The sequence below is a fragment of the Schistocerca americana genome, chromosome 7 (assembly GCF_021461395.2).
Source record: "Schistocerca americana isolate TAMUIC-IGC-003095 chromosome 7, iqSchAmer2.1, whole genome shotgun sequence".
Classification (NCBI taxonomy): Eukaryota; Metazoa; Arthropoda; class Insecta; order Orthoptera; family Acrididae; genus Schistocerca; species Schistocerca americana.
In genome coordinates this window covers 111,725,508-112,878,940 of record NC_060125.1, presented here as the reverse complement: position 1 = coordinate 112,878,940, position 1,153,433 = coordinate 111,725,508, and the positions used below count along the sequence as shown (strand labels likewise).

The window sequence follows — 1,153,433 nt, the reverse complement described above, 5'->3', positions numbered from 1 at the left end:
AATGCTTCAAAGATGTCCTTTCAACAAATTTTATGCACCGATTCGTGGATTGGGAATAGATAAAGTCCTCGTCGGGGGAGGATTATAGTACGTATTTTTGAACTGCTGAACTCGTTAACCATGGTGAGCCCCCCTGTTTCTATACAGTCTAAACGCACCCTTGACGTCTCATTGAAAGTTCCAAATTGCGTGTAAAAATCTCTTACGCCTATCAAATAAACAATTTGTCTGTCAATTTATAGAGTCTGGCTGGTTCTATAACAATTTCAGATAGATGAGCTATATCCGGGTACGGAACGTCACAGTTCATAGAGAAGCAACAGCAGGTACGTGGGTATAGCGCATGTTACCACACTACAAGATTCATGGGGTCGTTCCATTTTAAATGTCTTTCAACAACCGTGAGATGGTACCTCGAAGATCTTACTGCTTCGAGGGTTACATCTCCGATTCAGTACTCGGAAACACAGGACAGGATAAGAATTGGGAGGGTGCGTGAGACTGCGTGCTGTCAACAAGCGACGGCAGTTCAGGCAGCTGCTATCATTGCGGTCCGCAACACACCTCCGAGCTCGTGTGTTTCTACTAGGTCTCGTTAACTACGGTCGAGCCTTGGTACACCTCTGTAACTTCTACCACCAACAGTTCCCTTCTTTATTAGTTTAATTATTCCCTCATGCCTCAGGATGTGTGCTAAAAATCTATCCTTTCTTTCAGTAAAGTTTCACGTTCTACTTTCATATAAGGCTACACTCCAGACAAATACGTTCAGAAAAGACTTCCGGCTGTTACTGATATTCTACTGTATTAATTTTCCATTTTCGGCAATAGTTATCTTTCGAATAGCCTTTGAAAACTCCACATGCTGTAAGTAAAGGAATCAAGTTGAAAGAATTCTGAACATTGGTATTTGTACTGTACTTTAGAAGCACCCTTAGCGACATTTCACACAAATCATTTGCATGATACATACTTTATTGATGAGAGGGCAGTTGCCAGTTTACAGCCTATTGTAATTATGCTGTATAAAGTTAACGCTAAGTACACCTGCTTCTGAGTATTCTACTGGGAAATCCATATATACTATACAAAATTTTATTACAGTGAGAAAATAAAAAATTCTTATTTTCAGAAGGATCTGTGGCAGTGACATTCACACGTTTGCTTCATACTATCTTTCGTTTTCTCAAGCGCATAACAGCATTTTCTACATTTAAAATTATTTTAATAAAATATGCTACTTACTATGTTATCACCCAGTCTAACTGTGACACTATGTGCTTTACTCTATATACATTTTAGTTTACATTATCCAAGTCTGTCTTCCTATCAGTTATTTCATAACATAGCACACCAACGTTTTGGTAACTATTGTCAATATGTTGAAGTAATTTTGATATTATCTTATTACAAGTGGATCTGTATTTGTTCCACCCATCAAGTAAAAATCCTTTTTTCGTTGAAACTATGCCTTCATCAGTATAGCGGTCTAGTAGTTCCCCTTCTTAATACCATTTTAATTAATTTATTTGAAAAGCTGCCAAATTTGCGTTTTTCGTGGAATCAATAAATATAGCGTTTGTATGTGAATCCTACAGTTGTTATATCATTCTGCTAAACTTAAAAAATTGTCATGATACAAAAAACCATATTCAAAACGATTTTTTTTTCTTTTTTAAATGTTCAGGTAATTAAAATGGAGCTCACTGCGTGCAAATAAAAAGAAAAAGAAAAGAGTATGGCAGATCAGTTTTATAGTAGGAAAATCAGAAAAAAAGGAGGCATATACATAGTACAAGCTCAGTTGGAGAAGGAGACGATTTAGGGAAAGAGCGGGTAATATAAGTTAGAATGAGTGGATGGGGAAGATAACCCTGCTTCTACAAGCAGCCATTAGGTTTGGTTATCTTGTTAGCGCTGTAGTACTAGACACTACACAAACAGTTGGAAACGCCATGGCTGAATTTTTACCCAATAAATATCTTGTGTTGACGAAAATGCACTCGCATGTACAACGGTGGGTTCTTTATTTTGCGCTGGGAGGAGAGCTAGTGCAAATTATAATGCATAAAATATTAGTTCTCTTTACTACAACATATATAAGATGAATTGCTTAACTGTACACAACTCATTTTCATAGGAATATTCTAAGTGTTTACAGTCGCGTGTGTAACACGATACAGAAAAATACAACTCTCATTCAGAGTATATTTTAAACAAATTTCACTTACAGTTCTGCCTAAGGTATTAATTACGATGCTGGCCTACTACAATAAAACGCTGTCGCCCTGGTACATTATCGCGGACTGAGCTGAGCTGTCCTGTGCCCAGCTTATGTAGAAGAGTTGATGCAGCAACGTAGCGAGACAAACTCTGTGGGGGCGGCCGCTCCGGCGTCGCTCATCCGCCGATGCGGCTTGCAGCTGACTGTCGTCTGTTGGGATTGACTGCGAGGTACCGGTCTCGCTTGGCATCTCGCTCCTCGGACGACACCACAAAAGGGATAGGTCACACTGGGGTAGCTTGCACTTACCGCGGACCGGAATGTAGACAGATTTGACTTACTGGGCTGTTTTTAAGGAACTATTTATTTTGAAAACGAATTTCTATAACAGCAGCCGATAGACAACGATTGTGAAACACATCGACTGATGCTAAGTTCAAAATTTATAACGTTGGAAACAGGTTAATGACAACGAAAGCAGCTGGATGACTGAGAGTGAAGTGTCTTCTTTCTGTGGTACTGTACTTTTCTGATCACATGTGTGAGATCAATTTTTATTTATTATGTCAGTATTAGGAAACTATTAAGCAACTGAAAATCAAGGGTAGAATAATGACAGTATTACCAAAAGAATAGAGTGCTACTCACCATATAATGGAGGTGCTGAGTTGCAGACAGGCACAAGAAACACTGCTAAAAAAGTAAGCTTTAACCAAGAGGGGTTCTGAATTAGACAACACACACATATCCGTGCAAACGCAAGTCAGACAAACGTGATCACTGTCTCTGGCTACAAAGCCACTACATGTGGCATCATGGCGGTGGGGGTAAAGAAGAGGCTGGGGTAGGGATGGGGAGGGATAGCAGGGTAGTAGTGGGGGACAACACTGAAGTGCTGTTTGTGGGAACATTGATGGACAACGCGGGGGGAGGGTATGGCAGCTAGGTGCTATTGGGAGTTGACAGTGGGCAGAGGAGTGGGGGCAAAGGAAAAGCAAAGAACAAAAAAGACTGTGCATACTGTGGTGGAATAGAAGGCAGTGTAGTGCAGGGGAAGGAACAGGGAAGGGGATAGGTGAAAGAAGGACTTACGAAGGTAGAGGCCAGGATGGTTACAAGAACGTAGGATATATTTCAGGGAGAGTTCCCACAGATGCAATTATCCAGATGGCACAGTCTGTAAAGCAGTCATTGAAATAAAGAATGCCATGTTGGGCAGTGTGCTCAGCAACTGGGTGGTCCAGCTGTTTCTTGAATTTGTCGTTGGCCACTCATGTGGACAAACAGTTTGCTGGTTGTCATGCCCATGTTCAATGCACCACAATGGTTGGAGCTTAGCTTGTAGATCACATGACTGGTTTCATAGACATCCCTGCCTTCGACAGGATAGATGATGCTTGTGACCAGACTGGAGTAGGTGGTGATGGAAGGATGCATAGGACAGGTCATGCATCTAAACCTAGTACAAGGATGTGATTCATGAGACAAGGTGTTAGGAACAGGACTTGTGTAAGGATGGTCGAAGATTTTGTGTAGGTTCAGTGGGAGGCAGAATACCACTGTAGCATGGGTGAGAAGGATAGTGGGTAGGACGTTCCTCATTTCAAAGCATCAAAGCATGACGAGAAGCATTTGGAACCCTGGTTGAGAATGTTATTCAATTGCTCCAGCCCTGGGTGGTACTGAGTCGAGAGGGGAATGTTCCTTTGTAAATGGACCATGGGAATTTGGGAAGTGGCAGATGAAAGGAGAGATAAGTGACAGGAGATATGTTGCTGTACGAGGTTGGGAGGACAATTACCATCTTTGAAGACCTCCTTGAGACCGCTGCTATATTTCGACAGGGACTCCGCCACATACCGTCAGGTGGCTTGCGGAGTATGGATGTAGATGTAGACTGCTCATCACTGCTGATGTGATGGTCACAGTTGGCTAGGTTGTATGAAAGGGTGTTCTTGGTATGTAATGAGCTGCAGCTGTCGAGGTGGAGGTGTTGCTGGTGGTTAGTAGATTTGATATAGACAGAGATACTGATGTAGTCATCTTTGAGGTCGAGGTCAAAATCGAGGTGTCGCTTGTGGGATTGAGGAGGACCATGTGACTTGAATGGGGAAGACGATGTTCAGGTTCTGGAGGAGTAAAAGTGGGAGGGTATAGTTGATGGTGAACAGGAAGAAGTATGTAGGTATCGAATCTGTTTTGTGTTGGGAAAGATAGTGTTCTATAGTGAAGACCATGGGCAGCATTAGGGGTGTTAGTATAAAGGGAGACAGCATCAATAGTAATGAGCAAGACACCATATGGTAAAGGAACAGGGAATGTGGAGAGTCAGTGGAGGAAATGGTTGCTAACTTTTATGTAGGCAGTTAGGTTGCAGGTAAGAGGCTGAAGGAGTTAGCCTACAAGAGCAGAAATTCCCTTATAACCGATGGGGCATCCTGGGTGGTTTGGTTTATGGACTTTAGGAAGCGTGTAGAAGGTAGGGGTGTGGCAAGTGGGAGTGGTGACGAGAGACATACTGTGGGGAGAGGTTCTCGTATAGACCTAAGAATTTGAGAGGAGACTGGAAATCCTGCTGCATTTCTAGAATCTTGTCACTGTGGCATGGGAAAAATGACAGCATGTGGAGTCCTTCCACCAGGTAATCCTTTCAGACCAGAACAAGTCAGCAGGTAGGATTATAATGTCCAGTGGATTTCTGTTCTCTTTGAGGATGAAAGGTTTGTTTGTATGTTGAAGGATTTGGGGAATAATAGTGTGGCAAGGTTTGAGGTTAAAAAATTCTGGAGAGTTAATAGAGGGTGATTTGGGGTCAGTGGGGTGGATCGTGGCTGGATGGAGGAGCGACTTATAAGTTTCAACATTGGTCTTTTTTTACTCTGATTGCTAGCATTGGTTTCCACTGTATGGACGGGGGAAGGAGAGAAACTCTTCAACAAGTCCTGCATGATTCAGTCTGGAAGTGGGGAAAAAGGCAAGGCCTTAAGAAAAAACTGTTCCTTTACCAGTCCCATGTTCAACAGCTATAATGTCCAATGCCTTAGCGCTATAGAACACTACCTTTCCCAATGCCTGATGGATTCCAAACGTACAACTTTCATCCTGGTCACCATAACCAACTATATCCTCACCCACAATTACTTCTGCTTTGAAGACATCACCTACATACAAATATTGTATACCCACATGGCACAACCTTATGTCAGCTTACTCATGGGCCATCTAGAGAAACCTTTATAACCACCCAGAATCTGAATCCACTAACATGTTTCAGATGCATTGGTTACACGTTTTTCAGCTAGTGGAGGGTGAGGACACGCTGTGCGTATTCCTCCAGATCTCAACATAACCTCTCCAATTCACTTCACTTGGTCCTCCTCAACCCAACAAGCCACCTTCCTCGATTTTGACCTCCAACTCAAACATGGCTACATCAGAAACTCTGTCCATATAAGCTCTACCAACCACCAACAATACACTCACCTCAACAGCTGCCATCCATCCATACCATGAAGTCTATTCCAGTTAGCCTAGCCACTTGTGGGCATCGCATCTGTAATGATTAGCAGTCCATCTCAAAATATACCACAGCCTCACGTCTTCACAGACCACAATTACCGTCCCAATCTTAACCTACGCGTCAAAACTGACATTTCGCTACCACCCACCGAAACTACACAATACCCTCATCCTTCTTCACACAACTCCTGCGTCCATCCACTTGCCTCATGGATCATATCACTTTAATAGTCCTGGACACAAGACCTGTCCCATGTATCTTCCCACCACTACCCACTCTAGTCCAGTCACAGGCATCACCTATACTGCAATGGTAGGGCTAACAGTGAAACCAATCATGTTATCTACAGGCTAAACTCCAACCACTCAGCAGCATTTTACGTGGGCATGATGTCCAACAAGCTGTCTGTTCGCATGAATGACCAGCAACAAATGGCGACCAAGAAACAGCTCCATCATCCCTCCCCCCTCCCCCCCCCCCCCCAACTGAACACAGTACCAAATGCAACGTTCTTTCAATGGCTGCTCCACTTCCTATCAATACCACCTCTTCCTGCGATATACCCAACCTTCCTGTAACCCCTCTGGCCTCAGCCTTCGTTAGTCACTGTCGTTCACAGATGTCCCCTTCAATGTTCCCACTCAGCAATATACAGCAACACTCCCACAGTCTTTTTAGTTATCTCCTTTACCGCTCCCTTCTCCCCACCCCGTTCTCTGTCTAACGTCCTGATTGCAAAAAAATGGTTCAAATGGCTCTGAGCACTGTGGGACTCAACTGCTGAGGTCATTAGTCCCCTAGAACTTAGAACTAGTTAAACCTAACTAACCTAAGGACATCACAAACATCCATGCCCGAGGCAGGATTCGAACCTGCGACCGTAGCGGTCTTGCGGTTCCAGACTGCAGCGCCTTTAACCGCACGGCCACTTCGGCCGGCCTCCTGATTGCACCTGGCTTTCATAGCCTCTCCTACCATTTCTCTGTAGCACTTTACCTTCTCCCATCCCTATCAAGCTCACCCTCCTCCTCCCTGCCCCAGCCTCTTCCTTACCCCCACCACCCATATTGTTTCTCCCATGATGCTTCGTTGCTTGCAGTCTGGCCTCAGCAGGTAGAGACAGTGGTCATGTGTGAGTTGTTTTTGCATTAATGTGTGTGTTTATGTTGTCTAACTCAGAAGATGTCCTTTTGGCCGAAAGCTTGCTTGTTTAGCTGTCTTTTTGTTGTGCCTGTCTTTGACTCAGCATCTCTACTATATGGTAAGTAGCAGTCCATTCTTTTCATAATATTGTAATGAAACCTGTAGTGATAGTTAAACCTTTCAAACAGTAATGTCACATGAGGGGGCGGCTATTCCTAAGGTGTAGCGATATTTTTGCACTAAATTTAATAAGCGAAAAACGTTCGTTTCTTATTTCACAACTAACTTGTATTTGGGTTTTTTCATAAAACCAGACGCCGCCGAGGTAACAGGCAGAGCGGATCCATTTAATTTTGCAAAGATACTCACACTGGAAGTTTCTCGAATCGAATACGAATCCGTTGTTCAGATTGCATTTAGAAGCTTTACGGACCACTGTGATTGGAACGGTCAAAGAATTCGATTATGTTACTCTTAGTTTGCCACCTATCAAACTTTAAAAATGTACATGAGCTTCCTCAACAAAAAGTATGAAACAGCATGTAGGATCACAATAGGCACACTTGGCGAAAGCAGTATATGGACTGTCCTCAGAATGGCATTCCTGAACTGCAAAATCAAATGCCACTTGGATCATATTCTTTTATTCAGCAACATTTGTGGCAGTATTGTATCAGCCGCTTGCCAGCAATGTTGAAGCGTAGGCTGATTCACTAAGCAGACAAGTGGTTATCAATAACAAAATGTATTTTCATTATGAAAATTTTGTTTTCTAGTGTAGTCAATGCAAAGAGTCCTGCTATCCTTCTCGAATTCATTTTATATTGCCGAAAGAAACATACGTTCAAGGCTGTATTTTGTTTTTCTTCGGCAGAATGGTCATGCATTCAGTTTTTTCCTTATCCAGAGATGAGTCATTTACTATTGCTGTGTCCCTGTGAGTAGTCCAAGAATCACAAAGCAGTATACACTTCCGGTTATCTGAGATACCGTCACTAACAAAATCCACGAAAGATGATTTTAAATGTTCTTTTGACATTTTTCCACTTGTGCTAATCTCCAAACGCATGTTTGGTGGAAGATTGTCTTCAGTAGCCTTTTTAACGTGCAGGATGAAAGTTTTTACCTGAAGATAAATGTATAGTATTTGTTAGATGTCCGCTACTGAAAGACCAACATCTACTGTGTAACTAAGTTGTATTGTGTGCAGACTTGACCAAGCCAACTGTCGATTTTTCCCCCTTTTTAGGCAGTCTCACTGTAAGACGTGTCCATGGTACATTCTGTATTCTTCCTTGAGGTGTGCTACAGAGCTCCAGAAACTTGAACCTTTGTGTGCCCAATTTCTTTTGCTTTTTGCATTGCCCAAAATTTCAGGTGCCATTAATATATGTTCCTCCAAGTTTTGGTATGTCAAACTGGTACAGAATGTGTAGTTTCAGGTCCTGTATTTCGATGCCTTGTTTTCTCGAAACAGGTGTTCATTACGTTTTTTTTTTTTTCCTCCACGCAGTCAAATATTACTTTGAAAATTTGTGGTAAGTTCTTATGGGACCAAACTGCTAAGGTCATCAGTCCCTAAGCTTACACACTACTTAATCTAAGAACGTAGGCTTCCGCGGCCGGTGTCATAGCGATTAAAATTCTTGTGGGTATTATGCCGCGTCATTGCTAAAAACTAACAACAATAGTAAACTAAAACAGCCGTTTCGGCCGAATTGCAACGGCCTTCCTCAGGGCACGACCTCGTGCAGCCTGTCAGAAAATTAGATGCTATCACCAACTTAGGCACGACTAATTTACTTTATCTTTTACTTCATGGTGGAAACGATGGACGGTAAACGTAAAAATGCGGTATCACCAGAAGGAAGTAGTCTGTCATACCTGCAGCTGTAGGCCAATGCTAGAGGAGGCAAGTATGGTTAAGGAAAATGATACTAGCGTTTATAAGACTGCAAAAGCGAATGGGTGCCTTGGAGCTCTTTAAAAATATTCCTGGCAGAAAGTCAAGATTTTCGTGGACCAGTGGGTTTGATAGTCCAGCTGGGGTGCTGAACTATCAATATACCTACGTGCTGGGCTGTTGGAGTGCAGGGCTGCTTTTCTCTGCCTCGTGATGACTGGGTGTTGTGTGCTGTCCTTAGGTTAGTTAGGTTTAAGTAGTTCTAAGTTCTAGGGGACTGATGACCATAGATGTTAAGTCCCATAGTGCTCAGAGGCATTTGAACCATTTGCAGCGCTGCTGAGTTGACAGGCTATGGGATGCCAGGTTGCAGGGGTGCTGGGCTGTCGAGATGCCAGGGTGCCGGGTTGCTGGAATTGTGTGTGTGTGTGTGTGTGTGTGTGTGTGTGTGTTTCGTCTGTTTTTGACATAGGTCTTGCTGGCCAAAAGCTTATTTTGTGACAGTCTTTTTGCTGTGCCTATCTGTGACTCAGTATCTCCATATTTATAAATATCAGATACAATAGGGCACGTAGTTTACTATCTCAGGTGAGTGCGTAGTGAAAAAACCTGCTGTATGTGAACACAAACTTTGAATTATAATGCATAAGCACAGCGCTTGTCACTGAGCGTCTGTTTATCGACAGGGACCGAGAATTTCCCTTTAAGGTTTTACATGTTGTAGGTCTTAGACATGAACAACGTGTTTGTTGAATGTGGGTCGAATCATTGAGAGAAACTTCGCGCCTCTCCATACAAGTGAAAATTTCTGGAGTGGGGAGCACTTGGTGCAGGGACTACTGATTAAGACGTCCAAAATCCAGGGTCCTCTTACATTCGCAGTCTGAACCAAATAATTGTTTGAAATCGTCTGCAAGACGGATCTTTGCACCAGATAGCAAATACAAAGACGCTGTGACAAGTAGTTTGGAGCTGTATTCGAATGAATGTCCGTACAACAACGAACTTGGTTTCATTAGTAGCTTCTAATCAGTCACGTTGTTTGTCTACAGCTAAAACTAATTATGCAAAAAAAAAAAAAATCCGGGAAGTTCCCCTTGAACAAGCAGGGCCACTTTCCTTCCCCATCCTTAACACAGTCCGAACCTGTGCCTCGTCTCTAACGACGTTAAACTCTAACCTTTCTTCAAGTCTGGATGTAACGATCACGTCATAATTAATATACAATGCTGTTTTTTAAAACTCGAGACTGGTCCCAGCTTTCGAGTTTAATGTGCTACACATTCAAGAGAATACAATTTTAGTGCACCATAAACCACGTTTTTGAAGCACCATAACTCACTAATGTCAGCAAGTTGTGGAAGAATTCTAAACGTGTAGTTTGGAAGGAAGCAAAGCGTTATCGTGAAACATGGTAACTGACGAGCAGGCTATTCTAAAGTAATATAATATACGTTTCTGGTTAAATTCGTTACAAGAGGTCCGTTGCACAATAATATAAAGCAATAACAGAGTGCGTTATTAGATCTTTATCAAGAAACCCAGCCCTCATAAAGCAAACTGTCAGTGTAAGAGACGTAATATCAAAACACGTCAGCGAGCAGTCCAGGAAGGCGACGCATTCTCCTACTCTGCTCAACCGCAGCGCGTGTCGCGTCGTAGAGTCGGCACTTTCGCCCGCCGATGTGCCTGCATTAGAGTAAGCCGCGACACGTGACTACACGGTGAACGACGATAAACAAGCTTTCCGTCTTACACGCTGACCTACTGCAGCTAAAATACACGGAATATTCTTCCGTTGGCCTCACACGTTTTACAAACGCTTCTTGTGGTAGGAGTACCGGTAGTATGAAACAGTTAAATGTAAACGTGAAGTGATATAGTCTGTGAACACGTTACTCAGGCAATTTCACACACTTCATTTAAAAATAGACAGTTCTCTCCTTGTCGCTGTAGTCGATGGAGATGCAACACCGAGTGGCAGTAGAATGAACTCTTGGACACAGGAAGATCTTGCTTGCTTTTGAGTGTTTCGCAAAGCTACTGGTACACCAGGATACACTTTCTGTCCCTTCCGCAGAATTATTTCTCTGTTAACTTTGAACTATGATTAAATTTTCGCTCATGACAGAGAATACCATGAGAAACACGCACGTGTCAAAAATTTAGCTTCGTAAGCGTTTCGTAGATTCGACGTTGCTAGGCACACCTGAACGTGTCCATAATTATCAATTCAAAGAGACAGATGTCTCCATTCTCCGTATTTCCATAATTATTTAGTTAAGACTACTAATGTAAGAGGACCCTGGATTTTGCACGTCCCAGTAAGCAGACCCTGCACGAGGAGGTCCCCACACACTGAATTTTCACTGATATGGCGAGGAGCGAAGTTTTTCTCAACTATGCGACCCACAATCAGCACACGCATTGCTTATGACTGAGACATGCAATATGCAACAGCTTACGGAAAAATTCTCAGTACCTGTCGAGAAACAAACGCTCAGCGGTAAGCGCTCTCCACCGGCATGACAAGTCCACGTTCTCACTTCACACACAGGCAGCTGTTTTCAGTATGCGCTCGTTTGGACTAATAAATTATGTATACCCTTGTATTTGATATTTATAAATATAAACGTTATGCGCGCTGTAACAACTGTCTAAGGAAATCCTTTCTGTAGAAATTATGTAGAAATATGATCCACCCTTGGAACACGTTCGCCGGCCGCTGTGGCCGAGCGGTTCTAGGCACTTCAGTCCGGAACCGCGCTGCTGCTACGGTCGCAGGTTCGAATCCTGCCTCGGGCATGGATGTGTGTGATGTCGTTAGGTTAGTTAGGTTTAAGTAGTTCTAAGTTCTAGGGGACTGATGACCTCAGATGTTAAGTCCCATAGTGCTTAGAGCCATTTGAACCATTTGGAAGACGTTCACTCTATGACTCATAGTATTTCTATTCCATTTTCTCCGTGGCAGTGACGACCTGCTAAGAACATTATCACGGAAATACGTTTTCCATTCACCTAGCGATAGAGAAGTGTATTTTGGTTAATCGTCCAACAATTCTCATAGTGAGTCGTCATACGGAAGGGTTGAGTGGACAGTTGAAATTTTGACGTATTTGAAGGGCTTGTTTCAATAGTGGCACAAGTCCATTACCTCCACTTTTCTGCCTATAATGCTTCTGAAATTAATGATCCAAACAAACAGAAAGAAAGGTTCATCTCCAGCAAGAAGCCATATGCTTGAATATTTCCTTGGTTACTGAACAAATCTCCCATGTATTTCTGAATTTCAAATACGCGAATTGCAAATGTTTTACTCGCGCAAATCAGTGCGCATTAAAAGATACACTTGCTGGGAGATGGGCTCGATTCTATGGCCTCACTTTGCGCGTCAGTGCGTTTATATCTGCGCCATAAATCCCCAAATATAATCGTGATATATTATCTGTTACGAACAGCATCGATAATTCTTGAATGCGGTTTTGTTGAGATAGGCCCAAAATGATATTTTATGTTTTTGCTCATTTCAGTATATGTCATGAAGGATCGGTCGAAAGAACCATTCATCCCCTCTCCTGTAAGGATAAATGCATAAACTTAGCAGTACCAACTTTCGAATATCTATAAGATCATAGTATTGATGTGGAAGTGAGAGATGCCATCCGGAAACCACTAACTCGCATTCGGGCTGACGACGGTTCAAGCCCTAGTCCGGCTATCCTGATTTAGGTTTTCTGTGCTTTCCCTAAATCATTTCAGGCAAATTCCGGGATGGTTACTTTGAAAAGGCACGGCCAGATTTCTTCCCAGTCCTTCCCTAATCCGATGGGACCGATGAATTCGCTGTTTTGGTCCTCTCCCCCAAATCAACCGACCGACCACACCACTCGCCCTTTTATAGCCAACGAGAAATCTTCCTTTGATTTCTGCATACTAAGTGGTGCGTACCGTAGAATAATGCTTTCTTCAGTATGTATAGTAGAATAAGTATCGGGTTCTACATCAAATAGATCAGCGTAGAAAGCATTTAACTAATTTTTGTCTTCGTTTTTCCTCCTTGTTTTCACACAGTGCTACTGTCGCTACGAAGAAGGAAGTGGCAAATTCGAATTTTAGGCACGAAGTTGAACTTTTCACAACTTACTCAGCATCTTTGTTTCCCTGTGCATAATGTCAGATTACTGCCTGCTTCTTGGAAAAGATATCCGTGTTCAGTATAAGACGGTAGTAGACACTTATGCCTTTTGCCATGACGTTGCTGAGTGAGGATGGTGTAGCGGCTTTGTTTTTGCTTAGTATGCGGAAGGTCTCGTGTTCGATGCTCAGCAATAGTTTTCAGTCACACCGAAAGACGTCGTTCACGTCTGGCAATACCAAGTGAAGAACGCAGGGACCGCCGCCGTTCCGCATTGCCGGCCGAAGTGGCCGTGCGGTTCTAGGCGCTGCAGTCTGGAACCGCGAGAACGCTATGGTCGCAGGTTCGAATCCCGCCTCGGGCGTGGATGTGTGTGATGTCCTAGTTCTAGGGGACTAATGACCTCAGAAGTTGAGTCCCATAGTGCTCAGAGCCATTTGAACCATTCGTTCCGCATTCTCGTCAAACACGACGCCCGCCCACTGCCGACTGGACTCAAAAAATTGTTCTGACTCCTGAAATGAAAGAACGACGTGTTGATGTTTGTGAAGAACTTCTTCGGCACTTTGAACGAGAAGGTGATGGCTTCCTTGCAAGAATCGTTACTGGGGACGAAACCTGGGTTCACTTCGACCAACCGGAAACGAAGAGAGCGAGCAAGGAATGGCGCCATTCCTCATCACCAAAAGCAAAGAAGTTTCGAACAGAACCATCAGCAGGGAAGGTTATGCTGACTCTCTTTTGGGACGAAAAAGGCGTCATTTTGGAACAATACATGCCTAGAGGGACCACTGTCACCAGCGCATCATACACAGATCTCCTAAAAAAATCATCTGCGGCCTGCAATCAAATCAAAGCGACGCGGATTGCAGTCGGCAGGTGTCCTTTTGCAACATGACAATGCAAGGCCCCACACAGCCGGTACAACAGTTGCAACAATCACTGACCTGCATTTTGAGTGTCTTCCTCATCCCCCATACTCACCAGACCTTGCCCCAAGTGATTTCCATATGTTTGGATCACTCAAAGACGCAATGGGAGGAAAGAAGTCCCGTTCTGATGAAGTGGTACGCCACGCGGTGCATGAGTGTTTGCGCGGATTACAAAAAGAATTTTTATCTAAAGGAATTTATGGACTTTGTAAGCTCTGGAGTACTTGCATTGAGCGTGAGGGAGATTATGTTGAAAACTGATAAAGCTTTGTACCACTTCTGCACAATAAATAATATTTAAAAATATATTAAGGTTTTCATTTGACTCACCCTCGTACTTTGTAAATTTGACAAGATTTTGTAATCAATGCAATAATCACCATCTCTCAAACCGTCAAGTTTCATTTCGTTTCCTCCTCCTCTTCTGGGCCCCTCTTTTTTCTGGTAGTGCGCTATGAAGTGTATAAAATAAATTATTCCACAGAAAATTACGTGATCTGGAATCACAAGGAACAGAAAAAATAGACGCAGTTCACACTTAAGTTAATGTTAGAGTAGACAGTGAGCGAAGATTAATTGTTATTCATAGCTATTTTTAAATTAATGGAAACCATCTCGCTGCGTTATGAGGAAACGTGCATTCAAAATGGAAAGGAGGAGGATTGAAAGATGAGAGTCGGATAGTCGTTTTAAACAGAAATAAAAACAAGTAAACGTGCTAAGATGCGAAAAGCACTAAAGAAAACCCAATCTACACTCATTTTTTTAAAAATAATTTGCTTAATATATATTCATCTGAACACGTCATATAATGTGTCATAACATACACAGATTTTACTGTAAACAAACGAAATAGAATGCCAGTCATGTAACCCTGCAAATACACAAAGGTTTTAACATCGAGAACATTAATAATAATAAAAAAATATATGACAAGTATTTACTGTATTTTACAGTCTGACAACAGAGCAAGGTAATGTTAAGTTGCCGCTCGTAGCCTATCAGTAGGAACCCTCACGGAATTCTTTCGGAAAAGCGATGGTACCTCTCATTGGGAGGAATCTCTATACTCTTTACATGAATAACTTTCGTACTTGACAATGTACTTTACTGTAAGATGACTAAGTAGACCTAAAGTTCTGATAGATCAACAGTATTATCTACCATTACAGTCATTTGAGTCTTATAGTGGCTAGATCCCTGTCAGTGCACCGAAAAAGTTCCTCTAACGAACATAAAGAGTTCTCCAAGATAAATAACTTCAACACCAGTTTCAAAGCCTCCTGCTTCTCATTTACCGCGTTCCACTTCCGTAGATTCCATTTCTTAATGTATTTCGCAGAATGCAACACCATGGTCAGCCTCTTCCCTCTCTTTCACTGAATGTATGCTGCTGTTTATTTTAAGAAACTTGTTCGCAGTTCGTGGTCTCGCGGTAGCGTTCTCGCTTCCCGAACACGAGGTCCGAGGTTCGATTCCCGGCGGGGTCAGGGATTTTCACTTGCCTCGAGATGACTGGGTGTTGTATGGTCTTCTTCATCATCATCATTCATCACCATTACGGTTGGAGGAAGGCAATGGCAAACCACCTCCACTAGGACCTTGCCTAGTACGGCGGTGCGGGTCTCCCGCATCGTTCCCCTACGCTCTGTCTAGGAGTATAGGACTTCATCAACATCATTAAGAAACTTCATATAGTCTTATAAGCGAGTAGATAAAACGTGATTGAAATTTAAGGGATCCTAGTTTGTTGAGTAAATTAAGACCACACCTGATGAGTAACTTCTAAGTTAGTAATATTCTTCTGGCTTTACAGATTCCCTTAAAGTATTATTCCCTGTGGCATCAGGAATTGAAAATTTTCATACTAAAGAAACTTCATTGCATCATTAGAGCCGGTTGTGAACAACGGTCTAATCATAAAAGTATCAGCACTCTGCTTTTATGCAAGATCGTGGATATGTGTCGTTCTAAAGGTATACCATTTGTCCTCAGGCCGAGCAATACGACGTCTTTTGCATCAGTGGTCTCAGCATCTTACGAGAATGTTGACTGTCAGCACGTGCAGAAGTGTGTGGAGTAAACTATGTGAACGGCGATTCACTTGCAACAGTGAATCATTCTATTCAATGTGTGAACCAAGAACCACTTCTGTGTGAAACATGAACTGCTGTACAGTTCCTGAGCTGAATCTGAAACAGGTCTGTCTTCATCATACGCAACAGACCGCCTCTTAGGTCATCTTCTACAGTCGTAGGCAAGTCATTAGAACACTTAAGACAAGCTGTAAACATAACTAGCTGAAAAGATGTGACATACAGGTAATTAGAGTATAGCGCTAACGTAAGGTTCACAAATTTTCAGTCCTAATCCCACTATAAGTGCATATGTCATAAAATTTCAGAAAGATTGTACAGAATCCTGAGCTAAGCACTATCGTCGTATTGACACAGCTCTCTGTGCCGTTATACACGGTGACAATTATTGAACTATTTGAAAACAAAACGTAAATCAGTTACAAACTATGGCGTATACACATTTTATTCATCATGTAAGCGCCACTACAGATATTCGGATTCAGGTTATGACATGTTCGATATGCCTGCCATCATTGGTGATGATGTGGCACAGACGAGTATCGAAATTCGGCATGACCCGCTGAAGTGTCGGAACATCGATGGTGTCGATGACATCCCGAATAGCTCCTTTCAGCTAAGCAAGGGATTTGGGTTGTTGCTGTACACCTTGTCTTTCACATAGCCCCACAAAAAGGAGTGTTCAAATCCGGAGAATATGGTGGCCAATCGACCCCCATTGCAGTGGGAGTAGCCTAGAGTCAGAATGCGGTCCCAAAAGTGCTCCTCCAGAACATCACTCTCCTGCTTCAATGGGGTCGAGCCCCTTTCGTGAACCACATCTTGTCGAAATCAGGATCACTTTGGATAATGGGGATGATATCATCTTCCAAAACCTTCACGTACAGTTCGGTAGCCACCGTGCCATCGAGGAATATCGCACCGATTATTCCGTGGCTAAGCATTGGACACCACACAGTCGCCCGTTGAGGTTGAAGAGACTTCTAGATCGAGAAATGTGAGTTCTCAGTCCCCCAGATGCGCCAGGTTCGCTTACTGACGAGCCCACCTAAATGAAAGTAGGATTCATCGCTAAACCAAGCCATGCATGCGCATACTATTTCCCATTATGCTCCGCAACAAACTGTCCAGCTTAAACGTCGTAACGCACACCATTCAGAAGTTATGACTATTTTATTTCGTATAGTAGGTGCAGGTAACTTCCTCTTTAGGCCAGTTGAGCTGCCAGTTTCTACTAGTATCACTAACATTGTCGAATCACGAAATACGTCAGCCTAAATAACATAGTTCCCTCCCTTCGTTTGAGAGGAGGAAACAAATTTTGATGAAATGCTGGAAGTTCGTGCTCGGAAGGCAGTGATCGGATGAGCGAAGAGGAGCGGTGTACTTGGCGTCCTAGGACTTGAATCGAACTGCGCAAGGGCCATCTAAATATAGTCTGTAATCGTCTAAGATTACTTAAAATAAATGGCGTATTGATTACATTGGCACGTACCGCATTTCTGAAGGGATATCGCTGAAGTCATTGCATATAATTAATTCTATATCAATTATTCAATACATTTCCATTCAGTGAATTTAATTCACTACGAAAAATCTCCTCCAAATATTTTCCCCCATTGGAGCTGTTCCCGTAAGAAAGGAACAGCTACATTTTCTTTATGTTTTAGTTGAGAGAGTTGGGGGATGGATCCCTAGTACACAGTGTTCACTGGGAGTCAAGTCGTACAGACCTCTATATGCAAGATTATCGGCAGCCGTCACTAGGAACTACAGTGGTTACAACACTTGTCGAGAGTGCGCATAGGCTGTCACATGAAAGGGGCTCGCCGAAGAAAGTAGACACTTGAAAGATAGCACAGGTGTTCTGAATAAGGGATCTAGCTATGCTGTGTTAAAGATGATCTGTCACTCCAAAAATGGCCTGTGTAACACGTACCATGCGAATGTGGCAGACGATAAGAAGTTTTAAACAAAGGCGTAAAGAACACAAGCACTTCACACGACTCAAGCAGCCAACTGAATCAGCTGCTACCCAACACTCGCTCGCCTGTGAAATGAAACACGCAAGTATCAGCATCGTGGGAGCAGGAAGGAATTTTTATGACAGTATAATAAAGGAGGCCACCACGATCAAAGTGGGTGATAATTTAATTAACGAGGACAAAGCCTTTAATTTAAGGAAATCTTGGGCGCCTGCACCCAGTTAGCTTAAATTATGCCAAAAATTATACATTGCTGTCTGTCTGCCTATTATGAAGCCTCTTTGTGAAAGATTTTGTCTTGTTATCTTTTCCTTACTTTTAACAATACTATGAGAAGGAAATTTGCTATTCACCATATAGCGGAGATGCTGAGACGCAGGTAGGCACAACAAAAAGACTTTCACACTTAAAGCTTTCTGCCAATGGCCTTTGTCAACAACACACACACATAAGGACATACACACTCACGCAAACGCACTCACACACATGACTGCAGTGTCAGGCAACTGAAACTACACTGCGAGCAGCAGCACCAGTACATGTTTGGAGTGGAGACTGGGTGGGGGTAAGGAGGATGCTGGGGCGGGGAGGGTGAGGGATAGTATGGTGGCGAAGGCGGACAGTGAAGTGCTGCAGGTTAGGCAGAGGCCATGGGAGTGGCGAGGAGGGGGGGGGGGGGGAGCGGGAAGTAGCAGAAAAGGAGAGGAAGAGAGAAAAACTTTGTGTGGTGGTGAAATGACAGCTGTGTTGTGTGGGAATGGAAGCAGGGAAGGGGCTGCATGGCTGAGGACAGCGACTAACGAAGTATGAGGCCAGGAGGGTTACGAGAATGTAGAATGTATTGCAGGGAAATTTCCCACCTGCGCAGTTCAGAAAATCTGATGTTGCTGGGAAGGATCCATAAGACACAGGATGTGAAGCAGTCATTGAAATGAAGGATATCATGTTTGTTAGAATGTTTAGCAACAGGGTGGTCCACTTGTTTCTTGGCCACAGTTTGTCGGTGGCCATCCTGCGGACGAACAGCTTGTAGGTTGTCATGCCTACATAGTATGCAGCACAGTGGTTACAGCTTAGCTTGTAGACCACATGACTGGTTTCACAGGTAGCCTTGCCTTTGATGGGATAGGTGGTGTTAGTGACGGGACTGGTGTAGGGGTGCTGGGAGGTCGTGTGGGACAGGTCTTGCACCTGGGTCTGTTACAGGCATATGAGACATGAGGTAAGGGATTGGGAGCAGATATTGTGTTAGGGTGGACGAGTATATTGAGAAGGTTCGGTGGATGGCGGAATACCAGTGGGAATGATAGTGGGCAGGACATTTCTCATTTCAAGGCACGATGAGAGGTAATCGAAACCCTGGCAGAGAATTTAATTTAGTTGATCCAGTCCTGGGATGCTCCTCTGTGGCCAGACGGTGGGAGTTTGGAAGGTGATGGGAGACTGGAAAGATAAGGTACGGGATATCTGTTTTTGTGCATGGTTGGGAAGATAATTACAGTCAGTGAAGGCTTCAGTGAGACCCTCGGTATACTTCGAGAGGGACTGCTCATCCCTGCAGATGTGACGACCCCATGTGGCTAGGCTGTACAGAAGGGACTTCTTGGTATGGAATGGGTGCCAGCTGTCGAAGTGGAGGTATTGCTGATAGTTAGTAGGTTTGACATGGATGGACGAGCTGATGTCGCCATCTTCGAGGTGGAGATCAATATCTAGGAAGATGACTTGTTGGGTTGAGTAGGACCAGGTGAAGGAAAGGGGGAGAAGTTGTTGAGGTTCTGGAGGGATGTCGATAGGGTGTCCTCACCTTCGATCCAGAGAGCAAAGATGTCATCAATGAATCTCAACCAGGTGAGGGTAGGATTCTGGGTTTTTAGGAAGGATTCCTCTAGATGGCCCATGAATAGATTGGCACAGGATGGTGCCCATAGCTGTTCCAGAGATTTGTTTGTAGGTAATGCCTTCAAAGAAGAAGTAGTTGTGGGTATCATGGTGACTAGGAGGGAGTTTGTTGGTTTGGAATCCACTGGAAGTTGGGAAAGGTGACTCCTTCATAGTCTGTGTCATATGCATCCTTCCAATCAACACCAGCTTTTCTGAATTGCGCAAATGGGAACTTTCCCTGCAATGCATTCTACGTTCCTGTAACCCTCCCGGCCTCAACCTTCGTTAGTAGCTGTCCTCACCCATCCTGCCCCTTCCCTGCTCTCATTCCAACACTACACAGCCATTCCATCACCACACCCAGGCTTTTTATTTTTTATGTATTTTTCTCTCTTTCTTCCTCTTCTCTACTACTTCAGCCACTTCCTCACCCTCACATGCCCTCTGCCTAACCTGCAGCACTTCACTGTCCTCCATCCCCACCACACTATCCCTCTCCCTTCCTGCCACATCCACCTCTTTACCCCTGCCCAGTAGCCACTCCCATCATGCACTGGAGGTGCTGCTGCTCGCAGTGTACTTAGACAGCAGTCGTGTGTGTGAGTTGCGTTTGCGTGAGTGTGTGTATCCGTATGTGTGTCTATTGTTGACAAAGGCCATTGGTCGAATGTTTTAAGTGTGAAGGTCTTTTTGTTGTGACCACCTGCGCCTCAGCATCTCCGCTATGTGGTGAATAGCAACTTTCCTTCTCACAATATTGTTACATTCCATCCTGGTTTTTCCATGGTTTGATTTTCTTAATTTTAATAATTTTCAGCGTATGGCTGAGCCTTTTGATCGGCCATAAACTTTTGTGAGACTTTTTCAATTTCTGATGCGCCGGTAAACTGTAGCTACAACAGCGCACAGCGCATTCCTGACTGGAGTTCAAACGACAGCGACCTGAGAAAGAGCACTAGGAAAGCTTGTAGAAATATCGTGCAAAGAAAATTGCTACAGAGTTGGAAATCAAGAAACCTGTAAATTATCAGTCTCGCCATGTAATCACTCGTAGTGATTTCTAGTGATAGGAACAAGCAGCACTGACACTGAAATTCTGTGTTGGCCCCAAAATGTGCTCAGATAGACTATGGTGTAGCCAACTGCTCCCAAGTAACATGGGTTCCTGGATTTCTATCCAGGAACCCGTGTTACTACTGTGACAGAAATATTCATTTGCCGATACAAAGTCGTCTACACATAATGTGCATTGAAGCACCAAAGAAACTGGTACAGGCAAGCGTGTTCAAATACAGAGATGAGAGATGTGGAAACAGGCAGAATATGGCGCTGCGGCCAGGAACGCCTGTATAAGACAAGTATCTGGCGCAGTTGTTAGGTCTGTTACTGCTGCTACAATGGCTGGTCATCAAGATTTAAGTGAGTTTGAACGAGGTGTTATAGTCGGCTCACGAGTGGTGGGACAGAGCAATGAAGTGGGGATTTTTCCGTACGACCATTTCAGGAGTGTACCGTGAATATCAGGAAACGGGTAAAACACCAAGTCTCCGACATCGCTGGGCCGGAAAAAGATCCTGCTAAAACAGGACCAACGACGACTGAAGAGAACCGTTCATCGTGACAGACGAGCAACCTTTCCGCAAATTGGTGCAGATTTCAATGCTGGGCCATCAACAATTATTCAACGAAACAACGATATGGGCTTTCGGAGCCGAGGGCCCACTTGTGTACCACTGACCAGAGCAGGGGACTGTTCCAGCTGGTGGAAGACCTTTAATGGTGCGGAGCTAGTGCAGTTGGAGTGACGTGGCACCCCTGATACGTCTATATACTACTCTGAAAGGAGACACGTACGTAAGCATCCTGTCCCATCACCTGCACGCATTCTTGTCCATTGTGCATTACAATGGGCTTGGGCAACGACAGTAGGACAATGTGATATCCCACACGCCCAGAATTGCTACAGAGTGGCCCCAGGGACACTTCCACTGGCCATCGAACTCCCTACACATTAACATTATTGAACATATCTGGGATGCCTTTCAATGTGCTGTTCAGAAGAGATCTCCACCACCTCGTACTCTTACGGATTTATGGACAGCCTTGCACGATTCATGGTGTCAGTTCCCTCTGGCACTACTTTAGACGTTAGTCGAGTCCATCCCACGTCATGTTGCGGCACTTCTGCGTGCTCGCGGGGGCCCTATTCGATATTAGGCAGGTGTATCAGATTGTTTACACTTCACTGTAAAGTGCCTCGCCGTTTTTTTTATGTATGTGGAGGCTAATTTCGCGAACTACAGTAGGGATTTTGATAACGGTTTTCATTAAATATAGACTGATTTACTAGAACGAAATGGGTATAAAATTTATTACCGCAATACTACACATTTCTTCCGGGTCTAGATACCTAGTGCTACACGTATGAAGATTGGGCAGCACCGTAGTGATACATAAATGGCTACGGGTCTGAAACGGGAACGTGGAGAGAGATGCCGCCATACGCAGTACTGTGAAACAAATTCGTCTGCAGCAACCTCCGAAGGTTTGAAGAAGCATGTCGTAGTTTATGGAGAAAACTGATCTCTTCGTACATTCTAGACCATGTAATTATGCAACGTTTTGTTAGAAGTAACCTAACTGAGTTAATGTCTGACTATTTCGCACTAGAATATTGTGGATGTGGATAATGTGAATCAACGTCCTCATTAAATGATGCAAATCACGCACAGTTCTGCTACTAATCTAAACATCATCTACAACTACACCATACTCCGCAAGCCACCTAATGGTGTTTGGCGGAGGGTACTTTCGGTACCACTATCTGATCCCTCCAACCCTGTTCCACTCGCGAACAGTGCGTGGGAAGAATGAATGTCGCTAAACCTCTGTATTGGCTCTACTTTCTCGAATTTTCTCCTCGTGGTCAATACGCGAGATGATGTTTGGGGGGGGGAGGGGGGGGGGGGGGAGAGGAAGTAATATGTTGTTTGACTGCTCCTGAAAAGTGCTGTCCCGAAATTTTAAACGTCTGCCAGTGGAGTTTGTTTAGCATCCCCGTAACGCTCTCTCGCAAGCTAAACGATCCCGTGACGAAACGCGTCCCTCTTCGTTGGATCTTCTCCGTATCAACCCTACACTGTGGGATTAGACTATACACCTGTTCACTTATCTCCGTAATCGTCAACAATCAACTTATTACTCGCGAAAGTGTGATAACGTGACCCTGAGTACGATGTAAACACAACCTTCTTGGCCTGACAGCTGTCATCTTCACTGCCTCGCCGCGAAGTTTAGACCAGCAGCGAACAAGGAGCTAATTCTATTGGTCGGAGTCCAGAAACTAATGGCGTAAGCCGCGATTTACGGACGCGACTGTGTCAAACATTAAGGTATGCTACATCATTATGAAGATAACACTGCACACGCGTTTATAGCACTTCCCTCCGAAAGACACACAAAAAACGTGCAACTGCAGCAGTATTCATGTAAAAGAGAGAGAGAAAAGAAATCTTATAATTAATGGTGAGTCAGTAAAGCTACACTGAAAGTTAATAGTTCACCTCAAGTAATTTAATGTACCTAGCAACAGTTATGACTAGGGAAAGTGTGGTGTCACCGCCAGACACCACACTTGCTAGGTGGTAGCCTTTAAATCGGCCGCGGTCCGTTAGTATACGTCGGACCCGCGTGTCGCCACTATCAGTGATTGCAGACCGAGCGCCGCCACACGGCAGGTCTAGAGACAGACTTCCTAGCACTCGCCCCAGTTGTACAGCCGACTTGGCTAGCGATCGTTCACTGACAAATTACGCTCTCATTTGCCGAGACGATAGTTAGCATAGCCTTCAGCTACGTCATTTGCTGCGACCTAGCAAGGCGCCATTATCATTTGCTATTTATCTTGTGATGCATGTACCGTCAAGAGCGATGTTCACCAATTATGGATTAAAGTTAAGTATTCCAGAAGCTACGTACCTTTTTTGGTAGTCTCAAGACCTTGTCCTGTTCCAGACCTCACGCCAGCCTGCGTCAGCTTAAACGCTTGCCTTTCGGCTTCCTGTCATAGTGGATTGACTGTCTTGCCAGTCCACAACAGAAAGAGGGAAGATAGTTTTATAATGAAACGAACAATTTACAATCTGAACAGCTGACTTCTGTTAGTCATTAATTCGGGAGAGTGCACGGCAGTGCAGCTTATCTGTTCGTTTTTGGAGAGGCGTGGCATCGTGTTGAGATGACGGCGGTGGCTCGTCAAGTTGCAGACGGAGTTATTACAACTCCGTTTGCCGTTCTTTCACGGCGAAGTATTCTGGTGAAGTCTCTTCTAGGGTACACTGCAACGTCATCCGTAGATGCGTTTAACAGGCCACTGGCTGGATAAACGCAATTGTTGGCGGTAACCCACACCTGCTCGTTTATTACTCGTCATACACACCTATTTCTCTTTTCAATACTTTATACACTGTTCGTGATAGTTTCCGACTGCGATATAACTGTTCGTTACGTTTGCGTATGACTAGTTTAAAATGGTTCGAATGGCTCAAAGCGCTATGGGACTTAATATCTTAGGTCATCAGTCCCATAGACTTAGAAATACTTAAACCTAACTAACCTAAGGACATCACACACAGCCGGCCGATGTGGCCGAGCGGTTCTAGGCGCTACAGTCTGGAACCGCGGCGCTTCTACGGTCGCAGGTTCGAATCCTGCCTCGGGCGTGGATGTGTGTGATGTCCTTAGTTAGGTTTAAGTAGTTCTAATTTCTAGGGGACTGATGATCTCAGAAGTTAAGTCCCATAGTGCTCAGAGCCATTTGAACCATTTTATTTGACATCACACACATCCATGCCCGAGGCAGGATTCGAACCTGCGACCGTAGAAGCAGCGCGTTTCCGGACTGAAGCGCGTAGAACCGTTCGGCCACAGCGGCCGGCGCATATGACTAGTGCGATGTCGAGTTCACGGTCAGGAAAACCGTCCTTTCACCTAATCCACAACTGCAGTTATGTTCACAGTGACAGTTACGGTTTCAAACACTCGACTGTTCATTAAGAAGACAAATATATTACACAGTTTTGTGGAGCCTTGTTTGGTTGTTGCTGTGTGGTTACATGTAAAAGTAGCTTCACTCACACGCCAGCAGAAACTGTAACGTCTACTCGCGAAAGTATAGTGAGTACCCGTAAAATTCAAACCGTGCGATATTTCTGTTCGTAATGAGATGTTACAATGGTCGTAATACGTCAGAACTACCGAAAAGAATGGTTTGGGAGAGACGTACAGAGAAACACAGGAAAGTGTGTCATTCACTTTGTTACCTCGAAGCCATATCGCGCTGAACTCGGCGATGGCGGCCAAAGCGGATGTCGGGATCTGCAGCATCGGCGTCTAGTTGCCCAGCCACGACAAAGTGGCCCCCGCGCCAGTTAACTGTGCCCGTGGCCCGGAACACGGCTGAGTGCTCCCTCAAGCGCGACTCGTGTTTCCCATGTAGAGCGCCGTAGGGAAGCAGCCGACCGCCGTCGCTGTAGTGAGCCTTACCAGCTCCGCCGACCGGCCAGCGCAGCTCGTTCAATGCCCGCAGACAGCTCTGCACCTGGAAGGCCGCGAGTTCGCGCCCCGGCAGCTCGCACTCCGCCGGACGACGTCACCTAGAGAGCGGAGGCCAGCAGCCCTCTCACTCTTCGCGCCGGCGTAGCTCCGAGGCGCGGAGAGCCCCGCCACAGCAAAGATGCTTCCGTGCGGCAGAGGTTGGAGGCAGCTCCAGCGGGACGGCTGGCCACAGAATCCATCACCAGGAGGTCGTCGTGGTTGTCCTGCACCTAGTCGCCATTGTCTCTGGTTCTAGACAGAATGGCGACACAACTGCCCTGCTTCGAGCCTACGAGATCGCTTATTTATACTTTTCCCTGCGCCTCTGACCTACTTCCCCTGAAGGGAACAAGTGGAGTGTTCATTAGTAACTACAGAGTTCCTCAGCCCCAATTGCAAAAAAAATTGTTCAAATGGCTCTGAGCACTATGGGACTTAACATCTATGGTCATTAGTCCCCTGGAACTTAGAACTACTAAAACCTAACTAACCTAAGGACATCACACAACACCCAGTCATCACGAGGCAGAGAAAATCCCTGACTCCGCCGGGAATCGAACCCGGGAACCCGGGCGCGGGAAGCGAGAACGCTACCGCACGACCACGAGCTGCGGACCCCCAATTGTAACGTATGGGTCCTTCACAGCACGTCGGTGCCCTCTGCTGCCCTGATTACTTCACATTTGTATACAGTGCCCACCGGGCCGTACCTTCTAGCCTGTGAGATGTGTCGTAAACCTGCATTTCGGCATCGTTTGCACCAATATCGCCCGCGCCTGCCATGCGATCTGCCATTCGGTTCCTTAACAGCTACCTTCCAGCCATAGCTGTGCGAAATTTACAAGAAATCCCCAAATCCACACCCGTACTTATTCTAGGAGCAGCAGAGCACTCCAACTTTTATGACGTGCGGCTATGGCAATCCGAATCGTCAGTCGCGAAGCTCCCGATTGCTGTCTCCGCAAACTTTCGCACCTCAGAAGAACAGCGCGCGTCTCGCCATATTACCGCACACAGACACTAACACTCCCTCACTATTCAGTATATCGCTGCTGAGCAGTTGCTTTCGGTATGGCTCTCTGCGCTCTCATGACTACCATTTACATAAGAGCTCTTCACATCACAGGTAATATTACAAATGCACATAAATAAAAGAATTTAAAGTCTTTGCACATTCAAGTAATAATAAGATAGCATATTTATCCATTAGAGAAAAATAGGTAAACTGCAGTTACGTTTTTATATTATTACCAAACTCAGCTATACTGCACCATGAAATATATGAATACGTAGTCTAAGAAAGCAAAGAAAATGACAGAAAAAATACAGAAAAAATTGACCTCGCTCTAATGGCTATATCTTCACACGTTGCAATGAAACAAAGTGTAAAAACTGGGCAAGTGCGAGAAGGACTATGAGGGTTCTGTACAAACTTAATTACATATGTAGATGATAATAATAATAATAATAATAATAATGATAATGACAATAATTTCGTGCCGCTCTTTGGCCTGGTGCAAGTCTTTCTATTGGACGCCATTTGGGCGACTTGCTTGACGCTAACGTACCACATTTATCCAAGTACCTACAGTTAGTTTAACGTGGAATCTGAGCAACTGAGCAAGCTGGGAAGTGCTGGAGATTTGTGTGGCTAATGCAGGGCTGCTCCTTGCAGATCGCCCCCACCACACTTCTCCTCTCTGTTTTCAGGGCCAGGTACGGTCCCTGACTCTTCAGATCGTTCACAGGTGAAAGCCAAGTTAAAATGGAGACTGGAAAGTACGTGGCCCGACGGGATTTGCTGCCGCCACCTCGTACGTGGTACGCCCGATATTTGCTCCCGCGACCTCTCGGTTTCCAGACACGAGCTGCACTGCTAGACCGCCTCGCGCAACACGTAGATACATACCTCGCGTAAAGATTTTGATTAGTGACAGTATCAAAATATGTGACCTAAAGGGCCGTATCTTGTCCTTGCATTGACTTAGAAGCATAACTTATTTACACCGACAAGGGTACATATGTGACACAAATTTCAACCTTATGGCTCTATCCTTTCCTGGGAAAATGGGCCTTAATATTCGGACAGACAGGTAGTTGGACGGACGGACAACAAGATTGTCATACAAGGATTCCGTTTTCACCGATTGACGTACCGAATACTAAAAATGAAGTTTTGGAACAAATTGTGAAATGAAAATGTATTCATTTATGGTACACATGTACAGGATAGGCTTTTCGGGGCGACAGTGTTCCTACGTGTAGTTTTTAACAATTTCAATACAAAAAGGTAACTATTGTGATGCAGCACATTCAAGCGCAGTATCAATTAGAGTAATGATGGAAAACGAAGAGTGACAAGTTATGTACTATCTGAAACTAATTTTTTGTTCATTTCAATAACAACAATTCTAAATCAAAATTACCAGGCTCGTCCATCATCAGGTCACGATGCGACTCAATCGTGGCACCTGTTATATGGTCTGACGATGGCCAGTGACGATCAAAGCCTGTAGTTTTGTTTAAAATCGTTGTGCTTTCGCCGGCCAATAAATTATTTCCAAAACAAACGATCACTACATACCTCCAGTCAGACTGAAATTCCACTCTTACCGACAGTACTATCTGCAGTTGTCTGTAAGATTGGTAGGAAAAGAACTGTGGGTTATAAGGTCGGTACGAACGGCTTCATTCACTGAGGCTTGCGCTATGCATATTCGCTGGTGGCCGTAAATCAGTGAGGCTGGGAACTGCTGGAGATTTGTGTGGCGTATGCAGGACTGCCCCTTGCAGATCGTCACCACCACACTTCTCGTCTCTGTTTTGAGGGCCAGGTACGGTTCCAAGCTCGTCTGCGAGGTCTCCAGTGAATAGACGAGGCGAGGCACTGGACACAGCCGAGCGGCCAGCTGCCGCCACAGCGTCCAGGGCCGCCAGGTGCGCGGCCATCGGCGCTCTTCTCCGCGGGCCCTGTCTTAGGCCGGTATTACACTGTCAAATTTCTTTGTCAAACATATTTGATGGTGTAATAGGGAACTTTGTCAAATGTCGTCCAATATTTGAGCAAATCTAGGGCCTCGCTGTTAATCAAAGAAGTCGCTTGTCTTCTGTTCACTGCAATGTGACATGTTGTCACATGGAGCGCTAGCATCGCTGCAGTGTTCTGTCGTCTGTAGTGTTTTTATATACATTGCCGGTAAATACGATTGGTGTGTGCCGACAACTACAAAATTAATAGAGATGTATGAAGCTGATGAGGCGCTTTACAACGCGAGGCACCCTGAAAACAAAAATAGATTAAGAAGGTTGGAGACCTGACCTGACCTAACCTAACCTAACCTAACCTAACCTAACCTGGCCTAATCCTCTGCTGTAGCAAGGAATCGGAGTGTTACAGTGAGCCCGTCTTCTGAAGATGTAGCAGTTCTTAAGTGAATATTGTGCTTTGTGATATGAGGATACACTTCACTGAGCACACACAGCAATGTATGCTCATCCATTCTTAAGTAATTGATGTACGACTTGACGTCTTCCACTATAAGCTCACGTAACAAGTTTTGTTGAATGCTTTTATCGTGTCGTCGTAAAAACCACGGCATCACCCAGGTATGTTTCCTTTTTTTCCCCCGCTTCTCTTCCGCGTGTGCACACAGTGCGATTGTGGTACATGCATCTGCTGCGGTTAATAACAAGTTGTTGTTGTCAGCCATCTCGAACATTGACGAAAAATATGATGATAGTGTAATACCCCTTCTAGCGCTACGTCAAAGAACTTTGTCAAATACATTTGACGGAATATTTTATCACATCTTTAATCAAATCTTTGACAGAGAAATTTGAGAGTGCAATACCAGCCTTACGTCCGCGCGGTCACGTGCTCATGTGGCACCCGAGGTCTATCCTTCCGTAGGCGGCCACACGGGTCCGCACTCTGCCCAGACGAGGCCAGACACGTTCCCGCCTCCAAAGAATCGCTTCAGGTCTCCTGCCGTGAGCGCTGCCGGCAAGTTGCCGCTTCTTCGCTGTGGGCCACATCCGCCGCTGCGCTCCCAACAGCCGCTCGTGAGGGCACCGCTTTGCCATGGCTACCTGTGGCTGCCTACGGCCTCATTGCCTCGTACGACCGCGCCGTACTCTGTTCCTCATCAAACTGTCCAGGGTAGAGAGTTCTGTGTTACCAAATTGTGAAGATATTCTCTCTCAGAAGAGTACTCTTAATTGACGTAATTAACAGCTGTGATTTCAAAGTATGTTTCATCACTCATCTACATCTACATGACTACTCTGCAATTCACATTTAAGTGCTTGGCAGAGGGTTCATCGAACCACAATCATACTATCTCCCTACCATTCCACTCCCGAACAGCGCGCGGGGGAAAACGAACACCTAAACCTTTCTGTTCGAGCTCTGATTTCTCTTATTTTATTTTGATGATCATTCCTACCTATGTAGGTTGGGCTCAACAAAATATTTTTGCATTCGGAAGCCAAAGTTGGTGACTGAAATTTCGTAAATACATCTCGCCGCGACGAAAAACGTCTTTGCTTTAATGACTTCCATCCCAACTCGCGTATCATATCTGCCACACTCTCTCCCCTATTACGTGATAATACAAAACGAGCTGCCCTTTTTTGCACCCTTTCGATGTCCTCCGTCAATCCCACCTGGTAAGGATCCGACCCCGCGCAGCAATATTCTAACAGAGGACGAACGAGTGTAGTGTAAGCTGTCTCTTTAGTGGACTTGTTGCATCTTCTAAGTGTCCTCCCAATTAAACGCAACCTTTGGCTCGCCTTCCCCACAATATTATCTATGTGGTCTTTCCAACTGAAATTGTTCGTAATTTTAACACCCAGGTACTTAGTTGAATTGACAGCCTTGAGAATTGTACTGTTTATCAAGTAATCGAATTCCAATGGATTTCTTTTGGAACTCATGTGGATCACCTCACACTTTTCGTTATTTAGCGTCAACTGCCACCTCTCACACCATACAGCAATCTGTCCTAAATCGCTTTCCAACTGATATTGGTCTTCGGATGACCTTACTAGACGGTAAATTACAGCATCATCAGCGAACAACCCAAGAGAACTGCTCAGATTGTCACCCAGGCCATTTATATAGGTCAGGAACAGCAGAGGTTCCAGGACGCTTCCCTGCGAAACACCTGATAGCACTTGAGTTTTACTCGATGATTTTCCATCTGTTACTACGAACTGCGATCCACCTGACAGGGAATCACGAATCCAGTCGCACAACTGAGACGATACCTCATAGGCTTCCAACTTGATTAGAAGTCGCTTGTGAGGAACGGTGTCAAAAGCTTTCCGGAAATCTAGAAATTCGGAATCAACTTGAGATCCCCTGTCGATAGCGGCCATTACTTCGTGCGAATAAAGAAGTTGCACAAGAACGATGTTTTCTGAAACCATGCTGATTACGTATCAATAGATGGTTCCCTTCGAGGTGATTCATAATGTTTGAATACAGTATATGCTCCAAAACCCTACTGCAAACCGACGTCAGTGATATAGGCCTGTAGTTCGATGGATTACTCCTACTACCCTTCTTAAACGCTGGTGCGACGTGTGCAGTTTTCCAATCTGTAGGTACAGATGTATCGGTGAGTGAGCGGTTGTATATGATTGCTAAGTAGGGCGCTATTGTACCAGCATAATCTGGAAGTACTCATCACTACAAAGATATTATCTTTTCATAGACACGTGTAGCCGAGATTCGACCCAAAACTCAGAATGTTGGTTAAGAACTATTGCTACTGGCTCGGTACGAAGAAGGGTATCCGGCGATAGCTGTCGAAAAGCATGCCCATCATTACCACATTAAAGAAAAAGCTAAGGACAAGTGCCCCACTGCTTCGATCGATAAACCTTCAGCTTCGAGCAGCTACAAAACCACGCGAGAACTCAAACTACGTTTGTGGTAACTTCGTGTATAAGTTTTGCGGCTAGCACCTATCCTGACAAATATCGAAAGGGTGTTCTTTGACAATATGGGACGATCGCCGGTCATTCGTTTCCAAAATAAGGTTGAGAGTTGATTTTGTCAGACGTCAACACTTAATGAAGGGTAGATGTTAGCTGTACACGCGGCTGAGACTATTGAGGACTTCCGGGAGCGAGAAACAACCGAATCATATTACAGCCACTGGTGTTTCGCTAACGATGCATAAATGTTCAACAAATGTCTAGAGCTGAACTTAAGTCCAAGAATAGAGCAGCTGGTAGCAGACCGCCTGGACCTGGTATTCCCCCTTGGGGGTAACTACCTCCAAGAGGTGTAGGGATAAACTGAAGCCTCGCGGAGTGGCCGCGCGTTTAGAGGCGTCATGTCACTGATTGTGCGGCCACTCCCGCCGAAGGTTCGAGTCCTCCCTCGGGCATGGGTGGATGTGTTGTTCTTAGTATACGTTAGTTTAAGCAGTGTGTAAGTCTGTGGACCGATGACCTCAGCGGTTTGGTCCCTTAGGAATTCACACACATTTGAACATTTGATAAACTGAAATCGAGGAGGAAAAACAAAGAGTGGTCAATATTGATTTAGTCATGACTGTGTATTGATATATAATCTATAGTCTCACTATTTCGTTCTAATGTAATACTTATTATATCACTGTCAACATCAACATCTGCTGGACGAACTTGATAAATTCTGTTAGTAACTATTTTCCTTATTCAAAAATCTACGAGTAAATGTCTGAGCGCAAAGACTATTTTTCATGGACTGCGCGAAAATAACAAACAGAAAATAAATTTTGGAAAAAGAGAAATTGAAACATTTTGTAGAAAATTTAGGGCGAGTATCCATTTTATCCCATGTATCTTAAAGAGTACTGTTTTCATTCACCACAACTTGCAAATGTTAATTGAACTTTTGGGAAGCGTAACACAAAAAATACGAGGAACGGGATAAAGTTAGAATATAGTTTACGACGTGCGTTGATTGACAACAAACCGAATATTGGATGGTACAACCGTATCATTCTTCCATTCCCTCTTCGTTTACTAAAAAAGACTTCGAAAACGCGCAAGCTTATTTGTTTCCGTGTTAATGCTTTACTAAACAAAAACTTAAAAATGACTTTTCAATTTATATTTGATACTAAAAAATGAGTTAGTAGCTGAACTTTGTCGGTTGTTGGGAGCAAAGGTGATTGGTTGATATCTGATCTTCTTTAGGGATATAGGTGGGGAACCAGTCTTCTAGAGAGCAGGAATAGAATGGCTAGCGGTTCCTGCAAGGCGAACGATAACGATAATATTTTATTTGTTCGCACGCACTGCGTGGGGAATCAAGCTACTAGCAGCAGTGGCTAGAGGGAGGGAGTGGCCCTGCCCGGTCCTACACCCGCAACAGCACTCGTAATATAGAATTTTAACATAATTGTAATTATGTTATTTTTTAGAAAAATGGTGCAGAAGTGTGTAGACGAAAGGAATACTGACTGTGAGAATCATCGAGCAAACAGTCTCTCCAAAAATCATTACTTCACGAAATTTTACATTGACCTTATAGATACAAAGTTATGGTTTTGATAATGTGCGTAATTTAATATTAAAATATGATATAGAAATGTTTTGTAAATTTACCATCAGTAATTTTCGATTTTTTAAAGGAAATATAGTTTATGGACTAAAAGTTGGAGAAACGTAGTAGATTATCCACTGTTTACGTATAAGCTAAAATACAGAGATACAACAGCAAATGGTTCAAATGGCTCTGAGCACTATGGGATATAACATCTGAGGTCATCAGTCCCCTAGAACTTAGAACTACTTAAACCTAACTAACCTAAGGACATCACACACATTAAAGCCCGAGGCAGGATTCGAACCTGCGACCGTAGCAGCAGCGCGGTTCCGGACTGAAGGGCCTAGAATCGCTCGGCCCCACGGCCGGCGCGTCTTAGGAGGGTAAAGAACACTTAGTTTTATTTAAAAGATCCCACAAACTACATTTACTAAATAATAAAAATAAAATTGAAATCAAACGTTCCGTAAACTTGTATATACGGCAGGAAACATTACAGACGATACTGTCCCGATTGTAAAACCTGTTAGTAATTTAGTATGCCGAGAGGGTGCATTTAGAATACTGAGGCAAGTGCATGTGCATTTTAGGGTGGTGGTCCCTTTTGCTGTCTGGTCCGGATTCCACCAAGGGTATACAAACAGTATAAGCAAGTCCGAACTGCGTCGTGGCTTCATTGGCTCGAAGTCTTTCGCCAGCAGTGCGTGCCGCCGTCGGACTGCAGTCAGTATGGAGCTTCGCGATGGGGCGGGCCGAATGGCTGTGTACGCACACCTTTCAGGGTCAGCAAGAAATTTTAAAATCGCTCCTTTTTTAGAACTGTCGGAAATTGAAAGCTCACTTGAGCTGCGAACAATTAAACGCCATTTTCATTACAGTGTAACATGTTTTGTGTATTGTACGTAGTCTAAATCAGCTTGTCCATTACACTATTAAAACCTACCACCTTTAGCCAAACTCGGCGATACTTTGTATCAATTGAAAATTTCTCGCTCGAAAGGGAATTTATACATAATGGGGCTCTGAGGAGATTTAGAGTGTGAGTCAAGTGCTGTTGGCAGCAGTAAAATTATTATGATTTAGGATCAAGCTGTGCACTTGGAACCGCAGGTTTATTGAATATATACGACTACATCAAACAATGAACTTTTAAGCTTTCGTAGTTATTTCCTCACTCTCTTCAATTTATTTTTCAGTCACGCCAAGCCGAAAGGTGCATAACTTGACTGCACATCGCGAGTACCACGTTTAGCACTATTTTATTGTTCTCCATTTAAGTAATTTATAGGCCCTTGTTGAATTTACATTTAGTGCATAGGCACATTAGTAAAAACTAAAATCCGTCACCCTACGCGCCCAATTGAGATTTTTTACAGGACAGGTGCTCTTAAAAGTAATAAAATAAAAGAAATTCAACAAGAATTAAAATATAACAAGCACCAAAATTATATTTATATAATAACGACATGAAAAATGTGTAATAGTCCGATATCAGCCTTAGTGGAAATGCTCGTTACATAATGGGTCTTCAATGATTAACCTTCCATTGCCGGCCGCGGTGGCCGAGCGCTTCTAGGCACTGCAGGCTGGAACCGCAGGTTCGAATCCTGCTTCGGGCATGGATGTGTGTGATGTCCTTAGGTTAGTTAGGTTTAAGTAGTTCTAAGTTCTATGGGACTGGTGACCTCAGAAGTTAAGTCCCATAGTGCTCAGAGCCATTTGAACCATTTGAACCTTCCATTCTGTCTGAAACTGATGATTCCGTGAATAATATCATTAGGAGGAGTGGTCCCCCTTCCAGGATAGAATACACTCATTTATTGGTTGTGACTTGTAAGTAAACAGCCTTTGAAAGTCATCTTTAGGGATTTTTACCACATCTGAAACGCGGTAGATGAAGATGGCTAATTGGAATGACAGTGTATGTCTTCCCATTGTATGGCAGAGTAGCTCTATGGCTGACGAACTAGGCCACCAGTCAGTCCACTCAAGTATCGGTGCGTTCCTCTAAGCATTTGTGGTGTGCACTACAGTGAGCCGGCCGTGGTGACCGAGCGGTTCTAGGCGCTACGGAACCGCGCGACCGCTACGGTCGCAGGTTCGAATCCTGCCTCGGGCATGGATGTGTGTGATGTCCTTAGGTTAGTTAGGTTTAAGTAGTTCTAAGTTCTATGGGACTGGTGACCTCAGACGTTAAGTCCCATAGTGTTCAGAGCCATTTGACTACAGTGTAGGGTCTTGCATTGTTTTGTTGGAATATGGAATTTGCTACCGTTATCGTGAAGTCTATAACAGGGGGAGCATTCAGCCTCGCTTCAACATTACCAAATCTGTCCCGTCGTCACATCCAGTACCGGTAGCTCGCAACAGATTCGGAGAGAGTCGGTGCTCCCCGCGCCCTCTTACCACGTCGCGTCGTCCACGGACACACTGGCTTTTTTTTAACCAAATATTTATTTGAGAAAAAAAAACAAGAAATAAAATCATCTCTATGGTTATGAATTACAATTGTTCCTATTACTTTTTGTTACTCTGCTTATCGTATTTGTTTCCCTTATTTATTTTTAAGTAGGTAGGACACGCTGTCCATTTGCTAAGTTTTTAAGCATTTCGATATGTTTTTCCTACATTCGTTACAGAGCGTAGTCCTTGTGTTCCGTTTTCATTGATATTCAGTTTTGTCCAAGTTTTTTGTGTGCAAATAATGGAACGATTGGCATATCTCGGATGTCACAGATTCAGTTCACTTGCAATGCGTATACTAAAAATGAGCCTGATCACATTACATTATATCTATTTGAGTTACATATTTGCATTTAAGGTATAAAAACATGGTAGAAACGAAAGGAGGTAAAGGTTAAGTTCGGCTGAATGCCACAGGATCTCACGCAATGTCCGAGTCGACTTTGCTGCTAACCGTGCGGGACCCAGTCGTTTGTGACCTTGCGTCATCGGTGGACGACACGTGGTAGGCCAGAATAAATCCACTGTTTCGTGGTAACACTCGGCCTGCAACTTCAGCCTGTTGTTAGCCGTCTGCTCGTCAGAGACGCTCAAACGAGTCTGACGAGTTACTCGTGGTGTAGTCCTTCTGGGAAGACCTGTCCCCGCTCTTCCTGCCACGTTCTCCTGAGATTAAAATACACACCATGGGCAAAATAATGTGAACAGCTGCACTTCCTTGGAATGGTCTATTACTAATAAGGGGGTGGACCACTCTTCGATCGAATCTCTTCTAACTCCTGTAGTGACGAGGAAGGCAGAAATCTGCTCCGGAGTCTCCGCTCTAATACCGCCGACGAGCGTTCGATAATGTTCAAGTCCAGGGACCGTGCTGGCCAAGAAAAACGCTGCAGTTCAGTTGCATCCTCCTCGTAGCACGATTGTACTGTCCTGGCTGTGTGAATGGGTGCATTATTGTCCTGAAATATGGCATCATTATTGGGGAACAACATTTGAATCGCACCTGATCACCTAGAATATTCACATGATCTCTCGCTGTAACATTACCTTTGAGAGTAATGGTGGGACCAGCAGAATACCATGATATGGCTTCCCACACCATCACACTTCCACGTTTAACCTTTGGAATCAAACAAACAGGATTATAGGCTTCTTTTGGCGTTCGCCAGAAATAAACCCGGCCCGATATTGGAAATAACGAAAACGTTTACTCGTCGGACCATATGACGCGTTTCCACTGATCAGCCGTCCAGGATTTATGCTCCTGAGACCACGTTTTACGCTTCTTTGCGTTCGTTGCCGTTACTAATGATTTCGGTATAGCAGCTCGTCCAGGAATATTCTCGGAGAACAGTGTCGATATATACGGGGTCTCGAAGATGGCTACTGAGCTGTGCAGTCACTTTAGCCGCCGTAGTTTTGTGTTGTTTTGACACAATTCGTGTTAGCGTACCACGATCTCTGACATTTAGTTTTGATTTGCGCCTGCTGTTACGTTTACGCGATGATGTCTTTCCACGCTTTGTGTAGGCTGTCATGACTGTTGAAACTGTTGCCCTCGAAACATTGAATAATTTGGCTGCCTCGGTTACTGATGCTCCAGCTAATCGGGGCCCACACAGTCTACCCTGTTTCGAACTCTGTTCGGTCTTTCATTGGAGGTCGGCGTCGGCATCGTGCACTACTAGTAGACAACCCGCACTGGTGCGTACTGACCACGCACAGTCCAGCGCGACATCTACATCTACATCTATACTCCGCGAGCCACCTTACGGTGTGTGGCGGAGGGTACTTATTGTACCACTATCTGATCCCCCCTTCCCTGTTCCATTCACGAATTGTGCGTGGGAAGAACGACTGCTTGTAAGTTTCCGTATTTGCTCTAATTTCTCGGATCTTTTCGTTGTGATCATTACGCGAGATATATGTGGGCGGTAGTAATATGTTGCCCATCTCTTCCCGGAATGTGCTCTCTCGTAATTTCGATAATAAACCTCTCCGTATTGCGTAACGCCTTTCTTGAAGTGTCCGCCACTGGAGCTTGTTCAGCATCTTCGTAACGCTCTCGCGCTGACTAAATGTCCCCATGACGAATCGCGCTGCTTTTCGCTGGATCATGTCTATCTCTTCTATTAATCCAACCTGGTAAGGGTCCCATACTGATGAGCAATACTCAAGAATCGGACGAACAAGCGTTTTGTAAGCTACTTCTTTCGTCGATGAGTCACATTTTCTTAGAATTCTTCCTATGAATCTCAACCTGGCGCCTGCTTTTCCCACTATTTGTTTTATGTGATCATTCCACTTCAGATCGCTCCGTGCCTTACCTGCGTTGTTGACCGTCAAACACAACCACCCCACCACTGCCACTGTTCACATTGTGTTGCAATCCCCTGTAGGTTCAAACGTCTAATTACCTTAGGCATGAGTTAATGTGTTAAATATCTGACGTGTGATATTTAAAAAATGAAACCATATTCATGTTTATTTTGTTAGTTTCGGTTTATTCAAACATAGACTAAGTGAAAATTCGAAACCAACACTGGTGAACCATATAAGTGATAACTTCTTTACGTCTTCGTGTAAGGCCTATGTTGCAAATAGATTTTAAATTACGTGTAAAGTTTGTTGGAACTTGCTAAGTGCTCTCATTCGAAAAAAAAACCGGTAATTTTCTCACTGCGAATAAGTTTTTAATACTTGTCTTACTGTATATCACACCTCTTGGTCTCAAGATTATAACACCATTCCCATCCGATGCCGTTAGATACTCATCCTGCAACCTGAGCCAGGTAACTGTTTTAGGCGTTTAGATATTTCCAGTCCATTAGCCGGATCTGGAAATTTCTCTGAGTGCTGCCGGGGTACAGCAGGCCTGTGATGGTTCAAATGGCTCTGAGCACTATGGGTCTTAACTTCTGAGGTCATCAGTCCCCTAGAACTGAGAACTACTGAAACCTAACTAACCTAAGGACATCACACACATCCATGCCCGAGGCAGGATTCGAACCTGCGACAGTAGCGGTCGCGCGGTTCCAGACTGCAGCGCCTAGAACCGCTCGAGGACTGTGATCCGAAGGTTCACGACTGTACTTTCAATTACGTCTCACTAGTCAAATCGAGACTGGCGAATAAAATTAAAATCTTGCTCTTCTACAGACTGGCACAGGAGAAATAATCACCATTCAAGGATATAACAGAAACGATCATTTGAAGCAAAATCCTTCTTACGGACGTATGTCTATCCGGAATGGCTTCCAAGGTGTAATGTGTTCAATGTAAATTGCCACTTATTTTCTATATTACTTAACACATTTTCATTGTTTATAACGTAAACAGCAGTACTGTAGTGGTAGTCGAGTGGAGTAGTTTGATGCAGGACAGTTGCGTTGCATCAAGACGGGAAACTACCTCAGAGTGGCCTACAGAAATTACCGAAGCTACAGCTCATGCGTGCTGTCCAGGTTATGAATATTCCCTCACTCTTCTCGCGTAAACTATTAGTCCTAGAGAAAAACCGATACCACCTTTTCTGTGGGAATTTTAATGTAGTTTAATTTTTTACTGCGACGCGTTTTCGCGTGGCCACGGTTTTCGAATTATTCAAGAAAGGCGTACGAAAGTATCATTAAATGTGAAACTTACTGGCAGATTAAAACTGTATGATAGACCGAGATTCTAACTCGGGATCTTTGCCTTTCGCGGGCAAGTGCTCTACACAGTTTTAATCTGCCAGGAAGTTTCATATCAGCGCACACTCCGCTGCAGAGTGAAAATCTCATTCTGGAATCATTAAATGTGGTCCACCTCATAAACAACTCTGATTACTACATATGTCTTTACGAAGTACTGTGGTTTAAAAGATAGTTCTCGCCATACGCCTGAACATTGACCATACCTCCTGGGACACCCTGTAAACTGAAACGTTAGACTTTTGTAAGGGAAGACGATCAATCGAACAGGTACAATTTTTCATTGAATTTTATATGCAGGCCTGTTTCGGAGATTTATCTTTTTATTATGAGTGCTTCAAGCCTCATATAAGCTATGCCGCTATAAATCCCCGAAAAGATCACTCTGTTCTGTTGTCACTGGTCAGCCATGATGTGAATGTAAAGCAATATGACATAAACACAAAATGGATTATACAGTTGCGGACCGAATCCTAGAATCTACGAAGTGCAAATGTACGTACCAAGTTAGACACTTCCCCGTTGTGATATGGAGTTTCCATAGGGTCTTTCTTAACTGTTTCTGCACATTTCCATCACATGCGCTGTAAAGATAGGGAACGCGTGAATGTGCTTGCCAGGAATTCGGGCAGTTGAACTGCAACATTAAATGGCTCCAATAGTCACCGTAATCTCAGTTGCGGGTTGCCACCGTAGCAGCTTGCAAGAGCGACATAAATTTGACTTTCACAATTACGGCCGGCCGGTGTGGCCGAGTGGTTCTAGGCGCTTCAGTCTGGAACCGCGCGACCGCTACGGTCGCAAGTTCGAATCCTGCCTCGGGCATGGACGTGTGTGATGTCCTTAGGTTAGTTAGGTTTAAGTAGTTCTAAGTTCAAGGGGCTTATGACCTCCGACATTAAGTCCCATTGTGCTCAGAGCCATTTGAACCATTTCACAATTACGTACAATTACGTATAATTACTGGCGGAATGTAAAAAATTTTCTTTGAATTTTGTACGCAGACCTGTTTCGGAAATTTATATTTTCAATATGAGTGCCACATGTAATATATACCGCTATAAATTCCCGAAAAGACCACTTCATTCTATGGTCCCTCGTCCCCCCATAAAGTGAATGCAAAGGAGTATGACATAAATACAAAATGGATTATAGAGTTACGGACCCAATCTCCTCCCGCCGGAGGTTCGAGTCCTGGGCATGGGTGTGTGTATTGCTCTTAGCATAACTTAGTTTAAGTAGTGTGTAAGTCTAGGGACCGATGACCTCAGCAGTTTGGCCCCTTAGGTATTCACACACATTTGTACATTTGGACCCAATCTGAGAATCTACGAGCCGACCAGAGTGGCCGAGCGGTTCTAGGCGCTTCAGTCTGGAACCGCGCGACCGCTACGGTCGCAGGTTCGAATCCTGCCTCTGGCATGGATGTGTGTGATGTCCTTAGGTTAGTTAGGTATAAGTAGTTCTATGGGACTGATGACCCTAGAAGTTAAATCCCATAGTGCTCAGAGCCATTTGAACCATTTTTTGAGAATCTACGAAGTGCAAATGCATCAAGTTACACACTTCCTTGTCGTGGTACGATTTTTTCCTCTACCCATTAAGAGATATAATCTTACGATAAAGGATTAATACAGTAATTTAAGTTACTGAGGTTAGAAAGTGTCTTGAAGCAATATAACTGACGCTGCGAAAATTACCCAGACTGTAGTTCATCCGGTATTTGAGAGTGAGAATACTTACCGACTTGCGACAAACTTTACAATTTTAAACTTTCCGAAAAAATTTGTCGTTGACATCCCAAAGAAGATAACGAAATGAAGAAATTTTATAACTTACTAAACTTTTGTTGTTCATGTGTTAAAACTTGAGTGTCAGATATTAGGGGGTTTCCACTTTTTTTTGCTTTACAGGCCTTGGTTTTGACTTTTTCATTAGTCTTCGGATGATTAATTCGCAACTAATTAAATCATCATTATCAGGATTTTGTCTCTTCGACCATAAAAATTCTGTTTCCTTGCTGTCAAATATCTGACACATTAACTCATTTGTAAATTTCTCAGACGTTTGAAGGTGTTTTATATCTGAGAGTTCGACTCTTTAAACTAACGTGTGTGTGGGGGTGCGGGGGGGGGGGGGGGGGGGGAGTGAGAGGGCGACCCTCACACACATTTCTTGGCAGTGGAGGGTGAACTTGAATAAAACCGACAAACTGCAGACATGGATTCCTGACTGGAAATGAAGAAGAAAAGGTCCTACGAGAAGGCGTGCGACGAGAACAAATCGTCCCGGAACACAACACAGAGCTGCGTCGGATGCACGTCACAACCGTGGGCTGCAGTGCAATGCACGCTTTCACACGCCGCATCGTGGACTGCCGTACTCTTTCGCACTTTCCGGTCTCCCTCCGAACAGCGCCACAGGTGTCGCGAACATGCTGTAGAAGGGACTGTACTTCAGACTCTGGTTCACCTCACACAACGCTTTCCAGACTGCACCAGAGTAAAAATCCACGGGGCTTAAATCCGGTAATCTAACAGGCCATGCTTCAGCACCTCCCCCTCCTAACCAACGTCCGGGGAAGATGATGATGATGTGTCGGCGAAGTATAATGCGGAAGTGGGGTGGACCTTCGTCATACAGAAGCCACATAACCTGTCGTACTACCAAAGGCACTTTCTCAAACAGCCCATGCAGAGTATTCCGCAGGAAGTCCACGTACGTTCCTCCGTCGAGGCGTTGTAGAATAAGAACCGGTCCGAGTACGTGGTCGCCAAGAATCCCTGACCAGACATTCATGCTGAACCGCCGGCCGTTGTGGCCGAGCGGTTGTAGGCGCTGCAGTCCGGAACCGCACGACTGCTACGGTCGCAGGTTCGATCCTGCCTCGGTGTGTGATGTCCTTAGGTTAGTTAGGTTTTAGTAGTTCTAAGTTCTAGGGGACTGATGGGCTCAGATGTTAAGTCCCATAGTGCTCAGAGGCATTTGAACCAACGCCAATGAGACGCCTCAACCATTCCCCGAGGATTGCTGTAGCCCACATATGACGATCATGCAGACTGATGAGAACTGTTTTACAAGCTGCGACATCGTTTTTATGAAACAGATCTGATGATGGTCATTAAAGACCGAAACCGGTAATATGTTAACAAAAAGTTTGTGACCATAGACGTAAATTAAAGGAAACTGAGGACACTTTAGCTAACGGTTGGTTCGTCAGTAAAGAGGACTGACGACAGAAATCCCACAACTGTGATTTGGTGTAGCTGTGCTGGCTCTCGACAGTTTTCGTCTGCCACCTCGGCTTGTTTCCGACACGAATAGTGGGCCATTCTGCTGCTTGCTTACAGTAAGTTGCCTGCAACACACAAGGAACAGGTGGCACGTGGTCAGAGGAGCTTCCATTCGTCAGCGCCATCCACCTGTAATATTCTGTTACTATACGGGGACAACGAAAAAATTTCTGGGGTTGGCACCAGGGATGGCATTGGTATCAATGATTTTATTTCTTATTGGTTCAGGTCGCGCAATAACGTAAGTAAAGTGACGATCTGCGAAACAGATATGCTTATCCGACACTCGAAGTTGTCGTATTGTGTGTCTGTTTCGTAAAACTGAAGAATGGAATATTGTCGACATAAAATTCTTTGATTTACAAGGTGTGTCACAAACTAACATTGGTATAAAGTCGCCAAAGATCTTTAACAGCTATAAGAAGCGCTATCTCATATTTTCTGCAGTGAAACAAATGGGGTACCTAACAAAACATGACAGGAGGCGTATAATAATACGATTACTACTATTATTATTATCATCATGTTGTGCAGTGATGCAATGTCAAGTGGCATTTTGGTTCGATGTGACTACAATTGTGATGGGGCAAGCATTCCATCGGTAATCAGTTTCTTCCCAAACTAGTGGCAGCAAATCGGGCGTAACTTTTGCAACGGCAGCGTAGATTTGACTTTTAAGGTCTGCCAAATTGTTTGGTAGGGGAGGGACATACACGCGACATTTAATGAAACCCCAGGGAAAGAAATCCAGGTTTGTCAAATTTGAAGAGCGACCTGGTCACGCGACGGGCCCTTCACGGCCCATCCACCGACCTGGGAAGCGGTTGTCGAGGAAGCTTCGAACCTCCGTGAGGAAATGAGGTGGTGCACCGTTTGCCTGGTAGCAAACCATTCCATCTCAGTCTTCCTCATCGATCTGTGGAATTACAAAGTTCTCAAGCATATCGAGATACACAATACCAGTGGCAGTTCTCTCCGTGAAGAACGAAGACACCATTTTATCTGTGCACTAGAGTGGCGCTTCTGGTGGTTGAATTGGGTACTGGTCCACTACGTGAATTAAACTTCAGGTTTTTTCGTACAAAATGACATATCTGCTCGTTCTGTAAGTTACCACAGTAAATTTTTATATCATTCCAAAGTTGTAAAGTCCATTTAGACTCACTTTGTGCTTTTATTGTACGTTCACAGTTATATTTACTCCTTTTTTAGTAACACCTCATATTTAGGCCAACTTTAGCCATAACACGTCATACCTCGGCCTACTTATTTTCCAAAAAATGCTTATATGCCGCGTATCGTTAAGGTCACAAGAACGGAAACATGAAAATATTGCTCACATGACGCTCTTCCAGGTGATTCTGTCACAAATAAACAGAACAATTATTACAAAGCTTTATTGATCAGCTTAACACACTAATCATTTTGCGGACGTACGACGTTGGTTGTGCGGTATCGACCATTCTCAATGTGAATAACTTATGTGCACCTAAATGATATAAAAGCTACTACATATAAGCATATGTTACACCTTATTCACAAATATACCTCTTATATTCTTTTTCTCTGCAAGCAATGGATTGAAGGTTATTTTAGTTTAATAGTGTGCTTTTCAGATATAGGCCTTGCTATCTGATTGAAAGTAACACAATATACCCCGATGGGTGAAAATTTAAACTATTTAAAAAAATCTTCGTACATCCATGTTTGAAGTGAAGGACAGTGGGACGTCAGCTGGTATAAATTTATATTAAAAATGAAGAAATTCCTCCAGCTGTATTTAAGGTGTCGATTTTATTTTGGCAACTAGTTTCAACGTTGTAACAATGTCATCTTCAGGCCCATACACTTGTTGACGTCAGCTGCGTGCGGCTGAGATACAGACGTGCTCCGTGTGGAAGATGGTTACTAAACACCTTCCACACGGAGCACGTCTGTATCTCAGCCGCACGCAGCTGACGTCAACAAGTGTATGGGCCTGAAGATGACATTGTTACAACGTTGAAACTAGTTGCCAAAATAAAATCGACACCTTAAATACAGCTGGAGGAATTTCTTCATTTTTAATACAAATTTAAAGAAATATTCCTGACTTATTTCCCGTTGACAGTACCCACCTGATTACGTACTCAAATCTTTGTTCAGTTGCTTAACGCGTTTATCTATCTTGAGCAATCAGAAAAACCAAACTCATAGAAGCTTAATGTATAAATAAGATGTCTGTCCAGCGGTACAGCCCCCCTTATTCTAGGATTATTTTTTTTTTTTTTTGTTATTATGACCCTACAGCTCATCCATACAGTTTTCTTCTCATTTATAACCACGATGTTACACCATGTCTTTATTTCCTTTGTTGTCACAGAGACCTTGTGCTGTAAATCGGCTTTACTAAAATTGCTAGTACTATCTGCAAACAGCACTGGATCTGCCGCTGACAAATGGTATAGTAAGTCATTTGTGAAAATGGAGAAAGAGAGCCTAATACAGAACCAGGGGAACTCCGTGACTCATTTTATCGTGAAAAGTGACTTTTATGTTGGTTACATGTCTTTACCATGGGTTCCCTACCAGAAAGATTTCCTTGTAAGTAGCTCCTCAGATACCGTATGTATGAAAATTCCTAAGGAAAAAAGATCATTATTGATTACCTGAAAGGCTTTAGATAGGTCTTGAAACAGACTACTGTTTAATTCATCTTGTTTTGTCATTCAGGACGGGTTTAAAGAAATCGGAACCAACCGGTTCAGCACAATTGTTTGTATTTAAACGATTTATGGAAATAACTAGTTTTTATTTTGACTCTGAACGGTATCCTATCGTGGATGACTTTCAGTTGTTTTAGAAACGATATTTGTCTCCAGCTTCCTCTCTTTTGTGTGTCCTCCCTGTAGCTTTACTGTAAAGTTTGTCGGATGTATCCCAGTAATAAATGATGTATTTGCTATATTAGTTAGCTGAGAGTCTATTTTGTTTTGTTAAATAACGCTACCCGATATACCATCAAGACCGTACGACATATGTATTTTTGTTTACTGGTCGCGTTTCATACTGCTGCTCCACATCACTGAATACGAAAATGTGATGTTTTCGTTGAATGCATTACATAAGTTGTTAAGTGAATTTTGGGATATTTTTCTGTAATGTTAGTTAAATAACTTAGCAGCCTTCAACAGTTGAGAAATACCAATTCTATAAATATCCACACTGTCCCTCAGACTTAACAAAATGGCTCTGAGCACTATAGGACTGAACATCTGAGGTCATCAGCCCCCTAACTTACAAGGGAACCTCCCCATCGCAACCCCCTCAGATTTAGTTATAATATGGCACAGTGGATAGGCCTTGAAAAACTGAACACGGATCAGTCGAGAAAATAGGAAGAAGTTGTGTGGAACTATGAAAAAATAAGCAAAATATACAAACTGAGTAGTCCATGGGCAAGATAGGCAGTCTCAAGGATGATGTGGGCACAGGAGCGCCGTTGTCCCGTGGTTAGCGTGAGCAGCTGCGGATCGAGAGGTCCTTGGTTCAAGTCTACCCTTGAGCTTTATTTTTGCAAAGTTATGATCTGTTCGTTCGTTCATTGACGTCTCTGTTCACTGTAATAAATTTAGTGTGTGTTTTGCGACCGCACCGCAAAACCGTGCGATTAGTAGACGAAAGGACGTGCCTCTTCAATGGGAACCGAAAACATTTGATCTAGGAAAACACGTCTGATATATTCTATACGACACTGGTGACGGCATGTGCGTCACATGACAGGAATATGTTGTCGACCCACCTAACTTGCACACTTGGCGAATGGGTAAAAAGATTCTTCTACCTTGCCCGATTTATGTTTTCTTGTGGATGTGATTATCACTCTCAAAAAAGTGATGAAAACATAAGTGTGTCACATAAACTGCAACAAATGAATGCAACAGTTTTACAGTCGCACAGTTTTCTCTGTGCTCTGTCTAAACATACGTTTTTAACGTTTTCAAATTTTTCCGTGTGTAGACCGTCAAATCCTGCATATGTCCAAGCAAATCTGAACATGTCCTGGAATTTTGGAGAGCGAAATTGATTGTGTGTGAATGCCTGAACTCTGATAATTGTCTGAAAATAAAAATTTAAACTTTTTACTGGATGAAGGACTTGAACCAAGGACCTCTTGCTCCGCAGCTCCTCACGCTAACCACGGGACCACGGCGCTCCTGTGCCCACATCCTCCTTGATGTTGCCTATGTTGCCCATGACCTACTCAGTTTGTATATTTTGCTTATTTTTTCATAGTTCCACACAACTTCTTCCTGTTTCCTCGATTAGTCTGTGTTCAGTTTTTCAAGGCCTATCCACTGTGCCAAATTATAACTAAATCAGAGGGGGGTGCGATGGGGAGGTTCCCTTGTTAGAACTACTTAAACCTAACTAACCTAAGGACACCAAACACATCTATGACCGAGGCAGGATTCGATCCTGCAAACGTAGCGGTCGCGCGGTTCCAGATTGAAGCACCTACAACCACTCGGCCACAGCGGCCGGCCAGACTTAACACTATTTGATTTCAGCAAGCTCAAATATATAAGGAGGTTTATTACTGGAGAACGGCTTCAGTCAAAGAAGACCTCCACATTCAGGTATCACCCGGTATGGAGTACACGCTGGAGAAACGACTGGCTAAGTGTACGGTACTGGCCTGTATACGGACGACATTAAGAAACGAACATCACAGCGTCCGCACACGTTGCCCATAAGATGCACTCCCCGTTCTTGTGCGGCAAAGCATAAATAAATCAAATGTGAAGTGATCATTAATAAGCAGTTGAGAACAAATTCTGTAACTTATTCGCAAGTAGTTATCCCTGCGTATTATCCAGCATCGAGCATCGTAATCTGGCTATATCTCATACCTATTGTCCGTTACAATGTTTCCTGGCCTACTGAGCCACCTTCAAAAATTAGTGTCTTGTGCAACGTATCGTTTTTCAACTTTCGGGAGTTGCCATCTTTACGGTGTAGCCCCCGTAGCCTTTTAACGGAAGACAGCCATGTTATGGACGCGCACAGCTGCTAAGAGTAATCGCTTTTTTTTATCACATTCAGTCACATGCGATGATCCTAAGGCGTACGGACCACCACCCTATGTGTAAACAGTGATGCCAGGGTCGAATCAGATATTGTGAACTCAAATCTTCATCGAGAAATTTTTCCGTCGAAAATAACTTTTGCAATCAAACGTAAGATTTAGTTGCAGCTGCTAAATGCTATTTTACGGGAAAACGTTTGCTGAAGCAGATTCGAGGCTATACGCGTAATAACTGCTTGGACCCATAACTTTCTTCGTCGTCATAGGCTTTCTAAGATGATGGGTTTTGCGCCGGATGTTGATAGTTTATGGTCGAAACTGGTCGGAAAATAAAATCCACTCGTCTTAGCAGCCGACGCCGTTATCTTTAAGTATTTAACAGCCGTGGAGCAGCGCATATCGAAAGCGTTATTTCACTTTGAGACATCGTAAAATGTCGCAGTCAGTAGATATCATTATTGCGTCGAACCATCTGGCATCTGCGCCAGACAAAATCTACGGTCACATCTGAAAGCCGTGCGTTTCGATATAAAGCCATGACCACTCTTATAAATAGCGATAATGAAGCCCTGAAACCTTCAAGCTATACAAAATGTATAATTCTTACGCCCCAGAAATTATCTTGAAACGCTATGTGACAATTTAACACAGGTAGTCACACACAAGCGCTTTCACAATACGGTGCAACTGAGAAAAATGGGTTTGCATAGCTACTGCTTGAATGCCACGGAATAATGATTCCTTAAACGATAATCCAGACCTGAACAAGTGTTAGCCTTCTGCTTGTAGCGTCCAGATGTGCTATTTGGGTGTCTCCTTAGTTTTATAATTCTTGTCTTGGATTACAAAAGACCATTATACAATCACAGCCAAAGTCTAACTAATGAATCCCGATGTGCCATAGCAATATGTGAATAACTTCACACGCTCCTTGTTAAACGTCAGTCGGTGGAATATCACCCATGGGTTTGAACATCAGGTAGTCATCTCACCATTTTTAAAAAGGCGAAAACAATTCTTTATTTCAGGAGAGGGTAACAACTTTGAATTTACAGCACAACAAAGTGGAAAGGTAACATGCGATGCTATAATCAACTTCAATTCAAGTTAATATGAGCAACCTATGAATTACAATGGGACTACCCGTAAGTTCAACCCTCATTTGTGCTCGCGGAATGATTGTGACCAAGCGGTGCCGATATAACGTCACAACTGCCACTAAGTTTCGCCACGGCAAGTAAAATGAAGTGGTCTCACCCAGTTCTTCATTCAATCTAGAATCTCCACAACGGCATCGGTCTCCATCGGACAGAGGCAGTCTTCTTCTCCAAAGACGGCACCACCATCTAGCATCCAACAGGACACGAAACAGAACGTAGACTAGAATGGCGACAACTCTTTGAAATAAGAAGCACCTCATAGTCTGCAATCTGTGATCTATGCCCATTGCTCGAAAACTAACCAATTCCCCAAAGGCGTAAAATTGCTTCAGTGACCATGCAAATAGGTTCCCGTACTGCTCTTATCGCTTAATATGTACCGATTATAGCACACTCGCCTCAAATATTGCAAAGATAAATACCGCGACCAACTAAGAGAAAAGTACAATGGGGGGAAATGAAAAGTACCAAATGAGCAGAAAGCTTTCTCCTTGTGATAGTACCATTTTATCTATATCGGACATTTTAGCTTTAGCATTAAATGGTTAAACAGCTTTGCGTTGGGCTACAACTACCAACACTTCCGGATGTATTTGTCCCTTATAACTTAAGATTCCACCTAGCCTAACTATAAGTAACCTTTTTATTCGAATATGGGCCATAAACTTTTTAATTATTTACATTATTAATGCGTACAGTGCCCTTTCTGTGTAAAATTTTAAAATAAATTACATTTCTTTAGATAATCCGATACTGATATCTGAAAAAGAGCAACAAACAAGATAGTGTCGTACTGATGTCAGAAGCCGACTTGGCTACAGGACATCAGCATCGATGAACGTGGTAGCTGTTATGGTGATAATTTAACTGAAATGAATTTCCCCTCATTAACGTTCATACGTAATAAACGTGGTGGGAGAGTCTATCTACATCAGAACAGCAGACGTCTGCATTCCTTTCGTTTAAAGCTAGTTTTCACAGATGAAAAATTCTATCACATAGAAATTCTTTCAGTTAATTCACCCTCGTTCAAACATTTATCACAGTCGATTATTACATTCTGGCGTTTCACTGTCACTGTGAGCAGATAGTGGCTTATAACTGTAATGGTTCGTGTAATATCAAAGCTTCGTAACAGCCGGTAATAACTTGGTTGACTGCATTTAATTAGCAGTTGTGAAGCTTTATGCTCACCACAACCACAGCGTAATTAACTGAAAATTGGCCTCTTCTTGCGTGCAGAAACTCACTTTACTCATTGCACCAGATAGGCGCACTGAACAGCTGATTTCCATTCCAAGGATATTTTTTACTGACTAGTTGTAGTTTGGAAGCACTAATTGGGTTGAATATAGAATTCTGATTCAAACAGCCCTGTTGTCCAGTATGATCCATTTATAGCTAAAGATTACATTTATTTAGATGGTATGGGTCAATCATTTTTAACTGTCGATACTGATCGTACGACTTGAGTTCACTTCCTGCCACTTGACCACTGATCTCCTTTTGGTATTCAGCGATTCGAATGTCATTACATGCAATCGGACTTTCGGGGTCCTGTAAACAAGAGGGGCACAAATCACCGCGTTGACATCGCGAATGTCACTACAAGCCACAAGCACGCCTCTCAGCACCACCGAGGAGCAGAATCATCGTACTGATGACTGCCTGCGTACCCGCATCAATGTCTTACGAAACCACCTGTAAAAAAATAAAAAATAAAAGATTAGCGCAGGTTTCAGCGACGAAATTTCAGAGGTGTCGTACGACATCCACACAGAAATGATGACGTAAAAATAACGAAGGATCAGATAGGACAAAAGAAACCGTTATCGTCGCTGTCTTCTGCACGGAAGGATCCGGCTTCGAGCCCTGGTAGCTCCTCATATTTTTTCGGGTAGTGGGGTCATGAACGAGACCTACGCAGTCTCTCAAGGCCACATGTGGAGCTGTTTGAATAAAGAAGCTGCGGCCTCATCAGGATTCACTTACTGCAATCGGCTCCAGGGATTTGCCGCATGCTGGTCGCATGTCGCATAATCGTAGCTCGTTTCTCCTGCTATTTTGTAGGCAGCGATCGGCGACCGTGCCAGCCAGCAGGCTGTTTAATAACAACAAACCGAGGCGGTGGGCTCCTATCAACATCGAGATACAGCAACAGCCAGAAGAACGAGGAGTCGCTCTTCACAGAGTCGGACTCCCACTACCACCTAGCCACGATGAGCTATATCAACTGACAAATCACTTCCAGTTTAGAATCTTTAATTAACTGTGTGACTTCATAATATTAAAGTAAAACTCCATCGACCGACAGGCATTAATGAATATTTTGAAAGAGTTTGGGGTAGATGATACATCAAGAAAGCTCATCAAACAAACTCTCACTGTCAAAAATAAAATTATGGGTGAGAACCCTTTACGATCAGAACGGGCGTAAGACAAGGAGATGGACTATCCCCCACTCCTTTTCAACTGCGTCTTCGAAAAGGTCATTCGAGAGTGGAGAAAGTTGTTTGCCCAAGAAGAAACAAATGAAGAGCGGTTCAGACTATGTCCTAAGAACAAAAGGGGTGTACATTGACTGCTTGGCGTTTGCGGATGACCGGGCCTTTTTTGCTAACAACATTGGCTCAGTAGTCAACAAAATCAATAGGCTGTCAGAAATTGCTGAAAAACTTGGACTCCAGATCTCTATTCAAATGACAAAATATATGACGAACATCTGTGAATAACCTGAAGGGATTATCACCAATCTGGGAAAAATCGGACGAGTTAAGAATTTCATGTATCTCGGTGAAGTCATCCAGGAGAATGGATTACAAGAAGAAGTAATTAATGTCAGGATGACGAAGTTAGACCAAGCATACCAACTGACAAAGAATACTTATAACAAAGAGTCTATGAGTATAGGGGCCAAGTTCCGACATTATAATACAGTTGTAAAACCTGAGGGCTTATATGCGTCCGAAACTTTGACCGTGAATAGACAAGGTCAAGCTGAGCGGCTGGAAATGCGAGAGCGTAGGATATTAAGGAAAATTCTAGGTAACAGATGGGTTGATAGACAATGGCGAATAAGAGCAAATGACTAATTCTACAGAACGTATCACAGCATCCATTAAGAAGAGACGATTGTTATTTTACGGTCATCTCATGAGGATGGACGGTGATCGACTAACAAAAAGAATATGGAGTTTCATCCAGCCTAAGAAAACAAGGCCAAGATGGTTCGAAGAATGTGAAAAAGAACTTCGGTAGATTGATATCTCAGACAGAGAAATTCCTGACGGGAACAAATTTAGAAGATTGGTGAACAATTACCAAAGTTTTAAAATGGCATCCACGTCCAAAAGACGGAGAGGACCATTATCCGAACAGCATAAACAGGCACTTCTTGGTTGGCTCAGAAGATACTGGCACGAAGTCAAAGCTGGAACAACAACAAGACCTAGACACTAAAATTAAATTGGTTGTTACCACTCAGTCCCTAGAGGTTCAACTCGAAAATTTAAAAAAAATGAAAAAGATCTAATCCAAGAGTAGTGTTTACGTTTACGTAATAGTAATGCTTGATTGTATACCGATCAAATTTGTCGTTGAGATAAAAGTGAGCGTATTAGAAAGTCAAGTCACTGTAATGCACACAGTTATCGATTTAGGACACAAAAACTAGGACAGACATTCAATAAGTAATGCAATATTTTTTTCTGAAAGCATTTTGGTTTTATCCAGGATTCCAATCCACCATATTATTCCTCTCTTTATTGATTACAAAACACTATTTCTGGACACAACCTCCGTTCCATCCGACGGCCTACCACCAAGTTACTGGTAGGGCCTGTATGCCTGCATGGTACCACTCTACAGGTCGGCGTCTGAGCCAACGTCTTGCTGCCTCAGTAAACTCCGCATGATCCACGTACTGCTTGCAGTGGAGTGGATTCTCCATTGGGCCAAGCAGATGGAAGTCGGAAGGCGCGAGATTCGGGCTGTCGCGTGGACGAAGAAGAACAGTCCAGTGAAGTTTTTTGAGCTCTCCTCGGGTGCGCAGAGTTCTGTGAGGCCTTGCCTTGTCATGGGGAAGGAGAAGATCGCTAGACTTTTTTGTGGCGGCGAAATTTCCTGAGGGTATCACTATACAGTTCAGAGCTGATCGTTGCATCATGAGAGAGGACATCAAACAGAATAACCCCTTCAGAGTTGCAGAAGACAGTCACGATGAGTTTTCCGACAGAGCGTGCGACTCCGAAATTTTTCTTCAGAGGAGAGGTTGTGTGACACCACTCCCTGAATTGCCGTTACGTTCCCTGTTCGAAGTGATGGACCCACGATTCACCGCCTGTGACGATACTGGACAAAGTATCAGTCTCATAACGCGTAAGCGGTTCTGCACAGGTGGTCCTCCGTTGCTCTTCATGGTCTTCCGTTAGGCTGCGGGCAACACAGCAGGCACATACCTTTGAGTACGCTAACTAATGGACGAGTGTGTCAGCATTACCAACAGAGATGTCCAGTTGAGCAGCAAGGTGTTTGATTGTGACTCATCGATCACCTCGAATGAGAGTGTCTGCACGTTCCAACATTTCTGTGTGCGGATGGCCGCCAAGCGGGAAACCGGACAGGTTTGCTCGACGTTTTTGTGACGATGACAGACGTGTCGACCAAGGGCTCACCATGCTAGTGTTCACCGCCAGGCCTCCGCAGACATTCTGCGAATATCTTCGATGCTCTGGTTTTCTGCCAGAAGGAACTCAGTGACAGCTCTCTCATTAGAGCACACATCCGTCACAGACGCCATTTTTAAGGCTACGTATTGTACTTCCACTTACGGGAAATTCATGAAACTACAGGGGGAGAAGCAGGTATATTCGACGATGTCCCACTACGACGTCCACATATTTCCAACTGAAAGTGACGGAAAAAAATGTGTAGCATTACTAATTGAATGCCCCTCGTATAGCTTCTACATTCAGGAATTATCAACACCATGAAAAATTTTGATAAGTGTGAAAGGACTTTTGCCTCATTTCCATGTACCTGTCTTTGATTGCATGGGCAATCATTGGAGAGATTATCCAGCGCTCTTACCATAAGTGTGGGTAATATACGTATATGAGTACAAAGCTTAAGTATACAACATATGGTACGAGCTCATTTGAGCCCTGACTTCACCTGTCAAGTTACCTTCATTTGACTCTGTTTTAAAATCTGTTAAATACAACACATCAGTGTAGAGATTCTTGTGCACATGACTATTTTTATCAATACGGTAGTTAACAAGTAACGTCACTAGAGTAACAAATTTATCCATTCCGTATCTCGCTCCTCCTGCTTCTAACAGGAATTGTAATTTTTGTGGTGAAGGAAAACTAGAATAAAGCATCTCTGCAATACGAACCTTTCAGTACCCCAGCGACAATAAACTGAAATTTTTTCCGGGAAACATAAATTCCAAATTCCAGAACTGCAGAATGTCTACGGATACCTCGCAATGAACTAGAGTGTGGTGACCCGTTGGACAACGAGTCCGTCATGATCGCAACAAGATTGAGCAAACCTGTACACTTGTCCTAAAACACAATACCGGCCAGTCTCCGCACAAGTGGATTTTCAAAAGTGAGGCTGCGGCAAGTCCCACTTACACTGTGTTTCGGAAATATTATGCATTCTACTATTTCTATACATAGAAGAACTGCGGCATCACTTCAGCGATACAACATTTAGAGACTGGATTCCAGACAGCAAATTTCGTTCTTCGTGGCAGCATTTTTCACAAAATCTTGTCATTCTCCTGTTGCTTTTTCTTTTCATACTTTGCGTGACTTCGACAAATATCTCATTACTTTCACTGAGAGACATTACGTCCTATATATCAGGCATATATAGAATTGACAGTCTTCTAAAACTCGATTCCTACACTAGTTCCTTCCCAAGAGACGATTTTGTTCAGAAATAGGTAATTTCAGAATTTGTAGCCACCAAATACCTGTCTGCTCTGAAATCAAAGTCTCAATTTGTGACGTTGGTAATTAAAATGGTTCAAATGGCTCTGAGCACTATGGAACTTAACTTCCGAGGTCATCAGTTCCCTAGAACTTAGAACTACTTAAACCTAACTAACCTAAGGACATCACACACATCCATGCCCGCGGCAGGATTCGAACCTGCGACCGTGGCGGTCGCGCGATTCCAGACTGTAGTACCTAGAACCGCTCGGTCACTCCGGCGTTGGTAATTATTCGGATTTTGTAATATCTCAGGGTTTCAGATTCAAGTTACTGGTGGTGATAATCCACTATTTTCACAGGTACAGACGTCCAATAAACTCAGTCCCATAAAATCAACATTTTGGAGTTGCGCCCCACAGACAATATTTTCTAGTACGGTTCACCTTTCTGATAAGCTTCACTGATGGAAAAGCTGTATATCCGCATTGTGTTATTGTCCCTTTCATGATGTAACAGACATCGATAGCGTGTGGCAGTTACAGTAGTAAATAAAAAAATTGTGAATGAAAAGGTTGTTCTAGTAAGAAGCAATGGAAGAATCAGTTAATATAATAACTGCACAACGCAGAACTGAGTGATGACGATGCGTGCATGGGACGCCGTGACAAAAGTATGTGCTAGTGCGCAGAACAGAGGCAAACGGGAAATCATCACGCCACAGATGGGAAAGTGCACTGTCATAAGAGACTAAGGCTAGTCCTCGAATTAAAAGCATGCAGCCTTTTGCCCCTACTGTTCGATCTATACATCGAAGAAGCAATGATGAAAATAAAATAGAGGTACAAAAAGGGGATTAAAAACTCTAAGTGAAAGGATATCAGTGATAAGATTCGTTGATAGCATTGCTGTCCCCAGTGAAAGTGAAGAAGAATTGTAGGATCTGTTGAAAGGAATGAATAATCAAATAAGTACAGGATGTGGAATTAGAGTAAATCGAAGAGAGAAGAAAGTAATGATATGTAGCAGAAATGAGAACAAGGAGAAACTTAATATTAGGCTTTATGGTAACAAAGTGGATGAAGTTAAGGAATTCTGCTACCTAGGTAGCAAAATAACCCAAGGCGGGCAGTGCAAGGAGGACTTCAAAATCAGACTAGCACCGGCAAGAAGGGCATTCCTGGCCAAGAGAATGATACTATTATCAAATGTAGGTCTTAATTTGAGGAAGAAATTTCTGATAATCTACGTCTTGAGGACAGCATTGCATGGTAGTGAAAGATGGACTGTGGGAAAACTGGAAAAGAAGATAATCGAAGCACTTGAGATGTGGTACAACAGACGAATGTTGAAAATTAGGTGGAACTGATAAGGTAAGGAATGAGGAGATTCTTCAGAGAATCGGTGAGGTGAGCAATGTATGAAAAACACTGACAAGGGACGAGCGACAGGATGATAGGGCATCTGGTAGACATCACGCAATAACTTCGATGGTTTTAGAGGGAGCTGTAGAGGGTAAAAACTGCAGAGGAAGACAGAGATTGTAATACATTCAGCAAATAATTGAGGACGTAGGTTGCAAACGGTACTTTGAGATGAAGAGGTTGCCACAGCAGAGGAATTCGTGCGGGGCCGCATCAGACCAATCAGAAGACTGATGACTCTAAAAACAGAACGACTGCTGTTGTTCTATAATAACGTAAAAAATTATTTTCCTATAAGAGAGTTTTTGAAAAAAAATCAAGGTCAGAAATCACGCCAGAGGATCCGTTTCAGGAAGATACAACGCACTAGCTGTAGTTTCCATTACTGAGTGAAATAACCAAAGAGAGTAGGAAGCATTGTGGTGTCTTCGTGAAGAACAGACTTCCGATCCGTGACACATTAGACCTTTTTAATACTGTTAAAGAGTACTACGCTGTTCCATCCCTTTCTAAATACTCCCCTATCGGGTGTAACGCTCCGCAACACATCCACAAAGTTGAACTTTTGTCGCTAGTGTTGGGTAACTATGCGTTGCTACAGGGACAGCCCGTGCGGCAACGCCGCACGCTGAATATTTAAAATTAATTATCCTCTGCCCGCCGCGCAACGCTTGCCCAGGTCCCTGCCGGCTCTCTACGCTGTTATTACGGCGTTAATTGGATCCGTGCGAATACATATGTTACGATGGTTTTGTTTCGTCGCTATGGTCGCGCATCATTAGTACCAGTAAGAAATTTATGATCCGTGTAAAACATTCATGTTACCTAACCGAGAGTAATAGGTTTTGCAACAACACAAAAGCCACGATAAAAGTTCGTAATTAACCGCTCGTCAGTGAAGCCGTTTGTAACAGTTATGACTCTTCAGCATCGTCGTTTCTGCAACGTGACCCCCACTGATACTCCAAGCAGGAATGGAATCACTCACTAGATACACTATAAACACCAGTACACAGGGTTGATGTGGACGGTGAAGACTTCGGCTTGCGTTTCCAGTTCGTAACAGCGAGGTCGCTTGAGCAAGAAGGTCATAGTAATGGTAAATGTTGCAACATAACATAACACCCTAAGAGTCTCTGTCCCCTCCTTCTCTCTCTCTCTCTCTCTCTCACGCACACACACACACACACACATACACACACACACACACACACACACAGAGAGAGAGAGAGAGAGAGAGAGAGAGAGAGAGAGAGAGACTTACAAATGGCAGCAGAAATGTGGCAACGTTCAAAATAGTCCAATCAAGTAGGACCATACTGCTCCGAGAGCAAAATCAAAGTTTCTATGCCTGGCAGTGAATGGTTGCGTCTTGTAGGCTAAAAAGAAGCTTTTGAATGTCAACGTTTTTCGAGTTTACATGTCTGAAATGCGATTTACAAACGGCGACCGCAACCGCTGCATTGGGCTCAGTGGTTTCTAGCCATAATTTATGTAGACACATAACTACTGGAAGTCGGTAGCTTTCGTATATGTTGAACAGGATCGATGCTCCAACAACTCATACTTCGAATCTTCGGAACTTCCGTTACCAAAACCTTAGCGCGCAGATGCATTTTTCTGACCCTTTTCGTGGGAATCCAGGTCTCTTTCGCGGTTGAACTCCATTCAGTTGGTCCAGAATAAATATTTACTATCTATCAGTTATTGTTTTACCCTGTAGCAGGCAACCAATGATAAAATGCCATCCACGCTTCGTTGCCGACAAATGCCATGACCTCCGCTTCGATCGGTATAAAGCCACCGTTTCTTTGCCAGCTTGTTGCTGGCGATGACTGCTGCGTCTTAGTTCCGCCAGCAGTAAAACAGTGTTTCACGTAGTTGGTTGCAAACGTTTTAAGCCATTTCGAACATTCGACTATGCGTTTTGATTTGGTCAGCGTTGAATATGTGTGACACTCATATTGGACAAAGCTGTCTTATGGTCAACTCTTCAGTTAAAATACACCGTATTCACTCTCCCTGTACGGGTATCAACGTCTACATCTTATCATTCTGCCATCAGCTACGTTTTACGCCTATTACTGCTAACTATCTTACATCTATACTGTGCAAACCACTGTGAAGTGGTCAACGCACGGAGCACGGGGCTGGAGAAGACTGAATGCTGAAACTTCACTGTGCCTGCTGTGGTGCGGTTAGTGGAGCATTGTCTTCATCACGATCTCTGTGGGAACCGCACGTAGGGGTTGCAGATAGTTCCCAGATTTTCGTCACTTACAGTTCTTTCCAGAACCTTCCTAAACAGGTTATCCTCAAGCGTCAGCCAGTTCAGTTCTTTCAGCTTCTTCGTAACACTCCCAGGGTTGAACAAACCTGTGAACATTCGTGCTGCCCTTCACTTAGGCAATACTTCATTACAGATAAATGTATCGTCTGAGAACAGTAAGACTTCACTGTTAATATTCTCCGCAAAGCTTATTGATTTAAAAAGGACTTGAAGAATCCTAACACTCTTCCCTCGGCTACTTCTACATCTGTCGACGACTCTTCGTCGTAGATAATTTGCTATGCGTAGACGTCGTTCTGAGTAAAATGCTTTTCGCAAATCGGGAGATACTGCACCTGTCTCACTGCCTCGATCCATACCGACCTGTTTAGCGCAGTGGTCGGCACACTGGTATCGCACGCGGGAGGACGACGGTTCAAACCGGCTGCCGACCATCCTGATTTAAGTTTACCGTGATTTTCCCAAATCGCTTTAGGCAGCTGCTGGGATGGTTCCTTCGAAAGGGCACGACCGCTTTCCTTCTCCATCCTTCTTTAATCTGAACTTCTGCTCCGTCTCTAATGATTCCCTTGTCGACGGGTCGTTAAACATTGATCTCGTCCTTCGCGTCCACCGGTTTTAACAAGATCGACATCTTTGTAATTCCTGCTGGTTGACATGAAGGATGCATTCTGTTAGACGTAAATTACGTTTGAACTCTTAATACTTTCTAAAATTCTAAAATAAATGGATTGCAAAGATATTGTACGCTAGCACTCATGTGACCTAGGCTCGCTTCCAACTACTGGGCATGGTTTTTTTTCCTCGAACTATTTACCATAAATTATAGTTAGAAGAGGGGCTACCTCAGCCGCTAATTAAGTGTAGAATCTGATAAGTATCCCATCAGACCTATGTTCAGTTTTAGCGATTTAAGCTGTTTCTCAACGTCACCGCCACTAATATCAATTTCACTCATCTTTGCGATGGTATCAGAATTAAATTTGGACAATGCTCCTGGATGTTAGTTTGTAAAGGAATATTTGAAATCGCAAATAAGCATTTCCGATATTTCTTTGCTGCCCTTAATTTCAGTCCCTCTCTCATCCACGAGTAACTGGATCCTAAATTTGGTGCCACTAATAGCCTTTATATATGATCAGAATTACATTGGGTTTTGTCAAAGATTTGTCGACAGATTCTGTTACGACAGTCACTGAAAGCTTCACGAATAATGGTCTTGACAGCTGAATGCGTTTCATTTATCTTCTATCTATCTATAGCGGTATGCTTTGTTTTATACCTATTATGCAGTAGTCTCTGTTTCTTTAGTACAGCTTTTATGGGTACTATATATCATGGGCGGTCCCGACCCCCCCCCCCCCCCCCCCCACCACAAGCTGTTCTACTGCGCACATATCTGCCCAATGCAATAATGAACTATTATTTTGAACTTGTGCCATAGTTCTTCTATATCCTCCTGCCTGAGGTAAAAAACGCAACTTCTTCATTGAGGTATGACTCTACTATTTCTTTATCTAGTTTATTTAACACATGAACCATGCTACTTTGGTAATCATTGTTGCTACAGCATCCTCATGCTCATTGATACTAGCTTCGTTGTTGATACCCTCCAATAGGTCAGCACAATTTTTTGCCAATAGGACTAACATATTTCCATCCCGATTGTGGTCCAAACCAACTGATCTAGGTAGTTTTCAGGTAAGAAATTTAGTAATGTTTCGCAAGATGTACACTACTGGCCATTAAAATTGCTACACCACGAAGATGACGTGCTACAGACGCGAAATTTAACCGACAGGAAGAAGATGCTGTGATATGCAAATGATTAGCTTTTAAGAGCATTCACACAAAGTTGGCGCCGGTGGCGACACCTACAACGTGCTGACATGAGGAAAGTTTCCAGCCGATTCCTCATGCACACACAACAGTTGACCGGCGTTGCCTGGTGAAACATTGTTGTGATGCCTCGTGTAAGGAGAAGAAATGCGTACCATCACGTTTCCGACTTCGAAAAAGGTCGAATTGTAGCCTATCGCGATTGCGGTTTATCGTATCGCGACATTGCTGCTCGCGTTGGTTAAGATCCAATGACTGTTAGTACAATGTGGAATCGGTGGGTTCAGAAGGGTAATATGGAACGCCGTGTTGAATCCCAACGGTCTCGTATCACAAGCAGTCGAGATGACAGGCACTTATCAGCGTGGTTGTAACGGATCGTGGAGGATCTTGACGAAGCGGAATATTACCGTAATTTACAAGCCCACCAAGAAGATACAGGAATACCTTAAGCCTGCCAAGAACGCTCGCAAACCACTGGAAAAAGCTGGAGTGTGTAGGATCCCATGCAGCTGTGGTGATGTTTATGTGGGTACCACTAAAAGAACTGTTTCTAAACGTTTGGAAGAGCATAAGGGAAATTGCAGAAGAGGAGAAACGGAACGATCAGCTGTTGCGGAGCATGCTTTCCAGCCAGGGAACCACAATATTCGTTTCGAGGAGACGCAAGAACTAGCGGCCACAAGCGGATATTACGAAAGGCTCTACAGGGAGGCAATCGAAATCGCTAAACACCCTAATAATTTCAACCGTAAGGAGGAGGGTGTGAAATTAAACGGCATATGGATGCCGGTGTTAAAGAAGATGTGTACCACCCGCCCACTACTGGGTGATGGCAACGGCGATCGACGGCGACGGACAGCGGCCAATTGCACTGACGTTTTCAAAACACGTGACGTCACGCCACGGCGTGGGAGCGCGCGGACACGGAATTTAGCGGCAGTCAGTAGCGAGCCAGTGGGTGTGTTGGACCTTCCATTGAACTACGGACCCCCTTGAAGATGTCTCCCGCTGTCGGAGACGAAACGTTGGGAATCGACACAGAATTCTTCAACCGACCACGGCATAACAGCCCGGATAATTATAATGGATCGTGTAGCCACGTCTCGATCCCTGAGTCAACAGATGGGGACGTTTGCAGGACAACAACCATCTGCACGAACAATTCGACGACGTTTGCAGCAGCATGGACTATCAGCTCGGAGACCACGGCTGCGGTTACCCTTGACGCTGCATCACAGACAAGAGCACCTGCGATGGTGTACTTAACGACGAACCTGGGATGAATCCAGGTTCTGTTTACAGCATCATGATGGTCGCATCCGTGTTTGCCGACATCGCGATGGACGCACATTGGAAGCGTGTATTCGTCATCGCCATACTGGCGTATCACCCAGTGTGATGGTATGGGGTGCCATTGGTTATTCGTCTCGGTCACCTCTTGTTCGCACTTCCGGCACTTTGAACAGTGGACGTTATATTTCAGATGTGTTACGACCCGTGGCTCTACCCTCCATTCGATCCCTGCGAAACCCTACATTTCATCAGGATAATACACGACCGCATGGTGCAGGTCCTATACGGGCCTTTCTGGATACAGAAAATTCGACTGCTGCCCTGGCCAGCACGTTCTCCAGATCACTCACCAATTGAAAACGTCTGGTCAATGGTGGCCGAGCAACTGGCCCGTCACAATACGCCAGTCACTACTCTTGATGAACTGTGGTATCGTGTTGCAGCTGCATGGGCAGCTGTACCTGTACACGCCATCCAAGCTCTGTTTGTCTCAATGCCCAGGCGTATCAAGGTCGTTATTACGCCAGCGGTGGTTGGTCTGGGTACTGATATCTGAGGATGTATGCACCCAAATTGCATGAAAATGTAATCACATGTCAGTTCTAGTATAATATATTGGTCCAATGATTACCCGTTTATCATCTGCATTTCTTGTTGGTGTAGCAATTTTAATTTCCAGTTGTGTAACATTTCGCAAGATGCAACACCCGCCACTAACGAAACTGTAGACATCCTAACTGATCGCTGGATGGTTAAACAAATACTACAGTATGACTGAGGAATTTTCATTGGCTACTAGCGATCTGAGGTTTTTTCTAAAGTTTGTCGGGCTGGCTTAAGGCTCAATCGACATGAACGTATTGGTAGTCAGGAGCTCGTATTGTTGTAACCATACATAGAAAGTATATTTTTAGTGTAACCATACTATTTTCCACTAGTACAATGCCTATTGACATCAGGATTCGATTGCAAGTCGTTTAAGAGATATCATATTTGGAAGGTTTCTAAGCTGACCCTTTTACAAAACTGTGGTAGCACACGCTTCAGATCAACACAGGCGTGTATGCTAGTTATGTACATTCTTACCAGTTAAGAGACAACTGATCATCACAGACAGCGGCAATACACACTTCGAGTCTGGTATGGGACGACTGCTGCATACGTGCTAGAATTTCAGCGGAGGTGTCCGAGCAGGCTGCAATAATACGTCGTTACGTATCGTCGGGTGTTGTTGGTATGTCTTTGTAGACAGCGTCTTTTCGCTTCTCCACGGAAAAAATCAAATCCGGGGGCAACGGGACACACGAGGTACAGGTCCTCTGCGTCCAATCCAACGCCTTCGAAATGATTCATGAAGACATGCTGTAGTGCTTCGTGTACTATGGGCTGGTCAGCCGTCACGTTGGTACCCCAGGTTCCTCCTGCTCTGCAGAGGAATGTCTGTTAGGGGGGTGCCATACTTGTGCACATTAAGTGTTCCGTCTATGAGCCCAGGGTTCACTATCCTACACCACACGTCTACACTTCATGAACGCTGACGTTCCACCTGAAGAAGCCACTGGGGATTGTCAAAAGACCAGTAGTGCATGTTTCGGTTGTTTACCTGGCCACGATTGGGACATGTAGCTTCACAACTAAGCACGATACATCTGGAGTATCCTGTCTTAATGCCCGTGGTTCAGGTCGAAAAAAATCGATTTTCGGTTTTCATCATATTTCGATAGATTAAGGTTTTATTTCAGTACTCTGAAAAGGATTTTGCTGAAAAAAATTATTTTCGAGCATTTAAAGAGCATTTCCCTACCACGTGTGTTTGTGTGCCACGCCCACTTTTCTGTCACTCACTTTTGTCACCCACTGTTCTGCATATATTTTAGATCCCCTACATTGCTCGTTAGAGATTTTTGTTTTACTCCCGAGTGTGTTGGCTATCCTTGGAATGCAACAATCGGTATGCTTTTGTTTCTGCTGTTTGTAAACAACATGCTTTCAAAAACGCGGTTAGTGTTGTTCAAGTGTGATTGTGAGTAGTTGTTATACTTACGTTTGCATTGCTTGTTTACGTGTGTTATTTTATGTTTATTGAAGATGACGAAACGTAAAGGCCTTTTCAAGAAACGACAGTTTAGAGGAAACAAGTTTAGAAAGCTTTCTGTACACGAGGTTACGTCGCCTGGCAGCGATGTTTCTAATTGTAATTCTTCAACAAGTGCATCATCAAAGAAGCTCTCACCATTTCAAGAGAGTTACAACGAATTCACTGTAAGTGACAAGGGGAGCAGTAACATTATCATAAATTTGAGACATCAGATGTAATTTCTAAATTTGTAGATTTTAGACAGTGTGGTGAGTCAGAGTGTGAAAATTTGTGAGAGTGCCAGTGGGAGAAAAGACCTAGCAATTGCTCTGGATTTAATTTGCACAAAATGCTCAGCTGTGATTTCATTTATGAGTTCTTCAAAACCAGATCCAAGTGGCCCTTATGAAGTCAATACTAGATTAGTTTACGCCTTACGATCCATTGGTAAGGGCATGGCTGCAGGGTCAACATTTTGTTCAGTGATGAACTTACATCAACCACCAAATAAATTTGAAAAACTGACTGCAATATTAGAGAAAGCTGTATGGGAGGTCAGCGAGGAAAGCATGAAACTGGCTGCTAGGGAAGCAGTGGAAGAAAATAAGGGATATTCGTATATTGCAGTTGCACTTGATAGAAGCTGGCAGTAAAGAGGACATACTTCTTTGAATGGAGTACTGACTGGGACGAGTGTAGACACCGGTAAAGTGTTAGATGTGGAGATAATGTCTAAATATTGCAAATGTTGTAAAGTCAATGAACATAAATAACACAACTGTGTGGCTAATTTTAGAGGAACAAGTGGTGGTATGGATGTTCGTGGAGAACAACAAATATTTCATCGCTCCGTAGAAACAAGAGGCGTACGGTACACCAAATATTTGGGCGATGGTGACAGTAAGGCATACAACAATGTGGTGAACTCTAAGACATATGGAGATGCCATAATTAGCAAAATAGAATGTGTAGGCCATGTTCAAAAACGTTTGGGAGCAAGCCTGACAAAAGTAACCGTGACATGAATAAAACCATCTTCCATTGAAATGTGTACAGTCACAGGATGATAATTGGAAGGATTCCATGATACTTAGATAGCAGTCTCAGTGCATGAATGTTTGGGTCCCTATAGCTGTCAGGTTTGTATTTCCACGAATTTTTTCAACTCGTAGGAGTATATAACTTGATCAGCAATAGATAACGGAATGACGAGCAGTAGCCACACATACATTAACCTAGAAAGTTTGTCTTCATGCCATATGTGCTACGCCTCTGCTGACTGGGTAGGGATTGTTTGTTAGAGCAGCAGTCGACAGAACGCTAACGACTCTGTCCCTCTCCAATTGCGTGCGAGTGTGTGTGTGTCTTGTACACAGAACTGTAGAATGCCAGCGAGATGTCGTGAAGCGACAGTTCATGCGGACGCAATTTTTCATAGGGCACATATTCACTGACTAGCCCCTTGCTTTTGCGTTCCTGAGTAGTTCGTCACTGCTTGGGCTGTTCGCGAACTGACTGCGACAGTGTCCGCGCCCACCACGAGCCACCGCCACAGGGCAAGGCGGACCACACTGTGCCGCTTACAGCCCACGGCGAACCGCCTTTAGGTGGTGCCACATCGGCCAGGTCACACTGCAACCCTGTGTCGCTATTCATAGTCAACACCGCATCGAACTGTAGCCGGGAGGGGGCTGCAGAGCCTAGATGACCATACCCTCTACTCACTGTCGAGGCTAGGCACTCTTGCGCGCGACACATCTTAGCTCAGTTACTCCAAAGTCCAACATAGTTCTTAGTTATGTAGCCACGTGTCGACAGTAGGTCGGGGCTTGTAGATCGTCCGCATACTACTCGCAATGGTGAGATTTATCTCACCGTGATTGACTAGTCACCATCGAGGACGCTCAAGCGTTACCTGTGAAGCACATCACACATTGCCTGAAAGCGTTCATTACCCCGGGAACTAAAAACTGGCTAGTTACCGACAGCTCTTGCTCTTGCCAAGTGGCTGAATCGTGTCGAGAAGGGGAACTCGGACACTAGCGATTCCCCAGCATCACCGAGAACCCAAGAACCCTCGCGCTTCCCTTTCAGGGAAGTACATGTCTCGGCGAGATTTCTCCCACCACATTGCTCCCGACACTTCTGCGCAAGTTTCTAATTTATCTCTGCCTCACTTAGCATTTCTACGACGAACGACCCTACACCTCTGTCCACAGGTTTGTGTACTTTCCGATATGTCTAGGGGTAAAATTTGTCAAAATGCTTCTTGTGAACACAAGGAATCTTGAATACTGATAAATGTCCTGTCATCTCGTGACCGCCACTTCGAACGACTGTGCCATTGCGTAACCCCTTTCGTCTATTGAACCCGAAACGGCACCAGGTGCGCATTTCTGATATATGTTACGTGTGCTCCTGTGTGTTTCGTGCCTGTGTCCGCCGTCGCTTAGTCTCTGCTTCGTCTGGAGCACATAGTGGCCGTCTGTAAACGCTGCCGTCCGAGAGGACGCTTTCAAGCTGGTACTTCCATGCCTCCATAGCTATAACTTTATTCCTTAAATCTTCTCAGTCATAACTGGAAAAGTAGACAGCGGAAGTCAGGTAGTCGGCACAGGCGGCCAGATTTGCCCCGTCCACGACGTTTTTGAACATGACGGCGAAAAGTTCTTGCAGAAGGAGTAGCTATCCTGTGCCGTTAGCCATGCGCCTGCGTTAAGCGGCTGTTGTTACGATTGCGTCCCGCCGTTAGCTTTCTGCACTTGAAGAATGCAGCTATTAAATAGCATTACATATGATTTGCTTTGTACATGATACTTTCTACAAGTGAACGAATTGCAAAGTAGCGTTCTGCTACTACCCCCGCATAGTTATCAAGCGATTTTTTTGCAGTTAGCTGTCTTCTTTTGCACTGCTACTTGTAACTGTCTTTTTGCTCTTACTTTCCAGTTTCAACAAACTGCTGCTGCAGAAGGAAGAACTTGAACAGAAACATCTTCATCTGCTGCAAATCGTCGAGAGCGAGAAGACGGCCAAATGGCAGTACACACAGCAGTGCGAGGAGCTGGCCTCCGAGATCAAGAAACTGCGCGCAGAGGTAACACGCTGTGCTGCGACTGCGAATAGCTAGCGGGCTGGTATTATTCCGAAGTACTGCGTTTTGGCCAACTCTGGGCAACACCAGCTTGAACACAATGAAACATATGAAACGCATAGCGTTGGCAATTTTAGTGTTAGTGAATGTTAAATGCTCTCGATATTACAGACGCGACACGAACGACCTCGATATTAAAACCAGAAACTTCACATTCGCTTCTGTTAGAGTAGTGAAATAAAAACAGAAAAACATTCAGTTCATTTTTACGTTCAGGGCAATTCGCATTAAGCCCGGAAAATTCGTGTACACGTCTTCGTGGAGGAAAATAAAGTTCTGTTCATTTGTACGCTCTAGAAAATACATGTAGTTGTTGCATTTGTCAACTATTCGATAATATCGACATGTGGTAGAGTAACTGGACCAGATAAATGGAATGAAAAGTCTAATGACCATAGAATATGGGCTCAGAGTAATCTGGGATTGCGAGTGAACTGTGGACCAAGTAGTGGACGAAGTGAGCGCAAAGTAATGCACTATAAACGATTCAATAAGTATATAAAAACCAGATTAGCACATGGAAAAAACAGTGTGGTGTAGCAAATAAGTGGCGCTTCTAAAGCATTCCACTCTTACTAGATCCCACATCCGATGCCACGTCACACACTTGAGCTCCCCAGTGCCCTGACACCCTCTACCTGGGGAACAATCAGCCATCATTCGGCCCCTCCGCTCCTTCTCATTTTCGCCCTCCCCTCCGCTGCCACTCCCTCTAAACTAGTGAGTGTCAAACACCCCCTCCTCCCTCTTCCCATCATCGTCTTTTATAACTTTGACAATTGAGTGGAAGAGATTCACTCTGCTTCTGAGCAGCAAGGGAGAGATAGTACGTCACTTGAGTCCTGTTTGTTAATACCAGTTTAATACTACATGATTCGACTCATCAGCAGAGACCACACCCTGGCAGATACCTAAGTACTCGCATTCTACTGCCATTAGACGCATTTTTTTCATTTTTTCCGTATTTTCCCCAAATTTACGCATTTTTCGCCCATTTTCTTATTTTTTCAGGATATTCCACAATTTTACGTATTTTGTCCAACTACGCAAGAACCATCGCGCGGACTTCATGATGCTCTCAGGTGATCACAATGTGCTATCCACCTGAATTAGTTAGCTCTGCTATTGAACCACACCTTCCTAATCCCATCATTCATAACTGGGACACTTGAGTGGGTATCATAGGGAGAGGCTGTAGGCCGTGTCTATTTGATAATAACAAATTACGTCAGTCGAGGACTAATTGTTAATAACAATATAATACCTCGCATTACAGGCACCAGCGGACACCATACCCAAGCAAGTAAACAAGTAGCCTCATTTTCCACTTTACTCATATTTTATCCAATTACGCTATCCTACGTGGCGTCGACGTCATGATTCTCTTAACCGAGCACAGTGCAGCAGGGTCCCGATTCATGTATCATCGTGAAGCCACAACTACATCGTTAGTGTGTGTGACGTCATGCTAAAATTCTGAAGCTTCCAGCGAAAGATATTGTATGTGTTGATCACAGTGCTACAAAATACTCAATTAGAGGTAGTCGATCAGTAACTGAAACCATACACACAGAAAACCATGTCACCTGCAGGGGTAGAACCCCCCCGCCCCAGACTGATGTGTGGGATGTAACCACAAACACCGATTCTTGAAATATGATCGCAGGCACAACACCACCAAACTCAGCAATTGCTGAGAAAGATGCATTATAAAAGATGTAATCATCTCCATCCAGGAGGCTGACACTGCTGCCGAGGGATCTGCTGGCTGTGGTAATAACGGCAAATAGACTCCAAGATGTCGGCGGAAATTTCAAAGGCTGTTACAAATACGCCCCTAGATTACGAGGAACTACCCCTCACCCCCCCATGCATTCACTGGATAATACCGATACGCTATGGAACTTCTCGAGCTAGCGGCTTCAGAGAATCCAAGGTAGCGAACAAGAGAGCTCCACATCTCTGGTCAACTCTATGCCAGACCATCTCTGGCAGGCATGGTAGAGAAATTTTTACGATGTATGCGTGTCCAATCTGACGGATGGCGCAAAAGACAGTCATTCAGAGAGGTAGCATGCCACCTAGGCAAACCAGCTGTAACTCGGAGATATCTATAGGCTCACTAGAGGATATCAGTGGACGCTTTCGCGGATGAAAGTTGCTGACAGTTTAAGCACAAAGCATTTCCCTTCCATCTACCCCTTCTCCCTGAACCAATCAGGAACACCACTCCCCCCCCCCCCCCCCCCCAATGCTTTGAAAACTACCAAGGGCGATCCCATTTTCAGCCAGACTACATTCCCTGGTGGAATGATGGAACGTAACTAAAATCACAATATCGAAACCAAATAAACTCTGCAATGTTGTTACTTTATGTGAATATATCTCGTGTATTAACGACAAGAAAACCCGAGTACGGACACAGCTATTGTCGTAATTTCGACTGGTTCATAGAATTCCAAAGACACAGGCTGGACAGCCAGAACACTGCCGTATGTGATGATGTGGTGGTGAGACTCGCAAATATAATCCTGCAAGAACAGTGACTGTGGACGAGATCCGCCATGGCTCCCATGCAGGATATAAAGACCTGTACGTACCGCCACGTCACTGTAAGACTCGTAAATAGATGCAGAAACAATTCGAATTATATGTCACCTTGCTGCAAACAAACGTGTCAGAGCAATGTCCAGTGTGCAGAAAAATAATCTCTTCCCGCGACAAAGGCATAGACCCACAGAGGCCATGATGCCTATCCCACACACGATTAAAAATGCGACCTTGGCGACAAAGCACCGTTATCGGTAAGCATTTTTCCCAAAGAACAATTAAGCTACCACTAACGTGATTCAAATTGCGAGCAAACGCGCACAATGACTGCTGCAAAAATAGGCTGCACATATCTGATAACAGTACAATTTCCGCCATATTTATGAAGGGGTGCTGTGTGTTTCTGTCGACGATTCAGGGTCGTGGAAGGCCACACCTGCAACACAACGTGACAGCTATGCCCATCACCCTCCCGCTAATCCCAGATAACTGAGGGGAATCACAGACCTGTGGTTCCATCCAGTTAACGGCCGAAAAATCCCTGTCCCCACCTGTGGTTAGGGCATCGGGAAGCAGCGATGTATGAGCAGCGTCCACACACTAGCCATGGCATCTGTAATCGGCAGAGGGAGTTTTGACAAAGTTACTGTCGTGTCATCTGTCGAACCTCTATGAATAAAAACGTTCTAACTTTATTCTGATACCATGTCTGTGAGCTAGTGGACTTACTCATGTAGTGGCTCTGAGCACTAAGGGACAACTTCTGAGGTCATAAGTCCCCTAGAACTTAGAACTACTTAAACCTAACTAACCTAAGGACATCACACACATCCATGCCCGAGGCAGGATTCGAACCTGCGACCGTAGCGGTCGCGCGGTTGCAGACTGTAGTTACCCATGTAGTCTTACAAACAAAAATGCATTGTTCACTTAGCAAAAACAAACCCTATTTTTACTTTTTACTGTAATATTATGAAGTGTATAATGTTAGACGTTAAGATTTTACCACGAATGAACGTCTCGCCCAGTTCATACATCTCGTTAGAGCTTAGAAAACATCCTATCTACGCCACTGTAGTCAATAACAAACAGCAAATCAGTGTCTAATGGTCTTTTTATCGTTATCTTCTAAGATTATAAGTGTGACATCTCGTTGGTAGAAATGGTCGTAATTCCTGTATGTATTATATTTCTCTTATGTGGGATAATTTGTTTAGGGATCATACGTTAAAGACAGGGTGCACGATAATTATATTGCACACCTATAAAGCCAACCTCGTTTGGGTCTCACACTGACGAATAAATCCAGTAATGTGGTTTTATAAACCTGGTGGCCACACTTCGTAGAAGTGAATCTTTTGTCGCTGTAATACAGAACTTACTAACTAGAAGGCTTTTTTGCGCAAGAAACCAATGACATAATGCTGGACCTCATACCAGTAGTTTCATTTAGTATGATGGAATTCCGTGAGTTCAAGCTCTTTTCGTGGAAAACACTAATGAGAAGTGACATTTGACAAGTGACACTGACACCGGCAGGTAAAAATCCCTACCCCAAATCATCACAAAACCTGTCGCTAAAACTAACAAAAGGCCGAGTACCAGTGATCGTTAGGGTTAAGCTTACAGGACCCAGCTAATCTCCTATATACTGAAGACTTGCGGTTCGAAATCATCCCAGAAAAGCGACAGCTAATACATTTCTTCTCCTTTTTGCTAAGCAAATGTGACAGTAAATTTCTCAGTCCCAAGACACTCCTAACTCATATTCAGTGCTACATACCAGCAATGCAAATCCAGCATCTCATGCATAGGGGAAATTTCATCATCATTAAACTAATGAGCCTCATTCCCATTCAGTCCTCCTTCGAAGTACCTGCTCGTCTGGAGGAAATTCTACCATTACAAGCCTTAAAAACGCTCCGCTTAAACAACCCCAATCTCCACGCCGCCGCTCCCCCCCCCCCCCCCCTCCCGTCCCACATTCACAGCACTGATAAAAAAGATCAACTTAGAGTACACCAATGAAGAGGTCGATGGTGAAATCAACATGCAACCAGGAATCTCTGTGCACAAGGAAGTCTGCATTCAAACTGGTAATGGAGATCGCTTATCAGTACTTATCAGTATCAGTGTTTTCAGAATCACCCCACATCACTGGCACACTTACTAAACACAGAGTATTCATTTGCAATAATATGCACGCTCTAGAACCATGCTGTGCCACTACATGAGTATAAAGACATCAGCGATGCCTCCAATTGTAGCAGGATCTAACAAAAATGTAATAGAATTATAAAAAAATGAGTAATTAGGAGATGTTATTTAATTATACAAATGAGAGTATATGTGTGTATTTAAATGTGTTCAACTGGAAGTGTACAGTACCATCAGTTAGTTCCCAGTCGCAGTGTAATTAAACCAGCTTCTTACAGAGGTTTCTTTTGGACAGATCTGTTGTCTATTGTTATACGTTTCGCTAGTAAGTTGTGGCAACACGGTCTATCTCGTATTCTAAGAGATGATGACGTGTGAATTATTCGTCGGATCCTGTGTGGGAGTTCGGTCCCCGTACAGTTATATGGACTCCATTTCCTTGTTGCAGAATTCTTTTTCTGTAAGGGTCTTTTGCGAAACAACTTGAAAGAACTTCTGGTACACATTTTTCTCTTCTGTAACTCACTTATTATTTCACTTCACTGAAGTACACACTTTTAACATTAACTTCAAAACAGAACCACAGTTGCAATCATTCATACACTAGGCGACATTGCCTCCTATCTCCGTACTGCCGCACTAACTGACAACTCACGACTGACAGACCGTGACGTCTGCCTAGGCTCAGTAACCACAATAAGAAGAGCTCAGCTCAGAGATATAACTATTTTATTCAAAGACTCTTTCTTACTCTGCAACAGTACGTTTTTCTCTGGAGTCCTCACGCTCCAGTTGAATATACTATGTCTATATAGCATTTCAGATTATTCAATTGTATTTCATTGCGAAAGTAAAAGTAATTAAAGGAACAACGGCATATATAATTTACCCTTGAGTTCCAGATAATTATTTCTTGTCTCACTTCACAACACAGTAACCATCTGACGGAACATTGCAGGAACCCACACACCTGTCCTCATTGCATGCAAAACCACCATCACAAATAATGCCCGAACCAAAACTCTCCACCTGGCTGCAACACGTGCGAGCACCTACTCCCAAAAATGCAAATACAAACCCTTTCCCCAAAAGCCTGAACTCGCCTTCCCCATACGCACAGTTGATCAACCACTTCACACAAGCAACTCTCCCCCATCCTCCACCCACGACCGCAAATATACTCCGTTTCATAACATTAATGCTGCAAAACATACATCCTTTTGAAAGACGTTACATCCTACAACAAATAATCCTCGCCACCCGCACCACCTTCCATCTCAATATCTACGTCACATATTCCGACAATCAAGCCCATTTCAATTTAGATAATCCCGAAACACTGGTCTAAACTACCTCTCAGACTCCTCCCTGTTTTACTGAAAATGGTGCAGCACACATACAACATCCTCTACCAAAATATCCGTTCCCTCCGTTCCAATAAACATCTTCTCATCCATAACCTCCTAGAACACGAAATCCATGCCCTCCTTCTCAACGAAACCTTTCTCCAACCCCACCATTCGATAGACATGTCTCCTTACATCCTACATCGCACTGATAATCGCCAGCCTGTTGCCAGCAGCGGAGAAGCCATCGCCCATCTCCTAAATACCCTCTCTACTCCCCAACCGCTCCTAACTGAACACCTCATCCTCATGGTCTTTCTCCCAAAACTCTCATTAACCGTTACCACTATCTACATCCGCCCTAACCATTGCATCCTTTACGTTTTCCTGACCAATGTACACCGAACCTTTACCGCATACATAATTACATCCGACCTTAACATTCACTCCTGCGCGCAATGCGGTAGCGTCAGTTTATCATCCTCAATGGCCACACCTGTACTGATACAGGTACAACACCCGATGATATTGTTGTCTCCTCTAACCTCTTGAGGCGCACTCCATTAGAAGTCGCAGAACCAACTGGAAGTGATCGTCCGTCCTCATTTCATGCTGTGTACCAAACCTAACCTACACCACTCGTACTCATCCACCACAACATGTCCAGGATCATTCCCGTGTAGACTGGAATGCGTATAATGCCCAAATTCATACCATAATCGTAAGCCATGAGCTAACCTGAAAAATCCTGACGATATCCAAAGTGCGGCTGACTTCCTACAACACAACACGTCAGATGCCATTTCCCACCATAAAACACTCTGAAATCTCTACTACGACTGTTCTACTCTTCCTCCATATGCTCTTGCCCTGCTCCAAGAATCCCATGGTGCATACAGAGAATTCCCTCATACATGTGACCAGGACACACTCATACACTAACTAAGCTCAAGACACATGATCGCAGTTACTTACAAGGCAAACGACGTCGGGACTGGCACATGACATGAACTCATATTGTAACCTCCCCACAAAAAAATTCCGTAACCTCCCAACACTAAAAACAATATAATTATTTATTTCATTCACATTCAGCGTAACCTTCCAACGGTTTATTATTCCGTAACCTAGGAGTACTAAAAATGTGACTCACTTATAACCTTTCAATAAATGACTGTGAATTTAAACTGGTAAATTTTGGACGACAACAGCGCTGCGTCATGGCCCTGAAAGATCATTCCGAATAAAAAAAATGAAAATTCTTACCTCAAGGAAGTCACCGGATAACGCATATATATCTGCTCCTATAAGAAATTTTCTGGCACAGCTCAATGCAATGCTGGCCGATAGATTTGTCATGCATAAAAAGAACAACTGATTTTTCTTTGCAATAATCGGGATGATCATGGATTGGAAAAAATTAGTAAATTCTTTAAATTGAGATTAATGATTGCCGAAAGTTAATTTTTATAAAAAAGATTATTATTAAGAGATTTTTTAAATCCTTTACATGGGACTTGATATAACAATACTACATATGCGCAAGGCTGCTTTTACCTTACATTATATCGCTCAGGCTCCGCCATCGCTCCCCACGACCGGCCCAGCCAACTTCATACACACGACTGCTCGCTACTACAAACTCCTACTGCTACAGTTCGTACTGCATACAACACTGCTCTCTGGTCTGAGATTCTCTTACAGCTTACATATCGCAGGCTGCGCGTGAGCAATCCATCAAAATTACATCTGCTTGAGTGCGTTAGCAACAAATTCCTTAATCATGGACCTATTACATAACCCTCCACTGGGTGGGGGCAAAAATTTGGCAGCGATGATGAGTCAATTGGACTTGCCATGAGCAACAAATTTTTCTATAATCTAATTAATTACTGAGTCTACAGTCACAGAGTACATACATTATTGATAAGTGCAGAACATATTAAGAAATGAAATAGAGTGAACACGCACTGAGTACAGAACATATTAAGAAATGACAAAGTGTATATGCAATGAGTACAAAATATTTTAACAAATGACATAAAGTGCACACGCACTGTACAAGTCTTTAGCATTTTTTACAAGAACTGAATACATTAAGAAATGAAATAAAGTGCACATGCACTGTAAAATGTTTTAATATTTTGTACAAGAACTGAATACATTAAGAAGTGAAATAAAGTGCATACACGCAATAAAAGTCTTTAGCATTTTTTACGATAGATAAATACATTAAGAAATGAAATTAATTGCACACACACTGTAAAGCTCTTTAGCATTTTTACATGAATTAGACATATGAAGCAGTGAAATAAAGTGCACACGCACTGTATATGTCTTTATCGATTTACAAGAATTTAAACACACTGTGTAAGTCTTTACCATTTTACAAGAACTAGGAAAGGAATGGGAAGGATAGCATCATGGTTGTAGCACAGTGGGTTGCACGTAGCTGCACTGAAAGTCCATATCTTTCTACAGAAGCACAACACCAAGTGAGAAATCTGAAGTTCTCTTCCCTGAAGTATTCATCAGTGTAGCAAAGACACTGAAATGTTGCATTAATATTGTATGTTATCATTTTGGTAGTACATTGGGTATACCAAACAGTAGAACCATAATAACATCTCCATCGTTCAAGGTGGTGGACAGATTGATATGTCAACTCCACATTCTTGTAGAATCCATACTCTTACATCAACGTAGAATTAGTGCAAAAACCAAATATAGTGCTCCATTATCATGAGGATTGGTGATAATTAGGTCAGACGGTGAAGGACATTAAGTTTTATGCTAGTCATCATTCAGAACTACATTAGCGTATCAACCGATCTGAATTGGCATTCATTTTTGCACTGTTACAAAACATCATTCATAAGTCATCTCATTACAGTAATCATTGGCATAGCATTTATGCATAAGTCATGTCATTACACTAATTATTGGCATTCATTTATGCTGTGTTACAAAACATCATTCATAAGTCAACTCATTACAGTCATCATTGGCATAGCATTTATGCATAAGTCATCTCATTACAGTAATTATTGGCATTCATTTATGCAATGTTACAAAATATCATTCGTAAGTCATCTCAGTACAGTAACCATTGGCATAGCATTTATGCATTATTACAAAACATCATTCAGTATTACTCAGAAGTCATCATTCAAAACAAGAGTTATTGCATGTAGCATCAAGCTGTTAGTGTTTATATATGATATCATGCAAGTGACATAAGACATATTTAAAATGGAAGACATTGGAACTATTACTCAAGGTCTGTAGTCCAATAATACATAGACATAATGGAATCAATACATCAGAAAAGTTTGCATTATATTTAGGATTACAAATATATCTTACACTGGTAGCATTATTTAGTTGTATACTGGTAATGGTTGGGACTGGTAGTAATTTTTTTTTTTGTGCTAGCAATGCATTGCGTTGGGATCGATAGTTAATTGCTGGGGCATGAAAATATTTGTTTTTGACTTATTGCTGGAAATAAAGATTAATAACATCATTCGTCATGAGTCAGCTGTAGCAAGGTTATGAAACAAGTATGTGATCACATTCATAAATGATACACACAACTGGGTAAAAAATGCCAGTACTAGACATTTTTAATAACTAACTGCTTATAGCATACTAATATCATGAAAAGCTTCTCCTGGAAAAAAAATACAAAATGGATTATTGACCTGAAAGAAAAAATGTATATTATGCTGAAAAGTAGTAAACTTCAAGTTAACAGGTAATGAAACCTGTACTTAATATGTATGCAGTCTAGCTGTCTTTCCCAAAGCATTCAGTCATTATACTATGTGACATAAGACATGCTGTCAAAAGGAACTGCAACAAATACTTAAATAACTACATAGCATCTCCTAACTAATACAAAATATATAAACCTCATCATTATCATCTGCAAAGAAAAACTTCATTATTCATATTACCATAACTTCATCATTATCATCATCTGCAAAGAAAAACTTCGTTATTCATATTACCACATTCTTCACATAACTATTCATCATCATTTATCATCATCTGCAAAAAAATACACTTCATTATTCATATTACCATTTACTTCATACAACTATTCATAGTATAGAGTTTCTTACTTCTAGCATATTTCATCACTAAAATTAACATGTGTAGTTCTGTCTAACAGCCTGCATCAATCGCCTCGTATTCTGAAAGAAAAATAATTAGTTAAGACTGCTATTATACAGTGTGTATAGTATATTCTTGTTAATGCTTGTTAATTCTGATCCATTTACTCCTCATGACAAGGTATTGCATTTTCTTTCATTCATTCCGATGGTGAAATTTCCATTTCATATTAAACCATTGTGGTTGTATAATTTATTTATTTTACATGGTATTGCTTTCTGAAAATAATGAATAAGGATTAATATCTTGCGTTTAAATCATATACCCATTAAATGTAAACTTGTTTCTAGTGATATGACTAAGCATACAGCATATCATTACAGAAAACATATTAAGTTACAACCATAGACAATTTTCAAGCGCGAAAATGTACACACAGTATCATAGTGTAGTAGCAAAAAATGTAGAATAATCAAGATATTGAGATATCATAAGGAAAATATCAAAGCCAACTGGTGTTTGTTACATCTTAAAGATATCATAGTGCATACAGAGAAAAATTCTACTTACGATAGGAAAATCATCATACATACACCAAAAAAATGGAAAATGTGCACGGTCTGTTATATAACGACAAGAAAAGCGACCTGCTAACCTTGCCGGGAACTTGCCAAGAAAAAATACGATCATCATCAGTAAGTAGTCACATAGATATAATTGCACAAGTGGTCATATAAATACCAGGAAATGGCATTACGGTGTGATAAATTGTGAAGTATGCTCATTCAATATAGTGTTTAATATTGGAAATATGGTGATTGCCCTTGCTTTTTCTGGTTCTCAAAATTTCGACGTGTATACATTGGGGTGAGGAATGTTGCGAATTCTATATGGACCTGCGTATAGAAGCTCAGATTTACTACGTCTACTTTTTCCTCTGTTGGACAAATAATGTGTGCGTACTAATATCTTCTGTCCAATGTGAAAGTCACGGCGTGTACAAACCTGTTTTTGCTGTCTTCTTCGGCGCTCTGCAGCACGTTTGATGTTGTGTTGAGCGCAATGTCAATTATTTCATGGTGGCGTGGTTGATGAGATGTAGGAAAAGACTAATTCTTTAATTTTGTTAGGTGGTTCAACATTTTTTCAATATAACAGTCGGAGATACCATAGTAGATTCATTTGGTATGGAGTTAATTACATCCTGCAATAAGAGTATGTGTGAGTCCCAATCAATATGTCTTTTATGGCAGTATATTCTACACAGTTTACCAATTTCTTTCATCAGTCGTTCAGAAGAGTTCGAAGAAGCGTGATACCTGGATATATAGATCGGAGAAATGTTTCTTGCTCGTAACATACGTGTCCATATACCAGATCGAAATTGTGGCCAATTGTCGGAAATTATTTACAATACATGTCCTACATGAAATAAAAAATTTTTTACAAATGTATTCGAAATAGATTTAGCAGTAGCTTTGCGTAACGGAGTGAAGGTAACAAATTTCGAAGTGAGTTCAACAGCGACAAAGATGTAGCAAAAACTTCTATTAGTTCTGGGAATTGGACCAAAAATGTCTACAGCGGCCATGAGTCTCAATTTAACGGATACAATGGGATGTAATGGAGGAATATGTGAAGTCGTGTCTGATTTAGCTTTCTGGCAGATTTTACATGACACTAAAACTCGTCGAATACGTTTCGCCATGTTGGCAAAATAACAGTTCTGTCTCAGTATAAGAAAACATTTTCTGGCTCCATAATGTGCGTAACTTAAATGAGTATACCAAATTAATTTGTTAACAAGCTCGTCAGGAATACATAATAACCAGTTGTTGCTGTTGGGGTGAGAGCGGAGAAACAGAATGTTATTGCGTACAGTGTAATGGTTTCTAATGGTAACATTATTCCTATCTTGCCAAAGGTGTTTAATTTCTTTCCATACGTTGTCTTTGCTCTACTCTTGTGCCATGTCTCGTAATGACGACGAAGTTGTCAAACACTGGAACTTGCTATAAAAGAATATTGCGTAGTTGAGTACATTCGTCATCTGTATTTGCGCTGCTCTGTTTTACTTTCTCAAAAATCGTTTGCCTAATGTCATAGTCGGCTTCATCTGGTGTATTGTAGTGGTGTACGTACGTATCTGTGAACAATGTGGAATGACAGTTTGTGTTACGCGATGTAGAAATGACCTCTGTTCGATTAATTCCCTGTTCATTTGCAGATAAAGCGTGCTGAAATTTTGATGCCAGTTGTACTTTTTCATCCTTTAACAGTAAACAGGAATTTTAAAAGTCAATAATTGCGTCATGTTGTACAAAAAAATTCGTACCTAAAATAACGTTGTCAATAAGGGAACAATCCAAAAATTTGAGTGGAACGTATGACCTGCAATACAAAATGATAAGTGTGTCTGCAATTTTACATCTACTCCTTTACCAGATACTGCTCCTTTTACTTTAGTTTTGCCTAATGGTAAAGCAGGATAAGTATTCTCTCTGTTACATTCGTTGAAAGTTTCTTCATTTATAACTGACATAGGTGATCCAGAATCGACTACTGCTGAAAATGTGGATGATCCAATCTTTACTTCAATGACAGGGTGAGAAATGGTTTTTTGAATAACTGGTTTTTTCATGCAGAAGTGTGTCTCGGATATCGTCAAAAGTAGTAACAATTTCGTGAACAAGAGTCTGTGTATCAAAAGTATTGCTTACGTTGCTGTAACATGCAGTCTGTACTGTATGTAGTCAAATTCTATCTGACGTACTGTTCTTTGCGGGAGGATGCTGTGGCATCTCGACTATTTGTACTGTTCTGTTACTTCATCCTGACATATTAGGTTCGGGATACCGACTGTCTGATTCATTCATAATAATCTGTTGTTGTGGATGACTCTGCTGCTGGTAAGACCGACTGTTATTAAATGTACAATGATAACTGTGCTAATTAGTTTTACGTCTGTCTTGATAGACCTTTGCTATACGGCGCATTGCAATAGGAATTGAAATGATTACTATTTGGTGGAGCCGACGCTATACGTGTAGGCGGCGAAGTTTAGTTGACGTTGCTGTTATAGAGAAATGCCTCTATTGTTACCAAAATGCTGTTGCTGAAAATTTTGATGATTCTGTAATTAAAATTTTGTCTGTTATTAAAATTATGCTGGTATTTCTTGCCATTTCGGGAGTGTCTAATGAAAACTGTCTCTTTCGGTAAAACTTGTCGTATCAGGTTTCCTTTTCTCATTCCTAATCCTAGATAGATCGATAGTTGAAGAGCTGTTTTGATAGCTATAAAGGATAGTAAAAGAGAAGGCAGCAGTGCAGAAAACTAAAGACGAAATAGCACTACTACAGCTCGGCGCCCTGTGCAAGCTACGGCACATATTCATCGAAGTGTAATGAATCCCCTGAGGTCACTTACGCGCTGCAAATAAATTTTAGTTTCTGCATTACAGGCCAAGATGGTGGAAATGCGGAAGCAAATTGGTGTATCCAGTCCAAAGGGTGAATCTGTGTTCTGTCATTATCAAGTACCTTAAATTTCCTCACATATAAAAAATGCTTATAATCAAAATTATCGTCTCTACATGACTGAGCAGGTTCAGGATTGTATGATAATCTGTTTGTCTGTGACTGTTCGGAATCTGAGTCACGTATTCTCTGTAAATTACCTAAATTATACTGGCTGTGTGAGTGTGAGAAATGTTCGGAATGTGGCGTATGCTGTGACGTGTTAGAGGCTGAAACATTTTTCATTTCTGTCACTTCTTGTTGTAAAGATAATTTTCTACGTAATAAAGTATTGGACGAACCTATCTCACTGATTGTCTGCTGTAAGTTTTGGAATTCGGGTGTCTGATTGAACGAAACTGGTGACGTATCGTCTGATTTGGTGTCATTGTTATTTTCGGTAACGTCAATGCGACTGGCCAATTCATCAAATTTTTCAGTCAGTGCTTTTACCTGATCGTCGTTTTTAGTGTCACAAGCATTAATTTGTTTCTGCATTTTACGTGTGGTTTTGTTTAATTTCTTAATGTCTTCTTTAATGGCATCGGGATCCTGTATTAATTCTAATTGTTCAGGTCTGTTGGGTCATTGTCTGAAACACTAGTGTATATTTATTTTCGAAAGGCTGAATATTAGTATCTGTTTTTGTTTTTAGATCGAATATTTCACCATGCAATTCAGTGTTCAATTGTTTGATAGTATTGATTTCGTCTGATACTGTAGCAATGTTGTTGTCTACGTATGTTTTTGCTTTCGTAAATAACTTACGCTTATCTTCCTGTCTCTGTACAGTAATTGTTTCCATGACTTGTTTCTTTACTTTATTCTGTTCCTGTATAAATTTACGGTAACGCGTTTCACTGTTCTGTAGGTGGTGATTAAAACGTTCGTCAATTTGGCTGTTCTGTTGTTCGAATTTCTTGTCAACTTTCGCATCCAGTGTGCGTGAAAGTTCTGCTGACATTGATTTAAACTCGTCGCGTAACTGTGTTGCGTTTTCTGAACATTGTTTAACAACTGCACTAATTTCATCTCTAAGTAATTTTGTTGTGGCTGTATGTGTATTACATATTTCTTGTGCAACAGATCTAATTCCTTCACTACTATTCCTAGCACTAGCCTTAAATTCCTCACGTAACTGTTTTTTAGTTTCGTTACATTGCTCGGCAATGGCTGTAATCTGTTCAGTAAGCTGTTCAGTAGAGGTGTCAAGTTTTTCATTAATCTGAGATTTTCATTAAATTGTTGTTTGAGATTTTCATTACTTTCATTAATTTGTTGTTTGAGATTTTCATTAAATTGTAGCAACAATGCCATAACTTGATCCAAGCCAAAATTAGCTGCTGTATTCTCTGTGCTGTGTGATGGTGTATCTGCATGTGTCACGTTTTGTGTAACCATTTGGCCATTGTCTGATTCATAAAAAGGTTTGCCAATCGGATGTGCACTGTTGGTCACTACATCGGAATGAAATAAATTTGGCATGTTCATCTTCGTTAGAAACATTTATCTGTTCACTGTGTAAATTTTGCAAATCAGATGTGTCAAAATGGGCAGCGTTCATTGTAATGGAAAGTGCCGCGTCATCAATTGTCGTTAAATTTACAGCAGACGCAATTGAATTTGTTTGCTCATCATTTAGATTAGAATCATTACTGGTGGTCGGTACGCACTGATTGTCTGTAATTGAGGGATTATCGTTAAGACACTGAGAGTCGCTAGTATTATCAGTCAAATTATTCAAGTCGGCTTTTTCACTCATTACGGATCGCGATGTACTGTTAGCAGTTTTTCGCGGCATTTTCACAAGTCAACGATAAGCACAAAATCAAACAAAGACAAAGCAAAAATGGAGCAAATACAGTGACAAGAAAGAGCAAGAAATTGCCGATGATCTGTGAAGGAAAGAATGAAAAATCAGTAAATGCGTTGCGCCAGATGCAAACTATATTTAACAATAGTGTAAATAAGAGCAGATATATGAATACTTCTCAGAAATTCACAAAGAAAATACGATCCTGGCCGGTTGTCGACAAGTGTAACCTCCCCACAAAAAAATTCCGTTACCTCCCAACAGTAAAAACAATACAATTATTTATTTCATTCACATTCAGCGTGACCTTCCAACAGTTTATTATTGCGTAACCTAGGAATACTAAAAATGTGACTCACTTATAATCTTTCAATAATTGACTGTGAATTTAAACTGGTAAATTTTGGACGTCAGCAGCGCTGCGTCATGGCCCTGAAAGATCATTCTGAATTTAAAAAAATGAAAATTCTTATCTCAATGAAGTCGCCGGATAACGCATATATATCTGCTCCTATAAGAAATTTTCTGGCACAGCTCAATGCAATGCTGGCCGATAGATTTGTCATGAATAAAAAGAACAACTGATTTTTCTTTGCAATGATCGGGATGACCATGGAATGGAGAAATTAGTAAATTCTTTAAATTGAGATGAATGATTGTCGAAAGTTAATTTTTATAAAAAAAGATTATTATTAAGAGATTTTTGTAAGCATTTACATGGGACTTGATATAACAATACTACATATGCGCGAGGCTGCTTTTACCTTATATTATATCGCTCAGGCTCCGCCATCGCTCCCCTCGACCGGCCCAGCCAACTTCATACACACGACTGCTCGCTACTACAAACTCCTACTGCTACAGTTCGTACTGCATGCAACACTGCTCTCTGGTCTGAGATTCCCTTACAGCTTACACATCGCAGGCACTGCGTGAGCAATCCATCAAAATTACATCTGCTCGAGTGTGCTTGCAACAAATTCCTTAATCATACACCTCTTACAATATAACTCTACAATGTATTGGAAAGCGTTCCATAGACTGTCCACAAACTGCACTCCCACATATCCCATCCTACATAACAGATCACTTCCAGACAACCACACAAATGCCAACCACTTCGCATCCTACCTAGAAGACAAATTTACCATCCTACATGATTCCAACTTTGATTAGGCGATGGATCCTTGTGTGTAGTATCGTGCCAACACAACTGTCGCGTCTCGCGCACCAAACTTCCAGTACTTACACAGCACTCCACGAACAGGACTAAACACGCCAATAGCAGCTCACGGCATTGCACAAAGACTTGCTAAAATAATACACTGCACCCAGTGACAATACAATTTCCTACGGCACTTTAAATACTGTCCCAGAGCGTATCACGAAACCCTTGCCACCCTTTGCAATGTCGTCCTGTACACAGACTGTGACGCAGAACAGTGGAAAGTGCCCAAAGTCCTTCCCTTCCTGTAAACTGATAAAGCATTCTCGCAGACCTCATCGCATCGGCCTATCACCCTCACATCAGTTTTCAGCGAAATCTTTGGAACTATTGCTATCCATCGAGTCAATCAGCACCTTGCAACCCACCTACCCATTCCCAAGCTCCAATGTGGCTTCGTCCCAACTCTTGCATCGGCAACCAACTTCTTTACCTTACCCACCCAATCTCCCATCAACTGCAGGAATGGAACCGTCACATTTATCCCCATTGATATCCAAAAATCATTCGAGCATGTATCCCATTCGGGACTGCTCTTCAAGCTACATACCTATGCACTCACAGTTCACTATGCCCGCCTAACAGCATCCTTCCTTTAGCACCGTCCTACATATGTCACAATCAACCATGTCTGCCCGTGTATCTTTCACTCCACAGAGGTTGTGCCTCAAGGCTCTGTCCTTTCACCCCATCCTTTACAAGCCACTCCTAACGCACTTGATGCAATATGCTGACGATACCGCCTATCCAGCCACTCATCACACCCTCCAATTCTTCCATACCTCCCTCCAAAACCACCTGAATCCCTTAATCTAGTGGTGCATTACGTGGAAACTTCAATTAAACCCACATAAAAGCCAAGTCACCATCTTTGGTCACACCGACTTGGGTTTCGGTCCAGCAAATTTGCATCTCTCCCTCCACGACCTACCCTCTGACTAAAACAGTAAAGTACTTAGGACTAACCCTTGACAGAAAACTAACAAGGAACATACATATTCTCACCCTCCAACACAAAGCCAGAAACCCACAAAAACTACGAAAACTACTAAAAGGCTGAACGTGAAGTCTACATCCTTCTACCATTGTCCTCACCTCTATTCCTTCTTCCGCCCCACAGTAACCTACGTCAATGTTTCCTGAATCTCAGCCTGGTCTAAATTCTATGTCCCTTGAAATCCTGGAAAGACGTACACTTACGCCTCGCACTTCGCATCCGCCTACCTTCCTCAACTCGTATCCTGTACCACCTCATCCTCTTTCCACACCTTCTCTTCATAGAACACCTTCGCGCCGGATTCATGAGTCGCAAAACCCAATCTCAGCACTCAACTTACCATCCACTAATAACCAATTCAGGTACCAGTCTGCGTCACTACATCCATGTTCCATCTTCCGTGCACTCCATCCCTTATCCATCCTCTCCTGACGCGATTTTAACCGGCTCCTACCCCCCCAACGATGAAATCCGTCCCGAAATATACCCTCTTCCCGTCCCTAACCACAACGCTCCACCTCATACCATCTCCCCATTTTCTCCTCCCGTCTCCATCTATCGTGCTGACGCATAGTTCTATAGGACCCCATACTCACCATCGCACCTTCATCATGATAAGTTTTTCATGTGTAACTTAGCATCACCGTTACACCATTGCACCATTCATCAGTGACTATTTTAGCTGTAATATAGAATCGTCAAGCGAGTTTTAAAAACCATCAGTTCTTTGCACGAATGTATATTTTACAAAATCCTTGTTTATTGTCACATGTTTTCATGCAAAAGTCGTCTGTATCGTCCACCTAAGTATTTTTTCTTATAAAATCATTTGTTATTGTCACCTTTCATATATCGGGTGATCAAAAAGTCAGTATAAATTTGAAAACTTAATAAACCACGGAATAATGTAGATAGACAAGTAAAAATTCACACACATGCTTGGAATGACATGGGGTTTTGTTAGAACAAAAAAAAAAAACACAAAATGCCCGACAGATGGCGCTGGACAGCAAAACGTCAGTGACAATCGTGTATAAAAGGAGCTGTAATGAGAGAGAGAATCAGATGCGCCAGCAGTGGCAGCATGTTGACCTTACCTGAAAATGCGCTTTTAGTGAACCTGTATTATCAGAATGGGGAATGTGCTAGTTCAGCGTTACGATCCTATCACCATAGGAAGGGGATTCGAACGAGTAAAGGTCCGTTGATAAATGCAGCTGTGGCGAGAATGATTTCAAAGTTCGAAGCCACAGGTTGTTTAGACGATAGACCACATAGTGGCCGACCGAGCACAAGGCGTAATGCTGCTGAGACAGTTCAGGAAGAAATGGAGACTGTAGCGGGTTCGTCTATGCACGGGGAAGTCAGCGCTCGTGCAGTCGCACGTCGCACCGGCATTCCATACACTACTGTTTGGTTGGGACTTAGGTGTACCCTCCGATGCTATCCGTGCAAAATCCATCGGCATCATGACCTGTTACCTGGCGATTTAGTGAAGCGGAGGGCATTTGCGGTGTGGGCGTTTCAAAAGATGGCGGAAGATGACGATTGGTTGAGCAACGTATTGTGGACCGACGAAGCTCATTTCACGCTCCGAGGGTCTGTCAACGCCTACAACTGCAGAATTTGGGCTACCGAAAATCGTAGAACTGCCGTGGGAACTCCATTGCACGACGAGAAAGTCACGGTATGGGTTGGATTTACCACATCTACCGTTATCAGGCCTTTCTTCTTCGAGGAAACGCGTGATTCTGGTTTTGTAACTGCTACCGTGACGGGTCAGAGGTACGCCGTTATGTAACAGAATCGCATCATCCCCAGCCTGGCTGTTAAACACCTGCTGGAACGTACGATGTTTATGCAGGATGGCGCTCCACCCCATATTGCAAGACGCGTGAAAAATCTCTTGCGCGCGTCGATTGGTGATGATCGTGTGCTCAGCCGCCACTTTCGTCACGCTTGGCCCCCCAGGTCCCCAGACCTCAGTCCGTGCGATTATTGGCTTTGGGGTTACCTGAAGTCGCAAGTGTATCGTGATCGACCGACATCTCTAGGGATGCTGAAAGACAACATCCGACGCCAGTGCCTCACCATAACTCCAGGCATGCTTTACAGTGCTGTTCACAACATTATTCGTCGACTACAGCTATTGTTGAGGAATGATGGTGGACATATTGAGCATTTCCTGTAAAGAATATCATCTTTGCTTCGTCTTACTTTTTTATGCCAATTATTGCTATTCTGATCAGATGAAGCGCCATCTGTCAGACATTTTTTGAACGTTTGTATTTTTTTGGTTCTAATAAAAACTCATGTCATTCCAAGCATGTGTGTCAATTTGTACCTCTCTATCTACATTATTCCGTGATTTATTCAGTTCTCAAATTTATACTGACTTTTTGATCACCCGGTATTTTAACCGTTTTTAAAAACAGTTTATGTAGTCTTTTGGTGAATAGTGGTTTTTATCCGCTGCCCCAGGCCCCCGTTGAGGGAAACTGAAATAATAAAAAAGAAAAGCTCCAGCAGCCAGTCGCAGTCTCTGCTTCTCGCCGGTCCCCCACCTGTTGGAGCACTGCCGGCCCTGCGGCAGGCCCAGTCGCTCCGCAACGCCGGCCAGAAGCCGCCAGCACTCTCCCTGGTATCCAGTGCTACGGCGTAGTAGTGCACCAGTCATTACGTCACCATCTACGTCACGTCGTGCGTCACGATCCAAATCACGACAGACTCTTGGTGTTGCTACGTTCGGATTGATCGAGGACGATCATATCCGTTGTTATGTACTCATGTGGAACTTTACCTTTCGTTGGTTACACTACATTATTAGTTGGCAAACTAGCTATGGATTCATCAATCTTTGCGTGCAATACACTACAGCCCAACCTACAGACATCAGTAGAACTAAGGAAGAAGTTCTGTCTGCACTTTTCATCAGACTTTCTCCGATCTGCGTGACAGTTTCCCTAACAGAGAAACTTTTCGAGCAAGCAAAGGAATTTGCGGACAAATAGCAGTTTTCCCACTTGTAACCTCCACCAATTTCGCACCAAACCATATTATTCGCATACGCTGTAGGTGAAGTTATATTTTAATTATTTTAGCATAATATAAATCTCTCCTCGTTGTCATGAGACTGATTTTTGTCTACTTCCGTTATTGTGAAAACTACTAAATGATAACATCTCCTCTCTTAAATGCTGGAATTTATTAATTAAATCACTCCATTTGTAAACATTTATGACATCAAACACTGTGTGCCATTCTGCCACTCATCTCCGGCCTCGCTACTGAGCAACCTCTCTCTCTAGCCTCTCACACCCGACTTCCTCCCACGGACTCCAACACTCGACCACTGCTTACCCACTCGCACATTGTTAACTGCACTGCAGTCTTTGCTCAAACCATGTATGATCTCTGCAAAGCGTATAATCGATACTATGTAAGGGTACTGTACCCTTATATATCCCCACCAAAATACACTCCTGGAAATTGAAATAAGAACACCGTGAATTCATTGTCCCAGGAAGGGGAAACTTTATTGACACATTCCTGGGGTCAGATACATCACATGATCACACTGACAGAACCACAGGCACATAGACACAGGCAACAGAGCATGCACAATGTCGGCACTAGTACAGTGTATACCCACCTCTCGCAGCAATGCAGGCTGCTATTCTCCCATGGAGACGATTGTAGAGATGCTGGATGTAGTCCTGTGGAACGGCTTGCCATGCCATTTCCACCTGGCGCCTCAGTTGGACCAGCGTTCGTGCTGGACGTGCAGACCGCGTGAGACGACGCTTCATCCAGTCCCAAACATGCTCAATGGGGGACAGATCCGGAGATCTTGCTGGCCAGGGTAGTTGACTTACACCTTCTAGAGCACGTTGGGTGGCACGGGATACATGCGGACGTGCATTGTCCTGTTGGAACAGCAAGTTCCCTTGCCGGTCTAGGAATGGTAGAACGATTGGTTCGATGACGGTTTGGATGTACCGTGCACTATTCAGTGTCCCCTCGACGATCACCAGTGGTGTACGGCCAGTGAAGGAGATCGCTCCCCACACCATGATGCCGGGTGTTGGCCCTGTGTGCCCCGGTCGTATGCAGTCCTGATTGTGGCGCTCACCTGCACGGCGCCAAACACGCATACGACCATCATTGGCACCAAGGCAGAAGCGACTCTCATCGCTGAAGACGACACGTCTCCATTCGTCCCTCCATTCACGCCTGTCGCGACACCACTGGAGGCGGGCTGCACGATGTTGGGGCGTGAGCGGAAGACGGCCTAACGGTGTGCGGGACCGTAGCCCAGCTTCATGGAGACGGTTGCGAATGGTCCTCGCCGATACCCCAGGAGCAACAGTGTCCCTAATTTGCTGGGAAGTGGCGGTGCGGTCCCCTACGGCACTGCCTAGGATCCTACGGTCTTGGCGTGCATCCGTGCGTCGCTGCGGTCCGGTCCCAGGTCGACGGGCACGTGCACCTTCCGCCGACCACTGGCGACAACATCGATGTACTGTGGAGACCTCACGCCCCACGTGTTGAGCAATTCGGCGGTACGTCCACCCAGCCTCCCGCATGCCCACTATACGCCCTCGCTCAAAGTCCGTCAACTGCACATACGGTTCACGTCCACGCTGTTGCGGCATGTTACCAGTGTTAAAGACTGCGATGGAGCTCCGTATGCCACGGCAAACTGGCTGACACTGACGGCGGCGGTGCACAAATGCTGCGCAGCTAGCGCCATTCGACGGCCAACACCGCGGTTCCTGGTGTGTCCGCTGTGCCGTGCGTGTGATCATTGCTTGTACAGCCCTCTCGCAGTGTCCGGAGCAAGTAGTATGGTGGGTCTGACACACCGGTGTCAATGTGTTCTTTTTTCCATTTCCAGGAGTGTAATACTTTAATACGATAAAATGTAATAGTGATATTAGATTTGAATATTAAAGTAGAAAAACATATAGAAAGACAAAAAAGAAAAAAATGTAAAATTACATTATTTAGTCAAAACTATTTGCTTGTTAATGGAGAACCTCAAGTCATTAAGAATAATTCTCATTTGTGTAAGGAAAATGGTGTTTAAGAAATTCAACTATCACTTAATCACAGTACATTAGTAAAATTATATTATTAAATCACTCCCTAATTACCAACAAGATAAGTCAGGTTAATCGCAAATGCTTGTGCTCACTGCATAATGTCACTGAATTTGCGTAGCAACATGAAACACAATGCTGTAACGTCCCAAATAACTAGTATGGCTAACTGTGATACACGAATAACAAGTGTCTATTAGCTTGCTCATGAATATTTTTTTGTAATGAATGAAATACTAATGATCAGATACTCACTGTATTGAATGAATAGAAATATAGGCCTAACTGAATGAATGTGATCAAAAAATAAACAAAATAATAAACAGACAACTCTAACTACTACACAGTATTCACAGGAAAATATTCTGTTACTACCCCACATAAGTTAACATTCCAACTGGCACCATATTTTGAAAATGCGATACTGTTATATTTATGGCACACAGTTTACAGGGTTAGTAATACAAGAAACTTGACAGAAGGCACATACCTTGTAAAGTAATTCATAAACAAATAATCACCTTGGTAACACCTTTTTTTTACGTAGCACTTCATGTCTAATTACTCTGCTTTAGATTCCTGCCTATATGTTGAGTCGTAAATCACACGCAAACACGCTGGTTCACTACGCACTGGGCTGCGGCATCGATGCCGCGGGGGATATACCACCACAACAACAATAACACTTTCACTGTTTACTCTGCTTTTTCACTTCCATATATGATGCGACGCACAACACAGGTATTCGTAGCTTTCGATGAATTATAGGGCTGTGGCATGGAAGCCGCCGGGGACTGTAGACTCGTTGTCTCTGCGAATTGGTGGAATTGTAGTAACAGCGCCATAACAGCGACTCCCGCGCCGTGAAGCGTGTTGTTGTTGTTGTTGATCAGCTGGCCGCCGACGTCAGCATCCATTAGACATTGGATCATGTCGAAAAGAAGGAGACAGGGAATCTTACACAAATCGGAAATAGGCAACTTACTTAGGTGAACCGTCGTGCCAAACACATAATGCAACCGCACTCAAAAATCGAAGCACGCCAGAATTTACAATAGAGAATTTTCAATTACAGACTGTGGCTGGCCAGAAGAGTCTCAGAATACACTTTTGCACTTCCGACGCAAGTTTTTAGACTACTCTGCCAATCAATTACAGTTAAAGTGGCTACGTGTGACACACTAGTTATAACAGCTTGTTGTTTGGATAATATGTTGACAGACACCTACTTAAAAACGAATGGGGAACCGTATGATACACGGGAACAACCGATACCTTGAAACTTCCTGGCAGATTAAAACTCTTTGCCCGACCGAGACTCGAACTCGGGACCTTTGCCTTTCGCGGGCAAGTGCTCTACCATCTGAGCTACCGAAGCACGACTCACGCCCGGTCCTCACAGCTTTACTTCTGCCAGTATCTCGTCTCCTACCTTCCAAACTTTACAGAAGCTCTCCTGTGAACCTTGCAGAACTAGCACTCCTGAAAGAAAGGATACTGCGGAGACATGGCTTAGCCACAGCCTGGGGATGTTTCCAGAATGAGATACCTTCGTTGCCTCGACACCTCGAAGTGACTTCAGAACCGGCAGGTTTCAATGTTAGACAGAAGTTGAAGCGTCACTATGTAACTCGTTTCGTTGACTTTCGGGGTTGATACCCACTTTTACGTTCCAGAGCAGCATCGCTTACGTGCCGGTGCTCCTATTAATTCAAACCGAGAGGAAGATGATCAGCTGGGTGACGTATCTGACAGCCACAGTAATATGTCAGTACGAAATTACCGTATCTGAATTGTATGTCATATGTAAATCATTTTGCACATTAGCTAGAGACATATAATGAGTTTAATATGATACAGAAAAGCAATCATCATGTATTTCTTTGTTTCATCCCTCTGGTTGTCTGCTTGGAAAAGTGTTTGTCGTCTGCTGGAGTCTTTGTATGTCTTTGGACTTGGTGAAAGTGTCCCTGAATGTAGGATCAGCTTAGCCAACTTCTGCGTACAACAAAGGAGAACACTTCTGGGTCAGAGAGAGAACGGTGAACGATGATTGGTTGCTTTTGTTACGTTGGCATGCGTAGGAAGTGCGTATGTTTTGCGCGACGACTCCTGGTCAGCGGTAGGGAGTGTGGGTGGGTATCGAGCAGCGCCACTGCCCTGCGAATCGTCAAAGCGGCGACGTGTAGTTTCAGTCACCGGTGTTGCAATTTTGTGAATGTGTAAGTTTCAGCTTAACTGAGATCTTCATTCATTTCTTAGAAGGTTTCAGCTATTATATAAAAACTCCAGGCACCTTGCACGGGCAGGAATTGGCAATAATTTCAGGATTTATGTAATTTTTAGCAGTGTTTTCGTTGCGCTTTATAACTTTGTGATTGTGCTGCACTAGGCCACGTGGATGTACGAGCGTAACTAGAGTCCTGAATAAATCGTGTAACTGATTATGAGCAGTACGTTTGGTCTTGATATTCGGCGGGAATGTTAAAAAAAGGCTACTGTGTTTTCAGCAGATCTCAGTGAGTTTCTGGTTCTGCTTGGTGGTAACCGTTACCACATATTTGTTCTCGAGATTGCGCTTCAATATTCTGTAGCAGCAAATGAATCAGTTTGCTTGCTTAAATAAATTCTCATACTTTATTGTTTGATTTCATGATCTTTCTTGTCGTGAATGTTTTTAACATTTCATCGATTTCTTTGTAGTGGGTAGTCGCGTAGTCACGAGCGATTTTCGGTGTGTCCTACCTTTTGGAAGAATTCTTCACAGGACGCAGTTCCTGTTCATTGCTCTTAATTGCAATCTAGCGTAATGTTTTAATTTGGGGATAATTTTCTGTTAAAATATTCGACCATCGAGACTAATTTCTCTCTAACCCAATTTAAATCTTGTTTCTTTTATTAAGTTATTGAACAACTTCTTTCTCTGTGATGAGTGCTTAGTCTGAATGTGTGCTTGTGTATCCCATCTTTTCCACGGCACTTCCGATGCTATTAACTTATGTTTTCTTCAGTCAGCTGTACTGGAAATATTTAGTGTGAATACTACATGGCAGATTAAGGTTTTTCTATTAAATATACGTTTGTTCTTCTCCTTCCATTTTTAAGATTTAATCTCTAATTCCCTATCGAGGCTGTTCCAGCCCAGCTTAGCTCACACGTATATGATTTTTAATATATTAAGGACATTTCCCAAGGTGATTCACCTACAGAATTAATCAAGGTATATCAGACTCGATTAATTTGTTCTCCTTTGGGGCCTGTCAAATAATTTTTGTTTTTCATTCGAATGTTCAGGGTGATTACATGTTAGAGCAATTCAGATGGCGATCCGAGATATCTTCTGTAGTAAAATCCCAATTTAAATACACGTAATGATATACCACACTACGTAGCAGAGTAAATTTCCATCAGCGAACCCAACTATATAATAAGCAGGTTTACTTCACTTCCGTACCCTGGCAATACAGACGTTTAGGTATGAGCAGTTAACGTTATAATTTCTAATATTTTTGGCTTGTTTTGTTTACACGGTTCACTTTTTAATGTACTGCTTGTCTTTTTCGGTTTATATTGTCATAAATAAAAGAACAATGTGAAGTAGGACATGTGAGTAATTTTCTTCATTTTTTTTTATAAATTTGGTCAAGTTTTTTGTTAAAATAGCTGCAATTAACTCGAAAAATAATTTTAATTTTGCGCCAATTTCTTCCCATGCGTTATTTTGAAACAAAGTGTCCTTGTACTTGGTTTTCTTTCAGATCATAGAGGCACTGATGTTGCGAGAGTAACTCATATCGTGTGAATGGCTGATTTCCTTGACTTGACATATTCCGGCAACACTCGGCAGACACGGGCTGCACTGGTGACTGGTGACCAGCGCCGCACCTGCTGTACCACCTCTCCCCCCCCCCCCCCCTCTGCCCAGACTCAGACTATACACGCGCTGCCACGCAGACTCTCTCGCCTTGGGACGTCCTGCTGCTGCCGCCAAAGGTCGCTGTTGGGCCTGTATCACGCACATTAACACAGCAGCCAAGTAGTTCCTTTTCTAAATATACGAGTATATGACTTGCAACTATCATGTATTGGGTGGAGAATGCCACAGTATTCAGAATAAACTAACATTGCCTTTTCCGCCATATGTGGGTGGATCCATACTGAACATTACCCAGGAATTACTACACAGATGGATTCAACCCATACATTACACCTGTATTTGCACAGATGGATCCAGCCTGAGCACTGTTTCGGCATGTACGACATGCTGGCTCCAGCCCAAAAAATCCTTGACGTACCTGCATGCTGGATCCAACCTGAACAATAATTCTGGACACAGTGATGGTGGATGCAACTTGTGGACAATACTTCAGATCATACATCGGTGGATCCAATCAGAACATTATCAGGACAACTCTGGCTTGTAATATCATGAATTTAAGGGAAAGAAAGATACATTGATACTTACCACAAACTGTCACATGGAATTGAAGCAGGAATTTGGAGCAGGCACCAAGGAGGAATGGATAGCAGTTTACAGGTGACGGTGGGGAGGGGGGGCGGGGGGGGGGGGGGGGGGGACACAAGATCGCTGTCTGCTATAGAGCACAACTACTAGACTGCCAAGAGGCAGTATTGGAAGTCTGTGATGCAGGGTGGTAGGGAGAGGGAAGGAGAACGGACCGAAAAAAGAGGGAAGTAGGATAAAAGGATTCAGATGGCTCGGGTAGTGAAGCAGCCATTGATAATGAGCGTGTTATGTTCAGCTGCATGGTTCACCATACGGTGGTCTGCTTTGCTCTTGCCCACAGTTTGGCTGTGGCCATTCATCCTGGTGGACAGCTGGCTTGTAGTCATACTGGCATAAAAGGTGTGGAATGATTGCAGCAGAGCTGATATATGACATGGATGCTTTTACAGGTGCCATGGCCTCTGATGGGTAGAATATGCCTGTGACCGGACTGGAATGGGAAGTGCTGGATGCCTGGATACGGCAGGTCTTATGCCCAGGTCTTCCACGTGGATTTGATGTTTGTGGCACATGGTTGGGCTTAGGAGAGGCACAGGGATGGACTAGGGCATTGTGGAGATTGAGTTAGAGACGGAACAACAATTTAGGACAGTTGAGAAGGATATTGAGTACGATGTCCTGGAGATTAGGTGGAGCAGAACACCACTTTAGGAGAGGTGGAAAGGATCTTGAGTAGGATGTTGCTCATTTTAGAGCATGATGATAGGTAATCAAAGCCCTAGCGTAGGATATGATTCATTTGTTCAATTCCAGGTTGGTACTGGGTCATGAAGGGAGCACTCCTTGGTGACTGGTTCTTGGGAGTGGTGTGAGAATTGGAGGTGTGAGGGCAGATGGTATGGGAAATCTCTTTGTCGATTTGGTCTGAGAGATGGAGACTGCATGTGAAGGCCTTGTCAAACGCAGGTACGCCATCCCCAGGTGGCCAGGCTGTGTGGGATGGATTTTGTGGTGTGGAAGGGATGGACAGCTATCGAAATGCAGGTACTGTTGGTGGTTGGTAGGTTTTATGTGGAAAGAGGTGGGGATGGATCCACCAGAGGGAAGGAGATCAACGTCCAAGAAGGTGGCACACTTGGCTGAGGAGGGCTAGTTGAAGTCTATGGTAAATATGGTGTTGGGTTTGTGAAGGAATGAGGATAGGTTATCTCGGATTTAAGTCCAGATCATGAAGACATCATCAAAAGCCTAAACCAGAGTAGGTTTTGGCTTCCTCTGAGTCTGCTAAGGTCTCCTCTAGATAGTCCATCAACAGGTTTGTATAGGAATTTCAGTTTGTCTGATTTTGCCTTAAGGCTTTCCTTCCATCCCACAACCAAGTGGTATTCTCCTTTGCTCATATTATCTAAGGCATTATTCTTCTCAATGTCCGTTCTTTCTCTTATTTCCTGTGTTTATTCATGAGCTCCACTCAACATACACTGGCAAGCCAAGCTGTATCAATGATTATCTGTGCACATACACGGCTTTATGACCGTGTGGAGTGTTGATATATCATTCGAATTCTTCTCACCGATAATTATATTTATTCATAGTGATCCCTCCCTCATCCTAAAATAGTTTAACGTTTTATTTTATACACCAACCCGTGCCAGACGAACTTGTGATTCTCTACCTAACTGATCCCTCTGCCCCCTCTCTTTCCTTATCGCAACACACACACATAGTCCCATACCACATCTCTTCCTTTCCTCCCACGTTTCTGTACGTTTTTAATGTATTTATGCAGTTGATTACGTGGTTTCACGGTTTAGTGCGTATTTTTACGTATTTGTGCACAGTTTTACGTATCTGTGCATGTTTTGGCGTGCTTTTACATATTTTATACACGTCTCTTCTCTTAACCAGCTCCCCTCACAACCGTCTAACACCTTCTTTTGAGCATTACCGCCTCATTCCCGTTACTGCTACGCAATCTCTGCCACAAGAGACCACGCTGATCTCTTTGCGCCAGTTCAGAAAAGTATCCCTTTCCCTGGCCGAAACCCAATCCCAATCATGGTTGTTAAATGCTGCCTAAGCTATGGAATCCCCCAACTCCCTTACCATAAACTTGTTTTTTCTCTGGCTCGCACCACTCCTTTCACAATGACCTTCACCTTTTAATATTCCAATCCCTCGCTTACATAAACGAGGTACTGCAAAACCACAGGCACACCAGAGCTACCTCTGCTCCCTCCGCATGATACTGCTTCTGTACAAACTCTGCTGCATACATCAAACTTGTGAAAATGAACCCCTTGCTCTCCAGCACCTGGATGAGCATGCCAGACACAATCTCCATAACTTATCCAACCTGCTGGCATCCTGCTGCCACCTTGGGGCACCAGTATCCAATCCTATAGTCAACCGCTCTGCCTACCTCACCTTTTCAACCTAACACATCCCCCTATACTCCCCACCATCACTCCACAAAATACAAAGCTGAAACATTCCCATAACGCTGTTGTTATCTTTCTCACCAATAACCTCAGCCCCACATGTTTCAGTCCTATCCAAAAGTCTCACCTATAGCGCTACACCCAATTTTAGCCATACTGGACTTGTCAAAGAACTACTCTCCTTCTTCCAATTCCTGCAATGAAAACACTTCTTTGCCACCAATTTCTCACACCAAAGTTGAACTCTCAGTTTATAGCGCCATCCAAACGCGACCACCTACTCCCATCTAACCACCCACTAATCACCTTCCAGGAATTCCTTACCTCCAACTCCATCTTATAGTCCTTCCCTAGTCCCTCCCTCTGAATACCAATCTTTCAGCAGACGAAAGGACGTCCACACGCAACCTCAAAACAAGTCCTGTGTTAATCATCCTATTTGCAGACAAAGTTTCCACCACTGCTGTTATAAATTGCAGTCAGTACCTGGCGGAAGGCCTCTACAAATTATCTGACTTCTCCACCTATAAACTTTGCCAGAGTGATCCCATCCCAGAAGTCCTGCATAACTTCTAAGCCCTGCTTAAATCCTTAAGCCCTTCCCAGAATCTTTCCCCTGAATCCACTTCCCTCCTTACCACTATGAAACCCCACACACCCACCTTCGACATGTTCCCCAAAATCCACAAACCCAAAAATCCAGGACATCCCTTTGTGCTGGTTATCGTGCCCTCACTGAAAGAATTTGTCCATTTTTGACCAACATCATCAACCAGTTGCCTCTTATCTAGGCTCCCACGCCAACGACATAACTTTCTTGACTGACTCTTCACCATCACCACGCCATTACTCCTTCGATCCCTACTCATCACTGTTAGTCCCATCTCCCTATATGGCAACATCCCTGACGCCCTCGGTTTTACTACTAATGAAACGCTACCAATCCCAACGTCCTTCAGACTCCAAACCCAGTACCTCACTCCTGAAACACCTTACTAACTTTATCACAATGCACAACTACCTGTTATTTCAAGGGAAGGTATACAAACAAACCTGTGGAACAGCCATGTGCACGTGCAAGGCAGCCTCTTTTGCACACCTGTTTGTGAGGCATTTAGCCTCCTAGCCATCTAGCCTAGCTTCCTAGCCTCCCAAAATGACAAACCGCTGGTCTGATTTACGTTCAGTGATGATATATTCACGATGACCAAGACAACCTATCCTCTGTTCTTCACAGTCTAAAGACCTTGTCTTCCATCTGCTTCACCTGGTCCTCTTCAACCAGAATGCCACTTTCCTGGATGTTGATCTCCACCTCTCTGATGCCTCCATCCATACCTCTATCCACATTAAACCCACCAACCAGCAACAGTACCTGCATTTCAACAGTGGTCACCGATTCCACACCAAAAAACCCCTCCCATACAGCATGGCCACCCAGGGTAGACTTGCCCAGTGAGATGAGGCTGTAACCAAAGACTTCACAGACCGACGCAAATGCCCAGATCATTTGGTTTCACACCTATAATCCTCCAACCGCTCCCAAGAAAGAGCCACAAAATAATGCCAAGTTTGTAACACAAGATCCTTCCCACCCCTCCTAAAGTGGCTCTCCATCGCAAACGCAGTGCCCACAACATCCCAGACCATTCCCATGCCAATCCCTAGCATTTCCTATTCCATTCCTGTCATACTCATATCCTACCCCATAAGAGGCCAGGCCACCTGTGAAAGGAGCTATGTCATATACCAGCTCTATAGTCATTACACAGCTTTTTATGTTGGTATGACTGCCAATGATAACGGCTCCAGCCATCAAGAGGAAACTGGCTGCTACCCAAGCCATCCGGATCATACCCTCCATCACTAGCTCTTCTGAATTGTGCAGATGGGTGATATCCTTACAATAATTTCTCCACTCTCGAAATTATCCTGACCTCAACCTACGGTTTCATTGGCAGGACACTTAGAAGATGCAACAAGTCCACTAAAGAGACAGCTTACACAACACTCGTTCATCCTCTGTTAGAATATTGCTGAGCGGTGTGGGATCCTTACCAGGTGGGATTGACGGAGGACATCGAAAGGGTGCAAAAAAGGGCAGCTCGTTTTGTATTATCACGTAATAGGGGAGAGAGTGTGGCAGATATGATACGCGAGTTGGGATGGAAGTCATTAAAGCAAAGACGTTTTTCGTCGCGGCGAGATCTATTTACGAAATTTCAGTCACCAACTTTCTCTTCCGAATGCGAAAATATTTTGTTGAGCCCAACCTACATAGGTAGGAATGATCATCAAAATAAAATAAGAGAAATCAGAGCTCGAACAGAAAGGTTTAGGTGTTCGTTTTTCCCGCGCGCTGTTCGGGAGTGGAATGGTAGAGAGATAGTATGATTGTGGTTCGATGAACCCTCTGCCAAGCACTTAAATGTGAATTGCAGAGTAATCATGTAGATGTAGATGTAAATGTAGATGTATGGTAACATACTGTCCCCACACACTCCACCAAATACTTTCCACCCCCTCTGTCACATCACCTCCTCCCGTCTCCCACCCTCTTTGTGTGCAGTGCTCTGCCAACACATCCACCCATATTTCCCCAAAAACCTCCATTTATGCTCCTTTCCCATGTCTCTTGCCCACCTCCCTGCCCCACTGCCTCCCCATGCTGTGGCTGTTGGCATCCCAGTCCCTGAACGCTCTGCCACACAGCGCTCTTCTCCCCTCCCACCCATGAACTGCTATCTGTTCCCCTTTCTCGCCCCCCTACAGATTGCTGCTTGCACACTATGTGACAGTTGCATTAATGTTTAAGCTGCCCAAGCAGACTTATGCTTGTCTGCAACTTGACTGTATTATCTTCATGGTGAGTAGCAATTTACCTTTTCCTTAATTTTTCTTATTTCCGTCTTCGGTTTCAGTTGTTTGATTTTGTATAAAGGCTTTTCATCCATCCCACAATTCTTTGTTTTCCTTCGCTACTATTGCGTTGCCCGAACAAGAAGCCGCTAGGGCAGAAGCACCACAGGCGTAAAGATGCGAGCTGGTGCCAGTGGCATAGGGAATCGCCACTTGCGTGTGTTCCACAGGCGCCGCTGAGGACGCAGATATCGACTCCGCCTAAGCACAATCCGCCAATGATCGGACGACGACTGGCAGAAACTTACCCAGAAGATAGAAGAGCAGCTCTCTCCCACTTGGTTATAGATCGTCGTTCTGGGCTGACTTAGACAGGGAACGTCGTTTAGTGAACTCTTCTAAGAGACTAGACAGTTGTTGTAAATTGTATTAGCTATTTAATGTGAAGTTTACCTACGATTATCTGCACTTAGCCGATGAAAGCCTTTTTTGTGCTGTATTACATGCAGTGTTGCGGACTTCGTCAACTACTCATAAATATAGTAAACCTTTTTAAGTCATTGGTGTGACTTTCTTACTAATTTGTTGTACTGTTGTAGAACCTTCGTTCTCCTGTCCCGTTATCTGACACGGGGGCACAACCGTGCAATAGCGGCAGGGAGACATTGTCTTAGCCGTGCACTGCACCAGAAGCCGTTTCACGAACTGACAGACTCTGCCTACCGCGACTAGTGTGGCAACTTGGCCTCCACAGCAGTAGTGACGACGCCTTCAGAAAACTGGCGACGACGGTTTAGGCAAAAGTTACTATTCTCTATAGTATTACCCTTCTCATTGTCTGTTCTTTCTGTCCCTTCTCCACCCTCAACACTGCATACATCCAAGCCACACTATCAACAATTGTCTGTGTTCAGACACGGCCTTATGACCATGTGTATTGTTGATATAGCACTTGATGACCCGAATTCTTCCTAGTGATCCCACTTGCTCCCTCAGTGTCACATACGTTAACGTTTTGTTTTCCACACCTAACAAAGCCACACGATGTTGTGATCCTCGACTTAACCAATCCCCCTGCCCCCTCTCTTATCACAACACACACATAGCCCCATACCTCATCCGTTCCTTTTCCCCCAAGTTTCTGCACGTTTAGAACTTATTTGTCAGTAATTTTACGTATTTCCGAGTGGTTTCACGCTTTTGTGGGTATTTTTACGTTTTTGTGCCTATTTTTTACATATTTGTGATTATTTGTAGATATCAGAGTATTTTTACGTATTTTTACGAATCTGTTTGTCTTTTTCCGTGTCTTTACATATTTTCACGCGTCTTTTACCGTATTAGCCCCTTCACAACCATATATCAGCATATTTCGGCCTTAATCCCGTTTTCCTTACGCCATCACTGTCACAACGGACCGCTGCTCCATACTTCCACACCATTTCAGGGCTAAAACCAAGTCAAACATTCTGGTTCTTAACATGCTGTCTAGGCCGCTGAATCTCCTCTACTGGTCTAACCATGAAAATTCCTTCCTCTTGATCCGACCCCTCCTTTCACAATTACCTTCACTCTTTCAGATTACGCCAGTCCCTGGCCCTCACAAACCAGATACAGCAATAATACATCTTCATGGCACAAGCATTCCATAACAAACTCTGTTCCCTCACCAAGATATTACTGCTGTACGATCCTTGCTCCATATATCAAATCTGTGAAAATGAACCCCTCACTCTTCAACACCTGGACGAGCATTCCAGGCACTGTCTCCATAAGTTATCCAATCTGCTGACGTCCTACTGCTGCCTCACAGCACCAATATCCATCCCTATCCTACCCACAGTGTTCCTCCTTGTTAAACCCCTCATATCATCTAAACCCTGCCTAGCTAAGATCTAACTTGCCACATCCCTCAAAACTCTGTATCACCATTCCGCCAAATCCAAACATTCCCATAATACTGTTGTTGACCTTTCCACCAAAGCCCACAGTCACACATTAGTTTCAGTCCTATCGATAGGTCTCACCTATAGCGCTACACTAACCGTGCTGGACTTGTTAAAGACCTACTCTCCTACTTCCAAGCCCCGAAATGAAAACACTTCTTTGAAATCAATCCAACAAGAACCAACTTAATCCCAACACTGGACATTGCATCTTTCAGTTCATATCAACATCCAACCGTGGTCCTCACCGTTTCCCACCTAACCACCCACTGGTCACCTTTCATAAATTCTTCATGCCCATCTTCGCCTCATTATCCTTCCCCATGTTCCAAGTGCTTCTGAACACCAACGTTTCAGCAGAAGAAAGGACATCCATGTGCAGCTACAAAACAAATCCTACATTAATCATCCTACTTGCAGGCAAAGATTCCATCACTGTTGTTATGAACTGCAGAGACTAGCTCTCGAAAGCCTCTGCAAATTATATCCACCTATAAACTCTACCAGAGTGTTCTCATCCCAGAAGTTCAACATAACCACCAACCCCTGCTTAAATCGTTCGGTCCTTCCCAGAATCTCTTTCCATAATCCTTTTCCTTCCTCACACCTATGACACCCCACACATCCACCTTCTACATGCTCTCCAAAAGCCAAAACACCAACAATCAAGGACTCTCGTATTGGCAGGTTATTACGCCCCCCCCCCCCCCCCCTGAAAGAATTTTAGCCCTTCTCGACCAGCATCTCTGACCAACTGCCCATAATGTGGTCACCAACCACTCGCCACCATTCTCATCCCTTTACTTCATGGATACCTGCTTGGCACTGTTGATGCCATCTCCATATACACTAACGTTCCTGATGCCCATGGGCTTACTACTACTGAACACTATCTTTCTCAACGTCCTTAAGACACCAAACCCCCTACCTCATTTTTCATATACGTTACTAATTTTATTCTAACTCACAACTAGCTCTCCTTTGAAGGGAAGGTATACAAACAAATATGTGACATAGCCATCGATGCCTGCAAGGGATCCTCCTATACAAACCAGATTATGGGCCATCTAGAGGAGACCTTTCTAGCTTTCCAAAACGCCAAATCATAGTCTTGTTTAGGTTCGTTGATGTTATCTTCCTGATCTGGACACAGGGCCAAGACACCCTATCTTCATTCCCTGTTCCCCATGAGCTCAGCCTTATCCTCCTTAACCCAGCATGCCAACTTCCTGGACGTTGGCTCCATCCACGTCACCACTCATATTAAAGCCCACCGACTACCAACGGTATCTGCATTTCGATAACTTTCATCCCATCCCACACAGTCTGTCCACATGGGGACAATGTACCTGTAGTGACAAGAACTCCTTTCCACAGTATGATGTGAGTCGAAGCAAGGCCGTCACAGACAAGCACTATCCCTGAGACCGACCTAGTCTGCTAAGAGATCTCCTGTGCCATTTGCCCTCACCCCCTAGCCCTCCCACCACCACCAAGAAACTGCCAAAAGGAGTGCCCCTTTCATGACCCAGTATCAACCCACACTGGAACAACTGCATCACATTCCCTCCCAGGCTTGAATTACCTACCATTACGCTCTGAAATGAGTGACATCGCACTCAAGAGCCTCCATCCCTCCTAAAATTGTTTCGTGGCCCACCCAACCTCCACAACATCCTTGTCCATCCCTATGCCAATCCCAAGCCCAAACCCTTTCCACAAGGATCATATCCCAGTGGAAGACCCAAATGCAAGACCGGCCCTATCCACCCACTCAACACTTCCATTCCAGTCCTGTGACAGCCTTATCCTACTACACCAGAGACTGGTCCTCCTGGGAAAGCTGCCATGTCATATTCGAGCTCTGCTGCAATCATTGCACAGCTTTTTATGTTAGTATGACAACCAACTGTCCACCACGATGAAGAGCACCGCCAAATTGTGGCCATGAGGAAAGCATACCAACCTGTGGCACAAGATGTAGCTGCACGTACCATGCTGGATTTCAATGACTGCTTCACTACCTTAGCCAAAGCGGATCTCGTCCACAGTAAGTGTTCGTGGGGGATTGTATTTACGTGTCTTATAGCATCACCATACACTGCAGTGTGCTATCTGATCAGCCGACGTCTTTGAACTTCTATGTATCAGTCGAAATTACGACAAACGCGGTGTCTATTCTCCAATTGTCCTGTATTTAATACACGAGACATATAGTAATGTCACATGCACCAATAACATTGCAGAGTTTATTTGGTTTACATATGTGATTATAATTACGTGTCTTAATTCCAGGCTGGGTGAGAATGGGTCACATATGCTAGTTTTAATAGCATGCTAGTTGGGGGAGGTGTGGGAGCGTCATTGGTTCAGAGTGGTGGACTGGACGGAAGTGCTTGGTGCTTAAAGCATTAGCAAAGTTTTCCGCGAAGGAATCCACAGTTGACCTCTGGTAAGCCTGTAGGTATTTCCGTCTTACAATAGATTTGCCTAGGCGGTATGCCACCTCTGAATGATTGCCTTTTGTGCTAGCCACCAAATTGGTGATGATTATGCATACATTGCGCAAATTTCTCTACCATGGCTGCCAGAGAGGGTGTGGCGTAGTTTTGGGCAGAGAGGTTCGTAACCTTGGGTTCTCTAACGGCCGCGACTGCTCGAGGATTTCCATAGCTTACCTTTACTACCCGGCCAATGCAGGGAGGGGGTTTCTAGTAATCTAGATGCGCATTTAAAGCAGTGTTTGATATTTTCACAGTTGTCTTGGGGTCCGTTTGCCATTATTGCCGCGGTCGGAAGTTTGGTCAGCCAGAAGTGATATAGCTGCAGTGTCAGCCATCTGCATGTAGATGATTACATCTTTTATAATGCATCTTTCTTGTCAGAAGCTGTGTTGGGTAGTGGTGTGTCGGCGATCACACTCCAAGCTTCGCTGTTGGTGGCTACACTCCACAAGTCGGAATTTTAGTTGTGGTTTGCCCTTGCAGGCGACATGGTTTCGCTGGGGATGGTTTCAGTTAATAGTCGACTTCACGTCTAGATACGTATTATGTAGCGCAGTGCTACACACACAGCATCGTTGGTCGGAAGCTTTAGGATTTTAAAATGACGTCACACACACGAGTAATGTACAGCAAAGTGACGAGATGGTGCTGTGATGTCGAGCAATGGGTCGAAGCTCGCGTAGTTGGATATACTGCGTAAAATTGTGTAAAATACGGAAGAAATTCGAAAATGGATGAAAAGTAAAATTGGAGAAAATACGAAAAATAAAAAATACATAAATTTGCAGAAGAATGAGAAATTTATCTGTGTGGATGTGGTCTGTAATGTTGCCTCGAATGATGTAGTTATAAACTGGTATTAAAAAACATAATTCCAGTTACCTTATGTTTCTCGCCTGCAGAGTGAATCCCTCCCACTCAAGTGTCTCAGCTATGAGAGATGATGAGGATGAGGAGGGAACGGGAGGGGAGGGCGAGAGGTAGGAGGAGGGTTGAGGGTAAGGACTGGGTGCTTACCCTGCATGGCCTTGATCAATTCCCGGTTGTTCCCTGGCGGAGAGGAATTGAGGACGCCAAGGATACCAGGTACGTAACATGATCCCACATGTGTAACCTGATACACCCATATCTTATCACTGATAAGAATGGAATGTTTTACAACAGACAGTAATATCATAGTGTCTAGTATTACAGATGTCAATATCAGAAAGAAATTTCTGAAATTTGGCAAGTGAATAATTGATTGTGGAAAAGAAGAGATCGAAGAGTTTGAGACGTGACGTCATATTATGGGCGCAGAAAAGTAAGTGGCCAGATATGGTTGGAAAGTAGGAGGAAACGGGGAATTCGTGGCAGACCACATCAAAGCAGTCTGAAGACTGATGAGAACAAACATGTGCCGAAAGACACTGGGGACGATTTCTGTGTACACAAGTCAAATGAAAGACGTGTACACATGAGGAACCGAAAATCTGGTAGGATTTTGCTGATGCGTCTGCAAAAATATGCCGAGTTTCACTTCTATACAGAATGAGTATCAAGTCCAGTCAACCAGTTCTTCTATGGTTCCTCAAAATTTAAGTAAGGTAAATACTGTGTCCTCCATTTCTGAAAAATGCAGCTTCTTTCCTTACTCTTGACCCGATGGGACTGTGCTCCAATTCTAATGTTCTTGATGACGACGGGTCAATGACACGTATTAACTTTACCGAACACCGAGCTAGACTTCTTAATGACCACTCCTAACAGTTTCTCACTTACTTGCTCAGGGCGCAGTTCGCCAGATATGGGTTACCTAAGCCGACGTTCGTAACTATAACTAGATTCGTTTGTTTGTCTGCCGAAGGTTGTCTTCAGTAAAAAGTGTTGTCAATTTGAGTGAGGATTCCAGAATGGTTAACTTAATTTATTAATTGGATATTTTATATGTTGCTATAATGGGCGATTAAAACGGTTTCGTTGGAGGACGTAGCTGCAGCGTACAAGCAACGTAGCACGACTCTGACGCAGGTGTATGAGCACCGACTGTTTTTAGATGCCGAAAGACAAGAACCGGTGGACATCCATCGGTGATTGGAGATTGTGTACGGTGCAGCATGCCTGTCGAAAACCACGGCTGTTTAGTAATGGGCGAAAAGGAGTGCTGCTGCTTCATGCTAACGCACGTCCCCGTATCGTGAATGCTGTAACGCAGAACTTACACCAACTCAAGAGTGGAGACACTCGAGCAAACGACCTGTAGTTCTGATCTCTGTCCGTGCAGTTACGACGTCTTTGGTCCCCTAATAAAGGCCTCGAAGGTTCGACAATTCCAGTCAGACAAGTATGTGCAGCAGGTAGTTACGGCCCATTCACGCGACATGACACGATGTTTTACCAGACGTGAATGTTCAACCTGATGCGTCTGTGAGATGATTGAAATGCTCACGGCGATTGTGTCCGATTGGTCTCCGAGCCGAAACTTTATTTTCGCCCCTGATAATAACTGAAGTTACACTACTGGCCATAAAAATTGCTACACCACGAAGATGACGTGCTACAGACACGAAATTTAACCGACAGGAAGCAGATGCTGTGATATGCGAATGATTAGCTTTTCAGAGCATTCGCACAAGGCTGGATCCGGTGGCGACACCTAAAACGTCCTGATATGAGGAAAGTTTCCAACCGATTCCTCACACACAAACAGCTGTTAACGGGCGTTGCCTGGTGAAACGTTGTTGTGATGATTCGTGTAAGGAGGAGAAATGCGTACCATCACGTTTAGGACTTTGATAAAGGTCGGATTGTAGCCTACCGCGATTGCGGTTTATCGTATCGCGACACTGCTGCTCGCGTTGGTCGAGATCCAATGACTATTAGCAGAATGTGGAATCGGTGGGTTCAGGAGGGTAATACGGAACGCCGTGCTGGATCCCAACGGCTTCGTATCATTGTATCATTAGCAGTCGATATGACGGGCATCTTATCCGCATGGTTGTAACGGATCGTGCAACCACGTCTCGATCCCTGAGTCCACAGATGGGGACGATCGCAAGACAACAACCATCTGCACGAACAGTTCGACGACGTTTGCAGCAGCATGGACTATCAGCTCGGAGACCGTGGCTGCGGTTACCATAGACGCTGCATCACTGACAGGAGCGCCTCAACCACGAACCTGGGTGCACGAATGGCAAAACGTCATTTTTTCGGATGAATCCAGGTTCTGTTTACAGCACCATGATGGTCGCATCCGTGTTTGGCAACATCGCGGTGAACGCACATTGGAAGCGTGTATTCGTCATCGCCATACTGGCGTATCACCTGGCGTGATGGTATGGGAGCCATTGGTTACACGTCTCGGTCAGCTCTTGTTCGCACTGACGGCATTTTGGACAGTGGACGTTACATTTCAGATGTGTTGCGACCCGTGGCTCTACCCTTCATTCGATCCCTGCGAAACTCTACATTTCAGCGGGATAATGCACGGCGGCATGTTGCAGGTCCTGTACGGGCCTTTCTGGATACAGCTAGATCTCTCACCAATGGAAAACGTCTGGTCAATGGTGGCCGAGCAACTGGCTCGTCACAATACGCCAGTCACTACTCTTGATGAACTGTGGTATCGTGTTGAAGCTGCATGGGCAGCTGTAGCTGTACACGCCATCCAAGCTCTGTTTGACTCAATGCACAGGCGTATCAGGGCCGTTATTACGGCTAGAGGTCGTTGTTCTGGGTACTGATTTCTCGGGATCTATGCACCCAAAGTGCTTGAAAATGTAATCACATGTCAGTTCTAGTATTGTATATTTGCCCAATGAATACCCGCGAATCATCTGCATTTCTTCTCGGTGTAGCAATTTTAATGGCTAGTAGTGTATTCATATTGCCACCTACTTTGTACGGGGGATACCACGCCCAAGGGCAAAATCTCCTGCAGACTGAAGCTTTCCCACGGTCCTGATCCACGTGTATTCACCGTCTGGCATAGTAGAGCGGGCAACCTGACATCTTGTGGCACCAGCAGTCTTAGCAGTGATAGCAACTACGAGTCGAAATAACGTTATGATCAGCAATTTTGGGTGAACACAACATCAGGAGAGGTCACCTTTCTTCTACAGCTTTACATCTTAAGTATGACCACGTGGTATTGCTACAAACTTGTACCGTATAAAACTTCCTGGCAGATTAAAACTGTGTGCCCGACCGAGGCTCGAACTCGGGACCTTTGCCTCTCGCGGGCAAGTGCTCTACCATCTGAGCTACCGCAGCACTACTCACGCCCGGCCCTCACAGCTTTACTTCTGCCAATATCTCGTCTCCTACCTTCAAGTCTCGGTCGGGCGCACAGTTTTAATCTGCCAGGACGCACACTCCGCTGCAGAGTGAAAATCTCATTCTGGAATAGCACCGTATACTTTGGCCGATAGTTGAGAGACTATGAACCGTGGCCCTATCTGTTTTTACTAAAAAAAATGGCATGTGCCAGTTTGTTATCGGTAACACATGTGGCTGATTTCAAGTCTATTTCAATCGTACAAGTACTGATGTTAACTTTACCATCTATGAGTATGGTAAATCGTTAATCGTTAATCATAGGATGAAATTTCTCTCAGTTCTTGTCTTTTTCTTCAGCAAAACCACCAAGTACGTCTGGTTCCACAACTTTGCTTGTACTAGTGCAGCAGCCGTACAGTAATGGCTGCAGTACTGGCCACACTGATCGCCGTCGTGTCCTCAGTACTGCGTGACTGATGGACGGAACCATTTTGTGAGCCTCCGAGTATCCAGATGTTGTACTGCATCGGTCATCTCTACGTCCTCCTCCTATTATTTCGTCGTTGATCTGCTTAGGTTGGTTCTGTCATCGTGAAGTCCGTGTCACCCGATGGTGTGACGCTCGTTTATGTGATACACTACTGCGCATTGACAGACTGGAGCGTTTCACCGAAATTTCCTGTTTGTGAGTTTCTCAGAGTTCCTGCTGATGGATGTTGCACTAGAAGGTCTGCTGCCTCGCAAAAGGCGATTGCTGACGGGTTGGGAACGCTAAGTTAACGATGCAGTATCACTAAAATTTGCGTATAAGTAGCTCGGTGTAACTCCACACCAGTCTGCAATTCCGATCAAACTAGCTAGTAGACAATTTTCGCTGACGACACCGTCCGTCCAAGAAGTTCTGAGACTGATTTTACTCCTGTCGTACAAGCGATGTCGGCGCAGGAGTAACTACAACGGCAGCTTGAACTAGCTTGTTAGACACGTGCATTCTACATTCAGCTCTGAGCAGGCAGTGCCAAGTCATGCAGCCGCAGCATACTAGTTATTTGTCACATATCACAATGAAGCAACGAACTTAACATCTCTAAATGAAGTGCTCAAGACATTCTGTGGAATGTTTTGAAGAAGAGATAAATGTGTGCAAATTTACACCCCGCTCACATTGACTCCCGAACAAAATAACGTCGCGTAGATGCCTCCCGCTGCTTGACTGGAATAAGAAAGCCGGACCATTCGTTTCTGGAATAAATCATCGAGGGTGACAAGACGCGGTGTTTTCAGCACGAACCTAACAAGAAAAGACAAAGGTCAGAATAGTTCTTTGATGGGTCGTGATGCGAAGTGCAAAAAGGACGGGCGTGGCGGACAACATCTCAAAGAAGGACTCACCTGAGATTTTTACGTGGTTAAACGTTCATTGTGCTCTATTGGGAAACAGAGAGAGAGAGAGAGAGAGAGAGAGAGAGAGAGAGAGAGATTATGTAGAACGTCTGAAGCATTGAAACCATCTTAAATTTTCTCTATTATTTATTAATCCACTCTCCAAACTTTTGCAGTATCGTAAAGCGCCAATTAATGATCCAAGTGGTGGATTGGGATTCCGACTTAGCCGTCCGATGTGGCCGATCGGTTCAAGACGCTTCAGTCCGGAACCGCGCAGCTGCTACGCTCGCAGGTTCGAATCCTGCCTTGGGCATGGATGTGTGTGATGTTCTTAGGTTAGTTAGGTTTAAACAGTTCTAAGTTCTAGGGGACTGATAACCTCAGATGTTAAGTCCCATAGTGCTCAGAGCCATTTTTGATTCCGACTTAGTGACTGCTCGCCGTGTTGACTCAACATAGGAGCAGTGCAGTGAGCGTCGATATATCTACCTACGTCGACTGTTCGACGACCAACTGCTGTGGACCGCACATTCCCTAGTCTATCACTACCTGAACACAACATTAAGACAAACACACACAACAAAATACAGAGAAAACACATCACAACAGAACCTAGCGAACAGCAAAAGAATTTTTCCATACGCAACAGAATACCGAACAGGCTATACTAGAACAGTCCCCAGTACGGAGCCACTGATAGCCTTGTAGAATGCAGCCTGTACATAAGCGTCTACTAGAAATACACTACTGGCCATTAAAATTGGTACACCAAGAAGAAATGCAACGTATTTATTGGACAAATATATTATACTAGAACTGACATGTGATTACATTTTCACGCAGTTTGGGTACATAGATCCTGAGAAATCTGTACCCAGAACAAACACCTCTGGCCGTAATAACAGCCTTGATACCACTGGGCATGGAGCCAAACAGAGCTTGGATGGCGTGTACACGTACAGCTGCCCACGCAGTTTCAACACGATACCACAGTTCATCAAGAGTAGTGACTGGCGTATTGTGACGAGCCAATGGCTGGGCCACCATTGACCAGACGTTTTCAATTGATGAGAGATATGGAGAATGTGCTGGCCAGGGCAACAGTCGAACATTTTCTGTATCCAGAAAGGCCCGCACAGGGCCTGCAACATGCGGTCGTCCATTATCCTGCTGAAATGTAGGGTTTCGCAGGGATCGAATGAAGGGTAGAGCCACGGGCCGTAACACATCTGAAATGTAACGTCCACTGCAAAGTGCCGTCAATGCGAACAAGAGGTGACCGAGACCTGTAACCAATGGCACCCCATACCATCACACCGGGTGATACGCCAGTATGGGGATGACGAATACACGTTTCCAATGTGCGTTCACCGTGATGTCGTCAAACACTGATGCGACCATCATGATGTAAATAGAAAATGGATTCATCCGTAAAAATGACGTTTTGCCATTCGTGCACCCAGGTTCGTCGTTGAGTACACCATCGCAGGCGCTCCTGTCTGTGATGCAGCGTCTATGGTAACCGCAGCCATGGTCTCCGAGCTGATAGTCCATTCTGCTGCAAACGTCGTCGAACTGTTCGTGCAGATGGTTATTGTCTTGCAAACGTCCCCATCTGTTGACTCAGGGATCGAGACGTGGCTGCACGATCCGTCACAGCCATGCGGATAAGATGCCTGTCATCTCGACTGCTAGTGACACGAGGCCGTTGGAACCCAGCATGGTGTTCCGTATTACCCTCCTGAACCCACCGATTCCATATTCTGCTAACAGTCATTGGATCTCGAGCAACGAGAGCAGTAATGTCGCGACACGATAAACCGCAATCGCGATAGGCTACAATCCGACCTTTATCAAAGTTGGAAACGTGATGGTACGCATTTCTCCTCCTTACACGAGGCATCACAACAACGTTTCACCAGGCAACGCCGGTCATCTGCTGTTTGTGTGTGAGAAATCGGTTGGAAACTTTCCTCATGTCAGCACGTTGTAGGTGTCGCCACCGGCCCAACCTTGTGTGAATGCACTGAAAAGCTAATCATTTGCATATCACAGCATCTTCTTCCTGTCGTTTAAATTTCGCGTTTGTAGCACGTCATCTTCGTGGTATAGCAATTTTAATGGCCAGTAGTGAAGTATGCTGACTCTGGTAAACCAGTCCTCTCTTGATCGTCGACTAGACTCTTGTGAATGCTTCTGGCCAGATAGGGAAGTTCCAGTCAACGAACAGATCGGCAGAAGAGAGCCGAGTCTGGCCTGATGAATCGACAGATGACAGCGGGCAGGGATTACAGGCAGAGTGCCACCACCAACCATCGGGAAGAGATTACTGAAATCGGGGCTTCCATGCGTCTTTCACCGCTGACACTACCTACAAGCAACGGAGACTTCCACACGGTAGGGCCACAGTTAACTGGAACACTAAGAATCAGTCTACTGTGTTCAGAAATGGCGGTCCCATCGACGTCAACGTGTCTTTAGACGGCTTGATGGGAGATCACAGGAAGCAGGAGATTCCCAAACCTCCCCTACTGTTCTAAACGTAGTGACGCGTGAGACAGGACGTGGCTACAACACTGGTGTGATGATTGTCGAAGGCAGGGAGAACATTTGCTAGTATGTGGCACGAATGGTGAACGCAGGTGTAACAGCCTTCTTGAGTAGGGTACCAAATGCCATAGCTCCCACACAGCAGTTCACACCGGAAACGGCTTTAAGGGTGGACAGATCAAATAAGTCTCCAGCCAGACATCTTTATGAATTATACAGTATGTGTTTTAGGCATGTGAAGAAACTCCTCAAGGTAATATCGGTAGTCAATTTGCTTTTATGCAAGGGATCACACCCCATACTGATGTTGATGATGTACATCAGTTCCGAATGGAACAACAATTTAATCATTCAGCACCCGTTATGTGATGAAACCCCTCCACAAAGTATGATAAACACTGAACTGTTGCTTTATTTGTGGTAAGGTTCTATGGGACCAAACTGCTGAGGTCATCAGTCCATAGGCTCACACACTAACTAACGTACGCTAAGGACAACATACACACCCATGCCCGAGGGAGGACTCGAACCTCCGACAGGGGAGCCGCGCGAACCGTGGCAAGGCGCCCCAGATCGCACGGCTACCCCGCGTCATGACGTAACAGTTCGCATGTTGGTGTAGATTCGTCACACTAGCATTACACATCCATTTGCTTGGAGTAAAAGTGAGGAAAATTTGAATAACGTCCCTCTTTGTTAGCTACAGAGAAAAGATAGCGACTTTAATGGTTCATGTGTTCTACATAGCATCCGACCTCTTCAGTACAAAGCACAGAACGTTCCTAGAACCACGTGAAACCGGCAGAACAGACCTTCCTTGGGAATTCGTTCAGCTCACGTGTCACGTGGGCATGGATGTCGGTTATGTAGTCAGTGCGTCGATCCTTCACCTGAATTCTGCATTTCGGAGTAGCCATTCTGATAACAGCAAGTCTGCTCACCTTTGATGATTTCTGCAGAAAAGAAATGTTCGCATTTCAATCAAGCCGCCGCAGACGTCACTGATCGTTGTTTTTGCTCGAAAGTCAAGGGCTGCGGGCAAACTTTACACGCACTTTTCTCTTCTTGAAAGCATTCTGAAGAACTTCTTGAAAACTTTATTTACAGATGTTGCTCTATTCCGATTTGTGAAACAACAATTTCTGACAGGCTATGGTCGCACGTCCACTACTGTGCTTTAGACTGCCTGCTCATCTGGTTGAATGCACTTCTATTGTTTACAGCTATTAGTTCAAGGTTTCATCCCAATTACTGCTGTGACATTACTTATACGCCAGAAATAAAGTCAGTCTCGTAACTTTTCAGATGGACCGTGTTGGCACATAGTTCTCACGATTAGGGCAGAATAATATCCGCCAAAGAGTTAGAGAAGTTCTTTAGTATAACTGCAGACTATCTCTGAATGAAAGGAGTTATGTCTAGAAAAAACATGTCTCAAGTGACGTTGCGCCATAGTACCTCCTAAAAGACTATTTACTAGTAAGGTGCCTGTAGCACCGACAGCTGAGTGAAGTTCGAGCCGTCTTACCTGGAAGCAGTTTCCTCTCTCCTTCTTCCGCAGTTTCATCGGTGTAACTTCAGTCTGCCGTCCGCAATTCGTTTCAGTCTTCTTCTCGTATCCCCACTGACTCTACAGGATGTACTGGAAGTTTGGGCGGGTGGCGGATGTTACAGCAGTGAAGCGGGGTGGGGAAGGAGGGGGCGGATGTGCGAGCAACTTATTCGATGAAGAGGAAACATCGTTTCGCCCTGGAAATCTGGAGAAGCAGTTTTCTGGTCTTCCATCGTCTCTCCTGGTGCTGGAACGCCCATGTGTCTTACTTCGAAGACCGGATAGGCTGTTCTACAAAACTTAAGTGCGTTGCAAATGCGGATCGTATATGTAGAAATGTATTTCATTCGCTTTGCGTCTTTTAGTGAAGAGAAAAGGCAGTTGTCAACGATTCTTTAGGTAAATAAATAGTTATACTATAGTCCTAAGAGGAGTAGTTGGACTTGTTCCGCTTGTCGTACATTTGATACAAATACTGGGCTGTAACTACTGCTGAAGCTCGTAAAGCTCAGTCGCGTAAACCATGACTTAATTTTGCAGAACCTTGTACATATTCTTCATAGATGTCGATGCGCCCAACTGAAGGCTGGATCGCATTTCTAGCGAAACTGGCGGCTGTTCAAGGAGGCATAAAATTTATTATTGAAGAAAATAAACAATAATTTACATGTTACAAAATTATTATTTCAGGTATTTTCGATAGATTTGGTTTCATTTCGTGTTCAAGAGATCGTTCAGGCAGGACAATCGTAGAAACATGCCGTCATTTCAACATCGGAAAGATTCCCGCGCAGATGACATAGTAATAAGCGTCCCTAGCGTAGCCGCCCGAAGTGGCCGTGCAGTTCTAGGCGCTGCAGTCTGGAACCGCGAGACCGCTACGGTCGCAGGTTCGAATCCTGCCTCGGGCATGGATGTGTGTGATGTCCTTAGGTTAGTTCGGTTTAACTAGTTCCAAGTTCTAGGGGACTAATGACCTCAGCAGTTGAGTCCCATACTGCTCAGAGCCATTTGAACCATTTGAACCATCCAAAAAAATGGTTCAAATGGCTCTGAGCACTATGAGACTTAACTTCTGAGGTCATCAGTCGCCTAGAACAGAACTAATTAAACCTAACTAACCTAAGGACATCACACACATCCATGCCCGAGGCAGGATCCGAACATGCGACCGTAGCGGTCGCTCGGCTCCAGACTGTAGCGCCTAGAACCGCACGGCCACTCCGGCCGGCTTGAACCATCCCTAGCGTAGAGAAACAACTGAAAGATTTGAAAGGAAATAAGTCACCAAGTCCGGATGGAATCCCAATTCGGTTTTACAAACGGTACTCTACGGCATTGGTCCCTTGGTTAGTTTGGATTTGTAGTGAATTTCTCACCCAGCACCACGTCCCAAGCGCAGATGACTCCTATATGTATATCTGCGTGCTTAGCTGAGTGCTAACGTGTTTGCCTACTGTGCAGCGGGCCAGGGTTCAATTCCCGGCCGTTTGGAGATTTTCTCCGCTCGTGGACTGCGTCTTGTGTTATTATCATCATTTCATAAACACCGACACGCTAGTCGCCCAATGTGGGGTCACCTGAAATAAGACTTGCAACTTGGTGGCTCAACTTACCCGGATGCGGCCTCCCGCCCATCGATGTGCCGCGATCATTTCTTTTTTTTTTTTTTTTCGCCTGTATGCATCAAAGACAAAAGAACGCCGGTATCGAGCCTCGCGGAAGTTGAATGCCCGCCAAAATAAATGGATCCCAGTGGACGACAGAGGGCAGTGTCGCCGCAGCGCAGCACTCGCCACGTGAATATTCCAGCGGCCAGGTGTGTCCCTCGTGGCCGGCATAAATACCGCCGATACGTCCGACGGCGTTAGCTTTGCATCTCCGCCGTAATGCTGACTACTCGCCGACGACTTCGCTTTGAGCTTGGTTTTTCTCTCTGGTTTTGTTTTGGATTGTGGTCGTACTTGATCTGTTGACAGTGTTGTGGCGAACATCAGCCGCACTTCGTTGTAACGCAGATTTCCTTTCCGTTGCGTCGGGTCTGCCCTTCATCTGCCCTGTTGCTCGACAACGGCGTGGGTGTTTGAGTCCCGACAGCGGGCGGTCTTCCCGCCTTTTGTCGTCATCGTTTCTCGCCTGTCCGCTGACTTGTGCACCGGTATGTGGCGACTGGCGGATATAGCAAAATAGACCCACAAAATTGCAGACCAACATCCTTACCGGTTTTGCTGCATAATTCGTGAACATATTCTTAGTTAGAATATACTTAATTGAGACAGAAATCTCCACGCATCAGGATGGTTTTAGAAAGCATCGCTCGTGTGAAAATCAGCTTGACCTTGTCTCACATACTGTACTGGGATCTATGGGTGAAGGGCAACAGGGTGATTCCTTATTTCTAGATTTCTGGAAAGCATTTGACGTAGTGCCCAGTTGCAGACTGTTAACGAAGGTGTGCGCATGTGCAATGGGTCCACAGATATGTGGGTAATTTCCGAGAATGATTGCCTATCGAAGTTGCGGAGTTAAACGATACATATCAAACGTGCGATCGTAAATCGATCGTGCGACTCTGGTCGCGGGCGTTATGATCAATTATTTGTGATCATCATTTTTATCTGTTTTACCTCCGCGAATTATTTGTGAGTTGCTAGGGAATCCCAGACGATTTATATCGCTAGTGAGTGGGATGTCTGGTGTTCTTGACGTTTTTTCGGCGGATTCGCTCACATGGAAAAATCTAATTCCATGTTTATCCAGCGTAGGAAATTGTTCGACTTTTTGTCGCAAATATGGAATACTACCGGACAAGGAAAGAAGGGACTGTGTAGGCTGTAGTGGTGCAAAGTGTGTAAAAAATCGTAAAAACAGTTTCGATGCTGAAATGCGGTTTACAATTTCATTGCTGACAGTGCGGAAAACGACCGAGTATCAGGAAGAATTCATGGTCCGACTCTTCCAAATTATCCATCCAGACCACCGTAATGGACTTCCACATGATGACAACGCCTACGACGAGTAAGGTAAGTCTTCTCCTGTGCAATTACTAGTATTTTTGTAACGATCTTCTTTTGTCGTTGATGTAGCGACCACCGTAAACATAATCATAACGCACGCCACCAGAGTTGCATGATCGATTTAAGATCGCACGTTCCATATGTATCGTTTAACTCCGCAACTTCGATAGGAAATCATTCTTGGAAGTGACCTTTTAAGTTATAGAACCCAGTATGTTGTCCCCGACGGCGAGTATTCATCAGACGTAAGGGTATGAATATCAAGAGCTCAGATGGCAACCCAGTTCTAAGCAAAGAAAGGAAGGCAGAAAGATGGAAGGAGTATATAGAGGGTCTATACAAGGGCGATGTACTTGAGGACAATATTATGGAAATGGAAGAGGATGTAGATGAAGATGAAATGGGAGATAAGATACTGCGTGAAGAGTTTGACAGAGCACTGAAAGACCTGAGTCGAAACAAGGCCCCGGGAGTAGTCAACATTCCATTAGAACTACTGATGGCCTTGGGAGAGCCAGTCATGACAAAACTCTACCATCTGGTGAGCAAGATGTATGAGACAGGCGAAATACCCACAGACTTCAAGAAGAATATAATAATTCCAATCCCAAAGAAAGCAGGTGTTGACAGATGTGAAAATTACCGAACTATCAGTTTAATAAGTCACAGCTGCAAAATACTAACGCGAATTCTTTACAGACGAATGGAAAAACTGGTAGAAGCGGACCTCGGCGAGGATCAGTTTGGATTCCGTAGAAATGTTGGAACACGTGAGGCAATACTAACCTTACGACTTACCTTAGAAGAAAGATTAAGAAAAGGCAAATCTACGTTTCTAGCATTTGTAGACTTAGAGAAAGCTTTTGACAACGTTAACTGGAATACTCTCTTTCAAATTCTGAAGGTGGCAGGGGTAAATACAGGGAGCGAAAGGCTATTTACAATTTGTACAGAAACCAGATGGCAGTTACAAGAGTCTAGGGGCATGAAAGGGAAACAGGGGTTGGGAAAGGAGTGAGACAGGGTTGTAGCCTCTCCCCGATGTTATTCAATCTGTATATTGAGCAAGCAGTAAAGGAAACAAAAGAAAAATTCGGAGTAGGTATTAAAATTCATGGAGAAGAAGTAAAAACTTTGAGGTTTGCCGATGACATTGTAATTCTGTCAGAGACAGCAAAGGACTTGGAAGAGCAGTTGAACGGAATGGACAGTGTCTTGAAAGGAGGATATAAGATGAACATCAACAAAAGCAAAACGAGGATAATGGAATGTAGTCAAATTAAATCGGGTGATGCTGAGGGGATTAGATTAGGAAATGAGACACTTAAAGTAGTAAAGGAGTTTTGCTATTTGGGGAGCAAAATAACTGATGATGGTCGAAGTAGAGAGGATATAAAATGGAGACTGGCAATGGCAAGGAAATCGTTTCTGAAGAAGAGAAATTTGTTAACATCAAGTATAGATTTAAGTGTCAGGAAGTCGTTTCTGAAAGTATTTGTATGGAGTGTATCCATGTATGGAAGTGAAACATGGACGATAACCAGTTTGGACAAGAAGAGAATAGAAGCTTTCGAAATGTGGTGCTATAGAAGAATACTGAAGATAAGGTGGGTAGATCACGTAACTAATGAGGAGGTATTGAATAGGATTGGGGAGAAGAGAAGTTTGTGACACAACTTGACTAGAAGAAGGGATCGGTTGGTAGGACATGTTTTGAGGCATCAAGGGATCACAAATTTAGCATTGGAGGGCAGCGTGGAGGGTAAAAATCGTAGAGGGAGACCAAGAGATGAATACACTAAGCAGATTCAGAAGGATGTAGGTTGCAGTAGGTACTGGGAGATGAAGAAGCTTGCACAGGATAGAGTAGCATGGAGAGCTGCATCAAACCAGTCTCAGGACTGAAGACCACAACAACAACAACAACTAGGGTATCGTCAGGAGTTCCCCAGGGAGGTGTCATAGCACCGCTGTAGTTCTCTGCATACATAAATGATTTGGCGGACAGGGTGGGCAGCAATCTGCGGCTGTTTGCTAATCGTGCTGTGCGGTAAGGTGTGTTAGTTGAGTGACTGTAGGAGGCTACAAGATAACTTAAACAAAGTTTCTAGTTGGTGCGATGAGTGGCAGCTGGCTCTAAATGTAGAAAAATGTAAGTTAATGGGGATGAATAGGAAATGTTCGGATACAGTATGACTAGTGTTCCGCTTAACACAGTCAAGTCGTTTAAATATGTGGGCGTAACGTTGCAAAGCGATATGAAATATAACGAGCATTTAAGGCAATCGTGAAATGCGTTTTAGACAGGTACGTGCCGAGTAAAACTGTGAGGGACGGGAAAAACCCACCGTGCTTCAACAACAAAGTTAGGAAACTACTGCGAAAGTTAAGAGAGCTTCACTGCAAGTTTAAACGCAGCCAAAGCCTCTCAGACAAACAGAAGCTAAACGATGTCAAAGTTAGCGTAAGGAGGGCTATGCGTGAAGCGTTCAGTGAATTCGAAAGTAAAATTCTATGTACCGACTTGACAGAAAATCCTAGGAAGTTCTGGTATTATGCTAAATCAGCAAGTGGCTCGAAACAGCATATCCAGACACTCCGGGATGATGATGGCATTGAAACAGAGGATGACACGCGTAAAGCTGAAATACAACACCTTTTTCCAAAGCTGTTTCACAGAGGAAGACCGCACTGCAGTTCCTTCTCTAAATCCACGCACAAACGAAGAAATGGCTGACATCGAAATAAGTGTCCAAGGAATAGAAAAGCAACTGGAATCACTCAACAGAGGAAAGTCCACTGGACCTGACGGGATACTAATTCGATTCTACACAGAGTACGCGAACTAACTTGCCCACCTTCTAACAGCCGTGTACCGCAAGTCTCTAGAGGAACGGGAGGTTCCAAATGATTGGAAAAGAGCACAGGTAGTCCCAAAAAGGGTCGCCGAGCAGATGCGCAAAACTATAGACCTATATCTCTGACGTCGATCTGTTGTAGAATTTTAGAACATGTTTTTTTGGTCGCGTATCATGTCGTTTCTGGAAACCCAGAATCTACTCGGCAGGAATCAACATGGATTCCGGAAACAGCGATCGTGTGAGACCCAACTCGCTTTATTTGTTCATGAGACCCAGAAAATATGAGATACAGGCTCCCAGGTAGATGCTATTCTCCTTGACTTCCGGAAGGCGTTCGATACAGTTCCGCACTGTCGCCTGATGAACAAAGTAAGAGCCTACGGAATATCAAACCAGCTGTGTGGATGGATTGAAGAGCTTTTAAGCAAACAGAACACAGCATGTTGTTCTCAATGGAGAGACGACTACAGACGTTAAAGTAACCTCTGGCGTGCCACAGGGGAGTGTTATGGGACCATTGCTTTTCACAATATATATATAAATGACCTAGTAGATAGTGTCGGAAGTTCCATGCGGCTTTTCGCGGATGATGCTGTCGTATACAGAGAAGTTGCGGCATTAGAAAATTGTAGCGAAATGCAGGAAGATCTGCAGAGGATAGGCACTTGGTGCAGGGAGTGGCAACTGACCCTTAACATAGACAAATGTAATGTATTGCGAACACATAGAAAGAAGGATCCTTTATTGTATGATTATATGATAGCGTAACAAACACTGGTAGCAGTTACTTCTGTAAAATATCTGGGAGTATGCGTGCGGAACGATTTGTAGTGGAATGATCATATAAATTTAATTATTGGTAAGGCAGGTACCAGGTTGAGATTTATTGGGAGAGTCCTTAGAAAATGTAGTCCATCAACAAAGGAGGTGGCTTACAAAACACTCGTTCGACCTATACTTGAGTATTGCATATCAGTGTGGGATCCGTACCAGATCGGGTTGACGGAGGAGATAGAGAAGATCGAAAGAAGAGCGGTGCGTTTCGTCTCAGGGTTATTTGTTAAGCGTGATAGCGTTAGGGAGACGTTTAGCAAACTCAAATGGCAGACTCTGCAAGAGGCGCTCTGCATCGCGATGTAGCTTGCTGTCTAGGTTCCGAGAGGGTGCGTTTCTGGATGAGGTATCGGATATATTACTTCCCCCTAGTTATACCTCCCGAGGAAATCACGAACGTAACGTTAGAGAGAGTCGAGTGCGCACGGAGGCTTTCCGGCAGTCGTTCTTCCCGCGAACCACACGCGACTGGAATAGGAAAGGGAGGTAATGACAGTGGCACGTAAAGTGCTCTCCGCCACACACCGTTGGGTGGTTTGCGGAGTATATATGTAGATGTAGACTGCGCTAAAGAAGGCGAATGGTAGACTTCGATATATTGGAAGAATTTTACGAAAGTGTGGTTCATCCGTAAAGGAGGCCACGTATAGGACTTTGGTGCGTCCTATTCTTGAGTGCTGGGCGAATTTTAGGGATCTGTACCAGGTCGGATTGAATGAGGACGTCAAAGCTGTTCGCCAATAGCCTTGCGAACAGCGCTCCCTGTCAGATCAGCCAAGTTACGCGCTGCCAGACTCGGCTAGCACTTGGTTGGGTCACCGTCCGAGCTGCAGAGCGCTGTTGGCAAGCGGGGTGCACTCAGCCCTTGTGAGGCCAGTTGAGGACACAGGTGACTGAAAAGTAGGAACACGAGTCACGAAAACTGACAAGAGCCGGGAGTGCGGTGTGCTGACCTCATGCCTCTCCGTATCCACATCCTGTGACGCCTAAGCTCTGAGGACGACACGGCGGCCGGTCGGTCCTGTTGGGCCTTAAAGGCCTATTTGGACGGTGTTTGTTTTGCTTCGTGTTTGTATCGACACCGATATGTTACCGATAGGTTTGGACAAAACCTGTTACGAAGATACTTTGGAAACTCAAGTCAGAATCCTTGGATTTAAGCTGACTGTCTAACGATGCTACTGCGACCTACATACATTGCACGTAAGGACCACTATGATAAGATATGGGAAATTACTATCTGAGCCATGGTAAAAATTGCTGTTTTGAAGAGCGCGCCGCAGTGCGTAGTGTGAAGCAGTCGCCTACCGTTTCTGGCGGTGGCGCCACTGTGGCAATAGCAGCTTTGGTGTCTCCCTCTGGTGGGAAAGGGAAAATGTTGCCTGTTCACGTGCATTTAAGAGGCGCTATGAGCTCGCCAGGTTTGATTTCTATCTCACCATCTATGGCCGTCCTATCACCCTCACTCCCGCCCTTAAGTACCTTGGCGTCACCCTCGACCGTCGCCTCTCCTGGACTCCCCACCTCCGGACAATCCAAGCCAAGGCACGCTCCCGAGTCTCCTCAAGCTCCTCTCCGGCCGTACGTGGGGTCTGGACCCCTCCACCATCCTCCACACCTATAAGTCCCTCATCCGCCCTATCCTTTGTTATGCCCATCCGGCTTGGATCTCCGCCCCCCCCTACCTTTTATAAATCCCTCCAAATCCTTGAACGTCATGCTCTCCGCCTCGCCTATCGCATCCATCTCCCCTCCCCCATGCGGATCCTGTACGATCTCATCCCCTTCCCCCACCTCCTCCTTTTCCTTGAAAGGATACGGATCCTGTACACCTCCCGCAAACTCGATCCTCCTCACCCGCTCATCTCCCCGATCCTTTCCCACCCCCGCCCGCTGCCACGCCTGTATTCCCACATCCCACCCGGTCTCCATCTCTCCACCCTCCTTACCCTCTCCCAAGGTGGCTTCTGCCAGCTCCCCCTCCCTGATGATGTCCTCCTCCCCTCCATCTACCCCTCCTACCAACTTTGATCCTCCTTCCCTCTTCCTGTATCTGTTCCTTTGGGCACCCTCCATCCCTCCCCCCCTTCTCCCCACTTCTCCCCTGGGCCTCCCCTCCCCTGTCCTTCTACTCCTCCTCCCCTCTCCTCAGCCATTGGGATCTCTGTTCTCCCCTCTCCACCCGCCCTCACCCTTCTTCCCCTCTTGGCAGGTCCCCGGACTCGCACACGCTACGTGGACTTTCGCGCACTGGAAATCATTGCCATCTGTGTCTCGTGTGTGTGACGTCGTTTAGTGGTTTTAGTGTCCGCCGTCACGCTTCTCCGTTCACTTGTGCCATCGGATTCATCAGTGTTATGTGCGCCGTGTCAACGTGTTTTCAGTGTCTTTCTCGTCGAGTGTGAACGGCTCCGTGTTTTTTGTGTGACTGTGACCACTATTTTTTGCCCGTCACTATGTTCATTTTCATTCTCCATTCTTGTATTGTGTTTGTCAACTCTATGGCTGAAGAGCGGCGTAGCATGCCGCTGCCAGCCTACCTGATTGTTCAGGTGTTAAAATAACAATAAAGTAAAAAAAAACTCGCCATGTGTCAGTCTGGGTCAGTCTCTCATCCCCAGCTTGCTAGTCTGTCTCTCGTCCGCATTTGTTAGGCAGTTAGTGTCTGTCGTTCGGAGTGCTAGTGTGTCTGTTGTTCGTATCAAGATTTAAAGCCGCCAAAATGAGAGTCTACCCACTCCACCAGTAAGAGAACTCAGCGAGTGGTCGCCCGGTCGGGGCTTAGTTCCTGCATCTGAGTCTGCGCATTAGGCCGCCAGTCTGCTCGAGTATGCTCAGGCAATGGTCATTGGCGGTTGGATCGATCGGGTGGTCGGTCGCGCACTGAGACACAAGATGACTTGTCCGTCTTGAGCGTCGGCGCATGTGAGGTCGCCACGTGAGTCCTGTGGGCCGCGGCGTATAGCGAGGGGTAGTGACTTCGCGGTCGACACGAAAGCAACAGGAGTCAAATACCGACATCAGTCTGGCCGGTGCGAGCTGCGACGGCGTTAGACGGGAGATCGGCGCGCCTTCCTGCGTCCGTTGAAGCGGCTGGCAGCGGACGGTTCGGGAGAGCGATTTGGGGGTGGTGCACCAGGTCTTCTCGAGAAATCGCAGTTTATTAGAAGTTAAGTGATTGGTGATATGTTGTTTGATTTACTCTTGTTAAATTCTACTTGTTTTCTTGTTGAGGTCACCAGCCGTTTTTGCTTTGGGATCGTCCCACCATTATTTTTGCCCACCCGCGGGAAGGTGGTTGTTTATAATTTGGGTGGTTCGTTTTTCCCTTGTGGAGTAGGGGCGAGTTAGAGCAACCTGCGTTCCTGGTTGTTGGGTAATCTCCGTATCAATCTACCGTACGTTAGTGGCTGCCTCTGTCATGTTCGTCGGATTTGGTGTGTTAACGATTTTCTGTTTGGAGTGTAACGGCCTAATACCTGAAATATGTTTCGATCTTTGGAAACTTTGATATTATTGCCTATGATATTGAGAGACGGTATCTGTGTACTGTAGAGCATCTTAACTATTGTTTGGCCAACCTTGTAGAATTTTATATAAAATTGCATTTTCATGGGCTTTTAATTAAATGATCATTTTAGTATATAAAGATGCCACCCTTTCACCGTAAGACTTTTCTTAGAAGTTAAAATCAAGTTGCACCTTCGGTGGTAAGGTTAATATTTTAATTGTTAGTGTTTTGAACCATTTCCATCCCTCCTACGGGGGGTGCATAGTTTGTGTGCTTGTGTATCTTGTTAAAACTCTTTGTTTAAAGTTATCTGGTGTGCTGCAGATTTGCACCAGTGTATTCCTTCTAAGGCTGTTGTGATCGGTCGTAACTACGGCCGTGTCAAAAGGGAGCGGTAGGGTTCTCTGCCCAAAAGCTCATACCGTCAAAACTTGTTTCTTTCTGCCTCTGAATAAATTGTAGCTTTGATATTTAGAGGGTGCTTTCTGATTATATTTTAAATTTGTTTCTTTAAAAAATGCGTTTAGGCACTATTAAAGTGCAGAAAATTACCATTTGTTAAAAGGAATTTGGTTATGATTTCATCAGTTACTCCCTGGCAAGTACTTCGACGCTCTCATAGTGTGATTAAATGTGTTAATGTTCTTGATGAATCGCTAGTAAATAAAATAAATTCTTAAGAATATTCTTTGAAAATAAATTAGGGTTCACTACCCACGCGGATGCATCTAGACAGTCATTTCTCTACCGCTCTGTTTGCGAATGGAAGAGGAAAGGAAGTGGCTAGTGGTGGAGTAGTGGTGCAGGGCTCCCTCCGCCACGCGCCGTACAGTGGCTGGCGGAATGTGTATGTAGATGTGGATGTGGACTGATTCTTGGCAGTGGGTTTTCGAAATAGTAATTGAAATCAAAACAAGCACCTACTTACCCAGCAGGCACCGGCCGCGTAGATTATGCGCTGCGTCAACGATCAAACAATCAGTCTCCATTGCATTCACCAATATGTCTGTCTGCTGTTCCCTCCAAACGGACTACATTCACTGCTTCCGCTTTTTTCTTTACGTCGTCTTTTTCCACGGTTTTTAAGGGTAGTCAGCTCTCTGAATCGCGTGACCTGATCCTTGGAGTTGACTGCTCTTTTGATATTGTAAAACGTCCGGCTGATTTATGCCCTCGCTAATTTCGTTATTCTTTCTTGCTCTCAACGTATCTGCGTGATTTTTCTCATTGCCTTTCTTTCGTATGTAAGCTTTTGCGTCTCCCTTTTAGCTAGTCCCCAGCTGTCTGAACCATAGAAGACAACGGGACTACGACACGGCACCTCCTGGCCCCAGACGACTGATCAATATAAGCACCCAATCTAAAATGAAATATTTGTTATGACCATAAGTGGGACACTAACAACAAAAGAGTCGTAAGTTAGTTTTTTGTACTCCCTAATGCACGAATTTCATACAATGCAGAAATAATGCTGGAGGTTTTCACAGTGCACTCATAGTTCAGTGAATGTCGGTTACCCGGGTTCCCGGGTTCGATTCCCGGCGGGGTCAGGGATTTTCTCTGCCTCGTGATGACTGGGTGTTGTGTGATGTCCTTAGGTTAGTTAGGTTTAAATAGTTGTAAGTTCTAGGGGACTGATGACCATAGATGTTAAGTCCCATAGTGCTCAGAGCCATTTGAACCGTGTTTGAATGTCGGTTAGACCATCAGTGAGACAGCACCTCGAGCTCCTGCTGCTAATAAGCCGAGTACACTGTTCGTTTGTTACGTATTTTTACGAGCTTCAAACAGGAGCGACTTCAGTAATGGATAGATACTGTGATTGCTGTGTACAGATGCGAGATGTGTTGGTGACCCTTCGCTCACAGCTCCAGGCAGTGTTAGCTTCCGTGACACAGCTTGAGGCTGCCGCCAAGGAGCATCATTGTGGGGGGTCGGATGCGGGGATGCGAGGGACTTCGGGCACGTCCCAAGTGTCCACTGCTGTGGCTGCACTGGGTACTGCCTACACTGAGATTAACGCCTCACCTGTGGTGGACTGGAACATCATTCCAAAGGCTAGGAAGCAGCTAAACACTTTCAGAGGGGACCATAGTAGGGCCTCTGTGGTTAGTTTGACGAACAGATTTCGGGCGTTACTGTGGCTAACGAAGTCTAAGCCAGATATAGTCGTCCACCCTGTTCCAGAGTAAAGTCTGGGCATTCACAGAGGATGGATTTGCTGGATGCTCCAACGTTAGGTGCGTAATGGGCCCACTTAAGAACATGGCTGCCAGGGAGGGGTAGGAAGCGAGTGTGCACTTTGAATCCGAGGAGATTCTCTCTGGTTTCGGGTGCTAGCGGAAACGGTAAAGACTGCCGGTCTTGCTTGCGAGATTAAGGCGGAGCTCACTATCGTCGATAGGGCCGACTGTGGTCATTTGGTGCAGGGCCGAATGGAGGGCCTGAATCAGAGGCTCAGGCGGTTCTGTTCTGTGACTATGAAGGCTGCAGATTCCTTGACTTGCGCCCTAGGGTGGTCGGATTCCGCTTAATAGGTCAGGAGTCCACTACACGCAGGAAGCGGCTACAAGGGTAGCGGGGACTGTGTGGAAGGGATTGGGCGAACTTTTAGGTTAGAGGGTCTCAGGAAACCACAGAAACGGCGTCTTTCTAAAGGGGGCAGGTAAAACACAGTAAGTTGTAGCAACAATCGGTATTGTAGTTATAATTGTCGTAGCTGTGTTGGGAAAGAACCAGAGCTCCAAGCCCTAATATAAAGCAGTGAAACTCAGATAGTTATAGGTATGTCATAAGTACTTTACTTTGTAGTGAAATTGAAGTAGATAGTTCCTGCGAAATACAATAGGTATAGATTATACTTGACAATCGGATTTAACTAGTATTTGGTATTTGGATCGTTTTACCGATGCCCCCTCCCCCTCTCCCCCAATACAGAAGATATAGTTGCTGAACAAAGAACTTGAGCCACATTTCATATAGGTACCCCACTCATACAATTATAGTCATTGGTGACGTCAGTCAACCCTCGATAAGCTGGAAAAATTACACGTTTAAAGCCGGCGGCAGGCATAAAACGTCATCCGTAATTGTACTGAATGCCCTCTCAGAAAATTAATTTGAACAATTAATTCATGAGCCCACTCGAAGCGTAAATGATTGAAAAAGCATACTTGACCTCTTAGCAACAAATAATCCTGGACAAATAGGAAGTGTCATGACGGATACTGGGATTAGCGACGACAAGGCAGTTGTTGCTACGCTGAACACCGCAACACCCACAACCATCAAAAGGAAGTGCATAGTACAGCTACTTAAAAAAAGCTGATAAAAATGCTCTTAACGCCTTTTTAAGACACAGTGGCCACTACTTTCGATCTGATAGTGTAAGCGTAGAAAAGATGTGGAATGATTTCAGAGAGATAGCATCTACGGCAATTGAGAGAGATATACCACATAAATTAATAAGTGATGGTACTGATCCCCTTGGTGCGCAAAACGGGTCAGATCACTGTTGCAGAAGCAACGAAAAAAGCATGCAGAATTTAAAAGAACGCAAAATCCCCAAGATTGGCAAAGTTTTGCAGAAGTTCGAAATATACTCCGTGCTTCAATGTGAGATGCTTTTAGTAATTTTCACAACGAAACTCTGTCTCGGAATCTTGCAGAAAACCCGAAGAGATTCTGGACATAAATTAAGCACACAAGTGGCAAGACGCAATCAATGCCTCCACTGACGACAGTGCCACTAATGCGAAGTTATTAAACACGTTTTTCCGATGCTCCTTCACCAAAGACGCCGAAGTAAATATTCCTGAATTCCAATCAAGAACAACTGCCAAGATGAGAAACATAGTAAATATCCTCGGCGTAGAAAAGCAGCTTAAATCACTTAATAAAGGCAAGACCTCCCGTCCAGATTGTATACCAGTCAGGTTCCTATCAGAGCACGCTGATAAAATAGCTCCATATTTAGTAAATATATACAACCGTTGCTCGTAGAAAGATCCGTACCTAAACACTGGAAAATTGCTGAAGTCACACCAATATCCAAAAAGAGAAATAAGAATAATCCGCTGATTTATAGGCCCAACTCACTAAAGTATATTTGCAGTGAGGTTTTGGAACGTGTAATGTGTTTGAACATTATGAATTTCCTCGCAGAAAACGATTTATTGACACATAGCACGGACTCAGGAAATATCGTTCTTGTGAAACACAACTAGCTCTTTATACTCATGAAGTAATGAGTGCTATCAACAGGTGATGTCATATTCATTCCATATTTTTGGATTTCCAGAAGGCTTTCGACACCATTCCTCAAAAGCATTTTCTAACCAAACTGCTTGCCTATGGAATATCGCCTGAGTTGTGCGCCTAGATTGCTGATTGCCTGTCACAAAGGTCACATTTGGCAGTAATAGACGGTAAATCATGGAGCAAAACAGAAGTAATATCCGGCAGTACTGGGACTACCTGTGTACTGCATCACTCCGCATTGCTCCCACATTTATTCAAGATGTTGGCGATGACGTCATCCAAGATGGCGGCGTGTAGACTTGGCAACCGCGCTTGACGTCATCCAAGATGGCGGATTTTTGCGGGAAAATAGGTCAATTGGGCTATGTCCACTAACCTAACCCCCACAAAAATGGCGGGAAATTTGAATTTTGGCGGGAAAATAGGCCAATTGGGCTATGTCCACTAACCCGACCCTCCAGAAAAAATTGGCATGAAATTCAAATTCCAACAGGATAATGGCTGCAAAACCGAACTTATTAATATTTATTATCATTTATTATTTTTTATACCATGCACGTGTGTTCGCTATGAGGTCCGGAGTCCAACTGTGTTAGTTCATACCCCTGCCACCAGATAGCACCACCGTGATGTTATTCAAGATGACGGATTTTGGCGGAGAAAATAGACCAATTGGGTTACCTCCACTAACCTAACCCCCAGAAAACTGGCCGGAAATTTGAATTTTGGCGTCAATCGTGCTATAACCACTAACAAAACCCTCCAGAAAAAATTGGCATGAAATTCAAATTCTGTACTTATCTTTAATATTATTCATTATCATTTATTATTTATTATTATTGTTATTATTATAATTATTATTATGGGCATACCTCCACTAGAAAATTGCTCCAAATTCAAATTCCAACACGATAATATCTCGAAAACTGTACTTCTATTGATTATTATTATCATTTATTATAATTTATTATTTATTTAAGATGTCTGATTTCGGCAGGAAGAAAGCCATCTGCGTTATATCCATTACAAAAGTCCCTCACAAGCTCAAATTCCAACAGCATAATCGACCACACATACGAAGTAGTCCACATCCTACAAACTTTGACTGTAACTTATGTTTCCTCACTGCTAACGTATCAAAATCGCGTCAAATAATTAACTGCACTCGTGCTAACCTAATTCACATCCTCTGATTTTGCAAGGAAAAAGCACTGAAGTCCTTATTTCAAGCAGTACAGTCATCACTTGTTCTCCAACAGACTTAGTACACAGCTACGAGATGGCGACAGCCAGTGCGCTCGCCACTAGGTCCAGACTTCAACTGGCTTATTTCAAACCGTCGCCAGCAGAGGAGGCTACCCCTGGCACCACCAGTCAGCGGTAGGCCGCCACTGGTCCACCGATCGCTCGCACCGCAAGGGTCCAGCGGTGTAAACATGTTTTGCTCATTTGAACCTGCCGATTCTGACATCACAATGGTAGGTTGTCCATTCACCACGTGTATTCTTCCCTCCCACACGTTTCGCACGAGAATTGTTTGCCTGATAGTGGAATCTTCCCCCAACGTCACAACGGTCGGTTGGCGATCCAACACATGGTTTCGTGACGGACAAATAACACGCTTGGCGCCAAAGTTGTTTGCTGGAGAGTGGAATCTGCCCTGGCGTCACACAACCGCCGCTCCATCACGAGGCATTCTCGACAAAGAACACTCTCGCTAAGTTAGCTGACTCAAGATCGTCTGCTCTCTCACGCACGCGTTATAACCGGACACAAGGCGCGCCACTGCCCCGAGTGAGTCTGACCGCTTACGTCACACACCCTCGATCGTCGCCTCCATACACGTGCTGGACATAGTCTTCTGTAAATATGCTAACACCCACATCCCACATCTAAGCTATCAATTGCCTAAGTACTTAATTGCATTTCAGTATTAATCATATTAAATAATTCTGTTTACAATTTCATATAAGTATGAAAAGCGGTTAAATTATCTGATTTCAACTACTTTCAAGGTCCAGACCGCCACCTTTTCCTAGAAACCAGCGAAGAGTTTGAATTCTGGCAGTAAGGAAAGGTCACTTGCGCATTCTCTACCAACCTAAGAAAATCGTTGGAAAGAAAGGACACTGGTAGTAACCTCACCCACGCGACCGCCACTTCCTCCTAGGAACCATCGCCAAGTTTGAATGCTGCCAGTAAAGAAAGGTCACTTGCGCTTCCACCACCAACTTAAGAAAATTGTTGTAAACGAAGCTCATCACCACTGACCTAAGTCTCCAGGACGCAACGTCTTCCTACAGGTATCTCCCATGGCTGGAGGAACAAATATACTTTATTTAGAACACATGCACTGTCATGTCCCACATGACACACTTGCAAACCACTCCTACGTAACTCAATTGTAATGCTGTACACACACAGTTGCTAATTGTAAACAGTTAAAAATAATGCATACACAGAATAACAGACATGCGAACCACTCGTAAATAATGCAAAACACTTACGTCCAAATACCCAAATAGGTCTTAATTTTCCGAAATAACTTCAGTGCTAACCTGCACACTGATCCTAAATACACTCCTGGAAATGGAAAAAAGAACACATTGACACCGGTGTGTCAGACCCACCATACTTGCTCCGGACACTGCGAGAGGGCTGTACAAGCAATGATCACACGCACGGCACAGCGGACACACCAGGAACCGCGGTGTTGGCCGTCGAATGGCGCTAGCTGCGCAGCATTTGTGCACCGCCGCCGTCAGTGTCAGCCAGTTTGCCGCGGCATACGGAGCTCCATCGCAGTCTTTAACACTGGTAGCATGCCGCGACAGCGTCGACGTGAACCGTATGTGCAGTTGACGGACTTTGAGCGAGGGCGTGTAGTGGGCATGCGGGAGGCCGGATGGACGTACCGCCGAATTGCTCAACACGTGGGGCGTGAGGTCTCCACAGTACATCGATGTTGTCGCCAGCGGTCGGCGGAAGGTGCACGTGCCCGTCGACCTGGGACCGGACCGCAGCGACGCACGGATGCACGCCAAGACCGTAGGATCCTACGCAGTGCCGTAGGGGACCGCACCGCCACTTCCCAGCAAATTAGGGACACTGTTGCTCCTGGGGTATAGGCGAGGACCATTCGCAACCGTCTCCATGAAGCTGGGCTACGGTCCCGCACACCGTTAGGCCGTCTTCCGCTCACGCCCCAACATCGTGCAGCCCGCCTCCAGTGGTGTCGCGACAGGCGTGAATGGAGGGACGAATGGAGACGTGTCGTCTTCAGCGATGAGAGTCGCTTCTGCCTTGGTGCCAATGATGGTCGTATGCGTGTTTGGCGCCGTGCAGGTGAGCGCCACAATCAGGACTGCATACGACCGAGGCACACAGGGCCAACACCCGGCATCATGGTGTGGGGAGCGATCTCCTACACTGGCCGTACACCACTGGTGATCGTCGAGGGGACACTGAATAGTGCACGGTACATCCAAACCGTCATCGAACCCATCGTTCTACCATTCCTAGACCGGCAAGGGAACTTGCTGTTTTAACAGGACAATGCACGTCCGCATGTATCCCGTGCCACCCAGCGTGCTCTAGAAGGTATAAGCCAACTACCCTGGCCAGCAAGATCTCCGGATCTGTCCCCCATTGAGCGTGTTTGGGACTGGATGAAGCGTCGTCTCACGCGGTCTGCACGTCCATCACGAACGCTGGTCCAACTGAGGCGCCAGGTGGAAATGGCATGGCAAGCCGTTGCACAGGACTACATCCAGCATCTCTACGATCGTCTCCATGGGAGAATAGCAGCCTGCATTGCTGCGAAAGGTGGATATACACTGTACTAGTGCCGACATTGTGCATGCTCTGTTGCCTGTGTCTATGTGCCTGTGGTTCTGTCAGTGTGATCATGTGATGTATCTGACCCTAGGAATGTGTCAATAAAGTATCCCCTTCCTGGGACAATGAATTCACGGTGTTCTTATTTCAATTTCCAGGAGTGTAATACAGCACAGTGATGTGTAGACACGGTAAGCACTCATGAACTTTTCAAATAGCGCATATGAAGGCCCACAGACCTGCTCCCGAAGTAATGCAATCAGCGCGCGCAAGCACAGTCCACAGCCCGCCTGTTCACTGAGTACACAGGAGGTAGCGATAGGTGACGTACACCTTAGATGTGAAACCGCGCACAGCCCCTCCTCTGCTTCCACAAGCATTAGGTGGCAGCACTTCCCATTCATACGTAACACCTGAGAAATTCCTATCCAAATACGTTTTCACCTACACACACGTGCTGATGTGATCGTTTCGGAGCACAACCGCGAGCTGCAGCCTAACGCAGGCCGAAGTTGTATGTAGACGTCGTTAATGTTCGGGCGTTTATTTACGCACAATGCGCACTCCAACCAGAGCCGCGTGCGTTCGGCCTTCCTCGCTACCTTTGCTCTAACTGCGGTCCGGCGAAGACGCTTCAGAATTCCATTCCACGATAGCAGAACCAGCTTCCCCCCTTAGCGATTCTAATGGACCATAGGTGACCATTGACTGACGCTTAACCGTGCGCGCCACAACCCCCGCGAAGTGAGGCAGCCGCAGCTCGGGCTTTGCACGCTCCGTCGCAGCCGCCAGCCGCAGCCACCGAACACCGGTCAAGTGGTTGCACTCCAAGCAGCGCTCACACCAGTCTGATATTCGAGGCATCTACAGTGCCGCTTGTCTCTGCTGTTGAATGCATTGCGTGTTGACACGCACACACACACACACACACACACACACACACACACACGTTTAACCCTACTTAACTACCCAGCACGCCTCTCGCCTCACCGCGAAACGTCTGCGTGACGACTCGCCATCTAAAACGTTCTCAACATTATTCTTGCGTCACATCTCTTTGCATTCTTGCGTCACATCTCTTTGCAAAAAAAAAAAAAGAGCCAAGTCGACCTCTCGAGGACTGTATAGTGTCCCAGAAATAGTTAATGCTTGCTTTCTTCATGCCTCAGCTTGAATGCACGGAAATTGTTCCCATAACAGAACCTGTTTACCAAAATATCGCCTAATCCAGTCTTCCTCCCGGACATAACGTGATAGCCTTCCTGCTTGCAACACATGCAGATGTTCTCACCGCTCCTATACCACATCACAATCAATTGAGCATTCTCCTTAGCTCTTATCGAATTTAACAGTCGAATTACTAACGCAGTCGCTATCGAAGCACCATCCACCTGTTCTTTCTGGGTCTCTCTCTCTCGTTATTTTGCAAAGATTGCTAATTTGCACGGACAGTTCCCTCAATCTATACACCGCCAACCTGTTCTTTCTTTCTACAGACGCTACACTCAATGGTAATAAACTATTTGACACTGATCACCATTTTTCACAGACAACTAATCATCGCGAAGTTGTGTACAGGTCATCAAATACAAACGTTACTCGCAAGAATATTGAACCGTCAAACCAATCTCCAACCAGGGAATATATCACCGAGTACCGTCAATTTTCGCTGTACTTCTCGATATCAAGAACACCGCACTAGCGTCCCGATCGCTGACGCAGCATAATGCACAACATATACACTGTAAATTATTTCTCTACAATCACCAAACATTAGCGATGTGCAGCGTGCTGTAAACCATTGACTAACTAGAAACAAGTAGAGTAAACTGATATTCGCACTCTCGAATACCGAAGTCGGTCATCTAACATATCCGAGATGATCAATATTCTCTACAAACCAACTATGGTCGTTCTCACGTCTAGAGAACAGGCAAACACGTGTCCAACACACCAGAATCCATATTCCCTCAACTAAATAAAGGCATCAAATGTGCAGAAGCAGTCGACCGAACAATTAACATGGGAGGGAATAACGCACCACCGCAAACGCGCCATCTTCTCGAAGTTACACTTGATCACGAATGCAGCCCTTGACATACTTAGTTCGCTATTCGGTCGTCTAGAACATGGTAAAGTTCATACGTTCCTACACTCCAACAGGCTTCTGCATTCGGAAGACCGCTAGCATTAACGTGGGTACGCGAGTCAATACCACCACAGACTTTGCATACACGAACACATTCTAGAAAACTCTTCACATATTTCTTGTACCATTATACTTACAATTAAATCTTACGTTCTAAGTCTCAACTGAATGGTATTTGGCAATGAGCGAAATATTGGAAATACACTCTGTTGAACGCTGTGGCTCAGGAAATACCTGCACCTTCCTTAGCACTCGACATACTCTTCCCTTCGCTATCACAGTACCCCAAGTCAACCCCCCCCCCCCCCCCTCCTACAACAGCACATAGACACTTTCTTTACATAAACAGATATACTTTATAAACCTGATCTTTAAATGCGGACAAATCACACACCCAACCGATTAATTCTGAAAGTCATTCGGCTAAGGAACGCAGTATGTGACCGGTATTTGCAACTCCCTCACGCCGCTAGATATTTATCCAGTATGTGTAACGTATTCTGTCTCGATACTATGTCAGATGTTCTGTTATATATCAACTGAGTTAAAGGCGATGACTCATTGAGAAAGATCACAGCCACAAGTGAATCATATCTTGAAACGAGTCACCTTTCTCGAACCTATCTGCTACAGTAAAAATTCAACATGGCCTTAGTCAGTGCCTACACATCTTACAGCTGCTCCCATTTACACAGCTTTGCGCATGTGGTCATACCATTTTAAGACGGGACTGAGCAGAAGTCGGACAAAGCCATATCCGCCACCTTCTGCAGCCCGTCTAGAAACAGATCGAACTGAGTTACTGTGACAGGACCGTGTTTTGACCATTCGGCGGAAATGCGCGCATTGTGGTGCGTCCCCAAACTACATACAAGTACTACAGATTCACATCCATTCAAATCTATAAGCCCAGCATCCTGTCATCGTTATTATCTATCCCCCAGCAAACGAAAATCAACAACTATAGAAGCTCAAATAACTTCATCCAATATAGAACTCACATAGACGTCATTACTGGCACGTTGATGCAATGCTGTGTTGGCGGTCCAGCGCGGAGTGAGACAGAGACCGAGAGAGGGAGATAGAGAGATTTCGCAATGCTTCCCAGAATAGCACAGCGTGTAGCCCTCCAGGCATTCCTAGAGGCTTACTTCGCCCTTCACTGAATTTACCCCTCAAACTGCTGCTGCTACTGCTCCCTGTGTCGAACAAACCTATTAAATACACACTTATTGACACACTACAGAGGGTAGTTTAAAATTTCATCACCTCTACTCTAGGAGAATGATCGTATCCCACGCACTATACTGTAAATCGCAAGAAACGCCCACTTTGGCCCTGTTTACTTGTTTGAAACACTGTTTTCTAACGCACTTTGTACACTGTCAAACATTTCTTTTTTCTGCACGACTTCGACCTCTATGTCAAATTCTAAACTGGCATTAAGACGCTCTGATCCACGACCTCTCACAGAAAACTAGACACCACACTATGTAAATCATAACCTTACCACGGATAGCATAACACTGAATTATTTTTAAATAAAACACACTTACAACGTAAGGAAATTAGAAGAGTTTGGCAGCGTTGTGGAGAGTTTCCAAACTACTGTGCGAAAGTCTTTCATGACCTCTACATTTAAGTTCATATGTCGCCGTGACGGAACAGATGATGGCTCGATGTTCCATTTCTGCACTCATGTACGTGATCGCTGTTTAGCTGCTAGCAACCCTCAGAAGTTGTCTCCCACCCACAAAACCTCTCCCCCAACTCAAACAGGCTATCACACTCAATCATTACATGGTAACCGATGCGCGGATGTGATGCAAAAGACGCCTTCGATGTACTGTAATATTAAGCAACAGACTTGATAGTTCGAAGAATTTTACACTAAGTTCAGCACTGGCCATTGATGTGACAGCATGGCCCCCAATTTCAGTGTCACAGCTAAACAGCCCCTTTTACGTCACTTTGCGGGTATGATTGCGACTGTGGGTGGATTACTGTGCAGTACATGCATTCATTGTTAATTCTCGAACACATACATGATCAAAGTACATCAGACAACGCTCTACATATTTGTAACACTTCGAGCATAGTGTTTAATTTACGATCTACCTCTCAGCATATGGGAGTCACGGAGCATTCTCCCTTCATAGGGTAAAAGATCAACCTCACACAGTCATTGACCAACACACCCTGCAGCACCGTTAGAGACTTAATCTCCAAGCGATCTCGTGAATGAATATAGCACTCTAAGTCCCAACCCATCCAAAAGCGCGAGATTTCTCGAGATGTTACCATGTCGAGGAGTGTAGTACTGCTTATCGATGTACAGTAGCAGATTTCAAAGTGCCGTAATGTAATAGCATACAGAAAAAGAAGAACACGAAAAGATTTATTTTTATACGCGATGGAGTTAAAGACGAATTGAGTTGGACACATTTTTGCCTAAATCAACGAAGCTATCAAGTCTAAATTATTGTTCTAGAGCCCAGGATCTGTACTTGGAAGGTATTCGTGAGATAGAGAACATAAACACACACACTCCTAAGACTGCGACATTCTCCACTTAAAAACTGGCTGTATTGTTAGACCGAAAACCTTTGCCCCCTATCAGACATATATCCTTCTTCACAGTTTCTCTACAATGAACTATCTTATCTAATGGTAAAACATCTGCTGTGCGTCATATGAGCGCAATATAGCCTTGCAGAGACGTATAGTGTCCACTGTTCACATCCGAACACGGTTCAGAACTTATACGATGCCTGCATAAGTCCTACATAAAATGATAGTTACTAGTGGGGGATACATCCTACAAGGAAACAGATAAACGCAAAGCAGTCTGCAGATCTGCACTGAAATTATTTCGGAAAATTAGGAGTTGTTTGGCTATTTGGATGTAAATGTTTTGCATTATTTACGAGCGGTTTGCATGTCTGTAGGCTGCGCGATGTGTTATTTTTAACTGTTTACAATTAGCAAGTGTGTGTGTAGAGCATTATAAATGAGTTATGTAGGAGTGGTTTGTAGGTCTGTATGGTGTTTGACATGACAGTGTATGTGTTCTGTGATACATATACTGCATCCCTAAATAAAGTACATTCGGTCCTCCATCCATGGGCCTAGTGCAGGCTGAGTCTTTTCACCAGAAACCCGTAGGAAGAGGTTGCATCCTGAGGGTTTAGGTTAGTGGTGATGAGCTTCGTTTACAACAATTTTCTTAGGTTGCTAGAGAAAGTGCAAGTGACCTTTCTATACTGCCAGAATTCAAACTCGGCGCTGGTTCCTAGGAAAAGGTGGTGGTCTGGACCTTGAAAGTAGTTGAAATTAGATAACTGAACTGCTCTTCATACTTATATGAAATTGGAAATTTAATTACTTAATATGATTAAAATTGAAATGCAATTAAGTACTTAGGCAACTGATGGCTTAGATGCGCGATGTGGGTGTTAGCATATTTACAGAAGACTATGTCCAGCGCATGTATGGAGGCAGCGATCGAGGGTGTGTGATGTAAGCGGTCGGGCACCCATGGGGCACCGGCGCGGCTCGTGTCCTGTTATAACACGTACGCAAGAGAGCAGACGATCTTGAGTCAGCTAACTTAGTGATAGCATTCTTTGTCGAGTACGTCAAGTGATGGCCCTGCGGTTGTGTGACACCAGGGCAGATTCATCTTCTTTGTCCACCATGAAACCATGTGGTGGATCACTAACCGACTGTTGTGACATTGGGGGAAGATTTCACACTCAGGCGAACAATTTTGGCGCGAAATTTGTGGGAGGGATGAATATACTTGATGAACAGATAACCTACCATTGTGAATTCAGAATCGGCACGTTCGAACGAGCAGAACATGTTTACGCCACTGGACCCACACGGTCCGAGCGGCCACTTGAGTAGTGGTGGGCTACCGCTGACCGGTGGCGCCAGGGATAGCCTCCTCTGCTGGCGACGATTTGAAGTAAGCCAGTTGGTGTCTGGACCTAGAGGCGAGCGCACTGGGTGTTGCCATCTCGAAGATGTGTACTAAGTCAGTTGGAGAACAAGTGATGACTGTACTGCTTGAAATAATGGCTTCAGTCCCTTTTCCTTGCAAAATCAGAGGATGTGAATTAGGTTAGTCTAAGTGCAGTTAATTTTGATACATTAGCAGTGAAAAAACATAAGTGACAGTCAAAGTTTGTAGGATGTGGACAATTTTGTACATGTGGTCGGTTATGGTGTTGGAATTTGAACTTGTAAGAGATTTTTGCTATGGATGTAACGCAAATGGCTTGCTTCCTGCCGAAATCAGACATCTTAAATAAATAATGAATGATAATAATAATAAATAGAAGTACAGTTTTCGAGACATTATCGTGTTGGAATTTGAATTTGGCACAATTTTCTAGTGGAGGTAGGCCAATAATAATAAATAATAATAATATTAATAAATGATAATGAATAATAATAAAGACAAGTAAGGTTTTGCAGGCATTGTCCTGTTGGAATTTGAATTTGGGGCAATTTTCTAGTGGAGGTAGGCCAATAATAATAAATGATAATAAAAGATAATGAATAATATTAAAGACAAGTATAGTTTTGCAGCCATTATCCTGTTGGGGTAGAATTTCGTGCCAATTTTGTCTGGAGGGTCAGGTTAGTGGACATAGCCCAATTGGCCTATTTTCCCGCCAAAATTCAAATTTCCCGCCATTTTTCTTGGGGTTAGGTTAGAGGACATAGCCCAATTTACCTATTTTCCCACCAAACCGGTTGACCTCATGCACTATTGCCAAGTCTACACACCGCCCTCTTGGATGACGCCATCGCCGCCATCTTGAATAAATTTGGCAACAGTGCAGAGTGATGCAGCACACAGGTAGTCCCACTACTCGCGGCGTTTCCCAAGGAAGTGTTATAGCCCCTCTATTGTTCCTGTTCTATATTAACGACATAGGAGACAATCTGAGTAGCCCTCTTAGATTGTTTGCAGGTGATGCTGTCATTTACCGTCTTGCTAAGTATTCAGATGGCCAAAATGAATTGCTGAATGATTTAGATAAGATATCTGTATGGTGCGAAAAGAGGCGACATGTACACTAAAAGAAATCCGCTAAATTTTGATTATGCGGTAAGCCACACAAATCTGAAGGCTGTAGATTCAAATAAATATTTAGGGATTACAGTTACAAATAACTTAAATTGGAACGATCACATAGATAATCTTGTGGGTAGAGCAAACCAAAGTCCGATTCATTGGCAGAACACTTAGATGGTTGTTAGGTCTACTAAATAGACTACTTACACCAAGCTTTTCCGCCCTTATCCTGGGATATTGCTGTGCGGTGTGGGATCCGCATCAGGTGGGACTGACGGATGGCATCGAAAAAGTTGAAAGAAAGGCAGCTCGTTTTGTATTATCTATTATAGGGGAGATAGTGGGACAGACGTGAACGTGGAGTGGAAATCATTAAAACAAAGGCGTTTTACGTTGCGACGGGATCATCTCATGAAATTGCAATCGCCAGTTTTCTCCTCCGTCTGCGAAAACATTTTGTTGGCATCCAGCTACATAGGGACAAATGAACATCATGATAAAATAAGGGAAATCATGGCTCGCAAATTTAAATGCTCGTTTTTCCCGCTCACCGTTCGAGAGTGGAACGGTAGAGAGACGGCTTGAAGGTGGCTCATTGAACTCTCTGCCAGGCACAATACTGTGAACAGCAGAGTAATCACGTAGATGTAGACGTACCATTATGCAGTACAGCAGTACTGCACGAGAACTATCAGTTTCACTGAGTAAATATTGATCACGATTTACACGTGTTGTGAAAACAACCAAAAAATTTAATGGTAGCTGTTGTTAGCACTTTTCCCATTCTATACTAAGGACCAGAAAGAGGTGAATGAAATGGTTCCCATAAAAGAAGTATTTCAGAAGGGAATTACGGTTCTCAAGAAATATTTCTTTTTACCTAAATGAAACCATGAAATAGCTATTCTGTGAAATACGAAATACATATCTCCTTGCGTCTTGTATTTGCAAAGTTTAGAGCCAATTAACTCATTATACTTCCAGAGATTGTCTGAAATCTGTTACTTTTACTTTTCACATCTCTGACGACATGAAGAAAAACAAACTCCACCCTCCACTCTAAATGAATTTACCAGACGTCTCCAATCACCAAGACACGCAAAGTATTAGAACGTAAACGGCAAAGTTAGTTTCAAAGTAATAGCTTTCATGATATCCACAAGAGGAGGAGATATACTTTGAAAACGCCTAGTGGCACATGAATAAAGGAGAAGTATTACAGCATGAGACAGATTCCAAAACCAGCTATTCGATTGTGAAGAGTACTCAGGTGCAGATATAGATTCAGATCACAATTTAGTATTGATTGAGAGTAGGCTGGGACCTACGTGAATCGTCAGGAAGATTCACTGTACAAGGGAGGGGGATACCAAGGATCTGACGAAAGATCATACACGTTTGAACTTCTGTAGATACAGTGACAGTGAATACCACAACACGCAGTTCAGCTAAAGAGGAAGAGGCAACCCTAGAAAGCTCAGTAGTAGAAGCTGGATAATCTATTGTAGGAACAAGGAAGGTAACTACAAAGCAATCTGTATGACTGTTTTTTATACTCTCGGAAAAACATGCTAAGAGAAGAAGAGAAACTTCTTTTCCTTACACTTTATTTTTATATTCTCTTCTCCACGAAGTAAATATTATAAGCCGTAGAGAGATATACAGAATGACGTTCTGTTTCAAACAGGTGCTGCTATCGTAGATTAAGATAATTTTATCTCTATCATAAGGAATCTAAGGGGAGAAATGAATACATTGCACAAAATCTGCGAAAACTACGTATCATTTAAATCGTTTTTTACGATGTTGTTTCAGATCGCATTAAAAAGCACTACACAGTGGCATGCTATAAGCTTCTAAATTTCTTTGCTGTGCACAACAGAACTGTATATGTCGCTGCAGACCATTTGTTTCACATCCATTACGTTAATATCCGTGGAGATTAAACCTATTCGTTATTGAGCTCTACAGTGAAGGATATAAACTTTTTGTCATAGTATGGTCTTGTGTCTAAGGATCGTAATATTTCCCTTTCCTGATAACACAGTCCATGCATAATCGTCAGTGAAACAGTTTCTGTTTATCAAATTACATCGCATAAAATAAAGCCACTACAAATACTGTATCTGGCTATAAGTTATTATGTTGCGTCGTACTCTGTAACCATGTCCTATTGTACAAGATATTCACAGACATACACATCTTACATGAGTGGAAAACACACAGCTACAATGGGTACACTTTCGTGAAGCTATATTCAGCATAATATAATCGTGATGGTTGGTTGATTGGTTGGCTTAAAAGAGGGGGGAAGGGACCAAACAGGTAGGTCATCGGTCCTTTGTTCCGAATAAAACAATGCCACAAGGGTGAGAATAAAACAAGCAAGACTGATAACACAAAATGGTGAGAAAGGAAAAACCACAAGAACGACGGAAGGGAAACAAACACTTAAATAGAAAAATGGGGAGAAGAAAACTACAGAAACGCAGGAAACAGGTGGAAGTGATTAAAACGACAAAACAGATTACAATGGCTGGCTGACCATGAAAGTAAAAAGGAGAAGCCAGCCACTCTGCAACACATTAAAACCTCCACCCTAAAAGCACTAGGGTGGAGGACACATGCGCTAAAATTTATATCAAATGACAAAACCCACCCTCACGAATAAAACGTAAAACTAGCCGACGAGGCGTTGTCACATAAAATTAGCGGCAACGAGTCCGGCAACCGAAGATTTCGTCGCAGGGCAGTCAAAGTGGGCCAGTGCACCAGAATACGGGCCACTGTCAACCGGGCGCCGTACCGACACTGAGGCTGGTCTTCACGGCGCAGGAGGCAGCCGTGCGTCGCCCAAGCGTGGCCAATGCGGAGCCGGCTGAGCACCACAGAGTCCCTGTGAGAGGCCCGCATGGAGGACTGCCACACATTCGTAGTCTCCTGAATGGCACGCAGTTTATTGTGCGTACTGAGACTATGCCATTCCGTCTCCCAAAGCCGAAAAGCCTGGCGACGTAAAAACGAACGCAGGTCAGTTATTGGAATGCCGATCTCCATAAGCGGTTTCCGTGTAGCCTATTTGGCCAGGCTGTCAGCAAGTTCGTTGTCGGGGATTCCGACGTGCATAGCAAAGTGCTGGGCAATCACGTTTGCGTCCGTAGATAACACGCCACTTATGTTAACACCAGGAACACCTGTTGGGGTCTGGTACCCAAAAACTCGTTTTATCTTTGTCCAGACTTGTGAAGGTGACGTATGGCACCCAATGGTCGACACATACCTCTCCAAACACCATTGTTTCCGTCTTTTGATAAGCTGGCGACCGCGGGCAGGGAGCCGTTTAAAGGCTATGAGGTGCTCCAGGGAAGGGTGCCGCTTATGCCGCTGTAGAGCTCGCCGACGCTCCTTAATTGCCTCATCGACTTCCGGCGACACCAAGGGACTGTCTTTCGCCGGGGGAACCCTAAATAATAAGGGATCGAAGCAGAAAATCCTGCTCAACCACCACATCGATGTTACCATGTGGGGGAGATTCAACGGTGACAGCAGAGGTGAAAGTGTCCCAGACAGCCTTGTTTAAAGCTCATCTGGGCAGGCGTCCATGGGCCTGACGACGGGCCAGTGACAGGAAGATGGTCATCATGTGCTCTCCAGTGGATAGATGGGAGAAGGCCAAGACTACAAACCGAGCGATCAATGGCCGAATATGTGCCATATGCCACACTGAAATGTGTGGCAGCCCCAGTATTTAAGAGGCAGAAGTCGAGTTGTGACAGTAAATTTTCAACATCTCTGCCTCAGCCAGTAAGAACTGTGCTACCCCATAATGGATTATGATCGTTAATATCTACCAAAAGTAGGAAAGGTTTAGGGAGGTGATCAATCAGTGCAGCCAATGCTTTCAGGGGTACTGGACCATCTGGAGGAAGATATACATCGCAGACAGTTATTTCCTGCGCCGTCCTTATCCTGACAGCTACGGCTTCAAGAGGGGTTTGTAGGGGCACAGGTGCACCACATACTGAGTTTAGGACATAAACACAAACTTCTCTATTATAGTCGCTACGGTTCCTGTAATATCCCTTATAGCCACAGAGGGCAGGGGTCTGCATTGCTGGGAACCAGGTTTCCTGGAGGACAATGGAGAAAGCAGGTGTAAAGCTTAACAGTTGCCATAACTCAGCCAGGTGGTGGAGAAAACCGACGCAATTCCACTGAAGGACGACGTTACCTTGAGGCTGGGAAGGCATGAAGCGTGCAAGGAGGCATATTATGCCTCTGACTAGTATTTGTAGCCATATCTATGGTGGATGAGACATCAGTAAGATCCAGGTCCGCAGGATACTCTAAGATCTCCACTACATCCTCAGATACAGAACCGAAAGGGAGTCGTGGTGTTGGGGCCAACAGAGGGTCCTGTTTCTTAGCAGACTTCTTCTTAGTTTGCTTACTCTCTCGCTTGTCTTTAGGAGCTCACTGGAAAAATTTCTCTGAAGCAGCTTCAGCCATGGTGGAAGACCGTGAAGCTCTTCGTCCAGCAGCTTTTGGCTCCTTGAGCCACTGTCGAATGTCCGCCGTGGCATTAGTGGAGACCTTGGAGTAGAGGGCCCCAAGGGACCCCTTCCACACGAGAGGACCGGAGGAGGCCGTTGCTTCTCTGGCAGGCGGGAGGAGACCGAAGTCCCCTGCGTTTGGGAGCGTCTTGCGCCTGAAGAAGCTGCTTTGGGAGCAATGGAGGAAGATTTGCCGCCTACCACCGAGGGGATGGATGTAATCTGGTGGTCCGAAGGGCCCCCCGTTCGTGGCATAGAGTGAGGAACCACTGGCACTTGGGAAGGCGATGGTGACGTAGCTGCAGCATATGTCGACGTCAACCGGTTGGTGTGTCATCTTTCGAATTTACGTTTAGCCTCTGTTTAAGTCAACCGATCCAGGGTTTGTACTACCTAATTTCCCGCTACTTTTGGAGTAATGGGCAGTCTGGTGAGCCCTAGAAACGTTTTAATCACCCGTTATATTAGATTCACATTACCATCCTTTCTGGTATGACTTCTTAGTGTTACCCATGTATATTACCCCTAAATGCTTACTTAAAGTGACGCGATGGGATGTTGACTCAGTCTGACATCCAGATAGTATCGGCTTCTTTTTTCTCTAGGCCTTATTCACATTTAAACAGAACTGACATTTATTACAAGACGTGGACACATTTTCCGTATATTTCTGCATTTCTTAATCATCATCATCCGCCGACGACACCTTCCAGTGTTTGACTGTGATAATGATCAATACTTGTAACCCGTAGCATGTTGCCACCAGGACAAAGATCATCTGATGGTTCTCGCAACGGGTGAGTGGGACCATTAATAGGGACTCAAACTGTCATCACCTTTGGCTGTTTTCTCTAAAGTTCCCTTGGAATCGTATCAGATACCTGTCTTTCAAAACATTAAATGTGGTACATATCTTCGTAATTAAAATAACGCAAGTAATTTATAAGGGTTAAATATGCCAAATAAAAACCGGTGCTATACTTTAACAGAAATTTAGAGCAGGGAAAGGCCCACTCCAAGGCTGTCCAATGTTACCAGTGCTATTCAAAATATACGAGTAGATATTAGTCTGGGGAAACTGTCTTGTAAATGTAAGATAATGGGGTTGGGAAATTGCGGATGAAACATATCAGCACCATTTACTCTTTGCTGATACCTACGACATGCAGCACAAACATAATCAGCTAGCAATGTAATATAGAAACTATGGTGTGTAGATTAATTATCAGGAACAGAATATATTTCTAGTGACCCGGATGTACAGTCACAGACAAAGAAATTGATCTCCGGCCGGCCACCGCACAGGCTAAGTCCTAGTCGTTCTGTTAAGGAGGGCAGCAAAGTTGATCGGCCCGTGAGAATTCCGGCGATGTGCATGGTCTGGCAACTTTGTAGAGTGCGGAGTTGTGTGGAGGAAGTGTTGTCCACGCTGCAAGGCTGTAACTGCTCGCGGTCTAGCGGCACCAACATGGGATCTCAACGCTGGATGCCTTCTGTAATAACAATAATAATAATAAAAAGAGTAATTGGCTCAACGATAAACTTCAGCGGGTGTCACGTGACGTCCGCCCGGACCAAATGCAGCGAACGATAACGGAACAAAATGAAGTTGCCGACAAGGTAGCTCATGTTCGGACAGTGTGTTGGCTGCTCTGTGTAATAGAAAACTGAGTGAACGGACCACTGCTGAAATTGAACGGGTGTCGTGGGACCTCCGCCCCAAACAAATGTAACGAACAATAACGAGCGAAATGAAATCAACATAAAGTGGTAGACGTCACGCAATGAAGCAACAAAGTAGCGATATCGAATCCACTTCATCCCGTGTGTGTGTGTGTGTGTGTGTGTGTGTGTGTGTGTGTGTGTGTGTGTGTTAACCGCCTCTTGCTTGTCTGCGAAAGTAGTCAGTCTGACAGAGTACAGTTCCCTTTACTTTCTGCCCCAGCTGTGATACCAGAAGTCTCTAGGCCAGCGCCGCCACACAGGTCGCTGCTATCTCCTCTCCCAGCAGCGGCCCCTGCGATCAGCGGCCGGCCGCACGCCACTCGCCAACTTCGTCAGGCGCCGTACGACCATCCGAGCGCGGCGCTAGCGTTGTGTTCGTCGACTGGCACTTTCTTATCTCAAGTTCCTGCTGCGGTCATACCTGACAGCGTCAGATAGTCATAATGCACCTCTGTTGCATTTGATTTTAATTCTGACTATCTGACGCTGTCAGGTATGACCGCAGCTTTCGTACTTTTTGGTACGTTATGCTGTAACATTTAGTTTCAATTTTGTCCGAAGCAGGTGTCCCTTGTGACACCGAAACCTAAGTTACAAATTAATTGTGTTCGCGACTGAGGGCTGTGTTTTTCAAAATTTTGTATTTCTGTTTCTCTGTTTTAAGCTAATTGAAAACTGAAAAATAATTCACCAAACGCGATCCACGTTTCTGGAGCGTCTCAACTGGTTATACTGCATACATTATCAGAAAGAAACACATCTTTTGATCGTTATATTATTATTATGTGCGTATGGACCCTGTCGGATCACGCATTATGTTGTGGACTGGCAAGACAGCCAATCCACTATGACAGGAAGCCGAAAGGCACGCGTTTAAGCTCACGCAGGCTGGCGTGAGGTCTGGAACAGGACAAGGAATTTATAGTAGCAAAGAACGTACGTAACTACTGGAATACTTAACTTTAATTCATAATTGGTGAACATCGCTCTTGACGGTACATGTTTTACAGCATCAATAGTAACTGGTAATGGCGCCTTGCTAGGTCGTAGCAAATGACGAGTGCTAGGAAGACTCTCTAGACCTGCCGTGTGGCGGCGCTCGGTCTGCAATCACTGACAGTGGCGACATGCGGGTCCGACGTATACTAACGGACCGCGGCCGATTTAAAGGCTACCACCTAGCAAGTGTGGTGTCTGGCGGTGACACCACACATTACATTTATGATTCGCCTTTCTAATAGCCCATATAGCTTCCATTCTTTCGCTATGTTCTTTCTTCCTTTCTTCTGACCACTTGGTCCCTGGTCTTTTAGGGACTTCATTCTCTGGCTTTACTATCCATCTGTTTATCTCCTGACGGTAAAGTTTCCTGTCTAGTATGTACGATGTTCCTTTTTGTGGCTTTTCCAACCCGTATTTGACTTCTTCTATCCATGGAATGTTCTTCAGTTTTGCAGTGTATGTCAAAATCTTGTGAGGAAGCCTTGAGGATGGGAGTCTATGAACATGTCCATAGAATTTCAGCCGTTGTTTCTGGGAATCTGCGACAAGGTTGGGCAGTTCTTCTCTTCCTTTGCGCTATTTGAGCCTATACCCCTCTTCTCTTTTATCTGGTCCCAGCATTTTCCTCATGATCTTTCTTTCCACCTTCAAGATGTTCTCCAGATCGCCTTCTCTGTCAAGTACCAAGCTTTCGCTCGCGTACAGCACTTCAGTCTGTATTATAATGTTTTATCTTTGAATGAATGGACATACATTCTGAAATGTCGGCAGACTTGCCATCACTACGTACACTAATAGAAAGAGGCGGCCAAGATGCACGCGCTAACTCACGCAGGGTGGCGTGAGGTCTGAAACAGGATACGTAATGAATGCTATAAAGAAAAGTACGTAGCTGCTGGAATACTTTAATCCATCATTTTTATACATCGCTCTTGACGATACAAGTGAGACTCTGTAGATACATGCAATGTAATGCTAATGGCGCCTTGCTAGGTCGTAGCCATTGACTTAGCTGAAGGCTATTCTATCTGCTCTGCAAATGAGCGAGGCTTCGTCAGTGTGCATCGCTAGCTAAGTCGTCCGTACAACTGGGGCGAGTGCTAGTTCGTCTCTCGAGACCTGCCGTGTGGTGGCGCTCGGTCTGCGATCACTGACAGTGGCGACACGCGGGTCCGACATGTACTAATGGACCGCGGCCGATTTAAAGCTACCACCTAGCAAGTGTGGCGGCTGGCAGTGACACCACACATTCCTTCTTGCAGATTTCACGCGTCCTCCCATATGCTCGTTTGAGCTTTTGTAACCGAACTTCCTGTGCTTCCTTTTCCAACCCTGTTGGTCCTATGATCTCACAGAGATATTTGAAGTGTGGAACTCGTTTGATCTTCCCGTATTGTGTATTCAGTTGGTGAATGTCGAATTTAGTGCAAATGAACTTGGTCTTCTCGAATGAAGTTTGTAGTCCAGTTATCTCAGCGAATTCCTTGAGGACTTCATTCTGTTTGATCGCTGCATTTTCGCAGGCCGCTAGTATCGCTAAGTCGTCTGCGAAAGCTGAACAACTGACCTTGATGTCATCATTCTTTCGTCCGAGTTGAATGGATTTCCAGTGGTCCTGGGCTTTCAACTCTTTCTCCCATTCTCAAACGACTTTATCCAGGACAAGGTTGAAGAGCAGTGTTGACAATCCATCACCTTGTCACACACCGGTCTTTATCTCAAAGGGCTCTGACAATTCGCCTATGAATTTCACTTTTGCCTTCGTGCCCGTGAGTGTTGCCTTGATGAGTCTCAATGTCTTTCAATCAAGTCCTTGTTCTTCTAAGATGTTAAAGAGAGACTGTCGATCGACCGAATCATATGCCTTCTTGAAGTCGACGAACATAGAGATGCTTGGAGAGCTTCGTGTAGCTCTGTATTTCAATAGCATCTTCAGATTGAAAATTTGGTCAACACAAGAACGCCTCAGTCGAAAACCACCTTCATAGTCGTCAGTTTGGTTTTCAAGCTTTGAGGAAGGCACGCGGATAGAATTTTCTAGGTACTCAAGGAGAGAAATCCCTCTGTAGTTATTGACATCTGTTCTGTCACCTTTCTTGTGTAACAAATGGATGAGTGCACATTTTCATTCTTCAGGTACCTTTTCCGTTTTCCAGACTTCTATGATGATTTGTGTGAGCTCCTCGACTGTATTTGGGCCTATGTTCTTCAATAGTTCTGCAACTATTCCACCTTCTCCAGATGCCCTGTTATTCTTGAGTCTGAAGATGTGTCTATGGATTTCTTCTTTGATAGGTGGCGGAGATTCTGGGTTTACTTGTGCGGGAGTCTCTTTGGGCCATCTTGATTTGGGCTCCTGGCAATTGGGTAGCTATGAGAAATATCGAGCCAGTTCTCTACAATTATCTTTGTTTGTCAGCGCTAGTTCGCCGTCTGGTTTTCGGAAACATAAGTGCTGAGGGGGTGTATCCTCGAATCCTCCCTGCGAACGTCCTGTAAAAGTCTCGAGTACTGTGATCTCTGTAGTCTTTCTATAGAGTCCAACTGGTCCTTCGTGTGCCTCCTCTTTGTTTGTCTGATAATTTTTGAGGCTTCCTTTCTGATCTGACGGTAATGTTGTTGAGTCTCCAGTGACTTCTTAGAGCTAATTTACTGGAAAGCACTCTTTCCTTCTTCCAGTGCTTCTTCACATGCGGAGTCCCACCACGGGTGTTTCGTATTCTTCTTCAATGCTACTGCCTCTTTGGCTCTCTTGATTATCTTGTTGCGGTGCCTGCCATTTGCTTTTCCCATTTTTCTTTTATGTTGCTTTCTTTGATTTTTGGCTGTCGGATTTTTGAAGATTTCTTGTGGTCGATTCTTTTCGGAGTAAATTTCACTTTGATTCGCACTAGACAGTGGTCAGAGTCAATTTTGGCTCCTCTTCGGACTTGCATGTCATGAATTTCCTTCTGTAAAGGGTGTGTGATGGCCACATGGTCGACCTGATATTCTCCGAGAGACTGTATATGAGATCTCCAAGTCTCCTGTTTTCGAGGATGTTACCTCAGGGAGGTGGACATTGTTTTCAGATTGTTCTGTTGGCACAGTTCAAAGAGTCTCATGCCATTCTTGTTGGCGAATTTATTTTGATCGTTGTAGATACTGAAAATCTTTTTCTTAAGAATTCTGTCATTGGCACCGTCCCAAAAACAGAAGAGCACAAATTAGGGGGGAGCTCAGCTTTCATTGCAAAGTGTGAACATCCGAGGAAAGGCTTCGAAAGGTACGAATAATGTTATGTTCCGAACCAAGACTTAGGCGAATAGCGGGTTCAAAAATCTGTAAAAATTGACACCAGCGAATATGCGCAGTGTTAGTTCGATTTGAGCTGAAATAAGCTCTGTTATTAAGCCTATAAAAACTGAGAGAATGACAAGTATCTATTCATTATGATTAAAGTACAACGACTGTTTATGTTTTGTCAGTAAAAGCAAAGTTTTCCATTTGCAGTATGCTTAAGACAAAGAGACACCCAGACTATAATACATGCACCGTGCTGAGTGTTCTGCTAATTCTTTTTTGCAGTGCTGCGCAGTCGATGCAAGATGTTATTAACTGAGTGACTGATGGTACCATTTACGAACGACGCCTCTACGTTGCCATCCCGGCGGAGGTTCGAGTCCTCCCTCGGGCATTGGTGTGTGTGTTTATTCTTAGAATAATTTAGGTTAAGTAGTGTGTAAGCTTAGAGACTGATGACCAAGGCAGTTAAGTCCCATAAGATTTCACACACATTTGAACGCATTTTTTCGACCTTGCCGCAATACTCAGATGAAGATCAGGGTCAAATACGACGGCACAGATTGGCATACAGTTCTAGTACTTGCAGAGACTATCCTACGCTGCCGATTAGTGACGCTAAACTACCAATACGTCCGATTGTAGCTCAGACTTACAGTATATTCTGCTCGTGAAAGAGTCGCTTAGCCGTGGGTGAATAGCAGTACCCCACACATAACACACACCCATAATACGCCAGGTAATCGCAGTGAAATGATATATACTTGCGTCTTTCTGGTAGCGCCATTTTTTCCTTTTCTTCCTTTTTTTCAGTAGACTCTCACCTCTTTTTGGATGCAGTTTCATGCCTACCTTATCCGATCCTTGTTGTCATCTTTTATGAGTGGTTATTCTGCTGCTACTCTGAAGATACAGCTACTGCACTCCTCTCCGTTGCTTAACACAGGTATCACGTTGCTGGTACAGACAGTACGCAGATTTTAACTATAAGCCGTTAAATGAAAAGCCGCTAGCCAGATATTCAGGACAGGTTCCTCCACAACATACCTAAGATTCATCAAAATCCGTGGTGCACAGGTCCGTAGGTCTCCTTGTCAGTTCGATACCACATCGTTTTATCTCATTCAGCCAATCTCTCTGTCTGGCTTTCAGATTACGATTCTCATCACAGAATGGACACGGTATAATACGCTCGTAATCGGAATTGACCTCTGACCTATGACTTGACCCGAATTCTTAGACACTAGAAAAAAAACATTAATACAGGCTGTAAATTACAAATGCGCTCTTCACCCTGTAAGTAGATGAAATAACTAGATATCTATTTATTTACAGCACGACGACCCTGTCCATCAAAACAGAGCCGTTCAGGAGTGATTACACGGCCAAGACAAAATAAAACTAATAGCGTTCGTTCCACTGTCGCCGGACCTCAACGCTATTGAGAACATATGGGTGGAGCTATCGAGGTCATTGCCAATTGGGTATAGAAATGCGAGCAACCGTTGCGAGAATATAGAAAACATGTGGTGGGAAATAAACCACCAAGAAACGCGGACAAGGCAATTAGTTCAATCAGTTCTAACACGCCTTGAAGAAAGGCTAGCCGGCCGTAGTGGCCGAGCGGTTCTATGCGCTTCAGTCGAACCGCGCGACCACTACGGTCGCAGGTTCGAATCCTGCCTCGGGCATGGATGTGTGTGATGTCCTTAGGTTAGTTAGGTTTTGAGTAGTTCTAAGTACTAGGGGACTGATGACCTGAGATGTTAAGTCGCATAGTGCTCAGAGCCATTTGAACCATTTTTTTGAGAAAGGCTTTGCAGCGATGGTAGGTGAGTTGGCTGCTAGAAATAACACTCTTTCCTAAATGACATGCAGTCGCTTTTCTCATAATGAGTCAAACGTTGCCTTATAACAGCTCATCGTCATGAAAGTCCATTATATAGCTACCTCCTTCATGCACTGCCAGGAAACTGAGAAATCTTTCCTAGTTGAGGCAACTGAGGAATGAAATGGCGCAAATGTCGAGCAGACATTGGGAGTGTCTCTAACTGGACACAACGGCTGTGTGTGTGTGTGTGTGTGTGTGTGTGTGTGTGTGTGTGTGTGTGTGTGTGTAAGAGAGAGAGAGAGAGAGAGAGAGAGAGAGATTAAAAGACGAACAAAACAGAAAACATTGCATTAAATATCACTGTGAACTGTTTTAATGCGTTGGAAAGTTACAAAACTAGTATTTACCCAACCCCTGTCCTGCAAGTTACACTAATTAAATTCGTGGGGAATGTATTAAGTCAGTAATATATATTTAGCAAAGACAGTGCGCTCTAGATGTCGTGACTCGCGCAAGTGTTGACTGTCCGACAGTGTGTGGCGGAATTAAAAATTTTGCGCCCCTGGGCACACCATAGTATATGCTCCCCCCCACCCCCACCCCCCACCACCCAGAAAAAACATGTTTTAAATAATAACTATTACCCCATCACTTCACAATTGCCGTTTTGGGTGGGAGCGCTGTGAGCTGTTTCCGTGCTCTGCCATTCGTTGTTCTGAAGGATGCGTCAGCGGTCTAGTCGCTCTCAATCAAAATGTAATATAGTCCCTGAACTGTACTTGGTGTACGGCGACGGATGAAACAAACTTAAAACTGCATTGCGTTAACACATTTTTCTGTCGAAAGACAACAGAAACGCACACAAGGAAAATAACTTTTCTTTTATAACATAAAAATTCAGCAGAGCGTCTAGGAGACAGCGGATTTTTGTTATACAATAACTTTTAATATGTTCTTTTACACGAAATCGTTGAAAATGAAAATAAAGAAGTTGTATTATGATCTAAAAATTGAAGCGAATGTGTCATACATTAGAAATTAGCACGTACATTTACAGAGATGCGTTCAAAATTAAAATTAAACCCTCGTCTTACGATCTAACAACTCGAATGTGTAGCAGATAAAAAAACACGTGCGATATTAATACGTGAATCTATAGGAAAACTTTAGATGTGAAAATTACCGAACTATAAGTTTAATAAGTCACGGCTGCAAAATACTAATGCGAATTCTTTACAGACGAATGGAAAAACTAGTAGAAGCCAACCTAGGGGAAGATCAGTTTGGATTCCGTAGAAATATTGGAACACGTGAGGAAATACTGAACCTACGACTTATCTTAGAAGAAAGATTAAGGAAAGGCAAACCTACGTTTCTAGCATTTGTAGACTTAGAGAAAGCTTTTGACAATGTTGACTGGAATACTCTCTTTCAAATTCTGAAGGTGGCAGGGGTAAAATACAGGGAGCGAAAGGCTATTTGCAATTTGTATAGAAACCAAATGGCAGTTATAAGCGTTGAGGGGCATGAAAGGGAAGCAGTGGTTGGGAAGGGAGTGAGACAGGGTTGTATCCTCTCCCCGATGTTGTTCAATCTGTATACTGAGCAAGCAGTAAAGGAAACAAAAGAAAAATTCGGAATAGGTATTAAAATCCATGGAGAAGAAATAAAAACTTTGAGGTTCGCCGATGACATTGTAATTCTGTCAGAGACAGCAAAGGACTTGGAAGAGCAGTTGAACGGAATGGATAGTGTCTTGAAAGGAGGATATAAGATGAACATCAACAAAAGCAAAACGAGGATAATGGATCGTAGTCGAATTAAGTCGGGTGATGCTGAGGGAATTAGATTAGAATATGAGACACTTAAAGTAGTAAAGGAGTTTTGCTATTTGGGGAGCAAAATAACTGATGATGGTCGAAATAGAGAGGATATAAAATGTAGACTGGCAATGGGAAGGAAAGCGTTTCTGAAGAAGAGAAATTTGTTAACATCTAGTATAGATTTAAGTGTCAGGAAGCCGTTTCTGAAAGTATTTGTATGGAGTGTAGCCATGTATGGAAGTGAAAGATGGATGGTAAATAGTTTAGACAAGAAGAGAATAGAAGCTTTCGAAATGTGGCGCTACAGAAGAATCCTGAAGATTAGATGGGTAGATCACATAACTAATGAGGAGGTGTTGAATAGGATTGGCCAGAAGAGAAGTTTGTGGCACAACTTGACTAGAAGAAGGGATCGGTTGGTAGGACATGTTCTGAGGCATCAAGGGATCACCAATTTAGTATTGGAGGGCAGCGTAGAGGGAAAAATCGTAGAGGGAGACCAAGAGATGAATGCACCAAGCACATTGAGAAGGATGTAGGTTGCAGTGGGTACTGGGAGATGAAGAAGCTTGCACAGGATAGAGTAGTATGGAGAGCTGCATCAAACCAGTCTCAGGACTGAAGACCACAACAACAACAACAACACATAGGAAAACTTAAGAAATGAAATAGAGATTTCAGTGCACGAAATAGTTACTTTAGACAGACGAGCACACACAGAACTGGATTTGCTATTACATAATTTTACAGACTAGGCGGAAAAATCAAATTTGCTTTATAATCTAATAGTTAACGAGTAAAGCGTTAGGGTATGTGTAGCTAGATGCTGCATAATAAGTGTACACAATAACTTTAATCCATGTAAGGGCTGATCAGTTTTGTACTGCAGCTACTGCTCTCACCACAGATTTCTAACGGTATTAGCAAACCTTATACGTATTTACCCACAGAACTGAACGACGTTATTTATTAACACTTTTTCATCTGAGCGTACTCTCCGACAACGTATATTTCCTCGATAGCTATGCATTTCAGCAGACACGAAGAATACGCATCAGTTGTAATACACTACAGTATCAGTATGACTTGACTGTACAGCGCCGAGCGGCCTGGGTCATTCGGGTATTGTTTAGTACTGTCGGGCACCTTCGGTCACGTCTGCACGTAAACCAGGTTTAATTCGGCGTTCTGCCATCGGCAGTTGTAAAATAAACAGCTAATACGGAGTTTGTAAATCCAATGAATGTGCTCTAAGTTACAATAAAAATCACATTATAACCTTAAATTTTTAAAACTAATATGAATAAATAAACAAAGTCACCATCCAGCAAAGTTTGCGTCCGGCTTTGACGGCAGAAAACTCGTTGATCATATCTTCATAGTTCAGACGGTTGTCAGTGAGGAGGTCGGTTTCCATGTGAAGAATGGACAGCGCGTTCAGTCTGTCCTAAGACAACATGGAATGTTTCAGGCTTTTAAGAGCCGAAAACGAGCGTCATGCTAAACAATTTGTAAGTGCCATACATAGAAATATTGGTTCAAATGGCTCTGAGCACTATGTGACTTAACATCTGTGGTCATTAGTCCCCTAGAACTTAGAACTACTTAAACCTAACCAACCTAAGGACATCACACACATCCATGCCCGAGGCAGGATTCGAACCTGCGACCGGAGCGGTCACGCGGTTCCAGACTGAAGCGCCTAGACCGCACGGCCACACCGGCCGGCATAGAAATATTCTCAGAGCAGTGTCAACATACGGAAATACGGAATGTAACCTCTCTTTTCGTAAAAATTTACTCATTGCGAATGGTACATCACTGATCTCAGAAGATTTCAGAAATTCCGCGAAATGTACACATTCACTAGGGAAGGAAGGCTCTAAATCTGCGTCATATGACACTTGGAGTTTTGCTGCACGTTCAGCAATATCGTCAGGTGAACTGTTCATAGGATTACTGAAAACTGTGAAGGAGTTCAACAGTGTTCTATAGCTTTCCTTTCTCCTCACTAATTCGGCGTACAAGTTGTCGAGTACTGGGAGAAATGTTTGGACTCTAAACTTTTCCCTTCGAGTCAGAAAAACTTCTTCAGAGTCCACTTCTTCGTCATCATGAAGTTTGCGTTTTCGTGATCGTTTATAGCCACATTCATAGTCTATATGTCACAATCTCCATGGATTTGTTTTGCTAATAGTCGAACATGCCACGAATAGATGCAATAAATCCTACAAGTGATTCATATAATTCATGCACTACTTTAGTATCAATATTTACACTTTGCAGTTTCACATTTACACTACTAAATGTCTGGAGTATGTCCTTCCAACCAGTCATAATGTAGCGTAAAGGGCGTCAATGAACCCACCCCTTTCATTGCGGCGTCGATTCCCACACATTTCACGGGTGAAGAAGACAGTTCGCAGTGTGGTAAAAAGCAGGAAGACGTTCTTGGCAACTTTCGACCCTGTTGACACGCCTGGACGATTGAACCTTACTTTTACCCTGTGGTGCATGAATTTCACTGCAGTGGACAACTTATAATGGTTAATTTCTGGCGTTCTCAATGAGTCATGAGGCTGCAAATGCATGCAGGATACAACACCAGTAGGGAGCACCCACTGCAGTGAACTGTGTGCATTTGCAGCCTCATGCCTGATTGGAAATGCCGAAGAAGCGACCATTAACAGCTGTCCACTGTAGTGGACGCCATGCGCCACAGGGTTAAGGGCATCGTGAGGCAACGCCATTAAACGTCGTCTGTCCTCTGTGGGTAGTAGCGCAACCACAATTTTTGCTCTGTTACATACAATGGAACCATTATGGAGTGTTCAAAACCATTCGACGAGATTTGAGTGTGATCTGAATTAGCAAAGTGTGTCTTTCAGTCCTCTTGTTCTGCACCTTCCTGTGGCATAATCGTACATGTCCGTGAATGAAACGGTAAACGACCGCCAGTTCGGCAGCATCCTCTGTGCCAGCCACTGGTCTTTGTTGAGCATATTGAAAATATAACTAGACTATGTGATCAAAAGTATCTGGACACCCCTAAAACATACGTCTTCCATATTAGCTGCATTGTGATGTCACCGACTGCCAGGTATTCCATATCAGCGACCTCAGTAGTCATTAGACATGGTGAGAGAGAAGAATGGGGCGCTCCGCGGAACTCACGGACTTCGAACGTGGTTAGGTGATGGGTGTCACTTGTGTCATACGTCTGTACGCAAGATTTCTACACTCCTAAACATCCCTAGGTCCGCTGTTTCCGATGTGATAGTGAAGTGGAAACGTGAAGGGACACGTACAGCACAAAAGCGTACAGGCCGACCTCGCCTGTTCACTGCAGAGACCGCTGACATTTGAAGAGGGTCGTAATGTGTAATAACCAGACATCTATCCAGACCATCACACAGGAATTCCAGACTGCATCAGGATCCACTGCAAGTACTATGACAGTTAGGCGGGAAGTGAGAACATTTGGATTTCATGGTCGAGCGGCTGCTAATAAGCTACACATCACGCCGGTAAATGCCAAACGACGCCTCGCTTCGTGTTAAGGAGCGAAATATTGGCCGATTGAACAGTAGAAAAACGTTGTGTGGAGTGACGAATCACGGTACACAATGTGCCTATCCGATGGCAGGGTCTGGGTATGGCGAATTCCGGGTGAACGTCATCTGTCAGCGTCTGTAGTGCCAACAGTAAAATTCGGAGGCGGTGGAGTTATGGTGTGGTCGTGTTCTTCATGGAGGGGGCTTGTACCCCCTGCTGTTTTGCGTGGCACTATCGGAGCACAGACCGACACTGATGTTTGAAGCAACTTCTTGCTTCCCACTGTTGCAGAGCAACTCGGGGATGGCGATTGCATCTTTCAACACGATCGAGCACGGCCTTTGGCGGAGTGGTTACACGACAATAACATCCCTGTAATGGACTGGCCTGCACACAGTCCTGACCTGAATCCTGTCGAACACCTTTGGGATGGATCGCCGAATTCGTGCCAGGCCTCACCGACCGACATCGATACCTCTCCTCAGAGCAGCAGCACTCCGTGAAGAATGGGCTGCCATTCCCCGAGAACCCTTCCAGCACCTGACTGAACGTATACCTGTGAGAGTGGAAGCTGTGATCAAGGCTTAGGGTGGGCCTATGCCATACTGAATTCCAGCATTACCGATGGAGGGCGCCACGAACTTGTAAGTCATTTTCAGCCAGGTGTCCGGATACTTTTGATCACATAGGGTATCAGAGTCTCCGAAAGTCATTAGCTGAGTAGTGCCTCACGTCTGCCCTAGCATATGAGGGCAGGCAACCTCACTGAAGGAGAGTCTAAGGTACTGCCTACCCCAGCCGTGAGGCACCACACAGCTGAACGGGTGTAGAAGTTTCATACAGGAACATTTTTACCACCTGAAGGCTTTTCGTGTCGATTCCGAGCGGCAGTGTGTGAAATGTTTTCTCGGCCATCCATAAGAGAGCCTCGTGGTTTCAATGTTAGACGTCGAGATCCTTGACCTCGGTCACAGAGGCTTCAAAAGAAGGGGCGAAACGTAAGAGGGGGTGTGACGACCTCACCGTCATGAGACACGTCCGGATAGCGTTGGGGATAACTGCGGTGATATTTGGTACCAGTGCCACACTGTAAAATGAGCAGTTGAGCGGCGGCAGTTTTTCGCGTGTGTCGACACCTCCTTGTTCGAGGCATCGCCGAGATCACGGGCGAGGTCGCAGTTCGCCGCGCTTTTGCACCGTTACAGGGGAATGTTGAAGGCGTCTCTCAGCCAAATTTAAAACTTTTACTCGCAATGGAAGGCAACTGCGAGGTTTCTAAGGCGTTATACTTTTCTTGCGAAGTATGTGTTAGACAAAATTTAAATTTTCACTTAGATGATGACTCATCGCGGTATGATTTTAGACATACAGACCAAAATAAAAACAAAATAATTCACTAATATTTCTTAATATACCACACATTTTCCTACATGTACATCTACATTTATACTCCGCAAGCCACCCAACGGTGTGTGGCGGAGGGCACTTTACGTGCCACTGTTATTACCTCCCGTTCCTGTTCCAGTCGCGTATGGTTCGCGGGAAGAACGACTGCCGGAAAGCCTCCATGCGCGCTCGAATCTCTCTAATTTTACATTCGTAATCTCCTCGGGAGGAATAACTAGGGGGAAGCAATATATTAGATACCTCATTCAGAAACGCACCCTCTCGAAACCTGAACAGCAAGCTACACCGCGATGCAGAGCGCCTCTCTTGCAGAGTCTGCCACTTGAGTTTGCTAAACATCTCCGTAACGCTATCACGCTTACCAAATAACCATGAGACGAAACGCGCCGCTCTTCTTTGGATCTTCTCTATCTCCTCTGCCAACCCGACCTGGTACGGATCCCACACTGATGAGTAACACTCAAGTATAGGTCGAACGAGTGTTTTGTAAGCCACCTCCTTTGTTGATGGACTACATTTTCTAAGGACTCTCCCAATGAATCTCAACACGGCACCCGCCTTACCAACAATTAATTTTGTATAATCATCCCACTTCCAATAGTTCCGTACGCATACTCCCAGATATTTAACAGAAGTAACTGCTACCAGTGTTTGTTCCGCTATCATATAATCATACAATAAGGGATCCTTCTTTCTATGTGTTCGCAATACATTACATTTGTCTATGTTAAGGGTCAGTGGCCTCTCCCTGCACCAAGTGCCTATCCTCTGCAGATCTTCCTGCATTTCGCTACAATTTTCTAATGCTGCAACTTCTCTGTATACTACTGCATCATCCACGAAAAGCCGCATGGAACTTCCGACACTATCTACTAGGTCATTTATATATATATTGTGAAAAGCAATGGTCCCATAACACTCCCCTGTGGCACGCCAGGGGTTACTTTAACGTCTGTAGACGTCTCTCCATTGAGAACAACATGCTGTGTTCTGTTTGCTAAAAGCACTTCAATCCAGCCACACAGCTGGTCTGATATTCCGTAGGCTCTTACTTTATCAGGCGACAGTGCGGCACTGTGTCGAACGCCTTCCGGAAGTCAAGGAAATTGGCATCTACCTGGGAGCCTGTATCTAATATTTTCTGGTTCTCATGAACAAATAAAGCGAGTTGGGTCTCACACGATCGCTGTTTCCGGAATCCATGTTGATTCCTACGGAGTAGATTCTGGGTTTCCAGAAATGACATGATAAGCGAGCAGAAACCATGTTCTAAAATTCTACAACAGATCGATGTCAGAGATATAGGTGTATAGTTTTGCGCATCTGCTCGACGACCCTTCTTGAAGACTGGGACTACATGTGCTCTTTTCCAATCATTTGGAACCTCCCGTTCCTCTAGAGACTTGGGGTACACGGCTGTTAGAAGAGGGGCAAGTTCTTTCGCGTACTCGAAGGGGGGCAAGTTCTTTTGCGTACTCTGTGTAGAATCGAATTGGTATTCCGTCAGGTCCAGTGGACTTGCCTCTGTTGAGTGATTCGAGTTGCTTTTCTATTCCTTGGACACTTATTTCGATGTCAGCCATTTTTTCGTTTGTGCGAGGATTTAGAGAAGGAACTGCAGTGCGGTCTTCCTCTGTGAAACAACATTGGAAAAAGGTGTTTAGGATTTCAACTTTACGCGTGTCATCCTCTGTTTCAATGCCATCATCATCCCGGAGTGTCTGGATATGCTGTTTCGAGCCACATACTGATTTAACGTAAGACCAGAACTTCCTTTCTGTCAAGTCGGTACATAGAATTTTACTTTCGAATTCACTGAACGCTTCGCGCATAGCCCTCCTTACACTAACTTTGACATCGTATAGCTTCTGTTTGTCTGAGAGGTTTTGGCTGCGTTTAAACTTGCAGTAAAGCTCTCTGTGCTTTCGCAGTAGTTTCGTAACTTTGTTGTTGTACCACGGTGGGTTTTTCCCGTCCCTCACAGTTTTACTCGGCACGTACCTGCCTAAAACGCATTTTACGATTGCTTTGAACTTTTTCCATAAATACTCAACATTGTTAGTGTCGGAACAGAAATTTTCATTTTGATCTGTTAGGTATTCTAAAATCTGTCTCTTATTACTCTTGCTAAACAGCTGCTTCCTCGCTTTTTTTATATTCCTATTTACTTCCATATTCAGGTATGCTGCTACGGCATTATGACCACTGATTCCCTGTTCTGCGCTTACAGAGTCGAAAAGTTCGGGTCTGTTTATTATCAGTAGGTCCAAGATGTTATCTCCACGAGTCGGTTCTCTGTTTAATTGCTCGAGGTAATTTTCGGATAGTGAACTCAGTATAATGTCACTCGATGCTCTGTCCCTACCGCCCGTCCTAAACATCTGAGTGTCCCAGTCTATATCTGGTAAATTGAAATCTCCACCTAAGACTATAACATGCTGAGAAAATTTACGTGAAATGTATTCCAGATTTTCTCCCAGTTGTTCTGCCACTGATGGTGCTGAGTCGGGAGGTCGGTAAAAGGAGCCAATTATTAACCTAGCTCGGTTGTTGAGTGTAACCTCCCCCCATAATAGTTCACAGGAACTATCCACTTCTACTTGACTACAGGATAAACTACTACTAACAGCGACAACCACGCCACCACCGGTTACATGCAATCTATCCTTTCTAAACACTGTCTGTGCCTTTGTAAAAATTTCGGCAGAATTTATCTCTGGCTTCAGCCAGCTTTCCGTACCTATAACGATTTCAGCTTCGGTGCTTTCTATCAGCGCTTGAGGTTCCGGTACCTTACCAAAGCAGCTTCGACAGTTTACAATTACAATACCGATTGCTGCTTGGCCCCCGCATGTCCTGACTTTGCCCCGCACCCTTTGAGGCTGTTGCCCTTCCTATACTTGCCCGAGGCCATCTAACCTGTTCCGTTATCAGACATGATACAAATTATAATTGACATTATATATAGCCCCTGATGCTTGACTAAGAGTGATCTTTGCATGTACAGGAATCGCCTATGACAGTTATCTATACTGGTAATAATTTCTTAGTAGAATATAAATCCAACACTAATTTTATTATATGATCATTACAAAAAAACATCGTCTTTGGCAAAAGCCAAAAAACAGCATATACGTGGACGATGATACGAGAATGGCCGCAGCTACTCAGATAAAGTGAACTACAGTCAAAAAGCAGCTTACGTCAGATAGTTAATACAACGAATTTTTAATTTTTTAGACGGCAGAGAACCAAATGTACAAGAAAACTACAAATACCATAGACGTGCGTTTGCCTTGTCTGCTAAGGTAAATAGTTGTATTGCGTCGCGTTTTCCCACATTTCTCCGAAGCCCAAACTGGTGTTCCCCGAGCCCGAATTGTATCAGCTTTTCCATTCTTTTTCCATTCTTTTTTAAATAATGCTTGTTAGTACTTTGCAAACATGGCTTATTACACTGATAGTTGGGCAATATTAGCTCTTGTCAGCCCGTGCCGTCTTTGGAACTGGGATTGTTACAGCCCTGCACTGACTGACTGTTCCCTCGGTTCTTCGTAGAAGATTTTGTACACTATGTATAAAAACACACACAACATTGTTGAAATGTACTACAGTATTATCAAACATTACACCCGTGTCGAGCGTGTTTTAATTCGTATTACAGCCTTCTTGAAGTCTGAGGATATTTCAGCTGGTGGATTGTTTTCGCGAGGCTGGCCCTCCGTAGGATATTTGTGGTTTGGAGAGAATGTTTATGCCAGGGCCTTGTTTCGAGTTAGGTCTTTCAGTGCTCTGTGAAATTCTACCTGTACTACCGAATTTCCCAACGTCTCTTCCTTTCTATAATATTGCCTGCAAGTTCAAATTCCTTATATAGCACTCCCATATATTCCATCTGTCAGCATCTCTTTTTCGCTTAGTGCTGGTTCACTTTTCCGCAAAGGTCACTATAATTTTCTTGTAGCCGTAATTTATGTTTCACATAATTTCCTTGTATGTACTTTCACTTCTCGTTTAGCCGTTCCTGCTTTGCCGTTTCGTTGTTTCCGATAATGCATGGGGGCTTAATTAAATATAATGAATGCAAATACTTTTAGTTTTAGTAGCTGACTGTCCGTCTACGCAGTCTCGTAACCGGTTGGCCCTGACTAGTTTTACTCCGCAATCTGACTGCATAGAATAACAACATAGAATGAAAGGAAATTTCCGTTAACACAATTAATTAATTAAGTCCCCAGCAACTATAAAAGCTACGAAACAAAAACTACGAAACAACAAAGCACAAGTGTAACTTCTGTGTGTGGAAGTGTGATTCAACGTACACATCTGGCACGGTTCTTCCTCAATAAGACAAGATATTTTAAATACCATTTACACTGAATTAATTAGAAAAAAAACTGAAATACTATAATTGCACATAGAAACCCGAGTTACAGTCTAATACACGAACACAAGCCAGATGCTTTGTTGACTGAACCTGTGACCAAGAGGCATTGTTAGCTAGGAAATTTAAAAAAAATAAAAATATGTTTTTTACCTTCATATATATAGACTAAAAATACACTCTGATCATTACAACATCTCCATTCGAACAACATCTGCTGTCTAGCCCATCAAAACAACTGCACACGACATGGCCTCAAATAGTACAGCTATCAACATCCTCTCAGCAAAGCACTAACCACGACAACTTCTGAACAAGCACTGCCAGTGGAGGCGGCAGAATAAATCTCTTTGGCGCTATCTCTGGCGCTGTGACTCAGTGTAGCCATCTTTCATATGCCCTCCCTCCACGGGCTAGAATTTGATGGTATTTTTGCCAGCATTGGTGGTGAAAATACCACCATATTCGACAAAAAAATACAGACATAAATAAAAGATAATATTAATAAGTAAATATCACATAACTAGATAAATTTTGGCTTTGCACGAACCCTTCAATAACCTAATATATAAAATACAATAAGGAATACAAATGCTTGCATACATGTGATTTTACATAATAGTTTACACAAGTATCATTCAATCAGTGGCACCAGCAATGAGGAATAGGTGTAGGCAAGAGTCTCATAACATTTCATAAACAGTAAATACACAAAAAAAATCAGTTTATACAAATATTCACATAAAACCCTTTCAACAGTTCAATAAACAAGTAGCACTCCTCAGAGTAGTTCACAGTTCCAACAGTAGCACCCGGCAATGGTCAACAGGTGCAAATAGCAGTCTCATAACATTTCATCAGCAGTATTTAAACAGCTCCAACAGTGGCACCCAGCACTGTTGAACAGATGCAGACAGCAACAAGTGACATTATGTCAGTATAAGCAGTTCCATCAATGGCACCCAGCAATTTTGAGCAGGTGCAGACACCAACAAGTGACATCATTTCAATAGAAGCAGTTCCATCAGTGGCACCCAGCAATGTTGAACAGGTGCAGGTAACAGTCCATAATATTCACTATCACTAATTAGACAGTTCATCAGAGTTCATTAGCATAAATAAAACATTTGTAAATGGCACCCATCAATGTTGAACAGGTGCAAGCACGAACAACAGTTTGAATGCACACACAATTGCTTTTACAAAATTATCATCAATGCTCTTACACTAAACATAAAAATAATAATAAACACACAAATGATATCAGATAATTGTCATATTAAATATTACAAATACACAAATATCAGTAAACCTATAATATTTATGGGTGTCAGTGCAAGCCACAACAAACAAGTAAAATAATATTTAGGAGATAGGTCGGTACCAATTTGTTGGGATTAGGAAAGGAAAACACACAAAACACACTCATTCACCTTTCATCCACATTAAGTACTACTGTGTAATTGAATAGTGTTAACTGTGTAAATGCAATTCTGTCAAAGATTTGATGTTTGACATTTGTATCAAGTAGTAGTGGCAGCAGTGTATAACAGTCAATAATAGTTAGTCAACGTCATAGTCATCATGTCAAGACCAATGTTTGCCAAGCCAAATCAAAATTTACGGTTTCTGAACAACTGTCAGTGTGCCAAGATATGCAAATGCTTCCTCTCTCCAAAAAAAAAAAAAATGTACTGCTTATTGATTTAACAAAGTGTGTGTAGACAATCTTCCTTCCACTTGAGTGTTCTAGCCTGCCATCTTCATCCTCCTTGTTCCATATAAAGCAACGAAAAAAATATGCTCCTCACTTACTTTACCTCTTATCCACCAAAACTCCGATAATCATCAGCATCTCATAATCCTAATACTTCAATAATACCTCTTACGTCGATACATATAAACCTTATCATCAATATCATATACCTTACCTCTTGTCCACAAAAACTCCAATAATCATCAACTTCACACACTCTCAATACCTCAATAATACCTCTTCAATACGTCGACACATATAAACCTTATCGCCAATATCATTTCACTTCCATAACAACTCTTTCCTCTAATCAGTCTCCTCGAACAAGTACAGATAAAATCCTAGTGCAAACTTCACTTTATCATCCCATACAATCCGAAGACACAATGTCCACACACAACCTATGTGTAATCCATCTGACCCAAATCTTCTACTCATTATGAATTATAAAATACATTTTGGTTTCCTTGTCCATCATTAAATAAAAGAAATGCATACATTACCTTTAACAGCCTTTAGTTTGAATAACTTTCAGTAAGGAAGTACGAGTGCGGAGTGTGAATGATCATAATATTTCACAGTGTGTACACCACTTTAAGAATCATGGCAAAACAGGAGCAAACATGTGGAGTATTTCTTGTGTCAAGTGTCACTTGCTATTTCAATTGCTCACGAAGAGTACAGTGTAATAGCTGTCAATGGTCTAAACCTAGTGTTGGTATGTCATGTCGTTAGCTTCCTTCCTATTAGCATAAATTTATGCAGCTTCCATAAAACCTCCAGCTCATGTGACTTCTATGAAGTTTCTTGTACTAATGTCGTTCGTCGAATTATAGCAGTTCATTTTCTTATCTTAAAAATATAAGGCACTGAGCGTAAGCAAAACATGCAATAGCGAGTAAATATACCAGTGGAGAACAGAAAGTCAACAAGTGGATGCAGCACAATTCCTACAACGAGGCTTTGCCAAGCGAACAGTCTATAATTAATACCATAGTGTGACCTAAACTCCATGTTCGTACACCGCATATCAGTATTTCTATATACCAAATTAAAGAGTAGTTATAACAACAAACAGAAATGTATAAATATGCAATCCATACGCAAAGCAGCAAATATGTATCTTACATAATAAACAGGTCATTAGCATCATATCAGCATAAGCAAATAAATGTTCATATGGAAACTTAATAAGTAAACACGAAGGCGCAAGCAGATAAATCACAAAGTATAAGTTACATACATAACCATAAGAGCACAACTAATCAGGTGACAATTATAATTTAAATAAATAAGCACAGCAGGCACATAATAAAAAAAAATGTGACATCAGTAAAAAAGCATAGCAGCCAAGCGATGCATAGTATACAAAAGTAATAACCCTGTTCGTTAATAAAACATTGTCAAAACCATCAAATGTACGCAAGCACGTCGCTTCACAAGTAAATTCATAGAACATAAAATTTAGCACAAAGTATAAATCACGTAATCGCGAGCAGCAAATTACGTCTAAAGCACGTACCTAAGTGGAAATATGTTACCTGAAAAATAAACTCAATTAATAGTTACCTTTTTAGTTTATTAGTTCCTTCTTCGAAATTACATTCTTCCTGAAAATTTCTCGATAGCAAGTCCTCTTAACGTCGGACACACACAGAATTAACCTGAAGTTCTTAAATATTTTATACAACTGTATCCTGAAAAATACTGAACGTTAATAACATAATTTATCAAGTCACTATAGCTTTATACTGAATTTAGTCAGAGAAATTAGACCGTGTATTTGTTTACGGCTGTCAGTGCATTCGCACTGAGCACTCGATCAGCTGTAGGTACGCGTGACGTAGGAAGTAATTGTTTGCGGTCAACGACTGCCTTGTGCGCCGCGCAGACTTGACTGTTGCTTTGAGTATGTGCCGCCGCCGGAACACGGCGCGGTATCCTTGTATTCTCTGCGTGTTTACATGTAACTGTTAGTCTCTCAAAAGTATGTCATTCCACAAAAATTTTAACTTCCGATATATGATGTACTCCCTTAGAGCGCCGAGATTTAAGAGTTACTACTTCGACAGTGTTATTATGAATAATTTTGCGAACTCTATATGGGCCGTTATAAAGCAGAAAAAATTTGCAACACAAGCCTTTTTCTTTGTGAGAAAAACGGTGAGACTTAATTAACACCTTTTGACCAACTGACAAGGATTTTAAACGACCAGGACGTTTAGCTGATTTCTCTCTTCCAGCAGCCGCAGATGCAATATTTCGTAGAGCCAGGTTGACGACTTCAGAATGCCGCAGTTTCCGTGTAGGCGGGAAAGGAACGATTTCAGAAATGCGATTTGTCGGTGCTTTATTTTTTAATATCAATATAGGCGTTAAAGAAGTTGAATCATTAGGGGGTCCATTCAGAATGTTTTGAAAAATATGAAGATACTGATCCCATGTTCTGTGATTATGTTGACAATAAAGTCGACACAATTTATTGATTTCCTTCATCCATCTCTATGAAGCATTAGATTGAGGGTGAAAAAGTGAAATGAAAATTGGTTTAATCTTACGACGCCATAGAGTACGAAGCCAAATTTTAGAGCGAAACTGTGATCCATTATCTGATATAACCTTATCAACATGACCCACTTCTTTAAGAAAATGTTTGATGAAAGCATTAGATACTGAACGAGTTGTTGCTTTGCGTAAAGCTGTAAAACACACATATTTTGATGTCAATTCCACTGCTACCAAAATGTACGCAAAACCATTAGTAGAGCGAACCACTGGACCGAACAAATCGACAGCAGCCATCTCCTTTAATTTCGCTGGAATGATAGGAAACAACGGTGCTCTGTGAGAAATAGTTGGCGGCTTAGCCTTTTGACATAATTTGCATTTGGCAAGAACAGGTCGAATGCGTTTTTCCATATTACTGAAGTAGCAATTTTCTCGTAATTTATGAAAGCATTTTCTGGGACCAAAGTGTGCATAACTGAAATGTGTATACCAACTCAATTTATTAATCCACTCATCAGGAATACAAACTAACCAAACAGAGTTGTCGACTGATTTTCATTTCAAAAGAATATTATTGTGAACTAGACAATACTGTCTAATCGCTACGCTTTCCTTTCTCCTCCACTTCTCCTTAATGTCCTTCCAGATTGGATCCTTATTTTGCTCCTTAGCGATGTCCTGGAGCGAAGACGAAATAAAATTTTCAAATGCAACACCTTGAATATACATCAAACAATAATTGTTTTCTTTGCAGTCCTCTTCAGCACTTTGTTTCAAACCCACAGGTGCACGTGATAAAGCATCAGCAATAATATCTGAAGAACCCTGTATGTAAACAACACTAAAATCAAATTCCTGTAGATACAGTGCCCATCGTGACAATCTTCCATGAGTTAATTTTGTTGACATAAGAAATTCCAGAGCTCGATGATCGGTGTAAACCATAGTATGTCTGCCATACAAAAATATGCGAAATTTTGTGAAAGCCCAAATAACAGCCAAGGCTTCAAGTTCCGTAATCGAATAATTCTTTTCTGATTTAGAGAGAACACGACTGCCAAATGCAATAATTTTCTGTACTACAACGCCGTTATCTTCTATCTCTTGAAATAAATGTGCACCTAGGCCTTTGTATGATGAGTCCGTCGCCAAACAATAATCTTTAGATAAATCCGGATGTGAAAGAAGTGGAGCAGCAACTAAAGCATCACGAAGTTGTTCAAGTTCTGATTGAGCTTCCTCATCCCAACACCAATTAGAATTCTTTCCAGATAGTTCACATAAACGAGGTGTGGCCAAATCGTCCAATTTAACAAAGCATCTAAGAAAATTACAGACACAAAGGAAACTACGAACATCACGTTTTGTAGTAGGAACAGCATAATTACGAACAGCGTCTAGTTTCTCTGGATCAGGAAGAATACCTTCTGTAGAAATAATATGACTAAGAAATTTCACCTGAGAACGACCAAATTCAGATTTTTCCAAGCTCACTGTAATGCCAACTCTTGCAAAAATACGTAATAATGAATCAAAAATTTTGTTATGCTCACTCCAAGAACATTTAGCAGTAAGAATATCGTCAACATATGAACTAAAATTGTCACGAAGATAAACAGGTAAAATTTCGTTTAAACTACGAATGAAAGCTGCAGAAAATATAGGAAGTCCAAACGGTAATTTCCGAAATCACTTTTGGGTAAAATAGTCATATCCGGTTATTCTTTACCGACTCTCTAGACAGATTGATAGTTGAAGAGTTGTTCCGATAGATACAAAGAATAGTAAAAGAGTAGGCAGCATATATATATATATATATATATATATATATATATATATATATATATATATATATACTATTAATGAATTGCTTATGCATGTTGGTGAAGGCGGATCGCTCTCCAATTGTACCGCCTCCATTTTTCCGTTTGTTTAACAGGGTGTACCAAAGCTGTCCCGTCCGCACTGATTTTCGACGATGTTATAAGTTGCGCTAGGGACCGCATCTACCTTCTTTCGAAGTTAGCAGGCAACTACGCTGTTATGCGGAGGCTCGTTTCGGCCCATTCAATATCTGTCCTTCAAGTGTAACGAGCGAGTAACGGAGTTTATATTTCATACCTGCCACTGCAAGTTTGTGTTCGTGGGGTCTCTATTCTAATTCAAACGTTTGGCTTACGCTATATGTATTCGTTTCTACGTCTTCCGTTAACTATACGTGGTTAGCATTATGAAGACAATTAATAACATTTGTGAAATACAACTTTGTTTGCGGAAAACATAATGATGTTCGAAGTCGCCAGTTTTTCCACGACAAACGACTTTCAACAACTTATTATATGCATAATTGTTGCAACTGATTGCCGGGAATTTATATATATATATATATATATATATATATATATATATATATGAATTACAAAAAACAAATACTATAAAAAAAAGTTGCATGGAGCGAGATTCGATCCGGCGACCTTCGGATTACGAACCCCAGCGCTTACCGCTGCACCACCACGCTGTAGAAAATTACTAATCGTAGAGAGTATTTCACGGGAACGGTTTCTTTTAACTGTCGATTTTCTCGACAACGGCTGAGAAGTGCATCTTGGTGCTTTGCCACATTACACCTCTGGCCATGAGCTTTTATTATGCGCAGTATGAATCGAATCTGAATTCCACAATTGGCGGCCTCCCCTTGTTAGTGTAGCGAATCTCCTGAGGACATAAATAGCCGCTCATAAATTCCACTTTGTGACTTAGTGGCCAATTTGGTGGAAGTGCGTACATATATTGATCTAACCATGAACATGGATGTATGTCATTCTTAGAATTGCGAAAGATCTTAAATTTCCGAACAGGTAAAAAGTGTTTATAGTCAAAGTTTTCGCCTCGTGGCGTCTGTCCCAGTCCGAATGTCGATTATTGTCAAGTTCGCGCGCCTGGCGCTCTCTTGTTGCATCCCGTAAATGAAATACATTATTATCTTCAAAACCCGCTGCTATCGGTGATTCCAAATTTCTTCTACCGTCTTTTCCTACGATTTCGCTTTCAATTTGTTTGACTTGCTTTCGTAACGCCTCAAATTCCCTTTTAACGCGTTCATTAAATTTTCCCTGATTTTCAACATGTTTATTTATGTTCTGGTACTCTTCGGTTTCTGCAAATAGCAATGGAGCTGTATCATCTGAATCTCTGTCCCCATTTAAACTAAGATTTGTCAATTTATCTGAAATCTCCTAAACTCTTTCCGATAAGTCACCTATTTTTTCTTTCTGTTTATTTACGTCTTCCGTAAGTGTCGCGACTCGGGTTTCAGTATTGACACTGTTAGTAGCTAACTGTTCATATTGTTGTGTTAGGTTATTTATTCTGCCATTTGGTACGGATTCATCGATTCTCTCAACTATTTCTTCCTTATTGTAAATTTAACTCTGAAAATTTTTGTACTATCACGCGATCTCTTTCTTCCTGTTCTCTATCCTGTTCCTTTTGTCTAATTTCTATTGAAATTAATCTATTATTGTGAGCATTCAAAATCGGTTCTACTTCTTCTCTAATTTCTTTCTTTAATTCATCTTTCATAATTTTGAAACACGTCCCTATTCGTGAGTCTAACCGCGTTTCCAATGTGTCCATCTCTGTTTTAATTGTTCCTATTTGTGAGTCTAACCGTGTTGCCACTGTTTTTAATTCAGATCCTAACTGTGATCCCAGTGAGTCTAACCGTGTTTCCGTTGTTCCCATCCGTGATCCCAAATTTAATATACACTCCTGGAAATTGAAATAAGAACACCGTCAATTCATTGTCCCAGGAAGGGGAAACTTTATTGACACATTCCTGGGGTCAGATACATCACATGATCACACTGACAGAACCACAGGCACATAGACACAGGCAACAGAGCATGCACAATGTCGGCACTAGTACAGTGTATATCCACCTTTCGCAGCAATTCAGGCTGCTATTCTCCCATGGAGACGATCGTAGAGATGCTGGATGTAGTCCTGTGGAACGGCTTGCCATGCCATTTCCACCTGGCGCCTCAGTTGGACCAGCGTTCGTGCTGGACGTGCAGACCGCGTGAGACGACGCTTCATCCAGTCCCAAACATGCTCAATGGGGGACAGATCCGGAGATCTTGCTGGCCAGGGTAGTTGACTTACACCTTCTAGAGCACGTTGGGTGGCACGGGATACATGCGGACGTGCATTGTCCTGTTGGAACAGCAAGTTCCCTTGCCGGTCTAGGAATGGTAGAACGATGGGTTCGATGACGGTTTGGATGTACCGTGCACTATTCAGTGTCCCCTCGACGATCACCAGTGGTGTACGGCCAGTGTAGGAGATCGCTCCCCACACCATGATGCCGGGTGTTGGCCCTGTGTGCCTCGGTCGTATGCAGTCCTGATTGTGGCGCTCACCTGCACGGCGCCAAACACGCATACGACCATCATTGGCACCAAGGCAGAAGCGACTCTCATTGCTGAAGACGACACGTCTCCATTCGTCCCTCCATTCACGCCTGTCGCGACACCACTGGAGGCGGGCTGCACGATGTTGGGGCGTGAGCGGAAGACGGCCTAGCGGTGTGCGGGACCGTAGCCCAGCTTCATGGAGACGGTTGCGATTGGGCCTCGCCGATACCCCAGGAGCAACAGTGTCCCTAATTTGCTGGGAAGTGGCGGTGCGGTCCCCTACGGCACTGCGTAGGATCCTACGGTCTTGGCGTGCATCCGTGCGTCGCTGCGGTCCGGTCCCTGGTCGACGGGCACATGCACCTTCCGCCGACCACTGGCGACAACATCGATGTACTGTGTAGACCTCACGCCCCACGTGTTGAGCAATTCGGCGGTACGTCCACCCGGCCTCCCGCATGCCCACTATACGCCCTCGCTCAGAGTCCGTCAACTGCACATACGGTTCACGTCCACGCTGTCGCGGCATGCTACCAGTGTTGAAGACTGCGATGGAGCTCCGTATGCCACGGCAAACTGGCTGACACTGACGGCGGCGGTGCACAAATGCTGCGCAGCTAGCGCCATTCGACGGCCAACACCGCGATTCCTGGTGTGTCCGCTGTGCCGTGCGTGTGATCATTGATTGTACAGCCCTCTCGCAGTGTCCGGAGCAAGTATGGTGGGTCTGACACACCGGTGTCAATGTGTTCTTTTTTCCATTTCCAGGAGTGTAGCACCCATCAACTGCTCCATATTAACTGGTTCGAAATTCTTTTCGCCCCTAACATTTCCCGCAAAACCAGCTTCCTTCGTCATAGCTGTAAAGCTGTCTGTGTTCGATACTGTTCCAGAATCTTGTGTCGTTAATCTCGTATTCTGAAAATTCTTTAATTGTGACAAGTTATGAACTGCTTCTGGACTATTTTCCCTGCTTATTAAATTGTTTTCTACTTCATTATTCATCATACTGTTCTCCTGTGTCGGCGAGTTCGCCATGTTAACAACTTCGTCATTCTCACTATCCATCATTTTTGCCTTTTTCATCGATCGCGCAATCATTTACAAAACATACAAAACTCGTCACTATACGAAAATTACACACAATATGACACTTTGTCACCAACAATACCATTCACACGAAATGCTTCCCTCAAACACGATTAACGAACAATTGAAATCTTCATAATTCCACAAAATTGTCAAACGCGTATACAAGACATCAAAATTAAATTCTGCAAAAATACCATTAGAAGAAAGACAAGACAACTACAAATGTTCATTACCAAATCTACACATGCAGTATAGACTACAATTACTAAACTACAAATTACTGCATCAATACTACTGTCTGCTATTTTTACTATCAAAAGAATTCCAAGGGACGATCCGAAGCAGCGGTCGCCACGTGCATGGGGGCTTAATTAAATAAAACGCAAATATTTTTAATTTTAGTAGCTGACTGTCCGGTTATGCAGTCTCGTAACCGGTTGGCCCTGACTAGTTTTACTCCGCAATCTGACTGCATAGAATAACAACATAGAATGAAAGGAAATTTCCGTTAACACAATTAATTAATTAAGTCCCCAGCAACTATAAAAGCTACGAAACAAAAACTACGAAACAACAAAGCACAAGTGTAACTGTTCTGTGTGTGGAAGTGTGATTCAACGTACACATCTGGCACGGTTCTTCCTCAATAAGACAAGATATTTTAAATACCATTTACACTGAATTAATTAGAAAAAAAACTGAAATACTATAATTGCACATAGAATCCCGAATTACAGTCTAATACACGAACACAAGCCAGATGCTTTGTTGACTGAACCTGTGACCAAGAGGCATTGTTAGCTAGGAAATTTAAAAAAAATAGAAAAATGTTTTTTACCTTCATATATATAGACTAAAAATACACTCTGATCATTACAACATCTCCATTCGAACAACATCTGCTGTCTAGTCCATCAAAACAACTGCACACGACATGGCCTCAAATAGTACAGCATCAACATCCTCTCAGCAAAGCACTAACCACCACAAATTCTGAACAAGCACTGCCAGTGGAGGCGGCAGAATAAAACTCTTTGGCGCGATCTCTGGCGCTGTGACTCAGTGTAGCCACCTTTCAATAATCCTATTTTTAAACATCTGCATGCCTTCTTACCTGCTTCACTTTTATAATGTCTTCTTTAATCAGCAAGATTAAATATCTTATGCATTATGTAAGGATTTCTACTGGCTCCATCTGTTTGTCTATTTGATCCTCTGCTGTCTTCAAACAGAATCGATACTCAATATGGAGGCAAATTGAAGAATGATGCTAAAAATTAAAAAGAAATCATATAGTGTTCTCTCAAGGGATGGAAGCATTTTAGCTATCTTTGGGGTTAAGGTGTTGCAGTAATACACGGTGAACATTAAAAAACAGACCAACTGCAGGGATGGATTCCTGACTGGAAATGAATGAGAAAAGGTCCTACGAGCAGGCGTCGGGAAATAGACGGTGTGCCGGCCGGAGTGGCCGAGCGGTTCTAGGCGCCACAGTCTGGACCCGCGCGTTTGCTACGGTCGCAGGTTCGAATCCTACCTCGGACATGGATGTGTGTGACGTCCTTAGGTTAGTTAGGTTTAAGTAGTTCTAAGTTCTAGGGCACTGATGACCTCTGAAGTTAAGCCCCATAGTGCTCAGAGTCATTTGAGCCAGTAGACGGTGTGCGTGCCACGAGAACAAATCGTCCCGGAACACAGCACAGAGCTGCATCGCATCCACGTCACAACAAATGCTCAATGTGGCCACCGTGGGATGTTATGAATGAGTCCACACGTCGCATCACGGATTGCCGCAGTCTTTGGCACGTTCCGGTCTGTCTCCGAATAGTTTCACAGGCGTCACAAACACACTGCTGAAGGGTCTGCACTTCAGAAACTGGTTCAGCATATACAACGTTTTACTGATGCCCACATAGGAAAAAATCCAGTGGGTTTAGTCCGCTGGTCTGGCAGACCATGCGAGAGGGCTTCCGCGTCCTGTCCAACATCCGGAGATGATGATGTCGTGTCGGCGAAATGTAACGTGGAAGTGGGGTGGAGCATCGTCATACAGAAACCAAATAAAATGTCGTATTGCCAAAGGCACTTTCTCAAGTGGCCAAGGTAGAGTATTCCGAGGAAGTCAGGGTACGTTTCTTCATCGAGGCGTTGTGGGGTAATAACTGGTCCAAGTATGTGGTCGCGAAAAACCGCTGCCCACACATTGATGCTGAATCTATGCTGATGAGACGCCTCAACCATTCCCCGAGGATTGTCTGTAGACCAAAGATGACGATTATGCAGATTGATGTTACCAGTTCTGGTAAATGTTGCTTCGTCGGTAAAGAGGACCGATGACAGAAATCCATAATTGTGATGGTCTGGTGCAGAAACCATCTACAAAATCCTTCCCGTGGATGAAAATAATTCTTGCACTCGTTGCAGGTGACAGGGACGGCTGCCATTGTCATGTAGCATACACATAATTGTGCTTTGGCTTTCACCGTGTAGGCGGACCACTTGCCGGAAGCTTGTACTAGAGTTCTTCTCAATATTATGTAGAAGACGCTCCTCCAAATTGTCACGTAATCCCTACCCCACACCCTTTTTACTTTATATGCAGTTTACATGGCATAAAATTTTAATTAATGTTATATTGCTTGTTGTTGCGAGCACGGCAGATAAAATACGAATCTCACTACTAGTTTCTGCAGTTAAAAATATTTAACTTTATGCACTTTGACCTTTTATGTGGGGATACGCACAACACTGAAAGATTTCCTGCTGTGGACGTACGATCTCTAATTTGCAAACTATTTTTATATAACACTGATCTGGGTTGCTAGATATGGAACATGGTATCATTACTGTCTCTAATTATAGAATAAAAATATGCCCTTCGCTACTTTCATCTCTTGAATCCACAGAAAATTACTCTTATTACCTTTACGGATGTTACAGTTTGTTATGTTCACTAAACATAAAAGCTGCAGTGGATATTTTTTTTAAATATATGAACACTATTAACTGCCACGACTAACATGAGAGCATGAAACTAAAAAGACATGAAATTAGATTGTTATGATATCAGCCAGAACAGCTTTTGCACAGCAGTCTTTGATCACACACAAGTAAAATTTTATCACTCATGAATTATTTACGTAACTGATAACATAATATGGTTCAAATGGCTCTGAGCACTATGGGACTTAACATCTTAGGTCATCAGTCCCCTAGAACGTAGAACTACTTAAACCTAACTAACCTAAGGACATCACACAACACCCAGCCATCACGAGGCAGAGAAAATCCCTGACCCCACCGGAAATCGAACCCGGGAACCCGGGCGTGGGAAGCGAGAACGCTGCCGCACGACCACGTGATGCGGGCGATAACATAATAGCAGCTGCCCATGTCCACCTGAAAATGACATAATAATATCCACAATTTCCCTCAGAAGTCTCCAGGAAGCTGAGAGTGACAATTTTAATGTACCATTACCTGCCCGCTATATTGCGGGAATACTGCTTTCATTCAGTTTACTTTGAGTTCGCCGCGGCAGAGGTTCCCATGATCGCTGCACGGCTCTGCGTCATGGAAAATTCCTAATATTCTGAAAACTGAGAAGAATATGGAATGAAATCTTTGCCAAGCTAGCAATAAATTATTACAGGTAATAATTTTAACAATTTCTATATTCAAAAAATCAACATAAATTGAACGTACACATCTTTTGCAAATATCAGCCTCCAATGGCGTCTTTCTCGATCAAAGGACAAACGAAGGCTACCTACGCATTCAAGCGAACGTCAGAGGCTCTTATAGCTTCAACGGCTACAAGAAGACAGAGAGAGTAATGTTTTAACCTCCACTACTTATAGGCAATTTAAAATGCATCTTTGTAATTTCTTTTCATTATCTGCTTTGATACATACATTCACCGACCACAGACATTTGTGAAATATAGATACATAAATATTGCACAAACATAAAAATGAAAAATTGTTATTTCCTTTTACACATAATCTACTACCATTCATACAGTAATGAAATAATAATAATAATAATAATAATAATAATAATAAAACCCTGTGGAGGCCTGGAAAAAGAATAGGCCTCCGGTATGTTTTGCCAGTCGTAAAAGGCGACGAAAAGAACAAACCACTAATAGGGCTAACCCCCCTTTTAGTGTGATTAGTTGGTTCAGGACAGAACTAAAGAAGCCTCGGACAAGCGCCGTCATGGTCGGGGACGACGCTTGAACCCTATGCCCGTCCACAATGGTAATAACACTGCTAGCCACACGGAAAGTGATTTAAATCCAAATAGAGGTGTTTTGCAGGATATGCTTCCTGCAACCACTCTAGAAGGAAAACAGACAGAGGATGAGATGGTCAGATGAAGTTAACGACACCTCATGTTCTGTTATTACCAAGCAACAAATTTAGGAACCAACACAACTGGATACAGATCACAAGTATACACAAAATTTATTACCAGATACCCAGAATTAAAATTTTTAACAGAACAACGACTAGCTGATCAGATTCGTGTGATAATCAAAAATAACAGGATACCCCAGTCAGAATTAGAAAACATCAAACAACAAGTACAACAAATACTGGAACAAAATATTGTGCAATCAGAAGAAGGAGAAAATACAGTAATGGCCTCAAACATCCCAGAGCAAACAAACAAAGAACAACATGCATCAATTAAACAATCAGAGGAAAACGAAATCTTAAGACAGCCACCAGAACAAGCACAAATAGAACACGAAGTGACACACATGTTAGATATAAAAGAAAAATTTCAGCTGACATATATAGAATACAAAGACACAAAAACAGACATTAGACCATTCTTGCATAGACCGCCAAATAACCCACAAGTCGAAACAACAATAAAAACTATCAACAAAATCATACACAACAAAATAAATGAAAACACAACTATGGAAGAGTTACAACTACTGGTTTATATAGGAGCACTCACTACACTAAATATACACACTAGGCAGAGATCAGAACCAACCAACACACAGAAGAAACCCACAAAACCAGCATGGCAACACAGGCTACAGATCAGAATAGAAAAACTGAGAAAAGACATCGGACAGCTAACACAATTTATAAGAAATGAAATCTCGGAAAAAAAACCAAAAAGGTAGGTAAAATCTCACAACAAGAAGCGACAGAGCAATTAGACGAAAAGAAGCAGAAATTACAAGCATTGGCCAAACGACTTAGAAGATACAAAAAAAGTGAAAATAGAAGGAAACAAAGCCAAACATTCAACACAAACCAAAAGAAATTTTACCAGACAATAGATAACACACACATTAAAATAGACAATGCACCAAACATAAGACATGGAACACTTCTGGAGCAACATATGGTCAAACACGGTACAACATAACAGTCATGCACGGTGGATACAAGCAGAAACAGACACATACAAGATGATACCACAAATGCCTGAAGTGATAATTTTGCAACATGAAGTCACCCAAGCAATTAATTCTACTCACAATTGGAAAGCCCCTGGAAAAGATAAAATAGCAAATTTCTGGCTAAAGAAGTTCACCTCAACACATTCACATCTAACTAAATTATTTAACAGTTACATTGCAGACCCATACGCATTCCCTGATACACTTACACATGGAATAACTTATCTGAAACCTAAAGATCAAGCAGACACAGCGAACCCAGCTAAATATCGCCCCATAACATGCCTACCAACAATATACAAAATATTAACTTCAGTCATTACACAGAAATTAATGACACATACAACACAGAACAAAATTATAAATGAAGAACAAAAAGGCTGTTGCAAAGGAGCACGAGGATGTAAAGAGCAACTGATAATAGATGCAGAGGTGACATATCAAGCTAAAACGAAACAAAGGTCGCTGCACTACGCATACATTGATTACCAAAAAGCTTTTGATAGTGTACCCCACTCATGGTTACTACAAATATTGGAAATATACAAAGTAGATCCTAAATTGATACAGTTCCTAAACATAGTAATGAAAAACTGGAAAACCACACTTAATATCCAAACAAAATCAAATAATATCACATCACAGCCAATACAAATCGAGCGTGGAATATACCAAGGAGACTCATTAAGTCCTTTCTGGTTCTGCCTTGCTCTGAACCCACTATCCAACAAGCTAAATAATACAAATTATGGATACAATATTACTGGAACACACCAACACAAAATCACACATTTGCTATAAATTTGCCGCGTCACTTTCCATTTTTAATCAGACATAACGTCTGAGAAAAGAAAGAAATAATAATAATAATAATAGAGATAAACCTGTATTTTTATTATTTTTTATATATTATAACGATTTTGTAAATGTCTTGCCAGGAGACGTCACAAAATCTGGTGTACGCGCAGTCCGCCGCTTCCTTACACGTACGTCTTTCTGAAGGGACCCGTGATCACACAACTCCCAAAAAGAGCTTGGAGTGTTGTGTGATGCGGTAGGTGTCTGTGAGAGAACTTTTTTTGCTATAGCCGTGGTGCCTTTCGACCGTTTTTATCTGCTTGGCCGTGCACAAACACCATATAGTCTTGTTTCCGAGACGAATACCGGACCATTCTGCTGCTTACAGTACGATGCGTCAATCACACCGCCTGCAGCACGCAAGGAATACACGCCTCGTGGTCAAAGGAACATTTTATTCGTCAGCGCCATCTATCGTGGCAGCGATGCATGTCCGGACACACGTTTTTTTCCCTCCATTTCCAGTCAGTTGGCGGTTCTATTCATGTTCACCCTGTGTAGCAACTAAAGCCGTAAGGAGGTGCATCCAGCTGTAAGTGGATGTAACACGCTAGCGTCTGGTCAACATTGTTTACTCTTTCCGTCCGCGCGTCTTTTACTTGAGCACTCCACGTGAATAAAAGTCAGACACGGAATCGGTACGAGCCAGCGAGCGTCCCATCGGGCAGCTGCCAGCGGCAGTGCCGGGCAGACATCGATCGCCGCGGTTTTACATTTTACATGCGACCCCCGACACAAAGGACGGCCAGTTACTGAGTGGCCGACAGCTACAAAAGGCCTCAGAGTCGGGCGCACCGGGCAGCCGATAATGCCTCTCGGCGGAAGACTGGCGCGGAGTGGCTGCCGCGGCCGCGCCTGCCGCGGCCGCGGCCGCGCCTGCACGAGCGCAACCCGCCGTACTCACTGTAGTGCAGTCACTTGCCGAGCTGTCGGGGAGCCTGGCAGGTGTGTTTCCTGCACAACTCTCACTCCCGTTTACTCTTTCACTCATAATAGTGCGTTCAAGTTGATCATTCCCATCCCCAGGTAATAATTCGACACAGTGCGTATAGGCTGCTGCTCGTAATTTAAAAGTGGCACAATCACTATACGAGCAAGATCATTCCGCACTGACGACTACAGAAAACAAGTCTTAGAACGATTCCTCGAAAGGAAGCGCTCGTAGTTTCGCATTAAACCGTGATTTATTTTCAAAGAATATTCTTAAGAATTTATTTTATTTACTAGCGATTCATCAAGAACATTAACACATTTAATCACACTATGTAACCATGGAAGTAGTTGCCAGGGAGTAACTGATAAAATCATAAGCAAATTCCTTTTAACAAATGGGAATTTTATTCACTTTAATAGTGCCTAAAAGCATTTTTTAAAAGAAACATATTTAAAATTATAATCAGAAAGCACCCTCTAAATATCAAAGTTACAATTTATTCAGAGGCAGAAAGAAACAAGTTTTGACTGTATGAGCTTTCGGCCAGAGAACCTTCTCGCTCCCTTTTGACACGGCCGTAGTTACAACCGCTTACAACAGCGTCTGAAAGACTACACTGGTGCAAATCTGCAACACACCAGATAACTTTAAACTAAGAGTTTTAACAATTTACACAAGCACACAAACTATGCCCCCCCCCCCCCCCGTAGGAGGGACAGAACACTAACAATTAAATATTAACCTTGCCACCGAAGGTGTAACTTGATTTTAACTTTTAAGAAAAGTCTTACGATGAAAGGGTGGCATCTTTATATACTAAAATGATCATTTAAATAAAAGTCCATGAAATGCAAATCCGACGAACATGACAGAGGCAGCCACTAACGTACGGTAGATTGATAGGGAGATTACCGAACAACCAGAAACGCAGGTTGCTCTAACTCGCCCCTACTCCACAAGGGAAAAACGGACCACCCAAGTTATTAACAACCACCTTCCCGCGGGTGGGCAAACGGAGAAGAATGGTGGGACGACCCCAAAGCAAAAACGGCTGGTGACCTCAACAAGAAAACAAGTAGAATTTAACAAGAGTAAATCAAACAACATATCACCAATCACTTAACTTCTAATAAACTGCGATTTCTCGAGAAGACCTGGTGCACCACCCCCAAATCGCTCTCCAGAACCGTCCACTGCCAGCCGCTTCAGCGGACGCAGGAAGGCGCGCCGATCTCCCGTCTAACGGCGTCGCAGCTCGCACCGGCCAGACTGATGTCGGTATTTGACTCCTGTAGCTTTCGTGTCGACCGCGAAGTCATTACCCCTCGCTATACGCCGCGGCCCACTGGACTCACGTGGCGACCTCACATGCGCCGACGATCAAGATGGACAAGTCATCTTGTGTCTCAGTGCGCGACCGACCAACCGATCGATCCAACCGCCAATGACCATTGCCTGAGCATACTCGATCAGACTGGCGGCCTAACGCGCAGACTCAGATGCAGGAACTAAGCCCCGACCGGGCGACCACTCGCTGAGTTCTCTTACTGGCGGAGTGGAAAGACTCTCATTTTGCCGGCTTTAAAGGTTGATCTGAACGACAGACACACTAGCACTCCGAACGACAGACAGACACTGACTGCCTAACAAATGCGGACGAGAGACAGACTAGCAAGCTGGGGACGAGAGACTGACCCAGACTGACGCCCCTTAAATGCACGTCAACAGGCAACCTTTCCCCTTTCCCACCAGAGGGAGACACCAAAACTGCGACTGCCACAGCGACTCCACCGCCAGAAACGGAGGACAACTGCTTCACACTACGCGCTGCGGCGCGCTCTTCAAAACAGCAGTTTTTACCACGGCTCACGAATATCAGTCACAATTTTAACGTGCGATGAGGTTTCTAAGGTTTGTGGTTTTATAGGAAAGAAAGGAATCAGTCGATTGTATTGCACAATATTTCTATGTACCCATGGGAGTCTACAGAGACATTTACATTCATTTTCTCCAAACCGCTGTAAAGTACGTGGAAAAGAGTACTTAGCATAGTACTGAATTATGGGTTTCTTCGTCCTTCAATCATGCGCGAAGAAGAATGACTGCTTAAATGACACAGATTTTGCCTACTCTCCCATGGCGTGCAGTAGTTTCGCCAATAAAGAATACAAGTCTCTTGATGGTGCTGTTTGCTGTTTTCACGAAAACAGAAAAACATCGGACAAAGTACTAGACACGCCTCTTAAAAAAACACGTCGGTCGCTCTGGAGCGCCCTGATTGGTACCGGGCTGTCGTATGACCCACCATTGTGGAACCAACGGAGGAACGTTCTCAAGTGGAACAAAACGGTCTTCATGAAAACTGGCGAATGTCTTTCTTTTCCTCTCATTCTTCTGACTGATTTTATGCGATCTGCCGCGAATTCCTTTCCTGTGCCAACCTCTTCATGTCACAGTAGGACTTGCAACCTACTTTGCTTGACGTATTCCAATCTCTGTCTTCCACTGTAATTGTTACCCTCTACACCTCCTTCTAGTACGATGGAAGTTATTCCCTGATGTCTGACAGATATCCTATCATCCTGCCCCTTCTTCTTGACAGTGTTTTCTAGTTATTCCGTTCCTTGCAGATTCTGTAGAGAACATTGTCATTCCTTACCTTACCAGTACATCAAATTTTTAACATTTTTTTGTAGCATCACATCTCAAATGCTTCGATTCCCTTCTGTTCCGGTTTTCCTGCAGTCCATGTCTCAAAACGTACATTCTCAGGAAATTTCTTCCTCAATTTAAGACTTTTTTTTGTCACTACTAGACTTCTCTTGGACACGGTTGCACTTTTCGCCGTTGCTGATCTGCTTTGGAATTCCTTCTTGCTCCATCTGTCATTGGTTATTTTGCTGCCTAGGTAGTAGAATTCCTTAACTTCATCCACTTCGTTACCATCAATCCTTATGCTAAGTTTCTCGCTGTTCTTATTTCTGCTGCTTCTTTCTTCGATTTACTCACTATCCACATTCTGCACTCATTAGACTGTTCATTCAACAGACCCTATAACTCTTCTTCGCTTTTAGTGAGTATAACAATGTCATCAATCAATCTTATCAATGATATCCTTTCACCTCTGGACCTCTATTTTATTTCTATCATTGCTTCTTCTATGTATAGGTTGCACAGTAGGTTCGAAAAACTACATCCCTGTCTAATACCCTTTTTAATCCGAGAACTTCGTTCTTGGTCGTCCATTCTTGTTATGTCCTCTTGTCTCTTCTACATATTGTATATTACCCGTCTCTCCCAATAACTCTCCCCATTTTTCGTCAGAATTTCGAACATCTTGCAACATTTGATATTCTCGAACGCTTTTTCCAGGTCGATAAATCCTGTCAATATGTTTCGGTTCTTCTTTAGTCTTGCGTCCATTACGAACCTCAATGTCAGAATTCCCTCACTGGTGCCTTTCCTTTGCTAGAGCCAAACTGATCGTCATCTAACACACCCTCAGTTTTCTTTTCCATTCTTCTTGGATGCATAAGCTGTTAATCTGATTGTAACGTAGTTGTCGCACTTCTTCGGTTCTGTATGGACGACGCTTTTCCGAAAATCAGATGGTACATCTCCAGACTCATACATTCTACACACCAACGTGAACAGTCGTTTTGTTGCCACTGCTGCTAATGATTTTAGAAATTCTGAAGGAATGTTACCTATCCCTTCTGTCTTATTTGATCTTAACTCTTCCAAAGCTCTTTTCAATTCTAATTCTTATACTGGATCCCATATCCTTTTTATATCGACTCTTGTTTCTTGTTCTATTACATCAGACATTTCTTCCACCTCATAGTGGCCTTCAGTGTACTCTATCTGTCCGCTCTCTCCTCTGCATTTAACAGTGGAATTCCCATTGTGATCTAGGGTATATAGTGGGGGCACAATAATGGAATACGTATTTTTTTTGCCAAATTTCGTTTTTAAGGAGTGAACGCATCCCAAATTTTGCACTTAATGTGTGGAAGGAATTTCTTCGAAACGACAGCTTTTGCAGTAACTTGAAATTGTGCAAAATACAGCACGATCTTCAATTATTTTTGAAAAATGAAAACTTTTGTTATAGCGCAAAAAATTAAAGACGCTTTCAAGCGACATCATCCATGTGTAACAAATGCGCTGCAAACGTCCCACGGCTATACCGCTGGGATCACCAGGTAAACAAGTTCCAGGGGTATTTATAGAATGTACCGTGACACTTTGAAATTCTGATAAATTTAGCTTTGTCCTGCGTTCTCCAACGTGTTTATTATATGTAGAAATTTCGCTCATTCTGTGGACACGGTGTAAAAATGCGTTATATATTAAGCATTTCTCTGTAGATGATCATTATTGTAACGATTTTGCATCAGAATGAGTTACTTATGTTACTTATTTTCAACTATACGCGAAAAAAAAAAAGCAATGTAAAGCACAAGACAATAATTTAATAACATAAAACAAATGTAAATAAAGTAATTGATTAGAATAGTAATGGATGTTTAGGTATTTTAATTTGTTATGTTGAAAATATTCCAACAGCACATTGTCTATTTTTGAAAAATGTTTCAGAAAGCAGCTTTAGTACAAATGGATTATGTGGATTGAAAGAGTCTTCAATTTTATTTATATTGTTTACATTTTTCATAATTAATTAATGGTAGTGCTGTTGACGCGTATGTATCGCGAATGAGTAGCGCGAACTATTTTAAGTGTATAGCTAAGGGTATGATGCTACACAAGGTGTGGCAGTAAAGGAGTAACCTAACTTCAGCAGGGACGCTAGGAAGCAGGAGGAACTGCATTTTTGTGGTAACGGTAGTGTGGGCTACGTGACATAGAGCATAGAAGCTTCTGGAAGGAGCCGAGGTCAAGAGGGCGACTCATGATAGCGCGGGAGGCGCGTCGTGCGAGCCTGTTGTGTAAGAGCCCCCGCCGGCGCTGCTGAAAGATTCCGACTCTGACCTCAGTCCGCCTCAGACGCTGAACCTGCGTTACTCCGCCACCGGGACGGGACTCGGCGTCTCGTGGCGCTCAGCTGCACTCGGTGCATTCGGGGTTGCACAGCGCAGCCAGTGTGTCAGTGCCTCGTAGGATTCGATAGTGGTCTCCAATCCTATTTCGTTCTCCAATGTCAGTTACTATACATAGTTCGTCGTCCTTTTCCCACCGATTTTCCTCACCTGAAAGCATTACAGCTCGTATCCTCAGGCACCAGGTGAACTATTCGGACGAACCAATTCACAACAGGAGACAGCGTCAGCTCACGCCCTGATCCGTTCGCACCGTTCGCAGGACAGTACACGGTATTCTGCACAATTTCAAAGTAGTGCAAAAGCTGATTATATACTTTTCAAGAATGTTAATTAAATATCGAGAGTTATGTGAAAAACATTTGTTATGCATCATCGTTTCGAACATATTCCCTCTAAACGTACAATGCCAAACTACGTTTTGAGGTGTATTTTGCTCCTTCAAATAAAATTTGACACACACAGTGGTTACGGTTACTACAAGCCACAGCACAAGTTGGGAAACGGGGCCAAATTTCTAGTAGTTTACTGTCGAGTTGAGATTTTCACAAATGTTTTATTCGTATCTTACAGAAACTAGCAGTATGGCAATAAACAGCCTTTTAAACACGCCGCTAACGGCAATCAAGTAATTTATAGCAATACAACAACATAAAAATACAGAACTTTGTTGATAAAGTACGGCGAGGTAGTGAAGCTACCAACACCGCCGTTGAAAAAATTAAGCAGGTCTCGGCAAACACACGATTAATGGCAATAAAAGGAATTTACAAACTTGGAGGAATTTAAAAAAAAAATTTAAACTAAAGTGTCCTGGAATATCATTAGAGTATAACAGATATGACGGACCCGTGTAAGGCGGCCACAAATCACCCACTCAGGGATGCTCAGACTAGACAGAATACTGACCAATTTAAATACGCCCATAAACACAATTGCCACTCTCAGGCTGGTCACTGCACCGATTTTTAGCCAGCGAAAACTTGTAATAAGATGGGTTAACTTGCTGACAGAATTAGAGCTAACCTCGTGCAAGGAAACATTATACCACACAGTCTTGAATGAGTGACCACATGATAAACCACAAGAAGCATGAATTTACTCATAACCCACGACAGAATAGCGAAACGATTAAACTGCCAAAACTACATCTCCCATCGGGCAGTAACGAGAGGAGGAGGAAAGATCACTGTCTTCAATTACACCGGTGCCAGGGACAGGAAACCCGGTCGCCGGAGGCCACAAGGCAGAAGAGACGCTGGTTACACAAAATTATTACTTAATGTTTAAACCTTCCACGAACTTAACTTGCAGTTATGCTCGAACAGGCAGTACACGACCTCCGGTGGCAAGAATTCACACATCCGACCGCGCACGCGTCGCCAGCGTACCCAACACGCCACCGTCACACGACAACACGCTCTGTTACTGGAGTTCACGTATTCTCTGCAACGTTGACGGGAGCTGACCGCTCCTTCATGTGGTATCTCCTTTTTAAACTCCAGTGTTGAAACGGAGGATTTAAAGAAGCTTGTTAACGTCCCACCAAGGCGAAATGAACAGCAACTACTCGTGCGGCGATTCTGTATACAACCAACACACGGGGAGCTCTTCCGTCAACTCGACCCGCTCGTTACACACAACCGACAAACATCACGTGGCGACTCGGTACAACCGACCACGCCTGCTTCGCGCTGGAGAGCCACACTGCCATCCCGTGTCCACCACAATCTCTGCGCGCAACCCGCTACTTCCGCGCCACTACACGAGGTTACAACCGGTCATAGATCTCACTTCCTCCATAGCAGTTCCCCGGAAGCAAAAACGCAGATATCGATAGCAGAGGGAAAAGACAGCCAAGCAGCCACTTAATGACAGACAACATATCAAACAAACACGTCAGGGGAAGAAAAGGAAAACCAACTTGAGAATGACCCGTTGTAAGTCAAGGAGGGAAATGATGAGCATGTGCCAATCGGTTGTATGGAATCGGCAAAGTAAGTCGCATCGTCGGGAAGACGCGCTACAGTGGCAGAAAGGAGGTATCTTTGACGACGTTTCGATGACCACTCACTGAATATTCTTGCCAGATTTATTGATGTCCCAAGGAGGACTGTCAAATGTGTCTTCAGAATCGTCACAGTCATTAACACGATGTAAAACGAATGACTGTCGAAAGATCCTAATCGAGAGACATAGAAGTTGAATGTCACCTCTTGTCAGTGTCGATGTGTTTCAGAGAAAGGAGATACATTTCAACCAATTTCTGTGCTAGCATTGCAAAGGGATCTGCATGCAATACATATTTGGAGTATCTCGCAAAACGTTATTGCCTTCAGTGGCACATCAGACAGCACACCTTCAGCAGGCCAGATACACAGAAACTACCCAGTAGCTGATTGGAGATGAGTAGTTTTGTCCGAACAGACACGATTTTGCCGATTTTCAGTTAATACAGATGTCGAGTGCACTGACACAATAAGACGATTAATCAGTAGTGTGTGGAGAGTGTAGTTCAGGCCGACGCACGGTGGTTCTGCCTTTTTTTGGGCATGTTTTTCGTAATGTGACTTGAGCTCATTTACGTTACATCTGCCCATTGTAGGCCTGTGATCCCTGTCCTATTGTAGCTGTGCAGCCCCTGTCCCATTTACTGCCCCATCGCAGCTGTGCGATATTTGACCCACTCCAGTTGTGCGACCTCCGTCCAGTTGCATCTGTTTGATGCCTGTTTCACTCCAGCTGTGAAATCACTGTCCGATGGCAGCTGTATGATCGCTACATGTTCGTACAGGTGGTTGTTGTCTTGCAAACGTCCCCATCTGTTGACTCAGGGATCGAGACGTGGCTGTACGATCCGTTACAGCCATGCGGATGCCTGTCATCTCGACTGCTAGTGATACGAGGCCGTTGGCATCCAGTACGGTGTTCCTTATTACCCTCCTGAACCCACCGATTCCATATTCTGCTAACAGTCATTGGATCTCGACCAATGCGAGCAGCAGTGTCGCGATACGATAAACCGCAATCACGATAGGCTACAATCCGACCTTTAACATAGTCGGAAACGTGATGGTATGCATTTCTCCTCCTTACACGAGGCATCACAACAACGTTTCACCAGGCAACGCCGGTCAACTGCTGTTTCTGTATGAGAAATCGGTTGAAAACTTTCCTCAGGTCAGCACGTTGTAGGTGTCGCCACCGGCGCCAACCTTGTATGAATGCTCTGGAAAGCTAATCATTTGCCTATCACAGCATCTTCTTCCTGTCGGTTAAATTTCGCGTCTGTAGCACGTCATCTTCATGGTGTAGCAATTTTAAAGGCCAGTAGTGAACCTTCCTGACAGGAAAAACTGTATGAATGTTGAGAGACGCCGACAGAAACCCCACGCGTAAACCTGCAAAAAATGTCATTCCTCAAAAATGGTTCAAATGGCTCTGAGCACTATGGTACTTAACTTCTGAGGTCATCAGTCCTCTAGACTTGGAACTACTTAAACCTGACTAACCTAAGGACATCACACACATCCATGCCCGAGTCAGGATTCGACCGTAGCGGTCGTGTTGTTCCAGACTGAAGCGCCTAGAACCGCTCGGCCACTTCAGCCGGCTATTATTCCTCCAGGTAGCATCGTTGCCCTTTTCCAATTCAAAGAATACACCGATACGGGAATGCTTACGGAGGAAAGCCTGTTTAATCACAGTTTCGAGCGGTGAAAGTTAATCGAGTGGGCAGCGGCACCTCCTGAACGCGCACTGGCAGCGACTGACTTTGCAGAACCCACACTAGGTGCAGGTGGACTACACGCTTCCAACGCACCTTGTGAGACTGACACTACGATAAACAATGGAGTTAGACTGTTCCTCCCACCTCATCCCCCCCACCCCACCCCACACACACACACACACACACACACACACACACACACACACACACACACACTTACTTTAAATTTTGGATTAAAATACATTTTTTCCAAGAGTTGGGAAGGGAAATAGAGTGCTGCAACGCCCAGTGTTTGACCGGTCACAGCTCGCCTGTTGACGGGGGGACCGAGCCGCTCGTGTCCGGCCCCACACGACTCGGGTCGGTCACACACTCGCCCCATGCCTGTTGTCCGGATTCCGGACACGCGGATAAGCAAACATGACCGGTCACCGCTGACGTCTCACCTTGCCTCACCCCAGGTCGCTGCACTGTACTGTACAAATCCAACGCCTCTTTGTCTCTCTCTCCCTCTCTCTCTCTCACCCACACACACACACACACACACACACACACACACACATACACAATGTATTTATCTCTGTCTGTCTCTGTTTTAATACAAAAGTAACGTTTCCAAGAACGGGTACTTGACACAGCTAAATTCATAAAACACTTGGAAAGTAAAATGATATTTCAATACAATCGCGAATAGAAGACGAGTCTCATTTCCAAACAGAAGATATATTTTTCCTTTCATTAATAGGAGACATTAAATAAGTGGTGTATCTGTAATCTAGAAGACAACCATCTTCATAAAGAAAGCATACAAAGAACATTAAACATTTACAGACGTAACTTGTCATACTTTTCACTTGTTTGCAACAGAAACAAAATTATAGTTATTGCTGATCAGCAGTAAATCACTAACGCGTTCCGGATTTAATTGGCTGCGGCGATTTGTTAATAACATGACGGCTTTCCTAAAGCATCTTTCACTCGGTGCGCTTGTTGCTGGGATACATAAAATACGTCTTGCAACTGCAGCCGGACCTGGCAGATGTGTTTCATGTCTGCTCCACCACTTTAAGATATCATCATCTCCGGGGTGCATTATAATGTAGAGATCTACTTGATCTGCTGCGGATGATCTGTTGTTGCTCGTCTCCCTTTCTGGGTGGTGATGACACAGTACTTGAAGGATCTATGATAACAAACAAAAGAGACAAGTAACACAGAACTGATGTGGAAATCATCGAAACGTTCCCGTGAAAACGAGGTGTTTTACGTTAATGAAATATTGTACGAATTATAACATTCCCGTTTCTCTATAATACACTATCCACTAACTATGCAAAAACGATTATGTTAATGATTGCATGTTGTACCTGCGTAAGTAGCACACATTTGTCGCACATTGCTAAGAATTTCCTGCTTTTCTGGGTATTTTGTTGTAAATAAAACATTGGTCACAAGAGACCAAACTGTGTTAATGTAATGTGTTGTAAGCGTCAAATAGTGCACCTGATTATGCGAGTCAGTCCACATATCAACTGTGGCAGCACATGTTTTATTAATAACTTTCGCAATAACAGAAGGCATTATGCTGTGTCGTATTGCAACAGCTTGTTGTAGAGGGACGTGGCATGACATCTGCCACGGTTTCTCCAAAATGCGCAGCTAGATGTATTAATTCTTGGCCTAGTTCTCTGAAACCGTCACCGGAAGCAGCATTAAAAGGTCTCAAATCTTTAGCACACAGTGCAACACACTTTGCTGTAATACTATTTTTTATTACTGCCGGTATCCCTGAAGGAACTGTGTCTTTGTGAGGTTTCTTGCAACTGTGTTCTTAAAATCAGTGGTTCCCGACTGGAAACGCAATAACGTGGAGCAGTTTATGCACGATACGTACCGAGTAGACGCACTGTTTTCTTCTACAACCAACAGAAATGCACTCCATACTTGGCTTTTTAGACCTTCCAGTTTCTTCATGTGTAAACATTGGTTTCAGTCTTACGTCTTTCTCCACTGGCTTCCTCGCGCTGCATGAATACACAGAGAGACACGCCACAAATGAGAAGCCCGCACTGGCTGCAGTCTCACACGGATGATGACACGTGTAATGTGTTTGAAGTTACGTGCTACGTATTCGGTCACAGCTTCTATGCTAGAACTGGTGCGGGCAGCCTATCCAGTTAGGGTGTGCTCGCCCCATCTCGTATTTTTTGCTCGCTTACTCGGTCGTGCAGGACTCTATTGGGAAAGTCGCCTGTCATTCAAATTCTTTTAAAGACATACCGTCGCGACAGTGAGATTCCTGTCCTGTTTCAGCTGTGCGCTCTGAAAAAGGAGTGGCGGCCGCTTCCGGCGACGTACGGCGGCTCGTCTCTGAGTGGGGGCGGCGCGGGAGGCGGCCTGGCGGCGGGTCTGCTGGGGGCGGCCGGGGGCGGCGCGTGCCTGGGCGGCGCGCTGGGCGCGGGCGCGGGCCCCCACTCCGAGCAGGAGACGCTGGAGCTGCGCAAGATCAAGAAGGTGCAGAGCTTCTTCCGCGGCTGGCTCTGCCGCCGCCGCTGGAAGCAGATCGTCGAGCAGTACATCAAGTCGCCGCACGCAGAGAGCATGCGCAAGCGCAACAGGTGCGTGTCCGCTCTGGCAACCCTGCCACAACGAAGGCCGAAAGTTAATTATGATTGTTGTGCTGCCCACGCTCTAAATATTGCATTTTCGGGCAACAACAAAGCTATATTATGTGGCAGGTGTCATTTGGCAGGTGTCATTAGAGCACAGTTATTAAAGTCATTTCTTGAAATAATGGATAAACTAGGCACTCATCTTTTCGTGTTTCCCACGCTGGTCTCTTTGTGAACTCATGGCTCACTCGTCGAAAAGCTAGGTTGTGACGATTTCTAGCTCGGATGCAAAGAGGCCTAGGTGATATTCTGCGATATTCAAAAGTTTTATTGATGTGTTTCACAAACCATTCTTGAAGATTAAACTTTTGCAAGTTAGAACAATGGTGATGTAAAAAAGTAATCAGCACTCCGAATTTAAGTTACACTTCTTTTTTATTACTTTTGTTACAACATCACTTCACAATATAAAACATACTTGAAAATATCTTCCTCACTGTTAAAGTTCACATTTCATAAACTGACTACAATTTGCGTCTTTTCAATATGACGACCAAGACTTGACTAATCACTGCTTACTCGCCCAAAAATCAGAGTTACAAGTACGCCAAAGATCATAGTGACAAAAGAAAGAATACACATACGAATAATATCATGCCAATATAAACATATCGATGTATCAAAGTACCTGTACATTAATGAAATCAAATCTGAATGTTGTCTCAGAAGTATGTTAACTACTTTACAGAAACACAGTAGAATATTGCTCGTATCGAGAGGTTGAAGTGAGGTGCCGCAATGATTACGTAATTCAAGTACCATTACAGTACACACTTCACATCCTTTGTCTCAGTTCAAATGGTTCAAGTGGCTCTGAGCACTATGGGACGTAACAGCTGTGGTCATCAGTCCCCTAGAACTTAGAACTACTTAAACCTAACTAACCTAAGGACATCACATACATCCATGTCCGAGGCAGGACTCGAACCTGCGACCGTAGCAGTCGCGCAGTTCCGGACTGCGCGCCTAGAACCGCGAGACCACCGCGGCCGGCTTTGTCTCAGTAATTTAAATCGTTTCCTCATCGCTAACCGCGAGATAATGCCTGGAATCTGGCAACTGTACCTTAGCTGTCTCATCCCATTATCCTCTTTCTAGTCAATCGAAATCCCAGAATCTTCTGAATCCTGCACATATCTCACTATTTTTCGTAGATGCTCTTGAACACCTTGCTCATGAAATTCGTTGTAGTTAGGACGAGACCCTCCCATGACCTGAAAAACACACACACGTGCAACATCATCTGTTGCGTATTAATAAGCCCGCTTTCATAGAAACTTCCCGATAGATTAACTTTGCTTTTCGAGGGAAATGTTGTGCCTTCCGGGCACGACTCGGTACCCGCTTTCACAGTTCCACTTCGCCAGCACCTGTCTCCTAGTTTCCAAACTTCACAAAAGTTATCCTGCATACCTTAGGAGACTAGTTTTCGTAGAAGAAATGCGGACAAGTGGCTTTGCTTTAATCTAACCCATTGTTCCCTGAATAAATATTTCACTCTGAGGCAGAGTTTGCACCATCTTGAAACTTTGCACATAGCACAGGCAATAAGAGCATTGTCTCTGAGAAACCTAAGGTTCCGGGTTCGGGTGTCTTTCTGGCACCCACTACAGAGCGTAAGATTCATCTTTAAACAATTCCCTACGTTGTTGCTTGGCCGTATGTTCGCAATATCCTTTCTTCCAGGAGTGCCATTTCCACTAGTTGTGCAGGGGAACTTCTGTAAATTTTCGGAACTACACTACTGGCCATTAGAATTGCTACACCACGAAGATGACGCGCTGCAGACGCGAAATTTAACCGACAAGAAGAAGATGCTGTGATATGCAAATGATTAGCTTTTCAGAGCATTCACACAAGGTTGGCACCGGTGGCGACACCTACAACGTGTTGACGTGAGGAAAGTTTCCAACCGATTTCTCATACACAAACAGCAGTTGACCGGCGTTGCCTAGTAAAACGTTGTTGTGATGCCTCATGTAAGGAGGAGAAATGCGTACCATCACGTTTCCGACTTTTATAAAGGTCGGATTGTAGCCTATCGCGATTGCAGAATATGGAATCGGTGGGTTCAGGAGGGTAATACGGAACGCCGTGCTGGATCCCAACGGCCTCGTATCACTAGTAGTCGAGCTGACAGGCATCTCATCCGCATGGCTGTAACGGATCGTGCAGCCACGTCTCGATCCCTGAGCCAACAGATGGGGACGTTTGCAAAACAACAACCATCTGCACGAACAATTCGACAGCACGGACTAACAGCTTGGAGGCCAATGTTGCGATTGCCCTGTTTACAGCATCATGATGGCCGCATCCGTGTTTGCGACATCTCGGTGAACGCACATTGGAAGCGTGTATTCGTCATCGCTATACTGGCGTATCACCCGGTGTGATGGTATGGGGTGCCACTGGTTACACGTCCCGGTCACCTCTTGTTCGCATTGACGGCACTTTGAACAGTGGACGTTACATTTCAGATGTCTCACGACCCGTGGCTCTAACCTTCATTCGATCCCTGTGAAACCCTACATTTCAGCAGGATAATGCACGACGGCATGTTGCAGGTCCTGTGCGGGCCTTTCTGGATACAGAAAATGTTCGACTGTTGCCCTGGCCAGCACATTCTCCATATCTCTCATCAATTGAAAACGTCTGGTCAATGGTGGCCCAGCAACTGGCTCGTCACAATACGCCAGTCACTACTCTTGATGAACTGTGGTATCGTGTTGAAGCTGCATGGTCAGCTGTACCTGTACATGGCATCCAAGCTCTGTTTGACTCAATGCCCAGGCGTATCAACGCTGTTATTACGGCCAGAGGTGGTTGTTCTGGCTACTGATTTCTCAGGATCTATATACCCAAATTGCGCGAAAATGTAATCACATGTCAGTTCTAGTATAATATATTTGTCCAATGAATACCCGTTTATCATCTGCATTTCTTCCTGGTGTAGCAATTTTAATGGCCAGGAGTGTAGGAGAGAGCTACTAATGGAAGTAGCTCTTTGGGAAGGGGGGGGGGGGGGAGGTTTGGGGGAGATAAGTCGTGCTTGCATAGCTCACTATGTAGAACACTGACCCGCAAAATCAAGACTGTCGGCAGCAGTCCGTTTCAAAATTCGGTAATATTTCATTCGCTTCACTTATAAACCAAATGCGGAAGCGTGATAACTTTCCCAGTGCCAGCTCACGTCTTTCCATGGAGACGTACATAACAAAGAAGTAATAATTTATTTCCTTGTAGGTACGAATTTTGAAATTTGTGGTAATATCCTGTGGGACCTAACTGCTGAGGTCATCGGTCCCTAGGCTTACACACTATTTAATGTAACTGAAACTAACCTACGCTAAGGTCAACACACACATCCATGCCCGACGGGGGGAGCCGCGCGAACCGTGGCAAGGCGCCCAAGACCACGCGGCTACTTCCCTCGGTGTAGAAACAAATATTGCTTTCTAGCAAACTTAAGATCATGGGAATAAGTATTCTCGATAACAATAGCAAGGCGTACGGCTCACAGTTAACTGTGATCTCGATGAAATAAACCAGCAATTCTAGCGAGTGACGAGGATAACAGTTTCACCGCCCCATCGACGACGACGTCATTACTAACGGAGCACAAGCTATAAATACGATAATGTTGGGGCACAAAAATGGAAGTGTTCTTTTTCAAAGGAATTGTCCCAGTACAGGCCAACAGACGGAGAACTAAAGGGAATCCACATCAGGATAGTCGCACTGTGATTTCAAGTCCACTCCCCCAACACAAGAAATTGGCTGGAAACCAAAATATAAATCTACATCTACATCTACATCTATACTCCGCGAGCCACCTTACGGTGTGTGGCGGAGGGTACTTATTGTACCACTATCTGATCCCCCCTTCCCTGTTCCATTCACGAATTGTGCGTGGGAAGAACGACTGCTTGTAAGTCTCCGTATTTGCTCTAATTTCTCGGATCTTTTCGTTGTGATCATTACGCGAGATATATGTGGGCGGTAGTAATATGTTGCCCATCTCTTCCCGGAATGTGCTCTCTCGTAATTTCGATAATAAACCTCTCCGTATTGCGTAACGCCTTTCTTGAAGTGTCCGCCACTGGAGCTTGTTCAGCATCTCCGTAACGCTCTCGCGCTGACTAAATGTCCCCATGACGAATCGCGCTGCTTTTCGCTGGATCATGTCTATCTCTTCTATTAATCCAACCTGGTAAGGGTCCCATACTGATGAGCAATACTCAAGAATCGGACGAACAAGCGTTTTGTAAGCTACTTCTTTCGTCGATGAGTCACATTTTCTTAGAATTCTTCCTATGAATCTCAACCTGGCGCCTGCTTTTCCCACTATTTGTTTTATGTGATCATTCCACTTCAGATCGCTCCGGATAGTAACTCCTAAGTATTTTACGGTCGTTACCGCTTCCAATGATTTACCACCTATGGCATAATCGTACTGGAATGGATTTCTGCCCCTATGTATGCGCATTATATTACATTTATCTACGTTTAGGGAAAGCTGTCAGCTGTCGCACCATGCATTAATCCTCTGCAGGTCCTCCTGGAGTACGTACGAGTCTTCTGATGTTGCTACTTTCTTGTAGACAACCGTGTCATCTGCAAATAGCCTCACGGAGCTACCGATGTTGTCAACTAAGTCATTTATGTATATTGTAAACAATAAAGGTCCTATCACGCTTCCCTGCGGTACTCCCGAAATTACCTCTACATCTGCAGATTTTGAACCGTTAAGAATGACATGTTGTGTTCTTTCTTCTAGGAAATCCTGAATCCAATCACAAACCTGGTCCGATATTCCGTAAGCTCGTTTCGGAACACTGAATTCAGTATTTCTGCCTTTCTTCGGTCGTCCTCTGTTTCGGTGCCATCGTGGTCAACGAGTGACTGAATAGGGGATTTAGATCCGCTTACCGATTTTACGTATGACCAAAACTTTTTAGGGTTCTTGTTTAGATTGTTTGCCAATGTTTTATGTTCGAATTCGTTGAATGCTTCTCTCATTGCTCTCTTTACGCTCTTTTTCGCTTCGTTCAGCTTTTCCTTATCAGCTATGATTCGACTACTCTTAAACCTATGATGAAGCTTTCTTTGTTTCCGTAGTACCTTTCGTACATGATTGTTATACCACGGTGGATCTTTCCCCTCGCTTTGGACCTTAGTCGGTACGAACTTATCTAAGGCGTACTGGACGATGTTTCTGAATTTTTTCCATTTTTGTTCCACATCCTCTTCCTCAGAAATGAACGTTTGATGGTGGTCACTCAGATATTCTGCGATTTGTGCCCTATCACTCTTGTTAGGCAAATATATTTTCCTTCCTTTCTTGGCATTTCTTATTACACTTGTAGTCATTGATGCAACCACTGACTTATGATCACTGATACCCTCTTCTACATTCACGGAGTCGAAAAGTTCCGGTCTATTTGTTGCTATGAGGTCTAAAACGTTAGCTTCACGAGTTGGTTCTCTAACTATCTGCTCGTTTTGGTTAATAGCTAATTTGCAGTTCATTTAAAATAAGTAAACTTGTATTTCTGTTGACCAAGTGGATGCTGTCGATGTAAAAGTATTGACGACAAGTCACATTTAGACATACAGTCTTAGATATTACAACAACTATTTTAGGTTCAGAATTTTGTAATTTACATGAAACAACTGCTTACTAGTAATGTAGGTGCTGTGCTCCCACACTGAGTCAATGAAATTATTCCCAGAGTTGCCTTGGGTTCCACTTCCGCATTTTTCTTTGCTGATACAGATCTGTAAAAACACTACAATGTAACATGCATTAACACTAGTATATCAGTAGTAATTGTACAATGGTAACCAAGTAAACCGAGCTTGGTCCATGAAGTGAACGACGTACTGTTTTAAATGAACTTTATTGAAATTCTGTTGCCACGATACCACTGTGGACTTGTATCCGAGATAATGCGAGGTTCCCGGCAGGAAGTGTTAATTTCAATTCCGAATTATCAGTGCAGCTTTCTGATGCATGTTTCACGAGAAATCCGTACGTTTAAGAGAGAGGCGTCAGCTTGCCACAAATTTCATGAAATGCATTTCAGTTTAAATTTAATTGTATCTCTGGCGTCACAGACTAAGAGTTAACTATTACCGCAAATATACATAAAAGCATACAGATGCCTGTTTTAACAGAAATCACCCAGCTTCCACACTCTTTTATTACTACATACGAATGTTGTACCATCTTTACCACACACATATGTTACATTTCCTGTCATATCTTTTGAAATTGGTTTCTTCAGTACCGGCATGAAAAATGACAAGCTATGACGCTCTATGGAAAAGAAAGTTGGCGCTGTTGTGTATGGCTTCATACGCAACCGTACAAACTTACAAAGACTCATTACAAATAGTGCAGCAAGAAAAGTCCAACTTCCACATCGTCAGCAACGACGATGCGCCAACGAAGGTATCAAAGTGTAGTGGCTCCAAGTGCAAGTGGGCTGTGCGGTTGGCACTGCGGCGAGAGGGGGTGCTCTCAGTTCAGAGACTACAGACGTGTGGTTCAGTGAGCGTGCTCCACTGGGTCCGTGGATTCCGCACCATGCTGTCGGCATCAGAAGGAAAGTTGTTATTGCTTTCCCCCCACAAAAAAAAAAAATCACCTCATGTCGTGTAGTGGAGAGGAGTGAACAATGATCGGCGAAGAAGGAAGTTGGGAAAGAGGAGACCTGAGACGAAACTGAGGCTCACGCCCAGTTCCTTCCCACACCCTGGCATACACCCTGACCCCGCCCACAGCCGAAAAACCGGACAAAGATTGTGACCCACATCCAGAGGCAGAGCAGTAACCCAAAACGCACAAATGTAGGCCGCCAGGAAGAGGGGAATTCTTAGAACACATTAGTAGCCTGGTGTATAAGACACAAAAATATACTCGTATAAAATCAAACAACACATTGGTATGTCAGCAATACGACCATAAACACACGGAAAACTATTGGTAAATACGTAAAAAACACAAATTAGGGATAAACCGAGCACAACCTGATATAGTTACAACAAACTGATGGGAAATATGTACAATTGGGGGGAAATACGACGGAATATGCAAGATCGTAAAAATCTAGGATAACTATGTAAATTGCCTGAGAATATATAAAATTATAGAAATGATACCAAGAAATCCGGGGGATTTAGGTGGATTGGGGGCGCCAGGACACTCTAGACCAAGGAAAGCTCAAAAATTGTGGTCTGTCTGCATTTAGTTTTAATGCTCCCCCTCCCCCTGTAAAGTGTGTAGGTTTTCATAACAAATTCTTCAAAAAAGGCGATATAAGGATAACACAGAAACGCTATATTAAAGTAGGAAGAACATATGTATCCCAATCCAGGACAGTGACCTCAGACAAGTAGTCAAATGTAGATATTACCAAATTACAAGTTGGTTCTCACAAGCAATATTATTCCATAAGGACTAAGGAGATGAATCTGTGTTTAACAAGCTTAAGCCATTCCCTAGCGTCTTCTGTAGGAGAGTAGTCTGATGCCACATGTACAGGGTGTTTCAAAAATGACCGGTATATTTGAAACGGCAATAAAAACTAAACGAGCAGCGATAGAAATACACCGTTTGTTGCAATATGCTTGGGACAACAGTACATTTTCAGGCAGACAAACTTTCGAAATTACAGTAGTTACAATTTTCAACAACAGATGGCGCTGCGGTCTGGGAAACTCTATAGTACGATATTTTCCACATATCCACCATGCGTAGCAATAATATGGCGTAGTCTCTGAATGAAATTACCCGAAACCTTTGACAACGTGTCTGGCGGAATGGCTTCACATGCAGATCAGATGTACTGCTTCAGCTGTTCAATTGTTTCTGGATTCTGGCGGTACACCTGGTCTTTCAAGTGTCCCCACAGAAAGAAGTCACAGGGGTTCATGTCTGGCGAATAGGGAGGCCAATCCACGCCGCCTCCTGTATGTTTCGGATAGCCCAAAGCAATCACACGATCATCGAAATATTCATTCAGGAAATTAAAGACGTCGGCCGTGCGATGTGGCCGGGCACCATCTTGCATAAACCACGAGGTGTTCGCAGTGTAGTCTAAGGCAGTTTGTACCGCCCCAAATTCACGAAGAATGTCCAGATAGCGTGATGCAGTAATCGTTTCGGATCTGAAAAATGGGCCAATGATTCCTTTGGAAGAAATGGCAGCCCAGACCAGTACTTTTTGAGGATGCAGGGACGATGGGACTGCAACATGGGGCTTTTCGGTTCCCCATATGCGCCAGTTCCGTTTATTGACGAAGCCGTCCAGGTAAATATAAGCTTCGTCAGTAAACCAAATGCTGCCCACATGCATATCGCCGTCATCAATCCTGTGCACTATATGGTTAGCGAATGTCTCTCGTGCAGCAATGGTAGCGGCGCTGAGGGGTTGCCGCGTTTGAATTTTGTATGGATAGAGGTGTAAACTCTGGCGCATGAGACGATACGTGGACGTTGGCGTCATTTGGACCACAGCTGCAACACGGCGAACGGAAACCCGAGGCCGCTGTTGGATCACCTGCTGCACTAGCTGCGCATTGCCCTCTGTGGTTGCCGTACGCGGTCGCCCTACCTTTCCAGCACGTTCATCCATCACGTTCCCAGTCCGTTGAAATTTTTCAAACAGATCCGTTATTGTATGCTTTTCGGTCCTTTGGTTACATTAAACCTCCGTTGAAAACTTCGTCTTGTTGCAACAACACTGTGTTCTAGGCGGTGGAATTCCAACACCAAAAAAATCCTCTGTTCTAAGGAATAAGCCATTTTGTCTACAGCAAACTTGCACGTTGTGAACAGCACACGCTTACAGCAGAAAGACGACGTACAGAATGGCGCACCCACAGACTGCGTTGTCTTCTATATCTTTCACATCACTTGCAGCGCCATCTGTTGTTGAAAATTGTAACTACTGTAATTTCGAAAGTTTGTCCGCCTGAAAATGTACTGTTGTCCCAAGCATATTGCAACAAACGGTGTAATTCTATCGCTGCTCGTTTAGTTTTTATTGCCGTTTCAAATACACCGGTCATTTTTGAAACACCCTGTATCTGCCTTAATAGCAGGAGGGAGTACTCTAGAGATGTAGTATCAGGACGAAATTGCTATTTATTCTACACATGCCTGCCTAACATCAGACCATGACTTCTGTGCGCAAGACGAAGCCTTCCAGAGCGATGGTGATGTTACTGTAAACAGCAGCAAGACTGTTTCATTGATGGGCTACTGATCGTGATGTTTACTCTCTCATAAGAAGTCGCTGTTTCTTTGTGAGCATTTTCATTCACTAGGGCGTGGGTGGTAACTCAATGTATCAACTAACAAAAATATTCATTTCGTTTTTCCTCGCCCTATTTGCTAGTGAGGCATGGCCACATCTGTCAAAAAAAAAAAAAAACCACAACTACTACTAATAAGCATGACAGGCATGGGAAATATGAATGAGGGTACGTATATTTCCAACTTAACAATACGTATATAATCCATCAGTTTTCTGAGAGACAGAACAGCAGTCTGCCGACTTTGTTAAAGTTTGTTTATAAGCAGTTCAAGTGGCGACAGACACTAAAGATGCCTTCGTAAGGAGGAACAGGTTGGTCACTTCCTAGGGCCCCAGAATAGTGTAGGAGGAAGTAGTTTTATCATCATGAAGTTTATCAGGATAGTAAACTTGCTGGGTGGTTGTATGTCGAATGTTGGACATACATGTCCTTTATAAGAGTGTAAAGAGCGTTGCATTCCGCATGACTAATACTTCAGAAACCATATTGATTTAACATTATAGCGTTTCTAAAGACAGAATCGTTTCGCCTAAGGAGTGCATGTGTTTATGCTCTACGGTCATTTGCCTCTTGCTGGTATCTTATTGGTACTGACTCTTGATACTGGAATAATAAATGGTTCAAATGACTCTGAGCACTATGGGACTTAACATCTGTGGTCATCAGTCCCCTAGAACTTAGAACTACTTAAACCTAACTAACCTAAGGACATCACACACATCCATGCCCGAGGCAGGGTTCGAACCTGCGACCATAGCAGTCGCGCAGTTCCGGACTGAGCGCCTAGAACCGCTAGACCACCGCGGCCGGCTACTGGAATAATACTCCAGAATTGATAGCACAATTGATTTACATAAAATGTTTTAGGCTACATCCATCTGGAGCTCCATCATACGTAAACCACACATATTTTGTTAACTTTTTGTTACGTTACCATAACATTCCCCATGTCTACTATAGATTTCCTCGACATGCATGCATCTGGTGAGATCTTGTGCAGATGCATAGGTGCCATGAGAAATATTGGTGCAGAACAGTCTTTGCTGAACAGCCCACGCTGTTCCTTCATGAGACGTCAAATGTAGTCAATATAATAACCTAATACTTCTGGTCAGTTGCAAATTAATTGGCATCAATATTGTTGGGAGGGTTGGTCACTGACAATGCTGGGAGATCTTTCAATCACCGACTTTATCTTTTGAACGTGGGAATACACTGTTACTGCCATCCACACAGGGGAAGATGGCCAGTTATAACAGCAAATTATGCACAATGATCGATGTGCTAGAAATATATAGATGCTCTTAACTGCGTCAGTGTAGGACGCTGTCTGAAGTACTTCGGTGTATATGACCTAAAGAAAGTGGCTCTGACCACTATGGGACTTAACAGCTGCGGTCATCAGTCCCCTAGAGCTTAGAACTACTTAAACCTAACTAACGTAAGGACATCGCGCACATCCATGCCCGAGGCAGGATTCGAACCTGCGATCGTAGCAGTCGCGCGGTTCCGGACTGCGCGCCTAGAACCGCGAGACCACCGCGGCCGGCAAATGACCAAAGGGGCGTCCTGCAGTCATCTATCTGCGTTCACACTCTAGCATATGGCACTCGCAAAGTAGTGGAGGAGTGTTTTAGCGATGATAGAGAAACTGGGAAGCATTCTGCTATATCACTGGGTAGTGTTAAAATTATTGAAGAACTAGTAAAACTGCTAAAATTGATCGCCCTATCAACTGTAGTGCTTATTACAGTAGCCTATATCGTCCCATATCAGCGGTGTCTTTTCCATCCCATCCATTGACTGGTATGCTGTTGATTACACATAATGATTGATTGACACCACTTGTTTGAGATGGAACACCTGGCAGATCACTGGATATCTGCTACTTGTCACTGTGGGTTAAATGTAGAGGTCATCACATTCAGACAATTGTTTGGAGATGTTCCTCAATGTTGCAGTCTCATCCTGTTTCCATATGCTGTGATGTCCACCACATTTTTGACGAGTAAGATTACAGTACCTCTTTGTATCTCTACAACCCCGTAAGTTGTTTGAACAGCACCTTCTGGGTATGGTCAACACCAGAACAGTAACCATGTACATGGCTGCAATATGAAGAATCAATGCCCTTTGTCTCTTCAAAATGGAACACCGAGACATTCTGCTACCACATCACTGTGAAAGATGGGATCAAATGTTTGCAAACACTCCACAATACTGCAAACTCTTCCAGTTTCCATATGTTGCAATGTTTTCTACGTTTTTGTCAATAAAAAACATCGTCTCTAAGTTTTATACCTACCACCCTGCATATTGTGGGAGCTGCACAGTTGACACCATGTGATGTCCAGCTTTATGTAAGAGCCAATGGATCGAAATGTGTTAATACCTGACAGCACATGACAAAGACCTAGAAATCACGTTAGAAAAACAAAATTTATGGCTGTGTATGAAGCTGTAGTCATTCACTGCTTGGATGTGCTACAGCAGAAAAGCAATGCATCAGACTGCTTATGAAATAACAACACAGCAATCCTCTCTTGTGATTGATAGGCTGTGGAATAAAACCTTACACAGGCCTGTGTAAGCGACTTCAATCACTGGCCACTTGCGCCAGTGGACCGATACACATGTATGTAGTATGGTGGATGCCAGCAGTCAGATGGCATTTGTTTTTCGACGTATCAGAAGAAAGAGAGACAGTAAAATCTTATACAGTGACATTAGGAGGTTCTATTACAAGGAGTTGTATGGTTAAAGTTTGGATGCATATAGTTCATAGATTTTTACCTACTCTGGAAGTTGCAAATTAACGATGCTCTTCAGCTGTCATTGGTCCTGTTCTTGCAGGATCTTTCTCCAGCTGCAGCAATGTCGGAGATTTGCTGTTGTATTGGATTCCTGATATTCACGGTCGACTCATGAAAAGATTGTACAGGAAAATCCCTACTTCACTTCTACCTCGGAGATGCTGTGACCCATCGCTCATGCACCGACTATAACATCACGTTCAAACTCATATCTTGATAACCTGCCATTGTAGCAGCAGTAACCTATTTAACGACTGTGCCAGACATCTGTTGTCTTACAAAGGCGTTGCCGACCGCAGCGCTGTATTCCACGTTTTTACATGTCTCTGAATTTGAATATGCATGCCTATACCAGTTTCTTTGGCGCTTCAGTGTACACATCGATAAAACGAGTATCGGACTAGACTAATTTCGGACCACTCTATCTAATGTTTATGTAAAATTCCACTTTAAAAATACTTTGTTTGAAATGGGAAACAAACTGGAACTTTCCATCAACACACAGCTTCACACGTCATGTGGTGAGCAGTATTTGTTTGGTCCAACCGCAGATAAACACAGCGGTAAGAAAACTGAAAATATCTGCCAAAGCACCAAAGAAAAATGTGCCTGACGAATCTTAGGAGAGACAGCAGAGACCATCACCATATCATTCTAGCGACGATATGGGCCACAAATGGGGAATTATACTTCACTACACATAAATTACGATAAAGGTTTTAATATCCAGGCAGTAATATAACGTGTTGTGATAATGGTTCAGGGACGACTCATGATAGCGAGTCACACGATCACAGCTGTACCGAGGGTTGCCGTCTGAACAACGTGCCGAGAATATACTCACATGGGAGACACTGCAGGAGCAGGGTACCAGAGAGTTCATTTGCGAGCCGCAAGGGCGCAGGTGGTTTACTGTGCTGAGTTAGTGCTCAGCTTCCGCTAATCCATCTGAGCCGGACAAAGGCCGGGTAGGGGAAGGGGGAGGGGGGACAGCGGTGTACGTGCAGATTTCGCTGTAGTCCTGAGAACATGCGGCTTCTACATGCAGAAACTTGGAATTCGCCAAGAGTAACGAAGCCTGCATGCAGGTTCCTACTTCAGGCACCCTTTCACTAGTATTTGCTACGATTTTGTTTTGTTTGAGCCGTATTTCACAAAAAGTAAAAAGCTATACGTTTAAGTTTCCATTCAGAGTCCCATCACAAAGGCTCATTAATATAATTCGAACAGAACATTCACAATACTTTCATTTTTACTCCCCTTGAACATGGGCCATGGAAACAATTGGCGTCTCATGACATATACAACTCATCCTTGCTCTACATATGTTTTTGTACTTTCCCTCTCCCTCCATTTATCCAATTTCTTAAGATTTCCCTTTCACTCATTTATCGCTTGCATGTTCCGTTTCTCTTCTTAATTCGTTATTCGAATATCTATATATCACTTTTCCTTCTCTGTTATGCTTATTCTTCCATTTTACCAGCTCTTCCATCTTCTTCAATATGTTTTCAGTTACCGATATCTCCCTGATGGTTTTAGATTTTCTGTTCCCACAACTTCTTTTGTTGCTGTCATGAGATTGTCCCTCATTTTTATTCACTGCCATTTATGCTTATTTCCTCATTAGGTTTTTCTCCCATCTAACGTGGTGGCCGAGCGATAAAGCGGCGTATTGAAAAGCAAAGTGCACGGGATAGAATCTCAGTTGGACCACAGAACTTTCCCTTATCTTGGATTCGTCTGGCAGTGATTTAAATTCGCCAGAAAAGACACATAGTTCGTGTTCCACATTCAACTGAAAGTTCCGTTTACCAAGCTGGAAAACTGAAGAAGGTTAGGGACACAATAGGCGCCCAAGTTGCGTCCAGCTGGAAGATTTACACTTGGTCATTGAGCAACACATAAATGATTATAGAGCTGTATTCCATTCGAATGTTTTACCTAACTCCTTTACAGTTACTATATTTAATTTCTCTTCAGCTTTCGCTCTCAATACTTCCTTATTTCCTAAATCATCAGGTTGTGGTCATATAACGTCACCTCCTGGGTATGCTTTAGCATCGTTCAGGCAGTTCCCATTCATTATTGTATATTGTCTGTCTGCTTCTTGCGAAGTGGAATACTTACAAAATTATTCCTCTTTTGTGGTGTCGTCTTTAATCGAAAATTTTTTTAAAAATTTTTAAAGATACCTTTTGTAAGATTTTTCCTCCAACTTAAGCCACTTCCACGAAATTTCATCACCTCCTGATGCCTTTTCTCTGTTTATACATGGATAGTTTTACTTCGGAAACTCACTATCCGTGTAATTCACGAACACTTGAAAAATCTTGGAATGCTTTTGAGATTTTCTCTTCGGTGCTATCATTGCGCCATTCGCCATCTTAACCGACCAAATGAGGCGACTATTCGACATAAGTTTCTGTTCTATTTTCATTGTTTTGAATTCCGTCTCTTACACAAGTTTCATTGTATGTGTTCACACTGTCTGGAATATATTTGCAAAGTGTTGTTTCATTGCAGATACTCCCTTATAATCCTCCTATCGTCTGGCTGAAATTCTTGTATTCTCTTTCGTTACTGAAGATCTCAGGTTTCTGGAAACCTGACCACCATCTGTAATTAAAGACAACAGCAATGAGAATGTTTATGTTTTCTGTGGAGTTGACTCGCGACTCCATGGAGTGCTGTGTGCACAACGCCTATATGTTTAATTTAAAGAAAGGTCAGCGTTGGTCGTAATATTAATGTTTTACTGAAAGCAGAATCGATTTTCGGTCACATAGTGATCATCTTCGGTGCTGTACACATTAAACTCAGACACTGGTATCAAGTTATCAATAACCAAAACTGTGAAGCGATCACAATGAGTTATCGATTCTGCTATCAATAAAACTTCAATATTACGACCAACGCTGACATTCCTTTTAATTTTCTGTGAAGTTTCGCAGTGCTAGCAAGCTGCGATTCGCGCTAATACTCGTACTAATCTGGATTTCAAGATGACCTACACTACGGGTTGTAACCAGTGATCCAAAAGAATATAGCAAGTATTTTGACTTAATGGCTTTACTGTTCTATTTGCGATTTTTCTGTGCCCGCAACTCGCTCTGCTTTTTATGTAAGCATGTTCGTTAACTAACTGCCGCTGGGTAACCTCGGAGTCGTTTTCGAAGCCCGGTCTGTGTTGCAGCCTGGTGTTCCGCATGGTGGAGGCTGAGGAGGAGTACATGGAGCAGATGGAGGTGCTCGTCTCGTGCTTCCTGCGGCCTTTCAAGATGGCGGCCAGCTCCAAGAAGCCTCCCTGCTCGCACGAGGACGTCAACTCCATCTTCCTCAACAGCGAAACGGTGCTCTTCCTGCACCAGATCTTCCTCAAGGGCCTCACGTCGCGGATGGAGAGCTGGCCCACGCTCGTCCTGGGTAAGTCGCTCTGTTTCTGAGGTACTGAACTGTGGGAGCTGCCACTGACAGGGATCTGAGAGTTGACAGTTCGAGGAGAATTTCATGAGTCTCCTTAGAAAGTGCACATATTAAATCCATACACTGTAAACCTATAAAGTATTGTGGAGGCCTGGAATGTGATGTGTTGCCACTAAGTGCAATAATAACGCACGTCTCCGCAAGCTTATTCACTGTTACGGGCTATGGGCCGAGCGTTTGGGCTCCTAGAGCCAGGAAAGTAAGGTCAGCACAAGCTATACGGCGAGCACGGACAAGTGTAGGCCTACACCTGCGCCCGACAGGCGTGTGTGGAACAACACGCACGGAGGAAGGCGCTGCTGGTGATGTTATGCGCTACCACTACACCTAGCCGCCAGAAAGAGATGTGCACAATGCTGGCTAAAAAAGCGCGAATATGGTAAGGCAAAAGAGATACTGGACGCAAGAGCAACAACGAATAAGGAATGAGAAACTGTGACATAATGTTAATTCAAAACCAAAATATCAGCTCACGAACTGCAAGCGTACATGGCAGAGAGACAACCAACACGAGGCCATACGCCATGACAACGACACACGTCACAGCAGAGTCACGTGTAGCATCCGTCCGGAAGTAGTGAGCAGATGAGCCTCGGGGAGGGCCACGAATGCCTTCCTGACACCCTCACAGCCATCTCTCAGTGCACACATTTATTCATGATTCTTTTTTAAAATTATTAATATTTCTTTCTCTTTTTATGTAGATATTCTATGTAGATTTTCATCTCTTAAACATTACAGTGCGTAGTTACACTAATGTATTTGAAAATGGTTCAAATGGGTCTGAGCACTATGGGACATAACATCTGAGGTCATCAGTCCCTTAGAACTTAGAACTACGTAAACCTAACTAACCTAAGGACATCACACACATCAATGCCCGAGGCAGGATTCGAACCTGCGACCGTAGCGACCGCACTGAGCGCCTAGAACCGCTCGGCAACCACGGCCGGCTAATGCATTTGAAGTTATGTTAAAATATTATGTGATCTATTCATGCCACTCATGAGCAACATTCGATCTGTTCTACACTCCTGGAAATGGAAAAAAGAACACATTGACACCGGTGTGTCAGACCCACCATACTTGCTCCGGACACTGCGAGAGGGCTGTACAAGCAATGATCACTCGCACGGCACAGCGGACACACCAGGAACCGCGGTGTTGGCCGTCGAATGGCGCTAGCTGCGCAGCATTTGTGCACCGCCGCCGTCAGTGTCAGCCAGTTTGCCGTGGCATACGGAGCTCCATCGCAGTCTTTAACACTGGTAGCATGCCGCGACAGCGTGGACGTGAACCGTATGTGCAGTTGACGGACTTTGAGCGAGGGCGTATAGTGGGCATGCGGGAGACCGGGTGGACGTACCGCCGAATTGCTCAACACGTGGGGCGTGAGGTCTCCACAGTACATCGATGTTGTCGCCAGTGGTCGGGGGAAGGTGCACGTGCCCGTCGACCTGGGACCGGACCGCAGCGACGCACGGATGCACGCCAAGACCGTAGGATCCTACGCAGTGCCGTAGGGGACCGCGCCGCCACTTCCCAGCAAATTAGGGACACTGTTGCTCCTGGGGTATCGGCGAGGACCATTCGCAACCGTCCCCATGAAGCTGGGCTACGGTCCCGCACACCGTTAGGCCGTCTTCCGCTCACGCCCCAACATCGTGCAGCCCGCCTCCAGTGGTGTCGCGACAGGCGTGAATGGAGGGACGAATGGAGACGTGTCGTCTTCAGCGATGAGAGTCGCTTCTGCCTTGGTGCCAATGATGGTCGTATGCGTGTTTGGCGCCGTGCAGGTGAGCGCCACAATCAGGACTGCATACGACCGAGGCACACAGGGCCAACACCCGGCATCATGGTGTGGGGAGCGATCTCCTACACTGGCCGTACACCACTGGTGATCGTCGGCGGGACACTGAATAGTGCACGGTACATCCAAACCGTCATCGAACCCATCGTTCTACCATTCCTAGACCGGCAAGGGAACTTGCTGTTCCAACAGGACAATGCACGTCCGCATGTATCCCGTGCCACCCAACGTGCTCTAGAAGGTGTAAGTCAACTACCCTGGCCAGCAAGATCTCCGGATCTGTCCCCCATTGAGCATGTTTGGGACTGGATGAAGCGTCGTCTCACGCGGTCTGCACGTCCAGCACGAACGCTGGTCCAACTGAGGCGCCAGGTGGAAATGGCATGGCAAGCCGTTCCACAGGACTACATCCAGCATCTCTACGATCGTCTCCATGGGAGAATAGCAGCCTGCATTGCTGCGAAAGGTGGATATACACTGTACTAGTGCCGACATTGTGCATGCTCTGTTGCCTGTGTCTATGTGCCTGTGGTTCTGTCAGTGTGATCATGTGATGTATCTGACCCCAGGAATGTGTCAATAAAGTTTCCCCTTCCTGGGACAATGAATTCACGGTGTTCTTATTTCAATTTCCAGGGTGTAGTATGTAGATAACAGACTAAAAGGTAATAGCATCTAAATAAATAAATAAATAACATGGAGGCGGGGTGACACAGAAACACGTACTCTGGACCTCGGTGATGATCATCACTGTCTAGCGGGTGTTGGTGGCATGGACCGTAGGAAAAACAGCTGAGCATGAACTCGTTATACTGAAACCTACATCCAAGTCACGTGATCGGGGGACAGGAAGTTCACACTTTCCGTTACTGCGCGTTTTGTGTAGTGGTGCCCACGGTTACAGTCTTCGACTCTTATAGCCGAACCGAGGTATTGACGTAAACAATAAAATTATATGTCGTATAGCTATTTTTTGTCGAAGCGTGACATTATAAATACAAGTTGATTTCTTTTTTTTTCAGAAGGACAACAGAACATTTCACACTCGTTCAGGAATGGTCAGAAAAGTAATTCTGGGTGCCAAATTTTTACCCTGAATCACGTGACTGTGATGTCGGTTTAAAACCTTGATACGCGGTCTACACTGTCTGTGGTGTGTGCTTGGAGGTTCCAGCAGCCTCAAATAAGAATGCCTCAGTGATGCACAATTGACTATGTAGCAAGTGAATCGCAGATAAAACTAAAAACAGAGTCAACGATCTTATTCACTACTTCTGCAGGGCGGTCATTCAGCTTTGTCCAAGTACAGTGAAGGTGAACAATTTACAGTAACAAGAAACACATGAAAACCTTACACTTACACCATTTCTGAGCACGTTCCAGAAATAATCGAGTGGTTCCCTAACAATAATCAGCATTTAAATTTCACAAAGAACCTGAACTTCCATTAGAACTGTATTCCGAAGAACAGCGAGACTCAAGGGTCGCCGGCGGACACAGGAGCGTCTTAAGAAACGGCCCAGCCAGCGCTGGGGAGCGACGCCTGTGGCGTGCCTGCTAGCCACGCGCTCCAACTGCACTGGTGCGAGAGAAAAAATCGCTACACCAAGAGGCAATTGGTAGGCGTGATACTACATCTGAAAGATGATGTCATCCAAATCTCAACCCAAGTCGCATGAGAGAGTCGTTAGTAGCTCCACTATGAGGAGTCCCAGGTTCGATTGCCGGCGGGGTCAGGAATTTTCGCCTGCCTCGACACGACCGGGTGTTTGTGTTGTCATCATTTCATCGTCATTCATGAAAGTGGCGAGATTGGGCTGAGCAAAGGTTGGGAATTTGTACGGGCGCTGATAACCGTGCAGTAGAGCGCCCACAAACCAAATATCATCATCATCATGATCATCACCATCCACTATGAGGATGCAAATGAGCTTTCCTTTACATACCCGATGTAACTGCCGTGGGCGTTAGTTACCTTTGAAACTAGGCGTGTTGAGTTTATGTTAGTCAAGAACGCCTTTAAGGCAACAAAGGCGCCATTATCAACACCTCACAGAGTTTGAACGAGATCGTGTTATAGGATTACGAGAAGCTGGATGTTCGTTCTGCGATACTGCAGGAAGACTTGGCGGGAATGTAGCCACTGTACATAACTGCTGGCAGCAGTAGTTACGAGAACGTACGGCCGCAAGAAGATCGGGCTCCAGACGGCCAAGTGACACTACTGTGAAGGACGACCTGCGTGTTCGGCGTTTGGCTGTGGCGCATCGTATTGCCTCTGTAGTAGCAATTTGAACAGCAGTTGGCACAACAACAACACAATGAACTGTTAAGATCGGTTACTTCAAGGACAGCTCCGTAGCGTGCGTTCCACTGACCGCAGACCACCGCCATTTGCGACTTCAGTGGTGTCAAGCGAGAGTTCATTGGAGGACAAGGTGTAGGTCTCGTGTTTTCCCATGAAAGCTAGTTCTGCCTCTGTGTCCGTGATGGCCCGTGTGCTGCTTACGAGAAGGCTAGTTGCGGGCTGGGAACTAACTTGTCTGCTTGCTAGACACACTGCACCATCACATCGACTTATGGCCTGGGGTGCGATTTCGTATGGCAGTTGGCGCACTCTGATGGTTACTCCACGCTCCCTGACTGCAGAATTGTGTTTCAGACTGTGTTCTGCCATTCATGAACAGTACTGCAGGGGATGCATTCCAACAGGACAACGCTCGCCCACATAGCGCTGTTGGAACCCAACATGTTCTGCAGAGTGTGTCGACATGTGGCCTGCTCGATCAGCAGATCTGTCTCCAGTTGAGTACATATGGGACGACAACTACAGTGTCATCCACAAACAGCATTTACTGTCCACGTTTGACCGGTGAAGTGCAACACGCATGAGCTCTATTCTACAAACTGACATCCGGCACCCGTACAATACAATGCATGCATGTCCGCATGCTTGTACTCAACGTTCTGTCGGTTACACCACTAATTAAGGTATCAGCATTTCACATTTGCAGTGGCTTGTCTCATGCTTACATTAACCTGTGATCCTGCAATGTTAAACACTTAAATATGTTACCCAGACAAATGCGTTCCAGAAGCTTCATTCTCTACTGAATATCTGTGGACAATCCTAGTCTGAGGAAGCGAAACTTGGCTGATCACCTGCGGTGGATTGAAACTCACTTAGCCACGCATCTACACTTAACTATTCAAGGAAAGATGGGGAAAAGAAAGAGCTTGCTAATATCAAGATGAAGTAACAAGTCGCTCCAAAGTGTTCTTTCAAGTGCTTAATCAGAAACCAGAACAGCAACCGTAATACATTTAAATAAGTTAGCAAGGTTTGACAAATGAGAGAAATATAAAATTGCGCCATAATGTATGCTTTTCAAGATGACTCTAGTGAGAATTTAATAATAGAATAAAGTCTATGTGAACAAGCAAAATTCACAACAAAAGTAATATGAGGGTATGTTCAGACATTGCCGCATTATTCTAGTTCTCGGCGTGGCTGTTTTAATCAGAACAAAGCGCTCTCGCGGGATTCTCGTTTCCTCACATGCGTTTTTTTTTTTTTTAGTAAGACATAATAAATGTTCCCTAGTCCCTAACGTGATACACCTGAAAGAAAACGTTAAACATCACGAATGCTCAAAGTAAGGCATTATGAAAACCGCAAAATATACAGAGTGGTCCAAAGACATAGGCGATCGGGTTCAACATCGCAGTAGAACCGAGTCCAGGCACCGCTATGCGCCAGCTCACTTGGGAGCAATAGTGGTGGTGAGGATGGTGAGAGGGGGGGGGGGGGGTCAAGCTGAAAACTATGGCACATACTAAGGCCTGCTGCAGCTTGATAATCAACGTCACCTTCTTAGTCAATCCCGTCAGAAGGTACAGTCAAGTAGGTCATATATTCTGACACTCGCTAACTAACTCATCAGAAGCAATAGCGTACATCCCGTTGTCCTAGAACAATGAAACTGGGAAAGAAGTAGTTTCACAGTACAAGTAAAAGAAAAAATCCGAAAATTGGTTGGTTGGTTGGTTTAAAAGGGGCGTTGGGGGGGGGGGGGGGGGGGGGAACAAGCTGCGATGTCATCGTTCCCTTGTTCCCAGAAGATCAATTGCCCAAGGGAAAGAAAAAAAGGTTGATTACTTGATTTAAAAGGGAGGGGGGGGGGGGGGAGGGGACAAACTGTTAGGTCATCGGTCCATAGTTCGGAAGGAAAGAATGCCACAAGAGTGAGAATAAAACAAGTGAGACTGACAACACAAAATGGGGAGAGGAAAACCATAAAAACGACGGAAGGGCAACAAACACTCAAATGGACAAAAGGGGAGCAGAAAACCACAGAAAAGCAAGAAACAGGTAGAAGAGATTAAAACGACAAAACACATTACTATGGCTGGCTGGCCATGAGTATAAAAAGGAGAAGCCAGCCACTCTGCAACACATTAAAAACTGCACCCTAAAACCACTAGGATGGAGCACACAGAAGGACAAACGACATGCGCTAAAACTTAGATCAAATGATAAAACCCACCCTCACAAATAAAACGTAAAACTAAATCAGCCGATGAGGCGTTGTCAGATAAAATTAGCGACAACGAGTCCGGTAACCGAAGATTTCGACGCGGGGCGGTAAAAGTGGGACAGTGCACCAGAATATGGGCCACTGTCAACCGGGCGCCGTACCGACACTGAGGCTGGTCTTCACAGCGCAGGAGGCAGCCGTGCGTCGCCCAAGCGTGGCCAATGCGGAACCGGCAGAGAACCACAGAGTCCCTGCGAGAGGCCTGCATGGAGGACTGCCACACATTCGTAGTCTCCTGAATGGCACGCAGTTTGTTGTACGTACTGAGACTATGCCATTCCGTCTCCCAGAGCCGAAAAACCTGGTGGCCTAAAAACGAACGCAGGTCAGTTATTGGAATGCCGATCTCCATAAGCGATTTCCGTGTATCCTGTTTGGCCAGCTTGTCAGCAAGTTCGTTGCCTGAGATTCTGACGTGTCCTGGGGTCCACACAAACACCACTGAACGAACGGTCCGTTCCAGGGCATGGTCGATACCAAAGGATAATGAGGATAGCACTGGTCGATAGCTTGTAGGCTGCTCAAGAAGTCAGTACACAGAAGAAACAACTCCCCAGGGCATGCTCAAGAGCACGAGATATAGCCACCAGCGCTGCAGTGAAAACACTACAGCCATCGGGTAAGGAATGCTGTTCAATATGTCCTCCATGGACATACGCGAAGCCGACGTGACCGTCAGCCATCGAGCCGGCGCCGTAAACCACTTCATGGCCTCGGTACATGTCATGAATCGAGAGGAAGTGACAGCAGAGAGCCACGGGGCGAACTGTCCTTTTGGGCCAAGTGAAAGGTCCAGGCGAAGCCGCGGCCTAGGTGTATACCACGGACATGCACGCGAATAGACCTCGAGTATAGGTGGGAAAGGCAAGGACTCCAGTTCCCAGTTCAGATAGAAGGGATCGGACGCGAACTGCAATCGTAAGCCCTGATCTGAGCCGCCGATGTAGGAGATGAACCGCCGTGGGTGGGAAAAGGAGACAGTCATTCGGATGCGCAGGTGAACTACGAACTTGTGCAACGTAACTGGCGAGCAGTTGCGTATGCCTAACCTGCAATGGAGGGACTGCAGCCTCCAGAGGGATGCTGGTCACCGGACTTGCCCTAAAAATTTCTGTCGCTAGGCGATCGCCATAGTGGTGCACAGGCTCGAGTAAACGCAACGCTGAGGGCGCCGCCGAACGTTAAACAAGACTCTCGTAGTCAAGGTGGGATTGAACAAGGGCTCTCCCCAGTTGGTGCTGCTCAGGCAGCGGAGGGCATTGAGGTGCTACCAGCGCTTCCGCTTAAGCTGACGAAGGTGAGGAAGTCAAGTCAATCGGGCGTCGAAAACCAGTCCTAAAAATGTCTTCCCTACAGTGAGGGGATCGTAAGTAAGGTAAAGTTCTGGTTCCCGATCAATGGTACGACGCCGACATAAGTGCATAACACACGACTTTGCAACCGAAAACTGGAAGCCGTGGGCTAGAGCCCATGACTGCGCCTTGTAGGCGCCACTCAGCAAGATCAGTACTGGTGGAGCAATAAGAAATGCAGAAGTCGTCTGCATACAGAGAGGGTCAGACAGACGGCCCTATGGCTACTGCTAGGCCGTTAATGGCCACTAAAAATATACACTCAATACAGAGCCCTGCAGGACCCCTTTTCTTCTGGATAGGGGGGGGGAGTGTGGGAGGCACCAGCTTTGACACGGAAAGTACTGAGTGACAGGAAAGTCTGGATAAAAATCGGGAGTGGGTTTCGGAGACCCCACTCGTATAATGTGGCAAGGATGTGATGTCGCCAGGTGGTGTCATACGCATTTCGTAAGTCAAGAACGACAGCAACAAGATGTTGGCGTTTGGAAAAAGCTGTTCAGATGACAGACTCGAGGGACACAAGATTATCAGCGGTAGAGCGACCCAGGCGGAAACCACCCTGGCACGTAACTAGAGGGGCACGTGACTCCAGGATCCAATTCAAAAGCCAACACACCACACGTTCCGGCAGTTTACAAAAAACTTTGGTGAGGCTGATGGGCCGATAGCTATCCACATCAGGCGGGTTTTTCCGGGGTTTGAGCACTGCTATGATGGAAAGACGCTATCGCAGCAGATCCAGTTGAAGATCACGAGGAGATGTCGCTTGAAGTTAGACGAGAGATGTTTAATCATCTGACCTAGCCCAGGAGGTGTGGGGCACTGAGGAGCTCCCACTCTGTAAATGGGGAGTTTCAGGGTTCAGTGAGGCGTGTAGTGAATGAGAGGACTTTCCCTTCGATTCACCATTTGAGAGCTCGAAAGGCTGGGGGGTAATTCTCCGACAAGTAGTACTCAACAAAGTGCTCTGCAATTGCGTTTCCAGCCGGCCGAAGTGGCCGTGCGGTTAAACGCGCTGCAGTCTGGAACCGCAAGACCGCTACGGTCGCAGGTTCGAATCCTGCCTCGGGCATGGATGTTTGTGATGTCGTTAGGTTTAACTAGTTCTAAGTTCTAGGGGACTAATGACCTCAGAAGTTGAGTCCCATAGTGCTCAGAGCCAATTGCGTTTCCGTCGGTAGATAACACATGTTAAGACAGGAAACACCTGTTGGGATCTGGTACCCAAAAACTCGTTTGATCTTTGCCCATACTTGGGAAGGTGATGTATGGCACCCAATAGCCGAGACGTATCTCGACCAACACTCCGTCTTTTGATAAGCTGGCGAACGCGGGCACAGAGCCGTTTAAAGGCTATGAGGTGCTCCAGGGAAGGGTGCCGCTTATGCCGCTGTAGAGCTCGGCGACGCTCCTTAATTGCCTCAGTGACTTATGGCGACCACCAAGAAACTGCCTGTCGCCAGGGACACCCTAAAGAACGAGGGATTGTCTTTTCCCCTGCAGAAACGATCCTTGTAGGTACTTGCTCAACCACCACATCTCTGTTACCATGTGGGGGAGATTCAATGGTGACAGCAAAGGTGAAAGCATCCCAGTCTACCTTGTTTAAAGCCCATCTGGGCAGGCGTCCGTGGGCCTGCCGCTGGGGCAGTCACATGAAGTGGGTAGTACCACACAGGCCGTCATGTGCTCTCCAGTGGATAGATGGGAGAAAGCCAGGACTGCAAACTGAGAGATCAATGGCCGAATATGTGCTGTGTGTCACACTGAAGGGTGTGGAGGCAAACTGTAGTGAAGAGGCGAAGGTCGAACTGAGAAAGTAAGGTTTCGATATCTCTGCCTTGGCCAGTAAGCATGGTGCCACCACCAAGGGGCTATGAGCGTTAAAATCTCCCAAAAGTAGGAAAGGTATAGGGAGTTTATCAGTTAGCGCAGCCAATGCGTTCATGGGTACTGCACCATCTGGAGGAAGATGTATGTTGCAGACAGTTATTTCCTGCGTCGTCCTTATCCTGACAGCCACAGCTTCAAGAGGGGTTGAAGGGGCACAGGTTCACTACATGCTGAGTTCAAAACATAGACACAAACTCCACCTGACACTCTATTATAGTCACTACGGTTATTTTAATATCCCCAATAGCCACAGAGAGCAGGGGGTCCGCATTTCCGGGAACCAGGTTTCCTGAAGGGCAATGAGTTGCCCTAACTCAGCCAGGTGGCCACCGCATCCTCAGAGGCAGAATTGATAAGGAGTGGTGGTGTTGGGTCCACCGAGGGTGGAATACTACTTAGATTTCTTTCTCTCTCGCTTCTCTGTAAGGGCTTGCTGCGAAGATTTCTCCAAAGCAGATTCAGGCATGGAGGAAGACCATAAAGCTCTTCGTCCAGCAGCTTCTGGCTCCTTGAGCCAAGGCGAGTGTCCGCCATGGCATTAGTGGAGAACTTGGAAGAGAGGGCCCCAAGGGATCCTTTCCACATGAGATGAGCTGTAGGAGGCTATTGCTTCTCTGACAGGGGGGAGGGGACCAATGTCCCTTGCGTTTGGGGGGGGGGGAGGTTTGGGAACAATGGAGGAAGATTTGCCCCCCACCACTAAGGGGGTGGATGTATTCTGGTGGCCCAGAGGGCCCACTGTTCGTGGCACAGAGTGAGGAACCACTGGCACTTGGGACGGCGATGGTGACGTAGCTGCAGCATATGTCGACGTCAACAGAATGGGGTGTAATCTTTCAAATTTACATTTAGCTTCTGTGTAAGTCAACCGGTCCAGGGTCTTGTCCTCCATGATTTTCCGCACCTTTTGGAGTACTGGGCAGTCTTGCAAGCAGGGGGAGTGGTGCTCTCCCCAGTTGACGCAGTGGGGGAGGCGCACATGGTTATCTGGGAGCAGTGGACGTCCGCAGTCCCAACACGTGGCTGAAAAATGGCTCTGAGCACTATGGGACTTAACTTCTGAGGTCATCAGTCCCCTAGAACTTAGAACTACTTCAACCTAACTAACCTAAGGACGTCACACACATCCATGCCCGAGACAGGACTCGAACCTGCGACCGTAGCGGTCTTGCGGTTCCAGACTGTAGCGCCTAGAACCGCTCGGCCACTCCGGCCGGCCCCGACATGTGGCGCTGAATGTGCAGAGGAAAGACATGTGCCCGAACTTCCCGCACTTAAAGCGCTGCATAGAGGGAGGGACGTATGGTTAACGTCACAGCACGTGTAAGGAGTCCACACCAGTTCTGCTACAGCTAAAAACCGAGGCAAATATGGCTCTCTCCGTTCTATAGCCCTACATTCCTCCCATGGTGTAGCAGGGGAGGGAAAAGATTTTGGTCATAGCTGTCGGCATTGTATTCGATCTTGCTCTTTTTAGAGACTGTTGGTGCCGTACTGTCACCAGCGAGAGATGACTTAGTCCGCTTCATTGCAGGTCATCCGCCATGATGCCACCCACTCCTATCAGGGGCTCTCCCCACAGGTGCCACCGAGCCACAGCAAAGGCCATCTTGCATGATGGCCATTGCTGGGAGTCCTGATGCCCCAGGAAGACAAGCATCTACTCCTTGGCATATGTGGAGAGTTTACAGCTCAGGCGTCAGCACTGCGATCCCTGTGTTGTCAGGGAGCTACCACCAAATGGGTACATGACGGCGCCACCACAACGGATTGGCTGCTGTGCTGGATATTGAGCGCAGAGAAATCCAATAGTGTCATGGGGGTGAAAGAGGACAGGAGACAACGGAAGGAGATGACATACCCTGGAATGTGTCATCGCCCAAGTAGTTGAATGGCAGGTGGAGATGCAAAGCCATGATAAGAGATTCAGGAGATCAAATCTTAGGGCACTATGATAACTCGTGCACTACGTAAGGCGTCCTTCCCCATATGGCCCGCACTTCTGTAGAATTTCGAAAGTGGCAGGTCAAACCATAGAATGGGACCTGAACTCATAGGGCCGAAAAATGTGAGATTCCTTTTAGTCGCCTCTTACGACAGGCACGAATATCTCGAACGTATTCTAACCCCGGGACTCGCGGGGGAGAATCCGAAAATTGTTCATTTGTATTTATATCAAGCAATTCTTTTGTCATTTGTTATCTGACGCCAGGCTTGAAGTTAAAACAACCAGTAGTTCTGCATTCAGGCTGATTGGGCCGCAGTGGTAAAACATCAGGCTGGGTTGACTTTATTGCTCATGTGCCGGGTTTCGGAATTTACTCATTACCAGACATCCACGAGCGATTAATGTACATAGATATGGCGGTGATTGTGGCTAAGTTCCAAAACTCGTCGTATGAGCAACAAAGACATTTCTTGCCAGATGTTTGACTTTTACCATTGCGACCCAGTCAACTTGAATGAAGACCTACTGATTATTAAAATAATGGTCGCCTCCCTCCTACGACATTTTATGTCACATTCATATTATTGAAGTTCAGAGCTTGTCTAAAATCTTTAAACAACTGTGATAGATATCTTGCCGGTATCAATGCTGTGTAGTTGAGAGTGCATTGTGCAATTTGCCAGCAGGTCCCGAGGCTGCTAGGGACCCGAAGGAGCAAGTCCATAGAGGATTCTCGACAACAAACTTTATTTACCGGGCATCGAAACAACCAGCTCTCTTAGTTGTGCAGAGGCAATGATATTCCATCATACTATTTGTTCAAATAATAGATAAACTCAGAATTGCAGGAAACTGTTGCAAAGCAACAAGAGTAACATTTGAGAATATTTTTTTTAATTTACGCCAAATGGCAGTGACTTCCTTTAGTAAAATAAAAAAAAACTTTGAAGTTATGCTCTTGCTTGCGAGAGAGCTTAGTTGCAAAATATAGCTTTGGTTTTCTTAATTAAAAAAACAGGATGTTTTAAGAAAAGACTTTACATATATTCTACTTGTTCGATGCAAATTCTTTAGACAAAACTATCTGACAAAGGGGTAACAAGCCTGGCGGCTCCGAAAGGGTTTGAAGTGTTTTGAATTGTGTAAAACACCAAAAACATTATTTACAAGCTACAGTTTTAAATCGGAAAAAGAAATTCTTAAAGGTAGAATACCTGTACCAATTGTACAACAAAAACTTTCGCGGTCGAAGACTCATTTGGCTGTACTGGTCACGCAGCAGCTCGTGACGCGTAGCCCAGCCACCTTAGAAAACAACGAGTTCCTTCTACAACACACCAAACGAACCGCAAGGACGTGGCCCTTTTTACGCCAACTGTGTAGCCAGCCAACCTTATGCATGCATGATGTTTAATCAGATATTAACCTTGCAAACACTGATAAGCCGGAAGTTCTTAAAGTAAATTTCGATACTTTAAAGCACGTTGGACATTTTCATTGGCACTTTAGCCACCAAATGATTTAAGTAAGAGGCTTACTGAAATATTCTGTAAGTGCGTAAAGCAGTAAAAGCACAGCTCATTATAGGGTTAAGATTACATTACACCTTTAAAATTACAACTAAAACGACATTGGATAATGTGAGCAGCTTCCGCACACAGCTGAGCAGAGGTAACCAGTATGTAATCGATTACCGCACGAGGAACCGTAAACAGTAATTTGACTGACTCACAGTTAAGACTACACACGCTGCTACCCAATACAACATAATGCAAACCCCATAACAGGCTTTACGACAGTCGCACTTATAAACCTTACCACGCATTAATCTTTAATAAACGGATATTACTCCAGTAAAATTTCCCGTACGCCAGCTCTATACCGTTTGAACAATTTGCACAGCTTTCGTAAGTTAGACCTAGTAAATTACGCAGTAAACACAGGTAGTACTTGTAAGCAACACGGCACCTACAGGGCGAGAAACTCCCGCACACAGAACGCGACAGGACGTTTGAGGTACCACTGCTCAACGCGAAAGTCGTGAAGGGCCACTGAACAGTTAATTCTGCAAGAACGATCCTGAATGAGAAAACAACTCACCCACCACAATTAAAGCAGCTGAAGGTGGCAGAGGCAGGCAGAAGTCTTTCGGCCTGCTGACAGGACGCAGTCAGTTGTCTTGGGCCTCTGCACGACTACTGTCCTCCAGACGCAGCGAGGCCACATTTCCGCTGTTAGCGCCAAATCTCACGCGACGCCGTCCACTCACGAGCGTTGCATCCGCAAACTCCGGGCTCGCACGGCCCACCCGGTACCTCGGCGCGACCAGATATGCAACGGCGACGACTGACAGGGTCGCTGCCCTCTCTCGATAACCGGTGTAACTTCCACCGCGTCTCGCTGCTGCGACACCTTATCTTCGAAACTTTTTTTTTAATATTGGATTTCAATTCCCCACCCCCCTCACCACCCGAAGGGGGGGGGGGGGGGCTGGCAACAGTGTAAAATGCTGCTCTACAGCCTACAGAAAAGTAAAAAAACACAATGAGACTATAAACAAACAAGAAAAACAGGCGATAAAACGGTGACATTGCAAAAAAACTGTAAAATGGCGGAAAGTTGTGGAATTTAAAATATAAAAACACTCCAGTGACGATGCGGATGAAAATACACAAGAACGAGACAGGCACAATTAAAAAACACGGCGACAGTCTGGTTGCTATTCGCAAGAGATAAAAAACACAACTAGTGACAGCATGGTGGCTGTTCGCAACACTGACACGGGACGCACAACACTCAATGCTCACTTATAACAACACTACGCAGGTGTGACACGGTGGCAGATGAGGGGTAGACGTGGACCTAAGAGGGGGAAAAAGGGGGGAGGAGAGAAGGAAAAGAGGAAGAGCCGGTGGAGGGAGGGGACATAGAAAAAGGGGGGGGCGGACCAGCGCGAGGAGGAGTGGGAAAGGCAGGGAGGGTAGAGCAAAAAGGACTCGGGAGAGAGAAGGGAGGCAGAGAGAGGGTAGGTGGGGAAAAAACAGGACGGAAGGGGGGGGGGAAGAGGGAGCCCAGGGAAAGGACAGAGGAAGGGAAGGGGAGGTGAGGATCAGAGTTGGCAGAAGGGATAAATGGAGGGAGAGAGGGCATCATCCGGGAGGGGGAATCGACGGAAGCCACCCTGGAAAAGGAAATGGTGTAGAGGTGAAGGATAGGGGGACGCATCAATGAAGGCGCCTCGCCTTCGAATCGTTCCACGCGCGCCTAAGTAGGTGATAGCAACCAGACGCACCGTGGCAAAGCGCAGTCACAAGAATAGCCTCCACTCTAACCGCTCCAGAGATATGCTACGACTCAATCGTAGTTATCGGAACTTGCAGCTATTATGTAGCAAGAATGGTATAAGATCCCCATGAGAACTATAGAGGACCTCTCTGTATCCATTTCGAGACGACTCTAAGCTGTTTTGAGTGCCAGCGGGTTTCTTACGCGTATTGGGCATGGTAATGCGTCTTGTTTCTGATGTTTCCATACTTTTATCCGGCTCCTTAATGTCACTCACTATGTTTTCATCCAGAAGTCGTCACCAGCTATCATCATAACTTTCATAACACAGTAAATAAGAAGACATTCCAGAAAATACTGGACATAACTTTCCCAGAAACTGCAATCAGCTTCGCTTTTTGTGGCGTACAGCCACCACATCTCACCCTCCTCTTAGGAGAATATTCTGTTTCTGTTGTGAACATGCACTTACAAGGGGAAGGCCTCAGACACGGCCAACCGATTCGGTTTAAATTTAGCAGTTCGCTTGTGTACGACAAAAACGAAGCACTCTAAAATATTTTGGCTCAACACCCCCCTGATTTTCTGAAAATCACCCCTAAAGGTTTTGATGAGCAGCCGACTCCAAATTGGCGGGATCGATAGATAATTGTAAATAGAAAATTTTTCATCGTTTGGTATAGGGCCCGCAAACATATACTTTTCCAAAAATCGAGGAAAGAAACTCTTACAGGTGCCGCTTACGTACCCGCATGGTAAACTCTTTTCGCCGAGAGCGCCGATAGCGCAACAGCCAGACAGCCTTTGTCCGTGATGAGGCGCACACGCCTTGTTTACGTCTCGCCTGCTGTGCTGTTTGCGAGCGAACGCGCGTTTGTTTACATCCGCTTAGAGGCTTGTTTCCGAGCCCGACTTCATTGATCGTCGTGGCGTTTTCTTACCGCCAAGCGACAATTAAATTAACTTTCCCGTTAGATCACCAACGACCGAATGCCTTCGAGGTTGAACATTTTATACGTGAGGAAACGCGCCTCCCTCGGAATACATATTTCGATTCTCAGTACTACTGCGTACATAAAGCCGGCGAATAACGAGATCCGCGCCGACGTTGTGCAGCGTCACGCTAATTATCTCAAGTTCCGGTAGTCTGATGGACATACAGGGACTGTCGTGGCTGATCGCGCTGGTTTTGGCCTCCGAACGTTGCTGGTTTTCGAACTCCCGTTTGAAGAACCGTCGCATGTTGTGATGGCCGCTTTTAAACTTTGCGACAACGTCGTCAGTCCGCGAGGCTGAGACGTGGAAGACGTTAGAAATGTACCGTGTCCTCTATCGTGCCCGTCAGATAAAAATTGAACTCCTGCACGCGTCCACTGTGTTACCTCTGTCTTACGCGTCTGCGGTGGTGCTGCCTGCTACGCCCCTGTGAATCAGTCGGTACCGGTGTCGGCTCCTCTCGACGACGAGATGGAAGTTTCGCCTGTCCCTTGTACACCTGCCGGATGCAGTACAAATGAATGATGACTGTCACAGGCACAAGCTGTTTGTCTCGACCCCATGGTTGTTGATCATGGAGCTGTACCTACCTTCACCCTTTCTGCCATCTGGGCCATGTCGGACGACAGCCGCCCGCCTTCTGACACGGAACAGCATGTTAGGAAGCAACGGTCTCCGAGGAAACGGAAGAGATAACGCCGTATCCCGTCTGATGACTGCGGCCATCGCAAGTCTGCACAGAATGACGACCGTGCTACTGACTGTGCCCTGTCCTCTGACGTCCTGACACTTGAAGACGCGGTGCCCTTCCCTGCCTCCATCTCCAGTCAGCGTCCGCCTCCGGACATCGACCTTCCCCCGCCTGCGTCTGATGCGATAGCCTCACTTTCTGTGTCTGATGCTACCTGTGGACGCACCTCTGGTAATACTCCTGGTGACACTTCTGTCTCCTGGGCGGATGATGCCGATGCTGAGGATGGACATTCTGGAGGTGTACAGGTCGATGGATCCCGCTCGGTGGAGTCGGCTCCCTCATCGTCACAGTGATGTGCCCTTCCGTGGGGGCCTATCAGGGAGTTCCCTCTGATCTCCCGTGTTTGAATCGCCTGTCCTTCTGGCGACGGCAGCCTTCCAGACTTATCCCATATCCAGAGTCAATGTCAATACCATTCGCGTACTCCACAAACTGTTTTTACTCCGTGACATGCTGTATGCCGTGGACGCTAACGTAGCTCCCCTTCAGGAGTCAGGAGGTGCATGTTGCAACTTTCTGTTCTCCCCATGGTTTTGCAGCACATGTATCTCATGCTTACGCTAATGATAGTGCGGTGGTGATTCTCTTACTTGACGATATCCTCGCTGATGTAGTTGCCTGTGAAACGCCCAGCGTAAACCCGCAGGACAGAACAGGTAGTTTAAATTGTGAAAAGGTGCCAAAATAAGGGGCTGTCAGTTACTCTCGAACCTACAACTTTATTATTTGATCAGGCATTACAGGAGCCCAAAAATAATTTTTTAAACACCCAACTTTAATCTTTGGAACTTAATTACCGGCTGGGAGCCACTTTAATTTAAAAACGGCTGAAGGCCAGTAACTTAAAAAGCCTTATCTTACAACAGGCCCAAGGAATCTGACATTTTCAGAGCAAACAATTTAAATTCAAAATCGGCTGGAAGCCCAACACTTAAGGCTAAACAACTTTTTTTTTGTTACACAAAGCCTTACGTAAAACAGTTCTCAATTAGGCAAAACTCAACCAAAACAGAAATTTAAAAGGCAAAGCCTTATCTTAAAACAGTTCCTTAGTTAGGCTGAAGGCCCAAAGAATCAGACACTTCAAGAGCAAACAAGTTAAATTCATATCGGCTGAAGGCAAAACTCCATAACATTATTTTTTTTAAATACTGAAGGCCTTACGTGAAACAGTTCTTTAATTAAGGTTGAAGGCCTTAAGAGCAAAACAACTCAAACTCAAAATCGGCTGAAGGCCCAAAACTTAAAATTCAACAACATTAAAACCTTTAAAATGCCAAAGGTCTTACGTGAAACAATTCTTTAAATTAGGGTGAAGGCATTAACAATCTTACTCCTTAAGGGCAAAACAACCTTAATTTAAAAAAAAAAATTGGCTAGAAGCCATACAAGTACAAATAACAAGAACCAATAAAAAAGTCAGTACACCCAAGGGCGCTCAGATGTTACAGGGACGGCCTGGAATTCAACCACTAACGCTCGCTTAGGTGAGATAGGCAGTCGGGCCAACCGTTCACGATCCGACGACAACCCAACCGACCAACAGTCAACGGACCAAGCTACAGGATAACTTATCTTTCGTGTCCGGGATCGCTGAGCCACGGAGCTCGTAGCAATGGGAACAGCCCCTCACACTCCCACCGCGCGTGGACGTCGCCAGGCCCCGGCTAGACACGAGCCACGGAGATTTCGTCGCTGCTCCACGCCAACCGACCGACTGCCCAGGCCCGGAAACGTGAAAGGGCCAAGCATATGTCGGCCCATGAGACGACCAACCTAACGACCAACCAACGGTGGTCCCGCTCCCATCTCCCTCCGTCGGACAGTTCATGTGTCGGCGTCTCACCGGCGCTCCGTCCCCCAACTTCACTGCTGCTGCGTCCCGACTACAGTGATGGTCCGTCCCCAAGTGTCCTGCTGGTCCGTTTGCAACTGACTGCCAGACACACGACGACCCGGAAATACTATCGGTCGCTCCAGAGATGGTACGACAGTGCACTTATCGATACGCGCTATTGCTGCCGCTCACGGGCCAGTGAGGCAGGAAATTAGTGACGCCAGTAAATGAAATAAGAAAACGAGGCGGCAATACGGTAATGGACGATGACAAATAATAAATGGCATTAACACGAGCCGTGCACTGCTCAGCCTGTCTCCCTGATGGCAGAGGTATCGCTCTAACGTATAGTGGCGTCAGGATCCCTCAGGATGCATTGATAATGGGAGGTGATTTCAACCGCACGCAGGCACCCGAAAACCAACTACCACGCCACTCTCAGTGAGCGGCGCTAGCGACAATTCTCCAGCACCCGCATGTTCATGGCGATCGTCCGGGGTTTATGCATTTCACTAGCCAATCTTCCAGCCGACTCAATCCCGTTTACCTGGCCCGCGATACTGTCAGTGACGTGCAGGCTGCTGAAGTCTGGCCCACTGCGTTCTCTCACCATGACGCATATATCTGCGCCATCAGTCAGTGCCGCCAAAGTGTGTGGCGCTGCCATGGACCATGGAAACTGAACACGATCCACCTTATTTCACCGGACTGCTGGCCGCTCATCGAGACCATGTGGGCAGCATGTCGTCGACGCCGCGATGCCTTTCAGTCTGGCCTGTCATGGTTGGTGCTCTGTGCAAAGCCTGCTCTCCACAAGGCCTTGATTGGTTATGAAAGGGAGGTTGCAGCGTGGTGCGACGGACTCGGGAATTCTATTTCACCATTCCCCGGAAATGTACTATGATGCCGCATTCGCCAGAGCGCCAGGAGATGGCGAAACGTGCTAAGGCACAGCTTACATCCCTATCTCGCCGCCACCTTGAAGGAGGCATGGTCAGGGTGCGCACACACAGGGGGTTAGTGCAAGAGCGTTCATCTGTGTATCATGGCACAGCGGAACGACGCCACCGTCGGAGGAATTTGATTAATGTTCTTGCGAGTGATGATGGACAGCATTCTGATGCCCAACAGGATATCGGGTCTGCCCTCCATGCTCGTTGCGTTACGCAGTACTCTGAACAACGTCACTCACTGCCCTGCCAACATTACGACGGTCTCCAGACTATCCTTTGTCTCGGTTCCCGTCGATGCGACGATGGATGTGATTGTTACCGGAGGACGAAGTGCAACGCGCTATCCAGGCAGGTTCTACGAAAAGGCCCTGATGGCCTCCCACTGGAGTTTTATCAGACGTCTGGTCCTCTTCTGGCGCCAGTGTGGAAGGAAATTTCTCAAGACCTTATGTCACTATGTCACCTTTCGTGCCGATTGCAGATGGTTTCCTCGATGGTTTCCTAATTCCTACCTCCAAGCCTCGGTAAATGCGATTCCCTTGACGTTACTCAACAGCGAAACAAAGATCTTTACCAGGCTGTTGACTGCGTCGCTTAAACGTACAGCTCGGTAGGTTGTTTTCCCCAATCAAACTTCTTTGGGAGGTACCAAAAACATCCGCACTGCCCTCTGTCGCAGTCATAACCCTTTTCGGCCGTACAATGACCATCTTCAGATTCTATAATACAAAAGAAAATTTATATTAAAACCTAAAAATATGTGCAATAAGTAGCGAGGCAGGTTAGTACTCTGTCATCAGGCCACGAGCTGGCTACCGGGACCATCCGACCGCCGTGTCATCATCAGTGGACGATGCGGATAGGAGGGGCGCGGGGTCAGCACACCGCTCTCCCGGTCGTTATGATGGTATTCTTGACCGAAGCCGCTACTATTCGGTCGAGTAGCTCCTTAAATGGCATCACGAGGCTGAGTGCACCCCGAAAAATGGCAACAGCGCATGGCGGACTGGATGGTCACCCATCCAAGTGCCGACCACTCCCGACAGCGCTTAACTTCGGGAGGCTTGTTAGTAGTCCAACTAAATTTATACGAAATACATATAGTGTTGTTGTAGAATCTGAATATGGTCATTGTATTTCAGAAACCGGTTACGACTGTATCATAAGAATGTGATTACGTCTATAAATACTCACTCACTTCATTGACAAAATGTCGTTTTTCAAAAGCCGTTTTTCTTCCTGACGCGGGCCGCTTCACCAGCTTCTGACAAACGTACAGCATTCGTGTGCGGTTTCTGAACGACTGTATTTGTGCAACGTGCGTCTACTTGGTGCAGTTACCCTTAAATGCCAAACATAACCTGTACGTGTAGTGCACTTCATCTCACATCGACGATTGTTACATGCCGCCTTCGTGGACTCGCGGTTTTGATGGCCAGCACTGTACGAGTAAGTCGTTCTTCAACCTCTGTACTTGTCAGAAGCTTCAGTTTTGTTCTCAGAGAATCTAAACACGGGCAAAGATGAGATTTAATAATATGAATGTGTGTCATCGGTGCCGGCCGTTGTGACCGAGCGCTTGTAGGCGCTTCAGTCTGGAACCGCGCGACCGCTACGGTCGCAGGTTCGAATCCTGCCTCGGGCCTGGATGTGTGACGTCCTTAGGTCAGTTAGGTTTAAGTAGTTCTAAGTTCTAGGGGACTGATGATCTCAGATATTAAGTACCATAGTGCTCAGATAATAATAAGTCATGGCTGCAAAATACTAACGCGAATTGTTTACAGACGAATGGAAAAACTGGTAGAAGCCGACCTCGGGGAAGATCAGTTTGGATTCCGTAGAACACGTGAGGCAATACTGACCTTACGAGTTATCTTACAAGAAAGGAAAGGCAAACGTACGTTTCTAGCATTTGTAGACATAGAGAAAGCTTTTGACAATGTTGACTGGAATACTCTCTTTCAAATTCTATAGGTGGCAGGGGTAAAATACAGAGAGCGAAAGGCTATTTACAATTTGTACAGAAACCAGATGGCAGTTATCAGAGTCGAGGGGCATGAAAGGGAAGCAGTGGTTGGGAAAGGAGTGAGACAGGGTTGTAGCCTCTCTCCGATGTTATTCAATCTGTATATTGAGCAAGCAGTAAAGGAAACAAAAAAAAAATTCGGAGTAGGTCTCAAAATCCATGGAGAAGAAATAAAAACTTTGAGGTTCGCCGATGACATTGTAATTCTGACAGAAACAGCAAAGGACTTGGAAGAGCAGTTGAACGGAATGGACAGTGTCTAGAAAGGAGGATATAAGATGAACATCAACAAAACGAGGATAATGGAATGTAGTCGAATTAAGTCGGGTTGAGGGAATTAGATTAGGAAATGGGACACTTAAAGTAGTAAAGAAGTTTTGCTATTTGGGGAGCACAATGATGGTCGAAGTAGAGAGGATATAAAATGTAGACTGGCAATGGCAAGGAAAGCGTTTCTGAAGAAGAGGAATTTCTTAACATCGAGTATAGATTTAAGTGTCAAGAAGGAGTTTGTGGCGCAGCTTGACAAGGAGAAGGGACCGGTTGGTAGGACATGTTCTCAGGCATCAAGGGATCACCAATTTAGTATTGGAGGGCAGCGTGGAGTGTAAAAATCGTAGAGGGAGACCAAGAGATGAATACACGATGCAGATTCAGAAGGATGTGGGTTGCAGTAAGTACTGGGAGATGAAGAAGCTTGCACAGGATAGAGTAGCATGGAGAGCTGCATCAAACCAGCCTCAGGACTGAAGACCACAACAACAACAACAACAACAACAACAACAGTGCTCAGAGCCATTTGAACCATTTTGTGTCATCGGTAGTCTCAAGTCTAAACTAGAGCATAAAAAGAGCACGTTTTTGTTTCATTGTACGAGTACTGTACGTGATTTTCATAATAAATAAATGTGCGCACCCCCCCCCCCCCTTTCCCCCACCGCAGAGAATCGTGGTCTCCTGACGGTCAGACGGTCAGATGGGATCCTTCCTTCCCGTCTGTGCATGTCTAGGAACGACACTTGCGCTACAACTCGGCCAGCACCTGCGAACTGAGATTCGGCAGGTGGGCCGTCACGTGAGCGCAGCGCGCCCCAGCAGCCGACGTCGGCAGCCGGCAGCCGGCAGCCGGTGCTGCGGCAACAGAGGCGGCGCCGCGCGCCTCTTAGCGGGATTAGGTCGGCGCGCTCGCAGTTCCTGCTGACGCCGTCGCGAGAATGGGCACAATATTTTCGCTCTCTTCCAAATTTACTACATCGCCTGTTAACTGTGGAGGCGCGTTTCCACATTTCGAAACTCGACGAGCGTGTTCACTCCTCTCCGTGCCGAGACACTCTTGTTCACCGTCCTAATTCGAGGACTGTATGAAAGATTCACACATCTGTCATATACTTTCAGAAACAGAAATCAAATGGTTACCGTGATAGGCAAAGCATTTTGCAACACTACCGCTTTCGCGCAAGGTCGCTGTAGTGTAAAAAACTATAGATATTTCAGCAGACTTATACTGTTCGTAATAAGAAATGTAGTGACTTCGACTTACAAAACTCGCACTTTTGTACGGGCAATGACTTTAAGAGTCAAATTTTACAACTTTGAAGCAATGTTACGTCGGAAGTAGCTCGTTACAAAAGCAAAAATAATCGATGAACATATACAGGGTGTTACAAAAAGGTACGGCCAAACTTTCAGGAAACATTCCTCACACCCAAATAAAGAAAAGATGTTATGTCAGGGCCGGCCAAACGCTTCGCATGTGCAAACATGTGCGCACGTGTGCGACAGCGACATCTGTTATTAGACGTGTGTCCTAAATGACCGGTGGCGGCTCCACTTCCCTGTTTATGTGGTACAAGCAAGAGCGCAACATACCCAGTCTCGTTTACCCCTGGTAACCGCAACCTTAACAGAGAAGTACTGAGAAATGGCAGGTACTGTGAAAAAGCAAAGGACGGAAGATCTATGTTCTCAGTCGTTTAAAAATGACTGGGAACTGCAATTCTTTTTTGTAGCCGTTGGTGAAAACTCAGTGTTTGCTATGCCGCCGAATAATAGGCGGCCAGCGTAAGTTTTCAATTGAAACGCACTACAATACATATCACAAAGACGAGTGTAGTGTACTCAACAGTGAGGAACGGCAAGCAAAATTAAATGTCCTTAAGAAAATGAATGAGACACATCAACTCGATTATCATGTTAAATTCTTAACATAAAAGTAGACGTCGCAATGACTGGACTGTGACAGTATTTTAAACGTTTAATACAGGTTGGCTTGCAAGCCGTGGAAAGCGCACTAGAATGCGCCGGAACAGAGTATCCCAGCAAGTGGATAAAGCGACATGTGTGCGTAGAAACACGCACTGCATGAACGCTGATGGCTGCGGCGTGCACGCTGTGACCCGGAAGTTGCACATGTGCAGGAGCACCGCACGCGTGCAGAATTTCTGGCCGGCCCTGTGTTATGTCGACATGTGTCCGGAAACGCTTAATTTCCATGTTAGAGCTCATTTTAGTTTCGTCAGTATGTACTGTACTTCCTCGATTCACCGCCAGTTGGCCCAATTGAAGGAAGGTAATGTTGACTTCGGTGCTTGTGTTGACATGCGACTCATTGCTCTACGTTTTTTGTGAACGTTTGGGCAGGCATTGTTGGTGATGTCTTGATTGGGCCCCATGTTCTTCCACCTACGCTCAATGGAGCACGTTATCATGATTTCATATGGGATACTCTACCTGTGCTGCTAGAACATGTGCCTTTACAAGTACGACACAACATGTGGTTCATGCACGATGGAGCTCCTGCACATTTCAGTCGAAGTGTTCGTACGCTTCTCAACAACAGATTCGGTGACCGATGGATTGGTAGAGGCGGACCAATTCCATGGCCTGCACGCCCTCCTGACCTCAACCCTCTTGACTTTCATTTATGGGGGCATTTGAAAGCTCTTGTCTACGCAACCCCGGCACCAAATGTAGAGACTCTTCGTGCTCGTATTGTGGACGGCTGTGATACAATACGCCATTCTCCAGGGCTGCATCAGCGCATCAGGGATTCCATGCGACGGAGGGTGGATGCATGTATCCTCGCTAACGGAGGACATTTTGAACATTTCCTGTAACAAAGTGTTTGAAGTCACGCTGGTACGTTGTGTTGCTGTGTGTTTCCATTCCATGATTAATGTGATTTGAAGAGAAGTAATAAAATGAGCTCTAACATGGAAAGTAAGCGTTTCCGGACACATGTCCACATAACATATTTTATTTCTTTGTGTGTGAGAAATGTTTCCTGAAAGTTTGGCCGTACCTTTTTGTAACACCCTGTATAAGCGCGAGCAAATGAAGTCATTTCAACTAAAGAGCAAGAGTTAAACCTTCTTCAAAAAAAGTGATGCAATCTTTTTCATAATTACGCATCCTGTGAGTGTGTATTGCTGACTGCACGTTTGTAGCTGTGACTAGCACTGACAGAAATTCCCACCATAATGCCTCAGGCCGACGGGTTCTGTTCGAGCCTATAGCCGGCGTGGAGTCTTCTGACACAGTATAATTTTAATTAATATTGTGTTTATACTGGTTGCTGGTGAGGAGGAAAGTTAGTTATTAGTATTTTATTAATGATCTCATTCATAAGCAGCCATATCACAGTCATCACAGTCGCTCAAGAAAGTTATAATTAAGCTTTACTTGTTTAATCAGAATCGGACGATGACTCTTCTTGTCCGCAGTCTCGATGATTCGAAGCGATCTGCAGTCCTGTATAAATAAAATGACTTGGTTTTCTTGCGTTGCGTAGTCAGTCGGGAAACCTCAGATCAAGCTTTGATAGAGTTTAATCATCCGATGAAATAATGGAGCTCTTGCATCTAATAATTGCAGGTTCGTTTCCAATTCATCGGAAGTTTGCTTCTGATTACCAACGAAACGACACCTCCGTGCAAATTTCTAATTAGAGAATACATATATATTGAAATTCCTTACACACCTTTGGTGTAAATGCTCAGTAAATATTTTCTTGCGTAGCATACAATATATTTTCAATCTCTTTCTTCCAGTTATCTCGATAGCAAAATTACAATTATTTAATGCGGTTATTCGGCACGGAGAAGATCCTAGAAGTCCTCTCAACAAACCAGAGAGAATATTACAAAGATTAATTATGCGCTCATGGAATAGTAATAGTACTGTACTACTTTGCGCATCGATTCTGCGAGTATATAGATGGTCAAGTAGGAAACGTAATTCACTCATAGAATTGTGCAGGGATGATTAGTAGAATATAAAGAGATATTACAAAAGCACGCAGCAAGCTTACCGAAAACGCAGAGAGGTATGTACGTATGTGCAAGTCAGTGAATTGCAAGCAAGGGAGAAGACAGAGATGTGTCTGTCTATATGTGCAGAAACAAGAATTTGCCGTCAGACAATCGCACATAGACAACGTACAATTTCTGATAATTTACAGTTGCGGAAGGTACAGCTACCTTTCAACTGCTGTGCAGTTCGATAAAAATCTTAATGTACTGCATTAAGAGACTGATAAACTTAATTAGGCTCCATGCTTCTCGATCGAGCACTCTTCTCGTTGCCGTTGGCGTGTGTTGCTCTTTGACCTCAACAGACTACTTGAAAACACACCATCATGTGGCAGTTTTCAGGGCACTAGCAGAAAATATGTATCATCATACAGTGAGATGGAGTCTTGGAAAGCTCACACAGACTTCACTTGAGACCACATTGTTGGTTTTTTGCATGATAATAGTGTTTGTAGGAACCCATAGTTGCTCATGGCCACTTTGCATTATTTCCAACAGTAAATGTATCAACGACGGCTGAAGGCCTTAGATTCAATAGCCATTAACAACTTGTATAAAGACCCATAACCTTCAGTCATTTCAATGTAAAAGCGATAGTACAAGTTTTATGTTACAGTGCTAGTTAGTTGCTAACAGTAAAACATGCCAATGTCACGATATAAAAAGAAGGAAGGAAGGAAGATCAGTCTTTAACGTCCCGTCACAGCGCGGTCATTAGAGACGGACCACAAGCTCAGATTACGAAAGGATGGGGAATGAAATCGGCTTTGCCCAGTTCGAAGGAACCATTCCGGCATTTGCCTGGTGCGATTAAGGGAAATCGCGGAAACCCTATATGCATTGCTGGACGGGGCTATGAACCGTCGTCCTCCCGAATGAGAGTTCAGTTTGCTGACCAGTGCGCCAGCCCGCTCGGTCACACGAAATGAAGTATGTGGGTAATAAACACGTAATGACTGGCACTTTTTTTACAGAAAGTTTGTGACATGAACAGAAGAAAGAAATTTTTGAACCATGCACTGTCGATGAAAAAATTAAGTCTTTCTGTACTACATTCTTTCTTTATTTTGAGTTCAGTTTTCTAATAAAACAAACAAGGGAATAGTTTTTAAAAATAGGTGTAATGGTGGGATCAAAATATTTGATGCCAAGAACAACGAACGAATTATTCTGCCTCATTACTAGAGATAATGAAAAGCTAAAGCTAGATGACTGCATGTGCTGTGGTATTCTGCTGCCTGTTATCAAAAAATCAAAACACAGTAATACACAGAAAAAATGAAACAGTCTACGGATAAATCAAAAGTAGACTGGAAGATTTTCGAACATGAAACAAACAAAACAGTGAAGCGAATGAAACTGAGTTCCCTTGTAACAGCTGTGACAGAAATTACGACACAGTGTAATCATTAGCGACAAAATTCAATAACTTCTTCTGTAGAGTGGCGACAAACAATGGGGTAAACAAATTCAAGGTAATTAGATTTACTCCACCAACCTCTGTCCACACGACTGGTAGAGATCGTTATTCACTAGAAACTGATCATGCTTCTGACTGTGACAGAGTTTTCAGCGAAATGTTAAAAGCTTCGTGCCAAGTTGGTAGGGTTAAGCTAGAGCTTTGTTTCCAGTAAGTCACTGACTCCACGCGTATTACATGACGGTCTGAAACATTCAGTAGCGGCACGCATACACAGAAATAGAGACATCAAAGCCATCATCCAATTAAAAACCGATTTCATAGCTTCCATCCCTCCAAAAAGAGGCATATAACGTTTACGATTCATTTTTAATTGCATCTCATATTCCTATCTGTGAATACAATCCTCTTGCGTTGGTCATTGCAAGGAGAAATACAACCACGTTGAATTCGGCTGGCCGATATTTCACTGCTCAGAGAAACCTTCCCAACACTCATCAGTGATTGCCCTCCGATTATGAATCGTCCACAATAAGGAGAAGAACCTTACCAACATTTATCAGTGATCACCCCTTACTGTGATTCATGCACAACCGGAAATCTTGTTACGGCGAGGTATTCCAGTGAACAGACCATGCACACCAAGACTGCGTCAACAAAGCGTATAAACAAAAATGTAAATCAGATGCTGATTTTTTTTACTTACGTCATTGCGAAACGTATGTGAACGTAACTAAAATGAAGTGCCCGGGATACTTACTCCATAACTGTGACAGGCCAAGACTTTTTCATCTCGTCATCGTAAATGTCCGGAGTTATTTGTTATCTAACGCCTCATCCACTTACTGTAGCAATAGGTTAGTAATTCACAGTCACGCAGTTTGTTGGTGATGTTGGATTTAGGCGTAATGGCTATAATTACCAGAGTGAGCTTTGGGTCACGAATGATGGCCGTCGCAATAGCGCAAATTCTGCATCAGATAATATTGAGCGGCACAGCCAGTAATCTGATAGAAGACTAACTCAAGTTCACTTCATTATCAAGCTAATGCACATCGAATATTGCATAGTCTGATAACTGACTATGCCCAGCTCCTCTTGATGTAATGATTGTCGAACGTTTCCAGTTGATGTATCCTCGTGACGTTTTACGTAAACTAATTCCTCCGTGGTTACAAGTGTGTGCTTAGCACTGATGCATTACCAGTTATAGCGCGGGAAAGTAAATATGAAGCAAAATTAAGTTATAATGCTTTTCATGTTAACTATGTGGCTTTTTAGTGAGTTTTATATTGATTAGTCAGAAGGTATTTGTGTCTCTTTAGTGAATTTTAGATTTTTTGTGGTCAAGAAGAAATACAACACGTCTCTTTTTATGAATTTTTCGGTTTAACATCTGCCGACACATCCAGTTTATATGAGAACATATTGAACGCAGCATTTACCTGTCCATTCTTCTTTGCATCTTAAATGTTTATCTTAGGTTTGCTCGTTTTACTGTTCAAAATATGGCAGATTATATTTGATATTCTCTCTCTGCTTTGAACACAACGAAATATTTACCTCCTTGCGCTAAAATAAAAATAGACGTAATATTCCATCCAAGTCTGCTTCGCAAACTTACATAATACACTCCTGGAAATTGAAATAAGAACACCGTGAATTCATTGTCCCAGGAAGGGGAAACTTTATTGACACATTCCTGGGGTCAGATACATCACATGATCACACTGACAGAACCACAGGCACATAGACACAGGCAACAGAGCATGCACAATGTCGGCACTAGTACAGTGTATATCCACCTTTCGCAGCAATGCAGGCTGCTATTCTCCCATGGAGACGATCGTAGAGATGCTGGATGTAGTCCTGTGGAACGGCTTGCCATGCCATTTCCACCTGGCGCCTTAGTTGGACCAGCGTTCGTGCTGGACGTGCAGACCGCGTGAGACGACGCTTCATCCAGTCCCAAACATGCTCAATGGGGGACAGATCCGGAGATCTTGCTGGCCAGGGTAGTTGACTTACACCTTCTAGAGCACGTTGGGTGGCACGGGATACATGCGGACGTGCATTGTCCTGTTGGAACAGCAAGTTCCCTTGCCGGTCTAGGAATGGTAGAACGATGGGTTCAATGACGGTTTGGATGTACCGTGCACTATTCAGTGTCCCCTCGACGATCACCAGTGGTGTACGGCCAGTGTAGGAGATCGCTCCCCACACCATGATGCCGGGTGTTGGCCCTGTGTGCCTCGGTCGTATGCAGTCCTGATTGTGGCGCTCACCTGCACGGCGCCAAACACGCATACGACCATCATTGGCACCAAGGCAGAAGCGACTCTCATCGCTGAAGACGACACGTCTCCATTCGTCCCTCCATTCACGCCTGTCGCGACACCACTGGAGGCGGGCTGCACGATGTTGGGGCGTGAGCGGAAGACGGCCTAACGGTGTGCGGGACCGTAGCCCAGCTTCATGGAGACGGTTGCGAATGGTCCTCGCCGATACCCCAGGAGCAACAGTGTCCCTAATTTGCTGGGAAGTGGCGGTGCGGTCCCCTACGGCACTGCGTAGGATCCTACGGTCTTGGCGTGCATCCGTGCGTCGCTGCGGTCCGGTCCCAGGTCGACGGGCACGTGCACCTTCCGCCGACCACTGGCGACAACATCGATGTACTGTGGAGACCTCACGCCCCACGTGTTGAGCAATTCGGCGGTACGTCCACCCGGCCTCCCGCAAGCCCACTATACGCCCTCGCTCAAAGTCCGTCAACTGCACATACGGTTCACGTCCACGCTGTCGCGGCATGCTACCAGTGTTAAAGACTGCGATGGAGCTCCGTATGCCACGGCAAACTGGCTGACACTGACGGCGGCGGTGCACAAATGCTGCGCAGCTAGCGCCATTCGACGGCCAACACCGCGGTTCCTGGTGTGTCCGCTGTGCCGTGCGTGTGATCATTGCTTGTACAGCCCTCTCGCAGTGTCCGGAGCAAGTATGGTGGGTCTGACACACCGGTGTCAATGTGTTCTTTTTTCCATTTCCAGGAGTGTATATGTGTTTAATCTAAGTTAATAACAAAGACATACACTGGTGAGGCAAAACATTACGACAATCTAATTAGTAGCTTGACTGTCCGCTTTTGAAACAAAATACATCACACATTCTGCGTACCAGGGATCCGACAGTTAGTTGATAGGTTTCTGGACTCCGATTTGCGTACGCGGTGATGGCTCCGGATAACGACCCAGACGAGTTCCATTGGATCTACATCAGGTGAATATGGTCGCAGAGATATCAACGGGAACTTACTATAGTGCTCTTAAAACCACTGTAACACGGCTGTGGCTCCGAGACATCGACAGTTATACTGCTGCAAGATGACATCGCCGCCAGGGCTGACATCAAGCAAGAAGGGTTGCACGTGGTTCGCATCTGTCTGAGTGTCTTCGATTACCAGCACAGGTTCCAATGTCTCCGATAGCGTAATACTGCTCCCACAAGCCTGCGTCCGTGTCGCGCTGCAGGTTTCGAACCAACGTTCACCTCGATGAAGCCGTTTGTGGAGACGACCAGCGACGTAGTGTAGCAGAAATGTGATTCACCTGAAGAGCCGACACGTTTCCATTGATCGACGGCCGAATCCCGATGGTCCCGTGCCCATTGCAACAGTAATTGACGCGTGGGTGCGCTCTGCTGCAGAGTTCCATGTTCAACAATGTACGATGAACGGTGTGCTCCGAAACACTTGTGTGTGCTCCAACATTGTGCTCTTTAGCCAGAAATACCGCTATATCCTTTCTTTCAGGAGTGCTAGTTCTGCAAGGTTCGCAGGAGAGCTTCTATAAAGTTTGGAAGGTAGGAGACGAGATACTGGCAGAAGTAAAGCTGTGAGTACCGGGCGTGAGTCGTGCTTCGGTAGCTCAGTTGGTAGAGCACTTGCCCGCGAAAGGCAAAGGTCCCGAGTTCGAGTCTCGGTCGGGCACACAGTTTTAATCTGCCAGAAAGTTTCATATCAGCGCACACTCCGCTGCAGAGTGAAAATCTCATTCTAGAAATACCACAGATTACCATGTATCCTACTTTACAGAGCAGACGAGCCTCCGTTCTGTGAAGAGACGTGAATGTCCAACCAATTACCGCCTAGTGGTGGTTTCACTGTCCTACCACTTTCGGTAGATTTTTACGACAGTAGCACGTGAACATACCACCAGTGTCAGTACATGAAATTGCAACATAAAAGTAATAACAGATAAAAATAAAATGTTTATGAACCCGAAAAAGGCAATTCAGAACTTCAAGTAACCGCAATCAACAATACAACAAGAAAATCAGCTTACTTTTTCAAGGGATTCCTCGACAGAATAGGAGTGTCCCATGAGGAAACTCTTCAGTTTAGATTTGAAAGCGCGTGAAATACTGCTAAGATTTTTGAATTCGAGTGGTAGCTTATTGAAAGTGGATGCAGCAGTATACTGCACACCTTTTTGCACACGAGTTAAGGAAGTCCGATCCAAATGCAGGTTTGATTTTTGCCGAGTATTAACCGAGTGAAAGCTGCTTATTCGTGGGAATATGCTAATATTGTTGACAAGAAATGACAGTAAGGAATATACATATTGAGAGGCCAATGTCAAAATACCCAGACACGTGAACAGGGGTCGACAAGAGTTTCGTGAACTTACACGACTTATTGCCTGAACCGTCCGTTTCTGAGTCAAATATATCCTTTTAGAATGGGAAGATGTACCCCAGAATATAATACCATACGACATAAGCGAATGAAAAATAAGCGAAGTAGACTAATTTTCGTGTCGAACGATCACGCAATTCACATACCGTTCGAACAGTAAAAATGGCAGCATTAGGTCGTTGAACAAGATCCTGAACGTGCGCTTTCGACGACAGTTTACTATCTATCTGAACACCTAGAAATCTGAACTTTTCAGTTTCACTAATCATACGCCCATTCCGTGAAATTAAAACGTCGGGTTTTGTTGAATTGTGTGTTATAAACTGTAAAAACTGAGTGTTACCGCGTTTTGGCGTTAGTTTATTTTCTACAAGCCATGAACTCAAGTCATGAACTGCACTATTGCACACAACATCCTTTACTACCAAGCTAGTGAATTAACCCCAGGGAGTCACAATCCACTTTGTAGAACAATAGCTTACGGACCTATCAATCAAAGGTGAACAATAGCTTTGCCATTGAATGCGTGCCTGCCCCTGATATACGGCAACCTGTGGTGGGGCGGGTTGTGCTCTCACTGTCTTTTAAACAATCTTGTCCACCTACCTGGATAGGCTTCAAGTTGTCTGCCGCTTCACTCTGCGATGGTAGAGTCTGGTTTAGCCGACAAAAGCAATGCTGATGAAAATTAGACTAAATATCTACTACGCAAAGGCCACGTAACTCCAATCCATGGGTAGGAGCTGGAACGGACAGATACTACACTATTTACTGTACTTTTTCATATGTAAAGGATAACTGGAGTGTATAAATAAAATCAGTTGGCAAGTTTGAGTTCCAGCTTCATTGGTAAAGATACACTGGGTTACAGGATTCCCCTGAAATTACAACAGAACTGGCGATTAATTTTCATCTGACTTGTTAGACTTCCAGAACTGTCATCAGTGACGATTGTTGAGTAATACAGACGGTACATTCATCTAGATGGTACGTTAAACTTCATTTCTTTTCCCAAACAAAAACAGATATGGAAAAAGATAATGATTTTAGGCGTAAATGGAAAGATAGTTTATTATTAAGATACACAGCGAGAGTATAATTCTCTCTTACCAGACTTTTTCTTTAACATTGCAAGAACAAGGTTGTGCAGTAGTTCTTAATCATGCACCTGCGATTCACACTATAATCCGATCGTGTATTTCCGTCATTGTCAGATTGCTTCTGCTGCAACAGCGGCGGGTTCTCGCCTTTGGTTGATTGGCATCTCTTTGTTCAGTTTCTGCTGTGTTTTGGTAAACATAGCAAAATGTAACGTGGCATCTAGACAGATGTGTCGTATGCATTACTCAAAATTTGCACTGAACAGACTTCTCTGAAGGAAAAATGTTTAATGAGTCAAATGAAAACAGATCGCTAATTCTGATGCAATTCTAATGGAGTCCTGCATTCCGGTGTATAAAAATGAATATGTGGTTCTCAGTCTTACCAAAATGTTATTTCTTGACATTGGTTCTCTTTGACATATGGAAAAATACAGTAAATAGCGTACCATCTTTCTGTTCCTATCCTTGCACAGAGTGAGCGAGTGAATCTTCTGTAATTCATCAGTGATGTTAAAATTGACGAATAGTTGGCAGGGTTCTGTAAGTAGCCAATATGTTCACACCTTCAAAATTACGAAAGTGTTTTATTCTGTCAGTTCTACTCTGCAACAAAAATGCAGTGTTATTCTGTTAGAAAACCAAATTTGATGCATGTTTATTTATGGATAAAAAGCTTACGAAAACATGATAGTCATTACTTTAAGAAACACTTGAGGTTACTCATTAAGGTTAAAATCACACTCACCCTGCAGTAGGTATTGCGACAGAATCTTTAAATCTTATTAACGAAGCAACAGGGGACCACAGAGATCAATACCTTGCTGAAAACCTCATTGTGTTTGTTTGCAGTAACACGAGAGAAGAAATTTCAGATTTATTTTCAAACTAACCATTTCTCTTGTAACAAGCTATGGATAAGTTCAAAAAAAATTACAGGACAGGAGAGAAAAAAAAATCTACAGATTTGGCTATATCGACGTAGATAAGAAAGTTTCGTATGGCAGAATTCTCTCCTTTTTTATTTCATGTCATTTGCGAAGGTCTCGATATCTCGAATGGTTTAAGAGATATGGACTATATTTCAAACTAGCGAGCATTCGATCGGAAGCGAATATGTTACATAAAATAGATTTTCTCTAGGTTGGAGACAGGTAGAACATTTCTCCCAGGTCTAAAAAAAAATTCAATACATTACTTAATTTCATACACATCAACATTTCACATCAACATATGGCGTAATATGAGCCAAAGACAATATCGTAGCGAACCCTATTTTTCACTGAAAATTTTTCGATCGTCGCACGGTGTCTTACTTAAATGTATACAATGAGTGTCGCCATTTTTGAGACGACGGGCATTTCACCACGAAGGACATGTAAAGCTATAAGTAATGTGAAAACCAAATTTTTTGTAATGAGTGGTTTCTGTAAAATCTTTTGAGAAAGACTGGATGGCACTCACCACGATATTGTAAGCGGAGGACTTCGCCAACCGGCGCGCCGAGAGCGGGTAAGAACGCCTAGTTCGTTCCAGATGTCCGACAACCGCGAGCCGGTGCCATTGCTTGCTGCCTCAGTAGGTGACAGGAGGTGAAGCCGTCTCGTGGTGGGGGCCCCTCAGTTTCTGCTCTGGACGGTTCACCGTTAACGTGCGACGTAATAAGACAAAAATAGTTAACATGAACAAAAACTCGTAATATTAACACTCTTCATTTGTTCACTTCTCGATGTCTACAATAGGTGCTGTGAACTACCGGAATGACTCTTCACCGTGCTTCGAGAAGATTGGAAACTACACTACTGGCCATTAAAATTGCTACACCAAGAAGAAATACAGATTAAAAACGGGTATTCATCGGACAAATATATTATACTAGAACTGACATGTGATTACATTTTCAAGCAATTTGGGTGCATAGATCCCGAGAAATCAGTACCCAGAAAAAACACCTCTGGCCGTAATAACGGCCTTCATACGCCTGGGCATTGAGTCGAACACAGCTTGGATGGCGTGTACAGGTACAGTTGCCCATGCAGCTCCAAAACGAGTTCCGCAAGAGTAGTGACTGGCGTATTGTGACGAGCCAGTTGCTCGGCCACCATTGACCAGATGTTTTCAATTGGTGAGAGATCTGAACAATGTGCTGGCCAGGGTAGCAATAGAACACTTTCTGTATCCAAAAAGGCCCGTACAGGACCTGCAACATGCGGTCGTGCATTGTTTGTTGTTGTGGTCTTCAGTCCTGAGACTGGTTTGATGCAGCTCTCCATGCTACTCTATCCTGTGCAAACTTCTTCATCTCCCAGTACTTACTGCAACTTACATTCTTCTGAATCTGCTTAGTGTATTCATGTCTTGGTCTCCCTTTACGATTTTTACCCCCCACTTTGCCCTCCAATGCTAAATTGGTGATCCCTTGATGCCTCAGAACATGTCCTACCACCCGATCCCGTCTTCTAGCCCAGTTGTGCCACAAACTCCTCTTCTCCCCTATTCTGTTCAATACCTCCTCATTAGTTACGTGATTTACTCATCTAATCTTCAGCATTCTTCTGTATCACCATATTTCGAAAGCTTCTATTCTCTTCTTGTCCAAACTATTTATCGTCCATGTTTCACTTCCATACATGGCCAAACTCCATACAAATACTTCCAGAAACGACTTCCTGACACTTAAATCAATACTCGATGTTAACAAATTCCTCTTCTTCAGAAACGCTCTCCTTGCCATTGCCAGTCTACATTTTATATCCTCTCTACTTCGACCATCATCAGTTATTTTGCTCCCCACATAGCAAAACTCCTTTACTACTTTAAGTGTATCGTTTCCTAATCTGATTCCCTCAGCATCATCCGACTTAATTCGACTACATTCCATTATCCTCGTTTTGCTTTTGTTGATGTTCATCTTATACCCTCCTTTCAAGACACTGTCCATTCCGTTCAACTACTCTTCCAAGTCCTTTGCTGTCTCTGACAGAATTACAATGTCATCGGCGAACCTCAAAGTTTTTATATCTTCTCCATGGATTTTAATACCTACTCCGAACTTTTCTTTTGTTTCCTTTACTGCTTGCTCAGTATACAGATTGAATAACATCAGGGAGAGACTACAACCCTGTCTCATGCCCTTCCCAACCACTGCTTCCCTTTCATGCCCCTCGATTCTTATAACCGCCATCTGGTTTCTGTACAAATTGTAAATAGCCTTTCGCTCCCTGTATTTTACCCCTGCCACCTTCAGAATTTGCAAGAGAGTATTACTGTCAACATTGTCAAAAGCTTTCTCTAAGTCTACAAATCCTAGAAACGTAGGTTTGCCTATCCTTAATCTTTCTTCTAAGATAAGGCGTAAGGTCAGTATTGCCTCGCGTGTTCCAACATTTCTACGTGCATTATCCTGCTATAATGTAGGGTTTCGCAGGGAACGAATGAAGGGCAGAGCCACGGGCCGTAACACATCTGAAATGTAACGTCCACTGTTCAAAGTACCCGCTTCCAATGTGCGTTCACCGCGATGCCGCCAAACACGGATGCGACCATCACGATGCTGTAAACAGAACCTGGATTCGTCCGAAAAAATGACGTTTTGCCATTCGTGCACCCAGGTTCGTCGTTGAGTACACCATCGCAGGCGCTCCTGTCTGTGATGCAGCGTCAAGGGTAACCGCAGCCACGGTCTCCGAGCTGATAGTCCATGCTCCTGCAAACGTCGTCGAACTGTGCGTGCAGATGGTTGTTGTCTTGCAAACGTCCCCATCTGTTGACTCAGGGATCGAGACGTGGCTGCACGAGCCGTTACAGCCATGCGGATAAGATGCCTGTCATCTCGACTGCTAGTGATACGAGGCCGTTGGGATCCAGCACTGCGTTGCGTATTACCCCCCTGAACCCACAGATTCCATATTCTGCTAATAGTCATTGGATCTCGACCAACGCGAGCTGCAATGTCGCGATACGATAAACCGCAATCGCGATAGGTTACAATCCGAGATTTATCTAAGTCGGAAACGTGATGGTGCGCTTTTCTTCTCCTTACAGGAGGCATCACCACAACGTTTCACCAGGCAACGCCGGTCAACTGCTGTTTGTGTATGAGAAATCGGTTGGAAACTTTCCTTATTTCAGCACGTTGTAGGTGTCGCCGCCGGCGCCAACCTTGTGTGAATGCTCTGAGAAGGTAATCATCTGCGTATCGCAGCAACTTCTACCTGTCTGTTAAATTTCGCGTCTGTAGCACGTCATCTTCGTGGTGTAGCAATTTTAATGGTCAGTAGTGTAATTAATTGTTCAGTGTCAGGACGTAATGAAAAGGGTAAGTTTAATATGATAGCAAGCTGTTTGTGTGTTGCGCAGGCGACCTGTTCGACATGCTGCTGCCGATGCTGAGCATCTACCAGGAGTACGTGCGCAACCACCACTACAGCCTGCAGGTGCTGACGGAGTGCAAGCAGTCTGCGCCGTTCGCTCAGCTGCTGGCGCGCCTCGAGAACAAGCCGGCGTGCCAGGGCCGCTCGCTCGAGACCTTCCTCACCTACCCTATGCACCAGGTGAGCGGCGGCGCACGCTGTACCTGGTGTAATCTGATCAGCAGCTCACAAAAGACATCCAGGCACACTGACTAAAATGAAGCAGCACACGGGTACTACTTATCAGACAATGTACCACCGACACAGCAGGTGGACTGAACAATGCCATCACCACCAATACAACTCATTATCGTGGCCAATACGGTGTATGTCTTTCGAGCGCACCTTATACCATTCTTCTTGCAAAATAGTGGCAAGCTGAGATAACGATGATTTAGGCGGACAGCGTTCGTGCACACTTTTCTCCAAAGTAGACCGGAAAGGCTCAATAATACTGAAGTCTCGCGACTGTAGTGGCCTGGGTGTGGTGTGCGTACTGTAAGACCTTCCGTACACACATCATCAGATTATTAGACTTGTCGCTCTAACGAAGTAGGTGAGTGTCAGCAATATGTCTCGTGTCTTATCGTGGCGTGTTTATCTTCTGCCGTTAGGTCAGACGATAGAAATGCCACTGGCACGCTTGGAGTAGCGGATTGACGGTGACCAACTTTAAACATAACTTGATTAATTTTGACACACATTTATTAAAATAATAACAAGTATAAAAAGTACTTAACTTGGTTCTGGAATGCTATTTGCGATTGACTATCTGAAGTTCCTTTGGTATTGGTACGTTAATCTTATTGTCAGATATATCTCTGATACTTGACAAAAGTGTCTATACATTTATCTTCATGGCTATGTACAGGAATATGGTAATCTTATTAGGCGCAGACTGAAACTTGACTATAGACTGGTACAGACAAATGCAGACTAATGCAGACTGGTGCAGACAAATGCAGACTGACTAATCGGAGGTCTGTACACTTGTTATAATACCTCACGCGTTCATGTATCACTGCGCGAGTGTGATCCGCGAGGAGAAAAGGTTCTACGTTAGCAGCAATCTCATTGGCTGCGTTACATATTAATACGCGGATCGGCGGAAGCAGAATTTGGTCCGTCTCTATGGGAGCGCCATCTCGTAGTGCGGAGACGGACGAGCTCTGCGCCTGGGCTGTTGTGCTTAGCGGGGCGCGCTCTAGTGGGAAAGTTGTGTACGCGCTGACTACACGGAACTATGTACAAACACTGGGGAAATGCAACAACTCATACTCATGCTCACAAAACCAGGTCCCTGTCGTCCTAGAACATGGCATCACCATTGGGAAACAAACATTTTACCGAAGGATGTACCTGATCAGTACAAAAAGCTCACACAATCTTTGTCAGCAGGCCTAATGCGACTTTGCAGAATGCCCATATGGCCCATAAAATACCATGACCCCCCGGTCAAATCATCACTGAACCCCCATCATGATTCATTCTCGGGAAGTAAACTCGGCCGTAATTTGGAAGCAGTGTGAAACAGGACTTATCTGATCAGATAACTTTCTTCCATTGCTCCATAGTTTACGAATGCCAGCTCGTCCTGCTGTTCCCTGACAATGGAGATCCCTTTGTGTTGTTTTGGTGCTGACAGGGTTCGCGAGTGCGATGTTCGGTTCTGCAGTGCCCTTTGCTGCTGCTATCCTCTTGTTTTTCGTCACACTCCTCTTCCATGACCATCTGTCACGATCTCTCAATACACACTTCGGTGCGCATTGTGACTTAATGGATAATGTATTTTCGATTTCCCTATACGTGACGTAAATGTTCAGTACAGTGCCTCTCGAAACATTAAATACTTCGGCTACCTTCGTTGCGGCATTACAAAATTTAGTTTTCGTCAGGTGAAAGAGGTATTCGTTGACAGGGTGATGAGGGTGACTTTAGCCCTGCACTCTGAAGATGGTAACTGTGGCCGCTCCTGATAACTGTGGGTAAGCAATCTGACTGAAGAAGGTAATGGAGAGGGCGTTATATGGAGAGAAACTAATAGTTGGCCTTTAGACCTATCCATGTTCATTTGAAACGGAATTAATACCACCCCCCACTAATAATGTAGGGTACCAAGACACGAACACCAACAACTTGCTCATATCCGAATTCACCTAGGCCCGAAGTAATGCACTCATAACTAAGTAGAAGACTGTTCTCATCATGCCTGACATTTGCAACGTATTGGGGACATTGCAGAGGTGGCACACTTCGAGTCATCAGAGGCACTTCTTCCAGCAGAGGAGCAAAGTCGCGCGATAGTTCCGGCCTGTTAGGCGACCTGGAAGGAAGACTGGTCTCAAAATACGGTCTCCAATTATCCCGACCACACATTCTGGCTGCAACGATGCTGGTGATTCGCTGTCACCATACCATGGGGGTTCAGCATACTATCCCACTGATGACTGTTATGAAACTTGAAGGTACCACTCCGCGTAGCAGTGGCCTCATTTGTGAATACGATGGATGACACAAATCCCGGAATAGTGGTTGCCTGTTGAAGAAATCAGTGACAAAAATGCTCGAGATCTGGGAAGTCTGTCGTTAGTAAGCCCTGCACAAGCTGTAAGCGATAAGTGTAGTAACAACTGTCATGGAAAATGTTCCACACGGTCGTCTGGCTTACAGTGTACTGGCGGGCCAGCTGCCTGGTAGTGATACGGCGGTCGGCTTCCACAGTGTTAATCACATTTTCCTCCAAATATGGTGTCCGGACATTGCGGGTACGTCCTTCATGATTTCCTGCTTGCTGAAACGACCCTGTCTCAGACATACGGTGAAACTGTTGCAAACATTGAACGTTGTGGTTGTTGTCGACGGGGATAGGTCTCCTGACACAACCTTGCTGACCGTTGCCATTTGTCTTCCCGTAAGTAAACACCATGTCGGCAAACTCTCGATTCGAACACGGAACCATTGTGTATAACGCTGTATCACATTCACTACAAGGTGAGTCGGCAAAAGGAGTGACTCGGACACAACATTAGGAGGCACTATGGCAGGAGGAGAAGGGGCTAGGGCATGACTTACGAGGAACAGTACCACCGTCTAGGAGGAAACCGTGCATAATGTAACTGTGGCTGCATGGTACAGTGGCGCGAATTAGACCGCAGTCTCTGTAACAAAGTATGATTGAATAAACGGTCTCTAGCATGGAAACTATGCATTTCTGGACATAAGTTCATTTGCATATCTTCTCATCGACCAGTGTCTAAAGTTTGTATACGGTGGAACAAATCACTCTGTAGGAACAGGATGGTGGAGAAGAAAATCTTCCCGATTTGTTTATTATCATTATTTGAAATATGATTTCAGTTAACAACAGGAAGAGCTGTGAGAGCTTCAGTGAGTTAAACAAGCTAGGAGCTTACGGTGCGCAAGCTGGATGGATTCATTTGTATACTGCTATTAATGTTAAGATGCCACATTTGTCATTTGTTCTCTAGTTGATGTGAGGGTTTTCTGTAAACTGTTGTAATATTCACGGCGGGGAAGATACTTTACAAAGCAGTGCTTTTAGTGGCGAAAGTTCGTAGGTGATACAAAAGCCGATCACGCTGTATCTACAGATCTGACCGGTGAAAATGAATAGATCACAAACTAATTCAGGGGCCGTTTTGAACTGACGGAATCAAATAGTAGGTGGTTTACCTAGGCGAGGGCAGATTAGAGGTCCTAGGGCATACATGGACGCAGGGCTCGGTAATTATGTTCGGTAGTATACAATTTTCGTAAGAAAAATGAGATCCAAAGGGAATTACCAAATTTATCTCGAATTCGGAAAGACAACAAAGTATTCTTGTAATTATGCGTGTGGGATCATAATATATGGCAAATCCTTTATAGAAGTTGGGGGTCAGTGGAGCAGTGGGAATGTATGAGGTGCATATTAGTTTGAGAGCCTGTAATTCTCGTTTATCATCTCCAAAATAAGGAATCTGTCTGCTACGAAGAAATTAAATCGTCTACAGGAAGGAGTAAGCATAGCGCATACTGCTGTGAGGTATTTACATTCTAGCATCGTCTGTACATCTACGGCGTCGCTTCGTACCATAGATGTTGCTGCGGATCGCTGTGTATAAACACCACTCTAGACTACTTTAATTTCTTTTTATTTAAAGACTTGCAGTCATTGAGCCCATCAATAGAAACATCGCTAATTATTTTCCTATTTAAAATTGACTTAGCAGTCGACTCTAAAAATTAACCCTCGATAGTTCTCGATGAATATTCTTATCATGTACAGACAAAAGCAGAAATAAAATAATGGCACGTGCCTATACGAAGAGGAAGGCCATCCAGCTCATTTCCCTTGCTCTCAATGTCTAATGTTTCTGTTGAGTTACAAACACTGCTAACAATTTTCCTATTTTATGTATTTTACAATCTGCGAGTTGCTTCTGCTGTCTCTTTGAACTGTAATCTGAACTCCTGGATAGCTAGCCTTCTCACGCAACTCGTCGGCTGTCGGAATGGACACACATTAAAAAAGTTTTGCATCACCTCGGTTCCGAGAGTTCCGGAACATGTACAGAAAATTGGAATAGAGATCAACATAAACACCATTACCGCCCTTTTTATTGCTCATGAGAACCGTACATTGCATGTTGTACCACCATACAGGCAGACCTTCAGAACTGGTGGTCCAGGCTGCTGTACACACCGGTACCTCTAACGCCCAGTAGCACGTCCTCTTGCATCGATGTATGCCTGTATTCATCGTGGCATACCATCCACAAGTTTATCAAGGCACTGTTGGTCCAGATTGTCCCACTCCTGAACGGTGATTCGGCGTAGATCCCTCAGAGTGGTTGGTGGGTCACGTCGTCCATAAACAGCCGTTTTCAATGTATCCGAGGCATGTTCGATAGGGTTCGTGTCTCGAGAACATGCTGGCCACTCTAGTCGAGGGATGTCGTTATCCTGAAGGAAGTCATTCACAAGAGGTGCACGATGGGGGCGCGAATTGTCGTCCATGAAGACGAATGCCTCACCAATATGCTGCCGATGTGGTTGCACAATCGGTTGGAGGATGGCATTCACGTATCGTACAGCCGTTATGGCGCCTTCCATGACCACCAGCGGCGTACGTCGGCCCCACAAAATGTCACCCCAAAACATCAGGGAACCTCTACCCTGCTGCACTCGCTGGACAGTGTATATAAGGCTTTCAGCATGACCGGGTTACCTCCAAACACGTCTCCGATGATTGTCTAGTTGAAGGCACATGCGACACTCATCGGTGTAGACAACGTGATGCGAATCCTGAGCGGTCCACTCGGCATGTTATTGGGCCCATCTGTGCCGCGCTGCATGGTGTCGTGGTTGCAAAGATGGACGTCGACGTGGACGTCGGGAGTGAAGTTGCGCTTGATGCAGCCTATTGCGCACAATTTGAGCCGTAACACGTCCTGTGGCTGCACGAGAAGCGTTATTCAACATGGTGGTCTCGCTGTCATGTTTCCTCCGATCCAAAATCCATAGGGTCCATAGGTACCCGTCATCCACGGCGGTAGGAGCCCTTGGGCGGCCGGAGCGAGGCATGTCATCGACAATTCCTTCATGTCCGGACAACATCGCTTTGGTTCACTCCGAGACGCCTGGACACTTCCCTTGTTGACAGCCCTTCCTGGCACAAAGTAACAATGCGGACGCGATCGAACCGCGGTATTCACCGTCTAGGCATGGTTGAACTACAGACAACACAAGCCGTATACCTCCTTCCTGGTGGAATGACTGGAACTGATCGGCTGTCGGACCCCTTCCGTCTAATAGGAGCTGCTCATCCGTGGTTGTTTAAATCTTTGGGCGGGTTTAGTGACATCTATGCACAGTCAAAGGGACTGTGTCTGTGGTGCTATATCCACAGTCAACGTCTATCTTCAGGAGTTCTGGGAACCAGGGTGATGCAAAACTTTTTTTGGTGTGTTTATTACTTCCTGATATGAGGATGATTGGGATATGGCAACATTTCAGAGTAAGTCCTGCAACTCTGCGATTGTCTTGATACTTCATTCGGGTGACACAGAATCAGCCTGCTAAATTCACTTGAAACTGTCTTCCTATTTTATTTAAACATTGTGAACAGTTTTCACCTATGGAGTGTCACCTAACTATCAAATATATGTTTTTAGTCCAGGTAGATCATTCCACGCAGAAACTACAACTAATTTTGTCTTCATTTCGAATTATCTCTCTTAGCTATCACTAGCACGATGAGGGAGCAGACAGTTCTGCGATAGGTCGGTAGGTCAGTGAAAACTATGTCGAAGACTTATTGGTAACAGGTCCTAATCTCGCAGGAGGCGAAAAGCGGTACGGTTTGCTGGAAGTGGCAAATAATCACGTTAAAATCGTTCTGTATGACACGACATCATTTCTTCGATAACACTCACCCCGTACAGGGCACAGATGTTGGAGCTTCCTGACTTCCCCCTTCTAATAAATCCAAAATCGCCGCAAACCTATGCGCCGAACTCCTTTTTACTGGTAAATTTTACCCGTAGTGTTAGATTACGTCATAGGCTGCGCGAATACTGGTTACTACATTGTCACTGCACGGTGTACACAAACATTTCACACAGAAGAACAAACTACAATAATACGTAATTTTATGTTTGCCGATATGAGTCGGCAAACGCCCGCTGTAGATCTTGGGCACAAGGCGCCATCCGTTGCGATCACCTGTGCTGGCGGCAGGCGGGCGTAGGCCGGTGGAGAAGAAACTGTTCTGATCAGGGCAGACAGCCACCAGCTCTTCGCGAAACGTTTTCTCTAGGTTTTGCTGTTACCGTCGTGTTACGAAATGTGCGACTTTATTTCCGAGCTTCCAACAAATTCATACTGTCAGTAGACCGACGAGTTGTAGTTTACTAAATTACGGAAGAATCGGGTTCAGTAAATCTGCTTTTCTTTTGCACTGCGCGTCGTTTACCGAGAGTAGCCCAAGCGGAAGCAACACTTCCTGTGGGAACTTCCGCCTCTTACAGCGTTGGCAGTGTGTGTAGACGGCCGTTACGTGCTTTTGTTTTGGTGCTTCAAAATCAAATACACTCCTGGAAATGGAAAAAAGAACACATTGACACTGGTGTGTCAGACCCACCATACTTGCTCCGGACACTGCGAGAGGGCTGTACAAGCAATGATCACACGCACGGCACAGCGGACACACCAGGAACCGCGGTGTTGGCCGTCGAATGGCGCTAGCTGCGCAGCATTTGTGCACCGCCGCCGTCAGTGTCAGCCAGTTTGCCGTGGCATACGGAGCTCCATCGCAGTCTTTAACACTGGTAGCATGCCGCGACAGCGTGGACGTGAACCGTATGTGCAGTTGACGGACTTTGAGCGAGGGCGTATAGTGGGCATGCGGGAGGCCGGGTGGACGTACCGCCGAATTGCTCAACACGTGGGGCGTGAGGTCTCTACAGTACATCGATGTTGTCGCCAGTGGTCGGCGGAAGGTGCACGTGCCCGTCGACCTGGGACCGGACCGCAGCGACGCACGGATGCACGCCAAGACCGTAGGATCCTACGCAGTGCCGTAGGGGACCGCACCGCCACTTCCCAGCAAATTAGGGACACTGTTGCTCCTGGGGTATCGGCGAGGACCATTCGCAACCGTCTCCATGAAGCTGGGCTACGGTCCCGCACACCGTTAGGCCGTCTTCCGCTCACGCCCCAACATCGTGCAGCCCGCCTCCAGTGGTGTCGCGACAGGCGTGAATGGAGGGACGAATGGAGACGTGTCGTCTTCAGCGATGAGAGTCGCTTCTGCCTTGGTGCCAATGATGGTCGTATGCGTGTTTGGCGCCGTGCAGGTGAGCGCCACAATCAGGACTGCATACGACCGAGGCACACAGGGCCAACACCCGGCATCATGGTGTGGGGAGCGATCTCCTACACTGGCCGTACACCACTGGTGATCGTCGAGGGGACACTGAATAGTGCACGGTACATCCAAACCGTCATCGAACCCATCGTTCTACCATTCCTAGACCGGCAAGGGAACTTGCTGTTCCAACAGGACAATGCACGTCCGCATGTATCCCGTGCCACCCAACGTGCTCTAGAAGGTGTAAGTCAACTACCCTGGCCAGCAAGATCTCCGGATCTGTCCCCCATTGAGCATGTTTGGGACTGGATGAAGCGTCGTCTCACGCGGTCTGCACGTCCAGCACGAACGCTGGTCCAACTGAGGCGCCAGGTGGAAATGGCATGGCAAGCCGTTCCACAGGACTACATCCAGCATCTCTACGATCGTCTCCATGGGAGAATAGCAGCCTGCATTGCTGCGAAAGGTGGATATACACTGTACTAGTGCCGACATTGTGCATGCTCTGTTGCCTGTGTCTATGTGCCTGCGGTTCTGTCAGTGTGATCATGTGATGTATCTGACCCCAGGAATGTGTCAATAAAGTTTCCCCTTCCTGGGACAATGAATTCACGGTGTTCTTATTTCAATTTCCAGGAGTGTAGTTCACTACAGTGAATCAGAAAGCCACAATTATCACCCAGTGTGGCGCACCTGTGCTACGACAAAATTATGGTTCAGCTGAACGAGCTGTTTGGTGGTCCGGCGAGTTGCTGCTGTGTTAGTATACGTAGGATTAGAGTTCCGATCCCACTGGAGGCGTTGGTTTCTAATAGCCGCTACTACACCTATTTACCTCTGTTTATGCCAAACGAAAAACATGCCATTCCATTGTGGTTCCAAATTCACATTAAACGTGATGTGCTTTCGCTACTGACTACAGATGTGGCAGAGCCACGACAGAAGCGTGGGCGGCAGCATGTAGAAACAGTGTCACTTTCCTTACTCCAGTATTTTTAATGTAGTTAAAGAAAGAATCCCCATGTATGCCTACAGGGCACTTATTCTACCTCTTATTTCAGCTTGAGATGTTGAATACAGTAGATCTGGTTACACGGGATTTGATCCCTTTGCGATCACACAGCGCCATCACTTCATTGCTTGCAAAAGGTTCCAAACTCCTCAAATTCTGCACGTAAGGGTCGGGTCAGGAATCGAATACTGGTTCTAAACAAAAATGATCACAATGTCCTTTCAGACTTTCAAATGTAACTGTTGGTGGAAATTTGTTTTGATTTTTAACGTCTCTCTATTCCCTTTCAGTAACGTTATGTGTCGGTTTCGGCTCCTAGAGAGACACATAACTTTTCGTCACATCACTTCAGCTTCAAACATACCACTCCTAGCTACTGGTAAAAAAGAATTCGGTAGTTAAAGTGTCTTCTTGTGTAGTTAGCAAGGACATTTGAGGGGTTCGATTCCCAGTCACCGCTGTAGTCTTCGTGAGGTCATTTCCAGTTCACCATGCAGACATCTCGCTTCTGGTGAAAGAAACCTATACTCATTGTCCATTCGTGACTAGAAAACAAAGGCGATTGGTGGCGGGTTCGAATCTCTGGAAGGCAGATATCATTCATTTTCCTCGTACTGCAGTTTCAAGCATCTCGTGACAGACGACAAAATTCGATATATGCCCTCTGTCTGTAGTTACATAACAATCTGATTAGCTGCTCTGTCTGAATCGCCACCCAACATACACATGTCATTTCTGGTTTGTATCTTGATTTTTAATGTCATTGTGTTAGATAACATGTACGATATGTGGTTTTTGAACTGCGCGTAGGTCAAGGTGCCATCACGAATAAAATGAAATTTACTGGTGATATGTTGTTGACGGTGACGTTTCGATAGAGCGCTTGAAGTTGTTAATCGTGGTTTTTTTGTTAAGTGGTCAGGTAATTAATCAGCTTACGCAAAAGCACTTACCAAGTGAGCGACGTTTAATAGATGATTGGAAAATATTGTAGAGAACAAGGATAATAGAACGACTGAGGTGTTAGTGTTGTAGTCATTATTTCTGTCAGGTATTAATGAGAGTAGTAACGCTTTGTAGATGTAACTTCTTGTAATAAGTTGAGTTTACAAGCGTGTTGGACTGTGTCAGGCTTTCCCTTATATTTTAGTGGTCACTTATGGTAACCGTTGTCTATAGTCAAATGGCTGTACCGAAACGAGATTAAAAGACTTGCAAGACAGTTACGTTATGTGGGCTGCTCGCAAGTCACCCGAATAGTAATTCAGGTCCTTCGAAAGCTTTCGAGCATGATAGTACATGTAGACCAAAACTACCAACTCTCTGAACAAATTGTCAAGGCCAAACTCCATATATACAACACCCTCATCCACCTCATCCCTACTTTTACAAATACGGCATAGACTTCCTCTCCTCCTGCGTTGTCCACTCCCTTCACATTTTTGTAATCTGCCTCGACTTCCGCCACTACCTTCTCTTAGCGTTATGCTGTTCCAGGTCATTACGGTATTTCGATTTCTTGAGCTGACGTCTCTGGTGGCCTTCCGTCTCTCGCAAACTCTAAGCGCCAAAACCTTTGCATACCCCACCCTTAAAAATACTAGGCCGCTGACGTACTTACATAGTACCTCCATTTCTTCTCCTAACACACTTGATATCCGAGCACAGTGTTAACTAACTCTCTCCCACAGACCAAATGACAGTCCCACAGACTCTGCAACTATAATGTGCTCCGCGTTCTCCATCCCAAATGCAGGCTGCTACCCAGCTGAACTTCTGCCACTTCCTACATACCGTGATACTTTTCTGAATAACTATCCACGCTTTTTGTCATTTTAAGACGGATCGCGAGCTGTATACCTACTACATCTATTCGATTGATTCACAAGAAAATGTTTCGTAAAGTATAATCCAACATTTTACCTAGTTTATAGTCGGTTGCTTTGTAACATAACAGACACATTTGGTGAGAACACATGACTGAAAATTCTATTCATACTAATCATTTTATTTACGTATAATTACTACATCAAATCTCACTGTGTAATACACAGTTTCGCTTCCGTTTCTATTTTAGACATAGTGCCTAACACTACGAAAAGTTATTTGTAGTCACAGTGGCGCGATAGATTCTGTTGGGGGAGGGGGAGTAGCAGCTTCCGTCAGCTCCCCCCCCCCCCCCCCCCCCAACGAGTCATGCATGGCGGAGTGATGCTCGTCTTTATTGCGATGCGTTTCTTGGGAATCCCTTTTGAAGTACTTTAGGTATTACAATAGAAGCACGGAGTCAACATAGCAAGACTATAATAAACAGTTTTACTTAAAAGATTACGGTTCAATTACTATTAATTCTTAAAACATCGATAACTCTCGTAATACTTTGCTTAGACAGAATCTAATTTCAGTTTCGTAATCCTCTTCAAATGGAATCGTCTGATACTCATCACAATAAGTCTCTTTTTTTCATCGTCAATTTTCTAATAATTATTGTTTTTGTACGCTTTAAGCCCTTCCGTTTCCATTTTAGCATTCGAATAGAATGTGCGGGGGACTCCGAATGTATATGAATACACTGAACTATCCATACGATTAACCATTAGCATAACTTAGTTTAATGAGACTTAATTTGAATCAGATGACACCAATAAAGCAGTTGATGCCCTAGCAGTGTCACGCACTGGTCACCGTGTTAGAACCAGGCCCATCCGCCGGTGGTAACTCTTCACACAGTATCTGCGGGTGCAGCAGGCGGATACTTGGGCAGCTACAGGACAAAGTAATTTCAAATTGACGCTGTACTGTTTCTGCCTAATGTTAAGACGACAACACTGTTGCCGCGGCATATTTCATAGTACACTACTGGCCATTAAAATTGCTACACCACGAAGATGACGTGCTACAGACGCCAAATTTAACCGACAGGAAGAAAATGCTGTGATATGCAAATGATTAGCTTTTCAGAGCGTTCACACAAGGTTGGCGTCGGTGGCGACATCTACAACGTGCTGACACGACGAAAGTTACCAACCGATTTCTAATACACAAACAGCAGTTGACCGGCGTTGCCTGGTGAAATGTTGTTGTGATGCCTCGTGTAAGGAGGAGAAACGCGTACCTATCGCGATTGCGGCTTATCGTATCGCGACATTGCTGCTCGCGTTGGTCGAGATCCAATGACTGTTAGCAGAATATGGAATCGGTGGGTTCAGGAGGGTAATACGGAACGTCGTGCTGGATCCCAGCGGCCCCGTATCACTATCAGTCGAGATGACAGGCATCTTAACCGCATGGCTGTAACGGATCGTGCAACCACGTCTCGATCCCAGAGTCAACAGATGGAGACGTTTGCAAGACAACAACCACCTGCACGAACAGTTCGACGACGTTTGCAGCTGCATGGACTATCAGCTCGGAGACCATGGCTGCGGTTACCCTTGACGCTGCATCACAAACAGGAGCGATGGTGTACTCAACGACGAACCTGGGTGCACGAAAGGCAAAACGTCATTTTTTCGGACGAATCCAGGTTCTGTTTACAGCATCATGATGGTCGCATCCGTGTTTGGCGACATCGCGGTGGACGCACATTGGCAGCGTGTATTCGTCATCGCCACACTGGCGTATCACCCGGCGTGATGGTATGCGGTGCCATTGGTTGCACGCCTCGGTCACCTCTTCTTAGTATTGAAGGCACTTTGAACGGTGGACGTTATATTTCAGATGTATTACGACCCGTGGCTCTACCCTTCATTCGATCCCTTAGAAACCCTACATTTCAGCAGGATAATGCTCGACCGCATGTTGCAGGTCCTGTAAGGGCCTTTCTGGATACAGAAAATGTTCAACTGCTGCCTTGGTCAGCACATTCTCCAGATCTCTCACCAATTGAAAATGTCTGGTCAATGGTGGCCGAACAACTGGCTCGTCACAATACGCCAGTCACTACTCTTGATGAACTGTGGTATCGTGTTGAAGCTGCATGGGTAGCTGTACCTGTACACGCCATGCAAGCTCTGTTTAACTCAATGCCCAGGCGTATCAAGGCCGCTATTACGGCCAGAGGTGGTTGTTCTGGGTACTGATTTCTCAGGATCTATGCACCCAAACTGCGTGAAAATGTACTCACGTGTCAGTTCTAGTATAATATATTTGTCCAATGAATACCCGTTTATGAACTGCATTTCTTCTTGGTGTAGGAATTTTAATGGCCAGTTTGTTGTTGTCTGTGAATCGAACTAAAATAACGTTTTTGCTTATTACATCCAAGCTCAACTATCATTTCAAACGTTACATAAAGACATAGACTGACTACCCTGGTGTAAAATACAGCCAGCCAAGTTAAATTTTGGGATTCTTATATTGGTAGCGAAGCCTGGCACTAATGTCATTTTGAATAAACATGGACAAATGTCAAGGCTAACTAGTAGTTCGTGTCCCACATACGTTCTACATCCTAGTTCACGCAACATCCTTTCCATTACCTTCTTCAACAAAATTGCTTATCCACAGTTAACACGTGCGCTCACGATCACAATGCTCAGTTCGTAGGTCTCACATCGCCTCCATCACTCAATTAATGTTATTCAATAAAAACTTAATTGCTACTGTCGTAAAACTGGGCAGCTTTGTGACACTTTCAGCACTTTTTGCAACGCAATCTTATACAAATATATGCAGTAACATTTATTTTTCATATGTATGGAATTTTATAACCTTTGTCCTTTAATTTTGATAGCAACGAAGTTTTTAGGCGCAGTGAGGTATTCAGAAAACGGAATATTAATTCTCATAAAGTTACCGCCTTCCCCCCACCCCGGTTCAGGAGAAGATTGTGCCGTGGAGTGAAAGACTGGGAAAGTAGACTGAAATTCATCTGTCAGAAAGATGAGCTTACGTAGCGTTTCTTTACGACACACACATTTAACTTTGTTACAAATTTACACAGTTTTAGGAGTTTTGTTTGTCATATTTTGCTAATATCGTGCCATTTATTTTTCTAATTTTATTAAAATCCAAATAATTAGAGACATGTCCTCAGTGAAAAAATAATAATTAAAAACCTTAACTGTGCTAAGCAAGGTAATCAGAAAAACTTACACAATTATTTACGCATGAGTTCAGTGGAAGTCTATGAGAAAAACACAGGTGACAGCACTTACATTAACACAATATTCTCTAGGCAAAGTAATTAGTTGAGACTGTTAGACATTTACTAACGGCTTCAGCATGAATACAAAGTCATGACACGTATAGTATAACAGTCTGAGCGACTGTGTGTTGTGTTGAGAAATAAAGCTATAATGCAGAATAAAGCTTCATGCTGTTACTAAACCAGCCACAAATGTCATCACTTATGTTGTGTCACTAAGTAACCTCTATAATCTAAGGAAATACGCTGTTTCGCTTTTCAGTGGCTGAAGAAATCATTTGTGATATTATATCTTATACGGAATGATCCGCACGAATAAGTTACATGTGTCTTACCTTCTGTTAGTCAGTACTTCAAAGTTATCGACACTACCAGAAAGTTACCAAAAAAATTCAAAGGCGTTTTTCCATCTGAAATCAAAATGGGTTTGTGATCAGCTCAGTTTTAATCCACGTACTTGCAGCTTCCTTTTCTTATGGCAGCACTTTGGGAGAACGCAGCGCAGTTGAGCTCTATGTTGAAGGGCGCAGTATTTCAGAATAGAAGGTGGAGCTCACTGTCGTCTCAGAGTAACGCCTCAGTTACGGTTTGCCCATTTTCACGGTACCCTGACTCTTTCCTGGGAAGTTGCATCCTGCCACCCTGTCCCCTGTAGGAGAGAAGTAAACGACAGGTGAAGAACAAAAGGTCTGTTGTCGGCAGCTTCTACGGAGTCGTTTGTGCTGTGAAAATTGGCCGCGCACTGGAATAGAGCTCAGGCAAACGTCACGATTGTATACCATGAACGGACGAATGGTAAGGTGAGGGTGGCTACATAATTATATTCGTAAAATGTCCTGACAATAACTGCTGTTTAATTGTCTGAGAGGTACAATCAGGTTTGCACTAATGGGTGTTCAAAATTATCAATCTGTGTCAGCGCCAGTTGATCGTATGGAACTGTTATTGTCTGCACCTGCGGGAAGATGCTATCCGCGATTCCTTTCCCGCAAGTGACGCCACTTTACGATGGAAAATGGCTCTGAGCACTATGGGACTTAACATCTATGGTCATCAGTCCCCTAGAACTTAGAACTACTTAAACCTAACTAACCTAAGGACGGCACACAACACCCAGCCATCACGAGGCAGAGAAAATCCCAGGCCCCGCCGGGAATCGAACCCGGGAACTTTACGATGGATTCTAATTGCATACACACGAGTGAAACTGTCATGTCAGCTCTGACGGCCCCGTAGAAGCACTCTTTAGGGCGGTTGTGAGCCGGCTAGCTCCCCCCACCCCCACGTCATGTTTTGATGGGTCAGGTCCCGTGCGCAATTTTCTATGAAGCTACTGAAAGTCTTCACTGCTGTTACCCAATTCTGATGTCGCTATTTCTATGATTCCTCTTCGGACGGCTATTCTCTGGCGCTCTACGCTTTCGGCTACTGTTACTAATTATGATTTGGCTCGCAAAGTGCTAAGTTGACTATAGTCCGACTATCCTGTTGCTGACTTAGCCACAACAATACCCAATGGCTTGAATGAATTCGATATTTATCTTTACAATACTTATAACTTTAATAAACTGGCATTGCGCAAGATACCAAACGAATTGTATCATCAGTAACCAAAACACTCACCCGTTGGCTTCACATAACAGGCAGCCATGGAACAGCAGGACCGATTTAGTTTTAAGGAGTGCGACGGTCGCGCTTCCAACGTGCTTCGCAGGCGAGGTGTATCTGCTATTCTTTGGGATATACACATATTGTGCCGGCCGAAGTGGCCGTGCGGTTAAAGGCGCTGCAATCTGGAACCGCAAGACCGCTACGGTCGCAGGTTCGAATCCTGCCTCGGGCATGGATGTTTGTGATGTCCTTAGGTTAGTTAGGTTTAAGTAGTTTTAAGTTCTAGGGGACTAATGACCTCAGCAGTTGAGTCCCATAGTGCTCAGAACCATTTGAACATTTTGAACACATATTGTCTTCCGCTACAGAACGTATCATTGCAGTTATGAGTAAACCTGCAGCAGCTAAACGATAGTCTTGACTAGTTCCGAATGATCCTGACGCACCTCGATACTGTTTTCCTCCCTCAGTGTATCGAACAAGGCGTTCGATTCGTATTACCCGTCTGTCTCCGTACCTGAATACTTTTGACGTCCGTTTGCACTGTCAGATGACAAATGTCGAGTGCGGAAAACCCGTTAGTGACGTGCATACACGCGCACAACTTGTTTCTCGTAATATGACGCCATTCGAGTGCAGACTGGTCTTTCCGAATGATTTCGGCCGTCCACACTGAGGGTTTAACGTGACTGCACGAAGCTAGTAAGAAACTTTGTTCAACACCTCCTGCAGGTTGCAGGGCATCGTGGTAGAATTTCTTATATAGTTTGCATACGTGTTTTCAAAACCATCCCCCGGCCGCTGTGGCCTAGCGGTTCTAGGCGCTTCAGTCTGGAACTGCGCTGCTGCTACGGTCGCAGGTTCGAATCCTGCCTCGGGCATGGATGTGTGTTCTGTCCGTAGGTTAGTTAGATTAAAGTAGTTCTAAGTCTAGGGGAATGATGACCTCAGATGTCAAGTTCCATAGTGCTTGGAGCCATTTGAACCACCCCCCGTCACAACTTATATAGCCGATCAGGTCGGCAGCTGTCTGAAGACATTGGCAGAAGAAACGATTGTTAGAAAATTGTTGCAAAATCTAGGAAGCCCTGCAGATCGGCAAATTATGATTCGAGGAACAGCCTAAGCAGATGAAAATATGACTAGTCAGTCACCGTCACTTGTGTGAGTCGTCATACATCTAAAAGAACCCATCTGAAGTCTTTAACGGTTGACAACCATATAAATCGAGTTATGAGAATGCACACGCTAGAAAACCCAAAGCGAGTACCCCACGTGATGAATAAATCTTAATGACCCTGATACACAATTAGTGCAAACTGAAATTACAGTTCATTAAAACAGTTCTCGAATAAAACAGTAATTGGACAAAAAATGTTATTAGCCGCCAGCTTTGAGAATGTACGTAACTCTCAACACTTATTTTGGCATTTAATCCGCATTTACAACCGTGCTGTGCAAGTTAACGCCACAATGTATGACAGAGGCGAGACCGTCTTTTACTACCTGCGGTACTCGTGAATTATGAGCGCGGTGAGTCCGGCAGACGGTAACCCTCCGGTCAAGCTTGAATTTCATAGATTTATGTCTATGTGAGCGGTTCTTTTTTAATAGCTAGATTTTTATTTCGACTACAAAAACTCATTAAAACCAAACTGGCGATGCACGATATTTAAGGATTCGCTACATTTAACAACATTCAAGAAAGGTGAGACTATATTTAAATTGAGCTAGCGTCTGATTAAATTTTTTTAAATTTTTTTTATTCTTTTGTAGAAAGGGTTTTACTAGTGTAAAGCAAACACAAAACAATCTGAATAGGAAATATAGGTTATTTGAGTAGAACACACACACATAAAACCGCGGAATATAATGAAAACAGACACAGAGTCAGTAATGGAATCCAAGTGGATTTGAAAAATGTGTGTCAAGATCGCAGCGAAGTTGAACTTCCATGGCTGCTCATCAAGTGTTAGAAAGCAATGCGGAAATCACTCTGAAGGTGATTGGTTGCGCAGAAATAGCTGGATAAAGTATTGAAGAAAACTGGTACAGCATCTCTCGGACAAGCAACTGAGGCAAACTTACTTTTGGCTGTAAATTTAATGCACAGAACTGTATATATATTTATATGAGTGTGAATGTGTGTGTGTGTGTGTGTGTGTGACCCAAAGGTTAGGAATAGCATCAATCATCAGAAACAAATCTGTCTCTTGTAACTTGCGACCTTGTAACACCGATAGATTCAAAGTCATATCATGCAGCAAGTATCAAGTTAATGGTGAAGGAAGCTCAAATGGAAGAAAGTATGTGATTTACACATTTACAGAATGATACGTAGTTTCGTGTGAGGCGCTCAAACACGTGATATAAATCAGAAATGCTTGCAGCGGTTTATCAAGTCCACATGCGACACAAAATGTTTTATAAATTAAATAGAATGGGAGAGTGATTTAATTAACTGACCCACTCTTCGGATCGAATAACTGACAACGTGTTCTGTATCAGACTCCGTAAGACAACCAACTAGCAGAGGCGATGCCGAGCATTTCTCCTCTCGCAACCAACGTGGCAATTCGACCACTTAAATAAGTGAAAATCTGTCTGTACAGACTGGGCGCCACACGTCCGCCTCATCGAAATTGCTTTGTAAAAAGCCAGTGTCTGCAGATAACCTCAGTAATTTGAACCGTCTTACCATAACTGCCACTCTGCGTTCGACGCAGGAAACCGAGAACAGACCGAAGCGCCCACACCACGCGCAGCCAGTGTGACTTTGAAACTCACAGGTGGCGTGGAAGGGGGCCGAGACTCGCTATCACTGGAGCATTCTACTGGCAGCTTATTGCCACACGACGTCCTGCAGATGCTACCAGTGAACTTAGCGCCTGGGATCGATCTTTGGTGCAGAATACTGTCGGTGCACAGCTTGAGCATTAGCTGACTCGCGAGATAAAGTGAAAATGTAATTGAAAAATTGGAAATGGCTACGTAAAAGTTAGCTTTGAATGTTAAGTTTTAGATCTCAAGGACGCTTCGCCTCCATATAGTGCATTTATTCTAACCAGCTTTTAGACGTATTTGTAGGATGTGACGTGCTACAGTCTTTACGTCTGGAAGCATTTTTAGCACGTCAAGAGACTCCGTTGGTGGCGATGGATCCAGAAAAAAAAAAAAAACAGATTTAGCGTCTCATCGCAACGATAATCTTATGAACGACGCAGAAGGTCGGACAGTGCAAGGATTAGAAGCAAAGCGACCCTAAATCAGTCTTTTTCTCGGCCATCTCCTCTTTTGCTTTAGGAGCAAGCTCATCTTGAGTGATCCAAAGAGGGTTGGCGTCCCGGCCTTGCAGAAATCCCTGCACCACTTCGTTCGGTATTAGATTCGTGGAGTATGCATCTTATGGCAGCAGACATTCGAGTTGCGACCGACGAATTGTAAGCTCACGGCAAAAATATTAGTTTCCCTCTTAAAAGGGCGATCTGTCCGCTTTGGAGCAGTGAATGGGACTGAATGGGAAAGTGGAGTTAACGTGTTTGGACATGCCCAGGACCGAAACGTAAGTTTAGTTTCCCGATTTGTTGGTGTGTCGACACGTACTGTCCGACGCGCCTACAAAGAACGTTGTACCACTCGCAATCACGTAACACCTCACAATAACAGTGATCGTAAAAATATCCTAACTAACAGGTATCAGAAACAAGTTTTACGCCTTGTCAGTGACGATCAGTTTCAAACCCGACACTAACCGCTGCCGTCCGTGAACCAGCTTGCAGTCGCATAGCTCACATAAGACCATTACCGGCGGCGGTACGTAAAGCAGCACGTGTTCAGCGGGCAGCGTCGCGTGATCCGGCGAGTCGCGGGTTCGCTTCCTCAACAGCGCAGCGAGGCGCTTACAGTACCTGGGGGGCGTGGCTCAGGCCGGACGTGGTTCTGCGCTGTTCTGGGGTGTTTCTGGTACGGAGACATCCACCCTCTCGTTCAGGTTACCGTGTTCATGACCCGCGATGTTTATTTCAACATTCTCAGTGATCAAACGTTTCCCTTTCTTCCACGTCTTCATCCCGTCTTCCAACATGGCAACGTCCTTGTTCGCAGGGCGGCACCCTTCCTAATATGACGATCGGCCAAGCAGTCTATCATACCCTGGCTGGTTCGCCAAATTACCCGATCTTTATATCACTGGAAAGGTAAGGGACTATTTCAGTACCGGGCGAAACGCAGCAATTTAGCAGTTCTGCAGCACATAACATACGTCTATATCCACGTCTATAGTCAGCAGACCACTGTCAAGTGCATAGCAGAGGACACGTCGCACTCTAGTAGTTATTAGCGACTTTTCCCATTCCATTCACAGGCAGAACGAGGGACGAATGATTGTTTAAATGCCTCCGTGCGAGCTGTAATTACTCCAATCTTCTTCTCACTGTCCCCATGGGAGCGATACATAGGGGATTATAGTATATTACTGATATCACCATTTAAAGTTGGTTCTTGAAACTTTGTAAGTAGGACTGCTCGGTGTTGGTTGCGTCTGTTTTCAAGAATCAGCAGGGTCAGTTTCTTCAACATCTCTGTGGCGATTCCGCACAGGTCAAACCCAACCTGTCATCATTCGCGTTGCCCTTCTCTGTGTGCGCTCAATATCCCCTGCCAGTCCTATTTGGTACCTATCCATCACACTTGAGCCATAATCTAGGACGGGTCGCACGGGTAATTTGTAAGCAATCTGACTGCATTTCCGTAATATTCTACCAATAAATCATAGTCCACCAGCTACTCAACTCACGACTGAACCAATACGCTTATTCCATTTCATACTGGTACAATGTTTCCACCCAAATTTTTCTACTAGTTGACGAAGCCCAACCGCAACTCGCTGATACTATAGTCGTGTGATCCTATCAATTTTCGTATTTTGAGATTCGCAATTTTCACATTTCTGAGCATCTCGAGGAAGATGCCAATCTTTGCAACACTTTGAGATCTTATGAAGATCTGACTGATTACTTATGCAGCTTCTTTTAGACAGTACTTCAATGTACACAGCTGAATCATCTGCAAATATTGTCCGCAAGGTCATTAATTCACGGCATGAAGAGCAAGGTTCCCCGCATTCCTCCCTGAGGCAAATCCGAAGTTGCTTCTACGTCAGTCGATGACTCTCCATTCAAGATGACCTGCTGCGTCCTCCATAGCGAGAAATCCTCAGTCCATTCACTAATTTCGCTTGATATCTCGTACGACCTTACTTTTTATAATAAGTGCAAATGTGGTACTGAGGCAGATGCTCTTCGGAAATCAAGAAATACTGCATCTACCTGACAGCCTTGATCCAAAGCTTTTACTGTGTCATGTGATAAAAGTGTGAGCTGCGTTTCACACGATCTATGTTTTCGGAGAGAATGCTGATTATCATGGAGGAGGACATTCTCTTCGAGATATGTCATTATGCCTGAACTCGGAATATGTTCTAGGATTCGACAACAAATCGATGTCGAGGATATTGGACGGTAGTTTTGTGGATCACTTCTATCAACGTAAATGTAATCTGACGTGACCTCTCCTTACTTCCAACTACTGCGCACGGCTTTCTGTTTAAAAGATCCGCGGTAACGTATACCCTGCGCAATAGAATTAAAGGATCACTTTTTCGAAACCCCATCTTCGACCCCCCTTGCGAGACACATGTTTGAAACTTCGCTCTAAGGCGTGTACAACCTTCCTCTGTAATGTTACAAAAGGTGACTACCTAACAGAGATCTTCTGCAGATTCTCTCAATGATATACGGAGAAGATTGTAGGTGAAAAGTGTCCCATAACGAAAGGCTTTAGGTCAGTAAGCGAACTATACATAGTCGCAGGCTGGTGCTGTTTCTGTCTCTTTGTCTGCCACAAAAATGACAGCGCTACATCTTCACTAGCGCGCGCTGCGTCCGGCGATACACACCTGTTGTGGTTGTATCAGCCACGCAGAAAGCGTTGAACTAACAGTTAGAATAAAAACGAGTTTAGAACGGAATTTACGAGGCCGCGACAAGTATACAACTCACGGAGGTGAGCATTATGTGTCACAAATACGAGGGTTGGAACTTTAATAGTGGCAACTATTTATTTACAGCTCGTACAAAATAGATACGTGTTTCAAAGTTTTACTGACCTTCAAAGTAGTCATCAGCACTGTGTATTACCCGTTACCAGCGATGTGGAAGTCGTAGGATACTCTTAGCAGTGCCAGTTGTGTTGACAGTTCGAGCGGCGCGGTCTATTGCCCTACCAATTTGTAGCAGTTCTGAAGCGAATTCCGTGAAGTGTTTCCTTCAGTTTAGAGATAAATGGCTTAAGTCAGAGGAGTTCAGTGGGTGGTATAGCACTTAGCAGCCCCATCTGTCAAACAAATCAGTAACAGCTTGCACTGTACGTGCTTGAGCATTGTCCTCCAAAATGATGGCCAGGTCCTGCAGAAAGTGTTATTACTTCTGTCTCTATGCTGTTCGATTTCTAAACTGAAGGAAACACTTCACGGCATTACTTCAGAACTGGTACAAAAAATGGTTGAAAAGGCTCTGAGCACAATGGGACTTAACATCTGAGGTCATCAGTCCCCTAGAACTTAGAACTACTTAAACCTAACTGACGTAAGGACATCACACACATCCATGCCCGAGGCAGGATTCGAATCTGCGACCGTAGCGGTCGCACGGCTCCAGACTGTAGCGCCTAGAACCGGTCGGCCACTCTGACCGGCTGAACTGCTACAAATTCGTCGGGCAGTAGACCGCATCGCTCTAACTGTCAACACAATTGGCACTGCTAGGTTATCCTACGACTTCCACATCGCTGGCAAGGGGATATACACAATGCTGATGACTACTTTGAAGGTTAGTAACAATTTGAAATACGTGTCTATTTTGTACGAACTGTAAATAAATCGTTGCCACTATAAAAGTTCCAGTTTTCGTATAAACGAATGTTCTGAGGCTTAAAACATTTTCAAACACTTGTTCTACCCACGTCTTTAGTGTGATGTATCAACGAAATAACTAACATTCGAATTTAGCGTAAGCCTTCACTATTTTAGTAGACATCACACTCGAACAACTCATCGGCCAACTGACATCCACTGTTGGCTGAATGTCTTGTCCACGCTCCTCTGTGTATCTCGATCTTCAGCTACAGGTAACCACGTGGCATCTCGAATAAGACCTTTTCTAGACTTGTTATCTCTTGGACTCCAAAAAGCACTTACTTGCTCCGTTGAAGATACATTCGGCCCACGCTCTTTTGTTTTCAGTCATAAATTACGTTCTTTCAGTCCAGTCTGATTCATTTGTTTTCGAATATTCCCTAGTAATTTGCGGCACGGATCTCTCCATTGCTAACTGGCAAACCCTCAGACTTTTAATGATTTTCGTATTAATAGTTCATACACTTTTTTTAAAAAAAGAAGAAAAAGACCCACCACGAAGGGATTATCCAAACGGAACAGAAATCGGGAGATGTGATTTACATGTAAGACAACTTCAGCAAAATTCGATTATTTATTCAGAATAACAACCTTGACAAATAGAGAAAATGAGTAAAGCGTTGGTCCCCCTCTGGCCCTTATGTGAGCCGTTATTCGGCATAGCACTGACTGATGGACTTGTTGGATGTCCTCCTGAGGGATAACATGCAAACTTTCACCCAGTTTTTGCGTTAGATCGTCAAAATCCAGAGCCTGTTGCAGGGTCCCGCCCATAATGTTCCATACGTTCTCAGTTGGGGAGAGATCCGGTTACCTTGCTCGCCGACTTAGGGTTTGGCAAGAACGAAGACAAGCAGTAGACACTCTCGTTCGCTGTGGGCGGGCATTATCTTGCTGAAATGTACGGCCAAGATGATTTACCATGATGGACAAACAAACGAGGAGTAGAATATCGTCGACGGACCGCTGTGCTGTTAGGGTGCCGCGGATGACAATCAAAGGGGTCCTGCCATGAAATGAAGTGGCATCTCAGTTTCCTTAACGCATGCATTGCTATCTTGTAAACTTTTTATTATACTCTTCAGCCTTAGATTACTCGAAAGGTATCATTGCTGGTTTAAATTTATAGAAATTCGAATACCTTACATAGTAAGTCGTCAACTCGAGTTACTATCTAAAGCATTCTAATCTCCTCACAATGACTCTAATAAATTTAAACCGGTAATAATACCATTTGAAAAATTTAAATCTGAAAAATATAATAAAACAGTCCACAGATAATGTTAACGCATATGGCAGCGCTCATATTACATCTGACTGCAGAATACGTTTGCAGCTCCTTGTTGATACTGCTAGTATTCCCGATACGTAACTTACAAATGCTCAGCGCATGTACAACAAAGAATTAATTCTACATTAAACTATCACAAAATGAATGGCATTTAGAATTCTTGCCAAGAATAAACAAAGGAAATACGAAAGTAATCAAAATTAGCAGAAACGAGAATAAAATATACATAAACATCGTAAGTCTCGAAGACACGGTAAGAAACTAATGGAATTCTGTTGTCTGTAAAGCAGAATTAGACAGTTTGGCTGAATCAAACAAGACCGACAGGAAAGCAGATTCAGACGTAGGATACAAGCGTTCCACAACGAAGTAAAATTTTTTCTTCCAACTATCCGCTGTAGTTACGGGAAATTTTAGTGAAACTTATATTTGTGGTGCACTTGAAATATAGCTTTCCAAGAAACATAAGGGAAATGGATAATTCCCAGTTGAAGAAAAGAGAAGGTTGCTGAGACGCTAAGGCGTCTAAGGGTGGACGCAGAACAATTGGTACATGATATAGACGGCTTACAGGTATTAGCAATTTAGCAGTTATGTAGCAAGTGAAAATGTGTCTTAGACTAGGTACGAAGATCTTTAAAGAAATCGAAAGACTGGTGGTTCTGTAGGTAATATCAGTGCTTTCATTTCTAACACTTCTCCGAATATTTCCTCAAGAAAACTTTATTTTGCATTTCTAGCTTCTCTATAGAGTAAATTTCTTATTCTTTTTTATTTAGCTTTTTCTTTGCCTTCAGTTTCCTTTCAGCATAGCCTTCTGTTTACGGTAAACTGAAAAACATCTGCTTTAATCCATTTCCTCTTGTTTTTGGGTTGAGCTTTCCTAATTATCTTTTCTGCTGCTTTATGTATACCTCATTTAATTCGTTACCAGTCTTCATTACTCCTTCCATATAGTGGAGTATTTCTGAGTCATCCGTGCTTTTCTCGTCGATAAACTACACGTGGGGTTTCCTGTCCTGAACTGTCACCGACAATTTTACACAGGCCTGCCTCGGAAAATTTCCACTTTCTCTCATTCTGTCCTAAATTTGTTGTGGGCCTATTGTGTTTCATCTTATAATCCTAATTTCAGCCTTCTGTTCATAACTACTACATCACTACATCAATGGCTGAGCCTATGTCCGTATTTGAGTATGCTTTGCAGTTCAGGAGTTGGTTTCTAAACCTTTGTGCAACAGCGCTACAGACAAGTTGCTATCTATATATGAAGATAGTAAGTAAGAAGAACAGATACCATTGATGACAATTCAGCTTCTCTAGAATAATTGATAATTAATTGAAACCCTCAGCTGCCGACAGGTGTTACCTCGATGGGGACAGCTGAAAATGTGTGCCCCGACCGGGACTCGAACCCGGGATCTCCTCCTTACATGGCATACGCTCTATCCATCTGCGCCACCGAGGACACAAATAAGTAGCGCGACTGCAGCGACTTATCCCATGCACGCCCACGCCCCCCCCCCCCCTCCCCTCGTGAATGTGCACAGGCTGCCCAGCTTTTACGGGAATCGTCACCTTAGTGGGCGCGAGTAATGAGTGGATGGGAAAATATCTATTTACGTATGTAGATTTGGACAGCTGGGAATGTGGGTCTCACGGGAGGCGTGCAAGGGATAAGTCCCTGCAGTCGCGCTACTCGTGCGTGTCCTCGGTGGCGCTGATGGATAGAGCGTATGCCATGTAAGCGGGAGATCCAGGGTTCGAGTCCCGGTCGGGGCACACATTTTCAGCTGTCCCCATCGAGTTATATCAGCAACACTTGTCGACAACTGAGGGTTTCAATTAATTATCATTTAAAGTTACTATCTGCCTGTGTCTTCAGCTCCTATCATCTCTCGTGATTTTCGATGTGGCAGCTCGCTACAGCCGGTCGGAATCTCTGGCGGAACTCTGCAATTTTCACTCCCTTCTCGTCCCTTTCCCCCAGGCCACATGTACCACTGGAGTCAACCACGAGAAAGTAAAGAATCCCTCTAAGGACTGGAACATAATCTAGAACAACGTCCACAAGAAAGTTTAGGAACCGACATAAGATCAAAAATGGCTCTAAGCACTATGAGACTTAACATCTGAGGTCATCAGTCCCCTAGACTTAGAACTACTCAAACCTAACTAACCTAAGGACATCACACACATCCATGCCCGAGACAGGATTCGAACATGCGACCGTAGCAGCAGCGCGGTTCCAGACTGAAGCGCCAAGAACCGCTCGGCCACCCCGGCCGGCGACATAAGATCCTCCTGGCACAATATATTTAATTAAACAATAGCAACGAAAGAAAGACTTCACGGAATTCACTTGGCCGAATGACAGATGTAGAGAATGTACTCTTATTGACATCCTGCCACACGGGTACGTCTGTGGAGAGAACAACGTCATATGGCCGTAGAGAGAATCTGGCTTTGATTTTCAGAACAGCAAGGCAGAACATTGCTGCTATAACAAGACGAAAACTATCATCCCGCAACTAAGAAAAACTATTGGATGCTGCAATACTTAACAGAACATCTAGGTTTCAAAGTATACACATCGCAAGCCATACACAACTACTAACGAAAGACGCTAAATATAGGCTCATGTATGCAAAATGCATCTCAGCGCTGGAATTAGTGAAAATGTGAGGCGGAAAAGAAGAAGAGATCGACATGAGAATGTGGCTATTGCACTTTTTGTCTAGTTGGATGCTGCTGCTGTTTACTTCGAATGACATGCTTTGTGAGAAAAGAAATGAAGCAAGTGAAGCATCTGGTCGCGTTTCTAAGACTGCGTACAAGGTGACAGGGTGTTTATGAATTAGTTATCTTGTATCCCGCCTGGAAGGCGGCGTGTGGGTCTGCTCCTGTAAACTGAAGGGTAGGCCGAATGTAGGAAGTGAGTAGGAGCAGGAAAAGGTGAAGTGCTTCGGTACTGCGTTTAACTTTACAGAACATTTAATAGAGAATAGTAGTCAATGACATACGTAACTTTGCACTGAAGAGCACATAGGTCCGAAGCCGGACAGGCATCAACGCTAATAGTCACTAGTAGTAGGACTAACTGTCATTGAAGTAACTGAAGAAACAAAGTCTGTAATGGCTAGCCCCCTATGAAGTAGAAGCTAAGTTGCTTGGTCGTCTGCTCTTGATCAAATGGCCTGAATCCGGAGCGGCGCTCGTAGAGCTGCACAGAGCCGGCTGGGGGGGGGGCTGTCGTCGGTGTCGGTGTCGTAGTGCCAACCTACGAACTTGCACCTACGCCGTGGCATCGTAGCTACCGATACCACAAAGGTAAATAAGTACACAAATGTTTGATACAGCACTGAATGCAGTATATCTTCAAGTTTTATTCCTGCCTAACACTGTTAGTTCCTGACGTTCCCGCTAGGCCTCATGCACGATGACTTATTCCAACTGCATTCGTGGGGCCATATAACGGTGCCGAGCTGCACATTATTGTTTATGGTATCATGAATCCAAATACGCTATTGCAGTTCAGAGACAGTTCAGAACTAAATATCACAAGCCATCGCCTCAACGACAAACTGTTATTAATTGGTACGATCGTTTCACTGAAACCGGCTGTGTATCACATAGGACAGCTGGTGAGGATAGGCCGGCAGTCTCGTTTTTGCCAGGTGAACTGCAGCTGGCGTATCGTACCTGGGCCCGCTTGAACAATATCAGAGGCCTTATTTACTACAGGATGTTGGCACAGAATTTATTCCTTGAACTTGTTGCGTATCTCCTTGGGAATGCGCCGATTTGGATTGGACGTGGTGGAACAATATCCTGGTCACTACGATCATTTAACCGCAATGGACTTCAGCTACAGATTGTTAGTTATTCTACTTCTGGTAAGTGTCGAAGACCTACGACAACGGGTAACACAAGCAGTTGCCGCTATACACAAAGACTATAGGATTTGGCTCGAAATTGATTACAGACGGGACATTTGTCGTGTTACAAGAGGTAGCCACATTGAACACTTGTAAGTAAAACTTGAAGATATACGGCATTCAGTGCTGTACCAAACATTTCTGTAAGTTATTTACCTTTTCACAATTAAAAGTTACTTTTGCATCACTAATTTGTAAACAACCTGGTATTTTTACCGCATAACCAGTGGCACTGGTAGTTTTGAGCAGCCACTCACTGCAATTTGCAAGAGTGCAAGGGGCACGTGTGGAAATATTACATCCTGCACCAGGGAAAATCAGAAGAGACTGTCTAGGCAAAACTATTGGCACAAGCTCTGTAGAACAGTGAAGCAGCAAATATGTGGCAGGTTAAGAAGAAATAGAAAATGAAAACGATCGAATTGCAGTCGGGAACATAGAAAAATATGGAAGTAGTCTTCTCGAAAAACCAACAATAATTGTAAACGGTAAAAAAAAAGAATATGCAACTTTGCCAACTGAAGGTGCCACAGCTCACTATAAAATTCTGCCACAGGTGCCACTTTCGGCTGTGGAAGCTTCTTTCAGCACGATGGCTTACAACGAAATTCTTTTGGCGTCAGCCGAGCCCCACTGCGGAATTACATAGCGTCTTGTGACTCAAGTTATCATTTGTGCGACTTCGAATGACATCGAAAGCCACTTTTCAGTATGATTCAGTGGAACAAAATTAATTAATTTATTTATTTACTTAGCTCATAGCACTACACGTGAAATACAGTCAGGAAAACATTAAAAATACATGACGTTAGGAAGAACTCCTCAATCAGCTGGTAAAATTGATGTTTAATAAAAAAACAGCCGGTTTCGTAGCCCAAAGTCGCATCATCAGGTGCAACCTACATGATAAAAAGCCAAGCACAGTGTCACCACATTTCGTGGATACTAGAATTAATAAAGGAATCTCTAAAACATACTCACAACGTTAAAATATCATAGGCACACTGACTGATCCTAGTCAAAATTTACTATTCAATGAATATCGTCAGTACCATGACGAGCGAAAGGTAAAGAAGGCATGCTCCATTCGTTAAAATTTGCCAGAATCTAAAAAGAAAAAAACGAAAATATTTTATAGTGAAAGGACGCTAAAAAATGTTAAAATGTGTCTGAATTCCTAAGAGACCAAACTGCTGAGGCCATCGGTCGCTAGACTTACACACTACTTAAACTTACTTATGCTAAGAACAACACACACACACACACACCCATGCCCAAGAGAGGATTTGAACCCCCGGCGGGAGGGGCCGTGCAATCCATGACATGGCGCCTCTAACCGCACGGCCATTCCGCGCGGCAAAGTCTTCAAAAAAGGGCCGGATTGGCGATAAAAAATTGTGACTGCTAACATGACTGGTGACAACATTATGCAAATTACTATGTGGAAAGTATCAGGTGGCAGTGCCTTACCAGTGTTACAGCAGGGCAGCTCGGTGAAGCCAATGCAAAAGCGGCCCGCACGAACAAGTAGCTGGCTGTCTTAACGGAAGCTATCTATGTGGACAGTGTGACGCCATGTACTGGTGACCAGGAGCGCTGGGTCGCTACCTTTACAAGCGACAATAACACAGAGTTTTATTACGCACTAACATCTAATCATACAAACAATCAAAATAAGCCAGAATGCTATGGTGCTTTAAATCGAATCGATTATTCAACGTGAACTGTACTTTTCGTTTTTTTACCTAAAAATTACTTCTTCCTCTAACATATCCCAAATATGGCTTTTTTTCATTTTTATGAGTTATTTTTAAATTTTTTGAAGGGCTTGTCATGCGGTGGCCCTCTTCGTGTAAGTGCGCTGTCAATGCAGATCGCGAGTTACTTAAGGTGTTACCCAAATATTATTGGAAATGACATATCGGTTTGTCATATATATTTTTAGGGCAATTATTGCATGTAACGCAGTATACACCCGCTTCATTACATTTATTTATTTATCACCGCTTTTTCCTTGTGCCTGAGTTTTCTGCCTGGATCCGTAAATCTAGAATACGATGGAATAATGTTTTTAGATCTCATACATCTACCAGATTTTTCGGATATTGAGCCCAGATATTCTACAAAAAACAGCATCCCTTTGTCTGTTTGGCTGGTGTAAGTGTTATAAAATCTGCCTCTGATTTTTCCTTTTGCAGCATAATTCTATTATTTACGTTAACAATTTCTGGGTTGTTACCATTCTGATACGCTGTATACTGTATAATCTCATATTCAGCCACTTGAGCTTCACAAGTAAGGGGCTCGGGATGTTGTGGATTTATATTTGATTGGGTGAAGTGACTATGTATAACAACTGTCGGCGTAGAAATCCGTGGCCGGATATGTTGCGGCGACCTCTGCAAGGAAAGGTTCCTATTAATCGACTGGAATCTTAGGCGTGTTTACCTGATGTCTTCGCCTGATTGGCTGTTGATTTGTTTCCCTCATAGCGTGGCTGTTATGCAGTGCTGCCTGCCATTTAGGGGAACCCGATGGCAGACAGTGCACACCACCCTTCCTGGGAGTGGGGAGGGGGGGAGGAGAGGAGGGCGACGTTGCCCTACTCGGCCTAGGCGGCCTCATGGAGCAGGCAGTGGAAACTCGCCCCCACAGAGTAGGGCGCGGCGTGGTGGACCAGACGGGTGGAGCCGGCCGCGACGGCGCCAGGGGCATAGGTTCATCGAGATCCGCAGGATGCAGCCCGGAGAGTGGACCGTGCAGGCGTCGCTGGCTAGGCTGCGATATCAGCGGCGGCTGTGCCAAGGGCATGGGAGCATCAACAACGATGGCGGATGGCGCAGCCAGTTGGGCTGGCAGAGGAGCCGGTGGAGCCTGCAGCTGCTGTGGAGACGATGACTGTTGCTGCTGGGCGGGGTTCGGCGCCCCTGCACGCCGACCATGGGTGGAAGGGAGCATATCCGGGCGGCCGGAAGAAGGCGGCGGAGTGGCTACCCGGAAAGAAGAGGCGGTCGGAAAACCCTGATACCGGCGCCGGAGTTGGTTGCAGTGCCCGCGGACCACTTTGTCGGTGATGCGGCCGTCAAAGAGCTGACAGCCTCGCGGCCGGACGATCACCCCCTGAATCCATCCGGCTCTCAGGCCGAAACCTCGCGCCCATACAAGGGATCCTGGGACAAAGGGAGCCTGTGCAGTCGGAACCCGTTGTTTGGGTCCGGGCCGGAGAAGGTGCAAAAGGGTACGAGGTTGCCAGCCATGCAACAGTTCCGCCGGACTATGGGAGCCAATGGGCGTCGACCGAATGGAACTGAAGAACAATGTCAGCAACTCGTCCAAAGTGTGGGCGGAGGCATATTTTGTCATTGGGGCCTTAAATGTCCGGACGAGGCGTTCGGCCTCACCATTCGATTGCGGGTGAAAGGGCAGAGTGATGACGTGTTGGATGCCATTGGCAGAATAAAACATCGCAAATTCCTGGCTCCAGAATTGAGGGCCGTTATCAGTAACAATAGTTAGCGGCAACGCTACCAAGGAAAAAACTTTCTGGAGAGCAGCGAGGGTTGCTTCCAAAGTGGTGCTAATACAATGGATAACGAACGGAAAATGTGAAAATGCATCGGTGACGAGAAGCCATTGGTAGCCCAGGAAGGGGCTGGCGAAGTCCAAATTAATGTGATCCCAGGGACCTGCCGGCTTAGGCCAAGAGAGGAAGGTTTGATGGGGCCGGGACAGCTGTTGGGCGCATGTGGAGCAATTCTGAACTATGTGAGTGACGTCCCTGGTAAGCCTGAACCAAAAGAAGTGACGCTGGGCCAACGCCTTGGTGTGAGCGATTCCCCAATGGCCTTGATGTAAGAGACACAAGACTTTAGTCCATAGATGCTGGGGAACGACCACACGTGGAGTGGACGTAGGGTCTACCTACAATAGGACAGCTGACGGCGGACAGAAAAAAAAGAAATGAAGGTGCTGCTGGTCGTGGGTGGGGGCACAGCTGGGCCACCCATGCTGAACATAGGAGTGGACACGGTGCAACAATGGGTCACGCATGGTCGCAATTGCCACCGTGGAGGCCATGATGGGAAACTTGCGCAGGGTGTCGTGGATCACTTCATCAACTTGGAACACGAGGACCATGAGGAAGGCGGGAAAGAGCATCTGTGTTGGCGTGCTGGGATGTGCACTTAAAATGCAAGGTGTAACGGAATTGCGAGAGGAACAGGGCCCATCGCTGAAGCCTCTGAGACGTCTTCGTAGGAAGCCAGGCCTCCGGGGATAACAGGGAGAGGAGGGGCTTGTGGTCAGTGACGGTATGAAAGGCCTGTCCATATAAAAAAGGCATGAGTTTGGAACAGGTGAATATGATAGCCAATGCCTCCTTTTCGATCTGAGAGCACTTCAGCTGGGTGGCAGTTAGGGCCTTCGATAGAAAAGCCACGGGACATTCCATCTCATCCGGAAGCTTGTGGGAGAGGACAGCCCCAACCCCGTAATCAGAGGCGTCCGTGGCCAGGAGCAACGGCAGAAACAGATCATATGGCATCAGGCAGAAGGCTGATTGCAACTGGCGTTTGAGGGTGGAAAAGGCCATCTCACAGGCCGGGGACCAACTGAAAGGGACATTTTTGAGGCATAAGATATAAGGGGGCCGCCATCTGAGTGGCCGACGGAAGGAACTTCCGGTAATACGATATTTTTCGACGGAAGGATTTCAGCTGATGGATGTCTCGTGGGGAGGCAGGTGGTGTACGTGTCCAAATAGGAAAATGATGGAGAGATGCCTTTATGTGAAATCACATGTCCTAAATAGGAAATAGAAGGTTGAAAGAAGGAATACTTCTCCTTATTGCATTTTAGCCCAGCCTGGCGGAGGCGAAGAAACAGCTGACGCAAGTTGGTAAGATGGGCTGCAGCAGTAGGGCCCACAACGACAATGTCGTCGAGGTAATTAATGCAACCGGGAATGTCCTGCAGAAGTTGTTCCAAGAAGCGTTGGAAAATGGCCAGGGCACTAGCCAGGCCAAACACGAGGCATGTGACTTGGAACAGGCCGGCGGGCATATTCAGAATGGTGAGGGATTGAGAAGCTTCATCCAAAGGAACCTGGAGGTACGCCTCAGTGAGATCAATTTTGGTTAAGTAACGACCACCAGCCAATTTACGGAATAGATCATCAGGCCGAGGGAGCAGAAAGTCGTCCACCTGGAGCAGGGGGCTGAGGGTCGCCGAAAAGTCCCCACAGAGACGGAGAGCCTGCCTGGCTTCTGGACGATGACTAGAGGTGTGGCCCAGGCGCTGAACTGAACAGGCCTGTTGCAGACAGTCCAATTCATTGTGCAGTGGCTGCTGGAGAGCGACGGGGACCTGCCTCGCCTGGAAGTATCGAAGGCGGGCTGACGGCCGGAGGTGGAGGGTCGCTGCAAACCCTTTGGCTCACACGATGCTGGGGGAGAAGAGATCCTGGAATTCGGTGGAGAGAGAGTCAACTTCGGGAAACGGCACCTGCGGAGAAACCAGATGTACATGATCGTCGATTGTGAACCTGAACATTTGGAAAGCATCCAACCCAAACAGATTGGTAGCATCATGACTGTTGACTACCAGAAATGAAATCGTATGACTGACAAATTTGTAAGAAACAACCATCGTGAACTGCCCCAACAAAGCGATTTCCTGTCTGTTGTACGTAAGGAGGGGTCGAGGAGCCGGTTGAAGGCTTGGCGCTTCTAAAACGGTGTAGGTAGTGTAATTGAGCAGGGATACCGCAGCCCCTGTATCGACCTGCATTCGAACTGGCTTACCCAATATGGTGACATCAACGTACAGTTTGGGGGACGCCGAAGACACAACTTGGTTGATGTCCGTGGACGCCTCGGTGTCGGAGCGCCTGGAGATCGGCGCCGTGGCAGAGCGACAGACAGATGCAACGTGCCTGTCCCGACCGCAACGGTGACACATCGCCCATCGGTCAGGACAATCCTCGTGTTCATGCTGGGAGTAGCATCCCGGACAAGATGGAAGGCGCAGGGGTTCCCTGCGGCGGCGTTGCTGGCCCGGCGGCAGCTGCTGGTTGTCTTCCTGGAACGACTGTCGTTTTTTCTTTTCCGTACGCCGAGAAGATGCTGGAGTGTTGCGCTGGGGAGTGTGGCGTGAAGGTGCGTATATGGCCGCGACGTCCTCCTGGACGTCGGAAGTTTCTCCTCGGATGGCTGCGACGTCGGCCCACGTTTCCAATCTGCGGTCAGCTGATTGCAAGTTCTATGATGTGATCTAGCGACGGGTCCTCCAACTTTAAGGCGTCGTGGAAAGAAGTCACGTCCGGGGCTGCTTGGATCAGGTGATCCCGGACCATGTCATCTGCGTAAGATTCCCGGGATATGCGGGTGACAAAGTTGAACTTCCGAGCGAGACGTTGGAGTTCAGCAGCACATTGTCGGTACGTCTGATCGGGTCTCTTTCGACTCTGGTGAAATTCCACTCTTGCTGCCATGACGTGATATCTGCGGCGATAGTAGGAGGTAAGACACTCACATATGGCAGTGAAGGTAAGACTGTCAGGATCACGTGGCTGGAGTTTCGTCAGGAGCACATACATACGGGAAACATTCCAAGAAGGAAAATAGGCTCTCTGATCATTTTCCTGGGATACCTGATGAATCCGGAAATGCTGACGAATCCTCTTTTCGTATGTTTCCCAATCTTCAACGTCTTCACCAAATGCCGGGAATGCTGGCGGTGTTGGTGGATGGTGAAGACTTTGAATTTCGGCAATCAGTTGCTGCTGCAGTATCGCGAACTATTGAAAAAGTTGATTCAGTACCTGCTGCACTGATAGATTCTGCTGTTGCAGTTGTGGTTGTGCTTGTTGTTGTTGTGGTTCCATCTTCTTTGGGTTCTCGAATCCTTACTCGTCGCCACTCTTGTATTCTCCAACAGTTCATTGAATGTAACTTCTTCTACAATACAATACCTGGCTGTACAATAGATGTAGACGTCCGTCGATCTAGCCGGAGATGTGGTTCCTCTCGGTCGGCTGGTACTTCGATCGGCGGTGCAGTACAGTGGCTTCGGTGATATCTTCTCGGAGACTCTGCTATAGCGGTTACCATTAGCAGCGGACGAAGACTGGTCTGCCTTCGACTGGCCGGGCCTATATAGTGCGCTGGAGCCAATAGTAACCCCACGTAGAAATCCGTGGCCGGATATGTCGCGGCGACCTCTGCAAGGAAAGGTTCCTATTAATCGACTGGAATCTTCGGCGTGTTTACCTGATGTCTTCGCCTGTTTGGCAGTTGGTTTGTTTCCCTCATGGCGTGGCTGTTATGCAGTGCTGCCTGTCATTTAGGGGAACCCGATGGCAGACAGTACAGTAAATCCAGCATTTCTTCCACATGCTTGGATGATTTCTCCGAAAAGGTATGCAGATTCTCCGCGATAGTACTTTGCACTGAACAATAGGTATATCAGCATATGTGTTACTAACATCACATGTCATCATAAGTGTGGTTCGTTGTATAAATACATCCTGCAAATTGTTTATAAGCTGTTTCCTACTTTTTATACTGAAACTAGTAGGATGTCGGAAATGTTTATTCAAATACTTAGTTGGCAGCTTTTCTACTTCATAATCTGCACCCCCTCTAGCATTCACAATGTCTTAATGAATAACAATTTCACTAGCTGATTGTGGAGTTCTTCCTAACATCATGCCTTTAACAGCTGCGGTTCCACTGTGGTCATGACAAAGTCGTTTGGGTCACCCACATAAGCTCTCAGTTTACACTGCTCGACAATGTGACTTGCGATCTGCTTCGGTGTTCAACAGTCACAACTTGGCAATGGCTACCTACCCCTCTTGTGCAGGTTATAAGCACACACTCTATGTCATGTTCGGATGCGATTTATATTCTTCCACTCGTGCTATGAAAGTTCAAAGCCCTTGGGTCTCTGAAGAGGGTCAATAAGATATCGCACTTGAGGAGCATTTGTAGTATATATCTAATGTTATTTGCTATCAGCGAGCTGCTGGCGACTCGCAGGGGTTCATTTCTGGAAAGAAGTCGGTTTGTTCTCAACCAGGGAATATCTTCGTGGATGGGACGCTGGAGATTATTCTTTCAGCCGGTCTTCTTGTCTTCTCACCAGAGGAGGAGCTACGTGGCTGAGCGTTGAAAGTCAGCGTAAGGCAGTGGTCCTTATGCAACCGGAAACGACCCCCATGGCTGCACTGATCGTTGCTCGCGTCCGTAGGTGTGATCTCAATGTACTCTAAATGTGACCCCTGGGTGGTGCTAAAAGAAAGGGCAGCAGTGATCTTGCAGCCAGACCTGTTTTTCCATTAATATCAAATGGCTCTAAACACTATGAGACTTAACATCTGAGTTCATCAGTCCCCTAGACATACAACTACTTAAACCTAACTAACCTAAGGACATCACACGCAAATCTATGCCCGAGGCAGGATTCGAACCTGCGACCGTAGCAGGCGCGCGGTTCCGGACTGAAGCGCCTACAACCGATCGGCCACAACGAAAGGCTTTCCCAGTAAGACCTTGTGGCTATAATGCACGTGCTATCAAATGGAAAAAAAATAAAAATTAAGGATAATCACAGATTACTCATTCTGTTCGTATACAAACCGTATTTATAATATACTGATTGGATCAAGGTGACATTGGGTCAGAAGGATTAAAAACGTACAGAAACAAAAACCACTACGAAATGGACAAAATGAAAATTGAGAAGCACGCGGCTGATATGTCAAAACATTTGGTTCATAGATTGCAAATCTGACCTCAGATTTTGCTCAGGTAAAATTATTTGGTGAGTTATCGATCCACTTGTATTAAAACATCGTCTTTAATTAGAAAAACTTACTTGTATAGAGGTGTCGGAAGTTCCACGCGGCTTTTCGCGGATGATGCTGTAGTATACAGAGAAGTTGCAGCATTAGAAAATAGCAGCGAAATGCAGGAAGATCTGCAGCGGATAGGCACTTGGTGCAGGGAGTGGCAACTGACCCTTAACACAGACAAATGTAATGTATTGCGAATACATAGAAAGAAGGATCCTTTATTGTATGATCATATGATAGCGGAACAAACACTGGTAGCAGTTACTTCTGAAAAATATCTGGGAGTATGCGTACGGAACATATTGAAGTGGAATGATTATATAAAATTAATTGTTGGTAAGGCGGGTGCCAGGTTGAGATTCATTGGGAGAGTCCTTAGAAAATGTAGTCCGTCAACAAAGGAGGTGGCTTACAAAACACTCGTTCGGCCTATACTTGAGTATTGCTCATCAGTGTGGGATCTGTACCAGGTCGGGTTGACAGAGGAGATAGAGAAGACCCAAAGAAGAGCAGCGCGTTTCGTCACAGGGTTATTTGGTAACCGTGATAGCGTTACGGAGATGTTTAGCAAACTCCAGTGGCAGACTCTTCAAGAGAGGCGCTCTGCATCGCGGTGTAGCTTGCTGTCCAGGTTTCGAGAGGGTGCGTTTCTGGACGAGGTATCGAATATATTGCTTCCCCCTACTTATACCTCCCGAGGAGATCACGAATGTAAAATTAGTGAGATTAGAGCGCGCACGGAGGCTTTCGGGCAGTCGTTCTTCCCGCGAACCATACGCGAGTGGAACAGGAAAGGGAGGTAATGACAGTGGCACGTAAAGTGCCCTCCGCCACACACCGTTGGGTGGCTTGAGGAGTATAAATATAGATGTATTTCAATGTCGTACGCGGACCGTGATGCTTGAATTGCTTCAGGGTGCTTTTCAAAGTGTCAAGTTTAGCTGTACTGCTGTGTCGAGATCTGCATAATCAATTCACAACCACCGCGAAACCTGTTATGGAAATTTGGGCTCGCCTATGATGTAAACGACTATTCTTTTTTATGCCCAAACATGTTTAGGCACCCTTTGCCGACCTCACTGCGTAATTTTAGTTAGGTTCTTGAAAGTGAAACACGTTGTAAGTAATAATTATTGTATCAATAATTAGGCTTAAAAATTTACTGTCTCAATTTTCTCATGCTGAAAAATTAGAAAGAGCGATCTATTTTACTCGGTTAAAAGCTTTCTATAGTCGAAATCGCATAAACTCTTCTTTATTTCCGACAACCGGTTTCGACAGATACAGCTGTCTTCTTATGGCGTTCAAAAATTGTGAGTTAGATCGTTACGCTATGTTATCATAATGGTGAATAAAGTGTAGCACATTGTACAAAGATTTGTCTGAACAAAACATTTACAATTAAAAAGCACCTTGTGCACATGGCCATATCCGTCGACACTGCGCTCGCAGATGACAGACCAATCTTAAAAATCACAGTATATAGCAAAATGCTCTCACATCTGTTTTCGTTTGCTTGACACGTTCGATTCATTGATGCTCCACCTTAGTTAGACGAGGTATATGGCACAACCATTGCATAACAGCTCTGCAGCGTCGCATACAGTCGTCGCAGCAGGCGCCCTGGCGACGATAGAAAGTTTCCCGACAGCCTCAGCGTGCCTGACATTTCGGGACCTAGGTCGCATTCTTTGCACGTGTTCCTCGTACGCATTCACTTTTGGTGATCATACTTTTACCAAGCGTCTTCGAGTTGGTGACGCAAATACTGGGCCTCTATACTGTCATACGGCTTTTGAGAAATGTTTTTAAATGGATATGCAGAACTTCTTCACCTAAACGTGAATGTAACTGTAGATGGCACAGCTCAAGATCCTCTTAGATGAACTGCTTAATTGTTTCTAAAATTTCTGGTAGAACATTTGAGTGATGCCGTGAGGAACTCTATTTCCACATCCTCGTTTTGGTCTCTCTTGACTTTTTTGTGCGATAGTAAGACAGGATTATCGCCATCAAATTTCTGTATGTAAGGAATATCTGGCCGTAACGTTGCAGAGTAATACGAAGCGGGACGAGCATGTAAGGATTGTAGTAGCACAGGCGAACAGTCGCTTCGGTTTATTAAGGGAATTTCAGGAAAGTGTTGCGCGGTTATACTGTGGCGGTTTTTGTGTATCATCATCATCGAAAAGTGCAATGAATATGGATGATACGATAGTCTATGGTATTCTGTGGTTTGAATTCACTCTGTTCTTTTTAGCAGTTGCACTGATTTGATTTTGTAAACGACACTGACAATATTATACACATGTATAATGCACTGTTCAAACTACAACTTCTCCCGGATAATTATTTTGTTCAAATAGCACAAGAATTCCACCTGACGTAGTGTAATAATGTTGACTGTAAGCTGTGTTCATATCACTAAAATTAAAGATCGTACATCAGAGCTTCATCATTTTTTTTGTCTTCGATGGATTTAATTATTCTTAGCAAATTGATCACGAAAAGGAGCCACAGAATACCACCGGCACACAACAATGACCTATGCCACCAAAAAATATTTTTCTCCGTGATTCGTGCGTAGTTTAATTTTGGTCACAAACATCAGCAATGAAATCTTGTTCAACAATAAATACCATCAGCACTGTTCTTAGGAAATGCAGTCTGATTCGATTAATTTTTCTTTTATAAATAGAGTCCATACCACCGGTGCACATTTATTTCTTACACACAGGAAAATTGAAAGTTTGCAGTTTCAAATAATTTAAATTTGCCGCTGTGATAAAAGTTAAAATGGCGGCTAACAAAAGATAGAGGATTTCCTTTTTAATTAAGATTTTCCTTTTCCCAATAAATCATTTAAAATATTTAAATTGATGCCACTAATAAAAAAATATTTAATTGTTTTGAAAATTAGTTTAACACAAACCCATGCTATTTTCAACTAGAAGTACAGACGAAGTTGCTATATAATCGCTACTAACAATGGCTGCGCTTCTTGCAGCTATAATAAAACAATTAATACAAATTTATAACTAAAATAGGAAGTGAATTTTCAATAATTAATCATAAATAGTTTTAACGCATTTGGCTCTATTTGTTTTTACCAGCAAATCAACATAAAACAACAATAATTTTACATTAAATGTTTTTCATTTAACAGACCTCATATCGATTCGCATCTTGCGTCGGCGATGTACATCAGAAGAAGACGACAAAAGGGTACAAAACAAAAGAAAAGAATGACATAGATTAACAAAGAATGTGAGACAAATATTGTCTCTGTTTTACGTAATTATCATCTTTTTAAGAAATAATGAGTTACATAATTTTTCACACGTTCATATTCCACTCAATATATATATATATATATATATATATATATATATATATATATATATATATATATATATATATATATATATCGCGGATGTTATATTGCCCCTTGGGCTGACAAAAAAAAATAGTTTATTCATCATGTTTATTTCTCATCACCCTTTTTTTTATCAGTCCACATAATCCAAGAATAGTCATTGTTTTTAATGTCCGAATATTTGACTCCAATGTAACTTGTCACAGAAAATTGTATTTGAATTGAGCAATAAAAAAAAAAAACCTCCGTGATTGTATTGCCTCGGAAATTGCTTCGGATGCTTCCCGGATTATCTTATCTCCCCCCCCCTCCCCCCCCCCCCCCCCCATACGGGTTAGCTGTAATCGGAAAACCGGGATCAAAACCGTCCAAAGGGCTTCAAGACAATACATTCATTTTATATTGATAATCTTATGATACCAGGTTGTTCAACGAATACTTCATGATATTCAGACAATAATTCGGCCAATTGCTTAGCCTCAGAAGTATTAATGCAAGTTGTCTCATTTATTTTTTCTTGTATTGTTGCCACGATGTCATTCGCATCGCTGGATACATCGTTATTTCGGTTTTGACTACGTATCTGCAGGTGCTCTTGGTTCAACATTAACATCTTCTGTTTACTGACAGAAAGGTGTACCTTTTGCATTAATGGAAGGTTTGTACCAAACTCCCGATTCAACATCAAAGTTATCGGTCGCTGATGGTGATTAAGATCACACGTCCCCCGGGCAAGATTAATTATACCTTCCTTTTCCCGAAGGAACTCAAGTCCAAGTATCACTGGTACGGATAAGTTATCTATCAATAGGAACGTGCATGTCAAGCGATCATTTCCTAAGGTAACTTCCGACTGTGTCTGGAATGTTATGGTTTGTGTCTTATTTCCCAATGCTCCAATAACCTTACAATTTCCGACGGGTAAGATTGGTAATTTTCCTAGTTGCGAAACCTTCTTGAAAAATTGCATATTCATTACGGATACATTTGCACCTGTATCGAGCAGAATTGTAGTTGGTATCCCATTTATACTCCCGTTGACACTTATTTCCTTTTCTATCTTCCCAGAAATGACAGGTTCTTGATATAGCTCAGCTTCTAATTTATTTACATCCTGATATCGAATCATGTTTATATTGTGCTTCTTCGACCTATTGCCTTCCTTGTTGCCCTCGGTCGCCTGGCGAAGGCCTACAGGGACCGCAATTAGTTTGTCGACTTCTGTGAATTTTGTTTGGTATCAGAAGGTACCTCTGTTATTTTCACATTTTGTGAATTTTCGGTTGTAATTGGAGGTGGCCTCCTTGTACCCCACCACGGTGGATATTGGCTGTTTGACATCGGAATAGCTTGGACATAGTTTACCGGCTGGCCTGTATTAAAAGAACCTTGCGATGGTTGCCAATGGGTTGGTCCTGGATGCCGCAAGTACTCGTTATCTCCGCGCATATTCTTTGGCTTATCTTCGTACGGACCGTTTGGTCTGTGGTCATTCCGTCTTTTTCGGTTATTAATGTCATTATGAAAATTTGAATTCTGATTGTGATGCTGCCTTGGATTACCATTCGGCTGCTGGTATTCTTCGGCTTTCCTATAATCCTTGTCATTATTATCCTTGTAACCACAGTCTTGGTAGTATTTGTTTCTATTACCGTTATTGTTGTAATTGCTATTTCGATAAGATTTATTTTTATTTTGTTTAGGACTAGCTTCGCCCGTATTTCCCTTGTTTGAATTTCATGAATTCTTTCTGTTCGGACTGTTTGTATTGCTGGTGACATCAGAAGTTTTTCTGGCATCCTCCTGCACAAGATCCAAGGAATCGATTACAGACAGAAATTCTTTTAAGTCGGTGTCTGCAACATTGAACAGTTTCTCTCTAATGTGGATTGGTAGTCTGGCTTTTAGTACTCGTAACAAATCTCTAGTGGTAACTGGCTCATCCCAGTATCTGGTCATGTTAACATATTTTTCAAAATATTTCCTTAATAAACCTGATTTCGGATAATAGACTTCGGCATTGTATACTATTTTACAAAGTCGCTCTTGAATAGACGCCGACCAAAACTGATCTAAAAACGCCTTTTCAAAGTCATGAAAGGTCTTACAAGTTTCTGCGGCATTTAATGCCCATAATGACGCATCACCAGAGATATGTGATACCACAAATTGTATCTTTTGTTCTTCTGACCATGATTCTGGGAGAACACTTTTGAAATTACGGATAAATACAACAGAGTGTACGTTTCTTTTGCTTTCTTCATTGAAGATCTGAAACTGCCGATGCTTGATGAGACTCTCTTCATGCATCAGAGTTGTTAGTAGCATTGAACTGCTATCATTTGCAGGTGTTGCATTTACCTTTCTACAAGTATACTCTGTTTCGTTATCATGATTGTTTCTTGTTGTCACGCATTGCTGCGGCAAAATGATTTGCTTATCAAATTCTGGTTTTCTTTGCGGTACAGCAAGATTCGGTGTAGAATGTTCTGTGTACGTTTGCCTGTCAGCATCAGTGTTGTTATTGCTGCATACTGACAGATTTTGTGGGTTACCGTTTACAGGATACATCGCTCTGGCTATTTCGGTTTTGACTTGCCTATGAATTTCTGAAGGAATATCTTCCTGCAATGTTTCGACAGCTGTGGTTAGAGCTTTGAATCTATTTTCAAGTTTATCCACATCAGTTTGAAGGCTGCTAACCCGAACTGGAATTTTCACTAATGGTTCGATCGTGGATTTCACTGCATCGATCTCTTGTTTCACATGATTAGTAATTGAACTATCCCGTTCGTTTAAAGTTTGATTGATCTGGCGGACAGTTTCCTCATCTCTTTTAAGAAATATGTTGTTGATATTTTCAACTAATTTCCTTTCCCATTCTTGGTCTTTAATTTCTTGTTCCTGCCTCTCTCTAGCCCTTTCTTCCCTCTGCTGGATGGTAATTTTTTCGAATAATGCTGTTAACATATCCTGCAACTGCATAGCTTGTGCGTTGTGCACTTGTGCCCCTGGGTCGGTACAAATAGTGTCTCTATTTTCTAACCGATTGACTGGTGGAGTGCCAGTTTGCTTCGGCAGCTCTTCAGTCTCACTAACTGTCGGAACATCACCTACAAAATTGTCATCGGTAATTAAATTCTCTAATGACTGAGTAGGAGTGTGAACAGATTGTTCTACAGGAGGATCTGATATCATTTCTGCCTCCATATCCTCACTAGGTTTAACCAGTTTCCTGGGCCTAATCATTTTATACACAATATAACACAACAAGTCTATATATATCACTGACACATATACATCAACACAAAATAATCTTATAACTAAAACACACACACACAGATATATATAAACACTGAAAACTCTTTAGATCTGTGTAGAGAAGCAGTAACTCTCTCGCAGCCGCTTTATTGGATCTGTACTACTTATGGCTGCTGGTGTTGAATCTAAGGTTGAGTGCAACATACGTTGCCATTGTGATACTGCAAAATTAATAAAGTGAAGATACAGACCTGTTCCTATCCTTGTATTCCTCTGAAGTGGCCAGCAGTGCTGTGTTTGACTGCTCCTACCATTGTACTCTTCTGAAGTGGTCAGCAGTGCTCTATTTGATTCGTCCATCGCACGAGCTCTAGTATTAGTAGTAACAGCAACTCGGTGGACAGGTGTCAGCGTTCGTGAAAAACAATACATACAAATAATAAGTTGTTGTGGCAATATATGCCTGTAATAAATTACAAATTTTTTGTGTTATTATTTAATTTAAATAAACAAATGTGCATTGGTGGTCCCTGTTCGGGCACCAGTGTGGCGGTTTTTGTGTATCATCAACATCGACAAGTGCAATGAATATGGATGATACGATCCTCTATGGTATTCTGTGGTTTGAATGCACTCTGTTTTTTTTAGCAGTTCAATTGATTTCATTTTGTAAATAACACTGACAATATTATACACATGTATAATGCACTGTTCAAACTACAACTTCTCCCGGATAATTATTTTGTTCAAATTGCACAAGAATTCCACCTGACGTAGTGTAATAATGTTGACAGTAAGCTGTGTTCATATCACTAAAATTACAGATCCTACATCAGAGCTTTATCATTTTTTTTGTCTTCGATGGATTTAATTATTCTTAGCAAATTGATCATGAAAAGGAACCACAGAATACCACCCGCACACAACACTGACCTATGCTACCAAAAAATATTTTTCTCCGTGATTCGTGCGTAGTTTAATTTTGGCCACATACATCTGCAATGAAATCTTGTTCAGCAATAAATACCATCAGTACTGTTCTTAGAAAATGCAGTCTGATTCGATTAATTTTTTCTTTTATAAATAGAGTTCAGTACCACCGGTGCACATTTATTTTTAACACATCGGAATATTGAAAGTTTGCAGTTTCAAATAATTTAAATTTGCCGCTGTGATAAAAGTTAAGATGACGGCTAACAAAAGATAGAGGATTTCCTATTTAATTAAGATTTTCCTTTTCCCAAAAATCATTTAAAACATTTAAATTGATGCCACCAATAAAAAAATATTTCATTGTTTTGAAATATAGTTTAACACAAACCCATGCTATTTTCAACTAGAAGTACAGACGAAGTTGCTATATAATCGCAACTAACAATGGCTGCGCTTCTTGCAGCTATAATAAAGCAATTAATACAAAATTATAATTAAAATAGGAAGTGAATTTTCAATAATTAATCATAAATAGTTTTAACGCATTTGGCTCCATTTGTTTTTACCAGCAAATCAACATAAAACTACAATAATTTTACACTAAATGTTTTTCACTTAACAGACCTCAAATCGATTCGCGTCTTGCGTCGGCGATGTACATCAGAAGAAGACGACAAAAGGGTACAAAACAAAAGAAAAGAATGACATAGATTAACAGAGAATGTGAGACAAGTATTGTCTCTTTTTTACGTAATTATCATCTTTTTAAGAAATAATGAGTTACATAATTTTTCACACGTTCATATTCCACTCGTAATAAAATATATATATATATCGCGGATGTTATAATACTCTATCCTTATTTTCTTTTATCTGTTCATACATCACAGAATCTTTACACATTGACAGATTTGATCTTAATATTTAGGCGCGTTGTATCCCATAGTTATCAACTCGTCCACCAGCAGTTCAGTGAGTAAGCCCGACAATTTATTTACAACCTCTCTCAATGTGAGCCCTCAGTGAAAATTTGGAAATTGACTAATATAGTTGAACACAGCAACGGATAACGCAAGAGAAAAATCGAGTGCCCATGGTATAAAATTCTTTGAACTTGCCATAGCATGCCTTTAATAGAATTCTCTCCTAGATTATTTACACAGCATAAACACACATCAATTTTAATTGTAATTGCATTAAATGGGATTTGTTCCCGATTTGTATTTATATTCATTGTTTCAAAGCAAGATAAACACAACATTCACACACTATCAATATCTAACTTTACAGTGGGTAGAGGTCCAGATAACAATCTATCTGTATGATCTCACTACGACTATCTATTGCAGGGGCGGGCAAACGTTGCACGCGGCTCATGAGCACACAGCGCTGCTCGTGTGCTGCTCGCGTGCAGTCGTCGAACGGGGTAGCGGCGACAGCCGGCAGGTTGCCGCAGTGTAGTTCCAGGCTAAGCTGCGGACGTTGAAGCGAAGCGACCACTACGTAGTGAACGTTGTATTTCAATAACCGGAATATGCAGAGTGAATCAAGGAAACGGAGAATTGGAGATTTGCTATCTTTTAAAAAGGAATGGGAGAATCCTTTTTTCTCTGTGCAACACCGTGAAAATTGGAAATGTATAACATGTGACAGTATTCTCGCTGGTCAGCGGAAGTTTAATATTGAACGCCATTATAATAAATTTCAGTATGTTGCCGTTCTTAGTGCAATAAAAGAGGAATTTCTCAAGCGATTTGGGGATATATCTTACTTATCCCAAAGTTTTGAATAGTTCTCGAGACAATCTGCTGTTTCTGTAGATGATATTCATCCCAGTTTGCAAATGGAATTAATAGGTCTACAGCGTAATTCTCGTCTGAGAGACAGGTTCCTTTCGGCAAGACGTGGGATAGATTTTTATCACGACTTTCCACAGCAAGTTTCCTCGTCTCCATCGTGAAGCCGCGAAGATAATGTCAATGTTTGGCTCGACATACGTTTGTGAGAGATTTTTTTCTGTTATGAAAATTAATTAAGTCTCGGTTAAGAGCAAACATCAGTAATGAAAATTTACGTAACTGTTTGCGTTTGTCTGTATGTAGAAATTTTGTTCCAGACATTAGACGTATTGTAAACTCCACCTGTGATAATTAAATAAAACGTATCATAGGTAATAGGTACTCGTTCAAACCATGATTTCTTTCAAGCATTCCTACTAACCTTATTCCTCCATTCAATAAAGCAAGCTAGGAAACAAAACGCATTACGCCGCTTTCACACTATACGGTTTTGACCGTACGGCAAAAAGCCGTACGGCTGTAGGTGTGAAGAAATGTATGGCGCCTTTCACATTATACGGCGACGGCAAAATGCCGCTGCCGTGCCGTGCTGCAGCCGTGTCTTGCCACTACAACAGACGGTCGCCGTACGGCAAGTTCGACAACAGTGGCCTACGTGACTAAGTGCATGCTTTCACACTGGACGGTTTTGAGCCGTACGGCGTCGACTAGTTCGTTGTAGTGTCGTTTTATTCATTTGTGTTTATTCTTGTTTACTGAAAAGTGTAGAAGAATGGATGAAATTGATACTGAACTTTTGATAACCTTGGTGGAAGTAAGACCTGTTCTGTGGGACAAAACTCTAGATGCGTATAGAGATCGTATTGCTACAAAGAATGCTTGGCGGGAAGTTTGCGTAGCACTGAAGCAAGATTTTGATGAGATGGAAGACAAAGATAAAAATGCGTTTGGTAAGTATTTATTTAATATATTAATATTACATTTAATACGTTTTAAACAGTTTTTATTTAACGTTATAAATTTTATTCTAAAAGTAAATCGTTTGTTTATAAGTAAATTACTGCTACCAGTCACGTTTTTTTTGTTTTGTTTATATTTTGCACGACGCGTTTCGGGAAATAATTCCCATCCTTAAGTGCGTTTTTCTCTAAGTTTTCATCATGTGTGGTGTCTTTTTATGTGTCAGGTCTTGCATTCTGTTTTCTTTACTGTAATTTATAAGAGAAACACGCACAAGACCTCACAAATAAAAAAACACTACACATAATGAAAACTTAGAGAAAAAAACGCACTTGAAGATCGGAATTATTTCCCGAAACGCGTCGTACAAAATATAAACAAAACGATTAAAAACGTGAGTGGTAGCAGTAATTTATTTATAAAGAAAACTATTTACTATACAGTCGCAGGCTTTCACAAACAATCTACAAAAAGGAAAAGGCTTGTTAATTTATATCTTTGACATCTGCCATGACACGCTTCCAGCATTTGTCATAAAATATTTACAAAGAGTGTTCCTTATGGCGTTGGCTGTCAGTCCTCCTCTTATGTTGGCATCTTGGGCTAAGTCTTCCAAACCAGTGAAGGATGTGGTGTCTTCAATTATAAATCCATCTCTCTGACGTACAAAATTGTGTAAAACAATGCAAGCTTTAACCATTTTTACTGCAAAATCTGGATGAACATTTAAAGGTCGGTGAAACAACCGCCACTTATTGGTGAGGATGCCAAAAGCACATTCCACATACCTCCTTGCTCTGCACAAACGGTAATTAAATACACGTTTCTCAACTGTCAAGTTTGTACCCCCAAAAGGCCGGAGCAAATGCGTGTGTAGGCCAAATGCTGCGTCTCCCACGAAGAAGTAGGGTACTTTTGGACCTTCCGTACCAGGCAGACATTGGACGTCTGGAAATTCCAGGGAATTACTTTCTATTGACTTCCATAAACTGGACCGTCTGAACACTGAAGAGTCACAGTCTTTGCCATAACTTCCTACGTCGACATAAATGAACCTGTAGTTGGAATCCGCTACAGCCATCAGAACCACAGAAAAGTATTCTTTGTAATTGAAGTACATTGATCCGCTATTAAATGGGGCAGTAAGACGGATATGTTTTCCATCCACCGCTCCTAAGCAGTGGGGGAAATTAGCAGTACGTTCAAATCCAGCCGCTATTGATTCCCATACCTCTTTGGTCGGTCTTTGTATACATTCTTCCCGCAGTGATGACCAAATTGCTGTGCATACATCATTAACCACTTTACTTGCTGTAGAAATCCCAATTCTGTACTGGAAATGTAAGTCAGTGAAGGAACAACCGCTTGCCAGATACCTGAACAAAACGAAAAAAAATCAGTGACATTTAGTTTGCAGTGGACATTTTTTGTTACAGTTTTGCTTTTTTCTATACAAAATTAAAATGTTTTCATACAGTTTTGTTTTCTTTTGATGTAGGTATAGAAGTAATACGGAGGTGGACCAATCTACGAGACTCCTTTGTGAAGTCAAACATAAAAATTCAAGCTGCGAAAAAAAGTGGCTCAGCAGCAAAGAAAATGAAAAAGTATGTATATTCTGATCAGCTGCAGTTTCTAAAAAAGCTGTATGATGCTCGAGAGACGGAGGACAGTTTTCAATCGGAACGCACCGCCAGACTGGAAGAAGATATAGAAACGCAGGGCTCCGTCGAAAATACTGAGAATGTTTCTGGGCCATTTGATACAGCACCCACACAACAAACATCCAAAAGCGAGTGCCATACAAACAGAAAACATAGAAAACCTGATGCAATCGAAATGAAAATATTACGAGCTCTGGAAGAAGACAAACCTTGCAGCAAAATGTCATTTTTACTTAGTCTGAAGCCTCATCTGGAAAAATTTGATGAACAGGATTATCTTCAGTTTCAGATGGGAGTCCTCAAAGTTATAGAAAATATATATGAAAGGAGAAATATATTGACAGCTCAACCTCCTCCATTTACCCATTACACACCTCCCATGCCCTATAATAATAGATTTCAAGCTTATTCTTATTCACCTATGGAAAATGCTGCTCCAATATCCTCTTACCATACGCATCAGATTCGTCCTCCTCCAGCTGCACCAAACCCAACTACTTTTCTCGAACAACCATTACAGACTTCTCAAGGTCGCAGTTCTTATCAACGAATTAATAAAGTGCCACCACCATACCCTTCGCCTTCCACAAGTAGCCATGAAGGCCCACCATCAACAACGCAGTTCTACAACGTTTTTGCAGAGAGCCTGTCGCCACAAAGTGACAGTACAGTCAGTCCTGCTACAAACTCTTTGGTTTCAACTGCTGATATTGATATTGACTTTTCTACTTCATAATCTGAGCGTAATAAAAATGTAAAACACAAATAAATAAGTAAATAAACAGAACTAGTTTTTATGTATTAAATTACCTTAACGTGATAGCCAGCATTTGAACAGGTTGGATGCAATTGCGGAATTGTGTGTTTTGTCGTTGTAACACATCCTTTAGTTTTCTATGTAATTCGTCAAACGAGGTAATAGACATTCGGAAATAGTTAAAGAATTTATTTCCGTCGTTCCTCAAATCTTCAAAGAGTGTATAAAATAAACCCACTTCGTCTCTTCTCTGGTTAATGGGGTGTACCCACAAAAGACGACCTTTTCTTTTGCGGCGACGATGAAGCAACCACAAAGCAACAACTCGTTTACGGTTCATCTTGATACACACATTAAGCAAACTGAATAGACACCAACAACTGGTCACGTCAAAAAGCCGTGTAATGTGAAAGCAACACAGGCACGGCTAAAACTCGTACGGCTTTTTGCCGTACGGTCAAAACCGTATAGTGTGAAAGCGGCGTTAGAGAGGAAGAAACGGTGAGACGGTATGGTGGGGAGGGGAGAGAAGCGGGTGGCCAGCTTGCCCCTGTGTGCACGCAGAACACCTGTTAACTTCACACGTGTGCACCGCACACGTGCAGAATTCCTGCCCGCCCCTGATCTATTGTCACGCATGAGTTTTTGTTAGGATAAGGGGTATGACTCTGAACATATCATGATCAAACATCGCGCTTCACATACACACGCATGCAAATGATCCAAGCTACCCCTTGGACCACAGGCATATGCAGAAAAGGGGTCAGCAATGTAAGCAAAGGTCTTTTGATCTCATCTCGTTTACCTCTCTTCAGTGACTACGTAATATCTCTAATGAAATGGCAACACAAATACACACTGTCAATCTTGTTCACATCAGTATTTAGTGCAATATAGTCGCTTATGTCAGGTATGTTTGCTTAAGTTAAATCACAACGAAATCCCTCCAAATTTTTTTTTAGCATTTCCTCCATTAAACAACGCATCAGGCATACTTAACATCGGGTTGACTTAACGAGTTCAACGAGGTATTAAATTGGACCACTAGAACTTTAATAATCCCGCTGAATGGCAAGCATCACTCACACGTGTGTGAACAGGAAACACAAAGAAAAATCTCTACAAATCCGAAAATTACTGCAAAAAATTTATATCGTTCGTAGTTCACCTAATATCATTCTCAATGAACTTATAGTTCATCCAAATCGCAACAAAATGTCAATAAAAGGGGGAGGGCTGGGGGGGGGGGGGAGGGGGGGACTTACAGGTTACCAAAAGCATGCCCACGTGTTCAGACACAACTTGCAAAGAAACGCAATGATATTGAAATAAATCTTGACGTAAAGGATCCCTAAATTCGATCGTATTACTTTCCGCGATCTCGCAGTGCGTTAAATATTACAGGAGGGTAGTAGATTGCACAGGTTTTGTCTCTGATTCCCACTGGCGTAGCCACGCGGTTAAGTACCACTCACAAAGAATACGCTCTAAATTAAACTAAAATTCCATACAAGTCGAGCATCACTTGAATGAATCGAATTGAGTAGTCTCCCTAGTAATGAAATGTTTCTAGAACATAGATCGAACTTACTTACGAGGGCACGAAGTACATCCTGCGACCATGTGGCCATACACACACACACACACACACACACACACACACACACACACACACACACACACACGTCATAAAAAAACCAACAAAACCCACTAAAATTACTACACAAAATTTATATCCTTGAAACCGTATTCACTCCATAGACTATTAAACACTGGCGGTAACACACAACGGCGATGTTTCGACATGATAAGCAGCTCCAAAATAAATTCCGCCAACATATGGCCAAGTACAAGATACAAAGACAAATTTTAATATCTGGACGTAATTAACCAAAATCATGACGTTTTACCAACAGCATGAGGTTTTACACAAACTGAAACATTCCAAAACAACCTTGCAATATCCGTATGACCGTGAACTGACGTTTCGCATTACAAATTGCCTCACGATTAGGTGCACAACTTTTGCAGTCAAATTCCTCAAAATAATATTAATTAAAACTTCACTGAAAGCTTTGACATCTGAATTGACTCTCACCCAACCGCTGTGAGCGTTTTTTACAACAAAATATTACATTCTTACATATTTTCTTATCAATCGATGAGCAGTTCACCTCGACTCCACCCGTTCCGTCTTCATATCAGGTGCCGTGTGACACTTCCTGCTCAACCGCCCGCCCATTCAAACCGAGTGGTGGAGGTGTCTGTTCTGCTGTGACCAACATAACAGCCCCTACTCTGTTAAATTAGGATATATTTGGTACCTGTTCCCTTTGCTTAAATTTACTTAACAGGCTAAGTTGTCACTACCCTACACTACTCCTACTACCCATAGATAACAGTGATTTCGATATATATACATATATATATTACATTCAAACTTCCATGTATTCACAAGCACCAGAACGGAAAATTGTAAGATGGGGAAAAGGAGCGTGACATGATTATGACACGAAAGAGTCCAACGTTCCTAGTCATCGAGAGAAGTATGACGACAAACCTGTCAGAAAAATTATTGAAGTCTTAATTAACGATACCAAATTTGTTTAAAGAGAGAAACAACAAATGAAGTGAAACAATAGTTACGTTTCAGAGCGCTTCTTCTGCAAAGCATACCATTTACAGCATACAAGCGCTGTGACGTATAGCTTATTAGAGAAGAACCACGGACGCTGGTTTTAACGGTCGTCCTCCCGAATGCGAGTCCACAGTGCCAACCGCCGCCTTCCCAATTCAGCGTACAGAATCTCGACGGACGTCTGCTGTGCGGTGGTTCCGGGAGGAACGAACATCAGCAGACTGCGTTTGTCATCCTGACACGGGACAGAGACGTGGCGTTATGGTACAGGCCGGCATCGGATACGAGACGCGCACGGACAGCAGCCGATATACGAGGTGCGGCTAGAAAAAAACCGGACTGATGCTGGAAAAAACATTTATTTATAATTATTTACAATTTCATGTTATCTCCTTCAATGTACTCTCCTCCTCGGTCTCTACACCGCTCCATACGAATTTTCCACTGTTCATAGCAATGCTGCAGATCATTTTCGGTAAGTCCATACATTACTTCCGTCGCTTTTTCTTTTACTGCTTCAAGAGTCTCAAATCTAGTTCCTTTCAAAGCTGACTTGACTTTAGGGAAAAGAAAAAAGTCACAGGGGGCCAAATCAGGTGAGTAGGGTGGATGATCTAAGATGGGAATGTTGTGTTTTGCCAAAAACGTCTTTACTGACAACGCACTGTGAGCTGGGGCATTGTCTTGGTGAAGGATCCATGACTTTTTTCTCCACAAATCGTTCCGTTTTCTCCGTACTCGCTCACGTAGGGTAGCCAGGACGCTAATGTAGTAATGCTGATTCACTGTTTGTCCCTCTGGTACCCAATCAATGTGCTCAATCCCTTTGATGTCAAAAAAAACAATCATCATTGCCTTGAATTTCGATTTTGGCATTCGTGCTTTTTTTTGTCGTGGAGAACCAGGAGTTTTCCAATGCATCGATTGGCGTTTAGTTTCGGGATCGTAAGTAAAAAACCACGATTCATCGCAAGTAATAACATTTTGTAAGAAGGTGGGATCACTTTCAATGTTTTCCAGGATGTCAGAGCAAATCATTCTTCGGCGTTCCTTCTGTTCAATTGTGAGACACTTTGGAACCATATTTGAACACACCTTGTTCATGTTGAAACTTTCATGAAGAATCTGCCTAACACTTTCCTTGTCAACTCCTGTTAACTCAGACACTGCTCTGATTGTTAAACGGCGATCTTGTCGAACAAGTTTACCGATTTTTTCAAAGTTTGCATCAGTTTTTGCTGACAATGGTCTGCCAGTGCGAGTGTCATCACAGGTGTCTTCGCGGCCATCTTTAAATCGTTTAAACCACTCAAACACTTGTGTTCGCGATAAACAATCATCTCCGTACACTTGTTGTAACATTACAAACGTTTCACTTGCAGATTTTCCTAGTTTGAAACAAAATTTGATGTTAACACGCTGTTCTTTCTGTACACTCAACATTTTCCGACGCACAGACAAAACGTCAACTACTTAAAACAGACGCCACGGGCAGACTTGAGTGCAGGAGGCGGAGCGAGAGTCACGTGACAGGCCACGCGACTTTCAGCCTTATTGCATTCGTTTTATTGTTTCATCAGTACTAGTCCGGTTTTTTTCTAGCCACACCTCGTATTTCCAGTTGCTGAGACTAATGGCTGTGTTCTCTGATATCTAAGTGGCGTTATCTTTCAGCAAGAGAACGCGAGACTGCATGTTCGCCCCTCTGTCTTGACCTACGTCGACATAGAAGGTGTTCGACTGTTGCCCCGACCGGAACGTCCTGCGACTCTCTCACGCAGTGAAAACATCCGGTCACGGTTTGACGAGAGACTGACACGCCACCATTCACGTGGCATTAAAGCAGCACGGAACGACGTACTCACAACTGTCACCCAAACTCGTTTCGACCCGATGCTCAACCGGATGACGGGACGGCTTTGCAGCTCCGTATGCCAGTATACCCCCAATTTACCTACAAATTTAATCACAAATTGCCCCTAATGTACCTGGCACGCCCTGAAGGTAGCAATTAGTTATTTGCAATCGTTGCTGGCGCTGCAACGTTAATGACAATTAGTGTATTGTATCGAGACATATAGAAACTGCATCCAGGTAAACTACATCGAGTGAAAATTTCCCTTCACACTGAATTTAGAACATCAATTTAAAACCAAAAAATGGCGGTATCTCATTCTTGTGACGGACGGCGTTTGTGTTTCCAATGAACTCAAAGTTCAAACATCGTAGCAAACAGAAACAGACACGTGGCCTGTGCGATCAAACTTTCGACAAAGGTATAAAGTGCGTAGGCTACATATCTGGAGCTGTGCAATGAATCCTGGCAGTGAGTTATAAGAGAGACGACAGCGGAATTGCAGAAATGCGGGAAACCGGGAAGACTGATTGAGAAATGTGGACGTGTAGCTCGTGAGAACGACCTGGTTCCTACGGCACTTTTCCGAAGAGTAATTTCTACCCGCGCTTTCGACAGTGCCCAGTAATTTACTAGTCTGCCGCTGACAGAAACGAATAATTTAACAGCCCGTCTCTGGCAGCTCGACAGTGACAAACACCTCATTTAACAAGCCGAAATGCTTTTCGTCTCACGGGTGAGGAAAATTTAGAGTGCACGCGAAAAGAATAAACTTGGGGTAAAAATACTTGAAGGGTATGGGGAAATATAATGGTAACCCACATTAGCTGTGAATGGAGATATTCAACTGGGAAAGTGTAAAAACATATTTCATACATACGTTATTAATATTTTATTATTTATGCAACTGGTAGTCACTGTACAACATCTTAAGCACACAAATCAGTGTAAAAAATACAAACTTTAAGTTTAAAATGTCCAAAAACCTATTTTTTCCTAGCTGTAGTGCACATATTATGTGAAATACCATTGTTTTCCAGCAACAAACACAGGACAACTGAAAATTCTCACATTTCGTCTGCATATGCATCTACATACCCATCCTCATTTGTAGATGTCTCCTTAGTTTTTATTGCTTTGTAGAATTTGGATCAATAGGTGTACCCACTTCAGTGCAGATGTGAGGTCTTGTTTCTCCTTCGAGTCAGTTGGAACTGACCCGGAATACTTCTTTTGAGGACTGGTTCCTTCTAAGATCGCAAGGCGACCCCGTTTGTGTAAATTGACTTTCTGCTAGTCTTCTCCATGAAATGTATTTGATACGAACAATATTCCTGGGTCATCTGCATCGAGGAGGAGGCGTACAGCATCTCGCAATAACATCTTGTGCCCTTCTACTGAGATATTCTTTTGACTAAATGTATATCTCATGTCACTGATGCAAACAAAACCTTCTGACATAACATGGACACAAAATGGTCGCTTTTGGCCACACTTCTTCAACATGCCCACCCAGTCTTGAGGGGCATATACAAATTACAAATGTCGGCGAACATATTGCTACACAACAGCAAAATCTCGATCGTTTGGCAACATGGAATGTTCAGGAAGTGGGAAGTGGTCCTCAGTGGTGGAAAATCTTCCTTTTGCTATAAGCAGCATCCAAACAAACATAATGTTACAGTTTTTGCCCACAGCAGCTGTCTGAAATTGCGATTAACTTATTCCCTCGTATATTGTGATCTTCAAAATACTTCAGTAAGCAGCTGCCCATTTTCTCTGAACCCCTTGATGCTACCTTTTCATCCCAAACAAAGAAATGACGTAGTGACGAATTGCAGGGATGAATGCTGAACTTATATGTCCACAGTGTCCTCTTATGGAACGTTGGACCTGTAGAGTGTTTAGGAGTGGGCAATGCCTGTTGTAGATCGAAAGTTATTACATGAATGCCTTTATCAAAAACTAGCTTCTCTGTTTGCCCTTTCCTATTATCGTGACCTGCCTAGGCTTTTCTGAGATGTAACTCCTTCTGTATATTTATTTCTCTTAATTTTTCGAGGTCGTTTTTTGCTTCTATCAGTTGAATTTCATTTGAATCGCATATTGGGCAAGTATCTGACTTTCGCTGTTTGAATGAAATATTGAAATCTTGAATGAAAATGCGATCATACTTATCAAAAGATACAGGCTTCGCTCTCACATCAGGACAGTATTCATCTTTAAAATGGTTGTAGCAACTTTATATGGAATATTCCATTGACACACAGAATTTATCACCATTATCTTTTCTACTATAGTGACTTTGTATTTCGTAATACCTTCTACATGTTTTTGACTAATTGCACATCTTTCTTTAAGTAGGCTTGTGGTCTATTCTTGTGTTTGCCTCTTCTGTCTTCTGGTGGAGTAGTAGCCCCTGTTCGCATTTTGAATTGTATGTTTTCTAGTCTACCTTTGTTGTGCTGCAAACCATGGATGCTTAAAAATGCAACTTTACAGGCATCAGTGCTTGTGCCATCTTTTATAACACTGTATCGTACAGTGTTGTTACGCCTGCCAATTTCATTGCCTATGTATCTTCTTTTTATGTGTTCTAGCCACCTGGAACCAAACAAATAAGCATTTTGTCTACTGAAGTCCCCAATGTTCCAGAATGACTTGTTTGTACTCTGTATAAACTTCTCCCCAATCCGTTCAAAACACTTTATAGAACATTTACAGGAAGCTCCAACAAAATTTCTCACCTGGATCACTGTCTTTTGTAGTGTACTCAGATCCACTATTTATTGCAAGTTTCTTCTGCTGTTGTTTGTTCACTAGCTTTTTTTCTTTTTCTCGATGTTTTCATTGTGACGTCTTTATTCCAGGGTCAGTTCTGTTGCGATTCTCTTTACTCTCTTAAAAATATTCTTGTATGGATTGTATAACATTAAAAAATTGCTGTTAACCAATGAAATGGTAACCTCATCAATGGTAAGATGAATAAAATGGTAACCCACAAATACGAGGATATTTCTTTTTGTAAACATCCCATGACTTACAGAGGACAATGTAGTTGCATTAAAAGACTTGTTGACTATCTTCGTATCAAGACCTTGTAAAAAAGTTAAATACGGGAATGAAATACGTAGCGTAACTATCTAGCGCAAAGATAATGGTAACCAGCAAATAACAACATGATGTGGAAAACAAAATTACTTGACTTGCAGTAGAATTAATGTAAGTAGAATCTTCCATCTCCTTGTTTAAACTGAAATCTGGATCATTAATGTCATCATCAAAACAGTCAGACTCACTGGAATCACCACAAAATTTGCTTAAAATAACAAAAACATCAGAACTTCCCTCACTGCAGTGTGCTGCTGCCTCCATTTTTAATTTGTGGGTTACCATTGTTTCTCACCAACGTATGTGGGTTCCCACAGAAACAAATAAACATTGTGCTGGCATCTGTCATCAGTAAGATGAATTCGTTACACCACCTAGCGTAGATCAGGTTTACCATTGTCTTATTGTATTTGGTTTGAAAAGTTCAAATGTGAGGGTTACCATTGTCTCTCCCCACAACCTTCATTTCTGTTCGCGAGCGAATTGCGATGTCAGCCAGCAGAAATCTGCACCCTAAGCAGTAGGAGCCGATAGCCTTTATGCGTCACATCATAGACCCAAATAGCCAAGCGGGACACCATTAATTCTTAGGTAGGTTAGCAAAAGAAAATAAAAAATAGAGTCCCGGCAAAGAATAAGAGGATATGCATGCAAATCTGTATACCCGGGACAATTGATTGTTATTCTACTACCAGGTTAAAAAGAACCGCTTCGCTTCATTTGCATTCGTTTTCTGACAACATTCCATATCACCTAGGTCATAGCATCTTGTGGGTATTAGCACAGGAGACTTGCATGCGGGAGGAAAAGTGTTCAAACCCGCGTCCGGCCAACCCGATTTACGTTACCGCGATGTGAAATCGCTTAACGTAAATACCGGGACGGTTCCCTCGAAAGGCCACGGCCGTCTTCCTTCTCTGTCCTTCCCTAAGCGAGTTTGTGCTCCGTCATTAATGACGTCGTTGTCGACGGCACGTTAAACGCTAATCTCCTCCTCCTCCTCTTGTGGGTAGACAAGCATGTGTCAGGGACTTCCTAAGTTAACGATAAAGTCAACCGTCTTCCAATTCGTCAGCGCTGCCGTGTGTCAAATGACTGTACGCTTCTGTACGTAATTTCCTTGTGGCTCAACGGTAAAGCGCCACCGTACAAATCCGATACTCTCGCTATCGATCTCCGGTCAGTCTTAGGATTTTTATCTATCACTTATCACTTCTTTCATCTCTGACAAGGTTTGTTTATGCGAAAAATGACGAGTTGCTCCAAGTTAAACTGCAGCTACCCTGTAACTGGTTGGCCATACCAGCTCCAACAAGACCATGTCTGCTAAAGCAATCTTCCGATTGATGATTGTTTTACCTTACTTTGTTTCATGGCATAATTGTATCACTCTTTATGGCTCTACATTTGCGTTCATATCAACTAAAACCTAAGCAATACATTATAGGAATGCGCATAAAATTCCTTGTAAGTTACTTTTCTGTTTCTTTCTCCACCCGCATTTGCGTTCATTTGTTTGACACTGAAATAGAAACCATCTTCTCCTCTGACAGAAATTGACACATGTGAAGTGCATTGTACGAATGACACGTTGTTGTCATACGTTGTAGTTCTTCTTTTCTTCGTTGAATAATTACACCACGACTTGCGTACTTATACTGTTGAAGTGTTATCTACCTCTGCTTTGTCTGAAGTTGCGGAAGTTTTCAAACAGGCGATTCAGTTTAATTAACTAGATTAAATGTAACAGATCCAGACCACAGTCGCCACGAGAGGACAACACTTCATTTGATGATGGTGACTGATTCTCTTACCGAACGGGATTCGTGATTCAAAAAGAAACTACATATGTTCAGTACAATTGTAGTGACAGAGCGACCCATCTGTTTAATTTGCTGTATCCAATGATTTGAGGAGGATGTAGACAACACATAAAGCTGCTGCCGTCCGTCAGTTTTGTGTGTTGTCTACAACCTCCACAAATCATTGGGTACATTAAATAAAACAATTGGGTCGCTATGCAACTACAAGTGATGCGAAGAGTATCTGAATCTGAATCAAATTGGTGATCATTTTAGAGGCAAATGCGACAGTAGACTGCAATAAAAACAATATACACAAAATGTATCAGCGTAGTTTATCCATGTGAGATGTTACAATGTGGCAACCCACTCCCTACGGTCCAATGGTAGCTCTCTATCCCCTGTTTATGAAGAAGGTTTCAGTTCGCAACAGAAAGGGTTGGGTTCAAAGATATGGTTGTCAAAACAGGGCATCGCAATAATGAACTTCTTATGGGAAGTCGACGAAGCACCTGGAAAACGACTGTTGAAGCGGCTGAAACTGGCCATAATGTTCCTTCTAGAATGTTGGCGAACTCTGGAAAGTATACAGAAATATTAATAACACAGACAACTTTAGGGACGGATTCTTGACTGGAAAGTGAGGAATAAATATCCTATGCGTGCAACGGCATCAAATCGTGCCGGGACAAACTGCAGAGCTGCATCGCATACATGTCGAAACAGATGTTCAAAGTGATAACGATAGTAGCGCTTGTCATGCAGGATACACATAATGGTACTTTGGCTTACACAAGCCTGCCGCTGTGGCCGAGCGGTTCTAGGCGCTTCAGTCTGGAACCGCGCGACCGCTTCGGTTGCAGGTTCGAATCCTGCCTCGGGCATGGATGTGTGTGACGTCCTTAGGATAGTTAGGTTTAAGTAGTTCTAAGCTCTAGGGGACTGATGACATCAAATGTTAGGTCCCATAGTGCTCAGAGCCATTTTAACCATTTTTGCTTACAAAATGTTGGCAGGCGACTTGTGTGGAGCGTGTAAATGTCCCGTAGAAGCCGATGAAATGTGTGATGTGACAGTACGCTGCGTCAACCACCCGGCATGCAACACACAAGAAAGACGCGGCACGTGGTCAGTCGAGCTCGTGAGCCTCATCTACCGTGACAGCGATGCATTTCCGAACACATGTTCATAGGACCTTTTTCCCTCTATTTCCGATCAGGAATCTGTCCCTGCATTTTATCGGTTTTATTAATGTTCACCCTGTAGAATATTCCAGAATGTTAAAGAAACTTTCAAAAGGTTCTAGAATGTTCCATTATCCTGCTGTGGTGGGGATACGTATCAGCTCAGAACTTATATATAGGCAATGCTTTCGGAAATCGATTCTGGCGATAAAGAGAAAAAAGGCGTGAACAGCGTATTAATTTTAATTTCAGTGTCATATTTAATATTTACAGTTAACACGATGCCGAAACGTGAAAGAAGAAGAGGCCTTGTCAGCGATGAATCGGGAGAAGGAAAACAGAGAAAACAGTAAAGAAATGAAACAGATGAGTGACGAGAAGCACGTTAAGCTTCCATTGGGAGCTACAATGAGTAACATCTGTTAAACAGAACGACCCCAAGCGCATGAAGAAAACAAAGTCTACGAGACGTGCAAGGCCTAAGAAGTAGAGATAAGTTTGGCAGCTGACGTACCGAGTGCCTCCACCAGAATTATTTCATTATTTGACTGGAGAAATTCCAGAGCCGAACATTTTCTACAAAGTACGTGAGCATACAATGCTTGCTTTCAAATGGCATAATTTAGTGCTACTTCCATGAGCAGTGGAAATGGAAATGAGCGTTTGGCGTCATTGGCCGGGAGGCCCCTCGCGGGGCAGGTCCGGCCGCCATATCGCAGGTCTTATTACATTCGGCGCCACATTGGGCGACCTGCACGCCGGATGGGGATGAAATGATGATGAACACAACACAACACCCAGTCCCTGAGCGGAGAAAATCTCCGACCCAGCCGGGAATCGAACCCGGGCCCAGAGGACGGCAATCCGTCACGCTGACCACTCAGCTACTGGGGCGGACCATGAGCAGTGAAGAACATCATTTCGGTTGCATCCTACAGTGGAACAATTGTTACCACTGCCAATCGAATCTCACAAACTTTTGTGTGTTTCATTGGCAACGAACAGACGAAAGTCGATAAACATTTCTTCAATATAAGTGGGCTGAGAACTAAGTTAATCTTACATAAGTATAATAAATTGGTTCACCTATTCAAGCCAGCGTTTGATCAGATGGTATCTGATAAGTATAAAGCGAGACGACAAAAGACCGGTTGGAGTTCACGAACGTCAAATCAATGAAACTGCCACTGTAATCGTGGCCAGTGAGATGTTTCTTTATGAACTATACATGCTTTTCTTGTTGAAGTGAAGGGTAGAGCCTAGCTCTAGCGCGCAGCCCCTTCGCTTCTTTAACTGCGTATACACAAATTTCGTTTAAGTCTATATCGTAAAACGCAGATAACCTATGAAAGATAACAGCGATCTGTATTTGAAATCAGAACTTAGAGACTCTTTTCTTAAACCAAGAAAATATAGTAGTAATTCTTTCGTTTTGTGAGAGCTAGCTCTCTTCTGTCTTGTTTTCCGCCTTCTGCGCTGCAGAGTGGAGTTATTCTGTAGTCTGTCTGCCCTTGTACGTATTTTTCGCTGGCTTTATATAATTATCGATTTTTCGGTTATCATTTACAGAATACTTTCCTTTCTTCGAATTTTGACATGCATATGTATTCATTCATTGTTTTTCAGAATATTCAGCGCCTCGAACAGCAAAGACGGCAACGAATTGTTGGAAGAGATAATGACACAACACAAAGTTTTCCGTCAATAGTTTGTCTTTGAACAAAATACGAAGTGGCTCTGTGATAAATTACCGATCATGTAAAGTATCTAACAGTAATTTTTGTGCATGGTATCCCAAAAATGACTCGTTCATTGGTCTCCAATCAATGAAGTTGTCGATCTTCAATGCCAGTCAGACACAGGAGCTTCTGTACTATTTTTAATGGATTGTGATAGAAAAAAAGTTCTAGTATTCTGATACAGCATTCTGTACTGAGCATATGTACTTTCTTCTTGAAGCACCAACCCCGTTCGGTTACAGAATCAGCTAGCATCATCAAATGAAGTGTTGTCCTCTCGTGGCGACTGTTGTCTGGATCTGTACATTTAATTTAATTAATTAAACTGAATCGCCTCTTTGAAAACTTCCGCTACTTCAGACAAAGCAGAGGTAGGTAACACGTCAACAGTAAGTACGCAAGTCGTGATGTAATTATTCAACGAAGAAAAGAAGAACTACAACGTATCACAGGAACATGTCATTCATACAATGCACTTCACACACGTCAATTTCTATAAGAGGAGAAGACGGTTTCCATTTTAGTGTGAAACAAACGAACGCAAATACGGGTGGAGAAAGAAACAGAAAAGTAACTTCCAAGGAATTTTATGGGCATTCCTGTAATTTATCGCACAGGTTTTAGTTGATACGAACGCAAAATAAGAGGCAGAATGTGTAATATTAATATGCCATGAAACAAAGTTGTTGGATATTTCAATGAAATTGGTAATCATTTTAAAGGCAAATGCGACAGTAGACTGCAATAAAAAATATTAGAAAGCTCTGTTTCTCAAATGTTCGAGTTGCTGCTGTTTTGGGTGCAATGTGTAGTAGGCGCTCAATTAATTACATGGCACAATAAAAAGTAAGCTTCGTTATACGTCTTACTGCCTTTGCGGAGAACATATGTATGTGTTGAGTAACACATAAATATAAATCTGACGACACAGCAAGAAGGAAGCGAAAAAATGAATAAATAGAGTCTCCACCTTGTTCGCCTACCACGGTGGTAGGGAATTTGTTTGCGACGGACGTCTGCAGTCCACACTGATAGCATGGAGATGATCGTGTACTGTCTGGTGCGGCGAGGCCCTTCTCCCCGTGTTGCGTCCAAAGTTCGCAGTTCTGTTGTGTTCTACTCGGGGTACCTACGAGCCATAATTTGTAGGCAGCGCACGTCAGTTGGTTTTACGGACTACGTTCGACTGCTACGAGACAGGCAGTCGACGTTGTGTCTCACGGCAGAGGTTGTGTGTTCTCAGGTGAGGTCGCTCCGGTGTACGCCGATTCGGCGGGCAACTTCCGGTGCTTACACAGTCTTTCTTGCGATATAGCGACAACACACTCGTGGTCTAAACTCGGAATGAACCTTCTCTTGAGTATTGCTCTCGAGAGTGTTGCCATTCAGCTACCTACAGGTCAGTTTTAATTTAAAAATACATTTGTTAATATTGCTTAAATAGATTTATATTACGTTTCTGTTGCTGTGGTCGTCGTAAATTCTGAGTCAGTGTCGTAACTATTGTAAATAAGCCCATAGCTAACAGTGTAATTAGCCGGCCACAGTGGCCGAGCGGTTCTAGGCGCTACAGTTTGGAACCGCGCGACCGCTACGGTCGCAGGTTCGAATCCTGCCTCGGGAATGGATGTGTGTGATGTCCTTAGGTTAGTTAGGTTTAAGTAGTTCTAAGTTCTAAGGGACTGATTACCTCAGAAGTTAAGTCCCATAGCGCTCAGAGCCATTTGAACCAACATTGTAATCAGTATACAAAATATTAGATGCCATAATTGCAGAAACGTATTACGCACACCTTAGCCGATCGTGAATAATCTTCTACTCTTACACTTGAGAATGCTACTCAGCACATGACAACGAATCTGTGTTTTGGTAATAAACACATAAAATATTTTACAAATTTTCTAGTCTCTTGTTTCACGAAACATTGCAATACTTGTTCGGAGCCGCTGTCTAGTGTTCGCCAAGTCTAGTTCTTTTTATTTGTGTTACTATTAAATAGTTCAGTTCTTCTTTAGCGCCCAATTTTCATAGCGCTGTAAGCGACAAGTGTATTCTGTGCAGATTTTCCGTACGTTGGAGGCTGAATTTCGCCCTTCCTACAGAGACAGAGAACTGCTGGAGCCCTTTTTGCCTGTAACCAGTGGTTTGCTGTGATACTAGTGTTTCTCTGGTGTCATCTTCAATCTCAAGACTAATCTGACACAACTATTCGCGACAGTCTCTTCGAGTCTCTTCATCTTTGCATCTCGAACCATTTGAACCTGTTTACTGTATTCGAGCCTTCATTCCCGTCTAGAAACATTACCGCCCACATTGCCAGACTGGTGACTTCTTGACACCTCGGAATGTGTCCCATCAACCGACCCCTTCTTTTAACCTGTTTGTACCATAAATTTCTTTTTCTCTTCTTCGATTCACTATCCCCTCTTTAGTTACGCAATCTACCCTTCTAATATTTAGAATTGTCTTGTAGCACAATAATTAAAAAGCTACTATCCTAATAGTGTCTGAACCGTTTATAATCTCAGCTCATTACAAGAGTAAACGCCAAACCAATACATTCATATAAGACTTTCTAACATTTGAATTTATATTCTATATTAAAGTATTTCTATTTTCAGGAAGGTTTTTCTTGCTATTGTCAGTCTGCATTTTATATCCTTTCTCCTTCGACCCTCATTACTTCTTTTACTGAACATAAAACAAAACCCATCTACTATCTTAAGCGTCCCATGCTTTAATGTGATTCCCTCAGTATCGCCTGATTTAATTCGTCTACATTCCATCCTTCTGTAGATAACATGTTTAGTGTCTTGTAACAATCATGAACTAAACTGATGCCGCGCGGGATTAGCCGAGCGGTCTGGGGCGCTGCAGCCGTAGACTGTGCGGCTGGTCCTGGCGGAGATTCGAGTCCTCCCTTGGGCATCGGTGTGTGTGTTTGTTATTAGGATAATTTAGGTTAAGTAGTGCGTAAGCTTAGGGACTGATGACCTTAGCAGTTAAGTCCTATAAGACTTTAAAAAATTTTTTTAAAAAAATTGATGTTCTGGTAATGCTTTCACCTACTAGCACCCACATTCTTTGTTACAGATCATATTTCAAGACGACTAACAACGCCCGGTTTGTTACTAGATTGTTATGCTTCACTCATAGTCCAATAACAGAACACTCATAGCGACTCACCGTGCTAGTTCGGCAGGGAAAGTGAGGGCACGTGGCAGTTTCAGTTCTCACTCCATCCGAGCAATTAGTCGCAGCTGAGAAACAGAACAAGACACGTGACTGTTTCACGTACGTGTAGAACTTTTAGAGATCACAGTGGTGGCCTGACTACAAGCAAATAGAAGTTATAAGTATTTGATCACTTGACTAGGTACAGTCAGTTGTTCTTTTTAGAAACTTTTGCACTAGTAATTAGTTTACATACACCTTGCGTATATTTAAGTTATATGGTACTACGAATAAACCTTACAACAGATACTGCAGTTAAGTGAGTGCTGAGTTCTTATTGCAGGCGGAAATAATTGACTTTCCAGGTTGTAGCATACATCTGAAGCGCTAACCTGTAGGCCTGATTTTTGCAACTCTTAAATAATGAAAATACGTGTAGTTTAAAGTCTATTAAGTGTTCTGTTTTTAGACGTATAATCTCTTTTGCAATGCTTGATATGTGTGGATGTCGCCGTGGCCAACACGCCTGTCAACATTCGACAAGGGATGATCGAAGGGCTCGCTGTGCCAGTAGAAATATACGTGATACCAGTCACTGAATGCTGCCCATATTTTGACTGGACCAGAGATGGGAATCTTCCTACACGCTCATCAGGGGACCTGAATATGGCGTAATGTGGCCCCGAAATTGGTTGCTCAAATAAAATAACAACTGGAAATTTAGACGGTCGGAGGGTGTTTTGATTCGACGTTCTTGCCGTTGGACAGTCAGAGAGGGATTGGTATGCGTAGACTGTGAATTGGAGTTTCACTTGGATGACCAGTGGGGAACTGAATGAGGAACTTTACGGGGCTTTCCCATGGAACTGTAGGCTCTGCAAAATAGACAACAGGATCGCCGAACAGGAGGCAAAGATTTGTGCACTTCAGGCTGAATTAGGATGCGCGAAATTTGAACTAGATAGGTTGAAACTGGTAAAATATCGTGAGAACTGGGTATAGGTAACAGTCAATGAGGAAGAGCTCTTCAACTTCTTCGCCTAAATTCGAGACTACAGTATCGAATAAATTTGACATGGCAGGCAGGAAGGGAAGAGCCTCATACTGTTGTAGGTCACGGAAGGGTGGAGCAGACTTCTAACAAAGAAACTCAGTGTAGGCCGGTACCAAAATATAGTAAGAAGAAAAGTGCCTTGCTGCGAGATATAGTCATGGGAAGGGTGTAGGCCAGATGGTACGGGACACATTAGGGACAGAATACCAGGTCACAAGTGCTGTGAAGCCAAGTGACAGAGCACGTAAGGAATTTGAGCGAATTTTGTGAGAAAGATGATCAGGTTAGTGTGGTAGGTAGAGTAGGGAACAGCCTTGCTAAGGACAGTAATTACAGCATTATCGATGATCTGGATGAAATGGGAGTAGCAACTACACACACGCATACGTGTGAGTTTTGTGAAGGTCTTACAGTACCGTGATCATCTCCGGATTAACGCCACTGTAAACCGTGGGAATGCTCAGTTGAACAGACTGCTGCTGATTTGAACGATCTACACCTGATGCGACTGTACCTAACGGCTACTGCTGAGTAAAATTTCTCTTCCTCACAGCAGCCCACACAAGCAAACCAGTTGCTTTTTTACCTGTGTTAACTCGTACTTTAGGTACCTGGACTATGCACGTTTCTGTTTAGAAAGAACAACTCGTTGGAGTCATAGGTTCAAGCCACGCTCGCCGTCTTTTATGTCCTGCGGCTAATTCGTTGTAAATTATGACCTTTAGCTGGCATCCTACAGTCAAACAGTCTATGCATTCGCTAGAATTGTGAACTAATAAAATATACAGAAAAACTAATTAAAAGTTAAATGATTAATTTAATAACAAGGTTTCTGTTTTAACGCCTGTAATTGATGAAAATGAGAGAGAATTATGTTGAATAATGTTTATTCGAGAAAGTAAATGTTAAATACACGGGAAGTGGACCTACGAATTCCGTTAAAATGCAGTCCGTCCCCGGACGCTGAATGGACAGTGCCACACAATGTCAATCCTAAGGGTCGTGGTTCGATTCCCGGCGGGGTCGGAGATTTTCTCCGCTCAGGGACTGGGTGTTGTGTTGTCCCAATCACCATCAAATCATCCCCATCGACGCGCAAGTCGCCGAAGTAGCGTCAAATCGAAAGACTTGCACCCGTCGAACGGTCTACCCGACGTTAGGCCCTAGTCACACGACATTTCTTAGTTAAAATGCAAACAGAAAATATCCTTATTAAATGCAGCGAAGTTACATCGAAAACGATACGAGAATGATAGCAAAATTCCCAAATCAAATAGTCTTCAAAGACTCGCGAAAACTACACCGCTGGCCATTAAAACTGCTACACCAAGAAGAAATGCAGATCATAAACGGGTATTCATTGGACATATATATTATACTAGAACTGACATGTGATTACATTTTCACGCACTTTGGGTGCATAGATCCTGAGAAATCAGTACCCAGAACAACCACCTCTGGCCGTAATAACGGCCTTGATACGCCTGGGCATTGAGTCAAACAGAGCTTGGATGGCGTGTACAGGCACAGCTGCCCATGCAGCTTCAACACGATACCACAGTTCATCAAGAGTAGTAACTGGCGTATTGTGACGAGCCAGTTGCCTGGCCACCATTGACCAGACGTTTTCAATTGGTGAGAGATCTGGAGAATGTGCTGGTCAGAGCAGCAGTCGAACATTTTCTGTATCCAGAAAGGCCCCTACAGGACCTGCAACATGCGGTCGAGCATTATCCTGCTGAAATGTAGGGTTTCTAAGGGATCGAATGAAGGGTAGAGACACGGGTCGTAACACATCTGAAATGTACCGTCCACTGGTCAAAGTGCCGTCAATGCGAACAAGAGGTGACCGAGATGTAACCAGTGGCACCCCATACCATCACGCCGGGTAATACGCCAGTATGGCGATGACGAATACACGCTTCCAATGTGCGTTCACCGCGATGTCGCCACACGGATGCGACCTTCATGATGCTGTAAACAGAACCTGGATTCATCCGAAAAAATGACGTTTTGCCATTCGTGCATCCAGGTTCGTCGTTGAGTACACCATCGCAGGCGCTCTTGTCTGTGATGCAGCATCAAGGGTAACCGCAGCCATGGTCTCCGAGCTGATAGTCCATGCTGCTGCAAACATCGTCGAACTGTTCGTGCAGATGGTTGTCGTCTTGCAAACGTCCTACCTTTTGACTCAGGGATCGAGACCTGGCTGCACGATCCGTTACAGCCATGCGGATAAGATGCCTGTCATCTCGACTTCTAGAGATACGAGGCCGTTGGGATCCAGCACGTCTTTCCGTATTACCCTCCTGAACCCACCGATTCCATATTCTGCTAACAGTCATTGGAGCTCACCCAACGCGAGCAGCAATGTAGCGATACGATAAACCGCAATCGGGATAGGCTACAATCCGACCTTTGTCAAAGTCGGAAACGTGATGGTACACATTTCTCCTCCTTACACGAGGCATCACAACAACGTTTCACCAGGCAACGCCGCTCAGCTGCTGTTTGTGTATGAGAAATCGGTTGGAAACTTTGCACATGTCAGCACGTTGTAGGTGTCGCCACCGGCGCCAATCTTGTGTGAATGCTCTGAAAAGCTAATCATTTGCATATCACAGCATCTTCTTCCTGTCGGTTAAATTTCGCGTCTGTAGCACGTTATCTTCGTGGTGTAGCAATTTTAATGGCCAGTAGTGTAAGTCCACTTCGTGACCGCAATACACTAAAGATTCAGCTTCTCAGAATAGTTGAGTGTTCCACAAATTAACACACGATACGAACAATAGTAACTCATTTTCAGTTTCGTAAATCAAACGACGAGAGTATTGCAATGGAGTACATTCAGACCTCTCGTAATATAAAGTCCCTTCAAAACTTAACGAGTATTGTAGCAGCCATTCACTGCCCAGAATCAAACATCTTCACAACCGAATACTACTCGTTACCACAAGCAGGTCTGCCTTCTTCAAGATCTCAACATAAAGTGTCCAGAACTGCTCCCTTGAGCTCCGCACTCGAGAAGTCTCAGTCTCCACTTGACTCCCATAATGTTCCGCTATTTTCATTGGCTGAAGGCCATCCCCAACACAAATACATCGTCCTTAAGCTCTACAGACATAATTTGATTCAAGTTGATCACTTTCGTACACTAAACTAATATATAATAACAATATTTAAATATAAGAAATGTTATAAATATCTTGTTACATTAAGATCTTTTAGGCCGGCCGAAGTGGACGTGCGGTTAAAGGCGCTGCAGTCTGGAACCGCAAGACCGCTACGGTCGCCGGTTCGAATCCTGCCTCGGGCATGGATGTTTGTGATGTCCTTAGGTTAGTTAGGTTTAACTAGTTCTAAGTTCTAGGGGACTAATGACCTCAGCAGTTGAGTCCCATAGTGCTCAGAGCCATTTGAACCATTTTAAGATCTTTTACAATAATTATAAGCAATAGTTGGTTAATTTTTGCGCAAGTGTGCTCTCTTAAATTACTACAGTTTATCGCTAAATGTTATTTGAACAATTATTTAATCTTTCTTAACAGAAGTCTCTTTTCAATTATGGTGTCCACTACCACATGTTACTGACCAATTATAAATTAGCACACTTTTCTAATAGCACTTGCAATAGACATTTGAATAAAGTTACTGGCAAAATAGTAAACCGTTCATTAAGTAAAAATACAAGAACGCCAAATTTTAAGGTATTGGCGTGTGTTCATTTGTTGTGTAAATGTGACGAATAGAATGTTCTGACCGGAACAGTCGCGGGGTAGTAGCGACGGAAACGAGGCGGGACCAGCGGAGCGGCCCGTGAACAACAACGCAACGGGAGGGGACGGACACGACCAGCGGAGGACGTTATGGCACTACAAGAATGGACAACAGAGTCACGAAAACCAAACAAGACAACCACACCACTCGTAAAGAAAACACGAAAGTAAATACGCTGTCTCAGACTATACGTCCTGAGACGCACGCGATGTTACACTGCTGGCTGAGTTTTTTTTTTATTTTTTATTGAGTTTCGATTCCCCCCCTCCCCCCCCCCCCCCCCGAAGGGGGCGGCCTGGCAGCAGCTTAGTATGCCGCTTTTCAGCCTACAGACTTTGTTTTAAAAAGATGATGATAATAAGGAATAAAAACCGGTGATAAAATCGGAGACTTAAATGGTAACATGGCGAAAAAAAAAGTGGTGGAACTTAAAACATTGAACAAAGGGATGATGATGCTAATAAAATACATACGAAGCAGACAGGTAAAATAATAGACAGACAATTAAAAAACACGGCAACAATCTGGTTTCTGTTCGCAAAAGACATAAAATTCACACCCAGCGACAGCATGGTTTCTGTTTGCGCACTTTGGAAAGAAGAAACAACATGGAACATTCACTTGAAACACTGCACTACAAATTTGGCAAATATGACAGACCACAGCCGAGAGCAGGTGGGGGGAAACGGGACAGATGATGGGAAAATAAAAAAAGGGGGGGAAGGAGAGGAAAAACGAAGGGGGGGAAGGGAGGGAAAGGAGCCGATGGAAATGAGGACCCATAAGAGGGGTGGGGTGTGCTGGGCAGACGTAAGAGGGAGTGGGGAAGGCGGAGGAGGGGAATACAAAAGGACTCGGGGGGGGGGGGGGGGGGGAGGGTGCTAGGGAGCGGTTAGGTGGGGGAAAACAGGATGGAAGGGGGGGCTGGCTGAGCCTTTTTTTTTTCCTTTATTGTATTTCGATTCCCCCCCCCCCCCTCCGAAGGGGGCGGGTTGGCAGCAGCTTATTACGCTGCTCTGCAGCCTACAGACTTTTTAAAATGTAAGAAAGAAGATAAGAAACAATAAAAGCAGGCGATAAAACGGTGACTGAAATTGTAAAACGGCGGAAAATTGTGGAAAGTTAAAACAAAAAGCAAAGGGTTGGCGAAGCTAATAAAATACACAGGAAGCAGACAGGGAACATAGTAGACAGATAATTAAAAAACGTGGTGATAGTCTGGTTTCTGTTTGCAAGAGATATAAAAATCACACCCAGCGACAGTATGATGGTGGTTCACAACACTTCAGAGAAGACACACAACACTGAACACTCACTGTAAACACTGTACTAAAATGTCAGCACAAAGATAACACACCAAAACCGAGGGCAGATGGGGGGGGGGGAACCTGGGCAGATGGGGGGGGGGGGGAACAATGAGGGATGAGAGGAAAAACGAAAGGGGGGGAACCAAAGGAGGGAGAGGACTCGTAAGGCGGAGGGGCAGGGTAGACGCGAGAGGGAATGAGAAAAGGCAGAGGAGGGAAATGCAAAAGGACTCGGGGGAGAGAAGGGGGCAGAGAGAGGGCAGATGGGGAAAAAAGAGGATGGAAGGGAGGGAGGGAGCCCAGGAAAAGGACGCAGGAAAGGAGGGGGGGTGATGATCAGGGTGGATAGGAGGGATAAATGGAGGGAGAGAGGGCATCATCTGGGAGGGGGAGTTGATGGAAGCCACCTTGGGAAAGGAGATGAAGGGTGTAGAGATGGAGGGTAGGGGGGACGCAACAGTGAAGACTTGGCAGGGGGTGGGGATGGAAGAGGAGAGGAGCAACCAGGGGGTGAGGGGGATCAAGGCAGTGGGAGGTGTAGAGGATGCGGATATGTTCGAGGAACAGGAGCAGATGGGGGAAAGGAATGAGGTCATAGAGGATCCGCATGGGGGATGGGAGCCGTATACGGAAGGCCAGGCGGAGTGCATGACGCTCAAGGATCTGGAGGGACTTATAGAATTTGGGGGGGGGGGGGGGGGGAGATACCCTGGTGGGACTGTCATATCAGAGGACTGGTTGAGCGCGAGGCAGGCGCTTAAGTACGCTATCGGGGGCGCCGCTGTTGGCCGCTGCAACCACGTGTTCCACTGTGGCGCCCTCACACTAAAAGCGGGCCAGGAGGCGCGCGCCGTCACAGTTTACGGCGCGATGGTGCTGAGACCTCTATGGGTCTTCGACGTCCATGACGTCTGGCGAGGATTCAAATTCCGCCGCACGCGGTACCAGACTGACAAACATTTGCGTAATGAAAAAGATATTAAAGACGCTGTAAATCGAGAAACAAAATAGATAGGCCTACAGATATGTAGCTTCCAGAGACGATAGCAGTCGTGCAATGATATCATTGGAGATGACGTTAGTTGAAGCCACATGGAGCGATTATAAGTTGGTAATTCAGAGGTTCATTCATTAAATGTTTATTTACAGTGAAATATTAACTTCTACTCTTTTAAACATACTGAAATGCTGTTGTGCCACTGGATGTGCCTCGTGTCTGAAATCGCAGATGTATTCAGATTCGCTTTTATACGTAACTGTGACTTATCGTCGAAGTCGAGAGAGCTGTAACTCAGCGATCTTCGAGACTGTCTGACGCTCCTCCGCTCAGAGGCAATGCGAGCAACAACCGACCAGACTCCCAGCTCGTTGCTTCACCCTTTCCCAGCTACGCGCCCGTTGTCTGCCGGCCGGCTAGCGTCGCACCCGGAACCCTGCGCCCGCGCCCGCGAGCCTTCAGCCGTGCAGCAAACTCGCCTCTCTTCAAGACCAGGTCTAGGTGCGCGAATAACTCGCCCGCGTGCTCGTAACGGAAAGATAGGTTGGCTGAGCTTCTTGTAAGAAATTTATGTGCGGCTACCATCACACAGAACAAAATCCCTGTGGTTACTGTAGCCAGAGAGGGGTACCTTTTTTTAGATTAGAGTCAGGATTCAGGCACCCTGTTTTGATATAAGCCAAAATAACCAAAGAACCACACAAAATGCTTAAGAATACACAGAAAAGAAAGGTTATATTATTTCATCAAAATATTAGAGGACTGACTAATAAAGTACAAGAGCTTCTTGTCTGTTTAGAAGAGAGAGATATTCTGTGACTACCTGAGCACAGAGTTACGTAAGTTACATACAAAAGAGTACAAACTAGTATCTTACTCATGCAGCACTAGTATGGGAAAAGAAGAACACAAGTTAAAAAACGTGGAGACATGTAGATATTGTAGTGAACAGCACATAGAAGTGTGTGCCTGCGAACTGCTACTGAAAAATATTCCAGTTTTAACTGTAACTGTATATAGATACCAACTGACAAATTTAGAAATGCTTATGGGGAATCTCCATTGGTTACTATGCTATCTGTCAGACAGCAGCTAGCAATTAATAGTCTCTTTTATGTTCAATGTAGATTTTCTAAAGAATTCTGGTAGGAAAAATGATCTGCAAACATTTGGATCCTGCAATTTGATGTCAGTAATTACCTTCCCAGCACAGATGGAGCAAAAGCACGAAAATCAGTGTTTACATAGTAAAACAGTGCTCTGTCTGGTCGTGACGCACAGTTAGTTAGGATAAATAACACAGTATCTTACAGTAGGATACTGTTTAGGGGAAATCACATAGAATAATTAATAACTTCAGGACAAATGAATGGTGGACTCCACGTGGTTCCCAAGTCGTGCTGTGACCGTAAATCATAAAATTACCAAATATGCGGCAACCAGTCGCAAAATCATGTTTTATTTATTTGCTTTTGGAAACCGATTTAAACTGATTAACAGCCATCATCGATGCTTTCAACCAATACGTGCTACTCAGGGCACATATTGGTTGAAAGCACCGATTATGGCTGTTAATCAGTTGAAATCGGTTTGCAAAAGTGAATAAATAAAACATGATTTTTGCGACTGGTTGCTGCATATTTGGTAATTTAAGGACAAATGTTTTTAAAAATAGTTCACAAGAAATGACTTGTGATGAAACTCATAACCTACATTTACGTCCATATGACTACTCTGCAAATCACACTAAGGTGCCTGGCAGGGAGTTCATCGAACCACCCACAAAATAATTATTTTGAACAGTTCACGGCAAAAACGGATACTTAGATTTTCCGTGCGAGCTCTCATTTTCCATATTTTATTATGATGATCGTTTCTCCCTATGTAGGTTCGGCGTCAACAAAATATTTTCTCATCTGGAGGAGAAAGTTGGTGATTTAAATTTCATGGGAAGATCCCGCACGAACGAAAAACGCGTTTGTTTTAATGACGTCCACCCCAAGTCCTGTATCACGTCCGTGACACTCTCTCCCCTATTTCTCGATAATACAAGACGTGCTGTCCTCCTTTGAGCTTTCTCGATGTACTCCGTTAATCCTATCTGGTAAGGATCCGATACGGTGCAGCAGTACTCCAAAAGAGGACACACAAGCACAGAGCAGGCAAGTCTTTTCAGCAGACCTGTTGCATTCTCTAAGCGATTTGCCAATAAATAGCAGTCCTTGGTTCGCCTTACCCATAACATTTTGTGTGTATGCTTTCCAATTCAAGTTGTTCGTAATTGTAACTTCTAGGTATTTGATTGAATTTATGGCCTTTAAATCTGATTGATTTATGTGTAACAGAGTTTTGACGGATTCCTTTTAGTATTTATTCGGCTGACTTCACATTTTTCATTATTTAGCGTCAATTGCCAATTTTCGCACCATGCAGATATCGTATCTAAATAGATTTGCAGTTGGTTTTGATCTTCTGATGAATTTACTAGACAATAAACGACGACATCATCTGCAAACAACCTAAGACGGCTGCTCAGATTGTCTCCTAAACTGTTTATATAGATAAGAAACAACAGATGGCCTATGAAAATACCCAAAGTATCAAATGCCAACAAAAAAATGGTTCAAATGGCTCTGAGCACTATGAGACTTAACATCTGAGGTCATCAGTCCCCTAGAACTTAGAACTACTGAAACCTAATTAACCTAAGTACATCACACACATCCATACCCGAGGCAGGATTCGAACCTGCGACCGTAGCGGTCGCGCGGTTCCAGACTGAAGCGCCTAGAACCGGTCGGCCACGCCGGTTAAATGCCAACATAAAATTTAATCTACTCCATGGTGGATTCGTAACATTATTTGAAAACAGTTTTCCACTTAAACTATTCAGAAAAGACATTCAACAGTGATGTAAGCAGGGCCGGCCTTAGCCATCCAGGCGCCCCGGGCGAGTCGTCCAGTTGGCGCCCTTTATTGTATAAATAGCGAACCTGGCAGTGCTTTGCAACACGGTATTTGACTGTTTTCTAGAAATCGTCTTAAGTGGTTAATGGCGTCATCTTATGATCATAACATGGTTTTTTCCATCGTAAATTTGAGTATTTTATTTTTTTAAATGGAAATGAAATCCAAATTATCTGAAAGCCCGCTAAGACGCTCCAGGTGGATGTGAGTCTTGTGTAGCCTGTGACGTCAGTCCAGCATGCTGCTGTCGCTGCCGTAACTGTCAGTATAGCAGTGATATATTGTTTGGGCATTCACGTTTTGGGAAATTGTCTAAAAATATTGCGTATTACTGCACTGTACATCCACAAAAACTCCAGAATATTGTTTTTGCGTCTTCCAAACAAAGAAAAATGCGTAAAATGTGGTTGAAACAGGCTCGTATATCCCAAATATTTCTTTTCTTTTCTGAAGCACCCCTGTACTAAAGCGAACAAAACAAAACAAAGAAATGGCTTGACCAATTTGAATAATTTTTGTTTTGGTGAGACTAACACACAACAATTGATTTTTATATATAGGAGGTAATATGTACAACGAAAAAACACAAATTTTGAATTGGATACCATATTTTTATTGAATTTAATATAACTGTAAGCCATAAACCTATATTTTCTGTCAGTCATCTGAACACAAAACATATTACGCAGTGCACGCATTGCACGATCTATTAATTAATGTACATGAGTCATTAAGTCACAAACATTCGATATAAATACATTCGTATTAATTAAATCATAATGTAATGTATATTTCACAGTCTGTATTTTCTTTTATTTGGAGCGACCGGTAGTTTCTGTTGTGAACGAGAGATGGTGCGCGGCTGCATGGGCTCTTCCTTGTTGCAGTTCTTGAAACAAATAAGAGAGGCGCTTTGGTAGAGCCCGTGCTAGCCCGCGTCAAACATGGATGGTTGCAGACAATACGAAGATTGCATTCAGCATGATTTCTCTTCTGCTACCCCGAATTCATCGCGCATTCGTGAGATTAGCGACGTATGTTGAATGAGACTGAATAATATTTTAGTTTCGCGAAATGGGTGATTGTAAATTCTAATTTTTTTATTTTTATTTTTATTTTTTTTACATGCGTTTAGCATGTGGCGCCCCTTGGGCGACCGCCCGGGTCGCCCCACCCCAAAGCCGGCGCTGGATGTAAGAGACCATGGAATACTAAAAGGATTCGACGCCCAAGTCGCCGAAGTTGCGTCAAATCGAAAGAATTGCACCCGGCGAACGGTCTCACGACATTTACATTTACTAGGAGGATGTAAGTGCCTTGTGAAAGGAAAATGGAAATGTATCCGTTTGCAAGATCAAGTAGAGACCCTGCAGTAGTTGCAAACTACAATAGCTACTCAGAATTACTAAGAAAAGTTGTTAAAAATCACGGAACATTCAAATAATGTCAGGAATCCGTAATTCTGACAACAGACGTAAGGGTATATGGAACGTAGCGATACGAGAGGAAGTACAACCAGCCACAGAATACGATAATATATCTACTGAATCAAACGGAAGGGCTACAAATGATAAGACATAGATAGCAAATATATTCAACAGTCATTTCTTAAATATAGTGGAAAATACAGGGACAAGAAGTACAAGAAAAAAATCACAGCAGTGTGTTGAAAAAGTAGCTCTCACAAAATTCTGTCATATGGATGTATCACAAGCTTCTCCTTCTGAAAGTAAGAAAATTACAGATTCTCTCAAAAATAAATGTTCATATGGTTTTGACGGTTTTTCTAATAATGCAACAAAGATTTGTTCCCATATAATAAGTCCTGTGGCAACGGCCTTTGCGCAGTGGCTACACCGGTTCCCGTGAGATCTCCGAAGTTATGCACTGTCGGGCGTGGTCGGCAGTTGGATGGGTGCCTTCCAGGCCGCCATGCGCTGTTACCATTTTTCGGGGTACACTCAGCCTCGTATGCCAATTGAGGAGCTACTCGACCGAATAGTAGCGGCTTCGGTCAAAAATATCATCATAACGACCGGGAGAGCGGTGTGCTGACCCCATGCCCCTCCTATCCGCATCCTCCTCGGAGGATGACACGGCGGATGGATGGTCCCGATGGGCCACTTGTGGCCTGTAGACGGAGTGGGTTTATAATAAGTCCTGTGTTATCCGAAATTTGTAATGCGTCACAAACTCACAGCATTTTTCCAGAGATAGTAAAACATGCCGTTATTAAAAACTACTTTAAGAAGGATGAGAGTGGAGATGTCAGTAACTATTGTCTTGTTTCAATATCTTCACGAAAAGTCGTAACCGCTTGCTATTAACATCATTAATGGCTCTGAGCACTATGGGACTTAACTTCTGAGGTCATCAGTCCCCTAGAACTTAGAACTACTTAAACCTAACTAACCTAAGGACATCACACACATCCATGCCCGAGGCAGGATTCGAACCTGCGACCGTATCGGTCGCGCGGTTCCAGACTGTAGCGCAGAGAACCGCTAGGCCAATCTGGCCGGCCTAACATCGTTAATGTTACTGACAACGAGAAACGTGTGATACTACTGAACGTCGGAACATACAAGCAGATGTTGACAAGGAACAGTGAAGTTAATGCTGTGAAAATTACAGAACGAGGGACAAAGTGGTGTGTGGAGCCAAACTTCGAGTAGATGCCTCAAAGCAGAATAAGACAAAGCACACGAGAAAGATTTTAGTGGAGACAGAAATTTCTTCGATGTTATGAACAACACAAAAAGATTTCTGTGGAGACAGAAATTTCCTCGATGTTACGAACAACACAAAAAATACCAAAGTTCCATCTGAGGGATCTGACTTTAAAAGATGGCGAAAGTGTTGTCAAACAACAGCGCTAGGCAAAGTTTCCTTGTAGTGAAGCCTTTAATTAAAAAGCGCAAACGTTGTCTTCCTTAATTTCTGATGCTTGGGGTTCACGGTCATGTCGAATTTGTTAAAAGACGTCACATTCGCCTTAAGGCCGTTACCAAATGATACTGCAAAAGATTTTGCTTCAGTAACTGCAAACTTTAAAATCCTCCGACATGTACACACGCCGGACGATTTTAAAGTTTACAAATGCTGAAGCAAAATCTTTTGCAGTATTTCGAAATAAATAATTTATATGGTCAACGGCGAACATGATGTCCTGTCCTGTAACATACTGACTGCCTTGTGGCCACGTCTCGTAGAGAGGATTAAGTAAAGTGAATTGTTTGTCAAAGCTGCGCCAAGAATTTAAGTTTACGAACGTGGCAGTTTAGAACATTACAAGAGCCGCTACATGAAGGCATTCCTCGTTTTATTAAGAAGAGCACAGTGTAGTGCGTCATAGAAAATTCTCCGCTTTTATAACGCACTTTACCTCATAAAAAGCCACGTTCTTGCTGTGTGTTTGCAGATCGATGCTGTATTGGGCCATTGAGTAGCCTGGCAGACGTCATTGTTCGGAAACAGATTTAATTGGAAATTATTGAATACCGACAAGAAGTGATCGGAATAAATATCTCAGGGATATTCGGGCACTCAATTGAATATTATTTATTCAAAGGCACTAACTATGTCCGATCGTTCGTATCCGAACAATACTCGTTGACCTCGCCTATTTTTCTTACTACTGCATTCAAGAATCGTAATATACATGATTAAAAGGCAAGGTAATGGCTTGGATCAATAACAGAGCCGTCACAACAGATTTAAGTAGCCTTTACCGAACAAATATAATTACTGCTACGACACTTACATCTGTTCAGATCGAGCTCCTAACTACAACTCTGGAAGTATCGACATGCTAAATGTAATCTTTGAGCATGTATGAAAATCGTGTTCTTCTTTACAATTAAAATATGATTTCACTTTTTACCCGTCATTACATTATGTGAATACAAATTAGGGCAAAAATATAATGAAACGGTTTATCGCCCCCCTGTAGTTAATGTGCATATAGTATACACTACAAGTATCAGAAAAAAATAAGGGTTGGAAATTATCTTCCACCAAATTATTTTCATGTTGCTTTTTACTAACGAAACACAGATTGTAGAACAAGAAATAGAAAATAAAATATTTGATGAATGAATTGTTAAGGAAACTTTACAAATGCAGCAACTTATGTTTGATTGATAAGTACGGTATGCAAATGGAAACAAAATTATGTTTTATGTTTCAGTACTGGACGAGAATTGAACAGTTAGTCTAAAGTTCTTGGCTGATACATCGTTTTGTGTTGTCTGTCCTTCCCTAACTGGGAGCGGCTCGCGGAAAGAAAAAGCCACGAAGGGAGAAAAAAAATGGAGCGAGGGACGTCATTTTGTGCTCTACACATCTAGTGCTTTGACTCAAAATTTTATACTCCGTTACGCGTGCACGAGCCACAGTCATGCCTACTGTACATACAGAATTTCGAAGTTTACACACTTTTCACTATTTACACACATTAATGTTGTTCATAACGTCTTCAAAATTGCGTTCTTTCCACACATAAATTGATAAATAAAGAGATTAAATCTTTCTGTTTATTTAGTAACACCAATTTTTTTGTGGAATTTTAGTCTTGGAGAAACATTTTGTACATAACAGTAAAATGACGTCGTCGGGGTTTGGGATAAAGAGGAGTCTTCGATACAAGTCGTTGGCTTTTGCGATCGACGTAAAAACATAAGACAGACGTCGTAAATGTTATGTCCAATGAGACATCATATAAATGTGGATTTCTTCGACGTAATAGACAGTAGGAGTGAGTAAAAAAAATAACAACGTCGCAAAACAAACAGTTTTTAGAACGAAAAAGGAATCGAGTAGGCCCTATCACAAAAACACATTCTACCGCTGTATTGAACGTCAGAACCTAGACCTCGGGCTACGCTACAGACCAGTGTGTCACTACAGAAATCTTTTCCGCTGTGAGATTCGTTGGCTTTGCCAACTCATACCAAACTGTTGCATTCCAAGCTAACCTAGACGTCACGCCACAAGGTCAGTGTCACCACAGAACCTTTTTCCGCCGTAAGATTCGTCGGCTTTGCCAACTCACATCCGAATCACTACATTCCATTGACCTCCGGCTAAACCAATCTATTATCGTGACATTAAGCTGTTCTACTGAGTCACAATGTAACCACTCACTCGCAAATTCGGAACTAATCCAATAATTCCAAAAAATACGTCTCTTTTCACTCCACCTCCTCCTCGACATGTACTCAATCGATGTCTACAAATTCGTTAAACCAACATCAAACAATTGCCGACATCAGCACACAATGCAAGAAGTACTACACAGCAAGTCGCCGTTAGACAAAGTTAGTATAGGAATGAAAATTACAGTAAAAGGGCATGCACCATTATTTTCCAATAGCAGATTGGTATACCCAATGCGCGACGCCCAAGGAATCAAGGCTATCTATGAACTATTGAAACACCAGAAATATTTCCAAATAAAACAAGAAACAAAATAAACGGCATAAAAGCAACTGTAAAAAATTTTAAAAAAACGAAAAATGGACCACCATTCCAAAACAGAAACTTAACTCTCTTTCTTTGGCATGTACATCCTTCCCACACCGACCAAAAAACCTTGGAACAAGCGCCGATTTTGTGGAACATTTCTCCTCCAGACATACTCATCTAAATGACTCTGTAATACCGGTATTCTCCTTTTCCCTCGCCCAATAATACTTTTTATTGGCCCCCAATACCCTTCAATTGTGTTTGTACATGCTCCTGTTTTTTCCCCCTAAATTGAACGGAATGATTTGCTGCCAAATGAATGTGCACAATTTCGTCTAATGCATTATTACTAGCTCATCCGTCTGTCCGTCTGACAATGACTGAGCCATCCGTTTATAACTTTTTACTAACTGGAACATAGTACTAGCTGCCCTAACATTAAGTAACTAAATATCATACCTGGAGAAGAGTCATTCCCTGAGACAACTGTCCTCCACACCCACGAACAACACTATGCCCTCTCTCAACCCCATTTTTTTTTTTTTTTTTTTTTTTTTTTTTTTTGCAAATTGCGATTTGTCAGTTTCTGTATAATCCCCGGCCCACCAATTTTTCCCTTTCTCATCTCATAAGTAAATCCGAGCAAACTTGCTGGCAAAACTAATACCAGTCTATAACAATTTTAGTCTCATGAGCAGCAAGCCAAATAGGAGGTCTTAAATAAAAATAAGTACGAAAGTAATAAAATACTTTTCCAAGGAAGCCACGATTTCTCGAACTACGTCCCTCCACGAATAGAGCGCCACACACAGCGCCACGTATACAAATCTCTCGTACCTTTCTTCGAAACATTGTACCATGTCATGTCATTGCCACAAACACTACACTCACACTAGCAAGTAATTAAATTGTAGTGTCTGGAAAAACTGATGACATTCTTTAGCTCTCAGTTCATCGACCAATTTAACAATAGCGAAATGAACGTGAGGAATGTGTTGTTCCTCATTCCCACTATTTTTCCCACATCTTCAAAGTGAGCAGCACAACTTGGCCCTGCACTTGTCTCCATACTTTGCGGTGCTACTAATACTTCAAAAGCAATTTTAAATCCCGCGGAAAGATTAACAAATTACTTTCTGCGTAAACCAACGAGATTACGATCAACTGAATGTTAAGCTACACAGAAATTCCGTTCAAACCGCGCGCCAAAACGCGATGTCGCACCAGCGTTTACGTCACAGGTCGAAGCCTGCGGCTAGTGTCTAGACCTGAGGACGGCCGCGCGGGATTAGCCGAGTGGTCTCAGGCGCTGCAGTCTTGGACTGTGCGGCTGGTCCCGGCTGAGGTTCGAGTCCTCCCTCGGGCTTGGGTGTGTGTGTTTGTCCTTAGGATAATTTATGTTAAGTAGTGTGTAAGCTTAGGGACTGATGACTTTAGCAGATCAGTCCCATAAGATTTCACACACATTTTGAACCTAAGGACGCGAACGACTGACGCGGGCGTCGCGTCGACTGTTGCCAGGCCGCCGGACTGAGTGGCTCCGATCAGGGACCGCCGCGCCGGTGCGGGACGGCTGGCGTGTCCTTCAAACTGCTCGTCAAGGCATACGAACAATCGTAAGGGCAGTACCAGGTTTTCATTAAGACTTGACACCCGATGCTCCCCTGTCATAAAGTCGGTTACTACATTCGTGTTACAATTATAGTGTGTGTGAGACAGACAGACAGAGAGAGAGAGAGAGAGAGAGAGAGAGAGAGAGAGAGAGACCTGAATCCGTGGGGACATAAAGTTTCTTCTCTAGCCACAAACTGATATTATACCGACACTATATCGTGGCAGTTTTAATTGAGGAGTGTTTTGAACTGTGGTTGCGTAAGATACCGGTAGAGATCACGCCTAAACTACCACTGCCAATCACAGCAAACTATTGTGCTGTAGCCACTACCAAATGCTTTGTTACTCCAATTTGCCTTGTGTTGCAGAGCGCTTTTTTTCATTTTGAAATGAGTGAAGATTCTAATCCTAGTGCATAATGGGATTCGAATGCTACTCTCATCCTAACAAAAGGGATCAGCGATCCCTATGACCGTTATGTCAGGTCTGTTTTCGTGGAAGCACAGAACGCGGACGTAAGATGGCAGCCCTTCGAGAGGGAGGCGTGGCTTATTGCCCCGCACCGCTCTTTTCCCCATGGCCAGCATTAGTTCTCATTTGTTCGCAGTCGCCGCCGACTGCCACGATAAAATAGCGCTTTTTGCTGGATGCAACGCATTATGTACTTACAAATAACAGTTTTCGTCAGGTATTTCACGTGGAACATTTCGTTGCTTAGAAGTAACATAAGCTTTCAACATTAGAAACAAGCAACCTAAGTGCAGTGTAATGGCGCGTAATTCGCATTTAGAGCAGTCACATGCAGTTCACATTACATGATACAAGTTGACAATTGGGTTTGATGCGGCATTATTGACATTCGCTGTATTAGCAGGAAGCTAGTTCATTTCTGCGGCTTGGACCTGTATCACGTGTTTTTGTTAGTGCGAGTGTTTATCGCAAAATACAGGATATACAGAAGACGAGGAGTGTTCGATTCGTCACTGATTTTCACGTCTCCCCCAGTTCATCAGAGATTAGTGCATAGCCACTGTGAACTTTCAGATGTCTTTTTTAATGTCTGCCAGCGTGCACCACGTAGCATCTTCGCTTGCACGACCGCCCCACGCATTACTTTTCCGTTCATATTCGAGTGAAAGCAACACTAGGTTTACATGCACAAGTCCGACTCTAATAACTTCACGTAGAAACTTACACAAAGTCTCTTTAGTACAAGGGTCTCCAAACTACGGCAAACCGGGCCGCGTTAGCTGGCCGGACATCCCCGGTATCCGGCCCGCCAAATATTTGAGGTGGTACCTATACTGCCAGCAGTTGAGTTTCGAGGCCTATCGCGACCAATACACCGCGACATTGTCGGAGCTCTATCTTTACAAAGCGGAAGTTCATGGTTAAACTTATGGCGAACCACAATAAACAGACAGATCATTCTAGTTTGGCGAAAACATTTTAAGTAAAAAAATTCTTTGCATTTTATTCTACTCACGAGTCTGGTGGAAGTCTTTCAAATGGACGCCACTTCGGCGACTAGCCTTAGCAATAAATCATTATGGAAGATGCTTCTAAAGCTAGGTTTCACTTTCTTTGATTACGTTGTAAATACACATAGCAAGTAAATCGTATAAAATATTTTTATTTAAAGGCAATTTAAAGAAAATACAATACCTGGTGTACATAATGATATTGAATATTTTAGTTGTAACTCATGTATAAAAATAACTGTAATTTATATCTTGAAAACTCACAGTGTTATAGTATTTACGTAAAGAAATTTAATATCTTAGTGATAATTAGTGACTTTCATGTAGATGTAACTTTCCTTTCATAATTACCTCCAGTTGTGGATCAAGTTTATTGGTAGAGATAATCATCAGCGACTTAAGACTTAAGTTTGATCTGTAAATACTTTTTGCATGTTTCATTTTAGAGAAAGTTTTTTCACACAAATAAGTAGTGCCAAAAGCGGAAAAAAAGCCACGGGCAAATTTATGTAAATTTGGAAACTGTGTGGATGGAAAACACTTATAAAATTCCAGTAATGTTGAGTTTGAATGTTTTTCTTTAAAAAAGTCGCTACATTACAAATCAATAATTTCAAATGGAAGTTCTGCGGGTAACGCTTCTATATCGACGTCAAAGGGATTTTGAAATATCTTGATATCGTTTGAATTTGCATCGACATCTGAAAAACGTGATTCAAAATTAATTTTTAAGTGCCCAAAGCTTCAATTGCGAAAGTTAAAGGAAACGGAATCTCAGTTTGCTGACTGAATGTTTGGCATGTATTAAAATGCGTAAAGCATACTTTGTTCAACTGAGATTGAAACAAAGCAATCTTGTGTCGAAAGGACTTAACATTTAACATGCATGTATAAATCAGGCAGAAGCTGATTTTCACCTTGCAATTTTAAATTAAGGTAATTCATATGTTTAGTTAAGTCTGCATAAAATGCTAGCTTCCGTAACCACTCACCGTTCCGTAACTCAGCCAGAGGGCGATTCCTTTCGTTCAAAACAATTTCAATTACTGTTCGGAGTTCAAAAACACAGGTCAAAACTTTACCGCAGCTAAGCCAGCGCACTGCAGTATAATATGACCAGTCGCTTTCCTCAATATCTTCAAGAAACTCGCGGAACTGGCGAAGGCTGAGTGCATGGGATCTGATATAATTAACAAGTGAAATAACTGGCTTTAAAACTTCTGACATATCTAAATGTTTTCCACACAAAGACTGTTGGTGATTAATACAATGCACTACTAATGGTTTTCAGCCACCGTCATTTTCTACGGCCTTAGAAAGGAGAGCAACAACACCTTTATTTTTCCCACACGTGTTTTTGCCACCATCAGTTGTAATACATGTTAATATCTGCCACTGAAGATTGTTTTTCTGAACTGCCCTTTCAACTCCTTTAAAAATATCTTCGCCAGTGGTCGTCCCGTGAATACTGTGAACATCAAAGAGCTCTTCATACACTTCATAATTTTTGTCAATCCCTCGAATAAAAAGCAGTACTTGAGCAGTATCTGATACATCTGTTGACTCATCCACGGCCAAAGAGAACCAGTCTAAGCCTTGATTTTTGTCACGCAGTTGTGCTGATATATTTTGTGCAATGTCATCTACTCTTCGAGCCACAGTGTTTGCCGGCAAACTTATGTTTTTAAATAAATTAACTTTTTCTGGAGACATTTCTTCTGTTGTTGCAATAATGCAGTTCTTAATTAATTCACCGTCGGTAAATGGCTTACACTGTTTCGCTGCTAAATGAGCCACACGGAAACTAGCACGAGTTGCTGCATGTTGTTCAGCATTTACTTTCTTAAACAGCGACTGCTGGGTTTTTAGTTGGCATTTCAGAGACTCATACATTTCTAATCGTTCGCATCCTGTAAACTTGGAGTAATTCTGTGAGTGCTTAGTCTCATAATGACGTTTTATATTGTTTTCTTTGAAGACCGATATTGCTTCATTGCAAATAATACACATTGGTTTGTTGCTTGACTCCACCACGAAATATTCACATCCCCACTGATCTTTAAAAATTCTACATTCACTGTCAACCTTTCGTTTCTTTTCCATATTTGTACAGAACTTCGCAAAAGATTGTAGCCTGAAAATAAATTGTGCTATTTAATACTAATAAAACTAGGGAGTAGTCTGCCTAAACAAAATGCAATGTATTTATTTTTAAGGAACTTTAATTACTAAATTAAATACTCACAATTACACTGTAGTTCCACTAAAAAATACGGTGAAAAACTACTCAAGTCGTGCTATACGTATTTCAATTTTCAGATTTTCCTTGTCTATTCGAATTCAAACTTTGAATTGTCCACACTTCGTCGTCTCACCTACTAGTACAGCGCATAAAACACTAAAAAACTCGTGAGACACTCGCAACATACACACAATCACGCAACAGAACTATCAAATATATGATCTGGCTCTGCTACTCGCTATAACTAAACTTATTGTTGCGCCACTTGAAATAACAATGCGTTGACATACTCTACCTCCGTTACGTCTTGCAGTAATAGTGTTGCTAACAATGATTTAGAGATTTCGTTAACTTTGCAGGACGCTTTCGTGAAGAATATGCACTGACATACTTTTTTGTCGGTGAAATTCGCCAGAATAAAATAGCAGTAGGTACTGGGAGATGAAAAAGCTTGCACAGGATAGAGTAGCATGGAGAGCTGCATCAAACCAGTCTCAGGACTGAAGACCACAACAACAACAACGTCCACCAATCAAAATTATGTAATTAAATAAAAATCGTAGTTCGTTTCAGTGCTAGCTATTCCCACAACCTTAGATTTTTGCGATTTCATCTTTCCTTTAGCCTTACATTACGGTGATCGTGGAGTGCTAGGGTGCTTTAATCCCACTAGGTAGATCTTGGCCCTTATGACTCCGCGGAGGAGTCAATGTGGCCCGCGGACTAAAAAGTTTGGAGACCCCTGCTTCAGTAGCTTAACAGATTGTAAAACTTTCTCAGCCAGATATTTCCAAATAATTTTAGGTTTTTTTCCTTTTGTTTATACATGGTATAACAGGCATTTAAATTCCAGTACTTGGGATGCCATTGTTTTATGCTCATACGCGATAAATGATCATTTACTCGATCACGTATCTTATGTAATAAGCAAACCGTAACAAAGAAAAAAATCCACGATCGCGAAAGGGATCAAGGGCTCGGCATTAGAGTGAAACACTCGATGAACAATTCATAACTCGCATTACATCGTATAATAAGACATTTTGCTACCAGCATATTATGAAATGGAAAACTTGTCTGTACAAGGGCCAATAAAAATAATTTGCTTCTGTTATTCTGTAAGCAAAAGATTATACGGCATGATGCTTTCTTAATAATCTGTTAAAATATTTATTGCAAACAGTAGCTTAGCTTAAGACTAGTGTGACTGGCTTCTCATTTCTCCTATATCACATGTAGTACAATGGCGTAAACGCATACAATTGAAAGTACACGATACTAGAAGCAAAATATCCTCAGTAAACATGGGGTCTAAAATGCGTACCTTAAGAGCTACGAGCAATTTTTCCATCTTCGATACTGTGAAGCAAATCTCTTCTACTGAAAACGCTTTGCTTTCCACATTTTGGGAAGTAATAGTATGGGCCAAAACAAGAAAAAGTGTCCAGTAAACATGTGCTGTAAAATGCGTACCTTAAAAACTATGTGCACGTGCTCAACTTCGCTACTTGGAAACACAACTCTCCTAATGAATAATTGCATTTTAGGTATGCATTTTAGAGGAAATGTTTACTGGACGTTTTTCTTGTTTTGGTTCATTTTACTACTTCCCAAAATGTGGAAAGCAAAGCGTTTTCAGTAGAAGAGGTTTGCTTCACAGTATCGAAGATGGAAAAATTGCTCTTAGCTCTTAAGGTATTCATTTTCGACCCTATGTTCAGTGAGACTTTTTTGCTTCTAGTATCGTGTACTTTAAACTGTATGCGTTTATGCCATTAATTATGATACACCCTGTATACATATATACCACATCCTGGGGTTCCACTAAGGCAGTTTCTTTACGTTTAACGTAATCATTACTGAGCATGTCAGTGCAGGATGCCAAATAGGCGTTTCCATTTTCATTAATATCACTTTCGCAGAATTGTTTTCTACAGGAGCTTGGAAACACATGTCTCGTCAATTAGAATTTATGCAACTATTTATAAATAATCTCTTCGTGCAGAATACACTGTCTGTGCTTTAGGCAAATGTCTATAACTTCATAGGTACAAGGCCAGTTAGGGTTTTAGCTAGTCAGTCAAAAACTATTTACATTCTGCTTAGTTGCGTCTCGACCTCTTTGTAAAACTTACTACTAAATGCAATAGATAGGAAAATCGTCAAAATTTAGTGTTTACACATTTGCAGTGACCCATATTTATTACATTCAAACAGTGAACATGTCGTATGGTACTAAATACATATAAATTTTATGACATAAATACAATAAATAAGCAGAAGAAAAATTATTTACAATTAAGAAACTATGTACAAAACTCTATTGCACATATTTTTAATTTGTCTGGTGATATAACCTTTCAATCTTACTGGAATCCGGATAGGCTGTGAGACAGAATCCTTCATTTGACATTCTGATAATCTTATAAAGACCAGTGTATAGCAACTGTCATTTCTTGTTTTACTTTAGCAGATGTGAGGATCCTAAGACGTACAGCGGCTGTTAAGGAAATGAGGGCATGGCTTATGTTTTCCTCTCTTGACATTTCACACCCTGATATATCTAACTTGACCTCAGCTGGAGTCGTGCGTGGATGCATGAGGCAAATTGTTCACTATTTGTTTAGAAGGGGCAACGAACTCGACCAATCTGCTCTGTTGGCGGAGAATGTACGTCCTAATGAGTCGGTCGAAGGCCCTCAACTTCGTTTAGAGGGATTGGATTTGGGGTAAAATTTCGAAATCAGAATCTGCCTAACCTGTTGCTCTTGAACAATGCGACATTCTCGGCGTTGTCGGAGGGCGCTGCCTGTCGTTTACAGCCACAGGATGCAGTCCTGATTCAGGGAGGTGTAATAGCAGTTGTTGTGACAGAGAGTCTAAGGTATTTAGAAAACAAATCAAACACAGCTACAAGGTCTTTAGCACCCTCACGACCCTAGGTAATGGTACTGCGACATCAAGGACACTGGACTCGCATTCGGAAGGACGACGGTTCAATCCCGCGTCCGGCCATCCTGATTTAGGTTTTTCGTGATTTCCCTAAATCACTCCGGGCTAATGCCGTGATGGTTCCTCTGAAATGGCACGGCTGACTTCCTTCCCCATGCTTCCCCAATCCGATGAGACCGATGACCACGCTGTCTGGTCTCCTTCCCCAAACCAACCAACCAACCAACCATCAAGGGATACGATTTCTCCAGGTTTCGAAGTCAAATTCGGATCTTAAGGTATCTTATTGGATATGTTCACGGGTTTTGCCCTCTGACATACAACGTAAGAGCGTGAGAGCTGGTGAACTCGACTATGTAGATAAGGAACGTAACAATGCAGTGCGTACTTCTTTTATTATTCTACTCCGAACTGCTACCATACCAGGTAGGTACACCATATAAGATAATCGCAGTACACATAAGGAATGCGTAGACACGAGGCGACTGAATCGTTTTTTTTTTTTTTTTTTTTTTTTTTCCCTATGAAATTTAACATTGTAACGTATCTCGCAATACTGACCGACTTTGTGTCGTGACTTTTATGTTATTTACTGTTTAACTTTGCTCCAACAAGGATCAGTGTCTAGTAAAATTCTCATATCCCGGTACAACTCCAGGCAATACTTTCATCGGAAATTTGTTCAATCAGATATCAATGCTCAGATAATCTTTGCGGAAGCCTCGATAGAGCATCCGCGGTTACATAGTCTTTGCCTATGTAAGGTGGTAATAGTTTGCCAGCAAACATAAATAATTTTGACTATGCATCATTCATACACTGACGGACAAAATCGCAGCACCAAGAAGGAGTTGTACAATATTAACTAAAGTTGGTTGGCGTGTTTCTACATCTGAAATATGACGTCTGTTCAGATTTCGAGCCAGTCGCGTAAAAATGTTGAAGTTGGCATTAAAGCTGGATAAGTCTTTCTCTACCTTTAGTTGGTTATTTTTGCTGACCTACAACTGCATTTTCTCAATCATTCTGCTTTGTTCTTCTAGTTCATATTTCTAATGTTCAGTTCCAGTCTAACGTTATGAGAATATGAATAAATATTTCTTGCAATTATTTTCTATCTTTATTTCGACGTTAAACGAATTTTATGTCCGCCGTATACTGAAACACAATACACAGAGGTACTATGTCGTAAGTCCTACTGGTAACACAATAAGAAATGCTAAATCGCCGTTGGCACACTTTTGGGACAGTCCAGGTTCAATCAGGCTGAGTGCTCCACATCCTGCTGAGTAGCACATGGGAATACCATCAGTTAATTGTGCTTTGGTCTGCCCCTGGCATTCAAATTACCAAGAGCGTGAGATTGGCAGTGCAGGGAGCTGTATCGGAATCTTGGCACTACTGACGAATTCGTACAGGATTTTATATGATGCTAAATCGCTGGATGACAAGGTTGTAGGCTGTCGGGGAATTGATGGCCTGGCAAGTATGTTTGTGTGATACGTGTTCCTAGAACATCGCAGGATTAGGTGATTTGGATTTTCTTCATCTCCGCCAACACAGAAAGGGGTGGCGCTTGGGTTGAGCAGATAGAGGAGTTTGCTGAACTTCCAATGATGAAATTTCAACCACGCTATAACTGTCGCGAAACTCCTCGACGTTTGTTTCTTATTATGCCACGGTACTCTTGGAATCGAAACATCTTTTTTTAAAATTTTATTTTAAATATCCTCGACCATTCTTCTTGCCAGCCCGATGACAACGGTTTTCTGATCATGGGTATCGTATCGATGAGAGGGTTTTTATCCTACAAATTGTTCCAAAAAGGACTTTACAGTTTTCAAACTGCATATAAATTAATTCTTTCAACCTACATGGGTGATTGTGGTGTCAATTTGTAGGGAAATACATAAAAGTTTTGTCTCGCGTAGTTCGCTAGTCCCGAATCGCACCGTAAGGAGCGCTAGCGGCAGTTGCATTAAAGATGGCTGTCTCCAGTGGACCCGAGCATGCTAGCTGTGTGTTTGGTTTGAAGAATCGAAGTCGGCTGTAACAGTTCAGCGTAATTTCCGTACCAAGTGTGGTGTCACCGCCAGACACCACACTTGCTAGGTGGTAGCCTTTAAATCGGCCGCGGTCCGGTAGTATACGTCGGACCCGCGTGTCGCCACTGTCAGTGATTGCAGACCGAGCGCCGCCACACGGCAGGTCTAGAGAGACGTCCTAGCACTCGCCCCAGTTGTACAGCAGACTTTGCCAGAGATGGATCAATGACAAATACGCTCTCATTTGCCGAGACGATAGTTAGCATAGCCTTCAGCTACGTCATTTGCTACGACCTAGCAAGGCGCCATTACCAGTTTATATTGAGATTGTAATTAATGTATCATCAAGAGTGATGTTCTCCAATTATGGATTAAAGTTAAGTATTCAAGCAACTACGTTCTTTATTTATTAGACTCAACTCCTTTAACTGTTGCAGACCTCACGCCAGCCTGCGTGAGCTTAAACGCGTGCATTTCGGCCTCCTCTAGCAACACGGTGTTGGCTCTTCTGCCAACACATCACCAAGTACGCTAAAGATCCCCCTAGTAGGCCTACGATTTATGAGTGGCATAAATGTTTTATAGAAACAGGGTGCTCGGTAACACATGGGAAATCATCAGGTCGTCCAAGCACATCCGACGACGTCGTTGAGCGAGTGAGACAACGTTTCGTCAACACTCCTACGAAATCGACCTGGCGTGCATCTCGCGAACTCCAACTCCCACATACGACTGTTTGACGTATGTTGAGAAACCGTTTCCATTCGAAACTGTGCAGATAGACGATCGTACAAGCAATAAAAGACAAAGATAAAAATTGCTCGCAAGAACTTCTGTGTGGAAAGGTTAAATCGATTACATGAGGATGAACATTTCTTGGACAAAATCATCTTTTCTGACGAATCGACTTTTCACTTAAGTGGCAAGGTTAACACACACAACTGTAGGATTTGGGGCAGTGAAATTCCACATCAAACATGCAACATGTTCGTGATAGCTCTAAACTGAACGATATATTGTGCAATGAGCAAGAATAAAGTGTACACCCCCATTTTTTCCTTGAGAGAACCACCAATGCTATAGTGTACCAGGATATATTACAACAGTTTTTGATACCACAGGTCGATGAGGATGACCAAGAACGAAATTTTTTCTTCATGCAGGATGATGCACCATCCCACTACCTGGCTGAAGTCCGGGATTTTCCCAGTGGCCGCTTTCCAAGTCAATGGACTGGTCGTGATGCGCCAATTGCATGGCCCCCATGTTTCACAGACCTGACACCACTCGATTGTTTTTCTTCTTATGAGGATTCATCAAGGATATGGTGTTTGTACTTCCTGCGCCGCCTTCTCTAACTGAGCTTAGAGCAAGAATTTACTCTGCCACTGAGTAAATTAAACCTGCAATGATATAGCGTGTTTGGGATGAAATTGACATCAGATGAGATGTGTGCAGGATAACCAACGCAAGCTGCATACAACATCTTTAGTTTAAGGTAAAAAAACTTGATGCGTTTCCCTACAAAATAACACTAAACCCCGCTCTACATCTTCTTTCAATAAATTTATATGAATTTCTTAAAACTGTAAAGTCCTTTTTGAAACACTCTGTATTTAATAGCACCATGTACAGAGGCTTGCTTTGCTAGTGCGTCTACTGGTTAATTTCCACGTATCCCGGAGTGGTCTTTCAGCCATACCATCACGATGTTGCGATAGTTCCTCCGCACCCCGAAACACAACATCGGTAATTGCCGCCACTGAGGGTTTGGTACAACTAACATGATGGTTTCTAATCACCTGTAGAACAGACATAATACCAGATACGATGACGTTTGGGTCTGTGGGAATTGTAGGGCTTCCAAAACAGCAGTCTGCTCGGCTGTTGTAATAGTGGAGAGTAGATTCAGCTTTTATAGGGCTTGTGCAACATCGGTAATTGCCGCCACTAAGGGTTTGGTACAACCAACATGATGGTTTCTAATCACCTGTAGAACAGACATAATACCACATACGATGACGTTTGAGTCTGTGGGAATTGTAGGGCTTCCAAAACAGCAGTCTGCTCGGCTGTTGTAATTGTGGAGAGTAGATCCAGCTTTTATAGGGCTTGTGGTTTGCCTCAGGCACTGTGACCGCCGTCACTCGACTTGGAGCAATATGTATACACAAAGCCCACATCGTGACTGTGAGAGAGGAATTCCACTACCGTAACGTTCGTTAGTTGCGTCCTGTTTTGAAACGTTAAACTGGTCCTGGCATCAGCCTCCATAGCCAATGATATATTCAGCCGCAAGTTGCTTATTTAGCCAATATGCAGACTGTAGGATGTGAATTCCGGGATTTTTCCGTCAAGGCGCTCATATTGGTCGAAATACAACCGCTGGAGGAATTTCTTGCAAGGGAATATTCGTCGGAACTTTAACGGTGGTTCATTCTCTTTAACCAGTAATGCGTTGGCTGGGGTTGACATGAACGCTCCAGTAACTATGCGCAAGGCTTTGTACTGCATTATGTCGCGTCTTTGGTTCGTGCTGTTTGACGTTCACCCACAGCACATGTGTCCGTAATCAAAGTTTGTCTTAAGTAGGAACCGGTATAAGGACATCGCTGTCTGCTAATGACAGCCCCAACATAATCCAGTTGTAACTGTGATGATGAGACTGCAGACTCTTTCACAACTGGTCGGATCTGAGGAGCCCATCTTACATAATCGATAATCATCCCAAGATACTGGTTTTCTCAAATGGAAAAGAATGATGTCCCAGTTACATTTTTTGGGGAAGTGAAATCCTATGGCGACCACAGACAATAAGAGTAGACTTGCTATCAAGAAATTTCGTAGCCGCTTTCTGTACACCAGTCATGCAGACGTATGACAGCAGTGTGTATTTTCAGATAACAGGGCTGAAGAAGATGGTAAATGTAAATGTCGTGTGACTAGGGCCTCCCGTCGGGTAGACCTTTCGCCGGGTGCAAGTCTTTCGATTTGACGCCATCTCGGCGAACGTCGATGGGGATTAATGATGACGATTAGGACAACACAACACCCAGTCCCTGAGCGGAGAAAATCTCCGACCCAGCCGGGAATCGACCCCGCGCCCTTAGGAGTGACATTCTGTCGCGCTGACCACTCAGCTACCGGGGGCGGACAAGAAGATGGTCAACGCAATAGATGCGTATGCCGTCCCCGTAATGTAAGATATTGTATGTCTCTGGCGTGGAGGTCATGATGGTCTGCAGTTTAGGGGTTGAATAATAAGGGAACCAAAAGTAACCGCGGCTTGAGTGATCTGCTAGTTCGTCGGTGTGCTGCAGAATGTTTTCTTATTTTATTTTGACTAAAGTTCAGTCTTGATCACACCATTTATGTTTCAATGATATAGGTAACCGGTTTCGGTTATTTTTACATAACCATCATCAGACCTGTGGATTAATTTTAGGAAATACTAGAAACCAATCTTTAAATAAAATGAAAGTGTCTAATGATGTCAAAATTTAACAAGATAAAATAAAATCAATTATACCCATGGCTACCTTAGGATGGTAGGCGGAGCTCTCCTCAGCTGCTACGAAGTTAACTGATGGTTATGAGTGCTGAGCACGAGCTTAAATATGCAGAGGCTCCGCCTGCTTCCTGTCACACTACTTCACAACTGCTAATCAGCGTTCATAATATGACGCCATCGTCAAAGTATAAAAGTAGGAAATACACTAATAACATAAAATTGATTCATTTAAAATGTCTGATTAACAGATAGTATGTGTACAGCTTATTTATATTCTACATAAAGACAGTAAACTACGATGTGTGTTAGTTGTGCCCTCTATGGGCAACCTTAATACTATTACAGTGTCAGTTGCATCAAAGATGTGAAAGTCCTTGGAGTTGTGGTATATATCGATTATACCGAGTCGCCTACATCACAATTGCATCTTTGTTGGATGCTGTAGAATCGTCTTACTTTAACTGTAGTTTTCATAGCAATATTCTTTATAGCAGTAGGGTAGCAGCCAAGAGTACGTTCTGCATTATGTACGTCTGAATAACGGATGAGACCGCTGATTAAATTTTTAGAACTCATCGATCAAATAGTTTTTATAATAGTCAATGTCAAATTAATAAAATGTTTATATGTTGTACAGCATATTTTACATACGTAGCTTTTGCCATGGGTGTAACTAGTCTTATATTTTAAAACAAAAGAGTAGGTGCTTTTATTATAAAATTTCATCAAAAAGGTCATAAAAATATTTTTCGCGAAAATCTAATTGTTCATTGAGCAGCATTGATTATTTGGTTTTCAAATGAGCATATATCTCGATTTCTTCTAAGATATTCATAAGTAAGCCTTTATTTGCATAATGAAGAACTTGTAAATTCTGCTCTATTGTCCCCCCAGCATGATTATTGAATGCTATATGATGGCCGAATACAGACTTCGTTCGTGAGGTACCCGACGTATGTTCTTTGTACCTTACTGCAAAATTTCGACCTGTTTGGCCAATGTATATTTTCTCACAGTTTCTACATTGGATCTTGTACACTCCTGATCTGGTAAATTTTCCATTATCTTTACTTACGGTATGTCTTAATTTTTGTTGTAAAGTGTTGTCAGTTGTAAATGCTATTATTATTCCAGAATTTTTGAATAAATTAGCAATTCTATCTGATATGTTTCCCATGTATGTCATCTTCATATATTTTGGATTACCTATTAGTGGAGTACTTTGTGATTGTTGCACTTTATTAAAAATGATATCTACCTGTTGTGTGTCGAAAGAGTTGGTTTTTGCAATTTGTTTTAAGATGGTCATTTCTTTTTTGAACTCATTAGCTTCTAGAAGTAATTTTAGTATTCGGTGTATCATAGACTTAAAAAATGCTTTTATATACTCGTCAGGATGACATGATGTGGCATTAATAACAACATCAGTGGTTGTATGTTTCCTTTACATGGTGAAGAAATGTTTCCCATTGTTATTAGCTATAGTGATATCTAGGTAGTTAATAGATTTTAGATTTTCATGCTCAACCATAAATTGTAACTTCAGATGCATAGAGTTTAATTTTATAGCAAGCTTCTCAATTTCATCTTTTGAACCATTATAAAGCAATAATGTATCATCTACATATTGCTTGTAATATATGATTTTATTTGCGATATCAGGGTTATTTTTCAGGAATTGCGTCTCAATGTGGTTCATGAAAATGTCTATAACTGTCCTAGCCAAAGAATTGCCCATTGCTAAGCCATCTTTCTGACAATAGATTTTAGTATTAAAAGAGAAATAATTGTAATCTAAAGTGCATTCAAGCAGTTCTATAAATTCGGTTATTTCGTCTTTAGTCATATTTTTGTATTGTACTAAGTTATCCATAATTATATTAATCGTCTCATTAATGGGTATATTTGTATACAAATTTTTAATATCTAATGAGGCGAAAGTTGCACTAGTTGGAATGTCTATATTGTGGATTTGTTGTGCTAGTTCATAACTGTTTTTGATACTGAAATTGCTGTCATATATATAGAATGCTTTCAAAATTTTATTAAGTATCATATTTAGTTTATATGAAGGACTACTTTTGTAGTTGACAATAGGTCGTATAGATTTCTCTTTTTTATGCAGTTTAATCTGTGATCTTAATTTAGGTATTTGGGGATTCATGTTTTTCATCATATTCTTTTCTTTAGGGATCAAGAGGTGAATATTTTCATTAACTAATTTCTTGATCTTTATCTGGAACTTTGGAGTGGGGTCTTTAGTTACTTCGACGATCCCATTTTCATTAAAAAATGAGAGTGTTTTAAATATATAATCGTCTTCATTAATAATAACAAGGGTATTTCCTTTATCGCCCTTTACTACGATTGCTTTCTCTCTTAGTAGTTTGTTATTGATATTTTTAAGTGTTTTATCTTCAGTTTTTCTATCCATTTTATTTTTCTCTTTTACAATTAAATCTTTCGTTTTTAGGGCTATCTTACATGCTTCAGGTTTATTTATTTTCGATATTTTGCTTGTTGCTATAACATCAGCAATTATGTGTTTAACATTCGAATAATTTAGTGGGGGAGTTATGTTATATTTTATGCCTTTGTCAAGTAGTGACATTTCGGACTTTGTGAACTGAACATCTGTAAGATTCATTGTCCTTGGATAAAATTGATGTATATTGTTGACCTTTTCTAAAAGCTTATTTTGTTGTTTAGCTATGAGTAAATCAATTTTTCTCTGATGTCTTTGGGTAATCGCTTTACGTAAAAAGTCTATTTTCTCATCAGTGCTGCTTAGTAAAATAGAAAAAATCAAAGGTGAGAGTTCATTACTTAGCAATAAATGCAGACTATACATTTCGACATTTAAAAGATCTTTTATCTTAAAAACTTCTCTAATTTCAGATTTAATCCACAAGACACTACTCTTTTGTTGTACATATGTTACATTACTAGTTTTGGATTGGATATCAATTATAGCATATTTTGGTGTGATATGTTCCAGGAGGCAAGTTTTATTAAATTATATTTTCATACTAAGTTTCATAATTTTGGTTCTAATATTTCTAAACCTTTTGTAATTTCCAATTGCCTGACTAGACAAACTTTGTACAATTTTGGTAAACATTTTTGGAATACAGTGATCAATAGATTATTATATTTTGACTTAAGTTCAGTCTTGATCACACCATTTATGTTTCAATGATATAGGTAACCGGTTTCGGTTATTTTTACATAACCATCATCACCATGACAGCAATTTCAGTATCAAAAACAGTTATGAACTAGCACAACAAATCCACAATATAGACATTCCAACTAGAGCAAGTTTCACCTCATTAGATATTAAAAATTTGTATACAAATATACCCATTAATGAGACAATTAATATAATTAGGGATAACTTAGTACAATACAAAAATATGACTAAAGACGAAATAACCGAATTTATAGAACTGCTCGAATGCACTTTAGATTACAATTATTTCTCTTTTAATACTAAAATCTATTTTCAGAAATATAGCTTAGCAATGGGCAATTCTTTGGCTGGGACAGTTGCAGACATTTTCGTGGACCACATTGAGACGCAATTCCTGAAAAATAACCCTGATATCGCAAATAAAATCATATATTACAAGCAACAAGCTCTAACATTCTGCTTGGTGTCTGTTTGTTCTATATCGTATCTCCCTACCACTTTCGCGCAACGACGCTCAGAGCAAGTTTTTTAGGGAATTGACTAGTTTGAACCTGGGACCTGTTGCTGGTAAGGAGACGCCAGACCACACATGACATGTAGAATTCAGAAGAGTTCAGTGAGACTAGCGACGACATAACCAAATACTTAATGATTTCAACGTCAGTTCCACTGCACTCCCTGTAAAAGAATCTTAATACTAACTAAATTTAGTGGAAGGGGTTCAAGGCTTTTCTATTTTTAGTTAGCTGGTAAAATAACGTCGAAAAAGCAGTTAAGTTTACCATTGGAAATTTTATTCTACTCACAAAACATTGTTTATAAATTGCACTATTGATAAAAGGAAATGTTTTAATACAGGATGGTAAAAACCAACTGCGTTCAACAAAAATGTGAACGAATATTCCCTGAGTGGGTTTCCAAGTTCTACAATGGATCGAAGGATGACCTATGCCATATCACATCTATAATCTAGGTTTGAATTAAGTTTCACAAGAGAGAAAACTACAAAATGGTCTACAGTGACCCTCAATTAACTTTAATTACTTATCTAACTTGTCGTAAATTACAGTGGCTGATGTGGCTTCTCAATAACTATATGACAGAAAAATCATCGCGTTTCAGATTTTTACTTCAAGTGGCAAATGTGAACACCATGAGCTTTAATTGACGATCGACACTAGTATTACGCAAAAAGGGGGTGTAACAGATGAGACTTCTGCAGTTCTGAGTGAAGCTTTATGCGCTGGTATGCGGCATCGCGTGCGTTCATTACCATGTCGGTGTTCGTCAGGGGGCGACGGGCAGCACAGATGGTTTGCTATTCAAAATTTTACGTATTCGCTCCCATCTACAAGTCCCAGAAGTTTGTAACGGTAATTTACACACACACACACACACACACACACACACACACACACACACACAGAGCACTTTGGTCTAACAGCAATACTTTTTCAGGTGCCCAGGTACATCATAACGCTGCACGAGCTGCTGGCGCACACGCCCCACGACCACGTGGAGAGGAAGAGCCTGCAGAACGCCCGCCAGCAGCTGGAGAACCTGTCGCGGCAGATGCACGATGAGGTCGGTACCGGCGTCGCGCCGTGCCACGCCCGTGCTCTGCAGCCGAGCAGTTTTCTTCACAGCAGCACGCGGCGCTCATAAAAAGGACGCTGCTGCAGCTACACGAGATTTGGTGAAGATGATGTCGCTTAAGAAATGCCACAAGTCACATTATTGTTGTTGTTGTTGTTGTTGTTGTTGTGGTCTTCAGTCCAGAAGCTGGTGTGATGCAGCTCTCCATGCTACTCTATCCTGTGCAAGCTGCTTCATCTCCCCGTACTTACTGCACCTACATCCTTCTGAAAATGCTTAGTGTATACATCTCTTGGTCTCCATCCACGATTTTTACTCTCCACGCTGCCCTCCAATGCTAAATTTGTGATCCCTTGATGCCTCAGAACATGTCCTGTCAACCGGTCCCTTCTTCTTGTCAAGTTGTGCCACAAACTCCTCTTCTCCCCAGTTCTACTCCATACCTCCTCATTAGTTGTGTGATCTCCCCATCTAATCTTCAGCATTCTTCTGTAGCACCACATTTCGAAAGCTTCTATTCTCTTCTTGTCTGAACTATTCATCGCCCATGTTTAACTTCCATACATGGCTACACTCCATACAAATACTTTCAGAAACGACTTCCTGACACTTAAATCTATACTCGATGTTAACAAATTTCTCTTCGTCAGAAACGCTTTCCTTACCATTGCCAGTCTCCATTTTATATCTTCTCTACTTCGACCATCATCAGTTATTTTGCTCCCCAAATAGCTAAACTCCCTTACTACTTTAAGTGCCTCATTTCCTAATCTAATTCCCTTAGAATCACCCGAGTTAACTCGACTACATTCCGTTATCCTCGTTTTGCTTTTGTTGATGTTCATCTTATATCCTTGTTTCAAGACAATGTCCATTCCGTTCAATTGCTCTTCCAAGTCCTTTGCTGTCTCTGACAGAATTACAATGTCATCGGCGAACCTCAAAGTTTTTATTTCTTCTCCATGGATTTTAATACCTACTCCGAATTTTTCTTTTGTTTCCTTTATTCAATATACAGATTGAATAACATCGGGGAGAGGCTGTCTTACTCCCTTCCCAACCACTGCTTCCCTTTCATGCCCCTCGACCCTTATAACTGCCATCTGGTTTCTGTACAAATTGTAAATAGCCATTCGCTCCCTGTATTTTATCTCTGCCACCTTTAGAATTTGAAAGAAAGTATTCCAGTCAACATTGTTAAAAGCTTCCTCTAAGTCTACAAATGCTAGAAACGTACGTTTGCCTTTTCTTAATCTTTCTTCTAAGATAAGTCATAAGGTCAGTATTGCCTAACGTGTTCCAATATTTCTACGGAATCCAAACTGATCTTCCCCGAGGTCCGCTTCTACCAGTTTTTCCATTCGTCTGTAAAGAATTCGCGTTAGTATCTTGCAGCAATGACTTATTCAACTGATAGTTCGGTAATTTTCACATCTGTCAACACCTGCTTTATTTGGGATTGGAATTATTATATTCTTCTTGAAGTCTGAGGGAATTTCGCCTGTCTCATACATCTTGCTCACCAGATGGTAGAGTCTTGTTAGGCCTGGCTCTCCCAAGGCTGTCAGTAGTTTTAATGGAATGTTGTCTACTCCCAGGGCCTTGTTTCGACTCAGGTCATTCAGTGCTCTGTCAAACTCTTCACGCAGTATCATATCTCCAATTTCATCTTCATCTACCTCCTCTTCCATTTCCATAATATTGTCCTCAAGAGCATCGCCCCTGTATAGACCCTCTAAATACTGCTTCCACCTTTCTGCTTTCCCTTCTTTGCATAGAACTGGGTTTCCATCTGAGCTCTTGATATTCATGCAAGTGGTTCTCTTTTCTCCTAAGGTCTCTTTAATTTTCCTGTAGGCAGTATCTATCTTACCCCTCGTGAGATAAGCCTCTACATTCTTACATTTGTCCTCTAGCCAACCCTGCTTAGCCAGTTTGCACTTCCTGTCGATCTCATTTTTGAGACGTTTGTATTCCTTTTTGCCTGCTTCGTTTACTGCACTTTTATATTTTCTCCTTTCATCAATTAAATTTAGTATTTCTTCTGTCACCCAAGGATTTCTACTAGCCCTCGTCTTTTTACCTACTTGATCGTCTGCTGCCTTCACTACTTCATCCCTCATATCTACCCATTCTTCTTCTACTGTATTTCTTTCCCCCATTCCTTGTCAATTCTTCCCTTATGCTCTCCCTGAAACTCTGTACAACCTCCGGTTCTTTCAGTTTATCCAGGTCCCATCTCCATCAATTCCCAGCTTTTTGCAGTTTCTTCAGTTTTAAGTCACATATGTCGTAGAAAATACAGCTCGTACCAGCTACAGTAGGTATTAAACGCAACTAGTAAATGAAACTTGAAGAATCAGAAAAAAGAAGGCAACTAGTAAATCAGGGAGAACCAAAATTTCGGCTCTTGTGCTTGCCCTGGCAGGCGTAGAAACTCTCAGGACAGCAATGTACACGCCCTGGACAGTTTTAACGAAAAAGGAATTGCCGTGATAACGGGAATCACCTTGCAGGTCGATCAGATACATTTGCACATCCACAGGGGAACTTTCAGCTGAAACGGCGAACGGTCTCGTAAACAGCCCAGAAATGGGTGTAATTAGACCGAGTTTGCCTTTCTCTCCTATTTCGTACTGACTGGGCATACAAAAACGCTTGACATTGAATTATGTTGTACGTATAGACAACACAACCTCATTTGGCTTTGACCTATTCACACAACTTTTTCGCAACATTAGCAGTGCGGTTACTCAGCTTATAAAGTCATTCTGGCTGCTCTTCTAAACAAACTTCCAAATTTAAGGTGGAAGATGTTCTTGCATCAGCTAGATTAAAGACTTTCGTTCAGTATTTGCCAGGTTTGGAAGCAATGCAGATTGGAAAACTACATCGACCTTAAAATTGGTTGAGCATGTCATCTACAGTCAGATATTCCCAAAGCGGATAGTGCACAATGCAGTTATGCCATATTTCTATTTCTGTCTTTTTCATTCTTCGCAGTTCCCCTCAAATCTGGAATGTGTGATACAGTATTACGTACCTAGTTCTGACACGAGGATAAGGAACGTCTTCCATCAATGTAGTATGATTATCCTTACCAAGAAAATTTATTATTACTCTGCTTCGTGTCACTATCATCCGAAATTTCTTCATTTGGCCGGCCAGAGTGACCGAGCGGTACTAGGCGCTACAGTCTGGAACCGCGCGACCGCTACGGTCGCAGGTTCGAATCCTGCCTTGGGCATGGATGTGTGTGATGTCCTTAGGTTCGTTAGGTTTAAGTAGTTCTAAGTTCTAGGGGACTGATGACCTCAGAAGTTAAGTCCCATAGTGCTCAGAGCCATTTGAACAGGAACCGAAGAGCAAATTCAGAGATGTGCTGCGGATTGTGAGGTTTCAGCTGCTGCACGAGTGTTAAAAGAGACCGCCATCGGATGAACGATTTTCGTGGCGATACACGAGCGCTAGCTTTAACCGGGGCACGTTACACCAACAGCAACGTCGCCAGTAACATTCACTGGGATTGGACGCCGTCCTCTTCCAGGTGCCACATAGAGATCACCCGTGTTTTCGAATTTCTTAATCATATTCTTTAAACCATTTAATGTCATCGTGCCCCTCTTCAGACTTTCCAGCCGCCAATACTCCATCAATGCAGCAGAATTATAGCTGTCGTTCACTCTAAAATAGTTTCACTAACAGCGCACGATCTCCTCAATTTCATACTTGCTTGTCAAATGACAGCGTGGGTGTCTTCCGTCGTACAAGCAGACTACAGCCCCAGATTTACACCTGGTGGCCACAATTGCAACTAATTTGTTTTCCAGCTTAAATGGGTTCCGCATTAACACAGTAGCATATCTGCCAAGTTTCGCTGCCATAAGGTAATTACAACCCACATTGGTCCCCTGTGAGTAGCTACAGTCTAATTACATATAATCGCACAATATATATCTCGCGAAGAAACCACGAAGATAAAATTAGAGGGATGCGAGCCCACACGAAGGCTTTTTTTTTCAGAAATAACATTTCGCAGATAGCGAATAAAAGTGAACAGGCAGTTGCCTCTTCCTAAATTTCAGAAAGGAGCCCGACAGTGCACCGCATTATACGAGTTATACCGCAGACATATGACTGGATCGAACAAATAATGATTGATGGAAGCCAGACGAATGTTTGATTGAAATCCTTTATTGTATGATTATATGATAGCGGAACAAACACTGGCAGCAGTTACTTCTGTAAAATATCTGGGAGTATGCGTGCGGAACGATTTGAAGTGGAATGATCATATAAAATTAATTGTTGGTAAGGCGGGTACCAGGTTGAGATTCATTGGGAGAGTGCTTAGAAAATGTAGTCCATCAACAAAGGAGGTGGCTTACAAAACACTCGTTCGACCTATACTTGAGTATTGCTCATCAGTGTGGGATCCGTACCAGATCGGTCTGACGGAGGAGATAGAGAAGATCCAAAGAAGAGCGGCGCGTTTCGTCACAGGGTTATTTGGTAACCGTGATAGCGTTACGGAGATGTTTAATAAACTCAAGTGGCAGACTCTGCAAGAGAGGCGCTCTGCATCGCGGTGTAGCTTGCTCGCCAGGTTTCGAGAGGGTGCGTTTCTGGATGAGGTATCGAATATATTGCTTCCCCCTACTTATACCTCCCGAGGAGATCACGAGTGTAAAATTAGAGAGATTAGAGCGCGTACGGAGGCTTTCAGACAGTCGTTCTTCCCGCGAACCATACGCGACTGGAACAGGAAAGGGAGGTAATGACAGTGGCACGTAAAGTGCCCTCCGCCACACACCGTTGGGTGGCTTGCGGAGTATCAATGTAGATGTAGATGTAGATGTAGAAATGAAAGTATTGTCCCTTCGTAAGTGTAAGGAACTGTAACGCGACTAAGATAGTACTTCTACTGCAGTGAAATGTCAGCCCGCTTTAACTCTGGATAAATAGATCACTTGGGGATGATTCTTCGAAGAAATATGTAGTTAAACAGAAACATAAATCACTTGTACAGTATGCATGGTTTTGTCTATCAGGTTCAGAGAACATGCAGTGCATGCTAATGTGAGCAGCTTTAGAGTACAGCTCCAGCGTTTAAACGCCATATAGAGTGATGCTGTCGGAACAGGTCGAAGGAAACCAGAAGCACGCAACAAGCCGACATAGCCCGTTTCTAAACACAACGGACTTCTCAGAAAAGCGAAAACAAAAGCAGTGAAAAAAAGATCACGGCGTTATCGGAAAATACTGATGGATAGATTTAGGAAAAAAAAACACAGTATTCGTAGTAAAGTGCGTGACAGTTTTACTGTTCACATATTCCATTTCCCAAAACGGTCGTGAGGGTACGGCAAGTAAATCTGGGACACGCCCGAAGCCCTCGCTCCGTACGGTGAGTGAAAGGAGGGCAGATTAGAGTTTGACACCCCGTCAACATCAGAGTCATTAGCGACGGGAATACGGCGAGGAGTGACTAAACTTCACATTTTTCATACACTGCTGTCTCAGCTCCATCGAGGTATTTGCATTTCTTCTCCTCATGGTGAAGACAACATCGATGTTTCTGCCGTGCAGAAATAGCGAGGTCGCGTAAGACTCAAATTAACATAGTAGGGCCTGGTTCTACACTACTGGCCATTAAAATTGCTACACCAAGAAGAAATGCAGATGATAAACGGGTATTCATTGGACAAATATATTATACTAGAAATGACATGTGTTTACATTTTCACGCAATTTTGGTGCATAGATTCTGAGAAATCAGTACCTATAACAACCACCTCTGGCCGTAATAACGGCCTTGATACGCCTGGGCATTGAGTCAAACAAGAGCTTGGATGGCGTGTACACGTACAGCTGCCCATGCAGCTTCGACACGATACCACAGTTCATCTAGAATAGTGACCGGCGTATTGTGACGAGCCAGTTGCTCGGCCACCATTGACCAGACGTTTTCAATTGGTGAGAGATCTGGAGGATGTGCTGGCCAGGGCAGCAGTCGAACATTTTCTGTATCCAGAAAAGCCCGTACAGGACCTGCAACATGCGGTCGTGCATTATCCTGCTTAAATGTAGGGTTTCGCAGGGATCGAATGAAGGGTACAGCCACGAGTCGTAACACATCTGAAAAGTAACGTCCACTGTTCAAAGTGCTGTCAATGAGGTGACCCAGACGTGTAACCAATGGCACCCGATACCATCACGCCGGGTGATACGCCAGTATGGCGAAGACGAATACACGCTTCCAATGTGCGTTCACCGCGATGTCACCAAACACGGATGCGACCATCATGATGCTGTAAACGGAACCTGCCATTCGTTCACCCAGGTTTGTCGTTGAGTACACCATCGCAGGCGGTCTTGTTTGCGACGCAGCGTCAAGGGTAACCGCAGCCATGGTCTCCGAGCTGATAGTCCATGGTGCTGCAAACGTCGTCGAACTGTTCGTGCAGATGGTTGTTGTCTTCCAAACGTCCCCATCTGTTGACTCAGGGATCGAGACGTGGGTGCACGATCCGTTACAGCGATGCGGATAAGATGCCTGTCATCTCGACTGCTAGTCATACGAGGCCGTTGGGATCCAGCACGCCGTTCCGTATTGCCGACCTGAACACACCCATTCCATATTCTGCTAACAGTAATTGGATCTCGACCAACGCGAGCAGCAATGTCGCGATACGATAAACGGCAATCGCGACAGGCTACAATCTGACCTTTAACATAGTCGGAAACGTGATGGTACGCATTTCTGCTCCTTACACGAGGCATCACAACAACGTTTCACCAGGCAACGGCGGTCAACTGCTGTTTGTGTATGAGAAATCGGTTGGAAACTTTCCTCATGTCGGCACTTTGTAGGTGTCGCCACCGGCGCCAACCTTGTGTGAATGCTCTGGAAAGCTAATCATTTGCATATCACAGCTTCTTTTTCCTGTCGGTTAAATTTCGCGTCTGTAGCATGTCATCTTCGTGGTGTAGCAATTTTAATGGCCAGTAGTGTATTCTTGGTCGTCCATGTCTGATGTGTCACTACGCCCTCTTTCTGGGCATTAGGTGCCTCATGTTCATGTGCATAGAAGAATAACAGCGTTTGTCAGAAAAATCTAATGAGAGAATTTATTTTGTAGCAGGCCTAGTTGGAAGGGCAAGCTGTACAAAGATAACAACAGAAAAGTATATTCGTATAGAACGTAAGCATTGATGACTGAACAGTTAATGGATATTTTATGAGTGTCCCAGACACATGGCCAGTACAAGACATGCCCCAACTTATTTATTAAATGTGTACTGTACTGTACTAATCGACGAGACCAACTAGAGGCCCATGAGGAGGCACAGTATCTCTCCAGTTCAATTCACGTAGGTTTCTCGTCCTGTAAGCAGGAAAGTAATCATAGAAAACCGGCGCGACAAATTCGTGTAGAAAAGTTATTACGATTAATGATGACGGAAGGAGAAAAAAATGGTTCAAATGGTTCTGAGCACTATGGGACTTAACATCTGAGGCCATCAGTCCTCTAAAACTTAGAACTACTTAAACCTAACTAACCTAAGGACCTGCTTTTCGACGGGCTTTACACAATTTCTTTATTGTGGTTAAACAGCAGTGTTACCCTGTTGGCAATAGCTAAATTGTTTTTATTTTTGTCAGAAGGGTATTTATGTCATTTTGGTGGATTTTAAGTGTTGAGGTTTTGATTGGTGAATTTTATGGAATGTGCGTGTCTGTGTGTGTGTGTGTGTGTGTGTTTGTGTGTGTGTGACGATATATTTTTGTGTTAGGATTGCGTGTGAAGATTCGTTTCCTTGCATTAGGTTGTGTGTGATGAATGCCTTAGTTTAACTTGGATAACAAATTTAGAAACTGTTTTCCGTATATTTAGGTCAGAGATATTTTGGTATTAGTTCTCATTTGCGTTGTTTCTAAGATAGACATGCACTGTTGCTCTAACAATGTTATGAGAAAAAAGAAGTTAGATTCTGAGAAATTAGGTAACACGCTTGGTGAACAGGCTATAAAGACAGAGGCAAATGGTGGAGATAGGAAGCTTGTCATGTTTAGTCAGGAGAGTACAGAAAATGAAGGGTCATTTCGAGGCAAGTAATCTAGTTGAGCCGGATTCTTGTGGTGCTGCGACGATTTTAAACTTAAGTGATGCACAGTCTGTTCCAATCGCGGTTAATAATGTTTCACGCCAAAGGCACAATCTCAGAAGTGCGAGTATGGACGAGGCTGAAACCACAATTAGCGAACAGAATACATGAGTGAACGTATATCTGTGCACATCGTGGCTGGCCGATTTGGCTGAAATGCTAAGAAGAAAAATGGATTCAAACTTTCAGGAAGCGAAGGAAAGGTCAAGATAAAGAAATAGAGAGATATTGAAATTAAAAAGGGGGTCTCAGCGGAAATAAGAGCGACTATTGACGAGGTAGGGTAGCGATTAATTGCGATCGAAATGAAACAAAAGAGGTGAAAAACTAGAAAATAAATTCCAGGAACTAAGTGAAAGATATGAGCGTGAACACGAAGAATTCATCAAACACGTAGAAAGTTGTGAATTAGCTAGGATGAAAGTAGAGGGGAACAACGCTGCCATTCGCGAACTAGGAAATAAATTTGAGGAATTGACACTACGGGGAAGTGAGAAAAATGAAAAAAATGAAAGCGGATATGGAGAGATTAACCGAGAAAGTGGCGGCTTCGATGGTGTCGAAGGGTGGCGATAGAACTGGACCAGTAAACGCTGTGGAAATTCAAGAAGTCCCTCCTGGAGTTGCAAATGGCTCTGAGTACTTTGGGACTTAACATCTGAGGTCATCAGTCCGCTATAACTTAGAACTACTTAAACCTAACTAACCTAAGGACATCACACACATCCATGCCCGAGGCAGGATTCGAACCTGCGACAGTAGCAGTCGCGCGGTTCCGGACTGAAGCCCCTAGAACCGCTCGAACACCACGGCCGGCACGGAAGGATACAAGAGCATCTAAGGCAATGGAATAGTAAAGAGAATGTACTTGAAAAATGTTAAAAATATAGAACGACATTGGTGTGGAGGCTATAAAAGGATGCCAAGGATGCCAGGATGCCAAGGGGATTGGGATTCGAGTATCCGCCACAGCAAAAGAAAGGAGAAGCCAAGTGCTCAAAGGAAGTATACCATACATGCGTAAGTGTGCGATTAGAGATGCATTCAGAGTGGCCGTGCGGTTCTAGGCGCTACAGTCTGGAATCGCGAGACCGCTACGGTCGCAGGTTCGAATCCTGCCTCGGGTATGGATGTGTGTGATGTCCTTAGGTTAGTTAGGTTTAAGTAGTTCTAAGTTCTAGGGGATTGATGACCTCAGAAGTTGAGTCCCATAGTGCTCAGAGCCATTTTTAGAGATCCATTTATGCCTTACTAAGAGAACAAATGCCGAGAGTAAATCAGCCCACAGAACTATACTTTAGGGTTAGCTATAAGAACTTCTCACTGAAATTACGCTGTCTTAGACCTTCGGCTATGAGTGTGCTAAATTAAGTTGTTGACCACCTTGAACAACAAAACATCGTTCAAAGATGCACTGCTCTATACAGTGTTATACGAAAAAGTAGAGCATTAGAATTTAAATTGCCACTGGTTTATTTAATCATTAACACACGTTTCATAGTGTAATAACAGCGTCAAAGTGTGACAGCACTTTACTTGCGAAACTACCACTATTTAACTTTCTCTTCTCTCTGTCTTCTACAGGAGTAAGAGAAAAGTGCACTAAAGTAAGGAAAAGTTCTTTTTTGAAAATAAACAGATGTACAGATTCCGAGTTTGACTTTACGACCGAGATACGTTCACCCCACAACTGAAACTCATGATACCTTGAGTGTAAAGACTCGCCTTACGGGCGTGTTGGGGCCGAACTCCAGTCAGCAGCTTATGCCTGACATCTGGCGGACGTAGCAGTAACCAGCTGTGCAGACCTGACACCTAGCGTACACAGTATTAAACAGGGGCACTGAATGGTCTAAGGAGAAAGTGAAGGATCCAGTAACCCAATTGCTCTCTCAAAATACGCTAGTCTGCTAATAACGTCTTACAAAAAGAAGTACAAGCTTATTAACACACAGGAATAAGGGAGTCTGTTAAACTCATTCTATGCCGTCAACATCTAACACCAAAAATCTTGTAATATAGTCCAGTCAAATGATATTCTTAGTGGAAAGTTTTGTGTAAGTTTTTTCGACAAGCGTTCTATATATTTTCGATGATTTGCAGTCCGAAAAACTTTCCGCATTTTTCCGCCATTTTGCACTTTAAGTCACCGTTTTATCGCCTGTTTTTCTTGTTTCTTTTCTTCTTCCGTTTTTAAAAAAGTCTGTAGGCTGTAGAGCAGCGTACTAAGCTGCTGCCAGCCCGCCCCCTTTGGAGGTAATTGAAAATCAATAAAGAAAAAAAAAAAAAACAGTGCGAAATCCAAAGATGATTTTGGCCCGGAAATTGGCCAAAAACGGAAATAATGGGCATTTATTGGGTTTTTCTCCCGGAAACGATGCGGTTTCCGACAAATTTTACTATGTATGTAAATAAAGAGGATATAATTTCCCTCAAAATAGATTTCATTGACATTTTTTTATCAGACCAACCGATAGTGTGCAGTGAATGTTGAAATTAGTATAATTTTAGGAGCCATCACCAAAACCCAACTCCACACCATACAATATAGTTTGATGTTCATCCGAACAGCAAAACGAAAACTTTCATCAATCATACCATTAGAAAGCCTTAAATAACTTACACAAAAAAATGGTTCAAATGGCTCTGAGCACTATGGGACTTAACATCTGAGGTCATCAGTCCCCCAGAACAGAACTACTTAAACCTAACTAACCTAAGGACATCACACACATCCACGCCCGAGACAGGACTCGAACCTGCGACCGTAGCGGTCGCGCGGTCCCAGACTGAAGCGCCTAGAACCGCTCGGCCACTTCTGAAATAATAATATTTTATTTGGCATTTTTTACTAATAAGAATAATTATTGTAATATAATATAACTGACATGATAACTTTAAGGAAATTTCTAAGAAGTTTGATTTCTTCACACTTTTGCACCACTGCTCTTGTCTTTACTGCGAAATGGGAATATGTGTACATTACAGCTAAGGAAGATACTAGATCACTGATTTCAGTTCATACCAGATAATAAGTAAAAATTATTTGCCTATCATTGCTATAAATGGATTTGAAACCATTGCGCAGTGTTTCTGTACCGTCTTGTACCGCAAGGAAGGATGGGAGAGGATGTTGCTATGGGTGGCCGATATCCTCTTTCTACAATACAGATGAACACAGGGATTAATATGGTTCTTTATGTACATGAACTTTTACTTAACTGGAATAGAGTCTATGTGTTGTGGTACAATCTCTCCTGTAATAGTCCTTTTGCAGACAGTATCAGTTATCTTGCTATTACAAACTTTAGTCTCACCGGTGGTCCCGCTGTGGTCACTAATCTAGGAGTGTCAGTGAGGCCCTCCGGTCAGTGATGGCGGGCTCAATGCTTGCTGTCGAGAGAGCGTTGGCGAGATGTTGCTTGTCGGTATGTCTCTGGCCTCTCTCATGATAGGTGCATTTGATCCAGTGCCTACTATCGATCTTTGCGCTACATCTTTGCTGACCGCTGTACTGGCGACAGCTTACGCCAGCACAGTTTCTTACAGTATTTCACAATGGGAAATTATTGTAACACTACCGTGAAGTATGGCTATCGTTCGTCTGTAGCAGTCCTCATTTCAGTCATTTGTTCCCCCTCTACTTTCAACACGGCTACTTCTAACAAGTTTTGCAAATCAAGGTGGCTGACATTCTTACAAACTATAATGCACTTAATATGGAGCTTCGAACAGTGGAGGCCTATTTTTTGAAAGCTGTAAGAGTGTGCACAGAAAGAAAACGGGCTACGTGTGCAAGTGGGGGGGGGGGGGGGGGGGGGGGGGTGCAGTTGAAAGTGGCGTGATCCAGCATGGAAAGTGTCCGCTAGTTACCTAATGAGGCAACACGCAGTATCATGTTGGCGCCGACGTGTGCAACCCAGCACCTGCCAGGGAGCCAGAATGAATGAGACATTGTTTGCCTGCTTTTGTCGCGCATGTTGATGACACAATCGAGGCGCACGCTCTGGAATCTTTCTCTATTTTACAAACTAATCGGCAAAAGAAATTGATTTTCATGTTACTTATACCTTCATGTGTTGGTTTTATGGTGAAGTATCCATCATCTAACTAATGGTCATATTCAGTGTGATATTCCCATGTTAATAAACACCGCGCGAATTTCGAATAAATGGGTCTGAGCACTATGGGACTTAACATCTGAGGTCATCAGTCCCCCAGAACTTAGAACTACTTAAACCTAACTAACTTAAGAACCTCACACACATCCATTCCCGAGGCAGGATTCGAACCTGCGACCGTAGCAGTCGCGCTGTTCCAGACTGAAGGGTCTAGAACCGCTAGGCCACACCGGCCGGCGATTTTCGAATAAGTTAGCAATGAGAAATATGGATCGGTATGATTCTGCATGTGGTGCATATTACACCATAGGTTATTGGAAATGAAATTCAGCTAAGATACTGAATTTTTCTTTAGACGTGGTTGGAGGTCTCTATCTGTCTGCAGTTTCGAGAAATTGGAATTTATGTACCATATGCAATTCCGACTGCACCTGTCAGAGAATGAAACATTCATAGCATATTTCACATCTGCTAAACCGTTCCAGGTACCAAAATTAGATTTTGGCAAAGAGAAGAATATTTTACCAAGTCGTTAACATATGGAACTTTCTTAACAGTAGCCGGCCGTTGTGGCCGAGCGGTTCTAGGCGCTTCAGTCCGGAACCGCGCTACTGCTACGGTCGCAGGTTCGAATCCTGCCTCGGGCATGGATGTGTGTGATGTCCTTAGGTTAGTTAGGTTTAAGTAGTTCTAAGTCTAGGGGACTGATGACCTCAGAAGTTAAGTTCCATGGCGCTCAGAACCATTTATTAACTATAAACAATCCTGATTGAAGAACATCCGCAACTGGGCATTATACCAGAGGTTGAAAATACCGCTTCGGCTGTAAATTTCTCTTATGATCACGACCGGTTTCGAGCTCTCAAAAGCCCATCCTCAGCTGTCGCAACTGTGCTATGGCCCCCGTGGGACGCAGTGTACATGTACTCCCTGTTTTGCGCTCATAGGTAGCAGTACGCGCCTTGTACACGTCCACTGCGCCGCTTGGGGGCCACAGCACAGTTGCGACACCTGAAGATGGGCTTATGAGAGCCCGAAACCGGTCGTGATCATAAGAGAAATTTACAAGTGAAGCGGAATTTTCAACCTCTGGTTTCTTATCTATGTCGATATAGCCAGAACTATAGTTTTAATTTAATTACTTTTTCAATCCAGAACTCTAATTTTTGAAAAGACATTGATGGCTAGTGGAAAGAGAATTTACTAGTATGAAAATAAACGTGAAATTTCGTCTTATGTCAGAGGAAACCAACACAGTGAGGTTTCCCTTAAGGCACTGAGCTACTGGTTGTGTAACAAGACACTGTGTTTCAAGATTCTGTCACAGTAACTATTGCACTGTGAGTTTGTGTAATTCATGCTGTTGTTTTGGGAAGAAAAATCAGAATTTAATCTGTCAACAAGATAGATGTAACTGTAACTTATAGACTAATTGATGATGCTTCTTCAGATGATAAAAAATTAACAATTCACGCAAAAATAACTCGTCAATTCTGTTGCAGTTTTGGCCTGTCTAGTACCTAGGTAGGTGACCAATCGGGTGAACTATGTGCCGTTGATTTTGAGGACACTCAAGTCGCCGAAGCGGCGTCCCCATTGAAAGCACTGCACCACACGACATTTACCTATTTTTACGTTGAGTGTCAGGCTAACCTGCGTTCTCGGCGTCACAAATAGGCGCGTACAGCTACGCTGGAGAGTGCGGCGGGTTGGTACCCTCCTTTCTGTTCTGACACTAAGAATAGCCATGAAACACACTTTTGCATTTGCATACGATGTAGGTCGTCATAACATCGGGTGCTGGCGGCTGAAGCGTATGGTGTATGTATCTGAAGTGGTTAAGAGACACTCTGCTTACACCGCCACACAACTTAATGAGGAATCGTTTACCACACTCCACTATGGCATACTTCTCCACAATCAGATCTTTAAGTATTTGTATGTCTTGTTTTAGATCAGGGTTTTTCTTCAGTGTACTGACGCAGTTTACTTTTGCACTGACTGTAAGGAGCAGGACTATGGAAGCTTAGCCTGTGTTGGCCAATTTTTCCCTTAACACTGATTTTAAGTGGTCCTTATTCTTCGTATCAGGGAAGAATTTTTCTCCTGATCCATACGTTTTGCCGTCGTTTCGCTGAAGACCATTTCTACACAGCTGTCTTTCTGGGACCTTTTCGCTCGCTTGTTCTTCTTTTTGCTGGTGCTAAACTTGTCGGGGTAACCGTCAAACACTACAACAGATTTGGAACTGTAGTTCGATTGATTGAAAAGAACATAGCTCTCACACATATCTGAAAATGACTGCTTACCGTGCCAAACTACTCGACACATCAGGTACTCTGTATCAGGAGGGGGAGGTCAGCGCCATCTCACAAGCGTCTTACCTCTCCACCACGGCAGTCATCAACTACCAACCACTGCAATAACAATGTGGCTCTACAGTAGGATGGAATTTGGAAACAGGTGTACAGCAAACTACGGTATGGGCACAGGGGTCGGGAGGTTATAATGGAGAAATTCAGTAACACCTTTTCTTGTGGGAAACTTTGCGGAAAACAGCCTCGTTTCCGAGTTATACAATTTTTTTGTAATTTTCCCCATTTTTGACCAATTTCTGGGCCTAAATGTTGCTGGGACTTTGAAAATTCGAATTTAACGCCGTCAGTAATATATACAAAACTTGCCAGAAATCTTATACAAAGCTTTCCACTATTTGGCCTTTCTGGGCACGTATGGATCAGGAAACGTATGGATCAGGGAAAAATTCTTCCCCGATACGAAGAATAAGGACAACTTAAAATCAGTGTTAAGGGAAAAATTTGCCAATACAGGCTAAGCTTCCATAGTTCTGCTCCTTACAGTCAGTGCAAAAGTAAACTGCGTCAGTACACTGAAGAAAAGCCCTGAACTGGAACAGGACATACAAATCAAATCTGCATCTACATCGATACTCTGCAAATCAGATTTAAGTGCCTGGCAGAGGGTTCCTCGAACCACCTTCACAATTCTCTATTATTCCAATCTCGTATGGCGCACGGGAAGAATGAACACCTATATCTTTCCGTACGAGCTCTGATTTCCCTTATTTTATCTTGGTGATAAGTTCCTCCCTATGTAAGTCGGTGTCAACAAAATATTTTCGCATTCGGAGCAGAAAGTTGGTGATTGGAATTTCGTGAGAAGATTCCGTCGCAACGAAAAACGCCCTTCTTTCAATGATGTCCAGCCCAAATCCTGTATCGTTTCTGTGACACTCTCTCCCATATTTCGCGATAATGCAAAAAATGCTGCGTTTCTTTGAACTTTTTCGATGTACTCCGTCAGTCCTATCTGGTAAGGATCCCCCACCGCGCAGCAGTATTCTAAAAGAGGACGGACAAGCGTAGTGTAGGCAGTCTCCTTAGTAGGTCTGTTACATTTTCTAAGTGTCCTGCCAATAAAACGCAGTATTTGGTTAGCCGTCCCCACAACATTTTCTGTGTGTTACTTTCAATTTAAGTTGTTCGTAATTGTAATACCTAGGTACTTAGTTGAATTTACGGCATTTAGATTAGACTGATTTATCGTGCAACCGAAGTTTGAGTTCCTTTTAGCACTCATGTGGATGACCTCACACTTTTCGTTATTTAGGATCAACTGTCACTTTTCGGACCATTCAGATATCTTTTCTAAATCGTTTTGCAGTTTGTTTTGGTCTTCTGATGACTTTATTAGTCGATAAACGAGAGCGGCATCTGCAAACAACGTAAGACGGCTGCTCAGATTGTCTCCCAAATCGTGTATATGAATAAGGAACGGCAAAGGGCTTATAACACTACCTTGAGGAACGCCAGAAATCACTTGTGTTTTACTCGATGACTTGCCGTCAGTTACTACGAATTGTGACCTTTCTGACAAGAAATCACAAATCCAGTCACATAACTGAGACGATATTCCATATGCACGCAATTTCCCTACTTGGCGCTTGTGTGGTACAGTGTCAAAAGCCTTCCGGAAATCCAGAAATACGGAATCGATCTGAAATCCCTTGTCAGTAGCACTCAGCACTTCATGTGAATAAAGAGCTAGTTGTGTTTCACAGGAACGATGTTTTCTAAACACATGTTGACTGTGTGTCAATAGACCCTTTCCTAAGACTTGCTTTTATTAAGTGATTTAAGTTGCTTCATTACTCTGGGGATCTTTACTTCTACGTTACTCATGTTGGTAGCTGTTCTCGATTCGAATTCTGGAATATTTACTTCGTCTTTTTTTTGTGAAGGCAGTTCCGAATAAACTAAATGAGGATGATTTTGCCACATTCTGAAGTTGGGTGACATGACAGGGCCAGTTTTGAAGAACGACTTGATTATGTGAACAGAATGAAATTCCTTTGAAAACTGCCATATTTTATTATAAAATTTTACTTATGAGAATGATGCAAGTAAAATCCCTAATGATTTATTGCTAGCTGCTACCCACTGCTGCACTCGTGTGTCAGTTTTGTTACGATGAGTGATGGTGAGTAAATAAGCTGTTGTACGTGCAGATACATCAGCTGCGCCCACGTGTCTGCCTGTTCGGTTAGGCATGGCTGCCACAGTACAGGACGCGGTGGCAAGCGCAGTACGGCTGCTGAGGGGTGCGTGCGCTATTGAAATGGCTGTGTTTCATACAACGTGGACGTTATGCTACAAATCTAACAATTTTTAGCGCAGTTTCTGTTCGCTGAACTAAAAGAGAGATGTTCCGTTCCCTACTTCACCCTCTTAGGGGTCAATATTTTCTTTTTCACTTTCTAACGTAGATTATATTCTCCTTCAGTAGTCAAGCTATCTCCATACCATATTCCATGGTAACTGGTTCAACGGTTTAGTTGTCAAAACGTAACCGACAGAGTTGTCAAAACGTAACCGACAGAATTATTTCCGCATTATAATATTAGTATGTATTGTGCAAATAAAGTAATGCAGGAAGTGCACAGATACCTCATGAGACGAATCGTTTGGTTGTGAATGCAGCCACTCCCTCGCAGCAGTTTTCTATATCTACATGACTACTCTGCAATCACACCTAAGTGCCTGGGAGAGGCTTTAACCTGCCACCTTCAGACTGTTTCCCTACAATTCCACTTTCGAGCAGCAGGCAGGAAAACAAACACCTAAATCGTTCCACACAAGATCTAATTCCTCGTATTTTGTTTTGATAATAATTTATCCCTATGCAGATGGAAGTCAACAAAATACACTCCTGGAAATGGAAAAAAAGAACACATTGACACCGGTGTGTCAGACCCACCATACTTGCTCCGGACACTGCGAGAGGGCTGTACAAGCAATGATCACACGCACGGCACAGCGGACACACCAGTAACCGCGGTGTTGGCCGTCGAATGGCGCTAGCTGCGCAGCATTTGTGCACCGCCGCCGTCAGTGTCAGCCAGTTTGCCGTGGCATACGGAGCTCCATCGCAGTCTTTAACACTGGTAGCATGCCGCGACAGCGTGGACGTGCACCGTATGTGCAGTTGACGGACTTTGAGCGAGGGCGTATAGTGGGCATGCGGGAGGCCGGGTGGACGTACCGCCGAATTGCTCAACACGTGGGGCGTGAGGTCTCCACAGTACATCGATGTTGTCGCCAGTGGTCGGCGGAAGGTGCACGTGCCCGTCGACCTGGGACCGGACCGCAGCGACGCACGGATGCACGCCAAGACCGTAGGATCCTACGCAGTGCCGTAGGGGACCGCTCCGCCACTTCCCAGCATATTAGGGACACTGTTGCTCCTGGGGTATCGGCGAGGACCATTCGCAACCGTCTCCATGAAGCTGGGCTACGGTCCCGCACACCGTTAGGCCGTCTTCCGCTCACGCCCCAACATCGTGCAGCCCGCCTCCAGTGGTGTCGCGACAGGCGTGAATGGAGGGACGAATGGAGACGTGTCGTCTTCAGCGATGAGAGTCGCTTCTGTCTTGGTGCCAATGATGGTCGTATGCGTGTTTGGCGCCGTGCAGGTGAGCGCCACAATCAGGACTGCATACGACCGAGGCACACAGGGCCAACACCCGGCATCATGGTGTGGGGAGCGATCTCCTACACTGGCCGTACACCACTGGTGATCGTCGAGGGGACACTGAATAGTGCACGGTACATCCAAACCGTCATGGAACCCATCGTTCTACCATTCCTAGACCGGCAAGGGAACTTGCTGTTCCAACAGGACAATGCACGTCCGCATGTATCCCGTGCCACCCAACGTGCTCTAGAAGGTGTAAGTCAACTACCCTGGCCAGCAAGATCTCCGGATCTGTCCCCCATTGAGCATGTTTGGGACTGGATGAAGCGTCGTCTCACGCGGTCTGCGCGTCCAGCACGAACGCTGGTCCAACTGAGGCGCCAGGTGGAAATGGCATGGCAAGCCGTTCCGCAGGACTACATCCAGCATCTCTACGATCGTCTCCATGGGAGAATAGCATCCTGAATTGCTGCGAAAGGTGGATATACACTGTACTAGTGCCGACATTGTGCATGCTCTTTTGCCTGTGTCTATGTGCCTGTGGTTCTGTCAGTGTGATCATGTGATGTATCTGACCCCAGGAATGTGTCTATGAAGTTTCCCCTTCCTGGGACAATGAATTCACGGTGTTCTTATTTCAATTTCCAGGAGTGTATTTCCACATTCGGGGAAGTAAGTTCCTGACTGAAATTTCGTGAGAAGATACCATCACAACTAAAAGTGCCTTTGTTTTAATAAACGAACTGCCCGTCTTTGAAGATTTTCGATATCCTACATTCAGTCCTCTCTGTGAAAGACCCCGTAATACGTAGAAATCCTCACGAGAGGACAGACAGGTGTAATGTAGGCAGAGTCTTTAATACATCTGTTGTTTCTCTGAAGTATACCGCTGACAGAACGCAGCCTTTGGTTCGCCTTCCCCACAACATTATCTATGTGATAGTTCCGATTTAATTTGTTCATAATTGTAGTGCCTACGTATTTAGTTGAGCTGACAGCCTTTAGATTTATTTGATTGATCATGTAACCGAAATTTATTGGATCAGATTTTAGTACCCATGCAGATAACCTCACCCTTTTCATTATTTACAACGGACTGCCACTTTCCGCACTATGCAGATAGCCTGTATAAATCATTTTGAAATTGGTTTCGATCTTATGTTGACTTTACTAGACGGTAGTTGACAGCATCATCCGCAAACAGTGTAATAGGGCTGCTCAGAATCTGTCTTAAATCGTTTGCATACATGGTTATTCCGTGACGATGCCATAAACTTGGAGGGAAATGGAGAACGGTAAATGTATCAATTTCAGTTAAAGGACCCTGTTCCGGAAACGATCATATCGAGAGTTAACACTATGATGCTGCTGACAGTGGAAATACATACCTTCTATGGCACAAGTGCCCAAACACAGTAGCTCTTAAGGTATGCATTTCAGAGCCGATATTTAATGGACATATTTTCTTGTTTTCGTCCGTACAACGACCTTTAAAAATATGGACACTAAAAAGCTTGCAGTAGAAGAACCGTGTCCCACAGTATCAAAGATGAACAAGTTCTCGTAGCTCTTAACGTATACATTTTAGATTCTATGCTAACTAGACTTTTCGTGTTTTGGTCCTCACTATGAGTACAACCTATGAAATTAACGTACCCTACCATCTGAGTAACAATTCCACTTGTACAGGTATTGCACTGTCAGAGGTATCGACGATTTTCACTTATACCTTTCCGCAACGTTCGTTTCCGTACCTGAGTCCCTAGTAGCATGTGGGCACATTGAGTCAACTAGGGGCAAATTGCGACCATACTTTTGTGAACCCAGGGGAAATAACCAAAAAAGGACGGCACGTAGAGGTGGTTAACTTACTACTGCAGAGCTCCGAAAAACATCGAGAAAAAGACTGTAATAATAGGGCCTATTTTCAGTTAAAACATTAAACTAGAAATTCTGGATAGTATTTCACGGTGTGAATTCCAGATCATGAAATTCATTAAAATCCCAACCACTAATTAATTTAGAATATCTGTCTGGCAAAGTAAATCTAAAGTAATTATTGAGCTGCATACAATTTTTTTCTCTATACCTAGTACTCAAAAATTTACAGCAGTAATGTTATACAAAACATTTACTTGCTTGCATTATTGAGCTTCTTCAGTAGTGCTCCAATTTAAATAGAAAAAATACTTATTAATAAATTTCAGCACAACCTTTGAGCCCACGAAGGAAACCCCAGAGGGATTTTCAACTTCTCTCTCTCTCTTTCTTCCACTCTCTCATTCCCTGTTTCACACCTCTTATCCCTCTGTTTTTTTTTTTTTTTTAAAGTCCATCTCTAAGCAGTGGCGGAGCCCCCAGGTCCTGGGCCTCCCGCACAGCCACCCTCGCCGCCCCCGCCAGCCAGCCAGCACGCTTTTCGTTCGTTGGTTTCTTTCGCCACTCGGATCGACTGAATCGAGTTATCGAGTAGTTGTACATTCCTATGTAGCAGGCGCGTCTGGCGCATAGATAGCTAACACATACCTACGAGAAAAGTCGCGGCGATTCTGGTGATCTCGATACGTTATTCTGTCTCGCATTTGTTCGAGGAAATATTCTACAGTTTTCTTGTATAGAGAACCTTCGATGCGCAGCGTTATAAATATGGACTATTCGCCGCATAGGAAGCTAGTTTACTTTCAGAAGCAGAAATATTAAGACTGAAGAATGAATAAGTAACAAGTCGTAGCTGTAGCAAGTGCAAGTGTGAAGATTAGTCAGGAGTGAGAGTGATCAGTTGATCTGTGATGGCCTCCATTTAATATACAGCATTTTTAAAATACTTTCGTTAGTTTCATTAAATTGAAATATAATAAGTGAGTTTCTGCTGTTTGGTTGATGCATGTACTGGTAAAAAATTTTTATTGTTGATGTATGTTATCACTGCTAATAATTGTCTACTTATTTCACACTTTTGCTGAAATCTGTTATAATGAACAAATGAAGGCAAATAGAAGAAACATAACATTAACAAAACTTAACGGATAATGATTAATATGATTTTTAAAAGTGTTCCTAAGAAGTGTACAGCTTAAATATTTATTGGATGACCATAGAAATTAAAACCTTTTTGTAATTTGTTTAAATTTTTCTTGCATTTCAGACAATTTTGCTCCAGTCAGAAAGTATTCTGCTCAGGCATAAACAGTTTTTCCATAATGAAGATAGTTCTCATTTCATTTCTCCCAAAATTTAATAATGTTTCTGATATCACTTAATGTTGTCTTGATGATTAATTAATACAAAACTAACTCCAGTTTTTTTTCAAATTCTTTCTCAAAACTTTTTCTAATTTTTCTTTCTTGTACAATATAATGATGTGGTCTTAATACAAATCTCCTCGGACTTCGTGTTACCATATTTAACAAAATTAGTGATTCCATTGTTTTTATTAAATAATTTTATTTGTGTCTAATCAAAAATTTTCTATATTAACTGAGAGCAATCAAGTCCAAGAGGTGTATAAGTTGTGAATTGCAGAAGGTAATTCATAATTTACACTCACATAAATATACGAAGTATAAGCATTCACATTTATATAACGATGTGTTAATAAATATCACAAAATAGGTATAATAAGGTGCTTTGTGCCTGTGGAAAACGTATCACATCTAAATATTATAAGAATCATTTAAAACGAGTTTCAAGTGATGAACGTTCTAAAATATTATTATGGATGAAAAATGATGTGTGATAAGCCAACAAAAAATATTTTAACTGTAAAGAAATTGAAGATTTTGGTTGTTCTTATTTAAATCCTACATCTAGGCACAAGCTCTCAAGTAGATGCAAGATCTCTCAATGAGAAGACAGGAAAAATAGAAAATATGTTTACAGAAAAGAGTTGTCTAACTAGGGAATAGAAATATATAAAAAAATCTCAAAAAGCCTTTACTGTCAGTTAAACACATACAATTAGCAACTGAAAATACTTCTTGAATTTTCGTTCTTCACAAAATTATTAAAATGTTACCCATTATATGGAAGCTTCATTGAGACATTTTACAGTTACTCAATGTCGTGATGTTTGTAGGAGAACAACAAATTTCTCTTCCACTGCACCCATACGACAAAATTTATGTAAGACTGTGTAAGTTGAAGAGCAGCTACAATTAATGATATATGCTATGAGAACAACTATTAGAATAGATTGAAGAAGGCCTTATATCCTGGTGAGAAGGGTACATAGTGAGTAGGTTGGCACATCGTTAAACTGACATATCATAAACAGGTTTAGAGCAAACCCTTTAAGGATTTCCTAAAATTATTGGCATTTTAGGACATAAATAAACAAATGTCGTATAAGTCGTTTTTGTGGCAACGGCAGGGCGAAAGTTGTTTCTCTCTACATAGAAATCTAACTCCAGAGCTCAAATGTACACGACTTCGAATTTAATGTTTTCCTTGTAGCAAAACAGGTTCTCCATTCTGGTTCCAGGTCAGCGAGACGGAAAATCTGCGCAAGAACCTGGCTGTAGAACGAATGATCGTCGAGGGCTGCGACATCCTACTCGATGTGAACCAAGTATTCGTCAGGCAAGGTTCGTGACTTCGCATCTGTTGAATATTGATGTCTCCCTATTTATCTTGTAAGTCTATAAGGCACAAGACTTTTTCGTGTGAACTATCGTGGCTAATTTGTTACCATTCCTGCTCTAACTCTCCAAATTACAAAAAATTTTGTGTTAATATTTTAGCGATGTCTTCTACTCCTTATGTTATTCTCATACGGTAGGGCTACACCTCTAAATTTCCAGAGTCTTACACTCTGGAGATGTTAACAAAGTATTAAACTTTCCCATTTTCGTAAGCCTTCCGTATTCGTTATATGCTTTACTCTTTCCTTTATTACTGATAATTCATTTTTTTTGTGACTGCTCGAATACGCCAGCCGAATCAAAAAGGTAGACTCGGTTTCAAATACCTATATTTACTGAATCACATACTGAAATTGGATGAGCTACATCTCATTTGAAAATGGACACCCTGAAGTTTTCAAATGATGCAGCTACAGTGTCCATGAAGTTTCAGATTACCAACGCTAAGTCGACCAAGAGGTTTCTCTACTAGTGCGACATAACTTCACTCTGTAGGTAGTTGGCGATGCTGGAGCATTTTTTGCATACGTAAATAGAGTAAAACTGAATCCACCGTTGCTATTCAGCTTACATGTTATTCCAATATTTCACCCTCAACAATGTAGATCATTGGCCAGTGGAACAAAAAATCTGATGAAATTGTCTCTTTGTCCTAATTTACAGCCGTCTCACGAATCACGGAATGTACTGAGCGTAGCGCAAAGGAGTCAACTCACAAAGCCAGAAGAGAACTTAACAGTGTCGCAAACATCTAAGTGGTTTGTGTTCATACGTCGTTTACAATAACGACTAGAACCATTACTGGCACTTCACGTAAACGAGAAGATGAAACGCAATACATATTGTGAAAGTATGCTTCCAAACAAGAGAGCAAACGATAATTGTTTTTTACTTACAATTTTTTAGTGACAGAGCGAAGCTACACTTAAATGGAAAAGTTAATAAATATAATAGTATGTTACTCATAAAAATGGAGATTGACAGGCGTCTCTGTCGATTGAATTACTTGAGAAAATACAGCAAACAGCAACTATTCATACAGCTTTAATTACGACAAAACGCGTTTCGGGTTTTCACGCATCTTGCATTGGCGCAACACATTGATGCCGCTGCCTTATTTAATACAACGTTTTATGCCGACTGCATTTCAAACGTCTTGCTGCCTTTGATTCTGTAAGTTAGAGCTCCTTTTATGCCTCTGGATGCACAGCACAGAATCCACACACTGATTCAGCCCCGCATTAGCCATGTGACAAAAAGGTAGACTAAAAGTCAGCTGCAAGTTTGAAATGCTAACGAGAAAAAGGTTGCGAGCGTGAAGTTATAAACGCATCTTGGTATAAATGAGGTTGTGTAAAAAGTGGTTGGTTGCTCCATTTCTTCAAGCATTAGATATAATGTCCACATTTCAGTATTGCAAAATCTTCAAATAACCCTTGAAGCACGATCTCCCCAAAAATGAATAACTTTCACATCATGTCACCTAGGCGTCAGCAAGCAGGGTGCGGGAGGGGGGAGGAAGCGGCGAAGGAAGGTGAGGATGGAATCTGAGGACATGCTTTCTTTCATTGCAGCACTGTACACTTCTTGGCGGATTAAAACTGTGTACCGGACAGGCCTCGAGCGTGGGAACTTTGCCTTTCGTGGCCAATTGCTCTACCCACTGGACTGTTCAAGCACGACCCACTGTCCGCCTTCACAGCTTTATTTGCGCCGGTACCTCATCTCATACCTTTCAGAGGTCACAGAAGTTCTCCTGCATACCTAAGGCGTTTGCACTTCTCGAAGAACTCATACTCACGGCGCTACAAATTCCGCAGTCCTCTTGACAGGCCGTAAACTGGGGAGGCGAGAAATGCCTTGCTTCTTGCCTAGCTTGTTAAGCCTGTTCTACCAACCAATATGAGGGTGACTTTGGGTAGTATCCCAAATTCATATAACGATTCAAGTCTGCACTTTACTTAACAAATCCGAAAAACTCAGAACGCATTTACGCCAGTGAACATTAACAAATAGAAACTATGAAAGTAATGCAATAAATCCATTAACCTGATCAAACGTGAAGTACTATAAAAAACAGTGTGTTGTAGCAGATGGCATCACAGTTGAAGAAGCTCGTTTTGAAATTTATTCTCCGAGTGTCGTCTTCAAGGAGTATTAATCTGGCATTTTTAATGGTTATTTTTGTTGATATGCAACAGAATTTTCTCAATCGTTCTGACTTTTTTTCTATTCCAGATTTTTAATTCTATTTCATTGTAACACAATGAGAATGTTATTAATTTATGTGAATATTTTATAGCTTTGTTTCCGGACTCTTTGGATATAGCGAATTTAATCAAATGAGAATGTAGTTTCAGATCGCTGAAACAAAAATCTATATTCATATAAAGAACATAAAAAGATGAAATTTTGCATACTGTATTGAAATATGCTTACTGTTTAGGTATCAAAGTATTCTATCTTAAAAATACTGAGGGTTATATCAATTTTTTGAGCTACAGTAAGTCTTATATTCTTCTTGGGATAGGACAGGTTTCAAAGCTCACCAAATCAAAACAGACATCAACGTTTAGCTGCCACATGGAAAAATTTCTGCGGATGCCCAAGCGTATGACTAACAAGACTGAATCACCTTTTTAAAATAACACTTTACTGATTGGATGTTGTGCGTGTAGCTGTAGAGGGGCGCATTGCACCGCTGTTAACCTTAATAGCTACATTCATGTAATGTAAGTTACACCACACGTGTACGATTCTCTCTCTCTCTCTCTCTCTCTCTCTCTCTCCCTCTCTCCCTCTCTCCCTCTCCCCCTCTCTCTCCCTCTCTCCCTCTCCCCCCCCCCCCCCCCCCTCTCCCCCTCCTAGCGCCTATCCTGTCGTGGAGTGTCCGCTGGTTTTCACGGTTTGTCAAATTTATTTTTATTTAACTTTATAGCCGGATGACCTTTCTGTTGACACAGTCGTCTGGGAAGCCGTGTGCACCATTGTCTGTAAATCGCACGAAATTTGTTCCATGTGTTGCATTTTTACTGTTCATGTATCGCATTTTCTGATTAGGAGGCTTTAACTACAGAAGTAAAAGCAGCAATGGATTTATTTCATAACTTAGTGTCGACCGTGGGTGGCTGTCAACTTCGCTAGCACTTACAGGGAACCACAGTTAATTGGAAGACTGCGTAAAGCGAGCAGGGAGGTCAGCAGTAGTGAAACAGGTTAAAGATTAACAGTGAGACATATTCCACCAGAAGTCAAAAGCTTAGAGCCGGGGGCTGCCTGCGCTGACACTCCAATGCAAGGGCGGACATGGATAGAGATATCAACCAATGATCACGGGAATCAACGCGTGGAATTACAAAACCCTACCTCCACTACTAACGCACTGGAGAAAGTTGAACTGAGTCTTGGAATACAGATTTCGTTTGAGGTATATTGCAGGGCAACTGCATTTCGTTTGATTTCTTGCCCTAACTTACCATTGTATCGGTACTGAGCTACAAATGCCTACACGACAGTGCACATGTCGACGATATGCTCTGAGCGCCTTGTTTGAAAAGAAAGTTCTTTCATTCATCGCGATACTTGCTGTTGCTAACGGGACACTCACCTACTCTTCGCGCTCCTAAAATAAAAATCCTCCGGAAACATTAATTTACCAGCATTAACGTCATGACAGGGGCGCTAGGATAAGCATCTCACTACCGTTAATCGTGTCTTGTCGCTCTGGGCGTCGTCAATCTCTGAAGAACACCAAATGACAAAACGTGTCTCAGTTCCATGCAGCAATTAATAAAGAAACTGTACACTGCACTCGATTGCTAAAAACAAAATTAGAATACTTTCAGTTCAGTTTATTCTGTAAAGGAAAAGACTAATTGCTAACCACAAAATAAAATATATTCCGTAAGTAACTGTACTGCACCTCGTAGAGCTAAAATTGCTAACAGTTTCTTTAATCATGAACCAACTAACTTCAGTAGTCCTAGCCTGGCGCAGATACGTATCGTGTCATTCCAAAGCGGATGAAAAACACAACCGCGACCCTGACTGATGTGAAAGTTTTTACCGTCTAAGAGTTGGAACGACACTAGCGCTCCCAACGGCAAGACATCCAGCTGTAAGATTGTTTCTTTTTAGTTTCTTTTCCATTTAATTAACAAAATAGTTATGTTTTGTGTTCCAAGCGTTACTAAATTATTGAGATACGTGTACGATTGTGTAAAAAAAAGCCGAATCTCACTTATTTAGCGATGTAAGCTACAAATTATTCATGAAAAAAATACTTTCGACTAGATATATAATTGCGGCTTACTCCGCTGAAAGCAAGATAATGTAAACACATGAGAAGCATACACTCGTATTTCTGTTGTCTGTTCGTATTATGGTAGCAAGTTACCTTGACACTTAGCAATTCTTATGTGTTCTAATATTTCGCACAGTCTTGCGCTTCACTCGACTTTCTAAGAAACGAAGATTTTCGTAAATGTAATAACTTTTGCTTCAAAAACGATTGTGTTGAAGATTCCTGCCGTTTTTGACTCAGATGTGGCAACAATTTTGGAATTGGTTTCTTCTATGTTGAGAAACAGTTGTAACGTTTTTGGTTTTATTATCATGTCTGTACGGCTTTCCCTTCGGCTACAGTTCTGGTGGCTTATTTGGTACATCAAATAAAGCAGGTGTAGCATTCCACACAAGTTTCCTACGTTTCAATTTCACTGATTCGACTGGAAGTGTAACTTGACGCTGGTGAGTAGGTTTACGACGTCTTCCTGCAGGTCATCAGGTCTCCAGCAGGGTACTAGCCATTTTTTGTTTCTTAAAAGAAAACCGTAATTCTCCAACAAGTACGTTACTACAGAATCATAAATAAACTGTCTTGTGATGTACCATTTCATACGTCCCTGGCTCCTAAGCAAACTACAGAAAAAAGCGGTGTAATTTTTTTTTTTACTTACAGCCGATTTTTATGGCTCCCTATTGTAAACACTAAGTTAAAAATTAGTGTAAACAATACTATTCGCAGTCGCCCGATATCGTATTCCGAAGTGTAGCTTACTGCCCTCGTGAAAGGCTGTTGTTGTCGTAGTGTGTAACAGAGACGAACAGCAGTGCTGTGACTGTACCTGTTCTACTCTATACAGGGCTAAAATTGACTCAGGCGCGTCTGCAGGTTTTCATGTCCGCGGGGGCAAAGAATTTTCCCCATTCATGTGATTCAGGAAGTTTGAGGTCATTGTTATTTACACATCATTTTCTCCATTTTAGTGCCTAGTTATCAATTAAAATTATTGGATATAAGATCCTCCTTTTATGCAAAACACCATTTTTTCGTGTGATTCAAACATATTTAAGCATCTCTGTGCCATCATCACTAGGATTTCAATAAAAAAACACTGATGATGGTACCGAATTACTGAAACATTTTTGGGCCACATAAAAAGAGCCCTTTGCATAACAGACGGACCTTATATCCAATAATATTAACAATATAACTGAAGTTAAAATCTTCTAGGTTGTTAGGCAGCGTCATATTTCTTAAGCAATTGACGTTTCGACCCTTCTGTTGGGAACTTGTCCACTGTAGAGGAGCACTGTCAGACCACTGTCGTTTTCTCTTATAAAGGGGAGTTTTTACGCGCTTGTGCTGGAGAAGTGGAATTATTCGGTAAAAATGTTTGGCTACCATTGGTGGTCCATCGATATTTGATAATAAGATAAGCTTCCCAGCGCTAATGCCGAAAAATGGGAGTACTGACTAAAAACGTTTTTGCTAATGCCAAAGAAGGGAGAGAGTGGTAAAAAAAAGTTTTAGCCAATACCCTCTTCTTCGGCATTAGCGCTGGAAAAATTTTCTTTCTATGCAATAACGATAACCTACCAACGGTAGCAGAAGATTTTTACCCAATAATCCCACTTCAGCACAAGCGCACAAAAACTCCCCCTTATAAGAGAAGGCGACACTGGTTTCTGAGTGTCACGCTACAGTGGACGCCACAAGATCCTAAAGAAGATCCCAGCAGAGACGTCGAAATGTCGATTGGTTGAAGAAATATGACACTACATAACAACCCAGACGATTTTAACTTCAGCGACAACGGCCACGAAAGCCTGCAGACTTACATAATACAGCTTAAGTAAAATCTGCTATTACTTTCCCAGATTTTAGGTTTACTCGCCATTTACGCTGGTGCCGTTGTAAGCCCTATTCTTTCAATTAATTATTTTCCTGTAATTTATGGGGCTGTATGGATAACATTCCCCATATTTTGGACTTCCTCTTATTACACGTTATACTGGTTGTTGAACTAACATTATTGGAGAAGACTTCCTTAGATTTACATCATTAGCAAGAATACACATGATTTTGTTTCTTGCCTGCTGTGTCCACTGTTTTTTCTGCCAAAATCGAAATTATTCACTATTATTGATGGGATTAATCAAATAATTTCCTAGTACTTCTGAGCATCCATCAAGTAAAATCATCTGGGATTCTATGAGAAATATGTGTGTCATTTTTACAGGCACTTTCAAAATGTTTCCGCAGTGTTTCGCCACCTGTGCGTTCTCTAAACTGTAATAAATCATCAAAACAAGTATTTGAATTTGTTTCTCTTCTAAGACACGTAAGTCATGTAATGCACATAACAGTACGAAAGATATAGCTGATTTCAGCTTGGCGAGATTAGTTTGTAAAGGTACTAATTTCGCAAGATCCTCATAGGGTGGAGAGAAAGTAAGACTTCCTGTTTACTACACACTAGATTTTTGTTTGAAATATCACAGGAAAATGAAAAGTCGCGTATGGACAAATGGGCTACCAAAGTGACTAGCGTGAGGTTTAATTTTGAGAAAGTATGTTTCACTTCATAAAGTAGTCAGGGTAATCAAGGAAATCTTAATCAGTGATCAGAGGGAAATGCTGCTAGCTATGTAATGAAGCGTCAAACAATTCATCTCTTCAAGGCGTAGTAGTTCTGTGCATAAAATATTGTATTGGTCTAGAAACTGTGAAATGCTTTTTTATGTTGAGAAATAAAATAAATATAAAACTATGAATTAAACTGAAATTTTTCTACTTTCAGTTGATCAATATATTGTTAACAATAACAGAATACCTATCGATGTTTAAACACATTATGTTCTACGGCTTCTGAACAGAGTTGGAAAATAAAAAAAAGGTCAAATATTTTGTGAAACGATTTGTCTAAAAGTAAATAAGAAAATAAATTACAGAAATATTTGATGCACCTCGTTTGCTGTTCGTAATTTCGAGCACCATTCGAAAGGTATGTCAAATGTTTCTCTAATACTCGTACATGTATACAGGGTGTCTGTATGTATGTGTTTGTGCAGCCTCTCTCTGGATCGATGTCAACCAAATTTGGTACACATATTGCTTGCTATTTGAGAATCAGATCTGGAGGTGAGACCCTCCTAGCTCCTTTAGGAGCAGAGACATTGGTAAAAAACGGTTTTTCAACCTCTGACACACATTCTGCGCTGTCCAGCAGCCAGTGTATACGTATGTGGATAGGCGCAGCTAAGCAGACAGAGGGTGAGGCGCAGGAGACGTATAGTGAGAGAGGAGGGAGATGAACAGAGAAAGGGAGGATGTGGAGGAGGAGGAGGACGAGGAGAAGGAGATGGACAGAAAAGGACATAGATGTAGACAGAGACACGAAAAATGGAGAGAAATGGGTGAGAAGGGGATGGTCAGATATGGGAGGATGAAGTGGATGGGGAGAGAGGGGTTTCAAGGATATTGACAAACAGAGAGGGGCAACAGGATGTCAGCATATAGTGGCGAGGAGTAGATGGGTGGAGAGGGTGGAGGGGACTTGGCCAGACAGTGGAAAGGAAGAGATTGGTAAATAGAATAAGGAGGAGGTGATAGTCAAGAGAGGGCTGAGGAGGTGATGGTCAAGAGAGGCTGAAGAGGTGATGGTCAGAGAGAGGGAGAGGGAGAGGAGGAGGAAGAGGTGGGCAGGTTCAGGAGGGGTTGGAGGCAGTGGACAGCGACGGGAGGAGTAGGAGGGGTGTGGAGAGAGTGACAGGAGTGGAGGCTGAACTATGAGAGAGTTCAAGTGGATACTGTCCTGTGTTACCTCGCTAGCTAGAGCACCTTACACTGTCACTCTACGTAAGTAGTGTTGTTATTCAGCAGATTACAAGAATGACACTCGTCACGATTTTTTTGACATATATACTAAAATTAAAATAATTTTTATACGTGTTGCGCAATAGTATCTGACCACTTTCACACTGTCTAGTATGTAGCAAAAAGTCAATCGTTCTGAGACTAGTCTAGCTTATATGACTTCAACTATTATTCCTAAAATCGGTTAGACACTAGTGATTGACAATGACTTGGAGTCAGTAACGCAATGTAACACCCACAGTTTATGTGGTGACACATGGTACAGTATTACCACTTTTAAGCCAAAGCCTACATAAAGTATTTTATGCATCAGTAAATTATCCTTTCTAAGATCGAGACACTTTTTCATGTGAGCATTGGTGTATAAATTGGCCATCTCCAAAGGCGTGACTTTAGTGTTATCTAGTATTTTAATGTCACCCGACATGCTCGAAAGTTCGTAACTCTTTTATACATTACGAAATCTGAAAAGAAAAAACCAAAAAACTCTAGAGTAGTAGGGTAACAGGGGTGTCAGCGCATTATTAGGGCGAGTTTCCTATATCAAGGGCAAGCATACATTCTAAGGCATCCCTACCGTTCTCTTTTGATTGACAGGTCCTGAAACTATTGTCCTGCTAAACCTTTAGGGGTTTATTTATGGCCCTCTGGGGATAATCTGTCTGAAAATCCTCCCCCCCCCATCCTTCCCCCTCCCTCTCGTCCACCCAAACCCTTCCAGAAACCTCCAACCACCCTCTCTCCTCACCAATAGAAGTACACTTTCAGGCCTAAGTTATTCAAATACCCCTCCTACTCTATTAATTTCATTGACTAATTAGTTACACTAATCATTAAATAACTTATCCTATCCCACTCCCCATCCTTCCCCCTCCAATCCTCCACCTGGAAATTGCTGGGAAAAAGACTCAGTTGACTGGCTGCTTGGCAGGGAATCGATTGCAGTGTATGGAACATTGTTCAGGTAGACAAACCAATGTGTGGAATATTGTTTACTTAAACAATTTATAGGATAAAAAGCAGTGTACATAATTTAGTATTTATTTAAAGAAATTGGGGGGAAATCGATTGCAGTGTATGTAATACTGTTTAAATAATTTCTGGTAGACAAGACAATATGTTGAATATTGTTTATTTAAACAATTTATGAGATGCGAGGCAGTTTAGGTGGAATATAGTTTAGGAATAGTGGGGGAAATTGACTGTAGTACCTGGTATACTGTGTTTTTAAACATTTTGAGAGTGATAAGGCAGTATGAAATATTTAAACAATTGCCGCTCTGTTTTATTCCAGTCACGCAAGGACTACTGTCACCATAACTCACCAAACGTAATTACACTGTTAAAAATCTTTCAGTCATGAAGCATGCCCCATCTGCATCTGCTGGGCAGGCTGCTTCCAGTATCCCCACATGCACAGGTTCCACAACCGCTGTCAGCTGCTGCAATGCCAGCTGGAAGTCACATTAATCACTGGAGAAAAACGTCAGGTAGTAGCAACCCTTTGATATCTCATACGCAAGAAATTCATGTGGAAACAACATGTAGACATGTCCTCTCATCTGCCACTGCTATGGGTCATGGTGCGATCAAACTGCAAACAAATCAGCTTTTACCTGGTAAATCCACAGATGTGGATGTCTTGGAAATATTCCCTCATGCTATCAGATTGATTGACTAATTAATTAAATCTATACCCCTTGTGTGGGACAGTCTTTCCTTACTTCCTCTGGGTGGATGCTAAAATTGGAATATTTGAATTAGATCGAGCAACCATCTGGTTTCCAAATCTTATTAAGTCCCCCCCCCCCTTGCCTCCTATCAGTGGATACTGGCACAGTAAGGTCATTTGGTACGAAGTCCATTATGGTTGCTGTAGCTGAGAATTTCAAATTTCAGCTTAGTTGCATGTTATGTCCTTAAACAAACTGCAGAGGGCTTTGTCCTTAAACAGTCTGTGGAGAGATTGGACTGGTGTGTGTGGTTGCAGTACCACTATCGGAAACAGTAAACTGATCAATCGGGAATTTGATGGTGTGATTGGGTTTTTAAAGCACTTTATAACCCCTAAGTTGGTTTTCTCTCAGCTACACCAGGACGAAGAATGAGCAGGAAGAGGAGGAGGAGGAGGAGGAAGGGGGAAGGGTCTGCCACTGAAAACACCCACACATACAGCCCACTCACCTCCCAATGTCCAAGTGCAGTGCACCCCCCCGCCCCCCCTTGTAAACTGCCTGCGCCAACGCTCAGTCCGGAGAAAGCATCTGCAGTCATTGACAGGCATGTATGCCAGACTACACCACCCCAGCCATGGACCACTCCGGTCGCAGGTTCGAATCCTGCCTCGGGCATGGATGTGTGTGATGTCCTTAGGTTAGTTAGGTTTAAGTAATCCTAAGTTCTAGAGGACTGATGACCTCAGAAGTTAAGTCCCATAGTGTTCAGAGCCATTTGAACCATTTGAAATATCGCAACACTGAATATAGATGAAGATCGCGTGGTTTGTATTCACAGACCAAAAGTGGGGGCGCATGTTGCCGCCATGGGGGAGTGATTCAGTTAAGGGACGTGGTATTAATCCAAGTCTCTCGCGCCGCTGCTAGATATTTCCCACGCTAACAGACACTATTTGTAACACATTCTATCTCGATACCATGCAGACAGTGTAACAAAGGTTCTGCAATATATCCATGGGATTATAGGTGAAGGACGATGATGGTTGATTGCGATGGTTGTGCTATGTGAGGAATCACTTAAAAATTCAATGCTAGATTGAAGTCATATAAAATGTACAAAATCCCATGAACACTACACTGACCTTTCAGATCTGTAATGCTATGCTTTGTGGCAGAAATGCTGTATGCGATTTGGAATCAAGTCCATTCATTCAACCACATACTTGTGTTAGATCCTATGGAGACGTCTTTTAATGATTAAAGCTACTGGAAAATCATATTCGTGGCATCCTCATATCTCAAAACAAGGCACTTTATCGAACCCATCTGCAAAGGACGCTATACAGCAAAACTCCAGTGTTGTTTGAAACAGCCCATCCACATCATTTAACTCTTCCTCAGTCTCTGCTCCGCCCTACCTGCAGCTTTGTCCATGTGATTGGCCCAGTTTAAGTTGGAACTGAGTGTACGTTGGACAGCACAAATTCAAGGACCTTCTGCATCCTGTGGGGAAACAGGGCGAGCTTAGTTAATGTGACAGGACTGTGCTTTAACGACTCGGCAAAACATGGTTTCGCATTTCGCTATTGATACTGTTCAGTGCATACACTCCTGCATTTACGATTTAAAAGGTAGATTATTTCGAAAGCATTAAATTAGTATCCTTAGAACTCTGCAAACTGATAGTGTGTTCATTTTACTACTGGAACAGGCTCCTCGTATATGTATTGTGTCGGCTGTAACGTTTTTAAGCTTTATATTACTTTGTTAAGAATAATTCAGAGATGATTTCTTTTTCTGATTGTTCACAGATCTGAGAATGATTGTTATTCAAAATCGAAACCAGCCAGCATGTTTCAACTGTCTCATGTAAATTGCGGTCTAGACAGTAAATGATGATTTATTTAAATAGATTACGTTAAGATCTCTGTTCCTTTCCTGATAATGTGAGGCTGCACACAGGTAAAATGATTAAGACATTGAAAAAACTCAGTTCATTTTCCTGTATCACATGTTGCATGACCGAGCGAGGTGGCGCAGTGGTTAGACACTGGACTCGCATTCGGGAGGACGACGGTTCAATCCCGCGTCCGGCCATCCTGATTTAGGTTTTCCGTGATTTCCCTAAATCGCTCCAGGCAAATGCCGGGATGGTTCCTTTCAAAGGGCACGGCCGACTTCCTTCCCCGTCCTTCCCTAATCCGATGAGACCGATGACCTCGCTGTCTGCTCTCCTTCCCCATACCAACCAACCAACCAACATGTTGCATGGTAGAAGAACCTGTTCTGTTTCGTAGTACAAGATGGGGCGCAGCGTATCAAGTGTGGCTTACTTGTCCACATGTTATACGAACAGAGGGTGGCGAATTTGCAGTTGGTGCAACAATAGTAATCAAATAAAAATAAAAATTTGTTATCAACACAAAGTGCTCCTATAGTTCACTGGACCTACAAAAGATGTTCTACGTGGTTTTCCTGCTTTACTAAATAAATACTGCATCTTTTCAACGGTGATTTACAAATTTTGTCGCCAACCTACCGGGACCATAGGTTTTCGAATTTGATTCGACTCGTTCCTTGAAGTGGTCATCATCACGAATCTTGACGCAATAAACCTCTTTTTGTATACTCCACCCAGAAGAATGCATGCATGTAGTATCTGGGGATCGTAGAGACCATTCAATAGTACCTTGTCTGCCAATCCGTTCCTCATTTCTCCCGTAGTAATTCCATAAAGCGGGGCGCACCAACTTTTTGAAATATCAGCTTTTCCTTAACCAGCTGCAGATATTCGAAAAGTGGATTATTGTCCAATTCTAACAACACTACTGGAAGCGTACCTAGGCAACTGACTGCTCCGTTACAAAAAGAAAGCCCGATTGCCCCACCGCTAAACATCACTGCCCATGCACTCATGCCAGCAGAGTTCAACTCCGTCTCCATCAACGTATGGGGACTCGTAGAATCCCAATGGTCACAGCTGTGTTTGTTCACTCTGCCATTCACCTTAAAACTGGATTCGTCGTTCCAAATAATGATTTTGTGAAATTTGGGGTCTAGTGAAGCAGGGTATACAACCCGTCGGCTTTGACCAATGATGTCAGAACTGGCCAGAGAGCATTTTTTACACAGATGAAAGAGCTGACAAGACTGTTCAGAAACAAAGGAATACGAGAGACGAAAAATATAGTTGACATATATCAAGGCAAGTAGTATTTTCACGTTAAGGAAATCGCGTGTTTTTATAGTATTATTAATGTGGAAAATGAAGGGGAAAACGGATGAAAATATTCGTAGCATAGAATACCTCACGTCGCATATACATGGGTTGTATCTCGAACCTCATTCGAACTGTATTGGTTAACTGAAGTACGGGATACAAGTTTAGCGTACGTCGATTTCTTCGTTTTCGTTAGTATTAATATCTTGTTGTTCAGCTGAACTATATAGGTCAACTGAAGCACGGGATACAAATTTTACATGTGGTTCTTTCGCTTCCGCTACCACTAATAGTCTGTTGCTACGTAGATAGTAGTACTACCGATGGCAGAAGGAGCTACGTACATAATATGTGTATCCCATACTTCCGTTGACCTATGCTGCTAACGAACACTGCTAACGAAAACGTAGAAATGGAAGTACTTTACATTTGTAACCTGTACCTCAGTTGAACTACGCGAAGAGGCAATAAGACGACACACATACAATTTGTATCCCGTACTTCACAATGGACCATAATTTTTTTTCCGTCTTCGATGCATTAGCATTATCGACTGCAAGTTATAGTTTTGATCACAGCAGTGACAATAGTATCCCGTTCTTTAGTTGAGCTATATAGCTATGCACAACATTTTTATCCTGCTCTCCAGTTGACATATTTTGGTAAATCTCATCACTGTTACATATGTCGTTCTTTTCGAATAGGTAGTGTCAGTGTAAAGGTCAACTGAAGCACGAGATACAAATTTTAGTTGTGTCGGGCGTTTCGCCTTTAATATTGCTAGTACAGATGCGAAAAAATCGTACTGATACTAGTGCTGGGAAACGGAAGAAGAACGACAGCTGCGAAATTTCTGTTACGTACTGGAGTACACGAAAACATACGTAATGGTGTAATACAACAATGAAATACGTCAAAATAGTCAAATGCAGTAAAAAACAAACAAACGGAAAACTGAACTTAACCACACGGGAACTTCTTGAAAGAACCGAATCGCCTAGAAAGACATCAACAAAAATCACATACCCACATACACAACAAACAGAACATTACGAAAACACACACACACACACACACACACAAACAAACACACACACGCACATTCACCCCCACCCCCCATCCTAATGTGAAATTAGCTAACATACTTCGCACGGTTCATTTGCCCAACCCGTTTAACAAAACATTTAAACAGGCAATATTTTTGCGGAATACTACTCCATGAATATTCGTCTAAGTGACGGCGTTTCCCCTTCTCTACAAGATATTTCACGGCTGACCAATAACCCTCTATGCTATTTGTGCAAGCCCTTGTGGATAATGATCTGAACTCAATATTCTGATTAACTACGAGATACTGATAACCCCTTTCCCCTAAATCCCTATATGAAGAAAAACCATCTGAAATTACAGTGGAACCCTCTGCAACGTGATCTTCAATTAAGCTGACCAAAACTTCCTTTCTTCAATTGGGTACTACTTTAAATACTACATCGTCACACTCTTGACCTGAAACTACAGCCTCCCCAAACCCATAATCCCACCGGAGGTTCCCCCTATTCTACTTCCTTTTGCCAAAATGCAACTCGTCAATTTTGACCATAACACCCGACCCCCCCCCCCCCCCCCCCCCAACGGCCCACCATATTTCATGTATTCCCCACAAACTTCCCTACAAAAAGAGTACCAATCCACAACTGTACGCTTACTCACACGATATTCATGTACACACAGCCATACAGAATATCTCAAACACCAGCAATACGTGATTTTCATAATGTCTCTCAAGGCGAGCTTAGATTTTTCGAACCACGTCCCTCGTCTAACGGACCGCCACAACCGATCCTTGCTGCAGCGCCATACGAACAAGTCGTGAGTATGGCGACGAGATACACTTGTGAGGCTCGCATGTTCGCCGCACTCACGACATCGAACATTCTCGGCAACGGGACCACACATCTGTAAAAAAGAAATCGTGGCCAGCATGTCTACGCCCATAGCCTCTCTCAAATCATCCAGATTCATCGGAACAGATAAATCCATACCTACAAATGAGAATGAGATACTAAAAATTGTCGTAAAAAAAAACTAATAGTCCAAATTACCTCAATATCACTAAGAATCAAATTAAGTACCGAATGAATTGCAAACAACCAATTATTTAAATAAGTGCACATGAAGAACATTTTGAGCAATACGTAGCGATCGCTTTTAAAATCACATTCAATTATTTTAATGTACAATGATAGCGCTTATCCGGGACACAGAACTGTTTTATTATCCACGGCTGAAAGTGAAGACATTATTATATCTATGAGTAATGTATGACGTCATTGTTCAAAGCCGACGGGTTATATCCCTTGCTTCACTAGACCCGAAATTTGCGATCGGCTTCTTGTCGGACTGCGTACGACTCGCAGAATTCCGTACACCTGTCCGGATCATCTGCATTTAGGCCCAGAAGTATAGTCGGCCTGTACGGTCTGAATTTCAGATTTTTGTGTGTCGTTCGTTGGCTTGCTCTAGCTATTCCGTACTCCTCGGACGCTTTTCTTTCATTTTTAGCCGCTGATTACACAAACCATTACGCGGCAACATTATCGTATTTTATAACAAACTGAGCCTTACCTGAGCGAGAAAGGTTCGCTATCGACGCAGTCGCATCAAATCTTCATTTCTGAATACCATGTTGAGAACGAGGATGGGTTATTGGAAAACTTTCCAGAACAAACCAGGAACATCACTGTAATCGTGTTCATGTCTTCGCTACGTTTGCAAAACAAATACACGCCGTAATGCAGTTTTACTGTCTTTTAATTGTTTCTAAGGCAACAACAAACAACGTACAAAAACTTGAGACTGTTAATGTTAGCTGAGTTATGAGCACTACACTCTGGTCAAGTTCACAACTGTGTACCAGTACGCTAGGCAAAACAAAGTCTTTGCAAGTGACAATTGACTTACGGTCCATACTGCAGTTATAAAAATATATGGTACTTTCCACAGTCTAACATAACAGTCGCGACACTTCGCCTCGATTTTGTTGCCTTCAGCGCCAGCAGCGCTCCAAGCGGCTGGTAGGTTGAACTGTGAGTTCGGCGCGATCGTGAAAGCGAATAGTGATTGTTTATTTTGATTTATACAATGGTTTTTACGATCGGGAGCGTTTGTAGCGCAATAAATTGCAGCAGCAATAGGCAGAAGACACCACAGACGTCTTTTTTAGGTTTCCTAAGGATCCTGAGAGGTATATACCATCATGTTACTAAACTGTATCGTTATGATTCACTTGCAAATGTATGTGTATAAATGATGAATGTTTCGTTTTAGGAGCAAAAATATGGCTAGTTAATAGCAGACGAGAAGACCTTATGAAGAAAGACCCGGTTTACCAGTATAATAATATTAGGTTTTGTTCGCTACATTTCGAACAGAACCAGTTCATGGACGCAGACAATAACAAACTCGCGTGAAATGCAGTACCCACACTGTTTGACATTCCAAATAAGCCACCTCAACTGACGATGAAGAGGAAACTGCCACAAAGATTCGACAGTCAATCTAAAGCTGTAAAACAGTCCTATGACACAGAAGCAGCCAGTTCAACTCTCCATGTATTAGTGCCAGATTCGTGAGAATCGTCAACACAGACCTGCTTTGACGATGAAGTGGTTAGATTAAGTGCAGCTGTTCGTGTCTTACAAAAGAGTGTGAAAAGTCAGAATGTGCAGATCGCTAGACTTCGAGCGAAACTGTCATGGGACAAGGAAAGTGCCTACAGACAGATTGTTTGAAAATTATTCAAATATTTGGTTTTTCGTGAAATGTAATGTAATCAGCTCATTATAATGTTTTCAGCATATTTCTCCCACTATTTGTCAGTTGCTTAGAATAATATAAAGATGAAGGTCGTACTTGTGGCAACAGGCGACAATGACAAACACAGTAGGCCTACAGAACGATAAACGAGCTGTCCATCGCTTTTGCATGTCTGTGCTTCTTACATGTGAATCTGTGTGTTTATATTCTTTTGATATCAACGTGGTAAGCTGCAGTTCTGCCCAATGTCACAAGTATTTCTTCACGAATGTGTTGTAACTTGCCACACTCTTCATGGTTTTTGTCCACACTTGCGCTTATTTTAGAATCATTTTTAGAAACATATATGCCTTATGATACTACATAAACTCTTGGAGGCAAGAAACTAACTCGAATAATTCGGAAATTACGTAGGAAATGGATGCTAACAAACATTATGCTTACGACGTGTCTGACGTTCACCTTACCTGCCGCTTGGAGCGCTAGTGTCGCTCCATCTGTCAAACGGCAACAACTTTTACAGCAGTGAGTGTCGCGACTGTTATGTTAGACTGTGGTACCTTCCTCGGTGTAAAATTCTGTACTTTGCCTGAAGAATTAACACTGCTTCCCAAGTAGCTTTAACATATTGTGCAGCACTCAAATGCGCGGAACTCGAAATATTTACAAATGGTATCCAAAACGCAGTGTAATGTCTGACAACAAGAAGTCGGCGGAATCCGCTGGTGGCGGAATCTACAGTGCATTCCTTCATTTAAGTCTGGCACGAGTCGCGGCCAGAGAGCGCCGCGCGTACACCCCCCCCCCCCCCCCTCCCCAAACGCCATACCTGCCCTGCCGCGCTAACCGCAGCACCAAGCTGGCTGGCGCCTCGCTTTGTCGACGACGTGTGACAGATTTTTCGAAAAATCGTTATTAAAAGAATATTTGCCCTCTCAGCTCCATTCTCTTATCACTCAGCAGCATTTTGAAGTTAATATTTCCTAACTTACATTTGAAACTAACATTTTAACGGAGAATAAATATGATGTGCAAACGTACAGTTACACTGGTCATCTATAGCTACGTCTGAAAAATCAGCTGATCAGGCACTGGCCACGACGTGAGCTTATAAAGCAAATTCCGGCGACAGAAATGGCAAAATGTCGGCTCCCCGCGGCCGCTGCTGCGGCCTCAGGATAGGGACGGAGCCGCCTATCCCTTCCGCTGTCACTTGCACTCACTGCCGACGTTCGGTAGCCCTCTCTTCCTCGTCTAACAACCTGTCGCCGTTACGTCTTGGACAGTCACGCTCAATACTGAATACCGGTTCCGCCCTCGAGTAAATGGCAGCAAAAAAAAAAAAAAAAAAAAAAATGACAATGGAACATAAATAAATAGTCTCCCTTTACTGGTATAAGGAAAATATTGTTCGTACTAGCAGAGTGATTATGCTGAGATCGAGAGAGATTTGTTTTCGAAACGCTGCTTCTCCTTATCCTTAGCGGATCAAGTGAGTGGAATCTCAGTTTGACTTGCATAATTCTTGTATATATTGTTGTGTACATAGCTCCGCGTAGTCAGCGCGTACACAACTTTCCCTCTAGAGCGCGCCCCGCTTAGGACAACAGCGCAGGCACAGCGCTCGTCCGTCTCCGCACTACGAGATGGCGCTGCCATAGAGCTGGACCAAATTCTGCTTCCGCCGATCCACGTATTAATATGTAATGCAGCCGATGAGATTGCTGCTAATGCAGAACCTTTTCTCCTCACGGATCACACTCGCGCAGTGATACATGAACGCGCGAGGTATTATAACGAGTGTACAGACCTCCGATTAGTCTGTCTGCATTTGTCTGCACCAGTCTGTACCAGTCTACATTAGTCTGTACCAGTCTGTACGAGTTCTACATTTGTCTGTACCAGTCTATATTCAAGTTTCAGTCTGCGCCTAAAAAGATTACCATATTCCTGTACATAGCCATGAAGACAAATGTATAGACACTTTTGTCAAGTATCAGAGATATATGTGAGAATAAGATTAACATACCAATACCAAAGGAACTTCAGATTGTTAATTGTAAATGGCATCCAGAACCAAGTTAAGTAATTTTTATGCTTGTTATTACTTTAATAAATGTGTGTGAAAATTAATCAAGTTCTGCTTAAAGTTGGTCACCGTCAATCTGCTACTCTAAGCGTGCAAGTGGCATTTCTATCGTCTGACCTAATGGCAGAAGATAAACACGCCACGATAAGACCACGAGACATATTGCTGACACTCGCCTACTTCGTTAGAGCGACAAGTCAAATAATCTGATAGGGTGTGTACTGAAGGTCTTACAGTATGCATACCACACACACACACACACACACACACACATATATATATATATAAGGCTGTCGAAAATATTTGTGTTGTATTCATTTTATTCGAATGGATAAACTGAGATACGGAACCGTGAAAAATCCTTTGTGGTTGATGGTTTATTGCTAACAGAAATTTGTCTGAACTTTTGATCGCTGTAGGATTGTCTGCTTACATATTTTGAACAGTGAACAAATGGGCAGCTGAAACAGAATATCCTTACTTCTCTTCTGTACGACCTATAAACGTTGTTCTTGTGCCTTCAATTCGGAGATTGCATGATATACATAAAGTTGTCGTCGTCGTCATCGTCGTCGTTGTTGTTGTTGTTGTTGTTGTTGTTGTTGCTGCTGTTGAGGTCAGTCGGAACACTGGTTTGGTGCAGCTCTGCACGCTAATCTACCCTGTGCCAGCCTCTTCATCTCCGAATAACTACTGCAACCTACATCCGATTGAATCTGCTTAGTATATTCGTCCCCCGGTCTCCCTCTACAATGTTGATTCCCCCCCACTTCTCAAAAGCACGTTCCAAAATTCTAATCACAGGTGTAAATACCGAGAAAATAAACAACATGATGAGGGCCGATTGATGAATGGAATAACAGATGACTTAGACGTAATAGAAGTAAAATTAGGGTACATTTTACACGAATGAATACCTAGAAGAAAGAATCGTGCGAGTTCAGTGTCGCTTTGTTGACTGCCAATCAAAAGAAATAATTTCTCAACAATTTCTACATCGTATTATAAAGAATGTAACTGATTTTAAACGCCGATTTATTACTACAAGAGGAATGTGGTTCAGACACTTCACGCCACAAAGGAACAGGCGTGCAATGTTGTGGTGAAAACCGGTGGTCCTGGACTAAATAAGGAAATTATGTTACATCTGCCGCATATGCAACGGCCGCTGCCTTGCGAAATGAAAACGGACTCTTCTGAAAGATAAAGTTAAAAAGCGTAAAATAATAACTGGGGAAAGTCCTCTGGACTAACTGTACCAGAAAATTGCAAAAGGAAAATATATTTCTTATCGGGAACAATGCACTGACACAAACGTGCTTAGGCCTTAGGAGAACTGGGTGATTTTAAGTATGGAGTTCTGAAAAGTACTTCCAATTCATCAAAGTTGGCGCCCTCTGTCTCCCTAATGTTCTCATAAGTAACGAAATTTCTGGCTTCGAATGGTTTCGGGTGTAGTGAAGAAATTATGACGAGTTTTTAGCAAACTTTCCAGGATCTTTTCTTTCGAAAAAACCTTGGACTGCGTCTTTTTAAAATTGAATGAATGCAAAATCATTCCCTTCAACAACAGAACGAAAAAAATAGTATGCGATTACAGCGGTCATGGTAACAGGAGTGACTTACTTGGACGATTCACTCATGGGGCTCGTACTGCGAACCAGATATTCATTTCACGTCAGTAGTCGAGTAGGCGAATAGTCACTTAAATTTCTGAAAGAACTCTAGGGACGGAAACCGGAAACCGGAATTCTAGAATACTCGCCCCGTGCCTATCGCTTTAATAGGGTAGGCCTGAAAGCGCGTATCGATGAATTCCAGCACTGCGATGTTATTACGGTCGTAACAGATGTGCGAGTTACTCAGGAAATTTAATTTGAAATGTTTGGAAGAAAAGTGATGATGTCTGTGTAAGGTGGGAATCGAGTGAAAATTGTCTGTCAAACTGGTAAAGCCAGTAAAGAAGCCCAACGACCAGCTTTTCGAGGAACAGAGGCCGATGAGTCAGTAACCATACTTATAGAAACAGTTTGTCACCAAATGAAAAGCAATATTTAATCATTATTAAAAATCTGTTTCTTTTTTTTTTAAGAAATGATGTAAGTTACAGACATAAGTTGTACTCTTTCATGTCCAGTACCAGAAACAAATAATTTTGGGTGTTGGGCTGCGTCATTATAAACGTAATATAGGAGAGATGACTGAAATAATTGAGCGTACTGCGCCATTAAAATATAAAATAAGAGACTCTAATTGAAATAATTAAGTTCCCCCACTGCGCGAACAGAGAGGATGGTTAAAGTTATCGACGTGCCGGCTGCCAATATCCCAGTGTGTCCGCCAGAGAGCAGCTCCGTGCGACCCGGACTGAATGTTGTAAACAAGCGGCCGCGAAAATCGTCCTGAGGCAACAACAACGTCCCGCTACCCCTGCGTACAGCTGCCGATTGGCTTTTGCCTAGCCGGCCGGTGTGGCCGTGCGGTTCTAGGCGCTTCAGTTTGGAACCGCGTGACCGCTATGGTCGCAGGTTCGAATCCTGCCTCAGGCGTGGATGTGTGTGATGTCCTTAGGTTAGTTAGGTTTAAGTAGTTCTAAGTTCTAGGGGACTGATGACCACAGACGTTAAGTCCCATAGTGCTCAGAGCCATTTGAACCATTTTTTTGGCTTTTGCCTAGCAATCACCAGCACAAGAACCAGGCACCCTAAAGCCATCCCTTCAGGTTAATCTCTACTTCTAAGTGTCCAATGGCCTCCAGGAAAGTCTTGTGACAAACCAAAATAACAGTACACAGGGAAGACCATCTCCAGAAACCATCAGATCGTCTCCCTGAAGAGAACCGCTGCAAAGAAGTCGGTGGTATAGTCGTTTTAGTGTTTATAATAACGCGTCCCAACACCCAAAATGATTTATGCTACGGAATCGTGCGTAGCAAGAGGACCTTTTGCACATGTACCGCCTGGCAACAAAATCTTAAAAATTGTTTAAAAGTTTTTGAGTAACATTTCCTCGTGACATTCCTCCTTCGTTTCCAGCACGGATGGTTTTGAAAAGAACTTCATTTAAAGTACAAATATAAAACACTTCTGTGGCGTACGAGACAGCAGGTGCGATGCCACATGCAGAGCTGTCCATACGTACCTAACGCAGAGGTTCCCAACCTATCTGAGACCGTTATAAACTTTAAAGAGAAAAAAAACTCTTCTAACACTTTCATTTTTAAAATGATGAAAGACATAAGATATTTTGTTTTGTTTCGTTTTGTTTAAAAGCACGAACTTATGAGTCAGCGGGACAACTTGTACTACTTATTTCTGACAACCATTTTTAATTCAGTGTTGAAGGAATTCTTAGTGCATCAAGAAGTGCTGCCTATTCTCCACGTTGCCACTTGTTACAAAATAAAATTACTTCGGCAATACTCTTCAATTTACCGACACTTGCTTCACCCACACCCTGCAATCCCATTAAAAACAACCGAATTGAAATGAGTGCACTACAAAAAATGGCTCTGAGCACTATGGGACTCAGCTGCTGAGGTCATTAGTCCCCCAGAACTTAGAACTAGTTAAACTTAACTAACCTAAGGACATCACAAACATCCATGCCCGAGGCAGGATTCGAACCTGCGACCGTAGCGGTCTTGCGGTTCCAGACTGCAGCGCCTTTAACCGCACGGCCACTTCGGCCGGCTGAGTGCACTACATTTATGCCTACTGTTTATAAGTCATTTCATTGCTGAACTTCTTACTTATAAACTGGCAGATATTGGAAGACTTTGGACTGTCAATGCTTTGTGTCTGATTACGGGCGCTAATAATAATAATACATTATAAGCCCTACAGAACTGTAGTGGCCATTACATAGCAGCTGCTGTGTTACAATGTAGTTAATTCGTTTGCAGTTTCTAAGTGAAAAATGAAGCAATTAGTGGTTTGTTGTGGAAACTATCTACAATTTTCAGAAGGAATTTTCATTAATTTTTAAGGACATGCGATGTTAGCGTCTCAATTTTACATTCGTAGATACATGCTACAAAATACAAAGTATGTGTGTAGTGGATGGACTATGTGAGAAAGTGCTGTTCATACATTCATATCACAACCTGTAGGATCCACCACATTGTGTCACACGTTAAGGATACTATTTGAAAAAAAAATTGTCGGTAAGTTATGTGATCAGTAATAGAAACAGCGACTCGTACACTGGCGCTGAGGCAGTCTTGTTCCCACGCCACGTCCGCGTATGGACCAGAAATAGGCTCCGACACAAGGAAGTATTCTCTGCCTCACACTTAACAGGATTCGCAGACTATAGAGGAAGTTGTAGATACACAACTTAGGCAGAAAATAAAAGAGCGCGATATATTTCATTTCTCTAAAATGGAGGAGTATTTTGCACATACAGGAACGAGGAAGAGCTCATTTAATTAACACAAGAGTTTAGGTCACCGAGCAGAAACATTTCATCGGCAGTTTATATTTGCACGCGGATATTCAAACCTACATATAATTAAACTTCCGCTGTTTACTGTATGGGTAGGGATGGTGTTCAGACTGAGTACAGCGGGAGCTGCGTTGTTAGTAATGACGTCGTCACGACTCGCCGCTGGGCGCCAGTACTGGTACGGCGAGGTAGGGTTCAAGTGCAAGCATCAGTGTGCAACGCATTTGCAGGTGATCAGCGCGTAAATCTGCTTTGTCAAAGCAACGGTGAGGGTGCTGCTGTTCTCCGCGAGTATGGACTTACTAGAGAAATACGGAGAGGTCCTGTTTCGACAGCGTGGTTAAACAACACGATCTGGAAGTTGGAACTAAGTGGTGACAAGGGATTTGCTCCTGCGACAAGGCGACGTCCAGTAGCGCCACAAATTGTTGCAGAAGTTACTGCTGGACGTGGTGCGCGACCTCCGAGCAGTGCTGGAGCCGTGTCGCGAGGTGCACCGTTGTTTCCAGCAGCGGTGCAGCAGTCTATAAGCGGTTTCCGGCTGTCCTGGATGCAGGTGGTCGTAACATCGTGCAACCTTTGTAACCTGGAGAGGACACAGTGCACACAATTAATAGTGTTACCTTCTCATTTGTAAAGTAATTTTTTTTTTCAATGGTTTGTTCGTTATTTCCCTTCCGCATCGCCTTACAAATGTTTCCGATTGGTTACATCGTCCTACGATCATTGATTTGTTATTGCGGCACTTTCAAGTAACGGAAGTTTAATTATAACCGCTACACACTTACCTTCTCATTTGGAAAGTAATTTTTTTTCAGTGGTTTGTTCGTTATTTCTCTTCCGCATCTCCTTACAAATGTTTCCGATAGGTTACATCGTCCTACGATCATTGATTTGTTATTGCGGCACTTTCAAGTAACGGAAGTTTAATTATAACCGCTACACACTTCTTAGAAATTATTTATTCGTTCCTGTTTTACCTTACAATACAGTATTAGTTTTTATTTCTCACATTCTGACATTATTCTGTGTAGTGATTAATTAATTTTTGCTGTTTTTATTCCGAACGCAAGAAGACCATCTTACTAGTTACCAATGCTCGTAAGAGACAGTACTTATTTAAAATACAACTCGGTTAGTGTGCAGTACAATGATGTTATACGTAGGGACTTGAGAATTTCCGAAGGTCACTCCAAAAGAAATGCACACTATTTTTGTAAAAGATACAATTTTCATTCTGTATGTATGAAAGTTTTACAGTGTGTAGATACATCCTTCGCGATTGCTTTCAAAATTAGTTCAACCTGTTCCCGTGGGTGGCGGCATCATAGCATGTCTTCAAGATGGCTGCTACACTTGACGTTCGTCAGAAGCAACGTGCTGTCACAGAATTCCTGTGCTGTGAAAACGAGACAGTGGGAAACATCCACAAGACGTTGAAAAAGGTGTATGGAGATGCTGCTGTCGATCGCAGTGCAGTTAGTTCGTGGGAAAGCAGGTTATGTGATGAAAGCGGGCAGGGCAATATTGAGGATTGTCCTCGTAGCGGCAGGCATCGTACTGTACACACTCCAGACAATGTGCAGAGAGTTAACGAATTGGTGACTGCTGACAGACGCATCACAGTGAACGTATTGTCACGCTACGATGGAATAGGGGAAGGAAGTGTCTGCAGAATACTGGAAGTGTTGGCGTTAAAAAAGGTTTGTGCCAGATGGGTTCCCAGGATGTTGACAGTGGCTCCCAAAGAAACAAGAAAAACGGTATGCAGCCAACTTTTGGAACAGTACGAGAATGGTGGAGATGAATTTCTTGGAAGAATTGAGACAGATAATGAAACATGGCTCCATAATTTTTCACCAGAGACGAAGAAGCAATCAATGGAGTGGCAAAATGCAAATTCGCTCAAGAAAAAAAAAAAATTCAAAATCACACCTTCTGCTGGAAAAGTTATGGCTACGGTGTTTTTCGATTCCGAAGGACTCTTGCTTGTGGACATCATGCCAAGTGGAACCACCATAAAAAGTGGTTCAAATGGCTCTGAGCACTATGGGACTTAACTGCTGAGGTCATCAGTCCCCTAGAACTTTGAAACTACTTAAACCTAACTAACCTAAGGACATCACTCACATCCATGCACGAGGCAGGATTCGAATCTGCGACCGTAGCGGTCGCGCGGTTCCATACTGTAGCGCCTAGAACGGCTCGGCCACCCCGGCCGGCAACCACCATAAATTCTGATGCATATGTGACGACACTGAAGAAACTTCAAGCTCAACTTAGTCGTGTTCGACCACATAAGCAGGATGTTTTGCTGTTGTACGACAATGCACGGCCACATGTCAGTCAAAAATCCGTGGAAGCGATCGCAAAACTCGGATGGACAACACTGAAACACCCGCCTTACAGTCCTGACCTGGCTCCATGTGACTATCAACTCTTTGGGAAACTGAAAGACTCTCTTCATGGAACAAGGTTTGAAGATGATGACTCTCTTGTGCACGCTGCCAAACAGTGGCTCCAACAGGTTGGTCCAGAATTTTACCGTGCGGGTATACAGGCGCTGGTTCCAAGATGGCGTAAGGCAGTTGAGAGGGATGGAAATTATGTGGAGAAATGAAAATATTGTTCCTAAAGGATGAATCTACACACTATAAAACTTTAAAACATATAGAATAAAACAGATCCGCCGCCAAGTTGTGGCTATGTGGATCACATGCAGAGCGCCCTCACATGTACTGAAGGGGTGCCTACAGGTTGACGAAAGCCGACTGTCTGACAGCCAGCAAGTGGCAGTCGGAGGGCTGTCTGCGGGTGCCAGTCACTGAATGCTGGACCAGAGATGGAATTCTTCCTACACGGCGCTCAGGAGACTTGAAGAGGGCCTAATGTAACGCTCAAACTGGCTGCACAAAGAAAATTAAACCCGAAATTTACACGCGTGAAGGTGTTAACATTTTACATTTTTAACACTTTGCGGTCTAGCTGCGGGCTATGCCTGCAGTTCCTGTAGTGAGCGTTGCCGACGAGCGACGAGCTATGCCCGAAGTGATGTATAAAAATGCATAGAAAACAAACTACGGGCTATACTCGCAGTTCGTGTGTTCCGTTACGCAGCTTGATGGTTTAGTTATGCGAAAAATCCGCTAGATAGCAGCACCAACTGGAGAAACGTTCGCTTCTATAGATTCTGTCACATCCATGCATTAACAGTGGCAGCAAGATGTCACAGTGTAGACGAAGACTTACAGATGAAGAAATTTTTGATGTTCTATTCAATGAGTCGGGTTCTGAAGGAGAACTTAGTGACGATTCTGAAGATGATAGAGATACTACAGGTAATTATAACATATTTACTGGAATGTAGACTGTGATACATTGAAACATGTAAGAAACAGTAGGTTGCTCATACACGTTTGCTATGTATATTTCGAGTAATATATTTTAGACTTATAATGATAATACAAGTTTATCAATTGTGCATATGACTTATTTATTTACAGAAGAGCTTCAGAACGATATTGACTTGACATCTCAGCAGGAAACGCGTCCAATAGATTGCGAATTTCGGAATGGTAATTGCTCTCACTCCCTCTGTGTGCTTATAAATAATCAGTATACTGTAATAAAAGTAAACAATTTGGACCAGTGTTATGTAATAACTTGTTTAGGTATTTAGGTAAATAATACAATACATGTTAGCAAATCCTACATACAACTAATTTACATAAACTGAAGATCAAACTGATGGTGTGGAGACAGCCCAGCATGTAGAACAAGCTGCTCCTGATCATGAAGATGAAAATGGTTACGTATAGAAATGATTTATACAAAATGTAATGTAATTTAGTTGTGCATTGTAATTTTTTTAAATAAATACCTTTCATTTTGTTTTTATAAAACATAATCCAGTGCCATATTCTTTCTACCAACAATAAATCGTACCGTAAGACTTTTTTATTTTCCTTGTTTCAGCTATCAGCTTGTGATAACAGTGTAAATGTAAGTGAAGTTGGTAACTATAATGTGTTACTTCATTGTAAAGTTTAAGTTACAGTGGTAAAAACGAAAAAAACTGTAATGATTTATCTCTAACCGTTCCTTAATTACGATTTTTTGAAAAACGACAAAAAAACCCAGTCTCATGTGCTAGAATGTCATACTAAGTCCCAGACCTTAAAGTGTTCATTCTGCAGCAATTCCAGGTATGGCATTCATATCAAAAAAGAAAAGTCCATAAGTTTTGTGAATAGAAATCACACAAAACACGTTCACTTTCTGCGAATCTCTTTAAAGTTCGACGATGCCACCATTTTGTGACCTCCAGTGGAATATTGCTTTAACAGGTAGCTGAAACGTCGATTCGTCGGAAAATATGAATCATCTTGAAAAAGTGTGCTCTGTCATATACTGTAGAATTGAAATGCAGAATTCGTACCTTCTGAGGGTCGGCGGGACGCACTTGCTGCAGTAACTGACTTGTAAGGAAGGCTTCATATGCAGGAGTCGTTTCACAGCATGCCAAACTGTCTTTTGAGGAAGCTGAAGTTCTTGGCCCGCCCGTCCTATGGACTTCCGAGGGCTCGAAATTTTCAGCGGACGTGCTCGGCAGAACAGTGCCCTTTGCATATGCTTCCAAGAATTTTGTATGCCAGTCATGAATGTGCTTCTGCAGAGGCGGCTTCTTTCTCAATCGACAGCTAAATGAACGTTGCACTTCCACACTGGATTGACTTGGCGCAAATTCCGACACACGAAATGATTTCTCGTGAGGTGTAGTCGCCACGTTGCTACAAACAAAGAACAGAGCAGCTGTGTCAGAAGCTTGAACCCTCTGTATCCACTCACATGCACAATGCGTTTCTCTCTCTTAAAGCTTGTCTGTAATAAGGAAATTCGGAAAATGCTGAGGAAGTAGAGGCTCTTGCACTTCCGTTGAAAACAGACCGCACAAATGACAAGTGAAGGTTATTGGAAATTCGTACATCTATGACAAGATCTCTGCTGGAAGCTTACAACTACTACCACCCTCATACCATAGCTAAAATATCTGGCAGAGAAGCAGAGAAAATTCTGGTCCTATGTAAAATCGTAAAGCCGATCTAAGGCTTGCATCCAGCCACTTGTTGACCAGTCTGGCGTTACTGTTGGAGATAGCAAAAAGTAATCTGAAATTTTAAATTTCCTGTTCAACAAGTCGTTCACTCAGGAGAATCGTACAAACATGCTGTCATTTGACCATCGAACTGACTCTCGCATGGACGACATAATAATGAGCATCTCGGGAGTAGGGAAACAACTGAAAGAGTTGAGAATAAAGTCACCAACTCCGGATGGAAGCTCAACTCGGTTTTACAAAGAGTACTCCACAGCAATCGCCCCTTATCTAGCTTGCATTTATCATGAATCTTCACCCGGGGTAAAGTCCCAAGCGACTGGATGAAAGTGCACTTGACTCCGGTATATAAGAAGGGCAATAGAACGGACCCGCAAAACTACAGACCAACGTCCCTAGAATCGGTTTGCTGCAGAATCTTTGAACATATTCTCAGTTTGAATATAATAAATTTTCTTGAGGACGAGAAGCTTACTTCCGCGAAGCAGCATCGTTTTAGAAAGCATTGTCTTAACTTGCACTTCTCTCACGTGATCTACTGTAAACGATGGATGGAGGATAATAGCCAGATTCCATATTTCTAGGCTGCCAGAAAGAATTTGACACAGTGCCCCATTGCAGGCTGTTAAATAAGATACGAGCATATGGAATAGATTCCCAGATATGCGAGTGGCTCAAAGACTTCTTAAGTTCAGAACACAGCATGTTGTCCTCGACAGCGAGCTTTCATCAAAGACAAGGTATCAATCTGCGATTGTTTGCTGATGATGCTGTGGTGTGCAGTAAGGTGTGGAAGTAGACTGTATGGACAAGGATCTAGGATAACTTGGACGAAATTTCTAGCTGGTATAATGGATGGCAGTTATCACAAAATGTAGAAAAATGTAAGTTAAAGCAAGTGAGTAGGGAAAACAAACCCACAATGTTCAGATCCAGCATTAGTAGTGTCCTGCTTTACGCAGTCACGTCGTTTAAATATTTGGGCGTAATGTTGCAAGACGATGTGAAATGTAACGAGCAAGTGGCTCTGAGCACCGTGGAACTTAATAGCTATGGTCATCAGTCCCCTAGAACTTAGAACTACTCAAACCTAACTGACTTAAGGACATCACACAACACCCAGTCATCACGAGGCAGAGAAAATCCCTGACCCCGCCGGGAATAACGAGCAAGTGTGGACTGCGCCAGGGAAGGCAGATGGTCGACTTCGGTTTATTCAGAGAATTTTAGGAAAGAGTGGTTCGTCTGTAAAGAAAGTAGCACATACGTCGCTAGTGCGAACTATTCTTGAGTACTGCTCGAGTGGTTGGGATCCTTACCAGGTCGGATTGAAGGAAAACACCAAAGTAATTCGGTGGCAAGCTGCTACATTTGTTACCGGTAGGTTACTGGATTGTAAGGCGTACTCAGGAGCAGATATAGACTCATATCAGAGCATAGTAGTGATGAAGAGTAGGCAGAAGTATAAGGCATTAGTCAGGAAGTATCAGTACGCAAAGACGTGGGATACAGAAGTACTAAGGAATGACGAGATGCACTTGAAGTTCTCTAAGGCTATTGATACAGCAATAAGGAATAGTTCAGAAGGCAGAACAGTTGAAGAGGAATGTACATCCCTAAAAAGGGTGATAACAGAAGTTGGGAAGGAAAACATAGGTACAAAGAAGGTAACTGCGAAGAAACCTTGGGTAACAGAAGAAATACTTCAATTAAACGATGGAAGGAGGATGTACAAAACTGTCCCAAGAGACTCAGGAATACAAGTCGCTGGGGAATAGAATAAATAGGAAGTGCAGGGAAGCTAAGACGAAATGGCTGCATGAAAAATGTGGAGAATCGAAAAAGATATGATTGTCGGTGGGACCGACTCAGCATACAGGAAAGTCAAAACAACCTTCGGTGATATTAAAACCAAGGGTGATAACATTATGAGTGCAACGGGAATTCCACTCTTAAATGTGAGAGAGCAGATAGGTGGAAATAATACATTGAAAGCCACTACAAGGGGGGAAGATTTGTCTGATGTGATAGGAGAAGAAACAGGAGTCGATTTACAAGAGATAGGGGACCCGGTATTAGAATCAGAATTTAAAAGAGCTTTGAAGGACTTGAGATCAAATAAGGCAGAAGGGATAGATAACATTCCATCAGAATTTCTAAAATCGTTGGGGGAAGTGGCAACAAAATGACTATTCACGTTGGTGTGTACAATGTATGAGTCTGGCGACAGTGTCACTTTAGCGGAAATTAAAAAAAATCCTGGCTATAATTTTCCACACGAGCATCAGCCAAAAAACCTTTATACAAGATCAGGGGAGCCAAGGGTCTTGTGTGTCTTTTAACAACTGCCCAAATCAACTGAACAGAAATAGATTCCTGCAGATTGTGTCAAACTTTTACTTGAATGATAATTCACTGGAACCAATTGCACAAGGTCTGCCCTCTAATTGAAACCATGTGTTTATAGTTTCTGCAGGTGCATCTGCCTAACCAAGATGAAGATATGCGCAAATATACAGGCAGAATTTATTTCAAGCAATACATGCCCCATAAACCAAGCAAATATGGAATGAAATTACATATGCTGTCAGGGTCTAACTCTACTTACATCCAGAATTTTCAAATTTTCTGTTGCTAAAGCAATGTTATGGTTGACATTGTGAAAAACCAATTTGGTACCGTAGCAGGTAAGGGGCAGACATTATTCAAATGGCTCTGAGCACTATGGGACTTAACATCTATGGTCATCAGTCAGCAGACATTATTCACTGAGCGTTTTTATACAAGTCATATTCTTGCAAGAGAGAAAAGAAGAAAGCAGGCCTTGTTAGAACTTTGATGAAGACCAGGAGGGGAATGCCTCAGGCACTGAAATCAACTAATGTACAAATAGGTGAGCAGATCTTCTGTACGAATAAGGTATGCTGGGAAGATAAAAGGAATCTATACATGCTAAGCATGAGACATCAAGTAAAAATGATATGTTACGACGACATGGGGCATAAGGAAAAAATGAAACCTGTCTGTATTTTGGAGCACAACAAAAAATAGGTTGGGGTTGATCTATCTTATCAGAGGATGTCATATGGGCCTTTTGAACACAGAACAGTAAAATACTGGAGAAACCTCCCATTTCATTGTTTCCATATGTGTTTGGTGAATGCATGCATTTGAACGATAAGGTAAAAAGTAATAACATTTTTTGTTTACATTTTTAGAATTATTACGTGCAGAACTGACAATGTGTAAAGACACTCCCAGACCAAGTTCTGTTGGGGGTCTCAAGTAGACTCCCTACAGAGAAGCATTTCCTGGTAAAAAATACCGTCTCCATCATGTAAAGGAAGAATCCAGAGGTTGCGCCAAGTATGGACAGCGAAAGAAAGAAAAGCAAATAGGGAAGTCTGCAAGTATAGATACGACACACCAGTGCAGCTAGTGCAAAATAGTAGTGTGTAAAGAACCGTGTTTCAGAATACATCACACAAATAATTATACTATTTCAATATTTTCTCTAGCAATTTATAATTATGGACTTCAGATACAAGTTTTCAGTTACTGAATGTAAAACTGCAGATTATGAGGCCTAAAATGTCAATGAAATATGTTTTTCATTTCCATAAACTTCTATACTTTTTGTAAAACCTTACAATCCTTTGAAATATAAGGAACAAAAACTAAATAATCGAAGGAGCTGTAAATATACACTCCTGGAAATGGAAAAAAGAACACATTGACACCGGTGTGTCAGACCCACCATACTTGCTCCGGACACTGCGAGAGGGCTGTACAAGCAATGATCACACGCACGGCACAGCGGACACACCAGGAACCGCGGTGTTGGCCGTCGAATGGCGCTAGCTGCGCAACATTTGTGCACCGCCGCCGTCAGTGTCAGCCAGTTTGCCGTGGCATACGGAGCTCCATCGCAGTCTTTAACACTGGTAGCATGCCGCGACAGCGTGGACGTGAACCGTATGTGCAGTTGACGGACTTTGAGCGAGGGCGTATAGTGGGCATGCGGGAGGCCGGGTGGACGTACCGCCGAATTGCTCAACACGTGGGGCGTGAGGTCTCCACAGTACATCGATGTTGTCGCCAGTGGTCGGCGGAAGGTGCACGTGCCCGTCGACCTGGGACCGGACCGCAGCGACGCACGGATGCACGCCAAGACCGTAGGATCCTACGCAGTGCCGTAGGGGACCGCACCGCCACTTCCCAGCAAATTAGGGATGCTGTTGCTCCTGGGGTATCGGCGAGGACCATTCGCAACCGTCTCCATGAAGCTGGGCTACGGTCCCGCACACCGTTAGGCCGTCTTCCGCTCACGCCCCAACATCGTGCAGCCCGCCTCCAGTGGTGTCGCGACAGGCGTGAATGGAGGGACGAATGGAGACGTGTCGTCTTCAGCGATGAGAGTCGCTTCTGCCTTGGTGCCAATGATGGTCGTATGCGTGTTTGGCGCCGTGCAGGTGAGCGCCACAATCAGGACTGCATACGACCGAGGCACACAGGGCCAACACCCGGCATCATGGTGTGGGGAGCGATCTCCTACACTGGCCGTACACCACTGGTGATCGTCGAGGGGACACTGAATAGTGCACGGTACATCCAAACCGTCATCGAACCCATCGTTCTACCATTCCTAGACCGGCAAGGGAACTTGCTGTTCCAACAGGACAATGCACGTCCGCATGTATCCCGTGCCACCCAACGTGCTCTAGAAGGTGTAAGTCAACTACCCTGGCCAGCAAGATCTCCGGATCTGTCCCCCATTGAGCATGTTTGGGACTGGATGAAGCGTCGTCTCACGCGGTCTGCACGTCCAGCACGAACGCTGGTCCAACTGAGGCGCCAGGTGGAAATGGCATGGCAAGCCGTTCCACAGGACTACATCCAGCATCTCTACGATCGTCTCCATGGGAGAATAGCAGCCTGCATTGCTGCGAAAGGTGGATATACACTGTACTAGTGCCGACATTGTGCATGCTCTGTTGCCTGTGTCTATGTGCCTGTGGTTCTGTCAGTGTGATCATGTGATGTATCTGACCCCAGGAATGTGTCAATAAAGTTTCCCCTTCCTGGGACAATGAATTCACGGTGTTCTTATTTCAATTTCCAGGAGTGTATTTTGCAGAAGAAGAAGAATATGATGATGATGATACAGGCTTTCATAAAAATCTAGTTTTCTGTAAAACAAATATAAAAAATTAATAAAAAACGCTGGCAATTTAGGAAATGGCACATTCACATGGTCGTCAGTCAGTGTTAAAACGCAACAAACCTTTTTGGCGCAGTGCGCTCCGGGAAACGGAAGAAACAACAACATCGGCGCGGTATGGAATAAACGCTTCCTATGCGAAAGAAACTTCTTGGCAAATTAAAACTGTGTGCCGGACCGAGACTCAAACTTGAGACCTTTGCTTTTCGTGCTCTACCAACTAAGCTACCCGAGCCAGACTCTCAATTTTTTGTAACGGCTTTACTTCCGCCAGTACCTCGCCTCCTACCTTCCAAACTTCAGAGAGGCTGTCCTGCGAACGCTGTAAGACTAGCACTTCGGGAGAAAGGATATTGGGGAGACATGGCTTAGCCACAGGCTGGGGATGTTTCCAGAATGAAACTTTTACTCTGCAATGGAGTGTGCGCTTACATGAAAGTTCCTGGCAAATTTAAATCAGTGTGACGGTGTATCAAAAAGAATAACTCGTTTTAAAAAAATCATAGTTGTTATGTTATTTGAGATATGTGCATGGATAATGTACTGTTGGAAAGAGCAAACTATCGAGGTTTACATGAATCCTGCTAGGTAGCAGCAGTGTGTGCTCACTTCAGTTCTAGTAACAATGGTGTCGGGACAACAAAGCATTTTGTGTTCTATGTTTAGCGCAGTGCAGGTCAGTAATAACTGTTCAGCGTGACTTTCGTACTAGGTAGGTGTTGATCCTCCTACATCACAGAGCATTAGACGATCGCGAGAACAATTCCGAGAGACAAGTTGTTTATGTAAAGGCAAATCACTGGGCCAACACCGAGTGTCTGACACAGACATCGAACACATCCGCCACAGTTTCACAAGGAATCCACAGAAATTCGATCGCCTTCAAGCTCTACGGCTCAACATGCCCCCGATGTCCGTCTGGCGTGTGTTGCGCCGATGTTTACCCATGAAACCATACAAAATTCAGCTACTGCACGCTGTTGGTGAAAGTGACAAACAACAACGTGTCGAGTTTTGGAATTTCATTCTTGGCAAGATGGAGGATGGTAGTTTTCTTCCACGCTTAGCGTTTAGTGCCAAGGCAACTGTTACAGGAACACTGTTACAGGAAGCACATGCCTCGATATGCTTGAGAACCTTCTTTTCCCACAGTTGGAGACTGATTCGAACTTCATTTAACAACAGGATGGGGCCCCGCCACACTGGCATTTGGAAGTGCGGGAAATTTTAAATAATAGACTACTGAACGATAGATCAGTAGCACTGGACCAAATGATTCAGCCTCACATTACTGGCTTCCAGGGTCACCTGACCTTACTATATGTGATTATTTCTTATGGGGGTTTATGAATGATTCTGCTTTTGTGCCTCCGTTACCAACAATAATGAATGAACTGAAAAATCACATAACAGCAGCTGTGGAAGCTGTAACTCAAGACCTGGTCGCTGCAGTGCAGGAACAATATGATTGCCGCATTGGCATATGGCGCACATCTCATTATAGGCATACTGGCACCTATAAAAAGGTATGAAAAAACTTTTGAGTTTCCCGTTTGTCAAAAAACAAAACTCATTGTATATGTTTATTAGTTTCAGAAATATATATGTACAAAATCGTATGATTTTTTATGCACCCTGTATATTGATACTTAATCAGTTTGCAAGAGACAGGGCTCCCCTACATGGGTAGAGCTCATAGCGGCACCCCCATCCTCCCCTTAACGTAATTAGTGGAAGCATCGAGGAACAGAATGAAGTGTGATATAGTAGCCGCCATTCTTTCTCTTTCACGCGTGTGGCTATCGTCCGGCCGCCGCCAGCCAATGTCCTAAATACAGAGCACAATACTAAATACCACCAACCATGGACCGGTTGTTGGCCTCCTTTGATCTTGCAACCATAAACAAAACATCAAGTGGTAGCATTCGGTTGACTGGGAAATTCCAGACTCACTTCCTTTTTCTGTCTCTCTCAAGAGACTACTTTCTGTTTGTGAGTGTGTAAACCAACGTCTCCAAACACGCAGATGGAGGTTTCCATCTCAGAATATTGTGTTCCCATTGACTAATGCTGGGGTGAAAGGGAGAGCTGACGCAACTTCGATACCAAAAACCGAGAGAAATAGTCCATTTTGCGCTACTCTAATAATTAATTGTTTAACAATTTACAGGAGTCAAATAGATCAATTAAAACACTCACCAGCTCCTTACAATGGTGCGGAACAGTAATAAAAACGTATTTTCAATGTGAGAGTATCACGCAAACAATATGCAAAATGAGTAATTGAATTTCCAACAGCCGGCCGCGGTGGTCTAGCGGTTCTAGGCGCTCAGTCCGGAACCGCGCGACTGCTACGGTCGCAGGTTCGAATCCTGCCTCGGGCATGGATGTGTGTGATGTCCTTAGGTTAGTTAGGTTTCAGTAGTTCTAAGTTCTAGGGGACTGATGACCACAGATGTTAAGTCCCATAGTGCTCAGAGCCATTTTTGAATTTCCAACAGAAATAGGTCCTACCACTAAATATATCTGAGGTTGAGAACACAAGCACCCTCCTGCAGCAGAACGTTTCCACTAAAATACCTGGTGAAAGATCCAACCGATCACACACACACACCCGAACGTGAAGAGCGCCCCATTTGCCGACAGCCGACAGCCGCTTTGCGCCGTCCGCCACAGCAATTAACCCTAGGATGCCTAAGGGGGGGTTCGTTGAATCCACAATTTTTTTATGTCCCCTGCTTTTGCCCAAGTAACTTTCATACTACATATTCCCTTTGAGTTATTGCTTGTTGGCTATTTTATGAAACGTTAGGGCCTTAGGCTTCCATTCTATAGAAAATTTCCCTTAGTAGGATTTCGTATTTCTCATCTCTACAAAAATGCAAGTTACTTTCTTGTTGGTTGGTATTCTTGATATTCACAACAATCAGTTTACTTTCAGAGGAAGTGATTGTTGATGTCAGTCAGCTGTTATTTATCTTGTAAACTTGCAGTGAGTTAGTGCAGTTCCCTACTGTTCACACCAGACTTAGAAATGACTAAAAGAATACGTTACTCGTCTTTAGAGAGAGTTCTGAATGAAATTTTATATGAAGATTCTGACTCTGGGAGTGAAAGTGAATATGAGGATGGTGTTATGGAGTATGATTCAGATCAGGAAAGTGATGTGGATGTTAGAGAAGATGAAGATAGCGCAGCTTCAGGCAGTGACCATCAGGATGTTATTGTGGCCAAGTCTGGAAGAAGGTACGTAACCACACAGCCTAGAATTCCTCAGAGGTCTGTTGCTAATATAGTAAGAGAGCAGGCAGGAGTAACTCCAGCTGGTGTTTGCCATTCACCTGGAGAAGCCTTGAAGGTACTTCTTACGCCTGACATCGTGGATGTTATAGTAAAACATTCAAATGAACAGGCAGTTAGGCGAAATGTTACTTTGACTAATGAGAAAGAATTGTATGCCTTTGTAGGAATCCTGTTACTTATGGGGCCAAATAAGGGCAATTCTGTCAGTGTACACGATCTTTGGTCAGACCTAATGGGTCGGCCAGTTTACAAGGGTATTATGGCAAGAGAACGTTTCAAGGAACTTACTGCAATCATAAGGTTTGATGACAAAACTACCTGCCAGCTAAGAAGGGAAGCAGACAAGTTCACAGCAATCCGTGATGTTTTCAACAAAGTGAATGATAGGTTTCCACTACTGTATAAACCAGGGGTCCACCTCACCATTGATGAGATGCTAAGCTTGTTTAGAGGGCGCTGCCCCTTCAAAGTATTTATGAAGGATAAACCGGGCAAGTATGACATCCTTATACGCATGATGTCCGATGCAGTTGACAGATACGTCTTGAATATGGAGCCCTATGCAGGTAATGTTCAAAATTTGTCGAAAGAAGAACGGGGTTCAGCAGCTGTCGTCAAACGTCTGGTAGCACCTGTGAAAAATACTGGTCGAAATATTACTACAGACCGATACTACACATCAGTGGATTTGGCGGAAGAGTTACACCAAGACTACAAAGTTACTACAGTAGGAACTCTCCAGTCAAACAGGAAGCATATTGCAGAGATAATTAAGAACACGTCAAATCGAGAGCTATATTCATCAATGTTCTTGTTCACAGACCCATCAACAGATAGGCCTCCAGTAACTTTGGTGTCCTACATAGGAAAAACGAAACCAAGTAAAAACTTACTGATGTTGTCAACATTGCACCAAGATAAAGGCACTGTTGGTGGAGAGAAGAATAAAACCGAGATAAATGCATATTATAATTCCACCAAAGGTGGAATTGATACCATTGATCAAATGGTGCATATGTACACCTGCAAGAGGGGAACAGAGAGATGGCCTCTATCTGTATTTTACTCTCTCATCGATATTTGTGCTATCAATGCAACCACCATATTCATCCAGCAACATCTAAGATGGAATTAAAAGAAACACAACAAACGGAAACTTTATCTTCTGCAAGCTGGGCTGGAACTAGTGAAATTGCAGGTAGAAGAAAGAAGTGCCAATGCAAGACGGTTATCTAACCAAATTGTGCAATCAATGGAGACTATTCTACAAAAGAAAATCAAAGAAGTGACGACAGAAGCACGTCAGCCTCCTGCAGGGAAAGGTCGGTGCCATATTTGTGTAAGAGAAGCTAAAATAAAGAAGCAGAAATACACCAATCTAAGTAAACCAAAACAGTATTGTGGACAGTGTCATAAACATATGTGTAACACACATTCAGAAAAAATTGTGAAGTGTGTCTCTTGCCTTGAAGTTGAGGACTCAGAGTAGTCTATTGTGTATGAACACATCCGTATTTTGTATTGTAATATGTCAATTTTTTATTCACTCAATCCAATATTTATAACAATTATCAACATTTATAAACCGATGCCTTAGTTATAATACATAAACCATTTTGAAAGTTGTAATTTTTCGTCAGTAAACTTATTTAATACCTATGGGACCCCCCCCCACCCTAGGCATGCAAGTTAGAAAAAAAGGCTTGGGCTTCCTAGGGTTAACATCGTTTCGACTCGTAGCGCCCGTCAGACGTGCACGCGTATCGGTCATGCCAGCTGCTACACGACCTCTCCGGCACCCATACGCCAGCCATACCGAACACGGAGAGGTCGATGACCATACACTTCGAATTCCTCACACGAAATGTAAATTTCACTCTTTCGTAATAGTTGTTTTTGAAGACAGAACAAATCGAGATACACACACGTTTTCACATCGCTAAAGTATCGTTACTTGTTGTGAAAATCCTGTACAGTATCACAAGCCTATATTTCCTCTAAGTATTCTGTCATCAGTGAAGTGACAGAAGCAGACGTGTGTATCATGTGAGAAGATTCATAATGAATGGTGTTTTCGCTGGACGATTATTCCCCCCCCCGCCTCCTCCTTCCCCATGCAAAGTGATTGGTTGGCTTCTTGGTGACAGTCTCTCCGACCTCTTAGGCCGGTATTACACTATCAAATTTCTTTGTCAAAGATTTGATCTAAGTTGTGATCAAATATTCCGTCAAATATATTTGACAAATATCTTTGATGTAGCTCTAGAAGGGGTATTACACTGTCATATTTTTCGTCAAAGTTCAGGATGGCTGACAACAACAACTTGTTATTAACCGCTGCAGTTTCATGTACCACAATTGCACTGTGTGCACATGCGGATGAGAAGCGGGGGAAAAAAAGGAAACATACCTGGGTGATGCCGTGGGTTTTACGACGACACCATAAAAGCATTCAACAAAAGTTGTTATGTGAGCTTATAGTGGAGGACGTCAAGTCGTACATCAATTACTTGAGAATGGATGAGCATACATTTCTGTATGTGCTCAGTGAAGTGTATCCTCATATCACAAAGCACAATATTCACTTAAGAACTGCTACATTTGCAGAAGACAGGCTCACTGTAACACTCCGATTCCTTGCTACAGGTCGGGTCAGGTCAGGTCTCCAATATTTACCGGCAATGTTTGTAAAGACACTACAGACGACAGAACGCTGCAGCGATGCTAGCGCTCCATGTGGTAACATGTCACATTGCAGTTAACAGAAGACAAGCGACTTCTCTGATCAAATCTACAGCGAGGCCCTAGATTTGATCAAATATTGGACGACATTTGACAAAGTTCCTTATTACACCATCAAATATCTTTGACAAAGATTTTTGACAAATATATTTGACAAAGAAATTTGATAATGTAATACCGGCCTTACCAGTTAGTAGCGCCAGCTTGTGGATACCAGGGGTAAGCGCGCAGCTGCTGGCATGGCCGATACGTTTGCAGTTCTCTCCTCACCGGCGCCTGCCCGCTGCGGGACGCCACAACCTCGTCTTCTGGCAGTCGGCGGATTGCGTGCTCTTTGCGATCGAGAGTGTGTGCGATCGGTTGGAAGTCTTCACCAGATGTGTTTAGTGGAAACGTTGCCGTCAAGCAGGGGCGTGTGTTCTCAAACGTTGGTGCATACAAGACCTCAGATATATTTAGCGCTACGATGTATCTGTGGCGTTTAATTACATGATTTGCTTAATGTCTGCATGTTATACTGAAACGTTGAATATGTTTTTATTACGAAGAAGGATGATCGTAAGGTGGCAGTGAGCGTTTTAAGTGATCTATTTGATCCCTGTAAATTGTTAAACAATTATTTTTATTATTCTCGAATCAGAAACATACAAATTTACAGAAGCCATACACATCAATAAATATAAACATATATATACACAAATTGTGTTTATATTACATATGCCCAGTACTTTGCAACCTCAAAGGCGCTTGGAGTGGCTTGCGGGAGATCAATCTTCGTGCAGGATGTAGGACACAAAAGGCACTGGAGCATGTGGCTTGTGGTTTGTTCTTGTCCACAATCACAGGACGTATCTTCTGTTATGAAGCCCCATCTCTTTTCAGGTTGTCTCTGGATCGTCCAACTCCTGATCGTAATCTGTTTAAAGATTTCCACACCAGCCAGCTCTCGTTGTGTCCCGGTGGTAGTTCTTCAGCTTCTGGCGTCTGCAGGTGAGGCGTCGACTTCTTCCATAACTCCAGCCTTGCCTTCTCTGGTGAAATGGTGAGCCTCTCGGATGTTCTCAGGAAGCTCTTTCGCGATCTCAGCCGTTGCTGTGGTGGATTATGTCCGTGCAGTGGATGGGCACTGTCCTGTTCCACTTTCACTCTCTCCTTGTTGGCAGCCACTGTTCTGCGTATCCATGGTGGCGCTATTCCAGCCAGGCAGTAGAGCTTATCAGTTGGGGTAGGTCTTAAGAAACCTGTGATCAACCTGCAGGTTTCGTTGAGGGCAATGTCTACTTGTCTGGCATGAGATGACCTGTACCAGACTGGAGAAGCATATTCAGTAGTAGAAAAGCACAGTGCCATTGCAGAACAGCGAATAGTTTGTAATGGCACTGTGCTTTTCTATTTAATATGATAGGGTAGTTCAAATGGACTATTTTCCTCATTTTTGATATCGAAATTGCTTCAGCTCTGCCTTTGTCCCCAGCATTAGCCAATAGGAACGCAGTATTCTGCGAGGAGGTGAAGACTCTGTGTGTTTGGAGATGCTGGTTCACACACACACACACACACACACACACACACACACACACACACACACACACGTACAAACAAATAGGAAGTAGCCTATTGAGAGAGACAGAGAAACGAACGAATTTGGAATTCCTGATCAACTGTATGCATCCGGTCCGTGGGTGCTGGTATTTAGTATTGTGATCTGTAACTAGACCTCTGTGGCGGCGCCCAGACGACAGAAACACCCGCGAGAGACCCCAAACGACGGCTTCTATACTGCACTTCATTCCAGCTCACCAAAGTGGAGGTGCCCTGTCTCCAGCAAACTGATTAAATAAAGAATATGCACCAATATATTATTGGCATTGATTTTAATTTCTGGTCGTGAGATCCTTCCTCCCCCGTCGGAGGTTCGAGTCCTTCCTCGGCCATAGGTGTGTGTGTTGTTCTTAGCCTAAGTTAGTTTAAGTTAGATAAAGTAGTGTGTAAGCCTACGGACCGAAGACCTTAGCAGTTTGGTCCCATAGGAACTTACCACAAATTTACAAACCAAGATCTTTCCTCTCCAGCCCAGAGTGAGTCTTTCTCCCACTACTTTTTTTCTGGGAGGGGATGGGGAGATAAGGGTCGAGGAGTATGTGGTGGGACGTTGTCTGGTGGTGGCACTGTGCACTAGCTCAGTCGATCCCTGTGTATCAGGATGAGCCAACATGTAAATTTCCCAACAAGACAACCTCTCCAATCTGCTGCTGTGTAATTACATAATTCTGCTGTGTAATTTCACAATTAGAACATGTAGTTACTAGATGTGAGCTTATCCCGCTAAATAAAGAGATTCGACCGCTGAAAATTGAATATTATATTAAAAAAATAGTATACCCTTTGACATTGACTTCAGTTTCATCTCATGAGATTCTTCCCCTCCAGGACAAACTGCACCATTTTCCCACCAATTTCCAGATGGGAGTTGGGGGGGGGGGGGGGGGAGGCTGAGGGATTTACCAGGTGGGCTAATTAATTGATTGATTTAATTAATTTTATATCAAAAGTGTGCTTGTTTCGCTGAGGGAGGTGGGAATTCTCAGAACGACGGATTATCCCCATGGGTCATAAATCAACCCTCATTGGTGTCACAAAACACTTTGCAGAACAATAGGTTAAGGGTAGTGGAAGGGGGTCACAAATCAAAGCAGTTTGCCCCTGAACATATGCAACCCACACTAACAAACGCCCAGGCACCGCCATTCCCTGCTGCTAACGGTGTCATTACACAATCCTCTTCGCTGGAAAAACTTCAGATCGCACACTTTCGTGAGAAGGGTACTGCAGCTGTCCTGAATCATACTGACTGCATAATGCTATGACATTTCTCACGCATGGTGTAATGACATAAAAGTTCAAAATCGCCCCACAAAATACGTGTCGTGTTGGCGCCATCCATAAATTGGGAATACGATTTGACAAACCCGAGTCATATCGGTCTATCACATTACTACTGTGTTCGGCAAAGGTAGTGGGGAAAGGATTATTAAGCAATGCATAGAATGGAGGTGTGGAAACAACGAAATATTACCAGAAAAACAGTTTGGATTTCAAGAAAGAAAAGGGACAATTAAATTTCTTTTACAGTTAATTACTGACATACACCTAATTTCTGTCGGAATTATTGAATGATAGTTGCATTCATAGACGAGAATAATGGATATCACAGTCTGCGGGTCAGTTATTGGGAAAAAAACTGAAGAAACTCCAGATTCCAAAACCACTCATGCATAACCTTGCAAGCTTTTTGAGCAATAGGAAGACAATCATTTTGCAACACAGAAGTACTCTGGAACCCAGGAAAACTAGCAGAAGACTTGTGCTTCTCTTGGCTCTCTCATTATTCAATCTCTATACTGCAGACCTTCATGACCTCTTTGCCAGTGACATCCAAATATTACAACACACAGACAACCTATGCGTATATTCCAAAGCCAGTACTCTTCAGTCCTGTCATCTGAAATGCAAACTGCGCTCATACATTTGCGTGAGTGGTGTACAGAAAGTGGCTTCGAAATCTCTGCAGCAAGTCTACTCTTATGATCTTTACTCGTCATAGGATTCCAGCTTCCCAAAAAATGTGGCTGGGGCAAAATACTATTCCAGTTCCGATAACAGCTATCTTGGGATGATTATCGATGATATATCATTACCAGATGTGGAAAGGCCTGCAATCTCATTAGGGCTACGACTGCAGTATGGCAGGGCTGTTATCGGCGGACAGGAGATGTCTTTACCATATTCCGGTTCCTAACAACGACACACTTTGATTATGGACACCTATTCTATGTATAGATCAGCAACAGACAGCGTGCACCAAAGATTCGATACTATGCAGTACAAAGCCTTCCGTATAGTTACTGGGAGCCCATGTCAACCCCATTCAATGCTTTATCGGTTGAAGCAAATGCACCACCGTGAAAGTTATGACGAAGTTACCTATGCAAGAAATTCCTCCTCCAACTCTATTTCGGCGAATGTCAGCCCCTTCACGACAATACTGCGAATTAACATCCAGTTGTGTCTGCAGAAGATATCGGATAAATAAGCAACTACCACCCATCGTAGCAGAATGTAAGGAGATGCAGATATTAAGGCACCAAATGCGGAAAAGTCCTCTTCAACCGCACTACAATATGCCATACGAAACGTCGACTTCGCAGATTGATGCCAGGACCAGTTTAACGTGTCAAAACCAGGATTCAGCTAACGCAACAGCAATGGAATTCCTGTCACAGTACCACGATGCTTGCATGGAGTGTGCATAGATGGGTAAAAGTCTAGTGAAGGAGCTGGTAGTACTTGTTGGATACTCCAGTAAGTACCCCACCTTAACACACAGTTACATCTTTCGTGTGAACGTGTTCATTGTGAACGTGTTCATTATTAATAATAAAAGGCAAGTTCCAGTGTATGTTCTTCAGAGTATTAATATTTCAACCTTTTTTCCATCAGCTGGCCAATGTTTACTGCTAATTCAAGAGAGGGAATGTTCTCTTTAATCTATACCTGCTCCTGCTTGCTGTTTTCTCCAGTTACATACAGTTTAGGTACGCAGATTATTTCAAATTCTAGATGAATGTTTTCATTGTCACATTTTAGCATAACGTCGTCATATATCAATATTCTAATTTCATGTTCACCTAATAACTTCCATTTGAGAGATGACATGCTATCTCACGTCAGTTTAATTTACCCTGTGCATTCTTCCACTTACTACTCATTAAATTTCTTTCACATGTTAGAACTTCAATTTTTATCAATGATAGTAACAAATAATGAAGATTATAGATTGAATTCTGTATGAATGATAAAGATTGGCAGTATGAAAAGAAAATTAAATAATATTGCCAAAATCTCAAGTGCCTGGTGGTTGTTGGGCACCTAGTATTGCAAACGGTGCTATGCCCTCTGAGGTTTTTATTTAGACGTTATTTGTTGCAATGCAACAAAATGCATATACTGTTACCTTTTACTGCTTTCACTTGCAAATAAACAACCCAGCGTCTACTTTTCTTATCTGAGTGACTTTAAATTCACACACAATTCATCACAATATGTTTTGTTGTTTCCACGTAATCGGAATGTTTACCCCTAATTGAAGCATGAAGGTCAACAATAACCGCATATTCCCTTTTGTTGACACAGCAAGACCTTTACCTGCAGTGGACAGCAGGCTACGTCAGTTTCACTAATGCTACATACTCTTTTTTTCCCAATCACGTTGTGGCTTAACTTTGGATTTAACCCTCCTGGTAAATTTAGTACTATTAATGTAACAGTCACAGTTTCATTCACTGGTGCATTACATTTCTTTACTTGTTCCACAGTATCTCTCAAATTAACTCGAGTCACATCCACATTGTTTTTAAAAACAGATTCTACAATGCAAATATTCCTACTAGGCCCATATGTTTCCTTAGACCATGAATCAATTGGCACATCCTGAAGTGGATCTTCGATACTACTAAGTTCACTAACTTCAATTTTTTTTTCAACAGCTTTACAAATTTTAGTGTTGCAGTACCAACTTCATTTACATTCATTTCGTACATTCTAACTGCTCATTCGCTAGTGCTACATGCTCCCCTTTCCCCAATCACATTGCGGTTTAACTTTGAATGTAACCCTCCCCTCCCCCCCCCCCCCCCCCTTGGTAAATTTAGTACCGGTAGTAGCCATAGTTTCATTCACTATTTCATTACATTTATTTCCGTACATTTATTTACTTGTTCCGCAGCATCTCTCAAATTAACTTGAATCATATCCCCATTGTCTTTAAAAACGAATTTTACATTGTAAATGTTACTGCTAGGGTCATATGTTTCTTTAGACAGTGAATCAACTGGTACACCCTGAAGTAGATGTCCAGTGCTACTGAGTTCACTAACTTCAATTTTTGTTTCAACTATTTCACTAATTTTAGTGTTTGAAGCTGCAATACTAACTTCGCTTCCATTAATTTCGTCTTTTCTAACTGCTTCTAGATTAACATTCTGACCGTTGACTGAACAGTGTTGTTCAGTTACTGATACGGTAGTAGTGTGCTTGCTTTGATTATCTTTATGACAAAGTGTACTAGCCTCACTTGGTGTTCCAAGTGTTTGACTTACCTCATAATCTAACGTCTCACTGTTAACTACAATCAACCTCATTTTATCCTGCTTAAATGATTCTACATAAGCTATAATGGTGTCAACATCGAATCATACCTGAGTGACGAAGCCCCTTTTAGCGCACTGCTATGTGCCATTTATATTACAAGAGTCACTAACATTACTTTGCTCATTACCCATTTCGTTAACTTTCGTATGTAATAACTCGATGCCAATGAGCGTTACTTTTGTTTCGCTTTCAGATCTGATTCAACATAACAACTGGTTCATAATTTACACTAGTGTCTCTAAACTCACTTTGCGTAGTAGCAACTTCACTAACTTCAGAATCTAACTGATTACTGCAGGCTGCGTTAGCTTCGAGTTGCTCATTACAGCTGCCGTTTACATCATTATAGGCATCACCTTTTTAATTTGTTTCTTGCGTTAGTCTTTCCTGGCATTCGGCGACATTCTCGCTCAATCTTTCGTTTGTGGCGACAGACTTTGGTTTTGCTTCAGTATAATACTATTTTGGTCAGTACTGTTTTCATTTGGCACATATCAGCTGACAACGTCCTAGCTTGACCCATACGAGTCCTACGCCGTTTCACTTGAAATGCCCGTTAGATTCTGTGTCTATGAAATCTTCATTCCAAAATGAGTTTTCTTCTATGTTTTGTAGCAGATTTCCTTCACTAATTTCGCCTACTTCGTCTTGAACGTAACAGTTAAAATACTGTCAGTATTTATTATTATTATTATTTTCGATTATTCCCATTTAAGAGAGCGTTTGAACTTGAATTCCTTTATGATGATTGTTTATGTTTTTTCTGAGCCCAAATTTTCTTCATGTGTTCACTGTGTTGTTTCTTTCGCTCCGCTGTCCATTTGCATCCTGGTCTCTTCTGTGTTGTGGTGTCAAATTTATGTTTTTTTGACGATGTTCCTGAATTCAGTTCTATTTTCTGCATCTTTTACTGTTATGTATGCTTGTCTGAGGTCCTCTTCAACTTCTTTTATCCATTTTGTTTTTCCCCTGCCTGAGTTGATGACTTTAAGAATTCGCTTTGAAATTCTGTTTTCATTCATCCTGTGGATATGTCCGTAGAACTGCATTCTTCTTTTCCTTATTGTATCCGTGATCTTGTCTGTGTATTTATATAATTCTGATGTTGGTCTCTTCTTCCAGATTCCTTGCTCTTGTATCGGGCCAAAAATTTTCCTTAGAATTTTCCTTTCTTGTTTCTCTATTTCTTTGATTTTAGTTTGCCCACCTATTTGTGTTGTTTCAGATGCATACAGTGCCTCCGGAAGTACGACAGTGTTGTAGTGCCTCAATTTTGCGTTAATGGATATGGACGTTTTGTTATAATAGTTCCACGTGAGTTTATATGCTTTCTGTAGTTTTTTTATTCTTTCCTTATTGGCCTTTAGGTTGATCCCTGATAGCTGGATGACTTCTCCCAGGTACTTAAAATGTGGTACTTGTACGATTTTCCCATGGGTTGTCACAATAGGCAATTTGTCTTGTGGCACTCTTTCTATGTACTGGGTTTTCTCATATGAGATTTGCAGGCCAGTTCTTTGTGCAATTTCGTGTAACTTCTCTATGGCGTTAGTGGCTTCTTTTCTATTATTTGTGAGGATTGCAAGGTCATCCGCAAAAGCTAAACACTTCACATTGAATCTATTATCTTTTCTAATGCCAATTTAGATTCCTTTGACTTCTTTTTCCCATGTCCTGATGTTTTTTTCAAGAATGATATTAAAGAGTAATGGTGAAAGTCCGTCACCCTGTCGCACTCCAGTTTGGATTTCAAATGGTTCCGAAATATCCCCCGTAAATTTAACCTTGGAGACTGTGTCAGTTAATGTTTCCCGAATGATTGCTCTTGTCTTTCTGTCAATGTCTCTTGGAGAGCGCTACTCTGTCCGTTGAGTCGTAGGCCTTTTCAAAATCTACAAAAGTGACCACTGTGTTTCGGGTGTTTCTCATCTGGAGAATCATTTTCAGATTCCAGATCTGCTCTATGCATGATCGTCCCTTGCGAAAACCAGCCTGGTGTTCTCCTATTTGTGGGTCAGCTTGTTCTTCTATTCATGAGAACTTTTGATAGGATTTTATATGTGACCGGTACGAGTGAGATACCCCTGTAATTATTTGGTTCAGTTTTGTTCCCTTTTTTGTGGAGTGGATGGATGAGTGCGCATTTCCATTCAGAAGGGATCTGTTCTGTTTCCCAAATGTTTAATATGATTTTGTGAATTTTTCCTGTTAATCTTTCATCATTTAGTTTCCATAGTTCTGCAATAATTCCATCTTCTCCTGGGGCTCTATTGTTTTTCAGTGTCTTGATAATTTCTACTATTTAGTTGATGGTTGGCGGTTTAGTGTCAGGTATACGTGTATACGTCTCGTAGTGAATATCCTCTGTAGGTCTTTCGCAGATGAGAAGTTTGTTGAAATAGTCTGCGAGGATTTGGCAGTTACTCCCCGTGTTAGTTTCCAGTGAACCATCCGGTTTCTTGAAGCAAAAATTGGGTGGCTGGTATCCTGCAATATGTTCTTTAAACGTCTTATAAAAAGTCTTGTTCTATCTCATCTAGTCGCCGTTTGTCATAATTTCTTTTTTCCCTCCGAATAGTTTTCGATGTTTGTTTTCGGATTACTAGAAATTGTTGCCGTTTTTCTGATGTTTTGTGACTATTGAAGTTTTTCCAGGCATTGGTTCTTTCTTCTATTGCTTGGTCATATATTATATTCCACCACCTGTGTTTTCTCCTTCTTGCGGGTTGACCCAATTTCATCGTGGATTTGAGGACGTCCACAAGTTCTGTCCAGTTTGTGGTGTTTGTCTGACTAATTTCCTGTAAGATGTTTTCCTTGTTGAGGTTTACGTATTCGGGGTCTGGTCTCAGCACTTTGTTTAGTTTTGGCTTTTTTCTATTGGGTTGTAATCTGGTCTTTATCTGTAGAAGATGGTGGTCTGAGTCAAAAAATCCTCTTCTCGTTTTCACATTCATAATTTCTGCTGTGTTACTCTCGGAGATGGCCATATGGTCTATCTGGAATTCACCCAACATTGTGTTGGGCGACTTCCAAGTATACAGTTTCTTGTTGGGTTTTTTGAATTGTGTTGACATAATTACGAGGCCGAAATTTTCGCAAAAGCTTATCAATTTTTCCCCATCCTTGTTAGTTCTCTTGTGAGCTGTATGGATTCCGGTGATAATCCTGTATTTTTTCTCTTTACCTAATTGTGCGTTAAAGTCGCCTAACAAGATTATTACATGGTGTTTGGCAATTTTGTTTGTCGTCCCTTCAAGGTCATTCCAGAAGTCATCCACTTTCTGGCGGTTCTTCTTGTTATAGTTATTTGTGGGTGGGTGTGCGTTGATCAAGGTATATGCTTTGTTGGCCGATTTGACGGAGAGCGTTGATATACGTTCTGAGGCAGACTGGAAGTCAATGACAGAGTCGCTGATAGATTTGTGGACTGCAAATGCTGTGCCAAACTGTTTGAGTCCTTTCTCATTAGTTTTAACTGCTGGTTTTCCTTTGTAGATCCTGTAGTTGTCTGTATCAAAATGGTTTTCATCCGTAAATCGTGTTTCCTGGATTGCAAGGATTTTGATCTGGAATTTTTGCTGCACGTCTGTAAGTTGTTTGATCTTGCCCAGTTTGAAAAGAGTATTAGTATTAAGTGTACCAATGAAGTGTCTTTGTTTTGTGTGAAATAATTTGGACGTCGTCTGGTTCTCAACCTTAGGCGTAACATGATGCTCCTGGTCCCCCGGAATCCGATGACCAGGTAAAGCCAGCCTTGCGACTGGTGCCCGGGGTAGTGGATTCATTCCTTGTGTTATCATCATGTTTGGTTTTCAAGTTGAAAACTAACTTGGTGGTGGTCCTTCCGAGGAAAGATCACGAGGAATACGACTTGATTGTTGAGATCAAGAAGGCTGCTGCAGCCGCACCATCTAGGCGAACAGACGCTGATCCCTAACCGCTGGATACCAGGCAGACGTTAGTGGATTTCGGTTGATGGTTTTGGTCCACCCCGGGTATTTTATTTCCCCGGTACCCTCCATATCTGGAGAGCACCTGGGGAGGCGCCCGGTGGGAGACTATCAACTCCACACGGGACTGTCAGTATTTATTTATTTCCTTTATTTTGTTTACAACGACTTCAGTTAAATGACACTGGAAATGTTTTTAGCTTGACTTTATCTGTATTCGAAACAGCATTATTAATCTCCACAATGTCTCATTAGAGAGTCACTTCATGCTATGATCATGTTCGCCTAGTACGTTTTCAAGAATACTATCGTCCTCTCATGTTCTTCAGCACCCGATAATTAAAGAAATCTCCATTTTTGATTCTTTGTAGTGAAAATTCTGTTAGTTTTTCTAATATTAACATTGCCCCTAATGGTAAAAATAGGCTTAGTTCCTCCTCCATATGACTACAAATTATCCTTAATGCTTTATAACTGCATTGATTATCTTCACATTGTTCTACTTCTGCCTGCCTTTGTGTTTCCCTCACTAAACGCATCAAGTGTAAGATGTCCATTTTAATATCATCTTTGTCTAATATTAATAAATGAATCTTAACAAATGTGGCGCGCTGGGTCCTGTGTCGGCAGTTCGTCAAATTATCCTCATACTAAACTGGCACAATTTCTCACCGAACTGGTACTCTCTGTGCTGTCTGTAGCCTTCCTCTCACGCCATCTCTTGAATCATACTAATCTACTACAAACTCAGCCCAACTATGGAGCGAATCTTGGCAAAGATCTTGTGACTTCAAAGACAGGAATATCGTAGCTGTTTCAGCAGGGTGTGCTGCGCATATAAAACGAAACCTGCAACTCAGTGAGGTATTGAGAGTTATGTACATACGTCAACATATTTGCATACTTTGAGACAACGTGAAAATCAAAACTGTTTTATTTGCAACAGTTAACTATACCTTCAGCCATTTCTCTACACAGTCACCGCTCCGACATAGCTATTTGTCGTAGCTTTGTGCCAAATTTCCCACACCTCCGTTAGTTCTCTACGCTGGTCCACTGCTCGTTGTCTGTGCCAAAATGTAATCTTCATAGCCAGTGGTTCATGTGAGCAGAGATGATCAGCAGAGAAAGCCATGTCCGGGCTATATGGTGGGTGGTAAAACACCTTCCATCGAAAGCGCTGCTGGAGCATCTTTAGAGTGCGGCCGATAATTGTTATCAACAAGGAAACGTCTGAGGGTTACGGTGTGTGGGTTACATAACATCTAGCGAAATCTCTTACCAGCCCCTCATACTTGGCAGAGAGAATATTTTCTAGCCACTTATGCGCGCTCACTGAGCGCTCAGAACTGAACAGAGCCACGTGCCGTGATCAACCGGCACGCTAGAGACACTACCCGGCACATCTCTGCAAAGCTTCCTCGAGCTTTCACTAGGTTTCCATTTCGCGCCCGATCGGAACTTACTTTCCAAATAGCCCTGGTGTAAACATCAAATAAGTACGCAGAACATACGGTTGACAAAAAATCGTCTCCCATTGAATGCAAGTTGCATACAAATGCACAACATTTTAAGCTATATCTACAGTACATCAAAAATTGCGGTGTTTGATTTGCTAATACAAAGAATTTCGTGTGACGAAATATTTTTTTGTGCTTACACCACCAGGTGAAACCGTCGAATAATTTCCAGGTGATGTCAGCGTATGTAACGTGAAGTGCCCATTATACAGAGACAGTGCGTCATAAAATTTTATCGGCGAAACAATGGCGATAAAAACATAGTTGGGTGACCTCAGAACCCTTGCGATGATCCTAGAACTTTTGCCATGTGTCCACTATGCCATGTAAAACTACGTTTACTCTTCAGACCGGATATTACGGGCATATTTTACGTATATATGTATGGTAATTTTGAACCCATACGTTACCGAAATGTTTCAAGTTTCCCCGAGGCCATCGTCTTAGTGTGGTGGTGGTGTGTTGAGGCTTATGGGCGCTCAACATCGAGGTCATCAGCGCCCTGACACACATTAAAAGGAACGAATGTGGACAGACCTAAGAAAACTAAAGCACACACCATCGTCTTAAGATCATATGATAAAAATTTCGACGATTTGCCATGATTATAAATTTTAGATTAGGCCATTCCTTCTGGTACCCAAAATTCATGGTTTTTCGAAGCTTTCTCAGAAACCACCCATGACCAAGTCGTCCTTTCATAAACCGCTTAAGACACTCTCAACACCACACCTAATGCAAAAGAATCAAACGGTTTGCTCAATTTGCTTGGACTACGGGACATGTGTAATGTTCAAATTTTGACACTGTACTATAGGATAGCTACAATATCCCCGTTCTTCCAGAAGGTACGTAGAAAACTGGTCGCTAGCTCAAGGGTTTTTATAAACATTTGACTCCTCACTATTTTTAATAATATTGGGAACCCGATGTATCGATATTCAAAACATATCATTATAGGCTCTCGACATATCGACAAAATCACCAATATATTGGCGAAAAAAATATCGACGTACCGCCTAAAAAAAGAAAGAAAGATAAAAGGCTACACACAGTAAATATACTGCCAGTTCTAGAGCTGTATATTTAAATATTGATTTATTATTTGATATTCTGTACATCAACAAGTTAGCAGCCTGCTTACTCCCTTCAGAGCAAGAATTGAAAGGAAAGCGATGCACGTTCACAGTTGGCGATAACCTCTTTGCTAACAATGGTAACTGCAGGAAAGTGGAACAATAAAAGGTGTCCGAGAGGTCCGTCGTTCGGTTTCGTCACATGTCCGATTTGTCTGGAACTCTTCATGTCGACTTGAAGTGTTCCAGACAAATCAGATAGGTGACGAAACTGACTTCCCTGTTTTTTCATTTCTGCAAACTCCAGCGTCGTCGCAATTGTGTTGTCAAAATTGTGTGGTGGTGTTAAACGTTGCAGTTTCTGCTGGTAGCGCTGACCACCGTTTACCTCAGCATCTCCCCTCAGCGCAAAGACCGATCTTATGATTTAGATTTTTGTTCATCAGTTTCAGCAGCTGTTTTTGGATAATGCCGATGTGAAGAAATAGCACACTAGTTACGTAAAAAATTGAAAATTGTTTTTTAACGCAACTGGTGTGCTATTTCTTCACATCAGACAGCATTTTATTCCATTCACACCATCCCCCCCCCCCCCCCCCCCCCAGTGCAATCGGACTTCTTATTTGTGTCATAATATATACTTGCTTCACACAGTCAAAGACGAAGACTGGACTTGATGAAAGCTCAAAACGTAGTAAGCCTCCTTCACATAATGAAAGTAAAATTATGTTCCACTACAATTTCTAAAGAACAAAGTCAAGTATTTATCGAAAATTTGGGAAAAAATATAATATACAATTAAAATATCGTCATTATATATTGTCATATCGTTATCGATATATCGTTGAATAATCGCCGACACATATCGATTTTTTGGTGGAGAAGTATCGATGTAACGATATCTTACCAACAGCCTATCCGAAACCGCGCCTGAACCATGTAACGATAAAATTCGTACACCTCATACATGAAGGGCATTGTCTTTATATTTCGTCTGTAATGTACTCTTTAGATGAAACAAAAAACAAGACACTATGATAAAAAAGGAACAAACATTCGATAGGTAGGAGACTCGCAAGAGAGAGCTGGCCCACATCAATGACACGAACTTCTAAAAGAAGTTACACAAGAAAGGAACTTTCTTAGATGACCATAAATAAGAAAAATGAAACTTGTACCATGTGTGCTCATGCCCAAATCCAGGACAACCGTTTTCATTGTAGGCATTCAAGCATTAATTTTTCGAATTCCTGAAAAGGGTACTGAGATTCAAAAATCACAAAAAGAAAAGACAGGTGAAGTTGAAAAATAACGTACCAGGAAGCCTCGGCTGAACATATGTTAACACTGACAATGCATGGACACTATAGTTTGATAACCACGTTTTGGCATGATTATGCTTTGTACTTATAATTAATTTCGCTTTATTTAAGAACTTATTCGCTCCAAAGAGCAGCTCTGTTTTACTTTTTTCATGGAGAGAATTTTATTTTAGGTTTTGATAAGAGTGGACTCCTTCAGTTAGTAGTTTAAACATCTCTGACTAATTTCATGCATCAAATCAGCTGTACCAATATCGGTTAATGGAATTCTAATTCACAGCTACTCCAAATCGATTGAACAGGTGATGGAAAAAATGATGGATGTCACATTTTTGTCGAAAATGAATTAGGATTTACGATGGATAGCTGAAGACATGTAAATGTACATACAACGTTCATTACACGCAAGAACACTGATAGATGTGTAGCAATGATCTGAAAATTATTTATTAACGGAAAAAATGCTAAGCGAAAATGATGACTGTCATTCCCACATGTTTCCGAATCTGTTTCTTTTATTCTGTACAACCCTGTTTTTATTGTTCCCAGTCTGTGTTTTCATAATTGGTACTCTGTGGATGATGTTTATTTGCGAGACGATAATACAGAAATTGTGGAAGATGACGTAGATGACATTCAAAATGTGTCCCACACAGAGACGCCTTCTAAGAGGAGAAAAAGCTACAGTAGAATGTTCCATGTAATGGAGACACTGCGTTTGTTAAACTGTTTTGAAAATGCGTCTGCTGAACAGATCACAGATTCCTTAAAAAAGTTAATAAAATGAGAAGTTATGATGAGCAGAATTATTGGACTTATTTACACTGACGTCTATAAACGCGATAAGACAGAGTAGGCCTAGACGAGATTTGGACCACGCAAGGTTCCATGACAATGCGTATTCTTATAAGTACGTGTCTGCAACATAACCGAGATTTCTCGTCTCTGGTAAAGCCTTTATTTCTATTCATGATATCACGTCGCGAAGAGTACAGACTCTGTAAACACCAGGAAAGACTCTAGACGCACAACCGAAAGATATGCGTGGGAAATACGATCGTTTACATGGTAGGGATAGTCATGTGTGTTGGAAGAGTTGAACAGCACATTGCACCTTTCAGATGTAGGCTAAGTCATTACAGCAGGTGTGTAAGGAACTGTACCTCCCTGCAGAGTTCAGTGTCAGAAAAATTCATTAGATGTACAAAGAAAAAGGATTCCATAACGCATCTTATCGTTATTACATAAATATATTCAGTTCGCAGTTCAGTACAAAATTTCCTTATCGTTCTCACATTTATAGAGGTATCGCAGTGCCCGTGTTGTTAAGCAGTTACTACATTAAATGTATTCGTAGTTGTTAACACGAACAGCCATCAGCTTTATCGTACTTAAATTTCCCGCTTTACGCGAGTGGTATTAACTGCTTTGGCTATGCGTGCACTACTCACGGCTGGACCTAGTCTTCTATATGTCATCGTTCGTGCATCACAAGTTGCACTCGTACACACGTTATGTTACTCCCTTACGGGGGAGGACATTTTGACTGAAAGTAGCTGCCTCGTCTGTGCGCCATTGCGTAGCCCGAATGGCATAAACTGAAACTCAGATAACCCAAATGGCTTTATATCCGTTGTCTCAGGCATATCACAGGAGGCCGTAGGAATCTTGGTGTACCTGGTGAACGCCGTATCCCACTGAATACTGTTGTACCCTGTAACATGCCGTAAAGTCCTGGATATTTGGGATTGCATAACGCCCAGTGGCATTTAACGCCCTGAAGTCACCGCAGGCTCTACAAGTACCACCTTTTTTACTCACCAAAATTAGTGGCAACGCCCAGGGGCCGTCCGAACAACGTACAATCCCCACATCGAGCCATCTGAGAAAGTGTTGTTTGGCTGCTGCATATTCCTCCGGTGCTAGGCGGTGGGGCCGCGCATAGACCGGCGGACAGGATACCATTCTGATGTAGTGCATTGTCGAATGCTGGCACTCCTTCCACCGTGTCATCGGAGTAAGTAGTTCCGGGCAGCCGTGCGTTATTCGTTGAAATGTGTCACCGTCGTTCGCCAGAATTGTTGTTGTTTGTAACTCCACCACACTGAAATCAGAATTATTGTGTGAGAAATCACTAGTGCTTGGTTGTCGATTGTATATATCAACTTTTAACTTGAAATGTTCCAGGAAATCCACCGCGAAGGTGGGGTGATCCATTGCAGCCATGACGAGAATCTGCACTCCTTGAATGTCAGGAGTAAGTCTCACTGATGGTCGAACTGTCCTGAATGTCTGTATAGTCATCTCGTTTGCTGCCTTCAGCATACATATCTGCTTGACTTGTGTCATTGCTACACAATGTTGTGGCACAATACTAACACCTGATCCGCTGTAGAGCGGGTATACTTTACCATTCTGTGCGTCCTTGAGAAGATTGAACATCTCTTTAGTGTTACAGTCTTGTCGGGTAGCACTTGATGTGACAGTCACGTTATGTTGCTCCTGTCTGTAGCTGAAGTTTGTTGCAACGAGGTAAGACCGTCGTTGGCGTCCAATAACGCCCATTACCGGCCGCTCTTGGCGTTTGGTTCCCTGCATGGCTGTTTGCACTTCTCTGCTCGCTCACCGAACCTGCACCACGCTGGTGAATCCTCTCTGCTTAATGTGGTTAGCGATCGTACTGTCGAGAAAACCACGCCTCCCTCGGGCGCCGATTAACGATGTATTCTTCCGCTAATATGATAAAGCGACGCTGTAAGTCTCTCAAGGTTGCAAACAAATTTTCGTCTTTACTTTTAGTCTCCGTACGCACGGCTTCCACTTTCAACTCTCCTGTGCTGTCCTCACGGGATCTGTCTTTGGATCCCCATTAACTGCGGCGCGCTTCCTTCTTGCCGGTATTGCCACCAAAGACCTGCTTTTACCGCCAGTCGTGCGCTCCAGTTCAAAAAAATGGTTCAAATGGCTCTGAGCACTATGCGACTTAACTTCTGAGGCCATCAGTCGCCTAGAACTTAGAACTAATTAAACCTAACTAACCTAAGGACATCACAAACATCCATGCTCGAGGCAGGATTCGAACCTGTGACCGTAGCGGTCGCTCGGTACCAGACTGCAGCGCCTAGAACCGCACGGCCACTCCGGCCAGCTGTGCGCTCCAGTACTTGTCAGATATTTGTTGGAAGACTATTGAACCAAATGGTATGTAATGTTTCAAAGTCTGAGAAGTTGCGCAGCCGGGAGCTGTGACCGAACGGTTCTAGGCGCTTCAGTCTGGAACTGCACGACCGCTACGGTCGCAGGTTCGAATCCTTCCTCGGGCATTGATGTGTGTGATGTCCTTAGGTTGGTTAGGTATAAGTAGTTCTAAGTTCTATGGGACTAATGACCTCCGATGTTAAGTCCCATAGTGTTCAAAGCCAGTTGAACTAGTTGAAGTTGCGCAAATGTCACAACAATTCTGAACGAGTACGATCTCTAAATGCTTCGTCAAACAAAACATGCGGCATGCGTTGCTCCTTGGGTGTTACCAAGCGTTTAGTGACTATATCTTCGAAAGTTTGAGAAGACTGCTCAAGAACTACTTCGTGATGAGATCTTGCACTACCTTCACTAGCTCTTGGTCCATATTCGCGAAAATACGCCTTAACGTGTTGCCGTCACGCTTATATGATATTGCTGGAAAATGTTCTCCACTCTTAAAAACCATACTTTTGGTAGTGTAGTCCAAAATTTCGGTAAACGTAATGCTGTAGTTGCGCTTCTTGTTGATGTAGTAAATTCGTACATTTGTGAAGTAGGCGATGGTAGGTTCGTATACTCACGTTGTTCCAACATTGTCGTGTTAAAATGATTTTGTTGGGACTTGTAGTATAGTCTTCTTGTTCTTAGCTCGGGGTAACCAACGTAGCACAGCAGTTTTCTGTATTCTACAATAATTAGATTATTAGTCGTATCGAACAAAAACTGTACATGTATTTACTCTTAAGAAACAAAATCAAATCTTGACAACTGGTGAATTCAAAGAATAGATGGAGGCGCTCAACTCCTTGGCCGCCTCAATACAGTCTCTAGACTATTGTCGACTCTCGAGCACCCATGCGTATTTTGAGCGTTATTACTTCACTGCTGCTACAGATAGATCACCTTCAGAAGGACAATGAAACTTCGTACACACGGTTAATTTGATATCAAGGACTGAAGTTGGCTTAAAGATTTGTAGAGCTATTGTATTGTGATTTTTCGCCACAGTATCACACCTCAGATTCCATTTTATTTAAGGCATTCCGGTAACAGTATAAGAAGTGATAGCCAACAACGTTTTTTATGTTATCTATTGCACTTATTCATCAGATTGTTATCTACTGCACATATTCATTGTACTAATTCATTAGAGTGACACTGTAGACGGCGCCAAAGTGTCACAAAAAAACCACGCATTTGGAACTCTGAAATTGTTATAAAAACACGATAAGCGATTTGCTTCATCTGTTTGTCCAATATCATTTTTCTTTTTTTACCCTTTTGCATTTTATAGACGAGTAAAATATGTATAATATTTTTTCGCCATCTCATCAGAAAAGTAAAAACATACAGTGCGCACAAAATAGTAAAGAAAAGTGCTAGATAAATTCTCGACTTTTGGAGTAACAAAAGAAGCGACAATACTTTTGTATGTTTTCTATAGCACTGATTCATATTCTCTAATATATTCTATTTAATTACATTACAATGACACTGTGTAGGAAACTGCCTCGTGCACAAGGTTTTTAGAACCTGCATAAATTGGAGGAAATTAATCAGTCTCTAATGTATAAATTTTATCGTCATATAAACATAGCACCATTATGTATACACTGGCTATGGCAGTTTACTCAAGCGCACTTGCAAATTTATCTAGCACTTGTCTCGCAAAACACGTGGCCATAAATTCACAGAAATTCTCTACGATACAAAACTTTATAATACCGTGTCTCAGTATTTTTCTATACATAAAGTGTTTCGTATTTATGTGGCATTTAGAATTATATATTTGTTGTAGGTACTGAAAATAGCTGATCGTCCTTTCGCATACTTCTCTTCACGTACATAGCAATGGCAATACTGCACCATTGTTGTTACTAATCTCAAACGTGCAGAAATGTATATAAAAAAAGGCGAATATGTCTGATACTCAAGTTTCGCTCTTATCGCAAATTGTAGACTAGCAGCCTCGACCCAAAATTACATTACAAGCCCTGTTTGATGTTGACAACATGCGCAGTAGGGTACGCTCACTCCATAGATCTACGGACCATCCGCAAATCACAGTAATACCTCGCAATAGCAGAATTAGCCTTGTTGCAAAACCCCGAACACTTCGCATTAGTGTTGTACCATATTTTTGTAGTTCTTGGAACTGCGTTTATGTATTTACATTGCGAGAGGTTGTGTAAAACTCAACATGTCCACTTCCTTCATGGAACTAAACGTCAAAGGTGTTTGTCTATATAGGGCCAACAATTCGATCTCGGATGTGGCGGGCTGGCGCGCGCGCTGTAGCAACTAAGGGAGTGGAATGGGGCGCATGCGCTTCGTAGAACAAGTTTAATTTTCTGTTGTCCTCAAAGTCGCGGCATGTCTGTCTCAGTTTTATTCATTCTGCTAAGTTCAAAGAATCGTGTATCACAACACATTGGCATTTTAGTAGACAGATTCCGGTACCAAACGATTAGAGCACGGAAAGCCGGTCTATTGTGAGTGAGAATCCTACAGGTTGCCTATCTAAGGAGATAGACGGCGTCGGGAGTTTTACCCTCCCCCGCTGCAATGATGTGCACAAATATTGAGAAAAGATAACACACGAAAGCTCTGAAAGACGACCGAAGTCATATTGAAGGAACATCAGATTGCTCGTACGGATCGTTCCATAACCTCAAATCTCTACGCGAATGTATTCAAATAACAAAACTGCGAAAGAAAAGTGAAAAAGTAAGATTAACAACGTGACATTCAGCAGTCATAAAATTGCAGTGTTGTGTTCTTTTCCGTTTTGATTGTTATGCAGTATTCTGAAGGCTTCTAGTAACGTACTTTGTCTGTTTGTGCAGGTAGCCTCATACAAATACCTTCTGACAAACCCAAGTCATCACGAAGCCGTCTGACCAATTTCAAGAGCGAGAAGGAAGCTCTCAGGCAGTGTTTTCTCTTCTCCAATCACCTGATCCTTGCCACAAGGTCAGTACCGGCATTTAAACATCGTACATCAGATTGCAATGTGCGATGTGTAAAACGGAAGTTTGATTCTTTCATAAGAGAAAAAGTAACTTTGGCAGCTTGACGATAACGAGAAGGCACTTGTATTGCACGTTGCCTGTGAGAACAATAATAATAATAATAATAATAACATAGTAAAAAAAATGTAATTAATGTTGCAGTTTGCCCTATTTCTACACTTTCCTTAGCAAAACTCTCATGTTAATATCCACTAATGCCACTAAGTGCATTGTAAGAAACATGCAATGGCCAAGTACTGAACCACTTTTACATGTGTGCAGGAAGTGTTACCGTTATTAACGGTTTCACGTACTGTTAAACAATAGCAATAATAATAATAATATAATATCTGATCATATATACGGTTGCACAATCAAAGCTGTTTTCTTTAATAATATGAAAACCAGTACCAATGTAAAGTGCATTATGTAGCCAACTTAAACAGAAAAAAATTATTCCTCACTTCTGATTTCCCATTAAAGTACAATATGACCCTAATCAACTTGCAAAGAGAATTGAACCAAACATCTCTCCTGTTTAGCCAAAATAAGAAAAACGTAAATTATACATTTATTTTCACTTTTGGCATTTAGGTTTTCATGTAGGGCTTTATTTTAAAATTATCATAATAGACCTACAGAAAAATATTTTTAAAACAGTTGCATTGAGACATGTAGAAAACATTGCAGATTTACAGTAAGTAGTGTACTGTATTCATATTCATTATACACTATGAAATGTTCAGAGAATAAATGGCATGTAATGGTACTGCAACTAATGCATTTCACATTATAAATACAAATGTTTTAGTAATTATTCAGTTTTGTTTGTATTGTTCTAGCATTTACTATGTCACAAATATACTACACCTTGAGGACAGAAGTAAGCACATTTTTCATTTTTGTCCTGTCTGTAAATATTTAATTTGTTTTGAATACACTCATACAATTTTATTGATTCTTTACTGTTGGCAACATATTCTGTCATATTTCAATGTGTTGCATAGACATTACAGTGCTTTCTGGGTCACACATGTAGCAGGGTCATTTGGAATATTTGTAAAATAGGGGTAATTGATAACACCAGTTATAGAATTTTGCTGAAGAGATGTTTGGTGTTATTGTAGGCAACATTGTTTTTAGCCATCATTTTTTATTGTGACATTCCTCTCTCTTTTTTATTGTTAAATTTTGTTAATTATTGAGCTTTTATGTTGATGTGTCTAGCAGTTTTCTACCTCCATATTTTGGAAGAAGAAAAATTATATTTTTTCTTTATTTAGTGGTAAGTTGAAAACATTTATTAAAGTATTTTTTGCATTTCCACAGGAGATTATAATAATAAAATTACTTAAATTGAAGCTAAATACAAATCATTGCATGTTTACATTTACCCCCTAAAAATTACAAAGCGGGGTGATTCCCAATTACTCCACTTGGCAATTTTTAGGGGTAGGGGGTAGATACTGAATAGAGACTGAAAAACAAAATAAAAAGGTGATTTTATTTCCTATCAGGTTTTGAAAAAATGCCAAGGACCTACATTAAAAGTGTTGAGGTTGTAGCTACACTGTAAATGATATGTCAAGGGTAGTGCATGATGTTATATGTAAAGTTATAACATTTAGGAATGCAAAGGCAACCTATGGGTTCCCAAACTTAGTCGTATGCCACTGAATAAAATGTATGCTATTCAATAAAATGGTGGAAGTGATATTTTCTGACAATCAAGAATTAAAGAATAAAAAGAAGTTAAATCTGGCCCTTCACACAGAATTTGTATAACTTTATTCCAACTTCTTCTCTAGGTCAGAGGGTATCACTGAGATAAATTAGACCTTGGCTGTCGTCAAACTCTTTCTCCACATATTAAAGGTACGCTGCCAACTGTTTATTTGCTCATGCAGAAATGGGAATGTGAGGACAAGGAACTTAGGTCACTGGTACAACAATATGTTAAACGGAATTCATCAAAGACTCCATTTAAAGGTGGTCATCCCGGTAAGAGTTAGTGTCAGGTCTGTACAAAACGTGGTCCCTGTATTTGTAAGAAGAAATCTCAGCTCCTTCACAAAGCTCAAAAGAATGCCAGAGATCCATATATAGTTTATACCTTCTACAGTGAAATGAGTCATTTGCATTAAATATGAAGGCCAAATGTTAATGACAAAGAATGCTTTGCCTACAGATATGATGGATCTGGATTTGGCAGCAACCCAACTAGGGTAAGAGCTCTTGGGCAAGAGCGAAAGCTGCTTCTACTGGAACAGGTATGGAATCAACAATTATTTTGGCCTGTTGCTGCAAATGACACTTGCACAACTTGTATATAATGGTGGTGCAGTTCAGGCTCAATGGACTTTGGGTAGTACCTACCGAAGGGTGCTTTTTGTTGCTTCAAAAAGTGGGTGGATGGAGGAGCCTAAGTTTTATCAGTGGTTCACTACAGTTTTTATCTCTCAGAGACAAATATGCCATACAAATCATCTATTACCCTCTCAAAGTGCACTGTTTTGCCATTTGATGAGCATGCTAACCATTTCAGTCTAAGACTATTGAAAATGGTTCTGTGAAATAATATTCATTTAGTATGCTTGCTGAGTCATTTACCTAACATAGTACAATCCCTTGACAAATTTGTGTTCGATTCTGTTAAATCCCAGTGGAGAAAAAAACATAGTCACATATTTTTGTTTTTGTATGTTCTATTTATGTGTGCTGACAAGAAGTATATTATTACCCCGGTTTCAATATTATTTGATGAATTACTATCAAATATAGCTTACATTGAAATATTTAATAAATTACTTTCAAAAATTGCACATTTTGGAATTTATAATACATATTGGTTGGGACAATTGTAAACTCTGTTATTATTATTCAGGAAAACATCCATAACTTGCTAAACAATGTTGGTTTAAAGTTATCGCAGCTGGAAAGTCCATACCCAAACCACACTTTGAGATAGCAGTGTTCATTTAACCCCGACTTAAAAATGGGAGCACATAGTGTAAATGTAAACTTATTATGATGTCAGTTATAATCTATAGACTGATGAACACAAGTGTAGAGTTTGTATTTCAGACCTATTATGTCTTAAAATTACAAAAGTAGGTTGTTTAAATTTTGCAAGTCAGTAATTACGTCAAATCAAAGTGAAAACTTCTCAAATCATTTCCAGTTACCCTGTCTGATCCCTCTGGGAGAATGTAACTAGTTGTGCTGAAGCTATCTGTTATTGAAATACCAGTACCTCTTTTGTATAACGTTGTTAAGTTTATTATCTGTAGTAAAATATGATTACTTTTTCCATTCTTGTATTTTAAAGAATGTGTCATTGTGCACAATGACGAATACTAATAGTTTTCATAATAAATTATTGTTACAGGACATCAGGTGGGCGGTTACATCTTGTTCCAGAAATTGGAAAAATTCCTCTGGCAGATGCAATCCTTATTGAAGATCCCAGTGAACATGGTGCAAATGATGATGATGGTATGTATTTTTGCTTACTGGTATTGTGAGACACATATAACTAGTCTTGTTTTCTGACAGTTGCCCCACAGTATCTGTTTGTCATGTTCATATGTTAAAGACCGAAAAGGAAAAATATCATGGAGGAGACTTATGTTTAATATTTTGTTGTGTTCGGTCAAATCAGTAGGCAGTGGGAAACAAATTGCAAGCATAGTAAATAAAATGTTATGGGATGTTTGTATTGCATCTTCTGATAGTAGGCCAGTTATGGTGAGTGAAGTTATGATAGTGAAGAAGATAGCAGTGTGTTACTGGTTCTCAGATGTAGGCTAGCAAACAGTCTGTAATATTTTCAAGACTTCACAGTTTCTTTTAAGATTTTCATGGAAATAACAATACAAGCAAAAGAAATAACACGAGATGAATGATGTGTCACTGTTGTTGCTTTTAGAATGAAAAGGATATTAATAAACAATTGAAAATCTGTATGTTTTTGAATACCGAAGTTCTTTACTGGTCAGGGATCATTTCTAGTTGTTATTCCCTTGCCTTCCTCTCCTATATTTTAATGTAGAATATAAAGCAATTTTTCTTTTCTTTCTTTTCTTTTCAATCAGTCTTCTGAATAGTTTAATTTGATGCGGCCCACAACAAATTCCTCTCCTGTGCTCACCTTTTCTTCTCAGTGTAGCACTTGCAGCCTACATCCTCAATTATTTGTTGAAGGTATTCCAATCTCTGTCTTCTTGACAGTGGTTATCCTCTACAACTCCTTCTAGCACCATAGAAGCTATACTCTGATGTCTTAACACATGCCCTGTTATCTTGTTCCTTCTTCTTGTCAGTGTTTTCCATATATATCTTTCCTTTCTGATTCTGCGGAGAACCTCCTTATTCGTTACTTCATCAATCCACCTAATTTTCAGCATTCTTCTGTAGCACCAGATCTCAAATACTTCAGTTCTCTTCCGTTCCAGTTTTACCACTATCCATGTTCCACTACCATACAATGCTGTGTTCCAAATGTACAGTCCCTCAAATCGAGACATATGTTTGATACTAATAGACTTCTCTTGACCAGGAATGCCCTTTTTGCCAGTGCTAGTCTGCTTTTGACATCCTCCTCATTCTGTCCGTCGTGTGCTATTTTGCTGCAGGGTTATTTTCAACATAGGTAGCAGATATCCCTAACTTCATCTACTTCATGTTAAGTTTGTTGCTGTTCTCATTTCTGCTACTTTTTATTACTTTTGTCTGTATTTGATATACTCTCAGTCCATATCCTGCACTCATTAGACTGTTCATTCCATTCACCAGATCCTGTAATTCTTCTTCACTTTCACTGAGGATAGCAATGTTATCAACAAATATTATCATTGGTATCCTTTCACCTTGAATTCTAATCCTTACTTCCATTATCAACTGCATTGTCAGAATTGCCTCTCTGGTGCCTATCCCTTTCCTAAAGCCAAACTGACCATCATTTAACAGATCTTCAATTTACTTTTACAATCTTCTGTATATTATTCTTGTTGGTAACTTGGGTGTATGGGCTTTTAAGCTGATTGTGCAATAATTCTGATACTTGTCGGCCGCTACAATCTTCGGAGCTGTGAGAATGATGTTTTTCCGAAAGTCTGATGGTATATCGCCAGTCTTGTACATTCTGCACACCAACATAAATAGTCATTTTGTTGCCACTTCCCCCAACGATTTTAGAAATTCTGATCGAATGTTTTATATCTCTTCTGTCTTATTTCTCTTCTGTCTTATTTGACCTTGTATCCAAAGCTCTTTTAAATTCTGATTCTAGTATCGGACCCCTAACCCTTCCCTGTTGCCTCCTGTTTCTTCTTCTGTCACAACATTAGAAAAACCCTCTGAGTCACAGAGCAGAAGACCCAGTTTGGGGTGTTCGGCCACTTAAGTCTTTTTATTTGGCACCTATTCGGCAAATTATCCGTCGATTATGATAAAATGATAAGGACAACACACACACACACACACACACACACACACACACACACACACACACAATTCTGAATGGAGGAAATTTGACCCAGCTGGATATCGAACCCACTACCCCATGATCTAGGGTCAGCAATGCTTTCCAAAAGACCATGAGCTGTTGATGCTTATGAATAGTTTTGTCAAGATGACTGATGGTGTTAGTACTAAAATAAAATGTTCACTTTCTAAAATTATTGGATAGTGTATAACTGGTGAAGAATGAAAATAAATAGTAGTTCAGTATAGCGTCTATTATGTAATGTTTGAATGTCCCATCATGTCAGCTGCACTCACATTTTTGCTTGTTATCTGCAGCTGCACTTGTGTGACATAATCAAGTGCAGCACCACTAAAAGCTTCTGATACATTTTTCATGTAAAAGCACTCTCCATTTGTCATACCCCCTTGAAAGGACGTCATTGTTGTAAGTCTTCAGGCATCTCAGAGGCTATAAGAGATGCTTGACTCGCAGCAACTAAAATGCGTTGGGCTTGAAACTGATATTAGAGGTATGGATCACATGCATCAGGGATCATATAAGTAGTGTATTCATTACATTGAACTATATTATACAGAACCACATCAAACAATAAAAGCATATCTGCAAATATGATGAAGTTCAGAAGTCAAAGTATAAACTGCATTTTCAAAGAGTAATTATTGTTCCATATTTTATGTTATAGTCTTCAGATCAATAAATATTTATACTACACACTAGCCTATGTCCTTCCTCAATGTTCCAACTATTTTCATAACAAATTTAATCAAAATCGGTTCAGCGATCATGAAAGTGCAACAGGCAGAGTTACTTTTGCATTTATAATGTTAGTATGTGCATACATGGTACAAAAAGATTATGTATTCAAAATTTAGTGTTCAGAGGAGATGCAAAAACAATTTTTGACAAAAAGTCAAAGTGACACCATTTTTCTGCTGAAAACCCATGAAAGTTTTGCTGCTAGTGGTGTTGAGAGATGGTGTTGAAACTGTTGTGTAATGAACATTATTCTTAAAATGCTGCTGAGAATGTTGTCCACTTACATAATGCACAGCTGCATCTGCACCCTAATAATTGTCAAACAAACTGAAAACAACCAGGTGCTTCACAAATATTGGCTACAGCTTCAGCCAAATGAACAATGTGACTTTCTGGACTGTCAATTGGTGTCTCCTACCCTAAACAGTTCATCTCTCCTCACAAGAAAATACATAGGAGTTCATCAGCTTCTCCAAAACAGTATTCATCACATAGCAAGTTGAACACTGTCACTAAGCATCACTAGCAACAAAATCTTCATGTACTCCTAGTGAGGTAACAGTGCTCTTGTAACATTTTTGTCACATAAATAAGTATTTCTTTTTATCTTCCCTAAAATTTTGTATACATGGTTTTTACACACCCTATATTATGTCACAAGACTCATTTGGACGGATCTATGGGAGGTGATTCAAGATCAGAAGCTGATGTAAACCATATTTTGTTTTTGTGTTCCAAATTTGACAATGAACCATCAAAATTTCTGAGGACTTTGATGAGTATGGGTTACTGTCTCCCTCAACCAACATCTTCTCCTTTGGTATCCAAAGACATTTGTCTGTATAAAGCAGTTGTCCATTTTCTTATGAATATGGGGAAAAATCTCTAGGATTTATATTTTCATTTATCTGTATCAGTTATTAGTAAATTTAAGAAGTATTGTGAATTAATTACATAAATATGTCTACTTTACTTATTACTCTATTTGTTAAACATCTGTTGAAGTAAAAGCTTGAGATGTCCACTCTGTAAATATGCATTTTTTTTGTTTTCTTTGTACAATTATGTTTCCTGTGTAAACATGTATGGCTAAATAGAGTACAAACGCTGGAGGCCAAATAAAACAAAACAAGCAAACAAACAAGACTATGTATATATGGGGTGTTCAAAAAGTCTCTCCACAGTGCCATATGATTGTTAGCCGCCATATGATTGTTCGCCTGCCCGGGTTACTTTCCTTCTAGTGGACTCTCCCAACATTCCACTGTTTTGCTTATCTCAGCCAGTGTCAGTAGTATTGTTGGTGTGTGTCATTATGTGTTGACGTGAACGTTTATGTTTAGATCCTTTGTTCATTTGTTTCATTTTTGTCACTGTTAAAGTGTTAATCATTGAAGAACATGTGGTTTTAGTCAAACAAGTGTTCAAGGCTGGTGGTAAATACACAGTTCCAGTTTGTCAGACATTTCATTCAGTTTTCTCGGAGACAATACTCCCACATTGCGACACTGTGCAAGATTTGATTAACAAATTTCGAAGTACAGGTTCAGTGACAGATGCACCGAGAAGTGGTCATCCTAGCATTTTGTCTGAGGATAAACTACTCGATATTTCTGATAAAATGTCCAAGAGTCCGAACAAGTCAGTAAGAAAACTTGCCCAGGAAATCGACGCTAGTTTCGGAACAGTCCACACAGCCCAAATTAGAACTTTTCCCATAAAAAGTCGTAGTTATGCAAGAACTGAAAAATACTGATCATTGCAAGAGACTGCATTATAGTCAGTGGTTCAAAAATTTCGTTCAACAAAATGGAAAGGGTATTCTTAATGAAACGTTTTTCACTGATGAGGTGTGGTGTCATTTATCCGGGTACATGAACTCACAAAATTCTTGTATGTAGAGTACCACCAATCCATTGTGTATTCATGAGGAACCACTTCATTCTGTGAAAATAGGAGTTTGGATTGCAATTTCTAGAAGTCGGATTGTGGGTCCCATATTTCTCAACAAAACAATAAACGCACAACAATGCTGCAGTGATATTCTGTACCCATTCATAGGAGAAGTTGTGTTTAGTGAAATGCTGAACGGTTATTTTCAACAAGATGATTGATGCAATTTGCGTTTCAATGTCACTGCTTGCTTATGTTTTTGGTGATTGCATAATTTCACAGGGACTTTGTCCTCCACAATCACCTGATGTAACACCGCCTGACTTTTTCTTCTGGGATGCAGCGAAAGCAACTATCTATAAAACCCATCCAAAATCCATCAATGAATTGAAAACTGCAATATCCACTTTCACTGCTTCTGTTACAGAAGAAATGTGACAGCTTGTGTTTGGAAACATGATTAGACGAATTGAATTGTGTATTCAGCAACAGGGGGGCACTTTCAACATTTAATGTGAAAATTTGTAAGTAAAAATGAATATTCAAAATTAATAACTTGTATTTCACTGAGTTTCATTTCGGTATATTCACTCTGGCATACGGTACGCGCGGCCATTTGAGCAAAATAGAGAATGTCCTAAAAGTTATAAGATAAACGTTGAGGAAATAAAACAAAGACAGTTGAATGAATAAAGTGAAATGCTGCTGTGAAAACTGCACCATTACACACTAGCAGTTTTGAAAAGGGGCTTGTTTTCCATATGAAACACACCAGGGAGAATATATATTGTGGAGTGGGTGTGTCGATTTCAAGTTTCTTAAAAACATTTCTGTTTGTGGCTCTAGGATGGACTCCACCCATCATTCTTATGGCTCTTTTGTAGCAGTTTTTTAGCAAGTGGCGGATTTCCCCAACATACGAGTCCATGTGTCATATGGCATGAAAATAACCATAATATGCTGATTTAATGGTTTCCATATTTCTCAAATCATCAACTATGTTACAATGACTTGAAAATTGATCTTGGCCCAAAACTAACCATCAAATGAATAAAAAAGTAAAATTTGCAACTTCGGACTGGTTTTTCGTTCTACAAATTAACAGGAGTTGCTGACCCGCAGCTACTCTAGCATGCTGGAAGTTCAGATCCAGGATGTTGTTTGACCAGTTTCATTTGCTGTCAGTATTTACAAGCCCACGTATTTTGAACTGTCCACCTTAGCACTCTGCTGGTCACCAAGCATTTGACCTGTTTATTTACCTTCAGAGTTTATGTGAAATTGAGTATAGTTTGTTTACTGTTGTTAAGGCACAATTATTTACATTAATCCAGTTCACAGTATCCCCAAAAACCTTATTAGCTAACACCTCAAGTTTGTGTATTGAAACATCAATAAGCTGCATAATGTCATCAGCAAAGATGATGAATTTACAATTCTCTGTAAAAAGAGGTACATCATTAATAAAAATAATAAAAAGTATGGGGCCCAGAATGGAGCCCCGAGGCTCTCCATATGAGATGGCACTCCATTCTGATGATGCTGAGACACCTTCTCATCTATCCAGTACATCTTCTCTATTTTGAGGCTATGAATCGAGCCACTTCCATGCTGCACCAGTAATACTTAGATATGTAGCTTTGTGTAAAAGTATTTGGTGACTAAGAAAGTCAAACACTTTTGATAGGTCACAGAATATTCTAACCATCTTCATCTTTTTGTTGGTGGACCTCAAAACACTGGAGGCAAATACGAAAATTGCATCTTCCGTTGATAATCTCTTCTGAAATCCTAACTGACTTTTGCTGATGATATTTATGCTCACTGAGGTGCTTCACAATCCTAGCATGCTCTAGTTTCCCTAAAACTTTGGAAAAAATTGTTAGTAGTGAGACTGGCTGATAGTTTTCGGTGTCTGCATTATTTCCCCCTCTTATACCGAGGTTTCGCAACTGCATACTTAGCCTTTCAGGATCTGGTCTTTGCTTAGTTGATGCATTGAAAATGTGGCAAAGGATTTTAACATATATGGCTGTAGCAGTATTTTAATGATATGCTAGATGTGTTGCCAATTCCAGTAGTGATTTTACTTTTCAAAGATTTAATGACTTATTCAAAACCCATAATAATGACTGCTATTTATTTGTACTATGCTAGGTTCACTGGCTTGCAGAAAATTCATGGCTTGGTTTGGGGAGCCTTGCAATCCTATTTGTTCTGTTACTGTTAAGAAATATTTTTTGACTATATCAGCATCTGTTTTTGGATCACTAACAAAATGATCCTCATTTTTTACTTACATATTTTCACTGCAAAATGCACTTTTCCCTGTTTCCTTCTTTACAAAATTCCAGGTAGTTTTTACTTTATTGCTTGAATTATCATTTTCTGACTTCAAGAACATCTTCTTTGATGCCTTTATGGTTTTTTTTTAAGAATTTTACTGTACAATTTGTAATGTCTAATCTTATTCAGATCATTTGATCTCTTGGCTGCTGCATAAAGCTCCCTTCTTGTTCTACAACATATTTTGATGCCTTAGTAATCCAAGGACTGTGACCTTATTTGAACATTTTCCTTCACTAACTTTTTAGGAAATTTTTCCCCAACTTCTAACATCATTGATAAATGTATTAAATTTGGAGTTTATATCAACAGCAACATATAGAGGAGACCAGTCCACATGCTGTAGTTGATGTTTCAAGTTTCCCTGGTGTGTTTGTTTACAGTCCTAATGATTTTCCAAATGACATGTACTTTTCGTTGTATATTTATTTGCTTTATGATGCGGAATTGTCCATCATGATCAGAGAGGTCATTTATAATATTTTTCACAGTTAAATTAATATATGCATCTGTAGCTATAGATATGGTACACTATGTGATCAAAAGTATACGGACACCTGGCTGCAAATGACTTACAAGTTTGTGGTGCCCTCCACCAGTAATGCTAGAATTCAATATGGTGTTAGCCCACCCTTAGCATTGATGACAGTTTCCACTCTCACAGGCATACGTTCAGTCAGGTGCTGGAAGGTTTCTTGGGGAATGGCAGCCCATTCTTCATGGAGTGCTGCACCCTCTTCAACTGTTGGCAGTCTCTGTCAGTAAACAGACGAGGTCAGCCTGTATGGTTTTGTGCAGTACATGTCCCTTCACATTTCCATTTCATTATCACATCAGAAACAGAGGACCTAGGGACATTTAGGAATGTGGAAATCTCGCAAACAGACGTATGACACAAGTGCCACCCAATCACCTGACCACGTTCGAAGTCCGTGAGTTCCGCAGAATGTCCCATTCTTCTCTCTCACAATGTCTAATGATTACTGAGGTCGCTGATATGGAATACCTGGCAATAGGTGGCAGCACAATACCCCTAATATGAAAAATGTTCGTTTTTGGGGGTGTCTGGGTACTCTCGATCACATAGTGTATCTGTTAACATATTAGAATTGGCTGTGACAAGATGGACTAAGCTACCGCTGATACTAAGCTGTAAGAGAACATCAGGTGTTCAATATCTGTCCTGCTACTATTTTCTGTTAAAAATGCCACATTAAAGTTGGCCGTTATGGTGAATGATTTAGTTTTTCTAGACAGGTACGACAAGAGTGGTTCAATATGTCTCAAGAAAACATTCAGATATCCAGCAGGTGCCCTTTAAATTGGCATGGATGTACGAATGCAGGTTGTAGATACATGGTTGATGACATATGTAAGTTTTTGTCTGGCCATTGTGGTATGCTCGGATAGCCTAATTGTCAGCCGAATACTCATGATAAGTGGGAAGTCCGGGTTTGCTAGCCATTCCATTATGCAGCTGATGGTTGTCCGTATTCACAATGTGACTACATTTCATGTAACGTTTGTTTTGCACAAAATTAAGTACCAGAAAATTTTTGTGAGTGACATATTTCCTCAGCAATAGAGATAAATCAGAGAATGCAAATTGAATTTGTGAACAAAAAAAGCTGCTGGTTTATAAAAATCCAAAATTGCAAATATTTTATTCTCTGCTAGAAATGATAGCCACTCAGGTCATTCAGTAAAATTCTTCCTGCAATGTTTGCATACATACATACATACACACATACATACATGCATACATACATACATACATTAATCCTTGTTCCATAGATCATGAATACAATATTTTGTAATGATGTGGAACATCTCACTTTAACATAAGTTTTCTTTACACTAATTAATTAATTAATTGTGCCTCAGTAATGACCTCTTTAATGAAATACAGTCGAATTCTGACTGAATTTGCCTCCCATAATCATCAGGAAAAATTTATGAGTAATGTTAGAGGTCAATACTGTCAGTTCAAAAATTGCATTCAAATAGTTACTCCATACAAGATATGAAAGCCTAATCAGAAATTTTCTTGAAGTTGTCATTTGATTTGCTTCAAGCTTTGTTGAACTGCTCTGTTGATTGTTGACTTCTGCATGTCCAATTACCATATTTTATGGACTACAAGATACACTTTTTTCTTGAAACAATTGCCTTCAAAACTCAGGTGCGTCTTATACTCAAAATAATATAAATTTGTCCAATGTTTGATTTAAAATTCCCACCATTCTTAAAAATGGCCATATATGCGATGTTGAGGGAAACCTATCTCTATCTGGCAACAATGGATTCAACTGGTGTCAGCAGTGCACCGATGCGACGAACATGATTGTAGGGATTCACAAGCTTGCTAACACTTGTCTCCCTCCTGACCCACAATCAGAAACCCAGAACACTATCCGGCCTGTGATGTGCTATTGCAGTCTATGGTGCCAGTGAACTTGAATCGAAAGTGATTTATGTTATCAGTAATAGTACAATACTTTTATTAGTAGCTGGTTCCGTAATGTAAAAAAAATGAAAGGTATTTGTATCATGCAGGGTCTAAATTGAAAGTAATAGCATATGCAGAAGAACATTGAAACAGAGCTGCTGATCTGCATTTCAGCCCTCCACCAACAGAAAAAAACATTCACAATTGACGGTCTAGTAAAAAAGAACTGAAAAAAATTAGGAAGATTAAATGTCCAAATAGGACTGAATGTAAAATCGCCAAAACTAGAAGATGATGTATTGAAATGGATTAGAGGACACAATCAAAATGCCATTGGAATTAATACAAAAATGATTCAAATACATGCTCGTAAGCTAGCACTACAGTGGAACTTAACAGACTCTAAGGATGGAGTTGGTTTGTGCTACAGGCCTATGAAGCATCATGGACTTTTTGTGCAAACCAAAACCAAAGTATCTCAGAAAATGCCACAAGAGTATGAAGAGAAGATATAATTTTCCATTGCTTTATTATTCAACATCAAAAGAAAACCAGTGTAGAACTAAACGAAGTAAAGAATACGGACGAAACTCCTGTGACATTTCATGTGACACGTAACAGGACTGTTGCCACGAAAGATGCTAAAACTGTAACAATAAAAACAAGTGGACATGAAAAAATGCACTACACTTTTGTACTTCCGTGTTGTGCTGATGGTACTAAATTTAACCCAGTGATCATTTTCAAGCACAAAACAATGCAGAAACCTTCTGGTGTACCCCCAGATGTCATTGTTGATGTATGTGACAAGGTTTGGATGCATGAGGCTGGAATGAAATTATGGACAAACAGAATGTACGAGAGAAGAAAAGATACTTTACTGAAGAACACAGTGCAGTTGGCTCCATCTATCACAGTCCACACTACAGCCTTCCACCCTTGTGTCACTCCACCCTCTCTCCCGAACACAATTACTCATCCCAGGTAGCATTGAAGTAAAACAATCTCTCTCTCTCTCTCTCTCTCTCTCTCTCTCTCTCTGTGTGTGTGTGTGTGTGTGTGTGTGTGTGTGTGTGTGTTTGTGTGTGTGTGTGTGTGTGTGTGTGTGTGTGTGTGTGTGTGCTTGCACTCTTTCATTCACTATGTCCCATACACCTAATTATGAAGGAAAATCCTTCAGCAGAGATATGGAATGTGTGAAAGTACACATTAACAAAAACCAGCTGTTAGGCATGCAATACATTCATTGTATTAAGAAATCAGTGCACTGCTAGGCAAAATGTAGCATACGCAAATTAGCAGAAAAGGTATTCAGCTAAACTGGCAGTGTTGTGTGTGCAAGTGTATAGTATTCTTGCAAAAAACAAAAATATTATCAAAGTAAAGACTGTGCAAATTGTAAGAATGAAATCATGAAGTTAAACAAGCATGTTTCTAGCCTTCAGTTAATCATTAGCACACTAAGTGGTGGCACATTTAAACCTCAAAAAGAAGTGAATGAGCCATTAGGCAAACAAAAATCCAGTTTTTTTCACCTAAAAACTCGCAGTGGACTAAAATTTCTTATAAAAACAGAAGTTTGAACACAAAAAAATCACCAGAAAGTGAACACATTGAACAACTGGTGGTTAAAAACAAATTAGAAGTTCTTTCTGTGAGTGAAGAGACTGAATCAATACCAGTAACTGAAAATGAAGTTTCTAACAAATTGTGTTGACAGAATGGTGAAACAAGGTCTAAATTTAGCATTGGGAAAGACAGTCATGGTGAGAAACTCCACATACTGCCCATTGCACATAATAATGAAACTAATGTGGAAGACACTGTCAACCAAAATGTACATCATCACAAGTATGAAAGTAGTGTGTTAATTTTAACAGACAGCCGTGGTAGAAACATGAAAAGACTTTTCAAAGAAAACAGGAAATGCTATGCAACAGGTATTGTTAAGCCAGGAGCAACAGTGAAAAGTATTATTAGTGTCAATCTGCATGACAAAATGTCAACAAAAAATGATTATGTAGTGTGTATTGCAGGGGCAAATGAAGTTACAAAAAACAAAGCAAATAACTGACTATCAGAACTAAATAAGTTCATATAACATAATAAAAAACATAATGCAGTTTTTGCAACATTACCACATAGATGTAACTTATGCATCACTCATGTGCGAACAAAGAAGTACAGAAAAGTAATATTAAAATAAAACATATAAGTTCTTTGTTCAGAAAGCACAGCTTCCTCAATGTAGGCAACAAACTGGAAGATGCCAGCATATTAGGCACAGAATACATCTGAATTATGAAGGAAGAAATTTATACATGAAATTGTAAATGAAATTATTGAAAGCAGAGGTAAAAATAGCATAATAACGTGTGTGGGACTGATGTCACCAGCAGCAAAAACAACACCGTCTCCAGATAGGGGAAAAAACCAGCAGTACCATCAGTAGCAGAACCAGCAACTGTAGCAGAAGACGTAGCTGTCCCATACACAACAGAAAGATAACTAAGCGTTTTCTTATAGTGATTCACATGAGGGAAAAGTTGTCAAAACCATGTGAAAATCTCTCTCGTGTGTCCCAAGCAGAACTAACTAGTGTACTGAGAAAAACTACTCCTAACATACGTACATATTCAATGGCGAATAAGTCTCATACTTTGTCCATAGTTCATCAGAATATAAGAGGCCTGAAGAATAAAATAGAATAACTGCTAATATACCGAAAAGATGAAGAATATGGAAGTGAACTTTGTGGTGTCACCGCCAGACACCACACTTGCTAGGTGGTAGCTTTAAATCGGCCGCGGTCCATTAGTACATGTCGGACCCGCGTGTCGCCACTGTCAGTGATCGCAGACCGAGCGCCACCACACGGCAGGTCTCGAGAGACTTACTAGCACTCGCCCCAGTTGTACAGACGACTTAGCTAGCGATGCAACACTGACGAAGCCTCTTTTATTTGCAGAGAAGATAGTTAGAATAGCCTTCACCTAAGTCAATGGCTACGACCTAGCAAGGCGCCATAGCAATTGATAGTTATCGTATGAAGCATGTCTCATCAAGAACGATGTATACAAATGATGGATTAAAGTTAAGTATTCCAGCAGCTACGTACTTTTCTTTATAGCATTCATTACGTATCCTGTTTCAGACCTCACGCCATCCTGCGTGAGTTTAAGAGCGTGCCTTTCGGTTACCCGTCACTGTGGACTGGCTGTCTTATCAGTTCACAACAAACTTGATGTATACTGTGTATCTATGAATATCATATCACAAATGAAATCCGCATGTTGCAGATTGGAAACTTCTGTTTAGCTTCTCATTACTGTAGATCTAGAATGAGAAATAGTGGTGTTGTAATTTTTTTGAGATTTGATGTATTACATAAAATCTCTAGATTTAAGAAAATGCTGAGCTAAGCACCCCTTTGAGGTGTGTGGCATCAAGATAACTTCAGACAGTGTAACAGTTATTGTACTGCCAACTTAAAGGGCACCTGCTGGATATCTGAATGCTTTTCTGAGACATATTGAATCACTCTTGTCACACCTGGCTAGAAGAATTAAATCATTCATCATAATGGGTGATTTTAATGTGTTCTTTTAACAGAAAATAAAAACAGAATGGATCTTGAACACCTGACATGCTCTTACAAATTAACATCAGTGGTACTCAGTCCAACTAGAGTTATATCTAGTTCTAGTACTTTAATAGATAACATATCCATAGAGGAGGATGCATACAATAACTGTGAAAAATATTATAAACAGCCTCTCTGATCATGATGGGCAGTTCCTCACCACAAACCAAATAAATGTACAGTAGAGACATGATTATCCAGACCTCAGTTACACAGATCCACGGTTATCTAGACAGACTACCACAAGCAAGTAACTCTGTACTATTTAGTTCATGAACAGACAGTCTAGTCCACACTCTGTGTGGCAAGCAAACAGCGTAAATGCAAGAAGTTGAAACAGAAGGAAACATAGATGCAGAAAGTGATGCAGGACCATCTCAGGCTGATGCATTTCAAGCCATGGAAACAGTTTTCAAACGGTTGAGAAACAAAAAATGGTTCAAAAAGCAGTGTGCTACTGTGTGCTAACTACAGTTACAATGAATTTGTGGTGTAGCAGCAATGAAGAGAGAAAATTGTTTATGTCAGATGACAGTTAAAAATATCTTAAACAAAATTAAACTACAGTGACCGTTCTGTGACTTTTGCTAGGTATTCCACAATTAAGGTTGCAGTATTTTAGTAATATTAAGAAAATGTATGTGTGTATGAAAAGTATCTCTAATCTCTTTACAAACATTGATTTTTTTTTATTTTAAAAAGTTTAATTTGTTTTTCTTGTTTGAATAAACATCTAACATTATGTATTAATCCTGGATAGATAACCATATGACAACATACCTAAAAGGTAATCATATATAGGTGACATGGGTTATGTTTCTAGATGTAATAACACAAAAATCTTTCTTCATAAATTCAATTATCCAGATTTTCAGTTACGTAAACAACTTAAAACAACCTTTAGTCCAGTTAATTGAGTCTCCACTGTAATAAGAAAAAAATTTTCATTTGGAAAAACATTGGGATTTCCTGTTTTTTGCAAGTGGGCTGAACTGTGATTTATTTTCAAAGAATATTCTTAAGAATTTATTTTATTTACTAGCGATTCATCAAGAACATTAACACATTTAATCACACTATGTAAGCATGGAAGTAGTTGCCAGGGAGTAACTGATGAAATCATAACCAAATTCCTTTTAACAAATGGGTATCTTTCTTCACTTTAATAGTGCCTAAAAGCATTATAATCAGAAAGCACCCTCTAAATATCAAAGTTACAATTTATTCAGAGGCAGAAAGAAACAAGTTTTGACTGTATGAGCTTTAGGGCAGAGAACCTTGCCGCTCCCTTTTGACACGGCCATAGTTACGACTGCTCACAACAGCCTCTGAAAGAGTACACTGGTGCAAATCTACAGCACACCTAGCCACCGAAGGTGCAACTTGATTTTAACTTCTAAGAAAAGTCTTATGGTGAAAGGGTGGCAACTTTATATACTAAAATGATCATTTAAATGAAGGCCCATGAAATGCAATCTTATATAAAATTCTACAAGGTTGGCCAAACAATAGTTAAGATGCTCTACAGTACACAGATACCGCCTCTCAAGATCATAGGCTGTAATATCAAAGTTTCCAAAGATCAAAACATTTTTCAGGTATTAGGCTGTTACACTCCAAGCAATAAATTCGTTAACACACCAAATCCGACAAACATGAGAGAGGCAGCTACTGACGTACGGTTGATTGATAGGAAGATTACTGAAAAACCCGAACTGCAGGTTGCTCTAACCCCCCCCCCCTACTGCACAAGGGAAAAACGGACCACCCAATTTATAAACAACCACCTTCCTGCGGGTGGGCAAACTCCAAAGAATGGTGGGACGACCCCAAAGTAAAACGGCTGGTAATCTCACCAAGAAAACAAGTACAATTTAACGAGAGTAAATCAAACAAGATATCACGAATCACTTAACTTCTAATAAACTGTGATTTCTTGAGAAGACCTGGCGCAGCACCCCCAAATTGCTCTCCCGAACCGTCCGCTGCCAGGCACTTCAACGGACGCAGGAAGGCGCGCCGATCTCCTGTCTCACGGCATCACAGCTCGCACCGGCCAGACTGATGTCGTGGGTTGACTCCTGTTGCTCCCGTGTCGACTGCATAGTCACTACCCCTCGTTATAAGCCATGGACCACTGGACTCACATGGCGACCTCACATGCGCTGATGCTCAAGACGGACAAGTCTTCTTGTGTCTCAGTGCGCGACTGACCAACCAATTGATCAAACCGCCAATGACCATTGCCTGAGCAAACTCGAGCAGACTGGCGGCCTAACGCGCAGACTCAGATGCAGGAACTAAGTCCCGACTGGGTGACCACTCGCTGAGTTCTCTTACTGGCTGAGTGGAAAGACTCTCATTTTGCCGGCTTTAAAGGTTGATCAGAACGACAGACATACTAGCACTCCGAACGACAGACAGACACTAACTGCCTAACAAATGTGGACGAGAGACAGACTAGCAAGCTGGGGACGAGAGACTGACCCAGACTGACCGACTGGCGAGCTCATAGTGTCCCTTAAATGCACGTGAACAGGCAACCTTTACCCTTTCCCACCAGAGGGAGACACCAAAGCTGCGATTGCCACAGCGACCCCACCACCAGAAACGGAGGGCGACTGCTTCACACTACACGCTGCGGCGTGCTCTTCAAAACAGCAGTTTTTATCAAGGCTCATGGGCATCTTATCATAAGACTATTCAAGCACACCTCACAGCTAGACACAAACTTCCCTATGTCATCAACTGCATGTGTACACCCTGCACTCGTACATCCATTATGTATATTACCGTATGGGGGAGACAATTTTCAATTGAAATATGCTATCTGGTGTCAACAGATGCCTGTGATATTGCACTGCCTCTGTTGTTCGGAAACATGGGCTCAAGTCCCAGTCCAGCACAAATTTTCATTGTGATAATTTCATTATACAGCTGATGACTGTGCGTATTCACAACTGCAAATACTGTCAATATGCTCTCAGCCTTCCAAAAATGATTTGTGCCAATAAAAATATTGTGCTCTTAATCAGGAATGTTTCAGATATGCCTATTTCAACTTTTCCAAGATGACACTCATAGGTTCCCCAAGTTTTACACAAAACATGATGGCATAAAATTGTTCTAAATTCTGTTATTTCATTTTTGTAACACACAATAAAAATGCAGCTTTGCTGATGGTGCTCTAAGAAGTCGTGTGATTATTGTACATAACTGAAACTTGGACTGAGCATCTGGAAAGGATTAACACACTGCTCTACACAAGTAGAACAACACAGCATTGCCAAATTGCTTACAGTCTTGTCAGTCTCATTACTTTTCTCACACACTTTGTATTTGTTATTTGTATTTTCCTTTGCATTATGTTTGTGGCATAGTGCTAAAAATCACTACTTGTTATTTTGTTTGCTAGTAAAGTATATTTTTTGTGTGAATACAACACACACACACACACACACACACACACACACACACACACTCACACACACACACACACACACACACACAGACATTATATGTTAAAAATTAATGAAAGCGCATGGTGTTTGTTATAGATTCAACAAAATAAGCAAATAACTCATATTTACTTGCTGTTTTTAAGTTGTTAGTTGTTTATTTCTTGTAACTCATGTCATTCACAACATCAATAAATTTCAGAGTCATCGGTGTGTTCCATGTCAAGCCAGTCAAGTGGTATTAGTGAGACCTCAGGCAGCAGCGTTCACTGGCACAATCGAGATTTCAAGATAATCCTGGATATGAAAACAGGCAACCAACAGCCAGTGACTGTACATTTGGTTGCCCCTAACATGCAGGAAAAGGCAGCATGGATTAGTGACATCAGCCAGGTCATTCATTCAAATATAGATGTTTCATCTGTTGCATAGCTTTTCAAAAAGAGTTCATTTTTGTATTACAAGTGCTGACAGTGTGGTCTCCAGACATTTATTATTGTGTTATTAGTCTAAAAATGTTGTAATATCTGATCAAAATTATTCCCTTTACTTCAAAGTATTTTTTGAGACCCTCATTATTTATTACAATATTGATGTGGATTATTGTGTTGTGATTGCAATCTATTATTAATTCTTTCATTTTACTGTTTCCAAAGTGTACAAAGACATTACCAATGCCCGTGACATACTTTTTCATTTCCACTAGTAAGCCATTTTTATTAAAAATAAAGTTTATCCATCCCTTCTCTTTTGATGTAGTTAGATTTTGTGGTAGGGAAGTGTATTATACTAAACTCACTGGAAAGCTATTAGTCTCTCTCTTAGAAGAGCACACTAGTTGCTTTGGAGTGATGTAGGTGGTATTGAACTGATGCTCGGTGGTCATGTGACCTTCCACCACTAACATGAGTCATGGCAGTGAAGTGGTGTGTATATGCTAGTCTGTTGTACAGAATCAATGTACTAAGACTGAGTGATGTGGATACATGACAGAACAACTATCATATTTGGACATATCTATGGCTACAGTGAGATCATTTATTGGTTTATGAGTACAAACTATCCAGCATAAGTGCAAGGAATGGTGTAGTATTCACAACAATGTTACATGGCAACAATGTTACATGGCATAAGAACATTGTAATTACCAACAGAGACCAGAGCCTTATCAGATACAACAGGAACTATGACTGTCAGTGAATGCATCTACATGTCAATCAGTTTCCAAGCAAACACTGCAAAGGGAGTTGCATGCAGTGCACATTTATACTCAGATACCTCACAAAAGACCATCTATCATGGTGTCACATAAAGGTTGCACATTTTCAAAGGGTCAAATGACATAGATACTGGATAGTTGCAGACTGGAGAGCTGTAGTGTGGTCTTATGAATCACCTTACTGCCTCGTTTCAAATGATGCAAGATGCTGAGTGCACAGCCATGTTCACTGGGCTGCATGCATACATTCCTGGTTGACAAACACTCTGGCAATTTATCACATCTTGACTAGGCTGCTTTATCTCCTAATCTTAATTCCATAGAAAATGTCTAGGGCACTGTGGCAATATACAGTAGTTCGGCACAGTCTGATAGCCCTACAGGATCTAATCATCAATGAGTGGTTTTAGCTGGGTATGGCTTTCCTGAAGGAACTTGTGGATTCTTTTCTATAGTGATTTGAGGCCATTATCTAGGCTAGTGGCAATGTGCACAGTATTAGTGTGTTGTTGGCTAATATTTTGTTCAGTATGTTTATTATTGATATATTTATTGTTAGATGAATAGCTTATGTATCTTATACTCTATTTTCATAACACACAGTGAAGCAAAATCACATTTTCCTTGACCTGTATATGTTAGTTATTTCATTTACTTACTTATTTAGCTTATGGATACATCAATTTAATTACTATTTACAGTTATCTCAAGTTATAAACTAATACCCAGGCCATGCTGCACAGGTAGATAACACCAAGCATGTTTTGGAAGATGAGGGGGAACAAAATGAAGAAGACAGAGGTCCTAAGATATTCAAATGAGAACTGGAGAAAGCAGTTTAGGAGCTCTGTGAAAACATTATGCTGAGGCACTGAAAATCGTAGGTCCAAATTCAATACCCAAATTGACTAAGGTAGTATACAGAATTTATGACACAGGAATTTGGTCTTGAGATCTACTCAAGGCTATTCTAGTACCTTTACTTAAAAAGTGCAATGCAAAATAATGCAAAGACTATAGGACCGTTAGTATTGTCAGTCATGACTTTCTCTTGATCTTCCTTAACATTGTCTCCTTCTTTGCCACTTTTGCTGGAAAGTCCAACTTTCATTGGGTCCAGCTGTCATTGTCTTTGTCCCATTCTCTTTTGCTCCTGTTGCCTCAGTCTCCTTCTTTCTTGCTCACAATCTGCTGCTATCTTTCTTTTTATTCATTATTATCTCCTCTCGGGGACAGTTTTGACCTCTAAATTAGGAAACTTTAACATGTAGGAGTAAGGAATGTGGGAAAGTGGGCAAACATTTTTGTGTGGAAGTTTGCTGGTTGGGTGGGATGGGGGTAGGGATGGGGGTGGGGGGGAAGGTAGTGAGTCCAGGCCGACCAACCCTATGTATCATCTCCACCCATCTCTCTTTTTCATTTTCACTGTCTCCTCTCTCTTTTACTCCCACTGCTACTGCTACTGTCTCCATCTATCTCTCTTTCTCATATACTGTCACTGGCCATCACTACCTCTACTTCTTTTGGCTGCCAATGCTGTTGTCTTCAACCATCTCTCTTTCTCTTTCACTGCCACTTTCTCTCTCCGGCCGTCACTGTCTCCTTTCTCTTTCTCTCCCACTGACAATGTCTCCTCTTTGTTCTACTGCCACTGTCTCTATGCTACTCTCTTTCACCACAGAAAACATGAATATGTCCACTTGGTGAGGAAGGCAGGATGACAATTGAGGCCGCTGGTTCCCAACTCTTTTGTCAGACTCTTTTAAGAGGGAGCCTATTCGCTTCTTTTATGCTGTGACAGAAGCATTTTGTAGCTAGTTCCCTTTTTTTCCCTTTTACAGCGGGGTCTGCTGCTTATATAAAACAAATTCTGCAGATCAGTAAAGTTTTGGCAGTTTATTTATATGCTTCCACATATTTTCACACTTTGAGAACATATAAACATCAAGTAAGTACGCATATTATAAAGTTAACACAAAATTGTCTCCCATTCTACACAAGTTCACTTTACACTGTGTTACATAAAAATGCAAATTTTTAGGCAACACCTACGGAGTATCCAAAAATGCAGTGTTTGATCTGCAAGTACAAAGAACTTTGTATGATAAAATAATTTTTTGTAAGGTGCTTATGCTACCAGATGGTACTATCAAATAATTTCCAGGTCAAGTCAGACTGTATAGCATGAAGTGCCCATTGTACAGAGACAGTGAGTCATAAATTTTTATTGATGAAAAAATGGTGATTAAAAATGCAGTTTGGTGACTTCATAACTCTTGATATGACCCCAGAACCCTGGCCATTTGTTAACTACGCCACCTAAAACAACATCTATGCCTCAGACTGGGTATTACATGTATACTTTATATGAATATATACGGTAATTTTGAACCTCGGGATATTGGTAATGGAGAATGGTATCGAAAAAAGTTTATAGGTTCCCTGAGAACATATGGTAAAAATGTTTTAACGTCAAGTTTAACAAATATATTTCAGAACAACACAACACATATAAGTCACAGAGTAAGTTGACAAGCAAGACATGTGTACACGTTAGCATTCGAATGAGCACTGAGTCCCAGTCTAGGGGCCGCTGCTCGGCTGGCCACTTAGGTGGCGCAGCTGCTGCATGGCTGGCAGACAGCGCCGCACATAGAGGACGCGCGTAATTTTGTGGCGGCGCTTTGAATGATCGGCGAGTCACAACACTTTTCCCCCCTATGAAATTGTTGCACTGGTCTTGATGGAGGTGTCCTGGAGATGGCTAACATCCATAGGCGTTGTTTGACTCGCCGTAAAGTCTCGAGGAGGAGGCTTCCCGTACGGATGGAAGTGTCCCCGATGATAACGGGTCGAGATGACAGGAGATGTAGGGGTCGAATCTGCTGGGGCCCCATGCACCAATCTTCCCGTTGTGGCAAGTCCAGTTGATATGACAGGAGACATGGGCGATGTTTCGGCGTCCGTTGGAGGAGGAGGCGAGTAGATTTGCTCTGACAGAGGATGGTCATCCGGTTCCTGCATGGGCACGTCTCCTGGTGGTGTCCGTTCTTGTGCTGGCATCGCGATGATGGTGAGAGGGCTGCGTTGTGAGTATTGAGAGATGCCAAGATCCCGAGCGTCAGGTAGAGCCGAAGGTGGTGTAGCAGCATTCGGAACAGGCGTTGCTGTCACACGAGGCCGAAGCTGGTCCGAATGACGCACTGCAACACCCGTGTCCATCTGGATTTCATACAGGCGTTTGCCACGGTGTCTTAAAATGCGGCCCGGGCTCCATTTTGGCCGCCTGCCATATCCCCGTACCCAGACGAGGTCATCGGCGGTGAACCGGCCAAGGGAAGGCACCCGTGGCCGAGAGGTGGAAGGCCGCAGAAGATGAAGTAGCGTGCGGGGCTGTCGGCCATGTATGAGCTCAGCCGGGCTGTGGTCGCCCATGGGGGTGAAACTGTAAGACGCCAGAAACTGGAGAAATGCATCATCAGCAGCAGAAGAAGTCAGAAGTTTCCGCATCTGAGCCTTAAATGTGCGGACCAGTCGTTCAGCCTCACCGTTGGATTGTGGATGGAACAGTGGGGCCATGACATGCATAACGCCGTGACGGGCACAAAAATCTGCAAATTCAGAAGAGGCAAATTGCGGACCATTATCAGTAACAAGAGTAGAGGGGAGGCCTTCCAAAGAAAAAATGCAGCGAGAGCATTGGTGGTTGCCGCGGTGGTAGGCGACGTGCAACGAACAATGAAAGGAAAGTTGGAGTAGGCGTCAATTACGAGGAGCCAATAAGTACCTAAAAAGGGTCCCGCAAAGTCAGCATGAATGCGCTCCCAGGGCTTCTCAGGCGAAGGCCACGGTGACAAAGATGACTTCGGGGCAGCGGCCTGTGACGCACAAGGGCTGCAGGCAGTGACCATGTGTGCTATTTCAGAGTCGATGCCAGGCCAGTACACATGACGGCGTGCCAGAGATTTTGTGCGAGACACACCCCAGTGCCCTTGGTGAAGGAGGCGCAAGACCGAAGCACGCAAAGACGCAGGTACCACAACATGCGGTGAAGCATTGTCAGTGGAGAGGAGGATAACACCATCCCTAGCCGTGAGGCGGTAGCACAAAGCGTAGTAGTTCCGCAACGGATCAGAAGTCTTAGCGGACGGGCGATCTGGCCAACCCTTCTGAATACAGCGTAAAACCTGGGAGAGGGTAGGGTCAGAACCCGTAGCAGCCGCCAGCTTGTCCCCAGTGATGGGGAACCTGTCGACAACCCGCTGCTCGGCAACATCCAGGTGGAAACACAAAAGTTCGTCGCTATCGAACGCCTGATCAGGACCCATGGGAAGACAAGACAGTGCATCAGCATTTGCATGTTGAGCCGTTGGCAGGAAATGAATCTCATAATTGAAACGAGACAAGTAAAGAGCCCAATGCTGGAGGCGGTGTGCAGCCTTGTCGGGAAGTGACGTTGATAGATGAAACAAGGAAACAAGGGGTTTGTGATCCGTAACAAGATGAAATTTTGAGCCACAGAGAAAAACACCAAACTTATGAAGAGCATAAATAATGGCCAAAGCTTCTTTCTCAATTTGAGAATACTTTTGTTGGGCATCCGTGAGCGTTTTGGAGGCATAAGCAATGGGTTGTTCCGAACCGTCATAAAAACGGTGCGCAAGGACTGCACCGACCCCATATTGAGAGGCGTCTGTGGCAAGAACGAGATGTTGGCCAGGTCGATAAGTAGCCAGGCATGGAGCCTGTTTCAGCATAGTCTTCAATTTCTGGAAAGCCGCTTCGCATGACACGGACCAGTGAAAAGGCACGTTTTTATGCAACAGGCGATGCAACGGCTGAGCCACCGAAGCCACAGACGGTAAAAACTTGTGATAGTATGCTATTTTCCCCAAGAAGGCCTGCAGTTCCTTAACAGATGTAGGGCGAGGAACGGCATCGATTGCAGCGACAGTTTGCTGAAGCAGACGAATACCATTCCGAGAGAGTTGAAACCCCAAGTACGTGATAGATGCCTGAAAAAATTGTGATTTCTGAAGATTACACTTAAGACCGGCAGTCTGTAAGACATGAAAAAGTGTGCAGAGATTTTGAAGATGTTCTTCAGTGGTGGAGCCAGTGACAACAATATCGTCCATGTAATTGATACACCCAGGGACAGGGAGCAATAATTGTTCCAAGAATCGCTGAAAGAGAGCAGGGGCGCTAGCAACCCCGAATGGCAAGCGTTGGTATTGATAGAGGCTGAAAGGCGTGTTAAGGACCAGAAACTTCCGGGAAGCAGCGTCGAGAGGAAGTTGATGATAAGCTTCTGACAGGTCAATTGTAGAAAAATACTGGCCTCCAGCAAGTTTAGTGAACAGTTCTTCAGGACGGGGCATAGGGTAAGTGTCGATGAGGCATTGAGCATTTACAGTGGCTTTGAAATCGCCACAGAGACGAATATCACTATTTGGCTTAGCAACGACAACGACAGGAGAGGACCACTCACTGGAAGTGACAGGAAGCAAGACCCCTGAAGTAGTGAGACGATCCAACTCCCATTTTACCCAATCACGAAGGGCCACAGGAATGGGCCGAGCCCGAAAAAACTTAGGCCGAGCAGTGGGTTTGAGCGTGATATGAGCTTCAAAGTCATTTGCACGGCCTAACCCAGGAGAAAAAAGGGACGAAAATGTCATCGACAAGGAATCCAGTTGAGCATAAGGAATAGCATCAGAGACAATATTGACAGAGTCATCTATGGATAACCCAAAAACGTGAAAGGCATCAAAAGCAAAAAGATTTTCTGCATTGCTCTGGTCGACCACAAATATGGGAACAGTGCGAACGATGGATTTGTAAGATACCTCAGCGTTAAACTGTCCCAAGAGAGAAATCTTCTGTTTATTGTACGTCCGTAATTGCTGAGTGACAGGTGACAGGAGTGGAGAACCCAACTGAAGATACGTCTGAGAATTAATTATAGTGGCAGCAGAACCGGTATCCACTTGCATGTGAATATCTCGACCAAGGATTTGGACAGTGAGGAATAACTTCCCTGAAAGGGAAGAAGTGCCATTGACAGACAACACAGAATCAGAATCAGCGTCATGTTCATGAACATCAGGTGTGCGGTCGGATTTGCAAACGGAAGACACATGACCTTTCTTTTTGCAATTGTGACTCACAGCCCAATGTTGGGGACAATCCTCGCGTGAATGTTTCGTAAAACACCGCGGACATGAAGGAAGTTGCCGGGGGTTTTGCCGCAGTTTCTTAGCAGGTTGTTTACGGCTAGGACGAGGCTGCGTGTGGGAGCACACTGCGGCCACGTCGGCCGGCAGGGACGCGCCACACGCGTCGTCAACAGCGCACAGAGGTTGTATTTCCCCGACATCACTCCACGCCTCTATTTGTGCCCCAGTGGCGCGAGAAATTTCAAAAGACTGCGCGATGGAGAGAACTTCATCTAGAGTCGGATTTGCCAACTGAAGGGCACGTTGCCGAACTTCTTTGCCGGGCGCCGACCGGATATTAGCATCCCGTACCATGGAATCGGCGTAGGATTCTTTGTGAACGTCAGTAACAAATTGACACTTTTGACTGAGGCCGTGAAGTTCAGCAGCCCAAGTGCAATAGGATTGATGTGGCTGTTTTTGAAAACGATAAAAGGCAACACGAGAGGCTACCACATGCGTTTGCTTTTGAAAATAGACAGACAGAAGTGAGCACATTTCAGCAAAGGACAAAGATGCAGGATCCTTCAAAGGAGCCAATTGCGACAACAACCGATACATTTGAGGTGAAATCCAGAAAAGGAACAGAGACTTACATGGTTGTTCGTCCGTGACATGAAATGCCAAGAAGTGCTGTCGAAGACGTTTTTCATAATCAGACCAGTATTCCGCTGTCTCGTCGTAAGGAGGAAAAGGAGGTACAGCCAACGACAAGAAACGCCCCACATTTGACACCGCAACGAAATCGCGAATCGCCGCTGTTAGAAGCGTTTGCTGTTCAAGGAGATTTTGCAATAGTTGCTCGACAGTATCATGGAACCCTGTGGGTCAATGGTGAAAAGGAAAAATCCACTACCTCATCACCAATTGTTTTAACGTCAAGTTTAACAAATATATATTTCAGAACAACACAACACATATAAGTCACAGAGTAAGTTGACAAGCAAGACATGTGTACACATTAGCATTCGAATGAGCACTGAGTCCCCGTCTGGCGGCCGCTGCTCGGCTGGCCGCTTATGTGGCACAGCTGCTGCATGGCTGGCAGACAGCGCCGCACGTAGAGGACGCGTGTAATTGTGCAGTGGCGCTTTGAATGATCGGCGAGTCACAACAAAAAATTCCAGTGATTTGCCATGAATGGACATTATAGATGCATCACCACAGATGGTACTTTTGGTACCCAGAAATCATGTTTTTTTTTAGTTTTCTCAGGAAACTTCAATGAACAAATGGGGGTTTTATAAGCAACCTAAGATCCACCCTCGATCACATCTATTGCATAAGAACCAACTGAATAGCTCAGTTTTGGCTGGGCTAGAGTAAGTATGCAGTGTTTAAATTTTGACACTGTACTGTAGGATAGCTACAGGATGGCCAATCTTCTGACAGGTGTACAAATGGTCACTAGGCCAATGCCTATCTGAAACACTTGACCCCTTATCTCTGTGAGCAATAGATCATGAAATATAACCACCTAAATAATCACAATTTTTCATGTGACTTTTTGGAACATGTTAGTACTGTGCACAGTTGTGCAAGGATCAGTACAGCAGTGAAACATAAACAGTTAGAAAGAAAGAAGAAAGATATTTAGAACGTTTTGAAGTGTGTCTATGGAGAAGAATGTTTAAGGTGAAGTGGACTGACTGACTTAAGAATGAAAATGTAATGAAGAAAAGAGGGGAAGAACAATGATAATGGGAAGTGATCAGAAAGAAAAAAAATCTTGGGTGGACATATACTGCATAGGAATTGTCTGCAATAATGAATTATAAGAGGGGAGTGGAAAAATGAGAGGAAGAGGTGGAACAGAGTTTGAATGGTGCATGATATTAAATGTAAATGAACCTACAAACAAATGGAGGAAAAAATGCTTTGAACAGTACATGATATAGAAGCTCCAGCTGTAACCTGTCATAAGATAGGTACACTAAAGAAGAACCTGGGCCACAAATGTAGTCTATTGACCCCTTCTGTCATCACTAGGAACTCTGTTGGATAACCATGGAAAGTTCTCAGAGGCATTCTTGTACTAAATGATAAGCAGTCTGCTTTTCAGTGTATACAGTCACAACTTGGAGGAGTTATTTCCTTCCACTTGTGCAGAGAATTGGTACATCTGCCGGGATTGGTTCTTATTTGGTTTAGAGCTGACCAGATCTTGCGTAGCACTTCTTGGTCAACATGCATGACATCTTCAGTTGTTTTGTTGTAGCATTAATCTGATGCGTGTATCTCCAGCATTCATTAGTATTAAAGCCATTCCAAACTAACATCCTTGCAGTTTCCAGGGTTGGTGATGAGAGAATGAAGCCTTCCTCTCCTGATGGTTGGCATGTCTGTGTGAACAGGGAGGTGAGGATTTTCTGTAATTTTTTGTATGCCTGTACAAGTGCATTTTTCCACCATGGAGATAGAGGTACTATGTGGCTAAGCAAGGGTAGCTAGGCGTAGGTCTCATTGTACCAATTATAATATGCAAAGTATAGTTATTAACTTACACAGGTGTTACCCAGTAGATACACATATAAAGCTGACAAAACATACTGATTTGGCACAGCTGAGATGGAAAATGTTACAAAGTATGTGCAGACATATGAATTAAAGTCAATAGAGAAACATAAGCAAAAACCGTGCTTCTTACCGGTACAGCGACACAGTTGTAGTCAACTATCTTTATGAAGTTTTGACATGGTAAAGAAGATGCACATCTTACTTTCACAAAACTAGAAATAGTAACTGCTTCTCGTACTGATTTCCATGCCCTTATTGGATGAATCTACTTTTTCCGTTCAGATGCTTGGTGGCTGAGAAAGCTGCAAATAGTCTTCAATGATGAAAGAAAAAATTTCAGACATCCAAATTTTATGCTATTCACTTCCGTCTACCTCACGCAACATAAATAATGTTTTCCAAGAGAGTCTCTTAAATAGTGATATTCTAGCATTATGATGGTCAAGGGAATAAGTGAAACTTGGTGCTATATAGTACAGTTTCATAAGAATATTTCGCTTTGTTCCTGTAAACAAGCAATAGTAATCACTTGGAATATTTTGTAGATATTGTCTTCAATTAATGTCTTAATTCATGCAGGGTCATATGTTCTTTTCAAATACTGCTGAGTCATCCCTATCTGCCAAACAAATAACATTTAACAGTACTCGTTCTCTGTATGACATAGAGCACAGTCTGATAAATAAAAACACTACTTAATGACCAAATTCTGTTAATTAAAAATTTTCATACCACCAGTAAGCGAACTTATAGTCCCTCTCTTAAATACCACCAATCCACTATGGTTAAAAATTTCAGCTACGAAGACAAGTTGATTTCCATCAAACGATTACCATATTTTACAGACTATAAGTTGCACTTTTTTCTTTGAAAAATTACCTCCAAAATTCAGGTGCAACTTATACTCAAAATTAATGTAAAAATATCCAGCATTTGTTTTAAAATTACTGCCAGTCTTAAAAATGACCATATATTCAATGGCGTGGGGGAACCTATGTCTGTTTGGCAACAATGTATTCAACTGGCAGCAGCAATTAACTGATGCAACAAACATGAGTTGTAGGAATTCACAAGCTTGCTAACACTGTCTCCTTTCCGCTCCACCATCATAAACCCAGAACACTGTCTAGCCATTGATGCGCCATTGCAGTGTATGGTGCTAGTGAACGTGAATTGAAAGTGATTTGTATTATCAGTAACAGTACAATATTTTTGTTAATAACTAGTTTTGTGATGTTAAAAAAAAGAAGGTATTCTTATGATGTGGGTTATAAATTGAAAGTAATAGCATATGCAGAAGATCACGGAACAGAGCAGCTGAGCAGCATTTCAGGCCTCCACCAACAGAAAAAAACCATTTACGATTGGCAGTCTAGTAAAGAAGAACTGCAAAAAATGAGGAAGGCTAAATGTGCAAATAGAGGACTGAATGTAAAATGACCAAAACTAGAAAATGATATATTCAAAGGGATCAAGGACACTCTCAAAATGTCACTGGAATTAATACAAAAATTATTCAAATACATGTTTGTTAGTGCTAAAGTGGAACCTAACATACTTTAAGGGCATGGTTGCACTTAGTACGTGGACCAAAACCAAAAAAAGAGTATGAAATGAAAATATTATCTTTTCATTGCTTTATTATTCAACACTGAATGGAAACCAGTGTAGGACTAAGCCAAATAGTGAATGTGGATGAAACTCCTCAGACATGTGTCAAGTAACAGAACTGTTGCCATGCAAGATGCTAAAACTGTAAGTATAAAAACAAGTGAAAATGAAAAAAATTCACTACATTGCCATCCTTACATGTTGTACTGATGGTACTAAACTTAATCCAGTGATCATTTTCAAGCACAAAACAATGCCAAAACCTTCTGAAATACTGCCAGGTGTTGTTCATGTACATGACAAGGGTAGGATGGATGAGGCTGGTATGAAATTGTGGATTAACAGAGAGTGGGAAAGAAGGAAAGGTGCTTTATTGAAAAGAGTTCTCTTCTTGTGGTAGATCAGTTCAGCTGTCATTTGAAAAATTATGTGAAAGAGAAATTCATCATTATCATTTAAGACTGGGGAAATTCAGAGTTTCCCATTATTCCAGGAGGACTTACTTCACAATTGCAACCTCTAGATGTGCCAATAAATAAACCATTTAAGGTGTAAACCAGAGCGGAATGGAACAAATGGATGATGGATGAAACCCAACATGAATTCACACCAAAGGGAGCGTTAAGACAACATTCAACCAAACATGTGTGTCAGTGGATAAAACAGTCATGGCTTAGAGTGAGAGAAAACATTTTTGATAAATCTTTCAAGAAGTAGTATAAGTAACGCTCTCAATGGCAGTGATGACCATCTTACTAATGAGGAGGACAAAGATGACAATGAAGAGGAAGAAGAAGCAGAAGAAGAAAGTTCAGATGACAAACTTCAGGGATTTTAAAGGTATATCATCCCTCTCTCTTCTTTGGTATTAAAGTATTTTAATTTTAATGTAATATGTGGTCAGGATTGTTTGGAAAAAGGTAAAGGATATCTAATACACTGTTGGTGTCGCGCATATTCTGCACACTCATAAATTCAGCTTACATATACGCTAACGATAATCAGAGTTGCTACACAGGCAAAAATATTAGGAAAAATGGATACAGTTTTGTTTGCAATTGTTTAATTACATTATACAAACTCGCAACTAGCTCAAAGATAATCAGTAGTAGCATGAAACTATTACTGGTATTGCCCAATAAATTAATTGTTGCAAAGAGAGAGATGATGTAACCACCTACACAGTGTAAGGTATTGTGCTCATGATAAATAATTTCATTTATATCACACTAGCTTCGCTTTGGTTAAGCATTTACTTGACAGAAATAAATTTAATTGTGAACTTAAAGAGACTGTGAAGGAAACCTAAGCCTTATTGCCTACTGCAGTTAAATTTATCTATGCACTTCCATAAAAATTCTAATAAAATGAACTTTGCAAATACTAAAGCCTGAAAACTGTTTTCAGTATTCAAAGTATTTTTTGTGTTAACTGGAGGATGAAGCCCAATATTTAATATTTTAAATAAATTCCACATAATGGTCACCTGTGCACCATCATAACAAAAGAAAGCCAGATGGGCAATCTTCTATAAACCCCACTCTAAATAATTTTTTTCACCTAAATTTTTACACAGGGAGGGAGAGGTTTTGAATAACAGGAGAAACTTGCTTTTTACCATATATTGTAAGAGAAAATACATACATAAAATACTTCGTGTGTCGGAACAGCTAAGCAACTTAATTCTTCAATGGCAGAGACAAAAGTAGGCTTAGACCTTTGAACCAAGCCTTTTTTTTAACATTAATGAGATAGGATTTCCATGGTTACAAAGAATGTCTTTACATGTATAGTTATTTTCTGATACTAAAATATGTATTTTATTAACATTTTTAACACAAAAAATACCCTATTAATGAGTTGTAGGGTTTATAAGTATCTGTCATATTAGCTATGCTTTTTATTGGCAGAAATACACTCAGTTTTGTACTTTCTTTACACTTCACATTTACACATCTGGTATAGGTCTAATTTAATTTTTATAGGGCTACCCAGGAGATATCACAATGACCAGTTCTGTTCTATACACTAAGAATTTTTTTTAGTCTGGCTTTCTCATAGTAAAAATGATAAAAATATTTTTTAAAAAGATACTTGAAACTTAAGGTGCATCTTATAGTCCATAGCATCTTATATTTCATAAAATGTGGTGGATAAAAGAGATTATACTTCTACAGAAAGCCAGAAGAAAAAAAATGGAGCAGTTCTGAAAATTAATTAAAGTAAAGTAAAGAAACATGCAAGACGAGTGGCACACTATTGGTAACACTTTTTGCTTGCCCCTCTGTGATCAGTGAAAGTTGGCTGACTTGGAGCTGCCACAGGATGTTTTAAGATCATTGTCACCCTCAGCTACCTAGCAGTGTTGTGCACCCTAACAATAAGCAGCCATTGTGAATATAATGTTGATTTGTGGGCATTATGTGGTGATTATTGATATCATTTACTAAAATTTGCAAGTAGACTGTATCTGGTCCTTCTAGCAACTCACCCAAAACTTAATTAATCCATTACAAATTAATTTCCTTTGTATGCTTCCATTTATTTTATACTGCTCTGGGGAAAGGAGGCAGGGCCTGTCTCAGCAGCCGGTGTGCTATGAACCAATCTCAATGTTCCACACCCAGCCTCCTCCACTCAGGGGCCAAGTAGAAGTGTGCAATCAGTAAACAAACTTTCATACAATAAATTAAATAAATCAGCCATATAACAAAATTAAAAAAATTAAAAATCTCAAGTATTTCTGATGTTTCTTACATTTCAGTGCATGGACAACGTTCATTTTAATGATCTCTTGCACAGTTCAATGTCAGACACATCTTCTGTCACAATGCCCCAGTCCATCAAGAATGATCCCAAATTATTCAAAGATGATGTTGACATTCGCTTCAGCCGAACTCTTAATTCATGCAAGGTAAGTGTGTTTGACTTTTTGTACATGTTATCAGTTTTGATAGTTACTAAAAATGATTTGTTGGTTTTTGTCTATGCATTTGCTTTCTGATAAAGAACATAAGTTTTGCAGTTAATCTGTAGTCTTCATCTTCAGTCTCTTGTTTTTGTGCCTAACCATTGCTTGTTGCTTTTTCTATTCATTTATTGGTTGTTATCTGTTAAACTATTTCATTTAATATAAATGTTTTTATGTACCAATCACAGAAATGATAACACATGAAGAAGCAACCTTATTTGGAAAAGTGATAATATTAATGAGTCACAGCACAAGCAGTCTTTCTAACATGTCTCCTAGTTTCAACAGTTAGCAGATTCTATCTATACAATAGACATCAGCATTTATGTGAGACACAGTGTTTAAATAGAATGTTGTGAAGCATTATCAGTCATACCAAACTGCAGCACCATTTTTAATAATTTCCCTTTCTGTTTACCATATTTACCTGATTGTAAAATAAGGGTTTTCTTTCCCCAAACTACTGATTTGAAAAATATGGGGTTAACATATACAAGATGAGTCTAATCAGTCACAGAGTTATGTCTGTACTGCTCATAGGTCAGTAATGCATCAGTTTACTGTCTTACAGTTATTAATGATGCTTTGCCAGTTGAAGTCACATGTAGATTAATTTTTTTTAAAATTCAGAATTATTTAAGGGAATGCAGTAACACCAGCTTGCCTGAGAAGTAGGGCAAATGTGAGAAGGGGAGTGGTGAACTGGCAGCAAATTTCATCATTCTATCAACTTTTAGAATGCTGCACACATTGGCTTTTTATGAACATCTGCCATGCTTAAACCACAGTTTGCCTGAATCCACTTCTACTCAGAATTTAAGTGACTTTAAAATTGGGTAATTACTCAATAACACTACACATACATGCAGGAAACAGTAAAAGTCTTAGATAGGGACCAGTGACTTACTTAGATGTTTCATACAACAGTGTTATCAGTGCTCACCATGAGGTATGGTGGGAATGAAAAGGGATGGGTGAGCTGCTGGATCTATGCATCCAATGAGAGAGCATTGGGCAGACAACATGTTTGGAAGCAAGAGACAAAGGAGTATTGTCACATTCTCACATAAAATTCACTGTGTATTTGGAAAAAGCGTCTGTGTTCTTAGATTCCATCATAACCACAACCTTGGAAATCATGACATATTTGAAAGCAACAGCCAAATACCTGTGACAACCAAGATTGCAAATTTTGTTGTGCGTGTTTCACTCACTAAAGTTTAAGTTGTCCTATTAGGTCCCATCCTAATGTCCACTTCAGAAATCACAATATGTTAGGAAAAAACAGCCAAATTATTCTGACAGCTTAATTGCTGCTAGTTTCACGTGGTATTAGGTTCCAATCTAACCACAACATAATAATTCATGACATGTTCTGCAAAAACAGTCAATATTAGGGAAAACACCAAAGAAGAGAATGGTCTGAATATCAGTGCTAGAAATTCGTTGCCTCTCGTTGGTGATGTGAAAGTATCATACCACTGGCTAAGTAAAACTGATGCATTACTGACCTATGAGCAGTACAGACATAACTCTGTGACTGACTAGACCTAGACTTTAGTTAAAAATAGTTGTACCACATGTTAAACAAAAAAGGAGTGGAATGTAAAAATTGAAGTAAACTATTCCTTTTGTTTATTTTATTTCTCGCTGTTTTACAAAAATGTAGACAGACAACAAATGGCATAAATTTGGAATAAATGTAGTGTTAACTTTCTAGGCAGATACTTTATATCAGTAAAACAGTTTGTAATTTTAGTTACTGAAAATAGAACAAGAATAAAATTTTCTCAGGGAGTCTCTTAAAAAAAGGGGATCATTTTCAGGGTCATCTTATGCTTGGATAAATATGAGGTCTGTTCAAATAACTCCAGATCATTCATAATTTCATGCCAATGATATGTTGGAGTGAAATGAAATGCGGATGCCATCCTTGGACACACCTGTGTTTTTGTGTGTAACTACCAGAAGTTTCATTGTACCTCTGTTAGTTATTGTTCAGTGCTGTATTGAGTAGAATGTTGTGTTGTGAATTTCGAGATGGCAGAGTTAGAGGAGCAATGCGTCTGCATTAAATTTTGTGTGAAACTCAAGAAAACCTTTACAGAGACACATCAAATGATGCAGGAAGTCTACGGTGATGAGTGCCTAGCCCATAATTGGTGTTACAAATGGTTCACACCATTCAAAAATGGCCAGACAGAAGTTAAAGGTGACCTTTGTTCAGGACATCTTCGACGACTACCAATGACGCTCATGTCAGGAACATCAATGAAATTGCGCATGCCAATCAAAGACTGACTGTCTGAGAGATGCAGAAAAATGTAACATTTCAGTTGGCTAATGTCATGAAATTCTGATACACTATCTTGGAATGCATTGTGTTGCCACCAAGTTTGTTCCACGGCTCATGAGTCAAGACCAGAAAGACCTTCACCTCGCAGTCTGTGAAGAGCTTTTGGATTGTGTGAATGAGAATGAGATGTTCCTTACGAGAATCATAACTAGTGATGAGGCATGGGTTTATAGTTGTGATGTTGAGACCAATGTTCAATCATCACAATGGGTCGGGAAAGGTTCTCCAAGGTCAGATCAAATGTCAAAGTCATGCTGATACTTTTCTTTGACTTTGAAGGATGTATTCATCATTCCTCCATACTCTCCAGGCTTGGTGTCTGTGGATTTTTTTGCTTTGTTTTGTTTACAAAGTTGAAAAGCCTACTGAAAGGATGAAGATCTACAGTGATAGACGAGATAAAAGAAAATTCACAGACGGCACTTCACGCAATCATGCAAGAGGCATACAAAGACTGCTTCCAGATGTGGAAATGGTGTTGGGAGTCATGTATCAGTTGTGAAGGAGAGTATTATGTGGACAAAGTTCTGGAATTTTTTGAACAGACCTCGTATGGTATTACCTACAGTGGCCTCCAAAATTATTTCTTGGTAGAATGACTAAAAGCAAATAGAAATTTCAGTAACATGTCATTTCAGTTGAATGTCATTAGTTATCATATCAAATCCAGGAGTACAAAAACACCGGGGCCCAAATCAGTATACACATTTGACAATGTGAATTAAGTGTGAAATACCAGTAAGGATTTCATTTTCTACTTTCCAGTTCAGATCCTACTTTATTGTTGTACTTTATTCAAAGTTGTTTAGTGCCTGTGAAGCAGAAGGTAGTTTTGTTTGACAGGTCTGAACATCATTTGTAAATTTTAATAACTAAAGAAAAGGAAAGAAATGGAAGATAATTGCAGAAAGTTATCAATTTCAAGATAACTTGAATTCTATTTTCATCATGCAGAAGGTATGCCAGTATGTTTTGTGCCAAGAACTGATATCTATCAGCAATGAACATGATTGGAAGGCACATTTTTCTCCAAGGAAGCTTACTAGCTCTCAGAATAAATCCTCTGTGTGCACACACATACCTCTCTGCCCCAAAATTGTGCCAGCTGGGGCTTTTGTGTGTGTGTGTGTGTGTGTGTGTGTGTGTGTGTGTGTGTGTGTGTGTGTACTCTTGCTCAATGAAGGATTTATTCTGAAAACCAGCAACTTTCCTTTCTCTTTCATGTGGGGCTGTGGATGACTAAATTCTTCTGCCGGTCAGTGAGTGGTCTCCTGAAATATTTACATTCTGCCAGAAATTCCCATAATATCAAAGCATACTTTGTATAAAATGAAACAGTTGCTAAACATCCACACCTGCATATACACTCTGCAAGCCACCATATTGTTCAAGATCACTGGACGGCTAAGGCGGTAGGCAGAAATAAATTAGTTGGACAATTTTTGTGTGACAAGGCCATTTATTGGCTGAAAATGCATTCAAACGGGCAACATGAGTCAGGCCTAGGGAGGTGAGGGTGAACCAGAGCGTAGTGGTAGGTGATGCATAGTTCGCATTGAGCCTGGGCAAAGTTAATGAATAGTGGTGTCTGCCATTTGGACAAGTGTGAATGGTGTGGCGACTACAGAGACGAAGTCCATGGCGCCGCAGCACCGGAAGAGGCAGGCGGTGTTCACAGCTACAGGGCACACGGCAGAGAGCGAGCCTCGCTGATGGGTGGCAGGGTATACATCCAGCACGGCCATGCGGCTTCCTCCGCCCTGATTGGTCAGAAGCTGAGAAACCTGCAGGGATGACATGGAAAGTTCCGAAGCGTGGCCTGGTTAGCATCGCCTAGGCAGCGTTACTGTGGTGTCACCGCCAGACACCACACTTGCTAGGTGGTAGCCTTTAAATCGGCCGTGGTCCGTTAGTATACGTTGGACCCGCATGTCACCACTATCAGTGATTGCAGACCGAGCGCCGCCACATGGCAGGTCTAGAGAGACTTCCTAGCACTCGCCCCAGTTTACAGCCGACTTTGCTAGCAATGATTCACTGTCTACATACGCTCTCATTAGCAGAGACGACAGTTAAGCATAGCCTTCAGTTACGTCATTTGCTACGACCTAGCAAGGCGCCATATTCAGTAATTAGAATGAATTCTGAACAGATAATATTGTGAATCATGTACTGTCAAGAGCGACGTTCATCTTTAATGGATTACAGTTAAGTATCAAACTAATTCCATCCGCTTTCTGAATTCTAATTCCTTGTCATGTTCCAGACCTCACGTTAGTATAGTTCTTCCCTCCTCACGCCAGCCCGCGTGTACTAAAACGCGGGCATTTCGGCCTCCACTAGTAACATGGTGTTGGCTCTTCTGCCAACACAACATTTACCTCGTCAGCACACGAGGGGAGGGCATGATTGAGATTGCACATGCCGGTGCTGACTTGCTGTTGCCAGACGGTGGGATGAGAAAATTACAGGCAGCCGAAGCTTCCAGCTAATGCTTGATCATAATGAGAGAATGAAATTAACCTTTTGAAATAAATTAACGATAGAATCCCCTACTACCTGGCTCAACCTTACACTCCTCCCCCATATGTGGGAGTGGAGAACATATGTGAATTCACTCAATGTAATTGTTATTTAAATGTAGACAATTTTAGTTTGCAAAACAAAGTAGACATTATTGTTAAAGGTTCCCACAAAAGACGGCAGGGGCCTTTAACTAGGGGTGGGTGTAGAGACTATGAAGACCTCTTAGGGGTCACTGAGGGGTTTATACACTTCAACAATATTATGTTTACACAAGAACAAGGAATAAAGAGTATAAAACATCAAAACAAAATTACATGAGTTTGCAAGTGTGAATAAAACATCTGAGAAAGTAATAATTTGAATTGGGCATACACGCCAAGTGTCTCTGTTTTTAAAAGAGCATACATATCACCACCGAACTTACCTCCAGGACTGAGTGGCACGATGTGGTGCATTGTGTTGTCCTCAGCAGGCAGCACACAAGCTGCCGGCTGGAAGGGGACATGGCGGTGGCCAAGTCTGTTCACTGGAACTCAGTGCAGTGGAATATGAGGGGAGGTTCACACATTTAAAAAAGGGGGTTAACACTGGGGGAGCACTTCACTATGCTGCACAAGTTTTCACATTGGTAGATAACACAGTTGAACTCTTAAAACTAAAGGAGGGCACATGCCTTGGTAGGGTTTTTCTTTCAAATCATGGGCGATATTCACCATGAGGCTGAGGTTCTGGGACTATTGGAGGGGACGGTCATAACCGTTTGCAAAAACCCTTCTTATACAAGATCCATATCAGTACAGTAATAACAATACCAGTGACCGGGCTTACCGTGGCACTGGGTATAATGGTTGTATGTAGTTTAGTGGCTGTCTGCCAGTCACGTAAGTGTGCTAGCAGGTGATCGTAAGAAATTTGTCCTTTCTCATGTTTTAAGAGGTCATCAATTGATGTTAAAAGATGATCAATAGATATATTAGATACAGCAGGTAATTCAGTTGACAAAGGAATCATGAATGAACTTTCAGGTAGAAAAACATAGGTAAATGGGTGTGAATACTGACAGAGTAAGCCGTGCTGGCATGAAAGGTTATAAATAGCATGGTAACATCACAATAAGAACTGTTTGCTAGAAATCCACTGTTCGAGATTTCTATCTCATATGTCTGTGACCGGAAACTGTGTTCATAAAAATGAAGTGTTAATATCATGGTAGCACTAGTAATGCGGCTGGGGGCCAGTGCAGCAGCTGCGTCAGAGCGGCATGTGGCAGATGGCTTCAATGCCGCTGCTTGCGCTGCAGCTCTGCACTATACAGGAAGTAAGCGGCGGGTCTAAGAATGAGAGGGCAATAAGGCATACTGATGCTGTTTACTGGGCTGACTGTACTTTGACCTCTCGATTACTTGCAGAATGGAAACTTCATATGTTTTTGGGGCTCATGCACCGATGAACGTATTTATGTGGTTCAGAGTGAGAAGTGACAAATATAAATGTCACAGAAGGGGTATAATATTACTGAATAAAAAGGATAGATGAGTGCAATCAATATGGTTCATTCAATGATGACCAACCAAACAATAATTATAAGGCATGTAATTATGGGTTCATGCACCCAGTGAATAGATAAGTTTGTCTACTAGGTTCGGATTCCCGCTCTTGGACATGAAAATTGTGCCATTGAATGTGAATATCATTGAGAACAAGAAGAGAAAAACAAAACTTGATGAGAATCTAGAAACTTCCACAGTGGAGACAGAAAGTGTAATGGTTGAGTTAGAAAAGACTAAGTGGTGCGTAATTTCCGATGGACTTTTCCTTTATGAAGGTAGAATGTATGGCACATTGTTGACACGACAGTATTGCCTACTTAACTGTATATATGACAGTACTGCGATTCCAAGATAGCTGCTACGTAGTACTTCTTAAAACTCGACATCTCTCACAAAAGAAAACTTTGCTGTGCGACCAAATTTGCCATCTTCATCTTCTCACCATTTTGCGATTAAATTTGCTGTCTCTATAACTCCTTAGTGCTGGCCTCAACAGGGCCAGCTAGTTGCTTAAAACTCACATCTATCCTTGGGTATATCGCAGTGTCCTGAGACACATCATACAGTTAAATACTACTGCTTCAGTAGTCGGTGATCCTTCGGAAAATACAATGGAAGAACAATGTTAAAGAAAGCACAAGTCTTGAACTGAGACTTCCACTTACTGGCAGTTAAGCTGCAGGCTAGATGCGGTTCGCGTCTGTGAGTGCTTGAACAGCTATCATCAGAGAGGACAGAACACTGTTCTCCTGGACCCTTCTGCGACATGAAACATTAAAGTCTAGCTGTGTTAGTCCACATGGACTGAATAATTTTTCGTTAGAATATGTCCAGATAGTAAACTCCAAAAGACGTTGTTCTATGGAAAGTTGAAAGGTGAAAGTGGGTAGGAGGAACTATGCTGCGAAATTGAATGACATAGACAGCTAGGGATCCAAGCAATTGCCGGTTGCATCACGCAAGGTGCGTGTCCTTGCAGGTATTGTTCTGTTGAAAGTTAAAAGATGAAAGTGAATAGGATGGACTATGCCGTGCAATTGAAAACTTAAGGAACAACATAGACAGCTAGGGGTCTGCACGATTGCCTGTCACGTCCCGCAAGGTGCGTGCCCTTGCAGGTATTGTTCTCTGGTTTGCCTAACAAACAAGATGTACAGCCAAAGTCTCCTGCCCTGTGGGAGTTAGTCACTCCGTTTACATTATCTACAGTGGGAAGGCATATGGCATGTCCCACCAAATAGGCATTCAGACAAAAATGAAAAAAGGCATGATTACATCTTAGGTTACCCTTCCAAAATAGTTTCTTACCTGGAGCATTATAAGTAAACACTTAAATAATGGGTGATAGTCGGAAACTTACTCTGCCAACAAATTAACACATGGATACACTAGGTTCATAGACACAAATACTAAATTACTGGTGCTGGCAAAACTCTAGCAAAACTTTCTAAATAATTGATAATAAAACATAGAAAAAATGATTAATTAAAATAGTACATAGACATAAGTAATTGGCAAGCCATCGCAGTGACACAAGCAGTGGTGAAACTGCAATACAAGCGAAAGTACAAAATATCATTTCCCGTATACAAAACACTCTTATTCTCCAGTTACCTTTCATAGCAAGTTAAGTGTATGTATTCTCTGTTATCCTTTTTATGCTCTTGTTTGTGTCTCCATATTGATTGACATGTCTTTCGTATGTCTACCTACAGGCGTGCTGTCATTAGGTTGTGCCAATGTTATGAGTAATGTGGTGTGATAGTACAGTATCACATTAATACTCCCTCTAGCAAGGTTTTAGTTTAAGGTAGTTTTATGTCTCCTTTGATTTTGAGATCAATAATTGCCATTACCCTCCTTGATATTATTAAACATTTTGTATGATATTTCCTGCATTATTAAGTACTCCTTGTCCTGTAACTACGTAATGTGGATTGTTGGCAGCGTCCTAACCAATTATGCTGGGTTATTGTTGCTGTTCTGTTTATTAACTCTCTCACCTACCTGCTTCCTAATACTCGTTAAAGCTGGTTCGATGATACTGGTTGCCTCTTGATGATGTTGACAAAACTTAACTGTCAGCATTTAGGTTCTTGAATAAAATTAGAGTCCATTATGTGTAGTGTGCATAGGAAGGAAGGTAATTCCCTTGTGTTGAAAATGTGCATAAAGTTATTCAAAATATTCGTCGTGTAGTGGTTTTCAGTTCCATGTTGAGAATCAGTGTTACTTGGGGTGCTGGAGGTGCAGCAGGTGACACGCTGATATGATTGCAGAGTGCTGATATTACAGATATGACTGGCTCTAACTCGTGCGAGAGCAGTGCTGGTAGCCATGACCAAAAGATCTGTCCTACTGGCATAGCATCGAGCACTAAATAACTCTGGAATAATTCTCTGCAAAAGGCTGGTTCAGTGATTATTTTATAGTACTAATGGTGACTGTCAATGTAACTCGTATACCTAATGTCACAGATAGAGGCATAGATGACTTCTCAAGTAACTCTGTGCAGGTCATGGGTTCGATGCTAGTAGGGGCTGTCTCTTTCTAAACTGAAGTATACAGTAGTTCTATATTTTACTCTGGTTGTTACTCTGTTAAAGGTTACTTGCGTGGTGTTCAATTGGGGCTTTTATCTTTCCCTTCTTTACAACTCCTGATTAGTACATACATAAAACACTCTCAGTGATGCTGTGGCAACAGATTGAAAATTAATTTCAGTAGTAGTAGTATTAGCGAAGGTAAAAATGGTCGCGTATAAGGTGGAAACATTTCGGGTACTTCTTGCTTTCGCTAACGTTGTTCACCGCACTAGGCGACACAGCTTAGACTCTTCAGGGTTGCATGGAGGTGGACTTTCTCAGCAGTCATTTCTTTTGCCTGGGGCTGGATACAAAGCAGATGGCTTGGGGGAGGGGGGGGGGGAGCGGTGGTAGAGGGTAGAATACTGCCTTTGTATGTGGGGGCCGCATAGACTTCTTTGCTGTGCGCCAAGTCAAGTTCCTCTGGGTGGTGTCACTAAATTTCTCCCAGACTTAGCTTATGTTGTTCACGACAGTTATTCATGAAGGATCTACTTTTCAAGGAACTCAGATAACTCAATCATTAAAGTTTATGGAACTATAATGAGTCATTTACTCACTTAGATACTCTGTTCTTCTAAAATGTACGTAATTTATAAATTTTTATAATTCTGCATGAGTTCTGATGATGACTTGGCTCTCTCAAATATTGTTTACTTGAAACTCGGGGCTAATAACTTCTGAGATTGACAGTGGGGTATGCAGTTAAGACTGTCATTCTGGATTCGTATTAACTCAGTTTTTAGTCTACTTTACTTTATTTTATGATGACATTTCAAACTTGATCCAATTGGCTGATGTGTTTCCCACACAGTGGTCACTTACAGAATAAATATCATGGCAAGGGCCAGCTTCTTTGACACCATATAGATCTGTTTATTAACCACGAGGGTGGCAATACAACATAGTTGGGGACTGATTTGAGAGCCCAATGTCTCCTATCATGGTGGATTAGTCAGTGTTTACACACACACACTCACACACACACACACACACACATACACACACACACACACACAAACAAAAAATTCCTCTTTCTTGTTCTTTACTGAGAATTCAATTAGATGACACAAATAGATTTCTATCCCTTGGTAAAACTAGTACAATCTGTAGGGCAATATTAGGCTGGTGGATTTATTTTCATAACTATCTTCTTGGATTTGGTTCAAATGGCTCTGAGCACTATGCGACTTAACTTCTGAGGTCATCAGTCGCCTAGAACTTAGAACTAATTAAACCTAACTAACCTAAGGACATCACACACATCCATGCCCGAGGCAGGATTCGAACCTGCGATCGTAGCGGCAGCTCGGTTCCACACTGTAGCGCCCAGAACCGCACGGCCACTTCGGCCGGCTTCTTGGATTTGCTGGTTACACTGCAACAGTATGAATGTATGAAAGCATAGCATGGGAGCTTATCCATGCGGCAGAGACGTGTGGTCCGTGAGGAGCAAGAGGGGGAGGGAGGGGTGGGTGGGGGCTGGAGTGTCTGTGTAGGAGGAAGACAAGAGGTCAGTCCAAGCAGCTAAGACGGGGTGGTGGGGAGAGTTGCAGACACTGCTTGCGCCAGTGACAGTGGTGGGAGCTGGGTACGCGTTACAAAGCAACAGAGGGGTGGGAGGGGGGCGGTTCTCTATTCTCTAATGGCCACTCACTTGGCGGGGAGGAGGGAGGGGAGTGAGGGCTGTCGCGTGACCAGACGGCTGGGAGGGGCGAGGCTTGCGATATGTAAACAAACTGTGGGCGGCAGTCTTGCCTGGCAGTAACCACATGACTTTCTCTTTTGCATTTGATATAAAGAACCACATACTATCACGAAAACTTACCTTGTTGTATCTACATCTACATCCATACTCCGCAAGCCACCTGACAGTGTGTGGCGGAGGGTACCCTGAGTACCTCTATCGGTTCTCCCTTCTATTCCAGTCTCGTATTGTTCATGGAAAGAAGGATTTTCGGTATGCTTCTGTGTGGGCTCTAATCTCTCTGATTTTATCCTCATGGTCTCTTCGCAAGATATACGTAGGAGGGAGCAATATACTGCTTGACTCTTTGGTGAAGGTATGTTCTCGAAACTTTAACAAAAGCCCGTACCAAGCTACTGAGCGTCTCTCCTGCAGATTCTTCCACTGGAGTTTATCTATCATCTCTGTAACGCTTTCGCAATTACTAAATGATCCTGTAATGAAGCGCGCTGCTCTCCATTGGATCTTCTCTATCTCTTCTATCAACTCTATCTGGTACAGATCCCACACTGCTGAGCAGTATTCAAGCAGTGGGTGAACAAGCATACTGTAACCTACTTCCTTTGTTTTCGGATTGCATTTCCTTAGGATTCTTCCAATGAATCTCAGTCTGGCATCTGCTTTACCGACGATTTACTTTATATGATCATTCAATTTTAAATCACTCCTAATGCGTACTCCCAGAAAATTTATGGAATTAACTGCTTCCAGTTGCTGACCTGCTATTTTGTAGCTAAATCATAAGGGATCTATCTTTCTATGTATTCGCAGCACATTACACTTGTCTACATTGAGATTCAATTGCCATTCCCTGCACCATGCGTCAATTCACTGCAGATCCTCCTGCATTTCAGTACAATTTTCCATTGTTACAATCTCTCGATACACCACAGCATCATCTGCAAAAAGCCTCAGTGAACTTCCGATGTCATCCACAAGGTCATTTATGTATATTGTGAATAGCAATGGTCCTATGACACTCCCCTGCGGCGCACCTGAAATCACTCTTACTTTGGAAGACTTCTCTCCATTGAGTATGACATGTTGCGTTCTGTTATCTAAGAACTCTTCAATCCAATCAGACAGTTGGTCTGATAGTCCATATGCTCTTACTTTGTTCATTAAATGACTGTGGGAAACTGTATCGAACACCTTGCGGAAGTCAAGAAACACGGCATCTACCTGTGAACCCGTGTCTATGGACCTCTGAGTCTCATGGACGAATAGCGCGAGCTGGGTTTCACACGACTGTCTTTTTCGAAACCCATGCTGATTCCTACAGAATAGATTTCTAGTCTCCAGAAAAGTCATTATACTCGAACATAATACGTGTTCCAATATTCTACAACTGATCGACGTTAGAGATATAGGTCTATAGTTCTGTACATCTGTTCGACATCCCTTCTTGAAAATGGGGATGATCTGTTCCCTTTTCCAATCCTTTGGAATGCTACGCTCTTCTAGAGACCTACGGTACACCACTGCAAGAAGGGGGGCAAGTTCCTTCGCGTACTCTGTGTAAAATCAAACTGGTATCCCATCAAGTCCAGCGGCCTTTTCTCTTTTGAGCGATTTTAATTGTTTCTCTATCCCTCTGTCGTCTATTTCAATATCTACCCTTTTGTCATCTGTGCGACAATCTAGAGAAGGAACTACAGTGCAGTCTTCCTCTGTGAAACAGCTTTGGAAAAAGACATTTAGTATTTCGGCCTTTAGTCTGTCATCTTCTGTTTCAGTACCATTTTGGTCACAGAGTGTCTGGACATTTTGTTTTGATCCACCTACCACTTTGACATAAGACCAAAATTTCTTAGGATTTTCTGCCAAGTCAATACATAGAACTTTACTTTCGAATTCATTGAACGCCTCTCGCATAGCCCTCCTCACACTACATTTCGCTTCGCGTAATTTTTGTTTGTGTGCAAGGCTTTGGCTATGTTTATGTTTGCTGTGAACTTCCCTTTGCTTCTGCAGCAGTTTTCTTACTTGGTTGTTGTACCGCAGTGGCTCTTTTCCATCTCTTATGATCTTGCTTGGCACATACTCATCTAACGCGTATTGTACGATGGTTTTGAACTTTGTCCACTGATCCTCAACACTATCTGTACTTGAGACAAAACTTTTGTGTTGAGCCATCAGGTACTCTGTAATCTGCTTTTTGTCACTTTTGCTAAACAGAAAAATCTTCCTACCTTTTTTAATATTTCTATTTACGGCTGAAATCATCGATGCAGTAACCGCTTTATGATCGCTGATTCCCTGTTCTGCGTTAACTGTTTCAAATAGTTCGGGTCTGTTTGTCACCAGAAGATCTAATATGTTATTGCCACGAGTCGGTTCTCTGTTTATCTGCTCAAGGTAGTTTTCAGATAAAGCACTTAAAAAAATTTCACTGGATTCTTTGTCCCTGCCACCCGTTATGAATGTTTGAGTCTCCCAGTCTATATCCGACAAATTAAAATCTCCACCCAGAACTATAACATGGTGGGGAAATCTGCTCAAAATATTTTCTAAATTATCCTTCAGGTGCTCAGCCACAACAGCTGCTGAGCCAGGGGGCATATAGAGACATCCAATTACCATGTCTGAGCCTGCTTTAACCGTGACCTTCACCCAAATTATTTCACATTTCGGATCTCCGTCAATTTCCTTCGATGCTATTGCACTTCTTATCCCTATAAACACGCCTCCCCCTTCACTGTCCAGCCTGTCTCTGCGGTATACATTCCAATCTGAGTTTAAGATTTCATTACTGTTTACGTCTGGTTTCTGCCAACTTTCTGTCCCTAGTACTATATGGGCGTTGTGACCGTTTATTAATGAGAGCAGTTCTGGGACCTTTCTATAGATGCTCCTGCAGTTTACTATTAGCACATTAATACTGTTATTCCCTGTTGCATTTTGCCTACTCCTACCTTGCCACGTCTCAGGAGGGATCTTGTCGGGCCTAGGGAGGGAATTCTCTAACCTAAAGAACCCCCATGTGCACTCCACACGTACTCCGCTACCCTTGTAGCCGCTTCCGGCGTGTAGTGCACGCCTGACCTATTCAGGGGGACCCTACATTTCTCCACCCGATAGCGGAGGTCGAGAAATTTGCATCCCAGATCTCCGCAGAATCGTCTGAGCCTCTGGTTTAAGCCTTCCACTCGGCTCCAAACCAGAGGACCGCTGTCGGTTCTGGGAATGATACTACAAATAATTAGCTATGATTCCACCCCACGAGCGAGGCTTTCCGCCTTCACCAATTCCTCCAACCGCCTGTACGAACTGAGGATGACCTCTGAACCAAGACGGCAGGAGTCATTGGTTGTGACATGAGCAACAATTTTCAGTCGGGTGCACCTAGTGCTCTCTATTGCTGCCGGCAGGGCCTCCTCCACATCTCGGATGAGACCCCCCGGCAAGCAGACAGACTGAACACTGGCCTTCTTCCCCGGCCTTTCCGCTATTTCCCTAAGGGGCTCCATCACCCGCCTGATGTTGGAGCTCCCAATAACTAATAAACCCCTCCCCCCGTGTGCCTGCTCGGACCTTGCTGAAGGAGCGGTCACATGTCCACTCACAGGCAGAGCGGGCGATTCCACACGTCCAGCCTCCGCCTTTACCCTCCGCCTCGTGCGCTGCGAACGCCGCTGAACCTGCCACTCCCCTTGGGGAGAGGGTGGCCCAACCGCGCCCGGTACCCGCGAAGATGTCTCGAGAGCAGGGACAGTGGGTGAAGCATGTAACACCTGGGGTGTACCATGCGACACACCAGACTCCCCACTGCCGCTACACTCAGAGGCAGCAGCCTAAAGACGGCTGACCGTGGCCATCAACACGTTCAGCTGTTCGCGAACAGTGGCCAGCTCCTCCTACGTCCATACACAGCAGTCACACATCCTATCCATCCTAAGAAATCAATTTACTGTAGAGAGTTAATCAACTTTTAACTAGACTGCTAATTCACTAAAGGTGGCTGATTGTTGACTAAACTGTGGTTGCTAGCCACTTCTTGTAGAAAACAATGAAAATAGCACTACTTGTCTCTGGACTGTATTGAAAACAAACACTAGCACTACTGACACTATGGTTGACTAAAGGGACTCTCTCTGACTGTATTCAAAACAAACACGAAATCTATGAAACACTATTACTAGCACTCGGCAATTAAAGCTTCCTAAAAGCAAAAACACACGGAAGAAGAAGTGACGAGTAAGAAAAATACAGTTAACACTTAAATTAAGGTAGCTCGCTGCACAGCAGACGTGAAGCAGATAGCAGTTACGACGACACTGACACTACTCCAGTGGCATATTAAGAAAACAATAAAATAGCACTTAGGGAGGGCTCCTTTTACTTTCAAAGTATCCTATTGGCTGGTTAGCTTAGACGTATGTATTCACTACTGTTTCTCTAGCCCGGTGTTCAAATTGTTCTTTTCTTTGTAACAGTGTTATTATCAGTGTGTGAACGTTTAGTCTAAACATACATGAAGTGTAGTGTAGTGTATTTCAAATGGTACGTAGAGGGCACCGTGTTGTCACTGATTCTATGCTAATGGCAGTTACGAATACGTGTTACACTACTGGCCATTAAAATTCCTACACCAAGAAGAAATTCAGATGATACACGGGTATTCATTGGACAAATATATTATACTAGAACTGACATGTGATTACATTTTCATGCAATTTGGGTGCATAGATCCTGAGAAATCAGTACCCAGAACAACCACCTCTGGCCGTAATAATGGCCTTGATGCTCCTGGGCATTGAGTCAAATTAAACTTGGATGGTGTGTACAGGTACAGCTGCCCATGCAGCTTCAACACAATACCACAGTTCATCAAGAGTAGTGACTGCCGTATTGTGACGAGGCAGTTGCTCGGCCACCATTGACCAGATGTTGTCACTTGGTGAGAGATCTGGAGAATGTGCTGGCCAGGGCAGCACATGAACATTTTCTGTGTCCAGAAAGGCCGTACAGGACCTGCAACATGCGGCCATGCATTATCCTGCTGAAATGTAGTGTTTCGCTGGGATAGAATGAAGGGTAGAGCCATGGGTCGTAACACATCTGAAATGTAACGTCCACTGTTCAAAGTGCCGTCAATGCGAACAAGAGGTGACCGAGACATGGAACCAGTGGCACCCCATACCATCGTGCTGGGTGATACGCCAGTATGGCGATGACGCATACACGCTTCCAATGTGCGTTCACCGTGATGTTGCCAAACACAGATGCGACCATCATGATGCTGTAAACAGAGCCTGGATTCATCCAACAAAATGACGTTTTGCCATTCGTGCACCCAGGTTCGTCATTGAGTAGACCATCACAGGTGCTTCTGTCTGTGATGCAGCGTCAAGGGTAACTGCAGCCATGGTCTCCGAGCTGATAGTCCATTCTGCTGCAAACGTCGTCGAACTGTTAGTGCAGATGGTTGTTGTCTTGCAAACGTCCCCATCTGTTGACTCATGGATCGAGACGTGGCTGCACGATCCGTTACAGCCATGCGGATAAGATGCCTGTCATCTCGACTGCTAGTGATATGAGGCAGTTGGGATCCAGTATGGCATTCCGTATTACCCTCCTGAACTCACCGATTTGGTATTCTGCTAACAGTCATTGGATCTCGACCAATACAAGCAGCAATGTCGCGATACGATAAACCACAATCGCGATAGGCTACAATCCGACCTTTATCAAAGTCAGAAATGTGATGGTGCACATTTCTCCTCCTTATACGAGGCATCACAACAACGTTTCACCAGGAAATGCCGGTCAACTGCTGTTTGTGTACGAGAAATTGGTTGGAAACTTCCCTCATGTCAGCATGTTGTAGGTGTCACCACCAGGGCCAACCTGGTGTGAATGATCTGAAAAGCTGATCATTTGCATATCACAGCATCTTCTTCCTGTCAGTTAAATTTTGTGTCCGTAGCACGTCATCTTCGTGGTGTAGCAATTTTAATGGCCAGTAGTGTACTAATATGCTTTCATGGTAAAGCTTTAACAGCTGTTCCTGTTCATCATTCACTAAATCAACATGTGAAGTGTCATTCCATTTGACATATAAAAAATTGATTCTTAACTCTGTGTGTTCCATTGACAACGACAACTTTTCCCCTTAATTCCGTTACTAATGAGTGTTTGTGTTTCCAGTTCTCTACCGGTACGACAACGTTACTGGAGACATTAAATGATGTAAAACAGATTGATTACAAATACTCCAACCCCTTTCTTTAACAAGTGATATCCTAAATTCTATTACAAATGGTTACCAACAATTATGGGTACTTACATATAACATGCACAACTTAAATAAATATGTAGCAGTGACGGCGGTTTCCCGTCAATTAATTCTCTTACTTCACTAAAGACATTTCAGACTGAATACATGGCATGCAGGAACTAGTCCCTGGACCATAACCCATAGGGATGTCTTGACCTTAGAGCATACCTAGGCTGTGCTCTAGGCAGTTGTTCTACTTTCTTTCTTGCCTTCCTGACTGGAGTTACTGGTATAACAGGCTCTGCTTCACTGTCAAGTGCAGGTGGCTCGGAATCCTTATTCAACTTTAACCTGTCGAAATGAACGATCACTGTGCGTTCTGCTAACTGAATTTCTGCATTTACCGGCTAAGTAAGCCGCATGATATGGTATGGTCCTTCATATGTAAGAGTAAGTGCTTTTGTCCTTCCCTTCTTTATTACTGGGTTACACAACATCTATAAGACTCCTACCTTGCACTCGGGCATTTTTGCTTTCTGATTATTGCTTTTTAATCGCTGAGCTGTATCGTTTGTGTTGTTCCCTCTTGCCTTCTTCCAGATGGCTTTTAAACATTATGCCAAACCTTTCACATCCTTAGATTTAATGCCTGATGGCAGTTTGTCAATCTCAAAAGGCGTATTCATTGGTCGGCCATATACTGCTTCATAAGGGGAGTATCCTGTGGCCTCAAGGACACAGCTATGATATGTTGACGTGACGTGTTGGACGTACCTGTACCAGTCAGAGTCATTTTTATTGACATAGTAAGAAAGTATGTGCTTAGTGGTGCAGTGGACTCACTTTAAGCATCCGTTCGCTTTAGGGTGAAACGGTATTGTTCTCCACTTTTTAATTCACAGCAGTCAACAGACTTCTGTAAATATTGCTGACATAAAATTTGTGCCTTGATCTGTAAGTACAGCTTCAGGACTTCAATATGGCAACACTAGGCAGGGGACAAATTCTCAAGCTACAGTTTCTGCTGAAATATCTGTTATGGGGACGAGAATTAAGAATCTGGAAAAATGATCTATTATTGACAATATATACCTGTTATTCTGTGGACTCAAAGGGAAAGGGCCGACAATATCTGCACCTGCGCCCAGGGACAAGTGGCTTCTGGCACTTGTTGCAAAGGTACCTTTGTTCGAGGCGACAATGACCTGCTAACGCAGGGCAAGCAATTTTGTATATACTTTTGTATGTCTCGCTGTCTGCCTTCCCATAAATAATGGGCAGCTATTTGACAGTTTGTGGCACGAAGACCATTATCACACGTTTTGCAGGCTATCATGACATTCTGCTATTATCCTCAGACGTAATTCTTTCGGGATTACTACTCATTTACCCAGTAGGGTTTTTCGATGCAAAATCCCATCTTCGACAGAAAATTCAGGAAAAGTTTCATACTTCTGACATTCAATATCTGTTTGCTGTGCTTCCCTCAATTCTTCAATTGAAACATCATTGGTAACAATCACTCTAACTTTCCAGCTTAACACATCGGCATTTTGATGCAACTTGCCTGGTTTATGTTTTACCTCATATTCAAATTCGCTCAGTTTTAAAGCCCAGTGAGTTAACCTGCTACTAGGATCTTTTAGGATCAATATCCACTGTAATGCGGCATGATCCGTAATGACCGTAAGCTTCCTCCCATACAAATAGCATCGAAAGTAGGTTACGCCAAACATGACTGCTAAAAGTTCCTTCTTAGTTGTACTGTAATTCAATTCTGCTTTGTTAAGCTGTCGAGACACATAACCAATTGGTTGCTCTTCTCCATCAATTTCTGGTGACAAAATGGCTTCTGCGGCATAATTTGAGGCATCTACCGGCAGAATAAATGGTTTTTCAAAATCTGGGTAGGCTAGTTCAGGGGCTCTAGTCAAAACATGTTGAATTTGTTGCATTGCCTCATCACATTCCTTGGTCCAGGTGAAACTAACTCCTTTCTTCAATAGCTTAGTCAGGAGCTTAGCAATGGTAGCATAATTGTTCACAAAAAGTCTGTAATAATTTGCAAGGCCCAAAAATCAGTGTAGTTCTTTGATATTTGTTGGTGCTGGAAAGTGCTTTACTGCTGTGGTCAAATGGGGATCCGCTTTGACACCTTACTCACTTGCCCTAAATATTGTACCTGCGATTGAGCAAATGCACACTTCTCCAGTTTCACACTCAGATGAGCTCCTTTCATCCTTTCCAATACATCCCTCAGCCTCTCAGCATGTTCCTTCATCGTCTTGGAAAAAATGATAATATCGTCTAAATATACTAAACATGTTGTGGGTTTCAGCCTGTGCAGTAAAAAATCTGCAAATCTTTGAAAAGTGGCGGGTGCATTTCTCAAGCCAAATGGCATTCTTACAAATTCATATAGTCCTGTAGGTACAACAAAAGCAATTTTATGGTTATCCTGGGGTGTGACGGGTATTTGATGATATCCAGAGCACAAACAAATGGTAGTGAAAACCTTACAGTTACTTAGTCAGTCTAAGGTTTCATCAGTACACAGTAGGGGGTATGTATCCAGAGTAGTTACTCGGTTCCCCACCCTCATATTGACACATAGACAGTAGGCTTTCTCACCATTCCTTCAACATGACAACCACGGGAGACGCCCTTTAAGCTTGAGGAGGGCTGAATGATTCCTGCTGCCAGCTGCTGCTAAATCATATCTTCGACTACTGATTGCAAATGATACGGGATACGATACGGCTTTTGCATGATCGGCCGAGCTTCACCGGTTTGTAACATCTTTTTCTCTTCAATGCTTGAATGACTTGACTTCACGGTCAACTGATTCCATAATGGTGATGCTACATAACGCACTTTTCTAACCAGAAACTTCTTTCTCCTCTGTCCCATCTCATCTTTACTTCATTGAATCCTGGCTCCTCCTACTTCTTCCAAAATCTCCTTTCCACTAGCAACAATAGTACCTCTCAGTATTACAACATCTTTCACACCAAAGTTATCTATACGCACCGGTATTGCAAAACCTTTCTGTTTTCTTTCCGGTCAGCAAATACTTCTTTTAATATGCACTGATTGATGATCTAACACATCATTGTGGGTGAGCGTATCCACCAGAATGTCTGTCTTTGGCTGCTTCCAATTCTTGATATCTATCCAAAGAATTTTTCCGCTTCCGCCTCTTACCTTTAAAGAGTCAATGGTTTTTATTGCCCACATCTGTGGTTTCATGGGAGACTGTGAACGGTGCCTTTTACAGCTTCCTTGCTTCTGTTGGGTTGGTGCACTGCCAAAATGATGAATTGCTTCATCAAACTGCACAGTTCACATTTGCTAATTCACTATCCCCTGAGAATGGTGCAAGAAGTCATTCCCTTATATGATGTCAAAATCACATTTCTTTAGCCTCACTACTTTCATCTCCTGACTGTATTTATTCTCATCTATTTGCAGATTCATCAAGCATGAACCTGCTGGAACAATTATTTCCTCTCCAAGGCCACTAATATGAAATTGGGGTGGTTGCAGCACCCTTCAATCATTTTAATCTACAAATAACACACTAACTTGCCCCCCCCCCCCCACTCATTTTCCTGATTTGACCCCACGTTGCGGCAATGAATGCGCATCTGGTTAGAAAATAGTGACTTTGTTGGACAACCATTACTGAGATGGCCTATAGTCTGGCAAATAGTGTAGAACGATGCATGACAGTGCATGGCCGTGTGGTTGGGTCTCCCACAATGCTGACAAAATACTTCCTTCGCTGATACCGGTAATGGATCCAGTGGACATGGTGCAGCAGCGCAGAAGCGCAATACATCTTCACGTACTGTTGCCAAACAAACAATTTCAAACAGAGAGGTGGGGGATGCCGCTTTAACTTCTCAACTAGTTCGGGGGTCAATACCACGAACAAACACATCAATAGCTCGAGCTTCTGCTTCCGAGTGCAAAATCCTATTCTCGCTGGCGTTTTCGCTGAGATGGTAGATACAACAAGCTATGGCTCGTAGGGGATCTGCAACTGTGTCAAAATCCTCATCAGGTTTCTGCCTAAGAGTAGATAATTGGTCTTGGTAATATCCGGTACCTCTGATGTCAAAATAACACGTAGTTAATCCGTGGGCCAAAACTTCAAAGTCGTGCATATCACGCAATTTTTCCACTGTCTCTATAAACATTTGTGCTTCCCCTATCAACTTCAGTCTGGCTACATTGACCAATAGATCATCTGGTCAGGCACAAGTGTGACCTACATTCCGAATATTCTCTATGAACATAACCACATTTTCATGGGACTTTCCAGAAAAGGTGGAAATGAAAGAAGCCGCAGGAAAATTACTTACAGTTACCATGTTAGCTGAAATTGCGGCAGTTGTATTAGTGACAGAATTAGTATTAGTTGTCATGGGGTGTACATTTGTTACCGGAGTGGAGCTAGCTGGACAAGTCCAAATGGCATGGCAGCTACAGAGACAAAAGTTCACAGTGCCGTAGCACCGGAAGAGGCAGGTGGTGTTCACAGCTACAGGGCAGGCGGCAGATGGGTGGCAGAGTACATCCAGCACAGCCACGTGGCTCCCTCCACCTTGATTGGTCAGAAGCCGAGAAACTCGTGGGGGTGGCATGGAAAGTTCTGAAGCGTGGCCTGGTCAGCGTCACCTAGGCAGCGTTACCTCGTCATCCCACGGGGGAGGCACATAATTGAGATTGCCCACCCCAGTGCCGACTTGCTGTTGCCAGACTGTGGGACGAGAAAATTACAGGCAGCCAAAACTGCCTGCTAATGCTGGACCGTAATGAGAAAATGAAATTAACCTTTTGAAATAAATTAACAATAGAATTCCCTGCTATGTGGCTCCACCTTACAATATGGTGCACTGTGGAGTGTACCTTGTGCCACTGCTGCTTATTCCCTTTCCTGTTCCATTCAAAAACAGAGTGTTGGGAAGATAATTGTCTATGTGCCTTCACGTGAGACATAATTTCAGTTATTTTGTCTCACCATCCTTAAGAGAGATGTACATCGGTTGCAATAGAATTGTCCTGCAGTCAGTTGCAAATTCGTCAAGTGTTTCATGAAAAAAAGAATGTCATCTTCCTCCCAGGGAGCATTTCTGTAATACTTGTATGTGAAACAAATCTATCAGTAATGAACCTAGTAGCATGCCTCTGAATTGCTTCAATTTTTTTCTTTAATCTGAAATGTTGGTGATCCCAAACACACTTGCAGTACTCGAGAATGTGTTGTACAAATGTTCTTTATAGGTGAGCTACACTTTTCTAAAACTCACCTTATAAACTGTAGTCACTCATTTACCTTCCCTACAACTACCCTTGTAATGACAGAATGAAAACATTCGGTTGTGTGTGATTTTGTTCTCAATGGTAAGGAGAGGTGGGCTACAGAGGAAAACTGGACAGGAGCAGAAATAATTACTGACAAAGTTCATGCAGTAAACATAAGATTTAATTAAGTTGTATTTTTCTAAGCATATGAGGACTCATTACAGATAATATAACAAGAAGGAGTCTATCTCTCAGTGTCAACAAGGAAAAAAACTCTCTGAACTAAAGCACAAACAGTGGTGTCAGAACTGCAATTAGGCTGTATCTGTGTAGCATTATTTAGCAAAGAGGCTCCAAGTGTGAGTTAGGTGTGTGGGGCTGGCACCAGCTGTCCAATATCGCTGTGGCAGAAGGCGCTTGTAGCCCAGAGCTGCTGGAGGTGTGAGTCACTGGGTATCCTCCATTTGGTCCACCAGACTCCGCATGAATGCTCTCAGCATCTGACAGAAACTTTCAATCCCATTGACACTAGCAGTCAACTGCTCCAGAAAGTACTGAAATATGCTAGGTCCAGAAGCACTGCCAGATGGCAATCTCAAAAATTTGAAGAGACCCAGATGAGTATTAATGACAAAGACCTCTTGTGACTGCTCATCCAGAGCAATTTGAAAGTAAGCACCACGGAAATCAGTTTTGGAAAAGTAATGATTGACACCCTATTTATTTGTCAGTTCTTCTGCAAGTGGCAAGAAATAACTGTCAATGACTGTTTGAGGATTCCTTTTTTTTTTTTGAATCAGCACACAACCAGAGTCTGCTATATGGCTTCTTTGGGAAAAACAAGAGGGGACACCCACTGGCTGACTGTAATGGATGCTACGACCCCACTGTCTTGTGAAGCAGTTAATTCATGAGCCACCTGTTCTCAAACAGCCTGAGGAGCAGGAAAAGTCTAAGAAAATGTGATTGTGTATTTCCTTCACTGTGACATGGACAACAAAATTATTGGCTTTGTCTAAACCCTCAGAAAACAGATCCTGAAATTCTGCATGTAACTGAGCAACACTGTCTTGAGAATCAAAGTAAGAAACAGAAAGTACATTGTCCTGAATGCTTAACACAAACAAATCAAGAGTGTAGACCAAAATACACTGTAAATATTTCCACCTGTAAGAATATTGTTGTGATGGCCAAGTGGAGATGTTGAGTCACAGACAGACCAAACAAAAAAATCATTGTAAAATATGAAATTTTCTCAGTGAATCAACTGTTCAAAAAGATTTCGGGGTTGCAGCCGGTTGTCATAAACTTCATTGCACAATATTTCAGCTGGACTACTGCCAGCCATCTTCGGGTGAGCCTAACGAGGACTAATGAAGACGTTCTGTTCTCCGTCTTATATAGTGCACTGATAGTACTGCCGCACATGTGTTGCAGTCATGGAGACAGAAGGGTCACACTGCCCAGTAACATCGCCCTCACTGGTGGAACTGCAATACTCAGCTGCCGTCGGTATTGTCGCTGGCCGCAGCTATCGAAGTCTCCTGGTGTCTTCGTCTCGAGCAAATTTCGGAGATGGTGGGCTTCCCTGTGTTATTCAATTGGTAACCACTGTCACGGTTCATTAGATTTCCAGCATAGTGTATTTCAACGGATTCTTTGATAATGGAGTCCCAAAAAGTTGTTGACTAAGCAAAAATTGAAGTTTTGTTGTACTCCATTGAATGTCCATTAGAAATACAATGTTCTGCAACTGCAGACTTACTGGGTTGCAGTAGGTGAGTGCAACATTGATGTTCTGTACAATGCTCTTCCACTGTACGCATTGTCTGTCCTATATAGGCCATACCACATTGACATGGTATTTTGTAAACTCTCGCCTTCTGCACTAACAAATCATCCTTCACCGATTCCAGCAAATCTAAAATCTTAGAAGGTGGACGAAAAACCACTTTCGCATGAAAATGATTAAGAATCCTTGCTATCTTGAAGGAGATATTTCCAACAAAGGGAACAAAAACTAGGGACTTGTCTGGCGCATTCTCCTCTTTATCCACTTCCCAGTTCCTGGCTCTAGTTGAGAAGGCCCTGTTAATTTGCCAGGTCAAGTATCCATTGTCTCTGAACACCATCCTTAAATGTGCAAGTTCCTTAGGCAAATTCTCTGCATCCGACACCGTTTGTGCTCTGTGCACAAGGGTTTCAAGTACACTCATGGTCTGGAATGGGTGATGGCAACTTGAAGAATGCAAGTACAAATCAGTGTGAGTGCGCTTACGATAGACAGAATGTCCCACCAAGCTATCACTCTTCTGTTTAACCGAAACGTCCAGGAATAGAAGGCAGCCATCTGTCTCGAGTTCCGTAGGAAATCGAATATTCTCATGTATGGAGTTAAGATGATGAAAAAACTCGATTAACTTTTCTTCTCTGTGGGGCCACACTATGAAAGTATCATTGACATATCTCCAAAAAACAGTTGGTTTACAAACCACTGATTCAAGTGCTCTCTCCTCAAAATCCTCCATAAAAAGGTTAGCCACCAGAGGAGACAGAGGGCTGCCCATGGTGACATTGTCAGACTGTTCAAAATATTCCTGGTTAAACATAAAATAAGTTGAGAAAAGAGCGTGTCGAAACAAAGCAGTGATGTCTGATTCAAACTGTTGACCAATTGGAATCAAGGATTCCGCCAGATTTGTGGAAAGGGAAACTATATCACAACTCACTAGAAGATCTGAACTATGGCAAATGTTCACATCATATACAGAACTCTGCTGATTTTACAACACACTGGGGGCTCTCCACTTAAGAGAACGTCTTCGTCAGTCCTTATTTGGCTCACCTGGAGATGGCTGGCAGTTGTCCAGCTGAAATATCGTGCAATGAAGTTTACGACAACCGGCTGTAAGCCCGAAATCTTTTTGAACAAAAAAAATCATTGTCATTATTCCATCCTGTACTTTCCATTGTTTGATTGCAATAATAACATATCTTGAGGTACTGGCAAATATTATTAATTGCAAGCATCTAAATAACAAGTTGCAAAACTTGCCAATTTACAGCCTATGAGTCACTAAACTTCTGTGCTACTTATATTAATACTCAGTGCTAGGTACTATTATACCTTATTGGAACCTATGTTCATGACCTCAGTTAAATGGCATTATACTATAACAATAATTACATAAAAACTGTATTAACAATACACGATTTTGATACCGGAATGGAAAGATGGTGGGACTAATATATATTTGACATCGCATTATGGAAAGCAAAGATGTGTCACTATTAGTGTAGAGGTGAGTCCTAAAATACACTGGCAGGATCAACCATAGCTTGTAGAAATACACTTAGTGACAAAAGCCACGGGGTATGTTCTGATATTGTGTCAGGTCTCATTTTGCACAGTGTAGTGCAGTGACTCAACATGGCATGGACTCAACAAATCATTTTAAAACACCTGCAGAAATAATGAGCCATGCTGGCTCTATCGCCATCCACAATTGCAAAAGTATTGCTGGTGCTGGCTTTTATGCATGAACTGACTCTCAATTAATTGACCAAAATGTTCTTGAAACCAATCGCCCTGTGACACGGTGCCTTGTCATCCATAAGACTTCCATCATTATTTGGGAACATGAAGCTGAATATGGTCTCCACATAGCTGGACATAACCATTGACAGTAAATGATCAGTTCAGTCGGACCAGAGGACTCAGTCCATTCCACGTAAATGCAGCCCACACCATTATGGAGCCACCACCAACTTGCACAGTGCCTCATTGACAACTTTTGTCCATGGCTTTGTAGGGTCTGCAGCACACTCAAAACCTACCATTAGCCCTTCCTAACTGAAATTGGGACTCACCTGACCAGGCCACGGTTTTCCACTCATCTGAGGTCCAACTGATATGGTCACAAATCCATGAAAGGCACTGTGGACGATGGTGTGCTGTTAACTAAGGCCCTTGCTTCAGTCATCTGCTGCCATAGCCCATTAAAGCCAAATCTCACCACATTGTCCTAACAGATACATTCATCATATGTCCCACATTTATTTCTGTTCAGTGTTGCTTGTCTGTTAGTACTGAGAACTCCATGCAAACACTGATGCTCTTGATCGTTAAGTGGAGGCTGTTAGGCACTGTGTTGGCTGTGATGAGAGGTAATGCTTGAAATTTTGTATTCTTGGCACACTCTTGTTATTGTGGATCTTGAAATACTGAATTCCCTAATGATTTCTGTAATGGAAAATCCCGTGCATCTAGCTCCAACAACCATTCCATGTTCAAAGTCTGTTAATTCTCCTCAAGCAGCCATAACCATGTCAGAAACCTTTTCAAATGAATCACCTGAGTACAAATGACAGCTCTGCCAATGCACTGCCCATTTATACCCTGTGTATGCAATGCTACTGCTATGTGCATTTCACTATCCCATGACTTTCATCACTTGACTGTGCATTGTGAAATAATCCGAAAGGTGCCTACATTTCGGCAAGAACTTCCTTTCCTCTCATATTAGAAAAACAAAGATTGCATGCAGTGCTTGAAATGTACCAACTTTCATATATTTGTAAAAGAGTTTTTTGGCATAAGTGGAAGATACATGAACATTAGCACCATGGAGCAGAAGTAGGACTGCTGTGTTGTGAAGATAAGAGTTTTCATGAATATACATGGCATGACATTGATTAAGTCTCATTATATACTAATAGATGATTCAGTAAAGAAATACCACCTTTTTTCTTGTGGAGGCAACATAAGCACATAGATTTGCCAATGTCTAGAAATGAAGGTTTGGTTTGTGGAAAAGTTGATGGCAGGAGAAAAATTGATGATGAGAATAAATAAAGAAAAGAAGAAAAGAGGAAAAGAATACTACATGTTCAGAGTGAATCACGTTAGCAAATGAAAAAGGTAATTAGTTGCAAAACCATGTACGTATTGCACATGGACATGGCCGATCCTCAACTATTAGTGAAATACATCACTGTAAGTAGACAACTCTTTTTTATTCTGCAGATGCATACGATATTAGAAATCAGTAATGTGTGTGGTAAATGTAGGTATTTTTTGGCAGTGGAATGAGTAGTATCAAGGAATACTATTTACATGTAAATTATTTGGGATTAAAGAGGACCACTCACAGAGTTGCAGAAGCATTGAGTTGTCGACAGGCACGCTCAGGAGAGAAAGAAAACTTGCTAGCTTTCAGGATCGATCCTTTCTCAAGCTCAAGCTAGCAAGTTTTCTTTTGATTTTGTATGTGTGCTAGAAGCCGTTTTGGGTATTTGCTGCAGCAGGAGGGCACCAGTGTGCTACACTTTGAATATTTGGCCAACATCTGTGTGGGCTGGGCACCTGAGACTGCCTGCAGTGGGCCACATGACTTGTGCACATGGCAAGGCAACTGCAGTGTCATCTAGTGGAACCCTCCTCTTTATAAGCACTGTGCAGCATGCTCTCATTCTCATATTTTGTTCTTATTGTTAGCAACTGCTTGTATCAGTACTTAGATTGTTTCTTTGTTTGTGTTTATGTTCTCATCCGTTGTTCGCTTCTGTGTGGAAGAAGTATAAACTTTGCTTCATTGTGGCTGTACTGTTGTTTTGTGTCTTACATTACAACACAATTACCAATGAGTGTGGTGTTCACTTCTGTGTGCTAGGTCTGCTGGTTGTTCCTTCAATTCTTCTGACTGTGGAGGCAGCAGTCAAATCTCTACTCAAGCAGCAACAGGTTCTTATGCTTGCAGTCCTTCATTTTCACTTAGATTTTAAGGCGCAACATACAGTGAAAGGGTTTTCTAACACAGACTCTTGAAATGCAGCTGCTGTCGCTGCCAGTATAGTTTTGTGTCAAGTTGTTCACCTTGTTTAGTGTAGTTGGCTGTACAAGCCTCCAGAAAGAGGTTCTGATCCTTTGCATAACTAGTTTGCACTCCTTCATTGGCTGGACAGACATCCTGGCAGCGCTCCTGATCTTTTGTGTAACTATTTTTTTTGCATCCATAATTGGAGAAACAACAAATGACGATTGGCGTGAGTTCCAAATTCTGTTTATTGCCAACAGTTCCACAATACTAACACAACTTGGTGCTTGATCAAGAGCAGCGACTGGGCTGCTGAGTCCAAGTTATGTATGGTAAACAGTCGTAGCACAGTGTAGCGTCGTTCCTGGGTGCGACATTGATGTAGCAAGTAGGTAGCCCAACACGAGACTGCCAGGCATGGCGGCATATGCGGCTATATAGGGCGAATGGCAGAGGAATATGCCCGCCGTAACCAAGTCGTGTCCTGTTATGATTGGCGGCGCGGCCTCACGTAACTGTCTCTGGGGAGGATGCTGGCCGAGTTTGCCATGACAGTGTGGAGGCACTCAATGTGTGAGGCCCATGCCTGCGCTGTACAGCTGTGCAGAGCTGCGCATAAGCGAGGCGTGCCAGCCGTTGGCTGTATGACCTAAAGACCGTGGCCACGCAGCTGCAGGTACCACAGTGTGGGCATTGACTATACCACAATTTTACTCTCCCTCACCGTCTTTCAGTATGTGATGGTGTTGTTCCCTTAGCTACAGATGGGCTGTCAGCTAGGAAGTGTGATCCCCGTCACCCTAAGGTGGGATGTGCTTCAACTCCTACCATTGGGAGGGGATGGGAGGAGGGGGGGGGGCACTTGTGTACCAAATTATTGGCCTGTTGGCACGTGTTTTTGCGTGGCATCAATGGTGACATCTACATCACAGCTACATCTACCTGATTACTCTGCAATTCACAATGAATTGAACCACCGTTAAGCTACTTCTCTACCATTCCACTCTCGAATAACACGTGGGAAAAATGAACACTTAAATATTTCTGTGCAAACTCTGGTTTCTCTTAATTTATTATGACAGCCTGCAGCTGTCATTCATTATTTAAATAATGAAATACTGCGCTAGAGACATATTTTTTTCACACTTGGCATGATGTGTTTTGAGAATTTTTTCTATTTGTCAAGTGAAAATATGTACATAAGTATTTTGTGTGGTGTCTGAATATGTGTTATTTTGTGTCTCTTCCACTGTAGTGGTCTTTTTGAGGTTATTGGGTACTGTGCCTCATCAGTTATGTGGAAAACCACACACACACACACACACAAACACACACACACACACACTCACACACACACACACACACACACACTCTCTCTCTCTCTCTCTCTCTCTCTCTCTCTCTCTCTCTCTCTCTCTCTCACTCACTATTTATCTAATATCAAAAAATATACATACACAAATACTGCACTTGACAATGAGAATAAATTTTTGAAACGCGTTGTGCTGAGCATGGGGGGGGGGGGGGGGGGGGGGGGGGGAATATAACTGTCACTGTGTTTAAACTAAAAACATTTGAGCAATGCAAAGTGAACGATGATGTCAACTAGCACTACAAGTGGCCAAACACTGAAACACACTAAATATGGTTTGACAAACATATCACGATGAGCACAACAATGATGAAACTGCATTTGTGCAATAGAGACAGTTTGGAAATGGTTGTTATTGGTCATGATATCTTTAGTCCAATGAACTTAGTTACTGGAACTTCCTGGCAGATTAAAACTGTGTGCCAGGCCTAGACTCTATCTCGGGACCTTTGCCTTTCACAGGCAAGTGCTCTACCTGTGAAAAGCAAAGGTCCCAAGTTCAAGTCTCAGTCCTGCACACAGTTTTAATCTGCCAGGAAGTTTCCTATCAGCTTACACTCCACTGCCGAGTGGAAATTTCATTCTGGGAACCTAGTTGCTCCCATCATCCCCTACACCGAGTAGAACTTGGCAATGGTGGGAGATACGGCATCAATTGTTCCAAATTTTACACATTTACCAGTTCAAATCCACTGCGTAGAGACTTAACCACGCAATATTTGTTAACACTACTGCATGACCAGTGTAATTTTATTCTCCATAAAGATTTTTCATAATGTGTAAATCATGGGGAAATTATAAATATGTTGATGCAAAATCGGGTGCAAATTAACAATATGGACATAGGAAATTTGACAAGAACAATAAAAAATTTCATAAATAGTGGGAAAACATTAATTCCAGGAATGTGAAAGCCAGGTTATACTGTAATCTATGATTACTTTGCATGTGGCGATGTACACTAACAAATGATATGTGGAGAATGAGATTTTCACTCTGCAGCAGAGCATACACTGATATGAAACTTTCAGGTAGATTAAAACTGAGTGTCGGACTGAGACTCAAAATTGAGACCTTTGCCTTTCACGAACAAGTTCTCTTGCTTGTGAAGACAAAGGTCGCAGGTTCGTGTCTTGGTCCAGCACATAGTTTTATTCAGCCACAAAGTCTCTAATGATTGAGCTACCCAAGCATGACTCACAACCCATCCTCACACCTTTGCTTCCACCAGTATCTCATCTCCTATCTTCAAAAGTTTATAGAAGATATCCTGCAGATCTTGCAAGACTAGCACTACTTGAAAAAAGAATATTGCATGAGAGATTCTGTGAAGTTTGGAAAGTTGGAGATGAGGTTCTGTTGAAAATAAAGCTTTGAGGACAATTCCAAGTTGTGCTCAGGTAGCTTAGCTAGTCGAGCACTTGCCCTTGAAGACAAAGGTCCCAGGTTCGAGTCTTGGTCCAGCACATAGTTTTATTCAGCCACAAAGTCTTAAATCGTGTGTGATGCCTGGAAACTGACTTTTTCTACATTTGAATTAAAATCTTGGTAACTATTTATGAAATATGAAATTAACTGTCTAACTGAAATAACAGGTTCAGTTTTAAATATCCAAGTGAAATGTTTATAGAAGCACCATACCATCACAGTTTCAAGGTTCTTAATTGCTGAGTTTCACTGCATGTGTGTTATATTCAGTAAGCTACCAACATTTGTGTAACTTCCCATCAGTCTGTCTTGCATTACTACTGAACATTTGTAATTATACTCTCCCATTTCACTTTTCTTGGAAAGTATTATATGTGTTTATATGTAAACTGGTTAGTTTTCTCATATTATTAATTAGGATGAATGCTAATTCTGTATTGTGTTTCATCGAATGTTTATAGGTACCACAGATCCGGTATGCTACACCTGAGAGACTATTGGAGCGTTTAACTGATCTCAGATTCCTATCCATAGATTTCCTAAACACCTTTTTGCTTACATACAGAGTTTTCACAGATGGGGTAACTGTTCTTGAAGCATTGAAGAAGGTGTTTTATAATTCAGATCCACCTGAGGCACAGACAGCAGTGGGATCAGTGATGTAAGTAGTAGTTTTGTTCTGTCACGTGCAATAAACAGTGAAATAGTATAAACATTTGTAGAAGACAAAATACTGTGATCAGTTATGGACATTATAAATTCTATATTGTATACCAAACTATAGTTAAAATGCAGTTCTCAGCATAAGTTCTTCATTTTTCTTGCATGCTACTCCAGTTTTTCTCACACTCCCAACATTTAGGAGAGCAGTTGTTTTCTTCAGTTTTAATCTCCAGCGATATGGTTGTTTCAGTTTAGTTTATAGACCATGGTTTTGTTCTATATTATGGCTATGAAACTGTTGTTATTATTTCCAACAAGACACACATTATAGTAAAATATGTAGTGTTGTGCAGTCATAAGAGTTTGCCGCTACTAGTTGAGATTCCTGCAGGATAGTGCATACGAATAGTGCTTGTAATTCTAGTGACTCCCATGGATCAATAATAATTTGTTTTCTAGTGAGGAGTCACTTCAGTATGTAATATCATGAATCATTAATTAATTGAAATATCCAAAGTAGGCAGCTCTAATGGTGTGCATGTCATAAGTGGACAAAATAAAATGGAATTAAATATTTTATGATAGTTATTGTTTTCCAAGGATGGATAAAATGTTCTCACAAGCTTAGTTGGTTACCTACATAAAAACATTAAAAAAATGCAGCACTCCAACACCCTTTTATTTTAACCTTTACAGCTTACATTTGTATGTTTCACAAAACAGAATACAATATACTGTATTTTGACCGCATTATGGTGACAGAAATACGGAGTACAAATTGCAGAAATCTTAATTCCCAGAAAAAATGCAACCAGAAACTATAAAAAGTACTTAATGTGTAAAATTTTTTCATGTATCTTACTGTCAAAAAATACACTCCTGGAAATTGAAATAAGAACACCGTGAATTCATTGTCCCAGGAAGGGGAAACTTTATTGACACATTCCTGGGGTCAGATACATCACATGATCACACTGACAGAACCACAGGCACATAGACACAGGCAACAGAGCATGCACAATGTCGGCACTAGTACAGTGTATATCCACCTTTCGCAGCAATGCAGGCTACTATTCTCCCATGGAGACGATCGTAGAGATGCTGGATGTAGTCCTGTGGAACGGCTTGCCATGCCATTTCCACCTGGCGCCTCAGTTGGACCAGCGTTCGTGCTGGACGTGCAGACCGCGTGAGACGACGCTTCATCCAGTCCCAAACATGCTCAATGGGGGACAGATCCGGAGATCTTGCTGGCCAGGATAGTTGACTTACACCTTCTAGAGCACGTTGGGTGGCACGGGATACATCCGGACGTGCATTGTCCTGTTGGAACAGCAAGTTCCCTTGCCGGTCTAGGAATGGTAGAACAATGGGTTCCATGACGGTTTGGATGTACTGTGCACTATTCAGTGTCCCCTCGATGATCACCAGTGGTGTACGGCCAGTGTAGGAGATCGCTCCCCACACCATGATGCCGGGTGTTGGCCCTGTGTGCCTCGGTCGTATGCAGTCCTGATTGTGGCGCTCACCTGCACGGCGCCAAACACGCATACGACCATCATTGGCACCAAGGCAGAAGCGACTCTCATCGCTGAAGACGACACGTCTCCATTCGTCCCTCCATTCACGCCTGTCGCGACACCACTGGAGGCGGGCTGCACGATGTTGGGGCGTGAGCGGAAGACGGCCTAACGGTGTGCGGGACCGTAGCCCAGCTTCATGGAGACGGTTGCGAATGGTCCTCGCCGATACCCCAGGAGAAACAGTGTCCCTAATTTGCTGGGAAGTGGCAGTGCGGTCCCCTACGGCACTGCGTAGGATCCTACGGTCTTGGCGTGCATCCGTGCGTCGCTGCGGTCCGGTCCCAGGTCGACGGGCACGTGCACCTTCCGCCGACCACTGGCGAGAACATCGATGTACTGTGGGGACCTCACGCCCCACGTGTTGAGCAATTCGGCGGTACGTCCACCCGGCCTCCCGCATGCCCACTATACGCCCTCGCTCAAAGTCCGTCAACTGCACATACGGTTCACGTCCACGCTGTCGCGGCATGCTACCAGTGTTAAAGACTGCGATGGAGCTCCGTATGCCACGGCAAACTGGCTGACACTGACGGCGGCAGTGCACAAATGCTGCGCAGATAGCGCCATTCGACGGCCAACACCGCGGTTCCTGGTGTGTCCGCTGTGCCGTGTGTGTGATCATTGCTTGTACAGCCCTCTCGCAGTGTCCGGAGCAAGTATGGTGGGTCTGACACACCGGTGTCAATGTGTTCTTTTTTCCATTTCCAGGAGTGTAATTTCTGAAGAAGTAGTGTGGTGTCACAAAATTGTGGAAACAAAATTGCACAGGGAGCAAGTACACCATTGTACAAATCATAATAGCTGATGCTGAAATTTTGGTGCTGCAAGACATGTGCCATAAAGGGTATAACGTGCATAAAGTGTGTATCATCTCATGTGCATAAAAGTAAGTCGAAAATGAAAGCTATGATGCTGCAAAAGGGATAATAAATATGGTCTAGGTAAAACACTAAAGAAGGACTGCAAAGTCAAAACTATTGTCATGCTGTTAGAACTGTTGCATGTGTCAAAATATACGAGGATCATCCACAAAGTAAGTTCTGTTTCTATTTCTATCCGCGGCAGTGCTATGATTGCAGTTCTGAGCATGTGCGGCAGTTACTTTGACTCAAGGAGAACATATGTTTGCCATTTTCAGATCTCTGCAACTGACGTGTGCTTTTTAGTGCTTCTTTATAATGTCAGCTGTAATTCAAAATGCCGCCGCTTGTGAAATCAGATCTGTCATTCGTTTTCTAAATGCAAAGAAAGTTAAATCAAAGGAAATTCATCAGCAAATCTGCCGAGGCATATGGACAAAATACTATGAGTGATTCAATGGTTAGAAAGTGGGTCAGACTGTTCAATGAAGGACGTGATCACGTGCATGATTAAGAATGAAGTGGATGCCTGTCTGTGGTTACTGATGATCTGGTTCACACAATTGAAGAGAAGATTAAGCACAACCACAAGTTTACACTTAGTGCCCCTGCTATGGAAGCTCCGCAAATCTCACAATCACTAATTAAGAAATTGTTACTGAAAGACTGAAATTTTGAAAACTTTGCTCATTTTGGGTACCCAAAGTTCTTTCGGAAAAAGGATGAGCAGTGCCCTTCAGTTTTTGACATGCTACAAGGAGGAAGGCGATGGTTTTTGTACGGCACCCCTGAAACAAAAAGGCAATCAATGGAATGGAGGCACACTTCATCCCCAATGAAGGCTAAACCTAAGCAAATCTTGATACCTTGAAAAGTCATGTTCACCGTTTTTTGGGACATCAAAGGCATTTTGCTGATTGATTTCTCACCATGAGGCCAAACAATCAATGCACATGGTTACTGCGAGACCATTAAGAAATTGTGCCACGCAATACAGAACAGGCGCCGAGGATTACTGTCAAAGGGTGTTGTTTTTTTCCAAGATAATGCCTGACCTCACATGGTGAATGTGACCAAACAATTCTTATGGGAATTTCACTGGAATGCGCTTGATCACCCTCCGCACAGCCCGGACCTCACTTCTAGCATCTTTCATCTCTTCTTACACCTAAAATCTGTCCTTGGTGGTCAACATTTCAAAGATGATGACGAGTTGAAAGAACATGTTACCACATGGTTGAATACACAGGAAGAAACCTTATATGAAGAAGGCATACAAAAACTTGAGCCATGCTATGACAAGTGCCTACAAAATTTCGGAAGCTATGTAGAAAAGTAGTTTAGCAGCTGTAGATTTCTGTACAATAAATATTTTTTCTGTAGCTGTACACATTTGTTCTAAATAACCAAACGAAACTTATTTTGTGGAAATACCTCGTAAATATGGCAAACTCATGAAACAAAATAATGAATGTGATAAGAAAAGCTATAGTGAACTATTATTAGATATTGACACTAGGACTTGTGGAAAAATGCTGGAAAACTGCTAAAAATGATATTCTAAGTGTAAAGTGTGAGACAAAATTTCACTTTCAATGTGCAGAGGTAGACTCCTCACTGAAATGAAACAACAACCTTACAAAGTACTATTATATTAAGTAGGTCCACAAGTATCCTGTCAATAAACAGACTTGAAGTACTTGGTGACATCATTGATGATGGTGCTTTTGTACATCATACTGAAAATACTCAAATCCTGTGTGCTGCAGTAACACTTCTCAGAAAGACTATTGCTTCTAAAACTCAAAGTGAACATATTCAGATTCTTTGTCTTGCTGTTCCTCAAAACATCCACCAATATGATTTGGACTGTAGTGGCCTGAAGAAGCGTGTGATTCTTTCCAGTAATCACAACAGTCAAAGTTGGTGCACCCCTATCGCAAATAAGAAAGCGTGTTAGTGTGGAAGAAAATGGTAACTTGATGTTTGAGGATTTCATTGGTCTATTTGGCAGCTCAAATGACATGTATAAGAATAAAACATCAGTAGCCTGCCAAGAACTAAGAAACTAACAGCTTGTGTGGTCTAGGGCAGACAAAAGTTGTGTCTGTAAACATTCTGCACTGGTATGACTTGGTGATGTGTAAACCAGAAAATCAGTGCTACAAATCAACAGCTCTTGAGTAGATGCAAATGGTTTATAAACATAAAAACTCTGGATATCATTGGCGTTGGTCAAAGATTTAGTACCACATGTAGTCTTCATTTGAATGGCCTTGGAAAAAAAGTTTGTAAAACAAAAACTAGTCATAACAATCCTTGGAATTCTTTTATATCACACACAAGACTACTACAAAAAGAGAAACTAATTTTTAAATCACAGCAGTCAAAGCAGGTGCACCCCTATCACAAATTAGAAAGCATGTTCGTGTGGAGGAAAATGGTAATCTGCTGTTTAAGGATTTCATTGGTCTATTTGGCAGCTCAGATGACATGACCACACTAACATATTCCAGTAATAGTTAACACTTGGAGAAGAATTTTTTGGCTAAGGAGAAGAGAAAGCTTCAGAGTAAATGTTGTACATTTTGATAATGATGTAGCTCATGTCAGTGTAACATTAATGAATCTGTCAGAAATAAAATACATAATCTGCATCGCATAAAAATATTTCATTGAAATATAAGAAATCTTTTAAATAAAAAAGAACAGCTGCTGCTTTTTCTTCAAGAAACAGTTGGATCAGATGAAACTATTGCTTACGTGCTCTGGTTAACTGGACAACATCTACAAGCTACAGAAATTAATCAGATACATTTGAATAGCTATAAAAGTGGTTCTTACTAATGCAGGATCTGCGTAAGACATGGGGATGGCAATTTACAGGCACAATACTCTTAGGCATAAGTCATAGATGTAAATCAGTAGTGTATTGAACAGCAAACTGAATGCTGTGCCGTCAGATAAGATCTAGAAACTCAGTAGTCTACAGGGCACCTATGGGGAACACTCAGAAGTTCCTTTCTTGGCTAGAATCAGTTCGTACAAAACTTTATAAGAATAACAGTAAGATAATAGTATGTGGTGATTGTGACATTAATTTCCTTTCAAATAATAACAGTCATAAACAGCTGGAATCATTATTGTCTGTTTTCAAACTACTCTCAATTATGTAGTTCCCAACAAGGGTGTAAGGGCACAGCAAATATCAATGACTGATAATTTGTTCCTTGACCCCACAGATTACAGTTTAATAAAAACACAGGCTGTAATAAATCATCTGTCTGATCGTGATGGTCAAATGACAACTTTAAAACCTGCCAGTAGAAAAATGCTAAATGGTCGTACTAAGTAAAAAATGTTAGAACAATAAATACTGAATCTGCTACTTTGTTTAGAACTAGTTTACATCAGGAACAATGGGAGGTAGTTTACGAAGCAGGCACATAAAATGACAAATTCAGTTAACTAACGAAACAAACACTGTTTTAGTGTTTGTTTGGTTAATTTACAATGTTTCACCAAGAACCCATAGTTGATTAAATTAAATGAAATTCAGTTCATTCCTGAACTTATTTCTCAAACATTTTGAAGCCTGTTTCCCCCAAAGACTGATTAAAATCAGACAAGTGTGTAGTGGAAAGAAAGAGTGGTTAACAATTGATATTAAAATATCATGTGCCAAAAAGAGGGAGCTGTATATAGAACAGAGGACTAGCACAACGTAGCAGTGGAATTGCATTACAAAAAATACTAAAAATGTGAACTGCTATGTCATAAAACAAAAACAAAAATTAATTAATTAACTTGCTCTTTGACTTTCGTCTTTGACAAAGATAAGACAGGTACTGCATTAAACAACTCTCTTTTGAATTTGTGTGCCTAGATGCATACAGTCCAAATTTTTACCTGTCTAATACAAACAATCTGTGAAAAAACGTGACTGTAGATGAATGTATTTTCTTCATGGCTTCTGTAACGAGAGAATGAGTTAGGTACAGGATGAGTTGGCAGTCAGAGGTTTATGCTTCTCCAGTTCTCAGAGAATGCCTGGCAAAGTCGGAGAAAACTGCTACAACTCGGGATGAAGGCACCGCCTCCCTTAGCAGCTACAATATTCACAGTCGCCATAAGATTTTCGCTTCTGGAAACACTTTCAGAATTATTAGGTTGAACAACAGTGGCAGTATGATATCTTCTGACTAACAGCTGATGCCGAAATATTGCACATTGTTCGGACCATGATAGTAGCAGATTCACCCAGTATTGTTAATTCATGCAGAAATCACTATCTACTGTATTGCTAAACACACAAATAGTTTTTATGAAGGTCCAAGGATCCATCATTGAATAAAGGTTCGTAAATGGTATTTACCTTCTTTTTTCCACAAATTCAATTTTTATTCTTGATAATCGGTATTACATGTTGACTTCTGCACTTCAGATTACTTCTATATTCAAAACTTATCTCCAGCAATTACAAGAAAACATAGATACTTCTCTTTTTTTTCTGCAAAGAGCATTGTCGTCAGAGCAAAGAGCATTGTCCTATAAAATTATGGTAGCACATCATCTCTGGTACTTGCATATGGATTATTACAATCATATTACATTTCATGGGGACATTACATGGCTCCTCTTGCTCACAAATTTCTTTTTAATTTACAAAAATATTTTGTGTGACCACATAGAAATTAAATCATTAGATTTCTTGGCAACTCTCACTACCGGCTGGCATAAATAATCATACTAAATTTCTCGGGCATGGTTGGCAGAGGATACCCAAGATCAAAACTCCCCAATGGGCCTCACCAGACTGGTTGTAATTATCATATTTAGCAAAACAGTGGAATTTTGAATCAAAGATGTTGGTTTCCAGCATGAATGAATTAAAAAAAAAATCATTTAAATGTTTGCAGAACAGTTTAGAATCTCTGAAAATGGAGTTATTCACACAACGCAAGATTATGGATATTATGTTGGTGATGCGATGAGAATGGTACGACATTGACAGTGCGATGCTGATGGTACAGCAGGATGGTGAGAAGGTGCAAGACATCAGGGTGGAATGGTGGTGGTCGGTGGTGATGGCTGGTCAGTTGGTTAGATACAAAGCTGTTAGTGAAGGACTGGAGGCTGGTATGGAACTGCTAAGGCCTCACAGGACCAGGATCGAAGTTCTTACGACATGCAACAAGGTACAAAAGAATGAGCAAGGACAAAAAGTCAAACTACAGTGCCTATCTGAATTCAACTCTACCCAACTCGCTCCTGTGTATAAACAGTCCACTTTGGTTCATGTTTGTACTTGCACCCAGAATGACCAGCAATCAAAAAAAAGGTCACAGCACGGTGAAAACAATGAACACTGAGATATCTTCACAACGCCAGATACGTTGTCCAGAGTATCCACAATTACATTCAAAAATGACACTAGAAATCTTCAGAGAAGATTGGTGTAAACAGTCACATGTGTACTAGCGGTTGACCTGGATGGATCTCTGTCTTTGCATAGTAACACTAGTATGCCTAACACCGCAAAAACAACATCACTGGCAATTGGCAACACTTCCTTTGAAGTTTCATTGTCAGTCAGGACACAGGCTGCTGTGTGTGCGCGCGTGCGCGTGTGTGTGTGTGTGTGTGTGTGTGTGTGTGTGTGTGTGTGTGTGTGTGTGTGTGTGTGTGTGCATGCACTTATAACCTTAGCAGCACTAGACTAATAAAGGATAAAAGAACAGGAAAGGGATAGGATACTCTATTCAGACGAAAGAGTCCACAAAACTCACGTAACACTGAGACACAAAATCAGAAACTTGCAGAAAAAGTAACCATAACTAAACCACATAGTTATATCCCTACATCTGGATTGTAAGTTCACTCGTTTTAGAACACCACTTCATGGCACACAATGGTGGCATATTATCAACACATGGCATAGGAAACAAATTACATAACTACTACACACATAAAAAAGTTTTGCATCACATTGGTTCTGAGAGTTCCGAAACCTGTATAGATAATTGGAATAGAGATCAACATAAACATCATTTCCGCCCTTTTTATTGCTCATGAAAATCACACATTACATGTTGTACCGCCATACAGTGAGACCTTCAGAGGGGGTGGTCCAGATTGTTGTACACACCGGTACCTCTAATACCCAGTAGAACATCTTCTTGGATTGATGCATTCTTGTATTCACTGTGGCATACTAGCCACAAGTTCATCAAGGCACTGTTGGTCCACATTGTCCCACTCCTTAACGATGATTTGGCACAGATCCCTCAGAGTGGGGTTGGTGGGTCACGTCATCCACAAACAGCCCTTTTCAATCTATCCCAGGCATGTTTGATAGGGTTCATGTCTGTAGAACATGCTGGCCATTATAGGCTAGCGATTTTATTATCCTGAAGGAAGTCATTCACAAGAAGTGCTCGACAGGGGTGCGAATTGTCATCCATGAAGACGAATGCCTCGTCAATATGCTCCCAATATGGTTGCACTATTGGTTGGAGGATGGCATTCCCATATCATACAGCCATTACGTCGTCTTCTGTGACCACCAGCAGCATATATTGGTGACCACCAGCAGCATATATTGGCCCCACAGAATGCCACCCCAAAATAGCAGGGAACCTCCACCTTGCTGCACTCGTTGGACAGGGTGTCTAAGGCATTCAGCCTGACTGGGTTGCCTCCAAACATGTCTCCAACGATTGTCTGGTTGAAGGCATATGCGACACTCATCGGTGAAGAGAATGTGATGCCAATCCTGATGGGTCCATTCAGCATGTTGTTGGGCCCATCTGTACCATCCTGCATGGTGTCGTGGTTGCAAAGATGGACCTCGCCATAGACATTGGGAGTGATGTTGCACATCATGCTTTGTATTGTGCAAAGTTTGAGTCTCAACACGACATCCTGTGGCAACACAGAGAGCATTATTCAACATGATGGTGTTGCTGTCAGGGTTCATCCACTGCAAGAGTAGCCCTTGGCCTTCTGAGTGATGCATGTCATCGATAGTTCCTGTCTCTCTCTATCTCCTCCATGTCCGAACAAAATCCCTTTTGGTTCACTTTCCAATGTCTGGACACTTCCTTTGTTGAGAGCCCATCCTGGCACAAAGTAACAATGCAGATGCGATCGAATCACGGTATTGACCATCTAGGCATGGTTGAACTACAGACAACATGAGCCATGTACCACCTTCCTGGTGGAATGATTGGAACTGATCGGCTGTTGGACCCTCTCCATGCAATAGGCACTGCCCATGGATGGTTCTTTACGTCTTTGGGCCATTTTAGTGACATCTCCGAACATTCAGAGGGACTGTGTCTATGATACAATACCCACAGTCAACATCTATCTTCAGGAGTTCTGGGAACTGGGATGATGCAAAACTTTTTTTTGATGTGTGTATTTACAGATCATATAGTTACACAGATCATGGCATACATATAAAAAGAAATACACAGAAATATTTACAGAACATTTTTAAATCCTTATGGGCTGGCTGGTGTGGCTGTGCGGTTCTAGGCGCTTCAGTCTGGAACCACGAGACCGCTATGGTCACAGGTTCGAATCCTGCCTCGGGCATGGATGTGTGTGATGTCCTTAGGTTAGTTATGTTTAAGTAGTTCTAAGTTCTAGGGGACTGATGACTTCAGATGTTAAGTCCCATAGTGCTCAGAGGCATTTGGACTAATCCTTATGAGGGCACACACTTTATATTCAATGCCTTTGATTATGCCAACAGATATGCACCTGGATGTGGCAGTTTTATAACAACATATGGTCCATGGTATATTCTGTGCCACTTCTTGGTCCACTTCTCCAGAAGTGAAGATCTTGAATGAGAACTCAATATTACCAAATCTCCAACATTATAATATTGTGTTCTCTTTAATCCTTTGTCGTGTCTCTTCTTTCTAATAAGGACTTTCTCTTTCATGTTGAGGTAAGCATCATGAATTTTTTCTTCCCACAAGATCATATTTCAGAGTATCTTCAGTAATGCTTGCACCCGCTCATTATTTTCTTCAGTATTTAGAAGTAATTCTTCTGGAGTATAGCCAGTAGTTGTATGTGGCATGTTATTTATGATTATAGTGAAGTCTTGCAACAGATCAATCCACTTGGTTTGCTTCGTTGAGCAGTAGGTTCTCATAAAATGATTTAACTCTCTAAATACACATTCTGGGATTGTAACATGAAATTTTGACATGTGTAATATTTGTTTCCTGTAAAGCCTTCTTCCAAGTATAACACGTGAAAATCATTGCATTGTGTGTCAGAATTGTTCTTGGCTTTGCTGGTGGGTAATCGGATTGGGCGCAACATTACATACTTAGAAAACATATCCAAAAATCATGTATTTATTACCTCCTCTTGCCCTCGGAACTGGCCCACAGATGTCTATAGAGACCAGATCTAAGAGCTTATGTGGAATGATTGAGTGCATCTCATCTTGTGTACCTTAGTTACATGGCTTAGTCAGCTGAAAAACGTTGCATTTCTTCATAACAGTAGCTACCTATTTTGCTTGCACATTTAAGTACGCCAAAATGTTCCCAAACATAGTCAGTGTGCAGTATGAGCCTTTCCATGTAATCTTCTGGTATACATACACACCACTTACCTGAAGTATCAGACCTTCTGTAGAATAAAACATTATCAACTACTTTGAAAAATCTTTGGAGCTGCCCTTGGTCTGGCTGACTCAGTTCATTCAAAATTATAGACCGACGACCATCTCGTTGCTGGAGGAGAGATGGTTACTACACAAGTATAAATAATATATCCTGGATTCCAAATCTTTTATAAGCAAGATCCTATGTTGCTTCTCCTCATCTCCCACAATGCTAATGTTCTCCAAACCTTCAGGTAGTCTGGATAAAGCATCTGTGATCTGGTTATGTTGTCCCTTTATGTATACAACTCTGAAATTATATTCATGTAAAGCCAAGGTCTCATGTGATAGACGAGCATGAAGTAGCTTGCATTGTTGCAAGAATGTGAGAGATTGATGATCACAGTATGTTGTAGTGCGTGCTCCAAACAAGTAATAGTGGAATTTTCAAAATGCCCACTCAACCGCCAAAGCTTCCAATTCTTTGGTTGTATAGGAGCACTCGCAATATGGTAACACGCTACTTGCGTAAGCTATGGGACAGAATGTTGGCTGATTATTGATTTCCTTGATTTGAAACAAACAGCAACCTAAACCAACACTCGATGATTCAATCATCAAACCAAACTCCAAAGTCATATCTGGGTGGTGAAACAATTTTGCATCTGCAAGTGTGTCATTGATAAGCTGGAATGCAACTTCACAGTCATTTGTCCACCTCCACGGTACATTTTTTTGTAGAAGCTGGTGTAAGGGCTCTGCATTCATCACCTGTTTGTTTAAAAATCGTCTATAGAAGCTCATCATTACTATGAAAGATCTTAACTGCTTCGTGTTTGATGGTGTGGGAAAATTCTTGATGGCGCTCACCTTTCCTGAATCCGGCATTATTCCCATATTGTCTACTATATGCATAAGGAAATGGATTCATTCGAGTGAAAAATGAGATTTTTGCAGGTTAGCTGTCACATCTGCTTTACTAAATGCATTTATGACTCTGGCCAAGAGGTTAATGTGTTCTTCCCAATAATATGTAGCAAAGTCAATATCATTGACAAAAAATGTAAGTTGACTACGCACTTCAGGTCCTAAAACAGCATCCAGTGCCTGGATAGACACACCAGAGCTAACATTTAAGCCAAATGGAAGAACCTTAAAATGATAGCTTCTCCCTGCATAAACAAATGGTGTGTACTTCCTTGATTCAGGACTCAGCATTATCTGCCAGTAAGAAAATCTGAGATCACAAGTTGAAAAGAATTTCATGCCATGACACTTCTGTATAATCTCATCAATATTTTCTGGATGATTGTGGATGTGTCCCTCTGGTTTAGGGACAACCAATAAAGGACTACAGTATTGTCTTGTGGATGGCTCAATCAAGTTCCAACCCAACATTCATTGCAATTCTTCATCGACAGATTGTCATAGTCAGCAAGGTACATGATAAAAACTTTGGTACACTTCTGAATTACACACATAGCCTTTCACTATACCCGCTTTTTCACCAAAGACATTGATATTCTGCTGCAGTAAGTCTGCCAGTTGTTTTCGCTGCCGATCGTCCAAACAGTTAGATTCAGATGCCTTTTGAGGAATAAAATCAGTTAATGTCCATACTTGATAAACCTCTTCTGCATTTGATCTCCGATTCTTCTTGAAACACCTTACAAGATTAATAGTTGAACCCCGACAATATCCTCTGTGGCTACAGCCTTCTCTGATCAGCTCCACACATACACACACATACATACATTCTCATCATCAATCTTAAAAGAGGAACAGACTGCAGAGAAGCTGAATTTTATGTCCTTTTCCTGATTACTCTCAATACCCAAAATACAGTCCTCTGTTAATTTATTTATTAAAAGGAACATGCATAAAGTTGTTACATTTCTATTCTTAATTCAATAAGAGTCTGTATCTTTACCTTGTGTGCCCTTGTACCGACTGCACCTATAACTTCACAATTACACACAGGAAAGACTGGTTGTTTCCGCTCATCTACTAGTCCCTCTCCATCATTGCATTGGAACATAACAACTCTGTTGCCAGAGCCCCTTACATCACAACCGACCATTTCTCCAGGGCATGATCCAGTCGTCTTTAGTTTAACGGATGGGTTCTAGGTTCATTAATGACATCCGTAATCACTGGTGGTTGCTCTTTCCAGTCATTTATATTCAGTGATTGCTGGTTGATATTTTGTGGTTGCCAATTCAGATTATTCCTGTGGAATTGCTGATTATTCTGACTATGTAGGTTGTGGTTATTTTGATTCGCAGTTTGCATCAGGTTGAATCTTCACTCTTTAGGTTTATTTTTCACCCAGTGAGGTTGTAAATGCACTGCATTGGCATACAATATTTGGCCACCATTCAGCTGTTGTTTTTTATGCTGAGCTTGTAAGCCTGAGCTCTGCTGTGCTCTACTATTATTATTGCCGCTCGGTCTGGGGTGATATGCAAAGTTCTTGTTTACGCTAGTTGATGTCTGATTCCTATGATTTGTAGCTCTTGAGTCTTCGTTTAATAGGGTGATGATGTGGACGACAGAGAGAAAGCCTTCAACATTGTCTTCGGGAGCATACATGACTTTTTCATGTATCTCAACCAGTAACTTTGCCTTAAATATCCACTTGTGGGGCTGGAGTATCTCAGTATCTACTTCTATTCAGGTACTTCCCAAAGTACTGACACAAGTTCCCACTCTTGACTGAAAATGGTTCTGGATTATAAACCTCTTTTTTCAGTCGTTCTTGAATTCCCTTAGACCAATACCTACTCAAAAACCCTCACTCAAAATCCTTGTAGGTGTCACAGGTTTCCATAATATCCGTGCACTATAAACTACCTTCCCCTTGTATGTAGCCAGTGACAAAAGAAATCTCTTGCGTGTCAGTCCATGCACAGGGTAAAACACCTCTGAACCTGTGAATGAAAATGATGGCTTGGAACTGCCGGTGCTTTAGGAGCATGTCCTCCATCAACATTTGTGCATATACATTGTTGGGTGGTATATTGCCATAAATAATCAGACACCACATGTGCACTTTTTGTCGTAGGTGTCGAGCTACTCATCACTGATGCTGAATTTGTCACATTTTGCTTCAGTTTGTTGGAAAATGTGATGTGTGTGTGTGTCATTACCACTCGCTCTTATTTCCTTTAGTGACTTGGAACATTCTTCAACTGATTTTGTTATATTGTCTTTCCACTTAGAGAACTCTTGACCAAATTGTTGGCTTGTCACATCACTGTCAATCTGGATCGTGGAACTGATACATTAGGCAGTTGAACATTTTGCACAGCTCGTTGCAGTTGTTCATTAACACTCTTCTATAACTGTGACACAATCTGATTTAACAAGTTCCAATTTGGACACAAGAGAATCTATGGTTGTGATAACATCTTTTACTTCGGAGATTTCCTCAGGAACTTTCTCCTGGGACAGCTTAATATTAGCCTTTACCATAGCAAGATCACTTTGTTGAATGCTCAAATGATCGACTTTGCATCTCAGACTCTCAAAATCTTGTTTGGTTGGCAATGACTCAACCATAGCAATATACTCTTGCATAGTTAGCCTGATAATTGCTTGTTCAGTTACTAGTGTCTCCTGCTGCTTAACGAGACTGTCTTGTTTAGCAGAGACACTTGCCTGTTCTACTGCTACAGTATGAACTATAGCAGAAATTTTGTCTTGTTCTGCTGCCATTGATTCTTGTGCGGAAGCTATCCTAGACTGTTCAATTGCTATGGAGTGCACTTTAGCAGACATCAATTGTTGATTTGCTGTTAAAATCTGCACTGTTTGGGATATACTAATTAACAGATCTTTAGTGTTAAACTCCTCAGTCCTAGCTGTGGTCATTACAGATACTAAAATATCAGTGGAACAGACATCCTCAACTGATTAAATATTGTCTGTTGTATTCTGTTCCCGTTTCATTCTTGACTGGGCGTGTGTCCTAGCCATAAATCACCAGACAAAAACATCTTCACACGACCCACATAGTTTCAGAATACACACATAAAACATACAAATCTACACATGAAATTTTTTAAATATACATGTATAACTAATAGAAATAGGGAAACTCTACAGAAAAGGACAGTATTAGATTGCCTGCAGCCTGGACATTCAGATGACCTGTTGAGATGAACCATACAGCTTCAATCTACCAGCCCTTCTGTCCCCGTTGTGGACTCGAACAAGTGCAGGGTATGCAGCACAGAAACACATGTTATAGTAATCTTTTTTATCACTATCATACATACATGGAAATGATACAAAATTCTAACAAGTTCCTCAACTTTGCAAGCAGTCCTGTCAGTTGCTCGTCACTATAAAATGTGAACTGCTACATCGTAAAAGGAAAAAAATTAATTAATTACCTTACTCTTTGACTTTTGTCTTTGATAAAGATAAGACAGGTACTGCATTAAAAACCTCTATTTTGAATTTTTTCGCCTAGACGCATACATTATAAAATTTTTACCTGTCTAATACAAACATTCTGTGAAAAAAATAGATGAATGTATTTTCTTCATGGCTGCTGTAAGGAGAGAATGGGTTAGGTACAGGATGAGTTGGCAGTTGGAGGTTTCTGCTTCTTCGGTTCTCAGAGAATGCCAGGCAAAGTCGGAGAAAACTGCTACATCTCGTGATGAAGACATCGTCTCCCTGAGCAGCTAGAATTTTCACAGTCGCAGTAAGATTTTCTTTTGTGGAAACACTTTCAGAATGATAAGGTTGAACAACAGTGGCAGTATGATATCTTCTGACTAACAGACTTGTCGCTTACGGAACGTCTTAAACATACGAGCTGATGGTGAAATATTGCGTGTCGTTCGGACTGTGATAGTAGCAGATTCACCCTGTATTGTTAATTTGTGAAGAAATCACTATGCACCATATTGCTAAACACACTACTAGTTTTTATGAAGGTCCAAGGCTCCAACATCTAATAAAGGTTTGTAAATGATATTTACCTTCTTTTATCCACAAATTCAATTTTTAACTCTTGATGATCGGTATTACATGTTGACCTCTGCACTTCAAATTACTTCTATATTCAAAACTTATCTCCAGCAATTACAAGAAAACATAGATGCTCCTCTTTTTTTTTTTCCAGCAAAGAGCGTTGTCGTCAGAGCAAAGAGCGTTGTCACATCAAATTACGGTAGCGCATCATCACTGGTACTCGCAGCTGGAATATTACAGTCATTTTACATTACATACTGAAGAATACTAACATGTGTTATCAGAAATGCCAACCACATGCATTATCCACAGAAAATTAACATGTCAAACAATATGAAACATCACAAAATGTAAGACAAATAGGAACAAAAAATCAGAACAAGTAGAGATACAAAAGTAATGGACCAGAATAATCAAAAATTTGCTACTTCAGAGTGCAATAAATGTTTTCTCACTGTAGTTGAAGAAAAAGTGAACTATAATTAATACTCTACCACAGAGCTGCTTAATAACATGCCAATTGCACCAAACATAACACTCAATTTCAGAAGCATAACTCCTAAACAAATTGAAAAAATCATGAAGTTACTTAAAAGCTCTGTCCTCTGGATGTGGTGGTGTACCAAGTAGGATTGTAAAATAATATACGGACTTCATCAGCCATATATTGTGCTATTTGTGTAACCATTCAGTGAAGACTGGGGTATTTCTGGCTAGAGGAAAATGTGATAATTACGCCACTCCACGAAAGTGGAGCAAGGAACATATTTCTGTCACCCCGTCCTCTCTGCTACCAGTGTTCCCAAAAGAATTTGTGAAAATACTGTATGATAGGCTTTATAGCCATACTACACAAACTGACTTATTGACACCTACACATTTCAGCCTCCATAAGGGAATGTCAATCAAGAGAACTATATTTAGCCTGACAGATGAAATTCTAAGTGAACTAAATTTTAGAAAATATCCATGTGGGATCTTTTGTTACCTTGCTAAGGGATTTGACTGCAGAATTGTAACACATTGTTGAAAAAAAGATCCCCACACTATGGCATCAAAGAAAACTTTTCACTTGGCTAGAATCTTATTTACGGAAAAGGATGGTTGCGAAAGCTTGAATTTTGTGTGTATGTTTGTGTGTCTATCAACCTGCTAGCGCTTTCGTTTGGTAAGTCACATCATCTTTGTTTTTAGATATAAAGGAAGGAATAAGTTGTATTAATGGAGGCAGGTGTAATATGAAGTTCCCCAGGCCTCAATGTATGGTCCACTGATTTTCTTAATCTACATTAATGCTCTACCATTTACAATCAGTAACAAAGGAAAATAGTATATTTTCCTTATGATACTGTGAACAAATGGTCCAACTCCACAACAATTCAACTTCCTGAAATGGATATTAACAATCAGAAAATTAATGAAACTCATGTGCCCCCCCCCCCCCCCCCCCCCACACACACACACACACACACAAAACATTTCTAGGCATTGAGATGGACAGTCAGTTAAGATGGAAAGAGCAAATTTATCATCTGGTCAAGAAACATAACTTGGCATACGTTGTACACAGAGTCATTTCTCACCTTTTTGATGGGGAAATAATGGTGTTCTCATGTTTTACATATTTTCATCAGGAGTTGGAAAAGTTTTCAAACATAAAAAAATCTGCATTGAAATTAATATACGGGATCATCCTGCAGGAGTCTCTTGAAATCTCTGAGGATGTTTACTATTACAGATCAATACATAAGTTACTGGAAAAGTAAGATGATTGGTAAATCATAAAATTTACCAGTAAAACCTAATATTTACCATCACAGTGTGGTAAGTTTCTTTGTTGGCAATTTTTTGTTCTCAGTCCACTCACCACTGCATGGCTTTGGTCTGTGTCATGTATTGTGTGACATGTTTTAGTTCTGTTGTATCTTGTGCAGCTTTGCATCAGAATGAGTAATGTTATGTCTAACAGATTTTATGAACTTTTAAGTGAATTGCTGAGTAAGAGGAAGGACATCAATTTTTATGTAACTACCGAGCAATATAATATTCTGTTAAGTGAAGTGAAAAATGCAAAAACTGTTGCCAATAAAACATCTGTTCACTACAGACATCTAAAGTGGTATGATGTTCTGAACATTGGATGTGAAGAAAAACTCATAGCACCAGTGTCTGCTGAAAAGAAGAAATTTGTTATTATGATTGTTTTGGTGAACCATTTAACATAATAGAGGAGACCCAATTTGCTGTAGCGCACGGTGGCCAAACTCAGATTATTATGCAGCTGTATTGTAAATACAAGAACATGAATGTTGAATCAATCAATACTTATTTGAGGTTATGTGAAACATATTAGAGAAAAACTAAAAACGTTTGAAAGGGATGTTGCAGTGAAACCTATCATACACAGTGAAATGAATTCTTGATGCCAAATTGACTTAATTGGCATGCAGACAAACCCAGACAATCAGTTGAAGTTCATACTTGTATACCAGGGTCATCTGACAAGATTTTTTATCCTCAGAGCACTTACATTGAAAAGGGTGAATGAAGTAGCATATCATCTTATGTACATTTTCATCATCTTTGTGCCCCAAATATTCATCATTCTGATAATGATAGAGAGTTTTGTAACCAAGTCATTAAAAGTTTATGTGGATTGTAGAATCATAAAGTTAGTCCATGGGAAGCTGCGGCACAGTCAGTCTCAGGAATCAGTTGAAAGAGCAAAGCAAGACACTGAAAGTATGTTTTAAATTTGGATGGAAACAAATAACACTTCAAAGTGATCTGGAGGGTTAAGGTTTGCGCAAACAGTGAAGGGGTCAGGTCATATGAAGCAATATTTAGTGTTCCAATGGAAATGGGCATTGCCAGCTCAGATATTCCACGTGATTTAATAAAAAATGTAAACATTGTAGAGCTTTGAAAACAATATTGAACACTATAATGACTACTTCTCAAAAAAGGGCAGTAATTGTCAAGGAACTGATTCCAGTGAATCAAATGCAAGAACAGAAGGAACACAGGTAGAACATGTGGCTGCAGGTGGCGAAGAAGCTCCAGACACAGGATTTGCTGAGAGTTAATACCAAGACACCAGCACCGACTGATGGTTGTGGTGAGGCTCTGACAACTTCCACCAATATTAATAAAGTGACTGCAAGCAAATAAAGGGAAAGGAGCCTCATTTAACAGAATTCATAAACCTACAGTTGAAGAGAATGGGAGAATTAAAGTACCAGATGTAGATTGGGAAAAAATTGGTGCAAAATCAATAACAGCAGTGGTGATAGGTAATCAGGATGACAAATTTTATCATCTTGGTACCAAAGCTGGCAGATGGAAGTCATTGTACGCTATGAACCAATTTACATAGTGCAAGGACAATTTTTACCATGGCCAAGAAGTAGGAAGAGAAGAAATTATTGACCAGGAAGTGACTGGCAAACCATCTTTCACTGGAACTAGTGTTCAACAAGTGCAGTTGTTAAAAATGTGTTCAACTAAAAAAATATGTGTGCAAATCATCTTCCATATTATGTAATTCTAATTGTTGTAACAAAAACTAACATTTTTTATCATTTTTGTATAACTATCACATTTTACACCAATTTTAATATGTAACATTTTCCATTATAATCACTTTGGAATGCAAGAATATTTAAATAATGTAATTTTACAATGAATGCGATCTGTTTCAATAATTGCTAAGGTGATTTTTAATGACTACGTTTTACCAGTTTGCATAGGTAAATCCTAAAATTTACCAATGGCTTTTGGTAGAGGATTGAATGCATAGCTATGCATATCATAAGAAATTTTTAACTCGTACCACACTGTGATGGTAAATGTTATGTTTTACAGGTAAATTCTAGGATTTTTCCACCACGTTACTCTTATAGTAACATATATACTCACTCATTGGTGATGGTTATAGCTAGCATCAGGGGATTATTTCAGACAAAATGAGACGTTTATGCCTGTGACACAAGACAGGTGAAATATTTCCACCAACACTGTGCAACACTCATGAAATTATGCAAGGACATCACTGAGTTACATATAAAAGTATACAATAAGCTTCCTATAAACATAAATATGAAATTAATAATTACAGATATCCAATAGGCAACTAAAAACATTCATCACAGATCAAACTTTTCATAAAATAAATGGATTCATAGAGTTATAAGAAATCTTTTAGTGTAAAAATAGGGGAAATCACTAATCTAAAAACAAACACTTAAATGAAAAAAATGTTACATATTTACTTATGCCGTGGAGACAATTTCTTGTGTTTTAATTTATGATGATAAAATGTAAATCTATTTTCGTCATTAGGATACAGATGTGTACTTTCATGTACTGGACACTCTTAAGCATTCACTTAAACATGCAACCAGTGTTACTATAAAATAAATAAAATAGTGTATTTATTGATGTTTAATTTGCTGAAGTAATACCATATTATTTCACTTGAAATGTCCTATTTGACACACACCATACACTACTTGTGTAATATGTAATTAACAGGGCCAAATAAAAATCAAATCATGCATCACAATTAAACAACATTTATTTTTTCGGCGATGTACCAGTCACTATGATTGATCCTCTACAAAATGTAGTAGCCATAGTTGCCAGGGGCTGAGAAAGGGGCGTGGGACACAGGGGTGGGGGGTGGGGGTAGGGGGGTGGGGGGGCGGAAGGGCATATAACAATTTTGACCAGAACCTCAACCACCTAACTGAGGATAACATAAGTCAAATTTTCCTTACAATATTGTAAAGATTCTCTTTTTTTAAGTAATACAGGGTGCACCAGTTGGAGCTATCTGTTGAACATGTGTGGACATCGTGCAAACATGAAACATGAGTCTATTAAACAGGATCTAAGAATTAGTCCCAGGAAAACTATTGTAGCACTGTTTATGAGGAAGCATATCCAGGACATTTGCTAGAATCATAAGCTTTTCAATGAATTTATATCAGTAGAGAAGCTAGTGAAGTACCTGGGTTTAACCCTGGATGCAAAACCAGGATGGACATTAAGAATGTGTGTTCAAAGGCAAAATGTGCCCTTATGTGCACTGAAGAGCCTGTGGGGGGGGGGGGGGGGGGGGGGGGGGGGGGGGAACTGGGGTCTTAGTCCAAAGAACATTCACTGGATCTGCACCTCTGTGATGACACCTATGATAGTTTATGCAGCTACACTATGGTGGAATAAAGTAGAACAAGAAGTAGCTGCTAAGGAGCTTGGCAAGGTGCAGTGACTGGCATGATTGGCTATAACAGACTGAATTAACAGCACACCCACTACTGGGATGGAAACCATGCTGGACATGCCTCCATTACACATTTCAGTTACAATCGAGGTGGCAGCAGAAGCATACAGGTTAAAAACTGGAAATAACTGGGAACCTTTAGGAACTCTAGAATCCCGCTTTACTATACACTGAGCTGACAAAAGTCATGGGATACATCCTGGTATCATGCTGGACATCCTTTTGCCCACAGTAGGGCAGCAACTCAATGTGGCATGGACTCAACAAGTTGTTGGAAGTCCCCTGCAGGAATACTGAGGCATGCTGGCTCTATAGCAATCCATAATAGCAAAAGTATTGCTGGTGCATGATTTTGTGCACAAACTGGTGTCTCAGTTATGTCTCATAAATGTTTGATGGAATTCATGTCAGAAGATCTGGGTGACCAAATCATTCGCTTGAATTCTCCTGAATGTTCTTCAAACCAGTCAGGTACAATTACGGCCCTGTGACATGGCACATTACCATCCATAAAAATTCCATTGCTGTTTGGGAATATGAAGTCCGTGAACAGCTGTGAGTGCTCTCCAAGTAGCTGAATGTAACCATTTCCAATCAATGATCAGTTCAGTTGGACTTTGAGGACCCTGTCCATTTCATATAAACACAGCCCACACCATTATGGAGCTGCCACCAGATTGCACAGTGCCAAATTGACAACTTCGTAGGCTCTGCACCACGCTCAAAACTTACCATCAGCTCTTACCATCTGAAATTGGGACTAATCTAACCAAACCATGATTATCCAGTCATCTAGGGTCCAACCGGTATGGTCACAAACCAAGGAGAGCCACTGTAGGTGATATGCTGTTAGCAGTGGCCCTCACATCTGTCTTCTCCTGCCGTAGCCCATAAAGACCAAATTTCGTGGGATATCTTAACAGATATGTTTGTTGTACATCCCATATTTATTTCTGTGATTATTTCACACAGTGTTACTAGTCTGTTAACAGTGACATGTCGGAGCAAACACCACTGCTCTTGGTCATTAAGTGAAGTCGGGCACTGCGCATTCCGTGGCGAGAGGTAATGCCTGAAATTTGGTATTCCCAGCACACCTTTGACACTGTGGATCTCAGAATGTCGAATTCCCTAACAATTTCTGAAATGGAATGTCCCATGTGTTGCCAATGCACTGCCCTTTTATATCTTGTGTACACAATACTACCTCCATCTGTACACGTGTATATCGCTATCCCGTGGCTTTTTTCACTTCAGTGAAATGAAAGTTGTAATATAGGAATGTTCAGGGAAATGCCAGCTGACTATATAACAGCTTCCAGCTGCTTCACTAAATCTTTCAAGGCTTAATTGGAAGTAGGGAGCAGTGAGAGAATGAACCTCGATACTACTGAGGAGACATAGACTGTCTACTAAGGGATCAAAATCAGATGAATGTGTTTGGGCCAGGATACATGAGGTGCAGCCTAGGGTAATCTCTCTAAGAAAGGTGCAAATATCTGCCATCAGAGTGTGCACATAGAAGAATATGTGTAGGTGCTACAAGAATCGTGGCACCTGCATTCATTCAGACAACCAAGCAGCTCTGAAATCTCTTTATCATCTGCTGCAATAAGATCAAATACCATTGTAGAACACAATGAAGCCCTAGTGAGCCTAGAGGAAAGCAACAGAGTAAAACTGCTATGGCTCCATGGTCACTCAGGGATCAGTGACGATGAACAAGCTGATAGCCTGGCCAGAGCAGGTGTGATGATGCCATTTGTTGGACTAGAAACTGTCCTAACCATCACTAAGGCAATGGTAATGTCAAAAGTATGTAGCTGATTTAGGATGCAGCACACTGAATATTGGACTAAAATAAAAAAAACAGAAACATAGCTAGCTAATGATGTTGAAGCCATGTTTCAGGAGAAGTTCTGTAATCCTAGGCATCAACAGGATGTAGATTAAATTTGAGGTAGACTGATGATTTGCTGTGGGAGCTTTAAGAAACACCTACACATGATAGGCATACAGAAGGAAGTCTCTAAGCGTAGTCTATACAGTGAGGGGGATGAAACCGCACCACATTTAACCCTGCACTGCGAAGTATTGGAGACCATAAGACACAGAATGCTCCTACTGCCCTTCAGAGGTACCAGGTAGGTTTACCGAGCGAGGTGGCGCAGTGGTTAGCACACTGGACTCGCATTCGGAAGGACGACGGTTCAATCCCGTCTCCAGCCATCCTGATTCAGGTTTTCCGTGATTTCCCTAAATCGCTTCAGGCAAATGCCGGGATGGTTCCTTTGAAAGGGCACGGCCGATTTCCTTCTCAATCCTTCCCTAACCCGAGCATGAGCTCCGTCTCTAATGACCTCGTTGTCGACGGGACGTTAAACACTAACCACCACCACTACCAGGTAGGTTTATTAGAATTATAACAAAAGAAACCAAACAATAAACTCATTTTCACAACAGTGGGCCAAGACCACTGTTGTTTGTCTGCCTGCATAAAACATTCAATCAGTCAACTCATACCCCAGCATAAGAGGGACCTACATGTTGTGAGGGTGAGGAAAAAAACAGTAGGGGTCAAAGATAGTTTATTATGTACTGTACCAGTATCAAACCACAGATCATGGGGGCATAGTGAGAGGTGCAGTATAACCCCGCTTTTACATTTCTGGAATTAATGTTTTCCCACCATTTATGACATTTTTTATTGTTCCCATCAAATTTCCTATGTCTACAATGTTAATTTGCACCTGATTTGTGTCAACTTTTTTTAATAATTTTCCCTTGGTTTATGCATTACGAAAAAATGTTCGTGGAGAAAAAAATGATGCTGGCATGATGTTGGCCATCCAGTAGCAGTTACAAATATTACGTGGTTAAGTTTCTTGACACCAGGGCACACTACTCAGTTATTTGAACGGGTAAACATGTAAAAGTTGGAACAATTCATACCGTATCTCCTGCCTCTGCCGAGATCTGCAAGGCGTGCTGGCTGATGGGAGTAACTAGGTTCATTCAAATAAAGATATCATGGCCAATAATAACCATTTCCAAACCGTCTCTACTGCAAAATGCAGTTTCATGATTGTTGTGGTCATTGTGACACCTTTGTTGAACCATATTTAGCATGTTTCGGCGTTTGGCCACTTGTAGCGCTAGTTGACACCGTCATTCACTTTGCTTGCTCAAATGTTTTTAGTTTAAGCACAGCACTGGTTACGTATTTTTTTCATGCTGAGCAAAACATGTTTCAAGAATTTATTGTGTTGTCAATTACAGTATTTATGTATGTATTTTTTGTGATGTTACACAAACAGTGTGAGTGATAGTTTGCATGTGTGTGGTTTTCTTCACAGCTGATGAGGCATTATACTAAGCATGAAAAAATACATAACTAGTGCAGTATTTCATTATTTAAATAATGAATGACAGCTGCAGGCTTTCAATGACATTGATCATGGTGTATGAAATTGAGTCACACCTTCTTACTTCCCGGACAGTTATCGGTTCCAATTACATCAGTGGTTTTTATTAGATAATGAACCTTTATTGGATAATAAGCCAAGCTTTTGATGTCTGTTATGTACATATATCATACATAAAGTGCAAAAATGCAACAGGGTATCCTATACGTAACTTTACCGGCTTAAAATGTTATTTTGCACATTTTACGTTTTTCCGCATTTTACACCTTTTTTTGAAGTCCCTTGAAAAGTGTAAAAGTGGGGTTTCACTCTAGTTGCTTTAGAGGAAGATAAATGAACGGTGTAATTAAGAACTAGAAGGAATATAATAGCAAGAGGGTAAGAGAGGAAAACAAATATTGAAAAGGAAATGAAACACAGAAAACAATTGTTTATAATATACATGCAAATGAAAAATATTATGATAATGAAAAGAGAGAGGTAATGTAAAGAGAGAGGACAGGAGGATGTGTTGAAGGACATGTCCCTTTTGCTAGTCTTCGTGGAAACTAGTATTGGCTGCAGGAACCCATACGTGTTGTTTATCAATTAACATATGTCCACTGCACCACTAAACTATCTCAGCACATGAATAAATGTAAAAGGAAAGTGTGCCTTGGAGACACATATTACCCAGTTGCTAAACATGCTCTTTAGCATGGCTAAATGACCATCAGTAACTGCTACACCACACAGACAATTTGGATCCTCCCATATGGGCGATTTGGATACTCTCATCTGATAATAGTTTCCCTGAAATCTGCTGATGGGAGGTTGGCTTCCAGCACATCACTGCATTTCTAGGCATAACCCCAATTAACATATACATTGCCCCTCTTTTTTTCTCATTTTTAAAAATATCTTTTATTTTACATGCACGAGCTCACACGCACATGCAGACGCGCAATTACACACACATTCCTTCCTTTATTTTTATTGCTATTAATTTTTCATTCTTGTTTTATTCCTTCCCTTCTTTCTATTTTTCCTCTACTTCTTGATTGCACTACTCATTTGCCTTACTCAAATCTCTCTACTTTTCATTCTGACCCCACCACTTCTGGGCTGATGTTAGCACAGTGCTTACCCATGTGCTGTCTTTGACTTTCTACTCTCTCTCTCTCTCTCTCTCTCTGATACCTCCTCCTTCATCTTTATTTCCCCTCATCCTCATAGCAGATAGTTCCCCCATATCATGAGGGCTGAGTGACCTGTCCTTCAGTTTTGTAACCTTCCCCAAATTATCACTCTCTCCCCTCCAAGTAAGGAATTAATAGTTCCAAAAGTTGGATAATGTGAAGGGTGCAGTCAGGATGTTAGACAGAGGAGGTTGGGGGTAGGTGTGAGGGGAGGGGTCGGCAGAAAAGGAGACAGTGGTGTGTTGGTGGTATACAGGGCTGTGTAGTGCTGGAATAGGTACAGGGAAGGGGCTAGATGGGTAAAGACAATGACTAACGGAGTCTGAGGGAACTTAGGATATATTACAGGGAGAGTGCTCGCCTGTGCAATTCGGAAAAGGTGGTGTTAGTTGGAAGAATCCAGATGGTACAGACTGTGAATCAGTCATTGAAATGACGTACATTGTATTGGGTGGTGGGCTGAGGAATGGAGTGGTCCAGCTCTTTCTTGGCCATAGTTTGTTGGTGGCCATTCATGCAGACATACAGTTGTTAGTTGTCATACCCATGTAGAATGCAACACAGTGGTTGCAGCTTAGCTTGTAGATCACATGATTGCTTTCACAGGTAGCCCTGCCTTTGATGGGATAGGTGATGCTTGTGACCAGACTGTAGTAGATGCTGGTGGGAGGTGATACAGGACAGATATCACATCTAGGTCTGTTACAGTGATGTGAGCCATGAGGCAAGCAGTTGGAAATAGGGCTGGAGTAGGGACAGATGAGGATATTATGTAGGTTCTGTGTGCGGTGGAATACCACTGTGGGGTGGGTAGGAAGGATAGTGGGTAGGAAATTCCTCATTTCAGGGCATGTCAAGAGGTAGTGAAAACCCTGGTGGAGAAAGTGATTCAGTTGTTCCAGTCCTGGGTGATACTAAGTAACAAGGGGAATGCTCCTCTCTGGCCAGACAGTGGGACTTTGGGAGGAGGCATGGGAGATGTGTTGTTGTTCAAGGTTGGGAAGGTCATTACAATCTGTGAAGGCTCCATTGAGATCCTTGATATATTTTGAGACTGACCACTCATTGCTACAGATGCGATGGCCATGGGTCGCTAGGCTGTATGGAAAGAACTTGTGGAATGGGTGCCAATGGTTGAAGTGGAAGTATTTCTGGTTGTTGGTAGGTTGAATGTGGATGGAGGTACTGATGAAGCCATCTTTGAAATGGAGGTCAACACTGGATTGAGGAGGACCAGGTAAAGCGAATGGGAGAGAAGGTGTTGAAGTTCTGGAGGAATGTGGATAGGGTGACCTCACCCTTGATCCAAATCATTAATATGTCACCAGTGAATCTGTACCAGGTGAGAGGTTCATGATTGTGGGTGTTTAGGAAGGATATCTCTATGTGGTCCATGAATAGGTTGGTATAGGATGGTGCCATGTGAGTGCCCATACCTGTACCCTGAATTTTTCTGTAAGTAATGCCTTCAAAGGACAAGTAATTGTGGATGAGGGTATAGTTAGTCATGGTGATTAGGAAAGAGGTTGTAGGTTTGTAATCCATTGGGCATTGGGAAAGGTACTGTTCAATAATAGTAAAGTCATGGGCATTAGGGATGTTAGTATAAAGGAAGTTGGCATCGGTAGTGATGAGCAGGGCACCATGTGGTAAAGGAACACAAATAGTGGAGAGTCGATGGAGAAAATGGTTGATATCCTATATATAGGAAATAGGTTGTGGGTGATAAGCTGAAGGTATGGGTCTACAAGAGCAGAGATTCTCTCTATGTGGGCACAGTAACTGGCCACAGTGGGGGATCATGGGTGGATGGATAGGAGTGTGGGGAGTGGTAGGGGTGAGCAGAGATGTGGGTTGCAGGGAGAGGTTCTGGGATGGGCCTAGGGATTTGGGGAGAGACTGGAGATCCTGATGGATTTCTGGAACAGGGTCACTGTGGCAGAGTTTGTAGGTGGATGAATCTGACAGCTGGTGGAGCCTTCTGCCAGGTAATCCTTGCAGTTCAAAACAACAGTAGTGGAGCATTTGTCAGTAGGTAGGATTATAAGGTCAGGATCTACATCTACATCTACATCTACATACATTCTCCGCAATCCGCCATACGGGGCGTGGCGGAGGGTACCCGTAGCACAACTATCATCTTCTCTTCCTGTTCCACTCCCAAACAGAAGGAGGGAAAAATGACTGCGTGTATGCCTCCGTATGAGCCCTTCTCTCTTATCTTACCTTTGTGGTCTTTCCGCGAAACATAAGTTGACGGCAGTAAAATTGTACTGCAGTCAGCCTCAAATGTTAGTTCTCTAAATTTCCTCAGTAGTGATTCACAAAAAGAATGCCTCCTTTCCTCTAGAGACTCCCACCCGAGTTCCTGAAGCATTTCCGTAACACTCACATGATGATCAAACCTACCAGTAACAAATCTAGCAGCCCGCCTCTGAATTGCTTCTATGTGCTCCCTCAATCCGACCTGATAGGGATCCCAAACGCTCGAGCAGTACTCAAGAATAGGTCGTATTAGCATTTTATAAGCGGTCTCCTTTACAGATGAACCACATCTTCCCAAAATTCTACCAATGAACCGAAGACGACTATCCATCTTCCCCACAACTGCCATTACATGTTTGTCCCACTTCATATCGCTCTGCAATGTTATGCCCAAATATTTAATCGACGTGACTGTGTCAAGCGCTACACTACTAATGGAGTATTCAAACATTACGGGATTCTTTTTCCTATTCATCTGCATTAATTTACATTTATCTATATTTAGAGTTAGCTGCCATTCATTACACCAATCACAAATCCTGTCCAAGTCATCTCGTATCCTCCGATCAGTTTTCACGTGGTGGATTGTGGTTCCTTCCATGGATATAAGGTTAGTTTGCATGTTGAGGGATTTGGGGAATGATGAGGAGGTTTGAAATTAAGAATTTCTGCAAAGTTAACTGAATGTGATTAGGGGAGTGTGGAGTGGATCACAGTTGGATGGAGCAGTGAACTGAGTCTGGCAGGGTTCAGCATTGCTATTTGGTTGAGTCTGATTGGTAAGGTTGGTGGTGACAGTGTTTCTCCACTGTAGGGACCAGGAGAAAGAGAGGAGGTCTTTAGCAGGACCTGCTTGATTGAATTTGAGGGTGGGGCATAGGTTGAGGCCTTTGGAAAGGACTGATACTTCTGCAGTGCTAAGGCTTGTGGGGCAAAGTTTCATGACTGTGTTTTAGATCTGTTTAGGTTCTGGATTCAGTATGGTGGTTGGAGGGAGTTTCTGAGGATGGAGTAAATGTAGTAGGCCTGTGAGACAGGGTTTGTCAGCTATGAGGGGACATGGAGGAGGTTTGGAGGTTGTAGAGGTGGTGGACAGTGGTAGTCTAGGGCTGGAGTAGGAAGTGAACAGACTGGAGAGTTTTTTGAGGTGACATTGTGCATACTGCTCTAGTTCCAGGAGGGCAAGGGTTTTAGTGTGTGATATGAGGTCCAGGAATTTGAGACTTAATAGCAAGAGAATTTTACAGATGGAGAGGAGGTAAGGAGGTTTGGTTGTGATTGATGTGGTTTTGCAGGTTTGTGTTGGTGAGTGTCAAGGATTGGTGGAATTTGAACAGATGGAGGTCATTGTTGAAGGAAAGGTGGCAGCCGGAGATGGGTTATTTGATGGGGGAAGGGGGGGGGGGCATGTAATTTGGGGGTATAGCATGAGCCTAGCAACAATACAGGAACAGTATGTGGGACTCGGTTCTGGCTAGGGGTAAGGAAACTTTTCTGTATTGATGCAGATGGAAGGAGCAAGGATCCATGGTGGAGGATAAAAATGCATAAAAATACATAAATAATGTAAAAATACAACCGAAAAATTTGCAAAAATACACCCAAAACATGGGAAAAGATGAAAGGTGTGAAGTAGGGGGAAACAAGATGAAATCTGAGGAAGTGACCGATATTAAAAAGAGAAAACCAACTGAAATTGTCGTGAAGGCCGAGTGAACTCAAAGAAGAAATAAATTAATTATTGTAATGAGTTTGTGGGTGGATATATGTGAAGAAGGGGGATAGCAAATGTGAGTAGATTCGGTGAAGGTGGTATGTGCGAACATCGAACTGGAACAAGAATAGAAGGAATTGGTGGGGAGGGGGGGCAGGGGGGTAGATAGGATGAGATACAAGTCTGTGTGGAACTGGATGGTATGGGAAATGGCACATGAAAATATACAAGAGTGATGCAGGAAGAGTAATCACTTTGAAAGTATTGAATGAATGATATCATTTGGGCAATGGGGGACATGTGATGCTGCACCAACAATCGGCATGATCTTGTAGCCATGTGTTGTGCATGGCCGAGACATTTGATAGAGTGTGGCTTGTAAATAGAACATGCAGTGCGGTTTGTAAGGTGACAAGAGAAACATAGGAAAGAAGAGGAAAAAGGATGGTCACTGAGTATAGTAATGTATTAGAAAACAGTAACAAAGGAAAACAGCACTGGGTTACCACATTCTCTGGATGCTGAGGGGCCACACTACAAGCAGCAGCACTTTATGAGAGAAGCAACCAGACGAGCAGGGAGTGGTAGGGTGGGGGGGGGGGTAAGGAGCAGGCCGGGGTGGGGAGGGGAAGGATAGCAAGATAGGAGTGGGGGACAGTCAAGTGCTGCTTGTGGGGCATACAGGGACGAGGTGGAGAAGGCTGGACAGTTAGGTGCAGTCGGGAGGTTAAATAGGTAATGAGGGTTAGTGAAAAAGGAGACAGCAGGTGCATTGGTGGAGTAGAGGGCTGTGAAGTACTGGACTTGGAACAGGGAAGGGGCTAGATGGGTAAGGACAATGACTAACGCAGGTTGAGGCCAGGAGGGTCACGGGAACGTGGGATATATTCATCAGGTTACCTTCCATTCAGAAGGCTGTTGCACTCAGTGCCTGTTATATTGACTTGTAAATAATAGATTTCAACTATCAGTTGTCATTTTTAAATTTTATTGGCAGATCTAGATTTCAGCTAGAGACTAGCCATTCTCAATGCACTATCATTTTTGATCAATGCATGTAATGCCTGTTGGTCGGGCTTCATCCACAGTTCACAGTTGGATATATTGCAAGGAGGGTTCCCATTGCGCAATTCAGGAAAGCTGGTGTTGGTGGTGAGGATCTAGATAGTACAGGCTGTGAATCAGTCAATGAAATGAAGAATATCGTTTTGTGATTTATTTTGCCTGTGTGACTCAGCATCTCCGCTATGTGGTATGTAGCAACTATCCTTTTGATAATACTGTTGTGTTCCACCCTGGATTTTCCATTGTTTAAAGATGAGTTTTAGACCACTATATGAAATTTGCGAAATGAGAAGGTATTTCTACAAGTGCTATGCGCAACAGCATATGACTTGTAAGTCACAAAAACTGTACAGATGCTTTTCGTTGGATACAGCTTATTATACCATTATTGTAGCCATAAGACAAGGAGATGGAAGTAGCTATGTACACAAAAAGTGGAATGAAGTTCCATGCTAGAAACCTAAACAAGTTCTGCATTGAAGAGCTCTTTGTCTGCTACATTTACATAATAGATTTGTAAGCATATAATTTAGCATTTTTGACAGTGTATGGTCTTCCCACAGTCATTCGTTCATTCATTTCCATATCCAGTCAGCATTTCCAGGAGGTAGCAACTCTGATGGCCTTGTTGTTTCCTTCAATCAGGTCATGTTTTGTGCAAGGTTGTTCAAGTTGAGGACAAATTAGCAGGTGGGCCAGGTGTTGCATTGTTCTGCACTCGCAGGATGTATCTCCATCAGCTGGAAGAATGCCCCATTTTCACATGTTGGTCTTGCAAAGAGGAACGCCCACCCTAAGATGATAGAACAATTTCCAAATAGTGTAGGACAAGTCATTTCCTGGAGATAGCTCTTCCTTTACAGGGATATCAGGTGGTAGCTTGATCTTCCACCTGGTGATGCGGTTAGATTCTGGTGTTCACTCTAGGGGTTGAGTCCTGGCGATTAAGCTATTTTTCAACTTCAGTCAATGGACTACAGCCTGATGATCATGCAGTGAATGTCAGGGATCATAAGTGTGCTTAGGCCTCTCTACATCAGCAGCAACAGCCCTTCTAATAGTGGGGGGAACTATTCCAACAATCAGGTAGATTTTATCGATTGGAGTTGGCTTCATACATTCTGATAGGACTCGGACGGTCTCATTGATTGCAATATCAACCTGTTTGGTGTGGGTTGATTCACTCCACACAGGTGAAGCATATTTTGCAGTGGACACACACTGCCATAATTCTCAGGATGGGAAAACTTTCTCCCTGGACGATGGATGTGAGCTTCCTCAAGATGTTATTCCGTGAACTAACTTTCAGCTTGGTGTTATGGCAATGTTTCTTGAAGGATAGGGTTCATTCAAGGGTAACACCCAGATATACTGGTGTTGAACAGTGCTCCAGTCGTTTGCCTTGCCATGTAACGTCCAGTTCCCACCGGGCTTCTCTATTCTTCAAGTCAAATGAGCACACCTGAGTCTTGTTGAGATTTGGCTTTAGATGATTGGCTTTGTAGTAGGAGCCAAGCGTATCTAACACAGAAGTCTGCTTTCCCTCTACTTCTTCAGACGTCTTTCCTCGAGCAGCCACTGCAGTATCGTCAGCATAGATGAAAACCCTGGGGAGGGGGAGTAATAGTATGGTGGGGCTAGTGGTCTGTGAAGTGCTGCAGGTTAGATGGTGGGAAGGGCAGAGGTGGGGAGGGGGTGGGAGTAGCGGAAAAGGAGAGAAGTAAAAAGACTGAGTGTGATGGTGGAATGACGGCTTTGTAATGCTGGAATGGGAACAGAGAAGGGGCTAAATGGGTGAGGACAGTGACTAATGAAGGTTGAGGCCAGGAGGGTTACGGGAAAATGGGATATTTCATGTAATGGTCTAAGGAGACTGGGAAGACAAGGCACATTCCTTATCTTTCCAGTCTCCCACCACCTCCCAAAGTCCCACTGTCTGGCCACAGAAAAGCATTCCCCTCGTAACTCAGTGTGACCCAGGACTGGAACAACTCAATTACATTCTTCTCCAGGGTTTTGACTTCCTTTCCTTGTGCCCTGAAATGAGAAATGTCCTGCCCAATATTCTTCCCACCCCTTCCACAGTGGTATTCCACTGGCCACCAAATCTCCACAATATGCTCGTCCATCCTTATGCAACCCCTGCTCCGAAACCATAACCTCGTGGCCCATACCCCTGTAATCTACCTAGATGCAAGACTTGTCCCATACATCCTCCCACCACCACCTACTCTAGTCCAGCCATGAACGTCACCTATCCCATCAAAGGCAGGGCTACCTGTGAAACCTGTCATGTGATCTACAAGCTAAGCTGCAGCCACTGTGCTGCATTCTGCGTGGGAATGACAACAAACAAGCTGTCTGTCCGCCTGAATGGCCACTGTCAAACTGTGGCCAAGAATCAAGTGGATCACCCTGTTGTTGAACACACTGCCAAACATGTGATCCATCATTTCAATGATTGCTTCACAGCCTGTGCCATATGGATCCTTCTCACCAAGACCAGCTTTTCTGCACTGTGCATGTAAGAACTCTCCCTGCAATACATCCTACATTCCTGTAATCCTCGTGGACTCAGACTTCATTAGTCACTGTCCTCAACCGTCTAGCCCCTTCTCTGTTCCCATTCCAGCACTACACAGCCATCATTCCACCATCATAATCAGTCTTTCTACTTCTCTTCTTTTCCACTACCCCCCCCCCCCCCCCCCCCCCTCACATCTCCCCTGGTTGCCATCTAACGTAGAGCACTTCACAGTCATCCATCTCCACCATACTATCCCTACTCCTCACTGCCCCTGCCTCCTCATTACCACCATCCAGTCTCGACTCCCATCATGCACTGATGCTGTGCTTGCAGTGTGCTTTCAGTTGCCTGAGACTGCAGTTTTTTTTGTGTGTGTGTGTGTGTGTGTGTGTGTGTGTGTCTACATCTATTGTTGATGAAGGCCTTAAAGGCCAAAAGCTTTATTTATTTGTGACAGACTTTTTGTTGTGCCTATCTGTGACTCAGCATCTCTGCTATATGGTGAGTAGCAACTTTCCTTTTCATAAGATTGTTACATTCCATCCTGGATTTTTCAGTTGTGGTTTGTTCCACAAGTAACATTCCCAACATGAATAGAAGAGCTTAGCACATCAGTTCATAATTTATTTCAGATGATGTTAAATTCATATAATTGACCAGTGAATTCAATGAATTCTTCCTAACAGTCACTGAAATCACAGGAAGCAAAATCATCAGTCAGTGGCAAAGCCATTAGGAGTATTTAGATAGGCATTGCATACTACACCAGGAGACATGACTTTTTCTAAGTAAATTGTCAAAGAGATTACAATAATTATGCTGTCTCTGAAAATCTGTAACTTGTATGAGTATGATGTTATTTCAATGAAAGTAACGAAGTCTAGTCATAGGTGTATTAACTGGGTTGCCATTGTGAGTAGGTGATGAGTTAAAGCGTACTTCCTGAAAGACCGATATATGCCCTAGTAATTCCTATTTATAAAAGTTGAGATTAGCAAATGATCTCTAACTATAAACCCATATCCTTTCTCCTCATATTTCAAAAATTAGAGAGAATGTGCCTGATAACACAATACTTTTGTGTCATTAACTTTTTAACAGCAACAATAACAACAACAACCTCTAAGAGTTCTCTGCAGAGAAAGTAATACAAATGTAAAAAAATTAAGTTATAATAGAACAAAGCAAGACATTTAGCCCAAGGGTGTTTTCTGCGATCTTGCCTAGCTCTTAGATTGTGCAGACCATGAAATTATATTAGGGAACTAAAATTTCATGATATTAAAAGCATCCCTGATGGACTCATATCTTAACAACAGAAGACAGAGAGTGACATTAACAAATAATATCACAGGAATGAAACTAAATTCAGATTGGGGAAATATTAAATATGATTGTTGTAGATTGTAGATTGTATTTTATTGGTCCTGTTGTCTACATAGCAGCTTATGCATAAGACATTGGACATTGGACAGGCTGAAAGTAATTTCAAGGCATACATATTTAAGCTTACAATAATACATATTTAAGCTTACAATAATACACTTTACACACAAGTAGTTATATAACACATTTCATAAATTTAAATATTCTTCAATGGAATAAAAGCAGTGATGCTGTAAATATGACTTTAGAGATTTTCCAAATGTATTGACCTCAGTGATAGCTTTTATGTTTTCAGGAAGTTTGTTATAAAGCTTAACTCCCATGTGAAAAGTACCTTTTTGGCACAGTGCTGTGCTGATTTGAGTCATATGTAAGTTCCTGTTTTGTCTGGTAAAGTGCTCATGTATATCACAGTTTTTTTGTAGCCTCTTGTCCTTGCCTATTACATTTAATTTAAAGAACAAAAGGGTTTCCATAATGTATACACACGGTAATGGGGGAATACCAGATTTCTTAAACAGGGGTTTACAAGAGTCTCTAGGCTTGCACCCAAACAGGATTCTAATGGCCCTTTTTTGTAGTTTAAAAGTGCTATTAACTATTTTAGAGTTTCCCCAGAAGGTGACCCCATATCTAAGACGAGAATGAAAGTACGCATGATATGCATTCATTACTGTTTTCTCACTACAGCATGATTTTAATGAACAAAGAAGATAACATGTTTTGCTCAGTTCTGTATTGAGACATTCAATATGCTTATTCCATCTGATGTTACTCTGCAGCCAAAGTCCTAAGAATTTGGTTTCAGTACTTTTACCAACTGGTTCGTCATTGATAGAGACTGATGGGATAAACATGTCCTTGTTAGGAACATTGTGGAATTTTAGAGCAACGGTTTTCTTACTGTTTATTACAAGCTGGTTACTCTGTGCCCAGCTGCTAAGTTGTTTCGTGACCGTGTTTACTGTCTGCTGTAACTGTTCATCGTTGTCTCCTTTTAATAGAATCGTGGTGTCATCTGCAAATATGATTGATTTGTGCGCATCAATATTTAAGCTTAGATCATTTATGTACAGAAGAAACAGAAGGGGTCCCAATACGGATCCTTGGGGTACACCACATTTTATTTGTTTATAGTCAGATAAGTGATTAGATACAGTTTTTAGTTCAATATCTGTGTGCTTGACGCACACTGCCTGCATACGATTTGTCAGGAAGGAACTGATCCACTTGTTGGACAGACCTCGAATACCATATCTTTCTAGCTTTGATAGCAGAATTTTATGGTCCACCATGTCAAATGCTTTTGACAAGTCAATAAAGACTCCTATTGTTTTCTGTTTTTTGTCCATCAGGTTTAGGATGGAATTGATGCCATCATAGACAGCAGTTGTCGTTGACCTCTTATTTCTGAATCCATGTTGTTCATTACATAGGATGCTGTTTTTATTTATAAATTTCATAAGTTTCTCATACATAACTTTTTCCAGTACTTTAGAGATGCAGGAGGAAATTGTGATGGGTCTGTAGTTATTTACATTGTCTTTATCCCCTTTTTTATATACAGGAATAACTTTTGATGTTTTTAACACATCAGGGAAAGTGCCTGCCTGAAGTGAGCAGTCGCATAAATATGTGAGTACTTCAATTAGGTTTGATGCGCTCTTCTTTAACATAAAGTTTGGTCCTAGGTCCTCACCTGCTCTTAGCCTAAATATATGATTCACAAGGTACATAGGAGGGCTCATCAAAAATCTGTGATATTTGCTGATAACACTAGTATACTGATAAAGGCTTAAAACTGTGTCACAGCAAACAACTTAACTCATAGTCGTACCCATATTAGGCAATGCCAGATGATTGTAAAAGACATGCATGTTGAAAATATCAGCTGGCACATGTTGATTGAGGCACTATGTGTGATATTTTCACCTTTCTGGATGGATACTAAAATGGGGTGGCACTAACATGTGCCAATCAAAAGCTCAATTCTTTCTGCTTTCTACCTACAAATCTTTCCTAATACATTGATTTTCTGATGGGAGTCTGGCATACATACAGTCTATACTGCCTTATGGCATAATCCTCTAGAGCACTGCATTAAGGTCAGAAAGATATTTATACTTTAGACACCTGCAGCAAGAATTTTTTGTAAAGTTGAGAATTGAATCTCTTGCAAAAACCCTCTTCAGGGACAATGGGATTCTTACACTGACATGCCAGTACATATTGTTCTCGTAGTATTTGTGTTTGGTAACAAGTATTCATCCGGGATGAACTGAAATCCATAACCACAATTTATTTATTTACATATTTCTTTTTAAAATCTACAAAGGTTGTTGCAGGAGGCTTGTTTTGTTTGCAGTAATGTGCCACAACTAATTTTAAACTGATTATTTGTTCTGCACAGCTGCTCCATGGGCTGAGGCCTTCCCAGAATTCACCTTCTTGTTCTAGTTGTCGTCTAATCCTACCATATTAAATCCTGGAGGAAATCTTACATGTACAGTTTTAAGAGAGATATACGTCTCCAGTCATCTGGGTGGCTATCTCCTTTTGAGTGTGGAGTGGGTGGATTATAACTGTAGTCAATGTTCATGGACCTTTTCATTTGTCCAAAATTTTTTTATGCAGCCTTGTGCAGAGGTCACGAAACTGTGTGTCTGGCACATTTCTAATTTTCTGTGAAAACCTCTACTTCTCTGAATACCTTGTAGTCTTTCAACTCCTTGAGTGCTGCATCCACCTTTTGCATTGTAGGGAGTTTATGAGTTTCAGGGTTAATCTTTACTGGGATGTTTGGGTTAATTTTTAAAAGTATCCTATGTTCTTCAGAGTTTTTATATTTATTGAATGATTCTGGCATTTTCCATGTTTTTAATGTTCCATTTTTCTGTCCCCCCATTTTCAGAATTAATATGGTGCTACATTTTCACAGTTATCTTCCAAAGATTTTGTAATAATCTTGGGAATTGGTATTATTGTAATTTTGTTCTATTGAGTTGATTACATATTTCTGATATTGTCTCTTGATTTGCCTGATATTTTAGTGGATCTTTTTCTAACTTTTTCTGGTTGATGTCATCTTCATTTCTTATGGGCTTCAGATTTTAAGCATTTCTTTATGAATTTTGTTACATTATGAGGTCAGCCAAGCTTGCCTTTGATATGGGTTCAAGGAGATACATTTTAACTTGTTGTTTGACAATTGATATCACTGCTTCAAGATTGTTCATTTGTTTTTCACTCCACTATCCTCTGCTTCATGAATTTTTTAATCTTCATCATTAATGTGTTTACCACTTTGTGCAGAACCATATATGATAAAATAACTGACAGCATTCCTTCTGTGACCAAATGTACTTTTAGACTGCGGAATTGCAAAATACCAATTTGCCAATCCAAAACAGCATTCAACTCCATGGAGTTGCCGTGTTATTGTTGTTGCTGTCTTCCATTTGAACATTGGTTCTATGTAGCTCTCCATGCTACTCTATCTTGTGCAAGCATATTCATCTCTGAATAACTATTGCAAGCTACATCCTTCTGAACCTGCTTACTGTAATCATCTCTTGATCTCCCTCTTCCTTCCATTTTTTGTTTTGTTTTGTTTTTTTGGAAGGTTCTTTGTAGTTGAAAGACTCTAGCAAGGAGACACAAGCCATGGTGTAATTTTATAAACTGCGTCTTATAAAAGGAATGAATTTGAACTTTTTACAGTCATAACTCTGTATATCATCAGAGTTCCTCCATATTGATTCATGCACTGATCCAGACCAGTTTATGCTATCACTAATGAACCATTTTAGTGCAGTGCACAGCTTGAATAGGCTGTCAAGTCCTTTTCTATTCATGTATTTGTCACTATGTGGATCATCATCATCACCTGGGATTCCTTCCAGGACATTGTGTGCTACCTTTCTGAACAATTTGCCTAAATCTGTTTCTGTTGTGGTAGGTTTTCTTTTGTTGGGCAGACAAAAGGAATTCCATTTCAGAAACTTTCAGTTGAACTTACATGTCTTTTGCTCATGACACAGCTCTCTCTACTGTAGCACATGATGAACAAAGGAAAGTTTGAATGTGGTCGGTTTAGTTCTTAAAAGAACATTCTTACCCCACACAAGTCTTCGTTCTAGACTGAAGATTTTCTATCCTTTGGTTACAGTGTTGAGAACCTTAAGGTTGACACTTCCTTCACCTGTCAGAATGCAAGTAAGGCATATGAAATTATGTTCATGGTTGATCTTCTTACCCTCCAATAACAGAGCTATTGTTTGCTCAGTTGGATTGCCATGGTCTTTGTTTCACTCACAGTTAACCCAAACTCTTTTAACTTGATGTTCCACAGATCCAGTTTTCTGTGTACCCCCCCCCCCTCCCCCTCCCCTTTCCCTTTTGATTTCACTCCAAATGCTAATGTGATGGATAGATACAAAGGCATAAAGACTCTTTTTTCCATTTGCTTGATGTCCTTTGATGTGATACCCATGAGTATGATGAAGAGTAATGGGAAAGGGAACTGTCCTGTTGCACACCTCTTGTTGTTCAGAAGCACTTCTGTTTTTTATCAGTTATTTGTGTGCTGGACTCATAATGTCCAGCAGAATCTGAATTTTTGTATTTAGAGAACTGGGGTCATTACATTTTCCCAAGTAGGCCCAAATTTTACACTTTGGCACACCCTCATACACTTTCTCCAAATTGAAGAACACTGTTATCAGGTCTTATCCTTTCTACAATATTTTTCCATTATTTGCCTCCCTGAAAAGTAAATCCATGCTGTTCTTCTTCAAATCATGTTATAGGACCATTCTGAACATCTTTTCCAGAATCATTTCCAAGATCTGTAGGCAATGTTGTAATAAGGTGACCCTTCGGCGTACAGTTTTTTAATGAATACATATGTAGTCTTGAATGCCATGATGATATTGGGGAATTATAGCATTCTTCCCATACTTGGTTCAGAGAGCTGTCTTAGCTGTAGGAAATTTGATCCAGCTCAATGCCTTGTGTGTGTTGTGATTGCTATGATCCTAATCTTCTGTGCCACATTTAAGGCTCCCCCATTTGTTACTGTTGTAGGAATTTCTCACATTGCAAAAGCACCATAAACCCATTATTGTTATTCCTTCAGTCAATTTACATGTAGAAATTTTAGAAAATGAATCGGCCATAACTAGGTAATTCTATCACAGTCCAGAGACATGTTTGATGCAACTCTCCATGCTACTCTATCCTGTGCAAGGTTCTTCATCTCCCAGTACCTACTGCAACCTACATCCTTCTGAATCTGTTTAGTGTATTCATCTCTTGGTCTCCCTCTATGATTTTTATCCTCCATGCTGCCCTCCAATACTAAATTGGTGATCCCTTGATGCCCCAGAATATGCCCTACCAACCGATCCCTTCTTCTAGTCAAGTTGTGCCACAAATTTCTCTTCTCTCCAATTCTATTCAATACCTCCTCATTAGTTATGTGATCTATCCATCTAATCTTCAGCATTCTTCTACAGCAACACATTTCGAAAGCTTCTATTCTCATCTTGTCTAAACTATTTATTGTCCACATTTCATTTCCATACATGGGTACACTCCATACAAATACTTTCAGAAACGACTTCCTGACACTTAAAGCTATACTCGATGTTAACAAATTTCTCTTCTTCAGAAACACTTTCCTTGCCATTGCTAGTTTACAATTTATATCTTCTCTAATTTGACCATCATCAGTTATTTTGCTCCTCAAATAGCAAGACTTATTTACTACTTTAAGTGTCTCATTTCCTAATATAATTCCCTCAGCATCATCTGATTTAATTTGACTACATTCCATTATCGTCAATTTGCTTTTGTTGATTTTCATCTTATATTGTCTTTTCAAGATACTGTCTGTTCCTTTCAGCTGCTCTTTCAGGTCCTTCCCTGTCTCTGACAGAATTACAGTGTCATGGGCAAACCTAAAAATTTTATTTCTTCTCCATGGATTTTAAATCCTACTCCAAATTTTTCTTTTCTTTCTTTTATTGCTTGCACAATATACAGATCGGAGATACGCTACAACCCTGCCTCACTTCCTTCCCAACCACTGCTTACCTTTAGTACCCTGCGACTACCATCTGGTTTCTGTACACATTGTAAATAGCCTTTCACTCCCTGTATTTGACCCATGCCACCTTCAGAATTTGAACGAGAGTATTCCAGTCAGCATTGTCAAAAGCTTTATCCAAGTCTACAAATGCTAGAAATGTAGGTGTGCCTTTCCTTAACCTATCTTCTAAGGTAAGTCGTAGGGTCAGTATTGCCTTGCATGTTCCAACGTTTGTGCAGAATCCTAGCTGATCTTCCCTGAGGTCAGCTTCTACCAGTTTTTCCATTCATCTGTAAAGAATTTGCATTAGTATTTTGCAGCTGTGACTTATTAAACTGATAGTTCGGTAATTTTCGCATCTGTCAACACCTGCTTCCTTTGGGATTGGAATTATTATATTCTTCTTGAAGTCTGAGGGTATTTTGCCTGTCTCATACATCTTGCTCACTAGATGGTAGAGTTTTTTTAGGCCTGCCTGTCCCAAGGCTGTCAGTAGTTCTAATGGAATGTTGTCTACTCCCAGGGCCTTGTTTCGACTTAGGTCTTTCAGTGCTCTGTCAAACTCTTTATGCAGTATCATATCTCCTATTTCATCTTCATCTACATTCACTTCCTTTTCTATAATATTGTCCTCAAGAACATCGTCCTTGTGTAGACCCTCTGTATACTCCTTCCACCTTTCTGCTTTCCCTTCTTGGCTTAGAATTGGGTTTCCATCTGAGCCCTTAATATTCATGCAAGTGGTTCTCTTTTCTCCAAAAGTCTCTTTAATTTTCCTGTAGGCAGTATCTATCTTACCTTTAGTGATATGTGCCTCTACATCCTTACGTTTGTCCTCTAGTCATTCCTGCGTAGCCATTTTGCACTTCCTGTCTATCTCATTTTTGAGACGTTTGTATTCCTTTTTGCCTGCTTCATTTACTGCATTTTTGTATTTTCTCCTTTCATCAATTAAATTCAATATCTCTTCTGTTACCCAAGGATTTCTATGTGGGTTATGGGTGTATAAACATGTCACTGAAGGTTGGTATGCACAACCTCTTCTTTAAATTACACTGAAAAGTGTAAGTATTTGTCTAGTATATCACAAATTGCTTCTTATTAAAAATGAACATGAACTACCAACAATTATCTCATTGATCTCATCTGTTATCGCATCTTTGATTAAGGAAAGTTTCTGACTGTGTTGTAGGTCACTGGACGTTCTGAGTGGCAGGGATGATCACACCACACTTCATCATTATGATGACCGCAGGAGAAGTAGCTTCTCACCACGAAGGACCAGTGGGGCAAGTTCAGTCTCCGGTAAGAATATTTATTGTAGTACACAAAAAATATTAATTGTAACTATTAATATTGCACCTGACTACTTTCACTTAGTCTTGTGGGACCGATGACCGTAGCAGTCTGGTCCCTTTACTCCCACAAACCAACCAAATCTTAGTCTTGTGCATAGCATATACCCTAATTTTATGTTTTAATTGTGCACCCTGACATACTTCTATTCTTGTTTATACATTTGCGTGGTTGTGAAATTTTTATGGGTTTCCTTAAACAACAATTTTAAAATACCAATCTCAGTGCATTTTTGGTAAAAGCTGCAATAAAGTAATTTGGGAACCAAAAATAGCATGGAAGCCTGTAATATACTGGGTGAATCTCAGATCCACAGGCAAAATTTTGAATATTTTTCAAGGATATTTTGTGAATAATTTAGGATAAAGGATCATTAGTTTCTGGTGGCTTGTTACAAAGTTATTGCATTTCATTTAATTTCTTACCACCACTTATTTTTATCTGTATTGCACTGAAAATATTTGCACAACAGTGAAGTGCAGATTTCAATGGGGAGTGCTGTGGGCCTTGTTTGGAAACAAACTTGTTCCAGCCATTCATGTATTTGCTGGTGACAACACACATGCCCATTTCACTGTTTGGCCTCAAGCTTGCATTCAGTACTGCTTGGTTGTGTAATGGGTTAGTTTTTCTGCCATTTTTGTATGTTAACAGTGATACACAACAGTACGGACAGGTTTGCTGATGAAGCCTTGGCAGATAAGCATTATGCAGTATGGGTTCACTGAAGGCAGTGGAAGAACAACACAACAACACTGTGCTCAACTGCTCCCACATTGATAGCAACAACATCACAATACTTCTGCATTACACTGCATTTTCTGTTGTACATGTTGGTGATTTTGTTCACTACTGTGAAGGTATTTTCACCAGAAGCAAATGTAATTGGGGTATCAAATTGAGTAAACCATAATTACGTTGTTACTCCATAACAAGCCACTGGAAATCACAGGCTTCTTATACCAAAATGTGCAGAAAATGTCTTTGAATAACCTCTGACATTTTGTTGGTATATTTCAGGCTCACCCTGTAGAGAATGTAAATTTTTACTGTTGATTTATCTAATCAGTTTTGTAGTCCTAGATGTCTTTCTAACTACCACCTAACACAGTTAAAAATAATAATTAAATACCAAAATTATTCATGGGAGAAATATTTATGTAACTACAAGGTTGATAATTTTCCAGGTTATGGTTCTGAAATGAGTGATCGTGACCGTGACCGTAGCCACAGTTATGATTCACAAGGTTTTCCTAGGGGTCACTGGAGATGCAGTCACCGCAAATGTGAGTCTCCCTGTTAGAATTTCACTACAGGGTGGAATATGTTAACAACTTTGCAATGTATACAGTTTTCTGAATATCGGTTATTTATAGGCAAGTAATTTGGGGCTAATGCCTTCTTTGCCTTATGTGTAGAACCAAAATTCAATTTGTTTGAACCTCAAATGAAAACAGTAAGTTGATGGATGAAAGAAATGTATGAACAAAGAGCCATAAGTAGTAAATAGAATTCTGTGCAGCAAAGGTTTTTGTATGTGGTATGGATTTTGATAAACCATGCCTTTAAGATACAATATTGATGAAGACCATGTAAGAAAATGCTAAGGTAATATGTAGAGCATGAAGATGAAGCAGACCAGTCTGCGACGGCTCACCTGAAGATGACTGGCAGGTGCCCAGTTGAAATATCATGCAAAGTATTGAACTACGACCAGCTGCAAGCCCGACAGTTTTTGCCCTCTACAGCTCCCTCTAGTACCATGGAAGTCATTCCCTCATGTCTTAGCAGATGTCCTATCATCCTGTCCCTTCTCCTTATCAGTGTTTTCCACATATTCCTTTCCTCTCCGATTCTGCGTAGAACCTCCTCATTCCTTACCTTATCAGTCCACCTAATTTTCAACATTCGTCTATAGCACCACATCTCAAATGCTTCGATTCTCTTCTGTTCTGGTTTTCCCACAGTCCGTGTTTCACTACCATACAATGCTGTACTCCAGATGTACATCCTCAGAAATTTCTTCCTCAAATTAAGGCCGGTATTTGATATTAGTAGACTTCTCTTGGCCAGAAATGCCTTTTTTGCCATAGCGAGTCTGCTTTTGATGTCCTCCTTGCTCCGTCCATCATTGGTTATTTTACTGCCTAGGTAGCAGAATTCCTTAATTTCATTGACTTCGTGACCATCAATCCTGATGTTAAGTTTCTCGCTGTTCTCATTTCTACTACTTCTCATTACCTTCGTCTTTCTCCGATTTACTCTCAAACCATACTGTGTACTCATTAGACTGTTCATTCCGTTCAGCAGATCATTTAATTCTTCTTCACTTTCACTCAGGATAGCAATGTCATCAGCAAATCGTATCATTGATATCCTTTCACCTTGTATTTTAATTCCACTCCGAAACCTTTCTTTTATTTCCATCATTGCTTCCTCGATGTACAGATTGAAGAGTAGGGGCGAAAGGGTACAGCCTTGTCTTACACCCTTCTTAATACGAGCACTTCGTTCTTGATCGTCCACTCTTATTATTCCCTCTTGGTTGTTGTACATATTGTATATGACCCGTCTCTCCCTGTAGCTTACCCCTACTTTTTTCAGAATCTCGAACAGCTTGCACCATTTCATATTGTCGAATGCTTTTTCCAGGTCGACAAATCCTATGAAAGTGTCTTGATTTTTCTTTAGCCTTGCTTCCATTATTAGCCGTAACGTGAGAATTGCCTCTCTCTTGTCCCTTTACTTTTCCTAAAGCCAAACTGATCTTCACCTAGCACATTCTCAATTTTCTTTTCCATTCTTCTGTATATTATTCTTGTAAGCAGCTTCGATGCATGAGCTGTTAAGCTGATTGTGCGATAATTCTCGCACTAGTCAGCTCTTGCCGTCTTCGGGATTGTGTGGATGATGCTTTTCCGAAAGTCAGATGGTATCTCGCCAGACTCATATATTCTACACACCAACGTGAATAGTTGTTTTGTTGCCACTTTCCCCAATGATTTTAGAAATTTTGATGGAATGTTATCTATCCCTTCTGCCTTATTTGACCGTAAATCCTCCAAAGCTCTTTTAAATTCCGAATCTAATACTGGATCCCCTATCTCTTCTAAATCGACTCCTGTTTTTTCTTCTATCACATCAGACAAAACAAATCTTCACCCTCATAGAGGCTTTCAATGTATTCTTTCCACCTATCTGCTCTCTCCTCTGCATTTAACAGTGGAATTCCCGTTGCACTCTTAATGTTACCACCGTTGCTTTTAATGTCACCAAAGGTTGTTTTGACTTTGCTGTACGCTGAGTCTGTCCTTCCGACAATCATATCTTTTTCGATGTCTTCACATTTTTCCTGCAGCCATTTCGTCTTAGCTTCCCTGCACTTCCTATTTAATTCATTCCTCAGCGACTTGTATTTCTGTATTCCTGATTTTCCTGGAACATGTTTGTACTTCCTCCTTTCATCAATCAACTGAAGTGTTTCTTCTGTTACCCATGGTTTCTTCGCAGCTACCTTCTTTCTACCTATGTTTTCCTTCCCAACTTCTGTGATGGCCCTTTTTAGAGATGTCCATTCCTCTTCAACTGTACTGCCTACTGCGCTATTCCTTATTGCTGTATCTATAGCGTTGGAGAACTACAAACGTATCTCGTCATTCCTTAGTACTTCCGTATCGCACTTCTTTGAGTATTGATTCTTCCTGACTAATGTCTTGAACTTCAGCCTACTCTTCATCACTACTATATTGTGATCTGAGTCTATATCTGCTCCTGGGAATGCCTTACAATCCAGTATCTGATTTTGTAATCTCTGTCTGACCATGATGTAATCTAATTGAAATCTTCCCATATCTCCTGGCCTTTTCCAAGTATACCTCCTCCCCTTGTGATTCTTGAACAGGGTATTCGCTATTATAGCTGAAACTTGTTACAGAACTCAATTAGTCTTTCTCCTCTTTCATTCCTTGTCCCAAGCCCATATTCTCCTGTAACCTTTTCTTCTACTCCTTCCCCTACAACTGCATTCCAGTCGCCCATGACTGTTAGATTTTCGTCCCCCTTTACATACTGCATTACCCTTTCAATATCCTCATACACTTTCTCTATCTGTTCATCTTCAGCTTGCGACGTCGGCATGTATACCTGAACTATCGTTGTCGGTGTTGGTCTGCTGTCAATTCTGATTAGAACAACCCAGTCACTGAACTGTTCACAGTAACACACCCTCTGCCCTACCTTCCTATTCACAATGAATCCTACACCTGTTATACCATTTTCTGCTGCTGTTGATATTACCCGATACTCATCTGACCAGAAATCCTTGCCTTTCTTCCACTTCACTTCACTGACCCCTGCTATATCTAGATTGAGCCTTTGCATTTCCCTTTTCAGATTTTCTAGTTTCCCTACCACGTTCAAGCTTCTGACATTCCACGCCCCGACTCGTAGAACGTTATCCTTTCGTTGAGTATTCAATCTTTTTCTCATGGTAACCTCCCCCTTGGCAGTCCCCTCCCGGAGATCCGAATGGGGGACTATTCCGGAATCTTTTGCCAATGGAGAGATCATCATGACACTTCTTCAATTACAGGCCACATGTCCTGTGGATACACGTTACGTGTCTTTAATGCAGTGGTTTCCATTGCCTTCTGCATTCTCATGTCGTTGATCATTGCTGATTCTTCCGCCTTTAGGGGCAATTTCCCACCCCTAGGACAGGAGAGTGCCCTGAACCTCTATTCGCTCCTCCGCCTTCTTTGACAAGGCCGTTGGCAGAATGAGGCTGACTTCTTATGCCGGAAGTCTTTGGCCGCCAATGCTGATTATTTATCAAAATTTAGGCAGTGGCGGGGATCAAACCCGGGACCAAAGACGTTTTTGATTATGAATCAAAGACGCTACCCCTAGACCGCTATCTCCGTGTAATGTCTTGTCTGTATAGACGTGTATCTGTTGTCTTTAAGATCCCTTCACCTTCACATGTAAGTCTATACAGTAAAGTAAGGCCCTCCCAGTTCTTGGCTGATCCGTGATAAGACAGGCGAAAAATTAGACTAATGGAGGATTATTAGTATTATCTCTATTTTCATTTGCTCTCTCTTTCTCTCCTTTATCTATGTACAGTTTTTAATATAATATTTCATTACGTGGTATAGTGATAAAAGGAATCAGCCAAATAGAATCTTTGGTGGAGTCCTTTGTCTTGGTAATCAGCGGCTGGCTTGCTGTAAGAGATCTTTACATTTATTATTACTGTTAAACACTGTAGTCAGTCGGGAGAATCAATCGTTTGGACAATTTGTTCCTTTTACGAAAGATTGCGAATTCCAGATGTGTATGAAGCCTTTTTGGATGATTTAATACAGACTCAGTGATTGCAGGCTCCCTTCGACACAGCTTAAACTTCCCCACTAATTACAGGGCCAACGTGATCAACAAATGATTCAGAAAAAACTCATTCGTTCATTCACTCTAGAACAAAAAAGTGACAAACCTTATTTGTGGAGGAAATCGTGTATTAAATCCATCTCCTTTACATGTCCAGATCTCCGGTGTTTCCACGCCTTAATTATTTTCCTTTTACAATCTCTTTCTCTTCAAAACAATCTGCTAGCGGCACAAATGTTAATTGGCTCGCTTTAGCGAGCAGAAAGGCAGAATATGTATCTCTCAGAAACATGTCAATTCCTCAACAGATACTCCAGAAGCTGTCCTAGTTCCCCTCTAACAACCATGGAGAATGCATATATGCATCTCTGTTATTTCAAAGAATAAATGCACTAGAAAATACTTTGGCGTCGATAAGCTGTCGCCACCTATATTACGAGAAAATAGGATCAGATAACTTTTCCAAAGTGAATGAATGTGGATGGTTTGATTGAAATGATTAATTGGTGCGTGGTAGAGGGTATTTGCTGTGGGAACATTACAATGCCCCTCGCAGCGAGGCGAAGTTTGTGAGCCTAATTCTGATTTACCAAACACACTTCACGAGCTGTCTATTAGTGTGGGTAACCCGGAAGTGATGAGTGTCAGTCCGCAGATTGAAGAAAAAAAGAAAAAGAAAAAAATTATGTATAAGACAGACAAAGAAAAGGAACATTGAAAAGAGAAGAAATGCAGATACAGGTACCACGGCTGTACTGGTTTTACATGCATCAAGGTGTTATGTCTGCTGTGCACAACTAAGGAAGATGATCTTTCATGAAACTATTATCAGGGTCTACCCATTTGGGAACTTTCTTAAGCAGGCAAACCTTGGAAAACCTCTTAAGTCTAGACCCCCAGCCTACGGTACATAGAAGATAGGAAAGCCTACAGAAGAGAAAAAATAATTTTTAAATTGATCTCTAAAGGAAAGATAGGGATAGATTTATATAACGATTTGGAGAAGAGTGATTTGTGCCTCTAGCCAAAAAAAATTTACAATCAATAACTCAAGGGAGTTGTTGTTTTTGTTTTTTTTTTTTTTTTTTTTCACAATCTTGTTCCCAGGACAATATCTTGCGGTGCTGAAACTCCCCTCCCTGGATCTTGCATGTCCCCGACGTCCTAATTTGTAGTCGGTCTCCTATGAGGCCCACAATGGGAAGAGTAGAAGGGACAGAGATACCAGATTTTACATGCAACATTCACTCCAAAAGAATTAGCAATGACCGAAAGGGAAACTCTTCCTGTAAAAGAACTGTTTAGGTTGCATCGTCCAAGATTCTCCTTTTTGAAAACAAAATCCCTATGGCCTCATGCATCCTTTTTCTTACAATGTACTGCAAGGAATTTAGCCATTGACTTAAGTTTTCCACTTATCAATTGACTAATGCTGTTGTCGAAAACATCATAATATTTACTCTAGTTTGAATTTTCTTTTGGACTTCGCATATCACTTAATCACCACTTGTGCTTATAAGTCCAAAAATTCTGACACATTTTCTGTCAATGATTTACTCTTCGTAATTTAAAGGATTCATGCAACGTGCAGTAGATTTTGTATTCAAATCATCGAATAATGGAAAGTGTGGTTCATTTTATACAAGGACATAATCCATCATTTCCTTGAAAAGTCATATCATTTATCTATACTCATAAAATTTTATCCTAAATACATATATTTCTCCACTTGATTGCTGTAATGTAAAAGTTATTAGTGGCGAGGAATGTGGATTCACTTCTTTAATTTATTCTCCAATTCATCTGGCATTCATACATGCACATATACGGGAATGGATTTTCAAACAAAATTCCAAAGTGAACAAGACCCATTAAATAACTACTAATTCTATGAATATTAACTTCTTTTGACATTCAACAATAAATCAAGAACTCTTAACCTCTAATTATGACACTTTTTTGAAGTTGAGCATCAATCCGTTTCCCCTCGCGTTTGATGCGAGCCTCTTACAAGGCATATCTGTGTCGTCTATATCGATTCTAACTCTTGCGCCGATGTCAATTGTTTTGCGTGGGAAATTATCTTTGCGGTGTTAACTGTCACTCATGATTCACTGCCTAAACGCATCACTTCACACGTTTACACATCTAAGCGTGCACTTGAAATTATATATGAACATTCACTGGGAACCTCTTTTGATTATGCAGCGTCATTTTCGGGAAATATTTCTTTCTTCTTGAAGGTCATTCAGATCCTTTATAATTCTTGATGACATTAGCAATGCTAAAGTTCTATGTTTACTCAAACACAGGTGAAGACTACCTCCACTATCTTCTTTACAGCACTCGATAGTTATAGTTATTCACTATTTCTACAATCTGTGTTACTGATCAATTATTTCAGTTTAAAGTTTTCTAACACTAAACACACTCAGTTTATTGTTTTGTTTTTACGAGCGTTCATCTCTGTCACTCACAACAGACGTGGTACGCCTGTACCCTCTTGATTAATTTGTCATATTGTTGTTTTCTCTGATCAGCCTTTTGCATCATATTTATGATGGCTTGTCTTATTTTTTCTTCCCAAGGCATCTCAGTTTCCTGAGTTTTGGGCATATGTTCAGTCCAGAAGTTTTCTTCTTTTGCCTCGAACATCAATTAATGAGGTGTATAACCAGTGGAGGAGTGGGGCATGTTGTTGTATGTCTGCTTCAATTCTTCCACATAATTTGCCCACGCAGTCTGCTTATTATGGCAATAGGTCCTCATAAAGCGATTGAACTCTCTGAAAATTCTCTCAGCCAAATTGCCTTGTGGGTGGTAAAATGCTGTTAGTATGTGTTTCACACTGACTTGAGACAAAGCCTGTTTCCATCAGAGTCCCGTGAATATCTTAGCATTGTCTCTTATTATCGCCTTAGCTATACCAACATGTGGAAGATAATGTCTTGTCAATCTTATTACAATTACTTTGGCTGTAGCCGCCTTTATCGGGTATAGCTTTACGTATTTCGTACACACATCAAGAAATGCCAACACATATCTAACACCTCCTCTTGAAGTAGGTAACGGTCCACACAGATTGCACGAATTTAATTCTTTTGGTTCTCGGACTAATATAGAGCATAATGGGTGCTTACTCCCTTTTGAACCCGGCTTTGCTTATTGACAGATTATGCATTTCTTCAAGACCTCATGCACTCTGCGCTTTATGTTGGGAAAACAACAGTACACCCTTATCTTGTCTGCACATTTTGTTGCATCGAAATGTCCCCAGGTTACATGGGTGAACCATACGAGTTTCTCTATTTGCGCCTCAGGTATACATACACACCAAGGGACTTTGTTTGGCCTTCCACAGCGGAAAAATAATACGCCATTTACCAGCTTGTAATAATTTGCCATCTGATCCGAAGGTTGCTGTTGTAACCTTTGAATGACACTTCCCCATTGAGCATCTCTTTTCTGTAACTGTGCCATACACGCACACAAATTGACGTAGTACGTCTTATATGGATTTTCCTGCAGCAGCAATACAGGGAATTCTGAGTTATTATTTACTTCAATCTCTTTAGTCAAACCCTGTGGTGACCTTGATAGAGCGTCAGCAATAATGTTTTGCTGTCCTGATACATGCACGATCTTAAATTGGTATTGTTGCAGAGCGAGAGTCCATCTAGCCAGTCTGGGGTGTAACAGTTTACACATTTGTAAAAATGTTAATGATTGATGATCACAATATTCGACAGTCTTCAACCCATATAGATAATAATGAAATTTTTTAGTTCCCCAGATGACCGCAAGAGCCTCTAATTCTGTCGTCGTGTAAGTTCATTCACAGTTGGACAAAACACGACTAGCAAATGCAATAGGACAGAAAGTGAGTTGTCCATTTATTTTGCGTACTTGGAAACGGCATGCTCCAATACCCACATGGTACAAAAGTGGTGCATTTACTAATTGCTTCTTTATCTCTTCGAATGCTTCCTGACACTCTAATGACCAGAGCCAGGGCACATCCTTCTTCAACAGACTATTTAGAGCTGCTGCGTTCATCACCTGATTTGTTATGAATCTTCTAAAAAATGAGGCAAGCCCCATAAATCCTTTCAATTGCCTCCTATTCCTGGGTATTGGAAACTTACTAATTGCCATTAGCTTCTCCTTGGTTGGTAAAATTCCCTTTGCGTCAATTATATGCCCCAGGAACTTGATTCTGTTTACTGCAAAATGGGATTTCTGTAGGTTAGCAGTTATTCCCGTGGTTTTGAACATGTCCAACACTCGGTTCAGTAAGGTAATATGCTCCTCCCAAGTTTTCAATGTAATAAGCAAATCATCAACAAACACTGTTATCCTGCTTCTGAGTTCCTGGCCTAGTGCATAATCTAGAGCTGCTATAAAGATTCCAGCACTAATGTTGAGTCCGAAAGGAACTACGGTGAATTGGTAACTTCTTCCGGAATAAATGAAAGCCGTATACTTCCTTGATGACTCATCCAGCTTGACTTGCCAATAAGAGCTTTGCAAATCAATGCTCATCAAATATTTGACATCCTGGAACCGTTGTATAAGGTCATCTATGTTTTCTGGATGTGTCCTCACTGGAATTATGATTTTATTTATTTCTCTGGCATCGAGTACCAGTCTAACAGCCCCATTTGGTTTTGGCACGACTAACAATGGGGAGCAGTATGGACTTGTAGAAGGTTCGATCAAACCCCATTTCAACATGCGATCTACTTCCTTTTGAACTTGAGCCTTTAACCTCCAGGGAACAGGATACAAAGTTCTACAATACGTTTCGTGCGGCTTAACGTAGAGATGGCATATGTATCCCTTAATAACTCCTGGCCTTTCATCAAAAACGTTTTCATACGTTAATAATAATTCATTGAGCTGCTTCTTCTGATCTTCGATAATGCAGTCTGATTCATTTAACTTTTCAAACACTAATTGACCAAAATCTTCTTTGACTTGGAACTCATTAATGACGTGCTGTTTAGAATTTTGGGCCGTCCTGATTACTTGCACACTGATCCCACAATTATATTTTCTCGTAACTCCAACTCAATTTCTTGTTTATTAACATTCAACCAAATCTTTCCTGTTTTGAAATCTATTCTGCATCCGTATTGACGTAGGCTGTCGACTCCGATAATGCAATCTACCACCAAATTTTTCACAACAAGGAATGTGCTTAATATTGCTACATTTCCGAATTCCACACCAAGTAGTGACTGCACCTTTACATTAGCCGATCAAGCCCCAACGGCGCCTATTATTCTGCAATTTTGAACTGGAAAAACTGGTACTCGTCTTATATTTCTGATCCTGTTGAATAGTGCCTCCAAAATAACATTGTGGTTGCAGCTGTGTCTAAAACCACCACTGCAGGTATGGTCTCCATAATGACTTGCACTTCGGCTACTGCCACCTGTTCCTTATCCTCATCTTGTGGTTCTAAGTCCACAGTCAGTTCATCTGCCAGTAATCTTCCATCATTATACGTTAGCATGAGTACACGTATCCTGTTGCCCCTCAACCAACTGTTGACCGCTCCTCCGGGGCACGAGTGGGTCCATATGAGTTTGTTGGATTTTGATTTGTCTGCTGGTTGACATCATGCATCACTTCAGTAAATACCTGTTGATCCATAGATGTCCGTCCCCACTGATGTTGGCTATTTGAATTCATTCCTCCCGGTTTATTCCAATTTCTATTATTGTTATTATTCCAGGCTTGGGGTCTGAAATTTCTTTCTTTCCCCCACACGGGGTTGTGTCTTTTCCCGTTCCTGTTGTTCCTTGAATAGCCCCTCGCAAGACCATTGCCGGGATTACTATTGAGATTTTGAGGGGTTCCTCCATTATTTAGCAATTTCTGTTCATGCCTTCTAAGTGTCGATTGATCGCCATTGGTATAACCCATACTTCCACCTTGCCTACCGTTTGGCAGAGTCTCTATCGCCCTATATTAAAATCTGTTATTACGGGCTTTCTGGTTGTTCTCTTCGATAATATCTATATGGTCTGACATCATGAGGAACGACTCCAAGTCTTTGTCGTTGCCGTAAATCAATTGATTCCGGATGCTAGTTGGTAGTCTTGCCTTAAGTATGTTTATTATGTCTGGCAAGGGCATAAGTCTGCCCCAGTATCTCATTTTATTTATATATTTTTCGAAATACCTTCTAAGGCTTCCTTTCGAAAAGGAGAAAGGCTCTGGGTAGAGCACCTCCTGACTTAGGCATTCCTGTACCCCTTCTGACCAGAACTTTGCTAAAAACGCCTTCTCAAAATCGTCATATGTCGGGCAAACAGAAGTCATGTCCAAGGCCCAGATCGCCCCCAAACCTCGTATATATCCTGTAACAAAACTGATCTTCTGCCACTCCGACCAATTTCTGGGTAGCACTCCTCTGAAACTTTGAATAAAAACAATTGGATGGACCCCCCTTTTGTCAGGGTTAAAGGTCTGGAATTGCCGATGCTTTATCATTTTTTCTTCAGCATGGCAAAGGCTTTCGTAATCTCCGGTAGATAAGAATTGACATGAACAACCAGCTTGTGGCAATTTAATGTTTGAATTACTTACACAAGTCGGTATTGTGTGCGAATGGGCAGTAACTGGCTTTATAGTTGTTGCCAACTTCTGCTGCTGCCCTGTATTCATTTGTTCTGAGCTTTGTTGTGAAGCGCGCATCGACTGTTCTATCGTTTGTTTCCAATGCTCAAAATCAGCACCTAAGTGCTGTTGCACCTCCTCAAGTCCTTTCGCAGACAAATTCTCTTCCTGTTTGCCAGATAAATTCTGGAATGCTGCCTTAACATTTTGCTCAACGTTTTCACACATTAGCCTTTTGTTTTCTAATGTGTTTTCGAATAATTTACCCGTTAATACATTAATTGGGTGGTCTATAACGTCTTGACGCTCTGTCAGATGTTGAACACTTTTCTTTATGTTAGTCTGTGTACGTGCCAATTCAGGAAGTTGCACAATTGCACATGCCATGGCGTCTTGCTTTTGTACTAATTGCGGAACCATTTCCACTTGTTCCCATATGGTATCTATCCTCATACTCGTTCATTTCGACAAGTACCCGCTGAGTAGATTCCTCACATTGTGCTTTCACCAATTCCATTTGTGCAGTTAATTGTCCTTCCATCTCTTTGGCCTGATCTTTGAGTTCCTTCGTCTTCGCCTCTATTCACTGCTCTAATTCGGAAAAACTGTCTTGTAACTGCTGCTTAATCTCAGTCTGGACTAATTTCATCTCTTCTTCAGTTTGAGTGACTGTCACTAATTGTGCTTTAATATCGGTTTTCAGATTTTCCTGCCCTTCAGTAACTGAGGCAAATTTCGCATTAATGTCGGTTTTCAAGTATACATGCTCTCGGTTATCATCTGCATCTGTCTCATGATAATTACCAATGGATCTAATCCCTGCTGTGTACTTGCTGTTACACACGCAGCCGTGTCTACAGGGCGTTCTGTTGCGCTATCTGTAGCCATCGGTCGTACAACACTTCTTACTGCATCGTTATTATCAGTGCTAACAGCTGAAGGCTGATGCATGCTGCTTTGCTCTGCTTGACCCATCCTAAACATTGCCCTAGTTAAAACCATATAAATGTTCTACTGTCACTAAATGTAACTTCCTTCACACGAGAGTACTTCTGTGTCTAATGTCTTAATGTACACATACAGATAAATGCAACTGGGACAGGTCAATCCAAACACTTCCTATATCTAACATGAACACAAATAATCAGTGTTCAAATTTCGAATAACACTAAATAAAAAAGCGTATACTTCAACTGTACTAGCAAGCTTTAATAATAAAAATATAGATCTGGCCTTTTCTCTGCGGCCAGCATGCTGTCTTTCGCCTTTATATGTGGATCCTGTTATATCACCTGCGAGTCTTTCCTCTCTTTTCCAAGCGTCAGTTAGGTTGGCTCGTCGTAGTTGACATGAAACAGAGAACAAAATTATTTTAGCAATGTCCAAAAACGTGTCCTGTCACGGATTGGCCATTTTAACATCTTAATGTTCGGATAATAAGTTGCCGTCTCTTCAATCTAAGAATAGATGATCAATGCAGCTAGCCGCTATCTCTGTGCAATGTCTTGTCTGTATAGACGTGTATCTGTTGTCTTTAAGATCACTTCACCTTCACACATAAGTCTATACAGTAAAGTAAGGCCCTCCCAGTTCTTGGCTGATCTGTGATAAGACAGGCGAAAAATTAGACTAATGGAGGATTATTAGTATTGTCTCTATTTTCATTTGCTCTCTTTCTATCTCTCCTTTATCTATGTATAGTTTTTAATATAATATTTCATTACGTGGTATAGTGATAAAAGGAATCAGCCAAATAGAATCTTTGGTGGAGTCCTTCGTCTTGGTAATCAGTGGCTGGCTTGCTGTAAGAGATCTTTACATTTATTATTACTGTTAAACACTGTAGTCAGTCAGGAGAATCAATCGTTTGGACAATTTGTTCCTTTTACGATAGATTGCGAATTCCAGATGTGTACGAAGCCTTTTTGTACGATTTAACACAGACTCAGTGATTGCAGGCTCTCTTCGATACAGCTGAAACTTCCCCACTAATTACAGGGCCAACGTGATCAACAAATGATTCAGGAAAACCTCATTCGTTCATTCACTCCAGAACAAAAGAGTCACAAACCTTATTTGTGGAGGAAATTGTGTATTAAATCCATCTCCATTACATGTCCAGATCTCCGGTGATTCCACGCCTTAATTATTTTCCTTTTACAATCTCTTTCCCTTCAAAACAAACCGCTAGTGGCACAAATGTTAATTGGCTCGCTTTAGTGAGAAGAAAAGCAGAATATGTATCTCTCAGAAACACGTCAATCCATCCACAGATACTCCAGAAGCTGTCCTAGTTCCCCTCTAACAACCATGGAGAATGCATATATGCATCTCTGTTATTTCAAAGAATAATGCACTAGAAAATACTTTGGCGTCAGATCAGATAACTTATCCAAAGTGAATGAATGTGGGTGGTTTGATTGAAAATGATTAATTGGTGCGTGGTAGAGGGTATTTGCTGTGGGGACATTACAATACACAGCTTTCTTCTTTGATTAAGGCAGTAGGAAAGGCATCTGACCACAAAGCTAGAATAACAATAATAATAATAATAATAATAACAATAAATTTACCAAATTGTGAGGATAGTGGATCCCATGCAATAGTATAATGCAAGTTTAGTATCTGTATACATGTGACAACACTTTTACATTACACTGTCAATGCAGGTACTTCACGGTGTATGGTGGCTTGATGATAATTGGGGAACAGAACACTGGATGAAAACTGTGCAAGTCACTCTATAGGGAGCAGAAAGTGCGATACCTCACAGAGATGTGAACGGGAATAAACTGGGCATGCAGCTTGCGGAGGCAGCTGTCAACTGACTACTTGGCAGTGACAACTTGGAACATAGTGTGACGCGAGGGCTGTGGTAGTCAAACTTGGTGTAATTACTTTACCATGTGGCCTACTGCTGCCAACAGATAAACACCTCCGTCAGTGGGTCTCCCTTTTCACTCGACGTATGCACTATCTGTGGCAGGTTTCCACACTAGTCCACTGCATTACCCATGTCAGCTCATCTGCCTCTCTTACAATCTTTGTTAACACAGAAACTAAATCCCTCCACCCTGACAACACCACCTAGGGCCAAAAATGGCCGGGCCCAGGCCACAATCTCAGGTGCAAAACCAGAGACCCCCAGACAACATGACAGCGGATTGATCACTGAAGGAGTAGATGCTGACGCCGCCATCTCTGGCGGAAGGGCAAAAGGGCACAGGTGCTAGGGTGAGGGGAGGTGGAGGGAGGGAGGCTGTTCACTGCCAGCAGTGGAGGCAAGGCCACCTCCATTGGCGGTGTGGGGGAGGAGGCAGAGGAGGAGGAAGAGGAGGAGGAGAACGAGAACTGCAGGTCAAAATCGGTGGGCCTGGCAGGTGCAAGGCCCACTGGGACCTGATATTGCAAGCAATGGGAGAACAGTGTAGGGGATGACAACAGCGAAGCGTGCTGCTGCAAGCAGGAGCTTGCACCCGGAATGCCATTGTGATTGGCCTTGCTGGCTGACAGGCTGGAAGACCGTAGTGATGGTGTTACAACAGGGTGCAGGTGCAGCTGATTTGCGTGGGTCAGCTGTTCCATGCTGGCACCCACTTCATATAACTGCTGACCATTGTGGCTCAGCACGACACTCGGCAGCCACCCCTGCTGCTGGCCAAAGGACCGGGCCCAAATGGCAGCCCTGGGAGGAAACCAGAATGGTCATAATGGATTGTGGCATACAACTCCGAATGCAAAAAAGTCCAGGAGATCCTGATGTTGGCAATGATGCAAATGTTCTGCTGTAGTGCACCCATCGACTGGCATCCCCAGTATGTAGCCAGAAAACTCGATAGTGCACCGTCGCCGTAATAGGCAGACACTGACATTCCGATTTGGATTTGAAGGTATGCATGGTGTTGTATTGTATTATTGATACAACCACCAAAGCAGATGTCACTTGTTGCCACCTTCAACTATTTATAGTGCACTGAGGGAAACACTATAAGAGGAGAATTAGGAGAACTCTGAAACACTGACAGTGATTAGTGACAAGAACATACACATTTATTGATGAATACTCAACTTTGTTCAAATTGCCTCAGACAGCAGATCCTGAAGTTCAACTACTATACCAGAACATAAGGAGGACAGTAAACATTTCTGTCCCACTAGAATATTCACTGAAGAAGGTCTCACATGGACTAACTAGAAGCAGATGATACAGTGCGAAACATACAAGTAGAAGGTAGTGGAGTTGACTTGAACTGCCTATGCCTGGCAAACTGCAGGGAGGACACACACCTACATCCAAGGCCAGAGTCACAAATGTTGGAGGCCCTCCCCTTGGAGAGGAAGGCGGCAGGGTCCACAGGCATTGCCCACAGTGACATTGGATGCTGTGATAATGACATCGGGGATTAGGGCGTGTCCACCTCCATGAGAAATGCCTCTGGCTGAGATGCCATCTGGTCTGTGGCAGACAGGCACTATTCTGGCTCCTGGATGTATGCTGAACCTGTAAAATGAAACGCAGTGACAGGATCACGAAGTCTGAGAGTGCAAAGCTGGTTCTGGTATCTTTTGAGTAGCAGCCATGTAGGGGAAGAAACTAAGAACATGTTGTGTCTATGGATATGTGAAACATTGCCCTGTTGCCATTGCTGTCTGGGCCAGAAGGTCCTGAAGAGTATTGCATCCTGGATCTGAAAATGAGAATCTTTGTACTGACTTTTACTCCTTGCTTGTTGGTGCAGCAGATGAAGCAGGATGCCAGGGTGCCAGTGGTCATGCAGGAGTTCGGATGTGGAAGGTCCACCTCAAGGCATCGCATGGCAGGTGAACAGGAAGAGTTGCAAGGAATGCTCCCATGAATGAGTTTCATCGACTGTAATCATCTGCACATTGAATGTTCACACGAAACATTCAGCTTCCCCATTTGATTGGGGATAGAGTAGCACTGTGGTCACATGTTCAGTTGCGTTGACCATGCAAAATTGTTCAAATTCCTGTGAGGTAAACTACAATCCATTATCAAACACTAACACTTCTGGATAGCCCTCAATGGAAAATACAAAAAATTGAAGTAAATGTTCTGATAATACTATATGACATTGTAGACTTCATGGGAACAATTAAGAGAAAACAGCTGAAGGCATCCACTACAATAAGCCATTGTGTGTTCCAGAAAGGTCCAGCAACATCAATCTGGATACATTTCCATGGACCACTTGGCATAGCCAGTCAGAAAAGCATTGAGGTGAAGGTGCCTGTTGCTCCATATAAGCGGTACAGCTTGACATCATGTCTTCAATCAGGGCGTCCATCTGTAATTTTTCCTCCTGTCTATGTGATTATGTAGCTCTCAATTCGTTCGAGCAATCATTCATTCATAATATGAAATACAGTCATAGCTCATTCACTCAAAATGATTCAGAAATTTTACTTGTTAGAATGAAATCAGGTGATGATTCTTCTTCTCTGAAGGCTTGTGCTTTGCGGCAGTATGTTAATCTGTACAAATAAAATGCCTCGTAATTTTTGGGAGCGTTGTGTAATCAGTCGGGAAACCTCAGTTATCTTCTGTCATAAATCTCAATAATCAGATTACAGTTCTTCCAACCAAGCTCAGGCTACTCGGCACGAAGACAATCTCGAAAGCTTTTTTTCTAACAACCACCAGAGAGAGTACTACAAAGAATAATTATGCACTCATGGCATAGCTATTGTATGAAACTATTTTGCGCATGGATTCTGCGAGTATGAAGATAGAAAATTTGTAAACGTCATTCAAGGGTAAAATTGTATCAGAATAATTCATCGAATATAAAGAGATATTACAATTGCCCCTCGCAGCGAGCAAAGTTAATGATAATACACTTTGCGAGCTAACAGGAAAAATTTGTTGGGTTGTTTATTCAAAAGTGGAATATTTTGAATTAATAGAATTTTACTATAGAGGGTATTGGTATCATGTTAAGACAATAAGTTACGAGAATACCTAAGCTGTAGCTTTTACACGTACGGGGTATACCCGCATCCCGAGTACATAACCAGGGAATATGTAGATTGGTGTAATTACGAAAGAGGTCTTGGCACAGTGTTACACCGTGGGAACTGGCCTTCACAGGGAAACCCTGGAAAACCTGGAAGAATAGACCCCAGCTCAGGTAGTAAAGAAGATAGGAAAGCCTAAATTCAGTAATTTTGAAATATATAGAAGCTCCATAGATTAGATCGAAGGAAAAGTGCCTCATAGCCAAAAAAAAATTTACAATATTGCTCCAAAAAAATTTTTAAAATTCTTCTTTGGACGATGTAGCCGGCGATCTCGTTGTGAAGTCGATGGAACAGGAACACTGGGTATGGACAGCGGGTAGGCGACGTACAGCGTTTGGTGGAGGCGGCACGGAGGACAGGTGATGGCTTATGGTACAGGACAGAAGCTGATAATGTGCCGTAGAAACAACAAGATGATCTCAGAAACAGATGGTCAGGGATGTGAACATGGAACAGGTTTAAAGTGGAATAAGAAAAGGTTCTGACTGAATAAATCCCTGGAAGAGAGTGGATTAAGGCAACGAAGTCCATATTTCATTGTTGAACTCAAAATCGGAGTGGATTCTTATATTCTTCCATCTGTACTAGACTGGAACATCCATCAGTCCTGACAATTGCGGATTTTTTTGTAGTCCTCAATACCAATTACAACTGCTGATTGTCCAAAATATTGCCAAATAGACTGTGGGCATTTAAATTTTGTTGTAGCTCATATTGAATGTATTCCTCTCAAATTTTTCTAATCTTCATTTTGTTATAGTGCAGGTGGAAGTAGAGCATTGAATCTGTCCAAGGTTTGCTTTCAATTACGAAATTATGGATAAAATTTAAGTTTACACAAAAAATTTTAAACATAGGCATATGACACTGACTCCACAAAAGGAATAATTTCTAGAAAAAAATTCTCTGAAAAATTTTCATTATTCTTATAATTAATTGACTTACAGATCCACCTGTAAATAAATATCATTAATGCTGACGTATGTTCATTTACCAAATCATCCACTCGCAGAATCTCCTTCATCCTCTCATGAACATTTATGGAAATATATTTCAACAATTATGTCCATAATATGATACACACAAACTGCTATTCTTAAAATGTTAATTAAAATTCTTAAATTAATTCTCCTGGTAGAGAAGGCATAATGAAAAATCTAAAAATTATAATAATTTTCTCTCGCGCAACCAGAGAGTTTTTTCAATTGTTTGCAGCAGTGACATTATCGACTGTTGCTCCATTTCACAGTTCATTTGTTTTCTCCCGCAAACAGCGCACATCATACACACAGTGTATTTATATAATAGAAGGAAACATTCCACGTGGGAAAAATTATATATAAAAACAAAGATGAGGTGACTTACCGAACGAAAGTGCTGGCAGGTCGATAGACACACAAACAAACACAAACATACACACAAAATTCAAGCTTTCGCAACAAACTGTTGCCTCATCAGGAAAGAGGGAAGGAGAGGGGAAGACGAAAGGAAGTGGGTTTTAAGGGAGAGGGTAAGGAGTCATTCCAATCCCGGGAGCGGAAAGACTTACCTTTGGGGGAAAAAAAGACAGGTATACACTCACACACATGCACATATCCATCCACACATACAGCCACAAGCAGACATATTTAAAGACAAAGAGTTTGGGCAGAGATGTCAGTCGAGGCAGAAGTGTAAAGGTAAAGAAGTTGTTGAAAGACAGGTGAGGTATGAGTGGCGGCAACTTGAAATTAGCGGAGATTGAGGCCTGGCGGATGACGAGAAGAGAGGATATACTGAAGGGCAAGTTCCCATCTCCGGGGTTCGGATAGGTTGGTGTTGGTGGGAAGTATCCAGATAACCCGGACGGTGTAACACTGTGCCAAGATGTGCTGGCTGTGCACCAAGGCATGTTTAGCCACAGGGTGATCCTCATTACCAACAAACACTGTCTGCCTGTGTCCATTCATGCGAATGGACAGTTTGTTGCTGGTCATTCCCACATAGAATGCATCACAGTGTAGGCAGGTCAGTTGGTAAATCACGTGGGTGCTTTCACACGTGGCTCTGCCTTTGATCGTGTACACCTTCCGGGTTACAGGACTGGAGTAGGTGGTGGTGGGAGGGTGCATGGGACAGGTTTTGCATCGGGGGCGGTTACAAGGATAGGAGCCAGAGGGTAGGGAAGGTGGTTTGGGGATTTCATAGGGATGAACTAACAGGTTACGAAGGTTAGGTGGACGGCGGAAAGACACTCTTGGCGGAGTGGGGAGGATTTCATGAAGGATGGATCTCATTTCAGGGCAGGATTTGAGGAAGTCGTATCCCTGCTGGAGAGCCACATTCAGAGTCTGGTCCAGTCCCGGAAAGTATCCTGTCACAAGTGGGGCACTTTTGTGGTTCTTCTGTGGGGGATTCTGGGTTCGAGGGGACGAGGAAGTGGCTCTGGTTATTTGCTTCTGTACCAGGTCGGGAGGGTAGCTGCGGGATGCGAAAGCTGTTTTCAGGTTGTTGGTGTACTGATTCAGGGATTCTGGACTGGAGCAGATTCGTTTGCCACGAAGACCTAGGCTGTAGGGAAGGGACCGTTTGATGTGGAATGGGTGGCAGCTGTCATAATGGAGGTACTGTTGCTTGTTGGTGGGTTTGATGTGAACGGACGTGTGAAGTTGGCCATTGGACAGGTGGAGGTCAACGTCAAGGAAAGTGGCATGGGATTTGGAGTAGGACCAGGTGAATCTGATGGAACCAAAGGAGTTGAGATTGGAGAGGAAATTCTGGAGTTCTTCTTCACTGTGAGTCCAGATCATGAAGATGTCATCAATAAATCTGTACCAAACTTTGGGTTGGCAGACTTGGGTAACCAAGAAGGCTTCCTCTAAGCGACCCATGAATAGGTTGGCGTACGAAGGGGCCATCCTGGTACCCATGGCTGTTCCCTTTAATTGTTGGTATGTCTGGCCTTCAAAAGTGAAGAAGTTGTGGGTCAGGATGAAGCTGGCTAAGGTAATGAGGAAAGAGGTTTTAGGTAGGGTGGCAGGTGATCGGCGTGAAAGGAAATGCTCCATCGCAGCGAGGCCCTGGACGTGCGGAATATTTGTGTATAAGGACGTGGCATCAATGGTTACAAGGATGGTTTCCGGGGGTAACAGATTGGGTAAGGATTCTAGGCGTTCAAGGAAGTGGTTGGTGTCTTTGATGAAGGATGGGAGACTGCATGTGATGGGTTGAAGGTGTTGATCTACGTAGGCAGAGATACGTTCTGTGGGGGCTTGGTAACCATCTACAATGGGGCGGCCGGGATGATTGGGTTTGTGGATTTTAGGAAGAAGGTAGAAGGTAGGGGTGCGGGGTGTCGGTGGGTTCAGGAGGTTGATGGAGTCAGGTGAAAGGTTTTGCAGGGGGCCTAAGGTTCTGAGGATTCCTTGAAGCTCTGCCTGGACATCGGGAATGGGGTTACCTTGGCAAACTTTGTATGTGGTGTTGTCTGAAAGCTGACGCAGTCCCTCAGCCACATACTCCCGACGATCAAGTACCACGGTCGTGGAACCCTTGTCCGCCGGAAGAATGACGATGGATCGGTCAGCCTTCAGATCACGGATAGCCTGGGCTTCAGCAGTGGTGATGTTGGGTGTAGGATTAAGGTTTTTTAAGAAGGATTGAGATGCAAGGCTGGAAGTCAGAAATTCCTGGAAGGTTTGGAGAGGGTGATTTTGAGGAAGAGGAGGTGGGTCCCGCTGTGACGGAGGACGGAACTGTTCCAGGCAGGGTTCAATTTGGATGGTGTCTTGAGGAGTCGGATCATTAGGAGTAGGATTAGGATCATTTTTCTTCGTGGCAAAGTGATACTTCCAGCAGAGAGTACGGATGTAGGACAGTAAATCTTTGACGAGGGCTGTTTGGTTGAATCTGGGAGTGGGGCTGAAGGTGAGGTCCTTCCCTCTTTCCTGATGAGGCAACAGTTTGTTGCGAAAGCTTGAATTTTGTGTGTATGTTTGTGTTTGTTTGTGTGTCTATCGACCTGCCAGCGCTTTTGTTCGGTAAGTCACCTCATCTTTGTTTTTATATATAATTTTTCCCACGTGGAATGTTTCCTTCTATTATATTGATATCATTAATTTGAATCCAACAATTACATTTGTTATTGTCACTGTTGCATTTCGAAATCTTTTCTGTCGTCTTATTTTCCTCTTTCTGTTTTTGCCAGTAGTTTCACTTTGTATTCACCTACTCCTTTTTACCGTAATCTGCTATACTATTTTATCCCGCCTATATATATACTCAATAACACATAACCCACTTCCAAACCATAACCAAAAAATTTTTTTTGCCGCTTTCAGCACTACCGCCGCTATAATATCCACCGTTTCTAGTTCACAAACAGCTCCTTTCACCTTTTAAACAACCATTTCGGCCAGTTCTAATAACTTTCGCTTTATTTCCATTTCCGTTTTTCCCACATCACTGATCATTTTTAGCCGCTTCCCACAGGTTTTAACGCCATTATTTCTTCGTCAGACAATTGTCAGCCTCATTTTCATAATCTGCCACCACAATACCACTCCTTTTAATATACTACACGCAGTTTTTTCGAAATTTTCCCGAATTTCCCCGTCCTTTAACGTGTTTTGGCGGCAACACAACCACCTAACCTTTATGCACATCGTTGTGTACCAACCCAAGTCCAACATAGCCCAGCTGTAACCAACACCTTTTCGCCTTTTTTCATTCCAGATCTCCAGTTACTTTCCGGTTCACCTTTATCTCTCCCCATATATTTTTATTTTCATTTTCGTTTCACCTCATGTTACACTTCCCACCTTCTAATACCATGTCACCCTCACAACACCCCCACAACGACCCCATTAAGTTTTATTTACATTCCCTCCGCAAACATGCCTTCGCCCTAGCCAGATTATGCTCCCATATTCTATTTTCTCAGGCTTGTCTGACATTTGGCATCACCCCCAAAGGCCTCACACTTAAAGTTCCCATCTCTGGCTGCAACCCTTCCTTCCATCAGTCCCTATACCAGTTCCAAACTGAACAATCCATTGCCCTCACCCACCTAATCCTTCACCTACACATCAACTCAGCCAATGAACACACCCGTCAACTCCTATCCTTAATAAAAGTCCTTAATCTTTCCTCTCCCACATCCACACCAGCTGTTCAGAGCATCCTCCTACAGGCTAACCGTAAATTAGAACAGCATGCCACCCTCCACCTCAAAAAACTATCCAATCTCCTGGTTTCCCACCTCCGGAAAGGCAACTCACTCACCCTTCACAACCTTTCCAGCAAACCTCAACCTCCTCTCATTGCACACAAATTCCGAGCAACACAATCTGGAACCACAACACCCTAATTCAGTAGTTAACCTTTCCTCCAAACCTCTCTCCCAATCCGAAACCTCTGTCCTATCCAAAGGCCTCACCCTCAGCCCCACTCCCAGATTCAACCAAACAGCCCTCGTCAAAGATTTACTGTCCTACATCCGTACTCTCTGCTGGAAGTATCACTTTGCCACGAAGAAAAATGATCCTAATCCTACTCCTAATGATCCGACTCCTCAAGACACCATCCAAATTGAACCCTGCCTGGAACAGTTCCGTCCTCCGTCACAGCGGGACCCACCTCCTCTTCCTCAAAATCACCCTCTCCAAACCTTCCAGGAATTTCTGACTTCCAGCCTTGCATCTCAATCCTTCTTAAAAAAACCTTAATCCTACACCCAACATCACCACTGCTGAAGCCCAGGCTATCCGTGATCTGAAGGCTGACCGATCTATCGTCATTCTTCCGGCGGACAAGGGTTCCACGACCGTGGTACTTGATCGTCGGGAGTATGTGGCTGAGGGACTGCGTCAGCTTTCAGACAACACCACATACAAAGTTTGCCAAGGTAACCCCATTCCCGATGTCCAGGCGGAGCTTCAAGGAATCCTCAGAACCTTAGGCCCCCTGCAAAACCTTTCACCTGACTCCATCAACCTCCTGACCATACCGACACCCCGCACCCCTACCTTCTACCTTCTTCCTAAAATCCACAAACCCAATCATCCCGGCCGCCCCATTGTAGATGGTTACCAAGCCCCCACAGAACGTATCTCTGCCTACGTAGATCAACACCTTCAACCCATTACATGCAGTCTCCCATCCTTCATCAAAGACACCAACCACTTCCTTGAACGCCTGGAATCCTTACCCAATCTGTTACCCCCGGAAACCATCCTTGTAACCATTGATGCCACGTCCTTATACACAAATATTCCGCACGTCCAGGGCCTCGCTGCGATGGAGCATTTCCTTTCACGCCGATCACCTGCCACCCTACCTAAAACCTCTTTCCTCATTACCTTAGCCAGCTTCATCCTGACCCACAACTTCTTCACTTTTGAAGGCCAGACATACCAACAATTAAAGGGAACAGCCATGGGTACCAGGATGGCCCCTTCGTACGCCAACCTATTCATGGGTCGCTTAGAGGAAGCCTTCTTGGTTACCCAAGTCTGCCAACCCAAAGTTTGGTACAGATTTATTGATGACATCTTCATGATCTGGACTCACAGTGAAGAAGAACTCCAGAATTTCCTCTCCAATCTCAACTCCTTTGGTTCCATCAGATTCACCTGGTCCTACTCCAAATCCCATGCCACTTTCCTTGACGTTGACCTCCACCTGTCCAATGGCCAACTTCACACGTCCGTCCACATCAAACCCACCAACAAGCAACAGTACCTCCATTATGACAGCTGCCACCCATTCCACATCAAACGGTCCCTTCCCTACAGCCTAGGTCTTCGTGGCAAACGAATCTGCTCCAGTCCAGAATCCCTGAATCAGTACACCAACAACCTGAAAACAGCTTTCGCATCCCGCAGCTACCCTCCCGACCTGGTACAGAAGCAAATAACCAGAGCCACTTCCTCGTCCCCTCGAACCCAGAATCCCCCACAGAAGAACCACAAAAGTGCCCCACTTGTGACAGGATACTTTCCGGGACTGGACCAGACACTGAATGTGGCTCTCCAGCAGGGATACGACTTCCTCAAATCCTGCCCTGAAATGAGATCCATCCTTCATGAAATCCTCCCCACTCCGCCAAGAGTGTCTTTCCGCCGTCCACCTAACCTTCGTAACCTGTTAGTTCATCCCTATGAAATCCCCAAACCACCTTCCCTACCCTCTGGCTCCTATCCTTGTAACCGCCCCCGATGCAAAACCTGTCCCATGCACCCTCCCACCACCACCTACTCCAGTCCTGTAACCCGGAAGGTGTACACGATCAAAGGCAGAGCCACGTGTGAAAGCACCCACGTGATTTACCAACTGACCTGCCTACACTGTGATGCATTCTATGTGGGAATGACCAGCAACAAACTGTCCATTCGCATGAATGGACACAGGCAGACAGTGTTTGTTGGTAATGAGGATCACCCTGTGGCTAAACATGCCTTGGTGCACAGCCAGCACATCTTGGCACAGTGTTACACCGTCCGGGTTATCTGGATACTTCCCACCAACACCAACCTATCTGAACTCCGGAGATGGGAACTTGCCCTTCAGTATATCCTCTCTTCTCGTCATCCGCCAGGCCTCAATCTCCGCTAATTTCAAGTTGCCGCCACTCATACCTCACCTGTCTTTCAACAACTTCTTTGCCTCTGCACTTCTGCCTCGACTGACATCTCTGCCCAAACTCTTTGTCTTTAAATATGTCTGCTTGTGGCTGTATGTGTGGATGGATATGTGCGTGTGTGTGAGTGTATACCTGTCCTTTTTTCCCCCAAAGGTAAGTCTTTCCACTCCCGGGATTGGAATGACTCCTTACCCTCTCCCTTAAAACCCACTTCCTTTCGTCTTCCCCTCTCCTTCCCTCTTTCCTGATGAGGCAACAGTTTGTTGCGAAAGCTTGAATTTTGTGTGTATGTTTGTGTTTGTTTGTGTGTCTATCGACCTGCCAGCGCTTTCGTTCGGTAAGTCACCTCATCTTTGTTTTTATACACAGTGTATTTACCTACATATCCCGCACTGTTCAAGTTTCACACGGAATTCTCACATAAGTGCCGTGTCTTGAGGAAATGTAGATGCACTTTCATTGTATATCACTATGGCTTCTGCTCATAGTCCACACTTAAAAACACTAGTATTTAACAATTTCTTCTACCTATCTTAAAATTTTGTGCTAAACTACCACAGGAGTAATCTCACTGTCTCTTAACCTATCACAGGAGTAATCTCACTGTCTCTTAACCTATCACAGGAGTAATCTCACTGTCTCTTAACCTCTAATGACATAAACATCTTGATGTTTATATACGCATTCGACTCATAGTCAAATTCCACTCTAAATTCTTCTCCATATTTAGTATCACAGATCTACAATCCTTCAAAAAATTTCTTAATATCATTATGCGGGAATAATCCCTTTATTCTTTTCGATTCAGGATATGCCAACAAGTATGATCCAGGATTTGGTATATTTACAATAACATATGGTCCGGTATAAATAAGATTCCATTTCTTTACGTTTTTCATCAGGTTCGAGGAATGGATGTGTTGCCTCAATAAAACTTTTTCTCCAAGATGAAATGTCTGAATCTGGTGAATCCGTTTATCATATGTCAATTTCCGTTGCATTGCCTTTTTAGTTAAATTGACAAGTGCGAATCGAATCTTTTCCTCCCATTTAAAATTCTGGTCTTCATACTTTGGCAGACTGTTTATCCAGAAGTTCTTTTCACTCTGACTAAACATGACTAAGAGCGGAGAACAATATGGACTAATTGATGGCTCAATCACGTTCCTTCTAACATTCTATTTATCTTCCTTTGAACAGATTGTTTTAAATGCCAGGGATCGGATACTGCGTGTAACAGTAAGTCTGATGTGGCTTCACTTGTAGGTGACAAATATACCCGTTAATAATTCCTGGTTTCTCATCAAAAATCTCTTCGTATGCCTCTAACAAATAATGAAGCTGCTGCCTTTGTTCTCCAGTAAGCTGATTTGATTCACTAGCTTTTATCATTGTTGTTTGGTTAAAGTCCTTCTGTTGTATCAAATCCTTTGAAAGCTCGTTTCAACGACAGTTTGTAGAGTTAATTAATTGAATTATGACACCGCGACAATATTTTTCATGCACCGTCTCCTTTCTATTTAAATCCAGTGCTATCTCTTTTCCATTTAATCTAAATTTAACTATTCCTTCCAAAAAATAAATCTGACAATCGTACTCCTGCATACTCCCAATACCAAGAATACAGTCCACTAATAACTTCTCCACTACAAGGAATGTGCATTTTATTGCTACATTTCCCATTTTCATCTCTAATTGTGTTTGTATTTTGACATTGGGAGCGCGTGCTCCAACAGCTCCGATGATTTTGCAGTTCTGTTCCGGCAAAATTGGTACCTTCTTCTTCCTAATAATTCTCCTAAAAAGAGCGCCTGAGATGACATTGACGGAAGCGGCGGTGTCTAATATCACATTCGTTGGAACTTCCTCTATTTCAACAAATACTTCCGATACCAGAACACTCGATCTGTCATTATGAAATGTTATTAAATCTTTTGTTAATTCTTCAGTCAACAGCTCACCATCATTATATCTTAACAATTGTAATTTTACTGTTACACCCCTAACAGATCCCCTGACCACTCCTCCGGGGCACGATGCGGTCATGTTTAGTTTGAGTGATTGTTGGTCTGATTGGTATTTGTCTCTTCAGCTACTTCAGTGGTTATCGGTTGTTGTGGTGAATTCGTTCTATATTGTCTTGCTTGATTCGTGTAATTATTGTTGTTGTTCTGCTGGTGTTGGTAGAACTGTCCTGTGTTGCCATACATTGGATTATATCAATTAAAATTCCTATTGTTCCTAAAATAACCCCTCGCTGCACCATTACTAAAGTTTCCATTATGGTAATAATTATTGTTTGCATTTTGTCCATTTCTAAGTCTCCTCAGAGAGTGTAGTTGGTTATGATTATTGTTACTGCTACCATTACTGCCATTCCCATTCGAGTTGCAGCTCGGATTCGCTTCTATTGCTCTTCTTTGATATGACATTTCTCTTGCCCTTTTATTGTCCTCCTCAATTATATCAATATGATCAAGTGTAGTCATAAATGAGTCTATATCCTTATCATTTATATATAACAGCTGATTCCTTATACTGGTGGGTAGTCTGGACTTGAGTATCCTAAGTATATCCGGCAAAGGAATCGGTACATCCCAATACAAAGATTTATTAATGTATTTCTCAAAGTATCTCTTTAGAGATCCTCTAGAAAATGAGAAAGGTTCAGGATATAATACTTCCTGCCTAAGTCTTTCTTGTATTCCAGCAGACCAATATTTTGCTAGAAAAGCCTGCTCAAATTCTTTGTAACATTTATAAGAAAATGTTTGTTCGGATGCCCACAATGCTCCTGATCCTCGTATATATCCAGATACAAAACTAATCTTTTGACATTCTGTCCAAGATCGTGGAAATAGACCTCTGAAACTTCAAATAAAGACTACAGGATGAACATTCTTTTTGTCAGGGTTAAAGATTTGAAATTGTCTCAGTTTAATCATCTTCTCCTCAATGGTACTATGATTCCAAAAATCATCCTGTTCGTACTTTTCCCTGTGGCTATCCGTTCTATCGAATCTAACTTGTGACGTGCCAGTTCTGTCTACATTGGATTTTGACGTGGACGGAATGTCACGCGCAGATTGAGAATTTTGTTTCCTACTTCTCGCTGTTTCTAAATCCTCCTGCGAGAGATTTAGTGATATATCTATATTTTCTTTCCAGCATGAGAATTCTTCGCCAAGTTGTTCACGAACTTCCTTTAATCCTTTGTTGAAAAAAATCTCCTCGGAACTCTCCGAAATTGACTGTAAAGCTACTTTCACAGTTTCTTCTATCGTTTCCGAAGGAAAATTTTGCCTCTCTAATGTCATTTCTGAAAACTTTCCCGCAAGTACATTCATTCTATGTTCCACTGTCGTCTGTTTTTCCTTCACTTTGTCAAATTGCTTCTTTAGATTATCTTGGGATTCTATAATTTCTGGTATCATAGCTATGGAACACTGTGTCCTCTTGAGCTTGTATTACTTGAGGAAACAATTCTACTTGTTTTTGTATCGTGTCAATTTTGACAGATACATATTCCGTTAGTTCCGCTTTTAAGTTTGCTATTGTTTTCTTGGCATTGTTGGCGGACCTGCTCAATTTGAGCAATAAGATTCTGTTCGGTCCGTTCTGCCTGTTCTTTTATTTCCTGTGTCTGGGTATTTAATCTCTGATCTAATTCAGTAAAGGTTGCTCTTAATTGATTTTGTAATTCTGTTTGATTTTTGGCTAATTGATTTTGGAGTTAATTTTGTATAACGGATAAGTCTCGTTTTACCTCCGCTTGGCCTTCGGCTAATAGAGACAACTGTTGCATAATAACAACTTATGTGTCAACAACCCTCTGATCAGCTGTTGTACGAATGTTTTCTGAACCAGCGGGATTATTTATATTGCTACCGCTAGCCACAACAGTCACAGAATCGCTATCCGTGACCTCTGCTTCTGCGCAAACAGATGAAGGCTGTTGCATGTCTCGTTGCTGATTCAGTGACATTTTAAATGCCGCTCTAGTCAATACCATTAAATAACTGTCAATATCAGGTTCTAGTCACTAAATAAAGTTTCAAATTTACTGTTGTAGACACACTTAACGTTCAAATTACTTCACAGATGGTATAAAGTTCAATGTCCAGATACGAAAATCACACAATATACAGTTCTACAATCTAACTACTATCTGGAAAAAAGTTCTTTCTAAATTGTTTTCAAACTATTTTAACTACAGGATAAAAAAGATTAGATTTCCCTGGCCTTGTTCTGTAGTCTCGGTGTTGTCCAATAGTTGAAATCGTTTCTTGGTATCAGCAATCTTTTACTATGGGCACCGTATCTCACTTCAGGTTCGTTACCTCTCATTCTCGTTGGTTTTCATGAAACAAAAAATACATTTATTATATAACACTCCAAGAGAGTCCTATCACACTGGCGCCACTGTAATTTTTCCTCCTATCTATGTAGTTCTCAATTCGTTTGAGCAATCAGTCATTCATAATATGAAACACAGTCATAGCTCATTCACTCAAAATGATTCAGAAATTTTACTTGTTAGAATGAAATCAGGCGATGATTCTTCCTCTCTGGAGGCTCGTGCTTTGCGGCAGTCTGCTAATCTGTACAAATAAAATGCCTCATAATTTTTGGGAGCGTTGTATAATCAGTCGGGAAACCTCAGATCAAGTGGATATTTGGCTTTGATGAAGTTTAACCTTCCGAAGAAGTAATGGAGCTCTTGGATTATTAAATGCAGGTTCGTATCCAGTCTTTCGGAAGTTCGCTTCTGATTAACAACTACACAATATATCGATGAATATAATTAATTCTCAAATGTCAAATACACACCTTTTGTATGAAGGAGCAATATATGTATATATTTCCCTTTTAATCGTACAGTTTGTATCAGTTATCTTCTGTCATAAATCTCAATAATCAGATTACAGTTCTTCCAACCAAGCTCAGGCTAATCGGCATGAAGACAATCTCGGAAGCTTTTTTCTAACAACCACCAGAGAGAGTACTTCAAAGAATAATTATGCGCTCATGGCATAGCTATTGTATGAAACTGTTGTGCGCATGGATTCTGCGAGTATGAAGATAGAAAATTTGTAAATGTCATTCAAGGGTAGAATTGTATCAGAATAATTCATCAAATATAAAGAGATATTACACATCCCTGGCCAAGAACAATGGTGTCAAGGAACCTGCTTTGTCCTCATAGTAACCCAGTGTTCCTGATCCAACAGCCTTAAAACATCCTGCTGAATGGTGTGTGGGATGATGATCCGGGCCTGATCGATCTCAGTGTGTAACAGCAAAATCACATGCTGTACTAAGGCTTCACAGTGAGCGAAGTATCGACGTACTTCCGACCGAGCAATATCTTTCACCCTCCTTGGCCACCCTGTTGCATACAGTTCAGCACTATGCTGAAATGTGCATCCACAGATGTCTCCTGTGCTATGTGATGTGAGTCCATGATAAACTGTGAACTGCTAAGCATCCTGAGCATCTATCTGATAACACAATGCTTTGGATGAGTCGAACTGATCGTCCTTGTCCACTGGTAACACTGACAACACATTGGCATTGGAATGTTGAGCCATAGGGCACTTACAATATTTCATAGTTATAGTTTGACAGCAATAAATCCCATTGCTGCAATTGAGGACCGTTTTTTCAAAATTCGCTTTATGCAAAAAAATGTGAAATAGTTTTTTTACCTTAACACATACTGTTTGGCTAGCTCTACAGGCCTGTGCAGTAGGCTTTAGCAAAACTTGCTTTATTCTGCACTTATAGCACAGAGAATACAACCCATTTTTGCAAAACTCGCCTCATGCATATGTTGGGGTCTTTCCAAAACTCACTTTATGCTACTTCTTTTGCCAAAGATGTTATAGATAGTGCTGCGTCTTCTCATAATTTGTTTGCTGTGCCATAGATGTCAGGCCAAGTACCTTTCTGACTGTGTAATAGCACTCATGGAGAAATTGTTGTGCTTGGTGGTAGATGGCAGGGCATATTACTATTCGTGCCAACTAGGGTGACAGCTGGTGCAGATTCTGATGAGAACCCCCGTCAGCCACTGCCGCACACATGTATGTACTTTGCACAGACAGTATTTCTCTGTTTGTTGACGATAGCTGTTGTGTGTTATGGTTACCAGTTACCGCCGTTTCGTGGAAGTTGCCTGTAGAAGACTAGACTCGTGTTTATAGTGACCATGGAAAGTGATGGTGAATATAATACTCCTGTGAGTGAAACACTTGGTTGGAGGAAAAGAAGAGGAACAAAGCAGTCTAACATCTCCAAAGCAAAATCATCATGATATTTACAGCAAAATACTGTGCCTGTTATTGACTGCCAGCATGCTGAAAGGAGTGAGTCAAGCAACAATGGAGGGAAAGACTGTCGTGCAGGCAAACTCAGTTATGCAGACTTAACATATTTCAGTAATCTGTTATATTCTGTGGTAGACAAGAGCTAGCAAGATGCATTCCTTCTGTCATACATGGACATATCAGCACCAGCTAGGTATGTTGTGGATCCCACTGAAGCTAAAGCCTCTAAATCAGTGTCTATCAAGTATAAAATAAAACTTCGAGATGGGTCCCAAGTACCAGTTTGCGCTGCTACATTTCAAAAAATAACAGGTGTATTGTGGCATCGCTTAGCCCGGATTGCTCGGCACTATCAAGAACATGGGACTGCATTACCGGAACAAAGAGGTGGCTCAAGAGAAACTCAAGCTGATGTAGTTATGACCCAACAAGTGACAGAGCACATTTTGAAGTATAAGTGTAGAGAGTGTCATTATAGCAGAGGGAAACTGAGTAGGTCATATTTGCCCCCAACATTAAATGTAAATATAATGTGGGAAAATTTTTGCAAAGAACAAAGACAAGCAAGCAATAAAAGCTGTTCTGTGTCAAATTTTAAGACTGTGTTCTATAACAATTTTAATCTCGGCTTTGGTAACCCCCACCGTGACACCTGTTCAACATGCAAGCAGCTTGAACTGAAAATAAAGGTCACAGAAACCAAAGAATCTCAGGAAGCATGTAAAATTAACTTGCATTTCCATAAAGCTCATGCAAAGAAATTCCTCAGTATCATGAACAAGTACTCTGAAGACATTGTAAAAGTGGCCTTTGACATGCAACAAAATCAGCCTCTGCCAAAGCTCTCTATTGGAGAAGTGTTTTACACATGGCAGGTATGGTTCTATAACCTGACTGTGGTGATACATGAACCAAAACAAGATAATGACAACGTATTTCACTATACTTGGTGTGAAATAGAAGCTGGAAGAGGTGCAAATGAAATCACTTCTGCACTACAACATTTCCTCTTAAATTATTTAGAAGTGAGAACTAGAAATATTGGTAAGAGGAGATTGAAACTTTAGCTTTTTTCAGACTCGTGCACCAGCCGGAACAAGAATTCTATAATGCTCTGTATGCTGGCAAATTTTATGGAACACACTAAAGTGTTCTCTGAACTTACCCACTATTTCCCTATTCATGAACATAGTTTCATGCCGCCAGATCGTGTATTTGGCAGAGTTGAGAAGGAATATAGGAAGAAAGAAGAGATCATATCACCTAATGAATACAGGAGTATTCTAGCAAAGTTTGGAAAGGTGCTTGCGTGGGGAAAAGACTGGTTTTCTTATGACTTCAAGCAGATTTCTAAGGAAATATTAAGTGTACCTTGCCTTTCAAAATGATGGATGTATGAGCAATAACATACAGACATACCAGTGGTAAGATTCAATGTGCTGTTAAAACTACTTATTTCTCTGGATCAGAGGTATGTTGTGATGTATTGAGGAAGAACATTACTTCATTCAAAGCCATGAAACATGCTGTGATTATTCCCAAGAAAAACCATGTGAGTGCAGAAAAGAAGAAGGATGTAATGAAGCTAATGCTTTTCTTTACTGTTCCTAAGGATGCTGCAAGTTTCTACGATGACACAAAATCTGCAAGTGGTGAGGAGCATGTAGGTCATGACAGCTCACAGAGAATTTATGAGGGCCAACAGTCCCCTGAATTTGTTTAGAAGAGAAAGCAAAATAATACTCCAAAACTTTATTGTTAAAAACAGCCATTTAATATTTAGATAGCACTGATCTAGTTTCAGCATAAAAGGGTGTTTTGAAAAAGAAAACTGTTTTTCTACTCACAGTGGTTGATAAACTATCAAAAATTTTATGTATGTGCAGATACCATCCTAAAACATGTTCAAAACTGTACAAACTTTACTAATAGTAAATAATTTTTCCTTGTAAACTTGCTTTTAAATAAATAAATTCGATTCCTGTAAAATTCTACTTTTTGCATAAAGCGAGTTTTGGAAAAATGGTCTTCAAATCTGTTATGTGTGTAGTGGAACACATTTGGTTGGGTGGAAGAGTGAAGTGGGTGGCTTATAATCGGTGACCAAGTAGAACTTCTGTCCCTAGAGGTAATGATGAAAATTGCTTTTAGCCAGAAGTTTGGAGGCAAATGCAAATTTTCCGACATGATGCAACTGAACTTCACCTAGACAAATAGAAGGAGCGTCAACTGCTAACACTACTAATTTAACTGGATAAAAATGTATGTGGCACGCATTACTAAGTAGCGCCTAGTGATCAAAAATCAACTGACATTCCTCGATCCATGTAAACTTCTGAAGCAGAGCTGCAATCTGAGGGGCATGAGGAATGAATTTGAAGTAGTGGTTCAGTTTGGTTAACATTGCTCATGTTTCCTTTAGATTTTTGGAAGCCAGCAAATCTTTGATGGCTCATAAATCAGTCTGGGTGGTGTGAATACCCTGTGTATTAATAACGTGTCCTAGATATTCTATTTCTGCCTGGAAAAAAGAGCACCTGTCTTTGTTACACTTGAGGCCTGTTGATAACAGTACTTGAGAAATACATTTTATATTGGCTAAATGTTTTGCAGAATGGCCAACCACAACAATGCCACCCAGGTAATTTGAGCGAGGAGGCACCTTGGCAGTCACTTGTCCTAAAAAAACATTGAAAGATCACCAGTGCTGAGGCACTACTGAAGGGCAGGAGTTGAAATTCAAATAACCCAAGATGACTGTTAATAACTAAAGATTTCTTTGGATACTTATCCAAAGGCAATTGGAGGTAAGTGTCTGCCAAGTCTGTCTTGGAAAAATAATGACCCTTGTCTAATCTGTCCATCAGTTCCTCTGTGCGAGGCAAAGGGTACGTGTCTTATCACTGAGAGTTCACATTTGACAAAGACACCTTGAAGGTTTGCAAAGGACGACAAATGGGGAAGACTAGTGACTTGCAATGACTGACTTGATGACGCCATCAGCTTGCCATTGCAGTAATTGTTCAGAGACCTGTTTCCTAATGGGTAGTTGTATAGGTTGACAAAACTTTGGTTGTGCATTGTCTTTGAGTAGCATGTGAGCTTAATAATTATTTGCACAACCGAGACAGTTGCCAAGAAGTTCACTAAATGTGTCACACAGAGTTTGAAGATTGTCTGTAGGCACATTTGTTGAAATTTGCAGCACTGGCTTGGGAATTGACAATCTGGAAATGTCAAAAGAATCTGAGCCAAAAATATTCTGTGAGAATTTGGCTCTGTGAATGCAATCGTGTTCGTTACACTTTCAAAAGTAGCTGTCATACTGAAAGTTCCTGAAACTGGAATTTCCTGTCTGTTGTAAGCTGACAACATATGCATAGCTGGACCCAGTATTGGTCATCATTGATAATTAAGTTTGTTCGGAAGTGTAACCGAAGCACCAGTGTCCAGTTGCAATTTGACCTCTTTCTCAGCTACTGTCAAAGTAACAAACATCTTGTCCCAACAGCATTCCATATCTAAGGGACAACTATTGCTTCTTACCTGTTGCTGTGAGCTACTACAATGTTGATGTGGGCAAAGATTTAGTTGTGGATCTGTGTTTGCATTGGTGTGACTCATTTGGCACAAGAAAATCACCAGACTGGTGTTTGCTAAGTTCTGTACTTGAGCGGCTTTTCACAGTATTTACTACAGCCACTGAGTTGCACTGCTCTGTGGTTTGCTGTGCCATGACAGCACTACTGATTTGAACTGGTTTTATGGCATGTTGCTTTTGAATCTGCTGTCCATGCAGCTTTTCTGTGCACACTGGTTGAACATGACCTTTATTGCTGAAAAAATAACAAATCACATTGCAACTTGGCCACTGATTCACCTATGGCAACTAAAGAACTTTGGGCAGGACTTTGCTATGTTTTTCTATGTACTGGTGTTCTGGTAGCACAGTGTGCCACTATTTGTCTTTGAACATGAGGTTCAGGGCACTCTCTTGTCCTAGGGGTGAGAAATTGCCCCTAAAGGCGGAAGAATCAGCAATGATCAACGACATGAGGATGCAGAAGGCAATGGAAACCACCGCATTAAAGACACGTAACGTGTATCCACAGGACATGTGGCCTGTATTTGAAGAAGTGTCATGATGATCTCTCCATTGGCAAAAGATTCCGGAATAGTCCCCCATTCGGATCTCCGGGAGGGGACTGCCAAGGGGGAGGTTACCATGAGAAAAAGATTGAATACTCAACGAAAGGATAACGTTCTACGAGTCGGGGCGTGGAATGTCAGAAGCTTGAACATGGTAGGGAAACTAGAAAATCTGAAAAGGGAAATGCAAAGGCTCAATCTAGATATAGTAGGGGTCAGTGAAGTGAAGTGGAAGAAAGGCAAGGATTTCTGGTCAGATGAGTATCGGGTAATATCAACAGCAGCAGAAAATGGTATAACAGGTGTAGGATTCGTTATGAATAGGAAGGTAGGGCAGAGGGTGTGTTACTGTGAACAGTTCAGTGACTGGGTTGTTCTAATCAGAATCGACAGCAGACCAACACCGACAACGATAGTTCAGGTATACATGCCGACGTCGCAAGCTGAAGATGAACAGATAGAGAAAGTGTATGAGGATATTGAAAGGGTAATGCAGTATGTAAAGGGGGACGAAAATCTAATAGTCATGGGCGACTGGAATGCAGTTGTAGGGGAAGGAGTAGAAGAAAAGGTTACAGGAGAATATGGGCTTGGGACAAGGAATGAAAGAGGAGAAAGACTAATTGAGTTCTGTAACAAGTTTCAGCTAGTAATAGCGAATACCCTGTTCAAGAATCACAAGAGGAGGAGGTATACTTGGAAAAGGCCGGGAGATACGGGAAGATTTCAATTAGATTACATCATGGTCAGACAGAGATTTCAAAATCAGATACTGGATTGTAAGGCATACCCAGGAGCAGATATAGACTCAGATCACAATGTAGTAGTGATGAAGAGTAGGCTGAAGTTCAAGACATTAGTCAGGAAGAATCAATACGCAAAGAAGTGGGATACGGAAGTACTAAGGAATGACGAGATACGTTTGAAGTTCTCTAACGCTATAGATACAGCAATAAGGAATAGCGCAGTAGGCAGTACAGTTGAAGAGGAATGGACATCTCTAAAAAGGGCCATCACAGAAGTGGGAAGGAAAACATAGGTAGAAAGAAGGTAGCTGCAAAGAAACCATGGGTAACAGAAGAAATACTTCATTTGATTGATGAAAGGAGGAAGTACAAACATGTTCCGGGAAAATCAGGAATACAGAAATACAAGTCACTGAGGAATGAAATAAATAGGAAGTGCAGGGAAGCTAAGATGAAATGGCTGCAGGAAAAATGTTAAGACATCAAAAAAGATATGATTGTGGGAAGGACAGACTCAGCATACAGGAAAGTCAAAACAACCTTTGGTGACATTAAAAGCAACGGTGGTAACATTAAGAGTGCAACGGGAATTCCACTGTTAAATGCAGAGGTGAGAGCAGATAGGTGGAAAGAATACATTGAAAGCCTCTATGAGGGTGAAGATTTGTTTTGTCTGATGTGATAGAAGAAGAAACAGGAGTCGATTTAGAAGAGATAGGGGATCCAGTATTAGAATCGGAATTTAAAAGAGCTTTGGAGGACTTACGGTCAAATAAGGCAGAAGGGATAGATAACATTCCATCAAAATTTCTAAAATCATTGGGGGAAGTGGCAACAAAACGACTATTCACGTTGATGTGTAGAATATATGAGTCTGGCGAGATACCATCTGACTTTCAGAAAAGCATCATCCACACAATTCCGAAGACGGCAAGAGCTGACAAGTGTGAGAATTATCGCACAATCAGCTTAACAGTTCATGCATCGAAGCTGCTTACAAGAATAATATACAGAAGAATGGAAAAGAAAATTGAGAATGCGCTAGGCGATGATCAGTTTGGCTTTAGGAAAAGTACAAGAGAGGCAATTCTGACGTTACGGCTAATAATGGAAGCAAGGCTAAAGAAAAATCAAGACACTTTCATAGGATTTGTCAACCTGGAAAAAGCGTTCGACAATATAAAATGGTGCAAGCTGTTCGAGATTCTGAAAAAAGTAGGGGTAAGCTATCGGGAGAGACGAGTCATATACAATATGTACAACAACCAAGAGGGAATAATAAAAGTGGTCGATCAAGAACGAAGTGCTCATATTAAGAAGGATGTAAGACAAGGCTGTAGCCTTTTGCCCCTACTCTTCAATCTGTACATCGAGGAAGCAATGATGGAAATAAAAGAAAGGTTCAGGAGTGGAATTAAAATACAAGGTGAAAGGATATCAATGATACGATTTGCTGATGACATTGCTATCCTGAGTGAAAGTGAAGAAGAATTAAATGATCTGCTGAACGGAATGAACAGTCTAATGAGTACACAGTATGGTTTGAGAGTAAATTGGAGAAAGACGAAGGTAATGAGAAGTAGTAGAAATGAGAACAGCGAGAAACTTAACACCAGGATTGATGGTCACGAAGTCAATGAAGTTAAGGAATTCTGCTACCTAGGCAGTAAAATAATCAATGACGGACGGAGCAAGGAGGACATCAAAAGCAGACTCGCTATGGCAAAAAAGACATTTCTAGCCAAGAGAAGTCTACTAATATCCAATACCGGCCTTAATTTGAGGAAGAAATTTCTGAGGATGTACGTCCGGAGTACAGCATTGTATGGTAGTGAGACATGGACTGTGGGAATACCGGAACAGAAGAGAATCGAAGCATTTGAGATGTGGTGCTATAGACGAATGTTGAAAATTAGGTGGACTGATAAGGTAAGGAATGAGGAGGTTCTACGCAGAATCAGAGAGGAAAGGAATATGTGGAAAACACTGATAAGGAGAAGGGACAGGATGATAGGACATCTGCTGAGACATGAGGGAATGACTTCCATGGTACTAGAGGGAGCTGTAGAGGGCAAAAACTGTAGAGGAAGACAGAGATTGGAATACGTCAAGCAAATAATTGAGGACGTAGGTTGCAAGTGCTACTCTGAGATGAAGAGGTTAGCACAGGAAAGGAATTCGTGGTGGGCTGCATCAAACCAGTCAGTAGACTGATGACAATAAAAATAAAAAAAATAAAAAAATGATGTCGCATGCAGTGTTACATGGGCCAGGTGGACACACCACTGTTTATGTTCTGCAGTGCTGCCAACACTGTCACTATGCAATTCATTAATATTTGACTTAACTAAATCATAAGTGTCCTTAGTCTTAATTAACTGTGACACTGTAGCTAAAGAAGGATCAAGTTGTTTCAAAATAGCAGCACAAAGTATGTCATCATAAATATTTTTAGAGAAATACCTGAAACTCTCAGCAGCCATGGGGATTTGTTCATCAAAGTAAGTCGTTAACTTGCTAACTAAAGTCTCAAACTCTAACTGTTGTGGTTGTTTGTCAGGAAACAATTTCACTATGAACCTGTAAACTTCTGTGTTCACTATGGAAAGAAAAAATGCTTTGTTCTTTGTATTGCACCTAGCAGTTGGTGTGCCTCCATATGATTCATCAGTTGAGCTAAGTATTCTGGCCAATCCCCGTGCTGTTCGTTCAAACTGCGGAATTATGGAATGCTGATGAAGCTGCATCACAACTTGCAGCAACTGCTGGATTTGGTTGCTTTGCAACTGAATAACATGTGTCAGAGAACCATCTTGTGCTGTAGAAGCCATGCCTGTAAGGAATCTGGATTAGATGCCACACAAAAAATAACACACTCATCTCATTAGTAGTGCTCATCCTGAGTCAAAAGTTCATACACGAATGTACTAGACATATAAAAAGAAATAGCAGGTAATAAATAGCAAATAACAAGGGGGCAAGAGCAAAAATTACTCCTGCAACTTGTGGAGATCTTATCCTTCCTCGCCTTCTGCATCATCAGCTGTTATATCGAATTTTTGATACAACCACAGAAGGAGATGTTATTTGTTGCCACACTTAACTATTTATAGTGTGCTGAGGGAACACTATAAGAGGAGAATGAGAACACTGAAACACTGATAATGATTAGTGACAAGAACACACTCATTTATGGATGAATACTCAACTTTGCACAAATTGTCTCAGGCAGCAGATCCTGAAGTTCAACTACTATTCCAGAAGCTAAGACTGCATAGTTCCTGTCCACTAGAATATTCACTGATGATGGGCTGGTGTGGACTTGCTAGAAGCAGGTGATGTCGTGTGAAGTACACAAGTAGAAGGTGGTCTTCTCGGTAGTCGAGCTGACTTGGAACTGCCCACTCTGCTGTGGCTCTGGTGCATACCACTTCTCTGCCAGTGTCACTGCTGCAACTTACCACTTGAGACACCATACACGAAGTGCTCCAACTCCCAGTTAGCGGCCCAGCTGGAAGGGGCGGAAGTCGGATGCCAGATACCATTTCAAATGCAAAAGTTTTCAAACTCCCATGACAAATTGCTTTTCATTATTGGACACCAGGGTCCTTGGGGATCCCCTCAGTGACAAAAATAAATTACAATACATGAACTATGCTGGTTGATGAGGTGGAGGACAGCTTGGCCACATACCAGAAACTGGAAAATGCATCAACCACCAACAATCCAATGCTGCTCAAAAAATGTTGTTGTTGTTGTGGTCTTCAGTCCTGAGACTGGTTTGATGCAGCTCTCCATGCTACTCTATCCTGTGCAAGCTTCTCCATCTCCCAGTACCTACTGCAGCCTACATCCTTCCACGCTGCCCTCCAATACTAAATTGGTGATCCCTTGATGCCTCAGAACATGTCCTACCAACCGATCCCGTCTTCTGATCAAGTTGTGCCACAAACTCCTCTTCTCCCCAATTCTGTACCTCCTCATTAATTACATCTAACCATCTAGACTTCTGTAGCACCACATTTCGAATGCTTCTATTCTCTTCTTGTCCAAACTATTTATCGTCCATGTTTCACTTCCATACATGGCTACACTCCATACAAATGCTTTCAGAAATGACTTCCTGACACTTAAATCTATACTTGATGTTAACAAATTTTTCTTCTTCAGAAAAGCTTTCCTTGCCATTGCCAGTCTACATTTTATATCCTCTACTTCGACCATCATCAGTTATTTTGCTCCCCAAATAGCAAAACTCCTTTACTACTTTAAGTGTCTCATTTCCTAATCTAATTCCCTCAGCATCACCCGACTTAATTCGACTACATTCCATTATCCTAGTTTTGCTTTTGTTGATGTTCATCTTATATCCTCCTTTCAAGACACTGTCCATTCCATTCAACTGCTCTTCCAAGTCCTTTGCTGTCTCTGACAGAATTACAATGTCATCAGCGAACCTCAAAGATTTTATTTCTTCTCCATGGATTTTAATACCTACTCCGAATTTTTCTTTTGTTTCCTTTACTGCTTGCTCAATATACAAATTGAACAACATCGGGGAGAGGCTACAACCCTGTCTTACTCCCTTCCAAACCACTGCTTCCCTTTCATACCCCTCGACTCTTATAACTGCCATCTGGTTTCTGTACAAATTGTAAATAGCCTTTCGCTCCCTGTATTTTACCCCTGCCCCCTTTAGAATTTGAAAGAGAGTATTCCAGTCAACATTGTCAAAAGCTTTCCCTAAGTCTACAAATGCTAGAAACGTAGGTTTGCCTTTCCTTAATCTTTCTTCTAAGATAAGTCGTAAGGTCAGTATTGCCTCACGTGTTCCAGTGTTTCTACGAAATCCAAACTGATCTTCCCCGAGGTTGGCTTCTACTAGTTTTTCCATTCGTCTGTAAAGAATTCGTGTTAGTATTTTGCAGCTGTGACTTATTAAACTGATAGTTCTGTAATTTTCACATCTGTCAACACCTGCTTTCTTTGGGATTGGAATTATTATATTCGTCTTGAAGTCTGAGGGTATTTCGCCTGTTTCATACATCTTGCTCACCAGATGGTAGAGTTTTGTCAGGACTGGATCTCCCAAGGCCGTCAGTAGTTCCAATGGAATGTTGTCTACTGCTCAAAAAATGGACCTGTGAAATTGATGTACACCCTGTTCTGAGGCACTCCAGGCCAGAGCAAAAGTTTGTGTGGTGATGCAACCTAGTTCCTTTCACAGGTCTTGCAGGCTCGCACCAGATGTTTGGTAACCACCCATTAGATGTGAAGTCATGCCAGTGCCTTCATGTGAGTCATTCCCCAGCATGTTGCATGCAACAACTGCAGTAGGCGAGAGTGCAGCATGGGGGAGAAGACCACTTGACAGCACTGATCCTCAGTGCCAAGCATTAGGTCCCCCTGGACAATAATGAGTCGACCATGTAGAAGAAAAAATTATATGATATGCGAGATCTACACCCAAAGAGATGTGCTCTAGCCAGCCTTTCTTGACCACCAAAAACATTTTCCAGGAAAGCATGACAGTGACTGTGGCAAAGGAATACACTGTTTACTATAAGACACTACCTGATATGTGGGTGTTGTAGAACTGGAACTCTCAAGAGCCTGTACATATGTAAATTAATGAGGCTGACCATTGCTTCTGTGTCAGCTTGAAATTTGGCTGGCTGCCCATCCACAATCAATGCCAGCAAAATATGCCAGAGCAAACTGTGCAGTGCATTGAGAATGACCGCAGAGTCCAGCAAAAGCACAGGGTGTCTGGCGACTGACTCATGGCTTGCAGACTTATCACAAACAGTTACCAAAGTGCCTGTCTGATGGCATACCCCACACATGACTTCCATGTGTGGGCAGTCTCATCGATCATCGAACAAAGACAATCAGGACAGAATCACTGGCTCACCCAGTAAGCAGAAGGGGAATGGCATTGAGGACACAAAACTGTTATGAGTGGGTATTATGACACAGTGATGGATGCAAGCCTGTCAAACTTGATGCAGGCTAACACAGGCTTCAATGATTCCACTGCACCAGAATCCTTAATTATGGCAACGCAATGCAACTCAGTGGGAGGCGAGGCTGCCCAGTATACCCTCAGTGGCACTGGGGCTATTTACTATGTATACCTAATTGAGCCACCTGCCAATTATCAGAACGGATGTCCCTTGTTGCCACATCAGCCCATGCAAGTTCACAATCTGGACAATGTCAGCCAAAGAAAGGTGGGACAAGTTCAGCACCCTAGGCTGAACCTCAGCATCAGGTGCTAACCAGGCAACCATGTCCTGCATTAATAAGTCTATATTAGAGGTAGCATATTTTTTCACTGAAAACTACACCCTGAAAATCTACAATCTAAACTGCACATGACTGCCTAGGGCACTTGTGGTGCTGGTTAAATGGTGTATGGGTTTGATGTCTGAAATACTGTGTCTGAAACATACAAACCTCATCAATGGGGAGTTTCTCAGGCTTGGTGCAGGTCTTCAAATTTTGGATAACTTTATACAAACCCACACTATGTGACAACATCCGTGCAGCCTTATCAGCTGGATTGACAATATGCCTTACCTGGCTTTGCAACAAGAACCAACGTAGGTAATACTCCCAAACTTTCTGTAGACTCAAGAGGAAATGAGAACTCACCATGTGAGTCAACCTATGTTAAGCAGAAAGTCCTAAACCTCATAGAGATATGTATGGGGATAAACTCAGCATGCAGCTAGCATGGGCAACTGGCAAATGGCATCAGGGGCAGAGAAAAAAATAGCACAACAGACATCTGGCCCACCACCAGCGCAGCAAGGGTGTGAAGCCAATCCTCCTTGATGGTACATCAGTGCTTGCATCTATTCCTGCTGCCGCTGCTTTTCCTTGTGAAACTGCAGCAGTTCCTGACAACGCTACAGAAATTCTGAGTCCATGGAGGCCCAAAATTAACACTAGGAAAAGAGAAACAAAAAATAGTGACATCATATGTATAAGGGTGTTCTTCAATGCAAATTTAATAATTGATGACAACAGTGCCACTACAGTATACTGTCAGTGACTCGTTAACAACCTAGGAACAGAACCTCAAGAGTGTGAGTCAACCTATGTGAAGCAGAAAGTCCTAAACCTCTTAGAGATATGTATGGGGATAAACTCAGCATGCAGCTAGCATGGGCAACTATCAACTAAACACTTGGCAACAACAACTCAGCGTGAAGCACAAGGTGAAACCCATGGTAGTTGAACTCGGTGTAAGCACTGGCCCGTCTGCCTTACTGCCACTCGCAGGTGTATACTTCTGTCAGCAGGTCTGCCTATACTATGCATCATGTGTGCTCCACATGACAGGTTTCTGTGCCAATCCACTGCATTATCCATGCCAGCTCATGTGCCTCCATTGCGCTGTCCACTGGCAGGAATACTAAAGTGGGTTAAGAGAGATCATGAATGCCTGCAGAATACACAGTTGATGAAGAAACACAAGAAGATTGTACTCCTTCATCTCTGCCCAGTGTCTCCGATTCTGTCTACCACCCGTTTTGATAAATAATGCTGAACTTCACAAACACCTATAGAAATGCCACTAATAATAATCCAAACTAAGCTACTCAGCACACATATTAAACGATTTAATTTTCTTGCTCTGGGTATGTATACACGCAGTAGGGTTGCAGCATGTCTTCCAAAATTCAACTCTTCAATTCACATCTTGGCTTCTTCCCCAGTGGCCTAGCTTCAGTTACTCATGAGTATAGTGAACTACTTCATCAGAACATCTCAGAGACGGAATCACTCTATCAAGACTGATGGATTGCAGCAATGTCAACTGACTATTGCTGGTTGCTTCAGTACCACAAGCTGAATGGCCTGCATGAATGTAAGTGTACAGCCAAGAAATTTAAATGAATCACATCCTAATTTAAGGAAGTATATTCCATACGAGTATGTGTACATTCCCTAAATGTATTACATCTAAAGCCATGTTTATTAGCACTCCATACAGTTATAAATGCTCAAGTGAAACTGCTTCCTAGGTATTTTTTGCCTCCAAACAACATTATATATATATACAAATAATTTATGCTACAAGTCACAAGAACAGTAGGTAATAGACACAAATGGTTTACAGATTATGAATCAACATGTTTCAGTTGTCTTGAAAAAGGATGCTGGAGGCCATAACATTGACAGACATTTTTGATCAGTGTTATTAATTGTAAAATCAGCAAATAAAACTATAGTGTTTCATTGTACTACACTGTGAGAAATATAAATTTACAGTTAATTCAGATTATCATGAAGATTTATTTTAAGATTTATGTCTTATAAGCTTTTCTGTCCAACTGTTACGACAGTCTCCTCTCTTACTAATACCTTATTTCATTCTTCAGAGTATTTTTTACCACGAGTTAAATAAAACTGTATCTGCAATAAAAATATAGTTATTGTGAGGACTTTGATGTAAAATGTAGATATTAGATAATTACTATCTTGCATATATAAACTTGAGGTATATTTTAATGGTTATTAACAATACAGCTAGTACAGCTTTTTATGAAAGGAAGAAAGAATATGAATATTTACTAAACAAACAGGAACCACCAAGGAAATTCAACATCTCTTACAGACTGGTTGCAGAGCTTTCTTTTCTTTTCTTTTTTTTATTACTGTATATTTGCCACTAGCTGGGATACATGGCTTCACTCATGGAGTTAATATGAAAATGTGTGGTAGTTGGAATAAAAGGATAAACTTTAAATTCTAAGCGGTAAAAAAAATTATTGAAAACATATTCTGACTATTTACAATACTTGTTTGTGAATGACATTTTTCATTTTTTTATCCATGGTATATATATGTACAAATTTTCCGAACTTCCTACTCGAGAGCAAGCTATGTGTAGTTGACTGTGAGAGAAGCACTTGTGTTTGATGCTACAATATTTTAAAGTATATCCTTGTACTTTGTTAATTGTAAAATTGCAGTCCTTTAAATTGAAATGACATTTCAGTAGAGATCAGTGGTATTCTCAGGATAAATAGTGTGTGTCCTCTGAACTTCCCAGCCATAAGTTAGGTTTCTATTACATTATTCGATAACTGTTTGACGATCATCCTTTTTCCATTACATAGTTTTTGTGAGTTGAGATTTCTGAGTAGTATGGTTTGAGATCCAGTTTTAAGTCAAAGGTGGTGTAATGACATACCTGGTACTTGCAAAGAATTTACAAATTCTGTAGGGAACTTCACATCTTCTTCAACATTTACTATTATGTCAATAAATTTGTATATTCTCTCTTCACCGGGAATTGTCTTTTGAATATCAAAGTTGATACTGCTGAAAGTTATTTTTAGTTGCCAGTCTGGATCGGTATAGTTGTGAACAATGTTTGGATAAATTTGAACAATTGAAACTCCAGGTAGGAATATCAGCAATGTAGGAAAATATAGATTGCTGCTTACTGTAAAAAAAGATACGTCAGGTTGCAACAGCACGATTAAAAGATACTCACATGTAGGTTTTGGCCACAATCTTCATCAGTAATCACACACAAACACAAACACACACACACACACACACACACACACACACAAAAGCAAGCACACCGCATGTCACATGACTGCCAACTCCAGCATTGTGGGCTGGAATGCAACATCACGTGGAATACAAGCAGCAATCTGGAAGGGGTGGGGAAGGGGAAGGGGAAAGGCAAGGGGAAGGGGAAGGCGAAGGTATAGTATTGTACGGGTGGAAAGAGAGACAAATGCTGTTCAGCCATAGCCTTTGCCAGCAAAGAGGTTCATCTCTCTCCCCACCTGTACACTACTATCCCTTCCCCTTACCTTTTCCCTTTCCCACCCCTTCCAGATTGCTGCTTGCATTCCACGTGATGTTGCATTCTGGCCCGAGATGCTGTAGTTGGCAGCCGTGTGTGCATGAGGTGCGCTTGCTGTGTGTGTGTGTGTGTTGTGTGTTGTGTGTGTGTGTGTGTGTGTGTTCAGTGATGAAGGCTGTGGCCAAAAGCTACATGCGAGTGTCTTTTAATCGTGACTGTCTGCAACTTGACATGTCTCTTTTACAGTAAGTAGCAATCTGTCTTTTCCTACATTTTAGATAAATTTGCTTGCTGATGTGATAGATTTGCCTTTGGATGGAAAAAACATAATCAAAGTCATCTCTCTTAGTATTGATTGAAGTGACATGAAAAGGCGTCATTTGGAAGCAGACGTTGTTGTTGTTGTTGTGGTCTTCAGTCCTGAGACTGGTTTGATGCAGCTCTCCATGCTACTCTATCCTGTGCAAGCTTTTTCATCTCCCAGTACCTACTGCAACCTACATCCTTCTGAATCTGCTTAGTGTATTCATCTCTTGGTCTCCCTCTACGATTTTTACCCTCCACGCTGCCCTCCAATACTAAATTGGTGATCCCTTGATGCCTCAGAACATGTCCTACCAACCGATCCCTTCTTCTGGTCAAGTTGTGCCACAAACTTCTCTTCTCCCCAATCCTATTCAATACTTCCTCATTAGTTATGTGATCTACCCATCTAATCTTCAGCATTCTTCTGTATCACCACATTTCGAAAGCTTCTATTCTCTTCTTGTCCAAACTATTTATCGTCCATGTTTCACTTCCATACATGGCTACACTCCATACGAATACTTTCAGAAATGACTTCCTGACACTTAAATCAATACTGGATGTTAACAAATTTCTCTTCTTCAGAAACGCTTTCCTTGCCATTGCCAGCCTACATTTATTATCCTCTCTACTTCGACCATTATCAGTTATTTTGCTCCCCAAATAGCAAAACTCCTTTACTACTTTAAGTGCCTCATTTCCTAATCTAATTCCCTCAGCATCACCCGACTTAATTAGGCTACATTCCATTATCCTTGTTTTGCTTTTGTTGATGTTCATCTTATATCCTCCTTTCAAGACACTGTCCATTCCATTCAACTGCTCTTCCAAGTCCTTTGCTGTCTCGGACAGAATTACAATGTCATCGGCGAACCTCAAAGTTTTTATCTCTTCTCCATGAATTTTAATACCTACTCCGAATTTTTCTTTTGTTTCCTTTACTGCTTGCTCAATATACAAATTGAACAACATCGGGGAGAGGCTACAACCCTGTCTTACTCCCTTCCCAACCACTGCTTCCCTTTCATGTCCCTCGACTCTTATAACTGCCATCTGGTTTCTGTACAAATTGTAAATAGCCTTTCGCTCCCTGTATTTTACCCCTGCCACCTTTAGAATTTGAAAGAGAGTATTCCAGTCAACATTGTCAAAAGCTTTCTCTAAGTCTACAAATGCTAGAAACGTAGGTTTGCCTTTCCTTAATCTTTCTTCTAAGATAAGTCGTAAGGTCAGTATTGCCTCACGTGTTCCAGTGTTTCTACGGAATCCAAACTGATCTTCCCCGAGGTTGGCTTCTACTAGTTTTTCCATTCGTCTGTAAAGAATTCGTGTTAGTATTTTGCAGCTGTGACTTATTAAGCTGATAGTTCTGTAATTTTCACATCTGTCAACACCTGCTTTCTTTGGGATTGGAATTATTATATTCTTCTTGAAGTCTGAGGGTATTTCGCCTGTCTCATACATCTTCCTCACCAGATGGTAGAGTTTTGTCAGGACTGGCTCTCCCACGGCCGTCAGTAGTTCCAATGGAATATTGTCTACTCCGGGGGCTTTGTTTCGACTCAGGTCTTTCAGTGCTCTGTCAAACTCTTCACGCAGTATCGTATCTCCCATTTCATCTTCATCTACATCCTCTTCCATTTCCATAATATTGTCCTCAAGTACATCGCCCTTGTATAGACCCTCTATATACTTCTTCCACCTTTCTGCTTTCCCTTCTTTGCTTAGAACTGGGTTTCCATCTGAGCTCTTGATATTCATATATTATTTTCCTGTAGGCGGTATCTATCTTACCCCTAGTGAGATGGGCCTCTACATCCTTACATTTGTCCTCTAGCCATCCCTGCTTAGCCATTTTGCACTTCCTGTCGATCTCATTTTTGAGACGTTTGTATTCCTTTTTGCCTGTTTCACTTACTGCATTTTTATATTTTCTCCTTTCATCAATTAAATTCAATATTTCTTCTGTTACCCAAGGATTTCTACTAGCCCTCGTCTTTTTACCTACTTGATCCTCTGCTGCCTTCACTACTTCATCCCTCAAAGCTACCCATTCTTCTTCTACTGTATTTATTTCCCCCATTTCTGTCAATTGCTCCCTTATGCTCTCCCTGAATCTCTGTACCACCTCTGGTTCTTTCAGTTTATCCAGGTCCCATCTCCTTAAATTCCCACCTTTTTGCAGTTTCTTCAGTTTTAATCTACAGGTCATAACCAATAGATTGTGGTCAGAGTCCACATCTGCCCCTGGAAATGTCTTACAATTTAAAACCTGGTTCCTAAATCTCTGTCTTACCATTATATAATCTATCTGATACGTTTTAGTATCTCCAGGGTTCTTCCATGTATACAACCTTCTTTCATGATTCTTAAACCAAGTGTTAGTTATGATTATGTTGTGCTCTGTGCAAAATTCTACCAGGCGGCTTCCTCTTTCATTTCTGTCCCCCAATCCATATTCACCTACTATGTTTCCTTCTCTCCCTTTTCCTACACTCGAATTCCAGTCACCCATGACTATTAAATTTTCGTCTCCCTTCACAATCTGAATAATTTCTTTTATTTCATCATACATTTCTTCAATGTCTTCGTCATCTGCAGAGCTAGTTGGCATATAAACTTGTACTACTGTAGTAGGTGTGGGCTTCGTATCTATCTTGGCCACAATAATGCGTTCACTATGCTGTTTGTAGTAGCTTACCCGCATTCCTATTTTCCTATTCATTATTAAACCTACTCCTGCATTACCCCTATTTGATTTTGTGTTTATAACCCTGTAGTCACCTGACCAGAAGTCTTGTTCCTCCTGCCACCGAACTTCACTAATTCCCACAATATCTAACTTCAACCTATCCATTTCCCTTTTTAAATTTTCTAACCTACCTGCCCGATTAAGGGATCTGACATTCCACGCTCCGATCCGTAGAACGCCAGTTTTCTTTCTCCTGATAACGACATCCTCTTGAGTAGTCCCCGCCCGGAGATCCGAATGGGGGACTATTTTACCTCCGGAATATTTTACCCAAGAGGACGCCATCATCATGTAATCATACAGTAAAGCTGCATGCCCTCGGGAAAAATTACGGCTGTAGTTTCCCCTTGCTTTCAGCCGTTCGCAGTACCGGCACGGCAAGGCCGTTTCGGTTATTGTTACAAGGCCAGATCAGTCAATCATCCAGACTGTTGCCCTTGCAACTACTGAAAAGGCTACTGCCCCTCTTCAGGAACCACACGTTTGTCTGGCCTCTCAACAGATACCCCTCCGTTGTGGTTGCACCTACGGTACGGCTATCTGTATCGCTGAGGCACGCAAGCCTCCCCACCAACGGCAAGGTCCATGGTTCATGGGGGGTATGCTTTTATATTTTGAAGAAAGTGTTTGGATTCAGGAGTTTTCGCAGTCATCTAATGTAAAATTTCCTGCGGAGGTGTTTCCAGTGGTGGTAATAGAATTTTTCCATTTGTTTCTCTACTGAATTTTTTCACATTGCAAAATTGGCTAATGTTATCCATTTTTCCAATTACGACATGTTTCTGTTTGTTACATTCTTTTGTCAGGTCATAGTGGAATGCTTCATTTGTTAGGTTGTACTATTTATTTGTCCTCATCTGCACTTCTAGTAGTGTGATATTTTCTTGGCTGGCTTGAGTTTTCAGTCATTTATTGTAAGATAATGTCACAATTTTAGACTCTTCAATTCATTCATTTCATTGTTCTTCAGTGTCTCTGCTTCTTGTGCATTGGGAACTTAAACATGCTCTTAATCTGTTTAATTTTTTTACTGTTCTTTTTGTTTTTGTCATTTTGCTTCAGAAGTGGCAAGATCTCCTCCTATTTTACGTTTGGGCTTTGTCTAAAATATAAATCAAATCAACTTTTTATTAACAAATGCACTAAGTACATTTTACACACTTTCCACACTTTATTATAGACTTCTATTCAGTCACTGTATCACTGTGACTACTCACACTTCACTGTTTTTTTTTATTCACTCACTGCACTACTTTTATGGTTCCTCATTTCGTAATTGATAAGAAACTGGTGTTCAAACTCACAACAGGTCTTGCTTTTTATACCTCTACCAATGGGTAGCCCCACCAGTGGCAAATTCCAGAACATACCAAAAAGGCCTCAAATGGTTCGCATTGTTCTAGAACATTCCACAACATTCGAGAGTGTTTTGTAATGTTCCATAATGATCTGGGATGTTCCGGAACATTCTGGAATCTTCTCAAATGTTCCATACTGTTCCCAAATCTCGGTCCTTATATCTTCAAATGCACACCCTTCAGGTAAAAATGGGAATCTTTTTAATGGATAGGGGATACCACACGATACAGCTCCCTTGATTGTACTGGGACACATTTCTGAGTTTCAGCAGCATGGACATTGTACATTTTAGTGGCATGCACATTGTACATTTACTTTTATAATATGTACTGATTAGAAATTGGCGTGTCCTGCATTGAGTGACATTCTGTTTCAGACTCCCATGTATCAACTGAAGAAGACCAACAGCAGAGAGAGCTGACACAGATTAAAGAAGCCCCAGCAATTGTTAAGCAGAGTCCTACACAACAACAGTCACCATCTCCTAGTTCTACTCCTCGTAAAAGTGTTAGTATTCGTGTTGAATCTGAAGATGATGGAAAACATTTAACCATTCCTAAAACTATTGCTGTGTCTTCCAGTGCTGAGACATTAACAGGTTTGTAACTGTGTCGTAAAGTATTTGTTTTAGCAGTCAGTCTCTTATTCATACTTCAAATATAAGAATATTATGAAAAGGATAGTTGCTACTCACCATATAGCGGAGACCCTGAATCCTAGAAAGGCCCAACAGAAAGACTGTCAGAAAGCTTTTGGCCAACAAGGCCTTCATTGGAAACAGACAATACGAGTGCGCGCGCGTGCACACACACACACACACACACACACACACACACACACACACACAAGTGCAACTTACACACTGTGACAACAGTCTCTGACTGCAGAGGTTGTGATGAAGACCTTGTTGATCAAAAGCTTACTTTCTGACAGTATTTTTGTTGTGCCTATCCGTGACTGAACATCTCTGCTATATGTTGAATAGCAACTATCCTTTTCATAATATTGTCAAATTTTATGCACACTGGCATATGTTCTTGTAGTAGCATATGAAATATAGGAATAACATATAAGTCAATGTTTATGCTCTGTAGAGCTTATCATATGGCCTTTCAAAGAGTCTGTCAGATGTTCTGTTATTCACATATGTTTCTGTTATTGATAGATGTGGAAGTGTAATTACTATCAAAGATCTTCAGGAGGAAAAAGGGGTAACTACGGAGGAAGTTAAGGGAGTAATTGCTTTATCAATGATGGAGATGAATCACAAGTTCAGAATGGGCAAGAACTCACCCATTCCCTTTCCAAAGGAGCCAGTCCAGCATTTATCTTAGGAGTTTTGAGGGAACAATGGAAACCCAAAATCTAGATGGCTGGATGGGTATGTGAATTCCAACCTCAAGAATTTGAAACTTGTGTCCTGAAGTATGTTAGCAACAGTCACCAGGGTACCTAATAATGATAAATGATGCTTACAGCTGGCAGTAGAATGAAATGTATTTCTTTTATATATCTGCTGCAAAAGACTGGTATGTGCTTCATACAGAATTTTACAGAGGATGGGCCTCAGGACATGTTATTTGTTTGGATAAGAAAGCTTCATTTTATTCCCACATCATGCACAAGGTCTTTCAGATCAACTTGTTTAGGTAGGCATGATTACATGATGACACATATTATGGCTGGGTTCTAGACACCCCACCAGAACTTACCAAGAGATGATCATCTGTTTCACTAACACATTAAAGCATACTCATAACTTCATTCACCATCATCCAATCATAGATAACAACAATGTTAGTACATACTACAGTCTTCCTGGACATTTTCTTATGATTTGTGGAAGGAAATTAATTGTCTAGGTGTGCGTATCTTGCCACTGACACTGACACACGTCATATCCTTTTGAAGTTGTGCTGTGAAAAGGTAAGAATTGTAGCAGACTAGAATCAGATGGATGATAGCAGTTTATGTGTATGGAGGTCATTTGTGTGGGCTTCAATCACAAGTTTCGTGTGGCATAGCTCACTGTCCCACTGCTGGTGTTAAGACAGTTGTGGGCATCTTGTATTACCGATGATTTCTGTGATAAGGGGAAATAGGCTGTATAGTGTTGTGCACTGACATCCTGTGGTAACCTATTATTTTTTGTGGCAAAATTTTCAATGAGAATTTCCCAACAGAACAGATGTGTATGGCTACAAACAGAGGGAGCACTAAAGGAATGTCTCCACAAAATTACTGTATTCTGACACTCTCCTAGAGTGCCTAACTTCAGCCCTGTAGGACGTGATGGGACTACCAGAAAGTCACCGGTGACCACCTTGTAATGTAATGGCTCTAGATATCTGCTTGCTGCAACTATGGTTGAAGATGCCACAGATCATTATTCAGGTTATATTTGCTTCCATGTTCACATGTACTGTCTGGTGAAGGTGTGGCGTTCTGATGCAAATAGTTTAATTTTATGATTACATTTATTTACTTCTTGAAATAAATGATTTGTTTAATGTGATATTGCAATCACTGACTCTTACCAGTGGAAAATTACTTCCTCTGAAATATCTTGCACTGTATTCACTCTTGAATGAGTCATTTTTAAATGTAGTTCATTGTATGCTCTTGTGTTAAAATATCTACACCTACATCTCCATGATTACTCTGCAGTTCAAAGCTAAGTGCCTGGCAGAGGGTAAACAATGCAGGTTTCCCACTGTACTTAACCATTTTATGTTACAGTTCATGATACTTACTAAGCTGCCTGTTACTATACTGGTCATAGATTGTCTTTTAATTTACATTGTAGAAAGTGTTTCATCATTTGACATTTGGTTTATGAGGTTAGCTACAGTGAACCATCTAGAAATAGTCATCAAATGGTACCACAAGTGTGTTTAAGCTTTTTATATTTCACCTGGCTAGTGAATATAACTTTATCAAAAGATACAGCAGCAAATTTACTAGGATATAGAAAACCTGGGCAGTATTTATCTTCAGCAGGTGGAATTCCAAGGGCTTGTCAATAACAACTCTTAAAAGTACAAAAACTTGGAACTTGGGTTAAGGGCTCAGACAGTTTTCTAAACAGGAGGATAGACTTAGGAAAAATGGATATTATGGTTGTAAACTGTTGTAGATATGTTGGGAAAACCAGAGCTCCAACTGCTCATAAAAACTACTGAACCAGAAATTATTATAGTACAAAAAGTTGGCTAAAGCCAGAAATAATTTCATACAAAGATTTTAGAGATCCTAACTGGGTTCAGAAAGAAAGCGTTAAATTCAGTTGGTGGTGGAATAATGATTGTTATGAGAAGTCTTTTATCTTGCAGTGAAATTTAAGTAGTTTGTTTTTGCAAGTTGGTGTGGATAGAGGTTATACTCAACCATTGGATTAAGTTAATAATTGGTTCCTTTCACTGACAACCGCCTCCCCGTCACCAATGCAGGTGATAATAGTGGCTGAAGGGTTCAAGGAAAACTGCAGTCTCATTTTGAATAGGTACCTAACTCATAAAATTAAAGTTGTTGTTAACTTCAATTAGTCTTCAATATGTTGACCAAAATCCATGTTTAAAGTTGGCAGTAGTGTTGTGTCCATCAGAGTAATGAGGTAGATCAACACTCAAGAACACGCTGAACACTACAGATCAATTAAGACATAAATGTATTTATTTACAATATATGCAGTATTAAGCATGGACAACTTTTTATTCTTGAGTTTCTCTGGAGATTGCAGTGGCTGGTTTAAATGTTTATTCTGCAGAGATATGAGTGGCGTGCAATGCTCTGTTTGCAGACGATGAAGATTCGCTCACATAATACGCATGCAGAGGAGGACATTCTGGAGCTCTGTGCCATGGTGGTGCTGACATAGTTGGCTGTGGCTAAGTCTCAGACTGCATCAATCAGTCCATGCCCTGACATTTGCCTCATGACTGCCAGTAACATCTGCCAAAAAACCAGAGGTAGGACACCCACCTATGAGCACAGGTTGGTGTACCACGGACATTGCTGTAGACACCAAAGACTATACTGCTGATGCAGTCTTGATGTCTGTGACAGACATCTCTATGAATGGTGCAAGATGCTGCAGCTGCAGATGTGGCAGTGGGCGCATAGGTGGGCTTGGGTCAGTCTCTGTGGCAGGGTTCTCTGATGACCCATTCAACTGAATGTCAGGCACCAGCAAGGGCTGCTTGCAGGCAGCAGTCTGGGATGCAGCCAGTATTTCTGAAACATGAAATTATACAGCAGGGTCACAATAATCATGAAAATGTTGTTGCTTTTGATTTTGTCAGTGGGTGCCTGTTTCGCTGCAAATGGTATAATGACCTCAGACAGGTGTCAGAGTGATGATATTTGATTCCTAGTTTTGAGGCCTGTTAAAAGGATGACAGAAAACTTTGTCATTTGTAGTGATCTTTGTTGTGAACCTGGCATCTGAAGCAGGACATTGAGGAAGAAATAGATGCAGCAGAATTTGGCAACAGTGACTGATTAATAGTTTTCCTAGCAGAGCATAATGAAAAGAGGTGTAGTGCAAAAAGTGCTGAGAATCTACGACACAGCATTTTCCGTCTAGTGGAAAGCATAAAGTTTGGACATCTGAAACTTGAAAGTGTGAACAAAACGTTTGGATTCACCATTCTTTTGAGAAGAGAATGATTCATTTCAGGTATGATGAATCTCATTTTGTTGTCAAAATTGTTGAAATTCCAGTGAAGAAAACTGCAGATCATTGTCCAAAATGATTGTTCATGGCAAATCTTCTACACAAAGCACAGAAGTGAGTGCTTGTATTGTTCTAGTGCTAGTCATAGACTTCATTGGAATCAAAAACTGATGTTTATTGTATGCAGTGATGATAATTATCCACTATACGCTCCAAGTGAGGACTAGGAAAATCAGCATGGATGTGTTGCCAAGGACCATCACGTTGAGGCCAATTGAAAAATTTCTGGTGCCCACATTGTCCAGTTATCTGCACATGCATTGGACGGTCTTCTGTTCTGTACACTTGTCAAGCCCAAGCCACATACAGTGCTGGTACAATAGCTGTTTACTTCTAATGATTCCACAGTGTCCACTATGTAATGGTGTCAAAACATGTTGCTGGCTGTTGTGTTACAAATAGTATTTGTGTACTACTGCATCTAAAACTGATTTCAAATTATGACGGCAACCCATTTGAATGTAATACTCGAGCAGTCATAGTGATTGATCCTGTTCACTAGCTTGTGCGATCTGCTGACAGTCACCAGAAAAAGCTTGCAGAGCACACAAACCACATTGATCAATTTGAAGACAATAGGCCTCTGACGCATCAAATTCTGGACCATTTCATATAGGTAAGTGAGACATGAGTGTATGTGTTCACATGCTGTGCCATATGGTGATAGAGAATTTTGTACTGGTAATTTGAAAGTAGTAGTGACCAACATCGCAGTTTCTGCACTGTATGATCAGGCGCATCTTTCATCTGATGAAGAAATTCAGTCAGGAGCTTATGATCTGTCATGAGAAAAATTTTCTACCATGCACATGTTACTGAAATGCTGCGACACCATAGTTGATGGCTACTTCTTCCTTTAACAGCTGACTGTAGTTAACTTGGATCATGGTCAATGTTTTAGATGCAAATGCTATGCTGCATTCAGTGTTTCCAACATTGTGAGGTGAAACTGCACCTATTCCATGTGACAACACATTAACAGCAGGTCTGGCAGTTTCCGGCCGGCGACTAGAGGAAGCAGTGTGGTGCTGGTGTGCAAGACTCACACGTCCCCTTCATCATTGGACTTAATTGGAGGGGCTTTGCCGACCTTCTTTTCAGGATAGTCGGCTGCAATGATCTGCTCAACTTCTCGAAATATATGATGCTGTTTGGAGGAATTTTCTCTACTCTTAAAATGTTTGCGTACAATCAAGTTACTTTCACGTAACTCCTACTATATTTCACTTCCAAAAACAGAACACCACATAACAGTTTTCACATAAATGAATCATATTTTGTAAGCCCAATGGCTCACAGTCTGTCAGAAACTATTACATACTTTTACAATAAATACATTTCCAAAAACCTCTTGAGGTTTTCACAAGTCCACCATCTGCAACTGTAAAGAGTCGGTAAGTAAGTAAGTCAAAAGTAAGTGTATTTTCTTTTCTTTTACACAATTCAGCTGTTCACAATAGTGACTGACGTAGCACCATCACGGAGTAAGGCACGCTTGCTCCTTGCGCTGGGCTTGTTGTTTCTATGACAAGCGGAACAACCACTTGCCCACATCGATCAACTGCCCACATTATAGCATTCTCTTGACACACATTGAGCCTGCGCACACAGAAAACCAGCAAGAGGTAGATACTCTCCTGTGTCTCATGCTTGTACGTAAAATATCAGGTGTTCGAGATGGTGGAAAGCAGAGGGTCTCTAAGATTTGCGTCAAAATTCTCAAGGCACTACATATCCCTCCCCTTAACTCGAACATTCGATATTTTATACATATTCAGTATGTACGTTGGCATCATACTTAATAACAATCAACCTCTGTGAGATATTCAGTTACTCCATAATTTTGATAATATATATATATATATGGTTATAATAAAGGGAAACATTCCAAACATTCCACGTAGGAAAAATATATCTAAAAACAAAGATGATGTGACTTACCAAATGAAAGTGCTGGCAGGTCGACAGACACACAAACATACACACAAAATTCAAGCTTTCGCAACAAACTGTTGCCTCATCAGGAAAGAGGGAAGGAGAGGGAAAGACGAAAGGATGTGGGTTTTAAAACCCAGTTTGTTGCGAAAGCTTGAATTTTGTGCGTATGTTTGTGTGTCTGTCGACCTGCCAGCACTTTCATTTGGTAAGTCACATCATCTTTGTTTTTTTATATATATATATATATATATATATATATATATATATATATATATATATATATGGTTATAATAGAGGGAAACATTCCACGTAGGACCTGGCTCCTACCCTTGTAACCGCCCCCGGTGTAAAACCCGTCCCATGCACCCTCCCACCACCACCTACTCCAGTCCTGTAACCCGGAAGGTGTACACGATCAAAGGCAGAGCCACGTGTGAAAGCACCCACGTGATCTACCAACTGACCTGCCTACACTGTGACGCATTCTATGTGGGAATGACCAGCAACAAACTGTCCATTCGCATGAATGGACACAGGCAGACAGTGTTTGTTGGTAATGAGGATCACCCTGTGGCTAAACATGCCTTGGTGCATGGCCAGCACATCTTGGCACAGTGTTACACCATCCGGGTTATCTGGATACATCCCACTAACACCAACCTATCCGAACTCAGGAGATGGGAACTTGCTCTTCAATATATCCTCTCTTCCCGTTATCCACCAGGCCTCAATCTCCGCTAATTTCAAGTTGCCGCCACTTATACCTCACCTGTCATTCAACAACATCTTTGCCTCTGCACTTCTGCCTCGACTGACATCTCTGCCCACACTCTTTGTCTTTAAATATGTCTGCTTGTGTCTGTATATGTGTGGATGGATATGTGTGTGTGTGCGAGTGTATACCCGTCCTTTTTTCCCCCTAAGGTAAGTCTTTCCCCTCCCGGGATTGGAATGACTCCTTACCCTCTCCCTTAAAACCCACATCCTTTCGTCTTTCCCTCTCCTTCCCCTCGTTCCTGATGAGGCAACAGTTTGTTGCGAAAGCTTGAATTTTGTGTGTGTGTTTGTGTTTGTTTGTGTGTCTATCGACCTGCCAGCGCTTTCGTTCGGTAAGTCACATCATCATATATATATATATGGTCTTTAAATACGTCTGCTTGTGTCTGTATATGTGTGGATGGATATGTGTGTGTGTGTGTGCGAGTGTATACCCGTCCTTTTTTCCTTTTTTTCCCCCCTAAGGTAAGTCTTTCCGCTCCCGGGATTGGAATGACTCCTTACCCTCTCCCTTAAAACCCACATCCTTTCGTCTTTCCCTCTCCTTCCCCCTTTCCTGATGAGGCAACAGTTTGTTGCGAAAGCCGTAATTTTGTGTGTATGTTTGTGTTTGTTTGTGTGTCTGTCGACCTGCCAGCACTTTCATTTGGTAAGTCACATCATCTTTGTTTTTAGATATATTTTTCCTACGTGGAATGTTTCCCTTTATTATAACCATATATATATATATATATATATATATATAATAGAGGGAAACATTCCACGTGGGAAAAATATATCTAAAAACAAAGATGATGTGACTTACCAAATGAAAGTGCTGGCAGGTCGACAGACACACAAACAAACACAAACATACACACAAAATTACGGCTTTCGCAACAAACTGTTGCCTCATCAGGAAAGGGGGAAGGAGAGGGAAAGACGAAAGGATGTGGGTTTTAAGGGAGAGGGTAAGGAGTCATTCCAATCCCGGGAGCGGAAAGACTTACCTTAGGGGGGAAAAAAGGAAAAAAGGACGGGTATACACTCGCACACACACACACACACATATCCATCCACACATATACAGACACAAGCAGACGTGTGTCTATCGACCTGCCAGCGCTTTTGTTTGGTAAGTTTCATCATCTTTCTTTCAGATATATATATATATATATATATATATATATAAAAACAAAGATGAGGTGACTTACCGAACAAAAACGCTGGCAGGTCGATAGACACACAAACAAACACAAACATACACACAAAATTCAAGCTTTCGCAACAAATTGTTGCCTCATCAGGAAAGAGGGAAGGAGAGGGGAAGACGAAAGGAAGTGGGTTTTAAAGGAGAGGGTAAGGAGTCATTCCAATCCCGGGAGCGGAAAGACTTACCTTAGGGGGAAAAAAGGACAGGTATACACTCGCACACACGCACATATCCATCCACACATACAGACACAAGCAGACATATTGGTCTTTAAATATGTCTGCTTGTGTCTGTATGTGTGGATGGATATGTGCGTGTGTGCGAGTGTATACCTGTCCTTTTTTCCCCCTAAGGTAAGTCTTTCCGCTCCCGGGATTGGAATGACTCCTTACCCTCTCCTTTAAAACCCACTTCCTTTCGTCTTCCCCTCTCCTTCCCTCTTTCCTGATGAGGCAACAATTTGTTGCGAAAGCTTGAATTTTGTGTGTATGTTTGTGTTTGTTTGTGTGTCTATCGACCTGCCAGCGTTTTTGTTCGGTAAGTCACCTCATCTTTGTTTTTATATATAATTTTTCCCACGTGGAATGTTTCCTTCCATTATATTTATATATATATATATATATATATATATATATATATTTTTCATAAATTCTTGAGCTTCACAGGATAGGCTCCCTCTTTCAATTACACTCGTAAATTGTTGCAGGTCTCATGGACCCTTAAATGTTTCAGCCTGTACCCATAATCCTTTATGCTACTCCTTCCTTTGTGTGTATGGACTAGTACGAACCTAGACAGCTTTCTGTAGTCTGGAGGAACTCTAGAGAAAGTTTATGAGCCTGTTCTTTCCAACATCCATAAATCTTGATAATGCTAGAGGTATTAAGAATTTAAACTTACCAGTATAATTCCTATCAAATATGTGATCTGTATCACTATACTGCCCTTTTTCCCTTAGGAACAGTACTTATCCCTTACCTATGGGTTGATCCTATGGGTAACCTTTCTCCTGCCATTCTGGTAGGTGCACCCTCTTCTTCTTCCTATCTATGGTACAGGTCAATCCCCTTCTTGGTGCCCCTGCTCACACAGTATAGGTCAGCCTCTCATTGGTCTGCCTATCTGTTTCTTTTTACATTCACTGAAATCTGGGTGCACTCCCCCTTTATCCTTCGCTAAATATTATCCAATATAATTAAAATCTACTTCAACCTCCAATCTTGCTCATTAATACTTCACTTCATATCCTAGAGTCCTCCTTTACTTTTCAACCTCTCTACCATACCTCTATACACCATTCATTACTTATGATATGTATGTATCAAAGGGGATACTAACTTCTCATAGGTTATCAGAGAGCCCCACTATTCAACAAGTTGTCAAGTCATTCTTATTTATATACTTATATATTTTTAGAATTAGTGAATGTAGAACCATCACCTATATTACCATGTGCTCATGCTTTACCATGTGCACATACTTCCTCCTACAACACTTGATGGTTCTTACTCACTCTCAAACTGTACTTTTCCTGTTTGTGTCTCTGTGTTTCTTTGTGTGTATGCATATGGGTAGCCATGTAGCTTGATTCTTTGGCCTACTTATGTGAAATAAGTTGAAGGTTTTAGAAAACCACGGAAATTGAAAAGTACATCAGCGATAGAAGTGTATGGATATGGAAAGAGGGAAAGATAGGTAGGTACTCAAATGAGAAGTAAGAAAGGAAAAAGTAGAGACGGTTGCTAAGATCGAAGAAGTGAAAGAAGATAGCCCCAAAGACAGGGGCAGTGGCCTTGCCGCAGTGGATACACCGGTTCCCATCAGATCACCGAAGTTAAGCGCTGTTGGGCGTGGTCGGCACTTGGATGGGTGAACATCCAGGCCGCCATGTGCTGTTGCCATTTTTCGGGGTGCACTCAGCCTCGTGATGCCAATTGAGGAGCTACTCGACCGATTAGTAGCGGCTTCGGTCAAGAATACCATCATAACGACCGGGAGAGCGGTGTGCTGACTCCACGCCCCTCCTATCCGCATCGTCCACTGAGGATGACATGGCGGTCAGATGGTCCCGGTATGCCACTCGTGGCCTGAAGACGGAGTGCCCAAAGACAGGAATACCCTTCCCACCCCCTTTCCCCAGGATCGCTACTTCGCCAGTACTTGAGTGAGAAGCAGGAGGAGGTAAAATGTTAAACTTCTCCTGCAGAACGGACCGTCTCACCTTCTCCTTTAAGTCCCCAAAGAAAAATCTTAGCAACCCCTATGGAATGGCAAATGGTGAAGAATCAGTTACACTTGTCTGTGAGGGTGAAAGGTGGTGTGTGTGTGTAGTGTTAGTCATTTTTGTCCCTGCACTACCCAACCCTTTCAAAATCAATACAAACCTTCCCTTCTGCATTACATCCTATAAGAGGTATAAAATATTCTATATTAAGTATAAAACTATGTATCATATTATCACAAATGTATAATTATTCATACTATACTGTATCTTCCATCATCGTATACAAACTGGAGAAGGGATTATTCTCCAAGAATAGCTTGGGTCAGAATAAGGCCTTATTATATGCTGGTTGGGTAGGCAAAAATATGACCTAACTATACGTGGAGACTGCGTCCGCTCCCGTCGACATTACAATTGAGACTGCAGGATAAGTCCCGAAGACCAGCGAGGGTGCCCCTGGAATAACTGAGGAAGACATCATGACATGTCCTAGCGGGCACAACTCCCTACCATCTAACCACAGCTAACCACTAAAGTTGATTTAAATACTTTCAAACACTTAGTGGGTCCAATTCTCCACCATTTTTTGTTAATTTCTTATCCCTCGCCATTCATTGATACCTCTACACACAGGTTTGTATGGAAAACTGGTGAAGAGATTACTTACAAAGACTAATTTAGGCAAAAATAGAGCCTAAATATACATGGATGGCATTTATATTATATTATGTGTTATGTTATGTTTCCTCTTAAATCTTTATCTCTTGTCAAACTAATGTTTCCTAGTAACACCCATGTACAAAATTAAAACCTTATTATCATCGGATTCGAGACCCTTGATGATTAGAGTTGAGTGTGCTGACATCGGGACTAGAGCGGAGCCTGCTGTTAACTTATAACTATATCAGGTATTAAGTGTTTGGGATGTAAATACAGATGTACCTAATCAGCAATCCACTGCAGGCAAAACTTAAGACTATTGCTGACTAGAGCAAAATGTGTTATTGGCTTAGATATTACGAGACATTACCATATGCTTCAGCGCTGATTCGATATAACAACCAGGAGTCACAGCACCCATAAAACAAGTAAGACTTTGTATAATGACAAGAACACTGATTTGCTGCAAATCTTGCTTTTCTGCCACATCAAATCGAGTATGCCAAAGTAACTGAACTATATGACAGTATAAGCATTTGAGGATAGAATACAGGATAGTATAAGATTTGAAGAGAATTCGGTGTAGGAAAATGAATATGGAAGTAACACCGAACACAACTCGGGATCCAACAGATCTGACATTAACCTCACTCACTTTCTTACGGACCAATACTTCTCATTAAATTTTGTGTGAAAGTCTCCTCACAACAAAACAATCACCACTTTACTATGTAACCCAACAGCAGGTACAGCTATCCTATTTTCTGCTTTGTCATGGACAAGTTTGAATTCTTTCCATGAGTCATCTATAACCTTGTTATTATCATTAACTTCTGAACCTTAACGAGCTGTAATGTTGTCTGGGTTTACCCTCTGAGCAACTTTTTGGTCGATTATTTCCTCTACCTGTTCCTCCAGACCACTTATATTTATGGTGCCTGAGGTTGCCAGCTTTTCTTTAAAATTTCTCTCCACGTCATCGACTCGAGTTTTGACACCTACAATTTGCGGTTGGACAATAGGAATCAGCTTACCCTGTCTTTCTACACTCTCATTTAAGATATGTAGTCTTTGTTTCACTGCATCGAATGTAACATTACACACACTCTGAAATTACTCCAATTTTTGATTAAATTCAGACTCTATAATGTTACACTAATCTTCAATATCAAATTCCAATTTCTGGGTCAACTTCTGAAATTGATCATCCTGCTTTTGTCTAAAATCTGTAAACATTTGATTCATTTGGACAGTTAAAGAATTTCTTAATTAATTCTTTAAATCTAATTGGAAATTTTCCACTTTATCATTTAATACATCAAACTTAGAATTTAGAGCATCTAACTTAGCATTTAGTTCTTTTCTTAAAGAAGCATTTTGATCACTCAGTTCTTTTCTTAGAGCCACTGAATCTGCTCTTTGGGATTTAAGTAAATTCACTGCCTCAGACCAGTCAGGCCCTTCTTTAGCAATTCTCATAGCCATGGCTGGTTCTGACGTATCTCCAACTTGTTGTATACTATCCATGCTTTTATAGACTTTAGCTGTTGTGAGCATCTAATACTGATTTCAGTTATGACAATTACACAGTAAAAGTTCATCCCACTGTATTTTATAACACTTTTTACTAGAATAATAAAGTTTTTATTTCACACTCACCCGGCATACAATTCTTGCTGTCTAGGTGAGCGAGAGTAGAATCGGCACCATTGAATAGCACAGGCACCAACAGTGTCGAACGTTGGTTGCGGCATTGGCATCAGCGAACGGACACGAAGTCAGCAACGGTGAACAGCAGCCGTAGTAATCAGCAACAGTGGTGGGTTACTGCGTCGGCGGCTGGTTACTGCATCATCGTCGGTTGGTTACTGTGTCAGCATTGTTGGCTAGTTACTGCGTTGGCATCATTGGCTGGTTACTGTGCCGATGTTGGTTGGTTACTGAGTCTGCGTAGGCATGATGTGAGTGGGTGAGAAATACTTCCTCCCCACACCAAAAACTCCTTAGTCATAAAGTTGAGATCTTCTCTCTGTTCTCCTAATGTTATTACTTTTTTCCATCTTATATTGGGTTGTATTCTCAACTTTCTTCCTTTGGTTTATTTGACACCGTGCAATTAGTCGAAACAGTTTCTCAGTCTTGTTAATACTGGTTGCCATGGCAACTCTCAATGTCTTCTAGTCTCCATTTACTTCAAAAATTCCTCCTTTTCCAGTCCTGATCATATTGGTCACCATGTTCTGGTAGTTTCCAGTGACTAGAGGAAGCAATGTGGTGCTGGTGTGCAAGACTCACACGTCCCCTCCATCATTGGCCTTACTTGGAGGTGCTTTGCCAATCTTCTTTTCTGGATAGTTGGCTACAATGATCTGCTCAACTTCTTCTCCAAAGATATGGTGCTGTTTGTAGGAATTTTCTCTACTCTTAAAATGATTACGTACACTCAAGATACTTTTAAATCAATCCTACTATATATCACTTCCACAAACAGAACACCACATAACAGTTTTCACATAAATGAATCATATTTCGTAAGCCCAGTGACTCGTGGTCCTTCAGAAACTCTTACATACTTTTACAATAAATACAGTTCCAAAAACCTTTCAAGGTCCTCGCAAGTCCACCATCTGCAACTCTAGAGAGTTGGTAAGTAAGTGTATTTTCTTTTCTTTTACACAATTCAACTGTTCACAATAATGACTGACATAGCACCGTCATGGAGTAAGGCACGCTTGCTCCTTGCGCTGGGCTTGTAGTTTCTGTGACGAGCGCGGCAACCACTTGCCCACATCGATCAACCGCCCACATTGTAGCATTCTCTTGACACATGTTGAGCCTGCGCACACAGAAAACCAGCAAGAGGTAGACACTCTCGTGTGTCTCATGCTCGTACGTAAAATATCGGGTGTTCAAGATGGTGGAAAGCTGAGGGTCTCTAGAATTTGCGACAAAATTCTTGAGGAACTACATAGGCACTGAAACTTCCTGGCAAATCAGGCACTACTTGTTTTTGTGCATAAAAATAAATAAAACTAAAGAAAGCATGTTTCAACTTTTTAAATGAGTGCTGAATTCTTCATTTCATTGGAAAGGGGCATTTTTAGATTGAAAGCTATGCAAAAGAGCAGCAGTTTGTGCCATTTTTCAAATGAATTTTGTGTAGAAGTTTAGTTTACCATGATCAGCTTGTAGGTCTCATACATTTATAGGAGAATGTAACCTCCAGATGGCCTCTGAATTCTTAGTTGGGATGAGAATAGTGGATATCAGTGACATGTCCCAAGTATTCAGTTTAAGTGTTGGAAAATGAACACTTTTGTAAGAGACACTTAAACACTGATTCAGTTGCAACTTGAAAAAGAGATACAAAATTTTTGAGATAGTGTAACAGTGCTAGTCTGTCTGAGGGTAAACTATTGCTTTAAATGTTGTGTCGGGTACTGTGGGAGTCAGCACTGACACATACAAGAAATGAGAAAAGTTGTGATGGCCATTGGCAGGAATCCAAAATGATCTGTATATAACACTTGCAGGTTAATAGAACACTTTATTTCTAAAATGGAAGGAAACACAACTTATCTTTGCATTATGAGGTGGCTTGATTTGCTTCCTATGTCTCTTACATGCAATTACTTTTGCACACTATTACTACTCACTGAATGTAGGCTAATTATCACCTGCCTATTACTCACTACTTCACTACTGATGCTGTCAAAATCTGTGACAGATTTGGGGCTGACCAGTGAATGGTAGGTGGTTAAGTCAGTGCTGACAGGGGATGCTGAACTCTGTCTTGCTGGAGGTGTGGCACTGCCTACTTTTTCCATTGGTGCACAGATCAGCACCTTCTTGAAGCCATTTTGTGGCATTGCACTGATCGTGTGCAGTCAGTGCTGCAGGACTGCACAAGTTGTGCCTTTGTGATGTAGGGAGCCATCTTATGACAATGGGTGAGGATGCAGAAAGCTTAATGGGATGGGAAGCCTGAAGCCACAACTGGGACTGACACTGAGCCCCTGGCCATGCCCTAACATCAGTCCTGTGCCCAGAGGGGACATCATTCGGATAACACCCAAAAAGGCGCCTACCGTCTTCCTGAGCTGGTCCAATGAAAAACAGAGAGGGCAGAGATGACAGTGCTGATGATGTAATGACGATGACTAGGACAAGTCCATGGAGGGCGCTGGGATGCGTGTCAGGAAGGTGAGCTGCTGTGGTGGTGAAGGTGATTGATCCGGCTCCATCAGATCAGCAGGCAGTGCCGAAGAGGCCTTGCGGTGGCAGCCACACCAGCCACAAGATCCCGATATGATGCAAATGTGAGGACGTTAAAACTGCGGAAGAATCTTGCAATCGACAGGCTTGAGTCTGGTTCTTATGGAAGCACAGCAACCCAGCAAGACCCTGAATTAAATACATGCAAGTGGCCAAATTTTGAAGAATGATTTCTCTCTTCCAGCGCCTGGTGTGATTAAAACCTCTGAAAAGAATAGGGTCGTTAGGCACAAAACAATACTTGTGGAATGTGGCATGCACCAAGTGGTGCAGTGGGTGCAGCAGTTGGAGCAGTGTACGGTGGTATTGTCCACGAGAAAGCTCCGCCAGTGATGGACCATCACAGGGCAGGGAGCAGTTGGTTGCGAAGAAGAACAGCATTTGCTCCCACATGTGGGAGACACGTAGTTTGTTGATCTGTTGCTTGAAGGTGTGAATGAATTCTTCAGCAGCTCCGAAACAGAGTACTGGTGAGGTGAGTGATACCATTGGCTGTACAAAACTGTTCACAGTCTTGAGCTGTAAACTGTGGCCCATTGTCTATAACCAACTACTCTTGGAAACCTTTCCCACAGAAAATGGATAACAAAGCCTGAATGGTACTACACAATGTAGTAGAGTTCATGGACACTGCAAACGGATGTTTGCTAAAAGAGTCCACAACAATAAGCCAACAAGTGCTCCAGAAGGGACCAGCAAGGTCAATATGCACTTGTTGCCATGGCAATTGAGACGCTGGCCAAGCTGAAAACATTTGTGGTGGGATCAATTAGATTTTCAGCTGTACTTGTTTATCACTTTGTGTTACACTGCAAATGGGAGCTATCTTCAAATCTTCTATGGCACTGTCACACGAGTCCTGATGGTCAATAATTTGTAAAATTTGTTTCAAAGTAGGATCAGAAATGTTTGAGAATTTGTTCATCAATCCTACTGCCTGGCACATTGTATGTAATGACATCACAAGTCGTTGTGTCAGTGTAGCACTGTCCACAGCTAAATTGAAAATGGTGCTCTCATGTCAAACTCTGAAGTTCAGTGACCCGCTGATGGTATGTCCATTCTGGCTTTTTCCACAATTGAAAGAGTGTGTTACAAGCCGCAGCAACCTGTACCTGATCCTCACATTTGGTGAGGAAGGAAACGAAATCTTCAAAAACTAATAACTCTGACCTACTAGTCAGGAATAACTTCTGAGTGAGGAGGTAAACTCCTGTGCTGGTTATTGACAAGAAAAAAGAAAGTTTCACAGTATTGCACTTGATATGTAGCATACTGAGCATTGAACCAAGTTTACCACATGTTTCATTCTTATTGTTGTTCACTGAAAGCTCGGAACAGTGGAATGCACAGAGGCAGTGCCGTGGATGTGGCCGGCTGTTGTGACGGAGTTGATGCACTGGCTGGTGCATTAATGAGCTGCTGGGCTGCCATCATAAACTGTGACATTTGGTGATTCTGAAAGTGAATAAACTGCATTAGATCAAAGCCAGTAGCAACTGGAGTCATAGGCGCAGGTGGCATAGGAGGCGGGTTAGAGGCCATTTTGATGTGAGAAGCACCCCAACAAATAAATTATAAGCAATGTAGGTACACAAGTAACAAAAGTTAGTTGCAATTTTCCTCTGGAAAAAAAGAAAGAAATATTGGTGATGTTCTGTGATGGAGTGGTGAAGAGCAAAGGCATCATTTGTTCTTTAATATGTGGCACCAAATGTTGTGTTCCCTACTTTGGGAGTCAGCACCAACACAAACGAGGAAGGAGAAAAGTTGCAATGGCCAATGGCAGGAATACAAAATGATCTGTATGTAACACTTGCAGATTAATAGAAACTTTATTTCTAAAAGGGAAAGAAACATAACTTAACTTATTAAAAACTAGAAACCCGCCTCAATTGCGTAAAAAGCACTTAGTGTTAACCTAGTTTTCGGCGTATATAACTACACCTTCTTCAGAACAATAAAACCCAAAAGTGCCTAAGAAGACCTTTGTCAATGATTAAAAGAACAACATAGCTAAACATTTATAAACGAAAAAAAGGAAACCACAAACAGTACATATGTACAAAGTCTAAACCACTACTTAACTTAATGGTGTAACCTCCACCTCACACCGGCCTATGTTCGATGGGCAGCGATCCTCCATGAACTGCAATGTGGAATTGTGGAATTGTTCTACATTCACCTGTATTTGAATTGCTGTGATATCTTCCTTTAATTGAATCTGGTCAGAACTCCAAACACTTGAGCAGTATCAAAAGTGGGTCATGTTGTTTTCTACAATTGGTGTTCTTTATAGAACAGCTGCACTTTTCTAAAATTCTCCCAATAAACTGAAATTGACTATTCACCATACCTACAGCCATCCTTATGTGCTTGTTCCATTTCATATCATTGTGTCACTTTACACCTAGATATTTAATCAGTGCGATTGGGTTAAACAGCACCGGAATCTCACTTCTGCACTGGCATAGACAATTACCGAGTGAAAGTCAGCAGCATTTCAAAAGGCTTAACTTACCTTTTTCTGTATTTAGAGCAAGCTGCCATTCATTACACCAAATAGAAATAGTGTCTAAGTCATCCTGTATTGTCCTGCAGTCGCTGAATGATTACATTTTCCTGTCATCAGCAAACTTTCACAGATTGCTGTTCACCCTACCGATCTGATCTTTTATTGTATAGAACACAATGGTGGTCCAATCACACCTCCCTGGGGCACTCACGGTGACACCCTTGTCTCTGATAAACACCAGGATAATGTGTTAAATTCTACTATGTAAGAAGTTTTCGAGCCACTCAAATATCTGAGAGCCTACTCCTATGCTCAGACCTACATTACCACTCTACAGTGGGACACTGTGTCAAACAATTTCTGGAAACCTATGAATATGGAATCTGCCTGTTGCTGCCTTTCACCCATGATTCACGGGGTATCATGTGAGAAAAGGGCAAGCTGAGTTTTGCACAAGCAATACTTTCTAATTCCTTGCTAATTTGTAGACACGCGCTCTCATGTTTCAAGGAAATTTATTGTATTTGAATAAGCTCAACAATTCTGCTGCAGACTGATGTTAAGGATATTGGTCTGTAATTTTCTGTGTCCATCCTTTTACAATTTTTATATACAGGAGGGTCAGTATATTTCTAAGATCGATTGACTGCAAAATAGCAAGTCAGTTACATATCGGGCATATGTCAGTGATTTTTGGAGTCGGTGGTCAGGACCCGGCAAAATGATTGAAAGGACTCAGTTGTGCCACCAAATACAACAGGTTTAATGAAGTGATGTGTTTGGCAGATGTGTACATTTACTTGAATAGTACAGTCTAGCAGTGGTTCAAGAATGACAAAGAGTTCATTATCTGGGGCAAATTCCATGCTGAATTGAAGGAAACAATTACAGATAGAGGAACAAGTCGACTTAATGGAAGAACAATTGAAAACCTTAGGCCAATGACATGGGAAAATGACACACTCTTACATACAGAATGTTTTGGTACTATATTACATTATGAGCTTGAACATGACAGAAGCTGGTAAAATCTCACTTTTGATGATTGGCGTTATGGAAGATAAGATCGGTAATGGATATCACAACAACCAAGGAACTCATCATGTGGTGCCAGCGCATGGAGGGAATGCAGTAGAAAAAGAGTCAGACAAAAGAAGTATGACGAACTCCCAAATGTGGTCCTTGTGGCAGTTGCGGAGGAACACCATGACCTTCTCTCTCTTATGCACCTTGTAGTAAGAGAAGAAATACAGCACTATATGGAAAGATAGCAGCCATGAATGCCGACTCCTTGCATCAGGAGGTAATAGTGAATGTTTACAAACGGGTGCATTGGTGTTGAACATGTATACACCACAAGTGGAACATGCCAGGAAGAACAGGTTCAGCCAACTCAGACTTATGCTATAACCATCAAACAACAACCCAGCATCCAACCAGCACAGATACAACCAACACCTCTGCCAAGCATAATGACCCACCTAAGAACAGACACTCGGAGGACAGAGGAGAACACACCAGAATGTTTCCCTTGTGGATGCCCTGGTCACATTGCACATTACTGCTGAGGAAAAATATGAGTTTTGACGATTACTTTGCAGCCAGACACCTACCATCACAACACATCTATTCATTCGAGTCAACTGCAAATGATTGTAGCTGACCTGTGGGATAAAGTCCATTGCTGCACTTTGACGAGGTTGTTCCCCAAAATGCTACAGCTGTTCACCTATCACTGCACAGAGGTACAAGCCACTGAACTCTGGAAATCTAAGTGAGATGACCATCTAAGGGGGGTAGGCCGCCATGGACAACAGTTACCAAGATATTAGGATACCTCATCGACAGTCAACCTGTCCAGACACTAATTCTCAGAAGCTTCTTTTCCCGTAATTTTAAATGCTTATTGTCTCAGACTAAAGAAGACTATGCTCTGTGGTACAAAAAAAATTGTGCTGAAGAATGCAAATGGGAAACGCTTCCAGGCAATAGAAACATGTGTTGCAAGAATAACTATCAATGACAGAATGTTGTCCTTCAAATTTTTTGCTTCAACATAATGTGGTCATAATGTTGTTCTCAGCTGGAACTTCTTACAGGCATCACAAGCAATGGTAGACTGCAAAACATCAGAGCTCCAAATTGATGAAGCTATTCCAGCAAGCACACATAATAAACATTGTTCTGGGCAGTCGTTTATCATTGAAGATGTTATCCCATCATCACCAATGAGGTGATTTCCAATTGTCAATCTAGATGCTCAATTAAACAGGAAAGCTTTTATTGACTGCAAAAAAATTACTCGGGCTCCCAAAAGAAATCTACATATCACCAATGATTACGAGCATTATATGTAGTTAAGAAGACTTTGGATCACTAATTGTCATGAGCAGCCACAACTCATCCCTAAAGGTATGTACGTAGAAACAGCCAAACCAATCCAGGATTGGTGTCCTGTGCCATTGATGATAAATCATGCTCCATGACCATTACAGACAGGGCATTGGATTGACACACTGCCCAATGTAGACTCTTAATGGAGGTCCAAGCATACAGAATGGGTTGCGAGGTACATGACCAGTGTGAAGGCTTTTTAAGCAATAGAACCAAGTACATTGTCATTGACAGTGAGTGTTCATCAGAGACAGGAGTATCATCAAGAGTGTCCCAGGGAAGTGTGATGTACTGGGTGGTTATAATTAAACTTTTCCTATTTAACACATTATAACATGGAAACTAATTACCATACGAGTATCAAACTTTGTAGCGTTAATGTCAAGGACACAGGGAAGAGAAATAATGTGGAATCAATTCAACTGAAACACTTTTAATGTGTTGCTATGGTGCATCATACAATTACATACCAGTACCATTACTACTACAAAGGGGGCTCAATATGGTGCCCATCAGTGTCCAGAAGTGACTGAAAGTGCAGGGTTGCATTCTGCACAACAGAATGAAGCATGTCTGTAAATCTCTTGATATGCTGCGCTTCAGAGCAGCACATTTGTGAATGTTCCCCTGGTAAATCCTGTCCTTCAGGTAACCCCACAACCAGAAACCACAGGAAGTGAGATCAGGTGATCATCCTGGCCAAGCATTTGGAAATGATCAGCTGCTAATTCGATCATTTGCAAATGTGTTCCAGAGGAATGGGTGAACTTCATGAGTGATGTGTGATGGGGTCCCATCTTGCATGAAAACTGTTAAGTCCACTGCATCTCTTTCCTGTAGGGTGGGTATGACAGGCTGACAAAACATATTATAGTAATGCTGGGCAGTCACACTGCACATCTGTGATCCTTGAGCACCAGCCTGTTCGAAAAAGAATGGGCCAATAATGAATGTAGCTATGAAGCCACACCATATAGTGACACATTCACCATATGGAGGAACTTTTTGCACAGTGACTGGAGGTGAAGATCCCCCATCGGCAACTCTGTGTGTTCATCTCACACGTCAGAGAGAAATGAGCTCCATCTGTCCACAGGATGGTCCAGGGCCAGCCCTTGTCAACTCAGACAGAGATAGTGGAGGGCAAAGTCAAAATGTCATTATGCATCCTGTTTGCAAGCTGCTATATGATACATATCTCGTAGGGATACCATTTGAGAATGGTTTGAAGCACCTTCCATACAGTGGACCATGGGATGTTCAACTGTCATGACACAGCATGTGCACTACCTGATGATCGGGAATTGTTCACAGTGCTGTCTGCCATAGCAACAGTGATTTCATCAACGACATATGGTGCAACAGGTCGTTGGCCTCTTCTCGAAGTGATGCTCAGTTCTCCAGTTGGTTTGAACTTCTTCATCATGCTCCACACAGCAGGTGGAGAAAGAGGACTGTTCTGTTATCCTTCCAACCAGCAATATTCCCGAAGTGCAGCTGCACCAAGCCCGACTTGACATGTCAATAAGTGCACTGCAACTGGTCAGGTGTAGGAGACTATGAATCATGATGACTGAACACGGCACCTAGTGGGCATAGTTGGAACTGGACGGTGGCACTGTGACGGTTGGAAATCCTGCAGCCCATCCTCCTGACAGTAATGCTACCAAGTTTGATTTAGTTTCCATGTTATAATGTATTAAATAGGGAAAGTTTAATTATAGCCTTCTGGTACATAAGTAATGTGATGGATGGGGTGAGTAGCAATCTGCAACTGTTCGCTGGTGATTTTGTATAGTGTACACAGAAGTATTGTCATTGAGTAAACGTAAAGGGATACAGGATGGCTTAGAGAGAATTTCTATTTTTTGTGATGAATGGTTGCTCACTCTAGATGTAGAAAAATGTAAATTAAGGCAGATAAGTAGGAAAAACAAACCTTTAGTGTTTGAATATAATATTAGTGTGTGTTGCTTGATCTGGTCTTGCCAATGCAAAGTGAATGGAATGGAATGAGCACATATGGACAACAGTAGGGAAGACATGGTTGACTTCGGTTCATTAGGAGACCTTTGGAATATCCACAATGTTGGACTGAAGGAAGACACCAAAACAATTCAGACACATCCTACTAAATTTGTTACTGGTAGGTTTGTTCAACATAAAAGTATTATGGAGATGCTTTGTGAACTCAAATGAGTACCTGTGGAGGGGAGACATCATTCTTTTCTGAAACGCTATTGAGAAAATTTAATGAACCAGCATTTGCAGCTGACTGCAGAACATTTCTGCTGCTGCCAATGTGTATTCCACATAAGGACCAAGAAGGCAAGGTAAGAAAAAGTATGGCATGTATAGAGGAATATAGGCAGTCAGTTAAACCTCACTCCATTTGTGAGTGGAGCAGGAAAGCAAATGACTAGTAATGGTACAAGGACCCCTCTGCCAAGTATGTAAATGGATGTAGATATGGAGAGTAGATGTAGATTAAACTATTATTAAACAACCAATCAGATCATTCTACATCAGTTTTTGGATGGTTCAGATTCAGAGTGGAGAAAAGACAGACCAGGTAGGCAATGGTAAAACACTGCATCGACACTGGAGATCATCCATGGATTGTAGGCGGCATCACTGGCAGAATGATGAATAATCCAGGAGTAAGTGGACAAGATGTTGCAAGATGACATTGCTGAACCTTCAGTGAGTCCTTTGTCCTCTTTATTGTCCTTACGAAGAAGGATGGCACACTGCCTTTCTGCATCAGCTTCCGACAACTGGACAAAATCATGAAAATTGATGTCTATTCAGTGCTATTCATTGATGACACCTTAGGCTGCTTGAGAGGGGCAAAGTATTTATAAAATGTGGACAAGTAGACTGGCATAGATATTACAGTAATGCTTCTGCAACTGTTATGGCAGAATTGGATAGCTGGTAAAAACATCTCATGATTAACTTGAGTTTGTGTAGGCTTGTTGCTTTCATCCAGGTAACTTTGCAGTCAGATTCAATTTCAGTGTTGAAAGACACAATATATTTGTCAGTTGCAGTGAACATTGTACCTCCTACATTGTCTAAACTGTCTTTTCAATATATGTTCGATTCCTCATTAAATATATCAGAAATTTCTGCTTTAGGTTCTTGCCAGCTGTCAGTGGCAAGTATAGTTTTAGTAAAACAACCTTCCTGGAGGGTAATAAAGTCAGGGACTTTATTATGAATGCTTCTGCAATTTAATATTAAAATGTTGACATTAAAAGTGAATTTTTGTAGTATGCAATCTGGTTTCCCTCTGGCAAGTGTTCATCAGGGGACCTCAAACTTTGCCTCCTGTGTGCTCCATAAATACTCTGCTACCTGAGTAGCTGCTTCCACTGTGTAGTGCTCTCCTGTCCCCTGAAGAGGAATCCTACAGTTCTGTGCTCCGTAACACAGGTTCGCAAATACACAGTCAAAACAGTCACAGAATAGACAAAGCTTCTGGTTGAGACTCTCCACTTGGCTCCAAACAAAAGAACTTAGATCAAGTCTTGCTATTGTAAGCTCTGCTTGCACCCTTTGAATGAGACCAGCAGTCTTCACCATTTCCACCAGTCACCTTCATTAACTCAGGATGCCTGCAGAACCCAAGGGACAGGTATCATTGGTGACAACATGAACCACAACTATAAGATGACTGCACCCAGCACACTCAGTGTTCAGCCTCCTCTACATCACAGATGAGCCCAACCTTGCCTCCCAGCTGCCAACAGAGTGCACATTGAACTTCTTAAATCCTGGAACACTGTTTTTCCCATAGGGCTCCATAATGTGCCTAACATTGTAGCTCCTGATAACTAGCAACATCCCCTCCCAAAGCTTGCTCTTGTCCTGTGTAAGTAGCAGTCACTTGTCCATATGTAGGGTGATCTGGCAAGGCCAGACAAGCAGTCCCCACATTCACTCTTCACTATAAGTGATGCAAATACATTACATCTAGCCACTCATACTGCTGTGAATGTGGTCATCCCCCATTGAATACACTGGAATTTTTCTCAGCAGCAGAGCCTGTGGTCAAAACAAGTGGTACTAAATGCTTTCTCCAAAAACTATTTTGAGCAATTAATTCTGAAACTCACATGAAGTGTAAATTGCTTGTGGGGGCTCAGTGTTGTAATAACATATTAGACCTCTTGCCTTCTAAGTATCTGAGCAAATGGAGAGCGTCATGATGAATGTAGGAATCAGTGGCCACAAGATTGTTGTAGTAAGACTGAATACTGTAACATCTAAATCCGCCAAAGCTAAACACAAAATATATCTCTTTAATAAAGCAGATAAAAATTTGCTTAGTGCCTTCTTGAGAGACATTCTCTATACCTTCCAAACTAACCATGTAAGTGTAGACCAGCTGTGGCTTGGATTCAGAGAAATAGTATTGGTGACAATTGGGAGTTTCATACTAAATGAGCAGATAACAGACTGAACTGGTTCCTCATAGTACACAAATGAGGTCATGATGCATAATTAATGAAGAAAGTATGCCTGATTTAAAACAGTGTAAAATCTCCAAGATTTCTGATTTTTTACAGGAGACTGAAGTTTAATGACTTCAGTGCAAGATACTTTTATAAGTTTCAAGCACTAAAATCTTTCTCAAATCCTGGCAGCAAATCCAAAGAGATTCTCATCATTTTTTAAATATGCCAGTGGCATGACTCAGTATCTTCACCATGCAATGGCAGTGATAATCTAACTCACAACAGTGTCCCTAAAGCACAGTTGCTACACACAGATTTCTGTAATTCCTTCATCAAAAAAGTACAGTACATATACCAGAAACTGAATTAAGGACAGCTACCAACATGAATTACTTAGTAGTAGAACCCTTGGTGTAGCAAGCAACTTTAGTCACTCAGTAAGGGTAAGTCATGTTTCTTTTGGAGTATGATGATGAAATAGTTTTATTTGTAACAGACATATGACAAAAGATCCATATCAAATGACTGGATACTTGCTCAGTTTACATCAATACACAAGAAACTAAATAGAAGTAATTTACTACATTATAAACCCACATCACTGACATCAATTTGCAGTATGATTTTGGAACATATACTGTGTTTGAACATCAAAATCCTTGCAGAAAATGATCTATTGACACACAGCCATCACGGAATTTGAAAACATCATTCTTGTGAATCACAACTTGCTCTTTATTCAGATGAAGTAATCAGAACAGAGGATCTCAAATTTATTTCAGATTTCTAGATTTCCTGAAGATGTTTGTCATTATTCGTAACAAGCGGCTTCTAATCAGATTGAATGCCTTTGGAGTATTGTCTTCATTCTCTGACTGAATTTGTGATTTCTGGATTACAGTTCTTGGTAACTGGTGGAAAGTCATTGAGTGAAGCATAAGCAATGTGTGACATCTCACCTGCACCTCCCAACTTCACCCCCTTTCCAGGGAAGTGTGATAGGTCTTTTGCTGTCCCTGATCTATATAATCAATTTAGGAGACAATTTAATCAGTACTCTTATATTGTTTGTAGATGTTTCTTATGTTTACTGGCTCATGAAGACATCAGAAAATCAATACAAATTGGAAAATGATATGGTGCAAGAAGTGATAGTTGACCCTGCACAGTAAAAAATGAGGTCCTCCACATGGGTACTAAAAACTTTCTGTTAAATTTTGGTTACATGATAAACCATATAAATTTAAAGGTTGTTGATTCAACTAAGTGCCTGTGGATTACAATTATGAACAACTTAAATTGTTGCCATCATACTGCAATTTTGTTGAGAAGTCAAAGCAAAAACTCTTTTTTATTGATAGCAAATGTAGCAAGTCTACTGAATAGATTATTAATAGGAGCATATTTATTTTACTTATGTTTAAATATTTTATTTATTATCAAAGAAAAATAGTAATTAACAAATGCAGAGTCATAATTTCCCAATAAAGGTAATCTATTTTTATTTTCATGAAGGTTAGTTCAAACATGAGGTTCCCTAGGTGGTAGATCCACAAGGAAAGGGGTAGGCAGCATCTGGCAACACTGCATCCACAGCTGCTCTCCCACTCTCAGTCCCAACCTTCTTCACTTCTCTTTGCCATTCAGTGCTTGTCTAGGACTCATCCATGTTGGAAGTCCCAGTCACTGCTATCTGCAGATGTGAAATCTGTATAGTTCTCCAGTTTTTAAATGTGGAAAGGGCTCCACTTATAGACATTCATCTCTATTTGCATGAAGTTTATTACCAAAAGTTTATGGTTGTTCAACATGTCTGCAAATGATGTAGCCTGTAGGGAGTTCACTGCTGGTCACAAGGACATTCATGATAATGAACTGAATGGAAGACGGTTTGTATCAGATTTCCTGCTGAAAAGGTCAAGAGACTGTTGCTCAAAGATCAAAGAGTCATCCTTTGTGAACTGGCTCTCTGTGTTCCTGTGATTTCTGCTAGCTCAGTTGAAAGAATGTTGTCTGAAAAATTGACACACCACAAGGTTTGTGTGGGATGCAGCCCATAAATTGTGACAGAAGATGAGAAGTAGCAACATGATAACTTTGCCCCCAAATTTCTTCAACAGTGTGGATACAAGAGGAAGCAGTTTTTGGACTCAGTCTTTATAGGTGACAAAAAAGGATGTTTCATTACACACCAAAAAGAAAACAACAATCATGCAGATGGCGCTACTCATTTTTACCCAAGCCAAGAAAGTGTAAACATATGCAGTCTACTGGAAAAGTGATGGAGACTTTTGTTTTGGGACTATAAAAGGATATTGCTGATTGACTTTATTCCTTCTGGAATTAACTGAGACTGGTATTGCAACATGCTGAAGAAACTCCAAACCATTGGAGAGGGAAGCTGAACAAATGAGTGTTGCTGCTTCATGATAATCTTTGACCCCATGCCACCTATCAAATTTATGACTTGCTGAACAGATTTGACTTTATTGTCATTCCCTACCCTCCCTACAGTCTGGACCTTGTGCCTAGTGGAGTAACACTTCTTCCCAACACTGAAGAAACAGTTAGGTGGATTACAGTTGTGGACAGATGATGGAGTCGAAAAAGAGGTTACTTGCTTCCTCGGTGGGTTGGTGGTGAAGTTCTGAGACATTTGGGTACAACCATTGGAGCACTGTCTCCAAAAATGCTTAGATAAAAATGAAGATTATGTAGAAAAATAGATCAATGTTTAAGCTTTAAAACAATGTAAATGCCTATGAAAATAAACAATGCTATCTAATTCTAACAAAATTAGAGACCATCACTTTTGAATCATTCCCCATAATCACTAATTGCATGAAAATGCTAGTATCCATGATAACGTAAAATTTTGTACAAAAATTCAGAACTTAAAATAGAAGATAAAATTCTTTTTTATTACTAGAGACTGAGCAGTATTATTGATTTATGTAATTTCTTTATTTAACCACAGACTGTTTGCATGTTTGTATCAAAATCTAATTTACTTTTATGTGATTAAGAATTTCAATTGTGAGGATACCAAGATAAATATGAAGAAAATTGAAGACAGGTCTTCTTATTTATTTATTTATTGTGAATCTCTCTCTCTCTCTCTCTCTCTCTCTCTCTCTTTCTGTGTGTGTGTGTGTGTGTGTGTGTGTGTGTGTGTGTGTGTGTGTGTGTGTGTGTGTACGTGTGTGCGTGTGTGTTTTATTTCTTACTCCATCGATCCAACTTTGATAAACTTACAAGGATATAGAGTGTGTCAGTAAACAATCAATACAAAGGTAGTAGTAAAGCAGTCAATCAAGCAAAGGTAATACTACATGTTTGCTATACACATATGTGGTAATAGTGACAGAGTACACCAAACATTTATTACACATAGAAAGTGACAACAAATTAAAAACTAGTGAAAATGACTATGAATGTTACATGGGTATGGTACCTACATCATTGCTCAAACTTAAACTATGGTGTATCACACTCAAAATATCTGGTCCACAGACCTAGGTGGTTTCTCATTGTGGCTAAAATACTCTTCTAAACTGTAAAATGACCTTTCCAGTAGAAATTGTTCCAGATGCTCCCTAAAGGAGGAATGATTATCAAATTTGTTTTTAATATCTGGAGGGAGAGCATTAAAAACTTTTGCACCTGAGAACTGCAGACCCTTTTGCACCATGGTCAGGTTTTAACATTAATTGTGGAAATAATGCTTTCTCCTGGTGTCATATCCATGGTATTCACTATTTCTTTTATAAAACTCAGTATTTTTGCTGATGAACCCCATAAGAGGAAATAAGTACTAGGACGTGACAGTAAGAATTTTTAGTTTCCCGGAAAAGTTTCTACAACTACATCTGGAGTCAACACCGCTCATTATTCTTGTAACACATTTCTGGGCCAGGAGTAGTTTGTTAGTGTTTGGTGTCCCCAAAATATAGTACCATATGTTATAAGAAAATGGAAATATCCATAATATGCTACTTTCATTGTGTGTATGTTACTGCTCTCAGAGGGAACATGTAGGGCAAAAATCGATTATCTGAGTCTCTTCTGAAGATTTATTGTATGATGAGACTCTAGAGTCAATTAAAATGCATAAAAACTTTGTTGATTCAACTCTTTCTATTGACTCTGTTCCACATTTTGCAGTGAATTGCTGCTCTGTTTTAGCAGTTGCAATGAACTGAATATAATTAATCTTATTAAAGTTCAACGAGAGTCCATTGAAACTAAACCATTTCACTAAATTGGTCCTTGAAGATCTTCACATGTGTGACCATTAATCATAATGTTGGTGTCATCTGAAAAAATCATAAAAAAGCACTGTAACATTGTACATTGAGGTAGATCATTTATAAATATTAGGAACAGTAGAGGACCAAGAATGGATCCTTGTGGCACTTCACATTTAATGGTTCTCCATTTAAATGAAACCAGGCCACTATGGATCTCATCGGTACTATCTACTACTACTTTATGCTTCCTATCTTTGAGGTATGATTCTAACCACTTATAGTGACAGAGTAACCAAACATTACACATAGAAAGTGACAACAAATTAAAAACCAGTGAAAATGACTATGAATGTTACATGGGTATGGTACCTACATCATTGCTCAAACTTAAACTATGGTGTATCACGCTCAAAATATCTGGACAAATCACAAAATAATCCAGTTGTTACCATTTTGTCATTAATTGATTCCATAACTTTATTTGTGAAAGAATGAGTTGCTTGTTCAGTTGACCGTCCCTTCTGGAATCCAAATTGACTTTTGCTGAGAATGTTACATTTACTTAGATGTTCCAAAATTCTTGAATACATAAGCTTTTCCAGTATCTTAGAAAAGGCCGTTAGAAGGGAAATTGGCTCGTAATTTGTGATTTCGGTTTTGTCACCTTTCTTGATGAGGGGTTATACAACTGCACATTTGAGTCTGTCAGGCACAGTTCCTTGTTATGAGGATGCATTAAAAATTTGGCTAAGTACATTAACAATGTCAGCACAGCACTGTTTTAGTATAATATTAGAGATATTATCTACCCCAGTGGAATAAGAATTCTTGAGATGATTATTCTTTTAATTTCAGATGCTGTGACAGGTCTAATGTGAATTTTACCTGTATGTTCGTGTATAGTCTTTTGCATATGATTCAAAACTTCATTAACAGAGCCCTTGCATCCTATTTGTTCTGAAACTGACAAGAAGTGGCTGTTGAAAATATTGGCTATGTTATCAAGATCATCTACTAGATTACCTTCGTGTTTGAGTTCTTCTGAAGTTCTTATGGCTTTCTCTGTCTCCCTTCTAAAAATGTTCCAGATAGTCTTAATTTTGTTATGAGAGTTATCGATTTCTTGATCACAATACAATGCTTTTGATTTTTGTATTACCTTCATTAGTATGTTACAGTACATTTTGTAATGGTTAGTTTTCATAGTGTCCTTAAACATTCTAGTTGCAATGTAAAGTCCCCTCTTTGTTTTACGTGATTGTTTGATTTCCTTTGCGATCCAGAGTTTGTTCTGTGATGTACCAGTTTTGCTTCTAACAAACTTTTTTGGGAATACCTCTTCAAATAAGGCTGAGATCTCATTTACAAATATATTAAATTTGGCATTAACATCATCACCCTATATATTGGGCTCCAGTCCAGCTGTTGCAGTTTGTGCTTAAAGACTTCAAGCAAATCACTAGTCATTATCCTAATAAATTTCCAGGTGGGGATTAGTTTCTTGAGGAGTGTACTGTCATGCAGAGTGAGGAGCTGTCCATCATGGTCAGACAGACCTTTCAAGACAGGGGTGACAGTGAAGCAATGGTGCCTACTTAAATCTATAAAAATATTGTCTGTCAAAGACTGACTCAGGTGTGATTGTGGTGGGAAAGTCAGCTACTGGAATAAGATTATATGAATTCATGAGATGCTTGAGCTCTACTTTCTTGTTGTTTTCAGTTAAAAATCTCCAAGAATGATTATTTCCTTATTTTTAGAAAATAAAATAGATAACAATAATTCTATTTGCACCAGAGAGGCCCTAAAGTTAGTTCCAGGTACCTTTTATGTGTGTGTGTGTGTGTGTGTGTGTGTGTGTGTGTGTGTGTGTGTGTGTACTCTTTGTCATACAGTTAAATCTTGTCAGCATTTTATAGGCAGTATGACATTTTCTTTGTGTTTTATCCAGTTAAGATTCATCGCAGGGCAGTGACAGTAAGAAGTTTCCTCACTGGATGCTCCTTTTATGGCACAGTCATTGTCGTTATGCTCTTTCTCATCATCCAGAATGACTTGGTTGTTGATGACATTTGTAATTGTTTCATTGTCCATCGTGATCATTTGGATTTTATTGTGCAAGCTTCCATCTTTACTTTCCAAGTAAGCCCACGAATATTATAATGATGTCATTGTCCTCTTTAATGTCTAATTTTGCTGCATTTCTAACTCCATATTCCTGTGCTAAGCTCGATATGCTAGCACCTTTCTTCAACTGATGTCTTATTGTAAGTTTATTGAAAATGCTGACAGCAACATATGTATGTTTAGTCTCCAGGGTTTTCTCTAAGCCATAACAAATTACAGTTCGCTGTGTGGCAAACATCTGTCACAGTCCAAAATGCCATATACCATTTGAAACTTCTTCCACTACTTCCTCCCATATGTCATGTTAATTTAGTTTAGAACCATTTAGTGGCAATCAAAGCAAAATACAGCAATTGACAGCAAGATAAACTAACTGATGTCCAAACGCTAACCAAGAACATATCATAAACAAACTGATTGTATCAAGAATCTAACATGGTGTGAGGCTTTATCGAATAGCAGACCTACCTATTGGCTCTGCCTCTTCAAAATCCAACCCAAATGCGTATCCTAGACATGTTAACCTTACCTGATGTTACTTGTAGAGCAGCTGCTAGTACAGTGGACTCCACCATGTGAACTCTGATAAAAGACTTGGTCTAAGATGACAATACCCTGGGGGAAGTTAGTACGTTTGTAAATGAATAACAGACAAGTTGCTAAAATGTAAATATATTGTTGAGGCCCAGTGTCCTCCAGTTTTGTATCTGTACATTAGAGGTCCCTGCTCCTTGTCTGCAAACCTTTGCAGTTTCATCTGGATGGAAACTGAGAAACCTGTGTGGTGTCGTCATGAGAGTACTTGGTCTCTGTCAGGTCACTGCCTGTGTTGTCTGATCAGATGAACCACGGTGTAGAATGGCATGATGTCATGTTGAACACTGATCATGGCCCACCAGTTTTGTAGCCCATCTAATCTGAATGATGCTGAAGTTTCAAGCAGGTGGCCCAAAACTTGAATGGTGTTGGCAGATTCGTGGACCACCCCTCAATGGCAGCTTCATATTTGATGCTGGTTGGTAGTCATCCATGGCTATGGATTAGTGATAACAACATCAGACAGCAAGAGTATGGCCAATACTGGAAGAATTCCACACAAGATGTTACAATATAATAGTGAGAGAATCAAGTGCAAATGGCATGAATGCCATCAGTCCTACTACTGATTAACTCCCTCTAAGCTATCAGGGTGGAGTCCTTATTGTGTTGAGAAGTGTCTTTGCTATACAGAATTTGTAATGTCCGAATTGGTCTCATTCATTATGAGTCATCAGTGATCTTCAGTTTTGCTTTATTGGCTTTATCATTGTGTTCCAGTATCATAAGTGCTTCGTCAAATATCAGAGAGATTTTGTATCCTACCAAGTACTTCTTGCATAATTTTATGAGAGTAACGGAGGAAGGTTGGCCTACACTTATATAACAGTCTTCCATTGACCTCAGTCATACTCTAACACAGAATTGTTGATGTCACACTCTTGGTAACTGGCTAACTGTGTCAAAATGCTTATGCTTAATGGCTGGCTCATGCTAATACTTCCATGTGCCTGAGCAATGCCAATCTGTTGGGATTTGGAAAAATTTTCTCTCTCCCATTCGCTCACTATCTTGGTGCATAACATTCTCTTCCAATTTAATAATTCATCCCAAATTTTATCTGCTAGAAGACTGCCTTGCAAATTTTCATTTCCTCTGGACCTTAACCTTTGTTTCCTTTAATGACCACAGAAATCATGCCCTAGGTTAATATTATCTTCCTAGATTGCTTTTTTATACATTATGTCATCTAAACTCCCATACTTACTGGTACGAAACCATTCCTTGGGAATTTCATGAATGGTTGCATCTTTTCCATGAGTGATTTTCCTTTGTAGACAAAAGTAAACTACACAAATAAATGCTAGTATCCTAATAACACTAATGGTGGATGTTGTTGTTGTTGTGGTCTTCAGTCCTGAGACTGGTTTGATGCAGCTCTCCATGCTACTCTATCCTGTGCAAGCTTCTTCATCTCCCAGTACTTACTGCAACCTACATCCTTCTGAATATGCTTAGGGTATTCATCTCTTGCTCTCCCTCTACGAATTTTATCCTCTGCGCTGCCCTCCAATACTAAATTGGTGATCCCTTGATGCCTCAGAACATGTCCTACCAGCCGGTCCCTTCTTCTTGTCCAGTTGTGCCACAAATTTCTCTTCTCCCAAATTCTATTCAATACCTCCTCATTAGTTATGTGATCTACCCATCTAATCTTCAGCATTCTTCTGTAACACCACATTTTGAAAGCTTCTATTCTCTTCTTGTCCAAACTATTTATCGTCCACTTCCATATATGGTAACACTCCATACAAATACATTCAGAAATGACTTCCTGACACTTAAACCAATACTCGATGTTAACAAATTTCTCTTCTTCAGAAACGCTTTCCTTGCCATTGCCAGTCTACATTTTATATCCTCTCTAATTCGACCATCATCAGTTATTTTGCTCCCCAAATAGCAAAACTCCTTTACTACTTTAAGTGTCTCATTTCCTAGTCTAATTCCCTCAGCATCACTCGACTTAATTCGGCTACATTCCATTATCCTCGTTTTGCTTTTGTTGATGTTCATCTTATATCCTCCTTTCAAGACTCTGTCCATTCCTTTCAACTGCTCTTCCAAGTTCTTCGCTGTCTCTGAGAGAATTACAATGTCATCGGCAAACCTCAAAGTTTTTATTTCTTCTCCATGGATTTTAATACCTACTTCGAACTTTTCTTTCATTTCCTTTATTCCTTGCTCAATATACTATTGAATAGCATCGAGGAGAGGCTACAACCCTGTCTCACTCCCTACCCCAACCACTGCTTCCCTTTCATGTCCCTCAACTCTTATAACTGACATCTGGTTTCTGTACAAATTGTAAATAGCCTTTCGCTCCCTGTATTTTACCCCTGCCACCTTCAGAATTTGAAAGAGAGTATTCCAGTCAACATTGTCAAAAGCTTTCTCTAAGTCTACAAATGCTAGAAACGTAGGTTTGCCTTTCCTTAATCTTTCTTCTAAGATAAGTCGTAGGGTCAGTATTGCCTCACGTGTTCCAACATTTCTACGGAATCCAAACTGATCCTCCCCGAGGTCGGCTTCTACCAGTTTTTCCATTCGTCTGTAAAGAATTCGCATTAGGATTTTGCAGCTATGACTTATTAAACTGATAGTTCAGTAATTTTCACATCTGTCAACACCTGCTTTCTTTGGGATTGGAATTATTATATTCTTCTTGAAGTATGAGGGAATTTCGCTTGTCTCATACATCTTGCTCACCAGATGGTAGAGTTTTGTCAGGACTGGCTCTCCCAAGGCTGTCAGTAGTTCTAATGGAATGTTGTCTACTGCCTTGTTTCGACTTAGGTCTTTCAGTGCTCTGCCAAACTCTTCACGCAATATTATATCTCCCATTTCATCTTCATCTACCTCCTCTTCCATTTCCATAATATTGTCCTCAAGTACATCACCCTTGTATAGGCCCTCTATATACTCCTTCCACCTTTCTGCTTTCCCCTCTTTGCTTAAAACTGTGTTTCCATCTGAGCTCTTGATATTCATGCAAGTGGTTCTCTTTTCTCCAAAGGTCTCTTTAATTTTCCTTTAGGCAGTATCTATCTTACCCCTCGTGAGATAAGCCTTTACATCCTTACGTTTGTCCTCTAGCCATCCCTGCTTAGCCATTTTGCACTTCCTGTCCCTTTATGCCTGCTTCACTTGCTGCATTTTTGTATTTTCTCCTTTTATCAATTAAATTCAATATTTCTTCTGTTACCCACGGATTTCTACTAGCCCTCATCTTTTTACCTACGTGATCCTCTGCTGCCTTCACTACTTCATCCCTCAGAGCTACCCATTCTTCTTCTATTGTATTTCTTTCCCCCATTCCTGTCAATTGTTCCCTTATGCTCTCCCTAAAACTCTGTACAACCTCTGGTTCTTTCAGTTTATCCAGGTCCCATCTGCTTAAATTCCCACCTTTTTGCAATTTCTTCAGTTTTAATCTACAGTTCATAACCAATAGATTGTGGTCAGAGTCCACATCTGCCCCTGGAAATGTCTTACAGTTAAAAATCTGGTCCTAAATCTCTGTCTTACCATTATATAATCTATCTGAAACCTTTTAGTATCTCCAGGGTTCTTCTATGTATACAACCTTCTTTCATGATTCTTGACCAAGTGTTAGCTATGATTAAGTTATGCTCTGTGCAAAATTCTACCAGGTGGTTCCCTCTTTCATTTCTTAGCCCCAATCCATATTCACCTACTATGTTTCCTTCTCTTCCTGTTCCTACTGTCGAATTCCAGTCACCCATGACTATTAAATTTTCATCTCCCTTCACTACCTGAATAATTTCTTTTGTCTCATCATACATTTCATCAACTTCTTCACCATCTGCAGAGCTAGTTGGCATATAAACTTGTACTACTGTAGTAGGCGTGGGCTTCGTGTCTATCTTGGCCACAATAATGCGTTCGCTATGCTGTTTGTAGTAGCTTACCTGCACTCCTATATTTTTATTCATTATTAAAGCTACTCCTGCATTACCCCTATTTGATTTTGTATTTATAACCCTGTATTAACCTCACCAAAAGTCTTGTTCCTCCTGCCACCGAACTTCACTAATTCCTACTATATCTATCTTTAACCTATCCATTTCCCTTTTTAAATTTTCTAACCTACCTGCCCAATTAAGGGATCTGACATTCCACGCTCCGATCCGTAGAATGCCAGTTTTCTTTCTCCTGATAACAATGTCCTCTTGAGTAGTCCCCACCCGGAGATCCGAATGGGGCACTATTTTACCTCCGGAAAATTGTACCCAAGAGGATGCCATCATCATTTAATCATACAGTAAAGCTGCATGCCCTCGGGAAAAATTATGGCTGTAGTTTCCCCTTGCTTTCAGCCGTTTGCATTACCAAAATAGCAAGGCCATTTTGGTTAGTGTTACAAGGCCAGATCAGTCAATCTTCCAGACTGTTGCCCTTGCAACTACTGAAAAGGCTACTGCCCCTCTTCAGGAACCACATGTTTGTCTGGCCTCTCAACAGATACCCCTCCATTGTGGTTGCACCTATGGTACGGCCATCTGTACTGCTGAGGCACACAACCCTCCCCACCAACGGCAAGGTCCATGGTTCATGGAGGGGATCACATGTAGTGTATTTTTTAAATTCATGATATCCTCTTTATCTGCTGTCAAATACATTGTTTTCAAGGGTTGATTCTTAATTGCCTCTGCCTCATGTACTTGTGAGAGATATTTTAACATCATCTTCAACACCAACTTGGAGAAAGAAATTGTCATGAATCCCTTGCCTCCTCAGGAAGAAGATGTGTGTGTCAATGAAAACTCCATGTATTATAGCAAACTAAATAAAATAATATTAACCTAGGTAACCCAATATAAAATTAAACAGATATAACTAGATAATCTATTACTTATGCCTGGACCTGAGTCCATAAGGTACATTCTGTGCCAGTTTCATTCCATGTGATAACTACTTCTTCTGGGCTAATGGTAAGGTACCTGCATAATGCATTGACAGTACCCTTAGAAGGTTAACATGCACTATCATGTAATTGGATCGCTAAAAAATCTACTCACCAAGCAGTGCCAGCAGAACATACATATAAAGGTATAGAAAACTGCAATCTTTCAGGGCTTATGGTCTTCTGCCAGTAAAAGGAGCCAATGGCTCTGAAAGCTTGCAAATTTCTGTACCTTTATGCATGTGTTTTGGTGAGTAGACCTTTTATCTGTCCAGTTACAGTATATTTTCAGAAACTGATTATTTTCATTGACAACATGCAGTATTCCCATTTGAATCTGCTGCTCCAACTTGACGTTGACTAGTGAAGTCATCTACACTACCTGTTAACTCTGTCCAAATAGGTCTTGGGAGGCACAGTGGTACCTACCAGCACCGTATCATCCTCAGCGGATAAGTGTCACTGGATGTGGATAAGGAAGGGATGTGGTCAGCACACTGCTCTTCCGACCATTGTCAGTTTTTATGTCCAGTGCTGCTAATTCTCAGTCAAGTAGCTCCGCAGTTGTCCTCCCAAGAGCTGGGTGTACCTTGTGTAATCTACCCCTTCCTCCTTTGGTGTTGCCACTGCTGTTGTTGATGGTAAAGTCTTTTCAGAAAAGTAGAGAGGATTAAGATTTACAATATACTTATTATTTATCTTCTCATATGTAGTTGGCTCCAGTTCTTCATGTATAGGGGTCTGATTCTGCAAGCTGAAATTTTCACATTTTAGGTTCTCATGGTCCAGTTGATCTAAATAAATTTGAAGAATGTTTGAACAGAATTTTTGTTTCTCCAGTGTTTATTTGTGTCACATTTTACTATATCATACTGTCTTTTGGATTTTCACATTAACAAAGCCGAAATTTCATTGTTCATCCAAAATACAAAAATATGTCCGATCACATCAGTGGCTTGCTTACTATTCCAAAGGGTTTACAATCTTTCTTGACAAATGAACTTGTATTAGTTTATTACTATTATTTTACAAATGAATCCATAAATAAACATAATAAACGGTAATACATTATGTGATTAATAATATAAATTTTAAGTGTGCCAGATATTTCGTAATTTCAAATATTTATAAAAAAGAAATTTAATTGTACATTCAGAGCTAGCACATATTGATTGTAACAATCAAAATAAAGTAATCCCTTTCCAAGACTTTAGCTTGAAATATAACATATTGTGTATAAAATTATATGAAATTTTTCAGAAAAACAGCTGAGATAATATTGATCTGTCCAAAATTTGAAAAATATATATGGTATCGACTATTTCTGTTGCGGAAAAGTACGCTAGAGGAGGCTGTCCCTTTACTTCTGCTTGCTAACAGTGTTCAGCAGACTCAGATGGTGGCCCGTCCAAGTGCTAGTCATGCCCGACAGTGCTTAATTTCAATGACCTGACAAAAGTGGTGTTACCACTGTGGCAAATTGTTGGCTCCACTACCTGATACCATCCTTGAAACCTATCATCAGCTGTATCATGCCAGAAGGTGAAGGCATCTTTCACCCATATATACTTTCTTTGGTTAAAGACCTGTTGCTGTGTGGATTTTAGAGCTGTACTCACTCATCACATAACTTAGATACATATCTCAGTCTAAGTGTTGGCGACTCATGTACTAACTTAACATTTTTGCTATGGCACGGAGGACTCTCTCCATATGACCATATGCTTGTTGGTGAAATTGAGTAGTACATAACTGATTCACTTGTAACACACAACATAACTGCTTTATCAGATCAGACATAAAATTAGTTCCTTCGTCTATGACTGTAGTTTCTGGTACTCCAAATTTAAGTACCCAACTGTTAACCATGGCTTGAGTTACCATCCTCCCTTTTTGATCTGATAGTGCTGTCATTAGTAGATATCTCAAAAAGTGGTCGATCATAGTCATCACATACATATTCCCTGCTACATTCCTATTAAATTGTTCTTGAAAGTCTATTCCTACCATCTGAAATGGCTCCTCTGAATCTGGTAACCTATGTACCTGTATTTTGTGGCAAGATAAATCTGTGTTGAGCACAAGGGAAGCAATTTCTAACATATTGCTCCACATCACCATGTCATGTTCTTCACCAAAATCTCTCTGTAATTCATCTGCCAATTGATCTTTCACAGTACATGGTCATGTGCGTGTCATAACACTTCAGTTCTGAGTCCCATAGGAAGGACGATGGCAGTCTACACTTTATTGGCCTATGCAGTAAACCTTCATGCATTGCTGTGTAACTGGGATTCTTTGTCCATTGCTTGTGCCTTCTTTCAGTATGTTAGGCTTAATGCAGATACTTGTGACACCACAGTTTTCTGACTAAGAGTGTCCGCATTTCTGTGCTTAACACCATGCTTGTGAACTACCTCATACTGAAACTCACTTAACTTCAGTGCCCATTTTCTTAGTTGACTTGAAGGTTCTTTTAGTCTCCTTAACCACTTCATTGATTACAGGCATATGGATGACAACAGAAATATGAAATATTGTTTATTGCAGCTAGCATATCTTTTTCTGTAGTCAAATAATTGTGATGAGCCTTGTTTAGCTGATGAGACACATATGCCATGGGATGACTTTTCCACGTATTGAGTTTTAATGGTGCCTAAAGCAGTATTGCTTGCATTGCACAATAGTATACATTCTTTGATGAAATCGAGAAAACCTGATATGGAATCTGACATTAATATCACCTTTAAATTTTGAAATGCTGCTCAACATTCTGGTGTCTCCCCTTTTTTAGTAATCTAGTCAGTGGTTATGCGAATCCTTTGATGTACATTCAGTAATAATTTGCTAACCCACGAAATGATTGTAATTGTTTTACTGTTTGTGGAACCACTCATAACTTAAGTTAGACAAGGATCTGTTCTCACTCTGTCTTTGCTTATAATGATGGGTGATCACTTGCTGATGAGTGTGATTGTCTTCTTTGAAACTCAGTCCTAAATGACAGTAGAGGATAATTTTGGGGTTGCAGATTTTTCAGTATTGTTTGTGCTGGTGGAGACTGGCCATGTGGCATTGCTTATCTTGAGGAGTTCCTATTGTTTCCTAGCATCATGCTTGTCAGTTTTCATTTTATGCATCAGTTGCTGAAAGTGCTGAATTCCTTTCCAAACATTGTGATGCCATTTAACAGTTCCAGTTTTACTTCTTTTCGTATTGCCCTTTAATACCTCTTTGTATTGTTTCTGTGGTCTTCCTAGTTTTCTTTTACCACCCTTTAATTGGGAATACGTGATTTGTTTTGGTAGATGGGTTCAGGCATATGAATGATTGGCCCTCCCAATGGAGTTGATGCTTGATGATCATGGCTTCACTGTTAGTAGTGTTTGCTTCTTCCTTATTTTGACAATGAGAACTAGTCTGTGTTCAGTGAGATAGATTCACCTTCCTTGAAAAATTTATCAGGGATTCCAGCCAATTGAGAGATTTTGTTGTTTTGAGTTGCTTAATAGCCTTATAAACTCCTTGTAGAGAAGGGCCATCACCAAGATGATGGGTTGTGGATTCTTGTAGAATTGTGGAAAGTGTTGTTTTGTTGATCGCTGCATCTTTATTGAAGAGTTTGTGGAAATTGTCCTTCCACTGTGTGCTAATGGAATGGCTGTTCTTCAGGAGAGTGGGGCCATCTCTAGATTTAAGTGGATTTATACCTTGAGTTATTGGGACATTTATAATTTGCATCATGCTTAAGAAAGCTTGAATGTTGCTAGTTTCTGCTGGATGTTGCTTTTTTTTTAGATATCATTACCCACTAGTTTTTTCAGAGCATGAGTATTCCCCTCCACTTCTACCTTTACTTCTTGAGATTACCTTTTCTTGGTGATTCACTTAGAACTGCTCTGCCAAGCCTGGTGAGTCTTTCTCTTCTTGTTTGGTAGTGTCTGAATTTCTTGCTCATATTCATCAAACCAGTCTTAGTGTTTGTCTTTGCAGTATCCTACTGATTATTCAGCAGTTGACATTATTCAGCGTCACCCAGTGTTTTTTTCAGCATTTTCAGGATATTTATCTGGGACCCTTTTGTGTAAGAGTTTTTGAAGTTTTACTTTATTGCTGCTATCTTTAAGACAGTCTGTGTTCATTTTAGATCTTGCAGGTTTTCTCTATGTCATACATTGTAAGTGAATGTGAAGGGTCATCACAGACCATATCAGTGGTCCGTCCAGCAATCATCAACACTTGTAAGTGCTCTTGTGATTATGAAGTCACACTGGTCTCGAGCAAGCACCATTACATAAGCAATCATGTGCCATTATTTCGACCATGGATGTTGCCATGAGGTTTTCAATTTATCCTCCAGCCTGAAGATTGTATTAGTTATAACTCCTCTGTGCTCTGTGCATTTCATGGGCAGAAGAGTTCCATTAGAACTGCACTTCCCTATCCCCCCTCTTTTTCTCTGTTGACTCGTGCATTGACATCTCCCAAGATAATGTTTTTGCACAAGCAAGGGCTGGGATATAAGCACTGATAATTGTAACTTGATTATTGATGAGTTTGAGGCATAGGCTCATGAATCTTTTGTTTATGCCAGAAAGCAGTTCATCAAGTTGAGGAACAAGTTCATATGTGATATCAAAGCCAACACCATGAATGTGGAGTTCATGAATTTATTTACATTCCAAAAGAAAGTGTAGCCACCTCCTTCTTCTTTGATTTGTCCTTTGCGTGGTCCTCTAGTTTCACTCAGTGCTGCAATATTGATCTTAAATCATCTAAGTTCTTGAGAAATGATAGCTATTCACCTTGTCAATTTACCATATCATTATTCATTAGATTTTAGATGCTCCAAGTACCAAAGTTCATCTTTATTTTTTTTATGTTGTTCACGTACAGTGTACCCTCTGAGAGTGGCTTACCAGTCACATTAACATTTAGGTCGATTATGTTTAGAAAACCTTTTATAGACCTCTCTCCATTTGGAATGAGCAGAGTGGCTCCTGGATAGGCTTGCTCAATCACAAATGCAGCATATGGTTTGCTATACAGCATCTCTTCAAACAAAGCAGCAATCACACATTTGTTGCCTATGTGCCGGTTAGTCACTAGAAGCCCCCCAACTAAATGATCCTGCTCCTGTCACAACTCCCCTATTGCCACAGTATTTGTGGTGATGTGCCATGTTCTTCACAAGACACCTGTCTGTGATATTGTTTAGTGCGGGAATGCCACTGCACAACAACAATCACACATTTCTTGACAGGCTTAGGATCTGTGGCCAGTAGCCTAGTAATCACAACAACTGGGGATTTTGAAATTTCTGCAGCCTATGTCCACCTTTCCAGCTGCTGAGGAAGCTTTGGTTGTCTGCCACTGAAGATTTAAAGCCTCTACCAGCTCATACACCTTCCTGGAAATCTCTTGGTGTAGTGTTTCAGTGATGGGAGCTCACTGAGACACTGAAAGTCTCACAAAGGCCTTCACTGTCACTAAACCTCAGACATAGTCTGCAAACAGATTTCCCATTCCATACCCCCACAAACCCCCAATCACCACACCACACCCAATAATCAGCTACAGAGAATTGTCCCCTTCATCACTCAGTACCATCCCGGACTGAAACAGCTGAAACACATCCTTCGTCAGGGCTATCCATCCCCCTTCCCCACCCTGCTCCAGATCATTGCTCACATGCAACACATTTCTATTGCAGTCTGGCTCAGTGGTCAGAGATGGCAGTCATACGTGTGTGGGGTGTGCCTACTTGTGTAAATGTTTATGCACTTATTTTTTCTCAAGAAGGATGGCAGAAAGCTAATATGTGACAGTCTTTTCATTACGTCTGTCTGCAGCTCAGTGTATCATTTTTATGGTGAGCAGCAATCTATCCTTCCTAACATTGTTGATATTCTGACCTTGACTTTCCATTTTTTTTTAAAAAACTTCCCATATTCACTATAATGTTCATTTAAATCCTTAGCAAAATCTGTGATGTCATCCAAATAGACCACACATTTTTGAAGTTTCAAATTCTGAAGGACTCCATCTAAAAAGTGCTGGAATGTTACAGGCACATTTTTTAAACCAAAAGGCATTCTGTGAAATTGATACTGACCACAAGGTGCTGTAAATGATGTCTGTTGCTTGTCTTGCAGACACACATCAGTTTTGTGATAACCACTCTGTAAGTCCATTGTCGAAAAGAATTAACATAATCCCAGGTTTTCCAAAGTTTTGGTTATATTAGAAATTGGATATGTGTTGGTCATTTTATAGGAAGTACCAGAAATTATTTATATGTGGTGAATACTAACAAATATACAGAGGGGCTGGCCAGTACTTACCTCAGCTCGGTACAGCTGATAGATACACAAAACAGAACAGAAAATTTACATTCCTAGCTTTCGGAACTTTGTTCCTTCATCAGGGAGGAGAGAGGGGAAAAAAGGGGAGAAGGGAAAGTGGATTCAGTTACTCACAACCCAGGTTATGAAGCAACTGGGAAAGGTAAATAGGGAGGAAAGCAAGGATGGAGGCATGCTTGTCAGAGGGAAGCCAAAGATATTCCCTCTGACAACCATGCCTCCATCCTTGCTTCCCTCCCTGTTTACCTTTCCCTGTTGCTTCATAACCTGGGTTGTGAGTAACTGAATCCACTTTCCCTTCTTCCCTTTTTTCCCCTCTCTCCTCCCTGATGAAGGAACAAAGTTCCGAAAGCTAGGAATGTAAATTTTCTGTTCTGTTTTGTGTATCTATCAGCTATACTGAGCTGAGGTAAGTACTGGCCAGCCCTTCTATCTCTTTGTTAGTATTTGGTTCACATCTTTATATGAGATTTTCCATTAATCATTTATATGTGGTAACTTCAATATAAATTTTGTATATGATGGTGCAAGAAAAAAGATGTTGGTAGATCTCCTAAATTCATGTGATCTGATGCAGATTGTGTTTTTTCCAACTAGGGTGCAGGGGAACGGTAGCATAGCCATAGACAATATTTTTATTCATTCTTCATTACTAGATGGACATTCTGTTAGTAAAAGGGTGACTGGCCTTTCAGACCATGATGCAGAAATTTTAACACTAAAATGCTTTTATACTTAAACAAATGTCACCCATATTTACAAATTATGTAGGAAAGTTAATCCAACAGCAATAGAGAGTTTTTTAAATCTTGTCAAGAAACAAGAGTGGCAAGATGGTTATAGTGCCAAAACATAGATGATAAATATAAGGCTTCCTTAACATGTCTCATGCTCTTTGAGAGTTGCTTCCATTAGGACATTCTAAACAGCATACTAGCAGTAATAGGCAGCCCGCGTGCCTGACTAGTGGGATTTGGATATCATATAGAACAAAGCAGGAATTATATCAAAATGTTAGAAGTTGTCACAATCAAGTTACAGTAGCCCATTACAAACAGTACTGTAAGGTGCTTAAAATGTTATTAGGAAGGTAAAGAGTATGTGGTATGCCAATAGAATAGCTAATTCACAGGATAAAATTAAAACCATATGGTCAGTTGTGAAGGAAGTGACTGGTCAGCAGCACAAGGTCGGTGATATAAAGTCAGTTTGCAGCAAAAATGATTCTGTTTCTGATAAATCAGATATATGTACAGTATTTAATGATCATTTCTTGAGCATTTCTGGTGAATTACATAAAAATTTAGTTTCTACGGGGAATCATATAACTCCCTTGGAAAATGCCTTTCCGAAGTTGAAGTCTGAAATATTCCTCTGTGGTACAGACAAGGGGGAGATTGAGTCAATAATTAAATCACTGAAGACTAAGGACTCTCATGGATGTGAGTGAGTGCCTAGGAGAATGTTACATTACTGTGCTACACATGTTAGTCCTGTATTTAGCCATATTTGTAATTTTTCCTTCAGGAATGGTAAGTTTCCTGAATGATTGAAGTACTCAGTACTAAAGCCACTTTATAAAAAGGGAGAAAGGGATAACGTAGACAATTTTAGAACTGTTTCTGTGCCATCAGTTGTTTGCTTAAGTTATTGAAAAGGCTGTGTATGTAAGGATAGTGGATCATTTTATATTGAACGATATGTACAGTTCGGCTTTAGAAGTCATCTAACAACTGAATATGCTATATTCTATTTTATCTGTCAGGTACTGGACAGGTTAAACAAAAGTTTTTGAATGCTGGGCATGCTTTTTGATTCAACTAAGGTGTTTGTGTTGATCACAAAATATTGCTCCAGAAGTTGGACCATTACAGAATACAGGGTAGCTCACAGTTGGATCAGCTCTTACTTTAGCAACAGACAGAAACAGGTCATTATTCACAGTGTTGAGACTGGCTGTGATGTGGGGTCAGAGTGGGGTACGGTTGGGGCCACTCCTGTTCCAAAATGATATGCCCTCTAGTATTACGGGTAACTATAAAACATTTCTATTTGCTACTGACACTAGCTTGGCAGTTAAGGATGTTGTGTGCAACATTGGCTCAGTTTCACATAGCGCAGCTCATGACATACGTTCTTGGCTTGTAGAAAAGAAACTAATGCTAAATCTCAGTAAGACTCAGTTTTTACAGTTTCTAACACACAGTTCAACCAAATCCAACATTAATTTCACGGAATGGGTATATGATCAGTGAAACTGAGCTGTTCAAAATTTCTAGGCATTCAGATAGCTAGGAAACTGTCACATTCAGGATCTTGTTCGAATACTTTATGCTGTCATTTTTACTATTCAAATGGTATCTGAAGCGAGTGATCGTTTCACATGAAAATTAGTCTACCTTGTCTATTTTCTGTCGGTTATGCCATATGGTATTATAATTTGGGGTAACTCTTCCTGCTCTAAAAGGATATTTTTGGCTCAGAAATGGGCGGTTCAGGTAATAAGTGGTCTAAGTTCACAAACCTCTTGTTGACCCCTATCCACGAGTCTGGGTATTTTGAAATTGGCCTCATTTCTTGTTAACAATATTAACTTGTTCCCAAGAATAAGCAGCTTTCACTCAGTTAATTCTTGGCAGAAATCAAACCTGCATTTGGATCTGACTACTTAACTCTTGTGCAGAAAGGTGTGCAGTATACTGCTGCATCCATTTTCAATAAGCTACCACTAGAATTCAAAAATCTTAGCAGTAATCCATACGGTTTCAAATCAAAACTGAAGAGTTTCCTCATGGGTCACTCCTTCTATTCTGTGGAGGAGTTCCTTGAAAAATTAAGCTGATTCTTGTTGTACTGTTGATTGCATTTACTTAGACTTATGGCTTGACTTTTTTCAAGTTCATAAACGTTTTATTTTTATCTGTTATTACTTTTATTTTGTAATTTCAACTACTGATATGTTTCATGACCTTGGAGATTTTCTCCTCAATTTGGTCCTATCGAAATTGATGTGTAAATAAATGTTGTATGGTTGTTTAAATATTTGGAATCAAAACAGAAGTAGTATGATTTTGTTCCATCAGATGACTTTCAGTACACTCGCTATATTTTCTGGCCAAAGATTCTGACTGTGTTCTTTATGCCTTCTACCAACTGCCAGCCTATAAACTGTTCTGTCAATGGATGGAGGTGCTTTGGTAACCTGTATTGGTTGCAGTACACTGGTGTATGGTTGCACGTCAGAATCAAATCCCATGTTATGTCTGTGGCTGGCAACAGTCCTTCTGAATTAACCAAATTTTTGTACACAAACAGTGGCTCTATGACTGACTGACTGTTACCCTTTAAATGACTTGACTTCACCATGCAGGACGGATCTGCTGATGGTTCACTTGGCATTATGAGCTGTTGTTGTCTTCTTCATCAGGTACTTCTAGTATAGCTATTACTAAAGCCTTTGGAAGACTCACTTTGTTCATTGTGAAATTGTCCTTGCCTGTATGTACCATAACCTGGCCATCTATGATCATTGCATGTGCTATACTTCTTCATATAAAATAATATCATTCGTTTAAAATGGCATTATCTGACATTGGTTCTATCAAGCATAAAGTTTGCCTTGGTATATTGAGATCTTCTGGAAACTAAATTAGCTTCCCTGTACCTGCCAGTGCTCTGTCATTCCAAACAACTTTTAATGCACTTGTAAACAATTTATTTGGTACTACCTTAGCAATGGGCATACCTTGTGACATAGAAACATTTGCAACTGCTTTACCCATCAGACACGAATTGCTGTTGATTTCAACTGTTGCTTGGAAAAAATAGATTTCCACATGATCCCTAACCATGAAGTTTAATCCAACTACTGCAGAAAATTCCTGTCCCACAGTTGGCAAACTTCCATGTGCTCACGAATACATGTGTTTCCTACGTTAAACTTGAGCTGTGTTGTTCCTGCTGAATCTATCCTCTACTGCATGTAATGTCTATCCCAGGGTTTTAAGTTTGCTCTTGTCCACCATGTCCAGACCCACGACTGATACATGTGCCCCAGTATCCTTAGAAATGTATACTTTTTATTATTCACCGAAGCTACCAGGATGTGTGTGTTTTTACTATAATGCTGTTTATTGCAAACGTTTCTTGATGGACAGAACTTTCCAGTTGGTGTTTGATGGTTTCCTGTTCCCATTATATTTGCACTGCTTTTTGGATTCACTATCTGTAGCCTTGTGCCTGAGGCACTGGCAATTGTCGCAATGTGGTTGGTGACATTGTGCCTTCGAATGCCCCTGCTGACCACAACGGTAACATTCCTTGACAGATATAAATATCTTCCACTCATTGCACATTTTTGTTGTGTTATCTACTTCTTCCAAGTGTGTGGCAACGTGAATTGCAGCTAAATTCTCAGGGTTTTCCATGTACATCTGCCATGAAAAATCTTGGGGAAAACCCTCACAATAAAATGTCTAAAGCCTTTTTTCCTTCTTCTGTAAGCATGACACAATCTGCATCTGACTTTTGTGTTAGCTTGTAAGTCTATGCATTTACTTAGCATATCCTGTCAGATAATGAGTGCACTATTTGACTTGCTTTGTACATCAAGCTACTGAGTTTTTCCCTAAAAAGTGCACACTACCTCGCTTTCTATACCTTTGCCATAAACCATCAGCTAATTGTGCAGATGTTTTATTAACAACTTCATGAAACAAGATATAGGTCTTAACTTTCAGTACAATGAAAAACCAGCCAAAGTTGCAAGTTTTACTTTTTTATTCGCTCAACGACTAGTTTCGGACTGGATCCCACTTTCAAATCATCATAATACAGTCAGTAATGGTATTTCCAGAAATGCGAAAAACATGTCAGAAATGTGCAAATAAATAGTTACAGTCCATACAGATAACTCAAGAAAATGTGTATGCGCTATAACTGTTCATTCGTGGTCTACCCGACGGGAGGCCCTAGCCACACGTCATTTCCATTTATATACTGTTCATTTTCACTTTTTTGACATAGTTTTTGCATTTTTTGGAAATTCCATTTTGGCTATGTTACAGTGATCTGTAAATGGATTCCAGCCTGGAACTAGTCATTGAATGAATAAAAAAAGTGATATATGCAGCTTTGGCTGCTTTTTCGTTGTACTGATTAACAGAAGTTGCTGACCTACAATTATTTCAACATGCTGGAAAGTCATAGGTCTTAACCTTACCCGTGATAAAAACATTGGCCATCCTCAAGCTTGTTTCAGCTGAGCAGGTACTTAATTCGGCCGCGACTAATACATAATTTATAAATACAGAAATGTACCCTGGTGTGGTGCCACTTCCAGCCACTAACTCAATAACTACAGTGGAATGACCCACCACTGCCATGTCTAATTCTGCCCCCATTGCTTTTAAAATTTCTGTGAGTTTTGAGTAACAGTTTGATAAACTTCTCTTTCTGTTATTACCCCACAATGCAGGCATATTTTGCTCTCAGCTGTTTTCTCTTACCCCAAATATTTTGCTGACTTTAGAGCCTTTGTTTCTGATGTTTCCATTTCCTTTACTAGGTCTACCAATGTCTTAGAAGTCACCATAATACTTAACACTATGGATTTTAAGAAAACATTTCTGATATATCATATTTCTATAAAACCATCCTCTTATGGAATGTATGCATTGTATTGTATTGTATTTTTTATTGGTCCTGTTGTCTACATAGCAGCTTATGCGTAAGACATTCGACAAGTCAAGTTATAAATATACAGGCTGAAAGTCATTTCAAGGCATACATATTTAAGGTTACAATAATACACTTTACACATAAGTAGTTATATAACACATTTCATAAATTTAAATATTCTTCAATGGAGAAAAAGCAGTGATGCTGTAAATATGACTGAAGAGATTTTCCAAATGTATTGACCTCTGTGCTTTTATGTTTTCATGAAGTTTGTTATAAAGCTTAACTCCCATGTTAAAAGTACCTTTTTGGCACAGTGCTGTGCTGATTTGAGTCATATGTAAGTTTCTGTTTTGTGTGGTAAAGTGATCATGTATATCACAGTTTTTTTGCAGTCTCCAGTCCTTACCTATTACATTTAATTTAAAGAACAAAAGGGTTTCCATAATGTATACACATGGTAATGGAGGAATACCAGATTTCTTAAACAGGGGTTTACAAGAGTCTCTAGGTTTGCACCCAAACAAGATTCTAATGGCCCTTTTTTGTAGTTTAAAAGTGCCATTAGCTGTTTTAGAGTTTCCCCAGAAGGTGACCCCATATCTAAGACGAGAATGAAAGTACGCATGATATGCATTCATTACTGTTTTCTCACTACAGCATGATTTTAATGAACAAAGAAGATAACATGTTTTGCTCATTTCTGCATTGAGATATTCAATATGCTTATTCCATCTGATGTTACTCTGCAGCCAAAGTCCTAAGAATTTGGTTTCAGTATTGTTACCAATTGGTTCATCATTGATAGAGACTGATGGGGTAAACATGTCCTTGTTAGGAACATTGTGGAATTTTAGAGCAATGGTTTTCTTACTGTTTATTGCAAGCTGATTACTCTGTGCCCAGCTGCTAAGTTGTTTCGTGACTGCGCTAACTGTTATTTTATCACATCACCTGACACTTTGGACTGATCTTCACTACACAGTTTCACGCTGTTATGAAACTTAATGTTGGTTTATTGTTGCTATGGCAGCCGAAAAGACATGGGGAAAGTGACTTTGAGTCTTCACTTTCAGGTCTAACAGTAGGCATGGAACAAATGAGGGTACTGTGCTACACCCAACATCTACGATGATGCCACTTCCATACTCATGAACACTGCTGTTTGCTCTAACTCAGCTGTGGCCTAGGTTCACAGATCTTTTTTGTAGACTGAATATCACACTTTCTTGCTGGAACTTGGCACATTATACTCAACCACCAGATCTTTATACTGGATATATACGCTACCTTTCTGGTCCTCACTGCTGCTTAGCCTTCTTCCACCTTCACAAACTTAGAACTATGCCCATTCAAAAACATATCCATATTTTGGTGCTGGATTATCTCAGTCCATAATTTACCAAAACCACGGCACATGCTCATTGCTTCCACTTCATGTCATTCTGGCACTCTATGCTGCTCTATCTCTGTTTCCTTAGCTTACATCATAACAGTTACAGTTTAATCACTGACTCAAATCTCCTTGACACCTTGCTATCACACACATTCTACAGTCCATACTGTAACCTAAGTTTCAAGCTACACTTTCTTTATATGTAGTCTTCTTTCAACTTCTTTATCTTAAAACGTGGAAACACTATAAGATATAAATATCTTGAAGCATTGCTTGCAGTATCCTGGTTTCACTAGATTTACGCCTCATTTTCACCTCACCTCAGCCTCATTAATTTCCCAATGAGATTTCAGAGTGATCTAACTTTGATATTTTGTGTTTCTTGATGTTACCTTGATAATGTTCTGATTTAACTTACTTGGCATATTTTCTTACCTGTTCAGTAACTTCTCTACCAAATACTTCATGAAAAATTCTGTGAAGCCTATATAAGTACTATAGAGACCATCAACTGTAGAGTAAGCAGGAGTGCAACATAATAGAATAAGAAAAGGAAGAATTGGCCTATACAGCTCAGGTGTGCACCTGATTGTGAAGCTTCCCAAAGCACCTGTAACACTTTTATCTTAGGACACTTTGCTCAGTGTTTCTTTTCCAGAACGTTTCTTAATCCAAAATCTCTTCAAGATTTTTGGTAGATGAAGTTATACACAATGGAATGTGGTGAACTCTCCACAAGAATGGGTCCATGACATACCAGTAGAAACTTCTTAATTTCTTGTGACACCCTGATTCAAAATTGGTCAGCTTGCTCTGATTGTCATAACTTCTCTTCCTCTCCTTGGCCCTTTTTGACATCTGCTCCTTTGCTGACTTTGCAGTCTTATCTCATATGAGGGTTGGCTCATTAAAAAGATGCTGTTTGCCCAGTAATATTTGTGATTTTTTGGCCCAGCATGAATTTACATGCTGAAATCTCATAGTTTCATGCTATAGATTGTTGATTACGTCTTCAAATCCCAAAATAATGTTTGCCATCTGGTATTACACCTGTGACAGAAAGTCTGACACAACTGATTTTCTTCTTTCAATGCCCTCTCATTGGGATTATCCTGTGGGAAGGATAGTGAAATCCCCTCCAGTATCTCTTGAAACTTATTAGCTGTAAACTGTGGACCATTGTCCAACAATAGAGGGAATGTTTTGAAAACATATTCCAAACTACAAAAACAAAGGCAATGTACCAAAATTATCTACAGCAATCAATTACCTAAGTGCTTCTGCTTGAATGCTGTGAAGAAGGCCTAAATTGGTATAGAAGCTGTGCATATTTTTTGACATTGATCACATGCCGTGAGCCAGTTTTGCACTTGCCTTCACATGTTCTTGAAATTCACTGTCTCTTTGTAACTTGCCTATACACTTGTGAACATCATAGTGGGCATAGCTTTCAGGAATCAGGTCAAGTAGAGCACCAGCACATTGCTTCAAAAAACACAGCTTCCAATTTTCCTGAATTTTCCTTCATTATCAAAAGAGTATCCCTTGACGGATTTTGTAGTAGACCTCCATCTTCATGTGTTTGAGACTCCAAACTTGTTTCACATGTTTAAAGTGGTCATAATGATTCTGTTCCCTATCTTGGCCACACAGTAATTGCACTCCTACTCTTTGGATTCCATCTGGAAGACCTTGACAGCAGTACTTTACATACAAGCATCTGATCACATAAAGGAGTCCAGATGGTATAAAATTTTGCTTTTAAGCAACTGCAACTTGGCTACTTCACAGTACTTTGTCCAAGCCCATACTGCATTCTTTTTGAGTAATTTGTTTACAACTGGGTTGTTAAAAGCCTGTCTGGAGATGAATCATTTGTAAAATCCAAAAAGACTGAACATAGCCTGCAACTGCTTGTTTGTTTTCCGGACAGGGAATTTCTTGCATTGCTCTCAGCTTGCTTTCTTCCAGTGCTGTGCCTTCCAAATTAATCACATGCACTGATAACTTTGTCTCACTTTTAACTAATTCTGTTTTGCTCACTTTCAGTTTCCTTCCTCCTTCCTGCATAGCAACAGAACTGGTAATATGAGTCCCATGAAGGAATGCTGTGTACTTCCTGAACTTCTGTGCTAAGCTAAGATTCCAGGAACCCCATATCGCATCCATAAATGGCAAAAATTTTCCTCATGGGACCTTTGTAGCAATTCATCAACAGACATAGACAGACCTTTCGGTTTCTTTTTCCCCTCTATCACATAGTTTATGAGCATGTAATGCAAGGTGTGTGCTGTGCTCATGGCCCTTTTCAGTACAATACCTAGTGGAATTATCTATTCACTACTCACTCATTTGATATCACCCCATGACAACAACCAGTTTATCTCTGTATGCACAACTTCTCTTTGCAAAAAAGACACAGGATATGTCTGCATGCATTTCATAAGACTTCATTTTCAAGTGACATTCAGGTTCCTTTGCCACACTACTATTCCTTATCAATATCTTCTTCAAAGTTTCATTCTGTGTATCTGATAATATGTTCATATCATCCACTTTCTCCCTTATCTTGTCCCTAACCTGCTCTTGCTCTTTGATCATCTGATTCCCTTGCCTATTGTCTCTGCTAATTCTCTGTACCTGTACTGATGTATCCACTTGCTCTCTGTCCCCCTCTTCTGGATGTTGAGTTCCCAAGGTTCTTCTACCTTCACAGGTTTGTTGCATAAATCCATTCAACATACATTTTTGTATAGCACAACTCAAAATTTATATCACAGCAATCGCAATTTAGAAAATATGTACCTATAATCATGTTAACATTTAGTTTTGGAAACATGTAAAATATGTTCTCTATGACAAGTTCCTTACATTGCACAAGTAGTGTGACTTCATGCTTGATTACTTTGGACAGTTTTCCTGTAACACCAAAGATTTTAACATCAGAGACTAGCAGTACTGCCACATCCATAATCCTTGACAAGGCAGTAAAATATTCATGTGAAGTCATTGGAATCTGTAAACTGCTGTCGACTAATAACCTAATCTCCAAACCATGTACTGTTGCTGTTACAAAAGGATTTACATTAGCTGGAATAGGTACTGGCTCTTCATACAATAAGTCTTTAATTATGGCTTTTGTTTCAAACTTGGGTGCAGCAATCAAATTTTCCATCTTTATTTTTCTTAAAGCTGGGCATTTAAACTCTCTTTGAATCCTGCCATGAAGCGACAGTTTACAAAGGTGCTGGGCTTTGCCCCACTTGGCTGGGAGCCCAAAAGCATTCTGTGATCATTGTCCAATCTTAATCCTGAATCTCCATTAAAAACAAATTTATAGGTAATGTCACTTCCCTCCAGAGGCATTGTTGCACTTCGTAATGTACTTGCTTGCTTGTGGTCTTTCACTTACGATCCAATTGTGCTTGCAGGATAATGCCCTTTCATATGCTGTTTTGGAGCACAAGGTTCCCAGACTTGCTACCTCAGTGAATTGTTATTCCTTATTATTCATGTTGCAGTCAGTTCCTGTTTATCAAAAAGTTGTGCAATCCTGATCATATCCATGGGATGAAATTTGGCAAGAGTGTCATGCTGCCATGAAGTACTGCTGTGAAGGTCACACCACACAGGAATTACACTTCTTACTGCAGTTGGCCCCCCTCCCACACACATCTAGGATACTGATTTCCCCACTCCTATCAAATTCATTAAAACACCCTGGCCATTGCTTGGCCAAACTAATCTACTGACTTCCTTCTCTCACTGACAGCTCCTCAATATCACCAAGGTCGTCTGTGGTGTGTGCTATGTGCACATCATTCATACTCCTTACTTGAACATAGTCTGCCAGTGTTATATTTAAAATCCTGCTGCCACTGTTGTTGCCCATAATAATGGCCATGCAGTTGTTCGACTCTCATGATTATCTCACAGCACTCACCTGTGCAGTCCCCAACAATCAGTCTTTCCTTCTCATCCTGTCCGATAAGTGTGCCATGAACTCCCATGGTTCTGGGTGACTTTTCTGAACTCTAGCCCTTTTCCTAAACCTCACCAGTCCTTTTCTTTCATCCCTCGTCATTCTCCTTCAACCCTTCTGCCAGAAGAAGGAACCACCACATACACAATACCTTGTATATATATGTTTTCCTACTACTGCTTGGTGAGTAGGTTTATTTATCTAGCAATTACATTATATTTTCAAAAACTGATTACTTTGTTGCCAGTTTATCCTGTTGAGGATGTCATGGGAGCCATGAATTATAGAGTCACTAGTCATGCATTTCAGGGAGAGCATAAGGGAACAATTGCCAGGAATGAGGGAAAGAAATACAGTAGAAGAAGAATGGGTAGCTCTGAGGGATGAAGTAGTGAAGGCAGCAGAGGATCAAGTTGGTAAAAAGACGAGGGCTAATAGAAATCCTTTGGTAACAGAAGAAATATTGAATTTAATTGATGAAAGGAGAAAATATAAAAATGCAGTAAATGAAGCAGGCAAAAATGAATACAAACGTCTCAAAAATGAGATTGACAGGAAGTGCAAAATGGCTAAGCGGGGATGGCTAGAGGACAAATGTAAGGATGTAGAGGCTTGTCTCACTAGGGGTAAGATAGATACTGCATACAGGAAAATTAAAGAGGCCTTTGGAGAGAAGAGAACCACTTGTTTGAATATCAAGAGCTCAGATGGCAACCCAGTTCTAAGCAAGGAAAGGAAGGCAGAAAGGTGGAAGGAGTATATAGAGGGTTTATACAAGGGCGATGTACTTGAAGACAATATTATGGAAATGGAAGAGGATGTAGATGAAATGGGAGATAAGATACTGCGTGAAGAGTTTGACAGAGCACTGAAAGACCTGAGTCGAAACAAGGCCCCGGGAGTAGACAACATTCCATTAGAACTACTGATGGCCTTGGGAGAGCCAGTCATGACAAAACTCTACCATCTGGTGAGCAAGATGTATGAGACAAGCAAAATACCCACAGACTTCAAGAAGAATATAATAATTCCAATCCCAAAGAAAGCAGGTGTTGACAGATGTGAAAATTACAGAACTATCAGTTTAATAAGTCACAGCTGCAAAATACTAACGCGAATTCTTGACAGACGAATGGAAAAACTGGTAGAAGCGGACCTCAGGGAGGATCAGTTTGGATTCCGTAGAAATGTTGGAACACGTGAGGCAATACTAACCTTACGACTTATCTTAGAAGAAAGATTAAGAAAAGGCAAACCTACATTTCTAGCATTTGTAGACTTAGAGAAAGCTTTTGACAATATTGACTGGAATTCTCTCTTTCAAATTCTGAAGGTGGCAGGGGTAAAATACAGGGAGCGAAAGGCTATTTACAATTTGTACAGAAACCAGATGGCAGTTATAAGAGTCGAGGGGCATGAAAGGGAAGCAGTGGTTGGGAAAGGAGTGAGACAGGGTTGTAGCCTCTCCCCGATGTTATTCAATCTGTATATTGAGCAAGCAGTAAAGGAAACAAAAGAAAAATTCGGAGTAGGTATTAAAATTCATGGAGAAGAAGTAAAAACTTTGAGGTTTGCCGATGACGTTGTAATTCTGTCAGAGACAGCAAAGGACTTGGAAGAGCAGTTGAATGGAATGGACAGTGTCTTGAAAGGAGGATATAAGATGAACATCAACAAAAGCAAAACAAGGATAATGGAATGTAGTCAAATTAAATCGGGTGATGCTGAGGGGATTAGATTAGGAAATGAGACACTTAAAGTAGTAAAGGAGTTTTGCTATTTAGGGAGTAAAATAACTGATGATGGTCAAAGTAGAGAGGATATAAAATGTAGACTGGCAATGGCAAGGAAATCATTTCTGAAGAAGAGATATTTGTTAACATCGAGTATAGATTTAAGTGTCAGGAAGTCGTTTCTGAAAGTATTTGTATGGAGTGTAGCCATGTATGGAAGTGAAACATGGACGATAACCAGTTTGGACAAGAAGAGAATAGAAGCTTTCGAAATGTGGTGATACAGAAGAATGCTGAAGATAAGGTGGGTAGATCATGTAACTAATGAGGAGGTATTGAATAGGATTGGGGAGAAGAGAAGTTTGTGGCACAACTTGACTAGAAGAAGGGATCGGTTGGTAGGACATGTTTTGAGGCATCAAGGGATCACAAATTTAGCATTGGAGGGCAGAGTGGAGGGTAAAAATCGTAGAGGGAGACCAAGAGATCAATACACTAAGCAGATTCAAAAGGATGTAGGTTGCAGTAGGTACTGGGAGAGGAAGAAGCTTGCACAGGATAGAGTAGCATGGAGAGCTGCATCAAACCAGTCTCAGGACTGAAGACCACAACAACAACAACAATAGTCATGCATTTACGATAAATGTCAAATTGAATCCTATTCCCATCAACCTGAAGCTGCAGGTCTAAATAATTAAGAATCCTGTTATGATCTAATTCTTCACAAGTAAATACAGAATACAATGTTTGGGTGTAAGGCATTAAATTCTTCAGCTAGTAATAAAATGTCAGAGAGTGGGCCATTGAAGACAATAATGATATTGTTGATATAAAGGAGGACCTGATGAGAGAGATTACCACTTTACCTACAATATTTACACTCCAAATGATTGACTAAAATGTCTGTAAGACACCCTGCTAAGCAGTTGCCCATGGCCAAACCACTATTTTGCTCATAATACTGATCATTAAAATAGAAGTTGTAAGAGAAAAGTAGGCTGAGTAAGGTGATTACTTCTATCACACACATCAAAAAAAGTTTTGCATCGCCCCGATTCCCAGAACTCCTGAAGACATATGTTGACTGTGTATAATGTATCACAGACACAGTCCCTTTGAATATTCAGAGATTTCACTAAACCCACCCAAAGATGTAAACAACCATGCATGAGCAGCGCGTATTAGACTGAGCGGGTGTGACAGCCAATCAGTTCCAGTCATTCCACAAGGAAGGAGGTACATGTCTCATGTTGTCTGTTGTTCAACCATGCCTAGAGGGTCAATACCATGGTTTGATTGCGTCTGCATTGTTACTTTGTGCTAGGAAGGGCTCTCAACAAGGGAAGTGTCCATATGTCTCTGAGTGAAACAAAGTGATGTTGTAACATGGAGGAGATACAGAGAGACAGAAACTGTTGATGACATGCCTCGCTCAGGCCACCGAAGGGCTACTACTGCAGTGGATGACCACTACCTACGGATTATGGCTCAGAGGAACCCTGACAGCAATGCCACTATGTTGAATAATGGTTTTCATGCAGCCACAGGACATCTTGTTATGACTCAAACTATGTGCAATAGGTTGCATGATGGGCAACTTCACTGCCGACATCCATGGTGAGGTCCATCTTTGCAACCACGACACCATGCAGCATGGTGCAGATGGGCCCAACAACATGCCAAATGGAACACTCAGAATTAGCGTAACGTTCTCTTCACCGATGAGTGTCACATATGCCTTCAATCAGACAATCATTGGAGACATATTTGGAGGCAACCCAGTCAGGCTAAATGCCTTAGACACACTGTGCAGTGAGTGCAGCAAGGTGGATGTTCTCTGCTGTTTTGAGGTGGCATTATGTGGGGCCGACATATGCTGCTGGTGGTCATGGAGGCACCGTAATGGCTGTACAATACATGAATGCCATCCTCTGACCAATAGTGCAACCATATCGGCAGCATATTGGTGAGTCATTCGTCTTCATGGAGGACAATTCAAACCCCCATCATGCACATCTTGTGAATGACTTCCTTCAGGATAATGACATTGCTCAACTAGAGTGGCCAGCATGTTCTCCAGACATGAACACATGAACCCTATCGATCATGCCTGGGATGGATAGAAAAGGCCTGTTTATGGATGACGTAACCCACCAGCCACTATGTGGGATCTACGCTGAATTGCCATTGACGAGTGGGACTATCTGAACCAACAGTGCCTTTATGAACTTGTAGACAGTATGCCATGACAAGTACAGGCATGCATCAATGCAGGAGATCATGCTACTGGGTATTAGAGGCACTGGTATGTACAGCAATCTGGACTCTGGACCACCACCTCTAAAGGTCTCACTTTATGGTGGTACAACATGCAGTGTGTGGTTTTCATGAGCAATAAAAAGGCCGGAAATGATGTTTATGTTGATCTCCTGTTCCAATTTTCTGTACAGGTTCTGGAACTCCCGGAAGTGAGGTGATACAAAACTTTTTGTGATGTGTGTATATTATTTTGTTTTGTTTGAGGTCATCTTCCTTTTTTTAAGAAAATTTTTGTATATAATAAGTATTTTCTCATTTAAAGAACATTTGTATACAAGCCTTTAATATCCAGAGAGGGAGAAAACTGCACTCAGGTGAGAAAGCTTTGCCACTTAAAAGTTGAACCAACTCCATTTTATTAGAACTTGCAAAATTTCCACATAGATGAATGTTTTCTGTACTAACTGCAACATGTATTTAGACGCAAGTTTGTCTGGTTTCTATGTACCATTAATCATTGGATGAATCAGAAACACAGCCTTATAAGTCTCAATTTGGACATGAAATGTTGGTGTCTTAGGATTCATCACTGTCATTTTCAGAATGAGGTCAAGACAAAAAATATTTGAGCAACTGTCTATACAGGTTTTGATCTCCTTCATATACCTTCCAGTATGATCATAAGCTATTTGTTGGATGTTGTTCTCCTCAAAAAAGGCCAAAGTCTTAGTGATTTAATCCTTCCTACATATGACCCTTATCAGCACAAACAATTAACAGTCCTTTTGACCTCAATTTTTGATAATAGAGTTTAAAATCACCTGGTTTTTATTACTAGATTTTTATGGGCAGTCTTTTCAATCAGGTCACTGGCCATACTTGTCATTTTTTAAGTTATTCTAACTTGTTGCAAGTGGTAGCCTCAGGCACAGTTTTTAAAATGTGCCACCAAATATGTACCACCCTGTGATGTAGTCATGACTGGAATTCATATTTAATATCATTGTTTAGGAAGCTACAATCCTTCACACTAAAATCTGTCTCCATCAGATTTAAGACACACTCAGCAATGGGAAAATACACATTAATTTCCCTATTGTACCTGCAAACTTGGAAACAGTAAACTTTCTTTGACTTCTGTAATTTATTTTCATTTGTCTGCATGATCAACTGACTATTTTCTCAACAAAAAGTTCACAACTTTGATCATTTCATCCAAGAAATCCTGAGACCATATTTTCACTGTAGAAGATTTAACCTCCAAAAGCTAAAATACTCAGCCTATCATTTTCTTTATAAAGGCATATAATTTCTTTGACAATGAGCCTCTTCACACATTCCCATAAATCCTTGCGTGGGTATTTGTTTCGATGTATTCGAAAGTGGTCATGTGTATATGCTGGGATGAGCTGCTCACTGAGACACTGTCTATTAAATTTTATGTTCTTAGAAGCCTTCATGATCTCCAGTTTAGTTTTCTGAAGGGAGGCCACTGCCACCATGGATGCTTGACAAGGCAAGTCCATGTAAAAAAAATTTCCATTCCATTTTGGCTGGCTTATACAGCAATCATTTCAAATTATTTCAGATTGAAAAGCAGTCAGGGTTACAAAGTTATTTAATTTCAATAATGCATTTTGCCCTTTTGGAACATTGTCAGATTGTCTACAAAACAAGTAAACAGTCTAATAAGAACAAATAGAATGAGGCATATGGTCCTATATTCTACGACAACATGATTAAACAAACTGGAAAGGATAGATTGCTACTCACCATATAGAGGAGATGTTGAGTCGCAGGCACAATAAAAATGCTGCTAAAAGTGTGAGCTTTCAGCCTAAAACCCTTCTTCTAAAATAGAAAACACACACACATTCAAGCAAGTGCAACACCCACATACATGAGCACCATCTCTGGCCACCAATCTGGAATACGAGCAAAGGGGTTTGATGGGAGAAGCAATCTGGGTGGCAGGAGTAAACGGCAGACCACCATCCCTCCTCCTCCCTGTTCCAGCCTCCTTCTTACACCCAGCATCAAGACTGCTTTTCCCATCAAGTGCAGCTATTCGCAGTGTGGCCTCAGTGGCCAGAGATGGTGCTCATGTGTGTGTGAGTTGTGCTTGTGTGAATGTGTGTGTGTTTTCTACATTACAAGAAGGCTCTTTGATTGAAAGACCACACATTCAGCAGTCTTTTTGTTGTGCCTGTCTGTGACTCGACATCTCCTCTATGTGGTGAGTAGTGTCTGTCCTTTGCATAATATTGCCATCATTGTATCCTGGATTTTCCATCATTCAAATTAATAGACAAAAACATATAATGCCATTTGTGTTTTCTAGTCTGTCAGCATTAAACAGCTGTGCACAGCTGATACTGTGTTCATACTTTTGTAAGCATGGTCCTATGTGTCGCTTGTGTGCTTAAGGTAACATATGGTTTTTTAAACTTTTTGAAATTTCCTGTCTTCTGAATACACATGATGGTTTATTGTCACAATTTCTTTCTTTTAATTATGTCCACCTCTAATTTTTTATGGTTCTATGATACTCTATGTGATCAAAAGTATCCAGACACCCCCAAAATCATACGTCTTTCATATGAGGTGCATTGTGCTGCCACCTACTGCCAAGTACTCCGTATCAGTGACCTCACTAGTCATTAGAGAGAGCAGAATAGGGCACTCCGCAGAACTCACGGACTTCAAACGTGGTCAGGTGATTGGGTGTCACTTGTGTCATATGCCTGTATGCGAGATTTCCACACTCCTGAACATCCCTAGATCCTCTGTTTCTGATGTGATAGTGAAGTGGAAATGTGAAGGGACATGTACATCACAAAACCGTACAGGCTGACCTCTGTTTACTGACAGAGACTGCCGACAGTTGAAGAGGGCTGTAATGTGTAATAGGCAGACATCTATCCAGACCATCACATAGGAATTCCAAATTGCATCAGGATCCACTGCCAGTACTATGACAGTTAGGTGGGAGGTGAGAAAACTTGGATTTCATGGTTGAGTGGCTGCTCATAAGCCACACATCAGGCTGGTAAATGCCAAACGATGCCTTGCTTGGTGTAAGGAGCATAAACATTGGACAATTGAACAGTGGAAAAACGTTGTGCAGAGTGATGAATCATGGTACACAATGTGGTGATCTGATGGCAGGGTGTAAGTATGGTGAATGCCAGGTGAACGTCATCTGCCAGCGTGTGTAGTGCCAACAGTAAAATTCAGAGGCAGTGGTGTTATGGTGTGGTTGTGTTTTTCATGGAGGGGCTTGCAGCCCTCATTTTTTTGCATGGCAATATCACAGCACAGGCCTCCATTGATGTTTTAAGCACCTTCTTGCTTCCTACTGTTGAAGAGCAATTCGGGGATGGCAATTGTATCTTTCAGTGCGATCGAGCACCTGTTCATAATGCATGGCGTGTGGTGGAGTGGTTACACAACAATAACATCCCTGTAATGGACTGGCCTGCACAGAGTCCTGACCTGAATCCTATAGAACACCTTTGGGACATTTCGGAACGTCAACTTCATGCCAGGCCTCACCGACCGACTTCGATACCTCTCCTCAGTGCAGCACTCTATGAAGAACAGGCTGCCATTCCCCAAGAAACTTTCCAGCACCTAATTGATCGTATACTTGCAAGAGTGGAAGCTGTCATCAAGGCTAACACCATATTGAATTCCAGCATTACCGATGGAGGATGCTATAAACTTGTAAGTCATTTTCAGCCAGGTGTCCAGATACTTTTGATCACATAGTGTATATGGGTTTTATATCCAGTTACCTTTCCATAAGTTTTAATATATGTTATAGTTTGTTTATTCGTGTCGTCACACAAGATAGGACTGTGCCCTTCCCTCTATTTGGGGTTGATGGATTGTTTTCTTGTTTTGCAGACAATCTGATGATGCCCCAAAAGGGCAAAATGCATAATTGAAGCTAAATAACTTTGTAACTGAGACTGTTTTTCAATTTTTAACTTGTTCTTGTACAGACTACGATACTGGTAACACATGCTTAAATTCCTGTATGAAATGTTTTGAATGCACATTTCTGTGCTGATTGAAATAATTAAATTTTCTGACAGTGAATAAATGCAGCGTCTGATGAAGTAGCAGGTGAATGCCGTAATATAGTTCTTAATGACTTTGAAATCCACAATTTGGTGGTGACCAGTTTCTGATCAACTACTCAGTTATGCACCAGCTGCTCTGTTTGAAACAACAAACATGCTGTTTGCTCATCAACCAGTGTGTAAATTGTCAGGGTTGTATCCTCCTTAAATTACTGCTCTGCTCACTTGTAATGTCATCATTGATACTACTAGATACTTGAACCACTGCCTACTCAAGATCAGTGAAAGTGTGATTGACAGTTTTGTTAGCTTACAACTTCTTCACTACATCCTTTCAGATTCATTAACTTGTGCGTCACAATTTTTGCACATGTCACTAAGATCTGAATCTGCTCTTTTAGACTACCTTCTTCAACTTTGCACGAACTAGCTGCTTTAATTGCAACTGGTATTAGCGCAAATTGTTGTTCGGTGTCACACTTTACATCCAATTTTAGTTTCATAATAATTAGCTCAGATTGATTTGCAGTTTTTCAACTTCCACTTGTTCTAACAATACAATACTTGGAGGTGCTAACCTCATCTACTCTTCATACAAGTCTCCTGTTGAGTACATATCAGGACTCAGAATTTCTGTACTGCATAACTCCCTCTTAATTATATTTTCGTCAATTATATCATCTATTTCACTTGGTGAAATGGAATCTATTGGGTGTCTATCAATATTGGCCGTTCTGTTATGTAAAGTTATTATTGTGCCCAACAACTGATAAAGAATTTGAGGGTTTAGGTTTTAAAGAGTTTGGCATCATGTCATCTACAGGCATGCCTGCTGTCCCTGTTGCTAAGTGGAACAACTGCACTGCTGCTCCATAACACCCTCTCTTGACACTGATGCGTCTTCCTTCTGTTGGCTGAAACCACCTGTGGCTGCATGTTTATGACCTCCTTGGTGGTGTTATTGTCATCAACTAAAGTATCCAACACATCACCTCACTCTCCCTTCCTGTCATGAGCAGGGCACCTTTTAAATGCCAGTTGATACTGCTTAGTGTTGTGTTTACAAACTCAGAACTTAGTCTTGAAGAATATGCTACACACTACATACTTGATTAATAATTATACTGTCTCTTTCCACACCATTACCTGACAGCACAATGCACCATTTTGAAACATTCTCCATCACTTTCTCTCACACTTTATGTTTATTTTATTTGGAACTATTTAGTGAAAATCAAAACGAATCGCACTGGTTGGCAATGAGAGAATATAACTCATGTCCAAGCCCTCACGAATGACATACCATAAACTAACAGCCTCTATCGAAAAGCAGAATCTAACATGGGTGCGAGTTCTATTGAATAGCAGACCTGCCTGTTGGCATTACCTCTTCGAAGCCCAACCACACATCCTCGCTCGGTCAAACATACCTGATCTGTAGAACAGCTGCTAGTGTGTTGAGCTTCACCATATGAATTCTGATAAAAGGCCTTGGGGGTAGAGTGTGCACTCATAAATAAAAAACAAATACATCTGGTAAAATTTAAATGTATTGTTGGGTCCCAGTGTCCTCCAGTTTTGTATTTGTACATTATTTACATCAACAGCACAGTGTTAAAAATGCTTTTAGCCAAGTTTATGGTGCTAATGGACTGTAATTTCATCCTCTCTTCCCAGCACTGAAATAAAATGACCGTATGATATTATTGGCCAGGAAACCCCATGTGGGATTATTCGGCTCCCAAGTGCAAGTCTTTTATTTAACACAACTTCAGTGACTTGTGTGCTGCTGATGATGAAATCATGATGAGGACAACACAACACCAAATCCCCAAGCAGTTAAAATCTCTGACCTGGGACTACCATAAATCAAACCCAAGCCCCCACATGGCAGTCAGGCACACTGGCCACTTGGCTGCGGAGGTGGGCCTTCCCAATGGTGCTGGTGCTGGAGGGGGAGTCACTCATGCATGCATTTACACTGCTAAACTGTCATAACTCTGCTGTGCTTTGCAGCATATGATTGTTGCTACCTGCCACATGGGAATTTGACCACAAAGTCAGGATAGTTTAGGAGCTGCTGGCAATCAATAATCCAATATTCCCTAAGACACACAAAACTAAACTGACCCCACTGTCACAACCAAGTGGTCATCAGCAACTATAAAATCACAACCCTGAGACAGTGAAGAATGAAACTGTCAAAGCATCATACTTACTGAGGTAAATTGGAGTCTCAGCATCTTTCCTCACATAAGCTTTGTGCATTATGTACTATGGTCTAACACAAATGAAAATATACTTTGTAAATGTCAAACAAATTCACTTCCTAAGTAATTTTACTAGATTAGCCATTGTTGATTTAATAAGAACATAAACAAAGCTTATTATTCCAGAACTGTGGAGTTGACATTTGCTGCATATCTGAGATATCTCGAGCCCGGCTGTATTCTCCTCTAACAGTGGTACATCACCTCCACTTCTGCCTGTACTGGGCTCCAGAAACATCACACAATCCACTTTAAGAATTATTCATGCTTTAGTATAGTAATAGTTTAAATCTATTGCTCCATCGAAGTCACACTCAGAACTATACCTGACAGAATTTCACTGACTCTATAACTGTGACAGTATGTAACTTTATTGTGCACTATTTTTGTTCTTCCCTTCTGCTATCCCTTGTATTCTTCCATCAGTTTGTACCAAAGGGGCGTCCACTTCGGCAAACTATGAGGGTTGCCCAGAAAGTAATGAACTGCATTTATTTTCTTCAATTCTTTATTGAACGTAATGAGAATTACTACCATGAAAGAATGGTGTTTTAGCTACACACCCTATTTTTCCACATAGTCTCCATCATGTTCAATGGCCTTCCTCCAGCACGAAACAAGGACATATGTGCCCTGTCAGTACAAATCCTTGTCCTGGTCCTGGAGCCAGTGCTTCACTGTGTGAATCATCGCCTCATTGTCCTCAAAATGTCTTCCACGACTGGCATCCTTTAATGGCTAGGTCAGGGCTGTAGGGTGAATAAGGCAACCCAGTTTTGCAATGCGTTCAGCAGTTCTCAGACTTTTGTGGGGCCGAGCGTTATTGTGTAGCAGCAAAACATCTCCTGGGTTGCTGTGGTGCCAAAACCCCAGAAGTACATCTTGAGTTTTGATAATGTGTTGGTATATCCTTCTGAATTAATGATACCACCTCTTACCATCATGTCAATGAGAATCACACCTTCACAGTCACAGGATATGGTGATCATTACCTTACCAGTGGACGCAGTTGGTTTTAATTTTTTTCTTTTGTGGGGAGTGGGAATGTTACCATTCCATCAATTGTTGTTTTGTTTTGGGCTCAATATGATGAACCCACATTTTTCACCTGTCCCAATCCGTGACAAGAAGGCCTCCCCTTCAGCTTCAAAACGTTGCAACAAACTGAGACAAATGTTTTTTTCTGTGCGATTTGTGATCCGTCAAAAGACACTGCAGGACCCATTTTGCACTCACTTTTGAATATCCAAGAGTGTGGATAATTGCATCCACACTTCCTTTGCTGATTGACAGATGCAGCACCAACTGCCAAGTTGGAATGCGTCTGTCCTCATGAATGACAACATCAACCCACAGCAACATGTCAAGTGTGATAGCTGCGGATGTTCTCCCCAACTGCTGCAAATCGTGGAGCTCCACCAAACCACCTTGTGATGACCTCACCCTCTGTGCCCAGCAACTAACTGTACTTCTTTCTACAGCAGATGCTCCATAGACTTTGTACAAGTGTTTGTAAATATTCCCCCACAGTTTTTTCCTCTGCAGTGAGAAATTCAATGACGGCACACTGCTTGTAACGAATAGCACCTACAGACGTCATTTTGAAACTGTCCTGCAGCTATGCTATCTTTCAGAAGTGGTGGTAACTTTGCGTGCTCACTCAAGAGACTTCAAAAATATATACATAACATTCTGGTTTTGTGGAATTGTTTTTGGCTGAGAAAAAAATGTGGTGCATTGCTTTCTGGTCAACCACAGTATTTTTAGTTAGGCAACAGTTAACACATCTCAGCTGACCACCTCTGAAACTTCTTGAAATCATTGTCTGAATCCTTGTCATGCTGACTTCAATTTTTGTAGCCACTATAAACTTGCTCCACAGCAGCAGTTTCAAAACTGCATCACATTATTTGAATCGTTAAACTGAATTTAAATTCAAGTATCTCATGATTCTTCCCGCAGATTGTGGTGCTGTTTTCGCCAAATTTACTGTAATGAAATTCTACACACATCTACATTATTTCTTCAGTTCATTATTTTAATTTATTAACTTATTAACTAAGAGTGTGATGAGTGTACATAGCAGAATGACCTACCTCTTCAATGTCTCATATTACATGCAGAGCAATAGTGCATCAAAAATTGGTAAATCCATTTCTCCAAAACTCGAAAACTGCCACTACTATGACTCCATGATGCTGCTCCCTCTTTGTTTCATTGTTTTGTATTTGTGGTGTTAGATGAAGCGGATTTGCACAATTAATTTAAAATTATTTAAATATATTTATTTCATGCATTTTATGGTCATGTAATTTTAATGAATCAAACGTATAGGTTGGTGCATAAGTATGTAGTGTTGTAGTTTTGCATGTTGGTACTCTGGTTGCTATGGGTTTATTTATTGATTGTAATTTCTGATTTGTAGTGTGCTGTTACTATTTGAGTTTACATATTCTCATTTTTTCATTTGGAGGTAGTGAGTGGAGCTGTGAGCACTAGAATATGGAGTGCCGAGTGGAGAAATTGGAACATTTCTGACATATTCTTCTATTTGAGTTCAGTAGAGGGGTGACACAGTTGAGGCAGCCAGAAACACCATGTGTGGGGATAATGTCATTGGAGAGAGCATGGCAAGAAAATGGTTTTCCTGTTTTAAGGAGCATCATTTTGACATGGACTCTCCATGTTCAGAAAGACCTTCGGGGTTTGATGAAGGTTGTTTAAATGCATTAATCCACAGTGATCCACATCAGTGTACTTGATAACTGGCAGATGTGATGAACTGCAATCATTTCATTATCATGCAACATTTGCATGCAATGGGGAAAGTTCAAAATTGAGTGCATGGATACTGCGTGCTCTAAGCCAGAATCACAAAAATCAGCATTTGGCCTTATGTGAACATCTGTTTGCTCATCGTCAATTGGGCCTTGGACAACACCGAACATTTCTAGTCTGTATCATTACTGGTGATGAGAAATGGTGTCTTTATGCTAACATTAGGAAAAGAAAGGAATTGATGAGCCCCAGAAAAGTAGCAACTCCCTATTCCAAGACTTTCACACATCCACAAAAGGTAGTGTTATGAATCTAGTGGAATAACAATGGTGTGGTGGATTACAAGTTACTTCCTGGAGATGTAACCATCACTGCTCACATTTATTGTCAACAAACGAGATGTCTTACAGACACAACGTAGTCCAAGAACAATGACCAGGAAGATTCCATGAAATGATGCTACTCCATGATAATGCCTGCTCACATTCTGCTAGAGTGACAAAAAGTACTATACAGTAATTGGGTAGTGAAGTCATTCCACACCCACCTTACTCATTTGATCAACGATCCTCAGATTTTCACCTTTTCTCCTCTCTATCGAACAACCTTTAAGGATCTTCTTTTTCTGGTGCAAATGCACTCCAAACATGGCTTGATGAGTTCTTCACCTCTAAATCACATGATTTCTACAGGTGGAGAATGGGAAAGTTATCCCATCATTGGTAGACTGTTGTAAATAGCGAAGAAGAATGTATTATTGATGACTAATGTCTTTGTTATGTGTATCTGATGTGTTTATACAACTTACAGAAAAATTCTACAAACATATGCACCAACCCAATGTAATTATCACACATTTCCTTGTATATATAAATATAATTTAACCTGATCCTTCCTTTTTAGAGAGGAATTTAAGCAGTATACATTATTATCTAGATATTTATTAATTTTTTTATTTACACTTCTAGTTCTGTAGGACCGAATTGAGGAGCAGATCTCCAAGGTCATTGAAGATGTCAGTACATTAAATTACAACATAAAAGTAATGATAGACAAAAATAAAATGTTTATGAATCCAAAAAGTCAAGCCATAAGCATAAGTAAACACAATCAACAACATAACATAAGAAACAGCTTAATTTTTCAAATAACTCCTCAACAGAATAGCAGCAGTGACCAATGAGGAATCTCTTCAGCTTCAATTTGGAAGCATGTGGATTACTGCTAAGATTTTTGAATTCTTGTGGTAGCTTTTCAAAACTAAATGCAGCACTATACTGTACACCTTTCTGCACAAGAGTTAAGGAAGTGTGATCTAAATGCAGGTTGGATTTCTGCTAAGTATTAACTGAGTGAAAGCTGCTAATTCTTGAGACTAAGCTGATATTTTTAACAAGAAACAACAGGAAAGACTATTTGAGAAGCCAATGTCAAAACACCCAAACCAGTGAACAGTGGTCGACAACAGATTTGCGTATTACACCACTTACTGCCTGAAATGCCCGTTTCTGAGCCTAAAGTATCCTTTTAGAATGGGAAGAGTTACCCCAAAATATAACACCATACGGCATAAACGAATGAAAATAAGCAAAGTAGACTAATTTTCATGTTGAACGATCACTTACTTCAGATACCGTTTGAATAGTAAAAATGGCAGCATTAAGTCTTTGAACAATATCATGAATATGGGCTTTCCACAACGGTATACTATCTATCTGAAAACCTAGAAATTTGAACTGTTCAGTTTCATTGATCATATGCCCATTCTATGAAATTAAAATGTTGGGTTTTGTTGAATTGTCCATTAGAAACTGTAAAAACTTAGTCTTACTGTGATTTAGCATTAGTATATTTTCTACAAGCCAGGAACTTACGTAATGAACTGCACTATTTGAAATTGAGCCAATGTTGCACATAACATCCTTTATTACCAAACCAGTGTCATCACCAAATAGAAATATTTTAGAACTATTTATTTAAATTTATATAAATAAGGAACAGGAGTGGCCCCAACACTGATCCCTGAAGCACCCCTCATTTGACCATACCCCACTCAGACCCTACATCATAGCCATTCTAAACACTGTGAATAATGACTCTCTCCTGTCTGTTGCTAAAGTAAGAGGTGAACCAGTTGTGAGCTACTTCTGATATTCCGTAATGGTCCAACTTCTGGAGCATTATTTTGTGATCAACACAGTTAAATCAAAAACTATGCCTAATGTTTGAAACCTTTTGTTTAATCCATCCAGTACCTCACAGAGGAAAGAGAAAATAGCATTTTGATTTGTTGAATGACTTCTAAAACCAAATTGCACACTTTATAGCAAATTATGTAATATAAAATGATCAATTATCCTTACATACACAGCCTTTTCAATAACCTTAGCAAACACTGATGGCACAGAAATATGTTTAAAATAGTCTACGTTATCTGTTTTCCCCTTTTTATAAAATGGCTTTAGTACTGAGTACTTTCATCGTTCAGGAAACTGACAATTCTCAAAGAAAAAATTACGCATATGGCTCAGTACAGGGGTAACATGTGAAGCACAGTACTTTAATATCCTGTTGGGCACTCCATCATATCCATGAGAGTCCTTAGTCTTTAGTGATTTAATTATTGACTCAATCTCCCCCTTGTCAGTATCACAGAGAAGTATTTCAGACCTCAGTCTTGGAAAGGCATTTGCCAAGGCATTTCCCTGTAGAAACCAAATTTTTATTTAATTCACCAGCAATCTTGAGAAAATGCTTGTTAAATACTGTACATATATCTGACTTATCAATAACATAAATATTTTTACTACAAACTGACTTTACACTGTTGACCTTGTGCTGCTGCCCAGATACTTCCTTCACTATTGACCATATGGTTTTAATTTTATCCTGTGAATTTGCTATTCTATTTGCGTACCACATACTCTTTGTCTTCCTAATAACATACTTAAACACCTTACAATATTGTTTGTAATAGGCTACTGTAGCTTGATTGTGACTACATCTAACATTTTGGCATAGTTCCCACTTTTTTGTACATGATACCTTTATCCCACTAATCAGCCACCCAGGTTGCTTATTGCTGCATGTACCCCATTTAGAACATTCAAATGGAAAGCAACTCTCAAAGAGCGTGACAAATGTGTTAAGGGAGGCATTATATTTGTCATCGATGTTATCGGCACTATAAATATCTAGCCCCTCTTGTTCCGTGATGAGGTTTAAAAAACTCTCTATTGATGCTGGATTAACTTACCTACATAGTTTGTAATTATATGTGACATTTGTTTGAGTACAAAAGGCTCTTATTGTTAAAATTTGTGCATCATGGTCTGAAAAGCCATTCACCCTTTTACTTACGGAATGCCCATCTAGTAATGAAGAATTAATAAAAATATTGTCTATGGCTGTGCTACTGTTCCCCTGCACCCTAGTTTGAAAAAATACAGTCTGCATCAGATCATATGAATTTAGGAGATCTACCAACATCCTTTTTCTTGCACTGTCATATACAATATTTATATTGAAGTCCCCACATATAACTAATTTCTGGTATTTCCTACAAAGTGAATCAAGATCCCCCTCTAGCTTGAGCAAAAATGCTCTGAAGTCAGACTTAGGGGACCTATAAACAACAACAATTAGAAGTTTAGTTTCACTAAATTCAACTGCCCCTGCACAACATTGAAATACCTGTTCAGTACAGTGCTGTGATACATCTATGGACTCAAACAGAATACTGTCTTTTACACACATGGCCACTTCCCTACTCTGCAAGGAACTCCTTGAAACAGCCAGCTAATCTGTATCGTGGTAAAGGAAGCCTCTGAATTGTCAAATTATTTAAGTAGTTCTCCGATATACCAATAATGTCAGAGTCAACATCTATAAGCAGTTCACTAACTTTGTCTCTAATACCTCTTATATTTTGACAAAATATGCTAATTCCTTCTCTACTTGGAAACATGATGTCCTCTGAAGGTGGTTTCTTAGAGTGACTTCCTTTAAGCAGGTATACTTATCGGCTGACTTCAATCTAAAAAAGATGCAGCTCTAACACAGGAATTTTTCCATGAGTGACCCCACCATCATTATATACACAACTATGATGGTCATTTTGAAAGTTCTGTACACTGTAAAATATAGCTGAAAAAATAGTTTAGTTTACAAACTACCTTTATAGGCCTTCAATGTAATATCCATTCTTGCTTATAGCAGCTTCCCAATGTTTTTACAACTTCTGTATTCTGCATAGGATATCTTCATTGTTGAGTTGTCAGATTATTCATGTCAGATCACTGTAAGCTTCATCATTTGTATCAAAACATTTCCAACAAAGTTGTTAATTCAGTTTGGGTAGCAAATCAAAGTCTGCTGGTCTCATATCAGGACTGTTGGAGTGTGGGGAATTATTTCTCCCACTGACAGGGAAATATGCGGTCATGCATCATCATGTAAAATGAGGACACCAGCTGCAAGAATGTCAAGCCTTCCTGGACAAATTTTTGGGTGCAAAACATTTTGCAGAAACAGCTTTTAGTACGCGACTGTTACAGATGTCCTCTGGTGCACTCTATTTGTAGCTATGACTCTTTTCATGTAATATGCAAGGATCATCATCAGTTTCACCATTGACTGTTGGTAGCAGATTTTTTTTTTGTCTGTTTACAGTCTGAACTTTTCCATTGTGACATCTGAGACCTTATTTATGGCTCAAAATCTCATATCCAGGTTTCATCAAGTGCAGAAAACCTTTTCAGAAACTGATTTTCTTCTATTCGATAATATTGAAGCAATTCTTCTGGCATTTTTTTGCAACCTGCTTTCTTCTTTTCACTCAGATCATGTTGAACCCTCTGGCAGTAACTTTTCTCATCTTTAACTTTTCAGTTACCTGCTTTCTTCTTTTCACTCAGATCATGTTGAACCCTCTGGCAGTAACTTTTCTCATCTTTAACTTTTCAGTTACGATTTTGTAAACTGGCCTCTTGTCAATCCCCTCTCAAAATATTATTAACAATAATCTGGGACATGTAGTCTGTTGCACTTGATGGCCTGTGCTGTGATTCACTACATTATTCTCACACACCTCCCTCACAGCATCGTAAACTTCTGTTGGGTTCTTCCATGTAGGGATTCAAATTTGATGTGGGAATGCTGGTCACAACATGTAACCTGACCTGCTTTGGATTCAGCTTCCATTTTAAAACTGAATTACTCACAACACAGCCATGTGAACCAGCAAACACATATATGATTGTAACGCTTAAAGTCTCACTCAGAACTGACATAAATTTCAACTTGATTATGCGACCGTAATGGTTGTGCATGAGCAGTGTGCAGGAGTTTTGAAATGACCTTCTTAGATAACTTTAAATAAGTATAGATGAATGTTCCAACATAAGTGCCTTTGTTAGTGGTATTGAAATTTTTAGTGCATATTATATTAACACATTTTAAAGATCTAGTTCATCTGTAAAATAAAAATTATTCAGCAAAAGAGACTAAACCATGGTAGTTAGCAAAATATAAACTATTATCCATAGAGTAAATAATATGAAAAGATAGTGTGTGAAATATTTTTTTTTATATTTTATAGGTAGATGTAATCGACAAGTAAATTGCTGAAGGGGATAAACAGTCCTTCATTATAGAGGAAATGGAGATGCTCCATCTTGCTGTATTTGAAGCATGTTCCATATCACTGTCTGACCTACCTGACTTAATGTTTTTTTTGTTTACACTTTCGTCTATTACAACTGGTAAATACAGAGATCAACCATTTCCCCAGTGGCTGAGATATAATGTGAATAAGCCTCTGTATATGAATGGAGACAAAGAAATATCAGCAAACTTCATCCAGTTTCACTTTTGCCAACATTCTCAAATGTTTTAGAAAAGGTGTTATACAGTGGGTTTCTAAACTATCTGACTACAAATAATACAGTGTCAAAGTCACAGTTTGGATTTCTAAAGTATTCTGATATTGAGAACTCTATGGAACAAGAATGAGCTTCCAGAATGAGATTTTCACTCTGCAGCGGAGTGTGCGCTGATATGAAACATCCTGGCAGGTTAAAGCTGTGTGCCTGACCGAGACTCGGACTCATTAGAAACCAAGTATAATTTAAAGAAACAGCTGATAACATAATTTTCATTGACATTAATGAATGGTTCATAGCCAATTCCCTGCACCTTACTTTTGTAAAGACATCACATATAGAGTTCAGAACTGTTAAATGCTTTGCTCACAGAATATGTCTAAAGAAAGATGACTAACAGACAGGAGAAATTGATTCTTATTATTACAACTTGATATCAAATTCAAGTGGTGGAGTATACCACAGAACAGCTGGAGTGCTTAAACAAATCTTTATTTTCAGTGCAGATGCCATGAGACACAGATGGCATAAAAATAAAAAAGCTAGCGTGTTTCACTGACATTCATTGTACAATGTCATAAGTGATCCTTTTGAGGGTAATGAAACTAAAGTTTTCGTAGTCCAAAAGTGTGTACTCTATCTTCTTCTTCTTCTTCTTCTTCTTAGTACCTTCCTCTATAAATGTATAAGTTATTCATTTTCTGCAATTACTTTCTGTGTGATTGGACTAATTCAGGAAGTACAGCAGGAATTTTGATACGGATTTAGTAAGAAATGACAGATTTATGAGGAAATTTTGTAGGCCAAGTAGACAGGTGTAAGGCAGTCTGACTGTAGATCCAATCTGACAGGAGCTACTACTGTGGGGAGGCTGTTGTAAGCTACCACTGACTTACTTCAACACCTGCAGTGCAGGACACACAAGATACTAAGCTGACAAGAACAGAGATTTTAGTATAGAGTTAATGTTTAAGAGGTGTGAAGGGAAATGCAAGAAAAGGCCACAGAAAATGTAGCTCGCACCAAACTCTGTTGCGGTTCAGTACAAACTCTGTCATAGAGGCACTAGAGTCAGGTTCTTGGCAAGTGGCTGTAGCTTGTGCCAAGCTGGCATTGCAGTTGGGCAGCATGGGCAATGCAGTATCTCATGGCCCCCATCATTGCCTTGAGAAGTTGTTCCAAATGCCAATTGAATGTGGTTCAGATAACATTCATGCCTTTTGGGAACTTTAATGGTGTGTGCTCCTTAAACCAATTAAGTTATATGAAATTGATGATATTTAGTTTCTTAAATTTGCTTTATGAATTTTAATTATAATTCTCTGCAATTTCCCAAAAATAAAATTACCACTTTGCAATACATTTATTCCATAATGAAATTTGTCATAAATAATATACATCTTTTCCAAATGAACAGCTCACTTCATGAAATAAGAACAATCATCAGAAAGATTTTAGCCACTTTGGTCCAAAAGCTGTCCATTATTCACCAACAAACAGCCATAAAAACATTAGCTGCTAAGAAAGATCAGTTTAAGAGAACAGTGTCTTTCCAAAATGTGGTGGTAAAACAGGAAATGTGAACTACGGTAACATTGTTATAAAGTACATGCAGACCTTTCCTCAGTTGCTGATGGGCAAACGCTAGTAAACATCCCTCAGAAAATGAAGAATGTGTATGGGGCAACATGTCTGTTGAAACCACCATTGTGGAGTGATGTGCCAAGGTTGACAATTCCTGCTGGATGAGGAAGTCAACCAGCAATTATGGAGCCTTTATGCAGCAGGACACCATGTTTTACCAAATGGCTATCTTCAACTTGATGCATGGATGGGATGATTTCCTTGAGGTTAAGGGCAATTCTGCCTGATTGGTATACAGAATTTGGATGTATGGCCATTGAACAGAGAATTTTTGATCGACCCTCACATTAGTAATCTCAAATTATGAGAGTGTTGAGTAAAATCTGATTTCTGCACACCTTCAGGGCAATAATTTGATCAATGTAAAGAAATGTTGTATATTTTTTCCTGTTTTATGATTTGTGGCTACAACAGCCTAAAATTATCTCACTCACTTCATGTTACCTGATTCTTTTTTCTCTTTAGCTTCTATACATTTACATCTTTGTGACAAGTTCACTACTACCTCTCAAAAGAAAATATCTGTTAGTTTTTTGACTTATTCCTCATCCATCAGAACCATTTCAGTCAGTATTTGTGGAAACTCAGTCTTGGTATTACCTCTTAAATGAAAATATGTTTCACTTTTGTTGTTTGACTTATTCTACATCCCTAAGGCCCATTTCAACTAGTATTTGTGGAATCTTTCTTTTTCTAAAATATGTATTGTGTCTTCTTGTTTTGTTATATGTGCTACAGCTTGGAGGATTCCATCACAATGGATCGATGAAATGCAAAGAATGCCGAATCTAATCTAAAATGACCATGGACAGCCTCCTACCCATTATTGTCCTATTCGAACTTGTGTTTTGTTCCTAGTTACTTTGACGTTGGTGATACAATTATTTTGATATTGCTGTCTTCCTTTTTCTTGTAATTGACTATGACAATGCACATACATCACTGCCATTTGGCTATCTACAGGGCACTATAAACTAAACTTTCTTCACTCATTAAGGGGTCTTAAATAAACAGTAATAAATAAATAAATAAATCAGCCTGCATTTAAATGTTACAGCTTGTAATGTTCTCTCTCTCTAATTAGCTACACAAATGACTGTGATCATGTGAGTGAAATTGGATCAGAAAATTAAGGCAATCATTTCCAAAATAATCAAATAGTGGAAGATGCAGGATGGAATGTAACAATATTATGAGAAGGAAAGTTGCTACTCACCATATGGCAGAGATGCTGGGTCACAGATAGGCACAAAAAAAAAAGACTGTTACAAATTAATAAAACTTTTGGCCATTAATGCCTTTGTCACCAATACACACACATATGCACAAACGCAGAGTCATGTGAATGCAACTCACACACGTGACTGTAGTCTCAGGCAGCTGAAACCACACTAGGAAACCACACTAGGAGCAGCAGCACCAGTGCATGATGGGAGTGGAGACTGGGTTGGGGTAACGAGGAGGCTGGAGTAGGGAGGGGGAGGGATAGTATGGTGGAAGCGGCAGACAGGGAAGTGCTGCAGATTAGACAGAGTGCATTGAAGAGGTGGGGAGAAAGGGGGGGGGGGGGGGTAAGTAGCAGAGGAAAAGGAGAGAAGTGAAAAGACTGGGTGTGATGGTGGAATGACGGCTGTGTAATGCTGGAATGGGAACAGGGGAGGAGCTGGATGGGTGAGGACAGTGACTAATGAAGGTACCTGAGAAACATGACTGGTCTCACAGGCAGCCCTGCCTTTGATGGGATACGTGATGTTAGTGACCAGACTGGATTAGCTGGTGGTTGGAGAATGTATGGGACAGGTCTTGCATCTAGGTGTATTACAGGGGTATGAGCCATGAGGTAAGGGGTTGGGAGCAGGGGTTGTGTAAGGATGGATGAGTATATCATTCGGTGGATGGCAAAATACCACTGTGGAAGTGGTGGTGAGGATAGTGGGCAGGATATTTCTCATTTCAGGGCATGACAAGAGGTAGTCAGAACCCTGGCGGAGAATGTAATTCAGTTGCTCCAGTCCTGTGTGGTACTGAGTTGTGAGGGGAAAGCTCCTCTGTTGTCAGATGGTGGGACTTTGGGAGCTGGTGGGAGACTGGAAAGATTGAGAGAGAGACATTTGGCAGATTTGTCTCTGCGCAAGGTTGGGAGGATAATTACAGTCTGTGAAGGCTTCATTGAGACACTCGGTATATTTTGAGAGGGACTGCTCATCACTGCAGGTGGCTAGGCTGTATGGAAGGGTCTTCTTGGATGGAATGGTAGGCAGCTGTCAAAGTGGAGGTGTTGCTGGTAGTTAGTTGGTTTGATATGGAAGGAGGTATTGATGTAGCCATCTTTGAGGTGGAGGTCAACATCTAGGAAGATGGCCTTTTGGGTTGAGTAGGACCAAGTGAAGCAAATGGGAGAGAATTGTTGAGGTTCTGGAGGAATGTGGATAGGTTGTCCTCACCCTCGATCCAGATCACAAAGATGTCATCAATAAATCTGAACCAGGTAAGGGGTTTAGGATTCTGGGTTTTTAGGAAGAATTCCTCTAGATGGCCCATGGATAGGTTGACACAGGATGGTGCTGTGTGGGTGCCCATAGCTGTACTCCAGATATGCTTGTTTGTAATGCCTTCAAAGGAGAAGTAATTGTGGGTGAGGATATAGTTGGTCATGAAGACTAGGAAGGAGATTGTTGGTTTGTGTAATCTGTTGGGCATTGAGAAAGGTAGTGTTCAATAACAATCATTAGGAATGTCAGTTTAAAGGGATGTGGCATCAGTAGTGACGAGCAGGGAAATATGGTAAAGGAACAGGAACTGTGGAGAGTTGATGGAGGTAATGGTTGGCATCTTTATAGGAGGGTAAGTTCCAGGTAATAGGTTGAAGTTGTAGGTCTAGGAGAGCAGAGATTCTCTCAGTGGGGGCACAGTAACTGGCCACATTGGGGCATCCTGGGTGGTTAGGTTTGTGGACTTTAGGAAGCATGTAAAAGGTAGGAGTGAGGGAATGATAGGGAGAGTAGAGAATTGGACTCTGGGGAGAGGATCTGGGATGGACCTAAAGATTTGAATAGTTACAGGAGATCCTGCTGGATTTGTGGAATGGGGTCACTTGGCAAGGTTTGTAGGTGCAAGTATCTGACAGCTGGTGCAGTCCTTCTGGCAGGTAATACTTATGTTTCCAAACAACAGTGGTGGAGCCTTTGTCCACAGGTTGGAGTATAAGGTCAGGGTCAGTTTTTAGATGGTTCACTGTGGTTCTTTTTGTGGATGTAAGGTTAGTTTGCATGCAGTGGGATTTGGGAAATGATGGTGAGGCTTGGTTCAAGGTTAAGAAATTCTGGAAAGTTAACAGGGGGTGATTTGGTGGCAGTGGGAGTGGATCACGGTTGGATGGAGGAGTGAACTGAGTTAGACAGGGTTCAATATTGGCCTTTGGTTGGGTGTGATTGGTAGGGTAGGTGGCAAAAAGTGCTTCCACTGTAGGGACTGGAAGAAGGAGAGAAGGTCTTTAACAAGTCCTGCATGATTGAATTTGGGAGTGGGGAAAAAGGTAAGGCCTTTGGAAAGGACTGATATTTCTGTGGATAAAGGCTTCCGGAGGAAAGGTTGATGACTGTATTATGGGTCTGTTTAGGTTCTGGATTCTGTGTGGGGGTGGGAAGGAGTTTTGGAGGGTGCAGTAAGCGTAGTAGGTCTGCGAGACAGGGTTTGTCAACTATGAGGGGATGTGGGGGAGATTCGGAGGTTGTTGTAGACGTGGTGAACAGTGGTAGTCCAAGGTGGGAGTCGTGTGAAGTTAGCACCCTTATTTCAAGAAATATACATTTTTTTCACAGTTCTTGATAGATATAGCATAGTTCTAGAGTTCTTTGTACAAACTTTCAATAGTTCTGCAGAATTTAGAGACGAAAACAACAATACTCGAAAAAATTTTCGTATCGAAAACAATCTTTGGCAATTTCCGCAAAATGTAAATAAGTACAACAGTTCTGAGCACAGTTCTGAACAGAGCTCCAAGAGTTCTTTCGAAAATCCAAGTAACATTTTTTTGTGCAGCTAATAGTTTACGAGATAATTGCATTTTAATGAGAAAATCTTTTCACTTACTGTGAAGTTGGCACCCTTTTTTTCAGAAATATATATTTTTTCAGAGTTCTTGATAGATATGGCATAGTTCTAGAGTTCTTTGTACAAAATTTCAATAGTTCTGCAGAATTTAGCGAAGAAACCAACAATATTCGAAAAAATTTTCGTATCGAAAACATTTTTTGTCAATTTTCGCAAAAATTAAACTTGTACAACAGTTCTGAGGACAGTTCTGAACATAACCCCAGAGCTCTATCGAAAATCCTAACAACATTTTTCTATGTCGACAATAGTTTATGAGATAAATTGATTTAATGTGGGACACACTTTGTCTACGGAAAAAATAAATATATTCGTACAACAGCTCTTATGATAGTTCTGTACACAACGTGAAGAGTTCTATCGAAAATCCTAGTAGAATTTTTTTGTGCAGGTAATAGTTTAAGAGGTAATTACAACTTAATTAAGAATTCCAAAAGAGCTCCTACTGTGAAGCTGGCACCCTTTTTTTCATAAATATATATTTTTTTCAGAGTTCTTGATAGATAAGTCATAGTTCTAGAGTTCTCTGTACAAAATTTCAATAGTTCTGCAGAATTTAGCGAAGAAAACAACAATACTCGAAAAATTTTCGTATCGAAAACATTCTTTGGCAATTTCCGCAAAATGTAAATAAGTACAACAGTTCTTAGTACAGTTCTGAACAGAGCTCCAAGAGTTCTTTCGAAAACCCAAGTAACATTTTTTTGTGCAGCTAATAGTTTACGAGCTAATTGCAATTTAAGGAGAAAATCTTTACACTTACTGTGAAGTTGGCACCCTTTTTTCAGAAATGTATACTTTTTTCAGAGTTCTTGATAGATATGGCATAGTTCTAGAGTTCTTTGTACAAAATTTCAATAGTTCTGCAGAATTTAACGAAGAAAATAACAATACTCGAAAAAAATTTCGTATAGCAAACATTCGTTATTAATTTTCGCAAAAAGTAAATTCGGACAACAGTTCTGAGGGCAGTTCTGAACAGAACCCTAATAGTTTTATCGAATATCCTAATTACAATTTTTTGTGCAGCTAATAGTTTACGAGATAATTGCAATTTAAGGAGGGAATCTCTTCACTTACTGTGAAGTTGGAATCCTTTTCTTCAGAAATATATATTTTGTCAGAGTTCTTGATAGAAATGTCACAGTTCTAGAGTTATTTGTTCAAAATTTGAATAGTCCTGCAGAATTTAGCGAAAAAAAACAACAATACTCGAAAAAATTTTCGCATCGAATACATTCTTTGTCAATTTTCGCAAAAAGTAAATTCGTACAACAGTTCTGAACAGAACACCAAGAGCTCTATCGAGAATCCTAATAATATCTTTTTGTGGCGATGATAGTTTATACGGTAACTGCTTTGATGTTAGACCCACTTTCTCCACAGAAAAAGTAAATTCGTTCAACAGTTTTGATGAACAGTTCTGGTTAACACCTCAAGACTTCTATCGATAATCATAATAACATTTTTTGTGGTTGTAATAGTTTGTATGGTAATTGATTAATTGTGGGCACACTTACTCAAAAAAAAAATTATGTCTGTTCGTATGTTCTGATGCCAGCTCTGGATAGCATTGTAAGAGTTCTATCGAAAATACTAGTAACATATTCTGTGCAGGTAATTGTTTACGTAGTAACTGCCTTTATTAAGGAATGCTTATGAGCATTTCCCGTGAAGTTTGAACACCTTTTACGATAAATATACATTTTTTTCATAGTTCTTGATATATATGCAATAGTTCTAGATTTCCCTGCTCAAAACACGAATAGTTCTGCAGAATTTCGGGAAGAAAAAAATAACTCGGCAAAATTTTGGTATGGTAAAAAATTGTCTGTTTGGAAAAAATAAATTTGTATAACAGTTCTGGATAGCACCGGAAGAGTTGCATTGAAAATGATAAGAAGATTTTTGTGGCGATAATAGTTTCTACAATAATTGTTTTAATCTGATACTCACTTTCTCTACTATAGCAAAATTCGTAGAATAGTTCTGATGACAGTTCTGAATATCACCAACAGAGTTCTACCAAAAACTATAATAACATTATTTGTGACAATGACATATGATATAATTAATGTGGGACTCACTTTTGTCATGTAGAAGTAATAAATTCGTACAAAAGGTCTGATGGCATTTCTTAATACGACCCTAAGAGTTCTACCGACAACTGTAATAACATTTCTTGTGGGGATAACAGTTAATGAGATAATAGCATTTTCGAGAGACCCACTTGGTCTACATTATAATAAATTGGCACAACCCTTTTGCTGACAGTTCTGGATAGCACCGAAAGAGTTCTTTTAAAAACCCCCATAACATTTTTATGGTGCCAGTAGATTATGAAATAGGTTGTGTGTCCACTCTGCAATGGATGTGCGCCGATGTGAAACTTACTGGCAGATAAAAGCTGTGTGCCGGACCGGGTCTCTAACCCCAGGTTATGACGAAGGAATATCGTCACAGCATCCTTTCGTCAAGGAGTACTTCTTCTGCAATTTTCGTAGGACAACTTCTACGAAATTGTTAACGATGGAGATGAAGTATTGCTGGAAGTACAGCTATGAGGACGATCGTAAATTCTCACTTTTATTTTGGAAAACCGAAAATCGAAAACCCGGATGTATATTCTACTAAATACAAAAAGTCTAAATGTTCAGCTCTGTACAAATGCCAGTACACCTTCTGAAGACTGACTAGTAACTGTAGGTGAAAGCGTGGGATGTGCACGCTTAGATGATTCAAGGAGAGAAGGCTGGTCAGTGCAAAACAAACAGATGGCTGAGAGAGCAGATACATTCACACGCGCCACTAACCAGATGGTGCCACTCCTGTCGAGAAGCGCACCAGAGGTACAATGAGCTGTGGTGGAGTGCTGTTGGCGTGGTTACTATGCAACTTACTTGATGGGCATCAATACACCGTTATATTAATGTACAATACTTGAGAAACAATGTCGTTCACACACTCCGAGTTCCTTATCACTCAGTACTAGACTAATTACCGGCCTAGTGATAAGCAGCCTATGTACCTCACCGACCACACATCTTCGTGTTATAAGAAAAAAGAGAAAAATACCAAGGGACACAAAATATGAATCCGGATAAACCGGAAATCCGGATTACTGAGGACCAAATAAACGAGGTTCTTATTTACAAATTTCGAACTTCTTATTAACTTTAATACCGTATCCCCTCAACATAATAACACCTCTATCAGTCATGTATTGAATTAGGATTTAAACATACTTCTTAGTTCGTTTGTACAATATATTCAGGAAATATACTTACATTTCTATACATTGTAAAGACTTTTAACTCTCGCTGTAGTGTAACTCATCAAACTTCCACACTTCCTTTCTAACTAGAACAAATGTTTGCAACAATATTAACGACAGCAATTTCAAATTTATTCGTTACACACAGCACATGTTTTTATGTATCCTAGCGTCTGGTGATGTTGCCACGTAACTTTCATCCATGAGGGTCCTGGGCATATTTTTAGCTGTTAGTGGGTCCTGGATGTCATGAGAGCTCAAAACAATTACTGTTTTACGTAATAAAATTCATCTGGTTCTTCCTGATTCTAAAAATATACACTTCATGTATGCCTTTCATTGTTGTCTGATTCAGTATCGACGCTAATGCTCTCTTGATGAGATATGAGCCGATTGCTCGTTTTCATCCACTGTGCCCTTTCGTATTTCATTTCAGCGATTAATTTATTTGTTTATCAACGTAGTAAGTAGTACAAAGCTAATCCAGAATGTAAACTGCACTTAAATTCTGTTTTAACTGTTTAATAGTCAGTGTCCGCTGTCTGAACGTCAAATATCAGATTAATACACTGCGCCTGGTTGCGTTATTTTATAGGAATTTTATTATTTTAAGTGGGAAGTACTAGATAATGTTGAAGAAATCCAAAGCATATTGTTCGAAGAGCATAATATTATTCGAAATTTACCTGTACCAATAGGTGCAGCCAAAGCAGCATATGTGATGCTGTAATTACCTCATAGATAACGATATTTGTCTATTGTAGTTTTGTATTCCAATCAGAATTTTGAGAGCATCAAAGCCTCATTTCAGCGTGAGAGAGGGGTAAAATCAATAGATGATATTGAATTGAAAGCCTTCATCAGTCTCTTGTTTTTAATTGTTGTTAACAAAAGTAACAGATAAAGCCTGGAAGATCTGTGTAGAACTGATGGTGATGGCATTGAAAAATTACACCTCGCAAATGAACATAAAACGTTTCAAATTTATTCTGGAGAGCATTAGATTTGACAGTCGCGCTTTTCGTGATGAAAGGAGACAACTAGACAAGCTAACAGCTATTCGGGAAATATTTACTGTGTTTGTACGCAACTACCACAAATCTTACACCCTTGGAGAAAATGTTACAGTAGACAAGAAGCTGGAAGGATTCTGTGGAAGGTACAGTTTTCGCCAATATGTATCAATCAAAACAAACGAGTATGGATTCTTAAGTGTGGATTCTTAAGTATTTTACCTGTACAATTTGGAAATATACGCTGTGTTGCAACCAGAAGGATTTACCAACTGAGCAATAAACATTTTGATGTTGTTCTGTGACTGTGTAAACCTATATATCAGTCAGGTCGAAATGTGAAAGCGGACAACTGGTTTACTAGTAGTGGAATGATAAGAGAGCTATGAAGGGAGTATTTTTTTTATTGGCATGATGAAGAAAAACAAGCGTGGAGATTTCTCTAGGCTTTGCTATCAGTAAAAGAAGGGCTGCCCACATTTCCTTTTTTGGCTTCCACAAGACTGAACTCTAGTTTCCTCCGTACCTAAAAAGGGGAAGTGAGTGATCCAGGCATCACGTTTGCATGAAGATAATTCGATAGATGCTGACATTGTAGATAAACGGAAGCCATCCACCGTAAATTTTACAATAGCGTTAAGTGTGGTATTTTCACAGCGGATAAGCCGAATGCTTTGTACAACGCTGCAATGGTTATATTTTTGTAATGATCAGTACAGTTGGAATCTATGCACAAGTGATTGTGGCAACAGTAAGAATTGTATCAGAAGGAAAGGGTTCCTGAATCAGCTATGTTATACAATGTTGTTTTCATCGATAAATTCTGCAGAACTATTGAAATTTTGTACAGAGAACTCTAGAACTATGACTTATCTACCAAGAACTCTGAAAAAAAAAATATTTCTGAAAAAAAGGGCCCTAGCATTACAGTAGGAGCTCGTATGGGGTTCTTAATTAAGTTGCAATTACCTCTTAAACTATTACCTGCAAAAAAAAATTCTACTAGTAATTTCGATAGAACTCTTCGCGTGCTGTCCAGAACTGTCATCAGAAATGTTGTACGAATATATTTATTTTTTCCGTAGAGAAAGTGTGTCCCACATTAAATCAATTTATCACAAACTATTATCGCCATAGAAAAATGTTATTAGGATTTTCGATAGAGCTCTGGGGTTATGTTCAGAACTGTTGTACAAGTTTAATTTTTGCGAAAATTGACAAAAAATGTTTTCGATACGAAAATTTTTTCGAGTATTGTCGTTTTCTTCGCTAAATTCTGCAGAACTATTGAAATTTATTACAAAGAACTCTAGAACTATGGCATATCTATCAAGAACTCTGAAAAAAGTATACATTTCGGAAAAAAGGGTGCCAACTTCTCAGTAAGTGTAAAGATTTTCTCCTCAAATTGCAATTATCTCGTAAACTATTAGCTGCACAAAAAAATGTTACTTGGGTTTTCGATAGAACTCTTGGAGTTCTGTTCAGAACTGTGATCAGAACTGTTGTACTTATTTACATTTTGCGAAAATTGACGAAGAATGTTTTCGATACGAATTTTTTTTCGAGTATTGTTGTTTTCTTCGTTACATTTTGCAGAACTATTGAAAGTTTGTGCAAAGAACTCTAGAACTATGGCACATCTAACAAGAACTGTGAAAAAAATGTATATATCTCGAAAAAGGGGTGCTAACTTCACACGACTCAAGGTGGGAGTAGGAAGTGAACAGGATGGAGAGCTCTTTGAGGTGGCATGTTGCTCAAGTTCCTGCAGGGCAAGAGTTTCAATGTATGTTATGGGTTCCAGGAATTTGGGATTGCATAGCAGGTGAATTTTGCGGAAATAGATGAGGTACTGCAAGGAGGATTGGGCCTGGTTGATATGGTTTTCTGGGACTACGTTGGTGACAGCGAAGGATTGGCAGAATCTGAACAGGTGTAGGTCATTGTTGAAGGAGGCATGGCAGCTGGAGATGGGTAATTTCATGGTAAGACCATTTGGGGGGATTCCATGAGCCAAGCAACAATGCAGGAACAGTATGTGGGACTGGGATCTAGCTATGGTAAGAAAACTTTTCTGTATTGACACAGATGTAAAGAGTGAGTATCTATGGTGGTGGAAACATGCAAGTAATTATGTACATAGAATTACATCTGAAAAAATTTTGCAAAGAGACACCAAATACATGTGAAAATTCATGAAAAGGATGAAGTTGATAGAAAAGGGGGAAACAAGATGAAATCTGATGGAATTGATGATAGCAAAAGTTGAAAACCCACTAAAACTGGTGAGAAGTCACAAGGATCAAAATAAAGAATAAATAATAAAAAAAATTGTATATTACTGTGGGTAGCAGGTCTGAGGGTGGATAAGTGTGAAGAAGGGGGACGGCAAATGTGACTGGATGAGGTGGAATTAGTGTGAACTGGGACAGAATAGAGAAAGATTGGGGATGGGGAGGGGTTATAGGATGAGATACAAGATTTTGTGGCACCGGAAAGGTGCAGGATATAACACGCAAAATTATGGGAGATTGATGCAGGGAGAATGATTAATTTGAAAGGTTAGGATTAATTATATTGGCCAGAGTAATGTGGGACATAAAATGCTGCACCAACAATCAGCATGGTCTTGTAGCTTCTGTTGTGCGCATCTGAGATGTTTTATACAGTGTGGCTTGTAAGAAGAGCATGGAGTGCAGTGCAGAAGAGAAAGAAGGATGGACATTGAGTGTAGTTACACGAAAGAAAATAGTAACAAAGGGAAACAGCACAGTTTGTTCGCATGAATGGCTACAGACAAACTGTGGCCAAGAAACAAGTGGACCATCCTATTGCTGAATACATTGCCAAACATGACATCCTTCATTTCAATAGCGTCCTCACGGCCTGTGCATATGAATCCTTCCCACCAACACCAGCTTTTGTGAACTGCACAGGTGGGAACTCTCCCTGCAATATATCCAACATTCCCGTAACACTCTTGGCCTCAACCTTCATTAGTCATTGTCCTCACTCATCTAGCTCCTTCCCTGTTCCCATTCCGACACTACACAGCACTCATTTCAGCAATGCACCCAGTATTTTTATTTCTCTTCTTTTCTGCTGCCTCCCCCCCCCCCCCCCCCCCCCAACCCATCACTGCACTCTGTCTAATCTGCAGCACTTCCCTACTTCCCTGTCTGCTGCTTCCACCATACTATCCCTCCCACTTCCTGCCCCAGCCTCCTCATTACACCCCCCCCCCCCCCCCCCCCAGTTGCTGCTCCCATTGTGTACTGGTGCTGCTGCTTGCAGTGTTGTTTCAGCTGTCTGAGACTGCAATCATGTGTGTGAGTTGCATTTGCATGAGTTTGTGTGTTTTTGTGTGTGTGTGTGTGTGTGTGTGTGTGTGTATGTGTATGTGTGTGTCATCTATTGTTGACAAAGGTCTTAGTGGCCGAAAGCTTTATTTGTGACGGGCTTTTTGTTGTTCCTATCACGACTCAGTATCTTCTCTATATGGTGAGTAGCACCTTTCATTTTCATAATATTGTTACATTCCATCCTGGATTTTCCATTCTTTGATACTAAAGAAAAAAATATTGAAAGAAATCATATCTGTATTATAGTGTTAAAACCTGTATTTTTAGACAATTTTTACATAGTTATTTTGGGTCTGAAGATCACAAGGCAACTCATTTGTAGCAGCTCACCTATTGTTACAGGTTGTCTCTGGTGAAGTGGGCAAGGGGAGAACTGACACAGGAAGTGGGAGGGTAGGTAGTTGAAAGTATCTGACATCTGGGAAGGAGAGCATCAGATGAACCAGATAGTAAAGTGACGCCAGTTAGCTCGTTCAGGCCACATGGAGTGGGGGTTGTGTGTAGCACACATTAACATGCAGGAAAAAGTTAAGAGGGGAAACTAGAACAGAGAAAGAGGAAGACTATAAGTAGGAGGGTTTGAGTGCAGGATGAGTGAAGTTAGCATCATGGGGCAAATTTTTGCTTATCCTATGCATTACCAATTCAGTTAAGGTCTGTGAAAAGAATAACAGGGTGTGTTTTTTCCCTATATATACATATTATGTATTCTTGTTTTCTGGTAGGTTCTATATCTTTTGTGTGGACATGGGGCATGTGCTAGCAGAAATTGAGGGCAGGAAGGTATGATGATTGCAGGATAAGTTGCAAGGACAATCCCATCTATGTAATTCAGATAACTGGTTTTGGGGATAGCATCCAAATGGTACTGGTTGTGAAGCAGCAATTGAAATTGACCACCTTGTGCTCAACTCTGTATTCTGTCACATAGTCATCAACTCTGCTCTTGATCATAATTTGATGGTGACTATCAGTAGGGTATATAGCTGGTTGGTGGTCAAGTTCACATGAAATGCTGTGCAGAAAGTACAACAGAGCTGGTATACAGTGTAACTGCTTTTGCAGGTGGATAAACCTCTGATCAGATAGGATAAGTCTCTGAAGAGGCTGGAATAGGATGTTCTGTGTAGATGTACAAGACAGGTCTTACACATGGATCTTCCATAGGGATGTGATACAATCAGCAATGCTTTTGGAGTAGTTGAGGGGGCCAAAGATGGATTAGGATATTATGTGGATTGCGTGGGTGGCAGATTCCAACTAAAGTTGTCTTTATAGTCACCATTATGTAGATGGGATGGGTGGTGAAATCCCACTAACATTATCTAAGGTATAATTAAATTATTTGTCTATAGTTATATGTGTTTTTGTGGCATGGCATGACAATTAAGTTAATTTATGATTGATATTCCACAGACAACACAGTAGTCAGTGCACCTTCTTCACCAAGCAACCTGAGTACTGTGACACTAGTTGGCTCCAGTAATTCGGAGCCAAGTCCACAAGAGGTGGACAGTACTCAACAGGGAACTCAGGAGGAAGAATCTATCACCACACCACCTACAGAGATGGATACAGCTGCTATTGTAGATCCACAGGCTGGGAGTGGTGTTGTAGCAGACCCACCAACACCAACTCCTCCACCACCACAACCTGCACCACCTCCACAGACAGCAAGGAGAGAATCACAGTCAGAACAACAGAAACTGAAAGCTCAGTCAAAGCGCAAGGGCTCTTCCCAACAACAGCAGCAGGATCAATCCGATGAGTCTGGTAGCGAAGCTCCACCTATACCACAGGACCATAGAGCATCCACATGTTCATCCAGATCTGCTTCAATCACGACTGGTGTCATACAGGTGTGTTTCATTTGAGATTTGTTGATTAATTTGAAGCTCAGCTCTGTTCCCATTTCATAGATGATAAGTGCATTTGTTGTGTTACTTTATGCCAGAATTATTTCGTTTTTCTTTGTTTGGCATTAGCTAAAATTGTGCTTGCACTTTAATAGTTACTAATTATTTGCCTTTTTTAATATGGTTGATTTGGATATATGTAGATTACACTAAAATACAGTGAAAACCATTTAACAAAAAACTGAGGAGAATGAAATATTTTTTAAAGTTAAACAATGTATATGAAAAAAGAAAACTGTATATTGATCTCGTCAAATTTTACAGTAATTGTGTTCCCTGCTAAAATTTACTCTTGTACCTACATACTGTAGACTGAAAGATTATAAACAGCATATTATTATTTTCTGGGAAAAATCTATTCTTGTTTCTTGCAGTGTGTTACGGAATGCTTGATGATTAATTGGTTCATGTAACAGGATTAAGTAGACTTATGCAATATACCAATCCAAAAACGAACTTCTGTCACTCCAAAGTTAGGCAATATTCTTGTCACCAGCTGAAAATAATTCTTTGCTGTATAAAAATTCAGTTTGCCAAAATATTCCTCTGTAATCATGAAATTGTGCCCAGCACAACAATTAGAACCATCAATCTGAGTAAATAAGAAATACAAAAATAAAAATTGTACATTTAATCAATAAACAGACAACGAAATAGAGAGGAAAAAAGATCAAAGTTATGTACTAAACCCCCTGAAAAATATTGAGTTGTATGACTATACTGCATGATAGTGTGTCCAATACATATTATAAATCGCCGAATACACTCAAGTCACTATGTTCATAAACATTTTTTATTTATGAATGGTGGGCTCCATGTGAAGACAGTATTACTACTCAAGGGACATATTGGTTGAAAGCACCGATGATGGCTGTTAATCAGTTGAAATCGATTTGCAAAAGTGAATAAATAAAACATGATTTTGTGACTGGTTGCTGTATATCTGGTAATTTTTTATTTAACTACTTACAATAAACTGTTGAGCATCATCTCAAAATAGGCAATGATTATACTCTTTCCAATCAACAGTACATAGGAACTTTCAGGAGAGTGAAACACAGGTGTCTGAAAAACTAACCACATTCAAGACACTTTTACTGTTAATCGAATCAATCCTGTTCTTCTGCTTTATCATCATGATAGAACGGAAAAGAGTAAGACAGCCTGATTGTTGCTGTCAGTTGTCACCCCTTGTTGATGAAGCACCAGGAGACTAACAAGCAGCATGGCTTATGGCTTGGAGGCAGCAGAGAAACTGGTGTGTTGCATAGGATGCATCAGGGCATACCCGATGCAGGGGATCTGAGCTTGCTGCAGGATGAATGGGGGGTGTTACACAGTCACGTCGCTTGATGCGGAGAGTCAATATGTAGGTTGGCTGCCCAGTCTCACTCATTCACTCTGTGAGTGGGAAGGTGGCTGTTCCTTCAGCAGATTCCAATCAGGGAAATGGTACAATCCGTTTTCTAGTAATTGGGAGCTCCAGCATTAGGAGCATTATGGAGCCCCTTAGGGAAATAGGGTCCAAGGCCAGAAATAATGCCAATGTGCACGTGGTATGTCTGCCAGAGGCCCTTCCTGTGGCTGTAAAGCGTGCAGGGTGCAGTAGTCTGCAAGTTGTTGGTCATATCAGCATCAGTGAATCCTGCCACTTGATTTCTGAGGACATCCTCAGATTCTACGTGTGACTGGTAGAAGTGGTGAAGACTTCTGGTCTCATTTGCAAGGTGCCAGCAAAGATCACAATTTGCAGCATAGTACAAGGAATTGATTGGGGCTTTGGTTTGGAACCAATTGGGGGGTCTGAGCTGGAAGCTACACTAATTCTGTGGTGATCATGGCTGCACATTTCTGGATGTGTGTTATAGGGTGGAGAGTTGTAGGACTCCCCATGATAGATCTCAAATGAACTACAAAAAAGAAGCAGCTACTCAGATCGTGGAGTTCTTGTAGAGTGCACATGGACTTTTTTTAGACTAAGTGGTAGTTTTTGGTCCCACGATGAATGCTCACCAGTTGATATGCAGAAATCAAAATCATAAACAGTTTGACTGCCAAAATTTTAACAGTAAGTTGTTGAAGTATTCGTAACAAAATTCTTGAATATCCTGCCTCCCAGGAAATTTCTGCTGCTCAAATTATTCTTGGTATCAAGATGTGGCTGAAACCTGAAGTAGGTTCCAGAATACTGAGCAATTCATGGAACGTATATCTAAGACAGATTATATACTGTAGGAGGGGGAGTGTTCATTGCAGTTGATAAAAATATTGTTTTATGGATATAATAGAGGGAAACAATCCACATGGGAAAAATATATCTAAAAACAAAGATGATGTGACTTACCAAACGAAAGCGCTGGCAGGTCGATAGACACACAAACAAACACAAAGATACACACAAAATTCAAGCTTTCGCAACCAACGGTTGCTTCATCAGGAAAGAGGGAAGGAGAGGGAAAGACAAAAGGATGTGGGTTTTAAGGGAGAGAGTAAGGAGTCATTCCAATCCCGGGAGTGGAAAGACTTACCTTAGGGGGAAAAAAGGACAGGTATACACTCACACACACACCCATATCCAACCACACACACACACAGACACAAGCAGACATTTGTAAAGGCCTTTACAAATGTCTGCTTGTGTCTGTGTATGTGCGGTTGGATATGGGTGTGTCTGCAAGTGTATACCTGTCCTTTTTCCCCCCTAAGACTCCTTACCCTCTCCCTTAAAACCCACATCCTTTCGTCTTTCCCTCTCCTTCCCTCTTTCCTGATGAAGCAACCGTTGGTTGCGAAAGCTTGAATTTTGTGTGTATCTTTGTGTTTGTTTGTGTGTCTATCGACCTGCCAGCGCTTTCGTTTGGTAAGTCACATCATCTTTGTTTTTAGATATAAAATATTGTTTTAGTGTGACAATGAGCTTATCTGGATGCATATAACAGATCTAGGTGAAGTCAGGTTCATTGTTGGATGTTTTTACTGGGCACCGAATTCCACGAGGAAAGTTGTAGAGTCATTAAAGGAAATTCTACTCTCAGTAGGATGGAAATACACAGATAATGCAATATTAGTTTGAGGCAACTTTTACCTACTGTACCATAGACTGGGATGTCTATGGATTCACTGCAAGTTGTACGGAGAGACAATCAAGTGAATTACTTCTAAACATGTTTTCCAAAAACTGCCTTGAACAACTAGTTACCATGTTTTATGGACTATAATATGCTATGGACTGCAAAATGCACCATAATTTTTAAGAATTTCTTAAATAATGTTTTTACCATTTTTATAACTAGATTGCAAAACCAGACTTTAAAAAAATCTTAGTTTGTAAAATGGAACTGATTATTAAAATCCTTGAACTTTCTTCTTCTTCCTCCTCCTCCTCCTCCTCCTCCTCCTCCTCCTCCATCGTCATTGTCACCCTCTTTATACATAAGTGGTCTTCGCTGCCATTGAGAGACAATTACTAATGCTGCACTTCTTGAAAGATGTAACAATAGTGGCACACTTCTTGTAAGATCTAGCAATAATATTTTTTTATCTCTCTGTAGAACATGACTGTTTCATACACTGACACCCTTGTGTGATTTTAGATAATTTTAAAGATCTGTTTGGCATGAATTCATGTGGGCTTCATCCATCATCCATTTGTTCCATTCCTCATTCGTGTACACTTGGAACGGTTTATTTATCAAGACATCAACACTTTGCAATTGCGAAGTAAGACCTCCCGGAATAACAGCAAGCTCTGTGTTTTCCTGTCTCAGTTTCATTTTCACAGAATTTTTGAGACTACTAAACTGATCTTGCACAAGAAGAGAACTCTTGTTCAATATAGTGCCTTTCCTGCTCTCCCACACTCTGTTAATCCACAGTTTCATACCAATCTCATCCATACAACTGTTGTCATGTAAGTGTACAACAACACCTGACAGTACTGCAGAAGGTTATGGCATTGTTTTGTGCTTTAAAATGATCATTGTATTAAGTTTTGTACTGTCAGCACAACATGAAAGGATGACAGTATAGTGCATTTTTCATGTGCACTTTTTTTATATAATTACAGTTTTAGTACCTTTCATGGCAACAATTCTGTTACTTAGCACATCAAATGCCAGAGGAGTTTTGTCCATATTCACTGTTTGCTATAGTTCCACACTGTTCTTCTTGCAATGTTGAATAATAAAGCAATGGAAAGTTACTATTTTCTAGAATGAGATTTTCACTCTGCAGCAGAGTATGTGCTAATATGAAACTTCCTGGCAGATTAAAACTGTGTGCCAGACCAAGACTGGAACTCAGGACCTTTGCCTTTCGCGGGCAAGTGCTCTACCATCTGAGCTACCCAAGGTTATAAATACAAAATCAAATAGAGGTAATGCAGGAGTATTTTTAATAATTAATAAATAAATAGGAGTGCCGGTAAGCTACTACAAAGAAGCATAGTGAACTCATTATTGTGGCCAAGATAGACACGCAGCTCATGCCTGCTACAGTAGTACAAGTTTATATGCCAACTAGCTCTGCAGATGATGAAGAAATTGATGAAATGTATGATGAGATAAAAGAAATTATTCAGATAGTGAAGGGAGATGAAAATTTAATAGTCATGGGTGACTGGAATTCGAGAGTAGGAAAAGGGAGAGAAGGAAACAGTAGGTGAATACGGATTGGGGGTAAGAAATGAAAGAGGAAACCGTCTGGTAGAATTTTGCGCAGAGCATAACTTAATCATAGCTAACACTTGGTTCAATAATCATAACAGAAGGTTGTACATATGGAAGAATCCTGGAGATACTAGAAGGTATCAGATAGATTATATAATGGTAAGACAGAGATTTAGGAACCAGTTTTAAATTGTAAGACATTTCCAGGGGCAGATGTGGACTCTGACCACAATCTATTGGTTATGAACTGTAGATTAAAACTGAAGAAACTGCAAAAAGGTGGGAATTTAAGGAGATGGGACCTGGATAAACTGACTAAACCAGAGGTTGTACAGAGTTTCAGGGAGAACAATTGACAGGAATGGGGGAAAGAAATACAGTTGAAGAAGAATGGGTAGCTCTGAGGGATGAAGTAGTGAAGGCAGCACAGGATCAAGTAGGTAAAAAGACTTGGGCTAGTAGAAGTCCTTGGGTAACAGAAGAAATAGTGAATTTACTTGATGAAAGGAGAAAATAAATAAATGCAGTAAATGAAGCAGGCAAAAAGGAATACAAACGTCTCAAAAATGGGATCGACAGGAAGTGCAAAATGGCTAAGCAGGGATGGCCAGAGGACAAATGTAAGGATGTAGAGACTTATCTCACTAGGGGTAAGATAGATACTGCCTACAGGAAAATTAAAGAGACCTTTGGAGAAAGGAGAACCACTTGCATGAATATCAAGAGCTTTATTGGAAACCCAGTTTTAAGCAAAGAAAGGTAATCAGAAAGGTGGAAGGAGTATATAGAGGGTCTATATAAGGGCGATGTACTTGAGGAGAATATTATGGAAATGGAAGAGGATATAGATGAAGATGAAATGGGAGATACAAAACTGCGTGAAGAGTTTGACAGAGCCCTAAAGACCTAAGTCAGGAATAGACAACATTCCATTAGAACTATTGACGACCTTGGGAGATCCATTCCTGACAAAACTCTACAATCTGGGAGCAAGATGTATGAGACAGGTGAAAAACCCTCAGACTTCAAGCAGAATATAATAATTCCAAACCCAAAGGAAGCAGGTGCTGACAGATGTGAAAATTATCAAACTATCAGTTTAGTAAGTCACAGCTGCAAAATACGTGAATTCTTTACAGATGAATGAAAAACTGCTGTAAACCGACCTCAGGGAAGATCAGTTTGGATTCCGCAGAAATGTTGGAACGTGTGAGGCAATACTGACCTGACGACTTATCTTAGAAGAAAGATTAAGGAAAGGCAAAACTACGTTTCTAGCATTTGTAGACTTAGCGAAAGCTTTTGAAAATGTTGACTGGCATACTCTTTTTCAAATTCTAAAGGTGGCAGGGGTAAAATACAGAGAGCGAAAGGCTATTTAAAATTTGTACAGAAATCAGATGGCAGTTATAAGAGTCGAGGGGCATGAAAGGGAAGCAGTGGTTCGGAAGGGAGTGAGACAGGGTTGTAGCCTCTCCTCAATGTTATTCAATCTGTATTCTGTATATTGAGCAAATAAATAAATAAATTGGAGTAGATATTAAAATCCATGGAGAAGAAATAAAAACTTTGAGGTTCGCTGATGACATTGTAATTCTGTCAGAGACAGCAAAGGGCTTGGAAGAGCAGTTGAACGGAATGGATGGTGTCTTGAAAGGAGGATATAAGATGAACATCAACAAAAGCAAAACGAGGATAATGGAATGTAGTTGAGTTAACTCGGGTGATGCTGAGGGAATTAGATTAGGGAATGAGACACTTAAAGTAGTAAAGGAGTTTTGCTATTTGGGGAGCAAAATAACTGATGATGGTTGAAGTAGAGAGGATATGAAATGTAGACTGGCAATGGCAAGGAAAGTGTTTCTGAAGAATAGAAATTTGTTAACATCGAGTATAGATTTGAGTGTCAGGAAGTCGTTTCTGAAAGTATTTGTATGGATGTAGCAATGTATGGAAGTGAAACATGGATGATAAATAGTTTGGGCAAGAAGAGAATAGACACTTTCAAAATGTGGTGCTACCGAAGAATGCTGAAGATTAGATGGTTAGATCACATAACTAATGAGGAGGTATTGAATAGAATTGGGGAGGAGAGGAGTTTGTGGCACAACTTGACAAGAAGAAGGGACCGGTTGGTAGGACATTGAAGGGCAGCGTGGAGGGTAAAAATCGTAGAGGGAGACCAAGAGATGAATACACTAAGCAGATTCAGAAGGATGTAGGCTGCAGTAGGTACTGGGAGATGAAGAAGCTTGCACAGGATAGAGTAGCATGGAGAGCTGCATCAAACCAGTCTCAGGACTGAAAACCACAACAACATGGCAGCTAGATTTAAATATAGAGAAGTGTAAGTTAATGCAGATGATTAGGAAAAACAACCCTGTAATGTTTGTTCGCAGCATTATTTGGGTGCACCTTGTCACAAAAAAATGGTTCAAATGGCTCTGAGCACTATGGGACTCAACTGCTGTGGTCATTAGTCCCCTAGAACTTAGAACTACTTAAACCTAACTAACCTAAGGACATCACACACATCCATGCCCGAGGCAGGATTCGAACCTGCGACCATAGCAGTCGCACGGTTCCGAACTGTGCGCCTAGAACTGCGAGACCACCGCGCCCGGCGCACCTTGACACAGTCACATTGATTAAGTATCTAGGTGTAATGTTGCAAAGTGATATAAAATGGAATGAGGGCTCCAGGTTGGTAGAAAGGAAGGTAAATGCCCAACATCATTATATTGGGAGAATTTTGGGAAAATGTGGCTCACCCATAAAGGAGGTGGCATATAGAATGCTAGTGTGACCCACTCTTAAGCATTGTCTAGTGTTTGGGAACCCCACCAGGTCATACAAAAGGAAAGCATTTAAACAATTCAGAGTTGTGCTCCAAGATTTGTTACCAGTAGGTTCAGCCAGCATGCAAAATGCTTTGTGAACTCAAACAGGTGTCCCTGGTTGGGGCCTGGTTGGAAGATAATGCTCCTTTCGCAAGGCACTATTGTGAAAATTTAAAGAACCTGCATTTGAGGCCGACTACATATCATGAACATACATTTCATGTAAGGACCGTGAAGATAACATGCAAGGAATGGGGTCCATACAGAGGCGTTTAGACAGTCATTTTTCCCTTTCTTTGTTTGCAAGTAGAACAGGAAAGGAAATGACTAGTAGTGGTAGAAGTTACCCTTTGCCATGCACCGTTCAGTGGTTTGTGGAGTACGTGTGTAAATGGAGATGTAGGAACAATAATAACAATTTATGCATTTTCACTGGTATTTCAATAAATTTAGGGAACATTGCTCAATAAGCACAATTTCAGTGTTGTTTTAGTTAGTAATATCTGTTTGCTTTGTTTCAGTAAGGACACATTTTTCATCTAAAAATGTTGAGGGAATAAAATCATAGCATAAGATACATTGAGCTACTCTTCTGTTGCCAAACTTCTCACACTTTTGGTCATTTCACACTTATGTGGCTGTCAGGTCAACAGTGCCATTACACAGTTGTTGGGAAGCACATTGTATGTGACATTTCATACGTGCCTGGCAAATGTCATGTCCAATTAAAGGGAACAAGGCTGCTGTGGTATTGCTGTGGGAATCCCAAGGCTACACCTACCTGCTAGTGACAGCAAATCAAACTTGCCAATGGAGTGGGCCTTTGTTGGCATTCACATCTAGTTGTGTTTGACAATTGCTGTTCCACTCTTTGCTGCTTGTGCGTTCTCATTTGAATTTATACTTGTTCCAACACGTCTTAACCATTTTTATCATAGTGGAAGTAAACACAGATCTAATAATTACGTTAGCACATGATCAACCCATTATATGGGACAAAAATCGTGGACATTGTAATGATGGAATATTTACAAGACTTGCTTATTTAAAGATATTCAAAAATGGTTTTGAAGGGATGCTGGATGAGTATTTGTTTTATTAAATATAATGCATAAAATTTCCATTTTTAATGCTTTGTTGACACATTAAATCTTAGAATACTGTCAGTTAATTGAAAAAGGTGGTGTTAAAAAATAATCCATCATCATTATTTAGGATATTTAGGATAGTATCTTCTAAAATTCCCTTTTGCACGCATTAACATCTAATCTTACTTTGAAACCCAATAATGAACAGAGTATCCTCTGTGTTGTAAGAGTCTCACACGAGAGTCTGTTACAATAACGAAATTGTGTAAAACCACACAGTCCTTAACAATATCAACTGCAAAATCAGGATCCAAGTTTATTGCTCCATTTGTTGATTATTATTCCAAATGTACATTCTATGTACCTTTCTGCCCTCTAGTTATAGATTCTTTTTACAGTTTTCAACTGATTCCAACGAATGGTTGCAGAACGGGTTTGTGCAGGCCCTTTTTGCATTGAATTCAATGCTTTATTCTTACATGAACATTTTCAAAAGTTTGCGCACTCATCCTAAAATAGTTGAAACATTTTTCACAACCATTTCTGAAGTTGTCAATAAGAACGCCCTAACATCATGTTTTCTCAAGTTGATTGGATGACCCCATTGCATCCTATTTGTTTTTCTTTCTTCAGGCATCAATGCAAGATCATCCACACTAGTAATTTACTGTGATACTTTTGCTTAATTCTATGCCAAATGTTATCATCAGTACAGGTTGTTCCTGTGTCCTTTACATAGCAGCCATTTTGATGTGAACAGTGTCTACATGATAGCCCTTCCCCCAACACTGTTAGCCCAGCAACTGGATAAGTGTGAAATGACTCTTTCTTCACTACTCTTCTGTCTTTGATCTAGGCCTGGTGCTGCCATCCAGCACAAAATGGCAAATCATCCACAAAACACAGATATGTTACTCTGTTAAGCCTGTCCTTTTATATTCATGAGGGCTATACCCTGGATCACTGTGAAAATACTCAGTGTAATGACTCTTCTCCATTTAATATTCTCCATTACTCTGTCCAAATTTTTCAAAGAAAATTAATCACAATGATATTTCAAATCATATAGACATATTCACCATTACTCCCTCTCAAAGAAACTTGCTCTATACAGAAATACCAAGTGAGCTTGCACATTGGTTAGCACACTGGACTCGCATTCAAGGGAACTATGATTCAAACTCGAGTATGGCCATCCAGATTTAGATTTTCTGTAATCTCCATAAATCACAACAGGCGAATGCCAGGATGATTGCTGTGAGCAGGGCATGATCAGTATCCTTCCCCATCATTTTCTAGTCTGAGCATGTACTCCGTGTCTGATGATTTTGCTGTTTGATGGGACATTAAACTATAATCTTCCTTGGTACACTGAAATATTTCAGTAAACTTCAAAATGGTTGTATGTCCTCTTACAACTAATAGTAACACAAGTTAACATTCAGCACTCAAAATTTACAATACTATATTGGCCACATTTGAAGTTTCATCTAAAGATCGCAATATAATGGAGCTTTTATAAAAACAATTTTTTTAAAATTTACAGGTGCACAAGAAATAGGAAACAAATTCAGTATACTTTCTCATTTGCAGTAGTTCACTTACAGAACTCATCACTCTTCCATTACCTGAATTTACTCGCTTGGCAAGAAATTAATTTAATAAAATAATAGGCACGATTCAGCTAGTTGGGAAGAAAACATAAACAAATAATGTGGCATTACATTTCAAGTAGTATTTACAGTATTGTATTAATATGTATCACCTGCTTGTCTTTAGGCAAATTTCATTTTAGATTTTGGATAGACCAAATGGTATGTGTTTGGACTTAGTGTCTCTGGCACAAGGTTAGATCCCCTGTAAATTTCAAAAAAATTTTGGTATCTTTTTGTAAACTGATTTGGACTTTTTGTTCCTCCCTCTTAACAAAAATGAGACCTCTAATTTCAAATTCTGCTGGTTTTATTATTTTATCATGTCTTTTCTTCCTTGCTTCTCCCAATTTCTAACAGCTTTTTGTTGTTTGAAGTCTTTCTTTAGGCTACCTCTAAGTGGAAAATGAATTATCTTGATTAACAAGTGTTGCACTGACTCACTACTTCATATGGCGCCAATCTAGTACACTCATGTACTTTACTGTCCATGACATCTTCAAAGCACATGAAATATTTACCCCATACATTGTGCTAACTACTACAATATACCTGCAATGATGTCCTAATCCCCTCAGTACATCTTTCCACAGGATTAATAGATAGTTGGTGAGCCAAAAAGTATTTCATTTCCACACCATGGTCTTCCATGCTTTGTTTCCAAATTTGTGAGGTGAACTAAATACTATTGTCAGACAATATTGCCCTAGTCCTTCCAGTATTTATAAGATAGCCATGTTCCATCTTTCTCCAGACTTCTTCAGCTGTAGCTTTGAAAATATGTTCAGTACAAGCAAATACATATTTCCAGTTATTTTTGTAGCAGATAGTGGGTCATAAAAACTCATCAGTGCCAGTTTCTAAACATATACAGAAAATGCCATTGCATTCATGTGTGTGTGTGTGTGTGTGTGTGTGTGTTTTCTATTTTTGAGAAAGGCCTTGTTGGCTGAAAGCTTATTTTATGACAGTCTAATTGCTGTGCATATCTGTGACTCAGTATCTCCACTATATGGTGAGTAGCAACTTTCCTTTTCATAATATTGTTACATTCCATCTTTGATTAATTCCTAAACCTCTTTTGATGAAACACTGAATGTTTGATATTACAGTTGCTCACTTTCACGTTTCTTACATTTGTAGCAGAACTAGACTCATTCATTTATTTTCTTTACCATTGTTAGTAATAACTACTTCCTTCAGCTATGTTGGCATTATCTGTATCCTGCATGCCTGTATCTTAAACAAGTGTAATCTAACAAAATATCCACAGACTTCTCAGGACAACAGATTTCCTTTTTTTTTGAATAACCTTGTCTCCTTGTAAAGAATATTTTATGATGCACTGTATAGAACTTCTCAACTATCGTGTAATCTGCCTTTCCTTAATAAGACTTCATCAATCTTGGGAATACATCCACATTCAGGAAACTCCACAACTGTTCCAAAATATGCACTATTTCCTCTTCATATTTAACTCTCTTCAAATAATGTATTGTCAGATGCTCAAGTGATACCCTGTCTTTCATTCTTTCTTCCAGACCGAAAGGTAATGTCAACAAAGCATCTAGAGCTACGTTTTCTGATACTGATGTGATGGATTTCTGTATAAAACTATTGAATAAATAACAGAGATCTTAATAATCACTCACAGTTTTATTTACAATTCATCAAGAAAATAAATGTTTTGAGATTAAGTAAAAATGTGTGAAGCGCACAAAATATGAATGTCTTACCCCATCATAAGTGTCTTTTACAATATAAAATATTTGTCTACTTGTTTAATACTGTTTACCATTTTGTTCATTTTCACTTTTGGATGTGCATCTAAATATCTGTGCATATTTCTGACAATGCTCTGCATGTATGACATATCAGGGACATGACCTGCAGTGTTGATTTCATTGTCTAGTTGTGATCTTTGCTCACATTGATGTGATCTTTTGAGCTCTGATTGACCTCCAAATTGTTTTTGTCCATCATAATCTACTGTAAAATCAAACAATGGAAAATCTAGTATGGAATAATGACTATATTATGAAAAGGATAGTTGTTACTCACCAATTGTGGAGATGCTGAGTCACAGATAGGCACAACAAAAAGACTGTCAAACAAAGCTTACAGTCTAATAGACCTTCATCAGAACTAGACAGCTCTCTCTCTCTCTCTCTCTCTCTCACTCTCACTCACTCACTCACACACACACACACACACACACACACACACACACACACACACACACACACACACACAAGCAAACACATCTCACTCACTCATGACCACAATTTCTGACTGCCAAGGCCAGACTGCGAACAGCAGTGCATGGTGGGAGAAGCAAGCTGGACAGTGGGGGCAAGAAGGAGGGTGGGGCAGGGAGGGGGAGGGATAGCCAGGATAGGTGAGGGGGATGTTAACATACTGTTCCTGTGTTGTTGCTTGGCTCATGGAATCCCACCAATGGCCTTACCATCAGACTACCCATTCCGGCTGCTACCCCTCCTTCCACAATCAGTGGGTAATGATAAAGCGTTGTGGCAGAGTTTCTAGGTGGATGAATCTGACAGATGGTGGAGTCTTTCTGCCAAGTAATCCTTTTTGTTCGAAACAACAATGGTAGACCCTTTGTCAGCAGGTAGAATTGTAAGGTCAGGATCAGTCTTTAGGCAGTGGATTGCTGTTCTTTCTGGGGATGTAAGGTTAACTTGCACATTGAAGATTTTTAGAGTTATGGTGACGCTGGATTCAGGGTTAAGAAGTTCTGGAAAGTTAACAGGGGGTGATTTGGGGACAGTGGGGGTGGATCACAGTTGGGTGGAGGAGTGAACTGAGTCAGGTGACGTCCAACAGTGCTCAGAGACTGAGTGTGATTGGTAGGGTTGGTGGCGAAAATGTGTTTCCATTGTAGTGACTGGGTGAAGGGGAGAATGTGTAACAAGTCCTAGATGATTGAATTTTGCATTGGGCAAAAGATGAGGATTTTGGAAAGGACTGGTACTTCTGTGGGGCTAAGGATTTTGAAGGGAAGGTTCACAGCAGTGTTTCGGTCTGTTTAGGTTCTGGATTCTGTGTGATGGATGCAGGGAGTTTCTGAGGGTAGGATAGATGTGGTAGGTATGCAAGGCAGGGTTTGTCAGCTATAAGGGGATGTGGGTTTGGTTTGGAGATTGTTGTAGAGCTGGTGGATAGTGGTGTGTATTGGGTAATATGTATTGAACCGGGGACCTAGAAGTGATGGAGAGGCTTCATCCCACCATAGCCCTCAGTGGTTGACAACCCCACAACAGGCCGCAGCAGTCCACCCACCTCACCGCCGCCCCCCACCGAACCCAGGGTTATTGTGCAGTTCGGCCCCCAGTGGACCCCCCCTCCCCCCCCCCCCCCTCCCCCAGGAAATTTTCACCCCAGTCGAGTATAAACCCAATGTTCGCGTGGTAGAGTAATTGTGGTGTATGCATACGTGGAGACAGTGTTTGTGCATCAATTGCCAACATAGTGTACCTGAGGCGGAATAAGGGGAACGAGCCCGCATTCACTGAAGCAGATGGAAAACCGCCAGACTGGCTGGCACACCAGACCTCAACACTAATCCGCCCGGTGGATTCATACCAGGGAGGGACCGGCATGCCTTCTCGCTCTGGAAGCAGCGTGTTAGACCATGTGGCTATATGGGCAGGGTGGTGGATAGTGGTACTCAAAGGCAGGAGTAGGATGGAGAGTATTGTTATTATTATTATTATTATTAGTTTTTTTGGTGGCATTATGCATACTGTTCTAGTTCCTGGAGGGCAAGAGTTTCAGTATGTGGTATGGGATCCGAGAATTTGGGATTGCATAGCAGGAGAATTTCATGGATGGAGAGGAAGTATTGCAAGGAAATTTGGCCCTAATTGACATGGTTTTGCAGGCTATGTTGGTGAGGGTAAAGGACTGGTGGAATCTGAGCAGATTGAGGTCATTGCAGAAGGATGGGTTGCAGCTGGAGATTGGTAATTTGATGGTAAGGCCATTTGGGGGGGTTCCATGATACAAGCAGAAACAAATGAACAGTATGTTACTGTCCTCCATCACTAGCCTGCTAGTCCACCCCTTCCCTGCCCCTGCCTCCAGCTTACCCCCACTCCCCAGTTTTCTGCTCCCATCACACACTGCTGCTCACAGTCTGACCTTGGCAGCCAGCAACTGTGGTTGTGTGTGTGTGTGTGTGTGTGTGTGTGTGTGTGTGTGTTTTGTCTAATTCTGTTGAAGGCCTGTTTGACTGAAAGCTTTGTTAGGCAGTCTTTTTCTTGTGCCTATATGCAACTCAGCATCTCTGATATATGATAGAAACAACTACCCTTTTCATAATATTGTCATAATCTGCTGCAATAAATTCATCCACAGTTTCCATTTATTATTTTATTTATTAAGTAAGCATCATTAAAACACGACAGTTTTGTCAACACTGAAGACATCTTTTGTGATATATGGTACAGTATTGAAGGCAACATGGACTGCAATCAACCCACAGTTGTAGCTGGTAAAACTTAGTTAAATTCAACTCAAGAGATTTGTATAGTGCTAAACACTAAGCAAACTACAGTCCAGAGATGATGTAAGCGCAGAGTGAGGGATAAAGATAGATAGAATAAGAGAAATGGGGAGCAAAATTTATATGCACTTGAAAAAGTGCTAATGTATCGATGTGTTAGCTCTTCCTTTAATTGTTTGAGGCTCTCTTTAAAGAAGGAATGATTAGTACTTCACACATACTCTGCAACCTGCACAGAAACAATTGTCTTGGCTTTATCTGCTTTGAAGTACAATTGCATTAGTTTGTGTGAGTGAACATTGAAGGACTAACACATCAGCAACTTACACACACCATCACAGCCAGTAGAATACCATAATTCATTTCATCCTCTTATGATGTTATATGTCTTGCGTTCAGTAACTCTTAATTTTGTAATGTTACTGACCTGTTTGATTCCTCCTAAGTCTTAAGGAATTTTATCAACCAAATCTTCTTCCAATGTCTGTGATTCAATCAGTAAATAATGATGTATTTATTTATCTTTATTGATCCAAGGATCATCTCACAGTGGCGTAGGATTTGTGAAGGTAATACAGTGCCAATCAATAAGCCAAAATATAACACACAGCATACAAAACATGATTTAAGAGTATATGACTGGTAACCTATGAGGATAGGATAAGTGTTTGGCTATTGCCCATGTTAAAGAATTTTTCAGACATTTGCCATAGTGATCGAGAAAAACTATGCAAAATTCAAAGCCGGGTGACTAGACAGAGCAGTTCCATCCTTCCAGATATGAGGTCAGCGTCCTAACAGCTGCACTGCATCATTTAGTAATTCTCTATTGTATAATATTCCTTCATTTACACACAAATTGTTTCAGGTAACGTGCTGAATGATACATAGTTTCCTTCTTCACTGCCCACACACTGAGACCACCTGCTTATGACTCCTGGACTGCTTCCGATCACTTGCAATGTAAAACATAGTTCCACTCTTCAACTCTTCAGTGCTGCTCACACTAAGACACCCACTGATGATTCCTCAAGTGTGTCCCTTGCCTCAATTCCAGACTCCACACTCATCTGGCTACCTGAAAAACTAAGGCAACAACTATTACTGTCATGCGTTATACATCCTGACTTATGATTCTTGTGAAAGAAGTAAACCATAATCATGTAATGAGATGTGACAAGGTGCTGTAGTATATGATATTGTAATGTCCATGTTATTCTGATTACAGTGCAAAGTTCCTTTGGACATGCAATTGTGAGTAGGGACTACCATCACCTGAAGAATGGAATGATGACAATGAAAATTTGTGCTGGATTACCCGCTTGTCACGAGTGGTCGCCATACCGTTGGGATATCTGTGCATGATTCACAGTCAGACCCAAACTTCCATATGTCACCAGCCACATGTCTAGGACCTGTACTCATACAATCATTATATGTATTCCCATACAGGTCAAACATTATACTTGAAAGTCTCTTTCTCAGTATCTATAGATAAATACAATATTGCAGTGCCTGTGTTATTCCAATTACGATGCAAAGTTCCTTTGGACATGCATGTTCAAAGGAACAGGCACTGTGGCAACCACAGCCATTATGAAACACCTCAAATGAATTCACAGTTGCGAGTAGGGACTACCATCAGCTGTAGAATGGAATGACGACAATGAGAATTTGTGCCAGACCGGGACTCAAACCTGGATTTCCTGCTTATCACAGGATAAGTTATTATTCTTATGGCCCTTTTCTGCAGTGTAAAAACTGTCTCCATGTTTTGTGCCTTCAATCCCAGAAAATAATCTCATAGCCAACAACTGTGGTGGAGACATAATATATCACCACAACACATTTGCTGTTACAAACTGATGCTGACACTCTTAGAGTATTTGCTACACAATCTATAGAGTAATCATCTATGCTTAAAGTGACAGAGTTACTTTCTCTCTTTATGCTGAAGTGCATATTGTTTGTTTTATTTGTGTTCAACATTAATTTATTACACACTGCTCAGCTGCAAACATCATTGAGGCTTCATTTGCTTTTTTTACTAGGAGTTCTGAAGGTTTATCAGTGACTAGGATGTTGCTGTCATTGGCAAAGAGAACTTTCTCCCCATGTCTTACACTGTCCGGCCAGTCATTGATACACGCTGAAGATGATGATAAGAATTATAGTAATGATCCTTGTGGCTTTTGTTTTTAATTTAATGAGCCTTGTAAAGCAATAACTTTACTTTCGTGGTTATATAGAATACACACTCTATTTAATTCAACAAGTTAGGCATGTATGTAATCAGTTAACATGTGCTTTATGTGCGTTGAAGGAACTCCAGTGAATGATTATTTACAGTTAGAATAAAAGAAAAGTGAATGTTGTAAGGTTGTACAATTAAAACTCTCAGAATTGTCAACAGAGAGAACTTTGATAGTTTAAGTCAACAAATGAAAGGTTTATAAGTTGGCATGTGTAGCTTTGCTTGGTTGTCATCTTTCGAATCAGTTGTGTACTGTAAAATGGGCTTACAACCTAAAACATAGGTGATGAAAAATAAATAAAAATGTGAAACAAGGCAAAAATTAGTACATTTAGGTAATGCTATATACAACAATTATAAAAGCTACTCACTAGAATTTGGACACATTAAGTTGCAGACAGGCACAATTGAAAGACTTTTACACTCAAAGCTTTTGGTAAAGCCTTTTTTTCAGAAAAGAAGGGGAAACACACACACATCCACACAAGCAAGCACAGCTCAGACTCACATGACTGCTATCTCTGGCAGCTCTAGCCAGGCTGCAGGTGCAATGTTGAAAAATGAAAGCAGCAAGTGGCACTATGGTATGGAAGGGGAGTGATAGATAGAGTACAGGTGGGAAGAGAGAAAAATGCTGCCTGGGAAGGTGTGCATTGGGTGGATGTGGGAGAGGGGGGGCGGGGGGGGGGGGGGGGGGGGGGCAGTAAAGGAGGGAAGCAGAGAGGGAAAAAGATTGGTGGGTACATTGGCTGAGAGCAAGCACAATGAGAGTAGGGGGTGTGAGTTGTGGGGAGGTTATACGACAAAAGGAATGGAAACAGTTGGGTGGGGGAACAGTGGGTCATTGTAGGTTGAGGCTGTGAAAGTTTTGGGAGCGGAGAATGTGTATGGTAAATCCCATTTGCACAGTTCAGAAAAGATAGTGGTTGAGTGGTTGGATCCAGATGGCCTGGGTTGTGTAGCAGGCGCTAAAATCAACTATGGCCACTGATTGGCAGTGGCCATTCCTCCTGCTGGACAGCTGGTTTGTAGTCATACCAATATAAAAAGCTGTGCAGTGAATACAGAAGAGCTGGTATGAGTATGTGACGTGGTTACTTTGATAGATGACTCAGCCTCCAATTGGATAGGACAAGCACGTCACAGGACTGAAATAGGAATTGTTGGGTGGGTGGATTGGGCAGGTCTCACTCAAGGGTCTTCCACAGGAGTGTGATCCTTGTGACAAGGGGCTGCAACCTGGAGTGGCATAAGGACAGATGAAGATGTTGTGGTGGGTGGCTGGGAGATTTAACACCACCTTAGGAGGGATGGGAAGCATCTTGGATATGATGTCCCTAATTTCATGGCCTGATGAGACATAATGAAAGTCCTGATGAAGGATGTGGTTCAGCTGTTCCAGTCCAGGGTGGTATTTGGTGTTGGTGGAGGTGCTCCTTTGTAGTTGGTTCTTGGAAATGGTGGGAGGCTGGGGGAAATCATTTTACAGGCAAAGCCTGTGGGTAGTGCCAAGTTGTGTGCGAGGCATTTTTTGGTGTAGAATGGATTTCAGCTGTCAAAATGCAGATATTTTTGGAGGTTGGTGTGTTTTATGTGAGAAAAGGTGTAGATGAAGCCATCAGAGAGGATAAGGTTAATGTCCAGAATGGTGGCATGCTGGGTTGAGGAGGAGCCAATGTAATGAATGAGAGAGAAGGTTTTGAGGTTGTGAAGGAATGATAGGGTGTCTTGACCCTGTGTTCAGATTATTAAGAGACCATCCTGAACCAGGCAATGAGTTTGTGGTGTTGGGAGGCTAGGAAGGTTCCCAAAAGATGGTCCATAAACAGACTGGTATAGGAAGGTGCCATGTGGGTGCCCTCAGTTTGCCACTGATTTGTTTTATGCCTTCCCTTCCAAGGAGAAGTAGTTGTGTGTTAGTATAGGGTTATTAAGGTGTATACAGTAGGTTTGGAGTCTGAAAGACATTGGGAGAGGTAGTATTCAATAATTGCAAGATCATGGGCATGAGAGATGTTGGTGTATAGGTAAGTGACATCAGTAGTGATGAGTAGGAATCCCGGAGGTAAAAGAGTGGGTTTGGTGGAGAGTCAGTGAAGGAAATGGTCGGTATCTTTGGTGTGGGAGTCTAGAATGTGGGTAGTTGATTGGAGGTGATGAGCAATGAGGGCCAAAAGTCTTTCAGCAGGAGCGCAATAACCAGCTACAATGTTTGGTTTTTAGATTTTGAGGAGCACGTGGAAGGCGGGTGTGTGTGGTGGCATGGGAGAAAGGGAGGCAAATGTACTCGGGGGAGAGATTCTGGGAAGGGCTTGAGGCTTTAAATGGGGATTGGAGGTTATATTGGACCTCTGGGATTGGATCACTGTGGCAGAGCTTGTAGGTGGAGGAGTCAGATAATTGGCAAAGGCCTTTCTCGAGGTAGTCACTAGTCATAGTGATAGTGAACATTAGGGTGCAGGTAGCATGTTTAGGTGAAGATCTGCTTTGTGGTTGTGCATGGCTCTCCTTTCCTCTACTGAAATGTTGTTCTTAGGAAGGGACTTGGGGAAGGAAGGTGACGTCACGTTGGAGGTAAGCAACTCCTGAGAAGTGACCGGAGGGTGGTTAGGTGGAAAGTGGAGGATTATGGTTGGGTAGTGGTATGAACTGGGAGAGAGCAGGGTTCAGTGTTGGGATTAGGTTGGTGTTGGAGGTGGAGGGATTGGTGGCAAAGAAGTGTTTCCATTGCAGGGATTTAGAGGAGAATAGGTCTTTGACAAGTCCAGTGTTGTTAAATTTGGATGTAAGGTAGAAGGTGAGGCCTTTGAAACTTCTGTGGACTGAGGATTCTGGTGGATAGCTTAACAGCAATGTTCTGGGACTATTTCAGCTCTAGATTTGGTGAAGTGTTGATAGGGATTTTTGGGGGATGTCACAAGTTGAAAAGATCAGTTAGGCAGGGTCTGGGTGCTATTAAGGGTTGGCAAGGTGGAACACTGTAGGTACGATAGGGGTGAGATAGTGGTGCCACAAGATGCAGTAGGATGTCAGCAAGTTGATGACGTATGGAGGTGGTGTCTGGAAGGCTTTTACAGCAGCTGAAGAGCAGGGGATTCAATTTCTGAGATGTAATGTATGTAGTATCATTGTTGGTATTCTAACAAGGGCTTTGTGTTTATTGATACATTGTACAGTATTTCACCAAGTACAAACAGTTGAATCAATTAGAAATATATGTGTTAAATATGACAGTTCAGCAAACATATAATGACTTTGATTTTAAATTATATATTTCAGAGTTATTACACAGGCCGCCGATCCATGCAGCAAGATACGGATTGTGGTGGAGGCAGTGCCTCACAGAGAGCCAGTTTCCAGCATGATTCTCCACAGAATTCAAGCAAGGCAGGAGTAGTCATCACGTCATTCAGACAATCACAGAGAAGGTCAGTTAAGTAATTTGAAATTGTGTATTTACTATCACCACCATTTATTTTCTTCATTAGAACTTTTACCAGAAGTCAAAATGATATGTAAAATATTTTTGTCTGCATTTGCACTAATAAAATATGAACAAATAAGCAGTGTTGCTCCCTTCGCAGAATCAGGTGTAACTCGCACAATTATCATAAAATTGTCTGTGATAAATGTTGATAGTTGTGATGTGTTACATAACTTAACAAAAGTTATTTTATATTTTTGCTCCTGTCAAATGCCGGTGTTTCGCTAATTGCTGTGCTTTCATTTAAGTCTCTGGCTTTATGACTTTGATGTGACTGCAATTGGTGTTTTATTTAGTTCGTGTTGTTTCAACAGCATGAAAAATGAAAGACTTTGATGTTATTCTCTGTGGCATTATTTCAACATCTAAATGTTGCTCTTCTTCCATTTCTTATATGCCCCAAATCCCATTTCATTCTGCTGTCCTAATTGGTTGTATGTTTCCCACGCTCTTCCTGTGGCACCATGTTTTGGTGTTTCATGTGAGTCCAGCATCAGACCAGAAGTATTGTGGTAAGTAGAGTGTGTTCATGAATGTTTGCTTTGCACTGCTTTCTCCTCATTGTGTTTTGTCTTGATCCTGCTGCTAGTGACTCATCTTCACCATGATAATAGTAGAGATATTAATACCCATTGCTTTCTTTAATTGTGTAGTACTGAATATAATGCAATTATTTATCAATTTAGATTGTTTGTAATTCAGTATTTTTGTTCAATCATACACGTAGTTCATTGTATTTGCATTCAAAGTGTGTATGGTCCTTTAGAACAACTGGGCAGCACATGCTGGTCACTGTATTTTGCAGCAGTACCTCAAACTGCCTATAATTGCTTTTACTTTTGAATATACCTTTGTAACTGCCTGAGCTCACATACAGCATATTTTTGATCACTTTCACACTGTGAAATGGCATGAATAATTTTGTCACTGATTTTACACCATCAATTACAATCTTTATTCATCAACTTTGGAAAAATAAATTTCTGACAGTAACATATTTTTACTATTACTGAGTTAAAAAAAAAGGACTACATGTCACTGCTTACTATACAGAAGAAGTGATGATGAGTAGGTAGGTGCACAAACACTGTGATAATTTATTGTTTCCCATTCTTTGTCAGATCACAGAGTAAGATTCACAGTAAAATATTCAAATGAATAAAGTTCTTAGAAAGAGAGGGAGAGTTCAACGTAACACAGTGTTAATACTAGCACAGCTGATTAATGTCCAGCTGGTTACATGGCACAAGCTGAGTAATTATGAAACAAAAGAAGAGAATGAACAAACACATTAGGAAATATTAGCTAATAAATGCTAAGTTTGCCACTTTCTTGAAATCTTCCCAGACATTTCAAAGCTCCTTAGAAGGCATTTGTGTGTGTATACAATGCCACATCATAATCCCCTTTGATGAATTTGGAAAGATGGAGATGGCACAAGGGGGACAATGATTTCTCCACATAGTCATGGTTTGTGAGTGGTGGTGGTATTAGTGTGACCCAGAACTGCCTACTGTATGTATCCCATCAATAGCTGTATCTGGGACTGGTACATTCCTTGTTCTGATGATAACTGATGACCTGACAGTATCAGTATCTGGAAAATTGACTTGGTTTGTTGTACTTCATCATTCATGTTGGTACATTCCTATTCTCTAAAAGTACATAATTAATTTTTTTAAAGATTCGGTGTTTGTATTTTGCATTATACCCAACACTGAATGTGAAAGAATTACAGGTAATTAGCTGAAGCTTTTTGGAGCACGAAACATTTGTTTGAAACCTTATACTTAACTTGTTCTGCTGGAGGTGACCAACATTGTTGTTCAATTTATCACATAATTTTCATTTGCTGTAGGAACTATTGGTGTGACTCTCTTGGGAATATGTTGCGTTCTTAGGGCATAACAAATGACATTCCCACATCCTGTACTCATTTTCAATATTCCTGAGTTATTGGCAGCTTCCTCACTTCTTCATTACATGATTTTTCATTAACAAACAATATCAGCTTCCAACTGCCAATCAGTTTCAGGTAGAGGCACAGTCAATTACATGATATTTTGAAAATGCAAACAATTTTAAGTATTATTAGCAACAGTATTTTAAGCAATTTGCAATAAATGAAGCTGTACAAAATCTTTTAAGTCCATAGCAGGTGACAAACATGTTTTTCATAATTAATTTTGTAACAAATATAATGGGTGTTAATATTACATGATGAGTATTTTTAACAATTAATATTTAGATACCATACATAAATTTCAAGTGCAATTCATGTACTATTTCATTGGTTTACAACAGTGATGTTTCCATTCATAAGTCATAATTAATGAAAACAAAATACACAATCCTATTTTATAGCTAAAAGTAGTAATTAATACATGTTTACTACATGAAAAATTGTTTATCTTTTTTAAGCCATGGACAAAAATGCTATTACAGTATTTCAAACAATGGAAAATCCAGGATGGAATGTAACAATATGAGAGAAGGGAAGTTGCTACTCACCATATAGCGGAGATGTTGAGCTGCGATAGGCACAATAAAAAGATTCACACAATCATAGCTTTTGGCCATTAAGGCCTCTGTCACCAGTAGCCACACAGACCCTTTCCTTCTATTGTACTATTACAGTATTTTCTACACTGTCTCACATCTCATTAAGCAAAACTTAAAACTGAAAATCAAGACTTACCATATAAAAAACCACATACTAAAATTACTGTGTATTGTGTTGTTGACTAAGCATATGTATGATGATCTGCAATAGGTGAATCTCAATTTGTCACATTTCACACAGACACACCAGGATTTCATGCATAAGGTTTATACATGAGATTCTGCCAAAATAAGTGTGCAGCAGAAAAAGAATTATGCATCAGAAATTTGTTTACACAAGCTCAGTTGAATCAGCACATCAGCATGGCTCTAAATTTGTTCCAGTTGCTCCTTGAAAGAGTAACTGTTTGTTGTCTTTTCAAGTACACCTAGTATTTGTAACTGTCTAAATTCTATAAAAATCAAACAATGGAAAATTCAGGAGGGAATATTAACTAAATAATGGAAAGGATAGTTGCTACTCACCATACTGCGGAGATACTGAGATGCAGAAAGGGACAACAAAAGGACTGTTACGCAATTAGCTTTCAACCAACAAGGCCATTGTGAAAATAAAACAACACCCACACCCACCCACCCACCCACCCACACACACACACACACACACACACACACACACACACAAAAAACTGACACACACATGACCACAGTCTCTGGCAGCTGGAGCCAGACTGCGAGCAGCAGGGCATTATGGGACAGGCAACTGGGTGAGGGTAAGGAGGAGGCTGGAGAGGGGAGGGCTAGGGATAGCAGGGTAGGGTAGGGTCGGTAAAGTGCTGCTGGGAGCGTGTAGGGATGAGATGGAGAGTGGAGCAGCTAGGTGCAGTCAGAAGGTGAGAAGGGGGTGGGAGAGGGAGGGAGGATTAGTGGAAAAGGAGAGAAGTAAGAAGACTGGATGCGTTGGTGGAATAGAGGGTTTCACTTTGACGGCTGCCACCCATTCCATACCAAGAATTCCCTTCCATACAGACTAGTCACCTGTGGCTGTTGCATCTGTAGTGACAAGCAATCCCTCTCAAAATGTACTGAAGTGCTCACTGAAGCATTTACAGACCGTAATTACCCTCCCAACCTTGTGTCCTGTGCCTTATCTTTCCACTCACCTAACATCTCCCAAAGCCCCACTGTCCAGTCACAGAGTAGTATTCCCCTCATGACTCAGTACCACCCAGGACTGGAGCAACTGTATAACATTCTTCACCCGGGTTTCGACTAAATCTCATTGTGCCCCAAAATGAGAAATGTCCTGCCCACTATCCTTCCTACTCCTTGCACAATAGTATTCCACCACCCAACAAACCTACACAATATCCTCATCCATCCCTACACAACCCCTGCTCCCATCCCCTTACCTTGCAGCTCATATCCCTGAATAGATCTAGATACAAGACCTGTCCCATACATCCTCCCACCACTGCCCACTTCTGCCCAGTCAGAAACGTCACCTATTCCATCAAAGGCAGGGCTACACTTGAAATCAGTCATGTGATATACAAGCTAAGCTGCAACCACTGTGCTGCATTCTGTGTGGTCATGACAACCAACAAGCTGTCTGTCTGCATGAATGGCCACTGAAAAACAGTGGCCAAAAGCAGCTGGACCATCCCATTGCTGAACATGTCACCACAGCCTGTGCCCTCTGTATCCTTCCCACCAACACCAGCTTTTCTGAATTGCACTGGTGGGAACTCTCCCTGCTATATATCCTATGTTCCCATAACCCTCCTGGCCTCAACCTTCATTAATCCTTGTCCTTACCCATTTAGCCCCTCCCCTGTTCCCATTCCAGCCTACACAGCTGTCTATTCCATCAATGCACCCAGTCTCTTTACCTCTGTCCTTTTCCGCTAACCCCCACCCTCCACCACGTCCGTCTAACTTCATGATTGCACCTAGCTGCCCCACTCTCCACCTCGTCCCTGCATGCTCCAAGCAGCACTTTAACATCCCCTTCCTCTAACCTGCTATCACTCCCCCTCCCCATCCCATCCTCCTCCTTACCCCCCCCCCCCCCCCCCCAGTTGCCTCTCCCATAATGATCTGCTGCTAGCAGTCTGGCTCCAGCTGCCAGAGACTGTGGTCGTGTGTGTGTGAGTTGTGTTTGTGCTAGTGTATGCATGTTTGTATGTTGTCTAATTTTGACAAAGGCCTTGTTGGCCAAAAGCTAATTGTGTAACAGTCTTTTGTTCGTGTTTCTGTGACTCAGCATCTCCTCTAAATGGTCAGTAGCAAACTATCCTTTTCTTGTCTAAGTTGTATGTGATACATTAAAAAAATAAATAAATAATTACCTGAATTCTAGCTTTAACACCATATCAGATGTTTCCTTTTTTTCTACAAATTGTACTGTATCATTAGTAATGAATAAATTTCAGGGGGTAAAATATACATTAAACATTACCAAACAGTAAATGTCGGGTGGACTGATAAAACTAGTTATAAATGTACATTAGAAAAAATATACATACGTAGGTAAAGATTTAATAGAATAAAACCCTTTTTTATTAGTGCTTGTGTAATCTGACTGTATGATTATTTAATATACAAGTTACACATACATTTATTCCAACTGTAGCTGGCATGTGTCTCAGAATTGACATTGCGAGCAAATATATTATTCAAGAAAAATTATGCATATTAGTTATAGGACATTGTAATACTGAAAGAATGTACTAATTACTAGGAGAATCACAAAATATTTATTTATGTATTTGTATTTCTCTATGCATGTAGTCATCAAACAATGGTTTTCAAACACATCATATTGATACAAAGGTGTAATATGTATAACTTTTTGTATAAAGGTTTAACCAAAAAGGTGTTAACCTAATAATATAATACATGCAGCTTAGAATTCTTTCAGTGAATACAGACATTTATTTAGAAAAAAGGTATTGATTTTGTTTTGAATGGATCCCCAGTATGTGGTTTTATTGAATTTGGCATTTTGTTATACCACATTGAGCTACTGATATATTATCTGTGGTCTGTTACTTTTAATCCTGTTCTTTTCCTGTAATAACTGTGCTTCTTCTTTGTGTTGTGATTATGTATATAATTACAGTTGGGTGTGACACCATGACAGCTTACAAAAAAGATAAAAAAGGAGAAACATATATCTTAGGATCTTTGAGCAGTTCTTCACCTCCAATACTACAAAACAGATCTCGTCTACTGCGAGCTTTTTGCTTTCCATATTTTGGAGGAGGTAGTATGGACCAAAATAAAACAAAAAATTGTCACATTAACATGGTCTCTAAAATGCGTACCTTAAGAGTTATGAGCACTGGCTCAGGTGAAGAGATGTGTTCCACAGCAACAAAGATGAACACATGCTCCTAGCTCTAAAGATGTGCACTTTAGAGCCCATGTTTACTTGACTATTTTTCTTGTTTTGCTCTATAATATCACCTCTCAAAATATGGGAAACAAAGAGCCAGCAGTAGAAGAAAAATGTTTCACTGTGTCAAATATGAAGGGCTCTTAAAATAATCATTTTAGAACCCATGTGTACTAGAATTTTTTTCTTCTAGTATAGTGTGCTTTCAACTGTATATATTTATGCCCTGAATTACACTACACCCCATATATACAGTAAATATACAGTGAGATTTTTTTTTTTAATATAAGGGCATCATGACAGATTCCCCTGGAACCCAGACCATGTGTCAATCTAACAACTCTCTTTTGCAGCAACAGTATTCTGCCGCTGGGCAAACCACCACAGCTCTATCCCATAAATTGCAAATGAGGAAATTGTCCCATGTTACATTGTTTTTAGTGTTTTATCACATACAGTTTTGAACAGTTGGATAAACAAGTAAAATGCACTGTTTATTTTGCTGCATATGTAGCGAACATGGCCTTTTTCCATCAAAGATTGCCATCCAAGTGCTGGTCAAGGAATGTACAGTCTTCACTGCCTGTATGTGTAATTCAACAAATATTTCCTACACATCTGTGGCATGAGTTGCCCACTTTGAATTCCAATAAGTGTGATTTTCTGGTATTTACCTTTAGGTCATGGTTAGTGAAATTTGCATTCACTTCAGACATCACAAGTGTTGAAAAATATATCATTGTCTTCATCATCTTAAAACAGTCGGAACATGTCAGTTACAGAAGTAATTTTATGAGAAATAGATGATTGTACAATAACATTTACACACACGAGAAAAAGAAATGGTACCACTATTGACACCTGCAGTGCACACTACATTACTGTTTCAGTGATAGACTGAATGTTGATTTTTCTTGTCCCATTCTGATAGTTTATATTTGTGTATTGTTTACAGTTTTTTGGGTAAGTATATGGGCATTCAAGTATATGCGTGTGATATTTCATACCCTCAGTTACTGCAAGAGAAGTATAGGGTTGAACATATTGAAGGCCTTTGTGAGCCCTAAAAATATACCTAAAGTGTGCTCTCCTTCCTCTAGGTAACTAGACGTGGTGCAACAATTCTATGACAGCTGCTGTGATGTTGCAATCTGTTCTAAATCCATGTTAGATTTCTGTGAGGAGATTGTTTTTAGTGAAACAGGCACTTGGCTGTGCCAGTACCATTGATTCAAAAATTTTACTAAATGTAGGAATCAGTGATATTGGTCTTTAGTTTGACGCCTCCTCCTTTGATCTTTTTTATAACAGTTTTTTGGTCTTGTATTAGCTGACCTTCATGTCTGACGTTCATTGATTCCCCTACTGTGTTCATATGTGTTTTATAGTATTTGATAATGAGGTTCCAGGAGGTGTGGCTTACATTTACTGACTGTGTTATTGGTTCAAGGTGTTCTTGTTTCCTAAAATTTAAGAGTTGTATTTTGAAACTTTGCTTAGTAGTGGTACATTTTTCTTTTAAAATAGGCAGCACACATAATTTTACAAGTGTACAGAGACATTCGGTCTAATCTTACTAACATAGCTGATAGTTATAATTTAACTCTTTTTTCCCACTGATTGAGAGTTGTTTTTGTTTTAATTTATCAATTAAAAAAAACTCAACAGAATTGGGCATAATTCACCTGATTGTTCTAACTGGTAGAAACTGCCCCAATTCTCACACATTGGCAGTTAACTCAAGTTACTCTACTCTGCAGTAATGTCGAAGGAATTACAGTACTTATACTTTAATATTCCTAGAGAATAGTCTTTTCTATTCTTTTTTACACTGTGTGTTATAGCAGGAAGACTTATTTTCAAGAAATACAAACAAAGTTGAATCCTGTTAACATTTGTAATAAAATGTTCACTTGGTGCAGAAGCAACTCTTTTCTGTTCAGATATTTGTTGCTTTGCTTTAGGCACTGAGAGCTCATTGTGTACGCGTGAGAGAGATGTTTCACCTTGCTTCACACACAGATTATCCAACTGAAATAAAATAACTGATTGGTAACAGAGGAAGAAAAATGATTATTATTTCCTTAGTTAAGGAAAATTCCCATAAACATCATCATACATACAAGGTAGTTCTATACCATACTAGTGAACATAAGTGTTTTAATGATGTGTTGAAATCAAATCTCAAAATCTTCATGTGCTGCTCATTTGAATAATGTGCCTATATACTAAAGCATGGTTTAACAAGACTAATCCTTGCAATGACAACTAAGTACTAATTTGTACAAAATATGAAATATGGTGTTATGATACATGCAGTAAAAATAGGTGTTAATTCATCAATTGTAATCATATTGTCTAAATAGTAATTAGAATTTTCCACACATCCTGTGATACTGAACCCAAGTTCTTGAATTGTAATGCCTTCATCTCTCGGAACTTGGTTGTACTTTACTCTTTGATTGTACTCATTACACAAAGCAACCATGACCTCACATGTAAATTTAATTATTTATTTAAATTGTCCCTTATTCTTGGACTCAAAATAAAGTTAAGAGCTTAAACCAAGAATCACTACTCTTCTTCATTGACACAATGTATCACAGACATTACTCTACCTTTCATCTTGTTACTGAATATAATTTTTAACTGCTCCCACAAAATTGCTTACAGTTCACAATTAATACGTTTCATATGATTCCACAAACACAGTCGGGTGGTTTCCAGTGATTAGAGGGAACAGTGTGGTGGTGTTTTGCAAGACTGACACTTCCCCTTGATTATTGAACTTACGTGAAGTTGCTTTGCCGTCCATCTTTTCAGGATAGCCGGCTGTGATGGTCTGCTCCACTTCTTCTCCAAAGATAAGATGCTGTTTTGGAGGAATTTTCTCTACTTATAAAATAACTCTGCACACTTGAGATACTTTGAACTCAATCCCACTATATTTTCACAACACACAACAGTTTTCACATACAAGAATCATTTTTCGTAAGTTCAACAATTTCTGGTCCGGCAGATACTATTACATATTCTTTGTCATAAATACAGTACTATAAATCTTTCAAAGTTCACGTTAGTCCACCATCCAGACCTCAGTAAAGTAAGTGAATAATTCAGATAAGTGTCTTTTTTCTTTCAACAACATTCAACTGTTCTCAATAATGAGTGACATTGCACCACTATGGAGTATGGCGTGCTTGCTCCTTGTGCAGGTTGTGTAACATCTGAGGCGAGCACTGCAGATACCTGCATGCACTGATCAACCGCCCAATACACACCAGTTCTGCACACACATAATTATGGCGCAGGAGACACAGGCCTGTTTCTCATGCTCATACAAAAGTATCAGGTCGAGATGGTGGAAAGCAGAGGGTCTCTAGAATTTGTGTCGAAATTCTTGAGGGACTACATATTCCTTCTCTTAGCTCAAACGCACTATATTTTATACATATTCAGTATGTACATTGGCATCGTACTTAATAACAATCCACTTTTTTGGGATATTCAGTTACTCCATAATTCTACACATATATGTATTTTTTATAAATTCTTGAACTTCCCAGGATAAGCTCCCTCTTTCAATTCCACTCATTTTATCCTTTACCTATAATCCTTCAAGCTACTCCTTCCTTTGTTCATATGGACTAGTACTATCCTATACAGCTTTCTGTGGTCTGGAGGAACTCTGGAGAAAATTTATGGGGCTGCTCTTTCTAACATCCACAAATCTTAATAATGCTAGAGGTATTAAGAATTCAAACTTACCAGGATAATTCCTACCAAATATGTGATTTCTATCACCATAATGTCCTTTTCCCCTTAGGAACAGTACTTATCCCTTACCTATGGGTTGATCCTATGGGTAACCTTTCTCCTGCTGTTCTGGTAGGTACGCCCCTTTCATCTTCCTATATTCTGTGGTACAGGTCAATCCCCTTCTTGGTGCCCCTGTCTGCACAGTATAGGTCAGCCTCTCTTTGGTCTGGTATAGGTCAGCCTCTCTTTGGTCTGCCTATCTGCCCTTTTTTCCATTCACTAAAAGCTGGGTGCCCCCCCCCCCCCCCCCGCCCCTATCCTTTGTGAGTAGGCCCCATGGATCATTGCCCTAGAATACATCTTCATCTCTACTATCCCTAAATATTATCCGGTAAAATTAAAATCTTCTTCAATCTCCAATCTTGCTCATTAATACTTCATTTCATATCCTAGGGTCCTCCTTTACTTTTCAACCTCTCTACCATACTTCTATATATCATTAGTTACTTATCATATATGTGTATCAAAGGGTACAGTGTCTTTCCATAGGTTATCAGAGAGCCCCACTATTCAACAAGTTGTCAAGTAATTCTTATTCATATACATATATATTTTTAGAATTAGTCACTGTAGAACCATCACCTATAATACTGTGTGCTCATGTTTTACCATGTGCACGTACTTTCCCCTACAACACTTGATGGTTCTTACTCGCTCTCAAACTGTACTTTTCCTGTTTGTGTCTTTGTGTTTCTTTGCGTGTATGTCGATGTGTGTTCATGCAGCCTGATTCTTTGACCTACATATCTGAAATAAGTTGAAGGATATAGGAAACCACAGAGAATGAGGAGGACTTCAAGAAGTGTAGAATATGGAAAGAGGGAAAGATAGATAGGTACTCAAATGAGAAGTAAGAAAGGAAAAAGTAGAGATGGTTGCTAAGATCAAAGAAATGAAAGAAGATAGCCCCAAAGACAGGAAAAACCTTCCCACCCATTTCCCCAGGATCCCTACTTCGCCAGTACTTGAGTGAGAAGCCGGAGGAGGTATGATGTTAAATGCCTCCTGCAGAACGGACATTCTCACCTTCGCCTTCAAAGTCCCTGAAGAAAGAATCTTAGCAACCTCTATGGGATGGCAAATGGTCAAGAATCAGCCACACTTGTCTGCGAGGGTCATCTGAAAGGTGTGGTGTGTGTGTGTAGTGTTAGTCATGTTTGTACCTACACTACACACTCCTTTCCAAAAGTGATACAAACCCTCCCATTTACTTTACATCTCACAAAAGATATAAAATACTATACTAAATAGAAAATTATACACCATAATCAAATATTTAATTCATCAGTTACTTCACTTTATATTATTCTTAAATATGATACTCTTTTCTGTTCATTCCATCTTAAAGTCATTCTGTTTACATAGTATCATATTATACTTCCTACTAGCATATTATTTAGTTTGTTCCATTTTATATTTAGAGATCACAAAGAAGGGCAGCTCGTTTTGTATTATCGCAAAATAGGGGGGATAGTGTAACAGACATGATACGTGAATTGGAGTGGCAATCGTTAAAACAAAGGCGTTTTTCGTTGTGACGGGATCTTCTCATGAAATTTAAATCACCAGTTTTTGCCTCCAATTGCGAAAACATTCTGTTGGCACCCACCTACATAGGGAGAAATGATAATCATGATAAAATAAGAGAAATCAGAGTTCACACGGAAAAATTTAAGTGCTCTTTTTTCCCGTATGCCGTTTGAGAGTGGAATGGCAGAGAGACAGTGTGAAGGTGGTTCATTGAACTCTCTGCCAGGCACTTTATTGTGAATAGCAGAGTAATCATGTAGATGCAGACGTAGATGTAGAAGGACATTGATGTATAGGGACGCAGCATCAACAGTGATTGAATATGAATCGAGGGGGTGAAGAGGTGGTGATGGTGGAGAGAAAGTGGAGAAAGTGGTTAGTATCTTTGATTTGGGAGGCTCAGGTTTGGGAAATGAGCAGAAATTATTTCAGAGGGACCATCCAGGATTGATGTATTTGTGGATTTTGGGATGCATGTAGAATGTGAGCATGCAAGGTAAAATTGGAATTAACAAAGTTGAGCACCCTATGGCACAACATGCAGATGAGCAAAACAGGCTTAGTTTCAATGACTGGTTCTCAACGTGGTTCATCTGAATTCTTCTTTCCACTACCAGCTTTTCAGACTTTTGCAGACAGGAGTTACCCTTGCAACATACAGTGAGGTTATCATGGATTCTGAATTTGAATCAATCTGGGTGAAACTGAGTATCAAATAATTGTCAAAAATTGTGATTGGATGCTTTTATAGACCACCTGGGTCAGGATCTGTAGTTTTAGAATGCTTCAGATAGAACCTGCAGAAAATCATTAGTAATTTTCCTGATCATGCCATTGGAATAGGGACTGACTTCAACTTGCTAGATATAGATTGGGAGTGTTATGCCATCAAAACTGGTGCCAGAGACAGGGAATCATGTGGCATTATTGTGGATGTCTTGTCCGAAAATTACCTTGAGCAGGTAGTCAGAGAACCAGTGCATGAGGGCAACGTCTTAGACTTCCTGGCAACAAACAGGCTGTAAGACAGATCCACACAATTATAGACTTATATCATTGATGTCAGTGCGTTGTAGAATTATGGAACATGTTTTATGCTCAAGAATTACGATGTTCTTGGAAAATGAACATCTCCCGTGTAAAAATCAACATGGATTCCGCAAACAGAGATCTTGCAAAACTCAGCTTGCTGTGTCTCTCTCCATGAGATCCACAGTGCAGTGGACAGTGGTGCTCAGATTGATGCTGTGTTCCTTGATTTCAGTAAGGCATTTGACACTGTCACGCATTGCTGTTTAATGAAAAAATTACAAGATTATGGAGTATCGGAGCAGACTTGTGTTTGGATTCAAGACTTTCTTGCAGACAGAACTCAACACATCGCTCTTAATGGTGCTAAATTGACAGATGTAAAGGTAATATCCAGAGTACCACAGGGAAGTGTGATAGGACTGTGCTGTTTACAATATGTATGATCTAGTAGAAAGTGTCAAATGCTTTTTATGGCTATTCGCAGACGGTGCAGTTGTTTGTACCAAAATAGCAATGCTAGAAGATAGTAAGACTTTGCAGAATGACCTGCAGAGAATTGATGAATGGTGCAGACTCTGGCAGTTGACCCTGAACATAAATAAATGTAACATATTATGCATACATAGGAAAAGAAATCCACTACTGTACTGCTACACTATTAATGACAAACAACTGGAGACAGTGTCTGCTGCAAAATATCTAGGTGTAACTATCCAGAGCAACCTTAAGTGGAATGACCATATAAAACAGATAGTGGGACACCAGACTCAGATTCATTGGAAGAATCATAAGGAAATGTAACTCATCCACGAAAGAAGTGGCTTATAAGGTGCTTGTTCACCTGATTCTTGAGTATTGTTCTCTATCTGGGATTCCTATCAGGTAGGACTAATAGAGGAGATAGAGATGATCCAACAAAGAGCGGCGTGTTTCGTCACGGGATCATTTAGCTGGCGAGAGATCATTACAGAAATGCTAATCAAACTCCACTGGCAGATGTTAAAAGAGAGGCATTGTGCATCATGGTAAGATTTACTATTGAAATTTCAGGAGAGCACTTTCCAGGAGGAATCAAACATCATATTACTTCCCCCCACATACATCTCTCATATTGACAACGAGGAGAAAATTTGAGAAATTAGAGCCAGTACAGAGAGTTACCAACGATTGTTCTTCCTACACACTATTCATGGGTGGAACAGAGTTGGAGGGATCAGGTAGTGGTACTGAAAGTACCCTCTGCCATGCACCATTAGGTGGGTTGCAGAGTATGATGTAGATGTAGGTGTAGACATTCTTTGCTTTCATAATGGCCCTGGCTTCAATGTTCAGTAACCCACTGACCCCACACCTTCCACCCAATAGTCTTCCCAACACAATATTTCAATATTGTCTGGTGGACAAGCTGACCGTGTCCCATATTTATGCCTGGGTGGTGCCAAGTGCTCCCTACACTGTCCATGCTGCTACGGCCATTTCTGGCAGTGCTAATTATCTCTAGGATTCCATCTTCCATCCGTGCAATTTTTCACAGATGGCAGCCATACCAAGGCATTCCATACTAGGTCCGCGACTACCAGGCATTGTCCCATCACTATCTACATGCTACAGACATTTCTTATGCTGTTGGTGACCACTCCAGGTTCCTATTACATTTCTGTTGTTTTCCTGGCGTTGTGGATTTGGTACACCCCTACAAGGTGTGGTGCCTGCCAAATCAGGCCATGTGGTGATTGCATATTCTGTCCATGCACGATGCAGCAGTGTCTCTTGGTGATGGCCACTGTTTGGAATTCTGTACTGTGTCAGCTCCTGGGATGTGTGGTGCCTGAGGTTTTGGGTAGTTGGTATTGTTCCCTCTCTTGTCCATGAATGCTACAGTTGTCTCCTGAGGATGTAGTTGTCACTTGGTTCTCCATGAGAGATTTGATCCTCTTAATTATGCCCCTTGTTGTCCGATGTTGGTTATCGGAGAAGGGAACATTTTTCCATTGCTTCTTTAATAATTCTAGAGCTGGATTTCATGCCATACTGATCTGGTATCCTGCTTCCCAGTTGATTACGTTCTGTCTTTTTGATTTTGATAGATTCAGTAATCACACTATACCAAAATCTGGGGGTCTGAGCCAGGATCCTGGTTTTATCAAAATGCATGGCATACTTAGGTTCCAAGCATTTTTCTGCTACTGCTGATTTAATGGCCTGTAATAGTCTGGCATGTCTTTGGTGTTCGTTACACCTTATTTCAACTCTCTTCATGGTTTGACCGATGTAAGACATACCTCATTCACATAGTATATGGTAGATACCAGGTTTCCTTTGACTGTTCCAAGGAGTGCCCTGATGTTGTCAGGTGGGCAGGACACACTTTTGATTTTGTGTTTTTTCAGGATCCTGCTGTTCTTAGCACATATAGGTTCTGCATATGGTAGGAAGGCTATCCTCCTGGTCTCTCCCTCTTGTTCTTCTCCTGGTATATCAGGTCATCTGGTGGGATATAGCACTTTGCGGATGTCCCTGTTTGAGTACCCATTGTCTGTAAACACTTGCTGTAGATGTTCTAATTCTGTTCCAAGCTATCTGAGTTGGACAGCATCTTGGCTCAGTGAACAAATGTTCTCAGTACCCTGTTCTTCTGTGACAAATGATGGCAGCTGTCAGCCTGTAGATAGAAGTCAATGTGTGCTGCTTTCCTATACACACTGTGGCCTTATGTGCCGTCTGTCTTCCTTTTCACCAGAACATCCAGGGATGGAAGTTAACCATCATTCTCTAGTTCCATTGTGAATTTAATGTTGGACTATCTTGAGTTCAGAGGGTCAAGGAACTCATCTAGTCTCTTCCGTCCATGTGGCCAAATGGCAAATGTGTCATCAACGTACGCGAAGAAACAAGTCAGCTGGTGGGCAGTAGTCATAAGTGCCTCATCCTTGAATCTGTCCATAAACAGATTTTCCACTACCAGAGATAAGGGGCTACCCATCGCCACTACTTTTCAAACATATTTTAACTTCGACATACTTCCTATGTGGAGGATAATTTTATGAACAGACTGAAGTAGTGGTGATGGGTAGCCCCTTATCTCTGGTAGTGCCAAATCTGTTAATGGAGGGAGGCACTTATGGTTGCTACCTACCAGCTGGCCTTTTCTTCAGGTATGTTGATGGCGCATTAGTTATTTGCCCACATGGTCGGAAAATATTGGATGAGTTCCTTGACCATCTGAACTAGAGAGACCCCAACATTAAGTTCACAATGGAACTAGAGAATAATGGTCAGCTCCGTTCATGGATATCCTCATCAAAAGGAAGACAGCAGCAGGTAAGGCCACAGTGTGTATAGGAAACCAACACACACTGACGTACATCTACAGGCTAACAGCTGCCATCATCCAACACAGAAGAATGGGGTACTGAGAACACTTGCATACCGAGCCAAGATGCTGTCTGACTCAGACAGCTTGACAGCAGAGTTAGAACATCTACAGTAAGTGTTTACAGGCAATGGTTACTCAAACAGGGACATCCGCAAAGTGCTACAACCCACAAGACGACCTGGTATAATGAGAGAAGAACAAGAAGGAGAGACCAGGAGGGTAGCTTTTCTACTTTATGCAGAGCCCTTATGTGCTAAGATCATCAGGATCCTGAAAACAACACAAAATCAGAAATGTGTTCTGCCCACCTGATAAGATCAGGGTGCTCTTTGGAACAGTCAAAGATGCTCTGGGCTTAAGGAAACCTGGTATCTACCGTATCCCATGTGAATGAGGTATGTCTTACATCAGTCAAACCTTGAGGACAGTTGATGGTGCTGTAAGCATCATAATTTAATATTGGTCAATTACAAATGACAAATGAATTGTACAACTATGCCTAAGGTGTACGTTTGACGTTAAACAAACTATACTTTTCAGTGAGCATGCATGTACAGCTGTGATACTGTTAGTTGCATAAGCCCATCCACCACAGCAAGGTCATAACACATCAGATGGGAAAATTTGGTTTTTAACTGTCTTGAGGCCAAAAACTGCATAAAAAGCATCACTCAGATCAGTTTTTAATTGTCCTGAAGCCTAAAACAGCATAAAAAGCATCAATCAGAATCAAATTGGATTATTAATTTCTGTGTAATTGGCGCAAAAATGTTCAATATCACATCCACCGTTTTCTGCAACAAGTTGAAATTGAGAAACACCATGTTTCACAACTGATTGAAGGATTTCTGGGGTCACATTCAGAATGAGTTGCACAATGTGTGCCTTCAATGCAGCTAAGTTTACAATCTGAACACTGAACACAACATCTTTCAGATAGCCTCAGAGCCAGAAGTCACACAGATTAACATCTGGTGATCGGTACGGTCAGGCTTTAGGGAAATGGTGGCTGATAATTTTAGCATTTCTGAAATAGCACTTCAGCAGCTGCTTAACTGAATTTGCAATGTGAATATTTATGCCATCTTGCATAAAAATGACCCCATTTGGACATCCATGCTGTTGGAGAGCTGGAATGACATGGTTGAGCAAAAGACACTCGTGGCACTTATACCGTAACATCTGTTGTGTTGTTGTATTGTAAGGCGCTAGGTATAATGTTTGTATATGTATATGTGTATGTCGTCGTAGTCGTCTCTTCCTTCCCTCATCAATATCAGAGCATGAAAAATGTTTATGTGAGTGTTTACCTATTTGTTGTCAACAACACACAACTACATGGCCACGGTATCACCTGATTCTGGAATAGCTAGCTTAATATAGTATAAAGATAGTGGGTTTCGATGCTGCATTATTTAAGTGTGACATTATTCTTCACTTAACCTTTGAGACTTTAAGAACCAGCTACTCTTAATCAGGTCCAAAACTTAACTTGTAATGAGAGCACTTGCGATCAGTCTGTCACAATATTAATAATACATAAGGCTCTACACCACTATAAGAAAATATACGAATAAACTTCTTTATATTTTTCCTTTTTATTTAATCAAATGCTTTCAAATGTTTATTTCGTGCCCACAAATCATCCACACCTTGATGTAGGGTGTAAACGTGTGCATGAAAAATAGTACATTGTTTCTGCTGATAACCACGTATGAGCTTTTGGGTTGCTAGGCTACTTAGATCAACAGGATTTATATTGGAATTTGAAAATGATCTTTTTATCCAAACTTACGTCCTCCACAATGGCTCATCAAATGTTCTCCCCTTTCGCGATAATTAAAAATTCATGTAAAATGTATTTTTGCGAGTTTAAAGCAAACCATCGGCGGTGTGAAAGCAGTCTTGATACCGCGACACTTACTAGCCTGTCAAGAAATTGACCTGTATACATCTGCAACCAATTTCAAGGTCATAATTTGCCCTACACGATTCTGTGCAATTGAACTTCGTCCAGTCAATTATTTCTGGAATCGTAATCACTGATCCAGACACTGACCGTCCATAAATGCACAATTAACACACATTTTCTTTTCTTTCTAAGAGTAAACAAAGGCTCTCTAAAAACAAAGATGATGTGACTTACCAAACTAAAAAGTGCTGGCAGGTTGATAGACACACAAACAAACACAAACATACACACAAAATTCAAGATTTCACAACCAACGGTTGCTTCATCAGGAAAGAGGGAGGGAGAGGGAAAGACGAAAGGATGGGGGTTTTAAGGGAGAGGGTAAGGAGTCATTCCAATCCCGGGAGCGGAAAGACTTACCTTAGGGGGAAAAAAGGACAGGTATACATTCGCACACACACACATATCCATCCGCACATACACAGACACAAGCAGACATTTGTAAAGGCAAAGAGTTTGGGCCGAGATGTCAGTCGAGGCGGAAGTACAGAGGCAAAGATGTTGTTGAAAGACAGGTGAGGTATGAGTGGCGGCAACTTGAAATTAGCGGAGGTTGAGGCCTGGCGGATAACGAGAAGAGAGGATATACTGAAGGGCAAGTTCCCATCTCTGTAGTTCTGACAGGTTGGTGTTAGTGGAAAGTATCCAGATAATCTGGACGGTGTAACACTGTGCCAAGATGTGCTGGCCGTGCACCAAGGCATGTTTAGCCACAGGATGATCCTCATTACCAACAAACACTGTCTGCCTGTGTCCATTCATGCGAATGGACAGTTTGTTGCTGGTCATTCCCACATAGAAAGCTTCACAGTGTAGGAAGGTCAGTTGGTAAATCACATGGGTGTTTTCACGCGTGGCTCTGCCTTTGATCGTGTGCACCTTCCGGGTTACAGGACTGGAGTAGGTGGTGGTGGGAGGGTGCATGGGACAGGTTTTACACCGGGGGCGGTTACAAGGGTAGGAGCCAGAGGGTAGGGAAGGTGGTTTGGGGATTTCGTTTCATCCCTATGTCTTTTTTTCTGTGTGATGAGGTGCCAGTGGCCATATGTGTGAGAGTTGTGGTGTATGAATGTTTTTATGTGTTTTATCTGGAAAAGCGCTTTGTCCAGTAGCTGAATAACATCAAACAGTCCATGTTTAAATGTGCCTATATGCCACTCAGTGCTTCATCTGTGTAGTGAGTAGCACATTATCATAATTTATATTGTGTTGTTCTATCCCGAATTTTCCATTGTTTGATAGTTCAGTTATATCACATTTGCCAGGATCTGATTTTTTGGGAATTGGAATTATTACGTTCTTCTTGAAGTCTCTCAGTATTCTGCATATCTCATATATCTTGCAGACCATGTGGAAAACTTTGGTCATGGCTGACTGTCGCAAGGATATCAATGGTTCTGAGAGTATGTTTTCTACTCCAAGGGTCATGTTTTGACTTAGATCTATCAATGCTCTCTCTCAAATTCTTATTGCAGCATTGTATCTCCATTTAGTTCCTCTTTTCTTCTATATATTCCAGCCAACCTTTCAGCTTTCCATTCTCTGCTTATTATTGGCTTATGACCTGTGCTCTTGATAATTATACAGCTGCTTCTCTTTCTCTAAAGGTCTGCTTAACTTTTCTATATTTAGCGTCTATCTTTTGGCTAGTCATACATGTTTCTTGTTTCTACAGTCTTGCATTTGTCCTCTAGCCATACCTGTTTAACCATTTTGCACTTTCTATCAGCCTCATTTTTAAATTTGTATTTCCTTTTCTGCCTGCTTCATTTTACTGTCACCTTTTGTTGTAGGTAAATGGTAATATCCCTGTTGGGTCTGCTTTGCCCTTGGACTCTATGTGCCTTTCCTTTCCTATTTTTTTATGTTACAGATTCTACTTATTCTTCTTTTTTCTTTCTGCTATTAATGGAAAGAATGGAATGTATTCTTGCTCCCAGTTTCCATAGATAAATTGTGTTTTGTTTCTGCTTATGAGGTTTCTCATGCATCTTATTGCGGTAAGTATATTTTCCCTCTATATTTATTTGAATTCATTGCCCTGAAATCAGAAATACCCCGCTCTCAACTATTCTTCCCGCCCCTCCCACTGTGGTATTCCACCATCCACTGAACCTACACAATATACTCGTCTATCCCATCACAACCACTGCTCCCAACCCCTTACCTCATGACTCATATCCCTGTAATAGACCTAGATGCAAGACCTGTCACTTACATTCTCCCACCACCACTTACTCCAGTTTGGTCATGGACATCACCTATTCTATCAAAGGCAGGGCTACCTGTGAAACCAGCCATGTGATCTACAAGGTAAGCTGCAGTCACTGTGCTGCATTCTGCATGGGCATGATAACTAACAAGCTGTCTGCCCACATGAATAGCCGCCAACAAAGTGTGGCCAAGAAACAGGTGGACCACCCTGTTACTGAGCACGCTGCCCAACACGACATCCTTCATTTCAATGACTGCTTCACAGCATGCGCCATATAGATCCTTCGCACCATCACCAGTTTCTCTGAACTGCACAGGTGGGAACTCTCCCTGTAATATATCCAACATTCCCGTAACACTCTTGATCTCAACCTTCATTAGTCATTGTCCTCACTCATCCAGCCCCTTCCCTGTTCCCATTCCGACACTACACAGCCCTCACTTCACCGATGCACCCAATCTTTTTACTTCTCTCCTTTCCTGCTACATACCCCCCCCCCCCCCCCCTCTCTCACTCCCCTACCCATCGACTAACCTCCTGACTGAACCAAACTGCCCTACCCTCTCTCCACCCCATCCCTGCACACTCCGCAGCAGTACTTCATGGGACTGTCCCCCGCCCCTTCCTACTATCCCTCCACCTCCCCAACCCAGCCTCCTCCTTATGCCCACCCAGTTGCCACTCCCATGCTGCCAGAGACTGCACACATGTGTGTATGAGTTGTATTTGCATGAAGGTGTGTGTGCGTGTCATCTATTTGCTATTATCAACAAAGGTCTTGTTGGCTGAAAGCTTATTTGTGAGAGTCTTATTGTTGTACCTATCTACAACTCAGCATCTCCACTATATGCTGAGTGGCAACTTTCCTTTTCATAAAAATGTTACATTTCATTTGAATTCACATTTTTTATTACTTTGGACAATTAAGTTGTATTATCTCTCTATTATGTTACTAATTCATCATACTGTGGACAGTCTTAAAAGGTATACAAAAAAATTTATTGTTAGTTTGTTTCCGTAGGGGGATACACCAAAGCCACTTCCTCAAAAGAACTTTGTGAATGTATAGTAAAGAATATTAAACAATATTACCTCCTTCTCTCCCCCCTTCTCTCTCTCTCTCTCTCTCTCTCTCTCTCTCTCTCTCTCTGTGTGTGTGTGTGTGTGTGTGTGTGTGTGTGTGTGTGTGTGTGTGTGTGTGCGCGCGCGCGTGTGTGCATGCGTGCGAGCGTGTGTGTGTGTGTGGGGGCGCGCGCACATGCACATGTTTTTCATAGGATAGGTAGTGCTTCCAATATCTAACCACGATTATGAAACAGTTTTAATAGTAAAATGGGGCTATTCAGAGAAATAAATGGCAAAAAATATGAAAAATGACAGCTCAGTTGTACCTAATACTTACATACTTGAACAATAACTGTTTTATGTTACATTTTGATGTAAGTGGACATTATTCTCATTGCTCTGAAGCTAAGAAATGGGTTAAACAAAATTAATAATTGAAAAATGTTGAAATTACTGGAAATTACAATTTAAGAAATCGGTAATCAAATGAAATGGTCATTTGTCCTTAAAAATGTATTCATTATATTCTATTAGCAGTTTTAGTTTCCTACTTCACCTTCCCACGTTATCATCGTTCGCTTCTAAGTGTATTTCGTAATACTGCACTCACTTCTTGAATCCTCTTCATAAAGGTCTCCATCTGGCCCTGCAACTAGTTAAAGACCGTGGTCTTGAGTTTGTCACCACTTTCAAACCACTGATCATAAAGCAATTGTTTCAAGTACAGCAAGAGAGAGCAGTCACTGGTGTAAATTCTGGACTTTAAGGTGGTTGGTCAACAAGCAACTATGCAACAGAAATGACAAGTCTTATTCTTGGTACAGATAGTAGTGTATGGACATGCGTTTCCCTAAAGCCTGACCGTACCGATCACCAGATGTTAATCTGTGTGACTTCTGGCTCTGAGGCTATCTGAATAGCCCACCTTGCACTCAATTTGCAATATCTGAGCTTTACTGTGGCAATTGTATAAATAGTGGCACATCCAATATGGGAAAATTCAGTAGTCATATCACCATTTTGCTATCATCAATAAGGTTACAATTTCATTGGGACCTGTCACTTTCTGCCTTACCTTAGATGTTTGTGTCTACTTTTAAATCCTTATCAGCACTCTTTAACATTTTCTTAGCTTATTACTGTAGTCCTGTGAACTGGATACAGCTGTTAAACTTTGGAAATAGTAGATCTTTTGCACACCAAAATCTACAGCATTAACTTTGAAATTTGTGGAAACAATCATTTTTGAAGCCATTTTTGTTTGCTTTCTCTCCTGGTCAAACTACTGCTTGATCAAAACAATAACTTCTGTAGCTTTGTATACAGTCAATAGAGGATGATGCATTCATGAAGCTTTTTTGTTAGCTGTGAATGTTTACTTTTTTTAGACAGCTAAATAGCTACACATTTTTTATGAAAGAATCTCATCACCTTCAAAGTATGCTTTATTATTGTTGGAAATATTTTTATAGTCTTTTACAGTGATGTCAGACACCTCCTTTCTTGCTTTTCTGGGCCACTTCTATATCATCAAATCAATATCCTTTCAAGCCCTCTTCATATGCATGAAAGGATATTGATTTGATGGCAACAAGAGGAAATCACAAGGAACTTCATCAGACAAGAAAAATGTGTGGCAATGCACTCATGCCGTTTTTGGTCAATTACTTAAACACTGTCATGGTTGAAAAATGGGCCTGTCCATCTGCCACAGATGGGGCCCCTTTTTCATACACACCAGTGTGCAATCTTCTCACAACATCCAGATAGAAAATTTGATTAAGAGTTTGACCTGCTGGAACAAACCCTTAATGCTTTATCCCTCACACATTAAAAAGTAAATAAGCATCATCTTGATATTTTGACTTCACTTGATGAGCTTTCTTTTGGCCATGGTGACTGTGACTTCAGTTGGGTAGGCAGATGTTTGGTTTTAGGGTCATACCCATATCACCATGACTCATAACCAACAATGACCAATGGAAAAAAATCTGGATCATTTGGAGAAGTTCTTTCAAAATACAGCAATATTACACTGTGCCCTCTTTTTGCTGGCCAGATGGAACACAAGGAAAAAATTTGTCAGTGGCTCTTCTTAACCTAAATCGTCTGTTAAGATTTGCAGAGGTGAGTTCCATGAAATTATGTCATGTGTTCAGTTGTCCATGATTGGTCTTCATGCACAAGTTCATGAATTTTCTGAACATTTTTGTCCTTTGGAATGCTCAGAATGAAGTTTCTCATCAGTTGACATTTTGCAATTTTTGGAATAGAATACCAATGATACACTTGAGCTTCTCCCACAGCATCATCTTGATAAACAGTCACCAACAACACAACAATTCATATGTCATTTTTCGCAAACAGTAAGCAGTATCTCAGAGCCCTGCATTATTCAGTTACACCCTCTCCACACTCCCTTCCCACTCTGCCTACCACCACCACAATTTAAAAAAATGAAGAGAGAGTAAAACAGCTAAGCCAAATAAAATCACTATGAGCAAAAAAGTCTATCTGTGTGGGGCCAGAGGTTGTCCATATCTCTCAAGAAGTAGTTTGAATTACGTGTAAGGGAGGCGGGGGGAATTGCATTCTGCGCAATCTCCACCCAGGACAGCTTAATTCTGCAAACTTTCAGTTACCCCATTAGAAAAGTATAGCAGTTTTATGAATTTTTGTTTTCTATGTTTGTACAACTGCACTTGTGTGTATCCGTATCTGTTAACTCAAACCATATGACATCCCATCAAATCATGAGAAAAACCCTCCAAGTGTTACACATCTCCACCACTGGCCATAATGCGCTAACTAACTGCTACATGAAGAATGACTCTCTTAAATTTGTCCCTGAAATGAAATCAGTACTGCCCAACACTTTCTCATGTTTCACGCCATTCCCCTCCACCATTCTCATAATCTCCTTAATTCAAATGTACAATCCTATGATACCCATAAACAAGGCTTCTTATCCCATGGTTCTCACCAGTTGAGTGATTGAGTGGCCCTGTTGTAGAATAGTCCTGTGCATGGTACTGGTATCATGTACCTTATTCCTGCTGCAGGAAATGGCATAATGTATAGGGAGAAAATGAGAGAGAGTGAGAGAGAGAGAGAGAGAGAGAGAGAGAGAGAGAGAGAGAGTGGCAGGGAGGGGGTGGGGGATATTTGGTATATCAAGAAGAAAGGATGTGAACAGAAGAATGGATGTGAGCTGTGATTGCATACAAAGAATATTTTCATTGCCGTGTAGGTTTTCCCAGTGTTTTATGCTCATGAGAAACTGATTTAGATACACTAACTGTGAAGCATGTAGTATCCCCCATTGCCTCATTGATGATGGTGACATGGCAGGGTGTAGGATTCAAGAGATGCAAGGAGCTGGCAAATCATGTTCATCCACAACTTCTTTATCATTGCCCACAACTCACTATTATTTATTGTGGTTGTGTTCAAGTTGCTGTACTTCTTATTTGATGACATCTCTTGTGTTCTCCATAGGATTAAGGTAAAAGCATCATCATGTCCATGGAGTGTTACTCTATTACATAGCAGAGCAATGTAGGGTACAGGTCACCTGCAGACTGTTGCAGGTCGTCAGGTGCAAGTTATCATATAGTAGATCCCATAGTATTAAACCGTGAGAGATGTTGGTATGTGTATCAGAAGCCTCTTGTGATGTTCATTGTACTTGTGCTCCACATGTACCAATGTGTACTGCAAGTCATGCATTCAGGTCACCTTTTTCCATGTTTGAAGGTTCTGTTGGCAATGTTTCTGTGCCTGTGATGATTTCTGTGCCATCTATCATGGGTGAGAATAGGTATTCATATGAACCTTCTATACATTGTGCAGAGCAGGTAGTTCTGAATGGTAAGCCTGCTCAGCAGACATTGTGTTGACAAGTGATTTGTTGCTCATGGTGCTTCTATCTGTGTTACACTCCATAACAGTTAATTGATGAGCCCCTTGTTGTCAGCATGCTCTAACATGACAGTTGGTTCTGGTGGTTTTCTCCAAATTGGGGTGCTCGTTAAACAGTCTTTATGTAATTATGTGTAAAAACCAAATTATTGCACATCCTTGGAGATGGAGTGACTGACACATTGGGCAGTCATGATCTGGCAACATTTTAAATAGCCAAATGTTTTGGGGTTTTCCACCCTCCATTGCACTATCCTGGTAATGGCAAGTTAAATTTCCAGTAGTATTCTGGTCACAGAATAATACTATTTGCGGCCGGCCGGTGTGGCCGTGCGGTTCTAAGCGCGTCAGTTTGGAACCGCGTGACCGCTACGGTCGCAGGTTCGAATCCTGCCTCGGGCATGGATGTGTGTGATGTCCTTAGGTTAGTTAGGTTTAAGTAGTTCTAAGTTCTAGGGGACTGATGACCTCAGTAGTTAAGTCCCATAGTGCTCAGAGCCATTTGATTTGAATACTATTTGCTGTGAAGATCAGAGCACTCCCTCTGCAACACAGCAGATATCGGTAATTCAGTTGCTCATGAGTATTTATTAACTTGTTCACTTCCCATGTCTAAGCCTAAAATTTGTGTGCCTGAAGGCTACTTAGTATCAAATCGTGGAATATGCTGTGTAATGTAACAGTACTATTTTCAATCTTTACTCCGCTACCTGGATAATTTCTATTCTCCTTTCCACTGTTAGTTCTGTCAGAACTGCTGAAATTTAAACTGACTTTGCATGACACACTTGTTACTTGCCATCCGCCTGGGCATGATAAAGTTTTTTCTCATTTACAAATCTGTTCTTTCCAACAGATTTCTTATTATTTTTTCTATTTACATCATGCCTGTCCTCTCAATCTTTCTTTCAGCAAATACCTCACTGTTCATTATTTTCTTACCAGTTTCTTTATGATAAGTTATCCATACTGTACCTTTGTTTTTAAACAATGGAAAGCACAGGATGAAATAACAACTATATGAAAAGAATACATTGCTACTCACCACATAGAGGAGGCATTGAATTGCAGACAGGCACAATGAAAACACTGCTAAATATTTAACTTTTGCACAAAAAGTCATTCTTCTTCTTTTGCTCTCAGCCTTATGCCTCACGTCTCATGCCGAACAACATAATATGCTTCACTTCAGTGACTGCTTCATATTCTGTGCCATCTGGATCTTTCCTACCAACACCAGATTTTTGTAGGGTCTTGAACCACAAGGAATCAAAGGAGGGTGGCCAGTATCCTGTTTCTACAACACAATGCACACATGGATTAATATGGTTGTTTATTTATATGAATTGACAATTTTACTTAACTTGAATAGAGTCCATGTGTTGTGGTACAAGCTCATCAGTAATAGTCAACTTGCAGACTTATGTAAAGTACAATATTCATGCTAGTAAAGTATAATTCTGGTTCAGATAAACTAGTCCTGCTATATACACTAATCTGGTCACTGTGTACTGCCGTAGCCTGTGACGAACTAAACCCATTCTGCAAGTATACTGACAGACACCAAACTGGACGATTGAATGAATGAGGCCATCTGGTCAGTGCAGCAGCCTAAATACATTCTGTTGAGAGGGTGTTGGCAGTGTGTTGCTTGTGGGTGTGTCTCTGGCCTCTCTTGTGATAGGCAAGCTACTAATTGATTTTTGTGTTTCATCTTTGTCAGCCAGTTTGCTGGCAGCAGCTTACACCAGCACAACCCCCCCCCCCCCCCCCCCCCCACACACACACACACACACACCGAAATTCCACACCAATGTCGTGTTGAGAGGATGCGAATGACAATGGGGAAAACGCAAGATGCTGGATGTGGAGATGGACCAGGTGCTGTGACTGTGGAGGATGGCATACTCCCAACTGTACCCCACCATGTGGCTTGTGAGGCAACAGGAAGTTCCTCCAGAAAACTGCTGCCAAGGCACACGTCCAGCCCTAAGGGCATGCCCTAGGGTGATGACGGCAATGGCAACACCGATGGGGCCACATACATGGGGTCAGCGAGCGGAGACGGTCTGTCTTGTGCACCAGTTCTGTGCAAAGGCACAGTGCTGATTCTGTAGGAAGAAGCATAGACCTGCAGAACTACTGGCTTGGCAGGGCCAAAATGCACTAAACGTCTGCCACTGAGCAAGGCATTTTTGAGATCCTGAAATGTGTCTTGACAGTCTTTAGTCCACACAAAAGGTCCATTTATGCATGCAGGTGATGCAGTGGTGCCATGATCTGAGTGGCATTCAGTATGAAAAGAATGTAGTATGTCAACTTGCCTAGTGCTGACTGCAGTTCAGACACATTGTAAGGATGGATTACAAGCAAATGAGAGTGGATGAGGTGCACACCCTGACTGTTGTCCTAAGTAATGCAGTTCAGTTTGTAAAAAGTCCCAGTTTTTGAGATAACACTTGAGTCCTGCTTCTGACATTACTCAAAAAAGAATATGCAAATTGGCAATGTTTCCTCTGGTGTATGACCTGAGGGGGCAATATAGTTGAGGTAGTTTGAACAAAATGCCACTTTTGCAGTCGGCTGTCCCAAGTAACGTTGAAAAATGGTGGGTGCAGAAGCACTGCCAAAGGGCAAATGCAAATACTTGAACAGTCCTAAGTGTGTATTTACAACAAACACTTTCTGTGATTCTTCATCCAATGGAATTTGCAAATATGCATTACGCAAATCTATCTTAGAAAAGTAACGTCCTGCATCAAGCCTGTCCATGAGTTCCTCAGGGCGAGATAACAGGTAATGTTGACTACTGTCTGTGGGTTGACTGTAGACTTGAAGTCAACACAAATGCAGGAGAAAGAAATAAAGAAAAAATTAAAATGAAAAAGAAAAGTGAAAAATGGAAAATACAGCATGCATCAAATTATGTCTACAGAAGTCCAGATTTGTAGATGGGCAACAACTGTGTTTTGTAACTAAACATTTGAATTGAAGCCAAATGGAGCTTTGGTGCAATCAGCCAACTACCAATAGTCTCAGATAGTTAGCAGATATACAACAGCACATGACTTCCTCCAATGCACCACCTCAGAAGAAAACAAGCAGTTTGCTAAGTGGCAGGGAAGGGAAATGCTGTGACTAACAGTGTGTCTTCACCTGTTTTTGTCGTAGTTGTGTGGAAGACTTCATACAGAAATCATTTCTGCTGGGTGTTGCTAGTTATAGTTCATGTGCTTCATGTAGGGAGTGCTGTGTTTCATTAAACTCTTCCTCCCATGAGAATTAAACAGACTATAATGAATTTAAGAGTATAAATGGAAATTTATTTAACTTATGTGTCAGTGAACAATGCATTATTTACCATAAACATGTGTGAAACTGGATTGTCAGTAAAGTCTATTGATAGAATGACCAATCCCAAAAGGTATTCCAGGGCTTGGGGGCTGTGAGAAACAAGTGTGGGTGATGTTATGGGACTGCTCTATGGGACTGTTCTGTGAGGATTAGCAGACAGTTAAACTTCCATTATTCGCAAGAATGTTGTTGTTGTTGTGGTCTTCAGTCCTGAGACTGGTTTGATGCAGCTCTCCATGCTACTCTATCCTGTGCAAGCTTCTTCATCTCCCAGTACCTACTGCAACCTACATCCTTCTGAATCTGCTTAGTGTATTCATCTCTTGGTCTCCCCCTACGATTTTTACCCTCCACGCTGCCCTCCAATACTAAATTGGTGAGCCCTTAATGTCTCAGAACATGTCCAACCAACCGATCCCTTCTTCTGGTCAAGTTGTGCCACAAACTTCTCTTCTCCCCAATCCTATTCAATACTTCCTCATTAGTTATGTGATCTACCCATCTAATCTTCAGCATTCTTCTGTAGCACCACATTTCGAAAGCTTCTATTCTCTTCTTCTCCAAACTATTTACCGTCCATGTTTTACTTCCATACATGGCTACACTCCATACAAATACTTTCAGAAATGACTTCCTGACACTGAAATCTATACTCGATGTTAACAAATTTCTCTTCTTCAGAAATGCTTTCCTTGCCATTGCCAGTCTACATTTGATATCCTCTCTACTTCGACCATCATCTGTTGTTTTGCTCCCCAAACAGCAAAACTCCTTTACTACTTTAAGTGTCTCATTTCCTAATCTAATACCCTCAGCATCACCCGACTTAATTCGACTACATTCCATTATCCTCGTTTTGCTTTTGTTGATGTTCATCTTATATCCTCCCTTCAAGACACCATCCATTCCGTTCAACTGCTCTTCCAAGTCCTTTGCTGTCTCTGACGGAATTACAATGTCATCGGCGAACCTCAACATTTTTATTTCTTCTCCATGGATTTTAATACCTACTCGGAATTTTTCTTTTGTTTCCTTTACTGCTTGCTCAATATACAGATTGAATAACATCGGGGAGAGGCTACAACCCTGTCTTACTCCCTTCCCAACCACTGCTTCCCTTTCTTGTCCCTCGACTCTTATAACTGCCATCTGGTTTCTGTACAAATTGTAAATAGCCTTTTGCTCCCTGTATTTTACCCCTGCCACCTTTAGAATTTGAAAAAGAGTATTCCAGTCAACATTGTCAAAAGCTTTCTCTAAGTCTACAAATGCTAGAAACGTAGGATTGCCTTTCCTTAATCTTTCTTCTAAGATAAGTCGTAAGGTCAGTATTGCCTCACGTGTTCCTGTATTTCTACGGAATCCAAACTGATCTTCCCCGAGGTCGGCTTCTACTAGTTTTTCCATTCGTCTGTGAAGAATTCGAGTTAGTATTTTGCAGCTGTGACTTATTAAACTGATTGTTCGGTAATTTTCACATCTGTCAACACCTGCTTTCCTTGGGATTGGAATTATTATATTCTTCTTGAAGTCTGAAGGTATTTCGCCTGTTTCATACATCTTGCTCACCAGATGGTAGAGTTTTGTCAGGAGTGGCTCTCCCAAGGCCGTCAGTAGTTCCAATGGAATGTTGCCTACTCCGAGGGCCTTGTTTCGACTCAGGTCTTTCAGTGCTCTGTCAAACTCTTCACGCAGTATCGTATCTCCCATTTCATCTTCATCTACATCCTCTTCCATTTCCATAATATTGTCCTCAAGTGCTTCGCCCTTGTATAGACCCTCTATATACTCCTTCCACCTTTCTGCTTTCCCTTCTTTGCTTAGAACTGGGTTTCCATCTGAGCTCTTGATGTTCATACAAGTGGTTCTCTTATCTCCAAAGGTCCCTTTAATTTTCCTGTAGGCAGTATCTATCTTACCCCCTAGTGAGATAAGCCTCTACATCCTTACATTTGTCTGCTTAGCCATTTTGCACTTCCTGTCGATCTCATTTTTGAGACGTTTGTATTCCTTTTTGCCTGCTTCATTTACTGCATTTTTATATTTTCTCCTTTCATCAATTAAATTCAATATTTCTTCTGTTACCCAAGGATTTCTACTAGCCCTCGTCTTTTTACCTACTTGATCCTCTGCTGCCTTCACTACTTCATCCCTCAAAGCTACCCATTCTTCTTCAACTGTATTTCTTTCCCCCATTCCTGTCAATTGTTCCCTTATGCTCTCCCTGAAACTCTGTACAACCTCTGGTTCTTTCAGTTTATCCAGGTCCCATCTCCTTAAATTCCCACCTTTTTGCAGTTTCTTCAGTTTTAATCTACAGGTCATAACCAATAGATTGTGGTCAGAGTCCACATCTGCCCCTGGAAATGTCTTACAATTTAAAACCTGGTTCCTAAATCTCTGTCTTACCATTCTATAATCTATCTGATACCTTTTAGTATCTCCAGGGTTCTTTCACGTATACAACCTTCTTGGTTGGTTGGTTGGTTTGGGGAAGGAGACCACACTGCGTGGTCATCGGTCTCATTGGATTAGGGAAGGATGGGGAAGGAAGTCGGCCGTGCCCTTTAGAGGAACCATCCCGGCATTTGCCTGGACTGATTTAGGCAAATCACAGAAAACCTAAATCAGGTTGTCCGGATGCGGGATTGAACCGTCGTCCTCCCGAATGCGAGTCCAGTGTCTAACCACTGCGCCACCTCGCTCGGTCATACAACCTTCTATCATGATTCTTAAACCAAGTGTCAACTATGATTAAGTTGTGCTCTGTGCAAAATTCTACCAGGTGGCTTCCTCTTTCATTTCTTAGCCCCAATCCATATTCACCTACTACGTTTCCTTCTCTCCCTTTTCCTACACTCGAATTCCAGTCACCCATGACTATTAAATTTTCATCTTCCTTCACTATCTGAATAATTTCTTTTATTTCATCATACATTTTTTCAATTTCTTCGTCATCTGCAGAGCTAGTTGGCATATAAACTTGTACTACTGTAGTAGGCATGGGCTTCGTGTCTATCTTGGCCACAATAATGCGTTCACTATGCTGTTTGTAGTAGCTTACCCGCATTCCTATTTTCCTATTCATTATTAAACCTACTCCTGCATTACCCCTATTTGACTTTGTGTTTATAACCCTGTAGTCACCTGACCAGAAGTCTTGTTCCTCCTGCCACCGAACTTCACTAATTCCCACTATATCTAACTTTAACCTATCCATTTCCCTTTTAAAATTTTCTAACCTACCTGCCCGATTAAGGGATCTGACATTCCACGCTCCGATCCGTAGAACACCAGTTTTCTTTCTCCTGATAACGACATCCTCTTGAGTAGTCCCCGCCCGGAGATCTGAATGGGGGACTATTTTACCTCCGGAATATTTTAGCCAAGAGGACGCCATCATCATTTAATCATACAGTAAAGCTGCATGCCCTCGGGAAAAATTACGGCCATAGTTTCCCCTTGCTTTCAGCCATTCGCAGTACCAGCACAGCAATGCCGTTTTGGTTATTGTTACAAGGCCAGATCAGTCAATCATCCAGACTGTTGCCCTTGCAACTACTGAAAAGGCTGCTGCCCCTCTTCAGGAACCACATGTTTGTCTGGCCTCTCAACAGATACCCCTCTGTTGTGGTTGTACCTACGGTACAGCTATCTGTATCGCTGAGGCACGCAAGCCTCCCCACCAACAGCAAGGTCCATGGTTCATGGGGGGAGGATTTGCAAGAATAAGTAAGCATAAATATTTTGAAATTGTGTTCCGCAATTTTTTTAAAAATCATCATCACATGGGATGAGATCTGATACTGTCAGTGTGATGTTGAATAAACATCTAGATAGAGATTGGACATAGTTGTCCACATCACAATTTCATCAACATCGAAAAATATAATTGTTTAGTGATCTTGTCATTCATAGAACTTTACTACTGGATGTCTACTATTAGTTCATCATTTTTTCATGCTTTTTGTCCTACTCGACGTAGTTTTAAATAGCAACTTTTCCATATTTGTAACACCTGTACATGTTGCTTTTCTTTTCCTATGTTATGTCTGTCTCTTTCTCTTGATGATATAGTTTTTCTAAAAATGTGAATACTCTGACTTCCATTTTTGCAGTAAATAGATAGTCTTTGATGATGGTAATCAGTCATAGTCTGACAATAATCTTGTTAGCCAAAATAAAATAAATCAATACTGTATATTGTGAGTTTTTCATTTATAAAAGGTTCTAGATGTTGTGTCCATAGTTGCACGAGATGGTGTAGTACACTACAAACATTAATAAACAGAGGAAATATCACATTTATTTACACTATCTACTGGATAAAGAATTAAATACATATCCTTTGATCACACAATTCTCTGTTCCACACACTCTTTGATTCAAGCACTTTCTAGCTGTTACAATATTCAATCAGATGCTAGCTGTTGCAGTATTACTGATGTGCCATTTCCTTCTGTTTCCTTCTATTATTACCAATATAAAAAGTTGTGCAACAATTGCAGCAGAGCAGGAATATGACAAGGTTGCTTTCACAGGGGCCTGGGCTCTGCTGGGGTAGGACAAAACAGTGACAAGACTGGATTAGAAGCACTGAGTAGATAGATTGGGCAGGTCTTACACCTGGGTCCTCCATGGGGATAACGTCCCTGTGGTGACAGGTTGGGATTGGGAGTGGTAAGGATAAACTAGGATGCTGTGAAGGTTTTTTGGACATCAGAACATCACTTTTGGAGAGGTAGCAAGGATCTTGGGTAGGATGTTCCTCATTTCAGGGCATGATGATAGATAATCGAAGGCCTGTCAAAGGATGTTGTTCGCTTATTCCAGTCTGGAGTTGTATTGAGTGATGAAGCAGGTTGCTCCTTTGTAGCTGGTTCTTGTGGGTGGTGGGAGGTTTGAGGGTGGATGGGGAAATTTCATGGGAGATCTGTTAGTGGACTAGGTCTGGTGAGTAGTGCCTGTCTGTGAAGGCCTTTGTGAGACCTTAGTATACTGGGCAAGGTAGTTCTTGTCACTGCAGATATGCTGTCCCTGAGTGGCTAGGCTGTATAGGAGAGATTTTTTGTCACTGCAGGTATACTGCCCTTGCATAACCAGTCTGTATGGGAGAGGTTTTTTTGGTGTGGAAGGGGTGATTGCACTCAAAATGAAGGCACTGTTGGTGGTTAATGGGTTTAATGTGAATAGAGGTGAGGGTGGATCCATTAGAGAGGAAGAGGTAACCATCCAGGAATGAGGCACGCTGGATTGAGGAGGACTATATGAAGTGGATGGGAGAGAAATAGTGTAGGTTGTGTGGGAATGAGGACAGAATGTCTTGTCTCTGAGTTCTGATTGTGAAGATATCATTGATGAACCAGAACCAGACTGGGGGTTCGGTGTTTTGGGAAGCTTGGAAGATCTCCTTTAGATGGCCCATAAACAGCTGGGCATAGGAGTATGTCAGCCAGGCACTAATGGCTGTGCTGTGGACTTGTTTGTATACCTTTCCTTCAAAGGAGAATTACTTTTGAGTTAGGATGAAGGTATTAAGTTGTTTGAGGAATGAGGTAGTAGGTTTGGAGCATGAGGATGTTGAAAAAGGTAGTGTTCAGTAGTGGCAAGATCATGGGCATGAGGGATATTACCATATAGGGAAATGGCATCAACAGTGATGACAAGGATCAGGAGGTAAAGGGGTGTGGATGGTGAAGGGTCAGTGAAGTTAGTGGTTGGTATCTTTGATGTGGCTGGCTAGATTATGGGCAACTGGTTGGAAGTGTTGGTCAATGAGGGCCAAAATTCTTTCAGTGGGGGACAAAAAGGCTTCCAAGATTGTTGAGTTTGTGGATTTTGGGAAGCACGTAGAAGGTGGGTGTGCCAGATGTCATGGGAGTGAGGAGGGAAATTGATTCAGAGAAGAGATTCTGGCAGGTGCCTAAGGCTTTAAACATGGGTTTAGGTTATGTTGGACTTGTGGGGATGGGATCACTCTAGCAAAGTTTGTGGGTGGAGGAGTCAGATAACTGGCTGCGGCCTTCTCCCAGGTAGTCAGTGTGATTAATCATGACGGCAGTGGAGCCTTTGTCTGCAGGGAGGTTGATTAGGTCAGCATTTGTTTCGAGTTTGTTAATGACTATCCTTTCTTCTGTTGAAAAGTTGATATTCTTAGGAAGAGACCAGGGGAAGAATGAAGAGGCCAAGTTGGAGGAAAGGAAGTCCTGGAAGGTAACCACGGGGTGATTAGGTGGCTGGGGAGGATCGTGGTTGGATGGTGGTACAAACTGGGAGAGGCAGGGTTCAGTGTTGGGATTGGGTTGGCTTAGATTGGAGGGGTTGGTGCAAAGAAATGTTTCCATTGAAGAGATCAGGAGAAGGAGAGATGGGCCTTGAGAAGTACAGCAAAGTTAAATTTGGGTATAGGGCTAAGGTGACACTTTTAGATATGACAGATACTTTGTGGAGCTGAGGAATTTGGTGGAAAGGTTAGGTACTGCCCCTTTGAAGAGAATTTATACAAACACATGCACTGCACAGCCATGGGCATGCACATGGCACCCTTCTGTGCCAGCCAATTTGCCAGCCATCTCAAGGATATCTTTCAAACCCCCCAAAACAACAAACCCACATTCTGGTTCAAGTTCAGTCATGATATCTTCATGGTCTGGACTTAGGGCCAGAACACCCTATCCTCATTCCTTCACAACCCCAATACCTTCCTCCCATCATCTGGTCCTCCTCGATGCTGTGTGCCACATTCCGGCACATTGACATCATCCTCTCTGATGGCTCCAGCCACACATCTGTCGACATTAAACACACCAACCACCAACAGTACCTGAATTTCAACAGATGCCACGTCTTCCTCACCAAAATATCCCTCACATACACCCTGGTCACTGGTGGATGGCATATCTGCTGTGACAAGTAGTCCCTTGCCCAGTACACCGAAAGTGTCACCAAGGCCGTCACAGACAGACAGTGTCCCCCAGACCTAGTCCACAGACAGATCTCCCACATAATTTCCCCTCACGCGCTCAATCCTCCCAGCAACTGCAAAAACCTGATACAAAAGAATGACCCCTTAATCACTTAGTGCCACCCTGGACTGCAACAAGTTAATCACATTCTTTGTCAGGACTTGATCATACCCTGAAATGAGGGATGTCCCACTTAACATTCTTCCCACCTCTCCTAAAATAGTGTTGTGTTGCATGCTCAACATCCACAACATCCTAGTCCATCTCTACACCAACCCCAATCCCAACCCCTTTGCCACAGGGATTATATTCCCTGTGGTAGATCCAGGTGTAAGACCTACTCAATCTACTAACATAGTGTTTCCTAGTCCTGTCAGAGTCTTATCCTTCCCTATCAGATCCCAGGTCACCTGTGATAGCAACCTTGTCATATACGTACTCTGCTGCAATCATTGCACAGCTTTTTATATTGCTATGACTACCAACGCAGTTGTCCATTATGATGAACAGCTACTGTCAAACTGTGGCCAAGAACAAAGTAGACCACCCTTGGCACAACATGCAGTCAAACATAATGTGCTTGATTTCAGTGGCCACTTCATAATATGGGCTATCTGGATCCTCCCCTCCACCATCAGCTTTACCGAACTGTGCAGATGGGAGTTTCCGTATTTACTCGAATCTAAGCCGCACTTTTTTTCCGGTTTTTGTAATCCAAAAAACTGCCTGCGGCTTAGAATCGAGGGCAAAGCAAGCGGGAGATCTGAAAAACGTTGGTGGGTGCCGCCACAACTAACTTCTGCCGTCGAATATATGTAGCGCTACACAGGCATGCTTTGTATGCACAAAGATAAATACTGGCACCAAAATCTCTGCGTCAATAAATAAATTAAAAAAAAAGGTGGAATACAATCCTTTTTCCTCCACCCAGAATTTTGACCACTGCATTTTGGTACATTATCCAACGAAGTAAATACAAATTCTGTATTGTTGATCTTCGAATGTAGCAGCATTTCAATGTACTACGAAAATCCGACTGGCAAGACTGTTTGGGATGTTTGTCAATATGGCCAACTCTACGTTCTGAATTTTTTCCTTCCTGTGAGAAGAGATGGTTTCTAATAGGAACTTTTATGAATTGTGAATCACATGCAGTATTCTCTTCGCCATAAGATTAATACGAATATAAACATTTTGAAATGTATTGTTTCGTGTTTGCTACTATCTCATTTAAATCCTGTCTGCCTAATAAACTACAAAACTAGAGTGAGACAACAGCAAACGCGGAAGAATATACATATCATGTCATGTTTATATGCATATTATTCTTATGCCTAATAGTGATACAGTCAGAAATGAAGCACGGCAACTGACTAGATTTTTAAATCTAAGATGACTCTAATTTCTGTGCAGAATGTAATGAACTAAAGAGGCGCCTGCAAAGATTTTCAAACTGAGAAAAATTATCGCTAAAATTTTGTTCAGAACATCATCTATCATACGCAGCCTATTATTTTGTTCTTGTTGATCATTATCAAAGAAAGCAGTAGTGTAAGTAACAACAAATGTTTCGCTTATGAGACAATTCCTCTCTATTTTTTATTTGTAAGCGGCGGTAGCGCGCACAAAAGCAAGCCATGCCGTGAGCGGCGACAGGCCGTAAACACGCACTATCAGAATGCGACAAACAATGCATGACACAGTACAGTAATGCATTTTCAGCTTAGAGTGATGTAAACACCTATAACAAAGAAAACGCCGCTTATCAGATCGAAGAAAAATAAGCAATCAATTCAAACCAGACGAAGCACGTGAAAAAGGAAGGATATCCGTATAAATACGGACGTAGCGCCTGACGCGTAGCAATGGCTACCTGGTAAGTCGTAACTGCTAAGCTTACGACTCGAACCAAACTACTGCAGCTGTATCGTCATTCATTCGACCTAAATTGTGTCTCATATTACAATTAGACGAACTTTGTTTCGATTTGGAGGTGCGACCTAAAACTTTTCTCTCCCCTTGAATTTCGAGTCTCAAATTTCAGGTGTGGCTTAGATTCGGGAAAATTTTTTTTCCTTGATTTCGAGTCTCATTTTTCAGGTGCGGCTTAGATTCGAGTAAATACGGTATCCTTACAACACAGTCTCCACTCAGAAAATTATCCTGTCATTAGCCTACAGAAGCCTACTGTCCCCACACCCTCCACCCACTGGTTTCCACTCTATCTGTCCTATCACCTCCTCATGTCCTCACACCATCATTGTCTGGTGCTCTCTGCCAACAAACCAGCCTGTCTTTCCCCTTCCCAACTGTGATGATTCCAATATAAACTTTAGCGAACACTATAAAGTTAGAATAGAGTTAGCGAATCTCTTAATTTCTTTTAACTTGTAAATCACAATACCTCCCCACTCACAAGAAACTTGTCGGGCAACATCTACAGTAGATCATACAATTATCAGTTGTAATCAACAGTTTTAAAAAGAAGTAGTATTAAAGATGGGAACTGGAGAAATTGGAGACCAATGTGGCCAAACATAGCAATATTTAGCAATTATTTTTAAAGAGTCATGGGATCAAACTTGTGGTGTTGGGAGTATATCTAGGAAATACCAGTATCTCTATAGATCCAGTTAAGTGTAATTTTAATGTGACATTTCATCTTAAAATTTGGAGGTTAAAAACCATTCACACAAACAATGGATCCCTTCAGGTATTAGAAAATCATGTGTACAGAAACTATTCCTGTGCAGAATTACTGAAATGTGTTGTAAAAGCACCTGAGTTTCCTAGATATTTTAACAACTGTAAAACAATATGCAGTAAGATAACAAAAAGTGTGAAAATGCTGGAAAATTCTAGATACATAAGAAGCATAACCAATAAAATGAAAGCTTTTTGGAATATTGGAAAAAACAAAATTAAAATTAACAATAAACAGTTGTTGAAAATTCAGAAACCGTCAACCAACAGAAAGCTGCAGCTTATGCGTTCAATAGTTATTTATAAATGTATCAGAAAAACATATTGGGCAAAATATATTGCACAAATATGACACGTACTTGACATCAAACGATGTTTCTGATCCTAACAAATATGCATTAAGCACAGCAACAAATCAAGTTTCCAGAACCAAAACACTCAACATGAATACATAATATACCAGATTTTGTTGTAAAAAATGTGCAGACACAGTCCCTGAAACACTAACTGACTTGCAACTTTGTCCCCTTCTTCTGGGAACTTTAAAACGTGCTTAACAAGTAAAGTGAAACCACTTCACAAACAGGAAAGCCAGAAAGAGGTGTAAAAATAGAGATTTATTTCTCTACATCCTGTATTTTCAAAAATTCTGGAACAAACATTTTACAAAGGCTGTCTAATTTCATAAGTAAATATAAAATAAAGAATCACAACATGGGATTAGATGAACAACTCATCTGAATGAGAGGTCTTTCCTTTCTGTACAAAATGCTGTGGCACTAGATAAGCATGAACATTCTGTCACCATATTCCAGAGCTATCAGAAGACTTTCATGCCATCAGCCATGATAAATTACTTAGCAAGACTGACAGTTGGTGTACTAGGGGAGCAGAAAGTTGTGATCTTATCCTCCCCCACTTCACTAGTAGATTTACACTCTTCTAATTAATTGCTTTATTTTGAAAGGTTCGAGAGGAGTAAGATTTACAAATAACTTTTTTAATTATCTTCATTTTCTCATTGTTGGCTGCATTTTGTCACATCTAAGGGTAGATTCTTGAGGCTGAAATTTATGACTTTGTGGGTTCCAGATGACTTGATAATAGTTAATTAAGTCTGCTGTGGTATTTCTGTTTCTATAAGTTTTTTTCTTTAATCGCATTCTTCTATGTCACACTGTCTTTACAATCTCCACTTTAAAACAGAAATTTACATTGTTAAAAAATTCCACTCCTTCTGCGTTACTAACAATATTCCAGAGAATTCACAAAACAAAAAGAGTTTACAAACTTTCTTGACGATAGAAGAATCTTCAGCAAGTTACATCACTATTTTGTAAATGAATCCAGAAATAAATTTAATAATTAGCATCAGATTGTGTAATTAATAATTCTAAATTTCTAAAAGAAGAATAATTTTAGAAGTACATACAGAGTTAGTACGTATCGATTGTAACAAATTGATTTCTTTTCATACATTTTAGCCTGAATATAATACATCATATACAAAATCATATGAAATTCATTTTGTTAAACAGCTGAGATAATGTTCACCTATAAGATTCAAAAATGTTCCTGGTATCGACTTCTTCTGTTAAAGAAAGGTAATGCTAGAAGATGGTGTCCCTTTACAAATCACTGAGTTAGCTGATACCTACCAGTAAGAAAACACCTCATAGAGGTAACACCTGAAGTAAATTCCACAGTCAGTACCCATTAGTCAGATTTATTATCTGTCAAATACGAAGTTCCCCTAGGTAGTGTATTGGTCCAATAATGTTTTTAGTATATGTAAATCATTTTGTTATAAACAGTACTGACAGAAAGCTATACCAATTTTAAAAAAGATATCAGTGTCTTAATTACAGAAAGAAACAAAGAAACTTTTTGGGAAAAAAGAAGCATTGATTTTGTTACATAGAATATAAGAGAGTGCTTTGATGCAAACGGTGAATTTCTTATGTTGAAATAAATGGAAAAATAACTGGAAATTTGATCTTATCCATTAGAAATGATTGGTGACAACCTGCTACCTTAAAAACAATAGTCTTATCTGTAAAATAATCTTTTCTCTTACCAGACATGATAGAGGTTGTACAGAAACTCACACCTATCTCTGCACAACTAGACCACAGTATAACCAAAAGTAGAAGTTATTTCCAAATTCACAATTACCTCTATATAGAGATTGATTGTTAATTAAAAATTTGTTGTGTCTATATATATTACAGCAAAGACAACAAAACAAAGTAGCAATACACACATCAAAAACATCTCTAATAAATGGCATAGCACTCAAAATATGCACTTGAAAATGGGAATCATTTCCTGAAATGCACCGTGTGAAATGTAAATAATAAGAAAATTGTGACTGGTAGCAAAAGAAGTTATTTTATAAACAAACCCAATAACTGGAAAAGTGGACAGTACAAAATTGGTTGGTATATGAATAAAACAGAAAATGAAATGGCATAATACATATTTTATATAAAGATAAAAATGTTCAAAAAATGTTTTATAATACAAATAATAAGGAACTTCATATAATATGATAATCTCAAGACTATATATTTTGTTTATGCTCTCAAATTGTGGAAATATGGTGTTGTGTCTTGTCAAAAAGAGAAAACGTTAAAAATTGGCAAATGAAGCAGGTGTAAGGATATATAGATGTCTAAGAAATGAGTCTGGCAGAAATATCAAAATGGCTAACCAAGACTGTCTAGAGGACAAATGCATGTCTGTAGAAACATGTGTAAGCTGGAGAAAGATATGTACTGCTGAAACAAAAATTTTGGAGGCCCTTGGAAAAAGGAGAAGCAGCTGTATGAATATCAAGAGCTCAAATGGAAAACCAAAAGTAAGCAAAGAAGGAAAAGGTAAAAAGTGGAAGGAACATGTAGAGGAGCTATACAAGGGAAATTAAGTTGAAGGAAATGGTATAGAGGGGGAAGGTAGATGACATTCTGTCAGAACTACTGATATCCTTCAGAGAGCCAGGCATGACAAAGCTACTCCATCCAATGTGCAAGGTGTATCAGACAGGGGAAATACTCTCAGACTTAAAGAAGAATTTTTTGAATAATTTCATGATGACTTCAGCTGATATGCTCTTTATTACATGTGTGACTGTACAATTTCGACCTTAGGCCATTTTCAAGTATCTAAAACAGAAGCATTATACATTCTATGCATTAGTAGCACTTATTAATTCCTGTGGGGTGTCCCAAGATATACTAGGAGGATTACAACTTATTTTAAGGACAATTCTTTAACAGTATATTATTTCACATATGGCTTTGCTCTTACGACAGCATATGATTGTCATATTGATTTATTTTATTTATTTGTTTACATAGCTTATGCCCAATAAAATCAAACATTGTACCTCAGAGTCTAAGTTTAGATCTTAGCAGCCAGAAGTTTTTTCCTGTCCCAAAACTTCTTCATTCAGAATCCTCTCGCAGTTCATTCTGCAGATGTGACATACTATTTCCATTGTGATGAATTGAATATCAGTCATATGTATTTGTTCTTCAGAAGTAGCTTCTTGTCTCTGTGTTCAATTTGTTGTTTGGTAATGTTCAGTTCATTCAGACCCATTTGTACTTCTTTAACCCAGTTGTTTTTCATCTTTTTGTTCCCAAAAGCCATCTAAAATTTGTTTCAGGAGTCTAAAATTTGGTAAGTGACAAATGTGGCCAAATGACGCAACCCTTCTTTCACATCATATCAACAGTGGATTCACTTTCTTGGTAAACCAGTGAACTGGACAAGAGTCTCCACTGACTATTTAATTTGTGTTTTTAGTTGATAATCATTCAGAGTATTCTTCTATCAACTTTCTGGAACTTAATAAAGCCGTTGTTTGAGTTTTCAGTTTAAATAGTGTTTCACTTGCATACATTGCCACTGGTTTAATGATGGAGGAATAATGCTGAAGTTTAGCATTCGATCCCTTCAAAACCGTACATTTTAGGAGGATAATGCATGACCTCATGTTGCATGTCCTGTATGGGCCTTTCTGGATACAGAAAATGTTCGACTGCTGCCCTGGCCAGCACATTCTATAGATCTCTCACCAACTGAAAATGTCTGGCCAATGGTGGCCGAGCAACTGGCTCGTCACAATACTCCAGTTACTATTCTTGATGAATTGTGGTATCATGTTGAAGCTGCATGGGCAGCTGTACCTGTACACGCCACCCAAGCTCTGTTTGACTCAATGCCCAGGCGTATCAAGGGCGTTATTATGGCCAGAGGTGGTTGTTCTGGGTACTGATTTCTCAGGATCTATGCACCCAAATTGCGTGAAAATGTAATCACATGTCAGTTCTAGTATAATATACTTGTCCAATGAATACCCGTTTATCATCTGCATTTCTTCTTGGTGTAGCAATTTTAATGGCCAGTAGTGTAGTATCCAGCAAGGATATACCTCTACAATTATTTGGATCTGATGTATCTTCTTTCTTATGTAGTAGATGGATTATTGCAACATCCCATTCCTCTGGCAGTTTCTCATGGCAATTTCTCAGTATTCCAAATGCCAATAAGACGATTATGTAAATTCAGAATAGTTTGTACATTTGCATACTTCCAAAGTTCTGCCACATCTTAATTCTCAACAGCCACATTATAATTCAAAAGTGTATTAATCAGTGCTTGTACTTAGTCTGGATGTGGGGGTTTAACTGTGTCTGGATATGTTTTATTTCTCAGATAATGATCAAATTCCAAATAATATTCATGTTCCGCACTACTGAGGGGGATTGCTAGATTTTTTGAGAGGAAAAAACACAGAAATTTTAAGCTACCCCATTTTTGGGGGAAAAAAGGAGTATTTTCAAATTCTATAGATTTTTTGAGTGATAAAAATGAGTATGTACTAAATGTTTCCACATAGTAAAGTAATGAGATCTATTTACAAATACAAAAAAACATTTATACAAATTCATCCAACTTTTACTGATACTTTGCAGAAACATTTCAGTCATAGTTGCGAATGTCATGGTGTTAACATTTGCACTTGCATGGGTCATCAGCTGCAAAGGCTTATCCTTAGGGGTGTTCCATGCACTATGTGCTCAGACACACTTTTACTCAGCCCAGCATTAAAGTCTGATGTTAGTTCCACCACAGTTTGCCACCTGTACTGTTTTTCCAGTTTGGTCAGCCTATTACACCCCCCATTTATAATGAGGGGTGGCCACCCAACCTCATGACATTGTAACATGATTTCTCCCCGGTTTCGTCACGTGTTGAAGACACTCACCACAGCTCTCCTTGAACACCCTATAAGTTTTGAAGTTTCTGAAATGCTTGTGGTGAGCCTATGGGCCATCAGAATCTACCCTTGGTCAAACTCAGATAGATCATTTGCCTTCCCAATTCTACACTCAAACAGCATGCACACTGATACTTCATGCATCGTGCATGTGTCTGACTAGCAGTCATTTTTATGGGTTTATATCGATAGTAGGTTGGTGGTCGTAATGTTCTGGCTGATCAGTGTATGTCTCTGTTCGCATATTTAATTATAATTTGTAATTCTTGTAAATGTGACTATCTATTTTCCTTAAAATAACTTGTAAATATTTGTTGTATTATTGTAGCAGCAGTCAGTCTTGAATAGTTGTTACAAAGATCTTACATATTGCTTAAGTAAGGAATTTCTGTAACAGAATTTAAATCTTCCTAGTGTAAGTATGTTGAAAAAAGTTACTTTATATATAAAAGCTTTGCAACAACTGCTCCAAAGGAATGTGCTCAAAAATAACAAAAAACCATTTTTAATTTATGACAATTACATGCAGTCATATGAGCAAAGATGTACATGGATTAATACACCATTAAAGAATTGTCCATGCAGAAAGTTATCTGGGGATTTGACTTGTTCCTACATTAAATTGGTAAGTAATATTGATGCATCCAATTTATAAGTTATGCTTCTGTTTTAGATACTTGAAAGTGCCCTAAGGTTCAAATTGTACAATCACACTATAAATACTATAAATAAGTGTCCTAAGGTTCAAATTGTACAATCATACTATAAATAACCCCCCCATGAACCATGGACCTTGCCGTTGGTGGGGAGGCTAGCGTGCCTCAGCAATACAGATGGCCGTACCGTAGGTACAACCACAACGGAGGGGTATCTGTTGAGAGGCCAGACAAACATGTGGTTCCTGAAGAGGGGCAGCAGCGTTTTCAGTAGTTGCAAGGGCAACAGTCTGGATGATTGACTGATCTGGCCTTGTAACAATAACCAAAACGGCATTGCTGTGCTGGTACTGCGAATGGCTGAAAGCAAGGGGAAACTACGGCCGTAATTTTTCCCGAGGGCATGCAGCTTTACTGTATGATTAAATGATGATGGCGTCCTCTTGGCTAAAATATTCCGGAGGTAAAATAGTCCCCCATTCGGATCTCCGGGCGGGGACTACTCAAGAGGATGTCGTTATCAGGAGAAAGAAAACTGGCGTCCTACGGATCGGAGCGTGGAATGTCAGATCCCTTAATCGGGCAGGTAGGTTAGAAAATTTAAAAAGGGAAATGGATAGGTTAAAGTTAGATATAGTGGGAATTAGTGAAGTTCGGTGGCAGGAGGAACAAGACTTCTGGTCAGGTGACTACAGGGTTATAAACACAAAGTCAAATAGGGGTAATGCAGGAGTAGGTTTAATAATGAATAGGAAAATAGGAATGGGGGTAAGCTACTACAAACAGCATAGTGAACGCATTATTGTGCCCAAGATAGACACGAAGCCCATGCCTACTACAGTAGTACAAGTTTATATGCCAACTAGCTCTGCAGATGACGAAGAAATTGAAGAAATGTATGATGATATAAAAGAAATTATTCAGATAGTGAAGGGAGACGAAAATTTAATAGTCATGGGTGACTGGCATTCGAGTGTAGGAAAAGGGAGAGAAGGAAACGTAGTAGGTGAATGTGGATTGGGGCGAAGAAATGAAAGAGGAAGCCGCCTGGTAGAATTTTGCACAGAGCACAACTTAATTATAGCTAACACTTGGTTTAAGAATCATGATAGAAGGTTGTATACATGGAAGAACCCTGGAGATACTAAAAGGTATCAGATAGATTATATAATGGTAAGACAGAGATTTAGGAACCAGGTTTTAAATTGTAAGACATTTCCAGGGGCCGATGTGGACTCTGACCACAATCAATTGGTTATGACCTGTAGATTAAAACTGAAGAAATTGCAAAAAGGTGGGAATTTAAGCAGATGGGACCTGGATAAACTGAAAGAACCAGAGGTTGTACATAGTTTTAGGGAGAGCATAAGGGAACAATTGACAGGAATGGGGGAAAGAAATACAGTAGAAGAAGAATGGGTAGCTTTGAGAGATGAAGTAGTGAAGGCAGCAGAGGATCAAGTAGGTAAAAAGACCAGGGCTCTTAGAAATCCTTGGGTAACAGAAGAAATATTGAATTTAATTGATGAAAGGAGGAAATATAAAAATGCAGTTAATGAAGCAGGCAAAAAGGAATACAAACGTCTCAAAAATGAGATCGACAGGAAGTGCAAAATGGCTAAGCAGACAAATGTAAGGATGTAGAGGCTTATCTCACTAGGGGGTAAGATAGATACTGCCTACAGGAAAATTAAAGAGACCTTTGGAGATAAGAGAACCACTTGTATGAACATCAAGAGCTCAGATGGAAACCCAGTTCTAAGCAAAGAAGGGAAAGCAGAAAGGTGGAGGGAGTATATAGAGGGTCTATACGAGGGCGATGTACCTGAGGACAACATTAGGGAAATGGAAGAGGATGTAGATGAAGATGAAATGGGAGATACGATACTGCGTGAAGAGTTTGACAGAGCACTGAAAGACCTGAGTCGAAACAAGGCCCCCGGAGTAGACAACATTCCATTGGAACTACTGACGGCCTTGGGAGAGCCACTCCTGACAAAACTCTACCATCTGGTGAGCAAGATGTATGAAACAGGCGAAATACCCTCAGACTTCAAGAAGAATATAATAATTCCAATCCCAAAGAAAGCAGGTGTTGACAGATGTGAAAATTACCGAACAATCAGTTTAATAAGCCACAGCTGCAAAATACTAACACGAATTCTTTACAGACGAATGGAAAAACTAGTAGAAGCCGACCTTGGGGAAGATCAGTTTGGATTCCGTAGAAATACTGGAACACGTGAGGCAATACTGACCTTACGACTTATCTTAGAAGAAAGATTAAGGAAAGGCAAACCTACGTTTCTAGCATTTGTAGACTTAGAGAAAGCTTTTGACAATGTTGACTGGAATACTCTCTTTCAAATTCTAAAGGTGGCAGGGGTAAAATACAGGGAGCAAAAGGCTATTTACAATTTGTACAGAAACCAGATGGCAGTTATAAGAGTCGAGGGACATGAAAGGGAAGCAGTGGTTGGGAAGGGAGTGAGACAGGGTTGTAGCCTCTCCCCGATGTTATTCAATCTGTATATTGAGCAAGCAGTAAAGGAAACAAAAGAAAAATTTGGAGTAGGTATTAAAATCCATGAAGAAGAAATAAAAACCGTGAGGTTCGCCGATGACATTGTAATTCTGTCAGAGACAGCAAAGGACCTGGAAGAGCAGTTGAACGGAATGGACAGTGTCTTGAAGGGAGGATATAAGATGAACATCAATAAAAGCAAAATGAGGATAATGGAATGTAGTCGAATTAAGTCGGGTGATGCTGAGGGTATTAGATTAGGAAATGAGACACTTAAAGTAGTAAAGGAGTTTTGCTATTTGGGGAGCAAAATAACTGATGATGGTCGAAGTAGAGAGGATATAAAATGTAGACTGGCAATGGCAAGGAAAGCGTTTCTGAAGAAGAGAAATTTGTTAACATCGAGTATAGATTTAAGTGTCAGGAAGTCATTTCTGAAAGTATTTGTATGGAGATTGTATGGAGTTCGTGGCACAACTTGACAAGAAGAAGGGATCGGTTGGTAGGACATGTTCTGAGGCATCAGGGTATCACAAACTTAGCATTGGAGGGCAGTGTGGAGGGTAAAAATCGTAGAGGGAGATCTAGAGGTGAATGCACTAAGCAGATTCGGAAGGATGTAGGTTCCAGTAAGTACTGGGAGATGAAGAAGCTTGCACAGGATAGGGTAGCATGGAGAGTTGCATCAAACCAGTCTCAGGACTGAAGACCACAACCACAACCACAACAACAACAACTACAATATTTTAAACCAGCATCCCGACCATGTACCAGTATTTACGGATGGCTCTAAACAGGGGGACTCTGTTGTGCTGTTGTTTTCCCTGATCGAGTCGTCAAGTTACGGCTTCCTGCGGCATTTACCATCTTTGATGCTGAAGTGTTTGCGATCTTGCGAGCATTGGATCAGATGAAATGTGTTCCCAGTCTTAAGTTTCTCATCTGTTCTGACTCCCTGAGTGTCCTTCAGACCATGCAACACTTGTACCCAGTGGATACGGTTGTCCAGAACATCCATGATGCCCTACTCCACCTGCAATGGCAGGGGAAGGAGGTTTCTTTCTGCTGGGTGCCGAGGCACGTGGGTGTTAGGGGAAACGAACTGGCGGATGTGGCTGACAAAGATGCATGTTCCCTCCCTCACGTTGTTGAAAGTGCCGTCCCCCTCCATGCTGTTACCTCCCTTTTGCGTTTTCGTGTTATGCATCAATGGGAAGAGGAGTGGCTGGCAGTTGGTGAAAATAAGCTGCGTTTGGTCAAGGCCACCACGCGGCCATGGCGTACGTCCTACCAGTCGTGCAGGTGGGATGAGGTTCTCCTCACTCGCCTGCGCATCGGGCACAGTCCCTTAACGCATGGTTTTTTACTCCGGCGGGAGAACCCCCAGTCTGCAGTGCTTGTGGCATCCAGATTACTGTCCGCCACATTTTACTTGACTGTCCTTTATTCTCTGACCAGAGGGCGGTGGTTTCCTTGCCACTGGATTTGCCCTCTATTTTGCAAGACAACGCAATGACTGTGGTTAAGGTCTTACGGTTTTGTGTCCTGTCCAATTTGTTGCCTCGGATTTTAGGGAGAGGATTTTAATGTGCTGCTGGGTGACTGGCTCACCCAGGTTTTAGGTAAGAGGTCTGCCAGTCACGATTACCTACTTGTTTAACTTCAATTTTTGTTCTCTTTTCCTTGTGTTTCCTTTCCTTTTTTAGTGTGTTTCTTTTCCTCTTGTTTTGCCTCTGTATGTGAGGATTTGGAACTGAATCAGGTCTGTGTCTTTTACCTGTTCTCCTTGTTCGCTGTCCGTCTTCGTCCCTTCACCGCATGTGTTCCTGTTTCTATGTGTTTGGGCGGTGATGACCACTCTGTTTAGCCCCCGAAAACCTCAAACTACACACACACAACAACAACAACAACATATTTGATAGGAAAAAATATTTGCCATATTAGTAACTCCTGTAAGTTCTCTTATGTTCTCATCCCTGTTCAGTTTTAAACTGTGTAATGCTTATACAGCTTTTTAAAATTACACTGATTTAAAAAAAAATAGTTTTCACATTGAAATTGTTCTCTCTCTTTCCCTTATAAAAATTGTATTTTGGAATACTTACATTTTTCAGTATTGTAGGCATAGTTAACGCATTAGTTATAGCTTCTGAACCAGTAATTTACAGTAGAATAACTATATACTATTGCGCTTAAATATTTCTTTTGTATTCAGCTGTATTGACATTGCTTTAATAATCACTTGAGCTGTTGGTTGTCAATTTACAAGCCAGTAGAATATTACAAATAGTTGAAAGGATCAGTGAGTAATATTGAGAATTAAGGAAATACACATACAAATGTTGTATTTGTGAATGTACTGATGATATTTCCTTGTGTACTACTCTTTGACTATCCAAAAGATCTCTGTATCATTTCCTTCTTTGCACTGGTTAATTAATTAAATAAAGTGAAATTTTAATCTAATTGTCAAGACAGTAACATTATTATTCTTTAGAATTGTGACAATGCAGTTAATTATGTACAGGTTTATTGTTGTGTCAGCTAAGCCAGCCAGTGATATAAAAAGTAGACTGTGACACTTGTTATTCTCTGACATTGAAAGAAACAGTCAGTTCTGCAAAATACTCATATTAGGATACCTTCTCTTATAGTGTGTTCTGTCTTATTGCCCAGACATCAAAGCAGTAAGATGCAATTAATAAAACTCAGAGAAATCATATTTTATCATTAAAAGATCTCCAAACTGCATGAAACTCACAGTATTCACAATCAATTAAAATTTGGTGTAAAAATTCGAAACATCATATAGAAAAAGTAATTTTTTTCCAGCGAATCAAGAGTTACTGATGTACATATGTTTATGTTTCTTTTTTTGTTCTTCAGCAATAAGGCATTTTGCAAGTCTGTATCAATTTTTTCATACAACGGTAATTAAAAACTAAAAAAAAAGATGTTATTTTTATTTAAGACTTATGATCCAATATTTCTTAATTTACATTTATATTTGGGGTGTTCCATTGCAATCATTTGACATTCAAAAAATAAAAAATAAACAAGAAATATAAACAGAAATAAATTAAACTTTGATTGGTGATCATTTGAACAATTGTTTTTTGTTCCCTTTAAATATGAATATGAGAAGTTTGCAAACTAAGCTGCTAATTGTCTTGTGGGAGGCATATACTTTTGATAGAGTTTAAAAATGCATATATTTCTTCTTTTTACTAATGTTTTCTCATTCCTTTTAGTCTGACAGTTCTGTGTTTACTTTAGTTTAGTTTAGTTTATTGAGCACCCATTTTATCATGTACAATGATATGGGATTTGTCATATGTTACATACAGAAAAAATATGAATAACAACATATTATGTAAAAACTATCAGTGAATAATCTGAATTAAATATCTAGGCAAAACAATTATAGCTTACATGATATAAATTTGTAACAATATAGGACACAAATAAGTTACATATATTCTGTGTATAATGGACAGCAACAAGAAACAATGATTATAACACTCTATATTGACAGATTAATTAATTGTGGTTATCCAGTTGCATTTTCCTAATCATGAGAATAAAAACTATTTAATTCAAGTATTGTTGAATCATTGAATTATGGAGAAATCCTATAATTGGTGACTCCTGAAATACAAGTGAGTGCAGATACCCCAGGAAATGTACAGAAAGAGACTTTGTGTCATGATGTCAAACAAGTCCAAATGGAGATACAGCTTTAATGGTCAAATCATGACGTGAAGTGTCATAAACTTATCCCTGCAAATGACAAGACAAGCCACAAGCAATTTTACCACTGAATGTAATGCAGTTTGTACTCAGCAAATGAAGGGCAGATTCTGAAGTTCTTACTGGGATTGATGATGTTGGATTTGGCATTAACATGAAAAGTAAATAAATAAATAAATTACCAGTGATCACATGAAATTTGCTGTTGTGATTAACAGGTTAGATGCCACAGCTGGGACAATAGTTTTGGATATTGTACTGGAATCTCCCTATCATCAACAATATCTCCATTTCAGAGGAACCATAGTCAGTCAGATGTGCAAATCTTTGGACCAACACATGTAGCAGGTATTGCAATGTGATCACATCAATGATAGAATGCCAACAGTGTTCTGATGCCACTTTAAGAGCACCGTTGAAGAAGAAACATCGTGTAATGTGACACTGTCATGTTGGTTGACACAATGACCGTTACCAATGAAGGCAGCCAGGGTGGCGTGTGAGAAAGCTGACATTAGTTCTCTACTTACAGTGGCAGACAAGTGCACACAATGATAGAACATGTGAATACTTCAGTGTTGAAGTAAATAGCTAACAAAGCTAGCTTGGAGGAGACTACTGCTGTACAGAGAGAGTCACAGATCGGCATTAATACACAGCTTTGTAAAAGACACACTGTACAAGCTGTTGTTAGCGCTGACAGTTGATAAACAGACACATTTCAGGTAGGAAGAAGAAGGGAGGCTTCCATCCTACCAACAGAATCAAGCACACTGACAAATGGCACCACAGGGAGCAACAAAATCTAGTGTGATAGTATCATAGGCATTTTGGAGATTGGGCCACAGGGTGAATGGTTCTGTGCCATTCCACACACACACACACATACGCACACACACACACACACACACACACACACACACACACACACACACACACACACAGTGAACCAGAGACGCTTGTTTACATTACCACACCCTTTGTACATAAAGGACAGGAAAGCAGACCTCTGCTAAATTGTAGTCATGCCCCTTCACCTTACAGCAGCCAACATTTCATCCACAATAACATACGTTGATAGTTGACCTGGATTTCTGTAGAAAGTACAAGTGGAAGTTCACTGGCAATTGTGGTTGAGCCGATATTTGGAGCAGATTTTATTCTTCACCAAAGGTTGGAGATAAATCTCAGTACTGCACGGACAGATGAACACTGGAGTGATCACAGGTACTATAGCCAGAATCATTACCACTACCATTGCCTCACCCCATAGCTTGATTGTACCAGCAACCAGACAAGAAGTTGGTGGCTGATTAGGTAATTGATGTTGCAAACTGGCATCATACACAGATCAGACAGACTTTGAGCATCACCAATGCATCTAGCAAGGGGGAAAAAAAAGAAAAAAAAGGATAGCACGTGGAATGCCTGTGAAGGTTAGTGCACTTTAAACACATGTACCATCCGGACAGCTACCCAGTTCTTAATATTACATATTCCATTCAGTTTAAAAAATGCTGCACAGACAGGCATAATTTTGTAAATGAGAGGCCTTCATGTGCCTTGATGATATCCTGATATTTTCCTGAATGGTAACATTACATTAGAGCACCTCAGCACAGTGTTCAGCAGAATACATAAATATGATCTAATACTAAATAAATCAAAAATGTGTTATGCACCAGAATCAGGTAACATTCCTCAGTCATATAGTTCTGGTGGCCAACATTTTTCCATTAAAAGAGGAGATTGATGTCTTAAGGACATACCACACTCTTTGGATATCGAGCAGTTAAGAATATTCCTAGAGATCATTAACTTCTACCAATGATATCTACTGTGAACAGTGGAGATACAGGCACTGCTCATGGCAGCAATGCCATAACAGTTCCAGGGGGCACCATCCCCTGCCATGGATGCCTGAGATGCAGCACACCTTTGAAAACATATAACCAAGCTTACTAAAAGCAGATCTCTTGTCCCACACCATTTGGGACCTGCCATTAGTTGTAGTAGTAGAATTTGGCGAACACATGATTGATACAGCTCTCCCCCAGTATGTTGAGAAAAGTTGGAAGTCTTTAGGTCTTTTCTCTCATAAGCTGACAGAGGCTAAGAACAGCTGGAGCACATACAAGTGAGAACTGTTTGCTGTGCAGAACTTTCATCCTTATGGGAAGGCCCAACCATTCATAGTGTATATGAATCACAAACTGATCATGCATTCTTCTAGAAAACTGAAGGATTGTTCTCCCTGACAATTTTGCCAATTAGAATTTACAGGTTAGTTTACAACAGACATAAGTCATATAACAAGAGCAGCAGAAAATATAGTAGCTGATTTTTTTTCCCAAGCATTACGAAGATCTCTTGTACCATTATTTAAAATGCAGTTCAACCTACAGATAAACAGCTGCAAGAATATTTGCAAAACAAGTCAACTGCCCTACAGCTTAAGCAAGTGCAGTAATTAAAGGACCTTATTTGGTGTGATGCATCTAGACTCACACCCAGACCATTTATGCATGGAGAACTATGAAGAGCTGTTTTTGACACTATATGTAACCTCACCCATCACAGTGCAAAAACTAGCATTAAACTAGTGATGAAGAGATTTGTGTGGCCCAGTATAAAGAAAGACTGTATCCAGGAGCGAGAATGTGTGTAGCATGTCAGCAGTGTAAAGTGGTTAGGCATTTACATGAGCCAGTGGGAGAATTTCCAAAGAAAACAGGACATTTCTTCCACATGACTATAGACATAATAACTTACCTTTCTTTAAAAATTGAAGTTTGTCCATAGGATAAGATTCTGCTCTTGAAACTTAACTGAAATAACAACAAAGGATATAACTAAATTGAAGTAGCTCTCAACATACGAAAACGTATTGTTCCCCATACAGTTGTTTGTCTTCAGTAATTTTATAATATCAATAATTTATTTCAGTACAGTAAAACTGAATTTTCTAGCATCAGAAAACTGTGAGATAAATTAAATTGTAAATAAAATTTTATAAATTCTCAGGCTCAGTTGAACATGGAATCACATACATGTTAATAAAGATGAGTATTTCAATAAAAGTAAAGAGAAATGCTACTAGTGAGATCTGAACCAATTACCAGATTAAAGAGAAATGCTATTAATGAGATTCAAACCAGTTAACACATTTTTACTCTAAGCACTCAGCTACTGAAAAAATTATTAATAAATTATGAGTACAGAAAATTTGTTCGTATCATCACTTGGAAATCTTCTGATCTTCAATCTTCCATTCTTCTTATTCTCCTCCTCCTCTTCTTCATATCTATTGCTCTCTCCCTCCCTCCATCTCCTCCCCTCTCTTTCTCTCTCTATTTAATTGTGTTGCACTGTTTTCAAGTCCTATAAGTTTGAACAAAATCAAAGACGTTCAGTCCATGAGGTACCCTCGTAAAACATGTATTCACTATACTATAAATATGGTTCTTTCATAAATACTTCTGATACTTCATTTCATTTATGTGCATGTAACCTCCTTGATGATAGATACTGTTATTATGTACTTCTTTCTGTATATATAGATAGTACAAGTGCAGTTTTGTTTATCATATTTTTTTGGTATTTTATTTCATCCATGTTGTACAATAGAGGTGTAACATATTGCAGTCTGAACTACAAGTGAGCCATGTAGATTGATCTTGTTTAGCAGTGGTATATGTTAGTGGAAAACCCAGAATGGAATAACGACAGAGTTATGAAAAGGAAAGATTGCTACTCGTCATTTGAAGGCATCACCTACACACAAATCCATGGGACACCAGTGGGCACCTGCATGGCATCATCATATGCCAACCTATTTGTGGGCCATCTAGATGAATCCTTCCTAATCACCCGGAATCCCAAATTCCTTATCTGATTCAGATTCATTGATGACATCTTCATGATCTGGACTCTGTCCATATTCCTCCAGTGCTTCAACACTTTTTCCTCCATTTGCTTCACATGAACCTCATCCACTCAATTGTTGCCCTTCCCCAATGTTGATATCCACCTCAAAGATGGCTATATCAATACATCTGTCCATTTCAAACCTACCACCTGCCAGCAATACCTCCACTTCGACAGATACCATCCATTCCTTACCAAGAACTCCCTTCCGTACTGCCTAGCCATCCATGACCATCACATCTGTAGTGACAAGGAGTCCCTCTACAAATATACCAAGGGTCTCACTGAGGCCTTCCCAGACCTAAATTATCCTCCCAAACTTTTACAGAAAGAGGTCTCCTATGCTGTGTCTCCCCAGTCACCTCCCACTTCCCAGTGTCCAACCATCTGGCCACGAAGAAGCACACCCATCATGACTCAGTACCACCCAGGACTGTAGCAACTGCATCACATTTTTTGCTGGGGTTTGGACTACCACTCATTGTGCCTTGAAATGAGGACTATCTTACTCACAATCCTTCCCAACCCTCCCACAGTTGTAATCTACCATGCACCAAACCTATACATTATCCTCATCCATTCATACTCCACCCCTCCTCCATACCCTTTGCCTCATGGCTCATATCCCTGCAATAGAACTAGATGAAAGATCTGTCCCATTCATCCTCCTTCCAACAACTACTCCAGTCCAGTCACAAGCATCACCTATACAATCAATGGCAGTGCTACCTGTGAAAGCAGTCATGCAGTCTACAAACTATGCTGCAACCACTGTGCTGCATTATTTGTGGGCATGACAACTGACAAGATGTCTGTCCACATGAATGACCACTGAAAAACTATTTTAACAGACATCTGAATCACCTGGTTCCTCAGTACACTGCCAAAACAACATTCTTCACTTCAGTGACTGCTTAACGGCCTCTGTCACCTAGATTCTTCCTACCAAACCTAGCTTTTCTGAAATGCACAGGTGGGACCTCTCCCTGCAATATATCCTATTTCCCTTAACCTTCTGGTCTCAACCTTTATTAGTCACTGTCCTTTACCCAAATATCCCTTTTCGTACTCCTTTTCCAGCACTATAGAGCTTCGTATTCCACCAATGCACACACTAGTCTTTTTCCCCTTCCCTTCAGCTCTCCTTTTCACTCTAACCCTCTGTCAGACCTCACAACTGCACCTAGCTGCTCTACGCTGTTTCCACAATGTCCATGCATGCTCCCGCAAGCAGCACTTTACCTTGCCCCACCCCACCCTGCTATTCCTCCCCCACCCTGGCCCAGCCTCCTCCTCACCACCATCACCTTGATTGCTCCTCACATCAGGTGCAGTTGCTTGCAGTCCAGCCGGGCAGCCTGAGACATTGGTCATGTGTGTATGTACTTTAGAAAAAGGCCGTTGGTCAAAAGCTCATCATGTATGACAATCTTTTCGTTTTTTCTCTTGGCGACTCAACATCTGTTCTACAAGGTGAGTAGCAATCTTTTCTTTTCATAATATTCTCATTAATGAAGCTTTTTATGTGTGTTATATTCTGAACTTGTTGCAGTCAGTTGTCAAGTGCAGTATACTGATTTGTTATAGTCGCTAGCAATGTGCTAACTAGTAAATTAAAGTGCCATTATGATTGCCTATGTATCAGTGAGATGTTATTTGAAATACTTACTCTCCATTTTGATATTTTCACTGGACTTGTTTTAAGTCTACAACAAACACTAATTTTTAACTGAGTTTAAAGATTTATTCTATACCTTCTATTTAGGAATAAAGGAGATGACTCACCAGAAGGCAGAAGCACTTGTGACATTTGCCTGCTTTATTTTTTTATTGATAGACCTCAGTGTTGACATACTACATTGTTACACTGGCAAAAAAGTGTGGGTGGAATTTCAACACTGACTACTGTAAATGATATAGTTGCACAGTTGCATTTCACAGTCCTTTACTTTCAGTTCACAACCCCCAGTATTAAACACTTATATGGCCAGTTCACTATTGGTTAACTTTTGACAAGCCACATTAATAGTGTGCAGGCAAACATCAGCATAACTGCTACAATAGTTTGCTGTTGAACATCTATGAGCAGTAGATACCTAACCACACAGTTCATTACTTCTCAAATAAATTGAACAGACACTGTCACTGTTTTAACACACGGCCCATTTATGTTACACTAATTCCACTGTTCAGTTGACACATTACTATAACTGATATAGACTTCCAGTCTGAAAATCGGCCATGGACTGGCTGTCTTGGGACCAAAAATCAGGCCTTTATATATCCTCACAACAGTTCTTCTTCCAAATGCTTATAATTAGTGCAGAATTTAAGCCAACAATAGCATTTAAGTCAGGAAAAAATTACTGATTTTCACCCTATAACAAAAGGTATTAAATGGGAATAGTCAAAATTAATTAGAGAATTGATTACACACACGAAACTAAGCACAAAATTAGAGCTGGTGCTATATTTATTAAGACTGAGGGCCAACCTCTCTCTTTTACGAAAGGGCAGATTATACTCATGTATGTTAATGGTAATTAGTCAAAAATGAAAAAATGAATTTGAGGAGGCAGATGGCAAAACAAGGGAGGAAGTAAAGAGATCCCAGCTTGCTTCATCACAGACTGTGTCATCAGTAGATACAGAAACAAAATATACAAAGCTTTGCTGGCTATCGGAATGAACTTCCTATTTCAAGCTTGAAGGAAAAACGTGCACACAAATACTCTCTCTCTCTCGCTCTCTCTCTCTCTCTCTCTCTCTCTCTCTCTCTCTCTCTCACACACACACACACACACACACACACACACACAGTCTCACTCACATGTACGTGCCTTTGACGGCCAACTTTTTCCTGGCCCACAGTGAGTGTTTGAGTAACTGGGGAGATGTGGGGGTGCAGAGAGGTGTGGTGTGAGGGATTGAGAGAGGTGGGAGGCAAGGAGGGGGTTTGAGGGAAGTGTCTAGTGGCTTGTGGAAGAGTGGGGAGCCGTCTGTTGGTGAGCTAGGAGTGCAGTTAGAGGGGGAAGGTGGCAGATGGCAGGACACAAGATTTCACAGCCTATGGCACGAGATAGCAGCAAGCAACTAGCTGAGATGAACTGGGCGGGGTACTGGGTCAGGGGAGGGCACAAACACACACACACACACACACACACACACACACACACACACACACAGTCAGGTGGGAGGACCGCGAGTTTATGCCGGGAGGACCGCGAGTTTAGGCCAGGGAGATTACGGGAGTGAATGATGTGCTGTAAAGAGAACTCCCATCTGCACAGCTCAGGAAAGCTAGTGGTGGTGGTGGTGGTGGTGGTGGTGGGGTGGATCCAGATGGAAATGGCCACTGTCAAACTGTTTTCAAAAACAAGGTGAACCACCCAGTGGCGCAAGATGGAAAAGAGCACAACATGCAAGATATCAATGTCTGCTTCGCAACTCGTGACGTCGACCCTCCCCACCACTACCAGCTTTTCTAAGCTGTAGAGATGGGAGCTCTCCTTGCAGCACATCCTTCACTCCCCTAACCTCCCTGGTCTAAACCTAAGGTAACTCACTGTCATCCCATGCAATTGTGTGTGTGTGTGTGTGTGTGTGTGTGTGTGTGTGTGTGTGTGTACCCTCCCCTGTCCCAGTAACCCCACCCAATTCATGTCAGCTAGCAGCTAGTTGTGTGCTGCTATCTCATGCCCCCATCTGTGAGTCTGTGAAATCGCGTGCCCAGCTGTCTGCCTCCTGCTTCTCTCCATCCCTCACCCCACCGCAGCCCCACTTCTGTCTTTCGGTAAGCCTCAACCAGAACTTTCTGTACATTATGCTGTACCTTCATTAGTCAGTAACTACCTTTTATTTTTTTAACTGTTTAGCCTTCTCTCTTATCTCTACAGTTTTACCTACGACTAATGCCAGATAAAGGATTGATATTTTGCTATTGGGGCAGAAAAAGATTTTTTTTTTTCCAACTGAGGAATTCATTTGAACTTACACTGAATGCTTCTTTTTTTATTTTTTCCTCATGATAAGCCAGCCATTTTCTGTGTTCCTTGTTCAAGTTTTCTGTCCATTCTGTAGCTTGTCAAAGAGGCTTCTAAAAAAAATGGTCATTGTTAACTATGGTTCGAAATTTTGTTCTGTCCTGAAAGTCTCCTGCATGCATATCAGTTTCTTTCAGGTTTGAATTAAGTTCTAATAACTAGTTTTTTGAGTTCTTCATCTGTGAAGTTAAGTTCAGAATTTTGTTTATGTGTGCATAATTCATTCTATGCATGTGACCATGAAAGTTTAATGATGATTTGTTGATCCTATTTGTGACTTTACTGCAGCTTTATTGATTTGCATTGATTTCATTCTTAATCCAGTTTCCATTTTCTCATTTTGATGCTAGTATTGTATCAGATTTTTTTTCTAAAAGACAAATTTATCATGCATTTGAGTCAAAACAAGTCCGAACAAGACAATAAAATGAAGAAATCAAAGCAGCTGCTATCAAAGTTTTCTTGTTGTGCTTTGGTGATGCTTCCCCAAGTATCAGAAGAGTCCTCAACAGACACATTCGATGTGTCTTTCATACCTTGGCAAAACTGAGGAATTTGTTATGTCCCATCAAAGAAAATCTACACCTCAGGCGTCTAGGTGGATACAAGATTGCTCGTGATTGTGCAATGATACATATTATCCACACTTGTGATATGTGTCAAAACAATATGATGAACACCATCATCATACCTGTGTAGGCCCACAGGATAACTCTGCAATAGGAGAGCATTGCCTCAGTTCAGGAAACTGGATAATGTTTAAGCAGAGAGAGATTATATCCCCACTTTCATCTTTTGGGACTTTGTGATAAAGGCAGCAATACACATTCAAAACCCAGATCATGTATGAAATAGCGACTGAAGATTCCAGTTAAGTATGCCTGACACCATCAAATATAGAGAAAAACGAATTCCTAATTACATTTACACCACATTATAGCAGAGATTCTATCTAGCGACAAGTTTGGTTTGGCTCTTGTCCACAGCAATGTTCATTGGCAACACTGATCACCTGCCACATGCACAGAAGGCTCTGAAGGTGCTACCATCATCCATGTGCAAGCAACTCAATCACGTGTGCACAACATTCATACGACCCCTTACTGACCATTGCAATGTGGACACTTGCAGTTACTACTTGCCGACAGCAACAAACTGACAAAGTTGAACAGCTGCCTTGAGGAAATATTGTGCTGTACACAAAACATGATCCGATGGCAGACCTGGGAGGAATATATCAAGTGAATCCATTGGGAGACTGTAAAGAGTCACGTGAAATAATTTGTGTTGCTGCTTCTAGCATGGGTGACAACAAATCTGGATATGGGACAAGTTTCTCAACGAGTTGGTCATTTTGTCTTCCACACCATCATCATTGTCTTACATTCATGGATTTCACATCTGCGTGTTCCATCTGCACAAAATTTATTTCCATATTTCCTTGGTCGATCTCAGTCTTTCTTTCTTTTTGTGTTGTAGTTCAGGATCTTTCTTGGCTTATCTTTCACTTCCCATTCTGTTCATCCATTGTTTCAACTTCTCTCTGTATTCAGTTATTTCCTTGTTAACAACATATTTAGGATATTCATTTCAAACAACTTCATTCTTTATAGGGTGTGCTCTTGTGCTGCTCTGTATTCTTCTCAAGAACCTTATTTCCACTGCTTGAATTTTGCTGAAATCTTTCTTTTTACTGATCCAGTTGTTATTGCCTTACAACAGTAGTAGTATCACCACAATTTTAGAAATAATTTTGTGTCTTTTGGGTTTTGTATTTCAGAGTTAAGTGTTCAGTTTATTGTTCTGCATATTGCTTGAAATTTCTGCAGTTTTTCATTTGTATCACTACCATAATAATGTAGGAAGGGGATTCTACGGAAGTGATAAGCCACCAGTAGAGATGACACACCTGGATAATGAGAGTACTACTTATTAAATTGAGCACTAGTACAGGGCATCTAGTCAATCAAGTTGTCCAGCTTGTGCTGAAGTCAGGTTGCGCTGTCCCAAAGAGTATCCACCCCACTTCTGCCAAAGATTTTTGGTTGCCCTAGGACAAATGTCCCTACAGAGCCCCATCAGAAGTGCGGAGCACAGTGGAGTGTGGTGGCTAGTCTGCATCGATAGGTGCAGGAGCACCAGGCAGCGTTGGTGTTTGTGGTGCCATGGATGTGCGTGACTGGCTGGGCTATGTGTGATGTTTGCAGAGGACCCAACTAAACCATTTCTCATGGATGGTGGGGGAGTGTGCATAACTGATCATCTTGTGGTTGATACTTTCACAAAGCAGGATTGGCTCATTTCTCTTAGAGGAAGAAGTAGGCGTGACAGTTGCTGTATACATGGTAGGGGGTGAGCTCCTGACATGTGGCATTGCATGTGTCAATGTTGTGGTTGTCAAGGTGAGCTTCATTGTTATCTTCTAGGGTGTCTGTCTTGCAGTATCCACACGGTTTGAGGCTGTTAAGGGAGACAGTGGTAAGTTCCTTGCTAATCAAAATGCCAAAGGCATGAGTTCCACGTTTGAACATTTTGTAGTGTCTCAAATAAGGTGTTTGTGATTTTTTCATGTGTTATACCAATTGTTGAATACTGAATTTGCCAATGTTAGTCGCATGCAGGTTATAATCTGCAGGGAGTGGAAGGAGTTCTCCATACACCGCTTTGTCAAGTGAAGCCTGGAGGTTGTTTGTGTATACAGTTCATGAGCCTAATAGGACTTGTGGAAGCATATTGGTCTGTGAGCTGCCAAGCTGCCATGGCACACAATTGCCGCTTTCATCATTCTATGCCATCTCTCCACCAGGCTGTTGCTTTGTGGATGGTAAGCAGCAGTGCACATATGGATGATCCCATAGAGGCACTGAGCACTGAGCACTGAAAAGGGCTGACTTATCTTTTTGCCCTGGTTGTTCATAATACAATTACATATCCCAAAGTGCACAATCCATAGTTTGATAAAAGTCCATGCAATGGGGTCCGCCGTAATATTGCTCCACCCAGTGAGTCATTCTATCAGTGGCAGAGAGAATGTAACAAAATCCTTTGAACTTGAGCAGTGGCCTGACAATGTCAAAGTGAATGTGTTTGAAATGTGCTGTTGGGCTGGGAAAGTTGCGCAATATAGATCAAGCGTGACACCCAATTGTGCCTTGTTGGCAGGGTAAACAGGATCGTGCTCAATGCCAACAGTTACGTTTGGCATTAGGTCACAGAAAATGGTCTGTAACCAGCAATGACATTGTCCTGGCACAAGGAAGGTTCAGGTTGTGAAGTCTGTCAAATACTTCATGTAGCATGTTGAGGAAACCAGTGCCTATGGTTTTCCCGGAGACACATCACACAGTAATGTCAAAAGCAAAGCATGTTGTTAAAACTGAAGGCTTGTATTCCCATCAGCAAGGGGTTGAGTGATGGTGGGATGATTTGTTTACTGATTCTTGAGTTTCTCCCGGTGTATTTGATAATCAAAATATCCACGGGTGTACTGCCGGTCTACAGTGTCCAACGGGCACAATATTTCGGCGATCATACATGTTGCCATCATCAGGTGAACTGACGGACTGAGCTCCTGTGAACGTGCCGGCACAGAGATCCGTACACTATGGCTGCTCAGGGGGAACTGGGTTCGGTCGCGGCGGCAGCCGATTTAAATACCCTCCGCCCGCGGCGTGCTCACTCCGCCATCCGCGCCAGTCGCAACTTCATTGGTAGTGCAAGAAAAATTAATCATACAACCAGCAAAAGTAAGTGGACCAGTAAGAAGTTCTTGTTGGGAGACTTGGTTCAGTGTCACATCAAAACTGCTAACAGTTTTGTACACAGGTAGTCTGGCCCTTGTATGAACGCACGAGGATTCTGGTACAGACGTCGAGATACTGGGACAGCGTTGTTAGAGAGACCATCGAAATTCGCACCAATGATGACATAAACCGTGACTGTGGCTATAATCTTAGCAAGGCTTGGGAACCAGCGATTGGGTTAATCAAGAGTAAATTGAGCAAATGTGTAGTTGTGACGACCACGGCGGACAGAGCCATCACACCGACGTCATCCCAGACGGCGTCGCAGTCTGTTCCACCGCACGATCATGACGTGGGGCGCGGACGGCGGAGTGAGCGCGCCGCGGGCGGAGGGTATTTAAATCGGCCTCCGCCGCGACCGAACCCAGTTCCCCCTGAGCAGCCATAGTGTATGGATCTCCGTGCCGGCACATTCACAGGAGCTCAGTCTGTCAGTTCACCTGATGATGGCGACATGTATGATCGCCGAAATATTGTGCCCATTGGATACTGTAGACCGACAGTACACCCGTGGATATTTTGATCATTTGTTTACTGTTGGGCCAAGACTTTGTAATTGTATGGAGATTGTAGAAAGACATGAGAAATAATTGGCAATGGTACTCTCGGTTCATTGCATATGTCAGATGTTAGTTGTGTATTGCTAAATAACATTGATGTGATGGAAATGTCGGGGGGCTGGCATCTGTGGACACATTCTGAATGGCATCGGCCTAGAGCTTATGGTCTGTAAATGTTGTTACATGGTGACCTTTGATGTCTTCATTGAAATAAGGCTCAGGAGAGATCGCAGTCAAATACTGACCATTTCAATATCATGACTGAGGGTTTCTTGGAGGAAAATTGAACTGGTTGTGGCACACCATTAACAATCTGTTAAGAACTGCTCCAGTTGTGGTGTCATTCGTGTCTGTTGTGTGCAAACATAACTGCTCTTAAGCTAGGCAATTTTTAGCATGCAAAAACACTTTTCTCATTCCTGAGTTGAAGGTAATTTCTTTTTCCCTTTGTCTTTCAAGGGATTTGTTAGGGGATCTGCAACTCAGCTGCCTTTGAAGATCTGAAACTCAGCTGCCTGTGGGACATGTTGGTAGTGAAAGTTGAGAATCCTGAGGAATTGTAGTTAAGTCACAGTATGTTTTGTGGTGAGGAAGGCCTTGTACCAGTAGTGCACATTCAGTTGTCAGTTTGATGCCAGTAGTGTTAAGAGATTGCCTGAGGAATGTAATTTTCACCTGCCAAAGGTGTGATTTCACCTAGTTAATGACCATCCCGCCCTCCTGCAGAATGGCCAGAGGTCATTTTACGTGCCATGAGTGCTTGTCCTAGGAACAAAAGAAGATGAGTATGTCATCGAGGTACAAGGAGCAGAAGAGCAAGCAGAACAGGAGATCATCAATGAACCATTGACAAGTCTGCACAGCATTTTTAAGCTCGTATGGCATACAGACAGTCTGAATGGAGTTATAATGACAATCCTTTGGATGTTGTTGAGGTGTATTAGTATTTATAGTTATGCATGCTTGCAATCAATCATGCTAAAAATTGTAATCCCGACAAGGACATGCGTAAAGTCCTGTATGTTGGGAATGGGATACCTGTTGTGCACTGTACAGGAAGTAAGGACTCTGTAATCACTACACAATCTGGTAGAGTCATCTTTGCTGGGAACATGCTTGATTCTGGAGGCCCAGGAACTATCTGAAGGGTGAACAATTCCTGCTTGCAGGCTTTCACTAACTGTGGCTTTGGCAAGTTGTAGATCTGTTGGGGCTAACTGTTGTGGTTTATTTTGAACTAGGCGTCTGTCTGTTGTTATAGAATGCATAGATCTATCATGAACAGCACAAGCCTGTGCACATAGACATGAGGTGGTTAGGTCAGGAGTACTGTTAACTGACACTGTGCACTGCTATTTACTACCTCAGGGTGGCAGGTTTGCTATGTGGAGCTGCTCATGTGCTGCCTCTAGAGCCACAGCAGTGATGCAACATCGAATCTCATCATTTTCTGTACATAGTGATTGAATCTACATGTTGCAAGCAGTATGACATTGGTGTGTGTGTGTGTGTGTGTGTGAATAATGTCCTCTGAAAGTTTGGCACATTCACAGTGAATGTTGTCGATGGTGCTACTAAGGGAAAGCACGTAGGGCAGTAGTTGTAGAGGTGTGGAAGAGGTGGAGACAGCTTGCACTCATTCGTCCATGATGTGGCAAATGAGCATGGACTATAGGGCATATGGCAAACAGCCAGTGATGTAGATTGTAGATTCTGAAAACTGGTTCTACCATGTCAGTAACCAGGAAGGTCCAGGACACTGGTCTGTATCTGACAGGTTAATTGTGAGTGCAAGGGTGCCATATAGACCAATGTTCGTCGCTGGCAGCCTGGAATGTGAGAGTGCTGTAGGTTCAAAAATCAGAGTGGAGGAGCATGGAAGTGTGCTAACATCAGAGCCCATGGTGATTAATAGATATTGGTTTGATGCTGTGTCCAAGATGAAGAGACATTCATGAGCAACAGTTGAGGTGTGTGTGTGTGTGTTAGACATCATAGTGGGTTGGAAGTGACTCGGTGAGGTGTTGCAAGCCAGAGTGCCTACTGCCTGGAGTCTGGGTACCGGCAGGGATCCTAGCATTTCTGTGCATCATTGTTGATCTGTGTATGATACCAGCAGCAAGCAGCATCTGGAGCCAGTGTGGGATGTGTGATGGTGTTGCCATGTGTGCTAATGTGCACAGCTGTGCAAGTGGCAAGGAGTGCTGTGATCTGCCATGATCATGGCCTTTTATGTCTGTTCTGTTGGGGATGACCAGATCTATAATGTTATTATTACAGATCATGCATTTGTAATAATTTTCTGTATGAATCAGTTCAGCACCAGGGGTGTGGTCTGCCACGTGCACTGCCAAGTCAAATCTTGGGGTGGAGTTAGTTTTTGCCTATAGTAAATGACAATGAACATTCTGTCAACCATAGCCAAGCACTATCCAACAGACCCTGTCTCATTCTTGATCATGGCAAAGTGTAGGTCTATTACTAGCTTCACAGCCACAGGGCTTAACAGTGTGGAGTCTGATATAAATGCTGGAGAAGCTGAGGTCTGGTGCCAGAGATATGATGGTGTACTATCACACAGTTTGATCTTGTACATGACCTCTTGAAGCTGCTGTTCTAGCATGTGGGATTGTCTCTATAACAACAGCACTATGGCCGTCTCATATCTACTCTCTGCTGGAGGTAACTTGATGGTATCGTAAATTAATTCAGAGTGGCCCACCAGGTTCGATTGGCCATTGAAAATGCTGGTTCTCTGAAAAATGCAGCTAATGATTATGAACCACAAGCTGAGTACTAGCTGAACATGTCAATTTACTGGTCATTACATTATGTCCTTAAGTGTGTGAGGAAAGATAGCTGCTGATTGTTCATTCATAGTTGATTGTTGCATGGCAAATTGTGACTGTTGAAATACATTGTGTGGCATGGAAGGCATGGGTGATGTGAACATGGCATTGCACAGATGATTAGAATCGAGAAGGCACTCGAAGGAGCATGTGGGATTCATTGGATTTAAGACGATTAATGGGTTCATTGTAGGCCACCATTGTTGATGAGGTGTCATGCCGCTGTTGGCTATGTTACAAAAATGGATTATCCACACACTCAGTTTTCGCAGTTGGATTCACACATTGTCCACACTGATCCTTGATTGCATTGCTGTGAGTGGCATCCATTGATGTAGATGTCGTGCCTGGTGATGTGGCGTATGATGGTTGCGGTGTCACTGCGTAGTTAGCATGATCATGTTTGGAGATGAATTGGCACATTTTTGTGGTTGACATAGAGTCACCAGCATAGGAAGTGAGATATTATGGCAGTTATATGCCACTGATAGATACAACACACCTGCATCATGAGAATACTGTTTATTAAATAGAGCACTAGTACAGAGTGTGTAGTCAGCTGCATTGTCCAGCTCACACTTAAGTCACATTATGCTGTCCCAAGAACTTCTACACCACTGATGCCAGAGATGTATGGTCACTCATGGATGAATGTCCCCACAATCATAACTTGTGCCACTGTCCAGATATTTAAAACGTGACTTCATTATTAATTACTATTTTTGACTAAATTGAGTAAGGCCATAACTTTCACCTTACACAAAGAAATTTTAACAATGTAGGAAAGGATAGATTGCTTCTTACCATAAAGAAGGCCCATTAACTTGCAGACAGGCATAATTAAAAGACACTCTCACGCACACAAGCAAGCACACCTCCAGCACACATGACTGCCAGCTCGGGTAGCTTGGGCCAGAATATCTGTCTGAGTCAGTGTACTGCCAAGTGGAGGTCATCTTCCCTTTCTTGAATAATTTGTTTATCATAAGCATATATTAATGCACTTAGATGAATGTTTTTATGTAATTTAATTCCTAGATAATTATGTGATTCTAAATTTTTAAGGTCATTGTCAACAGCAATTTTAACAAGAGTAGGAGAAAGAGAACACCCCTCATCTCACTTCTTGATTGGTTTTAATCTCATGTGTCCTTTCTCTCTGTATTTATTAATTTTTCTGTTTCAAGTTTTAAACTTTTGATTGCCCTTATGAGACCTGATGCATAGCCTCTTTCATGCAGTAATGCCCATGATCTATTTCGAATAACTTTTAGATGAAAAGAATTTCCTGCATGTTTGATTATTTCTGTATTTATTTCATCTTTTCCTGCAGCTACCTCCACTCCTCCCCTATTTTTAATTATTGTATTATGTAGTCCATTTTTATTGTTTCAACATTTACAATTTCCTTTTCCTCATCAACACATATTCCCAACACTGCCCTGTTTCTGTTTCCATTGTAACTCTTGATACTGTTTATTTCATTGATCTTCTCTAATTAATTGAGTTTTGCTGTATCTTTTTTGACTGATTTATGAGTCTCATTGGGCTTTCACATTTTTGTAAACTTTGCAAGGAGATTTCAAGGTTATTGCAGCCTTCTTTTTGTTATTTGTTTCCGGTATTATTATTATTATTTTATGCTTATGATACTATCTCAAACAATATCATTAACTCTACACCAAAATATATGCATCTCCGTGAGTGTATGCACATTCCAAAATTAAACAGTGGTGTCCTTTAACATAGTTTATCTGTCATCCTATCATCATAATTTTATTCATTTTTAGGAAATAAATACCAAAATTGCAGTATTGATGGTATTCTCAATTATTGTAAAATAACTGCACTCAGTGGTTAGTTTTGCTTAACAATTAGAACAACAATGGAAATCTCTGGATGGAATAATACATAAAACAAAGGAAAGACAACCACTTGCCTATAGTTCATTGATGTTCAGTACATAGAAACACGCAACATAGAACAGTCTTTGCACTATCTTTCAACCTCCAGCTCTTTCTCTTGTAGAAGTACACACATTCACACACAGCTACACAGACTCCTAAATGTACACACAGATTCCTTTGTCCGTCTATGTGGTTTAAGTGTGAATGTGTGTGCGTCTACTATGGAAAGAGCAAGAGGTTGAAAGATACTGGAAACAGTGTTTTCTGTTGTGTATTTTATGTGCCATGTATCAGTCAACTATAGGTGAGTGGTTGTATTTTCTTTATTTTACGTGTTTCTACTTAATAGTTGCATTTCAGGATCAAGAAAATAACAGGAGAAATATTCTACAGAACATACAGTGCTTGCTTACGTGAACATGGAATGTATTTTACTGACTTGAACTTGGAATTTATCTTCTTCACATTGGACCACATTGTTATGAAAGTATTATGCAGCTTATAGTAACACAGTTTTTAACTATTTCTGTTTCACAGCAGTTTTTTTAAAAATTCATGAAACAATTTAGAAAGGAATTGTACTTTTATCACTGTTCTTTAGATCTGTACTCTCCCATTCTTGTTGCTGAACATAGGTTTCAATTAAATGTACTTAGAAGTATAGCATCTTTTGCCAGGAGCAGTACTTCAACAGCAGCAGCTGCATTTGCCATTGCAACTTCAGCTTCAAGTAACCCCAGGGATCATGCCTCACCACCATCGGTAATCAAAGGCAGTGATGGAGGACCTGGCAGTATAAGAGGCCGCTGTAGTGTGGGTGATGCCAGTCTAAGGTCAGCCTCTGGAAGCTGCCGTGAACGTAATCGCAGGAAAGAGTCGGTCATGTCGACTGCTGCCACCATGCGTGTGCTTAATGTGCTTAGGCACTGGGTATCAAAGCATGCACAGGTCAGTAGATAATATCTTGTGACTATTTAATTTTTATTTTGTGCTTATAGAATGATCACATGTGTACAAAGCAATATTATTTAAGTAATTTTTTTTATTGAAAATTAGTGTTACCATGGCAGTTGCTAATAATTCTGTTATATGTTAGTAAATAATTTGACACTGTAATCCTTTAACTTCTGAATTTAATGAAACATGGCAAGAGACTAATGTGTCTTCATATGAAGTGTTACTTTTTGGTATTATACAATTAATTACTGCCTTCCATGTCCAAATCTATATGCAATCTGTAAATTTTATAACCACTTTGATAATTTTAATCAACATAGGCAGTGTTCCTATTCATGTGCACCAGTTTTGCTGGTGATTAATGTGGAGCCGGCCGCGGTGGCCGTGCAGTTCTAGGTGCTTCAGTCCGGAACCGCGAGACTGCTACGGTCGCAGGTTCGAATCCTGCTTCGGGCATGGATATGTGTGATGTCCTTAGGTTAGTTAGGTTTAAGTAGTTCTAAGTTCTAGGGGACTGATAACCTAAGATGTTAAGTCCCATAGTGCTCAGAGCCATTTGAACCATTTGATTAATGTGGAAGGAAACTAACAATAAATGTCTACTGAATATATTTCTTATATAACAAAAAAAAAAAAAAAAAAAAAATATTTTACACAGCATATTAATGCATGAATGTTTTTTTAACATTGAACTGTGTGCTCATGCTGTGACTCATTTCATTATTAATGGTCAACTCAGTGGCAGTGGACCAGCAGTTCTGTACACATTTTTTTCTGGGAAAAACAGTGGAAATCCTATACAGCATCATGGAATATGATGTTAAGATATTTTTTAAGCAGGGACATATTGAAGATTATGTGAATTCAAATGGATGCTGTTTTGAACATATTGAATGCAACTATTACTAACTGAACATGTTTCGTAAGTTGTCAAATTTGTGGCCTCAGTGTCAGCTCTTTCATATCAAACCCTTTACACATAGTTTTCCAGCAGAGTGCAAGACTGCACTGTTGTAAACTGCTCATCCACTGTCACAGAGCCAGTAGATTCTGATGAAACATGTCACAATTTAAGAAAACAGTTAAGAGTAAAAAGAAGACAAACATGTGCCAGTAAACGATGGCTGCTTGTTGCTTAATAATGTGTAATTAGTTTTCTGTCAGTCATGATACATAGTTCATATTTCTTCTTTTGATATTTGGCAGCCAGAGACTAAGGTTGTGTGTGTGTGTGTGTGTGTGTGTGTGTGTGTGTGTGTGTGTGTGTGTGTGTTTTGTCCAATTCTGATGAAGATCTGTTTGGGCAAACGCTTTGTTTCACTGTCTTTTTGTTGTGCCTGTCTGTGACTCAGACGCATCTCTGCTATACAGTGAGTAGCAACTGTCCTTTTCATAATATTGTCTCTTTTGACATTTACATTATATGGGTCTCACTCATCCAAGTGGCTCACTTATGGTATCTGTGTTCATAAAGAATATAAAGAAGAGGTTTGGCACTTGATGTGGTTTAACATTATTTTGTGCTTCAATATTAAACTTACCTTTATTCTTTTTCATGCACATTTTCCAGCTTACCTATTTTCATGCTAAACACTGTTCTTTGCAGATATTCCTCGGCATTTCATCCCCGCATTATTGTCTCCGATTGCATTTCTCTTCTCTGTGTTTGCACCTGCATTCATTCACGCATAACGCTTAGTAAATCTTTTCATAAAAGAGAGGCTTCAGAGTTGTGGAATGTGACATGTTACATATTAACAGGCAGAAGTCACCACTGCAGGAAATGTCTGAAGTTTTTGTCCAAATTAAACTGTAGGTCTTCCTACAATTAGCTGTAAGGTCTGAGGAAGACAAGGTTTACCACCTCCAGTCACATCAAGATGGTAAAGCACTATGGTGTCAAAACAAAACTTCCAAATTAATGACAGCATTATTTTTACTTTTTTTATACATAAAACACTACTCAGAAATAAGATACTTGTCCTCCTCTTACACTACCCATCTCCTGTTTTTAAAAGCTGTTTCTTGCTAAGCACTTACACAACTTTAAACTGATTTCAGATACCACATATCAGCCATCTGGACAGGGTGACACAGCTTAGCAGGCCACCTAAATATATGTAGAATGAATAAATATTTGAAGATGCAGTTTTCTCTAATTTCTAGTTGACAATGTGGTATTTTCTGACATAACAAATAATTTTTAATCCTTATAGCTGCTGAATTATGACATTAACTTTCCCTTTTATCTGTTTTATGGAGGTGTACACTTTTCCTGTGACACTGGAAAGAGCCTTCAAAGAGGACACTGTAGCCAAAACATGTGTGGAACATAGTCAGCCACTCTCCTGCTGTCTGGAGAAGAGGTCACACAAATGTCTGTCCTCCTGTACAGAATGTAATCAGACATGTGACTCGGGTATGGTAGCTATATTTGAAGCCCATCAGTCTGTGCTCTGTGCTCATGAATCAGTTCAGACTTTTGCAATGTATAAGACAGTTGAAAAACTGGATATGGTTCTCATTTATGGAAATATTGCCTAATTGTTACAGCAATGATGTGATTTATGCTAATAAGTTTTATATTATTTTATTTATCTATTTATAGTTAGTTTACATATAGACCTGTCACATGCAGAGACTAAATCAGATTGTAACTTTTTATTTAATCAGCTTAGTTTCTAGCTGGCTGGCCTGTATGTGAACTATCTATAAATGAATAAATTAATAATGCTTTGTAGCATAAACTGCGTAAAGCAGGCCATAACTTTTGTTAATCCATGGATACTGCAGAGAAGATCCAAAGAAGAGCGGCGCGTTTCGTCACAGGGTTATTTGGTAACCGTGATAGCGTTACGGAGATGTTTAACAAACTCAAGTGGCAGACTCTGCAAGAGAGGCGCTCTGCATCGCGGTGTAGCTTGCTCGCCAGGTTTCGAGAGGGTGCGTTTCTGGATGAGGTATCGAATATATTGCTTCCCCATGCTTATACCTCCCGAGGAGATCACGAATGTAAAATTAGAGAGATTAGAGCGCGCACGGAGGCTTTCAGACAGTCGTTCTTCCCGCGAACCATACGCGACTGGAACTGGAAAGGGAGGTAATGACAGTGGCACGTAAAGTGCCCTCCGCCACACACCGTTGGGTGGCTTGCGGAGTATAAATGTAGATGTAGATGTAGACATATTGAATTTATTTATTGAAAGTTGAAAATATAAAAATGGCAGCAAATAAAGCAGGTGAAAGAGAATACAAACATCTAAAAGATGAGATTGACAGAGAGTGAAAAATGGCTAATAAAGAATGGTTAGAGGACAAATGTAAAGATTTAGAAGCATATTTCACTAGGGGAAATACAGAGACTGCATATAGGAAAACTGAAGAGGCCTTTGGAGAAAAGAGGAGCACGAGTATTAATATCAAAAGCTCAGATGGGAAGCCAGTACTAAGCAAAGATGGGAAAGCTGAAAGGTGGAAAGAATATATACAGGGTCTGTACAGGGAAATGAACTTGAAGGCATTATTATGGAGAGGAAAGAGGACATAGATGAAAATGAGAGAGGGGATATGATCTGAAAGAAGAATTGAGAGAGAACTGAAATATTTATGTCAAAACAAGGCCACTGGATGACTGGAATACTCTCTTTGAAATTCTTAAGGTAGCAGTAGTAAATACATGAAGCAAAAAACATATTTACAACTTGTACAGAAACCAGAGTTAGGGGCATAAAAGGGAAGCAGTGGTTGAGAAGGGAATGGGACAGGGTTGTAGCACATCCCAGATGTTATTTAATCTGTACATTGAGCAAACAATGATGAAACCCAAAGAAAAATTTGGAGGAGGTGTTAAAATTCATGGAGAAGGAATAAAGACTCAACCATTTGCCGATGACATTGTAATTTTGTCAGAGACAGCAAAGATCTCAGAAGAGCAGTTGAACAGAATGGGCAGTGTCCTGAAAGGAGGAAATATGGACCATAAACAGTGTAGTCTAGCAGAGAATATAGGATTCTGAAATAGAAGTATGAGGTTTCAGTAGTTATTCAGAGATGAAAAATCTCACACAGGATAGAACAGCATGGAGAACTTCATAAAGCCAGTCTTCAGACTAAAGACCACAACAACAAAAACAACTTTTTACTGAATATAAAACTATTACTCTATAATTTCATTTAGCAACTATTAGAAAGAGATAACAATTTTCAGCTAATTCATTAATTACCAAGATAATGCTAGTTAGTAACTAAATTTATTAACACACTAACTATGTGAATATTTCATCCATAAAGGAAGACATTATGAATGCCACTAGTGTTGATAAATAAAAACAAACAGTCCACTGCATCAGTAACTTGTTTATCTGGCCACTACGCATTTCGATGGCTCACATCATCATCTTCAGTTGGAGAATTGTTTATTTACATAGCTGGTGTTGGTGAAGAGTACAGACATCTTTTCTCACTAGCAAACCAGTGGGCAGTGTATGCTGTGTTTCATCTTTTGCTAATGATAAAAATTGTTTATTTAGAAAGGTGCTTTTGAGAACACCACAGAAAGCTGCCTTGATGTTACTGATAACCCGAGAAGACTTCATGATCAAAATTTGCCAAGAAAGACTGTATTCCTATGTGGCACCATTGAGGTTAAAAAACATGAATTTCTAACTGTGGATTGAACTTACAGGGGAGGTGGAATTGTAAAAAGTCTGCACACTGTTCCCTATTGTACATCCTCTCCACTGTACATTATGCTTACAGTGTCAGTTCAAAGATGTTCTACATGTTACAGATATGCTTCTTTACATTGCATACAAAGATAAAAGATTAAATGTTTCCACAACTGAATATGTTTTTCTTTAAAAAAAATTGAGTGGGCTGCACCAGAATGTAGAAATGTACACAATTCAGTTATTATATTATTTTTTTATTTTTTTTTAAATAGGAATGTGTTGCAGCAAATAAAAGATAAAATGGTTATGTATGTAAATAAAAGGAAGAGCAGATACCCATTACTGTTCTTTTTTTATCAAATGCTCCAGCACATTCATATTTTTTTTAATACAAGAAAATATATTTATGGACATACAGCTATGTAATATAATAACTGAATTGTGCACATGTCCTTATTCTGGAGCAGCCCTTTCATTTTTTAAAGAAAAATGTATTTGTCTAGAAACCAACTAATCTCATATCTCTGTATCCTATGTAAGTAAGGAAATGTGCAACACATAGGATACTGTCAGGTGATGGTTGGAGAGATGACATCACAGTTACAGGTAATCTACATAAACCAATTGTTGGTCACTGATGAATTGTATATTTGGATCATGATAACCCCTTCAGCATCAATTAAGGCCTGAAGGTGGTGCGCTGAAGTGCCAAAACTAGTAGCTGCACAATAAATGACATCATAAGGACAGCTGTAGGTGTTTCATTTTCTTACAGTAATGAATGACAAAAGTCCCTCAGACCTCCAGGCACAAGGATGGACATACAAAAACTTTATACCGCTGTCAGTACTATATAACCACTGGCTCTGAAGTTCCTTCTGTAGGACAAAATGCCAAGTGTCAGTTTGTTGGTTTTATAGTCGTACACCAGTATGTTGCAGGCAACTGTCCCACACTCTGCAGAAGTAATTCCCCACACTCCCCAATGCTATCACCCTGCCACATGCTGATTGATACATATCTATACTGCCATCTTCACTTATAGTTACTTCTTTATTTTGAACCAGTGTTATTCCTGTCTTGTATCTCAATATAAATATTCAGCTCACCCTCCTTATTCTGATGTGTACTGTTTCATACTCTATTCCCCTCTTTCTCATGGGGTGACATCCCTGAAGTGAACACATTGTTTAATAATATGGTCTGGTTTTGCAATTTGCCCACAGTCGCAGTTACCATTTAGTTGATGTTGTATTCTGTTCAGATATGTCATGTAAGATCCACATCCTGTAAGAAAATGAATCTACCTCTCAGTGATAGAATATACTTCATATGAGCCTTTCCCACACACTGAGAAAGATCTCATAGACATGCCATCTTGCAGTTCTTGTGTAATGGTCCCCCTACAATTCTTGTGTTATGCATGAGGTGACTTCTAGCTTGGTATTTGCTTTTTGCTCTAGTATCTGTAAATATTCATAACTAGTATTGTGCTTCCTTCTTTCTGATTACTAGGGCTAGGGGACATACTCCTAATTTTATGAGAAGAGCTTCCATAGAAGTACAGGTATGCACCTGTAACTCTTAGTAATATGCTTCTCTGCACTATTGTGCATTTCGCTAATCTTTGCACTCACACTATGGAAGCTTCATGATCTACTCTAATGGTATCTATGGGCAGATGAAACTTATCTTGGCTAATTCTTCATAACTTTTTCATCAAAATTAGAACTCTCTGTCACAATATTTCAATGTGTTTACTAAAATTTTGTTTCTCATAAATGTGCAGTCCCAAGTACCCTGCTACCTCCCATCTCTTGATCAGACTGTTATTATTCTTATAGTTGGGTTGTTTGTCGATGACAGTTTCACTTTAAGCACCATGTATATTATTTTACTTTTGCTACTTTGAGTTTATTTTTTGAACACTGTGCGTGAAATGCTGCCACTACACCTCAACCATTTTCTTTTAGCTCTACCCTAGTATTTCCTGTTTTTCTGTTACTCCCCTCAGACAGACCAGTTTGGCTTTCTTTGCTCTGCGATAATCCTGAAGACTCAGAGACTTCTCAGACATCCTATTTGCCACAGTGTAGAGAAAAAGCCAGGCCACTGTATGTCATTATATCAAGCATGTATTTTTGCTATGATATGTTTATCACCTTTAATGCCTAGTCCATAGCATTTTCAATGGTCTTCATTTTTCTAAATCCCAACTGAGATTCATTCACATCACCTAAGTTTCTATGTTCTTTGAACCTACAGCATTGAAGTCTGTCTTGTATTTTCCTGAATGTACTTGGTAAATGTACTAGTCTCTAAGACTTTGTTTTCTTGGATCTCCTCTTCTCTTCTCTTCTCTTCTCTTCTCTTCTCTTCTCTTCTCTTCTCTTCTCTTCTCTTCTCTTCTCTTCTCTTCTCTCTCTTCTCTTCTTTTGAAAATATAAACCCCTGCTCCTCCTTTCAAAGTATCTTACCTTGCACCAGACATTCATTTACATCTACTTCTACATCTACATGGCTACAATGCAATTCACCCTTACCTGCCTCGAAGGGGATTCCTTGAACCTCTTTCAGATTATTTCTCTACCATTCCATTATTGAATAGCAAAAAAGACAGAGTTTCATTATGAAACTATTAAGAGGATTTCATATTAAAGTCCACACTGTTTCAAGCTTCAGTAAAACATCCCTTATTTTGATTTCTTGTTCTTTTAAACTTAGCATGCTTCTTTTCATTGCTTCTGCAATAGTGTTTTGACCTGTTTTGGTTGTCATGGGATACCAGTTCTCTCTCTCTTTGATTTAATTGGTATAAATCTCTCAATTTCTGCTGATACTATTTGTTTGAATCACAGTCACATCTGCTCTATGCTTAATAGTTGGAATGAGTAGAAACTGTCTCTTAGGAAGACACAAGCAAATTTTCATCTTCCTTTATAAATAGAATGGTTAAAGTATCTTGTGAATGGAAATGTATATTTTGGCAAGAATGAGTATAGATCCTGCAGTAATTGCACACTACAAAATTACTAAAAATTGCTAAGAAAAATTATTAAAAAATCAAGGAACATGCACATAATGTCAGAGATCAGTAATATTGCAACAGACTTAAGGCTGTATGGAACATAGTGGAATGAGAGACAGAACAACCAGCCACAGATCAGAATATCATCACAACTGAACTGAGTGGAAGGGCCATAAATGATGAGTCACCGGTAGCAAATGTATTTAATAATCATTTTATAAATAAAGTAGGAAACCTAGGGACAAACAGTTCAAGAGAAAAATCACAGCAGTATGTCAAAAAAGTAGTTCCATAAAATTCAATCATACGAATATATCAACAACTTCTCCTTCTGAAATTCCCAATAGCTAAAACTCATCTGGTTTAGATGGTGTTTCCAAGAGAACTAAAGATTTATTCCCATATAATAAGCCCAGTCTTATATGTGAAATACGTAATTCATAACAAACTGAAGGTATTTTTCCAGAGAGACTGAAATATGCCATTGTTAGATGAAAAGAGAAATGTCAATAGCTACTGACCTGTTTCACTGCTGACATCATTTTCCAAATTTTTTGAGAAGGTGACATATTCTAGAATAGTATCTCACCTTAGCAATATAATATCCTCAGCAATTCACAGTTTGGGTTTCAGAAGTGTTGTTTTTCTGGGGATGCCATTTACTGTTCACTCACCAGACTCTGTAAGCATTTAATAATAATTAGTGTTTTCTGCAATCTATCTAAGACATTTGACCATGTGTATCACAGTATTCTCCTAAGATAAACTGAAGTTTTATGGGACTGATGGTATAGCCAACCAATGGATAATATATATCTAACCAAAAGAATGCAGAAAGTTATACTTAGTAATTTAACCTAATAATTCTGACTGTGGAGAAATCCCATATAGGGTTCCCTAAAGGCTCAGTCTTATGTCCACTATTGCTCCTCACATATGCAAATGATCTTCCAGGTAATGTACAACATGCAGAACTAGTTCTTTTTACAGATGCCACTAGTATTGTAATCAATCCAAGTATACATACAAAAACAGAAGAAATGGCAAATAAAGTTCTTAAAAGTATCATTGACTGGTTTTCTGCTAATGGTCTCATCCTCAGTTATAAAATGATGCAACATATTCAATTCTGTACATCTTGTGGTACTACACCAATGTGTAACATGTGGCAAAGAAATTATAAATAGGGTGGAAACTTCAAAATTCTTAAGTGTCCATATTGAAGAGAATTTAAATTGAAATAAGCACATTTTGAAAGCCCTAACATGATTTAGTTCAGCCACATTTGCAGTTAGAATCTTTGCAAATCTTGGGGAGAGACAAATTAGTAAGTTGACATGTTTTGCATATTGTCTTCATTGTACAAAAAGTGCTGTAAAAATAATATGTTGTGCTCACCCATGATCATCTTGTAGGCATCTCCTTAAGGAGTTAGGCATTCTGACTTTTGATTCACAGTATATTTATTCCCTCATGGAGCTTGTTGTAAATAATTGACTACAGTTCAAAAGGAACAGTCATGTACATAATTACAATACCAGAGGGAAAAATGACATTCATTCCCTCACATTAAGATTGTCTTTAACACAAAAAGCAGTTCACAATGCTGCATCAACAATGTTTGGTTGCTTACCCAGCAATATAAAATGTCTGACAGGCAAAGTGGAAGTTGAAAACAAACTTAGAAAGTTTCTCCTTTACAACTCCTTCTATTCTGTAGAAGAATTCCTATTATTGTAGTGTGTAAAAGGTGGTGGGTATGGAACAACAAGGTAGTTCACCTCCTGTAATATCTCAGCATTTTTGGAATCCAAACCTAGCACCATCAGTTTTGCTATTTTATTATTACAACTTACACTTCTTCTTCTGCAGAAAGAATTAGCAAACTGTTGTTTCTATAGGGAGCTTCAATTTCTGTCTTGAATTGGCCCTTCTGCTCTGTATCTTCAACATTGTAGTGATGGGATGGTGTGTCTTCATTAGTAGTTTGACTGTAGCTTAAATCACAGGTACCTCATGTAGATGCAACTTTGTGAGCACTATCAAATGCTATGCGGCCATGCATCAAATCCAGCTGTTTTTACTGATCATCAGCATTGTATATTTCCTCACTTCTGTTGAATACTTTGTTAAGCAAGCTGTACAGTTGAATTGTGTCAGTTGGCCTGTTATTTCCTTTCAACAGACTTTGCTCCACCATTTCTGGAACCAGAAATGTAACTTCATATTCTTCCAGATGTGAGTTTCTTACCATTTAGTGTACTACCACAATCAATAATTGAATTTACTCTAGTATCTATTGATAATGTGCTGTCACAGACTGCAAACAAGCTACATTAAAAAATAACAGGAATTCATGCACTTTCGAAATAATAATGTTTATCTGCCTAAATTAATGTTATCATCATTAAAAGCCAGTGATTTTCCCAATCCCAAAAAACTTCTGGACATCAATCTTTGGTAAATATTAGCTCTTTCAGCGATGCATATGTAATCTCATTTGTGCTTGTAAAATGACATTCCATAAGGTTTAATTTAATTTTTGGAAACAAAAAATGACTTGTTTCATTACTTCTATGCTGTTTTTTAAATAATCTGACGATTTGTGAGCAACTTACATTCACTGCTTTTTTTTCTTCAAAACTAAACAATTTTGGTCCTTTGTATTTGGTACCCAAACATGAGTTTAAGGGTTAAAATGTGATTAAACAAATCCATAGTCAAACCAATAACAAGTTACAGGAGTAAGTGTTTGGAAGTCACAGAAAGAAATAAAAAGAGACGTATAACTTTAGGAATTGACCACTTGAGAGAGCATGTAGAATTTCCTCAGGTGACTGCATAAGAAATGAGGAAATATGAGAAAGTATGCTTACCCATTATAGTATTACAGACAGAATCAAAGAAAGACAGCTAGTATGGTTAGAGCATGTCAAGAGAATGGAAGAAGACAGATGGGCAAAGAGAGCACTGTCATGTCAAGTTCTCGGGAGGAAAAGAAGAGGAAGACTACAGAAAGGGTTGCCAAAGGTTGTCTAAGAAGCGATGGAGAGAAAAGGAATAGAAGAGGATGAGGACAGATGACAAGATCAAGACATTTGGCAACAGAGATGTAGAATGCACTGACAGCTGTAGGACCGCACAAGAAGAAGAAGAAGAAACAAAGTTTGCTGTTACACACTTCATACTCAAAATATCTAAAAAAAGGTTTTAGCCATAAGCTAACTGACATGCCAACCTCTTCAGTGGCATCTCTAATTCTTATTTGGTGATCATTCACAATAATTTCTTTCATTTTTCTATGGTTTCATTGGCTGAAGAAATGCTGTGATGTCCAGGGCACTTGTTGTCTTCAATATCTTCACAGCCCTCTTTGAACTACTTATACTCATAAATCCTTGTCTGATAACAGACCACTAAAAGCCATATTTACAACAATATGTGCTACTCACTGCTTAGGGGAGACATTTAGTAACAGACAGGCACAATGAAAAGGACTGCTAACATATTAAGCTTTAGTACAAAGTACATCTTCAGAAATAGAGAACACACATTCACACAAATATGGGCACTGTCATACTATGAGCAGACCGCTTTTCCTGTGTTGCAGAAGTAGTCAATATCTTTGTAATCCTGGGATTTGTGGCATCTGTGTAATCCTAAGTAGTCAGTCCTGGCCGTATACCTGAAACCCAAAAATATCATTTTGCTTCCTATTGGTTCCATCTGTGTTTTGTAGTTAACCTCCAACATTTGATGCATGATTTTCTTCTTTTTGTTTCAGCATTGAAACATAATTTGATGCTGTTCATGAAATCATTTTGTTCATTCCCTTGATGTGTTGCTCTAAAGTGCTTCAATTTGTTCAATCACCTGATGGGGTATTGTATTGTATTACCAACAGCTTATGTTTTCTTCATGGCTTGCATTTTAACATTTGATTTAGCTTTTTGATTTCAAGAATCTTCTTTTTTATCAGCTTCCAATTCTTTTTGTACAATTAAAACATTGTTTACTGTTCATTGGCTTATTGATTTTAATTTTTTTCTATTTTGGGTTTGATTAGTTCTATAAATTTGATCTTAGTGTTTTTAACTCGTTATTTCTACATTGAGAGATAGAGAGGGTGAGAGAGAGAGAGAGAGAGAGAGAGAGAGAGAGAGAGAGAGAGAGAGAGAGAGAGAGAGAGAGAGATTGCTATAGAAGATTTTCTCTTCTGTAGGATGAAGCTCATTCCTGTATCTCTTACATAGTCACATACCATAGCCATTTCCGCAGCCATTTGCCTAGTGCTGATTTGAGGAAACCTAATGGACATGACCATTTACAGAAGGTGTGGCCACCACAGATAAAATCCTCCATGGTCAACAGTTAAACCAAGATGTCAGGAAATTTCATAGATGTCACACAACCGACCTGACGGGCACTAGTTGACTCAGATGATTCTTTTTCTGCAATGTTGAATATGTATCGTTGCCAGATAAAAAAGACTATGTTCCACAAACAAAACAGATTGTGCTGAAGATAGCAAATGAGAAACACATCCAACAAACAGAAACATGTATTCAAGGATAACTATCAGTGACAGAACACAGCCCTTCAAATATATCATTTTAACATAATATAGCTACAATGTTGTATTCCCAGATGGCACTTCTTACTGGAATCACCCACAAGCATGGGCTGTGGATAATCAGAGTTCTGTATTCACTAAGCTGTACATAATAAAGATCACTCTGGGAAGTAGTTTACCTGTAAAAGACAGTTACTCCACTGCCACCACCGAGATGAGATCCAGTTGTAAATCTATAGCCTCAGGTAATTTGTGAAGCTTTTGTTGATTGCAAAAATCTACTCAGGCTCACAGAAGAAATCTAGATATCAGTGATGATAATGAGCATTGCAGCTGGTCAAGGAGACCTTTGGATCACTAATTGTCCCAAGTAGCCACAACTCCTCCCTAAAGCTATGTGTGTAGGAACAGTTGAACAAGTCCAAGATGGGCATCTCAGTGCTGTTGATGAGTAATCATGCTTCACTACTGTTACAGACATTGCAGTGGGGAAAGCTACTATTGAACTACCAATAGGACCTGTCTGACCTAGAAACAATGTCAGCAAGTGTTAATTATTCTGCACCAATTTTTTGATGCTTTCGAATCTGCATTGCAGAAAAGACAGATAAAATGAACCACAGTGAAATACTGTTTCAACATTGTGACCATCCACCAATTAGTCAGTATACCTATAAGGTGTCACAGAATGAATAATGCATAACCCGGGAGGAAGTGGAGAAGATGCTGCAAGATGTCATCATTGAACTTTGAGAGACTGCTTGGTCCTCTCCTATGGTTATTATGAAGAAGAAGATTGACACATGATCTTTTTGCATTGACTACTGATGACTGGACAAGATCACAAAGAAAGATATCTACCTATTGTCACGTGCAAGTACAGTTAAGTTAGGATGGAGATGGAGTGTCGGCATCAGAGTTTGTCAGGAAAGTTCTCAGAAAAAATCCATAACCACTGCTGTAGATTATTGGATCCAAATCTTACTGATAGTGGATGCGAAGATGATGTGATCTCTGGAAACAGAGGGCTGGAGCAGCCAGACAGAGAGAATGTTGTCCAAGAAGGGGAGCTAGATATTGCATGTGGTCAGGAGGGCTAGTATGAAAAGATAGCAAACCTGTAGTATGGGTGCATTCTAACTGGCCTGCTTTGCATGCACCACATGACCATTTCTTGGCCTCCAATTGGTGACAGAGGGACACCTGAACGTGTCCCTGTGTCATGAATTCTTTTGTAGTAGCATCCTTTGCTCAGTAGTACCCAGTGTGGGGATGCTGTCCACATAAATCGAACATAGGTATTGCATATCTAGCAACATCCAGTGCCCCACCAGCCCAGGTCCAACTTCTTTTTTCCATAGTAAGACACAGACCAGAGTCACAAGAATAAAATGAACTGAAATAAAAATTTTGGAAGATCTGTCAGTCCTCTTGATAATCCACTCAGTCTGACTTCTCACCACACACACCCCTGCCCCTTCTCCAGGAGCCATGTACGGGTTGGAAAATGAAGTAATAGTTACAACTGATTGCAAGAATTTGGGTCCCCCTTGGAGAGGTTTTTTCAATGTATGGGGTTTATTTTATTGAAGCTCACTTTTATGAAATGGATAAATCTTTTAAAGGGGCAAAAGGGCAATGGTTACAGTGTCAGTAGTTTTCAAACAATAATTATTAATCATTGTTATTCATATAACAAGTAAAACAGTCAATGACAAATGTTCATACCAGTGTGGTAACATAGTATTCCTTCCCCTATACTTCAAAGGTATACACATCTAAGATATTATCATTTGAATCCTACTCCCAGTATGAGGGGTTGATTAATTGCACAACAGTACTCACAAAATATTACATTACTACATTCTCATTACATTTAATTAAATAATATCCACAGTATAAGGTACATAAAAATGTAAACTTTTCATCTGAGAAAACAACTAATTGTTGTGAACACATAATTTCTGATTCTTAATCCAGGAGGGAGGACCATGCCTGAGAAGTACCATGTCCCAGAGTATTTCAACCATGATAATTGCCTGATGGCTGCTGCTTAAGTATTGCTGGTGGTTGTGATTTACAACATCTACGATAATAGAACCCATATAACAAAACAGATGATGATCAGAGTTACAGGAAAAGATGAAGCTCTAGGAATAATCTCACAGTGTAGGTATTCCTCTGCATTCCATTGAACAGTTGCACCATCATGAGTAATATATCTGTGTTCTTGAGTGAACTAATCATTGATAGATGTTAAGAGATGAACCTTCATGGTATTTGACAATACTGGCAAGCTGTCAGGATGAGGCAACATCAGGGAGCTGCATGCAAGTAAAGTAAAAGTGAGTTGATACTAGTGTTGTGTGCATGTATCAGCTGGTCTGATACCTCAACAGTGGGTATGACTACATCATAGGAGGAACTGTTAAGTGGAAGTCCACCGTCAGCCAAAGTGATCTGATAAGTCTGAGATATGAACATAGGTTTATAGCAAAGGAGAACCACTCACTATTGTGGGCTGTAGTACTGAGTGTTGTAGTTTCCAACAGTGATGAACCAGTGTTCGTATATTGTGACAACAGTACGAGAGCAGGGAGGTGTTTTAGTTTTGTCTAATATTACGATGATCTCAGTCATTCACCATAGTGTTAAAGGGTAAGGTAGAACATAGGTACTAATTGGTGTGAATGCAAGATTGAAAGGCATCAAGTGGCATAGATGAGTGGATTTGATGGTTCTTAGTAACAACTGAAATATTCTTGGTTTTGCAGGTGATTATGGGTGACTGGAATTCGATTGTAGGAAAAGGAAGAGAAGGAAATGTAATAGGTGAATATGGTTTGGGGGTAAGAAATGAAAGAGGAAGTCGCCTGGTAGAATTTTGCACAGAGCATAACTTAATCATAGCTAACACTTGGTTCAAGAATCTTAAAAGAAGGTTGTATACATGGAAGAACCCTGGAGATACTGACAGGTTTCTGATAGATTATATAATGGTAAAACGATTTAGGAACCAGGTTTTAAATCGTAAGACATTTCCAGGGGCAGATATGGACTCTGACCACAATCTATTGGTTTTGAACTGTAGATTAAAACTGAAGAAACTGCAAAAAGGTGGGAATTTAAGGAGATGGGACCTGGATAAACTGACTAAACCAGAGGTTGCACAGAGTTTCAGGGAGAGCATAAGTGAACAATTGACAAGAATGGGGGAAAGAAATACAGTACAAGAAGAATTGGTAGCTTTGAGAGATGAAGTAGTGAAGGCAGCAGAGGATAAAGTAGGTAAAAAGACAAGGGCTCTTAGAAATCCTTGGGTAAGAGAAGTAATACTGAATTTACTTGATGAAAGGAGAAAATATAAAAATGCAGTAAATGAAGCAGGCAAAAAGGAATACAAACGTCTCAAAAATGAGATCAACACGAAGGCAGCAGAGGATAAAGTAGGTAAAAAGACAAGGGTTAGTAGAAATCCTTGGGTAAGAGAAGTAATATTGAATTTACTTGATGAAAGGAGAAAATATAAAAATGCAGTAAATGAAGCAGGCAAAAAGGAATACAAACGTCTCAAAAATGAGATCAACACGAAGTGCAAAATGGCTAAGCAGAGATGACTAGAGGACAAATGTAAGGATGTAGAGGCTTATCTCACTAAGGGTAAGATAGATACTGCCTACAGGAAAATTAAAGAGACCTTTGGAGAAAAGAGAACCACTTGTATGAATATCAAGAGCTCGGATGGAAACCCAGTTCTAAGCAAAGAAGGGAAAGCAGAAAGGTGGATGGAGTATATAGAGGGTCTATACAAGGGTGATGTACTTGAGGGCAGTATTATGGAAATGAAAGAGGATGTAGATGAAGATGAAATGGGAGATAGGATACTGCATGAAGAGTTTGACAGAGCACTGAAAGACCTAAGTCGGGAGTAGACAACATTCCATTAGAACTACTGACAGCCTTGGGAGAGCCAGTCCTGACAAAACTCCATCTGGTGAGCAAAATGTATGAGACAAGTGAAATACCTTCAGACTTCAAGAAGAATATAATAACTCCAATACCAAAGAAAGCAGGTGTTGACAGATCTGAAAATTACCAAACTATCAGTTTAATAAGTCACAGCTGCAAAATACTAATGCGAATTCTGTACAGACAAATGGAACAACTGGTAGAAGCCAACCTCGGGAATGGTTAGTTTGGATTCCTTAGAAATATTGGAACACGTGAGGCAGTACTGACCTTACGACTTATCTTAGAAGAAAGATTAAGGAAAGGCAAACCTACATTTCTAGCATTTGTAGACTTAGAGAAAGCTTTTGACAATGTTGACTGGAATACTCTCTTTCAAATTCTGAAGGTGGCAGGGGTAAACTACAGGGAGTGAAAGGCTATTTACGATTTGTACAAAAACCAGATAGCAGTTATAAGAGTCGAGGGACATGAAAGGGAAGCAGTGATTTTGGGAAGTCAGTGAGACAGGGTTGTAGCCTCTCCCCGATGTTATTCAATCTGTATATTGAGCAAGCAGTAAAGGAAACAAAAGAAAAGTTGGGAGTAGGTATTAAAATCCATGGAGAAGAAATTAAAACTTTAAGGTTTGCCAGTGACATTGTAATTCTGTCAGAGACAGCAAAGGACTTGGAAGAGCAGTTGAACGGAATGGACAGTGTCTTGAAAGGAGGATATAACATGAACATCAACAAAATCAAAACAAGGATAATGGAATGTGGTCGAGTTATCTCGGGTGTTGCTGAGGGCATTAGATTAGAAAATGAGACACTTAAAGTAGTTTAAGGAGCTTTGCTATTTGGGGAGCAAAATAACTGATGATGGTTGAAATAGAGAGGATATAAAATGTAGACTGGCAATGGCAAGGAAAGCGTTTCTGAAGAAGAGAAATTTGTTAACTTCTAGTGTAGATTTAAGTGTCAGGAAGTCGTTTCTGAAGGTATTTGTATGGAGTGTATGGCAGTGAAACATGGACAATAAATAATTTAGACAGGAAAAGAATAGAAGCTTTTGAAATTTGGTGCTACAGAATAATGCTGAAGATTAGATGGGTAGATCACATAACTAATGAGGAGGTACTGAATAGGATTGGGAAGAAGAGAAGTTTGTGGCCAACTTGACTAGAAGAAGGGATCGGTTGGTAGGACATGTTCTGAGGCACCGAGGGATCACCAATTTAGTATTGGAGGGCAGTGTAGAGGGTAAAAATCGTAGAGGGAGACCAAGAGATGAATACACCGAGCAGATTCAGAAGGATTTAGGTTGCAGCAGGTACTGGGACATGAAGAAGCTTGCACAGGATAGAGTAGCATGGAGTGCTGCATCAAACCAGTCTCAGGTCTGAGGACCACAACAACAACAACAGCAACATGTTTCTGGGAAGCTGTCCAAGCTACTGGGAAGGAATGAGAGTAGTAATATTCAAATTCACAATTTTCACAAGTTGCAGTTACCAATATTTGCATGTTCATCATGGCTAGGGACTTTGAAAATTGTACATTGATGGATGTGTAGTAAGTAATATGGTGGAGTTCATTCCCATGTAGAGTAAATCATCTGCATGGCCATCAATAAGTGAAAAGAAATGTTTGTTAGCAACTGAAGAAACATTTTGGTGGGTAATAAGTCAGCACTGAGCCTATGTTGTAATCCCATCTGAATGATAGTATATAAAGTGTTGGGATTTAACTGAGTTGCATGCATATTGTGTAACAGGATCTGTAATGACTTGGTTACTTCCAGGGTGGCAATTAGTTTTGACAGCTCTTTGTACTCAGTGACTGTCTGACATTGGATCACGCTCTTAAGTTTTTCATATTGTTGTTTGAACTAAGTGGGTACACTGCAGATCTGTCTGGTAGTGGCCAGGAGGTTATATTCAGTATGTTGTGAAGGGGACTCATGATTTTCAGCAGCAAAAAACATAAACTGATGGAGGGCTTTATTCCAATGATAAGCAGTACTCTGATCGAGGATTCTGAATATTGTTTTGAACATGGCTCGGTCTGCACTGAACCAGGCCTGCTTGACACAATGGCGTGGCATGGCATCTGAAATACTCTGCAATCATTCTTGGTTGGTGGCAAGCAGTTGTTCATGTCCCAAAGGGTATGAAGCATTCTGCTTTTACCCTACCTCCTTAATAGAAGTTCACATGCTCTCAAGCAACCGGCAACTTCCTAATGTTTCAAACACTATACAAAAGGACAGTGAGTGATCCTGAAATGGTGGTGTACTGTGCATCCACAACACTAACAAATGGAGCAAATATGATATAACACCTCATCATTACTACTGCCAGTGCTTGATGAAAGTACAACAGCTTGGAATGTCCTGACAAGTATCAGTTTGCAATGTGACAGTGGTGCCACCAGTTATCATGTGTCCTGTTGCCTAGATTACACTCAACACAATGTGATGCAATGAAAGAATTCCTACCACAGTCCCACATTCAATAAATGTTAAACTGACCTAAATGAATGTTCCTCACAAGATAGCTGGCAGTAGACAGAAAGTTTGAAGTTACCTGTGCACTTTCATGTAAATGCTAAAAATGTCAGTGTTCACAGTATCCTGATGTAGTATGTGAAGGATCTGAATAGTGACTGAATTTTCGTGAATAGAACTACATTTGTGCGGTAGTGGTGGAAAACTGAGTCAGCTCAAGAAAAGGATAGAGAAGGCAGGGGGCACTGTGTCATTTCGAATGCTTGCAAATTTCATGACTCAGCACTTTTTTGTGGAGGCAGGGTAACATGACACCTGAAATCATTTTTCTTATAACCGAAATGATTGGTCAGCAAAAATGACAGGCAATTGGTGGGCTCTGATAGCCCCAAATCCTAGCACAAATTGCCAAACTTGTAATGGTGTTTGAAATGGTGGCATAACTTCATTCAGTCACAGTATTTAATAATGGTACTGTCAGACTCATAGATAATGATGAGAAGTAGTGGAGCCTACAGCAGCAGCAACAACAACAACAACAACAACAACAAAAAAGATTGTTAGTAGAATCCTTGTAGACAGTCTTCAAAGTACCCGATGAACCCTGCATGGAAGAAGGTAACCAGCAATGTAAATGCATGTGCAAGTGTAACTGTAAGTGTAATGTGTATCACATTAAGTTGTGCAAAAACAGATGTCGGAAAGGCCAGGTTGGGAATGTCATAAATATGTAGAGTTTAGGACCTTGCTTTCTGGTAAAGTTTTGTGTAAATTACATTGTGTACATGTTGAGCAACAATCATTATATGATGTGATTCTGCACATCCTCTAAAAATGGGACATGAACATGCTACCATATCTTTTTCATTGGCAGGGTCTTCCCTGTGCCCATTTCAAAGTTTCTTTTCAAAGAATACATTAATTCCAACTCAGAAACATGTAAGTCAAAGTATACAGCTATGATTGTAAATCTCAGAAGTTGTGGCACATAGTCTGATTTTGAGGTGTAAGATGAAGCTGGGATGTGGAGGCATCAGTGGTGCGAGGGGCAATTGTGCTGGAGGTAATCTCACTGTCAGGATGAGTGTAATTTAATAATTGTTTTGTAGTAGGGAGGTATGGTACAGCAGTCCATTGTAGAGTGATCTGATGAAAATATAAATGTTTTTTCTAACACAGTGGTAGTATATAGGGCACGGATAATGACAAACTCGACTGGCAGTCGAATGATTGAAAAATTTATTGAGTTAGTGGGAAAATAGAATGTTGGCATCAAGTCAGCTGGGAGGGTAATTGCAATCATCTTTTACAGCTTGTAGCATCCTAAGTCAGATGACCCAGAACAGCATGCAGAAAACAACAACGTGGTCAGTTCTGAGGACGCAGAAAGTGCAAGTATATAGTGTAGCTATAATGTAGTTCCTAAAGGGCATGCATAGATCCATAAAAGAAAATGAGAAGACATATTTAATTCCTTAAATGAGTCTAAGGCGATAGTGGTTTAAGTGGTTGTGGGACTACTATATTAAGTCTGCATCTTAGATCTGTGGTTGTCTGATAGGCAGCTACAGAGAAGTGTGCCATGCAGGAGAATGGTGAAACTGATTGCAGTTGGACAGTATTACCTATAAAATAACAGGAATAGTGAGATCCACTACAACAGACTCTTTCCATTCTAGTTTTTGACTCTGCATCGAAAGAAGTGTAATAACCTGCTAATCTACATATGTTGTGGTGTGTGTATAAGTGTCCTATAAGCAATTGTATAAACACAACCATTACAAAGTAGTACGAAGAGTGCAATCACAAGAATTTGGGATCCTTAACAAACTCTTGCATAGAGAATGACTGCTAAAAGCTAACTGATAGCATCACCAGTAATGGCGAGTACCTAGAAAAGGCAATCGTAAGTTACATTTTAGCTTCAAATTGTTCACAGCTCTGAAAGAGATGATCAAGGTCAGTGCAAATAAAACAAGAAAGTGAAGATAAGCCACAGAATATGTGCATGAATCAAATGGAAAAGGGCAAATCCTTGCCAGACAACATGATAATACATCTTCCGACACACAAAGAGATAGACAGACAGACTCATCTTGATTCCACTGTGTCAGTATGATGCTGTATTGTGAAATAATGTATGTTAAAAGCGTAAATTCATAGTAAAACAGGCTATCAATAAAATGTGTGTGAGTACAGCAGAAGTGTAAAATATGGGTTTCGTAGAAACTATATGTATAGAACATTGTTTTATACAATTTTTCAGGAATCCATAGATTATCAAAAGACAGTCTGCATTTGTAAAGGTGTCTGTGTGCAGTCATATGTATTACCTCATCCATTATACATGAATCAGTAATGTTATTACAATGTTATAACCTTGAAGAATTATTAATTAATCAAGATAGTTTGGTCAGATGTACAAAACAGGGCCTACCTCAGAAGTGACACCTCCACATATACAGGGTCTTGTCAACAGGAGACTGTCTGTCAAATGTAATTCAGTGTAGTATTTTTCTGTGTTTGTCATACTTCGCTGTATATGCAACTCATGATGGCTGGGGAAGAGTTAATAGTGTATCCTATTGCAAACCAAGTCATTCAACTACACTTCTGGGTGGTTGAGTGACCTTATGTTATGTCATAAGTCACACGAGTAACTTGTGAATACCCAATCAACTATTTCAGTGTGAAGCTACATCATCACACTATGGTGGCTGGGAGTTCCCATCTGAAGATGTTCGGCCACCGAGTTGCATGTTTCAGTTGAGATCACAATGGGTGACTTGCGTGCTGATTATGATGGGGACAACACATCAGCCAGTCCCCAAGCAGAGAAAATCTCCAACCCAGCAAGGAGTCAAACCTGGGCCTGTTGCATGGCAGTCAGACATGTTGACCACTCAGCTAAAGAACAGTGACAGCACCTAAGACATGGGGACAATGGCAGTGGAATATAGGTAATTTGTTGGAGGTTGTTAATTTCATCTCCTAATGATAACTGGGAGGAGGAACATGTGCCATGAAAGGACACAGAGGACAGGAATCTTCTTGAGATACATTTGCAATGCCACTCATAGCTGCTCACAGCTAGATAGTGTTAATTGTGTGTGGCAAAATTGTAATGCAGATAGCTAAGAAATTTATGGATAGTTATGTAGTCATGTTAGTAGCTGCAATGGCTGAGGGTGTTTTCACTCGTGAGGTATAAACTAAGAGCCCTATGGCACAAGCTGCAAAGCCCCCAGAATCATTGGTGCACTATATTCACACGGATTTTGCTCCACTGCTACTCCAAGACAGAGCTGCGAGAAGATGGCCAGGGCTGCAGCTACAGTAGTTGCAATACCACAGAAAATACTGACCTGTTGACAGCTCCTGCTCATTTTAGCAGTGCTTGGTCAGTCCTTGTTGTAGAGTGTTATGTGAATACGCCAGAAGAGAGTTGGTATCAGGAGCAGGAGAACGTGATGTTCGCATCAGGGAATCCTCTGAATCTTGCCGCAGAGTAAGTGTGTGCAATACACTTTTGTGTTTTGTGTGGGTGTGGTCACTATGACATACTTGAGATAGCATATTGCCCAGTGTGGATTTGAGGCATGTGTGTCTCTGTTTAAAAGCAAGGTGACAGAAGGTAGGTGGATCATATTATGAAAATGAGTCAGAAGGAAATACTGTGACCAGCTTGAGATCTCTGAGGTTGCTAATCACACTGTGCTCAATGCACATCCCTGCAGGTCCAGCACACTAACTGACCACCTTGCATCTGTGAATGATACTTCAGAGATTAATGTCTGGAAAAGGGGGAAAGAATTGGTACTGTCAGAGTGGCATTGTTCTGGTCAGTCCCGGCTAGCCTCTCCTTGGCAGAAGAGGGAAAAACAGCAGGAGCATAAGAGTTAATGGGGAAGGGGTGTTCAAAAATTAACTGCAATGACATACAACTGAGGACATCCACTGGGGTCTCACTGGCTATACAAGTGGTCATGCATTGTGTCCTGTGAGTAGCGTATGAAACTCTACTGCAGGTACAAACATATATCTCTTCACAAGTCCATCAGCAAATAACCAAGTTACTAAGGGTCAGCATGATCCTCAGTGGTTGGTGACATTGTCATCAGATTTTCTAATACTAAATCAGTCTGTCCCAATATATCCTGTGTCTGCACTTGTCAGACTGGTTTAATATCTCAATACTAGAATTATAGGCACTCCAATGTAAAGCCTCTTTATTAAAGGTAAATACTGCCAGATCTATTGGGAACAACCTCTCTATCACATCCATGTGTGTGAATGGTTACCATACAATTGCAACTATTGTGTGGCATCACATGTCAAAGTGCACATGTTTTTTGGTATCTGAATTTTGTATGGCTTCATGTGTAAACGTTTCCAGAGCGGTGTTGACTACTCCCACAGCATAAGTAATTTTGTACACGTAGACAAGTTACTTTCATGGTGTAAAAGCAGCTGCCGACTCTGGCAGTCACCTGTAAAATTCTTGATATAAGAGAAAGAAAACTTCTATAAGATCTTCTCAAATTGAGATACGCCATTCACATTTGGTCATTTGATGATTGTCTTGAGTGAAATGAATTTGTTTTAGCAGAGAAACCCTTTTCTATGCTTTTGACTGTGTTATTTATGCAGGTTCTACAGCAAACATTGACCACCAAATGTTTGAAGTCCTATACAAGCATGCCTTACATTACAGTTAATCTCAGAATCTTTTGATCAAAAATAAATACATGAAATTGCCTTTGAAATGCACCAGACTGTATTATGGGTGCTACTCAACTCCACATTAATGTTACATATCACTTGTGAATCTCAAAAAACACTAATTATACAATATGGCAGCTAACAATGATTGTTTCCTTGCATACACTTCATACACGTCCTCTCATTATCCTGTCTTGCAACAAAGACCCATCACATATCGACTTTCTTACATATCTTCACTCACCATGGAGCAACATTAAGTCAAGGAATAAATATTTTGCTCAGGCAGGTGAAACGTGCTGCCTCGCGATATATATTAACTTTGAACCAATGAAAATAGGAAGGTTGTTGAATTGATGAGCTGATCGATTTATGACCCCTAACCCTTATATGGGCCAAGTGATGTTACAAATCTTACAGTATAAACTATCATATTCTGTAAATAAATCTGATGACATTCTATGTCTCTTCCCTGTGCTTATTTTTGCTTGTATATCAAAGCATCATCAGTCTGAACAGCTCTGGCTTTACAGCTTACTGTGCCAGCATTTTGTTGTAAATGTCCGGGCATGTGATGTACATCACAGTCATACTTCAGTAGTTTCAATGCCCACTGAGCTAAGTGGCTGCTGGGGTCCTTTAAGTTCAACATCCACACAAGGTCACTGTGGTCAGTGACCACAGCCGATTTTCATACACACAAATAGCATTTAAAGTAGGTTACAAAAAAAAAAAAAAAAGTTAACAAATGCTTTTTGGTACTACTGTAGTTCATCTCTGCTGAGTTCATTTGCTATGAAACATAACCTATGTGTCTTTCTCCACCATTGTAATCATGACTTAATGATAGCTCTGATAATATAATCTGAAAAGTCTGTGGAAAAAATAAACAGCTTCTCAAAATCTGGGTAAATCAGCAAAGTGAACTTGTCAAAACATGCCTAATTCTTCCCATAGCTACCTCAGATTCTTCTGTCCACTCAAACCTGCCATCTTTCTTCAACAATTTTGTCAGCTGCTTAGCAACTGTGCCATAATCCCTCAATAAACAATGGTAATAGTTAGCAAGACCAAGAAAGATTGCATCTCTTCAACACTAATAGGGACCAGAAAATTCTCAACTGCTTCTGTCAGTCTTGGATGTGGTGTAACCCCAGCTGCATTAATGATATGGCCCAGGTAGTGGACCTGTGATTTTACGAAAGAACACTTCTCTATTTTCAACCTGAAATCCTGGCAACTTTGACAATATAATTCTTAACCTCTTCATATTTTCCTCAATTGTTCTGGAGTAAATGTATCTATATATAGATGTAGACACACACACACACACACACACACACACACACACACACACACACACAACTGCAGTCTCGGGCAACTGAAACCACAATGTGAGCAGCAGCACCAGGGCATTTTTGGTGTTTGTGTGTGTGTCTACATGTGTACGTCTATTGTTGATGAAGGCTTTACTGGCTGAAAGCTTCATTTGTGACAGTCTTTTTGTTGTGCCTCTCTGCAGCTCAGCATCTCCACAATATAGTGAGTAGCAACTTTCCTTTTCACAATATCGTTACATTCCATCCTGGATTTTCCATTTTTTGATTTATCTAAATATATAAGACACATAGTAGGCTTTAAACCTCTCAACAACAAATCAGTGAATCTTTGGAAAGGGGAAGGTCTGGTACTGAGCTGTGCAGAACTCAAATGCCTGCTGGAGCAAATGGAACTCGATGGACAACAGAGGGCAGTGTCGCTGCAGTGCTGCACTCACCCACTGTTTCACTATATGAATACCCCATCCAGTAGTGTCCCTTACAGCTGGCATACATACCGCCACACCTTGACCACTCAGTCAGTCATGTACCTCATCTGATAGCATTTGTTACTATCTCCACCATACTTGACTATTCATTGACAAATTCACTTAGGTATTTGTTTTCCTCTTTGGTCTTGATTTGGATTTGGCGCATACTTGACCTGTTGTCAATGTTGTGTCACACATTCATTGCACTTTGTTGTTGAATAGGTTGCTGTTGACTTGCTCTTGTGTCACATCTGCCCTTTGACCAGCCCTGTTGCTCAACTCCAGCATGGGTTTCAGTTCCATCCACAGGTGGGCTTCTCACCTTGCATCATCATTGTTTCTCTCCTGTTTTTCTGATGTGTGCACCTGTATCTGGCTACTCACGGATATAGCAATTGATGATGAACAGAAACTAAGTTGTTTTGTAGTATAGAAGCTAAACTGGTTAGCCTGCTTGAGCAGCAGCTGATGCACCAGCAGCAGATTTAGATGGACTTGTTACAATAGCCACTCCAGCTCTTTGTGGACAAACTTAATGTGTGATAGACCCCTGTTCCCCATGGACAGGTGCCCCCTGCATTTAAAAGCACATTCTGTCCTCCATCATTTTCCCCTTTCAGTGATGCTATGGAGGGCTGGGACACATATTTGCATTGACTGAAGCAACATGTCACAGCATTTCAAACCATGGGCGATTCATTGAAGCAATAGCTCTTTCTGTTATGGGCATCGCTGGGCATGTTTTTTCTCCCCTGAAAATTCTATGCCTGACCACGTCATGAGTGTGAGGTCTGCTGACTAATTATTATTCCCAGTGGTACAATACGGTTGCCTCCAGGCCAGAATTTTATCAATACCATAAACCAGACCATCGAATCACTTGTGGGTCACTTACTAGCAACAAATCAGCTGAAAATATGATTTTACTTGCTATTGTCAAGGCTGTAAGGCTTCCTATGCAACTCCTTGATTCATGTGTCGTGGTTCGACTAATCTGGAGGTTCATACACTGGCATTGAAACTGTATAACCCGTTATTAGAGGACATCTTGCACATCACTCATTCATTCAGAATTGCAAAGGCAGCTAACAAACAACTCATGGCAAGCCACAACCACATGCACCATCCCAGTGTCGTAAACATAGGACAACCACCAGGTTGCAGCAATGTCATGATTCATCTTTGTCCGATGTGTCAGTGACTTCTGAGCCTCCAGCCATCCCTCAATGATGGCTACAGGAGCTGCTCCCATCTTGCTCGCAGCATTTTTCCTCTCATTCCCCTGCAGACAGTCCAAATCACTGGGTCTCTTGTACATGCTATGGCAAGGAGGGACACCTCCACTCAGTATGTTGCAGATGTATAACCCATGTGCTGCGACCACACCAGGACATGGTACACACACTGCAGGCAGTAGCCCTTGAGGATGACCCCTTCACCCAGAAATTGTATCTCATGCTTCACATGTCTGATCACAACACCCATTTTCAGGTGAACACTGGGGCCACCATCTCTTTGATCAGTCAGGCTACTTACGTCCGACTGGGTTCACCTGGCGTGTCCCCACCCTTACGCAATTTGGTGGCCTATGGAGATGACATGATTCCTCATCACGGACAGTTCTCAACTGTGGGAAATTACAAATATGTTAATTGCCTTTCGACATTCTTTATCATTGAGTATCCAGTAGCTACCAACATTTATGGCTTCAATACTTTCACAGAGTTTGGATTTTCTGTGTCAGATGAAGCCAAGGTGGTTTCCACTGTGGTCTCTTTCCAGGAACTGGACAACCTCTGCATGGCATTTTCGTCCCTCTTTCAACAAGATTTGGCGTGTGCTTCAGACTTCCAGGTGTGCTTCACCCTTCAGCCTGATGCCACACCTTGTTTCTGATGCGCCAGACTGATTCTGGTGGCTTTACGAACTGCCGTTAAGCAGGAACTCGATTGTCTGCAGACAGCTGTGGTTTTTGAACCTGTCAAATCTAGTGCATGGCTCATGCCCCTAGTCTTTATCTGGTAGTTGAATGCGTCTCTTTGCTTTTGTGGGGATTTCAAGGCGACCATCAATGTTCCTTCGCACATAGAAACCTCTCCTGATCCCTGCCAAGGAGAACTCACCAATCTGCCTGGGTGAATATTGTCTTGCTTAACACACCATTTGAGCTCTATAAGTACATGTGACTCCCCTTTGGCATTTCCTCAGCACCTGCAATATTCCAGTGATTTCTGAAACAGCTGTGCAGCATTTTCCGGCTTGTGTCAGTACTCGGATGACCATACAAGGTATCTGCAAAAAATTCAGCAACCTGATGAGCTTTATTCGGTCTTGGGGAATCTTCCCCAAACCATTGTGAAGATTGAAGCTTTATCTCAGCACCATAACTGTAGACCCACATCTCGCTCACCATTTATGATTCCCTTAGGAACAAGGTAGAAGTGAGAAGTAGAATTGCTCAAGCAAAGGCTGCTTTTAACAAGAAGAAAAACATCATAACATCTAAGAGCATCAGCCTTGAAATCAGGAAAAGATTTTTGAAATCATATGTGTGGAGTGTGGCATGCTATGGGTGTGAAACATGGGCTCTCGGGACAGAGGAAGACCAGAAGCTAAATTCTTTTGAAATGTGGTGCTATAGACACGTGTTCAAAATAAAATGTATCGACAAGGTCACAAACGAAGTAGTTCTGGAAAGAGCAGGTGAGAAGAGAAGCTTCTGGAGTTTCATTGTTAAAAGAAGAGTGCAATTTACAGGCCATCTATTAAGACATAAAGGACTCCTGAACACAATCATAGAGGGATATGTCGAGGGAAAAAGACCAAGAGGAAGACCACGACTGAGGTACATGGATCAAATCATGAGAGATGTGTGATGGAACACCTATAAAGAAATGAAGAGAAAAGCTGAAAGACGCACAGAATGGAGACAAGCTGCCATTGTAGCTGTTGCAAACCAATCCTTGGATTGACCACTACAGAAGAAGGAACATCTCATTCTCATTTGTGTAATCCAAAAGCTGTTCACGGATGGATTGCGAGGTGAAGGTCTTTCTGGTCTTGACTCATGAGCTGTGGGACAAACTTGGTGGCAACACGATGCATTCCAAGATCCTATCTCAGGATTTTATTATGTGTTCAAACTGAAATGTTACATTCTTCTGCAATCTATCAGACGGTCAGTCTTCGATTGGCATGCACAATTTCATTGATGTTCCTGACAGTGTCGTCGGTAGATGTCGAAGGGCATCCTGATAAGGATCATCTTCAACTTCCGTTCTTAAACTGCATGAACCATTTGTAACACCAAGTACAGCTCAAGTACTTATCACTGTTGGCTTCCTGCATTATTTGGTGTGTGTCTGTAAAGGTTTTCTCAAGTTTCACATAGAAGTTAATGCAGACGCATCGCTCCTGTAAATTTGCCATCTCGAAATTCGTGTGCTATGTGACACAATGTACTACTCAGTACAGCACTGAACAATAAATAACACGCTTACAACAATGAAACTTCCAGCAGTTACACATTAAAAACAGACATGTTCACAGATACCAACCGGATTTCTCTCCGACAAACCATTGGCACGAAATTTTGAATATTCTGGAATTTTTTGAAGAGACCTCTCATTGTCCCAGGATTCTCCTGCCAGCACCATTTGGGAAACCTCTCCACCCTGTTCACGACCCTGCGGGATGTGGGCCTGCATTGTCATTTGGAGAAACACAGATTTTTTTTCAGCCAGGACTGGAGTGCTTGGGGCATTGGCTCACTAAACAGGGAATCCAGCATACTAATCAGTATGTAGCCATAATCACTTCTTTACTTTGCCTGACAAACTCACCTGAATTACAAGCATTTTTGTGCAAGCTCAGCTGCTATCCTAAATTCTCACTCCAAGCAACCCACATTGCACAACCTCTCAATCAGTTGCATAAAAGTGTAGTCCCTTATACATGCCGACCCCCCCCCCCCTCTCCCCCCAACTGCTACCAGCTTTTATCAAATTGAAAACCATGCTGACATCTGCACCCTTTCTCATGCCCTTTTCTACTGACTGTGCATTGGTTGTGGCAGTCGATGCATCCATGTATGATATTAGAGCGGCCCTGGCACACAGAGATGCGGATGATTCTGAACAGCCTATAATATATGCATCCAAGACCCGGACCCCAGCACAGTGCAGCTATTCCCAGCTCGAAAAAGGAGGTCTGGGCAATAGTGTTCACAGTCAAGAAATTTCATGTCTACCTTTTTGGGATGCAATTCTCACTAACTGGGGATCACAAACCATTGGTGCCATTATTTGGGCCACATTCCAACCTACCAGAACAAACAACCCAATGCCCCCAGTACTGGGCATTGTTCCTCAGTGCCTACAGTTATACTATCTGGTACAAGCCGACAGTCCAGCATTCAAATGCTGGTGAATTGTTCAATGTTCAAGATTGTGCTGACCCTGATTTTGACCAACAGGAAATCCGCTGCTTCCACATTGATGCCAAACAACATCGTATGTTGGACAGTTTTCTCCTTAAAGCCACATGTGTTGCCACTGCAATGCACTTGGACTCCACCGTGCAACAGGTCCTTTCTTATGTTATCCATAGCTGCCCCCATTATCTCATTCCATTGATATCAGAGCTCTGCCATTGTAAACAGCTTTCTCACTGAATCTCTGTTGTAGATGATGTCATCCTTTTGGATACACATTGTGTGATGGAATTGCATCATCAGGTATTAAGTTTGTATCACTAGGGTCATTGGGGCATGTTCCGCCTGAAGAACCTGGCACGCCCCCATGTGTACTGGCACATGATCAATGGTGGCATCGAAAAGACAGTCTGCAGTTATGCAGCAACAGCCCAGAACCAGGTGGCACCCTCTCAGTCCTTTGTCCCCTGGCCTATTCTTCGCCTCTCTTGGGACTGTATCCATCATAGTTTTGCAGGCCCATTCTTGGGTTCGATGTGGTTGCTCATTGTGGATGCTTAATCAAAGTATCCCTATGTTGTGTGCATGGCATCCACCATAGCCAAGGCAATCCTTATGACCTCAGCCCAAGTTTTGGCCATCAAAGGGTTGCCTCGCACATTGGTCTCTGACAGTGGCCCCCAGTTCATGGCCTCAGCTTTCAAAGGCTTCCGTGCTGCCACTGCCATCAAATGTATCTGCAGCCCTCCATTCCACCCTTCCTCCAGTGGTGAAGCCAAACATCTGGTCTGTACTTTTAAGCAGCTATCTAATTCTCCACCACTACAGTGGCTTGTACTTTGTTTTTGGGTACTGCACCACACCAATTAACAATCACAGCCTCATGGAGCTCCACCATGGTCACCAGTCTCAAACCTTGCTTTATCTGCTGAAACCATCAGAACCTCGCTTGCATCTCTCTCAGTGATACACTCCTGGAATGGCAGTGGGGGTCATGCTTCTATGAGAGTGCTGAGGCTTTGATGCCAGTACTGTCCAACCTCGGGTGATGAGTTACATTGGTCCAAAATGCAAAAGAGGTTTGTGCACCATCAGCACAACTAACTCTGGCCTCAGACATAAGCATGCCCTCTGCAGCCCCCCCCCCCCCTCCCCTTTCGGCCACCTTCTGGTTTAACGTGAACAATGGCAAGCACACGGCAGCTACTGCAGACATCCTATGGTTGCACAGACCCTCCTGTTTCACTCATTGTGGATCAGTGGTTCCCTCTGACAAGCCCATCTCCAACACTGTTCCAATGGACACTGCTAAGCACTCTTCCTCCCCGCAACCTACTGTCATTGAGACTGAACCTCCATCTTTACCTTCATTTGACCTTCCATGGCACCACCCGGGGTATTTCAGCCCATATGCAGCAATTTTGTGTGGGAGGGATCTGGTATGGAGCTGTGCAGAAATTGAATGCCTACCAAAGCAAGTGGACCTTGATGGACGATAGAGGGGAGTGTCACTGCAGCACTGCATCACCTAGAGAGTGTGCCCCTGTCTTGCCATGTGAATCCATCCATAAGTTGTGTCCCTTGCAGCTGGTGTAAATACCTCCAAATCTTGACTGCTCAATCATTCACTTCATCTGATATTGTTCATTACTATCTCCACTGTGCTACTGACTGCTCATTGACGACTTCGTCTTGGTATTGGTTCTCATATTTGGTCTCGATTTGGATTCAGACTCGTACTTGACCTTTGACAGTGATATGCTGAAAGCTTGTTGCACTTTGATGTGCGTAGGTTGTTACTGACTTGCTTTTGTTATCTCAGGCTCACCATTTGGTCAGCCCTGGGTTCAAGTCCTGTCTGCAGGTGGTCTTCCCGCCTTGCATTGCCTTCATCTCTCTCTCCTGTTTTTCTGATGTGTGCGGCAAATCTGGCTGCTCATGGATATAGCAGGCATGTAGAGGAGTTTATACAGTCCAGAAGGAACCACAAAAGTGGTCTTTGGACTATCTTGCAGTGCAGTCAGGATTTAATGGCCACCAGAATGCATCTGAAGGGTGGTAAAATATCTACAATTCCTTAAGCTGTCCCATTTTTCCTTAATAAGGGTTAGGGGCTAAGTATCATGAACAGATGTTAGCTTTCTCCCAATTAATTGACGTCCTAGGTACCTTGTTGATCGGCAATGACCATGTTCTTATGTACACACAGGTGGCAAGTTTTTCTCCCATTCATTGACTTCATCAGATCAATACTGATCGGTGATAACAATGGGCTTGCAGTAGGTTGACTTATCCCTTGAGCCAGCTGTTGTTAAATAGTATCCTAAATAACAGATTGTAGGTTAAATGACATTGTGTATGGTTTCTGAGCAGTTCGTGTAGCCCAGCAGTGGGTGTGTGAGGTGGCAGCAGGCACTGTGGCCATTTGTGTTGCCATACTGGCACAGTGTGCATGGATCCCTTTGCACTGAGTATATATTTCCAACTATGCATGCGTATATGTCCATGCGTAAATTCCCGAAAATAAAGGCCATCTGTAAAGTGGGAATATTTGCACTTTTTAGCAGATGACAGGCAACTGGGCCCACATGTGTTTGCTTGTGTAATGTGTTAGAGGTTACCTGTTGCAATGATAGTGAAAAATTATCTCACTGCAAAGAACTCCGTGTCAAATAAGTTTGTTAGACTTTATGTAGTCATAGTGTTGCTTATTCTTTGTTTTTACTTTTGGTTCCTATGCGTAACCAGAGACATATTTTATGCATTGTCTCTAGTTTCACTTTGTAAATGTTGGAATAAATCTTGTCAAATACCCAACATTTAGTGATGACCCGAACGTGATGTCTTAAATGACTGCTTTGGCTACAGTGTATGCACCTCAGTGATGCGACATACCCCCATAATGACCATGACAGCTGTGTCTCATACTTCTTACATAACTTACAGAGGAGCCTAGACTGTACTCATATCAGAACCAGCAGCCACAAGCCAGCGATCCCAGCAGTCACCCGCATATCTGTAAAACTGCTTCCCTTTTGGCAACAAAGCCCAGTGCTTTGGTTTGCTCAGTTGGAGAATCAGTTTGTGTTGGTGCATGTCACCACCAACAAATTGAAGAACAGCTACATCATTGTGGCATTAAATGAAAAGATGGCCAGCAAAGTACATCATATCCTAGCTGTGCCCCAGCCATGGAACGGTGCACAACAGTCAGACACCAAGAGACTGGAGACATTGCTAAGCACAGAAGAGCTCGATGAGTACACACCATCACAGTTAACACCACCTGTGCCCTTTGGCAAAGAGTGCACTAGTTATGACATACTGAGGAGCATCTGGATGTCATGCCTACCTGCAGATGCGCTATTTGTAGTGTGTGCAGGAGATTTAGATGCGCCCCCACAGATGGCCAATCTTATAATTGAAATGTATCCGTCTGCAAGTGTGGAAGTTGTCACACCACAGCCAGAGAGTCCCATCACAGCAACATTTGCATCGTTACAGGCACAACTTGCGGAGCTTACAGCATATGTCGTAGCTCCACATGCAAGTGCCAACTGATGTCGGTGCCATAGCTCAACACATGGTTGTAGGCACTCACTGTCAACCACAAAGTTATCTTGGTACCACAGACAAGGAGATCAGGAAGTGTAACCCTCCATATGAAATGGGAAGCAACGACAGGTGATCACTGATGATGGCAATTGACTCATCAGATGAGAGCCATCGCCTTTTCATCAGCGAGCAATACATGAAACAACCATTCTTGGTAGACACTGGAGCAGACGTGTCATTTCACCCAGCCAAATGCATACCTTGCATACATATATACAGGGCTATTACAAATGATTGAAGCGATTTCATAAATTCACTCTAGCTCCATTCATTGACATATGGTCACAACACACTACAGATACGTAGAAAAACTCATAAAGTTTTGTTCGGCTGAAGCCGCACTTCAGGTTTCTGCTGCCAGAGCGCTCGAGAGTGCAGTGAGACAAAATGGCGACAGGAGCTGAGAAAGCGTATGTCGTGCTTGAAATGCACTCACATCAGTCAGTCATAACAGTGCAACGACACTTCAGGACGAAGTTCAACAAAGATCCACCAACTGCTAACTCCATTCGGCTATGGTATGCGCAGTTTAAAGCTTCTGGATGCCTCTGTAAGGGGCCTGCAGTGAGCGAAGAAACGGTTGAACGCGTGCGGGCAAGTTTCACGCGTAGCCCGCGGAAGTCGAAGAATAAAGCAAGCAGGGAGCTAAACGTACCACAGCCGACGGTTTGGAAAATCTTACGGAAAAGGCTAAAGCAGAAGCCTTACCGTTTACAATTGCTACAAGCCCTGACACCCGATGACAAAGTCAAACGCTTTGAGTTTTCGGTGCAGTTGCAACAGCTCATGGAAGAGGATGCGTTCAGTGCGAAACTTGTTTCAGTGATGAAGCAACATTTTTTCTTAATGGTGAAGTGAACAGACACAATGTACGAATCTGGGCGGTAGAGAATCCTCACGCATTCGTGCAGCAAATTCGCAATTCACCAAAAGTTAACGTGTTTTGTGCAATCTCACGGTTTAAAGTTTACGGCCCCTTTTTCTTCTGCGAAAAACAGGACACGTGTATCTGGACATGCTGGAAAATTGGCTCATGCCACAACTGGAGACCGACAGCGCCGACTTCATCTTTCAACAGGATGGTGCTCCACCGAACTTCCATCATGATGTTCGGCATTTCTGAAACAGGAGATTGGAAAACCGATGGATCGGTCGTGGTGGAGATCATGATCAGCAATTCATGTCATGGCCTCCACGCTCTCCCGACTTAACCCCATGCGATTTCTTTCTGTGTGGTTATGTGAAAGATTCAGTGTTTAAACCTCCTCTACCAAGAAACGTACCAGAACTGTGAGCTCACATCAACGATGCTTTCGAACTCATTGATGGGGACATGCTGCGCCGAGTGTGGGAGGAACTTGATTATCGGCTTGATGTCTGCCAAATCACTAAAGGGGCACATATCGAACATTTGTGAATGCCTAAAAAAACTTTTTGAGTTTTTGTATGTGTGTGCAAAGCATTGTGAAAATATCTCAAATAATAAAGTTACTGTAGAGCTGTGAAATCGCTTTAATCATTTGTAATAAACCTGTAGCATTCTGAGACTTTCTAAAGTCTCTTTGATTTCACTTGTTATCCATAAATTAGGTTTTTTGTTTATTTTCATTCTCTTCAGAGGGAATGAAATATCATAGCAGTATTTATAGTTTGACAAGACTTGTTGAATTTTATATCTACAGAACTATTGGTTTCCATGTCCCAGTTTACATTTTTTAACATTAGATTAAAGACCCTAATGCTTTCATCATTAAGTAATCTTCTCTCAATATATCTCCTGTTGTCACTTTTCTCATGAGATTCTCTAAAGTCAATTTAACTGCTTGATGATAAGAGAAACCTGTAGCCAATACCTCAGATTTAAAGCCACATTTTGATTTGTCAGTGAATATTTAGTCTATAGTACTTTCACTTTTGCTGCTGTATCTGGTGGTATCTTCTACACAGATGTCCATATTATATGGTTTTAGTAAATTAACAAGTTTCTGCCATTTTTTTACAGTTGTCCTTGAAATTAACATTGAAATCCCCAAGCACAATTATGCATTTTGACTGACTATTTAGATAGTTCAGAAGATTTTCCAAATTTTCAGAGAATAATTCAAATTGCCAGATGGCGACCTACACATACATGCAATTATAATTTTACTATCTGTTAGTTCACATAAATGATATTCAGAATCTTTTTCAATGCAGCAGACATTTTTAAACCTAATTCTTTTTTATTTAATACCTGTTCTTACATATATAAATGTTCCATCCCCTCTGTATGTTTCCCTGCAAAAGCTACTGATCAACTGTAAGTCTGAAATCCCAACTGCACATTTTTGTATTTCTTGCAGCCAGTGTTCTGTTACACACAAGATAGAAATCTCTCTAGTTCATATAGCTTACTGGTTAAGCCCTGTACATTATGATGTAGGAGAGTTATAGAATTATTCAGTTCTATGTGAGGTATATTTCTTGCCTGGTTACTTCTTTGAAGAGTAGGCTCTAGTCTTCTTTTCATTTCTGACTTGATGTTCACCTCCTGGACTTCTTCTTCGTTGTTTACTTCTGCAGTGGAATGGGCCATAAAAAATCGTTAATATGTTGTTTGGATGCTACCTTCTGCCTGGTGTTTCGTTGTGATCTGTTGTTTTTAACTTCTGTCCACTCTGGTTTGTTTGACAATACAAATGAAGAGTGCTCACTTTAACAGATTCAAAGGATGCAATCTCAAAGTAGAATGTAAGCAATGTAGGAAAAGACAGATGATTACTTACCATAAAGGTAACACATTAAGATGCATACAGACACAATTAAAAGAGACTTACATAAAACTTTCAGCCACAGCCTTCATCAGTAAAAGTGACACATACACCATTCACACACACAAGCGAGCACACCTCATGCACACGTGGATGCCAACTCCAGCATCTCAGGCCGTAATGCAAGTATCATGTGGGGTGCAAGCACCAATGTGGAGGGGGCAGGGAAGGGGAAGGGTTAGTAGTGTATGGGTGGGGAGATGAATTCTGGTGGAGTGTGCAGGGACTAGGATACCAACAGATGCTGTGCCAGGATGTTGGGCAGTGGTGAGGGGAGAAAGGGAGTTAAAAGGAGAGGAGCGGGAAAAGACTTGTGGATATGTTGGCAGAGGGCGGCACACAAAGAAGGTGGGAGGTGAGAATGAGGAGGGGATGATAGGACAGATAGGATGGAAACTGTTGGGTGGAGGGTGTGGGTATGGTATGTTACCATAGGTTGAGGTACAGATAATTATGGGAGCAGAGAATATGTTGCAAGGGAAACTCTCATCTGTGCAGTTCAGAAAAGCTGCTGGTGGAGGGAAGGATCCAAATGGCTTGGATAGTGAAGCAGCCATTGAAATCAGGCATGTTATGTTCAGCTGCATGTTGTGCCACAGGGTGGTCTACTTTGCTCTTGGCCACAGTTTGGCAGTGGCCATTCATCCTGGTGGACAGCTGGTTGATAAGCATACCAATATAAAAACCTATGCAGTGATTGCAGCAGAGCTGCAGAGCTGGTAAATGACACAGCTGCTTTCACAAGTGGCCCAGACCCTGATGGGTAGGATAAACCTGTGACAGGACTGGAGTAGGAAGTTCTGGATCTTCCACAGGGATATGATCCTTGTGGCAGAGGGTTGAGATTGGGAGTGGCATAGGGATGGATTATGATGTTGTGGAGATTGGGTGGGTGACAGAACACCACTTTAGAAATGGTGGGAAGCATCATGGGTAGGATGATCCTCATTTCAGGGCATGGTCATAGGTAATCAAAGCCCTGACACAGGATATGGTTCAGTTGTTCCATCCCTGGTGACACTGGGTGACGAAGGGGACACTCCTTTGTGGCTGGTGGCGGGAGGATTGAGGGTGTGAGGGGAAATAGTATGGGAGATTTGTTTGCAGACTAGGTCTGAGGGATAATGCCTTTCTGTGAATGGCTTGGTGAGAGCTTCAGCATAATGAATAAGGGAGTTCTTGTCACTGCAGATATACCACCCTTGGATGGTCAGGCTGAATGGACAGATTTTTTGGTGTGAGATGGGTGACAGCTGTTGAAATGCAGGAAATGTTAGTGGTTGGTCTGTTTAATGTGGACAGAGATGTGGATGGAGCCATCAGAGAGCAGGAGATCAACATCTGGGAAAGTGGCACACTGGGTGGTTGAGGAGTAGCATGTGAAGCAGATGGGAGAGAAGGTATTTAGTTAGTGAAATAACAAAGATAGGTTGTCTTGGCCCTGAGTCCAGGTCACAAAGATATCATCAATGAATCTGATCCAGAATAGGGGTTCGGCATTCTGGGAGGCTAGAAAGGTCTCCACTAGATGGTCCATAAACATGTTCAAATAGGAATATGCCATGCAGGTACCCATGGCTGTGCCACAGATTTTTTTGTATACCTTTCCTTCAAGGGAGTGGTAGTTGTGTGTCAGAAAAATGTTATTAAGATGTATGAGGAATGAAGTAGTGTGTTTGGAGCCTGAAGAATGTTGGGAAATGAAATGCTCAATAGTGGTAAGTGCATGGGCATGAGGGATGTTGGTGTGTATACGGAGGTGGCATCAACAGGGATGAGCATGAATCAAGGAGGTAAAGGGATGGGGATAGAGAGTCGGTGAAGGAAGTGGTTGTTGTCTTTCACATAGGTGATGAGATTACAGGCAATTGGTTGGAAATGTTGTCAATGAGGGCCAAAATTCTTTCATTTGGGGCACAACAACCAGCCACAATGGGGCATCCAGAATTGTTAGTTTTGCAGATTTTTGAGAGCATGCAGAAGGTGGGTGTATGGAGTATCATAGTGATGCAGAGGGAAATGGATTCAGGGGAGATGTTTTGAGAAGGGACTCAAGCTTTAAACAGGTATTGTAGTGTGTGTTGGACTTTTGGGATGGGATCACTCTGGCAGACTTTATTGGTAGTGGAGCCAGATAATTTGTAGAGAGTTTCTGCCAGGTAGTCACTGGCATTCATAAAACCAGTGGTGGAACCTTTGTCTGGAGGTAGGATGATTAGATCAGGATTTCTTTTAATTTTGTGTATGGCTATTCTTTCTTCTACTGAAAGGTTGGTATTCTGAGATAGGGACCTGGGGAAGGATGGTGAGGCTAAATTGGAGGTAAGGAATTTCTGGAAGGTGCCCAGTGGGTGGTTAGGCGGGAGGGAGAGGGGGGCAGGATCACACTTGGATGGTGATATGAACTGGAAAAGGAAGGGTTCATTGTTGGAGTTAGGAATGTTTCTGTTGGAGGCATTGGCACCAGAGAAGTACTTCCATTGCAGGGATCAAGAGAAGAAGAGTTGGTCTTTGACAAGTCCAGCAAGGGTAAATTTGGGTGAAGAGCTAAAGATGAGTTTTTTGGATATGGCTGAAACTTCTGTGGAGCTGAGGGTTTGGTAGAAAGCTTAACAATAGTGTTACAGTGGAGGAGATGTTTTCATTTGTCCATTGTTTGGACAAATTACGACACCAGAGAGGAAGACAATTGATCTCCTTGAGTTTCTTACTGAAGTGCCAGGCTCACGGAGTTGTTCCAAAATTTGCAAGGTTGGTTCGTTTAACCAACAACTTTGCAGTAAATAGAATTTTCATAGAGCTGGTTCTGCTGTTATCAGAGAAAGAATTCGTTTTACTCATTGGAAGTTGGACATTGTTTCTGAACACCTGTATCATCTGCATTTGAAGACAGCAGCTGTTTCATCTCCTGACTCATGAGACTGGATTGATGGCACGACATGGGCTAGGTCTAACTGGGTTCGTGAAGTGGCTACAAAAGACAGGTTGCCAAGTATAGCTGATTATACTACCCTTCTCAGGTGGACTCTGTTCTTTGACATCCTGTCATAAATTTGATGGATAAGGATCTGGATGAAGCTACGATATCTGTCTTAAGTAAAAGGCTAAATTTTGCCCCTACTCAAAAGACTTTGCCGATATCATCTTTCATCAGTGCCACTGAAGAAGCTGTTACACCTCTCTCAGAATTCAGCTGAAGAAACCAGATGTGAAAACTCTTTTCCATAGGCCACACCCTAAGTCCTACACCCAAATTTGTCCTGCTGGACTAGTCGAAGTCCTACTCTCCTTCTCCCAATTGCTACAGTGGAAGCACTTTTTTTCTGCAGTCCCTCCAGCCAAAAACACCATAATTTCAACAATGAACTCTTCCGCTTGTAGTTCATACCACCATCCAATTATGATGCTTGTCCCCTCCCACCTAACCACTTACTGATTACCTTTCAGGAGTTCCTTACCTCCAACTTAGCCTCACCATTCTTCCCCAGGTCCCCTTCCTGAGAACACCACCCTTTCAGTAGAAGAAAGAATAACCATACACAGCCTCAAAATAAATCATGACCTAATCATCCTACAAGAAGACAAAAGTTCCACCACTGTTATGAATGCTAGTGACTACTTAGCAGAAGACCGTTGCCAATTATCTGACTCTGCCAGAATGATCCCATCCCAGAAGTCCAACACAATCTACAATTCCTGCTTAAAGCCTTGGGCCCTTCCCAGAACCTCTCCCCTGGATCCATTTCCCTATTCACCCCTATGACACCCCACACACCCACCTTCTACATGCTCCCCAAAATCCACAAACACAATAACCCTGGCGCCCCATTGTGGCTGGTTAATATGCCCCCACTGAAAGAGTTTTGGTCTTCAGTGACCAACATCTCCAACCATCTATCCACAATCTAGCCACCTACACCAAAGACAACAATCAATTCACTGACTCTCCATCATCGCCACCCCTTTACCTCCTGGAATCCTACTTGTCACTGTTGATGCCACCTCCATATACACCTACATCCATCATGCTCATTGTCTTACTGCTATTGAACACTATCTTTCACAATGTCCTTCAGGCGCATTCCTCATAAACCTTACCAACTTTGTTCTGACCTACAACTACTTCTCATTTGAAGGGTAACTGTACAAACAAATCTCTGGCACAGCCATGGGCACCCACATGGTACACTCCTATGATAGTCATCTAGAGGAGACCTTGCTAGCCTTCCAGAACGCCAAACCCCTAGTATGGTTCAGGTTAATTGATGATATCTTCATGACTCAGAGCCAAGACACCTTATCTTTGTTCTTTCACTGCCTCTGTACCTTCCTCCCATCCTCCTCACACAGCCCTCCTCAATCCAGTGTGTCACATTCCCAGATGTTGACCTCCTAATCTCTAATGGCCCCATCCGCACCTCTGTCCACATTAAAGAGACCATCCACCATCATTACTGACATTTCAACAGCTGTCATACATTTCACACCAAAAAATCTATCCCATTCAGTCTGACCACCCGAGGATGGTGTATCTGCAGTGACAAGAACTCCCTTGCTCAATATGCTGAATGTCTCACCTAGGCATTTACGGACAGGTGCTATCCCCCATTCCTAGTCCACAAACAGATCTCCTGTGCCATTTCCTCTCACATCCTCAATCCTCCCACCACACAAAAGAACCAGGCACAAAGGAATGTCCCTTTTGTCACCCAGTAACAACTGAACCATATCCTTCACCAGGGCTTTGATTACCTACCATCATGTCCTAAAATGTGTGTCATCCTGCCAGTGGTACTTCCCATCCCTCCTAAAGTGGTGTCCATTGCCCGCCCAACATCCACAACATCACAGTCCATCCCTATGCCACTCCCTATCCCAACCCCTTGCCACAAGGATCAGATTCCCGTGGAACACCAAGGTGCAAGACCTGCTCAATCTACCCACCCCGTACTGTCACAGCTATATCCTTCCCCATCAGGATCTGGGCCAAGTGTGAAAGAGGTCATGTCATTTACCAGCTCTGCTGCAACCATTGACTGAGCAAGGTGGTACTGTGATAAGCACACTGGATTTGCATTTGGGAGGACATTGTTCCAAACCCACGTCTGGCCATCCAGATTTAGGTTTTCCATGATATCCCTAAATCACATGAGGCAAATGCTGGGATGATTCCTTTGAAAGTGCATGGCTAATTTCCTTCCCCATCCTTGACACCACCTGAGTTTGTGCTCCATCTCTAATGACCTCGATGTCTTTGGGAAGTTAAACCCAGTCTTCCTTCCATCCTTCAGCAATCATTGCACAGCTTTTTCTATGGATATGACTATCAACCAGCTGTTCACCAGGATGGATGGCCACTGCCAAACTGTGGCCAAGAGCAAAGTAGACCACCCTGTTGCACAACATGCAGCTGAGCATAAAATACTTGATTTCAATGGCTGCTTCACTACCTGAGCCATCTGGATACTTTCCTCCACCACCAGATTTTCTGAATTGTGCAGGTGGGAATTATGGAACGTATTCTCTGCTCCCATAATCATCTGTGCTTCAGCCTATGGTAACATACTGCCCCATATCCTCCACCCAACAGTTTCCACCCCATCAGTCCTATCATCCCTGCACCATTCTCGTCTTTCACTCTCTTTGTTTGCTGCCCTCTGCCAACACATCCACATATCTTTCCCCACTCCTCATCTTTTTCACTCCATTTTTCTTCTTGTCCCTGCCCCACAACCTCCTGACACTGTGTGTTGGCATTCTAGTCTCCATACATTCCTCCAGACAGGATTTGTCTCTCTCCCCACCCATACACTACCATCCCTTTCCCTTCCCTTCCCCTCTCCAGATTGCTGCTTGCATCCCATGTGATTGTTGCATTCTGGTTCAAGATGCTGGAGTTCACAGTCATGTGTGCATGAGGCATGGTTGCTTGTGTATATGAATGGTGTGTGTTTGTTTATTGCTTATGAAGGTTGTGGCTAAAAGCTTTATGTAAGTGTCTTATGATTGTTCCTGCCTGCAACCTAATAAATCTTCTTTACAGTTTAACAGTCTCTCAGCCAATCTCAAGAGCTCAGAAACTTTAGTAATGTAATCATTTTACCTATAATGTTGTGTTGTTTAAATACTTATTGTGCTTAATATCGTCTTTTGTGCAAATTGTAATTTCAGCCTTAAGGAACAAGTTTGATGTACAACATTGCATGCAAGTGGTTTGTGTCTTCGCTTATAATGTTTGGCTATCTAAGAACCAGTGTCCCTTTCAGACATTAATCAGTTGTTTCCTGAAGTTGGCCCAGTAAGCCAAAAGTAGTTTGAAATAAATGAAACTCAGTAGAACATAAACAGTTTACTTATTATTTAACCTTAAATAGTTATCCATGAGTTATCACACTCCAATGATCATGCCTTCCATCCCCTACACACTTTTCTCTGTAGGTCTTCTGTCACTCCATCTATCCATTTGATTCATGGTTGACCCCATCCCATTTGTCCCTTTGAATTTCCATCTAACATCCTTTCAGTTACTTATATGTCATTCATCCATGCCATGTAACCTGGCAATTTCAATCTGGCTGGTTTCACAGTTTTTCTAAAAGGTGGATCTTTGTATATAACATATTGCTCATGATTGTACTTCTTCTTCAGCATTGATTTTCACAGGTTGGGCCAATGATCCTTCAAAGTATCTTTCTCTCAAAAGTGGGTAGCATTCCTTCATTTTTTGATGTAAGTGACCAAGTTTATGGGGCATATCTGAACACTATTATGTGTTTTATAAATCATTAATGTGTTGATAACAAGTCTACAGTCTTGAGGAAATAGCTTTTTTAAAGCAAAGTAGGCTCTGTTGGCTGCTATTAATCACAGTTTAATTTCATAAGAGATATCGTTTGAGTGGATGACTGTCAATCCATGATATTTAAACTTCTCAACCCTCTCAAAAATATAATCATTCAAGTGTTATTGAGAGAGGCATGTTCTTCTTGCATACTTTCTCAGCAGCCATGTATTTTGTTTTTTGTTGGTTGATATTCAGTCCCATATTCATGCTGGCCTGCTTGAGTCCAATGAACATTTTCTCCATTGCCCACCTAGTTTCTGTGCACCTATATCTGTTTCATTACCATAAGCTAGAATTGCACTGATTTATAAAAATTCATTCCCCTGATCAACACATTTTCATCTTTCATTACCTTCTCCAGTGCAACATTGCCTTACACCATCTTGCATATTTAGTGGATTTCATGCCATTGCTCCTCCTCTCGTACTACTCCGTTCCTCACTGATTTTTGTTTTCACAATCCTAACAATTTTCAAGGACTTCCTGGTTCAGTCAAGGCATGGTACAGTTGCTCTCTGTCTATGCTCTCATATGTTGATTTGTAGTCAATGAAAAGCTGATGCATGCCAATTCCGAATCCAGTTGTTTTTTTTTAAACTGCTTTAGGGTGAAGAACTATTATTGATTTCTCTGGGAGAAATCCACACTGATATGAGCAATTTCATCTCTGAACAATTGGGAGGGTATGGCCAAGTATGTTGGAGAATACTTTATTTCCAAAGTTTAATAGGGTATCCAGAATGAGATCTTCACTCTGCAGCGAGTGTGTGCTGATATAAAACTTCCTGGCAGATTAGTGTAATTTGTCAACAGCTGTCACACTTCAACATTATTCATTTCTTATATATAGGGTGTATAATTCCTTCTCTCCACTGATGGGGAATTTTCTCCTTCCTCCTATACTGAAATGACTAGTTTTGGGAGAGTCTGTGCTAACTGTCCACATCTTATTTGAACAGTTCCATTGAAATATTATCTATTCTGGGTGACTTATTTTTCTTTAATTTCTTCAAAGCAGTTCTCGTCTCTTCCGAAGCTGATGGACCAGGATTTTTATCTGAGTCATTTAATCCATGCACATCTATGGGATCTCTTGGTATCATTCTGAAGTTGAGGAGTTTATCAAAATGTCAGTACCATTTCTCACAGGTCTCCTCCCCTAACTTATGATTTTCTCTGTTTCATCCTTTAGTGAGCTAGTATTTCCACTGGACAGTTTTTGGCAGCATTTACCTCCCTATAAAATTTCCTTCACTCATTCTGATTCCTCAGAAGCTCCATTCTTTGGTGATTGCTTTCATTCACTCTCTCTCTTTTCATTGACAGATCTTCTTTTCAGTGCTCTTCTTCTCTTTAGGAACTTCCACTGTTGCTCTTGTACAGTTTGATTGTAATGTTCTTCTGTAGGTCACATTATTTCCCTGTCTTACTATCTCATACTCAGTATGAAACCATGGAGATCTTATGTACCTTGTTTCAGTTGCCAACTTTTCATTGGCTGACATCTGCATACATTTTTTATCATTTCCCATCTATTCTCGATGTTGTCATTCTCTTCAGCCCTTCTATGTTCCTGTGATACTATTTACTGGTATTGCTCTTTAATTGCAGAAGGTTCTTGAGCTTTTACATTATATTTCTGTTTGTTGGTTCAGGTTCATTCACATGCATAGGAGATTCTAGTTCTCACTTATGCCTATACCAAAAAGTGGTCCAAATCTACATTTTGGCCTCTGAGGCTTCTCTCATCCAAGAAGTCCAACTTATGTCTTGTGTCAATCAACACATGATTAACCTGGTTAACAATGTTCCTGCTGACTGACTTCCATTGTATATCTTCATGTGAGAACAGTGAGGAACCCACAACCACATTTCAGGATGCTGTGAATAATATGAGCCCTGTCCCATTACCGTTCCTTCTGGTGTGTTTGTAGGGTCCAATTGTTTGTGTAAATACCTGTTAACTCGCCACTGAACATATAGATCATTCATGACTATTTTTACATCGTGTTCTTTCCAGAAGTTCATAAAAAATGTCCCTTTCCTCTTCCTCAGCTTGGTTGATTGGTGCATGGACATTGTTTATAGAATAATTGGAAAATGCACCCTATATTCTGAGTGTTGATAGCTTAGGACTGATAGATGTGAACCAAATCATGAGGTGCTTAACCCTAGAACTGCCAGAACACATTGTCTACCTAGAACTGCCGATGCAGTCATTTTGACTGCTATATGAAAATTATTATTTTTGTTCTCATTATTATCATTTCAAATGTGTATTTCAGGTTCATAAGACTAAAATAAGAAGAATTATATAAATTTTCTCAAAATTAATGTTTTTTCCATTTATTATAAACAATAATGTGTTTTTAGAAATGTTTTATCTAATTAAGAAATACAGTTTTTATTTCAAATTCTTTTAGTAAAGAAGCTGACATATTTGTTGTATACTCATTATTATAAAATTACTGTAATATTTTATGTAGTCCACTTATAATCATGAAATCTGTTTGCCAAATCCACATACCATAACATATTTGTAAAACACTGCCTGACTTTTTCTTGTGTATTTGCACTCACTGGTGTGAATTACATATCTTTAGTAGCAAGAAATACATACCAATAATTAGATATGTCCTTTGAACAAGAACCACACACTTGCTGTTGGTTCTTTTTGCAAATATAACTTGTCTTATTCCTACAGTTCTTCATTTGACCTTGTCTCCTCATTTTATTTCCTTCCACCGAGTTTCCAGATCCAGCTTCTGTTTCCACCAAGTTACTTTTTGAGTCCATGTACCCCATACATAGCTACTCTGATAGCTTCAGGATATGATTCTGATGAGTGATCTTCATCCCCATTACTTTCCTGAGAAGATCCATGAATTGATAGCTGCCACATCAAGAATATTATAAAATACATCAACTGTCCATCTACGAGTACCAGCTCGAACAGTGTATTTTCTTGCCATTTGATCCACCACATAAACACCACATTTTGTATTGTTGTAGACATCTATTGTTTATGGACTTTTATTTAGACCTGTTTGAAGTCCAACTTCTGAGTACAGAGTGCTATACAGAAGCACAGTCTTGTTTTGTTTGCCCTTAAATACAGTAAGAGTGCCACAGGAATGTTTGAAGAGGTCTGAGTCGTAACGATTAGCCTTCTTTGCCTTCACAGCATTAGGGATTTCTCTTCTGCATCATCTAATTGTTTCAACAATGCTAGTACGTTAGTTTCATAGTCATGTTTTGCACTTTCATCTGAAGTGGCTCCATCAACGTCATTACAATACTTTCAGGAAGAGTCAGGTCATGTGATCTGTCATTTCCTAAATAAGGGAACCCGTTAACTTCATTGAGTGTTCCAGTGGCCACTTGAATTTTTGGTTTTAGCTAATGATTTTGTGAAGTTTTGTTGGTATTGCTATTAGTTGTGGTTTAATAGTATTAATACAAGTAATAGCTTACTTCATAGAGAGAGAATTTTGAGACCACTATTATTAGTTTTGTAAATAGTTCTACTGGTGTAAGTGAACTTAGGTAATGTAGACGTATAGATTTTACCATCAGTGAGAAGTGTGGGCTCTGTCGTAGGTTTGTGAGTGGTGGGTTGTGGGATTTGTTCAAAGTATTTTCATTTGGGGGAATGCAGTGGGGAAGCCAGTGGACATTCTAATGAGATCCTCTCCTGGGAATGCAGAATCTGTCGCATAACCAAGTTGATAGAGGAGCAGGAGTGTAAGATCTGTGCTCTTCAGGTGCAGTTACAAACCGCAAAGGAGGAACTATATAGTTTCAGGAGGGTGAAGGCTGCTGGGGAATGGAAACTGGCAGTTGGCAAGAAGGCAGCAAGGAGGAGGAGGTATTCAGACAGCTATACTTTGTGTGTATGCAATAGATTTGACCAACTGTCAGAGTTGAGTGGAGAGGAGCCTCTTGTAGCTATAGTTGTAGAGAACATGCAGCAGTACTCAGCAGTTAGGAGGTCTAGATCAGCTGCAAAGTCTAACAGAAAGAAGAAGTTTCTGCTGCTAGGTAGTTTGCATGGTAGAGGTGTGGGCCAGCAGTTGCAGGAAGTGTTGGGGAGTGAGTACCAGGTCACCAGCATTGTGAAGCCTAGTGCAGGGTTGGCTCAGGTGACTACAGCATAAGGGATTTATGTAGGAATGTTATGAAGTATGATCAGGTAGTGATAGTGGGTGGAGCAGGGAACAGTCTTGTAGGGACAGGGAATATGATATAGGTGGTGACCTGGTAAAGATAGCTACTCAAACTGGTGGCACTAATCTGCATTTCGTGCAACTGTTTCAGCATCATGATCGGCCTCATCTTAATGCATCTGTTAGGCATGTTAACACAGGGCTGGAGAGGGCACTGGTGGCAGAGGGCATGGGACACATTTCAGTGGTGCCAGTTAAGTCTATCAGTAGATCGGGTTTCACTAGGCATGGCCTGCACCTCAGTAGGTATGGGAAGGGGAGGCTGACAAAGCTTATAGGTGACAGTGTAGTGTGGGTGATGGTGGGACCACTCATGGAAAAATTCCTGTAGTGTTAGAGCTGCAACTTTTTTAGATTGAAGTCAGCTGATAGGTATACCTGCTTAAAGGAAGCCCCTCTAACTAAGGGCTCACTTTTAGAGGATGTCATGTTTCCAAGTAGAGAAGGAATTGGCATGTTTCATAAAAATATATGCGGTATTAGAGATAAGGTTAGTGAACTGGTTATAGATGTTGGCTCTGAAATTATTGGTATAATGGAGCACCACTTAAATTCAGAAGCTTCCTATACCAGGATACAGATTAGCTAGCTGTCTTTCAAGGAGTTCCTTGAGGAGTGGGGGAGTGGCTATGTACATAAAAAACAGTATTCCATTTGAGTCCATAGAGCTATCAAGGCACTGCAATGAACAGATATTTGAATGTTGTAAAGGGGCAGTTGAATTTAGTAAAACTAAACTTCTAGTTGCTGTTGTTTATAGGTCCCCTAACTCTGACTTCAGAGCATTTCTGCTCAAGCTAGAGAGGGTTCTTGATTCATGTTATAGGAAGTACCAGAAATTACTTATATGTGGTAACTTATGTATAAATTTTGTATATGATGGTTCAAGGAAAATGGTGTTGGTAGATCTCCTAAATTAATATGATCTGATGCAAACTGTGGTTTTTCCAACTAGGGTGCAGGGGACAGTAGCACAGCCATAGACAATATTTTTATTCATTCTTCATTACTAGATGGGCATTCTGATAGTAAAAGGGTGAATGGCCTTTCAGACCATGATGCACAAATTTTAACACTAAAGTGCTCTTGTACACAAACAAATGTCACATATAATTACAAACTATGTAGGGAAGTTAATCCAACAGCAATAGAGAGTTTTTTAAACCTTGTCAAGGAACAAGAGTGGCAAGATGCAAGATGTTTACAGTGCCAATAACATAGATGACAAATATAATTGTTTCCTTAACACATTTCAAAAATGATTCAAATGGCTCTGAGCACTATGGGACTTAACATCTGAGGTCATCAATCCCCTAGACTTAGAACTACTTAAGCCTAACTAACCTAAGACATCACACACATCCATGCCCGAGGCAGGATTCGAACCTGTGACTGTAGCAGCAGCGCGGTTCCGGACTGAAGCACCTAGAACCACTCGGCCACAATGGCTGGCTCCTTAACACATTTCTCATGCTTTTTGAGACCTGCTTTCCATTAGAACATTCTAAACAGGGTAATATCAGTAAAAGGCAGTCGAGGTGGCTGACTTGTGGGATAAGGATATCATGTAGAACAAAGCAGGAATTATATCAAAATGTTAAAAGTAGCCACAATCAAGCTACAGTAACCCATTACAAACAGTATTGTAGGGTGCTTAAAAACGTTATTAGGAAGGCAAAGAGTATGTGGTATGCAAATAGAATAGCCAATTCACAAGATAAAATTAAAAGCATATGGTCAGTTGTGAAGAAGTGTCTGGCCAGCAGTACAGGGTTGGCAGTCAGTTCGTAGTAAAAATATTTCTGTTACTGATAAATCAGATATATGTACAGTACTTAACAATCATTTTCTGAGCATTACTGGTGAATTAAATAAAAATTGATTTTCTACTGGAAATCATATAACTCTCCTGGCAAATGCCTTTCCGAGATTGATGTGTGAAATATTCCTCTGTGATACAGACAAGGGGAGATTGAGTCAATAATTAAATATTTGAAGACTAAGGACTCTCATGGATATGATGGAGTGCCTAGCAGAATATTAAAGTACTGTGCTGCACATGTTAGCCCTGTATTTAGCCATATTTGTAATTTTTCCTTTAGGAATGGTCAGTTCCTTGAGCGATTAAAGTACTTAGTAGTAAAGCTGCTTTGTAAAAAGGGAGAAAGGGATAATGTAGACAATTTTAGACCTATTTCTATGCCATCAGTGTTTGCTTAAGTTATTGAGAAGGCTGGGTATGTAAAGATAATTGATCATTTTATATCACACGATTTGCTATTAAATGTACAGTTTGACTTTAGAAGTTGTTTAACAACTGAAAATGTTATATTGTTTTTTCTCTGTGAGGTACTGGATGGGTTAAACAAAATGTTTTGAATGCTAGGCATATTTTTTGATTTAACTAAGGTGTTTGATTGTGTTGATCACAAAATATTGCTCCAGAAGCTGGACCATTACGGAATATGGGGAGTAGCTCACAATTGGTTCACCTCTTACTTTAGTAACAGACAGCAAAAGGTCATTATTCACAGTGTTGAGAATGGCTGTGATGTGGGGCCTGAGTGGGGTATGGTCAAGTGGGGGGTGCTCCAGGGATCAGTGTTGGGCCATTCCAGTTCTTTATTTATACAAATGATATGCCCTCTAGTATTACAGGTAACTCTAAAATATTTCTGTTTGGTGATGACACTAGCTTGGCAGTAAAGGATGTTGTGTGCAACATTGGCTCAGTTTCAAATAGCACAGTTCATGACATAAGTTCATGGCTTGTAGAAAATAAACTAATGCTAAATTGCAGTGGGACTCAGTGTTTACGGTTTCTAACACACAATGTAACAAAACCTGACGTTTTTTAATTTCACAGAACGTGCATATCACTACTGAAACTGAACAGTTCAAATTTCTAAGTGTTCATATAGATAGTAACCTGTTGTGGAAAGTCCATGTTCAGGATCTTGTTCAAAGACTTAATGCTGCCGTTTTTACTATTCGAGTGGTATCTGAAGTGAGTGATGGTTCGACACAAAAATTAGTCTACTTTGCTTATTTTAATTCGCTTATGTCATATGGTATTATATTTTGGGGTAACTCTTCCCACTGTAAAAGATATTTTTGGCTCAGAAACGGGCACTTCAGGCAATAAGTGGTGTAAGTTTACAAACCTCTTGTTGACCCCTGTTCACGAGTCTGGGTATTTTGACATTAGCCTCTCAATATACGTATTCCTTACTGTTGTTTCTTGTTTACAGCTGCTTTCACTCAGTTAATACTCAGCAGAAATCAAACTTGCATTTGGATCGGACTTCCTTAACTCTTGTGCAGAAAGGTGTGCAGTATACTGCATCCATTTTCAATAACGTACCAGTAGAATTCAAAAATCTTAGCAGTAATCCACACGCTTTCAAATCTAAACTGAAGAGTTTCCTCATGGGTTACTCCTTCTATTCTGTCGAGGAGTTCCTTGAAAAATTAAGATGGTTCTTGTTACATTGTTGATTGCCTTTACTTAAACTTACAGCTTGACTGTTTTCTGGTTCATAAAAATTTTATTTTTATCTGTTATTACTTTTATGTTGTAATTTCATGTACTGACACATTCCATGACCTTGGAGTTTTGCTCCTCAGTTTGGTCCTATGATACTAGATGTGAAAATAATAATAAAAAAGAAGCCAAAATTTTGTACCAAATTTATCTAGTTTGTTTGGCATATACTGTAAAAATGGACGTGTTGTTTTGCTTGAAAAAGCTGTTCATCAACAGTTAGGTTTTCAACTGTAATATAGGTCAAATGGCAATTTTCAATGAATTTGTTCTAGACTTTTGATACTAAAGGGAATTTATCTGTCTTCAAACATGTTGATCTTTTGTTTCTAATGTCAAAGTGCAAAAATCTTAGAATTTCTTGAAAGCAGTTTCTCCCCATAGTATCACTGAAGATAGGGTGGCCCCACTTTTTAGACCACAGTTCATCAAGTTCAGTACTATTGGCTCCAAGAACACCACGGGCATTCAATAATGCAATAAAAGCCTCCAGTTTCTCCAAAATTACACTGCACAATTCATTTCCTAGAACATGTTCTGCCTCCATTTCCATACAGTGTTTTATGTCTTTTGGTACTGATTCATCAATAAACAGATGCCATGCTCTCACTCCACTGGCATCAGAAACATACCATTTTGAATATGGTCTAGGTCCTGGATTTTATCTCATGATGTTATAACTTGCCAGTCTGCCAGATGTGGTCTTTCGAAACACTGCTACAGTCCTCTCCGTGATGCCATCAGTACCCAACAACATATCACGTGGTTTTGGGAGACATGCGTTGATCTGTTCCTTCGGATATCTTGTTTTATGTGATACATTTTCTGCTGCTGTAATAGCTAGAACTTCAAGCTAGAAGTGTCTGCTCAGAGTAACTGTCATCTCAATCCTGAATTTTATATGAAAGTGGAATTTTGACATGTAAATAATGCATTTTGTAATTATTACTAACCTGGCTGAACAACGTTTTCAGAATAATCTGAATCACTGCTTCCAGAGTGATCATTTGGTTGGCAGTAATCTTTGTTCACATCTTTTCTTGGGTCTTCTGCATCTAGGTCATATTCTGCTTCAGACTTATCATCTGGAATATCATGTAAGAGAGCAAACAATTCTGCATCAGTAAGCAATGGAGATCTGTGAACCGTGATTACTACGTTGCTACAAGCTAATGAATGACAATATGACTGGAGATGGAGAGACAAACAATGGACAGAAGTAAATTAGAAGAGTTTCATTATTGTGCATATTATTGCTGTTTAGAGACTGATTGTTAACAGATTGTGTGGTGTCACCGCCAGACACCACAATTGCTAGGTGGTAGCCTTTAAATTGGCCGTGGTCCATGAGTATACGTCGGACCCGCGTGTCACCACTATCAGTGATTGCAGAGCGGGCGCCGCCACACGGCAGGTCTAGTCTAGAGAGAGACACCCCAGTACTCACCCCAGTTGTACAGCCGCCTTTGCTAACGATGGTTCACTGACTACAGATGCTCTCATTTGCAGGGAAGACACTTAAGCATAGCCTTCAGCTACATCATTTGCTACGACCTAGCAAGGCGCCATATTCAGTTACTGTGTCTTCTGAACAGATAATATTGTGACTCATGTACCGTCAAGAGCGACGTTCATCATTAATGGATTAAAGTTCAGTATCAAACTAATTACGTCCGCGTTCTGAATTCTAATTCCTTGTCACGTTCCAGACCTCACGTCAGGATAGTCCTTCCCTCCTCACGCCAGCCTGCGTGAGCTAAAACGCGTGCATTTCAGCCTCCTCTCGTAACACGGTGTTGGCTCTTCTGCCAAAACTACAGATCTAATCTCAACCAAAGGAAGGAGGACATGTTGTAAGACATTTTATTACAATAATCAATACAGCAGTCAAAATACTGCTCTTGCAGTTCTAAGTATACTTGTTAACAATGTCCTCGTTAACTTGTTTTTCAAAAAATACATACATTTAGTGTGGGTGATTCTGACCTTCAACCTGGAAAAATCACTGAAGCTCATTGCAATATGACAAAAAATGCAGTTAAAATAATATTTTGAAAACATGTTGTGGTCATTTTGATCACTCGGAGGTTCTAGTGTTAAGCTGATGTTAATCACAAATCCTGTATGAAGTTCATGTTTCTCCACATTACAGCTATGGAACATGTTGTCTTCTCACTTTTCTAGGGTTCTACTTCTTGTCTGCCTTACTTACTGTGGAGCTATCAGTTTCAATGTTTGATCTAGTACCATCTTATGTCGTCCTGGGGGATACAGAGATCTCACTTTCCCAATTCCAATATATAAGTCTGCCTTTCACTTTATACTTCTGCTCTTTCTTCCATGACTTGTTTTTCCATTATTATTGTTCTTTTCCTGGCATGTTTGTTAACACTTATCAATCCAGCTTCATTTTGTTGCAGTTTTGCAATTTGAGTTCTTTTTAATTTTTGATCAGGACCTTCTCCCTTAGCCTTTCGGGAGCCAACCGTACATACCACAAGGCCGCAGTGTCTTCACCAGAGCTCTGTCAGCCACATCTGGGCCTTGACAGTCCGGAGCCAAATGCAATCAACACCGTACACCATCCTACCATGTAGTCCCCTGTTTTGTGCAATTGACCATCTCCCATGATGTGGATGAGGAGGCCCACTGGTTATGCTGTACCAACTGTCTTACCACACCTAATACATCGGTTCTTGCAAAGTCACCAAAGTTAGCAACATGGATGACCACCTGAAAGCACAGGTTGGTGTTGGCTCAGGGACAAGTCAAGTGTGAAGTGACATCCAATTGAAAGACTTGCACCAGGCCATTGAACCATATGACATTATTGTTACTGGCTATGCTATAGTCACATAAGCCACAGTGTGTGCTTTTGACAAGTTACTCACTGTAATGATTTGAATATAATGAAAAACAGTCAACTTTTTATAAATTAATCATCAATAAAAATAAATTTTATATTGAAAAAATAAGATTTCCATTTCTACAAATCTGACCTTGTCAAGTCCCATAACATTTTGCAGTTCAGTGCACAAGATGCCCAGCAGCATTTATCATATTGGGAAAGCCTGAAATAACACAGTTAGAATGATGTTTAATACTACTCTTTGTTTACTTACTTCATATAAAGGAGTGAACATGAGTCAGAATTTTTTATATCTATTATCAACAGGATTTTGAAAATGATCAGCGTCTCAAGAACCTTACAATTGAGTTTCTTGATGATATCATCTACAGTCCAAATCTACTACCTGCTGAGCATAAAGCAGCTTCTCAGCTTCTGAGACTTATAACAAAAGAAGAACCTGAAAGTAGTAAGGTGGATCTTGATCTGCTGCTTGCACCTCCTATGGTAAGTATGTGTGCTTGAAATATCATTTTATTGATTAGAAAGTCAATTCTGTTAATGTGTAAATAATTTAGTAAATAATTTAGAACTAAAAGTAATGTCTAGCTGAGTAATAGAGGTGATGAGTCATCAATAGGCATGCAGACAAGACTGAAAGCATCCCCAGCTTTTGGGCGAACACTTTTTCGAGCTGGAGTGCACACACACACACACACACACACACACACACACACACACACACACACATTGTGTCAGAAGAATACGCAATTCTGAGGTATACTGGGATGAGGTTCTGTGTCTGGTGAAATAGGTAACAGCGGAAAGAAGGCAGGTAGCAGGAGTGATGGTTGGACAAGGGTAGCTGATGGAACAGAGTGTGCATGTCAGGTTGGTAGCAGGTGGACATCTGGGGATGTTTTTCCTACATGAAAAATGATAAATGCGAGGTTTCATAGAAAACGTGGGCTTTTTCCCAAGTCCTACCACTTAGGGGTACAATGTGCATGACAACTGGCTGTAGCCATGGAGTGAACGCACATGGTATGGAAAGAGCATTTCACCCTCAATAGGAAGAACTGGCGGACACATCCAGAGGGCAAGGAAGCTGGCAGGCAAGAGAGTGACCCACTGTTGTGGCTGCTACCTCACTGACCCTCTCTCAGACCTCACATGATGGCACTCAGCCCTCCCATTCATAGTTCGTGAAAGACCATTGGCTGCTAAGGTGATATGATATGTCTGAGACTTGGCCATAGGGTGGTAACAAGTTAGAAAGATGGTAGTTGGCCATAGGGTGGTAATGGTAGTAGGTTGACACACGGATTGTATTAGACTATTGCCGACAGGGCTGAACCAAGGTCCATGCATTGTCAGAACAACAGGGGGCAATTTAAGAATACGATATACATACAAATATAGAAGAAGGTGATGTCTCTCACTCAGCAATACCATGGTTGCATCTCTAGCTCAGCATAATACCATGACCAGGGCCAAACCAAGGTCTATGCATTCTCAGAACAACACGAGGTCACAGAGGGGTGGTAGTTCCTTCTAGAAATAGTGTCAGTTCAGCTCTTTATCCTAGTGTTAAGTGATAAAATAGGACACATGTAGTAATTGGTATGTGGACAAGACTAAAGGTCATTGAGATACAAGGTAGCATGTGTTTGATGATCTTTGCTAATTACCAGGGTGTCATTGGTTTCCCAGAGTATGTGTTTTGCAGTTGTAGGCCAGGTAACTGGGAATGGTTGTAAGCAGTTGCAGTTGCCACAGGTCATCATCAGGATTTCCTTCCAGTGAGCCGGGTAGGAACTTGGTGAATGATGTGGTCCCATTGGTTTCTGTCCTGGTATAGCTTTTCCCTCTCCACTACGTCCCATGTTACTCCTCTCCTCTTGATATCTTCCTTAACCTGGTCTGTCCATCTCTTTCTAGGCAGCCCAATTGGTCTTCTTCCTGGCACTTCCATCTCCAGATACTCGTGCGGAGTTCGAGTCAGGTGCATTCACTTCACATGACCGAACCACTTCAGTCTCAAAGCAGTCATCCTCTCCTTTGCAGTCAGTCACCTGCAGGTCTTCCTGGCTCTGTCTCTCCTAATCTTTTTGTAGAGCTGACCTAAGGAACTTATTTAACATGCTTGTATTTGACTCTCTTCTCTCTTATTTATGACACAGGCCTCTAGACTATACATCAAGATTGGCAGGAGATAAGTTTTATACAGAGTCTGTTTGGCTCTTAGAGGGACTTCCTTTTCCCAGATTAGATTTCGTACTTGGTGGAAGAAGCTAGATCCTTTTGTTATTCTGTTTAATACTTCTAGTTTGGAACTTCCATTGTGTGATATGATGCTTCCTAGATAATTGAAGCTTTCCACACATTCAACCTTCTCCCCCTCCAGTATGATGTTACAAGGTGTGGGCGTCTTGCTCATCTTCATTGCCACTGTCTTGTTCCTAATCTAGTCTACTTTGAACCTCCATTTCTGTCTCTTCCCAAGTGGCGATGTCATCAGCAAAAACAAAAGCACTGAGATCTTCATTTTTCTTCCTCCTTGATTTCTTTCATGATTGTGTCCATAAGTGTAATGAAGAGTAAAGGGGAGAGTGAACTGCCTTGCTGAACACCTCTCTTTGTCTTAAGCTATTTTGATCTTCCACCTCCTCCTTATACACTGCTCTCACAACCATCGTACACCATCTGGAGTTTTTTAATTAATAAATCAGGAAGATAATGTTTTCTCAAGCATTCCCATATTTTATCCCTTGGTACACTGTCATATGCTTTTTCCAAATCCATGAATACTACTATCATGTCCTTTCCTTTTTCCCAATACTTCTCCATTAACTGATGGAGAGAGAAAACGAGGTCTATTGTTCCCCTATTACTTCTGAACCCATGCGGTTGTTCCTCTAATTGGTGTTCTAGAATTTTCTGCAATCTTTTTTCTATGACCTTCTCCATTATCTTAAGGCAGTGTGATAACAGTGTGATTCCTCGGTAGTTGGTGCATTTCTTTCTACCACTTTTCTTGAACAATGGTATTATAATTCCTTTCTTCCATTCATCCGGCACTTTGTTTTCTTTCCATATCACCCCCAGCACCCAGTGTAACCATTGTATTCCATGGATTCCTGCGGCTTTAATCACATCCACTGTCAGCTCATCTACTCCATCCGCCTTTCCACTTTTCATCTGTTTCAGACAATTCTCTGTTTCTAACCGAGAGATTGGATCCTGCTCCTCCTCTAATTCAATTACTTTGGTGTTACTTTCTTGTGCACCTTCCTCTTTCAGTAATATTTCAAAATAATTCTTCATCTCTTCTCTGATACCTTCCGTGTCCCTGTTAATACCCCCATCACCTGTTTCAATCACTTTTATGTCTTCCCTATCAAACCTTTTACTTGTCAATGACCCATATAGCAGTTTTTGGTTCCCGTTGCTATCCATCTCTAGTTCCTGGTGAACATTTTCCAACTCTTCTCCTTTTCTTCTTTCACAATTCTCTTTGCTTGGAGTTTCTTTTGTTGGTATTCTTTCTCCAGTGCTGTCGCCGTGTGTTGATCTTTTGGCACCAGCCCCTGGTTCTGATTTCTTTTTTCAAACTCCATGTTTTTCTTTGCCATATTAGATTTTTTAATTGCGTCTCTTACTCTATCATTCCACCAACTGGTTTCTTTGTCTTTCACTTTACCCTTTGTTTTGCTGCATATCTGCACAGCACTGTTAACTGTTGATGTTTTAAATAGGTTCCAATCCTCATCTACCCTACCCCTTTCAGTTTTTGGCAATTTTTGTGGTTCTAGATTTTGGAAACTTTTCTTATTTTCTTCTTTTCTCAACTTCCACTCCTTAATTTTTGGCATTCTTTGTACAGCTTATAATTTAGATCAGCTACTAGTAACCTGTGGTCACTATCCAAGTGCTCACTTGGTATGACTTTAGTGTCCCTTTTCCTCCAGTTAATTTGTCTGTTAATATATAGTCTATAACTGTCTTAGATTTGCCATCCCAGCTATATCTAGTAATCTTATGGCTATCTTGTTTCTTGAAGAATGTATTCTTCACTAAAATATGATTCCTTATGCACATATTTAAAATTTCTTCACCCTCAACATTTCGTCTTCCGTATCCAAAAGGACCCATCACCTCCTCATATCCATTTCTATCCATGCCAGTCTGAGCATTCAGATCCCCAATTATCATAATGTTATCTTCTCTAACTTTGTCTTCCAGTTCTTCAAGGAATTTCATTTTATCTTCCTCACTGCACCCTTCCTGAGGTGCGTACTTGGAGTATAGTAAAACTATTCTTTCCCAAGTTCACTCTTGCTCTAATGATCCTTTCACTTACAACGCTTACATCTGTAACTGGGTCAATGTCTTTGTGAAACACAAGCTTCACTCCATTTTTGCCTCTGTATTGTGACCCTGCCAGTATAATTTGTACCCACCTCTCAGCAATTTAAAGATTTTTCCCTTCCACTTGGTCTCACTCAATTGAAGGATATGAATCTTTCTCCTCTCCATCATGTGTACAACCTCTTCGGTCTTTCCTGTCAAGATTATTACATTTAATGTTCCCACTCTCAATCTGTTTTTGTCTTTTTGTTGAGTCCTAGTTTCCTGTTGTTGTTTGGTGTACCTTCTTGCATTCCTTGGTTTTTCTTCAGGCCATGAAGAGCCGTCATTCGTTTCATGAGCATAAGAAGCGCTGTGTACATTAGGTATTTTTAATCTGAGGCTTGTTCTTTTATTGAAAGCAATAACAACTTTTTCTCCTCTGCTGGCCTGCTAAGCCTAACACATCTGAGGATTTTCTTTCAGGGTTTACTCTCTCAGCCTTTGAAGATCCCTCTTCACCACAAGGCACTGGTTCCACTCCTCATTTGCCCCTAGGAGGGAAAGTGTGCCTCCTCCACCAGCTGTGCTGTTAATGACTTTTCCACATCCCTGGCAAGGGTTGATAATGGTATGGAAGAAGGAGAGGGTTAGGATAGGATAGGATAGGAGACAGGCTTGGCACAAGTAATAGGTACAAGCCCACCTGGATAGCCGTGTGGTCTAACACACTGCTATCTGGGCGGGAAATTAAATAGTTGGCAACTTGTTGTAAGGCTGTCTCTTCTTCTTGAAAACTGCCAAATTCAAGTCAGCCATTATGGACACTTGATGCAGCATGTACAATAAGTTATCTAAACATTTGAATACATACCTGATAAGGATGGATAGTTTTTAAAGGATGGAGTGCCATTAGTACTAATGAGTAGAACAAATACTGTACAGAACCTCATCATCAAATAGGTATACAAGCCTCTTGACAAAGGCATTAGTCCTAGTTGGTTCAGGTTGACAGCTATACTGGCATGATAACCAAGTTCCTACAAGGCATCAACATACCATAAAATTGAACAGTTCTATACAAGTAAACTGACAGCCATAAGTAAGACTGGTAGTTACTGCGAATGAGTAGAATGGTGATATCAGTGCATCAAACTGATATCGTTTGACATTGTTGATGGAGGAAGGTGAAACTATCATCACTGGTGAGAACAATGTTTAACATGCATAAGGCAAAGAGTTAATAAAACAGTTTGTTGATGGCAACTTCATAAAGTATCCAATGCTGGAATGCACTAGCTGAAGCTCGCAATGGTTCTGTTAAGTATCCACGAATCAGCTTAGTTAGAAGGAGAACAAAAAGACATTCTATTGTTCCCATTGCATGCTGATTGCAAGGTCAGTGTCTGCATGGATGTGGGTGTAACCCAATGCTTGAAGGCATTTGCTGGTGCAGTATTGCTCGGTCAGTAGCATAAATAGCAGTGTCATCAGAATCAATCTAAGCTACCTGGAGTGGGGAAAACTGTCATATCCAAGTTACTTATGTTATTTGGATAAATTTGTTTTATATTATTTTCAGTGTTGATGACATTCCAGGTGAGGAGGAATGCTCTGTGGACATCAAATAGAAACATAAATGAAAACATAATCTTAACAATCTAAGGAAACTGAAAGTTACACCAGCTGTGGACACCAAGATGGTAATTGATATTAGTAAGTATATCACCTTTCTGGACTGCAGAGGGTAGGTAAATGATCATACAGGAAAGAAGAAACGAAAAGGTGTTGATCATGGCATGAAAACGAAATGGAAGAGAATGCCATGAACGGCTAGGGGACTTTGTGGTTGCCAGACACATTGTGCAAGCTGCGCATCCCTGGAGATTCATCAAAAACTCTCAAAACTTATCACAACCCAATCAGCAAGCATGTGAAATGATTATGTAAGAACAATTACACATTCAACATACCTCACAATAACTACACTCACAAAAATTTAGAATTCAAATCATCCTAGGTAAAGACACCTCCAAAACACAAGTGATAATTGCATAAGATGCAAAATTCAATTGTGTACTATAATTTACTGATCTCTACATTCTTCTCTGAACAAATGTCTGCCATCGCCTCAGTACATCTCAACACTCACAGTACAGTCGTCACATCGCGCCACGCAGAAGCAGCGGTGGCAGGCTGCATGACAGCGAAAGTATGTGCCCTGAGAAAGGGCCAGGACCTTAATGGATATGGCAGCAGGGAGCTGAGTGGTGACGAATGTGGGATGGCACCTCTGGGCAGCATGGTGGCAGGTGGGCCATCACCAGCTAAACCTGTGTCGCGGCCATCTTTGCTGGTGCATGGCAGCAAGGCTTTGTGGCCTGCCACAATGCACTCAGCACATGGACAACATCGTTGGCGATGGATGTGGGCGGCAGCAGCAGCAGGGGAGTAGCGGCAGTGGCAGGGAAGCCACACCGACCGTGAATAGTGCACCCATGCACTCCATGATAAACAGCAGCAGCACGGATGCTTTGCATTTTTCTTTTGTGCCTTGGCACCTGGCTCAGAAATAGTGGGCAGCGGTGGAGAAGCTGGGCCTGGCCTGCTGGGACTATAATGTGGGGCTGGAGTGCTACATGTACCCGTATACAGAGGCATGGGTGGCAGGATGACTGGCTGCATGGTGGCAAAAGTACGCAACCCAGGCGTTGAGGCCAGGACCCTAATGGAGATGGCAGGAGGGAGCTGGCTGGCAGTGAACATGGGTCGGCACCTCAGGGCAGTGTGGCAGCAGGTGGGCCGTGCACCTGAATGACAACAACAGAACCTGCAATGCAGACATCTTGGCCAGTGTGTGGTGGCAAGGCTTCATGGCATACCACACTGCACCCAGCGGATTTACATTGTCAGTGGGCAACTCAGGTGGGCAGTGGCAGCGGCAGGGAATCTGCACCAAGCGTGAATGGCTTGCCCGTGCACACTGTGAGCCACGGCAGCAGCACAGACGCATCACGCATGTTTCCTTTTGTGCTTCCGCACCTGGCTCCATGTTAGCAGCTGGTGATGGATCAGGGGAAGGGTAAGAAGGTTGTTGCATCCAACTTATGATGACTGTGTACAGATGGTCGAGCAGTCAGGACTTGTGAGTGGGTATCCAGGGCTGCTGTTATGTGACAGAACAAGAAAATTAGGTAAAATAAAGAGAATATATTTCAGTGTATGGTATACAAAGGGCTTGCCTAGGGTCGGAAGGCTCTGCCTCCCATGAAAGATGCCTGTTCTGCTCAAGGTCTGGATCACAAAAGAGAGAGTCAACTGTGCTCTGCACTACGGAATGCTCCAGCATTCACACGCGTGACCTGTATCCCCACGCACACTATTAGCTAAAACTGATGGTATGAATTCACTAGCAGTCTTGGTAGAGGACTGAAGGCATCTCTTGTCACCAACTTCAACTGGACAGAACTGCCTCAGTTTTGAAAGGCAGGCAACTTATGTCACGTAGGCACAGCAGCAGTTGCTCTGGGAGACAACTCGTAAAGATTTTACTGGACCTTTGAAATAAATTTTTTAATCAAATTCCCTTGGAAGTTGCCAGGACTATCAAATAATAGTCAAAATCTTAGAAAATCAAAAGAAAAGATATACCTATTCGTAAAACTTCAATAAAGGAAGGGAAAGAATGCATGGAGTTTATCATCAGTTCATAAAATACGAAAAGATTCACAGCTAGAATGTGGTTCTGTGCGACAGAAGTGCACACATTGTTTGTAAAGAAACTGGCGACCGATGGAAGAAGAGCAGGTGGCTTGTCCAGTGGTGAGCAAGAGAAATGCATGTGTGATGTCGACAAACTTAAGTAGTGCTTCTCTCTAGTAGGATGATGAAGGGGGGTATTATCTGCAGCGTAATGCACGTCTTGCGGGAGGGGAAAGAGCAGAGAGGTAGGCGCATGGGCAGTGGGAGAGCAAGAGGGGTGAGGGTGAGGTGGCACTTTCAGCACTCGACGCAGTATGTGTATGCTTTCTAAAGCAATATCGAAGAAAAAGTTTTTTGAAGCACAACTGGTGGCATGTACTTGCAGTATAACACCAAGTACATGTAAAAATAGAGAAAGACAATTCTGTCTAACAGCTGGTCAAACACCAAGTACAGAGTGACACCAAATTTGTGCATGAAAGAATCTTAACTGTTGTATGACGGAAACAAGGGTTAGGCCAGACTGTTAGTACAGTACTTGTTTTAAATTTAAAGCAGAAATAGGGTGATAGAGTGCATCTCTGTGTTGAATTTCAGCAACCACAAAATTCAGAAAACTCTGGCCATCCATTTGAGGAATCTGTTGTCCCCACAAAAACTGCTACAGAGTTGTCCCAAAATGGCTAAAATTTCAATACAGAAGGACTGAGGTGCAATAGAGTACTGCAGGACTTAATATACCATGTAAAACACATAGGTAAGAAAAAAATAAATGTTAATATCACTGGAAACAGGTCAGGGAAGTTTTGTAAAGAGAGACTGAAGGGAAACAGTCAATTTGGCAGATGTGAGAGTCAAAAAATGTGTAATCATTTTTAACTCTTAGTGACAGCTTGAAAGAAAACAGGGAAATAAATGCTTCTAAACTGACAGTGAAATTAGCTCATCTGCAAAGTAGTGGACATTAGTTCCAAAAGCTAGATGAAAATTCGAAGTATCACAATCTGTTGGACAGTAAAAGACAAATGGAATAAACACCGCAAAGAGGGCTGCACATTCTGGGTTTGACAACAAAACGAAACATTCAATGATGCAGACTTGTAATGAGTAGCGCCGTAGAAAAACTTTAGTAAGGTAAACTTGATGCATTCTTTTGAAAGACAAAACAAAAGCATTGTCAATAAAAGATATCTATAGTCTGGGAGACGAGTCTTTGGTATTGACAGCTCGGTAGCGTCTTTCCGTTGCCTAGCGACCGCAGGCAGGCAGCCAATGAAGGCCTGACTTTGAGCGGGTAGCAAGGGCCACGTTGCCGCTCTGAAACCTGGTCGCATGCGCTTATGAAACTTACCAGTGTCTCGCATGCAGGCAGTGCGATCGTTTGTCGTTTGTCTGAAGTTGAATTCGCAGTTTATTTGGTTTTTGTTGTTTTTAGTGTTTCTTTGTTTATGTTTCGTTGTAAACAATGTCTAGTGCGGCGGGTAATACCAGCCCAACACAAGAAGTGAAACGGAGGAAGAAAAGTGTGCTACACACCCAGGCCCGTGAATTCGTGTGCTCTGTGAGGGATTGCTTTGAGAAAGAAAAGGACAAAGGTGGGCCCTTAATTCCTGTTGTTCAGGTTGTGAAGAGAACTGCAGCAGCATTGAAAATAAGTAAGAACACTGTTGTAAAGATAGGGAAATAACAGTATAGTGTAGATTGTGACGAGTGTGGCACAACAAAGCTGCACACACCAGGAAAGAAGCGACCAATAAATAAGCAGGTGACAGCTTTGGACGATTTTCAGAAAGACGCTATTTGTCGTCATATATACAGCTATTATAAGAGAAGGGAACATCCCACTCTATCTAAATTACTGGTGTCGCTTCAGAAAGACGATCTTTTGAAAGGGAGCAAATTTTCATTGCGTACAGTGTTGAAAGACATAGGCTTCAGCTATTCACTGTTTAACGGACGCAAAATATTAATGGAAAGGACAGATGTAGTTGCATGGCGGTGCAGATTTCTGCGCAGGATCATGGGTGTGGAATTCGAAAGTATAGTGTGGTTAGATGAAACTTGGGTCAATGCCAGTCATTCTTTACGTAGAGGCTGGAATGATGGAACGCCCGAGGGGACAATGGCAGTGCCTGTTGGCAAAGGAGGGCGTATTATTGTCTTACATGCAGGAACATCAAAAGGTTTTGTGCCAAACTGCTTGAAAATGTTTCGGTCAAAAAAGACAGGAGATTACCATGAAGAAATGAACAGTGTAGTATTTCAAGAATGGTTCGAGACATCGCTTATGACGAATCTGACAAGTCCATCAGTGATTGTTATGGACAATGCGCCTTATCATTCCATTGTTCACGATAAGGCACCAACCTTGGCAACAAAAAAAGACGATATCATTCAGTGGTTGAAACGGCGAAAAGTAGATTTCAGAGAAGATTTAAGAAAGGCGGAACTGCTCGAAATTGTGGCACAAAAGAAACCCCAATTTCCAACATATGTAATTGACGAGATTGCTAAAAGGCGCGGGCATGAAATCGTTCGGCTTCCTCCATACCACTGTCACTTCAATGCAATTGAAGGAGTGTGGGCGCAGATAAAAAATTACATTGCTGCAAACAATAAAAAATTCACGATCTCTGAAGTGGAAACTCTCCTTCCAGCAGCTATCAATAAAGTGACAAGCGAGACGTGGGCTAAAATTGTAAACAGCACTGCAAGTGCCATCAGAGAGGTGGCCAAAACCGAAGGGGTTGTGGAAGAATGCATCGAAAACTTAATTATACATCTGGGAGAGAGCAGTGATAGTTCGAGTAGTGCTGAGGAAGACAATGTCAAATCAGATTCTGACAGTGATGTGAGTGGTGTTTTTCCATTACGGTAACTACAACGTATTCAGGAATGTAAGGAGGGAGTTTGCTATCGATCTACAACCAGATCATCATATTGTGAGTACTTTCTTCAGATTATAACTCTTAATACACTGACCAATTAATAATGCTAATACTTAACAATGGAAACCAAAACTGCTAATGTTCAACAAATTGCGAAAATAGTTTTCATTTCAGTTGTGAAGTTTAACAAATAACTTTATTATGTTTCAGCATCTGAGATACTTGTATTAAATAGCTCTTATCAGTTTTCGAGTTAATATATTTCAAGCATCAACTTTAAATAAATTCACGCGTACCAATACGACTTGTATTTTGTCTCGCTTTTATTTCTGCTGCTAGAGAATGCGTGTAGCAGACAGGGCACCGCGTGCTGTGAGCCACGTTCGGCAACAGTGCCGTCTGCCTGCCAGAACTGTCAGTACCAATCACTCGTCTCACGGACTATACAAGTGAAATTCAGTACAACACTAAAATTCTACAACAAAGCTGAACAATGCAAATAGCTTCATTCATCACATGACAAAGACCTATACAGTATTTGGGAGTAGGTACTGTAAGCACCTCAGAATCTTCAAAATACCTGAACTTTCCACATAATACATGTACTTATGCACCTGGGTCATGCTTCTCACAAAAAATTTTAGCTGTTACTTATAACCACTTAAAACTTAGTACATACTATGCAATAGTCAACTGAGCTAGTGCATTGTCATATATACATCCTTGGTTAAAGAAAAATTACAACTTAAAACAAAAGTAGTGAACAAAAGATCATATGAAAGATGATGGAATAGTTTACCACAAAATTCATTACAGTTTATGCTCACTCAAAACCTATACAATAAATGATATATAAATCAAATGAAAATAAGATTTAATTTATGACACACCAGATGAAGAAGAGGGAGAGAAGTGATAGTGTGTAGGGGTGTGTCTGGCTTATCGCAAGGTGACAACTATGCCAGTCGATCATGTGTTTGCGCCATGCGGCCTCTGCTTATAATAAGCGTTCACTGGTAACATAGGCTGCAATTTAAATGACGCCAAAAACACATTGTCTCAACTGGAAACTCACTGTTTGGTAGAATGAATCTTGGTTAATGGCTCTGCACTGCCCTCTGTGGGTGACAGCATAAAATAGACCATTTAACATCACTGAATCATCTTCTCTCATACAATTATCACTTAAAACAACTAAGCATTAGTTAAGCTACCACCACCACTTAAATCAGCTGACACAGGAACTCTTATCTGCACATAATTCGCTTCAACTACATAACCACAGGATCTTGTGCCTACTCACAAATAACCTCAATAAAACAACACCTTGTATTGCATCATATCAAGAAAACTTCACTGCCCTCTGGGGGATAGCAGCCAATAGTCATCATATCCTCCCTTATCAACTTACAGGGCACAACAGATCACTTCTCTTTCATCATTTATTATAACTTTCATTACAGTACATCACTTAACACACTTAGCTTCGTGCATTGAGTTAACCAGTCAAGCAACCACCACTTGCAGAAAATGGAAGGTATGGACAGAAAAATAATTAAAAAAATCTGGAGAGATACAGAAACAAGAGAAAGAGAAGGCAGAAAATTTATTCCTTTCATTCTGAAATCTGTGTGTGTGTGTGTGTGTGTGTGTGTGGGGGGGGGGGGGGGGTAAAGCTAGTGTCCTGGGGCAGGTTGTTGAAGGTGAGTGCAGAGTAGGATGCTAGTGCATATCCCCTACTCCAGTCCTGTCACATGCTTATCCTACTGCATCAGACACAAACTCACCCATGGAAGCAGCCATGTCATATACATTTTACATGGGCATGACCACCAACCATCTGTCCAAATGAATGAAAAGCTGCTAAAAAGGTGTGGGCAAGAGCAGAATTGACCACCCAGTGGCCAACGTGCTGCTGAACAGAACCTACTCAGTTTCAATGGTTGCTTCATGATCCATGCCATCTGGATGCTTCGTGCCAGCACCAGCTTTTCTTAACTCTGTAGATATGAGTTATCCTTGCAACACAAGTTTCATTCCTGATATCCTCTTGCCCTCAATTTCTCCACACCCTCTTCCCTACACTTTCCCCTTCCTGGTTTGAGACCCTCTCCTCTTGTCATTGTCATTCTCATTGTATGCTGCATGAACTCATAGGCCTATATGTTATATTCCTATTCTGTGCACCTGCTGCTTCACCCTCCCAAATTCCTATCCCTTCTTTGTGCTCCCTACTTCCGGGAGCTGTCAGCCATTTTTGCACAACCCTCCCTCACACCCCCTGCTATCTTTGTCTCACTCACTCCATCCAATATAACCTCTCACCCAATTCTACCAGTAGAACTGTATTCGTGGAATTTGTGTGTGTGTGTGGGGGGGGGGGGGGGGGGGGCCGTGAGGCGGAGAGGGGACACTTACTTACATGTACTCCAGCTTGAAAGGGGATTCATTTGGAAGCTAGTAATGTGCTCAGTCTTATTTGTGTGCCTATTGATGACTCAAACCTCTACTATTTGATGAGTTGTTACCTGTATTCCTCAATTATTTACTTTCTGCCAGAACTTTCCGTGCCAAAATTACTACACTTATTATATAACGCTCGTGATCTGTCATTGGTCTGTGGAAAGTGAAATATACACTCCTGGAAATGGAAAAAAGAACACATTGACACCGGTGTGTCAGACCCACCATACTTGCTCCGGACACTGCGAGAGGGCTGTACAAGCAATGTTCACACGCGCGGCACAGCGGACACACCAGGAACCGCGGTGTTGGCCGTCGAATGGTGCTAGCTGCGCAGCATTTGTGCACCGTCGCCGTCAGTGTCAGCCAGTTTGCCGTGGCATACGGAGCTCCATCGCAGTCTTTAACACTGGTAGCATGCCGCGACAGCGTGGACGTGAACCGTATGTACAGTTGACGGACTTTGAGCGAGGGCGTATAGTGGGCATGCAGGAGGCTGGGTGGACGTACCGCCGAATTGCTCAACACGTGGGGCGTGAGGTCTCCACAGTACATCGATGTTGTCGCCAGTGGTCGGCGGAAGGTGCACGTGCCCGTCGACCTGGGACCGGACCGCAGCGACGCACGGATGCACGCCAAGACCGTAGGATCCTACGCAGTGCCGTAGGGGACCGCACCGCCACTTCCCAGCAAATTAGGGACACTGTTGCTCCTGGGGTATCGGCGAGGACCATTCGCAACCGTCTCCACGAAGCTGGGCTACGGTCCCGCACACCGTTAGGCCGTCTTCCGCTCACGCCCCAACATCGTGCAGCCCGCCTCCAGTGGTGTCGCGACAGGCGTGAATGGAGGGACGAATGGAGATGTGTCGTCTTCAGCGATGAGAGTCGCTTCTGCCTTGGTGCCAATGATGGTCGTATGCGTGTTTGGCGCCGTGCAGGTGAGCGCCACAATCAGGACTGCATACAACCGAGGCACACAGGGCCAACACCCAGCATCATGGTGTGGGGAGCGATCTCCTACACTGGCCGTACACCACTGGTGATCGTCGAGGGGACACTGAATAGTGCACGGTACATCCAAACCGTCATCGAACCCATCTTTCTACCATTCCTAGACCGGCAAGGGAACTTGCTGTTCCAACAGGACAATGCACGTCCGCATGTATCCCGTGCCACCCAACGTGCTCTAGAAGGTGTAAGTCAACTACCCTGGCCAGCAAGATCTCCGGATCTGTCCCCCATTGAGCATGTTTGGGACTGGATGAAGCGTCGTCTCACGCGGTCTACACGTCCAGCACGAACGCTGGTCCAACTGAAGCGCCAGGTGGAAATGGCATGGCAAGCTGTTCCACGGGACTACATCCAGCATCTCTACGATCGTCTCCATGGGAGAATAGCAGCCTGCATTGCTGCGAAAGGTGGATATACACTGTACTAGTGCCGACATTGTGCATGCTCTGTTGCCTGTGTCTATGTGCCTGTGGTTCTGTCAGTGTGATCATGTGATGTATCTGACCCCAGGAATGTGTCAATAAAGTTTCCCCTTCCTGGGACAATGAATTCACGGTGTTCTTATTTCAATTTCCAGGAGTGTATAAACATTCCAAAATTCTTTCATAATATTCCCAGTCACATATGCTCAGTATACAGTTGATATTCCCAGATGAATTTGGATGTAAAACACAACCACCAGTAAATTAATAGATCAGTCCTCAGACCATGTTGAAACAGCATTATTACCAATTTCAACTTCTTAGGAAATTATCATGAAATGTTACATAGTAACTCATCAACTCAACAGGCCAGAAGACATTCACATATTGTGTTACTAAGTATTTTATTAAAATCCGTATCATTATTTATTGGAGTTATTTTGATTTGTAACTTAGTTTTATAGTATTTTTCTGTTGCCCTTTTTTTTAAGAGATCATCTTGTGATAACTTGCTAAGAATTCAAAACTGTTAATGATACTATGTGACCCAAGACCGAAAAATATAATAAACGTATTTTGTTACTTGATGGTCACTGTGTCCCCTTAGACAATGTGCACACCCTGCAGATGAATCACAAGGCTGTGACAGCACAAATTTATACTAGAAGGGCTGTACCTAAAATAAAGGGAGAAAAAGAAGAGCTTCAGTTATGAGTAAATGAAAGGTGAAGGCATGCTGGATATTTGTACATACAGTTTTGCTACCCTAAATTTTGTGAGACATCAATCTATTGTCAGTTAAGCTCTTTAAGCCTTACATTCACTTGTCTTTTCAGTTCTTTTGCCTTTCATGTAACAAGGAAGGTGAATAAATCTGTGAATGTTGTGCATTATTGGGGACGTTTTGCTACCTTGGCAATGCATACCACTTTGAATATCATTTCTTTAAAACTGCTCAGTTAACAAAGAGCACTTGTAGAAACTGGGTGGTAGGCCTGGGGTGCTAGATTGTGGGAAGCTGCCTGGTGCCAGATGCACACTCTGCAGCTAACAACCATTCCTCTGATATCTACATTGATCTCTGGACAGTACACATGTCGACATACTAAGGCCTTCGTTTGGACATCTCCCAGTATACTCAGTGCAGCAAGCTCAATATCCATTGGCATAATTCTGCTAGGATCACCACCTAATGCACACCACCCTCAGTGTCCAAAAGAATGACATCGTCTACATCTGAGAGCCCCTTTTATATTTGGGCCTCGGGTCTTCACTACTGTCACTGGCATCCGAGCCTCAGCAGTCCTATACGAGTAGGACCACACGTCTGCACCAGGCATAAATCACTGGGAGGGACAGGAATGGAGTCTGAAGGGTGTGTTGTCAGAAGATGAAGCAGGCTCTGTGGTTGCTGCCTGTGGAGTAACTTGTTATAAGCATTGTCTGATAAGTGCTCAATAACAGGACAAGGGTCAATATAAGTGCAAAGGATTTGACAACTTTTTTCATTTTCTGCTTAAAAGTACAAATGAGACATGCTGCTTCACCTTTTGAGGAAGGGTGGAATGGAGGGCTGGAAATACATTTGATGCCACTGACCTCACAGTAATCTTTGAAGGCAGATGTGAATTGCAGCCCATTATTGGAGACCAGTGTGTGAGGCAGTTCTTCAGTGGCAGAGACCTGGGCCAAGGCTGCGAGATGGTGACGTTGCTTGTAGTGGGCACTGTGGGTACAACATGGGTGTATTTTGAGTTAGCATCCACATTGAGCACCACATCAATCACAAAAATGTACCTCATCCATAACTGAGATAGATGCTGTCTCAGGGGGCAGGGGTGTAAGCCTCAGTATGAAAGATTGTGGGGGTGCTATTTGGTGCTGGGCACACGCAGTGCAGTCGCGGACCATTCTTTCGATATCGCTGTTGATCCCTAACAGTAAATGTGTCGGCAAACTATCGCCTTCATGCAGGACATCCCTCAATGTCCCTGATGCAGCAAGCTCAGTACCAAATGCTGCAGTTCCACTGGGATGATCACCCAGTGTGTTTCAGTTCTAGTGATTGAAATAATGACATCAGTGACAAGTGACAGCCTGTGAGAAATATGTTTTCAGGAGCTGAGCTTGGTCACCAACTAGTGGGTGAGGTAAATTGGGCATCCGTGGGTCATGTAGTGGAGGATGTGCCACAAGTTAGGATCGCATTGCATGGTAGTGGTGATACAAGTGAATGTAATGGGGAAGCCATCCAACACATATTTCCACTCAGTCTCATTGTGGAAGCAGAGGACCTCCTGTCAGTCAGAGTCATGGTCCAGGCCAGTGAGCAGAAACATCAATATGTTGGCATTCGAATGCTGTGCTGTGGGTTTATACTGTCTGGACTCAGTACAGTGCCCACCACTGGAGCTGTTGGGCTGACTGCACCGGGAGGATGGAGTGTGGCCCAAATAATGCCACCAACAGCTTTTGATCTGTAATTAGAGAGAACTTTGTCCTGAAAAGACAGACAAGAAAATTTTTAACAGCAAACACTGAACATTTTTAACAGCAAACACTATCACGAATGCTTCCTTTATCTGGTGGCTTGTAATCTCACTCTCCCCATACATCACCAGAAAATTTTCAGTCTCTTCGTAAGATATATAAAAAAAGTTTTTCACTTATCTTCATTTTCTCATTGTTGGCTGCAGTTCTCGTGTCTCTGATTAGATTCTTGGGGCTGAAATTTTGACTTTGTGGGTTCTAGTTGACTGGATAATTGATGAAGTAATTTCTATGTCTATGACTTTTTTATTTTGTCCCATTCTTCTATATCACACTGACTTTAGAATCTCCACTTCCATAAAACCAACAGTTACATTGTTCTGCCAAAATAAAAAACACATCCAATTCCATCAGAGGCATGCCCACTACTACTAACTCATTCTGCAGTACTAACAGAATTGCAAAGAGCTTACAAAGAAAAACAGTTTACAACCTTTCTTGATAAAAGAAGAGTCTTCACCAAGTTATATCATTATTTTATACATGAGTCCAGAAATAAATTTAATAAATATCATCAGGTTGTGCAATTAATAATAGGAATTTTAAGTATGGCAGATATTTGATAATTTCAAATATTTCTAAATGAAAAGTAATTCCAACTGCACACACAGAGCCAGCATATATCGATTTTAACAAATTAATTTCTTTTTATACATTTCAGCCTGAAATATAATGAATCATATACAAAATCCTATGAAATTCATTTAGTTAAACAGCTGAGATAATGTTATTGTATACAAGATTGGAAAGTATTCCTGGTATCAACTATTTCTCTAAAAGAAAGGTAAAGTGAGCCGAGGGCGTCCCATTACAATATCCCCCCAGAAAATCTGGAAACAGTGCATTTACAATATTCTGTAACAGATTACAATGTTTTCCAATCAGTGTACAAAATGATGCCAAGAGATAGAATACAGATTTATAGAAGTATCTGATACAGTACATATTACAGAAAACATAAGAAAAATATCTGCTACGAAAGTCATAATCTATACATGTATCAGGGTATGGTATTCAGATTTTCAGATCTGTGGAGCATACTGTCACAAGACAATTGATACAAGGTCAAAATTACAACATTGCAACACTAAACTATAGAAATAAATACAGAGCAAATGTAAGTTACTGCAGTTACAAACTGTAAGCTTACATCCATAAAAGCAAACCTTCAAAGTCTTAAAAAGAGAAGAGAAAAATTTCAGAGCCTAAGTGTACGACGAGTGAGCCAACTCAAAAAACTCACAATGATGGGTACAGACCATAAGAATATACTCAACCATGAGTAGGCATGTAGTAAAAAATCAATCAGTCACATAAACCAGAGTATTTAAGTATGTGTTGACTCATGACAGAACAAAATAAAGGAAAAATATTTGGGCCTAAGCTTACGATGTGGGGACCGACCCATAACTCCTAACCACACCGGGTACAAACCAGCAAAAAATGATTCGACACAACAAAATAATAAAGTTCACAATCATATCAATAAGTTCAATTAAATGCAAAGAGTAACTGTAAGAAGGATCTAGCCTCAATCGATGGTTGTACGCTCTCCTTGAGTAGACATACACAAAATTGCGATGACCAGCGGCACCCAAAATGGAGTTAAACATGAATCTGCCCACAACTCAAGTTCCAGTCACATGTTATTGCTATTGTGGTCTTCAGTCCAGGCACTGGTTTGATGCAGCTCTCCATGCTACTTACTCTATCCTGGGCAAGCTTCTTCATCTCTGAGTAACTACTGCAACCTACATTCTTCTGAATCTGTTTAGTGTATTCCTGCCTTGGTCTCTTTCTATGATTTTTACGTGACGCACTTCCCTTGATCCCTCAGAATGTGTGCTACCAACTGATCCCTTCTTCTAGTCAAGTTGTGCCACAAACTCCTCTTCTCCCCAATTCTGTACCTCCTCATTAATTACATCTACCCATCTAGACTTCTGTAGCACCACATTTCGAAATCTTCTATTCTCTTCTTGTCTAAACTATTTATCATCCATGTTTCACTTCTGTACATGGCTACACTCCATACAAATACTTTCAGACATGACTTCCTGACACTTAAATCTATACTTGATGTTAACAATTTTTTCTTCTTCAGAAGTGCTTTCCTTGCCATTTCCATATCCTCTCTACTTTGACCATCATTTTCCTCTCCAAATAGCAAAACTCATCTAGTACTTTAAGTGTCTCATTTCCTAGTTTAATTCCCTCAGCATCACCAGAGTTAATTCAACTACATTCCATAATACTCATTTTGCATTTGTTGATGTTCACTTTATATCCTCCTGTCAAGACACTGTCCATTCCATTCAACTGCTCTTCTAGGCACTTTACTGTCTCTGACAATTACAATGTCATTGACAAACCTCAAACTTTTTATTTCTTCTCCATGGATTTGAATTCCTACTACAAATTTTTCATTTGTTTCCTTTACAGTTTGCTCAACATACATATTGAACAAGATGTGGGACAGGCTGCAACCCTGGCTCACTCTCTTCTCAACCACTGCATTCCTTTTGTACTCCTTGACTCTTATAACCGCCATGTGGTTTCTGTACAAATTGTAAATAGTCTTTTGCTCCCTGTATTTGACCCCGCCACCTTAAGTACTCAAAAGAGAGTATTCCTGTCAACATTGTCAAAAGCTTTCTCTAAGTCTACAAAAGCTAGAAATGTAGGTTTGCCTTTCCTTAATCTGTCTGCTAAGATAAGTCGTAGGATCAGTATTGCCTCACGTGCTCCAACATTTCTAAGGAATCCAAACTGATCTTTCCCAAGGTTGGCTTCTACTAGTTTTTCCATTAGTCTGTAAAGTATTCATGTTTGTATTTTGCAGCCATGACTTATTAAATTGATCAGTTATTTTCACAACTGTCAACACTTGTTTTCTTTGGGATTGGAATTATTATATTCTTCTTGAAGCCTGAGGGTATTTCGCCTGTCTCATGCATCTTGCTCACCAGTCCAATCAGATACAATATTGCAAAACTCAGGATAAAACAGAGTTATAGAAAGCTTTGAATCATGACATAAACAAGTAGCTTGAGGACAAAAATCGGTGAATGCAAGCAAACATGTATACATCTTGTTATAGTGTCCATACTAGTAAATGTCTTCCACACTGTTTGCTAATTGTGCATACAAACTAACCTATGTATGTAGAGACCTAGAAGATTCATTTACAACTGATAAAAAAATACATACTGATTTAAAATTACATAATGTATTGGAAGTTAATCCCTCTGCTTGAAAAAACATTCATTTATGTGAAATAACAATGTCTTTAGCAGTCTTGGCTAACAATTCACAAATATCAGTTGCAATGCTGATTTAGTTGACAGATGCTTAAGTACATTACCCAGCCCCTATGATCTCTTGTAAGTTGACTGGTCCAGCAGGGTGCAGCCATACAGCATTGTGGGGACTGGATCCGCACACATCTTTCAATTTTCTCCCTAGAGTTCTCATCACATGCTTCAATGGATAGGTAACTTCCTGTCTGGCATTCACATCAAATCCTGAAACATTGTTTTGTGTACTAAATACACTGTTCAATACCTTTTTCGCATCACATTAAATATGCTCTCCCTATTCATTTTTCAAAAGTCATTTATATGGAATTTATATTAGGTGCAATTAAAAAGTGTCCACAAATGAAACATTAATAATCAGAGTTAAATGCAATAAAAAAAAAGAAATGAACTAACAAGGTGATACACACAGATATACTAAGATACTATTTTTAATTTTTGCAGTACAAATTATGAACGTTGCCCCATTTCAAAGCTGTAAAAAGGTCTACTCATTTAATCTTATGGCATATACGTATCAAATTCTAAAGCACAAATCTATTACAGAGCATAACTATATAGGGTGGAGAAAATTGTGTCACTAATTTTTAACCCTGGATAGCTGATGCCAGTAGGAACCAGAATTACTAATGCTGTGTTGGTCAAAAACGCACCATTTTTAAAATATGTAAACTTATTGCCACACCCTCTGATTGGCCATGGCATTACCCTGTTGCTGTTCATCTGTTTATGGGCAGTGCTATGTTGTCAGTTCACACATACAAACGTCCCCCGCCCCATCACTGCCCCAACGTGATACACACAAGTGTCAAATAGGTCTTGCTCTTTGTCTCCACCTCATGTCAGAGGCATTCACATGTAAGCTTTGCATCGGAGCACACACACACACACACACACACACACACACACACACACACACACACACACACACACACACATCATCTGCGATTTAGTCATACAGTAAGCATGGTGGCACAGTATTCGTTTGAAGAACAACGAGATATGGTTTTTGTTTATGGAGTAGCCAACGGTAATGCACATGAAGCTTGACCATTGCATGAGGAATGGTACCCAGTGAGATGCCACCCACACCTGCAAACATTTACAGCAATTCACCGGTGACTTGGTGAAACAGGCTTATTAGCGGCATATCACGGTGATGATGGAAGACCTCGAACATGACAGGATGCTGCATTTGAAGAGGCTGTTCTTGAGCGCTTCGAGGAAACACCTACAGTGATTACTCGAGCAGTTGGACATGACACGGTGGTCACTCATCGGTTAGTCTGGGAGGATTTGAGGGATGACGGCCACCATCCATTTAGTTTCCACCCTGTCCAAGACCTAAATCCTGTGGCAGACTATGAACACAGGCTAGGGTTTTACCAGTGGTTTCTGCGACATGTTGCACAACATCTCGATGTCCTCACTATTGTGTTGTTTACTGATGAGTGCGCCTTCCATCGGGATGACCTTTACAACACTTGAAACGTTCATTACTGGGCAAGGGGAAATCCTCATGTCGTGTATGTCCGCAGACACCAGGAATGATTTTTGCTCAACATTTGGGCAGGCATTGTGGGTGACCATCTGATTGGGCTGGTCTGTCTCCCTCCTCTACTTACCGGATCAAAATACCTTCACTTTTTGCAAAAAGCTCTACCTGGCCTACTGGAAGATGTTCCCCTGGACATACGGCTATGCACTTGGTTGCAGTATGATGGTGCACCCTCACATAATAGTCATGCTGTGCACAGATATTTAAATGAACTCTTCAATGGCCAGGTAATTGGCAGAGTTGCGATCACCAGACCTCACGCCATTGGACCTTTTCCTGTGGGGATTCTTTGAGGTTCTAGTTTGCCCACCCGGATGTGAAAGGCCTAGAAAAGAAGAGGAATTAATGTATTGCATTCAACATGCCACCAGTCACTTCAGGGCAATGTCAGGAATCTTTGAAAGAGTTCAGCAAAACACCGTTCAATGTTACTGAGCTTGTGTCCCATCACTAATAGCTGCTGACAGGTTTGTTCCCAGTACGTCTTATCATTAAACTACAATGGATGTGTTGGGACCCTGGTGGATTTGCCCCCAGCCCCCCAGAGTGGAAGGCTGGTGCGCTACCACTGAGCATGTGGGCCACCTTGCATATGTCGTGATCTCCGGCAGGAAAAGCATTCGTGGTCATGTGTTGTCAAGAGCATCCGGCAACAGGGAAATTCCACGGCCAATCGGAGTGTGTGGCGCCAAGTATTGGGCTGCCTCTACCAATAAAACAGTTCCCTTCCCACTGATTAATCTTAATCTTAATGTAAGGACATCCTAAATCTAAATAATCGTCATGTAGACCTACACAGCATTAGTAATTTTGGTACCTACTGTCATTAGTTATCCAGGGTTAAAATTTTGTGACAATTTTTCTCCACATCGTTTAGTGTATCGTAGATTTTAACTCAGTTAAAACATAAGATAGAACTCTACAAATCACATCATCCTACATACTAAATTCATGACAAACAAAACACAGTTATCTGTTATGAATCTACGGATAGATTTAACCTCTGACAATGGATGAGGTAGAACTCTAGAAATTACATGGTCTTACATACTACATTCATGATAAACAAAACACTATCTATACAGTCTGTTAAATCTACAAATGCAGTGAATATTTTCTTATATACTAGATATCATTATGCATCTATGTTCAAAGGTTTTGCCTTCTATACCAAACGTTAAAAGTACCTGAGATTTTACCAGTTTGCTTTGCTTACCTACCTATAGTTCCTCTTATCCTTACACCTGCAACGGGCATTTCCACAAAGTTCTTACTATACTTGATCTTGTCTCTAAATTGTTCATTTATACCACAAATTGGGCAACAGTACCAATCAAACAGTTCCCTACCCACTGATTAATCTTAATCTTAATGTAAGAACATCCAAAATCTGAATCATCATCTCTGGTGTTAGACACTTCACGTACTGGACTATTTTAAATTTCATCTAATGCTACATTCACATGGTTTTACAGGGTTTTATCAGCTTTACTGGTATCATAATATTACTTTGGTTACAAATGTTATCAGGTATACATTGAACACACTGAATGCATTCCATAGCACAACTAACATCATTCATTACAGAAGGAAAACAAAATATATTACTGTCAAAATTACACTTCCTGATTAGATCTTCTTTCACTGTGTTCCACCAATTTGGGTACAAATTTTGACTAACAACAGCTAACTTATTCCAGAATGCACTTTTATTTATGTTATCATCAATCTGGTCCCATACAAACTTCAAAAAGTTTTCACCTTTATTCTCTAGGCTCACAGATAACTCACCTTTACTGTTTGGATCATTATTGTGCATGGCGTTAATGAAAAATTGCTTTGACTGGACTGGTATTCCATGAATCTCGCCTACATCATCACAAACACCACTTACCTCATCTGTATTCACAAACAACTCTGAAACTTCATTATTCTTAAACTCCACAAATATCTGATATTCATCATCATCATCATCATCATCATCATTATACCATTATTATACTCTTCCAAAATTACTTCATCAATAACATCATTAACAACACAAGTCTCATCTCCATCAAAGTCACATACTTCAGCTACAGTCATTTGCAATGAGCTACCAGATTCAGACTTACCAACCTCAGCTATTTCACAGCTCTCATTCACATCAACATCAAGAATACCACCTAATCCAGATCCAATACAGTCATCATATATTTTACATACATCAATAACACTGTTTTCTGACCAAGAGAAGAAATCATTAGTACACACTACATCAAAATTCTCGTTACTCTCACATTCTGGTTTGTGTCTAGCACCTACATCACTATAATTAAACATAGTATCCCAAAACGTTTGATCAAAATATACATGAGAGATCTGGTATTCCTTCTGTTCAACTTCAGATACCTGTGCCACATTGTTAACACAGATATTATTGTGTAATTGCAAGTGTCAATTTGGGGTCCTGTGCTTGATGTGTTTCCTCGCCCCCAAACTGTGGACCTTCATTGGGTGGACTGCCATTTCCCTAGTAGTTACCTCTATGATTGTTTCTCCTATTAAATTTCCCATGGTTTTCCCCATTATTCCTATTCTGCAGATGTTCAAAATTTCTGTCTCTATTACCGATTTGGACCCTGGTAAAAGTTACCACCATCTCTGTTTCTGTAGTTATTACAATTGTGATCTACCGTATATTATTTTGATTATTATGGCACATGCCTCTTTCTACTGCTCTATCCTGCCTGTCAACTGTCAGTCCATGCACTAATACCACTGCAATCTCTCTAATAATCTTCTTTTGAGTGCATCAATCAATGTCATTGTGTCAAATGGTTTGTCAAGGTGTGTTAGTTTCTTAAGTTGAGTCTTACAAAACTCTTTCAGAGTACCATCGCTATTCCAATAATTAGGACCATTCAAAAATTCACTTTTAATTCTCCCCTGTTCAGCTTCCAACCAAAATTTATTTAAAAAACTTTTTTTTGAAAACTTTGATATGTCTCTCATTGATTTAAATTTAAATTTATCCAAGACAGAGCTTTGCCTTCAATACATCTTTTAACAAATTAAATTTTTTGATCATCATTCTTGCCTGACACAAAACTATCTCTACAGTGGTGCAGAAAATCCACTGGATGTAAATTGTCTGATGGAAAACTTTTGATTGGAATGTTGGACCATGCAGTACCATTGCTGGAATAAAGATTTTTCTGAATACAGTTTTCCTGAACTACTAAAATTTTTTGATCTAAAACATTTACATTAGTTAGCATACTATTTTCAACATTTAAATTTTTTTTATCTGAACTACTTAAGCTCTGTTCCATTTTTTCCATAATGGCCTTCTGTTCAGCACTGATGTCATTAACAATCTTTGTCTGTTGTGCATATTGGGCTACTCATTTTCCAAAACAATAAATTTATTTTCTAAGACATTGACTTTTTAACCCCTCTGATGACCCATTTTTTAGCTCCAAAACCTGATTACTAAGTTGGTCTAACTGGTATTGTACCCTATCCATTTTACTATTGTTCGCAGTTTTTATGTCATTTAATTGTTCTGGTAGTGAAGTAAATTTGCTGTCATTGTCTGTCCTTATTTAACTGCTCATTAACTGCACTAAATTTGCTGTTGTTATCTATTTTTATTTCAGTTAACTGGTCATTAACTGTTTTAAATTTGGTATTGTTATCTGTCTTCATTTCACCTAATTTTGCCAAAATCAACTGCAAAATATCTGTTTTCACCATTTCTTTGCTAACTACACTTTCACTTGGTTGAAACATGTTCTGACTGTGTCCTACAGCTTTCAAATCACTGTCTTTTTTTCTTCTACAACAGGCTAGACTTCATTATCAGTCAACTGATCCAGGTTGATGCCCATAGTTGTAATCTTACCCTTCTCACACATCACCAGAAAATTTTCAGAATCTTTGATAGGTGTAAGATACACAAAAATCTTTTTTGCTTATGTTCATTTTCTCATTGTTTGCTGCAGTTCTCGCGTCTAGTGGTAGATTCTTGAGGCTGAAATTTTGACGTTGTGGGTTCTACTTGACTAGAAAATTGATGAATTAATTTCTGTTTCTATGACTTTTTTATTTTATCTCATTCTTCTACATCACACTGACTTTACAATCTCCACTTCCATAAAACCAACGATTACATTGTTATTTCCAAAATTATAAACACACCTGATTCCTTCAGGGTGGTATGCCCACTACTATGAACTCATTCTGCAGTACTAACAGAATTCCAAAGAGTTTACAAAGCAAAACAGTTTACAACATTTCTTGACAAAAGAAGAGTCTTCACCAAGTTATATCATTATTTTATACATGAGTCCAGAAATAAATTTAATAAATATCATCAGATTGTACAATTAATAATAGGAATTTTAAGTATGTCAGATATTTGATAAGTTCAAACATTTCTGAAAGAAGAGTAACTCCAACTGTGCACACAGAGCCAGCACATATTGATTTTTAACAAATTAATTTCTTTTTATACATTTCAGCCTGAAATATAATACATCATAACAAAATCATACGAAATTCATTTAGTTAAACAGCTGAGATAATGTAGTATACCTGGTATCAACTGTTCCTTAAAAAGAGGGCGAGAGAGAGAGAGAGAGAGAGAGAGAGAGAGAGAGAGAGAGAGAGAGTAGAAGAGGGTGTCCCATTACAAGCTTTTGTGCTGTGCAGGGGTCAATGTTTTGGATGCGTAGGCTATAGGCTGTTCAGGCTGATTCCCATTCTTGTGTGCCAAGACTGCTCTGATGCCCTAGGTAGATGCATCACCAGCCACAACAAACGGGCAACTGAGATAGAATGTCATGAGGCAAGGGGCAAATTTGAGCATGGTTTTCAATTCAGTAAAAGCCCAATTCCAGGCAGGGCTCCAGTTGTAAGGCACACCCTCTTTTATGGAACTAATTGAGGGGTTGTGTAATGTGGACCATCTGAGGATTACACTTTAAATAATAGTTAATTTTGCCCAAAAACACCAGTAATTCAGGTAATTTCCTCAGATGGTGTAAGGAATATGTTGCAGTGACATTCCAGTCAGTATGCCTGACTCCCTCTTTGTTGAAGCAAATACATCACTTCTGGCTGAGAAAACCTGCCCTTTTCCAAATGATAATACAAGCCTGCATTCCACAGTATCATAAAAAGGGCATGGAGGTTTTGCAAATGTTGCTGGTGGGAATTTGCTGCATCAGCTGTTGTAGAAATCTTTGGAAATCTCTGAGGGCTGACACAAGGTAAGCATCAGTGAGGTCAATATTGGAGTAATATTCTCCTCCAGCAAGTTTGGCCTGGAGATCCTGTGACCAGGAGATAGGATAAGTTTCCACCTCCAATTGGGTATTGACTGTTGTCTTGAAATTTCCACACAACTAAACAGAGCTATTGGACTTTATGATGAGCAATGAACCGAGTAATGTGTTTGATGCTGCAATGATCGAGAACTGCCCACAAAGAGAAATAGAACGATCTCCATAGACCACCAGTGCCACAAGGACGAGGACAATTCACGCAAGCTAAGGCATGCATAAGTTACCTGATTTATGTAAGAAATAGTTGCCCTGTGTCCAACTGGAAGTGGATGTCGTAGTGAGAAATGTGAAGTGCAAGAATCAGTTTACGCATGAAGGGGTCGCCTGGAGGGATTATAGACTGCAGTGCATATATGGTAGATAGTGCAGTCTTAGGGCAGGATGGGAGTGGGTTGTGCAGCTTTGGCACACTGAGTGGAAATGCCCCTCTTTGCCACAGCACATGCAGGACCCCAGTAATAATCACAGTCTACTTGAGACTGAGCAGAACACTGTGAGCATGAAGGGAGTGGCATCCATGACCATTGACGAGACATGACCAGAGGCTTGGACACAATAGAGACCTTGTAAAATGAAAAATCACAATGTTTCTGCAATCTAGGACTCATCCTATGCCTACAACACAGGAATGGAATGCATGGTGGCATGTTAGCTGCCACAGCTTGTGGCCTCACCATGAGTTGTTCATTAGCAGCCTCTGCAATTTGAAACAAATGTGTGATGCTCAGTGTGTCCTGCAATGAAGCATGCCCCTGTGTGGACCTCTGGATCAGATGCCAGCTGAACTATGATGTCTCGAATCTAGGAGACCACATATAAATCTTCACTGCTTGGTTGACACAAGTGAAATCGTATTTACAGCTGAGACAATGCAAGTCAGTGACCTATCAGCTGTATGTTTGTCCACCCTGTTTATGATATTGGTGGAACTTGAGCCTAGAGGCAATTGCATGATATCTCTAAAAATAATAATTAGTTAACAGAACGCACACCTCCTGAAATGAGATTGTTAATGGTTGGACAAAGGCGCTAATTGTTTCAGCTGAAAAAATGTTACCCATGTTGCCCTTAACAGAAATAAAAATTGCTGCAGTGAATCATCCATGACTTGAAATGCTGAGAAATATTGCTTCAGTCGAAGCAAAAATGTGTCCCAGTCCCCTGCAGCATCACGGGAAAATGGAAACAATGTACGATGTATGGGAGCATTGGTTGCTGGTTTCACTGAGGCCTGGAGCAAAATGGCCTCATGTGCTTGGAGTTTGTGTGCCTGAAGCTGTAGCAACTTTCATAGCAAGCCTATCTGTACCTGCTGCTGTTACATTAGCTGCTGCTATTGTCGCAGCAGGAAAACCAATTTAGTGTCCATGCTAGTAAACAACTTCCTTTCTCCTTATTGTCAATTCTATACTGGGTAATCCAGCTGGCTCCTATCTATGAGTCCCATGCAACCTGGAGTGCCTTCGAAAACCATGTAAAAGATGTTCATTCTCTCACTTGCTATGCACAAAATGTTATTCCTACATAAAAAATGAACATGGCCTTTTTGTTTGAAATTTAATGTATATAAATTTTCTACTAGGAAATGTTTTTGCAAGATGGCATAGTTTTCAAATTATTCAAGGAAACATACAAAAGTGACCTTCCAACATGTTTTACTTGAATAACTCAAAAACCTTGTCCTGTAGTGAAAACATATCCAAGTACAAAATTTAACTACATTAAATATCCTGCAAAAATATCCTGTTCATTTTTTTCTGGATTCCATAAAACCCATAGGAAGTGGCAGCTGAATCACCCTTTTTATAAGAGTAACTGGATATCAGCACATGTGTCAGTAGCCAGAAGAGAAATGTGTGAAGTCGCAAGGTGGAAGAGCAAGGGAGTATTGGTACAAACATAACATAGCAAAACATATAACTGTGCGGCTGCAACAATCCTGCCTGCATGTTATTGTTTGCATAGGGAGATTGATGGATCATAGTGTAATTGCAAAATGTAGACTGAATCTGCTGGCAATCATGATAGTGGCGGGATAAAATGAGTAACTATTGTTAACTGAAAGTGTGTTCTACGATTGCTTCTAGAACAAATCGAAATAATTATGTAACCTGTATCATCATCAGCAGTTTGACATCCACTTCTGTATAAAGGCCTCTTCCGGACTTTTCTGTGTATTATGGTCTTCATCAGCATGCTTCCTCACTACTGTTGTAGGATTTCTTGTGTTGTCTACCCTCTCTCCATGAGATCATCATCTCATTCTTTTCTTATCCATTTCAATCCAGTAAATAATTTAATTTGCCCATCTGTCATTTACCTGGTTGTGTGTCCCACTTCCAGTTCCACTTCATTTTCATTACAGCCATAATTACATCTCCATTCCAGTTTGTTCTCTGATCCACTTGTTTCTCTTCCTGTCTCTCAAAGTAATGCCACACATTCACCTCTCTGTGTCGAAAATTCTGTTTAGTTTATCTAATGCACCCCATTACTGTTCTGCTTATTTGTTTTCCCATTCATCAAGTCATTCTCTTCAACTGTCCTACATATAAAAACTCACCAGCTGGGACTGTAACTTCATTATTAATTTTTAAACTCTTATATATTGCTTATATATTACAGTAGTCTTATTCTACCTGTTTTGTAGGCCTCCTTTCAAATGTGCTCCAGTAATTTCTTTTAATGTTGATGTCTATCTGCAGTGGAGGCAAACAATACAATGACATTAGTAAAATGAAGGTACCTCAGATACATTTCATTGATGCATAAGACTTATTCATTTTCCCATTTTTTGTTTTTATGTTTTTAAAATTTTGTTGTTTGCATTTCTTTGATTGTTTTGATGTGGCCTGGCACAACTTTATCTCCTGTGCCAACATCTTCATTGCAAGTAGGACTTGCACAGAATATTCTCAGTTACTGCCTTTGCTATCAGTACACACTGTCACTGTGTGCTTCAGTTTACCTTATGTTCTCATTATCATTCTTTAGCAGACCAGTTCACATTGCATCTTAACTGACATTTATTTATTTAACTTGAACAGTGGACATTCAGACCCTTTATTACATTAGACCAGGTTTTAGGAGGAAAGATAGGTAAACTGAAATACAAAACAAATATCAAATAAAATAAAATAATAAATATGAAATAAAAGAGCAATAAAAAGATTAAAATATTTATGTAAAATCAGATAAATGATTATAGAAATGGCCAGACAAGAAAAGACTTCCAAGCAAATTTTTCTTTTAGATAGAATTTGATGTTTGTCAGAAGGAAAAATCTGGGAAACATGAGTACTGGAGTAGCTTTGAAACTTTAGGTGTTCATGTTATAAAATATGAGTGGATGCTACAGGTAGCTGTAAAATCAGCAAATCATGTAGCTGTTAAAATTTATAATCATTATTAATGTGTAACCCACCATTTGTTTCAGTGCATCAACCTAGAGCTTTCAACAAGTAGAAAATCTCTTAGCACAGTTACCACTAACTGCATTTATAGAAATACAAAAGAGCTTAGTTCTTTCTGCTCCATCATCTACAGAAAAGGATGCTCACAGAAATATATCAGCACCAATAATAAAAACTGTTATTCCCTGTGGACTGGATATCATTTTCCATTATGCCATGACAGGTATGGTGGGGGAGTATGCAATGATCATGCGATGTCTTGCAGAAGTGTTTCCCAGCTCTCTTGATTTCTTACTTACTTACTTGTAAGGCTGGCTAAACGAACTGTAGTCATTCTTTAGCCTCACCAATTAGACTCCTCCATCTTCTTCAGTCCACGTATTCTTGTGCAGCTAATCCTCTCATAATCATATCCTCTCTGACCCCATCAATCTATCTCAGCTATAGTCCTCCCCTTGGTCTGTTGCCTCTGATGTCTTCTTCCACCACTTTCCTGGTGATTTGGCCTTCTTGACAAATATGTGCCAATACCACTTCAGTCTCCTCTCTTTAATCACTGCCACAATGGTCAGGGATTTCTACAAATCCTGCAGTCTGCAATTTTTTCTTTCTCCTCAGTTGTCTCTATTCTACACTGGTCCAAAAATTTGTCTCAGAACAGCACTCTCAAATTTCGGAAGCTTTCTTTGAGTCTTCTGGGTCAGAGTCCAGGTATCTTGTCTGTGCAGAAGCATGGATCGGTTGTATTTCAACCCTGTGCATCCTAATCTTTGTGGATCTTGATACAAGCCATGCCTTAAGTAGATTTCTGAGTGCAAATGTGGACCTGCTTCCTACTTGAATTCAAGCCATTATTTCCTAGTCTGTCTCATTCTTTCATTGAGTAATGCATCAAGATATTTTAGCTCTTTTATCCTTTCAAAGGATTTTACATTCATGTGTAAAGGGCTGTTGTTATTCTGTCAGGGATTTGGTCTTGTCCATATTCATCTTCATCCCTGTTCTCATTGCCTCTTCCATTAACCTCTTATCACATGAATCAGATCTTCTTCATACTGCATTATTAAAATTACATCATCAGCATAGGTCCAGGTGTTGATCCTTCTGATTTCTTAACACGTTAATTTCGTGTCATAGCAACAAGGGCTATAAAGGAAGTGGATGAGGTAAGGAAGAATGACAAGGAAAGATATAATTGAAAATGAATTCTTCCACATGACATTCCTTATTTAACACATTCACACAAAATTAGTTTGTAAAAATTACTAATATTGTGAATAATATGTGGGTAGAAGAGGATGCTTTAATGCTCCTAATAAAAATCATTTGTATACAAATTTTGTGTTTTGTGTCTTCCAGTGTAAGTAATGTAATTAATTCCTTACAGAACAAAATAAAAAAAGAGTTTGAATATGATTGTATTATTTGTTTTGTGTAGAGCTACTTTGCAGAACATGTTTATTATATATTATTAACGTGTTAAAAATGGAAAAGTTGTATGTTTGGAACGTAACAATTGTTTTAAAGTTGTATGTTTCATTTTCTTTCATTATAAATTCTAAAGTAAGAAATAGTTATGAAATAAATAATTGAATGTTCCTTTTACTATTTCAGACACCAAGTAAAGAAAACATAGAAACACTTTCAGCTCTTGAAATAGCAGAACAGATGACATATGTGGATCATCAGATATTTATTTCGATTTCAAGCGAGTAAGTGTTGAATTTTTTTCAATTTCTCTGCCAACACTAATAATAAAAATAGTGTAATTTGTCTTTGTGGATTACAGTCTCTCTTACTGAAAATGTTCTAATAACTCACAATGTGAGATGGAAGGTGAATATCCGTACATCAACGATTGGAACAAAAAAAGCAGAGTTTTTCTGGAGTGCAGATATCTTACTTCCAGAAATCATACATATTTCATTCAGGTTTTCCTGGTTTCTAACTGGTTATTTTTCATGATGTAGAAAAGCTTGAAATTCTTTTGAATTCATTAACCAAGTATAGAACTTTTTCTCAACAACTTGACAGCTTATGAGGATATACAATATATTGGAAGGTACTTTATCTTATTTGTTTGGCATCTGTAACTGATCATTCTTTTATTCAATCACACATTGTGTTTGACAAACCCCATTAAGAGGCACAATCCTCAGGGATGCATAGCAAGTCAAAATTTATTTTAGCATAGAAATAAATTTGCAGCTTAGTGTCTGGTATAATTAACAGAAAAACTATACCTTAAAAATGAGTTCATGACCACTCTTTGGAAGTAATAGGGTAACTGGTCATCCATAAACCTTGAAGTCTCATTACTACATTTAAGTTCGTATTATTTTTGGAAACTACATTGCAGGAGAGGTTATGAATGAAACAAACATTCAGTTTGAGAAAGTAAATAAATAACGCAGTTCTGTAATAATGTGTTAATGCAAATGAGTGTTGGTTCAAAAATTTAGTCAGTCACCAGAAATTTAATTTCTACCAAATTGTTCACCATACAGTGTGAAATGCTAGCTATCTTTATTGCATCAGAAAATTTGAGGATGCAAGAGAAAAAAAGAATGAACTACTTATTTGTATCTAAGAAGACATCAACTGAGAAAACTAAAGAAAACCTGAGATAGATTTTCATCCAGTGTTTACCTTCACGGGGAGAAATATGTATCACTGCCTATAGACACAAAAAAGTAAAAGTGAGGTACTACGTACCTTTTAGAACTAATAATTCCTATAGTCGTGAGAATATGTCGGAGACAGTTACAAATGAAGGATAGGGCAGGATGAGACCCACCTGTATAACCCAATAAATTGTTACCTCCAGTATTTGTATAGTTCACTTGTTCCAACACAACCATCTGCAAAAAGTGAAGCTACTACTGATATTTTCTGTCAAGTCATTAATACATAATATCAGCAGCAAGGTTCTGAAAATGCTACCCTTCCCTGGGGTACACTTAGAGTTATCTCTACTTCTGTTGGTGACGCTCCATCAAGGATTGCATCGACCCTGCCAAGAAATCATCAATCAAGGCACAAATTTTGTTTGATACCAACATCATTATTGCACTTTCATTATAAATTTGGTGTTGCACTGTGTTAAATGTAAAATTACTTGAGGACTGGCAGCTACAAATGATCTAGTAAGAGAAGTCTTGTGCGGAAAGTACAACATACATTCTACTGAACTGTGACACCTGCAGCCACAGAAACCACCTGCAGTTGCCAAAATTTCATAACTACTGTCATAGGAGGCTTTAGAAGGGGGACTGTTCCTTGCAGTTGACAAAAATACTGTCTCTATTGCAGTCAAAGTTGAGTGTAAAACTGAAGCTATTTTGTAGTGTATAACAGGTGCAGGCAAAGCCAAGTTAATTATTGTAACAATATTGTGAAAACGAAACTTGCTACTCACCATATAGTGGAGATGCTGAGTCACAGATAGACACGACAAAAAGACTTTCACAAATATAGCTTTTGGCCAGTAAGGCCTTCATCAAAATTAGACATTAAACATGCGCATACAAACTCACGCAAATGCAATTCTCACACATGCATAACTGCAATCTCAGGCAGCTGAGGCCCCACTGAGAGCAGCAGCACCAGTGCATGATGTGAGAGGTGACTGGTTGGGGGGGGGGGGGGGGGGTAAGGAGGAGGCTGCGGCAGGGAGGGGGAGGAATAGTAGGGTAGGGGTGGTGGACAGTGAAGTCCTGCAGGTAGACGGAAGACTGGCGAGTGGTGGTGGGGGGGGGGGGGGGGGGGGGTAGCAGAAAACAACAGAGGTAAAAATACTGGCTGTGATGGAGGAATGAGGGCTGTGTAGTGCTGGAATGGAAACAGAGAAGGGGCTAGATGGGAGAGGACAGTGACTAATGAAGGTTGAGGCCAGGAGGGTTATGGGAACATAAGATGTATTGCAGGGAAGGTTCCCACCTGCACAATGCAGAAAAGCTGGTGTTGGTGAGAAGAATCCATATGGCACAGGCTGTGAAAGAGTCATTGATGGGACAGGTAATGTTTGTGACTGGACTGGAGTAGGTGGTGGTGGGAGGATGTATACGTCTTGCATATAGGAGTATTATAGGGGTATGGCCATGAGGTAAGGGGTTGGAAGCAAGGGTTGTGTAGGGATGGACTAGTATATTGTTTAGGTTTGGTGGATGGCAGAATACCACTGTGGAAGGGTTGGGAAGGATAGTGAGCAGGGCATTTCTCATTTCAGGGCATGACGAGAGGTAGTCGGAACCCTGGCGGAGAATGGAATTCAGTCGCTCCAGTCCTGTGTGGTACTGAGTTATGAGGGGAATGCTCCTCTGAAGCTGGACAGTGGGACTTTGTGAGGTGGTGGGAGACTGGAAAGATAAGGCATGGGATATTTGTTTTCGTACAAGGTTGGTCGGGTAATTACATTTTGTGAAGGCTTCAGTGAGACCCTCGGTATATTTTTGAGAGGGACTGCTTGTCACTGCAGATGCAACAACCATGTGTGGCTAGGCTGCATGGAAGCAGCTTCTTGGTATAGAACGGGTGGCAGCTGCCAAAGTGGAGGTATTGTTGGTGGTTAATAGGTTTAATATGGATGCAGGTACTGATGTAGCCATCTTTGAGGTGGAGGTCAGCATCGAGGAAGATGGCTTGTTGGGTTGAGTTTGGACCAGGTGAAGCAAATGGGGGAGAATTGTTGAGGTTCTGGATAAACATGGATAGGGTGTCCTCACCCTCGATCCAAATCACAAAGATGTCATCAATGAACCTGAACCAGGTGAGGGGTTTAGGATTCTGGGTGTTTAAGATGTATTCCTCTAGATGGACCATGAATAGGTTGGCACACGATTGTGCCATGCAGGTGCCAATAGCCGTACCCTGGGTTTGTTTGTGGTAATGTCTTCAAAGGAGAAGTAACTGTGGGTGAGGATATGGTTGGTCATGGCAACTAGGAAGGTGGTTGTTGGTTTGTTTTCAATAGCGGTAAGGCCATGGGCATTAGGGATATTTAAAGGGAGGTGGCATAAGTAGTGATGAGCAAGGCACCCTGTAGTAAAGGGACAGGAACTGTGGAGGGTCAGAAGAGGAAACGGTTGGTATCTTTTCATGTAGGAGGGAAGTTCCGTATAATAGGTTGAAGGTGTTGGTCTATGAGAGCAGACATTCTCTGTGGAGCACAGTAACCAGACACAATGGGGCATCCTCGGTGGTAGGGTTTATGGACTCTAGGAAGAATGTAGAAAGTGGGAGTGCTGGGAGCGATATGGGTGAGCAGAGAGATTGACTCCAAGGAGAGGTTCTGGGAAGGGCCAAAGCATTTGAGGAATCACTGGAGATCCTGCTGGATTTCTGGAATGGGGTCACTGTGGCAAGGTTTGTAGGTGGATGTATCTGACAGCTGGCAGAGTCCTTCTACATCTACATCTACATCTACATCCATACTCCGCAAGCCACCTAACGGTGTGTGGCAGAGGGTACCCTGAGTACCTCTATTGGTTCTCCCTTCTATTCCAGTCTTGTATTGTTCATGGAAAGAAGGATTGTCAGTATGCTTCTGTGTGGGCTCTAATCTCTCTGATTTTATCCTCATGGTCTCTTCGCAAGATATACATCGGAGGGAGCAATATACTGCTTGACTCTTCGGTGAAGGTATGTTCTCGAAACTTTAACAAAAGCCCGTACCGAGCTACTGAGCATCTCTCCTGCAGAGTCTTCCACTGGAGTTTATCTGTCATCTCCATAACGCTTTTGCAATTACTAAATGATCCTGTAATGAAGCGCGCTGCTCTCTGTTGGATCTTCTCTATCTCTTCTATCAACCCTATCCGGTATGGATCCCACACTGCTGAGCAGTATTCAAGCATTGGGCGAACAAGGGTACTGAACCTACTTCCTTTGTTTTCGGATTGCATTTCCTTAGGATTCTTCCAATTAATCTCAGTCTGGCATCTGCTTTACCGACGATCAACTTTATATGATCAATCCATTTTAAATCACTCCTAATGTGTACTCCCAGATAATTTATGGAATTAACTGCTTCCAGTTGCTGACCTGCTATTTTGTAGCTAAATGATAAGGGAACTATCTTTCTATGTATTCGCAGCACATTACACTTGTCTACATTGAGATTCAATTGCCATTCCCTGCACCATGCGTCAATTCGCTGCAGATCCTCCTGCATTTCAGTACAATTTTCCATTGTTACAACCTCTTGATACACCACAGCATCATCCGCAAAAAGCCTCAGTGAACTTTCGATGTCATCCAAAAGGTCATTTATGTATATTGTGAATAGCAACAGTCCTATGACACTCCCCTGCGGCACACCTGAAATCACTCTTACTTCGGAAGACTTCTCTCCATTGAGAATGACATGCTGCATTCTGTTATCTAGGAACTCTTCAATCCAATCACACAATTGGTCTGATAGTCCATATGCTTTTACTTTGTTCATTAAACGACTGTGGGGAACTGTATTGAACGCCTTGCGGAAGTCAAGAAACACGGCATCTACCTGTGAACCCGTGTCTATGGTCCTCTGAGTCTCGTGGACGAATAGCGCGAGCTGGGTTTCACATGACCGTCTTTTTCGAAACCCATGTTGATTCCTACAGAGTAGATTTCTAGTCTCCAGAAAAGTCATATACTCGAACATAATACGTGTTCCAAAATTCTGCAACTGATCGACGTTAGAGTTATAGGTCTATAGTTCTGCACATCTGGTCAATGTCTGTTCTTGAAAATGGGGATGACCTGTGCCCTTTTCCAATCCTTTGGAATGCTACGCTCTTCTAGAGACCTACGGTGCACCGCTGCAAGAAGGGGGGCAAGTTCCTTCGCGTACTCTGTGTAAAATTGAACTGGTATCCCATCAGGTCCAGCGTCCTTTCCTCTTTTGACCGATTTTAATTGTTTCTCCATCCCTCTGTCGTCTATTTCGATATCTACCATTTTGTCAGCTGTGCGACAATCTAGAGAAGGAACTACAGTGCAGTCTTCCTCTGTGAAACAGCTTTGGAAAAAGACATTTAGTATTTCGGCCTTTAGTCTGTCATCCTCTGTTTCAGTATCATTTTGGTCACAGAGTGTCTGGACATTTTGTTTTGGTCCACCTACCGCTTTGACATAAGACCAAAATTTCTTAGGATTTTCTGCCAAGTCCGTACATAGAACTTTACTTTTGAATTCATTGAACACCTCTCGCATAGCCCTCCTTACACTACATTTTGCTTCGCGTAATTTTTGTTTGTCTGCAAGGCTTTGGCTATGTTTATGTTTGCAGTGAAGTTCCCTTTGCTTCCGCAGCAGTTTCCTAACTTGGTTCTTGTACCACGGTGGCTCTTTTCCATCTCTTACGATCTTGCTTGGCACATACTCATCTAATGCATATTGTACGATGGTTTTGAACTTTGTCCACTGATCCTCAACACTATCTGTACTTGAGACAAAACTTTTGTGTTGAGCTGTCAGGTACTCTGTAATCTGCTTTTTGTCACTTTTGCTAAACAGAAAAATCTTCCTACCTTTTTTAATATTTCTATTTACGGCTGAAATCATCGATGCAGTAACCGCTTTATGATTGCTGATTCCCTGTTCTGCGTTAACTGTTTCAAATAGTTCGGGTCTGTTTGTCACCAGAAGGTCTAATATGTTATCGCCACAAGTTGGTCCTCTGTTTAACTGCTCAAGGTAGTTTTCAGATAAAGCACTTTAAAAAATTTCACTGGATTCTTTGTCCTTGCCACCCGTTATGAACGTTTGAGTCTCCCAGTCTATATCTGGCAAATTAAAATCTCCACCCAGAACTATAACATGGTGGGGAAATCTACTCGAAATATTTTCCAAATTATCCTTCAGGTGCTCAGCCACAACAGCTGATGAGCCAGGGGGCCTATAGAGACATCCAATTACCATGTCTGAGCCTGCTTTAACTGTGACCTTCACCCAAATTATTTCACATTTCGGATCTTCTACCAGATAATCCTTGCAGTTCAAAACAACAGTGGTGGAGCCTTTATCCACAGGTAAGACTATAAGGTCAGGATCAATTTTTACATGGTGGACTGCAGTTCTTTCTACAGATGCAAGGTTAGTTTGCATGTTGAGAGACTTGGGGAATGATGGTGAGGCAATGTTTGATGTTAAGAAATTCTGGAAAGTTAACAGGGAGTGATCTGGGGGCAGGGAGGGTGCATCATGGTTGGTTGAAGGAGTGGACTGAGTTAGGCAGGGTTCAACACTGGTTGAGTCTGATCGGTAGGGTTGGTGGCGAAAAAGTGTTTCCACCATAGTGACTGGGAGAAGGAGAGAAGGTCTGCATTACTGAATTTGGAAGTAGGGCAAAAGATGAGGCCTTTGGAAAGGATAGATATTTCTGTAGAGCTAAGATTTCTGGAGGAAAGGTTTATGACTGTGTTTTGGGTCTGTTTAGGTTCTGTATTCCGTGTGGTGGTGGGAAGGAGTTTTGGAGGGTGGGATAAATGTAGTAGGTCTGCAAGACAGGGTTTTCAGCTATGAGGGACCATGGAGGAGGTTATAGACGGGGTGGACATTGGTACTTCAAGGCGGGAGTAGGCAGTAAGCACGGTGGAGAGCCTTTTGAGGTGGCATTGTGGATGTTGCTCTAGTTCTTGGAGGGCAAGTGTTTCAATGTGTGTTATGGGTTCCAGGAATTTGTGATTGCATAACAGGAGAATTTTGCAGATGGAGAGAAGGTACTGCAAGGAGGCTTGGGTTTGGTTGATGTGGTTTTGCGGGACTATGATGGTGAGGGCTAAGGATTGGTGGAATCTGAACAGGTGGAGATCATTGTGGAAGGAGGGGTGGCAGCCAGAGCTCGGTAATTTGATGGTGACCTATTTGGGTGGATTCCATGAACCAAGCAACAATGCAGGAACAGTATGTGGGATTGGGTTCTGGCTAGTGATAAGGAAACTTTTCTGTACAGCCAGAACCGTACACTACCCTTCCCTCTTTTCACCTCATCCCTCCACACTCCCCAATAGCGTGACACTGTCCACCACCACTGCCCTATTATCCCTCCCCAACCCCGCCCCTGCCTCCCCCTTACCCCCACCCAGTCACCACTCCCATCATGCAATGGTGCTGCTGCTCACAATGTGGCCTCAGTTGCCTGAGTTGTGTTTTGAGTGAGTGTGTATATGTGTGTTTGTCATCTAATTTTGATGAAGTTCTTACTGGCCAAAAGCTATATTTGTGACAGTCATTTTGTTGTGCCTATCCGTGACTCAGCATCTCCCTTATATGGTGATTTCTGCTGTGACAATTCTAGAATGATTTAAAGTCTATGGTCAGTAGCATGCGAATACCCAAACCATGGAGTACTAATTGGAGCTGAATTTAACCCACTGAGTATAGTTTGGGTTGTCTGTGGATTCATTGCAAGGGGTTACAGACGGACCATACTTTTGAATACATTTTCTGCAAACTGGCTTGAGCAGCTAGTTCGACAGCCCACATACAATAGAAAACCTTGTAGCTACAAATAGACTAGGCCTTATCGAAAACATTCGGTATAAAAACAGGGATTAGCAATCATGATGTCACTACAGCAACTATAGTTACTATAGTTAATAAATCAGTTAGGAAGGCTAGGAGAGTGTTTCTGCTAGAATGAGCATCTTACTTAGGAACTGAATTGACATCACTTAGTTTCAGGAAGAAGGACATAGAGGAATTATGGGGAAAGTTTAAGCAGATTTTAAATCATGATCTGCTGTTCCTAGTAAGTGGATTAAGGACAGAAAAGACCCACCATGGTTTAATAACAAGATTTGGAATATGCTGAGGAAGCAGTGTCTGTTGCACTCTAGGTTCAAAAGAGAATGTGCAAATGATGACAAGCAAAGGTTAGCAGAGATTCAAGCATCTGCAGAAAGCTCTAGGTGTGAAGCATACAACTACTACCACTGTCAACCTTAGCAAAAGATCTGGCCAAGAACCTAAGGAAATTGTGGTCTTATGTAAAATGGTCTAGTAAGGCAGTTGAAATTAGCAAAACAAAATCTGAAGTTTTAAATTTCGCATTCAAAAAATTGGTCACACAGGAGAATCACACAAACATACCATTGTTTGACCATCAAATAGACTCCTGCTTGGACAACATAGTAATAAGCATCCTTGGTGTAGAAAAATGAGTGAATGAATTGAAAAAAAAAAGGTCACCAAATCCGGATGGAATCCCAACTTTGTTTTTGAACGAATACTATACAGCATTGGCCCCTTACTCAGCTAGCATTTATTGTGAATCTGTAGCCCAGCATGAAATCTCAAGTGACTGGAAAAAAGCACAGATGACTTACAAATCAGAGTGGTTTTAAAGAGCATCACCTGTGCAAAACTCAGCTTGTCCTTTTCTTACATGATATACTGTGAACTATGGATGAAGGGCAACAGGCAGATTCCATATTTCGAGATTTCCTGAAAGTGTTTTGACACAGTAGCCCACTGTAGGCCGTTAAAGAAGGTATCGGCATATGGAGTAGGTTAACAGATATGTGAGGGGCTCAAAGGCTTCTTAAGTTATAGATCCCAGCATTTTGTCTTCAATGGCAAGTGTTCATCAGACACTAGGCTATCACCAGGAGTGCCCCAGGAAGTGTCATAGGACTGATGTTATTCTCTATATACATAAATGATTTGGTAGACAGGGTGGGTAGCAATCTGTGGTTGTTTGCTGATGCTGATGGGGTGTATGGTAAGCTGTCAAAGTTGAGTGACTGTAGGAGGATATAAGATGACTCTGAATATAGAAAAATGTAAGTTAATGGAGATGATTAGGAAAAACAAAACTTGAGTGTTTCGATACAGCTTTAGTGGTGGTCTGCTTGACAGTCAGGTCATTTAAATATCTGGTTGAAAAGTCATACAAAAAGAAACAAGCATACGAGGATGGGAAAGGTGAATTGTCAACTTTGGTTTATTGGGAGAATTCTAGGAAAATCTTGTTCATCTGTAAAGGAGACCACATATAGGATTCTAGTGAGAGCTGTTCTTGAGTTCTGCTTGAGTGTTTGGGATCCGTACCAGTTCAGATTTGGAAGACATGGAAGGAGTTCAGAAGCTATATTTGTTACTGATAGGTTCGAACAACATGCAAGTGTTACGGAGATGCTTTGGGAACTCAAATGGGTATTCTTGGAGAGAAGGCAACATTATTTTTAAGGAACACTATTGAGAAAATTTAGAGAACTGGCATTTGAAGATGACTGCAGAACGATTCTGTTGCATCCAAGATACTGTGCGTGTAAGGACCATGAAGATAAGATATGAGAAATCAGAGCTGATATGGATGCATGTAGACAGTCATTTTTTGTTCATTCTATTTGCAAGTGGAGCAGCAAAGGAATTGACTAGTAGTGGTGCAGGAACCCTCTGTCAAGTGCTGAAGGTGGATTACGGATTTTGATGTAGACACTCAGCAGGTTATTGGTCACCCTCAAGGAATCAGATATTTTTCAAAGCAGCTACATACCATTATTCACTGTTTTGAATAATCTGTGTTTTCTTTGAAGATATTCCTGGACCCATAAACTACTGATCCTGAGAGAGAACGTAGGTGCATGATGATGCCAATTTGAAGGCAGTTCTGATGTGTGAATATTTGCAAAGTTGTGTGACTTGATGAAATGTTTGTCAGTTTTGGTCACAGTGTTGTACAGGTGTGGATGAATGTCACAGCCAAATGAACAATAGAAATATTTTCTTGTGATGGAGCAGACACATTCACTTTGTATGCAGACACCTTGCAAAGTTTACTAAGTAATTTGTAACATCAATAATTCCAAATCTGGGAAAACTGTCAGCAATTGTTCTTGATAATACTCGTTACCATTCAGTTCAGAAAATACCTACCATGGCAAAATGAAAGGAGGTGATTGATTGGCTTCAGCATCAGAACATTGACAGTCTTAGAAAGGTGGAACTTATGGAACTAATATTTCTTCATAAACCAAAGTTCCTCATATACAAAATCAACAAGGTGGCAGAAACATAGGAGCATAGAGCCATTAGCCTGCAAGTTTACCACTACCATTTCAACTCAATACTGTTAAAATGGGCCCAAATTAAAGGCTATGTTGTCAACATTAACAATGAATTTAGTCTGTCTGCTTTCAAGGCAAAGCTGTTAGGAAAATCAGCTCTGAAGACTGAAAGGAACCCGTCTATCATATGCAGTGAATCAGGGAAAGAACATGCCAGAATGATTCTGTTTTGCAAACTTCTGTGGTGGAGCAGGTGACTATTTCCATTAAACAACACCAGTGAGAGTGACAGTGACAGTGACAGTGACAGTGACACTTCAAGCATCTGTGACAGCAAAGAGAGTCATGTCAGCGGATTTTCTCCATTGTCACTATATAATTATACATAGTTAGATTTAGCTAAATGTTTGGAATGAATGGTATATGATGGTAAGTAGCTACATAAAATAGTTTTTAAATTTTAATAATAAGACCATTATTAAGATGTAACTCCAAATGAACTTTAGGAATTAAGTCTCCATCACACAAAATAAATCACACTGTCTGCACAATAACTGCTGCAATATGGATGTACCATTTTTTGCATTGCTTTTTTTCTTTCTTCCAGTGCTGGTTTGCCTATTTAAGATAAGTTTTCACACTGTTAGACACTTGCATTTGTTATGTTACAAATAAATAGGTGGATCACATAAATCTAGTGATCTGTTCCTCATACCAAACACATACAGGCCATTGCTTAGGACTTGGCATACGAGCAGACTATTATGCATCCAATTTCACTTAATTTATAAGATGTATTATCTTAGAAGCTAGATTAAGGAAAGGAAAACCTACGTTTCTAGCATTTGTAGACTTAGAGAAACCTTTTGACAATGTTGACTGGAATACTCTCTTTCAAATTCTGAAGGTGGCAGGGGTAAAATACAGGGAGCGAAAGGCTCTTTACAATTTGTACAGAAACCAGATGGCAGTTATAAGAGTCGAGGGACACGAAAGGGAAGCAGTGGTTGGGAAGGGAGTGAGACAGGGTTGTAGCCTCTCCCCGATGTGATTCAATCTGTATATTGAGCAAGCAGTGAAGGAAACAAAAGAAAAATTCGGAGTAGGTATTAAAAGCCATGAAGAAGAAATAAAAACTTTGAGGTTTGTCGATGACATTGTAATTCTGTCAGAGACAGCAAAGGACTTGGAAGAGCAGTTGAACGGAATGGATAGTGTCTTGAAAGGAGGATATAAGATGAACATCAACAAAATCAAAACGAAGATAATGGAATGTAGTCGAATTAAGTCGGGAGATGCTGAGGGAATTAGATTAGGAAATGAGACACTTAAAGTAGTAAAGGAGTTTTGCTATTTGGGGAGCAAAATAACTGATGATGGTTGAAGTAGAGAGGATATAAAATGTAGACTGGCAATGGCAAGGAAAGCATTTCTGAAGAAGAGAAATTTGTTAACATCGTGTATAGATTTAAGTGTTAGGAAGTCGTTTCTGATAGTATTTGTATGGAGTGTAGCCATGTATGGAAATGAAACATGGACGATAAACAGTTTGAACAAGAAGAGAATAGGAGCTTTTGAAATGTGGTGCTACAGAAGAATGCTGAAGATTAGATGGGTAGATCATTTAACTAATGAGGAGGTATTGAATAGGATTGGGGAAAAGAGAAATTTGTGGCACAACTTGACTAGAAGAAGGGATCGGTTGGTAGGACATGTTCTGAGGCATCAAGGGATCACCAATTTAGTATTGGAGGGCAGCGTGGAGGGTAAAAATCATAGAGGGAGACCAAGAGATGAATACACTAAGCAGATTCAGAAGGATGTAGGTTACAGTAGTTACTGGGAGATGAAGAAGCATGCACAGGATAGAGTAGCATGGAGAGCTGCTTCAAACCAGTCTCAGGACTGAAGACCACAACAACAACAACAACATAAGATGTATCTCCATCTGGAGTAGACAAAAATGCTGTTTATCATAAGATTTGGTCACATAGTGTGCTGACCTAACTTCAATAACAAAAATTCAGTAACATCAACAGAAAACACATTTTCATAAGCTATCCATATATTGTCTTAATAATTTGGTAGGGGACTGATGACCTCAGAAGTTAAGTCCCATAGTTCTCAGAGCCATTTGAGCGAGTAATTTGTTGCTGTAAATAAAAGAGAAATGATACCATATTATAGCTCTTCCAGGAAACTCTGATGCCAGTTTCATATTTGCACAGAAAAGCTTCTGACTTTGAGAAAGTTGAATGAAATTGGAGATTACACACACACTGGAAAGTGTGGTCTACCCACATGGTGCCGTTCTGTATGGGCCAAACTAGCTTGCAATATGTGATGTGGTAACTCTGCTCCACATCTCCTCTTACCCCTGCAGAAGTGTCAGTGCAAAATAATTTTTTTTTAGATTTCCAGATCATGTTGCTTTTTGTTGATAACTGCGAAATTCCTGGGCTAGCAGGCCAGAGTGGGCTAGGTTGTGGGATGGGGCCAAAATGAGGTTGCTGTCAGTTGCACTCAACATACAAACTTTATTTGTCCACACACAATATTACACAAGAATGCAAAACACTCAAAGTTGTAATAGGATCTCCTTTGATTAACTTTAGATCGGCTGAAGGCCACATTCAAAATCCAAGATCCAAGGCCTAAGTAAGAAATTGACATAGACGGTTCCTCTTGAAGGTGTCACCTAAAAATATTTTCTAAATATTCAATCCAAACAAGCTGAAGGCCTTAGCACTTTAATTTTGGTGGAACTTGTATGGAGGAAGTTTCTATGTAACAGACATGGAACAGAGCTCAGAAGTTCCAAGGGGAGGTTTACTATCTTTGGCCCAAACAAAGCATGTTCTTTGAGAATTTTTTTCTTGGGATGTGTTATAGATATCAGTTTCAAATTTGGTCAAATTATTTATTGATATTTCCTCTACAAAATGGAATCTTTTCGAATTGGAAATGTTGAAGAGCAAAGGCGGAAGTGCCGTCAGAACGAAACAAAATTTCAATGTAGACCTCCACGCGCGGTATGTCACAGGTCAGCCGGCTCATCTGAAATCAAAATTGAGTTGACATTAATGAAGTATATAAGATTCTTTAGGAGTTGTACCTTGCTTAAGTTATTTGGACGATAGGAAACAAAATGGCGGCCATTTGAAAAAAATAGGGTTTTTTTCATCGATATTTCTCCTTCTTCGGCCAAGCAAAACTATTTATAGTTGATGTATCAGAATAAAAGTGGTACAATTCCTAGACAATTTAGTTAGGTTTGTCGGAAACAAAGAATCATGCCAATTGGTTCAGTAGTATTGAAGTTACCATACTGCATGATAAAAAAAAAGTCATTTAGAGAAAAACGCGTTTAAAATTTTGACTACATATAAATGCAGTATTATTCTACCTATGTTCAATCTGCTATTTTGGGTCCATAGATTAGTCCTTTCTCTTCCTCATAGAGGGTGTTCTGCTCGATCTGGGCCATCGTGTGCTGCTCCAGAGCTGCTCTTCCGGCGGTGACAAGCGGTTTTCAGCTGCTGGAATCCGGTGGTCATCTGAATACTTGGTGCTATGCTGAATAGAGTCCCAGGGTGACATCCATCATTGTCATGTTCTTCAGAACTGCTGAATACCCTTTGTTGAAGCTGCTCACTGCCAGGAAAGTTGCAATCTGCACAGTCTTCACACCAGAATGCAAATGCTTGGGGGCTAACTTCCAAACACACACGTTCAAACTTTCATTTGAATTTTTTGTGTTTCCCCCCAAGCACCAGTACAATAACTTGTCCTCAGAAAGAAAAAACTCGTGGATGAAAAAGGCCGATTTCAGGCAGGTGTATTTTTTGTTCAACCACGAACAACAAACATTTCCGTTCCGTATTCGGAAAAACCATTTCAGGGGTGGATTATAAACACTTTTATGGATCCAAAAATGTATTTTTTTTAAAAAAATCGAGTTTTAGAACCAAAACATAGTAAACCTCCCCTTAAATGGAAGGCAACCCAACTGACAGACAGCTGACCTAACTGGGGCTCCATCTCCGACTGCACTGCTGGTCTGTCTCAAACTGACTTTCTTCATTTGGATGGATAATGTCCCAGAGACACTGGCTCTGAGCAAACCATGCAGAGGTAACACAACCGACATCTCTGCACAGGAAACCGACCTAAATACACGTTGTCGATGAGACGACTGACCGAACGACCAACCAATGGTCGTCCCCACTGGTACTGGCTGTGCCGACCTCACCGGGGCTCCATCCCTGGCTGCACTGCTAGTCCCTGCTGGACCATCTCGAACTGACTGCCAGACACACGATGACCCGGAAATACTATAGGTCGCTCCGGGGATGGTACAACAGTGCACTTATCGATATGCGCTGCTGCTGACGCTCAAGGGCAAGTAAGGCAGGAAGTTAGTGATGCCAGTAAATGGAATAAGAAAACGAGGCAGCAGTACCATAATAGAAGATGACAAACAATAAATGGCATGAACGTGAGCAATGCACACCTCAAACTGTGACCTATGCTTTCAAGCAACTATTGAGAAAACTACAGTATATTATAATTAAAGGGTGCCAAGCTCAGTTACTAATTATGTTTAGGATCTAACAGGGATACCACCAGTCCCTGCAGCCGTGTTTAATTTGAGTGATTTTGGCTGTGTTCAACACTCCTAACACTTCATCTGTATCACTCATCTGTTTGAAGAAATAAAGTTATTATGAGAAAAGCACTTAATGTGTAAATGAATGGATTGTGAGAAAAGCACTTAATTTGTAAATGACTGGATTGATGAAGTGACATCCATTCTGAAAAAAAAAAAAAACTGAATAACATGCCAAGGTTTCTAAAGCCATTGATACACAGTCCTGAGTATTAGCTCAAATTACATCCATAATAAAGTGAGGTCATTGTACTGTGTGTTGAATGTCTCATAGAATAAGAGCAAGAGAAGGACTGCAATGTGGCTCTGGGAATTATGTGGTGCTGTTGACTAATGCCAGGGTCATCATGACTGCCCAGTAGAAGTGCTTGCCGGCTGGCATAGTATTATTTCCTCTGAACAGATAGTTTGTCTCTGACCTGCAGTCACACTCGATATGTGATGATACTAAATCGTCCTCAGTACACATGTGGCTGTAATGAAGGAATGAAAACTCCTGGTTGGAGTAGCAACAATATTAGGAAAAGGACACATTGCTACTCACCATAAAAATGATACACTATATGATCAAAAACATCCAGACACCTTGCTGAAAATGACTTACAATTTCGTAGCCCCCTCCATCGATAATTCTGGAATTCAATATGGTGTTGGCCCACCCTTAGCCTTGATGACAGCTTCCACTCTCTCAGGCATATGTTCAATTAGGTGCTGGAAGATTTCTTGGGGAATGGCAGCCCATTCTTCACAGAGTACTACACTGAGGAGAGGTATCGATGTTGGTTGGTGAGACCTGGCATGAAGTCGGCATACCGAAACATCCCAAAGGTGTTCTGTAGGATTCAGGTCAGGATTCTGTGCAGGCCAGTCCATTACAGGGATGTTAATTCTCGTGTAACCACTCTGCCCCAGGCCGTGCATTATGAACAGGTGCTCGATCGTTTTGAAAGATTCTATCACCATCACTGAATTGCTCTTCAACAGTGGGAAGGAAGAAGGTGCTTAAAACATCATTGTAATCCTGTGCTGTGACAATGTCACACAAAATAACAAGGGATGCAAGCCCCCTCTGTGAAAAACATGACCTTACCATAACACCACCATTTCCGAATTTTACTGTTGGCACTACAGATGACATTCACCGGGCATTCACCATACCCACACCCTGCCATCAGTTCGCCACATTGTGTACCCTGATTTTTCACTCGACACAACATTTTTACACTGTTCAGTCATCCAATGTTTGTCCTCCTTACACCAAGCAATGCGTCGTTTGACACTTAGCGGCATAATGTGTGGCTTATGAGCAGCCACTCGACCATGAAATCCAAGTATCCTCACTTCCCGCCTAACTGTCATAGTACTTGCAGTGGATCCTGATGCAGTTTGGAATCCCTCTGCGATGGTCTGGTTAGATGTTTGCCACATTATGATCCTCTTCAACTGTAACTTTTTCTTTTCTGAAGAAGGCTTTAGCCAAAAGCTAAATATTTAACAGTCTTTCCATTATGCCTGTCTGCAACTTGATGTTTCACCTTTACTGTGAGTAGCAGCCTGTCCTATTTCTAGTATGGTTATAATGACTTGAGAAATGTGATTATCAACATGTAATAGAGGAGCAAGGTGCTGGGAGCTCGCCCTGTGGGGTCCAGCAGTAGATTCATGTGAAGGATGATCAGCTGCAAAGATGACTGTGAGAGACCTATTGATAAATAAGGGCTCGAGTGAGGAGTCAGTGTGAGACATCATCTACGCCAACATGCCAAAGATGAACATTGTAACATTAATTTATCTCACTCAAAAGTGAAAATTGTGAAGCACACCAAAGTATGTATACATGGGGTAGCTAACTGCGCATTCCATCATAGTGTGTAGTGACTTTAGTGAACAATATTACTGTTATATTACCTCGTTGTTGGGGAAAACTGTATGCAGTATGCAGATTGGAAAAACTATTAGTAACCATTTAACAACTACAAAGTAAATACACATCAAAAGGTTTCTAATATTATGCTGATTTTTTATGATATACCTGTTGCTGTTAATGGTAAGGTCACTGGCAATTTCTTTTACTATATCATTGCTAACACTTATTTTAAGAGTCATAATAATTTATTAGTTATGTATTGCAGATTAATACAGAAGAGTCTGCAGAGAGATAGGAAACTAAGGAGATAGATCCGAGATAAGTTGAAAGAACCAGAGACGAATATGAGTTTCAAGGGGAAAGATTGATTGGGACTGGGTAAAGGAGTACAACGGAGGAAAAATGGAGTGCTTTTAGAGATGAAGTAGTGAAGGCAGCATAGCAGGAACTTGGCAAAAACAAGACACAGTACAGATGCTTGGGTAACATCCAAGACACTGACTTTGTACGAAAGAAAAACTTAATTGGAAAACCAAATAAATTATGAGGCAGTATCTTTGGCTAGTACTTACTGTCAGCAGGTAAAATGTGTAGTACTGCGAATAGACAAGAAGTAAAAGGGATACACTACATGACTTTCAGAAATTATAGCTACTTTGTCAGGGAGGAGAGATGGGTATATTTGAGGAAAGTTAAAAGGGAAGGCAGGTCACTCAGACCCCAGAATGAGAGAGTCCCACTTGTCTCATGGGAAGGGTAAATTTGGAATATTTATTAAGGTTCAGGGAGATTAAATAAAAAAGTTGTCAGTGGCAACTGTTGCAGTGATGCGTGTGTGTCAGAACCTGCCACAGGCGACAGTCTATTTAAGGCTACCCGAGCTATGCTTGGTCTCAGTTCTCTATGTGTACTGCTACAGCTTTTGTATATGCAACTGGTTCCTGCTGGACATTACTGAAATACTGTGTTCAGGTTGTTAATGCTTCCGTTGAATATAGTTGTGTTCAGTCTACTGGTCGTGTTGCACTTATACCTAATTACAACATAATTGGCGATGAGTGTGGTTCTGTTCTCCACATAAATTTTTACTCTGGTTGGTCCTCCATTTATTCTCACAATGGCTGATGGTGTTATGGAGGACATTTTACATCAGTTGGTCAAAAGCTAGATTCATTCTCCATCCCCCTGTTGTCTTGCTCCTCAGCCTGTGTAGCCTGCTGTTTTGCCCTCTGTGGTCCCAACGATTTATCTGGATCTCTTTTCTACATACAATGAGTCCATTCAAGAATGGGATGCATACGAGAAATGTCTGCGACAATACTTTCAAGCTTTTTGGATTACTAATGCTGTTTTATGGTGTACCTTGTTGCTTTCATTGATATCTCCAAGAATATATTAAGTCCTATGTCAGCTCACTCCTTTGCAGGATCCGTCTTCTTTAACATTTGATCAAATGTGAGAACTTCTTTCAAAATACTGCCATAAGTGCACCCATGTTATTGCATACCAGGTTGAGTTTAACCACTGTAGGAAGCAACCTCATCAGTCTTATCAAGCATGAGTGGCTGAGCTCTCCACATCCTAAGCCACCATTGTCATTTTGAGAGCAATGTGCATAAAGAGCCTTATCCTTATCAGATGGTGGGTGATGATATCATTCATTTAACTCTGGATTGTGAGGTGTGAGAGTGTGCCCTCCAGTGTAAAATCCACCCCTCTGCAAGGTATTAGCTATTCTTCAGTTGCTCGAGGTGTCGCATGCTCTTGGTAACCAAGTTGAATCATGGTGTGATGTATCAGCAATCCAACCTTCTCCTCTACACCAGGCTTCAGATAGTTCACATGAGGAAGACACGGTCATGGTGGCCTGCACACGAGCACAGTGACAGGGCAGCCAGCCTCACTCCCAGCAGCAGCCTCACCAACGAAATAAACAGGCCAGTAAACAGCAGTGTAGGCATTCCATGATCCCGTCCTACCCTTATTGTTTCATTGCTACCTGTCATAACTGCAATGAAAAAGGTCACATTGCTTCTGACTGTAATGCAAAAATTCAGCACAATGATCCTGATGAAGTTATGGTTTGTTGTAAAGTTTTGCATAAGCATGTTGATACAGGAGTTTTGGTAATCTTATTAAATTTACAAACTTACGTGGACTTGGGCTCCCCTCTGCTTCTCCCTGTGTCACGAAAGTTAGTAAATTGCAATAAACAGAGTATCCCTATACTTGGCCATTTCTCTGCCCCAGTGACCTACAAGCCAGTAGTCCAGTCCCTTACATTTCTCGTTGTAGGTAACACATGTACAGAGAATCTTTCTGGATTAGATTGTTTGGTTTTACCATTTCAGATGATGTGATTTTAGTGTCAGAACAAGTGCCATTTACACAGTTAGATGCATTATGTTCTGAGTTTTCGTCTTTGTTGTTGCCTGCATTAGGGTATACCAACAATTTTCAAGTGCACGTTACCATGAAACCTCCTGCTTGACCTTGTTTTCTTCTGGGCCAGTCGATTTCCAGTGGCATTTGACAAACAAGTCAAAGATGAATTACATCACTTCACGGAATCCAGCATTGTTTGGCCTATTGCATCAGGTGAATGGTCTACCCCCTTAGATATAGTAAAGAAACCATCAGGCCGGTCATGCCTCTCTAGCAATTTTAAAATGTCTGTGAATGCACAATCCGTAGTGGTTATATACCCAATACCACATCTGGATGAATACTTTAAAAAGTTGTCAGGTGGTCAATATTTGTCAAAACTTGAGTTGTTGGTTGCCTATTTACAACTTCCTTTAGATACAGAGTTGTAGCATACATTAGTTGTCAGTACCCCATTTGGACCATACCAGTAATTGCGGTTACCTTTTGGAGTTACCACCATTCTTGCTATCTTTTGATGTTTTTGGAACAACTTACAGCATTTGTGCTGGGCTGTGTGAACAGTTTGGATGACATTGTATTTCTGGTGCCTCCACTGAGGAACATTTAAAAATCTGTGATCTCCTTTTTCCAAGTGACTGGGTTGAAGTGTAATTGAGAAAAATGTCAATTTTTTCAACCTTCTGTCATTTATCTTGTTTCTGAAGTTTATTGCAAGTGTATCAGTCTCCTGCATCAACATGTTTCTGCTGTTATGACCTGAGCATCCGCTAATACAAGTATCATCAGCATCATGTGCACCGTCACCAGAGCTGAAGCCTGAAATTGACATGGAATGGAAATGGTCCCAGCATGGCCAGTGTTGTCACATGGTTTGGCACGGGAAGGTGGGCAGAGAATTGTTCACACTCAAGGTATCTCAGACCGGCTGCAGCACGCCAGCTTAAGTAGAGTCCAGTGGACAAGAGGCCAGTATGTACATTTCAAGAATCCATGATCTTGTTAAGAGAGTAAGAGTGCACTGATGCATGCACGTGCTTTCAAAAGGCCATGCATGCAGTAGTGCTGTGTCATCTACACAGGGCACCTCAGAGAGAGAGAGAGAGAGAGAGAGAGAGAGAGATCACCATCAGAGCCTGCCATGGACACCAGTCTATTTAAGGCTAGCCGATCTACACTCAGCCTCCGTTCTCTAAGTGTACTGCTACAGCTTTTTGTGTACATAATTTGCTCCTGCTGATTGTTACTTAAATATGTGCTCATGTTGTTAATGCTTCCATGAAATAAAGTTGTGTTCAGTCTGCTACAATAACTGTATTTCTGTCAGAGGCAGCAAGGATTTGGAAGATTGGCTGTTGGAATAGAAAGTGACTTGAAAGGAAAGTTATAGGATGAACATAAGCAAAAGTAAAACAGGGATGGTTGAATACAGTTGAATTAACATCCTAAAGGAATTTGTCTGGAATGCAGCCTTGTACAGATGAGAAATGTCGACATAAGCAGAAGAGAAAAGAAGACAGTAGTAACTTTAGCAATGTGATACTAGAGAAGAATATAGAAAATAAGATGGGAGCATTGAATTGAGCACCTAAAGGAGGTACTGAAACTGTTGAGAAAATAAATTTATGACACTACTTTACTGAAATATGTGATTGGTTGATGGGACTCATCCTGAGGCTTCAAGGAATAATTTATTTAGCACTGGAGGGAAACTGGGGGTAAAAATTGTAGAGATAGTCCAACGCTCGGCAACAGAAGCAGGTTCAACTGGATATATGATGCAGTAGTTATACAGAGCTTGGGAAACTTGTACTGAATAGACTGCTTTCTTACCTGCATCACGCAGAAGACATGCTTTCGTGATCCTGCATATTTTAGCAATTTGAAGAGATAATTTCATACTGTAGTGTTCTTCTTTGGCATCCCAGTATAGAAGTGTGCACAGTATCAGCTAATTGAAAAATCCCGTGAGGCCATGTGCACAGGATTGTGTGGCAATTTAAAGTTCTAGATTCACAAATTGTACTGTTTGCACTATTTCTGTGTAATATTTCATTCATTGTATCAGTACCCATTTCTGTTGTGGTATATTGTGAAATTTCAAACATTTGCAAGTGCCACGATAAACTTGTACTGTTAATGTTAATTATAGGATGAAACTCAATTGTGATCTTTTAAAATTTTTGGGAAAAGTAGGCCTATCCCCATTCTAAACAATAGTTCTCTAATTTCGTCATATGGTTACTGGAGAAACAGGTTGTTTTTGAGAATTTTTGGATGCTTAGAAAACTATATTTTTGTAACTTTCCATTATGAATGTTTTGGATGCGTAATTTATTTTGTAGCAAATCAGCGTTTGTGGTTCACAGTTCTGCCAAAGAATACATTGTTTTGGGACTCTTGATGTTCATGTTGTATATTAATAACCTTGCAGACAATATTAATAGTAAAATTAGGCTTTTTGCAGTGATGCGGTTATCGATAATGAAGTGCTATCTGAAAAAGCTGCATCAAAATTCAGTTAGATCATGATAAGATTTCGAAGTGGTGCTGAGACTGGAAACTTGTTTTAAATGTTCAGAAATGTAAAATTTTGCACTTCACAAAATGAAGAAATGTAGTATACTATGACTATAATATCAATGAGTCACAGTTGGAATGGGCCAACTCATACAAACACCTGAGTGTTACACTTTGTAGGGCTAGGAAATGGAATGATCACATAGGTTCAATTGTGGGTAAAGCAGGTGGTAAACTTTGGTTCGTTGGTATATTACTGGGGAAGTTCAATCAATCTACAAAGGAAACTGCTTACAAATCACTCATGTGACTGGTTCTAGAATGTTGTTCAAGTGAATGGGACCTGTACCAGATAAGATCAACAGGGGATATTGAACACATACAGAGAAGGGCAGCATGAATGGTGACAGGATTGTTTAACCCATGGGAAACTGTCACAGAGATTCTTGAAGATAGATGTGAACTATCCTGAGAACATCTATTAACAATGTTTCAAGAACCAGTTTTAAATGTTTTCTCAAAGAATATACTACAGTTCCCTATGTATCACTCATCTTGGACCGTGAGGATATGATTGGAATAATTACTGCACATGCAGAGGCATTCAAACAGTCATTTTCCCTTGCTCAATACATGAATGAAACAGGAAGAAACCCTAATAACTGGAACAATAGGCCATACCCTCTGCTATGCACCTCATGGTGGTTTGCAGAGCATAGATGTAGATGTACAATAGACTAATGTGGTGGAGAGCTGCATCAAATCAGGCATCAAACATGATAACTCTCTCTCTCTCTCTCTCTCTCTCTCTCTCTCTCTCTCTCTCTCTCAAAAGGTTGAGTTCAGCAACGTTCACATTATGCATTGTTTCTTCTTATAGAAGTATGAAAACCATGAAGGCAGCCTATTATGGTTATTTTCAAGCCATTATGGCATATGGAATTATATTTTGGGGTAATCAGTCACTGGCTAAAAAAGTACGGTGTGCACAAAAATGAGCCATAAGGATCATGTGTGGAGTCCATCCTAGAGCCACATGCAGGAATCTTTTTAAGAAACTTGGAATTCTTACATCCACTGTGCAATATATATTCTCTTTGGTGTGCTTCATAAGGAAAGAAAAATCCATTTTTAAACTGAATAATAATGTCCACTATGAACAGGAAAATCTAAGTATTGTACAGAAAGGAGTCCATTTCACTGGCTGTCAGATTTTTAATGCCCTCCCTTCAAGAATTAAGTGTTTGGTAGAAGATGAGCTCTTGTATAAAATTTTTTTAGGACAGTTCCTATTACAAGGATTATTTTATACAATTGAAGACTTCCTGAACTAAAGAATTTAGCATTTATTGTATTGTTAAATGCAAAAATATGCCCGAATCTACATTTGTAATCCTGTCTATTTTCTATTGTAAACACGTATTTTGCAATATTTATTTTCTCTAACCTTATTATTTTGTAATGTTTATATCTCCCAAAATTTATTTTCTGTAGTAGAACCTGTTTACCATAATATGAAATCATTTTGTTTTGTTTTTATGTGCTACCATAGGTTTCGGACATGTTCCATATCCTGCGATATTGTCGCAACATGGATCTCTCTCTCTCTCTCTCTCTCTCTCTCTCTCTCTCTCACACACACACACACACACAGATATACTTAACATTGTGGCTACATATTTACGTATAGTCTCCACATATAGCTCTTTGTAATATGTAATAGTATTGATAACTTTTAAAATGTACCTTTAATGTAAGATTTTGGTATTTCTATAACACTACACACTTATTATTACTTTTTCTCTACCAGTTTTCACTTGAATCAAACAATGGAAAATCCAGGGTGGAATGGAATAATGTTATGAAAAGGAAAGCTGTTACTTATCATATAGTGGAGATGCTGAGTCGCAGATAGGCATAACAAAAAGACTGTCACAAATTAGCTTTCAGCCAGTATGGCACACACACACACACACACACACACACACACATACACACACACACACACACACACACACACACACACACACACAAATGCAACTCACGTACACATGATTGCAGTCACTGGCAACTGTGGCTTCAGTTGCCAGAGACTGCAGTCGTGTGCATGTAAGTTGAGTGTGTGTGTGTGTGTGTGTGTGTGTGTGTGTGTGTGTCATCTATTTTTGATGAAGGATACACTGGTCAAAAGTTAATGTCTGACAGTCTTTTTGTTGTGCCTATCTGTGACTCATAATCTCTGCTATGTGGTGAATAGTTTTCATTTGAATAATCATTCAGCTTCATTTTGGTATTTTCTGTCTATTCTTAATTGACTCCATGGTATGAGAGATTGAAGCAACTGTAAAAGTCACATGCAAACTTACTGAGTATAATGCAGTTGTTTTCTAACCATGGGAAGTCTTTCAACATAACTTAGATTTTATAGATTGTTACCATGAATGATTCCTCTTTTTTTTCTGTGTTATAATGACTTTTAGCATACTTTGTGATGTTTCGAAATAACAAGTCTCAGAACTGATGCACTGATTGTTTAACTAGTCAACACAAAGTGCAACTTACAGGTTGAAATTATTAATAACCCCACTGTTGATAGACCATAACTCTCCATTTGAAGTTGCTCCACAAGTCGAACTCAAAAAGCCATAGAAAACTTTGACTCAAACTAAATCAAGCCACCAACTAAAAGTAGAAAACAAAAAGTTCCCCATGATACACTGGTTGAATGAATCCTCAGCATCTCTCAGTTGTCCACATTTTTATTGAATTCTTCCACCTCACAGAGGTGAAAGGAAGAGACTATGTCACTAATAAATGACTCCATTACTACAGTGAAGCAGAATGTGTTTTGAATACATGTTTAGGAACTGAAACTTTTAGCATAGAAGAGACATTATTATATCTGTGGGAGACACATCGTAAACCAATTGTCACTCTTCTGCTTAGAGGATGCAGCCTCCACTGGGTAGATGGTAGCAGTTTTGACAGAACCAGTGGGTGATTTCAGCTGAGAGCTGTAAACACAGTGGCCATCAATGAGATGTGATCAAAAATAATGGGGGATTTTTTAATTTTGTGGGCTTCACAAATCTTATTTTCAACCTTTTTTTAACTTATTGGTACTCATGTTCCTGATGTGTGTTTGCATTTTCAGCTGTTTTGAATGTTTAGTTTATTGTTAACAATCAAAAAGTTATATGTGTTTTTGTGTGCTCAGCAAAGTTTTACTTACACAAAAGATGGATCAAAGAATTTTCATTAAATTTTTCTTGAAAAGAGGAAGGAGGTGCAGCAGCGTATTCAAAATGATGTCTGTGGCCTTTGGCAAATCTACCATGAGCAAGATAAGAGCTTATGAATGTTATAAACATTTCAAAGTGGACTGAAAAGATGTTGGTCAATGTCTGCCCTGGATGCCCTAGCACATCAATTGCTGATGACAATGTGGGAGGAATAAAGAAAATGGGTCTGGAAAATTGCTGAATCACCATAAGTGAGATTATTGATGATGTCAGTACATCCTTTGGCTGATGCCAAGCAATTTTTTTGCATGTTTTGGGGATGAAACATGTGGCAGCAATGTTTGTTCTGAAATTGTTGAATTTTGACCAAAAATTACATCCCATAGACATTGCTCAAGAGTTGCTAAATGAAGTCGACAATGAAACAGAACCTCTAAAGAAGGTTATAACAGGTGACAAAACATTGGTATATTGGTATGACATTGAAACCAGGCCCAGTCATCACAGTGGAATCTACCTGAAGAGCCAGGACCGAAAAAAAAGATAAATAAATAAATCAATCAACAAGTTTGGTCACATGTGAAGGTTCCTGTCACTGTTTCCTTCAATTACAGTGGGATAGTTCATCATGTGTCATTCCCTTAATGGTTCTACAGTCAATAAGGAATACTGCCTGGAAGTTATGTGCCTTTGTATGAAGCAGTCTGAGGGAAACAACTGGAATTGTGCCAAAACCACTCATGGAAATTGCATCACAGTAATGCTCCTGCTCACATCTCAATGTTTGTTCATGATTTTTTTGTCAAAATAAAGAAAAAAGTGATATTTCCTCATCCACCATATTCACTGGATGTGTCACCCTGCAACTTCTTTCTGTTCCTGAGACTAAAGAGATCCAGGGAAGGACATCATTTTTCCACCATTCATGAGATAAAGACTGAATCAAATAACGAGCTAAACACAGCAATGAAAAGTGAGCTCCAGAAATGCTCCCATGATGCAAAAAAGTGCTAGCACAAGTGTATTATACTGGAGGGGGGATCACTTTAAAGGAGCAAAGTTGATGATGATGATGAATAAACAAAGATAATTTAAGAAAGACAAAAATTACTTTTTGATCCCACCTTGTGAGTGATTTACAGATACCATTCCACCTCGGTTGCTCACACAGGTAATCCAAGCAGTTTGTGTAAAAATGTAAATTCCATGTAATATTACATCTACATCTACATGACTGCTCTGCAATTCACATTTAAGTGCTTGGCAGAGGGTTCATCGAACCACAATCATACTATCTCTCTACCATTCCACTCCTGAACAGCGCGCGGGAAAAATGAACACCTAAACCTTTCTGTTCGAGCTCTGATTTCTCTCATTTTATTTTGATGATCAGTCCTACCTATGTAGGTTGGGCTCAACAAAATATTTTCGCATTCGGAAGAGAAAATTGGTGACTGAAATTTCGTAAATACATCTCGCCGCGATGAAGAACGTCTTTGCTGTAATGACTTCCATCCCAACTCTCGTATCATATCTGCCACACTCTCTCCCCTATTATGTGATAATACAAAACGAGCTACCCTTTTTTGCACCCTTTCGATGTCCTCCGTCAATCCCACCTGGTAAGGATCCCACACCGCGCAGCAATATTCTAACAGAGGACGAACAACTGTAGTGTAAGCTGTCTCTTTAGTGGACTTGTTGCATCTTCTAAGTGTCCTGCCAATGAAACGCAACCTTTGGCTCGCCTTCCCCACAATATTATCTATGTGGTCTTTCCAACTGAAGTTGTTCGTAATTTTAACACCCAGGTACTTAGTTGAATTGACAGCCTTGAGAATTGTACTATTTATCAAGTAATCGAATTCCAACGGATTTCTTTTGGAACTCATGTGGATCACCTCACACTTTTCGTTATTTAGTGTCAACTGCCACCTGCCACACCATACAGCAATCTTTTCTAAATCGCTTTGCAACTGATACTGGTCTTCAGATGACCTTACTAGACGGTAAATTCCAGCATCATCTGTGAACAACCTAAGAGAACTGCTCAGATTGTCACCCAGGTCATTTATATAGATCAGGAACAGCAGAGGTCCCAGGACGCTTCCCTGGGGAACACCTGATATCACTTCAGTTTTACTCGATGATTTTCTGTCTATAACTACGAACTGCGACCTTCCTGACAGGAAATCACGAATCCAGTCGCACAACTGAGACGATACCCCATAGGCCCGCAGCTTGATTAGAAGTCGCTTGTGAGGAACGGTGTCAAAAGCTTTCCGGAAATCTAGAAATACGGAATCAACTTGAGATCCCCTGTTGATAGCGGCCATTACTTCGTGCGAATAAAGAGCTAGCTGCGTTGCACAAGAACGATGTTTTCTGAAACCATGCTGATTATGTATCAATAGATCATTCCCTTTGAGGTGATTCATAATGTTTGAATACAGTATATGCTCCAAGACCCTACTGCAAACCGACGTTAATGATATAGGTCTGTAGTTAGATGGATTACTCCTACTACCCTTCTTAAACACTGGTGCGACCTGCGCAATTTTCCAATCTGTAAGGACAGATCTATCGGTGAGCGAGCAGTTGTATATGATTGCTAAGTAGGGAGCTATTGTATTAGCGTAATCTGAAAGGAACCTAATCGGTATACAATCTGGACCTGAAGACTTGCCAGTATCAAGCGATTTGAGTTGCTTCGCAACCCCTAAGGTATCTACTTCTAAGAAACTCATGCTAGCAGCTGTTCGTGTTTCAAATTCTGGAATATTCCATTCGTCTTCCCTGGTGAAAGAATTTCGGAAAACTGCATTCAATAACTCCGCTTTAGCGGCACAGTCGTCGGTAACAGTACCATCAGCACTGCGCAGCTGAGGTATTGACTGCGTCTTGCCGCTTGTGCACTTTACATGCGACCAGAATTTCTTCGGATTTTCTACCAAATTTCGAGACAATGTTTCATTGTGGAACCTATTAAAGGCATCTTGCATTGAAGTCCGTGCCAAATTTCGCACGTCTGTAAATTTTAGCCAATCTTCGGGATTTCACGTTCTTCTGAACTTCACATGCTTTTTCAATTGCCTCTGCAACAGCGTTCGGACTGGTTTTGTGTACCACGGGGAATCAGTTCCATCTCTTACCAATTTATGAGGTATGAATCTCTCAATTGCTGTTGCTACTATATCTTTGAATTTGAGCCACATCTCGTCTACATTTGCATAGTCAGTTCGGAAGGAATGGAGATTGTCTCTTAGGAAGGTTTCTAGTGACACTTTATCTGCTTTTTTAAATAAAATTATTTTGCGTTTGTTTCTGGTGGATTTGGAAGAAACGGTATTGAGCCTAGCTACAACGACCTTGTGATCACTAATCCCTGTATCAGTCATGATGCTCTCTATCAGCTCTGGATTGTTTGTGGCTAAGAGGTCAAGTGTGTTTTCGCAACCATTTACAATTCGCGTGGGTTCGTGGACTAACTGCTCTAAATAATTTTCGGAGAAAGCATTTAGGACAATCTCGGAAGATGTTTTCTGCCTACCACCGGTTTTGAACAAGTATTTTTGCCAACATATCGAGGGAAGGTTGAAGTCCCCATCAACTATAACCGTATGAGTGGGGTATTTATTTGTTAAGGCTCAGATTTTCTCTGAACTGTTCAGCAACTATATCATCGGAGTCTGGGAGTCGGTAGAAGGAGCCAATTATTAACTTCGTTCGGCTGTTAAGTATAACCTCCACCCATACCAATTTGCACGGAGTATCTACTTCGACTTCACTACAAGATAAACCACTACGACAGACACAAACACTCCTCCACCAATTCTGCCTAATCTATCTTTCCTGAACACCGTCTGAGACTTCGTAAAAATTTCTGCAGAACTTATTTCAGGCTTTAGCCAGCTTTCTGTACCTATAACGATTTCAGCTTTTGTGCTTTCTATTAGCGCTTGAAGTTCAGGGACTTTCCCAGCACAACTACAACAATTTACAACTACAATTCCGACTGTTCCTTGATCCAAGCACGTCCTGTATTTGAGATTGCAGCCCACCCCATACCTTCCCGAGGCCTTCTAACCTAAAAAACCGCCCAGTCCATGCCACACAGCCTCCGCTACCCGTGTAGCCGCCAGCTGAGTGTTTGTCAACTGATAAATGAGATGGGTAAGTCCTGTAACAAACACCTGGCATGATCAAAGCTTTGAGTGCACTTGGTTTTACTAAATCTTAATTGTCAAGTAATTCCTCAAAGAAAATCTTTTTATAAACAATTTGTATCTATCATTGTATAATCAGTAGAATGTGAGTTACACTTTTAAAAAACAGCAATCATAAAAATAGTTTTGTTAAAGATTTTTGACATTCCAGGTAAATATTGTACTTGAATTAGAGAAGTGAAACAAAAAAAAAATTTTATGTCAACTCCATTCATGAGAAAAATTTTGAATCACATTGAATCCATTCTGTAAATGCTTAAAAATTATTAATTGAAGTTTTGACATGGATAACGTACAGTAAAACCCCATGTTCCTGTATTTTATGTTTTCCAACTTTTTACATTCTCTTTTGTCAGTCCCAAGAGAAGTCCTATTTTCTCAGTACAATACTTTCCCATGATTTACAATTTTGTCTTACAATAATTCCCAAATTTTTAGTTTTCATTGAAATTATCATGACCTTTAACATTAAGTAATGTAAAGTTGAGAATCGAATAATGACAACATTTTGAAAAGGATCTACATCTACATTTATACTCCGCAAGCCACCCAACGGTGTGTGGCGGAGGGCACTTTACGTGCCACTGTCATTACCTCCCTTTCCTGTTCCAGTCGCGTATGGTTCACGGGAAGAACAACTGTCTGAAAGCCTCCGTGCGCGCTCTAATCTCTCTAATTTTACATTCGTGATCTCCTCGGGAGGTATAAGTAGGGGGAAGCAATATATTCGATACGTCATCCAGAAACGCACCCTCTCGAAACCTGGCGAGCAAGCTACACCGCGATGCAGAGCGCCTCTCTTGCAGAGTCTGCCACTTGAGTTTGTTAAACATCTCCGTAATGCTATCACGGTTACCAAATAACCCTGTGACGAAACGCACCGCTCTTCTTTGGATCTTCTCTATCTCCTCCGTCAACCCGATCTGGTACGGATCCCACACTGATGAGCAATACTCAAGTATAGGTCGAACGAGTGTTTTGTAAGCCACCTCCTTTGTTGATGGACAACATTTTCTAAGGACTCTCCCAATGAATCTCAACCTGGTACCCGCCTTATCAACAATTAATTTTATATGATCATTCCACTTCAAATCGTTCCGCACGCATACTCCCAGATATTTTACAGAAGTAACTGCTACCAGTGTTTGTTCCGCTATCATATAATCATATGATAAAGGATCCTTCTTTCTATGTATTCGCAATTCATTACATTTGTCTATGTTAAGGGTCAGTTGCCACTCCCTGCACCAAGCGCCTATCCGCTGCAGATCTTCCTGCATTTCGTTACAATTTTCTAATGCTGCAACTTCTCTGTATAGTACAGCATCATCCGCGAAAAGCCGCATGGAACTTCCGACACTATCTACTAGGTCATTTATATATATTGAGAAAAGCAATGGTCCCATAACACTCCCCTGTGGCATGCCAGAGGTTACTTTAACGTCTGTAGACGTCTCTCCATTGATAACAACATGCTGTGTTCTGTTTGCTAAAAACTCTTCAATCCAGCCACACAGCTGGTCTGATATTCCGTAGGCTCTTACTTTGTTTATCAGGCGACAGTGCGGAACTGTATCGAACGCCTTCCGGAAGTCAAGAAAAATAGCATCTACCTGGGAGCCTGTATCTAATATTTTCTGGGTCTCATGAACAAATAAAGCGAGTTGGGTCTCACACGATCGCTGTTTCCGGAATCCATGTTGATTCCTACATAGTAGATTCTGGGTTTCCAAAAATGACATGATACTCGAGCAAAAAACATGTTCTAAAATTCTACAACAGATCGACGTCAGAGATATAGGTCTATAGTTTTGCGCATCTGCTCGACGACCCTTCTTGAAGACTGGGACTACCTGTGCTCTTTTCCAATCATTTAGAACCTTCCGTTCCTCTAGAGACTTGCGGTACACGGCTGTTAGAAGGGGGGCAACTTCTTTCATGTACTATGTGTAAAATCGAATTGGTATCCCGTCAGGTCCAGTGGACTGTCCTCTGTGGAGTGATTCCAGTTGCTTTTCTGTTCCTTGGACACTTATTTCGATGTCAGCCATTTTTTCGTTTGTGTGAGGATTTAGAGAAGGAACTGCAGTGCGGTCTTCCTCTGTGAAACAGCTTTGGAAAAAGGTGTTTAGTATTTCAGTTTTACGCGTGTCATCCTCTGTTTCAATGCCATCATCATCCCAGAGTGTCTGGATATGCTGTTTCGAGCCACTTACTGATTTAACGTAAGACCAGAACTTCCTAGGATTTTCTGTCAAGTCGGTACATAGAATTTTACTTTCGAATTCACTGAACGCTTCACGCATAGCCCTCCTTACGCTAACTTTGACATCGTTTAGCTTCTGTTTGTCTGAGAGGTTTTGGCTGCGTTTAAACTTAGAGTGAAGCTCTCTTTGCTTTCACAGTAGTTTCCTAACTTTGTTGTTGTACCACGGCGGGTTTTTCCCGTCCCTCACAGTTTTACTCGGCACGTACCTGTCTAAAACGCATTTTACGATTGCCTTTAACTTTTTCCATAAACACTCAACATTGTCAGTGTCGGAACAGAAATTTTCGTTTTGATCTGATTGGTAGTCTGAAATCTGCCTTCTATTACTCTTGCTAAACAGATAAACCTTCCTCCCTTTTTTTATATTCCTACTAACTTCCATATTCAGGGATGCTGCAACGGCCTTATGATCGCTGATTCCCTGTTCTGTACATACAGAGTTGAAAAGTTCGGGTCTGTTTGTTATCAGGAGGTCCAAGATGTTATCTCCACGAGTCGGTTCTCTGTTTAATTGCTCGATGTAATTTTCGGATAGTGCACTCAGTAGAATGTCACTCGATGCTCTGTCCCTACCACCCGTCCTAAACACCTGAGTGTCCCAGTCTGTATCTGGTAAATTGAAATCTCCACCTAAGACTATAACATGCTAAGAAAATTTATGTGAAATGTATTCCAAATTTTCTCTCAGTTGTTCTGCCACTAATGCTGCTGAGTCGGGAGGTCGGTAAAAGGAGCCAATTATTAGCCTAGCTCGGTTGTTGAGTGTAACGTCCACCCATAATAATTCACAGGAACTATCCGCTTCTACTTCACTACAGGATAAGCTACTACTAACAGCGATGAACACTCCACCACCGGTTGCATGCCATCTATCCTTTCTAAACACCGTCTGTACCTTTGTAAAAATTTCGGCAGAATTTATCTCTGGCTTCAGCCAGCTTTCTGTACCTATAACGATTTCAGCTTCGGTGCTTTCTATCAGCGCTTTTAGTTCCGGTACTTTACCAACGCAGCTTCGACAGTTTACAATTACAATACCGATTGCTGCTTGGTCCCCGCATGTCCTGACTTTGCCCCGCACCAGTTGAGGCTGTTGCCCTTTCTGTACTTGCCCAAGGCCATCTAACCTAAACAACTGCCCAGCCCACGCCACACAACCCCTGCTACCTGTGTAGCCGCTTGTTGCGTGTAGTGGACTCCTGACCTATCCAGCGGAACCCGAAACCCCACCACCCTATGGTGCAAGTCGAGGCATCTGCAGCCCACACGGTCGCAGAACCGTCTCAGCCTCTGATTTAGACCCTCCACTCGGCTCTGTACCAAAGGTCCGCAGTCAGTCCTGTCGACGATGCTGCAGATGGTGAGCTCTGCTTTATGCCGCTAGCGAGACTGGCAGTCTTCACCAAACCAGATAGCCGTGGAAGCCAGAGAGGATTTCCTCAGATCCATAGCGACACACATTATTGGTGCCGACATGAGCGACCACCTGCAGATGGGTGCACCCTGTACCCTTCATGGCATCCGGAAGGATCCTTTCCACATCTGGAATGACTCCTCCCGGTATGCACACGGAGTGTACATTGGTTTTCTTCCCCTCTCTTGCGGCCATATCCCTAAGGGGCCCCATTACGCGCCTGACGTTGGTGCTCCCAACTACCAGTAAGCCCACCCTCTGTGACCGCCCGGATCTTGCAAGCTGAGGGGCAACCTCTGGAACAGGACAAGCAGCCATGTCAGGCCGATGATCAGTATCAGCCTGAGACAGAGCCTGAAACCGGTTCGTCAGACAAACTGGAGAGGCCTTCCGTTCAGCCCTCTGGAATGTCTTTCGCCCCCTGCCACACCTTGAGACGACCTCCCACTCTACCACAGGTGAGGGATCAGCCTCAATGTGGGCTGTATCCCAGGCAACCAAAGTCGTAGTCCGATCGGGGGATGTGTGGGACGAGCTGGCAACCCCGACAAACCCCCATCCGGAACCCCACAGTGATGCCCATTGGCAACAGCCTCAAGCTGTGTGACCAAAGCCAACACTGCCTGAAGCTGGGAGCGAAGGGATGCCAACTCAGCCTGCATCCGAACACAGCAGTTGCAGTCCCTATCCATGCTAAAAACTGTTGTGCAAAGAACGTCTGAACTAATCTACAGAGAGCACAAACAAATCTACACAAAATTTAAACAGTTATTAAAATACAAGATTGCCTAGTAAATGCAGTAATGCTGCTACTTGCGCACTGCTGCCACACTGCTCGGCGGCGGAAGGAGACTACGCGATTTTACACTATTCAGGTACTAAAACGCGATGCTACAACTCTCAAATACTATAATACGCCCGAAATTTATGAATTAGACAATGCAAGTACCAAAAACACGCAAAGAAATTAAGAATTAAACTATGTAACAAATGAGTGAGCTAGGAGTATACGACTTGCTGCTGCAGCTGCTTATCCAATGGCGGCAGGGAGCACACTGACTGTGCCCAGCCGACACTGGCCGTTCAAAACAAAAACAGAAGACAAACGACTACGCGAATTTACACTATTCAGGTACTAAAACGCGATGCTACAACTCTCAAATACTATAATACGCCCGAAATTTATGAATTAGACAATGTAAGTACCAAAAACACGCAAAGAAATTAAGAATTAAACTATGTAACAAATGAGTGAGCTAGGAGTATACGACTTGCTGCTGCAGCTGCTTATCCAACGGCGGCTCTCTCTCTCTCTCTCTCTCTCTCTCTCTCTGACACACACACACACACACACACACACACACATACGTGACCACAGTCTTTGGCATCCAAAGACCTGCTATATGCTGAGTAGGAACTGTCCTTTTCATAATGCTGACCTTTTAACCTTGATTTTCATACAGATTTCTGGCTTCATACAGATTTCTGCAAAAAGTACATCGCATTCCTACTATGAAAAGTTATTGGTCATGTAATGTACCATTAGCACAGTAAGCAATGTTTTCATTGCTGGCACATTGTGTCATGGCATCCTGTATTACAGGTTCATAGTGTTTGGAGGATGGGAAAGTATGCTGAGTCACTGCCTTAATGATAATCACAATCTGACAATAGTGGCTCTAGTAGTAACCTTCCTTCAGCTCACTGTGCTGCATTACAACAGTTTTAATTTCACAGTCATGTATACAAATAAAAATGCTTTTGAAGACTGCCATATCTATAATAGGCTTTCACAAATTGTTACTTCCATGTGGAGTACACTAATCCATCCTAGGTATGCACTTGGAATGACCTGATGTCATATGTAAAAATTCCTCCTCAGGACACACTGTAAGATGATGACAATTTCCACCCTCTTTCTATCCCAGGATATATCTGAACCAAGTGAAACACTCAATATTGTCTTACAAGTTTTATTTACAGCAATTTTACTATCAGTAATAAGTCTCATATTAGAACATGAATATCTATTGAATGTGGTTTCATGAAAGACTTTTGTTCCGAGTTTTATTTAGACTGCTGGCCATAATCAGAATTTAGAGAAAACATGCATTATCATTATCATTCAGCCAGTGCCTAACTGCCTATGTGATAATCGCAAAGGCGGTGGCTGAGTGTTGACACACGCTAACATGTATGCAGTCCCCCCCCCCTTCTCATTCCAATCATGTTCAGTGGTCTAAACAAAACACAGAAGTAAAAGCCTTTTGTGGAACCACACTAAAAAGATATATAAGTTCTCATGCGAGACTTATTACTGATAATCATTACACAATTACAGTAAATAAAACTTGTAATGCAATACTAGTTAAAACATGCAGGTTTGCAGTCTTTGTAAACACAGAACAACATGCACAAAATGTACTGCTTTTTGCTGACAAGGAGGTCACTCGGCTGAGAGATATCCTGTGTGAGAAAAAAAGGGTGGAAATTGTTGTCATGTTACAGAACATTTTAGGGAAGAATGGTTGTGTCTGACATCGGGTTGTACCAACCTAAGACCTTGCGCCTAATAGGGATTAACGTATTTCAAGCAGAAATAACAATGATTCCTCAAAGCCCATTATAGAAATGGTCATACCCAAAAGTGGTGTTATTTGTGTAAATGATGGTGAAATTAAATTAAAGCTGTTGGAACACAGCCCATTGACCAGAATGAAGGTTGCTGCTAGAGTCATTACCTTCTGATCATTTATGACGCTGCAGTTGAAAACAGAAGACAGTCAACAGGAGATGTTCTGAGTCATGCCAAAATATGAAAAGAACTTGACAAAAAGTGTTCTTGTCACTAAAAAATATAAGTGATTTCTGCATATTTAATTAAGAAATCTGAAACAAAATTTGCCATCAGCCATTCAGCCAGTGCCTAACTGCCTATGTGATAATCGCAAAGGCGGTGGCTGAGTGTTGACACACGCTAACATGTATGCAGTCCCCCCCCCCCCCCCCCCCCCTTCTCATTCCAATCATGTTCAGTGGTCTAAACAAAACACAGAAGTAAAAGCCTTTTGTGGAACCACACTAAAAAGATATATAAGTTCTCATGTGAGACTTATTACTGATAATCATTACACAATTACAGTAAATAAAACTTGTAATGCAATACTAGTTAAAACATGCAGGTTTGCAGTCTTTGTAAACACAGAACAATATGCACAAAATGTACTGCTTTTTGCTGACAAGGAGGTCACTCGGCTGAGAGATATCCTGTGTGAGAAAAAAAGGGTGGAAATTGTTGTCATGTTACAGAACATTTTAGGGAAGAATGGTTGTGTCTGACATCGGGTTGTACCAACCTAAGACCTTGCGCCTAATAGGGATTAACGTATTTCAAGCAGAAATAACAATGATTCCTCAAAGCCCATTATAGAAATGGTCATACCCAAAAGTGGTGTTATTTGTGTAAATGATGGTGAAATTAAATTAAAGCTGTTGGAACACAGCCCATTGACCAGAATGAAGGTTGCTGCTAGAGTCATTACCTTCTGATCATTTATGACGCTGCAGTTGAAAACAGAAGACAGTCAACAGGAGATGTTCTGAGTCATGCCAAAATATGAAAAGAACTTGACAAAAAGTGTTCTTGTCACTAAAAAATATAAGTGATTTCTGCATATTTAATTAAGAAATCTGAAACAAAATTTGCCATCAGATTAAACTTCACTAACAGTAGTCAGTAAAATTTAGGTCCTGCCTTTTCCATATGGTGACTGCTTCTTCGAATACAACAAAGGAGCTGTAATTCTAACAAGGATCATGAAAAATTAGTACCATACTGGTAGTAATAAGCAAACAGACACAACTGTAAAAGGCATATTCTGTAGTAAATTTACTCAGTACTTCCGAGTAAAATGATTGGAACAGATAGGAAATGTTTTTCTGTGGAAGAAAAAACGATGAGTCTACAAAGTGTATATTCGCATTTTGGATTGAGAGTTCAGTTAGCAAGGACCATGGACTTTCTGCTTCAGCCCTGAACAAGACTGTGAGACAGTTTGAGACAGTCTGGTTTCATTGCAAAAAAGCATAAATACTGTCAGCCATCAGTATATGACCATTTAGATGAACTCATATCAGAGTGTTTTGAAGCACGAGAGCATTGGGAATTTCACTTCATGATAATATACTAAGAGGAAAGGCTCTTCAGTTTGCTGCCAAAAATGTGGTTCATCAACTTCACAGCATCGAATGCTTGGATCCGTTGGATTAAAACTTCTTATAACATTGTTTACAACCAACTGTGTATTGAAAGTGTAAGTATTGATAGTGAAACTGTGGACTAATGGAAGAAAGAAGTGCAAAATATCTTTAAAGTTGTGATCCAAAAAATATTTTTAATATTGACAAAACTAGTCTTCCTTATAACATGTTATGAAGAATGACCTGATGTTTTAAAGAAGAGAAATGCCATTTTGGGAAACTAAGTAAGCAGAGGGTAACTGCTTTATTTGTGATCAATGCTGATGGGTCTGGAAGTTTACTTCATTTGGTAGTTGGTAAATTTAAAAAGTCAAGGTGTTTCAGAAAATGTGAGAACTCGGCCCACTAATTATGATTCCAACAGCACTGCATGGATGACCAGTTCCTTCTTCACATCCACCATGCATGCATGCACTCGATGCTAAAATGGGGACAGAAAATATGAGAATAATGCTGCTGTTGACAGATGTCCAGCACCCACTGACAATCTGCTACTCAGAAATATTAAGTCAGTGTTCCTGCCTCCTAATTGTACAGGGAGTTTTAGCCATTAGATCAGGGACTCATCCATTCATTTTAATGGAAATATAGAAAAATACTTGTCCAGACTGCTGTATTTATGCACGATAATGGCGTGGACTCAATATCTATGACTATATCACTTTTATATGCTATGCATAATGTAGCCAAAGCAAGGATGATGTGACTCCTTTAACTATTTCTAACTGTTTCATGAAAGCAGAATTTAAGTTCACAGAAAACACACAGGAACTAGTTGAAGAAGATTCATCTGACCTTACAGATTTTTTTGTGATAGGCATATCATCTGTGTTTTAAGAGAATGTCGATTTTGATGCTTCAGTTGCCACTTCAGAGGTGCAAACAGTAGATAGAATAATCACCAAACATTTTGAACAAGGGAAGAGAGAGGTGAGTGGTGAAGAGGATGATGATTATGACCAAAAACCAGTTGTGCCAATTAGTACAGAAGCTACGGAAGCTGTTAAAATTTTTGGGCAGTACATTGGTAGCGCATCAGGTGTTGATGTTGCGTTTGATGCTTAGTATCCTGGGAAGAGACAAGCAGAGCTAATTGCTGTTAGAAAGAAACAAAAATAATTAATTATTTCATCATTTTTCAAATGGGCAAAATTTAAATTGTTTTGTTTCATATTTTGAACAATATAAAAAGAAGACAGGAAGAGAAATTTATTCATTTTCACTTGTAATGTTTCCTGTGATTTCTTGTGTTTTACACTTTTCTGAATTTTACACTTTTTTGGACCAGTCTGTTGGAAACTGTAAAAAAGGGGTTTTACCATAGTAAGAATGCTTGGCAGTGGTAAGATGTAGCCAATAAGTTGCTAGATGGAATAACTAGTTTCTGCATTTCTCAAAAACATCATTAATAACAAATCTGAGGGCCTTGGCACAGAAGGCAGTAAGTCCACATTGTAAGATAACAATCTGGCTAAGAGTAACCTATTAGGTCTTTTTTCCCCCTCAAATATGTTTCTTTTTGTTATGCTGTTGTCAAAGTGATTCAGTTATTTTATTGACTACCCAGGATGGCAATAAAAATGATAAATGTAAAGGAATCAAGGATATTTTCTTTTTGGTCTTTAAATGTCATGCCAATAAAAATGAGACTGGTGGATACTGACAATCCTGAAGTACAACTTTTAGAAGAAAGGTGCCAGTCAACTAAAGGCATACACAGATAGGGGCAGATGATAACAGCTGCCACCATTACCACCTCCAACCCTCCCACTTTACCTTGCAGGGGTGGGGGTGAGGAGTTCTTCACAAATCAGACTTGCATCCCAACCAACAACACACCAGACATATAATTTTGGTGTAAGTTTTATGATAAGTAATGTCAGTTGGGCAAATGACAATGAGGTATCTGTTTGAAGAAAACCAGAATGTGTAATGGGTATTGACTAGCACCAAGTGCTCTCAGTCATTTGTTGTGAAATCCCTGAACTGTTTCTCTGTTCACCAGTGTTCCTCTAGAAACTGAAAATGTCGGATGGCTTTGGGTTCTAAACTCTGCCAGCGATGTTATACTTTTAGTTCCCAATACTTTTCTCAATATTTTCTCTCATGTTACCAGCCAATATCACAAACTTCTAAAACTCAAACAATGGAAACTCCAGGGTGGAATAATGATAGTATTTTGAAAAGGATAAATTGGCACTCACCATATAGTGGAGATACTAAGTCACAGACAGGAAAAACAAAAAGTCTGTTAAGTAAGCAAGTTTTCAGTCAAAAGACCTTCTTCTGAAATAGACAATATGCATGTTCATGCAAACACAGCTCACACATGAAGGAGAGAGGGTGGGACAGTTAGGTGCAGATGGAAGGTGGGGGTGAGGGCAGAAAAAAAAGAAAAGTAAAGAGAATATGGATGCATTGGTGGAATAGAAGACTGTGCAGTGCTGGATTGGAAACAGGGAAGGGGATAGGTGGGTGAGAGACAATGATAATTGAAGGTTGAGGTCAGGGCAGTTACAACAATGTAGGATATATTGCAGGGAGTGTTACCACCTGCACAGTACAGAAAAGCTGCTGCTGGGAAAAAGAATCCAGATTGTGCAGATTGGGAATTGGTCATTGAAATGAAGAATGTTGTTTTGGACAGCGTGCTCAGTAACAGGATGGTCCATAGTTTGTTGGTAGCCATTCATGCCGACAGACAGTTTGTTGGCTGACATGCCCTCATAGAACACAGTACAGTGGTTACCACTGAGCTTTTATATCACATGACTGGATTCACAGGTAGCCCTGCCTGTGACGGAATAGGTGATGATTGTTGCCTGGCTCATGGAATCCACCCAAATGGCATTACCATCAAATCGCCCATCTCCATCTGCAACCCCTCCTTCTACAATGACCTCCATATGTTCAGATTCTGCCAGTCCTTAGCCCTCACCAAAACCATGTAAATCAGGCCAAAACCTCATTACAATACCTACTGTCCATCTGTAAAATTGTCCTGCCCTGCAATCCCAAATTATTGTATCCCACCTCTCATACTGAAATTCTTGCCCTCCAGGAACTAAAGCAGCATGCACAATGTCACCTCAAAATACTCTCCAAACGGTTCACCAGTTACTCCTGCCTTGGACTACTCTATTCCATACAACAGGCTCCGAACTTCCTCTACATCCCAATACATCTGAGAAACTCTGCCTTGCAGACCTACATTTGCCATGCCCTCAAAAACTCACTCCAACTGATTTATAGGATGAAGAACTTAAACAGACCCAAAACACATTAATGAACCTTTCCTCCAAAACCTTAGTCCCACAGAAGTATCAGACCTTTCCAAAGGCCTTACCTTTATCCCCACTCCCAGTCCCTACAGTAGAAATCCTTTTTTTCCATGAACCCTACCAATAAATTCAACCCAAAACCAATGTGTTTGACTCAGTTCATTCCTCAAACCAACCATGATCCACCCTCACTGCCCCCAAAGCACTCCCTGTTAACTTTCCAAAATTACTTAACCTTGAACCCTGACTCACCATAATTCCCCAAATCCCTCAACATGCAAGCTAACTTTACATCTGCAGAAACTAACCTTACATCCCCAGATAGAACTGCAACCCACCACCTAAACGCTGATCCTGACCTTGTAATCCTACCTGCTGACAAAGGCTCCATCACTGTGGTTTTAAACCATGAGGATTATCTGGTGGAAGGAATCCACCAGCTTTCAGATTTGTCCACCTAAAAACCCTGCCATAGTGACCCCAGTCCAGAAATCCAACAGGATTTCCAGTTGCTCCACAAATCCTTAAGCCCATCCCAGAATCTCTTCCCTGAGTCTCTCTCTCTCCTTATCCCTACCACTCCCCACAATGTTACATTGTATATGCTTCCTAAAGTCCATAAATCCAACCACCTAGGACGCTCCATTGTGGCTGGTTACTGTGCTCCCACTGAAAGAATTTCTACTCTCATAGACCAGCACCTCCTGCAACCTACACTTCTAAATAAAGGACACCAACCATTTCCTCCATCGAATCTCTAAAGTTCCTGCTCTTTTACCACACAGTGCCCTGCTCATTACTGTTGATACCACTTCCCTTTATACTAACATCCCTCATGCCCATTGCCTTGCCATTATTGAACAGTATGTTTCCCAACACCCAACAGATTCTAAACCTAAAACCTCCTTCCTGGTCACAATGACCAACTATATTGTCAGCCACAATTACTTCATCTTTGAAGATACCACATACAATTAAATCTGTGGTATAGCAATGGCCACCCACATGACACCAGCCTATGCCAGCCTGTTCACCATCCTATGCTAGCTGTTCATGAGGCATCTAGAGGAATCTCAAAACCCCTCACCTGATTCATGTTCATTGATGACATCTTCATGATGAGAATTGAAGGTGAGAATGTCTTATCCACATTGTTCCGGAGCCGCAACACGTTCTCCCCCATTTGTTTCACCTGCTCATTCTCAATCCACCAAACCCGTCTTCCTCAGTGTTGACCTCCACCTCAAAGATGGCTAAATATGAAACTCTGTCCATATCAAACCTACCAACCACCAACAATACCCCCAATTTCACAGCTGCCACCAATTCCATACCAAGAAGTCATTTCATATAGCCTAGCCGCACATGGCCATTGCATCTGTAGTGACGAGCAGACCCTCTCCAAATGTACCAAGGTTCTCACTGATGCCTTCCCAGACCCAAATTACCCTCCAAACCTTGTATGAAAATGGACCTCCAGTTCCTTATCTCTCCTGTCATCCACCACCTCCCCAAGTCCCGCTATCCAGTCGCATGACTGAGTACCAGCCAGGACTGGAGCAATGGAATCACATTCTCTACCAGGGTTTCAGCTACCTCTCATTGTGCCCTGCAATGAGTAACACCTATCCGTTATCCTTCCTACCAGTCTCTGGGAACTCATAGTATTCCACTGCCCACCTAACATACACAATATCCTAGCCCTTCACTATTCCAGCCCTGTTCCCAACCCCTCATCCCATGGCTCATATCCCCTTGTAATAGACCAAGATCAAAACATGTCCATACATTCTCCCTCCAACGCCTACTTCAGTCCAGTCACAAGCATCACCTATTGCATCAAAGTCAGGGCCACCTGTGAAACAGTCCATGTGATCTAGAAGCTAAGCTGCAACCACTGTGCTGCTTTCTATGTGGGCATGACAACCAACAAACTTCCATCTGCATGAATGGCCACCAACAAAGTGTGGCCAAGAATCAGCTTCATTTCAATGATGGCTTCAAAATCTATGCCATCTGGATCCTTTCTACCAGCACCAGCTTTTTCTCCATTGTGCAGGTGGGAACTCTCCGTGCAATATATCCTAAATTGCCGTAATCCCCCTGGCCTCAGCCTTCATTACTCACTGTCTTTCACCCACCTACCCCCTACCCTGTTTCCAAGCCAGCGCTACACAGTCTTCTATTCCACCAATGCATCCACATTCCTTTTACTTCTCTCCTTTTTTGCCCCCTTTCCTCCATCTGCATCTAACTGCCCTACCCTCTCTCCACCACATCCCTGTATACTCCCACGAGCAGCATTTTACCATACCCCACCCCTACACTGCTATCCCTCCCCCTCCTGTCACCAGCCTCCTCCTTACCCCAACCACCCAGATTGCTTGCAGTTTGGCCTCAGTTGCCAGAGACAGTGGTCACGTGTGTGTGAGCAGTGTTTGCATGAACATGTCTATTGTATATTTCAGAAGAAAGCCCTTTGGCTGAAAGCATGATTGCTTAACAGTCTTTTTGTTTTGCCTGTCTGTGACTCAGTATCTCCACTAAATAGTGAGTATCAATTTATCCTTATCAAAATATTGTCATTATTCCATCCTGGATTTTCCATTGTTTGAGTTTTAGTAGTTTGTGATACAGACTGGTAACACGAGAGAAAATATTGAGAACTGAAAGTATATCATCAGTGGCAGGTTTTGGAACCTAAAGCCATCTGAAATTTTCAGTTCTAAGGTAAACTTTGGTGAACAGACAAACATCATCTTACACTAACCAAATTGGAAACGTGGATGAAGATTACAAATTGAGGACTTTGCTTGGAAACTATCATTGACAGCGGATGTCATCCATCTCTGAAGAGTTGAAAATTGAACAGTGAACCTAAATCACTTTTTGAGCACATTTAAATTGTAAGATGAAAAAATCACACATTTTACTTTTAATTATGTACTTCAATTTAGCAAGTGCAAATTAGCAAGGGCCATTTGGATCTTCCCATCCTATAACAGTTACCCTGAAATTCCAGTGTAGGAACTTACTCATCTATATTTCCTTGCATCCCACCATCCATGTGCATCATTAACAACTAACCATTTTTCTCATTGGTGTTATTTATTATATTTATTTCATACTATTTTACCTTTATATTTGCCTCTTTCTGTCTCTGTGGTTTTTCCTTCTCTTCTTTATACTTTCCTCATATTTCTAATTGTACTATTCACTGTACTTTTCAGTCTACATGCTTTAAAACTAGGTTTAATTTATCCTGCTTTTAACTGTTTTTATTGGCAAGTATTTCGAATTTTTCCTTCAGAAGATTGCCATCTGTTCTACCTTGTTGCAGTTTTACAGTTTTCTCCTTGAATTTTACTTTTCAGACAAACAAGTCTACTTGTCATGCAAAACTAATCTCCGCTAATCTGATTAAATTCAATTATAAAGCATAGGTCGTATTTCACAGACAAACTTTTGACAAGAGAAATGAAATAAATCATCTTACTTTTGTTCACTTCTGAAATAAATAATTTAGAACTTGTCTTAGTTTCTAAGTTGAAATGTTTCTACCTTTAAATCAGGCCTCAAATATAAAAAATTTATAAATAAACCAGTCTTGCCATACCACAGTAAGCTGAAAAAAGTAATTTGTTGTGAACTGATGAATTCAGAAACTATTCCTTCTGTTATGTGATGTAGAATAAAATGTTTAGTATTAGCAAGTTACTATAAATTTGCTAATTATACTTCCACAGGGAATTTCTGGGGCAAGCATGGATGAAAACCGACAAAGCGACGAAGGCACCACATATCCTACTCATGACTAAGAGATTTAATGAGGTAAGATTTGCCTTTGGAATAACTTTTAAGGCCTGACCTTCATATGTCCCTTAAGGAAACACCAGAAAGGCATCTGTATCTGATATGTAAATCTAAATTTCTAGCAAAACAGAAATCAGTTACCAGTGCTACTCAGTGACTTCATTACTCCAGGCCATTGTACGAGGTGGTACAGGAGTTCCTAACGTTCCTGGCCTTGAAAGTTTTGTTGATAGAGACATTATTGCCTACCGTACCTATCATATTGGAGAACTTGCAAATAAAGACTTTGGAAAATCTGTGTATATGTCCCCATCCCCATTGTCTTTGTATACTCGTAATAAGAGAAAAATATCTGTAAATGAGTCTGTATTTATTTGGATTAAAGGCAAAGGTGTATGTGAATATGTAAAATTTGTTGGAGACTGTACTTTGTATTTTCATAAATAAAGTGATCTGTAGCGTAGCTGAGAACCGGACAAGGGTACATCACGAACCGGGGGCTCAAGGAGGCAACAGCATGTTCCATGTTAAAGTTCTTATCAGTTTGGACTTTGGACCCGCGCGCTCTCTCTCGCACTCACGCCATGCTTACGTAATCACGCAGCGTGGCGGCGCGCCAGCAGCGGATGGGAGCACCTAGTGAGGCTAGTGCTCCCGTCCGGGATAACGCTCTGCTGGCACTGTGAAAATAATCTAAAGTCCCCACGCTGACGCACTACTAAGGCTAGGCAAAATTATACCTTCACTTTTCCATGCTTTAGCTGCATTAGTTTTTTGGTCAGTGATACCTGATTAATATTTATTTATTTTTTATTTATTTCCTTGTTATTACTATCTTCTCCAGCAAGCTATTCTTAGATAGTCGGTAGGTTCACAAATATTTATAATTGTTTCAAGTTTACAAAATATCTATTCTTGTGAGTGACCTTCTACCTAAGTCCTTAAGAAATCTGCTCATATCTCCCATGATTTAGATAACAAATAGCTCTTTGGGAAAAAAGAATGAAAAGTAACTGTGTGACTATCAAGAGCACAGATGGTAAGGGAGTATGAAGCAAAGCTAAACAGGTACAATGAATATGTAGAAGGGTTCTACAAGGGAAATTTCATAAAAATATTATGAAAAAAGAATAGGAAGCAGATAAAGATGAGATGGGAGATATAATAGAGCCAGAAGAATTTGACAAGGCACGGAAAGGCCTAAGTCAAAACAAGACCCATGGAGCAGACAGCATTCCTCAGAATTATTGAGATTGTCAAGAAAGCCAATCATGATAAACCTATTCAACCTGATGTACAAGATATATGAGACAGGTGAAATGCCTTCACATTTCAAGAAGAATGTATGATGGCATTGACTGTTTGCATTGACAGGGCCAGGAGTGTGGACACAAAAAGCACTGAACAAGTGTATCTCTTTGGAGGTTATTGTTTTCAATGATTGTTTTGGTGTATAAAGTGTGCTCTATTTACACTTTATGTGCAAGAATTAATAAAGTGTTAAAGTGTATGATTTGTAGCCTCAGAACACATTTTTAGAAAGTATCCAAATAGGCCACTGAACATACCTACAAAATTATATCTTTGTCCGAGATATTGTTTAGAAGATTGAGCTGTGTAAAAACGAAAGTGCAGGATGAAAATCAAAGATCTCTACAGATAAAGATGAAATATGTGTCCAAATATGTGTGAAATATGTGTCACATATACACACTCTGGCAAATCCACAGGTAAAAAGCTCCTCCTGAGTCATTGGATTAATTTCAACCGAACTTTGTAGGCATATCACTTAGTAACTGGAAGGAAATACTTTTGGGGTAAGAATGACCAGTCATCTAGTGAGATGGGGGTGATAACTTGAAGAAAGGAGGAAGGCAGGAGGAGATGGACATAAAAAGGGGGGGGGGGGGGAGGAGATAGAGCCAGTCCAGAGAGATGGGGAGCAGGAAATGGATGTAGAGAGGAAAGAGGATGAGATGGACGGTGAGAGGGTGAGAGGAGGAAGGAAGAGATGGACAGAGATAGTGGAGAGGAAGAGGTGGACAGTGAGAAAGGGGGCGATGAGTAGATGGACAGAGGATGAAGAGGAAATGGAATAACAGGATTGGAATACATACCTGGGCAACACCAGGTACTCAGCTAGTTTATAAATATAATAATAGAAGGAAAAACATTTGAGCATGTGACACAAAAGAAACAATGAAAACTGTGCTAGGTTTTGATAAATTTGTTGTTGAATTAGAATACATATACACATTCTACTTCTCCTGACTGCCATCCAATTCCAAACCCATTACCTCATTCTGAAGGCATATAAATAATTACATCCCCACACCTAACTATGCCTGCTTCAAGGGAAAGATATATAAACAAATTCACTGCAGACCGTGGGCATGCACATGGGACCCTCTTATTCCAATCTGTTAATGGGCCATGTAGAGGAAACACTGTATGAGGTGGCACAGTGGTTAGCTCTCTTGACTCACATTCGGGAGGATGATGGTTCAAATCCACTTCCGGCTCTCTAGATTTAGATTTTCCGTGATTTTCCTAAATTGGTCAAGGCCTTGAAAGGGCACAGCCGATTTCCTTCCCCATTCTTGAAACAATCTGATCTTAATGCTCCAGCTCTAATGGCAACATTGTCAACAGGACATTAAACTCTATTCTTCCTCCCCTCCTTCTTCTAGTGGAAAAAACTTCCAAGCCTTGCAAAGTCCCAAACCTCTTGTCTGGCTCAGGTTCACTGATGATACCTTCATGTTCTGGACCCAGAACAATATACTCTACCCTCATTCTCCCACAGCCTCAACACCTCTCCCATTTGCTTCAGTTCATCCTCCTCAGCCCAATGTGCCACCCCCCTGAACACTGATCTCCACCTCTGATGGCTCCATTCATACTTCTACATCTATGTCTATATCTACATAGATACTCTGCAAGCCATTCTATGGTACATGACTGAGGGCATCCTGTACCACTACTAATCATTTCCTTTCCTGTTGAATTTGCAAATAAAGCGAAGGAAAAACAACTTCCTATATGCCTTTGTACGAGCCCAGATTTCTCGTATCTTATCTTCATGGTCCTTATGCACAATGTATGTGGGTAGCAGCAGAATTGTGTGGCTGTCAGCTTCAAATGCCAGTTCTCAAAATTTTCTCAATAGTGTTCCTCAACATGGGTATGACCTTCGGTCCAGTCATCCACATTTACCATTCCTGAGCATCTCTATAACACTTTTGTGTTGTTTGAAGATACCGATAGCAAATCTAGCAGCCTGCCTCTGAATTGCTTTGATGACTTCCTTTAATCCAACCTTTTACAGATTCCAAACACTTAGACAGTACTAGAGAATAGGTCACACCAGCATCCTATGTGCAGTCTCCTTTACAGATGAACCACTTTTTCATAAAATTCTCCCAAAAAACTGAAGTCTACCATTCATGTTCCCTAGCACAATCTTCATGCACTCATTCCATTTCATGTTGCTTTGCAACATTATTCCCAGGTTTTTAAATGGTGTGACTATGTCAAGCAGGACACTACTAATGCTGTATTGGAACATTAAGGGTTTGTTTCTCTTACTAATCACCATTAATTTAAATTTTCCTGCATTTAGGGGCTGCTAGCATTCATCAAATCAATTGGAAATTTTGTCTAAGTCATCTCGCATCTTTCTACAGTCACTCAACTTCAACAACTTACCATACATCACGGCATCATCAGCAAAAAACCACAGATTTCTGCCCACCCTGTCCACAAATTCTTTTATGTATATAGAGAACAACAGCAGCACTATCACACTTCCCTGGGGCACTCCTGGCAATATCCTTGTCTCTGATGAACACTCACCATTGAGGACAACATCCTGGGTTCTATTATTTAAGACATTTTTGAGCCACTCACATATCTGTGAACTTATTCCTTATGCTCATACCTTTCATTAACTGCCTGCAATGGGGCACCATGTCAAAAGCTTTCTGGAAATCAAGAAATATAGTATTTGCCTGTTGCCCTTCATTCAGGGTTTGCAGTACATCATGTGAGAAAAGTGCAAACTGAGTTTCACACCAGCAATACTTTCTAAAACCATGCTGATTCATGGACATATGCTTCTTGATCTTGTTGTTGTAGTTGTGGTTTCAGTCCAGAGACTGGTTTGATGCAGCTCTCCATGCTACTTTATCCTGTGCAAGCCTCTTCATCTCTGAATAACTACTGCAACCCTCATTCTTCTGAATCTGCTTAGTGTATTCATCTCTTGGTCTCCCTCTACGATTTTTACCCTGCACACTTCCCTCCATTTCTAAATTGGTGATCCCTTGATGTCCTACCAACCAATCCCTTCTTGTAGTCAAATTGTGTCACAAATTCCTCTTTCCCAAGTTCTATTCAGTACCTCCTCATTAGTTACATGATCTACCCATCTAATCTTCAGCATTCCTCTGTAGCACCACATTTCGAAAGTGTCTTTTCTCTTTTTGTCCAAACTAATTATCGGCCACATTTCACTTCCATAAATGGCTACACTCCATACAAATACTTTCAGAAAGGACTTCCTGACATTTAAGTTTATACTCACAGTTAACAAATTCTTTTCTTCAAAAACGCTTTCTTTGCCATAGCCTGTCTGCGTTTTATATCCTCCCTGATGTGGCAGTCATCAGTTATTTTGCTTCCCAAATAGGAAGACTTATTTACTACTTTAAGTGTCTCATTTCCAAATCTAATTCCCTCAGCATCACCTGATTTAATTCAACTACATTCCATTATCGTCATTTTTCTTATGTTGATTTTCATCTTATATCATCCTTTAAAGACGCTGTCCATTCCTTTCAGCTGCTCTTTCAGGTCCTTCCCTGTATTCTGACAAAATTACAGTGTCATGGGCAAACCTCAAAGTTTTTATTTCTTCTCCATGGATTTTAAATCCTACTCCAAATTTTTCTTTTGTTTCTTTTATTGCTTGCACAATACACAGATTGAATAACATCGGAGATAGGCTACAATCCTGTCTCACTCCCTTCTCAACCACTGCTTACCTTTAGTGCCCTGCGACTCTTAAAATTGCCATCTGGTTTCTGTACACATTGTAAATAGCCTTTCGCTCCCTGTATTTCACCCCGGCCACCTTCAGAATTTGAAAGAGATTATTCCAGTCAACATTGTCAAAAGGTTTCTCCAAGTCTACAAATGCTAGAAATGTAGGTGTGCCTTTCCTTAACCTATCTTCTAATGTAAGTTGTAGGGCTTTCTCTTACAATTATTTCCCCAGTCTGTGTTCTCTAGTTATGTTCTCTGTCTTCGTTTTCCTAATATTTTTTTCCAGTCCCCTGTTACAATTACATTTTCATCCCTCTGAGTGGTTGGAAGAAAATAATTTATCTTGTCATGCAGTCTTTCTGTGACATCATAAGCTACAGACATAGTAAGCTTAAAAAATTTTAACTACTGTGGTGGGAGTTTGCCTTATGTTTATCTTGGCTACAAACAGGCCTGGGTGTATGATACTTCTAAACAGGTGCTCCCCCCCCCCCCCCCCCCCCCCCTCCCCAACATTTGAGATAGGACATCAAAAATTTAAAAACAAATCGAATTTTCAAAAGTATGTTCATTTTGTAGTGCACATTTTTCTGAAGAGTTTGATATCTAAAACATGTATGTTTGAGGAAATGTAAGACACGTTATTTGCTCTTAAGTGTGACAAAGTGCAGTGCCACGCCTCTTCACACAGCATTCCTCTATCACACATCACTGTATTTTGCTCTGTGGAATTCAAACGTGTACAGTTGGTAATGGAAGCCATCAAACCTATATTCAGGACAGTATAAGTTAAAAGGTCATGTGGTGCCTCTCCTGCTCCCTGTCAGACAGTTTGACATCATACCTCCATTTAAAAAAAGTCACAATTAATACTGAGTGGGCTTATTTGTGACTGGGAGAATAAGAACTCTTCAGAAAATTTGCTCTCTTTATTGCCTATTAGCTAATAATTTTCTCTTTTGTGTGACATAAAAGTAATAAAGACAAGACACAAACAAGACAGTACACATTTCTTCAGTCCTTAGATCCCAGCGTTTTTTTCTCTCTAATCTTGCTACAGCTTTACATGGTGTGCTTTCCTTTCTGTGAAAGAATCTATTGCAAACTTCCAGTTTGCTGGAGTAGCTTGGATCAGCAACTTCTGTTAATCAGTAGAACAAAAACCAGTCCAAGTTGCAAATTTTTGCTTTTATTCATTCAGTGATTCATTCAGGCTGAGACCCATTTTCAAATGAGCATAACATAGTTGAAAGTGGCATTTCTGAAAATGCACTTTAAATGTTCATGGCACATGTTTGACATCTCCAGAAATGTCATTTTCAACAGATTACTGTGTGCACTGTAAATGTTAATTGCACATTTTTGACATGTTTGGAAATGCCATTTTTGACTATGTTATGTTGATTTGACAAAGGGTCTCGGCTTGAAACTAATCGTTGGATGAATAAAAAGCAAAATTTTGCAACTTGGAGTGGCTTTTCACTCTACTGAGAATTTATTACCTCATCAAAGTTCATCAAATATTTTGTTACAAGAAAAATCAAGATGTCACTGTCTAATACTGAAAAAGCTGTTAATACAAACAGTACCCAAGACTGGTGTGGTTCCTCAATTTGATTACACCTATTTTGTCACTGTCTGCTACATAAAATGAAATAGGCCTTTGTAATATTGCAGCAATTGTAAAACACACCAAGTAAGCAAGACTATTTGGCACAAATGGTCATTTTTATCTACCTCATTTACAAAAATAACACGACAAAATATAAATCATGAAGTACCAATATCAAATGCCTATTAGACATACTACAAGTGAATAGTTTTAGAGTAGGAAATAGTATTACCTTTCATTCATACGCTCCAGTCTCTCGGCCATCAGATCGAAAAGTACTATAGTGCATGTCATTTACGACGGTGGCCGAGTTTTGGTTCGTTCTGCGCATCTGACATCACAAAGCACAGTCAGCCAATGAACAGAGAACAACATTGCCAGTGCTCAACTGCAGTGCAGAGCATGGACGAGTGGCTTCAGTTTTAGAAATGTTCAGTCATAAATAAAGTAATTGAAGAAAAGCAATGTCTTGATAGCAAACTTTCTTTTATAGAAAGTTTGGAAAAAGCATTCTTTATACCAATTGCTTCATATACTATTAATTAATTAAACCAAACAAGCAATAAGCCTCCCAATTGAGGCAATAGCAAGGAAAGGTGTTTGTATCGTTCTCACGAACCGCTTTTTCGCAATAACGAACAGCGGTAATTGTTTATTTCCTATTGTACTTCGACGAAACGTGAATAATTCATAGTCATACCAAGTGTGTGTAGGTAATTTGCATGATATTTTACAGTCCTCCAGGAGATCATTTGAATGATGAGCGAAAGGTTCTGAGTTCAAACCTTGTTCAGTCCATAATATTTTCTTTATTTAAAAACAATATCGAAGTGTCTTACTTCATGAATTTTATTCATTTGAATGTAATTTTTTGACATTTCTAGTGCTTTGTCTCTTCATTATAATCATAAGTTTTCAGTTTATCTAATTTTGGCCTCCAATATTTCTTTTCACAGCAATTAAAAACAATGAAAAGGCACACATACAATATTCATGTTATCTGTTTTGTTTGTATATCTTCTCTTCTGCAGTCGCTGTTTTACTATTCATATTGAGATATATTCTTTGTGACAGTATTAAAAGTATTATTTAGAGCAGAATTTCGGCTCATACGTTGCCAAGCTACTTGATTGTCTGACACAGTTCTTTGCTTCGCTGCTTTGGCAACATCATCATATTCAATGTTTTCGTCAACTGATCTATGTTTTGGCAAGTTTGCTACCCGTTGTGACAAACACAAATTGTTTGCGCACTGCGCCTCACTGACAATATATTTTAGTTTCTATGTCTTATTACCAGAACATTTCTCAATATTACATACGACACCTATCTGGTACTTAAATTAAATGAGGTATTGTTATACAGTAAATTTTATATGAAATGTAGGTATCTTGTCCACATTTCATTCTCAACATTGTGGCAACTAAAATCGACCATACGGGAAGTATACGATATGGACTTTTACCTCTGCAAACTCTTCAAAATTTCATGCAATGGTTTATTACATTCAATGCTGTACAGTAACTGCATTGAACATCAAAACAAAATTAAATCATTTTTGGGGGGAAGGTATCAGTCAAGATGTTGTTTAAAAATCAAATTTTTGGGCCAAATAGTTTTTGTGAAATCGAATGATAAGTGTGTCAAAGCAATCAGAACACCATGTGTCAGCACAGGCGAGCAGTGTAGTGATGATAAAATCGCGCACAGCGCGGAATGCGGCGAGCACGTCTCTGTAGCAGCGAAAAGGTTAATGCGGCCGTGATGGATTTACTTCATGCGCTCCCCCGTAAACTAAGTTTGCAAACTATACTATACTATGGTGCTGCTTCTCTTGGAGCGTGTGTTGTTTGCAACTGGCAATTCAGCAATCTCCCGTGTCTGCGTGAGCATGTACGAGCCACCAAGATAAAAGAATTCAACTATAGTAGTACAAATTTTGTATGTAAATTTGGAATCATCGTATTCTTCCATATAATTTGTGTGATGTTCCCATTTCTTCTCCTTCCTGATTCTAAAAAACCATCTTGTGATCAGTAATTCTGTAACTATTCCTGCCATTGTTTATTCTCTGTTTTTCACCAACTTTGCTTAGGAGTTAATACGTATTCGTACAACCAGTGACTGTACAACTGGCCATTAGTAGTGTAATGATCTGGCAAAAATTTCTGTGAAAATTTCACTTTACTGGGTATACACCAAGTAGATAATATATAATATTTTGTATCTGTTATTCCTGTTAGTCTTTTATTTCCACACTGGTAGTCGGAATCTGTGAATTTCGCCAATGATTGTAACAATGCTTATGATTCACACAACCAATCATACACATAAACAAATAGCGATTGATATTCACCCATTTGGGTTTTTCAGCTCAGCTTGTATAGCCCCATCCCCTTTTTTCTGAAGGAAAGTTTTTATTCCAGATGCGACTGGGATTTCCCTGGCAGAGACATATCACATACATTATGCATGCTTTCAAAAATCAACTTATCATTCATTCAGAAATCAACTTAGAATGTGTTCAGAAATGTTCAAATCAACAGGGATGCATTTCAAAATCATATGAACAATCCATAGATCAACATAGCTTAGATGCTAGGTGCTTTGTGGAAAAAGATATTTTTCTTCAAGGACGTGAATTTGACGCCCCCTGAAATTACCACCTGGGACAGATACCCTGACTTTCCTCTTTATAGATCTGAGCCTGGCTACAGAAACCTCCAACAGTGCTCTTTGTGGTTAGAGAAATAAGTGTAAGAACACACCGGTCACTTGAACTGTTTCAGTCTACACATAGCCTAAGTAGGTAGTGATACAAACATTTTATTGGAACTACATGCTAGGGAGGCTAATTAGTCATCAAAGATAAACTGAATAAATTTTTCAGGCATTGGATAGTTAGCTAATGTGTGCAAAAATTGTGGTCTCCATGAGCATATGATTCAGTGTGACCTTATAGAAAATTTACAAGACACACAATGCAGAATTGAATCTCTCACTTTTTGTAAACATTTGCTTTTACCAACTATGTCAGTTATCCACTATATCACACCAACTCAAATTCTCAATATCATATGTGTGCCTCCAGTTTTTTCAAGCATGTGTTAAGCAGTAAAGAACCACATTTCCTATTAAAACAGCATACTTTTCTGTTGTAGCCTCAAGTGTTGTTCCCATATCTAACTGTTCTTTCTGTTGTCCCTCTGCTAACATACTGGGTGAGATTTTTGAGCTTTTGTTTGTGGAATTAAAAAAGAGGTTGTTGATTTGAATCTCATGTCTGGTACAAATTTTCAATGGACACTTATGAAGCATCATATGGCTTTTCCAGGATTAGCAATCTGTTTTCTTTAATGTGAACAGAGGTATGTTCAGTTATATTGAGATATCCACTAGAGAGATATGTAGCCACAATATAGTAAGTTTATTTCTCACAACTTTAACAAAATCTTCATTGTTATAGAATGACAAAGTGGTATAGAGACATCAGAGCTGTATGTATCAGTCTGAAATTTCTTTTCTTTTTGAACATACTCCCCTTGTATAATTAAAACACTTATCCCATTGTTTGATGACTTGTTTAAAAGCCTGCAGCATAGGATTCTTGTGGCATCATTCACATCTGATGAGTGACCTCTCAGGATATAACAAGTTTATTTGATTCCATAAATTGTTGCAACCCATAAGACTCTTGTGTCCTGGGAGTAGCAAAATATCCCTAGACTGGGAAACAGTGTGCCATACTGGATCACCAAGGTGGTCAGGATGATCGTTGTTTGTGACTTTTTCTTGTCATGTGCTGTAGTCCTCCATCCAATTGACATGAATTTCCATGAAATACAGTTATAACCATATAAGGAATGAATTTCCCTATGGATATGCTCTGCAGACAGTATCTCAGCTCACAAAAGTTGTGTTGTTCCAGTTGGATGCACACTGCCATTTTTGTCTGACTGCAGATCATTGACCACTGGCTACTTTCCATGTGGCATTTGCTGCCATCTTCTAGATACATGTAGGTGCTTAATTTAAAATGATATACAGTATTCTCGTATTTAAAACTTACTTATTGACTCAACCTTCTATTACAGAAGTAAAATTTCTTCAAGTCTCAAATTAAAAAAGTTCCTCCACATGTGGAAAATAAACAGTAGTTCTCATGTGGCAGACAAAATTAAAGTTTCTGAATAAAAGAGGAAAAAACGAGGGGGAAAATTAATTTCCTCAATACATGAAACTAATCAGTTGATAAGTGCAAATGTAACACTCTTCGCAGGGTAGGGATGATGAGGAGGGGGGGGGGGGGGGGGGGGGAGGGGGGGAGAGGGGGAGGGGAAGGAATCATGAGGTCTGAATAAAGTTGAAGTTCAACTTAAGACACGTTCATTAATTCTTGCATTTGTAAATAAACTAAGTCAGCACTCTAGTTTAAGTCACCCAGTAGGGATAGAAGTACAAAATAAAGTCTTGGTAAAGTAAAAGCAGGAGAACTTTTACCAAGTTTCAGTTAACATGTCACTGATCACACTTAAAAGTCCAGACGAGGTGGCTGCTGGCTGTCCTAGAACATGGTGGCATAGTCAATAGTGAGGCATTGCTGAAATTTTCATGTCAGTTGCTCTCTGTGGTGGAACTGCTTTGCTAAGTTCATGCGCTTGCCTGAATAGCAGTCTCACGGTAGTATAGAAGCTGACCTATTTTTGGCTTTGCAGGAATAGGTGCGATACTCCAGCAACCTCTACTGTCAACATGCACACCACCTGGTGGCCTCACCGGAATGCTATTATCACCACCTGCTGGTGTGGCCATGGGGTTCTGGAACTCAGATATCCCATGATGTCTGTTTCTTTGGAGCAAAGCTCGTGGCAACCCTGACCACTTAGACATAGATGTGGTGCTCTCGACATCTGATGTCTGAGGCTTTTGCAACATTATTTAATGTGGCTGCAGATGAACGTAAATATGCCTTACGCATCTTCATCTACATCTACTCTGGAAGCCACCTTCGTAGTGTGTGATGGAGAGTACCACTGTCACTTCCACCCTTTCCTGTTCCAGTCACAAACTGTTCACAGAAAGAATGGTGTCGGTACTACTGAGATCTAATCTCTCTGATTTTACCTTCATGGTCTTTCCATGAGTTATTCATAGGACAAAACAATACTGAGCATCTTCATGATGCTTTTGTGCTCATTAAATAAGCCTGTAACAAAATGCGCTGCTCTCGTTTGGTTGTCCTCTGTTTCCTATCAGTATTAAATGGAACAGATTTCAGACTGATGAGTAATAGTCAAATATCGGTCGAACCTCCATTGTAGGCAAACTACACTTCCTGAGGATACTTCCAGCAAATCACTGTCTGACATCTGCATTCCCTCTGATTAGTTTTATGTTGTCATTCAAATTTAAATCAGCCTGTACAGATACTCCTAGATATTTTGTGGATAAAACTGCTTCCAGTGATTGCTCTGCAAACATGTAATCGTACAATAATGGACCTTTTTTGCCTAGTTATGCACTGTACACTATATTTGTTTGAGCTGAGGGTCAACTGCCAGTCCCAGTTCCAAGCGTCGATTCTCTACAGGTCTTCCTTCATTTTGCTTGATTTTCTAGCACTGCGACTTCTTTGTGCACAACAGCATGAGATGTGAAGGGCCTCGTGGAACTTGCAGTATTATCCACTAGGTCATTTGTATATACTATGAAAAATGGAAGGTTATTATAAATTCACTTTAGCTACATTAATTGACACATTGTCACAGTGCTCATACAGAAAGACTGAAAAAGTTTTATATTGTTGCAGACACACTTCAGATTTCTGCCATTAGAGCACAACTGTGAACAGTTAGGCAACATAGCAACAAGTACTGAGAAAGGATATGTTGTGCTTGAAGTGCTTTCACATGAGGGTACTGTAACAGTGCAATAGTGGTTCAGAATGAAGCTGACAAAGATCCACCAACTGTCAACTCCCTTCAGTGTTGGTACACACAGTTTAAATCTTCATGATACTTCTGCAAGGGGAAATGCAATGAGTGAAAAAATGGTTGACTGCATGTGGGAGAGTCTCGCACATAGTCTGCAGAAGTCAACAGACAAAACAAGCTGAGAGCTGAATGTACCACAACCGACCATTTGGAAGGTCTTAAGGAAACAACTGGAGCTGAAGCCTTACCACTTGCAATTGATACAAGCCCTGACTCCTGATGACGAAGTCAGATGCTTTGAATTTTTGGGACAGTTGCGACACCTTATGGAAGAGGATGGATTTGATGAGAAACTCCTATTCAGTAACGAAGCAACATTTTTCATGAATGGTACAGTGGATAGTTGTAATGTGTGAATCTGGAGAACAGAGAATCCCAATGGTATTGTGCAGAACATTTTCAGATTCTTAAAAAGATAATGAGTTCTGGGCAGTCTCATGGTTTAAAGGTCTGTGAAAAGACCATTACAGGGCATGTGTATCTGGACATGTTGGAAAATTGGCACATGTCACAATTGGAGACCTATAATGGAGGCTTCATCAGCCAATAGATTGGTGCTACTCCATTTCAATTATTATATTTGTGAATTCTTATACAGGAAATAGAAAAACTGATGGGTCAGTCATGGTGAGGGTGTTTATGCCTCCGTTACTAACAGACATACCAAACTGTGAGCTTGCATCAACGACAGTGCATTTTAACAGGTTTATGGGGACATGCTGCACCGAACATCAGACAACTTGGTGATTGACCTGATATATACAGAATCAGTAGGAGGGGCACAGAGCTTTTTGAGTTTTTCTATGTATGTGCAAAGCCGTGTGACAGTATGTCAGATAATATGACTGCAGCAATTCTGTCAAATTGCTTCAGTCATTTGTAATAACCTTATAATGATCTTATAACACTACCTTGAGGTATGCCCAAAATCACTTATATATCTGAAGATTTCTCTCTGTTGAGAAACAGATGATGTGTTGTGTTTCTAGGAACTCTTCAATGAAATCACAGCACTGGTCTGATATTCTGTACACTCATATTTTGTTCATTAGGCAGCAGCATGGAACTGAACCGTATGCCCTCTGGAAGTCAAGGAACATGGCATCAAACTGGGTCCAGTATCTATTGCTTCTGCATCTTGTAGATGGAAAGAGCAAGCTGGGTTTCACATGATCGTCATGTGTGAACAGAAAACATGTTCCAAATTCTACAAGAGGTTGTAATGGAACTGACAAATAGACATCATTTTGTTATACAGGGTTATTACAAATGATTGAACCGATTTCACAGCTCTACAATAACTTTATTGTTTGAGGTATTTTCACATTGCTTTGCACACACATACAAAAACTCAAAAAGTTTTTTTAGGCATTCACAATGTTCGATATGTGCCCCTTTAGTGATTCGGCAGACATCAAGCCGATAATCAAGTTCCTCCCACACTCGGCGCAGCATGTCCCCATCAATGAGTTCGAAAGCATCGTTGATGCGAGCTCGCAGTTCTGGCACGTTTCTTGGTAGAGGAGGTTTAAGCACTGAATCTTTCACAGAACCCCACAGAAAGAAATCGCATGAGGTTAAGTCGGGAGAGTGTGGAGGCCATGACATGAATTGCTGATCATGATCTCCACCGCGCTGAAAATTCAAAGCGTTTGACTTTGTCATCGGTGTCAGGGCTTGTAGCAATTGTAAAAAATAAGGCTTCTGCTTTAGCCTTTTCCGTAAGATTTTCCAAACCGTCGGCCGTGGTACGTTTAGCTCCCTGCTTGCTTTATTCGTCGACTTCTGTGGGCTACGCGTGAAACTTGCCCGCACACGTTCAACCGTTTCTTCGCTCACTGCAAGCCGACCCGTTGATTTCCCCTTACAGAGGCATCCAGAAGCTTTAAACTGCGCATACCATCGCCGAATGGAGTTAGCAGTTGGTGGATCTTTGTTGAACTTCGTCCTGAAGTGTCGTTGCACTGTTATGACTGACTGATGTGAGTGCATTTCAAGCACGACATACGCTTTCTCGGCTCCTGTCGCCATTTTGTCTCACTGCGCTCTCGAGCGCTCTGTCGGCAGAAACCTGAAGTGCGGCTTCAGCCGAACAAAACTTTATGAATTTTTCTACGTATCTGTATTGTGTCGTGACCATATGTCAATGAATGGAGCTACAGTGAATTTATGAAATCGCTTCAATCATTTGTAATACCCTGTATTATACACTAAAGTTGTGTTAAAAAAGCTTTTGCTTAATATAATACTGAGTTAGGTGTTGCAATCAATAATCGATATTGGAATTGTATGTTCTTTGTAGCTTATGACCGTGATCTTTGGTCTACAATGGCTTTTTGGCCACTTGAGTTTTGCCTGCAGTTGAGTGTAGTCGTTTTTTGAATTTTGGCAATAAATGTGTGTTTTTGTTACAAATAAACTGTGGAATACTGTGTCATGATTTCGATAGTCCAATATATTTTTTTAAAAAAAACCACACCTTTCCTTGGTCCCAGAGCAGCAAAGGGCCTAGACAACGAGAAGCCACATGGACAATGCAGACTCAGCAGCATCAACAAAGGAGACCGCATGGCCAGCTCTACTATAGTACTACACAGCCATTAGCCACACCGTAATGGTGTCCTTATGGAGATAACTTTCCCAGCACAGTAGAGAGGGTTCATGACAAGGTCAACATCAGAGATAAGGGGCAGAAATTTTGTGCATTTGTTTGATGAACCTTCTTGTGAATGGGAATGACCTGCATCTTTTTCCTATCACAAAGAATGCTTCACTTATCCAATGACTTACAGTGCATTGCTGTCAGGAAAGGAGCTAGTTCTTTAATATACTCTATGTAGAATCGCATGGGTTTCATGGTATACACGCCAACATTGCAACTGGAGGATGAAAGTACAGAGAAAGTATATGTTTTGAACAGATAATTTGATATGCAAAGGGAGATGAAAATGTAATAATCATGGGGGATAGTAATATGGCTGTAGAGAGTGGAAGTAGAAGAAAGAGTTACCAGAGAATAAGGGCTTGGTAGTAGGTAAAAGAAAGGTGAAAGACTAATTGAATTTTGCCATAAATCAGTCAGTAACAGTGAGTACTCTGCACAAGAGGAGGAAGTGTGCAAGGAAAGGGCTGTGAGATATGGGAAGATTCCAGCTCACGTCATGGTCAGCCAGTGATTCTGAAATCAGATATTGGATTGTAAGGTGTACCCAGTTCGAGAGCAGATATAGAGACTAGTCAGGAAGAATCAATGCACAAGGAGGTAGTATATGGAAGTACAAAGGAAATGCTGAGTCATAGCTAGGCACTACATAAAGACTGTCAAACATGTAACTTTCGGCAAAAAGGACTTCATCAGAATTAGACAACATACAAAACCACAGTCTCTCATTGCTGAGGCCAGACTACGAGCAGCAGCACTCTGGGTGGTGGGAGTAAGGAGGGGCCTGGGGTGGGGAGTGGGAGGGTTAGCAGTGTAGGGATGGGAGACAGCATACAGGGATGAGATGGAGAGAGGGTAAGGCAACTATGTGGAGTCAGAAGGCTAGATGTGGGTTGGGGGAGGGGGAGTTCAGCAGAAAAAAAGAGAGGAAGACTGTTGATGCATTGGTGTAATGGAGGGCTGTGTAGTGCTGGAGTAGAAACCGTGAAGGAGGTAGGTGGGTGTAGGACATTGACTAACAAAGGCTGAGGTCACAAGGGTTGTGGGAATGTAGGATATACTACAGAGGGACTTCCCACCTGCACTATTCAGAAAAGCTGGTGCTGTTAGCAAGGATCCAGATGGTACAGGCTGTGAAGCAGTTATTAAAATGAAGAATGTTGTGTTAGTCAGTGTGCTGAGCAATGGATGGTCCAGCTGTTTCTTTGCGACAGTTTGTTGGTGGCCATTCAAGTGGATAGACAGCTTGTTGCTTGCCATTCCCATATGGAATGCAGAACATTGGTTGCTGCATAGTTTGTGAATCACATTACTGGTTTCACTGGTAGTGCTGCCTCTGATGGTATAGGTAGTGCTTGTGACTGGAGTGGACTGGAGTGGTGGGAATAGGTATGGGACAGGTCTTGCATTAGGGTTTAACACACGAATGTGAGCCATGAGGGGGGGGGGGTTGTGTAGGGATGGACAAGTATACTGTGTAAGTTCAGTGGGTTGAAAGGATAGTAGATAGGACAGTCGTCATTCCAGAGAATGTGATTCAGTTGCTCCAGTCCTGGGTGGCACTGAGTCATGAGTGAAATGCTCCTCTGTGGTTGGACGAGTGGGCTTTGGGACATGGGGGGGGGGGGGGGGTTATTGGAGGGATAAGGCACAGGAGGTCTGTTCCTTTAAATGTTGGAAGGGAATTTACTATCTGTGAAGGCCTCAGTAAGACCCTTTGTATATTTTGAGAGCCCTGCTCATCACTGTATGTGTGATGACCAGGAGTGGCTAGGCTGTATGGAAGGGACTTCTCGAGCTGTCAGATTCATCCACTTAAAAATCCTGCCACAGTAAACCCATTCCAGAAATTCACCAGGATCTCAGTCTCTCCTTAGACCCATCTGAGAGCTACTCCCCAGAGCCCATCTCTCTCCTCACCCCTCGCACTCCCCGCATTCCTACCTTCTACATGCTTCCTAAGTCCATAAATCCAACCACTCATGCACCCCATTGTGTCCGGTTACTGTGCCCCACTGAGACAATCTCTGCTCTTGTACACCAACACTTTCAGCTCATAACCAGCTACCTGCCCTCCTGTATAAAAGATGTGAACCATTTCCTCCACCGACTCTCCACAGTTCCTGTTCCTGTAACACACAGTGCCCTGCTTTTCACCAGTTATATCATGTCCCTTTACGCTACCATCCCTAATGCCCATGGCATTGCTATTATTGAATACTACCTTTCCAAACATCCTACAGATTCAAGACGTGCAACCTCCTTTCTTACCACCATGACCAACTATGTCCTCACCCACAATTACTCCTCCTTTGAAGGCATCACCAAGAAACAAATCTCGGGTACAACAGTGGGCACCTACATGACAACATCCTATGCCACCTTATCCATGGGCCATATAGAGGAATCCTTTCTAACCACCCAGAATCCCAACCCCTCACCTGGTTTAGATTCATTGATGACAACTTCATGATCTGGATTGAGGGTGAGGACACCTTTTCCACATTCCTCCAGAATCTCAACACCTTCTCCCCAATTTGCATCATCTGGTCCTCCTCATCCCAAGAACGTACCTTCCTTGATGTTGACCTCCACCTCAAAGATGGCTGTGTCTGTACCTCTGTCCACATCAAATGTACCGAAAACCAGCAACACCTCCACTTTGACAGCTGCCACTCATTCCATACCAAGAGGGTTCTTCCATACAGCCTAGCCACCTATGGCCATCACATCTCTAGTGACAATCAGTCCCTCTCAAAATATACCAAGGGTCTCACTGAGGCCTTCATAAACTGTGATTACCCCCTCAGCCTTGTTCAGAAACGTGTTTCATGTTTTATCTCTCCAGTCACTCCCCATGCCCCAAAATCTCGATGTCCAGCCAAAGAGTAGCATTCTCCTCATGACACATTACCACCAAGGACTGGAGCAATGGAATCACATTCTCTGCCAGGGTTTCGACTAACTCTCGTCATGCCCTGAAATGAGGACTGTCCTGCCCACTATCCTTTCCACCCATCCTACAGTGGAATTATGCCACCCTCCAAACCTACACAATGTTCTCATCCACCCCTACAAAACCCCTGCTCTGAAGCTCTTGCCTCATGGCACATATCACTGCAATATACCTAGATGCCATGACCTGTCCCATGTATCTTCCCACCACTACTTGGTCTAGCCTGGTCACAAGCTTAATTTATCCCACGAAAGGCAAGGCTACCTGTGAAACTAACCATGTGAATCAAGAATCAAGAATTTTGTTCACTATAGGCCATTTTACAGTGATATTGGCTTCATCATACAGGATGTAGTAGTACATACATAATAATAAAATAATCTAATGTCAACACATGATAGTATATTTTTGAGCGTGGCTGTGTACCATATTACAGCATGATAGTTTCTAAAAGTTAATGCAATAAGCGATACTATAACGTAATACAATATAGTATAGTATATTCTGTAAATAGCATATTGTGCATTGTATACACTACATAATTACACACAACTTAACCACGACACACAGTAATATGTTTAAGTACAGAAAACTTTTAAATGCTAATATCCTCCTCAGGAATCTCAAAGAATTATTTGATGTCATAAAATGGATGATCTGACAGCCAGCTGTACCACATAATTTTTTTTTTAAAATTATATACATAGACTGAACATGAATTGGCAGTTTATTGAACATTTTGAGTGGGCTTGCTTTGAGGGAATTTCCTGTTCTTGCTAATCTGTGGCATTTCTAAATTGTATGTCTAAATTGCCGGCCGCGGTGGTCTAGTGGTTCTAGGCACGCAGTCCGGAACCGCGGGACTGCTACGGTCGCAGGTTCGAATCCTGCCTCGGGCATGGATGTGTGTGATATCCTTAGGTTAGTTAGGTTTAAGTACTTCTAAGTACTAGGGGACTGATGACCACAGAAGTTAAGTCCCATAGTGCTCAGAGCCATTTGAACTTTTTTGTCTAAATTACCCATATTTCAGGTGTTGTGTTCATGTATTTCCCCTCTGGCAACAAATTCTGAAATATTATTTTTAATGTAGAGTACAGACACAAAAATGTATAAATTTATAATTGTGAGTGTTTGATGTACAAACTATGCTGCAGCCACTGTGCTGCATTATGTGTGAGCATGACAACCAACAAGTTGTCTGTCCACATGAATTGCCACTGACATACTATGGCCAAGAAATAGCTGGACCATCCAGTTACTGAGCATGCTGCCCAACACAGTGCTCTTCATTTTAATTACTGCTTCACAGCCTGTGCCATCTGAATCCTTCCTACCAACACCAGCTTTTATGAACTGCACAGATGGGAGCTCTCCATGTAGCATCCTATATTCCCACAACCCTCCTGGCCTCAACTTTCATTAGTAAGTGTCCTACACCTACCTATGCCTTTATCTGTTCCCACTCCAGCACTACACATCCCTATATTCCATCAATGCACCCACAGTCTTTTTTCCTGTCTCATTTACTGATAGCCCTTCCCCCCACCCCCTTCCCACCCTTCATCTAACCTCCCAACTGCATCTAGCTACCCAACTCTCTTCAAAGTCCTTTCTGGCCGAAAGGTTATGCATTTGACAGTCTTTTTGTTGTTCCTATCTGCTACTCAACATTTCTGCTATATGATGAGTAGCAATCCATCCTTTTCATAATGTTGTTATTATTCCAGCCTGGATTTTCCATTGGGTAAGTAGTAAGGAATGAATAGGTGTGCTTTAAGTTCTCTGAGACTATAGATACTGCGATAATGAATAGCTCAGTAGCCAGTTCAGTTGTAGCAGAATGGACATCTCTAAAAAGGTCAATTACAGAAGTTGGAGAGAAAAACATAAGTGGAAGGAAGATAACTGTGAAGAAACCATGGATAACACACGAAATACTTCAGTTTTTCGATGAAAGAAGGAAATACTGAAGTGTGTGTGGAAATTCAGGAATACAGTCACTTAGGAATGAAATCAGTAGGAAGTGCAGGGAAGCTAAGGTGAAATTGCTGCATGAAAAATGTGAAAATGTCGAAAAAGGAATGATTATTGGAAGGACTGGCTCAGTACATAGAAAATCAAGAGCAGTAACATCAAGAGTGCAGTGGGAATACTACTCTTAAATGCAGCAAAGGAGAATGAGGATAAGTGGAAAGATTACATTGGAGGCCTGCATGAGGAGGGAAAGACATGTCCAATGACATGGCAGAAGATGACTGAGAAGAGCTAGGGGATCCAGTATTAGAATTTAAAAGTACTTTAGAGAGTTTAAGATAAAATGAGACAGAAGAAATACATAACATTCACTGGAATTTCTAAAATAATTGTGCAAAGTGGCAACAAATGGCTATCCACACTGGTGAGTAGAATGTATGAGTCTTCCAATATACTGTCAGAACAATGGGAAAATATATTTTCACACAGTTCAGAAGTTTGCAATAGCCAACAGTAATGACAATTAGTGCACAATCAGCTCAATAGCTCAGGCATCCAAGTTACTGACAAGAATGGTATATTTTTTTTTTTTTTTTTTTTTTTTTTTTTGGTCATCAGTCTACTGATTGGTTTGATGCAGCCCACCACGAATTTCTTTCCTTTGCTAACCTCTTCATCTCAGAGTAGCACTTGCAACCTATGTTCTCAATTATCTGCTTGACGTATTCCAATCTCTGTCCTCCTCTACAGTTTTTGCCCTCTACAGCTCCCTCTAGTACCATGGAAGTCATTCCCTCATGTCTTAGCAGATGTCCTATCATCCTGTCCCTTCTCTTTATCAGTGTTTTCCACATATTCCTTTCCTCTCCGATTCTGCGTAGAACCTCCTCATTCCTTACCTTGTCAGTCCACCTAATTTTCAACATTTGTCTATAGCACCACATCTCAAATGCTTTGATTCTCTTCTGTTCCGGTTTTCCCACAGTCCATGTTTCACTACCATACAATGCTGTACTCCAGACATACATCCTGGTGGTATATACATGAATGGAAAAGAAAATTGAGTATCTGTTAGATGAAAGTCAGTTTGGCCTTAGGAAAGGTAAAAGCTCCAGAGAAGCAGTTCCGGCATTGTGGTTGACTTGTTGATTTTGATTTTTGATTTATTGATCCATTTCATCCACAGCTGCACAATATGCAAGAGATATTTGGATTTTTTGTTAATATTAACAGCTTTGCATATAACATACCTTTGTACATAACAACACATATTAATATATCAATGAATGATGAATACTTAAATAAATGTTGTTACGCTATATACAGAGAGATAAAATACAAATGTTCTTCTGAATGAGACCACATTGGGTAAACACACAAAAGTTTAGTTTTGTAGGTATTCATTTACTGTGTAAAAGCAGTGATCAACCAAGTATGACTTCAGTTTGGATTTGAAGTGACCAAAGTTTTGTATGTGTTTAATGGTATCTGGTAAGGCATTGTATAGTTTGATACTAGGATGGATAAGGCTGTTTTGAAATAACTTTTGTTGGCACTTTGAACATGTACATCCAATTTTTGTCTCGTATCATAGCTGTGTATTGTGTGATTTTGAGTGATGAGTGGTCTTTTTGTATGTAAGTTTTTCTTTAAATACATTATATTTTCATATAATAGAGGGAAACATTCCACGTGGGAAAAATATATCTAAAAACAAAGATGATGTGACTTACCAAACGAAAGCGCTGGCAGGTCAATAGACACACAAACATACACACAAAATTCAAGCTTTCGCAACCAACGGTTGCTTCATGAGGAAAGAGGGAAGGAGAGGGAAAGACGAAAGGATGTGGGTTTTAAGGTAGAGGGTAAGGAGTCATTCCAATACAACCGCACATACACATACATGTCTGTGTATGTGCGGTTGGATATGGGTGTGTGTGCGAGTGTATACCTGTCCTTTTTTCCCCCTAAGGTAAGTATTTCTGCTTCCGGGATTGGAATGACTCCTTACCCTCTCCCTTAAAACCCACATCCTTTCGTCTTTCCCTCTCCTTCCCTCTTTCCTGATGAAGCAACCGTTGGTTGCAAAAGCTTGAATTTTGTGTGTTTGTGTGTCTATCAACCTGCCAGCGCTTTCATTTGGTAAGTCGCATTATATTTTCAAGTATATATATGCAAGGAAGTGGCAGGATCATCCTTTTTTGAAACAATGGTCTAGATGATTTGCGATTATCTACCCCTTCCATTATTCTTATAATTTTTTTTTTTTTGAATTTTGAATGTTTTGATGGCATCTCCAGAATTTCCCCAGAACATAATCCCATACCGGAGGTGAGAGTGTACAACTGCATAAATACACACTGAAGGGTGTTGTAGCTGGTACAATTTTTTAATGTACGCAACACAAAAGAAGAAGTACTTAATTTTTTGTTCATTTGCTCAATATGTGCTTTCCATTTCAAGTTGTCTTGTAGATGAAGTCCAAGAAATTTGGTACAGGCTGTTTTGACAATTGTCTGTCCGTATAGCTCTAGATTGGGTGATATCAGATTTTTGTTTTTGCTGTGTGTATATCCATAGCTACAGTTTTTTCAGTGTTTATTATTAAGTCATTTTCATCAAAGTAACATGTTGGCCTGTCAGTGGTTTCATTTATGGTTTTTACAAGAGTTTCTTCTGAGTTTCCTGTAATTAGAACACTTGTATCATCAGCAAATTGAAATATTTTACTGCTGTCATTGCTTATGTTTAGGTCATTTACATAGAGTAAGAACAGAACAGGACCCATTACTGATCCTTGTGGCTCTCCATATTTAACAGTCAGTAGCTTGGAATTATATTTCCTAATGACATTGTCCCTTTCTTGATCTATTTCCACATATTGTTCCCTGTTTTTAAGATAAGAGCTGAGCCAGTTGTTAGCTGTTTCCCTAATGCCAAGATTTTCTAGCTTGTGTAGCAATTTGTCATCATTTATGGTGTCAAATGCCTTTGACAAATCTAAAAATATGCCCATGGTAAGTTTTTTGTTGTCTAAAGCTATCAGTGCCTCTAATAGAAAAGAGTGAACTGCAGATTCGGTTGAGCGGTTTGCTCTAAATCCATGTTGAGATTCTGACAGAATGCTATTTACCTCTAAGAAGTCTGTTAGCCTCTTATTGAAAAGTCTTTCTAATATTTTTGAGAAAACAGAAAGAAGTGCCAGGGGTCTGTAGTTGGGAACATCATCTTTGTTTCCTTTCTTGTATAATGGGTTTACTTTTGCTACTTTCAAACATGAAGGAAAAGTTCCTGTAGCAAGAGATCGGTTACATAGGTGGGTTAAGGGCTCAGTAATCAAGTCCCCACACTTCTTTATAATGAAATCAGGTATATCACCTATACCTGCAGAGTGTTTCATTTTGAGACTTTTTATTGTAACCTGAACTTCTTCTACATTTGTTGGGTACAGAAACATCGATCTGCTTGAGACAATGGAAGCAAGACCGAAGAAAAATCAAGACACATTTATAGAACTTGTTGAACTGGAAAAAGCATTCGACAATGTAAAATAGTATTAAAAATACCATTCAAATATTCAAAATTCTGAAAGAAATAGGGGTAAGCTATAGGGAAAGATGGGTAATATATGATATGTTCAAGAACCAAGAGGGAACAGTAAGAGTGGAAGACCAAGAATGAAGTGCTCGGATTGAAAAAAGGAGTAAGATAGGGGTGTAGTCTTTTGCCCTTACTATTCAATCTGTAGTGGCAGTAAAGTTCAGGGTGAAAGGATATCAATCATAAGCATCACTGATGACATTGTTATCCTGAATAAAAGAGAAAAAGAAATACAGGATGTGTCAAATGGAATTGAATAGTCTAATGAGTACAGAAAATGGATTAAGAGTGAACTGAAGAAAGACAAACTTCATGAGAAGTAGCAGAAATGAGAACAGAAAGAAGCTTAGCATCAGATTTGAGGATCACAAATTAGATGAAGTTATGGGATAATGCTACTTAGGCAACAAAAGAACCCATGATTGATGGAGCAAGGGGGACATAAAAAGCAGACTAGCATTGGTAAAAGGGGCATTTGTGGCCAAGAGAAGGCTGTTAGTGTCAAACATAGTCCTTAATTTGAGAAACTAAATTTCTGAGAAAGTTCATTTGGAGCACACCATTGTATAGTAGTGAAGCATGGACTGTGGGAAAATTGGAGCAGAAGAGAATTTAAGCATTTGATATGTGCCACTACAGAATAAGTTGAAAATTAAGTGGACTGATAAGGTGAGGAATGAAGAGGTTCTCCACAGAAATGGCAACGAAAGGAATATGTGGAAAACACTGATAAGAAGAGGGGACTGGGTGGCAGGACATATGTTAAGACATAGGGAATAAATTCCATGGTACTAGAGGGGGCAGCAGAGGGTAAAATCTGTAGAAGAAGATGCAGATTGGAAATACATCCAGCAATTAATTGAGGATATAGGTTGCAAGTGCTACTCTGAGATGAAAAGATTGACACAGGAGAGGAATTCATGGTGGGTGACATCAAACCAATCAGAAAACTGATGGGGGGGGGGGGGGGGGAAGATGGCTCCAATCCATTTACTAATTTAACATAAGATCAAAACTTCTTAAGATCTTCTGTCAAGTTAGTAATAGATAGAATTTTACTTTCAAGCTGTTATAGCTGTTACGAGTCTGGCGATATACCATCTGACTTTCGGAAAAGCATCATCCACACAATTCCGAAGATGGCAAGAGCTGACAAGTGCGAGAATTATCGCACAATCAGCTTAACAGCTCATGCATCGAAGCTGCTTACAAGAATAATATACAGAAGAATGGAAAAGAAAGTTGAGAATGCACTAGGTGGCGATCAGTTTGGCTTTAGGAAAAGTAAAGGGATGAGAGAGGCAATTCTGACGTTACGGCTAATAATGGAAGCAAGGCTAAAGAAACATCAAGACACTTTCATAGGATTTGTCGACCTGCAAAAAGCGTTCGACAATATAAAATAGTGCAAGCTGTTCGAGATTCTGAAAAAAGTAGGGGTAAGCTATAGGGAGAGACGGGTCATGTACAATATGTACAACAACCAAGAGGGAATAATAAGAGTGGACGATCAAGAACGAAGTGCTCATATTAAGAAGGGTGTAAGACAAGGCTGTACCCTTTCGCCCCTACTCTTCAATCTGTACATCGAGGAAGCAATGATGGAAATAAAAGAAAGGTTCAGGAGTGGAATTAAAATACAGGGTGAAAGGATATCAATGATATGATTCGCTGATGACATTGCTATCCTGAGTGAAAGTGAAGAAGAATTAAATGATCTGCTGAATGGAATGAACAGTCTAATGAGTACACAGTATGGTTTGAGAGTAAATCGGAGAAAGACGAAGGTAATGAGAAGTAGTAGAAATGAGAACAGCGAGAAACTTAACATCAGGATTGATGGTCACGAAGTCAATGAAGTTAAGGAATTCTGCTACCTAGGCAATAAAATAACCAATGACGGATGGAGCAAGGAGGACATCAAAAGCAGACTCGCTATGGCAAAAAAGGCATTTCTGGCCAAGAGAAGTCTACTGATATCAAATACCGGCCTTAATTTGAGGAAGAAAATGCTGAGGATGTACGTCTGGAGTACAGCATTTGAGATGTGGTGCTATAGACGAATGTTGAAAATTAGGTGGACTGATAAGGTAAGGAATGAGGAGGTTCTACGCAGAATCGGAGAGGAAAGGAATATGTGTAAAACACTGATAAGGAGAAGGGACAGGATGATAGGACATCTGCTAAGACATGAGGGAATGACTTCCATGGTACTAGAGGGAGCTGTAGAGGGCAAAAACTGTAGAGGAAGACAGAGATTGGAATACGTCAAGCAAATAATTGAGGACGTAGGTTGCAAGTGCTACTCTGAGATGAAGAGGTTAGCACAGGAAAGGAATTCGTGGCAGGCCGCATCAAACCAGACAGTAGACTGATGACAAAAAAAAAAAAAAAAAAAAAAAAATAGCTTGCACCTGTTATAGCAAATCAATCAGTGTTGTTGACTAAACTGCATAAATTTGCACAATAATATTTTGAGCACCATTTGGAGTCACAAAATAAATCACTTTGTGTGCTTGTAAAATGAATATCCATTTCCAGTGAGTTGTTGAATGTTTGATGTCAGTCACAAGGCTACATATTTATAAAGTGATTTGAAATACAACAGATACACACATTACAGTAATTGTAGTATGTGATGTTTACCAAAGACTAAAAGCCTATCATTTGCCACCCAGTATGGTTAGACCAGGGTGACACATTCTTATCCTTTGTCTGTGAGGCCTTACAACATGGTATTTTAATGTAGAATAATGTGTCCAAGTGTGAATTAAATTGGTCTATTTACATTCATGATATGTACTACATATCATGAACTTCTAGTTCATTATTGTCATTATCACTTCATGGATTTTCCATCGTTTGAACTTGTCGTTGCAGTATTTATATGTTGCAGTTCTTGTTATTAATGAAATGTAGTAAAGAGTTGTGTTAGTAAAATATGATGGGAACCATTAATGTAGTTTGTGGAGACAGTATCAGACTGTAGTATTGCGTGGTGGAGGAAATAATTTCTTATAACAGTGCCATACCTTATGAGACAAACTGTAGAAACACAGAATCTGCCTCGTTTATTTCTTATTTTTTGCCTGAATGTGCTCATGTGCTCAAGTGCATCCTCTATTTAAACAAGATGAGTAATGATTACATCAGTAAATGGACAAATAGAGTGTTGGAATCTGTGTATTATTATTCATTTTATCATGTTCTTCATAAATAAAATGGAGGAATAGTGACCTGTTGACAATGTACTTGTAGATGTGGCTCATGCTCAGAATTAGGAAGGATGGGTAAGCAAATTTCGTATGTCATTTTGAAAGAAATGTTTCCAGTATTTGCCTTGCATAGTTTAGGGTAACCATGGAAACACGAATCTGTATGGGCAGCTGCAGACTTGAAATGTGATTCCAGTATCCTATCACTGCACCACATGGGTTGGTGTACTTTTAATAGTATCCTCCCTGTAAAGGTGAGGTGGTAACAGCCCACTAAAGTCAAGATGAGAGCAGGTAACTACTTGAAAACCATCCTTAAGCTTGCCAGCAGAGGTGACTCGGAATGACCAGGCGTTGATAAGAGATAATGCTCACCTCCACCCTTGATATGTTCCTGCGTAGTCACCTCAGTGGATTAATAACTTTCTGATTGAGAAGGGATATGAAATGCTGGCTGATATTCAACTATTTACTCATCTGAATGGTAATTTTTTTTCTATATGAATGGCATGATAGCCATAGGAAACCAAGAATTATCAACTTAAGAGCCACAGAAATGCAGCCCACAGGGGAAAGTATGAAGATCCAAGTGGTTAACTGCCAAAATATTCACAACAAGGTGCCACAGTTTGAAGCACCTCCTAACAACCAGTGAATCTCATGTAATACAGAGTGCAGAAAGCTGGTTAAAACCGGAAAATGAAGGTAATGAGACTGTTGGGAAATGTTTCAGCATATACCCAAAGGATAAGGTAACGGGAAATAGTGGTGGTGTGTTTGTCAAAAAAAAAAAAAAAAATTTCAAATCCATCAAGATTGAAATTGAAGCTGCACACAAGATTAAACAGGCGTGACTCCATAACAAGGCAAGAATGGGCATAAAATTATACTTGGATTCTTCTATCAATCAGCATACTTACCTCATGATGTAACTGGAAACATTAGACAGAACCTCAGTTCACTTTTAAATAAGCTCCTAATAATACTGTAATCACTGGAGGAGACTTTCATCATTCAACAATCAATTGGTATTATTAAGTTTTGTTAGTGGTGGACTAACTTGGCTTTCTGTGAAACATTACTATATGCCTTCACCTAAAACTACTTTGAACGGATAGTTTGGAACCCCACTCATGGTATAAATATATCGGATCTAATATCAGAAAACAGACCTGATCTCTTTGAGGAGGTCCACATTGAAACTAGTATCAGTGACAATTAGGCAGTTACACCAACAATGAATACCAAATTACAAAGGCCAACTAAGACAAAAAAAAAAAAAAAAAAAAAAAAGACAAGATGTCTCTGAGGAGTTCCACATCAAAACGGCTATAAGTGATTATTAGGCAGTTATAGCATCAATTAATACCAAATTACGAAGGGCAACCAAGAGAAGTAGAAAGATTTACATGTTCAACAAACTAGACAAAGAAGCTGTTGTGTCATATCTCAATGAGAAACTTGAAACTTTTAGCTCAAGACAGGTGTGTAGAGGAATTATGGCTCAAGGGTAGAACTTTAAGGATATGTGCACAGTAGAACAGTTCATGAAGGAAAGGATCCTTTATGGTATACAGTTACTATAGAGAAATGTATAAAGAAATAGAGACTGCTGTGTAAAAGATATAAAACAAAGCACACAACTATAGGCAGATGCTGATTTAAACATGTTTCACTGTCAAGAATCAATGTGTAATGCTTTAAATAACTACTGCAGAAATTCAAAAGCTGAAAGGCTTGACTCTGTTTTCAAATGTTGCTTTACAAAGGAAAACCCAGGAGTATAGCCTTAATTTAATTTTTGTAAGCTAAAAAGATGAATGAAATAGACCTTAGTGTCAATGGTATTCAGAGGAAGCTGAAATCATTAAAATGGAACAAAACCTCAGTGCCTGATAGAATCCATGTCACATACTATACTGAATTTGCAGTGGAGTTAGCCCTCTGTTAACTATAAGCAATGGTAGAGCCTTTGGACAAAAAAACTATGCCCCATAGTAGGAAGAAAATGCAAGTCACACCTGTCTGCAAGAAGGGTAGCAGAAGTGATCCACAGAACTACTATCCAGTATCTTTGACCCATTCATTTTTTGTAGAATCTTAGCACATATTCTAAGCTAAAACGTAATGGGGTATCTAAAACAGAATGAACTCCTCTGTACAACCAGTATGGATTTCGAAAACACCATTCATGTAAAACTCAACTCAAACTTTTCTCACATGACGTACTGAATGCTGTTGATCAAGGCAGTCAAGTAAATGCAGTGTTTCTTAATTTCCAAAAAGTATTTGTCTCAGTACCACACCTACACTGATTGTCAAAAATAGGATATGTGGGGTGTCAAGGAAAATTTGTGACTGTATTGAGGATTTTTTGATAGGGAGGGCATAGCAAGCTATCTTGGATGGAGAGTCACTGACAGATGTAGAAGTAGCTTTGGGTGTACACCAGGTAGTGTGTTGTGTCTCTTGCTGCTCGTGTTGTACACTCCTGGAAATTGAAATAAGAACACCGTGAATTCATTGTCCCAGGAAGGGGAAACTTTATTGACACATTCCTGGGGTCAGATACATCACATGATCACACTGACAGAACCACAGGCACATAGACACAGGCAACAGAGCATGCACAATGTCGGCACTAGTACAGTGTATATCCACCTTTCGCAGCAATGCAGGCTGCTATTCTCCCATGGAGACGATCGTAGAGATGCTGGATGTAGTCCTGTGGAACGGCTTGCCATGCCATTTTCACCTGGCGCCTCAGTTGGACCAGCGTTCGTGCTGGACGTGCAGACCGCGTGAGACGACGCTTCATCCAGTCCCAAACATGCTCAATGGGGGACAGATCCGGAGATCTTGCTGGCCAGGGTAGTTGACTTACACCTTCTAGAGCACGTTGGGTGGCACGGGATACATGCGGACGTGCATTGTCCTGTTGGAACAGCAAGTTCCCTTGCCGGTCTAGGAATGGTAGAACGATGGGTTCGATGACGGTTTGGATGTACCGTGCACTATTCAGTGTCCCCTCGACGATCACCAGTGGTGTACGGCCAGTGTAGGAGATCGCTCCCCACACCATGATGCCGGGTGTTGGACCTGTGTGCCTCGGTCGTATGCAGTCCTGATTGTGGCGCTCACCTGCACGGCGCCAAACACGCATACGACCATCATTGGCACCAAGGCAGAAGCGACTCTCATCGCTTGAAGACGACACGTCTCCATTCGTCCCTCCATTCACGCCTGTCGCGACACCACTGGAGGCGGGCTGCACGATGTTGGGGCGTGAGCGGAAGACGGCCTAACGGTGTGCGGGACCGTAGCCCAGCTTCATGGAGACGGTTGCGAATGGTCCTCGCCGATACCCCAGGAGCAACAGTGTCCCTAATTTGCTGGGAAGTGGCGGTGCGGTCCCCTACGGCACTGCATAGGATCCTACGGTCTTGGCGTGCATCCGTGCGTCGCTGCGGTCCGGTCCCAGGTCGACGGGCACGTGCACCTTCCGCCGACCACTGGCGACAACATCGATGTACTGTGGAGACCTCACGCCCCACGTGTTGAGCAATTCGGCGGTACGTCCACCCGGCCTCCCGCATGCCCACTATACGCCCTCGCTCAAAGTCCGTCAACTGCACATACGGTTCACGTCCACGCTGTCGCGGCATGCTACCAGTGTTAAAGACTGCGATGGAGCTCCGTATGCCACGGCAAACTGGCTGACACTGACGGCGGCGGTGGACAAATGCTGCGCAGCTAGCGCCATTCGACGGCCAACACCGCGGTTCCTGGTGTGTCCGCTGTGCCGTGCGTGTGATCATTGCTTGTACAGCCCTCTCGCAGTGTCCGGAGCAAGTATGGTGGGTCTGACACACCGGTGTCAATGTGTTCTTTTTTCCATTTCTAGGAGTGTATATTAATGTCCTTGTGAACAGTTTTAATACTAAGCTCAGACATTTCACAGCTGATGAAGTTATATATAATGAAATACAGTGTGAATGAAGCTCGCAAATCTTGTAAGGTATTGATAAGATTTCAGAGTGTAGCAAAGAGTGGCAGCTTGCTTTAAATGTAAAACTGTGCACCCGTCAAAACAAAAAATATAGTATCCTATGATTATACGATCAGTGAGTCACAGTTGGAATTGGTTAACTCATACAAATACTTGGATGTATCACTTTGTAGGGACATGAAGTGGAATGATTACATAGGCGTAGCCATGGGTAAAGCAAGTAGCATATACGTAGAATACTAGGGAGATGCAACCACTCTACAAAGGGAATTTCTTACAAATCACTCGTGCAGCTCTGCCTAGAATATTGCTCATGTGTGTGGGACATGTGCCAAGTGGGACTAACAGGGGATATTGAATGAATATGGTCACACATTTGTTTGACCTGCAGGTGAGTGCTACAGAGATATTGAAAGAACTGAACTGCTAAACTAAAACAATGGGAAGTCCAGGTTGAAATATCAACAACTATGAAAAAGGATAGATTGCACTCATCATAAAGATGAAACATTGACATACAGAAAGGCATAACAAAAAGATTTTTAACACCTCACCCATCCTCAAAAAAGAAAGGAAGACACACACGTACATCTACTCAAACAGGCACACATGACCACAATCTCTGACCAGACTGCAATTGTTGTGTTGAAAAAAAGCAGCAATCCAGCATGGAACAGGGAATGGGGTGAGTGATGTGAGAGATGAGGTCTGTCTGGTGGAGCATGCAGGGACTAGGCTAGAAGGTAGCAGGACAAGACTGCCAGATGTAGAGACAGTGACAGACAGAGACAGAGAAAATAATAGTGAGTGCATTGGCAGAGAGCAGCACAAAATCAAGATAAAGGGATGTGAATTGGAAGGAGGTTGTTGGACAGAGGGAGCAGCAACCCCATCTGTAAATTTGGCCAGAGTGATCCTATCCCAGAAGTCCACCACAACCTCTAGTCCCAGCTTAAAGCTTTAGGTCCTACCCAGAACCTCTTCCCTGAGTCTACTTCTGTCTTTACCTCTCCAAAACTCCACACACCCACATTCTACATGCTCCACAAAATTGAGAAACCCAGTAATCCTGGACACCCCCTTACAACTGGTAATTGTGCCCCAATTGAAAGGTTTTTTGCCTCATTGACAAATACCTCCAACAAACTGCCCACTATCTAGCCTCCCACAACCACTTCATTGACCGACCCTCCACTATCACTGCTCCTTTACCTTCTGGATCCCTGCTCAACACTTCCAACACCACTTTCCTACACACCAACATACCTCATGCACATGGTCTTGCCCTCAGACTACAAACCCATTACCTGGTTCCTCATACACATTAGTAACATTATTCAAACACACAACCACTTCTATTCTGAAAGGAAGTTATACAAACAGCACAACCCAGGGCACCTACATTGCACCCTTCTACACCATCCTGTTTAGGGGCCATCTAGAGGAAATCTTCCTAGCCTCCCAACACCTCACACACCTTGCCTGGTTCAGATTAATTGATGATCTGGACTGAGGGCCATGAAATCCTATCCTCATTCTTTCACAGTCCAACACCTCTCCCATCCACATCACCTGATCCTCCTCATCACAGTGTGCCACCTTCATGGATGTTGACCTCCTCCTCTCTGACAGCCCCAGCCACACCTCTGTCCACCAACCACGTGCATTTTGACAGCTACCATCCCATCCACACCAAAAAATCCCTTCCACACAACCTGGCCACCTGGTAAAAACATATTTGCAGTGGCAAGAAGTCCCTTGCCCTGTATACTGAGGGTCTCACAAGGGCCTTCACAGTGTGGCACTATCTCCCAGACCTAGTCTGCAAACAGATTTTCTGTGCCATATCCCCCACATACCACAACCCCCACACCACTCCAAGAACAAATTTCAAAGGTGCGCCCCCTCCATCATCCAATACCACCCAAGACTGGAAGAACTGAACCACATCTTTTGTCATGGTTTTGATTATCTATGATCCTGCCCTGAAATGAGGGACATCCTACCCAAGATTCTTCCCACCCCTTACAAAATGGTTCAAATGGCTCTGAGCACTATGGGACTTAACATCTACGGTCATCAGTCCCCACCCCTTACAAAGTAGTTTTCTAAGGCCCACTCAACCACTACATCCTAGTCCATCCCTAAATCACTCCCAATCCCAGCTCCTTGCCACAATGGTCCGTGTGCAAGACCCAGGTGCAACAGATGCCCTATCCATCCTGCCAACACTTCCTGTTCCAATCCTTTCACAGGCTTATCCTTCCCAATCAAAGACTAGTTCACCTGTGAAAGCAGCCATGTCATATACCAGCACTGCTACAATAACTGCAGAGCTTTTTATGTTGATATGACTACCAACCAGCTTTCTAACAGGATAAATGGCCACCACCAAACTGTGGCCAAAAGTATACTGATGCACAAAGTGCAGCTGAACATAACATGTTTATTTCAATGGCTGCTTCACACCTGCACCATCTGGATCCTCCCTTTATCAGATTTTCTGAACTCGACATAAGGGAGTCATCCTCGCACCACATTCTCTGCTCCCTAAATTGTTCTGGTCTTAAATTATGATAGCCTACTGTAACCACACTGTCTACCCAACAGTGTCACCCCTCTGTAATATAATCTTCTCCCAGTTCATTTCCTGTCGTCCTCATTGTTTGTCACTCTCTGCCAACACACTTACTAGTCTTCTACCTTCTCATGCATGTCTTCTTTTCGGTTCTATTGTGATTCTCATCCCCTCCTTCCTCCCCCCCCCCCCCCCCCCCCTGCTCCGCACCCCCTCTACCCAACAGCTTTCCAATGCTGCGTTTAGCATCCTTGTCATGCCACATTCTAGTTCCTGCACACTACCAGACAGCACTCTTCTCTCCCCTAACCTATATTTTGCATTCCCTCCCCTGTCCCTTCCCAACTCTGGATTGCTGCTTTCATTCAATGCAACAATTGCCGTCTGGTCAGAAGAGCTGGAGATAGTGGTAATGTGTGCATGAGGTATGTGTGCTTGTGTGAATATGAGTGTGTTTTCCTTTCTTTTCTGAAGAAGGCTTTGGCCAAAAGCTCAGTTTTAACAGTCTTTTCATTGTGCCTGTCTGCAACTCGTTATCTTTATGGTGTGAATGAATCTATCCTTTCCATAATTGTTAATATTCCAAACTCTTTAAGATAGTTGTAAACTATCCTAAGTAAGCCTACTTTCAAAGTTTCAATAACCGCCTACATATGATGACCCTTGGTATATCCTGCAACCCCCTACATATTGGTTCCTTAGTATGGATGAGGAGGAAAATATTAGATTGATCATAGACTGAACAGAGACATTTAAACAATCATTCTTTCTGCATTCCGTACGTGAATGGAATGGGAAAAAGCTCTAATAACTGGTACCATAGGACAAAGTCTCTGCCATGCACTTCATAGCAATTTGCAGAGTATGGATGAGGATGTAGATGAACTAATAAAAGTCAGCTGTAGTGGGTAGTGTCTTGACTAGTGTTTATTGTCTATGTGAGAGACTGGCTCAAAACTTTTAGTGTCTCACATCTGTTAAATTAGTAACATAAAATGTTAATTCAATAAATATATTACACTGAAGAGCCAAAGAAACAGGTACACCTGCCTAATGTGGTGTACTGCCCCTGTGAGGATGCTGAAATGCTGCATCATGATGTGGCATGGACTTGACTAATGTCTGAAGTAGTACTGGAGGGGCTGACACCATGAATCTTGCAGAACTGTCCATAAATCTGTAAAATTCATGGAGATCTCTTCTGAACAACACATTACAAGGCATTCCAGATATGCTCAATAATGTTCATGTCTGGGGAGTTTGGTGGCCAGCGGAAGTTTTTACACTCAGAAGAGTGTTCCTGGAGACACTCTGTAGCATTTTGGAACATGTAGGGTGTTACATTGTCCTTTATGAATTATCCAAGTCTGTCAGAATGCACAAGGGACATGAGTGGATGCAGGTGATCAGACACGATGCTTACATATGTGTCACCTGTCAGAGTTGTATCTAAACATATCAGGGGTCTCATACCACTCCAAATGTACATGCCTCACACCATTACAGAGCCTCCAGCAGCTTGAACAGTACCCTGCTGACATTCAGGGTCCATGAATTCATAAGGTTGTCTCCATACCCATACTCATCCATCCACTCGATACAATTTGAAATGAGACTCGTCTGACCAGGAAATGTGTTTCCAGTCATCAACATTTCAATATCGGTATTGATGGGCCCAGGCAATGCGTAAAGCTTTGTGTCATGCAGTTATCAAGGGTACACTAGTGGACCTTCAGCTCCAAAAGCCCATATCAATGATGTTTCGTTGAATGGTTTGCACGCTGACACTTGTTGATGGCCCAGAATTGAAATCTGCAGCAATTTGCAGAAGAGTTGCACTTCTGTCACATTGAACAAGTCTCTTCAATTGTTGTTGGTCCTGTTCTTGCAGGATATTTTTCTGGCCACAGGAGTGTCGAGGATTTGTTGTTTTACCAGATTCCTGGTATTCACGGTACACTTGTGAAAAGGTCATATAGGACAATCCTCACTTCATTGCAACCTCGGAGATGCTGTGTCCCATCGCTCATGCGCTGACTATAACACCATGCTCAGACTCATTTAAATCTTGATAATCTGCCATTGTATCAGCAGTAACCGATGTAACACCTGTACCAGACACTTGTCTTATATAGGTGTTGCGGCTGGCTGGTGTGGCCGTGCGGTTCTAGGCGCTTCAGTCTGGAACAGCGTGACCGCTACGGTCGCAGGTTCGAATCCTGCCTCGGGCATGGATGTGTGTGATGTCCTCAGGTTAGTTAGGTTTAAGTAGTTCTAGGTTCTAGGGGACTGATGATCACAGATGTTAAGTCCCATAGTGCTCAGAGCCATTTTATATAGGTGTTGCCAACCGCAGTGCTGTATTCTGCCTGATTAAGTATCTTTGCATTTCAATATGCATGCCTATACCAGTTTCTTTGGTGCTTCAATGTATATGGAAGTAAAATTATATGTTAAGAAAAGCGTGCATATTGATGACAGGTACCCACAGCTCATCAGTGTTAGTGGTTTTGTGCTACCTTAAACCCGTCTGCGTTGAACTTGCACAGCATCTGTAGGTGCTTCAGTAGAACATCGTGCTCTAACTGTTTCTCTTTTTTGACGTAATGAATCGCTTGTAAATATGACTGCATAAAATATATGTCTCACCAGACTTTAAGGTTTTGAATCATGAACTTACTTTTCTGAACAAAGAGTCCATAAGAGATGCTGAGAGATATGTGGAACAAAAAAAGTGCATAATGTATTTTTGCTATTGCCAATAGGGCCTCTGCCTCCAACTGTGTGTGTAAATATGGTATGAAGACTTCAAAATTTTGTATATTACATACTGATATTGCTTTTCATAAATTACTATTAGCTAGCTAGTCAATTATACTGGCTGAAACTCAAAATGCCTGGATCTTCTCAAAAACAGAACAGTGTAGAAAAACAAGGGCATATTAACTGACCATGAGACAAGTCAATCAATATAGTACAATGTAACAATGATATACTATTTTCCAGTTACCAAGCTTTTATTACATTTAATGCTGTAAGTTTGAGACTTCTGACTAATAAAACCTTTTATTAATTTTCTAGGTGTCACAGTTAGTTGTATCTGAAATCATTCGACGCTCAAATATGACTGCAAGAATTCAAGCTATTGAGAAGTGGGCCGCTGTAGCTGATATCTCACGGTGTTTACATAACTTCAATGGTGTTCTGCAAGTCTGTGCAGCCTTTACCAACAGTTCTGTATTCAGACTGAAGAAAACTTGGGAGAAAGTCTCAAAAACAGTATGTTGTATGTTAAAAGTCTTGACTTGTTAGAATAATATAACAAAGTGCAGAAGGGGTATCATATCACTGAATACTGAAAATGAAGCACTAGTTAATGCATTCTACATATGTTGAAAGGAGCCTGGTAACGATGTGCAGAATTACAGTCTTAAATATGCTGTTGGTTGCTGCCTGTATGTGAGATTCATTCATAACTATTTCTTTGATCTTGTGCTAGTCACCTCTACCTCCCTCTGACTCCACTCCTCATTTTCCTCTCTTTTCCATCTCCATTCACTCATTTGGTTATTTTGAGCTTACTCCTCCTTCTGTAGTTATCCTACATTACTAATGCAAAATACTATCCTCACAATCACTAGAATTATAAATTTCCTTTCTCTTTCCCATAAGCACTGATGCTCAAATTGTTATTGGCACTGAAAGCTGGCTAAAGCCAGAGATAAGCTCAGCTGAAATTTTTGCGAAGAACTTAACGTTGTTCCAAAAGGATAGGCTGAACACGGTGGCGGTGGTGTGTTTGTTACTGTTAGAAGTAGTTTGTCTTGTCGATTGAAGTAGATAATTCCTGTGATTTAGTATGGGCAGAAGTCATTGTTGGCAACTGGAATAAAACAGTAATTTTATCCTTTTACTGACCTTCGAATTCAGATAATACAATTGCTGGAAGGTTCAAAGAAAACTTGAGTTTGATTTCAAACATGTATCTGACTCATGTGATTATAGTTGGTGGTGACTTTAATTTACCCTCAATATGTTGGTGAAAATACATGTTTAGTCCCGGAGGTATACGTAAAACATCATATGGAATTACACTAAACACATTCTCTGAAAATTATTTCGAGCAGTTAGTTCATGAGCCCTTGCAAACAGTAAACAGTTGTGAAAACACCTTTGATCTCTTAGCAATAAAAATCTTGAGTTAATAATGAGCATCAAAATGGATACAGGGATTAGTGAACACAGGATTGTCATAGTGAGATTGAACATTGTAACACTCAAATCCTCCAAAAAGAAACAAAAAGAATACCTATTCAAAAAATCAGAAAAAAATTCACTTGATGCCTTCCTGAGAGACAATCTCCACTCCTTCCACATTAACAGTATAAATGTAGACCAGATGTGGCTTCAATTCAGAGAAATAGTATCAGCAGCAATTAAGAGATTTATACCAAATAAATTAAAAAACGACAGAGCTGATCCTCCTTGGTACACAAAACAGGTCAGAACACTGTTGCAGAAACAGTGAAACAAACATGCCAAATTTAAGCAAATGCAAAATCCCCAAGATTTGTGGTCTTTTACAGAAACTTGAAATTTAGTGCAAACTTCAATGCGAGATGCTTATAATAGTTTCCACAATGTAACTTTGTCTTGAAATCTGGGAGAAAATCCAAAGAGATTCTGGTCGTATGTGAAGTATGTTAGCGGCAAGACGCAATCAATGCCTTCTCTGTGTGATAGTAATGGAGATACTATCGAAGACAGTGCTGCCAAAGCAGAGTTACTAAACACAGCCTTCCAAAACGCCTTCACAAAAGAAGATGAAGTAAATATTCCAGAATTCTAATCAAGCACAGCTGTCAGTATGAATAATGTAGAAGTAAATATCCTCGGAGTACTGAAACAACTTAAATTGCTTAATAAAAGCAAGTCGTCTGGTCCAGACAGTATACAAATTAGGTTCCTTTCAGAGTATGCTGATGCAATAGCTCCATACTTAAGTCATATACAACAGTTTGCTCAATGAAAGATCCATACCCAAAGAGTGGAAAGTTGCGCAGTTCACATCAATGTTAAAGAAAGGTAGTAGGAGTAATCCACTAACTTATAATCCATTAAATTACAGGCCCGTATCATTAACCTCAATATGCAGCGGGATTCTGGAACATATATTTTGTTCGAACATTATCAATTACCTCAAAGAAAACGGTCTTTTGACACACAGTCAACATGGATCTAGAAAACATCATTCTTGTGAAACACACCTAGCTCTTTATCTGCATGAAGTGTTGAGTGCCATTGACAAGGGATTACAGATAGATTTTGTAGTTTTGGATTTCCGGAAGGCTTTTGACAGTATACCACACAAGCAGCTCGTAACGAAGTTGTGTGCTTATGGAATGTCATCTCAGTTATGTGACTGGATTTGTGATTTCCTGTCAGAGAGGTCACAGTTCATAGTAATTGATGGAAAGTCATAGAGAAAAAAACTAGTGATTTCTGCCATTCCCCAAGGTAGTGTTATAGGCCCTTTGCTGTTCCTTGTCTATATAAACGACTTGGGAGACAATCTGAGAAGCTGTCTTAAGTTGTTTTTTGATGATGCTGTCATTTATCAACTAATAAAGTCATCACAAGATCAAAACAAATTGCAAAACAATTTAGAAAAGATACATGTATGGTGCGAAAATTGGCAGTTGAACCTAAATAACGAAAAGTGTGAGGTCATCTGCATGACTGCTAAAAGGAATCTGTTAAACTTCAGTTACGTGATATATCAGACAAACCTAAAGGCCGTAAATTCAACTAAACATCTAGGAATTACAATTACGAATAACTTAAATTGGGAGAAACACATAGAAAATATTGTGGGGAAGGGTAACCAAAGACTGCGTTTTATTGACAGGACACTTAGAAAATGTAACAGACCTACTAAGGAGACTGCCTACACTGTGCTTGTCTATCCTCTTTTAGAATACTGAGTACATAGAAAAAGTTCAAAGAAGGTCAGCACTTTTTGTACTGCCGCAAAATATGGGAGAGAGTGTTACTGAAATGATACAGGATTTGGAGTGGACGTCATTAAAACAAAGATGTTTTTCATTGTGCCAGAATCTTCTCACGAAATTTCAATCACCTACTTTCTCCTCCAAAAGTGAAAATATTTTGTTGACACCGGCCGTCATAGGGTAAATGATCAGAATGATAAAATAAGGGAAATCAAAGCTTGAACGGAAAGATATAGATGTTTGTTCTTTCCGCACGCTATACAAGATCGGAATAACAGAGATTTGTGGTTCGATGAACCATTTGCCAGGCACTTAAATGTGATTTGCAGAGTATCCATGTAGATGTAGTTGTAGTAAGTTTGGTGAATGGTATTCTGCTTTATTACATTTTCTCACCTTGCCTGTTACACTGTTGTCTCTTTAATTTTTTCATTTTTCCTCTGTAGTAACATTATCTGAGTCTTCTATTTTACTCAGACTTTATGAGTGACTGATAATTGGATGATGGTATCATCTCTGTGACAAACACGTCCTAACTTTATGAAATAATTAGAGGTATATTCACTATTCATTAGAGTCTACAACTCTTTCAACTTTCTTTCTGTCTATGATATTTTCTTTCTTATATAATTTTGAGCGCCATGTCATTGTCCTTATCACACTTCCAATCTTCAAATTTCTTTCAGTACTGTTATCTATCCAATAATAGGTATGTACTCAAGACTTTGGCTTGAATTTTTGATATTAATATCAATCAGATCACAGCTTCCTATCTGGATATAACTAATGTGTCTTGTTTAAGTTCACTATTCTCACTTATTCTCTCTACCTTGTAAAAATTTGTGGTTGAGGGTGTCAACTTGGGATAAGCCATTGTATCAAATGATCTGAGGAGCACTTAAAAAGTCATTCCATAACAATCTAATCAAAACTTTGTGTATAGTAAGCAGCATTAAATTATCTACAGTTAGAAATTGTAAAGAAAGATTTTTTTCTGTTTAATTACCTCCAGAGTTATCCAGGACATTTCACAATGCCTAAACATATTATGCTTTGGATTTCAGCAATTGCATTCTTTTAACACCCCTGTGGAGTTCCCTCCACAGTCATGCTGTTAAAGAAACACTTTTGCATAATAAACAGTGTTACCATGCTGAATGTCTTAAAACAATTCAGAAACATTGAATAAAACATAGCTAATTTATATACGTAATTTATGTGATATCTGTCAACATAACATCTTTCATAGTGTCTGTGTTTCTATAATTGGTTAAAGTTTCTTACCTGCTCCCTATTCTTATTGGTGTAATGTTCTTGAGCTATTTTGTTCATTGTTATTGTTTGTTAATTTTGCATGTTTTTAGTACTAAAACTATAATTATCAAGATGGTCACCATCCGTTTTTACTGACAGTCCTGGTTTTAATTATTGTTCCAAAAAATTATTAATGGTGTTCATTTGTATTTGCAGAGCTGTTGATGTTAGCATGTAAGATTGTATTTGAAGATAAATTTCTTAATCATTATAACTGTGTATTAGAAAATAAAAATAGCTTACCTCACCATTTTGCAAGGGAGGTGAACAGTAAATGTCTAGAGCTTTGTTTATGCACCACATCTTTATTGACTGACATAATCATGAGAACTTTTAACAGTGTAAAATTTATCATGCTACTAAAACTGATTGTAATTTACTTTTCACTCATAGGATCACATCTTTTTCTTCTTCTTCTTCTTCTTCTTCTTCTGTAGTCAACTTAAACTTATTGTGAACTGCATATCTCATGATCTCACTGTTGTTTTTTCCAAAGCTATTTCTGCCTGAGTGTTACTTGTAGTTCCAGAAATCCATGTACCTTGTTTCTGAGTGTGTTTCTGTTGTAATGGTACAAACAAATTTGACTTGTACTTAAGTGAAAATGACAAGTTTTCTGTTTGATTTGAAACTTCATTGGTAATCAACTCATCTTTTCAGCAAGTATAGCAATGACCTTTCATTTGATTCCTTTTGTTTCATTATTTGAGACTTGCACGCTTTTATTCGTCATTTGAAGATGAGTAAAGCTTCCTCTCTGGCTTCTTCCAAATTAGTGTTCTAGAATGAAAAGTGTCAAAGTTTGTTTTTCTTCTTTCTTCTTTGTTATAACACTGAAATTTACAAAATCTTTACTTCTGTATGTGACATACTGATAAACATTAAAAAATAGACTCTGGCCTGGTGACATCAACTGAAAGGTAACAATACTTTTTTCCTAGTGCAGTTGCACAAAGTGTCACTGGGACACTGTCATTTGTGGAATATGTGCTTTGTGGTGCTTCACAATTTCCACTGTTTTGACTGGGATAAACTGATGCTAGACTGTTCACCTTTGGTACACTAAAGTAGGAGGTGTCCTCAAACAGTCCAAGTGAAAAATCCAAGTATTTTGTATATTTATTTACATACATATACCGATTTCTGATATTTCCTTTATGTATTAATGAGAGCACATGGTGTCAGTGATATTCACATGGAAAATCTAATTCCTAACATTATATCTAAAATGTAAACATGTTTTTCATGTTAATTATCTCATAACTCATGCATATGTCATAATATATTGTTTAATTCAAATGGTGTGTACTGGTACTGAGAGAATAGCATTTCATGCTACATCATCAGTTGTGATCTATATTTGTGCTTTATACAACTTTTGCAATAGAATCCTCATTCACACAATTGTTTTGCCTCATTTCAATGTATATCTACATGACTAAAGGCATATTTTTGAGAATTTTCAGAAATTTGCGAGTGGTGTTTATAACATAATTCATAGTAAATCAACATTTACAAATTACATTTGTACATTCTAGTGTGGCGTTTCTGATGATATGAATTTATGATAGATTTGAGAGTACCTTCACGGCTGAAATGTACAGTGGTAGAAATGAAATTAAGGAGACCTCTCATTTCAACCAGTGACAGCAATGCTGTAAAATGATATCATTCAGTCAATTTGTAGTGACTGTGTTCCCTGTTGTTTTCAAAATAATGGATGTTCTTTTTTATAGGCCAAACATTTCATGGTCTCAGCCAGGTTAATGAAAATTATTCATTGATTAATTTGACAACTTTCTGGACTGAGTGAGTAACTATAAGTGTTTCCATATACTGTTCTTATTTCTAATACAGATTCCCTTAACAGAGTTGTTGGTTTTAAAGAGAGATATTTCATTAAAGAATAGATATACTAAGAAGTATTAGTTAGTATATCGAGTTCTCTGTACAGGCTTCAGATAGACGTACTTCAATTCACTCCACAAATAGTTCATTTGACACACTGTTGGTTTTGGAAAATTTAATCTTAGTTTGATGAAGTACCCCAGTGATACCTTACGGCATTAGGGCAGGATAATATGCCAGTATTTCAGCCTCATGCCAGCAATGTCTAACAACATTTGCATTGTAAGCAACTGGTAAAATGAAATGATGGACAATCCTGAGTGGAATGTTACAGTGAAGTAGGGGAGATGGCAACTCAATAGAGAAGGCATTGAATAATAGACAGGCTAGTTCAACAGTGGATTACACTGTTGGACAAAGTCCTTCCTGAGATATTTGTGGGGGGGGGGGGGGGGGGATGTGGACCACACACACATTCATACCTGGGCAGCTCACACACATAGTCACTGCATCGGGCACTCATACTTAAATGCAGTGAGCTTTGATTTCATCTGGGGTGGATAGTGGTGATGCAGAAGAGGTGTGAGATGAGAAGGGGAGGTGGATTGTGGCAAAATGAGATTGAGTGCTAGTTGATCCTGTAGTACTTGGAGGTGGTGGGCTTCTAGGTTGCAGCATTGGGACATGGAAACAGAGAAGGGAAAATGACTGTGCAGGTGCACTGGGAGAGGGGGGGGGAGGGGGATAATAAGTATGTGTGATGTTAGAGTGGGAGCAGGCAGGTGGGGACAGTGACTAGTGAAGGTTGAGGTCAGGGGGTTACAGGAATAATAGATGTGTTGTAGGGAGAATTTCTGCCTGAGTAATTCAGTAAGGTAGGTGTTCGTGGGAAGAATCCAGATTGCACAGATTGTGAAGCAGTCATTGAAGTGAAGCACACAGTGTTGTGTGGGATACTCAGCAACTGGAAAACTGAGCTTAATTTTCAGTTACGTGATGGATAGTCCAGCTGTCTCTTGGCCACGGTTTGGGGTGATCATTCATGTGGACAGACAGCTTGTTAGTAATTATGCCCATCTAGAATGTCACACGATGTTTCCATGTAAGTCAGTCGACCACGTAGCTGCTTCTACAGTTCTACAGGTGTCCTTGCCTCTTTGGGGTAGGAGATGCCTGTGACAGGACCGGAGTGGGTGGTACTGGGAGGACGCATGGAACAGATCACGGGGGAGGGGTAGGGATGGACAAGGATATTGTATAGTTTGGTTGGGTAGCAGAATACCACTGTGGGAGGATTGAGGAGGATATTTCTCATTTCAGGGTACAACAAAAGGTAGTCAAAGCCCTAGTGGATAATGTGATTCAGTTGTTCCATTTTTGGGTGGTACTGAGTCATGAGAAGGCTCTCCTTTGTGCCCAGTTCATATGTATGTTTGGAACGGTAGGTGACTGAGGAGACAAGGTGTGAGAGGACTGTTTGTAGACAAGGTATGGGGGGGGGGGGGGGGGCATAACTTTTGATCTGAAAAGGCCTCAGCGAGACCCTTGGCAGCTGGTAATGTTGCTGTTCAAAGCCCATTAATATACAAAAGCAAAAATAAGGATGCTACAATGAACACAATCAGAATCACTTACAGAGTGTCTCCGTTGTTAGTTGGCATCACCTTTGAGGCGCTTATTATCATGGTTAGCATTGCTTTTGTTCATATTGTGATCTGCATCTGATACCTGGTTTCCAGTTTTTATTCCAGACTGAAGCTGTGTGTTCACTTCTCTTTACTTGTAATGATACACAACAGGAGGGCTTAATCCTGATTAGAGAAGTATTGTACATTCTTGCTTAGATAGGTATTCTCGCATACCTTTATCTTTTAATCAGGCCTAGAATTCACTGACAAATAACCAAAATCAATGGTGTTTCACAAATTAACTGGTGAAAGATGAAACTGCAGCTCAAGGTGATATAAGGCCAAACATCCACATTTTTGTACCATTGCAAAAGTAGAATTAATGAGAAGTAACGCTACTATTCATCTTAAATGGTAATTCTCCAAAATGTAGAACAAATGATATGGCATAAATGAAACACAAAAACATCTTTACAGTCTCATTATGTATATTACATAACTTCTGGTGCCTGGTTTCCTTACCCAAAATGAATTTTTTCAAGGACATCATCTTTCCACCACTGACTGTAATATTTTATTTTTTCAATACGTTGTTGCAATTTCAGCACTTGGCAGTAGCCATAGTTCCAAAATTGACATTAAAGTCAACAGCAAAGAGATGATGCCCTTCAAAAAATCTGTAATGGTCAAAAGGAAAACTCCCTTTAGAAAATTATGAAACTGCAAGACAGAATAGCTGACCAGTACTTAGATTCAGCAGGTGGAAGTTTAGCACTGCTGATAAAAGTACACGAAACTATCTTAGCTTTTGGTAATATTGGGCCTAGTTTCTTCCGTGGGGAGGATAGGTCTAGGTTGGGAAAGATAAAAAAGAAGCTTTTGGTAATATTGGGCCTAGTTTCTTCCGTGGGGAGGATAGGTCTAGGTTGGGAAAGATAAAAAAGAAAGGGAATATCAGTAACACAGGAATTATTGGGGGTTATCCCCTCATCTAGGGCTCTGAATGATCGACCCTTTCTCCAACCCACCCCTCTGTCTATTGGCAGTACTAAAAAAGTCACCGTTTGAAGATAATCACTGGTCAACCATTCTTCCTCATAATTTCTTTTTTATTTTTGCTCTGGTGATTATTTCTTTTGATGCAGATAACTGCTCTTTAGGCATCTGCTTCTGTTTTGTCAATATGGTTACTTCTGCAATACTCAAGTGTCATCTTTTTCATCATTTGGTGAGGTCCTTACTTCTTGGGTCAGCCCGAAAGGCGACGTCATGAACACTTGTGCGATGGCGAGCCTCTAAGGGCTGCTCGTACTGTGGACAAAGGTTGCAACAAGACTGAGGTGCCCACTTTAGAAAGTGTGGGCAAGTAAACATGGTGTTGCTATGAGCGCCATCTAGTATATAAAAAAAGATCTCAGCTGGAAAGATGACGTCATGTGGACAAGGGTTGCAACACCATGTTTATTTGCCCACACTTTCTAAAGTGGGCACCTCAGTCTTGTTGCAACCCTTGTCCACAGTATGAGCAGCCCTTAGCGGTTCGCCATCGCACAAGTGTTCATGACATCACCTTTCCGGCTGAGATCTTTTTTAATATGTGACTTGTAAGTACTGCATCTTTTTGAGTCCGTACAAACTTCAATTTTATTAATGTACTATATACCTAATGTTTTAGTACAGTTACTCTAATTCTGAAGATGACACTCATAGTAGCGTCGAAACCAGGTCAATTTTTACTTAATATTTGTGACCGAGGGCTTATTTGTTACAATATAAATCACTAGTGTAACAATGTGGCTGAAACCTGTTTGTCTAGCTATTAAGCATTACTGTGTAGTTTTATTTTGTACTGCACAATGGAAATTTCAGGTTGGAATATCAACAATATTAGGAACAGGATAGTTTTCTACTCACCATAAAGATGATGCATTGAGATGCAGGCAGCCACAATGATAAGAGTGTTACATAAACTACCAGTGATGGCGGTCATGTGTGTGTGGGATGTGCTTGCTTGTGTGAATGTGTGTGTGTGTGTGTGTTTTCTTTGCTGAGGTAGGCTTTGGCCAAAAGCTTTAATGCATAAAAGTCTTTTTATTGCACCTGCCTGCAACTCAGTGGATCATCTTTATTTCATTTTACTATGCTCATGTGGAGTAAGGACTTTACATTATAAATTACGGCTACCCAGAGAGCTTGAACCACTCTGAAAAGTGAAGTAGGAGGTATAGTTTCCTCATGTATTAAGAAGAAATGTAAATATAAACCATTCATACTCCTAAAGTTCGAAATGGCCAAGGTACTGAAGCATGCTGTGTGAACAGAAATTCATAGGAAGTGCACAGTAAAAGTCACAATGTACTGTGCTCCAGCTGGTGATTTCGAGTGGGCCATGAAGCAGTTAGATGCACTGTTAAAGTTTTCAAATTTGAAACAAAGTGATGTGATATTTAGCAGAGAATTTAATTTAGTTGTTCATGGCACATGTACATACTAAACTCTTTTGCTATTTCATCTAATTTAGCTCTCTCTCATAACAAGATTTATGGGAACCTGCATTGCTGCTATTAATATTTCAATAGACACTTCAAGACTGCAAAGCTTTGGTGATTGGATGATTTCTGGGGAAACTGGGAGAAAATACCCATAATATTTCTGGTCATGTTATAGTATTAAGGGAAAATCAACTTACTGGCTGTAGAATGAGAAACTCAAGTATTTAAGGTAGCTGGTACAATCAGGGATTCATATGATATTGTTCTAAATGAATACCTTTTACAGTTAGAAAGAGAACCAAATTGTGAGGATAATATCATTGATCTCCTCTCTATACAAATGGACCCAAACATTGATTCACTTAATGTAGAGCAGGAATTCAGTGATCATAAGGCCATTACAGCATCACTGATTACAGGTGACAATAGTACTATTACGAAAAATAGAAAGATATTCCACCATAGTAAAAGGAGTGTTGGGGGGAGAAAAACTGAAAATCATATTCAGTCATATTCAACCAGTAAGCTCTTAGATTAAGAATGCTTTTTGAAAATGTCTAGTATATGTGGACAAAGTTAAAGAGTGTGATACAATATGCCTTTAATTGGTATGTGCTAAACAAAGTTGTGATGAAAAGGAAACACCCATTGTGGTTCAACATCCGAGATAGTTGCTCAGAAAGCAATTAGAATCACATCACAGATTTAAATGTAGCCAAAGTGTTGCTGACAAACAAAATCTGAATGTATCCACAACAAGTCCAAAGAGAACCATGCAGAAAGTGTTCAGCAAATTCAAAAATAAAATTGGACATACCAATATCACAAAAATCACAATAATTTTTTATCTTACCTTATATCAATAAATACATTAAGGTGATTTATCTGGTCACTCAAGGACCATACCGGCATCAAAAGGCAGGAGATAGAAAGCAAAATGCTATATTTCATTTTCAGAAATTTTTACACTGACAAAAATTGTTTCATGACCTTAGGAGGAACTGTGCTATGAATATCAAAATGAAATAACAATTTAACGGAATACAGGATAGAAAGCCAACTAAACTCTTTCAACAGACAAACAGACAGATAGATTGAATCTTTCTGCTTCTGTGTAAAGTATGAGAAACAAATTATTTCTCTTACAGCATCACAGTATCACAGCTTGTTGGAGGAATGAAGCATTTGAACTGATTGGAACGAGATTGTAAAGTTCCCAATTAGTATGCACCAGTTTTTTATGTGCACATTTTGATAGGCCATATTGGTGGGATTGTGAGGTACAGTGAAACAGTGCACATTTTTCTAGTAAGGAAACACAAGCAAGCTTAAGGTCAGTCGCAAAAACCAAAGAAAAGATTTATCGTCAGAACATTCTTTAAAGGGTCAGTTAAATGGGATTAAGTAATCTTTCAACAGCCTCACTGTGAGAACCAAGTAATACATAAAACCACTGAACAATGACAGAAATAAGCATCTTGTGACTCCACGTGTAACAGGACAAAAGAATGATACAGGAGGTGCAACATAAATGATACACAGAACAACTGATGTGAGTTGTGCAAACTGAAAGAACATACAGGGATCAGCACTGCTCCGCACATGTCTAGGTGTGGGTTGCTTGTAGACAACGCAGCGTAGATTGTGCCATGTGGCTGGCCCACACTGATTCATTTGGCAGTCAATTTAAGTACACACACGTGGCGACACTGCATTATGCACACTATCATATACTAGTAGCAGGATACGATGTGCCTTTCCCTCACCAAAAGACAGCACCCGGGTGATGGAGGAAATGCTGGCAGCCCAACGAGAGACACGTCCGTCAGATCTGGAGCAGCAGCAGCAGATGTGTACAGCAGGAATGGGACAATATGCCGGGCAGACACCAGAGTGTATGGCTGAAACACGTGGAAGTGCGGGCTTGCACGGTGCCCGATGACAGCACCAGGGAGAAGGTGCTGTCACCATCTCTGCATTGCCATCAGCAAGCAGATCCCAGTGTGGGGGAGACGGTGCCGGACTGACTGGTGACAGTAGGTGAGACAGTGATGGCGAGGGTGCTAGTGGAGGCGGCCCAACCAGAATGGCAGGCTGTGGCAACAGATCTGAGGCTGGAGACGGATTCACACATGGCACTGGGAAGCTGGAACTCCAGTGCACTGCCCATGGAGGAGGCAGCCAGCAGAATGGGGACAACTCCACAGGAGGCAATGATGGACTCGAGGCAGAGGGCAGTGGGGCAGGCTCCGGCAACAGTGACTGCATGTGTGAACTGGTTTCTTCTGGCAGAGAGCAGGGTTGAAACTGATCAAACTGTTGTGCCACCAGCCCGTCGGTCTTATGGAGTCACAAAAACAGTGTCTCCAGTGACGGACGATAGTGCCGGTATCCACTCGGGCATGTGATCGATCCCCTGCCTTCTCACCAGCAATCCTGGCTCAGAGTGGCCAGATGAGCCCAACTGTGGCAGGTGCAGCACAGGCCGCAGAAGATGGAGAATTGTGCGTGGCTACCAGCCCTGAAGTTACTTGTCCGGGCTCCGCTCCCCAATAGGTGTGCAGTGGTAGGTGCTCAGAAAATGGAGAATCCTGTTGTACACTGAAGAATCCACAGCAGACTTTTTCATTTGGGACTTGAACATAGGCACTAGGGTGGAATGGCGTGATGGAAACAAAACAATTGAAATGTGTGGGATATGAATTAGGGCTACTTATCACAAACTAAGCTACAAGGCAACCCCTCAACGGGGAAAAAACCCTCAAAAGTGTATAAAATGTGACCTCAGCCGATGTCGATGCACGCCGGAGAATGTAATGAAACTGGGAAAGTACATCCAAAACCAAGAGCTGAGAAGAATTAGAGAAGGGACCCACAAACTCTACACGAAAGCGCTCCCGTGGCAGCTGTGGAGCAGGCCAAGGGGGACAGAGACACCCTGGGAGCATTAACTACACAAAACCTCAGTTTTTTCAACCTTCTGTCGTTTATTTGGCATTTGAGGTTCTGTGGATGGATTTCAACCTCTGCCAGACCGTGTCTCTGCTGTTATGTCTATACCTCACACCTCATCCTCAGAGGAGCTTGAGACATTCCTAACCTGATAGCATACTACCATAAAATCCTGCTGGGGTTGGCCCCATCAGCCCACCCATTGCATGCCTTCTTATGTAAGAATTTACCTTTTTGCTAGAGTCTGGACTGCATACGTACTTTTCAAATGTTGAAATCCAAACTATCCTTGTTTTCCTGCGTTCTCTTCGGACTAGCATGTAGTTTCGGTGCCTCATACCTCACAGTATAGCCTCAGCATGGTCCTATCACACTGATATGCTGATGACTCTGAACCGCCTGTTGCTTTTGCCTCTTAAATCTCTTACTTCACAGGCAGCATTACTCTCACATGGAAATAGAGGTTCCTTCCATAGTCTATGCACTCCAGAAATTGCATGTTTTTTGTATGGCTCCAAGTGTCATCTTATTACTGACCATAAACTCTTGGTTTCCTTGTTTAGCTCTCACAGCTACTTGCCTCACAAGGTAGCACACTCTAACATTTTGACGACATGAGAAGCAGTGCGAAACTGGATTGCATTCAAAATTGGCACCTCCCTCTCATCAGTTGACTTACTTGATGTGTCTAGCCGATCCTTTTCTCTGGATAATCAGCTAGCTCGATATTCCAAAACATCTTCTCCAAAGATCTCGCTTGTTATAGGAATTTAAAAGGCTCTACTTTTGAAATAATAGGTTACTCACTGAATACTTGCAGTTCAATGACAATATATTTTCAACCATCACAAAAAATAACATTGCCATTTTTCGTATAAACATTTAAACTTGAGCAAGTCAAGTTAGTCATCAAACATTAGAATTCATTAAACACAGTTTAGTGTCTGAATAATGTTTGAACATGACATACATCTTGCTTCATTCAGAGGTAAGACATGAAGTAAGTAAAAGTCTATGATCAATTGTTCGTTTGTCTTTCTTACAATAATCACAGTACCAAAAACCACAAAATATTGCACAGACACTCCTTGTCCTTTTAATACAGCTTCCAAGACACAACCGGCAAACACTTCTTGGCGCCGCTTGTCTGACGCAGCTCCTGTCTTCCCATGATAAACGTCAATCCTACACACACAGACATGTGTTGCGCAGTATATAGCCTCCCTCTCACACTTATCTTTTAAATATCACGTGTTCGAGGCGGCAGAAGGTCGAGTGGTTCCAGAATTTGTGTGTAAATTCATGAGCACTACGACACCACCTACAACACTGGGTGCTGTTCTTGTCTCCCTGCAATTAAAAAATCGATTTTTGGCCTTTGTCTGAATGTGCCAATGTGAATGCTTTGTCCTGCCTTCCTGTGGGTCCTTATCCCAAATTTGATTATGAAGAATTCCTTTGCTTGTGTCTTGATATTGAAATGCAGGCTGCAGTTGAGGGTTTGCCAATCACAAGCTCACACATAGAAGCTGCCATTTCATACAATCCGGTTCTCCACGAGGAGGTTTGGTTGGTTCAACAGGGCTGGCCAGATTAACTGCTGGGTCAGGCTTTGGGCCTCCTGTGCAATTACTTTTCCTAAAGGTATCACTTCACTGCTTTTGACAGTGTTTGCTGTTGTCCACAAAAGACACCTTTCCCAGAGTAGTCATTTCTCATGTTTTATGCTATGAGGTTCTATGCCTTCTCCAACTGGGCCATTTGAGAGCTAAACTGCTAGCTAGGAGGTATGATTTTTGGTCAGGGATTGATTGATTTTGTCATGGCTTGTGGTCAGTTTGCCCGAGAACAGGCAGCCCCCAGGGTGTCCTGTCCCCCTGGCCTGCTACACCCCAGTCGTGTAGTCTTTGTGGGCCTCTTCTTGAAATTCTATTGGCTCTTGGTCATGGATGCATTTTCCCAGTTTCCTTACATTCTCCAGTGTGCATTGACTTCAGATTAGGTGTTAATTCATATACTTTTGAGGGTTTTTTTTTTCCTATTTTGCCTTGTAACTTAGTTTCCTGTAATGGTCCACAATTCATTTCCCACACCTTTCAGTTATTTTGTTTCTGTCATGGCATTCATCATGTTATGGCTCTGCCATTCCACCCACAATCAAATGGTGAGGCAGAATGAGTAGTGCATACATTTAAGTTCCAAATGAAACAGTTTGTTGTGGATTCTTCATTGGACCTGTTGTTTTATGCCATTATTGTTTAGAGGTGTATGAATAAAGCCATGTTTGTGTTACTTGGATGAGTTTTACTATTTAGTTGTTACACATAATCATTATATGTGATGTAAAAATAGCTTCAACATAAACTTTGAGTCCTAGTATTAAGTTCAGAGGGGTACTATGTATTCTGGTGCAAACGTAGATTCCAGATACTTGCCAATTCTAAGCATGATCTAAAAAACAAACTAATAGTACAAGTGTAGGCATGATACACATAAATCATCTTAGTTTCAGTTATTGAATATTTCTGTTAGTAATATGGTGTACATGGTAGTATGACATATAGTAATATATGTGATAATTTTTGTTAGTAATATACTCCACATGGAAGTATGACGTATAATAATATACATAATAATTTACATAACATAGAATGCCTCCTTAGTTACTGTGCGTTAGTCGTTTCTTTCTCTTGACATGTATCGTTGACTTACATGACTCACATACAAATTAATCAATAAGCATATTACAGGGAAACTATGTTTTTTTCATTGAGAGAAGCAGCTTATTGGGTACTGAAAGTATTTATTTACTGGCCTATTAAACATAAACATAATAAGCCCCATTCTCGGGTTGACATAACTGAACTCTATCCTGATACTGCCGCACAGGGTAGCCACGTGGTCTGAGACATCTTGTCACAGTCCCTGTGGCATGTAGAAATTGTTTTCACATGTGATTGTATTTTCCATTAATGGCTTCATTCCTATTACTGAGTGTTCTCCATTAAATTGGGGATGAGTGAGTAAGAAGCATCAGATTTTTAAGGAGTTCTTTTTGTGTTCATTTGATGGATTACTGGATATTTATGGCAATTAGAATATCCCTTGTGTCTTTATGCAATTTTTAAGTATCTTCTGAATCTTTAGAGCATTTTTTAAACTTGTTGTTATTCTAGCAAGCAAATAATTCCAAAATCAATAAAATGATAGAAAGATTGTATGAAATTCATGATTTCTGTAGCCAGCTTTGCCTGAGACCTGACTTATATCACAGAGGTACACAAGATGGCACAGACATCCATGAACCACCTCCATTCCCTTTGCAAGATACTGTTACTGTGCAGTTGTCATTATATATAGCCTTCCAAGAATTCCTCACATCCACATTGCTTCACAATCCTTCCTCAGGTCCCTACAATATGACCCTAACCTATCCTCTGCAGGACTCCAGGCTCTAGGTTCCCTAAAAGCTGATGACTCCATCATTATCATCTCAGCAGACAAAGAATCTACCACTGTGGTAATTGAACAAAAGATGTATGTTAGTGAAGGTCTACACCAGCTGTCTGATACCTCTACATACTGCATCTGCCATCAAGAAACCATCCCTGTGATTCAAACTGATCTGCAGTTCCTCCTTAAAACCTCAGGCCCCTCACAAGGACTAACACCTCAATCCATAGGAGTCCTCTCCCTTCCCAAACTACACACCCTCACATTTTACCTTTTTGCTAAGATCCACACACCTTCCGACTCACCTTAATCAGCTTTATAATTACCAACAACTACTTCACCTTTGAGGGGCAGACATACAATCAGATCAGGGGTACAGCCATGGGAAGCAGGATGGCTCCTTCCTATGCCAACTCTTTTGTGGGTCACTTGCAGAGAGCTTTCCTGGGATCCATAAGTCTTCAGCCCTGGTTTGGTTTAGATACAGTGATGACATCTTTACCATATGGACTTGTGGTGAGATTGACCTGCTAAAATTCCTGGAATCTGTGAGGACCTTCTCCCAATCAAATTTCACGTGGTCCTATTCTAAATCCCATGCCACTTTCCCTGATGTTGATCTTGTCCTCACCAAAAGCCAGCTACACCCTTCTGTCCACATTAAACCTACCAACAAACAACAGTACTTACATTTTGACCCTTGCCATCCTTAGCTTGTCAAATGTTTCCTTCCATACAGCCTTGGCATAAAGGCAAACGTATTTGTTTGTACGCAAACTCTTTACAGCAGTACACCACCATTCTCACCTCAGCCTTCACTGCACGTAATTACCCCACCAGCCTAGTTAAAAAGCAGATATCCTGGGTCATCACATCCAATCCTGGTACTGCTGATCCCTCCAAAAAACAACTTCAGAGCACACCATTGGTGACTCAGTATTATGCTGATCTGGAATGTGTTAATCAGCAACTTCGACAGGGCCATAACTTCCTAAGATCACGTCCTGAAATGAGATCCATTCTCTCTGAAATTTTTCCCACCACATCTAGAATAGCTTTCCATTGCCCTCTGCAATATTCTTGTCAGACCCTATGCTCCTCCTGAACCCATCTCCCTATCCCTGTGACTGTTCGCACTGCAAGACTTGCCCTATGCACCCTACTACCACCAACTATAACAGTCCTGTAACTGGCAAAACATATATTATCAAAAGGAGAATCACCTGCAAAACGACACATGTCATATAACATCTGTTGTGTAAACACTATTCAGCCTTCTACATTGGCATGACTACCACCAAATTATCAATTAGGATGAATGTGCATAGTCAGAAGGTGTATACTGGCTGCTCGCAATATCCTGTTGCCGAACACGCTCTACAACATGATAGTCATGACCTCATCACCTGTTTCACCACATGTGCCATCTGGATTCTCCCCCCAGACACCAGTTTCTTAGAACTCTGGAGAGGTGGGAACTATTGCTGCAACATGTCCTTGGTCCTCGCCACCCATTTGGCCTTAATTTATGTTAATTTGTTCTGTTTCAGCATTTCTCCACTGTAACTACTCTTTGCATCACTCTATTTTAGTTTCCTTCATCTTTCATTGTCTTTCCCATCTATTTTTCACCCCCCCCCCCCTCCACCCCTCCTCGCCCGCCCCCTCCCACCACTCCCATCTCTGTTATGTACAATGCATTTAGCTTTTCACTCTTATTAACTCATGCATGATTTTTAAGCAGTAATCTCTGTCTGCATATTATCCTCTCTTCCACATTTAAGCTCTCTGGTTTTCAAATCGTCCAATCCAGTCCCCAACAATCAGTTTTTCCATCTCATCCCAAATGGTAAGTCTCCCTGACACATGGGACTTTCCCGAAATCTACCCCTTTTCCTAGACCTCTCCAGTCCTTTTCCATCACCCTTCTTCCTGCCCCCCTTCAACCCTTTTGCCTGAAGAAGGACCCATTGGCTCTGAAAGCTTACCAATTATAATCGTCTTTTGTGTGTGTTCTGCTGCTGCTTGGTGAGTAGATTTTTTTATCCATCCAATTAAATAATTTTGTCGATAATTGATTGTATTTGTTGTTCCATTCTAAAAACAAAGATGATGTGACTTACCAAATGAAAGTGCTGGCAGGTCGACAGACACACAAACAAACACAAACATACACACAAAATTCAAGCTTTCGCAACAAACTGTTGCCTCATCAGGAAAGAGGGAAGGAGAGGGAAAGACGAAAGGATATGGGTTTAAATACTTCTTAAAAAACCTTAATCCTACTCCCAACATCACCACTGCTGAAGCCCAGGCTATCCGTGATCTGAAGGCTGACCGGTCCATCGTCATTCTTCCGGCGGCCAAGGGTTCCATGACCGTGGTACTTGATCGTCGGGAGTATGTGGCTGAGGGACTGCGTCAGCTTTCAGATAACACCACATACAATGTTTGCCAAGGTAATCCCATTCCTGATGTCCAGCCGGAGCTTCAAGGAATCCTCAGAACCTTAGACCCCCTACAAAACCTTTCACCTGACTCCATCAACCACCTGACCCCACCGACACCCCGCACCCCTACCTTCTACCTTCTTCCTAAAATTCACAAACCCAATCATCCCGGCCGCCCCATTGTAACTGGTTACCAAGCCCCCACAGAACGTATCTCGGCCTACGTAGATCAACACCTTCAACCCATTACGTGCAGTCTCCCATCCTTCATCAAAGACACCAACCACTTTCTCAAATGCCTGGAATCCTTACCCAATCTGTTACCCCCAGAAACCATCCTTGTAACCATTGATGCCACTTCCTTATACACAAATATCCCGCACGTCCAGGGCCTCGCTGCGATGGAGCACTTCCTTTCACACCGATCACCTGCCACCCTACCTAAAACCTCTTTCCTCATTACCTTAGCCAGCTTCATCCTGACCCACAGCTTCTTCACTTTTGAAGGCCAGACATACCAACAATTAAAGGGAACAGCCATGGGTACCAGGATGGCCCCCTCGTACGCCAACCTATTCATGGGTCGCCTAGAGGAAGCCTTCTTGGTTACCCAGGCCTGCCAACCCAAAGTTTGGTACAGATTTATTGATGACATCTTCATGATCTGGACTCACAGTGAAGAAGAACTCCAGAATATCCTCTCCAACCTCAACTCCTTTGGTTCCATCAGATTCATCCGGTCCTACTCCAAATCCCATGCCACTTTCCTTGACGTTGACCTCCATCTGTCCAATAGCCAGCTTCACACGTCCGTCCACATCAAACCCACCAACAAGCAACAGTACCTGCATTATGACAGCTGCCACCCATTCCACACCAAACGGTCCCTTCCGTACAGCCTAGGTCTTCAAGGCAAACGAATCTGCTCCAGTCCGGAATCCCTGAAGCATTACACCAACAACCTGAAAACAGCTTACGCATCCCATAACTATCCTCCCGACCTGGTACAGAAGCAAATAACCAGAGCCACTTCCTCATCCCCTCAAACCCAGAACCTCCCACAGAAGAACCACAAAAGTGCCCCACTTGTGACAGGATACTTTCAGGGACTGGACCAGACTCTGAATGTGGCTCTCTAGCAGGGATCCTGCCCTGAAATGAGATCCATCCTTCATGAAATCCTCCCCACTCCACCAAGAGTGTCTTTCCGCCGTCCACCTAACCTTCGTAACCTCTTAGTTCATCCCTATGAAATCCCCAAACCACCTTCCCTACCCTCTGGCTCCTATCCTTGTAACCGCTCCCGGTGTAAAACCTGTCCCATGCACCCTCCCACCACCACCTACTCCAGTCCTGTAACCCGGAAAGTGTACATGATCAAAGGCAGAGCCACGTGTGAAAGCACCCACGTGATTTACCAACTGACCTGCCTACACTGTGATGCATTCTATGTGGGAATGACCAGCAACAAACTGTCCATTCGCATGAATGGACACAGGCAGACAGTGTTTGTTGGTAATGAGGATCACCCTGTGGCTAAACATGCCTTGGTGCACAGTCAGCACATCTTGGCACAGTGTTACACCGTCCGGGTTATCTGGATACTTCCCACTAACACCCACCTATGCCAACACTGGAGATGGGAACTTGCTCTTCAATATATCCTCTCTTCCCGTTATCCACCAGGCCTCAATCTCCACTAATTATAACTATATATATATATACGATATCAATATAATGGAAGGAAACATTCCACGTGGGAAAAATTATATATAAAAACAAAGATGAGGTGACTTACTGAACAAAAGCGCAGGCAGGTCGATAGACACACAAACAAACACAAACATACACACAAAATTCAAGCTTTCGCAACAAACTGTCTGCTTGTGTCTGTATATGTGTGGATGGATATGTGTGTGTGTGCGAGTGTATACCTGTCCTTTTTTCCCCCTAAGGTAAGACTTTCCGCTCCCGGGATTGGAATGACTCCTTACCCTCTCCCTTAAAACCCACTTCCTTTCGTCTTCCCCTCTCCTTCCCTCTTTCCTGATGAGGCAACAGTTTGTTGCCAAAGCTTGAATTTTGTGTGTATGTTTGTGTTTGTTTGTGTGTCTATCGACCTGCCTGCGCTTTTGTTCGGTAAGTCACCTCATCTTTGTTTTTTTATATATATATATATATATATATATATATATATATATATATATATATATATATATATATATATAGAGGGAAACATTCCACGTCAGAAAAATCTATAAAAAAAAACAAAGATGATGTGACTTACCAAACGAAAGCGCTGGCAGGTCGAAAGACACACAAACATACACACAAAATTCAAGCTTTCGCAACGAACTGTTGCCTCATCAGGAAAGAGGAAAGGAGAGGGAAAGACGAAAGGATGTGGGTTTTAAGGGAGAGGATAAGGAGTCAACCAATCCCGGGAGCGGAAAGACTTACCTTAGGGGGATAAAAGGACGGGTATACACTCGTACACACACACATATCCATCCACACGTATACAGACACAAGGAGACATATTTAAAGACTAAGAGTTTGGGCAGAAATGTCAGTTGAGGCAGAAGTGCAGAGGCAAAGATGTTGTTGAATGACAGGTGAGGTATGAGTGGCGGCAACTTGAAATTACCGGAGATTGAGGCCTGGTGGGTAACGGGAAGAGAGGATATATTGAAGAGCAAGTTCCCATCTCCGGAGTTTGGATAGGTTGGTGTTGGTGGGAAGTATCCAGATAACCCGGACGGTGTAACACTGTGCCAAGATGTGCTGGCTGTGCACCAAGGCATGTTTAGCCACAGAGTGATCCTCATTACCAACAAACACTGTCTGCCTGTGTCCATTCATGCGAATGGACAGTTTGTTGCTGGTCATTCCCACATAGAAAGCATCACAGTTGGTAAATCACGTGGGTGCTTTCACACGTGGCTGTGCCTTTGATCGTGTACACCTTCCGGGTTACAGGACTGGAGTAGGTGGTGGTGTGAGGGTGCATGGGGCAGGTTTTACACCAGGGGCGGTTACAAGGATAGGAGCTAGAGGGTAGGAAGGTGGTTTGGGGATTTCATAGGGATGAACTAAGAGGTTACGAAGGTTAGGTGGACGGCGGAAAGACACTCTTGGTGGAGTAGGGAGGATTTCATGAAGGATGGATCTCATTTCAGGGCAGGATCCCTGCTAGAGAGCCACATTCAAAGTCTGGTCCAGTCCCTGAAAGTATCCTGTCACAAGTGGGGCACTTTTGTGGTTCTTCTGTGGGAGGTTCTGGGTTTGAGGGGATGAGGAAGTGGCTCTGGTTATTTGCTTCTGTACCAGGTCGGGAGGGTAGTTATGGGATGCGTAAGCTGTTTTCAGGTTGTTGGTGTAATGCTTCAGGGATTCCGGACTGGAGCAGATTCATTTGCCATGAAGACCTAGGCTGTAGGGAAGGGACCGTTTGGTGTGGAATGGGTGGCAGCTGTCATAATGCAGGTACTGTTGCTTGTTGGTGGGTTTGATGTGGACGGACGTGTGAAGCTGGCTATTGGACAGATGGAGGTCAACGTCAAGGAAAGTGGCATGGGATTTGGTGTAGGACCAGGTGAATCTGATGGAACCAAAGGAGTTGAGGTTGGAGAGGATATTCTGGAGTTCTTCTTCACTGTGAGTCTAGATCATGATGATGTCATCAATAAATCTGTACCAAACTTTGGGTTGGCAGGCCTGGGTAACCAAGAAGGCTTCCTCTAGGCGACCCATGAATAGGTTGGCGTACGAGGGGGCCATCCTGGTACCCATGGCTGTTCCCTTTAATTGTTGGTATGTCTGGCCTTCAAAAGTGAAGAAGTTGTGGGTCAGGATGAAGCTGGCTAAGGTAATGAGGAAAGAGGTTTTAGGTAGGGTGGCAGGTGATCGGCGTGAAAGGAAATGCTCCATCGCAGCGAGGCCCTGGACGTGCGGAACATTTGTGTATAAGGAAGTGGCATCGATGGTTACAAGGATGGTTTCTGGGGGTAACAGATTGGGTAAGGATTCCAGGTGTTCGAAAAAGTGGTTGGTGTCTTTGATGAAGGATGGGAGACTGCATGTAATTGGTTGAAGGTGTTGATCTACGTAGGCCGAGATACGTTCTGTGGGGGCTTAGTAACCAGCTATAGTGGGGCGGCCAGTATGATTGGGTTTGTGAATTTTAGGAAGAAGGTAGAAGGTAAGGGTGCGGGGTGTCGGTGGTGTCAGGAGGTTGATGGAGTCAGGTGAAAGGTTTTGCAGGGGGCCTAAGGTTCTGAGGATTCCTTGAAGCTCCGCCTGGACATCGGGAATGGGATTACCTTGGCAAACTTTGTATGTGGTGTTGTCTGAAAGCCGACGCAGTCCCTCAGCCACATACTCCCGACGATCAAGTACCACAGTCGTCGAACCCCTGTCCACCGGAAGAATGACGATGGATCGGTCAGCCTTCAGATCACGGATAGCCTGGGCTTCAGCAGTGGTGATGTTGGGAGTAGGATTAAGGATTTTTAAGGATTGAGATGCAAGGCTGGAAGTCAGAAATTCCTGGAAGGTTTGGAGAGGGTGATTTTGAGGAAGAGGAGGTGGGTCCCGCTGTGACGGAGGACGGAATTGTTCCAGGCAGGGTTCAATTTGGATAGTGTCCTGGGGAGTTGGATCATTGGGAGTAGGATTAGGATCATTTTTCTTCATTGCAAAGTGATACTTCCCACAGAGAGTATGAGAGTAGGACAGTAAATCTTTGACGAGGGCTGTTCGGTTGAATCTGGGAGTGGGGCTGAAGGCGAGGCCTTTGGATAGGACAGAGGTTTCGGATTCGGAGAAAGGTTTGGAGGAAAGGTTAACTACTGAAGTAGGGTGTTGTGGTTCCAGATTGTGTTGATAGGTATTTTTAAGGTTTTGGAGGGAGTGGAGCTGGAAGTGGGAGATTGAGTAGATGGGAGGGACTGGGTTTTGAGATTGGATAGTTTTTTGAGGTGGAGGGTGGTATGCTGTTCTAATTTGTGGTTGGCCCGTAGGAGGATGCTCTGAACAGCCGGTGTGGATGTGGGAGAGGAAAGATTAAGGACTTTTATTGAGGATAGGAGTTGACAGGTGTGTTCATTGGCTAAGTTGATGTGTAGATGAAGGATTAGGTGGGTGAGGGCAATGGATTGTTCAGTTTGGAACTGGTATAGGGACTGATGGAAGGAAGGGTTGCAGCCAGAGATGGGAACTTTAAGTGTAAGGCCTTTGGGGGTGATGCCAAATGTTAGACAAGCCTGAGAAAATAGAATATGGGAGCGTAATCTGGCTAGGGCGAAGGCATGTTTGCGGAGGGAATGTAAATAAAACTTAATGGGGTCGTTGTGGGGGTGTTGTGAGGGTGACATGGTATTAGAAGGTGGAAAGTGTACCATGAGGCTGAAATGAAAATGAAAATAAAAGTATATGGGGAGAGATAAAGGTGGACTGGAAAGTAACTGGAGATCTGGTGTGAAAAAGGCGAAAAGGTGTTGGTTACAGCTGGGCTATGTTTGACTTGGGTTGGAAGACAACGATGTGCACAAAGATTAGGTGGTTGTGTTGCCGCCAAAACACGTTAAAGGACGGAGAAATTTGGGAAAATTTCGAAAAAACTGCGTGTAATGTATTAAAAGGAGTGGTTTTGTGGTGGTAGATTATGAAAATGAGGCTAACAATTGTCTGACGAAGAAATAATGACGTTAAAACCTATGGGAAGCGGCTAAAAATTATCAGTGATGTGGGAAAAACGGAAATGGAAATAAAGCGAAAGTTATTAGAAATAGCCGAAATGGTTGTTTAAAAGGTGAAAGGAACTGTTTGTGAACTAGAAACGGTGGATTTTATAGCAGCGGTAGTGTTGAAAGCAGCAAAAAAAAATTTTTTGGTTATGGTTTGGAAGTGGGTTACGTATTATTGAGTATATATAGGCGGGATAAAATTGTATAGCAGATTACGGTAAAAAGGAGAAGGTGAATACAAAGTGAAACTACTGGCAAAAACACAAAGAGAAAATAAGACGACAGGAAAGATTTCGAAATACAACAGTGACAATAACAAACGTAATTGTTGGGTTCAAATTAATGATATTAATATAATAGAGGGAAACATTCCACGTCAGAAAAATCTATCAAAAAACAAAGATGATGTGACTTACCAAACGAAAGTGCTGGCAGGTCGAAAGACACACAAACAACCACAAACATACACACAAAATTCAAGCTTTCGCAACAAACTGTTGCCTCATCAGGAAAGAGGGAAGGAGAGGGAAAGATGAAAGGATGTGGGTTTTAAGGGAGAGGGTAAGGAGTCATTCCAATCCCGGGAGCGGAAAGACTTACCTTAGGGGGAAAAAAGGACGGGTATACACTCGCACACACACACATATCCATCCACACATATACAGACACAAGCAGACATATTTAAAGAAAAAGAGTTTGGGCAGAGATGTCAGTTGAGGCAGAAGTGCAGAGGCAAAGATGTTGTTGAATGACAGGTGAGGTATAAGTGGCAGCAACTTGAAATTAGCGGAGATTGAGGCCTGGTGAGTAACGGGAAGAGAGGATATATTGAAGAGCAAGTTCCCATCTCCGGAGTTTGGATAGGTTGGTGTTGGTGGGAAGTATCCAGATAACCCGGACGGTGTAACACTGTGCCAAGATGTGCTGGCTGTGCACCAAGGCATGTTTAGCCACAGGGTGATCCTCATTACCAACAAACACTGTCTGCCTGTGTCCATTCATGCGAATGGACAGTTTGTTGCTGGTCATTCCCACATAGAAAGCATCACAGTGTAGGCAGGTCAGTTGGTAAATCACGTGGGTGCTTTCACACGTGGCTCTGCCTTTGATCGTGTACACCTTCCGGGTTACAGGACTGGAGTAGGTGGTGGTGGGAGGGTGCATGGGACAGATTTTACACCAGGGGCGGTTACAAGGATAGGAGCCAGAGGGTAGGGAAGGTGGTTTGGGGATTTCATAGGGATGAACTAAGAGGTTACGAAGGTTAGGTGGACGGCGGAAAGACACTCTTGGTGGAGTGGGGAGGATTTCATGAAGGATGGATCTCATTTCAGGGCAGGAGAGCCACATTCAGAGTCTGGTCCAGTCCCGTAAAGTATCCTGTCACAAGTGGGGCACTTTTGTGGTTCTTCTGTGGGAGGTACTGGGTTTGAGGGCATGAGGAAGTGGCTCTGGTTATTTGCTTTGTACCAGGTCGGGAGGGTAGTTATGGGATGCGAAAGCTGTTTTCAGGTTGTTGGTGTAATGGTTCAGGGATTCCGGACTGTAGCAGATTCGTTTGCCACGAAGACCAGGCTGTAGGGAAGGGACCGTTTGGTGTGGAGTGGGTGGCAGCTGTCATAATGCAGGTACTATTGCTTGTTGGTGGGTTTGATGTGGACGGACGTGTGAAGCTGGCCCTCGTCAAAGATTTACTGTCCTACTCACGTACTCTCTGTGGGAAATATCACTTTGCGATGAAGAAAAATGATCCTAATCCTACTCCCAATGATCCAACTCCCCAGGACACTATCCAAATTGAACCCTGCCTGGAACAGTTCCGTCCTCTGTCGCAGCGGGACCCACCTCCTCTTCCTCAAAATCACCCTCTCCAAACCTTCCAGTAATTGCTGACTTCCAGCCTTGCATCTCAATCCTTCTTAAAAAACCTTAATCCTCCTCCCAACATCTCCACTGCTGAAGCCCAGGCTATCCGTGATCTGAAGGCTGACCGATCCATCGTCATTCTTCCGGCGGACAGGGGTTTGACGACTGTGGTACTTGATCGTTGGGAGTATGTGGCTGTGGGACTGCGTCAGCTTTCAGACAACACCACATACAAAGTTTGCCAAGGTAATCCCATTCCCGATGTCCAGGCGGAGCTTCAAGGAATCCTCAGAACCTTAGGCCCCCTGCAAAACCTTTCACCTGACTCCATCAACCTCCTGACACCACCGACACCCCGCACCCCTGCCTTCTACTTTCTTCCTAAAATTCACAAATCCAATCATCCCGGCCGCCGCATTGTAGCTGGTTACTAAGCCCCCACAGAACGTATCTCGGCTTACGTAGATCAACACCTTCAACCCATTACATGCGGTCTCCCGTCCTTCATCAAAGACACCAACCACTTTCTTGAACGCCTGGAATCCTTACGCAATCTGTTACCCCCGGAAACCATCCTTGTAACCATTGATGCCACTTCCTTATACACAAATGTTCCGCACGTCCAGGGCCTCGCTGCGATGGAGCATTTCCTTTCAAGCCGATCACCTGCCACCCTACCTAAAACCTCTTTCCTTATTACCTTAGCCAGCTTCATCCTGACCCACAACTTCTTCACTTTTGAAGGCCAGACATACCAACAATTAAAGGGAACAGCCATGGGTACCAGGATGGCCCCCTCATACGCCAACCTATTCATGGGTCGCCTAGAGGAAGCCTTCTTGGTTACCCAAGCCTGCCAACCCAAAGTTTGGTACAGATTTATTGATGACATCTTCATGATCTGGACTCACAGTGAAGAAGAACTCCAGAATTTCTTCTCCAACCTCAACTCCTTTGGTTCCATCAGATTCACCTGGTCCTACTCCAAATCCCATGCCACTTTCCTTGACGTTGACCTCCATCTGTCCAATGGCCAGCTTCACACGTCCGTCCACATCAAACCCACCAACAAGCAACAGTACCTGCATTATGACAGCTGCTACCCATTCCACACCAAACGGTCCCTTCCCTACAGCCTAGGTCTTCATGGCAAACGAATCTGCTCCAGTCCGGAATCCCTGAAGCATTACACCAACAACCTGAAAACAGCTTACGCATCCCATAACTACCCTCCCGACCTGGTACAGAAGCAAATAACCAGAGCCACTTCCTCATCCCCTCAAACCCAGAACCTCCCACAGAAGAACCACAAAAGTGCCCCACTTGTGACAGGATACTTTCAGGGACTGGACCAGACTTTGAATGTGGCTCTCTAGCAGGGATCCTGCCCTGAAATGAGATCCATCCTTCATGAAATCCTCCCCACTCCACCAAGAGTGTCTTTCCGCCGTCCACCTAACCTTCGTAACCTCTTAGTTCATCCCTATGAAATCCCCAAACCACCTTCCCTACCCTCTGACTCCTATCCTTGTAACCGCTCCCGGTGTAATACCTGTCCCATGCACCCTCCCACCACCACCTACTCCAGTCCTGTAACCCGGAAGGTGTACATGATCAAAGGCAGAGCCACGTGTGAAAGCACCCACGTGATTTACCAACTGACCTGCCTACACTGTGATGCATTCTATGTGGGAATGACCAGCAACAAACTGTCCATTCGCATGAATGGACACAGGCAGACAGTGTTTGTTGGTAATGAGGATCACTCTGTGGCTAAACATGCCTTGGTGCACGGCCAGCACATCTTGGCACAGTGTTACACCGTCCGGGTTATCTGGATACTTCCCACTAACACCCACCTATGCCAACACCGGAGATGGGAACTTGCTCTTCAATATATCCTCTCTTCCCGTTACCCACCAGGCCTCAATCGCCGCTAATTTCAAGTTGCCGCCACTCATACCTCACCTGCCGTTCAACAACATCTTTGCCTCTGCACTTCTTCCTCGACTGACATTTCTGCTCAAACTCTTTGCCTTTACAAATGCCTGCTTGTGTCTGTGTATGTGCGGATTGATATGTGTGTGTATGCGAGTGTATACCTGTCCTTTTTCCCCCCTAAGGTAAGTCTTTCCGCTCCCGGGATTGGAATGACTCCTTACCCTCTCCCTTAAAACCCACATCCTTTTGTCTTTCCCTCTCCTTCCCTCTTTCCTGATGAAGCAGCCGTTGGATGCGAAAGCTAGAATTTTGTGTGTATGTTGGTGTTTGTTTATGTGGCTATCGACCTGCCAGTGCTTTCATTTTTTAAGTCACATCATCTTTGTTTATATATGTATATAAACACAGATGATGTGACTTACCGAACGAAATTGCTGGCAGGTCGATAGACACACAAACCAACACAAACGTACACACAAAATTCAAGCTTTCTCAACCAACGGTTGCTTCATCAGGAAAGAGGGAAGGAGAGGGAAAGACGAAAGGATGTGGGTTTTAAGGGAGAGGGTAAGGAGTCATTCCAATCCCGAGAGCTGAAATACTTACCTTAAGAGGAAAAAGGGACAAGTATACACTTGCGCACACACACATATCCATCCCCACATACACAGACACAGGCAGACATTTGTAAAGGCAAAGAGTTTGGGCAGAGATGTCAGTCGAGGCGGAAGTACAGAGGCAAAGATTTTGTTGAAAGACAGGTGAGGTATGAGCGGCGGCAAATTGAAATTAGAAATTAGTGGAGATTGAGGCCTGGAACATAACGAGAAGAGAGGATATACTGAAGGGCAAGTTCCCTTCTCTGGAGTTCTGACAGGTTGGTGTTAGTGGGAAGTATGCAGATAACCCGGACGGTGTAACACTGTGCCAAGATGTGCTGGCTGTGCACCAAGGCATGTTTAGCCACAGGGTGATCCTCATTACCAACAAAAACTGTCTGCCTGTGTCCATTCATGCGAATGGACAGTTTGTTGCTGGTCATTCCCACATAGAAAGCTTCACAGTGTATGTAGGTCAGTTGGTAAATCACGTGGGTCCTTTCACACGTGGCTCTGCCTTTGATCGTGTACACCTTCCAGGTTACAGGACTGGAGTAGATGGTGGTGGGAGGGTGCATTGGACAGGTTTTACACCGGGGGGGTGGTTACAAGGGTAGGAGCCAGAGGGTAGGGAAGGTGGTTTGGGGATTTCATAGGGATGATCTAAGAGGTTACGAAGGTTAGGTGGAGTGGGGAGGATTTCATGAAGGATGGATCTCATTTGGGGGCAGGATTTGAGGAAGTCGTATCCCTGCTGGAGAGCCACATTCAGAGTCTGATCCAGTCCCGGAAAGTATCCTGTCACAAGTGGGGCACTTTTGGGGTTCTTCTGTGGGAGGTTCTGGGTTTGAAGAGATGAGGAAATGGCTCTGGTTATTTGCTTCTGTACCAGGTGGGGAGGGTAGTTACGGGATGCGAAAGCTGTTTTCAGGTTGTTGGTGTAATGGTTCAGGGATTCCGGACTGTAGCAGATTCGTTTGCCACGAAGACCTAGGCTGTAGGGAAGGGACCGTTTGGTGTGGAATGGGTGGCAGCTGTCATAATGCAGGTACTGTTGCTTGTTGGTGGGTTTGATGTGGACGGACGTGTGAAGCTGGCCCTCGTCAAAGATTTACTGTCCTACTCTCGTACTCTCTGTGGGAAATATCACTTTGCGATGAAGAAAAATGATCCTAATCCTACTCCCAATGATCCAACTCCCCAGGACACTATCCACCAAAACTAACCTAATCTCAACATTGAACCTATCCTCTTCCAGCTCATACAACCTTCCAGCCATGATCCTCCCCCACCACACATAACCACCCTTAGCTCCAAATAGTCCCCACCATCCTTCCCCCGACTCCATCCTAAGGACATACAAATCCTGGAAACAGATCCAGACCCAATCATTCTCCCTGCAGATAAAGGCTCCACCATCATTGTGATGTATACCTACCTGATGGAAGGCCTCTGCCAACTGACTGACTCCTGCACCTACAAACTCTGCCAGAGTGATCCTATCCCGGAAGTCCAACATAGCCTCCAACCCCTACTCAAATCCATAGTTCCTTTCCAGAACTTCTCAACTAAGTCAATCTTCTTTGTCACCCCAACTACACCCCACACACCCACCTTCTACATGCTCCCAAAAATCCATAAACCCAACAAACCTGGACACCCTGTTGTGCTCCCACTGAAAGAATTTCCACTCATTAACCAAAACCTCTAACTGATTGCCAGGAACCTAGTCTCCTAGATCAAAAATACTAGCCACTTCCTTTACCAACTTTCCATTATTCCCACATGCATATGCCCTGGGTCCCTATTTGTCACTATTGATGCCACCTTCCTATACACCAACGCCCCTCAAGTTCATGGCCTTGCCATTATTGAACACTGCCTGTCCCAATAGGGTGTGCCATTTTCGGGGGCAAAAAAAAAAAAAATTTCATCATTTTATGAATGAGGAGGCTCAAAAATGAACCTTTTGATGTTTAACATCCTATTTTAAAAGGTTTTTCTTTATTAATAAACATTTAGCTTGGTAAGTTTCCATTTGATTATTATGTAAATTTCTAACAAAAGGGCATAAATTAATATAAACTAAAGCAAAATTTTCTCAAAATTTGGTTTAATGAACTGAAACAATTTCTTTCCATTCTGTCTCTATTATCAAGTGCTGAAAACACATTGTAAAATATGTAAGAAGCTTCAGCCAACAATATTTGTTGGATTTTTTTTTTTACTCATTCCTAGAAATCATCCTTCTGTGTGCTTCCTGTGCTCTAATGTATCCTTCTCATTTCTCAGGAGTACACACTTTGACAGAAGCCTCTGCTCCTTGTTTTCCATACCTTTCTATGGACTGTCCATGACATGACTACTTTTGAACTTGTCTTGGTTCTTGAATAAAGTTTCTTATTTCTAATGTTTTGAGTTTACATTCACCTGACCAGACTATCACTTCCAAATGTGAAGTTCCATATGGATTTACTGCAGGTGTCTTCCTAGGGTGAATGGATGAATCTGCTGGTATATCATGATCTTCATTCCTCAGTTCAGTTATTTTCTGGATCCCTGCTTTGCCTTCTTCTTAGTCTTCCATACACAAAAGTATCGAAAGCATCATGTCATTAAATATGAACCTCAATGAACATTCAGTTGTTGGTGAACCGGTATTTGCTATTGCCTTCTTCTGGTATTTTAGGAGCTTCGGTTGATAAAGAATGTGGTGGGGTGCTTCCATCCAAGAGGATTTCAATTTGATTGTAAACCAGTGGGAATAGTAAACAGCAACATTGTATTCCACCAAAAGTTGTAATGACATCAAGTTGTTACCTTTAAGGCTATGTTTTGAAAGCCATGTGTGACAAATCCTATTTACACTTGTTAACCATTGAGAGCAGCTTGCAGGACCAGTTTCTAATACTGCCTTATCAGTTGGAAGTGCACCTGTCCTTATAGCCTGATTTATCCTGTAATCATATGCCTGATATGCAGAGAGATCTGTGAAAACAGTATCACTTGTTGGGACCAGAGGCTCTGGAAAACAAATTCGTAAAAATGAGGAATTGATTTCAAGTTCTGTTGCACTATCAAGCATGTTGCTGGACCTACCACTCCACTTGCTATTAGACAAAGTTTTCCCATCCAACTGTTTGATCAAGTGGCTCGACGATGAAGAGCACAAACCAAACAGATGAGTTTATGATTCTGCTTTGTCTCAACCCAATGAACCCAATGCATGACTCCTCCTTCAGTGTTAATATTCGTTATTTGTTCAGTCACCACAAACTTTTACCAGCGCTGTTTCTCTCTTAAAAAAAAAAATCACCAGCAAGATGATTAGCAATAATTTCAGCAGGTTTCCTTTCATTAAGGAATAAAATTGGCTGACTAAAACAGTGTAATGCTCTTCTTTCACAACACTTGGAAACTTGGAAACTGATAACTTGAGTTGTCTGCTTGTAGCTTAACTTCAGTGGAATCTTGGCGCCTGTCAAAGAAGATGCATTTAATCTTGCCTATACTGCATTGATTATGAAATTCTTTGTCAAGTGATTCATGACTTCCTTTTGGGCCCTTTTCACTTTGTTGTGATCAACCAGGAATCTTCAGTCTCCTTCAGTAATTAACCCAGCATCCAGTATGGAGCCAGTATGCAGAGTGACATTCCGAAACTGTTACATATTATACTGACTTGTACTTCAAGTATAGGGTACATCAGAATCATCACATGATATATGCAAAGAGACTTCTGGATCTCTGTCTTTAGCATCAGTTGCCTCTTCCTCTTTTTTTGGAGAAAAAAATTTCATTTGACTGTAATGTTAACTCTTCTTTCATTTTCTGCTTATATTCAGCAATTCTTCTGCACTCATTTTCTTGTCTCTTCTGCTTTTTAATTTGTTTTCTGCACTCAGGTAGATCTGGTAACCCCCTTTGATGCCATCCAACAGATCAAACTTTCTCTCTTTGACCTCTAACAAACACCAGTTCTTTGACAGAGGTAATCACATACTTAGAACGAGAGCAGGTGTGCACTCCATGTTTACAGTTAGCATCACATGAACATGTACCCTCAAATTCTGAACACAGCTTCATCTTACACTTGCAAGGAGCTTGTCTAACATTTCTATGAAAGCCTGTTTTGCTTCCAATTTTCCTCTGACAAGTAATATGTTTTGGCTTTTTCCCAGTTTTGTTCTACCTTCTACAGGACTGCAACTCTAAGATTTAAAATTAGCACCACAACAACTATTTGCTAGTCGCCACTTTTCGAGTTCTTTGGATAGATATCCTTTGCGAAAGTGGCTACTGAGTAATTCCTGACATTCTCACCATTCTGGAAGCCCATATATTGGAACAAGGAAGCCCATATATTGGAACATCATGCAGTGTTGACAGTTCAGAAAGCAGCATTTCTCAACCAGTTCCTATGACCTTGCTCATGTGAGTCATAGTTGCCAGCCTTGTCTTCCTTTTACTAGCCATGGTACCAAATTTTCAGATTTTGAAAGTGGAAGAAACTGTTTGTGCTTGGAAAAAGAAAAACAAGAAATGTCACTGTTTGTATGATATTAAGAAAAAGACATTCTGCTACAAATGAGTATTGTTAGCCTAAAAACTTTTATGACTGGCTCAAAATGATACCAGGTATTATAATATATTCTTATCCTTAGAGCAGAAGTGCAGACAAAAATAATGATTAGAAGGCAGTTTGGGTGTTTCACATGAAACAGCAAACTGTCACAAAATTGAAGTAGCTATGTACCAAGGAAAACAATGTAACTGTGGTTCCTTGTAAATATAACTGGGAGCTGCTAACCAAAACTCAACTTTATGACCTCCCTCATTTTTTGAAGAAGGAATTCAAAATATTTGACAACCCTACTCTCCCAACATCCTTCAGACTTCAAACCATCCATCTCATTCTGTACACACCCTACCAACTGTATCTTGACCCACAACTACTTTTCTCTAGGAGAAAACAAACTAATCCACACCCAAGATCCTTCCCACATGGCACCCCTGTCCCTCTGTCAAACTGTTTATGGGTCATGTGCAAGAAACCTTCCTAGCCTCCCAAAACTCCCAACCCCTAGTCTGGTTCAGATACATTGATGATATGTTCATGATCTGGACTCAGGATCAAGACACCATGTCCACTTTCCTCCATAACTTCAACACCTTTTCTCCCATCTGTTTCACCTGGTCTCCTTCATCCTTCCTGGATGTTGACCTTTATCTTGCTGCTGTCCACTTTAACCCCTCTAACTCCCAAGAGTACTTGCATTTTGATAGCTGTCATCCCTTCCTCACCAAAAAATACTGCCCATACAGCCTAGCCACCCATCGACAACATACCTGCAGTGGCAAGAATTTCCTTGCTCAGTATGCTGGAGGCCTCAAAAAGGCCTTCACAGACAGGCAATACCCCCCAAACCTATTCCACAAATAGATTTCCCATACCATTCCTCACACATGCCCAATCGTCCCAACACACCCAGAATCAGCTACAAAGAAGTGCCCCCTTCATCACCCATTATCACCCTGTTCTGTAAAAAATAAAACATATTCTTTCCCAGGGCTTCGATTATCTCTTATCCTGCTCTGAAATGAGGGACATCCTACCCAAGATCCTTCCTACCCCTCAAAAAGTGGAGTTCCATCACCCACTTGACCTACACAACATCCTAGTCCATTCCTATGCTACTCCAATTCACAACACCTTGCCACGGTGATCATATCCCTATGGCAAACCAAGGTACAAGACCTGCCAAATTCACCTACCCAGCACCTCTTACTCCATTCAAGTCACAGGCTTATCCTAACCTGTCAGAGGCCAGGCTACCAGCGAAATCAGCCATGTCATATACCAAATCTGCTGCAAACACTGCACAGCCTTTTATGTTGGTATGACTACCAACTGGCTGTCCACCATGATGAGTAGCCAGCAATCTGTCACCACCTGGTGACACAACATGCATATGAGCACAACAGGCTCAATTACAATGGCTGCTTCACAACCTGAGCCCTCTGAATCCTTCTTTCCCACTAGTCTCTGAAGTACACTTCCTCTGCTCTTCTAATTGTCCTGGCCTCAATGTCAAGAACCCCACAGCCCCACATCCTCCATCCAACAGTTTCCCCTCCCTCTGCCCCATCACCCCTCCCAGTTTATGTCCATACTTAGCCTTCAGCGTGTGCTGCCTCTCACCAGTCACTATACCTGCCACCCCTTCCTTCTGCATTCCTAGCCAACAAACTGGCCTCTCTCGTAGCCACTAGCTACCTACCACAAGCCCCACTCCTTGCCTCCTACCTCTTTCACCCTCTTTGCACCCCACCCAACTCAACCACAGCTACCCCATCTGCTGCAAAAATAGCATTTTCACTGTCAGTTTAGCTGGCACCCTGTAGGGGCATAGGCTTGTGTGTGTGTGTGTGTGTGTGTGTGTGTGTGTGTGTGTGTGTGTGTGCGCGCGCGCGCGCGCGCGCGCGTGTGCATGTGCATGTGTGCTGCGTTGTGTGTGTCTGTGTCTGTGTGGGTACTGTAGCTCATCAAAGTATACGGTAACTCTGAAAGGCAGCAAGTTTTCCATCTGCTGTGTGTGACTGTTGATGTCTCAACACTTCTGCTGTTTGGTCTCCTTTAATCCTAAAGCATACACAACAAAATAGTTACATCACATTTTAACATGTATAATATATTTAATGATGCAATACACATTTTTTTCCTGCTTTATGTCTCATTATTCATACATCTTTGACTTGGGCTTGGAGTTCTTTGATTTAACATTCACATTTGTGCCTCTGCTATTTTTTTCTAATCTATTTCAACCACACTATTTTCTCACAGAGCTGTATAGTTTGAAATGCTTATCATTCATCTTGATATATCACATCTGGCTGTTAGCTCTACCAAAGAATTTTTAATTTTTCATCAGTAACTATCAAGTTTTATGTATTAGATTATTTAATTTATGTTTATACTAATTTCATGTATCATATAACTAAGAAGAAGATTGCCTCTTCCTCATGCTTTTATGTCTCCCTTGTCAAACTGCTTTTTATTTATATGTTTTTTCTTTCTTTTTTTGTGGGGACAGGTAATTCTAAAATTTGTGGGAGAGATTAACTCAAAAAGTGTCCTAGCAATTCAGTCCTAGTGAGTACATAACTAATGTATTTGAGTGATGTATCCCTTTGATTTTAAATGGTTAAATCATTTGATTTTCTCAGGTAATAATATGAGTGGATTAAATTAATGAAATTAGATTCCATGTGCTTTCATTCTAGACAAAACAAACTATTGAGAAACTACAAAATATTGTGTCATCAGACGGAAGATTTCGAAATCTGCGGGATGCATTACATCGATGTGATCCTCCCTGTATTCCCTATTTGGGCATGTACCTGACAGACTTGTCTTTTATTGAAGAGGGAACACCAAACTTCACAGAAGATGGTCTGTTAAATTTCTCCAAAATGAGAATGGTAAGTGTGGCTGAAACCTTACATTTGAGCATGGAAAAGCATTGTTTGTGTGTCTGTGTATGTGTGTGTTTCTTATTCACTTGATGAAATTGCATGCAGTAATGATAGATTCTTTATTTAAGTTAATGTGTACAGGTGGGCTAAATTTAAACTGTGAGCTGTCATTAAAATAGCGACTCATGCATTTTGTGTACAGAGGAATGACTATGACTTGTAATTAAATTAGTTCTAGGAAAATGAAAGCAGGAAGATTGGGGCTTAATGTCCTGTTGATGACTAGGTCATTAGAGATAGAGCACAAGCTCAGGTTGTGGTAGGATGGGAAATATATACACTATGTGATCAAAAGTATCCAGGCACCCCCAGAAACAATACGTTTTTCATATTAGGTATATTGTGCTGCCACCTACTGCCAGGTACTCCATATCAGTGACCTCATTAGTCATTAGGCATCATGAGAGAGCAGAGTGGGACACTCTGTGGAACTCACGGACTTCAAACATGGTCAGGTGATTGGGTGTCACGTGGGTCATATGTCTGTATGTGAGATTTTCACACTCCTAAACATTCCAAGGTCTGCTGTTTCTGATGTGATAGTGAAGTGGAAATGTGAAGGGACATGTACAGCACAAAAGTGTACAGGCCTGCCTTGTCTGTTGACTGACAGAGACCACCGACAGTTGAAGAGGGTCCTAATGTGTAATAGGCAGACATTTATCTAGACCATCACACAGGAATTCCAGACTGCATCAGGGTCCACTGCAAGTACTATGACAGTTAGGCAGGAGGTGAGAAAACTTGGATTTCACGATTGAGCAGCTGCTCATAAGCCACACATCACGCTGGTAAATGCCAAATGACGCCTTGCTTGATGTAAGGAGCATAAACATTGGTCAATTGAACAGTGGAGAAAGCATTGTATGTAGTGACAAATCATGGTAGAAAATGTGGCAATCTCGTGGCAGACTGTGGGTATGGCAAATGCCTGGTGAATGTCATCTCCCAGCATGTGTAGTGCCAACAGTAAAATTCAGAGGCAGTGGTGTTATGGTGTGGTCGTCTTTTTCATGGAGAGGGCTCACAGGCTTGCACCCCTTGTTGTTTTGCATGGCAATGTTACAGCACAGGCCTACATTGATGTTTTAAGCACCTTCTTACTTCCCACTGTTGAAGAGCAATTCGAGGATGGCGATTGCATCTTTCAACACTATCGAGCACCTGTTCATAGTACACGGCCTGTGGCAGAGTGGCTACATGACAATAACATCCCTGTAATGGACTGGCCTGCACAGAGTCCTGACCTGAATCCTATAGAACACCTTTGGGATGTTTTGGGACACCGACTTCTTGGCAGGCCTCACTAACTGACGTTGATACCTCTTCTCAGTACTGCACTCCATGAAGAATGGGCTGCCATTCTCCAAGAAACCTTCCAGCACCTGACTGAATGTATGCCTGTGAGAGTGGAAGCTGTCAGCAAGGCTAAGGGTGGGCCAACACCGTATTGAATTCCAGCATTACTGATGGAGGGTGCTGCAAACTTATAAGTCATTTTCAGCCAGGTGTCTGGATAGTTTTGATCACATAGTGTATATTTGAGTGTTGCAGCATGTGAAAACTTGGAAATTTGAGTAGGTCATGGACTGTGTCCAGATGAACGTAGCAGTTAGGGCAACCACTCATGAGAAGCGGCACATCCAGATTCGAGTCCTAGTCTGGCACAGGTATTCAACTTTCACCACTTCATTACCACAGTGCCGTGTGTGATAGGAGTCATGAATTCTCACACATCCATTCCCTTTCTTTCCCCATTCTCTGTTTCATGTAAAAGGGTGGGAAAGAAAATTAGGTGTGTTCTTTTCAAAGCAACCATTCTGGCATTTGCCTTAAGTGATTCAGGGAGACCATGGAATTCTGAATCAGGATGACTTTGTGGAGATTTGTACCACCATTTACCTGAATGTGAGAGGTGGTAGTAGCAGTATTAATAACATTTTACGTAACTTGCCAGAATTGTATGGGCTGTATAGAGTAGACCACATCCACATTGAAAGAACATTGTGTAGAACATCGGTGCTGCACTCGTCTTTTGCAGCCCACAAAGTCTACCATTTCTGAACATTGTATATCCACTAGGCATACAATGAATTATGATAAAACAATAATTTTGGCTACTACTTATTCATTTTGGAATTTCATTAGTAAACAGTCCATGGAGGTGCACATGGTGGGAAGCCTGATTAACAAAGACAGTGGCTATCATTTGGGTAACATGTTGGACCCAGTTATTTTCATGACATGTTCTCAGTGAAGACAGCTCGTTTTACTACAAGCCATTCCAAACAGCAACCTACCATATCTCTTAGTGTCATAATTCTGCTACTGAGAATGCTGCCTGTTGGCAATGGGCCCAGGCTTGCAGTTACAATCACAACACATCAACAAAACTGTTGCAGTGCACTCATAAATTGTGCATTGTAGGCAACTGATGTAGTCTTCAATGACTCACTGAATATAACTGGAAGGTGTCCAAAGGAAATATGTTGTATGGTAGTAAACAACTACTCCAGAAACAGCATCAAGTGTTAAATTCACCGGGAAAATTGTTTAAGTCACACTTCCGTCAGATTTTCAAAGAATGTAATTATTGATTCCTTATTAGATTATGAGAACAATTTGGTTTTAGAAGAAATAATGTTAGCTCTGCTGTTAGCAACAGAGGCTCCACATATCTCCTAGCTTTAGGCTAACTGCAAGGAAGTGTGGAAGATATGCAACTCAAATATCAATGAAAGAGTGTGCATAACTGCTTGCCCAAAATTTAATGGACTAAGGAAACATGCATTGCTATCATGTATTTGGAATATGCTTTTTTATAGGCTTTTCTAATGTGGAAGAATTTTTTATTTATTTTTTTAAATTTTTTATTCTTAGGCATCAGTCAAAGGAGTACATGCAGACTAGAAAAGTAGCACTAATGGAATGAGATACAAGGCTAAAATAAGGAAATATGTTAGGCGGGGCTGCTCTTTGTCACCACACATATTGAATTTGTATATTGAAGCAATAATCAGGGAAGTAAAGGGCTAATCTGATTGTGAGAATGAGTTGTTTATGGTGGACAGAAAAGCAGCAAGGTACAGATGATGACATAGCAGTAATTACCAAGAGTGAACAGATATTGAATCTGATGCTTAATGGAATGGAGTGAATAGTAGCTGGTGTCAGTGTAGTCATAAACAAGAGAGAAGTTAAGGTAATAGTGTGTGCAAAGATAACTTTGGACAAAAGATTTTTTAGGAGGTGAATGAATTTTGATATCTCAGAAGTATAATAAATGAGTGATGAATAGGCTTCAAGGAAGATGCAGCAGCAGCATTTGCACAGGAAAAAGAAACATTTTTGGAGCACTTCTCTCTTTTGGTGCAAATAATGGACAGGTGGGCAGATAGAAAGGGAAATGTATTGTTACAGCAGACTGTGAAGATCAGATGGATTGATCACATACGAAGATGTTCTAAAATGATACAATCAGAGAAAATAGCTACCAAACAATGTAATGAAAAAAGGTAGTAAAATAATTGGGAACATATTACAAAATGAGTCATTGCCGAAGCTGTTGCTGAATGGCTGGTGGAAGGAAAGAATTACAGGGTTAGGTGTATAAGAATTACAGGGTTAGGTGTATAAGCCAGATCATCAACAACATTGGATGCAGCAGTGAAGCTTCAATGGAGAGTATAGTTAGGGGAGATAGAGAGAGAGAGAGAGAGAGAGAGAGAGAGAGAGAGAGAGAGTCATTCTGTTAATAAAAGGTCTTTCAGACCATGATGCGCACATTTTAACACCAAAAGAAATTTGTACAAACATACACATGTTAAATATAATTATAAACTATTTGTGAATCTGAATTCAGTGGCAATAGAGACCTTTTGAAACCTAATTAAAGAACAAGAGTGGGAAGTTATTTATAGCACTGATAACATGTTTGATAATTATAATGCTCTTCTCAATGCATTTTTATGCTCTTTGAAAATTGCATGCCATCAGAATATTTAAAACAGGGTGCTGACACTAAAGGCAACCTGAGTAGTGGAGCAATAGGATAAGGACATTACGTAGAAAAAAGTGGGAATTATGTGAAAATGTCAGAAATAACCACAATCAGGCTACAGTAGCCCATTACAAACAGTTCTGTAAGGTGCTTAAAAATGTCATTAGGAAAGCAGAAAATGTGTTGTATGAAAATAAAGTGGCTGATTCTTAGGATAAAATAGAATCATATAGCCATCTCTGAAGGAAGTATCTGGCCAGCGGCATAAGGTGTAGGATGTAAAGTCAATACATAGTAAAAATGTTTTTGTTATTGAAAAATCAAATACGTGTACCATATTCAACAGTCTGTTCCATAATAAAGGAGGTGAATTAAATAAAAACTTAGTTTCTGCAGGCAATCATATACCTCTCTTAGAAAATGGTTTTCCAAGCCTGGTATCTCAAATGCACCTCCATGATACCGAAAAGAGTGAGACTGAATTACTAGTTAAATTGATGAAGATTCGAGACTCTAATGGGTATGTTGGACTGCCTATAGGATACTAAAGCACTGTGCTGTGTTTGTAAGTCCAGTACTTAGCCACATTTGTAATTTTTCCATCAGGAATGATCAGTTTCCAAATGATTAAAGTACTAAATAGTGAAACTAGACCTATTTCTGTGCCATCTGTCTTTGAAAAAGTTATTCAAAAGTCCATGTATTTCAGTTCACATTATAATGCCCACTAGTGCAGAGCAGGGCAGCTATGAACTGGGACGGTATGAGTGGGTGGTGGAGGTGCGGTGGGGGCCCAGGTGGCCCCGGGAAAAGGCAGCTGCAGATGTAACAAGTTCTTTTAGTGATGTGTATGCACTGCTTTATACACTGCGTCAGTGGCCAGCTGACCACTGAGTTTTTGCTGGAAAAGTGACCCACTGCCTCCTGACCAGGAGTTAGCCATGCTGCTGGAGATGAGCTGGTGTGACCAGCCACACCGTGGCTCTTAAGTCTGGGGTAGGACATAATGGACAGAGTTACTGCCTTGCTGTGGCCTTGAACCGGTGACCCTTGCTGGCCGGTCCATGTAGCATCTTTGTCTGGCACAGCCCATCATCTCATCATCTCGGTTGGGCTGTGGGACTCAGAATAATTATATTACAAAAATGACCAGTACTTATAGCCAGCTTCAGCGGGCTTGTTGTGCATGTTCTCCAGTACCAGTCTTAAAACACTAATGCCACTGTCAATGTGGAAATCTGCCTTGCCCCTTGTTGCACTAGTCAGTGCAGTACTGCTGCACTCATTGTTTCAGCAAACTGACATGCCTCACAACACTGCACTAACCGTGTTGAATTATTACAATGCCAACATCCCATGCGTCGACTGAAATAAGACTGGCACTTGGCGGTCGAATTACCCCGGATGGAGCCTCCCGGCCAACGATGCCATATGCTCATCTCATCTCTCTCATCTCCCAAAGCACTGCTGCATTACTCTGCTCAGGCTCACACTAAAATGCCCTTATATGGTCGTTACATAAATAACTCCCCCCCCCCCCCCCTCCCCGACCCCCATCTTCTCCCACTATGAACAAGACCCATCCCTTGGGTCAACCTTTAGGCCATTTTCACATCAAATTACATGGTCCCAATGACACAGACAAATTTTATTACTAAACAATTGTGACTTACCCTGTGGTGTGTCTACTAGCTTCTCCCAAAAGTTGGCCCGAGTTCGATTCCCAGCCGGGTTGGAGATTTTCATTGCTCCAGGACTGGGTGTTGTGTTGTCCTCATCAAGTCGCCCAATGTGGCGTCGACTGAAATAAGACTGGCACTTGGCGGCCGAATTTCCCCGGATGGAGCCTCCCGGCCAACGATGCCATATGCTCATCTCATCTCTCTCATCTCCTAAAATTAATAATATTGTGTGGATCCTCACCTACACAGATTTCCCTAGAAGTCCCTACTTAAATGGGTATGTCCAAATGGCATAGCTCTTAAATCATTCATGTCTTACTGTCAGTGGAAATTGAATTAAAATATACAGTTGTACTCAGTTTTCATTTCTACTTATACTACGTGGTACTAAAAGGGTAGGTTTTGTGTACTGGCTCCCATAATTTGGCCCAACTTAGGTGGTACCTCACTGCATGCTTGCTTTCTGTAACCCTAACAAGCACTCTTCAGGTGATGAAAGGTTAGTATTGAGTTGTCCACGCACCACATGATTGAATTGAATTCAATTTTATTTGATCCTGTAAGATTACATTGTGTACAGTAAATGTACGTGTAATATAGGACATGTCAAAGTATTAAAATTCTTTATCAATTATTTTTCTACACCTTCAGCTCACATTTTTCCATCACTGATAATGAGTAACAATATATACAAATTTAATGGCATAAGTATTCTGCAACACTGTAAAACTCTTTTTCAATGAGATAGTCTTTAAGTTTCTTTGTAAATTCATTGTGAAGTACACTATCTTGCAGGGTTTTGGGCAGACTTCTTAGTAGTCTGATACCACAGTACTGGAGTCCTTTTTCTAGCATTGCCAGTCGGTGGGGTATGCTCCTTACTTCATTCTTCTTTCTTGTATTGTGGGTGTGTACACTAGCATTTGTAATCTAGTCCTCACTACCTTTTGTGATGTACATTATTGTTTTGTATATATACAATGATGAAAAAGTTAAGATACCTAAATTCTTGAAACAATTTCTGCATGTTTCAGAGGTCTTTCTTCTTAAAATGGTCCTAAGTGCTTTTTTTTGTAATGTGAACACTCGTTTTGTCTCTTGTTTGTTTGAGTTTCCCCACACCGTCACTCCATACTGTAAGTATGGTTCGAAAAGTCCATGATACACTGTACACAGAAGGTTCTTGTCTGAATACTGTGATAGCTGCATCATTAAGAATATGACAGAGCTCAGTTTCTCACAGACATTATTAATATGTTTTTTTTTTCCATTTCAGTTCATTATCCACAAGAATACCTAAGAATCTAGCAGATTCTACTTCTTCCAGCCTTGTTCCGTCAACCTCTAAATCCATGTCTACAGCCTTTTCCTTGTTTTTAAACACTGCATACATAGTCTTTTTTAGATTTATAACCAGTTCATTTTCCAACAGCCATTGAGCTGTGACATTTGCAGATATGTATGCTCTTCTCTCAAGCTGTTCCATATTTTGGTCACTATTTAGTATTGTCATGTCATCAGCATACAATATTTTCTTTTTTCCTCCTCAACACCTATATCATTAACAAATACATTAAATAACAATGGCCCCATTACCGAACCCTGCGGCACTCCATATTTGATGGATTTGGTTTCTGATTGGTATGAGTTTCCTAATGATACGTACTGCTTGCGGTTGCACAAGTATGATTTTATCTATTCACCTGTTTGCCCCCGAATGCCATAGTTGCTTAATTTTTGTATCAGCATTTCATGGTCAATGGTGTCAAATGCCTTTGAAAGATCCAGAAACATTGCAGAGACAACCTTTTTCTCATCTAAGGACTGTAAAATGTATTCTGTTAGACTGACAATTGCTGATTCTGTAGATTTACCCTTTCTGAAACCATGTTGTGAGGTCATGAGAATGTTATGTTTGTCCAAATAGTTAACTAATCTGGTATACATAAGCATTTCTAGGATTTTTGAGAAACCTGATATCAGTGAAACTGGTCTGTAGTTGTTGGGATCATCCTTACACCCTTTCTTGTACACTGGCACTACCTTCGTTATCTTCAGTTTTTCTGGAAAAATTGCATCTCTGAAAGAACAGTTTGCTATGTTCAGCAGTGGTGTTATTATCTCCTCACATACCAGCTTTATCACATGATTTGATATTTCATCATCACCAGCTGATTTCTTGGACTTCAGTTTCTGTATAGTTTTCCGCAATTCATCTTCCGTGACTGGTCTTAAGAACATAGTACTGCATGATCTTTTTGGTACCTTAATACCCTTCTGTTTTTGACTATTTCTTTCCAATTTTAGGTTTTCTACTATACTGATATAGTTATTATTCGGTATGTTTGCTATTTCCATACCATCTGTGACCACTGTGTTGTCTACTTTAATTGACCTAATACCTTCTTCTTTGTTTGACCCATCTTTTTCCTTTCTTTCAGCATTGATTGCATTCCAAGCTGCCTTTGCCTTGTTTTTTGAGTTCGCTATAGTGGTGTCAATTGCTCTTGCTTTCGCTTCTCTTATTGTTTTTCTATACTTCTTTTTTAACATTTTATAGTTTTCAGCTTCGCCCATCTGTCTCACGTCCTGAAGCTTCCTTCGCTGTTCTAGTATTTCACTCGTAATCCACTGTGTTTGATCTTGATGCCTTTCTTTTCTCTTTACTTTGGGAAATGCTACATTAAAATGGTACTTAATTGTTGAAATAAATGCATCATATTTTTCATTTACACTCTGGGCCTGTAGGGTTTCATTCCAGGTTTCCTTACTTAACATTGTTCTAAAGATGTTGATATTTTGTTCATTGATGATCCTAATTTCTTTGGTTGTTTGTTTTGGTTCTGATACTGTGTCATTACTTCTGCAAAAGCTGATTAGTTGTCCATGATGATCAGATATTTCTGTCTGAACTACATGTGACTCATAGTTACACATATTAGTAATTATGTTGTCAATAATTGTCTCACTTTGTGAAGTCACTCTTGTTGGTGCAGTTATTGTCACTTTCATGTTATGCTGTATTAACAATTCTTCAAAATTCTCTCTTATTTTTGTGTCTCTTCCCATGTCAATGTTAAAGTCTCCACATATAATGAGATTTCTCTTCATATTCATTCTCAATAAGCTAGCGACTTTTTTTAGGAAGATACTAATATTGCCACATGGTGACCTGTACACACAAAACACTCTAAAATCCTCTGCCACTATACCAGTAACTTCAAAGTCTTTTTCTCTAGCTATGGGAAATGTAGCAGCTTCACTGTTTACATTCTTTGATAGAGTACCTGTTTTAATATATATACAAACGCCACCACCCTTATATTTAGATCTGCAGAAGTAACTAGCTAGTTTGTAGTCCTTTATTGCCACATTATGTATTTTACTTTCAGTTAGTCCATGTTCACTTATGCGTAATATGTCTGGTCTGACTTCACTCAGGAGTACTTCTGCTTCTAATTTTTTGTTACCAAAGTATTGAATATTTTGATGAAGTACTTTTATGTAATTTTTCTTTTGTTGGTTTACATGTTGTGAGCTGTATTCTGGGGCAAATTCTTTACTATCTTTTTTTTTTTTTTGTATGGTGCTTATATTTTTCTTTTCCAGCTGGAGTGTATGATTTTTCATCCCCTTCAGGCCATATTAGTTTCCCTTGCATCTAATGATTTTGCAGACATCTGCAAACATTCTGCTGAACGTTACAGACCCCAGTCTATTTAAATGCAAGCCATCCTGCGCTAGTGAGTTTTCACATAGGAATTTGTTTGGGTCTGTTTGGGTCTATAAAAATTGCCCCAAGACGATCACATTGTTCTTTAAGAGCACAGTTTATTTTGGCGGTATATTTTTCACTCACCGACCTTCTGTTTATGATTCTGCTAAGTATCAGACGAGATCCTACATACATATTTCTTGCAGAACGAATCATGTTTCTTGTTTTGCTTGCCATTTCTTCCTCACTGCTGCTCCTTAACAAATTCGTCCCAACATGTATAAACACCCCATTATAGTTATGTCTGGTTTTAGAATCTGGTTCTGTAGTATCTTGTCTTGCATTTACCATATTTTTAAAATGTTTACCGAGTTGATGCGTTCTAATACCAGGTCGTACGTCGATCTTGCAATTGGGGACAGCGATATTCTTCAGCAGCGAATCGCCAATTATTAAAAAGTCATTTTCCTTTTGTTGCGTATCTATCGCCTTGTTTTTCCTTTTGCCGTATGTCACCACCTTCCATTTATATTTATCTTCCGGTTTTTGGCTTACTGAGTTTACCGAGACATCAACGGGAACACTTCAAATGTTGTTTTTAAAGTACGATTGGTCATTCGTATTTTCGCGATCTTCTTGTTTTTCCGTTTGATGGCTTTTACACACACAGGACTTCTTTTCTTGTATTAATGTATCGTTTTCTTTCTTGATGGTTGAAAGTTCGGTTTTTAATGCCTCAATGTCACTTCGTAGTAACTTTATAATTTCGTTTTTTGTATCAACTGCACTTACAAGATCGGCCGTTTCGTCACGTAAACAACCGTGACATGTCCACGGAAAATCATCGCTGACGAACTTTAGATTTACTTTCGCGCACTTTTCGTGTAACCAGAAGTTGCATTTGATACACAGAATACCCTTCATCACACGCTTTTTACATTCTCTACACGAAGAACTGTTCATTTTTTGCCTTTTTAACGAGAGAGAAGCGTCACTACACTTTCCTATCGGCGCCATCTTACCAATGTGTGGCTTCTTGCAAATTTGTCACTACCCCTCATGTATACTGTATGCTATCCATTGCAAATTTCTCACTACCCATTATCAGTTTTTTACTGCTTTGATTGTTTATTTTAATTTAATGATATCACCTTTATCTGCAGTTCTGAACACCGTTTTCAAAATTTTACCTCGAGCATCCAACTGTCTTCTCTTATACTTTGTATGTGCCACAACTTTCACTTCTTGGCTCATTTGTTCTTATAGTTGCTCATAGGACCCACGCAGTTTATCGCACTCCCATGATACATCCTTTAGTACCCCTATGCTCTTCGCACTTTGCAGAAGTTCCTTGAGTGTTTCTTCCAGTCTCCTCACCCCGCTCCGTGTTTCCCATGTGTTAAAAACCACCTTCAACATCCAGTAAAGGCTGGTGATTATCACATCATCTTGCCTCAAGAATAGCAGTCATCCTTCCAGGTGCTTGTTCTGCCACACCTCCATCCAATACGGGTAATGAAATGCAATACTGCTTTGCCTCATGTTCCTGTACCATTGCTCTCAGTGTATCTCAACCTGAAGACAAAGACAAATACCAGCCTTTCTTCCTCCTCAGAAGGATGCTGCCACTAGCAAGACTACTAATAAACAATGAAATAACAAAAAAGATTGTCTGTACTAACATATCTTATTCACTACAATCCTATACATATGCAAACATATAAACAAAAGAGTAACTGGGAAACACCTCCTCTTCTTGGCCTTAAGAACTGTAGTATTTCACATACAGGCTCTACCACAGCTTCTTGTCTTTTTCTCCAACTCCTTCTCACTGCGTTCATCTCTCTCCCGGAATCTTCTCTGGACTACCTCGAAAAGGTTGTGGATGCCCATCATGTACTAGGATAGTCCATAATTTCATAGAGTTTTCATTTTGTATGTTGGTATTCCAGTTGTTATGGGCTTATTCATCACCTGTCTTTCTTTATTTGTAGTTCACTGTTGCTATTTGAGTTTACATATAATCATTTTGTCATTTGGAGAAAGTGAGGGAACTGTGGAAGCTCGAAAATGGAGTGCCAAGTGGAGAAACTGGAACGTTTCTGACATATTCTTCTGTTTGATTTCAACAGAGCCATACCAGTAATGGAGGCAGCCAGAAACATTTGCAATGCGTATGGTGATAATGCCATTTGACAGATAAAGGCAGAAAATGGTTTTCTCATTTTAAGGACAATCGTTTTGACATTAGTAACTTTCATCATTCAAGAAGATGTTTGAGGTTTGATGAAGATCGTTTAAACACATTAATCCAAACTAATTGACATCAGTGTACTCACCCCTGATAAATGTGGTGAACTATGCTCATTTTGCCATTATGTGATGTTCGCATGCAATGGGGAATGTTCAAAAATAGGTGTATGGCTACCACCAGCTCTAAGCCAAAATTACAAAAATCAGTGGGTCGCTATACATGTATCTCTGCTTGCTTGTCATCAATTGGCTCATGGATAACGCTGAACATATCTATCCTGTATCATTACTGGTGACAAGAAATGGAATCTCTATGTTAGCATAAGGAAAAGGAAGCAACAGTTGAGCCCAAACAAAAAAGCAATTTCCCATATAAAGATCTCCAGTGAGCCACAAAAGATAATTTTATGCATCTGTATGGTGTACTACAAATTGCTTCTTGAAGGTGTAACCATCACTGCTGAAGTTTACTGTCAACAACTGAGGCCTGTTAAATACGCAATCCAAGAACAAAGACCAGGAAGATTGTATCAAGTGATTCTCCATGATAATGACCACTCACATTCTCCTGGACTAACAAAAAACACTGTGCCAGAGTTGGATTTGGAAGTCATTCCACACCCACCTTAATTACCTGAATCTTGTACCCTCAGGTTTTCACCTATTCCACTTTCTATCAAACGACCTTCAAGGAGCGTCCTTTCCATATGAAAATACATTTCAAACATGGCTCTATGAGTTCTTCATCTCAAAACCACATGATTTTTACAGTTGTGGTATCAGAAGTGACCCTAGTATTGGCAGACTGTTGTAAATAGTGAAGGAGAATATATTATTGATGACTAAACTCTCTGTTATGTGTATCTGCTGTGTTTATTAAACTTATGGAAAAATTCTATGAACTTATGCACCAACCTAGTACCTTTGCTGTTCTTACTGGCAATTGAAGCTTCACGGTGACTGGTGGAGTTGTTTCCACCACCTGATAAGGTCTTTGATACCTTGTAATGAACTTCTTCATCTTCCCTTTTGGCATACTCATTTCCATACTTCTTCTACTGTTCTTGAAAACTCATACACTAACTCTCCAGATTTACCTTTCTTTGCCTTTACTAAGTTGACGGTCGATTTACTTTTTTGACCATGCACCTCCTCATTGAGGACAACCCAATATTAGTGTGTGCTTTTGAATTAGGCCTATAACCTGATACAACATACTTAGATATGAATCCCAGTCCACAAAATGTGTGTTCATTTAACATTTTTCCATTTGTTCTATGTACTTAGCCTGTTCTGTCATTGGCTTGTGGATAAAGAGGAAGGACCTTCTTAACCTCTGCACATGCAAAAGCAGACACAATTCATTCAATGAGTCTTACATGAAATTTGTACCCTACTCCATAGTTATAGTATCTTATACTCCAAACTTTAACATCCAGTCGTTAACCACTGCTTGTGCGACTCTCACTGTTTGCTGATTTGGCATAGCAGCCATCTCTACATACTGAGGAAAGTGCTCTGTTATTGTTAATATAAATCAGTGTCCTACTGATGTATGATTTTATGGTCTTAATACATTAATCCCAAGCATTTCAAATGGTTTTGATACTTCTGATAGCCTTTGCTATAGTATTCACTCTCTGTGCACACTGGAAGCAACTGCACACATATTGACTCACATCTGCTTTCCTTCCTCTCCACCAGTATCTCTAGGATACTCTCTGGTTTCTTGCTCTGCACCCTCCATGTGTAGGTAACATATAATCATGTACTGCCTTTAAAATCTTCTCCTTAAACTTCGCCGGCACTACTACTCGTGGCTCTAGTGGCACTTCCTAGCACAACAGTCTGTCACATCTGCTAAACCGTGTTTGCATCCTGCACTGTTTATAGACACTGTGAGCACTCTGCACTGCCAGCCACTTTGCAAGACTATGACCCAAAATTGTTGCCAGTGCTACCTATCTGCTTAAACATCTGCCCTTCCTTGCTTCTTTCTCGACTTTTGTTTCATAGTTTCAATTTGCTAAGTTTCAAGGGCCACCTTGTCAGCCTGCTAGATGGGTCCTTCAGTCCCAATAACTACTTACAGCAGCATAGCCAGTCACTACCCAGTATTTTCTCGTGTAAAGATAACATCTAAAATATTTTACACCATAATTTAATTTCAACATCTCCTTCTCTGTCGTTGACAGGTTTTCCTGTGCTGCATTCAGCTGTCTCAATGTGTAGGCTTCAGGATTCTCTTCACCCTTGATCTCCTGGCTTTAAATACATCCGAAAGCACGATTAGTTGTGTCACATGAAAGGATAAACTCCTTCTGAAAAAGTCTGGAAGTACTAGAAATGGGGATGTGTCAAAACTCTCTTCAGTTCTTCAAACTCACCTGACATTCCTCTCCGCACATGAATTTCACACCTATGTCAACAACCTCTTTCACAAATTTTCTATAGCAATTTAATATCCTCGAAAAAGATTGGAATTCCTCAATCAACGTAGACACTGGGAATAGCTAGCTGTACACCTTGTAGTAGCCTGAGGCCTGTCCTCACTCTGTCTTTCGTATTTACATTGCCTAAATACCATAACTCTTGTAATGAAAAATGGTGCTTCTCTATGCTCATCGTCAGATATGCAGTTTTCAATTTCTTAAACACTTCCTTCAGACGTTATCTTCATTGCTGTATGTCTTTTCCAAATATGAGGATATTGTACATGTAAACTAGACACTGCCACAGTTTCAAGCCTCTCGACACCCTGACCAACAACGTCTGAAACAATACAGGTGCTTGTTTTTGACCAAAATGGCATAGTCTTGAACTGATAATGACCTTGTGATACCAAAAATGTTGTCTTCAGCTGGTCTTCAGGAACATCCTCCAATTGATAGTAATCACTCTTTATATCCATGGTTGAGAAATGCCAACATTACCCCACATTATCTATGATCTCAGTAGACCGACCCATACACTTCTTTGGTACATTTGCTATAACTGTGTCCCATGGACTGTTATTCTGTTCTGTTATCCTGTCAGCTAAATGCTAGTTAATAAAATATTTACTTGGCTACAAATACTTAGAAATACAGTATGTTTTCTTGCTTTGTTCCTTTTTGGTGTTTGATGTTGGTCACAGGCATTGCTGGCAATGAACACTATGAAAAAGATAAATCCTCAAATTCTAACAGTAATTCCTCCACCCACTCTTTCACTATTATATTTAGATGCTCCACTTCCATATGTAATGCAGTCATAACAGTGCCTTGCAGTTACTTGTGGTTCACACTCCTTATAAACCACTCATCCTCATCTGGAATGTCTAAACTCACTATTAACATCCCCTTCTTTACCTTCACTACCTCAATGTCAAAAATCATCTATATTTATGTGAACCACTGTCCTATCATGTATCTGTTGTGTACATACAACATTTTTATTAGTAAAACGACTTGCTAGATCCAGTATATCATTCTGCTCCAGAGGCTCCACAATACATTACATACCCACAGGTAAATCTAGCTGCACATTCACCCAAAGCAACATCTCAGTGCTGCCTGGCACATTATTATGTGACTCAAGCCTTAATGCAGTTGTACACATTTTAACTGGTTTTTCCAATATGCTAGACACCTCTTGTACCAGATCTACTCTTGTAACTGTTTTCTCGAGCTGCAATGCCATTCCAGTTAATTCTACTGTACATTGCCAAAGGTCAGTTTTAACACATTGTTGATACAAAGTCTGACTCCTAGGTCATGCTGCAGCCCTCGCTCATGTACAGTACTACATCTACTTACTCCTTAAACTGAACAGCCACAATACAAAAATCTACCTTCCTTGATCCCAACAGTCTCACATCATTATCTCTGGCTCAGTGTAACTTACAGCATGGCAGGTTCCATTGCCTTTGGCCTACTAAGTCTCTACTGACAACTGACACATATGCCCCTGTGTCCAATTAAAATGTATACTCTTTACCTCCTAAAACACCTCTTGCTGCACATTCCACATCTGCATACATATCTGTTGCATGTAATTCCTACAAGAATGACTTTTAGTGGGCTTTGGGTACCCTCTTGCATTTGACAGCTGCTTACCACCTCCTTGTCTAACGCTATGTTCATTATCAAAATTCTACTGCTGAAATCTTCCATCTCCTCTCCTCCCTGTGGCTGGCAAGATTGCCTCTGTAAATTCCCATTTTGCATATACCTGTAACCCTCAACGTTCACAGAAAATACGCTGTGTCTATCGTGTACTTCTGTTGACATATCAATTTCTTCCCACTCCATCACCAACCTATTAGCAAAACACAGATCATTTGGCACACATGTACACACCCTCCTCGACATGTCCTTTAGTAGTCCCCTCAGAAAAGCATCAAACATTCTCGGATCAGCTTATTTCAACAAAACTCAGCTTCTTGCAACAAAACTGCATTTGCTGCATCACTCTGCCCCAACTTGTGTGTGTGTGTGTGTGTGTGTGTGTGTGTGTGTGTGTGTGTGTGTATTCATTACATTTCCTTATCCTATCCACAAAATTTTCTACAGTTTCCCTATGCCTCTTTACAAAAGTTCTCAACCGTTCTCAAAAATATCTCACACCCCTTCCCCAAATTATTCAAAGCATGCTCCATTCGTTAGTATATCTGTACACATTGCATATGTTTTTGCTTCTCCCATTAGTCACAGTTTTGTTGCTTGCAATAACTGTGTATCTGTCCAGCCACCCATTTCTGCTGACATTTTAATGATCTCTAAAAATGATTGCGTATTCTCAGACAGTTTTCCAAAAAATGAAGTAATCAGTTCTGCAGCAGCTGGATCCACTTCATGCTGTGGTACCTGTAGCACTGCCAACTGTTCATCTTTAAGCACCAACTGCTCATGTTGCTGCATATTATCCACCGTCAACTCCACTGTTTTTTCTAAGAGTATCCACACTGCTTCTGTCTCAGACACTCCTTTCATCTCTAATTCTGGCAAGGCAACACTCTTGCTCTTGACTTCACACAGTAAAAGAAAATTAATTACAGTTCCAGAATATCACTACAAATTAGTCTTTATAGTGGTGTGCGAACTCAGTGCCCTCTGGCTGGAGTCAGCTATGCTACTGGAGATGACCTGGCGTGGTCAGCAACCGTGTGGCACTAAGTTTGGGGAGGGACAAGTGTACAGAATTGCTGGCCTGCCGAAGCATCGAATGAGTGACCTCTTGTCCAGCATGCTACTGCATCGTGGTTGGGACACAGTATTCAGAATAATTGTATTGCAAAAATGACCAGTACTTACAGGCAGTACTTATAGTTGACAGTGGTGTGCTTGTTGTCCATTGCACCACCACCAGTCATATCTTAAAACACTACTGCCACTCTCAGTGTGGAATTTAGCCTTGCTCCTTAGCGCACTAGTTAATGAAGTACCACTGAATTCTCTGTTTCAGCAAGCTAACCTACCGCATAACATTGTACTGGCCTTGCTGAATTATTACAATGACAACATTCTGCACGCACCCACCATTAGTGCTGCTACAATACATTGCTCAGGCTCACACTAAAATGCCCATATATGGCCGTTACTCTGCAGCATAATTTGCTGTTGCATTTACACTTTGGTTTTAGAAATGGTTTAACAACTGAAAATGCTGTATTCCCTTTTCTCTGTGAGGTACTGGATGAATTAAGAAAATAGTTGTGAATGTTAGACATCTTCTTTGATTTAACTAAAGCATTTGACTGTGTTGATCACAAAATATTACTGCAGGAATTGGATCATTATGGAATAAGGGGAGTAACTCGCAGTTGGTTCCTCTCATACTTCAAGAACATACAGCTAAAGGCCATTCACCATTTAACAGCTATGAGGTTGTGCCTGACAAGGGCATGTTGAAGTGGGAGAAGGGGGGGGGGGGCAGGTATAGTGACATTGAGTGTGACACATCAAATCGTACAGTCCAAGGCATAAGTTCTTGGTTTGTAGAAAATAAATTGCAGCTACACACAGGAAGACTCAGTTTTTACAGTTTATAACACCAAAATCAACTAAAATGGACATTTTAATAGCACAGAATGGGCATATGATTGGTAAGTCTGAACAATTCAAATTCCTGGGAGTTAAGATAAATGGTAATCTGTCATGGAAAGCCCATGTTCTGGGTCTTGTTCAAAAACTGAATGCTCCTATATTTACCACTAGCTGAGAAACCTGGTGTTGCTGTATTGACTTATAAAGCTTTGTAAACAATGTTTGAACTAGACTTGAACAAAGAGTTTGTTTGCTTCACTATCATGGGAGAGAGGCATGTGAGCTGACATTGCAAAAAGCTATGTACACTAAGGTCTATGACCACAACATGCAGCATCTGGCCATGGCCATCGTTTGTATTCATGGAATAATATAAGCTCACTGGGAATTGAATTTGTTGAAAATGAAATGGTAAATTGTTGGAAATAAGCTTGATTCAGGGTATAAAAACTTGCTCACCTGCATCTCTTCCTGTCAAAATTTCCACTTCTATGATGTTTCATTGGAGGAACATAATTTTAAGCCTCTGTGAGTGAATGGTTCTGAGGAGCAAGATAATACATGGCACTCTCAATGAGAGTTACATCGTGCCTTGCTTTCAGAAAGAGTTTCCAAAGAGCAAGGTAAAGCCTGATGTTCTTGATCTGCAGCAGGTCTTGCCTCATGATCTTCATTGGATTCTTAGGACTTCAGAGTCATCAATATTTTAGCCATTCTGATATATTCAGAAAAACTTGACATTTTCTAGTTATTTTTATTCATAAAAAAATGAAATCAAAATGTATTGAATAGGTCCCAAAATCACAAAGCAAACTTAATAAATTCATTTTTCCCAAAAAATAGTATAAATAAAACCTATCAAAAGAAGCAAAGCAATATCATTATGTTTGAAATACACAAAGCAAAATCAGTAAATCTGTGTATCCTACCCAAGTAAATCCACTTTTAATTTGTATTTGCAATGATAATATTGTGGCACTTAATTAGTCACGCTGATGTAAACTCCCAAAAATACATCTGTCACTGAATTGGAAACAACTAACTGTGCCATCTGTTAGATCTGTGGTGTACTACAAAACTAACAATGTCACTGTTGGTTGTTTGGTGTACTGTGCTATTTTGATTAAACACCACTAAGCTGAGCAGAAGATTTTAGATAAAAATTTAAATTCCAATATACTTTTATTAGGCATTCTGATTTTGATGGAATAGTACCTATATGTTTCCCAAGCTATGCTTTAGTTACCTGTGGTAACCCAATGAAAATCTGTCTAGTAGTTTTGTAGAGTAGCATGTTCAAACAGACAGACATGGAGGTTTTACAGTTTTGCTATTAGAATACACTACCGGTCAAAAGTTTTTGATCACCTACCACAATATGGATTTGTGGTTAAAACAGGGCTTTTGAATATTCTATCATATCATCATTCTGATAATAAAACTATTATAAAAATGATTAATGGAAAATCTCATATAAAGATGTGAAACAAATACTAACAAAGCGGTAGAGGGGCTGGCTAGTACTTACCTCAGCTCAGTACAGCCGATAGATACACAAAACAGAGCAGAAAATTTATGTATCCTAGCTTTCAGAACTTTGTTCCTTCATCAGGGAGGAGAGAGGGGAAATAAGAGGACGAAGGTAAAGTGGATTCAGTTACTCACAACCCAGGTTATGAAGCAACAGGGGAAAGGTAAACAGGGAGGGTAACAAAGATGGAGGCACGAGTGTCAGAGGGAAGCCAAAGGTATTCTACTGTAAGTACTGCGCCAGCTTCAAACCAAAGAGGATGCATACAGAAGTAAAGAGGTATATAGTATAAAGATAAACACAACACCTCTTTACTTATGTATGCATCCTCTTTGGTTGGAAGCTGGCACAGTATATACAGTAAAATATCTTTGGCTCCCCTCTGACACCCAAGCCTCCATCTTTGCTACCCTCCCTGTTTACATTTCCCCTGTTACTTTATAACCTGGGTTGTGAGTAACTGAATCCACTTTCCCTTCTTCCCCTTTTCTCCCCTCTCTCATTCCTGACGAAGGAACAAAGTTCCAAAAGCTAGGATACGTAGATTTTCTGTTCTGTTTCGTATATATATCGGCTGTACTGAGCTGAGCTAAGTACTGGCCAGCCCCTCTATCTCTTTGTTAGTATTTGTTTCACAATTATAAAAATGTAAAGACTGAGCAACTGTGTCATGTATTTGACTGCTCGTTCACATAGATGGGTGCTGATGAATATCCACAAAAACACTGCCGTATGTTTCCCTAAGACAGTTCCATTGGAATAGGTCTCACTCCTTCTTCTGTCTATATAGCAATCAGTTTGCATTAGTTTTCAGTACATTGTGTGTATCTGGCAGTGTGTTTGTTTACCTAATCACATTCATAACATATTACCTTCTAATAGAATGGAAGCAGGAAACTGAAATTGAAAAATATAGCTTTGCATCATAAATGCTAGTCTTGTAAGACGATAGCAACAAAAGTTGGTGTAGCTCATTTTGCGGTGGTGTATAATTGCAACAGTTCAAGCAAACTGGTGTCAATGCAAGTGTGTTGTGATCTGGAAGACCCGTAGTAACACCACACAGGGAAGTTCAGCTCATGTGTGCACAGAGTAAACATCAGAGGACTCATACTGCACCTGAAGTCTGTGAAGTAAAAAGTATGCGAGCAGCTCCTTCTGTCTCAACAGTGTAACACCGACTCTGTGAACAAGGTTTAAAGGTGCGTATAGGGGCAGAAAAACCTTTACTATGCAAACAAATTAAGATGAAACGATTGTAGTGGGTACAGCATCATAAAAACTTGAGTGTGCAGCAAGGTGTTACTCACAGACGAATCTTAGTGTGAAGCATTTGGAAGTTGTCATTGAATATTTGTTTGTCGTCTTTGTGGAGAATGTATGAAGAGTCAGTGGGTGTCAGCAGTGGTAAAGCATGGTGGAGGGTTGGTCATGATGCAGGGATGTTTTGCAGGTGATAGTCTAGTGAGAATCAATGGAACATTAAAGAAGGAGGGATATCACAGGATATTGATCAACATTGTGGTTCCATCTGGCTAGAGACTTATTAGTCGTGGGTTTGTTCTGCACTAGAGAAATAATCCCAAACATGCTTATAAGTTTTGTTAAAGATATGCCAATAGAAAAGAGAAATGTGGAGAACTTAAGGACATGATTTGGCTAAATGAGTCATCTCACTTAAATACCTTTGGGCTCTAATGGGATGAACTTGACTGGAAAGTCAGAAAACTGAGGTCATCTATTATCAAAGATCTATGGAATAATTTACAGTCATGTTGGACCGCGATATCTGCCAAAACTGTATGAAATCTTATCTCCAGATTACCAACAGTTTGTGCAGCTGTTATGAGGGCAAAGGATGCACACTTTGAAGAGGCTAAACTCTAAACTTAATTCTACTGTTTTAATGATAGAGAGAGAAAATATTTATCTTGTTGATGTATTTAGTTTGTACCTTGAAATACAATATTTACGTTTTTTCATTGTTGATCAAAAACTTTTGACTGGTAGTGTAGATTAGAACAGCATCTGCAGTGAATGATAGTTCAACAAAAATTTCAGTCTGCTTTGCTTATTTTTATTTGCTTGTGACATATGGAATTATATTCTGGGGTAACTCTACCTATTTTTTTAAAAAAAAAAGTATTTTTGGCACAGAAACAGGCAATTCCAGCAGTGTGTGGCATAAGTTCATGAACCTCTTGTTGACCCCTATTCGGATGTCTGGGTATTCTGACATTGGCCTCTCAGTGTATATTTCTTTGAAGTTATATGTTGTTAACAACTTGAGTTTGTTATCAAGGATTACCAGCTTTCATTCAGTTAATTTTATGCAGGAATCCAATTTTGTATGTGGATCATGCTACCTTGACCCTTGTGTAGAAAGATGTGCAGTATTTTGCTGCATCAATTTTCAGTGAGCTACCACAAGAATTAGAACATCTTGGCAATAATCCTCACACTTTCAAGTGTAATCTGAAAAATTTCCTCACTGCTCATTTCATCTTTTCTTTTGGGGATTTATGGGAGAAAAATAAGCAAATTCCAGTGAAATGAAATGTCGTGTGATGAGGGCCTCCCGTCGGGTAGACTGCTCGCCTGGTGCAAGTCTTTCGATTTGAAACCACTTCGGCGACTTGCGCATCGATGGGGATGAAATGATGATGATTAGGACAACACAACAGCCAGTCCCTGAGCAGAGAAAATCTCCGACCAAGCCGGGAATCAAACCCGGGCCCTTAGGACTGACAGTCTGTCGCGCTGACCTCTCAGCTACTGGGGGCAGACAGCAAATTCCAGTGTATGCTATTGATTATGGTAATATATATTCAGCAGCTTGTTATCCACATAGGTTTCTTGGAAATTTATTTCATCTATTATGATTTTTTCTGAACAATGTAAAATCCAGGATCTTGCGGATAATAGCAACCTACCCTCCTATATAAAAGATAACAACCATCTCCTCCACTGACTCTCCACAGTTCCTATTCCTTTACCTCACGGTGCCCACACCTGACGGATTCCATATCATCTACCTCCTTCCTAATTGCCATGGCCAACTATGTCGTCACCCACAATTACTTCTCCTTTGAATGCATTACCTACAAACAAATCCAGGTTAATGCTATGTACACCCACATTTCAACATCCTATATCAACCTATTTGTGGGCCATCTAGTGGACTCCTTCCTAATCACCCAGACTCACAAACCCCTCACCTGTTTCAGATTCATTGGTGATATCTTCATGATCTGGTTCAAGAGTGAGTACACCCTATCAACATTCCTCCAGAACCTCAACATTTTCACCCTCATTCGCATCGCCTGGTCCTACTCAACCCAACAAGCTACCTTCCTCGATGTTGACCTCCATCTCAAAGATGGCTGTATCAGTACCTCTGTCCATATCAAACCTGTTCAGAAAGATTTCAGGCTTGCAGCCGGTCATCGTAAACTTCATTGCACAATATTTCATCTGGACAACTGCCAGCCATCTTCAGGTGAGCCGGATGAGGACTGATGAAGACGTTCTCCGCTCTGTCTTATATAGTGCGCTGATAGTACTGCTATGCATGTGTTGCAGTTCAGAGACAGAAGGGCCACACTGCCCAGTGACAGTGCCTCAGCTGCCATTGATATTGTCGCTGGCTGCAGCTATCGAAGTCTTCTGGTGTCTTCATCTTGAGCAAATTTTGGAGATGATGGGATTCCATGCATTATTCAGTTGGTAACCACTGTCACGGTTCATTAGATTTCCCGCAATGCGTATTTCAACAGATTCTTTGATAATGGAGTCCCAAAAAGTTGTTGCTATGGCCAAAATTGAAGTTTGGTCGTACTCCATTGAATGTCTGTTATAAATACTATGTTCTGCAATTGCAGACTTTCTGAGTTGCAGTAGGCGAGTGCAACGTTGATGTTCAGTACAGTGCGCTTCCATTGTACATGTTGTCTGTCCTTTATAGGCCATACCACATTGACACGGTGTTTTGTAAATACCGTGCAGAATGGGGTGCTCTGCGAAAGTCACGGACTTCGAACGTGGTCATGTGACTGGGTGTCATTTGTGTCATACATCTGTACGTGAGATTTCCACACTCCTAACCATCCCTAGATCCACTGTTTCCAATGTGATAGTGAAGTGGAAATATGAAGGGACATGTACAGCACAAAAGCGTACAGGCCGACCTTGACTGTTGACTGACAGAGACCGCTGACAGTTGAAGAGGGTCGAAATGTGTAACAGGCAGACATCTATCCAGACCATCACACAGAAATTCCAAACTGCATCAGGATCCACTGTAAGTGCTATGACAGTTAGGTGGGAGGTGAGAAAACTTGGATTTCATGGTCGAGCAGCTGATCATAAGCCACACAACACGCCAGTAAAAGCCTGACTTGGTGTAAGGAGCGTAAACATTAGACGATTGGACAGTAGAAAAAAGTTGTGTGGAGTGACGAATCATGGTACACAACGTGGCGATCTGATGGCAGGGTGTGGGTATGGAGAATGCCCGGTGAATGTCATCCGCCAGCGTGTGTAAAGCCAACAGTAAAATTCGGAGGCAGTAGTGTTATGATGTGGTCATGTTTTTCATGGAGGGGGCTCGTACCCTTTGCTGTTTTGCATGGCACTATCACAGCACAGGCTTACGTTGATGTTTTAAGCATCTTATTGCTTCCCACTGTTGAAGAGCAATTCGAGGATGGCGATTGCATCTTTCAGTGCGATCGAGCACCTGTTCATAATGCACGGACTGTGGCGGAGTGGTAACATGACAGTAACATCCCTGTAATAAACTGACCTGCACAGAGTCCTGACCTATAGAACACCTTTGGGATGTTTTGAAATGCCGAATTCGTGCCAGACCTCACTGACCGACATCAATACCTCTCCTCAGTGCAACACTCCGTGAAGAATGGGCTGGCATTCCCCAAGAATCCATCCAGCATCTGATTGAACATATGCCTGCAAGAGTGGAAGCTGTCATAAAGGTTAAGGGTGGACCAACACCATATTGAATTCCAGCATTACCAATGGAGGGCACCACAAACTCGTAAGTCATTTTCAGCCAAGTGTCGGGATACTTTTGATCATACAGTGTATGATAAATTTCCTACCCAATATCCTCCCCATCCCTCCCAGAGTTGTATTCCAACACTTACACAATATCCTCATCTGTCCCTACACAACCTCTGCTCCAAAGCCCTTACCTCATGGCTCACATCCCCGTAATAGATCTTGATGCAAGACCAGTTCCATACATCCTCCACCCCGACGTACTCCAGTCTGGTCACAACCATCACCTATATCATCAAATGCAGGGCTACCTTCGACATTAGTCATGTGATATACAAGCTAAGCTGCAGCCACTGTGCTGCATTCTGCAAGAGCACGACAACCAACAAGCACGAATGGCCACTGAAAAACTTTAGCCAACGATCAGCTGGACCATGCCATTGCTGAGCACTTTACCCAACAGAACATTCTTCGTTTAAATGATTGCTTTACATTCTGCATCATTTGGATCCTTCCCACCAAGATCAGCCTTTCTGAATTGTGCAGGTGGTAACTCTCCGTACAGTATATCCTACTTTCCCATAATCCTCCTGGTCTCAACCAATGTTAGTCATTGTCCTTATCCATGTAGTCTCTTCCCTATTTCCATTCCAGCACTACACAGTCCTCTATTCTACCAATGAACCCTCAGTCTTCCTACTTCTCTCCTTTTCCACTAACCCCTCCCCTCCCCCTATCCTCCGTCAAAGTTCCCAACTTTGCCTATCTGCCCTACCCTCTCTCCAACTCCTCCCTGTATGCTCCCACAAGCTGCACTTTACCATCTCCCACCACTACCCTCCCCCTCCCCACGCCAGCCCCCTCCTAACCCCTACCATCCAGATGTGTCTCCCATCTTGTGCTTCTGCTAGCAGTCTGGCTTCAGCTGCCAGAAACTGACGTCATGTGTGTGTACGTTGTGTTTGCATGAGTCCGTGTGTAAGTTGTCTATTTTTAATGAAGGCCTTGTTGGCTGAAAGATCACTTTCTGACAGTCTTTTTGTTGTGCCTATCTGCCAGCATCTCTGCTATATGGTGAGTGACAACTGCCCTTTTCATAATATTATTAACTTATTAACTCATTCTGTGACTGGAGATTTGCTCCTCAATTTGGTCCAATGGAACTAGACATGTAAAATAAAACTGAAAAATGTGATACAGACATTGTTAGGAATTCATGTCAGAGACAGCAGTACATTCAGTCTTGCATCAACACATAGTTGTGAAACAAATGTTCTTGATGGATTCTTCACTATTTGATTAAAGCTCAAAAATATGTCAGTTGATGTTTGCTTTTTATTACTTGCTAGATCGTTTGGTGTTGGATTTGTCTATTTCAGATATAGGATAAACAAACAATGGAAAATCTGGAATTGAATAACAAATAACAACAGTATGAAAAGGATAGTTAGACCTTAGCACTCGAAGATGACAGTAGCCAAGTATGTGTGTGTGATTATGCATGTGTGATTGTGTGTGTTTTGTCACATCTCATGAATGATTTAGTGCAATAGCTAATTATGTATAGCAGTCTTTTCAATATTTGAGTCTACCATTTGATAGCTACTCTATTTGGTGACTATCTGACATTATATATTTAGTTCTGGATTCTTAATTACTCCCTTTGGGATTTCCTCTTTCAGGAGATCATTAGACATCCTTAGTTATGCATAAGATTGTGTTTCTCTGGTGCAATGTTTCTCTTGTGCAAGGAACACAAGGCATCATTTTGGGAGTCTGAGAATTTCTGAATCAGAGAACAGGTTGAAATAGTCATTAACATTTATTTGCATATCATCATCATCAGTTATCTTGTATATTAGCAGGTCCTTTGCCTCTCCATTTTCTGCGATCCATTGCTTCCTTCTTAAGGCTGCTGTATGTTGTACCGTCCATCATGTCATCCAGTATCTGGAATCTCTTCCCTCCTTGCTTCCTTTTCCCTTCTACATAATCTTCTAAAACTGTTTTTATCAGTCCGTCATTCTTTCTTAATATATGCCCAATCCAATTTCTTTTTCTTCTCTTTATTACATCTAGTAACTGTCTTTTCTCTCCCACTCTTCTCAGTACCTCTTCATTTTTTACTCTGTCCATCCAACTTATTCTTTCCATCTTCCGCCATGTCCAGATCTCAAAAGCCTCCATCCTTTCTCTGTCTTTTTTCCTCATAGTCCATGTTTCAGCGCCATATAGAAGAACACTCCATACAAGACATTTTATCTTTCTGTGTTCTCTGTCGAGACCGCTGCAGAAGATTCTCCTTTTCTTATAAAACGCCTCTTTTGCCATTGCTATCCTTGTTTTAATTTCTGTGGTGCACTTCCAGTCGGTGTCTATCCTACTTCCAAGATACTAAAAATTTTGCACCTGTTCTAGTGTTTCTCCATTCAGCACAATTTTTATTTCCTTATTTCCTCCTATTGCCAATACTTTTGTTTTATTTGTGTTAATTTTCATTCCATATTTTTTTCCGTTAGTTGCAATGGTGTCCACCAAATCCTGTAATTCTTTTTCCCCTGTGGCTAGAAGGACCATATCATCAGCAAATCTCAAGCACCCTACTCTTCTTCCTCCAATTTCTACTCCTTTGTCATCTAATGAGCATTCGTCAATCATATTTTCCAAGTAAAGGGTGAAAAGAGTAGGTGATAAACAGCATATTTATATTTGCATATTTATATTTGCATATAAATTGCACAAAAAGAGATTTGCACATCATGACTTGCAATTTTTTAACTTTATTATTATTATTATTGGATACCTCTTCCCCAATATTCGATTTAGCACAGGAAATCACTATGTACCATCACCTGCTTAGTGGAAGTAAATGTGAACTTATATTCGCAGTGGCATTCATTAGAATGCACTGTGCCTTCAGTTGTGCAAAGGGCAGTGTGACTTGTGCCCAGTGCTGAGTCTGGAAACTGTGTCCACATTGTCCCTTTACTAGTTGTCAACATGGGAAGTTGCCTCCAAATTGGTGTACATCACAGTGATTCAGCTGTTACCATGCCTCAAGAAACAGCAGTTGCATGCCTACAGTCAACAAACTTGCTAATGACTGTTGCCTACAAGTTATGGTTTCAAGGTACATGAAGGAGAATGGTGTGATGCCTTTTTAGAGCCTACTGTGAAGGCTGTGTTAATCCACACAGTACACAAACATCTCCATATGATCAATTTGTCCTCTAGGTATCTGTAACATACAACAGTACAATGCATAGCATCATGGTGCTCGGAGGAGGTGGGGCAGGCGACATTCGGTATGGACACTGATTCAATGATGCCAGGTTCTCTTCAATGATGAGCAAAAGATGTATGTGATCCCTGATCATTGTTATAGAGGTGTGTGAAGGTGACCAGGTATGCAGTCCACAGGTCCATGTGGGAGATGGGTCAGTCATGTTTTGCACTGGTCTCAGTACTGATGGTGGTGACATTTTGGTGACAGGTTCATTTTTCAGGATAATAATGCAGGTGTACACTGTTACATCTTCCTCCTGCCGACAAGAACCAACCAACTTCATGAAATGGCCTGTGGTGTGTGCTGGCGTGGACCCAACTAGAAGCACTTCAGTTGAAACTTGCAGTTTGTTTTCACAGAAGCTTCCTCATGCCATTTGACTACCTCAGGAAGCCGTCAATGAGTGGAACAAGCTTGAGTGTGACATGATGCAGATAGCGTTCCAAAGAGGATCCAAGAATCAGTAATGGTTCACAGGGTGTAGTAACATGTTATTGCATGCTATCCAGTAGCATATTTTGATTTCAGACAGCCTGTATTTAGTATGGTTGTTAATTTGTTTTTATTTATTTATTCGAATAACTCTTTTGGAGAGTACAGTAAACCATCTTTACTTTTGCTTCTTTGTGTTTAATTTTCATTAGCTATAGACTTCCTTCATCCTCTAAGAGTGTTTTCCTTCTCTTCCTGGGTCCACATTTTTTCTTTTGCAGACCTCTTTCTTTCCTGAAATCTTTGCTTCTATTAAAAGTGTTCTGTTATCTATTATGTCCATTATAATTCCAATGTTTTTCATATTTTTGTCAATTTTGGTGAACCATATGGGTTTGGATGTGTGGCTGTAAGTTGAAGATCTGCTTAGTTACTCTGTTATTATCCATTTGATATATGTGTCCATAAGACTGTAGTCTTCTTTTGCTCATTGTGTCGGTTAGTTTTTCCCATTTTCAAATAGAGCTCTTGTTTGATCTTAACTTGTATTCAACATTACTACTACCTCTATGGCCCAGTACTTTCTGTAGAATTCTTCTTTAAAATTTTTGCCGTTTTTCAGAATCCCCAAATCTTCATAGGTTAAGTGTTTCTGCTGTATAAAGTATTTCAGGTCTTACCACTGTTTGATAGTGTCTTAGCTTCCAGGACAAATTTAAAAAAAATTAGGAATGCCCTTTCCTTTTTATGTACTGTATTTTCTCTGGCCGTGTGCTCTGTTTCGTATGGCTATCATTTTTTGTGCATTGCTTGTTATCCATTCTAAGCATTTAACACAGTTGTTTTAGATATTGTGTTGTTATGAATTTTAAGATCTGTAGGAGAATCACTGAAATTTGTCATGAAGTGTGTTTCTTCAAATGATGTTTTTAGTCTTGTTTTGTCTGCTTGTTTCTGTGGTCCTGTGATTTGGCTTGTTTCTGTGGTCTGTGATTTGTTCTTTGCCACTGTTCTGTGAGTTAGTAATTAACGCCACGTCAACTGCAAAAGCTAGACAAATTATGGTGATTTCTTCCTAGCTGAACACCCTTAGTGTTAATGGATTTTCTCCATTCTCTTACTACCTTCTCTAATGCACAGTTGGAAAGTAGGGGTGATGAACTCTCTACCTGTCTTACTTCTGTTTTTATTTTAAAAGGTTTCAGCAGTTAACCATAAATTTTACTTTTGATGTTGTGTTTATTAAAATTCATTTAATTATATCTGTTATTTTGTTGTTGCATCCACATTCCTTAACAAGGTTGATTAATGCATATGCGTTTTTAAAATCTACAAAAATCATCACATACTTCAAGTTTCTGATTTTCCTCATTTCTATTATGTCCTTTAGATATAGTATTCGCTCTGGACAAGACCTTCCCTTCCTAAACCCTGCTTGACAGTCTCCTAGTTGTAGGTCAAGTATTCCTTCAACTCTCTTTACAGGTGCCATGGACAAGATCTTATATGTCACTGTCAAGAGGGATATCCCTCTATAATTGTTAGGATCAGCTTTCTTTCCTTTTTATGTAATGGATGTGTTAATGCCAGTACCTATTCTGATGGTAAGCTTTTTGTTGTTCATGTTTCATTAATGTTTTGTCTTTGACATAGAATAATACGTCACTAGAGTGTTTCCTCAATTCAACACCTATATTGTCTCCTCCTGCTGCTATGTTATTTTTAAGTTGTTTTTATAATTTATCTGATTTTTGCTATTGTTGGTAGCTTGGTGTCTGGTTGTATTTGAATTATGAAACTGAAATTCTTTGTTTGGTGGATCACAGTAGTCCACAAGTATTCCACAGTTCTCATTGTTATTATATGCAGTCTTCTGTGTTTTTGGATCTATAAACAGTAAACTTGGTAGTGTGTACTTCTTCAAATTATTTTTGATTGTTTTGTAAAAATTCCTCAAGTTGTTCTGCTTAAAATGTGACTTCAGTTTTATTTTTTTAATTTTATTTAGTCCTTCAAACCCTACATGTATATAATATACACAAGGATATTGGGCATGGTTAGGTATTTACAAGATAAAATACAGTTTTTATTGCAATCCTAAGGACTAAATATTGAAGTAATTTAGCAAAGAATCATACATACAACAAACAAAGTAGAATATTCATAATGCATCTTTATTTTGTTGTTTGGCTTCTATGTACTCTGTCAGATCGTAAAAGCAATGATCAATTAAATATGCCCTTACTTCAGCCTTGAAACTACAGAGTTTACCTGCTGATTTAATATGGTTACGCAGATTATTGTAAATCTTTATCCCAGTATGTAGTGTGCCCTTTTGGCACAATGATGTTCTCACCTGTTTCATATGAAGGTCAGATTTTTGCCTTGTATTGTGTGCATGTATATCTTCATTTTTTAATAAGATCTCTGGGTGTCTATCAATATATTGTTTGATGAAAACTGATGTTTCATAGATAAAAATGCAAGGAAGAACTGACTCTTTTTTGAATATGGGTCTGCATGATTTCGTATTGTTTATCCCTTCAATAATTCTTTTGCATCCTGAAAAGTTTAATATTTGTTGTTGCATTGCCCCAGAAGATTATGCCATATTTAATTACAGAATGCACATAGGAGTATTACACATTTAACAGGCTGGCTTTGCTACAACAAGTTTTTAAGATCCTTATCATGTCACAGGTTTTGCTTAGTTTCCTTTGCAAATATTCAATGTATACCTCCCATTTTGTGTTGTTCTGGAACCAGAGTCCCAGAAATTTTGTGCTGTCAACACTTTCAAGAACTCTGTCCCTAAGTTCTATTTGTATGTTTGGGTGGTGTCTTCTTTTTACATTATAGAAGTTTAAATCTACTGTCTTTTCTTTGTTTGTAATTAGCTTGTTATATCTGAACCACTGTTCTACACTGTTCATTGTTTGGGTAGTGGAGTCTTTTAGTTTTTCTTCTGTTTTACCACTAATAAGGAAGCTTGTATCGTCTGCAAATTGGAGGGTAGTTAGGCAATACTTGTTGTTCATAGGATCATTGACATAGAGGAGAAACAGAATGGGTCCTAATACTGGTCCTTGAGGGACTCCATATTTCATATCCTGAATAGTAGTAGCTGATTTTGTTATGGTCAGTACATTGCACTTCAACTACCTATTTGCGACCACATAGGCATGTCCTGAGCCACTCATTGGATATACCTCTAATTCCTAATTGGTCAAGCTTCTGCAGTAGGGCATTATGGTCAGTGATGTCAAAAGCTTTAGATAACTCAAGATATATGCCCGTCACAAACTCACTTGCATCCAGTTTAGTATAGATTTCATTAAGAAATTCAAGTATTGCACTTTCTGTGGATAGCCTTTCCTGAAGCCATGCTGTGAGGGAGAGAGAATTTTATTTTTACTTAGGAAATCAGACAATCTCTTATAAAAAAAATTTCTAAAATTTTTGAAAATACAGGCAGTAGGGCTATTGGTCTATAATTTTAAACACATTCTGGATTTCCTTTTTTGAACAGTGGTTTCAGCTTTTCTGTTTTTAAGCATGAAGGGAATTTTACTTTGTTTCTACAAGATTTATGCTAATCTTATTATTTGTATTCGCATTACGTATATTTCAAGCTCATTGTATCTTTTTCATTAATTTATCACAATCACAATCCACCAGGCATGTTTCTATTTCTTTTTAAGAGGAATGGTCTCTTTTTGCCATCAGAAACATGTATTTTTGAAATTGTTCCCAACATCTCTTTTTGAAGTTGCTCCCAACATTTATGTAAACTTTTTTCCAACTGCATTTTCTCTAAATAACGTCTGCATGCCAAACTTTTTGGAATAGTACTAGTTCCTTTTCCTACATATTCGTTAACCTTGAATTTAATGCTAGATTTAATCAAAATCAGTGCTCACCATAATGTTTACATTGTGTACCTCCATTGCAGAGTGTCTACATATAGCAACATGATAAGTTGTTTTTCACCACAGGTCAGATTTAGTGATATCCGTGTAATTACTTTACTAGGAAGCTTTTGGAGAAAGTAGATTTTATTTTAATTTATTTATTTTATTTATTATTATTTGTCTCAGGCATCACATCAGCACAGTAACTTGTACATTTAATACACTCCTGGAAATGGAAAAAAGAACACATTGACACCGGTGTGTCAGACCCACCATACTTGCTCCGGACACTGCGAGAGGGCTGTACAAGCAATGATCACACGCACGGCACAGCGGACACACCAGGAACCGCGGTGTTGGCCGTCGAATGGCGCTAGCTGCGCAGCATTTGTGCACCGCCGCCGTCAGTGTCAGCCAGTTTGCCGTGCCATACGGAGCTCCATCGCAGTCTTTAACACTGGTAGCATGCCGCGACAGCGTGGACGTGAACCGTATGTGCAGTTGATGGACTTTGAGCGAGGGCGTATAGTGGGCATGCGGGAGGCCGGGTGGACGTACCGCCGAATTGCTCAACACGTGGGGCGTGAGGTCTCCACAGTACATCGATGTTGTCGCCAGTGGTCGGCGGAAGGTGCACGTGCCCGTCGACCTGGGACCGGACCGCAGCGACGCACGGATGCACGCCAAGACCGTAGGATCCTACGCAGTGCCGTAGGGGACCTCACCGCCACTTCCCAGCAAATTAGGGACACTGTTGCTCCTGGGGTATCGGCGAGGACCATTCGCAACCATCTCCATGAAGCTGGGCTACGGTCCCGCACACCGTTAGGCCGTCTTCCGCTCACGCCCCAACATCGTGCAGCCCGCCTCCAGTGGTGTCGCGACAGGCGTGAATGGAGGGACGAATGGAGACGTGTCGTCTTCAGCGATGAGAGTCGCTTCTGCCTTGGTGGCAATGATGGTCGTATGCATGTTTGGCGCCGTGCAGGTGAGCGCCACAATCAGGACTGCATACGACCGAGGCACACAGGGCCAACACCCGGCATCATGGTGTGGGGAGCGATCTCCTACACTGGCCGTACACCACTAGTGATCGTCGAGGGGACACTGAATAGTGCACGGTACATCCAAACCGTCATCGAACCCATCGTTCTACCATTCCTAGACCGGCAAGGGAACTTGCTGTTCCAACAGGACAATGCACGTCCGCATGTATCCCGTGCCACCCAACGTGCTCTAGAAGGTGTAAGTCAACTACCCTGGCCAGCAAGGTCTCCGGATCTGTCCCCCATTGAGCATGTTTGGGACTGGATGAAGCGTCGTCTCACGCGGTCTGCACGTCCAGCACGAACGCTGGTCCAACTTAGGCGCCAGGTGGAAATGGCATGGCAAGCCGTTCCACAGGACTACATCCAGCATCTCTACGATCGTCTCCATGGGAGAATAGCAGCCTGCATTGCTGCGAAAGGTGGATATACATTGTACTAGTGCCGACATTGTGCATGCTCTGTTGCCTGTGTCTATGTGCCTGTGGTTCTGTCAGTGTGATCATGTGATGTATCTGACCCCAGGAATGTGTCAATAAAGTTTCCCCTTCCTGGGACAATGAATTCACGGTGTTCTTATTTCAATTTCCAGGAGTGTATGATATAAGTCAAAATGTTACAACATATACAACATGAATATCATACAGCATTTTCAGAAAATTTTAGTAGAGGTTCTTTACAAACATCAGGTTGGAACACTGTAATTGTGGTAGTGGACAAGATGCCTTTTATGTACAAGTAGTAACATTTTTTAATTCATTTACTTCTATTTCTGCAGATAGCATAAGATGTGCATGATAATGGCTTAAGTGATGACTATTTTATATACTTTTGTTTATTAGGACAGATCAGATTCCAAAAATTCCTGGATGGTGTAAAAATAATGTTTTATTCAGAGATATTTTACATTCATTTTAAATTTATTGACTTCCTGAATTTCTTTTATTGATGCTGGAAAGTGACTATATAATTTTATTCTCATACATTTAACACCATTACTGTCCAAGTTTGTTGAGTGGGGAATTAGTCTCAAAGAGGTCTGTGATCTTGCGCCAATCTATATTTCTGTCAAGTTTGTTAATGCTTTTCTCAGTGAAATGTAGTATTTTTAGTGTGTATTGGCATGGGTGGGCAACATATTCAGTTTCACAAGTAGAGGTTTGCTTGTTTCTCTTTGCTGTTTGAACAAAATTGTTCTGACTACTTTCTTTAGAAATTTAAATAACTTAACTGACACAGAACTTTGACCCCAAAAAAATAAATCCATAATTAAGTGTCGAATGTAAAAGAGAGAAATACATTGGTATCAGTGTACTCATGTTTACAACATTCTCTATTGATCTGATCATAAAACTACTTTACAGAGTTTTGTGCTAGTTAAATCAATGTCCATTTTCCTACAAAGGGTGTCAGTTATGGAAAGCCCCAATAATTTAGTCTCATTGCCTAATTCAACATTATTATTGTCCAGTAATATAGGTGGTACCAGTGGATTTCTAATTTGGACAGTGTGAAAAGTTTGTTCAGCTGTCTTTTTTTACATTCTGAAGCAGCCTATTATCTTTAAGCTATGTGTTTAATTACTCTGTGGTTCTATCTACAGCAGACTGGGGAGTTTCTTCTGTAGTTGATATGAGAATAGTGGTATCATTGGCCAACAGAAGGCTTTTGGTGTCTGACAGACTATATGAAAGATCATTTATATAATGTAAAAATAATGTGATACCTTGGGAAATGCCTTGATTTATGGTTTGTGTGGAAGACTGTCCAGTGCTGGCTGTTCTCGAGGGCTTCATTATGTTTAATTCAACATACTACCGTCTATATTTCAGACAGTCAACTGCCACTTTTCGCACCAAAATTGTTTTGCAGTTTGTTTTGATCTTCTGATAACTCTATGACTTTCCATCAATTACTATGAACTGTGATCTCTCTGACAGGAAATCACAAATCCAGTCACATAACTGAGACTATATTCCATAAGCACACAATTTCACTATGAGCTGCTTGTGTTGTACAATGTCAAAAGCCTTCCGGAAATCAAGAAATATGGAATCGATCTGAAATCCCTTGTCAATAGCACTCACTACTTCATGTGAATAGAGAGCTAGTTGTGTTTCAGAGGAACGATGTTTTCTAAACCCATGTTGACTGTGTGTCAATAGACCATTTTCTTCGAGGTTATTCATAATGTTTCAGCACAATATATGTTCTAAAACCTTACTGCGTATCGACGTTAATGATATGGGCTTGTAATTTAGTGGATTACTCCTACTACCTTTCTTGAATATTGGTGTGACCTGTGCAATTTTCCAGTCTTTGGGTATGGATCTCTCATTGAGCGAACGGTTGTATATGATTGTTAAGTATGGAGCTAATGCATCAGTATACTCAGAAAGGAACCTAATTGGTATACAGTCTGGACCAGAAGACTTGCTTTTATTAAATGATTTAAGTTGGTTCACTACTCTGAGGATATTTACTTCTACGTTACTCATGTTGGCAGCTGTTCTCAATTCAAATTCTGGAATATTTACTTTGTCTTCTTTTGTGAAGGCATTTCGGAAGGCTGTGTTTAGTAACTCTGCTTTGGCAGGACTGTCTTCGATAGTATCTCCATTGCTATCGCCCAGAGAAGACATTGATTGTTTCTTGCTGCTAACATACTTCACATATGACCAAAATCTCTTTGGATTTTCTGCCAGGTTTTGAGACAAAGTTTTGTTGTGGAAACTGTTATAGGCATCTCGCATTGAAGTCCGCGCTAAATTTCGAGCTTCTGTAAAAGATCGCCAATCCTGGTGATTTTGCATCTGTTTAAATTTGGCATGTTTGTTTCATTGTTTCTGCAACATTGTGCTAACCTGTTTGTGTACCAGCAGGATCAGCTACTTCGTTTGTTAATTTATTTGGTATAATATCTCAATTGCTGCTGATACTATTTCTTTGAATTTAAGCCACATTTGGTCTACATTTATATTATTAATTTGGAATGAGTGGAGATTGTCTCTCAGGAAGGCGTCAAGTGAATTTTTATCTGCTTTTTGGAATAGGTATATTTGTCACTTATTTTTTGAGGATTTGGGGATTACAGTATTCATTCTCGCTACGACAACCCTGTTTTCACTAATCCCTGAATCGGTTTTGAGGCTCGTTATTAACTCAGGATTATTTGTTGCTAAGAGGTCAAGTGTGTTTTCACAACCATTTACTATTCGCGTGGGCTCATGAACTAACTGCCTAAAATAATTTTCAGAGAATGTTTTTAGCACAATTTTGGATGATAGTTTATGCATACCTCTGGAATTAAACATGTATTTTCGCCAACATATCGAGGGTAAATTAAAGTCACCACCAACTATTATCGTATGAGTCCGGTACATGTTTGAAGTCAGACTCAAGTTTCCTTTGAACCTTTCAGCAACTGTATCATCTGAATTGGGAGGTCGCTAAAAGGATCCAATTACTATTTTATTCTGGTTGCCAACAATGACCTCTGCCCAAACTAACTCACAGGAAGTATCTACTTCAATTTCGCAACAAGTTAAACTACTTCTGACAGCAACAAACGCGCCACTGCCAACCGTATTTAGCCTATCCTTTCGGTACACCGTTATGTTCTTCGCAAAAATTTCAGCTGAGCTTATATCCTGCTTTAGTCAGCTTTCAGTGCCTATAGCAATTTGAGCATCAGTGCTTTCTATTAGTGCTTGGAGCTCTGGTACTTTCCCAACACAGCTACGACAATTTACAACTGTTATACCAATGGTACCTGTATCTACGTTTTTCCTGTGTTCAGCCTGCAGCCTTTGTGACTGAAGCCCTTCTTGTGTTCTCCCGAGACCCTCTAACCTAAAAAACCGCCCAGTCCATGCCACACAGCCCCTGCTACCCATGTAGCCGCCTCCTGCATATAGTGGACACCTGACCTATTCAGTGGAACCTGAAACACAACCACCCTTTGGCGCAAGTCAAGGAATTTGCTGCCTACAGGGTCGCAGAACCGTCTGAGCCTCTGATTCAGATCCTCCACTCAGCTGTGTAGCAGAGGTCCCCAGTCATTCCTGTCGACTATGCTGCAAATGATCAGCTCTGCTTTCACCTTGCAAGCAAGACTGGCAGCCTTTTACTTCTGTTAGCCACTCAAAAACAGAGAGAATCTCTTTTGATCCAAAGTGACACACATCATTGGTACTGATGTGAGCCACCACCTGCAGTTGGCTGCACCCTGTGCTCTTCATGGCATCTGTGAGGACCCTTTCCACATTTGGAATGACTCCACCCAGTATGCACATGGAGTGCACATTGGATTTCTTACCCTCCTTGTCAACCAAGTCTCTGAGGGACCCCATAACGCACCTAACGTTGGAGCTCCCAACTACCAATAATCCAACCCTCTGCGATTGCCCGGATCTGCGTGGATTGGGTCTTGTCCACCAGATTATTTTTTTTTTTGTTTATTTTGCTGTGAATTATATGTTTTCTATCTCTTTTTCAGATGTTGACATTAAGAATAGTGTGTCATGGCGTACACTTGCTTCTAATTTTAGGAGACAATTATTCTTGAGGTGGTGAGCCAGGTCTTCAACTGTTTTTGTGAAGTAGTGGTTGAATTTGGCAGCTGTTTCTATCTTACTTAAGAATGATTTTCCATTTATTTTTAGATTAATGTCACTTGGTTGTTGTTTTAACAGTGTTCATATTAATTATTTGCCACAAGCATTTGCTTTTATTTGATGACTGGTTGTGGAGGTTATAATTTTGAAGCTTTTTCGCTGCACTGATGACATTCCTAAACATCTGTTTATGTGAAGTAATGTATATCTTAACTTCTTCACTACTCCCTAGTTCAGTTTTTCTAATAGAGAGGAGTTCTCTTTCACTCTGAGATTGTCTGATGATTCTTGGGGTGATCCAATTGGAAGGTTTTCAGGCCCTGTTTACACTTTTTGTTTGTAATAGCATGTGATAGTTCAGATAATATCAAAAAATGCTTCATATTTGCTGTCTACAGTTTCAGCATCATGTACATTTTGCCAGTATTCTTTCTGTGTATAAGAGAGGAAAGTGTGCATATTGTTTTCATTGAACTTCTACTGATGTGTGCTGAAGTTCTTTGCCAATTTGTGCATTACAGTCTCGAAGTAGTAGTACTGTGTTTTTTGATGGAATGTCATTTAGGGTGTTTGACACATTTTGCCAAAAATTTTCTGTTTACTCTTTCTGTGTTCTGTTTTTCACGTTTGTTGGCACATGTGTATTTAAAATAGTGTGGACTTTGTTTGACGATTTAAATGCTAGTGTGGAAATTCTTTCATTAATTGATTTCAATTCTGTTAATGTGTTTAATATGTTTTTGTTTACAATCAAACTTGTTCCAAATTAGGGAACAAGCATCATAACTCTTCTTCCTGATTTTTCCCTTAAATACCGTGAATCTCTGTGAATCAAAAGGATGTCCCACAATAAATCATATCCTTTGCAGTGTTGTTTTCATGATACTTTTTCAGGTAGAAAATGTATTAAAGTTGAACAGTATTAGCAGAAGGATAGATTGCTACTCACCAAAAAGATGAACTGTTGAGTTCCAGACAAGCACACTGGAAAGACTGCTTCACATTATAGCTTTCAACCAAAGACTTCTTCAGCAAAGGAAGCGCGCACACATTCACACAAACAAGCACAGCTTGTGCACACTTGATAATTCTCTCTGGCAGCTTTGAGTAGAATATGACAGTCATATGAGTAGAATTCAGAGTTAGGCAGGGAATGGGAAGGGATAGCAGGTATAGGTGGGGAGGGGGGGGAGGGGGCGGGAAGGCAAGCACTGCATGTGAGGCACGATATTGGGAGGTGGGGTGCCAGGAGCAAAAATTGGGTATGGGAAAGTAGGGGAGCGGGGAAGGGAAAAGCATGGGTAGGTGCATTAGCAGAGGGAGGAAAACAATTAGGGAGGGGGAGGACAAGGAAAAGGAGGTAATAATAGGACAGAGGATTTGGGAAATGATGGGTGGAGGATGTGGCGACAAAAGGTTACCATAGGTTGAGGCCTGAATACTTTTGGGAGCAGAAAATGTGTTGTAAGGATAACTCCCATCTCTGCAGTTCAGAAAAGCTGGTGGTTGTCTGTGTTTTTCTTGGTCACAGTTTGGGAATGGACGTTCATTCTGATGGACAGCTGGTTGGTAGTCACACGAAAAAGAAAAAAAAAAAAAAACTGTGCAATCATTGCAGCAGAACTGGAATATGATGTGTGTGCTTTCACAGTTGCCTCGATTTTTGTAAGGTAAGCCTGTGACAGGACTGGAAGGTATACAAACAAATGCATGGGCACCCACATGGCAGCCTCCCATGCCAACCTGTGGGTGGATAGGACAAGTCTTGCAATTGGCTCTTCCACAAAGATTCCAATGGGTTGGGATTGGAAGTGGCATAGGGATGGACTAGGATGTTGTGGAGGTTAGGTGGGCAACTGATCACCACTTTAAGAGTGTGGGAATGCCCTTGGGTATGATGCCCCTCATTTCAGGGCATGATGATATATACTCAAAGCCCTGATGAAGGATGTGGTTCACTTGCTCCAGTTGGCAGTGGTACTGGGTCATGAAGTGGACACAGTTTTGTAGGTGTTTTGTAGTGCCAGAAGAACTGGGTGTATGTGGGGAAATGGCGTGGGAAATCTGTTTGCAGACTAGGTCTGGGGGATAGTGCCTGTCTGTGAAGGCCTTGGTGAGACTTCCAGCCATATGGGAAAGGGAGTTTCTGTCAATGTGAAATGTGAGATTCTATGGGAGTCATTTTTTGGTATGGTAGGTATGGCAGCTGTCGAAATGCAGGTGCTGTTGGTGATTGGTGGGTTTAATGCAGACAGAGGTGTGGATGGAGCCATCAGAGAAGAGGAGTTCAACATTCGGGATGGTGGCACACTGGGTGAAGTGGATGGGAAAGAAGGTGTTTGAGGTTGTGAAGGGATGACGATAGGAACTCTTGACCCTGAGTCCAGATCAGTGAACCTGAATCAGTCCAATGTTTAGGGGGCTAAGATATGGTCCATAAACAGGTTGGCATAGGAGGCTGCCATGTGGGTGCTCATGCATTTGTTTGTATACCTTCCCTTCAAAGGAGAAATAATTATATTTTAGGATAAAGTTAGTTTGGTGTATGAGTAATGAGGTAGTGGGTTTAGAGTCTGAAGGACGTTGGGAAAGGTAGTGTTCAATAGCAACAAGACCATGGGCATAAGGGATGTTGGTGTAAAGGCAAGTGATGTCAACAGTTACCAGTAGAGAGCCAAGAGGAAAAGGGTAGGGATGGTGGAGGGTTTCCTTCAGGAAGTGGTTAGTATCTTTGACATGGGCAACAAGATTACAGACAAGTTGGTTGGAGGTGTTGGTCAATGAGTGCCGAAATCCTTTCAGTGAAGGTGCAGTAACCAGCTGCAAAGGGGTGTCCTAGACTGCTGAATTTGTGAATTTTGGAGAGCATGTAGAAGATGGGTGTGCATGGTGAGGAAGGGGTGAGGAGGGCAGTGGATTCAGGGGAGAGGTTCTACAGAATATCACAAGACTTTTGACAGGGATTGAAGGTTATATAGGACTTCGGGGATGAGATCACTCTGGCAGAATTTATAGGAGGACAAGTCAGACGATTGGGAGAGGCTATCTGCAAGGTAGTCACTGCAGTTCAGCATGACAGTGGTGGAACCTTTGTCTGCAGGACGGATGATTAGGTCAGGATGCGTTTTGAGACTGTACTTTCCTCTGCTGAAAGGTTGGCGCTCTTAGGAAGGTACTTGGGGAATGATGATGAGGCCAAGTTGGAGGTAATGGGTGTCGCACATGGGGGGGGGGGGGGGGGGTAGAATCAAAACTGGATGGTGGTATGAACAGGCGAAGGTGTGTGGTTCAATGTTGGAATTACGTTGGCTTTGGTTGGAGAAATTGGTGGCAAAGAAGTGTTTCAGCAGGGATTGTGAGAAGGAGAGTAGGTCTTTGACAAGTCCATCATGGTTACAGTTGGCAGTAGGGCTAAAGGTGAGGCCTTTGGATAGGACTGAAACTTCTGTTGGACTGAAGATTTTTGTGGAAAGGTTAACAAGAGTGATTTGGGATTGTTTAGGTGCTGGATTTGGATTTGGAGTGTTGGTAGGGAGTTTTGCGGGATTTGGTATGTTGAAAAGATCCACTAGGCAGGGTCCGGGTGCTATGAGGGATTGACAAGGAGTAACACAGTGGGTGGCAGGGGTAAAATACAGGGAGCGAAAGGCTATTTACAATTTGTACAGAAACCGGATGGCAGTTATAAGAGTCGAGGGGCACGAAAGGGAAGCAGTGGTTGGGAAGGGAGTGAGACAGGGTTGTAGCCTATCCCCAATGTTATTCAATCTGTATATTGAGCAAGCAGTAAAGGAAACAAAAGAAAAATTCGGAGTAGGTATTTAAATCCATGGAGAAGAAATAAAAATTGAGGTTCGCCGATGACATTGTAATTCTGTCAGAGACAGGAAAGGACTTGGAAGAGCAGTTGAACGGAATGGACAGTGTCTTGAAGGGAGGATATAAGTTGAACATCAACAAAAGCAAAACAAGGATAATGGGATGTAGTCGAATTAAGTCAGGTGATGCTGAGGAAATTAGATTAGGAAATGAGACACTTAAAATAGTAAAGGAGTTTTGCTATTTGGGGAGCGAAATAACTGATGATGGTTGAAGTAAAGAGGATATAAAATGTAGACTGGCAATGGCAAGGAAAGCGTTTCTGAAAAAGAGAAATTTGTTAACATCGAGTATTGATTTAAGTGTCAGGAAGTCGTTTCTGAAAGTATTTGTATGGAGCGTAGCCATGTATGGAAGTGAAACATGGACGATAACAAGTTTGGACAAGAAGAGAATAGAAGCTTTCGAAATGTGGTGCTACAGAATAATGCTGAAGATTAGATGGGTAGATCATATAACTAATGATGAGGTATTGAATAGGATTGGGGAGAAGAGAAGTTTGTGGTGCAACTTAACTAGAAGAAGGGATAGGTTGGTAGGACATGTTCTTAGACATCAAGGGATCACCAATTTAGTACTGGAGGGCAGCGTGGAGCATAAAAATCGTAGAGGGAGACCAAGAGATGAATACGCTATACAGATTCAGAAGGATGTAGGTTGCAGTAGGTACTGGGAGATGAAGAAGTTTGCACAGGATAGAGTAGCATGGAGAGCTGCATCAAACCAGTCTCAGGACTGAAGACCACAACAACAACAACACAGTGAGTAGAATAGGGTTTGGATCGTACTGCCCCAAGCCAGTAGCAGGACATCAACAGGTTGGATAACTTACATAGATGGATCTGTAGTTCTCTTCCAGGCACTGGAAAGCAAGGAATTGAGTTACAGAGGTGTGATGTATGTAGTAGAGATTGCACAGTAGCATTATCTTGTGGACGTAGTAGAGGCAGTTCTGGAATGCCTGTGCCATTGGAATGGGGCGGTTATAGGTTTGTGAGGGACTGGAAGTGGTGGAATCTGAATATGTATAGGTGATTGTGAAAGAAGGGGTGGGATCCAGAGAAAAGAAATTCTACATTTAAGTCTTGTAGAGTTGGGGGGGGGGGGGGGGGGGGGGGTTTATATGGTTCAGGCAGCATTTAAGGAACAGGATATGGGACTGGCTTTTAGCCAGGGAAAAAGATGCTTTTCTGAACTGGTACTGAAAGATTTAGGAGGAGTTCACTGTTGCATGGATGGCATTGGGTAAACAGGGTGTGACTTAGAAAATGGTCAAATGAAGGCCTTAAGTGGATGTTAGAGGAGCTGGATAACAGATAAAGTTGTACAGGCAGGCAAAAACACGCACAAATAAGTGAAAATGCATTAAAAAATACGCACAAACACCGAAAAAATGTACAAAAACGTGGGAAAAAGAACAAATTAGTTGTGGAAGATAGTGTAGCATTGCCAGATGTGGAAAATGAATCCTGGCGTTTCCATTGATTGATTTTGCCCAACAGCTTTTCTTCCACCTCGCAACACTCTGTCGTTTTCCTTTGTTATTGTTCTCTAAAGTATAATTCATCTCATTGTTCATTCATTCTCTTCCATCTTGGTTTTTTTCATCGCTCCTAAACCACATGCTCTCTGACTTACCCACTGTAAAACAATCTCGTCTGTGCATAACACACAGCCACGTGACTGAGTGGAGTGTTGGCGCAGCATCTCATGCAGCAAATTCTTCTGGCTGATAATTACAAATGTTCCAATTGATGGTATTTCCTCCCACTACCTTTCGTATTTTTGCATTTTATTACCCATACCTGTCTGTGCCACAAGAACTCCCATCTCTCATCAGTTCCTTTTTTAACCTAGATTTTGTATGTTTTTCTTTGCATATTTGTACGTGGTTTTGCATATTTTCAGGTATTTTCATTTATTTGTGCCTGTTTTGCTTATTTGTGTGTAGTTTGCGTGCCTGTACATATTTTTATGTGTCTTTTTCTGTTATCCATCTCCCCTAATAACTAGCTATCACCTTCATTTGCCAATTTCCTGTTTTCCCAAGGCCATCCGTACCACAATGGGCCTCTGCTCCATCTTTCTGCGCTAGTTCAGAAAAGCAATGATTTCCCTGACTTGAACCCAGTGCCACATTCTGTTCCTTAAATGCTGCATAAACCGTGGAATCCCCCTCCCACCTTCTCCCTCCACAATGACCTAATCATAAAAATTCTGTTCTGTGGGTGCAAGTCTATTTTCATAGTAATCTTCACCTTTTCTGATTCTGCCAGACCCTGTCCATCACAAACCTGGTACTGCAAAAACACATTTCAATGGCACAAGCATCGCAGAACCACCTCTACTTTGTCCCCAAAACACTGCCACTCTGCAATCCCTAGTACAAACATCACATCTCTGAAATCAAATCCTTTGCTCACCAGCATGTGGCAACCTGGGAGAGCGTTCCAGACACCAACTCCATAAGTTATCCAATCTGCTGACATCGTACTGTTGCCTTGTGGCACCACTGTTGAACCCCTGTCCTACCCACAGTGTCCCTCCTCATCAGCCCTTCATAACACCTGGACTTTTCAACTTGCCACATCTCCCCAAAACTTCCTACCAGCAGTTCAGATCGAGATCCAGAACCTAAACAATCCCAAACCACCCTTGTCAACCTTTCCACTGAAATCCTCAGCCCCACAGAAATTTCAGTCCTATTCAAAGGTCTCACCTTTAGCCCTTCACCCAAGTTCAAACACGTTGGACTCGTCAGAGTTCTACTCTCCTTCTCCTGATGACTACAGTCGAAATCCTACTTGGCTACCAACCCCTCTGGCCAAAGCCAATGTAATTCCAGCACTGAACCCTACCTCTACCTGTTCATACCACTATCCAACTGTGATCCGCTTCCTTCCCCACCCACACCTGCCTCCTACCTACCACTCCCTGTTCACTTCCAGGAATTCCTTATCTCCAACTTGGTCTCATTTGCCAAAATGAGATTTTCACTATGCAGCAGAGAGTGTGCTGATATTAAAACTTCCTGGCAGATTCCTGGTCTCACTTGGTCTCTTGGCTCTTGCACAGGTACCTTCCTAATAACACCAGTCTTTCAGTGGAGTGAAAAACAGCCATACACAGTTCGAAACACATCCTGAGCTAATCACCCTTCCTGAAGACAAAGGTTCCACCACTGTCATGGTGATTTACAGTCACAACCTGGCCAAAGCCTTCTGCCAATTGTCAGACTTGTCCACCTACAAACTCTGCAAAAGTGATCCAATCCCTAAAGTCCAACATAACCTCCAATCCATGTTTAAAGCCTTAGGCCCTTCACAGAACATCTCCCCTCGATCCATTTCCCTCCTCATCCCCCCTTGTCAACATACATGCCCACATTCAACATGTTCCCCAAAAGTCATAAAACCAACAATCCAGGACCATCCATTTTAGCTGGTTATTGTGCCCCACTGAAAGAATTTCAGCCCTTACTGAGCAACATCTCCAACCAGTTTGCCCATAACCTAGTCTTCCACATCAAAGGCACCAACCACTTCTTTCACTGAGTGTCCACCATCCCCACTTCTTTTCTCTTGGTTCTTGGTTCTCTACTGGTCACTGGAGACACCACTTCCCTTTACACCAACATCACTTATGTCCACGATCTTGCTGCTATTGAACAGTATCTTCCAGCACATCCTTCAGTCTGCAAACCCTTTACTTCATTCCTCATACACTGAACTAACTTTATTGTAAGACGTAATTATTTCATCTTTGAAGGGAAGGTATCCAAACAAATCCATGGCATGACTATGGTGACCTACATGGCACCCTCCTATGCCAAACTCTTTATAGGCAACGTGCAGGAAATCTCCCTAGCCTCCCCATACCCCTGCTCTGGCTCAGATTCGTTGATGATCAGGACTGAGAGCCAAGAAACCCTCTTCTTTTGGATCGTGCAGCAAAGCTTCTTCAACGTTGCAAGATTGTTGTACTGGCTGGCAGGAATTTGCACAACATTAACACGTTTCAGTCTCAAAACATGCGTACCATCACTTTGCTGGCAGAGTGTTTGTTTAAAATTGCATGGCTTGAGCAATGCTGGATGTTTCTACTAGTAGAATTATTATTTCATTTCTGTTATTGTGTAATGGACCCAGGTCTCATGCCCAGTAACAATAGAGTCCAAGAATTCATCAGTTATGCATGCCTGAAGAAATTCACGGGCCTCTTCCTCACATTTCCATCTCTGGTCTTCAGTAATTATTATCAGGAACCAACTTGCACAGATCTTGGCATACCCTTAATGGTCTGTCAAAATTTTGTCAGTGCTGGTCTTGCTGATATCCCAAACCATCACCTTCTAATCTTTCAGCATTGTTTCTTCCACTTTTGCTTTCATTTTATCCACAACTGACGGCCATCCAGAACACTGTTCATCATGGACATCTGTACCACCCTCTTTGGATTCTCTGTGCCATTTGCTTACATGTTTTATGTGCATGCATGTGTCTCCATAGACTTCACATTGTGTAAATGAATGTTGACCAGTGCAGTCTCTTTGGGATACAAAAAATGAACCGCAGAGCATCATTTGCAGCTGGCATGAGGTGCGATTGGGAGCTTCATCTCTGGTGGTTGCCATGCCAGGACTGATCATTGCAGACAGCACAACAGAGTGGGAAATGGGAGAGTGGGAACCAAGCCACGTGTCATTGTTGTCGGATCGCGTTTAAGGGTTTCTTGTGACTGCAGGTTTTTAGGAACCTCATGTTATGGACAACACTCATATAGGTATCTGTTGCTTAAGGCAGGTTTCACAGTGCTCCAACTTCCTTTGCACAGTGTCAAAGGCCCCAAGAATCTGAATGCGTACTTGTCATTTCCTTGGAAGTGGGAGATTGTGTGTCTTGTAGAGTAAAATCTCTTACAAAGCCCATTTCCATTGTTGATTGCTAGTTAATTTAGGGGCTCAAGTCCCCTAAAGATAATTTTGGGTTTATTATCTCTGAGGAACATGTTTCCAGCTGCGCTTGTGGTGAACAGGCACTGACCACTTTGCTGCTTGTTGCAGGTCAGATGCATTGCTGATTTTTTTCTTGTGTTCATTCTTCTGCTGGTTCAATTGTTCCAAGATCCAGTCTTTCCACCTTCACTATCCTGAAAGTCTTCACTGTAATCCTAGAATGGAGCCCTTTCAGGGTACTATCACCTGGGTCAGGTGAGCCCCTGTTTTCTTTTACGAGATTGTTACACTCCCTCTCCTCCTTCCCCATCACTTTCACGATGAGACCTCAGTCTTGGGACTAGCATAGTGGAGTTGGTTTCTGTTTATTTAACAGTAAAATTATTTTTAAAATAATTTTATAAGACTTTGTGATGATGATGATGATTTTGGTTTGTGGGGCACTCAACAGTGTGGTTATCAGTGCCTGTACAAATCCCCAATCATTACCCAGTCCACTGTCACCAGTTTCCTGAATGATATAATGATGAGGACAATATAAATGCCCAATTCTGGAGTGGAGAAAATCCCTGACTTGGCCAGGAATTGAACCTGCTGCCCCGTGGTCTAGAGGCAGCAACCCTAACCACTTGACCACTAGCTGCAGACATAAGGCATTTTGTTTTGTTACTTGTTCTCCTTCAATATGAGCCCAAATATGTTGCTGACATGCAGATATAAAATCTTTATTGCACGTGTGGTAATTTTAGTAGCCATCATTCCATGCGAAAGTACAACAGTGATTAAAATGGAAGTAAACTTGCAAAATGGGCTGAAGAAAGAAACCTAAACTTCATACTTCTAAAGAAAGCATTATGGAACAGGGAGTACAATCCTGACTGTGCTTTTAAACCGAAAATGCTCTAAATGGATCTCTTCACATGACTAGAGAAGAGCTTGGAGACTTCCCAAATAGTCAGTTCTGTCTTATCCTGTGCAACTGTTGTTAGCTTCATTCAAAGACCAAGGTGGAATTTCCAGAAAGCAAACTGGATTGCCTTCCCATAAGACCTTGATAAGGTTGAAACATCTTGAAAAAGCAAGGGATCCCAGTAACATTCAGAACAAACAATGCAGTTCAGAAAAGACTAAGACCAGTCAGGAAAACCTCAGACAAATTCAGCAACGCTGGAAGGATTAGGCTTCGGTTTATCAGCCACAACTTTTTTGTGATAACTCTGCTTTTTGACACCTTAACACTTGAATTAAACTTTGGTTCTGAGCCAGTCACAGGGATATTGCAGCTAGAAGAAAGGACATTAAATTTGTTTACATTCACAAATTTCTAACCACTTGTTGGAGGTGACATTTTTGCATTGATGTTATGCATTTTTAGCATAATTTTTTTCCATTCAGACACTCAGGATTTAACTTACAGTAACAAAACTGCTCCTGCTTATGCCAGTGTGAATTTATTGATATGGCTCCCTGTAGAGGGAAAATTAACTTCTGCAATGTTAGTTACCCTTACAGATATTGAAGTCTCCCACAATAATTAATTGTTGGTTGCAGCATATATTAGAGTCAATAGTAACTCCATTTAGTTTATAAAAAACAGATATCTTCCTGCAAGAGCCCTGTGTAATGCTGACACTGCAGCTGATATTTTATATGTCTGAATATCTCTTCCAGAGACTTCAGGGTAGAGATCTACACAACAAGTATTTACGTCTCTTCCACTTAACTACCCCATGATCACCTTCTGGGAATTCCTTACCTCCAAATTGGCCTTACCATCCTTCCACAGATACCTTCTTAAGAACAACGAACCTTTCAGCAGAAGAGAGGGCAGCCATACACAGTCACAAAACAGATCATGACTTAATGCTCCTATCTGTTGGCAAAGATCCACCACTGTCATCATGAATTGCAGTGACTATCTTGCACAAGGCCTCCACTAATCAGCTGACTCATGCACCTATAAACTCTGCAACAGTGACCCCATCCCAGAAGTCCAACATAAATTTAAATCCCTGCCTGAAGTCTCAGATCCTTCCCAGAACCTCCCCCCAAATCCATTTCCCTCATCACCCCTATCTCACAACACAGTCACCTACTACGTGCTCAAAAAATTCACAAACCCAACCATCTTGGATGTTCAAGTGTAGCTGGTTATTATGCTCCCACAAAAAGGATTTTGGCCCTCATTAACCAACATTTCCAAACTATTGTTCAAAATGTAGCCTCCCATATCAAATATTCCACCAATTTTATTCACCAGCTCACCATCATCCCTATCCCTTTATTTTCTGAATCCCTATTTGTCACTGTTGATGCCACTTCCCTATACGCTAACACCCCTCATGCCCATGGTCTTGCCACTATTGAACACTATGTCTCCCAATGTCCTTCAGACCCCAAACCTGCTACCCCACTCCTCATACTCCTTACTAACTATATCATAACACACAGCTACCTCTGTTTTGAAGGGGAAGTTTACAAACAAATCTGTGGCACAGTCATAGCCACCTGCATGGCATGCACCCTCCAGTGTCAACCTATTTACGGGCTGTCTAGAGGAAACTCCAAACCTTGGTCTGATTCAGTATCACTGATGATATCTTCATGATCTGGACTCAGCGCCAAGACACCCTGTCCTCATGCTTTACAACATCAGCACCTTATCTCCTGTCCATTTCACTTTGTCCATCTCAATCCAATTTCATGGACATTGACCTCCTCTTCTCTGAGTGCTTCATCCATACTTCTGTCCACATTAAGTCCACCAACCACAAACGGTATCTGCACTTCAACAGTTGTCATCTCTTCCACACCAAAAAATCCGTCTCATACAGTCTAGCCCCCCAGAAATGACATATCTGTGGTCATGGCAGCACACTTGTCCAGAATGCTGAAGGTCTCATAAAGGTCTTCACATACAGGCACTATCCTTCAGACCTAGTCCACAAACAGATTTCCCATGTCATATCCCTACACATCTCCAACTCTCCCATCTCCTCTATGAACCCAGCTACAAAGAAGCAGCCTCCCACTCCCCATCACCAACCTGGGAATAGCTGAAGCACATCCTTCATTACGGCTTTGATTATCTATCGTCATGCCCTTATGTAAGGCATCCTACCCAAGATCCTTCCTACCCCTCCTAAAGTGGTACATCATTGCCCACCCAATCTCCATAGTGTCCTAGTCCATCACTATGTGACTCTAATCCCCAACCCCCTGACTCCTTGATAGTGGAAGACTGAGGTGCAAGACATAACCAATCCACGCACTGAGCACTTTCTATACCAGCCCTGTCACAAGCTTATCCTAACCCTTCAGAGGTTGGACCACATGTAAGAGCAGCTATGCTTTGTACCAGCTCTGCTGCAGTCATTGTTCAGCTTTTTATATTGTTATGACTACCAGTCAGCTATCCACCAGGTTGAATGGCCACTGCCAATTCCTCTCCATCACCAGCTTTTCTGAACAGCACATTCTCTGCTCCCAAAATCATCCCAGCCTCAATCTATGCCTACAGTCCCTACAACCTCAACCCTACAGTTTGTGCACTTCTCTCCTATCACCTCTACATCTATATGATTGTAAGTGGGAACTAACAGAATATTTTCCCCATTGGGGGAGAAGGTTGGTGGTCAAAATTTTGTGAGAAGATCCTGCCACAATGGAAAACACCGTAGTTTTAATGATTGTTGCCTCATTTCAAGTATTATGTCCATTGCACTCTTTCCCCTGTTTCATGATAATACAAAATAAGCTGCCCTTCTTTGAACTTTTTTGATGTCTTCTATCAGTCCCACCTGATGTGAATCCCACACTGCACGGCAATACTCTAGAAGAGTCTGGACAAGTGTGGTGTAAGCAGCCTAAATCTGTTGCACTTTCTAAGTGTTCTGCCAATAAATTACAGTCTGTCTTTTGCTTTCCCCACAACATTATCTGTGTGATCATTCCAGTTTATGTTACTTGTAATTGTAATCCCTAAGTATTTATTTAAATTTACAGCCTTTAGATTTGTGTGATTTATTGTCTGACTGAAATTTAGCAGATTTCTTTAAGTACTAACATGGATGACTTCACACATTTTATTATTTGGAGTCCGCTGCCACTTTTTCCACCATACAGACATCATATCTAAATCATTTTGCAATTGGTTTTATCATCTGATGACTTAATGAGATCATAAAAGGCAGCATAATGTGCAAATGATGTAAGAAGTCTGCTCAGATGGTCTCCTAAATTGGTTATGTCAGGTGTGGGCAAATAGCAGTCAGAATTTTTATGTAACAATTTATACCCTTTCTGAAGTGCAAAGTTAACTAATGCATGCAATCATTTTAAAAGGTGTAGCCATCTGCTAACCTCTGCTTCCTCAAAGTAGCCTCAAGCAAAAACTATTGCCCACCACTGGTTTAAGTAGATCAGGAACAGAAGAAGGCCTATAACACTTCCTTGGGGAACTCCAGATATTACTTCTGTTTTACTCAATGACTTTCCATCATTTACTATGAAGTGTTACCTTTCAGATGGAAAATCATGACTCCCATCACACAACTGAGACAATACTCCACAGGCACACAATTCAATTAAAGATGCTTTTGTCAAAAACCTTCTGGAAATCTAAAAATATGAAAACAATTGGACATCCCTTGCCGATAGCACTCACTGCTTCTTGAGAAGAGAGAGCTAGTTGTGTTTTAAGAAGAATGATTTTTTCTGAATCTGCACTATTTGTCAATAAATTGTTTGAACATTTATATTTTCCAGAATTCTATTGCAAATCGATGTTGGTGATAGGGGTATGTAACTTACAGGATTACTCTTGTTCCTTTCTTGAATATTAGTGTGACTTGTGCAACTTTTCATTCTTTAGGTACAGATCTTTCGATGAGTGAATGGTTGTATACCATTGCTATTGTATATGGTTGTATATGGAACTATTGTATCAGCATACTCTGAAAGGAACTTGACTGGTATACAACCTGGACTGGAGGCCTAATCTTTATTACGTGATTTAAGCTGCTTCACTACAATGGAAATATCTACTTCTAGGTTACTCATGTTGGCAGTTGTTCCAGATTTGAATTCCAGAATATTTACTTTGTCTTCATTGGTGAAGGGTTTCTGAAAACCTCGTTTTGTAACTCTGCTTTAGTGGCACTGTCATCAATACCATTCATTTGAACTCAAATCACACATGGTCAATGCTTACATAGACAAATTGGAAGGAGTGGTTACTGTCTCTTAGAAAAGTGTCAAGCAAATTTTTATCTGCTTTTTTAAGTACTTTGGGTGTATTTTTGGTAGGTTTTAATGTCACGGTATTCAGTGTCGCTGTTTTCACAAGCATTTACACTTTGATTGGGTTCTTGAACTAATTGTTCAAAACAATTATAATGGTTCCCCCCAACCCCCTCCCTGCCTCTGCCTCTCTCCATGCCTCACTCCACCCTACACTGCACCTCCACCTCACCATAGTACACTCACTGTGGGGTAGGAAAGAGCTAGCTGTCAAATGAGCACAGTGCAAGGAGACAGCCAGGTGCGAATGAGTGTGTGTGTGTGTGTGTGTGTGTGTGTGTGTGTGTGTGCGCGTGTGTGTGTTTCTCCTACAGCTTGAGAAAGGATTGTCATTCTAAAAGCCAGCAAAGCAAAGCTAAAGCTCTGCACATTTTGTTTGTGTAGCTGTCAATGGTACAGCACTTCTGCCTTTTGGTAAGTCAGCTCTTTATTCCTAAGTAACTCATTGTTCAAAACAATTTTCTGAGAAGGCCTTCAGTTCAATTTCAGAAGACTTTTTATGCCTGCCACCAGCCTTAAACATGCATTTTCGCCAATATATCAAAGGTAGATGGGTGTCACTACTAACTATAGTTGTATGACTGGTGTACCTATTGAAATAAGAGTCAAGTTTTCTTTGAATTGTTCATCAACTGCATCATCTGAGTTAGGGATATGGTAAAACAAACCAATTCATGCCTCCACTGCCTTTTTGTACTGTTGTCTGCCACTGCACTCACTAATGTTTTCCCCTTCACTGCTTCTCTTTTTCTGCTTGCTTCTTTCCTCACAGCCTCCTGACACCGCACTCAGTACCGTCTGCCACCAGCAGTCCACATTCTGGCAGACAGCACCGTTTCATCTCATCAGGCAGCCTCCCCATCCACACCCTGCCATCAGTCCTTCTTCCCAGCTCCACCCCGGATTGTTGTTTCCCATTTGATGCACTTCAGTCTGCCCTGAGTAGCCAGAAGTAGCTGTCACGTGTGTGTGTGTGTGTGTGTGTGTGTGTGTGTGTGTGTGTGTGTGAAGTGTGTTTGCTTTGTGGATGTGTGTGTGTTTCTCTTTTCTTATTAAGGCTTTGGCCAAAAGCTTAATGTGAACAATCTTTTACATTCTGCCTGTCTGCAACTCAGTGTGTCACCTTTATAGTGAGTAGCAATCTATCCTTTCCATAATTGTTGATATTCAGACCTGGACCTTCCATTGTTAGATGTTATACATTTGTAGGTTTACTGTAAAGAACTATGTGTTTGTCCTTGATACATTTTACCAGAAAGAAAAGATAGAAAATGGATTTGACAGGGAGCAAGTGAAACTAAAAAATAATTGAACTGAGCCATAGTAGCTCAATTTATAAGCTTGCTTTTTATGTCAAAGGACCTATTTACTCATATAGCTGAATTGTCTCAGTCCTAGGGAAAACAGTGAGTGAGGTAGGTGAGGTAAACAAGGAACAGATGAAGGGAGGAATAGGGAGGAAGAGAAAAGGATCAGGGCCAGGAAACAGAGGGACAGTAGAAGAAGGGTGTAGAAGAAGACACCAAAGAAATTTTGCAATGCAGAGACAAATAGCAGCATAACAAATTAAAAGCTCTAGTTTGTTTTTGTTCTACAGTATTAATTTACTATGTTGACCAATTTTTGTCTTACAAGGCCATCAACAAACATTTACTGACTATTGTCACCAAAGAAGTTACAATGTTTGTAAAGCACATTGGACAAGAAGTTGCACATTTATATTGAAGCATAAGCACACAGTAAATGAAATATTTGACAGAGTGGTAATAATGCAACGTAAAAAGTTGAACAATAAATACACTACTGGCCATTAGAATTGCTATACCACGAAGATGACATGCTACAGACGTGAAATTTAACTGACAGGAAGAAGATGCTGTGATATGCAAATGATTAGCTTTTCAGAGCGACACCGACAACGTGCTGACATGAGGAAAGTTTCCAACTGATTTCTCATACACAAACAGCAGTTGACCGGCGTTGCCTGGTGAAACACGTTGTGATGCTGCATGTAAGGAGGAGAAATGCATACCATCACATTTCTGACTTTGATAAAGGTCGGATTGTAGCTTATCGTGATTGTGGTTTATCATATTGCCACATTGCTGCTCGCATTGGTCAAGATCCAATGACTGTTAGCAGAATATGGAATCGGTGGGTTCAGGAGGGTAATATGGAATGCCGTGCTGGATCCCAACAGCCCTGTATCACTAGCAGTTGAGATGACAGGCATCTTATCCGCATGGCTGTAACTGATCGTGCAGCCACGTCTCGATCCCTGAGTCAACAGACGGGGATGTTTGCAAGACAACAACCATCTGCACGAACAGTTCGACAATGTTTGCAGCAGCATGGACTATCAGGTCGGAGACCATGGTTGCGGTTACCCTTGACACTGCATCATAGACAGTAGCACCTGTGATGGTGTACTCAACGACGAACCTGGGTGCTCGAATGGCAAAATGTCATTTTTTCGGATGAATCCAGGTTCTGTTTATAGCATCATGATGATCACATCCATGTTTGGCGACATCGCAGTGAACACACATTGGAAGCGTGTATTTGTCATCGGCATACTGGTGTATCACGAGGCATGATAGTATGGGCTGCCATTGGTTACACATCTCGATCACCTCTTGTTCACATCGATGGCACTTTGAATAGTGGACATTACATTTCAGATGTGTTACGACCCGTGGCTCTACCCTTCATTCGATCCCTGCGAAACCATACATTTCAGCCGGATAATGCACGACTGCATGTTGCAGGTCCTGTACGGGCCTTTCTGGATACAGAAAATGTTCGACTGCTGTCCTGGCCAGCACATTCTCCAGATCTCTCACCGATTGAAAACGTCTGGTCAATGGTGGCCGAGCAACTGGCTCTTCACAATACGCCACTCACTACTCTTGGTGAACTGTGGTATCGTGTTGAAGCTGCATGGGCAGCTGTACCTGTACACACTGTCCAAGCTCTGTTTCACTCAATGCCCAGGCGTATCAAAGCTGTTATTATGGCCAGAGGTAGTTTTTCTGGGTACTGACTTCTCAGGATCTATGCACCTAAATTGTGTGAAAATGTAATCACATGTCAGTTCTAGTATAATATATTTGTCCAATGAATACCCGTCTATCATCTGCTTTCTACTTGGTGTAGCAATTTTAATGGCCAGTAGTGTAAACATTAAGGGAGTAACAGGTAAAACTTAAACACAAAACTGGAAAACCATTCCTGCCTAATAGTTTATATTAACCCTCTGCTACACGCGTGATTTTTTTACCTCCGCTACACGCGTGCTGACTGAGAGTCCGCATTGCATTTTATACTATTTTCATGACCAATTCTGACATTAAAGTTGGCAAATATAATATATTCAAGTCTGGATAACAAAAATAAAACAATGAAATTGTAAACACCATTTATTTCAGAGTCAGTAGTGTACATCAAATATTTTAACCCATAATTTACCCATAAACCAATGAGAACATTTATTGTACTCGCTGAAATTTACGTTCATTCTGTTTATTCACTGTTTTTCCAAATGAATATTAACCAACACTTATCGTAAGTAAATTAGTTCAGAAACTTTTTCAGAAAACTATAGATTACAGCCTCACTGTCAATTCGAGTAAATCACTAGTGGTGGTTGCCATTTTCACTGCACTCACTGCACAGATATGCACCGACATGTTCCAGGCATACAAATTTATTGCACACATTGCAGGAAAATTTCGTTGGTCTGTTTTTTTGTCTATCACAGAAATTGCTTCTTCCTCGAGCTGTTATTTGTGGAGCTCTAGGAAGAGCTTCAGCTGTTGGTAATCCCAAAATTTCCTTGATACGATTCTTGATGTTCACCAGTGTACTTTGATGATTGACCTTCATTGTCATATAATCATGCAACAGTTCTTTGGCAAGAACTTTTAGACAGTCTTTTCTGGGAATTGTTTAATCCGAATTGCTCTTGTAAATTATGTATCTATTGATTCCAGCAATATTTAGAAGAGAGGAAAAAATTATAAATGGCCATCTTCTGGTAATTCTTGTCACAGAGTATGTGCATTTCATCTCATCAACTTTATCAACACCAGATTTAGTCTCGTTGTAAAATGTTATTATTTCCGGCTTGCACTTTTCCGAATCACTGTCAATACTGTCATCATCATGTAAAGTAGACAGTACCAGAAAAACCTTGTCTTTCTTAGGTTTATATGAAGCCAGTGTCATATTCTTCCTAAATGCAAAAATGCTGGATTCCACAGGACGATCTTTTGCTACTGTCATAAATGGAGGAATTTCATGTTTATTTTTTAGAATTGTTCCGATCATTGTCAGCTTGTCATTTTCCAACAACTCAGATGCAAGTGGAATTGATGTGAACCAATTATCACATGTTACATTTCTGCCAGATTTGGATATACATTTCACCATTCTTTTGACAATAGCATGAGGTGTGTTATCACAGAGATAAGGCCCATCCACTTGCTTTCCACAGTATATTTCTAAATAGCTGGTATAGAACATCCCTGCATCTGTAAGTGCAAACATTTTTATACCATATTTTGCCAGTTTCGATGGAATGTATTGCATAAATCCACATCTGCCCCTGAATGCTTCCAGCATTTCATCTTCTGTAACTAGTTCTGATAAACTATAATGTTTCTTGCAATTTTCATTGTACTGATCTATTGAGAATTGGACAGCAGTTAATTTGTCTGTTTCCTTCCGATGAGCTCTGTTTCTGACATCATAAATTCTCAGACATATCAACAAGAAATGAAAATGGTTTATGCCCTTTGAAAGTCTGAAGTACTCCACTCCAGTACCATCTGCAGCCCAGAGATCTAGTAAATTTGTGTGTGATGTTCGTAGCACACCCGCCAAGAAAAGGAGTCCTAAACAAGCTTTGATTTGTGTAATGTTAGTGTCTGCAGCATCTCTTTCTCTGGAATATTTAGAACGGATGGTAGCAATGTAAATATTAATGTAGTGAACAATTTCTTCTAAAATGTCGTCTGTGAAGAAAAATTGTAAACAATCAATTGGACGCTTGGCATTTTTTGCTTCGCCTATGACTGCTAGTAAGTGCTTGACAGTATTATGTTGAGGTCTTCTTACTCTTCTGTTTTAGATTAGAGGTCGATGGCTCCATTGTATACCGTCTTTCCCAAAATACAAGTCAAATTTTTCGATAGAATCACTTTCGTCCAGCGACTGTTCACTATCTGAATAGTGATCACTTTCGAATATTGACTCCAGATCACTACATTCTTCATTACCAAGCTCTTCATCCATCCACTGCAAAACCTGATCGTCATCCACCGTTCTCCTGAAAAAAAAGTGTATAACTTATTTCACTAATTGGTGTTGGTCAATGAAAAGGCTCATAATTGTATGACAGTTTGGATAATAAGTAGATAATAAAGTTTCTAAACGTAACTGTCTATGTTTTGTAATATTATAAAGGAAGTAACCTCCTTACCTGCAATACATCGTAAAAGATTTGATGATAGAACCGCGCCACACGAATGCACACACGCGGACTGACACTCCGCACCTCACGAGACTGCTGCTTCTGACAATAATGACTAACTTCAATTGTTGCCAATAATTCGTTATGGAAGGAGGAGGAGGTAGAAAAAGCTGCTAATGGAAATCTTGAATTTATAAGTGATTGTTGGAAAGATAAAACTGCGGACTCACAGTCCGCGGTGTATGTAATGGAGGGTTAATAAACAAAATCGAAAACTAAAATAAAATTAGTACTTGACAAGGCTACTTCAGGATGTATAAAGCAAGGAGTGATACCCAATTCAAATTCAAAGAAAGAATTACCCATTGCATCAATAGAGTATATGAAGAACTTAAAGCAATATCAATAAGATAAACAGAAATAATTAAATGCAGGGAAATTGAGGAATGTGAGGGAACATACAGTAAATGCCATCTTTCAGAGTGTGATGGTACTGCATTTATAAAAAGTAAAAAGTTGAATAATATACAAATATAAAGAGAACAAACATGAAAAACATGAAAGTTATACTTAAAAACAGTTTGCATTAAATAAATGAACCAGGTGAAGTAAAAACAGTTCCCAGTGCTATTTTCCACTGTCATTATTTTCTAATGCATTACTGTAGTCAGTGCCCATTCTTCTTTTTCTTCTCTCCTGTGTTTCCCTTGTCATCTTGCAAACCACACTGTAGCAACCATCTTGGCCATGCACAGCATATGGCTACAAGACCGTGCTGATTGTTGGTGTAGCATCTCATGTCCCACATTACTCCTGCTGGTATTGTTAATCCTATACCTTCAAACTGATCACTCTTGCATATTTTTATGTGTTGTTTCCCGTACCCTCCTGTGCCACACAAACTTGTATGTCATCCTACCAACGACTCCCCAGTCCCTACTCCTTTCCCTCTCTATTCCAGTTCGCACGTACTAACTTCACCTAATCTAGTCACACCTGTTGCCCCCCTTCTTCACACTTATCAACCAACAACCCTCATTACAATCTCTTTATGTATTTTTTCTTTGTTCTCACTGTGTCTTCACGCCAATTCCAGTTGGTTTTCGCCATTCACTATCGGCCTACTCCCTCAGATTTTGTCTTGTTTCCCCTGCTCCATCTGTTTCATATTTCTCGTGATTTTTCCCATGTGTTTGGGTGTGTTTTTGCGAATTTTTTCAGACATATTTCACGTTATTTATGTATTTTTACAAATTTTTATCCTCCACATGGATCCTGTCTCCTCCCACTATAGATAAGTTTCTATATCCCTAGCCAGAACCCTGCCCCACATACTGATCCTGTGTTGTTGCTTGGCTCCACTCTTCCTCCCACATAGACCTCACTCTTTTCAGGTTCCACCAGTCCTTAACCCTCACCAACATAGTCCTACAAAACCATATCAATCAGGCCCAAATCTCCTTGCAATACTTCCTCTCCATCCGTAAAATTCTCCTACTATGCAACCCCAAATTCTTGGAGCACTGAAACTCTTGTCTTCCAGGAATTAGAGCAACATACACAATGCCACCTCAAAAAACTCTCCACCCTGTTCACCTCCTACACCTGCCTTGGACTACCACTATCCACTACCTCTAAAACAACCTCCAAACCTCACCCACATCCACTCATAGCTGACAAACACTGTACCACAGACCCACTACATTTACCCCACCCTCAGAAACTCTCTCCCATCACCAAACAGAATCCAGAACCTAGAAAGACCCAAAACACGGTCATGAACCTTTCCTCCAAAAGCTTGAGCTACATAGAAGTATCAGTCCTTCCCAAAGACATCACCTTTTGCTCCACTCCCAAGTTCAGTGAAGCAGGACTTGTGAAAAAGACTTTCTCTCCTTCTCCTGGTCCCTGTAGTAGAAACATTTTTTTGCCATGAACCCTACCAATCAGACTCAACCAAAGACCAATATTGAACTGTGCCTGACTGTTCACTCCTCTGTGCTGCTGCGATCCATTCCCACTGTCCCCAAATCACCCCCTGTTAACTTTCATAATTGAACCTTATCTCACCATCATTCCCTAAATCCATCAACATGCAAACTAATGTTACATTTGCAGAAAGAACTGCAGTCCACCATATAAAAACTGACCCCAACTTTATAATCCTACCTGCTGACAAAGGCTCTACCACTGTCGTTTTGGACCACAAGGATTACCTGGAAGAAGGACTGTGCTAGCTGTCAGATTCATCCACATACAAACCCTGCCACAGTGACCCCATTCCAGAAATCCAGCAGGATCTTCCATCTTTTGTAAAATCCTTAGGCCAATCCCAGATCCTCTCCCTGGAGTCCATCTCTCTTCTCACCCCTACCACTCCCTGCACTCCTACCTTCTACATGCTTCCTTAAGTCCATAACCCCAACCATCAAGTTACTGTGCCCACACTGAGAGGATCTCTGCACTCAGAGAACACCACCTTCAGCCTATTACGTGCAACCTACTCTCCTATATACAAGATACCAACCATTTCCTCCACCGACTCTCCACAGTTCCTGTTCCTTTACCATATTGTGCTCAGTTCGTCACAAGTGATTCCATGTTCCTTTACACTAACATCCCTAATGCCCATAGTCTTACTGCAGTTGAACATTACCTTTCCCAACTGCCAATAGATTTCAAACCTACAACCTCCCTCCTACTTTTCACAACCAACTATATCCTCAACCACAATTATTTCCCCTTTGAAGGCATTACCTACGAACAAATCTGGGGTACTGCTATGGGCACCGACACTGTAGCATCCTATTCATGGGTCATCTAAAGGAATCCTTTCTAACCAGCCACAATCCCAAACCCCTCATCTGGTTCAGATTCACTAATGACAACTTCATGGTTTGGAATGGGCAGACACCCTATCCACATTCCTCCAGAATCTGAACAGCTTCTCCCCCATTTGCTTCACTTGGTCCTATTCAACCCAACAAGCCACCTTCGTAGATGTTGATCTTGACCTCAGACATTGCTATATCAGTACCTCTGTCCATATCAAACCTACCAACTGCCAGCAATATCTCCACTTCAACAGCTTGTGATTACCTGACCCAATAGAAAAAATAATTGTCAAAATCAGAACTGTGAAGTCACCCAAAATTCTAGCTGGAAAACCAAACTATTGATCAAATTTGGTTACAATCCCACTTTATTTATGAAATGAAAAACCAATTGTTTATGAGAAACTTCTTGGAAATAACCTGAGTCAACAAAATTGTGTATATACCCTCCAAAACTTTAAAAACATCAAATACAATATCTGACAGAATTTAGAAAAGGTGACAAAATTATACAAATCACATGCAACACTGTTAATATTTCAATGAACACTGAGGGGTTCATGATACATCTACCCACTTTTTAGTATAATCAGCATCTCTCAGTACTACAACTTGTAGCAATACAGTATCAAAGCTTTTAATACTGTGTAAACATTCCCCACGTGGTTTGGAAATTGACATATATGATTCGCGCTCACAGCAGGAAATTGATTTAAATAGAGTCCATTATTCTGCTACTTATAATAGAGAAAGAAAGTTTTTAGATCAGAGGATAGCATTTGTCCAAATACCTTAACTTCTTATTGCATACGAAGCATTGCAATGGGCAGCATGACATTAGCGGGTTACCATGTTGTGAGCTGGATACAGGTAGTTCTGCTTGTTAATCTTCTCTGGAGAAGTGTGAACAAAGTTTCTGCACAGCTGTGTCAGTAACCCAGAGGTGATTAACAAACCACAAGACGCTGGTATGCAACTGTTGTTGACATCTCCCCTCTTGCTAAGTACATTACATAGACAGTGGACGTTTATACACTTTGTGCACTGTCCATGACACTTTCATCTCACTGTCCATGACACTTTCATCTATAACTACACAGTTTGTCACATTCATATAGCCACAAATACACAGTTCATAGAATTGTTCTTTTACGTGATGCACACCGTAAACAATATCCACTCTGTTCTCACAGTTGAAACTTCTATAAGATCATTGAATGTCAGATACTGCACAGTTCATTAAAGTCTACACTTGATAGAAAGTGAAAGACAATAGCTCCCCCCCTGAATATCAATGCCAGCAAGGTTCATTCTCATAAAACCACTGTTCGTGTCAGTCACAACAAAGTCTTGTTAGCAGCACTTTCACAGTCCAGTTTATTTGCTCCTAAAGTTCGCTGGCAATGGCATTACATACCACAATGGTAAAGCGAATTGACATTCTCATAGTTTAGTATCCCACTCCATACAATTCCAGATGCTTTTCATAAAAACATAATCTCATTTTCCCATGCATGCTTCACAGGCGCATCGTCCACCATACCTTCTACTACACATCCTCTGTATGACCGTCCATGTCGCTATCACTGTCCCCTGTCTACAGGTAAATTAAATAAATCTTTATAAATGTTCTTGACTACATTTTTCACAGTTAATAATATACCAAAAAAGAAATTTACAAACTTTTCCACAGTTACAAAGCAAGAAACACATTTATCCATTGGCAAACAAAATAACCGCACTTACGTCTTTACATTTAAAAACCACAGTAGTACATTACATCATCATAATTGCATATGCTGGTAGGAACAAAAGAGAAAATAGAAAACGAAAGAAAATCATGGCAAAAAATTTTATATGCATAATTAGCAATGCCTTCACAAGCTGCCACCTGTTCCATATCAAAAAATCCCTTCCTCCATACAGACTAGCTGCCCATGACTGTCACATCTGTAGTGATGAGGAATCCCTCTCAAAATATACCGAGGGCTTCACTGAGGTGTTTGCAGACCATAATTACCCTCTAAACTTTGTGCACAAACAGATCTCCCATTCTTATCTTTCCAGTCAACCATCACCTCCCAAAGTCCCACCATCTGAGCACAGAGGAGTATTTGCCTTGTAACTCAGTACCACCTAGGACTGGAGCAACTGAATTACATTCCACCACAGTTTTGACTACCTCTTGTGGTATCCTGAAATGAGAAATTTCCTACCTATTATCCTTTCCACTCCTCTCACAGTAGTATTTCAGCACCAACTGAACCTACGTAATATCCTCGTCCATCCTTACACAATCCCTGCTCCCAAGCCCTTGCCTAATGGCTCATGTCCCTGTAATAGACCTAGATACAAGACCTGTCCCATACATGTTCCCACCACCACCTACTCCAGTCCAGTCACAAACATTACCTGTCCCATCAAAGGCAGGGCTACCTTTGAAATCAGTCATTTGATCTGCAGGGTAAGCTGCAACCGCTGTGCTGCAATCTGAGTGGGCATGACAACCAGCAAGCTGCCTGTCTGCATGAATGGTCTCCAAAAAACTGTGGCCAACAAAGAGCTGGACCATGCCCTTGCTGCGCCCCTCACCCAACACAATGTTATTTCAATGACTGCTTCACAGCCTGTGTCACCTGGATCCTTCCCACCAACACCAGCTTCTCTGAATTGCCCGTATGGGAACTGTCCCTGCAATATACACTATTGGCCATTAAAATTACTACACCAAGAAGAAATGCAGATGATAAACGGGTATTCATTGGACAAATATATTATACTAGATCTGACATGTGATTACATTTTCACACAATTTGGGTGCATAGATCCTGAGAAGTCAGTACCCAGAAAAACCACCTCTGGCCATAATAACGGCCTTGATACGCCTGGGCATTGAGTGAAACAGAGCTTGGACGGTGTGTACAGGTACAGCTGCCCATGCAGCTTCAACACGATACCACAGTTCATCAAGAGTAGTGACTGGCGTATTCTGACGAGCCAGTTGCTCAGCCACCATTGACCAGACGTTTTCAATCGGTGAGAGATCTGGAGAATGTGCTGGCCAGGGCAGCAGTCGAACATTTTCTGTATCCAGAAAGGCCCGTACAGAACCTGCAACATGCAGTCGTGCATTATCCTGCTGAAATGTATGGTTTCGCAGGGATCGAATGAAGGGTAGAGCCACGGGTCGTAACACATCTGAAATGTAATGTCCACTGTTCAAAGTGCCGTCAATGTGAACAAGAGGTGACCGAGACGTGTAACCAATGGCAGCCCATACCATCACGCCATGTGATACACCAGTATACCGATGACAAATACACGCTTCCAATGTGCGTTCACTGCAATGTCGCCAAACACAGATGTGACCATCATGATGCTATAAACAGAACCTGGATTCATCCGAAAAAATTACGTTTTGCCATTTGTACACCCAGGTTCCTCGTTGAGTACACCATCACAGGCGCTCCTGTCTGTGATGCAGTGTCAAGGGTAACCGCAGCCATGGTGTTCGAGCTGATAGTCCATGATGCTGAAAACGTCGTCGAACTGTTCGTGTAGATGGTTGTTGTCTTGCAAACGTCCCCATCTGTTGACTCAGGGATCGAGACGTGGCTGCACGATCCGCTACAGCCATGCGGATAAGATGCCTGACAACTTGACTGCTAGTGATACGAGGCCGTTGGGATCCAGCAGCCCCCTGAACCCACCGGTTCCATATTCTGCTAACAGTCATTGGATCTTGACCAACGCGAGCAGCAATGTCGCGATACGATAAACCACAATCGCGATAGGCTACAATCCGACCTTTATCAAAGTCAGAAACGTGATGGTACGCATTTCTCCTCCTTACACGAGGCATCATAATAATGTTTCACCAGGCTACACCGGTCAACTGCTGTTTGTGTATGAGAAATTGGTTGAAACTTTCCTCATGTCAGCATGTTGTAGGTGTTGCCACCGGCGCCAACCTTGTGTGAATGCTCTGAAAAGCTAATCATTTGCATATCACAGCATCTTCTTCCTGTCGGTTAAATTTCCCATCTGTAGCACGTCATCTTCGTGGTGTACCAATTTTAATTGCCAGTAGTGTATCTTACCTTCCCCTAACCCTCCTGCCCTCAGACTTCTGTTGTGATTGATCTTACTCATCTAGCTCTTTCCCTGTTTCCTTTCCTGAACTACACAGCCCTCTGTTCCACCAATGCACCCACAGTCATTTTACTTCTCTCCTTTTCAACTACCCCTCTGTCTCCCCAACCCTCCCCACCCTCTGTCTTATCTCCCGACTGCACCTAGCTGCCCGTCATCTCTCTACCTCATCCCTGTGCACTCCCACAAACAGTACTTTACTGTTTCCCATTCTACCCTGTTATCCCTCCCCCATCCTGCTGTGGCCTCCTCCTTACCCCTACCATCTGGTTGCCTCTCCCACCATGTGCTGCTGTTGCAATCTGGCCTCAGCAGCCTGAGACTGTGGTCACGTGTGTGTGAGTTGTGTTTGTGTGAGTATTTTGTCTATTTCTGATGGAGCCCTTGCTGGTTGAAAGCTCACTTTCAGACAGTTTTTTGATGTGCCTATCTGCGAATCAGCATCTCTGCTATTTCATAACATGCGTCCTGGATTTTCCATTGTTTGAAAAACTGTACTTGGCAAGACAACTTCAAGAGGTATTAAACATGGGAAGTAATACAAGTACCAATTAAAAGAAAGACTTAACAATTGTATCTCTGGTCTATATGGATTACATAGGAAATTTCAATAAAATAAAAGAACTCAATGAATACAGGAAAATGGAGGAATATGAAGGAATAGACAGTGTGGGAAGTAATGAAAAACTGAGAGGATTGTGTGAAGATTAGAAGAGTGGAAGTATTAAACTGTATCTGATCATTTAAGATTAGATCTGGATTGTGAGACAGATGTTTCTTAATTTCCCGGGCTTCCAGCGGATTTGAGTTTTTCACCTTTGTTTGCTATGTGAAGGACATGGGACTCTGGCTGTTAGCTGCTAACTTAATAGCAGCATACCTTACATGATGATATATGGTGAGTGGCAGTGCAGGTCTGAATAATGGGATAGTTGGGGGGAGAAGGAGAAGGATTTTCAGCAGTCGAGATAGTGGTGGGAAGGGGGCGGGGGTGAGAGCGAATTCTGGAACATTGTGAACAAAGATATGTGGAATTATAAACATCTGAACCACAGTAAATGATGTGAAGTGAACAAGTGGAGTATACGGATTTCATTTGGTACCACTGCAGGGGAATTGGTGAATGGAGGGGAACATTTCTAGATGTACATGTATGACAGAGTGGAAATCACAAAATGAGTATTGTGGAGTCATAGGGTGTTCTGGAACACTGTTCCCATTTGTCCAATTTGTGTGTCTCTAACAGGAGAGTTTTGGAAGTGGTAATGGAACAGTGATTATATGTTCCATGGATCATTTACACAACACATCATTATTATTTGGCATATGACTTACACAATTACATTTTAAAAGTGTATACAATTAAGCTCATATAAGATAAGATAAAATGTTATAAATCAGTAGAAATAGATACATCTCTATGTAGCAAAGGCAATGTCCCAACTGATTGATTCACTGACTCACCACGGCCCAGACCAAACCCCTAAGGATAGAAACTTGAAATTGGAGGGGGTGTTGACCCTATACTGTAGACATAATTGAAGATGAGATGGAATTTTTCAAAATTCCACCCCTAAGGCAGGTGAAGTATAGGATGAAATGGTTTTTGAAAATATGTCATTCATAAGGCAATTTTGGAGTTAGATGTATGAAAATTGGTATTTGGTTTCTTGGTTTGGAATAAAGCAATATGTGTTTCAGAATGTTTGGAAATTTAACCCCATGGGGTGAAATAACGGGTGACAGAGTTTTTGAAAATGAATCATTATCAAAGAAGTACTAAATTATTTTTAAAGCTGCGTCTATGAAAATTGGTATTTGACTTCTCAGTTACAAATAAACAAATATGTGTTTCAGTGTGTTTGGAAATTAAGATGAGAAATAGGATATAAAATTTTTTATGAACTATTTCCTTATGAAAGCATTTCCAAATCTAGGTCTATGAAAATTTGTGTTTTGCTTCTAGGTTAGAAATAAAAAAATATATGTGTCACTGTTTTTGGAAATTCAGTCCATATGATGTGAAATAGGATATGAAAGTCTTTGTTGAAATATTTCATTATGCAAGCATTTTTGAAGCAAAATCTGTGAACATTTATCTTTGGCTTCTTTATTAGAAATAAGAAAAATGTGCATGTCAATCTTTTCAGAAATTCAGTCCCTAATGGGGGGAGGGGAATGGGGGGGAAGTAGGGGTGTTAAATGTTTTATGCAAATATTTCATTGTGAAAGCATTTTAAAGTGAAATCTATGAAAATTGTTATTTGGCTTCTCACTTAAAAAAGAAATAAATTCACGACTCACTGTTTATGAAAATTCAACCCCAAAGGGAATAATTTCTTGCCAGACTTACTCACCGACTCATCATCACTCAGGTGAAACAGTTAAGGATAGAAATTTGAAATTTAGAGAGCATTGTAATCTTACCCTCCTTCACATCATCTGTTGAGTGTCACTCTTCAAAATAAACTCTTTTAACAAACTTCAAGAGAAGTAAGATTAACAGTAAACTTTTTTATTTATCTTCTTTTCTCACAGTTAGTGCTAGTTCTTCACATCTAGGGTGTGATTTTTAAGCCTGAATTTTTTCATATTGTAGGTTCCAAATGACAACTACTGAAGAATTGCCTGTTATTCTCTTGATTTTAATTTTTTCACATTTTTCAGCATCACACCGCCTTCACATCTCCACTTTTAAATCGAATATTACATAGTTATTGCCAAAATTAAAAACACATCCAATCACATCAGAGGCATGCCCACATCTAATACATTCTGCAGCACTAACAATATTCCAAAGCACACTCCGCTGCAGGGTGAAAATCTCATTCAGGAATATACCAAAGAGTTTACAGATCTTGTTGACAGTTGACTTTCTATTAATTTCTAATTGTATAAATGAATCAAGAAATAAATTTAATAATGTGTCAGATTGCGTAATTATTAACAGGAATTTAAAGTATGCTGAACATTTCGCAGTTTCAAATGTTTCTAAGAGAAGAGTAGTTTTAACTATACATACAGAGTTTGTACATATTGATTGTAACAAAGAAAATAAAGTAATAATTTTTTATACATTTTATCCTGAAATATATCATATTCAAAATCATATGAAATTCTTTTAGTAAACAGCTGAGATAATATTAATCTGTTTAAAAGGTAGAAAGTATTTACGGTATCGATAACTTCTGGTAATGCTAGTGGAGGGTGCCTCTCTACAGCGTGTGGATCTTATATTGTAGGTATTGTTTAAGAAGGTTTGGTTCCTATTTCCTCTCCTAAGGGGGTGAAATAGGGAATGAAAAGCTTTTTGAAAATATATCATTATTAGGGAAATTTTTGAGACAGAACTATGAAAATTGGTTTTTGGTTCCTCAGTAAGAAATAAAAAAAATTAAAAAATAGATACATGTTGCATTGTTCTTGGAAATCCAGCCCCCTAAGGGAATTAAAGGCAGAATAAAAAATTTTATGAAATTATTTCATTATAAAAACATTTCAAAGCTAAAGCTATGAATATTTATATTTAGCTTCTCCATTAGAAAAAAAATTGTGTGTTTCACTGTTTTTGTAAATTCAACACCTTCAGGGGTGAAAATTTTTAAGATAATATTTTGTTACATTAAAAAACTTTTAAAACTAAATCTATGAAAATTGGTATTTCACTTCTTGGTTAGATGTACAGAAATATGTGTTAGGGGGTGAATGTTCCTATGGACATATCAGCACAAGGATGCAGAAAGCATGATTAACAAGAAACTTGGACTCCAGCTACCAGAATAATTTTTTGATCAGAAGTACATTCAGAAAAGATCTTGCCTGTATGGCCTTAATTTGCGTGAAACGTTGAGAAGGTGCTGCAATTTGTGGACAACATAAAAATTTGATTTAAAAAAAATCTGTGCAGACCATACAGACTACACAAACGAAGCAGCAGGTGCTAAGCTAGTGTGTGTGTGTGTGTGTGTGTGTGTGTGTGTGTGTGTGTGTGTGTGTGTATTTCTAGGCCAGTGACTCCTTCTTCTGGCAGAATGGGAAGAAAGAGGGGGAAGAAAAAGGACTGGTGGGGTTTAGGAAAAGGGATAGAGTTTGGAAAAGTCATCCAGAACCCCAAGTCAGATGTGTCTTACCAGACAGAATGAGAAGGTAAGACTAAAGACTAATTGTTGGGAACTGCACCAGATAAGATTTGAAACGCTGTAGTTTAAAGGTGGGAGATAGGGTACATGCAAGACAGAGATAACAGCCAGAACATTGTGCATGAGTTAATAAAAGTGAAAAGCTAAGTACATTGTATGTGATAGGGATGGGTGGGGGATGACAAAAAATAGACAGGTCAGAAAATGAAAGATGTAGAAAACTAAGAGGGAGCAAAGAAAGGAAGAGTTACTGTGAAGAAATGCTGAGATCAAAGAAATTAATGCAAGGTGGGTGGCGAGACCCAAAAATATGTTGTAGTGCCAGTTCCCACCTGTGGAGGTCTGAGGAACTGTTGTCTGGGGGAAAGATTGCAGATAGCACTTTTGGTGAAAGAGGCACCAAGGGCATGACATATTGAAGAGCATGCTCTGCAACAGGATATTGTATGTTCCAGTATACTCGATCTGCCTATGCTCATTCATTCTAACTGATAACTTGGTGGTAGTCATGCTGATGTAAGTGGCTCTCCCTTTGATAGTATTTTCTTGCCAGTTACAGGGCTGGTAGATGACAAGAGGGTGCATAGGGCAAGTCTTGCAGCAGGGACAGTCACAGGCATAGGAGCCACAGGGCAGTGAGACAGGTGTAGGATATAGAGTCTGACAAGGATATTGGGAGGGTGACAGAAAGCTGTTCTAGGTATGGTGGGAAAAATCTCTGAAATAATGGACCTTATTTCAGGGTTTGATTTTAGGAAATCATAGCTTTGTGAAAGCAGCTGATTAATACACTCAAGACCAGGGTAATATTGAGTGACCAGAGGTCTTCTCCTAAATAATTTTTTGGAGGGATCAGCAGTACCAGCATTGGATGTAATGGCATGGGAAATCTGCTTTTGAACTAGCCTGGTGGGTTAATTACATCCAGTGAAGGCTGAGGTGAGAATGGAGGTGTATTGCTGTAAAGAGTCTGCATCTGAACAAATAAGTTTGCTTCAAATGTCAAGGCTGTGTGGGAGGGAAAGTTTGATATGGAAAGGATGGTAACTGTCAAAATGTGTATTCGCTTTTCTCCACCAACCTAGCTTTTATGTTAATTTCTTCGGTGTCAGCATTTCTTCACAACAGATATTCCTTTCTTCACTCCCTTTTAATTTCCTACATCTTTCACTTTTTGACCTGTCTTTTGCTTCTTCTTCTTCTTTTTATTTTATTTTTTTGTTTTTTTATGTCCCCCTCCCACTTCTACCACATATACTGCACTTAGTTTGTTGCTCTTATTCATGCATGCACAATGTTTTGGCAGTTATCCCTGTCTTGCATGTACCATATCTTCCACCTTTAAACTATCGGTTTTCTAAATCTTATCTGGTGCAGTCCCCAACAATCACTTCCCTTCTCATCCTGTCCAGTAAGACTCACATGAGTTGGGGTTCTGGATAACCTTTCCAAACTCTACCCCTTTTCCTAAACCTCGCCAGTTCCTTTCCTTCAGTGCTCTTCCTTCCCATTTCAACACTGCTGCCAAAAGGAGGAGTCACTGGCTCCGAAAGTGAGCAAATTGTAATAGCTTTTATATTTGTATTCTCCTGCTGCCACTTGGTTAGTTGATTTATTATATATACAATTACTTGTATAGATAGTAAGAAAGCTGGAGAGCTGGCAGTAGAAAAAAGAAGTTCCGAGATATGTTTTTCTTCATAGTTGGATATTCAAAGACTGCAACCAGTTAACTGCTGCAGTTGTTGCTTCTACAAACTGTTTCCAGATACCCATGAATTTTCTCTCTGGACAGTCATTCAAAATGTGCTCCAGGCTTTGTTCCAATGTTCTGCAATTGCATTGATCATCGGTAATTCCCCTCTTGTGTAGTATTGCTTTGGTCATTGCATGGTCAGTTCTGATATGCGTGAGAGAGCGCCATATTTTTCTCAGTTGGTTCAAACATGGGAGTTGGGTGGTTTGGTCTGTATTCCTGAATTCTTATGATCATGGAAGGATATCTACTGAGTTCTTCATAGCTTTCTGTGGTGAGTTGTCCAGTGTTTAACCAGATTATTTCTGTAGATTTTAATCAGTCTGTTTTAAGTTGTTCAATGTTTCATGAATAGGTAAGTCTCTGGATCTTTTGAGTTTTGTTCATTCATCTGTTACTGCTTGTTGTCATCAGAGGTTTGAAGAGGCAATGTTGGCAAGCACTGACAGCTATAGTGTTAGTGTCGATTTAAGAATTCCTGTCACAATCCTCATTGCATCATTTAGGTGGACATCTATTTTGTTGACATTCCTATGTCAACCCTAAACAGGAGAAAAGTATTCAGTGACAGGATACCCAAGTGCTTGTGCTGTAGCTTGTAAGGTGTTTGCATTAGACCCCTGGTAGCAACAGCTTGTTTCCTTAATATGTTAGCTTGTGTCCAGTTAGCTCTAGGTGATTCCTAAATGCCATGGATCTGTTGAGAGTCACAGCCAAATATTTCTGGCATTGACAGTGCTGTAATTTTTTTGCTGCAGAAGATTACATTCAATTCTCTGTTTGCCATTCTCCTGATTAAGTGGAATGAGCTGACTTCTGTTTTATTAGGGTTTGGGCAAAGACTCCATATTTTGTAAAACTGGTTGAGCTTTCCTAGAACATTAGCAAGTGTTTGTTTACCTTCTTTGAATGTGTTGCTTTGATCACAATCACTAGATCATTGGCATAACTAAACTCTATAGAATCAGTGGTGACTATGTCATTGGTGTACAAGTTAAAGTAGAGCAGAGCCATAATCGGCCCCTGTAGGAGGCCTTTCTTTATGGTGTAGGATTTACTTGTGATTTCTCCAATTTTAGCTATAAAAGAGCAGTTTTAAGCATGTTTTCGATTAGTACTGTGATCTGACCATGAACCACAGACCTTGCCATTGGTGGGGAGGCTTGCGTGCCTCAGCGATACAGATAGCTGTACCGTTGGTGCAACCACAACAGAGGGGTATCTGTTGAGAGGCCAGACAAACGTATGGTTCCTGAAGAGGGGCAGCAGCCTTTTCAGTAGTTGCAGGGGCAACAGTCTGGATGATTGACTGATCTGGCCTTGTAACACTAACCAAAACATCCTTGCTGTGCTGGTACTGCGAACGGCTGAAAGCAAGGGGAAACTACAGCCGTAATTTTTCCCGATGGCATGCAGCTTTACTGTATGGATAAATGATGATGACGTCCTTTTGGGTAAAATATTCCAGAGGTAAAATAGTCCCCCATTCGGATCTCCGGGTGGGGCTACTCAGGAGGACGTCGTCATCTGGAGAAAGAAAACTGGCGTTCTACGGATTGGAGCGTGGCATGCCAGGTCCCTTAATTGGGCAGGTAGACTAGAAAATTTAAATAGGGAAATGGATAGGTTAAAGTTAGATATAGTGGGAATTAGCGAAGTTCGGTGGTAGGAGGAACAAGACTTTTTGTCAGGTGAATACAGGGTTATAAATACAAAATCAAATAGGGGTAATGCAGGAGTAGGTTTAATAATGAATAAAAAATAGGAGTTCGGGTAAGCTACTACAAACAACATAGTGAACGCATTATTGTGGCCAAGATAGACATGAAGCCCATGCCTACGACAGTAGTACAAGTCTATATGCCAACTAGCTCTGCAGATGACGAAGAAATTGAAGAAATGTATGAGGAGATAAAAAAAATTATTCAGATAGTGAAAGGAGATGAATATTTAATAGTCATGGGTGACTGGAATTCGATAGTAGGAAAAGGAAGAGAAGGAAATGTAGTAGGTGAATATGGATTGGGGGGAAGAAATGAAAGAGGAAGCTGCCTGGTAGAATTTTGCACAGAGCACAACTTAATCATAGCTAACACTTGGTTCAAGAATCATAAAAGGAGGTTGTATACATGGAAGAATCGTGGAGATACTGACAGGCTTCAGATAGATTATATAATGGTAAGACAGAGATTTGGTTCAAATGTTTCAAATGGCTCTGAGCACTAAGGGACTTAACTGCTGAGGTCATCAGTCCCCTAGAACTTAGAACTACTTAAACCTAACTAACCTAAGGACATCACACACATCCATGCCCGAGGCAGGATTTGAACCTGCGACCGTAGCTGTCGCGGGGCTCCAGACTGTAGCGCCTAGAACCGCTCGGCTGCTCTGGCCGGCAGAGATTTAGGAACCAGGCTTTAAATTGTAAGACATTTCCAGGAGCAGATGTGGACTCTGACCACAATCTATTGGTTATTAGCTGTAGATTAAAACTGAAGAAACTGCAAAAAGGTGGGAATTTAAGGAGATGGGACCTGGATAAACTGACTAAATCAGAGGTTGTACAGAGTTTCAGGGAGAGCATAAGGGAACAATTGACAAGAATGGGGGAAAGGAATACAGTAGAAGAAGAATGGGTAGCTTTGAGGGATGAAGTAGTGAAGGCAGCAGAGGATCGAGTGGGTAAAAGGACGAGGGCTAGTAGAAATCCTTGGGTGACAGAGGAAATACTGAATTTAATTGATGAAAGGAGAAAATATAAAAAATGCAGTAAATGAAGCAGGCAAAAAGGAATACAAAGGTCTCAAAAATGAGATCGACAGGAAGTGCAAAATGGCTAGAGGACAAATGTAAGGATGTAGAGGCTTATCTCACTAGGGGTAAGATAGATACTGCCTAGAGGAAAGTTAAAGAGACTGTTGGAGGAAAGAGAACCACTTGTATGAATATCAAGAGCTCAGATGGAAACCCAGTTCTAAGCAAAGAAGGGAAAGCAGAATGGTGGAAGGAGTATATAGAGGAGCTATACAAGGGCGATGTACTTGAGGGCAATGTTATAGAAAGGGAAGAGGATGTAGATGAAAATGAAATGGGAGATATGATACTGCGTGAAGAATTTGATAGAGCACTGAAAGACGTAAGTCGAAACAGGGCCCCAGGAGTAGACAACATTCCATTAGAACTACTGACAGCCTTGTGAGAGCCAGTCCTGATAAAACTCTACCATCTGGTGAGCAAAATGTATGAGACAGGCAAAATACCCTCAGACTTCAAGAAGAATATAATAATTCCAATCCAAAAGAAAGCAGGTGTTGACGGATGTGAAAATTACCGAACTATCAGTTTAATAAGTCACGGCTGCAAAATACTAACACGAATTCTTTATAGACAAATGTAAAAACTGGTAGAAGCCGACCTCAGGGAAGATCAGTTTGTATTCCATAGAAATATGGGAACATGTGCGGCAATACTGACCCTACGACTTATCTTAGAAGCTAGATTAAGAAAAGGCAAACCTACGTTTCTATCATTTGTGGACTTGAACAAAGCTTTTGACAATGTTGACTGGAATACTCTCTTTCAAATTCTGAAGGTGGCAGGGGTAAACTACAGGGAGCGAAAGGCTATTTACAATTTGTACAGAAACCAGATGGCAGTTTATAAGAGTCGAAGGACATGAAAGGGAAGCAGTGGTTGGGAAGGGAGTGAGACAGGGTTGTAGCCTCTCCCCAATGTTATTCAATCTGTATATCGAGCAAGCAGTAAAGGAAACAAAAGAAAAATTCGGAAGAGGTATTTAAATCCATGGAGAAGAAATAAAAACTTCGAGGTTTGCCAATGACATTATAATTCTGTCAGAGACAGGAAAGGACTTGGAAGAGCAGTTGAACGGAATGGACAGTGTCTTGAAAGAAGGATATAAGATGCACATCAACAAAAGCAAAATGAGGATAATGGAATGTAGTCGAATTAAGTCGGGTGATGCTGAGGGAATTAGATTAGAAAATGAGACACTTAAAGTAGTAAAGGAGTTTTGCTATTTGGGGAGCAAAATAACTGATGATGGTCGAAGTAGAGAGGATATAAAATGTAGACTGGCAATGGCAAGGAAAACGTTTCTGAAGAAGAGAAATTTGTTAACATCGAGTATAGATTTAAGTGTCAGGAAGTCGTTTCTGAAAGTATTTGTATGGAGTGTAGCCATGTATGGAAGTGAAACATGGACGATAAATAGTTTGGACAAGAAGAGAATAGAAGCTTTTGAAATGTGGTGCTACAGAGGAATGCTGAAGATTAGATGGGTAGATCACATAACTAATGAAGAGTATTAAATAGGGGAAAAGAGGAGTTTATGGCACAACTTGACAAGAAGAAGGGATCGGTTGGTAGGACATGTTCTGAGGCATCAATGGATCACCAATTTAGTATTGGAGGGCAGCGTGGAGGGTAAAAATCGTAGAGGGAGACCAAGAGATGAATACACTAAACAGATTCAGAAAGATGTAGGCTGCAGTGCATATTGGGAGATGAAGAAGTTTGCACAGGATAGAGTAGTGTGGAGAGTTGCATCAAACCAGTCTCGGGACTGAAGACCACAAACAACAACTACTGTGATCTTTGAGCTTGGGACAGTTTGATTTATGTTATACAAGGGTAATCCCAAAAGTAAGGTCTCCTATTTTTTTTATAAATACATAGATCTGTTTATTTCTACAGTGGTTTACATCAGTTTACAGCTTGAACATTTAGCTATTTTTCGACATAATCACCATTTCTGTCAATGTATTTTTGTAGATGCTCTGGCAGTTTTTGTAGGCCCATGTCATACCAGCTTGCCACCATACTGTTCAGAAAGTTATAAACTTCTTCTTTCACCTCATCATTGGAGCTGAATCACTTTCTGGCCAAATATTCTTCTAACCTAGGGAACACATGATAGTCACTGGGTGCCAAGTCAGGACTATAGGGTGGGTGGGTGATTATGTTCCACTGAAACTGTTGCAGGAGATCAACAGTTTGCCGAGCGATGTGTGGGCGAGCGTTGTCATGGAGAATGTGTACGGCCTTGCTCAACATTCCTCTTCTCCAGTTCTGAATTGCCTGTTTGAGTTTTTTCAGAGTCTCACAGTACCTGTCAGTGTTAATTGTGGTCCCAGCGATTCAGCTCTGAAGGCGAGGTGAAAGAAGAAGTTCATAACTTTCTGAACAGCATGGCGGCAAGCTGGTATGACATGGGCATACAAAAACTGCCACAGCGTCTACAAAAATGCATAGACAATAATGGTGATTATGTCAAAAAATAGCTAAATGTTCAAGCTGTAAACTGATGTAAAGCATTGTAGAAATAAACAGGTTCCCTGCCGCCATTGGATAAGCAGCTGCCAGCAGCAAGTCATATACTCTTAGCTCACTTGTTTGTTACGTAGTTTAATTCTTAATTTCTTTGCGTGTTTTTGGGTACTTGCATTGTTTAATTCATAAATTTTGGGCGTATTATAGTATTTGAGAGTTGTAGCATCACGTTTTAGTACCTGAATAGTGTAAATTGCATAGTCTCCTTCTGCCGCCAAGCAGTGCGCAAGTAGCAGCATTAATGCATATACTAGGCAGCGTTGTATTTTAATAACCATTTAAATTTTGTGTTGAATTGTTTGTGCTCTCTGCAGATTAGTTCAGACGTTCTTTGCACAACAGTATTTAGCATGGATAGGGACTGCAGCTGCTGTGTTCAGATGCAGGCTGAGTTGGTATCCCTTTGCTCCCAGCTTCAGGCAGTGTTGGCTTCGGTCACACAGCTTGAGGCTATTTCCAATGGGCGTCGCTTTGGGGGTCTGGACGGGGGTTTGTCGGGGACGACCAGCTCGTTCCATGCATCCCCCAATTGGACTACGGCTGTGGCTGCCCAGGATACTTCCCACATTGAGGCTGACTCCTGACCCGTGGTAGAGTGGGAGGTCGTCTCGAGGTGTGGCAGGGGGCGAAAGACATTCCGGAAGGCCGAACGGAAGGCCTCTCCAGTTTGTCTGACAAACCAGTTTCAGGCTCTGTCTCCGGCTGATACTGATCTTCGGCCGGATATGGCTGCTTGTCCTGTTCCAGAGGTTGCCCCTTAGTCTGCAAGATCCGGGTGGTCACAGAGGGTGGGCTTACTGGTAGTTGGGAGCACCAACGTCAGGCGCGTAATGGGGCCCTTTAGGGATATGGCTGCAAGGCAGGGGAAGAAAATCAGTGTGCACTCCATGTGCATACCGGGTGGAGTCACTCCATATGTGGAAAGGGTCCTTCCAGATGCCATGAAGGGTATAGGGTGCACCCATCTGCAGGTGGTCGCTCATGTCGGCACCAATGATGTGTGTCGCTATGGATCGGAGGAAATCTTCTCTGATTTCTGGCAGCTATCTGATTTGGTGAAGACTGCCAGTCTCACTAGCGGGATGAAAGCAGAGCTCACCATCTGCAGCATCATCGACAGGACTGACTGTGGACCTTTGGTACAGAGCTGAGTGGAGGGTCTGAATCAGAGTCTGAGACGGTTCTGCGACCGTGTGGGCTGCAGATTCCTCGACTTGTGCCATAGGGTGGTGGGGTTTCAGGTTCCGCTGGATAGGTCAGGAGTCCACTACACCGAGCAGCAGGGGCTGTGTGGCGTAGACTGGGCAGTTTTTTAGGTTAGATGGCCTCGGGCAAGTACAGAAAGGGCAACAGCCTCAAAAGGTGCGGGCAAAGTCAGGACATGCGGGGACCAAGCAGCAATCGGTATTGTAATTGTAAACTGTCAAAGCTGCGTTGGTAAAGTACCAGAACTTCAAGTGCTGATAGAAAGCACCGAAGCTGAAATCGTTATAGGTACAGAAAGCTGGCTGAAGCCAAAGATAAATTCTGCCAAAATTTTTACAAAGACACAGACAGCGTTTAGAAAGGATAGACTGCATGCAACCGGTAGTGGCGTGTTTGTCGCTGTTAGTAGTAGTTTATCCTGTAGTGAAATAGAAGTGGATACTTACTGTGAATTATTATGGGTCGAGGTTATACTCAACAACTGAGCTAGGTTAATAATTGGCTCCTTTTACCAACCTCCTGACTCACCAGCATTAGTGGCAGAACAACTGAGAGAAAATCTGTAATACATTTCACATAAATTTCCTCAGCATGTTATAGTGTTAGGTGGAGATTTCAATTTACTAGATATAGACTGGGACACTCAGATGTTTAGGATGGGTGGTAGGGACAGAGCATTGAGTGACATTATACTGAGTGCACTATCCGAAAATTACCTCGAGCAATTAAACAGAGAACCGACTCGTGGAGATAACATCTTGGACCTACTGATAACAAACAGACCCGAACTTTTCAACTCTGTAAGCGCACAACAGGGAATCAGTGATCATAAGGCTGTTGCAGCATCCCTGAATATGGAAGTAAATAGAATTTAAAAAAAAGGGAGGAAGGTTTATCTGTGTAGCAAGAGTAATAGGAGGCAGATTTCAGACTACCTAACAGATCAAAATGAAAATTTCTATTTCGATACTGACAATGTTGAGTGTTTATGGAAAACGTTCAAGGCAATTGCAAAATGCGTTTTAGACAGGTATGTGCCGAGTAAAACTGTGAGGGACGGGAAAAACCCACCGCTGTTCAACAACAAAGTTAGGAAACTACTGCAAAAGCAAAGAGAGCTTCACTGCAAGTTTAAATGCAATCAAAACCTCTCAGATAAACAGAATCTAAAGTTAGCGTAAGGAGGACTATGTGTGAAGCGTTCAGTGAATTTGAATGTAAAATTCTATGTACCGATTTGACAGAAAATTCTAGGAAGTTCTGGTCTTACATTAAATCAGTAAGTGGGTCGAAACAGCGTATCCAGACACTCTTGGATGATGGTGGTATTGAAACAGAGGATGACACGTGTAAAGCTGAAATACTAAACACCTTTTTCTAAAGCTGTTTCACAGAGGAAGGCTGCACTGCAGTTCCTTCTCTAAATCCTCGCACAAACGAAAAAATGTCTGACATCGAAATAAGTGTCCAAGGAATAGAAAAGCAACTGATATCACTCAACAGAGGAAAGTCCACTGGACCTGACGGGATACCAATTCGATTCTACACAGAGTATGCGAAAGAACTTGCCCCCTTCTAACAGCCACGTACTGCAAGTCTCTAGAGGAACAGAAGGTTCCAAATGATTGGAAAAGAGCATGGGTAGTCCCAGTTTTCAAGAAGGGTCATCGAGCAGATGCGCAAAACTATAGGCCTATATCTCTGACATCCATGTGTTGTAGAATTTTAGAAGATTTTTTTTGCTCTCGTATCATGTCATTTCTGGAAACCCAGAATCTACTATGTAGGAATCAACATGGATTCCAGAAACAGCGATCGTGTGAGACCCAACTCGCTTTATTTGTTCATGAGACCCAGAAAATATTAGATACAGGCTCCCAGGTAGATGCCATTTTCCTTGACTTCCAGAAGGTGTTTGATACACTTTCGCACTGTCGCCTGATAAACAAAGTAAGAGCCTACGGATTATCAGACCAGCTGTGCGGCTGGATTGAAGATTTTTTAACAAACAGAATACAGCATGTTGTTCTCAATGGAGAGATGTTTACAGACGTTGAAGTAACCTCTGGCGTACCACAGGGTAGTGTTATGGGACCATTGCTTTTCACAATATATATAAATGACCTAGTAGATAGTGTTGGAAGTTCCATGCGGCTTTTCGCTGATGATGCTGTAGTATACAGAGAAGTTGCAGCATTAGAAAATTGCAGCGAAATGCAAGAAGATTTGCAGCGGATGGGCACTTGGTGCAGGGAGTGGCAACTGACCCTTAACATAGATAAATGTAATGTATTGCGAATACATAGAAAGAAGGATCCTTTATTGTATGATTATATGATAGCAGAACAAACACTGGTAGCAGGTACTTCTGTAAAATATCTGAGAGTATGCATACAGAAAGATTTGAAGTGGAATGATCATATAAAATTAATTGGTCAGATGGGTGCCAGCTTGAGATTCATTGGGAGAGTTCTTAGAAAATGTAGTCCATCAATAAAGGAGGTGGCTTACAAAACACTCATTCGGCCTATACTTGAGTATTGCTCATCACTGTGGGATCTGTACCAGGTCGGGTTGACAGAGAAGATAGAGAAGATCCAAAGAAGAGTGGCATGTTTCGCCACAGGGTTATTTGGTAAGCGTGATAGCGTTACGGAGATGTTTAGCAAACTCAAGTGGCATGCTCTTCAAGAGAGGTGCTCTGCATCGTGGTGTGGCTTGCTGTCCAGGTTTTGAGAGGGTGCGTTTCTGGTTGAGGTATTGAATATATCGCTTCCCCCTACTTATACCTACCGAGGAGATCACGAATGTAAAATTAGAGAGATTCGAATGCACACGGAGGCTTTCCGGCAGTCGTTCTTCCCGCGAACCATACGCGAGTGGAACAGGAAAGGGAGGTAATGACAGTGGCACATAAAGTTCCCTCCGCCACACACCGTTAGGTGGTTTGTGGAGTATAAATGTAAATGTAAATGTAAATGTACTTATAAAAGATTTGGAGACCTTGCTTTTGGGAATACCCTTGTACATTAATTCATCCGGCTGCATGGTGTCATATGCTGCTGTGAAATCAATAAATGCCATTGAGATTTTCTTTTTGTTTTGGAAGCCTGCTTCTATAAATGATGTTAGGGTGAGAATCTGCTCACAGAAGCTTCAATTCGCACCAAATCCTGCTTAGTGTAATGGGCTGTGACATCAATTACTGTTTATGTTTGGTTATACTGAAGTCTTCCCAGCATCTTGTAATAAAAGCATAGTAGATTGCTGGATCTTTTTTAGATTTTTGTGGCTAGAGTATAGCAATAGTTTTTGCAATTTTAAATTTGTGAATGATTTTTCCAGAGATCAATATTTCATTGTATAATTGCAGTAGCCATTGTCATGCTTTCTTTCCTAGTTGTTTAATGAACTCAGGAAATATACCATCCAGTCCAGCAGATTTTCTGTTATTGAAGGATTTGATCACTATGTCAAGTTTCTCCTCTGTGAAGGGTATGGAGAGGTTAGGGTCTTCTATTTTTTTCTCTTTGTCCCTGAGTTGTTTCTTAATTTCTTTTTTGAAAGTAGAGCCAAGTTTTGCATTTTCTGTGCACATCTTTATGTGCAGTGTGATTTGGGAATGTGCTACGTCAGATCCCTGATTCGGGATGACTGTTGCTCCATCTAGTTCCCTTAGGAGAGACAATGCTTTCCTTCTGCTGTTAGTGAAATCTAGATTTTCTGTAGTTTCTATCCATCTTTTCTTGTGTAATTCATTAATAGATGGTAAGATTGTGTGTCTCAGGACAGGATTGCCCATTCTTTGGTACTCTCTATGTAGGTATCTGCCTCCTTGTTCGAGTAGAGAGTGCATTATTTCCTATAACCTCTTGGAATATGTTACTATATCATTTCAACAAATCTGTTGCAGTTCGCAACCCTGGGTGTTAGCAGTGTATGTTTGAGTCAATATCTTCCCAATACGATGGTTTCTGGGCTGTACTTATTAAGTGAATTTGTTGCCAACATTTATAATAACTGGTCAATATTAGGAATTCAGAAGCCCACATAAGTCTTTCATACAGTTATGTAACAGTATCTCCTGGCAGTCAGTAATTACTGGGCAGAGATCTAGGTATGTTTCACTCTGCTATCTTGCTGACTTGAACATTTTTAGATCTCTTGCATCTTAGAAAAGGCTTTGGTAGTTTTTTTTCCCACTAATATCTCACCATTTTCACTGGTTGGGGCATATTCCCAGTTGATATGATGACAGTTGAAGTGTCTAATGTTGGTTCCTTAAAGTTGGCAGTGGTGGATTTGGCCAATCAGTATTAGGTGATATGTAAATAGACATTACTCTTAGCCCTGATAATTCAAGGGAGATTGACTCTATATCATATTCTGTGTTAATGTCAGCAACTATATATTGTTTCATATTGTTGTGAAGGTACATTGTGGAGCCATGAGTTTTTTAGGCTTTGCCTCCAGTGATTTAATATCCAGGAACTTTTGGTCCGGAGGGCTGTTCCTTGTCCAGTATGTGTATTTCCTGGAATGTGATAATGTCAGTCTTGTTTTCTTTAGCAATTCTGCTCAGTTATTCTCCTTTGTCTTGGCTTAGGTTCTATATTGAGTTGCAGAATTCAGATCTGTGGTCTTCTTTCTTTTCTCAATGAGTTCTCACAAGAACTGATTTTTTGGTTCTTTGTATAATTCTGCTTCTTATGGTCATGATATATTTAATTCAGCTGCCATGTGTGTAGATTTTTTGCCACTTTGAATAAATAAATAGCTGTCCACAGCGCATCATTTTGGAGGTTGCCTACACTTCACACCCCATGATAAATTTTAATGATTTGGAACAAGTCATTTTACATTCACATCACAAATTAATTTCAATATGGTTACCTGCTGAACATTTACAAGGTATTTTATTTTATAGTATTTTATTTTCATTATTAAATATACAGGTTTGAGTTAGAAATTCCTAACCACCACCTTTTACACAAAACAATAATAGAAATTCTTCTGTGGAATTTATCTCAGATTTTACTTTCCTGTCAGTCAGACATTTTATACTACTGGGTAAGTAATCAAACAATTAGTTGCAGTGCTGTGCACCCCTTCTTGTGCTGTAGATAACCTTAATGTGGAGTAATGAACATCATTTTCCTTCTGGTATTGTAATTATATACATCATTGTTCCTTTTGAATGGCAATGAGCTATTTACAACAAACTATTCTTTGTATATCATAAGTGTAAACCTGATGTAAAAATTACAACTTGTATTCTTCCACATTTGGTGATATCTCATTGGATTTCATTTCATGTGGAGTGGAAGCCAGGCTATCTTGAGTACAGTCAAGTACAATAATAAGGATAAGTTTTATGCTGTGCGTTACACACACATGGACATCGACTAGGTTATAATATGGGACAACTACTTTACTGTGCATTTAGCTTGAACAGCACTGGCCAGTCAGCTTAGCACAATAGTTCCAGTATGTCTGGCAGCTTAAACACCTTGTCATTTCACTACACAAATCCCTTAAACTTTCTCCAGATCAGATCTATTGGGTTCCTGTAGAATGCAGCTTTTTGTATGGTGTGCTCACTATTATAAAAATTATTGTTTTCCATGTTTCTGTGATCCTTATCACTCTTGCTCATCTGTGACCACATCTATGTCATAAAACAATGAAATAGTCTAAATAAAGAGTATTTGGTTTTTCATGTTTGGAAAAAAAAATTGACTAATTATGTTTTCTTAATTTAAATAACCTTGATTAACAATCATTTATAAATTTTGATAATTAAGAATTAATATTTGTAATGAAAATGGGAATTCTGTGTGCAATGTCTAATTAGAAACATTAAGATATGCACTTTTCATCAAAAATTATGATTAGGTGTGTGTTAATTAGCATATACACTGCCAGAAAGAAATTGAGTGCACATGGACGATGGCATATGCCACCTGGGGCATAGTAGAAGTACTTGTAACGGTTTCAGCATCCTCCACACAGCTACCAGGACGCCATCTATGTCTACCCTTTAATAGGGAATGATCACAGCCAGAAGGATCAGTGTCATGCGGATGTGTGAAACAAACAAGCAACCATGCAATGTTGACTCACTTGTGCTTCCTACAGCCACTGAGTTGGTTTGAAAGCAGTCAAAGTGTGGCCTTTTTGAGTGGCATGATGGTCCTTCAGGAGAACTGCCATGAAAGTTGAATGTGCTGCCTCAGTTGTGCAATGGATGTGCTGCATCAGTTGTGCAGTGATGCTGGTATCAGTGGACATGTGAACATTCCTAGACCCATAGATGATGTTCCGGATGTCCACATATCACAGATGCCTGCCAGCATCGTTGTATTGTAAGGGCAGCAGTTGCAGCTACCACATCACCAATAGGAGGACTTGTGAGCCCAGATGTATCAACAAGAACTGTCACAATCTGGTTATTAGTGGTGGGACTACTGCCATGCACAGCTCTATCGTATCTTTGATTCACACCACAGTATCAATTTGCACGTCTCGACAGGCCCTATCAGAGGATCACATGGAAGATACAGTGGTGTGCTATGGACTTCAACAATGAAAGCAGATTCTACTTACATGCAAGACATGGTCATTTGCATGTATGACATAGACCTGATAAGTCCTGCCTCATAGAGTACACTCGTCTGAGCCACACTGGTCCCACCCCAGCCCTTATGGTTTGGGGTGTGACAAGCTACAACTCTCATTCACCTTTGTTGTTTCTGGAGGGGATGCTAATCAGTCCTTGGTACATGAAGAATATTGTTAGACCTGTTCTTTTGCCGTTATTGAAATGGGAAGGTGATGTTTTGTTCCTACAAGATAATGCACGCCCACACACTGCTTGTCAAAACCAAAGTGCTCTGCAAGATATGCAGCAACTTCCCTGGCCAGTACAGTATCTGGATTTGTCTCCAACAAGCATGTGTGGGGTTTGGTGGGACAAAAAGTGGCTTGTGTGACTTGTCAACCAACAACTCTTACAGAATTACATGAACATGTCAAGCAGGCATGGCATAACATATCCCAGGACAGTATTCACCATCTGTACAGCTGATGGGTGCTAGAGTCAATGCCCGCTTTGTGACCTGCAGAGGCTACACTATGTACTAAATTGGGTGTTTCAGCATGATTGATACCTGGTACCTCAGAACCACTTGTGCTATTGATCTGTAAATGTAATCATTTCATGTACCCCATATGTACTACTGCATCAATAAATCTTGATCGTACTGGAAACCTTGAAAGGGGTGCACTATTCTTTTTTTGGCAGTATTTCATAAACTTTACATTTAAAAGATGCAGGTATTCCGAATTGAACGAAATGAAACACCAAAGGAAGATTTGAATCGTGGATTGTACCAGATTACCATTCACCAATGCTACCAATTCAGTTATACATCCAATTCACAAGCATCCCTTAATTTTAGTAAATACAATTCCTCAAAACTTTGAAGCTGACTATTGACTTGTGAAAAACATTAAGAACAACCTCCACTTTTTAATAGTGTTACAAGCACATGTTTCACTATAGTGTAGGAAGCAGTGTCAACCATTTTCACACTATGTGTTAACAGCACAACAAGCTGTGCCCCACACTACAGAGACTGTAATTGTACACAATTTTTGGAATGAAAAGCACATAGCTAAACTCTTTTTAAGAAAAGTATCCATGGCTGCTAATACATTAGAATATTGTAAAGTTTCATTTACTGTAACACAGTGATAAGATATCTAATACATAAGTAGTACCTACTTTCAAGAGCGTAACAATGCCAGTGTATGTATGTTTGCTACAGCTGCTGACCAGTCATCATGTTTGCATTTGTGTTACATCAGATTTATTCTTATGATGAATGAAGTATACTTGAGGGAATACATATAATGTGAAATAGTAGTCATAATGCCCAACTCTGTGCAGAAATGTCTCTAATATGGTAATGGGTGTGTACCACATATTATTCTTACAGTACATTTTTGAGCAAGAAAGGCTTTCTTTCTTAAAAATGAGTTATCTCAGAAGATTACTCCATAGAACATTATTGAATGAAAATATGCAAAATATGTCAAATTACTGATAAGGCTGTCCCCAAAACTCGCATTGATTCTAAGTGCAAATATGGCTGAACTATCTTGTTTTGGACATTCTAAAATGTGCTTTTTCCTGTCAAAATTCTCTTCAGAATGGACACTTAAGAATTTTGAAGTTTCCACCTTATTTATTATTTGCTCACTGTGTGTAACAAATATGATTGGCGTAATATCTTCAGATACGCAGAACTAAATATGTTGCGTCTTTTTAAAATTGAGAGTGAGACCATTCGTAAAAAACCAGTCACAGAGACATTGTTTACCAGATGTTCTGTTGCCATCTAGATGCTTGGACTGATTACAATTCTATAGTCACTAACAAAAAGAACTAATTCTGCTTGTTGTACGTTAGCGAGAGTATCATTTACATGCATGAGGAACAATAGCAGATGTAAGACTGAGCCTTGCGGAACTCCATATGTGATGTCTCTCCAGTCAGAGGAATCTCCTCTGATTATGTTAGTTGAATTACTAAGGTTCACTTTCTGCATTCTTTTGGTTAGATTTAACGTTATCCATTGATTGGCTGTACCATCAGTTCTATAAAACCTCAGTTTATCTAGAATTATATTGCAGTTCATACAATCATATGCTTCAGATAGCTCAGAGAAAGTACCGACCAATGCTGTTTTGTAAAATTTGACCAGTGAACATGAAAATGGCATTCTCAGTAGAGCAACTCTTCTGAAATCCAAACTGTGATTTGCTAAGGCTATTAGTGTTGCTCAGGTGGGATACAATTCTAGAATACATTAACTTCTCAAAAATTTTGGATGATGGTGTCAGCAGTGAAACAAGTTGGTAGTTATTGACATCTCTCCTATAATCTTTCCTGTAGAGGGTTTTAACAAAATGTCATATTTCGATCTTTCTGGAAAAATGCCTTGAGCTAGTGACGCATTACGTATTTCAGAGAAGACAGGGATTACGATATGGAAACAAATCTTTGGTACTCTTTTGGAAACTCCATCAGTGCCGTATGAGTTTTAATTTTTGAGGGAATATATAATTTTCTTATTTTCAGGGGGAGATTTTGGTGATGCATTTCATGTGACTGAATTTTGTGAATAGCTTTCTCAACGTACTGCTGTGGTTTTTCTTTTCTCTTGGACTATTTGTCTGTACATTTTCTACTATATTTAATGAATGATTATTAAATGCATTAACTACCTGTGACTTATCATATGTAGGTCTTCCATGTAAGCCAACAGTGATGTTATTCTGTTCTTTGGCCAGTTGTCCTGTCTCTTGTTTCATGACATTCCTCATAGCCTTAAGCTAGTTCTTAGAATTACTGAATTCTGCCATAATTGCATGTTCCTTGATTTTTAAAAACTTTTCTTAATAATTTTGAGTGTTAATTGGATGGTATTTTAATCATCCAACAACCAATTGGGAAAATTATAGTTTCATAAATGGTGGTCATAAACAAGATGTCCTGTAAAGCATTACCACATGCATTGTCAGGTAACTACCTATAACAGATTGTCCAGAAGCTCTCTCATGATAAAAATATACTGGATCTAGTAGCAATAAAAAGACCTTACCTGTTTGATGATATCCTCACTGAAACTGGTATCAGTGACCATGAGGCAGTTGTAACAACACTGATTACCATAGTACAAAGGGCAACTAAAACAAGCAGATGGTTTCATATTTTCAGTAAAGTAGATGTAGAGGCAACAGTATCTATCTGAATAAGGACTTTGAAACATTTAGCTCTGCTGATGTAAAAAAGAGTGGCTTAGATATAAGAGAATAGCTGACCATACGCTTGATGGATATGTACCTAGTAGTACCCTCCATGGTATACAGTAACTGTAAAGAAACTTCTAAAAAAGCACAGACTATTGTGTAATGAGTGTAAAACAAATGACAGATCTGTAGAGAGGGAGATGCTAAAAGAAGTGCATTTGGTTTTCAAGAGGGCAATGCATATAGCTTATAATGACTACCACAACAGAATATTACCAAACAATCTCTGACAAAACCAAAAGACATTCTAGTCATATGTAAAGGCAGTTAATGATGCCAAAGCTAGAGTCCAGACACTCATGGATGAGACAGGGACTGAAATTGAGATTAGCAAAGCAAACATAGAAACACTCAATTATTTTCAAATATTTGTTTAAAAATTAAAATCTGGTTGTGTTGCCCCAGTTTAATTCTTGCACTACTGCAAACATGAATGACATAAATTTTAGCGGCAATGTTGTTGAAACACAGCTGAGATTGCTGAAACTAAACAAAGCTACAGAGCCCAATGGAATCCATATTTTCAACTGATTTAGCTCCTCTTCTAGCTATAATTTACCATAGATAGCTTGAACAAAAAACTGTGCCCGATAGTAGGTAGAAAGCACAGGTCACACCCATGTACAAGAAGAGTAGCAAAAGTGACCCACAAAACTACCATCTAATATTCTTGACATCTATTGGTTGTAAAATCTTAGAGAGCATATTCTGAGCACTAACATAATGAGACATCTCAAACAGAATAACCTTCTCCATGGCAACCAGTATGAATTCTAAAAATATCAATTATGTGAAACACAACTTGCACTTTCTAAACAATGGAGAATCCAGGATGGAATGTAACAGTATTGTGAAAAGGAAAGTTGCTACTCATGATATAGCAGAGATGCTGAGCCACAGATAGGCACAACAAGAAGGCAGTCACAAATATAGCTTTCGGCCAGTAAGGCCTTCATTAGAATTAGATGACAAACACACACATACACACTCACACAAACACAACTCACACACATAGGACTGCAGTCTCAGGCAACTGGGGCCTCAGTTTCACACTATACTCCAATAAATTTCCAGACAGGCATAGGCTTCACAATTTTCAAATATATAGATGGTATATAAATAAATATATAATACACAATGGGGAAACATTTTTATCTAAAACCCTGAAAAGTTTGTGACCAATTAATTTCAAATTTTTACACAATGCTGCAATAAAAATTCAGAAGACACAGACTGCATATTTTTTAAATATATATGTTATATAAATGTATACATAATACTTTAAGAGAAAACTATGCTTAATAAAAATTTCAAAAAGTGCTTGACCGATTAAGTTTAAATGCTAAAATGTTGGTCCAGTATATGTTGAGATGGACAAAGCCTACATATTCTTTAATATCTATGGTTTATAATTGTATAGATAATACATAAAAAGGAATCATTGCCACCAAAAAGCTAATAAATTCTTGACCAATTTACTTCAAATATTTTCGTGATACTCTAATAAATATTTGGACAGATATGGCATACATATTTTAAAATACATATGGTTCATAAATATATATGTAATGTATATAAAGGGGAAACATTGCTAGTAAAACTCATGAAAAATTTTTCACCAATTTATTTCCTGTTTTTGCCCAATACTCTAATAAACTTTCAGATGGACATAGGCTACATACTTTTTTAATACATATGAGTAGTACAAGTTTATATGCCAACTAGCTCTGCAGATCATGAAGAAATAGATGAAATGTATGACGAGATAAAAGAAATTATTCAGGTAGTGAAGGGAGACGAAAATTTAATAGTCATGAGTGACTGAAATTCGTCAGTAGGAAAAGGGAGAGAAGGAAACATAGTAGGAGAATATGGATTGGGGGGAAGAAATGAAAGAGGAAGCCGCCTTGTAGAATTTTGCACAGAGCATGACTTAATCATAGCTAACGCTTGGTTCAAGAATCATAAAAGAAGGTTGTATACCTGGAAGAATCCTGGAGATACTAAAAGGTATCAGATAGATTATATAATGGTAAGACAGAGATTTAGGAACCAGGTTTTAAATTGTAAGACATTTCCAGGGGCAGATGTGGATTCTGACCACAATCTATTGGTTATGAACTGCAGATTGAAACTGAAGAAACTGGAAAGAGGTGGGAATTTAAGGAGTTGGGACCTGGATAAACTGAAAGAACCAGAGGTTGTAGAGAGTTTCAGGGAGAGCATAAGGGAACAATTGACAGGAATGGGAGAAAGAAATACAGTAGAAGAAGAATGGGTAGCTCTGAGGGATGAAGTAGTGAAGGCAGCAGACGATCAAGTAGGTAAAAAGACGAGGGCTAATAGAAATCTTTGGGTAACAGAAGAAATATTGAATTTAATTGATGAAAGGAGAAAATATAAAAATGCAGTAAATGAAGCAGGCAAAAAGGAATACAAACGTCTCAAAAATGAGATCGACAGGAAGTGCAAAATGGCTAAGCAGGGATGGCTAGAGGACAAATGTAAGGATGTAGAGGCTTGTCTCACTAGGGGTAAGATAGATACTGCCTACAGGAAAATTAAAGAGACCTTTGGAGAGAAGAGAACCACTTGTATGAATATCAAGAGTTCAGATGGCAACCCAGTTCTAAGCAAAGAAGAGAAGGCAGAAAGGTGGAAGGAGTATATAGAGGGTTTATACAAGGGCGATGTGCTTGAGGACAATATTATAGAAATGGAAGAGGATGTGGATGAAGACGAAATGGGAGATAAGATACTGCGTGAAGAGTTTGACAGAGCACTGAAAGACCTGAGTCGAAACAAGGCCCCGGGAGTAGACAACATTCCATTAGAACTGCTGATGGCCTTGGGAGAGCCAGTCATGACAAAACTCTACCTGCTGGTGAGCAAGATGTATGAGACAGGCGAAATACCCTCAGACTTCAAGAAGAATATAATAATTCCAATCCCAAAGAAAGCAGGTGTTGACAGATGTGAAAATTACCGAACTATCAGTTTAATAAGTCACAGCTGCAAAATACTAACGTGAATTCTTTACAGACGAATGGAAAAACTGGTAGAAGCGGACCTCGGGGAAGATCAGTTTGGATTCCGCAGAAATGTTGGAACACGTGAGGCAATACTAACCTTACGACTTATCTTAGAAAAAAGGTTAAGGAAAGGCAAACCTACGTTTCTAGCATTTGTAGACTTAGAGATAGCTTTTGACAATGTTAACTGGAATACTGTCTTTCAAATTCTGAAGGTGGTAGGGGTAAAATACAGGGAGCGAAAGGTTATTTACAATTTGTACAGAAACCAGATGGCAGTTATAAGAGTCGAGGGGCATGAAAGGGAAGCAGTGGTTGGGAAAGGAGTGAGACAGGGTTGTAGCCTCTCCCCGATGTTATTCAATCTGTATATTGAGCAAGCAGTAAAGGAAGCAAAAGAAAAATTTGGAGTAGGTATTAAAATTCATGGAGAAGCAGTAAAAACTTTGAGGTTCGCCGATGACATTGTAATTCTGTCAGAGACAGCAAAGGCCTTGGAAGAGCAGTTGAACGGAATGGACAGTGTCTTGAAAGGAATGTATAAGATGAACATCAACAAAAGCAAAACGAGGATAATGGACTGTAGTCAAATTAAATCGGGTGATGCTGAGGGAATTAGATTAGGAAATGAGACACTTAAAGTAGTAAAGGAGTTTTGCTATTTAGGGAGTAAAATAACTGATGATGGTCGAAGTAGAGAGGATATAAAATGTAGACTGGCAATAGCAAGGAAATCGTTTCTGAAGAAGAGAAATTTGTTAACATCGAGTATAGATTTAAGTGTCAGGAAGTCGTTTCTGAAAGTATTTGTATGGAGTGCAGCCATGTATGGAAGTGAAACATGGACGATAACTAGTTTGGACAAGAAGAGAGTAGAAGCTTTCGAAATGTGGTGCTACAGAAGAATGCTGAAGATTAGATGGGTAGATCACATAACTAATGAGGAGGTGTTGAATAGGATTGGGGAGAAGAGAAGTTTGTGGCACAAGTTGACTAGAAGAAGGGATCAGTTGGTAGGACATGTTTTGAGGCATCAAGGGATCACAAATTTAGCATTGGAGGGCAGCGTGGAGGGTAAAAATCGTAGAGGGAGACCAAGAGATGAATACACTAAGCAGATTCAGAAGGATGTAGGTTGCAGTAGGTACTGGGAGATGAAGAAGCTTGCACAGGACAGAGTAGCATGGAGAGCTGCATCAAACCAGTCTCAGAACTGAAGACCACAACAACAACAACAATGAGGAGTATTGTCTCAAATCATATTAAGGGTGCAGATCATAAATTTACAGGAAGCAAAAAAAGTTTTGTTTCCTAACCAAAGGAAAGATGACAAAATTCTCAATGGCAGGACCTAGTTACTTAGATTACTTGGGAGAATTAATAATTATTGAATTCATTTCCCAATGCATGAAGGTGCAATTTTAATTTTTATATTGCACTTAAGATGTTTTGAACAAATACATTTAAATAAAATACATTTTGATTCAATCATGTATTCACATACTGTGGTTTAAGACATACATTCCAGTTTGTTTTTTGTTTCTTTATACTGATTTTGTTGTTGGACACAGACCATGATATAAGAAAATAAAGCTGTTAACATTTTTTTGATCATAGATTAATGTGTTACAGTCATGCACTTAGTCCTTCATTGTCATGCTGGAGATGGACACAGACCATGATATAAGAAAATAAAGCTGTTAACATTTTTTTGATCATAGATTAATGTGTTACAGTCATGCACTTAGTCCTTCATTGTCATGCTGGAGATGGATCAGGTGTCAGATTCTTATTGTTCTATAATAATGAGTTAGTTAGCTGTTTACTGCAAAATGATAATGATATACCAAAAACAGCAAGACAATTTAACACTTTAGTAGAAGTATTATAAACAACACTGTAACCTATATCACTAGACACAACAGTGAAATTCAACTGTGCTGTACTGCATAATACTGCACAGTTCTTCAAGGTTTTGAAGATGTAACTGTCATCTTATAATTGAGTTTGCAACCATGTTCCACTTTGCTCAGTTGCTTTTGGCAAGTAGAATACTGCGATGCTTCCACGCTGGAATCGCCTTCTTTGTGATTATAATGCAGCTCAAAAGTGCTTATATATGGATCTTGGCTGAAGTACCTGAAGTGAAATACATTTCGTCACATCATAACTACATGTAGTAAAGCTTAATTAAAGTGTAAAAACACACCAATGAACTGTCATTACAAACTGCATGAAAAATGATCATTTGCAAAATACGTCAGGTGTTATTACTCACTGAGTTTCCTTTTCATGCTGCCTTTTAGTTTTTGCAGCTCTAATTCTCATTGAGGTTCCTTTTGCTCACACTCTCATGTGAAATTGTCCTCCCCGTGGTGATTGATTGAGCACTGTCATGGAATCAACACGAGACTGATTACTGAACATAATACCTTCTGAACCACCAACTATGGTGTACATAATATGATTTGGTCTGATTCATGTTTTTGTGGACCAAATTACCAGTCCTGTGGGAAAGACTACAATATGGTATGATCTAACTCAACAGCGGTAAAGAGCATACCACAAGTGAGGTGAAAATGTGTCAAACTGTGTTTTGAGCTGAGCATCTTTAATATGTTTGAAACAGTGCTCCTCATATGGTAAATAAATATAGGGTGTACATAAAGTCTGGGGACACTTTCAATTTTTTATTGCACAAGAACAAAACATTGTACAGGTATGATACACATATCATTTTGAAGAGAAACCCTGAAAGTTTTTCCATGTATACCACCACAGTGTAGTTTGGTAATTTGCAACTAGTCAGCAATAGTCACAAACATGGCGAGTTCAGGTGCAGAGCGAGCTTTCTGTGTGTTGGAGTTCAACAAAAACAAGTGCGCTACAGCTGTTCAATGGATGTTTAGAACCAAGTACAGTAAGAAGCCACCAACAAGGAAGGCCATTTACCACTGGCATAACAAATTCGTTACGATGGGTTACATGTATCTGGCAAAGAGAAGCAGACATCCCAGTGTGACTGGAGTGAATGTAGAGAGCATGTGAGAGACACTCATAAGGAGTCCAAAGAAATCGATGCATGATGCATCCTGTGAACTTGAAATGACTCCAATGACAGTGTGGAAAGTCCTGTGACAGAAGCTGTCTATGAAACCATTCAAATTGGAGCTAGTTCAGAAACTCAATGACGAAGAAAAAGACAAGCATTTTGAGTTTTGTTCACAGTTCCAACAATTAAATGAGTATGGGGATGGCCTTATTGATCTCTTAATTTCTAGCAACAAAGCCACTTTTCACATTAATGGGAAAGTGAACGGGCATAATTATCAAGTCTGGGGTACAAAGTATCCACACAAAAGCATTGAATTTGTGCGTGATTCCCCAAGGTAAATCTTTTCCGTGCCTTGTCACATTGAAAACTGTATGGGCCATTCTTCTTCACCGAGAGCACTGCCACTGGATATTCCTACTTGGACATGTTGTAGCAATGGGTGATGCCTCAGATGCAACTCTCCGTTCATCTTTGAGCAGGATGGGGCCCCACCCCATTTTCATCGTGAAGTTCATGTGTGCCTGAACACGGAGCTGCTGCATTGATGGATCAGCCATGATACAGAAGGGGACAACTGTTTCATGAAAAGTCCTCCCTGATCACCAGTCCTCACTCCACGTGACTTTTTTCTGTGGGGAAACATTAAAGATCTGGTGTACATACTGCCTCTACCACGTGATGTAGCAGAGCTCCGGGAGAGAATACGGGAAGTGACTGCCACAGTCGAAGATGCCATGCTGTGACGGGTATGGCAAGAATTCGATTACTGTATTGACGTCAGCCGGGTCACTCATGGTTCGCATATCGAATGTTTGAAAAACAAACTTTGAGAGTTTCTCTTCAAAATGCAATATGTACGACATCTGTACAATGTTTAGTTCTTGTGCAATACATAGTGTTTCCAGACTTTATGTTCACCCTGTATATATGTAATACATAAAAGAGGAATGTGGTTGGCATAAATCTTGAATAGTTCTTGCTGAATTTATTTCCAGTTCTTACAGAATGATCTAATAAATATTTGGCCAGACCTGGGATGTATATTTCTTAAATATATCTCATCCATAAATATGTATTTAATATATAAAGGGGAAATTTTGCAGCAACAATCTCAATATTCTTGACTGTTTTACTTCAAATTGTTAAATGATGCTCTAGTAACATCCATACGGACATAGGCTTTATATCTTTTTTTAACCAATGATAAACAGATTTTCTGTTAAAATCACTGTAAGAAAAAATACTTTGCTGTGAAAATTTGTAGTTTTGTTTTCCTAAACTCTGATGAATGTTAATTTTTAATTTTGCTGATATGTTATGTTAAATATCTTATGGTGTATATTACTAGTGGTGTAGTGAGGATCATATTGATATTACTGAAGTTCTTTGTAATGGCTGACCTGAGATATTTCGTGGCATCATCTACAGAACTTAACAACCCAGTATTTTCAGTAACAGTTGTGGAAAATTGTTAAAAAGTTTTGCAACACTGTGCACATCACTTGCCACTGTGTAATTTATTCTTAATGCTCTCTGCTCCTCTGCAGTTCTGGTTCTACATGTCTCTTCCTTCACTACATCTCATACTGTCTTTGTTTTGTTACCTGATAAGACTATCTTTATCTTTGTCTTGCAATGCCTTTGTTTTGATGTCTCTATTGCTGTATTCAATATTCTGCAGTGTATCCTGTAAAGTGCAATATCTTCATCATCAGAACTGTTTCTGATTAGTCTCTTTTTTGTCTTACCAGATACCTTTAGCCCAACAGCAATCTGTAGCTTATGTATAGACACTGGTCTAATCTGGTCTTATCACTTCACTCCTCCATCCAGCTGTGATCCACACCCACTTTCCCCAAACCATCGCTTGTTAACTTATCAGAATTTTCTAACCTTGAACCTTGCCTCAGCTTCATTCCCCAAATCCTTCAACATGAAACCAACCTTACATCCATAGGAAGGACTGCAATCCACTACCTAAAAACTGATTCAAGCTTATAAGCTGCCTGCCAACAAAGGATCCATTACTCCAGTTATGAACTGTGAAGAGTACTCACTGGAAGACTTCACCATCTATCAGATACATCCATCTACAAACCCTGCTGCTGTGGCCCCATTACCAAAGTCCAAAGGATCTCCAGTTGCTCCTCAAGTCCTTAGGTCTGTCTCAGAACCTCTCCCCTGAATCTGTCTCTCCCCTCACCTTCACCACTCCCCATTCTCCTACTGTAGTGACTGGAATCTACACAATACTGAGTATGACTTGAGAACCAGGCTAGCCAGGGCCTCACAGCAAGTTGTTGGAAAGTAAACAGTTGAGCAACAACTTAAGAAAGAGAAACAGTGGAGACAGCATGGCAGAATAATAAGTCCAGTGAGTAAACGAAGATCGATAAGATATAGCGATTTTGGCACCAAGACATTGCTGCATAGCAAAATCAATACAGTACTGCAGAGAAATCATGACTGACTGCAAAGCTGCCATGCTACTGGTTTCAGAAAGCCCCAGCAAGTGCTGGTAAGCCAACAAGGTGGGTTTATCCTTGTGGTGGTGCTTGCAGCTTTGACACCAGCACCCACAGACATAGCAGCACTGTCTAGCAGCTGTCATCAAGTTCCATCATACCTTCAAACTTACTGAGCTGGGATAACAGATCCTGCCCCACCCCCCACCCTCCTCCACATATGGAATGGGTGCATGGACCTGCAAAGGTTGGCTCTGAGCACTATGGGACTCAACATCTTAGGTCATAAGTCCCCTAGAACTTAGAACTACTTAAACCTAACTAACCTAAGGACATCACACACACCCATGCCCGAGGCAGGATTCGAACCTGCGACCGCAGCAGTCTCGCGGTTCCGGACTGCAGCGCCAGAACCGCACGGCCACCGCGGCCAGCATGGACCTGCAAGCACCCCAGATGATGCTTTGGAAAACAAACTGCTGGAACTGATTGACGCTCAACACAGAAGCCTGCCATCTGGGAGAAAGAAGTTGGGACACTTGTCAATGTACTGGGGCATGGTGAAATGGGTATGACAGTGTGGGCAATGATGGGCGAGAAAGGGGAGGGTGCATTGAGACTTCCACTTTCATGCCCGCATCATCAGGAACTATCACTGGTGCCCTGGAATGTGAGTTGTAACTGTGCAGATCTGACAGTGGCAAGGGCAGGCATCCTGAGTCTGATTGAGCAGATGGCAGTGGCACAGTTTGTATGCAGGGCTGGACCTGGTTGGATTGCCAGCACTAAAAGCCCTTGGAGTGTCATCCTTCATAAAGTGCCACCCATTTGTGGCAATCACTGTGCCCAGCATCCATGAGCGTTTTGCCCCATATGAGCATGTTCCCATGGCTGGGGCTGGCATAAAGTACTTTTCATGCCAGTTTCAGGGTTCTGTGGGCTGTGTGGCCAGGAGATGGAGGGGAGTATGTGTCTGACATCCATGGAGGAGCAGTGCTGGGCTATGGTTATGGTCATCATTGATTCCTGTATGTGCTCAGAAACATCATGAGTGCAGCTGTGGTGGAAGTGCCCATCGCTTTCATTTGTTGTTTACACTTTCATGCCATATGCTCCATCCCAGCATTGGAGGATGCATGAAATTTTGGATTAAATAAGTGCTTGAAGCCATTGGAAATGCAGAGCTCATTGAAAGATGTTACTCTGAATTGGGGCCCACTGTCTGATGCTACAGTATGGGGAAGCCCTTCAATGGTGCAAATCTGTACAAGGCCATTGAGGGTGCTATCAGTGGTGGCTGACATTAAGCTGACCACATATGGGTAGTTAGGATAAGTGTCCATGACAGTGAGCCACATAGAGCCCAGAAAGTGACCAGAAAACTGCAGGTGAATACAGTTCTAGGGGTGATGGGGGCTGGGCTAGTGAATGAAGACTAGGTTTCATCAACAAAATCCCCCAATGCCCACAGTGAGGAGTTGCAAAAACCTGAGGTTGCAGGGTAGACAGGATGATGACACGATGAGAGTCCATCTCTGTGTGAAGTAGGAGAACATTGGAGATGACCAACAGATGGTGAGAGAGGCATGCCCAGGTGTGGAGTTCCTGATTGTTGGACTCTGATAGTGCATGACACACCATAAGACAGGATTGCAACTCTTGTGTGGAGCAACGTGAACAGCTGTAATGGGAAACCTGAACAAGGCATGCTGTCATTCCATGTCAATGTGGAGACAGGAAATTATCTATTGGTCAAATTAAGGGTTGGGCCTTGAGGGGAGACAAGAGATAGCATCTGCATTTGTGTTTTGTGCCATGGATTTGTGTTTAATGGTATAATTGTAAGCAACTGAGGAATAGCACCCAATGTTGAAGCCACTGTGCCATTTGCTAAAAGCTGAGAACATGGCACAGAGAGTACCACTAGTGGTTTGTGGTTGGTAATGAGGGTAAGCTTGGTCCTGAATCAGTAAACATAGAATTCTTTTTGGCAAAGATGACCACCAAGTCTTCTTTTTCAATCTACGAATAGTTCTCATGAGCGGGTGTCAGCTTCTTTGATGCATAGACAATTGATTGCTCAGTATTGTCATTGTACTTGCACCACACCAGTGCCATAGAGAGAAGCATCAGCAGCCAAAACCAGTGGACATGACCGAGAAAAAGACCTAAGGCAGAATGCCAAGTGCAGCAGACACTTGATTTATGTGAAAGGAGGCAGTCGTCCAGCTGTACTGAATGTTCTTCTTTCACAGCTGGTTGAGTGGACGCATAATGTGGATCACATGGGGAAGGAAGTTAGAATAATAATTCACCTTTCCCGAAAAAGCCTGCAGCTCTTGTAAATTTTGGAAGTGGAGTACAGAGTCAGTGGCAGGAACAATGCAGTCAGTGGGCTTTATCCCTTCTTTGTTAAGCAAGTGCCCAAGATATTCCATTTGCTCATGAAAATATGCTATTGTGTTAGCGGCACTTGAGTCCTGAATCATACAACAGTAAAAAGTGCATGAAGGTCGGCACAGGTGGTCCTATTGTGTAGTGCCCGTGACACTTAAACAGTTGAGACTGTGGGTACAAGCAGAGATGGAAATGTTTAGCTGTCCGTGGCACCTTAGGAAGATTGCCTGAGTGTCTGAGATCCCAACGGGCAAGCACTTGTATTTGTATAAGCCAAAGGAAGTGTTGATCACCATAACATGTTGCAATTACTCATCCAGTGGGATCTGAAAATATGCAAAGGCAAGGTCTGTCATAGAAAAATATTCCTCTGGATGTGAATGTGGTAGGTTTCCACTTGTGTCTGGAATTGAATGTTGATTTAAAACCTACACATAACAACACATTAGGTTTCTTGGCTACTACCAAAGTTGTGGCCCAAGCACTAATTTTAACAGTTTCAGTTACCCCAGCTTCATGAAAATGATCAAGTTCTTGCTTAATGACCACCTGTAAGGAGACAAGAATAGGTTGTGCTTGGCAGGAAAGGGACACTGCATCTTGACATAAAGAAATATGAGCCTGGAAATCCATGGTGCACTCCAATCCAAATTTAGATAGAGGCACAAAGATGGCACAGAGGAAGGGAACCATGTCTCAGATGACCTGAACCTTGTGAGTGATCAAGAATCAAAGCAGCAAGAAGGCACCCAGACCAAGAATGTTACCAGCTGGGTTACTATCAACAACGAATAGAGTTACTAGCCATAGAAACTTTTTGTATGCAGCACTGACTGTGAATTGACTGCAGAGGAGTATCAGACTCTAACCATATGCAACCAACATGCGGGTCGGTGGGGTCAAGTCAGGGTAACCAAAACAAGCATACATTTGGAGGCAAATCAAAGAAATGTTACCATGTATGTCCAAGTGAAATTGGATTTCCTGGTTTGCAATTGTGAGGTTCATAAACAACTTAGGTAGCAGAAGTATTCCCCTGAGAAACAACAGCAAGACGTTCATGCATCATCCCTTAAATGTGTGGAATGGCACTTGACTGTCCCAGTAGTTGGTGACATGGTGTAAAGGTGACCATCATCCTCACATTGGCTGCAGTGTGCCCAGCGATCCATACTGTTTGCACAAGTGTGTGCTGTGAAGCAGTCAGGACATGATGGAAAACCCTGCTGCTTACACTAACAGAGTATAACAGATTGTTCATAGGTCAGTGACATGTCTGAAATCAGCAAATCTTGGTGCTGCCATTGGGAAAAGAACTTATGACAATTCTGCCCCTGAGATGGCAGCTGGTGCACCACTACTTGGGGTTGAACCATGATGAGTCATTTTCTGCCTTTGCTACAGAGTATATGATTTTGAAAATATCATCCAAGGAAGCAGTACTCTTTTGAGATCATAAACTTGAAAATCTTCTTCAAGGAAGGGTTCTCAAGTTCGAGAACTCCATTATGTACTACTGGATTGGACCCCAATTGGACACTATGTTGTGGATCAAAGAATCTGCAGACTGGGTTCCTGTAAGTGAAACTGCAACATAAACTCAACCCTTGCAAAATCTGTCCCCCATGAGTGGTACAACTGACCTGGTTTCTGGGAGTATTGATAGATGTGATGACATGACCACATGGAATCATTGTGAATAATAATTGGACAGCAATGAACACATCTCCTCAAACATGAGTGTGATGGGATTCAAGAGTAGAGCCAACTTCTTTAGTAAGAAAAGTGTCTCAGGGAAGTTCAAGAAAGGAAGAATGACTTTTGGAGAGCATCATCCAAAACATAAAAAGGAGCAAAGTACTTTCCCAGCCACTCCAAATATGTGTTCCAATTCTCTTCGGCATTGTTAAATGACGGAAATGTGGATGGGTGGCTCTCCATCTGGTAAGTGACCACAGCCTGCATCGTTTATGAAACCTGACCTTTCAATGAAAGCACAGTTTCCTGTTGGAGGAAGTTAGTTTGCTGCTGTTGCTCTTGAAACTGCTGTTGGAACTTCTGTTGCGACTGCTGCTGCAGGACTTGGGAACCAGTAGGAACAGGCTGACTGGCTGAGGGCATCACAGCAAGTCACTGGAGATTAAACACATGGACAGCAACTCAAGAAAGACAAACAACAGAGATAGCACACAAATAACTAGTTCAGTAAGTAAACCAAGATCAAATACCTAAGATGTAGCAAATACTAAAACAAAACAACTATGTAAAGTCAGATCAGTACAACAGCACAGAGAAATCATGATTGACTGTTGAGCTCCTATGCTGCTGAATTCAAAGAGCTGCTGCAGGTGCTGACTGGCCATGGAGGCAGACATGTCTTCATGACAGTGCTCGCAGAGGTGTCACTAGTGCCTTCAGGTGTAGTAGCATTGTCTAGCAGCTGTCATTATGTTCCATACCTTCCAGTGGACCTTCAAACTTGTGAACTGGGATATCAGACCTACCTTCTAAATGCCTCCTGAACTCCATAAAGTCAATCACCCAGGATGCCACATAGTGGCCAGTTACTGTTTTCTCACAGAGAGAATATCTGCTTCTGTGGACCAACACCTTCATCCAGTTTGCGGAGCACTGTTGGCAAGCGGGGCACACTCAGCCCTTGTGAGGCAAACTGAGGAACTACTTGATCAGGAAGTAGTGGCTCTGGTCTCGTAAACTGACATACGGCCAGCAGAGTGGTGTACTGACCACATGCCTCTCCATATCTGCATCCAGTGATGCTGTGGGCTGAGGATGATATGGTGGCTAGTCTGTACCATTGGGCCTTCATGGCCTGTTTGGGCGGAGTTTAGTTTTCAGTTTTTATCCTTGTATGTAGAAGGCAACAACCATTTCCTCCACAGACTCTCCACAGTTACTGTTCCTTTGCCATCTGACATCCTGCTCATTACTGTCAATGCCACCTTCCTCTACACTGACACCCCAATGCCCATGACCTTACTGCTGTTGAACACTACCTTTCCCAATGCCCAACTGACTCCACATAGACAACAATCTTCCTGGTCACCATGAGCAATTATATCTTCACCCTCAATTATTTCACCTTTGAGGGCATCTCCTACAAACAAATCATTGACACAGCAGCGGGAATCCATATGGCACCATCCTGTGCCAACCTATTCATGAGCCATCTAGAGGAAACCTCCCTAACCACCCAGAATCCCAGACTTCCCATCTGTTTCAGATCCATTGATGACACCTTTGTGATCTGGACTGAGAGTGAGGACACATTATCCTCATTCCTTCAGAACCTAAACACTTCTCCTCCATTTACTTTGCCTGGCCATCCTCAACCCAACAATTGACCACCACCTCAAGGATGGCTGCTTCAGTACCTCCGTCCACATCAAATCTAACAACCACCAATAATATCTCCTCTTCTATTGGTGCCACCCATTCCATACCAAAAAGTCCTTTCCATAGAGCTTAGACATTCACGGTCATTGCATATGCAGTGATAGCAGCCCCTATCAAAATATGCCAGGAATCTCACTAAGCCTTTCGCAGACCAAAATTCCCTCCCAGTCTTGTACAGAAACAGATCTCCCATGCCTTCTCTCTACAGTCACCTCCCACATACCCAATGAGTAGCCTCAAACAATTCTGGTAACCATTACTATCCACTACTGGAGCAACTGGATCACACTTTCCACCAGTGCTTCAACTACCTCTTGACATGCCCTGAAATGAGGAATATGCTCCCCATCTCCCATAATGGTATTCTGTCCCCAACTAATGTACACAATATCACGGTCCATCTCTATTCCAATTGTGCTCCCAACCCCTTGCCTCATGGCTCATACCCCTGTAATAGAACTAGATGCAAAATCCCTCCCTCATGTCCTCCCAGTGCGGCCTATTACACTCCTGTCACAGAACATCTCCTACACCATCAGAAGCAGGACTGCCTGTGAAAGTTATCATGTGATCTACATACTAAGCTGCATATACTGTGTTGCTCTCTTCATGGGCATGGCAATCATCAAGCTGTCTGGCCACCAACAAATTGTGGCCAAGAGAGCTACAGCACCCAGTTGCTGGACATGCTGCCCAACACAAAGTGCTTCATGTGAATGACCACAAAGTGCTTCATGTGAATGACTGCTTCACAGCCTTTGCCCCTGTGCCATTTGGATCCTTCCTACCCACCTGTCCCCTTCCCTGCTACTACTCGAATGTGGCACAGTCATTCTATCCCACAAATACTACACAGTTATTCTATCCCACCAACACTTCCACTGGTCTTCTCACCTTCTCTTCTCTTCTCTCTCCCTCTACCACCACCACCACCACCACCACCCCCACCCCCACCCCCCAAGCACAGCCTCCTGACACTGCACCTATACATTTTATATCATTTGACAACTTGTTGAATAATTTCATTCCCAATAGCATGTATCTTTCTCAATATAAACAAGTATTAGCTGGGAGTAAATGAAATTACTTTTCAATCTAAGTCACAGTTTTTTCTAATACTGTTATCATTTCCAATTACATTTCTTTTAATACACATTAGCATGTTAAGAATAAACATGCAAGTGCTTTAAATATTGGTTTACATGAATGTCTAGTTCCATTCCCTCTAATAATCCTAATGTCTCTACGAGTTTCCTAAAAATAGGAAAGTTTTGGCTTACTGACTAGCCTCCTGAATGTTGATTTAGTAGATTTTGTATCCTGATCAGTATTAACATTTAACATAAGCAGTTGCATGTGTTCATCTCAGAAGTCCTGGCTATTAATTTTTGTAATACAGTATAATTTAGTTTGTTAGATATATCTATGAGTATATAACAATATGAATATAATAGAGGGAAACATTCCACATGGGAAAAATATATCTAAAAACAAAGATGATGTGACTTACCAAACGAAAATGGTGGCAGGTCGATAGACACACAAACAAACACAAACATACACACAGAATTCAAGCATACGCAACCAACGGTTGCTTCGTCAGGAAAGAGGGAAGGCGAGGGAAAGATGAAAGGATGTGGGTTTTAAGGGAGAGGGTAAGGAGTCATTCCAATCCCGGGAGCGGAAAGACTTACCTTAGGGGGAGAAAAGGACAGGTATACACTCGTACACACACACATATCCATCCGCACATACACAGACACCCTCTCCCTTAAAACCCACATCCTTTCATCTTTCCCTCTCCTTCCCTCTTTCCTGATGAAGCAACTGTTGGTTGCGTAAGCTTGAATTTTGTGCGTATGTTTGTGTTTGTGTTTGTTTGTGTGTCTATCGACCTGCCAGCACTTTCGTTTGGTAAGTTACATCATCTTTGTTTTTAGATATATTTTTCCCACATGGAATGTTTCCCTCTATTATATTCATATCATTAATTTGAACCCAACAATTACGTTTGCTATTGTCACTGTTGCATTTCGAAATCTTTCCTGTCATCTTATTTTCTCTTTCTGTTTTTGTAAGTAGTTTCACTTTGTATTCACCTTCTCCTCATTACCGAATCTACCATACAATTTTATCCCGCCTATGTATACTCAATAATATGTAACCCACTTCCAAACTATAACCAAAAAATTTTTTTTCCACTTTCAACACTACCGCTGCTATAAAATCCACCGTTTCCAGTTCACAAACAGTTCCTTTCAGCTATTAAACAGCCATTTCGGCTAGTTCTAATAACTTTCGCCTTTTTTTCCATATCCGTTTTTCCCACATCACTGATCTTTTTTAGCTGCTTCCCACAGGTTTTAACGTCATTATTTCTTTGTCAGACAATTGTTAGCCTCATTTTCACTATCTGCCACCACAAAACCACTCCTTTTAATACATTTGCACGCAGTTTTTTCGAAATTTTCCCGAATTGCTCCACCCTTTAATGTGTTCTGGCGGCAACACAACCACCTAACCTTTGTGCACATCGTTGTCTACCAACCCAAGTTCACCACAGGATCAACAAGCCCAGCTGTAACAGGTGTCTGTGTATGTGCGGATGGATATGTGTGTGTGTGTGTGTGTGTGTGTGTGTGTGTGTGTGTGTGTGCGAGTGTATACCTGTCCTTTTTTCCCCCTAAGGTAAGTCTTTCCGCTCTCGGGATTGGAATGACTCCTTACCCTCTCCCTTAAAACCCACATCCTTTCGTCTTTCCCTCTCCTTCCCTCTTTCCTGACGAAGCAACCGTTGGTTGCGTAAGCTTGAATTTTGTGTGTATGTTTGTGTTTGTTTGTGTGTCTCTCGACCTGCCAGCACTTTCGTTTGGTAAGTCACATCATCTTTGTTTTTAGTATATAACAACAAATATTTTTGACCAATTAGCTACCCTAGTTGGGAAGTTTTGAGTAGAAATAAATTTTAATTTAAATTTTACAAATTACAGTAAGGTCTAACTGAAAGAGTTTTTAAAAAAAATCTGTATTTAAATCACCAACAACCACTATTTCTGTAGTTTTTGTTGTGAAATTGGCCAATAGAGCTTCAAGGTGATTTATGGACAGGTTAATATTATCTGCTGAGTCTTAGTACACACATAACTTTTGCAAAGAATACATTATGAAATCCTGTTCCTGTCTCACTTGCTTCCATATGTTGCTCCTGGCAAAATGAATGACTAGGTTCTTAAATTTATGACAATTTATGATGAATGTGGAAATGCAACCTTTCCTCATTTCTGCTCTACAGAAACAAGATGCAAACTGGAATCTTGTAACTTGTAGAATATCTATGCCAGTGGTCACATAATATTTAAAAATGCACATTATCTCAACTATGTTTAATTTCTGAAATTCATTAATACACATAAATAGTTCATTAATTTTACTCCTTAGGCCTTAAATGTTCTAATGCAATAAATATAACTGGGATCTTATACTGACTGAGATATAATTTTGTGGAAATGAAATTTCTGGTGATTGCCAAAAATTCTCATCTAACATCTGCTTGTAGTAATGCAGTATGCTAGAGTTATGCTGTTTAATTTCTTTCTCAAACTGAAGGTTGGCTTCAATCATAGCTCCTCTTAAAACTTGACTCTTTCTGCTCTCCATGCCCTACAAGGTTGCTGTTCCAACACCAATAATCGCTGATATTTTCCTACTCATGGTGGTACTTACCCTGTATATTAACCTGCAAGGAAAACAACTGATGCTGGTCAAGAAATGTAAATACCTACGCTCTCACATGCAAAGTGATGGAGGTCTGGAGGCTGAAATAGTGGATGGATGAACTGGAGGATGAGCAGAGTACTGTGTGATAAGAAGGTTAGCTGCAGAATGAAAGGAAAGCTTTACAAGTCTATGGTGAGGCCTGCGATGCTGTATAGTACAGAAACTTGGCCAATTACAAAAGCCCAAGAGAAAAAGATGGAAGTGGCAGAAATGAGAAAGTTAAGGTATATGAGTGGGGTGACACGAAAGGATAGACTAAGGAATGAGTACATCAGGGGAACAGTGGAAGTGGGGCCCATAGGGAAAAGATCCAAGAAAGTAGGCCAAGATGGTATGGATATGTGCAGAGAAGAAGGGAGTACTACGTGGGGAGAAGATTTGAGGACCTAGAAATGAAAGGATCAAGGAGAAGAGGAAGTCCGAAACTGAGATGGAGAGACAAGGTAGCAGGGGACCTATGGGAGAAGGGATAGCTCAGAGGAGGAGAAGCACTAGATAGGCTTTTATGGAAGAGAAGGATCCAGCAAAGCAACACTGACCCCACATGACGTGGGAAAAGGCTGAGATGGTGGTGGTGGTGGTGGTGGTGGTGGTACCTACCCCCTTGAATTTTCTGCTATTTTCCCAGCCAGTTTTCCCTTCAATTTCTGTTGAAGTGAAGAGGATACCTAGCAGAAGTACCATGCTAATATGTGACCCAGCACTCAATGTAAGCAGCATTTCCAATTCCAGATTAACTATCCTGATGAAGAAACAAAGTCAGCCATTTGTGGGGAACTTCTGTGGAGTATCCTTTCTTCTCAGACAGCTTAGAAAATGATATCACCAATGAATCAGAGTGTTAATTAATGATACTTTGTTAAAAATGTTCTAAATTAATGATACATTTCACATTTCATAAAGAAGGGCAATTCACTGGTGTTCTATCCCAAATGTCACCAAAACTGTATGAGTTTTTATATCTGAGAGAATTTACAAACTTGTTAATGCTGTAAGAAGTGAGTGACATTTCTATGTAGTAGTGCAAGACTTTATTCTGTGACCTTCAGTCTGTCTCTTGTTTTACTGTTTACTATTTTAAAACAGAATAAAAAATTATCATGGAATAAACTGACATTGGCAACTGATTTCTAGTAAATTTTATTCTCACCATTATTTGATTTTCCAATTTTTTTTGTTAATTTTTGTTATTGATTATCACACTAGGCTCTTTGAGTAATACAAAGAGGAAAGCCACATCATCTACATGGAGAGAAATTTCAAAGAGAATCCCATAAGTATTGATTATTGGCCCACTACTGTTCTTGCACTGTGTTAAAGATCTGCAATTTTATTTGAATCAGCAGGCTGAATTACTTCTATTAGCAGAATGTACACTTAATAAAGCTGAGCAAAGAAGTGGCAACAGAGAAAATGGCAAATGATATTGTTGTGAAAGTTACTAACTGGTTTTGCACAAATGGGCTAGTTTTAAACTTTGAAAAGGCATAGATCATCTAGTTTTGTACTTTCAAAAATATCCCACTTCATATTAACCTAGTCTGCAAATCAAATAATAAAGAATGTAGAAAATTCTAAGATTTTAGGGCTGCATCTTTATGAAAACTGAAAATGGGGGAGCCATATAGTTGGTATTTTTGCCATGAGAATCATTGCCAACTCTGGGGACACAGAAGTCAGTTAACATATTTTGTATATTTTCTTTCACTAATTTTGGGGTAGGAGAAAAGGTTTCTTTGCACAAAAAGTAACAGGAAATATATGAGGCACTGACACATCTTGAAGGTGTCTGAGGCACCACAGCCTCACGGTACTGTTGGGGACATCCACTGTGATATACATAACCACCATATGATACATAGAATATCTGTGACTTGACCACAGACTTTAGTGTGATTTTGGGTTCCAACAAGAATAATTGTGTACCTTCTACTGTGTAAGTTCTTGAGCAATAAAGCATTATCATCATTTTGTGCCATATAGTACCTCAGTTATATCGTACTGGCACCATACTCTCACTACATTGGTGACCTGCACTGCAAATTACTTTACAGATGTAAATTGGAATGTCAGTGCCAAACAATTTCAAGTGACAAACAATCTACTGTGGGTCCTCACCAGCATTCTCATCTTGCGGAAACACCATGCAAAGGCTGATTGGCAACATTGCCACAGTCACTTGTCTTCTGCACCATTTGTAATTTCATTCAGCCTGCCTTTGCTGCCGCTGCCTGCCTGGATTTTTATCATTTGTGCCACAATGTGGTCAGATGTTGAAGATTCTCAGTTTTGCCTTGAACAGCCTCGAGCCTGGTCCACAATTGTTGACAACTTATTTGTAATTATTGGCATTGTGGATCAACAATTGCATCAAGAACATTCCACCAATCACCAACAGTGCATTTGTACCACTGACAACAATGCTGGTGACCTTGCACTTCAGTACCAGCTTCAGCATGCTTACTTCCATGCAGAGGGCAAGTCCGACTGACTTCGACCGATCGCTTCTAACTCTCATGTCTGACTCTCAGGCCCAGGTTCAATTCCCATCTGGGTTGGAGATTTTCTCTGCTCTGGGATTGGGTGTTGTGTTGTCCTCATCATTATATTGTCCTCATCGACAAGCAAGTTACCAAAGTGGTGTCAACTAAAAAGACATGCATCAGGCGACCAGTTTGCCCGATGGGACGCCCTTGCCACATGGTATTTCAATTTTTTCATGTCAATGCACCAGCCAGGAGTGATGATGTTCATGTGACATAAACAGGCTCTGCTTCCCCGCCATCTGTGTCACACCTAGGCCTGCACAGAATGCTTCAGAGCACACTGCACACACAGTCACACAGAACATGACCTATGAGAATCATTCAAAGGGAGTCTACATTCTGTATCGCAAAAGTACCCGGATCATGCTATATTAGTCAGAGGCGACTTCAACCTACCTAGTATAGACTGGGATGTCTATGGATTCATTGCAGGTGGTACAGACAAGCTGTCGTGTGAATTACTTTTGAACACATTATCCAAAAACTGTCTTGAGCAGCTAAATCGACAGCCAATGCATAATGGAAATATTTTAGATCTGGTAGCCATGAACAGACCAGACTTCATCGATGCTGTCAGTGTTGAGACAGGGATTAGTGATCATGATGTTGTCATTACAACTATGGTTACGAAAGTTAAAAAGTCAGTCAAGAAGGCTAGGAGGGTATTCTTACTAGAAAGAGCAGATAAGCAGTTGTTAGCATCCCACGTAGTAAATGAATCGACTTCATTTACTTACGGTACGATGGACATGAAAGAATTATGGGCAAATTTTAAACACATTGTAAATCGCGCATTGGACAAGTATGTGCCGAAAAAGTGGGTTACGGACAGAAAAGACCCACCGTGGTTTAACAGCGCAATTCGGAGAATGCTCAGGAAGCAAAGGCAGTTGCACTCGTGGTACAAGAAAGATCGGGAGAATGAGGACAGGCAAAAGTTAGTAGAGATTCATGCTGCTGTAAAAAGAGCGATGCGCGAAGCATTCAACCACTACTACCGTCATACCTTAGCAAAAGATCTTGCTGAAAACCCAAGGAAATTCTGGTCTTATGTAAAATCGGTAAGTGGGTCGAAGGCTTCCATCCAGTCACTCACTGATCAGTCTGGCCTGGCAATGGAAGACAGCAAAACAAAAGCTGAAATTATAAAGTTAGCATTTGAGAAATCTTTCACGCAGGAGGATCGTAGAAACATACCACCATTTGAGTCTCATACAGATTCCCGTATGGAAGACATAGTGATAGACATCCCTGTGGTTGTGAAGCAGCTGAATGGGTTGAAAAGAAATAAATCGCCAGGTCCTGATGGGATTCCAATTCGGTTTTACAGAGAGTACTCTACTGCATTGGCTCCTTACTTAGCTTGCGTTTGTTGCGAATCTCTTGCCCAATGTAAAGTCCTGAGCAACTGGAGAAAAGCACAGGTGACACCTGTATGTAAGAAGGGTAGAAGGGCACATCCTCAAAATTACAGACCAATATCCTTAACATTGGTTTGTTGCAGGATTCTCGAACATATTCTCAGTTCGAATATAATGAATTTCCTTGAGACAGAGAAGTTGCTGTCATGCATCAGCACGGCTTTAGAGAGCATCCCTCATGTGAAACGCAACTCGCCCTTTTTTCTCATGATATCTTGCGAACCATGGATGAAGGGTATCAGACGGATGCCATATTCCTTCACTTCCGGAAAGCGTTTGACTCGGTGCCCTACTGCAGACTTCTAACTAAGGTACGAGCATACGGGATTGGTTCCCAAGTATGTGAGTGGCTCGAAGACTTCTTAAGTAATAGAACCCAGTACGTTGTCCTCGATGGTGAGTGTTTATCGGAGGTGAGGGTATTATCTGGAGTGCCCCAGGGAAGTGTGGTAGGTCCACTGTTGTTTTCTATCTACATAAATGATCTTTTGGATAGGGTGGATAGCAATGTGCGGCTGTTTGCTGATGATGCTGTGGTGTACGGGAAGGTGTCATCGTTGAGTGACTGTTGGAGGATACAAGATGACTTGGACAGGATTTGTGATTGGTGTAAAGAATGGCTGCTAACTCTAAATGTAGATAAATGTAAATTAATGTAGATGAATAGGAAAAAGAATCCCGTAATGTTTGACTACTCCATTAGTAGTGTAGCGCTTGACACAGTAACGTCGATTAAATATTTAGGTGTAACATTGCAGAGCGATATGAAGTGGGACAAGCATGTGATGGCAGTTGTGGGGAAGGCGGATTGTCATCTTCGGTTCATTGGTAGAATTTTGGGAAGATGTGGTTCATCTGTAAAGGAGACCGCTTATAAAACACTAATACAACCTGTTCTTGAGTACTGCTCGAGCGTTTGGGATCCCTATCAGGTCGGATTGAGGGAGGACATAGAAGCAATTCAGAGGTGGGCTGCTAAATTTGTTACTGGTAGGTTTGATCATCATGCGAGTGTTACGGAAATGCTTCAGGAACTCGGGTGGGAGTCTCTAGAGGAAAGGAGGCATTCTTTAAATCGCTACTGAGGAAATTTAGAGAACCAGCATTTGAGGCTGACTGCAGTACAATTTTACTGCTGCCAACTTACATTTCACAGAAAGACCACAAAGATAAGATAAGAGAGATTAGGGCTCGTACAGAGTCATATAGGCAGTCATTTTTCCCTCGTTCTGTTTGGGAGTGGAACAGGGAGAGAAGATGCTAGTTGTGGTCCGAGGTACCCTCTGCCATGCACTGTATGGTGGATTGCAGAGTATGTATGTAGATGTAGATTCATGCCCACACAGCCACAATGCATGACCAACCATGCTGCCCCTGAGCAGAACCATTCCTGCTGGCATCAAGCAACATACACACCACCGCCACTTGATGCAGTGCCCTCCACCCAGCCAACATAGATGACTGCATGCCAAGCAACCACATCCCATGTTCCTTCATGTACAAGAAGGAAAAGTTTGACAACATTGTGCGCAGTGGTCACCTGCCTTGTGACTGCTTGCTAATGCCGGCAGCAGGTTCATCTATTCAAGAAGACTACTCTGGTTGCCTCATTGCTCCGACAGCAGCGGATTTTCTATCACTCCACCAACAATGACTGCTACCAGACTTCAAATCTCCAATTGCCCACATGGACATGACCTTCTCATCAACTTGGACTCTGATGAGTGTTCCGTGGAGCTTCCACCTCCACTTATCCTAATTCTGAGAACCATATTTTTAACTGTGCTTCCTGCCTCCTTCGCTCTGATGAATCGCCTTTTGGCTGACTTAAGTTTAGACATCAATTCTCTACTACTCAATGGCTTGTGGACAAAGAATGAACCTGTGACATTGGAACTATACAAAGCTACCACCTCATCAGTCAGTACACAGATCCATGACCCAGACCCTACAACGGTCACTGTCTCACTCCCTCACGTGGACATTTTCTCTTAAATACATCATACAGCCGTACTAAGGGATGAACTTCTTACACCATTTCTACCTCTCCATGGTCATACAACATGCCACACTCCTGCACTTTGACACGGGCCAGTGCATCTCAGGAGCTTTCACTATGGTGCCCACACCCTTACCTGATCATTGACCGTTCAAAAGGAATAACAGAAAGACTATCATGCACCTTTGACACACTCAAGCAGTGTGCCTCCTCAACTGATGAGTTCTTGGCTATTCATCAACATTACATCAACTGTCTTGTGTTATTGGATGCACTCTTTATAAAGAACACATTGCTCCTACAATGAATGTCATATCCATTGCCCCTGCCCTGATCTGCGAGCATTTCACAGACTTGGCACACAACTCTCATGACATCAAGGAGGGGAGCACAGACTTGGCCCTGATCCCACTGACCAGTCACGCCTGCCCGACACCCAGCTGTGCCTATTCCCTGGTCTATTCGGTACTTGCAGTGCCACTGACTTTGGATATGTAGTGAGCCGTTTACGTTTGTATACCATGTTCTAGCTTGTCATCTGGGAACTCCATGGCTGGCATCATCAGGCACAATGCCCTTGTTGTACAGCCCACCATCGCCATGTCTCTCCAACATGACTCATCGCCATGTACTTCGGCTATTGCCTGCTGCTGATATTCACATGACAGCACCGATCCCACCGGCTGTGTTTACCTGGCTCCACATTTGATTACCACACACCTACTGCAGGTTGGTGATGCTTTAGAATGCCATGTTCAGGACACATTAGACACATCAAACATAACAAGGCACTTTTTCGACCACTTTCAATTGTGCAAATCACCTTCAGCCTCCACTGATAATTTCAGTACCCCTTCCCGACATTAGTTCACCGCAACAAAGGTGGACTCTGTCATTGCACCTCCATCAACACAGACATCAACCACAACACACATTGGTGCCTTGCATTCCTGCCTCCCCATGGCCCCCACTCTGCCACAGTTGGCCTCTGCACAGACGATGCCCATAGAAGTACACTCCAGCAGATAAATTACCAGCTTATGTCAACCACACTTCACCCTCAACATATGCAGCCCATTTGATCAGATCAGTTTCTCTCACACATATGGCCTCCACTAGCCCCTGTCCTTCAGTCATACCACCAGTGTCCTGTGTGAACACACTGCAAGCTGTCGCCTACAGCCATACTGTGGTGTCACCGCCAGACACCACACTTGCTAGGTGGTAGCCTTTAAATCAGCCGCAGTCCGTTAGTATACGTCAGACCCACGTGTCGCCATTATCAGTGATTGCAGACCGAGCGCCGCCACACGGCAGGTCTAGAGAGACTTCCTAGCACTCGTCCCAGTTTTACAACTGACTTTGCTAGTGATGGTTCACTGACAAAACACGCTCTCATTTGCCGAGACAATAGTTTAGCATAGCCTTCAGCTATGTCATTTGCTATGACCTAGCAAGGCGCCATTATCAGTTACTATTGATATTGTGAATCATGTACCGTCAAGACCGACGTTCATCATTAATGGATTAAATTTAAGTATTCCACCAGCTACATCCGTTTTTCTAAATTCTAATTTCCTTGTCCTGTTCCAGACCTCACGCCAGCCCATGTGAGCTAAAACGCGTGCATTTCGGCCTCCTCTAGTAACACGGTGTTGGCTCTCCTGCCAACCACAACACATACTACCTGTTCAGCATTCCTACATGCCCACTGTGACTTTGAGAAATGGCCCACTCGTATCTCACGAAAGTGCCACCTTTGGCAGGACTGGTCACATGCATAGGCACAGCATCACTTCAAGAAGTGGCCCACTCATGTCTCATGAAAATGCCAGCCTCAACGTGGCTGTGTGTGAATCTGCACAGAATCACTTTGAAAAATGGTCCTGTCAAGTCTCTTGAACATGCCACTCACGACATAACTGGTCATTCACATTAGTACCTTACAATGAAGAAGCAGTCACTGATCCCACTCTCATCTTCTGTTTGCTGCTCTTTGCTCTTCCCTTCAGGGGAGAGTGTGGTGCTGGGGTGATGGGGGGCACGTGAGACGGGAGGGGGGGGGGGGGGGGGGGGGCGGTTCATGCACTACAATATACATCACTGACATATGATGATAAGTGAAATATCTGTGACTTGACCACGGATCTTAGTGTGTTCTTAGGTTCCAAGCAGGACAGACATGTACTAAGTGTAAATATTTGTGCAATAAAGCATTGTTATTGTTCCATGTCATGTCATACCTTAATTAAATCGTACCTGCCCTGTACTATCACTACATATTTTACATACTTTTGTTCACGTATGAAATTTGTTATTGACAATCGATCTGCATTACCCCCTAATGAATCTAACTGCAGTGCAGGAAGGGTAATATGCATCTGTAAAACTCTTTGACCATCTACCCCTTGAAATAAAATGTCTCATGGACAGCAGAAATGTGTTCAACTGTAGATAAATATTTTTTTCCTTAACACCTCCTTCTATACCACAGAGGAATACTTGAACAGAAATAATTAGACATTTATACAGGAGACAGCTGTAATGGCATGAATGTAGCAATATAAACATTTCTTTTTGTTCTTAAAAATATGTATTGTATGTTTCTTAAATTGATATGTCCCACCATCACAGTGATATGATAGTTTGGTTTGTGGAATATGTAACTAACAGCAGTGTGTCAATACTGTATGATAATATTTTGTGTATCTTGTACACATGTTCCAAAAGTACATACACTATTGTGTTGACAATAATGAGATTCCCTTAAACTTTACTGTGGTGTGCGTACTGTAAGACCTTTGGTACACACACCATCAGATTATTTGACTTGTCGCTCTAGCGAAGTAGGCGAGTGTCAGCAATATGTCTCGTGGTCTTATCGTGGCATGTTTATCTTCTGCTGTTAGGTCAGAAGATAGAAATGCCACTTGCACACTTAGAGTAGCAGATTGACGGTGACCAACTTTAAACAGAACTTGATTAATTTTCACACACATTTATTAAAATAATAAAAAGGATAGAAATAACTTAACTTGATTCTGGATGCTGTTTACAATTGACAGTCTGAAGTTCCTTTGGTCTTGGTACAGTAATCTTATTCTCACATATCTCTGATACTTGACAAAGTGTCTATACATTTCTCTTCATGGCTATGTACAGGAATACGATAATCTTATTAGGCGCAGACAGAAACTTGACTATAGACTGGTACAGACTAATGCAGACTGACTAATCCGAGGCCTGTACACTCGTTATAATACCTTGCGCGTTCAGGTATCACTGCATGAGTGTGATCCGTGAGGAGAAAAGGTTCTACATTAGCAGCAATCTCATTGGCTGCATTACATATTAATACGCGGATCAGCGGAACCAGAATTTGGTCCATCCCTAAGACAGCGCCATCTCGTAGTGCGGAGATGGACGAGCGCTGCGCCTGCGCTGTTGTGCTTAGCGGGGTGCGCTCTATTGAGAAAGTTGTGCATGCGCTGACTATGCGGAACTATGTACACAACATTTACCTATGGAGTTATTATCTCCAAGAGCTCCTTCACTTTAAGTCTTAATAAATTTGTCACTGAAATCAAACTAATGTCAAAATGGTTCTTGTAGATAACAAATCCATTAAAATTCTTTACGAAATGAGCATTGCAAATTACCACAGACTTCTTTTATTATGTAACAGATTCTGTAGCAAAATCCGATATGAGACATATAATAAAGGCTCAACCTTTTCAAATGAGATCTATTTCAACTTATTTTAAGTGGATCATGCACTTCCACACCCATCTGTTTCAACCCAAAAGTGCAAGTGACTCCCTGCTGATATCTGTAAAGTCTGTCTCTTTTTAATTTTCTTCCTTTTGTGTAGGTAGTAATGAAATTAGCCTACATGAAGAAGATTACTGTGTGTAACTACATTCGATTAATTTTTGTAGTGCTTAGGTTACATGATATTCAGGTAGGCCTTTTCAGAACTGTAAATCTTTTCCAAACATACAAGGAGCTCATCTGCCTCATTCAATCCATTGATGCTTTGGTTGTTGTTGTTGTTGTGGCCTTCAGTCCTGAGACTGGTTTGATGCAGCTCTCCATGCTACTCTATCCTGTGCAAGCTTCTTCATCTCCCAGTACCTACTGCAACCTACATCCTTCTGAATCTGCTTAGTGTATTCATCTCTTGGTCTCCCTCTATGATTTTTACCCTCCATGCTGCCCTCCAATGCTAAATTTGCGATCCCTTGATGCCTCAAAACATGTCCTACCAACCGATCCCTTCTTCTAGTCAAGTTGTGCCACAAACTTCTCTTCTCCCCAATCCTATTCAATACCTCCTCATTAGTTACGTGATCTACCCACCTTATCTTCAGCATTCTTCTGTAGCACCACATTTCAAAAGCTTCTATTCTCTTCTTGTCCAAACTGGTTATCGTCCATGTTTCACTTCCATACATGGCTACACTCCATACAAATACTTTCAGAAACGACTTCCTGACACTTAAATCTATACTCGATGTTAACAAATTTCTCTTCTTCAGAAACGATTTCCTTGCCATTGCCAGTCTACATTTTATATCCTCTCTACTTCGACCATCATCAGTTATTTTACTCCCTAAATAGCAAAACTCCTTTACTACTTTAAGTGTCTCATTTCCTAATCTAATGCCCTCAGCATCACCCGATTTAATTTGACTACATTCCATTATCCTCGTTTTGCTTTTGTTGATGTTCATCTTATATCCTCCTTTCAAGACACTGTCCATTCCGTTCAACTGCTCTTCCAAGTCCTTTGCTGTCTCTGACAGAATTACAATGTCATCGGCGAACCTCAAACTTTTTACTTCTCCTCCATGAATTTTAATACCTACTACGAATTTTTCTTTTGTTTCCTTTACTGCTTGCTCAATATACAGATTGAATAACATCGGGGAGAGGCTACAACCCTGTCTCATTCCTTTCCCAACCACTGCTTCCCTTTCATGCCCCTCGACTCTTATAACTGCCATCTGGTTTCTGTACAAATTGTAAATAGCCTTTCGCTCCCTGTATTTTACCCCTGCCACCTTCAGAATTTGAAAGAGAGTATTCCAGTTAATGTTGTCAAAAGCTTTCTCTAAGTCTACAAATGCTAGAAACGTGGGTTTGCCTTTTCTTAATCTTTCTTCTAAGATAAGTCGTAAGGTTAGTATTGCCTCACGTGTTCCAACATTTCTACGGAATCCAAAGTGATCTTCCCCGAGGTCCGCTTCTACCAGTTTTTCCATTCGTCTGTAAAGAATTCACGTTAGTATTTTGCAGCTGTGACTTATTAATCTGATAGTTCGGTAATTTTCACATCTGTCAACACCTGCTTTCTTTGGGATTGGAATTATTATATTCTTCTTGAAGTCTGCGGGTATTTCGCCTGTCTCATACATCTTGCTCGCCAGATGGTAGAGTTTTGTCATGACTGGCTCTCCCAAGGCCATCGGTAGTTCTAATGGAATGTTGTCTACTCCCGGGGCCTTGTTTCGACTCAGGTCTTCCAGTGCTCTGTCAAACTCTTCACGCAGTATCTTATCTCCCATTTCATCTTCATCTACATCTTCTTCCATTTCCATAATATTGTCCTCAAGTACATCGCCCTTGTATAGACCCTCTGTATACTCCTTCCACCTTTCTGCCTTCTCTTCTTTGCTTAGAACTGGGTTGCCATCTGAGCTCTTGATATTCATACAAGTGGTTCTCTTCTCTCCAAAGGTCTCTTTAATTTTCCTGTAGGCAGTATCTATCTTACCCCTAGTGAGACAAGCCTCTACATCCTTACATTTGTCCTCTAGCCATCCCTGCTTAGCCATTTTGCACTTCCTGTCGATCTCATTTTTGAGACGTTTGTATTCCTTTTTGCCTGCTTCATTTACTGCATTTTTATATTTTCTCCTTTCATCAATTAAATTCAATATTTCTTCTGTTACCCAAGGATTTCTATTAGCCCTCGTCTTTTTACCTACTTGATCCTCTGCTGCCTTCACTACTTCATCCCTCAGAGCTACCCATTCTTCTTCTACTGTATTTCTTTCCCCCATTCCTGTCAATTGTTCCCTTATGCTCTCCCTGAAACTCTGTACAACCTCTGGTTCTTTCAGTTTATCCAGGTCCCATCTCCTTAAATTCCCGCCTTTTTGCAGTTTCTTCAGTTTCATTCTGCAGTTCATAACCAATAGATTGTGGTCAGAATCCACATCTGCCCCAGGAAATGTCTTACAATTTAAAACCTGGTTCCTAAATCTCTATCTTACCATTATGTAATCTATCTGATACCTTTTAGTATCTCCAGGATTCTTCCAGGTATACAACCTTCTTTCATGATTCTTGAACCAAGTGTTAGCTATGATTAAGTTATGCTCTGTGCAAAATTTTACAAGGAGGGTTCCTCTTTCATTTCTTCCCCCCAATCCATATTCACCTACTATGTTTCCTTCTCCCCCTTTTCGTACTGATGAATTCCAGTCACCCATGACTATTAAATTTTCATCTCCCTTCACTACCTGAATAATTTCTTTTATCTCGTCATACATTTCATCAATTTCTTCATCATCTGCAGAGCTAGTTGGCATATAAACTTGTACTACTGTAGTAGGCATGGGCTTTGTGTCTATCTTGACACAATAATGCGTTCACTATGCTGTTTGTAGTAGCTAACCCGCACTCCTATTTTTTTATTCATTATTAAACCTACTCCTGCATTACCCCTATTTGATTTTGTATTTATAACCCTGTAATCACCTGACCAAAAGTCTTGTTCCTCCTGCCACCGAACTTCACTAATTCCCACTATATCTAACTTTTAACCTATCCATTTCCCTTTTTAAATTTTCTAACCTACCTGCCCGATTAAGGGATCTGACATTCCACGCTCCGATCCGTAGAATGCCAGTTTTCTTTCTCCTGATAACGACGTCCTCTTGAGTAGTCCCCGCCCGGAGATCCGAATGGGGGACTATTTTACCTCCGGAATATTTTACCCAAGAGGACGCCATCATCATTTAATCATACAGTAAAGCTGCATGTCCTCGGGAGAAATTACGGCTGTAGTTTCCCCTTGCTTTCAGCCGTTCGCAGTACCAGCACAGCAAGGCCGTTTTGGTTAATGTTACAAGGCCAGATCAGTCAATCATCCAGACTGTTGCCCCTGCAACTACTGAAAAGGCTGCTGCCCCTCTTCAGGAGGGTGACACAAATTATTGTTGATTGTGGCTGACTTCCTGTAAATTTTGTAATGATCTTCTGTTGTAATTTCTGGTAAAACCACCTACCTCCAATATTCTTCATCAAATTGACAGTTTAATGCAGCAGATGTGGAAGATGACAAGATCAAGAACTTGCTCACCGAAGGCTTAGCCAGCATTTGAAAATCCTGGATCACTGCCAACAGAATTTTAAACTTGGAATGAAAATTTGGTCTAGACAAAATATAACCATACAAACTACTCAGTTTCCCATAGCTCACCTATACCTGTATTGATGTTATAGTGCTGTAGAAAGAATTACAGAAATTTAGAATAAGCATCTCCAAAGCACTAGTAAGAAGAATCTGCTCAATTTTAAGTACCATAATTCTCGAAATTAAATTTGTTGATATTACAGTGTACAATAGTCTGAAACTATATATCTATGTTGATTTGTTGTCAAGCAGAGTGACCAAAAATATATTGGCTATAAGTACCTTAATAAGTATTGCAGTTTTTCGCCTATGTTGAAGACTGTTTTGCTCTTTCCTGTTCTAAACTAAATGAGTGAATGATCATACACCAAGACTGTAATATTACTAAACAATGTACTGGAGATAAGAAGCTTCAATCAGTACACATTATAAACTATTTGAAAAACTGTTATGAAAATCTTTGATCAGTAAAATTACATAATTTTGCTCTGGTTAACTTTGCCCTCTGGTTATAAAGATCTGATATGATGAACACATCTACACTAAAGTCAATGTTATAGTGACTTGATATTTACAAGTGACAAATATATGATGGTATTGTGAATCCATGACACTGCTGCTTTTTCTAGGGAAAAAAATAAAATGTAACAACATTGATGTTACTTACATGATTATATGTCTTGCTCTTGATAAAGTGTTAATTAACAGTGTTAATCTGTGCTCTAAAATTTGTTATCTATTGGAATATCTGTACTTTTTATGTTATTAGCAGCAGCTGCAGTAGTAGTAGTAGCTGTAGTAGTAGTAGTAGTAGTAGTAGTATTTTCATTGTGGAGTCTCATAGTTTCGTGTTTTATTATCCTGGACTTATCTGTATATTTTAATTATTCGTGGATATGTTATTAAGTGTTCTGCGAGCTTGTGTAGTTGATGCAAAATAAAAATTAAATAAACATTTAAGTCTCGTTATATCTTTAATACATTCTGAAGTGTGGATACAGTTTTCTATAAAAACATTAGTGATAATAATATTTTCTATTATCATTAGTTACGGCAGATAGTACTATAACTGACAATAGAGGGAATTGTACAGGCATTGTAAGTTTTCTTAAAAGATATAGTTCAAGAGATGAGTCAGAAAAATGACATAATTACATTATAGAACTAATGCCACATAAGGTGTATAAATTCATTCCAGATACAAAGAACAGAAAGGTATCTTGAGAGGACAGTGTTTAATTGGGATGATTGAAGGAGGAGGGAAAGGAACAGGAAAAGGAACAGAATGTATGTTGCGGAAGGCATTACCCCAATACTGAAACAATGCTTTCATTATTGTACTTCACAAGAAGACAGACAGGACACACAAAAGTTGTAGATCTATGAGACAGTTCTCCGTGACGTATAATATATTCACTAAAATTGTCACCAGTTTATAGTAAGCCATAGGATTTTCATGAAATGAAAAAAAAAGGTTAGGAAACATAGCAAATAGGACTATTAGCAATCTTGAACAAAATTATAGATGGAAGCAATGAGTATAAGTTACCACTTTGTGTAGTATTCACAGAATTTGAGAAAGCATTTGACTCAAGCTTCAATACAATCAATATTTACAACATGTAAATTCAAAATTAAATATGAGTGAGATTAGAAGAATCCAAATCACCAAGTGTATTCTTAATAGTCCTGCTGAAAGTGTCACACCTCTAAACTGGGAAACCAAAGAAGGAAATATGTTAATGGAGCATATTGTAATCACCACTGAATGGCTGATCATGTTGTATCATTTGCCTGTAGTACAGAAGAGCTTCAAAACAAATGGAAGAACTTAACAGAAAAAGCCTGAAAAATTTGTTAAAATAATTCTAAAACAATGAACAACAAACACATCAAAACATGGTAAAAATAAAAAATGTTGACTGTTTTTTATTTAGGGCAGCTGGAAGCAACTGTTGATTAAATGTCTAAAGAAATGAGCAGAAGGGTATGCAAGGACTGAAGTACATTTGATAAACTAAATGGTATTGCGAAAACCAATCTTCCAGTATCTCTGAGAAGGAAAGCACCCAACAAATGTGTAGAGCCAATTTTGATCTAGTGCTTTAGATGTGGATTTTTAATCTGAAAAGCAGCCAAAAACAGAGGCTTGCTCAGAGAGCAATAGAGAGATGCATGTTGGTAATTATTAGGAAAGAAATAAAGACAAACAAGTAGATCAAAGAACATAATGAACTGGAAGACATTATTCTAACCACAATGAAAATGAAATGGAGTTGAGTAGGCCATTTAACTACACACATGAGACCAGAAGAATCCAAATCACCAAATGTATTCCTAATAGTCCTGCTGAAAGTTTCACAACCCTAAACTGGGAAACCAAAGAAGGAAGTTCTCTTCTGGATTCCAAGGGATATATGAAAAGACTAAGTGAGATGAAGATACAATGGATGGTGGGTACCTGGCTTTTGAAAGCATGCAGGCTAAAGACCACAAAAATCTGTTGAGAAAGTTGTAATCCAACAGTATATGTCAAATGGTGACTGATGAAGTAGCTTTGAGTGTGTGTGTGTGTGTGTGTGTGTGTGTGTGTGTGTGTGTGTGTGTGTGTTTAATCGTACAGTAAATAAATATTCGTATAATGTTTGTTTCTGAAGGATACAATATTTTTTTTAAATTACAGATAGCACATGTCATACGGGAAATCCGTCACTTTCAACAGACACCGTATAAAATTGAGCTTATAACAAAGGTGACAAATTATCTGTTGGATCCTTCTTTGCTTCTTGATGATGATGAATTATACAGAATTTCTTTGGAAATTGAACCTCGTACATCAAGACTGAGCTCTGCAGCTCTTGCACAGCTGCCATTGTCACAGACACCTCCTCGCACATAAATATTCATTCTGAAGTAGGTGAGTGAGCACTAATATTCACAGGTATAAGGAAATAACATTCTTTGTCTTCCTTCTTGAATTGTTTTGACTAATTGAAAAATAAAAATTGCTTTTTTTGTACAGTAGTTTTGCTTTTAAAATCCCCATTTCTACATTTTTGTTTTTAAAAAGTACCATTTCTACATACTGCAAATAGTTTAGTTTAATTAGGTATTTGCATGTTCCATGGATCATAATTGTGACCTTCTGCTGTGATGTGAAATGATACAGTTGTATAATTATAATACACTTTCTCAGTGAAAGGTATTGCAACATGCTAGCCATTTACATGGTTGTCTTTAACTACTGTTTTTACATATGGTACAGTGTTTCCTACTCTACTATATTCTCCATATTTTTCTCTTTTCCCACTTGTATTATTACACATTTAGAAATTCTTTGCTGGACAAGAAGCATTTGTCAAGCAGATAAAATTCTAGTTTGTATTTGAAGTTAACTATATTACCTACTAAATTCTTCACATTACTGTGTAAGTTATCAAAGATTTTTTTGTTGAATAACGCTAACTCCTGTGTGTGTCACTCTGAGGCTGACTGATGGATAGTATAAGTCATTTCTCTTTCTAGTATTATATTTATGAACATTGCTGTTATTTTTAAACAGCAATTGATTGTTGATTACAGACTTCATAAGGGAATAAATGTATTATGATGATGTTGTTAGTATATCCACATGTTTAAAGAACTGACTACAAGAGGTTATAGAATGGGCAACACATATTAACCATATTACATGCTTCCCTGCAAGAAACTTTTTCCCTTGGCGATAAGTTACCAAGAATATTATGCCATAAGACATTAACAAATGAAAATGGGAAAAGTAATTCAGCTTTCCAACAGTTTCACTTTTAAAATCTGATGTTATCTATAACATGAAAGTTGCAGAGCTTAGACATTTAAGGTTGGTGATGTGTGACTTCCAGTCCAGGCTCAGGCCCAGGTACAAGTATGACATGAACACCAAAGGATTTCAAATATTCTGTTTCATTTACTGATTTCCTCTAATGCATTATTTCTAGTGGTGTGGTCAGGCATTGTTCAGTACATAAACTACACATATTTTGTTTTAACTAAGTTCAGTGTCAGTCCATTTGCTGAATATCAGTTATTATTTTTCAAGAAAGATGTATTTACATGTTCAATTGTTAAAGTTTCTTGATTATAATACTTGCATCATTAGTACAGAGAGCTATTTCTGCTTCTTGGGCAGATGTTATCAGATCATTTGGGGGATATAGCAAGATGTAAAATAAAGGAAAGGCAACCACATACCTTTAATACACTGATTTGTGGTGCATAGACACACATAACAGAACACAATATTAATTAGCTTTCAAGCTCTTGTTCTTCTTTTGGCAAATTCACATTCATACAGACACTCAAAAACACACTACTGTGGCCTTGACGACACTGATTATTAGAGAGAAGTTGCCATGACTTATGGTTGTGGGGAGAGGACAGAGAAGGAATGACACAAGGAAGGGCAGGAGAATAGTGCTAGGCAGGAGTGAGAAAGACAAATTACTTAGCTGCTGCACAACACAATGAAAGGAGTTCTGAGGGGATACAGCAATTAAAAGATATAGAGAGAAGAGGGGGGGGGGCAGAGAAGGGTAAGAGCTCAAGATAGAGAAGTAGCCAGGCAGGGGAGAGAGAAGGGGAGATGTGTGGAAAGAGGTTGGGTGAGAGGGGGGGGGGGGGGGGGGGGAACACCCACATGTGGTAGAAGGCAGTATGGTAGGAGAAGGTGGTACATGGTGGTGCATGATCTAAATGGGTGAGGAGTGGTGTGGACAATTACATAAAAAGAAAGGGAAAAAGTCAGGTAATGGGGAAGAGATTATCAGAGATTTTAGGCCATGGGGATTGTGAGAACCCAGAATCTGCTGGAGAAACAATTCCCACCTGTGTAGTTCATAGAAAACTTGTGCTGGAAGACAATATCCAAATGACATATTCATGGGGAAGCTGCTAAAATCATTTGTGTTGTAGTTTGCAGCATATTTGGCTCCTGGATGGACAAGCATATAACATGGCTGGTTTCACACTTGGCTCTGCCATTTTTGGGTTAGAAATGGCTGTGATTGGTTACTGGTAAGAAGTGGTAGGTGGGCATCTGAACAGGTTGTACTCAAGGGTGGCCCACAGGGGAATGACACATGGTATGCAGGATTCTGAAGAGGATTGGAAATGGGATGGATGGGGATATTCTGTAGGTTGGGTGGTTGGTGAACTATTTTGGGTGATGTGGATAGGATATCCTTCACCTACACTGAGGTGACAAAAGACATAGGATACCTCATGATATAATGTCGGACCTCATTTTATGTGGTGCAATGCAGCAACTCAACATGGCATGGACTCAACAAGTTGTTAGAAGTCTCCTGCAGAAATGTTGAGCCATGATACCTCAATAGCCATTCATAATCATGAAGGTGTTGCTGCTGCAGGGTTTTGTGCACAAACTGACTTCTCAGTTATGTCCCATTAATGTTTGATGGGATTCATGTTGGGTGATCTGGGTGGCCAAATCATTGAAAATGTTCTTCAAACCAATTGCAAACAATTGTAGCTTAGTGACATGGTGCACTGTCATCCATAAAGATTCCATTGTTGTTTGAGAACACAAAGTCCATGAATGGCTGCAGATGGTCAATGATTGCTTCAGTTGGATCAGAGGACCCAGTCCATTTCATGTAAATACAGTGGCTGCATCATGTCTGGACCACACTCAAACCATACTGTTAGCTTTTACCAGCTGAAATTCAGACTCATCTCACCAGGCTACAGGTTTCCAGTCGTGTAAGGTCCAGCTGATATGGTCACAAGCCCAGGAGAAGTGTTGCAAGCAACATTATGCTATTAGCATAGGCACTCATGACAGTTGTCTGCTGCCATAGCACATTAATGCCAGATTTCGCCATACTGTTATGAAGGATACATTCATCTTATGTCCCACATCAATTTCTGTTGTTATTTTACACAATCTTGTTTTTTCTCTTGCAAATGCTGCTGCTTTCAGTTGTTGAGTGAAGGCCATTGGGCACTCCATTGTCCGTGGTGAGAGATAATACCTGAAATTTGCTATTCTCAGTACACTCTTGACACTGTGGCTCTTGGAATATGAATTTCCTGGCAATTTCTGAAATGATATGTCCCATGCACCTAGCTCCTACTACCATTCCACATTAAAAGTGTGTTAATTCCCATCATGCAACCATAATCACATCCACACCTTCTCGTATGAATAACCTAAGTACAAATGATGGTTCTGCCAATGCACTGCCCTTTTATTTGTGTATGTGATACTACCACCACCTGTATATGTGCATATCACTGTGACTTCTGTAACCTCAGTGTATATATGCTACGTATGTAACAAGGACAAGAGTGGACCTGATATTGATTCCTGTGGTAAACTTGTAGAAATTCACTCCTCACTCTGGAGATGGTATTTTGTCTCTTTGGATTTCTTACTGCAACAATCCGCGTGCTTGCAGTTAAGTAATATGAAAACCAGTCATGGGAAATGATATTTTAGCTTCTCTGGGAGCATGCCATGAGTTGCTCAATCAGATGTTTTTGGAACTTACAGAAAATAATGTTGGCAGTATTATACCATTCAAATTTTGTGTGATCTGATTCATGTTCTGTGGAGGGGAACTTTTGAAATCCAAACTGAGGCTAAGTATATTATTTTGAGAAAATAGTAGACTGCTATTCACCACATAGAGGAGGTGTCGAGGTGACAGGAAGGCATTTACATGGTATGTTGTAAAATATCTGTAGTTAAACCAGTATGTAAGAAAGAAGATATAGCATCTCAAGATAACTGTTGACCTATACCACTTATATCCACAATATCTAAAATAATAGAATACTGCATGCATAAACAGAAGAGTCAGTATTTTGAATGTAGTGGTATACCTACCTCCTCATAGTATGGATTCAGATCCAGTCTTTCTACAGTCAATGCAGTTGAGAGCATGGTACCAAAAATATAAAACTGTTTTGAAATAAAGATTTTATCATCACAACCCCGTTGGACCTCAGGAAAGCTTGTGATGTGGTCTCTCAAAATCTTCATCACTGTAGGGTGAGGGAAAATGCTCTGCACCTAATGCAGGCTTACTTGGACAATGTAAAAAGTTAGTTAAGGTAAATAATCAAATGTCAGAATGTCTTCCAGTTGTAAAGCGTGTATCTCAAGGATCTGTTCTTGGACTTTCCTTTTCATTATGTACATAAATGATTTACCTGTAGTTGTACAAAGTGATGCAGTGCTATTTGCAGATGGTACCAACCTTTAAAATATGCAACACAGCTTGGCGGTGGCAATGGAGAGATGTACTACTTGATTAGAGGCAAATGTACTGCAGAAGAATAATAGTAAAATGGAAGACATTATATTCAGTCTGAATGCTCCCAGTCATGATAATAAAACAGTCAAATTATTAGGATTTCACAGACATAGGGAAATCATGTGGCAAACTAGTAAGTGTCATCTATCTCCTGTACAAGCAGAGGAGCAGTGGCAGTAAATAACTACTATTATATGCATATTTTGCATTCTTTCATTCCCACCCAAGTTACAAGATACTATTATGGAGCAATTCTGTAGGTTCAAAATAAGTGTGTAAATGGCAAAAGAAAGCTGTAAGGTGCACTGCAGGTTAGCCCACATGAATCATGTTGAGATTATTTCAATAAACTATGTATAATGACATTACCTACACTGTAAATTTGCAACTATTTTGTGTTTTCTAAGTAAAGTTGACCTAAGGAACACAGTTCATGACCATAACAGAGGAAGTGGACATACAATTAACGTGCTATATCCTATGCTGCAAAGACTCATAACAGTTATAAAAGCTTGGTGCTATCTAGTTCAACAAACTACTTTAAAATGCATATACAGTGCCAGTAAATAAATTTAAAACTTGTCTTTCAAGTTTGAAGAAAAGTAAAGTAGCTGCAGGGGATTAGCCGAGCGGTCTAAGGCTCTGCAGTCATGTACTGTGCGGCTGGTCCCAACGGAGATTCGAGTCCTCCCTCAGGCATGGGTGTGTGTGTGTGTGTTTGTCCTTAGGATAATTTAGGCTAAGTAGTGTGTAAGCTTTAGGGACTGATGGCTTTAGCCGTTAAGTCCCATAAGATTTCACACACATTTGAACATTTTGAAAAGTAAAGTAATTTTCTCTGCTGGAGAGATTCTTGAGTGTGTGTCAGATGACCAACATTTCTTATGAAAAGGAACAATAAATCAAACAACAAACTTTTCATGTGCCACACTGTGTAACTATTTTATTGTTGTTTCATATACTTATTGTCAATTATCTGTTTCACTACTTAACATCTTTGTCATTCATTTGTAATTGTTCCGTTAGGAAACTTTTCGTTGTTATTGGCATTTATTTAAATATGTAGCATGTCTATCTTGGATAATTTTCTTGTGGTTAATGACATTTTCCCAGGTTTATATTATTATTGCTGTTTTTATTATTGTGTTTACTTTGATGACACTGATTGCATGTAAATATGCTCAAACGTTAAATAAAGCATTTGTATTTGTATTTGTGCTGTCTTTACCCATACATGTTGGAAAGTTAATTATAAGACAAAATTTTAGGTTCCAAATAAGGTTTCCAGATCTTTTTTTCCTATCGGAATCCTGTACAAACTCTGCGTTGAAGTCACCACAGACTATTAACTGCTTGCTGCTGTCTGACAGCTATCTCAATAAGGAATCCACATTCCGTATAAGTAGTGCAAAACTTCCCAGTGGGTTATTTATACAATTGCAACTAAAAGTGAACTAGCTTTCACCATTAATTCACAAGCACACACTTGTATGTGCTGATCACTAAAAAATCTACTTGTCTTACTGGCAAGAATATACTACGAAATGGAGAGCCACTGTGAAACGTCACATTCCATGTACCAGCTGTTATGTAAACTGTTTGATCCTTTACAGTGGTACGAGTACCACAAAGTTGTCAGTTAGGTTGAGTGGGCATACAGAAAGGGTGGATACTGGCAACACATGGTATCGTGTTGCAGAGCATGTTCTAGCTGAAAATGACTTACAAGTTCGTGGCACCCTCCCATTGGTAATGCTGGAATTCAATATGGCGTTGGTCCACCCTTAGCCTTGATGACAGCTTCCAATCTCACAGGCATACATTTAATCAGGTTCTGGAAGGTTTCTTATGGAATGGCAGCCCATTATTCAAGGAGTGCTGCACTGAGGAGAATTATTGATATCAAGAAGGGATGAAAAATATTCTCGGCATGGCGGGCAAAATGTCAGACAGATTGGGCCTCATTTCAGGGCATGATTTTAGGAAGTCATAACCTAGTCAGAGTAGATGTTTTATACATTCCAGACCAGTGTAGTGCTGAGTGACAAGAGGTGTACTCCTAAGTTGTTTTATCTAGGGGTCAGTAGTAGTAGTATTAGTGGGAACTGGCATTACAACATATCCTTGGTTCTCACTACCCACCTAGCCTTAATTTACGTTCATTTCTTTGGTTTCAGGATTTCTTTTCTTAACTAATCCTTTATTTGCACCATTTGATATATATATATATATATATATATATATATATATATATATATATATATATTTTTTTTTTTTTTTTTTTTTTTTTTTTTTTTTTCCTGACCTGTCTTTGTTTCGTCAGCCATCACTTCCACACGTAGCTTTCTGCTCTTATTAACACTTGGATTATGTTTTGTCAGTAATTTCTGTGTTGCTTATTACCTCAAGTTCTCAAATCTCATCCAGTGCTATCCCCAGCATTCAGTCTTTCCATCTGATTTCTGTATGGAATGAGAACCAATTTGTACCACTTTGCTCTATTCCATTGTTATCCAGTTCTCAAAAAAGTATCTTTCAATCCACTTACGTATGTAAGTTAATGTGGCATATGGTTTCCCAATTTCATGTTCTAATATCATTCATAGTGCCAGTGTAGCTTCCATGATCCCTTTCCCTTTCCTGAATCAGTGTGCTCCTAAATGGTTAATCGTAGCTTGTAATCTTTCCTTCACAATATTGACTAGAATATTTTAAGCAAGGCTTATTAATGCCAGTGCTCAGTAATTTGGACAATTATTAGCCTTCTCTTCTTAAGTATGATTTGTTTTACTTTTCATTAATTTCATTTCTAATCTTTCATCTTTAGAAACACATAATAGTATCATTTTAAAGTGGTTGATTGACCCTATGTAGAAACGTTATGTTGGTGGTACTTGGCTTTTCATATTGTTCTGTTCTTTTACTCTGTATCTAATAAATTCACCTCCATACATCCACAAAACTCAAAATAAAATCAAAGACATACAGACTTTACAAGCTATAAATATATTTCACTTTGGTGTTTATTTTACCTGGGCTCTTTTTGGACATGTTTCAGGAAGTGCTGTTACATGAAGAAATGAACTTCTTCAGAAACAGCATCGGAAATTTTTTTTAATCTCCAAATGAAGCTTCAGTTTGTAACTATCCTCTTGTATCTCAGATACCACTTGAGACTATGTGATCTGCGATAGTATGATGTAGTGAATAAATTTGGTGAAGTAGGTGTCAGCATTAAGGAACATGTCTTCTTTAGTCTGTTTTAGGCAGGGTTTATGGACATTGAGATAAAGACATTTTTCTCCTCAATATGTAACTATTTTTTTTTAATTAGATGTGAAAAGAGTCAACTACTTTTTTCCTTGCTCATGTATATGAATAGGTAGTGTATGTTACTGATGTACATGAATGTGTAAGTTCCTTATAAAATACAATTTTATGTCCTATGTACAGGTGTTCTTTGACTAACGTAAGTCCTAAAAAGGACTTTAAAGAATACCTGAAAAAATAGATAAGAATTTATAGCTAGCTGGAAAGATAACCTTGCCATCTCTAGGCAATTTGTATAAGGAAAAGTAGTGACAAAGTATAATGTAAGAAGGAAACTGTATTTTTTCACGCATTCAGTGAAAAAATATTTCTTGAATGCTTCAAACTGAGCTATACTTCAAAGGAGTTTTGTTGTATGTCCTGAACGAAGACAGCAGTATATCATGGCATAGCACACATCATACTCAGTGAGACTTAAAAATTATGTTATTTAATATTCTGAAAAAAATTCAAATTTGTAAAAATAGTTAACAATAAGATTCATTTAGAGAGATACAGTGAAGCATTCCTTTAGTAACAATGAGTGTTTCACTATAACAAAAAGTTCCTGTATATCATTCTGAAACTGTTCTGTGTTTCATTTCATAGTATGCTTTAAGGCAGTAATGTGCTGTTCAAGCAGTGTGAAATTCTATTATGAGGGAGAAGTTACCTGCAGTTGTTTTAATCTGTATGTAAACTGTCTTATTCAGAACAGAGAACAAGCTTTCAACACTGTGCAGATGAAATGCATATATGTAACTTTTCAATGTGAGTACAAAATATTAGGCTACCTTACATGCTAAGATTAGACAGATACTGTTAACTATCTGCAGTCTTTTGTGTATGTCATTATCAAGCTCTTCCCATTCGTGCTCAATATAGCATCTGCAATTATAGCCCATTTTGTCATTTTTGTAAGCTGATGCAGGTAAATAATATTTTATTGTATCAAACACAGTAATGGATGACAATCATAAACGTGGTTGGAATACTCAACTCTTGCCAAATTAGAATATGCTTTCCAGTATACATGCCTTTTATGGCACTGTTGGCACATATCAACAAACACACAATAGTTTGCAAATATGGTATTATATCCACTGTCTTAATTTGCTAATTAGGACTGTTCTGATAAATCCTGTTGCAACAGAAATGGTTTTCCCAAATGACTTAAAATTGCTCTTGTACTGCCTGAACTTGGATGTTTGTGTGTTATGTCACATTGTCTTATAGCAGTGTGAGCTGTGGACCAAGTTTTCTTTGTCCTCTTTATTCTGCTTTGTAAGTAAAGTTATGCTACTCTTTGCAGAAGCGTTGAACCTGTCACCATACTTAATGCTGTAAAACATTGTTAGAAAGTTTAATTTCTTACGATACTGTTACAGAGCAAATTAATGAAGTACCACATACATACATACATACATACATATTGCTGATCATGGACTGTGACCTTATAAGTTCCTCCATCTTGTGCAGTTTGTATCCAGTTCTCATGGACACACAGCTGTTAAAGGTCCTCCTGCAGTTCATCCTTTCTCTAACAACTGTTTGCATGACAATCATTACTTAGTGATGATATTACACCAGTTTTTTGTGATGGATTACTATTAATGATTATCATGCAACCAGTTGTGAGTAAATGAAGAAAGTTATAAAATTGTTGTTACTGAAACTAATGAATTATGCTGGAAAGGTTGAATATTCTGGCAGTAGCATTGGATAATTCTTTATTGAATTCTGGATGGTCCAAACATAAATTACAAAATACTGCTGTTTTATTGTGTCTAACATCTTTCTTTCTTGAAAGTAAATCAAATTTGTATATTACTACTTCATGAAGATATTAGTTACTACATGTTATTAAGTAATAGTAATGCATAAACATCTTGAAGTGCTGATACATATGTCACATGTAAAGTAAGCATCTGCTTGTCATCAATAGTTCATTGTGTAGCTCAGGTTGTGTAATGTCTTCTCAGGAAATAAGTTTTACAATATTTTACCACAGTTCATAAAGTTTCAAACAAAAATGAAATTCCATGTGTTTCCCAGCATGGTGTAATGCTTGGAGAATTTCATGTTCCATGTGATAAAGAACATTTTAAAGCGCACAATACTAATACAACAACAACTGTAAAATAATTAATAAAACATTACAAAAATTACATTATGGTTGTTACTTGGAGAATTGTAGTTTCATGGTAGAGTAGCTGAAAAAATTGATTGTTTTATGTTAGACATGATTGAAATATACTTTAGCTGAAGAGTTTGTTACACATTTTTATGTCTTAAGCTCTCCCCTTCTTCTCTACTTTTTGTCCTGTCAATATGTTCCAGCAAGAGTTGCAATGATGGTGGTACCACCTGTCACAGTCACATTCACTATCTGCATTATGTCTTCTAACATTATTACAAATGGAACAGTTCTTCCAGTGACCTTGACTGTTCTCTAGTGTGGATATCAGGATTCACATACATTGAAATGCCTGTCTTAATGGTGATGGCAATTCCAAGATGGGAGACTGAATAGCAGGTGGTGTATAGCAAAACTTAAAAGCTCACATAAAGTCACTAGCTTCCATATTTTATGCAACATGTGTCCAAAAAGTTTCATGGATGGTGTCTGAAAATAAGCGAAACAGGATTTAAAAACAAAATGCCTTTAATGGCCTTCAAAATAATCATCATTAGCTATGACAAACTTGTGACATCAGTTGTGAAGCTGTTGGAAGCTGTCAGCAAATGCTTCTTGTGGAATCACTCGAAGACCCACGGTCACTTGTCGTTGGATATCCATGTCATTACAGGAATGAGAGCTGATGCTACGAGTACAATCTGGAGACCAGGTGACAGTTGGTGGCATGATGTTCCATCATCTTCCCTACCTCCCTTGGGTACAAATTCATGATGGATCAAGTTCTTGCTGTTGAAGAAGGTGATCAGAATCATCTTAACCTTGGATTTTGTCTACTGACTTTTTTAGGAGGTGGGGAAGATGATGAACATTGTGGTAGGACTATCGCTTAGTCTCCAGATCAAATTGGTAGCAACAGGTCTCATCTGCTGTATGTTGTGTTGTGGTCTTTGGTCCAGAGAGTGGTTTGATGCAACCCTCATTGCTACTTTATCCTGTGCAAGCTGCTTCATCTCCAAGTAACTATTGCAACCTACATCCTTCTGATTCTGGTTAGTGTATTCACCTCTTGGTCTCCCTCTGTGATTTTTACGCTCCACACTGCCCTCCAATACTAAATTGGTGATCCCTTGATCCTCAGAACATGTCCTACCAACCGATCCCTTCTTCTAGTCAAGTTTTGCCACAAATTCCTCTTCCACCCAATTCTATTCAGTACCTCCTCATTAGTTATGTGATCTACCCATCTAATCTTCAGTATTCTTCTGTAGCACCACATTTTGAATGCTTCTATTCTTTTTTGTCTAAACTAGTTATCGTCCATATTTCACTTCCATACATGGCTACACTCGATACAAATACTTTCAGAAAAGACTTCCTGACACTTAAATCTATACTCGATGTTAACAAATTTCTCTTCTTCAGAGACACTTTTCTTGCCATTGCCAGCCTACATTTTATATCCTCTCTACTTTGACCATGATCAGTTATCTTGCTCCCCAAATAGCAGAAGTCATCTACTATTTTAAGTACCTCATTTCCTAATCTAATGCCCTCTGCATCACCTTATTAAATTAGACTAAATTCCATTATCCTTCTTTTGCTTTTGTTGAAGTTCATCTTATAGCCTCCTTTCGAGACACTGTCCATTCCATTCCACTGCTCTTCCAGGTCCTTTGCTGACTCTGACAGAATTACAATGTCATTGGCAAACCTCAAAGTTTTTATTTCTTCTCCATGGATTGTAATTCCTACTCCAAATTTTTCTTTTGTTTCCTGTACTGCTTGCTCAAAATACAGATTGAATAACATCATAGATAGGCTGCAACCCTGTCTCACTCCCTTCCCAACCACTGCTTCCCTTTCACACCCCTCGAGTCTTATAATTGCTATCTGGTTTCTGTACAAATTGTAAATAGCCTTTTGCTTCCTGTATTTGATCCCTGCCACCTTCAGATTTTGAAACAGAGTATTCCAATCAACATTGTCAAAAGCCCTCTCTAAGTCTATAAATGCTAGAAATGTAGGTTTCCCTTTTCTTAATCTATCTTCTAAGATAAGTGGTAGGGTAAGTATTGCCTCACGTGTTCCAACATTTCTACAGAATTCAAACTGATCCTCCTCGAGGTCAGCTTCTACCAGTTTTTCCATTCGTCTGCAAGGCATTCATGTTAGTATTTTGCAGCCGTGACTTTTAAACTGTTAGGTCAGTAATTTTCATACCTTTCAACACCTGCTTTCTTCTTGAAGTCTGAGGGTATTTCACCTGTCTCATACATCTTGCTCACCAGGTGGTAGAGTTTTGCCAGGGCTGGCTCTGGCTATCAGTAGCTCTAATGGAATGTTGTCTACTCCTGGGGCCTTGTTTCGACTTAGGTCCTTCAGATTCTTTCAAATTCTTCATGCAGTATCATATCTCCCATTTCATCTTCATCTATGTGCCCTTCTATTTCCATAACATCGCCCTCAAGTGCATCGCCCTTGTATAGACTCTGTATATACTCCTTCCACCTTTCTGCTTTCCCTTCTTAGCTTAGAACTGGTTCTCCATCTGAGCTCTTGATATTCATACAGGTGGTTTTCTTTTCTTCAAAGGTCTCTTTAATTTTCCTGTAGGCAATATCTTACTCCTAGTGAGATAAGCCTCTACATCGTTACATTTGTCCTGTAGTCATCCCTGTTTAGCCATTTTGCACTTCCTGTTGATCTCATTTTTGAGACGTGTGTTTTCCTTTTTGCCTACTTCATTTACTGAATGTTTATATTTATTCCTTATCAGTTAAGTTCAATATCTCTTCTGTTATTGAAGGATTTCTACTAGCCCTCATCTTTTTACCTACTTGATCCTCCGCTGCCTTCACTATTTCATCTTTCAAAGCTACCCATTCTTCTTCTACTGTATTTATTTCCCCCATTTCTGTCAATTGCTCCCTTATGCCCTCCCTGAAATTCTGTACAACCTCTGGTTTAGTCAGTTTATCCAGATACCATCTCCTTAAATTCCCACCATTTCGCAGTTTCTTCTATTTTAATCTGCAGTTGATAACCAATAGATTGTGATCAGAGTTCACATGTGGCCCAGGAAATGTCTGACATTAAAACCTGGTTCCTAAGTCTCTGTCTTGCCATTATATAATGTATCTGTAATGATGTAGATATCCAGCAATGTGTGACCATTGTACTTTGAGCGATTCCACAAGATGCATTTTTCTGACGGTTTCCAACAGCTTTACAACTGATGTCATAAATGTGTTGCAACTAATGGTTATTGCTTTGAAGGCCAGTAAAGGATTTTGTTTACAGCTCCTGTTTCCTTTATTTTCTGAGATCATTCAAAAAACTTTTCAGACACAGACTTACCTTGTCATATTAGTGTGATATAAACACACATGTAAATGGAGGCATCTGTATTCGACTCTCTGTGGTCATAGCAACTCTGCTGCTCCATTAATATACAGGTGTGTGATACTATGAGAAGAATGGAAATTCAAAACTAGTGAGGTTATATGGGTGTAACGTCTTTAAGGTGGACAATTTGCCATTCAAACTTCATCTGCAACTGAAGAATCGTATTTTCAGTTTTCATATTTGTGAAGTACAATGTACACTTCTCCACTCTAACAGGGAATGTCAAAACAATACTATTTTCAGAACCACCTCATCATTGTTGACTCCACATTTCATTACCAGCACTGTTGGTGAAGAGTTTAAAGCCTCCAAGGGATGCTGCTATATTCATTCCCATTACTTTCACATCATCAAGTAATTGATTACAGTTCTAGTGACCATAGGATAATTTGAGAACCTTTATGCTAAGAACTTTATTTTGAAACTATGAGGACAATATATAAAGTGTGGCGTCTTGAAATTCTCTTCAGTGCTTTAGAGCAGATGTACGGATCATAGACTATAAATCATTTCTGAGGTAACTCAATTTCAATCTGCTTCAGCATTAATCTCTTTTGGAAATCAGTCATTGTATTTGAAAACTACCCATTCAGTTAATAAAACATAAACACATATATCACTATACAGCGATTAGCGTGTTAAAAATGTATAAATCTTATGGAGGTGCACAAAATATCAAGATGCACCTAGTGCATGATTTTCTGAATATAGATGAATATTTTGTCCTAATTACAACATTAGCTCCACTGCTCACATTATTGAGACTGCAGAAACACCTAATGGAAACAGTAACTACTGCCTTGGCAAATACTACAGTGGTGATCATATGTAATTTTACCTACAACATACTGATATTTATTGCAAATTTGGTGCCCTGTTACTTCAGGCATAAATTTTACTGTGTGAACAGTACACTCAGAACTTAGGTTGAGGACTGAGAGATCATATCACTGAAATATGAGATGTGCTCTACATAACTACATTACTAGATTCCTGATACTTTTATAAAAAAAAATGTAGCACTAAATTTATTGTCTTACATTTGATGTTAGTAATCTACATAATCAACTTTAAGTATGAAGCCTATTCAAGGTGTGTAAGACAAACCAACACATTTTTAGGTTTGACAACAAGTTAATTCTGTTACCAACTCTACTAGGAAGATCAGCAAAGATAGGTCTTCCTGTGAACCTGTGTGGGCTACTTAATATCACCTTATCATCAACAGAACATGGGGCAAGGACTTACACAGTCTAACATAAAATCATGCTTGCAATAAAAGGTGAAATCAATTTCTTTTTAAAATTGACAATGTAAAGAAAAGATAGATTGCTAGATACTGTAAAGATGGCACATTAAGTTGCAGACAGGCACAACTAAAAGACATTTACACATTAGCTTTCAGCCAAGGCCTTTATCAGAAAAAGAAACACACATACTGCCATTAACCAGATTCTGGTCTGAGCTGCCAGAGATGGCAGTCATGTGTTCATGTGGTGTGCTCATTTGTGTGAATGAATGTGTGGTATTTCTTTTTCTGACAAAGGCTGTGGCTGAAAGCTGAAGTGTGACTGTCTTTTAGTTGTGACTGTCTGCAAATTAGCATGTCATATTTACAGTAAGTAGCAATCTATCTTTTCCTTACATTGTTGATATTTGAGCCTGGAGTTTCCATTGTCTCTGTTTAAAATTGTGCAAACAATTTTGATTACAATCAGATATTTGCCAGTATATTTTTTTGCATCATGTCTCTGTGTCACTGCTAATCAGACATACATGCACACATAAACTTAACTTTTAATACAAATGTCTAACCCACTTGTTTATTAGTACAAGGACAAATAAAAAGTCAAATTCAAATCAGACTTCCCTTTGTCAGCACATAACAGGAAAGGAACAAAAAAGTAGCAGGGTAGCAGTAATTTTAGAAAGTTATCTTATGGTTTTCATTTGGGAATAGGAATGCAATATTGCATTTTCTCGCCTTTCAGAGCTAATTATAGAATAGTGGGATAAAATAAAATTATTTGCAGTCTACATTTTGTTTTGACTAAGTTTTTTAAGTGCTTTGCTGCTATTGTTTTTTATACACTGTATACTTAAAAATGGTAAAGTTGGTAACCATACTAAGCTGAAGAATAAATTTCAAATTCACATGGTCACAAAAGTTTGTTTCAATTCATTTTTCTTAAATCAGAAAGTTCTGTTGCTTTGCAGGAAGCAGAAAATGCTGCTGTTATTTCTACTTCATTATTTTCTTAACTAATTTTGGAAAGGTAGAGTAGTTCTGGTTACAATGTCTATTAGGCTGTATGTTACACATGAAGGGATGACTTCTGTTTTGCCTTCAGGCCTTAAAAATTAAACTGGTTCAACCTTCTTAACTGAGACTTTAATGTCTTTTTATCCAACTGATTTATGTGGTGCTCCATTGAATGTCCATAATTACATAATTACCTTCAAAAAGAAGGCAGACCATACTCACAGTCAACAAGACATTAAAAACTGGGACAGTGACAAAATGACCAAGGTATTGTGTCTGAAACAGAATTTGAACTTGTCTGTAACTGCATTGTGCTGCTGTAGGCCTTGACTCACCTATGAAATGTAAATTTTTAATTTTTTTCATTTTACTTATTAATGAATTAGTTATGTAGCCCCTAAATTAGGCACTTGCAGTTTTGTTCTTCATTTTTAATTTCCTTTTACGTTGCCATTTCTTGGTTGAGCTGCATGTGTTTATGATGATCACAAATCTTTAAACAAAGTTCTACAGCTTTTAGTCAAGTTCCTTGTCATTTTTTTATGACAAGAAACTAATAAAAGTTCTGCTTTTAGGTGTCCACATTTCACACTATTCATGTCTAAAGACCTTCTACTATTACTTGTGTTATATTTCTATGAATTAGCATCCCGTGATTTTCCAGATACTATAGTATGTATTTTAGTACTATCAATGTGTTATCTGTTGCATTTTGTGTTAATAATGTCCTTGCCATCTGTAACATATATTAAAAACTGATCTTCTTTGCTTCCTTTTTATTATCAAGCTTTCCTAACATGTATCTTTAGAAGTATAAAAATATGAACTGAACAATAAGCACTGTAACATGTATGGAACGAAAAGTACACAAACATTTTTGTTGCAGCAGGATTCAAATTTTTGTATAAATAGAATTATGTTATGAAAATATTCAGTTTTCTTACGTAACCCCATTTTTAACCAACAATTTGAAGACCATGGATTTTATCAGTGTAATAATGGCTTTTTAAATAATGATTTATTACTAAAAGATAATTTTGAGTGAATCTAAGGAATGTCAATAAATCCACATTATGTATTGTTTTCATTTAATAAAGCAATAAGTTGTTTTGTAATGCAGGTTACATATCATACTTTGAAGTCTATGAATACAGTTGTGAATGGAAATTATTTTTATAAATATTTTAGTGAATGAAAGCAATCTTTTCAATTTCCTCTATCGTCCATGTTACAAACCATTCTGGCTGTCATAAGGTTTGTGTACAGTCATCAGTATTTTGTATGAATGTAAATATTAGTAATATACATCACATAATGTTGTTTTGTAGTTTGGAGTTTATTGGGGTATCCCTTGCTCTTAAGGCCTACAATAGTACTGCAGAAGATATTCTCTTGCAGTATTTAGCACAGCAGATCATGCTTATTAAAAATGTGTGTTACTAGTGCTTCCAGTGTCTTTAGTTGTAGCTGAAACAAGACTGTGTCTGCAGTTAACGATACTAGTGTGAAAAAAACTGCTTTGTAAACTGGCAACATGTATTTATACACAATATATTGACTAAGTAGTGTTGCATGATGAAGAAACATATTGTATACATTTTTTGTCTTAATTGACTTCATTGTGCACATGCAGGTATCTCTTAATATGCAGAATGTTAATATTAAATTATGCATCATAGCTTATATTTATATTATTATATCATTAAGTAAAAGCATGGCACATAATTTAGAGTTTTCTCTATTGACACATGAAAACTTAACAAAAATTAAATGAAGACAGTAATAGACATTAATGAACTTAATTTGCAAACTGCTGATAGTTTATCATTTCTGTGCAAGAGTGCTAACAAAATTGTTTAAGGGATTGTGAATAGTATTCTGACAAGAACAGTTGCATTCTGATACTTATTATTTGTCAATTAAATGGCCATTTGATAATGTGACAGAAAGTAGTTTTCTCATGAGAAATTGTAAACATAGATATACATCCACAGCTTCAAATATAGCTTCTGATTTGCTAATAACGGAAACTCTTCTTAACTGGTATGTCATAAAAGTATTTTTTTAGTCAGAGGGTTAATAAAACTAATACACTAATAACTTTATTCCAAAAGGATTTTCTTGGCATTATCTTACATCTTACTGAGAAATAAAGGGGTACAGTAGATATAGGACAAGATTGGTGGTTTGCACCCTCTCCTTTCAACATATATTTAAAAGATGGAAGTGAGCACTGTTTTCAAATGGGGGAGGGGGCCAGATAACATGCAATTATGATTTGCAGACAATATTAATTTTCTGATGAGAAATGGCAAAAAAAATTGCATGAAATGGTTCAGTGAAGTAAAACTGCTGGAAAATATGATAAAATGAAAATAAGGGAAAATGAAAGTGTAAAAATTATGCTGCATGGAGAGAAATCGGAAAACACGCATTATTTTGAGGATTTAGGAAATAAAGCAGAAAGGAAGTGGAAATACATCAGTGACATATCCAAAATAACAATAGCAAATTTGACATTCTCAGAGTCAAATTTCTGTCATAATATGGATATGAGATTAAGGAAAATGTTGCTGAAGAGTTTTGTTTGACACGTTTAGTACTATATGTTGCCTATACTTGGACCTTTTAAGAACATGGATTTGGTGTACATTGAGGAAGTTTGAAGGGGTCAGAGAAACTGTTATAAAATATGTGGAGAGGAAATAAAGCAAAGGCAAATGAGGACTGAGATCCTGGTCATTGTGCTCAGTGGCTGCAACTGTAACACCCTAAAGAAAGAAGTGAATTACCAGATGTGGAGACAACAAAGACCTGTTTACATAATTGCGAAAATCAACTGTGTTTCTTACTCTCAGGTGAGCTATAGATACTGTCAAAACCACATACAAATATGAGTAACAACAATAAATTATGTCCACTGTTTCCCCATAATCTTTGTTATCAATGACAATAGATATGGTATTGTAAATGCTAGGTCTTAGCATTTGGGTTAATTAGTTCATTTTATATCTTTATCTGTGTAATGTTCCTTGTTTTCTCATAATCCCCCCTCCCCCCATGGAAGTTGTATTATTCTCAAAAACAGTTAGGGTTTTCAAAAAACTTTGCAGCAATATCACAAGGAAAAGCTTAATTTTAAGTAGTCATACTGCACAAACTAATGACACGTATACCTATCAGTTTATCATATAAGATAACCTTTTTAATGATATTGATGCAAGTTTTGCTCTTCTGTATTACTGAAGAAAATTAAGAATTAATTCTCTGCACATGCAGATGTAATTTTCTATTGATTATAAGGTATGAATGTCACTAACTTTGAAGGAGGTGTCGCAATGAAGATATCCTGAAATATTCGTACTACAGGGGGTAAATTTTTAGTTGACAAACCAGAATAACTTGAAAAATAAGCTTCACATGAAAAAATATGTAGAATCCAAAGTTGATTATTTTCGAGAGGGACATGTACTGGTGCTAAAATTAGCCCACCACCCAAGCCCCCTGCGGGTGGGGCAGGAGGCAACTTAAAAATTTCAAATGGGAACGCCTATTTTTTATGTAGATTCTAGATAAAAAAACTTCATACATTTTGTCTTAAACATTTTTTTTTTTATTCTTGGTAGTTGGCGCTGTAATTCAAGAAAATCCATGTTCTCATTTTTGCGTGAAAATATATTAATTTTTTCCACAGATTCGGATTTGGGTCAACATTTGTAAAACTCTAATTCTTCTTTATGGGGAGAGAGGGAGAGTTTTAGTTTTAGCAAATCAAAATTTATGAAGTAAATAAGTATTGTTATTTATCCATAACCATTTTCCATGAAAAAATGAGAGCATGGATTTTCTTGAATTACAGCACCAACTACCACGAATCAAGACAAATGTTTAAGACAAAATGTACATAGCTTTCATGTAGAATCCGATTCTGCAATAAAAAATGGGGGTTCCCATATGAAATTTTAAATTTGCCTCCTGCTCCACCCCCAGGGGGCTGGGATGGCAGGCTGATCTTAGCACCAGCAGATGTCCCCCTAAAAAATAATCAACTTTGGATTCTACACATTTTTTGTGTGAAGTTTATTTTTTGAGTTATTCTGGTTTGTCAACTTAAAATTTACATCCTGTATATTGCGAACAGGACTATTATGAAATTGTACTCAAATTGAAACTTATCAATAGTGTTATGATAAGAATTTTATTGTCCTAAATGGACAAATTTCTGGTGAACATTCACAAGATACTAGTCAGTTACGAATGACAAAGTAGATTATAATCCCATAAATCTGATTAAAACAGTTTAAGATGCATTTTATTAGTAATAGATTCTTCAGTATTGCATTTCACATCAAATTTCAATCCCCAGAAACAAAAAAAATATTTCGGTCTTTAGCAAAGGGAACACTTAATAAAAATTAATTCCAAAAAATCTTGTATTGCACATTGAGAAGTATGTATTAACTTTAATGAGTTATTTCTGATAGATGTGTAATGTTATGTTAACTGTACTTGTAAAGCAATTTCAAGTGCCTTTTGTTTATTAGCACTTGAGTAAGCTGTGTCTATGAGGACTAAACACCAAAAACCTGGTAGAACTGGCTTTATCATTTGGCAAGCCTACTACCAGGATAAGTTATTGTGACTACTATATATCAGATTTGATGAAAGTATGAATTATTTTTATGTATTTTGGAAAAGACTATTTAAATATCCTGCATTCCCCAGAAAGTATTCACTAGTCTCTTAACAATTGTATGTAAACTCACTTCTAATTTCAGAATAATAGTTATAGTGCCACTTATTGCTATGATGTAATAACAGTGTAGAATTAGCTGTTACCTTTATAATACAGAGACATTGATTATAGTATGTTTCTTCCATCACACTTCTCTTCCTTATTTGTAATAAGAAACATTCAATTGTAGTGAGGACTGATAAGTGTCCGGGTTTATCTACGTTGTATATTACACTATTTTGGTATTCTTTTTGTTAGTTCACACATTTAACATACATGAAACTATTGAAATTAATGAGTGAACTTAGTGGTCCTTCATCTATGGCACGGTACATGCATCGTGACAAATGGAGAAACAGCATATTGACAAAATCAAGAGTTATGTGAAAAAATCATCAGGCTACTTATAGTACGAAAAATGAGTATTATTCAGTAATGTACTTATAATTTAAAAAATAACAGTGAAAGTCAAATTTTGTTTAACTTCCAGAAATACTGCACGAATGTATACTAATGATGTACAGTAAGCCAGTGTCTTTGATATCATCATTCAAAAAAATGATTTTTGTGTGTCTTACATTGTTATTTTATGAGTTGCATTAAACTGACAATTACGCACTGTGATAAGGTGTCTGAAATATTAGTTGAAAAAGCTGCAAATATGTAGTTGCTTTCATTGTAACTTATCACTTTTTGGGATGCATGGATACAGTTATATTCTGTGATAAACATACCTAAGCTATGTCAGCAAAAAGTGTTAATGGAATAATGTTCTTTCGTTAATATATACATACTCGCATATATTGTTCATCTGTCTCTGTAAGCATAGAAATGACAGGGAAGCAACGATAACCATCATTTTATGGTTGTCCAAGAATTTATCTCTGTATTATACAGTGCTGGAATGTCTAAAAACATACAAATATTCCAAGAAGTTCATTAATTAGGATTAATATAATGCCAGTCAAGTTCTCCAGTTTTGAATTTCTCCAGTTTTGTATTGTAAGCACTGTTATTTCTCGAAGCTCGTTATTGGGAATGGAGGTCTAATTTTTCTTCATATACTGAAAACTTGGAAAAAATAACTGATACCGCAATTGAATACTACAGCACGGTGGTTGTGAAAAAGAGGGGTTAATTTAAGAAGTATGAGGTGCAGGTATAAAATAACAGGACTATTGGTGTAAAACATTTTATTTCAAAAACATACATATTTAGATATTTTCACCCTCAATATACTGACCTCTCCCTCCCTCTGTCACTGCAACATTCCATGCAAACTTTCAATTCATGAAAGCAGTGCTGGAAGTCTTCCTGCATGAGCTCCTTGATCAAGTGTGTCACTTTTTCTTTTACTGCTTCAATGGAATGAAATCTTGTTCCTTTTAATACAGATTTGACCTTGGGGAAAAGATAAAATTTGCGTGGTGCTATGTCAGGTGAATAAGATGAGTGGTAAAAAAAATGACATGCTGTACTTCACTAGAAACCTCTTAACAGATAATACTGGACGAGCTGGTGTCATCTTGATGCAGAACCCATCACTTATTCTTCCACAACTGGTTTTTTTTCTTATTTTATCAAAAAATTGAGCAAGTATTTCAAGTTAGTAATGTTGATTAATAGTTTGAACCTAGTGAGTATACACAGTTTCATGGAAAAAAAAAAGAAAAAAAACCATCATCGCATTTTCTCTCGATTTGCTCATTCAAGCTATTTTTGCTCCCAGTGAAGTTGGACCCTTCCAGTGCATGTACTGGCACTTAGTTTCTGGATCGGATCAGAAGTGTAAAACCAGGATTTATGGTATATTGTCACCATTTCCAAGAAGTTAGGAGCATTTTCTGTGGAATTCAAAGTACAAATATATTCATGAGTGTCTATTTTTTTCAGTTTTGAGAATTTTTGGCTCCAATTTCACACTCACTTTTTTTTATTTTACATTACTTATATAAAATTTGTATTACATGGTTTTTTTGGTACCTACAGTTTCAGCAATTGATCAAATACTCAACCATTGGTCAGATTGAATCAGGTTACCTATTAAAAAAAAAACTTCCTAACAGATTAAAACTGTGTGCCCGACCGAGACTCGAACTCGGGACCTTTGCCTTTCGCGGGCAAGTGCTCTACCATCTGAGCTACCGAAGCATGACTCATGTCCAGTACTCACAGCTTTACTTCTGCCAGCATCTTGTCTCCTACCGTCCAAACTTTACAGAAGCTCTCCTGCAAGTTTCACAGGAGAGCTTCTGTAAAGTTTGGAAGGTAGGAGACGAGATATTGGCAGAAGTAAAGCTGTGAGTACCGGACGTAAGTCATGCTTCGGTAGCTCAGATGGTAGAGCACTTGCCCGTGAAAGGCAAAGGTCCCGAGTTCGAGTCTCAGTCGGGCACACAGTTTTAATCTGTTAGGAAGTTTCATATCAGCGCACACTCCGCTGCAGAGTGAAAATTTCATTCTGGAGGTTACCTATTTTTTCAATATTTTCATATGTTTTTGATGTTGAAGGGCATTCCAGGCATTACACATCTTCAGCATCTTCTTGGCTGTCTTGGAGACACTTGACCCACACGAAAAATCACATAAATGTAAACAGTCTTTGCCATACAGTTCTTTTAGTAAAAGATACGTTTCAGTATGAATTTTTACAAGTTTCATGTGAAACTTCACAACATTTCTTTGCTGTATTATTACACCTATCATTTTTCTGGTGAAACAAAATAACATCTCTTTCACAAACAAAGGCTATGGCCATACTAATTTGTGCACAGACACCACAGATGTCATGTTGAACTGAGAAAGCTTCAGAGTTGCAGCTGTTGGTCGTTCATCATTGGCACACGCATACTCACTCTGTGATAGCATCAATCCTGTTATTTTACAGCCTCAACTCATATGTAGAAAGCGATTCTGCATGAAACTCCCTGTCAAACCAAAACCTGAATTTACACTTCATGTACTCATGCAGTTGCTGTGTGGTTACACAACCACATTTTTTGACATTTAAAAATCTGCCAACCTACTGTAAAAAATTTTAAATTCTTATACTGTACTGCAGAATTTTATATTTTTCCTTCTTGAAATAAATGTTATTCTTCTTACCTCTTTGTGTATTACTTAGAATTTGACAAGCTGTTTCATAAATGAACACACTGGTCGGTGTGTGCGTGTGTGTGTGTGTGTGTGTGTGTGTGTGTGCGTGTGTGTGTGTGTGTGTGTGTGCGTGTGCGTGTGTGTGTGTGTGTGTGTGTGTGTGTGTGTGTGTTTCATATATAATAACAGAATGAACTTATTGATCTCCAGATTGAATAAATAGTTTGTATCAGTGGCAGAAAACATTTGCACTAAAACTAAGACAGATTTCCTAGCGTCACCCATAAAAGCACTACAGGCACAACTAATCAACATTGTAGGACACCACTATTAAAGAGATTACAAAGATGAATTCTTTTAAAGTTTTAAAACTGCGATCTATATAAAGACAGAGATTGATTTATTTAAAACAGCTTGAAAATTACTTCAAATACGCCTCTTTCATAAAGAGTTATGGAGCTTTGTCAAGCCATTTGCAAGTGTAAATAGTAAACAAGAAAATAAGATACATATCATACAAAGGGCACCCCTGTGCTGAAGTCTTTCACTGGTAGATTTAGTATAACCAAATCTGTGCCTGCCAATCCCAACTGCTTTGCAGTCCTTTCTTCAGGGCAATTGATTCTGAAAGACAGAACTGTTTAATAACCATAGACACAGTAGTACCAATTAATGGGGAAAATATTGCAGCTTGGACAATACAAAGAATAACAATGAAAATAAATTTAGAAAGTCCAGGATGAAATGTCACAGTATTCTAAAAAGGATAGTTGCTACTCACCATATAGTAGAGATGTTGAGTCACAGGTAGGCACAGCAAAAAGACTGTTGGGAAGTGAACTTTTGACCAAGGCCTTTGTCAAAAATAGACACCACACATACACAACTCACACACACACATGACCACAGTCTCTAGCAGCTGAAGCCGGACTGCAAGCTGCAGTGCATGATGGGAGGGGAAACCAGGTGGTGGGGGTAAGGAGGAGGCTGGGGCAGGGAGGAGGAGGTATAGCAGGGTAGGGATGGGTGATGGTACACACTGCTTGTGGAAGTGAACAGGGAGGAGGTGGAAAGAGGCTACAGCAGCTAGGTGCAGTTGGGAGGTTAGATGGAGGGTGGGGGAGAAGGGGTAGTCGAAAAAGAGAGAAGTAAAGTGGCTGGGCGGATTGGTGAAATAGAGGGCTGTGTAGTGCTGGAATGGGAATAGGTAAGGGGCTAGATGGGTAAGGACAATGACCAACGAAGGCTGAGGACAGGAGGGTTATGGGAACATAGAATATATTGCAGAGAGTTCCCACTGCTTAATTCAGAAAAGCTGGTGTTGGTGGGAAGGATCTAGCTTCACAGTCTGTAAAGCAGTCATTGAAATGAAGAATGGCATGTTGGGTGGCATGCTCAGCAACAGGGTGGCCCAGCTGTTTCTTGGCCACAGTGTGTTGGTGGCCATTCATGTGGATGAACAGCTTGTTGGTTGTTATGTCCACATAGAATGCAGCACAGTAGCTGCAGTTTAACTTGAAGCCAGAACCCAGTCAAACATATTGTTCTTGATTGTTGCGTGGCTCACAGAATCCTCCCAGACAACCATACCATCAAATTACCCATCTCCAACTGCCACCTATCCTTCCACAGTGACCTCCATCTGTTCAGATTCCACCAATCCTTAACCCTCACCAACAATCCCGCAAAAGCCATGTCAATCAGACTTAAATCTCCTTGCAATAATTTCTCTCTATCTGTAAAATTCTCTTACTATGCAGTCCCAAAATCCTAGCTCCCATAACACACACTGAAATTCTTGCCCCGAGCAACATGCACAATGACACCTCAAAAAACTCTCCACCTCGTTCACTTCCTATTCCAGCCTTGGACTACCTCTATCCACCATCTCTACAACAACAACCTCTAAAACCTATCCCATGTCCCCTCATAGCTGACAAACCCTGTCTCCCAGACCTACTACCTTTGGCCCACCCTCAACAACTCTCTCCTGCCACCACACAGAATAAATAACCTAAACAGACCCAGAACACAGTTATGAAGCTTTCCTCCAAACCCCTTAGCCCTGCAGAGGCATCAGTCCTTTGCAAAGACCTCATCTTGTGCCCCACTCACAAATTCAGTCACGCAGCACTTGTTAAAGATCTCTCCTTCTCCTGGTCCATTCAGCAGAGACACTTTCTCGCCACCAACCATACCAGTCAGATTCGACCAAAGATTAACGTTGAACCCTGCCTGATTCAGTTTACTTCTCCATCCAACCATGATCCACCCCTACTGCCCAAAATCATCCCCTGTTAACTTTCTTAACTTTGGACCTTGCCTAACCATCATTCCCCAAATCCGTCACCATGCAAACTAACTTTATATTTGCTGAAGGAATTGTAATCCACTACCTAAAAACTGATCCTGACCTTATAATCCTATCTACGGACAAAGGCTCCACCACTGTTGGTTCGAACAGCAAGGATTACCTCGCAGGAGGACTCTGCCAGCTATCTGATTCATCTACATATAAACCCTGCCATTCCAGAAATCCACCAGGATCTCCAGTCTCTCCTCAAATCCTTAGACCCATGCCAGAACCTGTCCCTAGAGTCCATCTCTCTCCTCACACCTACCACTCCCCATACTCCTACCTTCTACATGCTTCCTAAAATCCATAAACCCAACCATCCAGGATGTGGCCGGTTACTTTGTCCCTATGGAGAGAATCTCTGCTTTCATAGACCACCACCTTCAGCCTATTACCTACAATGTACCTTCCTGTTTTGGAACATATACTGTATTCGAACATTATGAAGTACCTCGAAGAAAACGATTTATTGACACACAGTCAGCATAGTTTCAGAAAATATTGTTCTTGTGAAAAACGCAACTAGTTCTTTATACTCATGAAGTAATAAGTGCTATTGACAGGGGATGTCAAATTGATTCCATATTTTTAGATTTCCAGAAGGCTTTCGACACCATTCCTCACAAGCGTCTTCTAACCAAACTGTGTGCCTACGGACTATCGCCTCAGTTGTGTGACTGGATTCGTGATTTCCTGTCAGAATGGTCACAGTTCTTAGTAATAGATGGAAAGTCATCAAGTAAAACGGAAGTAATATCCAGTGTTCCCCAAGGAAATGTTATAGGCCCTCTATTGTTCCTGATCTACATTAACAACAGAGGAGACAATCTGAGTAGCCGTCTTAGATTGTTTGCAGATGATGCTGTCATTTACCATCTTGTAAAGCCATCAGATGATCAAAACCACTTGCAAAATGATTTAGATAAGATATCTGTATGGTGCAAAAAGTGTCAATTGACCCTGAATAAGGAAAAGTGTGAAGTTATTCACATGATTACTAAAAAAAATCAACTAAACTTTGATTACACGATAAGTCACACAAATCTGAAGGCTGTAAATTCAACTAAATATTTAGGGATTACAATTACAAATAACCTAAATTGGAACGATCACATTCATTGGCAGAACATTCAGAAGGTGCAACAGGTCTACTAAAGAGACTGCTTACACCACGCTTGTCCGCCCTATTCTGGAGTATTGCTGTGCAGTGTGGGATCCGCATCAGGTGGGACTGACGGATGACATCAAAAAGTACAAAGAAGGGCAGCTCATTTTGTATTATCATGAAATAGGGGAGATAAGTGTCACAGACATGATACGAGAATTGGAGTGGCAATCATTAAAACAAAAGTGTTTTTCATTGCGACGGGATCTTCTCATGAAATTTCAAGCACCAGTTTTCTCCTCCGATTGTAAAGACATTCTTTTGGCACCAACCTACATACGGAGAAATGATCATCATGATAAAATAAGAGAAATCAGGGCTCGCACAGAAAAATTTAAGTGCTCGTTTTTCTCACGTGCCGTTCGAGAGTGGAACGGTAGAGAGACAGCTTGAAGGTGGTTCATTGAACCCTCTGCCAGGTACTTTATTCTGAATAGCAGAGTAATCACGTAGATGTAGATGTATAAAACCAACCATTTCCTCCACTGACTCTCCACAGTCCCTGTTCCATTACCACACCGTGCCTTGGTCATCACTATTGATGTCACCTCTCTTTACACTAACATCCCTAATGCTCATGGCCTTACCACTATTGAACACTACCTATCCCAATGCCCGACAGTTTCCAAACCATCAACCTGCTTCATAGTCTTCATGACCAACTGTATCTTCACCCACAATTACTTCTCCTTTGAAGGCAGTACCTATAAACAAATATGGGGTACGGCTATGTGCACATGCATGGCACCATCCTGTGTCAGCTGATTCATGGGCCATCTAGAGGAGACCTTCCTAAACACCCAGAATTCCAAATCCCTCATCTGATTCACAGTCGTTGATGACATCTTTGTGATCTCGATTGAGGGTGAGGACGCCATATCCTCAACACCTGCTCCCCTATTTGCTTCACACGGTCGTAGCCAACCCAGCAAGCCATCGTCCTTGACCTCCATCTCAAAAATGGCTACATTGGTACTTCTGTCCATATCAAACCTATCAACTGCCAGCAATACCTTCACTTTGACAGCCGCCACCCAGTTCCTTCCATACAGTCTCATGGCCATCTCATTTGTAGTGTTGAGCAGTCCCTCTCGAAATACACCAAGGGTCTCGCTAACGCCTTCACAGACCGTAATTTCTCTCCCAACCTTGTACAAAAACAAATCTCCCATACTTTATCTTCCCAGTCACCCACCACCTCCCAAAGACCCACCGCCTAGTCACAGATGTGATTTGGTACCACCCAGGACTGGCACAACTGAATTACATTCTCTGCCAGGGTTTTGACTACCTTTTGTCATGCCCTTAAATGTGAAATGTCCTTCCTACCATTCTTCCCACCCCTCCCACAGTTATATTCCACTGCTCACTGAATGTACACAAAATCTTCATCCATCCCTACACAACCACTGCTCTCAGTCCCTTGCCTCATGGATCATATCACTGTATTAGATCTAGATGCAAGACTTGTCCCATACATCCTCCCACCACCACCTATTCCAGTCCTGTCACAAAAATCGCCTATCCCATCAAAGGCAAGGCTACCTGTGAAACCAGTCATGTGATGTACAAGTTACGCCACAACTACTGTGCTGCATTCTATGTAGGCATGATAACCAACAAGCTGCCTGTCCACATGAATGGCCACTGAAAAACTCTGGCCAAGAAACAGCTGGACCTCCCTGTTGCTGAGCATACTGCCCAACACAACATTCTTCATTCCAATGTCTGCTTTTTTCTGAATTGTGCAGGTGGGGAACGCTCCTTGCAGTATATACTGTTTTCCCATAACCCTCCTGACCTCATCCTTAAGTAAGTCACTGTCCTCACCCATCCAGCCCCTTCCCTCTTCCCATTCCAGCACTACTAAGCCCTCATTCCACCATCGAACACAGTATTTTTACTTCTTCTCTCCTTCTTTGCTACCTCACCCCCTCCCCCTCCCCCACCCCCAACTGCTCACCTGCCCTCCATGTAACCTCCTGATTGCACATAGCTGCCATACCCTCTCTCCACCTCTTCCCTTCTCACTCCCACAAGCAGCAGTTTATCGTCCCTCACGCTCCCCACCCCAGCATCCGTTTGTGTGACTGTGTGTGTGTGTGTGTGTGTTGTCTATTTTCGACAAAGGCCATGTTAGCCAAAAGCTCACTATGGCAGTCTTTTTGTTGCGCCTATCTGCTACTCTCACATCACTACAGTGAACTGAAAACAAGAGAACATCATGTGGATGACATATATACTCAGAAGATGCACCTAATGGCTAGATGTTGATATCAATTTGATCCAAGAATAATGTATGAAAAGAGGGAGTGTCTATCTACACAAAAAATGGAATAAAGCCAGAGACCACAGACAAGAAAGAATGCTGCATCAAACTGCTCTTTAAATGCTGTGCAGTATTAGATTTGTGGAATTACTAAATAGGAGTACCTGCATGAATTAAACAATGTAGGAAATGACAGTTTGCTACTTATCATAAAGAAGATATGTCAAGTTGCAGAGAGGCACAATTAAAAAACACTCACATGTAGCTTTTGGCTACAGCCTTCAGCAGTAAGGAGAGACACACACACACAACATTGACACACACAAGCAAGCACACCTCAAACCCACATGACTGCCAGCTCCTGCGTCTGATCCGAGATGATGAACATGAACTGATAATTTATTGCTAGCTGTTCCTTTCATGAAACTAATGTGAGCCCCATATTAAATGGCTTATCTAACCATGATGGTCAAATTTTAATGATAAAGCAACCCCCCACCCCCTCCCCGCCATTTAATCATATTTAGCCAAGAAAGGTTCAAATAATCAATATAGGGACTCGGCTTTATTATAAGAGAGAATGTACTTGGTGAACAAAGCAAAGTAATTTTTAGAGAGCAAATTGTAGGTGAGAAATTTCATTCTTCCCTAAAGATTGACTGATTGATTTTTATTTGGTCCAAATCAATTACATTATCTACGGGATATGTACTTTTAATATAGGATGGTGTCAATTACATTATCTACAGGATGTGTACTTTTAATATAGGATGGTCAATTTAAACCTAATATATCAAAATATTTAACCTACAATTGTAATATAAAATAACATACTATGAGTTATTTAGATGCATCATACTACAATATTTTCAGGTAATTACAATATATTCCCCATTCCCACTTACATGTACAGGGTGTAACAAAAAGAATCAGCTGATTTTTAAAAATCATAACTATCATGTTACTTGAGATGCGTGTGTGAACAATGTACTATTGGAAAGAGTAAACTCTCGAGTTTTATATGGTTCTCGCTAGGTAGCAGCAGTGTGCGGCCATGTCAGTTCTAGAGAAAATGGTGTTGGGACAACAGAAAACATTTTGTGGCCTATGTTTTGCACAGTGCGGGAGTAACTGTTCAGCTTCACTTTCGTACTAGGTATGATGTGGATCTTCCTACAACACAGAGCAGCATGATGTCATGAACAATTTCAAGAAAGAGGTTGTTTGTATACAGGCAAATAGCAGGGCCATCCCCAAGTGTCTGACACAGATGTCGAATGCATCTGCCATAGTCTCACAAGGGGTCCACAGAAATCTGTTTGCCATGCAGTTCAACAGCTCAGCATGTACTGTGTCCTCCTGGCATGTGTTGCTTTGATGTTTACCCATGAAACTATACAAAATCCAGCTACTAGAGGCTCTTTGTGAAGTTGACTAACAACAATGTGTGGATTTCTGTAATTTCATTCTTAGCAAGATGGAGGATGACTGTTTTCTTCTGTGTTTAGTCTTTAGTGACAAGGCAACATTCCATTTCAATTGAAATGTGAACCATCATAATGAGAGAATATGGGGTACAGAATAACAACATGAAGTTGTACAATATGAGAAAGACTCTCCAAAGCCGGCCGGGGTGGCCGAGCGGTTCTAGGTGCTACAGTCTGGAACCGCGCGACCGCTACAGTCGCAGGTTCAAATCCCGCCTCGGGCATGGATGTGTGTGGTGTCCTTAGGTTAGTTAGGTTTAAGTAGTTCTAAGTTCTAGGGGACTGATGACCTCAGAAGTTAAGTCCCGTAGTGCTCAGAGCCATTTGAACCAAGACTCCAAAATTTTGTGTGTTTTGTGCAGTTTCACGCGAAAAGTTGTATGGTCCATTTTTCTTTGCCAAGAACACTGTTACAGGAATCACGTATCTCGATATGCTTGAGAACTTTCTTTTCCCCCATTGGACACTAATTTAAATGACTTCATTTAGCAACAGGATGGGGCACCAATCACAATGGCATCTGGAAGTGCAGGAATTTTTAAATCAAAGGATTACTGAATGATGAATCGGTTGCATGGGACCAAATTATTCAGCCTTACATTACTGGCCTCCAAGGTCACTAGATCTGACTGGATTTGATTATTTCTTGTGAGGGTTTATAAAAGACTGTTTGTGTGTCTCCATTACCAGCAACTATGAATGAAATGAGTGATCACATAACAGCAGCTGTGGAAGCTGACATGCTCTCTGCAGTGTGGGAACAATTTGAATACAGCAATGACGTATGCCATGCATCTAACGGGGGCATTTTGAACACCTACAAAAAGGTATGAAAAAAAAAACTTTTTGAGTTTACTGTTCATCATAAAACAAAATTTGCCGTACATGTTTATTAGTTTCAGAAATACAGATGTGCCAAATCGGATGATTCTTTTTTATACATCCAGTATACTCCTCCACACTATAATTTTTTTTTTTTTTTTTTTTTTTCTCAATTAAATAATCCCTTAGAAGTTTCTTGAATGTTCTGTTACTCATACTTTCCTGTAAATTCTTGGGAAGATACTTAATCAGTTGTACAACTGACTATATTGGACCTTTTTCAGGAGCTCTCAGTGTGCATAGTATACTTCCCAGCTGGATTTCATTTCTTGTGTTATGCGAATGAACATTGGCATTCTTTTTCTAGTACTGTATTTCCTTTGATGAAAGAAATTATTGTTTTGTATATGCAAATCAATGGAAAAGTCAGTGTTTTTAGGGTAGGAAGGTAGCTGTGCAGAAGTCCATCTGTATTTTTTATTCAAAATAGTCTTAATGGCCCTTTTTTGCAATAAAAAAATTCTTGTGTTATTGCTGTTGGAGTTTCTCCATTGGAGCTGATTGTCAGCTGTAGTTCCCAAAAATTTTATAGAGGTAATTTCTTCCAGTCTTGTTTCATCTATGAAAATATCTAAGTAATCTTCCTCTTCTATGTTTGTGAACACCGTGAACATGTATTTTTAGATTTATGATTTATTCATGCTATATGAGCCACTGTACAGTGATACTTATCAATGTAAATGCATTTCTCTTGAATGTTTTCAGATTGTTTCTATATTTACCAATGTCATGTCATCTGCATATGGTATTTTTTGAGGTTGAACAGCAACAGGCCAAGTACAGATCCTTGAGGTACACCATACTGAATATCCCTGGCTTGAGATCTGCATCCAGATTCTGGTGTCACATACTGATTTCTAGTATGGACATAAAATCTTATCCATTGCAGTATATGTGCACACATGCCATATCTTTCAAGTTTTTCAGTTAGTGTAGAATGGGCAATTGTGTGGAAACTTTAGAAGCATCCATAAACATAGCAGATGCAGAGTTACTTATGTCTAATGCCTCTGTAACAGATTCTGTTAGGCCTGAGATAGCAGTTTCTGTAGATTTCCCTTTCTGGAAATCATGTTGTGCTGTAATCAGGATACTGTGTTTTTCCTACTAAACAGGGTGTCTCACCTAACTCTGCCACCTCAAATGTCTCTGGAACAACAATAGATATTCAAAAACGTTTTTCACCAGAATGAACGTATGGCAGGGGCTTAGGAAACCAGATACTATGTGAAATTTTACAACATAAACAAATACTATTTTCAGCACTAACTTGTGTATTTTTACACGGACACTCCCTATTATTTAATATGCAATCAATAGCATGAAAAATCACAAAAATCATGGCATTGGTTGCATCGCAATATGTCAATTACATCCTGAGAAACTGCGAAGCGAAGTTGACACTTGAAATAAATGAAATGCACAGCTGGCACATTTCCTGAGACTCAAGCGTGCACCTCACACTGCCTGTGTCAGGAGCTCACACAATGGGAATGTATGCACAGTCCACAAAAATAAACAAGTAACGTGTCCAATGCAAAGTTACGTTTTTCAAATTGTAAATGTATGTTTATTCTAGCAGAATGACAACTAGCGTTACAATTAGAGATACCACACTTGCATTCACTTTGCTAAACACATTTACTCATGCCCTGTCACTCACAGAAACTTTATACAAATACACCCACATCTAGACCAACGAAACTGTGTTACATTGACATATGTTTGAAGTGCCCTCTGTTTGCATCAATACATGTTTGCAGACGCGTAACAAGAGAGTGTTGCACAGATTGTAGAGTTTCTATTGCCACACATGCTGCAGTAATACAATGTTGCATATCCTCTACTGTCATTGGAGGTTCTTGATACACTCTGTCTCTCACTGCAACCCAGAGAAAGAAGCCTAATAGCGCAAGTCGGGGGACCGTGCTGGCCATCACACAGTATCTCCCCACCCCATCCACCTATTTGGAAATGTCGCATCTAGAACGTTTCTGGCAACTTTTGCATTGTGTTCTGGGACATCCATCATGTTGGAACCACACTGATAGTCAAGTTTTTTCCTAGACCCTCAATGAGGAGCGCTAGTATGTATTGAAGAAATGATTCATATCGTTGTCCATTCAATATTCCATGGTAAAAATAGAGACCTACAATGCAGTTAGAAATGATACTGCACCAAAAATTGACACTCCACTGTCGTTGATGAGCAACTTGGCGAATCCAGATCGGACCAGTAGTGCATGTTCCGCAGATTCACATTAACACGATTTGTAAATGAAACCTCATCCATAAATAACATATTACTTAGGAATACTGGATTGCCTTGTAACTGCTGAAGTGCAGAATGACAGAATGCAATGCGGGATTCAAAGTCATTCCCGTACAGTTCTTGGTACAGTGAGATATGGAACGGATGAAACCAATGCCAGTGCAATATGCTTCACACACTACTGTGGCTTATTCCTTCACCTCATGCAATTTCTCCCACACCCACCTGAGGATTGTGTGCTACAGCAGCCAGAACACCAATTTTGTTTCCATTCCCAGTCACTGGCATTGTTCGTTAATATTTTGTGGGAGCCCAGCTTCCTGTTTCCGTGAGTGTCTTGCAGATGTGACAGACACTGCTGATCTGGGTAGCGTTCAGCATACAGTGTCACAGCTGCTGTTGTATTTCTGTGACATTCGCCATAAATTAAAATAGTACCTGTTTTTATTTATTACTGAAGCCGGCATATCGACTAGATGACGGCAAATATAACAAGCCACAAGAAAACAGGTTTTGATGTGGCAGCAGATGTGAATTACGTTACAGTATGAGAGCAGTTCAGCAGACCAGATTGGGAGACACTTGTACACTGAAGGTTGAGCATGCCGTGGTGATATTGGTATGTTTACGGCTGGATACAGGTGCCAATGCAGTACCGCTGCTCTGAGCACAGTACTACATGCGATACATTACGTCAGAAACAGTGACACCATTGCTATCCTTTACAATCCACGTATTTCAGAACTTATGAGGTTTAGAAACGTGAAAACAAGTGTGTTACCACTAATTGTACCTCTAGTTGTTATTTTCCACCAATAAACATTATGTGCAGGACATCCATCATTCTGATACCGCATTATTTGATGCATTATAAGAGGTGGACTGGTTCAAATAAGGTACAGCCCAAGAAGTGGATAAGCTATATCCCTTTAGGAGTTCCATCAATGAAATATGGGCCAATGATGTGTTGTCGTACAATATCACACCATACATTAACAGTCCACTGATGAAGTACGTCATTCACCTCACTATTACCAGCAGCATGAGGTGAACGCTTGATTGTCAGGACATGTGCTAGCTGTGCGCTTCATTTATTTCAAGCATCAGCTTCGCTTCACAAGTTCTTGGGATTTATTTGATATATTGTGATGCAACCAATGCCACGATTTTTGTGATTTTTCATGCTATTGATTACATACAAAATAATAGGGGGCGTCCATTTAAAAATACACAAGTTTGTGTTGAAAATACTATTTGTTTACGTTTTAAAATTTCTCATAGTATTTGGTTTCCTAAGCCCTGCCGTACGTTCATGCTGGTGAAAACCGTTTTTGAATATCAATTGTTGTTCCAGAGATATTTGAGGTGGCAGAGTTAGGTGAGACACCCTGTATATGAGCATCACTGGTATTTTAGAGAAACCAGAGATTAAAGATACTGGCCTGTGGTTAATCAGATCATATTTCTCACCTTTCTTATACACTGGTATCACTTTGCTTATTTTTAATTTTTCTGGGAATACTTCCTCCCTGAATGGGCAATTTGCTATACCAAAAAGTAGTTCAATTATTTCTTCATTCATATGCCTTACTAGATAATTTCAAACAATGGAAAATCCAGGATGGAATATAACAATACTATGAAAATGGAAGTTGCTGCTCACCATATAGCAGTGATGCTGAGTCACAAATAGGCATAACAAAAAGATTGCCACAAATAAGCTTTTAGCTAGTATGGCCTTCATCAAAAGCACACACACACAGACATAATCATATAATTGCAACTCACAAACACACAACTGCAGCTGCAGTCTCTGGCAACTGAAGCCACACTGCAAGCAGCAGCACCACTGCATTATTGGGTGGGGGTTAAGGAGGAGGCTGGGGCAGGGAGGTGGAGGAATAGTAGGGTGGGGGTGGGGTACAGTGAAAAAGGAGAGAAGTAAAAAGACTGGGTGTGATGGTGGAATCAGGGCTGTATAGTGCTGGAATGGAGACATGTAAGGGCTGGAGACAATGACTAATGGAGGTTGAAGCCAGGGGGGTTACAGGAATGTAGAATATATTGTAGGAAAAATTCCCACCTGCACAATTCAGAACAACTGGTGTTGGTAGTTAGGATCCATATAATGCAGGCTGTGAAGCAGTCACTGAAATGAAGGATGCCATGTTGAGCAGTGTGCTCAGCAGCAGGGTGGTCCACTTGTTCTTGGTCAAAGTTTGTCGTTGGCCATTCATGCGGGGAGACAGCTTGTTGATTGTCATGTCCACATAGAATACAGCACACTGGTTGCACCTGAGCTTGTAGATCACATTACTGGTTTCACAGGTTTGATGGGACAGATCTTGCATCTAGGTCTATTATAGGGATATTAGCCATGAGGTAAGGGGTTGTGAGCAAGAATTGTGTAGGGATGGATGAGTATATTGTATGGGTTCGGTGGATACGACTGTGGAAGAGGTGTGATGGATAGTGGGCAGGACATTTCTCATTTCATGGCATGATGTGAGGTAGTTGAAACCGTGGCGGAGAATGTGATTTAGTTGCTCCAGTCGTGGGTGGTACTTAGTTATGAGGGAAATGCTCCTCTGTGGCTGGACTGTGAGACTTTGGAAGATTGGAAAGATAAGCCATGGGAGATTTGTTTTTGTACGGGGTTGGGAGGATAATATCAGTCTGTGGAGGCTTTAGTGAAACCCTCAGTGTATTTTGAGAGGGACCATTCATCACTGCAGATGTGTCAACCATGGGAGGCTAGGCTGTACAGAAGGAACTTCTTTGTATGGAATGGGTGACAGTTGTCAAATTGGTGGTATCGGTGGTGGTTAGTAGTGATCTACTCCCACTGCCCCCATGTCACCCCCTGTTTACTTTCCAGAATAACCTTGAACCTTGCCTCACCATAATTCCCCAAATACCTCTACATGCAAACTAACCTTAGAACTGCAGTCCACCATCTAAAAGTCTAATCCTGACCTTATTATCCTACCTGTGGACAAAAGCTCCACCACTGTTGTTTTGAAACTGCAATTATTACCTGGCAGAAGGACTCTGCTAGTTGTCAGATACATCCACTTACAAACCTTGCCATAATGACCCCATTTTGAAAATCCATCATTATCTCTGTCCCCAGAGTCTATCTCTCTCCTTATACCTACCACCCCCTGTACTCCTACCTTCTACATGCTTCCTAAAATCCATAAACCCAACCACACAGGACGCTCCATTGTGGTAGGTTACTGTGCCCCCACCGAGAGAATCTCTGCTCTTCTAGACCAACACCTTCTACCTATTACCAAGAACCTACCCCCCTATGTAAAAGATACCAAACACCTCCACCGACTCTCCACAGTTCCTGTCCCTTTCACTATGGATGCCACTTCCCTTTGCACTAACACTCTAATGCCCATGGCCATATCACTGTTGAACACTGCTTTCCCAATGCCTGACAGATTCCAAACCAACAACCTCCTTCCTAGTCACCATGACCAACTATATCCTCACCCACAATTACTTCTCCTTTGAAGACATTACCTACAAACAGCTATGGGCACCTGCATGGCACCATCCTATGCCAACCTATTCATGGGTCGTCTACAGGAATCCTTGATCCCTCACCTGGTTCAGATTCACTGATGACATATTTGCGATCTGGATCAAGGGTGACGACACTGTGTCCACATTCCTCCAGAACCTTAACAGCTTTTCCTCCATTTGCTTCACCTGGTCCTACTCAACCCAACAAGCCACCTTCCTAGATGTTTACCTCCACCTCAGAGATGGCTACATCAGTATGTCTGTCTGTATCAAACTTTCTAACCACCAGGAATACTTTGATAGCTGCTACCCATTCCCTATCAATATGTCCCTTCTATATAGCCTAGCCACCTGTGGTTGTCACATTTGCAGTGATGAGTGGTCATTCTTGAAATATACTGAGGGTCTCACTGAAACCTTCACAGGCTGATACTCTCCTCCCAACCTTGTACAAAAACAAATCTCCCATGCCCTATCCTTCCAGTCTCCCACCACCTCCCAATGACCCACCATCCACCCACAGATAAGCATTGCCCTCGTAATGCAGTAGCACCCAGAACTGCAGTAACTGAATTACATTCTCTAACAGGGTTTTGACAACCTCTCGTCATGCCTTGAAATGAGAAATTTACTACCCACTATCCTTCCCACCCCTACCACAGTGGTATTCTGCTGTCCACCTAGTCTACACAATATACTCAACAATCCCTACACAACCCATGCTCCCAACCCCTTGTCTCATGGCCCATATCCCTGTAATAGACCTAGATGCAAGACCTGACTCATATATCCTCCCACTACCACCTAATCCAGTCTGGTCACAAACATCACCTATGCTATCAACGGCACGGCTACCTGTGAAATGAGTCATGCGATCTACAAGCTTAGCTGCAACCACTGTGCTGTATTTTATGTGGGCATGGCAAACAAGAAGCTGTCTCTCCACATGAATGGCCATGAGAAATTGTGCCAAAGAAACAAGTGGACCACCCTGTTGCTGAGCATGCTACCCAACATGACATCCCTCTTTTCAGTGACAGCTTCACAGCTTGTGCAATATGGATCCTTCCCACCAACACCAGCTTTTCTGAACTGCAAAGGTGGGAACTTTCCCTGCAATATATCCTGTATTCCCTTAAACTTCAATAGTCATTATCCTCACCCATTCATCCCTTCCCTGTTCTGATTCCTTCACTAAACAGCCCTGATTCCACCATCACACCCAGTCTTTTTACTTATCTCCTTTTCTGCTGCCCCCCCTCTCCCCCACCTTACCCCATCCCAATGTCTAACCTCCGGACTGCACATATCTGCCCTACCCTCTCTCCACTTCATCCCTGTGTGCTGCCAAGCAGTGCTTCACTGTCTCCCAACCCCACTCTACTATCCATCCCCCTTCCCTCTCCAGCCTCTTCCTTACCCTCATCCAGTCACCATTCCCATCATGCACTGGTGCTGCTGCTCATGGTGTGGCTTCATTTACCAGAGGCTGAAGTCATGTGTGTGTGAGTTGCACTTGCGTGAGTGTGTATGTGTGTATGTCTGTTTTTGATGAAGGCCATGCTGGCCAAAAGCTTATTTGTGACAGTCTTTTTGTTGTGCCTGTCTGCAATTCAGCATCCCCAGTATATGGTGAGTAGCAGCTTTCCTTTTCATAATATTTGTTAGTACATAATTTGATATTTCAGCATCTCCTGCAGACTTCTTGAATTTTAATTTCTGAATTACGTTTATGAGTTCTGTCTTTGGTACTGGTTCCAGGAACCAATGGGGAGGTTGACCAAGTGGTCTAGGATGCTTTGACCCCTGATGACTTCTTTCACCTTTTCAATTGCGCATAGCATGTATAAAATTGTTGTGAACTATATTAATAACTTGTGTTCTCAGTTCTCATTGACTTAATCAAATTTCTGCTATTTACACTCTTTTGACTTCATTTTTCAGTGTTGATTGTATCCCATGCTGCTTTTCTTTTATGATTTGAATATTTTTGGCTCCGTTCATTGAACTGGCTTTTGCTTGTCTTATTGACTGTCTGAGATTCTTCTGATGCTCTTTATATGGCTGTATATTCCCTAATTGTCTGAGTTCCTGTTTTAGTCTAATCTTCTTTTCTCAGTATTATTTTTAAAAAAATTTGTGTTTTGTAGATTTATAATCCTGACTTCTCTCTGGTCTTACTTTCTTTTGAGTTCCTATTTTTATGGACACAAAACATTAACCCATGATGCTCAGAGTTTGCTGTTTACAGAACTTTTGCCTCAATTTACTATTTTCAGTATTAGTTACAATGTAATGAATGATGGTCTGACTTTTGATGAGTCACTCTTGAGACAACATTTATCATTATTTTCATATTCCACTATAGTAGTGCTTCTTTTATTTCTTCTTTTGGTTTTGATTCTTTACTCATATCTATGTGGTAGTCCCACACACTACAACACCATTCATGTTAAACTTGAGTAATAATTTTGCTAGTTTTTCAGAAATGTTGCAAAATTACCACTTGAAAACAGTATACACAGAAAATTCTTAGTTCTTCTTTCATTATGCCAGTAATTTCACAGTCTTCTTCTATTCATGCTGGAAGGTTTATAGATTTACAACATTCAGTATCTTGTAGACTACCAATTTTCTTCTTGTGCACACATTTGTGTTTTGATCTACAGAAATAATCAATCAAATCATAGTCTCTTATTAAGTTCAGTTTCATTTAGCCCACATTCACTAAGACATAACACTTCTGGTTCTATTTCACTCAGAGGCACTTCCAGTTTTCTTTTGTGTACAGACTAAATGTTTTGGTAAGGACTTCTTTGATGACTCTTCTGTCATTGAAAATACGTTCTAATTGGAGACCGACATGTGACCACATTATGTTCATGATATTTATCTTATCCCTCTTTTCTTTTGTTGGCTGTAGAATAAAAATGTTTTGCTTAGTGGCGGGGAAACGATCTTACTCTCTGCAAAGTACATGTTGATTTCCATTTTGTTTGTGCAACCTCTGAAGTTGCTGATTGTTGCTTTTCTGTACTGTTTTTGTATTCCATATTCTTTTTGTGGTGTTGTGTGTGATGGTTCATTTATTAAATTTAGTGCAGTTCCGGCCTTTCTTCTGTTGACACACTTTTGGTTGTATTGTCCACCTTCTTTTACAGTGGGCTTGTTCAGCTGATATATGAAATCATTTGCCTTCACTCTGTCCTGATGGTATGTAATTCTACATAGTATCACCCTTGCGTGTGTTGTGTTCCTGATTACCTCATTTAAACCATTTCTGAAAGTATAGGCATTCTACCGATTTCTACTGTCATTTGCTCCTTGCTCCACTATAAATCCAGTTTTCCCTCAACATGTCAGGGAAAATTCCAGTGGTAGCTGAAAGGAACAGTGACTAACATTAATAATAATAATAATAATAATAATAATAATAATAATAATGGCAGACCAGGAAAGACATGAAAGATCAAGTCCAAGAATCATGCTTTGTCTGTTAACTTAAAGTATACCTGGATGAAAATATAAAAGTTGTTTAAAAATGTGCAGTTGTGCATTTACCCCACTAAAATGGTTTAAGTGCACAACATAGATTGTGAAAGTTCTCTTTTTATTTGACAATAATACTGGAGCAAATGCACAGTAGTATGTATTATGGTATTTATTTTTATGGTGGAAGCCCCGAAATTGGATTAATATATTTTTAGTTATAAACTTTTGTTCCTTGACCTGTCACTGTGCTTGTGAACCTCAAGCAAATATGTAACATCAGAACCAATATTTACTGTGTCAAAGAATATATTTTAATGAAGTATCATAAAAACAGTTTTTCTTCATCAAGATAAAGGATTGACAAATGATAAAGATGTACATCCTTACACATAATACAGCTTACAGTAAAGGGAGAAATTGCAAGTGATAACAAATCTCACCATGATGAAAAGAATTGGCAATAATAGTACTAAATAGTAAATTACAACTAAATATAGTAAAATACACATTATTGCACCTTATGATTAAAGAATTCATTATTCTTGTCCCTCCCCCCCCCCCCCCACCCCCTCTTCTCACTCTGGGACGTGGAATTACATGTATAATATCACTCTTTTCTACTGAGCAAATGTCTTCGGTAGGAGGGGTGTTGAATGTACACCGTACCTCATTCATGTTTTATCAGCATACTTCAATACTGTGCAGCCAGCTCCTCTATAACTTTAAAACTGAATCATTCACTTGTTCCACTTCTTTCTTCACAGCTTCCAGCTTTACAGTTTCCTCTCTCTCCTCCTCTGCCATGCTTTTCTCCAAAATGTCATTCAAATAGTTGTCGTTGGAATCTCTGATGCTGTATCCATCCTCACCTGATTCCTATGAACTTCTCATAATTTGTCATCAGTCTTTTTACTGGTTGTATTATTAGCCATTTTTAACACTTTCTGAACTTTTAGGTCTTGTTTGAACTCCTTAATAGCTTTTTTCCCCTTTTTTCAGGCTATATACCTGTGGCGACTATCAACCAACTTGTGTGGAACATCTTTGTTTGGCAAGCTCTTTGTGGGCAGTCTGTGGTTGCATGCATGTACTGAGAATCAATAATGTGTATATCTGCTTCAGACCAATAAAATAGTAAATATTACATGTGGTATAGTGTACATCATGGGATCCGGCAATCCTACAACACTAAACCCATACTGGTGACCCCAAATTTATTTGCAAGTGCTACAACGAACCCTCGTACCATCGAGCAGTACACAGCGGATTGCTTGCCACCTGCTACACCGCACATGTGCCAACCTGGTTTTCCGACGGATGCTTTGGCTTTGTTTTCCAGTTATCCACCTTGTGATCGCAATAATTCGACACGGTTTCTGACACACCAGCTAGCTGTATTTGACAGGACAGTGCTTCTGCATTCCCACAGCTACACAGCCACATGTGCTGGCATCAGGTACAAGCAATAACTTATCGTTATCGTACGTGAATCAGCAGTCATGTGGCAGTGTTCTGTACCAACAGAATTTTTTTGTGCAAAAAACTTCAGAAGTGAACGTTTTACATCGAATGTGAACTCTCCATGCGTTCCAAGTGCTCAACAATGGCCGACACAATGTGCTCAAACCCCAGTGACTATGTTTACAGGTTTCCCAAGTGCCAGTGTGAACTTTCCACCCAAGTCAACGGCAGTACAAATCGGGCCGGACACTCAAGACAGGAGATTTCATGCTTATCCTGGAGCTCCGGATTTTGTACCAGCCCAAACCGCCCCCCTACCAGTGTGCGCTTTACGAGTGTTTCCGAAGGCACACACCATTCCTGCCCTGTCTGCCACATGTGTTCAAACAAATGCTAGGTGCTTTTAACAATTTTAATGCACCTGTAGGGGAGGGCCCAGAAACTGTACACAGCCATTTTCCGCACATCGATCGACAATGGTCGAGTCTTCCACGCCGGTCCATTCTACGCCTGTTGGTGTTACTCTGTCAAATGCCCGACTTATTGATTTCTCGACCACAGTCGAGCCAGCAGTGCCTACAGTGCTATGTGCCACTGACAGTGTTGGGAACTGGTTCGCTGCTATTGCATCTGAGTCAATTACACTGAAGAGCTATGGACAGGGAGTGACAGTTTCTGACCAACAGTTACGCCAAGACTCCCCCATCCATTGGCCTAAGCTACCGCCCCTTCACAAGGACCACCCACACACATGGCTTGCCTTGGTCAACCACATCCTGCAGCTACGTGGCATTGTTGATGACAATTCAAAATTCCTATGCTTACTGTGTCACCTCCAAGATGAACCGGACCCGATCTGCAATACTGTGGCTTCACCTTCCGCTATAGACAAATATGCATTTGCCCGACGCACCATCCTCGAGTACCTATCCACATATACAGAGGAATCTATCTGCCTCGTCATCAGTCACGAGTTGCTGGGTTCCAAATCCCTGTCGCAGCTCTGCACTATGATTGACACACATCGTATGCTGGATGCTACACTTCAGACCATCTGGTTGCTCAAACTCCATCCGGAAGTTCAAATTTACCTTCTCCATTTAACTTCGGCGCCACTAGATGCTAAACTGAATATCGCAGACCAGGTCTACAACATTATGCCACGCCTGCATACCCCCCCCAGGGGCCCTTAGGCCCCAGGGGTTGGCACACCTGCGCGGCAGTTTCCATTGTTCAGTACAGAGTGCGTACGACTCGCTCCGTGCATGCCTGTCGATCCAATGCTGCCTGGCAGTGGCCACCGTAGCTCCTCTCCTACCAGCTCTACTGCGACGCCACCTTTGGTGGAATCTACAAACACGACCTCCTCTACTGCTGCTTCGGCCTCAGCCAGCTTGACAGACAATACTATGTGCTGTTCTGCTCGGTGTTATTTCCATTCCCACTTTGGCAACGTGGCTAAGAAACGTTGTTCCACATGAACGTCCCCAAATTAATAGTGCGACCCAACTCAGGTGCTACAGGCCGTGTTACATCTCACGGATGTCTGTCCCTTAATACTTCATCTCATGTGCCAGGACGCTTGTATGTGAAAGACGCAGTGTCTTGTCTTTCGTTTCTAGTCTACACAGGGGCCGAGGTTAGTGTGATACCTTTGTCCGCAGGTTTTAAATTCGAGCTTCAGCCTTGCCTCCGCTTCGAGCCGCCAGTAATTCCTTGATCCAATCTCATGGAATAACCAATTTAAACCTTAAACTGCAGGACATTAACACCCCTTTACAGTGGACTTTCGCTATCGCCAATGTGGATGAACCTGTGCTTGGGGTAGACTTTCTCTCAATCCACGCTCTTTCACCTAACCTACAACGAGGTAAACTGTATCACCAGTTCCAATATTTCTTCCCTCTCATCCGAGAGTGCCACTCTAATGTGTGAGCTAGCTGAAGCCGCTGTTGCAATGCTCTCTCTTAAATCACACAACGGCGAACTTCGGGACAGCAACAAAGCCGTCCTAAAGGCACCACTGCCATGCAAGCCAAGCTCACGGACGCTCGTAAGCAAGTCGCCCAGCTGTCACACCCAGCCACGCCCCCAGCCCCCGCCCCGCCTCCTCGCACCCGCCGCTGACGCCGCGTGACTTTTCTACTGCCTGACAGAAGCTGTGCCTGCGACAGACACTACCTAGTACCGCACTGAGCTCCGTGACAAGGACTACCACTGGATCACCGCCACTGCTGCTGATCCGCCGGCCTAGGACACAGAAGCGTGTGCATTGCAGGTTAGTCATACTGCATCAGGTGCGGCTCCATCATCCCCGTCGGTGCTCGTGATCAAGAACGGTACAGTCCATGGAATCAATACCACAGAAGGTCCACTGGTACGTGCAAAGGCTAGGCGTTTAAATCTGGAAAAACTTAAAACACGCCAAAGCTATTATTATGGAACTTGTAAACAGTAAGACTATTCACTCTTCTTCTAGTAGTTGGTCGTCACCCATCCATTTGGTGCCTAAGAAAGATGACACTTTCCGCCTCTGTGGTGACTATCGGGCGCTTAACACCAGAACAATTTCAGATAATTATCCCGTCCCAAATATTCAAGATTTTGCTTCCCACCTGCATGAGGCACAAATTTTCAGTGTAATCAATTGTCACAAAGCGTACCACCAACTGCCAATGGCACCAGATGTCGTTGAAAAACCATCATCATCACCCCGTTCAGATTGTTTGAGTATCTGTTTATGTCGTTTGGCCTTAAAAATGCTGAACAGACATGGCAATGGTTGAAACTGCCTGACAGATTAAAACTGTGTGCCGGACCGAGACTCGAACTCGGGACCTTTGCCTTTCGCGGGGAAGTGCTCTACCAACTGAGCTACCCAAGCACGACTCACGCCCCGTCCTCACAGCTTTACTTCTGCCAGTACCTCGTCTCCTACCTTCCAAACTTTACAGAAGCACATTTGATAACCTCAAGTCGGCCTTACAGACAGCCGTTACGCTCGCTCGTCCCATCCCTGATGCTCCCATCTCGCTTACTACAGATGTGAGTGATACAGCAGTGGGGGCGGTACTTCAGCAATCCTTGGGTTCTGTTGTACAGAAACTCAAATTTTTCTCCCACAAACTGTCCGCTTCCCAATGTAAGTGGTCGACCTTCGACAAGGAACTATTTGCTATTTATGCCGCTATCAAATATTTCCAAGATGATATCGAAGGTCGCCATCTCGTGGTATTTACCGCCCACGAACCACTGGTTACGCTTTCTGTAACCCAAGCAAGGACTCATCCCTGATACGTTTTCGTCATATGAACCTCATATGTCAAATTAGGAATGACATACGTTACGTAAAGAGCGGCAGACAACGTCATTGCCGATCTCGTGTGTCGGTATTATCTTCACAACTGAACCTCAGTGAACTCCCTAAACTGCAAACAGATACTGAACTCACTGCATTGCGCTCCAATGCTAAAACAGGAGGGAGGCAAACTGGAGTTACGGACACTTCCTGAGTTCTCGTCACCCATCTGGTACTACATTTCAACAGGACGCAAATGTCTGGTGATTCCTGCACTTCTCTGCTGGGACATTTTTAATAGTATTCACGACTTGGCACACCCTGGCATATTCGCGACCACACATCTGGTATCTGAACATTACGTTTGGCCCAGTGTGATAAAACAATGTTGCAATTGGGCGTGAACCTGTGCGGCTTGTCAGAGCGCAAAAGTAGGATGTCACGCACAGCCCCCCGTGGGTACGTTTGATGTGGCAAAACGAAGATTTCAGTACATAAACATCGATATCGTCGGGCCCTTACCCCCCTCGGGTGACTTTCGTTACATACTGTCCCCCACTGACAGGTTTACCCGCTGGGTAGAGGTAATTCACCTCACTACTATCACAGCCGACGCGGAGGTCCGAGCCTTTTTATTAACGTGGATCTCGCACTTCCGCTGCCCAGCTTCTATCACCACCGACCAGGGCCGTCAGTTCAAGTCCACCCTCTTCCGGCAGCTTTGTGAACTGTGCAGGGTGAAACGATTTAGGATCACAGCATACCGTCCCCAGAGCAATGGGTTTGTCGAATGCTGGCACCGAACGCGTAAAGCTTCATTGATGTGCCACGGAGGTGAGTGGGCCGACGCCTTACCGTGGGTAATGTTAGGCGTTCAGACCACGTACAAAGAGGACCTTGGTGCCGCCCTGGCAGAAGTACTATATGGACAACCCCTAACACTCCCAGCAGAGCCTTTTACCGTGGGTAATGTTACGCGTTCAGGCATGTACAAAGAGGACATTTGTGTGGCCCCTCCACGGCCGCAGTCGCTCCCTCCCGTATTCCTGTATAAGTACTTGGCGTCATGCACCCATGTCATGGTGCGCAATAACACCATCCGACCGGCACTCAGCCCTCCATACTTGGGCCCGCACAGAGTCATATCGTGGCGTAACAGCATGTTCAAAGTGCTCATTAATGGCGCACCTCAAACGGTATCTGTCTGCCGCCTCAAACTGAGATACCTTTTTAAGTTTTTGTATAATTCAATACGTTTACCCATACACGTGTACCAAGAATCAAGAATGTGTATATCTGTATATGTGTGCTTCGAACCAATAAAATAGTAAATATTACATGTGGTATAGTGTACATCATTGGATCCGGCAATCCAACACTAAACCCATAAACCTCTTATGCATTTCAGGGCAATTTAAATCCAACAAGGAACCTGCTGAGATGCAATGATGACTGATATCCATGAAGAACTGGTTAAGAAAGGGAATAAAATTAGTTTACAACCTTGTATACATGGTATTGTGGGAACTATTCCAACTACTATTTTATTTGACGCTGGAGCTACAGTTACTGTGATATCCCGAATACTATTCTGGAACTTGCTTATTCTGTATAAGAAATAGTAGTAAATAATAATAGTGATGCTGTAACTGTTGGTTGGTAATATTTACTGACAAATTGCAACGTAACGTTAGATTGCGTACTTACGGCTATCCTGTGTGGGCGTTTTTTACTGCGACTTAAAGAGAGAGAGAGATTATTAATTGATCACCGATTTCTTGGTTCTTGATTGTGTTCAGGAGATGTCCGGATTGATTACGTGAAGCGGTTTTCTTAATTGACCTTTTGACCCGGATTGCCTTCACGCAATCAGAATCTTCAATGAAAATACCTAAGGGACCTATTTGAATATAAAAATGGAAATGAAAGCAAATTAATGGAATTTCGTGACAGAAAGATTAACAGATCGGAAATTGAACACATTAGTGGTCTCCCAAATACAATCGAGCCACGGCGATAAAGAGCGAACCTGTAACAAAGCTCATATACAATTTGAACATCATTTTTGGTTAGTGAAAGAAAAGAATAGGAAGAAAATTACTGCATCGTAAAATATTAATATATTTTGAACAAATTGGCTTTAAACTTCTAGACATTGACAAATACACAATAAATGCATGACATACATCTGATATTTCTTTTGTACGTGGCGCAGTCCAATAATCGTTGTTTTGTCAGTCCGTTCCTTCTTAAAAATTAAATGTCCTTGCGTGTGCTAAGTACATTGTATCCTCACCCGAGTTACCGAAATATTTGTTCGTCGTTTCACATTGATTTTACACAAAATAAAAATACAACTTGTAGCAATGCTATGTAGTAAGTCTTAACATGTCGGCGACCAAAAGTACAATGGATAACGAAGTCTCTAGAATATTTCTTAACAAAAGATAGATTGTTCTTCCTTCTGTTCCGCAACTTCTTGCTATCAAGCGCTGCGGGAATGATTTTAAATATCTGCGCCCAGCGGGTCATAGTGTTTATTTAGGGTATTTAAACGCTGGACGCGCGTCTTGGTATAGGCGCACCTTAAAAAAAAAAAAATATTTCGTCTCTTTACTCGAGCTCTGTGATGCTTAGCATGTTTACGAACTACAGCTCGTTGGCTGTCCTTTTCTTTTATGACAAATATCTCATATGCAAAGTATCTGAAATCCAATAATATTACAATACCTGTATATGTGTGCTTCGAACCAATAAAATAGTAAACATTACATGTGGTATAGTGTACATCATTGGATCCGGCAATCCTACAACACTAAACCCATAAACCTCTTATGCATTTCAGGGCAATTTAAATCCAACAAGGAACCTGCTGAGATGCAATGATGATACTGATATCCATGAAGACCTGTTTACGAAAGGGAATGAAATTACACTGCTGGCCACCGTAAATGCAACACCCTGAAGGAAGCATCCGAATCAAGTGAAATTTACACCATGGGTTTGCAGCGATGAGATATGCAACTGATTAGAATTTCAGCGCAGACGCACATCACGCGCGCCTGTGGCGCCACCTCATAGCGCCATTTAAGGCTTGGCGATTTCGACGAGTGTACGTTCGGTACGTGTGTTTACCTTGTGGTTGTTTCACAAGACGATCAGTTATGCCTCGTAAACAACAGCGAACATCGTTTGATCAAGTATCCGAGTTCGACAGAGGAAGGATAGTGGCTTACCGAGATTGTGGATTATCATACAGAGGAATCGCTAGTCGTGTTGGACAAAACCAAACAACTGTAATGCGGATATGTGACCGTTGGAAGCAGGAGGGTACGACGGACCGACGTGGTCGATCGCATTCACCTCGGTGCACCACTGCACGTGCTGATAGACAAATTGTGCGCATGGCAGTGACGGATCGCTCAGTGACATCCCGAACCATAGCACAGCACATTGCGTCTGTAACACATCATCCAGTGTCTGCGCGTACCATTCGATGCCGTTTACAGCAGAGTGGTCTGTCCGCAAGATGTCCATTGCTTCGTCTACCATTGACGCAGAACCACAGACGTCTCCGTCGCCAATGGTGTGATGACAGACTGATGTGGACGGCAGAATGGAATGACGTTGTCTTTACTGACGAGGCACGCTTCTGTCTGCAGCACCACGATGGTCGGATTCGAGTGTGGAGACATCGTGGAGAGAGGATGCTGGACAGCTGCATTATGCACCGCCACACTGGTCTTGCACCGGGTATTATGGTATGGGGCAGTATTGGATATTACTCTCGCACGCCTCTAGTACACATTGCCGGTACCTTAAATAGCCGGCACTACATATCCGAGGTGCTGGAGCCAGTTGTCCTTCCTTACCTTCAGGGCTCGGCCACAGCCATATTTCAACAGGATAATGCGCGACCACACGTGGCACGCATTGTCCAAAGGTTCTTCATCAATAACCAGATTGAATTGCTTCCCTGGCCGGCTCGCTCTCCGGATCTTTCGCCGATAGAAAACATGTGGTCCATGGTTGCTCAACGAGTGACCCAGATTACATCCCCAGCTGCCACACCAGATGATCTTTGGCAACGTGTGGAAGCTGCTTGGGCTGCTGTACCCCAGGAACACATCCAACGTCTCTTTGACTCAATGCCGAGACGTGTGGCAGCGGTGATCTCCAACAATGGCGGCTACTCTGGCTACTGATTCAGGCAGGAACCACATGTCACAGACGTCTGTAAACGTAATCATTTGATACTTGGTCAACATGTTATCTACAAAATAAATTTTGTTGTGCTACCTCTTGTCTTTCTTGGTGTTGCATTTACGGTGGCCAGCAGTGTAGTTTACAAGCTTGTATACATGGTATTGTGGGAACTATTCCAACTACTATTCTACTTGACGCTGGAGCTACAGTTAATCTGATATCCCGAATACTATTAAACGAAATCAGACATCCAGAATGAGATTTTCACTCTGCAACGGAGTGTGCGCCGATATGAAACTTCCTGGCAGATTAAAACTGTGTGCCGAACGGAGACTCGAGCTCGGGACATTTGCCTTTCGCGGGCAAGTGCTCTACCAACTGAGCTACTCAAGCACGACTCACGCCCCGTCCTCACAGCTTTAATTCCGCCAGTACCTCGTCTCCTACCTTCCAAACTTCACAGAAGCTCTCCTGCGAACCTTGCAGAACTAGCACTCCTGAAAGAAAAGATAATGCGGAGACATGGCTTAGACACAGCTTGGGGGAGGTAGGAGACGAGGTACTGGCAGAAGTAAAGCTGTGAGGACCAGGCGTGAATCGTGCTTGGGTAGCTCAGTTCGTAAAGCACTTGCCCGCGAAAGGCAAAGGTCCCGAGTTCGAGTCTCGGTCCGGCACACAGTTTTAATCCGCCTGAAAGTTTGAAATCAGACATGTTAGAAAATTACCTTCTTGTCCTTTACAGAACTGTACAACAATTTGTGCTGTACGTGGTAAGTCAAATCCCGTCAAAGTGCAAAAGCAGATTGACATGAATGTCGGAAATGTGGTTATGGAGTGTAATTTTATAGTGGTACAGGGATCAACATAAAGGTGTATTTTTGGTCATGAGTTTCTTCAAGAAAGAAATCCAAGAATCATCTTCAGTAGGGTAAATGTCACCTGGAAATAGAAGGGAAAGATTGTGTTGTGGGTTTGGTTGGGATAAGCAAGCGCCATGCTGAGTTTTGTCAAAATAGAAGATATAGATTATCTGATCAATACTCTCTCTGACCTTGATGCCGCAGCATATGGAGGTAGTGATGATGTTTATAATGAAGTATCGGAACTACTGGAATTTCTCAAAACAGTTGCAAGAAGAATTTGAAGAGATACTGTTAAGGTATGCATGTGTGTTTAATAGTAAGCCAGAAGTGATTAATACTTATCAATATCATACGGAAATCAAACCATATCAGAAATATTGTAAGAAAACACACCCCATTCCATGGTAAAAGTGGGTGGCAGCTAAGCAAGAAATTAGAGGTGGAGAGTCATTAAACCTTCACTGTCTCCACACTAGTTAGCTTCCAGTAGTAGCTAAACCAAATGAGAAGGTACACCTAGTGTTGGATGCTAGAGCAATCAGATTATTGTACCTGAAAACTGTGAAGAACAGTTGCAAAAATTTCATGGGATCAAGTTTCTGTTTAGTATTGAGGCAGATACCACTTTCTAAGGACTCCAGAAAATGTACAGCCTCCTAGGACATCTTACCCCAGTATTGTGTGTTATCTTTCAGTCTAAATGTAAGTTCAGGAGTTTTCTTCATTGCACTTGATACTGTGCTTGGACTCAATCTATTAGACGAAATTAAACTCTATGTTGATGAAATTCTCATAGCCATGCTCATGTGATAAGAACATTTAGAATTATTGGAACAAACATTGCAGAAGTTTTTATCTGCCTATGCCATGGCCAAGCTGACGAAATCAAAATCTGTTGGGTGTGAAATTAAATTTTTAGGACATACAATTTTTTCAAAAGTGATAAACCTGGATCGCGATAAAATGAGTGCCATAAAAAATATTAAACAGCTCAATCTTGCTGAGGTTATTAAAGAAAACTGTCACTGTGGTGTTGCATAAAACAATGTCAGAAAGATTTTGAAACCATAAAATATTCTTTAACACGTTCCAGAGTATTATGTCATCTGTATACTGGTATGACAAAAGATTTTTCTATTGCGTCTGATGCCTCTTTTTCGGGGCATGTCTATTTCAACTTTCTAATCAGGAACCTAAAAGTGAGATTGCGATAATCAGTTTTGCTAGTTGGACTATACTGGAATGCGATCATGGGTATTTAGCTACAGAGCTTGAAACCTTGGCTGTAATATGGTCATTTATAAGTTTAATTATTATTAATTTGCCAAACATCTGGAAATCTAATGTGATTAGCAATCAGTAAGATTCTTGTTGTCCTGTGGATTGTTGCATAATCACCTGGCGTATCGGACTATGTTCCTGTTGTCGTATGAATTTGAAATTATGTGTGCAAGGAAAAGACTATGTTATAGCTGATGATTTATCACAACGACCAAAAAGTCAGCCAGAATTTGAGGACCTTGCGGAAAAACCTCTGAATTTAAAATTATGTTACCGTAGTAGATATGTATAAAAGTAGAAAAGAATTACAAGAGAGTGACCCTGGGTGGTAAAGGGTAAAATTACGTCTCAGGAAATAATACTGAAGTTTATAGACACTGTAGACTTAATGAAGACATATTGTTTTATACGAGAGATGTTCTCACTTGTATGTGGTATGTCTGCATACCTGTTGCATCTCATGGTGCTCTGAATAGTCATAACACTATGGGGTGAAGAAATATTGTAAGAAACTTAACCTGTTCTCTTATTTTGCAAATATGTTATGGCGAGCATGTCAAATAAAAATACTGGTTTAATTTGCCAAAAGGCTAAACTATCACATCAGCCAGACCATCAAAGCCTCTAAGTATTGTCTGAATTGATTTATCAGGACCCTTGCCCTCTGATCATGAAGGTGTGAAATACATAGCACGACTGTAAAAAATAAATAAATAAATAAATTCTGAATGACAACTCCTTCTACTCAACCGATGAGTTTTTAGATCTGGAGCACTATAAAGAAAAAATAGATTATATCATGTTGTCACGTCGAAGATGGTGTAATTAGATGAATGACGAACACTAACTTCAGTTAACGAAGGTTTATTCGGCAATTGCACATACAAGAACGTGGAGTAAACTGCCTCCGGCCGGAAGACATACGGTATATATACAGCTACAGAACATTCCAGTACAGTGACACTTAACATTTGTGGATACTTTTAGAACCTACTCGAACCGAATCTAGAAATTAAAATTGTACAGTGCAGGTAAGTTTTGAACTCACGACCCTCCATGCAAGAGCTTAGTATCATAACCACTATACCACGTCGTTACTCAGCTTCTTCTGCGACATTGCTCCTTCCTTAAGAGAACAGTGTCTCGGTGTTATGTCCTCCTAGTCCAGGAACGAGTCATCGGCCCTGCATACTCCGACTCTCAATGACTGAAGCTCGGCCTGGCTGTCATCTTGGAACTTCTTCTGCCGCTACGCCTTCCGCTTGTTGCCTGTCGCTGAAGCTTCGAATTTACACTGGATTGCAGGAGCCTTGTAGGGCTTCATTCGAAGGACGTAGACCGTATCTCCGATCTTACATCGTCTTGTGTCGGGGTCCATATCTTCAACTTCATAAGTAACATCAGACAACTGTCTTACAACCTTATAAGGTCCAAAGTAGTGCGTGAGGAGCTTCTCAGACAGACCAATCTTCCGAAAAGGAGTGAAGATCCAGACGAGATCACGAGGCTGGTAAACAACAGGGCGGTGGCTCGCGTCGTACCTTCGGCGATCATTTTCTTGAGCCTGAAGCGTGCGGAGTCGAGCTAACTGCCGAGCTTCCTCAGTTCTGGTTAACAACTGGCCGATGTAGTCGTCGTCCACGTCATCAGGATGTAACGGAAACACAGTGTCCATCGTCGTAGTCGCCTCACGCCCATGCACCAGGAAAAAGGGCGTAAATCCCGTGGTGTCTTGTTTGGCGGTGTTGTAGGCTAACGTCACGAAAGGTAGCGCCTCATCCCAATTGCTCTGCTGAACACTGACCAACGTCGATAGCATGTCGGCCAAGGTCTTATTAAGGCGTTCAGTTAGCCCCTTAGTTGGCGGATGGTAGGCAGTCGTCATGTGATGAGTAATGTTGGACCGACGGTTTATCTCTGTCACAAGATTCGATTGAAAAACTTTCCCTCGATCCGTAATTAAGGACCTTGGGGCACCGTATTTTAAAACGATGTCTTCCACGATGAATTTGGGTACCTCGAATGCTACGGCTGTTTTCACGGCTTTTGTAATGGCATAGCGTGTCAGATAATCAGTGCAAACAATAATCCATCTATTGCCACTAGCAGACGTCGCAAATCGCCCGAGGAGGTCAATCCCAACACGCTGGAATGACGTTCCGGCTGGTGGAATTGGTATGAGTCGGCCAGGTGGTTTCTGAGGGACTGCCTTTCTCCTCTGGCACTCTCGACAGTGCGACACATAGTGACGGACACTCCTAAATAAACCTGGCCAGAAAAATCTCTTGCGGATTTTGTCGTATGTCTTAATGAATCCTAGCTGTCTGGCCTCAGGCGTGTCATGGAATTTCTGTAGAATATCTAAGCGCATGTGTTTAGGAATCACTGCTAGCCACCTCTTTCCAAATGGATCAAAGTTTTTCTTGCAAAGTAATCCATTAACTACCTTAAATTGTCATTTCACATCCTCCGACCGATTTAAGGTAAGCATAATCTGAGATATCTTGGCTTCCTTCTGCTCAGCAGAGAGATCCTGTAGTGCAGCGAAACAGCCACTATCTTCATCGAAGTGTTGATGGTTTTGCACAGGGTTTCTTGAGAGACAGTCGGCATCTTGGTGTTTTCTTCCACTTTTGTACACTATGGTAATGTCATACTCTTGCCCACCTGGCGAGTCGTCCTGTTGGGTACTTAAGACCTGTCAGCCAACAGAGTCAATGATGGTCTGTAACAACTGTGAATGGCCTTCCATAGAGATACTGTCGAAATTTGCACATGGCCCAGATCACAGCAAGACATTCTCTTTCTGTAGTTGAGTAGTTTCTCTCGGCTTTTGTAAGTGTCCTAGAAGCATAGGCCATAGCCTCTCCTTTCCATCCGAAAATTGCACCAGAACAGCACGGATCCAAAACCCACTGGCATCTGTGTGTAGTTCTGTAGGTGCTCTCTCATCATACAGACCAAGTACAGGATCAGTCGTCAGAGCTTTTCGCAGCACCTCGAAAGAATCTTGTTGAGCACCACCCCAGATAAATTTAGCATCAGCTTTTAACAACTCTTGGAGTCGCCGGGCTTTGATACAAAAGTCTCTGATAAAGCGACGGTAATAAGAACATAATCCGAGGAAGCTTCTCACATCTCTAATACTTTTAGGAATAGGAAATTCCGTTATAGATCTCACCTTTTCTGGGTCTGGCCACACACCTCCGTTTGACACAAGGTGTCCAAGTATTTTGATTTCTTTTGCTCCAAGAGACACTTTCTTGGATTAGGTTTCAGTCCGGCTTGTTGGAAACACTTAAGAACGGCCCTCAGTCTTTTTATATGTTCATCGAATGTTAAACGAGACGACAGAGGCTGAGATGACCAACTTATTTTTCAGTGGTGTGCTTCTCTTACATTCCACTACAAGATCCATGGGTTGATGCATGGCATGACACGTGACAGTTACCTTTCTAGCGTTGAGTGCAGGAATGATCACTTCATCCAGCACACATAGTCTCCACACACTCGGATGCGCATCTTCCTGTTTACTGTATCTCATGTCGTCTAGCATAATCTTCGAGCGACCACAATGTATAATTGTCTGAAAAGCTTTCAAAAAGTCCCGTCCGAGAATGACATCATGACTACACTCTCGTAAGACGATGAATTCTAAGTGCAGCGTATGGCCACTTATACCCACATGAATGGTACATCTTCCTCTAGGTTATACATATTTCCCATTAGCCACCTTCAGCAGAGATGTTTTTCTGTCGACGATTACGATTTTCTGCAACTGGCGACGATACTTCTCCGAAATGACTGAATATGATGCTCCAGAGTACACAAGAGCTTGGGCTGGTCGGCCATCCATGAGGATATCGACGTAGCCTCCTACCATTTTTGTTGTGATCGACGGCAGAGGATTTTTCTCTTCGGCGGCCTCACCCCAAGGAAGGTCGCACCCCTTAGTTTTCCAGGTTGCGGCGGCTAGGTGATCGGCTGGAGCTTGATCAGCATGTTGGGGAGCGTCCTCTCCAGCGACTGGCGTGCGGCGATGGTGACCTACGTCGTCCTGCACTCACATCTTCTTGTTCATCTTCGTCGTCACGGAGTTGGCTCAGCTAAGATCGGTCTGCTGTGCGCTGGCGTCATCAAATATCCGCCGCCTTTCTCGACAATAGCGCACCACATGTCCCGGTCGTCCACAGTGGAAACACACTGGTTGGTTATCCTGGGTCCTCCGGACGTCAGTCTTCCTTGGTGCCCAAACAGGTTCCTCATGCGGCATTGTAGGAACGTAACTTCGCCTGGGTCTCGACGTTTTCACCGTTTTAAAGAGAAATGAAGGACGAGAGATTGGGTTCAATGTCTGTTCTACTGCCTCCCTTATGACCTCTTGAAGGGTCTCGGTTTTTTTGCTCGCCGTGCAATCCAAATGCGTTCTGAACTTCCTCTCTCACTATCTGACGAAGAACACTTGTGAAATCAGTTGCTTCCTCCATTAAAGACATCGATACGACGTTTGGAAGCCGTTCAAACTTCTTGCAAGTAATTATTTTTTGATGCATTGTCTCGATATACTGGCACCATTTTATGAAGTCGTCTGCTGTCGAAACTTCTTCCAGAAGTAGGGCTTGATGCATGTCCTCAGCAACACCCTTCATGACATGTGCAACCTTGTCTTCCTCCTTCATTCTAGGATCCTCTATTTTACACAGCTCCATGACGTCTTGAATGTAGGATGCTGCAGTTTCTCCTGGACGCTGTGCCCTGCACTTTAATACGAGGGGCGTTCAGAAAGTAAGCTCCGATTGGTCGCGAAATGGAAACGACTATGAAAATCCGATAAAGCTTGGACAGATGTGTTGGGTAGTGTCTCTAGTATAACCCCAGTTAGCATCACGTCGCTCTTCTCATTTCTGAGCTCGCAGTGAGTGCGTAAAGATGTCTAGAAAATAGTGTCTGCCGCCAAGTACGAGGGCCTGGTGAGAAATTTCGCCTGAAGCTATGCAGCTAACATTACATAACTGTCGTGCTGTTTCGTCTTCACGACAATTCTCAGCCGCATTCTGCAGGGGCAATGAAGATGCTCCTGCATCGTTTTCAAATGGAAATGTTAGACTACCCACAATACAGTCCGCAATTGTCTCCCCCTGAGTTTCATCTCTGGTCACATGAACCGCTGTCTTTGAAGGCAACATTTTGACACAGACAACGAGGTGTAGGCCAGCGTGGAGAATTGGCGGAAAGCACTGGCGGCTGCCTTCTATGATGAGGCTATTGAAAAGTTGGTACAACGCTATGACAAGAGTCTAAGTCAGAACGGCGACTACGTAGAGAAGTAGCTGAAAGGTGTAGCTAATTGTTACAAGTAAAACATTTCTGATGTTCACTGTGGTTTCAATTTGGCAATCAATCGGAGCTTACTTTCTGAACAGGCCTCCTATATCTTCAGCCTTGCTCTTCTGTCGTTGTGTGTCGCCGAAATACTCGCTGTGTGTCATGGAAATATTGCACAGTTCCGCCTGGAATACTTCCCAGCTTGTGAACTTCTCCTCGTTGTTCTCATACCATTACTTGGCAGTGCCCTCCAAGTAGAAAAATACGTTAGCCAAACATACGGTGTCATCCCATTTGTTAAATTTGGCTATACGCTCATATACCTTCAGCCACCTGTTTAGATGTTCGCCATCGTCACCAGAAAACCCGGAAGGATGTCTCATGTGGTGGCACACCGTTGCTGTCATTGTAACGCCCTCTTCTTCTTCTGTCTCCGGTAGATTGCAGTCTGTTGAATATGGCTCGAACTCGTGTTTCTCGCCACGTAAACGGCGGCTCTATCGTGGCCTGATGGGAGCCACTGTGGCGTCGATAATGTGCGTTATCACAAGTTCCAATATCCGGCGCCTCCACCAGAAATAATGTCACGTAGAAGACGGTGTAATTAGTTGAATGACGAACACTACACTTAACGAAGGTTTATTCAGCACTTGCACATATAAGAGCGTGGAGCGAACTGCCTCCAGCCGGAACACATACAGTGCTTATACAGCTACAGAACATTCCAGTACAGTGAGGCTTGACATTTGTGGATACTTCTAGAATGTACTCAAGCCGAAATTAGAAATTAAAATTGTACAGTCATTGTGAGTTTTGAACTCACAACCCTCCATGTAACAGCTTAGTATCACAATCACTACACCACAGTGTTAGTCAGTTTCTTCTGCGGCAATATATAGAGAACTTATGGTAAACTGACACGTTCCACGTCATTATGAAATGATGTATTCATGATCTATGGAACAAGTATAAATATAATGTAATATATTTTTTTAAATATGTTAAATTACACACAGTCAAATTCGCAACTGCTAGCCCAATAATAAGGCGCATGGTGAAAGACTATATTCCCATGGTGGGTAAACTCATGGCAGTATTAATGGGTAATGCACCAAATTTTACTTGCAAAAGGGAGAAAGTATTTTTGAAAGATTAAAACATTCAGCAGATGTTAATGTCGAAATTTAATCTTCAATAAAATCTCATAGAAAGGAATTTTTGGAAATTTTATGGATTTACGAGGACATAGGCAACTTGTAAACACACCAAATGGGTTAAATTCTTGGGAGTTTCTGAGCAAATAGTAAATACTGTTTCCCTGTATTCCACACCACACATATCAGCTAATGTAATACATAAGGAAAGGGAAAAGAATGAAAGTGTAGATCCATTCCCATGTTTACATCAAAAGGAAACAGCCTGGGAAGAGAAGGTGAAACAATTATTGACATCCATTACAGAAAGTGCCAATTAAGGAAAGCATACAGTATGAGTGTGTGGCTTTTATTTTGTCAAGTTGCGCAATGGATTGATCCAACAAGTACCCTTTGGCTCCTGCAAGAAATAATTTCCACCTCACACTACTACAGAAGTCAGTCAGACGCTCCTACTGTACCAACAAGAACTGCTTGAAAAACATTCAGCAATAAATATCTTCTGGAGTCGTCTGCTATAAGGAAAAGACACAAAAATATTCTATATTCCTACGTAACTAGTGGATTACTTGGGTACAGGAATATCGCCAGTTAGTGTAAAAAAAAAAAGGAAAAATATTATTTATTGCAAAATATTTCTGAGAAGTCAAGTTAAACTTTTTCTTACAAATTATCATTTTCCAGGTTCTTTCCGGATCAGTAGATTGCCTCTTATGGATAGGAATGCTATTAATTTACAAAGTATGGAAAGGTTCTTTTCTCCCTCTTCTTTAAGGATGTTATTTACTCGGCAGAATGACAGAGTCGCGCCTACACAACTGGTCAAGGCTGTCACGTGAGAAATGTAATGGGGTGTACTGTTATGGAGGACAGATGGGGCTCGCATTCACTGTAGCGGACAATACCGTGAGTTGCGATGACTGCTGCCTGCGTCACTCGCTGCTGACAAATAGCACAACTATCTCTTTGTATCTGGATTGACCTTCGCCAATCAAACTCTCCCTACACCTTGATGAAGTGAAGGACTCCCATCCGCCCCTAGGCAAACTATTGGCATGGTACACCGGCCAGATAACCCGTCCCCCGCGATGCCACTCAATATTCGCTGGTAGGCGTTTAACTAGTACTCTGTCCGTGTTCACACCACGCAATAAGTGTGGCGGCCAACACAGTGAACAACGCTTAATCGCGAGTGACTCAGTATATAGTATCACTCCGATTCGCTAACGACAGAGGTGCTCTCCCAGTGAAGTACTGAGGAGAGATTTTGTTCCTCGCTCTTTGCGTAGACATACAAGTGCACACACTCTTGTTACACGTTCCTGCTCCAAGAGCGGCAACAGAAGGGCCCCTTTTTCTGGAAAAGTTGCACGGGTATATCATTCGATGTCTTCCCTCACTCCTCTGGCTCTTTGTGTCAGAAATATTCCGCCAATCAGCGTTGCTCTTTTAAATGGGAGAATTACGTTTCGTTTGAGTTGACGAATGCGGAAATATGTAGCATCTCCATTAGGCGTATACTGTCCTCCTGTGAGAACTCCGCAAATTCGCAGTTGTTCCGTCAAAAAATGGGTCTTCTGGTTTTTCCCACACAATGTAGTGGAATTTGCTGTTAAGTCGAACACGGGGGTCGTTATCCCTTCGCTCTGGGCGGTCGTTCCGGCCGAAGTAGGTGTGCGCTGACCCATCCCTCCGAAGGGACGGGCCTCCCAGCGGGCTGGCCGCCTCCCTAGAACGAAAATTCCTGTGGCCGTCATGTTGTGTACCCTAGCCTCGATTTTTTCAACCTCGGTGTGCACTTGCGATTTACTTATTAGATTTGCATATCGCTTACATGAATTCATACAAAACTGACTCTACCTTATCAAGTTCGGCTTCGAATGAAGCGTCTTGACGTGCAGAATACGATTGTGAGGGCGGAATATGTAAGCAATGAAGGTCAGGAGACCATGTCACCTTACAAAGTGATAGGAAATTAGAGAATATGTGGAACTACTCCACTGGTGAAAAAGTATTACGCAAGACTCATTATAAACCTTCATTATTATTAAAGAAAAACAAGAAATGTCAACTGATGTACACAGAATCCTTCCAAATAATACGAATTGCCCATGAGGCCACTTATTTATTAATTTATCTGTCTAATATGAAAATTAAAGGTGAACATGCCTACAGGGACATAAAGAAATACTTTCACTAGTCTTTGCAAGTAATTAATGGAAGTGGATGATGCTCCTCTTTATATGATATTATAATTATTACTTTTGTGGTCAGGTACCACTGAGTACTTTCAGACCAAAACTGAATTATAATGAAATAAAAGGAAACAACTATAACACTGCTTTGATGGAATACTGCACTGTGATAACGGCTCAAGTCAGAAGGGCAATGTCACCACAGCAGGGCGAGAACCATGTTGTGAGCTCTTGGGGCTGGGTAATAGTGCAGCAAATGCGCCTCAGAGCTATATAAATAGATGTGAATTTTGAGGTAGAATCGTTCAGAGCTCTGCAGCAACTCCACAATACCAGATCCATTCTGGACAATGAGACAACTGAGCACTACCAGCTGCACCCACAGGTTTGAGACTGGATCGTTCCAGCCACCTCCTGCACTGAGCCTCCCTCTAGGACTCAGTGCCAGAGTACAACTGAGTTGCCATCTGTGATTGCTGTCACCAGATTTCTGTAAGCGGTAGCAGGTCCCATCTAGTGAATGGCAGCCTCTCTTCACTCCAAGGGCGGTTGCGAGTGGGGCCTGAGTCACCAGGTGTCGTCATTCCACACTGAAACGCCATCACAGGGTAAGTAGGAGTATGCTGCCACTGGTCATTGCTCGGCCTCCATGCGCATTTCATCACCAGTGCGAAGCAGCCCCTGTGAGCCGATGATGACCAGGGTTGGCAGAGTGAGACGTGTTTGTCTCACATTACTAATGATGTGATGTGTATTTGAAGTTGAATAAAACATTCCTCTTGCTAAGCAGTGTGTTACTGGGTCCACCTGCCCATCACTCCACCGCTAATCCATCTGCATCCTACACATTGTACCAATTATTACGTCGGTCGGTCGATTAGGGGGAGGCGACCAAACAGTGAGGTCTTTGGTCCCATCGGGTTAAAGGGGGTTGTGGAAGGGAGTCGAAGGAACCATCCCGGCATTTGCATGAAGTGATTTAGGGAAATCACAGAAAACCTAAATCGGGATGGCCAGATGTGGGTTTGACCCATCATCCTCCCGAATGTGTGTCCAGTGTGCTAGCCCCAGACTACCTCGCTCGGTCTGTTATTAGGTCCCTTTTCGTGCTCCATTGGAAGAATTTTTGCTGAAATGTCTCAGTGTGTGCTGCAATTGATCTAATCTTATCATTTCATAAGTGAAGGTTTCTTCTTGAAACTTTTTAAGTAGGTTTTCACAGAACAGTTCACATCTATATTCAATCATCTGACAATTCATTTCTTTCAGCATCTCCGTGACACTCTCCCACAGATCTGTGGCGACTCCTTCCAGCGCCTCCAACTGTAGCGGCAGACGATAGGCTGCACAGACCAAAAACCAGCGATCAGCGTAGTGCCTGCTGGCCTAAGTACCACCGCATCACCCCAAGATCCTCACTTGTCGCTTCCGCCAGAGGTAGAACTTAGAGGGCCACACTTTCGAGACGCCACGCACGCTGAACCGTCACTCGGGTGGTCTCTTCTTCAGCTTGAATGAGGCAACACTCTCGGTCGTGCTGTCGGCAGTTCGCTCGCGCAGCGCCACTGACTCACGCTGCCATCTGCTGTACTCCACCAGGGAATGTGGAAATAGCAATCAGGATTGTTACCCTGCATCCAGTGTCAGTGTTTTTTCACGGTTCATTTAACAAGACGAGTGCTACGACGTTGTCAGCGCTGCCTTCCCAAGCTGCATTACCATGAGGTGCTTCTGTTGACTATACATGTACAAAGCCTGATGTGATGCTGGCTGCCTGCTTCATCCTCCCAGTATCATCATCTGGAATACTGCGTGCAGTGTGGGGTAAACAGCACAGTGAAGGGCAGTGTGCGCCAGGAGTACCAGCCGGGCTTATTACCAATCCATCCACTGCCACAATGGCACCTCTTCGCCGCCAAGTGCACAACTGATGTTGGTTTTCCTGTGCAGCCAGACGACCCAGAACAAAGGCTGTAAGCCATTCACGGTCCGCCCTGTCCACAGACTTCCCCATGAGTGAGGACCCTCCTTGGTTAAAAGGTAGTAACTAAATTTTACTGATGTTGTTAGCTTTTAGGGGTAATATCTCCAAATCAGCTCGAAGGCTGTTCCAGCATGCCCCGTTATTTACTGTTATCTTTCTCAATTAGTGCACTGATATAGGCACATATGCCCCTTACGAGGATAGTAGCTTACCTAAATCGTCCCTTCAGGTCGAAGAAATCTGCAACCAGTTGTGCTGCCCTACTTTCTATCCATTCAGTACCCTTGGTTAGTCCTATTTTATACAGATCCCATAAACTTGAGAAGTATTCTAGGATGGTTTGTGTATTGAATCATATTATTTTACTTTCTTTTATTATATATAAGCTATATGTAAGCGGAAGGAGCTATAAACCAAAGAAACAGCCAAAAATAAATTTATGAGTTGTTTTGTGGCAAGGATAATATTTTGATACATCGTTAAATATCTGTATGAAACAAAGTAAGAAATACGCTCTTCAGTTTATTAATTCATGTATCTTCACCCTTTTGTTTGGGGGAGTGGCAGCGTACGAACGTATTGGATCCGTCGTACCGGCATTGTTGAACATGTGTATTTTAACCGTTCGTTTAAAATTCTGATAAAAAGTTATTAGAAAAGGAACATTTATTCGCACGGTTATAATTTCAACTCCTATCTGTTTATCATTTCACTCGTTGCCGAGATCCTGCATCAAGAGGTTCGGTGCAGACAGGAATAATTAACGCCGAATCTGGAGGAGCGTTTCCGCATCAACATTGTCACACTCAAGACTAAGCGCAATGGAATTAATGTGAAGGCAATGACTCTGACTTGATAGGCACCTACCGAACTTTGTTTTCTTATACTAAAAATATTTTGCTTCGTGTGTTTAAGAACTTATAGACAGATCGACAATTTCAATGGTTGCCGTGTTTATTTGGTACTGCACTTCCTAGCATTACAATTGTTACAACTAGTCCGCTGCACCCTACTTTGCTCAAAAACTGTTTGAGGCTCTTCTACTTCAGGTAACAAATCAAACTGATTGCTCACTGTAATCTGAAAAGTGATTTCTGGGGTTTTCTTCTTCTGACTACGTCTTGTTACCTATTCCCAGCTCCCGTTGTCTGTTTCCCGCTTCAACCTGTCTAACTGTAAGCACACCGTTTCCAGTTCAGACTGAAGGTCACAAATCTTTTTTCGCTGTTCCACGATTTCCTTGTCACGGCTACGTCTACGTAGCCTACAACTCCATTGGCGAGCCTCATCTGGCACTATACCAGCTTCCCCGCTACAATCACCCCAATGAAACACCATCCCACAATCCTGATATTTCACTCCCTTGCTCACTTATCTACGACAACGTCCACATTTGTCACACATGACGGCAGATTAAACAATACAAATTACTCTACACACAAACAACACAAATACAAACAATAAAAATTACACTACGAACAATTTCGCTACACCAATCAATAATTAGTAGAAAGTAACTTAGCTTCCGGTGAGATGAGCAGAGGACTTCTGGACGTCAGGCAAATGTTAGTACCTAGGAAACTAAATATGACTAAAAGATAACAGACTTAAGAGAAACATGGATAAACATGAAATGCAACGAATCGTATATAGTATTAGTGGAAAAGATAATATGATGGTACTATTCAAACAAAATGACATGTAGGCGACATGAACTGAATATTATCTTTTATGTGTGTATAAAAGTGTAGTATAAGCTTAATGACTAAACAACTATTTTATCGTAGTGTATAATTTTCTATTTAGTATAGAATATTTTATACCTTTTATGAAATGTGATGTAGATGGGAGGGTTTGTATTGGTTTTGAAAGGGTGGGGGGTATTATAGATTAAAGCATGATTTATAGCCGGCCGCGGTGGGCAAGCGGTTCTAGGCGCTTCAATCCGGAACCGCGCGACTGCTACGGTCGCAGGTTCGAATCCTGCCTCGGTCATGGATGTGTGTGATTTCCTTAGCTTGGTTACCTTTGAGTAGTTCTAAGTTCTAGGGGACTGATGACCTCAGCTGTTAAGTCCCATAGTGCTGAGAGCCATTTGAACCATAATTTACACTAACAAATAAATCATGGCTAATACAGAACTCACACCACACCTTTCAAACGACCCTTGCAAACAAGTGTGACTGATTCTTCACCATTTACCGTCCCTTAGGGGTTGCTGACTTGATATTCTTCGAGGACTTCAAAGGCGAAGTTGAGAATGTCCGTTCTGTAAGAGACGTATTACACCACACCTCCACCGGCTTCTCACTCAAGTACCGGTGAAGTAGGAATCCTGGGGAAGGGGGGTGGGAACGGTTCCCTGTCTTTGGGGCTATCTTCTTTCACTTCTTCGATCTTAGAAACCGTTTCTCCTTTTTCCTTTCTTACTTCTCATTTGAGTACCTATCTGTCTTTACCTCTTCACATATTCATGTACTTCTATTGCTGAAGTCCTTCTCATTTTCCGTAGTTTACAATAACCT

General features: G+C 41.4%; 1 protein-coding gene and 1 pseudogene across 1 annotated transcript; both read left to right on the top strand.

The window, feature by feature from the left end:
- Window positions 1-189,873: 189,873 nt before the first annotated feature.
- Window positions 189,874-1,088,313, top strand: LOC124622752 (ras-specific guanine nucleotide-releasing factor 2-like). The gene is made up of 25 exons (XM_047148541.1): window positions 189,874-189,879; window positions 190,678-190,982; window positions 206,370-206,599; window positions 243,997-244,190; window positions 343,068-343,193; window positions 365,970-366,072; window positions 426,090-426,216; window positions 429,643-429,749; window positions 446,490-446,680; window positions 460,617-460,766; window positions 492,195-492,394; window positions 534,588-534,700; window positions 535,939-536,037; window positions 586,285-586,506; window positions 674,240-674,682; window positions 695,048-695,196; window positions 695,744-695,764; window positions 763,150-763,247; window positions 763,311-763,420; window positions 817,335-817,514; window positions 849,628-849,725; window positions 893,889-893,973; window positions 930,688-930,885; window positions 967,192-967,389; window positions 1,088,098-1,088,313. Exons 1-25 carry the CDS (start codon window positions 189,874-189,876, stop codon window positions 1,088,311-1,088,313), a joined length of 3,969 nt encoding a protein of 1,322 aa, XP_047004497.1.
- On the top strand, window positions 596,334-596,451 carry LOC124623251 (annotated as a pseudogene).
- Window positions 1,088,314-1,153,433: the final 65,120 nt, after the last annotated feature.

Excerpts from the sequence above, each read along its gene's own strand:
- LOC124622752 (XM_047148541.1), top strand. Across the intron at positions 426,217-429,642 it reads CACCTGATCCTTGCCACAAG|GACATCAGGTGGGCGGTTAC; the intron begins GTCAGTACCGGC and ends TTATTGTTACAG. Across the intron at positions 763,248-763,310 it reads ACCATCGGTAATCAAAGGCA|CCTCTGGAAGCTGCCGTGAA; the intron begins GTGATGGAGGAC and ends GTCTAAGGTCAG.